General features: G+C 43.1%; 6 protein-coding genes and 1 non-coding gene across 18 annotated transcripts in view; 2 read left to right on the top strand and 5 right to left on the bottom strand.

Annotated features, from left to right (window-relative positions):
- The first annotated feature begins 21812 nt into the window (after window positions 1-21812).
- On the top strand, window positions 21813-384682 carry map2 (microtubule-associated protein 2). Its single transcript, XM_041201434.1, has 18 exons — window positions 21813-21857; window positions 49037-49120; window positions 141888-141936; window positions 243115-243391; window positions 268541-268585; window positions 280670-280777; window positions 302991-303065; window positions 308160-308402; window positions 311335-311583; window positions 319008-319084; window positions 327295-327468; window positions 330646-330793; window positions 347312-347383; window positions 347831-348159; window positions 368174-368266; window positions 381311-381392; window positions 381498-381610; window positions 382302-384682. The coding sequence occupies exons 4-18, from the start codon at window positions 243136-243138 to the stop codon at window positions 382515-382517; spliced, it is 2280 nt and encodes a 759-aa protein (XP_041057368.1). The 5' UTR covers window positions 21813-21857; window positions 49037-49120; window positions 141888-141936; window positions 243115-243135; the 3' UTR covers window positions 382518-384682.
- Window positions 384683-422032: 37350 nt separating this feature from the next.
- On the top strand, window positions 422033-964364 carry LOC121284720 (protein unc-80 homolog). The gene is made up of 67 exons (XM_041200272.1): window positions 422033-422135; window positions 432243-432291; window positions 435006-435162; window positions 466898-467211; window positions 469510-469633; window positions 496268-496338; window positions 499063-499193; window positions 526237-526498; window positions 533900-534034; window positions 534488-534704; window positions 555468-555608; window positions 563406-563674; window positions 569894-570223; window positions 588759-588890; window positions 589469-589616; window positions 596565-596713; window positions 609635-609798; window positions 627362-627460; window positions 638330-638538; window positions 643515-643621; window positions 645512-645599; window positions 665216-665388; window positions 672040-672252; window positions 682638-682773; window positions 686970-687103; window positions 687366-687531; window positions 713103-713109; window positions 718547-718743; window positions 718817-718935; window positions 722068-722268; window positions 730626-730733; window positions 740113-740251; window positions 753442-753623; window positions 755499-755630; window positions 768460-768646; window positions 783082-783213; window positions 783336-783479; window positions 785103-785203; window positions 799160-799246; window positions 799617-799800; window positions 800204-800298; window positions 803529-803618; window positions 805195-805296; window positions 813328-813508; window positions 817383-817385; window positions 819235-819500; window positions 845669-845803; window positions 846728-846866; window positions 850350-850446; window positions 856500-856670; window positions 857031-857123; window positions 860461-860700; window positions 863146-863346; window positions 868570-868693; window positions 883551-883676; window positions 886217-886340; window positions 887238-887444; window positions 891218-891402; window positions 892452-892617; window positions 894981-895160; window positions 903242-903389; window positions 941928-941984; window positions 950817-950898; window positions 958323-958434; window positions 959805-960025; window positions 961939-962028; window positions 964095-964364. The coding sequence occupies exons 1-67, from the start codon at window positions 422044-422046 to the stop codon at window positions 964362-964364; spliced, it is 10035 nt and encodes a 3344-aa protein (XP_041056206.1). The 5' UTR covers window positions 422033-422043.
- On the bottom strand, window positions 693987-694098 carry LOC121285402. The gene has a single exon (XR_005944678.1). It is a non-coding gene; the product is annotated as a U5 spliceosomal RNA (small nuclear RNA).
- Window positions 964365-977616: 13252 nt separating the features above from the next.
- On the bottom strand, window positions 977617-1043221 carry wdr12 (WD repeat domain 12). The gene is made up of 13 exons (XM_041200938.1): window positions 1043119-1043221; window positions 1015953-1016047; window positions 1015286-1015380; window positions 1015007-1015113; window positions 1013975-1014090; window positions 1010061-1010215; window positions 996099-996144; window positions 995187-995272; window positions 992816-992956; window positions 991606-991711; window positions 985418-985550; window positions 983715-983787; window positions 977617-982282 (listed from the first exon to the last, which is right to left on the bottom strand). Exons 1-13 carry the CDS (start codon window positions 1043157-1043159, stop codon window positions 982205-982207), a joined length of 1272 nt encoding a protein of 423 aa, XP_041056872.1. The 5' UTR covers window positions 1043160-1043221; the 3' UTR covers window positions 977617-982204.
- Window positions 1043222-1047880: 4659 nt separating this feature from the next.
- LOC121284818 (calcium-responsive transcription factor-like) lies at window positions 1047881-1106907 on the bottom strand. 5 transcript variants are annotated; one of them, XM_041200552.1, is made up of 16 exons: window positions 1106817-1106907; window positions 1100178-1100263; window positions 1099032-1099156; window positions 1098306-1098533; window positions 1094433-1094553; window positions 1093488-1093614; window positions 1085092-1085176; window positions 1082551-1082740; window positions 1079400-1079517; window positions 1076952-1077095; window positions 1069921-1070160; window positions 1068066-1068228; window positions 1058724-1058799; window positions 1056946-1057076; window positions 1052762-1053140; window positions 1047881-1049840 (listed from the first exon to the last, which is right to left on the bottom strand). In XM_041200552.1, the coding sequence occupies exons 3-16, from the start codon at window positions 1099140-1099142 to the stop codon at window positions 1049740-1049742; spliced, it is 2214 nt and encodes a 737-aa protein (XP_041056486.1). In that variant the 5' UTR covers window positions 1099143-1099156; window positions 1100178-1100263; window positions 1106817-1106907; the 3' UTR covers window positions 1047881-1049739. The 5 variants fall into 5 exon arrangements, with proteins under 5 accessions (XP_041056486.1, XP_041056487.1, XP_041056489.1 ...); XM_041200553.1 differs by lacking the exon at window positions 1106817-1106907 and adding an exon at window positions 1105932-1106769; XM_041200555.1 differs by lacking the exon at window positions 1052762-1053140 and having other exon boundaries at window positions 1049671-1049840.
- A 12175-nt stretch (window positions 1106908-1119082) lies between these two features.
- prlh (prolactin releasing hormone) lies at window positions 1119083-1124102 on the bottom strand. The gene is made up of 2 exons (XM_041200078.1): window positions 1124001-1124102; window positions 1119083-1119390 (listed from the first exon to the last, which is right to left on the bottom strand). The coding sequence occupies exons 1-2, from the start codon at window positions 1124098-1124100 to the stop codon at window positions 1119227-1119229; spliced, it is 264 nt and encodes an 87-aa protein (XP_041056012.1). The 5' UTR covers window positions 1124101-1124102; the 3' UTR covers window positions 1119083-1119226.
- A 12032-nt stretch (window positions 1124103-1136134) lies between these two features.
- Window positions 1136135-1153433, bottom strand: part of LOC121285236 (rab effector MyRIP-like) — a 209050-nt gene continuing 191751 nt past the window's right edge. For all 8 annotated transcript variants that reach the window (XM_041201597.1, XM_041201602.1, XM_041201599.1 and 5 more), the window contains 3 exons: window positions 1152607-1152673; window positions 1142156-1142238; window positions 1136135-1140265 (listed from right to left, as the gene is read on the bottom strand). In XM_041201597.1, the coding sequence (XP_041057531.1) occupies window positions 1140239-1140265; window positions 1142156-1142238; window positions 1152607-1152673 (177 nt within the window). In that variant the 3' untranslated portion in view covers window positions 1136135-1140238. The remainder of the gene's footprint in view (window positions 1140266-1142155; window positions 1142239-1152606; window positions 1152674-1153433) is intronic.

Genomic DNA, 1153433 nt, shown 5'->3' on the forward strand with positions numbered 1-1153433 from the left:
GCCATTTGTCAGCCCAAGCCTGGAATTTGTCCAGATCTTGCTGCATTTGGACATGGACTGCTGCCTCGTGATTTTGTACATTTATATCAAATCTCCTCTTCGCCTTATTCTCTCGAAGGAGAAGTCCCAACCTTTCCAATCTATCCTCATAGCTAAAATTTCTGAGCCCTCGAACTATTCTCATAAACCTCTTCTGCACTCTCTCTAATGTATTCACATCCTTCCTATAATGCAGCACCCAGAACTGTGCCCAATATTCCAGCTAAGGTCTAGAGAGTGTCTTATATAAATTCAGTATAACCTCCCTGCTCTTGTATTCTATGCCCCTATTAATAAAGCCCAAGATACTATATGCTTTATTAACTGCTCTCTCTACCTGTCCTGCTAAAATCAATGATCTATGCACATATACACCCAGGTCTTTCCGCTCCTGCACCCCCTTCAAAATTTCACCCCTTATTCTATTTTGTCTGTACATGTTCTTCCTACCAAAATGCATCACCTCACACTTCTCCGCATTGAACTCCATCTGCCACCTATCTGCCCACTCCACCAACTTGTCCTGTTGAAGTTCCACACCATCCTCCTCACAGTTCACAATACTCCCAAGCTTCGTATCATCCACAGCTTTGAAATTGTCCCCTGCACACCAAGATCTACATTAATATATATCAGGAAAAGCAAGGTCCCAATACCGACCCCTGGGGAACTCCACTACAAACCTTCCTCCAGCCCGAAAAATATTCATTAACCATTTCTCTCTGCTTCCTATTGTCCAGACAATTTTGTATCCAAGTTGTTACTGTCCCTTTTATTCCATGAGCAATAACTTTTCTCATAAGTCTGTTGTGTGGCCTTTTGAAAGTCCATGTACATCACATCAACATTACCCTCGTCGACCTTTTCTGTTACCTCTTCAAAAAACTCCATCGAGTTAGTTAAACACGATTTCCCCTTTAGAAATCCATGCTGGTTCTTCCTTATCAACCCATATTTCCCATGCAACTACTAATTCTATCCCAAATAATTGTTTCTAGAATCTTGCCCACCACTGAAGTTAAACTGACTGGTCTATAATTGTTGGGCTTATCCTTACAACCTTTTTTGAACAAAGGCGTAATGTTCACATTCTCCAGTTCGCTGGCATCACCCCTGAGTCCAGCGAAGACTGAAAGATTTTGGCCAGTGCCCCTGCAATTTCTACTCTCCCTTCCTTCAATATCCTTCGATGCACCTCATCCGGTCCCGTTGCCTTGTCAATATTAAGTACCAACACTTCCTCCTTGTCAATTTTGAACCCTTCTAGTGACAGAGTTTCCTTGTCTGTCACCATGGCCGGGGTAGCAGCTACCTGCTTGTTAAAGACGGATGCATAGTATTCATTAATACCTCAGCCATGACCCCTTCATCCATGTGTAAATTACCTTTTAGGTCCCTAATCGGCCCTAATCCCACTTTTACCACCCTTTTACTATTTATATGTCTATCGAAGACTTTAGGATTCCCCTTTATTTTGGCTGCCAGTCTTTTTTCATAATCCCTCTTTGCTTCTCTAATATGTTTTTCCACCTCCCCTCTGAACCTTCTGTAGTCCTCTGCTTTTTACATACAGGACATACCTGGGCAATTTTCCACATTGCTGGGTAGATGCTATGTTGTAGCTGTACTGGAATAGCTTGGCTAGGGATGCAGGCAAGTTCTGGAGCACAAGTCTTCAGTATTATTGCCGGAATATTGTGAGGGCCCATAGCCTTTGAACTATCCAGTGCCTTTAGCTGTTTCTTGATATCGTGTGGAGTGAATTGGATTGGCTGAGGACTGGCATCTGTGATGCTGGAGACCTTTGGATCAGGTCAGGGGAAAGGATAGTTTGTGTACCAGCTCACCAGGGGTTGAAGTCAAAGTTGAGTTCTGCTGCACAGGACCTGATGGGATGACATAGAGGAGAAGGCTTGGGCATGCACATTGAGATGCATGACGCATTTGCTAGTTTGCCAGACAGCCTCATGTCACTATAACCAAGCATAGAGGGCATGGTTTAGAGTTTACCCTATCCACAGCCTATGCTCCATCTCCTTATTGTCCTGCTGACCAAAAAGCACTGCTGCTGCGGTTAGCATACCTGTTGCAGTTTCCTGTTGTCAGATTACCTACCTATTCCTGTGAGGCTGCAACAACACATCCTGTCAAACCCAGGGACCCACCACAATACCCCCAAAAGCACCCCAAAGTACTTTCAGAGACTTTGCAATTGCAGAAATTGTTCAAAATCACCTTATCTGAAAGTTGGCTGTTTTTTCACATTCCAAATATCTTTTATCCTGTTTGTTTTATTACCACCAATTTGATAACAATAAATGACATCTTCCTTTATTATATATTCCACATTTGATTTTCAAAATGCAAGTTTCATTTTATATGTTTCACAGCATGAATTACTCCACATGTATGCTGACAACAAACATCTCTAAAACACCACCACTTCTCTTGACCCCTCCACTGCCTCTGTGTTGTCAGACTGCTTGTCCTGGATATTGAATCCTGGATAAGGTTGTAACTTCCTCCAGTTAAGCATGGTGAAGACCAAAGCCATTGCCTTTGGTCTAATCACAAATTCCATTCCTTTATCATTGTTTCAACCTCTTCCTTGGTCACTGTCTCAGACTGAACCAGATTGTTTGCAACCTCAGTGTTCTATTTAATCCTGAATTGAACTTTCAACCCCATGTTCCCTCCATCACAAAGGCTGCCTATTTTCACTTCTGTAACATCATTCATATCCATCCCTGCCTGGTTTATCTGCCACTGAAATCTTCATCTGTGCTTTTGTTACCACTAGGCTCAGCTATTCCAGTGTTCTCCTGGTTGCCTTTCACCTTCCACTCTCCATAAACTTGGAGTCATCCAAAACTCTGAAAGATCCTAAACTCCAGCAAGTCACACTCAGCCATCCCCTGTTCTTGTTGACTTACATTGGCTCCCAACCCACTGGCACCAAGGGTTTAAAATTCTCATCCTTGTGTTCAATTCCCTTCATGGCCTCACCCACCCTATCTCCGCAAACTTCTTCAGCCCTACTATGCTTTGAGAACTCTGCATTTGCCCAGTTCTGACCTCTGTGCATCCGCCATTCTGTTCCCTCCACATTGGCAGCCATGCCTTCATGGACCCAGCCATTCTGGGTCCTAAACTCTTAAATTCCATCCCTATCCTATCTGTGTCTTCCCTCCTTTCAGACCATCTGTACAATAACTTAAGCCAGTGTTGTAGGGTGGCCAAGTTGTACTTTTAGTGATAGAGTGATCTACAGACACTTCTTGGGTGGAAACATTAAGTTTATTTACAATATACTCAGCAGCAGCTAAGAGTGTGCTTTCAACTCCAACTTTGTCTACACAGACTGCTGAGGTAGCCTATGCTACTCCCCTATTGGTTACTACAGACCATGTGATCTTCCTTACCACATATTATTCTTAAAGGTACATTGCACACTAAATAAAACCATAATCACTACATCCCTCCCCCTTTAACTTGGCTGTACATATTATATTTATAGGTACATATTTTTCAAGGCAACATAATACTTACACTGGGTAAGGATTTTACAAGCTCAGTCTTTCAGGTGGTTTCCTGGTACACGTGGAATGTCGCAGCTCCACAATTTCAGATTCTTTGTCAGGAACCTCCTTTTCCAGAGTTGCATGAACATCAGGCGCTTCGGTGGGCATTTGCAGTTTTGTATCCTCAACTCTCAAAGGAACATCAGACATGTCAGTCCTGGGTTGAGTATCCTCAACAGGAAACGCAGACCTGGTCATGGTCACTACTAGAACCAAATATTACTAATTTGTCTCTCTCTTCCTTAAGTAGTCCATATGTTTATGGAGGATCCAGCGTTCCAAGCCCACATGGTAAGAAAGAGGTCCATTCACTGCACTTATTTCACCCGGTAACCACGATGGTCTTACCCCAAAGTTTTCCACGTATACCAGCTCTCCCACGGTAAATTTCCTCTAATGACTATGCCAGTCATGTCTAGTTTTCTGGCTTCCTTGATGCCTTTCCACCTTCCCCTCTAAATTCAGCATTATTAAGCTCAATCTTGTCCTGAGACAGCATTTCAACAATAACTCTGCAGGTGTGGCACCCGTTGTTGTGCGAGGGGTAGTCCTCTAATGAAAAAGAAAGCGTGCGAGTTTGGTTGTCAAGGAACTACCAGTTAGCTTTTTCATACCTGTCTTAAAACATTTGAATCACCCTTTTGGCCAGCCCGCTTGAGGAAGAGTGATATGGTGCAGTTTTCACATGAGTAAGAAATCTAAGAAATTTAACAGTAGAACAGGTTCCTGTGGAACTGGGATGTGCTCATCATTTTCTTGTAAAGGCAAACAACTAAGGACATCAGCATTTGTGATTTGATTGCCAGGCCGATGCACGAAATGTATGTATTTGTATGCTGCTAGAGTTAAAGACCCATTGTTGTATTCTTGCTGAGGCTATGGGTGGTATGGCCTTGTCCTCACTAAACAATCTTAGCAATGGTTTGTGGTCTGAAATATTGTAAAATGGCGGCCATGTACATACTGATGAAATTTCTTGACACCAAAGATGATGGACAGGCCTTCTTTTCCTATCTGCAAGTATCCCCTTTCTGCTGTGGTGAACATTCTTGGTATGTAACCGATTGGCCGTTCTGTGCCGTTGATGAGAGAACACTGCTCCCACTCTGTAGGGAGCTGCATCACCTATCAGCACCAATTCTTTTGTCTGGTCATAATGCACTAATAGATTGGACGAGTGCAACAATTATTTCACCTTTATGAAAGCTTCATTCTGGGGTGCCTCTCAAGACCAATGTTGGTTCTTTTTAAGTAGAGAATGCAGGGGGACCAGCACTGTAGACAAATTGGGTAAGAACTGCCCATAATAGTTGATCATTCCAAGGAATGATTTGAGCTCTGAGGTGTTCTTTGGTGCAGTGCCTCTCTTATGGCTCTCACTTTCTCTTCAACCAGGTGAGGCCCTGTGAATCTATATGGTAACCCAAATAGATTACCTACCTCGCTTATCCATGCACTTTTCTTTCCAGTGCAGACTTTAATTTCGGCCTTCTTTTTGACTTCACTGTTAGCAAGACGTTTCTCAAATGTAAGCTCTGAGCTCAGTGGCTGAGTCTCCTAAATGTTCATTATCTGTCTGCTTCTTGGGAAATTCTATGACTTTTGCTTCCAAAGTGTCTTTGGCTTCATTTAGCTGATTCTTTGGGTCCGTGCCGCCATTTTATTGGGCAGGCCAATTAAGACCCGGATGCTCTGAGCGCTCCCTGTGCAGGAGAGGGATGGGGGGGAGGGGTTCCTGAGTTGGGGCCTGCAATCTTTCGTGCATGTAAGCGAAACAGTATAGAAATCTCCCTGAGGCACAGCACTGCCTCAGGGAGATTAGTTTAAGTTCCAAAACTTTTATTAAAGAAAAAAAAATTAAGACATGTCCCCTCATGTGACAGTGTCACACAAGCTGGGACATGTCAATGAACATTAATGAAAAAATTTATTTAAATTATAAAACCCTCATGAAACCTCATCCCGCCCGTGAATGAGGTTCCATGAAAAATGCAAAGGCTGCCTAGGCTCTTTCCCTGCCTGCCAACCTTAAGGTTGGACTGGCAGCTCAGTTTATTAGTTTATTAGCGGGCCCCACCCCTATTCACCGAGCCAAAGATTCAGGCCCAGGTTTTGGCTTAAGACAAAGGTTTTGGCATTTCTTCAGGTTGTTGAGTCCTTGCACACTGCTTTTTTTTTCAAAATAGGAATGCTTTCAGCTTCCTTTTGGAATCCCAGTGGCCAATCAAGTTTATTTCCCTTAGCCAAGTTCACCCTGAAAGGCTTGGTCCTCTGCCTCTCAACACCAACACTGGTAGTTTTGCCAATTAGCTTCCATAATGTACAGTTATGCTGCTTATGCCTTTTACTTGCATGTCTTCACAGGTATATGTTTTTAGCTTGGTGACTGTTTCTTCTAAACTTAATTGATGTTCACCATTATTCAAATATCTGAAAGTATGTTCGCCAATTAATGTAGTGGAAGTTCCCATGTCCACTTCCATTCTAACAGGTTTGCCATTTACTTTCACTGTGACAAATATTGGTTCTGTCTTTCCAACTTTCAGGTTAAACAACAAGTAAATGTCTGAATTTGTTGTTTCAGGCTCTTCCACATTGTAGATTTCATTTTTCTTCTTCTTTTGTTCACTAGCCTGCTTGAATCTTTCCTTGCACTGCATTATCATATGTCCATTTCTATGACAATAGTAGCATTCGATTCTTTTAAACTGCCAATCGCTAAAAGACTGATTGTTTCTGCCTCTATTAAAATTATTCTTTGATTTCACTGCTAAGTTATTTTTCTTTATTCTTCGGCTAATGTGTGCTGTTTTCTGCTTCTCGGCGGAGTCTCACTCTTTTGTGCCACTTTTGGCTGATGTTTCCTTCCCCATATGGAGGACGGTGCCATTTTGCACACCTGTATTGCTTTTGAATCTCTTACCATGCTTTCCATGGCCAGCGCTCTCCCTTGCACCTTCTTGAAATTCAGATTCACTTCAGACATAATCTTTTCTGAATAGTGTCCTCTTTCACACCACACATTAAATCATCTCTGAGCATGTCATTCAGAGTCACACCGAACTCACAATGTTCTGTTAACAGCTTCAAATTTGCCATGTAGCATGCAATTGTCTCGCCCGAGACAATTCACAAATTAAACCTGAACTTCGGCCATGTGACTGAAGGCTTGGGTTGAAAGTGATCCTTCACGAGGTCCACCAATTCATCAAAATTCTTCGAATCTGGGACACTGGGTGCCACCAAACTTCAAATCAGACTCTAGGTTTTGCTCTCACAAGTACTCAAGAGAATCGTTTGCCTCATCTCTTCCCCTGTAATTTTGTTCCCTTGAAAAAAGAACGTGAGGCATTCTATGTACTGAGACCAATCGTCTGTGGCTGGTTCAAACAATCAATTCTCCCAACTTGTGGCATTTTGAGAGGCGATAACTTCTACAATTCTAACGGAGCTTGCTACTTACAATCACTGGGCGAAGTACAGTGCCGATTTATTTTTAACTTGATTTCTTTTGTTAAATCCTGTTTTATCCTTGTCGCCAGTTTTTGTAGGGCAGCTGAGTTTTACAATTAGTGATAGAGTTGATCTGCAAACACTTCTTGTAAATAAACACTTTCAGTTTGTTTACAATATACTCAGCAGCAACAAACATGTGCTTTCAACTCCAACTCTATGGGTACAATTTTCCCCCCTTGGGGGGGGATATACAGGGGTGGGCGCGGGCAGGTGTGGAACCGATCGGCACCCCTGATCGGGTCCGCTCACCCAGAAGCACTGTGCACTCCCTGAGCAGGCGGGGGTGGGGGTTGCCTGAGTTGGGAATGCGCTCTTTCACATGCATGCGTGCAAAAGAGCGTAGAAATCTCCCTGAGGCACAGAGGTGCCTCAGGGAGATAAGTTTTAAATTTTAAAAGGTTAATAAAGTGGAGAAATAATTGTTATGACATATCCCCTCATGTGAAACTGCCACATGAGCTGGGACATGTGCATTAATTTTAATAAAATTTGTGTGAAAATTTAAAATCATTGATGAAACCTTATCCCGCCCATGAAAAATGCGATGGCCACCTGGGCTCTTCGCCTGCCTGCCAACATTAAGGTTGGACAGGCAGCTCGGGTAATTGCTTAATTGCCTTTTTAAATGGCCTTAATAGGCCTTTGACAGTTTGGCAGGTGCGCAGCTGACTCGGCTGCGTGCCCGCCAAACTGAAAATCTAAATGATGCGCGGTGACGTCGGGACGCATGCCTGACATCACCCCACATCATTTTACACCTCGGCGAGCGGGCCTCACCCCCACTCGCCGAGCTGAAGATTCAGGCCTATGTCTACACTAACAGCTGAGGTAGCCCGTGCTACTCTCCTATTGGTTACTACAGATCATGTGATCTTCCTTACCAAGTATTATTCTAAAAGGTACATTGCACACTAAATAAAACCATAATTACTGCAGCAAGTTTTTAGTTACCCAGTGAGCAGGTTATTGCTAAGCAAGTGCTCCTTCGTTAGCACTGTTGATGACCTCTTCCATTACTTTACTGATGGGGCGGTAATTGGCTGAGTTGGATTTTTCCTGCTTTTTGTGTACAGGACATACCTGGGCAATTTTCCACATAGCCATGTAGATGCTAGCGTTGTAGATGTACTGGAACAGCTTGCCTAGGGGCACGGGAAGTTCTGGAGCACAAGTCTTCAGTACCATTGCCGGAATATTGTCAGGCCCCACATCTTTTGCACTCTCCAGTGCCTTCAGCCATTTCTTGATATCACATGGAATGAATCGAATTGGCTGAAGACTGGCATCTGTGATGCTGGGGACCTCTGGAGGAGGTCGAGATGGATCATCCACAGGTCACTTCTGACTGAAGGTTGTTGCAAATGCTTCAGCCTTATCCTTTGCACTGATGTGCTGGGCTCCCCCATCATTGAGGATGGGGATATTTGTGGAGCCTGCTCCTCCTGTGAGTTGTTTAATTGTCCACCACCGTCCATGACTCGATGTGATAGGACTTCAGAGCTTAAATCTGATCCGTTGGTTGTGGAATTGCCTAGCTCTGTCTATCATTTGCTGCTTATGCTGTTTGGCATGCAAGCAGTTCTGTGTTGCAGCTTCACCAAGTTGATACCTCATTTTTAGGTATGCCTGGAAATCCTCCTGCACTCTTCATTGAACCAGGATTGATCCCCTGGCTTGATGGTAATGGTAGAGTGGGGATGTGCCAGGCCACAAGGTTACTAATTGTGTTTGATTACAATTTTGCTTCTGCTGATAGCCACAGTTCCCCATGGATGCCCAGGCTTGAGTTGCTAGATCTGTTTGAAATCTATCCCATTTAGCAGGGTGGTAGTGCCACACAACACGATGGAGGGTATCCTCAATGTGAAGGCGGGACTTCGTGTCCACAATGACTGTGCAGTGGTCACTCCTACCGATACTGTCATGGACAGGTGCATCTGCAGCAGGCAGAGAGTCAATTAATTAGTGAGGTCAAGTGTGTTTTTCCCTCTTGTTGATTCCCTCACCAACTGTGGCAGGCCGAGTCTAACAGTTATGTCCTTCAGGACTCAGCCAGCTTGGTCAGTAGAGGTGCTACCCAGCCACTCTTGGTGATGGATATTGAAGTCCCCCACCCAGAGTACATTCTGCACCCTTGCCACCCTCAGTGCTTCCTCCAAATGATGTTCAACATGGAGGAGCACTGATTCATCAGCTGAGGAAGGGTGGTACATGGTAATCAGCAGGACGTTTTCCTTGCCCATTTTTGACCTGATGCTATGAGACTTCATGGGGTCCGGAGTCGATGTTGAGGACTCCCAGAGCAACTCCCTCCCGGCTGTACACCGTACCACCAGCTCTGCTGGGTCTGTTATGCCAGTGGGATATGAGATACCCAGGAATGGTGATGGAGGTGCCTGGGACATTATCTATAAGATACAATTCCATGAGGATGACTATGTCAGACTGTTGCTTGACTAGTCTGTGAAACAGCTCTCCCAATTTTGGCCCCTAGATGTTGGTAAGGGTTAACAGGGCTGTGATTGCCATTGTTGTTTCCGGTTGTCTGTTCAGTTTCATTCCTTTTTTGTGACTTTGTAGTGTTTTGTTACATTTGTGGCATTTAAGAGTCACCCACATTGCTGTGGGTCTGGAGTCACATGTAGGCCAGACCAGTTAAGGATGCAGATTTCCTTTCCTAAAGGACATTAGTGAACCAGATTAACAATCGTTAATGGTTCCATGGTCATCATTAGGCTTTAATTCCAGATTTTCATTCCATTCAAATTCCACCATCTACTGTGGTGGGATTCGAACCCAGACCACCAGAGCATCACCCTGGGTCTGTGGATTACTAGTCCAGTGATAATACCACTATGCCATCACCTCCTCTGTTGTTTGTGATGCCTTGGCGCATGTCCTCTGGAGGGCCGAAGCCTACAGGGCCCCGGCCTGCTTTGGGTCTCCTTCAGTGGGGTTGTTCACCCTCTTTGGCCTGAACAGTTGGAGTTGCAGGGAGTCACAGGCAGAGAGGACTTGGAGCTGCTGGACAGTCCAGGAAAGTCTTGGGTGGTTTGCCCTAGAGTGTCTGGCTGATGGTCCTCCCCACCGTGGATGCCCAAGGGCCCCTTCCTGACTCCTTGATGAGAAGGGGCTCTGGAGGGAGATCAAGGTGCCCTATCCCAGCTCTCAAATAGCCACTGATGCATCTTACTCATGGCTATAGCAATGGTGTGCAGATCTACCTGCCTATCCAGCACAAACTGCTGGATCAAGGTCTCCATGGCAGTCGCCGCCTTTTCAATAGTGACCTCAATGCATTGGCATGTCGGCACCACAACATCAGACAGAACGTGGACGGATTCCTCCATTCTAATCTGCTGACAGCCTCTGACGATCCTGCCTGCTGCACCCCTGCCTGTCTTTGGAGCTCCAATACCTCTCTGAGGGCCGATTCCAGGGACTCGTTATCAGACTCAGACTCAGCAGGAGTCTGGCCTCCAGCAGTTCTCTGAGTGTCAGTGACCTCGGCAGTCACTGTCTCCACCTCATGTGGATATGAATCTGTTCTATGCTCACCAGATGGTGACCCTAAGCCTGTTTGAAAGCTAGGTCCCACCGTAGTGTGTGTCTCTGTGCTGGTGGAGGGTGCAGGTGAATGCAGTGACAGCTCTACATCTAGTGGGTCCACAGAATCCTCATCTGAGGTGATCTGGGGGCTGGGGCTGATGGGCTGGCTGGCCCTGTGTCTCTTCCTTTTCTTTCTGGTGGCTGTAATAGAGAGAAGAGATAATTAGTGATGGGTTGAATAGCCACCTACATTAAAGAGCACTCAGTTTTAGCAGGTAGGCGAAGACTAGAGGATGGGGCCTCACTGGGTGATCTCGCCATAGTTGCAGGAACAGTCCCTGTCCTGGCCAGCCAGCTCTACCGACTGCTCTTTATAGGGCGTGAATGACCTGAGCTCCAGCATCCCCCCCCCCCCACCCCACCCCTGTCTGGGATCTCTCCCTGTTGTTGTGGGTGATCTTTTCATCTTCAAAGCCAGATGGATTGACTGTGAGCAGGTCAGATGCCAAATCAGATGATAAGCATGTCTCTCTGCTGTGTGTGCTGAGTGGACCTATGTAAGGATTGAAGACACGGCTTGTGCAGGATGTGACAAGAGATGAAGATGTAAAATTGTGTGTGAAAGAATCAGCGGTTATGTCCCTTGTGCTGGTAGTGTATGAAATTCCTGTGGACTGTAACCCTGCAACTATATAATGGCCTTATGAAAGTGTGAGTTGAGATTGAGGAGAAGATTGACTTACCCTGTTGGAGTGGATGAAATCATTCATCCTCTTCCTGCACTGAATATCAGTCCTCTTCTGAGGAGCACAGGTGCTGACTGCACTGGTGATCTCCTCCCAAGCCTTGGTTGTGAGGTTGGGGGTAAAGGATATCTTCGACTGCCTGGAGAAGTGTCGACAGTGCCTTGTCGTTGAACTTCAGGGCACAGTTCTTGTCTCTTCTGGGGGCCATCACTCAACACAACAAGCCCTGGACTGCAGTGAATAAAGGTGTTGCATGGGTGCTGATAAAATATGGTGCTTGGAAATATGATCTGATGAGCTCATGCTGGGGTGGACGAATCCTGCCACAAGATACGACGTGCTACTCACTTATGCATACATAATAAGATGACATGCGAACAATCTGGCATGGAACCCCGCCACGCTTGGTGGTGGGAAGTACATCGACTTTCCCCCCGCCACAGCATTTAGTCTCTGGAGCAGAAAATTCCACCATACATTTAAATATGATCACCTCTCATTCTTCTAAACTCCAATGAAAATAGGCTCAACCTGTTCAACCTTTCCTCATAAGACAACTACTTCCTCTCAAGAATCAATTTAGTGAACCTTCTCTGAACTGCCTCCATTGCAAATAAATTCATCCTTAAATATGGAGTACTTTTGGTGTGGTCTCATCAAAACTCTGTTAAGTTGTCGCATGTCTTCCCTATGTTATACTCCATCCCCCTTGCAATAAAGACCAACATTCCAATTGCCTTTCTAATTACTTGCTATACATGCATGCTAACTTTTTTTTGTCCCATGTATGAGGACACAAGGAGCCGTAACTTCTGACTGCTATCGGAAAGAGATGGCCCGCTGCAAATACAAGAAGATTGATGCTTACCTGTCCTGCAAATTAATGCCCACCATTCCAATCCCAGGAGGCCGTTGGGGCCTACATTGAAGGAAGCCTCACAGCGAAATGCAACTCTGTCAAAACCACACACCCCATGACTCTACTGGACCAGGGAATGCCCTGTGAAGGCACCTTTTGATAGGAGAATGTTAAAGAGATAAAGTAAAGACCCAACTAATTCCCCATAATTTTAAAGGCTTTAATTTTTTTTGTTATTTCTTTTAAATAGTTATTGCTGTTGTTACTGATTCATTCTAAGTGTAATTATTTAATTTCTTTTAATGATTTAATTTAATTTTTGTCAATATTTATAAGTGAACTTAATTTTTCTTATTTATATGTAAAGTTATTAAATGAATTTTAAGTGTAGCGGCTTAAAAGTATTCATATTTTTGCATTTAGAAGATGGCAACTCATGATAATGTGGTGAAGAAGAGAAGTTAAAACTTCACAGATAAGGAATTGAATATTCTGTTAAATGAGGTGAAAAAGCTCATGTACATCCAAGGGCATGGAAAATCTAAACCTCCAAGGAAACTTCAGAGCATGGCTTGGAAACAGGTTGCAGCAATTCCTAATGCCAATAGCATTGTGCCTAGGATGGTAGATCAGAGCCGTAAGAAACTGAATGATTTAACACGTTCAGCCAGAGTATGTATATATCTGAATGCAAAAAGTAATTTCTGAAAATTAAAATCCTAGTTTGTGACTTTAAAAATTAAGATAGTCAGAAATGTTTGTTCTGTCTACTAAGTTTCTGAGGTGTCAAAAATGCAGGTTGCCTTGGAAATACTTTGAATTAGTTATATCCAATCTCGATAAGAGAACACAATTTCTTTGCTAACTTTCTGAGGTGTCAAAAATGTAGGTGCCTTGGAGATGTCTCTGACTTTGTTATAAGCATTATAATGGAACAAAAAATCACGCTGGGTACAAGCTTTCAGCTGTCTCCAAAAGTTGTAAAATGTGACATAGGACAGTCAGATATTTTAAGAGAAATCCCATTTCTTTCTTTAGACAAAGCTGGCCCATAATGCTCACTGACTGGAGGGGGGCTGGCATTAAGGATTTAACTGAACTGGAGGAGCACATATGAAGGCTGATGGGTTTCTTCCAATCCCATGGTAAACAGCGTCGTATCAGATGTGGGGATGAACGAAGTAAAAAAAGCTGTGATTACACCATCAAGTTGACAGTTAATTTATTACAAAATATAATGGTCTTTATTTGCTCTCTCAGAAGCCATGGTCACATCAGATGCCAATGTCAGTGAGATTGCTGCTACAACAGATACTTGAAAGCGGACAGGGTGTAACAGAGGCAAGTACATTGCAGCAGTGCAGCATTGTAGCTGCAGCGGAGGAGGGACAGGCCTTTCAGCGGGGTGAGATCTCAGACTTTGAAGGTGATGCTGAGGAAAATCCAGTAGTAACACTAAGTTTAATGGTGTTTGGTGAGGGGGAAGGCCTGTGATGATATGGCTGCTATGTCAGACGGAGGGCACTCAGACCTTCAGGAGCCTGTGGCATTGGCAGCAGAAGCTGCCAATCACACAGGAAATGTGCAGCCCATGCAGGTGATGATAAAGATGCTGAGATTATCCTTCACCACCTGTTTCAGGATCTGACATGGAGGGGTGAAAGTTGTGAGGCCAACTCAGAGCTGCAATACCAAGCCTCAGTTGATCTAAAGACAGAGATTAGCCAGCATCTGCAAAGATTAACAGAGGTCAATACTCAGCAGAATGAGTTATGCGACAGCATAATGAGTATCTTCGTAAGATTCTTGCTAAAATGTTAACACCTGCAGCGGCACCTTCCGGCCAGGAGCCGCCCAGTTCAGAGACAGTTGCTGCTGGGCATTTTCCAGCATACACACCTTCTGTGCAGCAGCCACCTAGTTTAGAGAAACCTGCAGCTAGGCATGCATCTTGGATACAGAAGGTTACGTCATGGGGACAGGGAAGGGGCCGGGGGCGATGCAGAAGGAATTAGAGACCCTTCCCTTTCCCTCCAACATTGCCTCCTCTGCCTCATACACCCCATTTTTTAATGATAGATATTTTCCTTGTTTTTTCATTGCTTTGTTTTCCTTATTTATTGCACTTTTGAGCACTGACTTGACTGTGAACTGTGTTTGTTACATTTGACTTATTTTTGATTTGTGCTGTTTATTAGTATATTTATGCCTTCATTTAAAATGTTCCAATTCATATTTGTTGTTCATTTGAGTTATATTATTCAGTTATGGGTATCTTCCATTTAAGTGTTCAGTTTTTTGGCATTGTAATCACACATTTGTAGCAGTCTATAAAGTTTCATGAAAAACATTTATCCACAAAAATAATGTAAAGATAAAAAATCTTAAATATTTTGCAATACAGTAACCTTGAGCTTAAGCAGCTGCACTATGACATTTTGAATAATAACTACCTCAAGTTTTTTTTACATTTTTGAACTAAAAACATTTTTTTAAATTTTACCACAAATGTTCTCTTGTATTATTTTGGAAGGGTGGTAAGGAGGGAGGAAGGAAGGGAGGAAGAATATAATGTGGGAAAACGTGAGGTTATGCACTTTGGCAGGAAGAATAGAGGAGCTGACTATTATTTAAATAGAGAAAGACTGCAGAAACTGCAGCACAGAGGGATTTGCGGGTCCTCATGCATGAATCATGAAAAGCTAGCATACAATTTCAGCAGGTAATAGGGAGGGCAAATGGAATGTTGGCCTTTATTTCAAAGGGAATGGATTATAAAAATAGGGAAGTCTTGCTAAAACTATACAAGGCACTTAGCTGCACCACACCTAGAATACTGTGAACAGTTTTGATCCCTTTATCTAAGGAAAGATATACTGGCATTGGAGGCAGTATAAAGAAGGTTCACTAGGTTGATTCCGGGTATAGAAGGATTTTCTTATGAGGAGAGGTTGACTAGGTGGGGCCTGTGCTCATTGAAGTTTAGAAGAATGAGAAGCGATCATATAAGTTTCCTAGGGGGCTTAACAGGGTAGATGCTGAGAGGTTGTTTCCCCTTGTGGGAGAGTCTAGGACCAGAGGGCGTAATCTCAGAGTAAAGGGGTTGCCCATTTAAGACAGAGATGAGGAGCAATTTCTTCTCTCAGAGGGTAGTCAATCTGTGGAATTATGACCGCAAAGGGCGGTAGAGGCTGGATCATTAAGAATATTCAAAGCTGAGAGACAGATTTATAATTAGTAAGGGAATCAAGGGTTTTCGGGAAAAGGCAGGAAAGTGGAGTTGAGGATTATCAGATCAGCCATGATCTTATTGAATGGCAGAGCGGACTAGATGGGCCAAATGACCTAGTTCTCCTACATTTTATGGTCTAAGGGAGCGAGGGAGGGAGGAAGAAATTTTCAAAGTTCAATGTCCATAAGCAGTAGCGACCAGGTGATCTCGAGCTGCCCTGGCGGCAGCTGGACTTTGGGCCTCCTCACATGCTCCAGGAGGCATGTCTGTATCAGGCTCCCCATTGCCCTCCTCCAGCTCCTCCATTTCCAACGCCTAGACATCTTCAGGGTGAAGGTTCAGTCCTTGCTGGAGAGCAAAGTTGTGCAATGTACAACCTACTACACAATCTTTGAGACTACCACAGGTGCATACTGTGAAGTGCCCCCTGATGTGTCCAGGCATCGAAAATGTGACTTTAAAAGTCCAATTGCCCTCTCCACTACCTGACACGCTGCTACATGAACATGGTTGTATCACTCCTGCGATTCATTGGTGGTCTTCTGAAATGGTGTCATAAGAGATACCCACTGAGAACATGGCTTATCACCCAATAGCCATCCTGTAATTCCTGGTGATGTTGTCATGGTCCCTTGCAACATTGAGTTTGCAAGGACAAATGAATCATGAGTACTTCCCCGGTTGTTTACATTCACATCAGGATCCTCATTTGGGCATCACACACTATCATCACATTTTAAAAAATGGAAACCCTTCCTGTTGATGAACGAAGCAGCTTCATTTATTGATGCCTTCAATGAAATATGTGTTCCATTGACAGCCCCAATAACTTTTTGGAAACCAGCAATCTTGAGGAATGAGAGGAACCTCTCCTTCATCCTCACAGAGGCTATGTCAAAAATAATAAACTCTGAAGCCCTGTGAAAAATTGCCTCAGTCACCTGGTGAATGCAGCTCCCACAGCATTCTGCAAAATGTTGAACATCACTAATGCCATGTTGTAAAGACCTGGACGCAAAGAAATTCAGTGCTGTCGTGAGTTTTATTAAAGAGTGCGGCATTTCGAGTTTGGCCTCAGGTCTTCCTTCAACATTTCACAGAGGCATCCCTTCACTTCCTTACTAAAGTGTAGTCTCCTGACACATAGCTCCTCCGACATCATTTCATATGATGTCCTTTGCCTGTACATTCTCTGGGTGGGTAACTGATCCTCTTACTTAGCAAGTGGGCATGTTGCCTGACTCTCCTCTCATGGTCCCTGCACCTATGTCCAGCCCTTAACATAGATAGAGCAGTTCCAATAAGCAGAGCAAAAATTGTGTTGTGCCAGGGGTTGAACATGACTCCAGATCAAGTTTGCAACCTGCACTGGATTCTGGAATAGAGACAGTTCACATCAGCTTACAGGAGGCTTGCATATATCCTTTTAAGCTTACACTTTTCTAAAGCATTTGAAATAACCAAATTACATACTTGTAAAAGTAAATATAGAACCCCTTTTCACATATATCAAATTTACTATTTAAGAAGCTTCTAAGGATCAACATTGCATTAAAGGGATTCTTAAAACTGGAATACACCACATTGCATTAAAATGCATCATAAACACATATTTTACAAAATAACTTTAGCTGCATGAAGCTTATTACAGACACTTCTAATGTCAAACCCGCATTGTTACATATGAAAGCACTTTTTAATGGAATAAACAGCAGAATTGCATGACAAAGTTGTAAAAATATTAAAAGTTCTATCTTTCTTACACTTTCTGCACATTACATATACTTTCAACATCTTCTAAACAAATATAAAAATAATTCACCCACCAAAAGAATCTCTCCAAAATGTCTGCTGTTTCTCTTCACTGAAGTTATGCCAAGAATGAAAGTATTGAAAGAAATTCACGCAAATACTTGCCCATCATCGGGGCATCTAGACGAAGTTAGCGCTGTCACATCAATTTAAATAGAAGCCCTTCAGCATAGTATACTCAGCTGTGCAGTTAAAAATCCCGAGTTGGAAGTTCAAATGCATGACGCTTTCAGCGCCCATGTGCATGCATCGGGACTTCTGCGGGGTCCCGACGTGCAACTTCCAGGCTGTGCCCATAAGCAATGAGGGGGTTAACGCCCAAAGATGCTTCTGTACCACAACGTTCGGTAGTCTCTCTCAATTTAAATAATATTTTGCTTTTTTAATCTTCCTACCAAAATGGATAACCTTACATTTTCCCACATTATACTTCATCTGACAAATCTTTGCTTACTCATTTGACCAATCAATGTCCCTTGCAAACTCTTTATGTCCTCCTCACAACTTTCTTTCCCACCTATATTTGTATCAACAGCAAATTTGGCTACAATACACTTGGTCCCTTTATCTATGTAATTTAATATAGTTTGCAAATAGTTAGGCCTCAGCACTGATCGCTGTGGTATCCCCCTAGTTACAGTTTGCCAACCTGAAAATAACCCATGTATCCCAACTCTCTATTTTCTATTCATTAGCCAATCCTCTTTCCATAATAAGCTATCACCCTCAATTCCATGAGCTCATATTTTGTGTAGTACCCTTTTCTGTGAATGCTTCTTTAATGCCATTTGAAAATCCAAATACACTACATCTACTGGTTCCCCTTTATCCAGCCTGCTTGTTACATCCTCAAAGAGCTCTAATAAATTTGTCAAGCATGATTTCCTTTTCATACAATCAAGCAGACTCAACATGGTTTTATTATGATTTTCTAAATGTCCTGCTCCTACTTCCATAATAATGGATTCCAGCAATTTACCAATGACAGATGTGAGGCTAACTCACCTATAGTTTCCTACTCTCTGTTTTCCTCCTTTCTTGAATAGAGGCATTACATTTGAGCTTTTCCAATCTGCTGACATCTTCCCAGAACCTTGGGAATATTAGAAATTTACAAAAAATAAATCCTCTACCTCTACAGGCCATCCGGTCCAAGGGATGTGTCACTTTTTAGTTCCATTAGATGGCCCATTACTTTTTCTCAAGTTATAGTGATTGTTTTAAGTTCATTCCTCCCTTGCAACCACATCTATGTAAAAGCTATCAAATCATACCCATTTATTTCTATTTGTACTATCAATACATCTATCTTGTTATGAATGCTGCATGCATAGAGACTTTTTTCCCTTTCTTTCCCTACTCTGATTCTATTTGTTGCTGCAGTCTTTATACACGCTATCCCTTCCTCCAACACCCTGGCTATCACTGTCTATAACGCTATCCTGCGATATTGCCTTGTCCTTTCTCTTCAACTTTCTAAGTTTTCCCTTACCTCCATTATTTAGTTTAATGTCCTGTCTATAATTATGTGATTCACAAGGACATTGGCTCAAGAGAAGCTCATCCTAATCACCCTTTCTACCATACTGGTGCCAGTGCCACATAAATTGAAACCCATTCCTCCCACAGCAATCTTTGAGCCACTGGTTCGACTCTCTGATCTTTTTGATCCTATGGCAATTACCTAATGGCTCAGGCTGTAATCCAGGGATTATTCCTTCTGTGGTTCTGCTTTATAATTTAGCCCCTGGCTGCTCATACACCCTCAGAAGAACCTCTTTCTAATCATAGAATTATAGAATGGTTGCAGCACAGATAGACATTATTCATGCTCATCATGTCTGTGCTGGCTCTCCGGAAGAGCAGCTCACCTAGTTCCATGCCCCTGCCTTTCCCACATAGCCCTGCAATTTTTTTTTTGTTTCAGATAATTATCCAATTTTCTTTTGAAGTCCTTGATTGAATCTGCCCTCCTCCATACTCTCAAGACAAGCATTCCAGGTCTTAATCATGTTCTGTGTGAAAGTTTTTCCTCACATCACAGTTGCTTCTATTGTCAGTTACTTTAAATTAATGTCCTCTGGTTCCCAAGCCTTCCATCAACAGGAATAGCTTCCCCTACCTAATCTGTCTAGATAACTCATGATTTTTAAAATTTACATCAAATCTCTTAATCTTCTTCTCACCAAGGGGAACAGCTTCAGCTTCTCCAAGCTATGCACATGGCTGAAGTTCCTCATCCCTGGAACCATTCTCATGAATCTTTTCTGCACCCTCTCTAATGCCTTCAAATCCTTCCTAAAGTGTGGTGACAAGATTTAGACACAATACTCAATTGAGGCTGAAACAGTGTTTTATAAAGGTTCATCATAACTTCCTTGCTTTTGTACTTTATGCTGCTATTTATAAAGCTCAGGATCCTGTGTGTTTATTAAGCACTTTCTCAACCTGCTCTCCAACCTTTAATGATTTATATATATATACCCCTAGGCCCCTCTGCTCCTGCATGCCCTTTAGAATTAAGTCCTGTATTTTATATTGCCTCTCCTCATTCTTCCTACCAAAATTAGTAACTTCATACTTAGTCCTACCTATGTCATTGGCATTTGGATCACAACAACTGGATCTTGGCTGCAGAGATCAGTATCTATCCCATCAACTATACATTCCTATACCTTGAAACAACACTTTCATAGGATATGAGCATCATTAATAAGGCCAATATTGGTTACCCATCCCCGATTGCTCCATAGAAGGTACTGGTGAGCTGTCTTTTTTAATTGTTGCAGTCCACTTGGTGTAGGTACACCCACAGTGCTGTTAGAAAGGGAATTCCAGATTTTTGACTCAGTGACAATGAAGCAATAGTGATATAGTTCCAAGTCAGGGTGGTGTGTGGCTTGGAGTGGAATCTGCAGGTGGAATCTTCCCATGCACCTGCTGCCCTTGTCCTTCTAAGTGGAAGAGGTCAGGGGTTTGGAAGGTGCTGTTGAAGGAGGCTTGGTGAGTTGCTTTAGTGCACCTTCTAGATGGTATTCAATGCTGCCACTGTGTGCCTTAGCTGGAGGGTCTGAAAGCTTAAGATGGTGGATGGGGCGTTGATCAAGTGGGCTGTCTTGTCCTGGTTGGTGTTGAGGTCTTTGACTGTTATTGGAACTGCACTCATCCAAGGAAGTGAAGAGTATCCCATTACACTCCTGACTGTGTCTTGTAGATCGTGGCTAGGCTTTGGCAGTCAGGAAATGAGTTATTCAACACAGAATTCCCAGCTTCTGACCTACTCTAGTAGCCATTGTATTTATATGTCTGGTCCAGTTCAGCTTCTGGTCAGTGGCAACTCCCAGGATATTGATGATGGGGGATTCAGAAATGCTGTTGAATGTCAATGGAAGATGGTTAGTTTCTCTCTTGTTGGAGAGGGTCATTGCCTGGCACTTGGGTGGCATGCATGCTACTTGCCACTTGTCAGCCTAAGCCTGCATGTTGTTCAGGTCTTGCTACATGTGGACATGGACTGCTTCATTATCTGAGGAGTTGCAAATGAAACTGAATACTGTGTAATCATCAACAAACATACCCGTTTCTGACTGCACGATGAATGTTCCCTAGCACTACTACATTCCTTTTCCTCCTCCAACTTAAATGCCCCCACAGTGCTGTGGTCAGTTTGCTTATCCTTCCTGCAATGCCTGCTCTAGCTCACAATGCCTTCAAGAATCTGATGGACAATTGCAATGAGGAGGCTCCTCAAATTTATTCATTCATGGGAGGTGGGCATTGCTGGCTAGGCCAGCATTTATTGCCCATCTCTAGTTGCCCTTGAGGAGATGGTTGTGAGCAGCCTTCTTGAACTGCTCATGATCCCCCATATCTGCCTCATGCGATTGTACCCTTCTATCTCTATTTAAGAATCACATAAAATAATTTACTTTAGCATTATTTAACTTACAAGATACTTTCTGGCTGAAGCTTCCTTTGCAACATTACATCCCGTTCTAGTGGGCAAGGTGAACATTTCACGCTTAATGGGTGCTTCCATGACAATTCTCAATGCTGGCAGCACTGTTGCTTGATTAATTCTTGTTTTTATTTAACAGAATCGTTTCCCACTCGAAAATGTCAAGCTAAAAAATAAGGTGGTTTTAAATTACGAGTGTTTCAAGTGCCCTTTTTTGGTTACATTTTGTTTATGGTGCGTGAATGGGTTATCTTTTCCTTGCTTTGCATTTCTGGAAAGAAATCGTGCTCCATTGTTCACTTCTGGAAAGTTGCATTGAAGATGCTTTTACCAACTCTGTTGTCATCGTCCCAGGCACGCGCCAGTGGAGCTCTCAGCTGCGGTGGGACGTCTCGCGCGTCCCCTTAGGCGCGTGTCCCCTGCACGCTCGCGCTCTGGTGGGCGGGCGAGAACGCGCCTGCGCGTGCCCCCTCCCTCCGCGGCCCCGAGCGCTGCCCCTCCCTCTCCCTCTGTCTGACTCAGTCCGAAAGCGCTGAGGCGGCGAGAGGAACCTCCAGCAGCTCAGGTAGGTGCAACCTAAAACAGACACAAAGAATAACAGGGCAAAGCCTTTCAGTGGCGAGGGTCAGGCCGGCTCCACACATGAACAATAGCAGACATTACTGTGCCGCTGTGACCGAGCGGAAAGCGACCTGTTTAAGGCTCTGTGGTCCACGGTGGATGGGTAGGTAGCATTGATAGCGGCTGTTGCTACAGAATTGCTGCAGTTCGACTGTCCTTATTTTTCTTGTTCCTTCTTCTGTGATCGTTTTGTTTCTCCATACAACTTGATGTATCTTGTTTTGCTTAAAATCCCCACGAACGTTATATTGGTGCGGCTGGAGTCCGTGATCTATTCTGTCCTTTTCAGCACTGTCATCCATTCTTGGCAATAGGCTGTCTGCAAACAACGGGGTAAGAAAATAATCTGCCACACACACAGGCACACTATAGATATATATGTTATTGATGGTCTGTGCGGAGCTGGGGTCGGTTTCATGGAGCATTTCAGTTAGAAAATGTTTCGGTTAAATAATTGTGCAGGATCTGGCATGTCTTTGTCTGCGTGGAAATTTCAGGAAAATTGTGCGTCCCTTATTTTGAGCTGCCGGTTGTCTGCAGCTGATTATAGAAAGAAGGGAGGGGGTGAAGTCTGATTGAACGGACTCTTTTGTTCTGTTTCCAGCATTTTGTCATTGATTTGTGAATTAAGCTCCCATTCGGTTCACGCTTATAAATCAGAATAGGTGCAAGGGACATTTAAATTGCCCTCGTAATCTAAGAATTGATTGAAACACAACAGTTTTACAAGTGCAGTGAAATATAAGACTGCGAAGAAGAAAAATATTGTTCCCCTCTTTGGGGAAGGGGGAGCCGTGTTCATTTTCTGCGCTGGTTGAAGTGCATTTATAACATTTGCTTTCTCTATAGTGCTGATAATGTCAGGTCTTGTGGTGAATCGGTGATACATTTCTGAAGATTACCTATTGACTGAATATTCCAGCGCAAATGCGTTGCAGTGTGAGCCGCCTCCACCCTCAGCCAGCGGTGTAGCTGTTATGGCATAGAGAAAGGGATTGGTGTGTGTGCTGCAGTGGCTTTCAGCTCGCTGTATTAAGGAGGATTAGGAGGGGGATGTTCCGGCGGCAAGAGTGCGCTTGCGCCTCAGTTCAGTTCCCTGACAAAATGCTAATAGTCACAAAGGGAAGGGTTGCAGCAAGACCCACCTGCCTGCCAGATGGTGCTGGGAGCCAAGTCGCCCAGCTCTGCGGTTAACAGTTCAAGTGGCATTTACTTTACATAGTAATCAATTTAAAAAAAAGGCTAGTTGCTTTAATGGCTGATCCGATTCCTTTGTTTAGCTGTACAAGGCCTAACATTTGTCCTACATTGTATTTTTAATGACACTGGCCTTTTGAGTGCCAATGCTTTAATACTTGTATCTGAACCAATTTCAGTTTTTTTAAAGATGGTAATTTGGAACGTTTTGAAAAATTGCCCCAGGATTTGATCATTAATTAACCCTTTTGTGTAGGTTTGGAAGCATGACAGCCAGATTGTAGGAAACTTGGATATAACTTGTAAAATGATTAAGGTTTGAAACATGGGGGAATGATGATTGGAGAGAAAAAGGGCTTTTGTTCTGAGTTTATGAATGATTTGGCTTGGTATGCCAAACCTTTAGCACTGGGTTATTGGTGGCAGTCCAACTATTAAAGATATAAAGGGAAACTTGGCCCAATTGTTCTTCATATCTATTTAAAAGGTCAATGTGTAAGAGACCATTGCTATGTGTTACATAGAATAAGACACTTGGGAGTGATTGACTGTAAGGGTTCTAGTTATGCCATAAATCACTGGGGTACAGCTGAATGGTTTGTGAATGCCATCTTGGGTTACAGCCTTTAGCACAATTTCCGGTCTTTGGAGTTAATATAATAGTGGCCTTTTTGTTTTATTTTTTACCAACCATTTTTGGGCATTTCTGATGTTTGCAGATTGATGCATGAGAGTAGCAAAAAAAATCTGAAAGTTAGTTCTGTATTTCAGGTGACCTTTTTTGTTGATTTTTATCCTGTTCTTTTTGCATCTGTTGGGCATACATCGTAAAGTGAATTTCATCATCACACCTATTTTACAAACAACTTAACTCTTCTCCTCCATCGGCATTTCTCTGATATCTCTCTTAAGTATTTTGATTTGTCTAGATGATAATCAGCACTATGCTTTCTGACTGGGGGATTGGACATTGCCTGATATGTTGTCATCTGTCACCCATGTGGATTCACTTCTAGAGGTCAGTGGATGGCAACCATGAGTATGAAGCTTTTCTCTTTAGTCTAGTTACTCTGAGGCCAGTTGTAATGACCTTACTTGCTGTTCTGGCTGAGACCATCTAACTGGGAGCAACTTAGGGTTTTTCTGGTATTTGTGGTACTGTACATGCAGAGGAGCTGCCAGAATTATGATTAATTTTGGTGCACACCCTTTTGTTTGCTTTTATTTTCTGCCAGTTCTGTTAATTTATTTTTAAAAACTAGTGAGTTACTGATGACATTGCCAGACAAGTAGACTGGAGGGGTTGTGAAACTCAGTGCGAGGGCAATGAAATGATCAAAGTTAATTGATAGAATTTCTGAAGCCGTACAGGTTAATGATTGGAAATCAGTGTGATGCTGAATATTAATACTGAGCTATGACTCTTGACTGTTTAAGTAGTGAATACTAATGAGAAAAATAAACAAAATGTTGCCTAGTTTCAAAAAGGCATATTGATAATGAAATTGGGACCTGAATTTTTAAAATATGGGATAAATCATTTCTGCATTTTGTAATTTTATGAAAATAAGTAGTTATATTTTGTACCAACCAATTTTCTACCAGAAGAATTTATTGTAACTGTGGATGAACTTGAGAGTTGCATTCAATGAGTGATTTAGTAATTGTATACAGAACAACATAGAATAATATATTATTTGCTTTCACAATTGAGCAGCTTTTGAATTGCAGTGTTCAGATGGATGTACGTTTGTTGTGTTTTACATGGTAGAGGTTCTTGATACTTAATGACTTGGCTATGCAAATATTAAGGAAAAACATTTTATTTTTCTGTTTATATTCTAATGCTGTTAAATAGACATAGCACTGGCACAGTTTATGGACATTAACAGTTGAGTTCATGTACTCAAAGATTTTATCTTGCATACATATATAAAGAAAAAGATGATGATCAATGATGGATACTACACAAAATAAAACAGGCAGGTTAACAACTTCCAGTGTTGCTCTTTGGCCACTTGGTGGTGCATTGGAGCAACCCATGGTGAGAAAAGCATAGAATTAATTTTGTTCACCCTTAAGGAAAAGTGTGAATTCTCCTCCTGGCGTGTATCATTTAGAACTCAGTGAAAGCACCAACATGTGATGTCACTCATGCATCCTTACTCTCTAAATGGAGTTGTTCTTTACTGGAAACACAAGATTATGCATAACGTAGTTTTAGTTACATGATTTGGAATGACAAATTACTGCTACTAATAGTTGAGTTGGGAATACATGCAGCAAACGTCATTGCACTTTACATTGTTCTGAAAACTCTTGAGTTTTTGTGGAAATAAAGCTGAATTATTTGAATGTCAAAATGTAAAATTTCACTTTTACTGTTCGCACATGGATGGATGCCTGTGATATTATATTCAGCACTTCTTAGCATTTCCAGGCAGCTGTGGTAACTTTGCCATCTAGGTTTTATCTATTGTGGCAATATATTTTGGCTATTAGGGATTCTGGGAACCTATTAATCAGTGACACTAGTGCATTTGGTAAGTTTCAGAATCACACATTGTATTGAAGGAAAGGTAGCATTTTTAGTTAGGTTAAGGTGGCCAAACCTCCTCCCAAGTCACAGATTTTGCCCGGGAGCATTTTAGTTGCCAAGTGTATATTTAGAAAAGCTAACTTTCAGCTGTTATTGAAAAGCAAGTTAAACTAAGACAATTTTGGCCACTTGTCATTTGGCAGTTGCTAAGCAAAGAAATATATGGTGAAATTTTTCTTTAGTTGACCAGATGTCAGTTGGCTGTTAAAGTTTGTATTGAGGCTAATAGGCTCTCCAATTGGTTAATGTTATAACTAGTAAGCACACCTCACATTTTCTTCCATTCATATCCAGTCAACAAAAAGTATCTTCAAAATCAGGCTTGGGAGAGCAAAATTATAAAACTACACGTTTTTGGTCAAGGAAGGTGCGCTCATAATGCAGCATCTTTGCTGTTTTGTCATATAATGAATAACCATTAAGCTGTATGAGTTATTCCTCGAGTCAGTTGTTAGGATAGGATAGGGCAAAACATGCTCTTTTCTCCACTTTACCTAGCCTTGAATACAATGCCAAAAGTGATCAAGACACACATATCTGATTCACTCTTGTGGTGGTGTGTTAGTTCACTTGGAGTCTGAGCTGCTGAGGCAACATGCACTTTTACATATATATGTTGTAGTCTGGGCCTAAGGCTCCAATGTTCTTTCCATCACATGGCTGACCAGGAATCTCTCCCACTCTTACCACCTGTGGCATGTGTTAGAAGCATTTGTAGGCTGATACTCAGCCTGTGTGGCCGCATTATGAGTGCATCTTCCTTGGCCATCAAGTCTTGGGGTGGGACTTGAAACCGGAACTGCTGACTCATAAGCAGAGATGCTATGTCACAATACCTGATTCACTCTTGTACTAACATCCAAACTGAGCAGCAGAACTGGAAAAACCAAGGATATGCAGGTTCATTCAAATAATTTATAGTAGACAATTTTAACTTGAGTGTGGAAGGCTACTGCAGTATGACATAGCAACTGCACTTTAGGTCTGAATTTACATCAGATATATATGTCCTGATTGCTTTTGGCATTGTATTCAAGGCTAGGTAAAGTGGAGAAAATTGCAGGGCTAATTGGACCAGTGTGTGCAGGTAGCAATAGAGGTCTTGGGCCAAACATGATGTCATGTTTTTAGGGATTAACTTTTGGTGATTGTTCAAGCCTTGGCACTTAAGGACCCAATTAAGTATGGGGTTCTGGGGTAGGGTCCTCAGTGATCCATGGAGGAATTGTTAAGGGAATGAAATTCTAGTGGGGATTCCAGTGAATAATGATGCCTTGGCCAGGCAGCTTGTTACATAAGCTACTGGATTCTTATGGGGCTTCTGTGAATCTTTTAACTAAAACAGGGCTTCCATGCCACACACGTTAGCAAGTCACCAAGTCTGACCCACAATCTTCTGGCCCGCTGGATTCCTGACCCAACTGGTGCCCCACATCAAGCATCAGCCCTCGTTGCCAACAGGCTACACGACTGATCATGGCCCACTTGAAAGGGTGAAGATAATGAGAAACAAGCAGCAACTCAATGATGACAGCTAAGCCAATAAGTATCCCCCAACTCATTGTGCCACAGAAGAGCTTCATATACTTGCGCATGATGAACCGGCTTATTTTCAAAGCAAGAAATAAATGCCCCAGGAAAGCGACATTGCTCAGTTTCTGTTTTCTGGCCAAAATCCAAAGGAACATTTTTTAAAAGAAAATACCAGTTTTGAATCTCTTGATGTATTTATACCACAGTTGGTTATTTCACAAGAATCCAAATCTTATTTAGTTGATTAAGGAACTCGCCTATTATCTAGTGTTTGAAACAGAGTTTGTAGCAGGCGATACTTATTAACTTTTTGAGCTCTGTATTGGATTTTTACCGATTTTAATGTTGCATAATCCAATGAATGGTGTCAGTTAGGAACATTGATTTAAGGTGCACAATGTAATTACTGTTTTTGTTTCATGTAATGATTAATGTATTTTACATTCTCATTTGGAGTTAATATTTTACTCCAAAGGTCTTGCTTGGAGCAGAAATTTTATAGGGCCCATAAAGTATAAGAAAGCTAAAAACTTAGTCCTTATCCCCTCCTGACCCCTTCCTTCCTCTTACCCCTCCTCCTTTCTCTTTTTCCCGCACGTATATTCATTTTCCAATACCATATCAATATATTCTGAGACCACAATCATAATTAATACTTTTTGAATTGACAATGCACTGCACATTTTCTAGAATAAAGTTTGTAGCTTTGGATATTTGTATAAAATGTACAAAATGCATAGTTAAATTGTTTTCACTGATATAGGTTGCCAAATGGGGCACTGAATTTTAAATTGTATTTTTAAAAAATATATGAAAACAGCTTAAGTTTTTAATTTAATGGGGAATCTAATATATTTTATAATTTCACAAAATATTGCATTGAAATTCAGATAAAAGTGAAAAAAACACAACACATGATGTATATAGAGTAATAGAATTTTATAATAAGGAAAAATGTAAAATATTGCAATAAAGATTAATGTATGCAAATAAACCCTTGGTAATTCAAAAATTCCAAGTCATCTTTTGGCTATCCTGAATATTTATAGACCTATATACCTAACATAATTCTTATGATATATCTCTGCCCATGCGTGAGTGGTCTCTCCAAACAATAAGTAGGGTAGGAGATTCTTCTGTATTTCTGCAACCACTGTCTTTCCTGTTGCAGAAACTAACCATGTCCTTGTAAACTGGTGCCTGTGATCTTATAGTCTGCGAAATGCTCTTCATAGTTACTATGCATTCATCACTTAGTAATGCTAGTTGGAATATTCAATTTCCTGACCTTTTCAACTGCAAAAGAGCAGACTTTCAGGTCTCACATATTTCATAATTGCAACATGAGTTTCATTTCTCCTGTATCTGTAACCTGTTAGCATATTCTTCAAAGATAATCTTGGAGTTACACAATTTGATAAAATTCCTTGAACTTTTTCCCAATATTGTCTACATATAGGAGGCAAAGTTTGATGGCCACTAAAAACAGGCATGGAGATTGCAATGCAGGGTTAGCATATGAACATTCCTTCAAATGGAAGCAGCATGCAAACTTCTTGTTAATTTAAATGATAGCGATCCAGCAGGTTGGGGGGAGGGGCACAGGTTTATGCAAGGTTAGCACTACTTAGTCAGTCTGCACCTCTTAAAAAGGGGTGGGAGTTGCATTCTGGCTGTAGCAGCTGCTGAAAGTGGCTGTGGTAGACTGACCTGTAAAAAGAGTGAATATGGCAGCGAGCATTCTCCAAGGTTCTCTGCTACAAAATTGGAGGCCTAGGTACTTGAGGTGGACAGCAGGAGAGAGTTCCCTAAACCATAGGGGGCCAGGAGGCCCTCCAGACAAACTTCGGAAAGGCAGTGAATTTAGATAGCCATTGCTGTCATTGCAGGTGGTCCAGCCTTGAGAACATGCAAGAAAAAATTGAATTACTTCCGAAGAGTGATCAAAGCCAGTCAGTTCATCCCCAAATGCTGTACCCTTACAGCTGAAAACTAACTTCGTAACACCAAACCCCCTTCACTCACTTATCAATGATATATATTAAATACTACTCTGACCTCACATTCATAGAGCCATCTCACCCTCGCGCTCTTAGCATAGCTGTAAGGTTCTCACCCACATTTTACAGTTTGCAAACATTGTTAGCTATTCATGACAGGTACATCAGCATTGCAAACCATTCACTGACACATTTTCCCCTCTCATAACAGCAGGCAGCAGTTGATATGTGTCCTCACCCCAGTGCTCGCCATCATTGGAGTGACCAAGACTGAGGCCTTGGCCAGCGACAGGGTTGATAAAAATTGAGGATGATACGCTAATACCTAATCTTCCATTTCACATTACATTTTTCCTCATCCCACAAGCTCTTCAAAATTACATATCCTGTGGATGATTACCGATGCACTTCCTTGCTTCCCCATGCCCTCACCAACCCACACCCCCACTTCACCACATCCCTACCCATGCATCTTTCTCCTTTCAAATCTCACAAAATGGCTGAAGATACTGGATATGGCAAAGGTTGAGGGCCGCATCCTAGCTGTAATACTATCCGGAAGAGTTGTGCTCCAGAACTAGCCATTCCCCTAGACAAATTGTTCCAGGACAGCTACAACAATGGCATCCACCTCACAATGTGGAACAATGCCCAGATATTCATCTCCATAAAAAGCAGGACAAATCCAATCTGGTCACTTACCTCCTCATCAGTCTACTCACAATGTAAGCAGCACTGGAAGATATTATTGACAGTGCAATCAAACAGCAGTTACTCAGCGATGACCTGTTGAATGAGGCTTTATCGACTCCTTCACACACATCTTGTTATATCCTGAAAGGTGCTCGTTTACCTGCACACCACAGCATATTGCGGGCGAGACAAGAAGAAATGGGAACTTTAGCTTCTTGTAGTGGAGGAATTTTACATGATAAAGCCTCCTGACTCTGGTTGGTAGGGAGCTATATTGATATACTGGCCCAGTTCTTGTGGTCATTGGATCGTTGGAGATGGACAAATGACCTAAGATGCATGTCAGGACCCTGCAGAAGTCTCGATGAGCTGACCTCTGTGGAAACTGCCTGAGATGCTTCCATCACTTCCCCTGCTCTCTGAGACTCTTCACGAAAGTCTCCAACTCTGAGTTAGAGTCGGAGGCTTTGTACATTTTGCGGGTGCTTACCTCAAATAGTTACTTGGGAAATATTAGACATCACAATTTTATCCTAACTTCTGGGTAACTACAGAACTAATCCCCAATCACTTGCACTGAAACCCCCCCCACCCCACAATTCCCCCCTGACCCACCTACCCATCCCAAGTTGACCTGACTGACTCCCCTGACCAACACACACACACACACACACACACACACACCCCCCCCCCCACAACCGCCCCCACCTGACGACTACTCCTGGCCATGCTAACCCCAACCACCTGACTGCCCCACCCAACCAGACTTGACTACCGCCCACCACCCAACCCCTGACCCACCTCCTCACTCACTCACCCCATGTGCTTACCCACCTGCCACACCACCCACCTCACCCATTTACCCACTTGCCACCCTACCCACTAACCTCATCCACCTGCCCACCCTAGCACCCTGCCTACTCACTCATTCATCCACTTACCCATTCACCCAATACTAACATTCACAGGCATTTTAACTAACCTTAAGGCACCTAGTGGCATTAAAAAGAGGGCTGCGTTGAATCTCCTACCCCCCCTCCCCCCCTATGTTACTCTGCTATAACGGATTTCTCTGATGGACTATACGTTCCACAATTCTGTAGAAGCCTGACTCGGAAGACCTGGCAAGAGATGCACAGCTGCGTTAAGACGCAGAAAATCATGGTTAGAGATTGCTGCTGAATGGAACTTCTGCACCAATGTTGACATTACTGCTTCAAGTGAAGCCCACCTCAGAGGAATGCCAGCTAACACATCTGTCTGCAGGCTACACATTCTTCTGGGTAGGCAAGACATTTAGAGAGGTGAGTGGCAGGTTTCAACTTTGCTACAAAGTTTGACATTGCAAAATGTCTGCATACTCTCCCTAGGGACATCATAATTTGCCTCATGATTCTATGCCTACCTTGCATGAACAGTGAGCATGTGACAATCATCAATGCATACTCTCCATCAATGACTAGTCCTGAGGATATCAAGGACAAATTCTGAGGCCCTAAGGAACTGGGCAGAGTTATTGCAAATACTCCACAGGAGGACAAGTTCATTGTGACGGGATCTTCAGTGCAAGTGTAGGAGCTGACTCACAGCCTTGGGGTGGTGTCCTGGAGAATTAAGATTTGGGGAAATGCAACAGGAATGGCATGCTTCTCCTGAGTCTTTACACACACTGGAATATGTCAGTCACCAACACTTCTGTTAGACAGAAGGCAATGTACAGAAACACTTGCATGCACTCAAAATCTGAACACTGGCATCAGATTGACTTTATCATCACCTGGCAGAGCAACATAAAATATATTATGATCACCAGGTCTATGAGAATTGCAGAGTGATCTACAGACCACAGGATGCTCCACTGCAAGAAGAAACTTACTTTTTTTTTGTATATATTCTTTCACAGGATATGGGTGTCGCTGGCTAGACCAGCATTGTTATCGATCCCTTGTTGCTCTTGAGAAGATGGTGCAGCAGCCCATGTGATGTAAATACACCCACAATAACTTTAGGAAGGGAGTTACAACATTTTGATGCATTAACAATAAAGGAGTGGTGATCTGTTTTAAAGTCAGGATGATGTGTGGCTTGAAGGGGAACTTGCAGGTGGTGGTGGTGTTCTCACTAAAAAGACAGCCAACATGCACTAGACCCCCTAGAAAGATAGATGTGCAGAAAGTGGCCACCTCTGAGCCATGTAAACAATTCAGGCTCAGATGTGAGTAACAGCTGTCTTCCAAAGAAAACCCAAGTAATGATATTGAAGTGGCACGGTCAATCTTCAAATCAATTGTTCTGGAAACTGCCAATGATGCCGTGGAAACACAGAAAAGAAACACCGAGACTGGTTTGATGAAAACATTGATCACGTTAAGAAACTGCTATAGGAGAAAAATGTAACATATGCAGCATGGCTGGGAAACAAAGATGCATCTGCTGTGAAGAAATCATTCCAGGAGAATATAAGAAACCTTCAACAGAATTTGCAGAGGATGCAAGGTGTATGTTGGAATAAAGCCAGAGAGCTTTAAGCCTATGCTGACCAGCATGACATGGAATTTCTGTAAAGCTCTGAAGACTGAATGGTTCCCCCTCATGTGGCTACTCACCTGTTTTCAGCATTGAAAGGTAATCTCTAATGACAGACCAGACAGTGTCAAAGAGCATCATCAGTTAAGCAATGGAATGGGTCATAAATAGTACTGTCAAGCAGCATTTGCTTAGCAATAACCTGTTCATTGATGCTCAGTTTGGGTTCCACCAGAGTCACTCAGCTCCTGACCTCATTACAGCCTTGGTTCAAACATGGACAAAAGTGTTGAACTCCAGAGGTGAGATGAGCGTGACTGCCCTTGACATCAAGGCAACATTTCATTGAGTGTGGCATCAGTGACCCCTAGCAACTCTGGAGTCAATGGGAATCAGGAGGAAAACTCTTCATTGGTTGGAGTCATATCTAGCACAAAGGATGGTTGTGGTTGTTGGACGTCAGTCATCTCAGCTCCAGGACATCACTGCAGGAGTTCTTCAGGGTACTGTCCTAGGCCCAACCACCTTTAACTGCTTCAGCAATGACCTTCCTTCCATCATAAGGTCAGAAGTGGGGATGTTCACTGATGATTGCACAATGTTCACCATTTGTGACTCCTCAGATACTGAAATAGTCCATGTCCAAATCCAGCAAGACTTGGGCAATATCTAGGCTTGGGCTGACAAATGGCAAGTAACATTCGTGCCAGGCAATGATCACTTCAGAGAATCTAACCATTGCCTCTTGACATTCAGTGGCATTACCATGGCTGAATCCCCCACTCTCAACATTCTGGGGGTTACCATTGACCAGAAACTGAACTGCAGGCAGCTCCAACAGCATTCGAGAAGTTCAACTCCATGCAGGACAAAGCAGCCCGCTCGATTGGCACCACATCCACAAACATTCACTCCCTCCACCACTAATGCACAGTGGCAGCAGTGTGTACCATCTACAAGGTGCACTGCAGCAACTTACCAAGGCTGCTTAGACAGCGCCTTCCAAACCCACGACCCACTACCACCTAGAAGGACAAGGGCAGCAGACACATGGGGACACCACCACCTGGAAGTTCCCCTCCAAGACAGTCACTATCCCAACTTGGAAATATATCACCATTCCTTCACTGTCGCTGGGTCAAAATCCTGGAACTCCCTCCCTAGCAGCACTGTGGGTTTACCTACAGCACATGGACTGCAGCAGTTCAAGAAGGCAGCTCACCACCACCTTCTCAAGGGCAACTGGGGATGGGCAAGAAATGCTGGCCCAGCCATGATACCCACATTCTGTGAATGAATAAAAATATAGTGCATCAATCACCTTCCTCCCACAACAATGGGCAGCAAACAGCACCTGCTCCACTCTGGATGGAGCTGACGCAAAGAAATTTTTGGTAAAAGCCACCTTTGCAGCGACTGGTACTGCCATTCCTGCTCTGCTCCAAAGCTGTTTGCTGTCCACTGTGGTATATGGAAGGTGACTAATGCACTGTACGCTATGAAGCTACTGGCTTGCTTGTAACTGTTGCCCCATTTCTGTTTACCTCCCTGTAGTGAAATAGAAGCATCTAGCGCTCTGTTCCTCCCTGAGGTTGAGATAGCAGAATTGCTCTTTGAGCACCGAGTGGATCGTGCCTCCTGCTGAGAGCCTTTCTCCCTCTCCTCCTTCCACTTTGAGCAGCTTGTGTTCCATGTTGTCTGTGCTTATTTTCATGGCCCTACTGCAGACTAAGGGAAATGCAAACTATTGCAACCATGACTGGGAGGAAATGTCCTGAGCAGAACATTTGAAGTGAAAACCAAGGCCTTCACAACTGAGACCTTATTGCCACACCAGTCCCTGTAGACTTCAGTTTTCAATAACAGCACAAGCAACCAGACATTTCTTTTAACTCAGCAGCAACTAATAAAAATCAATCAACAACTAACCTGGAGGTTATTGATGAGCCCTTTAAATAGCTTTGATCCTTCCAGCTGCTGAATACTGTCCATGATTGGCGCTGTGAAGATAAGAGGGTGAGCATTGAGGTAGATATAGTATAAGGGGAGTAGGCAGAGTAAGGGTTAATATGGGATTGGAGAACATGAGGTGCTTAAAATAAAATGCTGAACACTACAGCAAAAGCAGTGTTGGAGTTATTAGTAGCAACAAAGCAATGAACTGAAGTGCAGAGTGAGTTGGCAAGAGGTCAACAAGAAAATAAACAGTTGAAACAACAGCTGGTTGTCCGTTAGGTCAAATACAAAAGGAGTACGTGTAACCCTTCAGCAGCATGAAGGAATGAAGACGGTCTTGAACAGCAGAATGGAAGAACATTGGAAGGGGCTTGAATAGACTCTAAATTATAAGAAAATTCAAGAAAGAGCAATTGAGCTTCGCGAAGAAAAGGAAAACCTGTTGAAGGACCTTCATATGCTACAAGGATCCCTCGGGTCAAAGTTTTTTCCTGTGGAAAATGAAGAAGACAAACAAATGCATTTAACGCTGCACTGAATGAACTAATGAACCATTTGGCAGAGAAGACTCAGCAATATTCAATATTCCAGGAGGAAGCCAAAAGATACTAGAAAGACACTGAAGAGCTGAAGAACCAGCTAAATGGAAAAGAGGCATTGAAAGAAAAAGCCACCAAACTTTCCACGCTGCAAGTGAATAATGAAATCAATTACAGAACTGAAACAAATTAAAACTTCATCAGAGACAGACTTGGCTAACAGTGAAACCAAAATGAAGGACAAGGACAAAGCTGTGCTGCAGACAGAGAAAGAAAAGACAGATATAAGATCAGGAAATGTAAATCTGACACAGAAGCTCAAGGAACTGGAAGAAAAAGCACGGCATGTCTCAAATTTACTGAAAATCTTTTGAATCGCTGAAAAATAACTGAAATTGTCAAACAAGTGGAAATGAAAGTTCCATTTTTGAAATGTCACCTTCCAGCAAGAACATGGTGGACCCCACAGAAAAAGAAAATCCGAGTCCGAGTAATGAATGGATTGCGCATTCCCTTGACAAACTCAGTGTCCGAACAAAGCAAACGGGCTGTCGATAAAGTTAAATGCAACTCGAAGGACTGCCAAAAGCAAATCAAGTTGAGATAATCAAGTGCTGGAAACAGAGCACTATAATTTCGATGCCAAATTGACAGTCAACCCAAAGCAACTGAGACTACCATTCCTCCAAATGTGGCAGAATGAGATATGGAAGAATTGTCACCCCTCCAGACTGCCTGAATCTATAAAGTCAGAGAATTGAGGAGAGAAGGGGTAGCAGGTGAAGTAAAGATTGTATTGTAAATATATTTGGGTTAGGATTTAGGGGGAGGTGTAGTACAAGTTCAACAGAATAAGAGTTAAAAACAAAAAAATGCGGATGCTGGAAATCCAAAACAAAAACAGAATTACCTGGAAAAACCCAGCAGGTCTGGCAGCATCGGCATAGAAGAAAAGAGTTGACATTTCAAGTCCTCATCCTTCAACAGAACTGAGTGAATTTAAGGAGAGGGGTGAAATATAAGCTGGTTTAAGGTTCGGGGTGGGGGGGTGGTGGTTGGGTGGTGGGAGAGAAGTGGGGGAGGGGTGGTGTGGTTGTAGGGACAAGCAAGCAGTGATAGGAGCAGATAATCAAAAGATGTCATAGACAAAAGAACAAAAGAACACAGGCGTTGAAGGTGGTGATATCTAAACGAATGTGCTAATTAAGAATGGATGGTAGGGCACTCAAGGTACAGCTCTAGTGGGGGTGGGGTGGGGTGGAAAGGCTAGCAGGGCATAAAAGATTTAAAAATAATGGAAATAGGTGGGAAAAGAAAAATCTATATAAATTATTGGAAAAAACAAAAGGAAGGGGGAAGAAACAGAAAGGGGTGGGGATGGAGGAGGGAGTTCAAGACCTAAAGTTGTTGAATTCAATATTCAGTCCAGAAGGCTGTAAAGTGCCTAGTCGGAAGATGAGGTGCTGTTCCTCCAGTTTGCATTGGGCTTCGCTGAAACAGACCGCAGGTGTTCTGCAAAGCGGTCGCCCAGTTTACGTTTGGTCTCTTCAATGTAGAGGAGATTGCATTGGGAGCAACGAATGCAGTAGACTAAGTTGGGGAAAATACAAGTGAAATGCTGCTTCAAGAGAATAAGAGTTAATGTAGGACTGGGTAACAGTGTTGCCCGCGTAGTGATGTAGAGCATCACATGATATTAGGCTGTATGGAGTAGAAACTGGAAAGAGACAGCACCCATACCTTGGATGTGTACGTAGTTATGCGTTAACAGTTTATGTTTAACCATACAAGCTTCCAGACCTGTTGAGTGTGCCTGCGTGCCATTGTAATGTAAAGTTGCTCTGCAGAGCAAGGGTTAATGTGAGACTAGAGAATAGCACCAGCCACGGCATGTGTAGAGTTATATGGTAATAGACCTGGAGAGCAGACTAGAACGAACCAGCCTGCATGGAAACAGCACCATGCATGACAGCAATTGGGATCCATACATAACTAAAGACTACCAATAATGTTTTCATGTTTAAATGTACAAGTCTCAAGATCTCATCAATGAGACACCAAACATACCCATAACACAACATGGTGATCAGTGGTGGTACAAAAGGTTGCATCTAACAATGAGCCCAGAACTGATACCTAAGATGTGAAAAGCTAGAAGCAGCTGAAGCCTGACCAGAGAGATGTGTGCCTAAGAAGAAATAGTTGACGAAGTTTCACAACAGACTTGGAATTTGAGGAATCCATCAGAGTGAGTGGAAGTCCATTGCAAGACAAAAAAAGCTGTACTTATATAATAGAATAGGTGGCGGTCCCAGGAGCTCAGTAAATTGCAGAAGCTGAAAGAAAGATGCAGAAGGGGTCTCAGGTGGTACCATAACACTGGGGTGGCTGGGCTGAAATTTTTAAAAAAAGTCTAAGGTTTGAAAAGAAATGGCAGAGTAAAGAAAAGTTTCTGCAGGGATCCTGTCAAATCCAGAAGTGTGGGAAAATCACAGAGCGCGGACTGGCTTCAGAAGTAGCGTGAAGTGAAAAAAATGGCCTTAAAGGGGCAAAAACATTTAAAGTTGCAGCTACTACAAAGAAAAACAGCCATGGACAGAAAATTAGAAGAGCAAGAGCCATTTTGGATAATGAAATGGCTAAACCAGACCCAAGAGTGAAAGTCTTGGAGAAGAGAATTTTTAGTTTACAGGACAATTACAGGATTAAACAAGAAATCAGCAGAAGTACAAGTTGATGAGTTTTTCTTTGATCATGGTTTGGTTCATTTGTGGGTGAAGTATTCCACAGCCAACACAGATCAATATTCAGCAGCATTTGTTGGGATATTAATTGGCTTTGACAGATATTTTAAACTCCAAGTTGTGGGGAGTGAGCTTCTGGAAGGTCTAGCACACCCACAGTAAAGCGCTGTGGGCAACAAGAGACCCCAGAGTGAAGCGATAGAAGACCCCAGAGCAAGGTAGACTATATTCAAGTAAACCACAAGAGGGCTGCAGACCATGTCAATGCAATGAAAGGCACGTGCCAAAGACTTTAGTGCAGAAGAAAGAAATAGCTGAGAAGCAGCCGAAAGGCTTAAAAGTAGAGTTTTTTGAAAATGATGACACGGTACTCAAACTGCAGCAGCAGATGGCAGTGCTGTGTGAGCACATGCTTGTGAATGAAGGAAAGCTATCTGAGGTAACTCAAAAGAAGCAAAATGTACAAGAAGTAAATTAAGCTGTTCGACAGGAAAATGTTCGCATCAGATCTGAACTGGAAGATTTGAAGTGCAAGATTTGAGCTGAGCATATACCTTTGAAAACACACAAATGGAAGTCTTCAATGAATCATGCTGCTTGAGACCTGAACAAACACATTTCAGAGACAACACAGAGGTACCAGGAAGAAGCAATGACCCTCAGTTCCACAGTTGGCAAATCAAAGCAGGAGTTGTGAAAACCCAAGCAGATATGCTGCCAGGCAAAATAGCAGATAGAAAAGGCATGAAAAGAAGTTGTGACCCTGGAAGATTCCTTGAAAAATCAATATGTAGCCATGGAAAAACGTAAGCTAAAAAAGACGTTGAATAATAGTTTAAAAAAAGCTGTGTTAGAACTGCCAGTAGCAAAGAAATTATGCCCTGAAGCCCAGAGTAAATTGGCAAGTGGTCAACAGGAAAATAAACAGTTGAAAGAACAGTTGATTGTCCTTCAAGATCAAATTCAAAAGGAATGCATAACCATTCAGCAACATGAAGAAATAAAGGCTGCCTTAAACAGCAGAATGGCAGAACAGCAGAAGGAACTCAAGGAGAGACTACTCAATTACAAGAAAACTCAAGATGAAGCAAATGAGCTTTGCAAAGAAAAGGAAAATCTGTTGAAGAATCTTCAGATGTTACAAGAATCCCCTCGAATAAAATTTGTTCCTCTGGAAAATTGAGGAGAAACAAAATTAATTTAACGTCCCTCTGAATAAACTGAAGAACCATTTGGCAGAGAAGACTCAACAATGTTCTATTTTCCAGGAGGAAGCCAAAAGCTACAAGAAACAGACTTAAGGGCTGAAGAAGTAGTTGAATGGACAAGAGGAGGCATTGAAAAGAAAAGCTGTAGAACTTTCCAAGCTGTGAGCGGATAATGAAGCCATGAGTAGCACAATTACAGAACTGAAACAAGTTAAGACTTCACTAGAAACAGACCTGGCCACAGTGAAACCAACATGAAAGACAAGGACAAAGGTCTGTTGCAGACAGAGAAAGAAAAGACAGAAATAAGATCGGAAAATGTGAATCCGACACTGAAGTGCAAGAAACTAGAAGAAAGGGCACTGAATGTCTCAGACGTACTGACAGCCATTGAGCTGAACGAAAAGATTCAAAAGCCTGCAGAATGGTTTGAAAATAAAACAGCAAACAAATGTTTGAAATTGTGAGACAAGTGGAAATGAAGGTTTCATTTGTGAAGTGTCAATGTCCAGCAAGAACATGGTGGACACCACAGAAAAAGAAAAGTCAAGTCCACTCTAGGAATGAACAGAGTGCACATTCCCTTTGGAAGGAATGGGACAAGCCTATATAGTGTCTGAAAAGAAGCCGACGGATTGTTAATAAAGAGAAACACAACTCAAAGCGCAAAAAGCAAATCAAATGGAGATAACCAAGTACCAGAAACATGGAGTTACTACTATCATTACTCCAAATGTGACAGACTGAGATATGGAAGAACTATCAAGCCTCAAGACCTGTCTGAATTTATGAAGTCAGAGACTTGAGATGGGGAGAAGGGATAGCAAGTAAATATTGTATTGCAAATAGTTACACTCTGTTGGAAAAGAGGAAAGCTTCCTTTTGAGAAGAAAGGGGCATGTTGTGGATGTTTGCATGCCATTGTAAAGGTGCTCAGCAGAGCAAGGGTCAATGTGGGATTGGAGAATAGCACCTGTTATGGTATGATGTATATAGTCACATGGTAATAGACTTGGAGAACAGTCTAGAAGGAACCAACCTGCATGGGAGCAGCACCATGCATGGCAGTAACTGAGGTTTGTACGGGTATTTAAAGACTACCAATAAAGTGTTCATATTTAAACATACAAGTCTCAATATCTCATCAATGAGACATCAAATGAACCCATTGCACAAGACCTCTCTGTGAAATGCCAAACAACCATTACAACAGTAGAAAGTGGCACCATTAGTCAAATCGGTTTTACACATTGATGTTAAGAACTGCCTACTCTGCATACTTTTGGTGCTTGCTCATGATGCCCACACTGCCGACCTGCCCAAAATGGCATCTGATGTGGCCTACAATAGAAGCGTGTGCACATGGAGTGGTTGCTATTTTGGGGCAAGAAATTGCACTGTGGTGCTGAAAATACGGGTGCTGTGGAACCAAATTTTGTGGCCACAATAGTTAAAACTCAAATAGCTGAATTACTTCTCCTTTGATCTGTATTCGTTCACTCTGAAGACTAAGGAAATAAACACAGGAACCTACTTAAAAGCAAAATACGGCGGATGCTGGAAATCTGAAACAAAAACAAAAATTGTTGGAAAAACTCAGGAGGTCTGACAGCATCTGTGGAGAGAAGGCCAGAGTTAACATTTCAAGTCCGTATGACTCTTCCTCAGAGCTAAAGAGAAGGAAAAATATGGTGAAATATATACTTTTTAAGTGGGGTGGGATAGGTGAAGTTGGATAGAAGGCCAGTGATTGGTGAAGGCAAAGAAGAGATTGCAAAAGATGCTCTGAACAATAGGTTGAAGGGGTGTTGTGGTGATGATACTGGCTAAAGGAGGTGCTAATGGTGGCATTAAGAGTAGAAAGCAGAATAAGCAAGTGACAAATGGCCCTAGTGGGGGTTGGGTGGGGAGAGGGGATGGTGTGGGAAAAAAGATCAAAATAGGCTAAAAGGTGGGGATAAAACAAAATAAATGGAATTTTTTTAAAATAATAAAATTAGGTGGGGAAAAAAATATAAAAAACTTAAAAATAAATATTTGAAAAAAGGGGATCAAAGGGGTGAGGATGGAGGAGAGAGTTCATGATCTGAAGTTGTTGAACTCAATGTTAAATCCAGAAGGCTGTAAAGTGCCTAATCAGAAGATGAGGTGCTGTTCCTCCAGGTTGTGTTCAGCACCTCATCTTCGGATTAGGCACTTTACAGCCTTCTGGACTTAACATCGAGTTCAACAACTGTAGATCATGAACCTTCTCCTCCATCCTCACCCCTTTTTGATCCCCTTTTTTCAAATATTTTCTAATTTTTTAATATATATATATCCAACTTATTACTTTTTAAATGCATTTCCATTCATTGTTTTGTCCCCACCTTTTTAGCGCATTTCGATCTTTTTTCCCCACAGTCCCCTCTCCCCACCCCACTCCCACTGGGGCCATCTGTCACATGCTCAATCTGCTTTCTACTCTTAATGTCACCATTAGCACCTCCTTTAGCCAGTATCACCACCATCAACACCCCTTCGACCTTTTGCTTATGACATCTTTTGCAATCTCTCCTTTGCCTCCACCAATCACTGGCCTTCTATCCAGCTTCACCTGTCCCACCCCTTCCCCCCTTAAACAGTATATATTTCACCACATTTTTCCTTCCCTTCAGTTCTGAAGAAGTCATACTGACTCGAAATGTTAACTCTATCTTTCTCTCCACAGATGCTGTCGGGCCTGCTGAGTTTTCCTAGCAATTTTTGTTTTTGTTACAGGAGCCTATTTACTTGGCATCCAGTCTGCACCAATGTTTGGCTTTATATCATTCCATGGGAAAAGTTGGGAATCAAAACTAAATATTAGTGTAGCTTGTGGCAAATGGGCCAACTTCATTTAAAAATAGGTAGCAAATATTCAATGGAATATGTTCCAATCATTGAAGTTGTTCATGTGTGAGAAGCAAGTTATTTCTCCCTGCAGGGAAAGAAGAGGCTTCCAGATGAAAAATAAATCAGTTTCCAACTTCCTATGGTGAATTTAATGTGGAGGTTGGTTGACAGGTCCCCTGTTCCTTACCTGACAGAACTAATTCAGTCATCACATTGTGAGGAGTTCAATGAAAAGTGAAAGAAAATATAGCATCAGTTAAATGCACATACTTAAACAAGACATCTTAAAAAAACATTAAACGGCCAATCCCAAATGTAGCTTTAACTTTAATGCATAAACAAAAATATTTTACTTTTTGATCTTGTGTTTAATATTAATAACCTGAACAATTTATATATAATATATTCTTTATAAAGGAACAGTTGCATATGAAGAATTGTTTCACAGAAGAGTAGAATTGTTCAGTATTCCTCCCAGTGGAACATGCGTCAACAATGTTCTGTTGGTTCCCACAGGACACATGCTAAAGGTGAGCTGCAGCAGTCAAAATATGAACATAACTACATTCATAAAGATGTAATTAACTTAAATAATGAGGGCAGCCATAACAAGGTGCTAGGTGTGTGGAAGTATATGCAAATAAATAATTAAAACATTTAAAGAAAGTATCTCCTTAAAATGAATTTTATAACAAGCCATCTATAAATGAGTTGACGTTTCGAGTCCTCATGACCCTTCAACAGAACTCAGATCTGTTGAAGGGTCATGAGGACTCGAAACGTCAACTCTTTTCTTCTCCGCCGATGCTGCCAGACCTGCTGAGTTTTTCCAGGTAATTCTGTTTTTGTTTTGGATTTCCAGCATCCGCAGTTTTTTGTTTTTATCTTTGTTTTTTTTTGTTTTTACATCTATAAATGATACTTCTTTAAAAACCATGCTCTTAAAAAATCTAACCGAATGCGGATCAGAATAGACCACATAGCAATGTCAAGTTCTGAGATTAGGCCATATGTGAAGACTATTATACTGGCCTAAAAATCAAGTTAGTCTACTAAAAAGAAAGTTGGATTCTAGCAAATTTTTAGTACTAAAGCAAATTACTGCGGGTGCTGGAAATCTGAACTGAAAACAGAAAATGCTGGAAAACAGCAGGTCTAGCAGCATTGAGTTCTGATGAAAGGTCACGGATTTAAAATGTTAATTATCTTTCTTTTTCATGGATGCTGCCAGGCCTGCTGAGTATTTGCAACCTTTTCTGGTTTTATTTCAGATTTTTAATTGATTGGATTTCCAACTGTGTATTTTCTCCCAAATTTTAATCATATAAAAATTTGATTAACTTGTGGGTTGAAAGCACATTTTACTCTGGTGATTTCCAGTGATCTGAAGAGATATTGTTAGCACTTATGCTGTGACCTTCACTGTGGTAACTCATTGTTGTTGCCTTATAATTACTTGGATCTTGAACTAGCTCTGCATTGAGAGTTGTAAAGCAGCATGTAGTTCTTTAGTGTATGAAGCAGTTATGTAATAATTCTATCAATTCCAAGCTTTCCCTTTGGTCAATATATGAAACTTTACTTAAATAAATCATCCAATTAAACAATATCTTTCATACTGATATGATAGTCATTTTATGAAACATTCTGAAGATTGCAAGATAAATATGGGAGGGGAAGGCATACATCTTATTCTGGTTCATTCATTGCACACGCAAAGTTTCTTCTCATCTCCCCCCTCCCGCCCCCACAGCACCCAGCTTAAGTTCTGAGGAGGCATTTCTTAAACAATTCCTGTGATTTTTGCCTTGTTTACTCTGAGTGCCCATTCAGTGATCACTTTTTGTGGGGGAACAAAAAAGCGCCTGAACTCAGTCCTAAATTTACAGTTAACTAGTTGTTCTGTTCTTAAGACACAGCTTTTCAGAGCTACTTTTTCCATACTGTTTTTATAAAGTTACTTTTTGGCTGCCACCTTTTAATGCCAAAAGGCCCAGGATTCTCGAGCCTTTCCTTGTATCACTAATCTGGTGATACAGTTCATTCTTGTGGCTCTTTTTGAACTACATCCAATGAGTTGACATCACTATGTCTCAGTGACTAGAACTGGACACAGTACCTGAAATGTGGCATGATCAGAGAACTATGTAGCTTGAGTGTGGCTTCTACCAGTTTGTGCTGTACTGTTTTACTTGTACACTTTTAGCCTATGTTATCAACACACTATTTAGTGTGTAGATTTTTTTCTCTACAGTAGTTGGACATTTGAACATTAAATTCAAGATGACTGTAGATCTATTTCTATTAATCTTTTAACTACTTCAGTGTTATTCAAGTGTTGTCCTGATTCCCTGAGCTAACTCCTCAGAATGGCCTGATTTTCGCAGTGTCGTGGAGACTTCACAGCTTATCCAAAATGGGGCTGGGAACCCGGACCTGGAAGTCCTGCTCTTATTTATGATACATCCTATTTCCACCTATAGGGGAAAAGTGGTGGGACGTGGCTCACACATGGGGAAAACTGACCTCTGTATTGCCATTTGACTTTGCTCTGAGTTATGAATTTTTAGAGTACATACATGCTTGTAAAGGGTGGATAAGGTCTGTGGAACTGCCAAGTTATTTAAATCCCCTGCCCTTTTATATTTTTGGGGGAAAAGCAGCTGCTTATGTCTATCAGTTCAAAAAAAATCTGTGCCTGCAGTTTCAGTATTTATTTGTTGACATAATCCTAATCACAGCATTATTGCTGTCTGGCTGCTTCCATAATCCATCATTATTACAGTTGGGGGCTATAAATTCACAGTTTAATTCAGGACTCCAAGAGGCAATTAAAGGATTATCTGTTTTTGTGGGGTTATGAGTGCAAATATTTATTTTTGACAGGGATTAAGCACTTGAGGGGCTTTTACGAATGAGAGTTTTTTTTTATATAGTGATGTCTGTAACAGTTATTTCATTTATTTCATTTGAGCATGCTGCCTGATGTCTGCCTATGGGTAAGTTGGCATGGAGGGTGTAAGGGCAAAGGGTAGTAAGTAGGGGAGAATGGGTTGACATAGACTCTGTAAGGGACTATGGGGATGAGTGGAAGACGTGGGCTGACATGGAGGCTGAGGGGCTATTAGGTGGCAGTTGGAAGGGCATGGGTGGCATGGAAGGTATGAGTGGCCATTGTGTTAGGTGGAGGGGTATGGGTTGGCATGAGTTAACATGGATGGGGCATGGGGATTGAGGGGATATGAGGGGTGAAGGCTAGAGGGCCTACTATTTAACAACACAACTGAGACACGCTCTGAACAATTGAAGTGTATTGTTTAACTAGCGTGTCTCGACACTAGGCAGCCCCATGGATCCTACTATTTGGGGCACAATTTCCTGAGGCAGGTGCGGCAACTGGAAAATTTCCCAACTCCGCGCACCCACGTCAGGAGCAAAAATCTAGCTCTGCCTCTCCTAATATGGTGTCATCTGACTGGTAAACTACTCTGCTGAGTTTCTGAATCCAAATCATTCATGAACTCAAATAGTAGGGGTCCCAATGCTGATTTCTAGGGCTGTGTACTTAGCATTCCCCTTTATCTCCCCAATTCTGATTTTTTTTTAAATTCATTCACAGAATGTGGGGATCACTTGATCAGCCAGAATGTGTAAAACACCTCTGATTGCACTTGACAAGGTGGTGGTTCTCCATAACTTAAACAAAGCCAAACTCATAGGGATGAGGGGAGACCTAACTAAAGTTGATTGGATAAATAGATCAAAAGAACTTGTGGTAAATACACATTTTAGAAAATTATTCAAAATGTTCAACCAAAATACTTTCATTAAAAAAAAACTGAGCAAGATAAATCCATCTGTAGGGATCCATACTAGGGGTGTTAAAATCAAAATACTGCAGATGCTGGAAATCTGAAACAAAAACAAAAAACGCCAGAAAAACTCAGCAGATCTGGCAGCATCTGTGGAGAGAGAAACAGAGTTAATGTTTTGAGTCTGTATGACCCTTCTTCAGCCTTTATTGCATAGAGATTGGAGTAAAATAGTAGGAAGGCTTTGGTGAGGCAGCACCTGGAGCACTGTAAACAGTTCGCCATTTTCAAGGAAGGATATATTTTTATCAGAGGTCGAATAGCAAAGGTTCATTAGATTGTTTCCTAGCATGAGAATATTGTCCTGTACTGAGAGGCTGAGTAAATTGAGCCTATACCCTCAGGAATTTACAAGAACAGTAGGTGATTTCATTAAACATTGAGGATCCCGAAGGAGGGTTGACAGGGGAGACACTGAGAGGTTGTTTTCTTTGGCTGGGAAATCTAGAACATGTGGGCACAGCCTCAGGATAAGGGGGCAATCATTTAAGACTGAGATAAGGAGATGTTTCACTCAGAAGGTTGTAAACCTTTGGAATTCTCTACCTAAAGGGTTGTGGCTGCTCTGTCATTGAGTATACTTAAGACAGAGTTTCTGATCTCCTATGGAATCAATGGATTTAGGGAGCAGAAGATTAGCTACGATCATATTGAATGACAGAGCAGGCTGAAGAGGCCAGATGATTTACTGTTGCTTCTGGTTTTTTTTTTCCTTATATTTTTGAACCACTGTAACCCATGTGGTGTAGGTATTCTCACACTGCTGTTAGGGAGGGAGTCCAGGATTTTGACCCAGGGACGATGAAGGTATAGCAACATATTTCGTGTCAAAATGGTGTGTGACTTGGAGTTGGTGATGTTTCCATGTTTAATTGAGGTGATGGGTTTGGAAGGTGCTGTCAAAAGAGTTTTAGTGAGCTACTGCAATGCATCTTGTAGCTGCACCATTGTACCCACTGTTTCTACCAAACTGAAAATTTCTTGTGTTTCCAAGGTTTCTCGCAGGACTCAATAGCTTTGAGTTTAAACTATTATCTTTTCATACAGCACTTCAAAAGTGCATTTTGTAACAAAGTACATAATGTTGCTGCAGTGAATTTCGAATTTCACTGTGTCAGAAATAATAATGTAGATCTTCTGTGCTGAATCTTTTTTTCTTTTACCTAAATTATTGTTGTAAAGATAACCCTCAAGTTTACGCCTTATTATCAATTAAATTATTTCATGCTGCATTGAATTATGATGAATGGGAAATGAAGTTCCCTAAATTTGCTTTATTGAAAAGGGGAATTGTGTTGGCCTGTTTCCAGTCTACTGGTACCTCATCAGTTTCTGCATAATGACCATCAATATGTCTCAAATCTCATCTTGTGTCTCCCTCAGTGCTCTGGGATAAATACTATTTATTCTTCAGGTTTTTGTTTTAGCCCTTATTAGCTTGGATGAAGACTTCCATCTTACTTGTCTAGAAATGCTTAATGCTACTTGGGTTACCGCTACTTCAGGAAGATATGTTGCTCATTCATTTTCTTGTGAACACCAGGAAGATCTAATTATTCAGATCAATTTATTTTGCTCATCCTCTATTATGGTCCTGTTTGTATATTCAGTGGTTCTTGCCTTTTCTGTGACCGCTGTCATACTGTTGAAGTGTTGAAAGAGTTTCTTACTATTATGTTTTGCGTAAGCAGGCTCTTTTTTCCAAATCACTTTCATCCATCTATATCATTTTGGTGATTATGGCTATCCTCTACTCTATCCACTACTCGGCCAATATTTGTGTCATCTGCAAATTTCCCAATTGTGCCCCCCACGTTCCTTAATATATAACACAAACAGCAAGGGTCCCAACACCGAGCCCTGTGGAACATCACTTGAGACAACTTTCGATTGGCAAGGGCATCCATTGACCATTACCCTTTGTTTCCTGTTACAAAGCCAGCCTTTTATCCAGTTTGCCACATTACCCTGAATCCCATGGGCTTTTACTTTACTGACTAATCTGCCATGTGGGACCTTGTCAAATGCCTTCCTAAAATCCACGTATACAACATCCACTGCACTACTTGCATCAGCAACCCTTCTTATCACTTCCTCAAAGAATTCAATCAAATTTGTGAGGCAAGATCTTCCTTTAATAAATCCATGCTGACCATCCTTGACTAGTCCATGCCTTTCCACATGACAGTTAATCCTCTCTCTCAGGATTGATTCTACTAATTTGCTCACCACCGATGTAAGACTAACTGGCCTATAATTGTTTCGCATTTCCTTTGATCCCTTTTTAAACAATGGAACTACATTTGCATTTCTCCAGTCCTCCGGTATCTCCCCTGTATCTAGTGATATATGCATTGAAGACGTGCTGCATTGTTAGTAGTTACCATTTCTTGAATGAGATATTAAGCCATGGCCGCAACTTTCTTCTTACAGTTCAAATGGAAATAAATGGGAAGGTGGTGGCATAGTGATATTGTCACCGGACTAGTATTCCAGACACTCAGGGTAATGCTCTGTGGATCTGGGTTGAATCTTGGAAGCTGACCTTGGTGAAGCGGAGGAGTAGTGGCAGATGTGCAATTGGCAAAAAAGGCCTGAGGAAATTGTGCAGGATCAGGAATGCGAAAGAAAATTGGATTTCCTCAAAATAAAAGTATGGCCATTCACTCATTGGAATGCACCTTCACATGCAGTCACCAATTGATATGAGTCACACATATTTAGACTCGCAATCTCTTAGTCGGTCCCAAGTGAGGGTTTTTTCACTGAGCTTGACAATAAAAGAGGATGGTGTGGTTGGATATGTCAAAGGAGACAGAATTCAAAAAGTATGAGGTGGGGATAATATATCATGGTCACAGAGGATGTTATTTGTGACTTTGATTCAGATTGTTTCAACAGTGTGGCAGGTCTCAAAAACCTGATGGGAGAGATTGAATTATGGAGTTGTGAGGTGCGGTTTGGGGGTTTGGTGTCGGGAGGGGATCAACACATTTGAGAACTTTGGCGTTGAAAGGGGGGTTGGAAATTGAGTGGCAGTTTTGGAAGGGAGTGGGACAGCACCTGAGGAGAGGGGACTATTTAGAATGCCAATTAACTTGAGGGTCTGGAAGGGAAGGTGGGTGCTCATCAATTTAGAGGAAATGGGGTTAAAAGAACAGGAAGTGTGACTTTGGACAAAATAAACTCAGAGAAGGCATGGGGAAGATTGATTCGTGTTTTCGGCAGCCTTGCAAAAGTTTTGTGGGCAAGGAAAAGAGAGCTGAAAAGACGGCCTCAATCTTAGTGGCAAATATGTTCATGAGGGGTAGTGTGTCCTACTTTTATTTTAAATATGTGATGTTGGGTGTGTAACATTTTGATTGTATTTTTTTTAATGTAGGTAACTGTTGCATAAAGGAATAGATACTTTGGAAGATCAGTTATTGTGTCAACAGAAAAAAACGCTGGACTCTCTGCTTTTGAAGTAAGTACAGTTTAGAAAAAATAATTCTCGGACTGTGGGCATAGCTGGCAAGGCTAGCATTTATGTATAACACTTTTCAGAAAGTATTCTTCAATACAACCCCCCCCCCCCCCCAAAGTAAATTAATGTGAACAAAGTAAAAGGCCGAGACACTTAAGAGATTTTCTTCACTATTTTCACCCACTTATCTGCACTAATGACTCATATGTTCTAAAAGCTGAACAATTGGATTCCAATAATATATGAATGCTGCAGTGTTGTAAATTATTGTATGTCTTACTGCATTAGATGTATGAAGTTACACTAAGAGATTTCAAGTCTGAAGATGTGTGACTCATTTCATTTGGTAGTGTGCTGCCATCGCAGATGTTTAAACTAATCGTGATCAAAAAAGAAAGGGGGTGCACAGGAAGTAGAGGAGATGGAACACAAGTCTGCATTTCGAGAAACAAGGCAGAAATCTTATCACTTATGCAGTATTTTCATTAAATAATAGTTAAGGTACCAAATAAAATTTCCCCACCTGTACCTCACATCACCACACCATTCCCCCCCTCTCAACTACATCTCAAAAACCCCCATTCCCATATATTTCTGTACCTTGCCCCCATCATGCAGAAGTCACACGCTTGCATTACATCAACCAAGTCAAATTGACACAGATTGACAGGTGGGAGTATGATTTTATAGCTATTATTGAGACATGGCTGAAAGAAAGGCAGGATTGGGAGCATAACATCCCTTGCTGCAGGGTTTTCAGAGGAGATTGTGGGGGATAAAAATAAGGAAGGAGTTACAATATTGATTAAAGAAACAATTATAGCTCTGAGGAAGGATGACATGGTAGAGCGATCATCAAATGAGGACATATGGTTTGAACTGAAGAACAAAAAAGAGCAGTCACAATACTGGGAGCATAATATAGCCCCCCCCGCCCAAGTCAGACAGAGATAAAAAAGCAAATATATAGACAAATCTCTAAGGAGTGCAGAAACAATAGGACAGTACTAATGGGAGATTTCAAATACCCTAATAAGAACTGGGATAGAATTAATAAGAAAGGTACAAAAGTAAAGTGCAAACAGGAAAACTTTTTTAGCCAGTGCGTAGTAAGCCCAAAAAGGAGAGAGGGTGGTTCTGGGTATTTTTTTAGGGAATGAAGCTGGGCGAGTGGAATCAGTTGAGCACTTGGTGGAAATGATCATAATTCAGTTAGATTTAGGGTAGTTGTGTAAAAGGACAAAGATAGACCAAGGACAAAAGTTCTCTGGGGAACAGCTGATTTTAGTAAGCTGAAATGTGATTTTGCTAAAGTGGACTGGAAACAACTACATAAAGGTAAATGACTGCTAGATCAGTGTGAGGCTTTCAAGGAAATGATAATGATTTCAGATCAGGTATGTTCCTTTAAAGAAACAGGGCGGGACTAACAAATCCAGAGCCCCCTGGCTGTCAATAGCTCAAAGGAGATGATAAAGAAAAGAAAGGAAACTTATGACAGATACAATACAATAGAAAACCTGGCAGAGTACAAAAACTGTAGGGATGAATTTAAAAAATAAATTAGGGAAATGAAGTGAAGAGGTGAAAAACATATTGGCAAGCAAATCAAGGAAGTTTTTTTCATTAATGCATGAAGAGCAAGAGGATAATTAAAGAAAGAGTAGGACCTATTGGGGATCTCTAGGGCAATCTGTGTGTGCAAATGAAGAATGTTGGTATGGTTCTTGCACCTGTTTTCACAAAAGAAAGGGAAGAGGAGTATGAGGTAGTAGATGAAATTAACATATTCAGAGGAGAAATGTTAAAGGGTTTAACATCTTTAAAGTGGATAAATCCCCTGGCTGGGAATGAAATGTTTTCCCTGCTGTTGAGGGAAGCAAGAGAAGGAATAGTGATCATCATTTCCAATCCTTCCTGGTGACATGTATGGTGCCAGAGGACTGGAGGACGGCTAATGCTGTACCATAGTTTAAAAAGGTAGAAAGAGATAAGTGGAATAATTACAGGCTAGGCAGCTGAACCTTGGTGGCAGGAAAATTGTTGGAAAAAGTTCTGAGGCATAGGATAAAACTTCATTTAGAAGGGCATGGTTTAATCAAAGACAATCAGCACAGATTTGTTAAGGGAAGCTCGTGTCTGACTGACATGATTGCATATTTTAAGGATGTAAGATAGAGAGTCATTAAGGGTAGGACATTTGATGTAGTGTATATGAATTTTATTAAAGCTTTTGATAAGGTCCCAACTGGCAGACTGGTCATGGAAGAAAAGCCCATGGGATCCAAGGGAAAGCGGCAAGTTGGATCCAAAATTGGCTCAGGAGCAGGAAGTAAAGGAAAATGGTCAGTAGATGTTTTTGTTACTGGGAGGCAGAGATCAGTACTAGTTCCCTTGCTGTTCACAGAATATACCAATTATTTGGACTTAAATTTAGGGAGTATGATTAAGAAGTTTGAAAATCATAAAATAATTGATCATATAGTTGCTCAAGAAGAAAGCTGTAGACTACAGAAAGATATCAATGGACTACCCAGTTGGGCAGACCAGTGGCAAATGGAGCTCAATCAGGAGAAATGTATGATAATACATTTGGGGAAGACTAAAAGGCAAGAGGATATTCAATAAATGGTAGGATACTGAGAAGTGTAGAGGGAAAGGGATCTTGGAGTGCATGTGTACAGAACCCTGAGGGTGGCTGGACACGTACATAAGATGGTCAAGAAGGCATATGGGATACTTGTGAAAGGAAAATTATTTAACTAAATTATTAGAGTTCTTTGAGTAAGTATCAAGCAAGGTGGATTAAGGGGAAACTATAGACGTGATGTACTTGGATTTCCAAAAGGCATTTGATAAGGTGTCACATCATGGGCTACTGCACATGGTGTAGTGAATAGTGTATTAGCATGGATAAAGGATTGGTTATCCAACAGGAAGCAGATAGTAGGGATAGATCAGTCTTTTTCAGGATGCCAAGCTGTAACAAGTGGAGTGCCACAGGAATCAGTTCTGGGGCCTCAACTATTTATTATATTATGATTGACTATCTCTCGCTAGCAAGGATGATTGTCTTCCATGAGTCCGAAGATTGCTGATGTGGCCAATTCAAGATCTGTAGTCTTTATGGCACAGAGGGCATTTGTCGTGTGGGATGTCCGGTTGTGTAATATTAGTTCAAGTCATGTTGTGTTCTTTTGCCACATTCGCTTTTCCTCTACATTTTGTCATCATTAGATCTCAAAATGCTGAGATCCATCCCTCAACTATTTATTATCTGTATCCATGACTTGGATGAAGGGACTGAATATATGGTAGCTAAATTTACAGATGATTCCAACATAAGTAAGAAAGTAAGTTGTCAAAAGGAGATAAAGTGGTACAAAGGGATATAGACAGGTTAAGTGAGTGGGAAAAAAATTTGGCGGATGGAGTGTAATGTGGGAACATGTGAACTTGTCCACTTGGCAGGCAGGACAGGAAAGCAGTATCTTATTTAAATGGAGAGAAATTACAGAACTCGGTGGTACAGAAGGTGTCCTGGTACATGAATCACAAGAAGTTTAGAATGCAGGTACAGCAAGTGATTAGGAAGATAAATGGAACGCTGGCGTTTATTGCAAGAGGAATAGAATATAAAAGTAGGGAAGTTCTGCCTCTCTGGTGAGACCACATGTAGAGTACTTTAAACAGTTTTAGTCTCCTTATTTGAAAAAGGATTTAATTGTGTGAGAAGCAGTTCAGTGAAGGTTCACTTGACTCATTCCTGGGATGAAGGGTTTATGAAAAATGGTTGAGCAGGTTGGGCCTGTAATACCCATTGAAGTTTAGAAGAATGAGAGGTGATCTTATGTAACATATGAGATCCTGAGGGGACTTGACTGGGTGGATGCTGAGAGGATGTTACACCTTATGGGAGATACGAGAGCTACAGGTCACAGTTTAAGAATAAGAGATCTCCCTTTTAAGATGGAGATGAGAATTTTTTTCTCTTGAAGGCCATTAGTTTGTAGAATTCTCTTCTCCAAAAACAATGGAGGCTGGGTCATTGAACTTATTCAAGGCTGAATTAGATAGATTTTTGATAGACAAGGGAGTCAAGGGTTATAGGGAGGCAGACAAGAAAGTAAAGTTGACACGGCAGCCAGATCAGCTATGATCTTATCAAATGACAGAGCAATTTCAAAGGGCCGAATGACCTACTCCTGCTCCTAAATCCTATGTCCTATTAGTTGAGCCATAGAATATAAGAGCTGGGAGGTTATGCTGGAACTGTATAAAACACTAATTAGGCCACAGCTGGAGGACTGTGTGCAGTTCTGGTCACTGCTCTATGCGAAAGATGTGACTGCAATAGAGAGGGTACAGGAGAGATTTACAGTAACATTGCCTGGACTGGAGAATTTTAGTTGGATAGGATTGTTTTCTTTGGTGCCTAATTGAAATGTATGAAATTATGAGGAGTCTAGATAGAGTGGATAGGAAGGCCCCATTCTCCTCGGATTAACAGCCCATAAAGCAGAGGAGTAGGGGTTTTAGAGTTGATTCAAGAGGATTTTTTTTCACCCAGAGGGTGGTAAGGGTATGGCACTCACTGCCTGAGAAGGTAATAGATGCAGGGCCTGTCATAGCATTTTAAAAAGCATTCGGGCATGCACTTCAAGTGCCATAACGTACATGGTTACGGGTTAAGAGTTAGAAAGTGAGATTTAGCCAGATGGCTACTTTTTTGGCTGGCTTGGATATAGTGGGCTTAAAGGCCTCCTTCTGTGCTGTAAATTTCTATAATCCTCTTAATTCCAACAAGTTGCAGAGCTCTACCAAAATAAACTCTCAAATCTACGTGGTCAACCAGATTTTTTTTTAGCCGAATAATTTAGTGGCTATGCTACTGGGTCTGGACTAATAATCCTGGGAATATGAAAATCCTTTCATGGCAGTTTGAAAATTTTAATTCAGTTTATAGAAAAAAGCAATTCTGGAAATGAAAAAAAGCACTCCAGGTTCACTTAGGAAAGCAAACCTGTCATCCTTACTCACTTGGGCTCACATGTGGCTCCAGCCCCATTCCAATGTAATGAATTTTAAACTGCCCTCCAAAGTGAGATAGCAAGCTACTCAATTGTAGCAAACAGCAGTGGTTCAAAGAAGGCTATATAACACCACAGTCTCAGGGAAACTTAGAATGAGCAATCTGCCAACCTTCCCAGTGACCCCCATATCCTGAGAATTATTTTTTAGAAAAATATATTGTTTGTGATTTTACTGAATTACATTTGCATCACTTGGAAAGGTGGCAGTAAAGCTTTGTAGTGCCTAATTAAAATGTATGTTGTATTTTTTTCAATCATGGGTCATCGGCCTTGATGGCAAGGCCAGAATTTATTACACATCTCCAATTGCCCATGGGAAAGTGGTGGTGAGCCACCTTCTTCAATACATTTATGGCTTGCTAGGGCATTTCAGAGATCAATTAAGAGTAAATTGCATTGCTGTGGGCCTGGAGCCACATATCGGCCAGACTGGCTAAGGAAAGGAGATTTCCTTCTCTAAAAGATGTCAGTGAACCAGATAGGTTTGTGTGACAATCAGCTGTTTCTTGGTCACTATTACTGTTACTATCTTTTTATTTCTGTTATGTTTAATGAATTGAATTTAAACTCACCAGCTGCCATGAACTAATGTCTCCGATCATTAGTCTAGACCTTTAGATTGCTAATCCAGGCCATTAGATTACTAGTCCAGCAACAAAAACGCTATGCTACTATACCCTAAGTTTTACAAGTAGCTTAGTCCAAAGTCAAGATATACTGCATGAACTGGAAGGGTTTTTAATGTGCACTTTGTGGATGAATTTGCATTGTCTGTTGCTGCAAAATTGTCTATATAGATGTCAAAAATATATTTTTTGATTATATATGAAAACCACATTTTCAATGGTAATATTGTGACACACCAAACTTGGTTTCATTTATATATTTTTTATAAAACCTATTATCTCCATGTGACAAACTTTCTCAAACGTTTTCTAATGTTTTTCGCTTGTTTTAAAACTGCCCTGAAGTAATCTGCATAAGGAGGAAGAGAGGGAGCATTGACTTATCAGTGCTGGTTACTGGTGGTGGTGTAGAAAATAGCTGACATGGTATATAATATAGCAGTTTTTCATATTAAAACAGAATCACTTCCAATTATATCCCTGTGTGGTACAATAGTAGAACTATAAGACTGCACTCCAAGGTGAAAGGTGCCTATAATGATCTTAAATGAATAGCAAATCTGTAAGTTGTGTACTTGATTTGTGATGAAATGACATTTCCCAGGGATACAGGAACAGGACTAGACCATTCAGCTGCTTGAGCCTGTTATAGCATTCGATTTGATCATGGCTGAAGTACTCCATGTACCCACCTTTTTAACCATAATCCTTAATACCGGCACCTAACAAAAATCAACCAATCTGTTTTGAAAATTCCAATTGACGCAGCACCTACAGCTTTGTGGGAAAACATTCCTGATTTTCATCCTGCCTTGTGTGGGTGAAGAAGTGTTTCCTAATTTCACTCCTACCTGGCCTAGCTCTAATTCCACATCTTTTAATTTTCAAAAAAACAGAAAATGCTGGAAAAACTCAGCAGGTCAAACAGTATCTGTGGAGAGAAAAGCAGAGTTAACATTTCGAGTCCATATAACTCGTCTTCTTAGAAATGACATTTTTGTGACAATGGTGGAGCAACACAAATCAGCCAACAATCTAACAGTCCAAAGGGCATCTATTCCATGCCTCAAGCTGCTAGCGGATATGTGCAGCAATGGCAAACATCATTCAGATGCTATTTTTGTTTTCTTTTGTTTCAGATTTCCAGCACCTGCAGTATTTTGCTTTTATCTTTTAATTGTCAGTTCACCCTTGCCTGGATTACAGGGTGGCAGGGCAGGGGTGAAGAAACCAGAATTTTTACCCAGCAGCCTAATTGTTATTCAGTGACCCCAGATGGAAAGTGTGTATTTGCAGATGTCAATATGATCCAGACCAGTTCAGCTGTGATGCTCCCGATGTACAAATAATCTGGCATTGCTTATTGGTTCTGATTTTGTGGAAAAAATGACATTTCACCTCAACCTCCCTGTGACTTTTACGAAGGTGTTGCATTTGCAAATGAATTGCCTGTTAAACTCCCCACTAAACTTGTTTTAGTAATTAACAGTACAAGTACTCTTAATGATTTGGTACTTGTAAATAAAAAATACTCAGATCTGGCATCTTTTATGGAGAAAGAAACTTAGTTAATGCTTCAGGTCATGATGAAAGGGCATCAAGCTGAAATATGAACTCTGGGGGGGAAAAAATTACAAATGCTGCCTGGCCCACTGACCATTTCCAGCATTTTCTGAATTCATTTCAGATTGCCAACGCGATTAGTATTTTTCTTTTAGGGTGAATGTTAAAGGCAGCCAATCAACATTACTTGCATAGAAAAAGAACAGTTTTAAGCATGAAATCTCATTCCTTCAGGTACTGAATTGTTTTTGGAGATTTTAAAAATGTCAAATTTTAAACTTTAACATCTTCCCTTATTCATTGTGTCTTTTTTCCTCCCTCAATCCAATCTTTCTTTAACCCTTTCTGTTTCCCTTTCAGTACCTCATTTTACATTGAATTCACCCACTCTTACTCACTTTTGTTCTCAATCCTTTGTGTTTAAATCTCATTGGTTAAAGAGATACATTATTTGTTTGATTGTTCACTTATGGTCTAAAGGGCCTATTTCCTTGCTTTGCCACTTTCAGCGACTTTTAAAACCTAAATGCACCAGAGCAAGACGAACAGGGTTTGCTGTGAGCCTCCCAGCTCCGGCAACAATTGGGCATTATCTTAGCTGACCGCTAATGCAATGCACACTGGAGGCCACTCAAAACATGCAGAAGTTTATCCAAGTATTATTTTTTGCTTTCAGGGGCAGTTGATTAATTTGGGGTGGGGGAGGTTGGGAGTGGCAAGAAGCATAGTAGACTGAAAGAGAAATGGAGTCTGATGTTTTTAGAAAAAAATCTCATTTACTTGCCACTGGATATCCTGCCCAAATTCAGTTTGTGAGATTTCTCCCGCTCAATAGAGTTTCCCTTATAAGAGAATGCACATTTACTGCTGTACCCGCTGCCTACAATTGGGCCAGAAATTGCTGGAGAGGGGCATTCCGCTGCACAATTTTCCTGCAGCTCTTGGCTCAAGGCATTTAGCATTGTAACTTGCTGGAAGTGCAACCTTTACAACAAGCCATCTTGGTGAGTTATGAAACCAACCATGTGTTTCCTTACCAATAAGATTTAACAATTCAGAAAGAAACTGAGAAAAAAAGGAGAAAAAGGATGAATTACAGTGAAATGAGGTATCGCAGGAGAACTATAGAAAATGAAAGAAATATTGGATTGAGTGGAATAAAAGCAAAGCAAAGAAGTAGTAAGAAAAAGTTTTATTTAAAATTAGCATTTTAAAATCTTTCAGAACGCTTCACTATTTAAAGGAACAGCACTCCACTGTTTAAATTGCTTACTTTCTGGACCAGAGGGGTTGATTGACATTGGATTAACAATTATCACATTGTTAAAATCATGTTTGTGCTATTAATTAGTCAACAACTAAATTTCTGTGTTGAGTTTAATTGATAAAGTGCAAATCCAACAAACTCTTAAAAATAGGGAGATTAAGGGTGAAATGTTTGTGAAGCAAATGGCAGAATGGTATAAATCGACCAAGTTTGGGAGTTTCACAACTCTCAATGTATTTCTTACTCTTGAATTTGCAAATATTAGTATGATGTGTGTTATCACAGATAATTTTCTTGCTTGTTTCAGCCCACTGATAATCTCAGTACACAGTAAATGTAGGGAAACCTGACCATTGTGGCATGATAATGTGTACCCTTAATTAATTTTTATGATTGGTGCTTTCTCTCCATTGCATCTGATGTTTGCCACCTGAAGCTGTAATTCCCACTGTGTTTTATGTAATCAAAAACAAGGAGAGTGTTGCAAACTTTATAGATTTGCATCAGATACTAGAAAATAAGAGGTGTTTCTCTTTGTTAGCGAGAACACGTTATTTATTGTATTGTTGTGCTAAAGCATGTGAAAAGGGAAATGGCAATAGTTGAGTTTGGTGCAATGCCTGTATAAGTTGCATCTATATTTACAGCACTCTCTCGAGACTGATGAATAATGTTTTTTGTATGAAATCATGCAGAAACAATATTCCTGCAACAAGCCAAAGACACATGAAAACACAACTTCCAGAAGATATTTGCTCCTGTGTAAAGCAAAGTTTGGCATCTAAATAGTTTGCACTCCCAAGGCATGTACAAAATTGGTACAGGCATTTGCTATATTGCTCAAAAACAACTTACATTAAAGGTGCTAAATAAATGCAGGAAAACGTCCAAGGCAGTACATTTTTATCAGTGTATTTTTGTTCTAGATATTTATTTCTTTTCATTTGAATCCTTTTGCATAATTTGGAATTAATTCTTCTGTTGTAAAATATGTGTATTAGCAGAAATTTGCTGTAGACAACATGGTGTAGTACTGTGCACTAACCTTGAACATCTCTACTGCAAAGAATAAATTGCAAGATTCCTAGGGAAATTCTGTTGAGAACCTTAGAAATAAAAATATCTTGTTCAGATCTTTGTAAAAATATTTCACTGTGCATGTAAAGCTTTAGATTCTGGAGTTTCAGAGCTGCTTACGTAGCAGTTTCATAAGTGAGTTTTCTTATAGAAACTAGGAGCAGGAGTAGGCCATTCGGCCCCTCAAGCCTGCTCCACCATTCAATATGATAATGGCTGATCCTCTATTTCAATGCCATATTCCTGCTTTCTCTCCATACCCTTCTATGCCACTAATGTCCAAAAAATTATCAATTTCTTTCTTGAATATACTGAGTGACCTGGCCTCCACAGCCTTCTGTGGTAGAGGATTGCACAGGTTGACCACCCTTTGAGTGAAGAAATTTTTCCTCATCTCAGCCTTAAATGACCTATCCTGAGACTGTGGCCCCTGGTTCTAGACTCTTCAACCAGGGGAAACATTCTCCCTGCATCTAGTCAGTCTAGCCCTGTTAGAATTTTATACGTTCCAATCAGATCCCCTCTCAACTTTCTAAACTCTAGTGAATACAGGCACAGCTGAACCAATCTCTCCTCATACATCAGTCCTGCCATCCCTGGTATCAGCCTCGTGAACCTTTGGTGCACTCTCTCTATGGCAAGTATATCCTTTCTTAGGCAGGAAGGGCAAAGCTTCACGCAATACTCCCTGTGTGGCCTCACCAAGGCCTTGTATAACTGCAGTAAGACATCTCTACCTCTGAAACCAAATCCTCTTGCAATGAAGGCCAACATACCACTGGCCTTCCTAATTGCTTGCTGCACCTGACTGCTTGCTTTCATTGATTGGCATATAAGGACACCCAGATCCCTTTGTACATTCGCATTTCCCAATATATCGCCATTTAAGTAATACTCTGCCTTTCTGTTCAAACCGAAGTGTATAACTTCACATTTATCCATCCACGTTATACTGCATCTGCCATGTGTTTGCCCCCACATACAATTTGTCTAAATCACCCTGAAGCCTCCTTGCATCCTCCTCACAACCCCACCCAGTTTTGTGTCATCAGCAAACTTGGAAATATTGCATTTGGTTTCCTCATCTAAGTCATTTATGTATATTGTGAATAGCTAGGGCTCAAGCACTGATCCTTGCAGTACACCACTGGTCGTCGCCTGCCATCCCCAAAATAACCCATTTATTCCCATTCTTTGTTCCTGGCCTGTCAACCAATTCTCAGTCCAGCCAGTATATTATCCCCCACCCCATGTGCTTTAATTTTGCTCACAAGCATCTTACGTGGGACCTTATTAAAAGCCTTCTTGAAATCCAAATACACCACATCCACTGGCTCTCCCTTATCTATTCTACTAGTCTATTAGTTACATCCTCAAAAAACTCCAATAGATTAGTTGAGCATGATTTGCCTTTCATAAACCCATGCTGACTTTGTTTAATCCCACTAATGCTTTCCAAGTGCTCTGTTACCATTTCTTTTATAATAGACGCTAGCATTTTCCCCATTACTAATATTAGGCTAACTGGTTTGTAATTCTGTTTTTACCCTATCTTCTTTTTCAAATAGTGGGGTTACGTTTGCCACCTTTCAATCTGTAGGAACTGCTCCAGAGTCTATAGAATTTTGGAATATGATCACCAATGCATCCAATATTTCCAGAGCTACTTCCTTTAGTACTCTGGGATGTAGATTATCAACTCCTGGGGATTTTTCAGCCTTTAACCCAATTAATTTCTCTAACACCATTTTTTACTAATAATGATTTTCTTCAATTCTTCCCTCTCACTAGACCCTTGGTTCCCTAACATTTCTGGGAAATTATTTGTGTCCTCTTTTGTAAAGGCAGAACCAAAACATGTGTTCAATTCTTCTGCCATTTTTGATCCCCATTATAATTTCCCCTGTTTCTGATCGTAAGGGACCTACATTTGTCTTTGTTAATATTTTTCTCTTCACAAATTTATAGAAGATTTTACAATCAGTTTTCATGTTCCCTGCAAGTTTACTCTCATACTCCATTTTCCCCTTCTTGATCAATCTTTTTGTCCACTTTTGCTGAATTCTAAACTGCTCCCGATCCTCAGACTTGCTGCTTTTTCTGGCAATTTTAGAAGTCTTCTCTTTGGGTGTAATAATATCCCTAATTTCTTTTGTAATCCATGGTTGAGCCACCTTTCCTGTTTTATTTTTGCACCAGACAGGAATGAGTAATTGTTGTCATTCATGCATACATTCCTTAAATATTAGCCATTGCCTATCCACCATCAATCAATTTAGTCAGGTTCCCCAATCCATCATTGCCAACTTGCACCTCATATCCTCGTCATTCCCTTTATTTAGATTCAGGACCTTAGCTTCAGATTCAACTATTTCACTCTCCATCTTAATGAACAATTCTATCATTTTATGGTCGCTGTTCCCCAAGGGCACAACAAGATTGTTAATTAATCTTTTCTCATTGCACAATACCCAGTCTAAGATAGCCTGCTTTCTAGTTGGTTCCTCAATGTATTGGTCTAAAAAAACCATCACGTACACAATCCAGGAAATCCTCCTCCTCAATATTATTGCTAGTTTGGTTTGTCCAATTTATATGTAGATTAAAGTCACCCATGATTACAGTTGTACCCTTATTGCATGCGTCTCTAATTTCCCGTTTACTGCCTTCCTTTACATCTCCGTTATTGTTTGGGGGCCTATAGTTAACGCCCCTTGGTGTTTCTTACCTCCACCCAAACTGATTCCACATCATGATTTTCCGAGTCAATATCCTCCCTCACTATTGCATTGATTTCCTCCTTTACTAACAGTGCTACCCCACCCCCTTTCCCTATGTGTCAGTCCTTCCTAAATATTGAATACCCCTGAATGTTCAGTTCCCATCCTTGGACACCGTGCAGCCATGTCTCCGTAATTGCAACTATCTCATAACCATTTATATGTATTTGCACTGTTAATTCATCTATCTTATTGTGAATGCTCCACACATTAAGATTCAATGCCTTTTAGACTTGTCTTTTTAACCTTGTTAGTTGGCTTAGCTTTATTTTGCACTATGATCCTATTTGCTTTTCGCCCTTGTTTTTTATGCTTTCCAATTTTGCTTCTTACTTTTCTGTTATTTGTTCCTATCCTTGTTTCCCCCTCCTCTGTCTTCCTGCTCAGGCTCCCATCCCCCTGCCATTCTAGTTTAAACCCTCCCCGACAGCATTAACAAACACCCCGCCCTGCCAAGGACATTGGTCCTGGTCCTGGCCAGATGCAATCTGTCTTGTTTGTACTGGTCCCACCTTCTCCAGAACCAGTCCCAATGCCCCAAGAATCTGAATCTCTCCCCTCTACACCATCCTTCTATCAGGAAATGGAACTCTTAATACCTTAGAAGTTTGAAAAGAGGCACAATGCTTTTGATAGTTTAAAGACAAAAAAATGTTATAAGTAAGTATGATTTCAAAAGCCCATTCATACTGCAGAATAAAGCAACAACTGATTACAAAATTATTTTTAACCTTAAGGTCGTAAAATATCCCAATACATTACACAGGAGTGTTATCAAAGAAAATTTTACACCAAGCCATTTAATGAGATATTAGTTCAGGTGAATAAAAGCTTGATTAAAGTAGATTTTATGGAGTGTCTTAAAGAAGAGAGGGTTAGAGAGGTGGAGTGGAAATTCTGGAGCTTGGTACCAAGATGGCTGCAGACATAGTCATCAGTGGTGGAGTGGTGAAAACCAGGGATGCACAGAGGCCAGAACTGGAGGACTGCAGATATCTCTGCTGTTCTAGGGTTGGAGGAAGTTATATAGAGAGAGGAAGGGGTGAGACTGTGGAGGGATTTGAAAGCAAGGATGCAGATTTTAAAATAGGCACTTTGCTGGATGGTGAAGCCAGTGTAGGTCAGTGAGCAAAGAGGTTTTTTCATATTCGTTCATGGGATGTGGCATCACTTGCTAGGCCAGCATTTATTGCCTATCCCTAATTGCCCTTGTTCAGAGGGCATTTAAAAGGCAACCACATTGCTGTGGGCCTGGAGTCTTTAATGCCCCTAAAGGACATTAGTGAACCACATGGGTTTTTATGACAATCGGCAGTGGTTTCATGGTCATCATTAAACTTGTAATTCCAGATTTTTATTGCATTCAAATTTCATCATCTGCCATGGTGGCATTCGAACCCAGGTCCCCAGAGCATTACTGTAGGTCTCTGGAATAGTAGTCCAGTGACAATACCACTATGATACTGTGCTATGTGAATGGAATGTTGGAAAGTTAGGACATGGGCAGCAGAGATTTTGTTAAGTTCAAGTTAATGGCGAGTGCAAGTTGGAAAGCTGGCTAAGGAAAGCATTAGAATAGTTGAGTTTAGAGGTGGAAGGAGATGGCTCTGATGATGGAGAATGTATGGGGTCTGAAGCTCAGCTCGAGGTCAAATAGGATACCTAGGCTCTGGAAGGTCTGGACATTCCTTATACCTGATGGCAAGTCTTATGTAACTACATAGTTTCAGAATAATTGCACAACTATAAGGGGTCAAGGGGGTGCATGAGTTCGCATGAAAGGTATGAGAAACCATTGGAGGTTGGTGTGCATAAGTTGGCGTGGGATGTGATGGTGGTGGGTGGGGGTGGGGGGTTGGTGAAGAGATATGAGGGATGAGAATTAGAGGAATTAAGGAAACAACTGGGTTGAAGTCCCAGAGACCAAGGCGGGCCTTGTAAGCAGCTTTCCTCAGCCCTCTGCAGCTCCTGTGGCTGCCTCCGATTGTTATTTGGGGCCAGTGGACCCTGATTCCATTCTGCGCCCTGAATGAAGATCTTGACATTCGGGACACTTTTTTTCCCCTGAGATGGGTGTGGTGAGCTGAGACTTCTTGGATCTGCACACATGTCTAAGGAATGAGAATCCAGGTCTACGTCTTGCCTGTTGGAAAATAGAGGAACTATTCTAACTAATCATTAGAACATGCCCTTTCAATTCTGCAACACAAAAACAGAATTACCTGGAAAAGCTCAGCAGGTCTGGCAGCATCGACGGAGAAGAAAAGAGTTGACGTTTCGAGTCCTCATGACCCTTCGACAGAACTTGAGTGAGTCCAAGAAAGGGGTGAAATATAAGTTGGTTTAAGGTGTGTGTGTGTGTGTGTGTGTGTGTGTGTGTGTGTGTGTGTGGGGGGGGGGGGGGGGGGGGGGGGGGGGCGGGGTTGGGTGGGGGGAGAGAGAGAGAAGTGGAGGAGTTGGTGTGGTTGTAGGGACAAACAAGCAGTGATAGAAGCAGATCATCAAAAGATGTCACAAACAGAACAAAAGAACACATAGGTGTTAAAGTTGGTGATATTATCTAAACGAATGTGCTAATTAGGAATGGATGGTAGGGCACTCAAGGTATAGCTCTAGTGGGGGTGGGGGGAGCATAAAAGATTTAAAAATATTTAAAAATAATGGAAATAGATGGGAAAAGAAAAATCTATATAATTTATTGGAAAAAACAAAAGGAAGGGGGAAACAGAAAGGGGGTGGGGATGGAGGAGGGAGCTCAAGACCTAAATTTGTTGAATTCAATATTCAGTCTGGAAGGCTGTAAAGTGCCTAGTCGGAATTTCAATTCTGCTCTGCTTCTGTGTGGTACAATACTGTGCTGCGTCGTGTTAATAAATTGAACTAGCTATCATATTGTACATTGGAGCAATATTTGACTTCCAGAACAACATTTTATCAGCTAATACTTGTGTATCCGCTAATACAGTGTATGACTGTGTGAATAATGGTGATGTGTGAGTGGAACTTGGTGTGGGATAGATACAGGCAACAGAGTTTTGCATGATCTGAAGTTTGAGGAAGGTGTGTGCCCAGCCAGACAGCCATTCAAAGAGTGCAGCCTGCTGGTGACAAAGATGAAAATTTAAATGGCAGGAGGTGAGTGATATTATGGAGATGCCAGTAGGCGGGCTTTGTCATGGAGGGAACATAGGTCAGAAATTCAGATCATGGGCAAATAGGACACAGAGGTTGAAAACATTGAGACAATTCCCTGGGAGGGAATGGAATAGATAATGAGAGTACAGGGTTTGAGGCCTGAGCCAACTGCAATTACATTGGTCCTCCCAGTGTCTGAGAAATTGCATTCCACCCAACACTAGCTTTGAGCAAACAATGTGACAACACAAGCTGTGGAGAAAATGTGAAATTCTAGCTTGACTGTAGTGGAATAATCCTGAATATACAGCAATGTTTTAACTCTAACTACTCCTTACAGACATTTCCAGTGACTGAACCTTTGCTTAATGGCATAGATACAATTACCTCATTTTAGTTCTGTGTGAAAGCAGCATCGTATTTAATTTGGCAGATGTATGGAGTTAACTACAACAGTTTTATGTCATTCATGAGTTTATAGTTTCATTCACGTAGTAATGTAGAGACTATAGTGGCACTAAAAGCAAAGAAAAACTCTGTTAATTTTGAATACTATCCCTCATTCCTGCAAGCTATCAAACACAAGTGCAGTAAATCTCAACAAAGTTAAATGCTAAGTAGGCATCATGCAATTCAATTGTGTTTCTATTATTCCTGCACCTGATTTGCATGCAATTATACATTGGCATTCAATCAATTACTTCTGACATTTATATGTAGCACTTCAGATTTGTCTAATGGTTACAGATGTAAAAGTGTTTTACTACATAACATGAATTTGGTTATGAGAAAAACTTGAAGCAATTTGGAAGATCAGTTGTTAGAAATTGAAAGGTCTCTGTCAGGACAGCTCACGTAACAGAAAGTATTGCTGTATACCCAGAGAAGTTACTTCCTCGGGCCTTAAATTGAGTCAGAATAGATTTGTAAAGAACTTTTGTTCCTTCAAGCATCAAATTTTTATGGGCGATTAGAAGATGCAAAAAAAAAAATCAGGCAGATAAATTTTAATGCTAAAAATGTTTAAATTAATTTAAAAATTACTTTTTAAACTGTTGCTGAAGTGCATTCTTCTTGACAATGAGCCAAGAGAACACTCATTGGCAAGATGCCTCCATTCAGAAAAATGTTGACCTAAACTGAAGCTGATAACCAGTAATTTTTTCCTACACAGGTATGCTTTCATGAATTGATAAGTAAGCACAAATAAAAGCATAAATTTCAGAGGATGTTTTAGCCTAAATAAATTTACTTAGGCTTGTTTTCTGCCAATTTCTCTCAGGCACGGTAGCCATGGTGAATCAAATAAAGCAGCCATGTTTTTTTCCAATTTTTGCCTAGGAACTTCTCTTATACTTAGCAACATAACTCTCTGATCTGGTTGCTGTTAAATTTGTTAGATTGTTGAGTTGGTTTTGTTATTGATGATTGTTCTTCACTGGAGCCTGGGAATGTACGTAAAAATGAGAATGCTTCTAGAGCGGTGACAAGCTGGTATTAATCCCAGTGCTGATTTGTGACTTAACCTTTCGGATGTGGATATATGTAAAAGGTTGCCTCACTGCATTGGATATTTGAATTGGATATTTGCCTTCACTGGCACGTGATCACTAAGTATTTAAAATGTTTGTTAACTGTTAGTGACATTGGCCCAGATCTTCCCGTCTCTGGATGATTGTACCCCAGAGATACTCTAGAAGATGCGCTGGGGGACCCATCGGTAGTCCCCAAGCAAGGACTGCAAAGGAATTGCCCAGGAAATTTCAACTTTGTTGGGCAATTACTCTGTGATTTAAAGTCAGAGACTTTGGATGATCTGACTCACTTAGGAAAAGTTAGAAGGATTAAAACTAGTTCCAGCTACTTGGTAACTATACTAGTGATCCCCCTCCCCCTACTGATTCCCCCTTACCCCCCTGTTTGGAAGTTTGGGTGAGAAATGTGGAGTTCCAGTGTAAGGAAAGTAAAAAAAAAAGTGGAGCAGCAATCTGTGATTGCCACTGCTCGGATGGTTCGGCCCAGTGTTCTAATTTTCATTTGAAATCTTAGGCACCTAAACTATGCTGTCTAAAGTTCTATTTTATTATAATGCTTGAGCTAGCCAGGATCTTTTGTGCCAGTGATATTAATACTGATGCCATTGGCTTCTCTGCTGAAAACTGTTTCAACAAACACCACCTTAACTGATGTGGTTACAGTTGTATGCTGCAGCAGAGTATCATAAATGGATAACCATCAGAGAAATGTGGTAGCTCTTGAGGATGGCTCCAACACTTTCATACCTCTGTGTATACTCCAGAAAGGTGAAGTGGCCACCTAATGGTAATGAGATTTCAATTATACACTTGTGCCTGTCCGTCGATTGTCTAACTTAGAAGAGACAGGAGAACCCTCATTGATTGCTTCTTAATTGCGCATTAGCACAGTAGTTCTCAAACTTTTTTGGTTGAAGGAGCCCTTTTCAAATGAATCAGTGTCTTGGACCCCTATTGAAATATAATACTGTATACTCTTAATATGGAGTTGTTGCATGCAAATGTTTTATTAATGTTTTTAAGAAAACAGGTGTTTTCTTACAGATATCAATGTGATGTGTGTACCTGCTTTCCACTTCAGAGTCTGTCTTATCCATTCCAGGACCCTGGAGAAAGCAGGAGCCCAGGGAGAGCAGGAAATGGAAAAAGCATCATGGGAGCAGGAGCAAAGGGGAAGCACAGTCTGATGTGAATAACATCCGGAGAGGTGGAGCCGGGAAGGAGTGGGTTCAGGGGACAGTGGAAGCATGCAGAGAAAGCTGGAGCCAAGGGCAGCAGATCATACCTCTGACTGCCACTCACTTGCTTACTCTTGACTATGTTGCCCATATCATCCACCCATGGGCCAGCTCTAGATCATAGATCCCCTGGAAGATCTCTCTGCACTCCAGTTGAGAAACACTGCATTAGTGAAGACAATATCTCAAAATCAGTGTTCAATAATGAACTACACTTGATGGGTGACTTAAAGATGGTGGTGAAACTTGCTAACTCTGACTACTCTACTATAAAATACAAAAGCCTGTGTATTGCTCATTTTAAGGAGAATGTTATGCTGGCGCCACATTTTCAAAAAGCTCAACATTTTCATAAATGGAGAAAAGAGAAAATGGGCCCCCTTAAAGACAGTTCTGAAAAGTTGTGAAGCATATATTTCTTGAGGGGGGAGAAGGTTATATACTGAGAGAAAGCTCTGGAGAATGGCTTCATCAAGATGTAGGTAACTTTCATTTATGAGCAGTTGTGTAAAGAATCTTTTAGTTCTAGGAAGGTAACAAAAAGCAATGCCAAGCAAGCTAAAGGGAACCTAGAAAGGATGATAGTTGAACATAACTGAAAAGATGGTAAATGAATTTATATTGTTAGAAATCAGCTAGAGAATAAGTAAGGTCATTTGCTAGATGACTAAAAAAAGGTTACTAATGATGACTAAGGTATAGTTGAAGACTCCCACAGATACCTTTTGCCTGAAGAGTTGGATCTACTCTTTGTAGAACACACAAAACAACGGATTGAATTTTACTCTGGTGAATGAATAGCATCAGCTGTTCGTAATACTTGCACCTGCCCATGGAATCAGCCTAGTGAACCTTCTGTGACCTGCCTCCAATGCAAGTATGGCCCTCTTTAAGCAAGGTGACCAAAACTGTACATAATACTTTACATGGTCTCACCAATGCCCTGTACAGTTGTAGCAAGACTTCCCTACTTCTAAACTCCATCCCCCTTGCAATAAAGGCCAACATTCCGTTTGCCTTCCCAATTCCTGTGAATGGAAAAGTGTTTTTCATTTTTGATTTCCCCCTTTATAAATGGTGGCATATTTTCCTGAACCCCTCAGTTTAGGAATGATCCAATCGTCTATTATTAACTCCACAGCAAACTCAAGATAGGGTAAAATCAGAAGGTTAGTTTATTTTACATACACACACACACACAAATGTGGTGAGTGGCTGTCACTACATAACCCCTGATACATTCACGCCATAAAAGAGGGATAAGGGAAAGAAAGAGGTACAGGGAAAAAGAAAAAATAAAAATTATTGTTTCATATGAGTCCAGAATCAAAAGTCCAATGGTGTAATGCTTCAGAGGTTAGCAGGCTGAAGCTGATGCGGGTGATCTACTTTTCCAGTAGTGATGACTTCCGCGATGGGAGAGACACATAGAGGTGAACTAGCCTTGTAGTAGGTGCTGGTACAGATGTTCCTGTAGAACTAGTGTAGATAAGGGCCAGGCAATGTAAACCTAGAAAGAGCTCTGGTTCTGCTGCTGCTTGGTTGATGGGAGATGACAGACAGAGGCAGGCTGCTAGCCTGGAGTCCTTTGAGGAGCCTTGTATTTTGAGCAGGTAAGTGTGGAACTATTAACTCAACATTGGAGATAAAGAGTCACAAATAGCTCTGCCTTTGTTTGCATTGGCTTGGCTAGAATGTTCATGCAATACAAGTCACACTCCAGCCTTTTGCCATTGGAACTGCTCAGAATTTTCCAGGACTACCAGCATGTGGCCAGCTGTGGCCATTTTATTAGTCCAGCAAAAAAAAACCCACATAATTTAAACAAGAGAATATGGAAGAGAAACACTTTTTTAAAAGATTTTTTTTTCTTCATGCCTCCTGGGCATGACAGTCTCCATTTAAATAATATTCTGCTTTTCTATTTTCCCTGTCAAAGTGGACAACCTCATGTTTTCCCACATTATGCAATATCTGCCACATTTTTGGCCACTCAATTAACCCATCTATATCCCTTTGCAGATTCTTTGTATCCTCTTCACAACTTGCTTTCCTATCTCTTCGTATTGTCAGCAAATTTGGCTACAATACAGTTGATCTCTTCCTCCAAGTCTTTAATATAGATTGTGAATAGTTGAGGCGCAGGCACTGATCCACTAGTTATAGTTTGCCATCCTGAAAATGACCCATTTGTCCCAATGCTCTGTTTCTCAATCTTTCATGTTACCTCCTCAAAGAAATCTGAGGTTTATCAATTATAACCTTCCCTTTTGAAATCCATGCTGGCTACTTATAACTATTTTCTCTATCTGGTAATTTCATCCATAATAAAAAAAGCACTGCCACAGATGTCAGACTAAATAATATGTAATTATTCAGGCTAGCTCTGTCTCCCTTTTTTGAGCAAATGTATTACACAGGCCATCAGTCCCCTGGCATAAATTCACATTCAATACAGCTTTGAAATATCTCTTGGGCCTTTACAATTTCCTCCATTTTGTCCCTCATGATAATAGAAAGCTTTGTGCCCTGCTGAGTTCTGATGCTTTTGTTTTCCATTAACCCAAAGGTTCCCAAGCATTTTTTCAAGCACAGCCCAGCTTTGAGAGGTTCACAACCAATGCATGACCCCACTATTTGTAAGAAACTGTAGTTTTTCATGGAATAAGGTTTTATTTTCATAGTGTCTGTGATCAAGATAAAGATTTTTGTTTTAATTTTTAATTCGAGTTTTAATTCCCAGAATGATGAGATTTTTACGCTTGATAAGAATAATAAGCAGTGTGCATTAAGCAGAGATGTCCTGAAAAACAACCTTTAGGGTTAGTACTAAAATAGTTCTGACAAAAAATGTAAAAAATATTTTTAAGTGAATGAAATACCTTCAATTATTGATAATCTAATTGGACAATGTCAAGCCCATGTTTTGGCAGCAGAAAGAAAGAACATAAGACACCTTCAGCCTGCACCATCAATTAGTAAATTCCTAGGTCTCAACTCTACTTACCCGTCTGATCACCATATCCCTTGATTCCCTAACACGCCAAAGTCTGCTGATCTCAGCATTGCAATATACTCAACCACTGAGCATCTGGGGTAGAAAATTCCAAACAACCCTCTGAGTGAACAAATTTCTCCTTATTTCACTTTGAATTGGCTGTCCCTTCTCGAGAGACCGAGGCCACTCAATCTTAGATTCCTGCCAGAGCAAACAACCTCTGTGTCTACCTAACATGGAGACCAAAACTGCACACAGGTGTGGTCTCACCAAAGCCCTATACAATTATAACAAAATTTCCTTTCTCCTGTACTCCTACCCCCTCACAATAAAGGTTACTTGCCTTCCTAATTGCTTTCTATATCTCCATGTTAACTTTGTATTATTTGAACAAGGACACTTAGATTCCTCTAAACACCATTTAATAGTTTCTCACCTTTTAATAAATATTGGGTTTTCTATTCTTACTACTAAAGTGGATAACCTCACATTCTCTCACATTATACTCAATCTGCAATTTTCTTGCCCGCTCACTTAATGTAACTATATCTCTTTGCAGACTCTTTGTGTCCTCCTCACAGCTTAGATTCTGACCTAGTTTGGATTCATTACCTTCTGTCTCTTTCATCTAAGTCATCAATATAGATTATAAATAGCTGAGGACCCAACGTTGAGCCTCGCAGCACCCCACCCCAGCCTGCCAACCTGAAAATGACCCTTTCATTCCTACTCTGTCCTTAACCAGCCCTCTATCCATGTTAGTAGATTACTCCCCAACCCCTTGAGCCCTTATCTTGTGCAACAGCCTGTCATGTACCATTTTATTTAACGTCTTTTCAAAATTGAAATATACTGCATCTACAGGTTCTCTTTAACTGCACAAAAAATTCTAATAGACTTGTCAAGAATTCCCGTTCATAAAGTCATACTGACTCTATCCTAAGTCTTCTGTTATCATTTGTTTAACAATGGATTCCAGCATTTTCCAGATGACAGGTGCTGTGTAACTGGCCTGTAGTTCCCTATTTTCTTGATTCCTCTTCTTCAATAGCAGTTGTATGCTTGCTACCTTCTAAGTAGCACAGAGGTCAGCTTGACAGAGTACTGCTAGACAGAGTGCTGAACCAGGCAATTTGGTGAATGAGGGAATTCTGATTGTTTCAGGGTTGGTCATTTTTAAATTGCCATTCCAGTAGAAAGAACAAAAGTAATGTAATGGTAGTAGAGAACAGTATAGTTGGGGGAGTAGATTCTATTTTCTGCAGCCGAGAGTGAGAATCCCGAAGGCTGTGTTGCCTGACTACTGCTAGTGATTAAGGGCAGGATTTTCTGCCTGTCAGGTGGGCCGGTCGGGAGCGGGCATGGACGGGCAGCCGATCGCCACCCGCAATTGGCTGCGCATCGCCATTTTGTGTGGGTGGGCCAATTAAAGCCCGCCCAGCGTGACACGCACCCAGTAGTGCTCAACACCACCTGTGCAGGTGGGGGAGGAGGGGGAGTCAGGGCCTGCACACTTTCGTGCGTGTGAAAGAGCGCAGAAATCTCCCTGAGGCACAGAGCTGCCTCAGAGATTAAGTTCAATTTGAAACTTCAAAATAAAGAAAGTTTAAAAATTCATTTACACAGGTCTCCTCATGTGACAACGTGAGTTGGGACATGTTTATGAAATGTTTAAAAAAATATTTATTAATTAATAAACCCTTCATGAAACCTCATTCCACCTGTGGATGAGGTTTCATGAAAAATGTGAAGGCCGCCTGGGCTCTTTGCCTGCCCGCCAACCTTAGAGTTGGATGGGCAGCCCTGTCAATTTGGTTAATTGGTTTATTAATGGCTTTTACAGGCCTTTGACAGTTCAGTGGGCACGCAGCTGACTCCAGTGCGCACTCGCCGAACGAAAGATTGGAATGATGCGTGGTGACATCAGGACGCACGCCTGATGTCACCGCATGTCATTTTACGCATCGGCATGCGGGTCCCGCCCGCGCACGCTGAAGAGAAAATTCTGCCCTAAGGACTTCTCCTGGGGGCTGAAGAGCAACAAAGATTTACAGTGGGTGGGTGGGAAGGGAACGACCCAGTTGTCGTGGTCCACCTTTATACCAATAAAGAGGCAGAATTAAGAGACAGGCTCTGTTAAGAGAGTATGAGCAGCTAGGGGATCAACTAAAAAGCAGAGCCACAAAGGTAATCTCTGGATTTCCACCTGAGCTATGAGCAAATTGGCAAAGGATAAAGGTGATTAGAGATTTGAATGTGCGGCTCAAAGATTAGCGTGGGCAAAATGGATTTTGATTCATGGGACACCAGCACCAATATAAGGTAAAGAGGGAGCTGTATTATTGAGACACTTGCACTTCAACTGCACTGAGTCCAGAGTCCTGGCTTGAATAATGACAATGACAAAGGTATGAAGACGGAGTTGGCTGCAGTGGACTAGGAAAATAGGCTAGAAGGTAACATGGTAGATATGCAGTGGCAGATATTTGAGATATGAATCACAAAATTTTAATGGCACAGAAGGAAGCCATTCAGCCCATTGTGTCTGCACTGACTCTCCAAATGAGCATTATGACCTAGTGCCATTGTCCTGTCTTTTCCCCATACCCCTGCACAGTGTTTCCATTCAAATAATCATCTAATGCCCTCTTGAATGCTTCGATTGAACCTGCCTCCACCACACTTCCAGGCAGTGCATTCCAGAGCCAAACCACTCGTTGTGTGAAAAAGTTTTTTCTCACGTCACATTTACTTCTTTTGTAGGTCATTTTAAATCTGTGCCCTCTCATTCTTAATCCTTTTAAGAGTGGGAACAGTTTCTCCCTTCTACTCTGTCCAGCCTCCTCATGATCTTGAACATCTATATTAAATCTGCTCTTAGCCACTTTCTCTCCAAGGAGAACAGTTCCAACCTCTCCAATCTGTCTTCTTAACTGAAGTTTCTCATCCCTGGAACCATTATTGTAAACCTCTTCTGCACTCCCTTCAAAATTTCACCCCTTATTTTATATTGTCTGTGCAGGTTGTTCCTATCAAAATACATCATCTCACACTTATTTGCATTGAACTTCATCTGCCATCTACCTACCACTTCACCAAGTTGTCTTATGTCCTTTTGAAGTTCTACACTGTACTCCTCGCAGTTCATAACACTCCCAAGCTTCGTATCATTCACAAACTTTTAAATTGTCCCCTGCACACCAAGATCTAGATCATTAATATACATCGGGAAAAGCAAGGATCCCAATGCTGACCCCTAGGGAACGCCACCATAAACCTTCCTCCAGCCCGAAAAATACCCATTGTCTTTACTCTCTGCTTCCAATTTTCGGCCAATTTTGTATCCATGTTGCTACTGTCGCTTTTATTTCATGAACAATAACTTTTCTCAAGTCTGTTGTATGGCACTGTGTCAAATGCCTTTTGAAAGTCCATGTTCACCCCATCAACAGCATTACCCTCATTGACCTTTTCTGTTATCTCTTCAGAAAACTCCAAGTTAATTAAACACAATTTCCCCTTTAGAAATCCATGCTGGTTCTTCCTTAACAACCCATATTTTTCCATATGACTTCTAATTCTATCCCGAATAATTGTTTCTAGAATCTTGCTCTCCATTGAAGTTAAATTGACTGGTCTGCAATTGCTGGACTTATCCTTACAACCTTTTTGAACAAAGGCATAATGTTTGCAATTCTCCAGTCCTCTGGCACCTTGCCTGAGTCTAGGGAAGACTGAAAAATTACGGCCCGTGCCCCTGTAATTTCTATACTCACTTCCTTCAATATCCTTGGACGCATCTCGTTTGGTCCTGGCATCTTGTCAACTTTTAAGTACCAACAGTCTATTCAACACTTCCTCATCAATTTTGAACCCTTCTAGTGACAGAGTTTCCTCCTCTGTCACCATGGCTTGGGTAGGATCTACCTCCTTGGTAAAGGTGGATGCAGATTATTCATTTAATACCTCAGCCAAGGCCCCTTCATCCATGTGTAAATTCCCTTATAGGTCCCTAATCAGCCCTACTCCTCCTTTTAACACCCATTTACTTTTTTAATGTCTATACATGACTTTGGGATTCCACATTATGTTGGCTGCCAGTCTTTTCTCATCATCCCTCTTCGCTTCTTTAATATGCTTTTTCACCTCCCCTCTGAACCTTCTGCATTCTTCTTGGTTCTCAATTGTATTTTCTACCTGACAGCTGTCATAAGCACACTTTTTCTTAATCTTAATTACTATCTCCTTTTTCATACACGGAGCTCTGGATTTGTTTTCCTTACCTTTCCCTTTTGATGGAATATACTTTGACTGTGCCCAAGCCAATTCTTTTTTTGAAGGTAGCTTATTGTTCAGCTACAGTTTTTCCTGCCAATCTTTCATTCCAGTCTCTCTGGCCCAGCTCCAATCTTGTCCATCAAAGTCGGCTCTTGTCCAGTTAATTATTCTTACTATAGATTGCCTATCATCATCCTAAAATGTACAATACAATGATTCCCCCATTGACACTTGATCTACGTGGCCCTTCTCATTTCCAAGAACCAGGTCCAACAATGCATCTTTTCCTGTTGGATTGGACACACACTGCTGTAGAAATTTTTCTTAAACACAGTCTAGGAACTTTTGCCCCTCTCTGCCCTTTACACTACCACTGTCCCTCTCTACAATCGGGCAACTCTATAATGCTTGCATCTCTCTGCAATTTCCCTGCAGATTTGTCCTCCTACATGCTTTTCACTAATTGGCAGCCTCTAGACAACCCCAAGCAATGTAACTGCACCCTGTTGGTTCCTTATCTCTAGCCAAATTGATTCTGCCCTTGACTCCTCCGGGACACCCTCTTTCTCCAGCGCTGCAATGCTCTCCTTAACCAATTCTGCCACCCTTTCTCCTTTCCTGTCTTTCCTGAACACCTTGTCCCCAGGAATATTTAACACCCAGTTCTGTCCTTCCTTGAGCCAGGTCTCTGTTATCTCCACAATATCATATTTCCACATGGCAATCTGTGCTTGTAGCTCCCTGACCTTATTTACTATGCTTCATGCATTCACATACATGCATAGTAACCCTGCTTTAGATTTTGCTACTTTCTCCCTCACCCCAACTTCACCTATTAACTTACTATGGGGTACAGGGAAAAGGCACTAGGTCATAAAGCTCATTTGGAGTGCCAGTGCAGACACAATGGGCCGAACAGCCTCGTGTGCAGTTAAAGTTCTGTGATTCTGTTATATCCTTTATATGAGTGCTATCTGTCCCTCCCTGTATTTTGTGCACCCTGGTATTCCTCTCTAATATTTTCTCTTGATTCCCACACCCCTGCCAAGTTAGTTTAAAGCCTTCCCAACAGCACCAGCAAAACGCCTCACAAGGAACTCATCTGGCTTGTACAGGTGCCATCTCCCCAGAGCCAGTCCCAGTGCCCCAGGAATCTAAAGCCCTCCCTCCTGCACCATCTTTCCAGCCATGCATTCATATGCCTCAAAAAATGGCGGAGGAACTGAATAGGTACTTTGCGTCAGTCTTCACAGTGAAAGACATGAGTGACATCCCCAAAGTTCAAGAGAGTCGGGGGGGCAGAGGTGAGTATGGTGGCTGTTACCAAGGAGAGGTGCTAGGAAAACTGAAAGGTCTGAAGGTGGATAAATCACCTGGACCAGATGGATTACACCCTAGAGTTCTGAAGGAGATAGCTGAAGAGCTAGTGGGGTGTTAGTGGTGATCTTTCAGGAATCACTGGAATCGGGGAGGGTCCCAGAGTACTGGAAAATCGCTAATGTAACCCCCCTGTTTAAGAAGGGACTGAGGCAAAAGATGGGAAATTACAGGCCAATTAGCCTGACCTCGGTCATTGATAAGATTTTAGAGTCCATTATTAAGGATGGATACTTGGAAGTGCATGGTAAAATTGGGCAAAGTCAGCATGGTTTCATCAAGGGGAGGTCATGCCTGACAAATCTGTTAGAATTCTTTGAGGAGGTAACGATTAGGTTAGATAAAGGAGAGCCAATGGATGTTATCTACTTGGGCTTCCAAAAGACCTTTGACAAGGTGCCGCGCAGGAGGCTGCTCAGTAAGACAAGAGGCCATGGTGTTAGAGGCAAGGTACTAGCATGGATAGAAGATTGGCTGTCTGGCAGGAGGCAGAGAGTGGGGATAAGGGGGTCCTTCTCAGGATGGCGGCCGGTGACTAGTGGAGTTCCACAGGGGTCAGTGTTGGGACCACAACTTTTCACTTTATACATTAATGATCTAGATGAAGGAACTGAGGGCATCCTGGCTAAGTTTGCAGATGATACAAAGATAGGGGAAGGGAGAGGTAGTATTGAGGAGGCGGGGAGGCTGCAGAAGGATTTGGACAGGTTAGGAGAATGGGCAAAGAAGTGGCAGATGGAATACAACGTGGGGAAGTGTGAGGTCATACACTTTGGTAGGAAAAATAGAGGCATAGACAATTTTCTAAATGGGGAGAGAATTCAGAAATCTGGAGTGCAAAGGGACTTGGGAGTCCTAGTCCAGGATTCTCTTAAGGTTAACTTGCAGGTTGTTCGGAAGGCAAATGCAATGTTGGCATTTATTTCGAGAGGACTAGAATATAAAAGCAGGAGTGTGCTGCTGAGGCTTTATAAGGCTCTGGTCAGACCACATTTAGAATATTGTGAGCAATTTTGGGCCCCGAATCTCAGGAAGGATGTGCTGGCCCTGGAGAGGGTCCAGAGGAGGTTCATGAGAATGATCCCAGGAATGAAAGGCTTAACATGTGAGGAACATTTGAGGACTCTGGGTCTATACTCAATGGAGTTTAGAAGGATGAGGGGGGATCTGATTGAAACTTACAGAATACTGAAAGGCCTGGATAGAGTGGACGTGGGGAAGGTGTTTCCATTAGTAGGAGAGACTAGGACCCGAGGGCACAGCCTCAGAGCAAAGGGAATAGAGATGAGGAGAAACCTCTTTAGCCAGAGAGTGGTGAATCTCTGGAATTCATTGCCACAGAAGGCTGTGGAGGCCAGGTCATTGAGTGTATTTAAGACTGAGATAGATAGGTTCTTGATTGGTAAGGGGATCAAAGGTTACGGGGAGAAGGCGGGAGAATGGGGTTGAGGAACTTATCAGCCATGATCGAATGGCGGAGCAGACTCGATGGGCTGAATGGCCTAATTTCTGCTCCTATGCCTTATGGTCTTCTCCTATTCCTGTCCTCGCTGGCATGTGGCACTGGGAGTAATTCGGAGATTACTATATTTGAGTTCCTGCTTGCTAATTTTCTGCCTAGCTCCCTAAATTCTGATTGCAGGAGAATATCCCCCTTCCTACCCAAGGCATTGGTACCAATGTGGACCATGACCGCTCTCAACAACGATATATTCCATTGAGAAAAAAAGACTCCATAAGAAGAATGCAGCATTTGTGTTGAACTAAGGAATTTAAAGATCATATCAAATTGAAAGAAAAGATGTGTATGTGTTAGGCCAGAAGGTTGGGAACATGTTAGAAACCAGCAAAGGATGAATACAAAATGAAGAGGGATTAATTGGAGTTTGAGAGAAAACTAGCAAAAATAATAAAAAAAAACAGCAAAAGCTTCTACAAATATATAAAAAGGAAAAGAGTAGCTGAAGTGGGCATTGGTCCCTTAGAGGGTGAAATTGGAAATTAATAACATGAAGCAAGGAAATGGCAGAGGCTTGAACAAATATTTTGTATTTGTCTTTACAGTAGAAAACACAAAAAAAGCACTCCGAGAAAAGCAGGGGGGAAATTGGAGAGAGGAGCTTAAAGAAAAATCACCTTCACTAGAGAAAAAGTACTAGGAAAGCACAAGGGATTAAAGGCTGACCAGTGATATCTTATATCCTATACCTTATGGTCTTAAAAGATGTGGTTGCAGAGATAGTGGAAGCATTGGTTGTAATCTTCCAAAATTCCCTGAATTCTGGAGAGGTCCCAGTGGATTTGGAAAACCGTGAATATAACACTATTCAAGAAAAGAGGAAGCTAGGAAGCAGGAAACTATAGACAAGTTAGTCTAACATCTGTCATTGGGAAAATGCTAGAACCTGTTATTAAGGAGGTAGTAGCAGGGCATTTAGAAAATCATAATACGATCAGGCAGTGTCACCTTGATTTTATGCAAGAGAACTTGTGTTTGACAAATTTATTACAGTTCTTGGAGGATGTAAAAGCAGGTGCGTAAAGGGGAACCAGTTGAAGTAGACCCAGACCCTTTTTGAAGAGTCTTTATCAAGGCAATATATTTTTTGTCGAGAGTTATGAAATATCTCCTTAAATCTCTACCACTGCTGCTGTGCCATCTTTATCTTTTAATGTACTTTCCCAACCCATTTTTACCAATTCTGTCTTCATACTCTTGCATTTGCCTTCGTTTAAGTTGAAGACTAGTTTCAGACCCAATTTTCTCACCCTCAAGCTGAATGTGAAGTTCTATCATGTTGAGGGCAATTAGGGATGGGTAATAAATGTTGGCCGAGCCAGCGATACCCACATCCCATAAATGAATTAAAAAATGATTGTTTACTATAAGGCCGCTTATTAATCTTGTCTTATTACACATTACCAGGTCTAAAATAGCCTGTTCTCTGGTTGGTTCCGGAATGTATTGTTCCATAATACTCATTATGCTTGCCTTTATTATCAGCGCTGCCTAACCATGTCTCGCCTAAAAATAAAGCACCCTCTTCCATTTTATCTATACTTTTGAAACATGAAGCTCCCTGGAATATTTAGTTCCCACCTTTAGTCACATAAACAAACCAATGTCACTAAATAGGGATTGCTTTGTTATGAACGCTTCAGGCATTCAGATAAAGTACCTGTTAATTTTAACTTTTTATCCCTATTTCCATTAGCTCTTAATCATTGTTGTACTGTCACTGTGAACCTTGTTGCTCCTTCTGTCACACTCTACTTATCTTTGCTCAAAATGTTACACTGCTCTGTGGACTTGACGTTTCTCCTTAGGCTTATAAATTTCTTCTCAATTGAACACTCTCCCTTACTTTTTAGTTTAAAGAAGGGAATGTTACCAGAACACACTTTTTTTGTCTTTCTGTTAGAAGAAAATGACTTGGTTCCTTGAGAGCTCTTTGCAGTCCTTTATAAAAATGATAGGACCATCTGGATGTCTTTTAACTGAAACATGGAGGAAACAAAGATTGGGTTGGTTATATTTATTACTCTGAAAGTAGTAAGCTTAGTGCAGAACAGATTGTAGCATGGCAGATTTAGTATTCTTCATGTCTTGTCAGCTGCTTGAAGCCTAGTGGCATTAGGCAGAGGAAATCCCTATTTTAAATGTTAATACATAGCCATCTGCTATTTGTAGCTGAGGCGTGAGATTTGATGGCCAAAGCTTCAAAATTCAGAGTGCAAAGTCTGCGTTACATCTGCTATGCTGAAAGGGGAATAGAAATAAACAAAGTAAACTGTATGATTTTAATTGCTGCAGGTCAGTTGTTGACCCTAGCAACATCAATTCAAGTGTCCCAATGTTAAAAAGATGAACTGATTTTCCTGAATTCATTGCTCTCTGTGTGGAAGGGCAAAATTGCTACTGTAACTTACACATTGGCTAGGATTTTGTCAATGGCCTGTCATTCCCAATGTCATAACCGGAACTGAGCACCATTCTGCTTTCTCCCTTTTTGCCTTTCCCCACACGATTACTATTAAAATTTGAAGTGCCAGTGATGTGCATGCAAAACGTGTGATATAGCAGCGGGGAAGCTTTTCATTGGTATGATGAGATCCAACTTACCTTCTCATGGAATGGGGGCTGGGAGCTTCAAGTCCCAACAAACCTTGGGGTTTTATGCATGCGCGGGCCAAGAGCAGTCTGGCAGTTAAAGGGTTTGGCCATCCTGACAGTGGTGCACATGCATAAAAAGAGAGAAAAAAGAAACTGCATGATAACCCAGATCCTGTGACCAGGAACGGAGTATCATTAATCGGAGAATCATCAGACAGAGGACAGGGAGGGGTCCCAATTAACATAAGAAGACAAACACTCAAAGAAAGAAACTCGGAGCAGAAAAAGGACTGTGATTTGGCAGACTTGAAGTGGTGAAGGGCTCAGGAGTAGCCCTAGAAATCGAAGAGGGCCCAGGAGAAGCCCTGGCAATCTAAGAGCTCAGCAGAAGGTTGGTGACTGTGTCGTGGGCCAATGAGGCAAAAGTACTCCTTTGGAGCAGTGGTATTTTGCTCAGTGTGGATGAACTGCTGAAGTTGTGCTTGAGTTGGTGCCTGAGTATGCACTCGGGAACCCAGGGGAATGAGTTCTTGGAAATGAGATTGAAAAGCTGGAAAGAGGTGCTGTCATTGAGGCTGCCTGAATTGGTGTGACTTTTGGAGAGAATTCCAAGGCGAGGTGTTCCGAATCCCTCATGAGAGAGACAGAGTTTCAACGAGATTGATTGACTCAATGTTTACTGACATCTCTGTGAGTTGTTGAGAAATCCATGGGAATCTATCTTTGTTGCATCGGCCATTTATTGTGCAGTGTGGTGTGTTTGCCAATAGTTTGCCTGTTCATTCATATGTTCCTGATATTATCTCTGAATGTCTGAATGAGTATAAGGTAGATGTTATGAATTGTTTTATCTTTCTGACCTAGCACAGTAAAGTTTATCTTTGTTTGTTCAAACCTTCAGAAATCTTGTGGCATTATTCTCTTAGCAAGTGTCTTGACTCTCAAACTTTGCTAACTTTAAACAAAAAGTTACAGTTCCCTAACTGGATTGTCTCAAAAATGTCGGACTCTGATCCAAGGTAAAACCAGCTATCAGCTGATAATGCAGAACCTACAGGCAGCCTATTAGAGTCTCCTGACCAAACAGGGAGCATGTGTCTTGCTACCAGAATGTTCCACCCTTAGTTGAGGTTGGTATAATCTTAGCAGAAATACCTGACCATACACTTCATTGCAATATTTAAACCAGATGGATTTTGATAAACGTGTCCACACAGCAGCAAAGTCCTGATGGCAGCAACAGTCTGTAGTAACAGGTTGTTCACATCAGAACTGAGGGGTTACCGTGCAGGTATATATGTGTTCGTGGTTCAGCGATGTCTTTCTACATGTGATCCTCTAAGGCTGTCAAGGAAAGATTGGAGGTGTTCTTTCCTGAAGGTGATATCAGAAGGCCCTCCTGCCAAACCAAGGCAACCAGGATAGGGATGAGCAGCCATAGGGTCACCACCAAACCTGGACCCAGTGCAGGAAACTGGTCAGCTCTCTGCTCTAATCTGCAAGGGTAAGTGCCAATGTTGTATATTCAATGGGAGCCTGTTGTGTGGTCATCAATAAATAATATGTGCAAGTGGGCAGCTATGCCAGATGAGTCAATGTGTGAAGGTCCTGTCTAAGGAGCCTTGATGAATTCCTGCAGTAGATGGTACACTCTGCTGCTACTGTACGTTGCTGGTGGAGGGAGTGAATGTTTGTGGATGTGGTACCAATCAAGCAGGCTCCTTTGTCCTGAATGGTGTCAAGCCTCTTGAGTGTTGTAGGAGCTGCACTCATCCAGGCAAGTGGGGAGTATTCCATCACACTCCTGACTTGTGCCTTGTAGATGGCAGACAGGCTTTGGGGAGTCAGGAGATGAGATACTTGTCACAGGATTCCTAGCCTCTGACCGGCTCTTGTCGCCACAGTATTTATATGGCTAGTCCAATTCAGTTTCTGGTCAATTGTAACCCCCAGGGTGTTGATAGTGGGGGATTCAGTGAGGGTGAAGCCGTTGTATGTGAAGGGGCGATGGTTAGACTCTTTCTTGGTCGAGATGGTCATTGCGTGGCACTTGTGTGGCGCGAATGTTACTTGCCACTTGTCAGCCCAAGCCTGGATATTGTCCAGGTCTTGCTGCATTTGGACATGGACTACTTCAGTATCTGAGGAGTCTCGAATGGTGCTGAACACTGTGCAATCACCAGCAAATATCCCCACTTCTGACCTTATGGAAGGAAGGTCATTGATGAAGCAGCTAAAGATGGATGGGCCTTGGACACTACCCTGACGAACTCCTGCAGGGATGTCCTGGAGCTGAAATGATTGACCTCCAAAAATGTCAACCATCTTCCTGTGTGCTAGGTATGACTCCAATCAGTGGAGAGTTCTCTCCTTGATTCCCATTGACTCAAATTTTGCTAGGGCTCCTTGATGCTGCAAAGGGCTCCTTGATTTGGTCAAATGTGGCCTTGATGTCAAGGGCAGTCACTGTCACCTCACCTTGGGAATTCAGCTCTTTTGGCCATGTTTGAACCAAGGCTGTAATGAGATCAGGAGCTGAGTGGCCCTGGCAGAACCCAAACTGGGCATCAGTGAGCAGGTTATTGCTAAGCATGCACCACTTCATAGCATTGTTGATGACCCCTTTTATTAATTAATTGATGATGGAGAATAGACTGATGGGGCGGTAATTGGCCGGGTTAGATTTGTCCTGCTTTTTGTGTACAGCACATTCTTGGGCAATTTTCCACAGCCGGGTAGACGCCAGTGTTGTAGCTGTACTGGAACTGCTTGGTTCAGGACATGGCAAGTTCTGGAGCACAAGTCTCCAGTACTATTGCCGGAATATTGTCAAGGCCCACAGCCTTTGCAGTATCCAGTGCCTTCAGCTGTTTCTTGCTATCACATGGAGTGGATCAAATTGACTGAAACTGGCATCTGTGTTGCTGGGGTCCTCTGGAGGCCGTGATAGATCATCCACTCGGCACTTCTGGCTGAAGATGGTAGCAAATGCTTCAGTAAGGAGTTTCTCACCTTAGACACCTTACAGTCGCTGAAGAGGCAGCGATGGAGATTGCTGGCGAGGAAGGAGCATAATTAATGGCAAATAGTGAGGCTGGACCTGCCAGGAATAAAGAGGATGGAACAAATATCCTGCTGGTGGCAAATGGACACGGGATGGATGTGATGAAATGTGAAGCGTTTAAACTGTGGTGATTCTTAACGCAACTGTTTTTGTTCTCCACTGCAGTTTATCATTGTCCAAGGAGCAGACCAAAACCAGGACAGAGATCAGAAGACTCCACCTCTGGTCACAAAGAAGCCAATGTTCTAGAGGAAGCATTGTCATCTGCCTCATCATCCACCTCCGCCAGCACAGTTACATACACTCTGTCCATGGAGGGTTCATGCGTAGATTCGCTGCACAATCTGGTGAGCACACTACAGACATGTCCCAGCAGCTGAGGGAGGATGTGGCAGCTGATTCCTCAGATGATGGAGGACTGCTGGGGGCCAGGCCCCTATTGAGCCCACACTAATGACTGGCCTCTGGTGGCAGCCACCAGAAGCCTGCTGAAATGCAGCAGAAGCTAGGGGAAAAGATGGGGACGATGGAAGGGATTATGTGCAGTTTTGCACAGGGAATGCAGGAGTACATGAGTTATGCCCTGTCCCAGATATTTGAGCATATGGCTTCCTCCATGGAGAGGATGGCGACTGCCAGGTTGAGCATCTGATCCATGTACACTCTGACCTGCGTTCCATGGACTGAGTGAAGAAGTGTTTAGGTGAGAGGGGGCCTAGGCCCTCTTTCCAGGAGACCTTTCTCCTCAATGAGGCAGGGAGGTGCCTTCAAGCACTCAGATGGAGGAGGAGCACATACTGGCTGTCCCTGGGCCTTCACCTCACAAAAGCCCCAGGATTAGTGGCATCTCTTCATCCCGTCCACCATTGGCTCCAGTAGGTAAGATCGAGGGGGACACCCCAGCACCAGTGCTGGAGACCCTCAGTAGACTGTAGCCTTCAAGGCCCTACATCTCCAGAGGACACCCGCCATAGTCACCCAAGGCAACGGGACATGACACAGAGCAGGCTGCCTCCACCTCAGCTGCACTTAGAGGAAGAAAATTAAATTTGAAGAAGCACGAGCACTAAGGTGATGGCGTGGGTGATTTTTCCATGAGTGCCTCACTTGTTAAAATACATACAATTTAATTTGTTTTCTGTAATCGCTTCTAATTATAGAGACTTGTTGTGGCCTATCATAGCATCAGGTGTAATGGTCATGGACCATCGTGTTTCTCTCAATATGATGGCTAGAGAAGAAATAGGGACATAGACATTATTCCTAATTATTCTTTATTGAATGTTCATATGAATTGTTACTTCTGTGATGATCATTCTGTGGAATGTGACTTAATAAGCAGACAGAGCTTGCCCCTCATCTATGCGCTCCAGAGGATATTGGCCCTATTCATCTACAGTGGGTATAAATGAGACAGGTGCAGTTGCATTCAAAGCAATTCAAAGATGGTGCTGGATCAGAATAATTGGGCAAGGTGTGGAAGCCTATGTACTCCTCCGATGTCCTTGGTACCAACACACATTAGTAAGTGCATGTGACAAAGCTCAATTCTCCATTCTGTTCTCGGTGGTAGGGAATGCAGGTTTATAGTTTATTCAGCTAAGGAGGATGGATAGCACTAGGTCTACACCCCAGGAAGGCAATAGAGGTTTGGCAATGGAATGATCATGCAGAAGCATAATTGCTGTGAGAATCTTACGTAGATCAGTTATCCATGGCACCCCTTACATGTATCTCCATGGCCCTGGTATCCATGAAAGGCTAATTTGGATTTATGGGCTCCTCCTCATGCTTCGACAAATCCTCGTCTGATAAATCCTCATCTGAAGAGGGCTGATTTCCTCGTGCTCTTCAGCTTGCAACATCTGTCTGCATTGCAGCTCCAGATTGTGCAGTGCACAGCAGACCAATACTATTTGTGACACCCTTTGGGGTGCGTATTGCAAAGCTCCTCCAAGACTGGTCAAGGCAAGGGAAGTGTATTTTTGAGAAGCCCAGCGGTGTTCTCGATGATGGCTCTGGTGGAATCATGAGCTTGATTATAGCGCTCCTCCGCCTCATTCTGAGGGATGCCTTTTGTGTACCATCAGCCTTGTAAATGTACACATGCCCTTGTCACTGAGGATCCATCAATCACCTGTGCTCTGGTTTCAAAAAGCTCTAGGAACTGCATGCTGCACAAGGTGCATGCATTGTGATAGCACCTTAGGAAAATTATTGGCATGTCTAAATCAGGTATCAGTCACCTCCTTTATGCAGCTGAGTGTGACAGCCCATGAGATACCACATATGTTAAGCATATTACACCCTGGAAGCCACCACTGGCATAGAAATTGAGCACCGCTGTAACCTTGAGGGCCTCTGGCATGGGGTTCCCACCAAATGGCAGCATGTCTTGATGCACAATTGAATTATCTTGATGACAAGTTCCTGGGACATCCTTAGACGTATCTGGCATTACCTCGCTGACACCTGAAGGTAGCTTGTTCTTGTCCTCTGGATGCAGGGATGCGCCAGTGTCTGTCTTCAGCGATGCCTTTCCTGGATGCCTGCATCCAGACCAGCCTCCCCCTTCAGTGCTACCTGCTGTTAGTCCTGTGGCCTCTGTTGTTGGACAATAAGAGCATTCTTTCCTCTTGTTCCTGATGTTGCAGGAAAATCGGGTGAATGAGACCCATGGTTATGGCAGTAATTGCACTGTGTGAAGAGAGCAGACATACGTGTGATAACCTGCTCATCCATGGTTTTCGTCCATTTAACTAATGTTTAGGGAGCCACTTTAATCGGCCAACTGAGCGCAACGTGAACTCCTCATCCAGAATGATCCTCCCCTCACTTCGGTCGAGCTTACATTTAGAGAAGCTATATTTGACACTAGACTCTGAAAGCATGGTACGTGTGACTTTTGAGACCTGTTCCTGTACCTTGTACTCTACCCTGTCACTCTCATGCTTGCTGCCATCACCCTTGACCCACCTAACATAACCTCTCCTCTCTATTTTGTTACCCTTGAACCTCCCCCTATGGTATCCTGGACTCTGTTTTCATTTTCCTGCATATGCCATCTCTTCACCCCCCCCCCCCCCGCCCCCGACTTTACCTGCGAGCATCCCAATGCCCTCTCTGACCCCAGACCCTCCCATTATCCTCCTCCATCCATTTGTCCATTCCTGTGAACCCACCCCACGAGAGTTTCCAATATCCACCCACTACACTGGACCTGCCCCTTTTGACTGTGACTGTTCCCTCTGCCACTCAGCACCCTACCATTGATAGCATGGCCCCACCCTTTAGGCTCCTCATCCATCTTTCAGTCCCTCCTCAACCTGCTCAACTCTACCCATCTTACAGGACCACCACACCCGAGATGCTGGGCCTGCACCTCCCTGCACTTGAACACTATCCTCTGCCCACGCCCCCTTCCCTCCACCACAATTCCTGCACCCAAAGGTTGTTTGGTGTCTGACTAAGAGGTCTGGAGGCTTGTATGGTTGAACGTAAACTGTTTATTGGTAATTCATAGCTATATACATATCCAAAGTACAGCTCTGCATGAGTGCTGTTTCCATGCTGTCTTCTTCCAGACTCTACTACACACAATCTACAATCATGTGGCTCTCTACATCAAATTGTGGGCGGGACTGTTCTTCAGTTCCACATTAACCCTTGTTTTGCTTATATTACACTGAACGCCACCTTATATCTACCCACCTTATGTCTACCCTCCCCTCCACTGCATCACCTGCACTCGAACACCAACCTTTCAACATCTACTGCCTTGTGTCAAAGACTTTAGTATGGAGAACCCTTACGTTCGTCACAACTGCACAAAGCTGGCGCAGGCCACCTTTAAACAATTGTGAACTGTGTGCCACGTGATTCTTGTGTGCCAATGACTTTACCCCGATGGGAGGACTTTATTGAAAACTGTTTCACATTAATGAATATTCATGACATACAAAAGTGTTACAAGCATGGACCCGCCATAGGCCAGCATAATGCTCGACATCCTGCTGGCTCTATCTCTGCATCGCATCAAAAAATCACAATTCCGCATCCTCCCTAATAAAGTCAACCTACACACTCCCTCTCTTCTAGGCTCTGTGACATGCTTCAGGAAGGCCTTGAATCATTCCCATGATACTTAGGTAAATACATTTATGTGTTGTGAAGATTCTAAAACTTTGTGGATTTGTAACGCCACTGTACTGTTTAAGAGGGTGTTCCAGGATTTTGACCCAGCATGATGAAGAGTCAGGATGATGTGTGATTTGGAGGGGAACATGGGGTGGTGTCCCCATGCATTAGCTGCTTTTGTCCTTTTGGTGGTAGAGGGAGAGGTTTGGAAGCTGCTGTTGAAGGACCGTTGGTGAGTTGATGCAATGCATTTTGTAGGTGGTACACACTGTTGTCAGTGTGTGCTGATGCTGTAGAGAGTGAATGTTTAAGGTGTTGGATGGGGTGTCAATCAAGGCTGCTTTGTCCTGGATTTGTCGAGCTTCTTGAGTGTTGTTAGAGCTGCACTCATCCAGGCAAGTGGAGAGTATTCCATCACTCTCCCTGTGCTTGGTTGACAGACAGGCTTTGGCGGGTCAGGTGGTGAGTTCCTTGCTACAGAATTCCAGCCTCTGACCTGCTCTTGTAGCCACTGGCTGTTTCAGTAACATTTCTGGTCAATGGCAACCCCTGGGATGTTGACAGTAGGGAATTCAGTGATGATAATGCCATTAAATGCCAAGAGGAGATGGTTAGATTTTCCCTTGTTGAAGATGATTCTTTCTTGGTACTAATGTGGTACAAATGTTGCTTGGCGACCTAAGCCTGGATGTTTGCCAGGTCTTGAAGTATATGGGCATGAACTGTTTCAATATCTGAGGAGTTGCAAATTCTAGTGAACACTGCTCATTAGCAAATACCCCCCACCCCTCTGACCTTGTGTTGAAAGGAATGTCATTGATCAAGCAGCTGAAGATAGTTGAGTCTAGGACATTGCATTACGAACTCAATAGAAGTGGAGATGAAACTGAATATTCTGGAAAATCTATTCAATGATCATGCATAATATCACTGATGTAGGATTTAATTCTATGTCATCAGAGGAGTGTCTACATAAAAGTTTTGTTTTCAAAATTTATGGTCAATTGACAATTCATTCAAATATATTTCAACTTTAAATGCATCCAAGTATAACAGATATGTGTTTGTGTTTTCGTAGATAGCAGGACTGATTTTCATTCATCATATCAAAAGATAGGGAAGAAAAAAGGGAGGTGGAGCACTGATTAGGGATGACATCATAGAGTTGGAACGGGAGGATTCCTTGAGGAGGTACTCTGTCAGTCTTCAAATAGCAAGAGGGCGATAAAGGAGCAAATCAGTAGGGAAATAACAGTTTCATTATAGTAATTTGATGGCATTATTCTGGTCTAGTAATTCCCACTGCTAATTGAGATATTCATTATTTACTTGGTGTGATTAATCTTTTCGGCCATTGAAGCAGTGTAGGCAGAGTGTTGTCAGAAAATCCAAGAGGGAGGTGGATAGGTTCTGGTAAAAGAATGGATTGAAGAATATATGAGAGAAGTTTAGCAGGGCAGTTTTTGAACTTTGGAAATGGTTATGTGATCCATGGTAATCTTTTCTAGTCCTGCATGTTCCAAAATTCCTTTTTTTTTAAATTACTACATTTTAAAAAATATATTTAAGTTAATACTGGAGCAGTGGTGGAAAGAGTCAATGTGGATAATAGATTATAAAGATTCTACTATACAGTAATGCTTGTTTTCACAAATATTACTCGGGCACTGAAATTTCTTGTAAAACAGTCCTCTCTGTTTATTGCGTGTTTTAGAGCTGCATGTCAATTCTATTTGAAAGTTCTCAATTTCTGCTCCCTTTTTCTAATTTTTTTTTCCTGGTCAAATTTACATTGCCTTTTGTCTGTCAAATATGTAGCTTTTGAATCTACAGCTTCTAGCATAACATTTATTTTTAGGCCAACAATGTGACTGGAAGATTTGCACACTGATTTGCTGTTAAAGGGTGTTAGCTGCTGCTCTGGCAATTCAATTTGTGGGGAGAACACATTATTGCTGTAGTGTCAGTTGCTAAACACATCAGGTTAAAATGTATGTGGATAAGTTATGACATTTGGCACAATTGTCATAAAATGATTTGATCCAGTTAATCCAAGTTCTGCACCAAATACCAAAAGTGCGTTACATAAAGTATAATGCAAGTATTATGAATTATGTCTGTACATACTAATGTCTTAGTGACTGTAATGGCAGATAGTCCAATTGATACAATAGATATTTATTTGATTATATTGCAAACCAAGATATCACCCAATACAATTATTTTTCATTAGAATGATGTGCCCTTTGCAGTCAAGTATATACAGAACAAGCCAAAATTTGTTTTGATAAATTGGGGAAAAAGGCCAGCTCAAAAACATTTCTTGCATTGAAGTGCATTATGTTTCTTTTAAGGGAGGCAATAGTGTAATGGTGTTGTTGCTGGACTAGTAATCCAGTGACCCAGGGTAACTCTGTGGGGCACTGGGTTCAAAACCTGCCTTGGCGGAATTTGAATTCAATAAAAATCTGGAATTAAAAGTCTAATATGACCATGAAACCATTGTTGATTGTTGTAAACCTAGTTCACTAATGTCCTTTAGGGAAGGAAATCTGCTGTCTGGCTTAGTTGTGGCTCCTAACCTAGCAAGCCCCACTCAGTTTGTAAACCACTAGAAAGTCTTAAAAAAGGAATGAAACCGGGCAGAGCACTTGGCATCGACCTAGGCACCGGAAATTACAACAGTAAACTCAGCCCTGTCGATCCTGCAAAGTCCTTCTTACTAACATCAGGGGGCCAGTGCCAAAATTGGGAGAGCTGTGTCTCAAGATAGTCAAGCAACAGCATGACATAGCTATCCTCACGGAACCATATCTTACAGATAATGTCCCATTTCCACCAACACCATCCTTGGGTATATCCTGTCCCACCAGCAGGACAGACCCAGCAGAGGTGGTGGCACAGTGGTATACAGTCGAGAGGGAGTTACCCTGAGAGTCCTCAACATTGACTCTGGACCCCATGAAGTTTCATGGCATCAGGTCAAACAAGGGTAAGGAAACCTCCTGATTACCATGTACAGCCCTCCAACAGCTGATGAATCAGTGCTCCTCCATGTTGCACACCACTTGGAGGAAGTAGTGAGGGTGGCAAGCACACAGAATGTATTCTGGGTGGGGGACTTCAATGGATCCATCACCAAGAGTAGCTCGGTAGCACCACTACTGACCCAGCTGGCCGAGCCCTGAAGGACATAACTGCTAGACTGGGTCTGTGGCAGGTGGTGAGGGAACCTACAAAAGAGAATAACATACTTGAATACTTGACCTAATCCTCACCAACCTGCCTGCTGCAGATACATCTGTGCTGGACAGTATTGGTAGGAGTGACCGCTGCACAGTCGTTGTGGATACGAAATCCTGTCTTCACATTGAGGATACCCTCCATTGTGTTGTGTGGCACCACCACTGTGCTAAATGGGATAGATTTCAAACAGATCTAGGAACTCAAAACTGGGCATCCATGAGGCGCTCTGGGCCATCAGCAGCAGCAGAATTGTGCTCGAACACAATCTGTAACCTCATGGCCTGACATATCCCTCACCCTACCATTACCAACAAGCCAGGGGATCAACCCTGGTTCAATGTGGAATGCAGGAGGGCATGCCTGGGGCATACCTAAAAATGAGGTGTCTACCTCGTGAACCTATAACACAGGACTAGAGTCATAGAGGTCTACAGCACAGAAAAAGACATTCTTCGGGCCATTGAGCCTGCGTCAGTCAAACAAGTACCTAACTATTCTAATCCCATTTTCCAACTCTAGGCCCGTAGCCTTGTATGTCATGCCTTCGCAAGTGCGCACCCAAATACTTCTTATGAGGGTTTCGGCCTGTACCACCCTTTCAGGCAGAGAGTTCCAGATCCCTATCACCCTCTGGGTGAAAAACTTATTCTCTCATCCCCTCTGAACCTCCTGCTCCTTACCTTACATTTAATAGAGTCATAGACTACTTGCATGCCAGACAACATAAGCAGTAAGTGATAGAAAGAGCTAAGTGATTTCACAACCAATGGATCAGATCTAAGCTCTGAAGTCCTGCCACATCCAGTCATGAATGGTGGTGGACAATTAAACAACTCATTGGTTGAGAAGGCTCCACAAAAATCCCTACCCTCAATGATGGAGGAGTCCAGTACATCAGTACAAAAGATAAGGCTGAAGCTTTTTCAACAATCTTCAGCCAGAAGTGCCAAGTGGATGATCTATCTCAGCCTCCTCCAGAGGTCCTCAGCCTCACAGACGCCAGTCTTCAGCCAATTCGATTCACTCAATGTGATATCTGAAGGCACTGGATAGTGCAAAGGCTCTGGGCCCTGACAATATTCCAGCATTAGTACTGAAGACTTATGCTCCAGAACTTGCCATTCCTGTAGCCAAACTGTTCCAATACAGCTACAACACTGGCATCTACCCGGGTATGTGGAAAATTGCCCATGTTCTGTCCTGAGCACAAAAAGCGGGACAAATCTAACCTGGCTAATTACGCCAATATGTCTGCTCTCGATCATCTGTAAAGTAATGGAAGGAATCCTCAACAGTGCTATCAAGTGGCACTTGCTCAGCATTAATTTGCTCACTGGTGCCTACTTTGAGTTCCACCAGGGCCACTCAGCTCCTGACCTCATTACAGTCTTGGTTCAAACACAGACAGAGGAGCTGAACTCCCGAGGCGGGGTGATAGTGACTGCCCTTGACATTAAGGCAGCATTGGAATGAGTGTGGCATCAAGGGACCTAGTGAAACTGGAGTCAATGGGAATCAGGGGGAAAGCTCTCCACTAGTTGTAGTCATATCTAACCCAAAGGAAGGTGGTTGTGGTCGTTGGAAGTCAGTCATCTCATAACCAGGACATGACTGCAAGAGTTCCTCAGGGTAGTGTCCTGGGCCCAGCCATCTTCAGCTGCTTCATCAATGACCTTCCTCCCATAATAAGGTCAGAAATGGGGATGTTCGCTGATGTTTGCACAACGTTCAGCACCACTCGTGACTCCTCAGATACTGAAGCAGTCCATGTCCAAATGCAGCAAGACCTGGACAATATCCATGCTTGGGCTGACAAGTGACAAGTAACATTTGCACCACACAAGTGTCAGGCAATGACCATATCCAATAAGAGAAAATCTAACCATCGCCCCTTGATGTTGAATGGCGTTACCATCACTAAATCCCTCACTATCTACACCTTGGGGGTGTTAATGGGCATTAACCAGAAACTGAACTGGACTAGTCACATGAATACTGTGGCTACAAGAGCAAGTCAAAGACTAGGAATCCTGCGACAAGTAACTCACCTCCTGACTCCCCAAAGCCTGTCCACCATCTACAAGGCACAAATCAGGAGTGTGATGGAATACTCCCTGGATGAATGTAGCTCCCACAACACTCAAGCTTTGTACCATCTAGGACAAAGCAGCCTGCTTGATTGGCATCGCATCCACAAACATTCACTCCCTCTATCACCGACGCACATTAGCAGCAGTGTGTACCATCTACAAGATGCACCGCAGGAATTCACCAAGACTCCTTTGACAGCACCTTCCAAACCCATGATTATTACCATCTAGAAAGGCAGCAGATAGATGGGAACGCCACCACCTGGAAGTTAACCTCCAAGCCACTCACCATCCTGGCTTGGAAATATATTCCCGTTCCTTCACTGCCCCTGGGTCAAAATCCTGGAACACCCTTCCTAATAGCACTGTGGGTGTATCTACATCACATGGACTGCAGTGGTTCAAGAAGGCAGCTCATCACCACCTTATCAAGTGTATCTAGGGATGGGCAATAAATGCTGACCTAGCCAGCAACACTCACATCCCATGAATGAATAAAAAAAATCTTGTCAACTGTCTCTGAAAATTCTACCACTATAAAATAATTTATGATGTGTTATAGTATTGCGATAATGGACTCCCATAACTAGATTTATCTTGTATTTTCTTTTACTCTTGGACATGGGCAATGTTCCTTCGTCTATGTTTATCATTGCAAGCATCTTTAAAACAGAGCATGTAAGCGTGTTGTTCTTAAAAGTGCCACTGTCTGGCTTTTTGGTGTGGATTTGCAGATGTATTAAACAATATTGCTCCATGTTGTGGGAATGTGGTAATTATTGTATATGCTGCATAAGGGAAATACAATTATATTAACAAAACAGTTGGCAAATTATTTACCACTATCTTCTTTATCACTGTTAGATTTGATTCCAAGCACACTCTCACTAAAGACTATAAAACAAATATTTGAGCATCAATGATGTTGGGAGTATAGAAATGTACAAATCTACAAAAAATTTTCAGCTTTGACCTAAAATTCAAAAAATTACTACAAAGCTTCTTGATTATTTCCTTCAAAAGCAATTCAGGAACATGGAAATAGATCATTACAGTCCAGCTCATTGACCCCAGGTTTCTCCTCATTTTCCTCCTGTCACATAGCTCAATGTAGATGGAAGTCATATTGACAGGAAGCATGATTTCAGTCCACATGAGAGATGTCTGTGTTCTTATCAGTGGCATAAAAAGGACAAGGGGATAGGGAGGTGGGATTTATAATTTGGGCATGGGCATTAAACTAGCCATTGTGCATTGGCAGACTATTATAGGGCCTGTCTGATTTTCCATTCAACAGAAGTCAATAAAAAGGAAAATTGAGTGACGGTATAATGGGTGGCTAATCTGCAAGAGGCAGCTTTCTGCATGCACCCAAACTGCAAATTAGCCCACATGATTCTTGCTATACATTAAATGGGTGAAACATATTTTACTTGCAATTATCTTCTTGGCCACTCCTCCCAATCTACTGCCTCCTTTTATTAGCAGGATATTCACATCTTGACCTCTAACGAGAAATTGCTGAACAAGTTTCTAAAGGAAAGCATCCAATAACTTGAATTACTCAGCTCAGAGCTTGTGAAACTTCTTCACTTGGAGGTAAGGAACAGATGAAGGAAAAGGGCATCCCACTCTGCTGTCTGTTTAAGTTGGGACAGAAATATAGGATGGAATTTCAGTGCTAGATAACAGTCCCACTGGTTCCCATGTCGCAGTTGCTTTCCAGTTTCATATATGGAGTGATAAATGAGAAGTTAATGGTGCAAAGAAACCATAACCTCTGAGACAATGTAACTGACCCTCCTAAATCTGAGTTCTGCCATTGCTTTTATAATGTGTGAATGGGGCAGAGAAAAATATATCTCAATCTATTCCCTGAAAACTCTTACTAAGTTGCTAAAGGCATATTTTGTATTTTACTTGACTGTAGGTAAGTAGATCTAATTTATAACTGAAACCAGCTGCAGTGCTATTTTCTCCTCTTTAGAAATATGACAGACTCTAGATTTTTTAAAAGTTCAATAAGTGATTGAGTCAACTTTCATTTCAATTATTCTGAAGTCTTTCTGCCAATGGCATATTTTATTTTGAAGACTGTTCAAATTTACATAGAGCCAAACTTTTCTTAATGTGTTAGGAAAACCATGTTGATGGCATGTTAATAAGACTACTTATCTAGTCTTATTCCGTCCTCTGACCAGAGCGCTGACTAAAATCTGGGCTCCACTGATGTCAGTTTTTGAATGAATAGGATGATTGTCCTTCCGGTACTGTGCAAAGAGCCCTGTTGCATAATGTTCTAGTTAACTGGAATATCCAGCCAAATAAATAGACTCTCTGTAGCGTAGCTTTATGAGTGACCTGCTAGTATTTGAAGAGCACTCAACTGAAGAACTGAAAAATACTGGTCACAGTTTATTTAATTTGGGAGCCTTTAGGCTATGCAGATGCTGTGAGAGTATAAATGGCATTGTGGTCTATTATGCACTATTATATCAGTTTTTTCTTAAATGTTTAAGTTGAATTGATAGTGTTACTTGATTGTACTGCATTGTCAATTATACCATGAGAGCATGGAATTTTCCAGTCAAGCAAAACAAATTTTTAATCAATCCACCCCCCCCCCACCCCAATTAATGTATCATTCCAAGAAGATGTTACCTCATGTCTAGCAATATTCATTGACAATGATTACTAGAAGGATGAATTCAACATTTGGAAATCCAAATTAGAATTAAATAAGAATTGTAGTAACTGGGACAGTTGTGCTGTTATAATTATGGCAAAGCCAATAATTTTGGATCATTGGACAGTTCTGCATTTGTGCTCCAGTGCACTGTAGAATGGATGGATGGATGTAATTTGCAGCTACATACATAGTCCCCAACAGGTTAATTTCCCAATCTTAGCCATTCTGTCACAATATAAGGACAGGTGGTTTTCTGTAAGGAGATGTCATCTTTTCCTGGACTTCATTTAGTTGCAGTTATACTGGCAGATGGATTAGAATAGAGCAGACATGTGTTGTCTATTCTTCTAACCAGAAAAGTGCTTTGTGAGTCAAGAAAATAAAATGTTTTTTAATGTTGTCATGTTATTGACATCCCTCCATCTATTTAGGCTGATGGGCCTGCAGCAAATCACATCCACTGGGGATGAGGTAGCTTCAATAGGTGCACTTCTGTTGATGGCTGAAGAGAACAGTCCATGAGAGGCAGGTTATACCACAAGTGTCGCTTATGAAGTGGTTATCAGGTGTCATTGTGGATTGTTGCTTTTGTTGCCTAGCCACTGAATAGCCATGGTGTCGCATGCTGACTCATGCATTTTGTCACCATTTCCTTCTGTCATCAGCTAGTGACTCTGAGGTGTGAAAATTGATTTTTAGAACCTTCATGTCACACTTGAAGCAGAACTTTTGGTGTCCTACTGGTCCTCCGACTTCCATCCTGTGAACATGCCTGAGCCAATGAAGTCGCCTCTGTTTGACGAGTGCCAACATACCTTAACATTTGCTTTTCATAGAAGGAGTAAAATAAAGAAAATAACTTCATGAACTAAAATGTAGATTGCTTCCGTATTTGGGTACAGGTATCGTGATTCATGATCACCCAGCCCCTTTGAGGAAGGCAGCATGCAAACTTCATGCTGCTGCTTTGTTTTCATGATTTCATCAAGCAGCCTGGCATCAAACATGCTGCTGACTGGTTGCGTGCTAAGCAGGGACCCAGCAGCATCCATGGCTAACATATCTAAGTGTTATGTCTTAAATGCAGTCTGTCCTCCTCAAAGGAAAGCTGAACGATTGTAAGGAAGCTGTTGCTGACTGTCTCTGCAGGAATTGGCTGTATAGGGAAGCATCTCAAATAAAGCATCAGCCAAGAGAGAAGGCTCCCAAGTTTTCCAATGCATCACTGGAGGCTTTAGTAACATAAGACTGAAAGACAGTGAGAAGTCACGTTTCTGCAGGGAGCCAGGAGGCCCTATTGGCAGACTCTGAAGAAATGGTGGTGAGTTGGCATGGGGGTATAGAGGGTCATAAGAAGAAATAGGTGAGGCAGGATGAGGACTTAGCCTAAAACCTTATAACATAACTGGGACTTCTAACTTGTCCTCCTCAGCACTTGGCCACCCCTGCAGCCGCCTACAATCTGCTTCCATTGGTGGTGGGCCCAACTCTTTCCTATGCTTGCTCCCCTGGACCGAACATTGTGGCATGCGGGGTCCTTTTATTCCATGTTGTGTGCAAGGAACTGGGAAACGGAGGCGGTGGTGTAGTGGTATTTTCACTGGACGAGTAATCCAGAGACACAGGCCAATGCTCTTGGGACCTGGGTTTGAACCCCCCATAGCAGATGGTGGAATTTGAATTCAGTCAATAAAAATCTGGAATTAAAAATCTAATAATAACCATGAAACCATTGTCAATTGTCATAAAAACCCATCTGGATTGCTAATATTTGTTAGGGAAGGGTATCTGCCATCCTTTACCTGGTCTGACTGACATGCAACCCGGGTCCACAGCAATATGGTTTACTCTTAGATATCCTTTGGAATGGCCTAGCAAGCTTAGTTGTATGAAACTGCTCAAAAGTCAATAAGGAATGAAACCAGATGGAGCACCCGGCATCGATCTTAGCACTGGAAATGATAACAGCAAACTCAACCCTGTTGACCCTGCAAAGTCCTCTTTACTGATGTCTCACAGACTAGTCAAGCAACAGCCTGACATAGACACCTTCACTGAATAATACCTTACAGATAATGCCCCAGACACCACCATCACCATCCCTAGATATGTCCTGTCCCACCAGCAGGACAGACCCAGCAGAGGTGGTGGCACAGAGGTATCCAGTCAGGAGAGAGTTGCCCTTGGAGTCCTAAACATCAACTGTGGACTCCATGAAGCCTCTTGGCCTCAGGTAAAATGGGCAAGGAAATCTCCTGCTGTTAACAAGCACCATTCTCCCTCAACTGATAAATCAATGCTCCTCCACTTTGAACACCACTTGGAGGAAGCAGCAAATGCACAGAATGTACTCTGGGTGGGGGAACTTCAATGTCCATCACCAAGAGGAACTCGGTAGCACCAATATTGTCCAAGTCCTAAAGGACATAGCTGCTAGACCAGGTTGGCGGCAGATGGTGAGAGAACCAACAAGAGGGGAAAACATACTTGACCTCATCCTCACCAACTTGCCTGCGGCAGATGAATCTGTCCATGACCGTGTCTGTAGGAGTGACCACTGCACAGTCCTTGTGGATCATGTCGTCTCTTCACATTGAGGATAGTCCTTGATATTTCCCTAGTTACCTCCTTGCTCCTTATGCATTTATAAAACATCTTTGAGTTTTGTTTCACTTTGCCTGCCAATTTTATTTCATGTCCTTTTTTTTCTTATTTATGTTTTAAATTCACCCTTGCAATTTCAGTGCTCCTCTACGCTTTCTGTGGTGCTAAGCTCTCTGTCTCACACATAAACTTCCCTTTTTTTTGCCTTATCATACTCTGTATCCTCTTTGACATCCAGGAGGCTCTAGCTTTGGAAGTTCCAATCTTTTTCTTTGTGGGAACATATTTATTCAGAGCCCCAACCGACATCTCCTTGATTGTCAAAGCAGATGGGGGCAATGATATCTCTAAGTCACTATTTCCAGTCCATTTTTGCCAAATCACGTCTCAGCTTAGTAAAATTGTTTTTTCCTGATTTGCAAACTTTTGCTCCTAGTCTATCCTTATTCTTTTCCATAAAAGTGTTTCGTAATTTTACTCTTGGAAGGTCCAGGTCTGATTTTAAGACTATGCCCCCTAGTCTGAGCCTTCCCAATTAGCAGATATAATTTCTCTCTATCTACTTCGACTGTTCTCCTTAATATCTTGAAAACTTTGATCAAATCATCCCTTAACTTTCTAAATGGCACAAAGCTCCTTTACACCACCACCTCTTTCAACGACTCCAGTGTCGCTAAATTCTCAGACTGCTTATCCAACATTCAGTACTGGATGAGCAGAAATCTGTCGAGAATGTGGAGAGGTGAAGGCATAGTGGAATTGTCGCTGGACTAGAAATCCAGGGTAATTCTCTGGGGAACCAGGTTCGAATCCTGCCATGGTGGAATTTAAATTCATTGAAAATCTGGAATTAAAAGTCTGATTGACCATAAAACCATTGTCGATTTTTGTAAAAAAAAACAACTCATCTGGTTCACAAATGCCCTTCAGGGAAGGACCTCTGCTGTCCTTAGCTGGTCTGGCTTACGCATGACTCCAGACCACAGCATTGTGGTTGACTCGTAAATGACCTCTGAAATGGCCTAGCAAGCCATTCAGTTGTAACAAACTGCTACAAAGTCACAAAAAAAGGAATGAAACCGGACAGAGCATCTTGCAATGACCTAGGCAAGGGAAGCAACAAGAGCAGTCTCAGCCCAGTCGAACCTGCAAAGTCCTCCCTATTAACATCTTGGGGCTAATGCCAAAATTGGGAAAGCTGTCTCGCAGACTAGTCAAGCAACAGCCTGACAGTCATCCTCATGGAATCATATCTTACAGATAATGTCCCAGACACCATCGCACGACAGACCCAACAGAGGTGGCAGCACAGTGGTATACAGCCAAGAGGGAGTCGCCCTGGGAGTCCTCAACATCAACTCTTGGCCCCATGAAGTTTCATGGCATGAGGTCAAACATGGGCAAGGAAACCTCTTGCTGATTAACATGTACCATCCTCCATCAGCTGATGAATCAGTGCTCCTCCATGTTGAACATCACTTGGAGGAAGCACTGAGGGTGGCAAGGACACAGAATGAACTCTGGGTGGGGGACTGTAATGTCCATCACCAAGAGTGGCTCGGTAGCAGTGCTACTGATTAAGCTGGCAGAGTCTGAAATGACATAGCTGCTAGACTGGATCTGTGGCAGGTGGTGAGGGAATCACCAAGAGGGAAAACCATACTTGACCTCATCCTCATCTGTCCATGAAGGTACCAGCAGGAGTGATGACTGCATAGTCATTGTGGAGACGAAGAACCGCCTTCACATTGAGGATACCCTCCATCATGTGTGGTACTAGCACTGTGCTAAATGGGATTGATTTTGAACAGATCTAGCTACTCAAGACTGGGCATCCATGAGACACTGTGGGCCATCAGCAGCAGCAGAATTGTACTCGAACGCAATCTGTGGCCTGGCATATCCCCCAATCCACCATTACCATCAGGGGATCAACGCTGGTTCAGCACCAGGCATACCTAAAAATGAGGTGAAAACCTAGTGAAGCTATAACACAGCACTAGTTGTGTGTCAAACAGCATAAGTGTCAAGATAGGGCCAACCGATCCCACAGCCAACAGATCAGATCGAAGTTCTGCCACATCCAATCGTGAATGGTGATGGACAGTTGAACAACTCATTGGTGAGGAGGCTCCACAAAAATCCCCATCCTCAATTATGGAGGTGCCCAGCACATCATTGAAAAAGATAAGGCTGAAGCATTTGTTACAATCTTCAGCCAGAAGTGCCGAGTGGCTGATCCATCTTGGAGGTCCCCAGCATCACAGAGATGCCAGTCTTCAGCCAATTTGATTCACTCGACGTGATATGAAGAAATGGCTGAAGGCACTGGATAGTGCAAAGGCTATGTGGCCTGACAATATTCCGGCAATACTACTGAAGACTTGTCCTCTAGAGCTTGCCACACCCATAGCCAAGCTGTTCCAGTACAGCTATAACACTAGCATCTACCCGGCTGTGTGGATAATTGCCCAGGCATGTCCTGTACACACAAAGTGGGGTGCATCCAACCCAGCCAATTACCACCCCATCAGTCTACACTCCATCAGTAAAGTCATGGAAGAGGTCATCAACAGTGATATGGAGTGGCACTTACTTAACAATAACCTGCTCACTGACACACAGTTTGGGTTCTGCAAGGACCACTCAGCTCCTGACCTCATTACAGACTTGGTCCAAACATGGACAAAGGAGCTGAATTCCCCAGGTGAGATGAGAGTGACTGCCCTTGACATCAAGGCTGCATTTGACCGAGTGTGGCATCAAGGAGTCCTAGCAAAACTGGAGTCATTGGGAATCGGGGAAAACTCTCCGCTGGTTGGAGTTATACCTAGCACAAAAGAAGATGGTTGTGGTTGTTGGAGGTTAGTCACCTCAGCTCCAGGATATCACTGCAGGAGTTCCTCAGGGTACTGTCCTTAGCCCATCCATCTTCAGCTGCTTCATCAATGACCTTCCTTCCATCATAAGGTCAGAAGTGGGGATGTTTGCTGATGATTGCACGATGTTCACCATTCGTTACTCCTCAGATACTGAAGCAGTCGGTATCCAAATGCAGCAAGGCCTGGACAATATCCAGGCTTGGGCTGACAAGTGGCAAGTAACATTCATGCCACACATGATGTCGGGCAAATGACCATCTCCAACATGATAGAATCCAACAATTGCCACTTGATGTTCAATGGCATTATCATCACTGAATCCTCCACTATCAACATGCTGGGGGTTACCATTGACCAGAAACTGAACTGGGCTGGACTAGCCTTATAAATATCGTGACTACAAGAGCAGGTCAGAGGACCTGCGACAAGTAATCTACGGGAGTCAGGAGGTGGGTTACTTTTGGAATCCCACCATAGATTCTGATTAGGGACCAATAAGACTTTGTTTAAAGTAGATGTGAAGGCTGAGATTCAAGACACCTACTTTTGGAATAAATCTACAGGTGCCATGGGATTTGAACAAGCAAAAACATACTTTACTATGCAAGTTCAGAAAGATAAAACAATTTACAAATCTTGTCTTACACTCTAACATTCAGGTTAAGTATGAAGTACATGTGAGTTAACAAATGAACTGTGATCATAAACACCACACTACAGAGTAAATGACGGATTCCATGGATTTCTTAACAAACCACCCAGACGTTAGCTCCACTGTGAGTCAACCAATTTCACTGAAACTTCATCTTTCTCCACCCTTGAAGATCCTGCTTTGGAATTCTCTCCTAAAGTCGACCCACTCAAACAGCTTTAGCAATAGCCCACCTCACAGGGTTTCAACCTTGCCTTCCGAGATTCTTTCTCCCTGGATTGCCAAGTACACTCAACATTAGCTTACAGGCACACTTTCAGATCTATAGTCATGCCAAGCAGAACACCACTGCTCCAAAGAGGCACCTTTGCCCCAAAAGCCCTCTTTACTTAAAGTCTGCTCCCTGCAATTCTTTCTCCAACTTATTAACTTAACTGGGACCTCTGCCTGTCCCGGTCTCTGTGGCACTTGTTGGCTGGCAGCCTCCCTGAAACTGCCTCAAGAAGAGGTGTTCACTGACCCTTGAACTGACCTGGTGACCTATCAAAACACACTCAGAGGGTCTAGCCCTTGTTACCAGGCCGGAACCAATGTAACAAGCAATGGAACATCCTGTGCTTTAAATGTTACAATCTCTGCAGGCTTCTGATTTATCACCCAGGGACACAAAGATTAATGGATTCATGACACTATAAATAGCTGATCCAAACAAGAAAGACCTCTCAGATCTCTTAAGTAGTCCCTTCACCATAAGTGGCGTTAATTTCAGCCAGAGTCCCTCAAAACTCAGTCTTTCCCAGGTACAGTTTAAGTTCCTTTATTCATGCGGGAGTTAGGCACGAAGTCCCATCTGACAGCAGCTTTACTCCACCCAAGCTCCATGAGTACAATGTCCACCAAAAGGCACACCATTCCAGATGTCATGGTGGAATAGTGGGTGCGCAAGCTGTCAGATATGGGTGCGAGGCTTGCAGCAGTGCTAAGTATGTGAGGGTGTGCTGAAGTTGTGAATATCAGGCCAAGTCCTGACTGATAGAGATTGTTGATAAATGAGTGATGAGGTGTGGTTAATTGAGTAGCGTGTGACATTACTGGTGCAATTTGTAGAACATGACGTTTGAAGATGCATTCATTGACCATGACCACTTGTGTGTGGTCAGTGAACCTCTTGCAACTCTGCATCTAGGTCCTCAGTGCTTGACACCTGGCTTTGACCTACATGGCTATCTCCTGTCAATGTCTTTTGACCATGTGATAAGCTGACCTCTTGGCCCCCTGTAGCTGCAGATCATTTCTCTTCATTTCCGCCTCCATCATCAAGACCTCAATGCAACATGTGATAACCCTGGAGCCCACTCTCTCCCATGCTATGCTATTATTCAGTGTTTCCCAGGTTAAAATCAATTCCTGCATAACTGCCTGCCACAGCTTCAACTAAAATGCAGTTTCCCTTTTAAGAAGCGCATGCTCGCTTTAAGTGGTATTAATGACTCATGATATTGGCCCCCTGCTCAGTCATCCAACTAATCAACAGTGCGGTTAATGCTGGCTGGTCACTTACATCATTGAAATGAGCAGGCAGCTCGAATTTTCAATTTGCTGCCTGCATTGCAATCAACGTGCATCTCAATCCCCACACCCGTTTTCAGGGGCTATCAAATCTAGCCCGCATAGTTTTCTTTAATATCCTGGAGTGCATTACTGAAGCCAAAAGTTCAGCTTCAAAAAACTGTATTCCAACAATACTGGTGCTGCCTTACAGCTCACCAAACAATTTCTAAATGTGCACAAATTGTGTACTTTTTCGTTGCTTTTGTAACAGACAATATAATGTATAGTTAATGTGGCAAAAATAGACTGTACATTCACAGGATTTAGGTTGATACAGTAAGACTTTAATGTTCAACTGGATTGGCTCTGTACATGCATTCTTTACTAGTGAGGTATTTCCTGTATGATTGAAAAACATAAGCCTTGTGCTTTAATGGGAGCTAAACACCAGGAATAAATGACTTCAATTTCATATACAAACAATGCAAAGCACTTGGGAAAATTGTTGTGGCATACCTGCATTTTAATTTAATCAGTCTAATTTAAGTAGTATGCAAGGAGGTGCAGAGAAGCACACTTTTGTTGGGAAGGTTTTTTAAATCATTATGTGAATTAACTGGAAATGCTTTTAATTAGACGGCGGGTTTTGAATGAGAAAAAGTCTGTTAGTACTGTTCTGAACCTAAACCTAAAGACAGGTTTGATGATCTTCCGCCATGAATGGAATTTTGAGCATTGTGGGATTAAGGCCTGGATTTTTGCAATGTTGTGATGAATCCACACGTATCCAAAATGGCAGAAGTCCTGCCCTTGCTGTCCAACCCCTGCCCCCCCCTCCCCCCCAAATATCTGGCAGAAACAATTTTTGCTGAGGAGTGGGGGATCAGTGGTGGGTAGTGATTCCCACATGTGGGAAATTTGAACTCTGTGGGGCCATTTTGAACTCGGTGCTGATGCTATTTTTGCTGGAGTGAGGATCTTATCCTGCAGTGTATGAATTACAGCTTTTTAGAGTGGATGTAAATGGTCTTGAAGGGTGGATGTAGACCTGCTAGGCTGTCAAGCTATTTAAATAGCTAGCCCTTTAAAAATGGGAAAAAATCTGCCTGTCTCTGTCTGAGAGAATTGAAAAATAATCCAGCAGTTTCAATTGCTGTTTGTTGACATAACCCTAAGTACATTCATTATTAATGTTTGACTACTTTCCACAACTTAGCATTGTCACAGTGGGTCATTGTAAGTTCACACTTGACTGACAGCTTGAAGAGGTGATTAAAGGATTAGCTTCCTTTGATGTGAGGTTATGAATAGAGTTTGTTTTTATGAGGGATTAAGTATTTGAGGGGATTTAAATGTATTGCACGGGCTTTTATGAATGAGTACTTTTTAATATAATGAAGTCTAATAAATATTTGGAACTTTACTTCATCTGTGTGACTCATTATGTCTGCCAAGGTGGATACTGGGTGAGTTGGCATGGAGGGTATAAGGGAAAAAGATGATGGGTTTGGGTCATAAATTGGCACTAAGCTGGAATAGGGGCTATAAAAGGCCATGGGGATGGGTTGGGGGGTATGTCATGAGTTGGTGCTAAGTTGACATAGGGGCTGTAAGGACCATAGGGGTCATTGATGAGCATGGGTTGGCATGGTGGGTATGAGAGCCCATTTGATGTTGGTAGAGACTTGGGTTGGCATGTGTTGGCATGTATGGGCATGGGAAATGGGTGGGGTTGACAACGGTTGAGGGAACCTACATAAACTAACAGGCCATTGAGCATATCTGTGAGGATTACACAGGTGGTGTGAAAACTTCGCTAGAGGCCTCCAACGCATGGAAAGTCCTGAATGAGTATAGATTGGATCAGCTCATTCTCTCGCCCCCCCACCTCTCTTGCAATGGGTATTTCCTATGCTTTTGTGAATGGGACTGAAACTGAGCAGATTTTTGTTCAGCCAAAATATTTTGATTCTTCTCCCAATTTATATCCCTCCACCTTTTTTGCCTAGAATAAAACATTACTGCATGTTGAGTTTTTGTCATTTTTTATTCACCCCTTATTGGTGGAATATTTAAATGTATGCTTTCACTCCTTGTTAGCTAATTATTTTTGGGCTTATTATTTGTTCATATTGAACAAAATCTTTCACCCCAACCCAGATTTTACCAAACTTGTATCAATTACAATTCAGGAGGAAAAACCTGAAGTACCATTGCCATGACATTTCCTGGTCCACCCTATTTTATATTATCAAAAACAATACAAAATCTTAATAGTTTAAAAAATAAAAATAATCAATTCAGAGAAAACTCAAAACAAATACAGAACAAAGCATAGCCACGGATCACTGTGCTTAATGAAATGAATTATGAACAGAGAAAAATTTAAAATAAAAACAGAATATGCTGGAAAAATTCAACAGGTCAGGCAGCGTCTGTGAAGAGTGAAACCGAGTTAATGGGCGGGATTTTCCAGCCCTGACACGGGCGGTACAGGAAAATTGGGAGAGCCGTTGAATTTGTAGTGCACCAATCCTGTTTAATGAAGTGGACCAATAACTGAATAATTCATGCACTGTAGAATGTGTAACTTTCCTGAAATGTGAGACCTCTATTTTCCTGCTTCTATTCTTCAATTTTGGGTTTTACTGTACCAGCTATTTGCAAAAAACGTGGATTCAAACCTGAGAGCTGCATTGTCTTCTTAAAACATTATTTCTCCCTAAATTATTTGCGTTAAAAGTAATGTTACCTGTAATACTCATGTCTAGAAGACCACAATAAAGCAGGTCCCAGTATTTGACATTTATACCCTGTTCTTCAAAAGGTCAAAGTTCAAGTATCATGGCACATCATTGTTTGGCAAGGTGTTGGGAGTGATGCTAAAATTATCTAGTGTTGGACCTTTCCTGTACTGTTCAAGTACACTTGCAGATGATTAAGGAGTAACATGGTTCATGTCTGCAGAGACCAGTGTGGGTGGTCAAATGCAGGAGACAGGAACTAGATTTAAACAAAAGCTGTAAAGAAAATAAGAGTGTAGGTTACTAAATAATTAGTTAATTTGTATTAATAGTATACTAAAAAAGCTTCCTATGCCACTTTATGCAATTATTTACTTCAAGATACTGGATAATTAACGTTTTTGAAGAGTAAAGTTAACTTTGAACTAGAATAGCCTACAGAGTCTCTGGTTTGTTAAATCTAAAATGTGGTGAATAGTTCAGCTTAAATGAAATTAGAGGCTGGAAATGATCTTTGCAAAGTGTTTTTTGTTTAAAAATGAGAGTTATTGGCTCCAGTTAATGGAATATTCAGCAAATATTAACACACATGGTGACTTTAACATTTGCACCCCAAGTCCATATTGTCTATAAAACTGGATGGGATTGGTGCAGAAACAGTGAAGAAGTGGACAGCAAGGCCTGGCCCATCTTAATTTGGGCTTTTCCTCCCTCTGTCCTTGCCATGGAACTATAGAAGAGTTACAGCACAGAAGGAGGCCATTTGGCCCATCTTGTCCATGCCAGCCAGAGGACACCCAGGTGCCCTTTCTAATCCCACCTTCCTGCACCCGGCCCATAGTCCTGCAGCTTACAGCACTTAAGGTGCAAATCCATGTGCTTTTTAAAAGTTTTTAGAGTTTCTGCCTCTACCACCAACTTGGGCACTGAATTCCAGACACCCAGTACCCTCTGCATAAAAAAGTTCTTCCTCATGCCAGGATCATCACTTGCATTCTCCACCCATGCTTTCAAATAGCAATGGGGAGGGGCCAGAGTTCAGAAGCTTAATGCAGTTCCCTTCTTTATGCCACTGTCACTTTCAAGAGCTGTCATGTGTTTTTTCCTTTATTTATTCATGGGATGTGGGTTTCGCTGGCTGGGCCAGCATTTATTGCTTATCCTTAATTGCCCTTGAGAAGGTGGTGGTGAGCTGTCTTCCTGAACTGCTGCAGGCCATATATTGTAGGAATACCCACAGTGCTGTTCGGAAGGGAGTTCCAGGATTTTGACCTAGCAACAGTGAAGAATGGTAGCAGTGTGCCCTAGGAAGTGACAAAGCAATTGAGAGATGCCTCCAAGTGGTCTCCAGTTAACCCCAGTGCTTGCTTGTTGAAAGCCTCGGCCTCGGATGCAGCCTTCAGTGGAACAACATTGCTGATCTTTTGAATGGTGGGTAAGGACATCTGCCATATGATCCCTCACTGGATTTTCTGCTGCAGTCGAATCTTTGTTACAATACAACTGGCATTCTTGCTTTGCATTCTTGATGGTGGAAAACTAAGCACAAAGCCACCATGCATAAGCCCTGTCCAATGAAAATGAATCAAGATTGAGGCAGATGTGAAGGAACAGAGAATTCTTACCCACTGGAACTCAGCCTGGAGATTCTCGTTTATAACCCTTCCCCTTCCCATATATTTAAGTGTATCAATAAACAGCAAGCTCTTTACAGGTAATCACTAATGCTTTTCCTTGTGATTAACTACAGTTCATAAATATATAGAGCACTTTCTGCTAGAAGCACTACTTGTGGTGAAATATTTTAACACTGACCTTAGCATATTAACGTGCAAGAAGATGGCCTGTTGCAATTGTTGAGTTGTGAAATTTTTGTTTTTTAATCCAGAAATGCATAGGCCTGAATTCTCGTAACAAAAGATGGTTCTGGAGGCCCGAATCCAGAAGGTCCGCCCCCAAACATGGCAACTACCATTTTGGCAATGGGGGTGGGGAATGGGGGGAGGTTCAAAACTGCAGATGGCTCATGAAGGCAGCTGCCCATCTAAAACAGCAGCTGCCTCCAGCCAAGCCTGATTTTCGTTAGCCATGAGTGGGAAACATGAGGTGTGTAGATTAGACCTGGAGAAGCAGATCTAAATTTTGTGGAATTACTTGGATAGGTAGGGTACCCCTTTGGATATTCTCCTGGGACACTGTTTGAGTTGGTCAGGTATCCTTTGGGAGAGATGTGCTTCTCTTACGGTTAGGTAAGGTGCCCTTTGGAGTTATGAAAAGTAGATATGAATGAATGTAAAATGTGCTTAAACTTACTGGAATTATTAAGCATTTTGGAGCTGTCAAAAGGAACTGTCAAGCTGTTAAGCAATTTAAATCTCCTGCCCTTTAAATATTTGAAAAAAATCTGGAGTGTTTTTTAAAGAAATGATTGTTTGCTACTTTACTCTGCTTGTTGACGTAGGCCTGAGGGTTAACATTACTGGATTGGTGCTGCATGACTGATTTCATAACCTTCCATTATGACAGTGGGGCGCCTGCCATTTCATAGTTTGATCAACTCCAAGCAGAGGCCCATCATGATGTCCTCTACTCCTGCTCTGGCCGCAGGATGGGTAGCAACATCGCCAATGAGGCTTGGGAGGGGGTGGCAGTGGTGGTCAGCGCCAATGCCCTGCAAAAGAGGACAGCCACCGAGTGCCGCTGGAGGATGAATGATCTACTCCCAAGGAGCTGGGTAAGTCAATCTTCTTGTCACTCTCAAATCACGCACTCACAAAACCATCACACATCCATAGGGGTCTCACTCACTGCCAGTTCAAGGGTCATCACCATTCAATCTCTCTCACACAACTTCATTGTCCTCATCGCATCTATGGGACCACTTAGCACCCACACATGCCAGGCATACTTATCATCTGGCTAGGCAGAGGTCCTACTTACACTCTCTCCACCTTATTCATGTTGGACAAGCTGGCACAGAACAAGAGGGAGAGGTTGCAAACTCATGGAGTAATGCCCAAAATCAAGGTGCTAACAGACTTTGAAAATAGTCATCCAGCTGGCCAGCGAAGATGTGGACTGTTCCTGTGCTGATGTTGAGGCCGGCAGTGCTCAACCAAGTGAGGATCCAGCAGTGCAACATCCATCAGACAACTATGCTGTGAGTGATGTGTCCTGCTTCACAGGCCACTGCCATGAACTAATTATCCCGCCTTGCTTTCACAGGCCCATCTGGGAAATAGCCAAGGAAGTCCATGACCCAAGACCTGAAGAAATCCCAGAAGAGGAATCTGTTGAAATCCCAATTGAAGACTTGTCACAGCGCTCGCCCACACCATCCACCAATGCAGGGATACACATCTCGGTGGGGCCAAGCTTGACAGTAGCCTCGGAGTCATAATCTGGTAAGCTCATTGCACTGTCTGATCCACAGCAGGCGGTGGCAGGAACTTCCCAGGTTTCTGGCACTCTGAAGACTGCTGGAGGTCACAATCCTGCTGAGTCTGAGTCAGATGAGGAGCCTCTGGACTTGATCATACCTCAGTTGCTGGAGCTGCAAAGGCAAGCTCGGGAGCATCAGGAAGGGATGTCCGCTGTGCTCCTCAGATTGAAAGACACGATGCAGCAATCTGTCTGCCTTAGTCTGAAGTGATAGCACCAGCATGCCGATGCACCGAGGACAGCACTGGTAGGATGGCGGCCGCCATGGAGACTTTCGTCGAGGACATCGCTTCTGCACTGCTGCACGGGCTGAGCTCCATCGCTGACGCCATAGTTGGCCTCCAACAGTGCCAATACAAGAGGGGTGTGGGGCAGCTCAATCTCACTCCAGCTTCCCCTTCTCCTCAAGGAGTCAGCCAGAGGCACCCAAAGGGAGGAGGATTAGCAGGTGCACACCCCAGGGCCATCCACCCAGGTGACTCCAGGAGTGTCTGGCCCATCTGAATCCCCTCTTCCTGTGGCCCCAACAGCTCCAGCTCCACAGGCCGGACCCTGAAAGCAGGCCAGGGCCCTGCAGAAGACACCTGTCAAAAGACAGGGCATAGCAGTCAGCAGGCTGCCTCCGCCTCTGCTGTGAACATCGGGGGAGTACCGAGGCGTAGCGGCAGGGTTAGGAAGGTGAAGAACATTTAACTCTTTTGGAGTCAAACAATTAAACTATATTAACAAAATGAGGGCTAAAGTAAACACAGCCCCTAAATTAGGATAGCTGTAAAACCAAAAATAAAGTTTAAAGAAAACTTACAAACATCAAACCAAAATGTGATTAACAGGGTCGATAAAGCACCCCAGTCCCCATGGTGTCCACCGGGCACGGAAGGCCTGGACAGTGCCGGCAGACACCGCGTGCTCCCTCTCCAGGGACACCCGGCCGTGAACGTAGCCGTGGAAGAGGGGCAGACAGTTGGGTCCGACAATCCCCTCGATCGCCCGCTGCCTGGACCTGTTAATAGCTAACTTGGCCAAGCCCAGGAGCAAGTTCACGAGGAGGTCCTCCTCCCTCCCGGCCCCCCTTCGCACCAGGTGTCTGTAGATCAGGAGCGTGGTGCTGAAGTGCAAATGAAACATTAGTAAAAGGTTTTTTAAATAACCGAAAAGGGAGTGCAACCTACTACACCATATATAAACATGGTCCATGGACTCCACGAGACGACAAAAAGGGCAGGTATCTTGGGAGTTTGTGAAGCGACACATTCTACGATTATGGGGGACTGCTATGTGCAACACCCTCCACCCCAGGTCCCTGATGGAAAGTGGGAGAATGCCCCTGTAGAGAGCCCCACACTGGGGTCCTCCGCCGCCGGATGGCAACAAGGCATGCCAGGGCATGTTCGGAGGCGGGTGAGGCCAAGGAAGTGAAAGATGTGCAGCAGCAGTCCGTACAGGAAGCTCCTCCGTGCTGTGCTAAATGACATGGAGGGCATTTCTGCGGGGCGGCTCATACTTTTGCGGCGCACCGGCTCCCGAGGGAGGGTTTGGGGCTTGGGACCAATGTGGAATTCCGTCCGAACAGGGAAACGCTCAGACAGAAGACCACTGTGCACCTGAGCCACCTCAAGGCCCAATATAACGACTGTCCTGAGGTCTTGAATGGCAACGGCCACGAGCTGGACGCTCACAGACGCACGACGTGCCAACTCCTGCGGGAGCATCCAGCCCACTCCTCTGCCACCCAGCACGTCCCCGATCCTGGTCACCCTGGCAGCCACGGGTGAGATGCCAATGAAATCTCCTTTGTTCTGAGGGTTGATCTGGTATCCGCAAGCAAACTGCCAGCACGAAGGCCCCCACACAGGCAATGAATCCAGATAAGAAGGAGTTGAAGGGGAAAGTACCGACTAGCGCGCAGTAAAGGAACTGAGCTACTTCGCTCAGCGTCATGTACAGCAGGTACGAGTCCAGCAGCTTCAGCCGGAGCGGAGTCCCCGCCGCGTACTCCTGAGAGAAGCGGCTGAGCACCGACAACACCGACCCGTGCATTTAGTTGCATAGCCTGGGCACGGGTGTTAATCACTTGTATTTAATGTTCACTCATGTAAATCTCAAGAATGTCTCCTTGCCTATGGCTCCTTGTACTGATGAGCAAGGTCTGTGTTATTCAGATGTGAACCCTTGGCTCTTGCACAAGATAAAGGCAAGTATTTCAGTCCAGGGCCTCTTCCCTGTGCAGTGTGTAACCTTCAGACCAAAGTGATTGTCCGGCTTCACGCTCACTGGACACATTAGTGATGCCTGCACCTAGGTTGTGCTTGTCATTGTTGCCAGAATGTTGAGGGCAGGGTTCACAGAGTTCCGTCATTCTCTCTGTGTGCTCTCAGCACCTTTAAGGTAGGGCTGGCCCCCATCTTTTCAGCATCTGTGACCACTGATGCTGTGCTCCTGAAGGGGCCCGGGTGCTGAAAGCTGACAAAGGATCAGGTGCATTTTAAGTTTCATGGCTGCGTCTGCATGATCTGACCCTGGTTACAGAGTGCAAGTGAACTGCCCTCAGCCAGACAAGAATTAGACTTTCTCAGAGGCTATGTGGAGAACTATGGACTGTCCTCACTGCATATCATCATCCTCCTCCTGGAATCTAATGCATTAAGGCATCTGCTGCGTCTCCATGACAGGAGCGTTGTCACAGAGTATGTGCATTGCACTCAGCCAAACTTGATTCAGGCATTCACGGATGTAATGAGGATCTATGGTGTCTCCACACTGCATGGTGTTGTCAGCCTCCATGAATCTAGCAGCTATGAGGGCCTCCTGAAAGTGCCTGCCTCGTCTGGCCAGTGCAATGGCCTCATCACCCATCATCCTTACCTTCAGGGACCTCCTCAGCCTCATTTCCGTCAACATCCTCCTCATCGGAGGAGATGTCCAGCTCCTCCATCTCCTCCTCGGCCAGCTCTTCCCCATGTTGCAATGCCAGGTTATGAAAGGCTTAGCAGGCAACAACGATGTGTGACACCCTCTGTGGACTATATTGCAGGGCTCCACCAGATTGGTCCAGGCACTGGAACCTCATTTTCAACATTCCAATGGTTTGTGCTACCAAGGTGTGAGTTGCAGCATGAACCTTACTGTACCTTCTCTCTGCTGCACACTGAGGACGCTGCGCGGGTGTCATCAGCCTCGTCCTCTGCAGGTAGCCCTTGTCCCTGAGGAGCCATCCCAGCAGCCCCTGTGGATTCTGGATGACATCAGGAATGTGAGTCCCCTGACAAAGTAGCAGTTGTGGACACTTCCTGGGAACTGTGCACAGACCAGCACAATGCGTTTGTGGTGGTCGCACACCAGCTGAACATTCAGCGAGTGGAAGCCCTTGCGGTTGACATAGTTGACCGCTTGTTGCCATGGACATCTGAGCACCACATGAGAGCAGTTGGTGGCACCCTGCACCTGTGGGAAGCCCGGAAATCTGAACAAATCCTAGTGCTCTTGCATCTGGCTTTCCTGATGCTGGGCGAAATGCACAATGTCATGTGCCTTCGCGAAGATGGTGTCCGTGACCTCATGGATGTTTTTGTGATAGGAGGCTTGTGATATCCCACAGAGGTAACCTGCGAAGTCGTGAAAGGAACCAGTGGTGTAAAAATTGAGGGCCGCAGTCACTTTCGTGGCCACTGGCAGTGGATACCCTCCATGTCCTCTTGATGTTAAATCCTGCAGCAGGTGGGAGATGTGACCAACCAGTTCCCTGAATATGCAGTCTTCGGTGACACTGGTTTTCGGTCATCTGTGGTCTATGGACCCTGGTCGCTGTGGCTCTTCAGTGGTGTCAGCAGGAGCCCCAGATGCCCATTCTTCCTGAGGGTGCTGCTCCTCCCTCTGCTCAGGCAGCCACCTCAATTGCGCCCTTCCCCTTCATCTCTGCTCTCTCTAAGCCATGAGGCATACAGCTAGGTTACCAGGCTCCATGCCGCTGATATTGTACTCCTGTAGGATGAAAGAGAGACATGTGAGTTAGCTTGAGTTTACTAAGAAACTCTCTTGGTTAAGTCTGAAGGCTCCTTAACACACTGTAGAAAGTGCTGGTCACCACTCGGACGGCCAGAGATTAGTGTGCTGCATGGCTGCCCGAAACCCCACCCATCTTCGCCCCACTCCACCTGACTGACTCACCCAATGGACTGCATGCTGTGCTCTCATGTCAGGCACAGGTGTTCTCCTAACCTGCACTGCAAGGCTGCGCTGTTAGCTTGAACCATGGGGGAAACTGGTCCAAACCTGAATGATGACATTGCCAGGGGCTGTGAGTACATCCACCAGGAGGTCCAATCTCCACAAGGAGATTGGTTAAGTTGTACTATCGTCCAATTGTTGTGTAAATGGGAGTAAGTACATAGGTCAGGTGTTTCGCACGACTTGATGGGCCGAAGGGCCTCTTCTGCACTGTGATTCTGTGAATCAGATTCTGTTCTGCAGTCCACTAAAACACTCATTAGTTTGCAGTCTGTGCCCAAGCTGTGAAAAGTTCAGGAGTATTTGGCATTTTCATGCCTCTGCATTGCTTGAGTGGGCAGATAAGCTAGAGACCCGACTCCAAGCATGTCAGTGTGGCTGCGTCAGAACTGTCTCAGCTGCAGAGGAGTAGCCACTTTATACAAGGTTTCTCTAATGTGTAACTGCTTCCCTCCCCACCCCACACCCCAACCACATGTGCTTGTGTACTTCCATCAACTGAAGTGCAGCCCTTGCCAGCCCCATCTTGCCTCTACTGGAGTGTAACCCTTGCTCCCTGCCCCCCATCCTGCCTCTAATTTGCTTGAACTGCAGAGTAGCCCTTGCCCTAACACCACACTGTCAGCCAGCCAGCCAGGAAGAAGTGACTTGCCTGTGCTCTCGCCTGAAGGCGATGTGCCTCAACCTTGAGGTCAATAGACGACCCTTGAGCGCTGCATAACCTTACTGTGCAGTCATCTGAGTTCCCCTCCAAGTGCAGCTCAGCAGGTGCACGTCTTATAAATGCTGTTGTGAAACACACAAGCGTGCAATCACGCCATGTGTTCGGATGATCCTCTGTGAAGGGATGATTCTGGTGAGCTGGGCTTATAATGACATGCGGATGTGTTACAATGACATTTCCGACGTCCCATGGCGGGAAACGCAGCCCTTCATTGACAGGGGGCGAGAGCAATTTAAAATGTATTTTACAACAGCATGAAAATGATTTTTGGCCTTCTTGCCACATTGTCCACTCACATCCACCAAGACGCCCAAAGCCGGCAGACAGCAAAAATTCCACCCGGTGTTTTTTTTTAAATAATGAATTATTCAAAATACACTTAAGAACTTCATTTAATCTCACCTCAGCATCGGTCCTGAGGTCTGCCCAAGCTGAATACTGGGTGAGCTGGCATGGTACATCTAAGAGAAAATAGATGGGGGCATGGTTTGGCACCTGGTGCTAAATTGGCATAGTAACTATAGAGAGCCATAGGTTAGCATGGAGGGTATGAGGGTATATGAGGGATGGGTAGAGAGGTATAGGTTGGCATGGAGGGTATGGAAGGCCATCAGGCCATGATCCTATTGAATGGCAGCCCACTATTTCGTATGTTTGTATGTTGAGGGTGGTACTGGAGCACAAGTTGGTATGGAAGGAATGAGGGGCCATGGGGGTGAATAAAGGACATTAAGTGTCATGGGTCAGCGTGGATGGGCCTTAGGGACTGTACGGGGTGTTGAGGGGCGAGGGCTGTTTTTTGTTTTATTGCTTTTTTAAAAATTCTCAGGCAAAATGCCAGTGCACTAAGGCAGGTCTTTTATCCAGCCTGTGTCAGCACCTGGCAGCCTCTGCACTGCTCATGGGGTTGTCCGCCATGATTCCCAGAAACCCTGCCATTTCGCCCCCAAGAACAAAAATCCGAAGTTCAAGGGCACTTTCTTCAAGTTCAGATTTGCAGAGCTGGGAAATGTCCTGAGTGAAAGTACAGGCCACGGTGATATCTGGATCAGCTAAACTAATGATGTTCCTTGGTTCCTGATAGCAGTGTTTTTGTTCTTGATTGTGATGCTTAGCTTTATATGGTGATTTAGAGGTATGACATTATTCATGGCTGTAGGGCAACTTGCAGATGATGGCAGCAAAGAAAGCAATGTATAATTACTATTTTCATTGACGTGGCAATAGGGGACAGTTTGTGAACGAGCACAAATTAATGTATAGCATATTCACGCACAGTTTGTATAAAAACATGGGTTGAATATTTACTGTATTTAAAAGATTCTGATGCATGTCTGGTTGGTTTATCCTTCAAGGTCACTCATAAAATTGTATGCATGATGAATACTGAAAGCTGTCAGTAAACTTTTACGTTCACATCTCTGTCCTGTTGAGCTGTCTTCACAGCTGGTGATGGGACGTGCATTGAATTAATCAGTCTTGTGAGATGTCTTCAGGAATGGATCTGAGTCAAGCCTTCATTCGAATATCATGGATTTACAGTATGTTAAATAAAATAAAAGCACATTTTTGTAACAAAAATCTTTATGGTAGAATGCTTAGAAGTTATGTATTCTCAAGTGATTGTTCTATCATTAAATGAATTAGCCTCTAATTTTGATTATTCAGGCTCATTTGTCAAATTCCTATTTTCAAATTGTAAAATTCCATGGGAGCAATATGACTGGTACCAAAACAGTGTGGTTTATGCCACACTTAAACTCTTTGGTTCCACTTCCTGTTTTATGGAGCTATTACTTTTGACTGTGTTAATAAAATCTAGTAAGTTATTCAACTTAAGTCGTTATGGGGAATTTGGAAAAAACGTTGGCCCTGAAAGAGGATTCTGTGCAATATCCAGTACTACTACGATGGTTCTCTTTCCTGAATCCTAAAAATAGGGGTGGCTTGAGTTTCTGCTCAGGAATAGCTGTGCTCCATGTTCCATTGCCATGGGATGTGTGCAAGTTTTGCTGGAGGCCGCTTACATAGACATAAATGAGAGTGACTGGCATTGAGGCTCTTAAATTCTCTGACTTGCACCCCCACTGCATAAATAAAAGACTGGCAGAAGTCCTTCACTTTGGAGTCAGAAACCTAGGGAAACATTCGAGGCAGGTCAAAAGGAATTTTACAGCACTTTTTGCCATGCATCTATGTTGAGCTGAACTGGCCATAGACTGCTGAAGGCCTGTGAAAATACTGGGGTAATTTGGCTCCTAGCCTCCAACAAGAGTTTCTGGAAATCAAGTGTGACACTTAAAGAGGGCATTGCTTTGTTTTCAAGGAAACAGTACAGAATGAAGGTGAGACAGTTTTTAAGGAGAATGTGTATACAAAATATGAGCCATCCCCAAAGATTTACAAGTCTCACAGATTGTGTGAAAATCCTGGTGAGGTGCTCTGTGTGACAAGGTTACACTTCATCAAAGTGGTAACTGGAGAACTGTTCTGGCTATTACGTGAAAACTTGCATGATTATCTGTCCAGCCATCTTTGCTTATGGCTGTGAAAGTGATGTGTGCACTCAGTTCTTATACTGTAACATCAGACAGCTGTAAGGGATCTGTATATAATATCACTCAGTGTAACATCTGGGCACAAATTTGTCACTGATGTTTTTAAGGATAGCTGGAGAATTCATCTCGCTCGGTTGGACAGGAAACTTCAGTTTGTTGGGGTCAACTAGTGTGTTGTGTTACTGGACTCCCAGAAGTGCAGCGCACATTAGATGGCATGCCACCTTCGCAATTTGTTCCAATATGGGCTCCTACCCCTAATCCAGCTGTAGAATTGTACCCATATCTCTTAATAGAAAGGCTGCTACTTGTTAAATGTCCCAATTGTCTATGATCATTTACAAAGAATCCTTCACACTGTCAGATTTTCTGAAAAATTACCACAATGTAGCTGCCTACCTTTGCTTTTTTGGAAAAAGAAAGACTGACATTTATGTAGTACTTTTTGTGACTTTGTGGTCAAAGCACTTTATAACCTATGAAGTACTTCTAGAAGTGTAGCCATTGTTGTAATGTAGGAAACATGGCAGTCAGCTTGAGCAGAAGCTCCCACAAATTGCAACTTGATAATAACTGTATAATCTATTTTTTGTAATGTTGATTTGAGATATAAATATTGTAGAGATAAATAACTCAGTTTTTCTTCGAAATAGTGTCATAGGATATTTTATGCCCACCTGAGAGTAAAGACAAGTCCTCCATTTTCTCAGAGAAAAGTTTGGAGCCTGGCCAGAGGTCTGTCTGTCTCTCTCTTACTGTAGGTGTGTGTGTATATATTGCTACTGTTAGTGTTATAGGCCCATGATGAATTCAACATTTATGATCCTGATTAATTGAGCATGAAAATGCTTCCAATTAAAGATCATCAACTTCCTTCAATAAAGCTTCTTTTGCTGGCATAGATTATGAACCCACTAAGAGTTATAAAAACAGTAGCCTAGGAATGATGCAGTTCAAGCTGCTTTGCATGCAGAAGAATGTGGAATATAGAACATATTGAACATTGTAGTTAGAGAAATTCTCGGTGACGGTTCAAAATTCAAGCTTATCAATGAAATGTTCCCATCTGTTTAACATTTGTCACTAAAGACTAAAAGGTGGTTATCTCAATCCCTATTTCGATCCCTTCCCCCTACCCCACCCCCAATAGGGCCATCTATCACTTGCTCGTCCTGCTTTCTACCCTTAATGTCACCATTAGCACATTCCTTAGCTAATATCACCATTGTCAACACCCCTTTGTCCTTTTGTCTATGACATATTTGGCAATCTCTTCTTTGCCTCCACCTATCACTGGCCCTCTATCCAGCTCTACCTGTCCCAACCCCCTCAACCAGCTTATATTTCACCTCATTTCTCTTTTTCTGTATTTTCTTAGTTCTGATGAAGAGTCATGTGGACTCGAAACATTAACTGTATTCCTCTCCGCAGATGCTGCCAGACCTGCTGAGTTTTTCCAGCTATTTTTGTTTCTGTTTCAGATTTCCAGCATCTGCAGTATTTTGCTTTTATCTTCATGATGATTTAGGAATGTCTGTTCAGCAGCATTCTTGGAATATTTAAATTTGAGTTGGGGAATACAAATAGTTAATATAGAGAGAAATAACATATTTTTGAGTCTCATTCCAATCAAGTCTGTTTTTGAAGAATGTAAGGAATAGCTTGTACTTGTACAGTTATGTGAAGTATGCATTTTACTGCTGCGACCATTATATACCCACGTGGAGTTAAATTCAACGTCATTCTTCTTTCGGCTTTCTCCTGTTTTATTGGGGTTGCTGCAATGATGGCTGATCACCCTTCTCCATCTCTTCCAGGCAGGCAGGCACCTATTCCTCTCCCTGTCTTGCTGTGTTTAAGCCTCTCACTACCACATCTTTCTATTTGGCCTTAGGCCTTCCTTTTCTTCTTCCTGGTAGTCCCATCTATCACTTGCCTTACCACATTTCCCCCCTCTGTCCTGAATGGATGACCATTTCAACCTCCTCTTGACTACTTTCTTCAATGACCACCAGAAGTACTAGTTCCTGATTTTGCCCTTTCACTTTACTCCACACATCCATCTAAGCAGGTGCTCCGCTCTTCTTGATGTTGCTCCAGTTTCTGCCCCATAAAACAAGGCTGGTCTCTCAACCACCCTGTAGACCCTTCCTTTCAGTTTCAGCAATACTTTTCTATCACACAACACTCCACTGCGCTTCTTCCATTTGCTCCACCCAGAGCTTAATTTCCATTTCCATACTCCCATCTTCTGCCACCACTGACCCCAGGGGCTTGAAACTGGTCACTTACTCCAAGTCACCCACAATCTTTACATCTTCACTGTGACCTGCTTCCCTAGACTCAAACTGACAATCCATAAATTGTAGTTAAATTTAACATTATGGGCTGAATTTTGTCAGGTGGGTTGTGATCCTGACATTGGCCTCAATCCCAGGTTGGGAACCCAGAAATGGCCGTGGCAGGACGTTAGTCAAGATTTTTCTGGAGACAGCCAATTAAAAAGACACCTTCAGGAGCCATGTCCAATGATGGAGCAGAGAAATGGTAGGCCCGATAGAAAGCCCATAGTAATGTCCAGCCAGCAGCCCCAATAAGACAGTTGAGTGCTGCTGGAGAAAAGGGAGAACTAGAGGCTGCCACAAAATGTTAGCACTCGGGAAGATCTCCTTCAGCTGAAAAATGAAGCACAGAACTGTAAGGGCCCTTAGTGGAGAAATAACCACCTCGGAAGAAGTCCTGCGCCAACTCCTGGGCCCCTGTAAAGCTTGCAAGCCCCTGATGTAGCATTAAATGGCTACATCAGGTGACTTGCAAACCTCCCAGCAAGAGGCCTACTCCAAGGACAAAGAGAGGGGAGGGTTGGGGGGAGGTGGCAGTGCTCTGACAGCAGGAAACTACCGTTTCCTTTGGAAAATAACCCCAAAGTAGGGCCATGATCATCCTAATTGGCTGCCTGCCTTTGTGAATTGGGCTGCCAACTTTGTTCCCAACCCTCCGTGGGAAATTTCTTCTAGAGCCAGGAAGAATTCAGGGAGCTGTCCTGATGCAATTGGTCTCTATTTTCAAGCCCCTTCCCTCTCCCCCCCAACCTCCAAACCTGTCGGGGCCAGAAAAATTCAGCCCTATTAGCCTGTGTGTGGTAATGTTTCCAACTGGAGAATGGCACTTATTTTCAATAAATTTCCCTAACGTGGTTTTTAAGTTTTGTACTCAGAAAGAGGCACTAGGGACAGTGGAAATACTGGAAAACTTAAACATGGTATTAAGTATTGAATACCTTAAAATGACTGTTTTATCTCTTGCATGGAAAACGTCAAAGTGTCAATGTGATCAGGGGTGGTTAAAAATTGAAATGCAGGGAATGCAACCTCAACTGGTCGCATATGCACCAATCGCCTTTCTTGTGATGGCTGATATCAAGGTGTACAAGTGTCCTGCGGTGGAGAGACAGGACATGAATTAGCATATCTAGATCAGGCTTCTATAATGCAAATAGGAGCCTGATTTAAAAATCATTACTGCTGCATGGGTTTCCCATTGGATGGGGAAGATGGATGTGAAATGTAGGTGGGAGCGGCTGTCTCCACATAATACATGCCTCTTCAGCATTGCTGTTTCTCAAGGAAGCCTTCAGCCAACCTTATCCCCCTTGATTTATGGGATTAGTTCCCAAGGATTCCCAGTTACATTTGCTTACTTGCCGGCTAGGATGTCCATTTGAGATGTTCATCAGGTTCTGCCCTTAATATTGGCAGAGCCTCTGTGCCCTCAGCCTTTCTGTGTTCTTGGGGCTCAGCCCCAACCTCTCCACATATCTGTAGATATTGAGTCCCCTTGCAAAAACAACCAGGAAGTTGGTAGTTGCCTGTCTGTTAAAATTGTTCTGGCCATTGGCAGTTGCCTGGAATCAGAGCAAGTGATCCCTGGCATTATGGTAAGCAGATAGGCATGGAGAGGGGGCAGTGGGTGGGGTCAGAGGGAAGGATGGGTGTTTTGGAGAACCCAGATTGAGGGATGAGAATCATGGAGTGGGGAGACCCAAAGTTGCCTGTAAGATTTTTTTTTAAATTGCCTTACTGAGCCCCTTCTGGCATTGGTTCTATTACCCTGCTCAACATTCTGGGTAAAATCACAGATTGAGCAATTCATAATCAGAGTGTGAACTGCATATTTAAGGGGATCTCCACTAGTTTCTAGTGTCTTTGTGGTGTGAGGGGGTTAAGACCTCACATTTTTATAAAATATATATAGATATTCTCATGGCTTTTCCTAAAATTTTAAAAACTGGATGAAGATCTTTAAAAATGGCTGAACAAAAGCAGTACTGGGGGAAACTCACACATTGTTATCTCTGGGGTGCCACCACCGACCCTCAGTGGGCTACGTGGACCAAATTCAAGGACAGCTGTAAAAAGTCCATCTGCATTTCATAACCCAGGCTGGCCAACAGGAGTATGCTCATCTGCTAAGACAAAGAGCCCCGCAACCTTCCTTTCAATTCTTAATGGTTGAGACATTTAACAATCTTGGGACGGAGACGAAGAATACACATCCTTTGTCAAAGACTGCATAGAGAGTTGGGAGCCATGTGACATGGACCTCTGGCTTGTGGAACCAGTAATATTGCCTGGCTGAACTGCAAAGCTCATTGTTGTTTATCATCTAACTGGCAGTCTCTCAGAAAAGGAGCTCTGCCCAGGTTGAACACGTGACCACGTCTACACTGCTTCTGCTGGAAACTCTGTACCATCACCTACAAGACTGATTAATTGCTGAATGCCTATCTCATCGCGTGATGTCAACACCACCGGAAAAGTGAATTATTCAGCATCAGTTTTCAACTCACCCACTTCCATGAAAGAATGCAGTATTGGACTTTAATTCTGCACTCTGGAACCCACATGAAACGATATTTCTTTTCTCCGTGGTCTCTGTACTGTAAATCTTTCTTTTCTCTATCCCTCTTGTTTTACTATCTGAATATGAGCAGACTTTGTGAACCTTCTTCCACAGTTTGTGTGTGTAAATAAACTAACCCTTTGAGTTCATCGTATCTTGACTTTGCTGTGAGGTTATTAATAGAAATTTGGATTGCAGCAAAACCGAGGGGTCAGGAGAAAAACCATGACTTATATAGAGGAGAACAAATTAAAATACCTTTCTGTTTACGGACTGATGGTGAGAGGAGAAATTAGTGCTGTTTAAATTAACTGCAACCCACCCCAATCCAACCCTGTCGATTCATCCATCCATAATAGGTGGGCTGCAGTTCAATCTGTCAGATCAGGGTGGTGAAAGAGTGGTTAATTCCTCGCTCTCTTTTAATTGCTTCTCAAAGCCTGGTTTCTACCAGGCAAATTGGAGGCCCATGTTAATCTACATTGAGATCAGTGATTGTAAATGGTGACAATCAACACCTACCATACTGCTATTAGTTGTATTTGTGGTGGTGTCTGAATGGGAACGACTCAATCTACCTATGTGGAGAACAGTTATATCTGTATTCCGATATAATTCCTGCTGCAGCCCTCCAAGTTCCTGTAGGTAGGAGAAATCAGTGGAATCCAAAAATAACACAGACCTGTAAATACTCCTGAATTATATAAAATACTTTTTATCAGTAAAAAAAAGTGTTTAAATTTGGATGTTTTGAATAATCTGCAGTTGATTTTTTTTAAGCTTTCTTGTGTGCAAAGACAGTATTTTTTCCATTGCACAGAATTCTTTTCCCATGTGAAGGCTTAGCCTTTTATGGTTCAGTTCCAAATCTGTATTCAATCTGTCAATTCTGTCTTGCACTTCACATGTGATTGGCTGTGTCCAGGTTTCCCAGACTCCAGATGGCTGGAGGCAGTCCCCAGATCTTGCTGGTTGAGCTGTCAGTTTGCGATGTTAGAGCCAGCCAATATTTCAGAAGAAACTTGAATCTGCTTTCACTTTTTCTTTTTTTGGCAAACTTTTCCCCATTTTTCCTTCCTGTCGTCCAGAGGGAATTGACTCTTGCTAGTTCACTGGGCGTAGACTCCTTCAGATACCTCACATTGTAGAATTAGATGGCAAGAGTTGGAGAGCAGATTTTATGTTTATTGTATTTATTTGGAATGTCGCTGTGCATCATTACCATGGAAATTAGAAAGCATAGTGACAGTAATTCGGATTCCAGCACATAAGTTTTACCCCCTGCATAGCTTGGTAAGATCCTGTTTAAATATGTGGAATATTGAGAGTAAATAATTTGAAGCCTTGCTTCCTTTGGAATTGTTGCGATACACTCAGATTCATGAAACTGAATAATTAAAATACATATCATTTCAAATTCATCTATTTTTGGAATGTTCAGAGATGGTTGAACCAGACTTAACTGTTTCCATAATGTAATAATCAGACAACGTTATGGACCAGAACCATGTTTTGTCTGTCTTTTAAATTTAGTACAGATACACATTTTTCCATGGCAGTCATGTTTTATTGTTTGGGACCAACTGGCTGCAGAAAGAGCCACTACCTAGATGAAAACACTGCTTGCAATCGTTTTTCTTACCTATTTTTCACCAATTTTTTGCCCTCCCCAACACCCCTACTGAATAGATTGACTGGGCATCACCACCTGACACAGTATACTGCTGCTTCTAAGTGATCACTTTGGCATCACTATTGACCGAGTAATACATAAAACAAATCCAATCCTGTTTGACTAACTTTTAGCGCTCAAAAATAGGGCAAATTCAAATCATGTTTTTACCTTAAATTATTCATCTAATTGCATTGTATTGATTCTGAGAATAATTACAACGGAGATGCGTTTTTAAGGTATTCCAGATGCACCAGTTTTCCAAATGGTGCTTCTCTACAGAAGCCTAGGTAATACCAGTGCCCACAAAAGCTGTCACCACAAAGTCCTGTCCTGTCCTGTCCAGACCTGACACTCTAACAGGTTCACCTCCACCTTTAGTTACTGGGTAGCAATCACTAGTGGAGATCCTGGCTGATTTTCCCATCAGTAAGCCTTGAGGCAGTAAGGCACATTTTAAGACCCCCATTGCAACTCAGCTGAGATCAGTTAAACCAGTACAACCTGAATCAACTGCCTTAGCCAGCTGAGACAATTGGGCTTATTTTAAACATGTTATTTGATCGTAGTTTTCTAATATTCAGTTGTTGGTTTTGTCAACATTTTCTTTGTCTTTGATTTTTGATAAACTAACTGGATTGAAATTAATGGGTTTATATTATAATGGCAGTGTTAGATTGTAGCAGAGGTAATAAAAGTGTTTTAAAAAAAATAAACATGAAGAGTCTGGTTTGTTGCTGTAACGTGTTTGCATTAATCCTGGAATGAAATGTTAAACTTAATGGCCCATAATTTGCTATAGCAAAGGAACAAAGGACATTTTTTTTTATTATTTGTTTATTGGAGGTGGCCGTCACTGCAAGGATAGCCCTTGAGAAGATGATGGTGAGCCATCTTCTTGAACTGCTGTAGCCAATATGGTGGAGACATGGCCACAAAGCTGTTAGGTAGCGAATTCCAGGATTTTGATCCAGCGATTAGTGTATAAACTGATATATTTCCACGTCAGGATGGTGTGTGACTTGGAGGAAAACTTGAAAACTAGATGGTAGGGATTGTGGGTTTGGGAGGTGCTGTCAAAGAATTCTTGACGTGTTACTTCAGTGCACCTTGTAGGTAATACAGAGTGCAGCCATGGTGCACTGGTTGGAGCACAAATCAAGCAGGCTACCCTTTCGTTGATGGTGTCAAGCTTCTTGAGTGTTTTGGAGCTGCATCTATCCAGACAAGTGAAGAGTACTCCATAAGATGCTTGATTTGTGCCTTGTAGATGGTGGCAAGGAGTCAGGAGGTAGATGGCAGAAATTGAATCAGGAGGTGAGTTACCTTCAGCAGACTACCTAGTGGCTGGTCCAGTTAAGTTTATTGTCAGTGTTGACCCTAGGATGTTGATTGTGGAGAACCTAGCAATGGTAATGAATATAAATGGGAAGTGTTTAGATCATATCATATTACAAAAACATTTTGATGTAAATACAGGTTTATTTATTTGACTGCAGTGCTCAATTTTTACACCAGTGGCTCCTTTCAGGGTTCCAAAGGTGACGTCTCTGGGATATCACAAGGCTCCATCCACAAACGCAATCAGTTGTGCATCACAGATGCCAGCTTTGCGACGCACACAACTTTGTGCATTTTGCCCAGGATCAGGAAAGCCAGGATGCAAGAGCGCTGGGATATGCCCAGATCTCAGGTTTCCCACAGGTGCAGGATGTCATCAACTCCTCAGATCTCGATGGCAACAAGTGGTCAACTATGTCAACCACAAAGGTTTCCACTCATTAAATGTTCAGCTCGAGTGCGACCACCACAACCACATCCTGTGCATGGTTCCTGGTGAGTGTCCGCAGCTCCTACATCCTTACCTGGTCTCAGATCTCTGACACTTCCAGGGCCCATAGCGGCTGCAAGGATGCTCCTCGGGGTCAAGGGCTCCTCGCTGAGGACGTGGCTGATGACACCCGTGTGGTGGCCTCAGACTGCAGCAGAGAGAAGGTATAACAAGGCTCATGCTGCAACTTGCACTTGGTGGAGCAAACCATTGGGATGTTGAAAATGAGGTTCTGGTGCCTAGGCTGGTCTGGTGGAGCCCTGCAATACAGTCCACAGTGGGTGTCATGTATCGTCGTCACCTGCTGTGCCCTTTATATCCTGGTGCTGCAACAGTGAGCGAAGTTGGCTGAGGAGGAAATGGGGGAGCTGCACGTCTCCTCCAGTGAGGACGTCGACAGGGGTGAGGAGGTCCTTGAAGGCAGGGATGCTGGTGATGAAGCCATCACACTTGCTGGATGAGGCTGACATGCTTGGGAAGCCTTCATAGCTGCTAGATTCGCGGAGCATGATGATGACATGCAGTGAGCAGAAACCATAGATCCTCACATTGCATCTGTGCACGTTTGACTCCCGTCTGGCTGATAGTGCACATACCTACTGTGACAAGGCTGCTGTCATGGAAAGCACAGAGTGGTGTGCACGCAGCTGCACTTTAAATGCGGTGCCCAGCACAAGGAAGCAGCGAGGTGACTGCATGGCGGGCGAATGAGAGCCTGCTGGCCATCGAAACGGCGTGTTTCCTGGGAATGCATGGTTAATAAGACGGGGTTGGGGCAATACGGTGTGAAAACCTGCCATTGTGGCTGATGGATAAAACATTCTTTTTCTTACCTGCTACCGCACTTTGAGCAGAATCATCCCAGATTTGCACTATGTTTTTAGCTATTAAATAAAAGGTGAAATGCTGGTAATCTAAAAATAAAACTTTGCAAACTGCGAAAGATATGACAGTGGATTCACCTTGCGAGTTAGGTGAATAGTAGAGTGGCTTCTTGTGGCAGAAGAGTTGTGTTTTGGTAACAGAAAAAAACTACAATGTTTTAATTTATTCCATAAGTCCAAACGCTAATGATTCTATTTACTATGAATAATCAGTTCCTCAGCTAGAGTGTGGTGGTATTTTCCCACCTGTGTAATATGTCCTTAATTAAAATGTTTAGGATGTGTTCTGAATATAAATTTCTTTCGCTGGTAGTAGCAAGATAGCTATTTTGGAAGCGGGTTTAATGATTTGTGTTTAGTGCCAGCTATTGAGTTGAAAGTTGCAAATATACTTGGTTCTTTTTCCCTCTAAATGGTTGTTTTCTTTATTCTTTTCTCACTTATTTTCTGTGTTGACACAAATGATAACTCAACAGCGATCGCTAATTCAGCATTAAGTGCTTAAGAGCTAAAAATTACTTTCTGTTTCTATACTTGTCTTTTTAGTATAGCCTTTAATCCTTTGCGTTAGTAAATGTTGCAAGTAATAAAGAGCTAGTTGACCTACTTAAAGGCACCCAAGAAGTGTAGCAATGAATATGCAACTGACCTATCATTAGAAATTAATTCAGGTTGAATTGCAGGCAAAATCCTCTGCAGTAAAACCTGTGCATTTAACTGAGATACAGTAACGTGATGAGAATTGTTTTTGTTCCTGCTTCATCTAAAGACCAGCCCAAATAAGGTCTAGTTAATTATAACAACGTTAAATGCAGCCCAGAAGTTAAGCAATGCAGTACATTATGACTACTTAACAGATTTGGATCAAATTTCTGCACTTCAACAGAAGTATTAACCCATTTAAGAGTACAGTTTTCTAGAACTAAGTTAATTCAGTGCCTGACAGAATCCCCCAACTCAGCACCCATTTCCCCCCACCTTTCTCCTTCCATTGCTCTAAAGTAGCATCAGGTTAATATTTAGGGCCAGAGTTTGGCTACCGAGACGGGTAGCTTGGGTCAGGAAATTTCCTGACTTGCTGGAACCACCTCAGTAAAAACCCAAAAATTTCACTCTGTTGGGGATGATAGAATTGGGCTTGCTGCCCTGGAAGCTGGGAGGTCACCACGGGTGGGCAAGTGTTGAGGCAGCCTAGTTATAAAGCCAACTTTGGTTCTCTCTGCGACTTTGCCCCAGCTGATCTAAAAATAGTTAGGCCCTCTAGCCCCTTCCCCTCATAACCTCAACTCCCCTTGCCCCCTCATACCCTCCATGCCAACACAAAATCAACTCCTGCACCTCACACATTCCCCTATGGCGCCCATACCCTCCATGCCACCTCCATAACCAGTCACCCAGTATCCACCATGGGCAGACCTCAGAAGCCATCCGTAGATGAAAACAAAAATACTAAATATCTTATAAAGCTCTCACTTCTACGCACTTGACAGCAAAAGAAACTCCCATTCATATCCATTTAAATCATATAATTCTCAAGTTGTTAATTTGTTATAAAAACAAACTTCTAATCAGACCAACATCAAAGACACCTAATCCTTTAATAGCCTGTTTAAGCTGTCATCAAGCTGTAAATTCAGATCTCCCTACTGATATAAGTATAGCTTTTGAAACTCAGCCAAGTATTCATCATTATATAATAACTCTTGAGGAAATTTCAACAAAGGGACCTGATGCTACTGTCTATTCTAACTATGCCTGTCAATAAAACCAGTCCAATCAAAGCTTTTTTTTTACTCTGACAGCTGCAGTGTGCTTTTTTTGAGGTTTGAAGAGTGGGACTTTGAAAAACTTCAGATCATGACAGTTATACATTATCTGCCCTTCAAGAGCGTTTATGTTTACTTTATTAATCTGTGACTCCCATATTGTGGGTTAAGACACTTACAACAGCAAAATGGGATCTGTTTAAACACAGCGCTGAGTTCTAATGGCCCTACTGAGTTCTGTGTGACCCATGCCCTGCTTGTTCCCCTATTGGAAAAATTAGATGTTGGAAATGAGGGCAGGACTTCTGCACCCAGGTCCACCATTTTTAAAGGCCTGTTAAGTCTTCATGGCTGTGCAAAAATATGGCTGTTATTGCTGAAACAAAAATATACCGTGAACTTTCAAAATAAGAAAGAAAAACAATTATTTTGAAATATTTAATAGTGTAGCTCACTGTTCAACACTAAGTAATTTAGGATTGGTAAATAAATGGCGATTGAAAAAGCTTACTGGGTTCTAATTTCACTGGTGGCTGATGATTGCAATGTTTTCACACAGTTTATTGCAAGAGTTGGTTTGATACAACTTGCCAGTGTGTCTTCTATCATTCTTATTATATGTTTTTAAAAGTTTGACATTAATGTCCCTTGAGAAAGGGAATCATAGTCTTTCAGATGTATGGGTTGTTGAAGTTTGACTTAGTTGTTGCGAATTTTAGGTGAATGTGACTGAATTGAATTGAATCGTTTTGAGTCATTGTGCTGTCTAATGTACTGAGATCAGCATTATCTGAAGAAGGTTCATATCGAAATGTTAACTTTGTTTTTCTTTCTTCACAAATGCTGTCAGACCTGCTGAGTTTTTTTCCAGCATTTTCTGTTTTTGTTTCAGCATTATCTCCCCTTGTTTCAGATTTTGCAGTATTTTGGGCTTTGTGCAAATTCAGTTTTGCTGTTTATATAAAGATCAAAAAAGCAGAGGATTTTAATGGAACTGAAATTCTACATGGACAATTTGCTGCACCTTCCTCCTTGCCTGGAGTGTACAATGCGAATCTGTCATTGAACAGTTCACTGGGTTAATTGGAGACTAGACAGAGCAGAATAACTTACAGTGAGAAAATCACTGAAGTAAGAGCAAGCGAAGTCACTGCTGGGTATTGTAAAAAGATTTGCACTTTTATTTGGACTTATCCATGAGCAACCATTGAAATAATTCTATTCAGACAAATGCAATGGCATAATGTTCGATCTATGCAGCAAACAATGTTTCATGTGACTTGGATTACAAATCTTGAAATAAATGATATTCTGTTGCACTTCACTTAAACAGACTGTTATGCCCATGCCATATTGCAGCACTTCCTCAGGCTTGTGCAGCTGAGCGTTTCAGCTCAGTTTGTACCAGCCTTCCCTTGACTGGGAAAGGTCCAGCAGCCAGGACACAAACTCTACACTGGCCTAATATAAAAGCAAAATACTGCAGATGCTGCAAAACTGAAATGAAAACAGAAAATGTTGGAAATACACAGCAGGTCAGGCAGCATCTGTGGAGAGAAACAGTTAACAGCCTGGATTTTCACAGTTTGGGATGACTTTGGAGCCCTTTAAAAATGGTGGCTGGAGCTCAATTCCTGATCCCATTCCCAAGGTTTCTGATTTTCGGGAGCGCCTTGAAGGGTGTGGGCTGGTTCAAGTACAGAAGCTGGCACTGCACTTCCCACCTGGCTGGCTCCATTGTGGGGATAGGCATGTCATAGTCCTCCACTATTTTCATGGAGTTGGACCAGGTTTTCAATGAGTCGTGGTTCATTGCACCTCAGAGGTGTCGTGAACCATAGCCTGCATGAGGGAACCTTTTAAAAGGTAAGCTCAAAAGGTTCTCCTCAAGCCCCACATGCCAAAGTTTGCCCCCCATATTTCCCTTATGGCCTCTCACGCTTCCCCTTTGGCCCCTAGTGCCTTTCCATGCCAAAGTAAGGCCCCTACCCACCCCCTATCAACTCTCATGCTCCTCATGTTAAGGTATGGCACTTGCATGCCCATTCAACCAATATAGTCTGTGTAAAACCAATGAACCCTATAGGGATGGTAGGATGAGTAAAAAAAAAACTAAAGCTTTGAACAGTCATTCATTGATAACTTTTCCATTTCCTTAAAAAAAAGCTCCTATTTATTACAGCCCAATAAAATTGTCAATCATCAGCCTTTAATGTTTCAATTGCTGAAACCACAAGCACCTGAAGCTTCTTTATCATGTTATAAATAACCATTGTGAACTTGACAGCATAGATCAGAGAGCCAGAGCTATTAATCAAGCAAGTTGTTTAAAACTCTACTGGATGTCTGGACTCTCAGTCAAGAATAGATAATGAGGCTTGGCTGAGAGCTCAGATATCCATTAGTCTTTTGAAACACCTGCCATAGGGAATACATGGGGGGCATAGGTGGCATGGATCGGGCAGGGGAGCATGTGGAAGTGAGGGATGAGAGCTGGAGGGCCTTGTGCTTTTATTATAACTAGGATGAGGTCCCACAGCCCTAAAGCAGGCTTTTATTGGCCTGCCTGTGCACCAGGCAGCCCATGAGGCTGCCCCCAAACTTTTTTGCAGCCCGACCCCACCCTTCCGATTCCACAGTGAAAGTCCTGTCCTTGTGGGCACTTTCTCCCGATGTGGGTGAGCAGAGCCAGCAATATTCCCTACTCCTCAAGGATGAAAATCTTGGCCAGTGTTTCCAGTTGATGATGACCATTCATCAGAACTGATTGTAAATAACTAAGGCCCCAGCATTGATCCCTCTGGTGCCCAACTAGTTGCAATTTGCTAACCTGAAAAGGACTTATTTCTGCTGCTTCTCTGTTTCCTGTTAGTTAGCCAATCCTTCATCCATTGCAATATATTACCCTCAACTCCATGAGATCTTGTAACATTTATAGCACCTTAATGAATGCCTTTTGGAAACCCAAATTCATAAATCTACTAGCTTTTTATTCTCTCATGGCAGTCAGTCACAGCCCCAAATTACTTATGGGCATACTGAACTTTTTAAAGGAAGATATGTGTTTGTTTTTAAAAAGGACATACAAGTAAGAGCAGGCTGAGAATGTAAAGTAACAACTTTCTGCAAAAATGTGGATTATACTCTACCAACTAGTCCAGAGAGAGCATGGAATGTCACACCTAAAAAGGTGTGGAGGCCTACTTCAGATGGAGACACTTGGAAGGAAGAGATGCGATGCAAAAGACTGAACTTTAATCTTCCGTGGTTACAGAGGCAGTGGAGACTGATTACCACATTTCAGCAGAAACCATCTCCTGTTGAGTTATATCACAGAATGTGGAAATGGTCTGAATTGAAAGAAAGATTCTGGGCGAAATATGTTTTTTTTCTCCTTCCAGGAACACACAAGAAAATGTGTTAAAAAAGCAAGCTGCGAACCTGATCTGTGTTCTAGGTCTGGTGTGCTAGTTTGTGCCATGAAGGTCACAGCAGAAGAACATAACTAAACACCCCTGTAGCTTTCAGGTAAAAGTCTATCTCTATCATTGGCTGGAGGCAAGTCAGCAAAGCCACAGGCAAAAAAGAAACAGGAGAACTCTTTTAGCTAGCCTGCATAACCAAGTGTCTCCAAACCAACTGCCAAAGTCCGCTCTACCAGAATCACCCAATTTAAACACTGGCAATGTTTTGCCATCTTCTCACAGACAAGCCAAAGACTGATTTGTATAAAAACAAAAAAACTGGGGATGCTGGAAATCCAAAACAAAAACAAAAACAGAATTACCTGGAAAAACTCAGCAGGTCTGGCAGCATCGGCGGAGAAGAAAAGAGTTGACGTTTCGAGTCCTCATGACCCTTCGACAGAACTTGAGTTCGAGTCCAAGAAAGAGTTGAGATATAAGCTGGTTTAAGGTGTGTGTGTGGGGGGCGGAGAGAGAGAGAGAGAGAGAGAGAAGTGGAGTGGGGGTGTGGTTGTAGGGACAAACAAGCAGTGATAGAAACAGATCATCAAAAGATGTCAACAATAATAGTACAAAAGAACACATAGGTGTTAAAGTTAAAGTTGGTGATATTATCTAAACGAATGTGCTAATTAAGAATGGATGGTAGGGCAATCAAGGTATAGCTCTAGTGGGGGTGGAGAGAGCATAAAAGATGTAAAAAATTTTTTAAAAAAAATAATGGAAATAGGTGGGAAAAGGAAAATCTATATAATTTATTGGGAAAAAAAAGGAAGGGGGAAACAGAAAGGGGGTGGGGATGGGGGAGGCAGCTCACGACCTAAAGTTGTTGAATTCAATATTCAGTCCAGAAGGCTGTAAAGTCCCTAGTTGGAAGATGAGGTATTGTTCCTCCAGTTTGTGTTGGGCTTCACTGGAACAATGCAGCAAGCCAAGGACAGACATGTGGGCAAGGGAGCAGGGTGGAGTGTTAAAATGGCAAGCGACAGGGAGGTTTGGGTCCTTCTTGCGGACAGACCGCAGGTGTTCTGCAAAGCGGTCGCCCAGTTTACGTTTGGTCTCTCCAATGTAGAGGAGACCACATTGGGAGCAACGAATGCAGTAGACTAAGTTGGGGGAAATGCAAGTGAAATGCTGCTTCATTTGAAAGGAGTGTTTGGGTCCTTGGACGGTGAGGAGAGAGGAAGTGAAGGGGCAGGTGTTGCATCTTTTGCGTGGGCATGGGGTGGTGCCATAGGAGGGGGTTGAGGAGTAGGGGGTGATGGAGGAGTGGACCAGGATGTCCCGGAGGGAGCGATCCCTATGGAATGCCGATAGGCGGGGTGAAGAGAAGATGTGTTTGGTGGTGGCATCATGCTGGAGTTGGCGGAAATGGCGGAGGATGATCCTTTGAGGTTTTCCACCCACGGTCGTTGACAGGGCCCTCAACCGTGTCCGGCCCATCTCCCGCGCATCCGCCCTCACGCTTTCTCCTCCCTCCCAGAAACATGATAGGGTCCCCCTTGTCCTCACTTACCACCCCACCAGCCTCCGCATTCAAAGGAAACCTTGACCTCTCTGTCTCAATCTCTGGTGATAGACTGTCCACCAATATCCATTACAAACCCACCGACTCCCACAGCTATCTCGACTACAGCTCCTCACACCCCGCTTCCTGTAAGGACTCCATCCCATTCTCTCAGTTCCTTCGCCTCCGTCGCATCTGTTCCGATGATGCTACCTTCAAAAACAGTTCCTCTGACATGTCCTCCTTCTTCCTTAACCGAGGTTTTCCACCCACGGTCATTGACAGGGCCCTCAACCGTGTCCGGCCCATCTCCCGCGCATCCGCCCTCACGCCTTCTCCTCCCTCCCAGAAACATGATAGGGTCCCCCTTGTCCTCACTTATCACCCCACCAGCCTCCGCATTCAAAGGATCATCCTCCGCCATTTCCGCCAACTCCAGCATGATGCCACCACCAAACACATCTTCCCTTCACCCCCCCCTATCGGCATTCCGTAGGGATCGCTCCCTCCGGGACACCCTGGTCCACTCCTCCATCACCCCCTACTCCTCAACCCCCTCCTATGGCACCACCCCATGCCCACGTAAAAGATGCAATACCTGCCCCTTCACGTCCTCTCTCCTCACCGTCCAAGGACCCAAACACTCCTTTCAAGTGAAGCAGCATTTCACTTGCATTTCCCCCCAACTTAGTCTACTGCATTCGTTGCTCCCAATGTGGTCTCCTCTACATTGGAGAGACCAAACGTAAACTGGGCGACCGCTATGCAGAACACCCGCGGTCTGTCCGCAAGAATGACCCAAACCTCCCTGTCGCTTGCCATTTTAACACTCCACCCTGCTCTCTTGCCCACATGTCTGTCCTTGGCTTGCTGCATTGTTCCAGTGAAGCCCAAAGCAAACTGGAGGAACAACACTTCATCTTCCGACTAGGCACTTTACAGCCTTCCGGACTGAATATTGAATTCAACAACTTTAGGTCGTGAGCTCCCTCCCCCATCCCCACCCCTTTCTGTTTCCCCCCTTTTTTTTCCAATAAATTATATAGATTTTCCTTTTCCCACCTATTTCCATTATTTTTTAAAAAATTTTTAAAAAATCTTTTATGCTCTCCCCACCCCCACTAGAGCTATACCTTGATTGCCCTACCATCCATTCTTAATTAGCACATTCGTTTAGATAATATCACCAACTTTAACTTTAACACCTATGTGTTCTTTTGTTCTATTGTTGTTCTTTTGATGATCTGCTTCTACACTGCTTGTTTGTCCCTACAACCACACCCCCACTCCACTTCTCTCTCTCTCTCTCTCTCCGCCCCCCACACACACACCTTAAACCAGCTTATATTTCAACTCTTTCTTGGACTCGAACTCAAGTTCTGTCGAAGGGTCATGAGGACTCGAAACGTCAACTCTTCTTCTCCGCCGATGCTGCCAGACCTGCTGAGTTTTTCCAGGTAATTCTGTTTTTGTTTTGTGACTGATTCGTATACTTTTTTTTGTTTTATTTTTGGACTCAACCTCCCAAGTCTGATCTGTGTGTATGTGTGTTGCATTTTTATTATTTTTTTCTTGAGTTCTAGTATCTAATAAACTTACGCTCTTTCTTTGACTCAAGAAAGCCTGGTTAAATTGTCTCCTTATAAAACGTAAGTACAATGCTCAAAAAGCCAAAGCCAAAGTATGGAGAAGAAACTTTAGGGCTGTTGAAGTCATGGAGCAATTTAAACATTGAGATAAGAACTTTATATTTGAGGTATTAGAGTCTTGGAAGCCAATATAGGTCAGCGATGATGTATGATGAGAGAGTGTGACTTGGTGGAAGATAGGATCAGAACATCAGAGTTTTAAGTGAGATGAAGCTAAAAGAGGGGGGTACAGCAGAAGGGGGTGAATTAGTGGGAAATGGGAGATCAGTACAGGGCAGAATTAATCACTTATGTAATCAATAATACAGGAATGAGTGGTTCAGTGAGTTGCCAATGTCTTTGAGTTGGAAACAAGAAATACTGGAGAATATTTGAGGTAGGAAGCTTGTTTCGTTGTCAAATAATACACCAAGATTACAAGCAGGCTGATGCTGCATGAAAAACAGCCAGTAAAGGGGATTAAGGTAGTGGCAAGAGTTTGGAGTCAATGATGACAATTTCAGTCTAACCAGGCCATTCAAGATTTGATGTTGGACAGTCAGTCCACAGGGTAATGGAGTTGAGAGAAGTGATGGAGAGTGAGAGCTGGTGTATTTGTGTATGGATATTTCAAATTATGTCATCAAAGCATAGCATGTAGCTCAAGGGGCAAAGGATGGATTTTTGAGGGACGAAACAGGTGATAGTTTAAAAATATTGGATATGATTAGATAGTTAAGCGTTTAAGCAAATGAGTTGAGTCCTTCAGTGCTGGACAACAAAAAAATATGAGAGGAGAATTGTAAGATTGACCATGTCAAAGGTTACAGTGAAATCTAGGTGGATAAAGAAAGTCATAAAATCATAGAATAATTCAGCATAGAAGGAGGCCATTCAGCCCACACACTGAATCTTTTGAAAAGCAGAGCAGTTAGCCCCACTTTTCTGCATATCCCCCATATTCTTGCAACTATTTTGTCTTCAAGAATCAATTGTAAGGAACATATATTTTTATTTCTGTTGGACTATTGTAAAGGACATATCTTTTCATTTTTTGTTGGACTGTGGTTTGGGATTGCAGTGGCTGCAAGTTGAAATACCTGTCCACTGGAACAGGATGAGAGGTGTATATACAATGTTACAGTCCTGGAACAGTGTGTGCCATGAAAGACAGGATGGTGCCAGAAAGGAGTCTTGGACCAAGGAAACTGCCTGACAACAGCATGTAATTGGCTTGTGCCGAGGTTTTGTATAAGAAGCAGTGCAGCTGAATAGTTACTAGCCTAAAAGGGAAAAGACCTAAATCGCTCTCTCTTGTGTGTGTAAGATTCCAGTAATCCTACTAGAATAACTAGCTGGCTTTTTCTCTGCATATCTCTATCACCTGCCCCCTCTGAAAACCCCTGTCAAGAGGCAAAGGGGAAAATCACCATTAGAGACATTGAAAGGCAAGTGCTCAACCAGTGAAATAAATACTGAAAGTGCTGGAAGACCACCTCGTGTCATCAACAAGAACTGAAAGGAATTTGGAAGACATCAATCAAAATCAACCCATCGAATCTTATACTCCGGAATTGGTGCTATTGAACTGCTTTGTCCCACCCTTAAAATCCATGTTTTATGTGTCTTGTATGTGTGTGTGTAGGGATTTAAGAATAGGTAGAGTTTAAATTATAGTGTTAGAAATTAGTTCATATTTCCTCCTTTTGCCACTGGTTAATGGCAGTTTGTTCAATAAACAGCTATTTACTTACTAAGTTTACAAACCTGGTGCTTGTATTCTGTTAACCTAAATTAAACAGGTAGAATTGGGGCAATCTTGTGGTTTGATCTAAATTTTCTCACATTTGTCGCAGCTTGGGGAACAATGGGGCTTGATATTACAGCGAACTATCCTCAATGGGTTGTGATAGTATCTAATTTCCTTTTATAAGCTACAACTGAATCTGTTTCCGCCGCCTTATCAGGCAGTGCATTCCAAATCCTAAACACACTTTGCATTAAAAAAAAATTCCCTTGGTCACCTCCCAGGGTGAGATGCATGTGAGGGAACAGTCAAACAGAATGCACAATAGACACAGTGAAAAATACAAAGGGAGGGTGCGGAGACACCAACAATCACCAATATTGGGGGAAAAGCAAGCAAGTTTTGTATTGCAGGTTTATGTCTGATGCAAAGTGCTGCTGAGCTTCATAGTCACAAAGTGCAGGGTTGTTTTTGTTCTGTGAGGGGTGGAAACCCAATAGAAGGAATTTAAATAGTGAGTTTTAGGATGGGCTTGGGTGGGATGCAAGGACCTGGGATATGACAGCACGTTAAACAACCTTGATGAGGAAGGAAAAACTCCAGATGGGACGGTGAATGAAGATAGAAAAGTCGCGGGTGAGCTTTTTAATATGGAGCAGTGAAGATGAAAAATTTATGACACTAATATGCTGGATTGTAACATTAAATGACTTGGTCCATATGATATCAATTTTACTTAATTTGGAATGAATGTTGACAGTTTGTATTGTCAGTAATGAGTCATTTCAGTGTTTGGTCTTTTTCATGATCATTGTGGTAGAAGAGGTTTTACTAAAGGAAAAATTGACTGCATTAATTATAGAACTGTCAACATCAGGAAAATTTTAGGAGATGAGTTTATAGTTCATTAAAAATATGAAAGATCAAAACGCCAGGCAGGAGTTCGAAAAGAAAGCTGAGGAGGTGACCAAAAGTGTGTTTGAAAGGATAAGTTTTGAGGAAGATTTTGAAAGTGAGGGGGATATGGCAATGCAAAATGCATTGAGAAAGTTGTTCCAGAATTCAGGGGTGTGCTGAATGAAGGTTCTGCTAGGAGAAGCAGAGAGAGTGAGAAAGGAAAGAAGACCAGAGTCCAAGTGGAGGGTACTCCTTAGACCTTAATGAAAAAAGGTTTTGGGGGTAGAGTGGGTTGAGACCACAAAGGACTTTATAAATGAAGAGGGGTGTGATAGATGAAGTGGACACTGTGAATTTTCAGTTATAGGTTCTGGATGAGTTGAAGTTTGCATTCAATGAAACATGGAAGACATAAAAAACTTGGGCCATGAGCTGTCAAAGATGTTTGAAGGTTTTGTGATGCAGCTGTTGTAGGAGCTAATTGAGCAATACTTCTGAGATAGATGTAAATATTTTTGGCAAAGGATTTCAGTGTGAAGTTTGAAGCTAACTTTGTGTCAAACAGGACACTAATACAAAAAGCAGACAAAGGGGATAGAATGGGAGTCTTGGGTGCAACGTTTTTGTGTTTGCCTTGCTGGCATTGAGCTACAGAAATTTTAGTCCATTGACCTGGTTCTGAACAGGCAGTATAGTAAAAGCAGGGGGCCACTCGAGACTCCCACCCAGATTAGCCGATCTTTGTTGGACCTGTTTGCCAGCGAGATGTTGTGCCCTGGCAAGAGCATAAATAGAATGGGAGTTAACAACTATGCAATTGTTTTCATTTTGGCTGAGGAAGGAAAGATCCCAGAGGTAACAAATTTGGTAGCATCCTTTTTTTATCCCACCTTTGCACCCCATATCTGTAAATCAGCAATAATTTAGCTGTCTTTCTATCCCCCTTTTTTAAAAAATAATCTCTGACGATAGATATTGGAATTTCCTAAACAAAATTGATTTTCTTACAATTAGCATAATATCAGTTATTCTTGCACTGTTATAATCCCATATAAGAAACCTTGAAAACCATGGTAGGTGATAGAAAATGTGATTTAGCCTACTTGAACATATTTTACAAAATTGTAACATATTACTTTAGGTAACACAAGGTTGTAGTAAAAGTCAGAATAGGGGAGATGCAATATTTCTGAACCAATACTTAAATTAATCGTGTACTAAGACAAGGTTGAAGGCTTTTATGGAGAACAGAAGTAAACACATTGCAGCATTTGTTTGTTTCCCTGTCAAGATAATGATTAGATCAGTGTTGAAACGATATTAATACCGGTTAACATTTTGGCAATGTTATAAACACTGAAATCCACAGTAAGTGTGGCAATATTAAATTGTCGATGTTCTTGGCATGCTCTTCCAATTCCTGCAGCTGGAACTACCACTAGTTTCATTTCAAATAGTGTTTATCTAATTTATTAGAAAAGATCATTTAGTAGAAATGTGAAGAGCTGTTTTAGGGGCAGTTTAGTGTCAATAATCCCCCATTAGAAGCTAGTTACTGCTTTAGTGCTTGGCCTCATTTTGTGCCAAAAATGCAACTGGTGCAATTAAAATCTGCCTGTCCCATCCCTTTCACAACTTGAACCTCCTTTTAATTGTACAAAAAGAGCCAAAACCATAATTATCAAAATTTCAGTTGTTTTCACAGTATGATTATTCCAGTCCTTAATAATCAATAACGATGATAGATAACAGCAGGCCAGGAGGGCCACAGCAGCAGCGGCCGCTGAAGCGAAAGCTCATGTTTGGGAGGAGTTTGGAGAGGCCAACGAGAATGTGGCTTTTGGACAGCATCAAAGGTGCTCTGGCAAACCATTCGACAGCTTAGGAGGAGTTGGCGGGATGTCACTCACGGGATGAGAACTTGCTGTTCTCAGCAAGGATGGGGAGCCGCTGACCACAACTGGGGAGATCACCGAGAGGTGGAAGGAACTGTTTGAGGAACTCCTCAACTTGGTGGCCACGCCCTTCTTACAGGAGGCAGTGCCAGAATCCTCCGGTGAGATCAGATCTATCGCTGTTGTTGAGGTCGCTGCGATGAGCAAGGGCCTCCGTCGAGGTAAGGCAGCAAAGGTGGGCAAGGTTCATCTGGAGATGTTGAAGGCACTGGACGATGTTGGGGTGTCGTGGTTAGTGCGCCTCTTCAATGTTGCATTGAACGTACCACTTGATTGGAAAACTTAGGTGGCAGTCCCCACTTTATGAAAGAGGGCCAGAGGTTGTGCCCAACTGTAGAGGGATTACAGTCCTCAGCCTCCTCAGGAAAGCCTATGCCAGAGTGTTGGAGAGGAGCCTTCATCCATTAGTCAAACCTCAGATTGAGGAGGAACAATGCAATTCTGCCCTGACCATGGAACATTGGACCAGCTCTTTGCCCTCTCACAGATATTTGAGGGTTCATGGGAGTTTGCTAATCCAGTTTGCCTCTCTTTTGTAGACCTGGAGAACGCATACTTTGTGGGAGGTGCTGCGGGAATATGAGGTGCCGGTGCCACTTCTGTGCACCATCAGGTCCCTCTATTTGCAGAGCAAGAGTTGCGTGCATATTCTCAGTGTTATGTCGAATTCATTCAAGATGGGCATTGGACTCTGCCAAGGGTATGTTTTGTCTCCACTCCTGTTCATGAGTCTCATGGACAGGATATCAAGGCGCAGTCGAGGTGCGGAGAGTAACTAGTTTGGGAGCTTGAGGGTGGCATTTCTGCTGTTCACAGGTGATGTTGTGCTTCTTGTCTCATCCGACTGTGATCTCCAACGTGCATTCAAACGTTTCCCTGAACGTGACGCAGCTGGGATGCAGATCAGCACCTCCAAATCTGAACTCATGGCTCTCTCCTGGAAAAGAGTGGGTTACTTTCTACAGTAGAAGGCGGAGCAGCTTCCATTCGTGGAGGAGTTCAACTATCTCGGGATCTTGTTCAGGAGTGACGGCAGTGGTGAGTGTGAGATTAACCAGCGGATCGTTGCAGCAGCTGCAGTTCTGTGGGCGCTCTACCAGTCCGTGGGGATGAAACGGGAGCCGAGTTTTAGGACGAAGCTCTCGGTTTACCAGTCGGTCTACGTCCCCATCCTCACCTATGGTCATGAACTGTGGATAATGATCGAAAGGTTAAGATTGCGGGTACAAGCAGCAGAAATGAGGTTTCTCCGCAGGGTTGCTGGGCGTACTCTCCGGGACAGGGTGAGGAGTTTACTCCAAGGCTCTCCCAGGTTGCCAGAGTCGCTGCTCCTCTGGATTGGGAGGGGCCAGTTGACATGGTTCTGGCATCTGATAAGGATGTCTCTTCGGTGGCTTGTGCTGGAGCTGTACCAGGCACGGCCCAGTGGGCGGAGTCCTCGACGCCGACCCAGGACATGCTGGAGGGACTACATCTTGTCGGCTGGCCTGGGAATCCCCCAGGAGGAGCCGGAATCTGTGGCTGAGGAAAGGGAAGTCTGGTTAGCTCTGCTCAGCTTACTGCCACTGCGACCCTCACCAGGAGAAGTAGTGTAAAAATGGATGAATGGGATGAATAATGGTAAATTTCCTTTTTGGCTTGATTAAACTTATTTACCGTAATCTACATATTACTTTAATAAAGATCATTTCTTTGCCTGATCATTGATATTACATAATATATATTTTAAAAAACTCCTTTGCCATACCTGATGTACTAAATAATGTGCCATTTTAGCTGTCCTTGTTCTCGCATATATACAGGCAGAAGTAGATTTCCTTCAGTTTCATTAAATTCACTGAACCTAGAATATAGTTGCATAAGCAGTGAATTTGAAGATGTTTATGGAATTGCATGCCTCAATCTCTAATAAAAAATACATCAAATCATTCTAGATCCCCTTAGCAATCTAAAGCCTCTATTAATTTATGACCTACTTTACTGACAATGGGTAGAAATAGAAATGCTTCATTGACCACTGCCACTTTTAATCTTCAATCAAAACCATCTAATTGTCATGTAATCATTTCTTAATAATGTGCCAAATGTGTAGCCAAGTAGTTATTGTGCTGTTTGCAATTCCTTCATGGCAAGAAGTGAAGTAATTTACTGCTTCCCTATAACTACCTAAAGATCTGATTTTCTTTGTCTCAGACTTTGTTGTATAATATTTTTAGTGAAAGTATACAAGTTTAAAAAAAACTAGAGATCAAAAAAAAACCAGTTAGGTGTTTGTTAGGCTGAATTGCTGAGCTTGCATTCCTTGGTCTCCTGGCATGACATTGTAAAGGATTGGGGCTACGATCCAAGGGATGTGCTTCACTGGTTGCAATTAAGATCCTTGTCATGGAGGATGTGTTGCCAACTCCCGACATGCCCTCAAACAGAGAATGCAGCACCATCCTTTCTAATTGTCATGACTGTCTAACTACTACCACCTCCTACCACCCCCACTGACACCCCATTCACCCAGCCTTAATTTTTTCTGAGGTTGCTGAGCTGCTAACACTACTGCATGAACATTTTTCACTTGCAGTAGCTTCTGATCTAGCAGAGTCAGTTGGGCCTTTTTTTGTGTGTGCGCGCGAGGACTGAATCAGGATACAGTAGAATTTCCATGCAGCCATTTAAGAGTACAAATTATGCAGTTCAGTGTATCAGCTGGTAAGATTATTAGTACATGCAATTTCTGAATTAGAGCAATTAGAACATTAGTAATTTTAAAAAAGAACCATCTCTAGGTATGATGATGATGAATTGCATTTTTTTCTGTGATTTTTTTCAGAATACAGTGGATTTCTCAAATTAGAAAACGTGAAAGATCTGCTTGAAAGGTATGAGCTTCAATTCTTTCTGTATAATGATAATGCAAAGCGATTGCTATATCATTCACTACCATAAGAAATGAAGTAATATTTATTGCTCATTGTACAACAATTTATATTTAGCAGTGAATATGTTGGTGATTGCATTTTCAAATGTGGAAGATTTTATTCAGAAAGAAGCGAATCTAATCGACATTACATTATTTTGTCAGTCTTAAACACATACTTGTAAGACAACAGTGAAAGAGTGAATACTGTGAGGAGCAAAATGGGGGACTGTTTAAATGGATATTGTGGGCTGATTCCAAAGTTGCTTCCTTTTTCTGCAATTTAGATATTTTAAACATCTTATCAAACTTACCACCATAATTCAGTTTAAGATGTTGTAATATGAGTGTTTGCAATTTGTATTATGTAATTTTTGTCTAAGTGAAGCACTAAACATAAAGCTAACTTATATTAGATTGCCTACATGCAAACAATTTAGCTTCTCATTGCTTTCCATGGATCAGTTGAAGTCTCTGGTTCTTAGTGGGATTGTTTTCCTATGTAATTTTTATAAATACCTTATGGTCTTTGCTTGTTTGTGCCAGATTCTGAGGGCTGTGAGTCTTATTCTTCTTGGCCCACTTCTAATGTTACTAGTACAGCTTAAGATCTCTTTCCCTCCATCCAGTCTACATTCAAGGTGTCCTCCTACTTTTTAAATATAGGTGGACCTGCCTTTCAGTATAATGCATGTTCAGGTGAGAACAGAATTGAGATCAGCTGTGATGATCTTATAATCAGACATTGTCAGCACTCACTGACTAGACTTGCATTTGGAAAATGACCAGATTGATGAGCTAAAAAGGATTGTTTGAAACTGTACCATTGAGCGAATCAGCATTTTTAGGAGAAGGGTGTGGGATAGTGGGGAGGGGATAATGGAATTTTGTACTGATGGATTTAACTGCATGTAATAAACTATAGCTAGAAGCTGTTAGCGTTGTTGGTGGACAGTTCTCGAACCAGGGGCAGAATTGTCCCACACTAAGTGCGGTAGTGGACAGAAAAAAGAATGTTTTACCCATTGGTTGCAATGGCGGCTTTTCATGCTGTATTGTCCCAATCCCGCCTCATTAATCATGCATTCCCGGCAAACATGGCATTTCGATAGTGGGTGGGCTCTCATTTGCCTGCCACGTTGTCACCTTGCCGCTTCCTCACGCCGAGTGGCATATTTAAAATGCAGCTGCAGACACACCTCTGGGCTTTTGAGTCCAAGACTGCTGTATAGAAGACAAAAAGACTGCAGCCCCCTGATTCAGTGATGCGTCCTTGGAACTCCTTTTGGATGCTGTGGAGGCCCACTGTGTTGTCCTCTGCCCCTGCTCTGGCCGCAAGGAGGTCCAGCAATCTCACCACTCCAGCTCGGTAGGCGATGGCATTAGTGATCTGTGCCAATGCTGCAAAGAAGAGGTAGGCCATCCAACGCAGAAAGACGATGAATGATCTCACCCATGCCACCAAGGTGAGGTAAACATCTTATCACCCTAAACTCTCACAAGCGCATCACATATTCACTGGCATTTCACTCACTGCCAGTTCAAGGGACATCACCACTCATACACACCCTCACATCTCCATCTGACCTCATCTCCTCTGGAGACTGCCTCCTCAGCCCTCACCACTTGTACAGATCACTTTGTGCCTCCACCTCTGTCTTTCAGTCTGGAATAACCTCCTTCCCCAGTTCAGCCCTCGCCCTGCAGGCTCTTCCCTTGCCTGGGGCCACTTCCTCCCCCTTCCCTAAGCAAATCCTAGCCCTGCTGCCATTGAAAAGCCATCCCCGCCTTACGGCTGGCCTGTTAGGTAGAGACCTGCCCTTGAGCCTCTGTAAAAGTGATGTGGTACTGCCTGCGAAGCCTGGCGCTGATGACTGTGAGTGCTGCCTGAAGCAAGTTACGCAAACAAACCTCAAAGTCTCAAGCGAAGTGCAGCTCGCCAGATGCACGTCTCTAATATACAATTGTGAAATACGTTGGTCTGCAATCACCCTATATCTCGAATGATCCAGCATGGGGGATGATCCCAGCAAGTTGGGTTTATAATACTATGCAGGGGTATTATAATGAAGCTCCTGATGTCCAACGGCAGGAAACACTGCCCACCATTGATGGGTAGAATGGACGAATGCAAACTGGTTTCATGACACTGTGAAACCGCTTTTTGGCGTTCTTGCCATATAGTCCACTCATGCTGCCAACATGCCCGCTGCCAAAGGGCATGAAAAACTCCACCCAGAATCTCTGAATAAGGGGTAGACCATTTAGGACTAATGATGGAGGCATTTCTTCAACCAGAGGGTGGTGAGTGTGGTAAATCTTTGGAATTCTCTGCCCTGGAGCGTTGTGGAAGCTCAGTCATTGAGTGTGAGATCGATAGATTTCCAGATATTAAAAACATCAAGGGATATGGGGCTAGTGCAGGAAAATGGCGTTGAAGTAGAAGATCAGCCATGATCTAATTGAATAGCGAAATGGGCTCAAAGGACTGAATATCCGACTCCTCCTATTTCCTAAGTTCTTATGTATGTTCTTAAGAATTTCTTCAATTTTCTATTTTAGTAAATTAACTCATATATAGAAACATAGAAACTAGGAGCAGGAGTAGGCCATTTGGCACTTTGAGCCTGCTCCACCATTCAGCATGATCATGGTTGATCATCTATCTCAATGCCATATTCCCGCTTTCTCTCCATACCCCTTGATGCCCCAAATGTCCAAACATTTATCAATTTCTTTCTTGAATGTACTCAGTGAACTGGCCTCCACAGCCTTCTGTGGTAGAGAATTCCACAGGTTGACCACCCTTTGAGTGAAGAAATTTTTCCTTATCTCCGTCGTAAATGCCCTGCCCCTTTTCCTGAGTCTATGACCCCTTTTCTAGACTCCCCATCCGGGGGAAACATCCTCCCTGCATTTAGCCGGTCTAGCCCTCTCTCCTCATATATCAATCCTGCCATCCCTGGTATCAGCCCAGTGAACCTTCACTGCACTCCTTCTATGGCAAGTATATCCTTTCTTAGGTAGGGAGACCAAAACAGCACACAATACTCCAGGTGTGGTCTCACCAAGGCCCTGTATAACTGCAGTAAGATATCCTTACTTTTGAACTAAAATCCTCTTGCAATGAGGATTTTAAATGGCAAACATACCATTTGCCTTCCTAATTGCTTGCTGCACCTGCCTATTTATTTTAATTGACTGGTGTACAAGGACACCCAGATCCCTCTGTACATCAACATTTCCCAATATATCAACATTTAAATAATACTCTGCCTTTCTGTTCTTCACACCAAAGCGCATTACTTCACATTTATCCACATTATACTGCATCTGCCATGTGTTTTCCCACACACACAACTTGTCTAAATTGCCCTGAAGCCTCCTTGCATCCCCTTCACAATTTACAATCCCACCCAATTTTGTCGTCAGCAAACTTGGAAATATTGCATTTGGTTCCCTCATCCAAGTCATTTATGTATATCGTGAATAGCTGGGGCCTAAGCACTGATCCCTGCGGTACACCACTAGTCGCCGCCTACCACCTGGAAAAAGACCCATTTATTCCCACTCTCTGTTTCCTGTCTGTCAACCAATTCTCAATCCAAGCCAGTATATTACTCCCGAGTCCATGTGCTTTAATTTTTCCCACTAGCCTCTTATGTGGGACCTTATCAAAAGCCTTCTTGAAATCCAAATACACCACATCCACTGGTTCTCCCTTATCTATTCTACTAGTTACATCCTCAAAAAACTCCAGTAGATTAGTAGTATGATTTCCCTTTCATAAACCCATGCTGACTTTGTCTAATCCCATTAATGCTTTCCATGTGTTCTGTTACCATATTTTTATAATAGAGTCTAACATTTTCCCCACTACTGATGTTAGGCTAACTGGTCTGTAATTTTCTGTTTTTTCTCTTCCTCCTTTTTCAAATAGTGGGGTTACATTTGCTACCTTCCAATCTGTAGGAACTGCTCTAGAGTCTATAGAATTTTGGAAGATGACCACCAATGCATCCATATTTCCAGGGCCGCTTCCTTTAGTACTCTGGGATATAGATTATCAGGCCCTGGGGATTTTTCAGCCTTTAACCCCATTAATCTCCCTAACACCATTTTTTTTTTACTAATAATTATTTTCTTCAGGTCCTCCCCCTCACTAGACCTGAAGATTTGCATTAAAATAGTGGGCATAGAAATTTTGTGCAAGCATGTTAAATGTTCATTTACTATGTTGGTAATGCAATTTTTAAGTTTACAAGTTGATCCTGTCAGCATCTTTACCAGAATGTTGTCGTCTTATTCATGATTTTATAGCAAATCTAATGCATGTAGAAGTGTTTCCTCGCTTCTGAAAGGTCTGGTTTAATTTTTAGACTCTGTCCCCTTGACCTACACTCCTCAACTAACAGAAATAGCTTCTTTTATCTACCTTATCTGTTCCCAATAATGCCTTAGAAATTTTGATCAAAGCATCCCTTAACAGTATAAATTCAATATAATACAAACCTGCCTTGTGTAATCTGTCCTCATAATTTAATTCTTGAAGTTTTGGTGTCATTCTGGTAAGTAAGCATATAAGAAATAGGAGCAGGCGTTGGTCATTTGGCCTCTCAAGCCTGCTCTGCCATTCAATAAAATAATGGCTGATTTTGTGGCCTAAACTCCACTTTCCTGCCCGCCACCCATAACCCTCAACTCCCTTGAAGATCAAAAATCTATCTAACTCAGCCTTAAATATGTTAATAACCCAGCTATCTAGAGTAGAGAATTCCAAAGGTTAATGATCCTGCGAGAGAAGAAATTTGCCCTCATTATCATTCTTAAAGGGAGAACCCTTATTTTGAAAACAAAAACAAAAACAGAATTACCTGGAAAAACTCAGCAGGTCTGGCAGCATCGGCGGAGAAGAAAAGAGTTGACGTTTCGAGTCCTCATGACCCTTCGACAGAACTTGAGTTCGAGTCCAAGAAAGAGTTGAAATATAAGCTGGTTTAAGGTGTGTGTGTGGGGGGCGGAGAGAGAGAGAGAGTGGGAGGTGGAGTGGGGGTGTGGTTGTAGGGACAAACAAGCAGTGATAGAAGCAGATCATCAAAAGATGTCAACAACAATAATACAAAAGAACACATAGGTGTTAAAGTTAAAGTTGGTGATATTATCTAAACGAATGTGCTAATTAAGAATGGATGGTAGGGCACTCAAGGTATAGCTCTAGTGGGGGTGGGGAGAGCATAAAAGATGTAACAAAAATAAAATAAATATTTTTTTTCTCTTTTTATAATGGAAATAGGTGGGAAAAGGAAAATCTATATAATTTATTGGAAAAAAAAAGAGAAAAGGAAGGGGGAAACAGAAAGGGGGTGGGGATGGGGGAGGGAGCTCACGACCTAAAGTTGTTGAATTCAATATTCAGTCCGGATGGCTGTAAAGTGCCTAGTCGGAAGATGAGGTGTTGTTCCTCCAGTTTGCGTTGGGCTTCACTGGAACAATGCAGCAAGCCAAGGACAGACGTGGGCAAGAGAGCAGGGTGGAGTGTTAAAATGGCAAGCGACAGGGAGGTTTGGGTCATTCTTGCGGACAGACCGCAGGTGTACTGCAAAGCGGTTGCCCAGTTTACGTTTGGTCTCTCCAATGTAGAGGAGACCACATTGGGAGCAACGAATGCAGTAGACTAAGTTGGGGGAAATGCAAGTGAAATGCTGCTTCACTTGAAAGGAGTGTTTGGGTCCTTGGACGGTGAGGAGAGAGGAAGTGAAGGGGCAGGTATTGCATCTTTTGCGTGGGCATGGGGTGGTGCCATAGGAGGAGGTTGAGGAGTAGGGGGTGATGGAGGAGTGGACCAGGGTGTCCCGGAGGGAGCGATCCTCCAACAGTCCTACCTTATTTTGAAAATATGCCCCCAAGTCTATACAGTAGTTTCTCACTTAACATCCTAGTTGCGTTCTTTAAAATTGTGACTTAAAGCGTTACAATGTTAAGTGAATCAGATTTTACCATTAGAATTAAACTGGACTTAGGTTTCCATAGCGAGTTGCTACCTCATCCCCAGCTGGCTGCTTCCTATCCAATCTCCAACTAGCCGCTCCCCATCCAATCCCCAGCCAGCCACACCCTGTCTGATCCCCAGCTGGCTGCTTCCCAGTGTCTGTACCTGGATGTGGGAACAGTAAATCGATAATACTTTGGGCCATTTTGAGTGAGGCAATGAGCAGGATTGGTAGCTGGGTAGGGGTAAGCTAGGTGGTAGCTTAGGAGCGAGTGGGGAGGGAGTGAGGCAATGAGCAGGGTAGAAAGCAGGGCAGGAGTGAGGCATCAGACAAGGCAGAAGAAGGTCTGATCTGAGAATCTCCAAGCTAACTCCTGAGGTTGCAGACTAACCTCCTAACAACTTTATTCCATTGTTCTTCCGATGACGATGACGACGCACAAAACATGATCATGTCCCAAAAATGGAAATTGCACATAAATTGGAGAAAAAGGCCCTGAAGAATAAACAACTTTAAAACTGAATAATGTTAAGGCGGGACAACTTAAAGCAAGGGAAATGTTGGGCAGAATTTTACGCCCCCTCCCACTGTCTGAAGGCGATGGACTTTTGAATGGCTCCACATTTTCTGGCCCTGCTCCTGCCACTACAGGGCTGTAAAATTTCGCCCGTTGTCTCAGCATCTACGTTGTCAAGTTCCCTCAAAATCTTATACATTGCTGAAAAAAGAGACGTCGTAATGAAGCTTTTTGTCTTACACTCATCAGGCAAATGCAAAACCGCCAAACTTCAAACAGTCACGAAAATTTGCACATGTGAAAAGGATTGGTTGGCAAATTGACTGTGGCCGAGGCAATGCCATGGAGAAAGCAATGGGGAACTATAAGCTCCCTAAGCTCCTGCGTAATTCAAAATAGGCGCCGTGGACATATTGCTTTTGTTTGCAGTAAACGGTCCCCTGCGCATGAATGTCTGTTGCTTCTATGAAGTATAAATGAGCCACTTTACAAGCTTGACTGATTATCTTAAATTATTTGTTAACGTAGCTGTCAGCGCTCTCAGGATTGTTCAGCAAGTGCTACCAAATCGCAGAACCACATCTAACAGTAGCTAGTACTCTCTCTCAGCACTGAATTCCAACTTGTACCAAATTCCCAACTTTTGTAGTCTGTCCTGTGTCCACTCCAGACACTGGCTACTTTTGCACACTTTTTGGATCTACATCCAAATTACAGCAGCTGACCCAGTTTCCTGCTGACAGGAATTGGTGCCTGCTCAGCCACTGACAGTTTCTGTTAAGTGCCAACTAACCTACAGTTCATTTTACAGATTTTAAAGCTTTAATTTGAAGTCAAAAAGTTAAACTAATAAAATAAAGTAAATTTCAGTTAGACACTGCTCACAGAGTACTAGATGGTGACGTGGGGGTTATGTCATTGGTCAAGTAATCCAGAGACCCAGGCTATGTTCTGGGAACATGGATTCAAATCCCACCACGGCAGCAGATGGAATTTAAATTCAATTAATAAACCTGGAATTGAGAGCTGGTCTCAATAATGGTGACCATAAACTATCATCGATTTGTCGTAAAACTCATCTGGTTCGCTAATGTCCTTTAGTGAAGGAAATCTGCCATCCTTACCCGGTCTGGCCTACATGTGGCTCCACACACACATCAACATGATTGACTCTTGACTGCCCCCTGAAATTGCCTAGCAAGCCACTCAGTTCTACGGCAGTTAGGGATGGGGTACAAATGCTGGCCTTGCCAATAATGACTCCATCCCAGGAACAAAAAAAAACAGATAATTAACCATCTTGACATTTGTTAAAAGTTCCAGAATGAGCACCTTAATTCTATAATGGTAACTTATTTTGCTCATGAAAATGAAGAATCATGAACAAAAAAGCCAAAAGTGAAATGTGAATCCCTGTGTGTATCTCTTAGAACTAAGCAATAAAATATTTCTTTAACTTCCCTTAAACCCATATGGAAATTAGACCACAATGCTGCAAAAGATCATTTATCTAGACACATCAGATTTAATTGTCCACCACTCATTGACATTGTTGGGATGATTTTTCCATGTACTACTTCCCCCTCCCACTTTCACCTGGCTGTATTAACTGCCTGGAGTTCATCCAGGAAATAAACGAGAGAATTACTGAATGTATTTGCTTCCTGTCCAATAGTACTTGCTTTTTACTTAGAATTCTTGAAATTGTGTGGTGTTTTGTTGACGTTTGGCTGCATATAAATTCAGGCAACAGCAAGCACTGCCTCTGTCACTGAGTAGATACTTGTAAGAATAGTCAAAGGCCAGTCCATCATTCAGTCCTTAAATCTTCATAGCCCAATTTTACCAGAAAATTAACCTTATACATCTGTGCATTAGTATATTAGCATATTCATTGTTCTTTGTCCTTGTACATATTCATTAGTACTATACAATTTGCAGTGGATCTGGGTTGGATAAATATTCCACTCTGCAGTTCAAAGACAGTAGCAATTTTTAATTATGATTGTGTTTGAGCTGAAGGGCTGTTTACTGGAGTTAGTCATATTCAGCGCTTCAAGTTAATGTTCAATGGCCATGACAGGCATCTTTTTCAGCACTGGTGAATTATGAAGATACCTAATAAGAGTTTCCTTCTCATTTTTCCTCAGAATATTTGACTGTTGAAATGATGGTAGATTTTTTTTACCTTGATACTGTTACTGCTTTTTCAAATGAGTTTGAACAAGATTCCATGTGCATTAAATGCCCTCTGGTACCCAAGAGTTAACTTTGTGCGTTTGCAAACTATTCCATTATGTGCTGGGGGGAAATTTATGGCTGAGCCCAATCCTGTGTTTGCAAAATCTACACCCCTATTTAATCCAGGAGTGAGGTGACAGGAACACTGGTTGACTTTCTTTTAAACCCTCCTTATTCCATTAGGGAGGTTATTTGTAGTACCTCTACTACTGCTGTAGCTCAGATCAACAAAGCCTGCAAAGATTAGGGAGTGAATTGGATTTGTAGGGATCAGTGCTATACTAGGTAGTACCTTTAGCCACAGAACCATTGGGCAACTCAGATTTTGTAATTTACTTAACAGTCTATGTTTGACTTGGGTGTGTAGTAGCATCTCTGCAATGCCATCTTTGGAAGCTGTGGAAAAAGTGTGTTGCAGTGAATAACGTGTGTCACAAAGCTATGCTCCTTTATTTTTGAAAATATGATTTTTCAACTTTCAATGACAGGAAATTTTGCAATTTGAACTGATACAGAGAAAACTGCTTAAAATTGCAAAGTCACATTCCAAGGTGACGGTGAGAAACAAACAAATCGCCCTCAGAGGAATGTGATGAAAGAGACGTTTCCTATAATCCAAACACCTATCGAATCTTGCAGCTGTCTAAAGAAGAGACATAAAAGTGCAAAGTACCAGGTATTGAAACAATGGCAGCCACAGACACGCCCAAAACCTCTTGGAAATATGCAATGGGTGAAGCATTTCAAGGCAAGGCTGTCCCTCAAGTGACACAGGTGTCAAGAAAGTCTTCAGCAGAGGAAACAGGCCAAAGGCTGCTCTCTCCCTCTCTTGGAATAAATGTGACACCCAGTTCAAGAATCCAACTCTACCAGAAACTTATCAGTGAACCGAGATCTTGTAATAAGTGCAACATCTTCTACATCTGACTGCATTCAAGAAACCAGCTAACCCAAATCTGCCACAATGTTTAAAATCTACGCCTCAAGCACAATCAAAGAACACAACTGCAGAGTTCTATCATGAGCTTACAGCACATTCTCAATCCCTTATTTATGGAACGCAATTTTCCTTCCATGACCCAAAAAAAAAAGAATTTTGGTAATAATCTCTATAAAGCCACTTTCTTCTCAGCAGCAGCTAACTTAAGCATATTTTTATTATTTGGCATGGTACCATTCTCTGTTGTTTAATTCAACTGTAGCCAAGCCTGAAAGTAGGCTCTGAGCCAATGGATGGCAATGAGCATTGGGTGTAGCGTACAAAGAGAGGAGTTGTGGAGTTTTAATTTCTAAAATATACCAATGCTTTAAAGTGGGTTTAATTGCACAATGATTGCTGTATGTACATGTTACAATGAGCAGATAAATATCAATCTCCATATCTGTGAATTAAGTTGATAAAAACATACTCATGAATTGTAGGCCTTGCTGAGGAAACATTGAAAATCACCAGATGCCAAGTTCTACCCCTAGCTGATCATTATTTTTTTTTACCATGCAATTAGCTGAAATTACATTTGATCTAGCAGGGAGTGGCAGACTATGGGTACCACTTACTCACCAAATGCCAGCGATGTTTTCCAATTTCTGAAGAAAATTCAGCATGTTGGACATTCTAGAAATTATATAATGGCTGATACAATGGCAAATTAGACAACATTTCCTATAATTAGACAATGCAATTAAAATGAATTACTTGTTTTTGACCTCTTTTGTACATTTAACGTGCAATATGACACTGAACATTGACAACACTTTTTTATTACAGTATAAACAAGTTATTTATGTTCTGGTGAAAACAATACTGTGGATGCTGGAAATATGAAATAAAAACAGGAAATGCTGGAAAAACTCAGCAGGTCTGACAGCATTTGTGGAGAGAGAAACATATTTCGAGTCCACATGATCCTTTTTCAGAGCTTTAGGTTCTGATTCACAATATGTGTAGAATATTATATAATTTTATCATTTTAAATCTGCTTTCTCCCTTATGAATGCACTAAATGGGTGAAAAATAATCAATATGCATGCTTGTTAGAGAAAGCATACCATTATGTAATCATAAACAAAACCATGCTTTCCAATGCTTAAAGGAACTAAAATAGTCCCTTAATTTGAATATAAAAAGAATAAAAAGATATTGTTCATTGATTAAGTTGACAAAAAATGGTTGTACTGATGACACTGCCTGTCATCATAATCATGCTAATTGACTCAATTGTTCCACTGACTAAATTCAAATATCTCACCAGACATTGACATCTTCTAATCAGCAAGTAATGCCACAGGAGATAAACCATCTTTGCTATGAAAATGTGGTTTGTTTCATTTAACTATTTGTTTTAGAAATTAATGCAGTCTGATAGTTTAAATTTTTTTGCAGTACAGTCCCGACCACTTAAAATACCCCCACTTATAATGGACAGTCATTTCTATCAGCCAGAAAGTGCTAACCATCATCATTTGCACTAATGTCAATTTCAAAGTTTCGGCTATAGCTTTTCAAGTGCTCTATTAATTTCAGGAGGAAACAGAAGTGCTTTCTTATTGCTCATTTCAATGTACTTTTTTTATTCAAGCTAACATACTCCAAAAAATCAAAAAGCAATTATTTCACCAATTAACTTGAGCTTCTGTTAATTTACAACATACCCTGCAAATTGTAGCTAGAATAATTAGCGCAGTGTTAAAACATCCTGGAATGTGCATTGAGTTTTCTTTCTAATTATGTTGTCTGCTACAAGCACTAAACAGTGGCTTTTAAGTCAAAGATAAAAACAAAAAACTCCGGATTTCCAGGTAATTCTGTTTTTGCTTTCAAGTCAAAGTCTAGCATCATTCAGTTAGAGACTTCAAATGTCCTGCAGACAATAATCTCATTAAAAGCAGTGCTCATCTGTTATAAATCCTGTCAAACATTAACACTGGCCCTGTTCTACACTGAATATCTGTGGTCAGCATTTGATCTCTGCAGTTTGACATCTGAAACCATGTCCAGAGACCATAAACTGATGTTACATTAGAATTAATAGATAAGGGGGAGCAGAAGCACTACCCATTGGCAATTTTATATAAAAAAACCCAAAAAATGCTGGAAAAATTCAGAGGTCAGGCAACACCTGTGGAGAGAAACAGAGTTAACTGTTCAGGTCATTAGACCTTTCATTAGAGCTGAGAAAACCTAGAGATGCCATAGGATTTGAGCGATGGATGGGTGGGACCTTCCTTTGTTCTTGTCCCACTCATTCCATGCTCAAATCCTATTATATCTAACTTTACCCAGTTCTGATGAAAGGCCATGGACCTGCAACATTGAACGGAATCACCCCTGATTTGCACGAAGAGCAGTAGCGGGCAGGAAAAATGACACTTTACCCACTGGCCACAATGGTGGCTTTTTATGCGTATCGTCCCAAACCTGCTACATTAATTATGCATTCCTTGGATACATGCCGTTTCAATGGTGGGCTGGCTCCAATTCACCTGCCAAGTCGTCACCTCACCATTTCATCCTGCCAGGCACCACATTTAAAGTACTCAATGCTTCCAGCCCAGGACTGCAACAAAGAAGACATGGCCCCAAAAGGCAAGAGGACTGAAGCACTCGAGCGTCTTTTGGACACCATGGAGGCCCGCTGTGATGTCCTTTACCCCCACTCTGGCCGCATGTACTAATTCCCAGCCATTTTGTAATTATGTTATTGCTTGATCCTTTTCTTACATCTCCTTATTCTATACAACATTCACTAAGAGAAGACTGTTGAATTGCTCCTAGGCCTCAGCAAATGTTCCTGGGTAACTGGCGGCAAAGTTCTGTATAACAATGGCTATAAATGATTGAGTCCCAGATTGTTTTTCACTCCCTCCATTGGCTCAAATTGGAAACTTGTCGAGGGGAGACCTATGGTTTGCTAATCTATAACATACTGCAGTCCTTAAGCAACTGTGCAATACTGTTGATGCCCTTATTTATAAAGCTTCAAAAGAGTCTTGTGATTCAAGTGCTTAAAAGCCTCCATGTCAAAAATTGAACTGCGGTTAGGGGAAAATCCATATTCTGAAAACAGAGCTTATTGATTTCACATTGAATTAATATGTTTCACCATAACCACCTTTAAGTTATTTTGGGACTCATCATTGCTTTGAATCATAAGAAAATATTACACAATTTATGTTTTGATTGAGGAGGTAGAGAAAAGGGAGAATTGCGACTACCTCAAATGTTAAAGGACTGATCAGTGACGCATACAAAGGCCAACATTTCTTTAGTCTTTTTGATTATTTTCTGTGCTTGTTCATGACATTTTAACAGTCTGTATACCTGGGCCTTCAATTCCAATGTTTATAGCTATACGCCATTTAAAAAATAATCCTGATCTATACCTTTTAGGTCTAAAGTGGATGACCTCACATAGGCTTACATTGAGTGGACAGCATTATGACAAGTAAATTCCACTTAATATCACTGTCTCTTTGTCCCTAAAGATGTATATAAATTAGTTTTAAGGAATAGTTCAGTAATACTTTATATTGCACGGCAGTTTCCACAGCAGCCAGAACAAACCAAAATCAATTGCTCAAACTTTGAAAGTTGGCAATTTAACTTTTGGTGCTGGGCATAATCTTTGGAGGCAATCCATGTTCACCCCGCTGCAGAGTTTTTTCCATTGCTATCTGGTAGCACTATATCATTGGTGTATTAATTGGCAGGAAACAGGATTTTTAAAAAATATTCATTCATAGGATGTGGGCTTCGCTGGCTGGGCCAGTTCTTATTGTCCATCCCTAGTTGCCCTTGAGAAGGTGGTGGTGAGCTGCCGCCTTGAACCACTACAGTCCATGTGGTGTTGGAACATCCACAGTGCTGTTAGGAAGGGAGTTCCAGGATCTTGACCAATAGACAGTGAAGGAACAGCTATATATTTCCAAGTCAGGTTGGTGAGTGACTTGAAGGGGAACTTCCAGGTGGTAATGTTCCCATCTATCTACTGCCCTTGTCCTTCCAGATGGTAGTGCTCATGGGTTTGGAAGGTGCTCTCTAAGGAGCCTTGGTGAATTCCTGCAATGCATCTTGTAGATGGTGCACACTGCTGCTACTGTCTGGAGGGAGGGAATGTTTCTGGATGTGGTGCCAATCAAGGGGGCTGCTTTGTCCTGGATGGTATCCAGCTTCTTGAGTCTTATGGGACCTGCACTCATCCAGGCAAGTGGGGAGTATTCCATCTCACTCCTGACTTGTGCCTTGTAGATGGTGGACAGAGCTTTAGAGAGTCAGGAGGTGAGTTACTCGATTCCTAGCCTCTGACCTGCTCTTGTAGCCACATTATTTATATGCCTAGTTCAGTTCAGTTTCTGGTCAATGGTAACCCCCCAGGATGTTGATAGTGGGGGAAGCAGTGATGGTAATGCCATTGAACATCAAAGGTGATGGTTAGATTCTCTCTTGTTGGAGATGGTCATTGCCTGGCACATGTGTGGCGCAAATGTTACTTGCCACTTGTCAGCCCAAGCCTGGATATTGTTCAGGCCTTGATGCATTTGGACATGGACAGGTTCAGTATCTGAGGAGTTGTGACTGGTGCTGAACACAGTGCAATCATCAGTGAACATCTCCACTTCTCATCTTATGATGAAAGGAAGGTCATTGATGAAGCAGCTGAAGATGGTTGGACCAAGGACACTACCCTGAGGAACTCCTGCAGTGATGTCCTCGAGCTGAGATGACTGACTTCCAACAATCACATTTTTTGTGCTAAGCGTGATGCCAACCAGTAGAGCATTTTCCCCCTGATTCCCATTGACTCCAGTTTTGCTAGGGCTCCTTGATGCCACACTTGGTCATATGCGGCATGGATGTCAAGGGCAGTCACTCTCACGTCATCTCAGGAGTTCAGCTCTTTTGTCCATGTTTGAACCAAGGCTGTAATGAGTTCAGGAGCTGAGTGGTCCCGGCGGAATCCAAACTAGGCATTAATGCCACTTAATAGCACTGTTGGTGACCCCTTCCATTTTTTTTTTAATTCATTCATGGGATGATGGTGTCACTGGCTAGGCCAGCATTTATTGCCGACCCCGAATTACCCTTGCTCAGAGGCAATTAAGAGTCAATCACATCGCTGTGGGCCTGGAGTCACATGTAGGCCAGACCTGGTAAGGACGGCAGATTTCCTTCCCTAAAGGACATTAGAGAACCAGATAGGTTTTTACAACAATCAACAATGGTTTCATTGTCATCATTAGACTTTTAATTCCTGCTTTTTATTAAACTCAAATTCTACCATCTGGATTCGAACCCAGGTCCCAAGAGCATTACCCTGGGTCTCTGGATTACTAGACAATACTGGACAATACCACACGCCATTGCCTGATGATGGAGAGTAGACTGATTGGGTGGATTTGCCCTGTTTTTGTGTACAGGACATTTCCACATAGCTGGGTAGATAGATGCCAGTGTTGTAGCTGTTCTGGAGCACAAGTCTTCAGTACTATTGCCGGAATATTGTCAGGACCCATAGCCTTTGCAGTATCTAGTGCTTTTCAGCCTTTTCTTGATATCATGTGGAGTGAATCAATCTGACTGGAGACTGGCATCTGTGATGCTGGGGACCTCTGGAGGAGGCCAAGATGGATCACCCACTCAGCACCTTTGGCTGAAGATTGTAGCAAATGCTTCAGCCTTATCTTTTGAGCTGATGTACTGGTCTCCTCCATTATTGAGGATAGGGATATCTGTGGAGCCTCCTCCTCCAGTGAGTTGATTAATTGTCCACCACCATTCATGATTGGATGTGGCAGGACTGCAGGGATTAGACCTGATCCATTGGTTGTGGAATCACTTAGCTCTGTCTATCGCTTGCTGCTTATGCTGTTTGGCATGCAAGTAGTCCTATGTTGTAGTTTCACCAGTTAGACACCTCATTTTTAGGTATGCCTGGTGCTGCTGCTGACATGCCCTCCTGCACTCTTCATTGAACCAGGGTTGATCCCTTGGCTTGATGATAATGCTAGAGAGGGAAATATGCTGGGCATGAGGTTGTAGATTGTGTTTAAGTACAATTCTGCTGTTAATGGCCCACAGTGCCTCATAGATGCCCAGTCTTGAGTTTCTAGATCTGTTTGAAATCTGTCCCATTTAGCATGGTGGTATTGCCACACATCAATGTATCCTCAATGTGAAGTCTCCACTCCTCCCAATACTGTCATGGACAGATGCTCCTGTGGCAGCCAGGTGAGGATGAGGTCGTATGTTTTTCCCTCTTGGTTCCCTCACCACCTGCCACAGGCCCAGTCTAGTAGCTATGTCCTTTAGGACTTGGCTAGCTCAGTTAGTAATGACGCTAATGAGCCAATCTTGGTGATGGACATTGAAGTCCCCCACCCAGAGTACATTCTGCACCCTTGCCACTCTCTGTGGTTCCTCACAGTGGTGTTCAACATGGAGCAGCACTGATTCATCTGCTGAGGGAGGTCAGTACATGGCATGTTTGACCTGATGCCATGAAACTTCATAGGGTTCAGAGTCAATGTTGAGGACTTCCAGGGCAACTCCCTCCCGACTGTATACTGCTGTGCCACCACCTCGGCAGGACAGTGCTGGTAGGACAGGACATACTCAGGGTTGGGAGCATCTGGGACATAATCTGTAAGATATGGCTCTGTGAGGATGACTATGTTAGGCTGTTACTTGACTAGTCTGTGAGACATCTCTCCCAATTTTGGCACTAGCCCCCAGATGTTAGTGAGGAAGACTTCGCAGGATTGACAGGGCTGAGTTTGCAGTTATCATTTCTGGGTGCCTAGGTCGCTGCTGGGTGGTCTGTCCAGCTTCATACCTTTTTAAGGCACAACTGAGTGGCTTGCTAGGCCATTTCAGAGGGCAACCACATTGCTGTGGTCTGGAGTCACATGTAAACCAAACCAGGTAAGGACAGCAGATTTCCTTCCCTAAAGGACGTTAGTGAACCAGGTGGGTTTTTAATCGGCAATGGTTTATTCCACCATCTGCCACGGCGGGATTCAAATCCAGATCCCTAGAGCATTACCCTGCGTCTCTGGATTACTAGGTCAGTGACAATACCATTATGCCATCGCCTGCCCCAGTAATATGAATGCATCATAAAGTTATTCAGATTGATCAAGGCTTGTTTATTTTTAGAGGTATTTCAATTTATGATCTCAAGCTCAAGGATATTGCAACTATGAGAAGTAGAAACTAAAATCTGAGTGTTATTACTTCAGCAAGCATTCTAAATTTGACATTTTCAACTGAATCAACATTTGATTACTATTTGTCATCACTTTTTTCTGTTTAATTGAAGATTCAGTAGTAAATTGATTCGGAATATTTCAGCATTAGACTGCTGATGTGGCTGCATTTCTATTTGATGTTTCTTTCCAGCAGCTTCTTAGGAGAATATGAAAGCGGTCTAACCATATTAAAGTTGCATAGTGTATTAGTTTCTTTGAACTGTTTTTCACTGATAGCAGCAGCAGCAAGCTTTTAAAGGTATCTATCTGTTGCTATAGCTCAGTATTTTAACTGGTTTAAAAAGTGCTGATATTTAAGTAGCACCATTATTTTACATTTTTCTTTGACATATTATTATGTGGTCGTATTGAGTAGAGGGCAGGCAGTTGCCTCACTAAGAGGAGAAGTCTCAGGTTTCCAGGCTGACTTGGGAGCTCTTTGCTGGCTCCAGTGCAGTGGCGGGCAGTTTAAAACCTCCACAATTAAAGTGGAATTAGACCCCTTTGTAAATAGTTGGGGTTCACACCTTCTCAAAGGAGTTGTAAACCACAGGGGTATCCCAGTCCAGCCACGTGCTCCTGGAATTCTTTTATTGACAGACTTTGAAATATAAAAATAAACACTTGTTCTTTCCGTTTCAATAATTAGGTGTTATATTGTAAGTTCTCTGTGACTTTACTTAAGTGATTATTATTGGGTTTTGGTCACATTGGTCAGCATTTTGTATGTTTTTAGATCCATTAGAGTACTTTTCCCAAAACTCAAGAAAACACTGCTTGTAATTTCTAATATAATTTATTTTAATAATTTAAATACCCGGAGGTATTATAAATTGAAATGAAAAACCTTCTGCAGCTTTCACTTCGAGGAAAAAATACCTCCCACCTGCTCTTGGATTGCGTTTATTGAGCCCATTATGAATGCTTGGCTGAATTTCAAAAGCTCCAGAACCACTTATCTCAGTAGGGTACTATGTAGACATTTTGGTTGATAGCTTTAAGAATTTATTAAAGGATTAGGTGACTTTGTAATTAGTGAAATAGATGTTTGTTTTTACAACATATTGGCTACTTGAGGGTTTAAATGTTTGAATGGCTTTTGAATGAGTTCATTTCAGTGTGAAATGTTTTTGAATAAGAGCTCTATTAGATTATGAGAAGTTTATTTCTTATGAACATCATTTCTGAGGTCTGCCCACCACGGATACTAGGTGACTAACTATGGCGAATGCATGGAGGGGGAATGGTGGATATGAGGAGGCATAAAGGAAACATGGGGAATATGAGGGGGTGTGAGGAGGCATGGAGGGCCATTTGGGGTGTGTGAGGGTTTGAGGGCCTGACATTCTTCATTAAAATTGCACTGATGTCCCAGTAAATGGAGGTGAGCATTCTAGCCTGCGATCTGCCAACCCCAGTTGTCACCTTGGCCCTGCCTATGGCAGTAACGAGCCAGCTTCCATTCCACCTCACCTCATCAAAATGAAAATATAGCAAGTTTAAAGGAGACATGTCTGCCAGTTGGGAAGTTTCCTCACTTGTCCTTCCTATTTCCTCCATGAAAATCAGGCCCGAAGAGTTAATTATGGGCTAACCTCACCCATATCTTAGCATCTAGTTCAGATCAGCATTGCCTTTGGTCAAATCAGTCTCTCAACCAAAGTTAACCTGGGGAAATCAGAGAATGAAGAGGGAGCTTGCTCTCTCATATAATAAATTAACAAATCTACCCAGATAAAATATAAAATGCTGTCAAGTTTCACAAGTTTGTAAATGTGGATATATGCAATGATATGAATCCAAATGTGTACCATGCTAACTTTTTTAAGAATTCTGTTTAGAATTAGACTTGATACCAATCTGGGTGTTCGTTAAAGTGAATTATTTTACATTTGCCAAATTAGTATAGTTTTCAGCACAGGCTATTCCTCAATATCCTAGTAATTGAGCCCAGTCGAAATAAGCAGCCTCTAAAAGAAAATTAAATGTATGCCTCCTTGTTGATTTGAAATTAGGATTTCAAAAATATTAAATAATTACTTAAATCAAGCCTAAGGAGAAAAAATGGAAATAGAACCTTGATTGTCTACATTCCCCGGTGAACTAAGATCATTGTGCACTGGGTGTAGAAATGCGGGGATACATGCAGTTGCAAGCATCTTCTCTTTGTTTCTGCACTATGTGGAATTGGTTGGTCTGTGGGGAGAAGCTGCAGGGTTAGCAAAAAAGAAAGAATTAGTCTAACACCTTTGTGTTAGACTAATGTCACTTAGAACTATGGGTAATATAATTTGTAGCCACTTATTTTGCTTATTGGGCAAATGTAAAATGACTTTTCTGCTAAAATTAATAGAAGCATCCTAAGAAATTTAAGGATGTTCTGCAGCTTCCATGATATTTTCATCTGATGGTTTAACAACATAAAATGATTAGTAATATGCTTCAGTCGACCATTCACATAATGGTCCTGATTGTGACAGGATCCTGAGCCTTTTAGATTTGAATCACTGGAGGCATAAGGTTATGAGGATAAAGAATGAGATTGTAGTCTCATCCATATTCAAGAATTTCCCTAATTAAAACTGTTTTCTGATTCTGATCTGAGCAGGTACCTCCTGGGAATGTAGATAGCAGCTGGTGAATATTAGAGTGCAAGATCCTGACACTTTATTGTTATGATAAACTACTGCTGGCCATGCGTTCCGTACTTAGCATTTCATTGCTTTGAAAAGGAGACAGTTTTATAGTTATGAACAAAGGACACCACATCAGTCTGGTGCATTGTGCCAGCTACAAAATGAACTAATCCTATAATGAGGAAGTGAATTGCATGATACTCGTGTAATTGGGTGTTTTATATGATGGTCTGTAATTTTGATGGTTCACATCAGTAGTTAAAATTAAATATATTTCTATGAAAGAACAAAAAATGAATGATTTAAAGATTTACCAGGTCACGGCTGTCAGAAACTGCCTCCCAAGTTGTCAGTGTCAATATCTGCCATCTTCATATCTTATTTGCAGGTGCCCTTGTAAGGGAGGTATGGACCCCCAGGAAGTTGTGACCCAGTGGCTAATTCACCACACAGAAGGTCTTTGGTCATCCAATGAATGTGGTGAAGCTAATGCAGATGTTGTTGGCTTACCATTAAGTGTACACTGATGGAATTAACATGCTCCAGGACCTCTGAGTTGGTGACCTTGTCCTGCCACAAGATGCTGGGGATTGTGTGAGACAAGGAAGATAGAAACTGGTCTTTTATCCTGCTTGGCATATATTGTCCAGAGTTAACATTTCAGGTTCATATGACTTCTTCAGAGCTCAAGGGGCTCTTAAGAATTCATATGGACTCAAAACATTAAACCTATTTCTCTCTGCACAGATGCTGCCTGACCTGCTGAGTTTTTCCAGCTTTTTCTGTTTTTATTTCAGGTTTCCAGCATTTGCAGTATTTTGCTTTTATTATACGTTGTCCAGTTCTGACTGCTATAGGTGAGTGTGCTGAGGATGCAGGCTTGTAGACTTGCAGTTTGGTGTTAAGTCAGTTGCCGTTGTTCTACACTCTGTTACTCAGCATGGACCTAACACTTGCAGCTTCTGTGGTGCATGTGTTGATTTCAACATCAAGTAACAGATCTCTGGTGATTGTGGAGCCTGGATAGGTGAATCTATCAATAACCTCCAGCATCAATAATCTCCAGCATCACGTTGTCAGTGATGTTGGTATGGTAACATTCCGGAACATGTCTTTCTAATGCTGATAGTCAAACCAAGCTCTTTATAGGCATAAGACACTCTGTCCATTTGCCACTGCAGGGGTTCCTCAATCTGGAATGCTAGTCTGGCATCGTCAGCATAGAGGAAACCTCGGATGAGGACTTGGCATACCTTTGTATTGGATCTCAGATAAGCAAGGTTGAATAGCTTTCCATCAGTCCTGGTATGTAAATGGCAGCCAATTTTCTCCAGCAGCTGAAACAAACCACCTCTGTTCAAATGGTCAAATGTCTTCGTGAGATTGATGAAGGCAATATATAGTATCTCCTTTGTTCACGGCATTTCTCTTGCAGCTGATGAACCGAGAAGGTCATGTCTGTTGTAGGTTTTCCGGTTCTGAAACCACATTGCGATTTGGGATAAATGCGTTCAGCCAGGAACTGCAGTGTGACAAGGGCAACACAGGCAGATACCTTTCCCATGATGCTCAGCAGGGCGATGCCTCAATTGTTGCATTTGCTACTGTTGCCCTTGTTCTTGTAAAGGGTCACAGTCTTTGCATCATGCATATCCTGGGCAACAGTCTCCTCCCTTCAATAGAGACATGGAGGTTTATGCAGATGCTGCACCCGTTTCTTATGCTTGATGAGTTCAGGCGGCACAACATCAACACCTGGAGCATTGTCCATAGAAAGCGAGTCAATGGTTTTGCTAAGTTTCTCCACTGTGGGTTTGATATTGAGCTCTTCTATCATAGGTATGCTCTCCATGGTATCCTGAGTTTCCTTGATGACTTTGTTCTGCCAAATCAAGGTAGTGTTCCATTCATTTCCCCAGCTGTTTACTGCGGTTGATGATGACCTCCCCTGCCTTTGTTTTCAGTGGAGCCGTTTTCCTTTGCTGATGGACCTGTTTCCTTTTTGATCCCTTCGTACATGCCCCTGACATTCCCTGTATTGATAGACACCTGGATAGACTGGCAAAGTTGTAACAAGTCATCATTGGTACACTGCCTAGCAGTCTTTTGGACTTGATTTCAAGCTGCTCTTAGTTCATTCAAGATCTTCTTGCTCAGGTCTCTCTAATTAATGAGAGTGGACTACTTGACTTCAATGACAGGCTCCATCATAGTGATGTTAGCCTTGAACCAGTCATTGTTTAGAAGTAAAAATAACTGCTGAGAATTGTCCATGAAACTTAGGTCATTGAGGTTTTATTAAAAGTCTCAACACACTTCACACAATGAATTTGTTTTGAAAGCGCTGAGTTCTTATGTAAACTATAATTGTTCTTGGGCATCTGTGAACCATTGAACATCCATGCCCACAGCTTGCCAATAGTGTAATCAGACATGTGTTTTTGAATTCTGGTGTTTCAAGCTTGTTTGTTTTCTCTTTTAAGTAGAATTTGAAGAATAAAATCTACTATTTGTGATAGTGCTTCATAATGGTATTTTCTAAACTGGTAAGGTAAGCAATACAATGATTCCTGAACTGATAGAAATATTGTAGAAGGATAAGTAACTGGTCAATTGTGAAAATGTGACATCTAGATATTTGGATTTTTGGCTTATTTACTTTTCAGGAAGGGAGCAACTTTGCAGAATTGACTGTAGAACATTAAATGGGTTGTGTTGAGTCTGTAATGGGCCTGTAAAAGGAACAGGCTTTATCATCCAAATGGCCTTACCTCATTCTTTGGTGTCCCTTTGTTCTTGCAATAAACTGGAGTGTGAGGAGTAAGTGTTGGGTTGTCAAAACTAAAGCCACTACAATCGTGAGGGGAAACATCAAAGTGCATTCTTTTTGCTTTGATTTAAGAATTATAGATCTATTATCTGTGATCGTGTAATCCTGTATAATGAGAAATATAAAAAAATACACCAAAAATTAACTATGAGCTATTGTGCCTATGCTCTGGGGCAGTTGAAATGTCAATGCAATCCTCACTTTTATTGCCACAGTTATAACGGTCTGACTGGTTGATTATGTGTCCAGACCTGGAAGTCGAGGATAGGATAGTTTTGTGATTATATCCTTGTTAATGATGCAGATTTTCCTTTCCCCATAATGGGGAACACTGACATGTTTTCCACTATTGAGGGTCACAATGACACTGCAATCTCATTTGTGCCAAAATCCAAAAGTTGCACTGTGCATCTATGGGCTCTGTACAAGTGCAATCTACATGATGCATGAGTAACAACAGCATCAGCTGGAACTTGGAAAAATCTATGGCATGATATTTCTGATATTACAGTATCACAGTATCTTGACAGTGCAGAAGGAGGCCACTTGGCCCATCGAGTCTGAAAGAGCATTCCACCTAGCCCCACTCTCCTGCCTTATCCCAGTAATCTTGCACATTCTCTCTTTTCAGATAGCAATCCAATTCTCTTTTGAATACCTTGATCAAACCTGCCTCCACCACCCTTTCGGGAAGTTTGTTCTAGACTCCAACCACCGCTGGATGAAAAAAAAAATTCCTCACATCACATTTACTCCTTTTGTCAATTATTTTGAATCTCTGCCCTCTAGTTCTTAATGTTCTGTTGAGTGGGAACAGTTTCTCACTATTTTCCATTTCATTATCTTACTTAGGTTAACTGATGTCTGACACTTAGTCAATTTTTTGTCACTTCTGAAGGCTTTATAGGTAATTAAATGATTGTAAATGCTTGCTGTAAGAATAGATGATATTTTAAAAAATATTTTGGGGTAATATTGTGTTATTCTGTAAAGAAAGCTGGGCGTCTGTGTATGATTTAGTTAAGCTGGGCAGAGGTTGATAGGAATCAGGTTGTCTGGGGGGGGGGGGGGGGGGGGGGGGGGGGCGGCATTGAAACATGAAAAATGATATAGGTGTTAAGTTTGAGGTCCAAGTAAATAGGTTAGATCTCACATTTGCATTTTAGATAAGTTGAGAGTCCATTTGAATATCAAAGGAGAGTCAGAGGTCTCAAAAAATATGTTTGCATCTTGCAGGATTCCATAGGTAAATAGTAGTGGGGATATTATATTTTATTGACCTGAAAGCAAAGAAAAGATACAGACATAAAAGATTTTATATTTGAGTTTCAAAGAGGTGCGAGAATAATAGAACCAGAGATGGAAGAGGAAAGAAGATATTTTAGAGTTACTGAGGAGAGCTTAGCTAGAGATAGCTGAGTGGGGAGCTGTTTGCTCTGGGCTGGGAGGAGGTGCAGTTTGAATCAACCTTCCAGTTAAGCCAGAAAAGTCTTGGGCTACAAAAAGCAGTTTTATTCTGAACTGGATTCCACCGCAGAGTGTATGAGGGTAATGGTCATGTCATTGTTTGCCTTCTGGAATATTGCTGGATTTCCTTTACAGTTAACATCTATAAGGGAGTCAACTAGAGTCTCTTTTTGGGGAATGTTTTGTAAGACTAGCCCTAATTGTGTAATCTTGTGTGCTTAAGCTTTCTTGTTAGTAAAACTTTTACTTTTTATTTTTAAAATCCCAAAAGTGTTACTGGACCTCTTACTGCTGAGATCAGTACTTCATCTTCTTGTTTGCAGAGTACAAAAACAAAGGGTAAACCAAGTTTCCCTCTGGGATTTGGTTTATGGTCATAACATTGCAAATGATGTTTGAGTGCTGTGTGATTTCATTTGATGCCAATTGATGACCAGTGATATCAATTGATCACTATTGGGATAAATAATGGCTGAATGATGATTTTTAAGGGCATGTGATTTCAAATGAGAACATATGATGCATCTTGAATGCAAATGATGTCAAAATCTTTTGGTAAGGATGTTTAACACCTTCATTAATCTACTACTGAAGAATTCTGTGAACTTATTTGTAAGCACAAAGTTGACTAAAAACCCAGAGCAGCTTTCTTATTTTGAGATTTATGGTTGCTTCAAATATACAAACTCACAGAAAGCAGACTAACTGAATTAATTGGCTGGCCGGGGTTTATTCAAACTTTAGTTCAATTTCCTGGAATTAAAACATGAAAGCACAGAGTAGCTGTTGATGCCACAATGTGCATCATGTAGAAAAGCCTTATGGAACATATCCTGGCACATCTCCCTGAAGAGAACTCTAAGCTGATCAAAGTTTGGCTAAAAATATCACACTGCATAAACACAGATAGTGGCACTCATTAATTATTTCATTAGTGGCATTCTGTAACTCCTAATTTCAAATCCCAGAACCCAATACATTAAACTTAAACAGCATGGGTGGGAGAAAGTCACTACGTATAACAAAAGCAAACAAGCCTGTAATACTTGTGACATACTGTTTTAACTTATATAGCTCCAAATATATGTGCATTTAGTCGAGGAGAATCCTGGAATACCAGATGAAAATAGTTTGGGGTGCTTTGTTGTCTGCTAGCTCTGAGTGAAAGATTGTCAGTGAGTTAGCATGCCTGCCCTGGCATTCCTGACCTCAATTGCTCCACCTTTCCATCCTCTTCCTTCCTATCCTCACCCCCCCATTTTCTTTTAATTCCCTCTCTCCCACTCACTGTCCACTTATCCTCCCCACCACCTCTTTTCTCTTACTCACTCTTTCCTGCCTTAATACTCTAATCTTGTTTTTTTTAAAACATCAGTTTAAAATCCTCTCAGTAAAAAAATTGGTATATCATGATGGTTTGAACTGTTGCGAACTGAATTATGTGGCGAGTGACCACTATTGCTGTTTGATGGTGCTAATGCTTCTCTTTGCACCTCATCATTAGTCCATCTTTCTTCACTGTGGCAAGAGAGCTATTATAAGTAGGGCATCCTACCTGGGTGATGCCAGAATAAGTCTGTCTAATTTACTTTTGAAATTGTACTTATTTATTGATTAAAGCTGGAGTATCCCGTTGAGCTTAACCGAGCTTTATAACCACAAAAAATACAGCAGTGTGTGTCATTTAAATGCTGTTTTTTAAAAGTTGCTTTTCGAAATAGTGTTTATTTTCAGTGGTGATACTATACCAAATAATGCAATTTTTAAAAAAGGATTATAAATAGGTACGCAATAGACATTTATTTTCAGCTGTACTTCAAAGCACAGCACCCTGCAGTTTCATCCAAAAAAATCAGTCGGAGGAAATTTGATGTGGCAGAGTAAACAATCCGGAGGTAAATGGGTTAAAGTGATGTGCCAAAAGGCAGGGAAAACTTATTTGATTATTAAAAGGAAAGTCTATTTGTTGTTTTTAACTTAGTTCAGTTATCATATATTTCAAGCATAAAGTCATATTAGTGGTCTCCACTGTCATGTAATGTTTTAATTTTTAATCGATGAAACTCTGTACAGATGAGAGTACCAACAGCCATCAGACTGCTAACATTCTGGACTTTCATCAAATAAGATTCCATTGAAAGTTGAAAAATGTAAAATCTGGCTGCTGTTTTAATTTGTTTAAATATGCAGTGCATGAACCCTACATCAAAGCAGAGTTCTGGACGTGGACTCTGAACACACAACTAAGTGCTAACCTTTTGAATGCAAAAGACAATGCATAATATTTAAACAACTTTCTCTGACAAGAAACTAAGCTACATTGTTTTTCATATTATTCTGTGTGAACGAAAATACCATTTGTTTTATTTCTGGCTTCATTCATAGGTTAAAGTGAAAGCTGTGCAGTAATTTTCTAGTACAGGAAGACACGTATGTCTTATAAAATAATTCATTTTTGTGCTAAACCATTAACCTTGGCTATCCACCAGTTTAACATCCAAGACAAGTTTAGAGGTGGAATTGAGTCTCAAAGGTAAGAGAGATGAATAGAGTATGAAGAACTATGACCCAGAAGTAGTACAGTAAGGGAAATTTGAAACTTCTTTAATATGTCTAGGGAATTGGTAATTGTTTTATGGAATGTTTGAAAAGGACTTTTAAGGCCTTGCATCAATTATAAAGGAATCAACTGTAATTTTCTTGGATAATAAGAAGTACTAGTCTGTGTAACTGGCGACCCTTGACCTGAATGCCTACTAGGAAGGATGTTAAGATACATAAGCTGTGTGGGCAGAGACAAAGAAGAGCTACAGCAGGGAAAGAACAGAAAAGGCACATTTACAAGGAGCTGTGTGTGTAATACAGTTAAAAAGGACAGAAAGCTGAAGACAAGATTAAAGCAGAGATTGTGAATTAGACAGTTCTACCGCTAAGCTTCAGTTTTGCCAGAGCTGACTGGACCGTTTGAGGTTTATTAAAGGAGTCAGATGAAAGGCTCTTAAAGTTGCCTGATGTGCCATCAAGACAGTCATGAACCTAGCTTAGGAGGTTCTGCAGGATTGCACCATTTAGGTGATGACTAGTTCTGGGGAATTCGGAATGAGTGGAGCAACCATTGCAGTTCACTTGATGACCAAATTCTTTGAGTGAGCAAAGTGATAGATCCTACATTCTGGAGATCAAGTTGGAAAGGCTGAGAGATTACTTGTGGTGCCATATTTGTGTGGGGAGTAATACAAATGCTTGGAATCTTGTGAGATAGTCTTTATTGTATCTGCTTTTCCATGTGTAATTTATAGTTCATACCAACTGTAACTTGCCTGTTAATTCAAGTTTAATTTATGTGGATTCTGATTTGTTTTAAAGTAAAAATATAAAAGAGTAAAATTTTATTGTCAATTTGTTTGGGGTCATTCAGTAAAGTTGATTATTTTGATGTATGATTTACCCATGGTAATTGTGGCAAGAGTTAGAAATGAAATAATAGCTGAGCTAACAAAGAGTGGAACATTTCAGAGAAAAGTAGTTCTAGCTGGTGAGAACAACAGAAGCCACAGACGAATAAAGGGTATAGTAGGAAACCAGTTTTAATACAAATAGCAGAAATTGGGAAATCAAAGCATGAAAACAAAATAGGCTGATAAGCAGTAATTAGACTGGGAGGATTGGAGAGACTCATGAATAACAAAGCTGGGAGATCTACAGCAATGCTAGGAGTAGGAAGAAAAGCACGATGAGAAGGGAGGGAATTGGAATTCAACATATACAGAGGATTAAAATATTTCATGGCACCTTGTCATTCCAAGGTAATAGACAAAAGATAAACTTAAGTAACTTGCCCAGGAGATCTGTATTAAAAGCTTTGTGTTTCTGTTGATATAGACGATGGCATTAAAAACTAATCTCAGAGGATCAAGTTCAGTCTGAAGTTTTGCTCTGGAGTCTAAATTTCAGCAGAAGTTGAAATTTAGATGGTTTTATCTATAATTAAATAAGCTGCTCCATGAGCAGCATAAAATGTTCACCATTTCCAGAGGTGGGGCAGACTTTGTAACTTTCTGGTCCTGTACCCTCCCTCTTTAGACCAAAATACAAAAACTCAATTTTTAAAAATTGAAATGGTATTTCAGTTCATATGCAGCACCTCCATCCTTTGAAAATGAGCCATGGGATTCATGCTAGTCTCTGTCTGAAAGACTTTTCATCATACATGTCAAATTCTTCTCCAGTATCTTGGGTCTTTTTGGAAAAATTGGGATTTGGTTTTAGGGGGATCTGTGATCTTTCAGCACTGGGCTGTGTCACTGCTAATAAAAATAATTGCTAGACCAGATCTGTCCAGTACTGTCAGTTAATTAATTCAACTTCAACCAGTAGTGACTGAAAATAACAATCATTATATTAACATTGATCCAGCCTTCAGATCCAATCAATTTCAACTTTTTCCTGGTGAAGGCTGGATAGTAGAGATTATCAATAAAGGACGTAGGCCACAGTCCAAGGCTGCATCACAGTCAAATTATTCCCCCTCAGTTTATCAGCAGTTGAAGCAATGGTGGTTGGGGGTGACTTGTTGCTGCGGCATTTGATCAACTAACAGTGACTGCTGTCGAATTAGTTAAATTATTTTTTGATCTTGTAAATTGCTGGTCTTCAAAATTAATTTCAAATCAATACGAAACTATTAATCTTGTTTTACTTAACTGATTTGTGATTCTCAATTTGAAGATTGGAGAATTTTTCTAAAATTATCAGCAGTGATTCCTGGGGGATCAGTGACTGTTTTGTTTTCATGTGGAAGTCAAGGCATCAGCAACAGCTGTTCACTGGTGGATTTTCACGTCGCCTCGACAAATGAGTGTTCAGCAAGGAGACCAGTTGTCTAGGTTGGCGTTGTCTCGTATGTGATGTTAAGTCAAATTTTGGTTTGCAGATCCAATCGCAAATGGTAGATATGAAGTCACTGCTGGAGCAGCAAGTGACGGCGTTGGTTTTGTGGCATGCTCACCTGTCCTGTAGGGACCTTACTCTATTCTCCTTGAATGTTAAGATTTCTTGATGACAGAGACTTCTCCATTTAGAACAAAAACAAAAATAGCTGGAAAAACTCAGCAGATCTGACGGTATCTGTGGGGAGGAAGACAGAATTAACATTTCGAGCCTTTATGACTCTTCATCAGAACTGAAGAGAAATAGAAATTAGGTGAAATATAAGCTGTTTTACGGGGGGTGGGACAGGTGGAGCTGGATAGGGGGTCAGTGACAGGTGGAGGTAAAGGAAAGATTGCCAAAGATATCATAAACAAAAGGACAAAGGGGTGTTGATGGTGGTGATATTAGCTAAAGGGTGTGCTAATGGTGACATGAAGGGTAGAAAGCAGGATGAGCAAGTGATAGATGGCCCTAGTGGGGGGGTGGGGTGGGGGGAAGGGATCGAAATAGGCTAAAAGGTGGAGATAAAGCAATGGATGGAAATAAGTTTAAAAATAGTAATAAAACTAGGTGGGAGAAGAAAAATATATTAAAGATATATATAATTATTAGAAAAAAGGGATCGGAAAGTGGGTAGGGATGGAGGAGAGAGTTCATGATCTGATGTTGTCGAACTCAATGTTAAGTCTGGATATATATATTTAATATATTTTTCTTTTCCCACCTATTTCTATTATTATTTTTAAATTTATTTCCATCCATTGAAGCTGAGCTCTGATAAGCATGGCCTAGATACCAGGTATTGGCACCTTGCAAGAACTTTGGTGTTAGGTGTTTTGTTCTGCCTGTTGATGTTGCAGATAGATTTCAAATAGTGAAGGCGGAATGCATCTAGTTGCTTTCTATGATGGCACTAAGTTGTCCATGCCTCATAGCCATAGAGAAGTGATGTGAGAACCATTGACTGGTAGACTTCGATCTTTGTTTTGATACAAACTCCATGCTGCCTCCAAAGCTTGTGGGAAGATGACCAAAAAAATAATAAAGAGGGAGAAAATAAACTTTGATGGTAAACTAGCAAGTAATATGAAAAAGGACAGTGAGATCTTCTTTAAATATATAAAAAGGAAGAGCGAGGCCAAAGTCAAAATAGGCCCCTTACAGAATGAGGCTGGGGAGATAATAATGGGGAACCAAGAAATGGCAGAGGTGTTGAATAAAGACTTTGCATCAGTCTTCACAGTAGTAGAAGCCACTAATAACAGACCAAAAATACTAAATAATCATGGAGCAAAAGTGGGGGAAGAAATAAGTACAATAACTATCACTGGAGAAAATGTACTAGGGAAACTAATGGGGCTAAAAGCTGATAAGTCACCTGGACCTAATGGGTTGCCACCTAGGATATTAAAGGAAATAGCTGCAGAGATAGTGGATGTACTGGTAGTAATCTTCCAAGTGTCCTTAGATTCTGGAAAAGTCCCAGAGGATTGGAAAACTGCCAATATAACACCCTTATTCAAAAAAGGGAGGGAGACAAAAAGGCAGGTAACTATAGGTCAGTTAGCTTAACATGTCATTGGATAAATGTTGGAGTCTATTATAAAGGATGTAATAGCAGAGCATTTAGAAATGCACAATCTAATCAAGCAGAGTCAGCATGGCTTCATAAAGGGGAAATCATGCCTGACAAATTTATTAAAATTCTTTGAGGAGGTAACAAGCAGGATAGATAAAGGGGAACCAATAGATTTTGGATTTCCAAAAGGTGTTTGATAAGGTACCACACATAAGGCTACTTAATAAGATAAGAGCCCATGGTGTTGGGGGTGGTATATTCGCATTGACAGAGGACTGGCTAACTAATAGAAGACAGAGAATTAGGATGCGGTGGAGGTGGGGGTGGGGTGGGGGCAGGGGCATTTTCGGGATGGCAACCTGTAACTAGTGGAGTGCCAAAGGGATCAGTGCTGGGGCCACAATTATTTACAAGATATATACTAATGACTTGGATGAGGGAAATGAATGTACTATCACCAAGTTTGTGGATGACATAAAAATAAGTGGGAAGGCAAGTGGTGAGGATGACACAGAGTCTACAGAGGGATAAAGACAGGTTAAGTGAGTAGGCAAAAATGTGGCAGATGGAATATAATGTGGAAAAGTGTGAGGTTATGCACTTTAGCAGGAAGAATTAGGGGAGCTGAATATTATTTAAATGGAGAAAGACTGCAGAAATCTGCAGCACAGAGGGATTTGGGGGTCTTCGTGTATGAATTCCAAAAAGCCAAAGTATAAGTTCAGCAGGTAATGGGATAGGCAAATGGAATGTTGGCCTTTATTTCAAAGGGGACAGAGTATAAAAATAGGGAAGTTTTGCTAAAACTATATAAGGCACTAGTTAGACCACACTGAGAATACTGTCAACAGCTTTGGCCCCCTTATCTAAGAAGAGATATGCTGGCATTGGAGGCAGTCCAGAGAAGGTTCACTAGGTTGAACCTGGGGATGGATGGGTTTTCTTATGAGAAGTAGTTGAGTTGGTTGGGCCTGTACTCATTGGAGTTTAGAAGAATGAGAGGTGACCTTATTGAAACACACAAGATTCTTAGGGAGCTTGACAGGGTAGATGCTGAGAGGTTGCTTCCCCTTGTGGGAGAGCCTAGGACCAGAGAGCATAATCTCAGACTAAGGGTGCACCCATTTAAAACAGAGACGAGGAGGAATTTCTTCTCTCAGAGGGTAGTTAGCCTATGGAATTCTTTACCACAGAGGGCTTAGAGGCTGGGTCGTTAAGTATATTCAAGGCTGAGATAGACAGATTTTTAACCAGTAAGGGAATCAAGGGTTATGAGGAAAAGGCAGGAAAGTGGAGTTGAAGATTATCACATCAACCATGATCTAACCGAATGGTGGAGTAGGCTCGCTGGGCCGAATGGCCTACTTCTGCTCCTATGTCTTATGGTCTTATGGATGAGCCTGCCGAATGCTGAGCCTGCTTTTACCTGGTCAGGATGATTTCATCATCCAACATGGTGTTGTCGAAAAGGATACTCCCAAGAGAGGGCAACTTCTGAACTGAGTTGCAAAGGTGCATTGTTGATGGCAACTATGGGGTCTTGAAGTTTGTGGCCAGGATAGGTTAGTATAAGATCTGGTCCAGGGAGAGGTAGGAGGAAGTGTCTGCGAGTTGACCGTAGACCAAGACCCCACCACTGAACATGAAACCATTGTTTCCAGGACTGTCACTGACCTCATCTCCTCTGGAGATCTTCCTCCCACAGCTTCCAACCTGATAGTCGCCCAACCTCGGATGGCCCGCTTCTACCTCCTACCCAAAATCCACAAACAGAACTGTCCCGGTAGACCGATCGTGTCAGCTTGCTCTTGCCCCACGGAACTCATTTCTTGTTATCTTGACTCCCTTCTCTCTCCCCTTGTCCAGTTCCTTCCCATCTACATCCATGATTTCTCTAACACCTTACGTCACATCAACAATTTCCAGTTCCCTGGCCCCAACCACTTCCTCTTCACCATGGACGTCTAATCCCTCTACAACTCCATCCCCCACCAGGATGGTCTGAGGGCCCTTGGCTTCTTCCTCGAACAGAGGCCGGAACAATCCCCATCCACCACTACTCTCCTCCGTCTGGCTGAACTTGTTCTCACACTGAACAATTTCTCCTTTAACTCCTCTCACTTCTTCTGAATAAAAGGTGTGGCTATGGGTACCCGCATGGGCCCCAGCTATGCCTGTCTCTTTATGGGGTATGTGGAACATTCCTTGTTCCAGTCCTACTTGGGCCCCCTTCCACAACTCTTTCTCCAGGACACCGATGATTACTTCGGTACTGCTTCATGCTCTCGTTGGGACTTGGAAAAATTTATTAATTTTGCTTCCAATCTCCACCCCTCCATCATTTTCACATGGTCCACCTCTGACACTTCCCTTCCCTTGCTTGATCTCTCTGTCTCAATCTCTGGCGATAGACTGTCCACCAATATCCATTACAAGCCTACTGATTCCCACAGCTACCTCGACTACAGCTCCTCACACCCTGATTCCTGTAAGGACTCCATCCCATTCTCTCAGTTCCTTTGCCTCCGTCGCATCATTTCTGATGATGCTACCTTCAAAAACAGTTCCTCTGACATGTCCTCCTCCTTCCTTAACCGAGGTTTTCCACCCACAGTCATTGACAGGGCCCTCAACCGTGTCCGGCTCATCTCCCGCGCATCCGCCCTCACGCCTTCTCTTCCCTCCCAAAAACATGATAGGGTCCCCCTTGTTCTCACTTATCACCCCACCAGCCTCCGCATTCAAAGGATCACCCTCCACCATTTCCTCCAACTCCAGCATGATGCCACCACCAAACACATCTTCCCTTCATGCCCCCCAGCGGCATTCCGTAGGGATCGTTCCCTCCGGGACACTCTGGTCCACTCCTCCATCACCCCCTACTCCTCAGCCCCCACCTATGGCACCTCCCCATGCCCACACAAAAGATGCAACACCTGCCCCTTCACTTCCTCTCTCCCCACCGTCCAAGGGCCCAAACACTCCTTACAAGTGAAGCAGCATTTCACTTGCATTTCCCTCAACTTAGTCTACTGCATTTGTTGCTCCCAATGCGGTCTCCTCTACATTGGAGAGACCAAACGTAAACTGGGCGACCTCTTTGCAGAACACCTGCAGTTGGTCCGCAAGAATGACCCAAACCTCCCCGTCGCTTGCCATTTTAACACTCCACCCTGCTCTCTTGCCCACATTTCTGTCCTTGGCTTGCTGCATTGTTCCAGTGAAGCCCAACGCAAACTGGAGGAACAGCACCTCATCTTCCGACTAGTCACTTTACAGCCTTCTGGACTGAATATTGATTCAACAACTTTAGGTCTTGAGCTCCCTCCTCCATCCCCACCCCCTTTCTGTTTCTTTCCCCCTTCCTTTTGATTTTTTTCAATAATTTATATAGATTTTTCTTTTCCCACCTATTTCCATTATTTTAAAATCTTTTATTCCCTGCTAGCCTTTCCACCACCCCCCCCCCTCCACCCCCCTTAGAGCTGTACCTTGAGTCCCCTACCATCCATTCTTAATTAGCACATTTGTTTAGATGATATCACCGTCTTCAATGCCTCTGGTTCTTTTGTCTGTGACATCTCTTGATTATCTGCACCTATCACTGCTTGCTTGTCCCTACAACCACACCAACCCCCCCCCACCCCGACTTCTCTCCCCCCACCCAACACCCCCACCCAGCCTTAAACCAGCTTATATTTCACCCTTCTCATTAGATTCATTCAGTTCTGTTGAAGGGTCATGAGGACTCAAAGTGTCAACTCTTTTCTTTTCCGCCGATGCTCCCAGACCTGCTGAGTTTTTCCAGGTAATTCTGTTTTTGTTTTGGATTTCCAGCATCCACAGCTTTTTGTTTTTATCTCTGGGTAACATCCTGCCAGGACACTGAGCTCACTTAAGAAATGATTGGCGGCTGTAATGAAAAGATAGTCACATTGGTGTTCTGGGCAGATGACGTGAAATGAATTGAAGCGTCTTTTTCAAACAAACTTAAGGAATTGGAAGGGGTGCCGGGGTTGTGCTGGGGGTTTATGTTGGAGAAAAGGAGCCTGTGATGCTGGTGTGCTAGAATGTTTTCATACTTCTGCTGTTTTAAAGGACTGCACTCTTGAGCAGGCTCTTTGCCTGCTAGCAACAGCCCTAAATATATTGTTGCAAAAGTATAATAATTTTCATATTTTTCTGGTTTGTTGTAAAGTAGGTTTATGAGTGTCAGTGACAATGGTTCTGTCTGTGTGATTTAATTACTTTTGGAGTCAGGTAAACTGCAAGCTTGAAATTATCAAAAGAAGCAAGGTGTAGAAATGTACTTGAATTAGTAGAAACATAGAAAATAGAAGCAGGAGTAGGTCATTCGGCCTTTCGAGCCTTTTCCGCCATTCAATATGATCATGGCTGATCCTCTATCCCAACGCCATACTCCTGCTCACTCCCTATACCCCTTGATGTATTTAGAGTCTAGAAATCTATCTATTTCCATCTTAAATATATTCAGTGACTTGGCCTCCACAGCCTTCTGTGGTAGAGAATTCCACAGGTTCACCACCCTCGGAGTGAAGAAGTTTCTCTTCACCTCAGTCCTAAATGGCCTAATCCATATCCTGAGATTATGACCCCTTGTTCTTGACCCCCCCAGCCAAAGGAAACATCATCCCTGCATCCAGTCTGTTCATCCCTCTCAGAAGTTTAGACTTCTCAATGCAATCCCCTCATTTTGCTAAACTCCAGCGAATACAGGCCTAGTCGGTCCAATCTCTCCTCATATGACAATCCTGCCATCCCAGGAATCAGTCTGGTGAACCTTCGCTGCACTCCCTCTCCAGCAGGTATATCCTTCCCTGGATGAGGAGACCATAACTGCGTTCACTACTTCAGGTGTGGTCTCATCAAGACCCTGTATAGCTGCAGTAAGACATCCTTGCTCCTGTACTCTCTTGCAATGAAGGCTAACATACCATTTGCTGCAAGGTGTCCCAACGTCCCCCTCCCCCAAAACCAGCTTATATTTCACCTCTCTTCTACTTTTACTTAGTTCTGTTGATGGGTCGTTTGGACTTGAAACGTTAACTATCCGCAGATGCTGCCAGACTTGCTGAGTTTTTCCAGGTATTTTTGTTTTTGTTTTGGATTTCCAGCGTCTGCAGTTTTTTGTTTTTACCATATAACTAATACTCTGCCATCCTGTTTTTGCTACCAAAGTGGATAACTTCACACTTCTCCATGTTATACTACACGTGCCATGTATTTGCCCACTAACTCAACTTGTCTAAATCGCTTTGAAGTTTCTTAACATCCTCCTCACCACTCACATTCCCACCAAGTTTTCTGTCATCAGAAAACTTGGAAATATTACATTTGATTCCATCATCCAAAGCAATGGTATATATTGTGAATAGCTGAGGCCCAAGCACTGATCCCTGCAGTACCTGACTCGCCTCCACCTGCCATTCTGAACAAGCCCCACTTATTCCTACTGTGTTTTGTGTCTGTCAACTAATTCTCAATCCATGCCGATATATTATCCCCAATCCCATGTGCTTTAATTTCAGATTAACCTCTTATGTGGGGCTTTATCAAAATCTTTCTGAAAATCCAAATACACCACATCCACTGGTTCTCCCTTATCTATTCTGCTAGTAAGGTCCTTAAATAACTCCAGTAGGTTTGTCAAACATGATTTCCCTTCATAAATCCATGTTGTCTTTGTCTAATCCCATTGATATTTTTTAAGTGACCTGTTATCACGTCCTTTATGATAGACTCTAGCATTTTCCTTACTACTGATGTTAGGCTAACCAGTCTGCAATTCGCTGGTTTTCCCATCCCTCCTTTTTTAAATAGTGGGGTTACATGTGTCACCTTCAAATCTGCTGGGACTGTTCCAGAATCTACAGAATTTTAGGTAAACATGGATGCTGGCTTAGCATGTAAGGTGTGAAGGGAATTTACATTTTTAGATAGGTTAAGGGATTGTTTGGATTTCAAAGGGATGTTAGTCTGTTTACAACTAGCCAGATAAGCAAGGCTAAGGAGTGTGTTTATTTTTCCCAAAGGTTACTGACGACTTTCATATCATGAAAGTATTTTATATTATGGGAAAAGTATTGTTCCAACGTTTTAAGGAACAATGGAATTTACAAATTAAAGAGAGAGAAACATATTTGAAGGAGAATGAAAGGCTATGTTGAGTGAGGGCCATGTAAGATCTAACAGGAGTGTGTAAAACAGCCTTGAAGAATCCTGCAGCCATTTGTGTATAAGTCTGTTGTGTCCAGTAACCAAAGTTGGAGCAAGCCATTTGGAATTCCACTGTCAAGTGGGTATTATGTTAACTTGCTATTCTTTAAATCTAAAATCTATTTTGGACTGTTGGCTTAAAGGTCGTGTATAACTGGGGGTCAGGGTTAATTAGAAATTTTGGGATTTGTTATAGTATTAAGCAATTATAGTATTATGTATGTTCTTGAAACTTTATTTTGTTAATAGATATTTTAATTTAATTTTTAAAGTCTCTAAGGAATTAGTAGACTCGCTACTTCAAAATTCAGTGCACACATCTTGTAATAAATGCAAATTGCAAAACTGTTGTGATAGCTTGGCCAAGTTTCCCTTGTGGATTTGGCCTGCCTGGCCCACATCATCTGCCATGTCTTAACGACATCAACACAAATACTGGGATTATTCAGCCCAAATTTTCACACTGACAGTTCCCAATAAAACCATCAGCATGGGCTCCCTCTAAGCCTGTTCAAGTACATTGCAAGTTCGGATTTTAGCTTAAGTGGACTCCCCATGACTTGCAGTGTTTTGTGGCCCTCGAGCAGAGAATTTCTCCGAGTTGGCTTATATTGATACTCAAGATCTGGGCCAGTGTATTTTATAAATTTATTTTATCTAAGGTCTTTAATCTTCTGCATAAGAATATAGACTCATAGATGTTTACAGCATAGAAGGAGACCATTTGGCCCATTGTGTCAGCAGCAGTCAACAAAGATCTGAATATTAATCCCATTTTCTAGCGCTTGGCGCATAGCCCTGGAAACTATGGCCAGCTGATTGATAGACCCCTGCAGTTTACGGTTATCCCCACCTTTCCATTTATCACCCTCCCAATTTTCGTGACATCGACAAACTTAATCATTACCCCCTACATTTAAGACTATAAGACATAGGAGCAGAAGTAGGCCATTCGGCCCAGCAAGGTTGCTCTGCCATTCAATGAAGTCATGACTGATCTGATAATCCTCAACTCCACTTTCCTGCCTTTTCCCCATAGCCCTTAACTCTCGTACTAATTAAAAATCTGTCTATCTCAGCCTTGAATATGCTTAACCTCTACAGCCCTCTGTGGTAAGGAATTACACAGATGAACTTACCCTCTGAGAGAAGAAATTCCTCCTAATCTCTGTCTTAAATGGGCAACCCCTTACTCTGAGACTATGCCCACTGGTCCTAGACTCCCCCACAAGAGAAAACAATCTACCCTGTCACGCCCCATAAGAATCTTATATGTTTCAATAAAGTCACCTCTCATTCTCCTATACTCCAATGAGTACAGGCTAACCTGCTCAACCCTACCTTGTAAGAAAATCCCTCCATACCCGGGATCAACCTAGTGAATCTTCTGTGGATTTCCCCCAATGCTGGTACATCTTTCCTTAGATAAAGAGACCAAAACTGTTCACAGTATTGTAGGTGTGGCCTAACTAGTGCTTTGTATAGCTTTAGCAAGACTTCCCTATTTTTATACTCCATTCCCTTTGAAATAAAGGCCAACATTCCATTTGCCTTCCCCATTACCTGTTGAACTTGTATGTTAGCTTTTTGGGATTCATGCACAAGGACCTCCTCCAAATCCCTCTGTGCTGCAGCTTTCTGCAGTCTTTCTCCATTTATATAATATTCAGCTTTTCTATTCTTCCTGCCAAAGTGCATAACCTCACATTTTCCCACATTATATTCCATCTGCCAAGTTTCTGCCCACTGACTTAACCTGTCTACATCCCTCTGTAGACTCTATGTGTCATCCTCACCACTTGCCTTCCCACCTATTTTTGTGTCATCTGTAAACTTGGCAATAGTACATTCATTTCCCTAGTCCAAGCCATTTGTATATGTTGTAAATAATTATAGGAAGGATGTGATTGCACTGGAGGAGATGCAGAGAAGATTCACCAGGATGTTGCCTGGGATGAAACATTTAAGTTTTAAGAAAGGTTGGATAGATTGGGTTGTTTTTGTTGGAGCAGAGAAGACTGAGGGGCGACCTGATCGAGGTGTACAAGATTATGAGGGGTGTGGACAGATGATATGGGCCAGGCAGGCCAAATCCACAAGGGAAACTTGGCCAAGCTATCACAACAGTTTTGCAATTTGCATTTATTACAAGATGTGTGGGCTGAATTTAGAAGTAGCGAGTCTACTAATTTCTTAGAGACTTTAAAAATTAAATGAAAATGTTTATTAAGATAAATTCTCCTTCAAATATGTTTCTCTCTCTTTAATTTGTAAATTCCATTGTTCCTTAAAACTTTGGAACAATACTTTTCCCATAATATAAAATACTTTCATGATATGAATGTCGTCAGTAACCTTTGGGAAAAATAAACACAAAAATAAACAGCTGTTCCCCTTAGTTAATGGTCAGTCACGAGGGGACATAAGTTCAAGGTGAGGGGCATTTAGGGGGGATATGAAGAAAAACTTTTTTTACCCAGAGGGTGATGACAGTCTGGAATGCACTGCCTGGGAGGGTGGTGGAGGCGGGTTGCCTCACATCCTTTAAAAAGTACCTGGATGAGCACTTGGCATTTCATAACATTCAAGGCTATGGGCCAAGTGCTGGTAAATGGGATTAGGAAGGTAGGTCAGGTGTTCCTCACGTGTTGGTGCAGACTCGATGGGCTGAAGGGCCTCTTCTGCACTCTGTGATCCTGTGAAATCATTTATGTACACCACAAACAGCAAGTGCTCAGAATCGGGCCATGCGGAACCTCACTGAAAACAGACTTCCAGTCACAGAAACATCCTCTACCATAACCCTCTGTTTCCTGCCTCTCAGCCAAATTTGGATCCAACGTGCCACTTTGCCTTGGATCCCATGGGCTCTTCTTGACTTTCTTGACCAGTCTGCCATGAGGGACCTTATCAAAATCCTTGCTAAAGTCCATGTAGAGCACATAAAATACATTACCACTCCTGGTTACCTAATCAAAAAATTCGATCAAATTTGTCAAACACAATCTTCCCTTAACAAACCCATGCTGACTGTTGCTGATTATCCCATGTCTGTCCAAGTGCAGTTATATTCTGTCCCTCTGAATTCTTTCTTGGAACTTCCCCACCACCGAAGTTAGACTGACTGGCCTGTAATTTCCTGGTTTATCCCTTTCTCCCTTTTCTAATAATGGGACATGGCTAGCAGTCCTCCAGTCCTCTGGCACCTCACCTGTGGCCAGAGAGGAATTGAAAATTACTACCAGGGCCCCTGATATCTCTTCCCTTGCCTCCCTCAACGGCCTGGGATACATCTCATCTGGGCCTATGGATGTATCCATTTTTAAAGCCGCTAAACCCGCTAGTACTTCCTCTCTCTCTATGTTAATTTCCTCTAATATTTCACAGTCCTCCACACTGATGTCTATACCTTCGTCATCCTTTTCCATTGTGAAGACCGATGCAAAATATTCATTGAGGACTGTACCCATGCTTTCCGGGTCCACACACACATTACCTCTATGGTCCCTAATTGGCCGTACTCTTTCCCTATTTATTCTCTTGCTCTTTATATATTTAAAAAACTCCTTTGGGTTTTCCTTTATTCTACCCACCAATGCTTTCTTGTGCACTCTTTTAGCTTCCCTAATTTCCTTTTTAAGTCCGCCCTGCACTTTTTATACTCCTCTAGGGGCTCTGCTGTATTGAGGCCTTGGTATCTGCTATAAGCTTCTATTTTTTCCTTAATCCTAACCTTCATGTCTCTTGACATCCAGGGCTCTCCAGACTTGGTCCCACCCTTTGTCTTTACGGGAACATATTTACCCTGTACTCTTGTTATTACCTCCTTGAATGCCTCCCACTGCTCTGACAGTTTTACCTGCAAATAGCTGCTCCCAGTCCGCTTAGGCCAAATCGTATCTCATCTTAGTAAAATTAATCTTTCCCAGTTTAGAACTTTTATTTCTTGCTCAACCTTATCCTTTTCCATAGCTATCCTAAACCTAACTGAGTTGTGGTCACTATCTCCAAAATGCTTTCCTCCCGACATGCCTTCCACCTGCCTGGGCTCATTTCCGAATATTAGATCCAGAACTGCCCCCTCCCTTGTTGGGCCTCCTACTTTACTGGCTAAAAAAGTTCTCCCGGATGCAATTTAAGAATTGTGCCCCATCCCTACCTTGCACACTAAAACTATCCCAGTTAATATTTGGGTGGTTAAAATCCTCTACTATTACTGTCTTATTATTCTTACACTTCTCTGAAATTTGATTACATATTTGGTCCTGTATCTCTACCTGACTGGGGCCTACAGTACATACCCAACAGTGTGTTTGCCCCTTTTGTGTTTCTTACCTCTACCCATATGGCCTCATTTGATGATCCTTCCAATATATCATCCCTCCTCACTGCTATAATTGACTCTTTGATCAATATTGCAACCCCCCTCCTCTTCTATCCCCCACTCTATCTCGTCTGAATACCATATAACCAGGAATGTTGAGCAGCCAATCCTGCCCCTTTAGCCAAGTCTCGGTCATAGCTATATAATATCATACTCCCACGTGCCTATCTGTGCCCTCAGCTTCTTTGTCTTATCGCTCAGGCTCCTTGCATTAAAATATATTCCATTTAGCCTTGCTAAACTCACTTCTTTATTATGTAGCCTATGTTTCCTATACATCGGTGTAATGGAAAAAATATTAAAGGATTGCCCTTTTGAGTGGCATAAGTAGTAGTAGGTTCATTTCTTTAGGTAAGGGAAAGCACATTTACTGGCAAGACCTGAGGAATTTTCATTACTTGAGTTATGCCCATTATAGATTCTACAAAAAACGGATTCCTCCCTGTGTGACTAATTACAACTATTGCCCCTCAACCTGATACCTCTTTCCCAATGCTACAAAGTTTCAAGCTCCCCAACCTGGTCTCTACTGCCTCCCTAACATCAACCTCGTTCTAAAATCCTACTCTCCTATTTTGCTTCTCCCAACATGTCTCATTGAAAATTATGTCTTCCTGCCATTCCCAACCCGCACTGTTCATCTATATGCTGTCAGTGCTTGTGTCTTTCCCTTCATCCAACCTGCTGACCATAAACCCTGTTGTAATCTCATAGCTTCTCCTGTTCTCCGATTTTTGGCATTTCAGTCATCATTTTTAAATGCTTGTAATGTATAATTAAATACAACATCATATTCTGTTTTGATAGCTCCAGGAAAGATATTGTTAGGTGACATTGTGCTAATGGAACTTTGCATTTATATGGAATCAGCTGAATGTTCTTTGTAGTGCAGAAAACTTAATCTGAAGTGACAAGCAAATGCAAACAGTGATTAAAGGCACAAGGAATATTTAAACCAATTCCACATTGCAAGATTGTAATAATTAAACATATTACAAAGCATTACTGTTATTTACATCTAGATCCACTTGTATTTGAAGTTGTGAAGACAGTTTCCCATTGCTTTCCCCTTGACAACAGCTCAGCCAGAGTCAACTTGCCAACCAATCAGTACCCTTTACTCTTATAGTATAAATTGTTGTGATTGATTGAAATTTGGCATTTTTGCATTTGTCCTGACAAGTACAAGATGAAAACTTTCATCAACATGTACCTCTTTTCAGCAATATTCACGTTGGAATTTATATCTTGCAAAATTGTACATTAAATAAATGATTACAGGCTTTCGCAAACAGTCACTGTACGTTGATACCTCTTAGCTTGAATTTCCAGGAATTTGTTGTAAAGTTTGTAAGCGCATGTCATTAATTTGCAAATTCATAATGCTTAGAAATAGTAGATTTTCATTCTAGCTTTAAGTGTTTTGGTTTTGGCAAGAGAAGAGAGATCAGCTTTGTAGCGTGAACATATTTGAGATCAACTTGAGTTAAGTCCTATATCACATAGTATAAATGAATATTATGTGCAGTTTCAGTTATAGACACACAAAATTATTCTCAACAAATAGTGTGGGTCAGTACCGTATCAAAAAGTGGCAGATTCAAGCCCCACCAAAACATGAGCACAAAATCTAGGTTGACATTCCAATGCAGTGCTGAATATGTTCTCATCTTTTGGATGAGATATCTACATTCTCAGATGGAAGTTAAAGATCCCCTGGACAAGTAAAGAGCTGGAGAGCTAAACCCAGTGTCATAGTCAATATTTATCCCTCAACCCATAACAAAAACGAGAACTTTAGAACGTCCTGAGGTTGTGAAAGGTATTATGTAAATCTTTCATTTACCAGAAGCACTTCTAATAACTTTAGAAAGTTGCTTTGGTCATTGTTTGTGATTGTATATCCATTCCACCTGTTCTGAAGATGCAACCTTCCACACTAGTGCTTCCATATGAGGATTACCTCCCCCACCCCCGCCTTCCCACCATGTTGTCAGGGCCCCTCCATTCTATTTCATGCACTTGTGCTCGCACCCCTTTCCCTCCCCCACCAGAACCAAAATTGGTTCCACCTTCCACTCACTGGTCTCTGTGCTTAATGGACCATACTGCCATTTCATGCCACCTCCAGCGTGATGCTACCATCAAAAACATCTTCCCCGCCTGCCTTTTCCCCTTTCAGCATTCTGAAGGGAACATTCCCTCCACAATGCACTGGTCTGCTCCTCAATCACCCCAACACTACTACCATTTCCTATGAAACGTTCCCATGTAAGCAGAGGAGATTTACTATCTTCCTTCTCATTACCCAAGGCCCCCAAAATTACTTCCAGGTGAAACTTCTTTCAATTTATTCTATGGATATTGGCTGCTAACAATGTGCATTGTTAGCACATTGGGTGACTGCTTTGTTGAAATGTCCTTTCAGTTCACAAGTATCTAGTCACCTGTCATTTTAACATTTGAACTGGGCACTTTACACTTTTGGTGACTCAGCATTAAATTAAAAATCTTAGATTGTAATTTCTGCCCCATTATGTTTGCTTTTTGTTTGTTGGCTTGTTTTATTCTCTTTTTTCCCTTTTGCTTTGGACAGGCAGCCGTTCAAGATCCTGCCATTCACACCTCTAATTGCATCATTTGTTTCTTGTCCCATTGCCACTCCCTGTCCCCTTGCACCATGAGAACTTTTTGTCATTTAATTTCTCTTGGCTCCACCCTATCACAGATCTTCCCTTTTGCCTACTTCCCACCCTCCCTGCTTTCACTTGCTCAAAACCTATCACAATTCTAAGTTTCCCAGTTCTGATTAAATGTTATGGACCTGCAAATTTAACTTTCTTTCCTCTCCACAGATGCTGCTAGACCTGCTCAGTATTTCTCTAATTTTCTGTTTCTACTGCATTTGCAGTGTTTTGCCTTTGTACTTATAATTCATTGGCCTTGGCAAACTCACCCTCATAATAGAAGGATTTTGTAAAATTGGTTTTTGAATGCATGGCACTTCCAATTGGTTGGAGTATTAGACAGCTTATGTACAGCAACCACTTCATTTTTGTACGGTAGTTATGTTCCTTTTATCGGGTCGCTTTGCTCAGTGAACACAGTTGCATGCCCATCCACTGATGAGTGAGTTGGTAATCAAGATGATGCAGACAAAGAGATCATTGTAAGATGAAGCGCATGCTGTTTATTAATGTAAGTAACGGCGCATTAATACAAGTGCCTTCTCAAATCAAAACCTGCTCTAAAACTACTGATTAACAATGTAGCCCACACTACACATCAATTGGGTATTACAATCAGATAGTCAATCTGCTCATATTCTCTTAAAGGTGTATTGCACCTCAGATTACTGCATCCCTCTCCCCCTTTAATCAAAGGTACAATTTACAATCTTTACAATATATCAACTATTTACATAAGGAAACTATTTACAAATTCAGTCTCTCTGGAGGCTTCTTCAAATGTGTCGAACGTCGTAGTTCCTCCAGATGGTTTATCTGAGGCCTCCCTCTCAGGAGTCATCTGCCAATGAGGGTCTCCAGAAGGAACCTGTAAGTTTGTTTCTTCAGTTTTCTCAGGCTCAACAGATCCTACAGGCACTTCCAATCCAAAGGGAGTTCCTTCCACTCGAATAGGAATGCCTGGCACATCCTTTCGTATAGATCGGTTTCCCTTTTCCTGAGATGATCTACGTGTCTCCTAATTAATCTGACTTTCGACTGATATGTGATACTAAAGGGGTCCTGTCCCTGCACTAAGTTCACCTGATAACCATTTGGGCTCATCTCCAAAGTTCTTTACAAAAACTGTGTCTCCAACAGTGAAGTTTCTTTCATGATTGCGGTAATTGTATCCATTTTTCTGAGCCTCCTGACTTCTCTCTACCCTCCGCCCTAAATTCGGCCTCACAAGATGTCTTGAGACATCTCTTCATCAATTAACTCTGCGGGGGCAATACTGGTGATCATGTGTCTTATAGTTGAAAAGGAAATGTGATAATCTAGTTACAATTGAGTCTCCATCCAGTTTTTTTCATTCCAGACTTGAAGGTCTGGACTGCCCTCTCGGTGAACCCATTTGATGCAGTATGGTATGGCAAGGTCTTAGCATGTGTTATGCCATTAAGGCTAGCAAATCTTTGGAATTTCCTGCTGATGAATGCCGTTCCATTATCAGACAATTTTATTTCCGGTAACCCATGTATCGCAAAGCTCTGACGCAATCTGTCTATGGTGGTGGCAGGTGTGGGTGATCTCACTTTGTATACATCCATCCACTTCAAGTGAGCATCTATGATCAAGAGGAACATTGTGCCCAAAAAGGTCCCACATAGTCAAAGTGGAGGCAAATCCATGACCTTCCTGGCCATTCCCCTGAAGGGGAAATTTCTTTACCTGTTGGCACTGTGTACAGCTCTTGACTAAGTTTTCAGTTTTTGTATCCATCCCTGGCCAACCTTTTCATTCGACAGATGCTGGGGTGAGCACTGTGCAACTTGATCAGTAATGGCTTTCTTCCTCTTGGAGGCACAATGACTCTCGCTCCCCACAGTAAGATGCCATCCTGGCAGGTGAGTCTGTATGTCCTATTAAAGGGCTTCATTTCATCAGACTTTGGCTTGTTAGGCCATCCCTGTAAGGCTTGTTCCCCTAGTGAGACAAAACTGGATCGCGGTTTGTCCATTCTCTTACTGTCAGGATTTGTCTTCCGTACACGCCAAAAAGGTTAATAACCAGATAAGATCTTGGGGAATTGGGTCGATCACATGCTGTCTTTCAGAGGTAGTCTGCTCAGTGCATCAGTATTTGCAATCTGGCTTCCCGCCCAGAGGATAAAAATATAGTTGTAAACATCTAGAATTAGTGCCCACCTTTGGATGTGTGCTGAAGCGATTGGGGGTATTGCCTTGTCTTCGCTGAATTAGCCTAGTAGTGGTTTGTGGTCAGATACAATGGTGAATTGGTGACCATGGATGTATTGGTGGAACTTCTTAACGCCAAATATAATGGATAAGCGTTCTTTCTCTATTTGTGAGTATCTTCGTTCTGCAACACTGAATGCTCTTGAGATGTAACCAATGGGCCGTTCGGAGCCATCTGCCCTCTGGGGAAGAGTACCACCCCTACTTTGTAAGGGATGCGTCGCAGGTCAAAATTAATTCTTTCTTTGGGTCGAAATGTATCAACAGGGCCGAAGAATGTAGCAACTGTTTTACTGTCGTAAAAGCCTCTTGTTGAGCTTGCCAAGAGCACCTGTGATTTTTCTTAAGTGAACTGTATAATGGAGCCAGTACTGTCGACAAATTTGGAGAAAACGGCCATAATTGCTAATCGTTCCCAAGAAAGATTTGAGTTCTGTGGTGCTTTTCAGTTCTAGCGTCTCACAGATAGCTCTCACCTTTTCTTCTACTTGGTGAAGGCCCTGCGAGCCGACCCCATGACCCTGAAGGTAAACCACTTCTTTTGCTTGGAAGATACATTTTTCTCTTTTCAACCATACTCTAGCTTGTGAGAAATGCTTCAATATCTCTTCAAGGTTAGCCAGGTGTTCTTCATCAGTTACTCCTGTCACTAGGATGCTATCGAGATAAACAACAACATGGGGCAGTCCTTGAAGTAAATTTTCCATGGTCTGTTGGAAAATAGCACAAGCCGATGAGATTCTGAAGGGTAACTGGATATATTGATATAAATCCCTATGTGTGTTGATAGTCAAAGTCCCAAGAGGCCTTTTCCCATTCAACTTGCTGGTAAGCGTGGCTCATGTTGAGCTTCATATATGCGGTTCCCCCTGCCAGCTTGGGGTACAATTAATCAGTTTTTGGTATAGGGTGCCCATCAAGTCTGACAACTTTGTTAACAGTCAACTTGTAGTCCCCGCATACTCTCACACTCTGATCAGGCTTTAGTACTGGAACCAAGGGTGCTGCCCATTCAGAAAATTGTACAGGTTGTAAAACTCCCAACCTTTCCAGCCTGTCTAGTTCGACATCAACTTTTTCTCTCAGTGCATAGGGGACTGGCCCCGCTTTCATGAATCTGGGGATCCACGTGGATTTTACCTTGCAGCCTCTGAATCTTTCCATGTTCCCCCCTGAAAATGAAGCCATATTTCTGTAGTAATCCTTGCAGATCTTTGATTAAGTTGAAAAATCTTGGTCCACTCTAATAATATTTCCTTAAGCCAGTTCCGACCAAGTAGACTTGGACCCTCCCCTGCTACCATTATCAGGGCTTAATTAGCAGACTGATTTCCATATTGCGCTGTAACATTGCATACACCTCTTACTCGTATGTCTTCACCAGTATACGTCTTTAATTTAGCATCTGAATTTTCCAGATTTAATGAGTGGTCTCCTCCATTCAGATATTTGAATGTATGTTCCCCTATAACTGTCGTGGATACCCCTGTATCCACCTCCATGGGTTGGGTTTCTCATTGACTCTCACTGTCACGTAGATTGGCTCTGCTTTACCCATTTTCAAGTTGTGTAGTGAATAAATATCTGACTGTTTCTTCTGGTTCCTCTATTATGTGGATTTCATGATTTCAGCCTTTTTGTTTAAAATTTTGTCTTAATCTGTCTTTACAATGTCCCATAATGTATCTATTATGAAGGCGGGAGAAACATTCGATTCTTTTAAATTGTTGTTCATTTGCAGGCTGTCTGGTGTCATTTCTATCACTATTATTGTAGGTTTTCTCTGTTAAACCATTGCTTTTTTCTGGTGTGTTAATGGTGGCTATTTCCTGCCTTTCCACGGAGCCCTGTGCTTTTGTGCCATTTCTAACTGGTGCTTCCCTCCCAACATGAAGGATGGCATCATTTTGTACTCACTTGATTGCTTCTGAATCCTTGACTACACTCTCCATTGCAAGAGCCAATTCAAGCGCCTTGCGAAAGTCTAAATTCGTTTCTGACAACAACCTTTTTTGAATGGCGCATTCATTAATCCCACATACTAATCGGTCTCTTAACATGTCGTTATGCTCTGTCAGTTGTTTTAAGGCTGCTACATAGCAAGTGACTGTCTCTCCAGGGACGTGACACCTCAAATTAAATTTAAAACGCTGCATTGTTACCAAGGGTTTCGGCTGAAAGTAGCTTTTCACAAGATTTACCAACTCATCAAAGCTCTCGGAATCTGGGGCGTTGGGTGCTGTTAGACAATGAATTACTGCCATAGGTAAATAAGAGGATTGCTCGCCTCTTCTTCTCCCCCGATATGTAGTTGGCCAAAAAGAAGAATGCAAGGTGTTCAATGTAATATGACCAGTCATCAGTGATCTGATCAAAATGGCTCAATTACGGCCAAACTGTGGCATACTGGAGGGAGCTAACTTTGCCGACTGTGATGAAGGCTGTACTTACAATCACTTGCAAGGTGCAGCTGATTTACTTCTGTTTGTTTTCTGCGTTGTTCTTTGGTGTCGTCGACTGGTGATGTTTTGCCACGTCGCCAGTTCTTTCTATCGGGTCACTTTGCTCAACGAACACAGTTGTACGCCTATCTATTGGTGAGTGAGTAGGTAATCAAGATGATGCAGACACAGAGACCATTGTAAGATGAAGCACATGCTGTTTATTAGCATAAACCACAACATGGCATTAACACATGTCATCTCAAATCAGAACCTGCTCTCAAACTACCGATTAACAATGTAGCCGGTGCCACACAGCAATTGAGTAACACAATCTGGCGATCAATATGTTGATATTCTCTTAAAGGTGTATTGCACCTCAGATTGACTCAGTAGTAGGATTCTAAAAATAGACTTTAATTTACACCTAATATTTCTCTAATAGATACTCTTAATGAATCCTATGTTGTGTTCTAATTATGTGTATAACTTCAGAGTTACATATTTAGTGGTGTCTGAAGAAATTTTTTGGGAACCTACATTAATTTCATTGGTTAAATAGATGTAAAATATTAATGGCATGATGATTCTGTCACTAGGTTCCCTATTTAAGTTTAGAGAATTGTTCTGACATGGAATTCCTGCAGAATACAATGCACCTTAAATAATTCAGTTTTCAGCATTCAGTGTTGTGTCCTCATAACTGTAAAATGTACTTTCATGCAACCTTTTAGAATGTATTTTTTTGCATTAAAAATATTACTTGTTATATTTAAAACTGGTGTTCTGGTGCAGTTTGATTAATTGGTTTACCAGAAAATAGGAATTTAAATAGAATGCTTACCACTCCACCTGTAAATAACATGATTTTAAATAATTGAAAATAGTTTTAAACTACATAGAACTATTTACAGGTTTAATTGGTGCATTGTCAACTTCTTAATAAAAGTTTTTAAATAGTACAAAATATTTAATTTAAAAGTTGCCTATTAGTGCCCTTATGCTGAAAAAACCTTAATTTCAAGTCTCCTTGAAGGCAGCCAAATGGGCACAGTTTCTGGAAACTTGCGAGTGTGGTGAGTTGGAACTAGGACTGTGGCCAGTTTTGCGGATTATGTTTGCGGCACAAGACTATACAAATCGGTGCAAAAAATCGTGGAAATTCAGTATGCGTTGGATGTAATTTGTGCTTGAAGTTTCTCAATTTTTTGCACTGGTCTGGCCAATTTTGGGTGAATGTGCAATAAGGATTCAGCCTACCAGCAACATGAAACCCAGGTGTTCTAAGCCCCCGTTGTAATATTCATATTTTCATAATATGGTCATTGAAGATATTAGATAGCTCTCAAGTGAATTAGCAGGCAGTAAGCCATCCAGGGAGCCTCTGATGACAACATAAATGAAAATAAGGTCTGACTGATTTTTTGTCACTTGGAATTTTAGTTTTGAATCTGATCTTGAATTCCTTCAGATGTTCTAAATAATATGTAAATATAATAATTTATTTCTTAAAATAATACCTGTTCAGGCCATGTAGCAAGCACATAGAAACTGAAATAGACACCACCAAGTATTTATGCCCCCTTTGATGTACCCAGTAAGTGATTTACCTGGAAAGTGGCTATGCTAGTGAATACCAGTAAAGTCCCAGATAACGTGCCCTGTTTGAATTAGCTGCTTTGAACAGGGATCAGCAATAGAGATGTTGCTATTATTACCTCGATGCATCTGGCTTAGGGAGAAGACAAATCAGCTGTGGTTTCTGCTCCTGTTAATCAGAAACACACCTATCAGAATATAAGGATCAGGAGCAGGCCTGGGCTAATGCCTCAGGAGCACGAGTTCAAATACTACATGGGGCAATTTAAATTGAATTAGTTAATAAATCTGGAATAAAGTGTCAGGGCAGAAATTTCCATGCCCATTGGCTTTGGGCGTATTTGGTGGCATTGTGAAACCAATTTGCAATCATTCATCCCGCCTGTCAATAGCAGGCTGAATTTCCCACCATCGGTCAGACATCAGGAACTTCATTGTAACACATCTGCATATCATTACAAACCCAGCTCTCCGAAATTATCCCCCAGTGCTGGATCATCCGGGCATGTTGGCATGGTTGAACATTGATGTGCTTCACAGCAGTACATAAGCAAGGTGCACCTAGTGAGCTGAACTTCGCTCGGGACTCCAAGGTTTGTTCGCCTACCTTGCTTCAGGCAGCACTCAGTCACAACACCAGGCTTCACAGCACCACATCACTTTCAGCTGGCCTTATGGGTCTCTACCTACCAGACCCAGGTGGCTTTTCAACAGCTGTAGAGCTAGGACTTGCTTGGGGAAGGGCGAGGAGTGGCCTCAGGCAAGGGAAGAGGCTGTAGGGTGAGGGCTGTACCGAGGAAGGGGATTATCCCAGGGTGTGTGTGGAGGCACAAATTGATCTGTGCAAGTGGCCTCAAGATGGTGAGGGCTGAGGAGGCAGCCTCCAGAGGAGATGAGGCCAGATGGAGATATGAGGGTTTGTGTGAGAGAGTGTGAGTGATGTTCCTTGAGCTGGCAGTGAGTGAGATGCCAGTGGATGTGTGATGGGTTTGTGAGTGTGAGAGTTTAGAGTAATGAAATGGTTGATTTATCCTGGTGGCACAGATGAGATCATTTATCCTCTTTCTGCACTGGATGGCAAACTCCTTCTGTGCAGCATTGGCACTGGTCACCACTTCCATTGCCTACCAAGCTGGAGTGGTGAGATTGCTAGACCTCCTGCAGCCAGAGCAGGGTGGGTGCAAGGCTGCCAGGCTGCCAAAGCGTCCAAAAGGCACTCAGGGAACACATCACTAAACTTGGGGGCTGCAGCCTTCTTGCCTTTTGGGGCTATGTCTTCTCTGCAGCAGTCTTGGGCTGAAAGCACAGAGGTGTGCACGGAACTGTACTTCAAATCTGACACTCGGTGTGAGGAAGTAGTGAGGTGGTGGCGTGGTGGGCAAATGAGAGCCCGCCTGACATTGAAGCGGTGTGTTTCCCAGGAATGCATAATTACTGAGGTGGAATTGGGGCGATACGGCTTGGAAAGTCGCCATTGCGGGCAGCAGGTAAAACATTATTTTTCCCACTGCTACTGTATTTAGTGCAAATCTGGGACGATTCCGCCCACAGTCTCATAAAATTGCAAGACTGTCATAAAAACCCATCTGGTTCACTAATATCCTTCAGGTTAGGAAATATGCTTCCTTACCTGGTCTGGCCTGCATGTCACTCTAGATACACAGCAATGTGGAAGATGCTTAACTGCCCACTGAAATGGCCGAGTAAGAAACTCAGTTCTATCAAAAAGTTAAATAAGATTGAAACCGGACTGACCACCCGGTATTGGCCTCGACACTGGAAATAACGTAAGAACACCCTACCCAGTCGACCCTGAAAACTTCTCACTAATGTCTGGGAATTGTTGGCAAAATTGAGAGAGCTGCCCTACAGACTGGTCAAATGATAGCCCGACATCAACATTCAACTAATCATATCTTAGAACCAATGTCCCAGATTCCTTCATCACCATCCCTGAGTATGTCCCACCAGCAAACAGACTCACTAGAGGTGAAGGCAGTGGTATACAGTGGGGAGGGAATTGCCCTAGGAGACCTTTAGTGTTGTCCGCAGGTCCCATGAAGTGTTATGTCATCAGGTCAAACTCAGGCAAGAAACCCTCCTGCCAGTTACCATCTCCTGCTCTCCCTCATACTCCCCCATGCTGAACACCACTTGGAAGAAGCAGTGAGGGTGGCAAGGGTGCAGAATGTACTCTGGGAAGGGGTCTTAAATGTCCATCACCAAGACTGACTTGGTAGCCCTACTACTGACCGAACTGGCCGAGTCCTGAAAGACACATTTGCCAGATTGAGCCTGTGACTGGTGGTGAGAGAACTGACAAGAGGGAAAAATTTACTTGACCTCGTCCTCGCCAATCTACCTGTCACAAATGCATCTGCCCATGACAGAATTGGTAGGAGTGACCTTGCAGAGACTAAGTCCTATTTTCATACTGAGGACAGGCCCCATCATGTTGTATGGCCCTATCACCATGTTAATAGGATAGGTTCAGAATAAATCCAGAAGCTCGAAACTGGGCATCTATAAGGCTCCGTGAGCTATCAGTAGCAGAATTATTTCCACCCACAACTTGTAACCTCATGGCCCGGCATATCCCCCACTGTACCATCAACATCAAGCCATGGGACCAACCTTGATTAAATGAAAAACGTAGGAGAACGTGCCAGGGGCAGCTCCAGGCACACTTAAAAATGTGCTACAACACAAAGCTACATGCATACTAGCCATTGGAAGCAGCATGCTATTGATGGAGCTAGCTGAATCATACTTACAGACGCTATCATCACCATCCCTGAGTATGAGTTGTCCCACCGGCAACTCAGACCCATCAGAGGTGGCAGCATAGTGGTACACAGCCCTCAACTTTGATTCTAGATCCCATGACCTCATGGCTTGAGGTCAAATATGGGCAAGGATGGCCTCCTGCTGATTACCAACACCACCACCCCCAGCTGAGGAATCAATATTCCTCCATGTTAAACACCAATTGGAAGAAGCGCTGAGGATGGCAAGGGCACAAAATGTACTCGAGGTGGGGGACTTCAGTGCCCACCACAAGAGTGGCTCAGTGACATCAATACTGACCAAGATGGTTGAGTCCTGGAGGACATATCTACTGGACTGTGCCTGCAGCAGGTGGTGAGGGAACTGTTATGGACTGGATGGGGGAAACTGCACTAATTTCTCCTCCCCCCCCAACCATCTGTAAACAGAAATTGGGAGCTCAAATCTGGGATAACCAATTTGAACTTGACCAGAGTCCAAGTTAAGACGTGCACCAAATATGATATAAAAAAGTCAATTGGAAACCAAAAGGAAAAACATGGTGGCTGGAACGAATTTTAAAACACAGTAACTTACCACAGCAAATTCCTTTTCCTTAACACTAAGAAAATGGCAGCTTGTGATGCCCAAATGTGGGTCAAGTGAGGAGATCTGAAAGGTGAAGCTTTGGCAGCCCTTTACACAGAACAACTGAAAGCTACAGCTTGGGGGGGTACAGTTAAAGTTACCCAGTAAAGTGAAGAGAAGTGGTCCAGTTGCTGGTAGAAGATTTGGAGATCTCATATCCGATAGAATAGGTTGGTCAAGTTCTCAACCATGGCTCCGACCCCCTCCCCTAATAAAATTCAAGCTGGAAAAGCTTAGAATGCAGCTAGAATTTCAAGAGAAAGGGAACAGAAGAGAGAAGAATTCCAGCTCCAAAAATTGGAAATGGAGCCAACAGCTCAAAGGGAGAGAGAGGCCAGACAGTTGGAAGCTGCAAGGGAAAATCTCTCTCTACCTGGTAGCACCCCCACTATCTTTCTAATCCAGAACCACTTGCTTAGTCCCTCAAGTATGCTAGGTTCATTCCCAAATTCGAAGGGAGTGATGTGGAGTCATTTTTTGCCACTTCTTAGAAAGTAGCGTGACAGCTGAAATTGGTTAGCTCAGTTGGCTGGATGGCTAGTTTGTGATGCAGAGTGGCGCCAAAAGCGTGGGTTCAATTCACATACAGGCTGAGGTCATCCATGAAGGCCCTGCCTTCTCAACCTCACCCCTCACCTGAGGTCTGGTGACCATCAGGTTAAACTCACCATCAATCGTCTCTCTCTCTAATGGGAGAGCAGCCTATGGTCCTCTGGCGACTTTCATTTCACTCCATACTGACTCCTGACATGTCCATGAATTATGAGCAGGCCAAAGCTGCCATTCTAAATGTCTGCGAGTTAGTCCTGAAGGCATATCACCAACAATTCCGGACTGCTCGCAAGAAACTCGGACAAACCTACATTCATATTTGAATGGTTGGAGCAAATAGTGTTTGATCAATGGGTAAGGTCACCAAAGATTACAGGAGTTGATGTTGTTAGAGGAATTTAAAACTAATTACCCTTCAGCCTGAGGTTGCACTTGGAGGAGCAGAGAATCCTCACAGCCCAGGATGCAGCTGTCATAGCAGACAGTTACAGTCTTACCCATAGGCCTGGAAACTCAGACAGACCCTTTCCAAATCATTCCCATGAGCATTGGAAAGATAAGCAGGACAGCCTAGATAGGAAAGCCTCCACCCAGAAAAGATAGCACAAAGGAGGGTGTGAGATGCGCTCCTGTAGCTCAAAAGGCGAACACCCAGAGCAGGCATGTTTCCATTGTAACAAAATAAGCTATTCCAGACCTGAGTGCTGGAGATTGTGAGGAAAACCTGTAGGGCTAATAAAATTCCAGATGAACAGACTCGCAAAGGATGCTCCACAAAGGATGCAGCAGATCAGGCAAAGACTCTCACTACACAACTTACCTTTTGGAGGACATGGTACTGTGTGTATCTGAACTGGACAAACTGAGTTTCTAGAGTTTGGTCCTTCTCAGGAGCAGTGTCCCCCTACCCATCCCAAAATGTGAGCAAGTGCATTGTACTGCTCCAAGACACAGGGGCCACGCAGTCCTTGATGTTAGAGGGAAACCTAGACCTAACCCCGAGTCCTCCCTGAAGGCCAAAGCCATGATCAGCAGAGTGAGAGGAGGATCTGTGTTTGCACCCCTCCATAGGACCCACTTGAGTGTGACCTTGTTTCAGGCCCTGTCACAGTCGGAATTGTCCCCGAGCTACCAGTAGTGGGAATCAATTTTTTTCTTCGGAAATGATTTGGCTGGCAGCAACGTATTAGTCAGGAAAAGAAAGGCCAACATCAGCCATCAGAAAGCTGCAGGAGTGCAGAAGGCTGGGGAATGTTTAGAGGTCCGAAAGAGTGAAATAAAACCCATAACCATTGAGCAAGAGCTGCTTGAATGTAACATGGCCAAAGCCAGGCCAGTAAAGTTAAAAGAGTCCCGGAAAGGCCAGTAGAATATAAGAGACTCTCAGAATATTCCAGAATTAAACGGGGACTAGAGAAGTCCCAGAGTAGGGAAAGAGATAGTGAGGGAGTTGCCGCATGTAGTTGAAGAGCCTGAAGGAAAGCAAGTTATGAAGCCAGCAAAGACCAAAGTTAAGGAATTGCCTTGAGTATGGCTGGCAAAAACCTTTCCAAATTTAAATAGGGACAAAGGGAGACTGTAAACCGATGAGAGAGAGGGAGTGAGATGTCTCCCCCAGTTGAAACGCCACATGGGAGTGTAGCCGGAGCTGCACCTATTCTTGAGGGTAGTGGTGTTTCAATACACGGAATAAGTTAGGAGAATGCCCACACCAAATCCAAAGGCATAGGCTAAGAAGCTACATGGCTTAGCCAGCAGCTTTATGGCAAATTTAAGTGGGGACCAGGAATGTTCTCAAATTAGCGCAGAAAGACTAAGGGTGATACTTCACTTAGCTGAAAAGCTACAGGGAAGCACTGAGAGAGCTTACCATCTACCAGAGGTCAGTAGTGTTCCCAAAGACATGGAGCTTACCACCCAAGTGACCAGCAGAGAGATTCCAACCAGATTGGATCCCATATCCACCCATCGTAGTGCAGAATCGCGAGGCTACCTGGCAGGGCTACCTCTGCATTTAAAATGATCAGTAACAACCCACCAGGCTACTGCACTGTAGCCCTAGCTGTTATGGGTGTAGGAGAAGCCCCTTACAGACTGCAGTCTTCCTATTATCCAGGCCCAGAAAAGCTGGCTCAAGTTCAGGAGTAGATTGCCCGCCTGTTTCCAAGTCAACCCATAGCACCTTGCAACAGTAACTGGAACACCCCAATGGTGCTAGCGCCTGAGCCGGACACTAAACCGGAATCCCGAAAAGAGGCCAATGTCCCATTAAAACCCCCCGATCTCCTGACAATCAACCTAACCACAGTCCCTGGGTTTGAACAGCTGAACCCACAGGTTACCAAAGTGGACATGGAGGAACTAAGCTGGACAGGAGCCACTCAGCCTATGATCAAAGGACCTGGCACTCAGAGTGAGATACCCAGCATTCCCCTGCAGATAGCCCCAAACAGCTGGGCCATCACTCATCGCTTGTGTGCTAACCATACTGTAAAAACCCCCAGACCTTTTGGAGGACATTTAATTTGGAGTTGGACAGGCAGAGTTCTGAAACAAATGGCTTTGCTTATGCCTGATTTCCAACAGAGGAAAATTCAGACCTCCAACCCTGAAGAGACTTTCCCATAAGGATGGATTTAAAAAGTCCTGGGTCACCTAATCATTTCACATCCCAGGACAAGACAATATCCTTGCTGATGCAGTAACCCAGATTTAAGCCTCAAAAGAAAAAGCAGCAGAGAACTGCTGCTGCCCTTGCTAGCTGTGTGTTTGATGTGTCAGTATGAGTGAGAGAATTAATGCATACTACTTCCTGTTCTTCTTTCATAAGACCACATAAAAAAGTGAAATAGAATTTTTTTTTTCTCCAACACCCATGAGGACTGTGAGGGACTAAGACCTCACATTGTATACTTTTATAAAATATACAGATACATTCATTGCTATTTCTAAAATGTTAAAACGCTAGTAAGACCTTTTAATTGGTTGAGCCTATGTCTGTCTGTGACTCTCGAACAAAAGAAGCTACTTGGCAATTTTGGGAAAATTCATACCTCATTATCGCTGAGGAGCCACTAATGACCACCTGTGGACTGTACTGCCAACCACAGAGAACTATACAAAGGCCATCTGCATTTAATAACCCAATCTGGCCAGAAGGAGGTGGATCATCTGCTAAGGCAAACCTTCCTTTCAATTCCTAATGGCTGAGGCATTTAACTGTCTTTGGAATCCAGATGATGGATACACATCCTGTGTCAAAGTTGGTGGAGAGGTGGGAGTCATGTGACATGGACCTCTGGCTTGTGGAACAAGTAATATTGCCTTGCTGAACTGATAAGCTCTGCCTGGTGTTTACCACCTAATTAGCAGCCTTACAGACAAGGAGCTCTGCCCAGGTGGAATACCTGGCCCCCACCTACTGTTTCTGCTGGAAACTCTGTACCATCACCTACAAGACATGCCAATCTCATTGTGTGAAGTTCACGCCACTGGAAAAATGAATTCTACAACCTTGCTTTTCAGCCCGCCAACCTCTGTGAAGGAACACTTCATTGAACTTTAATTCTGGACTCTGGAACCCACGTGAAACAATATTTATTTTCTCTGTGGCCTCTGGACTGCAAATCTTTATCTCGGTCTTTACTATGTGAATTTGAGGGGAACATTGCAAACCCTCTTTTCAAATTTTGTGTGCGCGCAAATATGCTAACCCTTTGAGTTCATCCTGTCTCATGTTAGCTGTGGGATTACTAATAGAAAATTAGATCGCACCAAAACTGAGGGGGTAGGAACTACACCACCGCTTATAAGGAAGAAAACAAATCAAAGCACCTTTCTGTTTATGGATGGGTAGTGAGAGGAGAAATTAGTGCTGTTTAAATTAACCCTCCTCCTGTCCATAACAGAATAAACAAGAGGGAAAAACCTGCTCGACCTTGTCTTCACCAGCCTTCCTGTTGCAGATGCATCTCTCCATGACGGTATTGGTAGGAGCGACCACTGAACAGTCCTTGTGGAGACAAAGTCCCATCTTTACATTGAGGACATGCTCCATTGTGTTGTTTATTACTGTCATTCTGCCAAAAGGGATAGGTTCAGAACAGACCTAGCAGTTCAAAACTGGGCATTCATGAGGTGCAGTGGGCCATCAGCAGCAGCAGAACTCTATTCAACCACAATTCTGTAACCTCAAAGCCTGGCATATCCCCTGCTCTACCGTTACCATCAAGCCGGAGGATCATCCTGGTTCAAATGTCAACTTGGTGAAGCTACCAGAGGAGAGTGCACTAGGTGATATGCAGCGATTTCTGGTCATCCAGCATCTCTCCTCCTCTTCTGTTAATTTGATGATAAGATACTTAGGCTGAATTGTTTGAGAGGGGAATAGAGTATCTCTTTAAGATGCTGCAGTTTTATCTCATGATGGCATGGTGCTGAATGTTTTTGCCCAAGGTTATGAAAAAATTAAGCTGTGGAACCACTCCTGACAAGGCACCAGAATGCAAACCTCGCATTTAACCCTTCTGACAGTGAAATGACATTTAGCCACTGCAACAACTTCCTTAAGGCAATGAAATATGACTGTAATAATGTGAAATTCAGGATGCTGGATGTGTTAATACATAATTAATTCTTAAATTCATTTCAGCAGCACTGTCAGTGCAGGATTCCCAGGAGCTATGATACAAAGAGATCTTATTCTAGTTTGTGGAAGAATTAGAATCCACTTGGAATACAAAGCTTGTACTTATGGCAAAAATCTGGAGGATGATTTTTTTTGAGTAAATAAGCCTCAGAAGTCGAGCTCTAACCTTTTTCACATGTGTTCTTTTTGACTTGGCAAATTCCAAATACCCTAATAAGACAAATCGGGGAGCAGTTACTTTGAATTTGGATGCGCTACATCTGATCTAACAGAGCTTAATGATACCATTACGTACCATTGGTAGAAATTCCATTCATCAGCCCATACACATCTGATTCAAAACCAGCTGAATCAGAGCAGGTATTTTTGTTTTGTATGGGAAAATAGGGTACCCTTATATAATGAGCTTTAAAAGACCAGGGACCAAAACACCCCTGTGGTTTGGATAAGTAGACAATTACTAAAAGTTTAATATTCTGCTGGGGTTCTGCTCCATGTCAGTGAAGAATGAGCTCGGTATTTTTTATTAAAGGGGAGAGGAGAGGCTGAGCCCGAGAGAAGCAGGAAGGAATCAGACACAAGCAAATGGGAGGGGAGAATGCATGGGGGGGGGGGGGGGGGGGGGGGGGAGTGGAATTGTGGTTGAATAGAGTTCTGCTGCTGCTGATGGCCCACTGCACCTCATGAATGCCCAGTTTTGAACTGCTAGGTCTGTTCTGACCCTATCCCTTTTGGCAGAATGACAGTAATAAACAACACGATGGAGCATGTCCTCAATGTCCACAAAATGTGAAAGGTTTCCTTGCAATCTGTGCTGCAAGTATTGAATCTTTCCCCCAAATATGAATTTACTGTCCTGATGAAAGATCATCGACCTGAAACGTTAACTCTGTTTATCTCCACAGATGATACCAGACCTGCTGAGTTTTTCCAGCATGTTTTGCTTTTATTTCAGATTTTCAGCATCTGCAATATTTTACTTATGAATTTACTGTCATCATGTACATATGCTGCAACGTACAGAACATATTAATGAGGCAGTCACTGTAATCAATGCTATTTTCTGCACAGTGTTATAAATAGCTCATAGGATATTCTACTGTAAAATTAACAATATTGCACAATGCTATAAAGATAAAATTTATACTCTCTGGTTTGCTTAATAGTTGTGATGGGGGTCACCTATAAAGCGCACACAAACTAACACTTTTACATCATTGCTGCTTTTAATGACTCCTGTTGCATATATTGGGCCATATTTGTAACCAGATGCCAACAATGGGCATTATCATTTTACTAGGACCTTTCTGTGATTATTTGGTGAATTGGTTAGTGAATCTTGAAAAGGACAAAAAAATGCATAATTGAAGAGGATTGTTTGGCAAACTGATTAGCAGATCTTGATAGGAGGAAATGATAACATGCATGATATATGGGGAGGGTTCCAGAGGCAGCAGGGGGATGGAAATGGGGCCCATATACAGGAGAAGCACAAGGGCCCATTATTTCACTCCCTGAAGCTACAACACAAGACTACTTGCATGCCAAACAGTGGGAGCAGCATGCAGGATCAGATCGAAGCTCTGCAGTTCTTCCACGTCCTGTTGACAATGATGGTAAACAATTAAACAACTAAGTGGGGGAGGAGACTCCACAAACATCCCCATCCTCAAATGCTGGGGGAGCCCAGCAAGTCACTGCAAATGACAAGGCTGAAGCATCTGCAACCATTTCAGTCAGAAGTGCCAAGTAAATGATCCATCCAAGTTTCCTCCTGAGGGACCCGGCATCACAGATATCAGTCTTCAGCCAATTCAGTTCATTCCATGTGATATCAAGAAATGGCTGAACACACTGGATGCAGCAAGGTTTCTGGGCTCTGACAACGTCCTGGCTATAGTACTGAAGACTTGTGTTCCAGAACTTGCCCCTCCCCTTGCCAAGCTGTTCCAGTATAGCTACAATATTGGCACCCACCCGACTAAGTGGAAAATGGCCAAGGTGTGTCCTGCCCCTAAAAAAAAGGACAAATTCTATTCAACCATTGCAGGACCAAGCAGTCTACTTTTGATCACCAGAAATGTGAGGGAAGATGTCATCAACACTGTTATCAAGTGGCATTTATTCACCAATAACTCGCTCACCGATGCTGCAGTTTGGGTTCCGCCAGGGCCATTCGGCTCCTGACTTCACTACAATCTTGGTCCAAACATGGACAAAAGAGCTGAATTCCAGAGGTGAGGTGAGTGCCTGCACTTGACATCAAGGCAGCATTTGACTGAGTGTGGTGTCAGGGAGCCTTAACACAATTGAAGCCAATGGGAATAAAGGAGAAAATCTCCACTGTTTGGAGTCATACCTAGCACAAAGCAGGATGGTTGTGATTGTTGGAGGCCAATCATCTCGGGTCCAGTATTTGCTAAAGGTGTCCTTGGCCCAACCATCTTCACTTGTAAAAACAAAAGGAACGTCTGTGGTATGGTGGAAGGCAGGAGAGATTAGAGATGGAAGAGTGATAGTAGGGCAAGTAAAGGAACAAAGGATGTGTCTAGTGGAGGTGTGAATGGCAGCCTAATAAAAGGCCACTGCCCGAAAGCAAAATAAAAGGAACAGCGAGACTAAAACTGAAACATGCAAAGAAAAAGCAAACAAAATGGTGACCGTGATTACGGTCTTAAATTATTGAACTCAGAGTTGAGTTGCTGTAGCATGCCCAATCAAAAGATGAGGTGCTATTCCTTGAGCTCACATTGAGCTTCATTGGAACATTGCAGGAAGCAACCATTGTCAGCTGCTTTATCAGTGACCTTCCTTCCATCGTAAGGTCGGAAGTGGGGATATTCTTTGATGATTACAGTGTTCAGTACAATTTGGAATACCTCAGACACTGAAGCAGTCAATGCCCATATGCAGCAAGACCTGGCCAACATTCAGGCTTAGGCTGACACATGGCAAGTAACATTCATGCCACACACAGTGCAATGCAATGACCATCTCTAACAAGAGACAATCTAACCATTTCCCCTTGACATTTATCGACATTTTGGGGTGACCATTGACTTGAAGCTTAACTGGACCCACCATATGTATATATATATATATATATAGTGACTACAAGAGCAGGTCAAAGGCTCACCATCAATTTCTCAAAGGCAACTAGAGATGGACAATACATGCTGGCCTCGTCAGCGCAGCTCACATCCCATGAATCAATTAAAAAACGAAGTATGCCATTTGAATCTTCAAGCCTGCTCTGCTATTCAATGCAATGGCTGAATGTTAGTGACATCGCAGAACAAATTTGGCACTTTGATACAATAAATGAGGTGACTCTGGTCTGTCGAACAGATGTCATTTGTGCATATGTTCGTACTTTGACTCAAAGCAAAGATCTTTTTCACAGAATCTCACAGTGCAGAAGAGGCCCTTCGGCCCATAGAGTCTGCACCGACAGGTGAGAAACACCTGACCTACCTACCTAATCTCATTTACCAGCACTTGGCCCATAACCTTGAATGGTACGATATGCCAAGTGCTCATCCAGGTACTTTTTAAAGGATGTGAGGCAACCCGCCTCCACCACCCTCCCAGGCAGTACATTCCAGACCATCACCACCCTCTGGGTAAAAAAGTTTTCCTTCTCATCCCCCCCTAAATCTCCTGCCCCTCACCTTGAACTTATGACCCTTCAACTAAGTGGAACAGTTGCTCCCTATCCACCCTGTCCATGCCCCTCATAATCTTGTACACCTCGATCAGGTCACCCCCCCCCCACCAATCTTTTCTGCTCCAACAAAAACAACCCAAGTCTATCCAACCTCTCTTCATAACTTAAATGTTTCATCCCAGGCAACATCCTGGTGAATCTCCTCTGCACCCCCTCCAGTGTAATCACATCCTTCCTATAGTGTGGTGACCAGAACTGCACACAGTACTCCAGCTGTGGCCTCACCAAGGTTCTATACAACTGCAACATGACCTCCCTACTTTTGTAATCTATGCCTCGATTGATAAAGGCAAGTGTCCCATATGCCTTTTTCACCACCCCACTATCATGCCCCTCCGCCTTCAGAGATCTATGAACACACATGCCAAGGTCCCTTTGTTCCTCAGAACTTCCTAGTGTCATGCCGTTCATTGAATACGTCCTTGTCAAATTACTCCTTCCAAAGCATATCACCTCTCACTTTTCAAGGTTAAGTTCCATCTGCCACTTATCTGCCCGTTTGACAATCCTGTCTATATCTTCCTGTAGCCCAAGACACTCAACCTCACTATTGACCACCCAGCCAATGTTGGTATCATCTGCAAACTTACTAATCCTACCCCCACATAGTCATCTATGTCGTTTATATAAATGACAAGTAATAGGGGACCGAGCATTGATCCCTGTGGTACGCCACTGGACACTGGCTTCCAGTCGCTAAAGCATCCTTCTGTCATCACCCTCTACCTCCTACAGCTAAGCCAATTTTGAATCCACCTTATCAAATTTGCCACAAGAAGTATAAAATGTACTATCTCAGAGACTTGATAGTTTCAGCAATGGCAATGTTGACACCTGGAAGCAAGGCAGGTAATTGCCCTTTTATAATAGAGAGAAGAATGAGGCCACGTAAAGAGAGGGGAAAAGCAACAAAGTTGCTGAAACTTCAGCTCAGGACTTTTGCGTTTAAGGAGCAACTGGAGTCATTGCAAAACATATGGGAGGCTGAAAATTTTCTGGAGTGTAGGTTCCAGAAGGCCTTCTGCAGATACAGCGAGTTGGAAAAATTTATTAATTTTGCTTCCAACCTCCACCCCTCCATCATTTTCACGTGGTCCATCTCTGACACTTCCCTTCCCTTCCTTGACCTCTCTGTCTCAATCTCTGGTGATAGACTGTCCACCAATATCCATTACAAACCCACCGACTCCCACAGCTACCTCGAATACAGCTCCTCACACCCCGCTTCCTGTAAGGACTCCATCCCATTCTCTCAGTTCCTTCGCCTCCGTCGCATCTGTTCCGATGATGCTACATTCAAAAACAGTTCCTCTGACATGTCCTCCTTCTTCCTTAACCGAGGTTTTCCACCCACGGTCGTTGACAGGGCCCTCAACCGTGTCCGGCCCATCTCCCGCGCATCCGCCCTCACGCCTTCTCCTCCCTCCCAGAAACATGATAGGGTCCCCCTTGTCCTCACTTATCACCCCACCAGCCTCCGCATTCAAAGGATCATCCTCCGCCATTTCCGCCAACTCCAGCATGATGCCACCACCAAACACATCTTCCCTTCACCCCCCTTATCGGCATTCCGTAGGGATCGCTCCCTCCGGGACACCCTGGTCCACTCCTCCATCACCCCCTACTCCTCAACCCCCTCCTATGGCACAACCCCATGCCCACGCAAAAGATGCAACACCTGCCCCTTCACTTCCTCTCTCCTCACCGTCCAAGGACCCAAACACTCCTTTCAAGTGAAGCAGCATTTCACTTGCATTTCCCCCAACTTAGTCTACTGCATTCGTTGCTCCCAATGTGGTCTCCTCTACATTGGAGAGACCAAACGTAAACTGGGCGACCGCTTTGCAGAACACCTGCGGTCTGTCCGCAAGAATGACCCAAACCTCTCTGTCGCTTGCCATTTTAACACTCCACCTTGCTCTCTTGCCCACATGTCTGTCCTTGGCTTGCTGCATTGTTCTAGTGAAGCCCAACGCAAACTGGAGGAACAACACCTCATCTTCCGACTAGGGACTTTACAGCCTTCCGGACTGAATATTGAATTCAACAACTTTAGGTCGTGAGCTCCCTCCCCCATCCCCACCCCCTTTCTGTTTCCCCCTTCCTTTTTTTTTTCCAATAAATTATAAAGATTTTCCTTTTCCCACCTATTTCCATTATAAAAAAAACCCCACTAGAGCTATACCTTGAGTGCCCTACCATCCATTCTTAATTAGCACATTCGTTTAGATAATATCACCAACTTTAACTTTAACACCTATGTGTTCTATTGTACTATTGTCGTTGACATCTTTTGATGATCTGCTTCTATCACTGCTTGTTTGTCCCTACAACCACCCCCCCCCCCCTCCACCTCTCTGTCTCTCTATCTCTCCGCCCCCCACACACACACCTTAAACCAGCTTATATTTCAGCTCTTTCCTGGACTCGAACTCAAGTTCTGTCGAAGGGTCATGAGGACTCGAAACGTCAACTCTTTTCTTCTCTGCCGATGCTGCCAGACCTGCTGAGTTTTTCCAGGTAATTCTGTTTTTGTTTAGGATAGAAAGTGGTTGACCATCTGACAGGCGAGGAAGAGGGGGGCAGTGCAGGAATCTTCTGGTTGTGTGGCATAATCGGACAATTTTCAGTGCTGAATATCAGTAAGGGTGAGAACAAAAAGTGAAATACCGCAGATGCTGGAAATCTGAAAAAAATAGAAAATGCTGGAAATACTGAACTGGTCTGACCGTATCTGTGGAGAAAGAGAAAGAGTTATGTTTCAGTCCTGTGACCTTTCATCAGAATTTCAAGGCGACAGCCTCTTGTGGGGAGTACAATACAGAACACATTGATGGCACTGTGAGGCAAAGGGCTGAAGGGAGAGTACAGCAAAGTTAATAAATATGGTGCTCATCAGAGAATTGATAGGTGGCTTTGCAACTGCCAATATAAGTTTTGCATGATGTATGTCCTCCCTGGTACCAGGGTAAAGGACTTCACTGAGAGGATGCAGAACATTTTGCTCAATTTAAGTGTCCCATAAAGCCAACCGAGAAGTACTTGGCTAGAATCAGACAACAGAATAAGTTTAATTGATTTTGAATGTAGGAAAATAAATTTCCTACCTAAGCACAAAAAGTCATTGTGAGGATTGCATATTTATGGCTACCAATATCTCTATGTGGTACCTCATTTTCCCATGTTCAACTGCAATCTTTCCAGGTATGAGTTAAATCGTGTCTTAAACAATAGGATTACCTCACTTGTTACATAGGTTTTTTTTTTCCTTTAGATCACTCCCAAGTATGTAATTGTTGAGAAAGGAGCTTGTTATGAACCCTGGCCTTGTCAGGTACAGTAGTGTCACTTGCTCCTTTAAGTGGCCTGAGTGCCTACTATTTATAAAAGTTGACTCCCATTGCCCACTTTCTACTTGTGTGTTTGTAGGGTCCAGGAGGACAATGTTAAAAGTCTCCTTTCACCTGGGCCAGATTCTCATGGCAAGCACATGAATGATCTTTCAATGCAGAGGTGAACCAACCAGGTGTAAAGGGTCCTTCTGAATAATTAGATGTAGTTAATTAACTGGGTCTTAAAGAGATACAATTTATCATGTCACATTGCCATTAACATTCATGCATTTACCAATCCACAACTAATTGTGAAGCTATTTTGGGAAGCAATCACTAATATTTTTTCTTCATTCCTTCATGGGAGGTGGGCATCGCTGGCAAGGCCAGCATTTGTTGTCCATCCATAATTGCCAAACTAAGTGGCTTGCTATGCCGTTTCAGAGGGCAGTTAAGAGTTAACCACATTGCTGTGGGTCTGGAGTCACATGTAGGCCAGACCAGGTAAGGATGGCTGATTTCCTTCCTGCAAGGACATTAGTGAACCAGATGGGTTTGTACAACAATTGATAGTTGTCATGGTTTTATAAATCAAATTGTAAGATGTGTCAAACTTAACAACAGCACTGAGACTAGCTTTATCTTCCAGGCTTAATTAATTGAATTTTAAATTCCACCAACTGCCATGGTGGGTTTTGAACTCATGTCCCCAGAGCTTTAGTCTGGGCCTTTGGATTACTAGACAGGTTTTTATTGAAATAAAGACATCTTAACACACTTCATTTCCAATTCCATTTGGTGAAAATTGATCCAAGAATCCGAAACCATGCAGTTCATCTTCAATGTATGATCTGTGTTCTGTGCATTTCAACGTTTTTTTTGTGGTCTGCCAAAGTAACTTGGAGCAAGGAAAACTGAGGCTTTGGCTGTTCAAGTTGATCAGATATATTTGTGTCACAAAGTACTCTGCTTAAGTTCACTTCAAGAAGTTTCTTAATGATGCCTAAGACTGTACAATTACACTGAGAATAAAAATTGACTATTTTATGAGCAATTCCATCAAGAATCAATTTAAATAAACAAATTATGCCTTTATGGAAACTTCTAAAGTTTCAGTTTATTCTTTTCCAGCTATTGTATTCTTCACATTGAGATTCATAATGGCATGATTCCTATAAGGTACACTATCTGCTACTTTGTTAGATTTCTGATAAACTGGTTTAATGACAGGGTAATTTGCTAGGACATTATTTTGTTGACATTCACAGCTATTGTTTGGAGGGATGTCATTCCCCTATTCTGAAGAGTGCTCTTATGAAGCGAAGTGCCCCTATTTGATTTCATAACTATTCATGTAATTTTCCTACCTGAAAACTTTGACATTTTTGCATTCAGTGCACTCCAGAATGATCGATGATTATTTATCAAATGTTCTAATTTGGAATGAGTTTGATCGCAGATCAGCAGCCATCTTTGACATCAAATGCAATCGAATGGCATAAGATGCTCAAGAGTTATTGGGTGCGCTCAAAGCTATCCAACATTCTCAGCAACCTGCATTGAAAAATACAAGGATATTGATTATTTAAATAACAATTTATTCAGATTTTTAGACCAAAAAAATCTTTCCACTTTCCACAGTACATGCTTGAGAGCACCCACCAGATCCCCATCAATTCTTAATTCATTTCAGCCTCGGAGTCCATACTTTCCACTCGCCCACACCAGCAAGTCTCAGGGACTAAACTCTACACCCCCAATCCCATGGCCCAAATTCTGCTCCCCCCCCTCCAAAATTCAGTGTCTAATTTCTGACTCCCTTTCAATTTCAACGTCTAAATCCTTTCTTTCTCTCTCCCAGACCCCCCAACTCTCAGGGTCTAAACTCTCATTCCCCCCATTCCCCAGTCTCAGGGCCTAAAGTCTTCCTCCCTGCTCTCTCCCTCCAATCTCCAAACTCTTCCCCCCTCTCTCTAGCCTACAAACTCCTCTCCCCTTCACACCCTCTTGCCTCTGGCCTCCAAACTCTCCTGCCACCTCCCTCCCCCTCCAGTCTCTAAAATCATCTCCCCTCTTTCCCTCCTATCTCCAAACTCTTCTCCACACCTACCCCCACCCCTTCTAGTCTCTACAGTTATACCCTCCTTTCTCTCTCTCTCTCTCTCTCTCTCCCTCCAGTGTCTGGGCCTTGGGTCCCATTGTTGCCACCTAGCTCTGGGTACTGCCAAACTTGGGATGGCCCCCCCACCTGCCCCAAACCTCTCCCTGAAATACTGCTCTTATTGCTGTTGCTGCTCTCGAGCCAGCTGCAAAACTGATGCCCTTACTGTCACTTTTGTTTCTGGCTGGGCCTGCAAACTGAGCTCTGGTCGGGGCAAGAGGGAGGTGCAGGGGGTGCAGAGGGGAGGGGGGAGGTGGGGCAGAGGCAAAGGGAGAGAGAGGGGAAGAGAACTGCAATCTAGGAGATTGGGGGGTGGTGGGGTAAAGATTTGCTTGCGATGTGATGGGCAAAACTATTGCAATCTCTGGGGGTGGGGTGATGGGGTGGGGGGCAGGGTTGTGCTGCATGAGTTACAGGTTATGGGGAAAAACATAAAACTAGCTTATTAAAACATATGCTACAACAGAGTCTGTTTTTTCTAAAGTTAGCTTAGTTTTAGGATGTTTGAAACTAGCAAAATTCAGAAATTTGGAAAATAAGCTGATCATTTTTGGTGTCCAAGCGCTTAAGTGATGTTGCTAATTGCAAATGTCTGAGTGCTGCGGTTTGGGACAATTGATAACATTGACATCAGTTACATTATTTGCAATGTTAAATGATAGCTAAATGATTCTTTTTCAGTGCAAGTGATGTCGAAATGATTGCTTTTGAGCGTATTGATGTTAAATGAGTGCAAATGAATGCTGTTGAATGCAAAGGATGTCAAAATTTGCAGTGAGGGTTCAGTTTAGTAATTTTTTACGAAATGTTTCTGAATGAATTGAGGCTGAATTCTTTGCATTTTTTGTAATGAGTCAAATTGGAGCGATGTGAGAGTTGGCAAAGAAATACTATCCTTCGCAATTAATGCGCATGGTCCCATGGTAATTGTCATCTCTTTCTTTCTGATTGCTATTTTGGCAAGGTGTACTTCAGGTTAACTGATTCTTGTTTCACAATTGCTGCCTCACCTGAGTATTTTGAGCATTTTCTGTTTTTATTTCTGATTTCCAACATTCATTGTATTTTGCTTTTGCATGTTTAGAATGAGATACTTACTTAAAAAAGATGACTCATCTCTTTTCCTGTTGATTGTAATCCTGAGTTTGTTGAACAGACAGCCCAGCCAGCTGATAGAAATAATGAAGATTGCGGTTGCAGTTTTAGTTGGCTGCTAATGGCTATTTCATAGGAGGCCTTGTGGTGCAATGGGTAGTGTACCTGCTTCTGAGCAAGAAGCTCTGGTTCAAGTCCCACCACAGGACTTGATGGCCACAGAAGGTGCATTCATAATGCAGCCAAGCAGGTTGATTTTCAACCTGTAATTCTCTCCAATACTCCTATGGCAAGCAGTAAGAATAGGAAAGTCTCCTGGTCAGCCATGCTTGAGATGGAGTGGTGCCTCTCAATTTATAGCCCCAGGTGACAAGCTAGTGATTCGTTCCAAAAAAAACTAGTTATGGAAACAGATGTAAGCATGTACTTAATCTCCCTCATGCATCCCGAGACATGGGAAGAGAATTAAGAAGAAGAAGAATGGCTATTTCAGCAGGAACTAGAATATCACATTTTGTTTTGCCTTGAAGATCTATGATTTTTTTGAGGCCAGTTTCTTAGCTGCTTTTATGCTTTTGCAGTCTCTTTTTCTTGGCAATTTTAATTGGTCCATTTTTTGTGCTTGCTTGGGCAGCAAAGGAAGAAGAAATATATAAACAGGTTAGTTTGCTGCATTCTTTAGTGTTTTCCCACAGAGGACTTAAGTACTCTAAGTATAGTACTCCTTGCAAATTCAATCTTATGAAAACCATCCCTCTCAGATTATCCAAGTTACAGAAGAGAACTGCTAAGTATTTGGAACTCCTATAGTTTTAAAGAGTGTAAAGTTAATGAAGTTTATCATTTATCTAAAGTTGCTGTGATTTAAACTTTTCTTTTTGATTAATCATTTATCTAAATTTGCTGTGATTTTCTTTTTTCTTTTTGATTAATCAGAGAGGTCAGGACTGCATGGCAATATCCTGTATAAATAAACCTCAATGTTGTACAAACCTCAATGGCAAAAGGATTCGTTGTTTGTCCTATGCTTCAGAGCGCTAGGTACTTATAAACGAAAACAAAAAATGCTGGAAAAACTCAGGTCCGACAGCATCTGTGGAGAGAGAGACAGAGATAACGTTTTGAGTCTGTATGACTCTTCTTCAGATCTAAAGGGAGGTAGAGATCTGGTGAAATATATACTGATTAAGGGGGGGTGCAACAGGTAAAGCTGGATAGAAGGCCAAAGAAGAGATGGCAAAAGATGTCATAAACAAAAGGTAAAGAGTTGTTAATGGTAGTGGTACTGGCTAAATGAGGTGCTAATGGTGAAATTAAGAAAGCAAAATGTGATAATGGCCGGACCAGAGTAAGCACTCTGGAAAGTGACAGATGGCCCCAGTGGGGGTGGGGTGGGGGAAGGGGTTGGTGGTGGGATGAAAGATCAAAAATAGGCTAAAATCTGGGTATAAAACAATGAATGAAAATGGAAATAAATTTTAAAAATAATAATAATGAAAATAAGTGGGGGAAAAATTAATTAAAAAAAAAATGAATATGGTAAAAAGAGGGGTGGGGATAGAAGAGAGAGTTAATGGTCTGAAGTTGTTGACCTCAATGTTAAGCCCAGAAGACTGTAAAGAGCCTAATTGGAAGATGAGGTGCTGTTCCTCCAGTTTGCGTTGAGCTTCACTGGAACATTGCAGCAGGCCAAGTACGGACATGTGGGCATGAAAGCAGGATGAGGTGTTGAAATGGCAAGAGATGGAGAGGTCTGGATCATGCTTGCAGACAGATCGAAGGTGTTCCGCAAAGCGGTCACCCTGTCTGCATTTGGTCTCTCCAATGTAGGGGAGACCGCATTGGGAGCAGCGAATGCAATAGACTAAATTGAGGGAAATGCAAGTGCAGCACTGTCTCACTTGAAAGGAATGTTTGGGCTTTTGGATGGTGAGGAAGGGGCAAGTAAAGGGGCAGGTATCGCACCTTCTGCGATTGCATGGGAAGGTGCCGTGGTGTTTGTGTGTGTGTGTGTGTGTGTGTGTGTGTGTGTGTGTGTGTGTGTGTGTGTGTGTGTGTGTGTGTGTGTGTGTTGGGGGTGGGGGGGGTGGGTGTTGGGGATGATGGTAGTGGCATCATGCTGGAACTGGCGGAGGATGATCCTTTGAATGCAGAGGCTGGTGGGGTGATAAGTGAGGACAAGGGGGACCCTTTCATGGTTCTGGGAGGGAGAGGAAGGTGCGAGGGCAGAGGTGTGGGAGATGGGTTGGATACGGCTGAGCGCCCTGTCAACCACCGTGGGTGGGAAACCTCGGTTAAGGAAGAAGGTACTTATAAAGGTTGTGTTTCAGTTGATAGGACGTATGTAACTGCCTATAGCAGCTGATTTTTGTTCTGAGTTGAAATAAATGGTATGTGGAGACAACTCAAATTGTAAGATGAGTCAAAATTACAATAGTACGCTGCTTATTCATGGATTTGAATTCTGCTCTAGAATTGCTGGGAGTTTGGCAGGCAATCAGAAGTTTGGCAGCCAATCAAGCATCATAAAGAATTCACAGTGGGGTGTCAAGACTTTATGCTTAGCATAAATGTAAAAAACTTTATTTAGTTGCACAATATAAATAAATCAGAGCTAAACATTCATTTGCCATGGGTAGAATTTCTAAAAAAAATCTCAGCTCCACTTTGATGTTATAATCTTCAAAATCAGTTTCAGAAAGTACTTTATACATTTTACCCTATAGCCACCTGAGTTTGAGATTTTACTTGTACTGTTGTGTATTAATTTAATTACGTCAGTTTAAGCCATAAATTCAGGGTAAAGTTCACAGGTTGAAGATTGTAGTTCTGATGGTTGACTTTATAAGACATATAATTGTAAAAGCACCAACCTCAAAGAAATGAGCAAACAGCTTAAGCAAATTAATTGGGATTTATTTAACATTACTTAAGCACAGGACAGGTAGAACACCTGTGGAGCTAATGGGCAGGTAGAAAAAAAATAATTAAAAAGGCCTTTGGTTTGTTGGATTTTATCTCTTGGGGTCTGGAACACAAAGGCGTTAACAAAGTTAAGCAACAGTCGTGTAAAGTTCTTGTTAGACCTCATTTGAATACAGCCTTCAGTTCTTGGCATCATACCACAGGAAGAACCTGTGGCCTTGGAGGGGGTGCCATGCAGATTCACCAGAATGATACTGAAGCTAAAAGGATTAAATTATAAAGACAGGTTGCGTAAATTAGACTTATATTCCTCTGAGTACAGAAAATTAAGGGATGGTCTAATTGAGCTGTTTAAGATGCTTAAAGTATTTGATAGTGTAGATAGAGAGAAGTTATTTCCTCTGGTGGAAGCAGCCAGAACAGGGGACCATAACTTAAAAATTGCAGTTAGGCCATTCAAGGTGATGTCAGAAAGCACTTCTTCACAATCTGAAATCGGATCCCTCAGTAAGCCATTGAGGCTGAGTCAGTTGAAAATTTGAAAACTGAGACTGATAGATTTTTGTTCAGCAAGGATATCATAGTTATAGAATCAAAGCAGGTAAATGCAGTTAGAATTCAGATCTAATTACATGGTGGAATAGGCTTGGGGGAGGCGGGGCTCAGAGTCGAATAGCCTACTCCTGTTCCAATGTTCCTGCTAAGGCATAATTCTGATTGAATGTATATTTAGAATCAACAAATACCAGCAAATAGAGATTAAATAGATGTGACTAAATAGAAAATAGGAAGTGAAAAAATCAAATCAGCCTTTAAAAATTACGAAAGGGCTCGTTGGGTTGAATATGGGAGCTTAAAAAGATCAGCTATAAGGGTAGTCAGAGAGTGTCATGGATATTTAACAGATATATAACAGTAAGAACTTTTTTTTAGAATACAGAGGGATAGAACTGAAAAGTAGAGAAGCTATACTAAACTTCTGTCATATCTTGAGACGGAATAATGTGTACTCTTCTGGTTACGATATTATGAAACACGTAAGAGACACTGGAGAGAGTGCAAAATACATTTACAAGAATGATGCTAAAAATGTAAGATTATACCTATTGAGAAAGGATGAACAGGCTGGGTCACTTTTCTTTTGAAAAAGAAGTTTTGATGCGAGTTTGTGTCCATTTGTGGAGAAGAGTAAAGCTAGAGGTCAATATAAGATAGTCACTGTTAAGTCATAAAGGGAATTCAGAAGAAACTTCTTTGTCAAAAGAATGGTGAGAACATGGAAGACACTACCACAGAGAATAGTTGAGGCGAGTAGTCCACATGCATGTAAGGGGAAGCTGGACAGCATATGAGGGAGAAGGAAATAGAGGGTTTTGTTAGCATAGTTAGATGAGGAAGATTGGGAGGAGGCTCAAGTGGAGCAGAAACACTGACATTGACTGGTTGGGCTCAAAGACCTGTTTTCTCTGCTATAGTTTGTATGGATTATGTTTTTAGAATGTGTTCTTGAATATGGGTATAACTGGCAAGGCCACAATAATTGCCTATTCATTAATTCCCTTGAGAAATTGGTAAGATGCTGCCTTGAACTGCTGCAACCCATGTGACGTAGGTGCACACATAGGGAGGAAGTTCTAGGATTTTGACCACGTGACAATGAAGAAACGACAATGTATTCCCAAATCGGGATGGTGTGTGGCCTGGAGGGGAACTCGTGTTCCCATGCATCCAGCATCCTTGTCCTTCTAGGTGATAGAAGTCACGGGTTCAGAAAGTGCTATCGAAAGAGTCTTGGCAAGTTGCTGCAGTTTGTATTGCAAATGGTACACACTGTCGCAAAGGTGCACCTGCGGTAAAGGGAGTAAATGTTTTAGGTAGTGGATGGGAGCAGGCTGTTTTGTCCAGGATAGTGTTGAGATTTTTGACTGTTGTTGGAGCTACATTCATTCAGGCAAGCAGGGAGCATTCCATCACACTCTTGATATGCCCATGCTTGGACAGGTTTTGGGAAGTCAGAGTGAGATACTCATGGCAGAATTCAAAATCTCTGACCTGCTCTTGCAGACATGGTATTTACATGACTGGTCCAGTTCAGTTTCTGGTCACTAACCCCCAAGATGTTGATGGTGGATGTCCAGCAATGGTAATATTGTTGAATGTCAAGGGGAGATGGTTAGATTCTCTGTTATTGGAGATGGTCATGGTGAAGCACTTGCTAATATTGCTTACCGCTTATCCACTTAAGCACGTGTTACTTACCGCTTATCCACTTAATCCACAGTGTGCAGTTCTTGCTACATGTGGGCATGGACTGCTTCAATTCCTGAGGAGTTGTGAATGGAACTGAATACAGTACAAACAATGACACTTCTGACTTTATGTTGGAGCGTAGGTCATTGATGATGCAGCTGAAGATGTCTGGGCCTAGGACACTACCCTGAGGAACTCCTGTAGTAATGTCCTAGGGCAGGGATTAATGGTCTCCAACTTCTACAATCATCTTCCTTTGTGTTAGTTATGATTTCAACCAATGGACAGTTATCCCTCTGATTTCCACTGACTTCAATTTTTCGAGGGCTTCTTGACGCCACACTCGGTCATATGCTGGCTTGATGGGTGCTCTCACCTCACCTCTAGAATTCAGCGCTCTAATTCTTGTTTGGTGAGGTCTGGAGCCAGATGGTCTTGGTAGAACCCAAGCCTGTCTGTGAGGAGGTTGTTGCTGAGTAAGTGCTGTCTTTACTTCACTGATGGTTGAAAGTAGGCTGATGGGGGCGGTAATTGACCAGATTGGATTTGTCCTGTTGTTTGTATACAGGGCATACCTGCAAAACTTTGTACATTGTCTGGTAGATCTAAGTGCAGTAACTGTAATGGTGAAGGTGTGGCTACTTCTTCAGTGCTACAGCTGGGATATTATCAAGGTTCATAACCGTTGCTGTATCCAGTGCGCTCAGCAATTTTTTTAATATGTGGAGTGAATTGAATTGACTGAAGACTGGTACCTGGGATGCTGGGGACCTCTGGAGGAGGCTGAGGTGGATCATCGACTTAGCACTTATGACTGAAGATGGTTGCAAATGCTTCAGCTTTGTCTTTTGCATTGATGTGTAAGGCTCTGCCAGCTTTGAGGATGGGAATGTTTAATTTTTCACCTTCATTCATGACTGGATGTGGCAGGACTGCAGAGCTTTGATCTAATCCCTTGATTCTGAGATCACTTAGGCATGTCTACAGCATACCGCTCCTGTTGTTTAGCATGTTTGCTGTGTGGTATTGTGACTTCATCAGACTGAAATCTTATTTTTAGGCATGTCTAGCACTGCCCCTGCCATTCTTCCCTCAAAACATCGTTAAATGGGGTTGCCCCCCTTGCTTTATGGTAATGGTAGAGTGAGAGATATGCTGAGCCATGAAGTTTCCGCCTGTGGCGAAATTCAATTCAGACCGGGACTGACTGGGTTGTACTACAGAGAGCTGGCATGGACTGAATATCCTCCTGTGCCACAAAGACTTTGATTCAAATGAGATGAAATTCCTAAACAAAAACAGAATTACCTGGAAAAACTCAGCAGGTCTGGCAGCATCGGCGGAGAAGAAAAGAGTTGACGTTTCGAGTCCTCATGACCCTTCGACAGAACTAGACAGTTCTAGTAAATTCCTAGACAGGCTAAAAGGGTTTAAAAGCCTCCCAGGGATAGTTGGTTTTGAATCCCCAACTACAAGAGGCTTGGAGGATCTTTGAGTTATTAATTGATAGAAGGGATTTCATGAACACTGGAAAGGCACTGGTGGAGTGAAAGCAGACTAATGTCACAAATTTTCAGAAATGATTGAAATACAGATGTAGGAAATTACTGAACCTCCATGCAAAGTAATAGAATTGATTATTAGATATAAATATGGGAATTGTCTATATGATGATTTGTAAGCAATCTATATAGATTCAGAAGAAAAAAACCTGTTGGATGAGCCTCTTTGAGGAAGTGGCATTCCAAGTTATTTATAGAAAGCCCGATGATGTGCTTTACCTGCACTTCAAAAACCATGTTGAAATCCATACAAAAGCCCATTAGTTTATTGTAAGAGCTGTAATGAATTAGGGTGAATATTGGATGAGAAATTGACTCAAGAATAGAAAACAGTGGCTACTTATATGAGACATTGGGGTAAGTTTCCCCTGGTTTCCATTGGTTTTATGGTACCACGTACCGCCCTCCCTCAGCTGATGAATCAGTGCTCCTCCAAGTTGAACATCACTTGGAGGAAGCACTGAGGGTGGCAAGGAAGCAGAATGTTCTCTGAGTGGGGGACTTCAATGTCCATCACTACTGGCTGAGCTGGCCGAATCCTAAATGACATAGCTGTTAGACTGGGCCTGCGGCAGGTGGTGAGAGAATCAACAAGAGGGAAAAACACCCTTGACCTCATCCTCACCAACCTGCCTGCTACAGATGCATCTGACCATGACAGTATTGGTAGGAGTAACCACCGTACAGTCATTGTGGAGATAAAGTCCTGCCTTCACATTGAGGATATCCTCCATCGTGCTGAGTGGCACTATCACCATGTTAAATGGGATAAATTTTTGAACATATATAGTAACTTAAGGCTGAGCATCCATGAGGCATTGTGGGCCATCAGCAGCAGCAGAATTGTACTTGAACAGAATCTGTAACCTCATGGCCTGGCATATCCCCCACTCTACCATTACCATCAAGCCAGGGGATCAACCCTGGTTCAATGAAGAGTGCAGGAGGGCATACCAGGAGCAGCACCAGGCATACCTAAAAATGAGCTGTCAACCTCGTAAATGTATAAAACAGGACTATTTGCATGCCAAACAGCATAAGCAGCAAGTGATAGACAGAGCTAAGCGATCCCACAACCAACGGATCAGATCTAAGCTCTGCAGTTCTGCCACATCCAGTCATGTATGGTGGTGGACAGTTAAACAACTCACTGGAGGAGCGGCTCCACAAATACCCCCATATTCAATGATGGAGGAGCCCAGCACAGCAGTGCAAACGATAAGGCTGAAGCATTCGCAACAACCTTCACCCAGAAGTGCCGAGTGGATGATCCATCTCGGCCTCCTCCGGAGGGCCCCAGCATTACAGATGCCAGTCTTCAGCCAATTCGATCACTCCATGTGATATCAAGAAATGGCTGAAGGCACTGGATACTGCAAAAGCAATGGGCCCTGACAACATTGTGGCAATAGTGCTGAAGAGTTGTGCTCCAGAACTTGCCGCGCCCCTAGCCAAGCTGTTCCAGTACAGCTACAACACTGGCATCTATCCGGCTATGTGGAAAATTGCCCAGGTATGTCCTGTACACAAATAGGACAAATCCAACCCAGCCAATTACCGCCCCATCAGTCTACTCTTCATCATCAGTAAAGTGATGGAAGGGGTCATCAACAGTGCTATCAAGCAGCACTTGCTTAGCAATAACCTGCTCACTGATGCCCAGTTTGGGTTCCACCAGGGTCAGTCAACTCCTGACCTCATTTCAGTTTTGGTTCAAACATGGACAAAAGAGCTGAACTCCCTAGGTGAGGTGAGAGTAACTGCCCTTGACATCAAGAATGCATTTGACCAAGTGTGGCATCAAGGAGCCCTAGCAAAACTGTAGTCAATGGGAATCAGGGGGAAAACTCTCCGCTGGTTGGAGTCATACCTAGCACAAAGGAAGATGGTCGTGGTTGTTGGAGGTTAATCATCTCAGCTCCAGGTCATCACTGCAAGAGTTCCTCAGGGTAGTGTCCTAGGCCCAACCATCTTCAGCTGCTTCATCAATGACCTTCCTTCCATCATAAGGTCAGAAGTATGGACATTCGCTGATGATTGCACAATGTTCACCATTTGCACCTCCTCAGATACTGAAGCAGCTCATGTCCAAATGCAGCAAGACCTGGATAACAGCTAACAAGTGGGAAAATGGAATAGAACCTTGACAGGAATCAGGATGAGAGATGGTGTAATTAAGTTAGCTCTGGGAGTCAGTGGCCTAATAGCAAGTATTTGGTTGATAGCTTATCTCCAGATATGATGACAGAGTAGTCGAGGAAAGTGAAAAATTTTAGGGAGGTGCCTCAACTATTCTAGTAATCTGGTGAAGCACAGATCGCTGGATTTCTGAGAGACCTGAAAGCCCCTTTGAGTAATATACTTCAGAAAGCCTATTGGCGGAGGATAGAACTGGAGCCAATCTTTCCACACTTTTATCACCATTTATTTACAGTTACACATTACAAGCATGCACCTCCTAATTCAACAACCATAGTCTTAAACTGTGTCTATTTCTTGGAGGCATAGTGAATCCCTAGTTAATGCCCACTACCTACTTACAATTAAACAGAATTAATATGCAAATAACATTGAACACTAGTATCTGCAGCTACAATAGCAATCATCTGCATTTGCATGGCAACAATGGCAACAAACTAATATTTCATGACCTAAGTCTGACTTTGCCCAGCTGTAATCAGACATTGGATGGTTTTCCTTTGTGCTGAAATGGAAGCTGAAATATCAGCCATCGGACGCTCCATCATGGTTGGATCTGCAGATGCTATCATAGAGTTGGTAAACACTGCCACACAGGAAAGAATAGGTTCCAAGCTTTGTGACAATTTATGCTCCTTAATGTTCTTTGACAGTGAGAAATGGCTTTCTGGGAAGCCTGCAAAAACATCAAGCATTTAATTGTACTTGTCGATCAGCCTTCTTCTGTATGCTGTCACATCCAAGTCTTTAGCTGTGTCTTTTGTGGAACTTATATGTGACCCTGTCCTCTGATAAGTTGGCACCTGCAGTACCCTTTTTCTCCATGTCCCCCCCAATCCTCGTTGCGGACCATTTGGAAACAGTGTGTGAGGTTCATAGTTTAATTTGTACGAATATTTAAAGATGTATTCACTGATCTTGATCACTCGTGGAGGTCATTAATCTTACTCCATTACAACAATGGCTAGACTTCAAAAGGTACTGTAAAGCCCTGTAGTTATGAGCAGTGCTATATAAATGCAAGTCTTTTTTTTCCTGCACTGCAGCCAAATACGTGGGATAAGACAGCTTGCATTAACAGTTATGGCCTCACAAAAACAGTCACGTTGAGTGAATGCATCTTCATATGCCATACCCTTACAAGTGAACTGCTAGCCTCACTCACTGCTCAATTCATCATTCCCCCCGCTCCCACCCCCACCCCCAGCTTATTCACCTATAAACAGTTTTTGCAAGCAATGTCTTTTCCTTGTCTGTGTGTAGGGTCTCTTGGCACCCTGTGGATAGAAGATCACTAACACAAAAACAAAAATACCTGGAAAAACTCAGGAGGTCTGGCAGCATCTGTGGAGAGGAGCACAGTTAATGTTTTGAGTCCTCATGACTCTTCAACAGAAGATCACTGTTCTCCAGTACAACCCCTGCACCAAGGCCTGCACAGTGTGCTGTGGTTCCATTTGCACTGAACTTCCTGCTCAGAGATTCTTCCCCAATTACTTCTAGCACCAGTGCAGCCAGAACGCACCACTCCTTTAAGAGGTGCAAGTAGTACAGGCTAACTTAAGCAGTGCTAGTCTCTCACAAACTTAGGTCCCCTGCTGAGGCTTGCAGCTACTCAGCATCTTGCTTATCACTGGTGTGCATGCTACTATCATTACAATGCACAGGTATTACAGAATTTGTGTATATTACAACAAACAGGCATGGGTTAATCACATATCAGAATCCCCACACCCATATTTAGGTCTTATCCAGCTTTTTCCCCATGGAAAAATGATTTTAGAGGCAATTAAGATAGTAAACAAGATGCAAAAGGTAAATCTGAAATATTAATCCAAACTACATTGTAACAACTTATATTTATGTAATACCTTTAACATGATACAACATCCCAAGGCACATCAGAGGAGTAATTTTAAGTAAAATATGGCACTGAGCCACATAAGGCAACATTTGCACAGATGGTCACAAGTTTGGCCGAAGAGGGAGATTTTAAGGAGTATACTAAAGGAAGAAAGAGAGGTAGAGAGTTGGAGGGGTTTAGGGAGGGAATTCCAGAGCTTAGGACCTAGGCAGTTGAAAACCTAGTAACCAGTGGTGGAGCAATTAAAACTGGGAATGCTCAGGATAAAAACATAGAAAATAGGAGCAGAACTAGGTCATTCATCCCTTTGAGCTTGTTTCACCATTCAATATGATCATGGCTGATCCTCTATCTCAATGCCGTACTCCTGTGCTCTCCCCATACCCCTTAATGCCTTTAGAGTCTAGAAATCTATCTGTTTCCTCTTTAAATATATTCAGTGACAGCCCTCTGTGGCAGAGAATTCTTGAGTGAAGAAGTTTCTACTCATCTCAGTCTTAATTAGTCTACCCCATATCCTGAGACTGTGACCCCTTGCTCTAGACCCACCACCCAGAAGAAACATCATCCCTCCATCCAGCCTGTCCCATCTATGTCAGAATTTTATAAGTTTCAATGAGATTCCCTCTCATTCTTCTAAACTCCAGTGAATGCAAGCCTAGTCAGCCCAATCTCTCCTCATATGAAAATCCTGCCACCCCAGGAATCAGTCTGGTGAACCTTTGCTGCAGTCCCTCTATGGCAAGTATATCCTTTCTTAGGCAAGGAGACCAAAACTGCACACAATACTCCAGGTATGGTCTCACCAAGGACCTGTTCAGCTTCAGTAGCACATCCTTGCTCCTGTACCTCAAGCCTTCTTGCAATGAAGGCCAACATTTCATTTGCCTTAACTTCTTTCTGCACCTGCATGCTTGCTTTCAGTGATTGGTGTACAAGGATACCCAGGTCCCTTTGTACATCAACATTTCCCAATCTATCACCATTTAAATAATACTCTGCCATTCTGTTTTTGCTACTAAAGTGCATAACTTCACACGTATCCATGCATCTGCCATGTATTTGCCCACTTACCAAACCTGTCTAAATCGCCTTGAAGCCTCTTAACACCTTCCTCATCGCTCACAATCCCACAAAGTTTTATGTTGTCAGCAAACTCAGAAATATTACATTTGGTTCCCTCATCCAAATCATTGATATATATTGTGAAGGATGCCAGAATTACATGAGCACTGGTACCTTGGAGGGTTATGGGGCTGCATTCTAGGATAATTCTGGAATAATGAGCAGTTTTAACAGATGAAAGCAGCACCTGCTGGTGTTTTATGTACTGTAACTAGATCTGGCAATGATAAACTAGTTGTCTGCCTTATCCATTCAAGTCTGCACCCCTTGGACATCAGGGGATGGAGTTGAGGGCATACCAGTGGGAACGTCAGTGTGATAGAGTAATGGCTTTATTGAGAACAAAGGCATCAAAGGTGGAGATGAGGCTGTGGTTGAGGAAATCAGTAAATGCAGAAATGTAGCAAACAAAGGGCCAAATGCTAGACAGTTGAGATTTTTAAAGTTCAGTTGGAGGTGAATGGTGGGATAGTTTATTTTCCCCAGGGCAGGATACAGAAGAAGGCAGGGTTGGGGTGTGGAAGGAGGATATGGGTGGTGAGTGGTACAAGGAAGAAGTTAAAGACTGCCTTATAGGGACCTGGGTGTGCATAAGTCAATAAAAGTATCAGGACAGGTTGAGAGGGCAGTTAATAAAACATACAGTATGCTAGCTTTTATTAATAAGGGCATAGAGTACCTCAGCTGGAATATTGTGTACAGTTCTGGGCACTGCATTTTAGGAAGGATGTGAAGGCATTGGAGACAGTACAAAAGAGGTCTGCGGCAGTGGTTCCAGGGATGAGGGACTTCAATTATGAAGTCAGGTTGGAGATGTTGAGACACTCTTCCATGGAGAAAAAAAGGCTGAGAGGAGACTTGATAGAGCTGTTCAAAATCATGAGGGGCCTAGACAGAGTATATAGGAAGAAACTGTTATTACTTGTGAAATGATTGAGAATGAGAGGGCACTGATTTAAAATAATTGGCTTATGAAGCAAAAGTGATATGAGAAATAAACCTTTTCACACAGCGAGTGGTTAGGGTCTGGAATGCACTGTCTGAGAGTGTAGTGGAGGCAGGTTCAATCGAGGCATTCAAGAGAGAATTTGCTGATTATTTGAAAAGAAACAAGCTTCGGGGTTACGGGAAGAGGTGGGAGAATGGTATTCGGTGAAATGTTGATTCGGAGAGCTGATGTAGACATGATGGACCAAATGGCCACCTCCTGCGCTGTAACAATTCCGTGATTCTGTGATTTCTGATTGATATGATGGGAGTAACAAGACCACATGATTTTGCAAGGCCAAGGGGAAATATAGCCATGAATATGGATTGGGGATTTTACATGGCAGGAGTTATTTAGGGAGAATGGGAGGACAGTAAGCTCAGAAGAGAGAAAAATGTTCTTATAATTGAATTGACAGAGGAGAACCAAGATTTTGCATGAGAAGTGAGAGGCTCAAAGGAGCAGAAAGTGTCAGTGGAATGGGGGACAGGCCTAGGTGAGATCTGGTGATAAGAGCCGCACCACCACCATAGCGGTCTGGATGGGGTAAGTGGTGAAAGGTATAGCCAGACAGTGAGGCTTTATTTAGGGGGAAGATGACATCGCCACTCACCGAGGTTTCTGTCGACAAAGTAACATGACTTCAAATGAGCTAAAGACAAATCAAGGACTAATATCAAGCAAGTTTTTCTTCACACATTCAGTTCACAGAATGAACTTATTTGTCGATATATGAAAACTCTGCATCAAAACTTAGTATGTCCATCAATTTAATGGGGAAATGCAGGGTCTTTCTGAATTTTGGTGATCAATTGGCCTTCCTCAGCTCGTGTTTATACTTGTGTATAAAACAATTCCCCTACTTCTCACTGCTAGATCTCACTTAACAGTAAGATACATTTCTCACCTATGAATACAGCATAATGGATATTAAAGCCTTTTCACTTTTATTACAATCAGATTAACTTAGACAGCAAGATTTCATCTTGGAGCTTTACAAATAGTTAATTACACTGGATGTAATTCCCTTTGTCCTTAGATTGATGAACACTCCTTTGGCCAGTCATTTCTTGCATGTGGAAGCCAGTTATTTAAATTATATACCAACTCTCGCTAAATGCCTCTTTTCCATGAGTGTAGCAGCTGTTTAAAATGCAACAGCATCTTAGGCATATCATGTCCCTGAGGACATGAAGATGTTTTAGTTGATACAATAAATCCAATATCATTGCAATTGAAGTAACAGTGCTCTTAATATGCTCTTAATTTGTGATGTTTTACTTGTAAATGAGAACTTTTATAATCATTAAACCTTATGAAACAGCTTTACAAATATTTTCTCTTCCCCTTCTTGCAGGTTCAATAGTTCCACATTACCTCCCCCTTTATATACCAGCAGAGCAACATAACAGGTTTCATTGTCACCGATGTTGTTTTTCATTCAAAATTAATGGAGTTGCACACACTAGATTGCCAGTTCCGATCTAATCAAGTATCTCTTTTTGATGCAGAACTTAAGTATCAAAAGTTCACCTACCTGTACAATAGTACACATTTGTTGGTATGTGATCTCGAAAATACTTACTAAATGTTTTAAAATACATTTTGTGGCTAATGTTTCCAGGCCCTGACATAAAGTAAATATTCTTGGTCCTAGTATTTTACTTTAACAAAATTGTTGGCGGAGCCATTGAAGTTTTGTAACCAAATCATATTTGGCAATGAACTAGATTAAAGGGAATGACAGAGATAAACAATGTTGACTGCAGTTCAGTCACTAAAAGCAAATAGCAGGCTTATAGCAGTTTTTACAGTTAGTGTTTTAAAAGTACAATTGTCACCAATTTAAACTGAATCTATGACTTCTAAAAGTTGCACCCTTAGGTCACAAGTACATTCACAAATCTATATCTTGTGCATAAGTTTTGATGATGCCTAATGGCACATTTATTTTGGATAAATAGTAGCTTCCAGTACAGCTCTTTGTATTGCAGGTTGAATATCTACAGATGGCATAGGGCTTTGAAACCGCTGTAGAACATTGAGTGTGATTAATGATACTGGTATATCCAGTAACTCAGAATACTCAAATTGCTTCACTGTATGGAGGCAGAGCTCATCAGCTGTTAGGCTACTGGCTATGTATGTACAACATGATTTTTAAAATGATTTCATGGGATGTAGACATCGCTGGCATGCCCATCCCTAATTGCCCTTGAACTAAGTGGCTTGCTAGACATTTAAAACTCAACCTCATTGCTGTGGTTCTGGAGTCACACGTAGGCCTTGTAAGGCTGGCTTCTCTAAAAGACATTATTGAACCAGATTGGCTTTTACAACAATATTTGTCATAGTTGATGAAAGCTGCCATTACTGAAATTAGCTTTATATTCCAGATATGTTAATTGAATTTAAATTCCACCAGCTGCTGTAGTGAGATTTGAAACCATGTTCCCAAGCACTTGAGCCTGGGCCTCGGATTATTTCATTGACATTACCACTACACCAACTTCTCCCCTAATAAACAATCCTACTAATGATGTCAAGGTTAAAATCCATCTACCTGGAGACTTCTCTATTGGGAATTTGTTTGTGACTGTAGCAAACACAATATTAAAGGCCTTCCTTTTCAAATTATAATAGACTTTCCCCCATTCACAATTCTTTAGTGATTTACGCACTAGCAAATTCCAAGTCATCCACATGGACCAAGAACATAAGTGACCCAACACTGAGTCTTCAAGTACTGCACATCAAATCCCTCTAACTCAAGGAACACCCAACTATCCTAACCCTTTCACATATCAGCTATTGACCCTACATCAGAATTGAAATAATTATTGATGAACTGTATTTAGGAAGGAATGGAACAAGGGAAGGAAAAATTCTCTGCCACTCACTTTCACTCACTTACTCAAAATACTTGTGGACATTTTAACTTTTTAGGTTCAGATGACTGCTGTTTTGGATAGTTGGCCACAACTACTCCATTTAGATTAACTGGTTCTTCTCTCCTATCTTAAACAAAATGTGTTACTTTGTATGCTGATAAGTCCTTTGACATATTTGATGTATTTAAAGAGAATTGAAAAATGTTGACCTTTATATCCTCTCTGACTGCTTTCAATAGTCAGGTAGACCTGCTGTTAGAGCCAGGTGACTCATCCATCTTCAGCTATGCTCTTTAGAACCAGTTTATTTTCTATAGCAATGTCTAACAATTTCTATATCTTCCTTTAGTACGCCTACATTCTCATTTCCACCATAAGTTGTGTTATGATCCTTGGCCAGACCCTGCAAGGTGCGATGAGATCAGGTTAGGGAAAATGATGTTTTGTTTAAAGTAGATAAAGGTTGAGATTCAAGACATCTACTTTTGGAATAAAGCCATGAGATTCCACAGGTTTTGAACAAACAAGAGTAAATTTTACTATACAAGTTCAGAAAGATAAAACAATTTACAATATCTTATACTTACCCTGAATGTTAGAGTATGACGTACGTGTGAAATAACAGACGAGTTGTGGTCGAATACACTACACTACAGAGTAAATGACAGATGCAACCAAGATAGACCATAGGACCATAACACCCAGGAGCAGAAGTAGGCCATTTGGCCCAGTGAGTCTGCTCCACCATTCAATGAGATCATGGCTGATCTGATAATCCTCACCTCCACTTTCTTGCCTTTTTCCTATAACCCTTGATTCACAGAATCACAGTGCAGAAGAGGCCCTTCAGCCCATCAAGTCTGCACCGACACGTGAGAAACACCTGACCTACCTACCTAATCCCATTTACCAGCACTTGGCCCATAGCCTTGAATGTTATGACGTGCCAAGTGCTCATCCAGGTACTTTTTAAAGGATGTGAGGCAACCCGCCTCCACCACCCTCCCAGGCAGTGCGTTTCAGACCGTCACCACCCTCTGGGTAAAAACCTTTTTCTAAACATCCCCCCCTAAACCTCCTGCCCCTTACCTTGAACTTATGTCCCTTACTGATCAAAAATCTGTCTATCTCAGCCTTGAGTATACTTAACAACCTAGCCTCTACAGCCCTCTGTGTAAAGAATTCCACAGATTCACTACCCTCTGAGAGAAAAAATTCCTCCTCCTCTCTGTCTTAAATAGGCGAACCTTTACTCAGAGATTATGCCCTCTGGTCCTAGGCTTTCCCACCAGGGGATTAAACTCCAATGAGTACAGGCCCAAAGTCATAGATGTCTACAGCACAGAAGGAGGCCATTCATCCAGTCATGCCCACGCCAATCAACAAAGATTTGACTACACTAATCCCATTTTCCAGTGCTTGGCTCATAGTCCTGGAGGTTATGGCAACACAAGTGAACATCTAAATACTTCTTAAATGTTACGAGAGTTTCTGACTCAACCACCCTTTCAAGTAGTGAGTTCCAGACTCCCACCACCCTTGGGTGAAGAAATTTCTCCTTACCTCCCCTCTTAGCCTTCAATCTCTTAACTTAAATCTATGCCCCTGTTTATTGACCTCTCTACTAATGAAAAAAGTGCCTTCCTATCCACCCTATCTGTGCCCCTCAACATCTTATACACCTTTATCAGGTCCCCTCTCAACCTTCGTTGCTCCAAGGAAAACAACCCCAGCCTATCCAATCTTTCCTCATAGCTCAGGCCCTCCAGCTTGGGCAGCATCCTAGTAAATCTCCTCTGCATCCTCTCCAGTGCAATTACATCCTTTCTATAATGTGGTGACCAGAACTGCACGCAGTACTCCATTTGTGGCCTAACCAGTGTTTTAAACTGTTCCAGCATAATCTCCCTGCTCTTGTATTCTATGCCTCAGCTAATAAAGGCAAGTATCCCATGTGCCACCTTAACCACCTTTTCTACCTGCCCTGATACTTTCAGGGATCTATGGATCTGCACACCAAGGTCCCTCTGATCTACAGTACTTTCCAGTGTCCTGGTATTCATAGTGTAATCTCCTGCCTTGTTAGCCCTCCCCAAGTGCATTATTTCACACTTTTCTGGGTTGGATTCCATTTGCCAGTGCTCTGTGCGCCTGACCAGTCCATTGATATCCTCCTGCTATTAATGGTCATCCTCACTATTTACCGCCCTAGCAATTTTCATGTCAACCGTGAACTTCTTGATCATACCCCTTATATTTAAGTCCAAATCATTTACAAACACCACAAACAGCAAGGGCCCCAGTACCGAGCCCTGTGGAGCCTCGCTGAAAACAGGATTCCAGTCACAGAAACACCCTCTACCATCACCCTCTGCTTCCTATCTCTCAGCCAATTTTGGATCCAACCTGCCACTTTGCCTTGGATCCCATTGGCTCTTTCTTCCTTGACCAGTCTGCTATGACGGACCTTGTCAAAAGCCTTGCTAAAGTCCATGTAGACCACATCAAATGCATTAATCTCATCAACACTCCTGGTTACCTCCTCAAAACATTCGATCAAATTCGACCTTCCCTTAACAACTCCATGCTGACTATCCCTAATTAATCCATGTCTCTCCAAGTGCAGATATATTCTGTCCCTTAGCAGGTTAGACTGACTGGCCTGTAATTTCCTGGGGCAGAATTTTCTTGTTGGCATTTAGGGGTGGGCCCCGCACGCTGGCACATAAAATGACGTGCAGTGACATCGGGTGTGTCCCCCAATGTCACCCTGTGCTATCGCGATATTTCGGTGAACGGGCATGTGATGATCTCCAATGCATGCCTGCCATTAATTAACAGGCCAGTTAAGACCCTTGAGGCCGTAATTAACGGCAATTTTTTGGGGCCCGTGTGAACTTCAGATCGTTGCACGGATGCAACGGACAGGCGGGTAGGAGACATTTTTATAAACCTCATCCATGGGTGGGATAAGAGGGGTGAGTGGAATTGCGAGTGGTCTTTGGTAGACATTTAATGTTTAAACTTACTGCTACTTGCCTGTGTGAGCAGGAAATCTTCAATTCTCTTCACAGCTGCTTGGACAGGAAAAACAGGCATCAGGTCAAGACTCTGGAGTAAACATCATTTTTGGAGCCTTGCTGTTTTCAGGAAGCCTTCCTAAGGCCTGGGAATGGGAATTGTGGTCTCCAGTGGAGGCACCTCTTCTGAGGAGGAAGGGAGGGCCAGAAGGGGGAGGAAGCCAGGAGTCCATATTCAACCTCCAGGGGAGCCACCTTTGGGAGGACAGGCGCGGGCACAAGTTTCGCAGGGCCAACAGGAAGTGCAAGGTGGCAGGAGCCGCAGAAGTCGCCACTTCCTTGCTGCCGGGGTTTACAGGCGGCAAAGCAGCTACCTCAACATGTCCGAGGCGCGGTGGTGAAGGACGCTTCCCCTCTCAAAGGAGACAGTGACCTCCATTTGTCAGATGATAGGCCCTGAGACCTGCGCCAGCTGTGTGGGTGGACACCCCATGCCAGTGACGTTGAAGGTCATGGCTGCCCTCAACTTTAGTGCCTCTGGATCTTTTCAGGGGTCGATGGGTGATCTTTGCGGAGTCTCCCCATCAGCTGTCCACAGTTATGTCAAGCAGGTGACAGATGCTCTGTTCAGGTGTGCATTGACTTTCATTCACTACCTCTAGGACAAGGGCAGTCGGACAGAGCAAGCCAGAGGCTTTGCAGCGATTGCTGGGTTCCCCCGTGTCCAGGGTGCAATCGACTACACACATGTGGCCATCAAGGTGCCAGTGGGTGAGCTGGGCACCTTTGTCAACAGGAAGGGATTCCACTCCTTGAACATGCAGATTGTGTGTGACCATAGGATGCAGATTCTGCAAGTCTGTGCAAGGCACCCTGGCAGCTCCCATGATGCTTACATCCTGAGACACCCCCAGGTGCCGAGGCTCTTCAGTGCTCCAGCACGGCTGGATGGATGGCTGCTGGGTGAGAAGGGCTATCCCCTCAAAAGGTGACTCATGACGCCCCTCCGCCATCCAAGAGCAGAGGCTGAGGAGTGGTACAATAGGAGCCACAGCACCACAAGGGTTGTGGTAGAGAGAACCATCAGTCTTCTCAAGATGTGCTTCCGATGCCTGGACCCTTCAGGGGGCACACTCCAAAAGCCCCCAGATCGTGTGTTGCTGATAGTGGTTACATGCTGTGCTCTCCACAATCTGACGCTGGAAAGGGGGGGACGCAGTGGATGAAGATGATGTAGACACAGATCCTCCAGCTGCACACGATGAGTCCAGTAGTGAATCTGAGATTGAGCACTTACAGGAGAAAGCTGAGGGGGTAGACACTGACCCAGGCAACCTCTAGGGAGGCAGGGACACCCGGGAGGCTTTAATCCACTAAACTTTCAGCTAGTCCATCACAGATGGACCTCCAACACACACCAGGGCTGCAGGCTTCATACTCGATACCTGAGAGCAACATCTGCTTGGTTAGGAACATTTAACTATGTGCCTTGTCAATAAAGCTCAATGACAAACAAGCCACTCATAACATCATGGGTTCCCGTCCACCTGCAGAAGTAAGGAATCACCATGAGCCATGTTCACATATGAAGCATTTAGTGGATTCACAAAAAAAAACAGAAAATAAACTTAATTCAAAGGTGTTCAGCATCACACCAAATTGTAATCAACTAATAGTGGGGCAACATAAAACCACCAGTGAGAAGCCCGGGGATGTGCCTAAGGTGCCTTAAGTTTACGTTTTCGGGTGCTATGTCTAGGTGCTCCCCCCTCGCTGGCCCTGGCATTCAAGACAGCCTGCTTGGTGTGCTGTCCTGTTGGCCTCGATGACCTTAGCAGGCGTCCTTTGGCCTGTGGAGCCTTTGATGGCCCCACCTGGGAGGGAGCAGCCAGTTCCATGGCTGGCATCTCTCCAATCATCGCAGCCTCACCAGATCCCACGGTCACTGGCAGAGGGGTGGAGGAGCAGCTACCCTCATCCGGAGCGCCCTGAGAGGAGCCCGCAGAGACGACAGGCAGCTTATGCAACGACATGAGGTCACTTCGGATCTCCCTGCTCACCATTGATGGATGGGCACCTAGTGGGGATACTTGGTGCCCAATCCATCTCAACACTGGCAATGACCATCTGAAATCAATGCTGCTGTGAGGGCTTACAGGTCCGAGCACAACCCCAGGAAACCTTGATTGTTCTGGAGGAGCCTCTCCACGAGAGTCGCCTGGAGGAAGTATTGCGCTCGGCCATGAGGGTCAATGCATTGCTGATACTCCACATGGACTCCCCCAGAGACCATGCCACGCATAGTCTCCGCCAGATCCTCCCACAGACCCTGTGACTTCCAGCATCTGCTGCCTCAGGGACGCCTCCAGAGCCACATCATCAGTCACTGACTGAAGATGTGCCTGGTCCCTAGCGGTCCTCCAATTGCCAGTGTCATGGGCACTCTCTGTCTCTGCCTGCACCTCAAGCGAGTGAAGTGCCCTCACCGCTGTGCCCTAGGACACTAGCTGATGATCTAATTCCCACCAAGGTGCTAATATCTGCTCTGGTGCCTGCCTAGCGGAGATGCTGGTGCTTGTAATTCTCCTGGGCCCTCAGGTGTTAGCGGCGGCCTGTCTGCCTGCTCCTCCCGGTCCTGCTTTGGTGATGCTGAAAGGAAGAGCAAAGACATTTGATTATTTCAAATGGAGACAATGTCAACATGCATGCCTGGCCCCCGGATCAGTATGCGCTCATCCTTTCATAATCAATGGGCAAACCATGTTGGAAGCTTAAATCACTAAACATTCAACAGTGGAATGGTTGCTGGGACACACATGGTGACCTCAGTGCACGGGACTCTTACCTCCCCCAGGCACCCCAGCCTTACCGCCACCGGTGGACCTGGGCGCATCTCCAGCTCCATTGCCTCCTGCTCGTATCTGGTGATGATGGCCAACTGGGCCTAGCCTCCACTAGTCCGCATCTGCTCTGCGGTGTTCTGTGCGGTCTTCTCCTGAAAAGGAGAGAGGAGCTTTGATTAGTCCACCCTGTACCTGGATACCCATTGCATCCCTGCCAACCCCACCTGATTGGGACATTGCAGGGCTTCAGTTAATCATGACCCTGCAGCTGCCGCACGCTCACACCAAGAAGTCAGAGCTGACCACCACCCCCCCCTTGTCCACATGCTGCCTCCATCACATTTGCCACCCATGTGGTTTCACCATGCAAAGAAAGGTCGCACAAGCACGTGGAACGCCAAGGGCAGCAGATGGATGGGTGCTCCACCACCTGGAAGTTCCCCTCCCAGCATGTCAGCAGCCTGACTTTGTCATGTTTTGGAGTACCAGGAGTACGTCTAGGTGCAGATCCTTAAGGTAGCCCCCAAAGCAGCACTGTGGATGTCACTCTGTGACATGCAGCAGGTGCAGAACCCAGCACAGCACAACCCTCTCAGGGTGAACTAGGCATAGGCAATATCTGCTGGCCTACCCAGCAAAGGACACATGCCGTCAATGATTCCATGCAGTAGCTACATTCAGAATTGGGTGGGGGGAGCCTAACTGCTGTGTTAAGTTACCTATGCCAACATGGTACCCCTCCCGAACGCAAGAGGTCATTGAAATGCTTGCAGCACTGAACCAGGTGCGTCGCACCACGTCGTGTAAACTCAATATCTCTGACACCTCCTCCCAGCCATGTTTGGTCATGCTGGGGCGCCTCCTCCTCCTGTCCTTGGGAACGAGGATCCTCATGCTGTGCTGCCACCTCCTCAAGGAGGGCAGCAAGGCACTTGTCCGAAAAGAGAGGGCACATTGCCCTGCTCACCTGCCGTCCTGCTTAGCCTGATCACCAGCAGTACTCTGGGGAGCCCTTCTGCTGTCCATGATTCACAGCCTTTGCAAGGCTGCAAGAGCGCGCTTTAAACAGCCTGCCAGGTCACCATTAGACCCGGTGGTCATTGCAGTCCTGCCACCGCCCGCCCCCTCCCACTGTCCTCGGGAGCTGAGTTTCACACTGGGCGGGCCTTAATTGGCCCACCCAGGTAAAATGGGGGCACGGGTGGCAATCGGCTGCCTCTGGTCTATCCCTTCCTCCCTTCTTTAATAATGGGACAACGTTAGCAGTCCCCACCTGTGACCAGAGAGAATTTGAAAATTACTGCCAGGACCCCTGGTATCTCTCCCCTTGCCTCCCTCAACAGCCTGGGATACATCTCATCCAGGCCTGCAGATGTATCCACTTTTAAAGCTGCTAAACCCACTAGTACATCCTCTCTCTCTCTTAATTTCCTCTAATGTTTCACAGCCCTCCACCCTGGTGTCTATACCTGTGTCATCCTTTTCCATTGTGAAGACCGACATAAGTATTCATTGAGGACTGTACCTATGTCTTCAGATTACATCTACGGTCCCTAATTGGCCCTACTCTTTCCCTAGTTATTCTCTTGCCCTTTGTATCACTCTCTTAGCTTTCCTAATTTCCTTTCTAAGTTCCCCTCTGCATTTTTATACTCCTCTAAGGACTCTGCCGTATTGAGCCCTTAGTATCTGCCACAAGCTTGTCTTTTTTTCTTAATCCTAACCTTTATGTCCCTTGACATCCAGGGTTCTCCGGACTTAGTTCCCCCTCCCACTTTGTCTTTACAAGAACATATTTGCCCTGTTCTCTCACAATTTCCTCCTTGAATGCCATTGCTCTGATGCAGTTTTATCTGCAAGTAGCTGCTCCCAGTCCACTTGTGTCAAATTGCATCTCATCTCAGTAAAATTAGCCATTCCCCAGTTCAGAACTTTTATTCCTGGCTCAGCCTTATTCTTTTCCGTAACAATCCTAAATCTCACTGAGTTATGGTCACTATCTCCAAAATGCTCCCCTACTGATACACCTTACACCTGCCTGGGCTCATTTCCGAATATTCAGTTCAGGAATGCCCCACCCCCCCCCCCCCCCCCCCCCCCCCCCCCCCCCGCCCCCGCCCCACCACCACCACCACCCTTCTTGGGCTTTCTACGTACTGGCTAAAAAGGTTCTCCTGGATGCAACTTAAGAATTTTGCTCCTTCCCTATCTTGCACACTAAAACTATCCCAGTTAATATTTGGGTAGTTAAAATCCCCTACCACTACTGCCCTATTATTCTTACACTTCTCTGAAATTTGATTACATATTTGATCCCCTATTTCTCCCTGACTGTTTAGGGGCCTATAGTATATACCCAACAGCCTGTTTGCTGCTTTTGTGTTTTTTACTTATGCCCATATGGTTTCATTTGATGGTCCCTCCAAGATATCATCCCTCCTCACTGGTATAATTGATTCCTTGATCAATATGGTAATCTCTTCCCCCCCCCCCCCCCCCCCCCCCCCCCCCCCAATCTCGTTTGAATACTCTATAGCCAGGAATGTTGAGCTACCAATCCTGCCCTTTTAGCCAGGTTTCAGCCGTAGCTATGATATCATACTCCCACGTATCTATCTGTGCCCTAAGCTCATTTGTCTTATTCCTCAGGCTCCTTGCATTTAAATATATTCCATTTAGCCTTGCTAAACTCACTTCTTTCTTATCTAGCCTATGTTTCCTCTGTCTTCCAGACTCACTTACTAGGGTTTTAACTTCTAATTCCATCTCAGCTACTCAAACTACTCAACCTCTCCTCATAAGAAAATCCCTCCATACCCAGGATCAACCTAGTGAACCTTCTCTGGACTGCTTCCAATGCCAGTATATCTTTCCTGAGATAAGGGGACCAAAACTGTTCATAGTATTCTAGGTGTGGTCTAACTACTGCCTTGTATAGTTTTAGCAAGAGTTCTCTATTTTTATACTCCATTCCCTTTGAAATAAAGGCCAACATTCCATTTGCCTTCCTTATTACCTGCTGAACCTGTATGCTAGCTTTTTGTGGTGCATCCATGAGGACCCCCCAAAATTCCCCTGGGCTGCAGCTTTCTGCAGTCTTTCTCCATTTAAATAATATTCAGCTCCTCAATTTCTCCTGCCAAAGTGCATTACCTCACATTTTCCCACATTTTATTCCATCTGCCAAGATTTTGCCCACTCGCTTAACCTGTCTTTATCCCTCTGTAGACTCTTTGTATCATCCTCACCACTTGCCTTCCCACCTATTTTTGTGTCATCCGCCAACTTGGTGATAATACATTCATTTCCCTCATCCAAGTCATTGTAAATAATTGTGGCCCCAGCACTGATCCCTGTGGCACTTCACTAGTTACAGGTTGCCATCCTGAAAATGCCCCCCAATCCCAACTCTGACTTCTATTAGTTAGCCAATCCTCTATCCATGCTAATATACTACCCACAATACCATGGGCTCTTATCTTATTAAGTAGCCTTATGTGTGGTACCTTATCAAATGCCTTTTGGAAATCTAAACATATTACATCTACTGGTTCCCGTTTATCTATCCTGCCTCTTACCTCCTCAAAGAATTTTAATAAGTTTGTCAGCATGAATTCCCCTTCATGAAGCCATGCTGACTCTGCTTGATTATATGATGCATTAATAAATGTTCTGCTATTACATCATTTATAATAGCCTCTAACATTTCCCAATGACAGATGTTAAGCTAACTGGCCTATTGTTACCTGTTTTTTGTCTCCCTCCCTTTTTGAATAAGGGTATTACACTGGCAGTTTTCCAGTCCTCCAGAATCCAAGGATGATTACTGCCAGTGCATCCACTATTTGTGTAGCTACTTCAAACAAAACAAAGAACAAAGAAAAGTACAGCACAGGAACAGGCCTTTAGGCCCTCCAAGCCTGCGCCGATCATATTGCCCGTCAACTAAAACATTGTGCACTTCCAGGGTCTGTATCCCTCTATTCCCATCCAATTCATGTATTTGTCAAACTGCCTCTTAAACACTACTATTGTACCTACTTCCACCACTTCCTCTGGCAGTGAATTCCAGACACTCACTACCCTCTGCGTAAAAAACTTGTCCCGCACATCTCCTCTATAGTTTTCTCCTCTCACCTTAAATCTATGCCCCCTAGTAATTGACTCTTCCACCCTGGGAAAAAGCTTATGACTATCTACTCTGTCCATGCCACTCATAATTTTGTAAACTTCTATCAAGTCGCCCCTCAATCTCCGTCGCTCTAGTGAGAATAATCCAAGTTTCTCCAACCTCTCCTCATAGCTAATAACCTCCAGACCAGGCAGCATCCTGGTAAACCTAGGATAAAAGCAAAAAACTGCGGATGCTGGAAATCCAAAACAAAAATAAAATTACCTGGAAAAACTCAGTAGGTCTGGCAGCATCTGTGGAGAGGAGCACAGTTAAGGTTTCGAGTCTGCATGACTCTTCAACAGAACTAAGGAAAAATAGCAAATATAAACTGGTTTAAGGGGGAGGGGGGGGGACAAGAAGAGTTGGATAGAGGGCCAGTGATAGCTGGAGATAACCAAAAGATGTCACAGACAAAAGGACAAAGAGGTGTTGAAGGTGGTGATATTATCCAAAGGAATGTGCTAATTAAGGGTAGAAAGCAGGACGAGCAAGGTACAGATAGCCCTAGTGGGGGTGGGGTGGGGTGAAGGAATTGAAAAAGGCTAAAAGGTAGAGATAAAACAATGGATGGAAATACATTTAAAAATAATGGAAATAGATGGGAACAGAAAAATCTATAAATTATTGGAAAAAACAAAAAGGAGGGGGAAAATCGGAAAAGGGGTGGGGATGGAGGAGAGAGTTCATGATCTAAAATTGTTGAACTCAATATTCAGTCTGGAAGGCTGTAAAGTGCCTAGTCGGAAGATGAGGTGCTGTTCCTCCAGTTTGCGTTGAGCTTCACTGGAACAATGCAGCAAGCCAAGGATGGACATGTGGGCATGAGAGCAGGGTGGAGTGTTGAAATGGCAAGCGACAGGGAGGTCTGGGTCATGCTTGTGGACAGACCAAAGGTGTTCCGCAAAGTGGTCACCCAGTCTGCGTTTGGTCTTTCCATTGTAGAGGAAACCACATTGGGAGCAACGAATGCAGTCGACTAAATTGAGGGAAGTGCAAGTGAAATGCTGTTTTACTTGAAAGGGGGGGTGTGAAGGGAAGATGTGTTTGGTGGTGTAATCATGCTGGAGTTGGCGGAAATGGCAGAGGATGATCCTTTGAATGCGAAGGCTGGTGGAGTGATAAGTGAGGACAAGGGGGACCCTATCATGTTTCTGGGAGGGAGAAGAAGGTGTGAGGACGGATGCGTGGGAGATGGGCTGGACACGGTTGAGGGCCGTGTCAATCACCGTGGGTGGAAAACCTCAGTTAAGGAAGAAGGAGGACATGTCAGAGGAACAAACAGTAAGGGTTTCAACACCGAGCCTTGTGGAACACCACTTGAGACAACTTTCCATTCGCAAGGGCATCCATCAACCATTACTCTTTATTTCCTGTTACAAAGCCAACCTTTTATCCGGTTTGCCACATTACCCTGAATCCCATGGGCTTTTACTTTCCTGACCAATCTGCCATGTGGGACCTTGTCAAATGCCTTGCTAAAATCCATGTACACAACATCCACTGCAATACCTTCATCAACCCTTCTTGTCACTTCCTCGAAGAATTCAATCAAATTTGTGAGGCAAGACCTTCCTTTAACAAATCTATGCTGACCACCCCTGACTAGTCCATGCCTTTCCACATGACAGTTAACCCTATCTCTCAGGATTAATTCCATTAATTTGCTCAGCACCGATGTAAGACCAACTGGCCTATAATTGTTTGGCATTTCCTTTGATCCCTTTTTAAACAATGGAACTACATTTGCATTTCTCCAGTCCTCCCGTACCTCCCCTGTATCTAGTGAAGCTTGGAAAATCATCCCCAGAGCATCTGCTATCTCCTCCTTGACTTCCTTCAGCAGCCTCGGAAGCAATCCATCTGGCCCTGGTGACTTATCAACTTTCAAGGATTTCAACCCTTTGAGTACTTCCTCTCTCTTTATGACTATCCCGTCCAATATCTCGCAGTGTTCCTCCTGGACTGCTATATCTACATCCTCCCTTTCCTTTATAAACATGGAGACAAAATATTCATTCAAAACCCTTCCCACAGCCTCTACATCTACACACAAGTTTCCATCTTCATGGTCCTTTTTCCTTAACTAACCTTTTAACATTAATGTATTGGTAAAACATCTTTGGGTTATCTTTAACTTTACTTGCTCATCTTTTTTCACGCCCTCTCTTTGATTTCCTTATTTCCTTTTTTACTTCGTCCCTGCATTCCCTATATTCGTCTAGGCCTTCTCCCTGGATTCCCAAGTACACACAACACTAGCTCACAAGCACACTTTCAGATCTATGGCCGTGCCAAGCAGAACAGCATTATTCCAAAGGGTACCATCACCCCTTGTTACTTAAAGTCTGCTCCTTGCAGCTCTTTCTCTAACCTAACTGGGACCTGTTCCTGTCCCTTTTGTCTCTGTAGCACTTGTTGGCTGGCAGACTGCCTCAAACTGACTGCCACAAGAAGAGCTGTTCACTGACCCTTGATCTGATCCGGGGATCTATCAAAACACTGCGAGAGCCCCATCCTTTTTACTAACTAGAAACAAATGTAACAAGCATTAAATGTTAAACTACTGATTTAGTATCCAGGGAGACACAGATCAATGATTTCATGGCTGTTGTAAAAACCAATACAAAATATTTATTTAATGTTTCTGTTATGCCTCCTTCCTTCACAACTTATCTCTCTGTTTCACCTTTGAGCCTTATCTTTAACTATTATTATGCACTATACATGCTTATAAAAGCCCTTGTGGGATTTTTATTATTTAATAGTCATCTTTCATATTCAGTTTTAGCCTTTTTGTCTTATTAAACTTTCTACGTTCCTCATGATTTTCTTGGTATTGTTGGCCTTAACTCACCATATGGCTCCTTTAAAGTTTTAATATTTCTATTTATCCATGGAACTCCATTCTTTGAAGTACTTTTTTACTTTATGGGAATATATTTATTTTGTACTCTGTCAACATATTTGAAAATGTCCTACTGTAAGTACATCTAACTTTACTAGTCATTAAATTTGTGCCAGTTTTTTTTGTTGCTGGAATTTGCCTTTTTTCTTTGAATTCTTATTCTCATTTTCCATTCTAAAATTGAATCGAACTATTACTGCAGTAATGTTCCCCACCAGCAGATGGTGATGTGTTGTACATCAATTTAAAAATTATTCTACACTCCATGGCCCAAGCTTTGCTGAAAAAAAACCTTTGCCTGAACAATGCACACCATTTTTAATATGCAAATCGGCTAGCAGCTTGCAGTGAGAACAAGATACCCCATGAATTGGCATCTTTATGCCAGTTTGTTGTTAATTTCATGAAAACATCTCACTTAATTTTCATGAAAATCACAGGAAATGTACAGCATTTACATAGTAATTGCCCATTAAACATATCACAGGAAGCCCAATAATTAAGTGCCACAGCCTTTTAATGATATAACTGCTAATGCCTGCCAATCAAAGTTTCCTGCCCAGAAAATGAACAATTATTAGCATGAAATCTCATTTCTTCAAGTTATGAATTTATTAGATTTTGAAAATGTGAAATTTTAATTCTTTATCTTTTGTTTCTTTTTTTGTCCCTCAGTAGGATAGATGGTAGTGTAGTAGTAATGTCGCTAGACTGGTAATCCAGAGGAAAACAAAAACAGAATTACCCGCCGATGCTGCCAGACCTGCTGAGTTTTTCCAGGTAATTCTGTTTTTGTTTTGGATTTCCAGCATCCGCAGTTTTTTTGTTTTTATCTCTGTAATCCAGAGGCTCAGGCTAAGGCTGTGGAGACACTGGTTCAAATTCTGCCATTAGCAGCTGTTGGAATTTAAGTTCAATTAATAAATCTGGAATACAAAGTTAGTCTCAGTAATAGTGACTAACAACTACCATAGAGACTTGGGTATGCTCGTACAAGGAACACAGGAAGTTAGCATGCAGGTGCAGCAAGCAACTAGGAAGGCAAATTGCATGTTGGCCATAAGGGTATTGGATTACAGGAATAAAGAAGCATTGCTACAGATGTACAGGGTTTTAGTGAGACCGCATCTGGAATACTGTGTGCTGTTTTGGTCTCCATATTTAAGAAAGGATATACTTGCATTGGAGATGATACAGCAAAAGTTCATAGACCGTCCTTGTGTTGAGGGGGTTGAACAATGATGGGAGGCTGAGTAAATGGGCTTATATTCTCTGGAGTTTAGAAGAATGAGAGGCAATCTTATTAAAGCCCACAACATTCTAAAGGGGTTTGATAAGGACGGACATATTGTTCCCACTGGTCAGGGATTCTAAAACATGGGAGCACAGCCTCAGGACAAGGGACCAATCATTTAGGTCTGAGATGAGGAAAATGTATTTCACTCAACGTTGTGAATCTATGGAAACCCCAAAGGGTTGTGGATGGTCTATCGTTGAATACATTTAAGACTGAGATAGACAGATTTTTAGGGTCTCAGTGAATTAAGCAATATGGGGAGTGGGTGAGAAAATGGAGTTGAAGCCCAAGATCAGCCATGATCATACTGAATGGTGGAGCAGGCTCGATGGGCTGTGGTCTACTACTCCTATTTATTTGTGTTCTTCTTCTCATCCTTGTTTTCATGGTCTCACCCCCCCTCCATCTCTAACCTCTTGCAGCCCCACAGACCCCAGAGATATGTGTTCTTATAATTCTGACATTTTGAGCATCCCCGATTTTAATCACCGCCATTGGTGGTGATGCCTTCAGCTGGCTAGGCACTAAGCTCTGGAATTCCCTTCCTAAATATCTCCATCTCTCTACCTTGCTTGTCTTCTTTAAATTACTCTTGAAAATCTACCACTTTGACCCAGCTTTTGATGCCATAATATCTCCTTATGTGGCTTAGTGTCATGTTTTGCTTTATAATTCCGCTTGTGAAGTTCTTTGGCACAGTTTATTAAGTTAAAAAGTGCTACATATTACAAATTGTTCTTGTTCACCAAAGGTCCAGATGCCCTGATGCCATGGTTGTGCTATTAAATTGCACTTCCATCAATTTTTTTGGCAAAACGTTTCAAAAGCAAAACTTTCACGTACAAGCCTAGCCAACTGTGCACACCCCATTCTAGCAAATTCTGGTCCTACAGCACCATATCCTGTGGCTTCTCTCCACCCTCTTAAAGAGGAGTGAAAATGTAATGATGGGTTTTATTCTCAATTTTGTGCACATGCCACACAACAAAGCTGAGCAGGCTTCTCCTCCATCTCCAATTATGGTGAAATAAATACAGAGCAACAAGCAGGTTCCTACTTTTACTAAGACAGGATTCCCTGAGAAATTCAGCATCAGACTATCTGAATTAAAGGAGAAATAACATTGTAAATTTAGTTGGCATAAATAACCCTTGAAATTTATGTGGAGCGTCTTCTGTAGCCATTTGTTAGAAAAACAAAATGTCAGTAAAAAAGTTCATTTCAAAGGATGGGAATTCTCATTGTGAGAATGCCACCAATCTTGTTGCAAAAGTGCAGAGTCCAGCGTCCAGCCAAACGATTTTCATGGTGTACAACAATTCAATACAAAAACATAAAATGTTGGAAAAACTCCTGTCAAGCAGCATCTGTGGAGAGAGAAACAGAGTTAATGTTTCAACTCCATACGACCCTTCTTCGGACGGGTATAATGACAGACGTTGCTAAAACAAAAGCAAAATACTGCAGATGCTGGAAGTCTGAAATAAAAACAGATACTGCCTCACCTAATTGTTTCCAGTATTTTCTGATTTTGTTACTGAAGGTACTCTGACTCTGAGGAGATTTCACATACAGCGTCTTTGTTTCCTATTTTACTCATACCACATGCCAATACAGAAAACAAGAAGAGAAATGAGGAATAAGTTCACAGAGCAGCCATTTACTTATTTAACAAATATTTGTTTTATGTGCTTGGCAATGAATGTGATGTGCAAGTGCACAGTTCTAGTACTTCGCTTTACCAATAGAAAATGTACCAGTGGGGAAGGGAAAATGGGATGAGTTATTGCTTAAAAATCAGCACAAATCAAAATTTGAGTTTAATTAATCATTTCCTAACAAAAGAACATTTTAAGTAGGCAATGCCATATCTAAAATCTGCAAACTTCAACAAAGTTTGAGATATAAAATGGTGCATCATTGACAGTGAAATCACAGAAATGATGTGTATCCAGTGTGTTTGTACAGTGCCTGTGATGCTGGTGCCTAAACTGTCCCAAAAGGTTTCCTCTTTTTTGATCTTTGGATGTTTGTCATTAAAGTAGTTATGGTAAATTATCTGAAAATGAAATTGAGCAAGGAGGAGTGTTGTGGTTTGTGTGGTTAGCCATCAATAACTGGTACAATTATTCTAATTACAGCTGAGAATTTAACAAAGAAGAATGGCAGATGACAGGAAGTCTGAGGCAAACACAGCACAGTGGGCCTCAAACACAGTCCTCGAGGCTCCTTCACATCAGTTTGCTGCAGATATTAAAGAGCAGAGTGCTTCAGATGAATGTATATCCAGGACTGAGAATGGCTACTCACTCAGAGAGAACCCAGCAGAGGCACAGGATGGAAGTCAAGCAGCCTATACAGTGACACAAGCAAATGGGATTGATGGGAAAATCACTGCTAGAGATGAAGCAACAGCAGGTAAAATGTTTGCTCTCTTTACCTTCAATAATATTTAACAGGCAGTATAGTGCCCTATTAGCAGTTATGCAGAAGCCATGAAGAATATCTTTGTATTTCTTTCTGTGGTGCAGAGCTCCTAATTGGGAATTATAAGCATCACCTAACCATCACTGTACATGCACATCTGACATTGGAGTATGAAACCTGCTGCAAATTATTGCAGAAGCGTTGGGACACATATTAACTTTAGTATCTTTATTTGGGTGCCTCCAGTTCTGTCATACTTCTAGGTGGCAGTTTCAATAAAGTTTCTGATTGGGGTGAGCAATTATTAGTTGTCACAGGCCTCCAACTATTCCTGAAGTGGCACCACTCAATAGATCTAGAAAAGATCTTAAGCCTTAGATTTGTGAAAATTGTCAGATGTTGTTAGCCATCTCGACTCTTCTTTTGTTACCTCTCGTTTTACAGTTTTAATTGTAAAATTATTTTCTTTCTCTCCTCTATCCCTTGCTACCCACTTTATAAGAAAGTGTAAAAATGCAAGTATGATCATAAAAACACAGGCCACCTATGTCTTTCACAGTTCAACATGTTTTTTTATTGGGAAGGGTATAAGAAAAGACTCTGGGGATGAAATTCATCTCAGGCAGTGGCAGAAAATGGACATTGAATTCCATAATGTCAGTGGAATTAAATATCAGATGCTGTGTACAAAGGGCAGCTGATCCGATAACGCCCATGCACAACAGCCTGAGATAAATTTCTACCCATATCACCATTTAAAAACCCAGCTATATCTGAGAACAAGGTGTAACTTTGTTGCGGAGTTTCAAAGAGTGACTTGAGAGCAGAAAAGGGGAAGTTCTCACTGCTTTCAATGACTACTGGCTCTGGTGGGGGTGTGGGGCAGGGGGCAGGGATTCACAGTGCAGTCTATGGTGGAGCACTCGGTGACAGACTTAAACTCCTAGATATCCGCACATGCCATGATTAATTGAGCTGGATTACCTTTACTGGGTAATTCTATAAATGCATTATATCTGCATCCAACAAAGTATGGATTGTGTTATTTCCCTATCTACTGCTGCCTATCCCACAAACACCATTGAAATGACTAAAACAAAAACAGAATTACCTGGAAAAACTCAGCAGGTCTGGCAGCATCGGCGGAGAAGAAAAGAGTTGACGTTTTGAGTCCTCATGCCCCTTCAACAGAACTAGGTGAATCCAAGGAAGGGGTGGAATATAAGTTGGGGGGGGGGGGGGGAGAGAGAGAGAGAGAGAGAGAGATTGAAATGACTACCTTTTCCATACTTTATCACAAGCACGGTATAGTCATAAATTTGAATTTCAGCCTTGTTATACATTGGCTACTGGTACACTTTCCCAGCATGTGATTTTCTTTTGGTTGTTTTGTTCGTTCTTGTACTAAAACCTAAGATGTTGAGGGTTCCTCTTCTGGTGTAATAGTTCCAACTGCTTCTTTCATTATCTTTCCTTAAATCATCCTACACCCAGAATGACATTGACAGCTTGTAGCAACTACAAGTGAAGTGACCTGTTAGGTTTTTAGTTAGCTGGGGCATAGCTCATAATCCAGGGCCCATCACAGAAGTTTATTTGCTAGCTCTTGGGCAACCTCTGTGTTACTAGCTGAGCACTTCTTCAAGGAGAGCAGACCTGCATAAGAAAGGCAGCGGCGGCGGGAGATAAAAACCGGCAGCAGGGAGCTCCTTCGACTTGTTTCTACCTGTCTTCAAAGTGTGACTTCAAAGGAGAACAAGTAGGTAATTGGTGAGTATCTCTTCCATGTCTGTCTTGACTGGCTAAGTGGTTTAAATCAGGAGATGGTATTACAGCTGAAGAGTACAGTTAAGAAATTCACTTCTGAAAACATTTAACATCCAAATTAATTAAATAGAATAGAGATGGCTGGGCAGGTGATGTATTGCAGCTGTAGTATGTGGGGCGTGGATGCCAGTGCAATCCACGGTGACTACATCTGCAGCAAGTGTTGGCTGCTTGAGGAACTTCAGCTCAGAGTTGAGGAGCTGAAGTCGAGCTGCGCACTCTGCGACACATCAGGGAGGGGGAGAGTTACCTGGACACTCTGGTTCAGGCGACAGTCACACCCCTTAGATTAATTATATCAAATTTGGATCATGGTCAGGGACAGAAGGGTGTGACTGCGAGTGAGGCAGGTATGGGGATCCAGAATTTAGCATTGGAGGAGCCTCAGCCAGTGACCTTGTCCAGTAGGTATGAGGTTCTTGCTCCCAGCATGGACGAGGCCACAAACTGCAGGGAGGATGAGCGAACAGACCATAGCACCATGGTACAGACAGCCATTCAAGTTGGGGGAGAAAAGAGAAATGTAGTAGTAATAGGGGATAGCATAGTATGGGAAATATATAGTATTCTATGCAACAAGGCAGAGTCCCGAAGGCTGTGTTGCCTCCCTGGTGCCAAGGTTAAGGACAGCTCTTCTGTGCTGAAGAGGAAGTTAGATTGGGAGGGGAAAGATTCAGTTGTCGTGGTCAATGTAGGTACCAACGACATAGGTAGGACTAGGAAGGAGGTTCTGCTGAGGGACTACATGCGGCTGGGGGCTAAATTAAAAAGCAGAACCACAAAGGTAATAATCTCCGGATTACTACCTGAGCCACATGCAAATTGGCATAGGGTAAATAAGATTAGAGAGGTAAATGCGTGGCTCAAAGATTGGTGTGGGAGAAATGGGTTTCGATTTATGGGGCACTGGCACCAGTGCTGGGGAAGGAGAGAGCTGTTCAGTTGGGACAGGTTTCATTTGAATCATGCTGGGACCAGTGTCCTGGTGTATCGCATAACTAGAGTTGTAGATAGGACTTTAAACTAATTAGTGGGCTGGTTGGGGGCTGCGGGGTGGGTGTGTGAGGGTTCAATTGAAGGGAAGTTTAAAAAATCAAAAAGGAATGAGAGAGCAGAAGTGCTGGGTAGTGAAGAGGCGAACGATAATCAAAGTGCGACAGGAAGGGGCAGAAAATATAAGCAGAAGAGTGCAGCTGAAATCAGAACCAGAATAAGTAATAGTGGAAAAAGTCAAGGCTTAAGGCTCTTTATCTGAATGCACCCAGCATTTGTAACAAAATAGATGAATTGACAGCGCAGATAGAAATAAATGAATATGACTTGATGGCTATTGCAGAGACATGGTTGCAGGGTGACCACGACGAGGAACTCAATATTCGACATTCCGGAAAAATATGCAAAAAAGGAAAAGGTAGTGGGATAGCTTTGTTAGTAGAGCAAGGTATCAGTGAGGTGATGAGTAGTGATATAGGTACAATAGATCACGATAGTGGAATCAGTTCAGGTGGAAATAAGGAGTAGCAAGGAGAAGAAGCCATGGGTGGGAATCGTCTATAGGTCCCCGAAGAGTTGCCTCATTGTAGGACAAAGTGTGAATCAGGAAATAATGGAGGTGTGTGAGCAGGCTGCTATAATTGTCATGGGTGGTTTTAATCTGCGTATTGACTGGACAAATCAGATTGGCAGGGGTAACATGGAAGACAGATTTGTAGAGTGCATCAGGGATTGTTTCTTACAGCAATACATTGCAGGACCTACCTGGGAATAGGCTATTTTAGATCTAGTAAGGTGTAATGAGGTGGGATTAACAAGAGATATCATAGTTAAGTATCCTATAGGGGATAGTGATCACAACATGGTAGAAATTCAAATTCCGTTTGAGGGCGAGCAACCCAGGTCTCAAACCAGTGTCCTCAACTTAAATAAGGGCAATTATAGAGGTATGAAAAAAGAGTTGTCTAAAACGGGCTGGGAAAATAGACCAAGGGGAAGGTCAGTGGATGAGCAGTGGCAGACATTTAAGCAGATATTTCATGACGTTCAGCAAAAATCTATCCCGGTCAAAAAGAAGGACTCAATGAAAAGGATGAACCACCCATGGTTAACAAAGGCGGTCAAGAAGAGTATCCAATCAAAAACTAAGACCTACAAATTGGTGAAAACCAGTGGTAGGCCAGAGGATTAGGAATTTTTTAGGAACCAGCAACAGGTGAGTAAAAAGCTAATAAAGAGGGAGAAAATTGATTATGAAAGTAAATTGACAAGAAGTATAAAAACAAACAGCAAAAGCTTCTATAGGTATGTAAAAAGAAAGAGAGTGGCTAAAGTGAGCGTGGGATCTTGAAGGATGCGGCTGCAGAATTGATAATGGGGAACGGGGAAATGGCAGATAATTTAAACCAATATTTTGCATCAGTCTTCACAGTGGAGGACACTATAAACATTTCAAAGACATCAGATAAGCAAGGGGCTAATGGGAGGAAAGATCTTGTTACAGTCTCTATCATGAGGGACAAAGTATTTGACAAACTAATGGGTCTAAAGGCAGACAAGTTGCTAGGACCCGATAGCCTGCATCCAAGGGTTTTAAAGGAAGTGGCTGCAGAGGTACTGGAGGCATTGATCGAAATATTCCAGAACTCACTGGAGTGTCCCAGTGGATTGGAAAACCGCTAATATGATGCTTCTATTCAAGAAGAGAGGGAGACAAAAATTAGGAAATTATAGGCCAGCCAGCCTAACATCTGTAGTTGGGAAAATGCTGGAGTCCACTATTGAGCAAGAAATAGGACATTTAGAAAAGCTTAATGCAATCAAACAGAGTCAATATGGTTTTGTGAAAGGGAAATCATGTTTGACAAATTTGCTAAAGTTCTTTGAGGCTATAACAAGCAGAGTTGAAAAAGGGGAGCCGATAAATGATGTGTGTTTGGATTTCCAGAAGGCATTTGATAAAGTTCTACATAAAAGGTTATTGCACAAGATAAGAGCTCATGGTATTGGGGTTAATGTACTAGCAAGGATTGAGGATTAGTCAACGCACACAACACAGTCAGGAATTTCAGGCTGGAAAGATGTAACTAGTGAAGTGTCTCAAGGATCAGTCCTAGGGCATCAATTATTTAATATCTATATTAATGACTTGGAGGAGGGGCAGAGTGTAATGTATCCAAATTTGCTGACGATACAAATATAAGTGGGAGGGCATTTTGTGATGAGGACATAAGGAATCTGCAAGGGGATATAGACAGTTTGAGTGAGTGAGCAAAAACTTGGCAGATGGAGTTTAATGTAGGAAAGTGAGAGGTCGTGCACTTTGATAAGAAGAATCAAAAAGCAGACTATTACTTAAATGGAGAGAGACTCCAAAATAGTGCAGCACAGAGAGATTTAGGTGTTTTTGTGCTTGAAACACAAGAAGTTAGCGTGCAGATGCAGCAAGTAATTAAGAATGCAAATGGAATTTTGGCCTATATTGCAAGAGGGTTGGAGTTTAAAAATAGGGAAGTCTTATTGCAACTGTACAGGGTGTTGGTGAGGCCACACCTGGAGTACTGTGTACAGTTTTGGTCCCCATATTTAAGAAAGGATATACTAACATTGGAGGCAGTTCCAAAGAGATTCTCTAGGCTGATTCCTGAATGAAGGGGTTGACTTATCAAGAAGGGCTAAACAGATTAGGCCTTTATTTATTAGAGTTAAGAAGAATGAGGGGTTCAAGATTCTGAGGGGGCTTGACAGGGTAGATGTTGAGAGGATGTTTCCACCAATGGGGGAATCTTGAACTTGGGGACATAGTTACTGAATAAGGGAGCACTCATTTAAAACTAAGATATGAAGGAATTTCTTCTCTCTGAGGATAGTGGATGTCTGGAATTCTCTACCCCAGAGAGTTGTGGAGGCTAGATCACTGAAAGTATTTAAAGAGGAGATAGCTAAAGTTTTTAAATATCGGGGAGTTGAGGGCCAGGAGGAGCTGGCACAAAAGAGGAGTTGAGACCTGGGTCAGATCAGCCATGACCTTGCTGAATGGCGGTGCAGGCTTCAGGGGCCAAATGGCCTACTACTATTTCTTATGTTCTTATGTACTTCTACCAAGAAATACACTGTTCTCAGGAGGCGTACAACAAATGATATTGCTGTAACTTGCACCAAGGTGCCAAATGCTTCCATTTTTAATTTGAAGCACTGTAACCCAAAAGTGGAAAGTTATACAAGATCTAAATTGCAACTATGTTCTATGCTAGCCATGGGAACATCAGGCTGCTTTAATACTTCCTAATTCCAGGCTAATTGCTTATTGAGAAGCTTGACTGATAAGATAAGAATTTTAGGATCAGAGCAAGTTCCCCTCCCCACCCTACCACAGCTCGCACTCACTCTCAAGCCCACATTCCTATCTTGTATTTCTGCCCCTTGTAACAAATTTGTATCTGCTACCCTTATGCCTTCATGCTCAGTGGTATCAGCCACTCTATTGATTGAACTGATTGCCTCCAGCTGTATATTTGCTAACACGTTATTGGGCGTGGGAGTGTAACACCCTGTTGATATTTCCACATTTTAAGCCCATGTACCACTTTATTCCATCTCAAAGTAGACCATGAGCTAAGGTGACGCTTTGTTGGTTTGTAAGTTGCCTTATATATAAGAAACCGGGTATGAAGAAGGTCACTTGGAGCTGGTTGAACTTGTGTATGCATGTTGTTATAAAAATAAGCGTATATATATTATAAAAATGTACACAACCCAACTTAAAGGAATTCTTGCTTTAAGTAGAAATATAGATTTGTTCTTGTTCCTAGAGTAGAAATTACTAATATTTCTTCATATTGCTGATTGACATCTGGTATTTATGTTGTTACTTAGAGCCTCCTTTCAAAAGCTGTTAGGAGTAAAATAAATTTATCAATGCCAAGTTGCTTATGTCTCCTGAAAGATCAGACATTGTAAATGAATGGGCCAGAGGGTCATTTGGAATCTGTGCAGAACAACTATGCATCCTGCATTTAAATCACCTCTTGTCTGTGGATGGAAGCCCAACAATGAGCTTCCTGAAGAAAATCGAGCCTTTCAAGCAAGCATTTAATTAAGGCACGTAAGGCATTCTGTCCAAGTCCTACTTGTTGAAAAAAAAAGCCGGAAATTGCTACTGTTAGGCCCATTTATTCCCCTTTCTCCAGAAAAATATCTAGTTTCTAATTGAACCAAATTTGGTTCAATTATCTTATTGTGCTATTTTGGTTAGTATGCAAGCAGAAAGTAATCTACCTGAACTCCTTTTTCATAGTTATTGGAAACACAGGCCTGAGTTTTCACTCCCTGGTCGGGTCTGCAGAGTCGGGAAAATTCCTGGCTCCGCGAACCTAACTCCTGAAAAACTGTCCCTGGAAATAGTTCTGAGGCAGCACAGGGGCTGCCAGGCGCAGAGGTGGGCGTAAAGCCGGCTTTGGTGATCTGGCACTTTGTCCCAGCTGCAAAAAAAACAATAATACAAAAATAGCCCTCTGGCCCTCACCTCCCATACACTCCCCATGCCCCACCTCATGCCCCTCTACTATCTCCCTATGGCCCTTCATGCCCTCTATGACAACCTAACATTCCTATAGGGCAACGTACCTCTCCCAAAGGGCACATTATCTCTCCCAAAGGTGTCCCTGGTACCCTGCCAGTCCAAAGAACTCTCCTAACTTTAGACTTTCTCCTGTTTTGTCTAAAGTGCTTAAATCATGTATCAGACAGCCCACTAGTCTAAATAGGATTTGACTGAAGGCCGCTGCACTTTAACATGTGCAGCTGTCTCCCTGAACCACGGATGTGCAAAGTACAACCGCCTCCATTCATCTCACCCTGTGAAATAGTGGGTGTAGGGTTCAGGGGCAGAACTTCCGGATTCTGGCTTCTGGTGTCACTTTCATTACGATTGAGAGCCTATTCATCTTCATCATGCTTGCAGTCTTTGTTTTGAAGCCTTTTTGTATCAGTAGTCACTGATGTTGGTTGGCAATACCTAGCAGATATGGACTATTGAGTAGCATGAACTAAGATAGTTAAAATAGCCATCTGCATATTCCATCAGTTGGTTTGATCTGGTTGGTTCCTGCAGCCTCAAGAATTCTGATGGCAACAACCTCTGAATAAGATGATACTTCCTTATCCTTCTACCCATTTGGCATATCTTTTTTAGTGAGTCTTCTACTTGATTACTCCAGTGCAATCCTGGTCAATACTACCCTCTGTGAACTCGAGAGCAGGCAAAACTCTGCTGTCTGTCTCCTAACTCACACCAGTTCCTGTTTACCCATCAGATTTGTACTCACTGATCTATAATGACTCCCCATTAAACAACCTCTTGATTTCAAAATTCTCATCCTTGTTTTCTAATCCCTTCATGGCTTCGCGTTCCCTATTTCTGCAATCTCCTGCAACCACACAGCCATCTGCGATATCTGTGCTACTGTCAGTCCGGCCTCTTGAACATCCCTGATTTTAATCATTCCACTATTATTGCCGATGCCTTCAGCTGCCAAGGCCTAAAGCTTTGGAATTCCCTCCTTCAACCCCTTCACCCCTCAATTTTTTTTTTCCTTTAAGACACTCCTATCTTTTTGGTAATTTTCCCTATTTTTTTTTGACTCTGTCAAATTTTATGTTACAATGTTCCTGTGAAAGATCTTGGGATATTCTATTATGATAAGGGTGCTATATAAATACAAGTTGTTGTTGCCTCATCTGTTTTAATGAGTCTCATCTGTTTCTCTTGGGTCACTGTTTTCAGTAATGATAATGGGCTGCCACTGATTTGTCTCCTTCCTGTCCTCATTCCCATCAAAATAATGGCGTTGAGTTCTATGTTGGTGTGTGAAGATTCTTGTGTGGTTAAACCTATAGCAGATTACATTTAGGTCTGGATTAGTACAGGCAGAATTTTTAATTTAGTGCTGTCTATATAAAGAAAAGAGGAGCAATTTGCACATTTTACAAAATCATATTTTTTGGGCATGTTTTGGATACTTTTGGCAAAGAGGCATTCATGTGCTAGTACCATATCTACTTTCCAGCAGCAAAATTTGTATTGTTCCTGAAATGTATATTTTTTTCAGCTATCTATTCAACATTTACTAAATTTTAAAAAGTAGCTTGTTTTGTGAAGTGCTTTGAAATGTTTTGAGGCATTTTATATATGTTTAAAAAAAACTCAGGATTCTCGCTATACGCCAGATGTAAATATAATCCTACACAAGTCTTTCATTGTGACTGAGTGCTATACATTAATTTTGTAAGGCAAAGGTGCATCAGGTGGTAATTATAATTCCATGTGTGACAAATAATATATTTTTCCATGTGTTATAGAGTCATAGAGGTCTACAGCACAGAAAAAGGTCCTTTGGCCAATCGAATCTGCGCCGGTCAAACAAGTACCTAACTATTCTAATCCCATTTTCCAGCATTAGGCCCATAGCCTTGAATGCCATAGCATCGCAAGTGTACATCCAAATACTTCTTAGATGATATGAAGGTCACTGCCTCTACCACCCTTTCGGGCAGAGAGTTCCAGATTCCCACTACCCTCTGGGTGAAAAAAATCTTCCTCACATCCCCTCTAAATTTCCTGCCCCTTATCTTAAATCTATGCCCCCTGGTTACTGATCCCTCCACCAAGGGGAAAAGTTCCTTCCTGTCTACCCTACCTTTGTCCCTCATAATTTTATACACTTCAATCATGTTCCCCCTCAATCTCCTCTGCTCCAGGGAAAATAACCCCAGTCAATCCAAATTCTCATCATAACTAAAACTCTGCAGCCTAGGCAACATCCCGGTAAATCTCCTCTGCACTCTCTCTAGTGCAATCACATCCTTCCTATAATGCAGATTCCAGAACTGCATGCAATATTCTATCTGTGGCCTAACCAGTGTTTATACAGTTCCAGCAATACCTCCCTGCTCTTATATTCTATGCCTCGCCTAATAAAGGCAAGTATCACATATGCCTTCTTAACCACCTTATCTACCTGTCCCGCTGTACTGGTGGACGTGCACACCAAGGTCCCTCTGATCCTCGGTACTTCCCAGGGTCCTACTATTCATCGTGTATTTCCATGCCTTGTTTGTCCTTCCCAAGTGCATCACCTCATACTTTCACACTTATCTGGATTATATTCCATTTGCCACTGATCAGCCCACCTGACCAGCCCGTCTATATCCTCCTGTAATCTAAGGCTATTCTCTTCACTATTTACCACCCCACCAATTTTTGTGTCTTCTGAGAACTTACAGATCAACCCTCCTACATTCAAGTCTAAATCATTTATATATACCACAAACAGCAAGGGACCCAACACTGATCCCTGTGGAACCCCACTGGACACAGGCATCCAGTCACAAAGTGCCCCTCAACCATCATCCTCTGCTTGCTGCCACTCAGCCAATTCTGTATCCAATTAACCAAATTGCCTTGGATCCCATGGGCTCTTCCCTTCATTATCAATCTCCCATGCGGGACCTTATCAAAAGCCTTGCTTAAGTCCAAGTAGATACGTCAAATGCATTGCCCTCATCTACACACCTGTTCACCTCTTTGAAAAATTCAATCAAATTGGTCAGACATGACCTCCCCTTAACAAAACCATGCTGACTGTCCTTGATTAATCCCTGCCTCTCCAAGTGTAGATTAATTCTGTCCCTCAGAATTGCTTCCAATAGTTTTCCCACCACTGAGGTTAGACTGACTGGCCTGTAGTTTGACAAGGTGTTTACTAAAACCCGCTTTCACAGCCATATCTCCTTTCTCAGTGACTGTCTCTGTCTCCGACTTACCCCACGTGGATTTCAACTGAAATTCCATCCCTCATGTTTCGAACCCACCCAGGATTACAGGTATCTCTGGGACTTAAAACGTTTCTCGGACTGCTGTTCCCGTCACATTCTGAGATCCACCTTCAGTGCCATGCGCCGCCATATGAACACACTCGACCTCTCCCTCCAGCAGCACCGCCGTACCCTTTTTCAAAGCTGCGCATGCCCCCAGTTTCATTTTATTCTTCATCTCATCCGATGCCTCAACAAGAAACTTTTTCTCTTTCTCTCAAGTGCTAAGGAATGCAAGCTCCAACAACTCATCGACACCAACACCCATCTAGGACCCTCCACCCCTGCCTGTCCCTCCGTCCCCCCCCCATCTTCCAATCCCAGCCCCAGCCGTGTATTCACTATACACCCTGACCTTCCCCTCTCCGACGCTGAACGTTCAGTGCTCAGCAAAGGACTTAGTTTCATACCCTTATGCCCTCATCTCAATGAATTTCAGTCTCGGCACGATGCTGAACTCTTCTTCCGCCGTCTTCGTCTCCATGCTCACTTCTTTGGGCAGGAGTCCTCTCCCCGTTCAACGGATCCTTTTACTCACCTCCAATATTCTCCCTCCACCTGGACCTCGCCCTCTGGATTCTCACCTTCTCTTGATCTTTTCATTGAGAACTGTCGGCGTGACGTTAGTCGTCTCAATTTCTCTGCTCCTCTCACCCATTCTAATCTGTCTCTCTCTGAACTTACTGCACTCTGTTCTCTCAGGTCCAACCGCAACATTGACATCAAACCTGCTGACAAGGGTGTTGCTGTTGTTGTCTGGTGCACTGACCTCTACCTCACAGAGGCTGAGCGTCAACTCGCAGACACTTCCTCCTACCTCTCCCTGGACCATGACCCCACCACTGAACATCAAGCCATTGTTTCCAGGACTGTCACTGACCTCATCTCCTCTGGGGATCTTCCTCCCACAGCTTCCAACCTGATAGTCGCCCAACTTCAGACGGCCCGCTTCTACCTCCTACTCAAAATCCACAAACAGAACTGTCCCAGTAGACCGATCATGTCAGCTTGCTCCTGCCCCACGGAACTCATTTCTCGTTATCTTGAGTCCCTTCTCTCTCCCCTTGTCCAGTCCCTTCCCACCTACATCCGTGATTCCTCTGACACCTTACGTCACATCAACAATTTCCAGTTCCCTGGCACAAACCGCCTCCTCTTCACTATGGACGTCCAATCCCTCTACACCTCCATCCCCCACCAGGATGGTCTGAGGGCCCTTAGCTTCTTCCTTGAACAGAGGCCCGAACAATCCCCATTCACCACTACTCTCCTCCGTCTGGCTGAACTTGTTCTCACACTGTACAATTTCTCTTTTAACTCCTCTCACATCCTCCAAATAAAAGGTGTGGCTATGGGTACCCGCATGGGCCCTAGCTATGTCTGTCTCTTTATGGGGTATGTGGAACATTCCTTGTTCCAGTCCTACTCTGGCCCCCTCCCACAACTCTTTCTCTGGTACATTGATGATTACTTCGGTGCTGCTTCATTCTCTCGTCGGGACCTGGAAAAATTTATTAATTTTGCTTCCAATCTCCACCCCTCCATCATTTTCACATGGTCCATCTCTGACATTTCCTTTCCCTTCCTTGACCCCTCTGTCTCAATTTCTGGTGATATACTGTCCACCAATATCCATTACAAGTCTACTGACTCCCACAGCTACCTCGACTACAGCTCCTCACATCCCGCTTCCTGTAAGGACTCCTTCCTTCGCCTCCGTCACATCTGTTCTGATGATGCTACCTTCAAAAACAGTTCCTCTGACATGTCGTCCTCCTTTCTTAACCGAGGTTTTCCACCCACGGTGGTTGACAGGGCCCTCAACTGTGTCCAGCCCTTCTCCACCTTTTGAGGTCCTGTTTTTTAATCTGTTTCCTAGCTCCCTAAATTCTGCTTGCAGGACGTCATCCCTCTTTCTACCTATGCTGTTGATACCAAAATGTACCACGATCTCTGTCTGTTTTTCCTCCCCCTTTAGAATGCCCTGCAGCCGTTCAGTGACATCCTTGACCCTGGCACCAGGGAGGCAACATACCATCCTGGAGTCACATCTGTGGCCACAGAAATGCCTGTCCGTTCCCCTTATTATTGAGTCTCCTGCCACTATTGCTCTTTCCCTCTCTTCCCCCCCCCCCACCGTGCAGCTGAGCCACTCACAATGCCATGAGCATGGCTGCACACTCCAGAGGAACCGTCAATCTCACCATTTTCCAACATAGATAAACGGTTCTCGAGTGAAATGCACCCTAGGGATCTCCTGACTACCTGCCTGACACCTTTCTTCTAACTGGTCACCCATTCCCTCCCTGTCTGCACTTCTGTAAGCTGTGGGGTGACCACGTCTATCCACGAAACTCTCAGCCTCGCCTCAGTGCCTCCAGCTGCCACTCAAGCTCCAAAACTCGGAGCTCAAGTAGCTGCAGCCGGTGGTACTTCCTACACACATGGTCAGTCGGAGCGCAAGGAGCATCTAGGGCTTCCCACATGTTGCAGGTGGTACATAACACAGGACTGAGCTGCCCTGCCATGCCTCTGGTTGAAAAAAACCCCTTACTTTAAGTTAAATACCGTAAAAAAAAGTTAATTATTTATGTACTTTAAGTAAAAACTAGAACTCTTACCTTTCCTTAGCTTAATCTATTTTAAACTGGAGTAAAACTGGAGAAAAACACTTACCCGCTACTCACCAGTCAGCACTCACCTTTGTGCTGACGTCACTTTGTGAAGCTTCCCCACACTCACGCTGGTTCTGATCTCTCCACTGCTCTCTCATGCTGTCTTGTGATATCACTTTTGTTATTTTCAACAAGAACTGACTGCAGGACACTCTTCCCAGACTGCTTCACCGTGATGCTGACTGCAGGACACTCTCCCCAAACTGCTTCAACATGGTGCTGACTGCAGGACACTCTTCCCAGACTGCTTCATCACAATGGTGATTGCAGGACACTCTTCCCAGCTGTTAATTGGCAACAAATGTAAAACATTATATTAATGTCAAAATGTTGCCTAAATCTGAACCACTGGAATTATGTAGTTCAATTCAAGTTTCCTACTCTTCCTCTGTGGCTTCGAATCTCGAAGATAGGTCTTACTTTCTCCTCTGCATGGGGTTAATGCATTTTGAGATATTTCCTTGTATGTTAAGATTGCCATTGAAGGTTTGTTAATTTGGCAATTTCTGGCCATTCCGCATGATGTTCACTGGATCTGGGAACACAAGTCCTGTATTTACTGCAATACTGAAAGTGAGTTTATTCCATTAGGCTTTATTGGTAAGTGAGTGGGATGTTAATGGATTTATCAAAATATGAATGTGCAGGGGTAAACTTTACCCCTGAACTGTTGCAAACTCACAGCCAATGACTCTGCTATGTAGATGAACTTACCAGTTTCAGTTCTGCTTTTGTTTTCATGTCACTCCATAGTTTCACCCGTCTATTCCTGTAACTTCCTGCAGCTCTACAAACCTTCGAGATCTATGTGCTTCTCTGATTCTGACCTCTTCTGCATCACCAGTTTTCTTCGCTCTACCACTGGCATACTTGCCCTCAGTGTTCTGGTTCCTGAGCTCTGAAATTTCCTTGTTAAACCTCTCTTCCCCTGTCCCCCACCTCCTTTGAGGCATTCCTTAAAATCTACTTTATGCTCCTTGGAGGTGTCTTGCAACATTTTCATACCTCATAAGCGCTATACAAATGCAAGCTGTTTCCAGAATTTGAAGCAGTGCTGAAGAAATTCATTGTACAGATAATTTCACCCTCCCTTGAGTTGACCATACAAATCAGAAAAATTGAAAGAAGAAATAAGATCTGGTCTGATTATCACAGTGGATAATTAAGAAGAATACTTGACCAGGATATCCTTCATTCTGTAGCTTGATTTTCATCTGTGGCTGAAAGAATGGCCTAATGATGTACAAACATAAATATACTATGATCTGGAATGCGCTGACTGAAAGGTTAGAGGAAGAAGATTAGATAGCCACTTAGAATAGGGAATTGGGTAAATAATTGAAAAGAAAAAAGTTGCAGGGCTATCAGGAAAGAGTGAGATAAACTGGATAGCTCTATGACACCCTGGTCCACTCCTCCATCACCCCCTACTCCTCAACCCCCACCTACGGCACCTCCCCATGCATACGCAAAATATGCAACACCTGCCCCTTCACTTCTTCTCTCCTCACCGTCCAAGGGCCCAAACACTCCTTTCAAGTGAAGCAGCCTTTCACTTGCATTTCCCCCAACTTAGTCTACTACATTCGTTGCTCCCAATGTGGTCTCCTCTACATTGGAGAGGCCAAACACAAACTGGGTGACCGCTTTGCAGAACACCTGCGGTCAGTCCGCAAGAATGACCCAAACCTCCCTGTCGCTTGCCATTTTAACACTCCACCCTGCTCTCTTGCCCACATGTCTGTCCTTGGCTTGCTGCGTTGTTCCAGTGAAGCTCAACGCAAACTGGAGGAACAGCATCTCATCTTCCGACTAGGCACTTTACAGCCTTCTGGACTAAATATTGAGTTCAACAACTTTAGATCTTGAACTCCCTCTTCCATCCCCACCCCCTTTCCGTTTCTTCCCCCTCCCTTTTTTATTCCAATAATTTATATAGATTTTTCTTTTCCCACCTATTTCCATTATTTTTAAATCTATACCTTTTATGCCCTTTTAGTCTTATTTCACCCCACCCCCGCTAGAGCTATCTGTACCTTGCATGTCCTGCCATCCATTCTTAATTAGCACATTTTTTAGATAATATCACCACCTTCAACACCTCTGTGTTCTTTTGTCTGTGACATCTTTTAATTATCTGCTCCTATCGCTTGCTTGTCCCTACAACACCCCCCCCCCCCACTCCTCTCCCCCCACCTTAAACCAGCTTATATTTCACCCCTCTCCTATTTTTACTTAGTTCTGTTGAAGGGTCATGAGGACTCGAAACGTCAACTTTGTTCTTCTCTGCCGATGCTGCCAGACCTGCTGAGTTTTTCCAGGTATTTCTGTTTTTGTTTTGGATTTCCAGCATCCGCAGTTTTTTGTTTTTAGCTCTAACAAAGAGCTGACACCAGAACAATGGACCTAATGATCTCCTTCTGTGCAGAAGGATTTGATGAACAATCAGTGCAAATTTACTAATTGGGAATAAGGAAACTATTTGTTACAGCCCTAGCTCACTTGGTACTGCAATATTTTTATTCAGCTCTGTCTTGGTGTTGCCATGGCTACAGCATGCTGCATACATTGCAAATTCTTGGCACAGCTACAGTAGGGCAAAGAGGAAGAACGCATACTTGGATAGACTCATTAATATTCAGCTTATTGTATGTACAAAGCAACCCAGACTCTGCCTTTATTGAGATCATCCATTACAGCGGTATCCGTGTGACTTTCATCAGCTGCTCCACCTGCCAGTACAGCTGTTGATTTCTCTTCATTCACTGCATTTTAGCCGTATTGTGCAACGTAAGTAAAATATGTTTTTCTGCTTTGTACTGAGAGCTGCGTGCTCATATTGATGCTTTATTGTGCCATTGCTGCAAGGATATTTTTAGAATGTATGGAAACATGCTAGATTTTTTAAAATTTTCCATGACTTGCAGGAAAATAATCTTTTTGATTTAATATCTTTGGTACAAGATAATTTAATCCAGCATATATTGTCTGTTCTTAAAAAAATCTTCATTTTTTTTAAGCTTTAATCACTTCAAATTGCCCACTTGTCCTGAAAAACAATCATTCTTCAGCCAATTTTTTTTAAATAAAGCTATGTTCTCAATGATTTAATGCTTTAAGATGAACATTGCTGATACATTTTGTGTGAAGAAAATGTACCATACATTAAATTCAGGATTAGTGCAGATGATGAAAATAAATCAAACATTTCAACATGGAAGCAAGCCATGTGATCCATCATGACTATTCCTTTATTAGATGTGGTTGAGAGCTATCTACTCTAATCCCATCTCCTTACACACCCTTGAATATTTTTCTTCAAATATTTATCAAATTCCCTCTTAAATAAAAGAATAGAGCTCTAAATATAGCCCATAGAAAAATGAAATTAAGTGCTTGTGTGCCAAATACTTGTTACACCGTCCATAACATTTGCACAGATGGTTTTGTTACATACATGTAGTGTTAATACACAGAAGTGTTAATACATAGAGAGAAGTGTAATTTTGTGTCGAGTGAGATAAACTTAGGGAAACATCCAGTTTAATTGACACTGTTTCTAACAGACTGAAATCCCACTTGTTAAATATTCATTTTGGCACAGAACTAATGCAATTATTCTAAGAGTTAATATTTGGCCGCATGTCACAAAATTCACTTGCATTCTAAGAAGGAAACTAACTAGAATGGAGACAAATCTGTTAGGTTGATTCAGAACTTCCGAGGAGTGGTAATCACAGTTAGATTGATATTTTTGACTTAACTTAGTCAGGAGCTGCACATTGCTCGCCTGTTCTTTTCCACCCAGGCCCGGTGTACCTGGTTCCTGAGGCCTTCTGTTGCAGGGCAGCGTCGTTGGGGGGGGAAGTGAAACACTAGGTGCCATAAACCAGCTAGGTTTAAAGATCCTAGCCACTTCGAGAAGCCAAGGAAAAGGTAAAATTGTAATGTAAGTGGGTAGGATGGTTCGGGGGATGGGGTTGGTGGGTGTTAGGGTAGGTCGGTGTGAGGGGGTAGTTTGGGGTTAGGATGATAATAGGGTGGGGTGGTCTGGCTGGAAGTCGGGGTGTAGCTTGGGGGAGGGCAGTGGGGGGGGTTAATTGGGGATCAGGGGAGTTGAGAGGTAGTCAGGGGCTGCTGTTTGCGGGGTAGTTGAGCAGTGAGGAGAGTCAATACCATAGTGGCCGAGGAATTAGCAGTGGTTTTAGTCCTTCTAACTTTTCCTGGGCAATCATTCTGCTAATAGAGTTGAAATTATCCAAAGTCTCCGATTTAAATCGGAGTTTAAGATGGTTCCCGGTGCAGAGTAATTGCCCTTCGGAAGTTTAAACTTAGCATACTACTTTTTATGATGGAAGCGTATGTACATGTTCCATTTATCTATGAAGTTTAACTTTTGTCCGTGTAGTGAAGCTGTCATAGAAGAAATCTAAGATGGCCAAAATTCTAGAAATTTCCCATAAGTTGTAGTCCACAAAACAAAATTGGCTCAAATGGTTGCAGTTCAATGTCAGGACAAAATTGACATATGAGACACAAATTGAGACCTAATGTTTCAGAGGACTTAATTATGATATTTGATTTTGTAGAAAAAGCAAGCTAATGATAGCTACATAGTAGCTGCTTCAGATCTTAAAATAAGTGTGTACAGAAACCCTGGTTGCCAGAGAAATTCTTTTAGGTTTGCCAGCATGCACAGTTTATTAGTATTAGTTTTCTTATAGCCTCTTGTTGCATTTTCTGTCTCCAAGCTCAAAAAAAATTTAATCAGCTTCCTTTAGTATTAATTTAGCTTTAAATGATGCAAAAGGAGATTCAGAGATGCAAACTAACATAATTGTAGCATTTTCTTCAATGAAGACAAAGAATAACATAACATTTGGTATCTGCGTTAATTGTTCTGGATGCTGACTTGTGTGACTTTGTCCTTGGTTAAAGCATTCTAAAGTAAGAAGCCTTTACAATAATGTAGTCACAATTGTACAATTTGCAAAAGCTGGTTAAAGTTAAGTTATTTAGAACAATTATCTGTTGCACCTATAGCCATTCAGTATTGGTGAATTCACTATGTCAGCCAATCAATTTCATCTGAAGGTGATCTGAAGGTGGACTAGTAATGTACTTCAGATTTTCTAAAAATCCAGCATAATTTATGAATAGATGTCATTTTGTTGACCATTGCCTTCCATCAGGGGTACCATGTTGTAGCTTTCCACAGACATTTGTCAAGTCATGAGCCTATTGAACCTGTTAGCTGTAGGTTTAAAAATGTTTCCTGCTATTAACCCTGCACTTTCATGACCTTGTCGTTGGGGAAAGAATTATTTCAGGTAACTGTTCAATTAAATGAAGTATAGCACATTTTGGAGCAAAAGGCACAACTTATATGAATCTCTTTTTTTTAACTGAATTAGCAAATCTCCTGTACTATTGATCACAGCAAGTTGGGGGGAGCTGCAGTGCATTTTTCCTCCGAGGGGGTTTATGAAAAGTTTGTATTTGGTCAGATGATAAAGCACCACAACCACTTAAATAATTAATCAGTGCATGTCACATAAGCGAGAAAACCATTTAGAGTAGTGTCTACAGTTGAAACCCTATCAGTTTAGGATGTGGGTGTGTAAGTGCTGGGATTTAGTAGCACTACAATAGGGATCTGAAGCTTAGCAGTATGGGGCTTTCCTTGGTTTGCTAGCACTGTGGAGAGGTCAACCTCGAGGCTTAGCTGGCTTAAGGGTTAGGGAGCAGGAGGTAGAATTAAGGTTTTTAGTTCATTAATGTATTCCCAGAGTCTGTCAGCACTGGGGAGAGTATCCAGGTCTGACAGCAATGGTTTATAAGAGATTGCTGTAGTTATGAAATCCCGGTTTTAAATTTGTTTCTGAAATATAACTAAATTCTATATTCCTTTAGTGAATAAAGAGTTGGATAAATAAGGTTGAAGATTCCAATCTGTGGGCCAGATTTTCATCAAGGAGGTGGGTATCAAAGTTGTGTGCAGTGTAGAAGAAAGGATATCCCAGAAGGGTCAAGGACAGAATCTATTTGGCTAGAACTAAGGAACAAAAAAGGTGCAATTACATTGCTCGGTCTAGTCTACTGAGGGAAGCGAGAGTAGAAATTGCAAAGGTACTGGCCATAATTTTCCAATCTTCCTTCTACTTACGGGTAATACCAGATGACTGCAAAGTTGCAAACGTTGTTCAAGAAAGGGTGTAGAGATGAGCCCAGTAGCTACAGGCAGTCAGTTTAACTTCAGTGGTGGGGTAACTTCTAGAAACAATAATTCAGGGCAAATCTAATAGTCACATGAACAAATGCGGGTTAATTAAGGAAAGCCAACGAGATTCCTTGAAGGAAAATCATGTTTCACTAACTTGCTGGAGTTTTTTGAAGAGGTAACAGGGAGGTTGATGAGGGCAATGCTGTTGATTTGATATATAAGGACTTAAAAGGCATTTGGTACAGTGCCACACAACAGACTTGGGAGCAAAGTTATAGCTCATGGAATGAAAGGGACAGTAACAACATGGATATGAAATTGGCTGAGTGAAAGGAAACATAGTGACTAATTGATGGTTTTTGGGTTGGAGGAAGGTTTGTAGTGGAGTTTCCCAGCGGTCAGTGTTGGGACCCTTGATTTTCCTGATGTGTATTAATGACCTTGACCTTGGCGTATAGGGCAGAATTTCAAAATTTGCAATTGATATGAAACTTGGAAGTATTGTGAACTGTGAAGTGGGCAGTCTGGAAATTCAAAAGGACATAGATAAGTTGGAGGAGTGAGCAGAAAGGGGGCAGAAGAAGTTCAATGTGGGGAAATGTGAAGTGATTCCTTTTACCAGGAAGAACATGGAGAGACAATATAAAAGATAAAACTGTAAAGCAGGTGCTGGAGCAAAGGGACCTAGGTGTATATGTGCACAATTCATTGATGGCAGTAGAACAAGTTCAGAGTGCAGTTAATAAAGCATACAGTTTCTTAGGCTTTATTAATAGGGGGAATAGAGTACAAGAGCAAGGAGATCATGTTGAACTTGTGTAAGTCACTAGTTCGGCCTCAGCTAGGGTATTGCATCCAGGCTTGGGTGCTGTACTTTAGGAAGGATGTGAAGGCATTGCAAAAAGTGCAGAAAAGATTAAGAATGGTTCCAGAGATGAGGAACTTCAGTTATGAAGATAGATTTGAGAAGTTAAAATTGTTTACCTTGGAGAAAAGAAGGCTGAGAGGAGATTTGATGAGGTATTCAAATTCATGAGGGGTCTGGACGGAGTAGGGAAAAACTTCCCATTTGTAAAAGGATTGAGAATGAGAGGGCACAGATTTAAAGTAATTTGCAAAAGAAGCAAAAGTAATATATGAAAAAACTTTCATGCAGCAAATAGTTAATGTCTGGAATGCACTGTCTGAGAATGCGGTGGAGGCAGATTCAATCGAAGCATGCAAAATGGACTTAAACTGTCATCTGAAAAGGAAGAATGTACAGGGTTACAGGGAGAAAGCAGCAGAGCGGCACTATGAATTGTTCATTCAGAGAGCCAGTGCAGACATGATGGGCTAAATGGTTTCCTGAACTGTTACAGTTCTGTGATTCTGTGACCAGTTTTTTTTCCCAAATTACATCATTATGAATGCTTGGCTGATATCCAAGAATGGCTAATGGACTCAGCCCCCTGGGTAATGTTGATAACCTTGTAGGGAATGCTAGCTGTGTTTAATAGACATCTTTATTACCTTGCAATAATCTTCTTCGAAGAGTTTTTTTTGATACCTGTTTGCTTGTTTAAATAAGATTAAGTGGTGAAGTGGATTAAAGCTTTTTGACATTGATACTATGAATGGCTGTGTGTGATTGACAGCTGTATGAGAAGGTTGAGGGACAATGTTTTTCAAGGGGAATATTGAATGACTGTTTCTTTTTAGTTTTCCCAAGACTAGGGCACCCCATGCTTCACCACTCCCCTACGTGCATTGAATTACATTTACTAACAAAACAACCCTGGCGCCATTAAAATTAGTGGAGGGACTGTTTGAAATGCCCAACCCAGCAATGAAATTGGAAAAGTCAGGAGCACTGCCTGTAGACTTGCTATTTGCTTCCTTATCCCAGCTTGGCAGAAATAGCTTGAAATGGGAATGGGGCAGGGAATCCTAGAATGGAGTTTCCCCGCCATTTTTAAAGGCCTCCAAATGTTCAACTCCATGAAAATCTGGGCCTATATCTACTTTACCCACCAGATCAGAATATAAACATACTGTTGTTTAGTAATATTTGAATTCCTCGCTTTCTCACTAAGTCTCCCACTCTTAGGGCAGAATCTTGTTCGGGCATTGGGGTTACACCTACCGACTTGAGAGCTGCTGAGAAACCCCTAGAATCAAAATCCTGGGGCTGGAAGTCTCGCCCACTGAGAGCTGCTGGCCAATCAGAGGCCAGAAGCTCGTGCTCAGCAGAGCCAGTGGGAGGGGTGTGAGCATTGTGATTGCTGCCAGAAGGACAGGCACTGGAGTCCCCGGATTGCAGTGCAACCCAGACGACAGGTAAGTAATGTTGTGGGAGAGAGGGAAGCGGTGTAGGGGGTGCAGCAGGAGACGGCAAAGTTTCACAAAATAGGGGTCGTGGGCACAGGGTTGCAGGGCAGTTGGCAGCAAGGACAGGGGCATGGCTCTCAGTTGGCTCCCTTTTCTAATGTCCAGCCCCTTGATCAAGGGCTATTAGCGTTCCCCCCTCACACTCCCCAGGAAGTGACAAGCTGGTTGCATGGTATTAGGTGACAAGCCCCTCCACATCTGGGTTAATACTAGTGGTGGCAGGATGAGGCCCTTAGGAGGTCATTAACTGGCCATTTAAGAGCCTCAATAGATAGTGAGGCAGGAAGGTGGACCATGCACTTCCCGCCCAGAACTAAATTTTGGCAGAGGTGGGGGAGCGGCAGGTTTCTGGTACACCATCATTCCGCCTAATTACATGACCTCCCTGCCTCCAAACTCACCACCAGTGAGAGCAGAAGATTCTGCCCTTAATTTCATTTTTTCTTTCACTTTTAAAATTAAATTCTTAAATTTCATGAATAAAGCCTTTGATATGTCCCCTACTTTTTCCTTCAATTTATTTGGAAAACAGTCAAGCACACACATACTGGTAGACACTGAAGTCAAGCAGTAGCCTCAATAGCCTCAATATTAACCAACCCACCTCCACCCACCCCCTTGTTGGGTGGGGTGAGGTCAGGAGACAAGGTGGTTAACCCTAAAAAGCACACAGCACGAACCCAATCCAACATATATGCACCTGCTGATGTTTTTAATGGTGGCAGGTAGCATGGTGTGCAAATGCCCCTTTTTTGGAGAGGTGGGATACTTATTTCGCATCTTGGAGGCTGATTTAAATTTAACTGCTGCTGCACTTGCTTCAGGAGAAGCTCAGGAAACCTGACAGTGAAAGAGAGAAGGGGACTACTTTTTTATATCACATACTTTACCGATGATTAGACAATTAGATTAATACATGGTATTTTACAAATTCTTTAAGTGTTTTTTTTTAGGTGCAGCAAAAGAATTCTTCTCAGCAAAACTGAACATTTCTCCAAAAGAAAACATTTGTACTTGTAAAACAAAGCTGTAAATAAATCAAATTTATTGCAGAAAATCTTCATTAAGTTGGTTGCTATCAGGTGCATTTTGTGAATTACATTTCTTTTTGTTCTGTTTGTAAATTCTCATTTCGACCAACCTTTCATAAACAAACCCTAAGTCTCGTCTTTTGCTGTAACCTTCAAGATTGTGGTTTTATTTAATGCAGTGGCTGACAGCCACTGTAGTTCCTTCATATAATAATCCTTATATTTATGGTAAAAGGTATCACTGGGTTCATGGAAATAAGATAATGGGCAGAATTGCCTGGTCCTGTTGGCAGTGGGCATCATGGCGGGTATGAGCAGACAATATGGTGAGAAGGTCAAAAATTGGTTTTATGCCACCCTGAGACCAGTTTGCGACTGTCTGCTCCACCCTTCGCTGGTGGGACGTGTTTCCCGCCGCTGCATATCAGTATCCTAATTTCAATGCTTTATCATCTCATTATAAGCCCTGCTTGCCGGAATCATTCCCTCACACTGGATCATCTGGGCACGTCAGCATGATTGCGTGCCAGTGTGCTTGACAATTGTACACAAGTGATGTGCATCTGGCGAGCTGCACTTTCCTTAGGACTTCGAGGTTTGTTTGCCTACCTTGCTCCGGCAGCACTTGTGGTTATTCGTGCCAGCCTTTGCTGGCAGCACCATGTCACTTTTAGGGGGGCTCATGGGTAGGTCACTACCTACCAGACCAGCCATAGGACTAAGGTTTGCTTGGGGAAGGGGAAGAAATCGCCTCAGGCAAGGGAAGAGGCTGCAGGGCGAGGTCTTTACTGGGGAAGGATGATATCGCACGGCGTGTATATCCCATGTTGATCTATGCAAGTGGCCTCAAGATGGTGAGGCTGTCTCCAGATGAGGCCAGATAGAGATATGAGGGTGTGTGTGAGAGAGTTTTGATGTCCCTTGAGCTGGCAGTGAGTGAGCTGCCAGTGAATGTGTGTTGGGCTTGTGAGTGTGAGAATTTAGTGCTATTAGATGGTTGCCTTACCTTGGCAGCACAGATTACATTATTCATCTTCTTTCTGCCCTGGATGGCCAACCTCTGTGCAGCAATGGCTCTGACCAGCACTGCCACCGCCTCCCAAGCCAGAGTGTTGATATTGCTGGATCTCCTGCAACCAGAGCTAGGGTGGAGGACAACATAGTGGCCTCTTCTGTAAGTCAATCAGCATGTGCCACCTCCAGCACAGGGTAAGCAGAATAGTTGTTGAAAGCTGTAATCTTTGTAGTGTTGTATGCCTGGAATGATGAAGTAACACTGATGGAGGAACACTGGGTAACATGGTGCTGTGGTAGTTTCTAATAATAACCCATAGGTCGATGTTGTTCACCAGTTACCGATACAGAATACCACAAATAGGAGAAAGATGTTCTGGTCAAGATAAATACAGATGATTATTCTGAATGCAAGAATGATGATAGACCAAAGATGCTATAATTCCCCCATTGTGGCATCAACATGAAGGTTTTCATCTAAGAATTCAATAAACCCGACTTACCAAGACTGACCAGGAATAAAATGTTTTTTTTTGTTGCATCCAGGTTCAACAAATGAAATGGGGAATGAAAGGATAGAAGTTGACATTAAAATCACACTGGAAACTAGCCTAGTGTTGGGTGGGTACTTTTTGTAATCCATAGGATTCCTGGTAGTGAAATGCCAACATACATACATTATATATGTTATATACTTGGTTCTAACAAGATAAACTGGGATACTACTTGCCTATCTTTGCTTATGATACTATCAAATCTTTGATGGCAATGCTCACCTGTAAAAGATTAGCTAGTTCCCTTGATTTGTCTAGCAATACATATAGGTATGTGTTATGATCTTTGTGTCCAATTGTGTTACTAATAAAATAGTAACCATAATAATCAGAAAACAATGTGCTCTTATGGAAAGGGCACCATTTTAATTGTAATTGTTTATTGCAACAGTGTTGTAAGGTATGCCCCAGAACTTTTTGTATTTTGCAGGGCGGATCTCTTGCCTTTCACCAAACTAAAAGAGAAATTCTTAAAATCAGGATTGGATGTGTAGCATTTAATTTTGTTCTCAGGGTGATGTCCGTGCGCCTTAAACACAACCTTTTTCCTTTGTCTTCTTTCCAATTTTTTCTTGCAGCATCTGGAAGAAGTTGTGACATTAAACCAGTTCCTGCACCAGAAGGTAAGATATCTGGCTTGCATTATCTTCATTATCAAAAACATTGATACATTGCTCAAATTTTAAAAAATATCGGATTCAGGTTGTTTCAATGCTACATCCAGAAGTAGTTGTTGACTTTAGAATGGGCATATTTTTGTTTTGCGTGTAATAGAATGTATAGAATTGATGTTCTTCATATACATTGGAGGCAATTTGACTGGCAGAGATTTGCATGAGTGGACTGTCTGAAGGGCAAATCTGAGAAGGCTATCAAGGAGGAAGTTGGAAGAATTGAGTTTGGATATAATCAAGTAAAGCTGAGAGTCTTTGCAGCAGTCTAGGTGAGGTTAAAATTAAGACAGATGATTTTACTGAGGCAGAAGTAAAGAAATCTTTATAATGGATAAGATACATGAAGCATGATGTTCAACTTGGGGTCACTTAGGCTGTTGAGGTTATGCACTAGTTACTTCAGCTTCAGAGAGCAGCCAGGATGGAATCCAAGTCAATAGTCTGTAGACAAAAACCAAAATACCTGGAAAAACTCAGCAGGTCTGGCAGCATCTGCGGAGAGGTTCCTCACCACAGATGCTGCCAGACCTGCTGAGTTTTTCCACGTATTTTTGTTTTTGTTTTGGATTTCCAGCATCCGCAGTTCTTTGCTTTTATCAATAGTCTGTAGAATTTGGCTGAAGCCAAATTGACTGTTATTGACCTTTTCTATGTTCAGTTAAAGGAAATTCAGGCTTACCGACGACTTGATGTTGGGCATGAACGATGGTGGTGAGGTCATGCTGGGTGATAACAGCAGGCACACGGAAACGTAGTTTTTACATGTTTATGGATAACATCACGACTCACTGGGGATAGTGCACTATAATGTCAAGCCCCATTGTTCCTTGAGCCTTAACAAATGTGAAAAATTTGGTCAAACCATCAGATTTCCCCAATTCTACCGAACTGTTTAATTTAGGTTAACAGAATACGAGCACCAGGTTTGTAAACTTAATAAGTAAAGAACTGTTCATTGAACAAATTGTCTTTAGTAGCAAAATAAAGAAATATTAACTGCTAATTTCTAACCCTATAACTTCAACTCTACTGCCGCCTTAAATCCCTACACACACACTACATAAGACATACAAAACGTAGATTTTAAGGGTGGGAAAAACAGCTCAATAACACCAATCTGGAGTATGGGATGCAATGGTTTGATTTTGATCGATGTCTTCCAAATTCGTTTCAGTTCTTGTTGATGAAAAAAGGTGGTCTTCCAGCACTTTCAGTATTTAGTTCATTGGCTGAGAACTTGCTTTTCAATATCTCTAACAGTGATTTTCCCCTTTGCCTCTTGACAAGGGTTTTCAGAGAGAGAACAGGTTATAGAAATATGAGGAAGGGAGATTTTAGATGTTTTCTCTTTGAAGGCCAGAAACTTTCTGTTGTGGAATTACTGGAATTTCCCACACATTGGAGAAAGAGGTTTTAGGTCTTACTCCAATCCACAATCCAACAGAAAATTAAAATATATGTTCTTCACAACAGTCCAACAATGTAAAAATATATGTTCCTTACAATAATGTCTCCAAGGGATAACAACATAAATGAGAAAACTGGGGATGGGAACCCAATGGTACCATAAGTGAGACATTAATCTTTCACTTCAAAGTCCAGGCAATTGTTTCTTACTTGCTCATTGGTCCTGTTTGGATTTTGTGAGCATTTGGAAAGGACCATTTTTAACATTGAATTTATGATTTATCTGCTAATGACGCAAACATCAAAGACTGTTACTGTTAGCAACTTGGGAACATGGATTTAAACATAATTTGTGATCTCTATAACATACACATCTATGTGACCCATGATGACAGAAAGTTTGGACATTTCCAGTTAAAACATTGCGCAGCAGTCACGCACCTTTATCATTCGAGCTTTGCAGTTATAAATCAAGAACTGTGTGCATAACATAAACTGGTACATTTCTGAGTTAGTCAAAACTACACTTCTGCAAATGAGCAATATGGTTTCACAATATAGCAGAAATGCTGACTGTGATTTTGTTTCTGTAGCCTATAATTTGTATGGAAGGTAGTTTGAGAGATCATGCTCACTACTGTACTTAACCTGGACGATTGATGCTGCTAAGAACATGTGAATTTAATTGTTCTGTTTTAATTTTTTAATGGTATTTTCCATTGTCTCTTATTTAAAAATAATTATGACTGTAGCTAATATGAATTCTGAGTGTAAGTTCAGGACTTTCTTTTCAAATTCATACCCCCTCGCTTTCAAGTGATACTGATGTATTTTAATGATTTTATAAATGTTAACTGAATTTAGTATAGAAACAAAATATTGAGTAGTTTTGTTAATGGATGAAAAATCCCATTCTGATATCTACAGTTTTATTTATTTTCTTATTTAATTTATGTTGTTAAAAGCATCGGGTCTTCCCCACAATTAAGGACCCCAGGGACGGAACTTTTGCCCACTCGAGGACTGCCAGCCAATCAGAGGCCGACAGTTCACCCACCAGAGGGCCAGGATCAACTTGAGGCCCCAGACCAAAGATGAGTGAGTGTGGGATGGGGTTCACAGGAGAGGGGAGAATGGGGTCAGAGGAAAGGGGTGGGGGTGGTTCTCAGTTGGCCCCCTCCCCTTCATGAAGCCAGGTCACTTGATGAGGCACCGAGTACCTTGAACAAGGGACTCCCCCACCACCCCCCAAACGGTGTGGCTCTCCACGCATCTACATGCCTTCCCACCCTGGACTTAATCGAATGGAGGCAGGAAGGCGGTGGGGTCCCCACCTGGTACCGTCACACATGATTAAGTGCCCTCTCACTTCCATACTTGCCACCTGGGGTAGGCATTAAATTGCGCTCCATGTGTCTGGAATAGTAATCCAGACAGTGCAAATCCAAATCCTACAAAGGCAGTTTAAGAATTTTAATTGAGTTTAAAATAAGTAATCTCCAAATAAATCTGGTCGGTATCAATAAAAGTGCCTATGAAGTTGTCAAAATGTCATGAAAATCCAATTGGTTCATAAGGGTCAGAACCTGCTGTTCTTATCTGGTATGGCCTATATGTAACTCTAGTCTCTCAATAACTGCCTTCTAAAATAGCCTAACAAATGATTCAATTGTGAGGGATAGATAATAAATGCCAGACTTGCTTGCAGTGCCCACAATTACCTTTTTTTCCAGAAAAACTTGTTTTATTCTGGACTGTTCTTAGTTCTCATGACTTCATCCTTTTCCACTCTGAACTTTTATTGAACCCCAGTAGGGGGAAAAAAAAGGCTGAGTACAATACTCTTAATTCATTGTATGACTCAATCTGGTGCTTTATATTTCCAAATCACACCCATTAGTAAGGTTGAAATATTGTCATTAGAGATAGCAGAATTTTGCTAATTCATTGCTCTGTAAAACAAATTGTCATTAATTGTTCAAATATAGTTACTGCTTACAGGATGGTGCTAATGGTTTTAATGAGGTTCATTTTTACACCAGTACAGAGTTGGTATCCCTAACCTTTGGCACTGTATCTTCACGGTCCTGGTCATTCCAATATAAACAGATACTGAATGAAAACTAGATATTTACCAGGAAGAAAGAGAGAGGGAACAACAGAAGACAAAGTTGTACCAATGTACATACATGCATCCAGCAGTCAGATTGAGTCCATTGGTAAAAGCTTAGGAAAAGTCTGCATTTGGCAGAGGAAGAAGATTTCTTGGGGGGAAAAAAGTCTTTACTTCAACAAGTAAAATTTTTTTCACAAATCCCTATTTATGGAAACTTGCAACATGAGATGACAGTGTAGTTTAGGCATGACCATTCTAAAATTAGGGAGAGTTTAATTCCATGACAAGCATGAATTATGTTTAATAAGTTCCTTTTAGTTGTGCATTTGAAAGAGAATAACCCTTTATAACCTACTGTATATCAAGAACATTAAATATCCCAGTAAGGCTTTAATGTTACAATAGAATGTGAATAAAATTGTAATGAAGTGTGTTGTATTTCACTAATTGACAAAAGAGATGGTGAAGCTTTTCGTCTTGCTCTCATCAGGACACTTCACAAGAATATAAGGGGGAAAGAAACAATTTATACTGTATGACAAGAGAGTGCATCATTGGTTGGCAACTAGACTTTGATTGGTAGATTCTACCAATCAGCAGTCTCTTCTCATACAGTATAAATTGTTAAATGCAAAATACTGCGGATGCTGGAAATCTGAAACAAAAACAGAAAATGCTGGAAAAACTCAGCAGGTCTGGCATCATCTGTGTAGAGGGAAACAGAGTGAACATTTCGAGTCCGAATGACGTCCATTTCGAATCTGTATGAAGGGTCATACGGACTCGAAACGTTAACTCTGTTTCTCCCTACACAGGTGCTGCTAGACCTGCTGAGTTTTTCCAGCATTTTCTGTTTTTGTTTCAGTACAAATTGTTGTTTTTCCCTTATCAGAATAAAATTTTCTTTAGTTTTCTTTGTGTAATTTTCCTCTTTGTTTTTCAGTCCTTTTTTCTGTTCTCCTGCCTTATTTCTTCTCTGTCCCTTTTTTATACATTTGTTTCTCTGTTGTATTCATTGTTTTGCCCCTACCTTTTTATTGACTTATTGGAGGTCTTCCTGAGCTCCATGCTGAAAATGTAGGAAGTCACATAAGTACATGGACAACAGAAAGAAATGCATGAAATTGCAGCAATGGCAAATGACATTACTTGGATTATGACGTTTATTTGCACCACAAATTGCTGGAACACCAATAGGATAATTGACAAAACAAAAACAGAATTACCTGGAAAAACTCAGCAGGTCTGGCAGCATCGGTGGAGAAGAAAAGAGTTGACGTTTCGAGTCCTCATGACCCTTCCACAGAACTGAGCGAATATAAGGAGAGGGGTGAAATATAAGCTGGTTTAAGTTGGGGGGTGGTGGGGGGGGTGTTGGTGTGGTTGTAGGGACAAGCAAGTAGTGATAGGGCAGATAATCAAAAGATGTCACAGACAAAAGAACACAGAGGTGTTGAAGGTAGTGATATTATCTAAACGAATGTGCTAATTAAGAATGGATGGTAGGGCACTCAAGGTACAGCTCTGGTGGGGTGGAAAGACTAGCGGGGCATAAAAGATTTAAAAATAATGGAAATAGGTGGGAAAAGAAAAATCTATATAAATTATTGGAAAAAACAAAAGGAAGGGGGAAGAAACAGAAAGGGGGTGGGAATGGAGGAGGGAGTTCAAGATCTAAAGTTGTTGAATTCAGTATTCAGTCCGGAAGGCTGTAAAGTGCCTAGATGGCTTCCCCCGCATCCAGGGTGCAATAGACTGCACTCGTGGCCATCAAGGCACCAGCAGGTGAGCCTGGTGCCTTCGTCAACAGGAAGGGCTTCCACTCCAGGAACGTGCAGATCCTGCAAGTATGCGCAAGGTAGCCAGGCAGCTCCCAAGATGCCTACATCCTCAGACACTCCCAGGTGCCGGGTCTCTTCAGTGCTCCAGCCCGGCTTGATGGATGGCTGCTGGGAAACAAGGGCTATCCCCTCAGAAGGTGACTCATGAAGCCTCTCTGCCATCCAAGAACAGAAGCTGAGCAGTAGTACAATAGAAGTCATGCCTCCACAAGGGCTGTGGTGGAGAGAACCATCGGTCTTCTCAAAATGCACTTCAGATGCCTGGACCATTCTGGGGGTGCACTCCGGTCCCCTCAGATCAAGTGTCGCTTATAGTGGTTGCATGCTGCACTCTGCACAATCAAGCTCTGCAAAGGGGGGACGCTGTGGATGAAGAAGATGTAGATGGAGTGGCTGGGGCTAAGCACGATGAGTCCAGCAGTGAGTCCGAGGATGAGCAAGCACAGGGAATGATGAGGGGGCACAGGCTGACCTTGGCATGTGTCCAGGGAGGCAGGGATACCCGGGATGCTCTAATCCAAGGAACCTTTAGCTAGCACAGCATAACTGGATGTACAACGCAAGGCTGGCATGTATCCTCCATCTTTGATACCTCATCTGTCTGGATAGGAGGATTGGCGATGGACGCCATCAATAAATCTGAAAGACACACAAATCATTCATCCAATCTCAGGAATCCATGCACCATTCCAAATAAACAGCCATTTGAGACAGCATTAATTTAATATCGGGACCAAAGTCTTGTCAAATTACAGAAATCAAAATGTGTTGGACTTCACACAAAGTTCTAATCAACTCTTGGGGGCTGCAACAGAAAACCACCAGTGATGAACACAGGGTGTGCCTAAGGTGCCTTCATCTTTCATTTGTCGGTGCCTTGTCTTTGTGGTGCCCTGTCGCTGGCAGTGGCATCTGAGACGGCTTGCTCTCTCTGATGTCCTGTTGGCCTCGATGACCTTAATGGACGTCCTCTGGCCCGTCGAGCCTGTGATGGACCCTGGCATCACCCCAGTTGTCTCAGCCTCATTGGATGCCTCAGTCACTAGCAGAGGGGCGAAGGGGCTGCGGCCCTCATCCGCAGCGTCCTGAGAGGCACAAACAGAGATGACAGGCTGCTGCTCCATCGACATGAGGTCCGTTTGGCCCCCCCTGCTCACCATAGATGGATGGGCACTGAGGTGGGATACCTGGTGGCCAAACTACCACCCACACAGGCACTGACCAGACGAGGTCAATGCCCCTGTGAGGGCGCGCAGCTTCGAGCGCAACCCCAGGAACCCCTGGTCCTGTCCCTGGAGCTGCCTCTCCATGAGAGTCACCGCTCTCCACAGAGGAAGCTTGGCGCTCAGCCATGATGCTCAATGCATCGGCCATGCCCCACATAGACTCCTCCACCACTGACGCCAAGCCAAGCAGAGCCTTATGTATCTCGGCCAGATGTTCCCAAGCACCCGGCCGCATGTCAGCACTTGGCTGCATTGCCCACGACTCCAGAGCTCATCATCTGCCACAGACTAAGCATGTGCCTGGGCCCCTTCAGTCCTCTGACTGCAGGCGCCTTCGGCACTCTATCTCTGCCAGCTGCTCCAGCAACTGTGGAGTGCCCTCTCTGCTGTGACCCGGGACACTAGCCGAAGAGGTGCCAGTATCTGCGCTGGTGCCTGCCTGACAGAGATGGTGTGACGGTTCTAATGATGAAACTTCATGCCCTTCAGGTGTCAGAGGGGGCCCCTGCTGCTGCTGCTGCTGCTCCTGCTCCCGGGCGTGCGCTGATTATGCTGAAAGGGAGAGTGAGGACGTTCGATCAGTTAGCCTGTGGGCATTGTCAATGTACATGCCTGTCCCCCGGCTCATTAAGCGCTCATCATTCCACACGCATTGGGCAAGCCATGTTGGTAACGTCATTCACTGAGCAATCAGCAATGGCATGGATGTTGGGAGACTACTGGCGCTGTGAGTGCTGGCCATACGTACCTACCCATGGAACCCCAACCTCTCCGGCTCCAGTGGACCTGGGCACGTGCTGCCTTTCCAGGTCCAGTACCTCCTGCTCGTTGCAGCTGAGCATCAATACCTGGGCTGGCCCACCGCCATTCCTCAGCTGCTCGGCGCTGTTATAGGAATTCTTCTGCAAATGAAAAAGTTGCATTGATAAGTGATACTTGTACCATCAATCTCCTCACAGCTGGCCCACCCCAAGCTCAGTTGGCCTCTGCAGGTCTGCAGTGCATCCTTCCTCCACTGGTGGCTGGCACTCACTACTATGCCTGGTCCTTTCCCCCTCTGCTCTCCCCCACATGCTGCCTTCATCACAGTTGGGGACACACAGTTGTACCAGCCGTTGCAAGGAGGAACAATGACATGGAGCGCAGAAGGCAGAACATCCATATGTGTTAATGTAACCCCTCTGTTTAAGAAGGGAGTGAGGCAAAAGACGGGAAATTACAGGCCGACTAGCCTGAGTCCATTATTAAGGATGAGATTTCAGAGTACTTGGAAGTGCATGGTAAAATAGGGCAAAGTCAGCATGGTTTCATCAAGGGGAGGTCATGCCTGACAAATCTGTTAGAATTCTTTGAGGAGATAACGAGCAGGTTAGACACAGGAGAGCCAATGGATGTCAGGCACTTCGGTTGGAAGAATAGAGGCATAGAGTATTTTCTAAATAGAGAGAGAATTCAGAAATCTGGAGTGCAAGGGGACTTGGGAGTCCTAGTCCAGGATCCTCTTAAGGTTAACTTGCAGGATGAGTCGGTAGTTAGGAAGGCAAATGCAATGTTGGCATTTATTTCGAGAGGACTAGAATATAAAAGCAGGGATGTGCTGCTGAGGCTTTATAAGGCTCTGGTCAGAGCACATTTAGAATATTGTGAGCAATTCTGGGCCCCATATCTCAGGAAGGATGTGCTGGCCCTGGAGAGGGTCCAGAGGAGGTTCACGAGAATGATCCCAGGAATGAAAGGCTTAACATATGAGGAACATTTGAGGACTCTGGGTCTATACTCGATGGAGTTTAGAAGGATGAGGGGGGATCTGATTGAAACTTACAGAATACTGAAAGGCCTGGATAGAGTGGACATGGGGAAGATGTTTCCATTAGTAGGAGAGACTAGGACCCGAGGGCACAGCTTGAGAGTAAAGGGAAGACCTTTTAGAACAGAGATGAGGAGAAACTTCTTTAGCCAGTGAGTGGTGAATCTATGGAATTCATTGCCACAGAAGGCTGTGGAGGCCAGGTCATTGAGCGTATTTAAGACCGAGATAGATAGGTTCTTGATTGGTAAGGGGATCAAAGGTTATGGGGAGAAGGCGGGAGAATGGGGTTGAGAAACTTATCAGCCATGATTGAAGGGTGGAGCAGACTCGATGGGCCGAATGGCCTAATTTCTGCTCCTTTGTCTTATGGTCTTATGTGCCACAGCACCTTGAACATCCCCTCCCGCCATATCATCACCCTGACTTCCACATGTCGTGGAGTTCGACCAGTGTGCCTGGGTGTATCTCCTCCAGGTTGAACACGTCAGAGTCATATGGGTGTCACTGCACTACATGCTGTGGATGCAGAATCCATCTCATCTCAACCCTCTCATGCTGACGAATGCAAAGGCAATTTCCGGTGGACCACCCAGCTAAGGACACATGCCGTCACTAACTCATTGAACCCAGGCCACTCAGACATGGGTCGACCGCCAGTGGAGGAAAAGTTTACGTGATGGGTGAAGTGAATTATGCCAATATGCTACTCACCCTTCCTGTGCGCAGCAGGTCATTGAAGTGTTTGTGGCACTGGGTCCATGAGCGCCGCGCCACATCGTGGGAGCTCACAATCTCCGCAACCTCCTCCCACACACGCTTTGTCAAGTGGGGTGGCCTCCTCCTCTTGTCCTCGGGGAAAAGCACATCCCCTTGAGGAGGGCAGCAAGGCACTCATCAGAAAACCTGGGTGCACACTGGCCACTGGCCCTACCTTCCTGCATGTCTCTTTCTGATTTGCCTTAACCCCAACCTCTGGCTATGTACAGCAGCCTTGGTGTGGCTGCAGCTTGGCCTTTAAACAGGCTGCTGGGTTGCCATTGGACCCGGCAGTGATTGCCTTTCCACCTGCGCCCGCCCATTCCCGTCATCCCCAGGAGTCGCCAAATGTGCTGGGCAGGCCTTAATTGGCCCGCCTGCACGAAATGATGGCGATTGGGACCATGCCCACACCCACACTCCCCACCCGATATGGGGACAATTCTCCCCCAGGTGTGCTAAATGTGAAAGTGTTTTTGCTACTTGAAGCATAGCAGTCCTGTCCATCATGATCAGGAACAGTGGAACACGCAATGGGTACATCGTGGTACTGTCTTACAGAAACATAGGAATTTTTAGATGGACATCTACTCTACCTTTCCTAATAATTACATGATATGATACTGAAGTTGTTGTCTAATCATAGCAATTAATCTCTACCAATTAGCCCACACCAGAATCAGATATGATATGACAAAAACTCCACAAGTGGACAGCTTTGGTCCAAAATCATCTCTCCCCTCACAAGAACAGTACATTTAGCAAATCATGTCTCAAATTACTCATATACTGTATCTCAAAATGTTATTTCCTGAAATAATTCTGAATGGTTTTAATTTCCAAATGTCAAAACAGCTTTGTGTCCTGAATATTATTGCCTCCTGATGCTAATAAGGATGTGGATGATGAGACTGGCCTAAAAATACTATCTAAGTTGAGTACCATAATAGGATCATAAATCATGTCGTTAACAGGGTGTCCTAGACACTAATCGCCTGTCACAAATGGCTGTGGTGGCAATAATTTATATTAACATTGTAAATCCAGCAATTTTGTGATTTGCAATTAATTTAAATGAGAAGCCTCATAAAGGGAAGATATTTTATTGACTTTGGTAAGGCTAAAGTAGGAGTGGTGCAACTTGTCCAGCAATTTGTAGAGAATCTGACTGTTGACTTATCCTTTTATGCTGCAAATTGCTGGATTAATTGTAAATTAATAATGACAGATGTCATTCATGCTTCATGATAATTCCAGCAATTTCTGACCCATGAAAGTTTGCACTAATTTCTCAGTTTTACTTTAGTCTTGTGCTCACAGCTGACATTACTTTTGTATTTGTCCAAATCATTTACGGCCACCTGGAAGTTCAATTGTTCTTGACACAATATTTGAATAAGAATAGACTGAGGTCATGCAGGGCTATTTTACAAGGATTTACCTAATTGCTCCACCCCTCTTCCACTTCCTCCCATACCTTTTTATTTCCACATCCATGCTTATTTGTGAAAACAGAGGTAATGTACTTGCTCAGTATTTATCCTTACTCATTATCTATAAGATTTCCCTTTCTCATCTTCAATCAGCTGTATCCTTTTTAAACTATTTTACTTTCCAATGTTTATAATTGTTTTCACTGTTTTCCTTCATATTTCTCACTAGTCTTTCTTTATGACCTTTTTTAGTTTTCATATTTTTTTTTCTTACCCTCTATATTTTGTTTTGGACTTGATTTTCCTTTGCATTCTTAATCCCAGATTAAAATAGTTTAAATCTTATTTTAATTTTAAATCCTCTACTAATCCATGGAACTCAAATTTTTCCTGTACTATCTTTACTACTTCTGAGAATAGGTCTGCATGTGTCCAAATCATCTCATGTTATTTTTAAGCATTGTCCAATTTGCAAACTTTTCCTTCCAGTTTATCTAGTCATGTTTCCTTTTCATCTCATTGAACTTAGAAGAAAACACAAGTTTTAGTTGCAATGAAGTAAATTATACAATCATGATATTCTAATCCAGCCATTATAAAATAGTGTATCTGCTAGCCGTGAAGAAAACCACCTTTATAGGCTGAAATATCAATTCAAAAAATAAAACAGATATTTCCTTATATTGTTGATTGATAATGTAGCATTTTCCAAGGGCAAGAGCAACGATTATTCTCTATTTGACAAAGTGTGTTCTTATTTAACCTCGTTTTCCCATAGCTAGTGCTTGACCGGTAACTTAAAAGGGATAGGACAGGTTAAACACAGCTCCATAGCAGCAATTATGCATCACTACTGTGAACAACTACTTCATAACACAATGGGAGAGCAGCTGATTCACTAAAATGAATGGAATAACTTAAGCAGAATAAATGTTTTCCTCAAATTGTATTACTACCTGTACAGTAGGACATTTAAGTTTCAAATATAGTGCATCAAAGCATAAAACATCTAGAACTAGGGGGCATAATTTAGAAATAACAGGTCTCCCATTTAAGACAGAGATGAGGAGGAATTTTTTCTCTGAGGGCCATTAGTCCTTGAAATTCTCTTCTACAGAGAGCACTGGAGGTTGGGTCATTAAATCTGATTTAGACAAGAGTTTTGATCTGCAGGTGAATCAAGGGTTATCGGTGGGGGGAGGGGGGGTGGGCGTGGGCAGGAAGTGGAGTTAAGGCAACAATCGGATTAGCCATGATCTTATTCAATGGCAGAGCAGGCGCGATGGGCTGAATGGCCTACTCCTATTTCTTATGCTCTTATTCTGTTGATCACAATGTGTTTTCTTTGACTTTTTATTCATTCATTTATATTTTGGAGGCTCAAGTGTCACTAACAAAACTAATCACATTCAAAAACTGACTAACTTTCCTCATATCTGTTCAGCAGAAGTAATCTCTGCCAGGATTGTACAGGAGGTCACAGCTGAGGCAGTGGCAGTGGTCAAAGGAGAACAAGTGAAAGATACTGTACCGAGAGAGCAGCCTTCTGCAGGTATAGAAGCTATATCCTTGATGGTATTGTTCATGATGAGATGGAGTGATGTTTACTTGTTGGAAATGCCACTTGAAACCTTCTCCTGCACTTAAAAACTGAAAACCATTTCACCAATATGTAGAGGATCTATTACCCTAAGGGGCTTTGGTTATTTAATCATTTTATTTTTGATCTGGTCTAGGTTGATGATGTTGGAATTTACCCTGATAGATGTTAAAAAAAAACCGTAAACAAAATACTTTTGGAGCAGGTTAACTTAATTACTGCAAAGGCTGGGAAGAGGGTTGGAGGGTAGGGTGCATGAACATCAGGAGCACATAGTTGCCAGTAGGTTGGTACTTAATCAGTTGATGTATTTATGGAACATGCCGGAATCCTTAGCTTGCATAAAGGACATAGGAACATAAGAACTAGGAGTAGGAGTAACCATGTGGCCCCTTGAGCCTGCTCTGCCATTCAAAACGATAATGACCAATCTTTCGCCTCAACTCCACTTTCCCACCCACTCCACTTTCCCTTAATTCCTCAAGAGACCAAAAATCTGTCTATCTTATTCTTAGAGAAGCCCAAAGATTCACAAACCTTTGAATAAAAAGATTTCCCCTCGTATCAGTTCTAAATGATTGGCCCCTTATCCTGAGACTGTGCCCTTGTGTTCCAGATTCCCAAGCCAGTGGAAACAACCTTTGTGTCTATCCTGTCAAGCCATTTCAGAATTTTCTATGTTTCAATGAGATCATCTTTCATTTTTCTAAACTCCAGAGATTATAGGATCAATTTACTCAGCCTCTCATTATAGGGCAGCCTACGCATCCTAGAAACCAATCTAGTGAACCTTCACCTGTAATGCCTGTAATGCAAATATATTTGTCTTTATATACAGTGACCAAAACTGCATTCAGTATTCCAGGTGTGGTCTCACCAAAGTTCTGTGTAATTGTAGCAAGAGTTGCTTATACTTGCAATAACAGTGAACATGCCATTGGCCTTCCTAATTACTTGCTGTACCTGCATGCTAACTTTGTGTTCCTTGTACAAGTTACACAGAAGTCCCTCTGAACATCAACAAGCCTTTGAAAAAATATTCTGCTTTTCTATTCTTATTACTAAAGTGAATAACCTCACACTTCCCTGCATTATACTTCATCTTCCACCTCATTGCCCATTCACCAAACTTATCAATATCCCTTTGTAGCCTCTTTGTGTCATCCTCATAGTTTACATTTCCACTTGATTTGCATTGTCAACATACTTAGGGAGATTATTCTCATTTTCTTCATCTAAGATTAAATAGATTGTAAATATCTGAGGCCACAGCACCGATCCTTGTGGCACTCCACTAATCACAGCTTATCATCTTGAAAAAGGCCCATTTATCCCTACTTTCTACCCCTGTCCATTAACTAATCCTCTTATCATACTAATATATTACCCCCAATTCTATTATTCCATTGTGCCCTTATATTGCGAATTAGCCTTTTCTGTGGCACCTTATTGAATGCTTTTTGGAAAAACAGTTTTGGAAAAACAGTATATGACATTTACTGGTTCCCTTTTGTTTATTCTATCACAATAAGTCCTCACTTAAACTTATAGTTGGGGCCCTGAAAATTGCAACTTTAAGTGAAATGACTTTAACTGCATCAGAGTTTCCCAGTAAAACCAACATAAAAGCTGTTATTTCTCATCAGATCAAAAACATTAAAACATTATACCCTGTAAGCTGAAATAGTTTGCACTGCTAAATTTCTTAATTGGTAAATGAAATAACTTAAAATAAATTTTTAAATATAAAATAAATGTGATAACTTTCTACTTACCACCTGTTTGCTGCAGATCCTGCTCGCCGTTGATCCTGGTTCCCGAATCTCCTGCTTGCCATACATTCCGCTCCTTGACATAATTTTCTCAGTTGTGACTATCCGATTCGTGGCATATGCCACTCTCTGGTCGTCCCTCTGACTGCTGGCCCTCCCCCTCACTGCTTACCCTCTAAGCTTATGGTCTCTGCTGTTACTTGACCCACTCCCTCACTGCTGACATTCCCTGACTCTCCCTCTCACCAATCCTTCCCCTTTCCAAACCTCCTGCTCCCTGACCCTCATGCTCTCTGCTTCACCCTCCTTACCCCTGCTGTGAGCGAGGGCTCTGCAGGAGGGTGGTGAAAGGCAGGAGGAGCGCTTCAACTTGCAGGAGGTAAGTCATGAGCCAGAGGACCATCAGTGAGGAAGTGGGTCAGGGAGCGGCAGAGGCCAAGCTGGAGGTCGGCCGCGAGAGGTTGAGTTAGGGAGCAAGAGAGGACAAGAGTGGGAGGTTGGCCATGAGAGGTTGGGTTAGAGAACAGGAGAGGCCACTCCAAACAACTTTGAAACAAAAGTCATGATGCTAAGCAAGAATACAGGCTCCATTAAATGACCAACATTAAAGCAAAACAACATAAAATGGGTAACTTAAAATGGGGACATAATGTAGTAATATAATCCTCAAAAAACTTGGATACATTTGTCAAATACAATTTCCCTTTTGTAAACCATGCTGACTTTGATCAAACTATGATTTTTCTAAATACATCATTAAGACTTTCTTAATAGATTCCAGCTTTTCCCTGAAGACTGATGTCAAGCTAACAGACCTCTCTTTCTCCTTTCTTGAATAGCGATGTTACATTTGTTAACCCCCAATCCACGGGACCATTCTAGAATCAGGGAAATTTTAGAACATCATAACCAGTGCATCCACTATGTTGGCAGCTACTTCTTTTTGAACTCTAGGATGTGGGTCATCTGACAAATGTGGCGCCCTTATTTAAGAAAGAGTGTAAGGACAGTCTTAGCAACTTCAGGACTGTTAGTTTAACATTAATAGTGGGTAAGGTTTTGGAATACATAATGAGGGAAAAAAATCATCAGGCAGTTTGAGCTAATTAAGGATATATAGCAAGGATTTGTGAAAGTCAGATCATGGTTGTATAGTCTAATTGATTTTTTGATGATGTAGCAGAGAAGGCTGATGAAGAGAATTCAGTGGATGTTGTCTATAGATTTTAAAAAAGGGACAAGGCACCACAAAAAAGACTGATTAACAAAATTGGGGCTCATGGAATAGGAGGGTTCAGTATCCAATTGGATAAAAAAATTAGATTAATGACAGAAAAAAGCGAGTTGTGGCAAATTGTTGTTTTTCGAACTTGGAATATGGAGTAACATTTCAAAAATTTGATGGTACCAAACGTGGGGGAGTATCAAACGGTAAGCACGATATGAAATGGCATAGATAGGCTAGCAGAATGGGCAGGCAAGTGACAGATGGAATTCAATAGAAGAAAGTGTGAGGTGATACATTTTGACAGAAGGGATAGGGAGAGTGTAGTAATTGTAGCTTTAAGCAACAAAGTGACTAAGACTTATTGTGTTGTATAGTATCACGTGACAATGTGAACAAATCAGCTCTAAGTGTGGGGAGCCTTAGAGTAGGAGTTCTTCTAGTTGTGGAGCTTGATGGAAGCATGTAACTGCTGCTGCAGCCTGTAAATAACGTTTGATGTTTCTAATGAGAAACCTGTCTGGAAAATCAAGTCCATAACAGAGAGGCAATATAGACTTAATGAAATAGTTCAAAAAGTATACAAGGACAGAGGAACCTGGGAATCATGTGCATCAATCTTTGGAGATGCTAGAACATATTGAGAGAGTGGTTAGCAAAGCATATGGGTTCCTGGGCTTTGTAAATGGAGGTATTGCATACAAAAGTAGGGAAGTTATGCTGAACCTTTATAATGCTCTAGTTAGGTCCCAACTGAAGTTCTATGTCCAGTTCTGGTCAGCACACTTTCAGAAGAATGTGAGTGTTCTTGAAAGGGTGCGGAGGAGATTTACCAGAGTGATTCCAGTGATGGGGAGTTTCAGTTAGTTACAAGGTTAGGTTGGAAGGGCTGGAGGAGTTCTCCTTAGAGCATGGGAGATTTGATAGAGGTGTACAAGACTGTCTTGAGTGCTAGATCCGAAACAGATGCCTTCATAATCCGGACCGGCTTTAAGCAAGGCTGTGCGGTGGCTCACATACTATTTACAATCTACCTGACAATGGCAATTCAAAGATCAACTGTGCTCTGGTGTCAGTAGTAAATGCCATCTAGATGGAAAACTCATTAACCTCAGTAGCCTCTGTGCCAAAACTAAACTGATCGCCATAGATATACATGATCTGCAGTTTGCGATGACTGCAGTGTTGTTGCCCACTCTGCACCAGATTTGCTAGCCATCCTCAATCTCTTCAATTCTTCATACAAGAAGCTTGACCTGTCCTTGAATGGTGCTAAGACAAAACTCATATATCAACCAACATCTGGTCATTCCACCTGCCGTATATGTTGAAGGAGAGACTCTGGAATATGTTGAGCTCTTCCTTTATCTTGGCAGCCATCTCCCTCAAAAGACCACCGTTAACAAGGAGATCCAAAACCTGATCAGCTGCGTCAGCTCAGCCTTCTACAAATTACGGCAATGAATGTTTTAACAACAAAGACCCTCTGCAAGTCAATGAGAGCCCCAGTGTAAAAAGCAGATGTCATTACCACATTGCTGTCCTGCAGTAACACCTGGACTATGCTTCAGCAACACAAGAGTGCTACAGAAATTCCACCAGTAATGCCTCCGCCATATCTTCTGGATTCAGCGGGAGGACCATCAAACAAATGCTAGCATCTTCCTTGAAGCCAATTCCATATAGAGTAAAACTCTATAAAATCAACTGCAATAGGCTGGACACTGTCGGAATGGCCAAAAACCTTTCCTGCCAGGTCCTGTTTTCTCAACTCTTGAACAACCAAAGTTCCAGGGCAGGACAAAGAAAATGCGTCAATGACACTCTGAAGCTCTCCTTTAAGCGTACAGCATTGACATTAATGACTGGGAGGAGCTTGCTGCCATTTGTTCAGAATGGCAGCAATTTATCCGTCAAGCTGCATCATACTTCGAGTCCCAACCTCTTAAGGATGAGACAGAACCATGGCAGAGAAAAAAAGGAGAGGAAGCAAACCCTGCACTCAAGATCTTTCTACCTCATGGAACATGCTGCCCCATGTGCCCAAGGACCTGTGGGTGAATAATTGGCCTGTTCAGTCACATGAAGACCCTGGTAGAAACTCGCAATAATGAGTTGACATCATCTTCAAATCAAGGGACTGCAAGGTTATGACAGGCTCAGATAAGGTGGACAGGAAAACAACTCTTCGCCTTAGCTGATGGTATAGGGACAAGGGAACACAGATTTAAGATTTTGCGCAAGAGATGCGGGGGGGTGGAATATGTGGAAGAACATTTTTATGCAGGTAGTGGCAATGGCTTGCTGCTTGCGAAGGTGTTGGAAGCGGAAACAATGAATGATTTCAAAAGGAAATTGTACGGGCACTTGAAGGATATAAACTTGCAGGGCTATGGGAATTGAGCAGCAGAGCGAGACTGACTAGATTGCTCTGCGGGGAGCTGGAATGGACTCGGGCTAAATGCCGTAAATAGTTCTGTGACCCTATGACACTAGGTGCTGCGGAGTTGTCAGCTTTCATCCTTTAAGTTTCGCCAATGCTTTTTCTCTGCTGCTGTTAATTACCTTAAGTTCCAAACACTCTGGCATTTATTTTTTTTTTCATTCATGGGATATGGGCATAGCTGGCTGACGAGCATTTATTACCCATCCCTAATAGTCCTTTAGAAGGTGGCAGTGAGCTGCCTTCTTGAACCGCTGCAGTCCATGTGATGTAGATACACCCACAGTACTGTTAAGGAGAAGGTCCCATGATTTGGACCCAGTGACAATGAAGGAATGGCGATATATTTCCAAGTCAGGATGTTGAGTGGCTTGAAGGGGAACTTCCAGATGGTAGTGTACCCCAGCATCTGCTGCCCTTGTCCTTCTAGATGGTAATGGTTGTGGGTTTTGAAGGTACTGCCTAAGAAGGCTGGGTGAGTTCCTGCAGTGCATCTTGTAGATGGTACACACTGGTGCCACTGTGCATTGGTGGTGGAGGGAGTGAATCTTTTTGGATGGGATGCCAAATAGTCATGCCATTGAATGTCAAGGGGTGATGGTTAGTTTCTCACTTGTTGGAGATGCTCTTTGCCTGACACTTGTGTGGCGTGAATGTTTCTTGTCAATTGTCAGCTCAAGCCTGGACATTGCCCAGATCTTGCTTCATTTGGACATGGACTGCTTCAGTATCTGAGGAGTCGCGAATGGTGCTGAACATTGTGCAATCATCAATGAGTATCTCCACTTCTGACCTTATGATGGAAAGAAGGTCATTGATGAAGCAGGTGAAGATGGTTGTGCCTAGGACACTTCCCTGAGGAACTCCTGCAATGATGTCCTGGAGCTGTGATGATTAACACCTCTGACCACCACAACCATCTTCCTTAGTGCTAGGTATGACTCCAGCCAGCAAGAGTTTTCCCCCTGATTCCCATTGACTTCAGTTTTGCCAGGGCTCCTTGATGCCACACTCCATCAAATGCTGCCTTGATATCAAGGGCAGTCACTCTCACCTCACCTCAGCAGTTCAGCTCTTTTGTCCATGTTTGAACCAAGGCGGTAATGAGATCAGGAACTGAGTGGTCCTGGTGGAACCCAAACTTGGCATAATTGAGCAGGTTATTGCTAAGCTATTGCCACTTGATAGCACTGTTGAAGACTCCTTCCATTACTTTGCAGATGATCGAGAGTAGACTGATGAAGCAGTAATCAGCCGGGTTGGATTTGTCCTCTTTGTATACATGATATACCTGGGAAATTTTCAACATTGCTAGGTAGATGTCAGTGATGTAGCTGTACTGGAACAGCTTGACTAGGGGCGCAGCAGGTTCTGGTGCACAAGTCTTGAGTACTATTGCTGGAATGTTGTCAGGGCCCATAGCCTTTGTAGTATCCAATGCCTTCAGCCATTTCTAGATATCACATGGAGTGAATTGAATTGGTTGAAGACTGGCATCTGTGATGCTGGGGACCTCTGGAGGAGGCTGAGATGGATCATTCACTTGGCACTTCTGATTGAAAGTTCTTGGAAATGCTTCAGCATTGTCTTTTGCACTGATGTGCTGGGTTCCTCCATCATTGAGAATAGGGATATTTGTGGAGCCACTCGTGCAGTGAGTTGTTTAATTTTCCACCACCATTCATGACTGGATGTGGCAGCATTGCAGAGCTTAGATCTGATCAATTGGTTGTTTAATCGCTTAGCTCTATCACTTGCTGCTTATGCTGTTTGGCATGCAAGTAGTCCTCTGTTACAGCCTCACCAGGTTGACACCTCATTTTTAGGTATGCTTTGTGCTGCTCCTGCCTGCCCTCCTGCACTCTTAATTAAACCAGGATTGATCCCCTGGCTTAATGGTAATGGTAGAGTGGGGAATATGCCAGGCCACGAGATTACAGATTGTGGTTATGCACAATTCTGCTGCTGCTAATGGCCCACAGCCCCTCGTGGTTGCCCAGTCTTGAGATGGTGGAGCTACTCGAAACCTATCCCATGTAGCAAGTTGGTAGTGCCACACAACATGTTGGAAGGTATCCTCAATGCGAAGATGGGACTTTGTCTCCACAAGCACTGTGCGGCGGTCACTCCTACCAATACTGTTATGGACAGATGCAATTGCAACAGGCAGGTTGGTGAGAAAGAGGTCAAGCATGTTTTTCCGTCTTATTGATTCCCTCACAACCTGCCGCAGACCCAGTCTAGCAGCCATGTCCTTTGAGGCTCAGTCACTACTGGTGCTTCCGGGCCACTCTTGGTGATGGACATTGAAGTCCCCCACCCAGAGTACATTCTGTGCCCTTAACACCCTCAGTGCTTCCGCCAAGTCATGTTTGACATGGAGGAGCATTAATTCATCAGCTGAGGAGTGGGCAGTATGTGGTAATCAGCAGGCGGTTTCCTTGACCATGTTTGACCTGATGCCATGAGACTTCATGGGGTCCAGAAATGATGTTGAGGACTTCCAGGGCAACTCCCTCCCAACTATATGCCACTGTGCTGCCACCTCTGTTGGGTCTGTCCTGCCAGTGGGACAGGACATACTCAGGGATGGGGATGGTGGTCTCTGGGACATTATCTGTAAGGTATGATTCCATGAGGATGACTATCAGGCTGTTGCTTGACCAGTCTGTGAGACAGCTCTCCCAATTTTGGCACTAGCCCCCAGATGTTAGTAAGGAGGAGTTTGTAGGGCTGACAGGGCTGGGTTTGCCGTTCTTGTTTCGGGTGCCTAGGTCGATGCCGAGTGGTCCATGCAATTTCATTTCACTACTGAGGGTGGTGTGATGGGGTATAGACATTGGGAGGGTTATCTAGCGGTTTGATACAACTGAGTGGCTTGCTGGGCCATTTCGGAGGGCATTTAAGAGTCAACTGCATTATTATGGGTCTGGAGTCATATGTAGGCCAGACTGAGCAAGGACAGCAGATTTCCTTCCCTATAGGATATTAGTGAACCAAATGGGTTTTTATGACAATCATGGTCATCATTAAACTTTTAATTCCAGATTTCTGTTGGATCAAATTCCACCATCTGCCGTGGTAGGATTCAAACTCAGGTCCCCAGGGCATTACCCTGGGTTTCTGGGTTTCTAGTTCAGTGACAATACCACTGTGCCTCCACCTCCCCATTTGGGCCATTTTCTTAATCCTCATGCTAATTTCTCCTGTCTCTGTCCTTTAAGGGACCAAAGTTTATTTTGGCCATTCTCTGTTTATTGTTACAAGGCTATGCCCCATTATTTTTGAAAATATGACTTTTCAACATTCAATTGACTGGAAATTTCGCAATTTGAACTAAGACACAGCAAACTGCTTAAAAATGCACGAGACATTAAAAATTCCAAGTATAGGCATTGAAACAATGGCTGCTATAGAGAGACCCACACAAAAAACCTCTTGTAAATGCAGATTGGGTGAAGTATTTCAAGGCAAGGCTGCTGCGACTAGAGAGAGATTGCAAGTCACACAGGTGGTGTCCATAAAGTCTTCAGCAGAGGAAACAAGCTGAGGGCTCTCTCTCATTTAGAATAAGAGTGTTGCCCGGTTTGATAAACCAACTCTACCAGAAACATACCAGCGAACTGAGACCTCGTAATAATTGCAAAATCTATATCTGCTTCCACAAAACTAACCAATCTAAATTGGTTTTAACGTTTAAAATTTATACTTCAAGGACAATCAAAGGGCACTTAGCCATATATTCTTTACCTTTTATTGGACCCTAACTCACCTTAATTCTAATGTGTGAGTGCGTATGTATGGATGGGGGCCTAATGACTGCATGAGGGCTGAGGGCTGAATACTTAGCATTATTTTTCTCTGGTCTAGAGATTAATAAATTTGCTCTTTCTTTAACTCAAGAAAATCTTGTTTTATTGGCTCCTTATTGCTCGCAGCTTGAAGAGTTGAATATATTTTGATTTGGAAAAAGCATATAATTGTAAAAACGAAACTTAAAACTTTGTTGTGACTAACTGAGGAGATTGAATAGAGGGGAGCCAGTTTTGCTCTTCACAGCTGGTCATAACAATATATCCCTGTAAAAGTTCTTACAATCTCTTTTCGTATTCTTGACTAGTTTACTCTTGTACTCCATTTTATTCCCTTGCTATCAATTTTTTGGTCATTCTTTCCTAATTTCTTTCCTTCTTTCCTAATTTCTAAAACACTCCCAATCCTCAGGCTTACCACTATCCTAACATTACTGCTAATGTTATAAGCCTCTTCTTTTTCTTGCTTTAACTGCCCTCACAATCTCTAGATGGATCTTTCTTGCTGAGTTTTTCTTTTTCAGTGGAGTTTACTTTTGTTGAATATGTTGAATTGTTTATTTAAATGCTTCCCACTATTTGTTTACCACCAGATCTTTAAAAACCACTTACCCAATAAACCTTACCCAACTCTCCCCTCATACCTCTGTAATTTGCTTTGTTGAAGTTCAGACTGAGTACAGAATTCACTTGTATTATGATCACTATTTCCCAGTGGCTCCTCTACAATGAGATTACTAATTAAACCTACCTCATTGCACAATACTGAATCTGAAGTAGCTTTATCCCCAGTTGGTTCGACAGTGTATTGTTTCAGGCAACTATCCCAAAACCATTCTTCAAATTCATCTTCCAGACTGCCTCTGCCAATTTGTATGTTCAGTCTGTATTAAGATATAAGTACCCTACAATTATTACATTTCCTTTGTTACAGATCCCAATTTATTCTTGCTTAATAATCTATACAGCAGTATAACTATTGTGGAAGGCCTATAAACTGTCCCATTAGCGTTTTCAGATCCATGTTATTATTAATCTCCAGCTATACTGATTCTACTTCCTGCTTTTCTGAACCAAGGTCCTTTCTCACTACTGCCCTATCCTATGTCATTCTTTATTATCAGGGCTACTCCTCCCCCTTTTCCATTCTGCCTGTGTTTTTGAAATGTTGTGTACCCGAGAATATTTATTTCCTGCCCTGGTCATCTTGTAAACATGTCTCTGTAATGGCAATTAGATGTAAACCATTTACCTGTATTTATGCAGCTAGTTCACCTATTTTATTGTGAATGCTTTTTGTGCATTCAAATTAAAAGTCTTTAATTTTATTTCTTTTACCATTATTCTTTACAAGCACCTTATTTACTCATGCACTATTTTCACTGAACTCTCTTTCCCTCCCTGTCTCACTCAAATCGCTACACTGCTGTCTTGCCTCAACTTTTCTCTTTAGATTTCTAAACCTTCCTTCTTCCTGCACCAGGGTGCCACTGTCAGTTTGCTCATCAACCCTGCAGTGCTTGTTCTCATCCATACAAGTAAATATCTCATTCCTGTTACTTAAAAGTCGAGGACTGAGGCTCATCCATCACTACTTGTTGAATCGCCATACCTGCCTGATTTGTAGCCACTGACCATTTGTCCCTGACTATTGACCAATTCTAAAGTTCTTCATAACTTAGGGGGTGTGTCTGCCTCCTGGGACGAAATGTTCAGATAACCCTTCTCCCTCCCTGATACCCCACAATGTCTACAGCTTGGTCTCCAGCTCAGCAACCTTGAAAGTGAGATGTGAAATAAATTTGTCAAATTAACAGACAAATGAGAAATGCTCCAATCTCAGCGTTTGCAACCTGGAAACTGGTGCCGTAGGCTTTTCTTCATTTCACATTTTCCACACAACCTCAGACTTAGGTGGTCTTCCCATTTGTTCCTGAGGAACATGTTTTCAGCATGCAAAAATCAAAATCATTATTGCCATGTGTACCAGTATCAACTCTCAACCTTCTGTTCTAATTTCATAGAAAGGCATCATTTATCATCATTCACTTTAATTCCTGGTGCTGACTGCAGGATGTAGAAAATGGAGGTTTGATTGCTGTCTTTTAAAATAAAATTTGCTTACAGTATCCTTTACAGCATGCCTTCCAACAAGAGAGAAGCAAGTATTTCATGTGCTTCATGAGCTGTTGAGTTCAATATAATGCTTCCTTGCTCAGGTATCGCTGAGTAGACAGTCTCAAGGCAGAGGGATCACAAGCCAGTCCTTTCCTGCTTGTTCAACAGACTTACCATTATGTAGCTCATTTGATTTTTCTGAGATGAAAGATTGTTGCATCAGTTTATCAGTTTCCCAATCAGCCAGAATTGCACTATCAATTTCATTGTATGATTGCTCACAGAGCTGTGGCACTTTAATGTAAAACATATAGAGCAGGATCACTATTTTCAGTAGCACCATAGGACACAGAGTAAACCAGTAAAAACAGAAAATGCTGGAAATTCACGGCAAGTCTAGCAGGACCTGTGGATAGAGAAAACAGAATTAATGTTTCAGTTTGATCATTTATTAGGTATTTCCAGCATTTCCTGTTTTTATTTCAGACTTTCAGTAACTGTAGTATTTTGTTTTCTTGATGGCATTTTACAATGTTACCATGTTGCTGTTAGGGAATCCTGTGAGCAGATTATAGGTTATTTGACCTGTTCTATGACTTTTTCATGGGCATCTTTCAATCAGTTTGATAATATGTGCAAGATTACCATGCATAAAAACATGCACACTTTTACTGAAGATTAATCGTTGGAAATGTCAACCATACAAGGCAATATATTTGGCGGTTTCTTTCCACTGAAGTTTGGCATATTCCTAGGGGATGTGGAATGAAGAGATAAAATAAATAAGAAGGGTCTTCATTCTTTCAACAAGAGTATTCTATGATCCCAATAACCTATCATCAGAGGTTCTGCTGATGACAGATTTGTGGTTAGGGAAACATCAACCAGATGGTTGCTGCTGAGCAAGCTGATGTGCATGCATGGTTGCTGCTGAGCAAGCTGATGTGCATGCATGGTTGATATAAGAACAACAATAACTTGCCTGTATATAGCGCCTTTTTTAAGGAACATCATAGAGGAGGTGAGATAGAGATAGAGAGGGGGAAAGCTTTAAGGAGGAGTTTCCAGAGCTTGGGACTAGACAGCTGAAGGATCAGCTGCCAGTGGTGGAGAGATGAAAATTGGTGCTAAAGGCCAGATTTCAAGGAGTGCAGAGATCTCTAAGAGTTGTAGTGAATGAGGCAGTTACAGTGACCAGGATAGGGCTGAGCCAAGGAGAGACTTGAAAACCAGGATAAGGTTTATAATATGCTAATGGTGACATTAAGGGCCACTGCCTTTTCGATCCCCTTTTTTCTAATAATTATTATATATTTTTTTCTTTTCCCACCTACTTTTATTATTTTAATATTTATTTCCATCTATTGTTTTATCTCCACCTTTTAGCCTATTCTGATCCCTTCCCCCACCCCACCCCCCAGGGCCATCTGTCACTTGCTCATCCTGCTTTCTACCCTTAATGTCACCATTAGCACATCCTTTAGCTAATATCACCACTGTCAACATCCCTTTGTCCTTTTGTTTATGACATCTTTGGCAATCTCTCCTTTGCCTCCACCAATCACTGGCCCTCTATCCAGCTCCACCTGTCCCACCCCCCTTAAACAGCTTATATTTCACCTCATTTCTATTTCTCTTTAGTTCTGATGAAGAGTCATACGGGCTCAAAACATTAACTCTGTCTTCCTCTCTACAGATGCTATCAGACCTACTGAGTTTTTGTTTTTGTTTCAAATTTCCAGCATCCGCAGTATTTTGCTTTTATCTACATGTATCTAATGTTGTTTTAAGTCTTAGGTACCTTTATTATATCATTTACAGCTAGCAAAATGATACTAAAAGTTCAGTTGCGAAATTGAAAGCCAGGAGACAAATAATTATCTGCAAAATATGTCTTTTAAAAGATCTTGTAACTAAAGACATCAAGATAGAGAGGGCTGAGGTCCTGCAGGTCAGAATTTAAGCTGCTAGGGAAGAAGCAAGACTTCAAAGATAGTGACCTCTGGATTGCTCCTAGAGCTAATAGAAGAGTATAGCAGGTTAAGGCATGGCTAGAGACTCGGAGCAGGAGAGAGAGCTTCAAATTCCTGGTACTTTGGGACCAGATCTGCAGTAAGAGGAACCTGTTTTAGATGAATGGTCACACCACAGCTGAACAAGGACGATTATCCTGACAAGCAGACTAACTAGTGCTGGGTTGGGAGATTGAAGCAGGGGCTTGGACACCAAGATGTCATAATACGAAGTAGAAACAGGGTGCATAGCCCCTTGGGAAAGACAGTTAGAAGTAATATAGAAATAGTTGGAACCATGGAAGACACAGGTCGAAATAAAAACAGAAACTACTGGAAATACGCAGCAGATCAGGCACCATCTGTGGACAGAGAAAGAGCGTTAGTTTTTCAGACTGATGACCTTTCATCAGAACTGGGAAGAGTTAGAAATGTAATAGATCCTGAGCAGGTAAAATCAGGAAGGGTGAAAAAGGACAGAAGTAGGAGCACTGAGAACAGCAGTTCGTGAAATGCTCAATGTCTTGTAATTGTGGGTGGATTTGAAACTTGAAGGGTGCAATTTTAGTTTGGAATCCATTTGGAATAAGTTAGGTTTGGTGTGCATGTGTGTAAATAAAATATGGCTTACATAGGGAATGGAACAAAAGGAGGAAGGGTAACAGTTTTGATAAAGGAAAATATTTCAATACAGGAAAATGGGAATGTCCTTGAGGGATCAAGGACAGAATCTGTTTGGCTGAAGTTAAGAAAACTAAAGCTATTATTATGCCTTTTGTTGCATTTTATAGGTCACCAAATAATGGGAAGGAAATAAAGGGAGAAATGTGCAAATAAATTACTGAAGTCCAAGAACAATAAATTAACTATAAATTAATGAGAGACTTTAACTACTCCAGTATTGAATGGGGCAGTGATTGTGCTAAGGGCAGAGAAAGGAAATTTTCTCAAATCTATCTAATCTGACCCTGCTTGACTTTCATATACTTCTAAATATGTCTCATTTGTTATGTAGGCATAATAGAAATGCTGTTGGACTTGGCATATTTCATAAGCTAACTATTGCTATGATTGTCTTCAATATACCTATGCCCCTCAAAGATCTACAAATTTAAAACGGTGCTTAAAAATATGGTCTGTATATCAGAAAATTGGGAATGTTCAGGCTGGATTTTTCTGAATTCAGAAGGACTCTCGAGCCATTTAAAAGTGACGGGCAGGACCCGATTCCAGGATTCCTGCCTCCATTCTTAGCACCCCCAGTTTTTGCTGGAATGGGATAAGGGCACAACCAGTGAGCCTACCCCCCAACAATTTTCATGGAGTTGGGCCAACTTCTCCATGACTCATAGTTCACAGATCTTAGAGGAGTTGTGAATCATAGTCTGGATTCAGGAACATTTTGAAAAATAAGGTCAAGGGCCTTACCCATGCTCCCCTCCATGCCACTTCCATGTCCATTCACCTAGTATACCCTATGTACAGAAACAATGAACCCAATAGTAATGATGGATTGTGAGAAGCTATTTAGAAAAAATGCACCCATTCTTCATTTTTTTGAAAAAAAAACTGGTGTTCCTACAACCCTATAAAAGTGTAAATTGAACAGACAATTCAAGTTTCAATAAAAGAAGCTTGAAGCACTTGACATCTCTTAACCTTGTGCAAATAAACATTGAGACATTGACAAAAGAGATCATAGATAAATAACTTATAACCTCATAGAAATGTCGACCTAGCAAAGCCAACACTTCTCTGAACCTGTGCAAACAAACTCACTCACGTAATTTTATAAGAGTCTGGGTTCTCAGCCTAGATAATATTTTATATGGTATGTTTTGTATTTTTACCACATTTTGCCAGAAATTTTTTAAAGTACCTGTATTTTTTTTTAAATGGAGTTGGCCCCTTTTGGTATCATAGCTCCTGCTAAATACATCTGTAGTGATAAAGTCTATAAAGAAGTGTCATCTTATGCAGGATGAGTCAAATATGATACTGGAGAAAACCAGTGTTTGTGAAGTAGCAATTCAGTGATTTCAGGAGAAAAGAGGAAAATAGCAGTTACGTTTATTCTTTGTAGAATGAAATATTAAAGTCATTGTAAACTCAAATAGGGGAATTTTGAAATTGCATTGAGCCAATAATATTTCTGTCTTATATAACAATACCTTTCTTCCACCCTTCTTCTCTCCCCCCCACTCCCCCGATTCTTAGTTTTGATAACAAGACCTTTCCATAACTGGCAACGCAGCCTTCTCTGTGATTTCCTTTTTAACCAAAATACAAGGATTATTTTTAAATGTAATATGTATGTGAATATGGGCAGAAAATATATGAACTAATGAATACATTTACATTTTAATATAGATTAGTGCAACCATCCTAGTTTACAACAGATTTTATTGGTCTCTGTTGAGGCCATTTTGAAGTACCTTATCATTTTTTGGCACATTGTATTAATCAGGGCAGGTAGGTAAAATTACCACCTTTTGATTTTGTCCACTAAAAGCCAGTGTAGTGATGTAGGAGGAGTAACTATGATCTTGTGCATTGCACTGCTTAATTTATTTTCATGATAAAACAATGCTTTGCTGTGTTTGTTGATTGACAAAATATTGCCACAGCCCCCGCCGCTCCATCCTAGCCAGCCATTAGTTGATGTGTCTGGTATTATTTCCATTTGTTTACTGTGGTGGTATTTCCCATTTGTGACATCACTAGAAAAACAATTAAATATTACACTAGTTAGCAGATGAGCGGAACAAAAAGGTTTACGAATTTTATTCCCATCCCTGCCTGCAAACATACTAGCCATGAGTAATTCCATGGTAATAGTCACTTGGTGACTAGAACTTGAGAATTGCTGAAAAAAGAGACATGCTGTCAAAACTTTTCACTTTGAACTCATCAGGGTAAATATAAAAATACCAAATCTCAAAGGGAACAACAATTTATACTGCATGAGAAGAAGGTACTGATTGGATGGCAAGAGGACTCTTGTAGAGGTATTCTCATGGAGATTGAACCAGAGCACATAGGAACATAGGAGCAGGATTAGGCCATTTGGCCCCTCAAGCCTGCTGTACCATTTAACTATATCATGCTGATCTTCTAACTCAATATCATCTTCATATCCCTTGGCATAATTGGTTTCTAGAAATCTATTAACCTCTGCTTTGAACATACTCAATGACTGAGCCTCCACAGCCCTCTGGGGTAAAGAATTCCAAAGATTCACCACTGAAGAAATTCCTCCTCATCTTGGTCCTAAATGGGTTACTTCTTATCCTGAATTTGTGTACCCTGCTTCTAGGTCATCCCAACCAGAGGAAAAATTCTTTCTGCACCTACCCTGTCGAGCCCTGTAAGAATTTTGTACCTTTCAATCAGATCACCTCTCATTCTTCTAAACTCTAGAGTATACAAACTCAGTATCCTCAATCATTCCTCATAGGACAATTCCATCATCCCAGGGATTATCCTGGTGAACCTTCGTTGCACTCCCTCTATGGCCAGTATATCCATCCTTAAGTAAGGAGGCCAAAACTTGCGCACACTATTCCAGGTGTGGTCTCACCAAGGCTCTATAAAACTGTCGCAAGACCAATTTACTTCTGTACTTACATCCCCTTGCAATAAAGGCTAACGTGTCATTTGCCTTCCTAATTGCTTGTTGCACCTGCATGTTAGCTTTCAGTGACTTATGAACAAGAACGTCCAGGTTTCTTTGGACATCAACACTTCCCAGTTTCTCCCCATTTAAGAAATACTTCGAATTTCTGTTTTCCTATCAAAGTGAATATTACAGAATCACAGAGTGCAGAAGAGGCCCATCAAGTCTGCACTGACATGTGAGAAACACCTAACCTATCTACCTAATCCCATGTGAATAACTTCACATTTTCCCACATTATATTCCATCTGCCATGTTCTTACCAGCTCACTTAGTCTGTCTAAATCTACTTGAAGCCTCTTTGCATCCTCCTCACAACTCTCATTCCCATCATGTTTGTGTCATCAGCAAACTTGGAAATATTACATTTGGTCCCTACATCCAAATCATTGATATAGAAACATAGAAAATAGGAGCAGGAGTAGGTCATTCAGCCCTTCAAGTCTGCACCACCATTCAAAATGATCATGGCTGATCCTCTATCTCAACGTCATACTCCTTTGCTCTCCTCAAACCCCTTGACGCCATTAGAACCTAGAAATCTATCTATTTACTTCTTAAATATATTCGTTGACCTGGCCTCTGGAGCCTTCTGCAGTAGAGAATTCCATAGGTTCACCACCCTCTGAGTGAAGAATTTTCTCCTCATCTCAATCCTAAATGGCTCACCCCATATCCTGAGACTGAGACCCCTTATTCTAGACCCCCCAACCAGAGGAAACATCCTGCATCCAGTCTGTTCATCCTTGTCAGAATTTTATATGTTTCAATGAGATCCCCTCTCATTCTTCTAAACTCCAGTGAATACAGGCCTAGTTGGTCCAATCTCTCCTCATACGACAATCCTGCCATTCCACAAATCAGTCTGGTGAACCTTCGCTGCACTCCCTCTATAGCAAGTATATCCTTTCTTAGGTAAGGAGACCAAAACTACACATACTACCCCAGGTGTGGTCTCACCAAGGCCCTGCAGTAAGACATCCTTATCCTGTACTCAAGTCTTCTTATAATGAAGACCAACATACATTTGCCTTCCTAACTCCTTGCTGCACCTGCATGCTTGCTTTCAGTGACTGGTGTACAAGGATGCCCAGGTCCCTTTGCACATTGACATTTCCTAATCTATCGCCATTTAACTAATACCCTGCCATTCTGTTTTTCCTACCGAAGTGGATAACTTCACACTTATCCACGTTATACTTCACCTGCCATGTGTTTGCCCACTCTCTCAACCTGTCTAAACCACTTTGAAGCCTCTTAACACCCTTTTCATCGCTCACAGTCCCACCTAATTTTGTGTTGTCAGCAAGCTTGGAAATATTATATTTGGTTCCCTCTTCCAAATCATTGTGAATAGCTGGGGCCCAAGCACTAATCCCTGCAGTGGTTCACTAGTCACTGCCTGCCACTCTGAAAAAGACCCATTTATTCCTACTCTGTTTCCTGTCTGCTATCCAATTCTCAATCCATGCCAACATATTACCCCCAATCCCATGTGCTTTAATTTCACACGCTAACCTCTTGTGTGGGACTTTATCAAAAGCTTTCTGAAAATCCAAATACACCACATCCACTGGTTCCCCCTTAACTATTCTGCTAGTATGTCCTCAAAAAAACTCCAGTAGGTTTGTCAAATATGATTTCCCTTTCATAAACCCATGTTGACGTTGTCTAACCCCATTGATATTTTCTAAGTGTCTGTCATCACAGCATTTATAATACTCTAGCATTTTCCCTACTACTCATGTTAGGCTAACCAGTCTGCATTTCCCTGTTTACTCTCTCCCTCCTTTTTTGAATAGCGGGGCTACATTTGCAACACTCAAATCTGCCGGGGCTGTTCCAGAATCTACAGAATTTGGAAGCTGACAACTATTTCCATGGCCACCTCTTTTAGTATCCTTGGATGTAGATTATCAGGCCCTGGGGATTTATTGGCTTTCAGTCCCATTAATTAATTTCAGTCCCATTAATTTCTCCAGCATTATTTTAGTAATACTGGTTTTCTTCAGTTCTTCCTCCTCCTCGCTAGACCCTTGGTTCCCTGCAATTCTGGGAAGTAATTTGTGTCTTCCTCCGTGAAGACAGAACTAAAGTAGTTGTTTAATTGCTCTGTCATTTCCTTATTCTCTATTATAAATTCTCCTGTTTCAGACTATAAGGGACCAACATTTGTCTTCACTCATCTTTTTCTTTTTACATACCTATAGAAGCTTTTACAGTCCGCTTTTATGTTCCTTGCAAATTTACTCTCTCGCTCTATTTTTCCCCTCTTAATCAATCTCTCGGTCCTCCTTTGCTGAATTCTAAACTGCTCCTAATCCTCAGGCTTGTTACTTTCTCTAGCAACTTTATATGACTCCCCTTTGGATGTAATACTATCCTTAATTTCTTTTGTCAGCTATGGTTAGGCTATAAATTGTGAATAGCTGGGGCCCAAGCACCGTTCATTTCAGTGTCCCACTAGTCACTGCCTGCCAACCTGAGACTGAACCGTTTATTCCTGCTCTCTGTTTTCCGTTCGTTAACCAATCCTCAATTCGCACCTGTATATTACCCCAATCCATAAGCTTTAATTTGCTTATTAACCTCCTGTGTTGGACGTTATTGAAAACCTTCTGAAAATCCATATACACCACATCCACTTGTTCTCCCTTATCTATTTGGCTAGTAACAACCTCAAAAAAGACTCCAGCAAGTTTGTTAAACATGATTTCCCCTTCATAAATCCATGTTGATTTTGCCCAATCTCACCATTAGTTTCTAAGTGCCTAGCTATCACATCCTTTAGAATAGATTCTAGCAGGTCTGTAGTTCCCTGTTTTCCCTCTCCCTCCTTTCTTAAATAGTGGAGTTACATTTATTACCTCCCAGTCTGCAGGAACCATTCCAGAGTATATAGAATTTTGAAAGATGACCATCAGTGCAGCCATTATTTCTACAGCTGCCTCTTTCAACACCCTGGGATATAGATAATCAGGTCTAGTGGGTTTATCAACTTTCAGTCCTGTTAATTTCTCCAGCACTATGCTTTTTTACTAATGCTAATTTCTTTCAGATCCTCAATCTCACATTTCTCAACCCTTGGCTCCCCAATATTTCAGGGAAGTATTTTGTATCTTCCTCCATGAAGACAGACACAAAGTATTTGTTTAGTTTCTCTACCATTTCCTTATTACCCATTATAAATTCTCCATTCTCTGCCTGTAATGGGCCCAAATGGCATTTGTCTATACTAGCCTTTTCCTTTTTACAAACCATAAGAGCTTTTACAGTACGTTTTTATGTTCCTCGCTAAGTTAATTTAATATCCTATTTTCTTGCTCTGTCAATTTGTTGGTTCTCCTTTGCTGAATTTTAAAATGCTCCCAATCCTCAGGCTTACTACATTTTTTGGGAACTTTTTATGTCTTTTCCTTTGATCTGATAGAATCCTTAACTTCTCTTGTTAGCCATGGTGGGTCACTTCTCTTGCTGGCCATTTATACCTTAAAAGGAATGTATATTTGTTGAAAACCATGCATTAATTCTTTAAATGCTGGCCATTGCCAGTCTACCTTCATAACTTTTAATGTACTTCCCCAATCTACCTCAGCCAACTTGCCCCTCATACTTTCAGAATTTCCTTTGTTTAGATTAAAGACCCCAGTTTCGGATTGAACTACATCACTCTTAAAATTCATGTAAAATTATATCATGTTATGGTCACTCTTCCCTAAAGGCTCTCTTACAATGAGATTATTAATTAGCCCATTCTCATTGCACAATACTAGATCTAAAATAGCCCATTCTCTAGTTGGTTCCTCAGCATTCTGTTCTTGAAAACCATTAATGTATACATTCCAGGAATTTGTCATCCTCGGCATTAGTGCTAATAGGTTTACAGTGTCTATATGTAGATTGAAGTCCCCCACAATTATTGTATTACAGTTGTTGCATGCATCTTTAATTTCCTGATTTATACTGTGCCCTACATTACCACTACTATTTGGCAGCCTATAAACAACTCCTACCAAAGTTTGCTACCCGTTGCGGTTTCTTAGCTCCACCCAAACTGATTCTATATTTGATCTTCCCATCTAAGGGAATAATTAACTGCCAAGCTTTTATTTAAGTTCAAACCAGGCAAACCGACTCTGATCAAGGCATTGCCATGGAGAATAAATGAGGGAATGGCTGTCTCCCAAGCTATTGTTTAGTTAAAGATGCAATGCATGGATTTTGTTGTTCTCCTTATTTCAACAATTCCATAGTACCTCACTTCATAAAGTAAAAACTGCAAGTAGTTCTGGCAGCATCTGTGGCAAGAGAAATAGTTAATGTTTCAGGTTGATGACCTTTTGTCAGAACATCTGGGCTGAATTTTCCCAGTCCATTGATGGCAAGCTGGGAGGTGGGAGGACTGGAAAAATGGCAGAGGGAGAGGAGCTGAACACCTCCCACTGCCGTGATATATTGAGAGTGGCAGGAAACTTGGTAGCTCGGCCATCCATCAGGTAGTCGGTTGAATCACTTAAGAGGCCCATTGCGGGCTATTTTCCACCTCCAAATGAGGAGACCCCAAGTAAACCATAGTGGCTGAGTAGTCCCGCTAAGGGCCTCACATCACAACTGATGCTCCGTGACCCACTGCCCTCACAATCTCTGAGCCCTAGCTCCCCCCAATTGCACTGACCTGTCATTGAGGATGTCACACCATTGATACCAGTAATGCACCCTCAGCAATGGCCACCACTAGCAATGGCGTTGCTGAGCTGTTGACCCTCCAGAGTGACGGTCATCCTTAACTGGACAGTGTCCTAGTATGGGCCTCTTAATTGGCCAGCCATGGGCAAAATGCCACCTCAGGGTCTCAATAACTGTCGAAGTGGGGATGGCTCCTGCTTTCTGCCCTAGTAGCGAGAATTGATTGCCACCAACAAAATTCAGCCCTGTAGCACAGATTTCCAACATCGGGAATATTTTGTTTTTCAACCTCGCTTCATGTTGGCCCTGACAAAGCTCACTCAGTATTTGAAGAGTTTTGTCATGTGGTTTAAAAAATTAGTAACGTTCAAATTATTGTTGGGTTCCTATTAAACTGCTGTATTTCATTTTTAAAAAGCAGTGGAGGATTCAGCCAACCTACCACCTTCTCCGCCCCCATCTCCAGCATCCGAACGCTTTGGGCCAACAGAGAAAGGTAAGGAAATATTGTGATTATACCTTTGGACACTAAAATTAATAATTCTGTTTGACTAAAAATAGATGTTGCTGTATTTAGGCATGAATGTATATAAATTGTTGATTAGAAGGAATTCTAATCCAATTTTGAAATAAAATATGTGTGTGCTTGTTTAACTGTACTGAATTGTTCAATGCTTCCATGTTTGCTTTGAAGCATTGGGATGATTTGTGAGGATTGAACATATTGGTGGTGTTTAAATTACATCTGTGGATGAAACTGGCCATGCAATAATTATATAACAACAGTGCCTGAGATGCACAAGGTAAAAATGCTAATATTTCAGTGCGACTACTTAGTTTCAAAACTGCCCTGAGCAATGGAGCCTGTTTTTTTTTTTAAATTTATGATCTGGAAATCTTCCTTTGCGTCGAGAATAATATGTCGACAAAACATACATGTTAAAATACTCAATATATGCAGTAATGCAGCTTCTTTGGTATAATTTAGAGTTTTGTTTAATCTTAAATCAAACTGCATCATAGAGAACACAAAATATGTTGAAGTCAGTGTAGTGCAAGTTGCAGGTTTTGTTCTTTGTCAGGGAATGGAAAGACTATGCAAGTTATTTTGAATCCTATTAGAATGGTTATTTCTTTTATTTTCTTTACATTTTAAGCAATTATCTTACTTAAGTTTCTTCACTTGTAGAAAAAAGCCAATTAAAATAAATGGGTTTTGATTTTAAAAATAGTAAATCTTTGAGGGCAGTGTTACAGACCATCTGCTTCTAATTTTTGGATTTGTCTACAATGCTGTTAAAGCTGTTGACTGTTCAAAATGGAAAGGCAACTACTTGCACTTCAGAAATGCAATTAAACAAGAGTTTGAATTCTGTAGCATAAAGAAAATGGGATACAATCAGCATTCGTGGAAAGAAGAGGCAAATTAATGTTTCACATGCAGTCGGAAAATATATATATGCTAGAAAATACTTTAGTTGTTGGGGCATAAAACAAGTAAAGAGTGCTACTTGAAAGTAATGCATTGCAATTTAGGGCTGGATTTCATGGCCCTCTGCCAAGCATGTTTTTGGCAGTGGGGCTGTGGGGGGAATGCACATCAACCATGACAGGTGGATAGCCCGCCGACTTCCCACCAACCCACTGGTCCAGTCCCCATGATATAGGGATGGGTAAGGTGCCTGTCCCCAAGCCTATTGAGGCCCATAAGTGGCCAATTAATGAGAAGGGTGAGGGTGTGTCCTTTGGGGGGGGGTGCCCTGTGAGCATCATGGGCAACAGCCTTAAGATTATATCATGCCTTTGTGTCTCCCCACCCAGCTACAAAACCTACCTTCCATCTCGCACCCACCTCCTTAAGGTGCCCAATCACTGCTCACCCAAAAGATTAGGTACTTAACTGTGTCCGGACGCCATCAATTCAGTTTATGGGACTGCTTGCAGCCCCAGTAGTGCCCACCACTGAGTTGTGTGCCCTCTTTTAAAATGCAGTCCTTAAAATCATTGATTCATAGAATAGTTGCAGCACAAAAAGGAAATAGTGGGGCTTCAGGGCCAACAGATTCCCATAAAGGTGAAGGGTAGGACCAACAAGTCCAAGGATATAGAGGATTGGATGAGGAAAAGGAAGGAGGCTTATGGAAGATAAAGAGAGCTGAAAACCCTAGAGGAGTATAGAAAGTGTAGGGGGGGTACTTAAAAAAGTAATTAGGAGAGCAAAGAGGTGACATGAAAAAACATTGGTGGGCAAGATAAAGGAAAATCCCAAGGCATGTTATAAATATATTAAGGGTAAGAGGGTAACCAGGGAAAGAGTAGGGCCCATTAGGGACCAAAGTGGTAATCTGTGCGTGGAGCCAGAGGATGTAGGTGAGGTTTTGAATGATTATTCTTCATCTGTGTTCACTATGGAGAAGGGTGATGTAGGTGTAGAAATCAGGGAGGTGGACTGTGATATACTTGAACAAATTAGCATTGAAAGGGAGGAGGTATTAGTGGTTTTAGCAGGCTTAAAAGTGGATAAATCCCCAGGCCCAGATGAGATGTATCCCAGGCAATGGAGGAGATTGTAGGGGCTCTGACATTAATTTTCAAATCCTCTCTGGCCACAGGAGAGATGCAAGAGGACTGGAGGACAGCAAATGTGGTACCATTATTCAAGAAGGGCAGTAGGTATGAACCAGTGAGTTTAATGTCAGTGCTAGGGAAGCTATTGGAAAAAATTTTGAGGAACAGGATAATCTCCACTTGGAGAGGCCAGGATTAATCAGGGATAGTCAGCATGGCTTTGTCAGGGAGAGATCATGTCTAACACATTTGATTGAATTTTTCAAGGAGGGTGACTAGTTGTGTAGATGAGGGTAGTGCTGTTGATGTAGTCTACATTGACTTCAGTGAGGCTTTTGACAAGGTCTTGCATGGGAGACTGGTCAAGAAGGTAAGAGCCCATGGGATCCGGGGCAATTTGGATCCAAAATTGGCTTAGTGGCAGGAGGCAGAGGGTGATGGTCGAAGGTTGTTTTTGCGGTTTGAAGCCTGCGACAAGTGATGTACCACAGGGATCAGTGCTGGGACCCTTGCTGTTTGCAGTGTACTTTAATGACTTAGATGTGAATATCAGAGCAACAATCAATAAGTTCGCAGATGACATGAAAATTGATAGTGTCGTAAATAGTGAGGAGGAAAGCCTTAGATTACAGGACAATATAGATGGGTTGGTAAGATGGGCAGAGCAGTGGCAAATGGAATTTAATCCTGAGAAGTGTGAGGTGATGCATTTTGGGAGAACTAATATGGCAAGGGAATACACAATTCATGGTAGAACCCTAGGAAGGACAGAGGATCAGAGGGACCTTGGTGTACATGTCCATAGATCTCTGAAGGCAGCAGCACAGGTAGATAAGGTGGTTAAGAAGGCAATATGGGATGTTTGCCTTTATTAGCTGAGGAATAGAATATAACAGCAGGGAGATTATGTTGGAGCTGTGTAAAATGCTAGTTCAGCCACAGCTGGAGTAGTGTTTGCAGTTCTGGTCGCCACACTATAGGAAGGATGAGATTGCACTGGAGAGAGTGCAGAAGAGATTCACCAGGATGTTGCCTGGACTGGAGCATTTCAGCTATGAAGAGAGACTGGATAGGCTAGGGTTGCTTTCCTTATAGCAGAGAAGGCTGAGGGGGGACCTGATAGAGGTATACAAAATTATGAGGGGCATAGATAGGGTAGATAGAAACTTTTCCCCTTAGTGGAGGTGTCAGTAACCAGGGGGCTTAGATTTAAAATAAGGGGCAGGAGGCTTAGAGGGGATTTGAGGAAAAATATTTTCACCCAGGGGGTGGTTAGAATCTGGAACACACTGCCTGAGGGGCTGGCAGAGGCAGGAACCCTCACAACATTGAAGAAATAATTAGATGAGCACTTGAAATGCCATAGCATACAGGGCTACGGGCCAAGTGCTGGAAAATGGGATTAGAATAGATAGCTGCTTGATGGCCAGCATGGATACAATGGGCTGAAGGGCCTGTTTCTGTGCTGTATAAATCTGACTCTATGAAACGCTTGACACTTAAATTCTTTGCCAGCTGTCTACTCGAGCAACTCAGCTGGTCCAATTTCCCTGCTCCTTCCCTGTATCTCAACATTTTTTTTTCTTTTCAGAGAATTAACCAATTCTCTTTTCAACGGTTTGATTGAATCTGCCTCCACCACACTCTCAGCCAGTACATTCCAATCATGAACACTTGCTGTGTAAATAGATTTTTCCTCATGTCACCTTTTTCCTTTTGACAAACACCTTAGATCAGTGCCCTCTGGTTCTTGACCTTTCTGCCAAAGGCAACACATTGCCTTTATTTACCCTGTTTAGACCTCTCATGCTTTTGAAAATCATTATCAAATATTTTCTCAACTTTTCCAGTTGAGGCCAAGCCAGTGTTTTTTAAAGGTTTACCATAACTTCCTTGCTTTTGTGCTCTATGGACAGGATTTTCCCAGCCTCGGAAACAGTGGGTTGTGTATGGAGGGTGCAGGAAAATATCCTAGAGGCTGGGTCAAGATAGCTCCCAGATGTAATCCCGGCTTGGTAAGGTTTCCCAGCAGTGGGTCTGGATATGGAACATCTATCTGCTGAACTGAGGTGGGCAGCCAATTGATATATTTAAGGACACTGCCCTGCAGCTGTGTGCGGGCCATTAGAGCTGGAGGCTCCATGCCCCAAAATGGAGGCCGCAGGCAAGGAATGCTGCCTATCACAGGCCCGATGGGCCAATTGGAGGTGCCTGCCTGCTTGGCCCCTCTGAGTTATATCTTTTACTTACCTCTCTGAGGTGCCTCCATGTTGAGACGCCATCTCGATCTCAGAGCTGTTTTAGCAGAGCTCAGCTCTCAGGCGTCCACCCCCTTAATTTGACAGTGATCCCAGTGGATGCTTCTAGTAAAATTACTGAACCAGTCCCACTGTTGGCTAATGTGGAGTCAGGACCCTCATTTCATCCTGATGCTGGGGTCCCGAAGTCCGTAGTAAAATCCTCGATTTATAAAGTCCAGGATCCCGTATGCCTTACTAACTACTTTCTCTTCCTGCTGCCTGGCCACCTTCAATGATCCCTCTGCTCCTTCATCACTTCTAGGATTGTAACCTTTATTTTATATTGCCTCTCCTCATTCTGCCTACCAAAATGTATCACTTCACACTTCTTAGCACTGTATTTCAGCTGCCACGTGCCTGCTCATACCACCAGCCTGTACATGTCTAATACTATCCTCTTCACAGTTCACAATACTTCCAAATTTAGTGTCAACAGTTTACCACTGTTCTTTATGTATGGATGGCTTGAGGTTCAGGGGACTTTAGAAACTGTTCAAGCTTTGTTATTGTGGCCACTGTTTATGATTTGTTAAAAGCTTGAACTTTTTTAAATGCAAAATTTGACACTGTTAACTTTCTAATCAAGCATTGAGGATATTTGATATGCATATTTCATGTGGATTTAACCTATGCTTCATGGCTGGTTTCATCACATTGAATAGTTGATGTATTTGTTGTGGACCTGTGTCTGTTTGTCGAATTACCCCTGTGTCTATTTGTAGATTTAGGGATTGAGGTTAAGGCAAAACCTCTCCAAAGGTGCTCAAGCTATCAGCCTGCCACCACTCAGGAGAAGCGCAAACTCCTAGCCCCCTCCATTTCTATTTCTGTTCACGACGAAGAGCCTTACAATTCTGATGAGGAGTACTATGAGCATCCTTTATTCAGTTCACAATGGACTGCCACTAGTACAATCCCCAGTGCCACAGTTCAACAGGCAGATGAGTTGTGTAGTCAGGACAAAGGTGAACCAAGCATGGTTCCTTTTTTCTTATTCTCCCTCCCTTTGTTTTGTCTTGCATGCATTCACCAGTCCTATTGTTTTGTTCCACATGGAAGTGAAGTCCCTTGTGCACTTATTCAAAAAGCATTTCAAATAGGATCAATTTTTCAAACAACATATGGCAAAGTTCCAAATCATTGCATGTGACAGATGCCATGCAGCCACATAAGCCATTTTGTAGATACCCATGGAAATCACATATGAAGAATGCCAGTGTTTTTAAAAAATCTAATATAATGTGAGAAATCAATATGTATATATGTATTGAGACTTTCACAGTGAAATTTAGACCACAAGTATTTTATGAATATTAAAAGAGTTGGGCCAGAATTTTCCAGCCCCTCATGCTGGCGGGATCTTGCAGTACCGCTGAAGTGAATGAAGATTTCAATGGCTCGCCAGCCTTGCCATAGGCACACCCACCATGGGGAGGGAGGCGGGCTTGGGGTGGGGTGGGGGTGGGGGGGGGGGGGGGTGCTAGAAAATTAGGGCCTTGGACTTTAAGCTCTTCCAACATTGTGCTTGTCAGCTCATGATTCTCTTCCCCCTCCCATTAATTTTAATGGAACTTCTCAGGCTGGTGATTGCAGAAACAAAATCTTAGGCTACACATCAAGGTAAAGCAGAAATCGCTTATACTTTAAAAAAAAATTAAATTATTATGTGCACGTTGGAAAAACATGCAAATCTCCATTTCATAGGCAAAAATATTACATTTTCCAAAATATCTTAATATTGGATCATAATGTTTTTAAGCGTGTTAGCTATAAATGAATAGAACTTCTATGAGGATAGTATAGAAGGAAGTTAGACTCTGCATCCAACCTGTCTTGATGGAAGAGCTCTATGGAAGAAAGTTAAGTCATGTTCCATTGTCTTGAAGTGACATCCCTCATTTTGATGAGCACAAAATCCCCAAATGATTCAAGAAAATAAAAATATCTCTAATAGTTATGACTACTTAATTGAGAAGTATGAATGATGCTGAATTCAAAATCATACTTTTACTGTATCTAATAAAAACTCACATATTTAAAACAATTATCTGGACAAACATTCTGGCATGAACAAAATTATACATGTGACTAGAACTAAGCTGGGGACTTCCTACATTGGATAAAACAGTGCATGAATCATGAATTCAGTGCACTTCACTATTCACAATGTCTTTCACCTAATACTGCACTAAATTGTGTGAGTGCTCCACATAGCTTTCAGTTCTAGCATGCTAAGTTATATTCATTCCAGTAATGATGTAAATCACTGAAACACTTTCAGCTCTTGGCTTGTGACACTAATTTATTTGCAGTGTTGAGCTGTCAAAATACCATATTACAAAATAAAGTGTCAGCTCATGTACTAATTCACAATAAAATCAGAAACAACAAGTCAAATGTATGTTTTTCATTTATGCAGTATTTTGATGCCGAAAATCAGGACTATTAAAACCATTATGCTCTTTAGTTGCAAATCTATTAGCACTACTTTTAAAAAGATATAATTACTAAAAAAGGTATAAGTATTTCTAAAAAGGTGATGGAAGATGCTTGAAATTTGTTGTACATTGAGTAAAACTACAGAATCAGCATTAGAGGTCAGTAGACACAATTCTTGGAATGCTTCCTTTCAAAACCTACATTATGCAATTCCCCTGCAACTCTCACGATTCAAATTCCATGATTTTTAGCTTGATTCTGGTCCAAATCTGTACAAAATTAGATTTAAAGTGCAGCTAAAACATACAAAAATAAATCATTGCCGGAAATGCCCTCTTCACAATTGCGAATAAAGCTTGTTTCAGGCATTGAAATGCGATGAATGTTATTATTATTATGACTGCAAACCCATGACCACATGTTCTGCTCAGTAATGTGTACACTTGTCAGCATGTCCAGTAAAAATTACAAAGTTCAACATGCTAAGGACATGTATATATCTCATTTGAGAAAAAAACATGATGTTTTGCATTTGTGGAAGTTGACCAATTGCTCGCAAACCAGGAAAACTATTTTGCGAAAGCCCTTCCTTGGTGTATATATCTTGCAGTTTTTTTTAATGTTTTTGCATTATTGATACTAGCAAGCTGAATGTGATATTGTGATATGTAAAATCTGATCACAAATTGTATAAAATGTGATACTGTGATCTGTAAATATTTTACCCTGCTGAAAGTAGCAATCTACATAAATCACTGAAAAGCACCAAAAATATGCATTTCATGAATCTGGGTCTGAAGGGCAACATTTAGTAATGTATAATGAACTATTAAAAGGAAACTTAAGTATAGCAACCATAAGCCATTACTATGTAGTGGGAAATTTTGGTGCACTTTAACATTCACATCAGCAAATAAATTGACTAGCACTTGGCAACAAATTAAAAACAGAAATATATTTCTAGTTGGATTATATTTGGTCAGAAGACATATCCTATTCCTGTTAATATTTACTATAATGAAAATATATGCATGGAATCTTAAAGCACAGAAAGGAAGGCCATTTGACCCATCATGCTGTGCTAGCTCTTCGAAAGAGTTATTCAATTAGTCCCACTGCCCTTTTCCTCCATAGTCCTGAAAAATGTTCCCTTTCAAATATGTAACCAACTCCCATTTGAAAGTTACTCTTGAATCTACTTCCATCACCCTTTCAGGCAGTGTATTCCAGATCCTAATCTTACAGCTTAACAAAATCCTCCTCGTCTCTCCCTTATTTTTATTTATTTACATATATATATATATATTTAGTTATAATTATCTATATAATATATAATTATTTAAATAATTTAAACTGTTACTTATAAAAAAGAGAGCTGAAAGTGTCCCATTAAAACTGTTGTGTTATAGCATCTTTGTTGTCTTTTGTCCTGACATGTCCACTTCTTCCTTTGAGTAGAAGAAGTTATTGAGAGTCCAACATCTGATGAAGAGGAGCCAGCAGTAGCTCTTAAGCAAGAGCATGTTCAAGAGCATTGGGCTGCTGAGCATTTAGTGCAAGCAGAAGCTGTAGCCCAGGCTCGGGATACCAAATGTATGGAGGTCACATCATCAATTGAAGACAGTGTGCCAGCTGAGATTCCCAATGGAAAGGGAATGACTCTTAGGGAAGTTGAGTCCCTGGAAGAAATGCCACCTTCTGTAGAAGGTGTGTCTTCCTGTTGACTTCCACAAAATAACAAATGCCTTTTGAGTATCTTATTACTTTCAAGTGTTTGCTGGTAGATATGCCGCTTAAAGGATAATTTAATTATTGTGCATTAATTGCTTTTAGCTGATATGATGCTGGCTTCAGGAGCAACAATGATTTCCCACCACTGCTGCTGACATTTGAGTTATTTTGTTTCCATGATGTCACACGCTTTGCAGCTGAGTTGATTTTTTTTAAGAAGCACATGAGGCTTTTCATTGCCTAAATGTTTGCCAGTTACATTGCTGATAAGTATTCTTTCAGAGCTGGTTCACCTGCTTTCTAATTAGTAGACTTACTAGTGATCAGAAGATTTTTTTAAGTTGCATTTCTGTATTTTCAGCTTATATCAGGGATTATTTTAAAAAGGAATTGTTTTGCTTCATGTTTTAGTGCTGGCATCTTTCATTTATCATTTTATTCGGGCTGTGGCAACTGCTTATCATTAATAAATCACTCCTGTTTTTAAAAGATGGGCAGATAGTGGGTAAGGACAAAAATGGTTATAGTGAGAAATTAATTAAATGCACAGTTTGAGACATAAATAGGATTTTGTCAAAATTATCATAAGGATAATATATCTGTATAAAGAAAGTTGTGTCCAACAAGACAATGATAGAAAGAGTGTTCATCAGAGGTGCACCCCTGCACCCCCTCGCTCTGTCTCTTCCCCCGCACCCCCCACCCCTGTCCAGCAACCCGATACACCTCCATACCCCACATCGTCTTTGTATCCAAGGAGAGGCCAAAGAATTTCTCTGGCTAGAATGCTGAGTCTGCATCCACGTCTCCAAAGGAGATTAGAAATAGTGCAAGACAAATTACATTAGAGGTGTACAGAGAGTATACGTTCTATGAAAGAAGAACAAAGATGAGGAAATATTCACAAAAACAAGAAAATAAATTAGCCAAAGATACAAATATGACAATAATATGGTGTATGACAGCCACATATATACATATTGAAAAAGAGAGTGAGGATGAATAAAATACAAACAAAGCTTCATTAAATATACATCTTCTGAGAAAGTAGAGAGAAGGATCTAGAAAGATAACAAGAGAGAAACATTCTTTTTATCCTTGAGTTAGAATATCAACTAATATATCCAGTGTAGTTTGTTAACATCTTAAAAAGTAAAATAATACAGAAATTCACATTTCAGAAAGTTTAGAGCTTGCTTTGTACATCTTTTCTAGAAACTTGCATAAACAAATGGTATCAAATGTTTTAAATATACAACTACTATGTCTGACAGTACATCAGACATGTATTAATACACTTTAGGTCTAACATTATAACTAATCTATTTTCACCAACCCTAAATATGATGTGACAGAGTTAGCCAAATTTGCACACATTTAATTTTTATTCAACACACAGTTATTTGGCAGGGGGAAAAATATATTACATGGAATAAAAACAGAAAAGGGATGGGATAGTTTTGCCTATCGATAACAGTTAACTATATGCATGCAACAAACTACTTTAGATCTGCTTACAGCCACGAAGATGGACAAGTTGTCAACATCTGGAGAATCCTCTGTTGCTAGTGGGGGAAGATCATCGTTGCATGAAGTGTCAGTGGCAGAGTTGAAAGATAAGACTATCGAACATAGCGTACAGCAAAAATCTGACCTGTTGCCACCTTCCACATTGGATAAAGATAATGATGATGCCTACCAAATACCAGAGGAAGCTTCTAAGAAGCAGCATTCATTTTCAACAGATGCTTTGAAGATCAAACCTGTTCCTGTATCATTTAAGAATGAACCAGGTCCAGAAGACTTAACTGGTTCTAGTGTTGAAACCATAACTAGCCACCATCTAAGTTCATTACAATCCAGTATTCGTGAAGATGAATGTATCTCTATGGTGGCAGCAGAGAACATAGTGGTTCCTATGCAACCAAGTTCTGCCAAGGAAACAGATGAAATCATGAAACTGCAAAACACTCTGACAAAAACACTGCCCAGCAAATCTGTTTCAGATGAAAGTAATAAACCTCTTGATAGTTCTGACATTCAAGATTCATCAAAACAATCCAATACAGAGATTTCAGAAACAGGTTTCTGTAAAGAAAAGGATGTTTCCCCAACTGTCAAAATAGTTCCTGCGAAAGATTCATTAAAGGATAGTGAAGGAGTTTCACAAAAAGAGCAATTGGTTGCTGGATCCTCGGGTACTGAAGACAAATATGTGTTACATCAGCAAGAAACAAAAATAGATTCGGTTGAAACCACCACTTCAGTCACTGAAGACGCAGAACGACCCATTCTTCAGGAAAAGCCAGGAGCACTTGAGGAATTGCATATAGACAAACTATCTGTAATTGCATACAGTGCAGTTAAAGACAAAACTATAGCTTCAGAAGACTTGAGTACTAAAAGGAAAGATGCACCAGAGACAATAAAACTGGTTGAACACATAGAGGATGTATTTTCAATGCCAGAAGACAGATCAGAAACTATTGAATACAGCTCCACAGAAAGTGCACAACATCATTTAGAACATTTGAGCAGGAAACCAACAGCAGAAGAGACAATGTCCAGTGCGGCAGACTTATTACAAACTGAATTCTCTAAACATATGGCTGAACAACTAACAACCAACCTTCCATTTAAGGAAATGGATGAAGCCAATCTTAAGGTGGCAGAAGTTTATCAGTTAACTGATACTACCACTGTTCAGTCGTCTGTAGAAGAATCTAATCTAAGTGTGCAACAAGGCATGCAATCCACCACAAGTGATGCAGCTGACATTTTAAGTAATGATTCTAAGCTTGAGATGATTCAACGAGAGCCGTGTGTTATGGACCCAAATATTGAAAAGTTTCATGGTACACCTACAAAAACTGAAGGAAAAAGCACTCACCAGGTATTTGCTAAGGAAAAAGAGTTGGAAGCACAAGATATGCACCCATTGACTGATACTAATGTTTCTTCTGATAAAAATGCAGAAAGTTCAGTTAGTCCAATAGTGCAAAACAAAATGACTGACACCTTTAATGTGAGTTTGAAAGACAAAACAGAGGTGGATCAGCCAGAAACATCAAAATATTTTGAGACTTTTGTTTTGAAAAATGATGGGGCACAAAGTACCAAGCAACCTGAAGATGATTATTATGAAATGACCATCACAAATGAAAATAATTCAAGATTTCCTCATGTAGTATCACAGTTCTCTGAGGCCCCACATGAAAAATCAAAAGTAGATGCCCACAAAGTTGAAAATAATATATCAGCAGAAAGAATTCACTATAGCACATTGGTACAGACATCTCTGCCTGTTGATGTACAGACTAAATCCACCACGGGAAATGAAATTCGTTTACCAGTAGGTAATCAGCATCTGACGAAAGAGGATCTCCCCACAGCAATATCTCAACAATCTGATTCTAGTGCTGATGCAAGTATTGATAAAGAACTACAAAAACTAGTACTGAATTTACCTACAACATCTTTAGATTCAATAGTACTGGAAGTGGAAACAGAGAGCCAAGGTCCCCCAGAATCTCTGTCTCCATTGGCCTCTGATATTCTTGCCTGTACCAGAGGAATGAGCTTAGAGGAGTCGGCAGACTTTTTTCCAGTAACTACACCTGCTGAGGAGAAGCATGTTTATTTTCCTGTTGAAGTGGAAAAAGATAAAACTGTATCTGGCTATGAAGAGAAATCAGCTGATGAAAGCCTGCAGTTAGAGTCACAATATCCTTACCACCATGCTTTGAAAGATGACTACAAAAATGACACTGTAGTGGTTCCTGACTTGCCTGAAATGTTGGATTTAGGAGTTACAAGAACAAGGCTGAGCTCTGAGGGCACAGAAACGGAAGTGGTTCAAGGAGCATCCATGCCTGCAGAATCTTCCACCGAAAATATTGCTTCTGGCTCAGAGGCTTTAACAGAGAGCATCAAACTAATTATTAAAAATGTTAGTCAAGCAGAGGAAATGGGCTACTGTGTTTTTGAATACTCAGCTCCCTTACCAACTCCTGAGGAAGTTAAAAGTCCTCTGGAGGATGGCAGCATTTTCCTTCACCAGATCCGCACTGCTTCTCAGACTATAGATGAGGAAAGTGTCAGGAGGCAGATAGATGTAAATAAGCAGAAAGATGATTCGCATTTTAGAATTGGCACCCTATCAGAAGACAGGGAATTAAAAATAGCCACTATTTTGGAAGCACAATCAGAAATGAAGGCTGATGAATCAATTTTAAATGTTTCAAACCAGGTTACTAAGATGGAGTCTGTACCAGTTCACTTATCTGATGACCCTTCACTGAACAAACTTAACAATCAAAATAAAGTTATTACCATTGACACTCAGAAAACTGATAAAGACTTTTCTCCAAAGAAGTTTCCAGATCATGAAACTGAAAAGACCAATAGAAGGAATGATTTGTCTGATTTACCCAGTAAAGTTACAATGTCAGAAATGTCTTTGAAGTCAGAGTTTGTTGATCACAAACTGTCTGAGAAAGAGACTTCTGTTTGGGAACCAGTTCAACCCAGGGAGCACTTGGAAGATGAACCAAGGTCTGGTTTGCCCAGCAAAGTTACTGTTCCACAAGGAGGTTTTGAACTAAAGTCTACAGATCACAAACAGTCTGAGAAAAGTGTTTCTGTCCAAGAACTAGCTCAACCCAAGAAAGTCTTGGAAGATAAACCAAGGCCTACTTTGCCCAGGCAAGATACTGTGCTGGATGTAGATATAGAAATAGACAGCTTAGATCTTACATTTTTTAAAAAAGCTGCTCCTATTCAAGAATCAATTCAGCCTAAGAAAGTCTTAGAAGCTGAATCTATGCCCAATTTGCTCAGTGAGGCTACTGAGCCAGAGTCTGTTACTGAGCCAGAGTCTGTTACTGAGCCAGAGTCTGTTACTGAGCCAGAGTCTGTGTCTGAGAAAGCTGCTCCTACTGAAGAGACACCTCAACTTCAGGAGATTGTTGAAACTAAGTCTAGTTCACCCAGTAAGGCCGTCTTACCAGAAGCAGGTGTAGAGACTGAGATTGTCGATCATAAAATATCTGTGAAGACTGCGTCTGTACAAGAAACCCCTCCACTTGAGAAAATTATGGTGGATTCCACTCAGCCTAATTTACCTGGTGAGGTTGCAGTATCAGAAGTAGATTTAAAAATGGAGCAAATCAATCAAGTATCTGAGAAAGTTGTTCCTGCTCCAGAATCAGCTCAACCTAATAACTTTAGGGAGGATGATGCTAAGCCTGTTTTGCCCAGTGAGATTATTGCACTAAAAGATGATTTAGAAACCATGCCTTTTGATCACAAAATAATTGAGAAATCTGTTCCTGTGCAAGAAATTATTCAAGCTGAGAAGATGATGAAAGGTGCAACTATGCCTAGTTTATCTAGCGATGTTGCTGAGTGCACAATAGCTCAACCTAAGAAAATCATGGAAAATGAAACCACGCCAAGTGAAGTTATTGCACCAGAAGTTCCAAAAACGGATTCTGGTGATCACCGAATCTTTGAGGAAGCTGTTCCTATGCAAGAACCAGTTGAAGCCCAGAAAACCATGGAAGAGGAAGTTAAGTCTAATTTACTGATTGAGGTTACTGTGCCAGAAATAGTTTTACAGACAGACACTGCTGATTATGAAGTATCCGAGAATGTTGTCCCTGTAGAAGAAACAGATGAGGGAGGAATTATAGAATCTGTCATTACAGTAGAAGATGACATCATTACAGTTGTTCAGACCACGTTAGAAGGAGGAAAGGACATAGGCCACAATGTAAGATTTGCCATGCCTGATGATGGTGATGTTGAGGATGTCTTTACCCCTAGTGAACAAACCCAGTCAACAGAAGAACAAATTTATGAGCCACCTGTAAAAGCTGTCCAAATTGCACTTATTCCAGAGAAGATAGAGATCCCTACAGACTTGAAAGAAGATGAGAGTATTGATGAATCAGTAATGGACACAGACAGCCTCTGGATGGATACTCAAGGTGCCTATAAAGACTTAATAACTATCAGCCATGACTAGATAGTAAAATCTCTATTAAGAAAATAAGTACTGCATTACACTACACTGTATTCTTTAACGTTACTGAGTTTTTAAGAAGTAACATGAATTTGGTTTGTGCTTTTTTTTTCTGATATTGTATCCCTATTGCTATTAAAGTGATTTCTTGCACTCTAATTCTGCAGATGAAGACAGTATCATAGTAACACAACCAGCTGCTGTTACTAAACAGGAGAAAACAGAGAAGGATTTCAGCAGCCTGTCTATGGATAAACATAGGAAAGGAAAGGTGTTAAAAACCGGAAAAAACAGAGTTTCCACGCCTGAAAGAAAAATAATTAAAAAAGATATCAGTGCAGTCTCCAAAGAAGACAAAAAGAAGAGAAAAGGTTCATACAAAAGAAGCAATTTTTGTTTTATCATTGCATTTTTGTGATGTGAGGTGTTTGTACTGTGCCTATGTGACCATATTATGTTCTCTGTGAGATTTGGCTGTAGAAAATTTAGAGAATAAACAATAGCAAGAAGGAGTAATATCTAATTTTCTAAATTGTTCTCTATTAAGTTCTTTGATGAATAGTGGATATTGAGCATTCCACCTGACTACCACATTGTTCCTGTCCTCATATATTTGCTCTTGTTTTTCCTCTCTAACAGCCTATAAGAAGTCTGAGCTTGCTAAAAAATCAGAAATTCAGACCCGATCTCCTTCCAGGAAAATCATTTTAAAACCAGCAGTAAGATATCATAGACCAGCTCACGTTCCTTGTACTAAACGGAAGCAGACAGGTGACTGTGTAAACACTGCAATGTGGCTGGCAAACATGGACTTTACTTCATTGCTAGACTGGCTTTTTTTCCTGCGTTACTTTTTTTCTTTCAGCCACTGGGCTGTTGCAAGTTTATCTGTATTCAGCGCTTTTCATTTTTTGTTCTACAGCAGTCATGATCACGCATGCTTGTCATGCACAAGCTTGCAAGTACCGTGGTCTTCACTTTGAAGTGGTGGCATAATTCTTATTGTGGAAGTTTGCATAGATTGCTGTGTGCTGGTGGGAAAGTGTTGCAGCCTGCATCATGATATCCATTCACATTAATTTCTCTTGTGTTTAGAGGTGTTCAGGTATAACTCACTTTACATGCAATTTATGTTTTCCATTTCTATTATTTAAGAAATTATTTAGTTTAAAAAAAATGTTTATGTACAAGGTTTCCTCCCCACTAAGCCTTTTTGTTATTTTGGATAATTTGTACTTCATTACTTTGCTTTCCATCCTTTATGACAACACTAACCTTAAACGCCTTTGCTTTCATACGCATCTTGATTTATATCTGATTGTAATTTTTAAGATCTGTACTGTTGTATTCTAATATTAATGTTCCTTTTGCCCAGCTCCTGAAAGTGTTGAAGCTGCTTATGTCATAGACCAGAAATTTTCTGTTGCTAAGCAACCCAAGGAGAGAATAACAGTAAGTAAATGAACGGATAAAATATCCTATTTGTGGTAAGAATGGTGAAACAACTTTTGCAGCATTTGAAGTTCTCATTTTTTGACTAAAAATAATCACTTTTTTGAAAGATGTTTATGGCAAAGCCACAAATATTTCTAAACTTGTTCAGTATGATACATGCATGTGACCTATCTTCGGAAAATATTATTTTTTTCATGTGTTGTGCCTTTTTTCTAGTTTTAAGATAATTTTGAGTTACTTCTAGTTGATAGGTATAGATCCGTGGTGTGTTGTACACACATGTACAGAAGCACTCTGTTCAAGCTAATGAACTCTGCTGGATAGATTTTGCTGCTGTTGTTCAGCTGAGGGTTACTACATAGTATCTACATTTATTTTTTTCATTCATTCATGGGATGTGGGCTTCGCTAGCTGGGCCAGCATTTATTGCCCATCCCTAATTGCCCTTCAGAAAGTGGTGATGAGCTGCCTTCTTGAACTGCTGCAGTCCATGTGGTATAGATACACCCACAGTACTGTCAGGAAGGGAGTTCCAGGATTTTGACCCAGCGACAGTGAAGGAATGGCAACATATTTCCAAGTTAGGATGATGAGTGACTTGAAGAGGAACTTCCAGGTGGTGGTGTTCTGATCTATCTGCTGCCCTTGTCCTTCTAGACGGCAGTGGTTGTGGGTTCGGAAGATGCTTTCTAGGGAGCCTTGGTGAATTCCTGCAGTGCGTCTTGTAAATGGTACACACTGATGCTAATGTATATTGGTGGTTGAGGGAGTGAATGTTTGTGGATGTGGTGCAAATCAATCGGGCTCCTTTGTCCTGAATGGTGTGAAGCTTCTTGAATGTTGTGGAAGCTGCACTCATCCAGGCAAGTGGGGAGTATTCCATCACACTCCTGACTTCTGCCTTGTGGATGGTGGACAGGCTCTGGAGAGTCAGGAGGTGAGTTACTTGTCGCAGGATTCCTAGCCTCTGACCTGCTCCTGTAGCCACAGTATTTATACAGCTAGTCCAGTTCTGTCCCTGGTCAATGGTTACCCTCAGGATGTTGATAGTGGAAAATTCAGTGATGGTAACGCCATTGAATGTCACGGGGCAGAGGTTAGATTCTCTCTTGTTGGAGATGGTCATTGACTGGCACTTGTGGCAAGTAACATTTGTGCCACACATGTCAGCGCAAGCCTGGATATTGCCCAGGTGTTGCTTCATTTGGACCTGGACTGCTTCACTTTCTGAGGAGTCGCAAAGAGTGCTGAACATTGTGTAATCATCAGCGAACATCCCCACTTCTGACCCTTATGATGGAGGGAAGGTCATTGATGAAGCAGCTGAAGATGTTAGTTCAAGGGCACAACCCTGAGGAACTCCTGCAGTGATGTTCTGGAGCTGAGGTGACTGACCTCCAACAACCACAACCATCTTCCTTTGTGCTAGGTATGACTCCAACAATGGACAGTTTTCCCCCTGATTCCCATTAACTCCAGTTTTGCTAGGGCTCCTTGATGCCACACTCAGTCAAATGATGCCTTGATGTCAAGGGCAGTCACTCTCACCTTACCCCTGGAGTTCAGCTCTTATGTCCAGGTTTGAACCCAGGCTGTAATGAGGTCAGGAGCTGAGTGGCCCTGACAGAACCCAAACTGGGCATCAGTGAGCAGGGTATTGCTAAGCAAGTGCCACTTGATAGCACTGTTGATAACTCCTTCCATTACTGATGATCGAAAGTAGACTGATGGGGCTGTAATTTGCTGGGTTGGATTTGTCCTGCTTTTTGTGTACACGACATAACTGGGCAATTTTCCAACATGGACGGATAGTTGCCAATGTTGTAGATGTACTGGAACAGCTTGGCTAAGGGTGCAGCAAGTTCTGGAGCACAAGTCTTCAGTATTATTGCCAGAATAGTGTCAGGGCCCACAGCCTTTGTACTATCCAGTACCTTCAGAGATTCTTGATATCACGTGGAGTGAATTGAATTGGCTGAAGACTTTCATTTGTGATGCTGAGGACCTCCAGAGGAGGCCAAGATGGATCATTCACTTGGCACTTTTGGCTGAATATTGTAGAAAATGCTTCAGCCTTATCTTTTGCACTGCTGTGCTGGGCTCCCCCATCTTGGAGGATGGGGATATTTGTGGAAACTGCTCCTCCAGTGAGTTGTTTAATTGTCCACCACCATTTACGAATGGATGTGGCAGGACTGCAGAGCTTAGTTGGTTGATCCGTTGGTTGTGGGATTGCTTAGCTCTGTCTATCACTTGCTGCTTTTGCTGTTTAGCATGCAGGTAGTCCTGTGTCATAGCTTCACCAGGTGGACACGTTTTTAGGTATGCCTGGTGCTGTTCCTCTTCATTGCACCAGGGTTGATGCCCTGGCTTGGTGGTAATGGTAGAGGGGCAGAAGCACCAGGCTATGAGATTACAGATTGTGTTCGAATACAATTCTGCTGCTCCTGATGGCCCACAGGGTCTCATGGATGCCCAGCCTTCAGTTGCTAGATCTGTTCATAGTCTATCCCATATAGTACAGTGGTAGTGCCACACAACATGATGAAGAGTATCCTCAATGTGAAGCCGGGACTTCGTCTCCACAACAACTGTGTGCGGTGGTCACTCCTACCGCTACTGTCGGCAGGTTGGTGAGGATGAGGTCAAGTATGTTTTTCCCTCTTGTTGGTTCCCTCACCACCTGCCCCAGACCCAGTCTTGGAGCTATGTCCTTTAGGACTCAGCCAGCTCGGTCAGTAGTGGTGCGACTGAGCCACTCTTACTGATGGATATTGAAGTCCCCCACCCAGAGTACATTCCGCGCCCTTGCCATCCTCAGTGCTTCCTCCAAGTGGCGCTCAACATGGAGGAGCACTGATTCATCAACTGAGGGAGGGCGGTACGTGGTAATCAGCAGGAGGTTTCCTTGCCCATGTTTGACCTGATGCCATGAGACTTTATGGGTCCAGAGTCGATGTTGTGGACTCCCAGGGCAACACCCTCCTGACTGTATACCATTGTGCTGCCACCTCTGCTGGGCTTGTCCTGCCAGTGGGACAGGACATAACCCAGGGTTGGTGATGGTGGTCTCTGGGACATTATCTGTAAGGTATGACTCCATGAGGATGACTATGTCAGGCTGTTGCTTGACTAGTCTGTGAGACAACTCTCCCAATTTTGGCACTAGCCCCCAAATGTTAGTAAGGAGGACTTAGCAATCAAATCAATTGTATCAGGTGATATAAAATGCAGGGACGTTACGGAAAAAAGATTATAAATCAAAAATTTTATTTTGTGAATACATGGATCGATCTCTGTTAAGTAGCCAATGTTTACCATATTCTGTAAAATTTGCATAGAGCAATGGAAGGGCAGTGGATGTTATCTACATGGATTTCAGTAAGGCCTTTGACAAGGTCCTTCATGGCAGACTGGCACAGAAGGTAAAGTCGCACGGGATCAGAGGTGAGCTAGCAAGATGGATACAGAATTGGCTTGAGCATAGAAGACAGAGGGTAGCAGTGGAAGGGTGCTTTACTGAATGGAGAGCTGTGACTAGCGGTGTTCTGCAGGGATCAGTGCTGGGACATTTGCTGTTTATAGTTTACATAAATGATTCTGAAGAAAATGTAACTGGGCTAATTAGTAAGTTTGCAGACGACATTAAGATTGGAGGAGTTGCAGATAGTGAAGAGGATTTTCAAAGGATACAATAGGATATAGATCGGCTGGAGACTTGGGCGGAGAAATGGCAGATGGAGTTTAATCCGGACAAATGCAAGGTAATGCATTTTGGAAGGTCTAATGCAGGTAGGAATTATACAGTAATGGCAGAACCCTTAAGTGCATCGACAGGCATCGGAATCTGGGTGTACAAGTCCATAGGTCACTGAAAGTGGCAACGCAGGTGGATAAGGTAGTCAGGAAGGTATACGGTATGCTTGCCTTCATTGGCAGGGGTATTGAGTATAAAAGCTGGGAAGTCATGCTGCAGCTGTATAGAACCTTGGTTAGGCCACACTTGGAATATTCTGTGCAATTCTGGTTGCCACATTACCAGAAGGATGTGGAGGCGTTGGAGAGGGCGCAGAGGAGGTTTACCAGGATGCTGCCTGGTCTGGAGGTTATTAGCTATGAGGAGAGGTTGGAGAAACTTGGATTGTTCTCACTAGAGTGACGGAGATTGAGGGGCGACTTGATAGAAGTTTACAAAATTATGAGTGGCATGCACAGAGTAGATAGTGAGAAGCTTTTTCCCGGAGTGGAAGAGTCAATTGCTAGGGGACATAGATTTAAGGTGAGAGGAGAAAACTTTAGAGGAGATGTACAGGGCAGGTTTTTTTACGCAGAGGGTAGTGAGTGTCTGGAATTCGCTGCCAGAGGAGGTGGTGGAAGCAGGTATGATAGTGGTGTTTAAGAGGCAGCTTGACAAATACATGAATAGGATGGGAATAGAGGGAAATGGACCCTAGAAGTGCAAAATGTTTTAGTTTGACAGGCAAAATGATCAGCGCAGGCTTGGAGGGCCGAAGGGCCTGCTCCTGTGCTGTACTTTTCTTTGTTCTTTGTACTTCAAAAAAAAGTTTGCTTTCTGTCAGGACCACTTGGCACCAGATTGCATTACAGCCTGTTCCAAACATGGACAAAAGAGCTGATTTCTAGAGGTGAGGTGAAATTGATTGCCATTGACACCAAGGTAGCATTTGACTGAGTGTGGCACCTAGGATCCTAATAAAATTGAAATCAGTTGGCATCAGGAAAAAATCTACTGGCTGGAGTCATACATTGCACAAAGGAAAATGGTTGTGGTTATTAGAAACCAATCATCTCAGCTCCAGAACATTGCTGCAGGAGCTTCCCAAGAAAGTGTTGCAGGCTCAACCACCTTCAGGTGCTTCATAATGATCTTCTCTCCATCATAAGGTAAGAAGTAAGTATGTTTGCTGATTGCACGGTGTTCATTGCTATTCATAAATCCTCAGATAATTGGCTGGATTTTCGTGGAGGAGGCCGGAAGGTAGAGTCGGAAAACTTCCCAACCAGGCAGATTTAAAAAAGGCTACCACCCACCATATTTTTGTTCTGGGGAAGCGGGAGCAGAATGGGGTCAAGCCTACTACCTCAGGGCGGGCTGAGATGGTAACCAAAGCAGGTGTGTGGCTAGGCCAGCAGGTTAGAACACCATTTTCCATTTACTGGGACGTGCACCAGTTTTAACGATGATCATCAGACCCTCAAACCCTCACTCCTCATCCCACCTCGCTACTCACATGCCCTCCCATGTGCCTTCCATGATCCCTCATATCTCCATGCCACCTTCATGCTCCCTTATTTTCTCCATGTTCCTTAATATTCCTATTTCACCCCCCCATGTATCCTCCATAACCATTCACCCAGTCTACACTACGGTAGACCTCAGGAGCCACATCTTTGAAATGGAGATGATAAAAACACCATCTAACAATCTAATAGAGCTTTCAGTCAAATATACTTCACACTGGAAAAAACTCATAAAATTGGTTTCATAAAACCCATTCAAAAATTATACTAACAACCAATTTAAGATTTTCAGCTTGGCTGACGATATAGCTCACTTACGCATGCTAGAAGCTACATATATTCATACACAGGGACCTGTCCTCTGCAGGCAAAAGAAACACGTCCAGTCATTGCACTTTATTTGAATTAAACAAAAGCATGGGGGAACAATAACTCCCTGGTGCATTCTCCATGGCAGCACCTCAACCAATCAGAGCCAACTTATTAACTAATCAGCACCCTTTTCTTATGCTGTATAAAAATTGTTGTTCCCTTTGAAATTTGGCATTCTCGTATCTGTCCTCATGAGTGTAAGATGTAAAGCTTCAACACCATTTCTATTTTTTAGCAACATTCAAGAAATGTAAGTGCCCTGAAGTGGTCAATCTGTTGTAAAAACAAATATCTATTTCACTAACCACATCAAAGACAGCTAATCCTTCAATAACCTCTAAAAAATGTAAATTAAAATGTCTACACAGCTCCTTACTGAGATAAGTGGGGTTTGAGCTTCTGAAACTCAGCCAAGCATTCTAAGTGGGCTCAGCTATAACAAACCCTGAAAAATGTAAACAATAGAGTCTATTGAAATTGAAAAAACAGATAGTCTTTTTTCTAAGCTACACCAGCTATCCTATCAATCAAAGCAATCCAGGCACAGCTGTGCTTTTTTTACTCTCAGTGGAAGTTGAAGTTTTTTTTCCAATCTTAAAGGGCTCTGGACCTTTAAATCACTTCAGATTATTGCACTAGAAAAGCTCCAGCATTGATTTCTTCAGTTTTGAATGCAGAGTAGCAGTTTTCCCAATGGGAAAGTAGTCTAATGTTCTTGTGATGACCTTTGACCAAGAAGCAGTACAGTAAGGAAAATGTGTAATTTATTTTAATTGTTGGTGGAATCTGTAACTGTTTTTAAGAGTCTTTGAAAAGAACTTTTAAAAGTTTGTGCCAATTGTAATTTTATTGGATCATAAGAAATTCTGGTCCATGTGACCTTGAACTGGAATTAATCCTATTGCAGGCATACATCATTATTAAGGCCCTTAAACACACGATTGTGGATTAAATAGTTGATGGGTAAAGCTGATACTTGAAACCAGATTTGACATCTGAAAAAATTTAGATTGCTGCCATGACATGTGCACAATCTTTGCACTTCCATCCACCATGCTGATGTCTGTTGTATTGTTGATGAGGAAATTCTGGAACCTGGGATGACAGTTGGTGGGAGGTGATTACCATCTGATGGAATGTGTGCATGCTGTGATCGGGAAGCTGGTGGCAATGCACTCATACATTTTATGGTAAATTACAATGTTGACCATGCTGCTCATTAAGAGCTCCCAGTACCTGTTCTCTACCAGTGAGGACTGAAACCTTGTAAGCTTGTCTAATATTGTCTAATTGGAGGGAAGAGCAGGTTAACGGTATCTCCTTTGGGTCAGTTTACTCCATGATAAACCAGGTGATGGAAGTTTAGAACCAAATCAACCCAATGAAGTAGAATTGGAAATCCAATGACATAGAGATTATTGTTAAAAATGATGATTATAGATGAAAACTGTTTCTCATGATAATAAATGACAGAGTAACCAAAGCAAAAAGTACTTTTGAACTTTTAATGTAAACTTCCAGAGACAGGGTGGTAATTGTTTTTTGAATTTTAAATGATATTCAGGATTTTCAAGACCTTCCTAAATCATAGCTTTTGAGTTCTGATCCATGACACTGAACAAATTGAAGAAAATAACCACACATATTTTACATTTTAGTGCATTATCATTATTTTTCATTTTGATTTTCTGAGTAGCCATGTTCAGGTATCAAAAACATTTTTTTTTATGTAAAGGCAAAGTGTGTTTTCCTAGCATAATTAACTCACCATAGTAATGGTGTATTTTGTTCACCTAGTTTCCTCACCATGATAAGATGCTAGTAGCAGAATGTGGAAGTATATAATAAATATTAACAGGAAGCCCACCATTTGGTGCATCATCCAAAGTAAATTAAAACACTTTCCATCATAGTTATAAACATTTAGATTGTTAGTGTAAACTACAGTGACAAAACTTCCATTGATAACACAATTGACTCTAAAACATACACAGCATGACCACAAGGTGCAAAATTGGGAGCGTTCTCTTATAACTGAGATTACATTTTATAAATCCCCCGCAGAATTGTTAAAGTTCCTGAATCAAAAAAGTGTAAAGCACTCTCAGAACATGCTCTGCTATAATTTTTTTGAGCAGATTATCCAGAACATAAATGCTTTTAAAGATAAATCATAAAATCACCATCATTGTTATAACAATTTATAAACAATAATCACACAAACCTGGGCTATTAAAGTTTAGAAATGCACAATAGGTTTAAAGACAATTATTTCAATTTAATTCTGAAAAATTGTGCCATTTTCTGTATAGTACATTAAATTATACAAAACCTATTTTTAAAAATTGTGCTTTTCAATTATCACAATAGTGATTAGCTGAGATTGGGCAGATAATCATAAGTGCCTTTAATGTGGCTATTCCTAGTAATGTAGCTTCTGGACATATTCATTAGAATATTAGGGCATGTCTATACATGTTACTAATTTAAATTATTGTGTTTTAGTATTTTAATCCATTTTATGTTCATTGTCTTATCATTTTTTAATTTACTTTATATTTTCTCATGAAAAGAATTCATCTACACTAACAAAGATTCCTACCTCAAAATTATCTTCCCTCCTCCCTGAAAGACCCAATTCTACTTGTTCTGCTGCTAGAAAAGCCTTTATTGACCTAGATTATTATCCCACACGACCCTCGTCTGCTGGCCCTAGGGACTCATTGACTGAGCAACCCGTAAGACAGGTAAGATGAACAAATGGTCCATGATGGTAGTCTTGTTTCTTATATTTTTGTATTTCAACTCGGAATGCAAATATAATGATGCTATTTTAATTATTTTGGTATAATTATCTGTCACTGTTAAAAAGATGAACTAATTACCTTTTTGCATGTTTAGTAATCAGCCAGCTGTTATAACTGCACTCAACATTTTTGCTGAGTGTTAATCTTATGTTGCTGCTGACCACTCAATTAAGATGACAAAATTTTCATTGCAGTCTTGGACTCGGGCTTGAATTTAATGCAGCTAGTTCCCTAGCTAGGCTAGGTTCTGTTAACTAATGAAAGAAAATCGTTACAACAAATGAACAGTGCTGGATAGGTGCACAAATAATCTGTCATCAATATGATGAAAATAAAACAGTGCAATAATGATGGGAGAAATTTAGGATACATTTTATTTTCTTCACAAAGTTGCTCTTTGTTCTCATTCAATCATAACATTCTGTCAGATCTGACAGATGTCTTACTAACCTAAAGATTTGCTACTGGTGATATTAGCAAATAAAACTGTATGAATTTGTATGGCATTCTTTTTTCACTGTGTTAATGCAGTTACCTTCTAGTATATTTTAAATGGATCAATGTCTCTACTAAAATGATGAACATTTGCAGGGGTACAAAACATGGAAGTGTTGTGAACTGTGAGGATGATAAGTGTAGAATTTCAGGAATTCATAGACAGGTTGGTGGAATGGGTGGACGACTGGCAAATGAAATTTAACGCATAACAGTGTGAAGTGCAGCAAGAAAATATAAAATAAAGGGTACAATTCTAAAGAGGGAGGGAATTCTAAAGGAGGTAGAGGGATCTGTGTGTATGTGCATAAATCATTGAAGCTGTAGGACCAGGTTGAGGAGTGGTGAATAAAGCATACAGCATCCTAGGCTTTATTAATAGGAACATAGAGTAGAAAAAGCAACTTATGTTAAACTTATTTAGAATACTGATTCAGCCTCAACTGGAGTATTGTGCCCAGCCCTGGGCACCACACTTTAGAAAAGATGTGAAGGCATTAGAGAGAGTGCAGAAAAGATTTACGAGAATGGTACCAGGGATGAGGAACTTCAATTATGTAGATAGATTGGAGAAGTTGAGACTGTTTTTCTTGGAGAAGGTTGAAAAGTGATTTGATGGAGGTATTCAAAATCATGAAGGGTCTGGACAAAGGAAGGGAAAACTGTGCCCATTGGTGGAATGATTGAGAACAAGAAGGCACAGATTTACAATTATTAGCAAAAGAAGCAGTGGTGACATGAGAAAAAATTCTTTTCATGCAGTGAGTGGTTAGGATCTGGAACCACTGCCTGCGAAAGTGGTGGAGGCAGATTCAATTGAGCATTCAAGAGGGAATTGGATTGTTATCTGAAAAGGAAGCATGTGCAGGGTTATGGGAGAAGGCAGGGGAGTGGCACTAGGTAAATTGCTTTTACAGAAAGCCAGCGTAGACACAATTGGCCAAATGGTTGTAACAATTCTGTGATAGGAATTTATTAAGTATTCATTCATGAATATCTGCAACAGTAATTTTTTATTATTATTTTGTGAAAATGAAACATTTGTATTGTTGTGCAAGTTTAAAACAAAACAAACCATGAAATCTATTTTTGTGGTTTTGCAGTCTAGGCTTTTGAGAATCTCTCATTGGGTTCCTTCTTGAATGCCAATAACATCACTCTTCCAACAAACTCATTGGTGAATGTGCTGCATTAGATATCTATGTTCTTTTATCAATACATTTTTCAGTGCAGTGCAGAGACTTGTTTTTGCAGATTTCTCTGCAACTATTAGTTCTAATTCTCCATATATCATCTAAATACATGATTAGCAAGGCATAGAGTACAAGAGCAGGGAAGTTATGCTAGAACCATATAGAACACTAGTTAGACTGCAGCTAAAGTAGTGCATATATTTCTGACCTTTGGATTAGAGAGCGTACAGAGGAAATTTACAAGGATTTGCTAGGTATGGAGTTAGATATGAAGAAAGGTCAGATAGGCTGGAGTTGTTTTCATTGGAACATAGGAAGCTGAGGAGAGATTTACTTGAATAAATTTTGAGGGGTTTAGGTCGGACAGAAAGGATCTATTTTGGTTAGCAAAGAGGACAATAACTAGGGGTCATAGATTTAAAATAATTAGTAAAAGGATTAGAGGTATGTCGAGACCTTTCCTTTCACCCAGAGAGTGATAGGGATCTGGAACTCTCTGCCTGAAAGGGTGGTAGAGGCAGAAACCCACATTGCATTTAAAAAAAAACACTTGAATATGCAGTTAAGATGCTGTAGCCTTCACGGCTATGGACCAAGATCTGGATGATGGGAATAGGCTGGATGGACATGTTGGCCCAAAAGGCCTCATTCTGCACGATAAGCTTTCTATGTTTCTATGAAACCTGGAATACCTGAGGGCAGAATTTATAAGAAGGCACTTTTGTAAAACTGTTAATAGCCAAGCAGTTGCTTGAGAAAGTGTCATTTGCATGGATCTTTGGATATGGAGAGGTAGAAAGATTTGACCTTGTTTTAACGATACTATGAAACCACAATGATGCTTGGCCAAAAAGTGGGCTCTATTTCCTTTTAAAATATGCATAATGATTTCAATTGTGTCATTTAAATTTTACTAAAAGTTTTTTCTTTAGAAGTGTAACAGGAACTATAGTAGAATACATTGTCTTATGTATATTGTACCAGTATCAAAATCTATGTTGAACTGACAGGAAACCATCTGAAAAGTCACTTAAGAGTTCTGACAGCGCTACATGGCGCTGAAAAATATTCTGCTCCCCTTAAACTTTTAGATCCACATCCCTGCAGGTGTATGTGAGCTTTCAGAAATTGACTGCACTGTGGGGTTTTCTAGTTGTGCTTTACCAGTGAGTTTTAAAGACATTGGAACTAAAAAGGCTCACAACATCTTAAAATCACAAAATGCTACAGTCAGGGAATGGGGGAGGTGGGAGGGGGAGTTGTTTACAGAGTAATGATTTATTCTTGGGGAACAAGCTGAATGTTTGATTTCTCTTCGATTGAGTAGTTCTAGATTTAATTTCCAAATGCCTGGATGTTTGTTTCTGTTTCAGGCCACTGTTATTGAAAGAAGTTTTTAGGTGCTAATGACACAATTTGCTCTCTGCAGGATGCTGCAATGAGGAGCCCAGAGAAGCGTTCTGCCCTACCCAGACCTTCTTCCATCCTATCCACTCGCCGGGCTCCACCAGAAGAAAAAGATGCACATTTTGTTCCTGCTACAAGCCCAGTTTATCCAGCACCAAGACGACCAACAAGTTAGTTTTTGTATTTAATTTTGAAACCTTAAGAATAACTCCTTTTGAATAATATGCCCTATAATATAGAATTTTCAATGCATGAGATGCAAGTGTTATACAGGAAAACCATAAAACATTACCATTGTATTTCCCATGTGTGCACTTTGTACTAATTCAACAATGTCAGGATGATTCTTGATATGCAACATGCTCAGTTATTTTAATACTATTATATGAAGATAATTAATGTCAAGGAAAACTAAAAATAGTGGCATTCCATTTTCAAGACCTAACCAGCATTGCAAATATAATGTTTATCTCCCAGGATAGTTATTTGGCTAATTATGGTTATTCCAGCTTTTACTAAAGCTGCCCAGGGTGTCTTTTAATGGTGTTTAATTCATATTGAGGCAAATGGCAATATAAAAGTATAAAACATTCACTGAATGTTGCTTAAAAAATATTGGGTTTTCATGTTGGTGTAGTTTCATTAGTGAAATGGTCCGATCTTCACTTTAGCTATGGTCGCATTTGATCATTGCCAATAGCAAATCAAGCTTTTGTTTTCCATAGCTGATTTAAATAGCAATGAAACCTTGTATGCTGTGGCTTTAAAACAACAAATTAAGTCAGAATGTTTTGCTGCAAGACACATTATTTAGGGGATTCCCAAACCTCAATATTTACAAGGATGGATTTGAGGGTGAATATTTGGTTGGGGGGGGTGGTGTTGGTGGTGGTGGAGGTGCATTGGGGCTCGAAGGCTCCCAACAAGGTTGAATTTGACAGCAGAATCTCATTATCATTTTTAGATCAGTTTTCTGCCTGGCGGCTGACCAAATTGACAGCTTGGCCAGCAGCCAAAGGAAATCAAGTGGTAGGATTCTGCAGCTGGGGACCCTTGGGGATGGAACCCAGCAATTTGGTGGAGAGGTGGTAGGTGATTGGGGTGGGGTGGAGAAGAGAGGACATTATGGTGGGTGTGGAGTAGGGCGCGGATTGGATATCAGGACATGCACAGGGAACGGGGTAAAAAGAGTACTTTGCTTCCCTCCTATCCCATAAGGAGTCCTGGGAAAGACATTTTCCTTGTGGAGTCAGCAGTTCCTACCTCCTTTCTCCTGGAAAATCTGCACAGCAGTAGTGACTTTTACATCAGGTTCCCAGTTGCACTGTGGGAACCCAATTTAACTATGTTAATGAAATGTCCTGTCTCACCATGTCAGGTCACTCAAAAACCACAAAACCTGCCATCATAAATATAGCAGTAGGAGCATGCATGGAGTAATGATTCACACATTTGAAATTTTAATATTCCTCCACCTCCATTGTTAATACCAAGGCCTATTCATCACACAATTTTCAAAATGAAAATCCATGATGTTAATAAGGCCCTCATAATCTTATAGGCCTTGGTACGAGCTTGGTCCAGTTTCTCCTGGCAGCTGGTTTCAACGTTAGTTTGGGACTTGCTATCTGTTCCTCTCCCATGCTGCTTCTGCTGGCAACACCTTTCAACTCTGGAGCGCACTGACCCAGTGAATCAAACTTTGTGGGTGTGTGTGTACGCACATGCGTTCCCTCTCTAGACCCCTGTTGCTAGGCAATAGCACAGTTGTTTTTTACCTTGTTGTTTTAATTCCCCTTCAACAGTCATAAATCTCATTAAAAGGCAGGCGTCTTTTAAAGTGAAACTAAAACTCAGGTTTCATCCTTTTAACCCACAAGTACAAATTAAACTTAAACTTAAATATACCTTATTCCTAATACACCCAAATGCACATATGGCTCACTTAAACTATCTCTATTTTCTAACACCTTCTCCCTTGAAAGAAAGCAAGCTTCACAACAGTTGAAGATTTCTTTACAATGGCCTTACATCTGCTTCACACAAACTTATCATAAACCTCTAACAATAGCTTATTACATATATGAATATATTTTCCATCTTGTTCCACAATTACATATAATGTACAATTACAAACATTTAAGCAAAACAAAGTCAATCAATATAAGATTAGCAGAATTTGTACATCATAGCATTATCATAACTCGACCCTTATTTTTAGAAACATAGAAACTAGGAGCAGGAGTAGGCCATTCGGCCCTTCGAGCCTGCTCCGCCATTCATTATGATCATGGCTGATCATCCAACTCAATAGCCTGCTCCCGCTTTCTCCCCATACCCTTTGATCACTTATGCCCCAAGAGATCTAACTCCTTCTTGAAAGCATACAATGTTTTGGTCTCAACTACTTTCTGTGGTAATGAATTTCACAGGCTCACCACTGTCTGGGTGAAAACATTTCTCCTCATCTCAGTCCTAAATGGTCCATCCCATATCCTCAGATTGTGACCCCTGGTTCTGGACTCCCCCACCATCGGGAACATCCTTCCTGCATCTACCCTGTCTAGTCCTGTTAGAATTTTATAGGTTTCTATGATAAGGAGACCAAAACTGCACACAATATTTCAGGTGTGGTCTCACCAAGGCCCTGTACATTTGCAGCAAGACATCCCTGTTCCTGTACTCGAATCCTCTGGCTGTGAAGGCCAACGTACCATTTGCCTTCTTTACTGCCTGCTGCACCTGCATGCTTACCTTCAGCGACTGGTGTACGAGGACACCCAGGTCTCATTGCCCATTCCCCTCTCTCAATTTATAGCCATTCATATAATAATCTGCCTTCCTGTTTATTCTACCAAAATGGATAACCTCACATTTATCCACATTATCCTGCATCTGCCATGCATTTGCCCACTCACTCAGCTTGTCCAAATCACACTGAAGCATCACTGTATCCTTCGCACCCAGCTTTGTGTCATCTGCAAATTTGGAGATATTACATTTAATTCCTTCATCTAAATCATTAATATATATTATGAATAACTGGGGGTCCCAGCACCGATCCCTGCAGTACCCACTAGTCACTGCCTGCCATTCGGAAAAAGACCCGTTTATTCCTACTCTTTGTTTCCTGTCTGCCAACCAGTTTTCCATCCATCTCAATACACTACCCCCAATCCCATGCACTTTAATTTTGCACGCCAATCTCTTATGTGGGACCTTTTCGAAAGCCTTCTGAAAGTCCAAATAAACCACATCCACTGGCTCTCCCTTATCAACTCTACTAGCTGTATCCTCGAAAAATTCCAGTAGATTTGTCAAGTATGATTTCCCTTTCATAAACCTTGCTGACTCTGTCTGATTCTGCCACTGTTTTCCATGTGCTCAGCTACTAAATCTTTTATAATGGACTCTAGAATTTTCCCCACTACTGACGTCAGGCTGACTGGTCTATAATTCCCTATTTTCTCTCTGCCTCCTTTTTTAAATATTGGGGTTACATTAGCTACCCTCCAATCTGTAAGAACTGTTCCAAAGTCTGTAGAATCTCGGAAGATGACCACCAATGCATCCACTATGTCTAGGACCACTTCCTTAAGTACTCTGGGATGTAGATTATCAGGCCCCGGGGATTTATCAGCCTTCAATCCTATCAATTTCCCCAACACCATTTCCCTCCTAATACTGATTTCTTTCAGTTCCTCCCTCTCACTAAACCCTGTGTTCCCCAACATTTCTGGTATGTTATTAGTGTCCTCCTTTGTGAAGACAGAACTAAAGTATGTATTTAGTTGGTCAGCCATTTCTTTGCTCCCCATTATAAATTCCACTTAAAGGGACCTACATTTGTCGTCTTCAATCTTTTTTTCTTCACATATCTATAGAAACTTTTACAGTCAGTTTTTATGTTCCCTGCAAGCTTACTCTCATACTCTATTTTCCCCTCCTTAATCAATCTCTTGGTCCTCCTTTGCTGAATTCTAAACTGCTCCTAATCCTCAGGTCTGTTGTTTTTTCTGGCCAATTTGTATGCCTCTTCCTTGCATCTAATACTATCTCTAATTTACCTTGTAAGCCATGGTTTGGCCATCTTTCCTGTTTTACTTTTGTGCCAGACAGGAATAAACAATTGTTGCAGTTCACCCATGCACTCTTTGAATGTTTGCCATTGTCTATCCACTGTCATCCCCTTAAGTAACATTTCCCAATCCATCATAGCCAACTCATGCCACATACCATCACAGTTTCCTTTATTAAGGTTCAGGATGCAAGTCTCAGAATCAACTACGTCACTGTCCATTTTGATGAAGGATTCTATCATATTATGGTTGCTCATCCCCAAGGGGCCTTGCACACCTAGATTTCCAATGATTCCTTTCTCATTACACAATACCCAGTCAAGTATGGCCTGTTTTCTTAACAAAAACAGAATTACCTGGAAAAACTCAGCAGGTCTGGCAGCATCGGCGGAGAAGAAAAGAGTTGACGTTTCGAGTCCTCATGACCCTTCGACAGAACTTGAGTTCGAGTCCAGGAAAGAGCTGAAATATGTTTTCTTGTTGGTTTCTCAATGTATTGGTCCAGAAAAACATCCCGTATACACTCCAAGAATTCCTCCTCTACGCTATTGTTACTAATTTGATTTGACAATCTATATGCAGATTAAAGTCATTCATGATTACAGATGTTCCTTTATTACATGCGCCTCTAATTTCCTGTTTAGGGCCATTCCCAACATCACCACTACAGTTTGGGGGTCTATATACAACCCCCACTAAAGTTTTTTGCCCCTTAGTGTTTCTCAGCTCTACCCATACAGATTCCACATCGTCTGAGCTAATATCTTTCCTCACTATTGCTTTAATTTCCTCTTTAACTAGCAAAGCAACTCCACCGCCTTTTCCTTTTTGTCAGTCCTTCCTAAATACTGAATACCCCTAGATGTTCAGTTCCCATCCCTGGTCACCCCGCAGCCATGTCTCCTTAATCTCGACTATATCATACCTGTTTACATCTATTTGCACGGTTAATTCATCCACTTTATTGCAAATGCTCCTTGCGTTAAGGCACAAAGCCTTAAGGCTTGTCTTTTTAACATTACTTGTCCCGTTCCCACTATTTTTCACTGAGGCCCTGTTTGATTCTTGCCCTTGATTTCTCTATCACTTTTCTTATTCTGCTTTCTGTCTTTTGTTCTTGTCTTTGATTCCCCTTCCTCTGACTCCTTGCATAGATTCCCATCCCCATGCCTTTTTAGTTTAAATCCTACCCAACCTCTCTAACAAATATTCCCCCTAGGACATCAGTCTCGGTCCTGCCCAGGTGTAACCCGTCCAGTTTGCACTGGTCCCTCCTCCCCCAGAACCGGTCCCAATGTCCCAGGAATCTGAAACCCTCCCCTTCACATCATCTCTTCAGCCATGTATTCATCCAATATATCCTACTATTTCTACTCTGACTAGCACGTGGCACTGATAGTTATCCTGAGATCACTACCTTTGAGGCCCTACTTGTCAACTTACTTCCTAACCCCCTATATTCTGCTTTTAGGACCTCATCCCTTTTTTTAACCTATGTTGTTTGTACCAATGTGTACCACGACCACTGACTGTTCACCCTCCCCCTTCAGAATGTCCTCTAGCCACTCTGAGACATCCATGACCTTAGTACCAGGGAGGCAACATACCATCCTAGAGTCTTGTTTGCAGTCACAGAAATGTCTATCTATTCCCCTTACAATTGAATCCCCTATAACTATTGCATTCGCACACTTTTTACTCATCCCCTATGTAGCAAAGCCAACCGCGGTGCAACAAATTTAGCTGTTGCTGCTTTCTCCTGAGAGACCTTTCCCCCCAACAGTAGCCAAAGCAGTATATCTGTTTTGCAGGGGAATAGCCACAGGAGATTCGTGCACTGCCTGCCTAAGCCTCTTGCTTTGCCTGGTAGTCACCGATTCCCTTCCTGCCTGTGGACTCTTAGCCTGCAGTGTGACCACCTCTCTATTCATGCTATCCATGATACTTTCTGTCTTGCGCATGCTCCACAGTGTCCCCAATCGCCACTCCAGCTCCAAAACCTGGGCTTCCAGCAGCTGGAGACATTTCCTACACACATGCTGGCCCCGGGCACTGGAAATGTGCCCAGCTTCTCACGTACAGCAAGAAAAGCACACCACGGCTTTGAGCTCTCCTGCCAGGACTTACCCCTTTAAATTAAATTAAACCTTTTGGAAGCTACTTAATACCAATTACTCTTGGGCCCTTCTTCCCTGCTCCTCGTTGTTACAGATTATAGCCCCTACAAATGATGAACCACAAAATAAGACCTTAAAAACTAAAAGCAATAAAAGGCTTACCTGGCCGTACTCATGGTACTCAAAGGATCACCCTGTTCCCTCCTCACCGAACTCCCTCAGTCACCCCTGCTCTCCCAGCTTCTCTTCAACTCCCGACTCCTCTCGCGCTTCTCTTCAACTCCTGACTGCTCTCGTGCTCCTTTTCAACTCCCAGCTTCTCTCACGCTCCTTTTGAACTCCTGACTCCTCTTATTTCCAGTCCTTAGCTCAGCAAAAAATGTTTCATTTAAGTCCATGGCCCAATCGCACTTTTCATTAGCTGTCGGGGTAATCACATCCTCAAGCTCATTTTCCGAACACAAATGCGGTAACCTCTCATTTCAATTTAGCAAAGTCAAAGTGGCATTTTTGTGCATTAACAGCACATTTCCTCTCTAAGCAAAATCTCTTTTAGCCATTTCAAGGATGTTGTTGAGATTCTTTTTATGTTCACACAAATGTTTTTCATGCTCCTGCTTAGTTTGATCTTTAAATTTTTTATGATCTTGTTGTTTCTCTTAATTCCATTTTGAACAGGTTTTCCCGCTTCTTTTTGAGCAGTGTCAATTATTTTCTCCCTGTGGAGTTTCACTGTTTATTCTAACCGTTCAACTCTTTTGCACAATCTACAAACTATATCATGCCTTTCCTCTACAGTTTTTGAATGGTGTTTTGCAAACTGTCCACTTGCCTGGATTCCAATTGCTGTATTTTGTGTATTAGCACCGGCAAGAATTTGTAAATCAGTGTCTCTGATCATTGTGTTACTCTCAATAAGAGGTTATGGTGGAAAAATTAATCCAGGCTGGTCTTTGGGTTCAAGCTGGTTTATTTCAAGACAACTCCTCAGTGCTCTTGACATGATGTTCCAGCTGCATCTTTTTATTCTGTTTAGATAGGTTAATCAATGTCCATCACCTGTTTAACTAGCAATTGTCTTTAACAAGGTGATTGCCATATTAACACATTGACCTGGAAGGGTCATTTTGTGATATCAGTCCTTTCGTTGACAGTTATCAATTTCCAATTCTTCAGGCACTTTTAGTTGTTTTCATATTGTCCATTATTGAGGTTGATATACCAGTAGTGTTACTTGGACCAGTTCTTTGCTCAACTGGAAAACAATTTAGCAAGGAGTTTTTACTCACAGGAACAACTTCAGAACTGTGACACACCATGCCATACATCTTCTCTTTCATTTTCTCAGATTGTTTCAAAGTTCGAGAATCTCTTGTTCTTTTCACGACAAAGTTCTAAGAGTTTGTTCGTTTTGGTTTTTAATTCTGCAACCAATCAATTATTTTGAGTTAACAACAATTCCTTTTCTTGTTCAAGGTATTTTCCATGATATTTCACAGAGACTACTGATGCTTGAAGTTCAAGTTTTAATTGAAGATTGGCCATGATTAAATTTGCTTCTACAAGTTTATCATTTAGAAATTTCAAGTCCTCAGTCAAATAATCTGCTCTCTGTGACTGCTTCTCAATTGTTCTCACCAATTCTCTCTTTTGATTAGCAAACTCCTCTTTCATATATAAAAGTTGGTTTTCTACTTTAGTCATTTTGTCCTTCAATTGCTTGTTATCAGCAACAAGTGTTTCATTTTTGGCCATATTAGTTTTCTGAAGTTTAAGATTAGCATTACTCACTGCCTGCTGCAATGCAGTCATTGCCACATTACTGTCTCCACTCGCCAAATCATTACACAGAATAAAATCTACCCCTTCATTGGTGATCTAGGAATACTTCCCACCATAACAATTTGGTTTACAAATTGACTTTGTAAGTTAACTTTACACAAAGAAACAGGTTCATAAATTCCCTTAATACCTCTTATTAATACTTCCTACTTCATAAAACCGTCCGGAACACACATTGTATCTAAAGCCACCGTCAATGATTGATCCGCCCTAGTATGTCTCAAAATTTTGATCTGTTTACTTATTTTGTTGGAGGAGTAAAGGAACACTTCTCCATTCAAGACAAAACACCCAGAACTTCAAATAACCTGACTTCCTTTACCAGTAACCAAAGGAGAATTCTCTAGACTATCCTGAACCATATCCCCTTTTTCTGTAGGTTCTGAGGGAACACATTTCACCTGTACCACTGCTACAGCTTTAACAACCATTTCCTTTTCTAATGCAACCTTTCCTGTGAATTCCTTAGATGTTCCTACTACTGCAATAGGTCTACCACTTAGGCTCCAACAATCTGCCCTAAGATGTCCCACCTTGTTACAAAGGAGACACTTCGGTTTTTGAATCTCACTTTCACCCTCAGCACCTTCCTTTCTGGTCTGAGGAGAATTTTCCCAGGAATTCCTAACTGACCCTTCTTTTCCCTGGCTATTTGCCTTCCTTTCACCTTCCCATCTTCTATCCTTCTCAGGTTTGCAGGGATGCCAGAAAAAGGGTTTGGATCTATGGGTCAGTTCATAATCATTGGTCATCTCTGCTGCCTGCCAAGCTGTTTTAACTCTGGTCTTCAACGTGGGTTTTAACTACAGGAGGAAGTGAATCTTAAAATCCTGTAAGAGATTTATTTCTCTAAGAGGTTCAGATGTTGTCCCTATCTTTAATACCAATATACAATGGTGAAAATTACTCTGCTTCACCCTCTCAAATTCCATGTATGTCTTCCTAGTCTGTTTCCTTACATTTTGAAATTTCTGCCTGTACACCTCGGGAACCAGTTCATATGCACTTAGAATAGCCTTTTTGTCCTGCATCATAGTCCACAGAGACCTCCTCTGACAGTGATGCATAAATCTCATGAGCTCTATGCACCAATCTACTTTGTAAGAGCAATGTCCAGATTTTTTTTGGCCACTTCATTTGCTTACCCACCTTTTCAAACAAAATAAAGAATGTCTCAACATCGCTTTCCTCAAACTTCGGGAGGGCTTGTACAAATTTAAACATCCCCCTACTGGGCTTTGGTTTGGAGGTGGTTGTTTCACCATCAGAACCTTGTTCAGCATCTGAGGCCATGCTTTTAACGTCCAGCCTTTTAAGTCAGTATTCCCTTTTGCATTCCTTCTCTCTCTCCTCCATTGCTAACTTCTCCCTCTGGAGCTCAAGTTCTCTTCTCTTATCTCACCCCCTTTCTTTCTCCTGCTTTTCTGCTTGCTCCCTTTGAAGTGCTCTCTCTTTTTCCTTTTCCTCTAGCCTTTTCAACTCCAACTATCTTTTTCTTTTTCTTTCACCTCCAATTCAATTTTTTTTCATTTGCAACTGAATCTTAGCTTATTCAGTTGATATACCCTCTGGAGAACATGGTCCCTATAGTATCCCTTCCAATTTCAAATGCCGCACTATTACCTCAACTATATCTGCTTTCCTTGCCCCAATGGGTAATTCTAACTCCAGCTTATCCACCAATTCCATTATCTTATTCTTGGTTAATTTCTGTAAACCAGTCAAAGTTACACCTTACATCTGTGAAAAAAAAATCTGAGCAACTTCCAAAGCCATTATGAATTCCAATCTGTATAACAGACCTCACAGCAACTCCAATTCCTATGTCCAGCACCTCAGTACCTCCACGTACTCATTGAAATGATTCACAGATCCCGCTAATGCTCAAGAATTTCCAATCCCACAAGAGATCTCACCTTATAACTATGATGCCAGATGAGCCTCCACTCGATGATCCCAATTGATGTTACTACTGGGCAAATTTGATCCTAGGGAACCCAGCTTGATGGATCCGACCTTCTATTTTTTGTTTTGAAACATGGAGAGTAGCTAGTGAACAGAGTCAAGGAATCACCTGATGAACTTTTAACAAAAGAAAAAAACATTTATTAAACAAACGAAAAAATGAAGTATATTACACCCACCAATGCCCTTTACAGATATATACAGATTTGTAAGGATAACACAAGTTACAAAAGCTATGTTATACTCTAATGTCCACAGTGAGTACACAGTCCATGCAAACCAATAGGTGACCTGTGGTCAGGCACACCACAATCTGAAAGCAAGTGACAGATGCCAAGCCAAATGGATGCTATGGATCCCTCATCAACAACCCCCAGACACATGCCACGTCGTGAGCCAATTGTTCTAACTGAACTCCATCTTTCACATGAGAGTTTCCAATCTCCACTCTTGGAATCATCTCCAAATTGATGCTTCCATTCAGACGCCTTCCACAAAGGTCCATCTCTAGGGTTTCACACACGCGCATTCATGCTTCCTTCCATGCACACACTCAAATGCTCAGCCATACTAACAGAATACCACTGCTTCACATGCTCATAATAAAGAGTTACAGACCTTTAGCTGCCTCCTTGGATCTTCTGGCTTCTTGCAAGCCTATATTGCTTTAAATCTGCATCCTGCAGCTTCTCTTGCTTGGAGTCTTTCTCTGTTTCTCATTCATAACCACTAAACAGGACCTTTTACAGATTCCTGCTTGGTCTCTTTGAATAGAAGATCATGTTGGGACCCTATTCTGTTTTTTGAGAAAACTTGCTTCCTGCAGTTCCCTTCTGTCCAGCTTCTTCTGGCAGCTGATTTCAACTTTAATTTGGGACTTGCCATCTGTCCCTATGCTGCTTCTTCTGGCAATTACTTTCAACTCTGGAGTACACTGACCAACTGAACTCAAATTGCTTACTTATAAAAACAAAAAAACTGCGGATGCTGGAAATCCAAAACAAAAACAAAAACAGAATTACCTGGAAAAACTCAGCAGGTCTGGCAGCATCGGCGGAGAAGAAAAGAGTTGACGTTTCGAGTCCTCATGACCCTTCGACAGAACTTGAGTTCGAGTCTAAGAAAGAGTTGAAATATAAGCTGGTTTAAGGTGTGTGTGTGAGGGGGCGGAGAGAGAGAAAGAGAAGTGGAGTGGGGGTGTGGTCGTAGGGACAAACAAGCAGTGATAGAAGCAGATCATCAAAAGATGTCAACAACAATAGTACAAAAGAACACATAGGTGTTAAAGTTGGTGATATTATCTAAACGAATGTGCTAATTAAGAATGGATGGTAGGGCAGTCAAGGTATAGCTCTAGTTGGGGTGGGGAGAGCATAAAAGATTAAAAAAAAAAAAATTTTTTTTTAAAAAATAATGGAAATAGGTGGGAAAAGGAAAATCTTTATAATTTATTGGAAAAAAAAAAAGGGAAGGGGGGAGAGAGCTCACGACCTAAAGTTGTTGAATTCAATATTCAGTCCAGAAGGCTGTAAAGTGCCTAGTCGGAAGATGAGGTGTTGTTCCTCCAGTTTGCGTTGGGCTTCACTGGAACAATGCAGCAAGCCAAGGACAGACATGTGGGCAAGAGAGCAGGGTGGAGTGTTAAAATGGCAAGTGACAGGGAGGTTTGGGTCATTCTTGCAGACAGACCACAGGTGTTCTGCAAAGCGGTTGCCCAGTTTACGTTTGGTCTCTCCAATGTAGAGGAGACCACATTGGGAGCAACGAATGCAGTAGACTAAGTTGGGGGAAATGCAAGTGAAATGCTGCTTCACTTGAAAGGAGTGTTTGGGTCCTTGGACGGTGAGGAGAGAGGAAGTAAAGGGGCAGGTGTTGCATCTTTTGCGTGGGCATGGGGTGGTGCCATAGGAGGGTGTTGAGGAGTAGGGGGTGATGGAGGAGTGGACCAGGGTGTCCCGGAGGGAGCGATCCCTACGGAATGCCGATAGGGGAGGGTGAAGGGAAGATGTGTTTGGTAGTGGCATCATGCTGGAGTTGGCGGAAATGGCGGAGGATGATCTTTTGAATGCGGAGGCTGGTGGGGTGATAAGTGAGGACAGGGGGACCCTATCATGTTTCTGGGAGGGAGGAGAAGGCGTGAGGGCGGATGCGCGGGAGATGGGCCGGACACGGTTGAGGGCCCTGTCAACGACCGTGGGTGGAAAACCTCGGTTAAGAAAGAAGGAGGACATGTCAGAGGAACTGTTTTTGAATGTAGCATCATCGGAACAGATGCGACGGAGGTGAAGGAACTGAGAGAATGGGATGGACTCCTTACAGGAAGCGGGGTGTGAGGAGCTGTAGTCGAGATAGCTGTGGGAGTCGGTGGGTTTGTAATGGATATTGATGGACAGTCTATCACCAGAGATTGAGACAGAGAGGTCAAGGAAGGGAAGGGAAGTGTCAGAGATGGACCACGTGAAAATGATGGAGGGGTGGAGATTGGAAGCAAAATTAATAAATTTTTCCAGGTCCCGACGAGAGCGGCACCGAAGTAATTATCAATGTACCGGAGAAAGAGTTGAGGAAGGGGGCCGGAGTAGGACTGGAACAAGGAATGTTCCACATACCCCATAAAGAGACAGGCATAGCTGGGGCCCATGCAGGTACCCATAGCCATCAAGCCATTGTTTCCAGGACTGTCAATGACCTCATCTCCTCTGGGGATCTCCCTCCCACAGCTCCCAACCTGATAGTCGCCCAACCTCGCACGGCCTGCTTCTATCTCCTACCCAAAATCCACAAACAGAACTGCCCCGGTAGACCGATCGTCTCAGCTTGCTCCTGCCCCACAGAACTCATTTCTCGTTATCTTGACTCCCTTCTCTCTCCCCTTGTCCAGTCCCTTCCCAGCTACATCCATGATTCCTCTGACACCTTACGTCACATCAACAATTTCCAGTTCCCTGGCCCCAACCGCTTCCTCTTCACCATGGACGTCCAATCCCTCTACACCTCCATCCCTCACCAGGATGGTCTGAGGGCCCTTAGCTTCTTCCTCAAACAGAGGCCGAACAATCCCCATCCACCACTACTCTCCTCCGTCTGGCTGAACTTGTTCTCACGCTGAACAATTTCTCCTTCAACTCCTCTCACTTCCTCCAAATAAAAGGTGTGGCTATGGGTACCCGCATGGGCCCCAGCTATGCCTGTCTCTTTATGGGGTATGTGGAACATTCCTTGTTCCAGTCCTACTCCGGCCCCCTTCCACAACTCTTTCTCCGGTACATTGATGATTACTTCGGTGTCGCTTCATGCTCTCGTCGGGACTTGGAAAAATTTATTAATTTTGCTTCCAATCTCCACCCCTCCATCATTTTCACGTGGTCCATCTCTGACACTTCCCTTCCCTTCCTTGACCTCTCTGTCTCAATCTCTGGTGATAGACTGTCCACCAATATCCATTACAAACTCACCGACTCCCACAGCTATCTCGACTACAGCTCCTCACAGCCCGCTTCCTGTAAGAACTCCATCCCATTCTCTCAGTTCCTTCGCCTCCGTCGCATCTGTTCCTATGATGCTACCTTCAAAAACAGTTCCTCTGACATGTCCTCCTTCTTCCTTAACCGAGGTTTTCCACCCACGGTCGTTGACAGGGCCCTCAACCGTGTCCGGCCCATCTCCCGCGCATCCGCCCTCACGCCTTCTCCTCCCTCCCAGAAACATGATAGGGTCCCCCTTGTCCTCACTTATCACCCCACCAGCCTCCGCATTCAAAGGATCATCCTCCGCCATTTCCGCCAACTCCAGCATGATGCCACCACCAAACACATCTTCCCTTCACCCCCCCTATCGGCATTCCGTAGGGATCGCTCCCTCCGGGACACCCTGGTCCACTCCTCCATCACCCCCTATTCCTCAACCACCTCCTATGGCACCAACCCATGCCCACGCAAAAGATGCAACACCTGCCCCTTCACTTCCTCTCTCCTCACCGTCCAAGGACCCAAACACTCCTTTCAAGTGAAGCAGCATTTCACTTGCATTTCCCCCAACTTAGTCTACTGCATTCGTTGCTCCCAATGTGGTCTCCTCTACATTGGAGAGACCAAACGTAAACTGGGCAAACGCTTTGCAGAACACCTGTGGTCTGTCTGCAAGAATGACCCAAACCTCCCTGTCGCTTGCCATTTTAACACTCTACCCTGCTCTCTTGCCCACATGTCTGTCCTTGGCTTGCTGCATTGTTCCAGTGAAGCCCAACGCAAACTGGAGGAACAACACCTCATCTTCCGACTAGGCACTTTACAGCCTTCCGGACTGAATACGGAATTCAACAACTTTAGGTCGTGAGCTCCCTCCCCCATCCCCACCCCCTTTCTGTTTCCCCCTTCCCTTTTTTTTTCCAATAAATTATAAAGATTTTCCTTTTCCCACCTATTTCCATTATTTAAAAAAAAACATTTTTTTTTTTTACATCTTTTATGCTCTCCCCACCCCCATTAGAGCTATACCTTGACTGCCCTACCATCCATTCTTAATTAGCATATTCGTTTAGATAATATCACCAACTTTAACTTTAACACCTATGTGTTCTTTTATTCTATTGTTGTTGACATCTTTTGATGATCTGCTTCTTTCACTGCTTGTTTGTCCCTACGACCACACCCCCACTCCACTTCTCTCTCTCTCTCTCCGCCCCCCCCACACACACACCTTAAACCAGCTTATATTTCAACTCTTTCTTAGACTCGAACTCAAGTTCTGTCGAAGGGTCATGAGGACTCGAAACGTCAACTCTTTTCTTCTCCGCCGATGCTGCCAGACCTGCTGAGTTTTTCCAGGTAATTCTGTTTTTGTTTTTGTTTCAAATTGCTTTCTGGCTGTCTGTCTGTCTGTGTGTGTGTGGCCTACCTTTCTGGACCTCTGTTTCCTAACACAAACATGGGCTGGTTGGGTACGCTCTGTACCTTGCTCATTGCGAACAGTAGCTTGGACATGCTGTCTGATACAATCCGCCAGTCTTTGGGATGAATGGCCTACATACCTAGCATCACACTGGCACTGAAATTCATATACCACATTACTCATTTGTGTGATAGGCAGAATGTTTTTTTAGCTTGACAGCAGCATCCTGTTCCTGGTGAATACCGCTTATCTTGCTACTGCATAATAGCAGCGTGAAACAGCTAGCTTCACCTGTTGCTCAAATTTTTTAGATACCTTGCCCTTCCAAGTTAAACTGAGGTTGACTGGGTACTTTCCAGGGCAGAAAGTGACAGTCATAGGCGAGTTCATGAGTTCGCGAGAGTGCAAAATGATCTGATCAGGGTAGCCATTCTCCTGCAGGATAACTTTGATGTGGCCTATTTCAGCACTGAGCTTGCATGGTGAACAATTGGCTCAGTCCTATTTACAAGGTTGTTGATAAGACAAATCTTATTCGGTGGAGCTGTAAGAATCTCAACGCATATATTGATCAGTGAAGGTAGGCTTGCGGGAGACTGGGAGCGAACCTGCCGGCATATTTTTCAACTAGTACATCTAGGAATGGGAGTTTCCATTTCAAAGGTGAATTTGAGCGCAAATTGGAGCCCATTAAAACATATAAGGAAATTATTACATACAGCTGTGAATTTAAATAGTAACTTTGAGCAACAGGTGAAATCAGCTGTGTCACTGTGAACTGGAAGCTACATATATTAATACACAGGGCCCTGTTCTTTGCAGACAGAAAGAACATGTAAACACATTGTGCCTATTTCAGCTAAACAAAATACATGACAGCCATTCACTGACTGATTTCTCAGTGCAATGTCTTGACCAATCAGGGTCAAGCTGCCTGGTTTGAATTTTAAACAATGCTTGGCAGTTAACTGTCAGTCACCATCACTGGTGCATTCTTCATGGAAACGCCTCTACCAATCAGAGTCCACTTGCCAACCAATCAGCACTCTGTTCACATACATTATAAATTGTTGTTTTCCCCTTACATTGTTAATCTTGTGAAGTCTCCTGATGAGTGCAAGGCTAAAAGCTTCAACATGTCTCTTTTTTTCAGCAATACATATCAAAATTATATTATCTGCTACCAGATGTCCTAAGGACAGCTGTCCCAAAATTTATCGTGGGTTCTAGCAATCTTGCATCATAACAATGTAATAAAATTCAAATGTAAGCACTTGCATCCAGGAAGCCAGATTAGGCCCAAAACAATGCTAAACTGAAGAGTACTGCTCTTTAGTCCCTGCATGCTCATAGGGCCAGAACATATTAATCTGATTTTCATTTATGGTTCATTGATATTGAAGATACTCATTTTGCTAGGGACAAAAAGGTAGGTAATACTGTTCAGAGACATGATTCAAGATATATATTTGTTGCCGTGTAGTAAGATTTGTGACCCTCCAATTTCTTATTTAAATTATGATACTATTTCCAGCAAATTAATATTTAATTTGAAATCGCTGAAGAAGTATATTGTACTTTAAATATATTTTTAACATGATGTTTCTGACTTTTTTACTTCCATTCAAAAAATTAACTGCAAATAACACATGGTACACGTTTCAAGCATAAAGATCATTTTCATCAAAATATTTTGAAAATATATTTTTTTCCTACTGAATGACCTTGAATGAATGTCTTTACCCATACTCTGTGTATCTCCTTTACCCCCTCCCCTCTATCCACCCCCCTCTAGCTATAAGGACTGAACCAAGAAATGATCAAAGGGGCCAAGGAATGACCAGATCGCGAGCACACACTAGTGCAGGTAGCCTGTAGTCAGTGGTGGCTCTGCTCCTACTGAATTCTTCATAAATCTTATCAACTGTTTTCTGCATGACAAACCTGGTGTAGCTCAAGTGCAACATTCGGAACATGACTAGATGGATAATAAAAGTTCAAATTTGTGCGAAGCATGAGCAGACTTGGAGTCAAATTGGGCCATAAATAGCTTGTGGACCAAGAAGGTGTTTTTCTATTTTAATGATGGCAAGCTATATACTAAAGTGGATAATGCTTATTTAATTAATTGGGCAATGTTCTACATAAATTCTGTTACATTATGAGTTATATATCTGTGTAAATAAATATTATTCAGTGTATATAAAAGAATAAAGGAAATATATGATATTTAGCTATATATATATATATATATATATATGGGCAATACTATTGCTTTAAATGAAAAAATAACATGTTTTATATATATTTAAAGGATCTGAATCAACTCGCCCCAGGTCAGCAAGGAGCGGCACTGCCACACCATCCACTCCTGGATCAACTGCAGTCACACCTGGCACACCACCCAGCTATTCCCGCACACCGGGTAGCAGGACCCCTCGCACTCCCGGCACTCCTGGTACACACAAGTCTCCCATTCTTGTACCCACAGAACGGAAAGTGGCAATTATCCGCACTCCTCCAAAATCTCCCCTTACTCCAAAGCAGCTCCGAGTGATCAACCAACCAATGCCAGATCTGAAAAATATCAAATCCAAAATTGGATCAATTGACAACCTTAAGCATCAACCCAGAGGAGGGCAGGTATGAAACTAGAATATAACTTCCATAAAGCTGTATGATTTGATAGAAATAATGATAGTATCCATACAAAGCTATATTTGAAGAAAACTATATTAGACCATAGCCTTTAAATTGACAACACTACACTCTTTATTTTTTAACTGTATCCTTTAATTTTAAATCATTGTACGTTATAATACTAGACTCACCATTGCATACCTGGTTATGAAATGGGGAAGAAATTGAACTGGAATTGAACTCTTCAGTTTTGAAGCTGAACTTGGAGCTAAAAAACCTTCATGATAATTAAAAAAAAAGGCCTCAAAACTTGCTGTAGTTCAATCAAGTGTTGCAATGCATTGAATTAGAATTGTGACTTCCTTAAGTGCGTCACACATGGAGATTTGCAGTCAGTCAGTATTGCAACACTATACTTCACAGAATGAAATTAACATGTAACAAAACTTTAAGATAAATGGCTACATTGAAAGATGAAATATTTTGGAGCCTTAGAAGGAATGAAAAAAGTTTCTAAATATTTGTTGCCTTTCTAAAATCTGTATGGACAAAAGGGGACAGGAAGTAGTGGGTGAAAGTTGGATGCAAGTTAACCCAATATGGAGGTGCAAAAGAAAACCAATGGGGCAGAATTTTCCCCTTGAGGGGGGGAAGTTGATGGGCTGGCGCATGCGGGCGCGCTTCTGATCGGCGCCCCCAATTGGAGGTGCAGCGCCATTTTACTTGGGCAGGCCAATTAAGGCCCGCCCGGCGTGACATCCGCAGGGAAGCGCTATGCTAAGTGCAGCCTCAGAGAGATCGGCTCTACTTTCAACAATATTAAAAATAGAGAAAAAAAATTCCCTTACATGTCCCCTCATGTCACATGAGTTGGGACATGTTCATAATTTCCATAACAACTTTATTAAAATTTTTAAAACCCTACATGAAACCTCATCCCGCTGGTGGATGAGGTTTCATGTTTTTCCTAGTTGCCGCCGGAGCTCCTGGCCTGCCTGCCAACCTTAAGGTTGGTCGGGCAGATCCTTTAATTGCTTAATTGACCATATCAATGGCCTCAATTGGCCATTGACAGGCCGGCGGGAACGCAGCTGATTTTGCTGCACCCCCGCCTTCCTGAAAATTTAAATGGAGCAAGGTGACGTCTGGAGTTCTGCCCGACGTCATCCCGCGTCATTTTACATGTCGGCAAGCGGGCCCCGCCCCCGATCGCCGACGGTAAAATCCTGCCCGTGGATAAGTGGCAGAGTTGTATAGCTCCCAACCTTTTGTTTTATTGGAGAAATTAATATCCTGCTTTGTGTTTGCCACTCCAGATTACCCACCCTGCAATATAGCTAGACCATTCCTAGAAGGAAATGGTAGCTAGGTTAGTTCTGCATTAAGTTCCTACAGGATCTGGGAACATATGGGGAAGAGGTCACCAAATGTCAAGGAATATGGGGCCCCCCAGTGCCATGTATCAAGGTTGCATAACACTAATTGCCACCAGTCAACCATGTTGCCTTTTTAGCGATGACTCACAGTAAGCACATGCAAACCTACAGCTGTTTTGTAGCATCTCAGAACACTCATTCAAGCTGCAGCTAACGAGCCTTGGTATCGAGGCTGAGCTGATTAGAGAGAGTCATTATTTATGTAAAGGGTAGGTCCAATGATCCGAATTGAATTTATTGAGGAACTAACTAAGGTAGTGGGCAATGGAATGTCTATGGATGTAGTTTGTGAACTTGCAGAAGGCATTCATTAAGGTTCATGTAACCGTTGACTAAAACTAAAGATCATGGAATTGAAGGCAAATTATTGACCTGGTGAGGAGATTGCTTAGAGAGTAGAAGGTTATTGGGTATGTACTCAAAGGAAGAAAGTGACTAGTGGCATGCCACAGGATCTGTGCTGGGGTCTCTATTCACTACATCTATTAATAACTTAGATAACTCATTAAAGCACCATACGTCATAGTTTACTGACAACAGCAAAATTAATAGTATTGTAGCAATATAGATCAGAGCATAAAATTACAAAAGGGCATTGATAGGTTGAATGGGTGAAACTGTGGCAGATAGATTTCATAAGGACATAAGAAATAGGAGTAAGCCATCTGCCTATTTGAACCTGCTCTGTCATTCAACAACATCATGGCTAATCTATCTCAACTCTATTCTACCCCACTATCTCCATATCCCTGATTCTCTTGGTATCCAAAAATCTATGAATCTTTGTCTGAAACATACTCGATAACTGAGCATTCATTGCTCTTTAGGATAGAGAATTCCAAAGATTCACAACTTGAAGCTTAAATCAGGGAAAGATCCTCCTTCAGCATCTACCCTGTCAAGCCTCTTAACAATTTTGTTTCAATGAGATCACCTCCTATTCTTCTGAACTCTGGGGAATATAGGCCTAGTCTGTGCAATCTCTCCTCCATAGGACGATCCCCTCATCCCAACTGTCCAGTGAACCTTTGTCACATATCCTCTAAAGCAAGTATTTCCTTTCTTAGCTAGAATGTACACAGTAATCCTGGTCTCATCAATGCTCTATAAATAGCAGCAATACCTTCTTTATTCTCATGCTCCAAACACTTTGTAATCAATTTGTATTGACTAACATACTGTTTGCTTGCTGTATCTGCATGTTAACTTTGTGATTTGTGGATAAGGACACCCAGATTGCACTGAATACCAATATTTGCCACTATCTAACAGTTTAAAAGTAATTTCTAGGCTATTTTTCCTATCAAAGTGGATAACTTCACATTTCTCTACATTATATTCTAACTGCTGCATTCTGGTCCACACACTTAACCTGTTTATATCCCTTTGCAGCCTCCTCAAAGCTTAATTTCTCAGATGGCTTTGTATAATCAGCAAACTTGGATATGTTACACCTGGTCATCTCATTTAAGTCATTGATATAAATCATAAATAGCTGAGGCTTAAGCACTGATCCTCATGGAAGCCCACAAACTTGCAAATGACCCAATTTTTCCTATTCTCTTTTTTGTCCATGAACTAATCCTCAACCCATGCTAATATTTTATGCTCCAGCTGCATTAGCTCTAATTCCCTGTAATAACCTCTTATGTAGCACCTTACAAATGCCTTTTGGAAGTAAAAATACACTACATCTACTGTTTGCCCCTTAGTTACCCTGTTAGAAACTCAAAAAAAATTTATCTAAAACTATTTACCTTTTATAAATCTGTGTTGACTCTGCCTAATCATGTTATGATTTTCTAAGTGCCCAGTTATCATATTCTGAATAATAAATTCTTGCATTTTCCCTAACACAAGTATCAGGCTAACTAGCTTCGAGTTTCCCATTTTCTTTGGACCATAAGACGTAGGAGCAGAAATGGGCCATTCAGCCCATCAAGTCTACTCTGCCATTCAATGAATCTAGCCCCAGAAGAATCTTATATGTTTCAATAAGGTTGCCTCTCATTTCTCAGTGACTGTCTCTGTCTCCGAATTACCCCATGTGGATTCCAACTGAAATTCCACCCCTCATGTTTCGAACCCACCCAGGATTTTAGATAATGTCACCAACTTCGACACCTATGTGTTCTTTTGTTCTGCCGTCTGTGACATCTTTTGATGATCTGCTTCTATCACGGCTTTTGCCTACAACCACACCACCCCCCTCCAGTTCTCTCCCCCCCACCCAAACCCGGTGGCCCCCCCCCCCCCCCACCCCCAACCTTAAACCAGCTTATATTTCAACCCTCCCTGGGATTCACCTAGTTCTGTCGAAGGGTCATGAGGACTCGAAACGTCAACTCTTTTCTTCTCCGCCGATGCTGCCAGACCTGCTGAATTTTTCCAGGTAATTCTGTTTTTGTTTTGGATTTCCAGCATCCTCAGTTTTTTGTTTTTATTTTTGCCTCTCATTCATCCATACTCCAATGAGTAGGCTCAACCTCTCCTCATAAGAAAATCCCTCCGTACTGAGAATCAACTTCGTGAACCTTCTTTGGACTGCTCCCAATGCCAGTACATCTTTCCTTAGATAAAGGGACCAAAACTGTTCATAGTATTCTAGGCGTGATCTAACGAGTATCTTATATAGTTTTAGCAAGACTCCCCTATTTTTATACTCCATTTCCTTTGAAATAAAGGCTAACATTCCATTTGCCTTCCCTACTACCTGTTGAACTTGTAAGCTAGCTTTTTGTGATTCATGCATGAGGACCTCCAAATCCCTCTGTGCTGCAGATTTCTGCAGTTTTTTCCTCATTTAAATAATATTCAGTTTTTCTATTCCTCCTGCCAAAGTGCATAACCTCACATTTTCCCACATTACATTCTATCTGCCAAGTTTTTGCCCACTCACTTAACCTGTCTTTATCCCTCTGTAGACTCTTTGTGTCATCCTCACCACTTGCCTTCCCACCTATTTTTGTGTCATCCACAAACTTGGTGATAATACATTCATTTCCCTCATCCAAGTCATGAGTATATATTGTAAATAATTGTGGCCCTAGCACTGATCCCTGTGGCACTCCACTAGTTACAGGTTGCCATCCTGAAAATGTCCTCCTCCTTATCCCAACTCTCTGTCTTCTATTAGCTAGCCAATCTCTTTCCATGCTCAAAAACTACCCCCAACACCATGGCTCTTACCTTATTAAGTAGCCTTATATGTGATACCTTATCAAACAGCTTTTAGAAATCCAAATATATTACTTATACAGGTTCCCCTTTATCTATCCTGCTTGTTACCTCCTCAAAGAATTATAATAAGTTTGTCAGGCATGGTTTCCTCTTCATGAAGCCTTGCTGACTCTACTTCATTATATGATGCATTTCTAAATGCTCTGCTATTACATCCTTTACAATAGACTCTACCATTTTCCCAATGACGGATGTTATGCTAACTGGCCTATAGTTACCTGTTACTTGTCACCGTCTCTTTTTGAATAAGGGTGTTGGCAGTTTTCCAATCCTCCGGGACTTTTCCAGAATCTAAGGATTCTTGAATGATTACTGCCAGTGCATCCACTATTTGTGCAGCTACTTCCTTTAATATCCTAGGATGCAACCCATTAGGTCCAGGGAACTTATTGGCCTTTAGTCCCATTAATTTCCCTAGTACTTTTTCTCTAGTGATAGTTATTGTGTTTATTTCCTCCTCCACTTATGCCCCTTGATTATTTAGTATTTTTGGAATGCTATTAGTGTCTTCCACCAGGAATATTGATTCAGTGTATTTATTCAACTCCTCTACAATTTCCCCAGCCTCATTCTGTTAGAGGCCTATGTTCATTTTGGCTTCTCTCTTCCTTTTTTATATATTTAAAGAAGCTCTTACTGTCTGTCTTCATATTACTTGCTAGTTTACCCTCAAAGTTTATTTTCTCCCTCTTTATTTTTTTTTTGGTCATCTTCTGTTGGTTTGTAAAATTTTCCCAATCCTCTGGCTTACCACTAATCTTTGCCACATTGTATGTTTTTTCTTTCAATTTGATACCATCCTTAACTTCTTGGTTAACCATGGTTGGTTTATCCCCTTCCTAGAATCCTCCTTCCTTATTGGGATATATCTTTGTTGTGAGTCACAAACTATTTTCTTAAATGTCTGCTTGTTCATCAACTGTCTTTTCGGCTAAACTCCTTTCCCAGTCCATTCCAGCCAACTCTATTTTTTCTTTGTAATTACCCTTATTTAAATTTAGCACAGTTGTTTCCGACCCAATTTTCTCACTCTCAAACTGAATGCTAAATTCTATCATGTTATGGTCGCTGTTTTCTAGGGGATCTTTAACTGTGGGATCATTTATTAAACCTGCCTCATTACACCTTACCAGATCCAAAAAAGCCTGATCCCTGGTTGGATCCACAATGCATTGTTCTAGGAAAATGTCCCAAATAGACTTTATGAATTCCTGCTCATGACTACCTCTGCCAATTTGATTTTCCCAGTCTACATGAAGATTAAAGTCACCCATGATTAATGTACTGCCTTTTTTACATGCCCTCATTATCTCCTGATTTATTCTGTCTACAGCATAGCTACTGTTAGGAGGCACTACTCCCACCAGTGTCATCTTCCCCTTGTTATTTCTTATCCCCACCCATATGGATTCTACATCTTCTGATCCAAGGTCATTTATTGCTATTGTACTTATTCCATCTTGTACTAACAAGGCTACCCTACCACCCTTTCCATCCTGCCTGTCCTTTCGAAAAGCATCAAGCCCCTGAATATTTAGTTCCCAGCTTTGATCTCCTTGTAACCATGAGCAGAATCTTCTGTTTGACAAGCAGGGGGTGGGCGCACAGTGACGTCGGGTGTGCGTCCTGACATCACCACACGTCATTCCGATCTTCAGTTCGGCAAGCGTGCTTGGAGTCAGCTGCGTGCCCGCTGAACTGTCAAGGCCATTAATAAACTAATTGGAGTAATTGTCAGGGCTGTCCATACAACCTTAAGGTTGGTGGGCAGGTGGCCTTCTCATTTTTTTGTGAAACCTAATCCACGGGCGGGATGAGGTTTCATGAAGGTTTTATTAATTCAATAAAAATTATCATGAAAATTCATAAACATGTCCCAGCTCATGTGACTGTCGCTGTGAGGGGACTTGTCTGGATAATTTTCTTTTATCTTTTTTTCAATGTGTCAGTTATGAAATTAATCGCCCTGAACCAGCTCCTTGCCTCAGGGAGATTTCTGCGCTCTTTCGCACGTCATGCTGGACGTCATAATCAGCTCACACAGGTAAAACGGTGGTGTGCAGCCGATCACAGGTGGTGACTGGCTCCGCGTCCGCTCCCATCTGGCCTGCCCGATGGAGAAAATTCTCTCCCATGTCTCCATAATGGCTATTAACCTCTATTTGCGCCGTTAATTCATTTATTTTGTTCCGAATACAATGTGCATTTAAGTAAAAAGTCATTAATTCTGCCTTTTTATCATTTTTTCCCACTTAGACCATATTTGCTGCTGTTTTTTTTTATATATTTGGACACTCTGTCCCTTCCTGTCACACTCTGGGTAAGATTGCGTAAATTACTGCCCTGCAATGCTGCCATATCCTTTTGCTTTGTAAGCCAAGTATCCCCTCCCCAAAACACCCCCCACCCCAACCACATTTAGTTATTTAGTTTAAAGCCCTATCTACAGCCCTAGTTATGCGATTCACCAGGACACTGGGCCCAGCACGGTTCAGGTGAAGCCCATCCCACAGAAACAACTCATTTCTATGCCAGTACTGGTGCCAGTGCCCCATGGACTGTGAAACCCATTCCTCCCACACCAATCTTTGAACCATGCATTTAACTCCTTTACTTTATTTACCCGATGCCAGTTTGCCTGCGGCTCAGGTAGTAATCCCGAGATTATTACCTTGGAGGTTCTGCTTTATAATTTAGCTCCTAACTGTTTAAATTCATTCAGCAGAACCTCCTTTCTAGTCCTATCAATGTCGTTAGTACCAACATTGATGACAGCAACTAGATCACTCCCCTCCCACTCCAAGTTCCTCTTCAGCCCTGAAGAGATGTCCTTAACCATGGCACCGGGCTGGCAACACAGCCTTCAGGACTCATGTTCATGGCTGCACAGAACAGTATCTATCCCCCTAATTATACTATCTCCTATCACTACCACGTTCCTATTTCCTCCCCCCACTTGAATGGCTCCCTGTACCACAGTGCTGTGGTCAGTTCACTCATCCTCTCTGCAGTCCCTGTTCACATCCACACAGCTTGCGAGAACTTCGTAACTGTTTGACAATTGGAGGGGCTGAGGCTCCTCGAATGCTACCCCCTGCGTCCCCATATCTGCTTCACCTGCAGTCACATCCTCCTGTCTCTGCTCACAAACCAAATTTGAGTTACCTAATCTGAAAGTTGTGACCACCTCCTGGATCAAAAGGTAACTCTCCCCCTCCCTAATGTAGCGCAATGTCTGCAGCTTGGACTCCAGCTCCTCTACTCAGATCCAAAGTTCCTTGAGCTACAAACACTTTCTTGCTCCTTTCCTGAATAGTGAGGTTAGATTTGCTAGTTTGCAATCCGTGGGGACCGTTCTAGAATCTAGGGATATTGGAAGATCAAAACCAATGCGTTCACTGTCACTGTAACAACCTTTCAAAAATTCTAGAATGCAGGCCAAGGAATTTGTCAACCTTTAGTCCCATTAAAATCTCCAGCGCTATTGCTGTAGTACTAATTTCTAGTTGCTATGGTACTAGTTTCTAATTTAGTACCAAGTTCCTGGTTCTCACTGGACCCTTAGTTCTCCAGTCTTTCCACAATATTTTCTGTACTTTCTAATGTGAAGAAAGATACAAAATATTTGTTTTAAGTGACTGCCATTTCTTTGTTTCCCATTTGTATTTCTCCTGTCTCTGCCCACATTTACTTTTGCTAATCTCTTGCCTTTTACATACCGAGAGGGGCTTTTGCATCTAGTTTTATGTTTCCTGCTAGTTTATTCTCATATAATCATAAGTTCAACAACTTAACAATGAATTCTGCCTTCCATTTTGATTCCTTTTTTGCCAACTACTGGAATGTATCTTGTTTTCATGATTTTGCTTTTAGACAGAGCTTTCTTTTATTCTGCCATTTACATTTACTCTGGACCAATGCTTCATTTCTTCACTGTAATCATTACACTCTCTTTGCCTTTTGTTCCATGACATCTTTGTCATTTAATTTCTCCCACCTTCTAACCTATCCCTGACCTCTTCCCTTTGTTCTACCTGACCATTTTCAACAGCATAGAACCCATCACATTTCTACCTCTTCAGTTCTGAAGAAGTCATATTGGACTCAAAACATGAACTCTGTTCCTCGCTATACAGATGCTGCCAAACCGCCTGAGATTTTCTTGCACTTTTTTTAATTTTAGACTTACAGCCACCACAGTATTTTCCTTTTCAGTTTCTTACATTTTGTTTTCTGTGTCTTTACCTTTCTACCTCATTTTCCTCCTTTCTGACACTCCTTAAAACTGACCTCTTTGACCGAGCCTTTGGTCACCTGCCTTAATATTTCCTTTGCCGACTCGGTGTCATATTTTGTTTTATCATTCCCCTTTGAAGCTCCTTGGGGCAGTTTACTTTGTTAAAGACTCTATAAATACAAATTGTAAATGTTGTTTCAGTTAATTGATCACTTTTTGCTGAATCCTAAAATTCTACAAATTGTCGGGCTTACTGCTCTTTTTGGCAACATTATAAGCTTCTCCTTTTAATGCTATCTTTAACTTCTTTAGTTAGCCATACTTGGACATTCCCCCCCCAACTATGGAATATTTCTTTTACTCATTCATGGGATGTGGGTGTCATTGGCTAGGCCAGCATTTATTGTCCATCGCTAAATGCCCTTGAGAAAGTGGTGGTGAGCTGCCTTCTTGAATCGCTGTAGTCCATGTGGTGTAGATACACTCACAGTGCTCTGAGGGAGGGGGTTCCAGGATTTTGACCCAGTGACAGTGAAGGAACGGCGATATATTTCCAAGTCAGGATGGTGAGTGTCTTGGAGGAGAACTTCCAGGTGGTGGTGTTCCCATGTGTCTGTTGCCCTTGTCCTTCTAGGTGGTGGTTGTGGGTTTGGAAGGTGCTATCTAAGGAGGCTTGGTGAGTTTCTGCAGTACATCTTGTAGATGGTACACATTGATGCTATTGCATCAGAGGCGGAGGTAGTGTATGTTTGTGGATGGGGTGCAAATCAAGCAGGCGGCTTTGTCCTGGATGGTGTCAAGCCTTTTGAGCTGCACTCATCCAGGCAAGTGGGGAGTATTCCATCACAATCCAGGCTTGTCCCTTGTAGATGGTGGACAATCTTTGGGGAATCAGGAGGTGAGTTACCTGCCACAGGATTTCTAGCCTCTTACCTCCCCTGGTAGCCACAGTATTTATATGGCTAGTCCAGTTCAGTTTCTGGTCAATGGTAACCCCCAGAATGTATGTGGGGGGGGGGGGGGGGTTTCAGCAAAGGTAATGCCATTGAACATCAAGGGGCAGTGGTTAGATTCTCTCTTGTTGGAGATTGGCGTTGCCTGGCACTAGTGTGGCATGAATGTTACTTGCCACTTGTCAGTCCAAGCCTGGATATTGTCTAGGTCTTGCTGCATTTGGACATAGACTGCTTCAGTATCTGAGGAGTCACAAATGGTGCTGAACATTATGCAATCATCAGTGAACATCCCCACTTCTGGCCTTATGATGGAAGGAAGGTCATTGATGAAGCAGCTGAAAATGGTTTCGCCTAGGACACTACCCTGAAGAGCTCCTGCAGTGATTTCCTGGAGCTGAGATGATTGACTCCAACAACCACAACCTTCCTTTTATGGGGTTCAGCTCTTTTGTCCATGTTTAAACCAAGGCTGTAATAAGGTCAGGGCACAAGTGTCCCTGGTGGAACCCAAACTGGGCATCACTGAGCAGGTTATTGCTAATCAAGTGCCGCTTGATAGCACTGTTGATGACCCTTTCCATCACTTTACTGATGATCGAGAGCAGATTGCTGGGGCAGTAACCAGCTGGGTTGGATTTGTCCTGCTTTTTATGTACAGGATGTACCTGGGCAATTTTCCATGTTCACGGGTAGATGCCAGTGTTGTAGCTGTACTGGAACAGCTTGGCCTGGGTCGCAGCAAGTTCTGGAGCACAAGTCTTCATTATTGTTGCCGGAATATTGTCAGGTCCCATAGCCCTTTACAGTTGCCTTCTGTCATTTTGTGATACCACATGGAGTGAGTCGAATTGGCGGAAAATTGGCATGTGATACTGGGAGCCTCTGGAGGAGGCCAAGATGGGTAATCCACTCAGCATTTCTGGCTGAAGATTGTAGCAAATGTTTCAGCCTTATATTTTGCACTGAGGCTCCACCATCATTGAAGATGGGGATATTTGTGGAGCCGCCTCCTCTGATGAGTTATTGAATTGTCCACCACCATTCACGGCTGGATGTGACAGGGCTGCAGAGCTTAGATCAGATCCGTTGGTTGTTGAATCGTTAGCTCTGTCTATCACTTGCCGCTTACGCTGTTTGGCATGCAAGTAGTCCTGTGTTTTAGCTTCTCCAGGTTGACACCTCATCTTTAGGTATGCCTGGTGCTGCTCCTGGTATGCCCTCCTGCACTCTTCATTGAACCAGGGTTGATCCCCTGGCTTTGTGGGAAATGGTAGAGTAGGGGTTATGCTGAGCCATGAGATTACGGATTGTGGTTGAATACAATTCTGCTGCTGCTGCTGATGCTGGGTATATTTTCATGCCAATTTGAATGATTAATGACATCTTAACCTTCCTTCCTCAGCAATAGCTTTTGGGCAAAGGATCCAGATGGGGAGGCTGGGGGGAACAACATTTGTACCAAGACTGTACCTAGCAACCAAGATTCAGTGCTAGGACAACTGCTGTTTTTGGTGTATGTAAGGCCTTGCTTGGACTTGTGGGGTAGAGGGCACAGTTTCAAAATCTGCAGACTGAACATAACTTGGCAGTGTAGTAAACAATGAGGAAGATACTAATAAATTTCATGAGGACATGGACAAGTTAGTGGAATAGGTGGATCCATAGGAGGTGAATTTCAATGCAGCAAAGTGTGAGATAGGAGGAATGAGGAGAGACAATCCATGCATAATGGCAAAATTTTAAAAGGGCTGAAAGAAGAGAGGGACCTTGATAGGGTGCTTGTGCACAGTTTTATAAAGGTGGTATGACATATTAATCAAAGCAGGTAATATAGCATAAAGACCCTGGGCTTTATAAACAGAGACAAAGAATACAAAAAACAGGAAGCCATGCTGAGTCCATATAAAACACTAGTGTGGCACTAGCTGGAGTAGTGTGTCCAATCCTGAGCACCACAATTCAGGATTATTCCACATGTTAGAAAAGTTGTTTGTCATTCAAATTGGCATGAATATATACTACCTGGCCTGAATAAAAGCAAAATACTGTGGATGCTGGAAATCTGAAACAAAAACAAAAATAGCTGGAAAAACTCAGTAGGTCTGACAGCATCTGTGGAGAGAAAAACCGAGTTAACATTTAGAGTCCGTACAACTCTTCTTTAGAGCCTACAACCTGGCCTGAAACTACTTTCAGTCCCCCAAAGACCCCTGCACCCCAAAAAAATACATTTTTAAAAATTTGGTAAGAGAATGGCTGAGACCCAAATTAGAAATAGATTTTGTACATGTCTGAGCCCTGAGTCAGTAAGAAGGGAGACAGATTTTCTCAGCTATAGTTCAGTTGCTTCGGATATGCTGACCTGCACGTTGGCAATTAAACTGTAAAGAATAGTCCTGGTACAAATGTTGTCCCCTCACCCCACCCCCACCTCCCCACCAAATCTGGATCCTTTGCCCAAAAGCTATTGCTGAGGAAGGACGTTTAAGATGTAACTAATTTTTTCATCGCTATATTTATAATTGGTATATCAGCCATGTTGCTGATTACATGACCTCCACTTTCTCTGGTCTGCCAGATTCAGGTATCAGACCCCTTGTCCAGCATCCCCAAAACCCAGAAAACAAGGTCCTGTGCTGGAAACTGATGACTATGAGAAAACATATACAATGGGTGGAATTTTCCCAGATTTGCACTAAGTGCAGTAGTGGGCGGGTTAAACGATGTTTTACCTTCCGGCTGCAATGGCAGGTTTTCATGCCTTATCGTCCCAAATCCGCCTCATTATTTATGAACTCCCAGGAAACATGCCGTTTCCATGCCGGGGGGGGCCTCTCATTCGCCCATCGGCCATCACCCTGCTGCCGCATTACGCTGTTTAAAGTTCAGCTGCAAGCACAGTGCTCATCGCTTCCAGCTCATCACTGCTGCACAGAAGACATGGCCAGCAAAGGGAAAAAGACCGCAGCCTCCCACTTCAAGGATGGGTTCCTCAAGCAATTGCTGGATGTCATGGAGGTCCACTAGGATGTCCTGTATCACCGTTCCGGCCACAGGATGGGCAGCAACGTGACCAATCCAGCTTGGGAGGCAGTGGCAGCGATGGTCAGCGCCAACGACCTTTAGAAGAGGACAGCCAGCCAGTGCTGCAAGAGGATGAATGATCTCCTCCATTCCACCAGGGTAAGTCACACTTCTTATCACTCTCAACTCTCGCATCACAAACCCATCACACATCCACAGGGTGCTCACTCACTGCCAGTTCAAGGGACATCACCATTCACTTTCTCACACACCTTCATTGTCCTCATCCCACCCATGGGACCACTCACCACTCACTCATGCTAGGTATATTTATCGCCTGGCAGGCATTTTGCTTACTCTTTTTTCATCTCTATCCATAGGGGACAAGCTGGCACAGGAGAGAGAGATCACAGGCCAGTGGCGGAATGCCCGAAATCAAGTTCCTCACGGACTTTGAAAACAGAGCTGTCTTGCTGGCCGGCCACGATCTGGACCAGTCCTTGCTGATGGTGAGGTCAGCACTGCTCTACCAAGTGAGGATCCCGCTGGAGGCCAGAAATTGACAGAGTCCAAGCCAGATGACGAGCCTCTGGAGTAGGTCATGTCACAGTTGCTGGAGCTGCAAGCTCAGGAACATCATGGAGGGATGTGCGCTGTACTCCTCAGATTGCAAGGCACAACGGAGGAGTCTATCCACCTTCAGACTGAGGTGATGGTGCCGACATGCCAACACACCGAAGTCAGCACTGGTAGGATGGCAGCTGTCATGGAGACCTTGGTCCAGGACATCGCTCCTGCACTGCTGCTCGGGCTCAACTCCAAAGCTGATGCCATAGTTGGCCTCCAACAGTGTGTATGTGAGAAGGGTGCCAGGCAGCTTGATCTCACTCCAGTGACCCTTGCTCCTCAAGAAGTCAGCCCTTTGGCCCCCAGGCAACCATAGGGAGGAGGATCCACAGTTTCATACTCCGGGCCCATCCATCCAGGTGACTCTGGGAGTGACCGGTCAATCTGACTCCCCACTTCCTGTGACCTCAGCAGCTCCAGCTCCACAGGCCAAGGAAGGTGCCACTGCCATACAGCAGCAGGACCCTGAAAGTAGGCCGGGGCCTTCCAAGCCTCGGCCATCCAGAGGATGCTCACCAAAGTCATCACAGGGCGTCGCAGTCAGCAGGCAGCCTCCACCTCCGCTATGGATGTCTGGGGAGCAACAAGACATAGCGGCAGGGTTAGGAAAGTTAAAGAGAATTAGTTGCAGAGCCTGGGCATGGATGTTAGTCACTTGTACATATTGCTCAGTATTGTCACTAAACTCGCAAGAACGTCTCTCTGCCTATGGCTCCTTGCTCTGATGAGCAGTGTTCTTGTCACTCAGATGTGAAACTTTTCTGCACAAGATAAAGGCAGGTGTCTCAGTCCAGGGCCTCTCCCCTGTGCTCTGCCTTCAGACCAAAGTGATGGTCCGTCCTCTCACTCACTGGAAACATTACTGATGTCTGCACCTTGACAGTGCTGGTCATTGCTGCCAGAATGTAGTGAGCAGGTGCCAAAGAGTTCTTTCATTTCTCTCGGTGTGCTCCCAGCACCTTTATGGAGGGGCTATACCTCATCTCTTCAGCATCTGTGACCACTGATGCTGTGCTCCAGCTCCTGAAGAGCTCAGGTGCTGAAGGCGGACAAAGCATCAGAACTTCTAAAGTTTCATGTCTGCATCTCCATGATATGACCCTGATCACAGAGCGTGATCAGACAGGAGTCAGACATTCCCAGAGGCTATGTGAAGATTTATGGAGTGTCCTCACTGCATGTTGTCATCATCCTCCTGCAATCGAGCGACTATTTGGGCCTCCACTGCGTCTCCATGACAGGAACATTCTCACAGAGGGTATTCGTGCTGCCATAAGCCAGACTGGAGTCAAACGTTCACAATTGCAATGTGAGGATCTATGGGGTCACCACTGCATGTTGTCATCACCCTCCACGAATCTAGCAGCTCAACTCCAAAGCTGATGCCATAGTTGGCCTCCAACAGTGTGTATGCAAGAGGGGTGCCAGGCAGCTCGATCTCACTCCAGTGACCCTTGCTCCTCAAGATGTCAGCCTGGGGCCCCTGGGCACCCTTAGGGTGCATCCTGAGCATGCCTGCCTTGTCTAGCCAGTGCAAGGGCCTTAATGCCATCTTTGTCGCCTTCGAGGACCTCCTCAACCTCATCCCAATCGGCATCGTCCTCATCAGAGGAGACCTTCAGCTCCTCCTCAGCCAGCTTCTCTCCCTGTTGCAGCGCTAGGTTGTGAAGGGTGCAGCTGCTGATGACGATTCATGACACCCCCTGTGAACTGTATTGCAGGGCTCCACCAGACTGGTTCAGGCACCAGAACCTCATCTTCAGCAGCCCGATCATCTGCTCCACCAAGTTGCGAGCTGCAGCATGAGCTTCATTATACTGTTGCTCTGCTGCAGTATGAGGCCGCCATGCAGGTATCATCAGCCACGGTCTCTGTGGGTAGCCCTTGTCCCCAAAGAAGCATCCCTGCAGCTTCTGTGGACCCTGGAATACTCCAGGGATTTACGAGCGACTGAGGATGCAGGCATCATGCACACTCCCTGGAAACCATACACAATCCTGCAGGATGCCTTTGTGATGGTCGTACACCAGCTGCACACTCAGTGAATGGAATTCCTTGCAGCTGATGTAGTCCACCATGTGTGGCAACCTGAGCACCACATGGGTGCAGTCAATCGCACCCTGCACCTGTGGGAATCCTGAGATCCAGGAGAATCCAATGGTCCTTGCATCCTGGCTGTCACAGTCCTGGGCGAAATGCACAAAGTTGTGTGCCCTCGAGAAGATGGCATCCGTGACATCATAGATGCATTTGTGGGTGGCAGATTGTGAAATCCCACAGAGGTCACCTGTGGAGCCCTGAAGGAGTCACTGGCATAAACATTGAGCACCGCGGTCACTTTCACAGCCAATGGCAGTGGATGCCCTCCATGTCCCCTTGGCACCAAGTCCTGCAGTAAGTGGCAGATGTAAGCGACCAGGCCCCTAGACATGCGCAGTCATCGGCGACACTGGTTCTCGGTCATCTGCAGGAATGGCAGGCAGTGTCTATAGATGCTGGGTGTCGCTAGGCACTGATCAGCCTTGGCTCACTGTCGCTCCTGGGTAGCGTGTGCAGGAGCTCCAGCAGCCTCCTCTTCCTGAGGTTGCTGCTCCTGCATTTGCATGGCCAGGTGCCTCAGTCGCTCTCTCCTCTGTCTTCTCCACTCTCTGTAGGCCATCAGGGATATAGCTAGGTCACCAGGCTCCATGCTGCTGATGTGGTCCCCCTGCAGCATGAAAGAGAGAGAGACGTGGTTAACTTGGGTGTACTTAGCACATTTCCTGGCCTTGTGTGACAGCCCCTTAATGCTTCCCAGAGAGTGCTGGCCGCCCCGCAGATGCCCACAGATGAGTACACTGCATGGCTGCCCTGTCAGCCTGCGACATTGGGGAGACTGCTCCTACCCAGGATGCTGAGATTGCAAGGGGCTGTGAGCATCTCCAGCAGTGACTGCTTCATGGCCAGGGTTGCCGAGGAGATTGTAAAACTTGTGCAGCCCAACTGATGCGCGATCCGGTAAAGTGGTTGCGGATTCGCAGGGGGGGTGCGGTAAGGCTTGGTGGCACTTTGGTGCCTCCGCGTTGCTTAAGTGGGTGGGCAGTCTAGGAACCCGACCCCATTCATATCACTGTGGCTGTGCCTGAACTGTCTCAGTTGCAGAGGAATGATCAATTTATACAGGTGTCCCTACTGCATGGCCACTTCCATCCCCTACCCTGCCCCCGACCTTGATTTCTTATGCGTGGGATCCACGCCAGGGCAAAAGTTGCCCCCACTGTCTGACAACAGTCACTTCCAAAGCTGGGCAGAAGTTTCCCCAGACAGTCCCCCTACAACAGTTGCCTCTGTGGCAGGGCGGCACTCCACCCCGGCCACTGGCGCCCCTGAAGACTGCAAAGCAACAGATGACCCTTGCGAGCTCTGCAGAATGATGCTGTTCACTCACCTCAGTTCCCCCAAAAGTAAAGGCCGCCAAGTGCATGTCACCTATGTGCTGTTGTGAAACATGTCGGAAGCATGATCCGGCAGGGGTCCAAGAGCCTGACGGGATAGCCTTTAATGATATGCTGATGTACTACAATGAGCTCTCTGACAACCGTTGGCGGGAAACAAGGTCCACCATTGGTGAGCTGAGCGGACAATCGCGACCTGCCTTCCCACCGCCGTGAAACCGATCGCGCCACATTGTCTGCACGCTCCATCTATCACGCCCGCTGCCAGCAGGCATGGAAAATTCTGCCCTATATCTTTGCTTTTGCATTTTAATGCAGTTGGAAAACATGAGAAAAAGTGGTGAGCAGTGAGGAGAGAACTAACAGATACACCAGCCATAAAGAGAGTGTAAACATGTTGCTACCTAAACACTACTCAATTAAGGACAGTTCAATGAAAAAAATTAAGGACAGTTCGGTGAAAAAAAGGTTGACAGTTTCCTTCACCCATCCACCGCAGCAGCCAAAATCCGTATCTGATATATATCCGGTCCCAAGTTTCCCGGATACAGGGTCCAGTACCTGTACTATATTATATACAAAGGTGCTCCTGTGAGTTGAAAACCATTTTTTCATTTTCTGAGGGGCTGCTTTGAGCACCTGAATGCTTTATGTCTTACAATCATAATTATTTTGCTCCTTTTACACTGACTACTGTCAATTTGTGTCAACCTCATGATGACCAAAGTATGTTTGGTTACTCTGACAAACCACTAGGTGAAGATAATTGTGTGATTTTGATCATTTTAACAAACTGGCCTCCTGGATATGAAGTAATGTTAATGCCCTGATTCTACAGTAATGAGTAAAAGTGAAGATTATAGCTGTTTGGGAATGATTCTGTAAGTACTCAAGGCTCATAATTTAATTGTTCTGTAAGAAATGAGAAAGACACCAAATAGATATAACAATAGTTTGGAATTATTTGTAATGGGTTGTGAACAAGGGGTTTTAAATGAAAACAGAAAATGCTGGAAATATTCACATTTGGCAGCATCTGTGGAGAAAGCAACAGGCTTAACATTTCAGGTCCTTTGGACCTTTCATTAGAACAGGGAAAAGTAAGAAATGTATTTCAGTTTTGCACAAGTGAAATAGGGAAGGTGGAAAAAGAACAAATTGAAAGGTCTGAGATAGGATGGAGAGCAGGACAGATAAATGACAACAGGTTTTGTAGTGCAAGGACAAAGGGATTGCTAATGAGAAAAGTAAAGAAACAAAAGATATGTCTAGAGGAGGTGAGAATGACAGGATCTTGAATATCTTTTACCTGAAAGTGAAGAAAGGGAAATTAGAGATAAACAGGAGAGGTAAAACAAAACCAAATAGGGGCAGAGGATATGAACTAAAATTGTTGAATTCAGTGTTGAGTCCACAAGACTGTAAAGTGCCAGTTGAAAGATGAGTGCTGCTCTTTAAGCCTGTATTGAGCTTCATTGGGACACTGCAGGAGTCTGAGGACAAGAAAGACCCAACGGGGAACAAGGTAATGAATTAAAATAGCAGGCATGACCCCTGGCTTCCAGTCACCTGTTCTTTTGCTCTTTTTCCTATCCTCCCCCTTTCACTTGCTCAAAACCATTTGTGACTTTCCCAGGTCTGATGAAAGGTCGCAGATCTGATAAATGAACTGCTTCTCTTTCCACAGATGCTCCAGAGTTGCTGAGTATTTCCAACTTTTTCTGTTTTATCTCAGATTGCCAGCATCTGCAGTACATTACTTATGTAAAGGTATGAAATGATTTGCTCTATAAAAAGTTTTAGTTTATTACAATTAATAATTTTTAAAGTAACTGGTTGTAAGAAAAATGAACATCCTGATAGGAAGAAGAATGTGCAAGGAAATTTTGTGGCATTGATGACTGCTTTCACTTATACTTGTAGGTATGTCATAATGCATAATGGAATGAGCCTCTTATTGCACAATTGTGATGATTTTATGGAGGTTAACTAAATTGTTCTTGCTATGAGAAAAACATTCCAGTTCCATTATTTTATGCAAGCTTGTGAATTTGGAAAGAAATCTTTTTTGATTTCTCAATATGTAACTTCAGTTATCCTTGGAAAGCACATCTGTCATGTGTTTTAGGTTGTTGCTGGGAAGTAGGGTGAGAAGAAGGAATGCCCAGGCAATGGGTTCTTACCTAAAATCTTCTATTGGATTAGTCACTGGGCAAAATTGACATTTTCCAAAATGGGAGGTTAACGTTGCAGTACAAAGTCAGTGAACTGCTCTATTATAAAACAGCATTGGCCATTTCTATAACAAGAAGTAATTGTTTGTAGTGCTGTCATCTTTTAGATTCTAATTTGTCAATCAAAATCAGACTCAATCAAGCCTGACATCAATTAAGTGGTGATTGCCTAAGGAACACAGTTTGGCATGCATTTAAGGATTTGTGTGTGTGTATCTATGTTTATGTATATCTATTTGATAGCTTAATTGCTGTCTTATATTTGCACATGAAGCTTTTTATGCTGCATTTTCTTTTATTTTATGTTTTAATTTGACTTGTACAACACCATTGAACAAGCTGTTTATGTAGGCTTCATGGCTATAAGCAATTACTTGCAGAAATGTATGTTTAAAATCGAGGTATGATAACTTTTAAAATATGTACTGCTAATTTAGCATGTCATTTATCAGACAATTTGTTGCAGTATAAATGTGAACAAATTAATTTTATACTTAGTGATTTTTAAACAGGAATGTTAACCCTAAACTGTATTTGAGGAATGGTAATTTCACCTTCTTTGAAATAATTTTATCCAATAAAAGTTTGTGTTTGAACTGCAGGAACCATCAATCAAAGCCATTTGCAAATTACTGATGGCTTTTAATATGAAGGAACATTTTCTCAGCTCAATTGTGATTAAAGCATTTAATAGAAAATTGGAAATAAAATTCCTTTTTATAAGCAGAAAATGTTTAACCGTATGTTTTTAATATTATATACAGTGGGCATTTTCTCACTGAATGACTAGTGTGTAGATATTGATTGGTAAAGTGCCTATCATTTCCAGGTACATATAGCAAATGTAAAACCTGATTTTAGCCATATTCAGCCAAAATGTGGCTCGCTGGACAACGTACGTTATTCTCCCCTGGTTGGAAACGTGAGTCACTTCCTTACTTTTAAAACTGACAATTTATTTGACAAACAAATTCTGTAATTACTGTATAAAATGCTTAACAAGACATATATGATATTGCTTGCTTGCCTTTTTGATCAAAAAGAATGCCTTTTTTTTGCATCATTTCATACTTTGAGATGTCTATTATTTGACTTTTTAAAACAAAGGATGGGTACCCATTTATTTTATGTTGGCCACATTGAATGTAGCTGTGTTTGATCATATTCTGATTGTTTTATTTTAAGAGAAAGTAACAAAGAGATACTATGCGATCAACATTTATAGAAGGGATGCTTGTTTTCAGCAATGATAACAACTTTAACCTGCTTTTGCCTTATCCTCTCTATTCATACCCAACATCTGATGAATAATTCTCAGTCATTTCACGGTTGTTAGATCGGATATGGTGAATGCTTATAATTTTCGAGAAAGTTGCATCAAACTGTATTTAAGATCCAGAGATCTCCAATCAAACAGTTTGATTAGGTGTAATATACACAAATGGGTTAGAGATGTCTTACACACGGTAGAATTGTATAGTTTAGTTGCTCATATTCTTATTCCCAGTTCTTTATTAGTTGTTCTGAAATGGAAGTATAACTGTTTAGTACATAATTTTAGTAAGAGGAATGTATCTTTTTTACAGATATGTGCATTTTATTACTCAATTCCTCTTCTCTCCAGAAAGTCATGTATTTCTCTTGAATCTATTTAAAAAGTTTGATTCAGTGGTTTTTCCTTTTAAGATTTTCCATAAACCTATTGCCCGCTGATTGAGTATTTTCCCCAAGCATCACTGATTTCTAAACTCCTAATGCATAACTTGTTCCTCCCAGTTTTTGAAGCCTTCATCTTGTGAGCAATTCCCCTGGTTATTTTTTATCAACTTCTACCCGAATCTTGAAAACTTTAATTAAATCAGCTCAATGCTCACCCCCATCCTCTTCACCCCCAACCCACAGAGAAAACATGCTCATCCTCCTCATCCTTTCCTTCACCTTAATTTTCTGATACTGGACATTATTGCTATTGTTTGTCTCCATATCTTTGCCAAGACAGTTATATCCTCCCTAGCATTAGGTAACCACAAAATCACAGCATTCCAGGTGGAATCTAACAATTGCCTTAAGGGCAATAATACAGTCTCTTTTGATTTGCACTATATTACAGCACTAACACAACCCAATAACTTATATGACTTTTGTTCTGCAGATAAGTGCACATAGCTCCTTAGATATAGCCATATAAGCCCTAAACCATTTTCTTAATCAGCACTCTACTAATATTGCATTGATACACAATTCTCCCTTTTGTTCCTTGCTCTCATAGTAATGTACATTCAATAAACATTTAACTACATTTGCCAAGGACAAGTACATTTACCTAAAATAGTAAATCCTTCCGAATTCATCTGCATTATTCCGCATTATTTGCCTTACTTATTAGTTTTTTTTAGTTATTACCTATGAATTTGAGATATAGGTTACAAAATCTCTCTTCCATCTACATAACTTAAAAATAACAATTGGCCCAAGCTTGACTCCTAGAAAATCTCCACCAATAAATTCTGATATTCCCGGGGTGGTCTTGAGATGGCAGATATAGGCCAGAATTTTCCAGCTTGGTTGGCGTCGGGCTTCATGGCGGGTGGGGAGGTGAGGGGTGACAATATGGTAAGATGGCCAAAAATCAATTTCACACCATTGTGAAACTAGTTTGCGATCATCCACTCCACCCGTCAATGGCAGGTTGCGTTTCCCGCTGCCGCACATCGGGAACCTAACTTCAATACTTTAGTATCTCATTATAAGCCCTGCTCACCAGTATCATCCCCCGTGCTGGATCACCAGGCACATTGATGTGATTGCATGCTGACTTGTTTCACAACTGTACATAAGCAACGTGCATCTCGTGAGCTGCATTTTGAGGTTTGTTTGCCTACCTTGCTTTGGGCAGCACTCGCGGTCATCAGCATCAGGCTTTGCAGACAGCACCACACCACTTTTAGAGGGGCTTACGGGCAGGTCTATACCTACCAGACCAGCCGTTAGGCAGTGGTGACTTTTTAATGGCTGCAGGGCTAGGGCTTGGAAGTGGGAGAAGTGGCCTCAGGCAAGAGAAGAGACTGCAGGGTGAGGGCTGTACTGGGAAAGGGGGGGTATCCCAGGGTGTGTGTGGGGGCACATGTTGATCTGTGCAATTGGCCTCAAGATGGTGAGGACTGAGGAGGCAGTCTCCAGAGGAGATGAGGCCAGATGGAGATGTGAGGGTGTGAGAGAATGGGTGGTGATGTCCCTTGAACTGGCAGTGAGTGAGTTGCCAGTGAACGTGTGATGGGTTTGAGTGTGACAGTTCAGAGTGATGAGATGGTTGTCTTACTCTGACGGCACAGATGAGATCATTCAGCCGTTTTCTGCACTGAATGGCCAACCACTTCTGTGCAGCATTGGTGCTGACCACCACTGCCACCATCTCCCAAGCTGGAGTGGTGAGACTGATGAGCCTTTTGCAGCTAGAGCGGCAGTAGATTCCACCTGGAATACTGTGATTTTGTGGTCACCTAATGTTAGGAAGGATATAACTGTATCTGTGAAGGTATGGAGATAAGCAATAGCAATTATGTCCAGTATCAGAAAAGATGAAGGAAAGACTAATGTTTTCTCTTCAGGTTGAGGGTGAGGAGGGTTCCAGGGATGCATCACTGAATCGGGGGCTGCGTTATTCTTGGCTTTTTGGGCAGTGTATTCACCGGTGCAGTCCTGGGCTGCAAGCACTGAGAAATGTGCGCACAGCTGCAGTTTAAATATGGCGCCTTGCATGAGGAAGGGGTGAGGTAATGGCATGGTGGGCAAATCGGAGGCCACCTGTCAGTGAGACAGCGTGTTTCCTGTGGCTGCCTAATTAATGAGGCGGGAATGGGATGATACAACGCAAAAACCCACCATTACAGCCGGCAGGTAAAATAGCATTTTTCCCCACCCGTTACTGCACTTGGTGCAAATCTGGGACAATTCCGCCCGTAGGGTGAAGCATTTAAATGTTTTGGGCGAACCTGCCTGAATGTAACAGACTTCACTGCAGGATCCAGCTGCACCAAAGCCCAGGATCATCTTCCCTAGTACGATCAAAACCCACTTCTCCCAAAATAAATGAAAGCCGTTTTGTCTGCATAGTGCTATTAAATACCAGATACTTATCTTCAACTGTTATATCTTGCATCTCATTTTTCTGTATATTCTCAATGTCAGGTAAAAGAAAATGTAAGCATAAATAAGTTGATCACTTCTCAACCCCCAAGGCACTGATAGAAATCCCAGAGTGCTATGTTTATAAAATGGAAATCAATCTATTTAGTGGTTCTAATTTTGTGCCCCACATAGAGCAGGCACCTGATATTGTTCTAAGATAAATCCAGCAATTTACAATAGGAAGCACCAATAGAAATCAACTCAATGTATTCTACATTTCCCAGATTATTTTGTTGATAATGCTCTTATTGTTCCAAGACTACATATTGCCTGATTCACCATGAGCAATAAAGTGGAAGATTTGCTAGCAACAAAAAAAATCTAAAAGATTCACACGACAGGTTTTAGAATAAAATGCCTGCTGTGTCTGTCTTTCAATTTTTTTGTCACTCTTTGTTTGTCTATTTTCTCTTTTTGGAATAATTAATTTCTACTTCAGCCTTTTTACACATTTTACTCTCCTATTTCAATTTTCTCCCCATCACCTTACAACAATATTAAATTCTGACAGACCCTTTACAGTTTCTCATAATCCTTTCCGGCCACTAAACTTGCACAAGCAATGCCTGCCCCTTCTCACATTTCTTGAACCCACCCAGTTGCCTGATTCCCCATGCTTAGAGGACTGATGTAAGACCCTGTCCTAAGTAAAATACATGTGCTCAGAGTCTGCCCACAGTGTAAAAAATGGATATCAAGGTCATAATATAATACTTCCTTTCCACTGCAGTCATTATGAAGTCACCCCATCCCTGGTATTGTTATTCAGCAGTTCTTTCGCAGATTCAATCAGGGCTTTCAAAAGGGACTTGTATGAGCACCTTTAAGAGAAAAAGAAATTTGCTGAGCTATAGGGAAAAGCCAGGTGAGTAAGTCTAGTTAAATAACTCATGAAGAGAGCGGGCACGGACTGGAAGAGCCAAACGGTCTCCTTCTGTGCTGACAATTCTATGGGCAGAATTGTCCCAGATTTGCACTAAGTGTGGTAGCGGGCGTGAAAAAAGTAATTTTACCCGCCAGCCTCAAGGGTGGGTTTTTGCCCCCTAACGTCCCTTTCCTGGCACATCCGACCTCATTAATAATACATTCATGGGAAACACACCGGATCGCTATGATGTCCTCTACCCTGGTCTGGCCACAGGAGACCTACCAGAGTCACCAAGCTTGCCTGGGAGGCGGTGTCAGCAGCAGTCAGTGCTGCTAGAGCATTGAGGAGCTCAACCATCCAGTGCAGGAAGAGGATGAATGATCTCATCCATTCCACCAACGCAAGCCAACCACCTCATCACTCACAACTCTCACACTCCCAAACCCATCACACATCCACAGGAATCTCACACCTCAAGAGACAACACCACTAACTCTCAAAAATATCCTCATATCTCCATCAGACTCATATCCTCTGGAACTCATCTCCTCATCCTATCCATGGCTCCGCTCACCACGCAAACGTTCCACGCCATGCCATGTGTCTTGCTCACAAATCTTTCCATTTGCTTTCACGCAGGAGAAGCCTGCTTACAACATCAGGGAGAGATCTGAGACCAGAGGGGCAGGTGGAGTGGCCCAAATTAGGCCCCTCACTCACTTTGAGGAGCGTGCCATCTTGCTGACTAGTGAGGACGTGGACCGTGCCTGCGGCAACGGTGAGTTTGGTGGCGAACACGCACGTTAGTATCCTTCACCTTCCCATCCTTTCTCAGTGCAACTATGAGTGCTCTCTCTCCTGCTTTTGGCTCTGCTGCCATGCACTAATTATCTCTACTTTGGTTCACAGGAATCTCTGCCAAGCAACCATCACCTTCAGCCAGCCAGTCCCTCCTCTCCATCCAGGTCCTCACCTCCAGCCAAGAGGACACCTCCTCCATTGAAGAGCTGGAAATAAACAGCCTGGAAGACCCGTCACAGCGCTTACCCACCCCCTCTACCAGCACAGAGGCACACATCTTGGTGGGACCTAGATCCAAAACAGGCTTGGGTTCATAATTTCATGTTCACCGCATGGACATGTGTCTGCAGCAGGAGGAGGCAAGTTCAGCCAAGCTTCCCGGCACTTGGAGAACTGCTGGGGACGAGGCATGTGTGAGGTCTGAGTCTGGATTAGGCCTTCCAATTCATCCTGGAGAGTCAGCAGAAGGCGGGGGAACATCATGCAGAGCTGTTGGACGCCCTCAGCAGAGTGGCTCATGAGTCAGAGGACTGCATCCGCCTGCTCTCCGATGAAGTGGTGGCCTCCATGTGCATGGAGGTCTCCATGGGAAGGATGGCAGTGTAGCAGAATGCGAAGATGCGTGCAGACCTGCACTCCATCGCGATAGCCATGGGTGAGTTCTTGCAGTGGCAACGTGAGAGGGAAACAGAGCACCTCGACGTCCCTCCAGGTGCTCCTTCCCCTCAAGGAGTCAGGTCGGGGCCCTCGGGCGCTCGAAGGGAGAAAGAGTGGCAGCTGGACACCCCTGGTTCATCCACTCAGGAATCTCAGAGCCTGTCCTCCCCCTCTGAGTCCCCTGTGCCTGTGACCCCCTCTACCCCATCATCTGTCACCGCAGAGGGAGCAGCTGGCCCACAGGAGGACAGCCAAAGCAAGCAGGGGCCCTCAAGGCCTCGGCTCTCCAGAGAACACAAGCCAAAGTCATCAGAGGCAACAGGGCCAACCATTGCTCAAACTGTCTCCACCCCTACTGTGGATGTCAGGGCAGCACCTAGAAGTGGTAGGCCTAGAAAAGTTAAGAAATTCTGATCACAAGTGGTCGCATGGGTGAACACATGTTGTCACTTTATAATCTGAAAATATAGTCACTTTCACTGAATAATGTGTAACGTTGCCTTTCAGCTTCAGTGACAAGTTTCGCAAGTCCGCCCACTGCACATACTGCCCCCCGACCAACCCCAGCCACTAGCAGTTCAGCTGCACGCAGCCGAACCACAAGTGATTCTGGAGGGAGAAGTGTATGTGCAAGCACACTCCCACACACAGGAATCCTTCCTCCATCACATTCGTCTCAATGTCCTGAGCATTTTCAATGCTGCCTGCTGGGGTTCACATTCAGTTGTCCATCTGAGCTGACCTGTATCTCCACCCACCTCCTGATCACACTCCTATCAGCACCTGTGCCGTAACAGAGGTTCTGTTCACTTTCAAATTGATAAACATGGTAGTAGTGAAGAATACTGTTAGCTACCCACATTATCCCTCCCCAAGTCATTCATGTCCTTTCCCCCCATCGCTATTGAGCCCCCTAGCATCACCTTCCACCTCCTCGCCATCACCTGTCAACCTGAACTCTTGTCTTTCCAGGATGTCAAGGTGAAAGTGCATGTTCCCTACCTTCATGAGAATCACACCCTCATCCACGTTGACGTCCTTTCTACCCGCAGGGTCTGTGTCTGCCTTAGGGTCCCCAGAAGCCACCATCGCCACCCCTACTAGCACACTCGATGCACCCTGACCTCCCATGCTGCTGACTCCCTCTGCCCCCCCTCACACTCACCATTCCTTCCTACCATGCCCCACCCTCAGTTCACTCCACAGGAGGCAGTCACTGACTCCACAAACCCCTCCATTGCACGGTTACCTAGACATCCCTGCCCCCTCTTACTCCCTCCTGCACTCTTACTCCCTCCTCCATCCGGACACTTTCCTCTCTCTGAACTCCCTCCTCCCCCCCAGACACCTTTCCCCCTCCGAACTCCCACCTTCCCCCCTTCCTTACACCTTCCTCCGCCCCTTATACCTCTCTCCCCACTTGCTGCTTTCTCCCCCGTTACTTCCTCCTCCCCTGCCCAACCTCAGCCCTTGACATCTTCATTTTCCCCCCAACTTCACCTCCCCCTGACATATTCAACATCCATTCCCAACCTCACCGGCCCCCCCGAGTCTTTGTTCTCCACCCCACGCTCCCCCATCAACCTCATCTTCCCCTGACACCTTCATTGCCCTCAACCTCAACTCCTGGTACTCTCTTCTTTCCCATTCATACCTAGACCATTCTCCCCCACCCCCGGTGCACCTTCCTCTCCCATTCACAGCTGGACCTTCCTCTTCCCTCCCCCCCAAAACTTCGCTGATCATCTGTAGCAGCCCATGGCCAAGACCGTGATGTTGCAAAGCAGACCCGAAGCATCAACAGAGCTCTCCCACCTTCCGTGTGCTGCTTCGTGGCAGAGCTATGTCCATCAGAATTCACCCAGCCTGCGATGCATGTGTTCCTCCAGAGTCTAATAGCTGTAGGGCTTCAGCACAATCTTCTCCTTGGATGTCCGCGATCTGAGCAAGGCCCTAATGGTAAGTCCCAACTTCTGCACATCACACTTGTCCAGACTTGTTCTGGGCCGGCATGTTTTACCGCTGACGTAATGGTAAATTGGGCATGGAAGGACGATTCCAGCCGGGCCTTACTATGCACCCTATTAGTGGGTTCAAATCAAGTTCTGTCGGCCTCCATCAGGATTCACGTTCCACCATGGCAGACACCATCGGATGATCCAGCTGTGCTTTCACACTGGCATGAAACCGATTTCTGCCCCTCCCACTGAATAGTAGCTCCCCACCTGCCATAATGCCTACTGCCAACGGGACCCGACGATCCTGCCCTATGATTCTACGTAAAGAAGAGAGAAATAGTGATGGAGTTCAAATGAGAGAATTAGAAGTGAAGAAGGATCAGAAGCATAAGAAGCTTTGAAGGAAGGGCAGGAAAGAGCTAGAGGATCAGAGGTGTAGGAGTGGTAGATTGAGCAAAAGACAGGATGGACATGATAAAAGAAACAAGGAGAAAAGGGTGAGACATTTTATTCGAAGACTTGCAGATTTGCCAAGCAGATGCATAAGTGCTGAGATATGACATTCCTCTGCTCCATTTCAAAGTAGTGCCCAAAAAGGGTACAATACAGAGGATTAAGGGATAGAAGTCCTTTGATCCAAAATTGTTCATGAACAGCATTGCACACAAACATCCTCTATGGCTTTTCTAGTATCTGCACCTGAGTCATCCTCAACAACGTACATACAATGCAAATAAATGGGAGAAGTCAACACTTAAATTTCCTCTCAATAGTTTGGGGTAAAAGCTCACAGAAATATCTGTCATTACTGATTCCAGAACTGCTGTTTAGGTGCTTTTGAAGGGACAGTCTTGTATGGCTAAGAAATTATTTTTGACTTTTTAAATTAAAAATTGTTGCTGCTTCTGTACTTGTTGTGGAATTTTACACTTAGTGATGTTCAGTACTGTGTCACAGGTTCCACTTTTGCCAAATGACATACATGGAGACAGATGAGGGAAATGACCACAACTTTCTTTGACAACTGCTAGTCTTTTACCCAGCCATCAACAACTGCTTTACTAGCATTGAATAAGAAACTAATTTCTCTCTGACCTTGCAACTGATTCATCTCAAACAAAAATAAAAATAGCTTGAATAGCTGATTCATCTCACTTGGTATAAAATGAAAACCTCATCATGAAAGCAGCACCATTTCACATTTAGCACTATCAGTACACTTCATATCCATGTTCCTTCACCTACTGTTGGTAACATTGTGCCACCTTCTCACCAGCTCCCTGAAAAGAAAAGTGCAGAGGCTTCTGGTTTGACTACTGTTGTCATCCCATCCATGGCACAATGACACACACCCCACCCCCCCACACACACACAAACACACACACACCCCCACACAAGTACCTATAAATAAATGTAAACATATCAATCAGTACTTTGTTGGACTGGGTCTGCAGCTCCATTACCTGTGGGGAAAAAAACCCTCTGGTTCTCCAATGGGACTTTAACCTTGCTTGCACCTTAACAGTGTTGACACCTTTAGGTCCTAGGATGTGCCCACACTCCCTCTTATATCTTTATCATTGCAGCCAAAATATGGCATATGGCAAGTCCTTGAAATGAGACTTCAGCAACTTCTGGCACTCAGCTCCTGACTCTGCACTACTGCAATTGATGTTGAGAGACAGCACCAGGAAAGAAATTCCAAAGCCCCTCATCTTTCAATGGAGAGAGCCTTGGATGGTTGGCTGAAATTGCATCCATTCACTAGAAACAATGTAATTTGAACATATAGTTGACACCATTAGATTTTCCTGTCCGATCTTAATATGTGGCAAAACTCAGGATAAATAGAAGGCAAGGGGAGAAATGGCAACAGAGATAAATATTCACAATTCTTAACTTTAAAGAATAACAAAAGCAGAGAAATGAGGGATGGGAACAATACCTGAAATAAAATGGGCAGGTCTTTCATTTAAGATGCTGCTGTTGGTCTTTCTCTCCTGGTGCTGTCTGTCAGCTTTTATTGCAGTGGTGCAGAGTCAGGACCTGAGTGCCAAAAGAAACTGTAGAAAGATAAAGATCAAGATCCAGAGAAAGAGACACTGAGGAAGAAAATATTCCAGAAAGAGGATGGAAATAAAATATAAAGTAAACTTGTCAGAAAATCTCAGATGCGTTGGAAAAACAACAGGGAAAATATTAAATAATGGTCGAAATGCAGAAAGAGGAAGGGAAAGATAATATAAACATATCAGGGCACAGAATCTGAGAGAAACTATTAAAAAATTTGAAAATAGAGTAACTTCAAAATACTGGAATCATTTGTTTTTAGCTGAAAAGACCACTATTAAATTAAGTTTCTGTCCCCAAGTAACACAAGACACATTGTATCCCATACTGATTAATAAAATGAATGACTGAATTACTTTTGCCTACTTCTTAATTATTTTAAATATATAATTTACAAACATTCTGAAAATCAGGCAGCACTTTTTAAATAGTGTCAGAAAATGAGGAGAGAGAGACGTTATGGCCTGAATCTTCCGATGTCCAGAGAGGTGAAATCTGGACTTAAATCTGTGTTGCACGTCAGGACCCTGCAGAGGTCCTGGTGCACATATTTGCACTGTAATTGCCGGGTAGTTTAAACTTCCAATGGGCTGATTTGCACTACCCGGCACACTTGGCGAATGTCTGACACTGTACTCGGGGTCGGAGACTTGGGCAAGATACACGGGACTTACTTGGATACTTAACTGGAAATATGACATGGTTTAATTTCTGGCGTAACTCCAAGATTAACCAGCGTAACTGAAATGAACACCACAAATTACACCCCCCCCCCAACCCGAAACAATTACCCTCCCTCCTGACTACCCCACGACCTGAACCAACTACTCCCATGACCTGACCTTACAAAGCTCCATCAGATCCGACCTCCCAATCTGACCTGACCACCCAACCCAACTAACCCACCCCACCCATCACCACTTGACCAGCCCAGTCTGACCTAACTATGCCTCTGACCCAACCCAACCTGACCTGACCACCCACTCAACCCAACTACTCACCTCAACAAAAACAGAATTACCTGGAAAAACTCAGCAGGTCTGGCAGCATCCGTGGAGAAGAGTTGACGTTTCAAGTCCTCATGACCCTTCAACAGAACTACTCACCTGCCTTTTCGCTTACCTGCCCACTAGCCTGCCCACTCACTCACCCACCCACTCATTGAAAGACCTGAGACATAGAAAACTTTGCAGACTGCGGCAATGAAAGGGAAAGAAAAAGACACAGATCCTCTGCAATGTGTTCAGTTGACTGGCGTTGAATTTATCAATCCGTTTATTTGTTTCTACTCAGTACAGTTCCAGGTGTAGCTTCTGAATTTGGGTGCTGCTGATGATATATCCTAAGGGTTCGTGGTCTCAATTTTCTACATGCTTTGTTCCTAATCACAGGCACATCCCAGCCCCAAGGTGAAAGAGATGGTGTGGTTTCCATTTAGAGAACATTTAGTAACATTTAGAGAACTGCCTTCATTTCCTCCTTGATATGTAGTAAAGAAGATGTTGCAAAAACCAATTTGTTTCTCCTTTAAAATAAATTCTTGAATATAAATCATAGGAATTGTTGTATTGAAGTGATAGCTTAATTTTCACCAGTTTGGTTGATTGCGTATGCCAAGGCTAAACCACACTATTACTGTGTGTCCCTATTTCTACCATTTCATCTTTAACTAGCTTCTAACATTTAACTGCATATAGCATAGTGACATTTGAAAACATACCTTACAGAAGCATCAAAGCTCTTTCCTGAAGATGCTAATAGTCTCAACAAGTATTCTTACAGTCAGTGTCAGCACCCCCACTGGTCCCCATCCTTACAAAATTATTGTGTAGCTACGCATTCCCTGAGCAACTGACCTTGGTATTTAACTGCTACGTCACTGAATTAGTCATTGTAATGATTGTTTAAGGAGTTTTGTTGAGATCGGGAGTTTGATGAATACTATAAAAGCCATATGACGAATGTTGAATCTGTCAGGACAAAATAAAAGACTGGTTGCATCATCAACAAGCCAAGCCTTTAAAATAATAATGAAATTTTGTTTATGACAGAGAGGTGATAGTTTTTCTGTTTGCTTTGCATGCCAATTCTCAGAAATCAGGACCAGTCAACAAAATATCAATTACATGTAATGAGCTAAGAATGCTGACTGTCAAATTTACTGACAATTTAAAACAACTGATAAAAATATTAAGCTGAAAAGTAACGCCATGGTGGTTATAATCTGTTTTTTTTCTTTTATTTTTGATGTCCCAGACAGAATTTCAGGAGGTAGGGGAGTGAAATGTCTAGAAAATATTACTTTTTTGTGTATAGAATTAAATAAACAAATCCAGATCTGTTTTGGACACTCATTTCAGAAATGGACTAAAATAATATTTACAAATAACATGAATTGCAACAATCTTAAATGTCTCCAAAACATGCGATGTACTTTTTGCCGTCTTCCCACACCATCACCATTGCCTACTCATACATAAGATAAATAACTAATCCACATTATTGCTTTGTTTCTGTTGATGCCATTTAATTCTAAACTCTACTCAAATTGTCTTTTAACTGTATGTAGCATCATAAATCAATTTATTTTAGATTGAAGCACTGAGATATTAAATAGCACAAATTCCTTAGAATATTACTGCCCTTTTCATATGGACAACTAAGCTAATCTAACCTCACAACCATGATGGCAACCTTCCTGCCCCCTGCTGTTGATCACTGGTTGCTAAAAAATTATATTTAGCTATTAGAATGCGGTATTTAAGCATATGATTTCCTTAAATTTGACCGCATTGAGAAGCTGTGAATTGAGTGCAGATAATGTATTACTTGGTTTAACGACAGAAACATTCTTATTGAAGCATTGTAGTGAGAGCCCAGCATTGCTATTAACTTGAATAATGCCCACCCTCAGAGGTTTTGGTATAGCAACTCTACAGAGTTGTGATGAATTCCAAACTTTTTTCTCACAAAGTATAAGTTGTTGTTCCTTTTTAAATTTGGTATTCTTGCATCTGTCCTGATGAGTGCAAGATGCAAAGCTTCAACAGCATATCTATTTTTTTCAGCAAAACTCAAGTTCTGTACCACCAAGTGACAATTAGGAACATCTTTTTTGAAAAATAACAGTATGACAAAAAATATCCTCTTAATCTTTATTGTTTGAACCAAACAGATATGTTTTGATCATGCATTAACCCTTTAAGTATTGAAAGCCCCGTGCCTTTAAAAATACATCATGCAAATTTTTTAACCACATAATTATCAAGTATAATTAGAGTATAAGTAACTGCAGAATATTTTTAAAGTATTTTTCAATAAACCAAAAGGATGGTAATCTTATACTTCAAAATGTTATTTCCATCTTCAAAGTTTAATTTGTGGCTTTCTATTGGTACTAAAACATTACTCTCATGTTCTTCAGGTGCAAATAGTTACTAAGAAAATAGATGTGAGTCACATCACATCAAAGTGTGGCTCTTTCAGCAACATCCACTATAGACCAGGTACAGTGCCATTGCCTGTTACTACTTGTCTGACCTCGGACACAAGCATTACCATTCTATTTATTTACAATGTATTTCAAAATATGATCTATTAACTTCGTGTAGGTGGAGGACACATTAGAATTGAAAGTCAGAAACTGGATTTTAAAGAAAAAGCTCAATCTAAGGTTGGCTCACTTGATAATACACGTCACACTCCTGGAGGTGGAAATGTAAAGGTAAGAATGGAATTGGGCATGTAAGGTAACATCGGTTATTGCTTGATGGAACTAATACTTTATAAAATTTCTTAAATCTAAGTTTCTTCGGTCTAATTCTGTCAGGAGCATGTTCTGTCATATTTTCTTACTTTTCTCTTCTGTGGACATGAAACATCCCATTTTTTTCCGCTACTTTACATCCACCAGAAGGTGCTGTGCTCAACCTCTGGGTCCATATCTTTAATAAAGGTATATGTAACATCAGATAAGCAACTGGCATGATCAAAAATACATCATGGTTCTCTAAATATTATTGGCAATATTGGATGGCTGTCACTTAACATAATGTTTGAATCTTGAGGTCCACAAAATAAACATAGCAACATCCAAAGTCTTTAGCTGTAAATTGTTTCTTGTAATCCCTTGACAGACCTCTGGTACCTTTGATATTCAAACATGGACATACGTCCTATTTTTTTAATGCTTCCAGCATTGCATGCTAGGTGTCCATCTTAGTAAGCCACTGCACCTCCAACATGCGATTCTCTGTGGGAGACCTGGAAAAGAAATTTTTTCCTGTGGTGATATATTATACAAAAATGAAAAGCTTGAGTATAGTATCATGGGTTATCACCAGTTATAATTTCTTTCCTATTGGCTGCTATTGTCTCCACCAGTGATCTGCATATTCTCTTTGCTTTTTGACCAGATCGAAAGTCATAAGCTTAGCTTCCGTGAGAATGCCAAGGCTCGTGTGGACCATGGAGCAGATATTGTCACTCAGTCCCCAGGACGATCTGGTGCCACAACTCCTCATAGGCTGAGCAATGTCTCATCTTCTGGAAGCATCAATTTAATGGAATCACCACAACTTGCCACACTTGCCGATGATGTTACTGCTGCATTAGCCAAGCAAGGATTGTGATTTTGCTGTCCAATTGTTTGTTTGTAGCATGTGCTTTGAGCCTTCACGAGCTCAAAGTGGGATTGTGTTTATTCCTTTCAATTAAATATTGATCATGTCCTAAGACTGTAGTGAATAAAAACAAAATCTCGTTTCCATTCATGCCAGGTTTCTGGCTTTAAATGGGTACAACTGCTGTACATCATACGTAGCAATGTTTTCTCAGCTCTACTTGCATGGACTGACGACAAATACATTTACAATGTTTAATGCCTAAAGGCACTGTTGAAATGAATCGGTACTCTGAAAGCAGTTGACATGCTTTATTCCCAGTTACTCATTCAATATTGAGTGTGTTTTTCCTTATAGGTGAGGGAAGGCGTCTATTCTTAATATTTATTGCAAGATGAATAAATTATTGCATACTTGTGTTACATGGGAATAAAAGTTTAAGTCCAGAAACTAGTAATATATGTAAAGAATCCCTGGATTTTCAGTTCAGGAAAGAAAAGCAGTCTAGTAAATTAAGCAGCAGAAGTATTAATGTCAAAACATGATATGAACACAATGTTATTGTGCCCATTCACAAGGTCGTGGTGTTTGGCATTTTTACAGTACAAGTTACAACAAAAATGGGAATGAAGTTGCTCAAAACTATCACGCAGCTACTTTTAATAGGATGCATTTCCTATGCTGAGGATTTGCATCTGATTAGAATGTGTCAGTTCATTGCTAGATTTCTATATATGCCTACTTTTCATATTCTGTTTTATCAGCTGTTTGATACAGTATAATAGATATCCTATGTGGCAAGTTGTTATCCCTTATATACTTGAAGTTATGCTTTTATTCACAGTATCTGTGTTTCTGCACCTTTTGGTGTCACTGTTTAGGATAAGGTAGCTGTTAGCAGTTATACTTGTTAGATTTATCTCTCAAAAAAATTAGCATGAAGAGCTTACTGTAACAACCAAAAGCTATGACCTTGTTTTAGTGCCAGATGCAAGTTTGTTGATGTATTGCTAGGTAAAAGATTTCAAACAATCGCTTTGTAGAGTTTTGATGTACTGAGGGGGTCACAATAGCATTTGGTGTGCGCTGTTTTCTGTTTACTTCATTTGGCAAACCTATTTAAGTAGTAGGGGCATAAGAAGGAAGGTTCTTTTAAAAATATATATTATAATATATATTTGTATATTATAATATATATTATATAACATATAGTTGGAGTACTTTTTGTTCAGATTTGTTGACTTCAATTCAGAATTACTGTAGTCATGCGTACAGGACATTTCTTTGAACTCAAGTTCAAAGAACACATGAGATTTTATCCTCAGTTTTTAGTTAAAATTCATATCTTAATAATCATTTTTAACTGAAGAAGGAATGACAGAAGTTTAGAATGCAATCTGAGGTTGTAGAGAGGCAGTACCTTGTTTCACAGAGCTGGATAGACTATATCAAAGCTAACAAAACTTGTACCTGAAAGTATGTTTGGTAAATGTTGCAGTCTGCTGCCAAGGGTCCATGCAGATATTTATTAATATACTCGAACTGGACAGTGTTAACAAATATTAAACAAATTAGACCATCTTTTTCACTAGCCTGTAAAAATGCATTGGAAAGTAAATTAATCTTTTGCTGTAGAAAACAATTATGTATTTTAAGATTATCTGAATTTGTTGAAAAAATGCTGCATATTTTTTCATTTTAAAAATACAGCTTGTATTGAACCATACAGGATATTGTGTAACAGGAATTAGTAGGAACTTTGTGAAAGTCAGGTATTAAATGAAGGTCTGAGGGTTATGATTTTAATTTCCTGCCATATTACTCCAACAAAGTTTTGAAAAAAAAATTACTTCAGCTTTTTACACGAGATGAGGGAAAAATGGGGCAAAATAAGATACTATGTCCTGGTATATGCTGTGGGATTTTAATGTGCTTTAGAGAAGGTGTTTCATGTCCCGTCATTCTGGAGTCTGTTAAAACAGAATGATATTTTGGGATTGGCTAGTGTTAGCTTGTAAATGTTTTTAAGTCAAATTTGCACTTGTGTTTGTTGCTGTAGAGTGATTCCAGAATAAACTGCTACTCATCTGACACTAACAAATTTTTGTGTTGCTTATTTTGTAACCTGGGAGTTTGTGGACACAGCCTGAAATCAGGCAGCCGGTTGCAATTTATCTGAGTCTAACATCCAGCAGTTCAAAATGGCTTAGAACACCTCATCAAGACAAAAGTTATGAAGTAAGATTTGCTTTCACAAATACATTTGACAAAATGTATTGTTTTATGAGGGATGATTGAATCAAAAGTTCAGTTAAATAAATGAGCCAAAGTTGCTTACATTATATAGTGAGATTTCATCATTCACTTCATGTTTGCATTCTAGCTTCTACTCCTCCCAAGTATTGCCTTGAGTTAATTTGCCCTCTTCACACTTATAAATAGGATAAAATGTTTATAATAGGAGAAAGACCGAATGCAACATTGTCCATTTAATTGTGTCTTGTGCGGTTGAGCCAACTGTATCCTCAATCTCGGCCTCTGCGAATCAGCTATTAGAAGTGCTGAATGCAACTTTAATCGAAAGAAAGAAAACACTTATAACTTCCCCAAAGCTATCAGTTAACATTTCTGTATAACTTCCTTTCCAGCTTTCTCCCATCATGATGATACAATAACTCACCAATTTTAAATAAAAGGCTGAGCTTTTTGGATCAAACTCCCCTCCAATTCTCAATTTACTCAATAAAGAACCTTATATTACTGCACTCTGATCTCCCATTATATCCAAGATCAAATTCTCCCAGTACTAGGACTGCTCTCTGAACCCTTAATAAGAACTCTGATTTTGATTGTCTCCTATTCTTTATACTTTTGATGTGGCTTCTGAATTTATCCTGGCATTTCCAAATTCTTCAATCTCTTATTCCTTTTCCACCTTTCTTTCTGCACTCATTTACTAATAAGTTTGAATAATTAATTCATAATTCATTAACATCTGCTGTATGAATGCAGTGTATGCAACATTTCATTTTATGCAATGGCTTGATCACTGATTTTTGCCTTTCTGATATTTTAGCAGTTGCATTTACCTGTTTAAAATAATGGGATTAATTTGAAAATCCATTGAAAGTTTTTACTAAAGTAGAAGAAAGAAATTTTAGAATAATAAGTTTAAGCACATTGATGCTAATACTCCATAGCATAATTTCAAAGCCCTTGCTTTTTCATGTCTCTTGTCATACAAACTGATAGCACCTCCAACATCTGATAACAAACTTTATGACTGTATTTATTGATATATTGATAGGTCTACCTAGCTCCACAGATCAAATGAGAGACTCTCAAATCCGTGTTGCTGAAAGTATCACATTTTTCTTTTGTACCAAATTTGCTTTCCTCAGTAAATCTTAAATCTCTATCAAGCTGAAATGCACTGAAGACTTGAATACTGCTCCAATATCTGGAGATAATTTTTTAACACCTCATTCATTTTCCTGGATGGCATTCAGGAAAGAAATTGTCTGCCTGCATTCTTGCTTTGTTGAAATACAGAACTCACAGTAGCAGTATAAGACATTTTGACTTCTTTGGAACAAAGACACAGGTGATTTGCTAGTAACGTAATACAAACAGTATGGATGCATACATTTCCTGTTGTCTGTTCCAGTTCCTGTGTTGCATTTTGCAATATATTGAAAGTCCATTTACGTTTTCTATGTCAGACCTTGGCTGGAAATTCTTATTTGTTAAAATCAACAACTCATAGTTGAAGAAATAGTCAACCTTCCAATCAGCAACTCAAATCAAATTGATCCAAATTAGTTTTGGTAATCCTTATGTGGGGTTACCATTCTTTCTCATTAAGATCAGTACTAAAATTGAGGTTTAAGGTAAAAAAAAATCTGAAAATAAAAATCCAGAAACTTCTCTCTTTAGTTACAGTCCCCACACTTATACAATCCATGATTCAAACAGACAGCCATCTATATGAAGTAAATAATTCCCCATTGCTGCTAAATTAATTACAAAGGTGTTGCTTATAACACCTTAAGGACACCTACAGCCAGCAACGGCTCTAATGGTGGTTATCATTGTTGTGATGGGGTGTATGACCAGAAAAAATATGGTGTGAGGGGAGGGGAGGAAATGGATGCTTTGTGTTAATGTTCATAAATTGCTGCGAGTCACCAGGATTATGTTTTTAACTGTTGCACATTTCAGAGACCTGTACATGCAACAAACTTTTCTGTGCAATAAACACAATTTTAGTTTTAACAATGGCTCTGATTTTCTTCACAGTGGAAAATAAATAGCTTTCAACATTCACCTTGTGTACAATTGCCCATAGATTTCCTGTTGGTTTGTCAGTGGAGATTTTTACTAATTCGGTATCTGTTCCATTGTGGCACCATCTATGGGGATCTGTGCTGTGTGTAAGCAGGGCAAGCAACAACAAAGCTCTTCAACCAATGAGGTATCCTTACTAAGACATGCAGGCCTGGAGTTCAGAGTCAGGACATTTCCTAGCTTCGCAAACCTGACCCAGGAGTGGTGGGGTTCTCCAGGAGTTGAACCCACTAACCCCAAAATGAGTGAGCAGTTGGACTGGGAAGAAGGCTGTGCTCTGGCATATGTGGATACAAACATATGAATCAGGAGCAGAAGTAGGCCATTCAGCCCTCGAGACTGCTCTGCCATTCAATAAGATCATGGCTGATCTGATTGTGATCTCAACTCCACATTCCATCTACCATTGATACCATGTAACTCCATTGATGGTCTGTGACATTTTGGGAAAACCTGTAACCTAATATCTCAGTGGCTTCCCCTGTACCTTTCCCATCTCAAAGTCCATCCCCATGGCAATGTGAATCACATGGACCTTGTATCAAAGTAGAGGTGCTGATTAGCTATCCTTGAGAGCCCAATTCTCATTCATCTTTGAACTAAATGGGCACTTAAAACCTCAACTGTTTACAAACTGACACACAACACTTTTTTTTGGAACTTTGGGACTCCCGGTCTGTGCACTGTTATCACACAGGCTGCTGCCATTGTCTCCAAGGGTAAATATCTTGCACCTTCTTCCCAGTAAAACAATCTTGGCTTCTTTTAATCTCTAACAATCAAACCACCCAATCTTGCTGTCAGGCAGACTTCAGAACAGATCACATGACCCCCTTCATTTTACCCTAAGTTAAAAGATACAGACCCAAAGATTAATAACCTTATAAACATTATTATTGTAACACTGAATGTTGTCCAGGTCTTGTTGCTTATGGACATGGACTGCTTCAGTATTTGAGGGGTTGAGAGTGATAGTGAACATCATGCAATCATCAGTGAACATCCCCACTTCTGACCTTTTAATGGAGAGAAAGCCATTGATTTAGCAGCTGAAGATTGTTGAGCCTAGGACATTACCTTGAGGAACACCAGCAGTGATGTCCTGGGACTTAAGATCATTGGCCTCCAACAACCAGAACTACCTTTCTGCTAGGTATGACTCCAACCAATGAAGTGTTTTCCATTAACCCCAGTTTTGCTAGGACTCCTTGATGCCACACTTGGTCAAATGCTGCACTAATGTCAAGTGCAGTCAGTCTCACCTCACTTCTTAAGTTCAGCACTTTTGCCCATATTTGGACCAAGGCTGCAATGAGGTCAGGAGCTGAGTGGCCCTGGTAGAATCCAATCTGAGTGTCAGTGAACAAGTTATTGCTGTATAAGTGCTACTTGATTGTACTGTCCACGACACCTTCCATCACTTTGCTGATTATTGAGAGTAGTCTGATGGGGAAGTAATCGGTTGGATTAGATTTATGCTGCCTTTTGTTGTCAGGACATTCCATAGAACCATAGAAAAGTTACAGCACAGAAGGAGGCCATTCGGCCCATCTTGTCCATGCCAGCCCAAAGACCCCCAGGTGCCCTTTCTAACCCCACCTTCCTGCACCCAGCCCATAGCCTGGCAGCTTACAGCACTTAAAGAGTTTAGAGTTTCTGCCTCTACCGCCAACTTGGGCAGTGAATTCCAGACACCAACTACCTTCTGCGTAAAAATGTTCTTCCTCGTCCCCCCTACGCCTTCTGCCACTTATCTTGAATCTACGTCCCCTGGTTCTAGAATTCTCCACCAAGGGAAACAATTTTATCCTGTCCACTCTATCCATTCCCCTCATAACTTTGTACATCTCAATCAAGACACCTCTCAGCCTTCTTTGTTCTAAGGAAAATAACCCCAACCTATCCAATCTCTCCTCGTAGTTACACTTTTCTAACCCTGGCAACATTCTTGTAAACCTCCTCTGCACTCTCTCCAAAGCTATTTCATCCTTCCTGTAATGTGGTAACCAGAACTGCACACAATACTCCAGTTGTGGCCTCACCAGTGTTTTATACAATTCCAACATTATATCCTTACTTTTACATTCTATCCTCTGCCAGTGAAGGAGAGCATTCCATATGCCTTTGTTACAACCTTTTCTACTTGACTTGCGGCCTTCAGGGACCTGTGTACTTGTACGCCAAGATCTCTCACTTCATCTAACCTTCTTAGTATCTTCCCATTTATTTTGTAATCCCTGTAACTGTTTGACCTCCCTAAATGTATGACTTCACACTTCTCTATGTTAAGATCCATCTGCCACTTTACCACCCACTCTACCAACCCATCTATAGCACTTTGGAGATTATGGCTATCCTCTACACTATCCACTACTCAGCCAATCTCTGTGTCATCTGCAAATTTCCCAATTGTGCCCCCCACGTTCACGTCCAAATCATTAATATATAACACAAACAGTAAGGGTCCCAACACCGAGCCCTGTGGAACACTACTTGAGACAACTTTCCATTCGCAAGTGCATCCATTGACCATTATTCTTTACTTCCTGTTACAAAGCCAACCTTTTATCCAGTTTGCCACATTACCCTGAATCCCATGGGCTTTTACTTTCCTGACCAATCTGCCATGTGGGACCTTGTCAAATGCCTTGCTAAAATCCATGTACACAACATCCACTGCACTACCTTCATCAACCCTTCTTGTCACTTCCTCAAAGAATTCAATCAAATTTGTGAGGCAAGACCTTCCTTTAACAAATCCATGCTGACCATCCCTGACTAGTTCATGCCTTTCCACATGACAGTTAATCCTATCTCTCAGGATTGATTCTACTAATTTGCTCACCACCGATGTAAGACTAACTGGCCTATAATTGTTTGGCAATGGAACTACGTTTGCATTTCTCCAGTCCTCTGGTACCTCCCCTGTATCTAGTGAAGATTGGAAAATCCTCCTCAGCATCTGCTATCTCCTCCCTGACTTCCTTCAGCAGCCTCGGAAACAATCCATCTGGCCCTGGTGACTTATCAATTTTCAAGGATTTCAACCCTTCGAGTACTTCCTCTCTCTTTATGACTATCCCATCCAAAATCTTGGGTAACTTTCCACATTCAGTTAGATACCAGTGTTACAGCTGTACTGGAACAGCTTAGTTAGGGGCAGGGCTGGTTCTGGTGCACAAGTCTTTAGTACTACAGCTGGGATATTGTCAGCCCCCATAGTTTTAGTAATCTCCAGTGCGTTTAGCCATTTCCTGATATCACAAGGAGTGAATCAGTTTGGCTGAAGACTGGCATCTGTGGTGCTGGGGACCTCAAGAGGAGGCTGAGATGGATCATCCATTCGGCACTCTGGCTAAAGATGCAAATACTTCAGTCTTATCTTTTGCACTAGTCTCTCCCATCATAGAGGATGGATATATTTGTGGAGGCTCCTCCCATTAGTTGTTTATTGTCCACCACCTTTCTTGATTAGATGTGGCAGGACTGCAGAACTTTGATCTGATTTGTTGGTTGTGGGATCGTTTAGCTCTGCCTATCATTTACTGCTTCTGCTATTTGGCATGCAAGTAGTCCTGTGTTGTAGCTTCACCAGGTTGACACCTCATTTAAGGTACGTTTGGTGCTGCTCCTGATTTGCCCTCCCGCACTCTTCATTGAACCAGGGTTGATGCGCTGGCTTGATGGTAATGGCAGAGTGATGGATATGTCAGGCCATGAGGTTACAGATTGTGATTGAATATAGTTCTGCTGCTGCTGATGGCCCACAGTGCCTCATGGATGCCCAGTTTTGAATTGCTAGATCTGTTCAAAATCTCACCCCTTTAGCACCATAGTAGTTATGAGGACAGGACTTCGTCTGCACAAGGACTGTGTGATGGTCACTCCTTCCAATACTGTCATGGACAGATGCATCTGGAACAGATAGATTGGTGAGAACAAGGTCCAGTAGGTTTCCTTCTTGTCCCCTCACCACCTGTCGGAGGTCCAGTCTGGCAAATATGTCCTTCGGGACACGGCCAGTTTGATCAAGCCAGATGTACAAATATATTCTTATTGTGATTGCACAAAGACATTTTTCCATTGGCTTTTTCCAGTGACACATTTCCCCAACATATTAACTTTACCTCCTATGTCAGGCTTCTGAGTAATGCTTTATATTTGACAGTTAAATGGGCAAATGTTTGTCATCAAACTTTATTTATTTACTTAAGAGGAACAACAGTAATTCAGAACTGTAGGAATAAGGTACATAGAAATCAAAATTAAAGTGAGTGGCTACAACTTGCCAATGAGAACGCACTAACAATTTATGAAAACAACCCTGAATGACCTGTTGGGGAATTCTGGCAATAATTTAAATAGGGCAACTAGATGAACCACTTGAGGAGCAGAATCGTCCCATATTTGCACCTAACGGCGGCTTTTCACGCTGTATCATCCCAAACCCACTGCATTAATTATGCATTCCCGGGAAACGTGGCATTTCCATGGTGGGCAGGCTCTCATTCGCCCACCAAGCCATCACCTTGCCACTTCATTACGACAGGCACTATATTTAAAGTACAGTTGCGTGCACACACGTCTCAGTGCTTCCAGCCCATAGCTGCTGCAAAGAAGACATGGACCTGAAAGGCAAAAAGACTGCAGCCCCCAGGTTCAATGACGTGTCTTTCCAGTGCCTTTTGGACTCAGTGGAGGCTCGTTGTGACATCCTCTATCCCTGCTCTGGCCGCAAGATGGACAGCAACCTCACTAATCCGGCTTGAGAGGCGGTGGCAGCAATGGTCAGTGCTATCGTCCTGCAAAAGAGGGCAGCCACGCAGTGCTGCAAAAGGATGAATGATCTCCTCTGTATTGCCAGGGTAAGTCACTCTTCTCATCACTCTCAACTCTCACACTCACAAACCCATCACACGTCCACTTGCCAGTTAAAGGGGCTTCACCATTCGCTCTTTCACATATAACGTCATTGTCCTCATCCTGTCCACGGGACCATTCATCACCCACTCATGCCAGGCATACTTATCATCTGACCTGGCAGGTGTCCCGCTTACACACTCTCCATCTCTATTCATGCATGATAAGCTGGCACACAAGAGGGAGAGGTCGCAGACCGGTGGAGGAATGCCTGGAATCAAGGTCCTTTATTTGAAAACAGAGCCATCCAGCTGGCCAGCGAGGATCTGGATCATTCCTGTGCTGACAGTGAGGTTGGCGGTGCTTTACCAAGTGAGGATCTAGCAGTGCAGCATCCATCAGAAAACCATGCTGTGAGTGAAATGTTCTATTTCGCAGGCCACTGCCATGCACTAATATCTCCCCTTGCTTTCACAGGCACATCTGGGAAACAGTTGACCAAGTGCATGATCCAGGGCCTCCAATCCAGCTCTGAAGAAATCTCTGGAAAGGAATCAGAAGGCACCCTCCTTGAAGTCCTGTCACAGCGCTCACCCACACCCTCCACCAATGCACAGACACAGACTTGCCTAGTGATCACAATCTGGTAAGCACATCACAATTTCTGATCCACAGAGGGCAGCGGCAGGGATTTCCCAGGTGGTCGGCACTTGGAGGGCTGCTGGAGGCCAGAAGTCGGCTGAGTCTGAGTTAGATGATGAGCCTCTGGACTTGGTCATGTCACAGTTGCTGGAGCTGCAAAGGCAAGCTCGGGAACAACAGGAAGGGATGTCTGCTGCATTCCCTCAGATTGCAAGGCATGATGGAGGAAGTCCGTCCACCTTCAAGCTGAGGTCATAGCACTGGCACACCAATGTACTGAGGTCAGCACTGGTAGGATGGCGGCCGTGATGGAGACTTGGTCCAGGAGGTTGCTCCTTCACTGCTGCGCGTGAACTCCATTGCTGACGCCATTGTTGGCCTCCAACAATGTGTAGACAAGAGAGGTGAGGGGCAGCTTAATCTCACTCCAGCTACCCCTTCTCCTCAAGGAGTCAGCCAGGGACCCTTGGGCACCCATGGGGAGGAGCATCAGCAGGTGCACACCCTGTGCCATCCACCCAGATGACTCCGGGAGTGTCTGGCCCATCTGAATCCCCTCTTCCTGTGACCTCAGCAGCTCCAGCTCCACAGCTCAATGAGGGTGCCACTGCTACACAGCCGGTCACCAATAGCAGGCTGAGGCCCTCCAGGACTCAGCCCTCCAGACGACGCCCATCAAGATCATTACAGACAGAGCATAGCAGTCAGGAGGCTGCCTCCACCTCCGCTGTGGATGTCGGCGGAGCACAATGACATAGCAACAAGTTAAGAAGAAGTAGTTGAACTGCGTGGGTACGGGTGTTAATCACATGTACATAATGTTTATTATTGTAACTAAACTCCCAAGAATGTTTCCTTGCCTATGTCTCCTTGTTCTGATGAGCAGTGTTCGTGTCAGTCAAATGTGAATCCTTGGTTCCTGCACAAGTTGTCTCAGACCAGGGCCTCTTCCCTGTGCTTTGAGCAGCCTTCAGACCAAAGTGATAATCCGGCCTCACAATCCCTGGACACGTTACAGATACCTGAACTTTGGCGGTGTTTGTCATTGCTGCCAGAATGACATGAGCAAGCATCACAGAGTTCTGTCATTCTGTGTGCTCTCAGCACCTTCAAGGTGGGGCTGGCCCCCATCTCTTCAGCATCTATGACCAATGATGGTGTGTACATGAAGGGGTCAGGTGCTGAAAGTGGACAAAGGATCAGATGCTTTTAAAGTTTAATGGCTGCGTCTCTATGATATAACGCTGCAAATGAGCTGCCCTCGGCCAGACAGGAGTCAGGCCTTCTCAGAGGCTATGTGAAGGTCTATGGAGTGTCCTCACTGCATGTCGTCATCATCCCCCTGGAATCGAGCGACTATTAGGGCCTCCAATGTATCTCCATGACAGGAGCTTTATCACCGAGAGTATGTGTGCTGCCATAAGCCAGACTGGAGTCAATCGTTCATAGATGCAATGCGAGAATCTATGTTGTCTCCTCACTGCATGTCGTTATCATCCTCCACAAATCTAGAAACTATGAGGGCATCCCAAGCGTCCAACTAGTGCAAGGGCCTCATCGCCATCATTATCGCCTTCGAGGGCCTCCTCACCCTCATCACTGTCGACTTCCTTCTCATCAGAGGAGACTTCCAGCTCCTCCATCTCCTCCCCAGCCTGCTCCTCTCCTCCTTGCAGTGTCAGGTTGTAAAGGGTGCAGCAGACGACGACGATGCGTGACACCCTCTGCGGATTGTATTACAGGGCTCCACCAGACCGGTCCAGGCAGGGGAACCTCATTTTCAGCATCCCAATGGCCGCCTCCACCAAGTTGCAAACTGCAGCATGAGTTTCATTATACCTTCGTTCTTCTGCAGTCTGCGGCCACTGCACAGGTGTCATCAGCCATGTTCTCTGCAGGTAGCCTTGTCCCTGAGGAGACAACCCTGCAGCCTCTGTGGACCCTGGAAGACTGCAGGGATCTGTGACCGACTGAGAATATAGGAATTGTGCACACTCCCTGGAAAGCATGCACACACCTGCAGGATGTATTTGCGGTGGTCGCACACCAGCTGCATGTTTGATCGCACCTTGCACCTGTGGGAAACCCGAGATCTGGGCAAATCCAATCGCTCTTGCATTCCTGGCTGTCCTGGTCTGGGGAAAAATGCACATAGTTGTGTGCCCTCCTGAAGACAGCATCCATGGCCTCATGGATGCATTTGTGGGTATCCCACAGAGGGCACCTGTGAAGCCCTGAAAGAAGCCACTGGCATAGAAATTGAGCACCGTGGTCACTTTCATGGCCATTGTCAGTGGATGCCCTCCATGTCCCCGTGGCGTCAAATCCTGCAGTATCTGGGATATGTGACTGATCAGTTCCCTGGACATGTGCAGTTTTCAGTGACACTGGTTGTCAGTCATCTGCAGGAATGAAAGACAGCGTCTACAGACCCTGGGTCTAGCTAGACACTGGCCAGCGATGGCACACTGTGGCTCTTCAGCATGTGTGGGAGCCCAAGCAGCCTCTTCTTCCAGAGACTTCGACTCCTCCCTCTACACAGCCAGGACCCTCAGCCACTCTCTTCTCCGTCATCTTTGCTCCCTGTATACAAGGAGTACAGCTAGGCCAGCAGGCTCCATCATCCTGATGTACTCCTCCTGCAGGATGAAAGAGGGAGATGTGTGGTTTAGCATGGGTGTACTAAGAACCTGTCTTGTTTAAGTCTGAAGGCTCTTTAACGCATCCCGGAGAGCGCTGGACACCACGTGGATGTCCAGAGATTATTGTGCTGCGTGGCTGCCCAAAACCCCAATCTCTTCCGCCCCACTCCACCTGACCGATTGCCGGCAGCTTTGCTCCATTAGACTGCATGCTGCGCTCTCGGTTCAGGCACGGGCATCCTCCTAACCCACACTGCAAGGCTGCACTGTTAGTTTGAACTATGGGGAAGACTGGTCCAAACCAGGATGATGACATTGTAAGGGGTTGTGAGCGCCTCCATCAGTGACTGCTCCATGGCCAGCTTTAGCAAGGAGATTGTACAATGTGCCCAGTCTTTCAACTGTTCTGCAGTTCACTAAAACTCTCATTACTTTGCAGTCTGTGCCCGAGGGGTGAAAAGCTCTAGAGCACTTGGTGGCATTTGCAGGCCTTTGCATTGCATGAGTGGGCAGATTAGCTAGAGGCCCGACTCCAATCATGTCAATGTGGATGTGCCTGAACTGTCTCAGCTGCAAAGGAATGGTCACTTTATACAAGATATTCAAATTCATGGCTGCTTCCCTCACCCTCCCATCCCTCCCCTCTCCACCCCACCCCACCCTACCCCACCCCACCCTACCCTGCACATACTTATGTGCTACCTTCAACTTCAGGGCAGCCTTTGCCTCCCCACAAAGTGGTGTCAACCACAGGGCAGCCTCTGCTCTGCAACCTGCACCCCCATGCGCCTCAACCTTAAAGTCCAGCAGGCATCCCTCACGAGCACTCCGCAACATTACTGTGCACCTACCTCTGAGTTCCCTTCGAAGTGCAGCCGGCCAAGTGCAGCCTTTTATATGTTGTTGTGAAACATGTTAGCATGCAATCATGCCAACGTGGGCAGACGATCCAGACAGGTGAATCTGATAATGATATGTGCCTTATAATGATATGCAGATGTATTACAATGAGTTTCCCGATGTTCGAAGGCGGGAAATGCAGCCTGCCATCGACAGACTGAGCGGACGATCGTAAGCAAGTTTTACAATGTTGTGAAATCGACTTTTCACCTTCTCACCATATTGTCTGCTCACACCACTGAACAGGCTGAATACCAGCGGTGCGGCCCAAGATTTTTGAAAACCATAAAAGCATCCGCCCTATTCCTCAGTTCCCTTCCTTAGCCTTTTGATCTTTTGCACATTTTGTTCAGGTTTTCTGCAACTTTCACAGCACGGAGCAAAGAAATTGATAGAATAACTATATACATGCTTTACAAAACGAAAAACCTGTTTAACATCTCAATGCATGGCAGTAACAATAGTTGGGAGAGAGTCCAATAATGTCTATGTTGCAAGACCTCTGGACATATAAAACACTGCTCCAACCTCTGTGAGTAATATCAATATATGGTATTATAAAACATTGTTTCATTCTCGAAATCATCCCAGCTTTGCACTAAGTCATAGTCATAAGTCATAGAGGTCTTCCGCACAGAAAAAGGCCCTTTGGTTCATCGAGTCTGCACCGGTCAAACAAGTACCTAACTATTCTAATCCCATTTTCCAGCACTAGGCCAATAGCCTTGTATGCCATGGCATCGCAAGTGCATATCCAAATACTTCTTAAATGTTATGAGGGTCTCTGCCTCTACCACCCTTTCAGGCAGTGAGTTCCAGATTCCCATCACCCTCCAGGTGAAAAAATTCTTCCTCACATCCCCTCTAAACCTGCTACCCCTTACCTCAAATCTAAGGCCCCTGGTTATTGATCCCTCCACCAAGGGGAAAAGTTCCTTCCTGTCTACCCTATCTATGCCCCTCATAATTTTATACAACCTCAGTCATGTCCCCCCTCAATCTCCTCTGCTCCAGGGAAAATAACCCCAGTCTATCTAATCTCTCATCATAACTAAAATTTTCCAGCCCAGGTAACATCCTGGTAAATCTCCTCTGCACTCTCTCTGGTGCAATCACATCCTTCCTATAATGTGGATTCCAGAACTGCACGCAATACTCCAGCTGTTGCCCAACCAGCATTTTATACAGTTCCAGCATAACCTCCCTGCTCTTATATTCTATGCCTTGACTAATAAAGCCAAGTCTCTCATATGCCTTCTTAACCACTTTATCTACCTGTTCCGCTACTTTAACCTGCGCACTACATGCACACCAAGGTCCCTCTGATCATCGGTACTTCCCAGGGTCTTACCATTCATTGTGTATCCCTGTGTCTTGTTTGTCTGGATTAAATTCCATTTGCCACTGATCAGCCCATCTGACTAGCTTGTTGATATCCTCCTGTAATCTAAGGCTGTCCTCCTCACTATTTGCCACTCCACCAATTTTCATGTCATCTGCAAACTTACTGATCAACCCTCCTGCATTCAAGTCTAAATCATTTATATATACCACAAACAGCAAGGGACCCAACACCGATCCCTGTGGAACCCCACTTGACATAGGCATCCAGTCACAAAAACACCCCTCAAGCATCACCCTCTGCTTTCTACCACTCAGCCAGTTCTGGATCCAATTTGCCAAATTGCCTTGGATCCCATGGGCTCTTACCTTCGTTATCAGTCTCCCATGCGGGACCTTATCAAAAGCCTTGCTGAAGTCCAAGGAGACTACGTCAAATGCATTACCCTCATCTACACATCTGGTCACCTCTTTGAAAATTCAATCAACTTGGCCAGACATGACCTCCCATTAACAAAACTATGCTGATTGTCTTTGATTAATCCCTCCAAGTGTAGATTAGTTCTGTCCCTCAGAATTGCTTCCAATAGTTTCCCCACCACTGAGGTTAGACTGACTAGTCTGTAGTTCCCTGGTTTATCCCTTCCTCCCTATTTGAATAACGGTACCACATTGGCTGACCTCCAGTCCTCTGGCACCTCCCCTGTGGCCAGAGAGGTATTGAAAATTATTGCCAGCGCTCCTGCTATCTCTTCCCTTGCCTCACTCAACAGCCTAGGATACATTTCTTCTGGGCCTGGAGATTTATCTACTTTCAAGTCTGCCAGACCACTTAGAACCTCCTCCCTTTCTATGCCAATTTCTTTAATTACATCACAGTCCTTCTGCCTGATTTCCATACCCACATCGTCCCTCTCACTTGTGAACACTGACATAAAGTATTCATTTAGAACCCAACCTACATCTTCTGGCTCCACACACAAATTACCGCTTTGGCCCTTAATGGGCCCTACTCTTCCCCTAGTTATCCTCTTACTGTTAATGTACTTGTAAAATAACTTTGGATTTTCCTTTATTTTACCTCCCAATGTTTTCTCATGCCCCCTTTTTGCTCTGCTAATTTCCTTCTTAAGTTCCCCCCTACACATTCTATACTCTTCTAGGGCTTCCGCTGTTTTGAGCCTTCGGTATCTGCCATAAGCCTCCCTTTTTCTCTTTATCCAATCCTGTATATCCCTCGACATCCAGGATCCCCTGGATGTGTTGGTTCCACCCTTTGTCTTTACTGGAATATGTTAGTCCTGTACTCTCCCTATTTCCTTCTTGAATAAGTCCCACTGCTCTGATGCAGATTTACCTAAAAGTAGCTGATCCCAGTCCACTCTGGCCAAATCATATCTGATCTTATTAAAATCAGCCTTCCCCCAGTTTAGAACTCTGATTTCTGGCTCATCCTTGTCCTTTTCCATAACAACTTGGAATCTGACGGAGTTATGATCATTATCTGCAAAATGCTCCCCTAGTGATACCTCTAGCACTTGCCCGGCTTCATTCCCTAATATTAAGTCCAGGGCCTCTTGTTGGACCTTCTATGTACTGGCTTAAAAAGCTCTCCTGGATGCATTTTAAGAATTCCGCTCCCTCTAAACCTATCACACTATGACTAACCCAGTTAATGTTGGGGAAGTTGAAATCTCCCACTATTACTACCCTGTTATTTTTACACTTCCCTGAAATCTGCCTACATATCTGCTCTTCTATTTCTCTCTGTTTGGGGGCCTATAGTACATTCCCAGAATTGTGATTGCTCCTTTTTTGTTTTAAGTTCTACCCATATGGCTTCATCTGAGGAGCCTTCTATGATGTCATCCCTCCTTACTGGTGTAATTGATTCCTTGATCAATATTGCGATACCCCTCCATTTTGACTTCCTTCCCTGTCTCGCCTGAAGACCCTATATCCTGGAATATTGAGCTGCCAATCCTGCCCCTCTCTCAACCATGTCTCTGTGACAGCAATGACATCATACTTCCACGGTGTTAATTTTTGCCCTCAACTCATCTCCCTTATTTGTCAGACTCCTTGCATTAAAATAAATACCATGCAACCTTGCTTAGCTCCCTTGTGCCTTAACTGGCCTATAATTTCTATCCCTTCCAGACTCACTTGTTCTCTCTTCTAATTTTGGCTGTGCATCTCCCCCTGCTGAACCTCCTCTCAGGATCCCATCCCCCTGCCAAGTTAGTTTAAACCCTCCCCAACAGCACTAGCAAACCTCCCCAGAAGGATGTTGGTCCCATTCCGGTTCAGGTGCAACCTGTTCGCCTTGTACAGGTCCCACCGCCCCCAGAAACGGTCCCAATGTCCCAGAAATCTAAAGTCCTCCCTCCTGTACCATTTCTCCAGCCACGCATTCATCTAGGCTAATGCCCTATTTCTATACTCACTAGTGCGTGGCACCAGAAGTAATCCAGAGATTAGTATCTTTGAGGTCCTTTTTAATCTGTTTCCTAGCTCCCTAAATGTTACTTGCAGGACCTCATCCCTCTTTCTACCTATGTCATTGGTACCATTATGTACCACGATCTCTGTCTGTTTGCCCTGCTCCTTTAGAATGCCCTGCAACCGTTCAGTGACATCCTTGATCCTGACACCAGGGAATCAACATACCATCCTGGAGTCACGTCTACAGCCGCAGAAACACCTGGCTATTCCCTTTACTATTGAGTCTCTTACCACTATTGCTCTTCCCCTCTTTTTCCTCCCCCCGCTGTGCAGGTGAGCCACTCAGTGCCATGAGTGGTGCTGCACTCCCCAGAGGAACCGTCACTCTCACCATTTTCCAACACAGAAAATCGGTTCTCGGATGAGATGCACCCTGGGGATTTCCTAACTACCTGCCTGAGACCTTTCTTCTGACTGATGGTCAACCATTCCCTCTCTGTCTGCACTTCCGTAAACTGTGGAGTGACCATGTCTAAAAATGTGCTATCTACGAAACTCAGCCTCGCATAAGCACCTCAGTGCCTCCAGCTGCTGCTCATGCTCCAAAACTTGGATCTCAAGTAGCTGCAGCTGGTGGCACTTCCTACACACATGATCGGTCAGAGCGCAAGGAGCATCTAGGACTTCCCACATGTTGCAGGTGGTACATAACACAGGACTGAACTGCCCTGCCATGCCTCTAGTTGAAAAAAAATGCTTACTTTAAGTTAAATACAGTTAAAAAAAAGTGAAATTATTTATGTCCTTTAAATAAAATCTAGAACTCTTATCTTTCCTTAGCTTAATCTATTTTAAACTGGAGAAAAAAAAACAGGAGAAAAACACACACTGACAACTCACCAATCAGCTCTCACCTTTGTGCTGACGTAACTTTTTGAGGCTTTCCCACACTCGCGCTGGTTCTGATCTCTCTGTCGCTCTCTTGCGCTGTCTTGTGATGTCACTCTTGTTACTTTCAACAAGAATTGACTGCAGGAACTCTTTCCAGACTACTTCACTGCGATGCTGACTGCAGGACACTCTTCCCAGACTGCTTCAACGGGATGCTGACTGCAGGACACTCTTCCCAGACTGCTTCAACGGGATGCTGACTACAGGACACTCTTCCCAGACTGCTTCACCGCAATGCTGACTGCAGGACACACTTCCCAGACTGCTTCACCGTGATGCTGACTGCAGGACACTCTTCCCAATCTGCTTCACCACGATGCTGACTGCAGTGTGTAAGTGTGGTAGCAAGCAGGAAAAAGAACGGTTCACCTGCCAGACACATTGGCGGCTTTTCATGCCATATAGTCCCATTCCTGACGCGTTCTGCCTCATTAATAATTCATTCCCAGGAGACATGCCGGGTTGCTGGTGGGACAGGCCCTGATTCACCCGCCTCGCAGTCACCTCAGGCCTATAGTAAAGGGGCACCATATTTAAATGCTGCCCCTGAACAGAATGAGCACTTTTCAAGGGATGGGAAGCTGCTGGGAACTGATGGCTGCCAAAAGGTGGAAACATGCTCCCCCCCAGATTTAGTGACGCCTCCCTTGAATGCCTACTGGATGCAGTGGAGGCCTGCTGTGATGCCCTCTAAGCCCGCTCTGGGAGAAGGCCAGCAAGCAAGGTGACAAATCCAGCATGGAGGTGGTGGCAGCGATGGTCAGTGCCGATGCCCTGCCAAAGACGACACCCAACCAGTGCTAAAAGAGGATGAGTGATCTCTTCCCTTCCGACAGGGAAGTCACTGTTCTCATCATCTCAACTCAAACACTCACAAACCCATCACATATCTACAGGGATCTCACTCACTGTTGGTTCAAGAGACATCACCATCCACCCTCTCACAAGCACTGTCATTTGTCCTCATCCCATCCATCGCACCATTCATTACCCACACGCATGCCAGACATCCTTATCATCTGCAACAAAACAGAATTACTTGGAAAAACGCAGCAGGTCTGGCAGCATCGGCGGAGAAAAGAGTTGACGTTTCGAGTCCTCATGACCCTTCGACAGAACTAGGTGAATCCCAGGAAGGGTTGAAATATAAGCTGGTTTAAGGTGTTGGAGGGGGGAGAGAGAGAGAGAGAGAAGTGGAGGGGGTTGGTGTGGTTGTAGGGACAAACAAGCAGTGATAGAAGCAGATCATCAAAAGATGTCACAGACGGCAGAACAAAAGAACACATAGGTGTTAAAGTTGGTGATATTATCTAAACGAATGTGCTAATTAAGAATGGATGGTAGGGGACTCAAGGTTTAGCTCTAGTGGGGGTGGGGGGAGCATAAAAGATTTAAAAATATTTAAAAATAATGGAAATAGGAGGGAAAAAGAAAAATCTATATAATTTATTGGAAAAAAACAAAAGGAAGGGGGAAGAAACGGGGGGGTGGGGATGGAGGAGGGAGGTCAAGACCTAAAGTTGTTGAATTCAATATTCAGTCCAGAAGGCTGTAAAGTGCCTAGTCGGAAGATGAGGTGTTGTTCCTCCAGTTTGTGTTGGGCTTCACTGGAACAATGCAGCAAGCCAAGGACAGATATGTGGGCAAGAGAGCAGGGTGTTGAAATGGCAAGCGACAGGGAGGTTTGGGTCATTCTTGCGGACAGACCGCAGGTGTTCTGCAAAGCGGTCGCCCAGTTTACGTTTGGTCTCTCCAATGTAGAGGAAACCACATTGGGAGCAACGAATGCAGTAGACTAAGTTGGGGGAAATGCAAGTGAAATGTTGCTTCACTTGAAAGGAGTGTTTGGGCCCTTGGGTGGTGAGGAGAGAGGAAGTGAAGGGGCAGGTGTTACATCTTTTGCGTGGGCATGGGGTGGTGCCATAGGTGGGGGTTGGGGAGTAGGGGGGTGATGGAGGAGTGGACCAGGGTGTCTTCTCCGCCGATGCTGCCAGACCTGCTGAGTTTTTCCAGGTAATTCTGTTTTTGTTTTGGATTTCCAGCATCCACAGTTTTTTGTTTTTATCCTTATCATCTGGCCTGGCAGGCGTCCTGCTTACACTCTCTCCATCTGTATTCATGCAGGACAAGCTGACACACAAAAAGAGGGAGAGGGCACAGCCTGGTGGAGGAATGTTTGAAATCAAGGTCCTCACAGAAGTTGAAAACAGAGCCATCCAGCTGGCCGGCGAGGATCTGGGCCGTTCCTGTGCTGACGGTGAGATCGGTGGTGCTCAACCAAGTGAGGATCCAGCAGTGCAACATCCATCAGACAACCGTGTTGTGATTGAGTTCCTCTGTTCCACAGTCCCCCGCCATGCAGTAATTACCTCTCCTTGCTTTTGCAGGCACATCTGGGAAGCAGCCATGGGGGTCCTCGACCTAGGTCCTCGAGACAAGCCTCAAAGACAACTCAGAAGAGGAATCTGATGTCGCTCTAATTGAAGATCTGTCACAGACCATACCCTCCACTAGCGCAGAGACACACACCTCAGTGGGACCTAGCTTTAGAGTAGCCTCAGGTTCACAATCTGGTGAGCACATCACACTCTGATCCACAGCAGACGGTGAAAGGGAGTTCTCAGATCTCCGGTAATCAAAGGGCTGCTGGAGGCCAGAAATCTGCTGAGTCCAAGTTAGATGATGAGCCTCTGGGCTCGGTCATACCTCAGTTGCTGGAGCTGCAAAGGAAAGCTCGGGGACATCAGGAAAGGTTTTCCACTGCACTCCTCAGATTGCAAGGCATGATGGAGGAGTCTGTGGCCTTCAGGCTGAGGTGATAGCACCGGCATGCCAATGTACCAAGATCAACACTGGTCAGATGGTGGCTGATATGGAGACGTGGGTCTAGGACATCGGCCCTGTACAGCTGCACGGGCTGAATTCCATCGCTGACGCCAGATTTGGCTTCCAACAATGTCAATGCGAGAGGGGTGCGGGGCAGCTTGATCTCACTCCAGCTTCCCCTTCTCCTCAAGGAGTCAGCCAGGGGCCCTCGGGCACCCATAGGGAGGAGGTTTAGCAGGTGCACACCCCAGGGCCATCCACCCAGGCGACTCTGGGAGTGTCCGGCCCATCCGAATCCCCTCTTCCTTTGACCTCAGCAGCTCCATCTCCAAAGGCTGAGGAGGGTGACACAGCCACACAGCAAGAACCCTGAAAACAGGCCCTCAAGGACTCAGCCCTCCAAAGGACGCCCTTCAAGGGCATCACAGACTGGGCATTAGCAGTCAGCTGGCTGCCCCCACCTCTGCTGTGGATGTCTGGGGAGCACTAAGATATAGCAGCAGGGTGGGAAAGTAAAGACGATGTAACCCTTTCTGAGTCAAACAATTAAACTAAATTAACAAATTAAGGGATAAAATAAACACAGCCCCTCAGTCAGGTCTGTTGTAAAACCAAGGACAAAGTTTAAAGGAAACTTACAAACACCAAATCAAAATGTGATTAAAAGGGTCAATAAAACATCCCAGTCCCCGTGGTGCCCACCAGGCAAGGAAGGCCTCGAGAGTGCCGGCAGACACCGTGTGCTCCTTCTCCAGGAACACCTGGCCGCGAACGTAGCCACGGAAGAGGGACAAACAATCGGGGGGGACGACACTCTCGATCGCCCACTGCCTGGACCTGTTAATGGCTAACTTGGCCAGGCCCAGGAGCAGGTTCACGAGGAGGTCCTCCTCCTTCCCGACCCCCTTCCGCACCGGGTGTCCATAGATCAGGAGCGTGGGACGGAAGTGCAAACAAAACAGCAACAAAAGTTTTTTTAAATAACTAAAAACGGAGTGCAACCTATCACACCCTATATAAGCATGGTCCATGGACTCCACAAGACCACAAAAAGGGCAGGTGTCCCGGGAGTCCATGAACCTATACATTCTACGATTGTAGGGGACTGCTGCATGCAACACCCTCCAACCCAGTGTAAAGAAGATGTAACTCTTATGAGTTAAAACCAATTAAACTAAATTAACAAAATTGGGATAAATCAGGCACAGCCCCTAATTCAGGTCAGCTGTAAAACCAAGAGCAAAGTTTAAAGGAAACTTACAAACATTAAAACCAAAATGTGATTAAAGGGGTTGATAAAACACCTCAGTCCCCGCGGTGCCCACCGGGCATGGAAGGCCTCGAGTGTGCCGGCAGACGCCACGTGCTCCCTCTCCAAAGACACCCAGCCGCGAACGTAGCCGCGGAAGAGGCCCAAACAATCGGGCGGGACTCCCCCGTCGATCGCCCGCTGCCTGGACCTGTTAATGGCCAACTTGGCCAGGCCCAGGAGCAGGTTCACGAGGAGGTCCTCCTCCTTCCCGACCCCCTTCTACACCGGGTGTCCATAGATCAGGAGCGTGGGGCTGAAGTGCAAACAAAACATCAGTAAAAGGTTTTTCAAGTAACTAAAAAGGGAGTGCCGCCTACAACACCCTATATATGCATGGTCCATGGACTCCACAAGACCGCAAAAAGGGCAGGTATCCTGGGAGGCCATGAACCTACATATTCTACGATTATAAGGGACTGCTGCATGCAACACCCTCCAACCCACTGTAAAGAAGATGTAGTTGCACAGCCTGGACATTGGTGTTAATCATTTGTACATAATGTTTACCATGGTAAATAAACTCTCAAGAATGTCTCCCTGCCTGTGGCTCCTTGTTCTGATGGGCAGTGTTCATGTCACTCAGATGTGAAACCCTTCTGCACAAAATAAAGGCAGATGTCCCTGTGTTTTGTGTAACCTTCCTAGCATACTGATGCATGGGCTCAGATCTCCGTGGCAACAAGTGATCAACTACATCAATCACAAGGCTTCCACTTGCTGAATGTTTAGCTGATGTGTGACCCTCACAAACACATCCTTTAGCTCTGCGCACAGTTTCCAAGGAGCCCACAACTCCTACATTCCCAGTTGGTCTCAGATCCCTTCACTGTCACTGGACACATCAGTCATGCCTACACCTCGATGGGGCTTTATCATTGTTGCCAGAATGTTCTGGGCCAGTGTCACAGAGTTCCATCATTCTCTCTGTGTGCTCTCAGCCCCTTTGAGGTGCGGATGACCCCCCATCTCATCAACATCTGTGTCCAGTCAGTGTGGTCCTCAAAGGTTCAGCTCATGAAGGATGCCACAGGATCAGGAAAAGTTAAAGTTTCCTCATTGCATCTCCATGATATCACCTTGTTCACAGAGCACAAGTGAGCTGCCATCAGCCAGACAGGAGTCAGACATTCACGTAAGCTATGTGAGGATCTATAGAGTGTCCCTCTGCATGTTGTCATCATCCTTCACAACTCTAGCAGCTATGAGGGCCTCCAGAGTGCGCCTGCCTCATTTGGACAGCGAGATGGACACATAGTCATCATCCTCACCTTCAAGAACCTCATCACCCTTATCTCCGATGTCCTCCTCATCAGAGGGAATGTGCAGCTCCTCCAACTCCTACTTAGCCAGCTCCTCTCCCCATTGCAGCGCCAGGTTGTGAAGGGTGCAGCTGCTGACGACGATGTGTGACACCCTCTGTGGCCTGTATTGCAGGCTCCACCAGACCGATCCAGGCACCGGAACCTCATCTTCAATATTCTGATGTTTGCTTCACCAATGTGTGAGTTGCAGGATGAGCCTCGTATCTTCGCTTTGCTGCAGCCTGAGGCTGCCGCACAGGCGTCATCAGCCACACTCTCTGTGGTATCCCTTGTCCCCGAGGAGCCAGCCGTGGAGCCTCTATGGACCCTGGAAGATGTCAGGGATCTGAGACGTACTGAGAATGTAGGAGTTGTGGACTCCCTGGAAACCGTGTGCAGAGCTGTAGGATGCATTTGTGGTGGCTGCAACAAGCTGAACATTCAGCGAGTGGAAGCCTTGCAGTTGATATAGTTGATCGCTTATTGCCACAGAAATCTGAGCACCACATGAGTGTAGTCGATGGCCCCCTGCACCTGTGGGAAACCTGAGATCTGGGCAAATCCCAGTGCTCTTGCTTCCTGGCTTTCTTGATCCTGGGTGACATGCACAAAGTTGGGTGCCTTTGTGACTATGGCGTCCCCGTGAGCTCATGGATGCATTTTTGTGTGGAGGCTTGCAAAATCCCACAGAGGTCACCTGGGAGCCCTGAAAGGAGCCACTGGCATAAAAACTGAGTGCCTTGGCCACTTTCATGGTCATCCTCCACCAAGTGGCAGATGTGACCGACCAGTTCCCTGGACAGGTGATACTGGATCTTGGTCATCTGCATGAATGACAAACCGTGTGTAGACCCTGAATCCAGCTAGGTGCAACCAGCGACAGTTCGCTGTAGCTCCTTAGCAATGTGCACAGGAGTCCCAGCCATCCCTTCTTCTCAAGAGTGCTGCTCCTCCCTCTGCCCAGCCAGACAACTCCGTCGCTCCCTTCTTTCTTCTCCATTCCCTACAAGCCATGAGGCATACAGCTAGGTCACCAGGCTCCATGCCCTTGGTGTGCTACTCCTGCAGGGTGAAAGAAAGAGATGCGTGGGTTAGTTTTGGTGTTCTAAGAACCTCTCTTGGTTAAATCTGCAGGCCCCTTAACGCATCCCTCACTTAAACCAATTTCCAATTCCTGTTGTGACCCATGGTTATGATCCCTTTTGGGATCCATAAACTAAAAGAACCAACTTTAATGAACAACCTGTGAATGAAGAAGTTTATCAGACAAAATTTCACTTTTTGTAACTTCTACTTTAACTTGAATCAGAATCAACATAATTTTAAAATAAATTAACAAGGAAATCATGGTCAGTATGAACTATAACTTACACATGGAATAGCAGATACCACAAAATCAATCTCTCAGAATTTCAAGGCAGTCCACACCAACACTTTCAGCCAAAGTTTTTCCTATTTTTAGCTCTTCCCTTTTGTTTTTGTATTTATGTGCTACACAGCCTCTGTATCTTCCTTTGTGTTGATATTGCTAGGTCAAGGGTCCGCAGGTCACATGGATCAGTATTTCTTATTATCCAAAAGTTATACTTGATTCCTTTACAATTGATACAAAGTTCTAAAAGTCCTTTTCAAACATAGTTTAAAAATAATTATGGATTCCATGAGCATTTCAAAGTAATTACAAATTTTCCTTGCTGTTACTGTTATTGGGTCAAAGGCTGTCGCATTTCTTTATTCCATTCTGTACTCATTCAAAATTTCAAACCCATAGTTTTTGTCTTCACTCAGACCCATTACTACCTACAAATCTATTAATACTTTTATCTGGGAGAGATGTGATGACATCATGAAAAGGGTGAAGGGGACACTGAGGCTGAACATTTTTATATCCCAGCACCAACACCATTCCTTTAGATCACGCTTACAACCCTCACGTTTTAACTTTTCACTGAACATCTCGTCTTCCCACAGATCCTCAACTTCACTTCTGTCAAAAGTTTACTTTCCACTAATTCTGTGTGCACAATTTCAAATGGAAATGAGCACACTCAATAATCACTTTACACTTTCATCTTTCTGTGCACCCCAGAATTATGGATCCCTGCATTGAGTCCTAAACTCAAAGTACCAAATTTTGCTATTCCCACATCTCGAGCTTTAGGAAAAAGTTAAAGTTCAAAATTGGCTGGAGAATCCCATCACTCAGGAGGAAGTCCCGGCTTAGAGAGCTGCCAGCCAATCTGATTGGCCAACAGCTCTGTAGTCTCTGCAACGTCAGTAGCACAGTGGCCAGGACTGAGACTACAAACAGTCCCCAGATTTCAAGTCCCAGAGTCCAGGGCCAGGTAAGTACATGTGGTCTCACAGCAGGGTTGGGAGGCTAGGCCTGGGGAGATGGTGGGGGCGGGGGGGGGGGGGGGGGGGGGGGGGGGGGGTGTCTTGATGGAGAGGACAGGGGTAGGGAGCACCAGTGCAGAGAAGGCCTTGTGTGGTGGGAGGGATGGCACCTGATGTGGAAGGAAGCTGTTGAGGGAGGCGCCTGCTTTTCTCATTTAAGGCCTGGGCAGGGTGGCTTTTTGGGATTTCCTCTGCTCCTGCCCTCCTCCCACCTGCTTCAAAATTGAGGACTGGTGGAAAAGGCCCTTGAGTGGTCATTAATTGCCCACTTAAGGGCCTCAATTGGGACAGGGTGGCAGGCCAACTAGTCCTCACTCATCCCAATCTAAAATCGAAGACAGGTCAGGGCAGATGGGAAGGCTGTGGGAAAACCATCTGGAGAATTTATGGGTACCACACCTGCAAACCTTCTGGTGGGGTATGGTAAAATTCCACCCTAAGATTTGGGTGTAACATTATTCTTACTTGCCTCCTATCCTCATCGCCAGTTTGTAACATGTAACCTTCTTTCCTTGACAGGTTACTCTATGCTTCGGAAATGAGAATTCTGAGAAATAGTTAGACATCACGCAAATTATAAATTATTCTCTTTACTAGGTTGTTAAGAATATCAGTTAACAATATAATACCCTGTTTAGCAATACAATACACTTTTTAGTCACAACTACGTTACAAGGAGTTACACATATGATCTCCCAGTGAAATTCCCTTCCTGCTGACCAAGTTGTTTGGCTGCAGTCCCAAATCACTCATTACAATGATATTTATACCCTTATTTCCAAGGTGGGCACAGACATTTCATTGACAAGATCATACTGTCCTGTCAAAATCCACCTTAAGCTACAATTGTCCAATAATATTTTCAATTCTTTGTTTAAATGATAGAGCTATCAAGATGGAAATTAACTCTGTTTCTTAAACTTTTTTACCAGTAAAACCTGCTTGTGGAATCATTTGCTTTACATATCAAAGGAAGACAAACATTGACATCATCAATCAATGATGATTGATTATGTTTTCTTCTTTAGCTTCCAAGTAAACTTTAGTACTTAAATTAGATAAATCTCTCTGGTTGAATTTAATAATTTCATTGGAACAGGCAATTAGGCTCTGTCCATTTTCATTTCTTACTGAACTCACCTAAACATGAAGAGGTGAATTTTACAGAGTCCCTTTCCCCAACATATTTGAAGGTGGGGGGGCATGTAAAATGAAGCAGGTGGCAAGGCAGCTGCCTTCCTGCCCACACTTGACCTCTCCCCCATAATACATGGGTGGGTAAGGCATCAGGCAGCCTGCTCACCAATAAGCCTATTGAGGCCCTTCAGTGGACAATTAACTGCCATTAAAGAGCCTTATTCTGCCCCCGCTGCAATTTTTTCTGTGGGGGAAGGCAGAAGCAAGATGGGTAGCCTGTCATCTTTAACAGCAGGGCTGCTGTGCCAGGAAGTGGAGGGGTACCTCCTTTAGAGGGCCCCCTGCTTCCATCGAGGCCACCCCCAAAATTGTATTCCCCCTTTGTCCCTACCCCCTGGCCTCTCTAACATTACTGGCTTCTGGTGCTGCTGGGACTACAGAGTGGCCAGCCAAACAGATTGGCCAGTAGCTCTCTAAGGTAGACTTCGTGTTCCTGAGGGATGGAAGTCCCACTCTGCACTAATCAAGGCTGCTCTACCATTTTATCACTGTGGGCAGCAGATTTCAAGTCAGCAAGCTGCCTCTTGCAAGCTGTTCTCACTTTAATTCTGCCTTGTGCAACTTTTGTCTCTTTAAATCTGAAGCTTGGAGCTTTCTTCTCTGCCCTTAATTAACAGGACTTTTTCCAGGTTCCTGTCCTTCCTTTGACTATAAGGTCTGCTTAGGACTTTCTCCTGTTCCACTCCCCTGGATTTTGGGGTCTTCTCTTTTGCTTAGGGCTGACTATATGTCCCCTTTGCTCCAGTCTCTCTCTCTGGCAGCTACTTTCAACTGCATATCTGACAGCTTCTGCCTGGCAGCTATCTTCAAAACCAAATGAACTCCAACAGCTTCTAAATCAAAATTGCCATTTCTAGTTTTCTGTGTGTGCATCTGTGGGAGGGACCTGCCTATCTGGACCCCTGTTGCTAAGCAACAGGACTTTTTTTTTACTCTTATTTGTTTAACTCAGCTTACACTTGTAAAACTCTCATTAGAAATGCAAGCGCTTTCTAAAGTGAAACTAAAACTCAATTTAACCTTTCTTAACACACGTACAGAAATACAAATCAAACTTAAACTTTAAAGCTAAAACTCATTCCTAGCACCCACAAATACAAATATAACTTACTTAAACTATCTGTATTTCCTAACAAACTTAAATGTTTTTTTTTTTCTTTATTCTTTCATGGGATGTGGGTATTGTTGGCAAGGCCAACATTTGTTGATAACCCAAATTGCCCTTGAACTGAATATTTTCAAAGATTGTTAAGAGCTAACCACATTGCTGTGGATCTGAAGTCTTATGTAGACCAGAACAAGTAAAAATAGCAGATTTCCTTCCCTAAAGGGCATTAGTGAACAGGATGGGTTTTCACAACAATGACAGTTTCATGGTCACCAGTTCTGAGACTAGCTTTATATTCCAGATTTTTATAAATTGAATTCAAATTCCATCAGATGCCATGGTGGGATTTGAACCTATCTCGCTAGTGTAAGGGTGTTTGGATTATTAGTCTAGTGACATTATCACTACACCACTGTCTCCCCAAATTCCCAAGCCTATGTTTGGAAATATTGGGCCGCATTTGCATGGCAGAAAGGAGACGGGTAGGCTTTAGAAATGGTGGATCAAGCCCCATTTCAGAATTCCCACCCTTATTTCTATCACCGGATATATTTAGTGGTGTGGGCTAAAGGCACATGTAGTGAGCCCACACAAAACACTCTTGAAGTTGTAGCTCCATTGTGGGAGTTGGCATTTTAGACCTCCTCCTCCCATTTTATTGGAGTCAGATCCATTTTGGTAGGTGACATGATTCACGTCATTTCAGAGGAGTTGTGATCCACGGAGGAACTAAGTCTGGAGTCAGGAATCCTTTGACAGGTAAGTTCAAAAGGTATTGTTGGCTTTACATGTCATAATGATATTGTGTACAATAAGTCAAATATAGTCAAATATATGGTAGTATAGAACTTGAGTATTGCTGAAAAAAGAAACATGTTGAAGCTTTTCATAGAATCACAGAACTTTTACAGTGCAGAAGGAAACCGTTCAGCCAATGAGTCTGTAGTGGCTTGCTGAAAGAACATTCTACCTAATCTCATTCCCTTGCCTTATCCCTGCAATCTTACACATTCTTTCTTTTCAGATAGCAATCCAATTCCCTTTTGAATACCTCAATTGACCCTACCTCCACCATCCTTTCAGGAAGTTCATTCCAGACTCCAACCACCCTTCGGTGAAAAATATTTTCCTCACATCACTGCTACTCCTTTTGCCCATTATTTTGAATCTGTGCCCTCTAGTTTTTGATGCCCTCTTGAGTGGGAACAATTTCTCACTATTTACCTATTTACCTTGTCCATACCCCTCAGGGATCTCGAATACCTCCATCACGTCTCACCTCAGCCTTCTTTTCTCCAAGGAAAACAGACCCAACCTCTCCAATCTATCCTCATAGCTACAGTTCTTCATCCTGATAATCATTCTTGTGAATCTCCTCTGTACTCTCTCCAATGCCATCACATCTTTCCTCAAGTATGGCACCAGAACTGGACACAATATTCCAGATGAGGCCTAACTAGTGTCTTACACAAATTCAACATGACCTCCATACTCTTGTACTCAATGCCTCTATTATTAAAACCTAGGATAGCATATGCTTTATTAACTGCTCTCTCAATATGCCCTTCACTCCTGCACCTCCTTTAGAATTTCTCCCTTTATTTTATACTGTCTCTCCACAGTCTTCCTACCAAAATGAATCACCTCATTCTTCTCTGCATTGAACTTCATCTGCTATTTGTCTGCCCAACCCACCAATATGTCTATGTCATTTTGAAGTTCAAGACAATCCTCATCACAGCTGACAGTGCTTCCAATCTTCGTATCATTTGCAAATTTTGAAATCATGCCCTGTACACCCACAGTCTAGGTTATTAATATATATCAAGAAGAGCATGGGTGCCAACACTGACCCCCTGGGAACTCCACTACAGATCTTCCTCCAATCTGAAAAACAACCATTTATCACTATTCTCTGTTTCCTGTCACTCAGCCAATTTCTTATCCAAGTGTCTACTTTCCCTTTTATTCCATGAGCTAGAATTTTGCTCACAAGTCTGTTGTGTGGCACTGTATCAAATGCCTTTTGAAAATCCATATACACCACATTAACAGCGTTGTCCTTATTGACCTTCTCTGTTACCTCCTCAAAAAACTCCAGCAAATTAGTTAAACATGATTTTCCCTTAATGAATCCATGCTGGCTGTCCTTAATTATCCTACACCTGTCTAAGTGACAATTGATCTTGTCCCAAACTATAGTTTTCAGAAATTTCCCTACCACTGAAGTCAAACTGACTGGTCTGTGGTTGCCGGACTTTATCCTTGCACCCTTTTTTGAACAAGGGTGTAACATTCACAATTCTCCAGTCCTCCGGCACCACCCCTGTGTCTAAGGAAGACTGGAAGATTATCACCAGTGTCTCTGAAATTTCCACTTTCACCTCCCTCAGCAGCTTCGGATGCATCTCATCCAGTCCTGGTACCTTATCAATTTTTAATACCTCCTCCTCCTTCTAATTCCCCCTCCTTCTCAATTCTAATTTCCACGAGTGTACCAGTTACTTCCTCTCTCATCTCGGCCTGGGTAGCATCCTTTTCCTTTGTAAAGACAGATACAAAATGCACATTTAATACCTCCACTACTTCTCCTGCCTCCTCATGCAAATCTCCTTGTTTATCCCTAATTGGTCCTACCCTTTTTTTTTACCACCCTTTTATTATTTACACGCTTATAGAAGACCTTGGGATTCTGTTTTATGTTAGCTGTCAGTCACTTTTCATGTTCTCTCCTTGCTTTTCTGGTTAGTTTTTTTGACTTCCCCTCTGGTCCTCCTATATTCAGCCTGTTTCTCCATTGTATTTTCTACCTACCATCTGTCAAATGCATAGTTCTTCCTTATCATCTTCACCTCTGTTTCTCTCGTCATCCAGGGTGCTCTAGATTTATTTGTCCCTTCAAGGGAATATACTTTGACACTGCTTGCAATACTATCTCTTTGAAGGTAACCCATTGTTCAGCCACTGTCTTTTCCGCCAACATTTGATTCCAACTCACTCAACTCAGATGCATTCTCATTCCATCGAAGTTGGCTTTCCCCCAATTAATTACCCCTGCTCTGGATTGCTCCTTGTCCTTCTCCATGGCCAACCTAAATCTTATGATACAATGGTCACTGTCCCCTAAATGCTCTCCCAATGTTATTTGATCCACTTGGATCAACTCATTCCCCAGAACCAGGTCCAACAATGCCAAGGACATCTCATTGGACCGAAAACATACTGCTGCAGAAAATTGTCTTGAACACACTCCAGGAACTCTTGCCCCTCTTGTCCCTTTGCACTATTCCTATCCTAGTCTATATTTGGATAATTGAAGTCCCCCATTCTAATTGTTCTCTTATTCTTGCACCTCTCCATAATTTCTTTGCAAATTTGTTTCTCTACATCCCTTCCGCTGGTGGCCTATATATTACACCGATCAAGGTTATTGCACCTTTTTCATTCCTTACCTCTTTCCAAAGAGACACCATCCTTGACCCCTCTGGAACATTCTCTCTCTCCAGAACTGTTATACCAACCTTAATCAATACTGCCAGTCCCCCGCACCCCACCTTTTCTTCCTTTCCTGTCTCTCCTAAATACCTTGTACCCAGGAATATTTAATTCCCAGTACAGCCCTTCTTTGAGTTAGGTCTCTGTTATTGCAATAATATCACAGTTCCATTTGTCAACCTGTACTTGTAGTTCACCAATTTTATTAACCACACACCATGTATTTACATACATGCACATCAATCCTGATTTAACTTTTCTACTTTCCACATTGCCCTGACCATCAACACACCATCCTGCTCTCATGCCCATATGTCCATCTTTGGCCTGCTGCAATGTTCCAATGAAGCCCAACGCAAACAGGAGGAACAGTATCTCATCTTCTGATTAGGTGCCTTACAGCCTTCCAGATTTAACACTGAGTTTAACAACTTCAGACCATGAACTCTCCTCTATCCTCACCCCCCTTTTTTACATCCTTTTTCCATATTATTTTTATTTTTTAATTTTTGTTTTTTATTCATTATCCACTTATTTTTATTTTTATTTATTTTCATTTTTATTCATTCATTCATTGTTTTATCCCCACTTTTTTATCCTATTTTCCCTACCACTGTCCACTCCCCTCACCCCACCCCACCCCACCCCACCCCACCTTAACAAGGGTCATCTGTCATTTGTTCATGTTGTTCTTTTCATAGTGCTTATCCTTGTCCTACTATTATCACATTCTGCTTTCTCACCTCAATGTCTATATCAACACCTTCTTTAGCCTTCATCACTACCAATAACATTCCTTTTGTTCATGACATATTTGCCAATCCCTCCTTTGCCCCCACCTATCACTGGCCTTCTAGCCAGCTTAACATGCTCCAACTCCCTTAAACAGTATAAATTTCATCACATTTTTACTTCTCTTCAGCTCTAAAGAGTCATACAGTCTCAAAATGCTAACTTTGTTTTTCTGTCCACAGATCCTGTTAAGATGTAACCTGTCCTTCTTGTACAGGTCCCTCCTGCCCAGAATCGGTCTCAATGCCTCAGAAATCTAAAGCCCTCCCTCTTACTCCTTTCCCTAGTCATGTATTGAACTGCTCAATCTTCCCATTCTTATGCTGACTAGCTGGGAGTAATCCTGAAATTACTGCTCTTGAGGTCCTGCTTTTCAATTTCCTTCCTAACTCCCTAAAATCTGCTTTCAGGACCTTATCCCTTTTCCTGGCTGTGTCATTGGTCCCAATGTGGACCACAACCTCTGGCTGCTCGCCTTTTCCCAAAAGAATGTCCTTCATCTTGCACTCATCAGGACACTTCACAAGAATACCAACATAAGGGGAAAACAACAATTTATATTGTATGTGAAGAGAGTACTGATTGGCTGGCAAGTAGGTTCTGATTGGTGGATATATTGCCATGGAGAATGCACCAGTGATCATGACTGACATTTAACTGCCAAACATTGTTTGAAATTTAAATCAGGCAGTTTGACCCTGATTGGTCAAGGCATTGCCCCAAGGAATGAGCCAGTGAATGGCTGTCAATTATTTTGTTTAGCTGAAACAGATGCGCTGTTGGTACATGTTCTTTCTGTCTGCAAAGAACACGGCACTATGTATTAGAACTAGATGATAAATCTGCCAGGAGGTTCTCTACCTTGGTCTCCTGCAAGCCTGCCTTCGCTGGTCAATATATGTGTTGGGATTCTTAAAGTTCCACATGCTATAAGATTGGTCTTATCAGCAACCTTATAAATAAAGTCTAAACCATTTGCTCATTATGTAAGCTCATTGCTGAAATAGGGCTCATCAAAGGCATCCTGCAGGATAATGATTACCCTGATCAGACCATTTTGCGCTGTATATCATGCAAATTCATAAACGGGCCTGAGACCATCATTTTTGGCCCTGAAAGGTGCCCAGTCTACCTCAGATTACCCTGGAAGGGCATGGTATTTCAAAAAATTTAAGCAACAGGTGAAGCTAGCTGTTTCACACTGCTACTATACAGGAGCAACTGAGTGGTATTTGCCACTAACAGGATGCTGCCATCAAGCCAAAAAGATTCTGCGTATCACACAGATGTGTAATGCGGTATATGAAATTCAGTGTGATGCTAGATATGTAGGCCATATGTCCCAGAGATTGGCGGATCATATCAAACAACTGTTTGCAGAAGGCAAGGTACAAACCGTATCCAACCAGCCCATGCTTGCAAAGCTCAAAATACAGTATCCAAGATTAGATAAGATTCTGCGATTGGACAAAATTAGCTAAATAATCCTCAGTGTGCTAAGAATTACGCTGACAACCAATTTAAGATTGTCAGTTGGACTTGCAGGGTGGCACATTTGCATATACTAGAAGCTGCATATATTAATACATAGGGCCATGTTCTTTGCAGACGGAAATAACATGTACACACATTGTGCCATTTCAGCTAAACAAAATAAGGGACAGCCATTCACTGACTCATTCCTCAGGGCAATGCCTTAACCAATTAGGGGCAAACTGCCTGGTTTAAATTTCAAACAACGCTTGGCAGTAAACTGTCAGTCACTATCATTGGAACATTCCCCATGGCAAATCTCTACCAGTCGGAGTCCACTTGCCAACCAATCAGCACTCTCTTTACATACAGTATAAATTGTTGTTTTCCCCTTATATTGGTGTTCTTGTGAAATGTCTGGATGAGTACAGGGTGAAAAGCTTAGACATGTTTCTTCTTTCAGCAATCCTTAAGATAAATATGTCCTTAATACAATGTTTTTTAGTAGGGCATTGTTTAAAAAATGTAAGTGACCTTTAAATGGGCCAACATTGTGAAAGTAAAAAAGTCTTCAGGTGCATTTTGCACATTATCCACTGGGTAAAGCGCTCGTCTGCATTGAACAGTGTTGTGATTCAGATTTAACTGTGTCAATTTCACCCTGTGATTTGATTTCTTCATTGATTGACAAGGCTATCTTTAAAGCAGTGCAATAGATGGCTGAGTTCTTTCATTGACCAGTCAGCCATCTCTTCAGCCTTTGAAGCAGCATAACAGGTAGGTATCTATTCCACTACTTCAAAAACATTAATGTATTCAGCTTCAGGGATTCTGTTGACACACCTGTGCAATGGAATATGATTATGAATGATTGAATAAGCTCCAAAACCAAGTAGTGGATTCAGCTCAGCAGGAGTTGTTGATGTACCTGTCAAGAGGACTGTGAACTTTGTTTTGATTGACAGCTTTATGAGCTCCTCAGTGGATCATGATTTTTGGAAGAGGTTTTTGAATGGCTTGTTGTTAATTTTGGCAGTTTAATGGCCACACGATAGGATTAAGTTGACAGACTTGTAAACATATTGATTTCCTAATGTTATTCTGGGCTCATGAGTTAGTGGATACTTGGTAAGTGAGCATGGTGGATATTGAGGGCACGGGGGTATGGAGAATATGAGGCATGGGGGGAATATGAGTTGACTTTGCAGGGTATGGAGGCGGAAGGGATTTTGGGGGGAATGAAGGTGAGTGAGATAGAGAGGAGGTGAGTAGTGGGGCTGGGGCCAGATTTTCATACCTCCATCTATGTTGGAACAGAGGTGGGTGGGCTCTAAAAATGGCAAACAGGACTCCATTCTGGTATTCCTGTCCTTGTCCCAGTGCAATCTATTTTTATTAGCATGCAATAAGTGTGCAGGAACTGAGCCTGCATGAAGCACTCATATCCTTTCTGGCTCCATTGTAGGGGTTTGGCATTTTAAAACCCCAGCTATTTTCATGGAGTCAGGCCCATTTCAGTAGATGGTGTGGTTCACTACATCCCAGAGGAGTTATGAACCATGGGGGAATCCTATCTTGGGTTGGAAAACTTTTGACAGGTAAGTTGAAAATGTGTTGCTCATTTCATGTGTCATAATGTAAAGGTGTATAAAAGGTTAAATATGTTCTTAATACAATGATCTTTGATAGGGCATTATTTAGAAAAGGTAAGTGGCCCTTAAATTGACCAGCATTGTGAAAGTGGAAAAGTCTTCAGATGCATTAGAGTATATTATCCACTGGATAAAGTGCTCTTCTGCATTGAACAGTGTTGAGATTCAGATGTGACTGTCAATTTTACTCTTTACTTTGAACTTTTCATTGATTGACAGGTCTACCATCTGTTCAACCTTTGAAGCAGTGCAACCAATGGCTGAGTACTTTGATTGACAGGTCAGCCATCTGTCCAGACTTTGAATCTGTGCAACAGATGGCCATTGTTTCACTATTTCAAAGGCTTTAATGGTTTCAGCTCTGGAGATTTTGTTGACACAGTTCTGCAACGGAATCTCATTATGAATGTTTGACTGAGCTCCAAGCCCCACTAGTATATTCAGCTCAGCAGGAATTGTACAGCTGTCAAGGGGACTGTGAACATTATTTGGACTGACAGTTCTATGAGCTGCAAATAGGGTTACTTTTTTCGTCCAGTTTGAATGTGTTTTTGTTTGACGATTTTGTGAGCACCTCAAAGGCTTCCCATGAGTTCTGTTGATAATGGATTCTGGCTGAGTGTGCATGGGGATGTAGGGGGAATATATGGAGGCATGGAGCTTATGGGGGTATGTCTGGATATGAGGTGGGGGTTGGAGGCATGCGGTGTATGAAGGGGACATGAGACTATGAGGGGATATGGGATCTATGAAGTGACATGGGGGTATGGAGGGGACAGGATGTGCATGGAGGGGGTGTGGGAGATGGGCAGGAGTAAGGGAGGCTGAGGATGAGGATTAAGGTGTGTAACACGCATGTACAGAATTGTGCTGATGTCCCAATGAACTGGGTTTAGCCCACCCCATCTTCTAGCTGTCTCTGCTCCCACTTCTGCCCTGATTTTGGCAGTGGTCCCAACTCCAGCCCGTCCTGGCCACCACATTATGAAAGTTGCATTCCTGAGCACTGCTGGGCAGGAGGCAGAACTGCAATGACTCACAATTTCCATCTTATAGATGAAAATCCAGACCATTGTGACAAATCACAAAGTGCAACAGTTTGATTAAATCTGCACCATACCTATACGTTCCTGTACTCCATGTTACATCCCTGCAATATCTCAGACTGTAGGTGAAATCTTTTGTAGTATTCTGCCCATCATGATTCTATATGATGTGTAGTAGTGGGGAACAAAGAAATGGAGGGGGAACTGAATAGGTACTTTGCTTCAGTCTTCACAGTGGAAGACACGAGTGACATCCCCAAAGTTCAAGAGAGTCGGGGGGCAGAGGTGATTATGGTGGCTATTACCAAGGAGAAGGTGCTAGGAAACCTGAAAGGTCTAAAGGTAGATAAATCACCTGGACCAGATGGATTACACACCAGAGTTCTGAAGGAGATAGCTGAAGAGATAGTGGAGGTGTTAGTGGTGATCTTTCAGGAATCACTGGAGTCAGGGAGGGTCCCAGAGGACTGGAAAATCGCTAATGTACGCCCCCTGTTTAAGAAGGGAGTGAGGCAAAAGACAGGAAAGTGCAGGCTGATTAGCTTGACCTTGGTCGTTGGTAAGATTTTAGAGTCCATTATTAAGGATGAGATTTCAGAATACTTGGAAGTGCATGGTAAAATCGGGCAAAGTCAGCATGGTTTCATTAAGGGGAGATCATGCCTGACAAATCTGTTAGAATTCTTTGAGGAGGTAACGAGTAGGTTAGACAAAGGAGAGCCAATGGATGTTATCTACTTGGACTTCCAGAAGGTCTTTGACAAGTTGCTGCACAGGAGACTGCTCAGTAAGATAAGAAGCCATGGTGTTAGAGGCAAGGTACTAGCATGGATAGAAGATTGGCTGTCCGGCAGGAAGCAGAGAGTGGGGATAAGGGGGTCCTTCTCAGGATGGTGACCCTGTTCTGCAGGGGTCAGTGTTGGGACCACAACATTTCACTTTATATATTAATGATCTAGATGAAGGAACTGAGGGCATCCTGGCTAAGTTTGAAGATGATACAAAGATAGGTGGAGGGACAGGTAGTATTGAGGAGGCAGGGAGGCTGCAGAAGGATTTGGACAGGTTAGGAGAATGGGCAAAGAAGTGGCAGATGGAATACAACATGGGGAAGTGAGTCATGCACTTTGGTAGGAAGAATAGAGGCATAGAATATTTTCTAAATGAGGAGAGAATTCAGAAGTCTGGAGTGCAAAGGGACTTGGGAGTCCTAGTCCAGGATTCTCTTAAGGTTAACTTGCAGGTTGAGTCAGTAGTTAGGAAGGCAAATACAATGTTGGCATTTATTTCGAGAGGACTAGAACACAAAAGCAGGGATGTGCTGCTGAGGCTTTAAAAGGCTCTGGTGAGACGACATTTAGAATATTGTGAGCAATTTTGGGCCCCGTATCTCAGGAAGGATGTACTGGCCCTGGAGAGGGTCCAGAGGAGGTTCATGAGAACGATCCCAGGAATGAAAGGCTTAACATATGAGGAACATTTGAGGTCTCTGGGTCTGTACTCGATGGAGTTTAGAAGGATGAGGGGGGATCTGACTGAAACTTACAGAATACTGAAAGGCCCGGATAGAGTGGGCGTGGGGAAGATGTTTCCATTAGTAGGAGAAACTAGGACCCAAGGGCACAGCCTCAGAGTAAAGGGAAGACCTTTCAGAATAGAGATGAGGAGAAACTTCTTTAGCCAGAGAGTGGTGAATCTATGGAATTCATTGCCACAGAAGGCTGTGGAGGCCAGGTCATTGAGTGTACTTAAGACCGAGATAGATAGGTTCTTGATTGGTAAGGGGATCAAAGGTTATGGGGAGAAGGCGGGAGAATGGGTTTGAGAAACCTATCAGCCATGATTGAATGATGGAGCAGACTCGATGGGCTGAATGGCCTAATTTCTGCTCCTGTCTTATGGTCTTTTGTTCTTGCTCTAAAGGTTAACCACAATATGTGATATTATTGTTGTATTTCAGTTCCTTTCAAAGTCTGAGGGAATGAGAAAGAAATATCCCGCGAAATTCTGTTGTTGTGATTTTGTGCTACTCTTTGATTCCAATGTTGACAATGTTCAGGAGCTCCCCACCAACACGCTTTACGTGCTTACACATCTGACATTTTCCAGAAAAAAAATTCAGAGGGAAAAAAACCCTTCTTACCTGTTTTGTTTTTTTTCCGCAGAGACTGTCAAAAATTGCCATTGCCGACTATTTTAATCACCACTGTGCTTACTTCATAATTTATCTAATGTTAATGGACCAACTTTTTTTTTGGTCGGACGCGCACTCCCATATCGTGGCTGCCTCCCCTCAACTTCGAAAAAACGTCCACAGCCACCCAAAGGAAAACACTGCTCGTGCTGCAAAAATCTGTTGTTAGCATAGAGCAATAGAAATAATATGTCAGTAACTCAATAACTACACAGATGTGACATCATTATATTGTATTTGATATCCCTGCGCGGTGTGTAACGCACAATGTGACGCATTTGAAAAAATATATCTGTGAATGGTATATTCTGCAAAGTGTGTGGTGTTTTTACTGCACGTTACCACAACACTCCCCGGCTTTTTATGAACACAATATAATGCAGGCTGCACGTTGCTTTCTCAGCAAATCATAATGGATCTCCGTATCTGGAGTGACCTGTGCAGCACTGCCCTCGAGGCTTGTGCGTGCAGCCGCACTGATTGATTGACGGGCGGGCGGGCGCTGTCCGCTCCCGCAGGTGCTGACGCCGGAGGAACCAGCCTTGCTCCGGCCGCCCAGTCAAGGTGAAGGAGGTGGCTGACGCCCGGCGCCTGGAGGAGCGCTGACCGCGGCAATGGTGAAGCGCAAGAGCTCAGAGGATGCGGAGCGGGAGTGCGGCCGGGGCATCCCTCTACCCATCCAGACTTTCCTGTGGAGACAGACCAGGTGAGGGCAGCCGCAGTTACCGACTGCAAATAAAACATCGGGCCCACCGGGGAGGCCGGGCCTTCCTCTCTGAGCCCCACCGGCTGCGCCGTCCGCCGTCTGTGGAGGCCGGGACCGACATTAATGGCCGACCCAGGGGTTGGGTGGGTTAGGAACTGCTAGTCAAGAGTGAGGTTTTACTCCAGATTGTCATAGATCCATAACCAATGATACAGCACAGAAGGAGACCATTCAGCCCATCGTGTCTGTGTTAGCAACTTGAAAGAGCTATCCTTTTTGAATGTTATTATCAAAACTGCCTCCGCCAGCCTTTCAGGAAGTGCAGATCCTAACAATTCGTTGTGCAAAAAAAAAATCACATCAGTGGGCCTGATTTTAACTCCGAAAGCCAGTGAGTTTTTAGTGAGTTAAAATTTCGTTCATTAATAAGTCACCTGACCTGTTGGGTTCCCTTGCTGACACTCTATGATCTGTGACCCAGGCTTTGACACTCAGTACATACTAGGAATGATCGTTTGGGCCTTTTAGTAGCTTCCTAACCAGGATATTTGGAAAGCTGAAGGGTGTGTGAGTCTTGCTAATCTATCCACTGTTGGGAAGATGTTGTTTCGTTGCCGATTCTGAATATGATTCCATCGGGGCCCATGAAAACCTCTGGAATCCTTGAGTCCTGACAGAGCAACTAAGTAAAGCGGGGCGGAGAGGGGAGAAAGGGCAACGCGAACTGGGGGCGGGAGAGCTAGAGAGAGAGAGTAACATAAACTGGGGAAGTGAGGGGTATGGAAAAACTCAAACTAGGGGATGAAAGCGAAAAATACAAACTAGGGAGTGAGAGAAAAATATAAAGGAGCGCGCGAGAAAGAGATAGGGAAGGAGAGGATCACAAACTGGGATGAGAAATAAACTAGGAGGGAGGAAGAGAAGGAGAGAGACAAACTGAATGAGGGAAGGAGAAAGAAAAACACACTCTAGAGGAAGGGAGAGAGAGAGAAACACAAACTGAGTGAGGTAGGGAGAGAGTAGCACAAACTGTTGATGGAGATGGAGCAGGTAGGACAAATTGGGGTAAGGGAGAGTTCATGTCAGCCTGTAATGTACACTGTTGGATGGTGGTGCAGATTTATGGTCAGCAGCAGAGGAATGTTACTTGTCATTCACATCAAGAACATATGTCTACTAAGTGTTAGTGGGCTCTAGATCGCACACTTCCACTTTTCCAACATCAGTTTGATTTCAGCTCCTTTTGTAGGGAACCTATTCTTTCTGTGAATAGGAAGGCCGATTAACCACTCAGATTGAAGATTCCTCACAGATCAAAAGGCAGGAAGTCAAAATCAGGAAATGTAAATTTCATTTAAATTATTGTGCAGAAAGCAAAATAAAAAATTGGATCATAAACAGGGGTTTAAGGAGACACTTAAGAAAATAGCAAAGCACAAACTTTAAAAATATATTTGCTTTCATTTTTAAAAAAGTGTAACAGTATAATTTTCTTCTGAGGGAATGAGACTGCACATATATAAAATTAGTTTCTCAAGGCCCGACAGCTTGTTCATCTGTAATTAACATTTACCACGTTGTTTAAAAACTCAGCTCCACCTGAGTGAATAAGGCTTAAGTTTTTCATTGGTCATTAGGGTAATAGGGTTATTAAATTAAATTCATGAATTAACAGTGATTTCTGTATTGGATCAGGATATCCCTGACAGTAACTTCCAGATTTTTGTATTGATCTGCGCATTTGTATACCACATAAGTTGATCTTAGTTATACCCAGTGAGCTCCGTCAGCCTCGGGGTTATTAGTACAGCAAGATGTGGGCCATTGCCTGTTATTGCAGAAATCAACTGCTCCATTGAGGGCAGTGGGTAAAGTAACTTTTTTCTTGCCCGCTACCGTACTTTGTGCAAATCTGGGGCAATTCCACCCATTGACTTCCACACCCCATTATTGAAGCCACGTGCTGAGCACCATATTTAAACTGCAGCCGCGCACACACTTCTCGGTGCTTGTAGCCCAGGCCTTATCCGGTGAAGACGTGGCCCCAAGAAGAGTGCAGCTCCCCTGATTCAGTGACCCGTCCCTTCTGGATATCGTGGAGGTCCGCCGTGATGTCCTCTACCCCAGGTCTGGCCACAGGAGGCCTATCAACCTCGCCATTCCAGGTTGGGAGGTGGTGGCAGAGGTGGCCAGTGCCAACACTGCACATAAGAGGTCAGCCATCCAATGCAGAAAATGGATGAATGCCAGGGGAAGGTGACCATCTCATCACTCTAAACTCTCACAAGGCCATCACACATTCACTGGCATCTCACTCACTGCCAGCTGAAGGGACATCACCATTCACTCTCACATACACCCTCACATCTCCATTTGGCCTCATCTCCTGTGGAGACTGCCTCCTCAGCCCTCGTCATCTTGAGGCCAGTTGCACAGATCAACATGTGCCCCCCCCCACACACGCACACACACACACACACACCCTGGGATATCCCCCTTCCCCAGTACAGCACTCTCCCTACAGCCTCTTCCTTTGCCTGAGGCCACTTCTCCCCACACCCCAAGCAAGCCCTAGCCCTGCAGCCATTGAAAAACCACCCCCGCCTTGTGGCTGGTCTGGAAGGGAGATACGTGCCCGTGAGCCCCCCCCAAAAAGTGATGTTCTGCTGCCTGCGAAGCCTGACGCTGATGACCACGAGTGCTGCCCGAAGCAAGGTAGGCAAACAAACTTTGAAGTCCCGAGCGATGTGCACCTCGCCAAGTGCACGTCGTTTATGAACAGCTGTGAAACACACGCCAATGTGCTCGGATGTTCCAGAGTTGGAGAATGATTCCAGTGAGCAGGGCTTATAATGAGAAGCTAAAGTTTTGAAATTAAGCTCCCAATGTGTGGCGGCAGGAAACACATTGATGCGTGGTGCGGACAATCACAAGCTGGTTTCATGACGGCATGAAACAGATTTTTGGCCTTCTTAACATATTGTTCCCCCACACCGCCTGCTATGACACCTGATGCCAAAGGGGCCGGGAAATTCCAGCTAGTGAGTTGAATTGGATTTAGCTTTGTTTTCATCAAGTTTTATAACCTCTTTACTGTTAAAAAGTCATAAAATTGTCTGAAAACTTGAGTTAGAAGTTATTTATATAGATGATGTTTTTGTTGAACCAAAGGTTCTCTTTTTTATTGTGGCTAATGCTGTAAAGATATCACAGCAATAATTAATATCTAAACATTAATTATCTTCAAATCTTCAATTCTTTTGTCTTGTTTCTTTGATTTATAAATGATACATCACTAAAACAAAAGGTCAAATATTTTATTCAGGGCTTGGTGATATTGAGACAGTCAACTGAGGTTAATGTATCAACATTGGCAAACAGTGAGCAAATGTCATGCGATCAAATGTCAGGTTTTTAAGTATAAGGAGTGGTTTCATGTGATTGAATGTCATATGATCAAATGTCATATGATCAGATCTCCAGGAACATGTCTCCAGGGTTGGCAACCTTAAGCTAAAAATTTTATAGATGTACAGGATTAATTGGGAACGTGGGTGATTTCCTAATTCTAGACTGCTATGGTTTGTACACATCTCCACTGTCAACTGGCAAAGACTACATAAGCATAGCCATCATATATTTACCAGCACTGCCAAAAATTCTGCTTTCAACAATATAAGACAGCAAGAACTGCCCTTGATCAAAAGAGGATACTTATGTGTTTGCGAAAAGAGTCACAAATTTTCAGGCTTTTGATAGTTTCCATTAGAATTGTAGAGGTCAATTTCATTCTGTATACCACAACACAAGTATATTTGCCATTTACCACTAACCAACTGCAAAGGTAAAGGAAAATAAAAACATGAATTTTATGTGCAGAAAATAATTTTTCCCTTTCACTCGTGCACTTGACTGATTTTATTTTCAAGGGACAGACACCATGGGCAGGATTTTTACCTCTTTGGGCAGGCATGGCGGGCGGGCTAGGGGTGGCACAAAACCGACTGCCGCCTTGTGATTGGGCCCCGACCATAATTTCTGCTGGCTGGCCAACTAATGTCCAGCCAGCATGAAAGGCACGATCAGAGCCTCAGCGCTACCGGGGTGGGGGTTGGAGGAGTGCAAGCGCTAAAGTGTGCGCATGAAGTGTGTGCATGGAGGCACAAAGCTGCCTCAGGGAGCTGGAGATTTTTAACATTACAAATAAAGAATAGAAAAATAAAGAAAACATGTCCCCTCATCTGTCACATGAGCAGGGACATGTTAGAAGTGAGTTTTAAAGGTTATTTTTTAATCATTGGTTGAAACCTCATCCCGCCCGTGGATGAGGTTTTGCAAAAAATGCAAAGGCTGCTTGGCTTGGCCTATTCATCTGCCAGCCGACTGTAAGGTTGGGCAGGCAGGGAAAATTTTAATTAATGGGCTTAACAGCTCTCTTAATTGTTGGCGGGCACGCTGCCAACTCCTGCACGCGTCCACCAAACAAAATATTGCGCAATGACGTGGGGATGCTTGCCTGCCGTCAATGCATGCTATTTCACAATCGTGCGTGTCGAACACAAGCCCAGACGCCGAGCTGAAAATCCTGGCCCATGAATCTCAAAATGACCTAAATGCAGATCTTCATAAATAAATCTGAAGCAAATATATTAGTGTCACCCTGATCAGTTTGCTTGCATTATGCACATGTAGATTGATTTCTGCAGCAGATTATTTTGGGAAGAAAGTAAATAAGAAGCAATGAAGAATTATTTTGAAGAGTTTGGTTTTTACAATTTTTTTGCTGTGTTTAAAGTGTAGCCTGGTTGCATCACAAAAGTGATAATTAAAAATTGTACTTTGCACATCCTCATATTGTGCTTCCTGCTGCTTCTCCTTTTAATATTCTACTTTCTCAATCATTTGAAGTTATTGATAGCCATGATGTGCCATAATTACAAATTGTGTGGGAGATATTTTAAGGGAACAGAATGAGAGTACAGCTATCGCACTTGGAGAATGTTGGGCAAATTATTTACTAGTGATGTTTTGCAAAAATTTGAAAAGAATCAAAACTTTTGTGATCAATTATAAGGCTTCCTTTATAAGTCAAAAATGAAAGTGGTTTACTTTTGCAGTTCACACCATAAGCCTTTCTGAAACCAATGGGCCTGCTGATTGTTTGAATCATAGTATTTGCTGGCTATTTTACGTGATGTGCATGAAAACACGGCTTCTGAACTCTCTCTTCAGACACCATGCCCTAAGAGGACATTGGCAACCATGTATTGGTCCATGGTTATGCTGTTGCCTTCTGCTCTTCAACTCTTACCACCTGCCATAGGCTTACATAGGATTTACAGATTGATAATCAATCATGTTATGAACACACCTTCTGTGGCCATCAAGACCTGCAGTTGGACTCAAACCCAGAGCTTCTGGCTTAGTGGTAGGGACACCATGACTACACCACAAGACCTCCTGTTTCTGAACCACTGAAGTATAAATTATGAGATACATTCATTATAAATAGTAAGTAGATTACTGGATAATCACGCAGGTAAAGAGAAACAAATTAGTAGTTTTCATTTCCTCTTGATGGCAAAAAGTCTTTGGTCATTGATGGGGAATGACTTGTGTTGAAGTTTGTGAAGAAACAAACACTTATATTTTCAGTGGGGTTTTTTAAAGGATCTGGGAGGATAGAACTCTACCATATGTTCTGGGCATGTGACATTTCTACTGGTGGTGAATCTATTTTTTTCTTGTTTTGCACCTGTTGTAATAATTGATATATTTAGCTGCCAATTAGCTTTAACATTTAAAATAAAAGTCCTCTCCCAACAAAAGAAGAATCTAGCCCATAGGTGCTTTTGTTAGATGGGGAGGGAGAGTTTTTTTTTACTTAAGTTGTTAATTTTTTTTTCTAGTTTGCCTAGACAATCCAACAGTAGTATGTGGGTGACTTATTGCCATTGCTACTAGGAAGCAAGCATGATGAATTTAATAATAAATTTCTCCTTGTGCCTGCTCCCACATCAACCTAAATTAAAAGCAAAAAACTGTGGATGCTGGAAATCGAAAACAAAAATAAAAATACCTGGAAAAACTCAGCAGGTCTGGCTGCATCTGCGGAGAGGAGCACAGTCAACCTTTGAAGTCCGTATGACTCTTCAACAGAGCTAAGTAAAAATAGAAGAGAGGTGAAATATAAGCTGGTTTGTGGGGCGGGGGGGGACAAGTAGAGCTGGATAGAGGGCCAGTGATAGGTGGAGATAGCCAAAATATGTCATAGACAAAAGGACGTCCCACGTCTACCTACCTATCTATCTATCTAGATTTGCTGTTAGCAATCCATATCAAAACAACATGCCTGTATGAATTGAAGATTCATCAGTGTTGCAAAAGCTAAAATGATTAGACCATTATGGTGAACTCTCATTTTGGAAGCCCATTTCTCTAGAGTAGCTCTGCTGCAACCTTCTTACCCTGCCCATTTAGCGCCGCACCCTTTAAGAACATTAAAATTAACCATGAGCTGAATCTAAAGCACGTTGAAAGGACATTGCCTTTGATCTAGCTCCATTTCAAAATTAAACCATTATATATTTGTATGAATCGAGGAAGGGAGAATTGATGTTTCTAAATTAATCTAATAGTTAGTCTTGCTGTTTTGGATTAACATATTAATAATGGATTTGTTGTATATAGTGTGCAATTGTTGTATCTGATTAGCACTATTCCTGCATTTACATAGCATCTCGTGCGTCAGTTTAGGACTCAGCCTCCAATACCTAATTTCTTTGATCAGAATTTAAAACTGTGTAACCTCCTTTTTGGTGAAATTGTATTTAGGTAAAATGATTTGGATGAATCATCTCTAAGCAAGTTGCATAGTACACTACTATTATGATGAGGAATGTGGATTCTGACTTGAAAGCAATTTCCTTTATTTGACCTTGATATGCATTTTCATCATGCCACTGGTGAAGGCTCCAACAACATCTCAAAACAAAATTATATAAAAGTAAAATGTATTCTGCGGACACTGAGAATTACTGCATAATATGCTGTATTGATTGCAGAAGACTGGAAGTTACATGTGGCTTTAGTGCTGCTTAGCCTATTAAAAATGTGTCAGTCACGCTGATGTGTAGATCTCATGGGTTTGTAGCTGGAAAAATCTGCTTATAAATGTTGTATACCAGGTTTTCATGTAGGAAATATTCAGTAAATGTACACATTTCTCTAATTTTACTTTATAATTTAAATTATTACTCAACAGAAAAAAATTTGTCAGATATTTCAAAAATGAAAATATGAGGAATTTGCATACAGATGGGTCCACTTTCCCATACAAATAGAACTAATTTTGGGACTTGTACACTTGTGAACTAAAAACAAGTTTCAATATCTACACTGAAAATCAAGAAAGTGAGAGCAGCTGACACATTGAGGACCAATTGTCTTTTATGCACACTGGTCCTATAGCTGTAGAGGTCTAGAATCAGTGTGCCTCAAGGACTGTCGTAGGTTCTCTTTTTGGGCATGGGATCACAATTTGTGATTTGCCTGTGCTAGTTCCATTGGAGGTGTGCAAGCAAGTAAATGTGATGCTGCCACCTCATGACCATGATTGTAGCATGGGGCTGAACATCCTCCATGCCTCTGACTGCCTCTTCACATTGCTGGCTGCCTCTACACTTAGCAGGGGGCTGATTAGCATTTTGCTGATAGCATATGGTGCCACCAGCCTGCTCGTTTTAAAAGCAGACTGCCTTTCTTAAAGGGAAGCTGCATTGAATAAAGTTGATGGAATTTAAAACATGGGGTGGAATTTTCCATGCCTGCTGGTTTCGGGCGTGTTTGGCGACAATGTAGCCTTGCAGTGCAGGCAAGGAGAATGCCTGTGCAATATGAACAGATAATATGGCAAGAAGGCCAAAAATCAGTTTCATGATGTCGCGAAACCAGCTTGCAATCGTCCGCTCTGCCTTCAATGGCAAGCCGCGTTTCTCACCGTTGGATGTCCGGAAGCTTATTGTAGTACATCTACATATCATTATAAGCCCAGCCTGCTAGAATCATTCCCCCCCAACACTGGGTCATCCGAGATCACACCGCTGTGTTTCATAACAACATATATAAGGCATGCCCTTTGCGGGCTTCACTTCGAGGGGAACCCAAATGTGAGTGCACAGTAACATTGTGCAGTGCTCGCCAAGGATGCCTGTTGGACTTCTAAGTTGAAAAAAAGTTCAGGAGCATTTGGTGACAATTTTATCTCTCTTCATTGCTTGAGTGGGCAGATAAGCTAGAGGCCCGACTCCAAGCATGTCATGGTGGCTGCGTCTGAACTCTCTCAGCTGTGAAGGAATTGTCACTTTATACAAAGTTCCCTGAATGCGTGGCTGCTTCTCTCTCTATGTGCTTGTGCATTCAGGTGAGGGCATAGACAAGTTGCTTCTTCCCAGCAGGCTGATAATGCGGTGCTGGGGCAAGGGCTGCACTGCAGTTGAGGCAACTTCGGTTGGGGTGGGGGGTGGGGGGGGTGGTGGGGGTTGGTGGCAAGGGCTGCACTGTAGTTGAGGTGAGATGTGGGGTGCAAGGGCTGCCCTGTGGTTGAGGTGCTTTTTGGGGGGAGGGGTGGGGCAAGGGCTGCATTGCAGTTGATGGTAGTGCATAGCTGAGAGAGTTCAGATGCACCACAATGACATGCTTGGAGTCGAGCCTCTAGCTTATCTGCCCACTCAAATAATAAAGAGGAATAAAATTGCCACCAAATGCTCCTGAACTTTTCGCCCATCTGGCACGGGCTGCAAACTAATGACCAATTTAGTGCACTCCAGAACTGTTGGATAACTGGACACATTGTACAACCTCTTTGCTAAAGCTGGCCATGGAGCAATCACTGGTTGGAGGCGCTCACAGCCCCTTGCAATGTCATCATTCAGGTTTGGACCAGTCTCTTCCATGGTTCAAGCTAACAGCCTTGCAGTGCGGGTAGAAGATAAGTCTGTGCTTGAGCTGAGGGCACAGCATGCAGTCCAATGGGCAAAGCTGTTGCCAATTGGTCAGGTGGAGTGGGGCAGAGCCACAGTTAGGTACTTGTTTGACTGGCGCAGACTCGTTGGGCCAAAGGGCCTTTTTCTGTGCTGTAGATCTCTATGACTCCATGAGCATTGGTTGGCCTGCTAGACAGCCTCCTGTCACCTTCAAGGAGCTCAGAGGCACACTGGCAGAGGGCATTGCTCAGAGCTTGCTCTCTACATGGCTGCTGTTCCATCTCTGACATGCTGCAAGACCCAGAGGCACTGCCACTGCAGCCCTTTGACATTTATTTATTTTTCAACATTTTTCTTCCTGTAAAGAGGCTTTTTTGTCTCTCCACTACAGTCCCTCCCCACTCAGCTCTCTGCCTTCCCAGTTTATTTCTTCATTTCTGTTTTTTATATTTGCCTTCACTTCATTTTTAATCCTTTGTTGATATCTGGTTATAATCAGGAAAATAAGCATAAGAAAGTGTTAGCTGCTCTGTTGGCTAGTTTGACTCACCAGCTGTGTTTGCACTGGCCAGGCAGATCACAAAGTAATGAATTTTAAAAGAAGAACAGCTGCTACCAGATCTGGGATTTTGTGACTGAAGAGCACCACTACCTTTAAATAGCTGTAAAAGTTATGATTAATGTTTTCATGTCTTTTGTTTCCCTGTCCTTTTTTCCTGATCTGTTAAATATATCTTTGTTTAAGCACAAGGAAACTGGGTAGTGAGAGTGATTTATCTTGTTGCTTTGAGAGCTAAATTAATATCGGCAAATATATCTTAATATATACATTAATATTTGCTCAGGGTAATTTTGTGGCAGTTCAGCTGTATGCTTTATAATATGCTATTAAATTAGCTTCTTTATTTATGGGATTACTCATTCAACCCAGTCTCTTTGGTCATTTAATTAGAAATCATCTTTCCCATTACATTGTTCATGTTTTTTGTAATTTTGCTAGCAGCTAAATATATGTGACAAACAGAAATGAACATAATAATAAAATGTTAATGTGCTTAATCCATAATATGTTCAAAGAAAATTGCGTTGCAGTTTAAACAGTACCTTTTTTTAAATCTTGCAGTGCTTTTCTAAGACCAAAGCTGGGCAAACAGTATGAAGCCTCCTGTGTGGTATGTTATCTTATTTTAATATTGAATGTATATTCTGGTTACTAAGGTAGCAATGAAGCATTTCTGTTCACTTCTGAAACTTGACACAAATGTAGGTAGGCACCTGTTTTCAGCATAGTGCTATAAAATGTCATTATCTCATGACTGGCACCTGTTACAATCCCAGTAAAGACTGATAACTTTTAAAAAAAAGAAACTTGAACTTCTAGTTGATAGCTGGAGGGATGATGCAACTAGATTTCATATTTTAAGACTTTTGCTGTAACACAGACTAAAAGCAATTTGACTAAGTGTTATTTTTTGTAGGCAACTTATACTTTAAGCAACAGGACAGAACATTTCCCTGTTACTTTTAACGCAACCAAAAAACCCACTTCATAGGTATACTTTATATTGTCCTTTATACTTTTCCCGGACCCAGCCTAAAGTGATTTGTTTACTTCCATTCCTTTCCTTTCCCAGCCTGGTAACTTTTAACCTTCAAACTATCTTTCACGGTGAGGGATTTTCCTCACCATTCTCCCTCTAGCACAAGCTAGGTGAGTCTTCCAGCTTCATTTCAAATCCTTAGGAATTTGTCCTTTTCAATCCAAGCATAAGCTCCCACCCACATTCCTGTGTGGTGAACCATAGACCACGAACCATAGCTACTCCCTGTCTCCTAGATCCTGACAGACTGTTTATGTCTGTGAGTTTCAGGGATATCTTCAAAACCCTCCTGCTTTCAAAGCCCATCTCCATGTCAACATGAACCATATGGGCCTTGTATCTAGGTAAAAATGACATTAACTATTCTTGAGACCCCCAACTCTCATATCCTGTAAATGGACAGTTAAGGCGTAACTGTTTACAACCCAACATTCTCAAAACCTTCCTGGGACTTTGAAGACTAGCAGTCTGACCACTATAAGTACAGATGCTGCTGCCATTGTCTCCAAATGTGAACAACCTACACCTTTCCAGCAAAACAATCTTCTTTAACAACCACATAACCCAGACGTGTTGTTAGGCAAACTTCAGAACAAGTCACATGACCCTTTCACTTCACTCTAAATTAAGGACCCAGTCACGAACGTAACAGGCTTATAAACCACCTATTCATAAATACCCTTGTTACTGAATTCAAGAATCACCATCATCACCAACAGTGCACAGGAGCCACAGTCTTTACTACCTACAGGATTTGCAGCAGCAACTCTGCAAGATTACTCTTATAGCATCTCCCAGCCGCATAACCTCTAACACCAATAATGACAAAAGCAGCAATGTCATGGGAAGACTATTACTGGAAGTTCCACCTAAATCACATACTATCCCAACTTGGACACGAAGCACTGTTTCTTCATTGCTGCTGGGCCAAAGTCCTGGAATTCCCTACCATCAGCACCCATGCACATCAAGCACCTTAGCCTATAAACATCAGTACAAGATCTGCAACAGTTCAAGGGGTGACCACAACATCATTTTTGTTAGGGTAACTAGGGATAGTCAATAAATTTTGCCTTGCCAGAGTCACTCACATCCTGAGAAAAAACAAAAATAATCATTGTGGTTTCTTTATTCTTACTGTTGGCAGTAAGGCTTCTCCCTATCACCAAAAAAGAAAATAGAAATCATTATTCATTTTTCATAGCACATGTTGACAACAATATTTTATTCATTTTTGTTGCTTTGATAACAAAATGTCTATCTTGGTGATGGTATATTATAGGGCACAGTACATAGTTCTTATTTTGAATTGACCCATGTATTTGTCAGCTCCTTTTTTTGCATTGGAAACTGAACATTTGCCAGTAGATAGTGTGGCTGTAATCCTCATCTGGACTGGCAGCAAATAGTAGCAATACGTGGAAGAACCTGTAAATTGTGATTTGTTTATTCAGAACAAAGTTTTTCAGTGATGGGTTTTTTTTATATCACAAATTGTGGGGGAGATAGCTGTGGAGACTATTCATTTGGATTCAACCAGTTGGCTTGTTGGGCAAGGATACGCAGTGCTGAACAGCCTCACTGATGGAATATTTTTGATTGAGCAGTAATCAGATGATTAACAGCATTTAATTTGTTTGCAGTATGTTGCATTGTATGCAGTGTTCCTGAACAACTCAACAATCAGTCATATAATAAATAAACTAATACACCAGTGAAAGAATATGCATCTTACTTTCTCCACAAAACTAAACTGGCCAACACCACTAACAAAGAAAGGAAAGGAAACATATTCTAAGATCTGCAGGACCCACCAATATTAGTCTAATTGTGTATATTGTAAATACTTAAGACAATTTTAAATGTTTAATAAGTCTTTTCCAGACTATAATTTTCACAAAAAGCACCTAACCAATTGATGTGGATTTATGGGTTAGAATCTGGACTGGAATAATGACATTCAAGCTGCTGTACATAGTTTTAGGATGTTCTTTGCTCCTTTTAATTTGCATTGTCGATAGGTGAGGTTTTTAACCATTCTAGATGATGATCTGTTTTTCTTATGCAGTGAAATATAACCATAAAGTAGGCACAAGTCTCCATTTCAACCTCACTCACAAGATGTCCATTCTATCTCTTACAAGCTCTTAGCAGGAAGGGTGTGCAGTACTAAGCAGGATTACAGGAACACTTATCTGCAAAGCATATGCATAGTGAAGTGAAATTAGCAGACCTTGTGGAAGGATTGTATTAATTTATTTTAACTGTGTTTTATTGGTTTCTAGTCTTTTGAGCGTGTTTTGGTGGAGAGCAGGTTACATGGTCTCTCGCCTGCTCTCTCCGAGGCTATTCAGAGCATTACACGCTGGGAACTGATACAGGCTGCCTTACCACATGTACTCCATTGCACTGCTACACTACTGTCAAACCGGAATAAGCTTGGTGAGCTATTGTGCATTCTCCTCTATTAATTTTTCTGGAAGATAAACAGTAGTTGCATTTTGCACATATGTAATCATTTTGGATATTTGTTGTGTGGCGAATCAGATTTTTTTTTAACTATGCATGTACTGCCCTGTAGCTAAGGTTTCAATTTGTACTAGGTGCATATTTCAGTAAATTTTTAAACATTCTCAGGCACTGAAATAAAAGATATAAGTTAATAAAGAATTTTCCTGTAAATATATCCATTTAGACAATAACTCTATCAGTGTTAATTATTAACAGATCATATAGAACTGTCAAGTTTATGGTTACTCAGGTATTTTTATACTGTAGCAGAGCAGGGAGGTACGATGGGCAGTGCCTTCTGCTTAGAGCATTGACAAGCTTTGTTGAGAGATTGGTGACAGGTAGTAGGGATAATGAACAAAGCAAAACAAGGTCATAAATATACCAAGGGGAACATTCCCCCCTGTTGGGGGGGTGTATGTGTGGGAGCGGGCACTGGTGGCCGACTTTCCGATCAGCACCCCCAGTCGGGGTTCGCCGCCATTTACGAGGTTGCTCCCTGTGCGGGCAGGGGGGGATTCCCTCAGTGCAAAGTGCTGCCTCAGGGAGATCGGCTCCAATTCAAAAGCTGATAGATAATAAAAAAAATTCCCTGACATGTCCCCTCATGTGACACTTTCACATGAGTTGGGACATGTCCTTAACTTTTAGTTAAACATTTGATAAACATTTAATAGCCTTATGAAACCTCCTGTGGATGAGGTTTCATGCTTTTGCTGAGGCCCGCTGGGCTCCCGGCCTGCCCGCCAACTCTAAGGCTGGATGGGCAGGTCCATCAATCAAGTTGATTAGTTTTTTAATGGACTGAATAGACCGTTGACAATTCAGCGGGTGTGCAGCCGATCCGAAAGTCTAAATCGTGGGGTAACATTGAGATACACACCTGACATATCCCCGCGTTGGTGAGCGGGCCCTGCCCCCGCTCTCCAACCTAAAACCCTGCCCCAAGTTAGTAGCAGATCCATTTTAATTGCTTTGAAATTGTTTTCAATGTTTCAGCTAACTTTTTTGAGGAAGTATAATAAAATTTAAAATAATTCCTGTGCAAGGAAAATGCATTCAGGGAAAACAAAATGTTTGGGCTTTCAGTTCATCAGATGAAGAGTTCTAGGCTGAGAAATGAATCATTTATCATGATATAAGTACATTTGCATCATTTCCTACTGCAACAGTTTGAATTTTACAACTTGAAACAAGACAGAATGCTGGAATGATGTCCATGTCCAATAGTCATGGAACTTGCATCTTGTTTCTTTACCTAAACTACAAGTTCTGTCATAAAGCACATTTAATGGCTGTTAATTAATAGGCATTCTTAATTTTGAAACTTGATCTTAACCTTTGCGTGCAAAATTTGGAAATGGAGATATAGGGCCGGATTTTTGCGTAGGGAAGGGAAAATGCATGTTGGTCACTTTTGCTGCTTCCGAAATGCGAGGCCTCTGCCGAACCCCATTCCTGCCATATTTTTATCTCTATGAGATGTGCACAGAAAGCGGTCACGTTTTGCGAGCTTCACTGCAGTGTGGGATGAGTTGTAGGAGTAGTGTGGGTGTAGAGGTGGCTAGTTAGAAGAACCATTTGAGTTCTTGGGAACAGCAGCCCAGATCCCAACATTGTTCTTATGCCCCCTAATCTTCACCCCTCACCCACACCCATGTCCCCTCCATGCCCCCTCATACTCCTCATGACCCCCATCCATGCCCCCTATGTATCCTCCATAGCCACTCACCAAGTATCCACAATGGGCAGGCCTCAGGATTTGTTTGAAATGAATATTAAAAAAAAGACTAACAATCTAATAGAGCTGTCATTCAAACATGTTTGCATGCTGAAAAAACTTCTCATTCATAAAAATAAAAGTAAATCCTCTCAAGTATAAAAAGAAACACTTATTCACTTACCACGTTGCAGTAGGGAATTAAAGGCAGATAATCCTTCAGTAATCTCTTAAAAGTTTCAATCAATATATGAATACAGCCTCCTGCTGAGAAAAGTGGTCCTGTAGATTTTAAAACTCAGCCAAGCATTCACAATGGGCTCAGCAATAATAACAAACCATGAAAATTATAAACAACGGTTTCCACTGAAACTGAAAAGCCAGATGGCCTTTTTTCCTATGCTACGCCAAATGTCATGTCAATAAAAGTAGTCCAGGAGTAGATGGCTGTTGTTTTTTTTTAATGAAAGCTGCTGAAGGTTTATTTTTAATTTAAAAGGGCACTGGCTCTAAATTGCTTTAGATTATCGCACTAGAGATCCCAAACAGTGTGTTTTTCAGCTTTGAATTCATAAGAGCACTTTTCCCAATGGAAACTTAAATGTCCTACAGCATTCACAATGGCGATCCTGACTTCAGGAGAGATACATATGGTGTCGCAACCCAAGGTCTTCCCGACCACTGCTGCAGTTGTATAGAGCCTTGGTGAGACCGCATCTGGAGTATTACATACATACAAACATACAAATTAGGAGCAGGAGTAGGCCACTTAGCCCCTTAAGCCTTCTCTGCCATTCAATAAGATCATGACTGATCTGATTGTAACATTAACTCCACATTCCCACCTACCCCATTAACCTTTTGCGCCCTTGCTTATCAAGAATCTCTGCCTTAAGAATATTCAAGGACTCTGCTGCCACCGCCTTTTGAGGAAGAGTTCCAAAGATTCACAACCATCTGAGAGAAAACATTTCTCCTCATCTTTCTTAAATGAGACACCCCTTATTTGTTAAAAATGACCCCCTAGTTCTAGATTCTCCCATAAGAGGAAACACCCTTTTCACATCCTGTCAAGACCCCTCAGAATCTTATATGTTTCAGTCAAGTTGCCTCTTACTCTTCTAAGCTCCAGCAGATACAAACCTGTTCAACTTTTCCTCATAAGACCCTCCCATTCCAGGTAGCCTAGTAAACTGTCTCTGAACTTCTTCCAAATTATTTACATCCTTCCTGACATAAGGAGGCCAATACTGTACACAGTACTCCAGAAATGGGGCGAATCGTCCGAGGTTTGCACTAAGTGCAGCTGTAGGCAGGTAAAATGACATTTTACCTGCCGGCCACAATGGCAGGTTTTCATGTCCTATTGCTCAGAACCTACCGCTTTAGATATGCATTCCCAGAAGACACGCCATTTCGATGGCGGGTGGGCTCTCATTTGATATGGTGCCACATCAAAGATTATTACGGAAAATTAAAAGCGCATGGTGTAGTGGGTAACATATTAGCATGGATAGAAGATTGGCTGGTTGGCAGAAAGGGGAGAGTATGCATAAATGGGTCTTTTTCTGATTGGCAGGACGTGACGAGTAGCATCCCAAGGGGTCTGTACTGGGGCCTCAACTTTTTACGATTTATGTCAATGACTTAGATGAGGCGAGCGAAGCCATGGTAGCTAAATTTGCAGATGGCACAAGATAGGTAGGAAAGTCTGTTGTGAAGAGGACATGAGGAGGTTACAGATGGACATAGATAGGTTAAGTGAGTGAGCAAAGATCTGACAAATGGAGTTTAATGTGGGAAATGTGAAGTTGTTCATTTTGGCAGAAAGAACGAAAAAGCAGAGTATTATTTAAATGGCGAATGGCTGCATAATTCTGAGGTGCAGAGGGATCTAGCTGTTTTAGTATGCTGGTGCAGCAAGTAGTTAAGAAGGCTAATGGAATGCTGTCCTTTACTACAAGAGGGATTGAACTTAAAAGTAAGGATGTTATGCTTCAGTTATACAGGGCATTGGTGAGACCACACCTCGAATATTGTGTGCAGTTTTGGTCTCCTTATTTAAGGAAGGATTTAAATGCATTGGAGGCATTTCAGAGGAGGTTTACTAGATTAATACCTGGAATGAGTGGGTTGTCTTATGAGGGAAGGGTTGGACAGACTGAGCTTGGTTCCACTGGAGTTTAGATGAGTGAGGGGCGATTTGATTGAAGTATACAAGATCCTGAACAGCCTTGACAAGGTGGACGTGGAAAGGATGTTTCCTCTTGTGGGTGAGTCCAGAACCAGGGGGCACTGTTTTAAAATTAGGGGTCACTCTTTTAGGACAGAGATGAGGAGAATTTTTTTCTCTCACAGGGTTGTGCGACTTTGGAATTCTCTGCTTCAGAAGATGTTGGACGTGGGGTCATTGAATATTTTTAAGGCAGAGATAGATAGATTCTTGTTAGGTGAGGGAATCAAAGATTATTGGGGTTAGATGGGAATGTGGCAATTGAAACACAAGCAGATCAGCCATGATTTAATGAAAGGCGGAGCAGGCGTGAGGAGTTGAATGTTCTACTCCTGTTCCTACTTCTTATTTTCTTATGATCACCACGCCATCACCTTGCCACTTCATCAAGTTGGGCACCACATTTTATGTCCAGCTGCGTACAAACATCTAAGTGCTTCCAGCCCACAATCAATGCAGGGAAGAAGTCCATGAAAGGCAAAAAGAATTGCAGCCCCCAGGTTTAATGACGGGTCACTGGACTACCTTTTGGATGCTGTGGAGGCCTGCCACAATGCCCGCTACCCCTGCCCTGGCTGCAGGATGGGCAGCTGCGTGACCAACCGGGCTTGGGAGGTGGTGGCAGTGGTGATCAGCGCCAATGCTGCACAGAAGAGGTTGGTCATCCAATGCAGATAGAGGATGAATGATCTCATCCATGTAGCCAGGGTATGGCAGCCATCTCATCACTCCAAACTCACACACTCAAGCCCATCACACATTCACTGGCATCTCACTCACAGCCAGCTCAAGGGACAGCACCAACCATTTTCACACACATATCCTCACATGTCCACCTAGCCTCATCTTCTTTGGAGAATCCCTCCTCAGCCCTCACCATATTGAGGTCACTTGCACAGAACAACATGAGCCTCCACATACACTGTGGATTACCCTCCTTCGTCAGCCTTCATCTGCAGCCTCTTCCCTTGCCTGAGGCCATTCCTCCCCCTTCCCCAGGCCTGCAGCCATTGAAAAGTCACCCACATATGGCTGATCTGGTAAGTAGAGAGCTGCCGTGAGCCCCCCTAAAAGTGATATGGTGCTGTCTGTGAAGCCTGGCACTGATGACTGCGAGTGCTGACCGAAGCAAGGCAGGTAAACAAACCTCGAAGTCCCGAGTGAAGTGCAGTCCGCCAGGTGCACGTTGCTTATGTGCTATTGTGAAACATGTTGGTGTGTTTTCCCGCCAACGTGTGCAGACGATCCAGCAGGGGCGGGGGTGGGGGGAGCAATTCTGGCGGGGAGGCCGAAGAATGATGTGCTGATGTATTACAGTGAGGTTTCCAACATCCGTTGGCAGAGAACATGGCCCACCATCGGTGGGCTGAGCGGATGATAGCAAACTGGTTTCACTGCCTAAACTTTCCTACCTATCTTTGTATCATCAGCAAATTTAGTAACTATACCTTTGGTCTAAGGAGGACATGTCAGAGGAACTGTTTTTGAAGATAGCATCATCGGAACAGATGCGACGGAGGCGAAGGAACTGAGAGAGTGGCATGGAGTCCTTACAGGAAGCGGGGTGTGAGGAGCTGTAGTCGAGGTAGCTGTGGGAGTTGGTGGGTTTGTAATGGATATTGGTGGACAGTCTATCACCAGAGATTGAGACAGAGAGGTCAAGGAAGGGAAGGGAAGTGTGAGAGATGGACCACGTGAAAATGATGGAGGGGTGGAGATTGGAAGCAAAATTAACAAATTTTTCCAGGTCCCAACGAGAGCATGAAGCAGCGCCGAAGAAATCATCAATGTACCGGAGAAAGAGTTGTGGAAGGGGGCCGAAGTAGGACTGGAACAAGGAATGTTCCACATACCCCATAAAGAGACAGGCATAGCTGGGACCCATGTGGGTACCCATAGCCACACCTTTTATTTGGAGGAAGTGAGAGGAGTTGAAGGAGAAATTGTTCAGTGTGAGAACAAGTTCAGCCAGACGGAGGAGAGTAGTGGTGGATGGGGATTGTTCGGGCCTCTGTTTGAGGAAGAAGCTAAGGGCCCTCAGACCATCCTGGTGAGGGATGGAGGTGTAGAGGGATTGGACGTCCATGGTGAAGAAGAAGCGGTTGGGGCCAGGGAACTGGAAATTGTTGATGTGACGTAAGGTGTCAGAGGAATCACGGATGTAGGTGGGAAGGGACTGGACAAGGGGAGAGAGAAGGGAGTCAAGATAACGAGAAATGAGTTCTGTGGGGCAGGAGCAAGCTGACACGATCGGTCTACCGGGACAGTTCTGTTTGTGGATTTTGGGTAGGAGGTAGAAGTCCGAGGTTGGGCGACTATCAGGTTGGAAGCTGTGGGAGGAAGATCCCCAGAGGAGATGAGGTCAGTGACAGTCCTAGAAACAATGGATTGATATTCAATGTTGGGGTCATGGTCCAGGGAGAGGTAGGACGAAGGGTTTGCGAGTTGATGCTCAGCCTCTGCGAGGTAGAGGTCAGTGTGCCAGACAACAACAGCACCACCCTTGTCAGCGGGTTTGATGACAATGTCAGGGTTAGACTTGAGAGAACGGAGTGCAGTAAGTTCAGAGAGAGACAGATTAGAATGGGTGAGAGGAGCAGAGAAATTGAGACGACTAATGTTGCGCTGACAGTTCTCAATGAAAAGATCAAGAGAAGGTAAGAATCCAGAGGGAGGGGTCCAGGTGGAGGGAGAATATTGGAGGTGGGTGAAAGGATCCGTTGAATGGGGAGAGGACTCCTGCCCAAAGCAGTGAGCCCGGAGACGAAGACGGCGGAAGAAGAGTTCAGCATCGTGCCGAGTCCGAAATTAATTGAGGTGAGGGCGTAAGGGTATGAAACGAAGTCCTTTGCTGAACACTGAACGTTCAGCATCGGAGAGGGGAAGGTCAGAGGGTACAGTGAATACACGGTTGGGGCTGGGATTGGAAGATGGGGTGGGTTACGGCGGGACAGGCAGGCGTGGAGGGTCCTAGATGGGTGTTGGTGTCGATGAGTTGTTGGAGCTTGCGTTCCTTAGCACTTGAGAGAAAGAGAAAAAGTTTATTGTTGAGGCGTCGGATGAGACGAAGAATAAAATGAAACTGGGGGCACCCGTAGCTTTGAAAAAGGGTACAGTGGTGCTGCTGGAGGGAGAGGTCGAGTGTGTTCATATGACAGCGCATGGCACTGAGTGTGGATTTCAGAATGTGATGGGAACAGCAGTCCGAGAAACGTTTTATGTTCCGGAGACACCTGTAATCCTGGGTGGGTTCGAAACATGAGGGGTGGAATTTCAGTTGAAATCCATGTGGGTTTAGTCAGAGATGGAGACAGTCACTGAGAAAGGAGATATGGCTGTGAAAGCGGGTTTTAGTAAACACCTTGTCAAACACCAGGAAAGAAATGGAAAGCAATGAAGGTGAGCAAGGCAAAAGAGAGATACAGAAATCTTGTCGCAGAGACGAACAGAACTTCTTCAAGGTAGGCATTTCTTGAAGAGCAGTGGCAGTCAATTAAACACAGAGATAAAAACAAAAAACTGCGGATGCTGGAGATCCAAAACAAAAACAGAATTACCTGGAAAAACTCAGCAGGTCTGGCAGCATCGGCGGAGAAGAAAAGAGTTGACGTTTCGAGACCTCATGACCCTTCAACAGAACTAGATGAATCCAAGGAAGGGGTGAAATATAAGCTGGTTTAAGGTGTGTGTGTGTTGGGGGGGGAGGGGGGGTATGTTGTGTTGGGTTGGGGGAGAGAAGTGGAGGGGGGTGGTGTGGTTGTAGGGACAAGCAAGTAGTGATAGAAGCAGATCATCAAAAGATGTCACAGACAAAAGAACAAAAGAACACATAGGTGTTGAAGTTGGTGATATTATCTAAATGAATGTGCTAACTAAGAATGGATGGTAGGGCACTCAAGGTATAGCTCTAGTGGGGGTGGGGGGAGCATAAAAGATTTAAAAATATTTAAAAATAATGGAAATAGGTGGGAAAAAGAAAAATCTATATAATTTATTGGAAAAAACAAAAGGAAAGGGGAAGAAACAGAAAGGGGGTGGGGATAGAGGAGGGAGTTCAAGACCTAAAGCTGTTGAATTCAATATTCAGTCCGGAAGGCTGTAAAGTGCCTAGTCGGAAGATGAGGTGCTGTTCCTCCACTTTGCGTTGGGCTTCACTGGAACACCGATCGTGTCAGCTTGCTCCTGCCCCACAGAACTCATTTCTCGTTATCTTGACTCCCTTCTCTCTCCCCTTGTCTAGCCCCTTCCCACCTACATCCGTAATTCCTCTGACACCTTACGTCACATCAACAATTTCCAGTTCCCTGGCCCCAACCGCTTCCTCTTCACCATGGACATCCAATCCCTCTACACCTCCATTCCCCACCAGATGGTCTGAGGGCCCTTAGCTTCTTCCTCGAACAGAGGCCCGAACAATCCCCATCCACCACTACTCTCCTCCGTCTGGCTGAACTTCCCTTCCCTTCCTTGACCTCACTGTCTTAATCTCTAGTGATAGACTGTCCACCAATATCCATTACAAGCCTACCGACTCCCACAGCTACCTCAACTACAGCTCCTCACACCCCGCTTCCTGTAAGGACTCCATCTCATTCTCTCAGTTCCTTCGCCTCCGTCGCATCTGTTCCGATGATGCTACCTTCAAAGACAGTTCCTCTGACGTGTCCTCCTTCTTCCTTAACCGAGGTTTTCCACCCACGGTCGTTGACAGGGGCCTCAACCGTGTCCGGCCCATCTCCCGCGCATCTGCCCTCACGCCTTCTCCTCCCTCCCAGAAACATGATAGGGTTCCCCTTGTCCTCACTTATCACCCCACCAGCCTCCGCATTCAAAGGATCATCTTCCGCCATTTCCACCAACTCCAGCATGATGCCACCACCAAACACATCTTCCCTTCACCCCCGCTGTCGGCATTCCGTAGGGATCGTTCCCTCTGGGACATCCTGGTCCACTCCTCCATCACCCCCTGCTGCTCAACCCCCACCTATGGCACCTCCCCATGCCCACGCAAAAGATGTAACACCTGCCCCTTCACTTCCTCTCTCCTCACCGTCCAAGGGCCCAAACACTCCTTTCAAGTGAAGCAGCATTTCACTTGCATTTCCCCCAACTTAGTCTACTGTATTCGTTGCTCCCAATGCAGTCTCTTCTACATCGGAGAGACCAAATGTAAACTGGGCGACCGCTTTGCAGAACACCTGCGGTCTGTCCGCAAGAATGACCCAGACCTCCCTGTCTTTGCCATTTTAATGCTCCACCCTGCTCTCTTGCCCACATGTCTGTCCTTGGCTTGCTGCATTGTTCCAGTGAAGCCCAACGCAAAGTGGAGGAACAGCATCTCATCTTCCGACTAGGCACTTTACAGCCTTCCGGACTGAATATTGAATTCAACAACTTAGGTCTTGAACTCCCTTCTCCATCCCCACCCCCTTTCTGTTTCTTCCCCCTTCCTTTTGTTTTTTTCAATAAATTATATAGATTTTTCTTTTTCCCACCTATTTCCATTATTTTTAAATATTTTTAAAATCTCTTATGCTCCCCCTACCCCCACTAGAGCTATACCTTGAGTGCCCTACCATCCATTCTTAATTAGCACATTCATTTAGATAATATCACCAACTTCAACACCTATGTGTTCTTTTGTTCTTTTGTCTGTGACATCTTTTGATGATCTGCTTTTATCATTGCTTGCTTGTCCCTACAACCACACCACCCCCTCTACTTCTCTCCCCCAACCCAACCCAACCACACCACCCCCCCCCCCCCACTTCCCTCAACCCAACCCCCCCGTCCCCACACACCTTAAACCAGCTTATATTTCACCCCTTCCTTGGATTCACCTAGTTCTGTTGAAGGGTCATGAGGACTCGAAACGTCAACTCTTTTCTTCTCCGCCGATGCTGCCAGACCTGCTGAGTTTTTCCAGGTAATTCTGTTTTTGTTTTGGATTTCCACCATCCGCAGTTTTTTGTTTTTATACCTTTGGTCTCTTCATCTAAATCATTTATATAAATTATAAAAAGTTGAGACACCTGTACTTATCCCTGTGGCATGCCACTTGTTACATCTTGCCAATTAGAAAATGACCCATTTATGACTACTCTGTTTCCTGTTAGTCAGCCAATCTTCTATCCATGCGAATATGAGCTACATCATGAGCTTTTATTTTCTGCAATAACCTTTGATGTGGCACCTCATCAAATGCCTTCTGGAAATCTAAGTACAGTACATCCAATGGTTCCCCTTTATCCACAGCACATGTTACTTCTTCAAAGAACTCCAATAAATTGGTTAAACATGATTTCCCTTTCACAAAACCGTGTTAACTCTGCCTGATTACCTTGAATTTTTCTAAGTTCCCTGCTATAACGTCTTTAATAATAGCTTCTAACATTTTCCCTATGACAGATGTTAAACTAACTGGCCTGCAGTTTCCTGCTTTCTGTCTCCTCCCTTTTTGAATAAAGGAGTTACATTCACTATTTTCCAATATAATGGGTCCTTCCCCGAGTCTAGGGAATTTTGGAAAATTAAAATCAACACATCAACTATCTCACTGGCCAGTTCTTTTAAGACCTTAGGACGAAGTCCTTCAGAACATAAGAACTAGGAGCAGGAGTAGGCAATTCAGCCCCTTGAACCTGCCCCGCCATTCAATACAATCATGGCTGATCTCATTTCGGCTTCAATTCCAATTTCCCGCCCTCTCCCCATAACCTTTCAACCCATTACTAATTAAAAATCTGTCTATCTTTTCCTTAAATTTATTCAGTATCCCGGCATCCACTGCACTCTGAGGTAGTGAATTCCACAGATTCTCGATCTTTGAGAAGAGTAATTCCTCCTCATATCGGATTTAAATCTACCACCCCTTAGCCTAAAACTATGGCCTCTCGTTCTAGAATGCCCCAGAAGGGGAAACATCCGCTCCACTTCTACTTTGTCTATCCCCTTTAGCATCTTATATACCTCAATTAGATCTCCTGTCATCTTTCTAAACTCTTGCGAGTATAGGTCTAAACTGCTCAATCTCTCCTCGTAAGATAAGCCCCGCATCTCTGGAATCAATCTAGTGAACCTGCTCTGAACCTGGGGACTTGTTAGCACACTGACGTCTCTTTCTGAAGCCGAAGATCCCATATACATTATTAATTACTCTCAACTTGTTCTGCAACTTCAAAGATCTATGCACATGAATCCCCTATCCCTTCTGCCAAAATGCATCACATCACATTCTCTATATTAAGAATCATCTGCCACTTATCTGCCCATTCTGCTGGCCTATCTATTTCCTGTTGTGGTCCATTGGTATCATCCTCATTACATTTCCACATTTGGTATCATTGACAAATTTTGAAATTTTACACCATATTCAAATACCAAATCATTTATAAAAAAAAATGTAAAAAAAAAAGTGGTTTGAGCACAGACTCTTAGGGAACATCACTATCTGCTATCCCCCACTCTGATAAACAACCACTTATAATGAGTTACTATTTTCTGTCCTTGAATCAATTTTATACCCAAGCTGACGCTAACCCTTCTATTCTATTCACAATTTTGTGAATCAGCCTTTTATGCGATACCATATCTTAAAATTTATATAGACAAGATCCATTCCTTTCTTCAACCTTCTCTGTTACTTCATCGAAAAATTCAGTTTGATTAGTCAAGCACAATCTGCCTTTTACAAATCTGTGTTGGCTCTCTAATAGCTCAGACCTCTTCAAGTGCCTGTCAGTTTTTTTCACCTGATTATTATTTCTAAAATCTTACCCACTCCTGATGTTAAACTGACTGGTCTTTAATTACTCGGAATGTCCTTCCCAATTTCTTGAATAATGGTGTCACATTTGCCACTCTTTAATCCTCTAGAAACGCTCCCTTATCTTGAGAAGATTGGAAGATTATGGCTGGCTTCTGCTATCTCCACCTTCACCTCTTATAGCAACCTGGGATGCAAGCCATCTGAGCAAGGCAACTTATCCACTCTACACATAGCCAGTTTTCCCAGTGCATCTTGCCTATCAATTTTCCTCCCATCCATTACCTCAACCATCTCCACTTCTACTGATTTTTTGTCAGCATCCTCTTTGCAAACTCCAAAACAAGAACTCATTAAGTATTCTAGCCTTGCTCTGTGTCTCTAAGCATATATCACTATACAGGAAAATTCTAAAGGGAGGACCCATCATCTGTGGTGAACTAAATAAGTTAGGAAAAGCATTAAACTTAAGGAGAAAGCACATAACTGTGCAAAGATGAGTGGCAGGTCAAATTATTCGTCAGAATGTAAAGAATGGCAGAGAATGACTAAAAGGTTAATGAGGAGAAAGAAATTAGAGCATGAGAGGAAGCTAGCTAGAAATGCACAAACAGATAGCAAGAGTTTCTACAGGTATTTAAAAAGGACAAGAGTAAGTAAAGTGAGTGTTGGTTCTCTAGATTGTGAGAATGGGGAGTTGATGGTAGATAAGAAGGAAATGCTGGACGAAAAGAACAAATATTTTGTTTTTGATTTCCTGAAAGAGGATACAAAAAACATTCCAGTAATGCTTGCAAATCAGAAGGGGGAGGGGAGAGAGGAACTTGGTGAAATTACAATCATTAGGGGAGCAGTAAAGAACAAACTGATGGAGCTGTGCGCTGACAAGTTTTTGGGTCCAGATGGACATCATCCTAGCGTCTTAAAAGAGGTGGCTAATGAGGAGTAGATGGGTTGGAGTTAATTTTCCAAAGTTCCCTAGATACTGGAAAGGTTCAATCAAACCAGCAAGTAGGAAATATAACCTGTCACAACTCGCTGGGAATAGTGCGCAGTAATATCCAAGCCATGACAAACGCGAAAAGTTTGACCAAACCACAGATTGCTCCAATTCTACCTAACTTTAATTTAAATTAACAGAATACGAGGACCAGATTTATAAACTTAATAAGTAACTAACTGTTTATTGAACAAACTGTCATTAACCAGTGGCAAAAGAAAGAAATATGAACTGCTAATTTCTAACACTATAGCCTAAACTCTACCCCTTCTTAAATCCCTATTCACACACATACAAGACACATAAGACACACAAAACACAGATTTTAAGCTTGGGATCAAACAGCTCAATAGCATCAATTCTGGAGTACAGGAGTCGATGGGTTGATCTTCGTTGATGTCTTCCAAATTCCTTTCAGTTCTTGTTGATGACACGAGATGGTCTTCCAGCACTTTCAGTGTTTAGTTCACTGGTTGAGCACTTGCCTTTCAATGTCTCTAAAAGTGTTTTTCCCTTTGCCAGGGGTTTTCAGAGAGAGAACAGTTTATAGAGCTATGAGGAGAAAAAGCCAGCTATCTGTTACTGTGGAATTATTGGAACCTTACACACACAGGAGAGAGAGGTTTTAGGTCTTTTCCTTTCAGGCTAGGAGTTTTTCTGCTGTACTGCCCTCTCACAAAACCTGGTTACTTTGTCAGGAGCTATTTAAAACATTGTTGTTAGGCAGCTCCCTTGGTCCAGGACTCCTCTCCTTTCCAGCAGCATCATATTTTTCATGGCACACTCTGTTCCAGGACTGCAACATTGTATGTATCACTCATCCTGTTCCACTGGACATGTCTTTCCAACTGCAGCCATTGTAATTTTAAACCACAGTCCAACAGAAAATTAAAAAATATGTTCTTTACAGCTGTCCAACAGAAATAAAAAGATATGTTCCTTACATACCTCCACCTTTAAAAGTGATGAAATGCCATTTCAAAAAATGCGTTTCATCACAAATTATGTAACACAAGGGCCAGAATCTTTGGGTCGGCGAGTGGGGGCGGGTCCTGATCGCTGACATGTAAAATGATGCACGGTGACGTCGGCTGTGCGTCACGACATCACTGTGCGTCATTCTGATCCTCAGTTCGGTTGGCACACAGCGGAGTTGGCTGCGCATCCGCCGCACTGTCAAAGGCCTATTAAGGCCATTTAAAAATTAATTAAAGAGATTAATTGAACTGCCCAGCCCAGACAGCATTCGCATTTATCATGAAACCTCATCAATGGGTGAGATGAGGTTTCATGAACAAAAACAAAAATACCTGGAAAAATGCAGCAGGTCTGACAGCATCTGCGGAGAGGGATACAGTTAATGTTTCGAGTCCATATGACCCATGATCAGAACTAAGACATATAGAAATAAGATGAAATATAAGCTGGTAGAAGGGGGTGGGACAGGAGAGCTCAATAGGGGGCCAGTGGTAGGTGGAGGCCAAGAAGAGAGTGCCATAAAAGTCATAGACTAAAGGACAAAGGAGTGTTGATGGTGGTGATATTAGCTAAAGGATGTGCTAATGGGGACATTAAGGGAAGCAAGCTAGTGGCAGATGGCCCTAGTCCGGAAGGCTGTAGAGTGCCTAGTCGGAAGATGAGGTGCTGTTCCTCCAGTTTGCGTTGAGCTTCACTGGAACGATGCAGCAGGCCAAGGATGGACATGTGGGCATGAGAGCAGGGTGGTGTGTTGAAATGGCAAGCGACAGGAAGGTCTGGGTCATGCTTGCGGACAGACCGAAGGTGTTCTGCAAAGCGGTCACCCAGTCTGCGTTTGGTTTCTCCAATATAGAGGAGACTGCATTGGGAGCAGCGAGTGCAGTTGACTAAATTGAGGGATGTGCAAGTGAAGTGCTGCTTTACTTGAAAGGAGTGTTTGGGCCCTTGGACGGTGAGGAGGGGGGAAGTAAAGGAGCAGGTGTTGCACCTTCTGCGGTTGCATGGGAAGGTGCTGTGGGAGGGGGTTGTGGTGTAGGGGGTGATGGAGGAGTGGACCAGGGTGTCCTGGAGGGAACGATCCCTGCGGAAAGCCGCTGGGGTGGGGGGGTGGGGGGGGGGTGGGGGTGAAGGGAGAAGGGAAGATGTGTTTGGCAGTGGCATCATGCTGGAGTTGGCGGAAATGACGGAAGATGATCCTTTGAACACGGAGGCTGGTGGGGTGATAAGTGAGGACAAGGGGGACCCTATCATGGTTCTGGGAGGGAGAGGAAGGTGTGAGGGCGGATACGCGGGAGATGGGCTGGACACGGTTGAGGGCCCTGTCAACCACCGTGGGTGGAAAACCTCGGTTAAGGAAGAAGGAAGACATGTCAGAGGAACTGTTTTGGAAAGTGGCATCATCGGAACAGATGCAACGGAGGTGAAGGAACTGAGAGAATGAGAATTTACAGGAAGTGGGGTGTGAGGACCTGTAGTCGAGGTAGCTGCGGGAGTCGGTAGACTGGTAATGAATATTGCTGGACAGTCTATCACCAGAAATTGAGACAGAGAGGTCAAGGAAGGGAAGGGAAGTGTCAGTGATGGACCACGTAAAAATGATGGAGGGGTGGAAGTTGGAAGCAAAACTAGTAAATTTTTCTAGATCCAGACAAGAGCATGAAGCGGCACCGAAGCAGTCATCAATGTACCGGAGAAAGAGTTGTGGGAGGAGGCCTGAGTAAAGTCAACATTGGTTCATTTATTAAGATTGCCTTCAGCTTTTCAAAGGCTGCTTGGCATTATGCTGACCATACCACTTTTGCTCGTCTTCTTAACAAGTTGGTGAGGGGTACAGCTATTGTGCTGAAGTTCGGCACAAACTTCCTATAAAACCTACACATTCCCAAAAATCTCAGGATTTCCCTTTTAGTTTTAGGAATGGGAATTCTATTAGAGAATTCACTTTTGCTGTTCTTGGCAACACGTCCTTGTCCTATGATGGGATCTAGGTAAGTTACCCTTGCTTTTGCAAATTTGCTTTTGGCAAAATTTATGGCGAAGCCAGCCAACTGCAGTTGCTTAAACAAGTCCTCTAATTGCTTTACACGTTCTTCCCATGTGTTACTATATATTGTGACATCATCTAAGTAAACCACAGAGTTAGGTACTTCAGCTACGACTTGATTCATAAGTCTCAAAATGTAGCTGGGGCATTTTTAAACCCAAACTGCATGACTAGACATTGATACAACCCACTTGGTATAGCAAAGGTGGATTTTTTTTAGCCCTTGATGTTAATGGAGCCAGTACCCTTTCAATAGATCAATTTTAGAAAGAAATAAGGCACTGCCAACACTATCAATGCAACCTTCTAACTGAGGAATTGGGTACGAATCTGTCCTCATTACTACATTCACTTTCTTGTAGTCTATACAAAATCTAGCGGATCAAACTGGCTTTGGAACCAACACTACCAGTGAGCTCCAGCTACATTGGCTAGGCTCAATCAATTAATTGTCCAGCATTTATTGGATCTCTGTTTCTTACTGAACTTGTTTTTCTGGGCTCAACCAATAATGATGTTGTTTTATTGGCACTGAGTCTCCTATGTCCACATCATGTTTAGCTAACATAGTACACCCAGGTGTATCCCTACAAATTCCCTTATACTTCCACAGTAACCTTATTAGGTCTTCCCTTGATCCTTCTTCTAAATATGAGAACACAGTATCTCACTGACCCAGCATTATCGTATTGGCTCATTGAATTGTAGGAGCTTCGCTTTGGGCACTGTCTACTTATACTTCTACCTTGCCCCTACTGTCTCTGTCATCCTCCACTACTCCTACCACCTGGTACACTTGCTCTGTCTTATCATCTTCTCTGCGATGATGTTGCTTCAACATGTTTATGTGACATAACTATTTCTTCTTCCTACGCTCAGTAGTATCTATCAGATAAATCACTTTACTACCTCTCCAACCTATCTTGTAGGGGCCACTGAGTTTTGTGTTCAGGGGTTCACACTGCAAAGGTGTGCAAAATACCAATAGTTCATCTCCTGCTTGGAATGTTCTAGTTATAGCATATTTGTCTGCCAATTCTTTCATTTTGTCCTGGGAAATTTTTATGTGCTCTCGTGCTAATTTACATGCTCCTGTGATTCCTTCTAGAAACATGGACACGTAATCCAACATGGAAGATTCGTCTTTCTGCTTTAGAATCTTTTCCTTAATCACTTTTAATAGACTCATATTTCATGATCATAGGTCAATTTGAATAGACTAAATTCAGTAGATTCATTTGGAGGACCTCTGGTAGCAAATTGTAAGAAATCTAATCCTTTGTCCCAATCCTTTGGGTATTCATGGCAATAGATCTTAATCATGGTTTTGTAAGTCTGATGACATCTCTCTAAAGCCCCCTGTGTCTATGGGTGATAGGTGGTAGACTTTAGTTGTTTGACACCCAAATTGCTGGTTATATCCTGGAAAATTTTAGACATGAAGTTAGAACCTTGGTCAGATTGTATTTCAATTGGTAGGCCATAATGAGTGAAAAACTGAGTTAACTTTTTCACTACCACTTTAGCTGTAATTATCCTTAAAGGAATGGCTTATGGAAATCAGGTTGTCATATCCATAATTGTAAGCATATGCTGGTGCCCTGCTTTTGTTTTGGGTAATGGTCCCATGCAATCTACTAATACCTGACTGAATGGTTCTTCAAAAGCTGGTATGAGTATTAAAGGTGCTGGTTTGATTACATGTTGAGGTTTACCTACTGTCTGACATGTATGACATGTTTTACAAAATTGCACTACATCCTTACGAAGTCTTGGCCAGGTAAAATGCCTGTTTATCGATGCTTGGGTTTTCCGTATTCCTGCATGTCCTGCCATAGGGATTTCATTTGCTACTCACAGTATCTCCTTATGATATTTGGATGGTACCACTATCTGATGAACAACCGTCCATTCCTCATCCCCAGGTCTATGAGGGTGTCTCCACTTCCTCATTAAAGTTCCGTTTTTAATGTAATAGTACTCCGGAACTTCTTCAGCCTCAGCTTCAGTGTGAGCTGACTGTGCTAGCTTGTGTAACTCTGGATCTGCTTTCTGAGCCTCAATTAATGAAGACCTGCCAAGCAATTCCTTTGAATTATCCTCATCCTTAAAGAAAGTTTCGGCCACTCTAATATCTGCTCTTCTATTACTTTGACCTCAGGTGATGACTTTGTTTAGCCATTGCTCTGGTCACCACACACGATGGAAAAATACCAGGAACTTGTTCTTGTAACTGCTCCATCTCTTTAGCCTCTCTTGGACTTTCCGTTATTATGGGCGAATCATAACCTTCAGTCCTGCCAAATGATTCCCCAGAAATAAATCAACTCCATTATTGCGTAATTTCTTAACCACTGATCCAGACAACAAATCATACTCCAATTGCACTTTTTACAATGGAACCGGCATATGCTCTCCACTTATCCTTTAGCTTTCATTGAATTCTCTGGAAGGAAAACTAGGTCCTTCTCCAGCAAAAGAGTTTGAGTAGCTCCTGTGCCCCTTAATATAGTTATGGGTTTAGCTTGATGAAAAAGGGGTTATCTCCCCTTTAGACAAAAACCCTTTATTTCTCTCATCTACCTTATTCACTTCATCTGCATTCACAACAGTGTTTACCTCCAGACTTTTATTTGTAGTTAAAGCTACAATTTGATCCACGGCATTTTCTTTTTGAATTTCCTTTTCAGACTCACTCTTACAAACTCCAGTAAGTCCCATGGGCTTCCCTCGCTACTTCCAGCATTCTGAACGATGTGTCCCACTTTGTTACAATGGAAACACTTAGGCCTTTGAGTTTCACCTCCACCCTCAGTACCTTCCTTCCTGATCTGGGGAGGAAATCCCAAGGTATTCCCAACCAATCTTGGCTACTTGCGTTCCTTTCACTCTCCCACTTTCTATTCTTTTCAAATTTATGGGAGTGATGGAAAAAAGGTTTAGTTTTATGGATCAGCTCATAATCGTCAGCCATTACTGCTGCCTGTCTAGCAGTTGCAACCCTTTGGTCTTCAACATGGGTTCTTATTACAGAAGGTAGGGAGTTTTTAAATTCTTTCAAGAGTATGGTCTCTCTGAGAACTTCATAGGTGGTATCAACTTCGAGTGCTCATATCCACTTGTCAAAACTATTTTGCTTAATTCTTTCAAATTCACTATTACTTTGCCCAGGTCGTTAAATTTCAAAACGTTTTTCTGTATGCTTCAGGAACCAACTCATATGCACTCAAAATGGCCTTTATCACCACATCATAATCCCTAGAAACCTCCTCTGACAGTGAAGCATAAATTTCCTATGCTCCACCTGTCAATTTGCTCTGCATGGGCAAGGTCCAGTTTTCTTTTGGCCAGTTCATCTGTTTAGCTATCTTCTCAAATGAAACCAAGAATGCTTGAACATCCCTTTCCTCAAATTTGGAAGAGCTTGTACAAATTTAAGCATCTCTCCACTGGGTTCTGATCTGGAAATAAGTCCTGCCTCACCTACTGCTGTCTCTTTCTTAGCTGTTAGCATTTTAAGCTGGAAGTCTCTCTGTTTTTCTCTTTCCTCCTTTTCTAACTTCGCCATTTCTAACTCTCTTTGAAATGGCCTTTCTCTTTCCTTTTCTGCCTGTTCCCTTTGGAATGCCCTTTCTCTCTCTGCTGCCTCTTGTTTCAGTCTTTTTACTGGCAACTGAATTTGAGCTCATTCCAATGAACTATCCCTTGGAGAACTCAGTCTCTCGGGTATTCCTTCCAATTACAAATGCTGTGCCACCTCTTCATTATCTCTGCATTCCTGGCTTTGGCAGGCAATCCTACTCTTAATTTACCTGCCAATTCGATTAACCTGGCTTTTGGAATCCCTTGTAAAATCATCAAGGGCATCTCTTCCACTTGCAGGAAAGCTTTAGCAGTTTCCAGTGCCATCTTATTTTTGACAGTACAAACCTGGTCTTTCCTTTTAGCTTTTATTACTTACTAAATCTACACCCATAACATAGTTGCCTTTTGTTCCAAAATTTCCACACGAGCCCCCAAACTTTGTCACAACCTGCTGGGGATAGTGTGCTGTAATATCAAGCCCCACTGCTCCCCGAGCCCAACAAATGTGAAAAGTTTGGCCAAACCACTGGAATGCCCCAATTCTACCTAACTGTTTAATTTAGATTAACAGAATACGAGCACCAGGTTTGTAAACTTAATAAGTAAATAACTGTTTATTGAACAAACTGTCATTAATCAGTGGCAAAAGAAGGAAGTATGAACTGCTAATTTCTAACTCTATAACCTAAACTATACCCCTTCTTAAATTCCTATATGCACACATATAAGACACACAAAAACATAGATTTTAAGGGTGGGATAAAACAGTTCAATAGCACCAATTCTGCAATACAGAATTCAATGGGTTGATTTTGATCATTGTCTTCCAGATTCATTTCTGTTCTTGTGGATGACACGATGTGGTCTTCCAGCACTTTCAGTATTTAGTTCACTGCTGGAGCTCTTACCTTTCAATCTCTAACAGTGATTTTCCATTTTGCCTCTTGCCATGGGTTTTCAGAGAGAGAACAGGTTTTAGAGATATGAGAAGAAAAAGCTAGCTATTATTATAGAATTACTGGAATCTTACTCACATAGGAAAGAGAGGCTTTAGGTCTTTTTCCTTTCAGGCTAAGAGTTATTCTGCTGCATTATTCTCACATAAAACCTGGTCACCTTGTCAGGAGCCAATTAAAATGTTGTTGCCAGGCAGCTCCCTTGTTCCAGGACTCCTTTCCAGCACCATCCTGTCTTTCATGGCACACTCTGTTCCAGGACTGCAACATTGTTTGTATCTTTCATCCTGTTCCAGTGGACATGTCTTTCAAACTGCAGCCATTTTAATTTCCACAGTCCAACCGAAAATAAAAAAGACATGTTCTTTACAACAACCCAGCAGAAATAAACAGATATGTTCCTTACAAATGCCTCTATTCAAGAAGGGAGGGAGGCAGAAAACAGGAAACTATAGCTTGATGTCTGTCATGGGAAAGGTGTTAGAATTTGACCATTAAAGGGATTATAACTGGGCACTTAGAAAAATTCAAGGTAATCAGGAAGAATCAGCATGGTTTTGTAAAAGCAAAATCATGTTTAACCGATTAAATAGAGTTCTTTGAAAGAGTAACATGTGCTATGGATAAAGGGGAGCCTGTAGACATATTGTACGTGGATTTCCGGAAGGCATTTGATAAGGTGCCACATCAAAAGTTATTGTGGGATATAAAAGCTCATGGTGTAGGGAGTAATATAATAGCATGAATGGAAGATGGGTTACCTGGCAGAAAACGGAGAGTATGCATAAATGGGTCTTTGTCTGATTGGGAGGATGTGACGAGTGGAATCCCTCAGGGGTTTGTGCTGGGGCCTCAACATTTTGCAATTTACATCAATGACTTAGATGAGGTGGTTGGGGGGGGGGTGAAGGCATGCTAGCTAAATTTAAAGATGACACAAAGATAGGTAGCAAAGTATGTTGTGAAAAAGATATGAGTTTGCAGAAGGATACAGATAGATTGAGTGAGTGGGCAAAAATCTGGCAGATTGATTATAATGTGGGAAAATATGAAGTTCACTTTGGCAGGAAGAATAAAAAAGCAGAGAAGTATTTAAATGGAGAACGACTGCAGAATACCAAGGTGCAGAGGGATCTGGGTGTTCTTGTGCAAGAAGGCTAATGGATTGCAATCCTTTATTACGAGAGGAATTGAACATAAAAGTAAGGATGAAAGCAAAATACTGTAGATGCTGGAAATCCGAAATAAGAACAGAAAATGCTGGAAAAACTCAGCAGGTCTGACAGTATTTGTGGAAAGAGAAACAGTGTTAAGGTTTCCAGTCCATATGACTCTTCTTCAGAGCTGAAAGTAAGGATGCTATGCTTCAGTTATACAGGGCATTGGTGAGACCACATCCTGAATACTGTGTGCAGTTTTGGTCTCCTTATTTAAGGAAGGATGTAAATATGTTGGAGACTGTTCAGAGGAGGTTTACTCAGTTGGTACCTAGAATGAGTGTGTTGTCTTATGAGGAAAGGTTGGACAGGCTGGGTTTGCTTCCACTGGAATTTAGAAGAGTGAGGGGTGACTTGATTGAAGTATTAAAGATCGTGAATAGTCTTGATAAGGTGGATGTGGAAAGGATATTTCCTCTTGTGGGTGAGCCCAGAACTAGGGGGCACTGTTTTGAAATTAGGGGTTGCCCTTATAGGACAGAGATGAGGAGAATTTTTTTCTGAGGAATGTGCAACTTTGGAACACTCTGTCTCAGAAGACAGTGAAAGTGATGTCATTGAATATTTTTAAGGCAGAGGTAGATAGGTTCTTGTTAGGCAAGAGAATTAAAGGTTATTGGGTGTAGATGGGAATGTGGAATTTGAAACACACACACATATTATTTAATGGAGGCGCCGAATGCCTTACATATGCTCTTGGTTCGTATGTATCACCCGCTTTGTCAGTTATAGGATCCACTCCACTTCTTGCTACCCACTTACTATTTACATGCTGGGAGAAGAATGTTTATCACACATCCAATGATAAATAAGTCTGTGCATCCTATGTGTTTCTTACATTATTTATGTCATAATTAGAAATGGAATGATAGAGCAAGAGAAACATAGTACCTGTTCTTATTGCTTTACTTGGGCATGGGAGGTAAAAGGGTGCATTATAAGTGGTTTTATATTTATTCTAAAGATGATAGCTTTTCTTAATACTGTAGAACAGAAAACACTTACAAAACAGCTGGCTGTTTACCTTGTATGACCCTCTATTTCAAATATTTATCCTCTGAAAAGATGTCATGGTCTTTAGCTAGTCCATATGCTAAAGTATTGCATGATCCGATAACTCTTTGCATAACATCTTTTTCACTAACATCTTTTCATAGAATTTGAAATTGAAGATTCCTTGGCACTGTCTCCCAAGTAGATGAAAGTCCCTTTCCCTAACATTCCCATAAAAACCCTTCATAATGTCAAAAAACACTGCATAATGTCAAAAATCCTATTAAAACTGCTCTTAATCTTCTCTGGTCTGATGGAAATACTATCACTCTCAAACCTTATCCCCACAAAGAGAAGTCTAATCTGTGGTATTATCTTGAGGCTCAATTCAGCTGAAGGAGAGCAAGTTTTTAAATTTTATAAGTGCATTGGAGTAGATTCTGTTGGATATATAGCAGAGTCTTCACTTTTATTGCCAGCTGACAGTTATCAATTAGAGGGCTCCAGATCCATATTATAACATTGCTTTCAATTATTCACTTTCATTCATACTGGTTACATCTTTAACCCATTTACGTAGATATTTTTTTAAAAGAATAAAACTATGTATGCTGTATATATTTTCCAAAAAAAATCGCATCAATCTGTTTCATCTTCTGACTACCTCTGTTCTCAGCATGCTGCAATGAGATCATTGAACCCAGGGGGTGATTCTAGTCTGAGAAAAGGTGGAGGATTTGCCTAAGGTCAGACTTAAGTCTGCAAATCAATGTTTTTCTATATTTATCATCAATCACTGCATCTCCCCTTAACCCATCCAAAATATACAATATTCTATTAACTCTATTCATGTTTCTCTCCCTTTTACTCTTTATATTTCTTAGTAAGAATGGATTGAACTCACTAAATGCTTTTCCACAGCATTAATGTAAAAATACTGTTCCATTTTTTGCTCAGCACTGCCTGCTTTCTGAACATAGCTTAGTGTAATTCATAAACATTACAACAGCAATGGGCCCAGGATTGATCAGGGACAGAATAACAACTTTTTGAAGGCAGTTGGAGGGTTGGGGGGGGGGGTGGAATTCTGAACAGGATTATCCTAGCTGATCCTGTGCACCTAGGAGAAGCTATTTGTACAGAATCAATCATTCACTCATTCACATCCCAAAATACTTTAAAGCTAATTAATTACTCTTAAAGTATTGTCATGTAAAGGTATGCTGTAGACAGTTTACTCACAGCCAGCTCCCAGAAGCAAATATTAGTTAAGTGACCTATTTTGAATGATTTTGTTTGAGGAAATAATATTGACTGCTACACTGGAAAATATTATCTGTTGTTCTTCAAATAGTGCCATGGGATATTTTATGTTTACGATACAGAAAACTTAGGTTAAAAGTTTAATCTGAAAGATGACACTTTTGACAATACAGCACTAAAGTGTCAAATTGTATTCAAATATTTGGTGTGGTACTTGATCGCAGAAGACAGAGTTGTACCACTTAACCAAAGCTGATGCTTAAATTGGGATAAGATAGAATTATTTGCTCAAAGTTAGCACATCTTTATTAAACTGAGACAGCTGAGCATTATGGGGGCTATTTTCCTAAAGTGTGGCATGAATTAGACACACAGGATCTGTGTTATTGGGCATACAGGCCTTAAGCTTGTCAGTCGCTCAAGGGTTAAGTGCCAATGTATGATCTGATAGTGATATGGAAGCAAAGTGAAAACATGTAATGTAAACTCCGCTCATTGAAATCCTGCAAGAGTTCTTTTAATCATGTATCACAACTTCAGCAGAACTCTGGCATAATTAGGTCTTATCTCAAAAGCAGACACAAAAGGTGCAAATGTTGTAACTAAAAACAGCGGATGGAATGTCACACAAGTGCTCATCCATGTAAGACAATCAACTTGAAGGTAGTTTATGTTGACAGCAGTATTCCGTTTTTGCATATTTATATGTGATATATTAAAAGTAGACTAAATCTGAATAGGTGTATCATGTTAACCTTCTTAAGCTCTGAAAATTTCACTCACCTACTGACCATTCACAGCTTTACAGTGTATTTGCAGGGTATCTATTGGTACTACTGTGCCTGCCAATCAGCTGCACTGGGTCAGTCAGAGTTAGAGGTAGGATGGGAATTGCAGAAGGACTCACAGAGTAGTGTATTTTACAACAAACAACAGGCAGGATTTTTCACTCAGTGTGTGGGTGCATGCCTGACTTGCCTGAGCATGAAATAAACCACGTTGATGTCAGCCGAGCGTGCCGATATCAACGCACACTCTCGTGATATTTCTAGGCAGGTGCGAGATGAAGACAGAGGCATGCCTGCCATTAATTAAGTGACCAGTTAAGGTACTTGAGACACCAGTTGTCTCCGACTTTACGTAGCCCATGCGATTTTCAGGCCGTCACATGGGCAAAACGGGCAGGCCACTATTTGCAAACCCTCATCCACTGGCGGGACAAGAGGGGTCAGTGGCCTTGTCAAAGCGATTAGTGAGGAGTTTTGGATATCACTGGCTACTGCTTGCTTCTGTGAACAGTACAGCTTCATTTCACTTCAGAGCTGCATTCATAGGATTTAGAGGCTTCAGTTCAGGACTCAGTGTTGTTTTCCAGGCTCCTGGAGGATTCACACCATGTGGACCCTTCCAGGTATCAGACAGCCTTCCCTTACCCTGGTAATGGGGATTCTGGTCTCCACTGGAGGCACCTCTTCTGAGGAGGAAGAGAGGGCCAGAAAGGGGAGGAGGTCAGGCTTCCCTATTCAGCTTCCAGGGGAGCGACCTGTGGGAGGAGAGATGTAAGCACAAGGGGCGCAGGACCAGCAGGTAGTCCAAGGCGGAAGAGGCTGCAGAAGATGCCAATATCCTGATGCCAGGGTTTACAGGTGGCGAAGCAGCTACCTCAATATGTCTGAGGTGCAATGCCGAAGGAGGCTCCACCTCTCAAGGGAGACAGTGACCTCCATCTGTCAGAGGATCGGCCCTGAGCTCAGCTCTGACTGTATAGGTAGACACCCATGCCAGTGGTGCTGAATGTCATAGTGGCCCTCAACATCAATGCCTCCGGCACTTTCTAGGGCTCAATGGGGGATCTGTGTGGAGTCTCCCAATCAGCTGTTGACAGATACATCAAACTGGTGACAGATGCTCTATTCAGTCGTGCATTGAGTTTCAATCATTACCGTACGGACGAGGCCAGCCAGGCACAGCGAGCTAGAAGCTGGGTTCCCCCGTGTCCAAGGTGCAGTTGACTGTACACATGAGGCCATCAAGGCGCCAGCGGGTCAGCCCGGTGCCTTTGTCAACAGGAAGGGCTTCCACTCCATGAACGTGCAGATAGTGTATGACCACAGGATGCAGATTCTGCAAATCTGTGCAAGGTACTCTGGCAGTTCCCATGACACGTACATCCTGAGACCCTCCCAGGTCCCGAGGCTCTTCAGTGCTCCAGCCCGACTGGATGGGTGGCTGCTGGGTGTCGAGGGCTAGCTGCTCAAAAGGTGGCTAATGACACCTCTCCAGCACCCAAGAACAGAGGCCGAGCATCGGTACAACAGGAGCCACGCCTCCACGGATGCGGTGGTGGAGAGAGCCATAGGTCTTCTCAAGATGCACTTCCAATGCCTAGACCATTCAGGGGGTGGCATTGCAATGTTCCTCCAGATCGTGTGGTGGTTGCATGCTCCGCTCTCCACAATCTGGCACTGGAAAGGGAGGACGCAGTGGAGGTAAAAGATCTTGACACAGCTGCACACGCAACAGACGATGAGTCCAGCAGTGAGTCCGAGGACGAGCACGGTCAGGAGAACGCTGAGGGCATAGACACTGACCTGGGTAACCTCCAGGGAGGCAGGGATACCTGGGAGGCTTTGATCCAATGCTCCTTCTCCTAGCCTACCAAATAAGAACCACCACCACATGAGAGGGCTGCAGGCTCCATACTCGATTCTTGACAGGACCAGTTCTTTGGTTAACAACATAAACTTAATTGCACTGGTAATAGTGTAAGGAGTTACATGTCCGTCATAACATCATGGCTTACCCTGCACCTACAGAGCAAACGAAGCATTCAGAGGCCAGTTGCACAAAAAAAAATCATTTACTGGTGACTGACAAACATTGCAGAAATTAACATTGACCGGTATTTTACATCACACCATTAAAAAAATAACAGAAAAATGGGGGAAACAAATATCACTCGTGATCAGGCCATGTTGTGTTTATGGTGCTTTAAGTTTTTGCTTGCGGGTACTACGTCTAGGTGCGCCCCCCTCACTGGCACCAGCATTGGAGAGAGCCTGCTCACCCTGCTGTCCTGTTGGCCTTGGCAGGTGTCCTCTGGCCTGTGGAGCCTGTGCTGGCCCCACCTGGGAGGGAGCAGCCAGTGCCATGGCTGGCATCTCCCCAGTCGCCGCAGCCTCATCAGATCCCACGGTCACTAGTAGAAGGGTGGAGGAGCTGCTGCCATCATCCAGTACACCCTGAGAGGAGCCCACAGAAATGATAGGTAGCTCGTTCGCCAACGTGAGGTCGCTTTGGACCTCCCTGCTCACCATTGATGAACGGACACTTAGCTGGGACACTGGGTGCCTCATCCATCTCCCAAACTGACAGTGACCAGCTGAGGTCATTGCCTGTAAGAGAGCTTGCAGGTCCAAGCGCATCCCCAGGAACCCCTGATTGAGTCCCTGGAGCAACCTCTCTATGAGAGTTGCCACTCTCTCCTTGGAGGAGGCATTGCGCTTGGCCATGAGGGTCATTGCATTGCTAACGCTCCCCATGGACTCCTCCATCAAGGAGACCATGGCACGCATTCCCTCATGTATCTCTGCCAGATCCTCCCGCACACCCTGCTGAAATCCAGCATCTGCTGCCTCAGGGACGACTCCAGAGGCACAAAATCATCAGATACCGATTGAGCATGTTCCTGGTCCCCAGCAGTCCTCCGACTGCCAGCGCCCTGGGCACTCTCTGCCTCCACCTGCACCTCAAGCAAGTGTGAAGTGCCCTCACCAATATGCACTGAGATACCAGACGGCGATCCTATGCCACCGAGGTGCTGGTATCTGTGCTAATGCCTGCTTGACAGATGGGGTGTGATGCTGGTGCATGGTGAGCATGGTGGTCCTCAGTGGTCACAGGCGGGCCTTCAGCCTCCTCATAATGAAGGGTTTCTGGTAAGCCTAAAAGGGAGAAGAAGGACATGTCATTAGTTTAAGTCATTAGACTGTCAGTGTGCATGCCGGGCACCCTGTTGAGACAGATGTATGCTTCATGGTGCCCTCATCTTTCCATTATCAATGGGCATTCCAGGTTCAGGGCTCACATCAATATAGAGACTACACTGGAATGGCTGCAAAAGCCCATATTCTCACCTCAGTGCACTGCATTCTTACCTCTCTCTGGCACCCCAACCTCACCGTAGCTGCTTGACCTAGGTGCATGGTGCTTCTCCAGCTCCAAGGCCTACTGCTTCCAACTGAGGATGAGGAGGTGCGGGGGCCCCCGCCAGTCCACGACCTCTCAGTAATGTTATGGGATGTTTTCTCCTGAAAAGATGTAGGAGCATTGATTGGTCCACCTCCTACCTGCACTGCCATTGCAGCCTGGCCAATCCCAACTGAGGAACACCTTGTAGGGCTCAGCTGGGTCGTGACCCTGGAGCTGCAAGGCACTCAGTCCACACAGCCAGGGCTCACCCACTTGGCCAGATCCTGCCTCATTGACATTTGTCATTCACGCTGTAACCTCTGAGGTCTAAGAGGGGGATGGGCAGCTCTTCACTGTTCTGCAAAGTAACTCATGCCAACATGGTACTCACCCTTCCCGATTGCAGGAGATCATTAAAACGGTTCTGGCACTGTACCCATGTGTACCTCACCACGTTGTAGCTGCTGACCCTGGATGCCACTTCCGCCCAGGCCTTTTTGGTGAGGTGGGAGCTCCTGCTCCCGTCCCTGGGGACAAGCGTTTCTCTCCTTGCTGCCACCTCTCCAGGGCAGTGAGGCACTCATCTGAGAAATGTGGGGCCCGACTGCCTTCCCACCTGCCATGTCCACTTGCTACAGTCTCCATTCACAGGACTTCCACGTCCTTCAGTGGCAGCCTTCCAGGGGCTGCCGAGGCAACATTTGAATCAGCAGCTGGGTCACCATTGGACCCTGCGGATATTAAGCCCCCACCAGCCCCTTTGCGCTCATTCACCGGCTGTGTCTCACACTGGGCGGGCCTTAATCGGCCCGCCTGCGTAAAATCATGGTGCACTGCTGATCTCAGGCTGCGGTCAGCTTCCCAACCACCCCCGCCCACCCCCACCAATCCCGCACACCAAAGGCAAACTTCTGCCCAAAATCTATTTATCCAGAAAACAAAGTCTATTTATTCAACAAACAGCAAGCAAACAAAGTCCACTTACTCAGCAGACTCTATTTAAGCAGCGCACTACAGAAAACAGTCTACAGAGTCTATTTAAAAATTAGAACTGGAGGAAGCAGAACTCCTGGTTGAAACTATAGCAACTTCTTCTGCTTAGAACTAGTGATTTCTCCAGAAAATTATAGTAAGTGGAGGATAGCTACATACAAATTATATATGTAAATCAATCCCAATCACTGACCAACATTGTTGGTGTAGGAAATTGTCCACTTCTCCTCATTCTGTCTTGGAATTGTGGTGTCATTGTATGCAACTTTATATTTGCACATAGATACCTCCACCTAAGCTTTGCATAGATTTCAAGTTAGTGGAGCTGCCTAGAGCTTCAAAGCACCTTTGAAGGACTTCATGAAACCAGTTCTCTCATGCCCCATTGTGACAGAAGTATTTTAATTGAATTATTGATTATTTTCTTTAATGTTAGTCATAGAGTGAATTTGGTTTCTGTTGACTGTTCCACAGGGCTCAGTGTTGGGACCCTTGCTGTTTGTGTTATACATTAACGATTTGGACGTGAACGTGGGGGGCACGATTGGGAAATTTGCAGATGACACAAAGATTGGCCGAGTAGTGGATAGTGTAGAGGATAGCCATAATCTCCAAAACAATATAGATGGGTTGGTAGAGCGGGCGGTAAAATGGCAGATGGATTTTAACATGGAGAAGTACATTTAGGGAGGTCAGACGGTTACAGGGATTACACAATAAATGGGAATAAACCAAGAGGGGTAGATGAAGTGAGAGATCTTGGCGTACAAGTACACAGGTCCCTGAAGGCAGCAGTTCAAGTAGACAAGGTTGTAAAGAAGGCTTATGGAATGCTCTCCTTCATTAGCAGAGGTATGGAATATAAAAGCAGGGATATAATGTTGGAATTGTATAAAACACTGGTGAGGCCACAACTGGAGTATTGTGTGCAGTTCTGGTCACCACATTACAGGAAGGATGTAATAGCTCTGGAGAGAGTGCAGCGGAGGTTTACAAGAATGTTGCCAGGGTTAGAAACGTGTAGCTACAAGGAGAGATTGGATAGGTTGAGGTTATTTTCCTTAGAACAAAGAAGGCTGAGAGGTGACATTATTTCCCTTGATGGAGAATTCTAGAACCAGGGGACATAGATTCAAGATAAGTGGCAGAAGGTGTAGGGGGGACATGAGGAAGAACTTTTTTACGCAGAGGGTAGTGGGTGTCTGGAATTCGCTGCCCAAGTTGGTGGTAGAGGCAGAAACTCTAAACTCTTTTAAAAAGTACCTGGATCTGCACCTTAAGTGCTGTAAGCTGCAGGGCTATGGACCGGGTGCAGGAAGGTGGGACTAGAAAGGGCACCTGGTGTCCTCGGGCTGGCATGGAAAAGATGGGCCGAGTGGCCTCCTTCTGTGCTGTAACTTTTCTATGGTTCTATGGACTGGTTTTGTATGGCACAGGCCAAAAGTTAGTTCTTAGGTGTTTGAGTTTTGATTGTGGTCAGATAAAAGAGAGATTATTGTGTTAATTTTTCACAACCAGATCATAAGCATCCTATCTAAGTGACAAAAAATAGCATCCAATCTATTTTACTAAGAGGTCATCTTCTATTACGAACAAACAGCAAAATAGTGTAGATGCTGGGAACTTGCAACAAATAGAAAATACAAGATCATACTAAGAGAGCATTATGATTTCTTTACTCTCTCCAAGTTGTTCTGTTCCTTTTTAATTTCAGTTCACCTGTAATATTTTCCAATTCTGAGGATAGATTTTATACTGAAAATGTTAACTCTCCACAGATGCTTCTTGACTTACTGAGTGTTCCCAATGCTTTTTTTTATATTTCTATTCACTTTGTTTAGACATGTCTTTATAGGTTGAAGCTATTTACCACAGTTTAATGAAGCAGATTAGCCTTGGTTTAGAGTGACAGCTGTGTTTGACCAACCTTTGCACAGTTTCAATGATTGTAGTCCATTGATGACCAGCTTTGTGGCTGCAGGTTTCTTTTTTTTATTTTTTATTTCTAGTGTACACTTTTACCTGTGGCTGAGACAACAGTCATTCTGTAGCTAACATGGAAACCAGGCTAGTTTGGCTCTAGCAGTATTTTGCCATATAAGGGCACATCAGCTATCAAGGTTCAATGTATTTTTTGAGAGATAGCTCAGACAGAAGCATCTTAATTGTTTTGAGATGTTGTAATATACCATTTTTGTTAAGTAGAGTATTTATTGATTCGTAGCCTGAGTCATGGGCTGATGGATTGTTCGATCAGTCCATCTACTAAAAACCATGTTGTGGGGTCAGCAGGGAGGTTTGGGAACATAGGATATTCCAGTAGTCTGATTACTGGTTACCAGTCATTCTCTCTTTGAACTCTGGGTCTACTTATCCAGACATTGGGCAATTAAAGATGCACACCATTTATAGGAGAAACTAATAGGAGTAATTTATGATGCCAAACCAGGACAAAATGTCTGGCATAAAACGCAGGATGTACCAATTGCCTTCCATTACAGCAGTTCTACTCCACACCTCCTTGCTGCTGTGTTCAACTTCAGTGCGGAAAATATGCAATATATAAATCAGCTTTAAGAGAATTCTTCCTTTAACAACTGATGTTCTATTCATTGGCCCCCAGCGTGCTCCCAGATCATCAAAGTTGCATGAAAAGAGAACTGTTTACTTTGCTGTAAAATATTCTAACTCAAATGTTAATATAAATTGTGTATTATTATGTTACAAGGCCATCAAGATAAACTTGGCGTTGCAGAGACCAAGCTTCTTCATACACTGCATTGGATGCTGCTGGATGCTCCTTTTGAATGCAGTAATGAGACCACAGCTGCCTTCAGCACTGGAAGAGGAGGGGGGTCCAGTTGGTCTGGGAGCAGCAGTGCTTTTGTTCACCAGGTGGAGAATCGTGGATCCCCAGGCCAGCCTGGACAAGATAGTGTCACAGAAGAGGAGGAGCATACAAGACGCAAGCTATTCACCAATTCAATGGCCACTGTGGAACTTTTTGTCTTCTTGTTTGCACCTCTTGTCAACAGAATTAAGGTACATTAATAAATACATTTCATAAATTTCTTGAATTATGTACTTTTTTGGCTGTTTTGAAAACCAGCATATTTTATTGAGCTAATTCTTCTTAGTGTTGCTCCACTGCTAAGTTAAGATAGCAGCTCACATAATGGTGTTAAGGCGATTCAACTGCAATCTGTGCAGTGTGCTTTACTCTAAATCTTTATAAATCACTAAACCTTTATAAATCACTGGTTAGGCGTCAGTTGGTTTAGCAAGAATGTCAAAGCAGGGATAAGGGACTTCTATTGCTTGGAGAGATTAGAGAAACTGAGGTTTGTTCTCCATAGAGCAGGAAAACGTAAGGGTCGAGAGGTAATGGCTCTTCAAAATTTAAAAATGTTTTGATAGAGTAAATATGGAGTTTTCCATTGGAAAGATGGATTGGTAACCAGAGGATAATTGGCAAAGAACCAGTGGGAAGGTGAGGATTTTTTTTTACACAGTGAGTTATGATCTGGAATGCACTGCCACAAACAGTTATGGAAGCAGATTCAATAAGGACTTTCAAAAGGATTTGGATATATACTTGAAAAGGAAAAAAATACCAGGCTAAAGGAAAGAGCAAGGGAATTGGACTAATATATAGCACTTTCAAACAGATGGTGTAGACGTGATGGACCAAGTGCCCTCCTTTTTTGTGTATGATTCTATAATTTAGTGTAATGCAGGTTTTTTATCATTCAGTATTTGAATTTCAGCTTGTTGCCATCTTAGCGGTATTGTAGCCATATATTACACGTCATAATGGCATTTTATCTATACGTTTATTAACAAGGAGAAGATAACTTTGGCTGATTAATGCAGCGTAACATGAATTTACTTTATTGAGAAATATTGAAACCATATTTTAAAGGTGCTGCATACTAGGCTTCTTTGGACTATGAAGAAGCATATAATGACCCACAAACGTAGCAGCATTTCAGAAGTAACTGGAACACAATATAGTCAAATGATACCAAGATTCAAAAACCCTATATGAAGATTTTGCAGCAAATTTTCATGCCACTTGCAGAGGTTCAACATGAGCTATGTTGCCTAATCTGTGATTTACTAAATAACTTCCAAAATAATTTTAACATAAACTATATTCTTTCCTGTAGTTGCACAGAAAAAATGCTTCTTTAAAAAGTATAATGAATGCCAATTTAATTTGCCTAGCAGGTTTGTGGTACAACAAACTGCTATCTCACTTATGCCAGTCACATAGAAAACTCATTTTTGTGAGCAGTCCAATTTGTCGTTGAAATTTGGAGCCTGCATGAAAATAGTAAAATTCTAAGTTTGAGGAGACTGGAGCATTGTGTAGCCAAATCATAAAGGGACTCTAAAACTATAACAATTTTCCAACAAATTTGTGCTACGTTAGACAGAGATTCAGCTTGAATAGTGTGCTGTGGTGGGGAAACAATGGCCTTGTGGTTATTTTCACTGGACTAGTAATCCAGAGGCCCAGGCTAATGCTCTGGGGACATGGGTTCAAATTCCACCATGGCAGCTGGTGAAATTTAAATTTGATTTGTAACTCTGGAATTGAAAAAAACGTGTCCCAGTAATGACCATGAAACTACCATTGATCATCATTAAAAATCCACCTGGTTCCCTAATGTCCTTTAGGAAATCTGCCATCCTTACCTGGTCTGGCCTACATGTGACTCAGGACCAACTGCAATGTGGTTGACTCTCTGAAATGGCCTAGCAAGCGAAGGGCAGTTAGGGTTGGGTAACAAATGCTTGTCTTGCCAGCTACACCCACATCTCATTAAGGAAAAAAGGTCCATACAGTGCCATTGACTCCTATTGAACTTTGGATACACACTCCAGCGCTAATTTTGAACTAGAGGAAAAATTAACAGAGCATACCTGAAACGTTAAAACAAAAATAATCCATAAAGACGAATCACTGATTGTCATCTTGTAAAATGGCAGAATTCATAGCTGGTTTTAATTATCTGTGCATCAGTTATTTGCTGATAGTAGTTGCCTGATGCACGTATGGCCTGATCCAGTATGGGCCATCTTGTGATGCACAACTGTATTGAAAAAGTATACACTGTGAAAATTTGGACAAAAATAGACATTGATGAAAATGATTATATTTGCATTAACAGTCAAAAGTTAAACTAAATTTCCATAAGATCAACTAAATGGTTAAGTAATAACAATTGTGATTTAAGCATTTTAATTTTTTTGATAAAATCCAGTTGATTGTATGAAAATAATTTACTCACTATTTCACATGAATGATGTGTTATTTTTATTGCTTTTTATTAGGAATCAGATCTTACCTTTCGCCTGGCAAGTGGTCTTGTGATTTGGCAGCCAATGTGGGAGCACAAGCATCCTGAAGCACCTGCATTTACTGCTCTTGTGAAACCAATCAGAAATATCGTTACAGGTAAGAAATAATTGACAGCTATTTACATGATATATTTAAAAAATTCCTGCTTGCATCAAAACTGCATATAACTAGAAGACCCCAACGCAACTTAACATGTTTGTGTAAAATTCCTTTGTTCACTGATATAAGAGGGATCCCATTTAAAATAAAACAATGATTGCCTCTATTCAAATAACAAAGGGGTTCTATATGAACAGGTAATGCAATTGTGTGCTAATATTTCTGTGCAATTTCAAGGAGTTTTTAAAAAGAAAGGTAATAGTATTTGCTGTATGTGACATCTTCATCTATAATCGCATTGTTGGATATTTTTCTCATCTACCCTATAGTTTGAGCTATGGATACATTTTAGAACTGAGTATTTGGCAGTGGATTTTAGACTGCAGAATTCAGCTGCATAATGTTGGTGATTTCAGCAACAGGGGAGCTGGTTCAGTTAAAAAAAAAAGCAGGTGCTGAATTTTCCCCCTGTTGGGGGGGAGATTGATGGGTGGGCGCATACAGGTGCGCTTCCGATTGGTGCCCCCGATTGGAGGCACGCCGCCATTTTATGTGGTTTTATGTGGGATGTGCACACAGACATGCTGTGCGCTCCCTGTGCTGGGGGTGGGGGGGGTGGGGGGGGGATGTTGGTTGGTGGGAATTCCAATATCGAGAGTGCTCTCTTTCGCGTATGCTAGGTGCAGCCTCAGGGAGATCGGCTCTAAATGTAAAAAAGACAAAAATAGAAACATAAAATTTCCCCTACATGTCCCCTCATGTGACAATGTCACATGAGTTGGAATATGTCCATAATTTTTACAAAACCTTTATTTAAATGTTTTAAAGCTGACATGAAACCTCATCCCACCCGTGGATGAGGTTTCATGTCTTTTCTAGTTCTAGTTCCCGCCGGGGCCCCTGGCCTGCCCACCGCTGACTCGTAGAATTCTGCCCCAGATGTGGGATCTATTCCCAACTGTTTATGGCACGACCTGTACTGACTGCTGTGTTGCAGAGGGTGAAAATACGTATGGCCTGTGCATGCATGGAAGTATACAGATTGAGCAGATTGTGACATTGATCGGCGTTTAATGCTGATTTGAATCTGGATCTGTATTTTGGATCTCACAGTTCCAGTTAATTCTCTTAAACATGTTCAACTGCATGAGGAACCCATCTGCCCCAACCAGTGCTATTGAAAGGCATCAGTATCCGACTTGTAGCTGAGTGTTTTTGACCATCTTCTGTTACAGTGTTAGTGGAAATATTGGGTTGTTGCAGGAGCTGTGGAATGTTAGTTAAGTCCAGGAACTGGCCTTGGATGTTTGAAAGGTATTGTGTGTTTCTGAAAGGCCTCTGAACCCACTACTTAATCACGATGATGGAGGCTATAGTTGCAGTTCCGCTTGGATTCTAACATGAGAGGGAGATGAACCAGAGGCAGCAAAGAAGACAAGATGCTTGCAGAGGGAGGAGGAGGAGTGCTCTCATTCGGAGGCCTAACCCACTCAGGTCTTCAGGGAGCATTTCCCCTGCCTGCACCCAAACCAGGAGCAGTGTGTTCAGTGACTGCACTTCATCAAAGAGAGTATCTCGGAACTGTATAACCTCTTGGAACCTCATAGCAGGGTGAGGAAAGCGCTACCAGTGGCCATCAAGGTGACCATGGATCTGAATTTTCCAAGCTAGTACAGGTGGCATTGCTAATGTATTTTGGTTTACCCTCCATCGCTGCATCTAGGACATGGAGAGGCAATGTACGTCCAGAAGGGGACTTAATTGACTTCTCTATAAATAGAGAGAAGCAGAAGGAGTGGATACATATTTTTGCCAGAATAGTGAGATTCTGAGCATTGCAGGGACCCTTTGACTGCATGCATGTGGCTTTGTGGCCGTCACGTGTGGAGACATACTGACACCACAAGGGGGAACCGCTCACTCAAAGTGCACATGCAGTCACACCCAGATCACCATGCTAGTGAATGCCTGTTATCCAGGCAGCAGTTATAATGTCTTCATCCTGCACCAGTCTGCAGTTCTAGCCATTTTTGAGCCTCCATGTTGAACCAGAGGATGGTTGCTCAGCGACAAGGGCTGATGAGCCCCTCCAGCACTTCACCATACAAGGACAGTGCTCATACAGTGAAAGTCATGCTGCATCATAGAGCTCACCAATGGCATCCTAAAGCAACGGTTTTCTTGGGATTCATTTAGGGGAACAGCAGTCTGATGTTATGCTGAAGGACAGCCTGTCTGCAATGTGGGTGTGCCCATTTCCTCTTCCTTTCTCCTCCTGATCATTGAAGCCCAGGGGCAATGGCCAGAATGGTCAGATTGTGGAAGCTGCAGCGGAGCACCACAGATTGGAATACCCACTCCCAGGAACACTGATCACTGTTGATTCACGATGTGCTGATCCTGCCTCCATGCCACCCCTTAGAGTCCATGCACTGTCAATATCTGAGTTGGCAGCTATGAGCATCAGATGAAGTGACAAGTGTTTTACTCCCACAGGGCCATTTTTCCTCCAGGCATTCATCCTCAGGCATCACTGGCTGGCCAGGTGACTGCTCTTTCATATCTGTATACATAAATGCACAAGTGGAGGATTGGGGCGAGGGAAAACAGGGGTCATGGAATGCAAGACATTCATGGTTACACTATCTGCAGCTTTCACATTATACCAGATTGCGGGATAAGGGTGATGTGGGGTTTCAGAATGAGTGTACGGCTATTATCCTGGATGGTTTCAGTGATGCCACTCTCCATGATTTCAATGATGGCTGCTTCAGTTATCCCTAGCACCATATCTCCTCCATGGGATTCAGCACATGCAGTTATGCCTGCCATATGCTGGTTTGCTGCTGCTGCTTATTATGAACCATCCTGTCCTGCAGAAGAGAGGGAAGGGTGTCAGTGAGTATGTTGCAATGTATCTGGATAATGTACATGCCACAACTGAATATCTGGCAGCATGTGCAAACTATGAGTTATGAATGTGCAGTCTTCAGGAGTGCTCCATGTCTGAGGGTGAGTTGAAGCATATAAATGTGGGATTTGAGTCATGATTGATATACATATGTTGGCAGGCAAGTGATGGAGGTGTGGTGATTACTTTTTTTTATTCTTTCATGGGATGTAGGCATCGCTGGCAAGGCCAGCATTTATTGCCCATCCTTAGTTGCCCTTGAGAAGGTGGTGGTGAGCTGCCTTCTTGAACTGCTGCAGTCCATGTGGTGTAGGTACACCCACAGTGCTGTTAGGGAAGGAGTTCCAGGATTTTGCTCCAGCGACTGTAAAGGAACAGCGATATATTTCCAAGTCAGGATGGTGTGTGGCTTGGAGGGGAACTTGCCGGTGGTGGTGTTCCCATGTGTCTGCTGCCCTTGTCCTTCTAGATGGTAGTGGTCATAGGTTTGGAAGGTACTGTCTAAGGAGGTTTGTTGAGTTCCTGCAGTGCATCTTCTACATGGTACTCACTGCTGCCACTGTGTGTTGGGGGTGGAGGGAGTGAATGTTTGCAGATGGGGTGCCAGTCAAGCGAACTGCTTTGTCCTTGATATTGTCGAGCTTCTTGAATGTTGTTGGAGCTGCATTCATCCAGGCAAGTGGAGAGTATTCCATCACATTCCTGACTTCTGCCTTATAGATGGTGGACAGTCTTTGGGGAGTCAGGAGGTGAGTTACTTGCCACAGGATTCCTAGCCTCTGACCTGCTCTTGTAGCCACAGTATTTTTATGGCTAGTCCAGTTCAGTTCTGGTCACTCATAACCTCCAGGATGATAGTGCGGAATACAACAATGGTAATGTCATTGAATGTCAAGGGGCAATGGTTATATTCTCTCTTGTTGGAGGTTGTCGTTGCTTGGCACTTCTGTTGCACAAAATAGTACTTACCACTTATCTGCCCAAGCTTGGATATTGTACAGGTCTTGCTGTATTTGGACATGGACAGCTTAAGTATCTGAGGAGTTGCGAATGGTGCTGAACATTGTTCAATCATCAGCGAACATCCTCACCTCTGACCTTATGATGGAACGAAGGTCATTGGTGAAGCAGCTGAAGATAGTTGTGCCTAGGGCACTATCCTGAGGAACTCCTGCAGTGATGTTCTGGAACTGAGATGATTGACCTCCAACAACAACAACCTTCTTCCTTTGTGTTAGGTATGACTCCAACTAGTGGAGAGATTTCCCTCTAATTCCCATTGCTCCAGTTTTGCTAGGGCTCCCTGATGCCATACTTGGTCAAATGCTGCCTTAATGTCAAGGGCAGTCACTCTCACCTCACCTTGGGAGTTCAGCACTTTGGTCCATGTTTGAATCAAGGCTGTAATGAGGTCAGGACCTGAGTGGTCCTGGCAGAACCCAAACCGAGTGTCAGTGAGCTATTGCCACATGATAGCACTGTTGATGATCCCTTCCATCACTTTAGTGATGATCGAAAGTTGACTGATGAGGCGGTGATGGGCCAGGTTGGACTTGTCCTGCTTTTTGTGTACAGGACATATGTGGCAATTTTCCACCTTGCCAGGTAGATGCCAGCATTGTAGCTGTAGTGGAACAGCTTAGCTAGGGGCATGGTAAGTTTTGGAGCACAGGACCTCAATGCTATTCCTGGAATATTGTTAGGACCAAAAGCCTTTGCATTATCCAGTGCCTCAGCTATTTCTTGATATCATATGGAGTGAATCAAATTGCCTGAAGACTGGCATCTGTGATGCTGGGGACCTCCAGGGGAGGCTGAGATAGATCATCCACATGGCACTTCTGGCTGAAGGTTGTTGCAAATGCTCCAGACTTATCTTATGTTTGTCCACCGATCTGCCTGTGCCTTTTTGAAGTTCTGTACCTCCCTCCTCAAGGTTAACAATACCTCCAAATTTAATATTGTCTGCAGATTTTGAAATTGTGCCCTGTACACCAAAGTCTAGGTCGTTCATAGTTATCAGGAAGACCAAGGATTCTAACACTGATCCCTGGGGAACCCTGCTATAAACCAGTCTGAAAAACAACCATTAACCATTACTATAGATAAAAACAAAAAAACTGCGGATGCTGGAAATCCAAAACAAAAACAGAATTACCTGGAAAAACTCAGCAGGTCTGGCAGCATCGGCGGAGAAGAAAATTAACCATTACTCTCTGGTTCCTGTTACCCAGTCAGTTTCATATCCATGTTGCTTCTGTCCCTTTTATTCCATGAGCTCTAAATTTACTCACAAGTTTGCTGTGCGGCACAGCATCAAATGCCTTTTGGAAGTCCATGTATACCATGCCAACAGCATTACCTTCATCAACCCTCTTGGTTACCTCATCAAGATACTCAAGCAAGTTAGTTAAACTCAATTTTCTTTTTAAAAATCCATGCAGGCTTTCCTTAATTAACCCGCATTTGCCCAAGTGACCATTACTTTTGCCCCTCATTATCATTTCTAAAAGCCTCCTGATCAGTGAGGTTAAACTGACTGATATGTAATTGCTGAGCTTACCTTTCTTTAACAGGGTGTGATATTTGCAATTGTCCAGTCCTCTGACACCACCCCTGAGTCTGAGGAAGATTGGAAAATTACGGCTAGTGCCTATGCAATTTCTGCTCTTACTTCCTTCAGTATCCTTGGATGTATCACATCTGGTCCTTATTAACTTGAAGTATAGGCAGCATATCCAATACCTTCTCCTTATCAATTTTAAACCCTTCAAGTGTCGGAACTATCTCCTCTTTCACTAAGAATGATTCCGGGGTAAAGAACTGTAGCTATGAGGATAGATTGGAGAGGTTGGGATTCTTGTCCCTGGAGAAAAGGCGGCTGAGATGAGACTTGATAGAGATATTCCTGAGGGGTATAGACAAGGGAACATCAAGAACTAGAGGGCACAAATTCAAAATAATTGGCAAAAGGAGTATATGTGATGTGAGGAAAAGTTTTTTCACCCAGAGGGTGGTTGGAGTTTGGAACGAACTTCCTGAAAGGGTGGTGGAGGCAGGTTCGATGGAGGTATTCAAAAGGGAATTAGATTGCTACCTGAAATGAGAGAATGGGCAAAGTTATGGGGTAAGGCGGGGGAGTGGGGCTAGGTGGAATGTTCTTTCTTAGAGACAGTGCAGATTCGATGGGCTGAATGGCTTCCTTCTGTACTGTAAAGGTACTGTGATGAGCTGGGCAGCATCTGCTTCTTTGGTAAAGACAGATGCAAAGTATTCATTTAATACTTCAGCCATGCCCCCTGCCTCCATGGGTAAATCCCCTTTTTGGTCCATGACTGGCCTCACTCCTCCTTTACCACCTTTTTACAGTTTATTTGCATATAGAAGATTTTTGGATTCCCTTTAATGTTAACTGCCAGTGTGTTCTTATACCCTCTCTTAGTTTCTCTTATTTGCTTTTTCAATTCCCCTCTGAACCTTCTATATTCAACCTGAGTCTCAATTTTATTATCCATCAGACAGCTGTCATAAGTACACTTTTTCTTTTTCATTTTAATCTCTATCTCTTTCATCATCCAGGGAGCTCTGGATTTGTTTGCCCTACCTTTCTCTTTCGTGGGAATATACCTCTCGTGGAATTTTCCATGCCCACTGGCATCAGGCCTATTCAGCTGCGTGAGTGGACAATATGGTGAGAAGGCCAAAAATAACTCACGACATCCTGAAACCAGTTTTCTGATCGTCCACCCAGCCCATCGTTGGCAGGCCGCATTTCCCGACGTCCGACGTCCGGAACCTCATTGTAGTACATCTGCATATCATTATAAGGCCAGTCTGATGAAATCATCCACCCATGTCGGCATGATTGCACATTGACGTGTTTCACAACAACATGTAAATGTTGTGTGCCTGGTGGGCTGCACTTCGGGAGAATTCGGAGATGAGTACACGGTGATGACGTGCAGCGCTTGCGAGGTTCACCTGTTGGACTTCAGGGTTGAGGCGACATGTGGGGGTAGTGCAAGGGCTGCCCTGTGGTTGAGGCGCGTTGGATGGCGGGGCGGGGGGCAAGGGCAACCCTGCTGTTGAGGGAAGTTGTGGGTGGGTGGGGGGAGCAAGGATTGCCCCGCAGTTGAGATGACTTGGGGGTGGAGCAAGGCTTGCCCTGCAGTTGAAGGTAGTGCACAACCACGTGCGGAGCAGGGGGAGGAAAGCAGCCACACATTAGAGAAACCTTGTATAAAATGACCATTCCTCTGCAGCTGAGACAGTTCAGACACAGCCACATTGACATTTGTGGAGTTGAGACTCTGGCTTACCTGCCGACTCAAGCAACACAGGCAAAAAAATGCCACCAAGTTCTCCAGAGCTTTTCTCACTCCTAGACTGCAAACTAATGAACGTTTTAGTGGACTGCAGAACAGTTGGAAGACTGGGCACATTGTACAGTTTCTTCGCTAAAGCTGGCATGGAACAGTCACTGGTGGAGGCGCTCACAGCCCCTGGCAAAGTCATCATTCCGATTTGGACCAGTCTCCCCCATGGTTCAAGCTAACAGCAGCCTTGCAGTGTGGGTTAGGAGAATGCAGGCGCCTGAGCTGAGAGCAATGGAGCAAAGCTGCCTTCAATTGGTCAGGTGGAGTGGGGCAGAGGAGGGTGGTGTTTCAGGCAGCCATGCAGCGCTCCAAATTCTGGCCATTGAAGTGGTGGCCAGCAATGTCTGGGGTGCATTAAGTGGCCTTCAGTCTTAACCAAGAGAGGCTCTTAGGACATGCAAGCTAACCCACGTGTGTCTCTCTTTGATCCTGCAGGAGGAGTACATCAGGAGCATGGAGCCTGGTTACCTAGCTGTATGCCTCATAAAGACAACAGGGTAGAGAGCAACAGAGGCGCCTGGCCACGCAGAGGGAGGAGCAGCACCCTCAGGAAGAAGGATGGCTGGGGCTCCCACATACACTACCAAAGAGCCACAGCTAGCCATCGCTGGATGGCGTCTAGCTAAACCCAAGGTCTGTAGACGCCGCCTTTCATTCCTGCAGATGACCGAGAACCAGTGTAGCCGAAGTCTACAGGTGCCTAGGGAACTGGTTGGTCACATCTGCCAGCTGCTGCAGGATTTGGCACCATGGGGACAAACAGGGCATCCACTGCCTGTGGCTGTGAAAGTGACCATGGCACTCAGTTTTTACACCAGCGGCTCCTTTCAGGGCTCCATAGGTGACCTCAGTAGGATACCACAAGCTTCTACCCCACAAATTCACCCATGAAGTCATGGATGCCAGCTTCGCGAAGGCATACAACTGTGCATTTCACCTGGGATCAGGAAAGCCAGGACGCAAGAGCAGTGGGATTTGCCCAGATCTCGGGTTTCCCACAGTGCAGGGTGCCCTTACATGGTGCTCAGATCTGCGTCACAACAAGCAGTCAACTGCAAGGGCTTCCATTCGCTGATGGTGTCGCTGGTGTGCGACCATCACAAAGACATCCTGCAGGCCTGTGTACGGTTTCCAGGGAGTGTCCATGACTCCTACATTCTCAGTCAGTCACAAATGCCTGATGTCTTCCAGGGTCTACAGAGGCTGCAGGCATGGCTCCTCGGGGACAAGGGCTACCTGCAGAGGACATGGCTGATGACACCCATCCAATGGCCTCAGACAGCGGCAGAGCGACAGCACAATGAGGCTCATGCTGCAACTCACACTTGGTGGAGCAAACCATCGGGATACTGAAAATGAGGTTCCTGTGCCTGAACTGGTCTGGTGGAGCCCTGCAATAGGGTTCACAGAGGGTGTCACGCATCGTCATTGCCTGCTGCACCCTTCACCACCTGGTGCTGCAATGGGGAGAGGAGCTTTCCGAGGAGAAGTTGGAGGAGCTGCACGCTCCACACAATGAGGAGGACGTCAGAGAGGATGAGGATGAGGAGGGCCTCAAAGGCGGTGATGAGGCCCTTGCATTGGTTGGACGAGGCAGGTATGCTCGGGAATCCCTCATAGCTGCTAGATTTGTGATGGATGATGACGACATGCAACGCGGAGACACCATAGACCCTCACATTGCATCTATTAACGTTTGACACCAGTCGGCTTATAACAGCACGGATACCCTCTGTGATAATGCTCCTGTCATGGTCACAGTGGAGGCCTTAATAGTTGCTCGATTGCAGGAGGATGATGACAGTATGCAGTGAGGACACTCCATGGATCTTCATATAGCCTCTGAGAATGTCTGACTCCTGTCTGGCTGAGGGCAGGTCGCTTGCACTCTGAGATCAGGGTCATATCCTGGAGACGCAGCCATTAAACTTTAGAAGTACCTAATCCTTTGTCTACCTTCAGTGCCTGAGCCCGTCAGGAGCATAGCATCACTGGTCATAGATGCTGACGAGATGGGGACCAGCTCCACCTAAAGATGCTGAGAGCACACAGAGAGAATGATGAAACTCTGTGATGCCTGTCCACAACATTCTGGCAGCAATGACAAACATCATCGAGATGCAGGCATCAGTAATTTGTCCAGAGAATGAGAGGTCAGATCATCACTTTGATCTGAAGGCTACATAACATGAAGGGAAAAGGCCCTGGACTGAGACACCAGCTTTTATCTTGTGCAGAAAATTTCACATCTGAGTGACATGAACACTGCTCATCAGAACAAGAAGCCATAGGCAGGGAGACATTCTTGGGAGTTTATTTACAATAGTGAACATTATTACAAGTGATTAATACCCATGTCCATGCTGTGCATCTACATCTTCTTAACGCTTGGCCTAAATAGCCAAGTGGTTATGGTACAGGGTTTGGAACCCCAAGATCAAGAGTTCAAATCTCACAACGGCAAACTATGAAACAATGTAACTTCATCTGAAACAGATGGAAACATGTTTGTACTCGAAAGAGTTACATCTTCTTAACGCTTGGCCTAAGTAGCCAAGTGGTTATGGTACTGGGTTTGGAACCCCAAGATCAAGAGTTCAATTGTCACAATGGCAAACTATGAAACAATGTAACTTCATCTGAAACAGATGGAAACGAGTTTGTACTCGAAAGAGTTACAAAGGGAATCAAGTTTTGGGCTTGGCCTAAATAGCCAAGTGGTTATGGTACTGGGCTTGTAACCCCAAGATCAAGAGTTCAATTGTCACAATGGCAAACTATGAAAAGATTCAGCAACATTTCTGTCTTTTAGCTTGGCCTAAATAGCTAAGTGGTTATGGTACTGGGTTTGTAAACCCCAAGATCAAGAGTTCAAATCTCACAATAGCAAACTATGAAACAATGTAACTTCATCTGTATAAACAGATGGAAATGTGTTTAAAAAAGGGCCTCGGTGGCTCCTTGCAGGCGTTGCCCGTCTTTTACCAGGACCTGATCATTGTCTGGAAAGTGGTCACCTCGCGACGCAGCTCTCCCCCATCAGGAGTAGTGGCTATCATCAGAGAGCCGCTGCTCAGGAATCCGCCCCTCCGTCCTTTTCAGTGGTTGGCATAGAGGAGGGCTGTGGCCGCAGGGGTGACCAGGATCGGGGACGTGCTGGGTGGCGGAGGACTGGGCTGGATGCTCCCGCAGGAGTTGGCGCGACGCGCGTCTGTGAGTGTCCAGGTCGCAGCCGATGCCATCCAAGACCTGAGAACGGTCGTGCTCGGACCCGACGTTATTTTGGGTCTTGAGGTGGCCCAGGTGCGCGGTGGTCTTCCGTCTGAACGTTCCCCTGTTCGGACAGAATTCCACATTGGCCCCAAGCCCCGAACCCTCCCTCGGGTGCTGGTGCCCCGCAATATGAGCCGCCTCGGGGACATGCCCTCCGTGCCTTTTGGCACGGCAAAGAGGGGCTTTTTGTACGGACTGCTGCTGCACACCTTCCATTTTCTCGCCCTTGTCCGTCGACCGGACACGCCCTAGCGTGCCTTGTTGCCGTCTGGCGGCGGAGCCCCCCAATGGGAGGCCCTCTACGGAGGTGTCCTCCCCCTTTCTATCGGGGACCTGGGTTGGAGGGTGTTGCATGCAGCAGTCTCCTATAATAAGAGGATGCATAGGTTCACGGACTCTCAGGACACATGCCCTTTTTGCGGTCTTGTGGAGTCTGTGGACCATGTATACATAGGGTGTTGTAGACTGCACTCCCTTTTTAGTTATTTGAGAAACCTTTTATTGATGTTTTGTTTGCACTTCAGCCCCACGCTCCTGATCTATGGGCAGCCGGTGCAGAAGGGGGTCGGGAAGGAGGAGGACCTCCTCGTGAACCTGCTCCTGAGCCTGGCCAAGTTGGCCATTAACAGGTCCAGGCAGCGGGCGATCGACGGGGGAGTCCCGCCCGATTGTTTGTCCCTCTTCCGTGGCTACGTTCACTGCCGGATGTCCCTGGAGAAGGAGCACGCGGTGTCTGCTGGCACTCTCGTGGCCTTCCGTGCTCGATGGGCACCGCGGGGACTGGGGTGTTTTGTTGACCCCTTTAATCACATTTTGATTTAAAGTTTGTAAGGTTCCTTTAAATTTTTGTCCTTGGTTTTATAGCTGACCTGAATTAGGGGCTGTGCCTGATTTATCCCAATTTTGTTGATTTGGTTTTCATTTAAAAGATTATCAAGAGTTCAAATCTCACAATAGCAAACTATGAAACAATGTAACTTCATCTGAAACAGATGGAAACGGATTTGTACTCGAAAGAGTTACATCTTCTTAACGCTTGGCCTAAATAGCCAAGTGGTTATGGTATTGGGTTTGGAACCCCAAGATCAAGAGTTCATTTTCTTAACGATCTCGTGGAGGCAATTGTGGATTCACTTGGTTTCCTGATACTGAGGAGAGAAGGTGTGTGGTGTTGGTGTTGCTGCTCCTCAGTGTTTCAACTGTTTCTGCTGCTGCCTTTGGGGTTGTTGCTTCTGCTGTGTGCTGCTGCTGGACCTGCACTCGAGGGTGTTTGCTGCTGCTGCTGCTCCTGCACTCGAGGGTGTTTGTTGCTGCTGCTGGACCTGCGCTCGAGGGTGTTTGCTGCTGCTGCTGGACCTGCACTCGAGGGTGTTTGCTGCTGCTGCTGCTCCTGCACTCGAGGGTGTTTGTTGCTGCTGCTGGACCTGCACTCGAGGGTGTTTGCTGCTGCTGCTGGACCTGCACTCGAGGGTGTTTGCTGCTGCTGCTGATGCTGCTGGACCTGCCCGTGTGGAGCAAAGGGAGAGAGAGGGAGAGAAGAAGAACAGCTTCTGTTGTTACAGGACAGGAAGGCCAGGACTGTGTCTAAAAACAACATCCTAGGTGGGTGTCCAATGTTATTGTTTGTGTAAGGTGGGGGCAATAAAGGACTGTGTTTTGTAGGGGGAGGCAAGAAGACTGCCAGAGGGTTTGGGGAAGGAAGAGAGGGAGGGTGAGTGTGTGTGCTGAAACCATCTTTCTGCCGCCCCTCCCTCAACCCAGCCCTTTTCCCCGGTAAGGCCAGCAGTAGCTGGTGAAGACATCACCTCCCCCTGCCTGAAGAACATCAGGCCCCCACCCACCGTCCATCCACCATCGAGGACACCCACCTGGACATTTACCTCTTTCCCTCCTGTGCCTCCCTGTCTTTTACTCCTCTCCCTCCTCTCCTCTCCTGCCTAAAAGAGGGGAGGTTGTTTCTACCTCTCTCCCCCACCCCCTTTCCTCCCTATATATATAAAAAAATATATAAAAAAAAACCAAAATGGCCAATCCTTCCCGGGGTGGGCGTGGCTCTGGCCCTAAGGCCAATTCACCATCGCCTGTGGCCGGGCCCTCGAGGGCTAATGTGGAGGCGGTTTTGTCACCGGTCGCAGGGCCTCAAAAAAAGAAAACCTATGCGGGGGTGGCTGCTTCTGCAGCTCCAGCTGCTCCTGCTGCCCTGTCACCATTCCGCCTCCTCACCAGGGCCCTTGGGGTAAAGAGCTATGCTCACCCTGAAATGACAATAGAGGCCTGCGTAAAGGCTATGGCTGGGGTCGTCGGCCCCTCAGCCATTGTCGCGGCCTCTAAAATGTATGGGAAGGCCATATTCTTCTTGAGGTCCGAGCGGGCGGTGCACCTCGCCCTGCAAAAAGGACTCACTGTGGGCGGGACTTTTCTGGCGGTGGACCCCCTTGAGGCCACCGCCCAGAGAATTATTATTTCGAACGTCCCACCTATTCTATCCAGTGAACTCCTCCTCCCCCACCTTAATAAACTGGGGGAGGTCAGGTCGGGGGTTGCACCAATCCCGCTCGGCCTCAAAGACTCGGCCCTCCGCCACGTGTACTCCTTCCAGCGCCAGGTATTTGTCCGCTTGGCCCAGGAGGAGTGCCTGGAGGGGGCCTTCACTATCAATTTTGAGGGGACCGCCTATCGGGTCTTCTGGACCGTGGAGGGCGTGCGGTGCCATGCTTGTAAAGAGGCGGGGCACGTGAGGAAGAACTGCCCCGCCTCCAAGGCCACAAGCCCCACCCAAGCGGCCACGGCTGGCACTGCCCCTCCTCCCCCCGCCACCATTCCATCTCCCTCCCCGCAAGGGGAGGCGACGCCGGCGGCCACTGCCATCTCGGCTGCCGGTGAGGCGGGGGGAGAGCCCCTGCGCCGTAAGAAGGCGCGGAGGAAGACCCGCAACCTGGAGGCGGCCCCTGAAACGCCTCAAAACCCCCAAACACCTGCAAGTACTGGCTCGGGGGAAAAAACATCATCCGGCCCCGGCGTCGTGTCCGCGTGTGCTCCTGGGCCCGTGGGCGCTAAGGCGCCGAGTGCTGGGCCCGGCGTCGTCCCTGCGTGTGCTCCCGGGGCCGGCGGGGAAAAGACGCGGGACCCCGAGCCGGGGAATCAAACAACCAAAACCCAGAGGGTGGAGTGTGCGGGAGGGCTGGACAAGGAGGAGGGGGCCTCGGAAATGGAGGTCTCCCTAGCCCCCAGCCTGACCCGGAAGAGACGTCACGCTTCGGAGGAGGAAGTGGGTGATGCCCAAACCGAAGAAGTTGGGTGTGTCCCTTCCCCCGATGAAGAGGTGGTGGCGTCTCCACCAAGTAAAATCTCGCCCTGTCCTCTGGGGGAACACAAAGCCCCTGCACCTACTCCCACCACTGTTACCCCCGTCAACCTGCTGCAGTCCCCTGAACAGGGCCCCTTGGGGGTCACTGAAGGCACCTCCCTTGAAGTGGTGCCCGACTCAGGAACCCTCGATACCCCCGAGGTACCTTCTGGCTCGTCGGGGGACTGTAGCTTTCAAAATTTAAAAAATGTTAACGGGTCATTGGGTGGAGGCGAAAAGGAAGGCCTTCCCGCTCCCTCCCAAACCTTAGCACCGGGCGTCCTAGTTTTAGGTCAGGAGCTTGTCCTGAGCTCCCCGGACGACCCGGTGCCGGGAGGAGAACGGGCATCAGAACTGCCGCTGCCCTCTGACCCAAAACCTTTAGAGGAGACCAGAGAGGACCCCTCTGGCCTTGATCCTGGGGGTGGGATCGAGGTACAGGTGGGGCCAGCTGGCAGCTCCGAATCAGCCCCCGTACTCAATGTGGGGGAGGGGTCGGAAGCTGGAGGCGACGACCTGGAGGAGGACGGGGTGTCCGTGGTGAGCGCTGGAGATTATGCTGAGTTGCTCTCAAGCGAGGCGGTGGATCCCCTGGTGCCCTCCACTGACTCCCCCCTCATCCCCCCAAGGGAACTCCGGGACTTTTTGGCGAGTCATCGCGGTCGCCGAGACAGGGTTCAGTTGGCCTTGGACCGGTGGCATTCTTTTCCGCTGGTGTTCTGGTCCACTCGCGAGGCTCTCAAGTCTCCCGAGTTGGATAGGAACGCGCGGCGGAGGGTCCAAACGTTTCTCGCTGGGCTCCTGAAGGAGAGGAAGGACTAAAAAGTCCTCTTCTTCTTTTTAATGACTTAAGGTGAAGGTTTGATGTACCTTTGACAATGAAGACGACTATAGCCAGCCTCAACATCCGCGGCAGCAGGGGCGCACAGCGCAGGTTCCAGAACTTCTCGGTCCTCAGGGACGGGAAGTATGCGTTGTGCTTCCTGCAAGAAACCCATACCGTTCCGGGAGATGAAGCCACGTGGCTCCTGGAGTGGCGAGGGGGGGTCTACATGAGTCACCTAGCCTCCAATTCTGGCGGGGTGGCTATCTTGTTGGCCCCGCATTTTCAGCCGGAGATCTTGGGGGTCAAGGAGCCGGTGCCAGGCCGGTTGCTGCACCTGACTGTGCGTCTGGGGGGGGCGGTGCTTCACTTTGTGAATGTGTACGCTCCCCTGGGCACGCAGCAGCAAGCGAGCTTCTTTGAAGAAGTGTCCACTCATCTCGGCTCCATCGACGCTGGCGAGTGCATCGTCCTCGGGGGGGATTTCAATTTCACCCTCGGGGTCCGGGACCGTCACGGTACCCCGCACTGCACGCGAGGTGTGAGTAAGTTGCGGGACCTGGTCAGGTCCTTCGACTTAGTGGACGTCTGGCGAAATCTCCATCCTGACTCCAGCGTGTTCACCTTTGTGTCACCTGGAGTCGGAGCGTCCAGACTCGACCGCCTTTACGTTTCGAAGGCATACGTGTCCTGCGTTCCGGCTGCTTCTGTACAGCAGGTTCCGTGCATGGACCACCGTCTGGTGTGGGCGGAGCTCACTTCATTCTGCGCTCGGACGGGGTCCGCGTACTGGCATTTTAATAACCTGTTGTTGGAAGACCAGCGGTTCCTGGACTCGTTCCATCGCTTCTGGGCCGGCTGGAGAAGGAAGCGGGGAGGCTTCCCCTCCTTGAGGCTATGGTGGGACGTGGGCAAGACTCACGTCCGAGTTTTCTGTCAAGAGTACGCGAAGGGGTCAACAAAGAGATGCAAATCCAGGGTCGAGGAGTTGGAGAAGGAGGTGCTCGACCTGGAGACATGTCTCCGTCAGCCCGACGCGGACCCGGCCCTGCGGTCGGTGTACGATGAGAAGAAGGGCGCGCTGCGGGACCTGCAACTGGTCGGGTCTCGGGGCGCGTTCGTGAGGTCGCGGATCTGTTTTCTTAAGGAGATGGACCGTGGCTCTCCCTTCTTCTACTCACTGGAAAAAAGGCACGGGGTCCGTAAGCAGCTCTTTACGCTGCTGGCCGACGACGGATCCCTTGTCTCGGATCCGGAGGGCATCAGGGCCATTGCCCGAGATTACTACACTGCCCTGTTCTCTCCGGATCCGTCCAGTGAGGAAGCTTGCAGAGTTTTGTGGGAGGACCTGCCGCAGGTCGGCCCGGAGTGCGCCGGAAAGCTCGACTCCCCTATAAGTCTGGGGGAGCTGACCGGCGCACTCGACGGTCTTTCTAGGGGCAAAACCCCGGGACTAGACGGGCTGACCGTGGAGTTTTTCAGGGCGTTCTGGGACGTCTTGGGGAGTGACTTCGCGGGGGTCCTGGGGGAGAGCATTGCTACCGGGGAGATGCCCCTTTCGTGGCGCAGGGCCGTGATTGCCCTGCTGCCGATGAAGGGGGATCTCCGCCTTCTTAAAAACTGGCGCCCGGTCTCCCTCCTCAGCACAGACTACAAAATCTTCGCCCGAGCCATGTCTTCTCGGCTCGGCACCGTGCTGGACCACATGATCCACCCTGACCAGTCCTACACCGTCCCGGACCGAACCATTTATGATAACATCCATCTGGTCCGGGACATCATCCACCTTTCCCAGAGGGCTGGTCTGTCGAGCGCCTTCCTGTCTCTCGATCAGGAGAAGGCGTTCGACAGGGTGGATCACGAATACTTACTCGGAACTCTGCGAGCTTTCGGGTTCGGGACGCATTTTGTCGCCCGGATCCGACTTCTGTACACCGCCGCGGAGTGTCTAGTGAAGGTTAGCGGGTCCCTGATGGCGCCCCTTCGCTTTGGGAGAGGGGTACGTCAGGGCTGCCCCCTGTCTGGCCAGTTGTATTCTATTTGCGTGGAGCCTTTCCTGCGCCTCTTGCGGAGGAGGTTGTCGGGATTGGTTCTGCGCGGGCCGGGCATCGGGGTGGTCCTCTCGGCTTACGCCGATGACGTGCTCCTTATGTTTAGTGACCCAGCTGACCTGCGGAGGATGCGCGAGTGCCAGGAGGTCTACTCTGCCGCTTCTTCTGCCAGGATCAACTGGGGTAAATGTTCTGGACTCCTGGTCGGTCAGTGGCAGATGGATCCCCTACCCGAGGAGCTCAGGCCTTTCACCTGGAGCAGGACCAGCCTCCTCTACCTGGGGGTCCATCTCTGCCCCGCTGAGGAATCCTGGCCGGCAAACTGGCAGGAAATGGAGACGAAAGTCACCGCTCGCCTGCGGCGCTGGACAGGACTGCTCCGAGTGCTATCTTACCGAGGTCGAGTTCTGGTCATAAACCAGCTGATCGCCGCCATGTTGTGGTATCGGCTGGTCACTTTGACCCCTCCCCCGGACTTTGTCACAAGAATCCAGAGATTGTTAGTCGACTTCTTCTGGGACAAAAGATTGCACTGGGTCGCTGCCAAGGTTCTGAGTCTCCCGCTTAGGGAGAGTGGTCAGGCGCTAGTGTGCCTACGCACACAGGTGGCGACTTTCCGCCTTCAGACCCTGCAGCGATACCTCTACGTCGAGCCTCCTCCTAGATGGTGTGCCCCGATGACGTATTTCTTCCGTCAGGTGCACGGCCTGAATTATGATGTGCAGCTCCTGTTTATAGAACAGCTGGGCCTCGGTGGCTGCTTGCAGGCGTTGCCCGTCTTTTACCAGGACCTGATCAAAGTCTGGAAAGTGGTCGCCTCGCGACGCAGCCCTCCCCCGTCAGGAGTAGCGGCTATCGTCAGAGAGCCGCTGCTCAGGAATCCACCCCTCCGTCCTTTTCAGTGGTTGGCGGAGAGGAGGGCTGTGGCCGCAGGGAGGGCTGTGGCCGCAGGGGTGACTAGGATCGGGGACATGCTGGGTGGCGGAGGACTGGGCTGGATGCTCCCGCAGGAGTTGGTGCGACGCGCGTCTGTGAGTGTCCAGGTCGCAGCCGATGCCATCCAAGACCTGAGAACGGTCGTGCTCGGACCCGACGTTATTTTGGGTCTTGAGGTGGCCCAGGTGCGCAGTGGTCTTCCGTCTGAGCGTTCCCCTGTTCGGACGGAATTCCACATTGGCCCCAAGCCCCGAACCCTCCCTTGGGTGCCGGTGCCCCGCAATATGAGCCGCCTCGGGGACATGCCCTCTGTGCCTTTTGGCACGGCAAAGAGGAGCTTTTTGTACGGACTGCTGCTGCACACCTTCCATTTTCTCACCCTTGTCCGCCGCCCGGACACGCCCTGGCGTGCCTTGTTGCCGTCCGGCGGCGGAGGCCCCCGATGGGAGGCCCTCTACGGAGGTGTCCTCCCCCTTTCTATCGGGGACCTGGTTTGGAGGGTGTTGCATGCAGCAGTCCCTTATAATAAGAGGATGCATAGGTTCACGGACTCTCAGGACACATGCCCTTTTTGCGGTCTTGCGGAGTCCGTGGACCATGTATACATAGGGTGTTGTAGGCTGCACTCCCTTTTTAGTTATTTGAAAAACCTTTTATTGATGTTTTGTTTGCACTTCAGCCCCACGCTCCTGATCTATGGGCACCCGGTGCGGAAGGGGGTCGGGAAGGAGGAGGACCTCCTCGTGAACCTGCTCCTGGGCCTGGCCAAGTTGGCCATTAACAGGTCCAGGCAGCGGACAATCGACGGGGGAGTCCCGCCCGATTGTTTGTCCCTCTTCCGTGGCTACGTTCGCTGCCGGATGTCCCTGGAGAAGGAGCACGCGGTGTCTGCTGGCACTCTCGTGGCCTTCCGTGCTCGGTGGGCACCGCGGGGACTGGGGTGTTTTGTTGACCCCTTTAATCACATTTTGATTTAAAGTTTGTAAGTTTCCTTTAAACTTTGTTCTTGGTTTTACAGCTGACCTGAATTAGGGGCTGTGCCTGATTTATCCCAATTTTGTTGATTTGGTTTTCATTTAAAAGATTATCAAGAGTTCAAATCTCACAATAGCAAACTGTGAAACAATGTAACTTCATCTGAAAAAACAGATGGAAACGGGTTTGTACTCGAAAGAGTTACCATATAGCCCTGACGACGTATTTCTTCCATCAGGTGCACGGCCTGAATTATGATATGCAGCTCCTGTTTATAGAACAGCTGGGCCTCGGTGGCTGCTTGCAGGCGTTGCCCGTCTTTTACCAGGACCTGATCAAAGTCTGGAAAGTGGTCGCCTTGCGACGCAGCTCTCCCCCGTCAGGAGTAGCGGCTATCGTCAGAGAGCCACTGCTCAGGAATCCGCCCCTCCGTCCTTTTCAGTGGTTGGCGGAGAGGAGGGCTGTGGCCGCAGGGGTGACCAGGATCGGGGACGTGCTGGGTGGCGGAGGACTGGGCTGGATGCTCCCACAGGAGTTGGCGCGACGCGCGTCTATGAGTGTCCAGGTCGCAGCCGATGCCATCCAAGACCTGAGAACGGTCGTGCTCGGACCCGACGTTATTTTGGGTCTTGAGGTGGCCCAGGTGCACGGTGGTCTTCCGTCTGAACGTTCCTCTGTTCGGACAGAATTCCACATTGGCCCCAAGCCCCGAACCCTCCCTCGGGTGCTGGTGCCCCACAATATGAGCCGCCTCGGGAACATGTCCTCCGTGCCTTTTGGCACGGCAAAGAGGGGCTTTTTGTACGGACTGCTGCTGCACACCTTCCATTTTCTCGCCCTTGTCCGTCGCCCGGACACGCCCCGGCGTGCCTTGTTGCCGTCCGGCGGCGGAGGCCCCCGATGGGAGGCCATCTACGGAGGTGTCCTCCCCCTTTCTATCGGGGACCTGGTTTGGAGGGTGTTGCATGCAGCAGTCCCCTATAATAAGAGGATGCATAGGTTCACGGACTCTCAGGACACGTGCCCTTTTTGCGGTCTTGTGGAGTCCGTGGACCATGTATACATAGGGTGTTGTAGGCTGCACTCCCTTTTTAGTTACTTGAAAAACCTTTTATTGATGTTTTGTTTGCACTTCAGCCCCACGCTCCTGATCTATGGGCACCCAGTGCAGAAGGGGGTCGGGAAGGAGGAGGACCTCCTCGTGAACCTGCTCCTGAGCCTGGCCAAGTTGGCCATTAACAGGTCCAGGCAGCGGGCGATCGACGGGGGAGTCCCGCCTGATTGTTTGTCCCTCTTCCGTGGCTACGTTCGCTGCCGGATGTCCCTGGAGAAGGAGCACGTGGTGTCTGCTGACACTCTCGAGGCCTTCCGTGCTCGATGGGCACCGCGGGGACTGGGGTGTTTTGTTGACCCCTTTAATCACATTTTGATTTAAAGTTTGTAAGGTTCCTTTAAACTTTGTCCTTGGTTTTACAGCTGACCTGAATTAGGGGCTGTGCCTGATTTATCCCAGTTTTGTTGATTTGGTTTTCATTTAAAAGATTATCAAGAGTTCAAATCTGACAATGGCAAAACTATGAAACAATGTACCTTCATCTGAACAAAAAACAGATGGAAACGTGTTTGTACTTGAAAGAGTTACATCTCCTTAACTTTCCTAACCCTGTCGCTACATCTTGGTGCACTTCAGATATCCATAGCAGAAATGGAGGCAGCCTGCTGACTGCTACACCCTGTCTGTAATGACCTTTGTGGGACTCCTCTGGTGGACCAAGACTTGGAGGGCCCCAGCCTGCATTCGGGGTCCTGCTGTATGGCAATGGCATCCTCCTTGATCTGTGGAGCTGGAGCTGCTGGGGTCACAGGAAGTGGGGAGTCAGCTGGGCTGGACACTGAGTCACCTGGATGGATGGCTCTGGGGTGTGCACCTGCTGATCCTCCTCTCTATGGGTGCCCAAGGGCCCTCGGCTGACTCCTTGAGGAGAAGGGGTAGCTGGAGTGAGATCGAGCTGCCTGGTACCCCTATCGCATACACACTGTTGGAGGCCAATAATGGCTTAACGATGAAGTTCAGCCCATACAGCAGTGCAGGTGCGACATCCTGGACCAAGGTCTCCATGGCAGCTGCCACCCTACCAGTGTTGACCTTGGTGCTTTGGCATGCCAGCGCTATCATCTCAGAGTGAAGGCGGGCAGAATCCTCCGTCATGCCTTGCGACCTGAGGAGTGCAGCGGACAGCCCTTCCTGATGTTCCCTAGCTTGCCTTTGCAGCTCTGGCAACTGAGACATGACTGAGTCCAGAGGCTCATCATCTGACTCAGACTCAGCAAATTTCTCCTGCACGGTTTTCCGAGTGCTGGACACCTGAGAAGTCCCTGCCGCCCTTGCTGTGGATCAGAAATTGCAATGTGCTCACCAGTTTTTGATCTCGAGGCTACTCTAAAGCTGGGTCCCACTGAGGTATGTACCTCTCCGTTGGTGGAGGGTGTGGGTGAGCGCTGTGACAGGACTTCAATGAGGGTGCATCCAGATTCCTCTTCAGGCGTTTCTTCGGGGCTTGATTGGAGGCCCTGGATTGTGGGCTCCATCGGCTGTTTCCCAGACGTGCCTCCAAGGGGAGATAATTAGTGCATGGCAGTGGCTTAAGAAAGAGGACACATCACTCACAGCATGGTTGTCTGACGGATGTTGCACCGCTGGATCCTCTTTTGGTAGAGCAGCACTGACCTCACCATCAATACAGGACTGGTCCAGATCCTTGCCAGCGAGCTTTATGGCTCTGTTTTCAAAAACGCTGAGAACCTTGATTTCAGGCATTCCTCCACTAATCTACGGCCTCTCCCTCTTGTGTGCCAGCTTCCCTGCATGAAAAGAGATGGAACAAGTGTAAGCAGGGCACCTGCCAGTCCAGATGATAAATATGCCATGTCATGGTGAGCGGTCCCATCTCGGGATGAGGGCAATGAAGGTATGTGTGAGAGAGTGAATTGTGATGTCCCTTGAACTGACATTGAGGTCCCTGTGAATGTGTAATGGCTTTGAGAGTGTGAAAGTTGGGAGTGACGAGGAGAGTGACTTACCTCGCGGAATGAAGGAGAACATTCATTCTCTTGTGGTACTGGGTGGCTGTCCTCTTTTGCAGGATCTTATTGCTGATCACTGCTGCCACTGCCTCCTATGCTGGATTGGTAATGTTGCTGCCCATCCTGTGGACAGAGCAGGGGTAGAGGACATCATGGTGGGCTTCCACTGTGTCCAAAAGGCGCTTGAGGGATGTTTCATTAAACCTGGGGGCTGCCACTATTTGCCTTTCTTCTGTGCAGCATCATGGACTGGACGCACTTAGAGTTGTGCACGGAGCTGCACATTAAGTATGGTGCCTGGCATGATGAAGCGGCGAGGTGAAGGCCTGGCAAGCGAATGACAGCCTGTCCTCCTTTAAAATGGCGTATTTCCCAGGAATACATCATTAATGTCATGGGATTGGGGTGATACGGTGTAAGAAGCTGACATTGCAGCCAGCGGCTAAAACATTGCTTTTCCTGCTCACTACCGCACTTAGCCTGGGTACAGTCAAGGGGAGGAATCGTCCCAGATTTGCACTATCTCTTCTTTAAAGGCAGCCCATTGTTCAGTTAATTTTGCCTACCAGCCTTTGATTCCCATTTATTTGGGCCAGTTGAATTGAAGTTGACTTTCCTCCAGTTAATTACAATGATCACTATCCCTTAATGTTCCTCTACTGATATTTGCCCTACTTGGGCTGGAAAAATAATGCTGTAGAAAATTCTCCTGAATTCCCTCTGGGAACTTGTGCCCCTCTCTTCTGTTTATATTAATATCTCCGTCTATATTTGGATAATTATTCCATAATTCTGGCACTTCTCTGTAAATTCTTTGCAAATTTGTTCCTCCACAATGTTGCCACTAGTTGGTTGCCTATAGACTAAACCAAGCAATACAATTGCACTTTTTTTGTCCCTTAGCTTTAGCCAAATAGATTCTGCCCTTGACCACTTTGGGACTTCCTCTCTCTTTCTCACTGCAATGTTCTCCTTAATCAATACTGCCACCCTTCCTCCTTTTCTATAAACATTGTAACAGTAATATTTAATACCCAGTCCTGCCCTTCTTTGAGCCAGGCCCCCAATAATCAGCTGTCCGCCCATCGACCTGTCAATGGCCAATTTAAGCCGTTGACAGACTAGTTAAAGTATTTTAAGACCTGCCCGGCCAACCTTAAGGCTGTCGGGCAGGCCAGGAGCCCCAGCAGGCTTCTGAATGTTCATGAAACTTCATCCACTGGCGGGATGAAGTTTCATGTCCAGTTTGTACAAAAATAATAAAGTTTATGCGTTCTTTATTAACATGTCCCATCTCGTGTGACATTATCACATGAGGGGGACATGTTAATTTTTTAATGTTTCTATTTTTAAAGTTTTTTCCACTGTCAATATTCTCCGAGACAGGACTTTGCCTCAGGGAGAAGTGTATGCCCGCGAAAAAGCGCACTTTGACAGCTGGGGAATCCCCCCCCCCCCCCCACACAGGAAGCGCATAGTACTTCCTGTTGGGGATGCTGCTGGGTGGGCCTTAATTGGCCCGCCCACTTAAAATGGCGGCAGGCCCTGTTTCAGTGGTGGGGGTTGGCTGCCCGCCTGCCACCAAGCCGATGGGGCCCGCCCGCAATCCGAGGGCAAAATTCTGCCCTATGTTTCCATGTGGCTATCCGCACCTGCAACTCACCAATCTTATTTATAGCACTGTCCATATTCACATGCACCGTAACCCTAATTAAGACTTTTTGTTACTTTTCCTTCTCTGCTGAACTCATCTAACATCTTAACTATTTCCTACTCTAGTGCTTCCTGTCTCTCCTAATATTCTGCACACATTAGTATTCCTCTCTAGTATTATCTCATGGTTCCCATGCCCCTGCCAAGTTCATTTAAACCCTCCCCGATAGTACTAGAAAATCGCCCCGGAAGAAAATTGGTCCTGGCTCTGTTTAGTTGCAACCTTTCTGGCCTCTAGAGATCTCATCTCTCCCAGAACTGATCCCAATATCCCAGGAATCTAAAGTTCTCCCCCTTGTACCAACCTTCCAGCCACACATTCATCAGCTTTATCCTCCTATTTTTATACGCACACATGGTACCAGGAGTAATTTGGAAATGACTACTTTTGAGGTCCTGCTTGCTAATTTCCTACCTAGCTCCCTAAATTTTCACCTCAGGACCATATTCTTCTTTTTACCTATGTTATTGGTACCATTATGAAGCATGACCACTGGATGTTCACCCTCCTCCCTCAATCTACATAGCGACATCTTGAATTTGGCACCAAGGAGGCAACATGCAGCTTGGGCTGCAGAAATGTCTGTTCATTTGTTTAACTATTGAATCTCCTATCACTATTGATTTCCCAGTCTTCTTTCTGTCCCCCTGTTCAGCTGAGCAAGCTGTGGTGCCATGGACTTGGCCCTGGCTTCACTCCTAGATGAACCATCACTTTCATCAGCATTCAGAACTGTATACTGGTTGGAGAGTGAGATGCACTCAGGGGACTCCTGGACTATCTGTCTGTTTCTTCTTGACTGCCTAGTGGTCATGCATTTCCTCTCTCCCTGTATGCTCTTTTAAGCTATGAGCTGATCACATCTATAAACAATGCTATCCATGAAACAGCAGTCCCTGCACATATGGTTATCAAGGGCACAGGACACATCCTGGAGTTCCCATATGGAACAGGATGTGCACTCTAGGGGAGGAATCTTCCACTCCTACCAGCAGTGGAATCGTGGTGGGCAGAGAAGCAAGATTTGGTGGGAGGCCACAAATCTGTTTCCTGATGGCAGCAAATTAGTTGGGAATCTTGTTCTCCTGGCTTTCATGGCAGCTTAAAGGCAGGCAAAGTGACCCACAGTGGTATGTTGGGAACCCCATTTGTATCTCACGGATGCTCCTTAAAAGGCCAACAAACTGGAATCTTGTTCACCCTCTAAATTAAGCGCCCCGTTAGCGGGAATTTAGCACATTCACTTTTACAGCTGTGCATTAGTGGCATGCACCAAGCAAGGTAGACTTCATCCTCGTCTTTGAGGTCAGTAGACGCTGCTTTTGCCTTCCTTTCACACCATCACTGAAAGATATTGGCTGCATGTAGCACAAGCTGCCCCAAGGCTGGGCATGGTAGGGCTGAGAACAAGAGAGGACTTGAGGGAGTTGAGGAGCAGAGTGGAAGAGTAGATGGCTGCCTGGATGTTGTTTAAATATGGCACTTAGGCGTTGGAGCCTATGAGGTAATGGCGGGGTAAGCCACTTCCTGCCCGTCCCACCCGTCCCACCACGAGATTCTACCATGCTCTTCGCAGATGCATAATTAATGAGCTGAACAGCGCAAGATCTCGTGCCCCAGTCTTCAGCGGATGTCACTCTGACTTCTGCTCCTGCCAACAGATTTAATCTCCAGAATGGAAGATTCCACCCCAAGAGTCGGAGCTGCCCTGCCATCCCTCCGTCTATTAGAGAATAAAACTTACTTATTTAAAAAAAAGACTCACCAGCTACTCACTTTTTAAAAATTAGTTCATGGGATGTGGATGTCGCTGGCTAGGCCAGCATTTGTTGCCCATCCCTAATTGCCCTTGTTCAGAGGGCATTTTTAAGAGTCAACCACATTGCTATGGGTCTAGAGTGAAATGTAGGCCAGACCAGGTAAGGACGGCAGATTTCCTTCCCTAAAGGACATTAATGAACCAGATGGGTTTTTACAACAATCAGCAATGGTTTTATGGTCATCACCAGACTTTTATTTCCAGATTTTTATTGAATTCAAATTTCACCATCTGCCGTGGTGGGATTCAAACCCAAGTCCCCAGAGCCTGGGTCTCTGAAATACTAGTCCAGTGACAATACCACAACGCCACTGTTGTGCTGATGTCAGTTAAATATAGGGAGATTAACTGAAATGTTTTACTGAACCCTTATTATTTCCCCAAAATCGATACTTTTTATTTCCCAATTCCTTCGACTAACTTCCTAACTTTAGAAAAAGGGAAACAAAGCTACAGTACTCACCAACCAATAAACTCACAGCCTTTCTGTGATGCCACAGTTTGATTTTTCCCCCATCACTTCAGTGATCCTGACCTGCATCTCTCTGCTCCAGACCTGCTTCATGATGATCCTGACCTGCTTTAGAGTGATCCCAGCTTGCTTCAGTGATCCGGACCAGCTTCACATTGATCCCTGTTTACTTCACTCTATTCCCAACATGATTCACAGTAATCCTGACCTGCTTCACAGTGATCCCGATCGGCTTCATTCTGCTCCTGACCAGATGGAGTTTTCTAGAAGTGAAGTAGTTGATGATGCCATTGCCAAAACATGTCAGTTGTTACCAGAACTGAAATTTGAGGAGGATAAAAAGGAATACATACTATATTCGCTTTGTGATGAGCCATAGTTCTATTAATATTGCATGGAGCTGCAGTTTAAAAAAAGATGAACAATTGGCACAAAAGTAAGCTTAATTGATGGCCGAAATAAAACACAAAACACTTTTGTTTGCAAAAAAATGTTGAAAGTGACTCTGAAATAATACAGAGCCAATGCGTTCACTAGTAGTTTTTATATTGACTATTGTTGCTGCTGATTACTTAGCAATGCTAGGTGTTAAAGGAATGTCCATATATTTGGAAATAGTGGGCAGGAAGCCCTTCCACCTTAAATGACTTTTTAAATAAAGGACCTATTTGACGTGGCAGTTCCTACAATGTTAGGCTCCACACACAAGTGACTAAAATTGCCAGAATTTTATCAGGACAGAAATTCTGCCCTGTTTCTGCTGCTTTCTGCACAATTTACACCCTTCGAATGGATAAGCAACAGTGGAAAATCTGAACCCTTGCTGGTGAATTATGAATTTTCCTTTCTAGCTAAGAGAACTTCACCCTTAAACAACAGAGGAACATCTTGTGATTCTGATAAAGCTGGAACAACCGTGAGTGTTCAGTTATTTAACTATGTTTTGTTTACTACTGTTTTTATATCATTTAGGACAAGAACGCATCATTCAGTCTCTCAAGCCTATTCTGCCATTCAGTGAGATTACGATGATCTGTATCTTAACTCACGTTAACTCATATTTAATTGTACAGCTTTTTTCATTTTCTGGATAATTCTTTAACTTTCTTGACTATGTATTACTACACAAGTTATGTTAACATATTTCCCATACTTATATATACCCATCACACAAAAAAATACTTGATGCAGAGCAAATAAATTGTGGTAATAATTTGCTTTGGGTTACATTTGGTGTTTAGTGGCATATTCATCAAATTCGCTAAATTGAAAAATTTTGTATATATATATATATATATATATATATGTAGCCCTGATTCTGAGAGTACAGGGAAATCAGCTAACCAATTCCCTATGGTGTGGCAGTGGGAAGGCTGGCCACTCTCAATTTTACAAGGTGCATTCCTTTGACTAGGCTTTCCGAACATGGATGATGTGTTCAGGGAAATAGGTTTAAAGCACAATTACAATATAAAGAGCGCAAAATAAATATTAGAGGTGAATTTCCTCAGTTTTTCCACTTCACTGCTGTAACTTTGATGCATGTTTGGTGGAAAACCTGCTGAAGTTACAGAGCTAGAGAGGGAGAATCTTTTACGAAATTCAGCCCCACTACTATTTTCATTCATTCTAGTATCGACTGTGCTAACACTGGTTAGGCATGTTGAATTGTTATAAAAGCTTGATAGATGGTACTTGATATGACTTCCTCTATTCAACTAATGTTTACAGCACAGACAGAAGGCTTTTGGCCTATCGTGTCCATGCCAGCTCTTTGCAAGAGAAACTCACATAGTCACTCTCACCCACCTTTCCTCCAAACAATTATTTATTGTACAAACAATTATCCAATTCTATTTGTAAGGCTTTGATTGAAACAGCCTCCACCACACTCTCAGGCAGTGCATTCCAGATCCTAACCACTTGCTGTTTTATAAAGTTTTGCTTCATGTTGCCATTGCTTCTTTTGCCAATCACCTTTAATCTGTGCCCTCTGATTCTCGATTCTTCCACCAATAGGAACACTTTCTCCCTGTCTACTCTGTCCAGACCCTCATGATTTTGAATACTTCTATCAAATCACCTCTGAATCTTCTCCTGCAAGAACAGCCCCAGCCTCTCCAAACTATCCATGTAACTGAAGTTCCTCATCCCTGGAATCATGCACATGAATCTTTTCTGCAGCCTGTCTAATACCTTCACATCTTTCCCAAAGTACGGTGCCCAGAATTGGACAGAGTACTCCAGTTGGGGCTGAACCAGTGTTTTATACTGGTTTACTATAACTTCCTTGCTTTTATACTCTATGCCCCTGAATATAAAACCCAGGATCATATCTGCTTTATTAACCACTTCCTCAACTTGCCCTGCCACCTTCATTGATTTGTGCACACATACACCCAAGTCCTTCTGCTCCTGCTCTCTCTTTAGAATTGTACCTTTTATTGCATTATCTCTCTTTGTTCTTCCTACCAAAATGAATCCCTTCTTTGCATTAAATTTCACCTGCCAATTGGCACTCATTCCACTAGCCTGTCTATATCCTCTTGAAGTTTATCACTATTCTCCTCACAATTCACAATACTTCCAAGTTTTGTGTTATTTGCAAATTTTGAAATTGTGCTCTGTACATCCAAATCTACATCATTCATATAGATCAAGAAACGCAGGGGTCCTAACACCAAATACCTTTCTCCAATCTGAAAAACAGTCATTCACTACTCAGTCAATTTTTATCCATGCTGTGACTGTCACTTTTATTCCATGAGCCCTAACCTATGCTGTTATGTGGCACTTTATCAGATGCCTTTTAAAACTCCATATATGCCACATCAGTGCATTACTCTCATCAACCCTCTCTGTTAGCTCATCAAAAAACCCACCAAGCAAGTTAGTTAAACATAATTTTCCCTTAACAAATCTGTGCTGATTTTCCTTAATTAATCCGCATTTGTCCAAGTGCCTATTAATTGTGTCCCAAATTTTAAATTCTAAAAGCTTTCTCAACATCAAGGTTAAACTGAGTGTGCAGCAAGATCTTGGGGTTACACTGTACAGGATTCCTTGTAGAAAAACAAACCGAATCATGACAATGCATTCATTACTGGAAATAGTTGCATAAAGATTTATTTGTGGAAGGGAATAGCACATACTTTCAAACACTTTTCTGCAACTCAGCACACCCTCAATACCAGAACTCAGTTCAACTTGCAAAGGTGCACCTTACCAATTGTGAACAATGTGTTGGAGCTCTGGTATCTATGCCATTGTGTCGCCTTTTTTCAATAGTTTGTGTGAAAAAGAAATACATTTAACATTAATGCAAATTAGTCATTATTGTTTGTTTCAAATCTTCACACATTTGTTTCCCTATGGGCAGTAGTGGGGAACTGTTGAAAGGATTAGTAGGCTGATTACCAACTTGCTTGAACCACAACATGAACACTTCTTCCATTGCCAGCAATTCCTGGTGTGGGACTTGAACCCAGGACTTCTGATTTAGAGGCAGGGGCACTACCTACTGAACCATAAAGGCCACAATGGTTATTGTGATGTATCTTGAAAATAATCTCATTGCTTTGAATTAGGTATGAGCATGCCAGCATAATCATTTAAAAGTTAATTCATTTACTCAAATGATTCAAAGGGTTTTCAGGTGGTTTGTGAAACTGTTCAGCTAGACTCTGTACCTCCAGAGATCAGAATGCAGAGCTGCCATCAAAGAAATTCGTTTGAAGCAGCAGGTGCCTCCCAGGACAAAGGAACCACTAACTCCAGGTATTGCTGCTTTTCAATTTAATGTTAGTAAGCTTTGTCTTGTGAAAATTAGTTCATAATCCATGGTTTAACTAACAGAATAAATAGTAAAGATTTTGTACTCAGAGTTGAAGCAGCTTTTTCTGCACTTACTTTTCTGTTAATCCACATTCTTCATTGGCTTATATTGGGCGAAATCATCCAAGTCCTGCCGAAGTGGGTTTGAAGCAATCTGGACATGAGAGTGTTGGGTCACTAGGTCGACACATTTGCACCTTTTGGGTGGGCGAAGTACGGAAGCGGCAAAATGCCTGACAGCAGCAGGTAGCAAATACTTACTAACAAAGAGTCTATTGAATGGAATGTGGAAGGTCCTGCTGTGATCTTCCCAGAGTGCAACCTCCCACTGAGTGATAGCTCTATGGAGATGGTCGCCTGGCAGGAGGCCGTGGGGTGTATTTTTTTTTCCTTGACTGGTTCTGAAATGGGACAGCTTTTCACTGCCCCGATTCGTTGGGGACTATTGAAGCTGAAGGCTCCATACCCCTATGATGGGTCCGCAAGCAGGAAAGGCTGCACCTGCGGCCAAAACAATTCCTCCAGAGGAATTCACCCTTCACTTCCCCCTCCCCCTTCACTTCAAGAGTGCTGCCAGTTTCAGCCCTCTTCAATTGTAATTTTGATGCATGCCTCCATTTTGAGGCACCCTTGCTGAACAGTGCCCACATCTCCTGGTGGAGCTGCTGGCCTTCCAAAGCTGCAGACCCTCCGATTAGATCTTCAGCCTCAGGAACATGCCTGCCATCTTTAATTGGATGGGGGTCCTGGGGACAACCTCTTAATTGGCTATATCTTGTAAGATCATACAGACAGGTGGGACTCACGGACCATCAGGGATGAGACCTGCATTTATTCTCAATGGAAGGATCTTTTCAAAGGTGGCAAGATTTCAGGTGGTCACACTGACAAGCTATTGACATTGGAGCTATTTGACATTAATTGGAAGGTCGGAACATGATGTTTAGGTCAATCATTTGTTTTAAAACATGTTTCATAATTGTAGTTCTAGAACTGCTAGTGACAAATTATCTAAGAGTTCTGCCCCAAGCTCTATTGGTAAGTTTACACTTATAACCTTCAGTTATAGTCTTGCTTACTCCCCAGTCACTCAACAGCCTGTTACAGACCAAAAGCAATGGTGGCACTGTATGGTCTTTTACAAGGCCTTGCGCAGGCACAGCAACCTGGATTGCTAATTCAGGCTTAATTCTCTGTTAACAATCTATTTTCTTCACATGGGCCCTATAATAATAATTGGGAGGTCTTTAAGATGCTCATAATTCTATCAAAATAAGCAGCCATTCAAAAATAATTTTGAAAAACCATGATCCAATTAAGAAGTGGTAAAACTGTCAAAATTAAACGGTCATTCAAAAATTACTTCAATAAACCATTATCCTCTTAGGAACTCAGGAAACTGTCAATATAAGTATAATATAAGTAAACTCACTGTCCACTTGGCAGTCGTGTCAACACCTGCTGAACTGAATCCATTAGTGAGTTTGAAGCTCGGCCAAGCATTCATAATGATATTCCATTGCACAGCTGTGTCAACAAACCTCCAAAGATGAATACATTAAAGCCCTTGAAGTCATTAAAGAGCTCAGCCATCTGTTCAAGCTTTGAAGCAATGAAACAAATGTCTGAGCTCTCAAAAGAGTGCAGCCATTTGTTCAAACTTTGTGAGAGAGAAACAGATAGCTGATAGGTCAATCAATGAAATGATTAAAGGACAGGGGAGCTTGACACAGTCAAATCTGAATTTCACTATTGTCCAATGGAACAGAGCACTTTATCCAGTGGACAATAAATCCGATGAATTTCAATGTATTTTCTCTGCTTTCCATCTCAGTGGAATTACCGTTGCTTCTTTCCATTGTTATCCATTAAATCGTGCACATCAGTGTCCCTCTTGTCAATCTCAGTCACCATCCATGAGCAGGAGGGTGGTTTGTCTTACTAAGTCAAAGACTTGCAGAGCATTCCAGGAAGATGAGGAGGGACCATTAGGAGTAATAATTTAGAAATGATTGTGTGAGAATGGTTTTCACTTACAATGGAAATGGTCATGTTATCAGAACTGTCATCTTTGCTCCAGATTTGGAACCATAAAATAGCAAAAAACAGAAAATTGAAACTGTAAGACAAAGAAAGAAAGGGGAAAGATGAAAGTAAAGCAAGAGAAAATTAAATTTCGCTGCAATTCTAATGCGAATGTAGTCTCTGCATTATTTGCTTCCTCAAGTTGAAAGTTTAAGGGATGCAGACTTGAACTGATCGGTTGTGCAATTAGCTTAGCCATTGATCATGAGATCTAGCTGGACTGCCTGAAGCACTATAAGGATTCACTGTCTGTACCTAGAAGTTCAGGATCAACCTGGCGTGTAAAGGTAATTGCTGGCTTCTGTTGTAATGTTGTTTGTTCAGTGTCTCATTAAGTGGTTTGGAGGCTTGTGTGGTTGAATATTGTTTGTTGATAATCAATGACTATCTACATCTCCCTGGTACAGTCCTTATTATGTGCTGTCCTCATGCTGGCTTCTGCTAAACTATTACTGAACTCATAATCTACCATTATATGACTCTTTACATCATAATGTGGGTGGTACTGTTCTCCAGTCCCACATTAATCTTTGCTATGCTGAACATCCTTATACTACACCGACCCCAAGTCTTTACCCAAACATATTTACAGTATAATCTTTCTTTACATGCCACCCTTCCTCCCCACACTCCACCCTCCTCACGTCCCTGATTTTATAAATTCAGACGGTCTGGAGGATTGACCATTTTTCCAGATCTTTTTTTTGTCACATTCAAGGGAGTGGTAGTCTCAGTTACTTTGGGAAAACTTTGTCGGTTTGGATTTGAAATCATAGTATTTAGTGTTTCTGGTACTTGAGTATCTCTATCTGATTGGCTCTTTGTGCTGTTTAGAGTTGTTTTTCTCTTTATCGACAACCTGTCTGCTTTGTTCGGACACCATGGGTTTGTCCCATTCCTTCTGGAGGGAATGTTCACTCCGTTCATTTATAGAGTGGACTCGAGTTTTCTTTTTCCATGGGGCCTGCTATATTCTTCCTGGAAGTTGATGTTACAAAGATGGAAACTTCATTTCCACTTGTTTCACAATTTTACCCAAATATTTGTTTACTCTCTTACTTTCCAATTCTTTTTCAAGTGTATTAATCTTTTCATTCATCTCAGCAACTACTGTGGTGAGTTCAGTTTTCTTTGTTTCAGAGTTATTTGCAGAATCCTTATAAAGGTTAACCAGTGCACTCAGTTCCATTCAGAATTTCTCTTCAATGATCATGACTGATCCTTAGACTCGTTCAATTCACTCATCAGATCCTCATTCTGTTTCTTATGATTCTCCTTATCAGCTTTTAAAGTCTGGATTTGCTCTTCCATACTGCGCATCTCATTTTTCAAATTCTTCAGATTGGATCAAAGTTCAAGAATTTAATTGCTCTTTTGTCGATGAACTTCCAACATTTCATCAGTTTTTCTGCATTCAACCAACTATTCTGATTCATCAGTAGTTCCTTTTCCTGTTCCAGGTATTTTTCACACAACATAGTAGATACATCTAATGCTAGAAGTTCATCATATTCTAATTTTTCATTAGCAAACTCATCTTCCGTTCTTGAACTTTGGTTCTCTGCACTGAACAGTTTTTCCTTACCAGAGCCTGATTCCTCTGTGCTGATCTTAAAGCTCACATTCTGTATTTTTACTTCAGCTAATTGGTTCTGAGACTCTTTATGCTTTCTCTTGCAACTGTTCAACTTTTTCATGACATTTTAGATTCTTGATTTTGATTTCAGCCATGTCATTTTTCAACAACTCAATGATTCTCAGTACATTTGAGGCATCCAGTGCTTTGCCTTTGAGTTTCTTGTTCTTCAGTGTTGGATTTATGTTTTCCGATCTGATTTCAGTCTTTACTTTCTCCATTTGCAGCAGAGCTTTGCCTTATCCTTCATTTTGGTTTCATTGTGGTCTGTCTCTGGTGAAGTCTTAACTTGTTTCAGTTTTGAAATTGTGCTACTCATGGCTTCAGTATCCACTCACAGCTTGGAAAGTTCTATAGCTTTTTCTTTCAATGCCTCCTCTTTTCCAGTCAGCTGGTTCTTCAGCTCTTCACTCTTTTTTTGTACCACTTGGCTTCTTCCTGGAATATTGAACATTGCTCAGTCTTCTCTGCCAACTGGTTCTTCATTTCGTTCAGAGTGACATGAAATTCATTTTGCTTCTCTTTGTAATTTCCCAGAGGAACAGACTTTGACCTGAAGGATCCATGTCGTGTGTGAAAATCCTTCAACAGACTTTTATTTTCTTTGCGAAGCTCTGTTGTTTCATCTTGTGTTTTCTTGTAATTCAACAAGGTCTCTTCAGCTTTGTTCTGCTGTTCTTCCATTCTGTTGTTCAAGACAGTTTTAATTTCTTCATGCTGCTGAAGGGTTATGTACTCCTTTTGGATTTGATCTTGAAGGAAGATTAATTGTTCTTTCAACAGTTTGTTTTCTTGTTGACTTCTTGCCAACCCACACTGTGCATAAGTGCATTGCTTTAGTGATGGTTCCAATACTGATAGTTCCAACACAGCTTTTTCTGAAGTAATATTCAACATTTTTTAACTCCTCAGGTTTTTCCAATTTTTCAAAGAGCTTTTCAAGGCAGCAATTTCCTTGAGTAGATCTTCTGCCTGCTGTTAGGTGTGGCCATAATTCTGGTTGAGTTGTGCCATCTCCCTCTTCAATTTGTCAACAGTTGGAATTCAGATTTGTTATTTCCTCATTGTGCTTTTCTGGAGATAGTACTGAGTCTGTACATAATTTAGATTTTCGGTTATTGCATTCTTCTTAACATTCAACTGCCCTGTTTCTTCCAAAGCCTCCTTGTATCTTTGGGACACCTCAGAAATGTGTTTGTTCAGATCTTGAACAGTTTGGTTCATTGAAGACTTTAGTTTTTCATGTGTTTTCAAAGGCACATACTCTGCTTGAATCTTGTGTTTAAAGTCTTCCAACTCAGCTTTGATACAAACATTTTCCTGTGGAATAGCTTCATTTTCTTTTTGCCTGTTTTGTTTCTTTTGGGATACAACAGATAGCTTTCCTTCGTTCACAGTCATTTACTTGCTCTGCAGTGCCACCTGCTGTTGCAGTTTGGGTAATGTGTCAGTATTTTCAAAAATCTCTATTTTTAAACCTTTTGGCTACTTCTCAGTCTCTGCACTAAACTCTGCGACTCATGCCCTTCGTTACACTGATGTGGTCTGCCACCATCTTGCGGTTTGGTTGGATACTGTCTGCCTCAGGCTGGAGTCTCCTTGCCCTATTGGTGTTTTTTTTATAAGGTCTATGCTCTCTACAACTTGCAGTTTAAAATATTTATCAAAGACTTTTAATACCTCACCATATGTGGTTGAGGGTTCATCTATACATTGTCTTATGATTACTTCATCAGAAAATACCCCAATCAAGTATAAAAATGTGACAAGGATGGTGCTGTTGTTGTCTGGTGCACTGACCCCTACCTTGCAGAGGCTGAGCGTCAACTCGCAGACACTTCCTCCTACCTCCCGCTGGACCATGACCCCACCACTAAACATCAAGCCATTGTTTCTAGGACCGTTACTGACTTCATCTCCTCTGGAAATCTTCCTTCCACAGATTCCAGCCTCATAGTCTCCCAACCTTGGACGGCCGGCTTCTATCTCCTACCCAAAATCCACAAACAGGACTGTCCCAGCAGACCGATCGTGTCAGCCTGTTCCTGCTCCACGGAACTCATTTCTTGCTATCTTGACTCCATTCTCTCTCCCCTTGTCCAGTCCCTTCCCACCTACATTCGTGATTCCTCTTGTCACCCTACATCATATCAACAATTTCCAGTTCCCTGGCCCCAACTGCCTCCATCTTCATCATGGACGTCCAATCCCTCTACACCTCGATCCCCCACCAGGATGATCTGATGGCTTTCCGCTTCTTTCTCGAACAGAGGCCCGAACAATCCCCATCCACCACTACTCCGTCTGGCTGAACTTGTTCTCTCACTGAACAATTTCTCCTTAAACTCCTGTCACTTCCTCCAAATAAAAGGTATGGCTATGGGTACCCACATGGGCCCCAGTTATGCCTGTCTCTTTTTGGGGTATGTGGAACATTCCTTTTTCCAGTCCTACTCTGGCCCCCTCCCACAACTCTTTCTCCGTTACATCGATGATTGCCTCGGTGCTGCTTCATGCTCTCGTCTGGACCTGGAAAAATGTATTAATATTGCTTTCAATTTCCACCCCTCCATCATTTTCACATGGTCCATCTCTGACACTTCCCTTCCCTTCCTTGATCTCTCTGTCTCAATTTCTGGTGATAGACTGTCCACCAATATTCATTACTACTGACTCCCACAGCTACCTCAACTACAGCTCACACCCCGCTTCCTGTTAGGACTCCATCCCATTCTCATAGTTCCTTCGCCTCCGTCGCATCTGTTCTGATGATGCCACTTTGAAAAACAGTTCCTCTGACATGTCTTCCTTCTTCCTTAACCAAGGTTTACCATCCACAGTGGTTGACAGGGCCCTCAACCATGTCTGGCTCATCTCCCACCCATCTGCCCTCACATCTTCCTCTCCCTCCCAGAACCATGATAGGGTCCCCCTTGTCCTCACTTATCACCCGACCAGCCTCTGCATTCAAAGGATCATCCTCTGCCATTTCCTCTAACTCCAGCATGATGCCACCACCAAACACATCTTCCCTTCGTTCCCCCTGGCAGCATTCCGCAGGGATTGTTCCCTCGGGGACACCCTGGTCCACTCCTCCATCACCCCCTACACCTCAACCCCCTCCCACGGCACCTTCCCATGCAACCGCAGAAGGTGCAACACCTGCCCCTTTACTTCCGCTCTCCTCACTGTCCAAGGGCCCAAACACTCCTTTCAAGTGAAGCAGCATTTCACTTGCACTTCCCTCAACTTACTCTATGACATCTTTTGGCTATCTCCACCTATCACTGGCCCTCTATCCAGCTCTACCTGTTTTCCCCCCCCCAAAACCAGCTTATATTTCACCTCTTTTCTATTTTTCCTTAGTTCTGTTGAAGAGTCATACGGATTCGAAACGTTAACTGTGTTCCTCTCTGCAGATGCTGTCAGATCTGCTGAGTTTTTCCAGGTATTTTTGTTTTTTTATATATTATAAAAATGTATTACTTGGACTTCCTATCAATTCCTACTTAATTCGATTGTACTCTGGCAACTTAATTTTTTTTTCTCCAAGATGCCGAATTTTGCATCTGGTTTGGTCCTTGCATCGGTCCAAAGTGGGCTAGTGTTGATGATTTTTGTCCATGATCACTTTTAAATTCAGGTGAGTAGAGCTTTAAATGTTGTTCCACTTTTAAATATGGCTCAGCAGTAACCATTCTTTTTCACTTTTTCTTCCTGCGCTTGTCGGATTTTGGCAGACTCAATAGCGGTCCCGAGCCTTTTGGGATTTATTTTTTACAACGATTTATTAATCAACAATTTGGGGCCTTTGCCGTTATATTGGAGGATTTTCAAGTGTATAATAATTGATTCCTGGCTTTGGCTGAAGTCTTCCGCTGCTTTTTTTCTTTCAAATAAGCTCAGCTGCCATGTGGTATGGCGCCAATTCTGAACCCGGGTTGGCTGCGGTGATTTCGAAAATGGGCTGCTCTGGCTTTTTTTTTAAAGCGCTGAATACTTTTAAAACTAGTTTTGGCTTAGAACTGAAATTTTGCTCACCTCTGCTAGGTCATTTGACTCTGCAAATAATGAATATTCATAACGGACCTTCACAAGATCAGCTGGAGTTCTTAGCTACACAATGGAATACTTTCTTCTGCCTTTATTCTTTTAGGAACTTTGCTCTGGTTAGGTCCTATGACTGTGATTGATCAGCTCTGGCTTTTCATCTGCACAGTGGATTCTTCCTCTACCATTCAGCCTTTTCCTTTTGAATTTTGCTTGGCCTTTTATAACCTGGCTAGGTCCAATGACACTGCGTTCAATCAGCTCAGGCACTGGACCCTTTTTTAGATTTAGGCGGCCTTCTCACAGGTCAGGATGTAGTTTCTTTACTTTTTCATGCTTTAAGATTCCATAGCATCTCCAGCTTCTTTGATGCTATGGGTTCATTACTTTGCTGCCACCATGCTGTAAGGTTGTTTGTTCAATGTCTCACCAAGAGGTCTGGAGGCTTGTGTGGTTGAACAAAGGGCAGGATTTTCTGTCTCAGGACATTGAGGTGAGTATGATATGTGAAGGATCCCTGTGCATGGGAGAGTGCTAAAACGAGGCTACAAAATGCCTTACCACACACATACGTCTCCTTCCAGAATCACTTGTAGGCCAGCTGCTCCCTCTGCAGTTTCAGAGGATGAGGTTAATGGGCTCACAGGCAAAGGGGTCTCAGAGGGAGAGGACAACCTCTGAGATTAATGAGTGTATCACCCAGGGGTGATCCCCTCCTTTCTTCGGGTGCCCGGGGACCCCGGCCTGACTTCTTGAGGGGAAGGAGCACCTGGAGGGACACTGAGGTGAGCTGTTTCCCTCTCGCATTACCACTGCAGGAATTCACCCATGGCTCCCGCGATGGAGTGCAGGTCTGTACAGTTCTACTGGAGCAGGGTCTCCAAGGCATCTGCCATCCTCCCCATGGAGACCTCCATTCATGCACATGTGGGCACCATTTCATCAGAGAGCAGGCGGACGCACTCCTCTGACTCGTGTGCCACTCTGCTGAGGGCTTCCAACAGCTCTGTGTGATGTTGCTACACTTTCTGCTGACTCTTCAGGATGAGTTGGAAGGCCAAATCCAGAGGCTTGTGCTCTAACTCCAACCTCACAGATGCCTTTTCCCTAGCAGTTCTCTGAGTGCCAGGGAGTTCGGCCGAACCTGCCTCCTTCTGCAGCGGACATGGGTCCGTGTGGTGGCCACGGGACTGTGAACCCGAGCCTGCTGTCAACTTAGGGCCCACTAAGGTGTGTGTCTCTGTGCTGGTGGAGGGGGTGGGTAAGCGCTGTGACAGGTCTTCCAAGCTGCTTATTTCCAGCTCGTCAGTGGAGGAGGTGACCTCTTCGCTGAAGGTGAGAACCTGGATGGAGCTGAGGGACTGGCTGGCTGAGAGTGTCGGGTCACTTGGCAGCGTTCCCTGCGAACCAAAGTAGAGATAATTAGTGCATGGCAGCAGAGTCAAAAGCAGGAGAGAGAGCACTCACAGTTGCTTTGAAAGAGGGAAGATGTAATACAGGATCCTCACGAGAGTGTTCACTGCTGACTTCACTGTCACCGCAGGCATGGTTTATGTCCTCACCAGTCAACACAATCGCATGCTCCTCAAAGTGAGTGAGGGGCCTAATGTGGGCCACTCCACCCCCGGAAGGGACCTCTCCCTGCTAATGTAAGCAGGCTTCTACTGCGTGGTAACAAATGGGGAGAGTGTGCGCAGGACATGTGGCACTGCGTGGAATGTTTGTGTGGTGAGCGGTACCATGGACATGATGAGGATGTGAGCTCGAGAGGATATGAGCCTGATAGAGGTATGAGGGCATGTGTGAGAGTTAGTAATGTTGTCCCTTGAGGTGTGAGATCCCTGTGGATGTGTGATGGGTTTGTGAGTGTGAGAGTTAAGAGTGATGAGAAGAATGAGTTACCCTGGTGGAATGATTGAGACCATTCATCCTGTAGTGGCACTAGGTGGCTGTCCTCTTTTGTAGGCATTGACGCTGCCACAGCCTTCCATACTGGATGACTGCCCATCCTGCGGCCAGGGCAGGGGTAGAGGACATCGCGGTGGGCCTCCACGGTGTTCAAAAAGCACTCAAGGGACGTGTCACTGAAGGGGGGGTGGGTGCGGCTGCTGTCTTTTTGCCTTTCGGGGCCTTGTCTTCCATGCGGCTGTCCTGGGATGAACGCACTGAGAGGCTGCACTTTAAATATGGCGCCTGGGAGATGAAGCAGCGAGGTGATGGCATGGCAGGCGAATGAGAGCCTTCTCGCCATAGAAACAACGTATTTCCCAGGAATACATAATGAATTTGGCGGTTTTACCTGTTCACTACTGCACTTAGTGCAGTTCTGGGACAATTCTGCCCAAAGTGTTTATTGGTAACACAACTGTATACATCTACTGACTTGGTGCTGTCCTCATGCTGGCTTCAGCTAGACTACTACTGTACTTAGACCACTATAATGTGACTTTCTATACCATAATATGGATGGTACCGTTCTCCAATCCCACATTAACCCTTGCTATGCTAAACATCTTCATACTACAGGTTCTTTTTTTCCACTACCAGTTATGTCCCCAAACTCCTGCGATCTCATTTTCACCTCCAACTTCGTCATTATGAGTAAAATTAACCTTTCAGCTGCTTTTCTTGCTTCCACTCACTCACCAAGCTAACTTGCCTTCAAACCCCCTCCTGCTCTGATACCGATTTGCTTCTCCCTAATGTCCCACCAAGATGGCATGAAGAAGAAAAAACATCTAAAAGAAATGTGTTTCTCTTCCATATTTGCTTGTTTAAATTCCATTTTCTTTTAATGAACAAATGGCAAGACTGATAAAATGGCCATCACTGGGCACATGATGGTATTCTGGATGTTTCTGAGTAGTTTCAAAATGGAAAACGCTAACACATCAAACTCCTGGAATGTAACACCCCTTGCATTGTATAAATATTTCAGCCAAGACAATACAAAGGGTAGTAGACCAGCCAGCTATGGACATAAGGAGTCACAAATAGTTCTACTTATCTCCAACATTGTGCTAATGGTTCTACAGTTACCTATTCAAAATACAATGGGTTTTAACAAGGGGCATTGTTAACTGAATAGCTCAACCTGGAACCACCCTGTCACATGACCTAGACTTGCACTGTTTGAATTGCTTTAATTGAACAGCTTTTGGGTTTTATCTTTACTTGCTGTTTAACCTCAAGAGAACCGGACTCCAGGTTAGCAGCCTGCCTCTGTCTACCATTTACTACTTAACAGGTAGCAAGAAGGATCTCTGCCCAGATATTAAGTTGCCTAACCCTCATCTATACTGTGCTCTACTGGAACATGTGAACTTCGGTATCAGTGCCAAAAGACTAATTCATCTCTATGTGCCTTCTCCCATCGTGGAAGTCATTGCTTCTGAAAAAATGAATCGGCCTGCAACAGTTTCAGCTTGCTAACTTCTGAAGGGATTACACAATTGGACTTTTTGATTCTGGACTCTGAACTCACTTGAAACCTTAATCCTTATCTTCTTTGTGGTCCTGCCCTGTTTCTCTGTCTTTCTTTTATCTCTCTTTTATTGTATGAATGCGAAAGTGGGGGATGTTGCATACCTGTTCCTGTATTTTGAGTGTGTGTAAAATAAACTAACACTCTGATTTTACCCTATCTTAACTTTCCTGTGGGGTTATTAATAGAGGATTTGATCCAAAACTGAAGGGTTGGGGAAAATACGCCACCACTTTATAACGGGGGAAATCAAAAATCAAAAACACCTTTCTGTTTATGGATGGGTAGGGAGTGGAGAAATCAGGGCTGTTTAAACTAATCCCCATCCTGTCTGTAACACTAATTTCTCCAGTTTTCTTCAGCTAATTTTGTGTGGAAACATTGTAATTTAACTCTTTCTATTAAACTTCACATTAAGTTTGATTTCAGTGTCATGTGCGCTGTAAATTATTACTGATTTAACTATTGATCAGAATGAGATAAAGACTAATAATTATTATAAAAACTTGTAATGATACAACATAAATTTAAACTTATATTATGTGTCAGAAAGAAAATTGTTTAATGTGCCATGCGAAGGAGCTGATAATTATGGTAATCATGATAGCCTAGTAATAATTAGGTGAATCCAATAATAAATTAAATGACGCACCAATCCTAAACCAAATCTGACTTCATTGTCATGCAATCCTTTAGTTGCCATGGTTTCTGTGGTATGTTCAGACAGTCTGATCCTTGACTGTGTGCCTTACCAAATCCTGTAGTAAAAGAGAGCTGGAATTTCATTGCAAATGGATTCTGAATTACTTAACAGTAGAATCATTTATTATCCTGACAGCCATTACATTCAAAAAATTAAAATTTAAGGCAGGCAGTTTACTTGCATGGTAATTAAGTCATTTTTATAATGGGCAAACTAAGGGAAAAAACAGACATCTTAGTTCACAAGAATCAATCAAATAAAGGTAATGAAAATACAATACAAAAATGCACTTTTGCCTCCAAAATGACAAAACCTGCAATGCCTGATATAATATCAGCAGCATTAAAATAATTACTTGCATGATTTTTTTAGTATAGAATAATAGTACCATATAGCAATGACATCTAAGCTTGACATTTACCTTTGATTAGTGAGGTGCAAGAATAGAAAAATATTTTTGGAATGTAAATATTTGAAGGTATAGCTTTTTGGTGACCAACATCGCATTATTGAAGGTTATATGCTTTAATATGGACATAAATGGCCAATGGAAAAGTTATTTTGAAGAATACAAATATTCATGATTGAACAATGTAGGTTGTAGTGTTTTCCTTGCTTCACCTGAAGAAGCCAGGTAGAAGCATCATTGTTTTGCCTTAGAAATTTTATCTGTTGTACGTACCTTCATAGATTAAGTAAGCCGGGAAATTTGCATCCACATAAATCCTATATGATTTGTTGGAATGAGCATACTCAAAAGGCCAAATGGCCTATTCTTGTTGGTGCATTTATTTATTATCATCGTTAAGTGTTATCAGAACTTAAAAATGTGTGCAAAGTATTTATCTGATATTTCTAAAGTGAAAGTCCCTCAATGCCAATATTAGAAGAGTATGTCATTTTGCAGCACTGTAAACTTATTCTGAAGTTTCCTTGAAGCATCCTTTTTGCCACTCTGAATAATATTATTAATTTATGTTGAATTGTGCTGTGAATGTGTAACCACTAGGAATTATTTAGAGACTGCCAAAATCATTTTACTTGGAACTAGCAGGTAAAGCAAATTTTCTTCCCATCTGTCCGGGTATTTTTTTAAACTCTGATTCCAGAGTTGATGGAACAAGCTGGATTTGCTCCGTATTTTCTTATATCTTTATTACTGTTTGTAAGACCCTCCCCCTGGTCTAAAGGTTCTTGCCTTGCATATTACCAGTACACGACAACTTGGATGAAATTTCACCAAAGGTGATGCACCTTTATTAAACCATTAAGCTATAGCACATACTAATGATAAATAGTTGCTTTTCTGGGAGCCGGAGTCCATCCTGGTGGTCAATCCAATGTTGAATCTTCCATGCTCATCTTCTGAGCAACATGCTGAATTGTTCTAACCACTGCAGTCCACTGTGGACTCTTTCTTTATACCTTTCTTTGCTGTGGCCCTGTGCCATGTAAGGTAATGCCTGCTTTTAATCCATTTATTTGGCTTTCAATTACATCACTGTACATCTCCATGCCTTCTCCAGAGGTACCCTGGCTAGGCCCCCTTTGAAGGTCACACTTGAGGTACCATATCCAGCTTGACTCTGCTTTGTTATCTCCAACACCATTATCAATCTCCAGAGCCTGGAAAAGGCAGCACATTTATTATCCCGTATTGAAGCTAAGTCTGCTTATCTTCCCTGGTACGAGCCCTCCTGCAGTTTAAGTCATTTTACAGAACTTGCTGATTCTAGCAAAGCTTTCACTTGATTAAATTAACCATCATGCTTTGTGGTTTGAGCCCACGGTGCAGTTCAGTACAGTTCCTTTACATATCTTCAGTCTGGGTTCTTCTTTTACTTTGATGTTCCATTTGCCACCATGAGACAGACTCCACACACAGGGTTACACCACAAATGGTCTACATTAATTAATGTAAAATAAATAAAGAAAAAGTTACACAGTTAAAAAGTGATTGTGCATTAAAAAGGTAAATAATATGTTGGCTTACAGCATCCACCCTTGAGTGCATATTTTTGCCTGAGAACATTATTACACTTGCTTTGAAACTAAGTACAAGATTTGCATAATAAATACGTTACAACTATAAGCTGTACCACTACCAGGACAGACAACATTTTATTTATGCATGAACGTGTTACAAAATTATTCCCAACATGCCACCAAGATGTTTTTGGGATATCTTTAAGTTTTTGCAAAATCTTATGTTTGAACATTTGATAATATGCTTTCCCAGGTTTTGTCCATCTCTTCTTGTAACCAAGTCAAATACTATCTTCACATACTATCTCAAAGTCTCCTTTAAATCACCTTTAAGATATTCCCCTTTTACAACCTGCCTGTACAGTAAATTACAACCCTCTGCGTTGGCACACAGTGATGTTGTTTTCATATTTGGCCAATGTTTCTAGATGATTGTTAATTTCCTGAACCTGCTGTCCCAACCAGAAACCATACATCACACACATACCATTCCAGGCTGCCTCACCAGAGGCATTCCTAACCACCCAGATGAGTTTATTGATAGTCCTGGCACGATTCTCCAGTTTTTTTTGGGTGGACAGTCATAATTTGCCATCTTGTTAGTTCACAGTCTTGGTTGGTATTCCTTCTGGGAAGCCAAATTCAAACTATTCACTAGTTGGGTACTCCTTGTTAAATACCATGGCAGCAGCATTGGCTAAATCTCTTTTTTTCCTTGATTTAGTCCCATTCCCCGCAGACTTGTAGTACTGTCTCCAAGCCATTATCCCTGTCTCCAGGCCAATGGCTTGGTCCAGCACTTGTCCCAACAATCGCTCATACAAACTCCTTACCTTTTTATTACACCAATCTGGTAATTCTCCATGTTTAGTTCAACATCACTGGTACCACCTCATAGTGCACAATATGATACAATATTTTCCCAGAATCTTCAGTTTTTGTAGGGCAAGATCTTATTCCCTCATCCCCTGTCTCATTATTGTTCTTTACCACTCTTTCTCTAGCTCGTGAATGGGGTGATCAGCACAAAACATTTTCTTACCTATCTTAGAATTCAGTTTCCTCTTCCCATAATTTGTGTTATATTCCATTATCCATTGTAACTTGAATGTGATCTCTGAATAATCTCAGTTTAAATTGATGCTCCTTTTGGTCTGACACTCTGTTTGATGAATTCACTAGAAATTTATCACTATCATTTAATCAAAAGACATTCATCACACAAAAGATTACTTCTTGAAAAAAATATTTTGAAGAGTAATACCTTCTAGAAATCTAGAATAAATAGAAAAGAGACCAATCAGAGAATCATAGATAGTACAGCAAAGAACATTCAACCCATCGAGTGTGCATTGGCTTTTTTAATGAGCAACCTTGTTAAGTTTGACTCCCTGGGTCTTTCCCCATATTCCTTCAGGTATTTACCCAATTACCTTTTATAAGCTACCAGGGAATCTGCTTCCACCACCCTATCAGGCATTGCATTCCAAATCCTAACCACTTATTGTGAAAAGATTTACTGCATATTGTTTCTGGTTCTTTTGCCAATGGCCTTGCATCTGTGCCCTCTGGCTAGCAATCCTTCAGCCATTGAAATTAGTTTCTCTTTATTTATTCTGTCCAAACCCTTCATCATTTCAACCACCTTTATCAAATCTCCTCTCAGCTTTCTCTGCTTCAAGGTTTATGACCATAGTCGATTTATTCGCTGAGTAAGCCATATCCCGTAGGGAAACTGGTCTTACAGGTCATAACCTTTACTTTGTATTTTGAAAATGAGAGAAAAAAACTACCGATCCCAGAAGTATAGAATCCCAGTAATACTTTTATGATTTTACAAACTTAAAAGATTTATTAACAAGAGGAAAATAAAACTTAAGCACATAAGATTAAAGTTACACAGTTGAAACAGTCTTACCCACTTGGTCAGAAGACACAAGTAAACTACTTGGCAACAGCTCCCTTATAGATTTTTAACTATATAAATCCAGTAATATTACCCAAGGCAAAAACTTCTGTCACTTTAGTAAAACTATAACACATAACATCCCACTCTATTCTACTCTGCTCTGGAAATCAAAGAACGTTCAGAAAACAAACTGCTTTCTGAGGCAAAGACTTTTCTGGTTTGACTGGATGGCTGTCTCAGACTTCACACCTTTTCTCAGCACAAAGCTGGTCTCAGGACATCTTCCCTACACAGCCACCCTGTTTAACTCGACTAAACATCTTTCAACAACTCAACTAAATATCTTTTCCCCCTTCATCTTAGATTTCATTGCTCTCAAATACCTTTTAACTCAACTTTTCCAAACATAAAAATATTTTATGTTTTTCTATTGCCTCTACTTTTTGGTCAAATAAAATTTAATAACTTTCTCTTAATTACTTGTGAAACCTTTGTAAGTTGTAAAAATCCCTTAAATTCCCCTTTGAATTTCAACAGCTGAAAAGTCAAGTCCCTACTTATCTCATAATGCAAAATTTTAAAAGCCAACCTATTTACTTTTAAATCCAACACGACCATAGCCTCTCTTACAAATGCATGCATCTAGCACCTTTACCCTTTTATCATTCAACTTCCATAGACAAACTGTCTCTATGACCCAGTTTAATTAATCATGGACACACAGACACACATCCTTCTTTACAAAATATCACCATGGGCAGAATTTTTCACTGAGCGGGCAGGCGGCGCCCGACCCGCTTGAGCGTAAAATGATGCGCGATGACATTGGGCAACCATCCTGATATCATTGCGCACTCGTGTGATATTTCACTCGGCGGGCATACGTGGGAGTCGGAGCCACACCCGCCATTAATTAACAGGCCAGTTAAGGCCATTGACAGCCCAATTGATGGCGATTTAACGTTGTCCATGCGATTTTTCGCTTGTCGCACGGGCAGGTGGGCAGGCCACAATTTGCAAAACCTCATCCAGGAGCGGGATAAGAAGGGTCAGCAGCATTGTCAATGTGAGTAGTGAGGAGTTTTGGAGATAACTTGCTTCTGGTGGCTTATTGATACTTGTCAGCTTAATCTCTGATCGGTACTTCATCCTTAGCATTTCTATCTGGGCTCATTGGTGTCTTCCAGGCCACCTGAGGATTTGGACCATGTGGACCTTTCCATGTATCAGACGGCCTTCCCTCACATTGGCGGTGGGGATTGTTGTCTCCGTTGGAGGTGGAACAGGGAGGCAGAAGGGAGAGGACGTCAGGTGTCCCATTGCAACTTCCAGGGGACGGACCTGTGGGAGGAGAGACGCAGGCATAAGGGGGGCAGGGCCAGCAGGAAGTCCGTGGTGGAAGGGGCTGCAGAAGATGCCACTATCTTGCTGCCAAGATTTACAGGCGGTGATGCAGCTGCCTCAATATGTCTGATGTGCATTGCCGATGGAGGGTCTGACTCTCAAGGGACACGGTGACCTCCATTTGTCAGATGATCGGGCCTGAGATCAGCTCTGACTGTGTGGGTGGACACCCCATGCCACTGGCTCTGAAAGTCACGATGGCCCTCAACGTCTATGCCTCCGGCTTTTTCCAGGGCTCAGTGGGTGATCTGTGTGGTGTCTCCCAATCAACTGTCCATAGTTCAGTCAAGTTGGTGACAGAAGCTCTGTTCAGGCAGGTATTGATTTTCCTTAATTTCCATATGGACGAGGCCAGCCAGGCTGAGCGACCCAGAGGGTTTGCAGCAATTGCTAGATGCCCCCGTGTCCAGGGTTCCATCGACTGCACATGGCCATCAAGACATCAGTGGGTGAGCCTGGTGCCTTCGTCAACAGGAAGGGATTCCACTCCATGAACGTGCAGATAGTGTGTGACCATAGGCTGCAGATTCTGCAAGTCTGTGCAAGGTAGCCTCTCTAGAAGTTACCGAGGTCTGCCTCCATGCCCTCAACATTCTCCTCACTGTGCTGCTACTGGATTCATCCTCTGTAACCTGCGCAGCTGCGTCAAGATCCTCTTCCTCCAGTGGGTCCCCCCTTGCCAGTGCCAGATTGTGGAGAGTGAGCATGCAATCACTATCAGTGACACCCGCTTTGGGGGTATTGCAGTGCAACCACTGAACAGCCCAGGCATCGGAAGCGCATCTTGAATCGACCTATGGTTCTCTCTACCACCGCACTTGTGGAGGCGTGGCTCCTGTTGTACCGCTGCTCTGCCACGCTTGTGGGGTGGCAGAGAGGCATCATGAGCCACCTTTTCAAGGGATAGCCCTCATCACCCAACAGCCATCCATCCTGTCGGGCTGGAGCACTGAAGAGCCTCAGCACCTGGGAGTGTCTGAAGACGTACACGTCATAGGAGCTGCCAGGGTACCTTGCACAGACTTGCAGAATCTGCAGCCTATGATCACACACTATCTGCACGTTCATGGACGCCTTGATCCAATGCTCCTTCAGCTAGGCTGCCAAATAAGAACTAACACCTCATGCCAGGGCTGCTGCTTCCATCCTGGATTGTAGAAATGACCCTTTCCTTGACCCCCAAGTTACACTCAGTGCCTGTGCAATAAAGTTTCGAGCCACCCATGTCCAGCATTACATACTGGCCTACCCTGCACCTATGAAACAAAAGGATACTCAGGCCAATAACACAAAAGCAAATGTAATTTAATGTTGTAACTCACATTGTGTTGAACAGAAAAAAAATGGTGTTGGTAGTCACACCATTAAGAAAAGAAAATCAAAATGGGGGAACAAAATATCGCCGGTGACCAGTCCCTCTTGTGCTTAAGGTGCTTTAAACTTATGTTTACGGATGCTTTGTCTAGATGCTCTCCGCTTGCTGGCACCAGCATTGGAGACAGCCTGCTCACTCTGCTGTCCTGTTGGCCTTCATGACCTTGGCAGTTGTCCCCTGGCCAGTGGAACCCGTGCTGACCCCAGGTGGGAGGGAGCAGCCATTGCCACAGCTGGCACCTCCACAGTCGCCGCAGCCTCATCAGATGCCACGGTCACTGGCAGAGGGGCGGAGGAGCTGCTGCTGTCATTCGGAGTGCCCCTAGAGGTGGCAGCAGAGACAGCAGGCGGCTCGCGTGCCAATGTGAGGTTGCTGCGGACCTCCCTGCTCACCATTGATAGATGGGCACCTAGCTGGGATACTGGGTGCCCCATCCATCTCACAGATGGGCACTGACCAGCTGAGGTCTTGCCTGTGAGGGTTTGCAGATCCAAGCACAACTCCAGGAACCCCATTTCTGTCCCTGGAGAAGCCTCTCCATGAGAGTTGCCACTCTCTCCATGGAGGGGTTATTGCGCTCAGCCATGAGGGTCAACACAGTGCTCATGCTCCATAGGGACTCCACCGCAATGGAGACCATGACATACATATCCTCTTGGATCTCTGCCAGATTATCCCGCACAAACCCGCCGGACGTTCAGCATTTGCTGCCGGATGGACGACTCCAGGGGCTCATCATCAGCCTTTCACTGAGCATCGTCCTGGTCTTCAGAGGTCCTCCAACTGCTGGTGCCCTGGGTGCTCTCTGCCTCCGCTTGCACCTCAAGTGAGTGTGAAGTGCCCTCACCAATGTGCACTGAGATACTAGTTGCTGAACTAATGCCCACCGAGGTGCCTGCTTCAGAGAGGGGGTGCGACGCAGGTGCTTGAGGAGCATGGTGGTCCTCCAGGGTCAGGGGTGGTCCTTAAGGGTCCGGAGAGTGAATGCCTGCTAGCGAATCTAAAAGGGAGAAGAAGAACATGTCCTTAAAGTCACCACACTGTTAATGTGCATGCCAGGCACCCTGGTGAGACAAAGGAGATCTGCATCATGGTGCCCTCGTCTTTCAATGATCAATGGGGTCTCCAGGTTAAAGGCTCACATCAATGAAGAGACTACACTAGAATGCTTACACAAGCCGAAATATTCACCTCAGTGCATTACATTCTTACCTTCACCTGACACCCCAGCCTCAGCACGACTGCTTGACTGAGGTGGTGGTGCCTCTCGAGCTCCAAGGCCTGCTACTCCTACCGGGAAAGGATGAGGAGGTGTGGGGGTCCTCCGCGAGTTCATGACCTCTCAATATTATTATGGGATGTCTTCTCCTAAAAGGACAGAGGGGCATTGATTAGTCCACTCTCTATCTGCAGTGCCATTGCAGCCTGGCCAACCCCAGCTGAGGAGCGCCTTGCAGGGCACATCTGGGTCGTGGCCCTTGAGGCACAAGGCACTCAGTCAAAGCAGCCAGGGCTCAGCCCCTTGGCCAGCTCCGGCGTGATTGACAGTTGGCACTCAGACACTAACACCCCTGAGCTCCACGGGAGGTGGGGAACGGTCAACCCAAAACAATTCAACACACTGATCCATGCTAACATGGTACTCACCGTTCCTGAGCGCAGCAGGTCATTGAAGCGCTTCCAGCACTGCAACCAGGTGCGCCACACCATGTCGTGGCTGCTCACCTGAGATGCCACCTCCTCCCTTGTCCTCTTTGTGAGGTGCAGTGGCCTCCTCCTTCCAACTCTGATGACAAGGGTGTCCCTTCTGGCAGCCATCTCCTTCAGGAGGCAGTGAGGCACTCATCGGAAAAATGGGGGGAGGGCCAAGAGCCAGCGCAACCTGTCCTCCAGTCATTTGCTGCCACACTCGAGCCTATCTTTACAAGTGCAGACGGATGTCCTTTCCTGGCAGCCTTTCTGGGGCTGTGTGGACCATTTTTAAACTGGCCACTGGGTCGCCTTTGGACCCAGTGGCCGAGCAGCCCCCGCCCCCCACTCGGCCCTTCCTGGCCAGTGATGAGCCACATTTCATGCTGGGCAGGCCTTAATTGGCCTGGCAGTGTGAAATTGCAGTCGGGCCCTGATCGCAGACAGCGGTCAGCTTCCCGATTGCTCCCGTCTGCCCCTGCTGAGCCTGCTCGACGAGGGCAAAATTCTGCCCTATATTCCCAAAATATTTTTTAAAAATCCATCTTCACGTAATATAGGAAGTGCAGGGACAAAGTAAAAAATGAAATCAAAGAGAGGGCATGACAAAAGATTAGCAAGTAAAGTTAAAGATAACCCAAAGATGTTTTACCAATACATTAATGCTAAAAGGTTAGTTAAGGAAAAAGTGAAGATGGAAACTTGTGTGTAGATGCAGAGGCTGTGGTAAGGGTTTTGAATGAATATTTTGTCTTCGTGTTTACAAAGGAAAGGTTGGACTTGGATATGGTAGTCCAGGAGGAGCACTGCGAGATATTGGACGGGATAGTCATAAAGAGAGAGGAAGTACTTGAGGGGTTGAAATCCTTGAAAGTTGACCAGGGCCAGATGGATTGTTTCCGAGGCTGCTGAAGGAAGTCAGGGAAGAGATAGCAGATGCTCTGAGGAAGATTTTCCAATCTTCACTGGATACAGGGGAGGTACCGGAGGACTGGAGAAATGCAAACGTAGTTCCATTGTTTAAAAAGGGATCAAAGGAAATGTCAAACAATTATAGGCCAGTTAGTCTTACATCGGTGGTGAGCAAATTAGTAGAACCAATCCTGAGAGAAAGGATTAACTGTCGTGTGGAAAGGCATGGACTAGTCAGGGATGGTCAGCATGGATTTGTTAAAGGAAGGTCTTGCGTCACAAATTTTATAGAATTCTTTGAGGAAGTGACAAGAAATGTTGATGAAGGTAGTGCAGAGGATGTTGTGTACATGGATTTTAGCAAGGCATTTGACAAGGTCCCACATGGCAGATTGGTCAGGAAAGTAAAAGCCCATGGGACTCAGGGTAATGTGGCAAACTGGATAAAAGGTTGGCTTTGTAACAGGAAACAAAGGGTCATGGTCGTTGGATGCCCTTGTGAATGGAAAGTTGTCTCAAGTAGTGTCCCACAGGGCTCGGTGTTGGGACCCTTGCTGTTTGTGTTATATATTAACGATTTGGACGTGAACGTGGAGGGCACAACTGGGAAATTTGCAGATGACACAAAGATTGGCCAAGTATTGGATAGTGTAGAGGATAGCCATAATCTCGAAAACAATATAGATGGGTTGGTGGAGTGGGTGGTAAAGTGGCAGGTGGATTTTAACATAGAGAAGTGTGAAGTCATACATTTAGGGAGGTCAGACAGTTACAGGGATTACAAAATAAATGGGAATATACTAAGAGGAGTAGATGAAGTGAGAGATCTTGGCATACAAGTACACAGGTCCCTGAAGGCAGCAGTTCAAGTAGACAAGGTTGTAAAGAAGGCATATGGAATGCTCTCCTTCATTAGCAGAGGTATAGAATATAAAAGTAAGGATATAATGTTGGAATTGTATAAAACACTGGTGAGGCCACAACTGGAGTATTGTGTGCAGTTCTGGCCACCACATTACAGGAAAGACATAATAGCTCTGATGAGAGTGCAGAGGAGGTTTACAAGAATGTTGCCAGGGTTAGAAAAGTGTAGCATGAGGAGAGATTGGATAGGTTGGGGTTATTTTCCTTAGAACAAAGGTGGCTGAGAGGTGACTTGAGTGAGGTGCACAAAATTACGAGGGGAATAGATAGAGTGGACAGGATAAAATCGTTTCCCCTGATGGAGAATTCTAGAACCGGGGGACATAGATTCAAAATAAGTGGCAGGTGTAGGGGGGACATGAGGAAGAACTTTTTTACGCAGAGGGTAGTGGGTGTCTGGAATTCGCTGCCCAAGTTGGTGGTAGAGGCAGAAACTTTAAACTCTTTTAAAAAGTACCTGGATCTGCACCTAAAGTGCTATTAGCTGCAGGGCTATGGGCCGGGTGCAGGAAAGTTGGATTAAAAAGGGCACCTGGTGTCCTCGGGCCGGCATGGAAAAGATGGGTCGTATGGTCTCCTTCTGTGCTGTAACTTTTCTATGGTTCTATAAGGAGAACAATTCAATTTTCTCCAGACAATTCACATAATTGTAACCCTTCACCACTGAAACCACTCCAGTAAATCAATTCCATACGCATTTGAATGTCTTCACATTCTCCCTGAAATGTGGTGCCTAGATTTAGGGAATACTTGCATTGGGGCTGTGATAGTATTCTATAGAAACTAGAAGCAGGAGTAGGCCATTCGGCCCTTCGAGCCCACTCCACCATTCATTATGATCATGGCTGATCATCCAACTCAATAGCCTATGTCGGTTTAGTGTCTTCAGGTTGTGCACCACTCAGCATTGGAGACTGAAGCAGTGCAATTTAGAGCATGGCACCAATGGGTAAGGGACTGCAGCAGCAAAGCAAAGAAATGCAGCCATTATGGGAGATTCAAGAATTAGGGGGAAAAACAGGAGTCTCGGTAACCATCATCATGAGTCCCGCAGGGCGTGGACCCCCTTGTCATCAGGGCAATGGAAATCACAGTGAGGGTGTAGAGTATTCTGCAGGGATATGGAAGTGAGCCAGAAGTAGTGGTACACACTGGTACCAACTGCATAGAGAAGACAGGTATTGAGGTCCAACTGTCAGGTTTTCAGGAACTAAGGAGGAAGTTAAAAAGTAGGACTTTGAAGGCAGTAATCTCTGGATTTGTCTCAGTGCCTCATGTGAATGAAAGTAAAAATAGGAAGATCAGGGACATCAAAGCTTGGCTTGACTTCAGTTTCTTAGGGTATTGGCCCCAGTTCTGGGAATGGATTGTGTTGTGATATCTCTTTAAGGGAGTATGTAAATGAGCAAATAACGAGGATGTAAGGCAGCATGTGACTAAGAGCTAGTAGTGGGTGTAGGAATTTCAGCTGTGCAGTCCTTGTGAGTAATAGTTGCTGACTGCATAAAGTAGATTTGTCTGCTGAGCCATTTACCTTCAAATAAGCCCTACCAATGTATAGTTTACCTGCCCTGGTGTGAGATTGGTGAGTTTGTGTAAAGCAGATATAGAAACACAACAGGTTGCACCTTAACAGGACTAGGACCAATGTCCTTGCAGTGAGGTTCAGTAGTCTGGTTGGGGAAGGTTTAAATTAAATTGGTAGGGAGGTAGGCACCAGCATAAAGAAGTAGAAAAGAGGAAGGTTCATAAAAGAATAAGTGTGTTGAATAGTACTAGAGAAGGAAATAATACCAAATTAGGTAGAAGTACCATTTAGGCCACAACTAGAGTATTGTGTCCAGTTCTGTTCACCACATTTTAGAAAGGATGTAAGGGTCCTTAAGAGGTTGCAGTGGGAATGGGACTGACTCGATTGCTCCGTAGAGAGCTGGCATGAGCTCGGTAGGCTAAGGTGCTTCCTTTTCTGCCAAAATGACTCTGTAACTTTAGCATAACTTCCCAAGCACCTCTACAATATCTACCCTTAATTTCCTCAGCATTCTAGAATCTACCCATCCAAACTGGGTAACGTACCATTTTTAAGTACCCCCAGTGCTTTTAGTATCTGCTCTTTGTTTTTTATCTGATCCAGTGTCCCAACAACTTCTTCATTTACTATAGCTTTAGCAAAGCCCTTTCCTTGGTAAACCCCAAAGCAAGGTATTTATTTCATATCTCAGCCTTCTGTCTCCACCAATAATCTCCAAAATTTGACCCTAATCTCATACACCTCTAACAATGGTTTTGCTGTTAATATATCTTTGAATGACATTTGGTTACATTTTTTGTTAGCTGCCAATCTATTCACATACTGTGCTACAAATGTGAGGTTTATATGATTGTTATGTCTCCGGATTGTGCCTTTAATTTAGGATAAAATGAAGGGGGTCATTTGATCTGTTCGGAAGCCTGACTAACAAGAGGCCTATGTGATGTGGCTGTTAAAAATTAAAGGGAGGCCTGGGTTGTTTTGCTGGAAAGGTATAAGATGCTCACATTTGGAGACAATGGTAGCAGCATCTATATTTACATTGGTTGGACTACTAGTTTCCTAAGTCCCGGGAAGGTGTTGAGAATTGTAAATAGTTTGCTCTAAACTGTCCAATTACTTCCAAGATAGAATAGAGTTTGGGTCTAAAGAATAGACAATCAGCACTTCTACCTGGATACAAGGTCCATATGGTTCATTTTGCCATGGACATGGTTTTTGAGAGGGGAAGGGTTTCTAAGATATATCTGAAAACTCTCAGACACAGGCAGTCTGCCAGGATATGGAAAAGAGAGAGCAGCTAGAGGCCGAATGTTTTTATGGCTCACCACGCAGGAATGCGGATGGGAACTCATGCTTGGATTGAAAAGACCAAATTCGCAAGGCTTTGAAACAAGGCTAGAAGATTCACCAAGCTTGTGCCAGAGAAAGAACCTCAGGAAAAATCCTCACCATGAGAGAGAGTTCTGTGGCTAAAAGTTACCACCCTGAGAAAGGAAAAGGACGGAAGTAAACCCTTGGGAGATAAGAATCACTTTGGCCTCCTTCCGGGAGAAGTGAATGTCTGCTTAAGGGACTGTGTAAAGTATACCTATGGAGTGGATTTTTTGGTTATTAAAAGTAAAAGAGGAAAGTTTTGTCCTGTAGTTTAAAGAATAAGTTTCCTACAACAATAATGTATAGTCAATGGTGCTTTTGGTTTGTTTGTTGCAGTAAAGTCTTAAAATATGAAATCTTATTGTGTCATTCTTTCAGCTATCAACTGGAAGTTCAGATTTCTTACTTTAAATTCATCGATCTCTATGCTGTCTCTTTGCCCCTATTGTTTCCTTTTTTCACTTCTATACTTCTTATATTCAGCCTGATTCTCTCATACATTATCAAACTGACATCAGCCACATGACCTCTTTTTTCTACTTCATCCAACTCTCTAACTCCTCCACCATCCAGAGAGTGTTGGCTTTGATTGTCCTCTCTTTCACCCTGGGGAATGTACCTAGACTATACCAAAACCTTCTCTTTCTAAAGGTCGCCCAATGCTCTCTGTCAGTCTTTGATTCCAATTTACCTGGGACAAATCCATTCTCAACCCATTAAAAAAAAACTAAAGAAGGGTTAATTTCAAAGTTAGATAATTTCCTGTCCTTCATAACTAATCTAAATCTTACAAAACTATGATCCTAGTTCCTAAGGTACTGTAATAATCTCCATATGCTCCACTTCATTCCCCAGGGATTGATCCAGCAATGCCTCGTTTCCTCACTGGGCAGGAAACACACTGATCAAGAAAGTTTTCCTGAACACACACACAAATTCCTCCTGCTCTCTGTCCTTAATGTAATCATTGTCCCCATTCAATTTTGGAGTGGCCAGCCTCCCTTTATCACTAATCTATAGTTCATGCACCTCTATAATTTCCCTGCAAATCTGGTATTCTATCTCTTTCCCACTATTTAGTGCTCTTCTAGTGTTTAAGTCCAACCAAATTGATTCTGTCTTGACCCCTCAAGAATGTTCTCTCTTTCTAACCCTGTAATATTTCATCAACTTGTTAACCACAATTGGTGCATTTACACACATCCACCCTATATCTAATTTAGACCTCTTTGTATTTCCTGTGATCCACCTGACTTTATTATTTCTATCTCTAGCTGTCTCCTCCAGGCCTCTGTACACATTTTTTCTACTTTTGTGAAAAAAAGGCTTTCATTTATATAGCATTTCATTTCATGCCTTACAGTCAATGAAATATTTTTTGAAATGTTGCCATTGTTGTAATGTATTAAACTCAGCAGCCAATATGCTCACAGCAAGCTTCCACAAATAGCAGTGTCATAATGCCCAGGTAATCTCTCTTTCTGATGTTGATTGTGGGATAACTATTCACCAGGCCTCATGGGGTAAATATTCAGCAGGTCATCAGGAACAACTTGCCTGTTGTTTGCCATGGAACTTTTGCATCCACCTGAGGGCAGACAGGGCCTCGGTTTAATATCTCATCTGAAAAATGGCATCTCCCACGGTGCAGTATTCCCTCAATATTGCCAACCTAGATTTTGTGCTCAAGTCCTGGAGTGGGAGTTGAACCCACAAACTTCTGACTCATCTTTGTTTCAATATAGAAAATGAATGTCAAAAGAGCGGTTGGAATTCATTGGTTATAAAATAATTGTTCTAGTCCATGGATTTGGATAAAATTTTCATAGATTCACATTAATGTGACAGTTATTTTGAATATGATTGTAAACAGTTTCTCTGACCGATTCTGTTTTCATAAAATACAATCTATCTGTTACAGAACTTCAATAACCATACCATTGAGTCAAAAGTCTCGGTATGCCACCTATTTTGATGTTGCAGTATTGCGCTGTCTTCTGCAGCCCCACTGGTCTGAAGAAGGTATCCACTGGGCACTGATGTATTATTTACAAAGACTTCGACAGATTCTGGAGGAGAAGCCTGATAGAGCCTTTGAACCTGAAATAACCCAATTACCCAGACCACGCAGTAGTTCCATGGTAGCTGTAGCTCCTTCACTGGTTAATACCCATAAAACACAGGTATGGAAAGATTTGCTTTCTAATGATTCAATTCCACATGAAGGTGGTTGTGTTACAAAAATAATTTTGTCAAATGCAATGACACAAAAGTTAATATTACTGAGTTAAAAAGACAAATAAATATTTTAAGTTGTCAGGTCGTGGCAAAATACTTACTGATTGATGTTGAAGTAGCTATTTACAAGGATAACCATAGCACATATATACACATTTGATTTATCACATGCAACCAGTTACAATACATCTCTTGTAGTAGTATTTATGTTCAGCAAGAAGTGACATCCAGCGCAAGTTTAAATTTTATTTAACATCCAAATTTCTTTTGGATTTCTTTCCCTTCTTAGACCAGTTCCACTGAGGTTCATGACTAATTTTAGGAGACTTACAGGATTGATAGAATACCCCATCAGCTGTACAAGAAGTCTACTTTGCTCTTTTATGGGGAATTGCACCATGATAGGTATATTGTGCACAGGTCCCACTCCTTCAGGATCATATGCATGAGCAATGATTGATTTTGCATCTTTCCTGAACAGGTTTTCTGTGATCACCTGAAGGCAACAGTTCATAACTATGTGGTTCTACAGTACGAGAAACCCATCTGTACCCTAACCTTATTTCATGTTTAAATCTATACATTAAATCCAGAATTTTTTGCTTTGGTGGAATCCTTATGTTTTCTCAGCAGCCAGAAGTCCTCTGTCTCTCTCTCCGCCCCCCACACACACACCTTAAACCAACTTATATTTCAACTCTTTCTTGGACTCGAACTCAAGTTCTGTCGAAGGGTCATGAGGACTCGAAACGTCTACTCTTTTATTCTCCGCTGATGCTGCCAGACCTGCTGAGTTTTTCCAGGTAATTCTGTTTTTGTTTTTGTTTTGGATTTCCAGCATCCGCAGTTTTTTTATTTTTAGCCAGAAGTCCTACTCACCCCAGTGACCCATTCCTGACTCCAGTCACTTTTCTGAGTGTTGTGGGTGGTGGCCGAGTTGGTACTACTGATAGATTTGATCCACAGACACTTCTTTTGTGGGAACTTTAACACCTATATTTTATTGATATTGATTGGGGGATAAACATCGGCCAGGATGTTGGGGAGAACTCCCCTTCTCTTCTTCGAAATCTTTTATGGCCAAAATGACTAGATCCACATCCAAAAACATCTCCAATAATTTCGCATTCCCTCAGTACTGCACTGGAGTGTCAGCCTAGATGATCCGGCAAGTCTCTTGTTCATGTTTCCTTGAGATATACTGCGGATCCAGTGCACCTTCAGTGGAGGGTTCTACCCTCTGTTTCAAAGAGCCATATGAATGGGGTGCATCACAGCTAAACTGAATTAATGCGTAGTTCTGTACATGGTACTTTCAATAGAAGTTCCTGGATAGCAATCTGGGCCAGGATATTACAGCCCCACCATGGCGTGTCTCCCCCACAGTTGATGAGGTGAGCCATTTCAATCTCCATTCAGTTTGACGGGGCCATAAAATCCTGGCCCTGAAGTGAAAATGCTGGATGATTTTTCTTTTCAATCTTGCATCTACCTGAGATACAAAAAAAAAATTGTTGATTATTAATCTTAACTGTGTCTTGCAAGTTTTTTCTGAGAACTGTTTTTACTGAATCAAAACTCCTTAGGCAATGTTAATCAATGCAAGAAGTAAGAGTTTAACTTCTTAAGAAACCGGAAATGCTACTGTAAATGTGCACCTATTTTGTCATACATAGCTGAAGATAGGACCATAGAAAAGTTACAGCACAGAAGGAGGCCATTCGGCCCATCTTGTCCATGCCAGCCAGAGGACCCCCAGGTGCCCTTTCTAATCCCACCTTCCTGCACCCGGCCCTTAGCCCTGCAGCTTACAGCACTTTAGATGCAGATCCTGGTGCTTTTTAAAAGAGTTTAAAGTTTCTGCCTCTACTACCAACTTGGAATTCCAGACACCCACTACCCTCTACATAAAAAAGTTCTTCCTCATGTACCCCCTACACTTTCTGCCACTTATCTTGAATCTATGTCCCCTGGTTCTAGAATTCTCCCATCAAGGGAATCAATTTTATCCTGTCCACTCTATCTGTTCCCTTTGTGATTTTATACACCTCAATCAAGTCACCTCTCAGCCACCTTTGTTCTAAGGAAAATAACCCCAACCTATCCAATCTCTCCTCGTAGCTACTCTTTTCTAACCCTGGCAACATTCTTGTAAACCTCCTCTGCACTCTCTCCAGAGCTATTACGTCCTTCCTGTAATGTGGTGACCAGAACTGCACACAATACTCCAGTTGTGGCCTCACCAGTGTTTTATACAATTCCACCATTATATCCTTACTTTTATATTCTATACCTCTGCCAATGAAGGCATTCCATATGCCTTCTTTACAACCTTGTCTACTTGAACTGCTGCCTTCAGGGACCTGTGTACTTGTACACCAAGATCTCTTACTTCATCTACCCCTCTTAGTATATTCCCATTTATTTTGTAATCCCTGTCACTGTTTGCCCTCCCTAAATGTATGACCTCACACTTCTCTATGTTAAAATCCATCTGCCACTTTACCACCAACTCCACCAACCTATCTGTTTCATTTTGGAGATTATGGCTATCCTCTACACTATCCACTACTTGACCAATCTTTGTGTCATCTGCATATTTCCCATTCGTGCCCCCACGTTCACGTCCAAATCATTAATATATAATACAGTTAAAGTCCCAACACCGAGCCCTGTGGAACACCACTTGAGACAACGTTCCATTTGCAAGGGCATCCATTGACCATGACCCTTTGTTTCCTGTTACAAAGCCAACCTTTTATCCAGTTTGCCACATTACCCTGAATCCCATGGGCTTTTACTTTCCTGACCAATCTGCCATGTGGGACCTTGTCAAATGCCTTGCTAAAATTCATATACACAACCATCTACTGCACTACCTTAGATAAAAACAAAAAACTGTGGATGCTGGAAATCCAAAACAAAAACAGAATTACCTGGAAAAACTCAGCAGGTCTGGCAGCATCGGTGGAGAAGAAAAGAGTTGATGTTTCGAGTCCTCGTGACCCTTCCACAGAACTGAGCGAATATAAGGAGAGGGGTGAAATATAAGCTGGTTTAAGGTGGGGGGGGTGGGGGGGAGGGAGAGATGTTGGGGGGAGTGGTGTTGTTGTAGGGACAAGCAAGCAGTGATAGGAGCAGATAATCATAAGATGTCACAGACAAAAGAACACAGAGGTGTTGAAGGTGTATTATCTAAACGAATGTGCTAATTAAGAATGGATGGTAGGGGACTCAAGGTACAGCTCTAGTGGGGGTGGGGTGGAAAGACTAGTGGGTCATGAAAGATTTATAAATAATGCAAATAGGTGGGAAAAGAGAAATCTATATACATTATTGGAAAGAAACAAAAGGAAGGGGGAAGAAACAGAAAGGGGTTACGGATGGAGGAGGGAGTTAAAGATCTAAAGTTGTTGAATTCAATATTCAGCCCGGAAGGCTGTAAAGTGCCTAATCGGAAGATGAGGTGCTGTTCCTCCAGTTTGCGTTGGGCTTCACTGGAACAATGCAGCAAGCCAAGGACGGACATGTGGGCAAGAGAGCAGGGTGGAGTGTTAAAATGGCAAGCGACAGGGAGGTTTGGGTCATTCTTACGGACAGACCGCAGGTGTTCTGCAAAAACGGCATGACATTAGTCATCTCAATTTCTCTGCTCCTCTCACCCATTCTAATCTGTCTCTCTCTGAACTCACTGCACTCCGTTCTCTCAGGTCCAACCCCAACATTGTCATCAAACCCGCTGACAAGGGTGGTGCTGTTGTTGTCTGGCGCACTGACCTCTACCTCGCCGAGGCTGAGCGTTAACTTGTAGACACTTCCTCCTACCTCTCCCTGGACCATGACCCCACCACTGACCATCAAGCCATTGTTTCCAGGACTGTCACTGACCTCATCTCCTCTGGAGATCTTCCTCCCACAACTTCCAACCTGATAGTTGCCCAACCTCGGATGGCCCGCTTCTACCTCCTACCCAAAATCCACAAACAGAACTGTCCCGGTAGACCGATTGTGTCAGCCTGCTCCTGCCCCACGGAACTCATTTCGCGTTATCTTGACTCCCTTCTCTCTCTCCTTGTCCAGTCCCTTCCCACCTACATACGTGATTCCTCTGACACCTTACATCACATCAACAATTTCCAGTTCCCTGGCCCCAACCTCTTCCCCTTCACCATGGACGTCCAATCCCTCTACACCACCATCCCCCACTGGGATGGTCTGAGGGCCCTTAGCTTCTTCCTCGAACAGAGGCCCGAACAATCCCCATCCACCACGACTCTCTTCCATCTGGCTGAACTTGTTCTCACTTTCTCCTTTAACTCCTCTCACTTCCTCCAAATAAAAGGTGTGGCTATGGGTACCCGCATGGGCCCCAGCTATGCCTGTCTCTTTATGGGGTATGTGGAACATTCCTTGTTCCAGTCCTACTCCGGCTCCCTCCCACAACTCTTTCTCCAGTACATCGATGATTACTTCGGTGCTGCCTCATGCTCTCGTTGGGACTTGGAAAAATTTATTAATTTTGCTTCCAATCTCCACCCCTCCATCATTTTCACATGGTCCATCTCTGACACTTCCCTTCCCTTCCTTGACCTCTCTGTCTCAATCTCTGGTGATAGACTGTCCACCAATATCCATTACAAACCTATCGACTCCCACAGCTACCGCAACTACAGCTCCTCACACCCCACTTCCTGCAAGGATTCCATCCCGTTCTCTCAGTTCCTTCGCCTCTGTTCTGAGGATTCTACCTTCAGAAACAGTTCCTTTGACATGTCCTCCTTCTTCCTTAACTGAGGTTTTCCACCCATGGTGGTTGACAGGGCCCTCAACCATGTCCGGCCCATCTCCCGCGCATCCGCCCTCACGCCTTCTCCTCCCTCCCAGAAACATGATAGGATCCCCCTTGTCCTCACTTATCACCCCACCAGCCTCCGCATTCAAAGGATCATTCTCTGCCATTTCCGCCAATTCCAGCATGATGCCACCACCAAACACATCTTCCGTTCATCCCCCTGGCAGCATTCCATAGGGTTCGTTCCCTCCGGGACACCCTGGTCCACTCCTCCATCACCCCTACTCCTCAACCCCCACCTATGGCCCCTCCCCATGCCCACGCAAAAGATGCAACACCTGCCTCTTCACTTCCTCTCTCCTCACCATCCAAGGGCCCAAACACTCCTTTCAAGTGATGCAGCCTTTCACTTGCATTTCCCCCAACTTAGTCTACTGCATTCGTTGCTCCCAATGCAGTCTCCTCTACATTGGAGAAACCAAATGTAAACTGGGCGATCGCTTTGCAGAACACCTGCGGTCTGTCCGCAAGAATGACCCAAACCTCCCTGTCGCTTGCCATTTGAACACTCCACCCTGCTCTCTTGCCCACATGTCTGTCCTTGGTTTGCTGCATTGTTCCAGTGAAGCCCAACACAAACTGGAGGAACAGCACCTCATCTTCCAACTAGGCACTTTACAGCCTTCCGGACTGAATATTGAATTCAACAACTTTAGATCTTGAACACCTCCTCCATCCCCACCCCCTTTCTGTTTCTTCCCCCTTCATTTTGTTTTTTTCCAATAATTTATATAGATTTTTCTTTTCCCACCTATTTCCATTATTTTTAAATCTTTCTAGTCTTTCTACCCCACCCCCACTAGAGCTGTACCTTGAGTGCCCTACCATCCATTCTTAATTAGCACATTCATTTAGATAATATCACCACCTTCAACACCTCTTTGTTCTTTTGTCTGTGACATCTTTTGATTATCTGCTCCTATCACTGCTGTCTTGTCCTTACAACCATACTCCCCCCCCTCCCCCCCCAAAACACCTTAAACCAGCTTATATTTCACCTCTCTCCTTATATTCGCTCAGTTCTGTGGAAGGGTCATGAGGACTCGATACGTCAACTCTTTTCTTTACTGCTGATGCTGCCAGACCTGCTGAGTTTTTCCAGGTAATTCTGTTTTTGTATTGCACTACCTCCATCAACTCATCTTGTCACTTCCTCAAAGAATTCAATCAAATTTGTGAGGCAAGACCTTCCTTTAATAAATCCATGCTGACCATCCCTGACTAGTCCATGCCTTTCCTTATGACAGTTAATCCTAAATCTCAGGATTAATTCTACTAATTTGCTCACTACCGATGTAAGACTAACTGGCCTATAATTGTTTGGCATTTCCTTTGATTCCTTTTTAAACAATGGAACTACGTTTACATTTCTCCAGTCCTCCGGTACTTCCCCTGTATCTAGTGAAGATTGGAAAATCTTCCTCCTCCCTGACTTACTTCAGCAGTCTCGGAAACAATCCATCTGGCCCTGGTGACTTATCAACTTTCAAAGCTTTCAACCCTTTTGAGTACTTCATCTCTCTTTATAACTATCTGGTCCAATATCTTGCAGTGTTCCTCCTGGACTACTCTATGTACATCCTCCCTTTCCTTTGTAAATACAGAGACAAAATATTCATCTAAAACCCTTCCTACAGCCTCTGCATCTACACACAAGTTTCCATCTTCATCTCTGATAGGTCCCACTTTTTCCTTAACTAACCTTTTAGCATTAACGTATTGGTAAAACATCTTTGGGTTATCTTTCACTTTAGTTGCTAATCTTTTTTCATGCCCTCTCTTTGAATTCCTTATTTCCTTTTTTACTTCGTCCCTGCACTCCCTATATTCATCTAGGCTATCTGCAGTGCTTAGTTCTTTGTGCCTATCGTATGCTTTCTTTATCTGTTTGATTTTCCCCTGTATTCCTCTAGACAACCAGGGAGTCCTAGATTTCGCAGTACCACTCTTATTTTTGTAGGAGACATGTCTACTTTGTACAATTAGGATCTCGCTTTTTAGTGCTTCCCATGGTTTTCCACTGTTTTATCTTCCAGCAGTGCTGTCCAGTCCACCTCAGCCAAGTCCCTTCTCATTTCTGCAAAATTTGCCTTCCCCCAGTTCAAGACTTTTACTCCTGTCTTATCTCTGTCCTTTTCCATGGTAATGCTAAATCTAACTGAATTGTGATGTAATATCAAGATGTAATATCATGCTGTAGGATTTGGAGAAAAGGTTTGTGTGACACAAACTGTTTGGCTAGTGACATATTCAGTTGGCCTTGCATTTTGGTGTTGGTGTGCATTGTAATTTCTTCATTTGCTTTGCCTCACTGAATGTTGTATAAAATTAGTGGAAAAGAAAATTGGGTGAGGGGTAAAATTGGCTGCTGATTCACAGTTGCTCACTTTGCAGTGACCAATTTTGCCCACACACATGAATAAGTAAAGAGATTTTTAAAAAGTATTTTCGTGAAAATGTTTGACTCATTCTTTGTTTATACTGTTTTTGCAAGGATCTTACGATGAAATGCAACGAAGAGGAAAAATCCGTTAGTTCTGAAACTTTTTCCAAGGTGTCCGTGACGAACCTGAGACGACAGGCAGTTCCAGACCTTTCTACTGATTTAGGAATGAACATCTTCAAAAAGGTGAAGAAATATTTTGTAAATATTTATTAGGCCAGACAAAAATGCATTTTAAAAGCAATACTACTTATTTCCATTCACACATATCATTGGTATTTACTCTTTATGTTCCTATACTTTGTTACACTCTTCAGAACAGGACCATCAATACATAAGAAATGATGCTGAGCGGCAATAGCTACGTCAAATCAGTATTAATTTAAATTACTGGAGTATTGCGATTTTTTATTGGTTTAATATTTGTTCATGAAGACATAAACCTTCCTTATTCCATAAGATTTCCTTATCATAGTTACTTTAACTAACGTGAATAAATTAGTTAATGCATGTGTTAAAGTAATCATACACTCAGAAATCAAGCTACTGCAGCCTAAATGTTAATGCGAAAAATGAGTTTGTGACCTATGTCAAACGTATTATTGAATAATAAAATTGATGACCTTACTGGTGTACAAGTTCAAGAGTCGCAAAGAAGAGCGTGAACGCAAAGGCTCAATCCCGTTCCATCACCCGGGTAAAAAGAGGCAGCGACGCATGGGAATGCCATTTCTTCTTCATGAGGATCATTTAGATGTATCACCAACACGAAGTACATTTTCATTTGGGAGCTTTTCTGGAACTGGAGAAGAAAGGCGTGGTTTAGAGCGAGGGGGATGGCAAGCTACAATACTGGGTGAGCCAAAAATAGTAAATGTAGTTGCTTAACGTAACTGTCACGTGTCTAGTTCTTTTGCATTTCAGTTTCCTCTGTAAAACATTTTTTTTTAAATGATTACAGTCAATACATAAATCAATACAGTCACAGGACTAGATTTTATGGTTTCTAGCGGGGCAAGGGAGGTGGAATGGAAAGTGCACGCTTCTGCTCCCGCCATTTCAGCAGTTTGAATCAAGCATCGCTGGCCAATTAGTGGTTGACTAGCAGGAATTCCAGCCAATTCGCGTTGCAGAGGGGGGCTCCGTCCCCAATTTGGGCATCTAGGGTGAGATTCCGGTGGGAAAGAGATTAGGCCATGAGCAACAAGTCGGTACATGACCTCTCACTATCCTTAATTTTTATGTCAGCCAGAGGTGAAAGTAAGGATGTGCTGGCACAGCGTACCGGTAAGGAAGTGGCCGAAGCATTGAGTACACATGTAATGTATGCGAGTTAATGTTGCTCTTCGCTGTGCTGCTCCTGTAGCCTTATACGAAAACTCACATGCCAAGGCCAATTAAAGACCAGTCGACCCTTCACAGCTCATCGTTTACATCATTTATTTCCCCAACTGTTTTTCCGCCCTGCATTGTAATTGCCGTTTATGTGGTACAGATTAAAATCTACCCACGATATTTCCACCGGATGCTCCTTTGTACTGTGAAATAATTGCAGCTCAAGAATTAAAGTTCCTGCGTGAAATTTTTCCATTCACTAACGCAGGAAACAATTCTCATTTATTCAAGACGGAGGAAATTTAATTTAATTCCTTTGAGATCCTACTCTCCACATCTTCAACGGTGGCTATAACCCATTTTTAAAATTTATTTAGGGTATGTGGGCGTCACTGACTGAACCTGTTTGTGGAAGGGGTGCCAATCAAGCAGGCTGCTTTGTCCTGCATGGTGTTGAGCTTCTTGATTGTTGTTGGAGCTGCACTCATCCAGGCAAGTGGAGAGAATTCCATCACACCCCTGATTTGTGCCTTGTAGATGGTGGACAGTCTTTGGGGACTCCAGACCCACAGCAATGTGGTTGACTCTTAAAATGCCCTCTGACCAAGCATTAAATGCTGGCCCAATCAGCAACGCCCACATCCCGTGGACGAATAAAAAAAAGTTACAAACCTACAACGTATGAGCAGGAGTAGGCCTGACCTCGAGCCTGAACTGCTATTCAATAAGATCATGGCTGATTTGTTTGTTTTTCGAGTTCTATATTCCCATTTACCCACAATAACCTTTGATTCCCTTGCCTAACAATATTCAATGAGCTGGCTTCCACTGCCTTCTGAGACAGGGAGTTTCAAAGTCGCACAACCCTCAGAGAAAAAAATTCTACTTATCTCCATCCTATAGTGGCAATCACTGATTTTAAAATAGTTCTGAACTCACCCGCAAGAGGAAACATGCTTTCCACGTCCTTGTCCAGACCATTCGGGATTTTATATACTTCAATCAAGTCACCCCTCACTCTTCTAAACTCCAATGGGAGCAAGCCCAGCCTGTCCAACCTATCCTCCTAAGATAGTCCACTCACTCCAGGTATCATTCTGGTAAACCTCCTTTGAACTGCCTCCAACGTATTTACATCCCTCCTTAAATAAGGAGACCAAAACGACACACAGTATTTGAGATGTGGTCTCACTAATGCCCTGCATAAATGAAGCATAACATCCTTTATGTTCAATTCCTCACATAATAAAGGATAGCATTCCATTAACCTTCTTGCTTACTTGCTATTCCTGCATGCTAACTTTTTGTGACTCATGCATGAAAACACTTAGATCTCTCTGTATCTCGGAATTCTGCAGTCACCCTCCATTTAAGTACTGCGTTGCTTTTTTATTCTTCCTGCCGAAGTGAACAACTTCACATTTTCACACATTATACTCCATCTGTTAAATATTTGTATGCTCACTTAACAGGTGAATCATCCCAGGTTTTCACGCCATATTGTCCCAAACCCACCTCATTATTTATGCATTCCTGGGAAGCACGTCGTTTCCTTGGTGGGCGGGTTCTTATTCGTCCGCTCGCCGTCACCTCACTGCTATTATCACACCAGGGGCCATATTTAAAGTCCAGCGTGTGACACCTCTGTGCTTCCAGCACATGACTGCTGCAGGGAAGATGTCCATGAAAGACAAAAAGACTGCAACACCCAGGTTTAGCAATGTGCCACTTTTGGATGCAGTGTAGTCCCGTCAGGATGTCCCCTACTCCCCCTCTGGCCACAGGATGGCAGTGGCATGACCAACCAGGCTTGGGAGGCAGTGGCAGCAGTGGTCAGCGACAATGCCCTTCAAAAGAAGGCAGCCAAACAGTGCCACAAGAGGATGAATGATCCCCTCCATTCCACCAGGGTAAGTCACTCTTCTTATCACTCTCAACTCACTCTCAAGTCCATCACACATCCACAGGGATCTCACTCACTGCCAGTTCAAGAGACATCACCATTCACCCTCTCATACTCACCGTCATTGTCCTCATCCTATCCATGGGACCACTCACCACCCACACATGCCAGACATACTTATCTGGCCTGGCAGGCATCCTGCTTATACCCTTTCCATCTCTATTCATGCAGGACAAGCTGGCACACCACAAGAGGGAGAGGTTGCACACGGGTGGAGGAATGCCTGAAATCAAGGTCCTCGCAGACTTGAAACAGAACCTTCCAGCTGGCCAGTGATGATCAGGACTGTTCCTGTGCGACGGTGAAGTCGGTGGTGCTCGCCCAAATGAGGATCCCGCAATGAAACATCCATCAGACAACCCTATTGTGAGTGGTGTGACCCGTTTCACAGGCCACTGCCATGCACTAATTATCTCCCCTTGCTTTCGCAAGCACATTTGGGAAACAGTCGAAGGAGTCCACCACCCAGGGTCTCCAATCAAGTCCCGAGGAAATCACTGAAGAAGAATCTGGAGGCACCCTCCTTGAAGTCCCGTCACAGCACAGCGCTCACCCACATCCTCCACCAGTGCACAGAAATACACCTCGATGGGATGTGGCTTTACAATTGCCTCAGGATCACAATCTGGTGAGCACACCGCACTTTCTGATCTGTAGCAGGTGCAGGCAGGGACTTCCCAGGTGTCCGGCACTCAGAGGACTGCTGGAGGCCAGAAATCTGCTGAGTACGAGTCATGTCAGGAGCCTCTGGGCTCGGTCATGTCACAGTTGCTGGACTGCAAAGGTGAGCTCGGGAACATCAGGAAGGGATGTCCGCTGCACTAGTCAGATTGTGAAGCACAATGGAGGAATCTGTCCGCCTTCACTCAGGGTGAGTGCTGACATGCCAATGCATTGAGCTAACACTGGTAGACCTTGGTCTACGACTTGGTCCTGGACTGCCACGCAGGCTCAACTGATAGCTGGACTCCAACAGTGTACACGAGAGGGGTGCCAGGCAGCTCCATCTTACTCAAGCCACCCCTTCTCAAGGAGTCAGCCTGGGGCCCCTTGAGCACCCACAGGGAGGGGGATCAGCAGGTGCACACCCTGGGGCTATCCATTCAGGTCACTCTGGGAGTGTCGGGCCCATCCAAATCCCTTCTTCTTGTGACCTCAGCAGCTCCAGCTCCACAGGCCAAGGAGGGTGCCATTGTCACATTTCAGGGCCCTGATGGCAGGGCGGGTCCCGCCAAGTCTTGGCCTTCCAGAGGACACCTGCCAAGGTCACCATAACGCATTGCAGGCAGCCTCCACCTCTGCTGTGGATGTCCGGGGAGCATCAAGGCAAGGTTAAGAAAGTTAAGAATTAGTTGCACAGTCGGTGCATGGGTTCTAATCACTTGTACATACTGCTTACTATTGTTAAACTCCCAAGAATGTCTCCCTGCCTATGGATCCTTGTTCTGATGAGCAGTGTTCTTGTCACTCAGATGTGAAATCTTTCTGCACAAGATAAAGGCAGCTGTCTCAGTCCAGAGATTCTTCCCTGTGCTTTGTGCAGCCTTCAGACCAAAGTGATAGTCAGGCCTCACACTCACTGGACACATTAGTGATGCCTTGATGGCACCTTGATGGTGCTTGACATTGCTGCCAGAAAATAGTGGGTAGACGTCACAGAATTCCGTCATTCTCGGTATGCTCTCAGCACTTTTAAAGGTGGGGCTGGCCCCCATCTGTGACCAGTGATGCTGTGCTCCTAAAGTGGTCAGGTGCTGACTCGAAAAAAGGATCAGATGCTTATAAAGTTTCATGGCTACATTTCTATGATATGACCCTGATCACAGAGCGCAAGCGAGTTGCCATCAGCCAGACATTCTCAGAGGCTATGTGAAGATCTATGGAGTGCCCTCACTGCATGTCGATATCATCCTCCTGCAGTCAAGCGACTATTAGGGCCTCCTCTGCACCTCCATGACAGGAGCATTATCACAGAGGGTATGCACGTTGCTACAAGCCAGACTGAACTCAAATATTCACAGATGCAATGTGAGGATATATGGGATCACCTAACTGCATGTCATCATCATTCTCCACAAATCTAGCAGCTGTGACTGCCTCCCTAGCGCACCTGCCTTGTCTAGCCAATGCAATAGCCTCATCCCATAAACATCACCTTCGAGGAACTCCTCGCCCTCATCCCCATCCTCCTCATTGGAGGAGATTTCCAGCTCCTCCATCTCCTCAGCCAGCTCCTCTCCCTGTTGCAGCTCCAGGCTGTAAAGGCCGCAGCAGACAATGACAATGGCACCCTCTGTGGATTATAATGTAAGGCTCCACCAGACTGGTCCAGGTACCAGAACCTCATCTTCAGACCCGATGGTCTGGTCCACCAAGTTGAGATGCAGCATTAGCCTCTTTGTGCCGTCGCTGTGCTGCAATCTGAGGCCATCACACTGATGTTGTCAGCCACATCCTCTGCAGGTGGCCTTTGTCCCTGAGAAGCCATCCCTGCAGCTTCTGTGGCACCTGGAAGACTCTAGGAATCTGTGGACCACTGAGGATATAGTAGTTGTGCACACTCCCTGGAAAACAAGCGCAGACCTGCAGGATGCGTTTCTGGCAGTCTCACACTGGCAGCATCTTCAGCGAGTGGAACGCCTTGCAGTTGATGTAGTTCATCACGTGTTGACACGGAGACCTGAGCGCAACGTGAGTGCAGCCACACCCTGCACCTGTGGGAAACCCAAGATCTGGGCAAATCCAATCGCATCATGGCTCTCCTGGTCCCGAACAAAATGCACAAAGTTGTGTGCCCTTGAGAAGATGGCACCCATGATCTCATGGATGCATTTGTGGTGGAGGTTTGTGATATCCCACAGGGGTCACCTGTGGAGCCCTGAAAGGTGCCACTGGGATGGAAATTAAGCGCCATGGTCACTTTCATGGCAATTGGCAGTGGATCCCTTCTAGTCCCAGTGATGCCAAATCCTGCAGCAGCTGGCAGATGTGACTGACCAGTTCTCAAGACATGCGCAGCCTTCTTCAACACTAGCTCTCGGTCGTCTGCAGCAATGAAAGACAGCGTCAGTAGACCCTGGCTGTCGCTAGGTGCTGACCAGTGATGACACACTGTGGCTCTTCGGCAGCGTGTGCAGGTGTGCCAGCCGCCCCTTCTTCCAGAGATTGCTGCTCCTGCCTCTGTGTAGCCCGGAGTCTCAGTTGCTCTCTCCTCCATCTGCTCTCTGTAGGCCATCAGGCAAACAGCTAGTTAACCTGGCTGCATGATCTTAATGTACTCGTCCTGCATGATGGAAGAGAGACATATAGTTAGCATGGGTGTACTAAGAACCTGTCCTGGTTAAATGTGAAGGCCCCTTAATGCTTCCTGGAGAGAATGCTGGCCACCACTTGGATAGCCAGAGATTAGTGCGCTGCATGGCTGCCCAAAACTCCACCCACCACCACCCCAGTCCACCCATTCCATTGGCGGCAGCTTTGCCCATTGGACTGCATACAGTGCTCTCTGCCTGTGGCACAGGCATTCTCCTAACACGCACTGCAAGGCTACACTGTTAGCTTGAACCATGGGGGAGACTGATCCAAAACAGGATGATGACATTGCAGGGGGCTGAGAGCACCTCCAGCAGTGGCTGCTCCATGGCCAGATTTAGCAAGGAGATTGTACAAAGTTTGCCATCGTCCAATTGTTCTGCAGTCCACTAAAATGCTTATGACATTCCAGTCTGTGCCGGAGTGGGAGGGGAGTGGAATGCTTAGGAGCACTTGGTGGCACTTTGATGCCTCTGCGTTGCTTGATTGGGCAGATAAACTCGACTCCAATCATTTTCATTTCCACCTCTCCATCATTTTCACATGGTCCATCATTGACACTTCCCTCCACTTCCTTGACCTCTGTCTCAATTTGTGCTGATAGACTGTCCAACAATATACATTACAAGCCTATCATCAACTCCCACAGCTACCTTGACTACAGCTCCTCACACCCTGCTTCCTGTAAGGACTCCATCCCATTCTCTCAGTTCTTTCTCTTACATCGCATCTGTTCCGATATTGCCAATTTCCAAAACAGTTGTTTCTGACATGTCTTCTTTCACCAAGGTTTTCCACCCACGGTGGTTGACAGGGCCCTCAGCTGTGTCCGGCCCATCTCCCACACATCCGCCCTCACCTTCCTCTCCCTCCCCGAACCATGATAGGGAACCCCTTGTCCTCACTTATCACCCCACCAGCCTCCGCATTCAAAGGATCATTCTCCGCCATTTCCGCTAATTCCAGCATGATGTCACCACCAAACACATCTTCCCTTCACCCCCTTGGCGGTATTCCACAGGGAGCATTCCCTCTGGGACACCCTGGTCCACTCCTCCATCACCCCCTACACCTCAAGCCCCTCCCACGACACCTTCCCATGCAACCGCAGAAGGTCCAACACCTGCCCCTTTACTTCCCCCCTCCTACTGTCCTAGGGCCCAAACACTCCTTTCAGGTGAAGCAGCATTTCACTTGCACTTCCATCAATTTAGTGTACTGCATTCGCTGCTCCCAATGTGGTCTCCTCTACATTGAAACCAAACGCAGACTGGGTGACCGCTTTGCGGAACACTTTCGGTCTGTCTGCAAGCATTACCCAGACCTCCCTGTCGCTTGCCATTTCAACACTCCACCCTGCTCTCATGTCCACATGTCTGTACTTGGCCTGCTGTATTGTTCCAGTGAAGCTCAACACAAACTGGAGGAACAGCACCACATCTTCCGATTAGGCACTTTACAGCCTTCCAGACTTAACATTGAGTTCACCAACTTCAGATCATGAATTCCCTTCTCTATCTCCACACCCTTTCTCCAATAATTTATCATTTTCTTTTTAATATATTTTTCTTTTCCCACCTATTTCCTTTATTTTTAAATGTATTTCCATCCATTGTTTTATCTCCAGCTTTTAGCCTATTTCGATCCCTTCCCCCCACTCCACCCCCACTAGAGCCATCTGGTCACTTGCTCATCCTGCTTTCTACCCTTAATGTCACCATTAGCACATTCCTCAGCTGATATCACCACCGTCAACACCTCTTTGTCCTTTTGTCTCTGACATCTTTGGCAATCTCTTCTTTGCCTCCACCTATCACTGGCCCTCTATCCAGCTCTACCTGTCCCACCTCCCCTCAACCAGCATATATTTCACCTCATTTCTATATTTCCTTAGTTCTGATGAAGGGTCATACGGAGTCGAAAGGTTAACTGTATTCCTCTCCGCAGATGCTGTCAGACCTGCTGAGTTTTTCCAGGTACTTTTGTTTTTGTTTCAGATTTCCAGCATCTGCAGTATTTTGCTTTTATCCAATCATACCAATGTGGCTGCACCTGAACTGTCTCAGCTGCAGAGGTTTCAACTTCATTCCATGCCCACCCTTCCCCACCCCAAATGTTTGTGCACTATATTCAATGACAGGTCTGCCCTCGCCCCTCCCCCACAAGTTGCCTCAACCACAAGGCAGCCCCTGCACATCCTCTCCCCGCACTCCCCCCCCCCCCCCCACAAGTCGCCTCAACGACAGGGCTGCCTTTAAACGCTCCCCCCCACCCACACACACACACACACAATGCTCCTCAAGCTTGAAGTCCAACAGGCGGCCCTGGTGAGTGCTGCACATTATTGCTGTGTACTCACCTCCAAGTTCCCCTCAAAGTGCAGTCTGCCAAGTGCACGTCACGTATGTGCTGTTGTGAAACACGTCAGCGTGCTTTCCTGCTGACGTGTATGAACAATCCAGCAGGGTGGATGATTCTGACAGGCTGGCCTAATAATGATATGCAAATGTATTACAATGTGGTTCCCCATGTCCGATGGCGGGAAACATGGCCTGCCATTGGCAGACTGAGGGGACGATTGCAATCTGGCTTCATGCTGTCATGAAATAGATCCTGCTATATTGTCCGCTCATGCCTCTGAACACATCCGATGCCGGTGGGCACGGAAAATCCTGCCGAATATATCTATATCCACCTGCAAACTCCTTATTGCCCTCTTCACAACATACTTTCCTATCTATCTTTGTGTCATCTGCAAATTTAGCTACCATGTCTTCGCTCTCCTCATCTGAGTCATTGAACTAAATTGTAAAAAGTTGAGTCCCCTGCACAGATCCTACAGGTTTCCACTTGTCACACCCTGTCAATCAGACAAAAGACCCGTTCATGCAGACTTTCCGTTTCCTTCCAGGCAGCCAATTTTCTATTCAAGCTAATATATTACCCACTACACTGTGAGCTTTTATTTTCCTCAATAACGTTCTACGTGGCATCTTATCAAATGCTTTCTGGAAATTTAAGTACAGCACATCTACAGGCTCCTCACTATCCAGAGCACATTACTCCTTTTAAGAATTCCAATAAACTGGTAAAACATGAATTCCCCTTCACAAAACTATGCTCATTCTTCCCGATTACCTTGTGTTTTTCTAAGTGCCCAGCTATAACTTCTTTAATGATCAATTCTAACACATTCCCCATGACAGACATCAAGCTAACTGGCCTATAGTTTCCTGTTTCCCTTCCTTCTTGCATAGAGGGATTATATTTGCTACTTTCCAGTCTGATGGAACCCTTCCAGAAACTAGGGAATTCTGGAAAATTAACACAATGTATCTGCGACCACATTAGCTACCTCTTTTTAGACCCTAGGATGAAGTCCATCTGGACCCAGAGACTTGTCAGCCGGTAGTTCCATCGGTTTGCTCAGTACTGCTTCCCTATTGATTGTAATTTCACCAAGTTCCTCTCTCCCCTCCACCTCGCAATTTACAGCTGCAGGATATTTTTATTTCCTCTAGAGTGAAGACAGGAGCAAAATATTTGTTCATTTCATCCACAAAAGGTTCCCCTTTTCCAATCATCTTTGTGCAGTTAAATGCTTTTTCTTTAAGTTTGATGCTTTCCCCAACTTCTTTAGTTAACCATGGATGGTGGGTCCTCCCTTTAGAATTTTTCTTTATAGTAGGAATATACTTATTCTGATTATTCTGAAATATCCCCTTGAACATCTGCCACTGCTTTTCTATTGATCTATCCCTTAGCCTGGTATGCCAGTTCACTTCAGCTTGCTGAGCTTTCATGCCCATATAGTTGCCCTTATTTAAGTTTAAGATACTAGTCTTAGACCCACTTTTCTCCCTTTCAAACTAAATGTAAAATTCAGTCATACTGTGGTTGCTGCTACCTAGGGGGTGCCTTTACTCAGAGGCCATTAATTAATCCTGTCACAGTACACAATACCAAGTCTAATATAACCTGCTCTCTAATAGCAAAGCAAAAACAATTACCTGGAAAATCCTAGCAGGTCTGGCAGCATCGGCGGAGAAGAAAAAAGTTGACGTTTCGAGTCCTCATGACCCTTCAACAGAACTGAGTAAAATTAGGAGAGGGGTGAAATATAAGCTGGTTTAAGGTTTTTGGGGTTGGGGGGGTGGTGGTGTGGTTGTAGGGACAAGCAAGCAGTGATAGGAGCAGCTAATCAAAAGCTGTCACAGGCAAAAGAACACAGGCATTGAAGGTGGTGATATTATCTAAACGAATGTGCTAATTAAGAATGGATGGCGGGACATACAAGGTACAGCTCTATTGGGGGGTGGGGTCGAATAAGACTAACAGGGCATAAAAGGTATGAATGTTAAAATAATGGAAATATGTGGGAATAGAAAAATCTATATAAATTATTGGAAAAAACAAAAGGGAGGGGGAAGAAACGCAAAGGGGGTGGGGATGGAGGAAGGAGTTCAAGACCTAAAGTTGTTGAATTCAATATTCAGTCCAGAAGGCTGTAAAGTGCCTAGTCGGAAGATGAGATGCTGTTCCTCCAGTTTGCGTTGAGCTTCACTGGAACAATGCAGCAAGCCAAGGACAGACATGTAGGCAAGAGAGCTGGGTGGAGTGTTAAAATGGCAAGCGACAGGGTGGTTTGGGTCATTCTTGCAGACAGACCGCAGGTGTTCTGCAAAGCGGTCGCCCAGTTTGCGTTTGGTGTCTCCAATGTAGAGGAAACCGCATTGGGAGCAACAAATGCAGTAGACTAAGTTGGGGGAAATGCAGGTGATAGGCGGCTTCACTTGAAAGGAGTGTTTGGGCCCTTGGACGATGAGAGAGGAAGTGAAGGGGCAGGTGTTGCATCTTTTGCGTTTGCGTGGGGAGGTGCCATAGGTGGGGGTTGAGGAGTAGGGGGTGATGGAGGAGTGGACGAGGGTGTCCCGGAGGGAACGATCCCTACAGAATGCCGCCGGGGGGGGGTGAAGGGAAGATGTGGCGGCATCATGCTGGAATTGGCGGAAATGGCGGAGGATGATCCTTTGAATGCGGAGGCTGGTGGGGTGATAAGTGAGGACAAGGGGGACCCTATCATGTTTCTGGGAGGGAGGAGAAGGCGTGAGGGCAGATGCGCGGGAGATGGGCCGGACACGGTTGAGGGCCCTGTCAACAACCGTGGGTGGAAAACCTCGGTTAAGGAAGAAGGAGGACATGTCAGAGGAACTGTTTTTGAAGGTAGCATCATCAGAACAGATGCGACGGAGGCAAAGGAACTGAGAGAATGGGATGGAGTCCTTACAGGAAGCGGGGTGTGAGGAGCTGTAGTTGAGGTAGCTGTGGGAGTCGGTAGGCTTGTAATGGATATTGGTGGACAGTCTATCACCAGAAATTGAGACAGAGAGGTCAAGGAAGGGAAGGGAAGTGAAGTGTCACAAATGGACCACGTGAAAATGATGGAGGGGTGGAGATTGGAAGCAAAATTAATAAATTTTTCCAGGCCCAGACGAGAGCGTGAAGCAGCACCGAAGTAATCATCGATGTACCGGAGAAAGAGTTGTGGAAGGGGGCCGGAGTAGGACTGGGACACGGAATGTTCCACATACCCCATAAAGAGACAGGCATAGCTGGGGCCCATGTGGGTACCCATTGCCACACCTTTTATTTGGAGGAAGTGAGAGGAGTTAAAGGAGAAATTGTTCAGTGTGAGAACAAGTTCCACCAGACGGAGGAGAGTAGTGGTGGATGGGGATTGTTCGGGCCTCTGTTCAAGGAAGAAGCTAAGGGCCCCTAGACCATCCTGGTGGGGGATGGAGGTGTAGAGGGATTGGATGTCCATGGTGAAGAGGAAGCGGTTGGGGCCAGGGAACTGGAAATTGCTGATGTGACGTAAGGTGTCAGAAGAATCATGGATGTAGGTGGGAAGGGACTGGACAAGGGGAGAGAGAAGGCAGTCAAGATAACGAGAAATCAGTTCCGTGGAGCAGGAACAGGGTGACACAATCGGTCTGCCGGGGCAGTCCTGTTTGTGGATTTTGGGTAGGAGGTAGAAGCGAGTCATCAGAGGTTGGGCGACTATCAGGTTGGAAGCTGTGGGAGGAAGATCTCCAAAGGAGATGAGGTCAGTGACAGTCCTGGAAACAATGGCTTGATGTTCAGTGGTGGGGTCATGGTCCAGGGAGAGGTAGGAGGAAGTGTCTGCGAGTTGACGCTCAGCCTCCGCGAGGTAGAGGTCAGTGCGCCAGACAACAGTACCACCCTTGTCAGTGGGTTTGATGACAATGTTGGGTTTGGACCTGAGAGAACGGCGTGCAGGAAGTGCAGAGAGAGACAGATTAGAATGGGTGAGAGGAGCAGAAAAATTGAGACGACTAATGTCACGCCGACAGTTCTCAATGAAAAGATGAAGAGAAGGTAAGAATCCAGAGGGAGGGGTCCAAGTGGAGGGAGAATATTGGAGGTGTGTAAAAGGATCCATTGAACGGGGAGAGGACGCCTGCCCAAAGAAGTGAGCATGGAGACGAAGACGGTGGAAGAAGAGTTCAGCATCGTGCTGAGCCCGAAATTCATTGAGATGAGGGCATAAGGGTATGAAACTAAGTCCTTTGCTGAGCACTGAACGTTCAGCGTCGGAGAGGGGAAGGTCAGGGGGTATAGTGCATACACGGCCGGGGCTGGGATTGGAAGATGGGGTTGGGACAGAGGGACAGGCAGGGGTGGAGGGTCCTAGATGGGTGTTGGTGTTGATGAGTTGTTGGAGCTTGCATTCCTTAGCACTTGAGAGAAAGAGAAAAAGTTTCTTGTTGAGGCGTCGGATGAGACGAAGAATAAAATGTAACTGGGGCACACGCAGCTTTGCAAAAGGTGCGGCGGTGCTGCTAGAGGGAGAGGTCGAGTGTGTGCATATGGTGGCGCATGGCACTGAATGTGGTTCTCAGAATGCGATGGGAACAGCAGTTCAAGAAACGTTTTATGTCCCAGAGATACCTGTAATCCTGGGAGGGTTCGAAACATGAGGGATGGAATTTCAGTTGAAATCCACGTGGGGTATGTCAGAGACGGTGACAGTCACTGAGAAAGGAAATATGGCTGTGAAAGCAGGTTTTAGTGAACACCTTGTCAAATACCAGGAGAGAAATGGATAGCAATGAAAGTGAGCAAGGCAAAAGAGAGATACGGAAATCCTGTCAGAGAGAGGAGCAGTACTTCTTCAAGGTAGGCATTTCTTGAAGAGAAGTGCCTGCTCTTTGGTTGGTTCCAGAATGTACTGCACTAAGAAATTATCTCAAAGGCATTCTATGAACTCCTCATCCAGCCTACTACTGCCAATCTGATTTTTCTAGTCTATATGTAGATTAAAGTTACCCATGGTTATTGCCATCCCTTTATCACAAACACCCAATATTTTTTCTTGTATACTTTGTCCTACATTGTGGTTACTATTAAGGGGCAGGTAGACCACTCCCACTAGTAATTCCTTTCCCCTACTATTCCTCATATCAACCCAAACCAATTCTACATTCTGATCTCCTGAACCAAGGTCATCTCTAACTATTGCACAAACGCTATCCTTGATTAACAGTGCTACCCCTCCACCTTTACCTAGCTTCTTATTCTTCTTGAATGTCAAATAGCCATCAGTATTCAGCACCCAATCCTTGTCATTCTACAGCCAGATCTTCTTAATGGCTATCAGATCATATTTATTTACTTCAATGTACACTATCAATTCGTTTATTTTGTTACAAGTGCTACACACATTCAGATCTAGAGCCTTTAGTTTAGTCTTTTTGTTATCTTGGTAATATCTAGTATTGATTCTTTGTGTATTCTTGGGTTTTTTTCTCTGTCCCTTCCTGCCATTCTCCCACCCTTATTTTCCATATTACTGTTTTCCTCTTTTACCTTGTCTTTACTCTTTGATATATCACATCTTTCCACATTTGATCCCTTGCCTGCACTATTTAGTTTGAAACTCTCTCTACTTCCCTAGTTATGAGGTTCTCAAGAATACTGGTCCCAGTCCAGCTCAGGTGTAGATTGTCCCAACGGTAAAGTCCCCACTTTCTCCAGTACTGGTGCCAGTGCCCCAGAAACTGGAATCCACTTCTCCCACACCAGTCTTTCAGCTGCATATTCATCTCTCTAATTTTATGTACCCTATGCCAATTTGCATGCAGCTCAGGTAATAATCCAGAGATTATAACCTTTGAAGTTCTGCTTTTCAATTTGGTGCCTAGCTCCTCAGACTCTCTATGCGTGGCCTCTTTCCTAGTTCTACCTATATTGTTGGACCACAACTACCAGATCCTGCCTCTCCCACTGCAAATTCCTCTCCAGCCCTGAGCAGATGTCCCAAACCCTGACACCAGGCAGACAACACAGTCATTTGGACTCTCTCACTCTTTGCTGCAGAGAACAGTGTCAATCCCCCTCACTATACTATCCCCTACTGCCACTGCATTCCTTTTTGCTCCCCCCACTTGAACAGCTCCCTGTACCACAGTGCCATGGTCAGTTTGCTTGTCCACCTTGCAACCCCCACTGTCATCCAAATAAACTGAGGGAACCTCCAACCTATTGGACAATTGCAGAGGCTCACTCTCCTACACTCCTGCTCTCTGGGTCCTCTTAACCTGGGTCACTCAAAGTCACATTCTCCTGTCCCTGACCACTCACCAAATCAGAAGACCCTATCTTAAGTGGTGTGACTGCCTCTAGCTACAACGGATGCAGGTAACTTTCCACCTCCCTGATGTGTTGCAGAATCTGCAGCTCAGCCTCCAGCTCAGTGACTCTGAGCTGAAGTTCCTCAAGTCGCAAACACTTACTGCAGACTTGTTTGCCTTGGATCACAATGTTATCCAGGAGATACCCCACATGCTGCAGCCTTGATACATCACCTGTCCTGCCATCCTTAATGTGTTTTAAATAATTACTTAATTATATTAATCATTATTTATGTTGCTTTTTTATATCTATTGTTAATTTTCCACCAATTTGTGTGCTATTTTAAACTTAGAGATAGAATAGAACTTACTCACTCACCAGATAGTTACCAAACAGCTAGCTCCTTTCCCTGTAGTAGAGCAAGAATCAATTCCTACAGGGTGAGAAGGATAGAAAAAGGAAATGCACACCTCCTTCTCCAAGTTCTCCCATTCACCAAACTCCAAGTCTGCACTCTGTTTGCCTTGGCAATACTAAAAAACCCTGAATTTATAGTAAACTAAACTGGGGCTACAGTAACCAGATTCAACCAGTTAGCTCATTAACTACTCAGCTCCCACAGCTGAGAGTGAGTTTACCCTGTCTAAACTGCAAGAAATAAAGAACTTGGCCTGCTTACACAGTACTTTCCAGTTACTGCTAATTACAGACTAGATTACATTTTAAGAACAAATTTAAGAACAAAATGAACACTTTAAACTCCCCCACTCATCAAACTCCAAGTCTGCACTCAATTTCCTCAGCTGCACTTATTTTATAACCTGATCTTCTCCAACCTAACTTTGTAGCTAAATTCTCCAATCCCTGGAACCATTTTGGTCACTCTCCTCTGTGTCCTCTCAAGGACCTTCACATCCTCCCTAAAGTATGGTGACCACAAATGTGTGCAATTCTCTAATTGTGACCTAACCAGAGCTTTGTAAAGGTTTAGCACAATCACTATGCTTTTGTACTCAATATCTCCACTTATGAAACCTAAGATCCCATATGCTATTTTCTCAATCTGTCCTGCCACCTTCAAAGATCTATGCACATGAATCCCCCTGGGTCCCTTTGTCCCTGCACTCTCCATATCCCTTCTGCCAAAAGGCAAATTAAATTCCATCTACCACTTGTCTCTCTATTTTGATAGCCTATTTAAGTCCTGTTGCAGTTGATTGGTATTATCCTGACATTTTCCATGTCTCTTAAGTTTTGTATAATTGGCAAATTTTGAAATTTTCCTGTGTATTCCAATATCCAAGTCCTATATAATTATATATACTTACATATGTGTACCCTTGGGGAACACCACTGACTACCATCCCCCAGTCTGAAAAACAGTTGTTTATCATGATTCGATATTTTCTGTCCTTAAGCCATTTTGTTTAGTCAAGCTGGAATTGACATTCCATCACCCTCAATTTTGTTAATCAGCCTTTTATGTGGTACTTTGTCAAATGATTTCTTAAAATCCATAATAGACATCTAATGCATTCCTTTTATCAACCTTCTTTGTTACTTCATCAAAAAATTATGTTAAGCATGATTTCCCTTTTACAAATCTGTGCTGATTTCCTTAATTCACCCAAACCTCCTCAAATGCCTTTTAATTTTCTCACTGATTATCGTTTCTAAAACCTTACTCGGCACTGATGTTAAGCTAACCAGTCTGTATTTACTAAGCTTGTCCTTACAGCCTTTCTTGAACAAGGATGTTACATTTGCTACTCTCCAATCCTCTGGCACCTCCCCATATCCAGGGAAGATTGTAAGATTATGGCAAACCCTTCTGCTATCTGCACCCCACTTCCCTTAGCAACCTGGGGTGCAAGCCATCTGGATTAGGCAACTTATCCACTCGAAACATCACCAAGCCTTTCCAGCACGTCCTGACAATCAATTTTCACACAAACCATGACCGCTACCTCTCCGATTCTACCACTATTTTGTCAGAATCCTCCTCCTTAATATTATCACTAATGAAAAATATTAATTAAGCGTTCCAGCCTTGCCCTGTTCACTTAAGCATATGTCACTCCCTTCGTCTCTAATAGGCTCCACTCTGTCTCTTTTTTTAAAAATTAATTCACGGGACATGGACATTGTTGGCTGGGCCAGCATTTATTGCCATCCCTAGTTGCCCATGAGAAGGTGATGGTGAGCTGCCTTCTTGAACTGCTGCAGTCCATGTGGTTTAGGAGGGAGTTCCAGGATTTTGACCCAGCGACAGTGAAGGAATGGCGATATTTTTTCAAGTCAGGATAGTGAGTGACTTGGTGGGGAACTTCCAATGGTGGTGTTCTCATCTATCTGCTGCCCTTGTCTTTCAAGTTGGTAGGGGTCATGGGTTTGGAAGATGCTGTCCAAGGAGCCTTGGTGAATTCCTGTAGTGCATCTTATAGATGGTACGCACTGCTGCTCCTGTGTGTCGGTGTGGAGGGAGTGAATGTTTGTGGATGTGGTGCCAATCAAGTAGGCTGCTTTGTCCTGGACAGTGTCAAGCTTCTTGATTGTTGTTGGAGCTGCACTCATCCAGGCAAGTGTGGAGTCTTCTATCACACTCCTGACTTGTGTCTTGTAGATGGTGAACAGACTTTGGGGAACCAGGAGGTGAGTTACTCATCACAAGTATCCTAGCCTCTGACCTGCTGTTATAGCCACTGCATTTATGTGGCCAGTCCAGTTCAGTTTCTGGTCAATGGTAACCCTCAGTATGTTGATAGTGGGAGATACAGTGATGGTAATGCCATTGAACATTGAGGGGTGATGGTTAGATTCTCTCTTGTTGGAGATGGTCCTGACACTTGTGTGGTGTTAGTGTTATTTGCTCATTGTCAGCCCAAGCCTGCGTATTGTCCAGGCCTTACTGCACTTGGAAATGGACTGCTTCAGTATATGAGGAATTGCGAATGGTGCTGAACATGGTGCAATCATCAGTGAACATCCCCACTTCTGACCTTATGATGGAAGGAAAGTCATTGATGAAGCAGCTGAAGATGGTTGGGCCGAGGACACTTCCCTGAGGAACTCCTGCAGTGATGTCCTGGAGTTGAGATGACTGAACTCCAACAACCACATCCTTTGTGCTAGGCATGACTCCAACCAGTGGAGAGTTTTCCCTCAATTCCCATTGATTCCAGTTTTGCTAGGGCTCCTTGATGTCACACTCGATCAAATGTGGCCTTGATGTTAAGGGCAGTCACTCTTACCTCTCCTTGGGAGTTCAGCTCTTTTGTTCATGTTTGAACCAAGGCTGTAATGAGGTCAGGAGCTGAGTGGCCCTGGCGGAACCCAAACTGGGCATCAGTGTGCAAGTTATTGCTAAGCAAGTGCCGCTTGATAGGACTGTTGATGACCCCTTCCATTACTTTACTGATGATCGAGAGTAGACTGATGGGGCAGCAACTGGCCGGGTTGGACTTGTCTTGCTTTTTGTGTACAGGACATACTTGGGCAATTTTCCACATAGCCGGGTAGATGCCAGTGTTGTAGCTGCACTGGAACAGCATGACTAGGGGCATGGCAAGTTCTGGAGCAGTGTCTTCAGTACTATTGCCAGAATATTGTCAGAGCCCAAAGCCTTTGCACTATCTAATGCCTTCAGCCGTTATTTGATATCTCGTGGAGTGAATTGAATTGGCTGAACACTGGCACCTGTGATGCTGGGGACCTCTGGAGGAGGCCAACGTGGATCATCCACTCGGCACTTCTTGCTGAAGATTATTGCTAAGACTTCAGCCTTATCTTTTGCACTGCTGTGCTGGGCTCCTCCATCAATAAGGATGGGGATATTTGTGAAGCCTCCTCCTCCAGTGAGTTGTTTAGTTGTCCACCACCATTCACGAATGGATGTGGCAGGACTGCAGAGCTTAGATCTGATCCGTTGGTTGTGGGATTGCTTAGCTCTGTCTATCAATTGCTGCTTATGCTGCCTGGCACACAATCATCCTGTGTTATAGCTTTACCAGGTTGACACCTCATTTCTAAGGATGCCTAGTGTCGTTCCTGGCATGCCCTCCTGCACTCTTCATTGAACCAGGGTTGATCCACTGGATTGATGGTAATGGTAGAGTGGGGGATATGCCAGGCCATGAGATTATAGATTGTGTTCGAGTACAATTCTGCTGCTGCTGCTGATGGCCCACAGCGCCTCATGGATGCCCAGTCTTGAGTTGCTAGATCTGTTCAAAATCAGTCCCATTTAGCATGGTGGTAGTGCCACACAACATGATGGGGGCCATCCTCAATGTGAAGGCGGGACTTGGCCTCCGCAAGGATTGTGGGGTAGTTACTCCTATCGATACTGTCCTGGACAGATGCATCTGCGGCAGGCAGGTTGGTGAGGATGAGATCAAGTATGTTTTTCCCTCTTGTTGGTTCCCTCACCACCTGCCGCAGACCCAGTCCAGCAGCTATGTCCTTTAGGACTTGGCCAGCTCAGTCAGTAGTGATGCTACAGAGCCACTCTTGGTACAGACATTAACCAGAGTGCATTCTGTGCCCTTGCCACCCTCAGTGTTTCCTCCAAGTGGTGTTCAACATAGAGAAGTATTGCTTCATCAGCTGTGGGAGGGCGGTACGTGATAATCAGGAGGTTTCTATGCTCATGTTTGACCAGATGCCATAAGACTTCATGGGGCCTGGAGTCAATATTGTGGACTCCCAGGGCAACTGCCTCCTGACTGTATACCACTGTGCCACCACCTCTGTTGGGTCTGTCCTGCTTTTGGGACAGGGGATACCCAAGGATGGTGATGGTGTTGTCTGGGACCTTATCTGTAAGGTACAATTCCGTGAGGCTGACTGCGTCAGGCTGTTGCATAACCAGTCTGTGAGACAGCTCTCCCAATTTTGGCACTTGTCCCCAGAAGCTAATAAGGGGGACTTTGCAGTGTTGATAGTGCTGAGTTTTCTGTTGTCGTTTCCAGATACCGGGTGAACATAAGAAGTAGGAGCAGGAGTAAGCCATTTGGCCCCTCAAGCCTGCAGAACCATTCAATAAGATCATGGCTGATCTACCCCAGGTCGCAACTCCTCTTTTGTGCCAACTCCTCATAGCCCTCAACTCCCCGATATTTCAAAAATCTATCTACCTCCTCTATAGGTACTTTCGGTGGTCTACCCTCCACAAATCTCTGGGGTAGAGAATTTCAGACATTCACTACCCTCTGAGAGAAGAAATTCCTTCACATGTCAGTTTTCGATGTGTCCCCTTATTCTGTAACCAATTCCCCTAGTTTGAGATTCCCCCCCACTAGTGGAAACATCTTCTCAACATCTACCCTGTTCAGCCCACTCAGAATCTTATATGTTTCAGTCAGGTCACTCCTCATTCTTCTAAACTCTAATGAATAAAGGCCTAAACTGTTTAGCCGTTCTTGATAAGTCAACCTTTTCATCCCTAGAATCAGCCTAGTGAATTTCTTTTGAACTATCTCCAATGCCAGTATACCCTTTCTTAAACACGGGACCAAAATTGCACACAATGCACCAGCTGCGGCCTCACCAACACCCTGTACAATTGTAACAAGACTTCCCTATTTTTAAACTCCAACCCCTTAGCAATACAGGCCAAAATTCCATTTGGTCCACCTGGTTCTTGCTACCTGCTTATTACTATTTACATGCTGGTAGAAGATTTTGCGATTCTTTTTTATTAACTTTTAATTTTTAACTGCCATTCTATTCTTATGTCATTGTGCCATTCTCTCTATACCATTCTATTTTAGCTCCTCCTGTCCCCTCTCTACTTATTGCATGTGGCCTGGTTCTTGCTTGAAGAATTCAGATATTTTACTTGCCTTACCAGCTTTTTGCCAGTTATCTCCATTTAAGTTATTTCCTCTCCATTATGCTGTTCATCATTTGTTGACACAGAACAATTTGCCCTCAGACTTTTCACCATATCAATACTGAGCCAACATCAGGTGGCACATAAAAACACCAATTAATAAAAATGCTTCAACTTCCCTTTCTTGTCTCTTGGGAAATGTTTGTGATGTGCTTGGTGTCTGTTCCCCCCCCCCCCACTGCCCCCGCACCCCTACAGTCTGCTAATTTACCAAAGGCAATAACTTGTTTAAAAATAACTTAATGGCAAACTAATTAATTTATTACAGAGTCGTTAAATGTCCAAGTAATAATCTACTCATAGTGTAATGTTAACTATTTCACCAAATGTCAAATCACAATATTGAACCCAATGTTAACCTTCTGGTTTATCGTTTTGTATGTGCTTTATTTTTGTTTTCACTGGCATTTAAGTCTTTCCTAGAGGATGCATTTTTCAAAAAAAATCTTCTGCGTTCACAGGAAAATTCACCCGACGAGGGAGTTCAGATACAGCAACAGAAATGGAAAGCATGAGTGCTAGGCATTCCCATTCCCATCACACCTTGCTGAGTGACATACCTGATCACTCTAACAGCCATGGAGATAACACAGTTAAAGAAGGTAAGGTGGACTTTCAGTAAAGCTGCAGCCACCCTGGAGTAGAGATTCCATTTTGGGTGCAGTTGGTGAGTGGTAGCCTGGCGCAGTTTGGTTAATAAAGCTGAAAATTGGTTCATCGTGAAAAATAAGCATATTTAATTGCAGTGTCAATCCATCAGCTCTGTGTAATCCATTTTAAATTACTGAATAAAAGGTCACTGACCTGGAATGTTGACTCTTTCCTTCTCCACAGATGCTGCCAGACCTCCTGGGTACTTGCAGTATTTTCTGTTTTTATTTTAAGTGACTGAAAATGACGTGTAGAAAATATACAGAACCAGTAAATTTGTAAAAAGCACATCCAAAATCTTTTAAAACATGCTAGTTAGTGTCCCTGTGTCCAAAAGAACCAGTTTAATTTTTTTATTGCATTCTGAAGTTCAGCAAAAGGTTAATTAGCAGAATCTCCCAATGACGATTAATTCATCCTGGAGAGGTTTATATGGGCAGCAGGGGTGGTGGCCCCGGTGCAATGTTTTGTACTGGTGAAAAACATCACAAACACTTTGGCCTGGATTTTCACTATGAAAGAGAGCCTGTCCACTGTGGCGAAAATGGCGGAAGTATCTGAAAATCATAAGTCCCGCCCCTGAAAATGGCACTTCCCAGGGAATGGAGTGGATTGTTCATTTGTTTCATGAAGGCAACTGGCCATTTAAATCATCAGCTGCCTCCACTAAAGTCAGATTTTCATAGCCTAGAAGCGTGAAACCTGAAATTAAAACAGAAGATGCTGGAAAAACTCAGCAGGTGTAACAGCATTTGTGGAGAGAGAAACAAAGGTAACGTTTCGAGTCTGTATGACTCTTCAGAGCTAAAGAGAAGTGATGGAATTTATACCGTTTAAGAGGGGGTGGAGCTGGTGAAGCAGGATAGAAAGTCAGTGATAGGTGGGGGGCTAAGGAGAGATTGGCAAAGATATCATAGATAGAAGATAAAGGGAGTGTTAATGGTACTGGTGAAAACTAAAGAAAATGCTGATAGTGGCATAAAGGTAAGAAAGCAGATTTTATCCTTTTACCCCAACCACTGCCTTCCCCCACCCCTCCAATCAAATGGGCCACCTGTCCCTTGTTCTGTGTTGTTCTTTCACAGAATGCTGACCCTTGTTCTGCTATTAACATATTCTGCTTTCTTACCTTTACTGGGTGAGTTGGTATGGTGGGTAAATGGGCAGTGTATGAGTGGTGGATGGGGTGCAAGGGTTAGCATAATTTGGCACTAAGTCAGCACAGGGGCTCTAAAGGGCCATGGGAGTGTGGATAGAGGGGCAAAGGTTGACATGGAGGGTGTGAGGTAGTCATTGGGGTCGTAAAGGTGCATAGGTTGGCATGGAGGGTATGGGGGCCATGGGGGATGGATACAGGGACATAGGTTGGTGTGGGGGTATGAGGGGGGCATGGGTGATGGATACAGGGACATAGGTTGGCATGGGGGTATGAGGGGGACATGGGTGATGGATACAGGGACATAGGTTGGCATGGGGGTATGAGGGGACACAGTGCCAGAGCCCCAAGGCAGGCCTTCCGCCGAATGTTCTTTTTAAATACGAATGGGAAGAATTAATCAACTTGAATGAATCAAGATTCAAAATGTGCCATTCATGAAACTGTGTCACATGCCTGCCTCTTTGTTAAGGAATGGCACATGGTCTAATGCAGTGCTACCCAAACATTCTCCCAGTGTGACCCTTTTTAATGCCCCAGAGTAGCCTCAGAGTTAAAATTGGGTTGGGGGTTTGGGGGGAGAGGGGGGCGTAGGGGTGGTGGTCAATGAATTGTTGAGCAGGGAGGGAATGGTGGGTGGTTGACCGGGACAGGGTGGGGTGGGGTGGGGCTGGTGGGTGGGGTGTTGGGGGTTGGCGGTGGGGGGGGGCCTTTAAAACTGCTGGGTTTGCTCTAAAAAGCAAAGAACCAGCTTTTTACAGATTGTGCTTCCAGCAGCAATCGGGCCTCAGAGAACAAATGATTAAACCATGGCCACTGACAGAAAAAACCCAAACATTTAAAGGGGCCCTGCAGCTGTCAAAGCTTAGAATGAGCTCTATGGCTGCCATTGTGGGCTCAAAGCTCACACCCCCAAAATTTCATTCTGCGACCCCAGTGGGGGCCACACCCCACAGTTTGGGAAATCCTGATCTAATGGGAGCTACATGGTTTTCTCACTGCAGCCATTTAGGCTGAAAATAATGACACCTGTGAATAAATTTAAACTCATGAGTTGAATTTCCGTCTGGGCTCGGGAAAACCAAAGTAGCTTGCTAAATGCATAACATATGGAGAAATGACTTTGAGAGATTTTCATCTTTACACAGGGAGTTTGGGTTCTCAGTGCATTTTGCAAGCTGCGATGGAGCATGTGAGGAGTGTGGGTGCAAAGGTGGGCCGATTAGAAGGTTTATCTTGGTTCTCCAACACCACAGCCCAGCTCCCAACATTGCTTAAAGGCCCTCTAAACCTTACTTCACCCAACTCCCAAACCCCACCCACCCACCTCACCCTACCCACCCCCCCCAACCTCCCAAACCCATCCACCCCCGCCAACCTCCCAAACCCACCCACCCCCCCCACCTCCCCAACCCCACCCACCCCCCCCCACCCACCCCCACCAACCCCGGCCACCCCCCCATTCCGCCCCCCCGAACCCCACCCACCTCCCCCAACACCAGTCACTTCCCTAACCCTGGTCACCCCCCTAACCCTGGTCACCCCGCCAACCCCGGTCAATCCCGGCCACCACCCCCCCCAACCCCGCCCACTCCCTGAACCATACCCATGCCCCTCAATCCCGGTCACTCCCCCCAACCCCGGCCATCCCATTTCACCCTATATGCACCCTCTCATCTTCGTCATGTGACCTCACATTTCCCATTCCACCTCACATTCCTCATGCTACTTCTGTATTCCCCCCATGTATCCTCCATAGCCAGTCACCCGGTATATGCTATGCACAATTCTCTGAGGCCATGCAAGAGCAATGGCAACTATTTTCAAATCATTGTAAAACCATTAAACCTCTAAAAATCAAAGAAAACCCCAAAATCAATTCAAACTCCCTGGGCGGAATTGCCCCAGATTTGCACTAAGTGCAGTAGCAGGTGGATAAAATGATGTTTTGCTCGCCGGCCATAATGGTGGCTTTTCAGGCCGTATTGTCCCAAAACCTTGCACCTGTGGGAAACCCGAGATCTAGGCAAATCCAATCGCTCTTGTATCCTAAACAAAAACAGAATTACCTGGAAAAACTCAGCAGGTCTTTGCCAGACCTGCTGAGTTTTTCCAGGTAACTCTGTTTTTGTTTTGGATTTCCAGCATCCGCAGTTTTTTTGTTTTTACGCTCTTATATCCTTGCTGTCCTGGTGCTGAGTGAAATGCTCAAGGCTGTGTGCTCTTGTGAAGATGGCATCCGTGATCTCATGGATGCACTTGTGGGTGGAGGCTTGTGATATCCTACAAAGGTCACCTGTGGAGCCCTGAAAGGATTCACTGGCGTAGAAATTGAGGGCTGCAGTCGCTTTCATGGCCACTGGCAGTGGATGCCCACCATGTCCCCCGTGTTCCCAAATCCTGCAGTTGCTGGTTCTCAGCCATCTGCAGGAATGAAAGATGGCGTCTAATGACCCTTGATCTAGCTAGGCGCTGACCAGAGATGGCTCGCTGTGGGTCTTCAGTGGCATGAGCAGGAGCCCCAGCCGCCCCTTCTTCCATAGGGTGCTTCTTCTCCCTCTGTGCAGCCAGGCACCTCAGTCGCTCTCTTCTCAGTTGTCTTCACTCCCTGTAAGCTACAAGGCCATCAGCTAGGTCACCAAGTTCCATGATCCTGATGTACTCCACCTGCAGGATGGAAGAGAGAGACGTGTGGTTAGCATGGATGATCTAAGAACCTGTCCTGGTTAAGTCTGAAGGCCCCTTAACGCAATCTCGGAGAGTGCTGGCCACCACTTGAATGTTCAGAGTTTATTGCGCTGCGTGGTTGCCCAAAGCTCCACCCTCCTCCTCCCCACTCCACCTGACCAATAGGCGGTAGCTTTGCCCATTGGACTGCATACTGTGCTCTCAGCTCAGCATAGGCATTCTCCTAATCCACACTGCAAGGCTTGAACTATGGGGGAGATTGGTCCAAACCGGGATGATGACATTGCAAGGGTCTGTGAGCACCTCCACCAGTGACTGCTCCATGGCCAGCTATAGCAAGGAGATTGTACAACGTGCCCAGTCGTCCAACTCTTCTGCAGTCCACTAAAACTGTTGTTGCATTGCAGTGTGTGCCTGAGGATTGAAAAACAATGGAGCAGTTGGTGGCACTTTGATGCCTCTGCATTACTTGAGTGGACAGAGAAGCTAGAGACCTGAGTCCAAGCATGTCAATGTGGCTGCTCCTGAACTGTCTCAGCTGCAGAGGAATGATCACTTTATGCAAGGTTTCTCTAATGCATGGCCGCCTCACTCCCCCAATCATCACCCCCCCCCCCACCCACCCGCATGTGCTTGTGCACTACCTTCAACCACAGGTCTGACCTTGTCTCCCCCACCAACATGCCTCAACCACAGGGCACCCCTTGTGTTCCTCTCCACTCCCCGCAACACCACCGCCCTCCCCCCCACGCCACCGCCAACATGTACCTCAACCTTGAAGTCCAACAGGGCAAGCGCTCTGCAATGTTACTGTGTACTCACCTCTGAGTTCCCCTCAAAGTGCAACAGGGCAAGTGCTCACCTTTTATATGCTGTTGTGAACCACATCAGCATGCAATCACACTGCTGTGGGTGGACATTTCAGAGAGAGGGGGACAATTCCAGTGGGCTAGGCTTATAATAATATGCAGATGTATTATAATGAGGTTCCCGATGTCCGATGGCAAGAAGTGCGGTCTGCCAATGGCGGGTGGAGCAGATGATCGCAAACTGGTTTCACAACATTGTGAAACTGACTTTTGGTCTTCTCACCTTATTATTCACTCATGGCATTGAACATGCCTGTTGCCAGTGGGTACAGATGATTCCTTCCCCTATCATTGATACTGGACCATAAACCCAAGGGTAAAATAAAAGTTGTAATCCTTTAAGTGCCTGTTAGGTTTATAAACAAACAAAAAACTGCATAAAGGACATAATCTGTTATTATAGGCTCATAGAGGTTTCAGTAGTTGTTGGATCAATAAGACCATCAGCTGATCTGAAGCTTTTGATACCCAGCCAAGTATTCATAATGAAACAGCTGTCATAACAAAAGCTTCCAGCTCTATTGACGGAACAGGTAACCATTTCTCTTTTAAAGCAGAATGTCTTTCAATTAATGGGGCAGCAGACCCTTTTTTCTACCTTCAGAAGCATTTTTTAAAAAAAGTCAGACCTACCAGTCCAAATAAGCCAGAGCACAAAAACATGACAGCTGAGGACATTTTTCTTTACATTTTTTAATACATTATGATACATTCTTCATTGGAAAAGTACTGTAATGAATGTGAACAATTACACAATGCTGGTCAATGTAAGGATCAACTTACCTTTGCAGAATAGATCGCTACGATGAATCAGTGCATTAAAACACACCTACATTATAACGCTGCAACTAATAGTGCTATATGAAGGTATAAAAACATTTTACACTTATCATTCAGAATATTCCCAACTCCTCAGCAGGCTTCTTCATTTTCTTCATAAACTCTGAAACCTGGTGTACTTCCAAACCCTGCTCCACCAGATGAAAATGGTGTGCAGGAGGAGATCCTGTTTCTGTCCCCCATGGGTAACACAACCTTATGGTTGTGGGGGAGGGGTGGGTTGGGAGGGGAGGGAATGTGTGTTTTGCACACTAGCTATTCCCAACCTGCAAAAGGCCAGAGGAGAATGGCATGGGGTAGGGAATGTGGAACAAAATCGGAATCCTGCCAAAATAAAATCACAGTGGATCCATTGGCGCATGAAAAGTGACTCCTCACCCAACTGAAAATTCAGCCTTAAGAGTTAAAAATAATTGATTAAAGTCAAATAAAATCTCTGCTCTTTCTTGATATATCAGGGGTGAAATTGACCATATACTAACAGAATGAAATGGACTTGTATTAAATTAGCAGCGGATTTTTCACCTTGCCTCATCTTCTTTCCACTGTGGAATGATAGTGAATCTACAAACTCATTTCGTGCTGCTAGCGTAGGCCAATTTCAATCCCATTTCGTTCTAAGTTAAAAGCATTGGAAAATCTTCCTGCTTGTTATTGTATGTCAAGTTTCTTGTATATCAAGAGATTGCAGAGCACTGAGATTCAGAGAGATCTGGATGTCCTAGTGCATGAATCACAAAAGGTTAGTATGCAGGTTATGCAGGTAATTAGGAAAGCTAATAGAATGTTATTTATTGTGAGGGGCATTAGTCAGACCATATCTGGAGTATTGTGCACAGTATTGGTCTTCTTATTTAAAGAAAAATGTAACTTTGTTAGAAGCAGTTCAGAGAAGGTTTACTAGACTAATGCCAGGAGTGGGCAGGTTGTTTTATGAGGAAAGGATAGACAGGTTAGGCTTGTAGCCACTGGAGTTTAGAAGAGTAAGAGGCAACTTAATTGAAACCTTTAAAATCCTGAGGGGTCTTGACAGGGTGGATGTGGAGAGGATGTTTCCTCTTGTGGGAGAATCTAGAACTAGGGGTCACTGTTTAAAAATAAAGGGTCGCTCATTTATGACAGATGTGGAGGAATTTTTTCTCCAACAATTGTAAGTCTTTGGAACTCTCTTCCTCAAAAGGCGGTGGAAGCAGGGCCTTTGAATATTTTTAAGGCAGAGCTAGATAGATTCTTGATTAACTAGGGGGTGAAAGATTATTGGGGTAGACAGGAATGTGGGGTTGAGGTTACATTCAGATCAGCAATGATCTTTTTGAATGGCGGAGCAGGCTCGAGGGGCTGCATGGCCTATTCATTCTTCTAATTCGTATGTTCGTATGTATATAATGTGCAACTTGTAAGGCATTGAAGCGTCTGCATATGCCATGCTGAAAAGTGTGAATGAGGGAAAATTTAACTTAGGCTTGTTTTTGGCATACTGTGCAGCAGAAGCCAGAGCCCTGATCTGTGTCTGAAGCTGGGCCTTGGGCATTATCTGATTATTTTTGGCAAGTAATAGTCCACTTGAAATTTTCCTCTCTTATTCTTCCCGGTGCCACTGGGAAGGGATTTACTTTGAGCCAACTTCAGGATACAGTCTCGTGAAATTGGACCCTTTTACCTCACTTTCTCACCTGAGAACCAAACAAAATTAAGCCCAATATTGTCCCTGGTTTCTTTACTCAGAGACTTTGCCGGTAACTTATATTACTAATGTTATCTACTAGATAAATATTTTTAAACATCTGTAATTTGGAAAGTTCCTGAAACTGAATAGAGTATGTCCATATCTTAAACTATTTCCTGTAAGGGATCAAATTCATCATTATGAATTAATATGAAATTCAGAATTCTATGACTCAGGTAATGCCAATATTAATCTGCTTAATTGATGCAGAAGGGATAAGTATTTGTGTTGTTTCTGAGGTTCCTGATTGGACATAATGTTTACTGTAATCTACTTCTGGAAAACTAATCCAAAATTTTGGAGTAAATTTGCATGGAAAGTTTGGAATACGAGATGGCACAATTAGTGGCGTACACTGTTTGCATTGTTCCAGGAAATTATGGGTCATTATATTATATTTTAAGTCTAAAATATTAGCAAATTGAGTTAAAAGTTGTAAAATGAAATCTTTAATTTTTATATTTTGCAGTGAGATCACAGATTTCCACAATCACTGTGGCCACTTTCAACACCACAGTAGCCTCCTTCAATGTGGGATATTCAGATTTCTTCAGTGAACACATGCGAAAGCTATGTAACCAAGTGACCATACCTGAACTGACCCATGAGCCACTGGCATGTGCTAATCTGCCCCGCAGTCTGACTGACTCCTGTATAAACTACAGTAGCCTTGAGGAAACAGAAAACATGGAAGGAACTAACTATTTTATCAAGAAAAATGGGATGCTTGATCTAGGGGTAATTTTTTAAAAATAGTAAAACAGAATATAATATGACTTTGGAAAGTGCAGTGAGGTATGAAGAATTAAGTTTTCAATGATCAGTATTTCAATCATTCAGGAAAATCAAATTTAAAGAAATTATATCCACTTTCTGATTATCTGCAGTCTACTCTTATTTTTAAGTTGCTTACTTCAAATTCTCTATTGATTTGAATTGAAATCATAGAAAAAATGCCTCGTGGTCTTTTATTAAAACTACTCAATTTGAATTACTAGATAATTGTATTTTAATTAACAGAAGTAAACTTACTGAATTTTAAATAGCTTTTTTACACACAAAATCAAGCAGCTGTGGTCACTGCAGTTAAGGTAAATTAAGAGCAGGCTTCAAAGTATGTAACAGAAAATATTACAGAGGTAACAAGTATTGTGAGGTCTTATGGCACACTGATAGTGCCTCTGCCTCTGAGCCAGAAGTTCTGGGGTCAAGTCCGACTCTGAGACTTGTAGCTAAAGGAGATGTGTCATAATATGAACACATAATGTGGCCAAACGGCTGAGTATCAATTTGCAAATCCTTCCAACACACACTAGTGGCAAGTGTTAGCTATATGATGGAAAAAAAATTGGAGCCTCTACCATCATTATTCATAGCTCGAGGCTACAACATTCATGTAATGTTGTTGCAGCAACTCAGACTTGGTGGGGGGCAGCCAGACAGTCTGGATCAAATTGCTGTCAGTAGCACAGGGTTTGATCCTTGTTCTGGCTGGGGTGGATTTGGGATCTGCTTCCTTGCCTCAGTTGCAGAGGAGGTAACAGTGCTGTGGGTTGGGCCTGCCTTTGGGCAGAGAACTGAATAAGTTAAAGCATTACTATTACGTAGCTAAATGTTTTTTTGTGCAGTGCACCTATTTAATATTTTTTTTTTGTTTATATAGTACAGGGAAGTTCTAGTTGCCAGAGGAAAATTCTAGTTGCCAGATGAATTTGGTTAACTTTATGTGAACACGGTTTACAGGTTACAGATTACATTGGGTGCCCACCAGAGGATCCCAATCAGCTGCTTTGCAGAATGATGAACAAACAGTGATCATTAATGCTACAATATGATCATTATTGCAATCAGCAACAGTGCAATGAGACCTAAATAATGAAAACAAAAGGCTGCTGCTAAAATTGAACTGGAGCAAAAGATTCTCTTTTATCATCATGCAGCTGTATGTTGTTGATGATTAATATGGGGGTAATTATTTAAATTATGCTCAAGTTTTTAAACTTATTATTCATTGATGGGTTTATAGGCATCGGTGGAAAGGCCATCATTTATTGCCCATCTCCAAAGGCACCTGCAGAAGTTGTTTGTGAGCCCCCTTCTTGAACTGTGGCCGTTTTTGTACAGTAAAGGTACTCTTGCTGTACTATTGCTGTTAGATAGGAGCTTCCAAGATTTTGATCCATCGATGATGAAGGAATGATAATACCTTTCAAGGCCAGAATGGCGTGTGACTTGGAGGAGAACTTGAAGTTGCTGGTGTTGCCAAGCGCCTGATGGCATTCTCCTTCTACATAATTTAAGTCGAAGATATAGGAAGTGCTGTTGAAGAAGAATAGGGCATTGCTGGAACCCATCTTGTACATTGTACACATTGCAGCCACGTTCGCTCGTGTTAGAGGGAATGAATGATTAAGGTAGCCTACAGGGTGCTGATCAAACTTTTTTGAGGAGAGTATTCCGTCACACTCCTGACTTGTGCCTTGTAGGCAGTGGAAAGGCATTATGGAGTCATGAGGTGAGTCACTCAACATAGAATAGCCAAGAGGAACACAGTTAACGTTTCGAGTCCATATGACTCTTCAACAGAACTGTAAAAATACGGACTCGAAACATTAACTGTGTTCCTCTCCGCAGATGCTGCCAGACCTGATGGGTTTTTCCAGGTATTTTTGTTTTTGTTTTGGATTTCCAGCATCCGCAGTTTTTTGCTTTTAGAATAGCCAAGGCCTGATTTTCACAGTCCCGATTGCGAGCAAATGAAGGCAGGACCCAAAAAAAGAGCGTTGAGTGGGGTGGCAGGAAGAACTGCCTCCATTCCTGCCCTCGTCTATTTTCATGATGGCAGGGGAGGTAGCAGGCCCAGAACCCACTCACTCATATGAAGGAGGCAATTATTGTGGCCTCATTGAAAGCCCATCTCAGGTCAGTTTTTTAATTTTCATGAAGGCAGCTGGACTTTAGCAGCTGCTGGGTTTTACACCAGCTGCATGAAGGCATGAACCATGGATTGGAGGCGGGAAGAGTTTGAAAGGTAAGTAAAATGGTTTTGCCTCTTTTACAGTTCATCGTGAAATACTGAAGCTTGAATTGTATCTTTGTTCAGTAAAGTGAGTTTTGACAGTGCTGTGATTGGAAGATACAAACAATGTTGCCAGATACGTTTGCCAGATTGTTACTTCTGCCAACTGAGAAGCTGCCAAGTAAAAGGTCAACATTATAAATGTGGAAAAGTCTTCAGATGAACTAAAAAGTTCAGCTGATAGATAAAAAGGTAGTGTATAGCCCAAGCTACTGAAAGGATAGTCTAGTATGATAACCAAGAGTAAATATATCATCTTTTCCCATTTTTTTTATGGATTCCACCTGGGCATCTATTTAGGTAGCAATTCCGAGGTCAGTTTGTTCCCTTAAGGAATCTTATGGGCTCTTGGCTGCAATCCAACTGCCTAATCCTGCCACAAGTACTTCATATTGTTTATACAGCTGCCCTGAAGAGTCTATTGTTTATTCAGAGAGACTTATGGTCTATTGGCTGTCAACTGTTATAATCAGGCTTGTTCATAAAGTGGATAATGGGTGAAGGTGGTGAGGAGATTGGGTGGGGAGAAGTTGTTTAAAGTGTCAGGAGGTTCAAAGGTGTATAGATAAGCTGCTGAAGTAGCAGGCTGAGGCTTATTGGAATGGAGGCTTTTAACCTGCCTGACTTGGGCTTGGCCCAGCTTGAGGCCACTTCACACACCAGAAGATCCCTCCTTCCAGCGGTCTCAAGACTGAGGCAGGATCATGATTATGAAATCATGGGAGGTGGCGGTGTTATGGTATTGTCAGTAGACTGGTATTCTAGAGACCCACGGCAATACTCAGGGGACCTGGGTTCAAATCCCACCATGGCAGATGGTGAAATTTGAATTCAGTAAAAATCTAGAATTGAAAGTCTGATGATGACCTTGAAACCACTGCCAATTGGCAGTGTAAAAACCCAATTGGTTCACTAATGTCTTTTAGGGAAGGAAATCTGTTGTCCTTACCTGGTCCAGACTCACAGCAAAGGCTCTTAAAATGCCCTCTGAACAAGGGCAATTAGGGATGGGCAATAAATGCTGGCCCAGGCAATGATTTCCACATCCCATGAAGGAATAAAAATTAGTCCTACTTCCTGATTCCCCTGCCTCCGACATGAAAATCCAACTGTCCCCACAACGGTCTCTGACCTGCTTTTGTATCTGCAATATTTATGTGGCTGGCCCAGTTAATTTTCTGGTCAATGGGACCCCAGGATAATGATGACAAGGGCATTGTATGTTGGTGATCCCATTGAGTGTCAAAGGAAGGTGGTTGGACTTTCTCTTGTTGATGTTGGTCATTGCCTGGCACTTGTGTGACACAAATGTTACAATTTATCAGCCCAGATCTGGATATCATCGCAGGTCTTGCTACATGCAGGTGGCATGGATTGCTTCATTTTCTGAGGAACTGTGAATGGAACTGAAAATAATACAATTATTAGCAAACATACATACTTCAGATATTATGATAGAGGGAAAGTTATTGATTAAGCAGCTGAAGATGTTTGGGTGTAGGCCAATGCACTGAAAACTCTTGCCGAGATGTCCTGGGGCTGAGATTTTTGGCCTCTAACAACCACAACAATCTTCCTTTGTGCTAGGTATGACTGCAACCAGTGAAGGACTGCTTGGTGTCAGGGGTGTGGGGGGTGCAGGAGACTGGATTTCCCACAGCTTGCTTGGTTTCTGAATCAAAGCTCCTGTGCCAATACCTGTAGCCATCCCCAATGCTTACACATGTTATCATTAAGCCACAATGGCTTTCTATGTTCTATTGTTTTTTAGCTGTGTGTCAATATCATGACATTTCTCTAAAAGGTCTCTTTGAAAGGTTTCGATTGGCGTTGAAGTTATGACTAGCTCCATTATCCATTCCGACGGTTCAGCTTCTGAAAAACCACAGTCCCTGCCCTTATCATGGTGATGAACTGATAGATTGATTCTTATGGCTGTTGTGTGTGAGCCAACAGCTCCAATTGGTGTATTCTGAAGTTCACCGTCCAGTATGTTCCACAGCTTAACAGTGTCCTTCTGATCCTCCTCAGACAGGCCCGAAGTATTGACTCTATTTGAGCACTTGTTTCTAATGGCTATCTTTATTTTCACTGCTTGTTTATCCAGCTCTGTGATGGATAGATCTAAAAAGCATATTTCCATTTTTTATTTAAAAAGCCTAAATTCAGATAGGACACCTGTGGCAACCAATTCATTCCTTCACAAACTCTTGTGCTTCACAGGAGTTTTAGAATCTCTCCACTGAGATATTCAAAAATGCAACTGCTTTTTTAAAATTTCCTGTTTTTGTTGCCTGTAGCCAGTGGTGCTGCTTCCCCGTTTCACATACTTTTCATCTTTAGCCCTGTCCACAAAGTGGTTTTGTGTGGGAATGGGACCCAAGGTTGCCTCAGTGGCTCCACAGCTTTTCATCTCAACTCAAGACCAGTGTGACCCTGAATTGTCTTGATGCTCACACTCACCACCGATCCACCTACCCCTGAAATGAGGCACTCAATGTTTTGCTCGAGTAATGTTTGTGGAGGGGCTCTGCATCCTGGTACATACAGCCCCTGCTTTTGCTGCAGACAGCCTGTATTGTACCAAATATTATCTGTGGCTCCTCCTCTGGTCTTCAAACATAGGCTGCTGCCAACATGTTGTCTTTCTTGTTTTTTTCATATAAACTCACCAATCATTCATGCAGGATTGGTAGTAGATTCTTTTATTTAAAGACTAGTACTAATATATGCAAGTTACAGAGAGCTCAGCAAATGGGCTGAACCTAGAGATTCAACACACACACACTATTGGTCACCTTTTGTTTTACATCCTGGTTCATTGATGACATGCTTACACTATTTTCATATTCTCTTAAAGCAGTATCGTAATGATTGCCCTTGAGAAAATGAGTGATAGCATGCATTTGAGCACCATTGTCCAAAAGCACTATAGCGGAAGACACTAATTTGATTTCCCAAACTGCTGAGATCGTAGTTATAGTTCCTGGGAATTGAGATTGTAAGTAGACTGTTCACTGAATAACTTTAGTGCGCATCTCAGACTGTTTTGAACTTTGTTGGAGGAGATACATGTATTATGAAGTACAAGTGAATTGGAACAAAAATAAAGGCCAGTATTTTACGCACCCACATCCACCTCTGGAGTGGGCTAGCAGGCAGTAGGTGGGTAAAATTGGTGGGATGGCTGGAGGTGTTGTGCCCATCACCTCCTGCTTCCACTGGTATTTTACCAGCAGCAGTATAAGTGCGAGGCTGCCCGCCCATCCTTGAGCTACTTGAGGCTCTTAAGTGCAGATGCCCACTCCACATGGCAAGACTACCAGGTAAACCCTAATGGCCTGGCTACACATTCGGTGTCCTTCTTGTTTGGGCAACCTGTACCCCAACAGCTGGCCCACCTCGAGTGGGCTTCGAAATGTGTCTACTTATGCCTGTGTGTCTAAGATAATGAACACCTTCTCAAATTAGCGCAATCTCATAATTTCAAACTAGGAATGTGATGGGTTTTGTGGACTCTGTCAGATCTGGGCAAACTGAAACTTGAATCAGCAGAAAACGAACACAAGAGTCTTTTCTCACTTGTGTTTTAAATTCCCTACTCTTTTGCATTGTTTTGGGCTTATTGCATTGAAATCTGGGTGCACAATTAGTGGAACTGACCAAAACACCTATCCCCAGATCTCTCTTTTGCTTTGTTTTTAATGCAGAGCTGTATTAATAGGGCCAAATGTAGATTAGTCAAAGGACCGTTGTCAATATTTATTCTGACCTTTTTGCTTTTAAATTAGGATCTTTACAAAATTTAACTACTCACCTGTGTACTGAAACAATGCTTGCTACTGTACTTGTAAATGTACTTTTTTTTAACATTTTAGGTAATTCTAAAAGCTTTGTTTGTGGTGCTTAATCATGATATCAGTTCTCGTATATGTGATGTGGGGCTGAACATCATTGACTGCCTACTGCAACTGGAGGTGGTTCCATCAGTGGATAAGAATTACAAAATTGAAGAAAATAAGGAGAATAATATGGATGAGAAATGGCAGAAAGAAGCGGTCACCCAGCGAGGAGCACCAGGAGGATCATCTAGTGCATTTGGAGTTGCACCAGAGGATGGAAATGGAAGTGCAGGTGGAGGCGGAGATGGTGGAGGAGGTGGAGGTGGAGGAGATGATGGAGATAAAAAGAGCAAAGAGCAGGAGCAGGTTTGTTGCTGTTTTCTACAGTTAGCTTTCAAAGGTTGCAAATTGTGTGAAATATAACACTTTTTTTCAATAAGCTAATCAGTGCATTAAACAGAGAGCGGCTAGGGTTTTAATTTTTTAAGTGTGCCTTCATATGTACAAATGATATGCAAAGTGAGAAGAACATTTCTTTGGAATAGTTCTTGTTTAAGGAGCTTAATTTGAAGAAACTACACTGTTCAATGCATATGTTAATTAAAGCAGCAGCATCACATTAAGAAAAACATAAATAGGAGCAGGAGTAGGCCATTCGGCCCCTCAAGCCTGTCCTGCCATTCAATAAGATCATGACTGATCTGCCCCAGGCCTCAACTTCTCTTTGGTGCCAGCTCCTCATAGCACTCAACTCCCCAATATTTCAAAAATCTATCTACCTCCTCCTTAAATACTTTAAGTGGTCTAGCCTCCACAACTCTCTGGGGTAGAGAATTCCAGACATTCACTACCCTTTGAGAGAAGAAATTCCTTTGCATCTCAGGTTTAAATTAGTGGCCCCTTATTTTATAACTGTGTCCCCTAGTTTGAGATTCCCCCATTAGTGGAAACATCTTCTCAACATCTACCCTGTCAAGCCCCCTCAGAATATTGTACATTTCATAAGGTCACCCCTCATTCTTCTAAGCGCTAATGCATAAAGGCATAAACTGTTTAGCCATTCTTGACACGTCAACCCCTTCATCCCAGGAATTAGCCTAGTGAATCTCTTTTGAACTGCCCCTAATGCCAGTATATCCTTTCTTAAATACGGGGACCAAAACTGTACACAGTACTCCAGGTGCGGCCTCACCAACACCCTGTACAGTTGTAACAAGACTTCCCTATTTTTAAACTCCAACCCACTAGCAATACAGGCCAAAATTCCATTTGCCTTCTTAATTACTTGCTGCACCTGCATGCTAATTTTTTGTGTTTCATGTACTAGAACACCCAGATTCCTCTATGCTGCACTTTTTGGAGTCTCTCTCCATTTAGGTAATAGTCTGCTTTTAGATTCTTCCTACTAAAGTGCATGACGTCACACTTTGCTACATTAAACTCCAACTGCCAAGTTTTTGCCCACTCACTCAACCTACTTATATCCCCTTGCAGATTCCTTATGTCCTCATCACAACATGCCCTCCCACCTATTTTTGTATCGTCAGAAAATTTGGATACATTACACTCTGCCCCCTCCTCCAAGTCATTAATATAGATAGTAAATAATTGATGCCCTAGGACTGATCCTTGTGGCACTCCACTAGTTATGTCTTTCCAACCTGAAAAAGACTCATTAGTTCCAACACTGCCTTCTGTGTGTGAACCAATCGTCAGTCTGTGCTAATATATTACCTCCAATACCATGAGCTCATATCTTGTGCAATAATATGTGGCATATTATCGAATGCCTTCTAGAAATCCAAATAAACTACATCTACCAGTTCTCCTTTATCAACTCTGCTTGTTATATCCTCAAAGAACTGTGGCAAATTTGTCAAACATGATTCCCCTTTCACAGAACCGTGTTGACTCTGTTTGATTGCATTAAGCTTTTCTAAATGTCCTGTTATTTCTTCCTTAATAATGGACTCTAGCATTTTCCCAACAACAGATGTTAGGCTGACTGGCCTATAGTTTCCTGCATTTTGTCTCCTTCTCTTCTTGAACCGGGGGGGTCACATTAATGGTTTTCCAATCCACTAGGACCCTCCTGGAATCCAGAGAGTTTTGGAATATTTTGACCAATGCCTCCACTATCTCTGCAACCACTTCCTGTAAGATCCTTGGATGCAGGCCATCAGGTCCTGGTGACTTGTCTACCTTTATTCCCATTACTTTGTCAAATACTTTGTCCCTCGTGATAGAGACTGTTACAAGATCTTTGTTTCCATTAGCTCCTTGCATACCTGATATCTTTGGGATGTTTATAATGTCCTCCACCGTGAAAACCGATGCAAAATATTGGTTTAAATTATCTGCCAATTCCCTGTTCCCCTTTATCAATTCTCCAGTCGCATCCTCCACGGGTACCCTGTTCACTTTAGCCACTTTCTTTTTATGTACCTATAGAAGCTCTTGCTGTTTGTTTTTATAATTCTTGCCAATTTACTTTCATAATCAATTTTCTCCCTCTTTATTAGCTTTTTAGTCATTTGCTGCTGGTTCCTAAAAAATTCCCAATCCTCTGGCCTGCCACTACTTTTTGCTGCTTCGTATGGCTTAGTTTTTGATTGGATACTATCGTTGACCACCTTTGTTAATCATGGGTGGTTCATCCTTCTCATCGAGTCCTTTTTTTTGACCTAGATAAATTTTTGCTGAACATTATGAAATATCTGCTTAAATGTCCACCACTGCTCATCCACTGACCTTCCCCTTAGTCTATTTTCCCAGCCTGCTTTAGACAACTCTTCTTCATACCTCTGTAATTGTCCATATTTAAGTTGAGAACACTGGTTTGAGACCCACGTTGCTCGTCCTCAAACTGAATTTAAAATTCTACCATGTTGTGATCACTACCCCCTAGAGGATCCTTAACTATGATATCTCTTCTTAATCCCACCTCATTACACACTACTGGATCTAAAATAGCCTGTTTCCGGGTAGGTTCTGCATTGTATTGCTCTAAGAAACAATCCCTGATACACCCTACAAATTCGTTTTCCATGTTATCCCTGCCAATCTGATTGTTCAGTCAAAATGCAGATTAAAATCACCCACGAAAATCGTTATGCCCTTCTTACACACCTCCGTTATTTCCCAACTTATACATTGTCTTACAGTGAGGTGACTCCCGCCTCTGACTTCTTCCTCTTGCTATTCCTTATTTCCACCTAAACTGATTCCACAGTCTCCAACTCCAACCATCCTTAAAAACATGAGGGCATTTAAGGAGGAATAACCTCTAGTTTCATAAACCTAATTCCTTTCATAATGTATGTACAAAATACTCCATCATGTACTTCATCCAACCTCTTTAATCTCCTAGAAAAAATGCTGAAAGATTTCTCCCTTTCCTTCATGGAACTTTCTAGAATAACCTTGCATTCTGCATCCTTGGTTGTCCCCTTTGGTGTGATACGTCCATGCTCCTAGCAGCACAGGAACCATGGTTCACATCAATATTTGATTTTCTCAGATCGTATTCATTCTTATAACATACACCAGATATTGGGTGGAATTTTCTGAGCCCGCTGATGGTGGGCGTGATACGTGGTGTGCATGAAAAATATGGGGTGACCTGCTTCACGACAGCATGATGGCAGGTTGCGAATGTTCGCTCAGCCTACCAACAGCAGGCCGCGTTTCCTGCCATCGGTCGGCGGGGAGCTAATTGTAATACACCAGCATATGATTAAAAGGCCACCCCGCCAGTCTCTTGTTACCCCGCCATCTCGTCTGTCCATGTCGGCGAGAAAGTATTTCACAAAGATGACAGACACTTGGCGGCCTTCACTTTGGGGGGACTGAGGTGAGTGAGCAGCAGCATTCCCCGCAGCTCGCCTGTTGTTTACAGGTGTCAGGGGTGCCGGAGGGCAGGGGCAATTGATGCCTGGTCCCGTAAGCGACTGCTGGGGTTGGGATGTCCGGGGACAAGTGCTGGCCAGCCTTGGAGATGACTGCTGAGAAGGGGCAGCATCCAGGGGCAAGTGCTGGCCAGCCTCAGAGGCGACCGGTGTAGGTGAGTTGGGGGGTGGGTGTAAGTGCTGCCCTGGCGCTGCATCCCGCCCACAGGCAATCAAGGTGGGTTTCAGAGTAAGCCAAGCATCAGGGACACCTATATAAACTGACCATGCCTCAAATTGAGACAGATCAGGTGCAGCCACAGTGATATGATTGGGGTCAGGGTCCTAGCCTGTCCACCCATGCAAGCAACACAGTGGCACCAAAGGGCCACCAAGCACTCCATGCATTACCCTCCTGCCCCCCCCCCCCCCCACCCCCTTGCACAGACTTCGACTCTACCATCACTTTATTGGACCGCGGAGCAGTTGGACTGCACATGTTGTACAATCTCCTCGCCAACACTGGCCATGTAGCAGTCACTGCTGGAGGTGCTCACAGCCCCTTGCAATCTTAGCATCCTGGTTGGGACCAGTGTCTCCCATGTCACAGGTTGACAGGGCAGCGATGCAGCGCACTCATCTCTGACCATCCGAGGGGTGACCAGCATTCTCCGGGAAGCATTAAGGGGCAGTCATACAGGCCAAGTACAATCACGATAACCAGGTCTCTCTCTCTTTCATGCCACAAGAGGACCACATCAGGATCATGGATCCTGGTGACCTAGCTGTATGCCTGATGGCCTACAGAGACCATAGAAGATGGAGGAGAGAGTGACTGAGGCTCCTGGCTGCGCAAAGGCAAGAGCAGCACCCTCATGAAGAAGGGGCAGCAAGGGCTCCCGCTCACGCTGCCCAGAAGTGATAGCGAGCCGTGATTGGTCAACACGTAACGACACCCAGGGTCAATAGACGCCGCCTGCCATTCCTGCAGATGACTGGGAACCAGCGTCACCAATGACTGCACATGTCTAGGGACTTGGTGGCTCACATCTGCCACTTTCTGCAGGACTTGGCACCAAGGGGACATGGAGGGCATCCACTGCCAGTGGCTCCTTTCAGGGCTCCACAGGTGACCTCTGTGGGATTTCACAATCTGCCACCCACAAATGCAGCCATGAGGTCATGGATGCCATCTTCTCCATGGCACACAACTTTGTGCATTTTGCCTGGGACCGGGACAGCCAGGATGCAAGGGCCATTGGATTTGCCTGGATCTTGGGATTCCCACTAGTACAGGCTGTGATTGATTACACTCCTGTGGCGCTACACTCAGTGGACTTCATCACCAGCGAGGGCTTCCACTCATTGAACATGCAGCTGATATGCAACCATCTCCTGCAGATGTGTACACGGTTTCCAGGGAGTATGCACGACACCCTCATCCTCAGTCACTTGCAGATCCCTGCAGTCTTCCAGGGACCAAAGAGGCTACAGGGTTGGCTCCTTGGGGACAAAGGCTACCTGCGGAGGCTGTGGTTGATGACACCTGTGCACTGGCCTCAGGCAGTAGCAGAGCGACGCCATAATGAGGATCATGCAGCAGCTCACAAATTGGTGCAGCAGACTATCGGGATGTTGAAGATAAGGTTCCAGGGACTGGACTGGTCTGGTGGAGCCCTGCAATTCAGTCCACAGCGTCCATCGTCATCGCCTGCTGCACCCGTTACAACCTGGCACTGCAATGGGGTGAGGAACTGGCTGAGGAGGAGATGGAGGAGCCGGAATTCTCCTCAAATGAGGAGGACACTGACGGAGATGAAGGTGAGGGGGTCCGCGGTGGTGACGATGAAGGGGATGAGGCAGGCACGCTCGGGAGGCCCTCATAGCTGCCAGATTTGTGGAGGATGATGACGACATGCAATGAGGTGTCCCCATAGATCCTCACATCGCAGTTGTGAATATTTGACTCCAGTCTGGCTTATGGCAGCGCCAATACCATTTGTGAGAATGCTCCTGTCATGGAGATGCAGTGGAGGCAGTAATAGTCACTCAATTGCAGGTGGATGATGACAATATGCAGTGAGGACCATCCATAGACCTTCACATGGCATCTGAGAATGTCTGACTCCTGTCTGCCCGAGGGCAGCTCACCTGCGCTCCATGATCAGGGCCATCTTAGAGATGCAGCCATAAATCTTTAGATGCACCTGATGCTGTGTCCGCCTTCAGCATCTCAGCCCTTCAGGAGCTGGTGCACAGCATCACTGGTCGTAGATGTTGGTGTGATGGGGGCCAGCCCCACCTTAAAGGTGCTGACAGCGTACAGAGAAAATGAGAGAGCTCTGTAGCGCCAGCCCACTACATTCTGGCAACAATGACCAGCACTGCCGAGGTGTAGACATCAGTAATCTTTCCAGGGAATGAGAGGCTGGACCATCACTGTGGTGTGAAGGCTGCACAGAGCACAGGGAAGAGGCCCTGGAGTGAGACACCTGCCTTTTATCTTGTGCAGAAAGGTTTCACATCTGAGTGACAAGAACACTACTGATCAGAACAAGGAGCCACAGGCAGGGAGGCGTTCTGAGGAGTTTATTGACAATAGTGAACAGTATGTACAGGTGATCAGCACTCATGCCCAAGCTGTGCAACTACCTTTACTTAACTTTTCTAACCCTGCCGCTGCATCCCCGGACATCTACAGCAGAGCTGGAGGCAGCCTGCTGACAGCGACGCCCTGTCAGTGATGACTTTGGCGGGCATTCTCTGGAGGGCCGAGACTTGGTGGGCCCTGGCCTGCTTTTGGGGTCCTGCTGTGTGGCAGTAGCACCCTCCTCGGCCTGTGAAGCTGGAGCTGTGGAGGTCACAGGAAGATAGGATTCGGATGGGCCGGTCACTCCCAGAGTCACCTGGGTGGATGGTCCTGGAGTGTGCACCTGCTGATCCCCCATCCTATGGGCACCCGAGGCCCCTGGCTGACTCCGTGAGTGGAAGGGGTAGCTGGAGTGAGATCGAGCTGCCCAGCACCCCTCTCGCGTACACACTTTTGGAGACCAACTATGGCATCAGTGATGGAGTTAAGCCCACGCAGCAGTTCAGGAGTGACATCCTGGACCAAGGTCTCCATGGAGGCTGCCATCCTGCCAGTATTGACCTCAGTGTGTTGCAATGCCGGCGCTATCACCTCAGCCTGAAGATAGATGGACGGACTCCTCCATCATGCCTTGCAATCTGAGGAGTGCAGCGGACATCCCTTCCTGATGTTCCCAAGCTTGCCTTTGCACCTCCGGCAACTGTGAGATAACTGAATCCAGAGACCATAAGGCATAGGAGCAGAAATTAGGCTAATCGGCCCATCGAGTCTGCTCCGCCATTCAATCATGACTGATAAGTTTCTCAAACCCATTCTCCCGCCTTCTCCCCATAACCTTTGATCCCCTTACCAATCAAGAACCTATCTATCTCGGTCTTAAATACACTCAATGACCTGGCCTCCACAGCCTTCTGTGGCAATGAATTCCATAGATTCACCACTCTCTAGCTAAAGAAGTTTCTCCTCATCTCTGTTCTAAAAGGTCTTCCCTTTACTCTGAGGCTGTGTCCTCGGGTCTTAGTCTCTCCTACTAATGGAAACATCTTCCCCACGTCCACTCTGTCCAGGCCTTTCAGTATTCTGTAAGTTTCAGTCAGATCCCCCCTCATCCTTCTAAACTCCATCGAGTATAGACCCAGAGTCCTCAAACGTTCCTCACATGTTAAGCCTTTCATTCCTGGAATCATTCTCGTGAACCTCCTCTGGACCCTCTCCAGGGCCAGCACATCCTTCCTGAGATACAGGGCCCAGAATTGCTCACAATATTCAAAATGTGATCTCACCAGAGCCTTTTAAAGCCTCAGCAGCACATCCCTGCTTTTGTATTCTAGTCCCCTCGAAATAAATGCCAACATTGCATTTGCCTTCCTAACTACCGACTCAACCTGCAAGTTAACCTTAAGAGAATCCTGGACTAGGACTCCCAAGTCCCTTTGCACTCCAGATTTCTGAATTCTCTCCCCATTTAGAAAATAGTCTATGCCTCTATTCTTGCTACTAAAGTGCATGACTTCACACTTCCCCACATTATATTCCATCTGCTATTTCTTTGCCCATTCTCCTAACCTGTCTAAATCCTTCTGCAGCCTCCCCGCCTCCTCAATACTACCTGTCCCTCCACCTATCTTTGTATCATCTGCAAATTTAGCCAGGATGCCCTCAGTTCCTTCATCTAGATCATTAATGTATAAAGTGAAAAGTTGTCCCAACACTGACCCCTGCGGAACTCCACTAGTCACCGGCCACCATCCTGAGAAGGAGCCCCTTATCCCCACTCTCTGCCTGCTGCCAGACAGCCAATCTTCTATCCATGCTAGTACCTTGCCTGTAACACCATGGGCTCTTATCTTACTGAGCAGCCTCCTGTGCGGCACCTTGTCAAAGGCCTTCTGGAAGTCCAAGTAGATAACATCCATTGGCTTTCCTTTGTCTAACCTACTCGTTACCTCCTCAAAGAATTCAGAGGCTCATCATCGGACTCAAACTCAGCAACATTCTGCCCTCCGGCAGTCCTATGAGTGCCGGGGACCTGGGAAGTCCCTGCCTCCGTCTGCTATGGATCAGAACGTGCAATGTGCTCACCAGATTGCAATCCTGAGGCTGCTCTAAAGCTAGGCCCCACCGAAGTGTGTGTCTGCACTGGTGGAGGGTGTGGGTGAGCACTGTGATGGGACTTCAGGGAGGGTGCCTCCAGATTCCTTTTCTGAGGTTTCTTCGGGGCTTGATTGGAGGCCCTGGGTCATGGACTTTGTTAGCTATTTGGCAGATGTGCCTGCGAAAGCAAGGACAGATAATTAGTGCATGGCATTGGCCTGTGAAAGAGGACATATCACTCACGGCATGGTTGTCAGATGGATGTTGCACTGCTGGATCCTCACTTGATAGAGCAGCACCGAACTCACCGTCAGCACAGGACAGGTCCCGGTCATCACCGGCCCGCTGGACGGTTTTGTTTTCGAATTCTGTCAGAACTTTGATCTCCAACATCCCTCCTCCTACCTGCAACCTTTCCCTCCTGTTGTTAGCCAGTTTATCCTGCATGGATAGAGATGGGGAAAGTGTATCAGGATGCCTGCCAGGCCAGATGATAAGTAAGGACTCCATCCCATTCTCTCAGTTCCTTCGCCTCCGTCGCATCTGTTCCGATGATGCTACCTTCAAAAACAGTTCCTCTGACATGTCCTCCTTCTTCCTTAACCGAGGTTTTCCACCCACTATCGTTGACAGGGCTCTCAACCGTGTCCGGCCCATCTCCCGCGCATCCGCCCTCACGCCTTCTCCTCCCTCCCAGAAACATGATAGTGTTCCCCTTGTCCTCACTTATCACCCCACCAGCCTCCGCATTCAAAGGATCATCCTCCGCCATTTCCGCCAACTCCAGCATGATGCCACTACCAAACACATCTTCCCTTCGCTCCCACTGTCAGCATTCCGTAGGGATCGTTCCCTCCGGGACACCCTCGTCCACTCCTCCATCACCCCCTACTCCCCAACCCCCACCTATGGCACCACCCCATGCCCACGCAAAAGATGTAACACCTGCCCCTTCACTTCCACTCTCCTCACCGTCCAAGGGCCCAAACACTCCTTTCAAGTGAAGCAACATTTCACTTGCATTTCCCCCAATTTAGTCTACTGCATTCGTTGCTCCCAATGCAGTCTCCTCTACATTGGAGAGACCAAACGTAAACTGGGTGACCGCTTTGCAGAACACCTGTGGTCTGTCCGCAAGAATGACCCAAACCTCCCTGTCGCTTGCCATTTCAACATTCCACCCTGCTCTCTTGCCCACATGTCTGTCCTTGGCTTGCTGCATTGTTCCAGTGAAGCCCAACGCAAACTGGAGGAACAACACCTCATCTTCCGACTAGGCACTTTACAGCCTTCCGGACTGAATATTGAATTCAACAACTTTAGGTCTTGACCTCCCCCCTTCATCCCCACCCCCTTTCTGTTTCTTCCCCCTTCCTTTTGTTTTTTTCCAATAAATTATATAGATTTTTCTTTTTCCCACCTATTTCCATTATTTTAAAATATTTTAAAATCTTATATGCTCCCCCCACCCCCACTAGAGCTATACCTTGAGTGCCCTACCATCCATTCTTAATTAGCACATTCGTTTAGATAATATCACCAACTTCGACACCTATGTGTTCTTTTGTTCTGCTGTCTGTGACATCTTTTGATGATCTGCTTCTATCACTGCTTTTGCCTACAACCACACCACCCCCCCCCACCACCTTAAACCAGCTTATATTTCACCCCTTCCTGGGATTCGCCTAGTTCTGTCGAAGGATCATGAGGACTCGAAACGTCAACTTTTTTCTTCTCCGCCGATGCTGCCAGACCTACTGAGTTTTTCCAGGTAATTCTGTTTTTGTTTTGTATTTCCAGCATCCGCAGTTTTTTGTTTTTTGTTTTTATCTCAGATGATAATTATGCCTGGCATGTGTGGGTGGTGAGTGGTCCCATGGACAGGATGAGGACAATGACGGTGTGTGCGAAAGAGTGAATGGTGATGTCCCTTGCACTGGCAGAGTGAGGGCCCTGTGGATGTGTGAATGTTTTGTAAGTGTGTGAGTTGAGAGTGATGAAAAGAGTGACTTACCCTGGCAGAATGAAGGAGATCATTCATCCTTTTGCGGCAATAGGTGGCTGTCCTCCTCTGCAGGTTCCACCACCTGCCAAGCCGGGTTGGTGACATTGCTACCCATCCTGCGGCCAGAGCGGGGTGTAGAGCACATCCTGGCGGCCTCCACAGCATCCAGCAGTCGCTCGAGGGACCCGTTGTTGAAGTGAGGGGCTGTAATCTTTTATCCTTTGCCGGTCATGCTTCCCGGGCAGCAGTGGTGAGCTGGTGGCGATGAGCACTTTACTGGCAGCTGCCTTTTAAAGATGTCGGCTGGCATGATGCAACAGCGGGGCAATGGCAGGTGGGTGAATGACAGCCCACCTGCCATGGAATTGGTGTGTTTTGCGGGAGTGAATAAATAAAGGGTTGGGCTCAGGACGATACGGCGTGAAAACCCGTCAATTTCGTCTGTGGGTAGGACTCCATTTTACCCGCCCGCTACAGCACTTAGTACAGTTCTGGGAGAATCCCGCCCATACATTCAGTTCTTAAATGAAAAATGTTCAAGACATAAAATTACAGATTTATGTTGGGAGTCTGTTCCATCTATCCCTAATTCAATCTAAAAGAGGAATTCTTCAACTCTGAAATCTTGCTTGTGGCTGATTAGTTTTATTCTCATACTTGGTAAACTTTTGCACACATCTAGGTTAGAAAATCTACTGAAACCTATGTTATGCAGTCCTCTAAAATTAGTGCAAAGAGGGATTTAATTTCTATATAGGTTGGAAATGTTTTATAGAATTCTAAATATTCTTAGACTGGAACTTGCTGCTCCTGCCAGTGGTGGGAATTGTGATGAGCAGGGGCACTAAATTTAGTGTGGTAGAAAAAGTCGGTTTCCTGCCAGCAGGAAATTGGTTTGGAATATTTTTCTCCTGACTTTGATGGTGGGTTAAAAGTGGGTTGAGATTCCCGCTGAGCTACATTGGGAACACATTTGCATTCATTTGCATCTTATGAATGCTCATTAAAAGATCAACTCGCCAGAATAATGTTCCCCTCCAAATTAAGTACCCCACCAGAGGGTATTTAGAACAGCCTATTTCACAGCTCTAAATAAGTGGCACGCACTTGGCGAGCTTCAGCTCATTCATGGTTTGGAGGTCAGTATATGTTGCTTTTGCCTTCCTCTAAGAGCATGGCCAAGAGATATCAGGTGACTGTAGCACAAGCTGCGCCAAGGCTTGGCATGGGAGGCGAGACCAGTGGGGAGGGATGAGACTGAAGCAGGACTAGGAGGCGAGGTGGGGTTGTGGAACACGAAAGTGGAGAGGGGCGACAGAGGCAGGACAAGGGGGGAAGCATGACTACGGAGGGAAGAGACAGAGGCAGGGCAAGGGTGGGGGGGAAAGCACGAGCCGGTGGGGAGACAGAGGTAGGACGGGGCAGGGGGAGACATGAAAGCAAAGTGGGGAGACAGAGGCAGGGCAAGGGTGGGTATACACAAGAGCCAGGGGAAGGGGGAACAGAGGCAGGATGGGGCAGGGGGAGTGGAAACACTAGAGCGGAGTCGGGAGACAGAAGCAGAACTGGGGGATGGTAAAAAGGAACGGAGTGGACTAGTGACAAACTGTCCTGGTGCAAGAATTATAAAATGTTCCAAGAAGAGTCAGAGACTGTCCTGGGGGTGAGGCCACACTGCCAGGGGCATATTGAGGAGACTGTCCTGGGGCTGAGGCTAAACTGTTGGAGGTACATTGAAGAGACCGCCCCGGGAATGTATGAGCCAAGTTAGAGGGCTCTGCATGACACGCATGTCTTGGTCCTGGTCTTGGGTGGGAGAAGGCCTCTCTGAGCAGTGACAGTCATGCACAGCAGAGTATGGTCAGTCACTTAAGAAATTTGGTTCTGTGGTTTCGAGCCAAGGTATTGTGAGGCAGAGGGCACGTTAACGTTCCGGGAAGGCATCTAGATCTTCTAAATCGGTAACTGAAAAGTCAGGGGGGTATTGGATGGTCTCATGGAGGGAGTCCCAGAAAGTCAGGGTGCATGTGACCTCAAGAAGGGGAGGGGTCACGTTGACAAAGAGCATGAGGACATCAACACTAAAGGGTTCAGTTGGGAGAAGAAGAATATCCATGTGAACAATAATGGGGTCAAGGATAACAAGGAGATGGTGAATAGTGACAGGAGGAATGGGAATTAGGAAGCAGTGAGTATGGAGCGGGATGGAAGAAACTTGGTGGGTGAAGGGGAAAGTTGGAAGCTGGTCTCAAGGATGAAAGTTAGCAGCACCTTTTTTGATTTCACCTAAGAATGACGTAATCTGAAAAACAAGCAAGAACAAATTGATTGGGGAAGGGTCTCTGGCCAAGTGGAAGAGTTCAGCACAGCAACTTTTGGCCGATTGAAGGGGCGCCCTATAAATTCCTCCCAAATCATGGAGAGCTTGGCTCAGCTGAGTGCTGGACTCGAGTACCTAATGCACAATGAAGGAGCTTGGCTCCTTTATTAATGTTTAACTTTTAGGCAAGAATCCATTAAGTTTTGGTGCTGCAGTGCATATGGTTGTAATTGTCATCTGATCCTTAAGAGGCATGTGAGAATGGATCAAAAAATAGAAAATGCTGGAAACACTCAGGTCTAACAGCATCTGTGGAGAGAGAAACAGAGTTAGGAATCACATGGACTAGAAACATTAACTCTGTTTCTCTCTCCACAGATGCTGTTAGGCCTGCTGAGTTTTTCCAGCTTTTGCTGTTTTTGCTTCAGATTTCCAGCATCTGCAGTATTTTGCTTTTAATGGGTGAGAATGGATGTTGGGTCAAACAATCAAGAGCCACAGCTACTGCGCAGAGACAGTATGGGCCCGACAGGCCTCCATGTTCCCAGTGTAGTGGTTATGGCATTCTTGCAGTCATAAGTACAAGGATTGGGTATCAATAGTTATTGTCAAGGTCACTGGAGGAAAAACCGCCAGAAGCCTGAATGTGAGTCACAGGACATGAGTCTTTTGACCCTAATTAAGACCCTTGTTGTGAATGTGCAGTCATGTCTGAGGAGAAAGCTCAGCCAGTAGTCATCCTCCAGGATGCTGTCATCCTGCAAGCAATGGTGTTGGTATGTCATGTACCATCTGAGGGCAAGTGAAGGGCTAGAGACTACGTTCCTACCTTGTATATAGAGGGAGACCATTCAATGGGAAATACCATTGATTGCTCAATTGTCCTTAATAGAGCAGACTATTGGCCTCTTAAAGATATGTTTCCAATGTTTGGATTGGTCAGGCAGGGCTCTTCAATGCTCACTGCAGACAATGTGTCACATCATTGTTGTTTGCTGCACCCTGCACAACCTAGCATTGCAGAGGGAGACATGGAGGAGCTAGACGTCTCCTCGATCGAGGAGGACACGGAAGGGGATGAATCTGAAGAGGGTGAAGATTCAGACGTGCCACATGAGGATGTCATTGCATGGGCATGACATGGCAGATATACACATGACAACCTGATAGCTGCAAGATTTCAAGGGGAATAAGGTGAGCGAAGACAAGTTTTCACAGTTGAAGTTCTCTTCAGGCTTCAATGCAAGGGACACAACAAAACCTCATTGTCAGTGTCAACATGCCAGGAAAGGTCATCAATCTCACAATGGTCACTGAAACAGCATAAGTCGTCATCATCCCTAATGATGGGATCATCCTTGGAAGGCGTATATGGAAGGGAACATGTGGCCACTATGGAATGTGATCAGCAGTCCTTTCAACCATGGTGTCAACAAGAAGGTGGGCATGGCAGACTTTAAACAGCTGAAACACTATTGCACACATGGATGAACTCCTGCCAGTATGACAGCAACTTAGCAAGGTGGCACTAATAGGAGAAACATTAGTCAATGGTTAGCGTTTAACTGTCTCAAGAGGGAGCAACATCTGGACAACATCATCTCTCCAGAGTCCACCTCGCATGGATGAATAATGCAGAGGCATCATCTTGCTACTGAACCCCAGTATAACAGACATCAGGACGCAGTGACATGTTACTCTACAGCATGCACCCAAAGCTGCAAGTTATGTTTGCATTTTACTCATGGAGAGTGGCTCAGCAGGACCATTGTTTGATTATTTACAAACACGTATAACCCTGTATTCGTTGGAAGCCTGCCAAGTCTACAGTCTGCATTGCCTTGACATTTGGGAGAGAAGAGGCCCAGTCAGTATTGGCGCAGCAGCGAATGACAACTTCCCTTCATAGTTACTGCTGAGCACTCAGGAGATGTGCCAAGGTATTGTTTTTTTAAATTAATTCATGGGACATGAGCTTCGCTGGCTAGGCCAGCATTTATTGCCCATCCCTATTTGCCCTTGAGAAGGTGGTGCTGAGTTGACTTCTTGAACCGCTGCAATCCATGTGTTCTGGGTATACCAATAGTGCTATTAGGGAGGGATGACAACATTACAGGCCTCAACGTTGCCCATTTCACAAAGGCCAATCTTTTCCGTCTACCCTAAGTAAATGAGTGCACTGTAATGCAATGAATTCCATATCAGTTTGCAAACTGTGCCTTTACAGAAAGGGTCTGTAAAGCACTGCTAGGCAGCTTTCAGGAGCAAAGTAAGATCCTCATAGTTAAGTGGACGGCTTCATCAGGATGAGGACACACCTCTGACATCATACACATTTTCCTCTCTAGCAGATATTTCAAATGTCACTGAGTGGAACCAACTTCAACCATTCAGCATCATGCATTGGGAGAGTGGGAACTAAGAAAGGAATAACATTCAGCCTTAAACACAGAGACAAAAACATGCTGCAGGGAGGCATGAAAGGCTATGGTGCTCAATCCATACTACTTTTCCCAAAAGCTCTCAGTCATAAAATAACCGCCATTACAAAGCACGCTTGTGAGAAAAGATTCTAACTTTGGTTGTGGAAAATACTTGTGACATCCACAAACTACTGAGTGTGAAAGCATCGGGATAATCACTAACCTTGATGAACAAATTTTCTGAGGCCAAATAGTGTCTGCCTGAGATCCAAAGGTCATGCGTGTTGTTCAGCAATCATTTTCACATATGATGGGCCTTGTTCATATCGCAGATGTGGAACTAAAGGCGATTCACTGGGATGAGACTGAGTGAGACTTTATGGAACTGAGGATCTAGCTAGGAGATAATTGGGGGTGGGGGATGTTGGGATTCATTTAGATCCCTTGAATGAATGTGAGATCTTGCATCCCATCGATTAGCCATTCAATACCTTAGACTTGGAGAGGGATAAATGCAAACTATATTTACAATAGTGACAATATATATACAGTGAAAGAACACCCATGCCACTGTTGTGCATTGCAAACTTCTTAATTTTTCTAACCCTACCACTACGTCCAGGTGTGTCCCCAACATCTGCAGCAGATGTGGAGACAGCCTGCTGACTGCAATGCCCTATTTCTGAGATGACTTTGGTGGGCCAAGGCCTGTTCGGCACTGGACTGATAAAGGTCTCTAGCTCCTGGGCAGGTGCACCCTCCTCGGCCTGACATGCTGGAGTTGATGGGGTCACTGGCAGAGGGGACTTGGAGTGGCAGGACACCGTTGGAGTGTGTGGGTAATGCCCCCGGGGTGTGCAACTGACAGTCCTCCCTTTGGGTGCTCGAGGACCCCTCTCTGACTCCTTGTGGAGAAGGAGCATCTGGAGGGAGGTTGAGGCATCTCATTCCTCTCTCGGCTACCCACTGCTGGAACACACCCATGGCTAGAGTGATAGTGTGCAGATCTGAATGCAAATCCGGCAGAACATGCTGGACCTGGGTCTCCAAGGCGGCCATCATCCTTCCCATGGAGACTTCAATGCACCGATATGCTGGATCAACGACATCAGCCAGAATGTGGATGGACTTCTCCACCCTTCATTCCAGTCTGGTGACAGCATCTGAAAATTTTGCCTGATATTCCCCTGCCTGTCTCTGCATCTCTATTTCTCTCAGGGCCAATTCCAGAGGCTGATCGTTGGACTTGGACTCAGCAGGGGCCTGGTCTCCAGCAGTCCTGTGAGTGTCAGAGACTTTGGCTGCCACTGTCTCTGCCTGCTTTGGACAGGTGTTGGTGAGGTGATCACCTGATTGTGAACCCAAGATGACTCTAGAACTAGGTCCCACTAAGGTGTGTGTGTCTGCACTAGTGGAGGGTGCAGGTGAATGCAGTAACTGTTCTTCAGCTGATGGATCTTTGTATTTTCGGAGGTGGTCTGGGGCCTGGGGCTGATGTGCTTGATAGAGGTCTTCCTCTGCTTTTTCTTGCTGGTAGCTGGAATAGAGAGAAGAGATAATTAGTGATTGAATTTGCAGGCTCCAATCATTGGTCACACAGTCATTGCCTGTATCTTGTCAATACATATTGAATGCACCCTCACTGGCTTGGGGAGGCCAGCCTCATGCAGGAATGATCCGAATCCTCTCTAACAAGCTCTGCTGCCTGCTGCTTGCGAGAGGCGAGTGTCCTTCGCTCTGGGATCCCCCTTCCCATTTTGGATCTCTCCCTTCTGTTGTGGGTGATCTTGCCCTGCATAAAGACAGATGGATTTACTGTGAGCACTATGAATGCGAGAGCAGTTCAGAAGCATTGATGCCTGTTGAGTGTGCTGACCCCTCCCCAGCAAGGGATTAAGATGTTGTTTGTGCAGTAATTTACATGAGATGGTGAGCTTAAAGTGGCTGGCAGACATTTGTGCTGATGTCCCATCTACTTGTCATATGTGACACCTACAACCCTTAGATTAACTGCCCTTATGAGACTGAGAGATTGGAGTGAGAAGTAGTTTCACTTACCCTAGCGGAGCGCATGAGATCGTTCATTTTTTTCCTGCACTGCAGTGTGGCCCTTTTTTGTTGGCATCAGGCGCTGACCTCCTTGGCGACCACCTTCCAGGCCAGTGTGGTCAGGTGGGAGGACCTCCTGCTCCCATTCCTTGGAAAGAGGACCTCCTACCTTTCCTGGACGACCTAGAGGAGAAACCCCAGGGAGGTATCGCTGAGGCGTGATGCAGGGAATTGTGTTCTTATGGGTGCTATTGAGAAACAGAATGAAACAACACACCTGACCTGCAGTGAGTGAATGTCTGTGCGGGTGCTATTTAAATATGGCACCAGGATCTTGGGCCACATGAGGAAATGGTGGGATGGACGAATCCTTGCCCACCCTGCCACAAGATTCAATGAGCTCCTGATTGGTGCATAATTAATGAGATGAAAAGTGAAAAATCACACGGATCAATCCAGCCCAAGGGGAATCATGCCGACTTTCCCACCCGCCATTGCACTTGGTTTCCAGAATGGAAAATTCTGCCCTAAGTGTGACTTTGTTTTCTTTTTTTGCTAACTTTCCATAAGTTACATATTGCTGTCCAACCAAAAGTGTGAAGAGGCAGGTGATAGACTCCATTTTTTTCTCGTTTTTACTTCATAACTTTATGAAAGATAGATTTTACAAGCCCTTTGAACATTATAAATACATACAGGTTAAATTCCTCTTTTTAAGTGCACTAGTTAATACAGATACATTAACCAATCAGCAAAAAAAGGAGCATTGACAAAATGTAATAAATACATAACTCAGCATTAACTTTGATTCAGCCAACTTTGTTTTATAACTATAAGCAGGAATGTGTAAAAGAAACATTGAGATTATCAATTGATTCAATATAGTCAGAATTAACATAGCTTTAAGGGATTCCAAAATACAATTTTAAGATTATGATGCTAATTTATTCTTAAGTGATTGGGTACTGGAATTGACGAGACCCCACCGCAACCCCCCCAACCCCCCAGTCCATTGATGGAGAGTGTCAATATTGCCACTTATCATGACACCATACTGCATATGAATGGTAAATGACGAAGTATTAACCTCAGTTCTAATGTCTTCCACAGTCAAATAGACCACCAATTCTCTGTCTATGTCCACACATGGAGACTCATCACTTGGGTGAGTTAAGTGAGGGCATTTGGCATTTATGAAACCATATCCTCCAGCAACTCATTATCTTCAAGGGGGGTAGTGAGAAAAGGGGGATATAATCTCTTTCAAGTATATAAACTATAAAAATTACTTAAATAATGTGAAAAGTTTCCCCTTTTGTGATATGAAATATACTAAGTTATTCAGCAAATCCAGCATTTTTGTTTGATTACAAAAGCACTGCTACTGTGTGACCACTATTTCTTCTAACCACAAATTTACACGCACATGTACGTATATATAAGAGAAAATCATTCCTCAGTCTAGCTTTTTATGCAAATGTTTGCAGCTAGTCTCTTACCATGTAGTGCTAACATGTATTTATGTTTAATTAGGATGAAGATACCCCAGGCAACATTCATAAACTTACATTAACAATGCTCATCAAAATAGTGAAGTCACTGGGATGCGCATATGGATGTGGTGAGGGCCACCGTGGGCTGTCAGGAGATCGTCTCCGCCTTCAAGTAAGTGGCTGCTATTTATAAATAGTAAGATTAAAAATGTTGTAGGGGTGGCCAAGAAACGTCAAATCGTAAATGATTCTTCGAGGCTGAGGCACCTTTGGGGAGCAATGTAAAGGTTCTTTTTAAACTATTGCTGGTCGTTCAATTCACCCCAAGATATGCCTATTATAAGTAGGGCTATTTTTCAGATTTACTCAATCATTTTGTAGCCTCTTTTAAATTCAGTTGAAGATTTTTAAGCTCATGTAATTAACACCTTTAACAGCCCTACCACGTCTCAATGGTCATTGATCTAATTTTAGGCCAATCCATTGTCACCTTGGACCAGAAAATTAGGACAACACTTCTTCAATGTTCTAGAACTGTGATCTACAGTACTGTACTGAAGTGTAGCGTCTTTCAATCCATCAATTTATTGCTTCCTTAGTATGATATATACCTGAATGAAATAATATTGCTTTATTAATCTTTCACTGAAACATGTCTGATGCTAGCATCAATTTTTTTTCAAATTTGTTGAATATTTCTGTTACCTAATACTAGGTATTGTTTATTTTTAAATGTATTAATCATTTTAGGCACAGAACTGTCTTACTAGATTGTACAAACTTAGCAAAGTACAGTTTCGTCAAACTCTGCGGGAGTATGTGAACAAGGATTCCCTGAACAACGTAGTGGATTTTTTACATGCTTTACTAGGGTTTTGCATGGAACCAGTTACTGACAGTAAGTACAGCAACTCTTTCTATCAGCTGTTTCTTTTTTTTCTCTATGTGGCAGTTGCTAATTATATGATCGATAGGGTTTGATTATATACAAATAGTTACAAGATAGCTACTTGTATCTATTTGACTTTCAGTTGGATTTTATTGCAATCCTGTAAAAAACAGTATTTTTACCATTTCATTGTCTATTTTTCTCTTCAAGTTCTCCATGCTCTATCCTGTAAGCCTCTTGAATTGATCGGTAGCACACCCGTATGAATAGAGTAGGGTGAATTGTCCACAGGTTCACTCCTATAAAATGGAAAAATACTTAGCCTTCCTTACATTTTTCTCTGTTAGCATCGTTGAGATGGGATAGTCATTGTGTGAGGAATCACAAAAACAGCATGGTATGATACTTTGGTGCTCCAAACTGCTGCATCATCAACATTTGGAAAACTGAAAAAGAAATGTGAGGATAAGATTCTGTAAACCTCGAGGTTGATGCTTGAAATCATAATTCTTCCACAACACCTCCCCCCAATTTTAAATCAATCTCTACATCTAAAAGACTGAATAAATAACATTTTCTTCCTAAAAACTGCAGCTACCATTTTTCCTGTTAAAGAGAGGGTGGGGTTACCTAGAGTTCTCATATAATACCAAACTAAGTGGTCCTAACCTTCCATAAAACTCAACAGTTTGCATGAAGGATCTAAAGTTTCCTGTCTGTTGTTAAAAATCTCATTGGAATATTTTTTTTGAGAAATCCCCGAGATGTGGATGTTCTCTCCTCATGTTCATTTTTTAGTTTCTTTAACAGCCATTTATTTTCCAAAAATTTCTTTAATAGCACTAGGTATTCAGATCCGATCAGCTGGGGGTTGCAACGTCCGCTTTAGGCGCCCCAGCCTCTTTGAAACAGGAAAATTGGTGGCTCCAATCGGGAGGCCTACCACAGGTAAGTACATTTTACTTATTCCTTTATTCATAAGTAAAGGAGGTGATCTTAAAAATGTTGTGTGGGTAGGCTTATGATTGCCAAGCCTTATTTGGGGATACTGTATTGATGTGGTTTAGAATTGTTTTGGCTCTAAAAGCTTTTTGAAATTAAATTTAAATAAATTTTTAGATTAAGAAGAGGTTCATCCGTTTGCTGTTTGTGATGGAAACATTGAAATTGAATTGTCGTGTATCAGGAAAATAATTCCCAAGTTTATATTTTTCCACTCAAAATTACAGTTATTGAGAGATGTATATTGTTTCTTTGAAAAGGCTTTTGAAAAGGTTTTCTTTCTATGCGAGACTTGCAAGTACTGGTGCAAATTTTCAATTGAAGGCAAAGATTTTGCACTGTTGGACCAATTGGAAAATGCACATAGGTACAGAGTCATAATTTCCAGGAGGGTTCCAGTACTGAATTAACTAATTTCAACCAGAAGAGCAGAGGTTGGTATTATAGTTAGCCTCATTGCAATTGAATAAAGGAGGGGAGGAATCCATGAAGGATTAAACTCCTGAGTTTAAACTACCCAGTGTAATAGCATTGGCACAGAGTTGTTTTACAGATAGGAAATAGGGCAAGTAAGTTATGCTTGGACAGAGAAATGTTGGAAATGGTGTATCCTGGCAGCCCATGCTTTGTCAACTTTTGTTCCCACCATGTATAAATAATTTGGACTTCAGTATAGGGAACACCGACTCAAAATTTGTTGAGGACACTAAAGTAGGGGGCATTGCAAACATGGGGGAGGACCGTACAGTATGTCACAAGATTGTACACAGATTGGTGGAGAGGGCACAACATTTTGGCGCAATTTAATGTGGAAAAGTGTGAGGTAAGTTTTGATTTTTTTGGAGGAAAAACGAAGAAGTATACATCCAGTAAAGGAAGCTAAAGGTGCTGGAACAAAGAGATCGATGGGTTTGAATATGTGACTTGAGATAGATAGCACCATAAGGAAATGCTAATAGTATTTTGGATTTCAGAGATGGGGTCAAGAGTAGGAAGCATTAGCACATTTGTACAAAGCATTGGTTAAGCTGCAGTTGGAGTACTGTGTGCAGTTTTAAGCACCACATACAAAGAACATTAAAGTCATATGGAGTCTTCATCCACCAAGATGATGCTTAAGATGGGAAATTATAGCTATAAGGAACAATTTGAAGTTATGGGACTATTTGCATTGCAGCAAAGAAGGCTAGAAGGAAATTTAATAACAGTTTTTAACATTTCAAAGAAAAATGCTAATTCTTCCAATTGGGAAGTAAGTGACTGGAATAATCAAATTAAAACTGCCACTAAGAGGTTGAGGCGATAGCTCAGAAACAAAAATATTTATGTGGAGTTGTTGGAACATGAAATGCTTTGCCCCAGATAACTGTTTTTGCCCTGGGTTGCATGATTGAGGCAGGGATTATTGTATCTTTAAGGAAAAATTGGTTAAGCTTTCGAAGCAGAGGGGAGAGTCAGATCAGTTTTGAATTGCACTAATAGGAACTGGTACAAACAGAATGGGCAGAGAGGTTGCCTTCTGTGATGTACACCACTGTGGATCTTTGAAAATTATATGTCTTTGGATGTTAGGTAAATGCATAATTGACTTGGCTGTGCTGCTCCCATAGTTGACCAGTCTGCAGATACTCACCATCTAGGCTCGCATATTTAAATGATCTACTTAGTTGGGATACTGGGGAATGGCTTTTAGAGAGGAACAAAAGAATTAAGAGCAGGAGTTGATCATAAGGCTACTCAAGCCTGCCCTGTCATTTGATAAAATAATAGCTAATTTTAGACTTAAACTTTTTTCTGCCCTATCCTCACACCCCTTGATTTCCTTACCTCTAAAGGTCTTTAGTCTTGAGTATACTCAATGACTGAACATCTGCAACCCTCTTGGGTAGAGAATTCCAAAGATCTATGACCCTCTGAGTTAATACGTTTCTTCTGATCTCAGTCCTACATGGTTGAACTATTAACCTGAGACTATAATTCCTCAAGCGGGGAAATAGCCTCTCAACCAACATCTATCGATTCAATAATTTTATGCCTTTCAATGAGATGACTTCTTATCCTTCTAAACTCCAGAGAATATAGGATTATTCTACTCTATCTCTCCTCATAGAACAACCCTGTCATCCCAGGAATCAATCCAGTAGCCTTCATTGCACCTGCTGTAAAGCATATATATCCTTCTTTAGTTAAGGAGTCCAAAACTGCATATGGCACCCTAGGTCTCCCCAAAGCCCAATATAATTGCAGCAAGGCGCCCTTACTCTTATACACTGACCCTTTGCAATCAAGGTTAACCAGCATTTGCTGTACTTGCATGTTATGTTTCTGTGATTCCTGGACAAGGACCTCAAATCCCACTACATATCTACACAAATTAGTCTCCTCTTTGAAAAAGTATTCCTTCTACCAAGATGGATAATTTCACATTTCTCCACATTATGCTCCATTTGCCACTTTCTTGCCCACTCACTTATCCTGCCTTTATCAGTTTCCAGCTTCTTTGCGCTTCCTTCACAGCTTACTTCCCCACTTAGCTTTGTATCATAGGGTAGGATATTGAGTTCTGCGAGCAGGGGGCGGGGCCCGCTTGCTGACGTGTAAAATGACACGGGATGATGTCGGATAGAACTCCCAACGTCACCCTGCGTCATTTCAATTTTCAGGTTGGCGGGGGCGCAGCCGAATCAGCAACCAATTGAGGCCATTTAAAAATTAATTGAAGTACTTAAAGGACCTGCCCATCCAACCTTAAGGTTGGCGGGCAGGCTGGGAGCCCTGGCGGGCTTCAGAAAATGCATGAAACCTCATCCACGGGCGGGATGAGCTTTCATGTAGGTTTTTAAAAATGTAATAAATGTTTAATTAAAAGTGATGGACATGTCCCAACTCATGTGACAGTATCAGATGAGGGGACATGTCAGGGAAATTTTATTTTTCTCTATTTCACATTTTTGAATTTGGCGCCAATCTCCCTGAGGCAGCACTTAGCCCTAGGGATGGCTCAGGGAACCACCCCCCCCCGCACATAGCGCTTACTGGCAGACGTCATGATGGGCCGGCTTTAGTTGGCCCACCCACGTAAAATGGCGTTGATCAGAGGCGCACCCGCTCCTGAACTTGCCCCCTCATGACGGGAAAATTTTTCCCATAAGCAATACATCATACTCAGTCCATTCATCTAAGTCATTGATATAAATCCATGCTTCTAATATTAGAGCATTTTTTAGTATTTTCCCAAATACCGATGACAGGCTAAGTGGCCTATAGTTCCCTGTTTTCTTCCCCCCTCTTTCCTTCATTAGTAGGATTCTAAATCTAGGAAATTTTGGAAAATGAAATGCAAGACATCTCTGCTGCCATTTCTTTGCAATTCTAGGATGTAGGCCATCATGTTCAGGAGATTTGTTGGTCTTCAGTTCAATTAATTTCCTCAGTACTATTTATTTACTAATATTCATCGCTTTAAAAGTTCCTCATTCTCATTAGACCCTTGTTTCTGCACAATTTCCATTTTATTTTCTCTTGTACTGTGAAGACGGATACAAATCATTTGTTTAATGTCCTTGTCATTTCCTTATTCCCCATTATGATTTCTCCTCTCTCTACTTCTAAGGGACCCATATTTACTTTTGTTAATTTTGTTAATTTTACAGACTTCCAATCTCTTTTTACAATTTCTTTTTATATTTTTATGTCCCTTGCTAGTTTACTCATTCTATTTTCTCCCTCTTTATCAATTTTTGACCCTCGTTTGCTAATTTCAAAAACCCTCCCAATCCTCAGGCTTACTCTTTTCGTCAATGTTGTAGCCTCTTCTTTTAAACAATACTCTAGTTCGCCTCAGTTGGACCACGTTTCTTGTGGAGTTTTTATTCCTTAAAAATAAATGCACGTGAGTTATGAATATTTTCATTAAATGTTCAGCATGGCTTATCTACTTATATCCTTTAATCTAATCTTCCAATCTACCTTAGCCAACTCATTCCTCCATATGTAATTTTTAAAAAAATTTAATACCCTAGTTTTGTACTTAAACACATCAATATGAAACTCAATATCAATTCCATCATATTATGATCGCTTTTCCCCAGCAGATCCTTTACTTTGAGATTTCTAATTAACGCCCTCTCGTTACACAATACTGATTCAAAAATAGCTTCTATCCTCATTGGTTCCTGGACATATTGTTCTCGAAAACTTGCTTGAATGTCATCCATTAACTTGTCTTCCAACCTGCTTTTGTCAATTTGGTTTGTCCAGTCTACATGAAGGTTAAAGTACAAGCAATCATTACATTTTCCTTTTTACATGCTCCTCGAATTGATGATTTATCACCCTGCCTAACACTGTAAATACTAGGTGGCCTATAAACTATTCCCACCAGAGTTTTCTATTCTTTGCTATTTCTTAGATCCACCACTCTGATTCTGCATTCTGATTTTCTGGGCTAAGATGCTTTGTCACTACTGTCTTTATCTTATAGCTTATTGTCATGCGCATCCCTGTCCTTTTCCATTTTGCCTATCTTTTGTAAAAGTCATGCTCACTGGACTGTTGCCAATCTTTGTCACCTTGAAGCCATAAGATAGTGAGTACGGAGGAGGGCTGCATGCTAATTTGCACCACCTGCCAGTTTTCTGGCACTGCCCTGTCCCCAAGCCATATTCCGGAGGCAGGATCTACATTCGCGGCTGTAGCCAAGTAGGGGGTGTTAGTGGCCTATTAAGGTCTATTGTCAGAGGCTGACTGGAATTTTCCAGTTAGCATGCAGGCTTCTTAATGACATCAATTAAGCCAGATAGCTGGCGGCAGCCTTCTGGTGGCAGACCATGGGGCCAGCCCTCCAGGCAGGCTTTGAGGCCCTCGTCACCTGATTGACCACAGCTACATCAGATGTCCTCCTCCATGGTGGTGGCCCAGCTGCTGTGCCCATTTTTTTTATTTTAAAGTTGCTGAGAAGGCACTTCAAGATGGAGATTGTCTCTCTCTTTCGCTCTCTCTCTCTCTCACACACACACACACCCACCCACCCACCATAGGCTGTAGTCAGAGCCCACCCTCTGGTCATTAATTGACCAATTTGGGAAGATTGCTGCTGGTGACTGTTTCCCACGTGATGCAGGGTCATGAGTCCCATTTGACGACGATCTCGGGGTTCCAACCCAAAACCCAAAATATTGCCCATGTCTCAACTATGGCTACGAGATCTCTACTACCTATTTTGTTGTGAATGCTTCTTGCATTCAGATACTGTGCCTTTAATCTTAACCTTTTACTATTTTATTCCCTGATGTGACCGTAGACACTGATGCCCTGTTATCTTTATTAAACTCCCTGTTTCTTTGTGACACACTCTACTTGATTTTATCCAAATCATTACTCTGCTCAACTTGTCTTTCTCCTTTAGAAAGGTGGATCTCTGAAATTGGAGCTCTCTCCTAGTACTGAAGTGTCAGCCTGTATTTTGTACTCAAGTCTCTGCAGTGGGACTTGAATCCACAGCCACCTGAGTCAGAAGTGAGAACTTGCTATCCACTGAGCTACTGTGACACTTAAGGAGGGGATGAAATTGGGTGGTGTGGGAAATAAAATTTTTAAAAGTTGAATAGGAGGGTGTTAAAAACAGAGAAGTTAATGTTCTATGGTTAAAGAAAACAGTTTCAATTGGTAGCAAACAAAATTCAACAATGATTATGTTAAAAAAAATACATTTAGGAATTGGCTATTGACTCACACAGTTGGAACGTCAAAACAAAAAGCAGTTATTATTGTAAATTGCCATGTTAATTGATGTGCAGACACATAGCAATAAATAAATAATTTGCTGACCAGTCGGAATGAGTAAGAGAGATTTAAGAGGATTAAGGATAAGAAAGTTGGTTATAATTGGTTAAACAGGATGTGAACATGGGCCTTAGCAAATAAAGTATTCATCTGTATTTTCTATACATTTAGACAAGGCTGGATTTGGAAATAATTTTACCACTGGTGACAGTAAATCAGCTGCACGAAGTATGGAAGTAATTATTGTGAGCTGCATGTTCAAACCTCTGATCACACGATGTGCATCCACTACACATGAATTACACAGTGCTGAGAATCTGGTAAGAATCACTTTTGGAAGTCAATTTGTCGTGAGTTTAATGCTGTCTTCATGGTGTGTCACTTTATCATAATATTTGCATGGAAATTAATTTCCAAGAGAAGATTCTTTCTAGAAAGTCAATAAGTAACAATCCTTAACCTTTTCAGTGGTTTACCTGGAATCAAGGTGTCTAAATTCAGTAGCCCCCGAAAACAGACTTGCACAATTAACCCATCCCTGTTGACTGCAGCATAGGCAGCATGACAACTCCAGGCTAGCTGCTGCTTAAAATGCTTTCAGCATCCAGCCAGTGCTGACTGCCTGGGGAGGAGGCCAATATTGTGAATGGTTAACACCACTTAAAGCGAGTCTGCACTGCTTACAGTTAGCCTGTACCCCTTAAAAGGGGATGTGCATCGTGACTGGTGCTGGCGCTTGCAATCTGTCCTGGGGAGTGAAGTGAATCTAACCAGGGAAAGATTGAGTAATAGCAGAACATTGGAGAGAGTGGGCTCCAAAGCTTTTAAACTTTACACTGGAGACTTTGATTGAGGAGGCGGAAACAAATAGAGATTTCCTGTATCTTCATGGGGCCAGGCGGCCTCCCTACACAGTGGAAGCAGAAATCTTTGAAGAACAATGCCAGGAGTTCAAGCCCTGACGATCTCTGAATGCAATTCCACAAAAAGTTCAGTGGCCTCTCTTCAGTCTTCAGGTTAGTGAATGCATCCTCAAGTGTCATATCCTATCAACTGCACCATTAGCCTCAGACTCTGTCCAAAGCACCACATACCCACACTCATCTACCAACAATCACCATCAATCAGGACTCAGATCTTCCACCACATCACATACACAAATTACACAACACTCACTGACACTTACCTCTCTCATCCAGGACAACCCAAGGCAGCAGGAGCTAATTGAAGGTGGATAGATGAGCCTGTTGCTACAGGTGGGGCTGAAACCATTGAAGATGATGCTATCCTCATACATAATCTTTCTTTTCACATTCTATCTCCTTCTCATCCTAATTTACATGCTGCAGATTGGTGTAAACATGAACCTGTTACTTTCCCCACCTCCCTGCCCCACAGCCTTACCCATGTGTTTTCTTCCATTCAGATACCAAGGGTAACTGGACAGGCAGTGGCAGAACAGCAAGAAGACTGATGATGAAGTCGCATCAACACTCAATTTTACATTCGCAACTACCAGTTCAGATACTGACACTGTGTAAATTAGAGGATAATATAGAGGTGGGATTTTCACATGGTGAAACTCTAATGACCTGCAGCCATGGCAAATGACAGCTTGCCAGAGTGTTGCACATGAGTTTTATTGCAGAGGACACAAGGACTATTTTGATGGGTCAGCCTAGAGAAGAACATTGATGGATATGCACAGAGAGACGCTTGGTGCACTAGCAGGCTGACCAGAAAATCTTGGATTAGTGTCAAGGAGCATAAACGACTCCAGCACCACCTTGATAAAGGACTTTGTGCAGAGTTGGAGTCCATCCTTTCCAGCATGAAAGTGGTGGCCAACTCCATCAACAGACTTTTAGATCCAACCACAATGCTCCATCTGATGTCTCAGCTTTCATGATAGCACAAGCAGCTTCTACTCAGACTGAAGTCATGCAAAATCAGACTCCTGCAATCATGACTGTGCAAAGGGGCTTGCCACATGCACAGCAGTTCAGCATTCCAGCAGAGTATTAAGATTGTTGAGGGGCCATCCTGGTGGAAGAGCACAAATCTGCTGTAATCTCTCAGAAAGACACCAGTTGTCCTTCCACTATTCCTGCTATTCTGCCAGTTTCCTTGTTGCTGCTAGTCAGCCAACCAGCCCAAGCTGCTGCCACCCATGCTAAAATGGTGCAATCGACAGCTAAACCTTCTAGGCCAGAGCTACTCCTCCAAGGCTATCTGCAGTGTCCATTATTGAAAGCCAGCAGCCTTCCACCAGCCATACTGAAGACACTGGAGTAACACTGTGTAGGAGCACTAGGACAGGCAAAGACAAACAGAACACTGGCACTAAAGGAATGCACAAGGATATTTGGTTGACTTTTGTGTGCAATATCGGATTATTTCATTTATGAATTTGGCTTGAAATCTTTATTTTGTGGTGGCTCTTATTTTTGAATTGTGGCCAGATGAACAGTGTGATGGTCAGCGACAAAGGGAAAGTAAGGTGTAGAACTGTTGGTGAGTGGGGAATTGGTGTTGTGGTTATTGGTATTGTACTCGAATGAGCCCAGAAAGGGGCTGTCTAGTTTGCCTCCTCTGTTCCTCTTTCTCATGCTCTTGCTGCTTTTCCCCTCATCATGTTCCTGTTCCTGAGCTGTTGACCATAATATGACCATGGTCATATTAAATCTGGGTGTCTATCCTGCTGAGTATTAAAGAGGGTCCAGGCAGTTTCAGAATGCCAGAGTTCTGCTCTATTGCATTTTGAGTGACAGCTTGGCTTTTATTGTATGCAATATGTGCATGTAGTCATCAATGAGGTTGTCAGTGGATAGTCATTGTTGCCTATGTCACCCATTTGTTTGTCATGGTTGTTGAAATACAGCTGGCACAGCAACCTGTCACAGAAGTAAGGTATCATGACTGCTGCAAGGACACCAAGCATTGATCTGCACAGTTATCTGCCTATGGTCACACACCAGCTAGACTATGAGGGATGAGAATTCCATTTGGTTGCAGTACAGGGCAGAGCTGATGTGCAGTGTCAATAAAGTGATGTGTGCGCGTTGCGTGGTACCTTGAAACATGGGGAAACCTGCATTCTAGTCAGACACATGCTAGCTCTGTTTCTTTCAAGAGAGGATGAAATGTAGTTACCTCTCAATGAACTGAGCACAGCAGTGTTTACACAACAATAGATGGCAAGCTCTGAGATGTTGCAAATGTCTCTATTTTCAGCCTGGAAGGTGCCAGATGCATAAAAGTTCATTGCCACTGTCACCTTCACAGCTATTGACAATGTAGTCCTTGCCCTGCTTCATGCTTTCAGTTGTGACTGTAGCATATGGCAGATTACGAACATGCAAAAAGGAGCATTCGGCCCTTCAAGACTGCTCAGCCATTTAATAAGATCATTGTTGACCTGATAGTAACCTCAAATCTGCATCCTCCCTACCCCCAATAGCCCCTTTGCTTACCAAGAATCTATCTACCTCTGCCTTAAAAATATTCAAAAACTCTGCTTTTCAGGAAGAGAGTTCAAGTAAGGAGATCCTTACTGATGTGTAGATGTCACACACTTTGGTAGAATCATCCCCTTCTGCCAACAGAAGGATTCATGGCAGTGTTGGATCCAGTGCCCTTTGCTGGGGCGAAAGGATCCAGGTTGTTCGGGCTGACAATGTCACACGAGGTGGGACATGTTAATAAATGTCATTAAAACTTTATTCAACTTTTTAAATCCCTACATGAAACCTCATCCCGCCGGTGGATGAGGTTTCATGTTTTATCTGTTTCGCGCTGGGGCTCCTGGCCTGCCCGCCAACCTTAAGGTTGGACAGGCAAGTCCTTTATTTGTTTTAATGATCCTGTCAATGGCCTCAATTGGCCATTGACAGGTCGGCGGCCCCGCAGCTAATTTTGCTGCGGGCCCGCCTTCCTGAAGTTTTAAATGGGGCAGGATGACATCGGGGGTTCCCCCCAAAGTCATCCCGCGTCATTTTGCGTGTCAGCGAGTGGGCCCCGCCCCCTGCTCGCCGACGGCAAAATTCAGCCCATGGTGTTTATTTACAAACTAACTCTACAACTATACTTGTTGCTCACAACATAAAACTCTGTCTTTACTCATCAGTGACTAACTCAAGAACTCCCAAATAGAGGTAGCCCACGCTACTGTGCTATTGGAAAATAAGATCATGTGACCTTACAATACAATACTTGTCTTAAAGGTATATTACACCTCAGATTACTACATCCCTCCCCCTTTGCTGAAAAATACATTTTACAATTTTTCAATATATCAAGTTATTTACACAGTTCAATTATTTACAAAGTCAGTCTCTCTGGGGGTTTCCTTATGCATGTAGGCTGTCTCAGCTCTACAGCTTCTGAAGTCTGATTTGGAGTCTCCCTTACTGAAGTTGTCTGAGCATCAGGTTCTATAGCAGGTATCTGTAAGTTTGTTTCTTCGATTCTTTCAGGTACTGTCGCCCTTGAAAAACATTTGTACTTGGTTGAGACATTTCAAAAGGAAATGTTGATTTAGAACCGAGCGCTGGTGGAATCACTTCTGGATATTTGGCCTTTCCACTTCGTATTGATCCTCACATCTTTTTATTATTCGATCTTCAACTTTCACATGGTAGGAAAGAGGTCCCATTACATCACTTATTTCACCGAAAAACCATGCTGGCCCTTCTCTAAAATTTTTCACAAATACCTTTTCTCCTACATTAAATGTTATGTCCGAACTTTGACAATCATGTCCCAATTTCTGATTTTCCTGCCGTCTTTCTACCCAAGTTTTGCATAATTGGAATCAGGCTTGATCGGAGACAGAGCTTCATCAGCAGTTCAGCAGGTCTGATACCTGTTGTCCAGTGAGGGGTAGTTCAATAGCGGAATAGAAATTGTGCTCATTTAGTTGCTACCGAATCTCCAGACAATTTCTTTATACTGGATGTGAATGTTTGAACCGCTCTTTCGGCAGGTCCATTTGAAGAAGGGTGAAATGGAAATGTTTTCACATGAACAATACCATTGAGGGTTGTAAATCAGTTAAATTCAGCACTGTAAATACTGTTCCATTATCTGATACTAGCACTGCAGGTAATCCATTCATAGCGAAGCTTTGTCGTAGCTTGTCTAATGTCGCTGAAGATGTGGGTGACCTTACTTGGTATGTATCCATCCATTTTGAATGTGCATCAATGATAAGGAGAAACATTGTTCTCCTTATTCGTACCCATGCTCTTCCTGGCCATTCCCAGGGGTGTAATGGGGCTGTTGCAGGTAATTTTTGTACTTGTTGACACTGCATACAACTTGTTACTAGGTTTTCTATTTCTCCATCCATTCCTGGCCACCACATGTAGCTACGTGCTATTGCCTTCACTTTTTTTAAATTCCGGGATGTGCTCTGTGAAGATAACAATGTTTTTCGTCCTTTTGGAGGAATAATTGCACAAGCTCCCCACAATAATATACCTTCTTGTTTGGTTATCTCGTATTTTCTTTAGAAATACGGTTTCATTTCATCAGATTCTTGTGTTTTTGACCAACTAGAAAGAACTTGATTTCTCACTTTGGATAAGATCTTCCAATCTTTAATTTGTTCAGCACATATGGGTGATGAGTCCAGGAAGTTCAATAACAAGATATATTCCTGAAGAATTGTAACATCCTCATCTTTTACTTGCAAGGGTAAACGACTGACTGCATTTGCATTTGCAATTTGACTTCCGGGTTTATGAATAAAAGTATATTCATATGCTGCCAAGATCAATGCCCATCTTTGTACTCTTGCCGAGGCTATGGGGGTATAGCCTTGTATTCACTGAATAGTCCTAATAATGGCTTGTGGTCCGTTATGCTAGTAAAATGACGACCCTGCACATATTGATGAAACTTTTTTAACACCAAAAATTATTGCCAGGCCTTCTTTTTCAATTTGTGAGTACTTTTTCTCTGCAGTACTAAGAATTCTCATCACATAACCTATAGGTTGTTCTGATCCATCATCCATTTGATTGGAAAACACTGCTCCAACTCCATAAGCTAATGCATCACACGTTAACATCAACTCTTTCTTTGGATCAAAATGTACTGAAAGTGTAGATGACGGTAACAACTTTTTCACTTTTGTGAAAGCTTCTTCTTGCAGTGTTTGCCATGACCATCTCTTATTTTTCTTGAGCAAACAATATAATGGTGCCAGTTCTGTCGGTAAATTAGGCAAGAAGTGTTCAAAGTAGTTAATCATCCCCAAAAATAATTTCAATTCAGATGTATTCTCTGGTTCTAGGGCTTCTTTAATTACTTTCACTTTTTCTTTGATTGGTTGTAGGCCTTGTGAATCGATGTTGTGGCCTAGATAAGTTACCTCTTTTGCCTGGAATGTCCACTTTTCCTTTCTCAATCTCACAGCAACCTGCGAAAAATATTTCAGAACTTCCTCCAGATTCCTCAAAGGTTCATTTTCAGTGAATCCAGTCACGAGAACGTGATCCAAATAAACTACAACACGGGGCAATCCCTGTAACAAACTTTCCATGGTTCTTTGAAATATGGTACAAACAGAAGATAAATGGTAAATGGGTGTATTGATACAATCCCTTATATGTATTTATAGTGACAAACTTTTGGGTTGCCTGCTCTAATTCCAAATTGCTGGTACATGTGACTCAAATCTAACTTTGTGTAAGCCTTTCCGCCTACCAATTTAGTGTATAAATCTTCAATTTTAGATATGGGGTGTCTTTCCAATTTTGTCACGTTGTTAACTGTTAATTTATAGTCACCACGTATTCTAATGCTTTCAAGTTTGAGAACAGGTACAATTAGACCTGCCCACTAAAAGTTGTACTTGTTGAATCATTCCCAGTTTTTCTAATCTGTCTAGTTCTGTGTCTACCTTTCCTGTATTGCATAAGGTGCTGGTCTTGCCTTCATGAATCTTGGTGACTCTGGATCTACATGAATTTTTGCTTGTAGTTCTTCAATTTTTCCAAGTTCCTCCTTGAAAACTGAGGCATATTTCTGTAGTAGCTGTGAAAGCCCATTAGTTTTTAGTTGGAAGATTTCATTTCATTCCAAGTTAATTTCTTTTAGCTAGTTTCATCCGAGGATACTAGGTCCCTCGCCTGCTATTACCATCAAGGGTAATCTCACTGTCTGACCTTCATAGTTTACTGTGTCTTTACATATGCCCTTGACTTGTATGTTTTCTCCTGTGTAAGTCTTTAATTTTTTTAACAGTTTCTTTTAAATTCAGCTTACGTTCTCCATAATTCAAGTATTGAAAGGTATGCTCTCTGATCACCGTAGTTGCTGCACCAGTATCCACCTCCATTTGGATAGGCTTCTCATTCACTTTCATGGTTACATAGAGAGACTCCATTCTTCCTATCTTTAAATTATATAGTGTGTAGATATCAGTATCTATTACTTCAGGCTTTTCAATGCTGTTTATCTCATTGGGTTTTTGCCTTTGTCTGACAGTCTGCCTGATTCTATCTTTATTATTTCTCATAGCGATGGCAGAAGAAACACTCGATCTTTTGAAATTGTGTTTCATTACAGAGCTGTCTACTTCCATCTCTGTTACTATGATGCCATGCTTTTGTTGCTGAGTTTTCCTTTTTAATCTGTCTGCTAGCAGTGGATGCTTCCCGCTTCAGAACAAAGCTCTGCACTTTTGTGCTCTTTTTGGTTAAATCTCCCTACCCAGAATGGAGGATAGCGCCATTTTGCGTTCCTCGAATGGCTCCTGCGTCTCACACAGCACCTTCCATTGCAAGAGCAATTTCTAACACCTTCGGAAAATCGAGATTTGTTTCAGCCAACAATGTCCTTTGAATAGCATTTTCATTTATACCACACACCAACTGATCTCTAAGCATATCATTCATAGATGTACTGAACTCGCAGTATTCGGTTCATTGATTCAGACTCACCACCTAAGAAGCAATTGTCTAAACCTTTGCGTGGTCACTGATGGCTTGGGCTGGTAATGATTCTTTACGAGGTTCACAAATTCATTAAAACTTTTGGAGTCTGGGGCCCTGGGTGCCAACAGATTCCGAATTAATCTGTATGTCTTACTCCCATATGTGGACAGAAGGATCGCGCGCCTCTTCTCCTCCCCCGCAATGTCGCTCGCCTGGAAGAACATAAGTGAGACCAGTCATCTGAGGTTGGATCAAATGGCTCTACTCTTCAAAATTGCGGCATTTCTTAGGGAATTAATTTGAGGCTCAGAAGGAAATTTTCTTTAATTTATAACTACCATGTGAGGTACAGCCTGATTTCAGTTCATCGGGTTTCCCTTGTTTTTTGTGCTTTTTACCTCGTTTTTTTCGTGCTTTTACTTCCCTCACCACTTTGTTGGATCCAGTGACCTTGGTTTGCTGGGGCTAAAGGATCTGGGTTGCATGCTTTGGTCGGGGTGACTGAGCTTGTACAGCAACAGAGAACATCAGGAGGTCATTGTTAGAATAAACACATGGTGTTTATTTACAAACTAACTCTACAACTATACTTGTGTACTCACAACATAAAACTCTGTCTTCACTCATCAGTGGTGATGGGGGAAGATGTTGAGGAGTGATATTGGTGGGTGACAGGACAGGGTAAAAGTTGGTAGAAACGGTCTCAAACATTACACCCACCATTCTGAGACACAGGCAGCTCTCCAGAAGGGCAATGCTGTTGATGTCCAACTGCACAACATCGAGGTGGGAGGAGGGTCTTCTCAGGTGGGTGGAGCTAAAGGTCAGCACAAGTGGACAACTAAAGGGAAACTTAATAACCATGTGGCGACTGTATGAGAACATTGTGATTTTGAAATTCACACTGTCTGCTGAAGTCCACACGGCAGCAGATCTGGCCCAGAGGGTTCTCGTTACGAGATCACAGCAAGGTGTGGAGTTGCCATTCATTCTGATCCATTTGTCATAGGCTCCATTCAGAATTAGGAAAGAATGGAGGGAGGGAGGTGGATGCCACAAGGGACATGCAGGTGAATGGCAGCCAACTCACAACTGAAAAATCTCCATCCTCCCGGAAGAATGGACCTGCCTGACAAGGGCTCGTGTGGTTTGTCTTTCTATTATGACAAGACAAAGGTCTCTAAGAGTCTCAATGGCAGTGGAGGCAAACAGAATAGTGTGGGTGAGAGGCTTCTCGCACAATCCTCTCAGCACCCTTGTCAGGGAGCAATGTCTCTATGCACAGGCATGTATTAGGGGGAGGAAGACCCATGTCCTTCACCTGCACGAGGTGGAGTGCGCACAACCATTACAACAACTAACAACAAGAATGAATCCAGGAGATTTCCAATCAGTGCAAGCTAACCTATATTTATAAATGCCAGAGCTATATATAATAAAGATACACCCATGCAACCAGTGCTCATTCAAAACTTCTTAATTTTTCTAACTCTACCACATTGTATGTTCCCAACATCCGCAGCGGAGGTGGAGCCAGCCTGCTGACCACTATGCCCTCTTGTCCTATATTGACTCTGGCGGGCGTCCTCTGGAGGTCCGAGGCCTAGAGGGCCCCAGCTTTGTTTGGGTCTCCTGCTCAGGGGCAAGTGCACCCTCCATGGCCTGAGCAGCTGGAGCTGATGGGGTCACAGGCAGAGAGGATTGGGAATGGTTGGACACCTTAACATGTCCTGGGTGGATGCCCCCGGGGTATCTTCCTGACGCTTCTCCTCCCTTTGGGTGTCCAAAGGCTCCTCCCTGGCCCACTCAAGAGAAGAGGCACCTGGATGGAGGTCAAGGTGCCCTGCCCCCCCTTTCACCTAGCCACTGCTGTAATGCACTCAGAGCTAGAACAATATAATACAGGCCTGAGCCCACACCTGGCAGAACCTGCTGGACCTGGGTCTCCATGGCGTCTGCCACCCGTCCCATGGAGGCTTCCATGCGCTCACATGCCAGAGCCACGACATCAGAGAGCACGTGGACACACTCCTCTATCTTTCATTCCACTCTGTTGAAGACCTCTGATAGATCTGACTGAATTTCCCGTGCGTCTCTTTGAGACTCCAGCATCTTTTCTAGGGCCGCTCCCAGAGGGCAGTCATCTGACTCTGACTTGGCAGGGGGGGCCTCTTCTCTAGCAGTCCTCCGAGTCCCAGATACCTTGGCTGTGAAATGATCACTAGATATGTGACCCACCGAGGTCTGTGTCTCTGGGCTGGTGGAGAGCTCTGTGATGGCTCTACAGGTGTGAAGTCTTTGTCGTGTTCCTTCGAGGTCCCCAGGGGGCTGGATAGTGTTCTTGGAAGGAGCCTGGCCTCCCCCTCTTCCTACTGGCACCTAGAATGGAGAAAAGAGGGAATGACTGACTCTCTAGGCTGGCTGAAACATTGCATGCCTCAATCACCTTGATTTTCCTAAGTTCTCGGAATAATGCTTGCTTCCTCACTAGATTATTGAGAGAGGCCAACCTCGCCCTCAGCGTAGGCATGGTCCCTATTCTCCCTTGTCAACTGAGCAGCCTGCTGCTCAAATTGAGTGAAGGCTGTGAGCTCTGGCATCCCACCTCCCACCTCCTCTCTCTCCCTCCTGTTATGGGATCCCACCTCCCACCTCCTCTCTCTCCCTCCTGTTATGGGCTATCTGCTCCTGTATAGAAGCATATGGATGGATTGTGAGTATGTTAAGTGAAAGAGCAGATCATAGGCTGTTAATTCTGTGGCTAATAACTGACCTCCTGCCTCCCCGAAGCTGGACTAACATGTTCAAGGCACAAGTCAGGAGCATGATGGAATACTCTCCACTTGCCTGGATGAGTGCAGTTTTGTAAACATTCAAGAAGCTCAACACCGTACGGGACCAAGCATCCGGCTTGATTGACACCCCGTCCACCACCCTCAAGATTCACTCCCTCCACCACTGATGCACACTGGTACAAGATGCACTATAGCAAATCACCAAGGCTCCTTCAACAGCAGCTTCCAAACCTGTGACCTATACCAGCTACAAGGACAAGGGCAGCAGATACATGGGAACAGCACCACCTGCAAGTTGCCCTCTACACCACACCCCATGCCTGTGTCTTCACTGTGGCTGCGTTAAAATCCTGCCGTTGCCTCCCTGTCAGCACCCCACATGGACTGCAACGGTTCAATAAGTCAGCATCCCATCACTTTCTGAAGGGCATTTAGAGATGCGCAACAAAAATGCTGGCCTTGCCAGTGATACCCACGTCCCATGAAAGAATCACAGTGGTGATGTGAGTTTGCAACAAGTAGAAGGTTCACTCAGATGAGCAATGCAGATAAGATCATTCGTCCGTTTCCTGCACTGCTGGACTGTCCTCGTTTGGACTCCGGCAGCGCCGATCACCTTGGCAACCTCCTCCTAGGCTGCCATAGTCAGATGGCTGGGCTTCCTGCTGCTATCCCTTGGAGAAAAGATGTCCTGCCATGCTTGGCCTGGATTAGATTCTCCAAGGAGGCATCATTGAAGCGTGGAGATGGAGCTTGCTGCCTTCTCATTGACATTTTGTCTCCTAAAGTCCTGACATGATGAATGAATGGCTGAACGGGTGCCTTTTTAAATATGATGGCGGGGTGTGTGACTTCCTGCCCACTCTGCATTGAGACTCGACATGAACCTTGAGGCTACATAATTAATGATGAACAATACATGATTTGGCATGCCCACCAGCCCTGCTGTACAGCAGAAATCACTCCAACTTCCAACCCCTGCCACAGGGCTTAGTCCTGGAGAAGAATGTTCTGGCCATTCTTCCTCACGGAGGTTCAGGTAGGAGGAATGCTCCCTGATCACCATAGGTGGATATGCTTTCCTGCCGTGAGCCCTTCTTCAACTCTCTCCTCCTCCCTCTTCCAGTAGCATGTCTATATGTCCTCTGTTTATTCCCCAACATGCTGTTTTCCTAGGGGAATGCCTACTGGTACATCCATGTATTGGATCAACTGGTTTGTGCAGAAACCCTGAAGTCAGTAAAAACTGCTTCATCATTTGCAACCCCACTCCTGCTATACATTTGCAACTTTGAACAACTACAGAAACCACCAAGCACTCATAGAATCAATGCAACAGCTAGAAGAAAGCCACCAACAACTAACCTATAAATAGCTGCTGACCCCTTTAAATAGTATTGGTGGGGTTAGGGGAGGTGGTTGAGAGGACTCTTCCTGCTGCTGAACACCAAAGGCATTACCTAGTTCCAAACTGAAACCACTGACAACATGCTAATTGACATCATGATCTGCATCTCTATATTTCTGGCAGACATTCACTGCATGCAAGCTAATGGGCCTGCCCGTATGCAATCCAGCAAGTTTCATCTCAAAAATATGCATGTACACAGCAGATGGCATTTCAGCCCCCAAAGGGCACTTGTAGTGCCCAAACAACTATACTATCAATCCCAAATTTGCACTTTAATTGTTTGTGATTGGGAAATTATGGTGAACTGATGTTGAAACTATTTGTTTTTAGCATAACCTTTTGTGTATTGCTGAAAAAAGACATTTTGTCAAAGTTTTTCATCTTACAATCATCAGGACAACCACAAGAATACCAATGTCAGGGGAAGCAACAACTTTATACTGTATGAGAATAAAATGCTGATTAGTTGACAAGCGGATTCTGATTGGTAGAGGCGTTGCCATGGAGAATGCACCAATTAATGGTGACTGACAGTTAACTAACTGTCAAGCATTGTTTGAAATTTAAAACAGGCAGCTTGACTCTGATTGGTCAAGGCATTCCTCGAGGAATGAACCAGCGAATGGCTATCACTTTTTTGTTTAGCTGAAACAGGTGCAATGTGTGTACATGTTCTTTCTGTCTGCAAAGAGGGCCCTGTGTATTAATATATGTAGCTTCCAGTATATGCAAATGCACTACACTGCAGTCATTTTAGCCAACTGTTTAAATTGTAATCATATGACTCATCTTTGGCATTTTCCTTTTGCTTTTGGCTGTATTAATGTATTATGTACATAGAAAACAAATAATGTCACAGGGCATAAGAAGAATTATTTCCAGCAGAAGGGAACTACTAATCATCATGGTTAGAACAAGGACTAAAAACAACTATGATTAAAAAAACTTTTATATTAGGAGACTTTTTACAGGTGTTTATTAATTTTTATTTTAAACCTAAACTTAAAAGGCAAATGGATGACTGCAATCAGCTAATTTTGCATAAGTGAACATTTTGTTATAAACTGTGTTTATATACATTCTTTCCTTCAGGGACTTTATTGTGACATTCGTCAACTTGTTCAATTCATCAAAGAGGCTCATGGGAATGTTTTTAGAAGGGTGGCACTAAGCGCTCTCCTAGATAGCGCAGACAAGGTAACACCTGGTAAGAAACCTGAAGACACTGAAGAAAGGAAAGTGTCAGTCGGCAAAAGGTATGCAGCTGTTATGGCTTCAATGTAATTGATTTTTTTATTGTGACTATATTTTTTGTGACTAATAGTGCAGTTATAATTTGAAGAAGCATAAAAATGCTTCACAGTTCTTGTTTCTATGAGAGAGAGAGAGAGAGAAGGGTGAGAAGTGCTGTGCATCATGATTATCACAATGATGCCAGCATTATCCCCATGGTCTAGAAAAACGATTGCACAGCATCTATTTTACAGGTGGAATAGATGGAACATGGGTGCTGTAGGAATGCATATGACATGAAATGTGTGCACATTCATTCTGCGCAGAATATGATCTCCATGCCATCTAAGCTAGAGCTCCATCTGGACACCTAGGGCACATGCCTGAAAGTGGCATTATGTAACATAGATATGAAATATGCTGAAAATGTGTGTAGTACTAGTGCTGCACCTATGGCTTATGCCATTATACTAGAATAGATTTTTCAGGAAATTGTGGCATGGGCTGGGCGGCCTATATCATTACTTATATCAGTTCATAATCTCCAGGGACTTCTGTGTCACTCTGCTCCGTTAAAACCAATGGTGACACTGAATTGTTGGATTTAAGCCACTGCCACTTGGACTGAAAAATAATGGCACTGGAGACCTGGTAGCAATGTGATTTATTTATTTTAAATGGTTGCTTTTGATGCTTCAATATCCATGCGGTAGAAATAAGATAAATTGGAAGAGAATCCTCAGACTTATTCTCAAAAATCAAATGACAGTTAACACTACTGCCTGCAGGAGTATAGAGATCAACTTAGCCGCCTATAAATCATTGATAAAAGCATTCTTATTGAGTTACATCATTTGGCATTGTAATAATTCCCATCATAATGAGCATTAATGTAGTGGAGTATTCCCCATTACTGCTTTGATTTTGTGCCTGATTATTAAGATCATAATAAAGAAATTGTACAGTTAGATCATCCACTATGTATACACCAATTTTTAATTATTCCCTTATTGATATCCCCAAGCCAGTTCACAGAAACATGGAATTGAATTGATTCATAGTGTACAGTTGCATTCATGACTTTGCAGTGCTGTATGTATATGCAACTAAACAGAAAATCTGGTTCTCAAATGGAATAACATGCAGTGTCTCCCTCAGGAAGCTAATTGTAGCATCAATAATATATAACAGAATAATGAATGGCAGGACAGAGTGTTTATATATTTCCTTAACTATCTCTGTTCTATTTGTTAACTGAATAGTGAAACCTGCATGTAACACTTAAATACCTATTGAAAGATAAATCAATTTATTTAGAATTTCATTGGGATATATCTGCACCTGCATGTCCCGTTACACGTGGGCCTACAATTTCACCACAATGGAGAGGTTCTTCCTGTTTTCACAAGGGCGAGACTGGAGTTGGGCCGGGGTTCGCATATATGGCCATTTAAATCACCAGCCTTCACTAAAGTGGGATTTTGGGAGGCCAGGAGTGTGAAACCCGGCGTGTGCAGATTAGACCAAGTAAGAGCAGGTCATTTAGATAGCCAGGGTACCCCTCTGAAGAGAGGTAAGGTCCCACTTTGGATATGGTCCTGGGACATATTTGGGAGAGGTAAGGCACCCTTTGGGAACGTTAAAAGTAAACCTGATTGTGTGTAAATAAGTGCTTAAACACATTGGAACAGTCAAAGCTGTCAAATGACTGTCAAGCTGTCAAAGAACTATCAAAGCTGTCAGAGAACTATGAGTTTGCATGGATGGGTAAGGGCAAAGGATGGTGAGTGGGGGCATAGGTTGGCATGAGCTGGCACTAAGTTGGCATAGGGACTGTAAAGGGCCATGAGGAGGTTGGGGGCAAAGGGAGTATGAGGAGACGTGGGGGTGGGTGAATTGGCATGGGGGTATAAGTGACCATGGCGGGGGGTGGGCTGAGGTGCATGGGTTGGCATTGGAGTTATGAGGAGTCATAGGGAGTGGGTTTGAGGAGCATGGGTTGGCAGAGGGTGTATGAGGGGCCATGGGGAGATGGGTGGGGGACATGGGTTAGCATAGGTTACTATGACTGGGGCATGTGGAGTGTGTGGGAAGGTGAGGGGTGAGTTGTGGAGGACTATTTTTTGTTTTGTACTTTTTTATTTGAAGTCAACAAAGTGCAGGAGCGTAGAGGCAGGCCTTCCACCCAGCCTGCCTCTGCGCACGGCACCCAGCTGTTCCGGGGGCAGTGGGCCCAACTGTTTCTCCGCCCCACCCCCACCCCCAACATCCCAAAACTGGAACGAAAATCAGAACTGTGGGTGACCACTTTTAAAGGTCAGCTTGCAGAGCCTGGAATTCTTCCGTCTCTAGCTCCGGCCCGGGAACAAAAATCAGGCTTCTAAAAGGGGTGTTATCTTAAAAATGAAATGAACCTTAAAAACCTTTGTGGTAATTTTGGTAAATAAACTTGAGAGCAGATAACTATTAATCTGTCACCAGTAAGCACCTTCATAAGCTTTATTATGATCAGGACTTAAGGATACTGAATACATTGGCTACACTGTTTCTGTTTCACAATTATGCTCACTACTGCTTGTTTTAGTCAATTCATCAATTTCTGATTTGAGGATCAGGAAACACAATGGTCTAACTTATGGTGTTCATTGCCAACAATGCCATTGGAACAAATTCTGGGCCATAGGAACAGGAATAGACCATTTAACCCCTCAAGATTGTTTTGCCATTCATTCAGCTAATTGTTGGTCTATAGCTTGTGGACTCTGCTAGTGGATTCGTCACATCTCCCACCCACCTCCAACCAGGATGTCTGTTGATTGTGAGTAAGGGCCTTGCCATCCTTGATCTTATTGTGGATGACAGCATTAACACCCTTGGCAGGAACCTGGCTGAGGGGTAATGACACCGTCCCTAAATAAAGCTTTCCTTCCAGGCTACACTTTTCTGCATTTGCTCCACCTAATCTGCAGCAGTTGCAGTTTAGTCCTTATAATCAATAACACTTTAGTCCATCCCTTACTTATCTCATAACCTCTTTGAGCATATCACCTTATTCCAGTCGTCTCTCCACTTATTTAAAATCCTTTGTCATTCAAGGAAGTACCAAGTCAAGTTTCTCACCAAGATATCTTTACTGCTTTCCTCCTGCAGCCTCCATGCTAAGCAACTTCCTGTCCTCGGAGTGATTTCACCTGACAAAGTTCACTGTCCCCTGATCCTCACTAAGAATCTCCCTCCACATTAACTTCCCTACCCTTATTCAGAGCTATCCGTTTGGCCTTTCCACTTCACATACCCTTCTACTCCTATCGTGTCAATCAGAGATATGGCCACTTTGATCACTTCCTTATATGTCTCTCCATCCACATCCCCTTCCTCCCTCACAGCTGCACTTCTCATTGCACCCACCCCTGGAAAACTCTGTTCCCACCAAGTCATTACAGCATGTTTAAAATCTTAGCTGTCTTTCCTTTGGACCCCCATTCACCATGACATTTTTGCAGCTACCAATCTGCTCAGCCACATCCTCACCTCCACCGTTCATTCCTTTGTTTCCATAAAAATCATTACTCGCCCTTACACTGGTCATTTCCCCTGATGCAGCCTTCATGTCAACTCCCTTAAGTCCAAGGGAGGCAGACTTGAACAGATACGGTGGACAACCACCTGATCTGGCTGGATAACTACTGGCTTCTGCTTTTCTCTCCCAAAACTGCTCAACTTTCCAGGATCATCCTGAAATGCAAGATAGTTCTACATTTTCTTCTCCACCATAAACTATCTTTCAAAATCTCTCTCCCCTACCTCTTCCACTATCACCTCCAACAAAAGTGCAAAGTGCTCATGGACTTCTTTAACAGTAAGATGGAGACCAACTGTTCATCTGCCTCTGCCACTGCCTTCCCTTCCTCTAGCCCATGAGACCAACTTTCCCCTGCCCTAGCTCTGAATGCACATATTCCTCTAGTTTCTCTTTTATCTCCTTTCATGTCCTCTCCAAGTTTATCTTGTCCAATGAGACCCACCTTCGATTTCTTCTACCCTATTCCCACCAAATTTTTGACTATCCAAATTCTCTTCTTGTCCCAAATGTTAGCTGATATTATTAACAGCTCCATCTCTTCAGGTACTCCTTCAAACCTGCTGTAATCACCAATCTCCTCAAAAAAATGGCCTTGACCTCCCTGCCCTCGTAAACCACCACCCTAATCTCCAACTTTCCTATTCTCGCCAAAGCCATTGAACATGCTCAGGTTAGCTGCAACTCCATGTTCGAATCACTCCAATTGGGTTTCTACCCATGCTTCAGTACTGAAAAAAACCCTTATTAAAGTTACAGATGAAATCCTATATAACTGTGACAAAGCTAAATTATTCCTACTCTTCCTTTTTGACCTGTTTGCAGCCTTTAACATGGTTCATTACACCATCATCCTCCTTTGTCCAACTAGACTAGATTAGCTTCTTTTGGTTCCCTTTTTATCTATCCATTTGTACCCAGAGAATCACCTGCAATGACTTCTCTTTCCACTCACTATTATTTCAGGAGTACCCCAATGATCTATCCTTGGGTTTCTCCTATTTCTCACACACATACAACCTCTTGAATACATCATCCATAAATGCAATATCATATTCCATGTGTACACTAACAACACATAGCTCTGCCTCACCACCACCTCTCCTGACCCTTTCATTGTCTCTGATTTGTCACATTACTTGTTCAGAATCCCGCATTGGATCAGCAGAAATTTCCTCCAGTTAAATATTGGGAGGACCTTCAAACTCCACCGCCCTCTTTAATCCTTAGCTACTGACTCCATTTCTCTCTCTGGGAACTGTCTGTGGCTGAACCAAACTATTTGCAACCTTGGCATTATATTTGGCCCTGGAATAAGCTTCTGACCACATTTCTGTTGCTTCACCAAGATCACCTCCTTTCACCTCCATGACATTGCCTGACCTTGGTCCTGCCTCAGCACAACTGCTGAAGCACTCACCCATGCCCTTTTTACGTCTTAACTTCAATATTTTAATGCACTCCTGGCCCCCATCTTCCACCATAACATGAACTTGAGCTCATCTGAAACTCTGCTGTTTATATCCTAACTCACCCCAAGCCCTATTCACTTATCACTCGTGCTTGCTAATCTACATTGTCTTCCAGGTTCAGCAACACCTCAATTTAAAATTCTTAAACATGTTTTCCATCCCTCAGTGACCTCGTCCCTCTCTATCTCTGTAGCATCCTCCAGCTCTGTAAGTCTTTGAGACCTCTGTGCTGTTCTACTTCTCGCCTCTAGTCTGCCATAGGCCCAAACTCTAGAATTCCCTCCCTAAACATCTCTACCTCTCTATATTTCTTTCCTCGTTTATGACTGAGTGGAAATTTCCTATCCATGCTCTAAGTGCAGTGGCGGGCATGAAAATTGGTGTTTTTCCTGCCAGCCGCAATGGTGGGTTTTAATGCTGTACTGCCCACCTCGTTAATTATGCACGCACGAGAAAAACGTCAAATCATGGGCAGACGGCCCCTGATTCACCCATCTGGCCATGTGCTCAACAGTACCTCACTCTGGGAACCATTTTTAAAGAGCAGCTGTGTACAGCTGTTTCACTGCATGCAGTGCAGGACTGCTGCACTGAAGATATGGCCCCGAAAAGCAAGAAGACAGCAGCCATCAGGTTTAGTGATGCCTTCCGGGTCACCTACTGGACACCGTGGAGACCTGCTATGATGTCCTTTTTCCCTGTTCTGCCCCGAGGAGGTCCACCAACATCACCAATCCTACTGACAGGTGGTGGCAGAGGTGGTCAGTGTCAACGCTGCACAGGAGAGGTCAGCCATCCAGTGCAGAAAGAGGATGAATGATCTCATCCATTTAGCCAGGGTAAGTTCAACCAGGTCATCACTCTCAACCCGTAGGAAGGTTGATCAGTAAGTTCGCAGATGACATGAAAATTGATGGGGTGGTAAAATGTGAAGAGGATAGCCTTAGATTACAGTACAATATAGACGGGCTGGTCAGATGGGCTGATCGTGGCAAATGAAATTTAATCCAGATAAGTGTGATGTGATGCACTTGGGCAGGACAAACAAGGCACAGGAATACATGATGAATGGTAGGACCCTGGGAAGCACTGAGGATCAGACGGTCCTTGGTGTGCATGTCCACTGGTCCCTTAAGGTAACTGGACAGAGAGATAAGGTGGTTAAGAAGGCATATGGGATACTTGCCTTTACTAGCCGAGGCATAGAATATAAGAGCAGGGAGGTTATGCTGGAACTGTATAAAATGCTGGTTAGGCCACAGCTAGAGTATTGCGTGCAGTTCTGGAACCCGCATTATAGGAAGGATGTGATTGCACTAGAGAGAGTGCAGAGGAGATTTACCAGGATGTTGCCTGGGCTGGAGAGTTTTAGTTATGAGGATAGATTGGATAGACAGGGGTTATTTTCCCTGGAGCAGAGGAGATTGAGGGGGGACATGATTGAGATGTATAAAATTTAGATAGGGTAGACAGGAAGGAACTTTTCCCCTTAGTAGAGGGATCAATAACCAGGGGGCATTGATTTAAGGTAAGGGGCAGGATGTTTAGGGGGGATGTGAGGAAGAATTTTTTCACCCGGAGGATGATTGGAATCCGGAACTCACTGCCTGAAAGGTAGAGGCAGATACCCTCATAACATTTAAGAAACATTTGGATGTGCAGATGTAATGCCATGGCATACAAGGCTATGGGCCTAGCGCTGGGAAATGGGATTAGAATAGTTAGGTACTTATTTGACCGGCGCAGACTTGATGAGCCAAAGGGCCTTTTTCTGTGCTGTAGACCTCTGTGACTCTATGACTCTTACACACTCACAAGCCCATCAAACATTCACAGGATGATACTCCACAGGGATCTCACACACATCCAGCTCAGGGGACATCTGCGCTCCCTCTCTCTCACACACCCTCACATCTCTATCTGGCCGCATATCCTCTGGAGCTCACGTTCTCATCCCATCCATGGCCCCACTCAGTGCTCACACATGGCAGGCATCATTATCACCTGCCCTCGCATGGGTCTACTCATATCTCTCCATCTGACTTTACGCAAGACAAGCTTGCACACAATCGGAGGAGGAGGTCCCAGACCAGTGGTGCAGTGCCCAACATCAGTGTCCTCACTGAGTACGCGAACTGATCCATTACGCTGACTGGAGAGGACGTGGACCATTCCTTCAGTGACGGAGAGCTCGGTGACAATCACCCAAGTGAGGATCCTGTACCAGCACATCCCTTAGACAACCATACTGTGAGTCAATTGAGCATTTTTTGAGACACCTGCCATGCACTAATCATATCTCTTTCATAGGCATATCTGCCAAGCACCAGAGGCCCTCAACAAGCCAAGCCCTCAGCTTAAGCCCTGATGACACCTCAGATGAGGAAGCTAAGGATAACACTGTTGAAGACCTGTCAGCTCTCACCCCCACCCTCCAGCAGTGCACAGACACATGCCTCAGTGGGACAATCTGATGCGCACAGCATGCAGTCTGGTTCACAGCAGGCTGAGGCAGGGACATCTAAGGTAGCTGGCACTCAGAAGACTGCTGGAGGCTAGGATTCCGCTGAGGCTGAGTCAGATGGCAAACCTCTGGACTTGCTCCTATCTCAGTTCATGGAGCTGCAGAGACGATCACAGGAACATCAGGAAAGGATGTCAGCTGCATTCCTCAGATATCAACATACGACGGAGGAGTCCATCCACATTCTGTCTGAATTAATAGTGCCAGCTTGCCAACACACTCAGGTCAACACTGGTAGGATGACAGCCACCATAGAGACCTTGGTCCTGAACATAGGTCCTACACTGTGCCACTGTGCACTTCATCAGTGTAGGCATTGGTGGCATCCAGCAGTGGCTACATGAGAAGGGGTGGGGGGTGGTGCAGCTCGATCTCACTTCAGCTCACCCTTCTCCTCAGGGAATCAACCACGGGCACTCGAGTACCCAGAGGGATGAGGACAAGTAGCTGGACACCCCAGGGCCATCCACCCAGCTGATTCCAGCAGTGTCCAGCCGATCCTGATCCTCTTCCTGTAACCCCATCAGGTTCAGCTCCACAGGTTGAGAGGGTGCGCCTGCCCCAGTGCAGGAGGCCCAAAGCAGCCCAGGGCCCTCTCAAGTCTCAGTGCTCCAGCAGATGGCCACCAAAGTCATCACAAGCAACAGGGTGTAGCAGTCAGCAGGCTGCCTTCACCTTTGCTGTGGATGTTGGGGAAGCACCAAAGTGTAATAACAGGGTCAGGAAGACAAAACAATATTAGGATCACATTGGTGGCATGGGTGTTAAACACATATATATAGTTTTCACAAATATAACTCAAATCGCACCCTGTTGTATACCGCTCCTCTTTATAATCAGCCGTGTTGTCAATCATGTGTGACACCATGGTCCCACCCCCTGCTTATCACCGATATCGCTGATACGTGCCTCTGGTCAATGTTGTATGCTTCAAACTGACCACACTGTGTGTCCCTTCTCAGATTGTTTCTGGCATCACTTATGCCTCATCCTTAAAGTAAAATGTGTTTGTGGAAGGGAGCTTGTTTTCTTGCTTTGCTGGGTCATGTAATGTTAGACCTTGGCTGTGCAAGATTGAGGCTGAGGTGTTCAGCTGGCTCCTCAGCATCATTGGAAGGTGAAGGTTTAATGTGCAAGGAAAGATTTTGAAATGCATTGAGACGGTTCATATATAGTGGAACTCTATGTTCTCTCTATGATCCAGCAGGGTTTTTATTTAAAGAGCCAAAAATCACAGCACACGTGCGCGTTGAGCATTGTCCACTCTCCAGATGTACACCTGATAAACTCACCCATAAGTGTGACCATCCCAGCTGAATGTGCTAGAGCTCTGCCCCTCGCAGCCACATTATAGTTGTGGTACTTAACACTGCAAACTTGAGTTTTGCCCACCTTGTAGTTGTCTGCATAGTGCCCACAAGGCTCTCATCACAATGTAGGGAAGCAGCACTATGCCAGATGTTGTGCATAGCGTCCCTCACCTAAAGAGTCGCTGAGGTCAATGATGATCACTCTAAGTGATGATGTGTTGCAGTTAATCGAGCCTTTGAGCATGTGCATATGTCACCTTGATGGGAAGACAATGTTGAGGGCAGCAGTGGCCTAGGAGCCAGGATTTAATGAAGCCGAAATATGTTATTTAAAGTGAACCAAGCCTCTCAGGTCTCCAAAATGTTGTTGCTGTATCAAGGCCACAAGGGCCAGGGCTGGCCATTAGGGGAGACTGTCTGTGTTCATTCTAATGTGTGGCCAGCAAGTGTGTGAACATGGATATCCTCAGGTGGTCAATCTATATGGAAAGGTCAGGCTACATGTAGGTCTGCAGAGTGCAAATGTCAGCGCTGTGGAGGTGAAGGTGAAACACAGAACTGAGTCATGTAAAAATGCATGATGACCGGGGTAATGTCCTTGGTTGCCTTGGCGCAGGTGTCACCACTCAGTATTATCATCGAGATGAGTCATAAAGCATTGTCCTGTTGCTGGAGATGGATCTCCTTGAGGAGCTTTGTCAGTCTGAGGGCATACAGGTACGGGTGCACAGAGGATTGTAAATATTGAAGATTGTTGACGCTGTTGTTCACTTGGGCCTATGATTGTGGGCGCTTGTCGAAGAGGAAAGTCACTCCTACTCAACATCCTCCTCATGAAATCTGGCAGTTATGTATGCCTGCCTCATCTTGCCTGTGCAGTGGCGTCTTCCCCTGCAGCCTCAGCTTCCTCAACCTCATCACCCTCACCCCTTTTGAGGTGCTCCTCATCAGAGATGTGCAGCACCTCCATGTTGTCATCTGGCAACTCCTCCCCTTTTGCAGTGCCAGATTATGTAGCGCACAGCAAACCACAATGATCCATGAGACCCTTTGGGGAGGGTACTGGAGTGCTCCGGCAGGAATTGGATCTTTAATATGCCAGTTGCCTGTTCCACCAATGTTTGGCTAGTGGTTTGAGCTTTGTACCTTCTCTCAGCTGGATTTTGTGGCCGCCACATGGGCATCAGCAGCCACGTCCTTTGACAATCCCCTTTGCCGCCAAGCAGCCAACTCTGAATCCTGTGTGGTCCCTCAAATATGTCCGGGATCTGCGACCCACTCAAGATTTAGGAGTCGTGGCAGCTTCCTGGGTACCTGGCGCATACCTGCAGGATTTGTCCTTTGTGGTCGCAGACCAGCTGGATGTCGATGGAGTGGAAGCCTTTTCTGTTTATGTATTGGAGTGCCAGTTGCCAGGGAGTTTGACAGCGACATGAGTACGTCGATAGCTCTGTGCACTTGTAGGAAACCAGTAATCGCAGCAAAGCCCAGTGCTCTGGTGTCCAGGTTGGCTCGATCTCTATCGAAGTTAATGTAGCTGTGGGCCTTTCCAAAAAGGGTGTCTGTTACTTGCTGGGCACACTTGTGTGTGGAAGCTTGAGAGATTCTGCAGAGGTCCCCGGTGGAGCCCTGAAAAGAGCTAGTCACATAAAAGTTAAGAGCGGTGGTGACTTTTAAGGCTATTGGCAATGAATGTCCTCCCTGTCTCCGAGGCGTCAAATCCTACAGAATATGGCAGATGTGTGTCACCAGACCCCTGGACATGCGGAGGCGTCAACGATACTGTCTGTTGCTCATCTGCAGAAAAGACATTGGTTTTCTGTACACCCTCGGTCTTCAGAGCCACCTATGCACAACGTTTATGTGAGCCTCATCCTCTGTGTCCAGAGGGGGCCCTGCTGCCACTTCCTCATGAGGGAGTAGTTCCTTCTTTTGGCGAGCCTGACACCTCCGTTGCAACCTCCACCTTCCGTCTTGTCCATATGCGATGATGCAAACAGCAATTAATCCAGCATCCATCTTGATGAAGATCTCCTCTCTATGGCATAAATCAGAAAAAGACATAAGTGAGCATGAACCTCCAAATGTCCTATTTCTGTCAATGAATAGAGTGAGCGAGTGTGGGTTCAAGTTGTTGGGTCGAGTGTCGGCACCAGTTCAGCACTTAAATCTTGGCCAGCATACTTTATTTTTCACAGAGGTTCACCCCCACTCCTGCTTCTATATCAGCCACTGCTATGACATCACTTTGGCTAGGCACTTGGGTGCACAGCTTTTAGGCCTGAACTGGGATCCTCATTCACTGCACTTGCGAATTAGACTCTTTGGAAAAGACATAAAGGCGAATGTTTATTGAGATGGTGTGATTATTTGATTGGTGGGGCTGGGGTCTGAGGCTTCTCATCTGGTCAGCTGCCAGAGACTGTATTCTGAGCTCCTGCGTTTAAGATGCAGCTCCAGTTTCTTCAGTCGCCCAATTGCCCCACACTTTGTTCTGACTCTGGGGAATTTCAGCGCTGGAACAAGGGGTTAATACAAGGAGATCCCCAGAAATGGGGATTTGTCTTGTGTGAATATGCCCCAGTGCGTAACTCTCCTGATTCCCTGCATTACCACTGAAAGGCTCCTAACATGTCTCAGATGTACATCCCCCCTCATTTGGCAAAACATAATTCAATTGGCTGCCCCTTCAATCGGCCTCCCAGTGCAGAGTATCAGTCTTCCAATTGACCCTCAGAGCTGTCACCATTCGAGTGCCACCTCTTTCTAACTTTGTGCTGCACCATCGCTTCAAGTTGGAAGATGGGGTGCTGAGTTCTCACTCCCAGACCAGCTTAAACCCTCCCTGTGTGACTGTAAAAATCCCTCCCATCAGCTCTGAAGGAGCTCAATTTCCAGGTTTCCCTGCATCCAACAACTATCAATCCTCCTCTTCCAATCCTTGAACCTTTTTTGCTTGTGGTGGAAATCCCTGTGTTGCCCCCTGAATCTTTGGAGGTGCCTATGCCCCGTGTGGACCTTACCCTTTCCCATCTTCAGGCCTCCTGCTGAGTTAGACATATAGCATATCCCTCCCCAGATCCGACCAATGCCCCTCCAATACCTTTTCCCTATCTGTCGGCTGCAGATTATAGCCCCTTGACTGTGAGTGTGCCATCTATGGCACAGTATAATGCCAGAAACCCCCCACAGACCGAGGCACGCCGTGGTACGAAGGCTACACGTGCACAACATTCTGGGCACTACTGACCCTGGACTGACATGCCTTCATCCTGCCTGGACTGGGACAAGGAAAGTCTTTGTGAGATCAGCCATGTAAAGTGAAGTGCTTTTTCACACCACTTTGCTCCCATTCTGGCCCCAACTTGCTTATGTCCCTCTGTAACAGACTCCCCCCCATTGTGGCCCACAGGACACCTCCCCCGTGTCATATTTCTGAGTCGAACCTCTGTCCACTATTACCCCTCCCCCATGGAGGCCTTGCCCTGCGGCCCCTTCCACAGCACCCCAACCTTACCACTAGTCTGGTAGGTCGAGCCTTGTCTGTGACACCCCTGAGAATGATGTGGTGCTGCCTGCGAAGCCTGGTGCTGAGTTGAGGTGCTGCGAGTGATGCACAAGGAAAGGTAGCTGAACAATCCTCGAAGTCACGAGCAAAGTGCTGGTTGCCAGCTGCATGCGACTTATATCCAGTTGTGGAAAACGTCGATCTAATTAGTTGTCGATGTGCTCTTTTGATCTAGCATGGGTGGATGATCCAGCAAGCAGGCTTTGTAAGGAATATTCATGACTTTTAAATATATTCAAATGGCCTTCCTGACATTGTGCGTCAGGAAACGCACTTTGCCATTGAAGTTAAGAGCGGACAGTGGGACCCTGTATTCCGCCAGATATGAACCTGATTTTTTTCCTCCTGAGATAGCTTCTGCTTCTGCTTGCCATGACACCCACTGCAAGTGGGAGCGAAATACCCCAGCCTCAGTTTTTTTGCCCAAGCTTTTAATCATCTTCCAAATAACTCCTTGGCTCCATGTCAAATTCTCAGTTGGTAATTAATTTCTCCTGTGAAATGCCTTGGGATATATTATTATATTGCACCTTTAATATAGTAAATTTAAGTTGTATTTTTCATTTTTCTGGCATTTCTTCCATCTCCTTTGATATCCTTACCTGTCTTGAAAATTTCGATGGGTTCAGCATACACAGTCACTTGGAGGAGCAAGTTTAAGATTTCACTTCACTTCGTAAAAAAGTGCTTCTTGATTTTAGGAATATAAGAAATCGGAGCAGTCGTAGGTCATTTGGCCCTTTGAACCTGCTCCACCATTCAACAAGATTATGGCTGATCTACTAAGTCAACTGCACCTTCCCACACTTCTCCCTTGATTCCCTTAGTGTCCAAAAATCTTTGAATCCCTGTCTTGAATATACTCGATGGCTGAGCAGCTCTCTGGGGTAGGGAATTCCAAGGATTTCAAAAACATTTCTCCTTCTCTGAGTTCTAAATGACCAATCTTATTCTGAGACAGTGTTCCCTAGCTCAGAACTTGCCAGCCAAGGGAAACACCCTACAAGCATCAACCTTCCGAAGCCTTCTAAAAATGTTGTATGTTTCAATGAGATCACCTCTCATTCTCCTAAACCAGAGAATATTGGCTAAGTATGCTCAGTCTCTCCTCATCTCAGGAATCAGCCTAGTGAACCTTTGTTGCCCTTCCTCTAAGGCAAATATTTCCTTCCTTTGGTATGGAGATCAAAACTGTACACAGATGTAGTCTCACCAAGGTCCCATATAATTGTACTAATCTTCTTTATTGTTATAATTCCAATCAATAAAAGCTAATACGCCATTTGTTTCTCTAATTGCTTGCTGTCTGTGCATGTTAACTTTCTGTGATTTGTGTACAAGGACAGCCAAATACCTCTGCATACCAGCATTTACTAGTCTAAAATACCTCCCCATCCAGCATTTACTAATCTAAAATACCTCTGCATACCAGCACTTACTAGTCTAAAATACCTCCCCATCCAGCATTTACTAGTCTAATATACCTCTGCATACGAGCATTTATTAGCCTTTTATCTTTTCTGTTCTTCCTACCAAAGCGAATAATTACACATTTTCCCACATTATACTCCATCTGCCACCCACTTGATCACTCATTTAACCTGTCAATATCCCTTTGCAGGCTCTTTGCATCCTCCTTACAACTTTCTTTCCCAATTAGATTAGTATCATCAGCAAATTTGGAAATTTTAATGCAGAAGGGAAAACCAGTAAAATTTGGAAATGACTGGCATCTGAACCGAAATTCAATTTTAACATATACAAAAGACCAGTTCAGACCAATACCAGTCATTTCCTAAGTTTTACTGGTTTCTCCTTCAAGTGTAGGCCAGGATTTTCCGCATCCGATCATGACAGACGTGTTTGGTGAAGAAATCAGAGAATCTCGTGAGAAGGCTGTAGTCACATTTCCCTATGACATAAATCCAGGACACAATTGTCCACTCTCACCATCAATGGCAGCTGGCGTTTCCCACCGTCGAATGTCAGGATCTTAATTTTAATAAATTTGCACCTCAATATTATGGCCACAAGCAAGAACCATCCTCCCACATTAAATTTAAATCCCATGCTGGCATGATTTCATGACAGCGTGATTTACAACTGCCTTTAAAAGGCGTGCACTTGGTGACCTTAACATCAATGGGAACTCCAAGGTGAGTGCACACGATTTTGCACAGCGCTCGTGATGATCCCAGCGGCTCTGCAGATTCAGGGGGGCACAGGCAAATCTCCACAGCGGCGGCTTTGTGGCTGATTTATGGTGCCAGGGCAAGGGTGACAGTACAAGAGCGGTGATGGAGAAGGTGACCGTGGGGCAAGGGCAACAGCGCCAGGGGTTCATGACAGCACCGACTGAAGCTTGAGCACAAACACATGCAGGGGGCGAGGTAAGAAAATGGCTGGGCTAATGGCAAAACATGTCAAAGATGAGTACTTCACTGCAGCTGAGAGTGTTTAGCTTGAGCTCACTTGACATGCTTGGAGTTAGCCTAGCCAAGCAATTGTGCCCACTCAACAGGGCTAATTCCTGACAGTGCCAATGGTTCCTCCTGTACTGTTAACCCCTCGCATGCACACTTCAAACTTGAATGAGTGCTATGGTGCTGCAGAGCCATTGCGTGACTGGGTAAGCCTGGGAATCCTGTTCAGAAAGTTGGCCATCGAACACTGATGGAGGGGTGCACTCCTAGTCCCTTGCATTATGTTTCAGTTGAGATTGAAAAGTCACCCTCATTGTACAAGCAAATTGCGAAGTCTTGGAGTCCAGATTAGGAAAATGCCTGTGCCTGAGATGAGAGTTCAGGTGCAGTCCAGTGGCTGAAGCTGCTGCCACTCGGTCATATGGTGTGGGACGATGATGGCTGTGGGCATGGTGAGCCATCATGCTCGCTAAACACTCGGCATCCATGTGGTGCCCTGGACCCTCCGGCATGCGTTAAGGGGCTTTAAGAGGCAGCCGATGACTTGACAAGGAGCGGTCCTTAGGAGACAATTGTTGACCCTGCATCTCATTCTTTGATACTGCAGTGAGGAGACCATCAGGACCATGGGGTATGGTGATCTCACTGACTGCCTCATTGTTTATAGGCAGAAGAGAAGAAAGAGTAGAATGTGATGGAGGTGCCTGGCTGACCTAAAGGAGGAGCAGAACCTGGAAGACCAAGGGTAGGCACGCCATCCTCCACGTACAGAGGATAAACCCCATAGAGCTGTAGGCGCATCGCTAGACCCAGGGTCTATAGACGGTGCATGCCGATGAGCAAGAACCAGTATTGCCAATGGCTGTGCATGTCAATGGACCTGCTTACATGCATATGCCACCTTCTGCAGGATTTGGCACCACGGGAATTCGGAGGGCATCCACTGCCAGTGGCAGTTAGTCACCACCGTGCTCAATTTCTATGGCAGCAGTTCCTTCCAGGGCTCCAATGGGGGCCTTTGCAGGATCTCACAAGCCTCCACCCACAAATGTACCCAGGAGGTCACGGGCACCCTTTTTGCCAAGGCACAGAACTTTGTCAACTTCAACAGGGATCAGGCAAGCCAGAAAGCAAGAGCACTGAGATTCACTGAGATTTCTGGGATTATCACAGGGTGCCATTGATTGCATCCACGTGGCTCTTAAATCTCCCTGGCAGCAAGCAGTCCAGTATGTGAGCCACAAAGGCTTCCACCCTCTCAATGTTCAGCTGGTTTGTCACCATAATAAATGGATCATGCAGGTTCGTGCGAGATAACCCGGAAGCGTCCATGGCTCGTACATCCTCAGCAGGTCTCAGATCCCTGGCATCTCCCTGGGACCACACAGTCTGTAGGGTTGGCTCCTCAGGGACAAGGGCTACCCATAAAGGATGTGGCTGATGACACCCCTGTGGTGGTCTCAGACTCCTTGTGAGAGAAAGTACAATGAGGCTCATGCTGCAACCTGGAGTTTGGTTGAACACACTATTGGCATCCTGAAAATGAGGTTCCAGTGGCTGGACAGATCTGGTGGAGCACTCCAGTACACTCCCCAGAGGGTGTCATGCATCATAGTGACTTGCAGCATGCTACACAGCCTGGTGATGCAAAGGGGGGCGGGACCTAAATGATGGGGAGATAAAGAGCTGCACATTTCCTATAATGAGGTGAAAATCAAAGGGGATGAGGGTAATGAATTCCTGGAAGGTGAGGGTGCAGATGATGAGGCCACTGCACCGGCCAGATGAGGCAGGCATAGTCGTGAAGCCCTCATTGCCACAAGAGTCCAGGAGGATGATGATGAGATGCAGTGAGGACACTCCTGAGATCTTCAGATTGCATCTGGGAATGACACCTGTCTGGCTGAGGGCAGCGGACATACGCTCTGTGAAGAGGCTCATATCATGAAGATGTCATGAACATGAGGTGGTGGCGTAGTGGTATTTTCACTGGACTGGTATTCTAGAGACCCAGGGTAATACTCTGGTGACCTGGGTTTGAATCTCACCAAGGCAGATGGTGAAATTTATATTCAATAAAAACCTAGAATTGAAAGTCTGATAATGGCCACAAAACCATTGTTGTAAAAATCTGGTTCACTATGTTCTTTAGGGAAGGAAATCTGCTGTTCTTACCTTGTCTGGCCTACATGTGGCTCCACAGTAATGTGGTTGGCTCTTAAAATGTCCTCTATCTTGTCCCCTCATGATATTGAACATCTTTATCAAATTTTCTCTTAGCCTTCTACCCAAGGAGAACAATCCTAACCTCTCCAAATCTATCTTCCTAACTGAAGTTTCTCATCCCTGAAACCATTCTTGTAAGCCTCTTCTGCACTCTCTTCAGTGCATTCACATCCTTATATTGTTGCATCTAGACCTCTAATCTGCACACTCCAGATTCCACACTGCTGTTCTTCCAAAATCCCGCTTCAGTGGAGGCACCTAGTGATATAAATGGCCATCTACCTCCATAAATTGTACACACATGAACCTTGGCCTGACTCTAGTCCCCGAAGGTGGGAAATGCTGAGGTTGGGGCGGGCTTTGAATTTTTGTCCATTTCCAGGATTTTTGCCACAATTGAGAGCCTCTCCATCATGGTGAAAATCTGGGCCCATATCTTGGTTTTCTATTTGTGTATAGTAATTTGAATTTGGTTGATTGCAGAGCTGAAGGGGGATCAAGCGCCGATAAAGCACAGGCATCAGCGGCTCCGGACGAATGCCGTAGTCTTATCTCCAGTCGCCCTCCTCAGACTCCAGAACAGTGAGTGACAGGAAATAGCTTACATTTCTTTAATTATCTTTTACTTACCAAATGGGCATCCCAAAGGTAGAATGTCCCTTTCAGATATTTCTAGTATTACATTACTTGAAACAACCCAATGCTATATATGTTCTTTCATTTGAATTAACAATCCACTCTTTTCTCCTTTGTGCATGATTGTACAAGAAGTGTGCAGCACTATGTCCAAAATAAAGTCTTGCTTTTTTGTATTTTTGCATTTGACTCAATCAAGTAAGATGGTTGAGTTGATTGATCGCTAATTTAATTGCTAATTTAACAGTGTTACAATAACTGGTTAAATTGGCTGCTACTATTATTGGATAAGGTTTGCAGCAATCTGTGTCTGAGAAGAATTTTAAAATCTGTAGACCAACATGAGGAGCCATGCCTTGTACCTCTATTGCTTTCTTACAGAGCTGAATGCAGATTGAATCAAATTCAGTGAGATAGAATAGGAGGCTTCAGGAAGGAAAACTACCTTACCAGCCATATTTTATGCTCATACCTAAGCTGCCTGGGTAAATCAGTCAAGTAAATAATGTAGTTTTTATTTGTTGATTTCTATCATAACTAAAAATAGTGTTACTATTACTACTACAGTTTTTCTTATGCTGGCCTTAGTTATCCTCAGTTTTTTACACTTGACACTTTATAATTCGAAAGTACTTCTTTATAAATTAATTCCTCTAGAAACCTCCCCATTTTGTCTACTAGAATTACCTGGCTTAGATTCCTCCATAATATCTTAGGCATATATAAGAAATCCTTGACTATCTGTATAAACAAACTTAATTTTCTTCTGTATTGCAGTTATTCTCACATTATAGCATACACCAACGTACTTTCCCCAATCTTCTCGTCGCACATGGAAATCAAGCACTAGCATTAAATTATCTGTAGCATTATTTGCCACACCAGCTGAAATCCAACAATGTAATGACCAAAGTTCCCAGATGTTCTTAAATTAATAGGTTATATAAAATCAAATAACGAGCTCTACCCAGTATTCTCCCGAACCAGATTAACAAGGAGGCAATCATAATATCTTTAACAAATAATTCATTTTCTGCCTCCTGCTGACTTCATTGTGCAGTATCAGATCGATCGTTAAATCCTGCCAGCAAACAACACCACCCTGTTCAAAAATTAAATCAGAGTGTGCTGGAAGTATTCAGCTTGTCCAGCTGCTCTTCTAATTTGATCTGTCTTGTTCCATTTGCTGCTCTGGAAGCCAAGAGCAAAGGCTGAGGATCAGCTTTGGATCAAAGCTGCACTCAGCTTGTTTCAACTCTATTCTCTTGACCAATATCTTCCCTTTCTGTTGCAATTATGTTCTCTTTCACAAAATAAAGCTATATCTCTTTCTATTTTGTACCACCTCTCTTTTCAGAATTCCTTGTATCCTTTCATCTGAACTCCAAATCCGTCATTATGACCAAACCAAGTTTCAGGGATACCAAGAATGTTTAATTTCTTCATGGAATCATATGTCCACATTATAACATCTTATTCATAGTACCCCTAACATTAACATAAAACACTGTCAAAGAATTTTAAAAATCATGTAAATGTTTCTAATGTTTAAAAGAAGTGTCCTTAGGTGCTTTAGAAATTACAACATTGAAAAATGGTGGCAAGTCATGAGAATGACAATTAGACAAGTTAACCAGAAACTTAGTGGAAAAGATGGGTCTAGAAGTTTTTGAAGGCGAAAAGAGGTGGCGATGCAGAAATAAGTCCAGAGAATAGAAGCTAGGTGGCCAATGACTGTGCTACCAACAGTAGAGAAAATGGGAGAGGGTTGCATAAGAGGTCAGACTTTGAAGAACATTTCAGGAGGTGGGGCACAAGTCTGGAGGACGTTGTGGAGAAAATGTGTGTCAAAACCTTAGAGGTATTTGAAGATGAGGACATTTATTTCAAATTTAAAGCACTGGGGCTATAGAGCCAATGTCGATTAAGGAGTACAGGAATGGTATGCAAAAAGGTCTTAATGTGCAGGAAGAGACTTGAAAAAGTATTTTGGACAACTTGGAGTTTATGGAGGTGGATGGTTGGGAGATCGGTATAGAAAGTACTAAGGTAATTAAGGGCCCTGAAGACATGAAGGTTTCAGCAGGTTTTGGAAGTTGGAGAACACAATGTTTGAAGTTGGAAGTAAACATTTTATGTGATGGAGAGGACATGGGTCTAAAGCACGCTTTAACAATTGGAACATCAAATGTTGGGCCAGTACTCTGCATTGCTGTGTACAAGATTATGCAGTGTGTATCACACCAGCACAATATAGGAGACTTTTTGTGAGGCACATTGTGGGCCTCTGATCTGTTGAGACAGCTGAGCCTCTTTTTCAGCATACCTAATGGTGTCCTCAGTAATAAACCTTGGTTGTCCCTTGCTTTGATTGATCTTGAATTGCTTAGTCTGGATGGATTGTGAATGATTGTCATGAGCCACATATATATAGGGATACTTCTTATCTTCCAGCCATTTTTCTAGGAGATTTAATATTGGAATAGTAGATGATCACATGATAAATGCATTGTGACAGCTTGATCCTGTTTCTGTGATCAGATGCTACCTGGAGATTCACAACAATTGCTGCTGGCTGGTGTTCCAGTGGCTTGATGGCAACATCTGTGGCCATTGATGCCCTGGATGTGAAGGAAGCTAGCTACTGCTGCAATCCATGAGTGGTCTTATTCTGATTGAAAACACCTGTGGCAAACAGGGCATTGAATCTGCTTAATTCTGCTATGTACTGTAAATAGGACGTGATGTCCCCTGTTGCAGATTGGAATGAGCCCGTGGCAAACTAAGAATAAGCGATAAATTAGCTTTGCTGACATTGCCCACATCCCTTGAACAAAAAAAAGTCCTGTAACATCACACAACAATTTCCAGGCTTGCATTTCAAATGCTAACCATACCTTCATTTAGTGCCTCTTAAGAAGTGGACCATAGTTTCCATTGTGTGGTGATTGATGATCATTGTCTAACTGTGTGATCCTCAGAAAGTAGGCCGGTGTTTTGTTCCCTGAGGGGCTTCAACTTTTAGTAAAATGAACTAACAACAGTGCATTTTGCAGTTATCACTCGGAGAGAGTCTTTTGTGGGGGATATACGTGTGGTGGGATGGGTAAAGGAGCTTAAGCATAATATGTGATTAGTTTGTTATATCTTCAAAAAGATTCCTTTGGAATAAGAACTTGGGCACGAATTTCATCATGGTAGTGCAACTGGAGGTGGCAGTATAGAAACCAGTCAACCTCTTGGGGTTGCATGTTACATCGACAACCTTTTCTGGTGCGGCCTGTATGGCACGCCAAGTAGAGCACAGCATATGTGTGGGTGTCTCCTGCATGTATCCAAAGCAGTTGAACTGCTGCTATCCTAATGTCGCACAGCCCTACCAGCTGATGTGATGCCCATTGTCCCTCTTTGGACCATGCAGATTCATAGAACAAATTCACACATCACTCAACAAGGATCAGGCGTTCACCTGTAAGAAGGGCTCTTTGCTAGCATTATGCAAAGTGACAGGCACCCAACTTGCAAGTAAGGCATTCTTAAGAACTTCTGCCATTGCAAATTGTCTGGATGCACTGTGGAATGTTGTTGGAGGTATTTGATTGAGATTCTGGATTATGCAGGGAGTGTTGCTGAATCCTCACAGGGAGGGTAGAGGATTAAGTGATCTGTCCACACAAAGGTTGCAAAAGGCAGTTGCAGTGGCTCTGCGTTAGCAGCACAGCTGGGAAATGGAGCGGAGGCAGCAGAGAGTAAACTCGGCCCGATACTCTCTGCCAAGTTAGAGCCTGACTCCTCCATGTCCCTTGATAGTGACAGAAGGCATCTTTATCTGAGTCCCTTACAGCAGGCCTGGTCTGCAACCTTTCCCTCCAGTGAGCTCACAAACAAACAAAAGAGGTTGGAGTGGGAAGCAAGAGGCTGCACCATCTGCAACTTGCTCATCATGCTAGGTAGCAGGATGAGGGTGAGCTAGGAGTTGAGAAGGGGCATGAGGCAGGAACATTTCATCATCCTCACTGTTGTTAGTGATGCAGGATGTTATGACCTCTGTCACAGCTGACCCCATGATGCAGAAAACCATCTTCTCCATGGTGCTCATGCTTGCAGGCATCCATGCCCCCCACTGGCTCTGTACCGCTCCCTTCTATTATGTGCCACCTTGTCCTTAAGGACAGAGGGAAGAATGTCACTGTGTTTGGATGATGTGCCTGCTATGGATGAATAGCTGAAGGTATGTGGAGGAAGCGAGAGGTGAATGTAAAGCTGGCAGCATTGGTAGGTGTGTTAGATTGAGTTAGGTTATTTGGATTTTGCCATTGAATGTCAAGAGAAGATGGCTAGATTTTCTCTTGTTGGAGATGGTCATTGCCTAGCACTTATGTGGCACGAAAGTTAAATGCCACTTATCAGCCCAAGCCTGAATATTGTCCATGTCTTGCTGCGTATGGATATGGACTGCTTCAGCACTTGAGGAGTCACAAATGGTGCTGAACAATCTGCAATCATCAGCGAACATTTCCGCTTTGACCTTATGATGGAGAGGTCATTGATGAAGTAGTTGGAGCTAGGATACTACCCTGAGGAAGTCCTGCAGCGATGTCCCAGGACTGAGATGATTGACCTCCAACAACCACAACCATCTTCCTTTGTGCTAGGTATGACTCCAACTGCAGGGAATATGAATCTCCATCTGCACATGGAGATGGCCTTGGTGTGATTGCAAGGGCTCTGGGCACATCGCTTGCTGCCTGTCATAGGTGCCATAATTGCAATTGGGCTATAGTATGAGAGGGAGATGCAGCAGTGGCAACAATTAAGAAGGCAAGCTGCTCAAAGAGGGAGAGGAAGAAGAGCTCTCAGCAGAGACCTTATCTGCTCAGGGTCTTGCAGGAGCGTTTTTCTTATCTCCCCCTAAAACAACAGCAGTTTGTTTATCGCTTACAATTCGCAAAATCAATGCTCACAAAACTCTGCCACCTCTTGGTACCAGATCTGAAACCTCAAAGTCATGCGTGATGATGCTGACAGTGGCCATGAAGGTGACAGTGTTCACAAACTTCTTTATGTCAGTATCTTTCTAGACTGGTTGATGTATCTAACATCTACCAGTTCATCATCTATTACTATATCAGCTAGGTGACAGAGGCATTTTGTACCAGCTGAGGTGACCTTGTTGTTTGCTATCTGAACAGAGAGGAGCAGGATGAGTATGCACATGGCTTCACCAGAATAGAGGGCACCTGATAGTGCAGGGTGTCATCAACCACACACATGTGGCTTTGCAGACACTATATCTTAATGCTGAGATGCACCACAATTGCAAAGGTTACCACTCACTGAATATGCAGGTGGTGTTCACCCAGTTCAGCACATCTTGCTGGTGAGCCCACTATCCTGGTAGCAGTTATGATGCTTTCATTCTGCATGAGTTTGCTGTACTAGCCATCTTTCAGCTACTATGTCAAACCAGATGTTGCCTGCAAGGGCTAACCGCATTACACCGTGCTCATGACACCCCTCCGCAGCTCAACCATACATGGTCAGCATGCAGACAATGACTACTATGCTGCCATAAGAAACATCATCGAGCCCCTCAGTACTTGCTGGAGGAGATGCTCTAATTTGTGGTAGTGTGCTGCATCCTCCCCAACCTGTCCATCATGAAGACACAGCCTTTGCCACCATAGGTTGGGTGACCACCTCAGGAAGAGGATAAGGAGGTGGAGTTGGAGTAGGAGGAAGAGTGAAGGCTTCTGGCATATTCACTTTAGGCACGGAAATGCTGTCCATGTCTAGTTTGACTCCAGTTTCTGTGAATGCAATCGCAGATATTCACGGTCCCTCAGTCCCACATTTTACCATCCCTCAGTTATGGACCATCACAGCATCCTATTGGACACATTCTTGAATAAAAGCCACCAACAAAAATAACTAAGATAAGATCTTGACATCTTTGTCAATCTCTTCTTAGCTGTCACCTATCCCTGACCTTCTGTCTTGCCTCACCCCCTCTTAAACAATATAAAACTCATCACATTTCTACTTCCTTTTAGCTCCGAAGAAGAGTCATACGGACTCGAAACGTTAACTCCGTTCCTCTCTCCACAGGTACTGTTAGACCTGCTGAGTTTTTCCAGCATTTTCTGATTTTATAACAAAAACAACCGTTCCATAACAACATTATCTGACAAAGCATCCAATATTGCATAAAGAAAACTCAACTGTTCACTCTTGTGCATTCCCTGTCTTGAAATTACCTTTGCCTACACAATGCCAGCCCATTGGCTGCAGGATGACTGGTAGAAGGCTGCTGAGTTTCAGTTCAGGAGACTGCACATGGCCTTGCAGTTCAAACAGCTCTGGGGCTAGAAGACCTGGCCTCTGTCTGCACAACCTCAGCATGGACAACAGCAGTTTGAGCTGGCTGGCTACCTGACAAGCTGCAGAAAGGGCACGGGAGGAGTGGCAGTGGTATAAGCACAAATGCTGTCATCATGTGAGGGGGAAGTGGGTTCATGTTCTTTGGAGCCTTTGCCACGTCCCTGGGGCGGTATTTGAGCAATCTCCTGGAGCAAACTGCTTCACTGCCGTGATACCTTTGAACACAGGTATCCGCAGCTATAATGGCAGCAGTCTGAACCTGCATGGCAACAAATTGATCTCGTTCTGAGCTTCCACTGTAGCACTCAGATGTTGCAGCACAAGCAGAAGCCACCAATGGAAGTTGAGCCATCAATCATCAGAAGCTATGTCATGGAGTTGGCATGCTGGAAAGGATATTCTCCAAGCTCTGCATAAAGCCCAGTGCCAAGTTGGGGCTGGACTTCTCCATGTTCCTTGATATCAGGCAATATCATGCCTGTGCATGCCCATAAGCCTTTTTATAAAAATTTCCCCATCCATGTCCTTTCCTAACTCACGTATTGCAGAACTTGTGTGCGACCCTATCCTCGGGAGCTGGCAGCAATGCTATCCTTTCCCCTGGCCTGCTGCAGCCCTCTCATGCCCAATGACTCACAAATGCACTGTCCTCCTCTATGCTACCCTCTAAAATATGCACAGTGCCAGCATCTGAGATGGCAGCTGTGAGTGTCGGATTGAGTGACACTGCTTCTTCTTCATCAATCACTTCTCCCTCTAGGACTTCAGCTTCCTGCATCACTGCCTAGCCAGGTGACATTGTTGGGTATCTGGAAGTGTAAAGGCGCAACGGCAGGAATCAGGGAAGCAGGGAGAGCGGGGAAGTGTAGTTACACCATATATATTGTGGAATGAGGGTGATGTGGAATGTGGAAGGTAGATTTGGTAAGAAATATATCATTGCCTTAATTATTTCAGCCCTACTGCTGGCCATAGGCTCAGTGATGGCCAGCAAAAACCTTTCCATGGGACTGAACAAATGTGGCCCTACTTGCCCTGCTGGTTATGTGCTTCTGTCTCCAATTATGGACCATCTTGTCCAGCAAGCGAGAAAGAAATGTGTAAGTGAGTGCAGTGCAATGTGTTTGGGTGATGTGCCTATCACAGTTGAATAGTTGGCAGTATGTGTAAGATACGAGTATGTTGCTTGCAGCTATGTTAACTGTGTGAGGGTAAAGTGGGCCTGCAAATGTGAGGTGTGAGTTGTGCTTGATAGAGCTTATTGGTAGGTGAGTGAAGGGGCTGTGGTGAATAGAGTAGCGTGTGAGGCTAGTGACGCAGTTAGTAGGATGATATGTAAAAATGCAATCACAGACCTTGTGCTTGAGGTCATTAAACCTCTTGCGACACTGCATTCAGGTCCTCAGGGCTAGACTGTTGGCATTGACCACAACAGTTACTGACTCCCACTGTCATTTTTGTATCTGCTTGGAAGGCTTCCTGGCTCTTTTTGGGAAGAGGACTTCTCTCCTCATGTGCACCTAATGCATCAAGTGCTGCATTGAGAACCTTGGGACCCAGTCTGTGGCTTGTTGCACTATTTCTCATGGTCTTTCCTTTTTAACTCTCTTTAAATAATTCCAGCAGCTGCTGCAGCCGGAATGGACCTCTCCTTTTAAGAAGTGCAGACGAGCTTTAAGTGGTGCTGCCCTCACGCAAATTTGGTCCCCTGCTGAGGTGCGCAAACACTCAACAGCACGTTCAGCCTGCGTCACTTTGAATGGATAAAAGCAAAATACTGCGGATGCTGGAAATCTGAAATAAAAACAGAAAACGACCCTTCTTTAGAGCTCTGGAGAAGGGTCGTACGGACTCGAAACGTTAATTCTGTTTCTCTCTCTAAAGATGCTGTCAGACTTGCTGAATTTTTCCAGCATTTTCTGTTTTTATTTCACTTTGAATGGACATGGGTTAATCGTGCCCCAAGTCCAATTTTGAGGTCTATCGCATTTAGCCCAAGGAGTCATAAACTCAAGTGTACTGTTCTCTTGCATAGCTTTAAATGTAATGGTAAAAGCAAAATACTGCGGATGCTGGAAATCCAAAACAAAAACAAAGATACCTGGAAAAATTCAGCAGGTCTGACAGCATCTGCGGAGAGGGATACAGTTAACGTTTCGAGTCCGAATGTCTCTTCATCAGAACTAAGGAAAAATAGAAAAGAGGTGAAATATAAGCTGGTTTAAGGGGGGAGGTGGGACAAGTAGAGCTGGATAGAAGGCCAGTGATAGGTGGAAATTGCCAAAAGATGTCATAGACAAAAGGACAAAGAGGTGTTGACGGTGGTGATATTAGCTAAGAAATGTGCTAATGGTGACATTCAGGGTAGAAAATAGGGTGAGCAAAGTACAGATAGCCCCAGTGGTGGTGGGGTGTGGGGAGGGGATCGAAATAGGCTAAAAGGTAGAGATAAAACAATGGATGGAAATACATTTAAAAATAATAGAAATAGGTGGGAAAAGAAAAATATTTATAAGTTATTGGAAAGGGAGGGATCGGAAATGTGGCAGGGATGGAGGAGAGAATTCAAGATCTAAAGTTGTTGAACTCAATATTCAGTCCGAAAGGCTGTAAAGTGCCTAGTCGGAAGATGAGGTGCTGTTCCTCCAGTTTGCGTTGAGCTTCACTGGAACAATGCAGCAGGCCAAGGTCGGACATGTGGGCCTGAGAGCAGTGTGGTGTGTTGAAATGGCAAGCGACAGGGAGGTCTGGGTCATGCGTGCGGACAGACCGAAGGTGTTCCGCAAAGCGGTCACCCAGTCTGCGTTTGGTCTTTCCAATATAGAGGAAACTGCATTGGGAGCAACGAATGCAGTAGACTAAATTGAGGGAAGTACAAGTGAAATGCTGCTTCATTTGAAAGGAGTGTTTGGGCCCTTGGACGGTGAAGAGGGGAGAAGAAAAGGGGCAAGTGTTGCACCTTCTACGGTTGCATGGGAAGGTGCCGTGGGAGGGGGTTGAGGTGTAGGGGGTAATGGAGGAGTGGACCAGGGTATCCCAGAGGGAACGATCCCTGCAAAATGCCGCGGGGGGGGGGTGGGGTGAGGGGAAAATGTCTTTGGTGGTGGCATCATGCTGGAGTTGGCAGAAATAGCAGAGGATAATCCTTTGAATGTGGAGGCTGGGGTGATAAGTGAGGACAAGGGGGACCCTATCATGGTTCCGGGAGGGAGAGGAAGGTGTGAAGGCAGATGCGGGGGAGATGGGTCAGACACAGTTGAGGGCCCCGTCACCCACCGTGGGTGGAAAACCTCAGTTAAGGAAGAAGGTAGACATGTCAGAGGAACTGTTTTGGAAAGTAGCATCATCAGAACAGATGTGACGGAGGCGAAGGAACTGAGAGAATGGAATGGAGTCCTAAGAGGACGTGGGGTGTGAGGAGCTATAGTTGAAGTAGCTGTTGGAGTCGGTAGGCTTGTAATGAATATTGGTGGATAGTCTATCACCAGAAATTGAGACTGAGAGGTCAAGGAAGGGAAGGGAAGTGTCAGTGATGGACCATGTGAAAATGGTGGAGGGGTGGAAATTGGAAGCAAAATTAATAAGTTTTTCCAGATCCAGACAAGAGCATGAAGCGGCACCAAAGCCGTCATTTGTTCAGTGTGAGAACAAGTTCAGCCAGACGGAGGAGAGTAGTGGTGGATGGGGATTATTCGGGCCTCCGTTCGAGGAAGAAGTGGAGTGGCCTCAGACCATCGCAGTGGGGGATGGAGGTGTAGAGGGATTGGACATCCTGGTGAAGAGGTGGCGATTGGGGCCAGGAAACCAGAAATTGTTGATATGATGTAGGGCATGAGAGGAATCGCCGATGTAGGCGGGAAAAGACTGGACAAGGGGAGAGAGAATGGAGTCAAGATAGCAAGAAATGAGTGGGGCAGGAACAGGCTGACACGATTGGTTCAATGCAATGTTCCAGTGAAGCTCAACGCAAACTGGAGGAACACCCCCTCATCTTCCGACTAGGTACTTTACAGCCTTCCGGACTGAATATTAAGTTCAACAACTTTAGATCATGAACTCTCTCCTCCACCCCCACCCCCTTTCCAATCCCTCCTTTTCCAATAATTTATATATTTTCTTTTCCCACCTATTTCTATTATTTTTACATGTATTTCCATCCATTGTTTTATCTCTAACTTTTAGCGTATTTCGATCCCTTCCCCCCACCCCACCCCACCCCCACTAGGGCTATCTGTACCTTGCTCATCCTGCTTTCCACCCTTAATGTCACCATTAGCACATTTCTTAGCTAATATCACCACCGTCAACACCGCTTTGTCCTTTTCCCCCCTTAAACCAGCTTATATCTTTTTTCTATTTTTCTTTAGTTTAAATGTAATGGTGTCAATTAAGTTTTTGTCAACAAAATATTGCCTGTGTTTTTCAAATTAACAGTGAAGAACAAATTCCCGGAGCTCTTTTGGGTCGAAAAGACTTCTGGCGTAAAATGTTTAAATCGCAAAGTGCTGCAAGTGACACAAGTAGCCAGTCTGAACAAGACACTTCTGAATGCACAACAGCTCATTCTGGAACCACCACAGACAGACACTCACGGTCGCGATCCAGAAGAATCTCCCTGAGGAAGAAACTCAAACTTCCAATAGGTAAGTTCTCTGTTACTCTAGGCCACAAAATGTCTAGTCCTGTTACAAATATACCAATAGATAGGACATAGGTTGTATTGTTGTAAGTAAATGAAGTATACATAATAAGTATTGGTTTGGGAGAAAAAAAATTCCATGATATTAAAATTCAGCTACAAGGAGGAGATTTCTATAAAAAAAAAAGTTTCAAATAGTACAGACAGAAACTGGTTTAATTTAACTGGCCCTGATTTCTCCTATCACCACCCCTCTGTAAACAGGAATGTATTTTGATTTTGATTTCCCTCTTTATAAGCAGTGGCTTATTTGCTGACCCTTCAGTTTTGGTGTGATACAATTTATATTAATAACCCACAGCAAACTCAAGATAGTGTGACCTCAGAGGGTTAGTTTATTCTCACAAAACGCGGAGCAGAGTGGGGGGGAGGCCTGTGTCATCCCGAACCCTGTGCACTCATACAGTAAACAAAGGATAGAGAAGGAAAGATTTACAGGGCAAACACCACCAAGCAAGGAATCGTTTGTTCACATGAATCCAGAATCAAAGTCCAATGGTGTATTCCTTCACAGAGGGTGGCAGGTTGAAAACTGATGTTGGATAATGTACGTTTCTAGTAGGGCTGACTTCCACAATGAGATAAGTATGCAGAGATGAAGGCAATGATACAGAATTTCAGAAGTTTCAGTAGAAAGAGTATAGCTGGGCATCAGGCATTCAAACCTGGGCAGACCCCTTGTTCAGTGCTGCTACTTGGTAGATGGAAGATGAAAGACTGAGCTTTGTAGCCCCATATAGCAATATTACAGGTTCCTCCAGCTTGGTAGAGGTAGAGGGTGGGGGGCATCACAACACATGATTCCCACCTCTCCACTTTGGCTTTGACAAAGAGTTCCTTTGCCTGGGTTCATGAAATTGTTAATGGGAGGTTTCATGGTCCTTTGTCCTAGCAGACAACTCAGCCCTGGTTGGTCAGACCTGGTTTATGAAATGTAGATGGCCTTTGTATAATTTCCTTTGAAGTCGCTCTCTGCAGTCCACAGAGGTCATTAGCATCCTTTCAGAGATAATGAGGTGCAAATTTCTTCAGTATTGCCAGATTAGCTCCTATTGTTCGAAGATCAGAGCCAGACATGGCTTCAGTCTTTTAAAAGGTCATTATCCAATTTTAAAATTTTAGGAAGTAACCATGATGATACATATATGTGTGTATTATATACAGATATAAAATATATGTAACATAAAAATATAGTATGAAGTCTTAGCTCCATTACGCAAATGAAACAATCCCTTATCTGTATGTGCTTTTAGACCATATGACATAGGAGTATCCTTTTTTTTTAGTATTATTTCGTATCCTCTTGTGCATTAGCTATATCATAGAATCACAGAATGGTTATAGGGCCATTCAACCCATAGTGTCTCTGCTGGCTCCCTGAAAGAATAACCCAGCGAGCCCTGCCTCCTGCCCTTTCCCAATGTCCTGCTTTTTTTTTCTCTCCAGGTGCTTATCCAATTCCTTTTTGAAAGCCCTGATTGAACCTGCTTTTATCAAACTCCCTGGTCATGCAATACAGATCCTAGCCAATTGCTGCATTAAAAACATTTACCTCACGTTGCCATTGGTTCTTTTGCAATCATCTTAAAATGGTGCCACCTTATTCTTGGTTGTTTTGCCAATGGGAACAGTTTCTCTCTATCTGCTCTGCCCAGACCCCTCATGATTTTGAACAAATCTCATCAAATCTCCCCCCAATCTTCTTTCTCTAAGGAGAGTAACCCCAGCTTCTCCAGATTATCCACATAATTGGAAAATTCTCATATTTTCTGAATCCTCTGTATTATTTCAAATATCTAAGGACATTTTTAACATTTTCTTCTAACTTAAATTCTACCTGGAATCACCTTCACTGCTTGGCTGTGTGCATGGGCAGGGCAAGGGCAATAGAACGTATTTGATGAGGTTATCAGAATTGCACATGTTACTCCAGATGAGATCTTATCACTAAAAATTAATGGAAACAGTTTTGGGGATTAAGCCACACATTTGCTTCTTTTATTGCACTGAAATCAATTGACATCAAACAGACCTGATGGGAAGCAATTAACATGGAAGTGAGGAGAACCTGAGTCTGCACTAAAAAAATCACTTATTCTTGCCCATAAGAGTAAGTTCTGTATCCCACAGTTCACCTTAATTCATTCACCAAAGGTGAAAAAGGAATATCCATAACCTGAGGGAAGTATTAAAATTGTTAGGAATTTCCCTTTAATTATCTTGCATGTTGGTCAATAGCAATTAAACTTTTTCAGAATTTCGCTGTTGCTTCCCTCTGAAACTAAAATGGAAATTATTTTTCCAATGAATATTTATTATCAAGACTGGAGTTACTAACAAGGCGCGGCTGTTTTTTTCTCAATGACCTGTTCCTTAGCTGTTGAAAAGTGAAGTTAATAAATTGACTAACTGACAGAGTAAAATAGATAAAACTTGACTATTATTTTGGTACCAGAACAAATGAAAATATTCAAACTGGTAAAAATAGAAATGCAGAATTACACAAAGTGTCCTTCTGCATCTGGAGAGAAAAACAGGTTAACCACTTGCGGTGACTTTCCATCCAAGCTTGGATCCGCATCATTTCCTAGTATTATTTTGCATTTTCAGTGTTAATAACTATTTCCCCTCTAACATTTAGCATGGATAATGTGATACATGGCACATCTGGTCCTGATGTACATTATAGGGTATTGAGGCCCAAGACATCTTCAATATCCCATTTATAGAAATATCTGTAATACCCCCAGGCCAACACACTTCCTCTGTGCTATGATCACTGAATTTATTTGAATTAAGGGTCCTTCCAATAATAATATGAAAGCAGCTCAGCAGTGCTTCAAGCACTCGATGCCCTTTTACAACAAATGCGACAGGGTAAGATTTAAACAATAATTATATTTTTACCACATGATGACACTCTCCATCTCATAGCATTATAGAATCATTATGGCACTCAAGGAGGCCATTCAACCTATCATACCAGTTTTCTGTAGAGCATTCCAGTCAGCCCATTCTCTCATTTTATCCATTTTTCCCTATAAGTTTATTTCCCTGAAGCACTTATCCAATTTCCTTTTGAAATCATTGATTGTCTCTGCTTCCACCAACCTCCTGGGCAGCATGTTCCAGGTCAATATCACACGCTATGTGAAAAAGTTCTTTTACACCCCTGCATCTCTTGCCAAAATCCTTAATTCTGTGTCTGCGTGTCCTTGTACCATCAGCTAATGGAAACAGCTTTTCTTTGCCTACGATCTCTAAACTTGTCATAATCTTGTACACCTCTATCAGATAGTCCCTCAATCTGCTTTGCTCCAACTCACTTTGCAGCTAAATTCCCTCATCTCTGGAACCATTGGTAAGAGATGCACCATGTGTCCTTTTCCCTCTTCCTTTCTCACCTTCTAAAGCTCCAAACATCCTTTCCAGGTGAAACAGCGATTTACTTGTACCTCTGTATTTGCTGCTCATGATGTGGTCTCCTTCAATTTGGGGAGGCCAAACACTGCTTTGTGGAAAACTTCCATTCAGTCCACAAGTGTGACCCCGAGTTTCCAGTTACCTGGTATTTTAATTCTCCATTTTGCTGCTACTCTGATCTTTCTATCCTTGGCCTCCCACAGTGTTCTGGTGAAGCTCGGAGCAAGCTTGAGGAACAGGACCTCAAATTTTAACTTGACACTTTACAGTCTCCCAGGCTCAACACAGTTCAACAATTCTAAATTGTAATTTCTGCCTCTATTTTGTTTCCTTTTTCTTTGCTGGTTTCTTTTTTTGTCTCTCTTACTGATCTCGTGTTTCCTTTGCTTTGGCCAGTAGCTATTCATGACCCTACCATTCACCCATCTCTGGGCATATCTTTTGTTTCTTTACTTGTCATATTACAGCTCTCATTGACCGTGGACCATATACCCTTTCGTCAATAAACTTCTCCTACCCTTTCACAGACCGTCCCTCGTGTTTTATTACACCGCCCACCGCCACAACCCCTCCCCCCCACCCTCACCGTCCTTCATTTGCTGAAAACCAACATTTCTAACTTTCCCCAGTTTTGATGAAAGGTCATGGATTAAAATATTAATTCTGTTTCTCTCTCCACAGATGCTGCCGCAGCTGCTGAGTGTTTCCAGCATTATCTGTTTTCATACTTCATGTATACTGATACTTTTTTTGAATCACAGTTTCAATTTCCATTTAAACTTAAATCCATTTTTTGTTGAGAGTTGGAAAGTTACTAGGCGGGTAATGAAAATTCTTCATCTGGGGTGAAACAAAACTTACCATGAGTAGCCCATGGTACCACAGAATGTAGGTGGTAGGGTAACGCCAGCATTTGTTGCCCATCCCTAATTGCCTTTGAAATGAGTGGCTTGCTAGGCCATTTCAGAAGGCAGTTAAGAGTCAACCATATCTCGATCTGGAGTTGCAGGTAGGTCAGACTGATGAAAGATTTCCCTCCCTAATGGCCATTTTTACAACAATTGATTATAGCTGTCGTAGTCACATTACTGATACTAGCTTTATAATTCCAGATTTATTAATTGAATTTAAACTCCACCAGCTGCAGTGGTGGGATTTGAACCCAGATACCCAGAGTATTAGTCTAGCCCTTTTGATTACATGTCCAGTGACATTACTACTACACCACCATCTCCAGCTCTGCTTAGGATAGTTATAGAGCAGCAATGACAGCTTCTATTGTGAAATCTTTGTGAAGACTGTTCAGTCCCACCACCTAACAGACTGGCAGTGGGTGATATCATGGGGATGTAATAGAGAACAATTAAAGAATAACGCTTGAGAAATTTACTTATAGAGCATTATAATGTCTAAAATTGATTGGGACTGTAAGATAAAAAAATATCTCAAAGACTATACAAAGTTTAGAAATGACTATTGTGAATACTGTCATTATAGGGAACTGGCTGAAACGCTCTTCGCTGTCAGGGTTAGCAGATGGTGTTGAAGACCTCCTGGACATAAGTTCTGTGGACAGACTTTCATTTATACGGCAGAGTTCAAAGGTGCAGAGAGTACTTAATTTTTAATGGAATCAGCATTGTTTTAGTTAATATTTTTATTTATAATGCATGGCAGGGGATAAAGACTTTGCTTTTATATAGCACTTTATCACATTCATAGGACGTCTTAACTTGCTCTGCATTCAATTAATTACTTTTGATATGCAGTTAGCTCTGTTACATAGGCTAATGTACATTTGTAATTCATATCAATTGATGTCTTAAGCATTTTCCTATGGATGCTTAGATGTTATCTGTGTGCTACCATCACTCAACATCAGGATATACATTCAGCATTGCTTTCTTGTACATATCCAAATTGACTCATGGCCTAGAAATGCATTTTTTAAGGTATGTCTGAATTTATTGGTACAGAATTACAAAAGCCCTGAATAGATTTTCAAAGTATTACCCTTAAGCACATCCTGCCAGCTTAAGGTTCACTGAAATTCTGTTATAGTGTTCTGTGATTGTGTCATGTCATCAGAAGAATGGTTGTGCTGGACTGTAACGGTTTTTGCCAATTAGGAATTTTTTTCACTTGCTGTGATTTGTAAGTTTACTTAAATGTGAATGGTAGTAGTGGGAGATATGGTGTAACCAGAATTTATTAGTCCAACATTATAGGAGCACCACCAAACTATCAGGGTACATTTAACTTGTGTTATTTTCTAAATTGTCTATATATATATAGTCATTTTAAAATCTTGTGACTAAGCATTCTGCAGCTATCACTAACTGCAACAATAATAGTTGGCTAAAGTGGGCATTAGTGTGAGGTTTGGCATTTAAACAATCTCTGATGCAAAATGAAATCAAATGCTACCCTTACTATACATTGCATATGCCATTTATAGAGTATAATTACCCTAGTTATTTATGAGATTTCTCACAAATTAACCATATTACCATAGAAGGCTATCAAATAAAATCATTGCAATTATTTTAAATGTTTATTTCTTTGGTCCTTGTTGAATGTAAATGAAGAAAGTTTGAGTTAAATTAACTCCGTGGCTCCTAGGTAAATCTATTTAATGGTGCGGCATATGGGCTAGGAAGGTCCCATGTTCGATTCATGGCCTGTGCCAAGTCAGCCACTTCCAACCAGCTAGTATTATGTATCCTTCATTTGAAGTCAAATTTTCTTGGCTTTGGAGAGGAACAGATTGACAAGAGTTCCTGCTCTTGTCTGCCAACATCCACTAGAAGTGCATTGTGGATGCTAGGTGCAGAAAGTTGAAATATCTTAGAATTGTTGGTTTCATGCATTAAAACTTCCACTTAAGTAAAGCACTGAAAGATTGCCATCCTTATGGAAAAGTATTCCAATATGAGTTGTTGGATCAGGAAAGCAAGGTGCAAGTACTACTTCTAGTTCAGTTCCACTTTAAAAGGCAGCTGAAAAACTTTAGATAACTGCATTGGCATTCCAAAATGTTGGCTACATGTGTGCTAGCTCCTAGACACCACCCATGTTATTGAGGAAAACTATTCATAACAACTAACATTGGCAGAATTGGAAATTCATTTGGAAACAGATAAGCATAAGCATTGGGCAGAGGTCTTGCAACTCACACTTTTGTCCTATTAATACCATAATTAGAATTTTTGCTCTTTTATTTCAGTATTAAGTGTTAGCCTTGATTCAGGTAACATTCTGACCTCTAAGATTGTGGGTTCGAACTCCATTCCAGAGAAGTGAGCACACAACCTAAGATGGTACTTCTATGGAGTACTGAGAGAATGCTGCACTGTCAGTGGTGTTGTGCTCATTTACCTGCAACTTTGGAGAGGAAAGTCTCATGAGATGTTAGAAATGATCTCCATTTGGTTTCTAAAGTTCTGTAAGGAATCAAATACATATTAATTGCTTTAAAATGTCATTGCACACAGGTGAAGTTTAATAGTGCAGTTAAGCTCTCGGAAGGTGAGGGCCTGGAGGATGGGCGAGATGAGGAGGAGAACTTCTTCAAGCGTCTTGGTAAATGGCGCTCCGGTCGAAGGAATCCATCTAAGCTTCATCACACTGAAGAAAAAGATGGTATTTACCACAACATCTGATTCCAGAATTACTTTTGTCCATGTTTATGTCATTCAATTTTTGTTTTATTTTTGGCTTTTAAATTACTTGGTGATCATTTTTTATCTCTTCATCCTTGGTCACAATTAGATAAGTAATTTTCAACCAAGTGTCACTAACGATATCATACCTTAGAGATGCTTTTTGCTTCATGTGACTGTAAGACAGGTCAGTCATAGTAATGGGATGCATTTCATCTTAAAAGATTTTTCATAGGGAAGCTTATTAACTTTGTTTGGAAAGTAAACCTTTTAAAAAAGCATAATTAAACTGAGTAGGAGCAGATCACAAGCCCAAATGGCAGGATATATAATCTTATGAGTCAGCTGTCATTTCTTTTGGCATTCTCACAAATTGCAGCTAGCTTGTGGGAGTTGAAAGAGTTGGCGTAATAACAGGGCAACAAATTGATATTTCAAACCGAAAAGTCAGGTCATATAGCCCAATCCTTATCCCTTTTATTGCTGTCGCTTTTTTTAACTGGTTTTAAATTGTACGTAAATTACGCTGTAGTTCAGGCCTTTGAACCGGTTGGATGTGACTTGCATTGGCACTAATTTTGATTTTGCATTGGACATACTACCATAATAACTAACCATTCACTCTAGCCTGTCACAGACAGAAAAATATAACACATTACTTTATCCTAGTTCTTCCAGTGGCAACTTAGAGTGCCAATTTATTTGGGACAAAGCTGTTTTCATATCAGCATTTTCATAGAAAATGGAATTCTAGTGAATATGAAACACACATACTACAAATGCACATCACTTGGCATTCCTTCCAGTATTTCCATGTCATTAGGGGTGCGGGGGCATAGCAGTAATGTCACTGAACTAGTAATCCAGAGGCTATGTTCTGGGAACAAGGGTTCAAATCCCACCAATTTAAGTTCAATTAATAAATCTGGAATATAAAGCTAGTCTCAGTAATGGTGACCATGAAAACACTACCAATTGTTGTAAAAACCCATCTGGTTCACTAATGTCCTTTAGGGAAGGAAATCTGCCGTCCTTACTCAGTCTGGCCTACATGTGATTCACAGCAATGTGACTCTTATCCACTCTCTGAAATGGCTGAGCAGGCCACTCGGTTCAAGGGCAATTAGGGATGGGCAACAAATGCTGGCCTTGTCAGTGACGCACACATCCCATGAAAGAATAAAGAAAAAAAATTACTAACAGGGTTAAAAGGTTGGCAATCCACAAAGAAGAAAAGTCTCATGGTGCAGGCAGGATGCATCCTAGGTTACTGAGGATGGAAATTGCAGTGGCTCCAGCCACAATATTCTAATCCTGCTTGTGGTAGCATGGATACAAAATCGACTAAGGAACAGAAAGTAGAGAGCAGTAGTGAATGGTTGTTTTTCAGACGAGAGGTAAATATAAAGTGATAAAAACAAAAAACTGTGGATGCTGGAAAGCCAAAACAAAAACAGAATTACCTGGAAAAACTCAACAGGTCTGGCAGCATTGGTGGAGAAGAGTAAAGTTGACGTTTCGAATCCTCATGACCCTTCAACAGAACTGAGTAAAATTAGGAGAGGGGTGAAATATAAGCCGGTTTAAGGTGGGGGAGGTGATCATCCACTCCACCTGTCAATGGTGGGCCATTTTTCCTGCCACCGCACATCAGGAACGTTTCACTTCTTCAGCTTCTCATTATAAGCCCTGCCCACCTGAATCATCCCCCCCCCCCCATGCTGAATGATCCAGGCACATTTCACAACTGTATATAAGTGACATGTACTTGACGAGCTACACTTCACTCGGGACTTCAAGCTTTGTTTGCCTACCATTCTTCGGTCAGCACTCACAGTCATCAACACCAGGCTTCACAAGCAGCACCACGTCACTTTTAGGGGGACCCACAGACAGGTCTGTAGCTGCCAGACCAGCCATAAGGCTTTTCAATGGCTGCAGGGCTAGGGCTTGCTTGGAGAAGGGGGAGAAGTGGCCTTAGGTAAAGGAAGAGGCTGCATGGAGAAGCCTGTACTAGGGAAGGGGGTATCCCAGGTTGTGTATGGGGGCACATGTTGATTTGTGCAATTGGCCTCAAGATGAGGACTGAGGAGGGGGCCTGCAGCGGAGATGAGACCAGATGGAGATGTGAAGTGTGTGTGAGAGAGTGAGTAATGATGTCTCTTGAGCTGGCAGGGAGTGAAATGCCAGTGAATGTGTGATGTCCTTTTGCGCATGTGAGTTTAGTGATAAGATGGTTACCTTACCCTGGCAGCACGGCTGAGACCGTTTTCTGCACTAGATGGCCGACCTCTTGCGTGCAGTATTGGTACTGACCCCCTCTGCCACTGCTTCCCAAGCCGGAGTGGTGAGACTTATGGATCTCCTGCGGTCAGAACGGGGATAGACGACATCACGGCAGGTCTCCACAGCATCCAGAAGGTGTCCCAGGGATGCTTCATTGAATGGGGCAGCTTCACTCTTCTTGGCTTTTAGGGCCATGCCTTCACCGGAGCAGGCCTGGGCTGCAAGCACTGAGAAGTGTGCACGTGGCTGCATTTTAAATGTGGTGCCCTGCTGGAGGAAGCGGTGAGGTAATGAAGGGTGGGCAAATCAGAGGCCGCCGGCCAGCGAGACAGCATCTTTCCTGTGGCTTCATAATTAATGAGGCAGGAATGGGACAATACAGTGCGAAAACCCGCCATTGCCGCCAATGGGTAAAATGACTTTTTCCCCATCCGTTACTGCACTTTGTGCAAATCTGGGACGCTTCTGCTCTAAGTTTATTTTTCATTCATGAGATGTGGGCACCAGTAGTGATGGCAGCATTTATTGACCATAAGTAATTCATTATAGAAATCATAGAAATTTAAAGCACAGAACTAAGCTCTTTGGCCCATCATGGCGCACTGGCCAACAAGTAGCCATCCAGCCTGATCCCACTTTCCAGCTCTTGGCCAATAGCTCTGTAGTGCATATTCAAGTACTTTTTCAATGTTTTGAGGGTTTCTCCCTCTACCACCCTATCATGCAATGAGTTCAAGATTCCTACCGCCCTCTTGGTGAAAACATTTCCCCTTAAATCCTCTCTAAACCTCCTACCTCATACCCTTAGTCTATGCTTCCTGCTTGTGGACCCCTCACCCAAGGGGAATCGGGCCTTCCAATCCACTTTGTCTAGGCCCCTCATTATTTTGAACGCTGCTGTTTGATCTTCTCTCAGCCTTCTCTGTTCTAAAGAAGCCAAGCTTAACCTATCTAATACGCCCATAACTAAAATTCTTCAGTCCTGGCAACATCCTCATAAATCTCCTCTGCACCCTCTCTCGGGCAAGCACACTTTTCCTATCATGCGTTGACTGTATGCAGCACTTTAGCTGTGGCCTAACTCATGTTTTAGACAGTTCCATCATATCCTTCCAGTTTTTAAATTCAATGCATTGGCTAATAAAGGCAAGTATCCATCTTATCTACCTGCCAAGTTACCTTCAGGGATCTGTCGACCTCTATTCCAATGCCCTTCTGTTCCTCTACAATTCTCAGTATCCTACCATTTATTGTGTATTCTCTTGCCTTATTAACCTTCCCCAAATTCATTACCACACACTTCTCAGGATTGAATTCCATTTGCCATTGTTCTGCCCACCTAACTAATCCATCGATACCTTGCTGCAGTCTATAGCTTTCTTCTTCATTAACAAGCACACAGCCAATTTTTGCATGATCTGCAAACTTCTCAGTCATATCCCCAATGTTTAAATCCAAATCATTGCTGTATACCTCAAAAAGCAAGAGACCCAATACTGAGCCCTACAGAACACCACTTCCAGTCACAAAAACATCCATTAATCAATACCTTTTGCTTCCTACGTCTGAACCAATTTTGGATCCAATTGCTACTCTGCCATGGATTTCAAACACTTTTACTTTCTGCCTAGTCTGCCATGTGGGACCTTGCTAAAATCCATATAGGCTACACCAAATGCATTACCGTCTTTAAAAAGTTCAGACATGACCTTCCCTTAACAAATCTGTGCTGATTATCTTTGATTAAACCATGTCCTTCTAAATGAAGATTTATCCTGTCCCTCAGAATGTTTCCAATAATTTTCCCACCACTGAGGTTCAGTTGACTGGTCTGTAATTATGTTATCTATCCCTTTCTCCTTTTTAAACAATGGTGAATGTTAATAGTCTCAAGTCTTCTGGTACCACACATATAGCCATGGAAAATAACGGTCAGAATTTCCGCTACTTTTCTTGCTTTCCTTAACAACCTAGAATTGATTTTGTCCAGACCATGAGATCTATTCATTTTCAGAGATGTTAAACCTCTTAATACTTCCTCTCTCACTGTGTTAATTTCATCTACAATTCACATTCCTCCTCTCTGATAGCAATATCTGTATTGTGCCTCTCTTTTTTGAAAACAGACACAAAGTATTCATTAAGAACTAAATCAACACTTTCCGCCTCCAAGACAGGTAATTCTTATGGTCCCTAATAGGCCGAACTCTATCTTTAGTTATTATCTTGCTCTTTATGTCTTTATAAGAATTTTTTAAAAAATATTTCATGGGACTTGGGCATCGCTGGCTAGGCCAGCAATTATATTGCCTATCCGTAATTGCCCTTGAGAAGGTGGTGGTGAATCATCTTCTTGAACAACTGCAATCCATGTGGGTACATCCACAGTGCTGTTAGGGAGGGAGTTCTAGGATTTTGACCCAGCAACAGTGAAGGAATGACAATATATTTCCAGGTCAGGATGGTGAATGGCTTGGAGGGGAACTTCCAGGTGCTGGTGTTCCCATGCATCTACTGCCCTTGTCCTTCTAGATGGTAGAGGTCACAGGTTTGGAAGGTACTATTGAAGGAGCCTTGGTGAGCTGTTGCAGTGCATCTTTGGGTTTCCCTTGATTTTATTTGCCAAAATTTTTTGATGCTCTCTCTTTGCTTTCCCAATTTCCTTTTTAATTTCAGTGCTACACTTGTTATGCTCCTCTAGGTTTTCTGCAGTATTGAGCCCTCAGTATCTGTCAAATGCTTCCCATTTAGTTCATCTTCTCCTTGGCAGAAAGGATAGAGAGAGGCAATATAGATTTGATGGCACACTTCTAAAGAGTGTTGAGCAATAGCAGGACCATTTGAGTGCGTATGTATAGATCTTTGAAGATGACAAGACATACTGAGAGAGTGACTAGCAAAGCATATGGTATCTTCAACTTCAATCAAACTAATTCATGTTTCATTCAAATATATGCTAATTGCCCGTGTGCATTCCCTTACTGCCTGTCTTCCGCATGCCCTTTCCTGTCCTGGTACTATTATGTTGTGTTTTCCTAGTGGATATAATGGGGCTGGTGGGAGTCTGCTGACTTTCAGTGGAGCAGACTGCAGGTGATCTTAGAGGATGACTTCAAGCAGCTCTGACCCTGGAAGGGCCCAGCATCATCTGAGAATATGTGGTAGCTTGCATGGCAGCAAGCTATGTTGTCATGTCTTTAACGTAAGCTTCTACTGCAGCACACATGCTTTGGATGACTGCTGCTTGTGCTACAATGAAACCTTGGCCCTCAGATGCTGCACTGTGGTTGGGTCTGCAAATGTGATAATAGAGTTGGCTAACACCTCCACTCTAGAAAGGATGGGCTCCAGGTTCTTCGGAACGACCTATGCCAAATTGGCGCTGGAGTCCATTGAAACCATGGAAAAGTTACAGCACAGAAGGAGGCCATTCGGCCATGTCAGCCCGAGGACACCCAGGTGCCCTTTCTAATCCCACCTTCCTGCACCCGGCCCATAGCCCTGCAGCTTACAGCACTTTGGTGCAAATCCAGGTACTTTTTAAAAGAGTTTAGAGTTTCTACCTCTACCACCAACTTGGGCAGCGAATTCCAGGCACCCACTACCCTCTGCGTAAAAAAGTTCTTCCACTTGTTCCCACTACACCTTCTGCCACTTATCTTGCATCTATGTCCCCTGGTTCTCGAATTCTCCATCAAGGGAAACAATTTTATCCTGTCCATTCTATGTATTCCCCTCATAATTTTGTACACCTCAATCAAGTCAACTCTCAGCCTTCTTTGTTCTAAGGAAAATAACCCCAACCCATCCAATCTCTCATCGTAGCTACTCTTTTCTAACCCTGGCAGCATGCTTGTAAACCTCCTCTGCATCCTCTCCAGAGCTATTACGTCCTTCCTGTAATGTGGTGACCAGAACTGCACACAATACTCCAGTTGTGGCCTCACCAGTGTTTTATACAATTCCAACATTATATCCGCACTTTTATATTCTATACCTCTGCCAATGAAGGAGAGCATTCCATATGCCTTCTTTACAACCTTGTCTACTTGAACTGCTGCCTTCAGGGACCTGTATACTTGTCTGCAAAGATCTCTCACTTCATCTACCCCTCTTAGTACTCATCTACCCATTTATTGTGTAATCCCTGTAACTGTTTGCCCCCCCCTAAATGTATGACCTCACACTTCTCTATGTTAAAATCCATCTGCCACTTTACCACCCACTCCACCAACCCATCTATATTGTTTTGGAGATTATGGCTATCCTCTACACTATCCACTACTCGGCCAATCTTTGTGTCATCTGCAAATTTCCCAATCGTGCCCCCCACGTTCTCATCCAAAAATGTGAATATATAACACAAACAGCAACTCCTCCTCCCTATTTCTTGACATTGACCACACACTTTCTGGCAGGCTTCCCAATGCACCAAGCATTTTGTTGTGTATACCCATCAGCCGCCTTCTGTTGCTTATTCCATCAAAGTCTTCATCTGAATCCTCTGCAGCACAACTCACATGTCACCTTGCCCTCCGACCTGATATCTGTGCTACTCTTGTTCCTGACCCTGGTTACGGGCCACCCATGTCCAGCGTCTCAAAATGTGCAGACCCCGCTGCTAAGCTATCCTCAAGCATTTGTTTTTATTCTTTCATGGGATGTGGGCATCACTGGCAAGGCCAGCATTTGTTGCCCAACCCTAATTGCCCTTGGACTGAGTGGTTTGCTATTGAGGGCAGTTAAGAGTCAGGCACACTATTGTGGACCAGGTAAGGATAGCAGATTTCCTTTCCTAAAATGCATTAGTGAACCTGATGAATTTTTATGACAATGGTTTCATGGTCACCATTACTAAGACTTTCAATTCCAGATTTGTTAATTGAATTTAAATTCCACCAGCCACCATGACAGGATTTGAACCCATGTCCCCAGAGCATTAGCTTGGACTTTGTGATTACCAGTCCAGTGACATTACCACTATGCCTCTGTCTGCCCCTGTGCATGTGTCAGTATTTATGCTGGTGTCTTCAAATCTGAGAATGAGTGATGCTGTTTCTTTTTCATTACTGTCTTCTTGCTTTTCTGGCATTTGCTCTTCCAACATTGCCTGAACATCTAGCCTTTAGAATCAGAAGGGAGGAAGGCACAGGATAGGGTTGCGGTGAGTGGACAAAGGGAGGAAAGCAGGAGCTGCATGCTTATGCCATCCACAGCTTAGAAATCAGAAGAGAATGTGGGATGAAGGGGAAGTGGGATGTGAAAAGGAGAATTGGTGTGAGGATACTATCAGCTTAGATGATTTTAACCATGACCTCAGCCATACCACTCTGATGATGGTGTATACCATATCCTCTCTGCAGATGAGGACATGCAGCTATGTATATCCTTCGACTTCTAGATGTTGCTGCCTCCAGCTATGGTCCATTTTCCCTTGTAAGAGAGAGGGAAGTGTATCAGTGAATTGGGGTGTAATATGTGTGGGTGATGTAATTGTCATGGTTGAATAGCTGATAGTGATTGGCAAACTGTGAGATGGAAGTGTGAGACCAGCGGTGATAAATGTGTGAGAGTGAGATTGAAGCAAATGAATGAGTTATGCTTGAGAAGGATTGTTGGTAGGTGAGTGAAGGGGATGTGATGCGCTGAACAATATGTGAGGCTCGTGGTGCAGAAGGTGAGATATGCATTTAAAGCTATAGGCCAGAATTTTCTGGCTGACATGCAGATGGCGTAGCCCACACGTCAGCGCGTAAAATGACGCGTGAGCATGCCGATGTCAGTGCACACCATCGTGATATTTCGGTGGGCGGGCGTGCTCAGTTTGCCCGCCAATAATTGAAGGGCTCATTAAGCCCCTTAACTTGCCAATTGTGTACGATTTTTAGGGGCCTGTGTGAACTTCGGGTCGGCGCATGGGCCCAATGGGAAAGTGGGTAGGAAATTATTTAAGAAAACTTTTGCAATGTCGGGATATGTGGACTCAGAGGGGTTGTTCATGTTTTTGACCAAGTTATAATTGATGAAAGTGTTTAAAAGTTGCCTGTGTGATTGTTAGTAGTTCTCATCGATTTCCAAGAGCTTCTTGTGTACTTTGAAACCAGTCTGCAGACAGTAATCTATATCAGGCCTGCAGCTTTCCGGAGGCCTCCATTTAGCCTGGGAATATGGGTTCTGACCTCTCCACTTGAAACAGCTCCCCTGAGGAGGAGAGGGATAGAATAAGGAGAAGGCTAGGAGTGGACAATCAGCCTCCAAGGGAGCCACCTTTGGGATGCCTGGCACAGGCACGAGGGGCGCAGGGCCAAGAGGCTGTCTGAGGTGCAAGGGTCCGCAGAAGACGCCACTATCCTGCTGCAAGGGTATACAGGCAGCAAAGCAGCTACCTCAAAATGACTGAGGTGCAGTGCCGAAGGAGGCTCAGGCTCTCAAGGGAGGCAGTGAACTATATCTGTCAGATGATTGGCCCTGAGATCTCTCCTAACTGTGTGGGTGGACACCCCATGCCAGCGACTCTGAAGCTCACGGTTGCCCTTCACTTCTATGCCTCTGGCTCCTTCCAGGGCTTGGTGGGTGATCTTTGCGGTGTCTCCCAATCAGCTGTTCACACTTGTGTCAAGCAGGTTACAGACACTCTGTTCAGATGGGTCACCACCTTCATCCACTTCTGTTGCGACCAGGCAAGTCAGGCACAGAGAGACAGAGGCTTTGTGGCCATTGCTCGCTTCCACCATGTCCAGGGTGCAATAGACTGCACACGTGTGGCCATCAAGGCGTCAGCAGGTGAGCCCGGTGTCTTCATCAATAGGAAGGGCTTCCACTCCATGAACGTGCAGATGGTGTGTGTTGATCACAGGATTCTGATTCTACAAGTCTGTGCAAGGTACCCAGGCAGCTCCCACGATGCCTACATCCTCAGACACTCCCAGGTGCCGGGGCTCTTCAGTGCTCCGGCTCAGCTGGATGGTTGGCTGCTGGGTGACCAGGGCTATTCCCTGCGAAGGTGGCTTATGACGCCAGTACACCGTCCAAGAACAGAAGTTGAGCATCGGTACAATAGGAGCCAGGGCACCACAAGGGCTGTGGTGGAGAGAGCCATCAGTCATCTCAAGATGGGCTTCCGTTGCCTGGATGCGCACTCCAGTACACCCCAGATTGCGTCTCTGTGACAGTGGTAGCATGCTGCGCCCTGCACAGTCTTGCGCTGGAAAGGGGGGATGCAGTTGATGATGAAGACCTTGACGCCCTGGATGAGGCTGCACATGATGAATCCAACAGTCCCTCAGAGGATGAGGAAGCACAGGGCGATGATGAGGGGCAGAACGATGACAGAATCACAGTGCAGCAGAGGGTCTTTGGCACATCGAGTCTGCATCGACACTTGAGAAACACCTGGTCTACCTACCTAATCACATTTACCAGCACTTGGCCCATAGCCTTGAATGTTATGATGTGCTAAGTGCTCAACTAGGTATTTTTTAAAGGATTTGAGGCAACCCGCCTCCACCACCCTCCCAGGCAGTGTATTCCAGACCGTCACCACCCTCTTGAGTAAAAAGGTTTTCCTCACATCCCCCCCTAAATCTCCTGCCCCTCACCTTGAACTTATGCCCCCTTGTGACTGACCCTTCAACTAAGGGGAACAGCTGCTCCCTATCCTCCCTGTCCATGCCCCTCATAATCTTGTACACCTCGATCAGGTCACCCCTCAGTCTTCTCTGCTCCAACGAAAACAACCCGTCTATCCAAAACAAAAATAAAAATACCTGGAAAAACTCAGCAGGTCTGACAGCATCTGCGGAGAGGAATACAGTTAACGTTTCGAGTCCGAATGACTCTTCAACAGAATGAAGGAAAAATAGAAGAGAGGTGAAATATATGTATACGTATAAGTCTATCCAACCTCTCTTCATAACTTAAATGTTTCATCCCAGGCAACATCCTGGTGAATCTCCTCTGCATCTCCTCCAGTGCAATCACATCCTTCCTATAATGTGGCGACCAGAACTGCACACACTACTCCAGCTGTGGCCTCACCAAGATTCTATACAAATCCAACATGACCTCCCTACTTTTGTAATCTATGCCTCAATTGATAAAGGCAAGTGTCCCATATGCCTTTTTCACCACCCCACTAGCATGCCCCTCTGCCTTCAGAGATCTATGGACACACACGCCAAGGTCCCTTTGTTCCTCAGAAATTCCTAGTGCCATGATGTTCCTTGAATACTTCCTTGTCAAATTACTCCTTCCGAAGCATATCACCTCACACTTTTCAGGGTTAAGTTCCAACTGCAACTTATCTGCCCATTTGACCATTCCGTCTATATCTTCCTGTAACCCAAGACACTCAACCTCACTGTTAACCACCTGGTCAATCTTTGTGTCATCCGCAAACTTACTAATCCTACCCCCCACATAGTCATCTATGTTGTTTATATAATTGACAAATAATAGGGGACCCAGCACAGATCCACTGGACACTGGCTTCCAGTCACTAAAGCATCCTTCTGTCATCACCCGCTGCCTCCTACAATTAAGCCAATTTTGAATCCACCTTATCAAATTACCCGGTATCCCATGTGTCTTTGCCTTCTTTATAAGTCTCCCATGTGGGACCTTGTCAAAGGCTTTGCTGAAATCCATATAAACTACATCAGCTGCACTACCCTCATCTACACACCTGGTCACCTCCTCAAAAAATTCAATCAAATTTGTTAGGCTTGATCTCCCTCTGACAAAGCCATGCTGACTATCCCTGATCAAACCTTGCCTCTCCAAGTGGAGATGGATACTCTCCTTCAGAACCTTCTCCAATAGTTTCCCTACCACTGACGTGAGACTCATTGGCCTGTAGTTCCCTGGCTTATCTCTACAACCCTTCTTAAATAGTGGAACCACATTAGCTGTTCTTCAGTCCTCTGGCACCTCCCCTGTGGCCAGAGAAGAATTAAAAATTTTGGTCAGAGCCCCTGCGGTCTCCTCCCTTGCCTCCCTCAGCAGTCTGGGACACAAATTATCCAGACCTGGAGATTTGTCCACTTTTCAGCCTGCCAACACCTCCAATATCACTCCCTATATCAATTTGCTTAAGGACCTCGCAGTCTCTCTCCCCGAGTTCGATACCTTCATCCTCATTCTCTTGCATGAAGACAGACGTGAAGTTTTCATTCAACACTCAAGCGATGTCCTCTGGCTCCACCCATAGTTTGCCCCCTTGGTCCCTTATGGGCCCTACTCTTTCCCTGGTTATCCTCTTCCCATTGATATACTTATAGAATATCTTGGGATTTTCCCTACTTTTACCAGCCAGAGCTTTCTCATATCCCCTCTTTGCTCTCCTAATTGCTTTCTTAAGCTCCACCCTGCACTTTCTGTACTCCACTAATGCCTCTGCTGATTTGCTTCCCTTGTACCTGCTAAAAGCCTCTCTTTTCCTTCTCATGGTAACCTGAATATCTCTGGTCATCCATGGTTCTCTGGGCTTGTTACTCTTTCCTATCACCCTAGAGTGAACATGTTGAGCCTGTACCCTCCCCATTTCCTTTTTGAACACGCCCCACTGTTCCTCTATAGATTTCCCCACAAGTAACTATTCCCAGTCTACCTTGTTCACATCCTGCCTTATTTTTCTAAAATCCACTCTCCCTCAATCCGAAACATTTTTTTGTAACTTCTCGATTTCTTTGTCCATAACAAACTTAAATTGTACCATAACAAAAACAGAATTACCTGGAAAAACTCAGCAGGTCTGGCAGCATCGGCGGAGAAGAAAAGCGTTGACGTTTCGAGTCCTCATAACCCTTCAAAAGGACTCAAAACGTCAACTCTTTTCTTCTCCGCCAATGCTGCCAGACCTGCTGAGTTTCTCCAGGTAATTCTGTTTTTGTTTTGGATTTCCAGCATCCACAGTTTTTTGTTTTTATCTCTTTTATTAAACTGTGCCATGTTGTGGTCGCTATCACTAAAATGCTTCCCCACCACCACCTCAGCCACCTGTCTGGCTTCATTCCCCAGAATTAGGTCCAGCACTGCGCCGTCTCTTGCTGGACCCTCTACATATTGACCTAAAAAGTTCTTCTATACACATTTCAAGAAATCCACTCCATCCAAACCCTTAACACTATGTCTATCCCAATTAATGTTGGGAAAGTTGAAATCACCTTATTAGCCTATTATTGTTTTTACACACCTCCACAAATTGTGCACATATTTGCTTCTCAATTTCCTGCTGACTATCTAGGCATCCATTATAAACACCTAATAATGTGGTTCTCCCTTTTTTATTCCTAAGCTCTACCCACAAAGCTTCATTCGATGCCCCCTCCAAGATATCATCTCTCCTTACTGCAGTAACGGACTCCTTAACTAATAATGCAATGCCTTTTCCTCTTCCACCCCCTCCCCTGTCTCGCCTGAAGATTCTATATCCCGGAATGTTGAGCTGCCAATCCTGCCCTTCCCTCAACCACATCTCAATGATGGCTACTATATCACAATTCCACATGTCAATCCTCACCCTTAACTCATCCGTTTTACCTGTAATACTCCTGGCATCAAAGTAGAGGCCATCCAGCCTTATCTTAATCCCTTGAAACTTAATGCAGCTGTACTCCCTCTGACTTGATTGTTTTACTGTGTTATGATGTGTCCCTATTCTGCTAACATTCTGTGTCCCCTCCCCCTGCTGAATTAGTTTAAACTCCTCCCAACAGCACTAGCAAACATACCCACAAGGATGTTAGTCCCACTCTGGTTCAGATGTGGACCATCCCGCTTGTACACATCCCACCTTCCCCAGAAACGGTCCCAGTGATCCTGGAATCTTAAACCCTCCCTCCTGCACCAACTCTTAAGCCACATATTCATCTGTGCTATTCTCCTATTTCTGAGCTCGTTAGCACGTGGCACTGGGAGCAATCCAGAGATTACAACCCAAGAGGTCCTGCTTTTTAATCTGCTGCCTAACTCACTGAATTCTTGATGAAAGACCTCATCTGTCTTTCTACCTATGTCATTGGTACCAACATATACCATGACCTCTGCCTTATCACCCTCCCCCTTCAGGGATGCCCTGCAGCCGTTCAGTGACAACATACCATCCTGGAGTCACATTGACGGCCACAGTAGCGCCTATCTGTTCCCCTGACTATAGTATCCTCTATTACTATTGGTCTTCCTCTCTTCCTCCCCTCCTGTACAGACGAGCTGCTTATAGTGCTAGAAGTTTGGCTCTGTCCGCGCTCCCTGGAGGAGCCAGCACCTTCATCAGCCTCCAAAATAGAATACCGAATTGCGAGCGGGATCCCAGGGGACTCCTGAACCACCTGCCTGTTTCTCTTGGACTGCCTGGTGGTCACCTCTTCCCTTCCTTCCTTAAGTCCCTTCATCTGCGGTGTGACCAGCTCTCTAAACGTGCTATCCTCAATGCTCTCAGACTCGCGGATGCTCCACAGTGTCCCCAGCCGCCATTCTAGCTCTGAAACCCAAGCTTCCAGGAGCTGCAGCTGGGCATACTTCCTGCACACATGCTGGTCCCGGGCATTGGAAATATCCCCGGCTTCCCACATGAAGCATGAGGAGCACACCACGGCTTTGAGCGCTCCTGCCATGACTTATCCCTTTAAATTAAACCTTTTAAGTCAATTACTCTAGGGCCCTTCTTTCCTGATCCTCGTTACTGCAGAGTATACAAACTGTAAACCACAAAAAGACTTTACTACTTTAATCGCTTATAGTTTAAATACCTTACCCATGACTTACCAGTGATTCCTTTTCCTTGTAGCCTCTACTGTTGCAGCACACTCTGAAGATTTAAGAAATTGGATAGCAAGGAAAACATGCAAAGAGCACCTTGTCCCCTATGCACCGAATTCCCGTTTTGCACCAAATTCCAAATACTCACTCTGGCTGTGCCCCACTCAGGATGTGTTCACTCTCCTGTTCATGTGCAAGCACACTGACCCCCTTTTACACCAAGGAGGCAGGGACACCCGCAAGAATTTAATCCAAAGAACCTTCAGCTAACTGCACACATGGATCAGCAGGAACAGCATTGTCTGGAACTTCCACACGTGGCACTTAGGTGCCACATCTTCCACCTGTTCAGCTGCAAATAAGGGCTTAGTACAGAAACATCAATGTTTCTCAAACACTCATGATCAATATGTGAAAAAGGAAAATCCACCACAAACAAAGGACCCTCAGTCGTGGTTACAAAGTTCGACTTTATTTTGTTCAAAACAAAAACACTTACCAATTGTTAGCGATCACAAAAATATGGGTCCCTATTCTAAGGCCAACACAAAATCACCAGTGACATACCTGTGGAGTGCCTAATGCGCCTTATGCTTATGTTTTTGGGTGCTACATCTACGTGCCACCCCATCGCTCGGAGTGGCTTGAGAGACAGCCTGCTGACTCTGCTGTCCTATTGAGCTCAATGACCTTGGGCGTTCTCCGGCCCGTGGAGCCTGTGATGGCCCTGCCTGGGAGGGAGTGGCCAGTTCTAGAACTGGCACCTCCCCAGCTGTCACAGCCTCAACAGAAGAAACGTTGACTGGCAGAGGGCGGAGGAGTTCCTGCCCTCACCCGGAGCACCCTGAGAGGAGCTCGCAACGACGGCAGGCAGCTGCTGTGCCGACGTGAGGTCCAAACCTACCTCCCTGCTCACCGCAGATGCATGGGCACTGAGTGCCGGTGCTTGGTGTCCACAACATCTCCCACAATGGAAAACACCACCTGTGGCCAGAACCGCTGTGAGAGCTTGCAGGTCAGAGCGTAACCCAATCATATTTTGATCCATTTGGTGGAAACCCCTCTCTATGAGAGTCGCCAAACTCTCATTGAAGGAATCCTGATGCTCTGCCCTGAGGGCAGATTCTTCACGTTCGCTCTGCCTGAATTCCTCCGTTGCAGAGAGCAACTGAAGCATTCCCTTATGCAACCCTGCCAGATGCAAACGCACTTCCTGCCACCTTTCCTGCAGCTGCTGCATTGGGGACAACTCCAGAGGCACGTCATCAGTGCTGGACTCAGCATGTGCCTCGTCCCCTGCAGCCCTCTGGCTGCTGGAGCCATCAGCACTCTCTGCCCCTACCAACTCCTCCAGTGATCGTGATGTGCCCTCTCTACTGTGACCAGGGACGCTAGCCGACGGTAAAGTCCCCACCGAGGCGTGTGTGTCTGCGCTGGTGCCTGGCTGGCTGAAATGATGTGCCGTAAGTTGCACTTGTTGGCCCTCAGGTGTGGAGGGGGGGCTGTGTTGAGGAAGTGCGGGTAGCTCTGGTGTTGATGCTGGAATTAACAACAAGGACAGTGCATCAGTTAGCGTACATTCAGTTCAACCTTTCATTCCTTCCCCCCGCCCCCCAGCCTCATAAGTTGCTCACCCTTCAAGACCCTAAGGAGAAGAACATTGGTGAGTTGAAAAAGAGTCAAGACGAGCCCCAACCATTAAACGCTCATGCAGACAGACTGGTCAGATGGCCTCAGGAATGCCACATGGCATGTTATGAACCATAGGAGTGGGGAGAGTGCAGAGGTACCTGACCTGGATGCGTTGTGTCCTGGATAGTTGCGGGGCTGAGGAAACATCGCAAACAGTAGCGACATATGCCATCGATCACAGGAGATATAGAGGTCACATTATTGGCCTTCATTCCGTAAGGAGGGGCATATATCAGGTGGGCAGAAGGCAACATTTCCCCTTGGCACAGGGATGAGTAACGTGGTGGCATTCATCTAAGTTGAGTGCCATGAGGTTCACAGCTGAGGTGCTGAGGACCTTCTGGACAGAGTAATGTGGGGCTCACTGGCTGAGAGGGTGCTGGAGGTCCCAAACCCCCTCAGATGAAATAAGTTTTTGGCTGTGCAGCACCGATCCAATGGCATGTTAGACCATGGTGATAGTGGTCACAAATGGAATAAGGTGACTTTGGAAGGTGGTGGAGATGCGATTCCTCAAGGGGACGAAGGTCCCTCCTGTATGACCCACACGTCAGAATGTCTCAGTCTGTGAATGAGTATTGTTTCTGCATTAACGATTGCAACAACCATCAGTGGTTTGGATGGTGGGCAGACAGAGTAGATGGGACTGTGGACCTCAAATACCTGCCCGCTGGACCCCAGCCTCGCCACCCCCGGCCGCCCTAGCCTCCTGACTGCTGCCCAGCTCCATGGCCTGCTCTTCAAAAGGCGTGAGGCACTGCAGGAGGGAGCGCCCACCTCCAGTCCTCTGGTGCTCCCGGGCATTGTGGTGAGTTTTTGCCTGCAAAACAGAGAAGAGGATTTATTGGGGCTGCTCGCTCATGTAGCCTGCAAGTGCACGCCACACCCCAGCCATAATGGCCCATCTGAGGCCTCCAGCGGCTCCTGTCCACCCTACTGGTGATCAGTCCCCAGAAGATAGTATGGCTGCTCCCAACCCCCTCCCCCAACGGTTCCCTTGGACACATTCAGCGTCCATCACTTTGAATATCGCACGGGTCTTAGCGCCCATGACAAGGAGGCGCAACTAGGTGCGGCGCCAATGCCAGCAGATGGCACTTGCCCAAAACACCTTGAGGCACCCCTTGCACCATCTCATTACCATCAATATGACATGTGTTGGAGTTCTGAGTATGTGTCATGCAGCCTCCCCTGCAGAGGCCCCCAGACTACTCAAATGCCACAAAGACCAACATATGCTGTATGAAGAATCCTTCTTCTCCTCAACCACTAAGTCTGGTGTAAACATGGTCAGTACCCATTTGCCCACCCAGCGTGCGACAGATGCCCTCTGCAGTAACGACAGCAAGACATGGTGGACTGGGGTCAAAGGGTAAGGCTGCCTTCTGGGTCAAATGGCCAAGATAGATATGGTACTCACCCTTTCAGAGCGCAGCAAATCATTGAATCATTTCCTGCACTCTGTGCCAGTGCGCCGCACATCATCATGGGTGCTTACAGCGTTAGCCACCTCCTCCCAAGCCTGGCTGGTGACATGGGGGGGCCCTCCTCCTCCCATCCTCCGGATACAGAAGTTGCCAACGGATGCCCACCTCTTGCAGGAGGACAGCAAGGTATGCATCTGAAAATCAGGGGGGCACAGTGGCCCCCCTCTGGCCTCTCCTGCAGCCTCCCCCCGTCCTCCTGCTCATGCTGCTGTGCAATCGGTCCTCCCTCCCTCTCTCCACGAGTGGCCATGGTGCACTGCCTCAAGCGGGCTGCCTGGCCACTCTTTAAACTGGCTGCCGGTTCCCCATTGGAACCAGCAGTCTGAGGCTGCCCGCCCCTGCGACTATTTTCCCGTTCTCCACGGGAGTTGCTTACCCGCAGGGCGGGCCTTAATTGGCCCACCTGTGGAAAATGGCGGCGCGGCCTGTTTCGCCAGCAGCAATCGGCCGCCCACCCGCCACCAAGTCGGTCGGGCCTGCCCAAATGGCAAATGGAAAATTCTGCCCATAATCACTGGCCTTGACCTCTTTTGTGAGGTCATTGAATTCTTTGCAATGCCCCATCCAGGTGCTTGGGGCTACACTCCTTGCATTGATCATCGCAGCTATCTGGTCCCATGGCCCTTGCAAGGTTTTTCTGGAGAGTTTCCTGGATCCCTGTGGATAGATCACATCTCTTCTCTCCATTTCTTGCATCAAAGCCTTGATTGCAGCATGAGAAAATCTTGGACCCAACTCTTCATCATGTTGTGCTGCTATTGAGTGTCCTTCATGTCAAAATCATGTTTCAAATGACTTCTATCACCTGATCTAGCCATGCTGCACCTCCCCTTTAAGATATGCAAGCTGTCTTTAAGCAGTACAAGCTAGCTTGAACTCAGAGATAAAAACAAAAAACTGCGGATGTTGGAAATCCAAAACAAAAACAGAATTACCTGGAAAAACTCAGCAGGTCTGGCAGTATCGGTGGAGAAGAAAAGAGTTGACGTTTCGAGACCTCATGACACTTCCACAGAACTGAGCGAATATAAGGAGAGGGGTGAAATATAAGCTGGTTTAAGGGTGGGTGTTGAAGAGAAGTTGAGGGGTGGGGGGTTGGTGTGGTTGTCAGGACAAGCAAGCAGTGATAGGAGCAGATAATCAAAAGATGTCACAGACAAAAGAACAAAAGAACACAGAGGTGTTGAAGGTGGTGATATTATCTAAACGAATGTGCTAATTAAGAATGGATGGCAGGGCACTCAAGGTACAGCTCTAGTTGGGGTGGGGTGGAAAGACTAGCGGGGCATAAAAGATTTAAAAATAATGGAAATAGGTAGGAAAAGAAAAATCTATATAAATTATTGGAAAAAACAAAAGGAAGGGGGAAGAAACAGAAAGGGGATGGGGATGGAGGAGGGAGTTCAAGATCTAAAGTTGTTGAATTCAATATTCAGTACAGAAGGCTGTAAAGTGCCTAGTCGGAAGATAAGCCGCTGTTCCTCCAGTTTGCGTTGGGCTTCACTGGAACAATGCAGCAAGCCAAGGACAGACAGGTGGGCAAGAGAGCAGGGTGGAGTGTTAAAATGGTAAGTGACAGGGAGGTTTGGGTCATTCTTGCGGACAGAATTCATGTTAGCCACTCAGAGTTTTGCACCCCCACTCAGGCATGCAACCACTCAACAGTCCATTTAGCACTGGCTGCACTCTACAATCATTTAAATCAGCAGATGACAGAAAGCTTGTACTCTGTCTGCATTGGAAGCAGCAAATGCAGGGTAATACTGCATCATAATCTGCCTTCCTGTTTTTGGACCCTAGCTGTCCAATTTTGCAGTGCTTTTTTTTCAGTGAATTTGAAGCTTCCCTACAGGTTTTGAGAAACCATTGAGAATAGATAAATAACAAGAATAATCACCAATCACAATGGACTTTTCATTGAAGCTTGAAGTACTTGGAGCGAAAGGCAGATTCAGATTTATCAATTGTAACATGTGGTAAGTGTCAAATGTTTGCGGGGAACAAGTGATTTGAGTTTATGGTTCCCAAAACTTTCTGCCATCTGAGTTTTTCTTGTGTCAGGACCCATTGTAGATTAATTGATAGAGATTGAGTGCAATGATTAGTCAATATTTTGTCATACAACTACTAGGATGATAGCAAAGTAAGTGGGCCTATGTTTTTTTTTGTCTAGCAAGTGCTATGTTTCTTTGAGATCACAGCTGTCTCATGAAATTTAACTATACCTGTTAGCCTTAGCTCTGTTAACAAAGAGATTTTATTCTGATTACATTTTAATTGTTGCAGGATGATACTATGCTTTCTGTTTTTACAGGCTGTCGTAGCTTTGAGGAACACCTTGCAGCCAGTCAAGAAGGAAGCAAAAACAAAAATATTGTGAATCTTGGAGCGATTAGACAGGGCATGAAACGTTTCCAATTCCTTTTAAACTGCTGTGAACCTGGCACCATCCCTGATGCTTCAATCCTCGCTGCAGCTCTTGACCTGGTAAAAGAAAATCTTTCTGTTTTGTCCAGCAGTTTCTGTTTTAGGGAATGTGGTAATGTGGGTACTTCCTAGAAGTTAAAGTTAGAGAACTTCCAATGTTAAATGGTAATAGAGGGAGGTTTTGTTTTAAATTCATTCATAAACAAAGAATGGTTAGAATGTGGAACTAGCCACCACAAGAAGCACTTGAGGTGAACAGCGTAGATGTATTTGAGGGGAAGTTAGATAAATACATGAAGGAGAAAGGAATAAAATGATATGTTGATAGGGTGAAGCGAAGTAGGGTGGGAAAAGGCTAGCACAGCACATAAACGCCAATACAGATCTGTAAGGCTGAATAGCCTCTTTATGTCCTGTAAACTCTTTATAATTCTGTTCGCTGTTTACAGCAAAATCATAATTGCGTGTATTTTTTTCTACAAATTCACTTTTGCAATTTCATTATAAATTGCAAGCAGCTAAGTTCTTAAAAACATACCAAATCGATGAAGAGGAAAAGACCAGCTAGTCAATCAAACCTGGAGCATCGTGATTAGGTACCCAGTCCAACCAGTACACATGTCTACCTGCCCACCATCAGTCATATATTCTCCCATGAGAGGCAAAAAAAGGGAAAAAACTTATGGCCAATCAGGGAAACAAAAATCTGGGAAAGTCCTCTCCAATCCACTTAGGCAATTGAAAGTAGTCCCGGAGACCACTTTGATTCTACATGTATATCAATAAAATGTGAGCCTGCAGTTTTCAGTCGTTGGGCATGTGTGATCGACGGGTCCAGGAGTGGATGGGAAAAGGGCCATTGGCCACGATTGGCCCCCGACTGTGATTTCACGCTGACTGGTGTGAAGGGACACAGCTGCCCCAGGGAGCTGCAGACCTCCACAGACTATAGGGCACGACAAAAATGCTGAAAAATATGACCATGCAGCATAATCAAGCACCTGAAAGCATACCCCATAAAAAAACAGTCCCCAGATATCTCTATTTTATTTCTCCACGTAGATTTCATTCCACCCTGGATCAAGGTTTGAATGCCGTCTGGGGGAATGGCCCGTCCGCCAACTGTAATTGTGGATGGGCCACGTGAAATCGCTGTTGATTGCATCATTAATAGGCTTAAATGCCCACTTAATTGTTGGCGGGCGTGCTTCCGACTGCCACGCGTGCCTGCCAAGTGAAATATTGCACTCGCCCGACATCATCTCGTATTATTATGCATCCACTCGGGTCGGGCACATGCTCGCCCACGGAACGTAAAAATCTGGCCATGATCTTCCCAGTTTGGTGTGCATTTATAAAGGGTAAGTCATATCTAACAGTCCTAATTGAATTTATTGAGGAGGTAATGAACATAGTAGAGAAGGAAGTGTCTATTAAAATCATTTATATTCTCATTTTTGCTCAAACCTTGATCTAGGGTGGGATGAAATCTATGTGGAGAAATAAAATAAAGAGAGATACCTGGGGTCTAGTTTTTTATGGGGTATGCTTTCAAGTGCTTGATTATGCTGCATGGACATATTTTTCAGCATTTTTGTCATGTCCTATAGTCTGTGGAGGTCTGCAGCTCCCTGGGGCAGCTGCCTTCCTTCATACCAGCCAGCGTGAAATCACGGTTGGGGGCCGAAGGTCTTTGAAAAGGTTTCATGTAAGAGATTGTTAACAAAAATGTTTGCACATGGTGTTGCAGGCAACCTATGGTCTTGGATAGACAATTGGTTAGGAGGTAGAAGACAGAGCTAATGGACGTGCTCAAGTTTTCATGATTTAGCTCATGGTGCCCTCCAGAGATCCATACAGGGCCACAGATTTTCACTATATTTAAAAATAAGTTGGATGAAGGATTAGAGAGATGGACATCTAAGTTTGCTGATAATACCAATTTAGATGGTACAGTAAATGGTGTAGATGGGAGCAGAAAGTCACAAAGGGAGATTGATAAATGATTGGGGAGGCGGTGACATAGTGATATTGTTGCTGGACTAGTTATCCAGAGACCCAGGGTGTTGCTCGAGGGACCCAGGTTTGAATCCCACCTCGATAGATGGTGGAATTTGAATTCAATAAAAATCTAGAATCATTGTCAATTATCGTAAAAAGAAACCCATCTGGTGCACTAATGTCCTTTAGGGAAGGAAATCTGCTGTCCTTACCTGGTCTGGCCTACTTGTGACCCACATCAAATGTGGTTGGCTCTTAAAAATGCCCTCTGAACAAGGGCAATTAGGGATGGGCAATAAATGCTGGCCTAGCCAGCGACGCCCATGTTCCATGAATGAATAAAGGAAAAAAAAAATGGGTAAAAGCTGAAGTTCAATGTGGTAAAGTATGAGGCTCCCAACTTGGACCTGAGAGAGAAATCAGAGTGAGAAATCAGTATTTTCTATATGGTGACAGACTACTAACTGAGAATGAGATGAGAGATTTAGTAGCCCAAGAAGAGAAATCACTAAAAGCAAGTACAAAACTAATTTTAAAAGCTCATGGTATGTTGACCTTTGTCTCCAGAGGGCTGAAATAAAATGATATGGAAGTTAATTACAGCACTGCAGAACTCTGGCAAGACCCCATCTGGAGTACTGCATTCAGTTCTGGGCACTGAGCCTCAGAAAGGATTCTAAGGCAAAAAGCCTTAGAGGGGGTGAAGTGATGTTGCCTGGGCTATAAGAGTTAACATGTTCTATACAATAGGCTTGTATTCCCTTGGGTTTAAATGATAAAGGGGTGCTCTATTACAGATATTTAAGGTGTTTAAAGGATTTGATAAGGTAGATAGGGAGAAACAATTTCCTCTGGTAGAAGTATCCTGAACAAAGTGCATAACATTAATATCAGAATTATTCAGGGATGATGTCAGAAAATGCTTCTTCACACACAAGTTAATGTAAATCTGGATCTCTGTCCCCCCAAAAACTGTTGAGCCTAAGGAATCAATTGGAAATTTTAAAACTGAGATTGATAGATTTTGTTGGACAAGATACAAAGGGTTACTGAACCAAGGCAGATTGATGCAGTTAAGGTACAGATCAGCCCTGATCTAAATGATTGGTGGAATGGGCTTGATAGCTCAGTGGCCTACTCCTATTCCTATATTCCAATCAGAAAGGTATTCAGAAAGTCTTCACTCACCATCTAAGCCAATAGCATGTTCCATTGGTCAACTATCCACTGGGGGGTAACTCCAACTAATATCTAACATAGTCATTCCTTTACATAGCTATGCAAATGACCTGTGTTCTTCCCCCAACTTTCTAACTGAATTAGCTTCTTCAGTGAAGCACAATTAATCTCTTAAAAATTCTCTATACCTCTGTCTCTTTCAAATCAGCCAGAAGTCTACGTATTTTTAAAGGTAAAAAACCCAGCCATTTAAGCCTTTCTGAATAACTAAGGTCTTTTAAATGGGGAGTCATCCTCATCCTCCTTTGCACTTTTTCCAAAGCTTCTATTTTGTTCAAATCACAACAGAGTTTTGTACAATGAACAGTTAGTGTGATTTGCTTAATGCTGAATTGTTCCACTTCTACAACCAAGTACAGTAAGTCCCTATTTAGGTTGCCTCATTCAGTTTGGGCATCTCCCCTGAATCCAGGGAACATTGAAAGATTATTGCCAGTGCCTTTACAATTTCCACTCTCACTTCCTTCAATATTCTTGGATGCATCTCATCCGGTCCTGGTGCCTTATCAACTGTAAGTACCAACAGCTTATCCAATACCTCCTCCTTATCAATTTTAAACGCTTCTAGTGACTGAGTCCTCTGTCACCACGGCCTGGGCAGCATCTACCTCGTAGGTAAAGACAGATGCAAAGAATTCATTTTACACCTCTTGCCTTTATGTGTAAATCCCTTTTTTGGTCCCGAATCAGCCCTACTCCTTTTAACACCCTTTTACTATTGATGTGCTTATAGAATACTTTGGGATTTCCTTTTATGTGAGCTGCCAGCCTTTTTTCATAATCCCTCTTTGCTTCTCGTTTTTCTTTCTCACTTCCCTTCTGAACCTTCTGTATTCAGGATGATTCTCAATTATAACTTAATTTTTATCTTCTTTGTCATCCAGGAAGCTCTGGATTTGTTTGTCCTACCCTTCCCTTTTGAGGGAATGTACCTTGACTGTGCCCAAACCATCTCCTCTTTGAAGGCGTCCATTGTTCAGCTACTGTTTTTCTTGCCAACTTTTGGTTCCAGTCTATCCGGCCCAGCTCCGTTCTCACCCCATTGAAGTCCACTCTCTGCTAGTTGATTATTCTTACTCTGGATTGACCAATGTCATTTTTCACCGTCATCCTAAACCTTATGATACAACAATTACTGTTCCCCCACTGTTATTTGATCTACTTGGCCCATATCATTCCCAAGAACCAGGTCTAGCAATGTCTCTTTTTTTGTTAGACTTGACACATACTGTTGTAGAAAATTCTCCTGAACACAATCTAGAGACACTTGCCCCTCACTGCTCTTTACAATACCACTATCCCAGTCTATGTACAGGTACTTCAAGTCCCCATTATAACTACTCTATGATTTTTACATCTCTCTGTAATTTCCTTGCAGATTTGTTCCTCTATGTCCTTCCCACTAGCTGGTGGTCTATATATTACACCGAGCAATGTAATTGCACCCTTCTTATTCCTTAGCTCTAGCCAAATTGATTCTGTCCTTGAATCTTCTGACACACACTCTTTCTCCAGCATGGCAATATCTCCTTAACTAAAAACACCACCCCTCTTTTTTTCCCTTTCCTATCTTTTCTGAACACCTTGTAACCAGGAATATTTAGCACCCAGATCTGCCCTTTCTTAGCCAGTTCTCCATTATTGCCACAACATCATAATCCCACAAGGCAATCTATGCCTATAACTCCCCAATTTTGTTAACTATATTCCATGCATTCACATACATGCATGGTAACCCTGATTTAGACTTCATTCTTGCTCCCTTACTCCGACTCCATCTATTAACTTACCATTCTCTATTTTAGTGCTATCTGCCTCTCCCAGCATTCCGTGCACCCTGGTATTACTTTCTAATATTCTATCCTGGTTCCCCTGCTGAGTTAGTTTAAACCCCCCCAACAGCACTAGCAAAATGGTCCGCAAGGAACTCTGTCCCGGCTCTGTTCAGATGCAACCCACCCGGCTTGTACAGGTGCCATCTCTCCCAGAGCCAGTCCCAGTGCCCCAGGAGTATTTAGCTCCTCAAACCTGTTCCTTCATTCAGTTAGATCATTGTTGACCTGTAACTTAGTCCTATTCTCCTGCATACCCCTTAACGATGTTAACTGACAAAAATTTATTAATATTAGCCTTCAAAATTTCAATTTACCAAACCTCCACATCCTTGTCAGGAAAAATTGTACCAGATTTACACTATCCTTTAGTGTTGGAGAAGTGCTTCTTGATTTCAATCCTAAATGGCATAGCTCTAATGTTAAGATTGTGCCCCCTTGTTCTAAATTTCCCTACTAGCAGAAATAGTTTCTCTGTATTTAACTTATCAAATCCCTTTACAATTTTAAATACCTCAACTATGTCCGTCCTCAGTCTTTGCAACTAAAGCAAATAACTTGTTTTCAGAAGTTAACCCATAAAACCCAGATATCATTCTAGTGAAGCTGTACTGTACAAATTCCAAGGCCACTATTTTTTCCTGAGGCGAGGTGTCCAAAACTGAATGCTGTACTCCCGATGGGGTCTTATCATGGCTCAGTACAACTGAGACATAACTTTCTCCTGTTTATATTCTAAGATAACGAATAACATTTCATTAGCCTTTTTGATTACTATTTGGTTGTTTGCATACTTGAACACCAAAATCCCTCTGCTGCTCCACAATTCCTTGTATCTCATCAATTTGAGTTTTTCAGATCCAAATTAGATGACCTCCCACTTCCCCATATTGAGCCCCATTTACCCCGGTTTTACAAACTGGCGTAATCTGTCTAAGTTCCTTTGCAACTTCCTGCTTTCTTATCATTTATGCTTCCTTCGGAACTAGATGGCTGAATCGCCAACATTTTGATGTCTAGCACACTGGAATACATAACTTTAACTATGAATTGAAGAGAAACTCATGTCAGATGAGATACAATACAAATGTTGATTGCCTTTTAAAAGCTTCCAAACTGCAAGCAAGAATTTTTTTTATTATAACTTGCATAAAGTGGAAATCCTTCAGTTACTAATTTGTTAGGTAACTGTTCTGGAACTTCAGAGAAGCTGAGAAGATCATAGTGCCAGTCCCAACTTTGAGCTACAAAATATGTACTGCAACTCCACATTTTTACATGAAAATTATTAATAGTATGTATTGACCTTGGAAGGAAACCTAAGAAGGTATAAAAATCCTCACGGTCATGCTCAATTTGATGTATTACATGCATTTTATTAAGATTAGACACATTGGTAGTAAAGAGATGTAAGCTTCTAGAATTCTCTGTAAATACTTGTGAAAAGATAATAAGTGAAGCACATTTTAAAAACGTAATTGTTTTTATCCATTGCATACAGGACACGGCAAGCAATGGCAAAGCACGGTTTTTTTACATCTGCTTAGCATTTCAGTTGAAGGGTAAAATGTATTCTGTTGGTTACTTTGGCTTGTACATCTCTCTTTGAACACTTTTTTAAACTGTTCTTTCAACCTAGGAAGCACCTGTTGTAGCAAGGGCAACACTATTCCTGGAGTGTGCCCGGTTTGTACATCGATGTAATCGTGGAAACTGGCCGGAATGGATGAAGGGACACCATGTTAATATAGCTAAAAAGGGTTTGTCACGGGGAAGATCACCTGTGGCTGGAAATAAGCGTAATCAGAAACTACAGTGGAAGGCAGCAAAACTCTTCTGTCAGTGGGGGGAGGTAAGGAAGGAACCTTTGGCAAGTAATAAATGATACCTGAAGGAAAAAGAAATTAAGACTAATCAATGTATATCTGTAATGTATTCATAATATTCACAAAATAATGGTTAGGCCACAACTAAAATATTGCATCAGACAGGTCTTTGAGAGTGCAGAGGACACTTACCAGAATGGTTCCAGGGATGAGGAAAATCTTGAATAATATTTGCAGTTTTAGGTTCTTGCCTGTGACAGTTATATAACATACCTAGAGAATGTATAATGTAAATCGACCAGAAAATTATGAGGGAGAGATTTTGAGTTACAATGAAATGCTAAAGTAACTAAACTTGCATTCTCTGGAACTGTAAAGCTTGAGAGTGGAATTTAATGGAGCAGGCTAAAATGATGGGAGATAAACTAGGTAAACATGGATTATTTCCACTGGTAGAAATTTGAAGATACAAGGCCTCACCTCAAAGTAAACAAATGGCAGAATCGTCAATGCCCGCTGGCATCGGGCGTGTTTGGTGGTGTGAGCGGACAATATGGCAAGAAGGCCAAAAATTGGCTTCAGAACGTCGTGAAACCAGTTTGCAATAGTCTGCTCGGCCCACCATCAGATATCGGGAACCTCATTACAATATATCAGCATATCATTATAAGGCTAGCCCCCCACCACTCCCCCCCTCCCCACCCCTGCTGAATAGTCCACCCATGTCGGCGTGAATGCACACCAATGTGTTTCACAACAGCATGTAAAAGGCATGCACTTGACAGGCAGCCAAGAACTTGCAGGTGGCTGCACAGTAACATTGTGGAGAGCTCATGAGGGACACCTGTTGGACTTCAAGGTGGAGATGTGTTGAGGTGGCAGGTTATAAAGGCTGCCCTGTGGTTGAGGCGCATTGGGGTGGGGGTGTGGGGCAAGGCCTGTCCTGCGGTTGAAGGTAATGCACAAGCACATGCAGGGTACAGGGGGGACGGGCAATGGAAGCGGTCACCGTTAGGGAAACCTTGTATAAAGTGACCTTTACTCTGCAGCTGAATCAGTTCAAGAGCAGCCACATTCATATGACTGGAGTCGGGTCTCTAGCTTCTCTGCCCACTCAAGCAATGCAGAGGCATGAAAGTGCCACCAAGTGCTCCAGAGCTTTCACCCCTCGGGCACGGGCTGCAAACTTAGCGTTTTAGTGGACTGCAGCACAGTGGGAGAATTGGGCACGTTGTACAATCTACTTGCTAAATCTGGCCATGGAGCAGTCACTGCTGGAGGTGGTCACAGCCCCTTACAATGTCATCATTCTGGTTTGGACCAGTCTCCCCCATGGTTCAAGCTAACAATGCAGCGTGGGTTAGGAGAATGCCTACGCCTGAGCTGAGAGCACAGCATGCAGCCAATGGGCAAAGCTGCCACCAATCAGTCAGGTGGAGTGGAGCGAAGGTGGGTGGGGTTTCGGGCAGTCAACGACAATAGTACAATAGAACACATAGGTGTTAAAGTTAAAGTTGGTGATATTATCTAAACGAATGTGCTAATTAAGAATGGATGGTAGGGCACTCAAGGTATAGCTCTAGTGGGGTTTTTTTTATATATATAATGGAAATAGGTGGGAAAAGGAAAATCTTTATAATTTATTGGAAAAAAAAGGAAGGGGGAAACAGAAAGGGGGTGGGGATGGGGGAGGGAGCTCACGACCTAAAGTTGTTAAATTCAATATTCAGTCCGGAAGGCTGTAAAGTCCCTAGTCGGAAGATGAGGTGTTGTTCCTCCAGTTTACCTTGGGCTTCACTGGAACAATGCAGCAAGCCAAGGACAGACATGTGGGCAAGAGAGCAGGGTGGAGTATTAAAATGGCAAGCGACAGGGAGGTTTGGGTCATTCTTGCGGACAGACCGCAGGTGTTCTGCAAAGCGGTCACCCAGTTTACGTTTGGTCTCTCCAATGTAGAGGAGACCACATTGGGAGCAACGAATGCAATAGACTAAGTTGGGGGAAATGCAAGTGAAATGCTGCTTCACTTGAAAGGAGTGTTTGGGTCCTTGGACGGTGAGGAGAGAGGAAGTGAAGGGGCAGGTGTTGCATCTTTTGCGTGGGCATGGTGTGGTGCCATAGGAGGGGGTTAAGGAGTAGGGGGTGATGGAGGAGTGGACCAGGGTGTCCCGGAGGGAGCGATCCCTACGGAATGCCGATAAGGGAAGATGTGTTTGGTGGTGGCATCATGCTGGAGTTGGCGGAAATGGCGGAGGATGATCCTTTGAATGCGGAGGCTGGTGGGGTGATAAGTGAGGATAAGGGGGACCCTATCATGTTTCTGGGAGGGAGGAGAAGGCGTGAGGGCGGATGCGCGGGAGATGGGCCGGACACGGTTGAGGGCCGTGTCAACGACCGTGGGTGGAAAACCTCGGTTAAGGAAGAAGGAGGACATGTCAGAGGAACTGTTTTTGAATGTAGCATCATCAGAACAGATGCGACGGAGGCGAAGGAACTGAGAGAATGGGATGGAGTCCTTACAGGAAGCGGGGTGTGAGGAGCTGTAGTCGAGAGAGCTGTGGGAGTCGGTGAGTTTGTAATGGATATTGGTAGACAGTCTATCACCAGAGATTGAGACAGAGAGGTCAAGGAAGGGAAGGGAAATGTCAGAGATGGACCACGTGAAAATGATGGAGGGGTGAAGATCGGAAGCAAAATTAATAAATTTTTCCAAGTCCCGACGAGAGCATGAAGCGGCACCGAAGTAATCATCGATGTACCGGAGAAAGAGTTGAGGAAGGGGGCCGGAGTAGGACTGCAACAAGGAATGTTCCACATACCCCATAAAGAGACAGGCATAGCTAGGGCCCATGTGGGTACCCATAGCCACACCTTTTATTTGGAGGAAGTGAGAGGAGTTGAAGGAGAAATTGTTCAGTGTGAGAACAAGTTCAGCCAGATGGAGGAGAGTAGTGGTGGATGGGGATTGTTCGGGCCTCTGTTCGAGGAAGAAGCTAAGGGCCCTCAGACCATCCTGGTGGGGGATGGAGGTGTAGAGGGATTGGACGTCCATGGTGAAGAGGAAGCGGTTGGGGCCAGGGAACTGGAAATTGTTGATGTGACATAAGGTGTCAGAGGAATCACGGATGTAGGTGGGAAGGGACTGGACAAGGGGAGGGAGAAGGGAGTCAAGATAACGAGAAATGAGTTCCGTGGGGCAGGAGCAAGCTGAGACGATCGGTCTACCGGGGCCATTCTGTTTGCGGATTTTGGGTAGGAGATAGAAGCGGGCCGTTTGAGGTTGGGCGACTATCAGGTTGGAAGCTGTGGGAGGGAGATCCCCAGAGGAGATGAGGTCAGTGACAGTCCTGGAAACAATGGCTTGATGTTCAGTGGTGGGGTCATGGTCCAGGGAGAGGTAGGAGGAAGTGTCTGCGAGTTGACGCTCAGCCTCCGTGAGGTAGAGGTCAGTGCGCCAGACAACAACAGCACCACCCTTGTCAGCGGGTTTGATGACAATGTCAGGGTTGGACCTGAGAGAATGGAGTGCAGTAAGTTCAGAGAGAGAGAGATTAGAATGGGTGAGAGGAGCAGAGAAATTGAGACGACTAATGTCGCGCCGACAGTTCTCAAGGAGTCAGTCAGACATTCTTGGGAGTTTATTTACAATAGTGAACAAGTGAACATTATGTACAAGTGATTAGCACCTGTGCCCAGGCCATGCAACTACACCTTCTTCACCTTCCTAACCCTGCCACTACGACTTGGTGCTCCCTGGGCACCCACAGCGGAAGTGGAGGCAGCCTGCTGACTGCTAGGTCTGTGATGACTTTGGCGGGCGTCTGAAGGGTCTCAGTCTGCTTTCGGGCTCCTGATGTGTGGCAGTGGCACCCTCCTTGAGTTGATGAGCTGGTGGTGCCTGGACTGATCTGCTGGAGCCCTGCAATTGAGTCTGCGGAGGGTGTCACAGGAAGAGGCAATTCGGATGGGCTGGAGACTCCTGGAGTCACCTGGGTGGATGGGCCCGGAGTATGCATCTGCTGATCGCTCTCCTTACGGGTGCCCAAGGGCCCCTGACTGACTCCTTGAGGAGAAGGGATAGCTGGAGTAAGATCGAGTTGCCCGGCACCCCTCTTGCACACACACTGTTGGAGGCCAACTATGGTGTCAGCAATGGAGTTCAGCCCACGCAACAGTACAGGAGCGATGTCCTGGACCAAGGTCTCCATGGCAACCACCATCCTACCAGTTTATAAGATAAAAGCAAAATACTGCGGATGCTGGAAATCTGAAACAAAAACAGAAATGCTGGAAAAACTCAGCAGGTCTGATAGCATCTGTGGAGAGAGAAAAACAGAGTTGATGTTTCCAGTCCATATGGCCTTTCTTCAGAGCTACAGAGAAGTAGAAATGTGATGAAATTTATACAGTTTAAGAGGGGGAGGGGGGGGAGTGGAGCACGTGAAGCTGGATAGAAGGCCTTCAGACCAAGAAATGTCAGACCTGCTAAGTTTTTCCAGCATTTTTTGTTTTTGCCATCCTACCTGTGCTGACCTCAGTGTGTTGGCATGCCGGCGCTATCACCTCAGCCTGAAGGTGGACAGACTCCTCCATCATGCCTTGCAATCTGAGGAGTGCAGCGGACATCCCTTCCTGATGTTTCCAAGCTTGCCCTTGCAGCTCCAGCAACTGTGACATGACCAAGTCCAGAGGCTCATCATCTGACTTGGACTCAGCAAATTTCTGGCTTCCAGCAGTCCTCTGAGTGCCGGGGACCTGGGAAGTCCCTGCCCCCGCCTGCTGTGGAACAGACAGTGTGATGTGCTCACCAGATTGTGGTCCTAGTGCTACCCTAAATCTAGGTCCCACCGAGGTGTGAATCCCTGTGCTGGTGGAGAGTGTGGGTGGTGCCGTGACGGGATTTCTAGGAGGGTGCCTTCAAATTCCTCTTCAGAGGTTTATTCACGGCTTGATTTTAGGCCCAGGGTCATGGACTCTGTTGGCTGTTTGGCAGATGTGCCTGCGAAAGCAAGGAGAGATAATTAGTGCGTGGCATTGGCCTGTGAAAGAGGACACATCAGTCACAGCTTGGTTTTCTGGTGGATGTTGCACTGCTGGATCCTCACTTGGTAGAGCACTGCCAACCTCACTGTCAGCACAGGAACGGTCCAGCTCCTTGCTGGCCAGCTGCATGGCTTTGTTTTCAAAGTCTAGGAGGATCTTGATCTGAGGCATTCCTCCACCAGTCCATGACCTCTCTCTCTTCTTGTGTGCCAGCTTGTCTTGCATTAATAGAGATGGAGAGTGTGTAAGCAGGATGCCTGTCAGGCCAGATGATGTGTCCGTAGCATGTGTGGGTGGTGAATGGTCCCATGGATGGGATGAGGACAATGAAGGTGTGTGTGAGAGAGTGAATGGTGATGTCCCTTGAACTGGCAGTGAGTGGGATCCCTATGGATGTGTGGTGGGTTTGTGAGTGTGAGAGTTGGGAGTGATGAGAAGAGTGACGTACCCTGGCAGAACAGAAGGAGATCATTCATCCTCTTGCGGCACTGGGTGGCTGTCCTCTTTTGCAGGGCCTTGACGCTGACCACCGTTGCCACCACCTCTCAAGCTGGATTGATGAGTTTGCTGCATATCCTGCAGCCAGAGCGGGGGTGGAGGACATTACAGCGATCTTCCATTGTGTCCAAAGGCACTCGAAAGATGCATCATTGAACCTTGGGACTGCAGTCTTTTTGCCTTTCAGGTCCATGTCTTCTTTGCAGCAGTTGTAGGCTGGAAGCACTGAGAGGTGTGTGCACGGCTGAACTTTAAATATGGCGCCTGGCATGCTGAAGTGGCAAAATGATGGCATGACGGGAGAATGAGAACCCGCCCGCCATGGAAACGGAGTGTTTCCCGGGAATGCATAATTAATGCAGTGGGTTTGGGACGATATGGAGTGAAAAGCCACTGTTACGGCCAGTGGGTATAACATCGCTTTACCCGCCCACTACCACACTTAGTGCAAATCTGGGAAGATTCTACTCATAAGGGCAGAGATGAGAAGTCATTACAACGCAGAAGGATGCTATTTGGAGTCTATGCCAGCTCTTTGTGAGCAATTCTGTTAGTTCTATTCCCACCCTAGCTCCTTAGCCTTGCAGGTTTATTTCCCTTAAGTGCCTGTCCATCATTGATCTTTCATCACTCTCCTAGGCATCGAGATCCAGGTCTTTACCAATTGCTGCGTAAAAAAATTCTTCCTTGTGTCCCCTTATATTTCTTGCCCAATACCTTAAACCTGTGTCTCCTATCCTTATACCATCAGCAAATGAGAACAGGTTTTCTTTGTCTACCTTATCTAAACCTGCCATAATCTTGTACAGCGTTATCAAATCTCCCCTCAGCCTCCTTTGCTCCAAGGAAAACAACTCCAGCTATTCCAGCTTAACCTTGTAGCTAAATTGCCTTATCCCTGGAACCATACTGGTCTGAACCATACTCTGCACCCTCTCAACCTTCACATGACCTTCACAAGACCTCACATCTTTCCCGATGCAATATTCTATTTGGGACCTTATGCCCTGCCACCATATCAACCTCATCCTCTGTCACCACAGAGGGAGCAGCCAGCCAACGAGTGATTCTGGAGAAAGAAGTGTGTGTGTCTGTGTGTCTGTGTGTGTGTGTGTGGCAGGGCTCTTTTGGAGCCTCGTGCAAGCACTTTCCCACACACGCAGATCCTGCACACATCATACTCACCTCAATGTCCTGAGCATTTTGAATGCTGCCTGCTGGGGTTCACTTTCAGTTGTCCATCTTAGCTAATCTACATCCCCACCCACCCAATGATCACACTCCCGTGCAGCACCCGACCTTGCCCACCACCACTGTCATTTTCCTTTCTATTTAGGCAGCATGGTCTGGATTTACTTTTTCTCCAGCTCTCCCAACTTTTCCCCTCCCCCAGTCACCCATTTCCTTTCCCCCATCACAGTTGACCCCCCCGGCTTCACCTTTCACATCCCCCCCATGACCTCCCAGCCACAACCCCTTTCCTTTGGGGATGTCCAGATGAATGTGCATCTTCCTTCCAGAAATTCCCACCCCCATCCATATTTACCTCCCCGAATGCCTCCTTTCCACCCCCAGTGACTCTCTGCCTCCAAGTGTCCACCAACCATCCTCGCTGTCTCTTCTACTGCTATCGAACCCTCACCCTCTACCTTACCGCCTCACTCTGCCCTTGGTCATACTCACCATTCCCTCATAACACACCCACCCTCAGTTCACTTCCCAGAAGGCAGTCATGGACCCATCAGACCCCTCATTTGAACATTCACCTGGACATTCACCCCTTCCACACCCCACCCAGAACCTTTTCTCCCCTCCAGATTGTTTCCCCCTGGAACCACTTCCCCCCCAGAACCCCTTTCCCCTCTAGACGCCTTCACTACTTGAAACCCCTTCCCCTCTCTGGACCCCCTCCCCACTTTTCCTCCCACACCCCCCCCAGTCTCCCCGCCATGCTTAGTCCCTCCCCATTCCTGACTCCCTTGGATACTCTTCACTTCTTCTGCCACCTTTAGTCCTTCCCCACTCCTAACTCTTTCCTCTGGCCTCACTTCTTCCTCCAGCTTTATGCCTTCCCTCTTCCTGACTCCTTCCTCCACCCTTACCTCTTCCTCCACCCTTACTCCCTCCCTATCTCTGCACTCCTTACTCCCCCTAACTCCCTCCCCTCTCTTCACTCCTTCCTCTCTTGGACTCCCTTCCCTCTCCGCACTCCTTCCTCGCTCTGGACTCTCTCCCCTCTCCGCATTCCTTCCTCCGCCTTGACACCTTCCCCTCTCCGCACTCCATCCCATCTCCGTACTCCTTCCCTTACACCTTCCACCCCCCCTTTACACCTACCTCCCCAGTTGCCATCTTCTCCCCCGTTACCCCCTAACACCTTCATTACCCCCCCAACCTCACACCTCCAACATCTTCATTCCCCCCAACTTCACCACCCCCCCAACACCATAATTCCCCCTCCCAACCTCATGCCACCCCAAACACCTCTCCCATTCCCAGTCGATCCTCGATCTTCCTCTACCACTCTCTCAACCATCATCCATTGTGAGTATCAACAGTGACTTTCCAACTTTTGTGAGCTGCTTCACAGCAGAGCTATGTCCATGAAAATCCACACAGCATGCCATGGACGTTCCCCCAGTGTGCTGTTGCTGTCGGGCTCCAGCATCTTCTGCTTCTCGGATGTCCGTGATATGAGCAAGACCCTGGCGCTAAGTCCTGGTTTCTGCACGTCACAGTTGTCAAGACGTGTTCTGCACTGGCATGCCTTCCCGCCAACGTGGGTGGATGATCCCGTGGGGGGCGATGTTGATGAATTACAATGAGGTTCCCGACGTCCGATGGCAGGGAGTGCAACTTGCCATTGACGGGCTGAGCAGAGGATTCCAAATTGGTTTCACCAATTTTTGGCCTTCTCGCTATATTGTCCAGTCACGCCACCGAGCATGCCCACGGGCACAGTCGATTCTGCCCAATGTTTCAGGTCGGTATTAGTTTGGGACAATGATTATGCCCAGCAAGACCATCCCTTTAGGAGACCAAGTTACATTTTATCCCACAACTTGACTGCAAGCAGCTGGTATTCTCCTTGCCATTTTACAGATCTTCTCGAGGTAAACTTGTATCCAGAAATGGTTCGCAATCCAGAATTAATGTCATCAAATGTCAGAGAATGCTCCTGAGAATCCTGTAATAATAATGATATGCTATATGTATATAAGATCACCTTATATTCTTCAACTTATGCCTTTGAATGTAACAGTTTTCCCTTTCAACAACTTGTATTTATATAGTGCCTTTAACACAATAAAACATCTCAAGGCCCTTCACAGGAGGCTATAAAGCAAAATTTGACACCAAGCTATGTGAGGAGATATTAGGGCAGATGAATGAAAAATTGGTCAAGAACATGTAGGTGTTATAAAGCATCTTAAAAGTGTAGATAGATATCAAAACGAGGAGAGATTTCGGATGCGAATTCCAGACTTTAGGCCTTTACAGCTGAAGGTACAACTATCAATGGTGGAACAATTAAAATTGGGGATACTAAAAGAGGCCAGAATTGGAGGGACACAGATAGCTTTGAGAATTGTGGGGCTGGAGAAGATTACAGGGGTAAGGAGAGGCTAGGCCATGGGGGGATTTGAAAACAAGAACGAGAGTTTTAAAATCAGGCTGTTTCTTGATTGGGAACCAATGAGGGTCAACTAGCACAGGAGTGATGGGTGAACATTAATTGTTAGAGATTGCAAGACCACAACAAAAAACATGGGATAAGCAGGCATCTTTGTCTCGTAGCCACCCCCCAACTCAGTCAAACAAAAGCGACATAATACCATTTAATGTGACTGAAGTGTATATAATTCTAATCCTCCTATTGAAACCAAATTAAAAATAGAATTTCTACTTCATGGTTTAAAATTGCCTTCATAATTTCCAGAGGGAGGGCTCTGTGCACACTTTAGACACAATGAAACCCTTACACGGAAATATCATCCCCTGCACTATTGCAGATGCATCTTAAATCATTTTGTTCTCAGTGATATTACTAGCAAGACCGCTCCCAACTAAGGCAGTCCACACTTGATAGAAATTAAGTCCTTCAAATGTTATGATGTATGGTTTATATGTTAGGCTGACCCTAGTTCCTCCTACATAATTCTTCAACTGATGACCTTGCTGGTCTTTTTTGTACTACCTAATTTGCTATATTCCTACAAATGGGAGGAACAAATGCAGACTGCAGTTGTTCTGTTGTGGCCTCAAAAAATTAATGGTGTTATAATAAAACTCCCTACTGAAGCTAAAGCCATGTCCAAGATAGCAGTAGCTGCTACATCAGCTCATTAATTGACACTTTATTTAAAATTGATAATTGGAAGATCAGAAACTGCATGCCCATGATTTTCGGGTATGCAGATCCTGTTATTCAAGCTTGAGTTATGTCCCATTTCAATCTCCATTGTTTCAACCAGTTTTTCCTCCTTTTCTATGTTTCTATTGGGTATGGGGAGAAAGCGGGAGTAGGCTATTGAGTTGGATGCTCAGCCATGATCATAATGAATGGTGGAGCAGGCTGGAAGGGCCGAATGGCCGACTGCTCCTATTTTCTATGTTTCCACTCAGCATCTCTCAGGTACCTATGTGGATAATATTGTGTACAATCCTGCAGAGAGAGAGGGGAAGAGAGAGAGAGAAATAGAGTGCATGGGTATGTGTAATGAAGAGTCAACAATGCACATAGTGTGATTTTGTACCAAACTACTCAAACTAAAATGAACATTTTAAAAAATTTTACTGCTGGCATTTTTCTATCTACATGTAAATATTTAGATTGCTCTCTGAAGCTATGATACTGGATTTCTGACAGGCTATTGGGAACAGACTGAATGAGCTGTGTCACACAGAGAGTGAGAGTCCAGCAAACATACTGAGTTTCATTTATGATGATGAGACAAAAAGACGATTAAGGAAAGAAGATGAAGAAGAAGATTTTCTTGATGACAGTATGTCTTAAGTTATTTCATTTTGACTGAAACAAAAAACTGTGGATGCTGGAAACCCGAAATAGATAATGTTGGACGCACTCAGCAGGTCAGGCAATATCTTTGGAGAAACAGATTAATGTATCAAATTAATGACCTGTCATCAGAACTGGAAAAAGTTAAGCGATATAACAGATTTTAAGTAAGTACAGAGATGGGGAGTGGGGAAAGAACAAAAGGAAGGTCCATTCTATGGTGGAATTCAGGAAAGATTGAATGCCAAAAGGAAATGGTAATGGGACAAGTAAGGAAAAAAGATGGAACTAGAGAAAATGTAAATGGGAAAAACAAAATCATCTTCAACAGCTACCATCCAAAAAAAAAGTAATGAAGGTCAAGTTTATGATCTGCAATTGTTAAGTTTGGTGCTCTGAGTTCAGAAGGCCATAAAATGTCAAATTCTAAATTAGGTGTTGATCCTCAAGCCTAGTCACCTGTCGTTTGAATTCTCCACTCAGATCAGGCTGTCCTCAGCCTCTTACACTGCTCTAATGAAGCTCAATGTAAGCTCAATTACCACGAAATACGCACATATGGTTTATGACTCTTCAGCGACTACCATGTGTGGACAGCACTTCTACAATGACAGCCATGCTGTAACTAGAGGTGCCGTGGAGTCGACCATTGGAGTGCAATGATGCCACTGCCTGGACTGATCTGGGTGATCCCTTCAGTACTTGCTGGAGCATTTCTCCCAGTTTGTGGTGGTCTGCTGCATCCTCCACAACCTGGTCATTATGAGGGTGCAGCCCTCACCACCAAGGTTTCGGCAACCACCTCAGGAAAAGGAGAAAAAAGTGAAGGAAGAAAGGAGGCATCCAAACATTATCTTTCTGGACAGGTTGCTCATGAGCATCAAATTAGACTCTGGTTCCCATGAAAAACACCCAGATCACTATTGCTCTACATTTGCTCACCTTACCACCCCTTTATAGCTGCCAAAATCCTGAAATGAAAGAAATCACAGAGCAACTATTCCATTAGTACATGAAATATTCAATTATCCACTCTTGTGCTTTCTCTTAGTGTCTGTTTTGTGGGTGCCTTTGCCCGGCTTAGAGTTTCTATACAGCGCTAACTCAATAGCGGCACCCAGGATAGCTGCTAACGTTCCCTGGGCCAGTTTGCCAATGGCTTTGCAGGACATCCTTGAGCAGTTCTGGGCCTTGAAGGTCAAGCTTTGGACTGTATCATCTCAACATGAGCAGCAACAATCTGGGCTGGCTGGTCAACAGGCAGTAGCAGGGGCAATGATGAAGTAGTAGTGGTGGGAGGACGAATGCTGTCATCCTGGGAGAGGAAAGCAGGTTCATACATCAATGAGCCACTGGTACTCTTCCAGGGCGAAGCGCCAACCACCCTAGTAATCTCCTAGAGCACAGATTACTGGACTGCTCTGAGACCCTGCATGAGCACCAGCATCCACAGCCATGATGGCATCAGCCTGAGTCTGCATGGCACCAGGTGTGGCAACAAGCAAAGATGTCATAACATTATTCTGAACTTCCACTGCAACATTCATGCCTAGTAACTCACCACATGCAGCTCCTGCCTCTATACTACCCTCTAATATATACAGTGCCATTATCTAAGTTGGTGACCATGAGCACCAAGTCAGGTGATGGTAATTCTTCCTCAGATGTCTGCTCTTTCTCTGGGCCTTCACCTTCATGCACCACTGCGGACCAGGTATCTGGGTATTCATGGGTAACAAGGTACAAATGCACAAGCAGAGGGTTGGTGTGAGGGAAGGGGAGCTAAGTAAAAGGTGAATGATTATACCAGCTGTATCTTGTACTTCATTTTAAATTTGTGGGTGAAGTGGGGTTGCAGAAGATGCATAAGGCGGGAACGTATCTTATCCTGGGTAGCAACAGTTATGTCAATTGCCACAACCTCACTGATGGCCAAATCAATATTGCTGAGCACTGTATCCTCTGGGAGGAGGGTAAGGGCCTGTCCATTGTCAGTTCAGTGTTACTACCTTGTGTTATGGGACACCTTGTCCTGAAAGAAAGGGGAAGAGTGTGAGTGGGTGTGTTGCAATACATTTGGGATGGCTATCAGAGTTGAATAGTTATGAAGATGTAAAAGCTGTGAAATGTGGGTGTGAGGATCGGCGCAGTGGTAGCTGTGTGAAGGTCAGATAGATTGCACAAATGTTAAGCATGAGTCCTGATTGTTAGAAGTGTTGATGGATAAGTGGTGAGGATGAGGCATTGAGCCATGTGTGAGGTTGGTGTGCAATTAATGGAATATGGAATTTGAAGATACATTGATGGACCTTGACCACTTTTTTGAGGTCATTGAGTTTCTTCCTACACTGCATCCAGGTCCTTGGGACCATTGTCCTAGCATTGATCTCTATCGTTTTCTGCTCCCATTACCTTGCAGTGTCTGTTTTGAGAGCTTTCTAGCCTGCTGCAGATAAAGCACCTCTATCTTCCTTTCAACCTCCTACGTTAAGGCCCCCAGCGCACCAAATTGGAGAACCAAAAAGCCCTTTCTTTGGCTTTTTGCACTATTAGTCCAGCTTGTTCCTGTGCTACAACTGTTTTCCGACCAATTCAGTGAGCTTCTGCAGCCAGAATGCACCTCCCCTTTAAGAAGTGTAGGCTAAATTTAATTGGTGCTATCCTTACATGAATTTGGACCCCTCCTGAGGGTGCAGCTAGCAGCACAGCACATTTAGCACTGGACTGCAGGCCATTATAGTGGAAATGAGAAAGCAGCACAAAGTTTGCATTCTGCCTGCAATATTCTCAACAGACACAGGTTAATCATGCATTGTGATTCCCATGCCTGTTAAGGAGCCTTATACCATTTTTAGCTCAGAGTGTTCTGTGCAAGTGCAAATTTTTAAAAACTACACCAGTCAAATACCTCATGAGGTTAATATTTTCTTCTAAACAAAGAAATGCTTTGAGAAAAAGGTATTCCTTCTGGACCTACTATTTCTTGGAAACTGTAGGGCTTTTACTTTCAGGGTCTTTATGAAATATGCAACTAACGCAATAGTCAACAAAAGTTGAATTAATTCAGGAAATCAGAAAAGAAGAGTTGTGTTCAAAGCCAAAAATTCACTACCTTTGAATACGTGTATTTCAGCCATTAAGTTGTACTTTAAATAAATAAATAAAACCCTGAACATTGCAAATTTCTGGTATACCTTTAACCTTCCGAAATAAGCATCCAACTATTGTAGTGATAGCTGGCTCTATGGATTCTTCTAAGTGGAGAACCAGAGGATTACTTTCTCGGGAAGAGTTGGAGGAATATCATTTAATGCCCAGCACTAGATGGTATTTGTTAGGATCAGATTTTGAGCAATAGGAAATTGAATTTAACTGGACATTATGTATGCGGTCAGAAAGAACTTTATAGATCAAGTGTTCCTTTATTGTTCTTCAAATTCTTAGTTCCTTACTGAATACTGCTGTGCATATTACTTTTGATTGTATTACAGTAGGAATGTGACGGTGGATGTATGTCAGTAAACACTGTTTTAGGTAACTACCACCAGCAAAAAAAAAACACAGCATAAACGAGTCAAATATTAACTTATCATTTGAATACTTTTCATTTGGCTAAGGTGTCATATGAGTACACATTTATCCTTGTGTTCTATTAGTTGGCATGTTTACAATGCCATAAATTGAGTTTGTGGGGATGGAGATAGCAATGAATTCATGTGCACTGGTTATTATTAGAAGAATGCAGCAATGGCTGATTTTAGGAAGAAGGTGTAATGATGGATTTATATGGGCTAATTATTAATGAAAGGATATTTCTGTGTTGAGAGATTACAGGTACGTGAATAGACTGGAGAATCTTCAGTTTTTCTCCTTAGAACAGTGAAGGCTAAGAGGAGGTTAATGATGGTGTTTAGATAGAGTGAATAAAGAGAAACTGTTTCCAATGTTTGAAGGGCCGATAACCAAAGAGCACTTAGAAACCAGATGCGACATGAGGATAAACTTTGTGCAATGAATGGTTAGGATTTGGAATGTAATGTCTGATAGGGTAGTCAAAACAGATCCTATAGTGGCCTTCTATGTTGTACTATTCCATGATTCTGGGATAATTAAACCCCCAGTCATCTTCTTTATTCTAAACCAGTATTTCTTGACCTCTGACCATTCCAATGTTTTTGACAGATACTGTTAATCCCACCAAGTGTGGCTGTCCATTTGCATTAAAGATGGCAGCATGCCAACTTCTTCTTGAGATAACGACATTCCTCCGAGAAACGTTTCCCTGCTTGCCTCGACCTCGCACTGAGCCTCTTATTGTGAGTATTATCAATGACTGCTTACTTTCAACAAATCAGCATGTCAGAGAAAATATTACCCAACATAGTATAAAAGATAGTATAAATACCCAAAAGAGCCAAAATCAATGGCCAGTTGCACATCATTTTTTTTTACCAGAATCACAACATATATGCACACTACATTTCAAACAACGTGAAAACTTCCTATTCAATTTTAACTGCAGGTTTTAAAAATAGTTCTTCTTACATTGGTCTGAATGATGTCTATTTCTTTAAACAGGACTTGGAAAGCTGCAGACTCCATCTGGATCCTGAACTAGATCGGCATAGATATGAACGGAAAATCAGTTTTGCGGGAATTATTGATGATGAACAAGATTCGAAGGATTCACTACACAGCAGCAGCCATACTCTCAAATCAGATACAGCGTGTGAAGAGAAAAAAGGTTGGAAAGAATTTTGAGATTTGAGTATAAATAAGGTGGATGATCAGTGCCCATTGTAGTTACTTTTCCTTTGCATCCAGACCAGTAAAACTGTCTACCTCAAAAATGGACTAGTAGATGATGGGCTTTAAGACCCTTGAGACAATTGCTCGGTTATAATCCTTCACTTACTGTGAAATACAGTAGCTCAATTTACTGCCAGTGGTGATTTTGTGATTCAGATGAAACACCTAATCAAAAATTAGTCATTGTCATCCTAGCATTTGAGATTGAGTGGTACACATTGCATGGTGTTGGAAGGTGGAATAGAATTAAAAAAGAATATAAATTGCTTATATTATTGAAATAGCTCATAAGAAAAGTCCACCTTCGGGCAACAATTATTTAATGTCTATTTCAGAGAGGCACTCGTTAAAATAATAAACAAAATCTGTAAATTTGATGGTCATCGCAGAATGCAATAAGTTTATTCACCTCAAAAAGAGAGCAAAAAAGAAGTTCCAGAATTCAGAGGAAGCACAATGGCAATGAAAAAGCACTCCCAGGGAGCAGAAAACAAGTATATTATTCAAGTTTGGGAGAAACATTCTCCCAGAGGCAGTGATAAGTGAAAATTATTTATATTTCTGAACAATTACCAGGATCACAGTATCATAGAAACTTTACCAGAACTTTACAGTGCAGAAGGAGCCCATTCAGCCCATCGAGTCTCCTTACCCTTCCAGGTTCTTTCTTTTCAGGTAGCAATCTAATTCTGTTTTGAATACCTCGATCAAACCTTCCTCTACTACCCTCGCATGGAGTTTGTTCCAGACTGCAACAACTCTTTGGATGAAAAATTTTTCCTCACCTCACCTAACATCCTTTTGCTAATTATTTTGAATCTATGCCCTCTAGTTCTTGATGCTCTGTTGAGTGGGAACTGTTTCTCACTGATTACCCTGTCCATTTCCCTCAGGATCTTGAATACTTCTATCAAGGCTCCTCTCTCTTTTCCCCAAGTAAAATGGACCCAATCTATCCTCATAGCTACAGTTCTTTATCCCTGGAATCTCCTCTGTAGTCTCTCCAATGACTTCATATCCTTCCTCAAGAGTGGCATCCAGAACTGGGCACAGTACTCCACATGAGGCCTAACTAATATAACATGACCTCCTTACTCTTGTACTCAATGCCTCTATTAATAAAGCCTAAGATACTATGTGCTTTATTAACTGCTCTCTCAACATGTCCTGTCATCTTCAATGACGTATGTATTTATATACTGAAGCTCCTCTGTTCCTGCACCTCCTTTAAAGTTTCTCCCTTAATTTTATATAGTTTATCCATATTCTTCCTGCCAAAATGAATCACCTCATATTTCTCTGCATTGAACTTAATCTGCCACTTGTCTGCCCAGTCCACCAATGCCTATGTCCTTTTGAAGTTGAAGACTATCCTCATCATAGTTGACAATGTTTCCAATCTTTGTATCATCTACAAATTTTGAAATCATGCCCTGAACACCACAGTCTAGGTTATTAATATGTATCAGGAAGAGCAAAGGTCCCAACACTGACCCCTGGGAATGCCACTACCAACCTTCTTCCAATCTGAAAAACAACCATCTATTCTTTGTTTCCTGTCACTCAGCCAATTTCTTATCCAAGTGCCTACATTCCTTTTTATTCCATGAGCTAGAATTATGCTCACAAGCCTATTGTATGGCACTGTATCAAATGCCTTTTGAAAATCCATTTATACCACATCATCAGCATTGCCCTTATCAGCCTTCTCTGTTATCTTCTCAAAAAACTCCAGCAAGTTAGCTAAACATGGTTTTCCCTTAATGAATCCATGCTGGCTTTCCTTAGTAATCCTGCACTTGTCTAAGTGACCATTGATTTTGTCTCAAACTGTAGTTTCCAGAAGTTTCCCTACCACTGAAGTCAAACTGACTGGTCTGTAGTAGGCGACTTTATCTTTGCACCCGTTTTTGAACATGGGCGTAACATTCACAATTCTCCAGTCCTCGGGCACCATTCCTGTGTCTAAGGAAGACTGGAAGATTATCACTAGTGCCTCTGCAATTTTCACTCCCTGTGCCATTGGATGCATCTCATCCGGTCCTGGTATTTCACCTATTTTAAGTAAAGATAGATTTTGTTAATTTAGTTTATTTGGTTGACCCAAAAGAGTTACTTTAAGTAAAGATAGTCCTTCTAACACCTCCTCCTTCTCAACTGTAAATCCTTTGAGTGTACCAGTTACTTCCCCTCTCACTTCGATCTAGGTAGAATCTTCTTCCTTTGTAAAGACAGATGCAAAGTACTTGTCTAATACCTTCAATGTTTCACCTGCCTCCATGTGTATGTCCCCTTTTTTATTCCTAATCAACACTACTCTCTCTTCTACCACCCTTTTATTATTTACATGCTTATAGAAGACCTTGGGATTCCCTTTTATGTGAACTGCCAGTCTATTTTCATGCTCTCTCCTTGTTTTTCTTATTAGTTGTTTTTTCACTTCCCCTCTGGTCCCTCTATATTCAGTTTGGCTCTCCATTGTATTTTCTACCTGACATCTGCCATACGCGCACTTCTTCCTTTTCCTCTTCACCTCCACTTGTTAACCTGTGCCTGTCGTTCACCAATCTTATTAACCACATTCACATACATGCATAAACTTAATTTAGGCTTTTTTCACTTTCCCTCTTATTCTGGCACCATTTAATGACTTACTATTGCCTATTCTAATTCTTTGTTCACCTCACATTATAAAACTTCACCCATGCTTAGCTACTTAACATTTCAAACCTAGCTTATCGTCTGATACATCAAAGCCTTCAAACCAGCTGCCTTTAATTCAGTTAAGTCCCATGCGCGTGCGCGCACACATACATGTACAGACCCATAGACACAGATCCCACTATTACTCTACAATAAATTCCAATAACATTATGAAAATTATTATATCTTCCTGACATCTCTCTCCTTGTTGAAAAATGAAGTGTCATAATTTAAAAAGATGGTTTTATTTTCTGAACCTATCTTACATTACCTCCTGTACTTATTGCACTATTACATTACCAAATGCATGCATTAACGTAACACCATACATACAAATCCTTGGTATCAACAGAAATTATTCCAGTCGAGTATCCAGGTTTTAAATGTCCAATTTTCCCTTTAGCTTCAAACTCTTGGCAATGCAATTGCAATCAGAATTTCTCATCCAGCCACATGTGTAATTTGTAGGTTAAATGGTTGCAGTAATAAACTCCATCTGAATAGCCTTGCACTTCTGTCTCAAAATTTGTCTGGAAACTCTAAAGGATTGTGGTTGGTATAAACAATTGTTTCTGACAAATTGTTGGCAAAGTAAATTTCAAATTGCTGCAATGTAATCACCGACCCCGAAATCTCTTTCTCGATCATTGAATATCTTCTCTGTTGTACATTCAATTTCCGTGAAAAATACCCTATCAGTTTGTCAATTCCAATATCATCATCTTGTAACAGTACGGTTCCAATGCCTATATACTCAAATTGCTTGGCTTAATCGGGTACTGCCAAAACTGGTTTTGTAGTTAAAAGTTTTCAAACTGCCAAATGCCTTCTGACACTCTTGTGTCTATTGAAACTTGTAGTTCTTTTTTAATAGTTCAGAAAATAGAGCAACCACACTGCTAAAATTTGATACAAATTTTTGATAAAACCCACTCGTGCCTAGAAATCTTAAAACTTCTCGTTTTGTTGCAGGCACAGGTAAATCCATGATAGCCTTAACTTTCACATCTGTCGGAGCCACCTCACTATGCCCAATGGTATGACCCAGCTACATAACTTGCGCTTTTGCAAATTTACTTTTAGTCAAGTCAATCACCGAATTAACCTGTAATTGAGTAAATAATTCTTTCAGATGTTGTAAATATTTCTCCTATGTCTGACTGAAAACTATCAAATCGTCAATATAAACCGCACAATTGCTCAGACCTGCAATTACTTTGTCAATCTTTGAAATATTGCAGGTGCATTTTTCATACCAAATGGTATGACTTAAACCGATATCGTTCATCAGCATCACAAAAGCCGATATTTTCTGTGCTCTCTCCGATAATGGTACCTACCAATAATCTCTTAGCACGTCAATCTTTGTGATAAATTTTGATTGTCCCACTTTCTCAATGCGATCTTCCAACTATGGTGTAGGATATGAATCTGCTTTTGTCACTGCATTCATCTTTTGATAGTCCACACACAGACTTTGTGTTCCGTCTGGTTTGAGTATCAGCACAATAGGCGAACTTCAGTTACTATAACTAGACTCAATTATGTCATTTTGAAGCATGAATTCAATTTCTTTCTGTACTTGTGATAACTTTGCTAGATTAAATGTATATGGATGTTGCCTTATTGAAGATGAAACTTCTGCATACACATCATGTATAGCTAAATTTGTCCTCCCCAGCATATTTCGACAAATATTTGTGTGTGACTGCAATAGCTTCCCCAAATCACTTTGACATTTGTCTGAAAGGTAACTCAATATTATGTTTAAATTTTCAAGTATCCCCTCATTATCCAATTTGATTAGAGGAAAATCAATTTCAGAATCCTGCATTTTTTTCTCTTCCCCATTATTTATTTACCACCACTAATATCTCCTTTTGACCCTCTTCCCTGTCAAACTACTTTTTAAGCATATTTACATGACACACCCTCTGCTTCTTTCTTCTATCTGGAGTATTTATTTAATAATTTACTTGACTCAATTTTTTTTCAATCCTGTAAAGCCCACTAAACCTTGCCTTTAACGAGTCACTCAGCACTGGTAACAGAACTAGCACTTTCTCCCCAGCAACAAAACCACGAGCTGTAGCTTTCCTATCTGCCTTCACTTTCATCACTTTTTGTGATATCTTTAAATGTTCCCTAGCCAACTTGCATGCCTTGTCCGATCTCTCTCTGAAATCTGATACATAATCCAGGAGAATAGTTTCTGAATTTTGACCCACCAATTTCTCATGAGTCAATTTCAGTGGTCCTCTTGCCTCATGACCATAAACTAGTTTAAAAGGACTAAAACCATGATGCATTAGGAGCGTCCCTAATAGCACATAACAAGAATGGAATTCCCCTACCCCAATCCTGGGTATACTCCCGACTATATCCTCATCATAGTTTTTAGAGTTTGATGACATCTTTCCAAAGCCCCTTGTGATTCAGCATGGTAAGCTGTTAACTTAAACTGTTTTATCCCCAAACTGTTCATTACTTCCTAAAACAGCTGTAACATGAAATTTGAACCCTGGTTTGATTGTATTTCTTTAGATAAACCATATCTTGTAAAAGATTTAGTCAACTCTTCCACAATTCTCTTTGTTGTAATATTTCTTAAAGGTATTGCTTCAGGAAACCTATGGGCATATCCATTATTGTCAATAAGTACTTTTAGTCTTAGGGAGGGGTCTTGCACAATCAATCATGACCCTAGTAAAAGGCTTTTCAAATGCTGGAATTGGAATTAAAGCTGCCACCTTAATCACTGTTTGTGTCTTCCCCATCACCTGACATGTGTGACATGTCAATTCTACAGAATTTGACTACATCCTTATTCAATCCAGGCCAATAAAAATGTTTTATTATATTTTACCTGTGTCTTTCTAATTCATAAATGTCCCCCCATTGGAAATTCATGAGCTATCCTCAGAATCCCATTTCTATATCTAATTAGTATTAATATCTGATGCGCCTCCCTCCAGCTTTCATTTGCTGAAACATGATAAGGCCTCCATTTTCTCATTAAAACATTACCCTTAAGTTAATAACGTTCTGGAATATATTTTGCCTCTGTTTCCGAATAAACTGTTTGATATCACTATAATTTGCAAATCCTTTTTCTGTAACTCCGCTAAATGTCTTGAGTTAAACACTTCAGCTGCATTGTCTTCCAGTCTTTCTTCCCAAATGATGTTATTAAACACAGTGCCAGCTAATTGGACTTCCACAGCTTCTCTCTGCCTTTGAACTTCCTGTTCTTCTTGTTTCAGCCTGTAATCTTGTTATCACACAATCTGGAAACAATCCAGGATGCTCTATCTCCAACACTTCCATTGAAAACACTTCTACAGCCTGCTCAACTACCATAGGCATCACCTACATCTGGGACCCAGCTATATCATTACCCAAAATAAATTGAACCCCTGAAATGGGCAATTTTTCTACTACTCCAACAATAACCGCACCTGTTTTTTTCACTTACTTGTTACATTTACCTTCCACTAGGGAATAGATTTAGCATCTCCATGAACTGAACTTATTATCACCTGCTCCACCTGCTCCTGCAATACTCTTCCTGAACAATATCACTATCCCACAACATTAAGGATTGACTGGCCCCTGTGTCTCTTAAAATTTTAACATCTTTATCTACTCCACCCTGTACATATGGAAAGACCTTCCCTTCACATAGAAAATCTTTAAAGCAGGGCCACAAAAAATTACTTTAAACTCTGAGTGCTCCTCTCCACGGAAATCTTTAGTAAAAGGCGAAAGATTTATACGATCTGAAGAGAATCTTTAAACATTTCTGCAACCTACTGCTCAGAGTTTGCTTGGGTAAATTGTGAACACATTCCCACAACTTTACCTATCACTGATTCTTCCTGTTTTAAGTGTACATGAACCACTGTCCTGTGCCTGAATCTCAGAACCCACGGTAGACCATAAGACACAAGAGCAGAAATTTGGCTATTCGGCCCATCGAGTCTGCTCGGCCGTTCAATCATAGCTTATAAGTTTCTCAACCTTTCTCCCGCCTTCTCCCCGTAACCTTTGATCCCCTTACCAATCAAGAACCTATCTATCTCGGTCTTAAATACACACAATGACCTGGCCTCCACAGCCTTCTGTGGCAATGAATTCCATAGATTCACCACTCTCTGGCTAAAGAAGTTTCTCCTCATCTCTGTTCTAAAAAGTCTTCCCATTACTCTCAGGCTGTGCCCTCGAGTCCTAGTCTCTCCTACTAATGGAAACATCTTCCGCACATCCACTCTATCCAGGCCTTTCAGTATTCTGTAAGTTTCAATCAGATCCCCCCTCATCCTTCTAAACTCCATTGAGTTTAGACCCAGAGTCTTCAAACGTTCCTCATATGTTAAGCCTTTCATTCCTGAGATCATTCTCGTGAACACGTGATCTACTCGCAGTAATTTTCTGCACCCCCATGATTCTAACAGATTTTCTCCTGTAATTTCCAACACACTGACTTCGTGTGTCAAACTTTATTACAATGAAAACACCACAATTTTAGAATGTCATTTATATCCTCAGCATTTTCCTTTTTATTCTGAGAAAAAACTTACTGGGAATTTCCACCTACTTCTCTTCCCTGACTACACAGCTTCATTTCACCTTCCCACCTTCTACCCTTTTCTGATTTATAAGGATAATGAAAAAAGGTTTAGCTTTATCAACCAACTCACAATCATCAGCTACCTCTGCTGCTGTCTTACCTTCTCAACCCTCTTTTCCTCCACATGAGTTCTAATTATTGAAGGAATTACATCTTTAAATTCTTCCAAAAGAATTACTTCTCTTAGAGCTGTGTATGTCATCACTATCTTCAATGCTCATATCCACCATTGAAAGTTACTTTGTTTTTCTCTCTCAAACTCAATATAAATTTGCCCAGGCATTTTTCTCATATTTCTAAATTTCTGTCTGCATGCCTCAGGAACTAAATCATATGCACTCAAAATAGCCTTTTTTACACTTCATAGTTCACTGACATTTCTTCTGACAGTGAAACATAAACCTCATGTGCTGTACCCACCAAACTGGATTGAAACAACAATGTCCAGTTTTCCTGTAGCCGTTTCATCTGTTTAGCTATCTTCTCAAATGAAGTAAAGAATGCTTAAATAAAGAAAGCTGGAAAAGCTTGTAACAATTTAAACATCTCCCCGCTGTGTTCTGATCTGGAAATAAGTCCTTCTTTACCTTCTGGGGTCTTTATTAACTGCCAGCAGTTTAAGCTGGAATTCTCTGTCTTTCTCTTCCCAACTCCTCTTATAACCTTGCCATTTCGAATTCCCTTTCCTGTTTTCTTTGTCTCTCCTGCCATTCTCCCTGTTCCCTTTGGAATGCCCTTTCTCTTTTCTTTTTCTGCTGCCTCTAGTTCCATTTTGTTCATTTGCAACTGAATTTGAGCCCATTCCAATGAACCACCCCTTGGAGAACTCAGTCTCTCAGGTATTCTTTCCAATTTCAAATGCTGTGCTATACCTTCAATTACCCTGCAGGTAATCCCGATTGTAATTTATCTGCCAATTCCATTGACTTAACTTTATTTACCTTTTTGTAAACCAGCCAAAGTTATAACTTCAACTCTCAGACACATCTTAGCAGATGCCAAAGCCATATTGCAGTCACACTACTGAAAAAAAACCCCTCTTATTAACTCCTGAATTTAAAGCGCTTCTTGCACTCATAACCTTAAGATTCACCAACTCCAACCCAATTAAGGAATTTCAAGTATATCCCACAAAGTAATTTTGTTATGGCTGGCAGATGATAAATGCCAAGCTGCCCAAATCCCAGAGGGAAACTTGAAGCACCTGCCACAACTATTTGCAATTTGTACTTATTTTGAGATGTGGGCTTTGAATTCAGTAAAAAAAAAAGGCCACCAAGCCTTTTAGGTTTCTTAAAAAACTAAATTAAACATTTATTAAATTTTAAATGATTTTAAGCACATACACAGGTTTACAAATTGCTAATATAATAACTTCTAGCTCTCCTGATTAATCTAACTCCCAGCTACACCTCCATTAAGGCAACAGTAAAAACACATAAATTTTAAAAGACCCAGGCAAAGTAACACAATGCCCTGAATAGTCAAATTCAAAGTGAGTTTTCTTAACTTCACTTCTTGCAGACAGTGGTTTGGGCAAAGAGGCTGGAGGCTTTTCACACTTGTTAGATCTTAGAAACCCTTCCTTTGCACATAGCCTTCTCTCTTTTATATATATTTTCCTCTTTGAATGCAAATTCCCATTGTTTCACCAAGTCTTTAGATTTTATCTCCCTCATAATAAAAGTCTATCATAATAAAAATCTATCACAGTACCAATTTTACCAGTAATCTTTGGGAAAAATAAACACACTTGTTTCTTAACTTCTCCTGGCTAAGTGATACATTTCACCCCCGCTTTTGAATTCAAGCCAGTCTGATTTATTGAAAAATGCAAACGTTCCCTTTATACCTCACATTTTAAAACTTCACCTATGTTTACCTACTTAACATTTCAAACCTAGCTTATCATCTGATACATCAAAGTCTTCAGACCAGCTGCCTTTCGCGCGTGACCCACCCCCCCAACACACACACACACACACCCTGACCCATTGACACAGACACCACTATTACTCTACTTTACAATAAATTCAACTAACATGGAAATTACTGTATCTTCCTGACATCTATCAAACTCTCCAAGTGTTCTGTTTACCTTGATACTACTCTCTGATTATCCTTCTCATCAGTTAATACTTCTCTACTTCCCACTGCCAGCTTTTCTCCTCTCTACTCTGAATTTCCTCTCAGGTTCCCATCCCCCTGCCAATCTAATTTAAACCCTCCCCAACAGCACTAGCAAATGTCCCTGCAAGGAGTATAGGTCCCACCTACCCCAGAACCAATGCCAATGCCTCAAAAACCTAAAGCCCTCCCTCCTACCCCATTCCTCCAGCCAAATGTTGAACTGTTCAATCTTCCTATTCTTATACTCACCAACACATGGCACTGGGAGTAAACCTGAGATTACTGTTCTTGAGGTCCTGCTTTTTAATTCCCTTCCTAAGTCCCTAAAACCTCATCAGGTTTCAGGACCTCATCCATTTTCCTACCTATGTCATTGACCTCAACGTGGAGCACGACCTCTGGCTGTTCACCCTCTCCCAAAAAGATGTCCTGCAGCTGCCCTATGACAGCCTTGATGCTGGCACCAAGGAGGCAACTTACCATCCTGGAGTCACATCTATGGCTGCAGATACGCCTGTCTGCTCCCCAAACTATGGAATCCTCTACCACTATAGCACTTCCATTCTTCCTCTTCCCCTCCTGTACAGCTGAGATACCTGCGGTGCTGTGGACTTGGCTCTTGCTACAGTCCTCTGAGGAACCATCTTGCTCACCAATACCCAATAAGGAAAAATGATTAGAGAGCAAGATAGCCTCAGAGGATTGCTACACTACCTGCCTGTTTCTCTTAAATATTCTTGCAGTTACCTTCTCTGCCTCTGTATTTCTTAGCTACTGTGTGCCTATCTCTCTAAACATGCTATCCATGTAATCCTCAGCCTTGCGGATGCATGACAGTGACTCCAGCTGCTGCTAAGCTTCTGCAACCCGAAGCTCAAGTTTCTGCACCTTGTGATACTTCCTACAGATGTAGTCATTGAGGGCACTTTGTGCCTGCAATAACTTCCCACATCCTGCAGGATGCACATTCCACATGGCCAAGCTGCACTGACATACCTTAAACTTTATATAAAATGTTTACTACAGTAAGGTATAATATAATAACTCACCCATCAATCACCAATTGTCTCCTCTGTGCCGAGTCCAGAAAGGCCTATACTTGCTAATCAATCAGCTTACAGGACTCCTGTGATGTTATCTATAAATTTCCGGCTCTCTCTCTGTTGCTTTTGGGCTCCAATGACATTCAATCATCTTTGTTCCCTGTGGCAAAGTAAGAGCCAGTAACTGGAGGCTGAGGAAAGGTATGAAAAGAAAGGAGCACCTCCTTACCCTCTTCACGTAACTCCGTCGCTCACCAAATCCAACTCAAGCCCTCTAATGCACCCAAAGCAGCACTCCATTACAAAATTATTTGGAAAGTACAGCTCAGAACATTTACTTTACTGACAGAATTCAAAAGCAACGTGTAAAGTCTTTCTTGCATATTTTCACAGCTATGGTTGACCTGGATACAATACTCTCTGTCTGTGGCAAGAATTCTTTTATCCCATTTTCAGCGTATGTGCATTTTCATATCATAAACTGGATGAAATTGCTTAGCTCAACAATGTAGTTGCCCTCTTTCAATTGCACTGCATCCATTCAAAGGCCATAATCACCTAGTAGGATGTTGATAAGACAAAATTGAATTTATTTGCAAGCGAAAGCCATTGAAAACTTTTGGAAAGTTGGAACCAAGGGAGAAGCTTCCACATTGAATAGTCAAGCAATAAAAAAAAGGCAGCAGGTACTCTAAAAGATCAGCCCAGAGAATGGCAGCATGCAGGCAGGTCTGTAAAAGCAGATACAGAGGCACTGGGCTGGAATTTACGTGCCCCCACCAGATATGATTTCCAGGGGTGTTGGTAGTGGCACATTAAATAGGGTAGGTGTCAACCGCACCACCTTACTGCCCATCCCTGAGCCCGCCTGCCATTATTAAATAAATAATCAAGGGTAAATTGAGCTTGTTTAACAGGTCAATTGACCCCAATAATAAGCTGCCCAAGCCATAACACATTTGGCATGGGCATTCGGGTGGGAATGGAAGGGCTGTCTTTTTAAAAGGGCGGGAAGGAAGGAGGGTACTAACTTTGAGGGTGCCCTCTCCATATAGGGGGCAGCACCCCTAAGATAGCAGCCACCCCAATTTCTTCCTACCTGCCTGCTGTATAAAACATACCACACCCACCCCACTACTGCCCCCTTCCCTAAATGGCTCAAACCCACCCTGCCTAAGACCCCGGACTTACCTTGGTCCAGGATTCATGGGTGGTCTTCTTGTTCCTTGTTGCACCCCAACAGTGCCCATTAATGCACTCTTGGCATTGCTGGGACTCCCAGAGCTGCCAGCCAATCCAATTGGCTGGCAGCTCCCAAGGCTGGGACTTCCTCCCCATTGAGTGGCGTAAGTCCCACTTGCAGCCCATTTAGTCCTCCCTCAGCGTGTTACAGCTGCAGGGTGGGCTGGTGCCCAACCAGTCGGCTCCACGCCAACTTTGCTTCTGGGGTGGGGGGCGGTGGGAGCGTGTGCCAGCTTTCCATGCATCTCCAACTTTCCTGGATGCCTGCATCCTCCACACAAGGCAAAGGGTGGAATTGTCCACAGCGGAGACTAAGTCTGGTGGGCAAATGGGAAATTTGGCACAGCTTCCACTGGCTGGCGGGGTGGGTTGCTGCACCAGACTATCCGCTTTTCAGCTCACTATGTATGCATAAATGGCAGTTCATCGTATCTCATGCTAGGGTGGGCTGGGATTTCACCACCCACCATTACCTCATTGGACCAAAGTTCCACACACCATATTTAAACAGCACCCACACCCACATTCACCCTCTGCAGCCCAAGACCTGTTGAGGCGAATGATGGCCCCCTAAAAAGACAAGCCCTCTGCCCCAAAGTTCAGTATCTTGTGCCTGGACAGACACCTCCAGGCAGTTCTGGATCAGCAGGATGTCTTCTACCCCCATCATGGGAGCCAGGGATCCACCAATCTCACCACCCAGGTTTGGAAGGAGGTTGTCATGGAGGTCAGTGCCTGCAGACCCCAGAAGAGAACTGCTCTCCAGTGCAGGAGGAGGATGAATGATCTTATCTGCTCTACCAGGGTAAGTCAAACTTCTGTTCACCCTCAACTCTCAGTCTCATAAACCCATCAGGCATTCGCAGGGTTTCAGTCCACAGGAATTTCATACACTTCCAGCACAAGGGTCATCACCACCCATTCCCTCACATACACTTTAACCTCTTCATCTCTTGTCACACCTTCCACAAGTCGCATCTTCAGCCCTTATATAGGCCAACTCAGCACACACAGCAGGGAGGCATGCTGATCATCTGCTTTTGCATCCACCTTGCTCAGAGTATATCCGTCTGTCTTTATGCAGGACACGATTATCCATAACAAGGAGAGATCCCAGACAGAAGTGGGGGATGCCGGAGCTCAGGCCACTCATAACCTATGAGCAGCAGGCATCAGAGTTGGCTGAGGAGGGCAGAGAACATTCCTGTGCCAAGGGCGAGATTGGTATTTTCCAACAAGCCAGTGAGGGTCCATCCAGTAGTCTTCACCCGCCTGCCAAAACAGTGAGTGCTATTTAATGTAGATGATTCTGCAGCCAATCACTAATTATCTCTTCTTTCTATTATAGCCACCAGCAAGAAAATGCTACAGGTAGCTGCTAGCCAGCCCTCAAACCCCAGCCCCCAGAGTACCTTGGATGAGGAGGCTGAGAAAGCGTCAGAAGACTTGTCACTGCATTCACATGCATCTTCCACCAGCACAGAGACACATACCTCAGTGGGACATAGTTCTAGAGCAGGCTCAGGGTCACCATCCAGTGAGCATAGCACAGAAGTATGTCCAATAATGAGCCTCTGGAATCAGCCCTCAGAGAAATCTTGGATCTCCAAAGACAGGCAGAAGTACAGCAGGCAGGGTTGTCAGTGGCCGTCGCCAGATTGGAACAGAGGATGGAGGAGTTCACCCACGTTCTCTCTAATGTCATGGCACTGATGTGTGAGTGCACCAGGGTCACTATTGGAAAGGTGACGCCTGCTATTGGGACCCTGGTCCAGCAGAATGTTCAGTTTCTGCCAGATTTGCACTCAGACCTGCACACCATTGCTCTAGCCATGAGTGGGATCCATCAGTGGCTAGTCAAGAGGGGATGGGGCACCTTGATTTCCCTCCAGGAGCCCCTTCTACTCAAGGGGTCAAGGAGGCTCTCTCGGAGGAGGAGCATCAGCCAGACATCCTGGGACAATCCATCCAGGACCCTCCAAGGCTGTCCAGCCGCTCCAAATCCCCTCTGCATGTCACCCCATCAGCTCTAGCTGTACAGTCTGAGGAGGGTGCACCTGCCCTGCAGCTGGAGACCCAAAGCAGGCTAGGGCCCTCCAGAGGACACCTGCCAAGGTCATCTCAGACAGCAGGGCGTAGCAGTCAGCAGGCTGCCTACACCTTTGCTGCGGATATCAGGGAGGCACCTAGATGTAATGGCAGGGTTAGTAAAATTAAGAAGTACTGAGAGCACAGTTGGGTGGCACTGGTAATCATGCTAGGCACAGCTGTAAGTAAATATTTTTGGCTTTTCTGAGAGTCTCATCTAGTGAATGGATCTTCTATCTGATGCAATGCTCTTGAGGGCATCCAAGTGTAGCAGAACCTCCCACCCCCCAACTTATCTCCCACCATATCCTTCAGGTCTATGATGTTTCACTCAATCTCAGTTCAGTCAGTCGCCTTCCTGTCCACAGAAACAACATGAACAAAGCCTGTTGCTCTACCAACATGGTGGTTGGACCATTCATCAGAGGATCATGTCATGTGGCCTCATGAGTATAGATTTTGCAGTTTTGTTTATTTTCCTGAAGCAGCTGCACTGAAGTCTGTTCTTTCTGGATATTATAGGTTTTAATGTTGAGCTGCATAGGAGTCATTCCAACTCATTTCACTTTCCAATGGCCTCCATGTGATGTCTGTCAGGTTTGGGCGTGGGTTACAGTTTAAGTAACGGTCAGAGGCCTTGGCCTTCAGTGGCGGCCTGCAGCATTAAGTCATGACCGTATTTACAGCTAAACATATCCTATAATAGTTCCCACTCTCTACCATCATGATGCAGAGCAACGGACCCAGTTAGCACTTGGGGACTGCTGAAATGTCTGCTGACTGCCACTACCATGCGATGTTATAGGTATGTGTTTAACCTCATGATGCCGGCCTATTACATGTGAGGATGCTGGTTTGCACCTGAAGATCTGGCTAGCGTGGCTTAACATAATCCCTGTACTAGCTCTCAGGAAAGCAGTTGACATGGTTATCTGATCGTTACAGTGCCATCAGTGTCCTAGGCTTCCTCATACATATCGAATCTGCGAGAACGAAAACATGGAGGGCTCTAATGGGATGAGAGAGAAGCTCTAGTACATCTGCTGTATGGTCTTTATTGTCAATCAAGTTACTAGGTAATGCACAAATGCGGTGTCAAAATTGATGGGGCCACCTCATTCCCAGATGCCATGGCAATGCTGCATGGGAACATGGGAAACTCCGAACGAAGGCTGGGCCATGACTGCTTGACAATGATCAGGCGATGGTGCTGCTGAAGTTCTCTCTGTGCATACAAAGGTAACCTGGCTCACAGGCTCGCATCCATGACAGTGACAGATCTCAGGGTCCCAAAGAATGATCTCATGCTGGAGACTCAGAATGAGGATGAGGCCAGAACTTTATTCTTGCATGAGAGATAGCCTTTAGAGAGATTCCACAGTTCAGATTCAAATCAGTCCTCAGACAGTCAAGTGAGAACATGTGATTGATGATTGCAATGCTCCATACTGCCATGAGTGCATTCATGTTTGCAGTGCTGTTCCTGCCTCTTGAAGGCTGCCGTAGGCAGTGTAATGTTGGCATGATGATTGAAAATAGTGCACCATGTCTACTTGCTTCATGGTGAGCGCTGGTGGAGCTCTTATCCCATTACAAAATGGTCATATGCTCCATAGGCTGCCTAGCCTGTGAAGGATGGAGACTACTACTCATTCTGGGATTGATGCCCTTCATTGAGATGTTGAGGATAGCAAAGAAGGTGTTAATGTCTATCTTGTATCGAAGGAACAGGTGAAATGGGTTTGTATGAGCCAGCCGTCTTCATCGCCCTGGAACTTTGTCACTATAAGGGTCACACAGGCATGTCTGCCATGTCTGGCCTACACTATGGCCTCTTCCTGTGGGGCATCAACATCCTCTTGAAGGTCATCCCTTTCAATGTCCTCCTCATTGGACGAGATGTGGAGTGCCTCCATCTCTCCAGGTGGCAATTCATCCCCACTTTGGAGTGCCAAGTTGTGTAGAAAACAGCAAACCACAATGATTCAGGAGAGTACTGGAGAGCGCCACCTGACTGGTCCAGAAATCTGAAACGCCTCTTTAATCTGCCTGTGGTCTGCTCAATCAAGAACCAGAATGAGCCGCGTTGTACCTCTCTGAAGCACTCTGTGGCCACCAAATGGGTGTCATTTTAGGGGTAGCCATTATCACTGATGAGCCAACCCTGGAATGAGCCTGAAAGATCTGTGGTGGCTGTGAGTGACTCAAGATGTAAGAGTCATCCCAGCGTTTCGCATGTACACATAATCTGCTTTTGGTGACCATAGATCTGCTGCACGTTGAGAGAATCTTTTTGATTAATAAATCATAGAGGCTGCTGCCTGGGCGCTCTTAATGCCACATGTGTGTGGTTGATGGCACCCTGCACCTCTGGGAAGCTGGAGATCCTTTTTCATTCGTTCATGAGATGTGGGCATCCCTAGCTGGGCCAGCATTTATTGCCCCATCACTCATTGCCCTTGAGAACTGAGTGGCCATTTCAGAGGGCATCTAAGAGTCAACCACACTGCTATGATTCTGGAGTCACATGTAGGCCAGACAAGGACAGCAGATTTCCTAAAGGACGCTAGTGAACCAGGTGGGTTTTGATGACAACCGACAATGGACAATGGTTTCATGGTCATCATTAGACTTTTAATTCCAGATTTTTTTATTGAATTCAAATTTCACCATCTGCCGTGGTAGGATTTGAACCCAGAAAGGTTCCCTCCACATCAGCTTTTGGGCTTTCATGGAGCCCCAGAACGTTACCCTGCGTATTTGGAGTACTAGTTCATCGGCTATGCCACTGCCTCCCCCATTGCAAATCCCACTGCTCTGGCAGCTTGGCTGGCTTCATCCGGGAAGAAATTGACTTAATTATGTGCCTTACTGAATAGGGTGCAGTGACCTCTCGTTTGCATTTATGAGGGAAGATTTTGATATCCCGCAGAGATCTCCTTTGGAGCCCTGAAACTTGCAAGTTGCAAAAAAATTGAGTGCGGTGGTCAGCTTTAGCGTCACTGGCAATGGAAGGTGTCAGATCCTCCTGAAGAATTTGGCAGTCCTTGACACTCCTTGACAAGTGAAGGCATCTTGGGCACAGTCACTCATCTGCAAATATGAGAGGCGTCTTTGGTACACCCCTTGGGGAGGGGGGGCGGAGGCGGGGGGGCTGCATCAAATGCCTCCATGGAATTGGTCCTTCCACCTCAGCTCCTGGGTCTTCATGTTGGCTCATGTTCCTCAGGGTGAAGCTCTTCCCTTTTTCCCTGCCTGTTGGCATTGGGCCCTTTTCCTCCTCACTTTCATGAAAGCCATGAAGAAGGCAGCCTGCATTCTGAACTTCTTGTGTCTGTAAAAAAATAGTTCAGAGACGTGATTGAACCTTACCCTGCAATGGTCACTTAATGTTGTCAAGCTAGAGAGTCATTGTGAAGCCCTTGGGCTGCCCTCATTCCAGACATTTCATCCACAGATCCCCTCTTGCAGCTGTAGTGCAGCCTTAAAGATCACTAGTAGCTCAGTTTCCCTCTGCCCTCCCCCACCTGCACCCCCTCACACCCCAGGCACAGCAGTGCATTCACAAAGGTGGTTGGATCTGGATGAGTACAGCCAGGGTGCTATCAGCCTCAGGGCATTGTCAGACTGCCTCCTTTGGAATAGACTAGAGTCCAGCCTTGCACTAATGTAATGACTGTAATCATTGAGCCATGTAAAACTTGAACCTAAACAAAAATAGCTGGAAAAACTCAGCAGGTCTGACAGCATCTGCGGAGAGGAATACAGTTAACGTTTCACGTCCATATGACTCTTCAACAGAACTAAGGAAATATAGAAATGAGGTGAAATATAAGCTGGTTGAGGGGGACAGGACAGGTAGAGTTCAGTAGGGGGCCAGTGATAGGTGGAGGCAAAGAAGAGATTGCCAAAGATGTCATAGACAAAAGGACAAAGGGATGTTGACAGTGGTGATATTATCTAAGGAATGTGCTAATGGTGACATTAAGGGTAGCAAGCAGGACGAGCAAGTGACAGATGGCCCTAGTGGGGGTGGGATGGGGGGAAGGGATCGAAATGGGCTAAAAGGTAGAGATAAAACAATAGATTGAAATAAATTTTAAATTAGGTGGGAAAAGAAAAATATATTTTAAAAAATTATACATTATTGGAAATAGGGGGATCAGAAAAGAGGTCCTTAAAGCTTGAACCTATCGGCTGCAATGTTTATGGTTGTTTAGAGCGTTTTGCATATATACTTTAGCAGTGGCCCCTTTACGGTTGGATCCTTCTGACCCTTTCACATTCCCATGAGGGAGACAAATGGTCAGTCACATCCAATCAACCTTTGGCCCCAAGTCCTAATGGATTCTCACAAGAATGCGCACCATAAGCTTGAGGTGCCCAAATCCTTCAATTGGCATTTGAGTCTTCCTAACATGTCTGAGCTGAGCTTTGCTCTCCATGTCCTGAAGCAGAAGTTATTTGGGTACTCCTTCAATCGACCCAAAAGTGTAGTAGTCAACTCCTCCCACACAAGCCCTCAGACCCCTCCCCTGGCAATTTTTTTCCAAGGTTATTTTTCAACTGCATCATTATATCAGCTGTCCATAAGACCATAAGACATAGGAGCAGAAATTAGGCCAATCGGCCCATCAAGTCTGCTCCGCCATTCAATCATGGCTGATAAGTTTCTCAACCCCATTCTCCCGCCTTCTCCCCGTAACCTTTGATCCCCTTACCAATCAAGAACCTATCTATCTCAGTCTTAAATACACTCAATGGCCTGGCCTCCACAGCCTTCTGTGGCAATGAATTCCATAGATTCACCACTCTCTGGCTAAAGAAATTTCTCCTCATCTCTGTTCTAAAAGGTCTTCCCTTTACTCTGAGGCTGTGCCCTCGGGTCCTCGTCTCTCCTACTAATGGGAACACCTTCCCCACATGCACTCTATCCAGGCCTTTCAGTATTCTTTAAATTTCAATCAGATCCCCCCTCATCCTTCTAAACTCCATCGATTATAGACCCAGAGTCCTCAAACATTCTTCATTTGTTAAGCCTTTCATTCCTGGGATCATTCTCGTGAACCTCCTCTGGACCCTCTCCAGGGCCAGCACATCCTTCCTGAGATACGGGGCCCAAGATTGCTCTCAATATTCTAAATGTGGACTGACCAGAGCCTTATAAAGCCTCAGCAGCACATCCCTGCTTTTATGTCAAAATGGTGCTGCTCCATGTCTACGACGAGACCAGCTTCTAGCCTCCCCCTCACCTCCCCCAACTACCCATGACCAGCCAAGTCTCTCCTATCGACCTGGAAGAGCATCATGTGCACTTCCCACCCTGGTCAAGCATGTGCCTTCCCTCTGCCCCATGACTTCGCTTCCCATTGGTCTTGCCCGAGCAGCCTTGGCACACAGTCGGAGAAGCCGTGAGCGCAGTGCAGTGAAAGGTAGGTGAACACTACATGTACAAACCTCAAAGCCATGAGGGAAGTGAAGTTCGCCAGGTGCACACCAGTTATAAAAACAAAAAAACTGCGGCTGCTGGAAATCCAAAACAAAAACAGAATTACCTGGAAAAACTCAGCAGGTCTGGCAGCATCGGCGGAGAAGAAAAGAGTTGACGTTTCGAGTCCTCATGACCCTTCGACAGAACTTGCGTTCGAGTCCAAGAAAGAGTTGAAATATAAGCTGGTTTAAGGTGTGTGTGTGGGGGGCGGAAAGATAGAGAGACAAAGAGGTGGAGGGGGAGGTGGGGGGGTGTGGTTGTAGGGACAAACAAGCAGTGATAGAAGCAGATCATCAAAAGATGTCAACGACAATAGTACAATAGAACACATAGGTGTTAAAATTAAAGTTGGTGATATTATCTAAACGAATGTGCTAATTAAGAATGGATGGTAGGGCACTCAAGGTATAGCTCTAGTGGGTTTTTTTTTTATATAATGGAAATAGGTGGGAAAAGGAAAATCTTTATAATTTATTGGAAAAAAAAAGGGAAGGGGGAAACAGAAAGGGGGTGGGGATGGGGGAGGGAGCTTACGACCTAAAGTTGTTGAATTCAATATTCAGTCCAGAAGGCTATAAAGTCCCTAGTCGGAAGATGAGGTGTTGTTCCTCCAGTTTGCGTTGGGCTTCACTGGAACAATGCAGCAAGCCAAGGACAGACATGTGGGCAAGAGAGCAGGGTGGAGTGTTGAAATGGCAAGCGACGGGGAGGTTTGGGTCATTCTTGCGGACAGACCGCAGGTGTTCTGCAAAGCGGTCGCCCAGTTTACGTTTGGTCTCTCCAATGTAGAAGGAACAGTTCCTTCGCCTCCGTCGCATCTGTTCCGATGATGCTACATTCAAAAACAGTTCCTCTGACATGTCCTCCTTCTTCCTTAACCGAGGTTTTCCACCCACGGTCGTTGACAGGGCCCTCAACCGTGTCCGGCCCATCTCCCGCGCATCCGCCCTCACGCCTTCTCCTCCCTCCCAGAAACATGATAGGGTCCCCCTTGTCCTCACTTATCACCCCACCAGCCTCCGCATTCAAAGGATCATCCTCCGCCATTTCCGCCAACTCCAGCATGATGCCACCACCAAACACATCTTCCCTTCACCCCCCTTATCGGCATTCCGTAGGGATCGTTCCCTCCGGGACACCCTGGTCCACTCCTCCATCACCCCCTACTCCTCAAACCCCTCCTATGGCACCACCCCATGCCCACGCAAAAAATGCAATACCTGCCCCTTCACTTCCTCTCTCCTCACCGTCCAAGGACCCAAACACTCCTTTCAAGTGAAGCAGCATTTCACTTGCATTTCCCCCAACTTAGTCTACTGCATCCGTTGCTCCCAATGTGGTCTCCTCTACATTGGAGAGACCAAACGTAAACTGGGCGACCGCTTTGCAGAACACCTGCGGTCTGTCCGCAAGAATGACCCAAACCTCCCCGTCGCTTGCCATTTCAACACTCCACCCTGCTCTCTTGCCCACATGTCTGTCCTTGGCTTGCTGCATTGTTCCAGTGAAGCCCAACGCAAACTGGAGGAACAACACCTCATCTTCCGACTAGGGACTTTACAGCCTTCTGGACTGAATATTGAATTCAACAACTTTAGGTCGTAAGCTCCCTCCCCCATCCCCACCCCCTTTCTGTTAACCCCTTCCCTTTTTTTTTCCAATAAATTATAAAGATTTTCCTTTTCCCACCTATTTCCATGATATAAAAAAAAAACCCACTAGAGCTATACCTTGAGTGCCCTACCATCCATTCTTAATTAGCACATTCGTTTAGATAATATCACCAACTTTAATTTTAACACCTATGTGTTCTATTGTACTATTGTCGTTGACATCTTTTGATGATCTGCTTCTATTACTGCTTGTTTGTCCCTACAACCACACCCCCCCACCTCCCCCTTCACCTCTTTGTCTCTCTATCTTTCCGCCCCCACACACACACCTTAAACCAGCTTATATTTCAACTCTTTCTTGGACTCGAACGCAAGTTCTGTCGAAGGGTCATGAGGACTCGAAACGTCAACTCTTTTCTTCTCCGCCGATGCTGCCAGACCTGCTGAGTTTTTCCAGGTAATTCTGTTTTTGTTTTGGCACACCAGTTATACCCGGCCATGAATCAGACAGGTCTGATTATCCACTGGGAAGGGCAATTAGGTTTGGAGTGTGAACGTGATTCCGGTGAGCTTGGTTTTTAATGAGCATTCATGACATGCAAAGGGATGCAAATGCGGTTCCTGACATGGAGCAGTGGGAAACACACCCTGCCATGAGAGTCCAGAGAAGAAAGTTGTAACTTATTTTCCCGCTGGCAGAAAACTGACTTTTGGCCACACTCTGAATTTTCCGGTCCTGCCGGCCATGATTCCCACCACTGGCAGGACCGGAAAATCCTACCCAAAGTTTGGCTTTGTAACAGCTGTTTCAATGTCCTAGAACCTTGCAGGTGCGGTTGCACATCTGCTGAAGCAACCTATTGACAGCATCACTGCCACTGAGGAATCTATTAATGCTGTTAATTAGTGCTGGGCTGAGACTGTGGCCGGGATTTTCCCTGAAGTTGGCAAAGTCCGAGGTCTGGTGGGAAATCGGTGTTTGGCCTGCCGATGGCAATAGCAGAATTTCACCCCATATCAGAAAAATGGGTTTTACATTGGATCACTGGCAGGGCGGCCTTGGATTCATCCACCCTCCCGTCACCTCAGGCCTTCAGTAAACCGGGCACTATATTTAAAGGCTGCCCCTACACAGAGCTAGCACCCTCTAAGGGATAGGAAGCTGCTGGGAGCTGATAGCTGCCGAAGCTAGGAAACATGCTCCCCCAAATTTAGTGATGCATCCCTCAAGTGCCTATTAGATGCAGTGGAGGCTGGCCACAATGTTTTCTACCCCCACTCTGGTTAAAGACCAGCAAGCAAGATCACCAATCCAGCATGGGAGAAGGTGGCAGGGGTGGTCAGCGCCAATGCACTCCAAAAGAAGACAGCCACCCAGTGCCACAAGAGGATGAATGATGATCTCTGTTCTGCCAGGATAAGTCACTCTTCTCATCACTCTCAACTTGCACACTCACAAACCCATCACACATTCACAGGGCTCTCACTCCCTGACAGCTCAAAGGACATCACCACTCTCTCTCACACACACATCACCACTCACTAGTCACACATGCAGGCATCCTCCTCATCTGGCCTAGCCTGCTTGCACTCTCTCCCCTTGTATTCATGCAGTATAAACTGGCACAGAACAAAAGGGAGAGGTCACAGACTGGTGGAGGAATGTCCGACTTCAAGATCCCGACAGACTTTGAAAATAGAGCAATTCAGCTGGCCATCGAGGATCAGGACCATTCCTGTGCTGACAGTGAGGTTGGCGGTGCTCTACCAAGTGAGGATCCAGCAGTGCAACATCCATCAGACAACCGTGTTATGTCCTGTTACACTAATTATCTCTCCTTTCTTTCGCAGACACATATGGGAAACAGCTGAGGGGGTCTGCGAGCCAGGTCCTCAACTCCAACTCCGAGGACACCGTGGTAGAGGAATCCACAGACACCCTCATTTTAGTCCCAACACAGCCCTCACCACACCCTCCGCCAGTGCAGGGACACACACCTCAGTGGGACCTAGGTCTAGAGTAGCCTCAGAATCACAACCTGGTGAGCACATTGCACTGTCTGATCCACAGCAGGCAGAGGCATGGACATCCCAATGTGCTGGCACTCGGAGGACTGCTGGAGGCCAGGAATCTGCAGAATCCAAGTCAGATGACGAGTCTCTGGACTCGATCATACCTCAGTTGCTGGAGCTGCAAAGGCAAGCTCAGGAACATTGGAAAGGGATGTCCGCTGCACTCCTCAGATTGCAAAGCATGATGGAGGATTCTGTCCTCCTTCAGGCTAAGGTGATAGCTCCAGCATGCCAACGCACCGAGGTCAACACTGGTAGGAGGGCGGGCACTATGGAGACCTTGGGTCAGGGTCTCGATCCTGCACTGCTGCAGGAGCTGCACTCCATCGCTGAGGTCCTTGCTGGCATCCATCAGTGTCAATGGAACAGCTGCCCCTTCCTCTCAAGGAGTCAGCTAGGGGCCCTCAGGCATCCATAGGGAAGAGGATCAGCATTCCTAACAGGTGAAGGTGTGATGCTAAAGGGAACAGGGGTTGAAGTCAAAGGATCAAGTGCTGTTAAAGTCCATGTATCTGCTGTATCTCAGCAGTGTCTCCATGATATGAGCCTCTTCACAGAGTGTATGTGTGCTGCCTTCAGCCAGACAGGTGTCAGACATTTCCAGATGCAATGTGAAGATTTCAGGAGTTCCTCACTGCAATTTGTCATCATCCTTCTGGAATCTTGTGGTAATGGGGGCCTCACGAGTACAGCTGCCTCGCCTGGCTAGTGCGTCTGGCTCATCACCTGCATCCTCCCCTTCCAGGACCTCATCACCCTCATCCCCTTCGACTTCCTTCTTATCAGAGGAGATATGCAGCTCTTCCACCTCCTCATCATCCAGGTCCTCCCTGCTTTGCATCGCTAGGTTATGTAGTTTGCAGCAAGTTACGCTGATGCGTGATACCCCCTGGGGAGTGTACTGGAGTGCTCCACCAGAGCTGTCGAGATACTGGAATCGCATTTTCAGGATCCCTGTGGTGGGCTGCACCAAACTCCGGGTTGCAGCGTGAGCTTTGTTATATCTTCTCTCACCTTGAGTCTGAGGCCACTGCTGGGGCGTCATCAGCCACGTCCTTTGCGGGTAGTCCTTGTCCCTGAGGAGCCAACCCCACAGCCTGTGTTGTCCCTGAAAGATGTCAGGGATTGGACAGTTGCTGAGGGTGTACGAGCCGTGGATGCTTCCGGGGTATCTTGCACAAACCTGCAAGATCCATTTATTATGGTTGCAGACCAGCTAACATTAAGAGAGTAGAAACCATTGCGGTTCACATACTGGACTGCTTGTTGCCAGGAAGATTTAAGAGTACCACATGAGTGTATTCGATGGCACCCTGCACCTGTGGGAGTCTGAAAATCTCACCAAATCCCAGTGCTCTTGCTTCCTGGCTTATCTGATCCCTGTTGAAATTGACAAGTTGTGTGCCTGGCAAACCTCCTGGATACATTTGTGGTTGAAGGCTTGTGAGATCCCACAAAGGAGCCGAGTGGAACCCTGGAAGGAGCCACTGCCGTAGAAATTTGCTAAGGTGGTCACTTTCACTGCCACTGTCAGTGGATGTCCTCCGAGTCCCAGTGGTGCCAAATCCTGCAGAAGGTGGCATATGTGACTGAGCAGTTTCCTTGGCATGCACAGTTGTCGGCGACACTGGTTCTCACTCATCTATAGGTAGCACATGCGCTGTCTATGCACCCTGGGCCTAGTGAGGCACCCACGAACAACGGCTCTCCGGGGTTCATCCTGTGTGTGCAGAGGAGGTCGTGCTGCCCCTTGATCTTCAGGGTTCTGGTTCTCCCTTTGGTGAGCCAGGTGCCTCCATCATATTCTTCTTCATCTTGTCTCCTGCCTATAAGCAATGGGTCAGACAGCAAGATCATCAGGCTCCATGTTACTGATAGCCTCTTCACTGCAGTATCATAGAGAGAGGCGAGGGTCAGCAATTGTCCCCTAAGGACCACTCTTTGTCAAATCATCACCTGCGCTGTCTCTCAAGGCCCCTTTACGCTTGTCGAAAGTCCATGCCACCACATGGATGCCCAGTGTTTAGCGTGCATGAAGTTTGACCAAAGTCCCACTCACCACTGCTCTACACTACATGACCGAGTGGCGACAACATTGGCCGCTCGACTGCAGCCTGAACTTTCATCTCAGGCTCAGGCATTTTCCTAAGCTGGACTGCATGGCTTCATGTTTTGCTTAGACCATGAGGGTGACTTTTCAATGTCCACTTAAACATAATGCAAGGGACTAGGAACGCACCCCTCCATCAGTGTTCCATGGCCACCTGTTTACTGTTAAAGTTTACTGTTTCTTACAAGAAAGTCACCCTGCACTACAAGTTTATTACAATTGATGATGAGGATAAATGGCTCAAGCACTGCATCTTTCCTCTTGACTGTGAGTATTTTGATTTTTAAGGGAAGAAAAGAAAGAAGTATCCTCCCCAGCCATGCCTCTCTTGGGTAGAATTGACCCGTACGACTCATCCACCGAGGACTGGAGTCAGTACATAGTGCCTAGGTTTCTACATTGTGGTGAATGAAATAACAATAGAGGAGAAACAGAAGACAATCCTCCTAAGTGTCTGCAGGAGAAAAATGTATAACCTAATCCGTAGTCTGACGGCCTTGAACGTGCCAAATTCCAGATCCTTCACTGAGCTGGTAGACCTTGTGAAGGCACATTTTCAGCCTATACCATCGGTGATAATGCAAAGATTCAAGTTCAACTCTAAGGTGAGTCAATCACAACATATATCGCAAAGTTAAAACAGTGACTTCGGTGATACTTTAAACAATACGTTACGAGATTGTTTGGTTTGCAGTCTACGTGATGATGCCATTCAGCACTTTTTATTTGCAGAAGTTGAGGTAGACCTAAAGCATGCCATGGACATAGCACTTGCAATGGAGTGTGCTGAGAAGGATTTGCAGGCTTTGAAGAGTGTGCAACATGGCGCCGTTCTGCAGTTAGGGTGGGGACCTGCGGCTGGGCGTGGCACGAAGACCAGGGGGGCTACCAGGAAGTGGGACACCGTCCCTGCTGGTAGAAAATTAAAAAGAAATGTGTTGTGGATGAAATCACGTAACCGAAACCTGTAGATTTAAAGAGGCAGAATGCCACTACTACCACAAAAAAAGGGCATGTTGTTAAACAGGGCAGGGCTAGATCGAGACAACCATTCAGACATCAGATCAAGTTAAATGAAATGCACAATATAGATGAACCAGAAGTTATTGAGGTTGACATTTATTTCCTACACAATTTGAAGGCCAAGGAAACTGAACTAATCACCGTTACACTTCAAGTAAATGGAAAGTTTCTGCTCATGGAGGTTGACACAGGAGCAATGACCACTATGGTCAGAGAACACACCTTTAAATACCTCAGAGAAGGTACGTAGCCATTGAGTTTGGAGAAAACTGCTGCTCAGTTAAAAACATATACCCGTATACCCGTCTGTACCCGTATCAAACAAGCAAAAGACAGCTCAGCTGCCAATTATTGTTGTAACTGGAGAAGGACCTATCTGTAACAAAAACAAAAATAAAAATACCTGGAAAAACTCAGCAGGTCTGACAGCATCTGCGGAGAGGAACACAGTTAACGTTTCGAGTCCGTATGACTCTTCAACAGAACTAAGGAAAAATAGAAGAGAGGTGAAATATAAACTGGTTTAAGGGGGGATGGGACAAGTAGAGCTGGATAGAGGGCCAGTGATAGGTGGAGATTGCCAAAAGATGTCATAGACAAACGGACAAAGAGATGTTGACGGTGGTGATATTATATAAGGAATGTGCTAATTGGTGACATTAAGGGTAGAAAGCAGGACGAGCAAGGTACAGATGGGCCAATCTGTGATTGGTTGAAGGAAATCAAACTAAATTGGTCAGACATTTTTCAGGTCGGGACAGGAGGAATTCCAGAGTTGCTGATAAAGCATGACAGAGTATTCCAAAGATGATTTGGAAAAAATCAAAAATCAAAGGCCTACCAGCTAAAATATACATGGACTCTGAAGCGACACCCCAAGTTTTTAAGGCGAGACCTGTGCCTTACGCTCTAAACATAAAGGTAGATGGGGAATTATGTCGTTTGGAGAAGTTAGGAATAATATAGCCAGTCCAATTTTCAGAATGGGCAGCACCCATAATCCCTGTGCTAAAACCAGCCCAAACCATTCACATCTGCAGGGATTATAAATTAATGGTAAACAACACTGCAAATTCGACAAATATTCAATCCCAAAGATTGAAGATCTGTATGCTAAACTTGCAGGAGGATGATACTACTCTAAACTGGACATGAGTCATGCGTATTAACCGCTCGAGCTGGACAATGCATCAAGAAGTTATGTCACCATAAACACACAAGAGCCTGTACCAATATATACATCTACCCTTCAGTGTGACATCTGCCTGTGTGATTTCCCAAAGAACCATAGAAAGCCTACTACAAGGACCCCCCCGAGTTATAGTGTACCTGGACAACATCCTAATCACAGGATCCACAGAAACAGAACATGTGGCAAAATTGGAAGAGGTTCTGAAGAGACTTTTAGAGGCTGGCGTTCATTTAAAAAAAAAAGAAAAGTGCACCTTCAAACAAAGGAAGTTACATATCTGGATCATGGAGTGGATGCTCAAGTGTGCATCTATTAGAGGAGAAAGTCAAGGCATTCAAAGAAGCACCTTCTACCAATGTCATGGAGCTCAAGTCTTTTTTGGGCATGGTAAAGTATTACGTCAATTTTTGCCTAATCTATCTATAGTGTGAGCCCTTTTACACTCATTATTGAAGAAGAACCACAGATGGTCCTGGATTGCATAGCAAGAGGAAGCCTTCACAAGAGTTTAGAAGCTTTTACACTTGTTTTGTCTGTTAGTGCACTATGACCCAACTAAGGAACTGATACTCATTTGTGATTAATCTCCCTAAGGAGTGGGGGCAGTATTGTCACACAAGATGGAGGATGGATCTGAAACACCGATAGGATATGTAGCCAGAACCCTTTCTGCAACCAAAAAAGGTTACTCACAAATTCAAAAAGAGGGCTTATCTATCATATTTGGAGTAAAGAAGTTCCATCAATTTTTGCACTGTCGACACTTCACCAAAGTGTCAGATCACAAACCACTGTTAGGGTTGTTTAATGAGGATAAGGTAATCCCACTGATAACCTCTGCTAGAGTTCAAAGAGTTCATTTTATCGGCATACGATTACACTTTTACGCACCGTCCAGGTGTGTATATAGCAATGCAGCATCTCCCTTTGCCAGAAAGTATTACACACATTCCAGTACCTCAAGAGGTAGTACTTGTGTTGAATTTCCTGGACTCCTCACCATTCTGCGCAGGACAGATAAAGAATCGGACAAATCAGGATCCAATTTTATCAAGAATCCATGAACAAGTATTATAAGGATGGTCAAATGCACAAGTTCCTGAAGAGTTAAAACCATTCTTTGTATGTGGATCTGAACTGAGTTGTCAAGATGGTATCTTGTTATGGGGAGCAAGAGTCGTTGTCCTGCTGCAAAAAAGAGAACCATTATTGGAGGAACTTCATAGTGTATATCCTGGTATTTTGAAAATGAAGATGCTCGCATGAAGTTATATCTGGTGGCCACACATAAACAGTGATATAGAAAAATGGTGAAACAATGTTTCCAGTGTCAGCAACAGCAGAAGTTGCCCACTTCAGCTCCACTACATCTGTGGGAGTGGCCTGGTAGACTCTGGGTTAGACTGAATATAGACTACATAGGCCCATTTCTAGGTACCATGTTTCTTGTGATTATTGACACACATTCCAAACGGATAGATGTGTTTGAAATGAGATCACCTGTATCATCTGCAACCATTGAAACACCGCCAGTTTGTGTTCATGGTTTATCTGAAGTTATTGTGTCAGACAATGGTACTACTTTTACTAGCACTGAATTCCAAAAACTCATGGACTTAAATGAGATTAAACAAGTCAAAACAGCACCGTACCATCCCTCGTTCAATGGGTTAGCAGAAAGAGCAGTACAAACCTTTAAAACTGGCGTGAAGAAACTAACAGAGGGAACATTAAAAACACAAATTTCAAGAGTTCTGTTCAGCTATTGCACACTCCTCATGTGACCACTGGTTTAACGCCTTCAGAATTGTTAATGAAATGCCAACTTCTTACAAGATTGAGTCTAGTATCCCCTAATTTACAGGGGAAGGTGGAGAGAAACCAGGGTAGTCAGAAAATGAAGTATGATATTTGCAGTAAAGTTCAAGAGTTTACTGTGGGAGAGACAGTTTTTGTACAAAATTTTGCAACTGGACCAAGATGGGTCCCTGGTGCAATTGTCTCAGAAATGGGACCTTTATCTTATCAGATCGAAATGGCAAACAGAATTGATGGAAGCACGTGGCTCATCTCAGAAGTCAAGAAGCCCTCCAACAACCAGTTATTCCACCTGAAATCAAAGTCGAAACTTTGACCCCTGAGGTGCCAGATCGACAAAGAATAGACATATCTGATGTCTCTGTTGAAGAAAATAATTCTGAACTGCCATTGTCAAGGGATGTCCCTGAAGCTGCAGTTCCTGTTCAAGCAGATGCAATGGAAAAACCTCCAGTTGTAGAGTTGCATCGCTCTACCTGAATCCAAAAATCTCCTCAAATACTAACTTTATAATGGCATTAACTGTACATAATTGTATAATATGGGTTAAGATGTTTTGTAAATAAGAGGGTAAAATAAAATTAATAGAGGAATGTAGTAATTGTAAGTTAAACCATTTCTTACTGTTATGGGGATCATGTACAGATGAATCAGCCCTAAGCTTGGGGAATCTTAGGGGCGGAGTTTTATAGCCTTGGTCTTAGAACAAGCATGTAGCTTCATCAGGAGCTCTGTAAATAAAGCTTACCGTTTCTCACAAGAAACCTGTCCTGCACTCCCAAATTTATTACAATCCCTCAGCTCAACCATGACCAAAACCCTATCCATGCCTTTTCCACCTGCAGCCTTGACTATTCCAAAGCTCTACTGGTTATTGTCCCATCCTTCAGTCTCCATTAATTTCAATTCATCTGAAACTGTGCAGCCAGGTTTCACCCAGTGTTTCCTGCCTTACCTTGACTCTCAAACCCCAAAGCCATCAACTTAAATCCCTTTAAAGCCTCACTGATTCCCCTCTCTATAACCTTCTCCTGGCCTACAACCCTGCAAGAATTCTGTGTTCCTCTGACTCTAGTGTATTTGTGTATCCCCCAGTCCCTTTGCCCCACCATTGATGATCAAGCCTTTTATACATTCTACCACTCTGTCTTTAAACAGCACCCCCAACCACCTCTTGACCAAAATTTTAGTCAGCCTTCCTTATAACTCCTTCTTTGACTTGGTGGCGATTTTTTACACTTCTGTGCAGCACCTTGGGATGATTTCCTATATTAAAGGTATCACCTAAATGAAGATGAACAAAGGGATTTTCTGTAAATATGTTAAGTATGCATTCCCTGATATCACAAATAGTAAGTTTTAGCTATTACATTTTGATATTAATTTAGCTCTGTTCGAGATGTTGATCTCTTCTATCCCCTGGCCAGCTGTACCAATTATGTAGCCATAAGTGAGTTTAAATAAAATTCAACTGAAATAAAGCTAGTATTACACCAATATCATTTAAATGGTTGATTTTGTTTTCAATGGTACTATTAAGGCTCCTTCAGATAGGGTATGGTTTAAGGATTTGAGGTCACTTTTATTTTCAACCTGAAATTAAGAATAATTCTGATCAAGATGCAAAATTACTTGACAAAATAACTTCGCATCTTAATCAGTCCTGTAATCCCGCTTAAACCATAGAATAGCTGCTTAAACTGGTCCAAAGTTCATTGATCAAAACTAGGAAATAATCAGTAGTTTACAGTGTTGCCTTTTTTGACATGTAGTATTCATTTTCTTAGGACTAAGTAGAAAAGTAAGACCAGGAGGTTCACGTCTACTTCAGATTAAGGGGGCACGAAGTTTTCGAGTAAAGAAGGGTGGTTCATTGTCAAGCATACGCCGAGCTGGCAGTTTGAAGAGCACAAAGCTTTCACGGCAGGATTCTGAGTCAGAAAATGAAGAGGTTCTATTGTCACAAAGTCATGACACAGTTACTGACATCGGTAATTTCTCACCATACATTAGCTTCAAGCAAATAGATGATAATTGTATTTAATGTGAAAAGATTGTACTTAGAATTTCTCTCTATTTCACCAGGTAGCCCCTGGAGTACGAGTGAACCTAGTATTGAACCAGAAGGACTGAGCACTTTAGGAACAGAAGAAAACTACCACAGAAACATGACATGGTTACCAGTATGTTTAAAGGATTTTCATTTGTAGTTTCCTTATTTCAGGAGTGCCAAATTTGAAAGTAATTGCTTGTACTCGAGCCAGGAATCATAGTAATGTGAAATAAGGGATGATATATTAATAGATAACTCATGTTTGAATCATTGTTCGTTTTCCAAACACTGACCCTACTCTGAGTATACATTACAGCTTTTACTTTCTACAACAACAGCAACAGTTTATATGTATATAGCACTTTTAATGTAATAAGAGATTCCAATGTGCTTCACAGAGGCATTACAGAACAAAATCTGACCCCGCATAGGGAGATGTTAGTGCATTTGACCAAAACCTTGGTTCAGCCTCATACAGTTGCCAAGGAGTGAGATGGAGTCAATAGCTAGGGAGCAAAATTTGAGGTGGGAACCGAAGAGAATGGCTTTAGTTTTCTCAATATTTAATTGGGAAAAAATTCTGCTCATCCAGTAATAAACATCTGACCATCAGCCTAACAATTTCAAGACAATGGAGGTGTTGAGAGAGGTGGTGCTGGGATATTCCTGAGTGTCAAGTGAATGTGCATGAATGGTGGAAACTAATTTGTTTTTGGATAGTGTTGTCTAGGGGCAGCATGTAGATTGGAAAAGGAGGGGACGAAATATAAATCCTTGGCAGGTAAATGTGCTGGAGCTAGAAGGGCAACTATTGCAGGTGATTCTCTGGCTGTGATTAGAGAAATAAGAATGAAACCAGGTGAATGCTGTACCGCACAATTGAGTGTTGGGAGTGGCATTGGAGGAGAATGGTTTGATCAAATATGTCAAAGGCTACAGACAGCTTGTAAAGGACAAGGAGGAATAGTTTATCTTTATTACAGTCACATAAGATGTCATTTGTAACTTTGATAAGAGACGTTATGGTATTGTGGCAGTAGCAGAAACCTGATTGGAGGGATTCAAACGTGAAATTCTGGAAAAGATTCTGGGCAAGGTTTCATGTTAACAGTGAGATAAATAACCAGTTATTATTTTCTTTTGATAGCTTGAATGTTCCTGCTAATTTTCCTGAGGTAGTCAGAATTTAGAGATATTATAGAAAATATACTGGCCAAGGATGAATAATATAGGATAGAGCACATTTTGGAATTTATCTTTGAGTTGACAGAAGAAATAATTCAGAATCTATAATCAGGATATTAAATGGGTTGTTTTGAATTCACATTGGACTGATGACTGGGGGAATATAACAAGCCTAATGGAGTGGATGGCTTTTTCTTATTCCACACTTAACAGCATATTTATATGGGGGAAAGAAATTCCAATCACAAAAATCACAGAATTGTTACAGCACCGAAGGAGGCCATTTGGCTTGTCCTGTATGTGCTAGCTCTCCGAATGAGCAATTCACCTCGTGCCATTCCCCAGCATGCTCCCTTTAGAATTAAACTCCCTCTTGAATGCCTAAATTAAACCTGTCTTCACCACATTATCAGGCAGCACATTCCAGATCTTACCACCCACAGCGTGAACAAGTTTCTCCACATATCTTCTGTGCTACTTCTGCCAATTACCTTAAATCTGCACTCTCTCATTCTTGATCCTTCCCTGAATATTCCAATGACATCCATGATCAATCCCTGTTAAGTATTCTTAAACCATTAATAAAGAGGCATTGAGGCTCATGGTACTTGAGGTATATTATTGCTGTAGGGTATACTTTCTTCTTTCTGGTGAAAGTTTCTTGCCAAGATCATTTGTTTTTCGATATGGGAAAATATTTTCCAGTGCTCAGACCAGATTTTATCTCTTGGCCTGAATACCAATAAGGCCCATGGGATTAACTAAGAGGTAGAAAACAGAGTTGTTATGAATAAATGTTTTTTGGATCGGAAGGAGAAGTAAAGTGGAGCTTCCCAAGGTTCAGTACTAGGACCAGTGCTGTTTTTGGTTATTAATGACTTGGATTTGGTCGTATGGGACAATTTCAAAATTTGAAGATGGCATGAAACTTGCAAGTGAGGAAAATAGCAATGGATTTCAAGATGACATTGATAAGCTAATGGAATGAACTGACACAGGGCAGATGAAATTAAAAACAGAAAAGTATGAGGCGAAATATTTTCATAAGAAGTACATGATACAAACGACATGGTACAAATGAAAGGGGGGATGGAACAACTGAGAGACCTGGGGCTGTTGTACAAAATGTTTGAAGGTGGCAGGACAGGCTAAAAAGCCATATAGGATTCTAAACTTTATAAATAAAGAGTTAGAGTACAAAAGCCAGGAAATTTGCCAAAATTATATAAAATGCTACCTTGGTCCCCACTGCAGTGTATCCAATTTTGGGCACAACTTGTGAAGGCTATGGAGAGGGTACAAAAGAGAATGGTTCCAGAGATAAAGAATTGCAGTTACAAGGATAGACTGAAGAAATTAGAACAAAGAAGGTGTAGAGGAGATATTATAAATATGTTTAAAATCATGAAGGGTGTTGATGAAGTTAAAAAAAGAGAAAAGATTTCTAATGCTTGAAAGGCCAATCACCAGAGGGCATAGATTTAAGGTGATTGGCAAAAGAACCAGAGATGACATGCAGAGAAATGTTGCAATACCTGTTATGGCGGTGAAAACAAATTCAATAAAAGAACCAAATGCTGGAAATCTGAAATCAAAGCAGAAAATGTGAAAATTATCAGTCGATCTGCCATGAAAGGTTGACCTGAAACATTAAGTCTATTTCTCTCTTCACAGCAGCTGCCAGACCAGCAAAGTGTTTCCAGTGTTTTCTGAAATAGGGTCTATAGTAGCTTTCAAAAATGAATTGGTTAAATACCTGAAGGTGTAAAAACTGCAGGGAAATGGGGTAAGAGCTGAGGAGTGGGATTAGCTGGATAGCTATTTGAAGTAGTCAGTTCAGATACATAGGGCAGAATTTTACGGCGAGCTATTCAAAAGTCCATTGACTTCAGCGGGACTGTAAAATCCTGCCAGCGTAAAATTCTGCCATAGCTTCCTTCTGTGCTGTACCATTGTGTGATTCAATGATTTGTGACAAAGGTGTTCAGCTTTGTGTTGTTATATTTTTCAACTGGTTGTGTATCAGATGAAGCTATTTTCCTGTACTTTCTACTAATGTTAGGTTCCTTTTCTTCAGGTTATGATTTTGTTGTGCAACCAGCAAAGTTTCATCTGCTGTCATGTTGATTACTGTCACCCTCGTTGCTACCAACATCACAGCCGATCTTGTGCTCGGCTTGTGCGGGCAATCAAGCTCCTCTACGGAGACACTGTGGATTCAGTCCGAGATGATGACACTGCAAGCAAAGTAGGCTTGAGGGCCAAGAAATCAAAGGAGGTATTTGTAACTCGTCAGCTCTATTAGCTAAAGTTCTGCCCCCTTTCCTTTTTACTCCTAACTTCCTTATTTTTAATTGTGCTTTCTGACTTTTGACCCTATCATGAAAGTGAACATTATGCTTGTATTAATTTTGTCTCAACTTTCATTATGCATGCAGTTTGAAGGAATGTCGCATTATTGGAGGTTCCACCTGTATTCTTGTTCTGGTGGTTCATCTGTGCGTTAAAGATTCTGTAGCAGTATTCGAAGAGAGAGACAGAAAGTTCTTTTGGTTCTTGGTCAAGATTTCTCCTTCGAAAATCCCTCCAAAAACAGATAATCCAGTCACTCATCTCTACTGTTTGTGTGACCTCCCTGTGTGCAAACCACGCATAATGGTTATGATACTGGACTAGTATTCCTGAGGTGTGGGCTAATGCCCTGGAGACATGAGTTGAAATCTGGCTTCAGGTCCAACATGGACAAGGAAACCTTCTGTTGCTTGCCAATAACCGCCCTCACTTAATTGATGAATCAGTACATTTCTCCATATTGAATATCAATTTGAAGAAGCACTGAGGACAGAGAATGTACTCTGGTTGAAGACTTGAGTATCCATCACCAAGAGTAGCTCGGTAACACCACTGGTGGCCAAGCTGGCAGAGTCGGTGGTGAGAGAACCAGCATGAGAGAAAAGCCTAGTTGACCTTGTCCTCACCAAACTACTTTTGCAGGTACATTTGCCCATGACAGTATTGGTATGAGTGACTACTGCAGTACTTATGGAGACAAAGTCCTGTCTTCACATTGAGGACACCCTCAATCATGTCATGTGGCACTACCGCTATGCTACATGAGATGGATTCAAAATGGATCTAGCTCAAAGATGGGCATCCATGAGATTCTGTGGGCCATCAGCAATGGCAGAATAACATTACACACAATCTGTAATCACATGGCCTGGCATACCCCTCACTCTGCCATTACCATCAAGTATCCTAGTTTAATGAGGAATATAGGAATGTATGCCAGGAGTTAATGCCAGGCATACTTAAAATGAGGTGCCGACCTAGTTAAGTTCTGACACAGGACTAAGATAGATAATAAACAGCAGAAGTGGCATGTTGTAGACAAAGTTAAGCAATGCCACAACTAACACATCAGATTAAAGTTCTGCAGTCCTGACACATCCAGTTGTGAATGGTGCTGGACCATTAAACAACTAACTGGAGGAGGAGGCTCCAAAAATATTCCCATCCTAAATGATATGGGAGTAAGTGCAAAATACAAGGCTGAAACGTTTGCAACCATTTTCAGCCAGAAGTGCCTAGTGGATGATCCATTTTGGCCTCTTCCTCAGGCACCCAACCTCACACGCGCCAGTCTTCAGCCAACTTGATTCACTCTGTGTGGTATCAAGAAATGGCTGAAGGCACTGGATACAGCAAAGGCTATGGGCCCCAACAACATCCCACAGTAATACTGAACACGTGTTCCAGAACTAGCTGTGCCCCTACTCAAGGTGTTCTAGTACAGCTACAACACTGGCACCTACCCGACAAAGTAGAAAATTGCCTAGGTATATCTTGTCCACAGAAAACAGGGCTCATACAATCCGGCCAATTATCACCCCATCAGTCTGCTCTCAATCACCAGCAAGGTGATGGAAGGTGTCATTTATATGCTATCAAGCAGCACATACCAATAAATTGCTCACTAATGCTGAGTTCAGCTCCAGACCACATTACAGCCTTAATCCAAACATGGACAAAAGAGCTGAACTCCAGAGGCGAGATGAGAGTGACTGCCCTTGACATCAAGACAGCATTTGACAGAGTATGGAATCAAGGAGCTGAGAGTAGTGTCCTCAATCCAACCACTTTCAACTGCTCCGTCAATGATCTTCCCTCCATTATAAGGAGATGTTGGCTGATGACTGCACAATGCACAGTTCCATTTACAACTCTGCAGATAAAAACACAGCGCAGCCTGCATACAAGATCTGGACAACATTCAGGCTTGGGCTGATAAGTAGCAAGTAATATTCATGTTACACAAGTGCCAGGCAATGACCATACCCAACAAGAGAAAGTCTATTCACCTCCTTTTGACATTCATTGACATTACCCACCATCATCATCCTGGGGTTACCATTGATCAGAAACTTAACTGAATAAGCCTCAAAAATACTTTGGCTACAAGAATAGGTCAGAGGCTCAGAACTCTGTGGTGAGTAACTCACCTCCTGACTCCTCAAACCCTCTCCACCATCTTCAAAGCTTAAGTTAGGAATGTGATGGAATACTTCCCACTTGCCTTCCTGAGTTTAGCTCCAACAACACGCAAAAAGCCATCTAAACTACATGGAATACAGTGATTCAAGAAGATGCCTAACAATCAGCTTCTTAAAGGAAATTATGGACGTCTAATAAATGTTGGTCATGCTAGCAATACCCACATCCCATGAACAAATAAAGAAAAATGATAGCAAGATGCACCTAGGTGCTCTCAATCTCACCTAATCATTCCATTGCCAAGGTAATATAGTCCACTTAAGCTCCTCCAATCATGTTATTACTATAACTGCAGTGACCTGGTCAACATGGCCCAGACCATTAGGCACACAGGTTAAGTTTCTGATCTGTGGAGAGATTTTTGCCTTATACCTGCTTCACAATGCATCCCTGCTCAGCAGTAAGCCATTTCAATTTGCAGAATCACAGAATGGTTATAGCACAGAAAGAGGATATTTGGCCTGTCATGTCTGTGCTGGCTCACCAAAGGGGCAATTTACCTAAGCCCCATAGCCCTGCAGATTCTTCCTCTTCATGTGCTGATTATATACTGGTCCCACAAACAGCCCAGAACATATGCAAGTTCTGTGAAATCCATTCTCACGCAACTCTCCTGCTCCTTAGACTAATTTAACCATCTTTTCTCAATACCCGCACTCTTGTAATAACAGACAAATCATCATCTTGTTAGCTTTGATTTTGACTCCAACACTGCCCACTTCTGGCTCAGCCAATCTGCCACTGAAATCTTTATTCATACCCCTGCTACCTCCAATTTTGACGATTCCAAAGTTTTCCTGGCTGGCATCCCATCTTCCACCCGATATAAATTTCAAATAATCAAAAACTCTTCTGTATCCCAGGAGCTGGCCCATCACTTCTGCTATTGCAGTCCCTGACTGTCTCATGTTTATAATTCTCATCCTCATGTGTTAATGCTTTCCATGGCCTCAATTCACCCCTCCCTTTCTCTGTCTCTCTACAAGCCCCATCCCTCAAGGACTTCCTGTTTCTTGGAGGAAAGCCCCTTACCTCCATTGGCTTAATCATTGACGGCTGTGCCGTCAGCTGCCTAGGTCCAATGCTCTAGAATTCTGTCCCTAAACTCCTCATGCTCTCTACCTTCCACTCATCATGAAAGACCCTCCTTAAAACTTGCATCTTTGACCAAGCTGCTGGTCAGTCTCCAAATAGCTCATTCTTTGGCTCAGTGTTCATTTTTCCCTTATGTCTTTTTGAAGCAACTTAGGAAGTTTTCCCACATTAAAGACACTAAATAAATTCAGTTATGAAAACAAAAACTGCTGGAAAAACTGAGCAGCTCAGGCAGCATCTGTGGAGAGAAACAAAGTTAACATTTCAAGATGATGATCTTTCATTAGTACCCTTCATCACCCACCCGCTATTTAATCCAGGCCATAATCTTGTGCACCTCTCCCCTCAGTCTCCTTTGCTTCAAATGGAACAAACCCAGTTTCCCGATACTAACCTTGCTAAAATTCCTCATCCCCGGAACCATTCTAGTAAAATCTCCTCTGCATCCACTCAAGGACTTTCACATGACCAGAACTGGATACAATACTCTATTTGTAGTCCAACTAGAGCTTTATAAAGGTTAAGCATAACATTGCTGCTTTTGAACTCAATACCTACATCTAGGAAGCCTATGATTCTATCTGCTTTGTTAACTACTCTTAATATGTCTTTCCATCTTCAAAGATCTATGCACATGAAAGCCAAGTGCATCTGTCCCTGCACACTCTTTAGAGCTGTGCCATTAAATTTACATTGTCTCTCCCTATCCCTTCTGACAAAATGCAGCTCATACTTGTCTGTATTAAATTCCAGCTGCCACTTGTCTACCCATTCTGCTAACCTTTCTATGCCCTCACTGTTTGTCATACCTCTGACCATGGTATCATTGGCAAATTTTGAAAATTTGCTCTGTGTTCCAGTATCCAAGTCATTTATATATGTATAGGCAGTGGTCACAGCACTCAGCCTTGAAGTACCACTGTCTTTCACCCTCCAGTCGAAAAACAACTATTTACCTCAACTTGCTATTTTTTGCGCTTAAGCCATTTTTTAATACAAGTTGACACTGACCTCTCTATTCCATGAGTCTCTTTTTTTAACCAGCCCTTTATGTGGCGCTTTGTCAAACACTTTCTTAAAATCCATATAGATAGCATTGACTACATTTTATTCATCAACATTCTCTTTTATTTCAACAAAAAATTTAGCTCAGTCAAACACAATCTGCCTTTTTCAAATCCAAGTTAGCTCTCCTTAATTATCTCAAGCTTAGCCAAGTACCAGTTTCTTTTCTTTTTCCTGATAATTATTTATTAAACCTTGGCCACCACTGATATTAAACTGACCGGCCTGTCGTTACTTGGACTGTCCTTACATCCTTTCTTTAATAAGGGTGTCACATTTGCCACTCTCCAATCCTCTGGCACTCCCCACACCATCCAACCCCTCCCCACCCTAGGAATATTGGAAGATTATGGAAAATCTTTCTGCTATCTGCACACACCATTCAGATAGCAACATGGAATGCAAGCCATTCGAATCAGGTGACTTATCCACTCCAAGCATAGCCAGCCTTTTCAGTACATTCCGCCTATCAGTTTTCCATTACCTCTATTTCTATCATCTCTCTTTCCACCAATGTTTTCACAGAATCACACAGTGCAGAAGAGGCCCTTCGGCCGATCAAGTCTGCACCGACACGTGAGAAACACCTGACCTGCCTACCTAATCACATTTACCAGTACTTGGCCTATAGCCTTGAATGTTATGGTGTGCTAAGTGCTCATCAAGGTACTTTTTAAAGGGTGTGAGGCAACCCCCCTCCACTACCCTCCCAGGCAATGCATTCCAGACCATCACCACCCTCTGGGTAAAAAAGTTTTTCCTCACATCCCCCCTAAACCTCCTGCCCCTCAACTTGAACTTGTGTCCCCTCGTGACTGACCTTTCAACTAAGGGGAAAGCTGCTCCCTATCCAACCTGTCCATGCCCCTCATAATCTTGTACACTCGACCAGGTCGTCCCTCAGTCTTCTCTGCTCCAACAAAAACAACCCAAGTCTATCCAACCTCTCTTCATAACTTAAATGTTTCATCCCAGGCAACATCCTGGTGAATCTCCTCTGCACCCAGTGTAATCACATCCTTCCTATAGTGTGGTGACCAGAACTGCACACAGTACTCCAGCTGTGGCCTCACCAAGGTTTTATTCAACTCCAACATGACCTCCCTACTTTTGCAATCTATGCCTCAATTGATATAGGCAAGTGTCCCATATGTCTTTTTCACCACCCCACTAACATGCCCCTCCGCCTTCAGAGATCCACAGACACACATGCCAAGGTCCCTTTGTTTCTCAGAACTTCCTAGTGTCATGCCATTCATTAAATACTTCCTTGTCAAATTACTCCTTCCAAAGCGTATCATCTCACACTTTTCAGGGTTAAATTCCATCTGCCACTTATCTGCCCATTTGACCATCCCGTCTATATCTTCCTGTAGCCCAAGACACTCAATCTCACTGTTAATCACCTGGCCAATCTTGATGTCATTCGCAACCTTACTGATCCTACGCCCCACATTCTCATCTATGTCGTTTATATAAATGACGAATAATAGGGGACCAAGCACAGATCCCTGTGGTACGCCACTGGACACTGGCTTCCAGTCACTAAAGCAGCCTTCTGTCATCACCCTCTTTCTCTTACAACTAAGCCAATTTTGAATCCACCTTATCAAATTATCTTGTATCCCATGTGCTTTTGCCTTTTTTATAAGTCTCCCATGTGGAACTTTGTCAAAGGCTTTGCTGAAATCCATATAAACTACATCAACTGCACTACCCTCATCTACACAATTGGTCACCCCCTCAAAAAATTTGATCAAATTTGTTAGGTATGACCTCCCTCTGACAAAGCTATGCTGACTATCCCTGATCAAACATTGCCTCTCCAAGTGGAGATAGTTTCTCTCCTGCAGAATTTTCTCCAATAGTTTCCCTACCACTGATGTGAGATTCACTGGTCTGTAGTTCCCTGGCTTATCTCTACAACCCTTCTTAAATAGCGGAACCACATTAGCTGTTCTCCAGTCCTCTGGCACCTCCCCTGTGGCCAGAGAGGAATTAAAAATTTGGGTCAGAGTCCCTGCGATCTCCTCCCTTGCCTCCTTCAGCAATCTGGGACACAAATCATCTGGACCTGGAGATTTGTCCATTTTTAAGCCTGCCAACACCTCCAGTACCTTGTCACTCCCTATATCAATTTGCTCAAGAACCTCGCAGTCTCTCTCCCTGAGTTCCATGCCTTCATCCTTATTCTCTTGGATGAAGCTCGATGTGAAGTATTCATTCAACACTGTACTGATGTCCTCTGGCTCCACCCGTAGATTGCCCCTTTGGTCCCTAATGGGCCCTACTCTTTCCCTAGTTATCCTCTTCCCATTTAGTCAGCATTCTCTTCCTTAGTAAACACCAATACAGAGCGCCAATTAATTATGCTAGCTTTGCCCAGTACCTCAAAGTGTATATTATCCTCTTTGTCCGTAATAAGCTCCACTCCATCTCTTCTACCAGCATGTAAATAGTAAGCGAATAGTCAGGTTTTTGGGCCCCTTTTATGTTAACTGCCATTCTATTCTCATGTTCTCTCTTTGCTAGTCTTTTTTTCCTCTTCACTCCCCTTTCACTCCCCCTCTTAACTTATTTTATTTGGCCCAGCTCTCATTTAATGAATTCATATGACATGCTGCTCTTTTTTTTTGTTTTATCAGATTCTTTATCACCCTTGACATTCAGGGAGCCCTGGCTTTGCTTTCCCTACCTTCCACCCTTGTTGGAATGAATCTAGCCTGTACTGAAACATCTCCTCCTTAAAGGTCATCTATTGTTCTGTCACCATTTTTCCTGTCGGTCCTTGGTTCCATTTTACCCAGGCTATATCGCTTTCATTGCATTGAAGTTAACCGTCTTCAAGTTTAGAATTTCAACTTTAGATTGTCCCTTGCTCTCTTCCATTACTAATCTAATCCTCCTGTTTCTTACTCTTTACTCTAACATTATCCTATTTGATTGGTCCATTCCTTCTGAGGTGTAACCTGTCTCTTTTGAATAGATGCCTCCTGTCCCAGAACTAGGTCACAATGCCCCAAGAATCTGAAGCCGTCCCTCCCACACCATGCCTCAAACCACACCTTCATCCTCCCTATTGTCCTATTCTACCCTTGCTAGCTCATTGCATGGGGAGTAATCCAGAGATTACTACCTTCAAGGTCCTATTCTTAACTTCCTTTCTTGCCCTTGAAGGTTTGATCTCTCTATGTCATTGGTACTGACATGTGCTACAACTTCTGGCTCGCTCTCATCTCCCTGCAGCATACACTTCACCCTCTGCATAATATCCTTTACCCTGCCACCAGGGAGGCAACACACCATGTGGGACTTATGCTGACAGTTATAGAATTGCCTCCCTGTCCCTCTAACTATAGAATTTCCTAAAACGACTGCATTTCTACACTTTGCATATCCCTCTTTGTGCAGTCCCTTTCCCATAGGTGCCATGGTCTGGACTGCATTCCTTCAAGGTGCTGTCATTCCCAGCGGCCTCCAGTGGTGAGTACCAGTTTGAGAGTGGCACACACTCCAAAGACTCTTGCATTGGCTGCCTCTTCTTACCCTTCTGGATGCCCACCCAGCTTCTATCCTGGACTCCCACTGCCTATGAGATGGCCACTTGCTCAACCATGAGATCCAGGAAACATTTAACCTCCCTGATGCTGCACAGTGACTACTGCTGCTTGGAAATCCAGAGCTGTTTTAGAATGAGAAGGCTGAAGGGTGTGGGTTGTTCAACAAATACACCTTAGTTCCCCTTTCCTTCATGAATAACAAATAAATGTTGTTGTCCTTGTATTTGTTGGTAGAAAAAGCAGTCCATTAATAGATTGTTAACAATTGTTATTTATGCAAAAGCAATACCAACAGCAGACATTCTAAGCTATCAACTTTAAAGTGCAGTTAAATATTTATTGATTAGCTTTTCCTCTCCAGTGTTCTGAAAAGTCATGCCTTCGTACACCTTCTTTGAAAAAAAGAATCCCTGTTACAAGTTTGGAAGGAAAAAAGGATTCTGGAATGTTGAAATACATTAGGACTCAGGTATGGTTATGAAGTTATTTGCTGCTTTTGCTTTTACTCTGGGGCTAAAATCTGATGCATGCATGTTATCATTCTAATTTATTAATGATAACTTATTCAAGGTACAAAAATTGGTCCATTTTTCCCACTCAGAAAAAATCCCTTGCAGCACTGTAGTGTTCTAGCACATCAAATTTATAATTCTCACTTGTCTTTCAATGCTCCCCATGGTCTAGGCTCACCCCTGGCTATTTCTGCTACCTCCTCCAACTCCACAAGAACCCACCCCACCCCACCCCCTCCCAGGACAATCCCAATCTATATTCAGGGCCACTCCCTTGATCTTGCATGACCTCATGACTCTTGTCATTTCAATCTCAGATAAGGATATTTCTGATCACTTCCTTGTATTGTTATCTAACCCCCTCACAACCCTACTTCATTTTTTGTGTCTGACCATGGGAAAATGTTCTCTACCAGTTTGCTTACAACTGTTCATTCATGATCCCACTGTCTAGCCCTTGGCCCTCCCTTCACCATATTTCTGCTGCTACTGATCTGCTCAACCACACAATCACTTCAACGTTTGATGACCTAGACCCCATTAAAATCATTACACTCTTTCACCATGGCTGTTCCTCCTAGTATAGCCCTTATCTCTGCTTCCCTTAAGTCTAACGGATGCAGACTTGCACGGCTATGGTGGACAATTGGTTCAGCCATCCACCGCTGTATTTGGTTAGACCACATAAAGCACCACCAGGTCCTGGTCTCATCTGCCAAAACTGCTCACAATTCCTGGATCATTCTAAACTGCAAAGATAACTCCTGGCTTATTTTCTGCACTACAATCCTCTTAAACCCCTCTCCCCTGCCTCCCCAACCCTCAGTTCAAACGTTATGTGTGAAGAGCTTACTGATTTCATTATCACTAGTTTGAGGCCATCCTTTGCCATCTCCTTTGCTTCCCCTAGCCCGCTGGCCCAAACTTCCTTTAAGATTGCAACCTGTTTTAGTACTGAAGTTGCATCATTCTCTAGTTTCTCTTCCATCTCCCCTCATGCCCTCTCTGAGCTCATCTTATTCATGAGACACACCTTCTGCTCCTTTGACCCTATTCCCACTAAACTACTGATCAACTAACTTCCCTTCCTGCTCCCATAGCTGATATTGTCAGATACTGTCTCCCTCTCCTAATCTGTCATCGTCATCCCTCCCCTCAAAAGAACAACCCTTGACCTCTATGTCCTTGCAAACAACTGCTCCATCTCTAACATCCCTTTCCTCGCCACAGTTCTTGGATGCATTGTCACCTCCCAAATCTATACCCACCTTTCCTGGTACTTCATGTTAGAATCCCTCCAGCTAGGCACCCAGCCCTGTCACAGTCTTGAAACAGTTCAAATCAAAGTCACCTATCCCTCCTCAGCCTTCTCAACCTATGTTTAACACATGTGACCACACAATCCTCCTTCAATTTCTCTCTATTGTCATCCAGCTGGATGGAACTGAGTTCACCTGGTTCCATTCTTCTCTAATGAATTAAAGCCAGAGGAACATGGGAACAAGAATAGGCCAGTTAGGCCCTCAAGTCTATTTTTCCATTTAGTGAGATCATGGCTATTGTTCGACCAACTCCATATACTTATCTTGTCCTTAAATATCATTAATTCTTTTAGATAACAAAAATCTATCAACCTCAGATTTTAAATTACAATTGATCTAGCATTAATTGCTGTTTGCAGGAGCGTTTCAATCTTCTACTACCTTTTATGTGTAAAAGTATTTTATAATTTTACTCGTGAAAGGCCTGACTCTAGTTTTTATATCATGCCACTTAGCCCTGGGCTTTCCAACCAGCGAATGTAGTTCTCTCTATTTACCTGATCAGTTCCCCTTAAATCACCAGATAAAGGATCACCTACAATGGCTTCTCTTCCCACCCACACTTTTACCACTGGTGTTACCAAATGATCTATCCTTGGCCCCCTTCTATTTTTCATTTACATGCTGGCACTTGATGATATCATCCAAAAATTCAGGGTCAGTTTTGATATGTACATTGACAACACCCAGCTCATTCTCACTGCCGCCTCTCTCAACCCCTCCACTGTCTCTAGATTGTCAGACTGCTTGTCAAGCATCAAATACTGGATGAACAGAAAATTCCTCTATTTGACTATTGGGAAGAAAAAGGGTATTGTCTTCAGCTCCCACCACAAACCTTGTTCCTGAGCCATCGACTCCATCTCTCCCTGGCAATGGAATGAGGCTGAACCAGACTATTCACAACCTTGGTGTTATATTTGATGCCAAGCTGAGCTTCCAACCAAATATTCACACCGTCACTAAAACTGCCTATTTCCACCTCTGTAACACCACCTGACCTGGCCCCTGCCTCAGCTCATCTGCTGCTGAAATCTCATGCTATGCCTTCATTACCTCCAGAATTAACCATTCCAATGCATATCTGGCAGGTCTCTACCATCCATAAATCTGAGGTAATTCAAAACTCTACAAGTCTTGTTCATCCATAACCCTTGTGCTCATTGACCTATATTGGTTTCCATTTAAGCTATGCCTCAATTTAAAAATTCTTATCCTTTTTTTCAAGTCCTTCCATGGCCCTTTCCCCCCCCCACCCCATCTTTGTAATCTCCAACTTGACAACCCTCTGATGTATCTGCACTCCTCTCATTCTGGCCTCCTGATTTTAATCTTCCACCATTGGTGGCCGTGGCTTCAACTGTCAAGGCCCTAAGCTCACAAATTCCTTTCCTAAACTTTCCTGCCTCTTTACCTCCCCTTCTTCCTTGAAGGCACTCAATGAGCACAGAAATAGGAGAATAGTGCAGATGAATATGTGGCTTAAGAGTTGATGCAGGAGGGAGGGTTTTAGATTCCTGGATCACTGTGACCGTTTTCTGGGGAAGGTGGGACCTGTACAAGTGGAACAGTCTACATCTGAACCAGAGCAGGACTAACAACCTTGTGGGCATGTTTGCTAGTGCTGTTGGGAGGAATCAAACTAATTTGGCAGGGGGAGGGGACACAGAAAGTTAGCAGAATAGGGACACATCATAATACAGTAAAACAATCATGTCAGGGGGAGTACAGCTGTATTAAGTTTCAAGGGGGGTAAGGCAAGGCTGGATGGCCTCTACTTTAATGCCAGGAGTATTACAGGTAAAACGGATGATTTAAGGGTGAGGATTGACACGTGGAATTGTGATATAGTAGCCATCACAGAGTTGAGTAAAGGGCAGGATTGGCAGCTCAGCATTCTGAGATATAGAATCTTTAGGCGAGACGGGAGGATGTAAAAGAGGAGATAGAATTGCATTATTAGTTAAGGAGTCAGTTACTGGAGAGATGATATCTTGTAGGGGGCATCGAATAAAGCTTTGTGGGTAGAGCTTAGGAGTAAAAAAGGGGCAGCCACATTGTTTATTGTAGACCCCCCAGATAGTCAATGGGAATTTGAGGAGCAAATATGTACACAATTTGCGGAGGTGTGTAAAACAATAATAATAGGGTAATTATGTTAGGTGATGTCAACTTTCCCCACATTAATTGGGATAGACATAGTGGTAAGGGCTTGTATGGAGTGGATTTCTTGAAATGTGTACAGGAGAACTTCTTAGGTCAATATTTAGAGGGTCCAACAAGGGACTGTGCATTGCTGGACCTAATTCTGGGGAATGAAACCGGATAGGTGGCTGAGGTGGTGGTGGGCGAGCATTTTAGTGATAGCGACCACAACATAGTACAATTTAAGCTTGTTATGGACAGAGAAATAGACAAGTTGCAAAAAAATGTTTTGGTTTGGGGAAGAGTGGATTTCAGTAAAATAAGGCAGGATCTGGCCAAGGTAGACTGGGAATAGCGACTTATGGGGAAATCTACAGAAGAGCATTCAAAAAGGAAATGGGGAAGGTACAGGCTCATCATGCTCCCTCTAGGGTGATAGGAAGAAGTAACAAGCCCAGAGAACCATTGATGATCAGAGACATTCAGGATACAATCAGAAGGAAAAGAGAGGCTTTTAACAGGTACAAGGGGAGTAAATCAGCAGAGGCATTAGTGGAGTACAGAAAGTGCAGGGTGGAGCGTAAAAATGCAATTCGGAGAGCAAAGGGAATATGAGAAAGCTCTGGCTGGTAAAAGTAGGGAAAATCCTAAGATAATCTATAAGTATATCAATGGGAAGAGGATAACCAGGGAAAGAGTAGGGCCCATTAGGAACCAAGGGGGCAATCTATGGGTGGAGCCAGAGGACATCAGTAGAGTGTTGAACGAATACTTCACGTCCATCTTCACCCAAGAGAATGAGGATGAAAGTATGGAACTTGGGGAGAGAGACTGCGAGGTTCTTGAGCAAATTGATATAGGGAGTGACAAGTGGCAGGCTTAAAAATGGACAAATCTCCAGGTCTGGATAATTTGTGTCCCAGACTGCTGAGGGAGGCAAGAGAGGAGATCGCAGGGGCTCTGACCCAAATTTTTAATTCCTCTCTGGCCACGGGGGAGGTGCCAGAGGACTGGAGAACAGTTAATGTGGTTCTGCTATTTAAGAAAGGTTGTAGAGATAAGCCAGGGAACTACAGACCAGTGAATCTCACGTCAGTGGTAGGGAAACTATTGGAGAAAATTCTGAAAGAGAGAATATATCTCCACTTGGAAACGCAAGTTTGATAAGGAATAGTCAGCATAGCTTTGTCAGAGGGAGGTCATGCCTAACAAATTTGATTGAATTTTTTGAGGAGGTGACCAGGTGTGTAGATGAGGGTAGTGCAGTTGATGTAGTTTATATGGATTTCAGCAAAGCCTTTGACAAATTTCCACATGGGAGACTTATAAAGAAGGCAAATGCACATGGGATACAGGGTAATTTGATAAGGTGGATTCAAAATTGGCTTAGTTGTAGGAGACAGAGGGTGATGACAGAAGGCTGCTTTAGTGACTGGAAGCCAGTGTCCAGTGGCATACCACAGGGACCTGTGCTGGATCCCCTATTATTCATCATTTATATAAACGGCATAGATGAGAATGTGGGGGGTAGGATCAGTAAGTTTGCGGATGACACAAAGATTGGCTGGGTGATTAACAGTGAGGTTGAGTGTCTTGGGCTACAGGAAGATATAGACGGGATGGTCAAATGGGCAGATAAGTGGCAGATGGAATTTAACCCTGAAAAGTGTGAGATGATACACTTTGGAAGGAGTAATTTGTCAAGGAAGTACTTAATGAACGGCATGACACGGCATGGTGAAAAAGACATATGGGACACTTTTATCAATCAAGGCATAGATTACAAAAGTAGGGAGGTCATGTTGGAGTTTAATAGAACCTTGGTGAGGCAACAGCTGGAGTAGTTCTGGTCACCACACTATAGGAAGGATGTGATTACAGTGGAGGGGGTGCAGAGGAGATTCACCAGGATATTGCCTGGGATGAAACATTTAAGTTATGAAGAGAGGTTGGATAGACTTGGGTTGTTTTTGTTGGAGCAGAGAAGACTGAGGGGCAACTTGATCAAGGTGTACAAGATTATGTTGTTCCCATTCATTGAAGGGCCAGTCATGAGGGTACACAAGTTCAAGTTGAGGGGCAGGAGGTTTAGTGGGGATGTGAGGAAAAACTTTTTTACCCAGAGTGTGGTGACGGTCTGGAATGCGCTGTCTGGGAGGGTAGTGGAGGTGGGTTGCCTCGCATACTTTAAAAAGTACCTGGATAAGCACTTGTCACATCATAACATTCAAGACTATGGGCCAAGAGCTTGTAAATGGAATTAGTTAGGTAGGTCAGGTGTTTCTCATGTGTCGGTGCAGACTTGATGGGCCGAAGGGCCTCTTCCGCACTGTGTGATTCTGTGAAAACCGTGGAGGACAATAGTTCCATGGTACATTCTCCATGGCAATGTCTTGACCAATCAGAGTCAACTTGCCAACCAATCAGCTCCCTTTTATCATGCAGTATAAATTGTTGCTGTTCCTCCTTTTGAAATTTGACATTCTTGTGTCTGTCCTGATGTGTGCATGATGAAAAGCTTCGACAGCATCTCTTTTTTCTCAGCAATAATCAATAGAGGTCTCAGGTGCCAATATGTGAAGGTTGGATTTACCAACCTGCAAAGTATTAGTGCTGGGTTGCTGACAAGCATCATACGGGACTAACCTTATTTCATTTATACCATTATGTCTGTTCTTCTATGGATCGCTGATGATGCAGAGAAAGTGACCAGTGTTAGTGGTATGGCAGGAAGAGTCTGTCTGAGACTGCTGTCTTCCAGCTCCTACACAGCCCCCAACTAACCTCCTACAGTGTCAGCAAATGTGGCTGAAAAGATACAAGGGCATACTGTTTGTGCAGCAGCACAAGAATTCCATCACCCATCTTGGAACTCAGTTCGCATGTAATATAGGCCGCCTCAGTCCCTAGAAATGCAGCAGCCATGTACCTCACAAACTTCTGACACGCAGACAGCACCTAGGAGAAGCGGAAGGTTATAAGGTTATAGGTAAGAGGTCACAGATTACATGATGGCACCAAGGAAGAATACTAGAAGCCTGCAAGATTACTTTTTGTTATTCACAATAAAATCCAAATTGGAATGCAACAAGCTTTGAAAGTTGGCAAGAATAGGAGCAGTTTCATTTGATGCACAGAAAAAAAACATGAGAAGGACAAGATGGACAGTTAATGCAGTTTTAGATGTGTCAATCAAGAGATGACTTTCTTTCTCTGCGTGACAGGAAATTGTTGGTCCAAATTGTCTGTTTCTCTGCTGTAAATTCTTTGTAATTCATCTCATTATTTTTTTTTATGTGGTTAACAAGTAACTAATTGATTCTGAAATGCTTTGGCTGTTGCTGAGAATTGAAAGATGCTGTATGGATGTAAATTCTGTCTTTCACTTACTTATGGTGAGCTGCATATTGAGAGTAGAATCCTTTCTCGTAATGTAGGTATAGATGTTGAGCCAGAAGTACCTTTGGCTATGGGGGTGCAACTTCAACTGTTGGGAATGCTACCACTCTATTAACTTGAAGCAGCTTTTCATGTTGCTCCGTGTTGTCCAAGTGGAAGCAGATCACAAACAGAGCATTTGATCCTTTATAATCTTATGTAAAATCTTATTGATGTCTCCAGTGGCAGCTTCAAATGGCCTCGGCAGAGGAATTAATACCATTGGTGATCTTAAAAGCCACCAGGACAGTGATACTTTATGTGAGCTGTTAGTCACCTTATAGTAAGTGCATAGCTCTGTCATACCTTCCTTTAGAAAATGACACTTCTGTAGAAACTGCCCCTTGATCTCAAACCCCTGCCTGTGTACTCTGGTGCAGAGGCGTAATACTTTGCACATCTGGTGCAGTCTCAGTAGCTTAGTATTGCTCTTCATCCTCTTCTTCCAAGAAGCAAGTACAGAGAAGTTCCAATCGGGAAACATTGTACAAGGAGAGAGAAAGCCTCAGCCAAATACATGAATGTTGATGATGAAGAAACTAACAATAACAATACAAAATAAAAGCAATAAAATAACTGGGCAATAAGCTCTTAACTGCACCTGCAAAGATTTAGTTTTGGTGCCTTAAATTCTCTTGTGCCTTCACCATGGCACCTAGAGAATGCCTCATTTGCATTTGTTTACCAAAAATGACAATAGGAATTAGGATGGGGCTAAAGTGGTTAGACATTTGCCTTTCCTGAACCCAGGCCATTTACCACTGCTGATTAGTACTACTGGAACTTCAAGCTATTGTGTCAACAACAATGTGCATTTATATGGTACCTTTAATGAGGCAAAACACCCCAAGGCACTTAACAATAGCGTTATCAATAAAGACATATTGACATCAAGCCACCGAAGATGATACCAGGACAAAGGTTGGTCAAAGAGATAAATTTTGAAGAGCATCTTAAAGAAGGAGTGAGAGGTAGAGAGACAGAAGTTTAGGGAGAAATTCCAGAGCTTGGGGTCAAGATAGCTAAAAGCATGGCTTCCAATGGTAGAGCCACTAAAATGGGGGATGCACAAAATTGGGGGAGCACCGAGAGTTTGAAGAATTGTAGGGCTGGAGGAGCTCAGAGATAGGGCATTTGAAGGTAAGGATGAGCATTTTAAATTGAGGCAATGCCTGACCATGAGCCCTTCTAGGTCAGCAGGCACTGAGGTAATGAGTGAATGAGATTTGGCATGAGTAAAGGTATGGGAGCAAAGTTTTGGATAAGCAGGAGTAGGGTGGAAAATTACAGGCTGGCCAGGAGAATATTAGAAGAGACAAGTCCTGAGGTAACAAAATAATAGATGAGGGTTTCAGCAGCAGATCAGCTGAGGCAGGGGTCAGTGTTGGATGATGTTATGGTGGGGGTAGAGTGAAAAAGACACAACAAAGCCCACTATATTAACTTGCAGGATTCTGATCCACTGCCGGATTTTCCTGCTGCTAGTGGGTTCATTAATTTTGTCTATTCTGTCACATTGTTGGTAAATATTAATGTACATCTTATACTTCGCAGATTGTGACCAAGTACTGCATATATTGTATTGCATCATACTGAGTATTGTATGCATTGATCCCTGTGCAATTTTTTCATATGTAGTTAAGTAATTTAAAGTTACTGTAATGTATTATATGCCCCGATCTTGACTGGGGCAAGCTTTGTAGGCAAAGGAGAGGGGTGGGGGGGAATTTTGTTTGAGTTCCCCAAACTCCACAATATGTATTTTTTTCGAGCAGGTTGTCTGCAGGGATTGAATCTTCACGGGTTTATGGGGTGTGGTGGATAATCCTTGGGGTGGGGCAGTTAGCGATCCCTGGGAAGGTTCCAATCCCAGGGAAAGTTGCTGAATTGGGCGGGGGTGCCTGATCCAAAGGTGAGACTGATCTCCGATCATGAGAGGGTGAGCAAGGGTGATTCTGATCATTGATCCTGGGAGGCCTGGTCACAGTTGGGTGGTGGATGTGGGCAGGGGGAAAATAGGTGCCCTATGACAGACAGGGAAGAAGATAAGCTTGGAGGGCTAGTAGAACACATTCCTACTCCTCCTGGGCCACAAGAACTGCTGTAAAGGCCCCTTACCTTTTCCACAAAGCAGTTTTCGCCTCTTTTTAGATGCTGGATTTCCCAAAAACCACAAAACATGACTGCCCAGAGTTAAAACTGGAAGACAGGTTAAGTATGAGGCACATGGCCTCATTATAGTATTAAGAGGCCAGCCCCCATCTTCCGGCCTATTTCCTGCTTCCATTAAAACTGGGTTTGAGATTCTTTCAATTTTTAACAACCCACCTGGCTCCAACGCACTTGTCTTTTGTAGGTGAAATTACCTCCATTACAGCTGCAACATATTATAGGTTACATTTCATTTGATACTTTTCTTTCATGTTTGTAGGTGATGAGCCTTTCTCCTGCCCCATTATCTTTGTTGATCAAAGCTGCACCTATACTGACTGAAGACATGTATGGTGACATACAGCCTGCAGCTTGGGAACTTCTCCTCAGTGTGGATGAACACATGGCTGCAGCAGCTGGTAATATAAAATTAAGTGTGACACATAAGTACACTGTACTTCTCCTGCATCTAATTAAAGGTTTCAGGCAGATGCATTCCATCAGTTTAAAGAACCTGATGTTTGGCTGGTGATTAAGCTGTAGCATAGGGTCATTTATGGCACAGAAGGAGGCAATCAGCCCATCAAGTCCAAGAAGGCTCTTTATAGAGCAATCCAATCAATCCCATTGCCTGCTCTATCATGATAGCCCTGCAGGTGATAATGCTCCTGTCATGGAGATGCAGCGGATGCCCATTGTCCCTATGTTCCAGGAGGATGATGACGACATGCAGTGGGGATACTCCATAGTTTATGTGAATGTCTGACTCCTGTCTGGCTGATGGCACCTCATTTGCACTCTGTGAACAGGATAATATGGAGATGTGGCGGGGAAATTTTCACTTCTCATCCTAAGGTATCCTTCGCGAGCTGAACCAATCAGGACCACACTGTCAGTGGTCAGAGATGCTGATGAGATGGCGGGGCCAGCCATGCCTCAAAGGTGCTCACAGAGAGAATGATGGAACTCTGTGCTGCTGGCCCAGAGCATTCTGGCAGCAACAAAAAGCCCCGTTGACGTCCAGGTATAAGTGATGTGACCAGTGATGGTGAAGGCACACCATCAGTGTGCTGGGAAGGTTGCACAAAGCACAGGGAAGAGGCCATGGACTGAGACACCTGCCTTTATCTTCTGAAGGGACCAAGGTTTCACATCTGAGTGACACAAACACAGCTCATCAGGATAAGGAGCTAGAGGCAAGGAGACATTTTTGAAAGTTTATTAATAAAGTGAAAATTATGTGCAAACAATTGACACCCTTGCCCAGGTTGTGCAACTATACCTTCATTACTTTCCCAATCCTGATGCTACATCTTAGTGCTCCCATGACATCCACAGAGGAGTTGGAGGTAGTCTGCTGTCTGCTACGCCCTATCTACGATGACCTTGATGGGTGTCCTGTGGAGGGCTGAGACCTGGAGGGCCCTGGTCTGCTTTTGGTGTCCTGCTGTGTGGCAGGGGCACCCTCCTCAGCCTGTGGAGCTGGATTTGCAGGGCTACAGGAAGAGGAGATTCAGATGAACCTGGTAGATGGCCCTGTGGTGTGCACCTGCTGATTGTCCTCCCTATGAGTGCTCGAGGGCCCCTGGCTGACTCCTTGAGGAGAAGGGGAAGCTGGAATGAGATCGAGCTTCCCTGTACCAACCTCGTATTGACGCTGTTGGAGGCAAACTATGGTGTCAGCGATGGAGCTGAGCCCGCACAGCAGTGCAGGACGGATATCCTGGACTAAGGTCTCCATGGCGAGCGCCATCCTACCAGTGTTGACCTCACCACATTGCCATGCCAGCGTGATCACCTCAGACTGAAGGTGAATGGACTCCTTCATCGTGCCTTGCAATCTGAGGAGTGCAGTGGACATCCCTTCCTGATGTTCCTGAGCTCTTGCCTTTGCAGCTCCAACAACTGAGGTATCACCAAGTCAAGAGGCTCATCATCTGACTCTGACTCGGCAGATTTCTGGTTTCCAGCAGTCCTCCGAGTGCCCTGGGAAGTCCCTGCCTCTGCCTGCTGTTAATCAGACAGTGCAATGTGCTCTGGATGTGACCCTGTTGGCACTTCTGAATCCCAGTTGCACGCTTTTTGTGAGATAGCCAAGTTGGTACTATAGATAGAGTTGATCAGCAGACACTCCTTAGGTGGAACACATTCTGTTTATTTACAAGGTACTCAGCAGCTACATATGTGTGCTTCTATACCAAACCCTATCTCCATACTTCTGCTTCTAACTACAGACTACTGACTACAGAGATAGCCCACACTACTGTTCTATTGGTTACTCAAGATCATGTATCTTCCTTGATAACATCCTTCTTAAAGGTATACTACACATTACATAAAACCATAAGTGCCACAGACCCTGAGGCTACTTGAAAGCTTGGTCCCACCGAGGTGTGTGCCTCTGTGCTGGTGGGGGGTATGGGTGAACGCTGTGACGGGACTTCAGTGAGGGTTTCAGCAGAGTCCTCTTCTGAGGTGGCTTTGGGGCTTGATTGGAGGACCTGAGTTGTGGACTCCCTCGGCTATTTCCCAGATGTGCCTGTGAAAGCAGGGAAAGATAATTAGTGCATATCAGCGGCCTGAGAAACAAGATACATCACTCACAGCATGGTTATCTGATAAATGTTGCACTGCTGGAGCCTCATCAGTTTGAGCACCGCTGACCTCACTGTCAGCACAGGAATGGTCCAGCCCATCACTGGCCAGCTGCATGACTCACTTTCATAGTCCGTGAGGACCTTGATTTCAGGCATTCCTCCATCAGTCTGCGGTCTCTCCCTTTTGTTGTGTGCCAGCTTGTCCTGCATGAATACAGATGGAGAGAGTGTAAGCAGGACGCCTGCCGGGCCAGATGATAAGTATGCCTGGCATGTGAGGGTGGTGAGAGGTTCCATGGACTGGATGAGGACAATGAAGGTATATGCGAGAGAGTGAATGGTGATGTCCGTTGAACTGGAAGTGAGTGGGATCCCTATGGATGTGTGGTGGGTTTGTGATTGTGTGAGTTGGGAATGATGAGAAGAGTGACTTACCCTGGCAGAACAGAGGAGATCATTCATGCTCTTTAGGCATTGGGTGGTTGTCCTCTTTTTGCAGGGCATTGGCACTAACCACCGCTGCCACCACCTCACGAGCCAGATTGTTGATGTCGCAGCCCCGCTTGCAGCCATAGTAAGGGTAGAGGACATCACGGCCTCCACTGCGTCCAAAAGGCATCCCAGGGACTCATCACTAAATCCGGGGGGCTGCAGTCTTCTTGACTTTTTGGGCCGTATCTTCTGTGCAATATCCTGGGCTGGAAGCACTGAGATGTATGCACACAGCTGCACTTTACATATGGCGTCCAGCATGTGGAAGCGGTGAGGTAATGGCTTGGCGGACCATTCAGACTCCGCCTGCTAGTGAAACGGTGTGTTTCTTGGGAATGCCTGATTAATGAGGCGGGATTGGGACAATACAGCGTGAAAAGCCGCTGTTGTGGCTAGCAGGTAAAACGTTCTTTTTCCCGCCCACTATTGCACTTAATGCAAACCTAGGACGATTCCATACGTAGTCACAGAGTAGACAATTCTGCATGTGATAATTTTAATATTGCCATTCATTTTTTGAGCACTTGTTTTATTCAGCTTGATTTGTTGTCAGGAAGAGCTAAGACGTAATATTGTTTAAGTGTAAAAACTGTTGATCTATTCAATATATTAAATGTAGAAAGCATTGATATTAGTACACTGTGAGAAATGAGCAGTGGTTTTGCATGTAATATTTAAAACTCAATAAATTCCCGATCACAGCTGGTCCATCAGCATTTTGCTGCATGCCACCTGATCATGATCCTCACCTGTCTCTGCAACAGAACTTGTCTGCAGCCTCACCCTCCACAGAGCTGGTGAATGAACCATCCTTTTTTACTAGCCTGGCTGTAGCCCACTTGTGCCCAGATGACTCACTACGTACTGACCACAAGCCTATCCTAGCCTCCAAAGCATGTGTGGTGCCATTATCTGAGATAGTGATTGTGTTTCAGATCAAATGGCAAGGCCCCTTCATCATTGCTCTGAGGTTGCTCTCTCTCTCCCCTTGGCCTCTGAGGCAACAGTAATTGTGTGTTTGAAGCTGGAAATCAGAAGAGGAATGTTGATATGATGGAAGGGCTGTAGGGTGTAAAGCAAGAGGTTCATGGTCACACCATCAGCAGCTTGCACTTCATGCCAGATAGCAGAATGGGTGTACTCTGACTTTAGAAGGGCATAAGGTAGGAATACTGTCATCCTCAATGTTCTCATCAATTCCAAATGCCACAGACTCTGTCACAGCAGCTTCATGATGCAGACAACCATATGGTATGGCTCAGAAGACACAGGCATCCTTGTCCAATTATGCTCCTGCTCTGCTCGCTCCTATTTTGTGCCACCTTGTCCTGCAAGAGAGAGGGCAGAATGTCAGTGATGGTGTTGCATTGTGTGTGGCTGATGTCCCTGCAACAGTTGAATAGCTGGAGGTGTGAGGCTGGCAGCACTGGGAACTGTGTGATGGCGAGGAAGAATATCTGAATGTTAGATCTGAGTCCTGAGTGCCAGGAACCGATGCTGGGTGAGTGTTGGGGTTGTGCTGGGTAGGAAATGTCAATGCATTCTCCTTGACCACCTGCTTGAGGTCATTAAACTTCCTATACCACTTCTGCCAGTTCTTCAGGCCAAGACATAAACATGTGACTTCCCTGGCAACCCATTCCTGCTCCTGCTCCCTTCTGAAGGTGATCCTTGAGAGCCTCCTTGTAGATGTGGGACCTTGGGATCTTTCCTTAGCCTCCTTATTTAAGGAAGGATGTAAATGTGACAGAGGTGGTTCAGAGGAGGTTTGCTAGATCGAAACCTGGAATGAGTGGGTTGCCTTGTGAGGAATGGTTAGACCAACTGGGCTTGTTTCCATAGGAATTTAGAAGAGTGAGAGGTGGCTTGATTGAAATATATAAGATCCTGAACGGTGTTGACAAGGTGGATGTGGAAAGGATGGTTCCTCTTTAGATGAGTCCAGAACTAGGGGGCACTGTTTTAAAATTAGAGATCGCCCTTTTAGGACAGAGATGAGGAGAATTGTTTTCTCTGGTGGTTGTCCTTCTTTGGAACTCTCTGCTTCAGAAGGCAGTGGAGGCAGTGTCATCGAATATTTTTAAGGCAGAGCTAGATTCTTGTTAGGCAAGGGAATCAAAGATTATCGGGGGCATAGATGGGAATGTGGAAATCAAAACACAAGAAGATCTTAATGAATGGTGGAAAAGGCTCAAGGGGCCGAATGGCCTACTGTTCCTATTTTGCATGGTTCGTATGTTTCCTCCTACCCACATCACCATTAATGCCTCCACCACCCATTCTGTCATCCGACAACTCTCTCTTTATCTTGGCATTCATTTTGCCATCATTTACTTGCAGCACCGTTCTTAAGTGCAGCTTCCCCTTAAAGGGACAGCCTGCTTTTTTTATTCATTCACAGGATGTGAATATCACTGTCAACACCAGCATTTATTTTCTATTGCTAATGGCACTTGAGGAGCTAGTGGTGAGCTGCCTTCTTGAATTGTTGCAGTCAGGAGGGTGTTCCAGGATTTTGATCCAGCGACAGTGAAGGAACAGGAATTATTTGCAAGCCAGGATGATGTGCGACTTGGAGGGCGCTTTCAGATGGTAATCTTCACATGTGTCTTTGCCTATCTTTTCTAGGCAGTAGAGATAGTGGGTTTTGAAGGTGTCATTGAAGGAGCCTTGGCAAGTTGCTGCAGTGCATCTTGTAGATGTACACAGTGGTGCCACTATGCATCGGTGGTGGAGAGAGTGAATGTTTAAAGTTGTAGGTGAGTTGCCGATCAAGCAGGCTGTTTTGTCTTGGATGTTGTCAAGCTTCTTGAATGTTATTAGACCTGCACTTACCCAGGCAAGCGGAAAGTATTCCATCATACTCTTGATTTGTCCCTTGCAGATGGTGAACAGGCTTTGGAGAGTGAGATGGTGAGTTATTTGCTGCAGAATTCCCAGCCATTGCTCTACTCTTCGAACCACAATATTTATGTGGCTGACCCAGTTAAGTTTCTGGTCAATGGTAACCCCCAAGATGTTGGTAGTGGGCAATTCAGTGATGGTAAGGCCATTGAATGTTAAGGCAAGCTGGTTAGATTCTCTCTTGTTGGAGAAGGTCATTGACAGGCATTTTTGTGGTGCAAATGTTTTAGCAACCCAATCCTGAATGGTCAGGTCTTGTTGCATGTAGGCACAAAACTATTTCACTTTCTAAGGAGTTGCAAATGGAACTGAACACTGTGCAATGATCAGTGAACATCACCACTTCTGTCCTTATGATGAAGGGAAGGTTTTTATTGAAGCTGCTGAAGATTATTTGGCTTCAGACATTGCCCTGAGGAACTCATGCAACAATGCCCTTGGGTTGAGATGAATGGCCTCCACCAACCATAACCTCTTGTGCTAGATATCACTCCAACCAATGGTGAGTTTTCTCCCCAATTTCCATTGACTTCAATTTTACTAGGGTGTCTTGATGCCACACTCAGTCAAATGCTGCCTTGAAGTCAAGGGCAGTCACTCTCACCTCACCTTTGGAATTGAGCTCTTTTGTCCACGTTTGGAGCAAGGCTGCAATAATGACTGGTACCGCATGGTCCTGTTAGAAGAGCAGGCTGTCTGCATCATGTAGTCTCTGAACTATGCTACTCAGACCCCCATTGATTGCAGTGGCAGCTGACATTGTTAAGAAGAAGACAACAGCATGGGGACCTGCTGGGCTCAACATTATGCATATGAGATGGATACACCAAATTTACATCCTTCCTACCTTGATCGGAGTGCGGAGAGTAGACCAGTCTACTATGCCTCTAGGTCACCAACAGAAACAGAACAATGATGTGCCGTGATAGAAAAAGAAGCATTGGCAGCAGCTTGGACATGCAAAAATTTTCAGATTGTTATGGGATTGCATTTCAAAATCAAAACAGACCATAAGTCACTAGTCACCCTTTTGAACATGAAAGAAATTGTGAAGATGCTGCCCAGAATCCAGCAGTTTAGGCTAAGAATGATGAGATATGACTCTATTGCAGAGTATGTGCAAGGGAAGTATCAAACAATGGTGGACACATTATCACAAATAGTATCAGAAGGACCTAAACATGAGGATTTGCACTTCATCGAGGAGGTTGAAGCATATCATCCTTAATCACTCAGCACTTACCAGCTACTGTAAAAAAAAAATCTGCAGGAAATAAAACAAGCCCAGCAACAAGATGAAAAATGTCTCGAAGACCAAGAATTTCCTCTGGAAGGATGGCCGACCTACATCCCCACTAATCTGATACTATGGCAGAATTTTAAACAGCGCAAACAACTCGCTGTCATTAATGGATTTTTAGTCTTCAATGGAAGATTATCATACTGAGAGCACTTTGACTTGATGTTCCTCAAAGTCTTCACCAAGGTCATCTAGGAATAGCAAAATGTCGTGCGAGAGCACAGCAATCAGTCTGATGGCCAGGCATTACTCGATCTGTAGAAGAAATAATTTCTAACTGTCTTACGTGTGTTGTAAACTGCCAAGAACAAAAAGAACCTACTGTCACTGGTTCAAAAGCCTGGAACTCTCTCCCTAACAGCACTGTGGGTGTACCTATACCACAGGGACTGCAGCGGATCAAGAAGGCAGCTCACCACCACCCTCTCAAGGGCAGTTAGGGATGGGCAATAAATGCTGGCCCAGCCAGCAACACTTACAGCCCTTGAATGATTTTTTAAAAATTGCCTTCTACTTTTCCATCAACACTGTGGGAGCACCTGGGAATGGGTTTATTTGAATTTAAGCAGATATCTTCCTTCTTGTCAATGATTGTTACTCACAGTGTATTGAAGTGAACAGATCGCTTAGTATCAAAGCAGAAGCAGTCACCCAGCCCTTCAAGAGAATTTATGCAACAAATGGCATCCCAGACATCGTAATGTCTGACAATGGGAGAATTATTCTACAATTTTGAAAACCAAAATGGCTTCATTCATGTAACCAGTTCACCTCGCTATCCTCAAGTGAATGGACAAGCTGAGAGAAGGGTACAAACAGTCAAACATTTATTGAAGAAAAGCAAATATCTTAATCTGAGTTGTCGAACCTCACTACTACAAACAGTTTCTCACCATCAGAGTTACTAATGGGTAGGAGATTGAGAGCATAGCTTCCATCTCTAGAACAAAAACTCAAACCCAATATCAACATGAATGGCCATGAGAGGATTAATCTTTAATTAATTAAGCATGGATTAATCAGGGATAGCATGGATTTGTTAAGGGAAGGTCGTGTTTGACAAATTTGATCGTATGTTTTGAAGAGGTAACCAGGAATGTTGATGAGGGTAATGCATTTGATGTGGTCTACATGGACTTTAGCAAGGCTTTTGATAAGGTCCCTCATGGCAGGCTGGTCAAGAAAGTAAGTGTCCATGGGATCCAAGGCAAAGTGGCATGTTGGATCCAAAAGTGGCTGAGAGGCAGGAAGCAGAGACTGATAGTGGAGGGATGTTTCTGTGACTGGAAGTCTGTTTCCAGTGCGGTTCCAAAAGGCTCGCTCCTGGAGCTCTTGCTGTTTGTGTACATAAGTGATTTGGACTTAAATGTAGATGATCAAGAAGTTCGTGAATTAAGTGAAAGTTGGTAGGGTGGAAAATAGGAAGATAGCCATAAACTGCATGAGGTCAGGTGGGCAGAGCAGTGGCGAATGGAATTCACCCAGGATAAGTATGAGGTAATGCACTTGGGGAGGGCTAACAAGGCAGGGGATTACATTATGAAGGGTAGGATCCTGGAAAGTACTGGAGATCAGAGGGACCTTGGCGTGTATATCCACAGATCCCTAAGGGTAGCAGGGCAAGTAGATAAGTTGGTTAAGAAGGATACTTGTATTTCATGCCTCAGCTAATAAAAGCAAGAGCAAGGAAGTTATGCAGGAACTGTATAAAACACTGGTTAAGCCATAACTGGAGTTCTGCTTACCACATTTTGGGAAGGATGTAATTGCACTGGAGAGGATGCAGAGGAGATTTACCAGGATGCTGCCTGGGCTGGAGAGTCTGAGCTATGAGGAAAGGCTGGGGTTGTTTTCCTAGGAGCAGCGAAGGTTGAGAGGGGACCTGATAGAGGTGTATAAGATTATGCAGGGCATAGGTAGGGTGGATAGGAAGGCACTTTTTCCATTAGTAGAGGGGTCAATAACTAGGGGCCATAGATGTAATGTAAGAGGTAGAAGGCTAAGAGGAGAGTTGAGGAGATATTTTTTGATCCAGAGGGTGGTGGGAGTCTGGAACTCACTGCCTGAAAGAGTGGTTGAGTCAGAAACTCTCGTAACATTTAAGAAATATTTAGGTGTTCTCTTGTGTTGCCATAGCCTCCAGGGCTATGGGCCAAGCGCTGGAAAATGGGATTAGTGTTGTCAGATCTTTGTTGACTAGCTGGACACAATGGGCCGAATGGCCTCCTTTTGTGCTGTAAACATTTATGAGAATGTTACTTGCCACTTGTCAGTCCAAGCCTGAACATTGTCCAGGTCTTGCTGTATTTGGACATGGACTGCTTCAGCACCTGAGGAGTCGCGAATGGTGCTGAACATGGTGCAATCATCAGCGAACATCCCCACTTCTGACCATACAATGGAAGGAATGTCATTGATGAAGTAGCTGAAGATGGTTGGGCCCAGGACACTACCCTGAGGAACTCCTGCAATGATGTCCTGGAGCTGAGCTGACTGACCTCCAACAACCAGAACCATCTTCCTTTGTGCTAGATATGACTACAGCCAGTGGAGAGATTTCCCCTGATTCCCATTGACTCCAGTTTTGCGAGGGCTCCTTGATGCCACACTTTGTCAAATGCTGCCTTGATGTCAAGGGCAGTCATTCTCATCTCACCTCGGGAGTTCAGCTCTGTTGTTTATGTTTGAACCATGCTTGAGGTCAGGAGCTGAGTGGCCCTGGCGGAACCCAAACTGGGCATCATTGAGCATGTTATTGCTAAGCAAGTGCAGCTTGATAGCGCTGTTGATGACCTCTTCCATTACTTTACTAATGCTCAAGATTTGAAGGGGGGCAGTAATTGTCTAGGTTGGATTTGTCCTGCTTTTAGTGTACAGGACATAACCTGGGCAATTTTCCACATAGCCGGGTAGATGCCAGTGTTATAGCGGTACTGGAACAGCTTGGCTAGGGGCGCAGCAAGTTCTGGAGCACAAGTCTTCAGTACTATTGCCGGAATATTGTCAGGGTCCATAGCCTTTGCACTATCCAGTGCCTTCAGCTGTGTCTTGATATCATGTGGAGTGAATCAAATTGGCTGAAGACTGGCATCTGTGATGATGGGGACCTCTGGAGGAGGCCAAGATAGATCATCCACTCAGCACTTCTGGCTGAAGATTGTAACAAATGCTTCAGCCTTATCTTTTGCACTGATGCGCTAGGCTCCTCCATCATTGAGGATGGGGATATTTGTGGAGCCTCCTCCTCCAGTGAGTTGTTTAATTGTCCACCACCATTCATGACTGGATGTGGCAAGACTGCAGAGCTTAGATCTGATCCGTTGGTTGTAGGATCGCTTAGCTCTATCTATTGCTTGCTTATGCTGTTTGGCACACAGGTAGTCCTGTGTTACAGCTTCACACCTCATTTTTAGGTGTGCCTAGTGTTGCTCCTAGCATGCCCTCCTGCACTCTTCATTGAACCAGGGTTGATCTCCTGGCTTGGTAGTATTGGTAGAGTGGGGAATATGCTGGGCCATGAAGTTACAGGTTGTGTTTGAGTACAATTCTGATGTTGCTGATGGCACACAGCGTTTCATGGATGCCCAGTCTTGAGTTGTCACATCTGTTCGAAATCTATCCCATCTAGCACGATGATAGTGTGACACAACACAATGGAGGGTATGCTCAATATGAAGGCGGGACTTCATCTCCACAAGGACTGTGCGGTGGCCACTCCTACTGATACTGTCGTGGACAGATGTATCTGTGGCAGGCAGGTTGGTGAGGATGAGGTCAAGTATGTTTTTCCCTCTTGTTGGTTCCTTCACCAACTGTCGCAGACCCAGTCTAGCAGCTATGTCCTTTAGGACTCGGCCAGTTCGGTCAGTAGTGGTGCTACCGAGCCACTTTCGGTGATGGACATTGAAGTCCCCCACCCGGAGTACATTCTGCGCCCTTGCCACCCTCTGTGCTTCCTCCCAAGTGGTATTCAACATGGGGGAGCACTAATTTGTCAGCTGAGGGAGGGCATTAGGTGGTAATCAGCAGGAGGTTTCCTTGCCCATGTTTGGTCTGATGCCATGAGACTTCATGGGGTCCGGAGTCGATGTTGGGGACACCCAGGGCAACCTGACTGTATACCACTGTGCTGCCACCTCTGCTGGGTCTATCCTGCCGGTGGGACAGGACATACCCAGGGTTGGTGATGGTGGTGTCTGGGACATTATCTGTAAGGTATGTTTCCATGAGGATGACTATGTCAGGCTGTTTCTTGACTAGTTTGTGAGACAGCTCTCCCAATTTTGGTACTAGCCCCCAGATGTTAGTAGGGAGGACTTTGCAGGGTCGATTAGGGCTGAGATTGCCATTGTTGTTTCCGGTGCCAATGTCAATGCCGGGTAGTCTATTCAGTTTCATTCCTTTTTTGTGAATTTGTTGCGGTTTGTTACAACTGAGTGGCTTGTTAGGACATTTCAGAGGGCATTAAGAATCAACAACATTGCTGTGGGTCTAGAGTCACGTGTAAGCCAGACTATCTGCCGTGGCGGGATTCGAACCCGGTCCCCAGAGCATTACCCTGGGTCTCTGGATTACTAGTCCAGTGACAATACCACCAAGCCATCGGAATGGAAATGGTATAGCATAGATACACTAGGGATGGAATTGTAAATTTATGTCCCCCTGGGAGCAGGCTGGCAGGTGGGGGAAGGTGTAAAATCGGGTGCCATGGGGGTGGCATCTTGCCTGTAGCCTACACATCTTTACCAGTATTTTATCAGCAATGGGGTTGAGGCATTGGCCGGCCCGGTCACCTTTGGGTCAAAGGAGGCCCTTAAGTGACCAATTAAATGCCACTTGAAGGCCTCCATTCATTGCTGTTATTTTACCACCACTGGGGGTTGATGCCAGAGATGCATTGTCCTCATGTCTTCAAGGTTTTGAAAGATTAGCAAATAGGGAAAAGACAACAGGAGTAGCAAAAGGTTCCAATGATCAGAAAGAAAAGTAATATTGGAAAAATACTTTTTACACAGAGGATGGGTAGAATTTGGAATTGGAGCAAAACCCTTGAATTCTTTTAAAAAGAATTAAATAGTTGATGGGATGAGGGGACTATTAACGAGTAAGGAAACTGTGATAATCTGAGGTGATTTGTGTGGAAAAGAACGGAATTAATGAGTTGAATGGCATGATTTTTGTTTCTGTAAAGGCACCAGGTGCTTCTAAAAGGGAAGGAAAATCACAGTGTTGTTTTGTGCACCATCTAGTGGATGCTTTAGAGGCCTAATGAAAAGACATCCATTTCCGCTCCAGTTGATGCACAACACTCTTTAAGAAAAGTAAAAATGCAAATACAACATTTCTTGATGGCTGGATACAATCAGTGAATGTTACTGAAGCGTGCTTTATTGATAAAGTTTACAAAAACATGCAAAACTTAAATATCATTATTGCACCATTTTTCTTAACTTGAATTCAAAACTGGACATATTAAAATTGACATGAGATTTTTAATTGAGAGCCTAGTTTGACCAACAGTTATGTAATTCAGTACTCAATCGTATTCAATTTTACCTATGGTCTGCATCGGCATAAAGCTATTTTTTTTCATCTGAACAAGCTCTTATGAATTTATTTATTTCTTTTGACTATGTTTAAGTAATTATTTGGAGAGGGCTAGATGGTTAGCGGTGGTTCAGAATAATTCCTGTTCTGGATGAGGTAGACTTGGGATCTGCCTCCTCATCCTACTTCTGAAAGTGGAAGGCAATGGCAAACTGCCACTGATAAAACAGCTAAGGAGAAATGACTCAGGGTGAAGCATCAGCAGACAATGAGCCAAGGACCTGCACACATAGAATGGAATGGAAGTAATTATTTGTAAGTATTATAAGGTGTCAGCATTTGATTATTTTTACCTCTGAGTCAGGAATTTGCGTTCATGTCTCACTCCAGAAACATGGGCATGTAATATGGGCTGACATTTCAACGCAGTACTAAGGGAGTGTTGTGCTGTGAGAAGTTGTCTTTCAGATGAGATGTTAAACTATGTCCCTGCCTGCCCCTTAAGTTGCACATAAAAGATCCCAAGGCATTATTTTGAAAAACAGGGAAATTCTCCCTGGTATCCTGGCCAATGTTTACCCCACAGATGATCTAGTAATTTATCTCATTAATCATTTGGGATCTCGCTATGCACAAATTGGCTGCCATGTTCTGTTCTTTACAACAGTAATTGCCTTTCAAAAAGTATTTCATTATTTGCAAAGCACTTTAGTCTGCTGATATCGTGAAAAGAGATGTATAAATGTAAAATATTTCTTTTTTCTGACAGCGGCCATGTTTCTATTATGTGCGGTTAAAGTTCCTGATGCTGTGTCAGATATGGTAATGTCTGAATTTCACCATCCAGAGGCAGTACAACGTATCAATGCTGTTGTGAAATTTAACACACTCTGGAGATTCAGGTACCAGGTCTGGCCACGTATGGAAGAAGGCGCCCAACAGATTTTTAAGGTAGCCTTTAAAGGATTAAATCTAACTTCTCCTTTGACTCCACTCACTTTCTCCGTTGCAATGGGAGCCCATGTGGTTCCTAACTATGCCTGCCTTCATGGGATATATGGAGCATTTTGTGTTCCAATCCTACTTAAAACCCTCTCCCACCTCTTTTTCTGGTACACTGATGGCTATATCAGTGCCCTTTCCTGCTCTTGCCCCAAATTTCACCAATTTTGCTTCCAACTTTCATCCTTCCTTTGCCATCACACGCTCCACCTCAAACTCTCCCCTTCCCTTCCTTAACTTCTTCACCTCCATTTCTGGGAATAGGCTGTTGACTATTATTTCTTGTAAACCCATCAATTCCCACAGTTACCTTGACCATATTTCTTCACACCCCACTTCCTGTAAGGACTCTATTCCTTTCTCCCAGTTTCTCCATCTCTATTGCCCCTTTATATATCAATAATAATAAGAAGAACTGCAGCAAAAACAGGGACATTACCAATGTGGAGGAGTTTCGTGAGGATGTGCAGGAACAGATGGTCAGTGATCTTGGGTCTGCAAGACAGAAAAAAGCCTGTTCCACATTGACACTGTAGATGAAATGAAAGATCTGCTCCAAAATAAAGGATTACTGAAGCCACTGTGAATTGACTTCATTCTACAATATGTCTTCCTTTTTCCTGAACCAAGGATTCCCTTCCACTGTGGTTGACAGGACCATCGAGTGTGTCTATTGCATTTCCCACAGTTTTGCTCTCAACCTTTTCCCTCCCTCCTAAAACCATGATGAGGTTCCCCTTGTCCTTAGCTTCTAACCAGCATCCTCTGCATTCAATGGGTCATGCTCTGCCATTTCCCCGCCCTTTTCCTTCAGCATTCCAAAGGGACTGGAACAGTCAGTGATACCCTAGTCCACTCCTCAGTTATCCCCTACAATGTCCTCCCCTTCCAATGGTATTTTTGTGTGCAAGAGCAGGAGAAGAAACATGTGCCCATTTACCTCATCCCTTTTTGCCATCCATGGCCCCAAACACTCCTTCCAGGTGAAATTACTTATACTTCTTTTAACTTAGGTACTGTTTTCACTACTCATGATGAGGTTTTCTCGACACTCAGGAGACCAAACACAGATTGACTGATTACTTTGCACAATGCCTCTTTTCAGTCTGCTAGCTTGACCCTGAGCTTCCAGTCACTTTTCAATTTAATTCTCTGCCCCACTGCCATGCTGAGCTCTCAGTCCTCATACTACTACCCACTGCCTAATTTTATTTTAATTTATTCATGGGATGTGGGCGTCATTGGCTAGAGCAGCATTTATTGCCCACCCCTAATTGCCCTTGAGAAAGTGGTAATGAGCTGCCTTTTTGAACCGCTGCAGTCCATGTGGTATAGGTGTACGCACTGTGAGGCTCAATGGCAGCTGAAAGAATAGCACCTCATCTTTTGATTAGGCTCTTTGCAACCTCCAGGCTCAACACTGAATTCAATAATTTCAGATTATATCCATTGCTCCCATTTTTTTGGACAGCAACTGTTGGTATGACTCTGCTGTTGCTATTTACACTTCCTCTAGACCCATCTTTTGTTTCTTGTCCCATTACCATTCCCTTTTGCCTTGCATCCATTCCTTTATCTATCATCTTTCATGATTTCCAAGGACATAGATACTTGTATCTCAGAAAAGCATTGGAAAAGTGGCCATAATTATTTGAATATTCGTACTTCTAGCTATTTGATCAATGTCTGTGCATACTTCAATACGTTGGATGTAATGTGTAATTATTTTGCAGAGACACAGTTATTTTGTCTCTTTCATAAATATACAGGTTAAAAAATTTTACTCTCTTTTATTTTAACAATGATTTCTTGCTTTTTTTTAAGATTCCACCTCCAAGTATAAACTTCACCTTACCTTCTCCAATTTTGGGCATGCCATCCATTCCGATGTTTGATCCCCCTTGGGTTCCCCAGAGCACTGGGCGTGTACAGGATCCAATCAGTGAAGATCAGTCTGTAAGTGTTAGCTAAGCTAAGCTCTGGTAAACTATGTTTTTTTGAAAATAAATTCTCCGCTTTATTTTTTGTTACTACTTTCCAGTCAATGCTCTGAAGCAGTAAAGGCAGCCCATTGTACGAAGCAATAAATAGTAAAAATTATTGTATATGTTTGAAAGCTTTGCTTAAGTGGAATGGTCGGTTATCAGCTGTTCATTGCTAAGTATCTTGTATCATGTGCAGGAAGAGGGATAACTTTGAGTTTGTGCCCTGAGTGTGGAGTCTTGCTCATTGGGAGTGCATATCAGAATTTCTAGCATGCTCTGCCTACAATTTTCCAACTTAAAATAATTTTATTTTGATTTACCTTCCATATTACGAGAATGAAGTAATCCTGAGAATTAGAAGATAGAAACAAAGGGCAGAATTTTGCCGTCGGCGAGCAGGGGGCGGGCCCACTCGTCTCCGTGTAAAATGATGCGGGATAACATCTGGCAGAACCCCCGACGTCATCCCGCCCCATTTAAATTTTCAGGAAGGTGGTGGGGCAGCAAAATCAGCTGTGCACCCACCAACCTATCAATGGCCAATTGAGGTCATTGACAGGATCATGTGACCAATTAAAGGACCTGTCCGTCCAACCTTAAGATTGGTGGGCAGGCCAGGAGCCCTGGCAGCAAATAGAGAAAATATGAAACCTCATCCACCGGTGGGATGAGGTTTCATGCAGTGTTTTCAAGTTTTAATAAAGTTATTCTGTAAACTATGAACTATGTGACATTGTCACATGAGGGAACATGTAACGGATTTTTCTATTCTCAATTTTTAATATTTTTAAAAGTGGAAGCGATCTCCCTGAGGCTGCATTTAGCCTCAGGGAGAGGTGTGCTCTTTCTTGCGCATGCGCGAAAGAGCACACTCTCGCTTTTAGGGAATCCACCCCTGCCTGCACAGGAAGCGCACAGCGCTTCTCGCTGGACATCAGGCTGGGCGGGCCCTAATTGGCCCGCCCACGTAAAATGGTGGAGCGGCCCGCTTCGATGCCGGGGATCGGCTCCCTGCCTGCCGGAGATTGGGTCGGGCTCGCCCGCCTGACAGGCAGAAAATTCTGCCCAAAATGTTTGGGAGTCAAGTATTTTTATGCAGAAATAGAAGTAAATGGTTTTAAAATTTGAAGAAAAGCTAAATACTGCGGATGCTGGAAATCTGAAACAAAAACAAAAATAAAAATAAAAATAGCTGGAAAAACTCAGCAGGTCGGACAGCATCTCTAGGAGAGGAATACAGTTAACGTTTTGAGTCCGTATGACTCTTCATCAGAAATAAGGAAATATAGAAATGAGGTCAATTTAAGCTGGTTGAGGGGTGGGACAGGTAGAGCTGGATAGAGGAGGCAAAGAAGAGATTGCCAAAGATGTCATAGACAAAAGGACAAAGGGGTGTTGACAGTGGTGATATTATCTAAGGAATGTGCTAATGGTGACATTAAGAGTAGAAAGCAAGATGAGCAAGTGACAGATGGCCCGAATGGGGGTGGGGTAGGGGGAAGGGATCGAAATAGGCTAAAAGGTGGGGATGAAACAATGGATGGAAATAAATTTTAAAATAATAATAGAAATAGGTGGGAAAATATATATACATATATTAAAAAGATATATATAAATAACTAGAAAAAAGCGGGATCGGAAAGGGGTGAGGATAGAGGAGAGAGTTCATGATCTGAAGTTGATGAACTCAATGTTAAGTGCGGAAGGCTGTAAAGTGCCTAATCAGAAGATGAGGTGCTGTTCCTCCAGTTTGCTGTTCCACTGGAACATTGTAGCAGGTCAAGGACAGAATTGTGGGCATGAGAGTAAGGTGGTGTGTTGAAATGGCAAGCGACGGGGATCTCTGGGTCATGCTTGCGGACAGACCGAAGGTGTTCCTCAAAGTAGTCACCCAGTCTGCGTTTGGTCTCTCCAATGTAGAGGAGACCGCATTGGGAGCAGCGAATGCACTAGACTAAATTGAGCGATGTGCAAGTGAAATGCTGCTTCACTTGAAAGGAGTGTTTGGGCCCTTGGACGGTGAGGAGAGGGGTAGGAGAGGGGAAGTAAAGGGGCAGGTGTTGCACCTTCTGTGGTTGCATGGGAAAGTACCGTGGGAGGGGGTTGAGGTCTAGGGGGTGTGGACCAGGGTGTCCCAGAGGGAACGGTCCCTACAGAATGCTGACGGTGGGGGGTGAAGGGAAGATATGTTTGGTGGTGGCATCATGCTGCAGTTGGCGGAAATGGCAGAGGATGATCCTTTGAATGCGGAGGCTGGTGGGGTGATAAGTGAGGACAAGGGGGACCCTATCATGGTTCTGGGAGGGAGAGGAAGGTGTGAGGGCAGATGTGCGGGAGATGGGCTGGACACGGTTGAGGGCCCTGTCAAGCACCATGTGTGGAAAACCTCGGTTAAGGAAGAAGGAAGACATGTCAAAAGAGCTGTTTTGGAAAGTGGCATCATCAGAACAGATGCGACAGAGGTGAAGGAACTGAGAGAATGGGATGGAGTCCTTACAGGAAGCAGGGTGTGAGGAGCTGTAGTCGAGGTAGCTGTGGGTGTTGGTAGGCTTGTAATGAATATTGGTGGAAAGTCTATCACCAGAGAGGTCAAGGAAGGGAAGGGAAGTGTCAGTGATGGACTATGTGAAAATGATGGAGGGGTAGAAGTTGGAAGCAAAATTAATCAATTTTTCCAGGTCCCGACGAGAGCATGAAGTGGCACTGAAGCAGTCATCGATGTACCAGAGAAAGAGTTGTGGGAGGAAGCTGGAGTAGGACTGGAACAAGGAATGTTCCACATACCCCATAAAGAGATAGGCATAACTGGGGCCCCATGCAGCCCATTTCAGGTGATAGACTGTCCACCAATATTCATTACAAGCCTACCGACTCCCACAGCTACCTCAACTACAGCTCCTCAAACCCTTCTTCCTGTAAGGACTCCATCCCATCCTCTCAGGTCCTTCGCCTCCGTCGCATCTGTTCTGATGATGCCACTTTCCAAAACAGTTCTTCTGACATGTCTTCCTTCTTCCTTAATCGAAGTTTTCCACCCACAGTGGTCGACAGGGCCCTTAACCGTATCCGGCCCATCTGCCACCATCCATCCTCACACCTTCCTTTCCCTCCCAGAACCATGATAGGGTCCCCCTTGTCCTCACTTATCACCCCACCAGCCTCGGCATTCAAAGGATCATCCTCCGCCATTTCCGCCAACTCCAGCATGATGCCACCACCAAAAACATCTTCCATTCACCCCCCCATCGGCATTCCATAGGGACCATTCCCTCCGGGACACCCTGGTCCACTCCTCCATCACCCCCTACACCTCAAGCCCCTCCCACGGCACCTTCCCATGCAACCGCAGAAGGTGCAATGTCTGCTCCTTTTCTTCCCCCCTCCTCACCGTCCAAGGGCCCAAACACTCCTTTCAAGTGAAGCACATTTCACTTGCACTTCCCTCAATTTCGTCTACTGCATTTGCTGCTCCCAATGCGGTCTCCTCTACATTGGAGAGAACAAATGCAGACTGGGTGATCGCTTAGCGGAACACCTTCAGTCTGTCTGCAAGCATGACCCAGACCCCTCTACACAAAACGTTTCTCGGACTGCTGTTCCCGTCACATTCTGAGATCCACACTCAGTGCCATGTGCCGCCATATGAACACACTCGACCTCTCCCTCCAGCAGCACCGCCTTACCCTTTTTCAAAACTGCGCGTACCCCCAGTTTCATTTTATTCTTCGTCTCATCTGACGCCTCAACAAGAAACTTTTTCTCTTTCTCTCAAGTGCTAAGGAACGGAAGCTCCAACAACTCATCGACACCAACACCCATCTAGGACCCTCCACCCCTGCCTGTCCCTCCGTCCCCACCCTTTCTTCCAATCCCAGCCCCAACCATGTATTCACTATACCCCCTTACCTTCCCCTCTCCGATGCTGAACGTTCAGTGCTCAGCAAAGGACTTAGTTTCATACCCTTACACCCTCACCTCAATGAATTTTGGGCTCGGCACGATGCTGAACTCTTCTTCCGCCGTCTTCGTCTCCGGGCTCATTTCTTTGGGCAGGAGTCCTCTCCCAGTTCAACAGATCCTTTCACCCAGCTCCAATATTCTCCCTCCACCTGGACCCCTCCCTCTGGATTCTTACCTTCTCTTTGTCTTTTCATTGAGAACTGTCGGCGCAACATTAGTCGTCTCAATTTCTCTGCTCCTCTCACCCATTCTAATCTCTCTCTCTCTGAACTTACTGCACTCCATTCTCTCAGGTCCAACCCTGACATTGTCATCAAACCCACTGACAAGGGTGGTGCTTTTGTTGTCTGGCGCACTGACCTCTACCTCGCGGAGGCTGAGCATCAACTCGCGGACACTTTCTCCTACCTCTCCCTGGACCATGACCCCACCACTGAACATCAAGCCATTGTTTCCAGGACTGTCACTGACCTCATCTCCTCTGGGGATCTTCCTCCCACAGCTTCCAACCTGATAGTCGCCCAACCTCGGACGGCCCGCTTCTACCTCCTACCCAAAATCCACAAACAGAACTGTCCCGGTAGACCGATCGTGTCAGCTTGCTCCTGCCCCACAGAACTCATATCTCGTTATCTTGACTCCCTTCTCTCTCCCCTTGTCCAGTCCCTTCCCACCTACATCCATGATTCCTCTGACACCTTACGTCATATCAACAATTTCCAGTTCCCTGGCCCCAACCGCTTCCTCTTCACTATGGACGTCCAATCCCTCTACACCTCCATCCCCCACCAGGATGGTCTGAGGGCCCTTAGCTTCTTCCTCGAACAGAGGCCCGAACAATCCCCATCCACCACTACTCTCCTCCGTCTGGCTGAACTTGTTCTCACACTGAACAATTTCTCCTTCAACTCCTCTCACTTCCTCCAAATAAAAGGTGTGGCTATGGATACCCGCATGGGCCCCAGCTATGCCTGTCTCTTTATGGGGTATGTGGAACATTCCTTGTTCCAGTCCTACTCCAGCCCCCTTCCACAACTCTTTCTCCGGTACATCGATGACTACTTCGGTGCTGCTTCATGCTCTTGTCGGGACTTGGAAAAATTTATTAATTTTGCTTCCAATCTCCACCCCTCCATCATTTTCACGTGGTCCATCTCTGACACTTCCCTTCCCTTCCTTGACCTCTCTGTCTCAATCTCTGGTGATAGACTGTCCACCAATATCCATTACAAGCCTACCGACTCCCACAGCTACCTTGACTACAGCTCCTCACACCCCGCTTCCTGTAAGGACTCCATCCCATTCGCTCAGTTCCTTCGCCTCCGTTGCATCTGTTCCGATGATGCTACCTTCAAAAACAGTTCCTCTGACATGTCCTCCTTCTTCCTTAACCGAGGTTTTCCACCCACAGTCGTTGACAGGGCCCTCAACCGTGTCCGGCCCATCTCCCGTGCATCCGCCCTCACGCCTTCTCCTCCCTCCCAGAAACATGATAGGGTCCCCCTTGTCCTCACATCACCCCACCAGCCTTCGTATTCAAAGGATCATCCTCCGCCATTTCCGCCAACTCCAGCATGATGCCACCACCAAACACATCTTCCCTTCAGCCCCCCCTGTCGGCATTCCGTAGGAATCGTTCCCTCCGGCACACCCTGGTCCACTCCTCCATCACCCCCTACTCCTCAACCCCCACCTATGGCACCTCCCCATGCCCACGCAAAAGATGCAACACCTGCCCCTTCACTTCCTGCGGTCTGTCTGCAAGAATGACCCAAACCTCCCTGTCGCTTGCCATTTTAACACTCCACCCTGCTCTCTTGCCCACATGTCTGTCCTTGGCTTGCTGCATTGTTCCAGTGAAGCCCAACGCAAATTGGAGGTACAACACCTCATCTTCCGACTAGGCACTTTACAGCCTTCCGGACTGAATATTGAATTCAACAACTTTAGGTCCTGAACTCCCTCCTCCATCCCCACCCCCTTTCTGTTTCTTCCCCCTTCCTTTTGTTTTTTCCAATAAATTATATAGATTTTTCTTTCCCCACCTATTTCCATTATTTTTAAATATTTTTAAATCTTTTATGCTCCCCCCACCCCCACTAGAGCTATACCTTGAGTGCCCTACCATCCATTCTCAATTAGCACATTCGTTTAGATATATATCACCAACTTCAACACCTATGTGAGTTGACGTTTTGAGTCCTCATGACCCTTGTCGAAGGGTCATGAGGACTCGAAACGTCAACTCTTTTCTTCTTCGCCGATGCTGCCAGGCCTGCTGAGTTTTTCCAGGTAATTCTGTTTTTGTTTTGGATTTCCAGCATCTGCAGTTTTTTGTTTTTATCAACACCTATGTGTTCTTTTGTTCTGTTGTCTGTGACATCTTTTGATGATCTGCTTCTATCACTGCTTTCTTGTCCCTACAACCATACCCACCCCCTCCACTTCTCTCCCCCTCCCCCACCTTAAACCAGCTTATATTTCACCCCTTCCTTGGATTCACCTAGTTCTGTTGAAGGGTCATGAGGACTCGAAACGTCAACTCTTTTCTTCTCCGCTGACGCTGCCAGACCTGCTGAGTTTTTCCAGGTAATTCTGTTTTTGTTTTGGATTTCCAGCATCCACAGTTTTTTGTTTTTATTTTTATTTTTTTCTCTCTGTCACTTGCCATTTCAACACACCACCTTACTCTCATGCCCACATGTCCGTCCTTGGCCTGCTACAATGTTCCAGTGAAGCTCAACACAAACTGGAGGAACAGCACCTCATCTTCCGATTAGGCAATTTACTGCCTTCCGGATTTAACATTGAGTTCAACAACTTCAGATCATGAACTCTGTCCTCCATCTCCACCCCCTTTCCGATCCCCCCTTTTTTCTAATTATTTATATGTATCTTTTTAATATATATATATATATATATTTTCATACCTATTTCTATTATTATTTTAAAATTTATTTCCATCGATTGTTTCATCCCCACCTTATAGCCTATTTCGATCCCTTCCCCCTACCCCACCCCCACTCGGGCCATCTTGCTCGTCCTGCTTTCTATCCTTAATGTCTCCATTAGCACATCCTTTAGCTAATATCACCACCGTCAACACCCCTTTGTCCTTTTGTCTATGACATCTTTGGCAATCTCTTCTTTGCCTTCACGTATCATTGTTCTCTATCCAGCTCCGCCTGTCCCACCCCTCAAACAGCTTATATTTCACCTCATTTCTATTTTTCCTTTCCTTCTGATGAAGAGTCATACAGACGCGAAACGTTAACTCTGTCTTCCTCTCCACAGATGCTGTCAGACCTGCTGAGTTTTTCAAGCTAATTTTATTTTTATTTTTGTTTTTGTCTTAAATTTGAAAGCCGTTATTACATGTAGTGATTGAAATATTTATATCGGACAGAAAAATGGTAAGTCACTAAATTCACTATGATATATGTACACACAGGAGAGCTTCTAATTATAAATATTGCTCCTATGAACAATGTACTGTCTGAGAAATAATTGAGTTAGAGAAAGAACCACAGGATTGTATAAATAGTGTGCAATCGGGCACAATGACTTGGATTTTCACTCTTTTACCAAGGCATACCAAGGCATGCCAGAAAGAAGCAATAGGCCTTCCTTTAAGAATACCTCATTTTCTGTGTTACTTGAGAAGAGGCTGAAGAGCAGGATAGAAGGATTCTGCCCCCCACCCACAGGTGCCCTCAGGCTTGTCTGTATAGACCAGGTTCTATCTCTAGTTAAGAACAAACAACACATGTCAAGATTATATTCACTTGTGTTGCTAAAAGTGAGTTATGCAGCGTCAGACTATCCTATATCCCAAACATAATCTCTTTACCATAGCATATCACCTTTCTAGATAGTTGGAGCTGACATGAGTAAGGCATTAAGATATACATGCAAACATTACTCCTTTTCTAAAAACTGTGACTGGTCCTATTGTAAACAAAAAGCACAGTAGTACAAAGATGACAAGTTATATATCATTTTCTGATCATGCTGATCCAGCTGGAAAGCGTCCATATGGAACATGCTCCTTATTTAAACCTATATTTGAAAGCATGCTGACAGGGAAAAGATGGGGGTGTGAAGACCATTGTGGTATCTTGTGCACACAGCAGTCAAGTTGTAGATAGCATGATATATGGTGAGGGTAACGTAGGTGGAAATAGGAAACATGCTTTTTACTGTGAATTGTTATATTACCAGGCATTGTTGAACCTTGCTACCCTGATGAACTGTTTTTGGCATTAAGATGCCATGTAGGGGTTATGAGAGGTGACACTTTCTTTCACTATGATTGGGCCATTCCTTTGACAGGACTCAATTGCTCTGTCACAAACATTTAATTCCTCTTTTCAATTCTCAGGGATAATAACACCTGGATGGATCAATCCAATCAATTTATTTTCCTGCAGCATTTTCAAACATGCTTCTTCGCACCACTGTTACTTTACCTTCACCCCCATCGTCCTAAATGCCTTCAAGGTACTGCAGTTGGTTCCTCCCTCAGAGACAACACTAATAGAACACACCTGTGTATGTTGTCTGAGGCACTGTTTCTAAGTAGATGCTTGCTCTGATAAAAGCAAAATACTGCGGATGCTGGAACTCTGAAATAAAAACAGAAAATGCTGAAAAAACTTAGCAAATCTGACAGCATCTTTGGAGAGAGAAACAGAGTTAACGTTTCGAGTCTGTATGATCCTTCTTCAGAGCAGACACATGCTCCACTCTGATCCACTTCTGGTGAGAATCCCACTAATATGAGGATCAGAATTTTAACTTTGATGAGTTGGAAGCCAATGTAAATCATTAATGGTGGAGATGATGGATGAGCTCAGTTTGGAGAGGATCGGATAGAGACAACTGAGTTTTGGATGAACTTAATTTTTTCAAGGACCTCCCGGAGAAAGAAGAAAATATTAGTAAGAAAATGGAGATGACAAAGGCATCTACAAGGGTTTTGGTGGCATCATTTTGCAAGTAAAATACATTGAATTCAGAAATGATAGAAACGTTTTGAAATTAAAATTATCACAATGTTTGCTTTTCTTTCTGTTTTGTATGAGCTGAAGAGAAAGGGTTTAAGGATTCTCACTATTTCTTTCCAGTGAGATTCCTAAAGGTTCACTGGCAGATTTGCACGCAGTGATCTTCAGCTGCAGCTGGGTCAAGGAGGATTGGCATGTAACAATATTCTGTCCGCAGGAGAACCTTCTGAAATGACTGCCAGGTGATAAATAACAAGGTGATTGGTCTCTGGAGCACTCTGAGAACCTGGCTGCATCGTAATGCTACCCACCAGATTCCTGCAGCAACTATCTGGGCAACATGCAGGCCACAAAATGTGCTTTTGGAATCATTTATTCAGAGATTGTTCTGTCTAAAACTGCCATATAACTTTACCATCCATTCAATGCATAGCTTACATAGTCATTCAGTAGCTTGACACTTACACAGAATACCAGTTACATTTGAAACTGTAGTTCCTGTGAAATTTTAATGATGCCATACACAACAAATCTTTCCAACACACTCAAAATGCATGTGTTCAGTTGTGACACAAGGACAGGAAATTCAAGCACTCTCGTTTCTGGGTGTGGGGATTGCAATTGAGGCAGGTAGGATGAAAAGCTTATGCTGCCTCCTCATTTTAATGATTTTAGCATCCAGCTCAGAGCCGACTGCTCTTCTGGCATGTTGTAAACTCAACGGGTGGCCCAGCAGTGTGCATGGTCAGAATGTGTTTCAGCTAGCTTTTACATCTTAAAGTCAACCTGCTCCTTTTAAGCGGGAACCACACTCATTACACAGTAGCTGCTGCTAACTGTGGAGGAAATGGCTACAAGGAGAAACACACTAAATGGAGAAACAGAGAGAGAGAGAGAGAGGACTCCCATGTTTTCTGATGTGGCATGGGAGGCATAGTAAACTAGGTGGAACAGAGAAGTGAAGCAGTGTTTCCACAAGCATCCAAGAGGCTCTCAAGACACACCCTGAGAAGGGAGTCGGAGCAGCTGACCAGGGAGGTCAGTTCCCAGTACCTGGCACTGAGGACCAGGCAGCAGTGCTGCAATAAGTTCAATGACCTCACATTGGTTATCAGTAAATGCATCTTCAAGGTCATTTCCTACCCAATGCACCACCACCCTCTCCTGCTTCTCAACCATCAGAAATCTCTAGCGATCAGAACTCTGCTGAGGAAGGGCAAGAGAACAGACCTGTGAGGAAGGAGCAGTGTCACTTGATCTGACAGTCGCCAGCTCAGATACTGGCATCATGTGTACCTTTGTATATAGTTTAGAATCCCTATCCACAGGCGGTGAGCCTCTGGGCACAAATGGGCTGTGACCAGGTCATGGAGAAAGGAAAGCTTTTGTGCCTACTCCCTGGAGAGCAGAGTCACACACAGATTCTGCTACAGGGGACTGAGATGAGTGCTTTGATGGGGTGATGGAGCTCTGAGGACTTTGATGGGGAGAATGCACACCTAGATGCCTAGAGCATGGGCAGCCTGCCAGATAGCCTGCTGTCACTGTCAAGGAGCAAGAAAGACTCCATCTCCAAATTGGCAGAGGGATTTGCATAGAACTTGAAGCCCACCTTTTGTAGTGTGGAAGTGGTAGTCAGCTACATGACAGCACCTGCAGATCCACCTATGATGGTGGCCAATATTTCAACTTCCATTGCAGCACAGACAGCAGCCACCCAGTGTCTGGGTGCTGCAATGGAGGCTCAGACTGAGGTAATGAGATCCATGCTTGTGCCACGAAAGCTTAGACTGCTGCAATCATGGCTCAGGTCTGATTGCTTAAAGGCTTTCAGAGCAGTCCAGCAATCTTTCCCTGAATAGACTGCCAGGATTGCTGAGGTGCACCTCAGAGGAATGGCACTGGCTTCAGGGTGTCAGAACCTGCTACATCCTATCTTAGGATAATAGCATTTGTGCTCCCACCACTGGTGTTCTGTCAGTGTTGTGGCTGTTGCCGTCCAGCCACCCAACCCGGACTGCTTAGACCACACCTGGAGTATTGTAAGCAGTTCTGGGTACCATACCTCAGAAGGAATATATTGACCTTGGAGGGAGTGCACTGTAGGTTGACCAGAATGATACGGAACTCCAAGGGTTAATTTACCCAGCGAGATTAGACAAATGAAGATTAACTTTCCTGGAAATTAGAAGGTTAAAAGGTGATTTGATTGAAGTTTCCAAAACATTAAACTGAACAGATTGGGTAGATAGAGATAAATTATTTCTGCTGTTTGGGGAGTCTAGGATGAGGGGACATGGTCCAGACGTTTCAACTGTGAAATTAGGGAACACTTCTACACACCAAGTGTGGTAGATATTTGGAACTCTCTTCTGCATATGGCAGTTGTTAATTTTAAATCTAAGACTGATAGAGTTTTATTATCCAAAGGTATTAAGGGATAAGAGGCAAAGGCAGATATTTAGAGTTATGTTACAGAACAGGCACGGTCTCTTGAATGGTGGAACAGACTCGAGAAGCTAACTCCTGTTCCTATTCTGCTGCCCGTGTCATAGTCTGAAGGCAACTCTAAAGGCCCAGAGCTGCTCATCATTGCCTACTAGGCCATCTGCCATCTATCCCAGTTAAAATCAGCAGCTATCTACCAACCCTGTTGCAGCCACTGAGATAGCACTGTGAAGAAGCATGAGGCCAGGCAAATACACCTGCAACACAGGCTAGGAGAGAGGCTAGGAAATGACCAGATCTGGTGGGTCTTTGAGGGAATTATTTTCTGGTTCACACTTGCCAAATTTATTTCAGAAAAGCAGTTTCTTGAATCATATTTTTTTAGGATGTCATAATTTTAGTATTTGTTTATTATTCAATGTATACATTTCCTCTATAAATCTTTCCTGTATCCAAAATTGTCTTTAGTCCATATTGTTAAAAAGTAAAGAACTTACATTTGCATAGTGCTTTTCACCAGCTCAAGACATCCTGAAGCACTTCAAAGGTATCAAAATATTTCTCAGGCCTAATTTTTATGCCCCACCAGGGCATTAAAATAGCAGTGTTGGCCTGCATGCCATGGTTCCCTGGATCGATCTTGCTGGTAAGTTTCCTGGAGGCAAAATAAGAGCCACCCATCTGCGCATGGCAAATAGCCAATTAAACTAATTAACCATCCAATAAGGCCTGTTAACAGAGGCCAAATTGGGCTTTTCAGTCAGTGTCAAGTTTCCCACAGGCAGTGGTGGTCAGTTTAACTGCCTTGAGGTGGCCTCCCTGTGGCAGGCCAGGGACCAACACTCAAGGCAGGCTTAGAAGCCTTTCATGCCTGCCTGCAGTGCAGCAGCAGCTGCAGCCTACCCAGCTGCAAAAGCCATTATTTATTTAAAGATTGAAAAAGTTGGTGAGGGGGCATCTCCATTTTGTAGTGCTGTCTCCCTCACTTGTCTGCCATCGCGGCCTGCTGCAGTTTTCTGACTGGCTCTCCAGCTTTGAGATGAATGGTGAGCCTGTCCTCTGGCTATTAATTGACCACTCCAGTGAAAGTCATAGTGAGTGACTGTTTCTCATGTGGTGCAGACTTGTGACCCCTATTTGAACCTGTCGGCAGGGTTCAGACGCTCGTAGAGAGAATTCTGCTCTGAAGTGTGTCAGTGTTGTAACGTAAGGATACATGGCAGCTTGTCATATCATGTTATCATGTTTTCACATTGTCTTTGGAATAAAATGACAACAAAATTCTTGATTAGGTTTTTTGAAATTTTTAACACAATTGGTATCCAAAATTGTGATTATGTGAAATAAGATTCCATTTTAATTATTTTAACATTCAATCTGTTACAGAAATCCTTTTCAGCTCGTGCAGTTTCCCGGTCTCACCAACGAGCTGAGCATATTTTAAAGAACTTGCAGCAGGAAGAGGAGAAGAAACGACTTGGTAGAGAAGCCAGCCTGATCACAGCTATTCCCGTCACACAGGAGGCCTGCTATGAACCTACCAACACTCCACCACCTGAACTGGAGGAGGAAGGTATCTATTGGTACAAAGCATTGAACGGTGCCTCAGGAATGTTTTAAAAATACATTTTAAAATTCTATACTGTCCTGTATAAGATATTGTTTAAGCCTCATCTCAAATATTGAGTTCAATTTTATCCCCCTCACTTGATGGATTATGTAGTGGCCTTGAAAAGGTTAATTAAATTGCTTCATAGTTTAATGAACTTATTTAACACAATATGCTCAAAAAAATCAGATTTTTTTACTTTAGGAGAGTGTGGATTGTGAGGACATCATAATGAGATCCTAAAATAATGACGAGATTAGACTCTATCCATGTGGATGAACATTATCATCCTTCATGTATAAAACCAAAAAAACTGCGGATGCTGGAAATCCAAAACAAAAACAGAATTACCTGGAAAAACTCAGCAGGTCTGGCAGCATCGGCGGAGAAGAAAAGAGTTGATGTTTTGAGTCCGCATGACCCTTCGACAGAACTTGAGTTCGAGTCCAAGAAAGAGTTGAAATATAAGCTGGTTTAAGGTGTGTGGGGGGGGGTGGAGAGAGAGCTCAGCCTTGCCGGGTGGGAGGGAGGAGAGCGAGCGCAAAAGGTTGCGGATGTGTGGGGGAGTGCGCGCTGACAGCTTCCCTGAGGGCACAGAGCTGCCTCAGGGAGCTGAAGATTTGGGCAAAGGAAAATAAAGATTTAATAAATGATATAAACATGTCCCCACAAGTGACTCAGTCACAGGAAGGGGGACATGTTTAAAATAAAGTGGAAAATTTTTTCTGCGTTTTTACTTCCCGCCCGTGGATGAGGTTTCGTGAATAATGCAAAGGCCACCTGGCCTATTTGCCCGCCCGCCAACCGAATGGTTGAGTGGGCAGCAAAAAATACAACTTAATTAATCATTTAAGGGCTGTAATAGGCCTCTTAATTGTCGGCGAGCACACTGCCAACTCTTGTGCGCCCCCGCCGACCGAAAGATTGTGAGAATGCGCGATGACATCGGGACGCTTGCCTGACGTCACAGCACGTGGTTTTACACCCGATTGGGTCAGGCGCCCGCCTCCCCGACAAAAGTAAAATCCTGCTCTTGGAGTCGGACCTCTAGCTTGTCTGCTCACTCAAGCAAAGCTGAGGCATGAAAGTGGCACCAATTACTCCAGAGCCTTTTACCCCCCTGGGCACAGACCGCAAACTACTGAGTATTTTAGTGGGCTGCAGAACAGTTGGACAACTGAGCAAGTTGTACAATCTCCTTGCTAAAGCTGGCCATGGAGCGGTCACTGGTGGAGGTGCTCACAGCCCCTTGCAATGTCATCATCCTGGTTTGGACAAGTCTCCCCCATGGTTGAAGCTAACAGTGCAGCCTTGCAGTGCAGATTAGGAGAATGCCTGTGCCTGAGCTGAGAGCACAGCATGCAGTCCAGTGGGCAAAACTGCCACCAATCGGTCAAGTGGAGAGGGGTGGAGGGGATTGGGGTTTCAGGCAGCCATGCAGCACACTTTTCTCTGTCCATCCAAGTGGTGGTCAACACTCTCTGAGATACGTTAAGAGACCTTCAGACTTAACCAAGAGAGGTTTTTGCTACACCCATGCTAGCCCACACGTCTCTCTCTTTCATCCTGCAGCAGGAGTATATCAGGATCATGGAGCCTGGTGAACTAGCTGTACGCCTCATGGCGTACAGAGAGCGAAGACAACGGAGAAGAGGGTGTCTGAGGTGCCGGGTTGTGCAGAGGGAGGAGCAGCACCCTCTGGAAGAAGGGGTGGCTGGGGCTCCCAAACATGCTGCTGAAGACCCTCAGCGAGCCATCGATTGTTGGTGCCTAGCTAGATGCAGGGTCTGTAGACACCGCCTTTCATCCCTGCAGATGATTGAGAACCAGTGCCACCAAAGTGCGCAAGTCTAGGGAACTGGTTGGTCACATTTGCCAACTATTGCAGGATTTGGCGCCACAGGGACATGAAGGGCATCCACTGCCAGTGGCCATGAAAGTGACTGCGGCACTCAATTTTTATGCCAGTCGCTCCTTTCAGGGCTCTACAGGTGACCTCTGTGGGATATCACAAGCCTCCACCCACATATGCATCCATGAGGTCATGGATGCCATCTTTATGAGGGCACACAACATTGTGCATTTCGATCGGGACCAAGACAGCCAGGATGCAAGAGCGATTGGATTTACCCAGATCTCAGGATCCTCAAAGGTGCAGGGTATGATGCACTCATGTAGTGCTCAGATGTCTGTCTCAACACACGGTGAACTACATCAGCTGCAAGGGGATCCACTCGTGTGCGACCGCCACACGTACATCCTGCAGCTCTGTGCACAGTTTCCAGTGAGTGTGCACAACTCCTACATCCTCAGTCGGTCACAGATCTCTCACGTCTTCCAGGGTCCACAGAGCGGCAGTGTTAGCTCCTAGGGGACAAGGGCTACCTGCAGAGGACATGGCTGATGGCACCTCTGCAGCAGAGCGAAAGTATAACGAGGCTCATGCTGCAACTTGCAACTTGGTGGAGCAGACCATTGGTAAGCTGAAAATAAGGTTCTGTGCCTGGACCGGCCTGGTGGAGCCCTGCAATATAGTCCACAGAGGGTATCACGCACTGTCATCACAGGGAGATTATGTTGGAGCTGTATAAAATGCTAGTTAGGCCACAGCTGGAGTACTGTGTGCAGTTCTGGTCACCATATAGGAAAGATGTGATTGCACTGGAGAGTGTGCATAGGAGACTCGCCAGGATGTTGCCTGGCTGGAGCGCTTCAGCTATGAAGAGAGACTGGATAGGCTAGGGTTGTTTTCCTTAGAGCAGAGAAGACTGAGGGAGGGAACTGATAGAGGTATACAAAATTATGAGGGGCATAGAAAGGGTAGATAGAAATAAACTTTTCCCCTAAGCAGAGATGTCAATAATCAGGGGGCTTAGATTTAAGGTAAGGGGCAGGAGATTTAAAGGGGATTTGAGGAAACATTTTTTCACCCAGAGGGTGGTTGGAATCTGGAACACACTGCCTGAGGGGGTGGTACAGGCAGGAACTCTCACAACATTTAAGAAGTATTGACATGAGCACTTGAAATGCTATAGCATACAGGGCTACAGGCCAAGTGCTGGAAAATGGGATTAGAATAGATAGGTGCTTGATGGCTGGCACGGACACAATGTGCTGAAGGGCCTGTTCCTGTGCAGAATAACTCCATGACTCTATGACTCCTCGATGACAGGGATGAGTCCCTTGCACTGGCCAGGTGAGGCAGTGCACTTGGTAGGCCCTCATAGCTGCTAGATTTGTGGAGGATGATGATGACTTGCAGTGAGGCGACACCATAAGATCCTCACACTGCATCTGCGAATGATTAACTCCAGTCTGGCTAATGGCAGTGCTCATACCCTCTGTGAGAACATTCGTATCATGGAGATGCAGTGGAGGCCCCACTCGATTGTAGGAGGATGATGACGACATGCAATGAGGACACTCCATAAATCTTCCCATAGCCTCTGAGAATGTCTGATTCTTGTCTGGCTGAGGGGGGCTTGCTTACGCTCTGCAATCAGGGTCATATCAAAGAGACTCAGCCATGAAACTTTAAAAGCATCTGATGCTTTGTCTGCCTTCAGCACCTGACCCCATCGAGAACATAGTATCACCGGTCACAGATGCCGAAGAGATGGGGGCCAGCCCCGCTTAAAGGTGCTGAGAGCACACAGAAAGAATGATGGAACTCTGTGACACATGCCCACAACATTCTGGCAGCAATAACAAGCACCATCGAGGTGCAGGCATCAGTAATGTGTCCAGTGAGAGTGAGGCCAGACTATCACCTTGATCTGAAGGCTGCACAAAGCATAGGGAAGAATCCCTGGACTGAGACACCTGCATCTTGTGCAGAAAGGTTTCACATCTGAGTGACATGAACACTGCTCATCAGAACAAGGAGCCATGGGCAGGGAGACATTCTTGGGAGTTTATTGATGCTAGTGAATATTACATACAAGTGATTAACATCCACGCACAGGCTGTGAAACAACATCTTCTTACCTTCCCTTTCAGGGACTGTTTTTTACTTTGTCCCTGATTTTGTTAATTTTGTTAATTTAGTTAATTTAGTTGACTCAAAAGTGTTACATTTTCTTAAATTTCCTAACCCTGCTGCTACATCTTGGTGCTCTCCGGACATCCATTGAGGAGGTGGAGACAGCCTGCTGACTGGACTGTGATGACCTTGGCAGGCGTCCTTTGGGGGGGCCGAGACTTGATGGGCCCTGGCATACTTTTGTGGACCTGCTGTGTGGCAGTGTCACCCTTATCGATCTGTGGAGCTGGAGCTTCTGAGCTCACAGGAAGAGGGGATTCAGATGGACCGGTCACTCCTGGAGTCACCTGGGTGGTTGGCCTGGGGTATGCACCTGCTGATCCTCCTACCTTTGGATGCCCAAGGGTCCCTGGCTGACTCCTTGAGGAGAAGGGTTAGCTGGATTGAGATCGAGCTACCCTGCACCCCTCTCGTCTTCAAGCTGTTGGAGGCCAACAATGGCGTAAGTGTTGGTGTTCAGCCCACGCAGCAGTGCAGGAGCAATGTCCTGGACCAAGATCTCCATGGCGGCTGCCATCCTACCTATGTTGACCTTGGTGCATTTGCCGGCGCTATCACCTCAGCCTGAAGGCAGATAGACTCCTCCATCATGCAATCTGAGCAGTGCAGCGGACATCCCTCCCTGATGTTCCCGAGTCTGCCTCTGCAGCTTCAGCAACTGTGACATGACTGAGTCATCTGACTTGGACTCAGCAAATTTCTGGCCTCCAGAAGTCCTCCAAGTGCCGGCCAGCTGGGAAGTCCCTACCTGTTGTGGATCAGAAAGTGCAATGTGCTCACCAGATTGTGATCCCGAGGCTACTCTAAAACTATATCCCACCGAGATGTGTGTCTCTGCGCTGGTGGAGGGTGTGGGTGAGCACCTGTGACGGGTCTTCAGGGAGGATGCCTTCAGATTCCTCTTCAGAGGATTTTTTGGGCTTGATGGGAAGCCCTGGGCCATAGATTCCATAGGCTGTTTGGCAGATGTGCCTGTGAAAGCAAGGAGAGATAATTAGTGCATGGCAGTGGCCTGTGAAAAAAGACACATCACTCACAGAATGATTGTCTGATGGATGTAGCACTGCTGGATCCTCACTTGATAGAGCAGCGTCGACCTCACCGTCAGCACAGGAACAGTTCAGATCCTCGCCAGCCAGCTGGATGGCTCTGTTTTCAAAGTCCATGAGGACCTTGATTTCGGGCATTCTTCCACTGGTTTAGCTACTTCTCCTTCTTATTGTGTGCCAACTTGTCCTCTAAAAATAGAGATGGAGAGAGTGTAAGCAGGACATCTGCCAGGCCAGATAAGCAGGCCTGACGTGTGGGTGGTGAGTAGTCCCATGGATGGTTGAGGACAATGAAGGTGAGTGTGAGAGAGTGAATGGTGATGTCCCTTGAACCGGCAGTGAGTGAGGGCCCTGTGGATGTTTGATGGATGAGAGAGTTTGTGAGTTGAGAGTGATGAGAAGAGTGACTTACCCTGGCAGAACGGAGGAGATCATTCATCCACTTGTAGCACTGGGTGGCTGTCCTCTTTTGCAGGGCATTGACCACCACTGCCACTGCCTCCCAAGCTGGATTGACCACATTGCTGCCCATCCTGCGGCCAGAGCGGGGAAAGGGGGCATCATGGCGAGCCTCCTCTGCGTCCAAAAGCTGTTCAAGGGATGCGTCATTGAACCTGCTGTCTGCAACCTTATTGCCTTTCAGGGCTATTCCTCTGTGCAGCAGTTGTCGGCTACAAGCACCGAGAGGTGTGTGTGCGACTAGACTTTAAATGTGGCGCCCAGTGTGATGAAGCAGTGAGGTGATGGCCCACCACAGGTGAATGAGAGCCCGCCCGCCATGGAAACAGCGTGTTTCCTGGAAATGCATAATTAAAGCAGTGGGTTGGGATGATAAGGCGTGAAAAGCCGCCATTGCTGCCGGCGGGTAAAATATTGTTTTACTTGCCCACTACTGCAAATCTGGGAAGATTACGCCCGTTATCATTTCTACGTTTTGACAACCCCATCTCCCCTCATCAAGTTCTTGAATTCAAAAGTTCAGGTGGTCTGAAGGCCTTATAACCATTCCATATCTTGTTCACACTACTGTCAGAGGAGTGGTAGGCCCTGTCGCTGCTGGCCCTTTCTGTAGCTTTGGAGATTTTTCTGGCATCAGGGTATGTCCCTTGATATCCTTCCATTGCACAGTAGAGTCAGGCAGTCTAGGGACGAGGTAGACACTCCTCCTGTTTCTCCTGACTGTGCTCTCTGGGGGGCCAATCAGGCGGGAGCGAGATTGGTCCTTGTCCTTTTTAATGACAATTTCTCTCTTGTGGTCTTTAATCCAGACCTTTATGTAATTGTGGCAAGTGTCTGGTGCGGTACATTCTGTTGTAGGCAGAAGCTTTCTTCTGATTGTAGGACTTTTGCTCTTTCTTGGGTGTCCTGGTAATCCTTAGTTACCAACCCTGGTATGAGTTTTGTCAGCAGGATTGGAAGTTGTGTGCAGAGTTTCCTGCCCATCAGGAGTTCAGACGGGGACAAGATGCATTGCAAAGGGGTGGACCTGTATATGAACAGTGCTGTGGAGAAGTCCTCGTTCATTTTTAGGAGGACTTTTACTGTCCGGCCACTCTTTCAACCTTCCCATTTGACTGTGGGCATCGTGAGGAACTGGTGTGGTGGTGGAAGCTGGATGTGGTGGTGAAGTGCACAAAGTACTCATTTGAACATTGTGGGATGTTGTTGGACACAATCTCATCTGGGATGCCATGGCTCACGAACATCTCTTTTAGTGCCTTAATTATTGTTTCTGTGGTAATCGTATATAGTTGCTTGACCTCAACCCACCTGGAGAAGTAGTTTGCCAGTATAAGGCATGATTTGCTGTTGAAGATGAACAGGTCAATGCCCAGTCTCTCCCATGTCCTGGCAGGGAATTGTGTGGGGTTGCCGGTGCAACATACACACCTGGCAATGTGCACTGGTGCCTTCAAACGTCTTGGAAATGCCAGGCCACCAGGCAGCTGATTGTGCCAGTGCCCTGCATTTGGTAATACTCAGGTGGCCCTTGTATATTTATTTGAAGGGTCTCTGGCCGCAGGGAGACTGGGATAATCAGTCATTCATTGTAGACCAGAAAATCATCTATATGCATAAAGTTTAGTTTTTATTGTTTGAACCAGGTTTTCCTGGTCCCTCCATTTGAACTCTGCTGAGGCCATCCTTGTTGACGTATCTACAGATGTGGGCATACTCCTCATCACACATTTGTCCCTGGAGGATCTGTTGGAGTTTACTTCCTTGTCAACTGGATTACATTTCTAGTTGTTCAATGAGATTGACATTCTGTTTTGCCTGGAGGCCCACTGTGACCCATGAAAGTGTGTCACCTGTTGTCTGGTTTTTAAGTTGGGCATGTACCGTCTCATAGGTGAACCTCACGAGGCGCAGGCGAAACCTCTGGACTTTGGAAGGCATCTTTGCTAGCTGCTTCTCATCCAGGAGATTAGTGGCTTGTGGTGCATTTTGATAGTAACCTTGAGGCCGATGATATAGTCTGAAAACTTCTCGCATGCCCATGTGACTATGAGGTCTTCCTTTTCTATGGCAACGTACCTCGTCTCCATGTTCTATAGCCCTCTGGATGCGTAGTACACAGGTCAGCCAACCAGTTGTTCCTGGAACACAACCGCTCCCAAGCCTGTAGATGAAGCATCTGCTGCTATGGTGGTGGGCAGAGCTGGGTTGTAGTGGGCCAGAATGTCAGTGGAGAGTGACTTTGTCTTGAAGAGAAAGCTTGCTCTTGATGTGAGTCCCAGTGCTTGGTGTCTCAAGGGTTCTGTGATCTGTGCCAAATTCAGTAAAAATGTTGCCAGCTGGCTCACCATCCCCAAGAATCGCTAGAGGTCTGTAATTGAGGATGGGGTTTGGAAGCTCGCTGATAGTCTTGATTTTTTTGTGGGTCTGCCATGGTGCCTTTATCGTTGATGATGTGGCCCAGGAATTGAATTCATATTTTAGAAAACTCGCATTGTCTTTCAGCATCAGCCTTGCTTCCTGCCGGTGCGTCTCTTGTCATGTTCATCTACTGTTGCACCATGAACCAATGTGGCAAATGGCCCCTGCCCTGCAAAATGGCCAACAAAGTGCATTGGAATATTTCTGGCACTGACATGTTAAAGCAGAATCTGCTGAAGGGTGTAATGAATGTGGTCAGTAATCTGGACTCTTTGTCAAGTGGAAGTTGCCTAAAGCTGTTAGCATCCGGTTTTGAAAATACCATTCTCTTCCGAGAGTTTAGTCAGGCTTTCATCCACTGAGGACATGGGATATACTTCACAGCTTTATTGAGCTGTGTCAGGTTGACACATATGGATGTACCCACTTGGTTTTGGGACTGGGACCATCCTGGAACACAATGCACTTGGTTGTGTGACTGCGGAGATGACTCTCATGTTTATCATCTCATCCAGCTGCTGCTACACCTGCTTCATCAGTGGCTGTGGGATCTTACATGGTGTGAATAGGCATCCTCACTCAGTGTGATCCTGTATGTGTTTTCTTATCACCCCAGTCCTGTGAAGTGTTTCAGGGACTCACGTTTGTACTTACAGCCAGGCCATTGCTGGTTGACCTTGTCAACCTTCTGTCACAGGTTAAGTTCAACACAGGCTTTGTGGCTCAGTAATGAACAATCCTGGCTGTGGATCACAAAGAGGGTCTCGTGGATTGTTTTATTCTTCCATCTCAGTGTTGCCCGCAGGGTGCCTTTCACTGTGAGCTTTAAGCCTGCTGCCCTGTATGGGGGTGTTGTGGGCAACGTCAGCCACTGGTTCACCAGCCATGGTTCTTTGTTTGGCAGGATTGCTACATTGGCTCCTGTGTCTAATTTAAAATTTGCTAAATGGCCACTGATTGAAATGTCCACATTCTAAAATGAGAAACCAAAATCCTTGACCTCACCCAAGAAGTATGGCCACATGTCTTCCAGGCTTACAGTCTCGACCTCGTGGATAATCTTTGGGTCTTCTGTGCATTACAGAGTTTTTGTCTTGCACAGTTTGCCATAGTGTCCAAACTTTTGCACTGAAAGCATTGGACTGAAATTGCAGGACATTGATCTCGCCTGTGGGGGAGCTTTGCTCCACAGCATTGGCATGGTTTCTCTGCTGGCCAGTCCGGGTATTGCTTTCCCTAACCTGAAGTGGCCCTGCATCTTTGTTGCTTAAATAGCTGAACTGTGGGTTGGCGCCTTAAAATGATTTTGTGCTGCTCATGGTGTTCTGACTGACTATCTGAATTGCATTTTCCTGGGTTAGGTCTTCCTTTGCTTGTATGAGGTCAGAGAGTTCACTTTCCGCTACTCCTACCACTATTCTGCCCCTGATTTCAGATGTTAAGTCTTCATATCTGCAACCTTCTGCCATCTGATACAGATCATTGATAAATGAATGACAGGTTCTCCTGGCTGCTGGACTCTCTTATTGAATTTAGCGTTTTCAAATATTTTATCGCTTCTTAGGTTGAAATAAGTGTCGAATGATTTTAGTACCACTTCCAATTTTGCAGATGATTCATTAATTCCCCATCTTGCAATAATATCGTCTGCAATCGGGCCCACTGGGTAAAGCAGTGTGTTCATATGTTCTACATCTCACTTTTTTATTTAAACCTGAAACTATGCTGTATCCTAAGACTCTTTTCCTCCAAAGCCCGGAATTTTGTGATTGATCTGGGCCTTAGATTTGTCTACATAGACTTGGAAGTATGGAATTCTGATCCATGTTCAATATTATAAAAGTATATGTTCTGCTTTAAGAGCTGTCTGAATTTCAATATGGTGTCACTGTTCACTTGGAGACATGGGGATTTCCCAAGCTTGCCGGTTTTGCCGGGCTGAGCAACAATGGCAATGGTGCTCAGCTTGAAAAAAATTAATGATAGCTGCCTGGATTGGCTGCCTGCAGACTTCTCTTGTTCAACATTTTAGTTTTTTTTCACTCACAAGTCCATTGAATTCAAGTTTCTGCTTGCTTTTTAATGAGCTGAACAGTCACAATGTTCCCAAAATATTTAATTAATTCTCTTTTTTTTGGGACGAGCTTGGATGCTATCTGTTTAGGCCCCAACCTAGAGATCAGGTTTCAGCAATGAGTTTCTTTCAAACTACACTTCTGGCACCAAATTACTTTAAAGATTTCTCAGGACCTGCTGCAGCCTGGCATTTTAAAAGAATTAGTTCACCCTTGCAAGTTCTGCCAACTCTGCACTCTGATGCTGGACTTCCAAAGGAGATTCAATGGAGTCTTCTCTTCTGCTGCAGTAAGGGGTTTTAATTCTCTGCCTCTAGCTTCCAAGGCTTTCTTTGGAGCTTTTGCCTGGCAATCTTTCCTCTGTGCCTCTGCTTCAATAGCTTCTTTTCAGGTCAGAATGCTTTGTTGAAATTTTCTCAGTCTTCCAGCATCTCAGTTTCTCTCTGCCTTTTAGCGAGTTTCTGGGTTTTTATCCCTCAGTGGCTACCATGTTGTGGGGTCTTGGTTACATCTCGGTAGGTTTGATGAAGTCTTTGTAGTCATACATAGGTTAACTGTAAGTCTTTATTGACTCTTAGAAATACTTACAAATATGCAATAAGGGGTACAAGCTAGGAGATGTCTCCATGCTTAGGCCTGCACTTGGCTCTGTCCAACATGCAACTGACCCTGGGTGTGGATCATGTGCTCTCTTACATCACCATGTTGGTGGTACTGTACTCAGTACTACATTAACTCAAAATGTGCCAAACCCTTCTACTACATCCACAATTCCCACAGCTGCTCTGCAGTAATTTATTGCAGGGAGCAGTGTTAATTCCTTTAAGGCAAGACTTCTGTCTCTTTCTTGGGAGAAACGATATCAATTTTTTGTTATTAATTCCTATTTAAAAATAAATTTTACCACTGTATGCTTAAAAGAGCCCTGCCTGTCAAAAGATTGCTCAGCTGTCAGCTGGCTTAATTGGTTGCACTCTTGTCTCAGAGTTAGAAAGTTGTGGGTTCAAGTCCCACTTCAGGACTTGAGTACAAATTTCAAGGCCAACACTGAGGAAATGCTACACTGGCTTTAAGCTGAGACATTGAACTGAGGTCCCACCTTACTTCTGAGAAGGTTCATAAAAAATCCTTTGGCACTATTTCGAAGAAGAGCAGGCTGGCTACCTGTGGTGTACTGACCAACATCTACCCCCTGATTAACATCACAAATAAAGATTAGCTGGCTATTACCACATTTCAGTTTGTGGGAGCTTGCTGTGTGCAATTTGGCTGCAGTGTTTCCCACTTTACAACAATAGCTGCACTTTAAATGTACTTCACTGGCTGCAAAGCGCTTTGGTTTATTCTATAGCTGTGATAAGTGCAATATAAATGCAAGTCTTTTTCTTTTCTTTCTGACACCTGCCTAGCTATCACAAGATGACTAAGCTCATTTCTACTGAAATGTTGAGGCTAAAATCACTAAAATTGATGTCGGAAGTCTATTACTATGTACTCCCAAGCACAGTGAGAGAATTTGGCAATTGTTTTGCTTCCTTAATCCCAACAGTTCAGTTGTTTATTAAGTGTTAAGGGGCAGCGTTGTATGACCTCACTCTCAATTCCTTCCTGCACATCGGCAAGTTGAGGGCTCAAACCTGTGACCCCCGTCCCCCCAATTCATGGCACCTTGCCGTAGTGCTCCACAGTGCAGTGCCATAGCAACATATAACATTTCATTGATTTTACACTGGTTACAATGTTACTGCTTATTGATACTCTGTGTTCAACTACCATTGGACTTTTGCTGACTTTTGACTTCTGTTGCATGCATAACTTTCTCAATCACTTTACAAGGTGCTCCCAGTAATGAAAGGCTGCAAAAGATTCAGTGAAAAACTTAGTTTTAAGCAAAATCAGAGAAAACTGAACACAAAATAAATTACTGAATCACTTTTACCAGGATAACTATCTGCACTGTGATGAACAATGCATCAAGAATTCATGGTTTGCTACAATACCAATTGTTACAGACAGGAGGGGGATTAATTTAAAGAGCCCTGACCCTCTCACTACCCGTCCATACTTAGAAAGGTGTTTCTGATTCCTGATTTCCCCTTTATAAGTGGTGGCGTGTTTTTCCCAACCCTTCAGTTTGGAGTGATCCAATCCCCTGTTGATAACTCCACAGCAAACTTGAGATAAGGTAAAATAAGAGGGTTGGTTTATTTTTACGCACGCACGAAATGCGGAAAGGGGTTTCGCAACATCCACCCCTGTTTGCACTCATACAATAAAGGAGGATAAGGGGAAGAAAGGGGTGCAGGGCAAGACCACAATAAAAATAAGAGTTATGGTTTCATGTGAGCCCAGAGTCCAGAATCAAAAGTCCAGTGGCATATTCATTCAGAGGTATGAATGAATATGAAAGCTGGCCCGCTATTTTCTCAAGAAAATGGTAAGAAAAATGACTCCACATCACTCTCTTCAAATTTAGGAAGGAATGTTGCATACTTGAGGGCCCCAGAGAGCGGTTCCGGGATAGGGGGATAGGGGAGGCTGCCGGGCAGGGAGAGATTTTCCCTTACAGCGGCTAGTTGTCTGCTCTCTCTCTCTCTCCCCCTTTGAGCTGCTAACTCCATTTCCAATTTTCAGAGCTTGAATTCTCTTTCTTTTCCTTGTTCCCTTGCTCTCTCTTTCCCTCTCTTGAGCTTCCCTCTCTTTCTCTTTTTCCTTCTCCTGAGCTTCCCTCTCTCTTCCACTTTCCCTCTCCTGAAATTCTGGCTGCATTTTAAGCTTTCCCAGCTCAAAATTCGCTTGGGGAGGGGATTCGGAGTCATGGTTGAGCTCTTCAACTAACTACTCTACTGGTGACATCAGATCCAGACTTTCAACCAGAGGCGGGATTCGTTCATTTCTTTTGATTTTGCTGGGCAATTTGAATTGTATCTCTCTAGCTACAGCTTTCAATTGATCTGTACTAAGGGCTGTCAAAGATTCCTCATTTAAATTCTCTTGCTGAACAAATATTTCAGTATCAATTGTTGCCATTTTTTTAGGGTTAGGACAAGGAATTTACTGTGGTAATTTACTTGTTTTAAAATTAGTTCTAGCCACTGAATTTTCCCTCTGTTGGCTTCCAATTGACTCTTTTATCTCTAATTTGGCTTGTCTCTTAACTTGGACTCTGGTCAAATTCAAATTGGATGAATCCCTGATGTGAGCCCCCAATTTCTGTTATGGACTGGAGGGGATTAATTTAAACAGCCCTGATTTCTCCTCTCACAACCTATCCGTAAACAGAAAGGTGTTTTTGATTTCTAATGTCCTCCTTTATAAGTGGTAGAGTGTTTTCCCCAATCCTTCAGCTTGGAGTGATCCAATCCTCTATTAATAATCCCACAGCAAACTCGAGATAAGGTAAAATAAGAGGGTTGGTTTATTTTTACAGACACACACAAAGCATGGGAGGGAGTTTTGCAACATCTGCCCCTGTTTGCACTCATACAATTAAAGAGGGTTGAGGGGAAGAAAGGGGTGCAGGGCAAGACCACAATAAAAACAGGAATTATGGTTTCACCTGAGTCCAGAGCCCAGAATCAAAAGTCCAGTGGCATATTCCTTCAGAGCTTAGCATGCTAAAACTGTTGCAGGGTGATTCAACTTTCCAGAAGTGAGGACTTCCACGATGGAAGAAGACACGTAGAGATGAATTAGTCTTGAAGGCACAGATACAGAAGTTCCAATGTTCCAGTAGTTCATAGTGTAGATTAGGGCCAGGTAATGTACTTGGACAGAGCTCTTTCTGCTGCTACATGGTCGGTAATAAAATGGTAAACTGCCTGAGTTCAGTTCCACGTGGTTCTAGCAGCTTGGGGAGGTCATGTGACACACCTCCCACCATTTCTCCTGGGTTTTGGACAAAGGATGTATTTTCCCAGGTCTGGAATCTTGAGGTGTTTAATCAAGGAGCCAGGGTCCTGTTTGTCCTTACAGACATACCGGCTCTGTTGGCCGGAGCTCTGCCTTACAAATGTGTAAAGAGTGTTGGTGCATTTCTTTGGAATTTGATTTTCTGCAGTCACAGACGCCTCTTTAATGATTACGAGGTCCCTGCTGGTTTCTGAAGGTTAGAATTTCCTCTGGTATGATTCATGGCTAGTCAGGGAAAGGACTTTGTCAATTTAAAAAACAAAATAATTTTTTAGAGTAGCCAAGTTGATGTAGATATATATATTTTCCTTTCTGTCTTCTGGGCGGGACATAATAAATAGTGTAACCAGAAGAATTTATTTTGATTGTATCTTAAAGTTGTGAATTTGTATTTATTTACTTAACTGGTCAGTAAGTTTCTGATTTTCTCACTTTTGTCAGTTGAAGATGCTACAAACTTAGCTTCCCGTCGGCTGTCTGTCAGTCCATCCTGCACATCCAGTACATCCCATAGAAATTATTCATTCCGCCGAGGCTCTGTGTGGTCAGTGCGGTCAGCAGTCAGTGCTGAAGGTAAGTGGCGACCATTGTTTAATTCATGAAGGACTGGGAGGGAGCTAGATTGTTGTGTTCTTTCACATGCAAGGATCTTAATCATTGAATGTGCAAAATACGTATCTATGTTTTCTGTGTAGATGAAGAAGATGCCACAGAGAATACTCCAACACATCATGTATTGCAGCCTCCTCAGGCTGTATTTCCTGCATGCATTTGTGCTACTGTACTGCCCATAGTTCACCTCATGGAGGATGGAGGAGTACGAGAAGATGGTGTGGCAGGTACTTTTTTTTATATCATATCTTAGTTAGCTGTGCACTGAATTTGGAGAAAATAACATTTTAAGTAACAGCTCAGATGATTACATTTTAAGCAGCACATTCAATATAATTGAATCATGATCATGTGGTGAATAGTCTGAATGATCACCAGAATCAACTAAGCACTATATGGCAGAAAACAAGTGTCTGTAATTGCCTGGTCCGCTGCAATCTCTGTGTTGTGCTAGGGATTTTATTTCAATTCTTTGTAAAATTTAATTCACAGAAGACTTGCACATTTTTATTAAAAACTTTCAGTTTTAGTTTTAACAAGTTGAAGGATTTGTTTTTAAAGAGGTAGTCAAAGCACTGTGACTCATTTTTAATGTTGTAAACTACCTCATCTGCTGTAAGGTCATTTTACAAATCTACATTGGTGCAGAGAAGCCTTTCTAGTTGGCTATGTAGATTCATATAGTTATATTTAGTATGAAGAGCGGATAAGTCAAATGCCTGCTTATAATGACTTAATGTTTGCAGCTTCACTTCATGCCAAGTCTAGCAAATAATTAACAATCTACAGTCCTATAGCAACTTTGAAACAGAAAAATGTCTCCAGGCACTTTATAGAAACCTAATCCGACAAAAGTCAATACCTCTAGCCCTCTTGGCCTGCCGCCGGGTGACTGTTGCCATTCCTTCTAAGGGCTGCTGCTGCATCAGGGGTTGGAAAGTCCAAATGGTTTGTGATGAATATATTCAATTGGCCCTTTTTTTGGCCTAATTGGTGACCCACCACTGGTGGGTGGATAGCCATCACCTCCTCAAGCCACATTCCTGAAACATGCAGGAGCCTAGAACATGCTGGCTCTCCTGCTGATGCAAAATTGCTGGCATGTCCACCTCCAAACTTTCATTTTGGAATGAATATTCAGCACCTAGAGACCAAACATGCAGAACTAGCTACCAACATTTGTATAACTAGAACTGTCTCTCATGACTGCTGAACTGCAGGCTGTCCTATTCACAGATCTACAACAGATGGACCTGTGCACCTGCAATATACTATTGGCCTAAAGACTAAAAAGCATTTATATTGATCAGGATAAGAAGTAAAGTTTGCTATGCAGCTTGGCATTGTAAATCATGATTGGAGCCTGCATCTGGATGAGCATTCAAATGATGATCACTAGGAGAAGATTCCATAATTTTGTTGTTTAACATGTATGTAGCTTTTAATGATTTACAGAGTGAAAATTGAACACTGGAAATTCCTCAGTCTTTCCATTACTCTCCCACAATCACACCAGTGGGATTATGACAGAAGAACAAGAAGATTGGCCTGGCCTGTTCTAGAAATTCCGATTGGCCTTCTGTGAGATACAGCACCTCCTCTGCTTCAAAAGGCCAACTTGATTTAGCTATTGGGGCTAGAGACATTGGAGATTCTTAGTGTCCTCTGCCTGCAAGAAGGTTAGATGACCTCCCACTGACACTGCACTAGCCTCTAGCAGGATGAACAGTAGAGATTACTAGCCTGCATAATTAGGCAGGACCAATGCACTTCTTTTAATGGCACATTAATGGTTAAAATGACAGCTTTGTGTTTAACATTAATCAGCCCCGTGTTCCTTTCCTATTTAGTGAGTGCCGTAGCACAACAGGTATTGTGGAACTGTTTGATCGAAGATCCTGCACTTGTTCTGCGCCATTTTCTGGAGAAGCTCACTATTAGCAACCGTCAGGTAACAGAATTCACTTTTTAAAAAATTACAGCAAAAATTGGGAACTTATTTTATATCACTTTTTCGTTCTTTGAAATGTTCTCCACAACCATACTTCCACTTTCAATTGGAAGAATGGACAAAGCTCTTAAATCCCAAGCATCTTGAGCATTTATATTTCTTGCAAGCTAGTCTGTTTGAATATCATGGGCTTGGAAGGGGCTATTCTGAGCACTGTGGCCTCATTAAAGGGTAAGTGCTAAAGCAACATTAAGATCTGATGACTTAATGGAAACGTATATTTTTGCTGTTAAAATATGTGTGCAAATTCTAATGTACATACATTCAGCTTGCAATATTTAAACTATAGGATAAACTTTGAGTCAACCTTGGCAGTAAGAAACATCACCCTGCACGTCAGAAAAAGGTGAGCCAGTAGCACCAGTTAATGTTAATGGCTTAAAAATCATGGAGAAGCTGCCCAAGGTTTTCTGACATGAACAGTTGAACAGTTTGTTCCCAGCATAGAACCAGAATACTATATTTACCTTGTGTTATCACTTACCGGAATAATATCATGAATTGACATCATGTCCATGTGAAAATATTAACTTTGCCACTTTTTAATGTTTTAATTCCCTTTGTAGATCTCATTTTTAAACATTTATATTTTATTGGTTACAGTTGGTCCCATTCCCCCACTCTATCCCCAAGCCCTAGAAGTTTATTTCCTCCAAGTGACTATCCAGTTCCCTTTTGAAATCATTGATCATCCCCCCTTCCACCTGCCTTCTAGGCAGCAAGTTTAAGATCATTACCACTTGCTGCATAAAAAGGTTATTCCTCACATCACCCTGTATCCTTTGCCTAAAATTTTAAATCTGTGTCCCCTAGTCCTTGTATTGTCAGCTAATGGAAATAGTTCCTCTTTGTCTACCATATATAAACCCATCATAATCTCATACACCTCTATGGGATCTCCCCTCAATCTCCTTTGCTCCAAGAAGAACAACCCCAGTTTCTCCAAACTAACTTTGTAGCTAAAATCCCTCATCCCGAGAACCATTCTGGTAAATTTCCTCAGTCATAGTCATAAAGGTCTATAGCACAGAAAAAGGCCCTTTGGCCCATCAAGTCAGCACCGGTCAAACAAGTACCTAACTATTCTAATCCCATTTTCCAGCACTAGGCTCATAGCCTTGTAAGCCATGGCACTGCAAGTGCACATCCAAATACTTCTTAAATGTTATGAGGGTATCTGCCTCTACCACCCTTTCAGGCAGTGAGTTCCAGATTCCCACCACCCTCCAGGTGAAAAAATTCTTCCTCACATCCCCTCTAAACCTCCTGCCCCTTACCTTAAATGCCTGCTGGTTATTGATCCCTCCACCAAGGGGAAAAGTTCCATCCTGTCTACCCTATCCATGCCGCTCATAATTTTACACACCTCACTCATGTCCCCCCTCAATCTCCTCTGCTCCAGGAAAAATAACCCTAGTCTATCCAATCTCTCCTCACAACTAAAACTCTCCAGCCCAGGCAACATCCTAGTATATCTCCTCTGCACTCTCTCTGGCACACTCACATCCTTCCTATAATGCGGATTCCAGAACTGTACGAAATACTCTAAGCTGTGGCCTAACCAGTGTTTTATACAGTTCCAGCATAACCTCCTTGCTCTTATATTCTATGCCTCGGCTAATAAAGGCAAGTATCCCATATGCCTTCTTAACCACCTTATCTACCTGTCCTGTTACCCTAAAGGACCGGTGGACATGCACACCAAGGTCCCTCTGATCCTCAATACCTCCCAGGATCCTGCCTTTAGTAATGTATTCCTGTGCCTTGTTTGTCCTGCCCAAGTGCATCACCTCATACTTATCCGGATTAAATTCTATTTGCCACTGGTCAGCCCATCTGACCAGCCTGTCTATATTCTCCTGTAATCTAAGGCTATCCTCTTCACCATTTACCATCCCACCAATTCTCGTGTCATCCGTGAACTTACTGATCAACCCTCCTACATTCAAGTCTAAATCGTTTACATATACCACAAACAGCAAGGGACCCAACACCAATCCCTATGGAACCCCACTGGACACAGGCATCCAGCCGCAAAAACACCCCTCGACCATCACCCTCTGCTTCCTGCCACTGAGCCAATTCTGGATCCAGTTTGCCAAATTGCCTTGGATCCCATGGGTTCTTACCTTCGTTATCAGTCTCCCATGCGGGACCTTATCAAAAGCCTTGCTGAAGTCCCAAGTAGACTACGTCAAATGCTTTGCCCTGATCTTCACACCTGGTCACCTCTTTGAAAAATTCAATCAAATTGGTCAGACAGGACCTCCCCTTAACAAAACCATGCTGACTGTCCTTGATTAATCTCTGCCTCTCCAAATGTAGATTAATTCTGTCCCTCAGAATTGCTTCCAATAGTTTCCCCACCACTGAGGTTAGATTGACTGGCCTGTAGTTCCCTGGTTTATCCCTTCCTCCCTTCTTGAATAACGGTACCACATTGGCTGACCTCCAGTCCTCTGGCACCTCTTCTGTGGCCAGAGAGGTATTGAAAATTATTACCAGCACCCCTGCTATCTCCTTCCTTGCCTCACTCAACAGCCTGGGATATATTTAATCCAGGCCTGGAGATTTATCTACTTTTAAGCCTGCCAGACCACTTAGAACCTCCTCCCTTTCTGTGCTAATTTCTTTAATTAAATCACAGTCCTTCTGCCTGATTTCCATACCCATGTCACCCCTCTCACTTGTGAATACCAACACAAAGTATTCATTTAGAAACCTACCAACGTCTTCTGGCTCCGCACATAAATTACCACTACGGTTCTTAATGGGCCCTACTCTTTCCCTAGTTATCCTCTTATTCTTAATGTTCTTGTAAAATAACTTTGGATTTTCCTTTATTTTACCTGCCAGTGTTTTTTCATGCTTCCTTTTTGCTCTCCTAATTTCCCTTCTAAGTTCCCCTCCACACATTCTGTACCCCTGTAGGGCTTCCGCTGTTTTGAGCCCTTGATATCTGCCATGAGCCTCCCTTTTTCTCTTTATCCAATCTTGTATATCCCTCGATATCCAGGGTTCCCTGGATTTGTTGGCCCCACCCTTTATCTTTACTGGAATATGTTGGCCCTGTACTCTTCCTGTTTCCTTCTTGAATGAGTCCCACTGCTCCCAGTCCACTCTGGCCTAATCATATATGATCTAATTAAAATCGGCCTTTCCCCAATTTAGAACTCTGATTTCTGGCCCATCCTTGTCCTTTTCCATGACCACTTTGAACCTAATGAAGTTATGATCACTATCTGCAAAATGCTCTCCCACTGATACCTCTACCACTTGCCCACTGTACCCTTTCAAGGACCTTCACATGACCAGAGCTGGATGTAGTACTCTAGTTGTGGCCCAACTAGAGCTTTTATAAGGTTTTAGCATAACTTTGCTGCTTTTGTACTCAATACCTCTATTTATGAAGCCTATGATCAGAAATGCTTTGCTAACTACTCTTAATGCTCCCTTCCATCTTCAATGCATATTAACCCTGGTCCCTGCACATTCTTTAGAACTGTGCCATTAAATCTACATTGCCTCTCCCTATCCCTTCTGACAAAATGCATCACCTCAGACTTCTTTATATTAAATTCCACCTGCCACTTGTTTGCCCTTTCTGTTAGCCTATCCATGTCCTGTTGTAGTCAGTTGATATCATCCTCAATGTTTGAAGCAGCTCTAGGTTTGATACCATCAGTTTTCTCTGCTTAAGCAACTTTTTTTTTATCCAAGCTGATGTTGCCTTTTTTACTCCATGAGCCTTGAATTTGTTAGCTTTTTATGTGATAATAATATAGAAATTGGAGACTAGTGACTTCAAGAAATACATTGATGGAATTTTCCATTCTGGAGACTAAGCCCGCTGGTGGGTGAAAAGGTCACCATGATTCCCAATGAGCGGCCGGGCAGCTGAACACACACAATCTTATACTTTTTAGCTCATTAATTATGTATCAACAAGGAGTTCGGCGAATCTCATGGTGGGACGGACAGGGATTTGTCCACTCCACTGTTACCTCATGGGGTCGAAGGTCCTGGCACCATATTTAAACAGCAGCCAGACAAACAGACAGACATTCATTCACTGCAGCACAGGTATTGTTGTGAAGAGGAAAGCAATGACCCTGAAAAGGAACAAACCCTCTGCACCACGGTTAAACGAAGCCTCCCTGGGGATTCTCTTCCAGGATTTCCAGGAAAGGAAATCCTTAGGGGGAGGTGATGGCATAGTGGTATTGTCGCTGGACTAATAATCCAGAGACCCAGGGTAATGCTCTGGGGACCCAGGATTAATAACCCCATCCCCTAATATCCCCATCCTCAATGATGGAGCTGCCCAGCACAGCAGTGCAAAAGACAAGGCTGAAACATTCACAACAATCTTCAGCCAGAAGTGCCAAGTGGATGATCCATCTTGGCCTCATCCGGAGGTCCCCAGCATCACAGATACCAGTCTTCAGCCAATTCGATTCACTCCACGTGATATCAATGAATGGCTGAAGGCACTGGATACTGCAAAGGCTATGGGCCCTGATGACATTCCAACAATAGTACTAAAGACCTGTTCTCCAGAACTTGCCGCACCCCTAGCCAAGCTGTTCCAGTACAGCTACAATGCTGGCATCTACCCAGCTATGTGGAAAATTGCCCAGGTATGTACTGTATGCAAAAAGCAGGACAAATCCAACCCGGCCAATTACCACCCCATCATGTCTACTCTCGATCATCAGTAAAGTAATGGAAAAGGTCATCAACAGTGCTATCAAGCGGCACTTGCTTAGCAATAACATGCTCACTGATGCCCAGTTTGGGTTCCGCCAGGGCCACTGAGCTCCTGACTTCATTGCAGCCTTGGTTCAAACATGGACAAAAGAGTTGATCTCTCGATGTGAGGTGAGAGTGACTGCCCTTGACATCAAGGCAGCATTTGACTGAGTGTGGTATCAAGGAGCCCCAGCAAAACTGGAGTCAATGGGAATTAGATGGAAAACACTCCGCTGGTTGGAGTCATACCAGCACAAAGGAAGATGGTTGTGGTTGCTGGAGGTCAGTCATCTCAACTCCAGGACATCACTGCAGGAGTTCCTCAGGAAGTGTCCTAGGCTCAACCATCTTCAGCTGCTTCACCAATGACCTTCCTTCCATCATAAGGTCAGAAGTGGGGATGTTCACTGATGATTGCACAATGTTCAGCACCATCCGCAACTCCTCAGATACTGAAGCATTCCTTGTCCAAATGCAGCAAGACCTGGACAATATCCAGGCTTGGGCTGACAAGTGGCAAGTAACATTCGCACCACACAAGTGTCAGGCAATGACCATCTCCAACAAGAGAGAATCCAATCATCACCCCTTGATGTTCAATGGCATTACCATCACTGAACCCCCCACTATCAACATCCTGGGGGTTACCATTGACCAGAAACTGAATTGGACGAGCCATATAAATAATGTGGCTACAAGAGCAGGTCAGAGGCTAGGAATCGTGCGATGAGTAACTCACCTGCTGACTCCTCAAAGCCTGTTCACCATCTACAAGGCACAAGTCAGGAATGTGATGGAATACTCTCCACTTGCCTGGATGAGTGCAGCTCCTACAGCACTGAAGAAGCTGGACACCGTCCAGGACAAAGCAGTCCGCTTGATTGGCACCACATCCACAAACATTCACTCCCTCCATCACCGACGCACAGTAGCAGCACTGTGTACCATCTACAAAATACACTGCAGGAATTCACCAAGGCTCCTTTGACAGCACCTTCTAAACCCACGACCACTACCACCTGGAAGTTCTCCTCCAAGTCACTCACCATCCTGACTTGGAAATATATCGCTGTCCCTTCACCGTCACTGGGTCAAAATCCTGGAACTCCTTTTCTAACAGCACTGTGGATGTACCTACACCACATGGACTGAAGTTCAAGAAGGCAGCTCACCAGCACCTTCTCAAGGGCAACTAGGGATGGAAAATAAATGCTGGTCCAGCCAGCGAAGCCCACATCCCGTGAATGAATAAAGAGGAGGTCCTCTTTCTGCAGAGATCACCCCACTTGACCACGCCGGCCTGGGTGGAGGTTGCCGGGGCGGATAGCATCCATGGCACTCAGAAAAGGACTGCCCTACAGTGCTGCAAACGCATGAATGATCTTCTCCACTCCACCAGGGTAAGACAAATTTCTACTCACTGCAAACTCACATTCTCATAAGGGCACCAGGTAGTTTAAGGGTTAGAGTCCTGGATATAACACATGACCAGCAGATGGGACACTGAATATGATACAGCCACTTTAAGCTCACCATTTCATTTAAGTTCCTGCATAACTGGCGTCTTAATCTCTTAGTGGGGAGGGCTCAGCACACACAACAAACATGCATACTTCTGAACTGCTCTTTCACCCACAGTGCTCACAGTCAATCCATCTGTCTTTATGCAAGACAAGATCTCAAATAACAAAAAGGAGAGAGCCATTACTGGCAAGGGAGCCCAGAGTTGCAGACCCTCTCAGGGCTCAAAGAGCAGGCTGCTCTGCTGGCTGGTGAAAATAAGGCGAGATTGACTTCCCCCAACATGCCAGTGAGGGTGCATCCTGTATAAATTGTCTACATGCGGACAATGACTGTGATGTTTAACGTATGACCCTGCTTAGCCAATCACTAATTCTCTCTTCTCTCTATTCCAGGTACAAGTAAAAAAAGGGGTAGGATTTCCTCGAGAAGGCGACTGAGCCTGAGCCTGATTCCCAACCCCAAACCACCTCTGAGGAGAAAGCAGACGTAACCTCAGATGAAGAACCATCTCTGTCTTCACCTACACCCTCCACCAGTGCAGATACATGCACTTCTAGACTAGGCTCAGGTTCACAATCAGATGATCACCTCACAGACCCAGGTCCATAGCAGGTGGAGGCAGTGATTGCCGAGTTCTCCAACATTCTGAGGACTGCTGGAGACCAGGCCCCTGCTGAGACCAAGTCCAATGATGAACCTGTGGAATAAGCCCTAAGAAACATATTGGAATGTCAAAGACAGGCAGGGGAACATCAGGCAGAGGTTTCAGAGGCCGCCAGCAGACTGGGTTGAAGGATGGAGGAGTCTGTTCATGTTTTGTCTGATGTTGTGGCCCAAGCATGCCAGCCCATCAAAGTCACCATTGGAAATGTGGTGGTTAGCTTGATGACTCAGGTCCAGCAGTTTCTGCTGGGTTTGCTCTTGGGCTTGCACACCATCACTCTAGCCATGGATGCGTTCCAGCAGCGGTTAGGCAAGAGATGGACGGGGTACCTAGATCTCTCTCCAGGTGCCCATTCTCCTCAAGGAGTCAGGGAGAGGTCAACGGGGACCCAAAAGGAAGAATTCAAAGCATGACAGTGTACTCATTAACTACGGGTATTTGGAAAAGATTGTAAGCTTTGTAAGCTGGATCATGTCGAGGACTGTCATGTACTGAAAGTGATGTATTTGCAAATCTGCTAAGTGCTCTGCAGGGTCAATGAAGGGAAGAAGTCGTCATTGACTGTGGTGTCAACACTAACTGGGCCACAATTCCCCCTAATGCAAAGGTTATCCATGGCAGAAACTTGCTAGTCTTCTAATGATTGCAGGGTCCTGAGAGTTTGTAACTAATCAAACCATTGTTCTGGTCAAGCCCTCTCTGTGAGGACAATGCAGACAAACCTTGCAGCTTTGGGTGCATGATGTAGAGTTTATAGGTCACTGCGTACTGGAGTGCAAAGGGCAATTGGGGATCAACAGCAAGATAATGCCTGTATCTGACACATTTATGAGAGCTGGCAATGGGAGAAATGGAGTTCTCCGAATGCTGGTCCCTCTTGAGACGACCTGGCGCAAACCATTGAAGATTGCTATGTGTGATCTCTCTGCTTTACTAATCTAGTGTCATACTGACACGAGTGCATCCATGTTTGAATTAGCTTTTCAGCTGCTTGAAAGCTGCCATACACACAAAATTGGTGACACCATGGTTGAAGGGACGGTACAATGTGGAGTTGCTTAAGGATGTGCAATAAGGGAGTGCTAATCACATTCCATAGCAACCACATGTTGCCAAGGCTACTATGCCTTCCAAGGGTGGCCCAATTGTTAGAGTATAAGATACTAATGCTACTTTCGTGATCCTTATGAGATTTCTCACCTTTCCTGAGATGTTCACGCTGAGAATGAAGGTGTTGGTGCATCCCATGCATTGAAAGATGAAGGAAACTTTGATTGTGGAAATTATTCATCACCTTATTCCTCCTGGAACCCTGTAGCTATGAGGTTGTCACAGGCACATCTACCAGTTGTGGCCATGCAGTGGCATCCTCATGTGGCTCACCTGAATCCTCGCCCTCTTCAGAGCTATTCCCTTCAGTGTCCTACTCATTTGAGGAGACATCTAGCTCCTCGATGTCTCCTGCAGGCAACACATACCCCCTTTGAAGTGCAAGGTTTTGCAGGGTGCAGCAAACAGTGATGATGCGGGACACCTTCTGTGGTGAGTATTGGAGACCCTGTCTGACCAGTCCAAACAGAAGAAACACATCTTCAGGAGGCCAATAGTTTGTTCTGTTAAGGACCTCATGGATGAATGTGCTGCATTGTATCTTTCCTCAGATGCACACTGTGGCCGATGAACCGGCAGCATTAGCCATGTCGTCTGGGGGTATCCTTTGTCACCGAGGAGCCAACCCTCTAAGTGCTGAGGTCCCTCAAAGATCTGTGGGACCTGCGATTGAGTCAAGATGTAAAAGCCATGATAGCTCCCGAGGTAAACAGGCTGGATCTTTCTGTGATCACAAATTTGCTGGACATTCAGAGAGTGAAACCCTTTTCTATTTTTGAATCTCAGTGACTGCTGCCAGGGAGGTCTCAGAACCACATGTGTGCAGTCAATGGTGCCCTGGACTTGCTGGAAACTGAGACCACAGTGAATCTTACAGCTCTGGCAGCCTGGCTTGCTCACCCATGTGGAACTGCATGAAATGGAGAGCTTTATTGAACAGGGCATATGTCATCCTGCTTATGGATTTGTGTGTCACCGATTGTGGGATTCCATTAAGGTCACTAGTGGACCTGGAAGGTCCAGCTGGCAAAACAGTTCAGTGCGGTGGTCACCTTCAAAGTAACCAGCATGGGATGCCCTCCAAGTCCTTGCAGCTTGAGTTTCTCATGAAGAAGGCCCTCACCAATCTATCTGCCACAGATGCATCTATCCATGACAATATTGATAAGGGTGACAATCGCACAGTCCTTGTGGTGATGAAACCTCAACTTCACTTTGAAGAAACCCTCCATCGTGTTGTGTGGCACTACCATTGTGCTACATGGGATAAATTTTGAACAGAATTAATAACTCAAAATTGGGCATCCTTGAGGCACTGTAGGCCATCAGCAGCAGCAGAATTGTACTCAAACACAATCTGTAACCTCATGGATGGGATATCCCGCACTCTATCATTACCATGAAACCAGGAATCAATCTTGGTTCAATGAAAAATGCAGGAGGGCATGCAAGGAGTAGCACCGGGCATACCTAAACAAAATGAGATGTCAACCTGGTGAAGCTACAACACAGGGCTACTTGCATGCCAAGCAGCATAAGCAGCATGCAATAGACAAAGCTAAGCAATTCCACAACGAACGGATCAGATCCAAGCTCTGCAGTTGTGTCACATCCAGTCGTGAATGTTGGTGGATAACTAAACAACTAACAGGAGGAGGCTCCACAAATATCCCCAACCTCAATTATAGGGGAGTCCAGCACATCAGTTCAAAAGATAAGGCTGAGGCATTTACAACAATCATCCATGGATGATCCATCTCAGCCTCCTCCGGAGGTCCCCAGCATCACAGGTGCCAGTCTTCAGTCAATTTGATTCACTCTGCATAATATCACGAAACAGCTGAAGGCACTGGATACTGCAAAGGCTATAGATTCTGATAATATTCCGGCAATAGTGTTTGTGCTCCAGAACTAGTTGTGCCCTTAGCCAAGCTGTTGCAGTACAGCTACAACAGTGACGTCTACCCAACAATGTGGAAAACTGTCCAGCTATGTGCTATCCACAAAAAGCAGGACAAATCCAACCTAGCGATTTACCGTCCCACCAGTCTACCCTTGACCATGAGCAAAGTTATGGAAGGTGTCGTAGACAGGGCTATCAAGCGGCACTTACTCAGAAACATGCTCACTGGCGCTCAGTTTGGTTTCTGCCAGGGCCACTCAGGGTCTGACCTCATTACAGTGCTAGTTCAAACCTGGACAAAGGAGCTGAATGCCAGAGTTGAGGTGAAAGTGACTGTCCTTGAAATCAAGACTGCATTTGACCGAGAGTGGCATCAAGGAGCCCTAGTAAAACTGGGATCAGTGGGAATCGGGTGAAACCTCTCTACTGGTTGGAGTCATGCCCAGCACAAAGGAAGATGGCTGTGGTTGTTGGAAGCCAATCATCTCAGTCCCTGAGCATTACTGCAGAAGTTCCTCAGGGCCCAACCATGTTCAGCTGCTTCATCAATGACCTTTCCTCCATCATAGGCCAGAGGTGGGGATGTTTGCTGATAATTGCACAATGTTCAGCACCATTCACAACTCCTCAGAAACTGAAGCAGTCCGTGCCCATATGCAACAAGATCTGGACAACAGTCAGGCTTAGGCTGCTAAGTGGCAAGTAAAAATCATGCCACACATGTGGCAAACAATGACCAAACTCAACAAGAGAGAATCCAGCCTTCTCCCTTTGACATTCAATGGCTTTACCATCACTGATTGTCCCACTATCAACATCATGGATGTCACCATTGACCAGAAACTGAATTGGACCAGCCATATAAATACTGTAGCTACAAGAGCAGGTCAGAGGTTGGGAATTCTGCAGTAAGTAATGCACCTCCTGACTCCCCAAAGCCTGTCCACCATCTACAAGGCACAAGTGTGATGGAATACTCTCCACTTGCCTGGATGACTACAGCTCCATCAACACACAAGAAGTTTGATACCATCCAGGACCAAGTACTTGATTGGCACCCCATCCTCTACCTCCAACATCCGCTCCCTGTACCACCGACGAACGGTGGCAGCAATGTGCACCATCTACAAGATGCACTGCAGCAACTCACCAAGGTTGCTTCGACAGTACCTGCCTAGCCCATGACCTCTACCACCTAAAAGGACAGGGCAACAGATGCATGGGAACACCACACCTGTAAGTTTCCTTTCAAGCCACACACTTGGAAATATATTGCCGTTCCTTCACTGTTGTTGGGTCAAAATCCTGGAACTCCCTCTCTAACAGCACTGTTGGTGTACCTACACCACATTGACTGCAGCAGTTCAAGAAGGCGGCTCACTATCACCTTCTCAAGGGCAGTTAGGGATGGGCAGTAAAAATACTGGCCTAGCCAGCAACACCCATGTCCTGTGAAAGAATAAAACAAAGGTGGTGGTCAATGTGAGCTACTACATCCCTAGACAAGCAAAGGCACCTGTGGCAATGCCTTTCACTTATTTCCATGTATGAGCTGTCTTCTGTAGAGCCTTAGTCATGCCAAATATCTGGGTGGATTTTTCTCCTCTTGGGCTCCACTGGCACTTGCTCCTTGGGCTGATGGTCTTCCTAGAGTTGTGCCAATCAGTGACGGGCCTTTCTCCTCATTCTAACCGTAGCTATCAAAAAGGCAGTGTTGCCTGCAGCTTGTATTTTCCACTGCTCCTTATACCTGTGAAGGGATACAGCTGAGCAATCATTGCTACTTCTCCTTGAATTGTCTCCCTTCATCTCCAAGTCAGGAATCCAGTCTCAAGCCCCTGACCTGCCGCTGGTCTAGACATGGCATCCCCCAGCCATCCCTTGCAGATGATTAACATCCTGCAGGTCTACAGGTGGCTGAGCACCCACCTCAGACATGACAATGCATTCACAATGAGGGTATTGATTAGGCTCAAAAGACCCATGTGCTTTAGTCCTCAGTCAGGCTATTGTCAGTTCGCCTCCAGTAGCCTAGATGTTAACTATTGATACCCAGTCCTTGTACTTATGTTATGACTTTAAGCACGGCACCTTGTAAGCCATGACCAGTACACTGGGAACTTTGAGGCTTGTAGTGTCCATTTAGCTTCCATCCAGCAGTTGTGGCCCTTGATTGTTTGATCCTCCTTCCCACTTCACATACCTCTGTGAGGATCAGATTGCCATTAAGGCTTACTGCACTGCAGCATCAAAAATAATGGATTCTCCCCTGAATGCGCACCATTAGTAAAAGAGTAAAGACCATCCGTTGCACATTAGACTCCTGAGTCCAGCACTCAGCTGAGCCATGCTGTCCATCGTTTGAGCAGGAGGTTAATAGGGTGCCACTTCATTCAGCCCATAAAAGTTGTGTTGGACTCTTCCCACACGCTTTGAGACCCCTCCCAGCCCAGTTTTTTCAAATTTGTTTTCCCAGCGGTATCATTGATCACTGAATGTGAACATGGTGCTCATCACATTTGTAAGTGCAACTAGCTTCCAACCTCCCCCTGTCACCCACCAAGTTCTCCCCATCCTTCTGCTTGGTCACTGCCTCCTAATTCCTATTCTGCCTATAACTGTCCAGCTTCCCTCTGTTTACCCTTGACTCCATCATTATACACATTGATATCCCTCTCCTCCCTCCTGAACCCTTCAACGTTGATGTTCCCATGCCCTTTGTCAATCTGACCTCTCCCCTTCTCAAGGCCAGAAGCACTCTTACTTTTTAAGACCCTCCCACTATCATGAGACCATCCAATGCAGCAGCCTCTGCCATGAGTTTTCAGCTACTGACATACAGAATACAGGTGCCTCCCCTAGTCATCTAGAATGATTAGAGCCCCAGGATCAAATACCTTAGTTGACTGGCCATGCCCTACACACCATTCTGTGCACGACTGTCACTGGCCAGAGATGCCTTCCCACGCCCAAGACTGGGACCAAGTCATGCATGCCATGCAGAGCACTTTAACATGGCCCATACAGCCCCAAACAGTCTCTGAAATATGTCCCCGACCCGCCTCGGCCCCAGGACTGCCTCTGAACCTTCCCCATATAGCCTTTTCACTTTTGCCCACAGTCTTTCGCCCTTCCCCTCTGCTCCTTGAACACCCAAGCCCTGTCTCCATCTCACCGTCCCCTCTCGTCATTTCCCTCCCCCGCCCCTCCTGTCTCCATCTCACCCTCCGCTCTCATCTTCTCTCTACTCCCCCACCCCTACCCCAAGTCCTGCCTCCTTCTCACCCCTTCCCACTGGTCATGCCTCCCGTGCCCAGCCTTGGTGCAGCTTGTGCTATAGACACCAAATACTTAGCAGTGATGGTATTAAAAGAAGGTGAAAGCAGTGTCCACTGACCTCCAGCCTGTGGTGGATTTTACATGAAGTGAAGCTCACCATTTATATAGAGTCATAAAACAGAACATTCTGATTATCTGCTGGTGGACACTTAATTTGGAGGGAGAACATGATTCTGGTGAGATGGCCTTTTAATGAGTATTCATGAGACAAATCAATACAAATGTGACATAGCTCAGCGGGAAATTCGATCCACCTTTTAAACCGTGAAAGTCGTGAGAACAAAATTCCAAACTATTTTTTCACTGGCAGAAAACTGATTTTTTCATTCGTGTCAAATTTAGTGCCTTTGCCTGCCACGATTCCCACCACAGGCTGGAGCGGAAAATTCCACCTATTAACAAAATCTAACATCCATACAGTTTCTTATTATAATGAGTAGACTGCTGTAATAGTGCTAACAAACCATTTATTTAAATGAAGCCATGTGATATAATTTTGTAAAATCTTTGTGCTATTTCAGTTAAGTAATTTGAAATGATTATTAAAATACAGAATTAAAAAAGCTTCTAGCTTTTTTGTTATGTCACACTTTTTCTTTTGTAGGATGAACTGATTTATATGCTGCGAAAACTTCTGTTAAATATTGGGGATATGCCTGCTCAGACCTCCCATATTCTCTTTAACTACCTGGTAAGCATTACCAGTGCCTTGCCTCACATAAATGGTGTTACCTATCCATATTGAATAATAAAACATTTTGCAAATAAAAGCTACCAAACAGTGGATGATTGCTACTCTAGCTGCAAACATCTTCATGATGGAACTAATTGAAAAACACGGAATTTTGCAAGAAAACTGCAAATTGCATTTTAAATTGCCTTAAATTATTTTTACCCAATGCCTGTAAAACCACTAGTACAATTTTGTGTGTGTGGGGATGGGGCAAGAGATGAGCCTTGGACATATGGTCTTCGCACTCTAATTTTGGATATGCAGACTACTATAAAAGAACAATACTAAGATACACCGTCAGTTTTCAGCATTTCCTGTTGCATTTCAGGTTGGCCTGATCATGTACTTTGTACGCACACCTTGTGAATGGGGCATGGATGCAATCTCGGCCACTGTTACCTTTCTTTGGGAAGTTGTAGGTTACGTGGAAGGACTTTTCTTCAAAGATCTAAAACAGACAATGAAAAAAGAACAGTGTGAAGTCAAATTGTTGGTTACAGCCTCTATGCCAGGTAGGAGCACAACTAGTTACTAAAGGCTGGCAGTCAAATATGGTGTATTTCTAGATCCATATTCCTGCTTATTTCCAATAATGATCAATTGTGTTTCACCATTTCTGTAAATCTATTAAAATTATCGAAAGAAGTGTCTACTTGTTGCATGATGGAAACTAGCAGCATCTCTGTTAGAACGGGGGTGATGAAAGAGCATTGGGTCAATAAAAAATGCCACATAAAATTTTATAGTGACATAAATCACTGTGTTTGCGATTGCACAAAATCACATAAGTGGTAAATGTACCATGCAAAAAGCTTATGAGCTTGATCTGTCATTTTGCCTCAGTAGCTAATTAAGAAATGTTAATATAATCTGTTTAGAGAACAATTTAGATGTAGGGCCTCTTTATTACCCCAGGAACAAAGACTTTAGTTGTCCATGGACAAAATGAATGTGATATTCCAACGCAACTTCCTGTGCATGAGGACACACAGTTTGAAGCTGTTCTTAAGGTAAGAGGACATAATTTATTTTTATGAGTAATTTACGTTTCTCAGGTGACTTAACATACTATTATTTTTCAGTGGAGTTCAGCTCACATTGCATAAATGTAAGGTTTATATGTGTATGCCATTTGTGAATACCTGTTTTGTGTTTGTCCTGTATAAATATATTATGATACTCCATTGAATGTATGCTTCTTAATATGTTTACTTCATTTAAATTAATATACCTTTTATACATAGATCTATTTCAATACATGTATGTTAATTATTTACTTTTTATAGGCAAATGCCTTATTTATGTCAATATTTATCAGCCATTCATTTCTACTCTGTCAAATGTTTAGTTAGAACAATTGTGTTTAGTTTGTATTTTTGTGCTTTATATATTATGTAATCGCCACAAAAAATCACAATTTCCATCTCTGTAAAGGTTAAAACATATTATTTGTCCAGTAATGTATTTTAATGAATGAAAAATTGTGGCTCGTATCCATTGCACAGCTAATGGTCAAGGCTTCCTGTCAACAGCATGAAATTGTAATAATTATACCCTATTCCTTCATCTAAAATAATCAATTCAGTATTCATTATTTCATATCTCAAAGAATTCACTAAATACATGTTTTCTAATTAACATAATTGAGCCATCTAGAACACTACAAATGTTATAAAACAGCATTTGCTAGCTAAAGTTTTGATTCTGTAAAGTCTGCCCATTATCTTGGAATTATACAGCACAGAAGGAGGTCATTCAGCCTACCATGATTGTGCTGGCTCCTGCAAGAGCAGGTCACCCAGTGCCACTCTCTCGCCTTTTCCCCTTAGCCCTGCAAATTTTTCCTTTACAGATAATGATCAAATTCACTTTTGAAAGCCATGATTAAATCCGCCTCCACCAGACTGTCAGACAGTGCATTCCAGATCCTAAACTCTCGCTGCATAAAAAAATTGTTTCTCATGTCACCATTGCTTCTTTTGCCAATTACCTTAAATCTGATCCCTCTTGTCCTTGATCCTCCCACCAATGGGAACAGTTTCTACCTATCTACTCTGTCCAGTCCCCTCATGATCTTGAATACCTCTATCAAATCTCCTCTCAACCTTCTCATCTCTAAGGAAAGCAGTCCCGCTTCTCCAATCGATCTACGGAACTGAAGTTCCTCATGCCCAGAACCAATCTCATGAATCTTTTCTGCACTCCCTCTGACACCTTCACATCTTTTTGAAAGCATAGTGTCCAGAGCTACATAAAATACGCCAGCTGAGGCTGAACTAGTATTTTATACATAACATCATTTGTACTTTATGCCCCTATTTATAGCCCAGGATATTGTATGCTTTATTAACAGCTCTCTATCCTGTCCTGCCACTTTCAAATATTTGTACAAATATACATCCAGGTCTCTCTGCTCCTGCATCCCCTTTAGATTGTGCCTTTTATTTTATATTGTCTCTTCACATTCTTCCTACAAGAATGAATCATTTCACACATCTCCACATTAAGTTTTATCTACCACTAGCCCACACATTTCACCAACTTGCCCTTTGAAGTTTATCCTCCGCCCGGTTCAAATGCCGCCAAGTTGTGTGGCACCTGCAAATTTTAAAATGGCGTCCTGTGCACCAAAGTCTAGTTCATTGTTGTTATAATGTTACTTCTATCAGGCCATAAAAGAATCGTAGCAACATGCCATATTAATACCACATGTCATACCCTATCAGCGAATTGTATTAATCGCTTTGCTGATTTTTTTCAACAGAACTGAAGCAAGAAATATGTCAGCCACCCATTTTTCCATTGTCTCCATTTCCTACCTGTGACAAATGATGTAAACTATTCCTGTCCACATATAGATGGTTACACTGTAATATCCAAATGACAGAAAATCATCTGCAGTGCATTTTCAGTCATTTTTGCCGTAGTTATGTTGAATGCCAGAAATACCTATTTGTCTCTGGTGTCTAGCAATCCTATAAGATCATGGAATCGCACAGTATGGGAGGCCATTTACCTATCTAGTCTGCACTGGCTCTTTCGAAAAGTAATTCAGTTGATCCCAATCCCTGCTCTTCCCCATATTGTTGCAATTTTTTCTCCCCCAAATATTCATCCAATTTCTTTTTGAAAGTGAGATAAAAACAAAAAACTGCGGATGCTGGAAATCCAAAACAAAAACAGAATTACCTGGAAAACTCAGCAGGTCTGGCAGCAGTATTGCTAGTTCTGTCGAAGGGTCATGAGGACTCGAAATGTCAACTCTTTTCTTCTCCGCCGATGCTGCCAGACCTGCTGAGTTTTTCCAGGTAATTCTGTTTTTGTTCTTTTTGAAAGTGACTATTGAATCTGTTTTGAACCCTTATCAGGCAATGCATATAAATCATAACCACTTGTTACACAAAAAGGTTTTTTTTGCCTCATGTCGACTCTGGGTTTTTTTGCCAATCACCTTCTGTGTAACAGAGAAAAGATTTCAATTTTAAAGGACCAGACAGTCCATTAAATCAATCTTTCTGCATTTGATTGCATGCACTAAGATTTTTAAAAATTTTAAACATTTTATTGTTAGTCAAGAGTTCATTGGTGACATAACGCTGCAAGAGTTGTCAGAGGCCTGCTTAACCCTTCCATTCCTTCAGCAGAAGAGACCAGAGAGCCTGCTAAAATTGTTTAAGTGACTCTGGGCTGGGAAATCAATAAAGGTTGGAGACATATCTTTGTGACAAGCAGGAGTCCTGCCATGTCACAAACATGCCCAGTTCCACAGTACCAGAAAATTATACCTAATTTATACATAAACCATGCTGACATTAAAAGCACTGTCAGTTTAAGAAAAGGTATTTTTGTACTATAAATTGCTATCAGCTCTCAGTGCATTCATTTTTTTTAAAGACCCATGACCACACAGAGATTATGATTCCTTGGCACAGCAGAGCCTGTGCATTTTTGTGCAACTGAATGACTAAACCAGATAAAATGTACCCATGACTATTTTGTATATTTGATATATTTTTATTTTCACTCATTTTAGTATATAGGATACATTACTCGTCACAAAATCCATTCCTTGGCCATTGCAAATATTACAGAATATTTGATATACTCATGGGCTGTTATGTGTTTCTCACATAAATCAGTCAAATTAACATTGCAACATGTTTCAGAAGATATTCACTGTATTCTGTTTGTCTCTGAATTCAATAGGTTCTAATTGCTGAAGTTGCCACATTTTTTTTAGGAATGCTTGGAATTTTTTAATATTCCTGAAGCTCAGTCAAACCACTACTTTTTGATGGATAAACGTTGGAACCTGATACATTATGCTAAAGTAAGACATTAATCTATTGAACATCACTAAGGTCAGATGCTATTGTACTGATTGTTTTATAGGAGAAACATTGAAAACAAAAAAATGACTTTAAAATGTTATAAATTGAAACATTTTACATTGTTATAATATGCTCCCTATATGTTAGAGGTTTATTTGAGAAAGAGAAATTTGACATTATTGTGTCCGCTTTGACATAACAATGACAAATTTGGCAATGGGAAGCCCGTTGCTGATTTGGGCCCCCTTGGGCCACTGCTACGTTTGACGTAATCTTTCTCTAAGCAGCCTTATTGAAATGAAATGAAGTCCTTCACCCACTTCCAGACCAATCGCAAAATTTGTTTAAACTAACCAGAGACTGCTGAAGACTGCAGAAGAAGCCGGCAGCAAAGTTTTTTGAAACTTAATTTACTATGCAGGTAGGACCAGCAAGAGGTCTCCCCCTCCCTGCTGATCAAACCTGCCGCCACCCTGCTGATCGAACCCCCACCTTCCACCATTGGGCCTCAGCTATCATCAGAGCCAACTGAAATCAGGCATGTCCTAACTGATGAGCTGGGTTAGGGTGCCCACAGGTCAATGTATTTATGATGGTGAGGCCCAATTTAGGATTCTCCTTGACCCTTCTGTTCTGGTGTGTCCAAGGCCACCGTGTGTTTTGTGCGACAGAATAATGATTTAGAATCTTCTGTTGAGTTTTTTTATGTACTCTACTTTTCTCCTTTCCCATCCTGACCAGTGCTCCAGAACTTCATCCAATAGCTATCCTGTGATGTCTGTGAGACTAGGCAGTGGGTATCAGCAGGATATTGATCCATGGGGCATCATTCTTCCATAAGACGTAGGAGCAGAAGTAGGCTATTCGACCCATCGAGTCTGCTCCGCCACTTAATGAGATCATGACTGATCTGATAATCCTCAACCCCACTTTCCTGCCTTTTCCCCATAACCCTCGATTCTTCATCTGCACCTTTCAGTAGTTGTCACTGAACAATTAGAAGCAGAAACATTGACTGCTCTTTTCCCCCTTCCCTAGGCTGGGGACACAAAGTCAACTTCTAAACTGAAAAGAAGGATTGCAATTATAGAGTACCTTATCATGTCTCTCAAAAATATCTCTCTGTGTTTCATGTACTGCAAATTCCTTGCAAGTACAGTGATTGTTATATTGTAGCCACTTTGCCCACAGAAAGATTTACAAACAAAAATGATTTGTATGACCTGTTAATCTTTTATTTTTGGTGTTCGTTGAGGGAGGATTGTTGACTGAAACATTGGGAAAGCCCTATTATATTCAAATAGACAGATCAGACCTTGTTTTAACACCCCACTGATGGAATTCACCTTTGAAAATGTAATTGCTTCCCAATGCTGGATTGGCGTGTTGCTTCAAATTAGATGCTAAATATGATGTGGTCTTGGGTTCACTTGTAGCCCAGCTGAGGTAAGATAAAACAGCAAAGGCGAGGGATAGATATTCCTGGAGTGTATGACTCAAATCTTCACCATGCACTGGATATAGTCATTAGTTTATTAATTTGCCCTGAATGTTATGGCTTGTCTCTTTTTACAGACTTATGTGCGAGATATTTATCCATTTCGGCGATCGGTCTCACCACAACTGAATCTTGTCCATATGCTTCCTGCAAAAGGGCAAGAATTAATCCAGAAACAGGTAAGGAGAGAAATGTTTGAGGCTTAACCTACTTTGTACTTAGACTTTTTCCTGTTGAAATATATTCATACAGAATATATGCTATTTATTTAAACACAACTGTTGAAGATAGAAATCTTTTAGAGGAGGACTGCCCTCTGTGATGCTCCTCAGTGGCAAATAGTTGTGATATATCTGCAAGGTGGTGCAGTCAAGCTTCAGACTGCAATTAATAACTGCTGTCCCCATATGTACTCTGCTGTCAGGTTGCCACAGGTATTCTTGCTGCAGAGGTACAGTTTTACACTTGTCTCTTCACTGACCCAATATCATTTCCAGGTAGGAGTGCCATAGGTGGGAGAAATGGCTGAATGCCATCTTGGTGTGTGTGACCAAATGGGAAAAAACTTTTTCTGTGATTACTCTGGCATGCCTTCTCTTTTGCAGTACCATATAAGATGTGACAGGTTAATTCTGAAGAATCTTCCAGTGTTAACAGTTATAGACAATCACATATCATGAGTAATGCCACCAAGGTTGTACTGGCAGAATCTGCTTTGAGAAGGTGAGCCTCAACTAACACATCTGCCAGAGTGAGGTGCACGTCTCCCTGCAGATATAGGTTTGCAAGAATGCCTGGAGAAAATAAAGGAGAAGAAAAGAGAGTTTTAAGCCTCCGCTGTCTGAATATCTATTTAGGCTGCATTATAGTTGTTGTGGAATCACATTGTAATCAATTGCTTCTTGCAGCTACCAGCTATTTAGGAAGAAAAAGCTTTTAAATTGTTAGCTTGCTGCACAATCTTGGTGTGCTTGAAGGCACAAGTTTCTAATGGCTCTTGTGTCTTCTCAAGCTACATGTTGGGGAAATACCATCATTGTACTATAAGGGTCTGGCACATGCAGGGCAAATGTGGGACTGACTACAGTATAGAATCTTTCTTTCACAGAATCTTTACAGTGCAGAAGGAGGCCATTCAGCCCACCGAGTCTGCACTGGCTCTCTGAAAGAGCCTAGTCCCACTCTCCTCCCTTATCCCCATAGCCTTGCACATTCTTTCTTTTCAGATAGAAATCCAATTCCCTTTTGTATACCTTGAGCGAACCTGCCTCCACTACCAACTTGGGAAGTTTGATCTAGACCCCAATCACCATCTGGGTGAAAGTTTTTTTCCTCACATCACATTTACCCCTTTTGCCAATTATTTTGAATCTATACACTCTTGTTCTTGTTGCTCTCTTGAGTGGGAACAATTTCTCACTATTTACCCTGTTCATGCCCCTCAGGATCTTGAATACATCTATCAATTCTCCTCTCAGCCTTCTTTTCTGCAAGGAAAACAGTCCCAACATCTCCAATCTATCCTCATAGCTACAGTTCTTTCTCCCTAGAATCATTCTTGTGAAACTCCTCTGTACTCTCTCCAGTGCCTTCACATCCTTCCTCAATTATGGAGTTAGAACTGGACACAGTACTCCAGATGAGGCCTAACTAGTATCTTACACAAGTTCAACATATGACCCCCTTACTCAATGCCCCTATTAATAAAGCCGAAGATACTATATGCTTTATTAACTGCTCTCTCAACATGCCCTGCCATCTTCAATGACTTATGTACATGTGCACCGAGGTTCATCTGTTCCAGCACCTCTTTTAGAGTTTCTCCCTTTGTTTTATATTGTCTCCCCACATTCTTCCTGCCAAAATGAATCACCTCACACTTTTCTGCATTGAACTTCATCTGCCACTTGGCTGCCCAATCCATCAACATGTCTATGTCCTTTTGAAGTTCAAGACTCTGCTCATTACAGTTGACATTTCCAATCTTTGTATCATCTGCAAATTTTGAAATCATGCCCTGAACATCACAGTCTAGGTCATTAATATGTATCAGGAAGAACAAGTGACCCAACACTGACCCCTGGGGAACTCCACTACAAAATTTCCCATAACCATTTATCACTCTCTGTTTCTTGTCACTTAGCGAATTTCTTATCCAAGTGCCTACTTACCTTTTTCCTATGAGCTAGAGTTTTGCTGACAAGTATGGCACTGTGTGGCACTGTATCAAATGCCTTTAGAAAATCCCTATATATATCACAACAGCATCGCCCTTATCAACCTTCTCTGTTACCTCCTCAAAAAACTCCGCAAGTTAGTTAAACATGATTTTCGATTAATGAATCCATGCTGGCTTTCCTTAATTATCCTGCACTGGTTGAAGTGACTATTGATTTTGTCCCAAACTCTAGTTTTCAGAAGTTTCCCTGAGGTCAAACTGACTGGTCTGTAGTTGCCTGCTTTATCCTTGCACCCCTTTTTGAACAAGTGTATAACATACACAATTCTCCAGTCCTCTGGCACCTCCCCGTGTCTAAGGAAGCCTGGAAGATTATCACTCGTGCATCAGCAATTTCTACTCTCACTTCCCTGAGTACCCTTGGATGCATCTCATCTGGTCCTTGTACCTTATCTATTTTAAGTACATATACCCTTTCTAATGCCTCCTCCTTCTCAACTGTAAATTCTTCTAGTGTACCAATTACTTCCTCTCTCACGTTGGCCTGGATAGCATCTTCTTCCTTTGTAAAGACAGATGCAAAATACTCATTTAATACTCCTGCTATTTCTACTGCCTCCATGTGCCCTTTTCATCCCTAATTGACCCTACTCTTTATTTTATCACCTTTTTATTATTTGTATGCTTAGAGAAGACTTTGGGATTCCCTTTTATGTTAGTTGCCAGTCTCTTTTCATGGTCACTCCTTGCTTTTATTATTATTTTTTTCACTTCCCCACTAGTCCTTCTGTATTCAGCCTGGATAGCAGTACCACCCACACAGTGATGTAAGAAGACACATGACCCAGACCCAGGGTCAGTGTGGTGTTGAACAAAGATGTGTTAAGACCTAGACATGGAGATAGCCCCTTAGCCTGTACTCTTTACTATATATTTGTATGTGGTTACAAGTAGTTAGTAAAGATTGCTGTTCACATTCAGAAGACTATGAAGACTTCTTTAACAGAGACGTTGTGTATCTAACACCATCCCAACATGGTGTCAGGTCAGGATCAAAAACCCTCAACCTCACAAAAGTACTGAAAAACCAAGAAAAGGAAAAAGGTTTTGACACAAATTCTGACCTGGAAGAAGTTCCCAACCAAAGCTGAAGACATTGAGAAAATTTGCCAGAAAGAGCTCTAGAGAAAAGAGCCTGGAAACTAAAGGCAGAGATTTTACTGCAGCAGAAGACTCCATAGAATCTCCTTTGGAAGTCCAGTTTCAGCATGCAGAGTCCAGAGCCTGCAAGGGTGAGCTAAATCTTTTTAAGTTCCAAGCTGCAGCTAGTCCTGAGAGTCCGCTTTCACTAACCCAGAGTCAGAAACACCGTTTGAATGAAACCCAGTGCTAATCTTGATCCCTGACTCTGAGCATCAACACATGGCCTCCGTGTTTGAAAAAGAAAAAAGTTATTAATGAAGTTACTCAGCCCCTCAGGAACATTGCGACCGTCCGATTTGTAAAACAGCAAGCCTGTATTGGATTTAAATGCCTCGCTGCTCATAACAGTGAATCACTGAATGAAATAAATCGGCAGGTAGCCGACCCATGCAGCCATTGTTAAAGATTTTTCTTCAAGAAGCACACTGCCACCATTTTGTGAAGCCTGCCAAAACTAGCAAGCATGGGAAATCCTTTGTACTGCAGTGAACAGCGACACCATCTTGAAGGCCTGTAAACTTTAAAAGCTGCACCCACACTTGAAACATCTTTAACATGGATCACCATTTCACACTTTCAACTCCATTTGGACTCCCCCAAGGCCCAGACCAGTTGCAAAGTTTAGGTCTCTGAAGGAAAATATTTTTAAGATATAGCATCGATTCTGGTTTAAATAAAAGTCAGAAGAGCAAATAACCATACTTCTTTACTCAATAAGACCCATTACAGATGGCACCATTGCACAACATGATATTACTGAGTTGTCCATCAAATTTGATGAGATTTTATAAATTTTTGAAATTTATTTCAACCTGTGATCCAACAAAATATTGGAGAGGGTTAAATTCAGTAAGAGAGTCCAACTGCCTGTGGAACCTGTTGATTACTTCATAAATGATCTCTACAGGATGGCAGAGAGGTGTCAATATGGAGATTTAAAGTCTGAACTCAACAGAGACAGAATAGTGGTGGATTTTGCAAATGATTTACTCTCTGACTTCCTACAAGCAAAAGATGATCTAACTCTAGTCAAGGCAATCCAGGTAGTTCAACTTTCTGAGCCAGGCAAGCAACACAGGAAAATCGCAAGGGGAGAGAATACAACATGGGGTAAAAGCCAACCCTCAGTCCAGCTTATCAGATCACAAAAATGCAGGGACAATCCAAGTCAGGGAAAACAATACCTAAACCACCCAGCGGAGTGACCTTACCAGCGCTGTGGTGCAAGGTGCCCTCGCAGGAGAGATCAGTGTCCTGTGAATACAGCTGATGCTTCCACTGCAGCAGGCACGGTCACTTTGGTAAACTGTGCAAGTCTAGACCCCAGCACCACACAGATAACTCAAAGGTCATCCACAAGGTCGAGGTGAAGAGACACAGCCATGCTTTTTGGCTGAAGTCAAAGTTTATGGTTCTTCACTTTGGAATGCTGACGTCTTGGTAAAAGGTCATCTATCAAATTTTAAATTAGATTCAGATGCCAGCGTGACAGTCCAGTCAGACAAGGAACCATGGCTCAAAGACCTCTAGCTTCGAACAACAGAACACTTTATGGAGCAGGGGGAGTCGGACTCCTAATCATCAGCATGATCCTGGAACCACTGAGGCATGGCAGCAAACAGATCTTTGAGCTGAAGTACGTCATCCATGAGCAGCCTTTCTCTCTCTTGAGCAGGGATTTCTGCGCAGCCTTCGATCTCCTCCAGACAGAGGAGGATGTCAAGACTACCACTGCCATTAGCCAACCAGAACAGCACAGTCCTGAGTACTGAAATACTAAAGAGTATTCAAACCCAAATTTCACCTTCTATCTCTCATTGCGAAGCAGGTTTGTCCATTATCACTCCAGGTCTCGGAACATCCCCAGTCGTCAGACCAACCTACCACCCAGGAGACTACCATGACGCTTGCAGTGAAAGCAATACCAGAGAATGATCAGCACTCTCAGAAGCCTCTACCTCTAACTATGACAATGGTACAGCTAGTTGACATGGCATCCACTGTGCACACACTGCAACTTCCAGCCAGCGCATCACAACTACAAGAAATGCTGCAGCCTGGTAGCAATCTCTCACCGTCGACAAGAAAAAGCAAAGGTGAGTGTACCACTTCTTCTCACCACAGGAATGCCATTCCTCAGCCTCAGGGGGTTTGAAATGGTCCATGTGGAGAAGGAAGAAGAAAAAGCAATGCCAGAGAGACCAACACCATATTCGTCCAAAAAATTATCAAGAGTAACAGCAACCATGGATCAACACAACAGCTGAACTGACCAGGAGTGGTTCAACATAAAGCAATGGAAGAAAAGAATGAAAGCATACCAATGGCAATCGCAACCCTGTCTCATCTGTCCATGACAGTATACGTAGGACTGACCACTGCACAATCATTGTGGAGACTAAGTCCTGCCTTCACATTGAGGAAACCCTCCATCATGTTGTGTGGCACTACCACCGTGATAAATGGGATAGATTTCGAACAGATCTAGCAACTCAAGACTGGGCATCCATAAGGCGCTGTGGGCTATCAGCAGCAGCAGAATTGTACTCAAACACATTCTGTAACCTCATGGCCCGGCATATTCCCCACTCTACCATTGCCATCAAGCCAGGGGATCAACCCTGGTTCAATGAAGAGTGCAGGAGGGCATGCCAGGAGCAGCAACAGGCATACCTAAAAATGAGGTGTCAACTTGGTGAAACTATAAAACAGGACTACTTGTGTGCCAAACAGCATAAGCAGCAAAGGATAGACAGAGCTAAGTGATCCCACAACCAACGGATCAGATCTAATTCTGCAGTCCTGCCACATCCAGTCGTGAATGGTGGTGGACAATTAATCAACTCACTGGAGGAGTTGGCTCCACAAATATCCCCATCCTCAATGATGGAGGAGCCCAGCACAGCAGTGCAAAAGATAAGGCTGAAGCATTTGCAACAATCTTCAGCTAGAAGTGCCAAGTGGATGATCCATCTCGGCCTCCTCCGGAAGCCCCCAGCATCACAGATGCCAGTCTTCAGCCAATTCAATTCACTCTATGCAATATCAATAAACGGTTGAAGGCACTAGATACTGCAAAGGCTATGGGCCTTGACAACATTCCGGCAATAGCTCTGAAGACTTGTGCTCCAGAACTTGCTGCACCCCTAGCCAAGCTGTTACAGGACAGCTACAACACTGGCATCTACCCGGCTATGTGGAAAACTGCCCAGATAAGTCCTGTACACGAAAAGCAGGACAAGTCCAACCCGGCCAATTACCGCCCCATCAGTCTACTCTCCATCATCAGTAAAGTAGTGGAAAGGGTCATCAACAGTGTTATCAAGCGGCACTTGCTTAGCAATAACCTGCTCACTGATGCCCAATTGGGGTTCCACCAGAGCCACTCAGCTCCTGACCTTATTACAGCCTTGGTTTATCATGGACAAAAGAGCTGAACTCCCGAGGTGAGGTGAGAGTGACTGTACTTGACATCAAGGCAGCATTTGACCGAATGTGGCATCAAGGAGCCCTAGCAAAACTGTAGTCAATGGGAATCAGGGGGAAAACACCACATCCACAAACAATCACTCCCTCCATCACTGACGCACAGTAGCAGCAGTGTGTATCATCTACAAAATGCACTGCAGGAATTCACCAAGGCTCCTTGGACAGCACCTTCTAAATCCACGACCACTACCACTTGGAAGGAGAAGGGCAGCAGATAGTTGAGAACACCACCACCTCGAAGTTCCCCTCCAAGTCAGTCAGCATCCTGACTTGGAAATATACCACTTCACTGTCACTGGGTCAATATTCTGGAACTCCCTTCCTAACAGCACTGTGGGTGTATCTACACCACATGGACTGCAGCAGTTCAAGAAGGCAGCTCACCACCAACTTCTCAAGGGCAACTAGGGATGGGCATTAAATGTTGGCCCAGCCAGCGAAGCCTGCATCCCATGAGTAAACAAAAAAAAATGCCAGTCCAACCTCCAAGCCAACAGTGAGAACCAGAACCTCCAACAGAACGGCAAACGAGATATGGAAGGATTATACGGCCTGCAGAACACCTGAGCCTCTAACTTCAAGGACTCGAAGGGAAAAGATAGGGTAGTGAGAATGTTGTAATAATTCAAATACAGTAATAACAATTATGTTGGAATAACATTAAGACAGTAGCATATAAATGCTTAAGACTAATAAGAATGTAAGGCATGAAGTAAACTAGTGTAGCTCCATATCCATGGGGTAAAGACTTGGGGGAAGTATTGGGTGTTGTATAAGGATCCGGCACAAAGACGGTTAATATGGGATTGAGTACAGTACCGCCCACACAATGATGTAAGAAGGCACATGACCCAGACCTAGGGTTAGTGTTGTGTTGAGCAGAGACATGTTAAGACCTAGACATGGAGATAGCTCTTTGCCACCGTATATATGTATACAGTTATAAGTAGTTAATAAAGACTTGCTGTTAACATACAGAAGACTACGAAGACTTCTTTGACAGACACGTTCTGTAACCAACATCATCCCAACAATCATAAGCTTCTCCTAAGCAAAGACTTTTTTCTGGATGTATGGCCTTTCAAGATGCTGGCTCTTGTGATAGATTAGAACATAGCGTGTCTTACACAGATGGCTTCTGTATCCAAATCAGTGTAAGTTAAGAGGGAATATGGAGCCAGCACTGGCACATAGAAACACCAGCAAAAAGGGAATCAATGATTAAATTATTCGTACCATGTTCGAAGAATATCACTTAACATCAATGTAATTCTATTTAAACTGTGGATTTTAAAAGTACAGTTCCTTCTCACTAGATAATGAACATATTTTTGAATAGGTCTTTACTCGGAAACTGGAGGAACTTGGTCGGGTGATGTTTCTGATGTCCCTTACTCAACACATGCCTTCTGTACACAAACAATCACATGTATCCTTGTTGCAAGAGGATCTTCTCAGACTTCCATCATTTCCTCGAAATGCAGTTGATGCAGAATTTTCGCTGTTTGCTGATCATCAAGGTAAAATGACTCTTCAGCAGACATCAAATCATTCAAACTAAATGTTTCATGCAACCATCTAATATGTCCAACGATCGTAGGATTGTAACAAAGCAGAACTTGCCGAAGAAAATTACTACTTTACCAAAACACACAAATCTTAATCAATTTAATCCAGAGGGAATAACCTAACAATTAACAAGCCTGTGCTCTTATTAGAATAATCAATTTATAAAATTTCAAACTTAATGGGGTTGATCAGGAGTACACTGGCCAAACACTCATACCTGCAGTGAAGCAGTGGCTGTGATTTTGAGCCACCAGGCTCATCAAACCAGTGTGCAGCCAGCATGAGGTTGCCCAATATTGGGCTTCAGCAGCCTCTAGCAAAGTAATTGCAGAGTAAGGGTCACAATCACAATACATGGCAGTCCCAAGATGCCAACTGCCCAGGTAATTTTTGTAAGAACATACTACAGGGAGTACACTCCAACTATTTCTGACCTAAAATGGCAATCAGAGCCCTGGGACCGAATTTGTATATTAGAAGAAGCCGACTGCCTGAAGTAAGCAACCCCTTCAGGCACCAAGCCTCTTTCAAAATATTACTGACCTCTTAGTTGGTGTTAAGAAAGCTGGAAGCCTCCATTTTGAGTTGATTATTGCCCTGTTACCGCTGGTGATAGAAATGAAAATCTACTCAATTGTGCTCAAAGGAGATGCAAGTCAGTAGCAGTAAGATTCCCACAATAATGCCGCATACTCTAAAATACACTGGTACCACATGGCTTATGTTGCAGTTATGTGGAGTATATTTTAATTTTTCAATGTTTCTTTGTTCCTGGACAGTACTGGATGTATTTATCGGTGGTAATAATTTACTGTTACATGGGTAGATTTTGTTTATCAGGTGACACTGAGAGTAAAACATAACTAGCACCCGGGGACTTGTGCCAAAATTGGGAGAGCTGTTCCACAGACTAGTCAAGCAGCAGCCTGACATCGACATCCTCACCGAATCATACCTTATGACACCATCATCACCATCCCTGGTATATCTGCCACAGGTGGTGTCATGCTGGTATACAGTCATGGCAAATTGCCCTAGAAATACTAAATATTGACTCTGGACCCAATGAAGTTTCATGGCATCAGGTCAAACATGGGCAAGGAAACTTCCTGCTGACTACCACCTACCACCCCACAACCACCACCCCACCACCCTGCCACCCTTAACTGATGAATCATTACTCTTCCATGTTGAATACCAGCTGGAAGAAGTACTGAGGGTGACAAGGGCACAAAATGTACTGTGGTGCGGGGATTTCAATATCTATCACCAAGAGTGGCTCGGTGGCACCACCACTGATCGAGATGTCCGAGTCCTAAAGGACATAGCTGTTAGACTGGGCCTTGTTCTTTATTCATTCATGGGATGTGGGCATCACTGGCTAGCCTAGCATTTATTACCCATCCTTAATTTCCCTTGAGAAGGTGGTGGTGAGCTGCCTTCTTGAATCATTGCAGTCCCTGCAGTGTAGGTACACCCACAGTGCTGTTATGGATGGAGATGCAGGATTTTGACTCAGTGACAGTGAAGGAATGGTGATATATTTCCAAGTCAGGATGGTAAGTAGCTTGGAGGGGAACTTCTACATGGTGGTCTTCCCATGTATCTGCTGCCCTTGTCCTTCTAGATGTTAATGGTCGTGGGTTTAAAAGGTGCTGACTAAGGAGGCTTTCACAGAATTACAGAATTCTATACAACTCCAACATGATCTCCCTACTTTTGTCATCTATGCCTCGTGAGTTCCTGCAGTGAATCTTGTAGATGGTGCATACTGTTGCCACTGCCATTGTGCACCAGTGGTGGAGGGAGTGAATGTTTGTGGAGTGGGTGCCAATCAAGTGGGCTGCTTTGTCCTGGATGGTGTCGAGTTTTTTGACTGTTATTGGAGTTGCGCTCCTCATCCAGGCAAATGGGGAGTATTCCATCACACTTCTGACTTTGCTTTGTAGATGGTGTACAAGACAGGAGGTGAGTCACTCACCGCAGGATTCCTAGCCTCCAACCTGCTCTTGTAGCCACAGTAATTATATGGCTAGTCCAGTTCAGTTTCTGGTCAATGGTAATCCACAGGATATTGATAGTGAGGGATTCAGTGATGGTAATGCCATTGAATGCCAAGGGGTAAATGTCAAGGGGTCTGTGGCAAGTGGTGGAACCAACAAGAGGGAAACAGCTACTTGATTTCATCCTCACCAATCTGCCTGTCGCAGATGTATCTGTCCGTGACAATACTGGTAGGAGTGACCACTGAGCAGTCCTTGTGGAGACAAGTCCACTGTGTTGTGTAGAACTACCACCGTGCTAAATGGGATAGAATTCAAACAGATCTAGCAACTCAAAACTGGGCATCCATAGAACATTGTGGAACATCAGCAGCAGAATTGTACTCAATCACAATCTATGACCTCATGATCTGGCATATTCCCCCGTCTACCGTTACCATCAAGCCAGGGGATTAATCCTTGTGCAATGAAGAGTGCAGGAGGTCATGCCAGGAGCAGCACCATGCATACCTAAAAATGAGGTGTCAACCTAGTGAAGCTACATCAAAGGGCTACATGCATGCCAAACAGTGGAAGTAGCATTCAATAGATAGAACTAAGCAATTCTATAGCCAACAAATTAGATCAAAGCTCTACAGTCCAGCCACATCCAGTCAGGAATTGCAGTGGACAATTAACCAACTAATTGAAGGAGGAGGTTCCACAGGTTCCCCATCCTCAATGATGGGGGAGCCAAGCACATCAGTGCAAAAGACAAGGCTGAAGCATTTCCAGCCTTCTTCAGCCAGAAGTGTCAAGTGAATGATCCGTCTCACCCTCCTGAGGTCCACAGCATCACAGATGCCAGTTTTCAACCAATTCAATCAACTCCACATGATGTCAAGAAGTGGTTGAAGGCACTGCGAAGGCCATGGGCCCTGACAACTTTCTGGCAATAGCACTGAAGACTTCTGCTCCAGAACTAGCTATGCCCCTAGCCAAGCTGTTCCAGTACAGCTACAACACTGGCATCTACCCAGCAATGTGGAAAATTGCCCAGGTTATGTCCTATACACAAAAAGCAGGAAAAATCCAACAATTACACTTGATCATCAGTAAAGTGATGGAAGGGGGTGTCAACAGTGTTATCAAGTGGCACTTACTCAGCAATAATCTGCCCACTGATGCTCAGTTTGGGTTCCATCAGGGCCACTCAGCTCCTGACCTCATTACAGTCATGGTCCAGACATGGACAAAAGAGTTGAACTTGAGGTGAGGTGAGAGTGACTGCCCTTGACATCAAGCCAGCACTTGACTGAGTGCAGCATCAAGGAACCCTACCAAAACTGTCGTCAATGGGAATCAGACGGAAAAACTCTCCACTGGTTGAAGTCATACTTAGCACAAAGGAAGATGGTTGTGGTTGTTGGAGGTCACTCATCTCATCTGGGACATCACGACAGGAGTTCCTCAGGGTAGTGACGTAGTCCCACCCATCATCAGTTGCTTCATCAATGACCTTCCCTTCACCATAAGGTCAGAAGTGGGAATGTTGGCTGATGATTGCACAATGTTCAGCACCATTCCTCAGATACTGAAGCAGTCTGTATCCATATGCAGAAAGACCTGGACAATATTCAGGCTTTGGCTGGTATGTGGCATGTAACATTCGTACCACACAATTGGCAGGCAATATCCATCTCCAACAAGAGAGAATCTAGCCATCTTCCCTTGACACTCAATGGCATTACCATCGCTGAATCCCCCTCTATCAATATCATGGAGGTTGCCATTGACCAGAAACTGAACTGGACCAGCCTTATTAATACTGTGGCTACACAAGCAGGTCGAAGGTTGGGAATTCTGCGGAGACTAACTCACCTCCTGACTCCCCAAAGCCTGTTCACCATCTAAAAGGCACAAGTCAGGAGTATGATGGAATATTCTCCACTTGCCTGGATGAGTGCAGCTCCAACAATACACATGAAGGTCGACACCATCCAGGACAAAGCAGCCCGCTTGATTGGCACTGCATCCACCACATTAAACATTAAATCTCCCCACCACTGATGTACAGTGGCAGCAGTATACAGCAACTCACCAAGGCTCCTTCAACAGCACCTTCCAGACCTGCAAACTCTACCACCTGGAAAAACAAGGCCAGCAGATGCATGTTAACACCACCACCTGGAAGTTCAACTCACCACCACCTCCAAGAGAAATCAGGAATGGGCAATAAATACTGGCCCAGCCAGCAATGCCCACATTCCATGAATGAATACATTTTTAAGAAATGGCATCCTGCTCATAGTTTTGACTTATACAAACAAGAGGCACAAGGGAAAAGTTAAATGTTTTATAATAGCAACACTCAAAAAGAATGTGAATAAAAAAATATTGTCCTTTGAACACCTGGGACAAAATTTTGGATTCCCATTGTACAGGGTCCAGAGGAGAGAAAGCCTAGAAATTGGTGTGGGAGAGCAGCATACTCTGTTGCTGACATATCCCTGCCTCTGACCCATTTTTGTTGAGGGCAGGGTGGGAGGTGGGACAAGCAGAGGGTAACCTATTAGGCCAGTTAAATACCCTATAAAGGCCATTCAGAATTTTCTAGTCAGTTTGCAGATCCCCCATTGTGGGTGAAAAACATCCAGGTGATGGAGGCAGCCTCCTGGTGTCGGACCAGAGGATGGGAGGACCAGTGCTCCATCCCTGCTAAGGACTCTATCCTGTAAATGGCAAGACTGTTGGACCACAGCTGTGGCTGCTGGTCATCAGTGGAGCGATTGCCAATCCACAATGATGGCCTGCCAACTGTGGCCTTTTTAAATTTAAAATATTTTACCTTGCTTTCAAAGGGCGCCCCATATAGAAGTGCCCTCTCTTGCCCTTTCATACCTCGGCAGCATCCACCTCGGCTGTGAGCCTGGCCACCACCCAACTGTATAATGAGTGCACTCATTTGACGTTAAATGGCCATCTCTACAGAAATGGTGTCAGGCATCTGATGTCATTGTGATATGGGTTCGGGACCTAAAACTTCACAGCCACAAAACAACAATCCTTCGCCTAAATCACTGTGGAACAGAACTCTTGACACGGGAGTTCACAGCAGGTGTGTGGGTGGTCTCAACATTATTTTAATTGATAAGTTTAATTTTCATTGTATCTCACCATAAGGTTTGATGCTTTCTAATCCACTGTCTGCAACTTTATATAGGGTCATTGGAGAATAGCAGATTCAATAACTTTTTCTAACCGGTAGCAAGCCTTGCACAACTAGTTGTACATTTGCCCTTTGTGCACTCTTATTTCATTGATAATGGATATAATCCACTATATGTTTATACATATTCAAGTTCACTTAAGTTACTAAAAGTGAAATGTGTTTGAATGGTGATGATATATTAACTACCTATTTGCATTATCCAACATGCTTGTGGACCACAGTTTGATTTTCTGTAAATCAAAATAATATGCATTTAAATACCTATAGTCTTTAAACACCAATAGTTTGGGAATTTATTCTTCTAATTAAATGGATGGAGTAGTTTGCAGTTACATTTCATGTACATCTGGATAGATTAAATTCTTCACACTTTTTAAGTAGAAATTAATCAGAAGTTTGAAATAAAATAGTCTTGATGATGAGCTGCTGGACATCAGGGTGAAATCTTTCACTGTTTTTTCAGGTAAAGAACTGTTTGGACTTGATACGCTTCACAAGAGTATGTGGATCAAGCTATTGGAGGAGATGTTTTTGGGCATGCCCAGTGAATTTCCCTGGGGTGATGAGATTATGCTGTTCCTCAATGTATTTAATGGGGCTTTAATTCTTCATCCAGAGGACAGTGCATTGCTTCGACAATATGCTGCTACAGTTATCAATACTGCAGTGCACTTCAACCATCTCTTTTCACTGAGTGGATATCAGTGGATACTTCCTTCCATGCTTCAAGTAAGTTTATTTCAACAAATATTATATGTTCAGGTTAGCCAGAATAACTAATTGTTTACAGTTAAATTTTCCTTGATTAAAAATAGGCCATCAAAGTGAAGCAACATTATAGATGTGTTGAGTTTTGTTCTTAAGATGCTTGCAATCATTCAACAGTGGTTTTGAGACCCAGATTTCATTTGGAAATCCAGTCTAACCAGATGAGTTTTAACAGATCTGAGCCTAGATTGTACAAATGGCTTGGTGTAGGTTCAGATCACCAGTACTTTTTCTGTGGACTGCCAATAGTTTGAATAGCGTTGAATAACAGTAAATCATCCATGGACTTGATCCCCTTTATGCTTAAAATTTGTTGCTTCAGCATAGAATTTTGAATCATATTTATTGACACAAGGGAGTATTTTGTCAAGTTGCCGCCAGGGTTTAAAATCTGTGTTGCGGATCACCTTCCTGACATGGAAGCTGCCTGATTTTCATTTCCATTGAAAATTATGGATTTTTTTCTATAACAGGAGTGGATCCATAATGCTAGTTTTATACTCAGGGAGCAAATTGAATGTTTACCCCAAACTTATTTTGCCCTCAAACAAATAAGTTATCTTGTGTAATTTTCATTACACCAGTGTACTGCTCCTGAATTTGGATTTAGCTGGAGGATGGAGAAAATTATAAGTACTTGCTTTAGTGTATTTAACATAGAAAAAGATCTCTAAGTACAATAAAAAAAACCGATGTCAAGTCAAAGAAGGAGACATTAGGGTTGAGGGGGTGGGGCGGATGGGGTTGCCAAAAGCTTTGTCAAATAAGTGAGGTTTAAGGAGGAGTTGGAGATTAAGAAACAGCGGAATTAGGGAGTGAGTTCCAGAGCATGGGGGCCTAAATGACAAAAAGCATGGCAGCCAATGGGAGGGAGAAGGTTTTGCTTCAGAAGCTGGGGTCAGAGGAATGCAGAGTTTGGGGAGGAATTTACAGGACTAAAGCAAGTTACAGATTTGGACAGTGTCAAGGCCATGAAAATATTTAGACACAAAGGTAAGGATTTTGAATTTTAATCACTTGATATGATTAAAACCATGAATGTGTATTGCAGCAACAGATGGAGTCAGGTAGGGAGCGAATGCAGCTCTGGATGTGAAAGAAAAGTGCTGTTTTGTCACAGAATGGATATTGGTCTGAAGTACAACTTAGGTTCAACCAGGATGCCAGATTCAACCAGAGAAAGTTGACAGAGATATTTTTTGATTCTTTCACAAGATGTGGGAGCTGGCTAGCCCATTTGTTGCCCATCTTTAAATGCACTTGAGAAGGTGGTGAGCTGCCTTCTTGAGCCACTGCAGACCATGTGGTGTAGGTACACAACCACAGTGCCGTTGAGGGGGGAGGATTTTGAAGATTTTGGCCCAGTGACAGTTTAGGAACACCGATATAGTTCCAAGTCAGGAAAAAATGTGGCTTGGAGGGGAACTGGATGGTGGTATCTGCAGCATTCTCTGCAAGGTATGATTCAGTGAACATGACTATGTCAAGCTGTTGCTTGTCTAGTTTGTGGGATAGCTCTCCCAATTTTGGCATAAGCCCCCAGATGTTAGAAGGACTTTACAGTGGCAACAGGGCTGGCTATGTGCCATTGTCATTTCTGCATGTCAGTGCTCGGTGATCTATCCCTATATCATTCCTTTTTGACTTTGTAGTGGTTTGATACAACTGAGTGGCTTGCTAGACCATTTCAGAGGGAATTGAAGAATCATTGCTGTGGGTCTAGAGTCACATGGTTAGGACAGGAGGTTTCCATCTCTAAAGGGCATTAATGAAACAGATGGGTTATTACAACAGTGAACGATGGGCCCATTATTGAGACTAGCTTTTAATCAGTTGAGTTTAAATTCCCCAGCTGCCGTGGTGAGATTTGAATCTGTGTCCCTGGAGTATTAGCCTGGTTCTCTGGATTACGAGTGGAGTGACATTGCCTTAATGCCACTATGCCACCACCTCTCACTGATAGAAATGATGTCAAGGTGACAGAGTTTATGGAGGGATGCAAGGCCCTGCTAGATATTGATAAGATGATGAAATAGACAGGCAAATGACAGGTGTATTTTTAACATCAGTAAATATGAGGATTAGCACTAATAGAAATACCCTGTCCAAGACTAATATAGTTTTCCTGAGGTGTGGAACCCAAAACAGAAACCAGCACTCCCTACATACATACAAACATACGAATTAGGAGCAGGAATAGGCCGCTTGGCCCCTTGAGCCTGCTCTGCCATTCAATAAGATCATGACTGAACTGAATGTGACCTTAACCCCACATTCCTGCCTTAAAAATATTCAAAGATTCTGCTTCCACCGCCCTTTGAGGAAGAGAGTTCCAAAGACTCTCAAGACTCTGAGAGAATAAAATTCTCTTCATCTGTCTTAAATGAGCGACCCCTTATTTTTAAACAGTGGCCCCTAGTTCTAAATTCTCCCACAAGAAGGATCTTAAAGGTTTCAATTAAGTTGCCTCTTACTCTTCTAAATTCCAGTGGACACAAGCCTAACATGCCCAGCCTTTCTTTACAGGACAACCCACCCATTCCTGGTATTAGTCTGGTAAACCTTCTCTGAACTGCTTCTAATGCATTTACATCTTTCTTTAAATAAGGAGACCAGTACTGTACACAATAATCCAGATGTGGTCTCACCAATGCCCTGTACAACTGAAGCAAAACCTCCCTACTTTTGTAAAAAATTCCCCTCATAATAAATGACAACATTCTATTAGCTTTCCAAATTACTTGCTGTATCTGCATACTAACCCTTTGTGATTCATGCACTTGGATACCCAGATCCCTCTGAATCTCAGAGCTCTGCAATCTCTCGTCATTTAGGTAATAAGCTTTTTTATTCTTCCTGCCAAAATGAACCATTCCATATTTGCCTACATTATACTCCATTTGCCAGATCTTTGCCCACTCACTTAACCTATCTGTGTCACTTTGTGGCCTCCTTATGTTCTTTTCACAATTTACTTTCCTACCTATCTTTGTGTCATAAGCAAATGTAGCCACCATTCCTTCGGTCCTTTCATCTAAGTCATTTACATAAATTGTAAAAAGCTGAGGCCCCAGCACTGATCCCTGTGGCTCACCACTTGTCACATCCTGCCAACCAGAAAAAGACCCATTTATGCCAAATCTCTGCTTCCTGTTAGTTAACCAATCTTCTATCCATGCCAATGTGTTACCTCCTACATCATGAGCTTTTATTTTCTGCAATAACCTTTGATGTGGCACTTTATCAAATGCCTTCTGGAAATCTAAGCTCAGTACATCCACCGGTTCCCCTTTATCCACAGCACATGGCTAGAATTTTACATTTGTCAGGCGGACTCAGCGGGAGCGATCGGCTTTGCATCATGATTTCAGGCGGGCAGGCCAATTAAGGTCTGCCCTGCGTGGGTCACGAGTGGTAACGCGTGCTACCTGCGCGGGCTTGGGGGGGAGGGAGAGCTGGGCCTCACGCACAGTTCGCGCATGCGTGCGAAAGAGTGCTTCAGTCTCTGAGGCATGGAGCTGCCTCAGGGAGATTGAAGCGCTTTTTTAAAAAATTAATAAATACATCAAAAATTTAATGGAACATGTCCCACCTCATGTGACTGTATCACATGAGATGGGACATGTTTATATTTTAAAATAAAGGTTTTATTTCATTAGTATTAGCTTTTAGAAAACCCATCCTGCACATGGATGAGGTTTCCTAAAAAATATCAAGGCCGCTTGGTCTTTTCATCTGCCCACCAACCATAAGGTTGGATGGGCAGCATAAAATTCAACTTAATTACCTTGCTAATGGCCTTAATGGGCCTTTCAATATTGGCAGGTGCGAGTTAGCGATCATGTCTGGACGCACACCCAACGTCATCGTGCGCCATTTTATATTCAGGCGTGTTTGGCGCACACCCGCACGCTGAATACTGCCTCATGTGATTCCTTCAAGAACTCCAATAAATTGGTTAAACATGATTTCCTTTTTACAAAGCCATGTTGACTCTGCCTGATTGCCTTGAATTTTTCTATGCCCTGCTATTACATCTTTAATAAAAGCTTCTAACATTTTCCCTATGACAGATCTTAGGCTAACTGGCCTGTATTTCCTGCTTTCTGTCTCCCTCTCTTTTTGAATAAAGGAGTTATATTTGCTATTTTCCAATCTAATGGAACCTTCCCCAAATCTAGGGAATTTTGGAAAATTAAAACCAGTGCATCACTATCTCACTAGCCACTTCTTTCAAGAATTTAGGGTGAAGTCCATCCAGACCTGGGGATTTGTCAGCCCGCAGACCTAATGATTTGCACAATACCATTTCCCTGGTGATTGTAATTTTCCTGAGTTCCTCCCCCGCATTTCCTGATTTACAGCTAATTCTAGGACATTACTTTTGTTCTCTATAGTGAAGACCGAAGCAAAATACCTGTTTAATTCATCCGTCACCTCCCTACTTTCCATTATCAATTCCCCAGACATGCACTTTATATGACCAACGCTCACTTTGTTAACTCTTTATTTAAATATCTGTAGAAACTCTTACTATCCATCTTTATACTACTAGCTAGCTTTCTCTCATACGCTAATTTTTTCCTCATTAATCTTTTTGTCATCCTTTGCTGTTCTTTATATTCTTTCCAATCTTCTGACCTGCCACCCGTCTTTGCGTAATTATATGCGTTTTCTTTAAGTTTGATACTGTCTTCAACTTTTTTAGTTAACCACGGATGGTGGGCCCTCCGCTTGGAATTTTTCCTTTCTCATTGAAATGTATATATTCTGTGTATTCCGAAATATCCCTTTAAATGTCTGCCACTGAATGTATCCCTTAACCTCATTTGCAAGTTTACTTTAGCTAGCTCCACTTTCATGCCCTCATAATTGCCCTTATTTAAGTTTAATGTACTATTCTTGGATGCACTTGTTTCTCCCTCAAAATGAATGTAAAATTCAATCATATTATGATCACTGCAACCTTGGGGTGCCTTCACTATGAGGTTATCAATTAATCCTATCTCGTTGCTCAATACCAGGTCTAGTATAGCCTGCTCTCTGGTTGTCTCCAGAACATGCTGTTCTAAGAAACTATCCCGAAAACATTCTATGAACTCCTCATCTTTGCCCATCTGGTTTTTACCAGTCTATATGTAGATTTAAATTCCCTATGATTACTGCTATACCTTTCTGGCAAGCTCCCAATATCTCTTCTTTTATACTCTGTCCTACTATGTGGTTACCATTAGGGAGCCTGTATACCACTCCCACAAGTAACTTCTTACCTTTATCATTCCTCATTTCAACCCAAACCACTTATACATCCAGGTTTCTGGAACTTAGGTCATCCCTCTGTAATGTGCTAATACCATCATTAATTAACAGAGCCACCCCTCCATCTTTTTTTTATCTTCCTGACCTTCCTAAATGTCACATACCCTTCAATATTCAGGTCCCTATCTATGTCATTCTGTAGCCATATCTCTGTAATGGCTTTCAGATCATAGTTATTTATTTTTATTTGCACTATCAGTTAATTTGTTTTGTTTCGAATGCCAAGTGCATTTAGATACGCCTTTAGTTTTGTCCTTTTATTATTTTTGTAGCGTCTAGCCTTATCTGCTGATTTACTCCTAGGACTATTCTCTCCGCCCCCTCCTGTCACAGCCTGTTTATCTTTTCCCATATTAATACCCGTCTCTCTTGCCTTGTCTCTTCTCTTTGATTTACCACATCTCCCTAAATTTGATCCCTTGCCCCCACTATTCAGATTAAAACCCTCTTTACTTCCCTAGTTAGGAGGATCCTGAGGACACCAGCCCCAACACAGTTCAGGTGTGGACCATCCCAATGGTACAGATCCCACTTTCCCCTATACTGGTGCCAGTGCCCCTCAAACTGGAACACACTTCTCCCACGCCAGTCTTTGAGCCACACATTCATTTCTCTAATCTTATTTGTCCTATTCTAATTTGCACATGACTCTAGTGATAATCCAGAAATTATCTTTGAGGTTCAGCTTCTTAATTTGGTGCCTAGCTCATCATCCTGTCTATACAGAGCCCCCTTCCTCATCCTGCCTATATCATTGGTACCTACATGGACCATGACCATTGGAACCTTCCCCTCCCACTGCAAGTTCCTCTCCAGCCCTGGGCAGATGTTCCGAACCCTGGCACTGAGCAGGCAACAAAGCCATCTGGACTCTCACTCTTAGCTACTGAGAACAGTGTCAACCCCCCTTACTACACTGTCCCCCTACTAACACTACATTCCTTTTTGCATCCCCCCCCCTCAACTTGGATGGCTCCCTGTACCATGGTGCCAAGGTTAGTTTGCTCATCCACCCTGCAGCCCCCACTCTCTTCCAAACAACTGAGAGAACCTCAAACCTGTTGGACAATTGCAGAGGCTCACATTCCTACGCTCTGGGTCCCCATACCTGCCTCACTCGCAGTCATACCCTCCTGTCCCTGGCCACTGACCAAATCAGAAGACCCTATCCTAAGGGGTGACTACCTTCTGGTTTAAAGCATTCAGGTAACTTTCCCCCTCCCTGATGTGTCACAGAATCTGCAGCTCAGCCTCCAGCTCAATGACTCTGAGGCAAGGTTCCTCAAGCCACAAACACTTACTGCAGGTGTGTCTGCCTTGGATTACAATGTTTCCAGGAGCTCCCACATGCTGCAGCCTTGACACATCACCTGTCCTGCCATCGTTAATTTGTTTTAAATAATTACTTATTTATATTAATCACTTATTTAATGTTGCTTTCTTATATATTTGATTAAATTTAGCACCAGATTGTGTACTATTTTAAACTTTATGGATAGAATAGAACTTACCCACTTACCAGATACTCACCACACAGATAGCTCCATTCCCTGTAGTAAAGCAAGAACCAATTTCTATGGGGTGAGGATGAGGAGGCGAGGAAACGAGGACAAGGACAAGGACGAGGCAACAAACAGTTCCTTCTACCAATTCCCCTTTCACCAAACTCCAAGTCTTCACTCAATTAGTCAAGGGTGCACTAAAGAACCCTGAATTTATAGTAAACTGAACTGGGGCTACAGTAACCAGATTCAACCAACTAATTAACTACTCAGCTCCTACAGCTGAGAATGAGTCTACCCTGTCTAAACTGTGAGAAAGAAGGAACTCAGCCTGCTTGTACGGTACTTTCCAGTTACTGTTAATTACAGACTACATTACATATTAAGAGCAAAATTTAAGAACAAAATTAATACTTAAAGCTCACCCTCTCACTAAACTCCAAGTCTTCACTTAGTTTATCAGCTGCAGTCTGTTTGCCTGATGCACTTCTGATGTGGTCTCACCAACGATCTGCAGCATTCACAAATCACAGAATGTTAGTGGCACAGAAGGAGGCCATTTGGCCCATTGTGCCTCCACCGGCTCTCCAAATGGGCATTATAACCTAGTGTCATTCCCCTGCCTTTTCCCTGTATCCCTGCACATTGCTTCTATTCAAATAATCATCCAATGCCCTCTTGAATGCCTCGATTGAACCTGCCTCCACCACACTTCCAGGCCATGAATTCCAGAACCGAACCACTTGTTTGAAAATTCTTTTTCTCACGTCACATTTGCTTGTTTTGCAAATCATTTTAAATCTGTGCCCTCTCATTCTTGATGCTTTTATGAGCGGGAACAGCTTCTCCCTATCTACTCTGTCCAGCCCCCTCATGCTTTTGAACATCTCTATCAAATCTCCTCTTAGCCACCTTCTCTCCAAGGAGAACAGTCCCAACCTCTCCAATCTATCCTCATAGCTGAAGTTTCTCACCCCTAGAACCATTCTTGTAAACCTCGTCTGCACACTCTCCAATGTGTTCACATCCTTCCTATAATGTGGTGCCCAGAACTGTACACAATACTTCAGTTGAGGCCTAACAAGTGTCTTATATAAATTCAGCATAACCTCCTTGCTCTAGTACTCTATGCACCTATTAATAAAGCCCAGGATACTATATGCTTTATTAACTGCTCTCTCCACCTACCCTGCCACCTTCAATGATCTATGCACATATACGCCCAGGTCTTTCTGCTCCTGCATCCCCTTCAAAATTTCACCCCTTATTTTATATTGTCTGTCCATGTTGTTCCTACCAAAATGCATCACCTCACACTTCTCCATGTTGAACTTCATCTGCCATCTATCTGCCCACTCCACCAACTTGTCTTTGTCCTTTTGAGGTCCTACACTGTCCTCCTCACGGTTTACAATGCTCCCAAGCTTCATATCATCTGCAGACTTCGAGATTGTCCCCTGCACACCCAGATCTTGATCATTAATATATATAAAGAAAAGCAAGGGTCCCAATACCGACCCCTGGGGAAGTCCACCACAAAGCTTCTTCCAGCCCAAAAAATATCCATTGACCATTTCTCTCTGCTTCCTATTTTTTAGCCTATTTTGTATCCGTGCTGCTACTGTCCTTTTTATTCCATGAGCAATAACTTTTCTCACAAGTCTGTTGTGTGGGACTGTGTCAAATGCTTTTTCAAAGTCCATGTACACAACATCAACAGCATTACCCTCATCGACCTTTTCTGTTACCTCTTCAAAAAAACTCCAGCAAGTTAGTTAAACACGATTTCCCCTTTAGAAATCCATGCTGGCTGTTCTGTATCAACCCATGTTTTTCCATGTGACTATTAATTCTACCCCAAATAATTGTTTCTAGAATCGTGCCCACCACTGAGTTAAACTGGCTGGTCTGTATATGCTGGGCTTATCCTTACAACCTTTTTTGAACAAGGACTTAATGTATGCAATTCTCCAATCCTCTGGCACCTCCTCTGAATCTAGGGAAGACTGAAAAATTATGGCCAGTGCCCCTGCAATTTCTACTTTCATTTCCTTCAGTATCCTTACATGTGTCTCATTTGGTTCTGGCGCCTTGCCAACTAAGTGCCAACAGTCTATAGAACACTTCCTTATCAATTTTGAACCCCTCTAGTGAGAGTTTCCTCATCTGTAACCATGGCCTGGGTAGCATCTACCTCCTTCGTAAAGATGGATGCAAAGTATTAATTTAATACCTCCCATGGCCATGGCCCCTTCGTCTAGGTGTAAATTCCCTTTTAGATCCCTAATCAGCCCTACTCCTCCTTTTACCACCCTTTTACTATTTTTATGTCTGTTGAAGACTTTGGGATTCCTCTTTATGTTGGCTGCCAATCTTTTCTCATAATCCCTCTTTGTTTCTCTAATATGCTTTTTTCTTTCCCCTCTGAACCTTCTATATTCCTCTTGTTTCTCAATTGTATTTTCTACCTGACACCTGTCATAAGTGCACTTTTTCTTCTTTACCTTAATTTCTATCTCCTTTTTCATCCGGGGGCTCTAGATTTGTTTTCCCTACTTTTCCCTTTCGATGGAATATACTTTGACTGTGCCCAAACCAGTTCTTTTTTGAAGGTAGCCCTTTGTACAGCTACAGTTTTTCCCTCCAATCTTTCGTTCTAGTCTACTTGGCCCAGCTCTGTTCTTGTCCCATCGTAGTCGGCTCTCGTCCAGTTAGTTATTTTTACTCTGGATTGTCTGTCGTCCTTTTCTATCATCATCCTAAAACATACAATATAATGATCACTGTGTCATAAATGTTCCTCCAATGACACTTGATCTACTTGGCCCACCTCATTTCCAAGAACCAGGTCCAACAGTGCATCTTTTCTTGTTGGATTGGACACATACTGCTGCGGAAAATTCTCCTGAACACAATCTAGTAACTTTTGCCCCTCTCCGCCCTTTACAGCAACACTGTCCCAGTCTGCGTTTGGGTAATTAAAGTCCCCCATTATATCTACTCTATAACGTTTGTATCTCTCTCTAATTTCCCTGCAGATTTGTTCTTCTACGTCCTTCTCACTAGTTGGCAGTCTATAGACTACAAAGAGCAATGTAATTGCACCCTTTTTGTTCCTTAGCTCTAGCCAAATTGATTCTGTTCTTGAACCCTCTGGTATATTCTCTTTCTCCAGCACTGCAATGTTCTCCTTACCTAATACCACCACCCCTCCTTCTTTCCTTCTTTTCCTATCTCTTCTGAACACATTGTACCCAGGAATATTTAACACCCAGTTCTGCCCTTCCTTGAGCCAGGTCTCTGTTATTGCCACAATATCATATTTCCACATGGCAATCTGCACCTGTAACTCCCCGATCTTATTTACTATACACCATGCATTCATATGCATGCATAGTAACCCTGACTTTGTTACTTTCTCCCTCACCCCAACTTCACCTATTAACTTACTATTCTCTATACTAGTGCTATCTGTCTGTCCCAGTATTTTGTGCACCCAGATATTCCTCTGTAATATTTTTCTTGGTTCCCGCACCTCTGCCAAGTTAATTTACAGCTCTCCCAACAGCACTAACAAAACACCCTGCAAGGAACTCAGTCCCAGCTTTGCTCAGTGCAACATGTCCAGCTTGTAAAGGTGCCATCTCCCCCAGAGCCAGTCTCGGTGTCCCAGGAATCTAAAGCCCTTCCTCCTGCGCCATCTTTCTAGCCACACATTTATCTGTCTTATCCTCCTATTTCTGTACTCACTGGCACTCCTAGGAGTAACTCAGAGATTACTGCATTAGACGTCCTGCTTGCTAATTTTCTACCTAGCTTCCTAATTTCTGATTGCAAGACCACATCTCCCTTCCTACCTAAGTTATTGTTACCACTGTGGACCACAACCACTGGCTGTTCACCCTCCCACAGAAGAATGTCCTGCAGCCGCTTGACACTGGCACCAGGGAGGAAACACACCATCCTGAAGTCATGTCTATGCCTACAGGAACACCTGTCTGTTCCCCAACTAATGAATCACCTATTACTATATCTCTTTCTTTCTTTCTTCCACTCCACCTGTATAGCCAAGCCACTCAGAATGCCACAAACTGGGCTCTGACTGCACTCCCCTGAGAAACCAGCGCCCTCACCAACTTCCAAAATGGAAAACTGATTTGTGAGCGGGACCACAGGGGACTCCTGAACTACCTGCCTACTTCTCTTAGACTGCCTGGTGGTCATCTATTCCCTCTCTGTCTCCAGGCCCTTAAACTGCGGTGTGACCACCTCTCTGAACATACTATCCATGTAGCGCTCAGCCTTGTGGATACACCACAGTGACTCCAGCCACCGCTCAAGCTCTGAAACCTAGAGCTCAAGTTTCTGCAGCTGGCAGCACTTCCTGCACATGTGGTCGTCTAGGACACCAGCAGCATCCATGACTTTGCACACATTACAGGATATGCATTTCACTCAACTGAGCTGACCTGCCATGTCTTAACTCTACTTCCCTTACGTTAACTTTATTCTAGTTTGGATTATTTATATTCCTTTATTATATTGGTCCTAAATTTTTCCTTATTCTTTGGGCTTCTCAGTTAAATCCAAGTATGTTTAACCCCTGTTTAAAAATATTACGTTTTTCTAATTTACTCATCAAGTCCTATTTACCAAGGTCGCCGCTCTTCTTTCTAAGGAAAGGTAGTAAAGGAAAGGAGCACCTCCTCCCTTCTCACTGAACTCCCTCAGTCACCTCTGCTCTCGAACTCACGTCACTTCTTGCGCTGTTTTTATAGCTCCTCTGCTGTCCTCCAGGTGCTGCTGACTGCCTGTCCAAGGGTCCTCCTCTCACACACTCCTCTATGAGCTGCTGACTGCCTGTCCCAAGTTCCTCCTCTTACACTCTCCTCTGCATGCCCTGAAACCTAACTTCCACAACCCTTAATATAACACTTTGAGATTACGGCCAACATTCCATTAGACCTTTTGTACCTATGCACTGTATGAAAGTCAGCATTTTAGTGGGAGTAGGATTAATGGAACAGGAGATGGGCCTCAGCTCAGAGAGGGCATAAGGGGAGATAAGAAAGAAACCAGAGAAAGATGCAAGTTTCAGGGTTAGGGCAGTGGGAAGCATTAAAGGAAGTTTGGCCAGAGATGGGTGATGAGGGTAATGTGGTTGATGTGGAAATCCAAATAATATTGGATAAAATGCCACATAATAGGCTTGCCAGCGAAATTGAGACCCACAGAATAAAAAGGACAGTGGCTACATGGATAAGAAGTTGGCTGAGTGCCTGGAAATAGAGAGGTTTTTTTTTGCTTTTCAGACTGGAGGAAGATATACAATGGCATTCTCCAGCACCACCATTTTTCTTGATATATTAATTACTTAGACTTTGGTGTACAAGGCACAATTTCAAAATTTGCGGATGTCACTAAACCTGGAAGTATTTGTGAACTGTGTGGAGGCTAGCAATAGACTTCAAGAGGACATGGGCTGGTGGAATGAGCAGACATATGACAGAGCAATGTGGAGTGACACATTTTGGTTGGAAGAACAAGGAGAGATAAAATAAAAGATGCAATTTCAAAGGGCATGCAGGAACAGAGAGACCTGGGAGCAAATGTGCATAAATCATTGAAGGTGGCAGGGCACGTTGAGAAACTAGTTAAAAAGGCACTTGGGATGCTGGACATTATAAACTGAGACATAGCATACAAAAGCAAGGAAGTTGTGATGAATGTTTACAAAATGCTGGTTTGGCCTCAACTGGAGTATTGCATCCATTTCTGGGCATGATAGTTTAGATAGGATATGAAGATTTTAGAGTTGGTGCAGAAAAAATTTACAAAAATAGTTCCGTGGTGAGGAAATTCAGTTACAAGGTTAGATTGGAGAAGCTGGTGTTGTTCATAGAGAAGAGAAGAGGAAATTTGACAGGTATTCAAAATCAAAAGATTTTGACAGTGTAGGTAGAGAACAGCTGTTCCCATTGGCAGAAGGGTCAAGAACCAGTAGACGCAGGTTTAAGATGATTGGCAAAAGAAACAAAGCCAACATGAGAAAACATTTTTTTTTATGTAGCAGGTAGTTTGGATTTGGAATGCATTGCCTGAGAGTGAGGTGGAGGCAGATTAAGTTGTGGTTTTCAAAAGGGAGTTGGATAAGCACCTGAAAATTTTTAAAAAGTGTTATGGTGAAAGGATAGCTGAGTAAGACTAGCTGAATTGTTTTGCAGAGAGGCTGCACAGACTCAACAGGCCAAATGGCCTCCTTCTGGGCTGTAAACATATTGTGGCCTGAATTTTACCCTTGGCGCCGCGCCCGACTGCGATTTCACACTGACTGGCCGATTAGCTGAAATGATCAGCACTGCCGGGGCGGGGCAGGAAGAGGGCATTTCCGTGGGCGCGGGTGAGCACTGCGAGAAATCTCCCCGAAGGCAGACAGCTGCCTCAGAGAACTGCAGACCTGAAAAAGCTGAAATAAAGGTTTTAAAAGGTGAAAAGGGTGCCCATGCATTATAATCAATCGCCTGAAAACATAGCTGATAAAAATGCTGTCCACAGAAACTTATTTTTATTTTATTTCATCACAGAAGTTTCATCCCACCCTTGGATGAGGTTTGATGAAAAATGCAAAGGTTGTCTGGCCGATTCGCCCGTCCGCCAACTGTAAGATTGGATGGACAATGAAAAATCGGAGTCAATTGCACAGTTAATGGACTTAATTGCCCTCTTAATTGTCAACAGGCACGCTTCCGACTTTTGCACGCTGAGCGAAATATCACATGAGTGCGCGATGATGTTGGGCTGCTCGCCTGACGTTTTCTCGCATAATTTTACACCCGATTGGGTCAGGCTTGTGCCCTACAATTCTATGAAAGGGTAGAAAGTTACTTTGGTTAAGACACATTGGGGTTTGGAGAAATGGCAAGCAACAAGGAATTAGAAACAGAGAAGCCAGAAGGTTTGAGGCCCTCGAAGCAGTGGAACATATCAGAGAAGTGGAGAAAAAGAGAAAAACCAAGGTATTGTTGATCCACTGGTATAGTTCAAGGTGGTGGTGAGGATGGAGAGCTGGGACAAGAATAGGCTTGGGATGTTTAGATCCCAGTGGGAAAGCTAAGCAAAAAGATTGGGGAAAGAAGAGGATGGGGCAGCTAGGGTTGGTGCTTAAAGAGGCAGTGACAGGTGCCTCATTGGACCTCTCAGAACATGTTTAGAGAAACATGGAGGGAAGCTATGGGATTATTTAAGGGGCTTTATTTCTGGGATGGTGGTGGGGGAAAGGCAAAGGAATATGATTAGTTGGCATAGGGATTGAATGCAACAAAATACTTAAGATGGGAGAAATGAAAGGTGGCATGACAGCTTTGCCAGGAGGGAAGGTGACAGACGAGAAATGCCAGAAATGGCCCAAGGAGAAAGCAAAAGGGAGATTGGGCTTGAACTAGGGTGATTGCCAAAGCATACATCTGAATGCAAACAGGGGCTAGGTTATATAGCTATGGTAGAGATTAGAAGAGATGAGCGCCTTCTCCTTATTCAAGGTGCCTTTCACCAGATAGATCAAACATTGTTACACTAAGTACTTTAATGATATAATAAATATTACAATATCAAATTAGCTGTCAGATCATGGATGCCAACTTTACAGGGTCAAGAACCTCATCAAAATGTTTCACAAAGCAAGGCACACAAGTTTAATAGAAATTGTCCTTTCTATAATGAGTTTTCCTGTCTCTGATCTTTCAGCACATTCTCCCCTCTGTGTTCCAGTAATAATCAGAGCCATTCTCTCTTTTAATGACTCAGTGTGCCATGATTATTTCACTGGCATCCTGGCAGTGACCACGCTGCTATACAATATCCTTTGTAAGAGCATAGAATTGTTGACAGTTTTTATTAAAATTGAAAATATCCACATATCCAAACCTGATATCTCCAAAGTTTTATACAGTTTTTGTTTTTATTCCAAATTATTTTGTGATTTTTTTTTCAAATAAAAAAGGCTGTATTGTTGTATCACCCATTTTTACTAGATACCATGGAAAGCTTGACAGTTTATTAGGATTTTGTGTTTTCCTAACAGTACTTAATTACTTCTGTCCACACTTCTCTCGTCTGCAGTCATCACATCTTCTGAAGTTATAGGCCAGATTTTTGTGGAAGTGGCAGGAAAGTCTAGTTGGGAAGCTTCCCGACCCAGCAGTCCTGTCTCCTTTAAAAAGGCTCCTGCCTGCCATATTTTTGTTCTGTGGAGCTGGGAATGGGATGGAGTCAGGCCTACAACCTCCAGATGCAGATCTGAGCTTCAATGGATGAAGGCAGATGGAAGCCAGTAGTCTAGAATATATGCCTCTAATTACTGGGATGTCAGCCCGATTGTAATGATGAATGAAAGGCCCACTCATCTTACATGATCTCTATGCTACCTCATACCGCCCCCCCCCCCCCCACCCCCCACCCAAATAGTCCCCTGTATCTTCCATAGCCACTTTCCCGGTATCCGTTATGGGCAGACCTCAGGATGTCCTTGAAGTAAACTTTTAAAAAAACTATTAATCATCTAATAGAGCTGTCATTTAAACACGCATTATAATGATAAAAAGCTGTCATCCATACATACCATTCAAAAAATTGAAACCTGTCAAGGTGGTCAATCTGTTGTAAAAACAAATACTTATTAACTTACCACATCAAAGACAGATATTCCTTTAATAATCTTTTACAACTGTCAATCAAGTTGTGAACACAGCCCTCTGCTGAGGAAAATGGTTCTATGGCTTCTGAAACTCAGCCAAGCATTCATAATAGGCTCAGCTGAAATAACAAACATGGGAATTCTAACCAATGGAGTCTATTGAAACTGAAATACCAGGCTGCCTTTCTTTCCTAAGCTACACCAGATGTTCAATCAATCATAGCAGTCCAGGAGGAGATGGCTGTTTTTTTTCTCTAAGTAAAAGCTGCCAAAAGTTTTTGTTTCAATTTAAAATGACACTGGGCATTCAAATCACTTCGGATTATTACATTAGAGATCCTAAGCAATGTTTTTTTTTCAGTTTTAAATGCAGAGTAGTACTTTTTCCAATAGGAAAAGTTCCCTAATACGTTTCAACAGTTACACATTGCTGACCAATGTAATGGTCAACTTAACTTTGCAGGGCAGAGCCCAATAATCAATCACTGCAGTAAAAAGTTTCAATACAGTACCTAAATATTGAAACTGGAAAAAAACTTCTTTTTGTATTTAAAAGCCCGTCAATGAACAAATTCCAGGAGTAGGTGGTGATGTTTTTTGGTTCCGTACTTGGTACTCAGTCATGGTTCATGACTCCCCTGAGATGCACTGATCTAGGTCAACTTGCAAAAGGCGCCCGACAGCACTAAAATTGCAGGGTGAGTGGCTTGAATTGTGCACCCCTACAATGGAGCCAGCAAGGGGATTTTTTTAATTCTTCATGGGCTATCGGCATCACTGGCAAGGCTAACATTTGTTGCCCATCCCTAACTGCACTTGAACTAAGTGGCTTACTAGGCTATTTCAGACAGCAGTTAAGAGTCAACCATATTGCTGTGGGTCTAGAGTCACTTTTAGGCTAGACCAAGTTGGCAGATTTGCTTTCCTAAAAGACATTAGTGAACCAGATGGGTTTTTACAACAGTTGATGCTGGCCAACATTACTGAGACTAGCTTTAGATTCCAGCTTTATTAGCTAAATTTAAATTCCACCAGCTGCCATGATGGGATTTGAACCAACGTTCCTAGGGTTTCTGGATTACTAGTCCAGTAACATTACCACTACACAGCCATCTCCCCCGAGGGAAGGTGGGAATGCTGTGTGCAGGCTAACTGCCCACACCCTTATCCCACGCTGGCAAAAATTTCCAGAAATAGGAACCCCAGAATTGGGCCCCACCATTATTTTTAAAGAGCTCCTGAGTCAGCCCAGCTCAGTGTAAATCCAGGCCTATTTTACCATTCTGCCTACCCAACATTAGCAGTCCCAGGAGGAAATTGAGCAATGAGATGTTAGAAAGAGGAACTATAAGAACTGAGTAAGTAACGGAATGCTTTTCTGTCTTGGAATGCATTAACTCAGTGGGGAGCTTATAGCAATGTTTTAAAAAAATTAAAAAAGCCAAGAAAATAACCCCAGTTCTGACAATACCAGAGCAGCAGAATAAGACTATACAAGTTCACAGCTATGAAGGATAAGTTTAGCATTGAAATATTTCTTTACAAAGAGGGGTGACTAATTGTTGTAACAAGTTTCCAGGAATGGTGTTTAAGATGAGGGCATAATACTCATTTAAGAAGCAGCTAAATGGTAAACTGATAAGAAGGTAGGGTTGATCATCTGGAAGGATTAAATCAAACTTTTGAAGGCCTTCCTAATTCAAATCTACCCTGTGACCTGCATCTAAATTTTTGTAAAACATTTTCACTGTCTAGACTTCAGGCGTGCTCATCTTTAATAACTACATAAATAAAATTGGAAGTCTTTTTTTGCTTCACTACAAAAATCAATTGTTGAAACACTGAGAAATGTTATGGGCCAGATTTTCATGCTCCGTTCATGTCTGAGTGAAAGCAGAATAAAAGTGATGCACAGGACTCAGCTGCGGGAATTTCACTCCCATTCCCATTTTCGGCAGTTTTTGCAAGTGCATGTTAAAGGTGCACTTAGCAAGCCCATATGCAGCACTCCCGCCTTTGCTGGCTCCATTGCAGAGTTGAGCATTACAGATGCTAGTCTGGAGCCAGGAATCAAGTAAACCAAGTAAGTGTTCAACATTCTCTATGAAAAACATTTCCCCTCTTAAAAGGTTGTCAGTGTTATGACCGATGCAGTTAGGAAAGCAGAGTTAATTTAAAAATCCTAGAGGGAATCTTCAAACAACTATCATAACCAATAATTTTAAGTGTTATGTTTGAGATGCAACTCCAAATTCACGAATTAGACCATCAGTTCTCGAGGCCTTACATTAAACTACATAAATTGTAACAAATTCCCAAACTAATCTCCATTAAGGCAACAGCAACCCATGGACTTAACCAAACACCAGGCAAAGCATTTTCACCGTACAAATTCGAAATGAGGTCCTTTTCACTGTTGAGCCAGTTGTAGGCTTGCAGCTCCCTTTTGACCTTACGTTGCCTCTGCCTGCACACCCGAAAACTACTGAAGTTATACCTACCAGCTCCATTGAATGTAAATTCTCATTGTATCAACAATCTCTTTGAACTTCACCTTTTAACAATGAAACCACTTTTATAATACCAATTTTATTAGTAATATAAACATATTGCTTGGTAGCTGCTAGAAAGACCATAAGATGTAGGAGCAGAAAGTAGGCCATTCGGCCCATTGAGTCTGCTCCGCCATTCAATCATGGCTGATAAGTTTCTCAAACCCATTCTCCCACCCTCTGCCCATAACCTTTGATCCCCTTACCAATCAAGAACCTATCTATCTCGGTCTTAAATACACTCAATGACCTGGCCTCCACAGCCTTCTGTGGCAATGAATTCCATAGATTTACCACTCTCTGGCTAAAGAAGTTTCTCCTCCTCTCTGTTCTAAAAGGTCTTCCCTTTACTCTGAGGCTGTGCCCTCGGGTCCTAGTCTCTCCTACTAATGGAAACATTTTCCCCACGTCCACTCTATCCAGACCTTTCAGTATTCTGTAAATTTCAATCAGATCCCCCCTCATCCTTCTAAACTCCATCGAGTATTGACCCAGAGTCCTCAAATGTTCCTCATACATTAAGCCTTTCATTCCTGGAATCATTCTTGTGAACCACCTCTGGACCCTCTCCAGGGCCAGCACATCCTTCCTGGGATACAGGGCCCAAAACTGCTCACAATATTCTAAATGTGGTCTGACCAGAGCCTTATAAAGCCTCAGCAGTGCATCCCTGCTTTTATATTCTAGTCCTCTCGAAATAAATGCCAACATTGCTTTTGCCTTCCTAACTACCAACTCAACCTGCAAGTTAACCTTAAGAGAATCCTGGACTAGGACTCCCAAGTCCCTTTGTACTCCAGATTTCTGAATTCTCTCCCCATTTAGAAAATAGTCTATGCCTCTATTCTTCCTACCAAAGTGCATGACCTCACACTTACCCTCGTTGTATTCCATCTGCCACTTCTTTGCCCATTCTCCTAACCTGTCCAAATCCTTCTGCAGCCTCACCGCCTCCTCAATACTACCTGTCCCTCCACCTATCCTTGTATCATCTGCAAACTTAGCCAGGATGCCTTCAGTTCCTTCATCTAGATCATTAGTGTATAGAGTGAAAAGTTGTGGTCCCAACACTGACCCCTGCAGAACTCCACTAGTCACTGGCCACCATCCTGAGAAGGACCCCCTTATCCCCACTCTCTGCCTCCTGCCATATAGCCAATCGTCTATCCATGCTAGTACCTTGCCTCTAACACCATGGACTTTTATCTTACTGAGCAGCCTCCTATGCGGCACCTTGTCAAAAGCCTTCTGGAAGTCCAAGTAGATAACATCCATTGGCTCTCCTTTGTCTAACCTCCTCGTTACCTCCTCAAAGAATTCTAACAGATTTGTCAGGCATGACCTCCCCTTGATGAAACCATGCTGACTTTGCCTGATTTTACCATGCACTTCCAATGCATGAAATCTCATCCTTAATAAGGGACTTTAAAATCTTACCAATGACTGAGGTCAGGCTAATCGGCCTGTAATTTCCCGTCTTTTGCCTCACTCCCTTCTTAAACCGAGGGGTTACATTAGCGATTTTCCAGTCCTCTGGGACCCTCCCTGACTCTAGTGATTCCTGAAAGATCACCACTGACACCTCCACTATCTCTTCAGCTATCTCATTCAAAACTCTGGGGTGTAATCCATCTGGTCCAGGTGATTTATCCACCTTCAGACCTTTGAGTTTTCCTAGCACCTTCTCCTTGGTAACGGCCACCATACTCACCTCTGCCCCCCGACTCCCTTGAACTTTGGGGATGTCACTCGTGTCTTCCACCGTGAAGACTGACGCAAAGTACCTATTCAGATCCTCCGCCATTTCTTTGTTCAGCGTCATTTTCCAGCGGCCCAATGTTCACTTTTGCCTCTCTCTTACCCTTTATATATCTAAAAAGGCATCAATTTTCACTTCTTGAATGCTCTATTCAAAAAATGCAAATGCATGCTATCCCTCTTATGTATCAGAACTAGTACATATCAAAGCACCCAGACTAGCTGGCTTTAATCCAATTAAGATATACTCAGAAACTAAACATCTATTTTAAAAGAAAAATATTTTCCAAAATATTATTCACATTAATAGCTTCATGACAGTCAGTCAAACTCAGGCATTGAAAGTCCTAATGACAAAACCTTCAATCTACTTCACACCTCTTAATCTTGTCCAAATTAACACACAGGCATTGGAAAATCTCTTCAAAGAAAAGTCAGATTATTACTAGGTAATGAATATGTAATTCAAACAAAGTTGGCACTCCCCTTTTCAATTTTTTAAACAAATCCCTGCTGGGCTGAGTTGAGTAGTCATTCTTGGGGCTCAGCCAAGCATTCATGAGGCTATTTGGCAAAACAGATGTCTGGCCACCTGCACAACCTGCTCCTGTTTGTACAGTTGCCAGATGATCTCATCATGAAGGCTTGCCAGAACTCTAAGGATGGCGAATGGACTCAGCCCAGCAAGCGTCTATTTATACAGTTGCAAAGGGAGTGCTGGCTTGGTTTGATTGAAATTTTCTTACCTTGTAATAACCTGATCTTTCTTTGAAGTGTATTTTCAATGACTGTGTGTTTATTTGGGCAAGATTTAAGGTGTGGAATGGATTACAAGTTTCCTCAATAGCACTTTCAATTCCTGTATTTGATTGACAGCTTTATGTGAAGGTAGGGGGAAACAATAGTTTTTACAGAGATTCTTAAATGGCTGTTTTTTTTTTCATGGCCATTTCAAAGACTGGCCAGTGTTATTATATGGCTCATTGGTTGTTGTACCTAGTGCATACAAGGTAAGTGGGCATGGAGAAAGCATGGGCTTCCTGAAAGGGACATGGGGCCCATGGGAGATATGAAGAGCATGGAGGGGAACTGGGAAATATGAGGGGGCATGGAGGAGACATAAGTGATGGGTGGGGAGCAAGGGGTGCAGGCTAGAGGGACTAAAAACCATGATTACGACTCGACCAAAGCCCCAGTAATGAACTTCTAACCTGCCAGCCTCACTATCTGCTTGCCACCTCAGTCTGCCTTGGGAGGCAGTTGGCCAGTCTCCAGCCCATGCCTGCATCCTTGACATGAGAATAGGGTGGGCAGGCTCCTCCAAGACAGAGATGGGATTTCGGGGTTTGGAAAATTCCCAACTTGAAAGTCACCTGCTTGACAAGAATCCTGCCCTAACTATTAAGGACAGATCTATTTATGTAAAGTACAGTGTATTTAAACAAAATAAAGCATAAACCTCAGGCCGTCCCAAAGCACTTCATAGTAAATGAAGTATTTTGCAAGTGTTATTGCCATTGTGATGCAAGAAACTTGGCAACTGATTTGCGCACAGCGAAGTCCCACAAACAGCAGGATGATTATGACCAGATAATTTGTTTTAGTGATGTTGGTTGATAAAATCTCTGCTGCTCTGTTTAGTAAAAATGCTAAACATAATTAAAAGAAGTAAAATAAAGAAGTAGCAACTGAGAAACAGGACGAGTTCTGAAGACAGCACAATGTGGCAAAGAAGTTTTGTTGAAGGATATGAAGGCATTAATTACCAGTCATGTCACCAGAGGTAGATTGCTGGTCACAGAAAGAGGGAGGGGGCCTAAGTTGAGGGGGAAAGAGGAAGGATCAATCGGTGGCTGGCAGTAAGCCAATTCCTGAGCACACCTATCCTAAGAAAGAGCCTGGGTGGGGAAGGAGGTAGGGGGAATGGTCAGGCAGAAGGGATTTTGAAAAGTCCTGTAGTAAATATTTTCTTTTCTCCTGGCATGAGCTCAAGCTCATCTTCCCAAAGGAGAATCTGCCATCACATTCTTGGTGGCATTACTGTGATATGTGGATGTATGACCAAATGTTATATTGGAAGATTCTTCAGAATTACTCCTATCTCGCCTAAAATGGTACTGCAAGAAAGAAGGCATGCCGAAGTAATCATGAGACAACATTTCCAGTTTGGTCACATACACCAAGATGGCATCAACTATTTTTACCACCTATGCCACACCTACCTAGAAATGATATTGGGTCACTGAAGAGTCGGATGTAAAATTGTGCAATGTGGTACAGAGGACTAGCATATACACAGGCAGTAACTGTCTGTTGTGGTCTGAAACTTGACTGCACTTTACAGGCCTATGCAAAGGGATGGAGCTGTGGAGTGAGAAAGAGGGCAGTTCTCCTCACATGCAGCCCTTGCAGGATTGGTTCATCTTCAGCAAGCTTAGTGTTGGGCTATTCTGTCACTTGTCTGCAGAGTCTATATCTTCAGTTCTCTTTCCCTTCATTTTGACCTGGTACTCCATGATTCCCTGCCCCTTAAGCTCTGGCAGAAACTACCAACCTGTTGAGAAGTCTCGTGAGCCCTTCCTGAAGCTTTCTGAATGTTTTTCATATAAATGTTGTACTCCTTTTTAATGGCCCCCATCTTTAACGATCATACGGTTTTCCTCTGCCACCACTTGTGGCACTCCTAGATCTAACTGTGTTCGGATTTGGATTTATGAATATTAGAAAAATTAGCTTGGATCGGAAAATTGAGTGCTACTTGAGTCAAAAATGCTTCATTCTGCACAGTAGAGAATAAAAGGCCAAAGAACAGGAGCACAAAAAGACCTGTGCAAACATTGAGATAGCTTTATTACTGCAATATTAATGCTAAGCTATATGTAGTAATTAAAGATTTTACCAAATAATTCTCTCCCTCTGTATGCTTTTTGTAATTATCTGCAGTGTTGGGCCCAACCGACTTCAGCTGCTTCAACAAAAGCCTTCCCTCCATCATAAGGTTGCTGATGATTGCACAATGTTTAGTCCCATTTGTAGCTTCTCAGGTAATGAAGCAGTCCAATGCCTGCATGCAGCAAGACCTGGACAGCGTTCAGGCTTGGGCTGATAAGTGGCAAGTAACATAAGCACCACACATGTGACAGACAGTAATCAACTCCAGCAAAAACGAAACCAACCATATCCCTTTGATATTCAACAGCGTCATCACTGAAACCACCAGCAACATCTGGAGGTTACCATTTACCAGAAACTTAACACAACCAAACATATTGTGACTACAAGAACAGGTCAGGGGCTGGAAATTCTGTGTGTGAGTGACTGACCTCCTGACTACACAAGGCCTGTCGACCACCTACTAGCCACAAGTCAGGAGCATGATGGAATACTGTCCAATTACCTGCATGAGTACAGCTCCAACTACACTCAAGACGCTCAACACCATCAAGCAATTCGCTTGATTGGCACCCCATTCGCCACCTTCAACATTCACTCCCTCCACCACCGATCCACAGTGGCAGCAGGCTGTACCATCTAGAGGACACATTGCAGCATCTTGCCAAGGCTCCTTCGACGGCACCTTCCAAACCTGCAATCGCTACCACCTAGAAGAATAAGGACAGCAATTGCAGGGGAACACCACCTCTCCGAACTACCCTCCAAGTTACACACCATCCTGACTTGGAACTATATCGCTGTTCCTTCACTGTCACTGGGTCAAAATCCTGGAACTTCCTCTCTAATACCATTTTGGATGTACTTACGCCACTAGTACTTCTTTGAATTCATTTACTGGATGTGGGCTAGACTAGCATTTATTGACCATCCCTAATTGCCCTTGAAAAGGTGATGGTGAGCTGCCTTTCTGAACCACTGCAGTCCTTGGGGTGCAGCTACACCCACAGTGCTGTTAGGGAGTGAGTTCCAGTATTTTGATCCAGTGACAGTGGAGGAATGGAGATACATTTCCAAGTCAGGATGGTGAGTGGCTTGGAGGGGAACTTCAATGTGGTGGTGTTCCCATTTATCTGCTGCCCTTGTCCTTGTAGATGATAGTGGTCATTGGTTTGGAAGGTGCTGTCTAAGGAGCCTTGGTGAGTTTCTGCAATGCGTCTTTTAGACGCTACACACTGCTGCCACTGTTCATCGGTGGTGGAGGGAGTGAATGTTTTTTGTAGAAAGGGTGCTAATCAAGTGGGCTGCTTTGTCCTGGATGGTGTCAAGCTTCTTGAGTGTTGTTGGAGCTGCATTCAACCAGGCAAGTGCAGTAGCTCAAGAAGGCGGTTCACCGCCACTTCCTCGCAGGTAATTTGGGATGGGCAATAAATATTTGTCTTGTTAATGATGACCACATCCCATGAATTAATTAAAAAAAAACATATTTTCTCTTTGAGGCTGAAATGTTCTCCCCTAACTCAACATCACTTTTCCTCTGCTATTTTTTCTTTCTCGGTTTTTCTCTGCCCTACTCTAAATTTAATTTGAACTTCTACTTATTATCGCTCAATTTCCTCTATGTCATGATGCCAGAGGTTGTTGATAGCTTCACATATTGAGGCTCCACAATTATCAGCAATCTGACACTTGATGCTGAAGTCAGCGCATATATTGCAAAAGCTACAGCTGTTATACCCAAACTGAGTAAGAGAGTGTGGAATAACAGCAACCTAACTGTGAGCAGCAAACTGAGTCTACCAATCCGCATCCTTGGTGCACTCCTGTAAAACAGTGGTGAGACCTGAACAACACGGGCTAGGCAGGAGAAACGGCTGAACAGTTTCTATTTTCACTATCTCAGATGTATCCTCAGCATCCCTTGGCATTTAAGGTCACCAACTCAGAGGTCTTGGAGTGTGCTAATTCCATCAACATACACTCCTTGCTAAGCTGTCATTGGTTGTGCTAGCTCAGCCACATTCATGATGGCCATGTATCCAAAGACCTTCTGTAGGATGAGCTAGCTACTCGGTCATGACCTCTTGGCTGTCCTTACTTCCACTACTAGGACCCCTGCAAGTGAGATATAAAGATTATGGACATTGATACTGACAACTGAGAGACAATCACTGATGGCTGTGACCTCTGGAGGCCAACTGATTAGAAGGTCAATGGAAAAGGTGAGTAGGAACAAAAACTTCAGTTGGCTAAGAGGGCCCAGAGAAAACAGAGGACAGCGAATCATACACCTCAACCACTGTCTTTTTCTGCACCAAATGCAACAAAGACTGCCATGCCACAGTGGGACTTCTGAGCCATGCCAAGTGATGCTTAACACAGAGTTGACCACCACAATGCAAAACATTGTTTTACAAGGTAGAACACCCTCTATTCTAACTTTCCTTTTTCTTGTTTAATTTTTTTTTTCTTCTGCCTCCCAGTTCCAATCCTTTATTTTGTACCTGGGATCAACTCTTATGAAAAACGTCTTTCAAGTGGCATCATAGGTCTATTTGTCCATTTTTTGCAAATCACACTGGTACCTCTGCAATATGTTATACTCCTGACAGCCAGTTGGTGAAGGACAAATCCAAAGCCAGTCCTTACTTGGGATAGATTATTCACACAGCAAAATATAACTGTTATAAATCTCCTGACTCCACTCCACTCTTGTGTCCGTGCTCAAGTAACCATCTAGTCAATGCCCTGCAGCTTTATATACTTGATTTTGATTGATACAATTCATCTTTGGTCTTTTGGTGTCACCTGCAGATCAACTGATAACACACATACTATACCATGTGTTGGGAGTTCAGGTCCGACTCCAGAGACTTAAGCACAAAGATCTTTGTTTATATTCCAATGTAGCACTAAAAGAATGGTATACTCTCAGAGGTGCCTTCATTCGGATGACATATTAAACCATTCTCTCAGGTGGATGTATGCAAAAGATTCCATGGCACTAGTTTAAACAAGAGCACGGGAGCTATCCCAGCACTCTGGTCAATATTTTTCTCTCAATCAGCATTGCTTAAAAATACAGATTATCTGGTCATGATCATGTTACTGTTTGTGGAAGCTTGCTGTGCACATATTGGCTGCAGAATTTCCTACATTACGAGAGTGACTACAAATTAAATGTATTTGTTACCTATAAAGTCCTTTGGGATGTTCTGAGGTTGTGAAAAGCACTATATAAATGCATGGCTGTCCTCCTTTCTGTAACAATGAAAAGAGCATAAATTTCCTTCCCACAATTGTGCATGGGGACTGAATTTTACTATGCTGTTCAAATCTTCAATATGAATTAATCATAGACTACATGTGCTTTACACTTGTATTCACATTGTTTTAAAATTTTCCCTCCTACAGGCCTATGCTGATTATGAAAGCAACCCATTGCTACGCCAAGCAATCGAGTTTGCATGTCGACAGTTTTATATTTTACATCGAAAGCCTTTTATTCTCCAGTTATTTGCAAGCGCAGCACCATTACTGGAGTTCTCAGTAAGCAAACAAAATTCACTTTGCATTCCATCCCTTTCTCTTCACCCCAATTATTCATTCAAATCTGTCATTAAATGCTCTGAGGACAAAGTATTGCACAGTTCTATTTTTGAATGATATTTTGATGTTATCCCAGATGATTGCCATCAAAATACTTTATCCAACCACGGTATGTTATTCATGCTAAAAATATAGTGTTGTAGTCCAAAGAACTATTAATTGGAACAACTTTTCCCACTGTTTGATAGTGGGCATACACCCCAGTGCTGACTGATGTCTGCCAGCTATACCAGGCATAAGTTTTGTTCATGCTTAACCAGGCTGCTGACTACATCTTGTGTTTAATGAAGGACTTCACTGGACTCCAAGATCAAAGTCTTGCATAGCCAGTCTCAGATGGACTATCAATTTCCATTCAGTAAAATAAATACAAGCAATTGATTGCACTTTTTTGTCTCTTTATGAGTCATTTCTTCTCCTATCTCCTCCTGAAGATTCAAATTTAGTTTCACAGCTGTCTGACACTTAAGTGGTAACTCTTCACACTTGAGTTGCATTATGAATGTTGACAAATTAGTCAACCATAAAGACCTTATAAGCTTGATTTTATCCTCAGATGACATTTGTAGACATACATTTTCATCTGGGATCACTGAATAGTAATCAGAAAGAGGACCTAGCCAATTGTCTTCTAACACAGGAATGCAGAGACCTGCTGTAGCTACCTACTGCTGCTCTGGCTGAGATCAGATACATCTTATTGAACCTGACACCTTCCCATTCTGTATAGTTCAACTAATTGAACGACTGAGAAAACCTTCATGTAAAAATTTAAATGGAACAATACTTACCGCAGAAAATTAATGGAGGTGTTGAAAACAAGACTCTGCATCAAAGGAAACTGTATTTGGCTTTTGTATTTAGGATGTTACAACCGGTGGATCAGCCAAAGGTGTATCTTCTCAGTGTCTGTTTGACCTTTTGGTGTCTTTGGAGGGCGATACACAAGATACATTGGACGTGCTGGAATTAGTAAAAGCTGAGAAACCGCTAAAATCTCTAGGTAATCTTAATTAAATTTAGTAATTGTCAATGGTGTGTAATAAGAAATGTATGCAATGGAAATCTCTTGCAGCACACGGTGACGTTATATCATTTAATAAATTGTAGTACTTTTGACAAATTTTAATGCATAATCTTGCAATCCATTTTTCATAAACGAGAAGTATCAAATAGCAGTAAGGAATTACCCGACGAAAGTTTCATTATAATGTAATTGTAATACCACGAAATGTAGTAATGCACTCAGATTATTGAAGTGTAACAAACTCTTGGATTAAATTTATGATCTTGATTTACTTATTGACATCATTCTCAGGCTTCCCCTTTCACTGAATATCATTACATTCTTGCTTATCTGTTATTCCTTAGCTTGTCATTAGCTACTACAACTATGCTTACTGCATTTATAGTTAAAAAAGTTAGAATGATAACAACTATTAGCCTTATTTTAACTCCAAAAACATATTTATACACATGATCAGACACTTCCTGTTTATAATTCTAAAAAGTAGTTGATATACAGATTTGTAACTTCAGATTGTTTCAATGTTTTATTGTTGATGCTTCAAATCTGGCAATTTATTTGCCAAAATGACCTCTCGTACACAATGTGCAAAAAAATAACAAAAGTAAAAAAATAGTTGTTCTAAACAATTAAATTATACTGAGGCTATTCAAACTGATGAACCCAGTACTTTGGCTCCAATATATGGTTTATTATAAGGAAAGGAAGGTGAGGTTCTTTATCATTTTAATGCTCTTTTGAGTGGAGAATTAAATAGAAAAAAAACTTTCTGTATCCTTGAGAAAACAAAAAGAATTTAAGATGCTTCTTAATCGTTACTTCTTTTTGACAGAACTTTAGATGCCCCTTAATTTTTGGCAGCCAGGTGCCTGACATGTGAAATCTATCATTATGCTTATGTGTTTTCTAATGAACCACAGAGGTGAAGTTTCTGTTTATCCACCACAGAGGGCACACTTCCTCTCTAGAGGAATGTCTTAAGGCACTAGGTTGAAGTGCAAAGTTGAAAACATCTCAGGGATTCCATCCAGGCCCAAAAAATGGGTCAGACTGGTTATTTATCAAAAATGATGTGAAATATTTCGGACTTGTTTAACTTTGTTATTTACTTACCTTGCCTGCCTCTAAGGGTTCCATTTTTTCCCTCAGAGGCCCTCTTCCCACGAAAGTTCGTGACACCAGATTCACAATTGTAAGGCTTGAACAGAATGACCAATGAGACAAATTTCTTCAAATAATTCACAATTGCTTTATTGTATCACCTATAGTATAAAACCCCTAAATTTAAGACAAACTGTTCCCAATACCCGACACAAAGTCACCATGACTCGGGCTTAAACTTACAAAAATGCTACCTCCACACAAAGTCCCCATGATTCGGTTTAAACTTACAAAAACACAGGCAAAACACCACGTCTTGTCCTGAAACCTTAAGAGAAAACCCTTGGACCAAAATCACCAAGATATGGTTGAAACAAGTTACAAGGTACTGGCAAAAAATACGAAGTTTTCTCCCCAAACCTTAACAAATCCCTCAGACCGATATCACTACGATTTGGCTGAAACTTGCAACCCCCAACATGGCTGGTCTGTCCAATGTTGACTGTAGGCCTGAGTCAAGGTGTCCAAACTTGACCCTCCTTCTGACTGCAGCCCAAAACCTTCAGGCCAATATCACCACGATATAGCTGAAAACAGTAACAATCCCTAACACGGCTGGTTTGTCCAGTGTAGGATGTGGGCATGAGTCAAGATGACCAGCCCTGACCCTCCTTCCAACTGCTACCCAGATACTCAGATCTTCCCTTCTTTTATAATAATTTAAGTCAGACATGTCAAAACATTCCGCATTTCGTTGATTCCATGCAAAGTCCAGACAAATGTCATCAGGTCCTTCTGGTTGAAACAATATGGGGTTTTCCATGGAAGATGTATCCAGATGAATATTATCAGTTCTCATTGTATGAACAATTCTCCTGCTGTTTAAGGTGGCTCAGTAACAGCACAGTAACAGTACCTGGCTCCAAAGTTAATGAGGGTTTGAATGATCCTGTTTCCAGTACTATCGCCTGTGATGCAGATTTTAGTTGCATAATTCCTTGAATGTATTGTATTGATGATACGTCCTTTGTGCCATTGTATTGGGATTGCATTAGTTGATGGTAGGTAATGGCATTTTCCTGGTTCCATTGTTCCCTGATAGCAATGTCCAAACCCTTTTGATGAGTCACTGTTTTTTAACTAAATGTCCCTTGTTGCCCAGCCCTGTACTGCTGACTGCAGCTTATCTCTAGTAAAATTACATCTTTCCTGTAATGCGGTGACCAGAACTGTACTCAGTAATCAAGCTGTAGTCTAAGTAATAATGTATACAGTTCTAATGTAGCCTCCCTGTTCTTATATTCTATGCTTCAGTTAAGGAACGCATGCCATATGAACATACATATGCCTTCTTAACCACCAAATTGACCTGTCTTGCTACTTTAAGAGTCTATTGAAATATACTCCAAGGTCCCCCTGTTTCTCCACACTACTTAGGATCCTCCTATTGTGTTTTTCCTTGCCTTGATGTACCTACCAAAACGCATCAGCTCACACTTCTCTGGATTGAATTCTGTTTTCCACTTTTTTGGCCAACTGGCCAGATCATCTATATCTTTCTGCAATCTAAAGCTTTCTTTCTCGCTGTCAACCACATGGCCAATTTTTGTATCATTTGGAAACTTCTTTATCATGCCCCTATGTTAGAGTCTAAATCATTTATATAAACTACAAAAGGCAAGGGACAGAGCATTGAGCCCTGCGGAACCCCACTAAAAACAGCTTTCCAGTCACAACAGCATCAGACAACCTTCTGTCACAAAGGTGGTGAACCCACATGACTGCTGCCCTAGTTCTTCCAGGTGGCAGAGATCCTGTTTTGGAAGGTGCTGTTGAAGCAGCCTTGGTGGGTTGCTACAGTGCATCATGTAGATGGTACACACTGTTGCAACTGTGCATCTGTGGTGGAGGGATTGGATGTTTTAGGTGGTGGACGGGATGCTAATCAAACGGGTGTAATTGTCCTGGATGGTGTTAAGCTTTTTGGGTATTGTTGGTGCTGCACTCATCCAAGCAAGTGAATTCCATCAGAGTCTTGACTTTGCCTTGTAGATGGTGGACAGGCTTTGGGGAGTCAGGAGATGAGTTACTCACCACAGAAATCCCAGCCTCTGACCTGCTCTTGTAGTTACAGTATTTATACAACTGATTCATTTCAATTTCTGATCAGTAGTGATTGTTATAGAGTAAAACAGGAACTCTTTTTCCCATTCTCAACCTCAAGTGAATTGAAATCGTGCTGAGCAATATTAGCAAAATCAGAAGTTTCTCTCTTAATTTAAGGAAGCATGTATAAAATGAACAACAGTGAAACAAGCTCTACTGTAAACTGAGTACTTATTTTTCCTATACTTCTAGATTTCTGCTATGGAAATGAAGATCTTGCCTTCTCTATCAGTGAAGCTATTAAATTGTGTGTTACTGTTGTTGCATATGCACCAGAATCACTTAGAAGGTACTGGAATATTATTTAAGAAATAAATGTGTAAAATAATAAGATTTCTTCCATAAATGTCTCTGTTGTGTGCCTTTGTTTGGTAATACTGAATTTTACAGCACAAAAAATATACACATTGCTGATGCTAAAAAACGATAGAATATGAAATGTAAAATGAAGTATAACACATACTTAGGTAAGTTACATTCTTGTCAGGCTGGCAAAGAGGAGAAAATTACACAGATAAGAAGCAGTACTGATGAATTGTGAGCCTATTGTATAGTGAAATAAGATGGAAATAGTACCAACAAGCACTCAGTAAACAGCGGCCCAGATTATGCTGAAAAACACAATGGCATCTGAATGATGAATTATTAATACACAATCATGTTGCTGAGGAAGAGATACCCATGAATTACGAATTGCCGCAATTAGCTATGTGAAATGGCATTTTGCACTTAACCTGTGTAATTTTCGTGAAGTTGCAAATTAATTATGTATTAAACATGCCACAGAAAATTAAATTTAGCAATTAACAGTACATGTACTCTTTTAACAATGTGATAATTGTTAATTACTGCCAATCAACCTCTCTTGCCCAGAAACAGAACAATTTTAAGTGTGGACTCTCAATCCTTCAGGTTGTAAATTGTTTTGAGAGATTTTAAAAAAGAAATTTAAAAAAAGTCTTCCTTTTCTGTCTCCTTTTTTTTCTCCCTCAACCTAATTTATCCTTCACTTTCTTTATTTCTTATTCTGTACTAATTTGACATTGAATCCATCCACTTTATACACTGTCCTTCTTATAATCTTTCCTCTGTTTATTTCACAATAACCAAACTCATGGTTAAAAGATACATCGTTTGCCCCGTTGCTTACCAAGCTCTCAGATATCCTGTTGCACTTGCTGTTCAACTTCCACATTCAGAAACTTTGGTGGCAAAACATTTTAAAACCTATATGTGCATAGGTTTTAATAACTAGGCATACTGTGAGATCCCCTGCTGCAGCAAAATTTGGGCCTATATCTCAAATCATCCCTGTCATTCAACAATACTAAATTGAATGCTATAATAAACTTCAGCCTGGGAAACGAGGGGCGGTATCATCCCAGATTTGCACTAAGTGAGGTAGCAGGCAGATTAAACGATGTTTTACCCACCAACCGCAATGGCAGCTTTTCATGCCATATCGTTCCAAACCCACCACGTTGATTACACGTTCCAGGGAAACATGTGGTTTCAATCTCAATCTCAATCGCCCACCACGCCATCACCTTGTCGCTTCATCACGCCGGGCACCATATTTTAAGTCCAGCCACACGCTGATCTCAGTGCTTCCAGTCCACGACTGCTGCACAGGAGACATGGCCCTGGAAGGCAAAAAGACTGCAGCCTCCAGGTTTAGTGACCTTTTGGATGCTGTGCAGGCTCGCTGTGATGTCCTCTACTCCCGCTCTGGCTGCAGGAGGGGAACCATATCACCAATCCAGCATGGGAGGCGGTGGTCAATGCCAATGCCCTGCAAAAGAGGATGGCCACCCAGTGCCGCAACAGAATGAATGGTCTCATCTGTTCCACCAAGTTAACTCACTCTTCTCATCACTCTTCACTCACACACCGATCATTCATCCACAGGATCTCACACCTCAAGGGACAACACCACTAACTCTCACATACACCCTCACATCCTCATCAGGCTCATATCCTCTGGAGCTTGCGTCCTCACCCTGTCCATGGCAGCCACTCATCAAACAAACATTCCACGCAGTGCCATGTGTCCTACTTGCATACTCTCCATCTGTTTCCATGCAGGAGATGCCTGCTCACATCAACAGGAAGAGGTCCCAGACTTGGGGGGGTGGGGCTGGAGTGGCCCACATTAGGCCCCCCACTCACTTTGAGGAGTGGCCATCGCGCTGACTGTTGAGGACGTGGATCATTTCTGCAGCGTCAATGGTGAACTCCCATGTGAGGATCCTGCACCACATCATCCGTCTCTCAATGCAGCTGTGAGTGCTCTCTCTCCTGCTTTTGACTCTGCTGCCACACACTAATTATCTCTACTTCGGTTCACAGGGAGCTCTGCCAAGCGACTGACACCCTCAGCTCCATCCACATCCTCACCTCCAGCCAAGAGGGCACCTCCTCCATTGAAGAACTGGAAATAGGCAGCATAGAAGACCCGTCACAGCGCTTACCCACACCCACCTCCAGCGCAGGGACACACACCTTGGTGGGATCTATATCCAGAGCAGGCTCGGGTTCACAATGTAGTGGTCGTCGCACAGACACGTGTCCGCAGCAGGAGGAGGCAGGTTCAGCTGAGCTCCCCAGCAGGAGGAGGACTGCTGGGGAAGAGGCTCGTATGAGGTCCGTGTCAGATGATGAACCTCTGGATTTGGCCTTACAGTTCACCCTGGAAAGTCAGCAGAAGGCGGGGGAACATCACGCAGAGCTGTTGGAAGTCCTCAACAGTGTGGCTCATGTGTCAGAGGATTGCGTCCGCCTGCTCTCTGATGAAGTGGTGTCCATATTTGCACGTATGGAGGTCTCCGTGGGGAGGATGGCAGATGCCATGGAGGCCCCTGGCCCTGGCGGAGATAGGCACAGACCTGCACTTCTTCATGGTAGCCATGGGTGAGTTCCTGCAATGGCCACGTGAGAGGAAAATGGGGCATCCTGACGTTCCCCCTGGTGTTCCTTCCCCTCAAAGAGTCAGGCCGGGGGTCTTGGGCATCCGACGGGAGCAGGAGCGGCAGCTGTACACTCCTGGGTCATCCACCCAGGAATCTCAAATCTGAGCCCCCTTTGCCTATGAGCCCCTCAGCCTAATCCTCTGTCACCGCAGAGGGAACGGCCAGCCCAAAAGTTATTCTGGAGGGAGAAGTGTGTGTGTGGCAGGGCCTTTCGGAGCCTCGTGCAAGCACTCTCCCACACACGGGGATCCTTCACATATCACACTCATATCAATGTCCCGAGCATTTTTAATGCTGCCTGCTGGGGTTTGCTTTCAGTTGTCCATGTGAGTTAATCTGCATCTCTGCCCACCCACTGATCACACTCCCATGCAGCACCCGACTTTGCCCACCACGACTTATGTTTCACTTTCGATTTGGACAGCATGGTGCTAATTTGATTTTACTTTCGCTCCCGCGTCCTTTCCCTTCCCCCAGTCTCCCATTTCCATTCCCCCATCACAGTTGACCCCCCCGGCATCACCTTCCACATCGCCTCCATGACCTACCAGCCACAACTCCTTTCCTTAAGGGATGTTCAGGTGAACATAAACATTCCCTTCCTTCCCAAATATCCCACCTCCATCCACACTAACCTACCTGACCTCCTTGATCCCCAGGAGGCAGTCATGGACTCATCAGACCTCTCCCTTGCACATTCACCTGGGCACCCATCATCTCTAGACCCCTCCCCACCTCTGGATCCCTTCCCCCCCTGGAAGTCCTTCCCCACTGGAAGCCTTTCCCTCACTGCTTAATCCTCCCAATCCCCAGACTCACCCCCTGCTTAGTTCCTCTCCCTTCATGAGTCCTTCAGACACCCTTACTTCTCCTGCCACCCTTAGTCCACCCCTCCGACTCCTTCCTCCAGCCTTACTCCTTCCCCCTTCCTGACTCCCTTGGACACCCTTAATTCTTCCTCCAGTTTTGCTCCTTCCCTTTCCCAACTCCTTCCTTCACCCTTACTTCTTCCTCCACCTTTACTCCTTCCCCTCTCCTCACTTCTTCCTGCACACTTACTCCTTCCCCTCTCTACACTCCTTCCCTCCTCTGCATTTCTCCCTCACACCTTCCTCCCCCCCTTACACCTACCTCCCCAGTTGCCGCCACCTCCCCTGTTACCCCATCCCCCTGATCTTACTCCCCCCACAACCTCCCCTCCCTGACACTTGCATTCCCCCTCCCAACCTCACATCCCCCCCTCAACTTCACCCCACCGACACCTTCATTCCCCCCTCCCAACTCACCCCCACCCCCCCCGGACACCTCTTCCTCTCCTAGTCAATCCTAGACTTTCCTCACCACCCCCTTTACCATCATCTGTTGTGAGCATCAATGGTGACTTTCCAACTTCCGTGTACTGCTTCGCAGCAGAGCCACGTCCATGAGAATTCACCCAGCATGCCATGGACCTTCCCCCAGTGTGCTGTTGCTGTTGGGCTCCAGCATCTTTTGTACCTCGGATGTTCGCGATGTGAGCAAGGCCCTGGCGGTAAATCCTGACTTCTGCATGTCACAGTTGTCAACTTGTGTTCTGCACCAGTGTGTTTTCCTGCCAACGTGGGTGGACAATCCAGCAGGGGGGGTGCAGGGCGATGAGTCCGGTGGGCTGGCCTTATAACGATATGCTGATATATTACGATGAGGTTCCCGACACCTGATGGCGGGGAACATGGCCCACCATCGACGGGCTGAGCGGACAATCACAAACTGGTTTCAAGACGTCATGAAACCGATTTTTGGCCATCTTGCCATATTGTCCACTTGTGCCACTGAACACACCCGATGCCAGCGGGCATGGAAAATTCCGCCCGAGGGTATGCATAATATTATCAGTGGCAAAGAAATTCTTGCTTACATCTGAAAGACTATCCTATTACCTTATGCTAACAAAGCGATTATTAAGTTTCATTTTATTTCATACTCTTCATGTGAGCATTTAAAGTGCTGAAACATAGGTAAATCAAAGAGGATTGAGGGAATGCTGATAATAACGTAGATCTTCTGGACAGCCTATGTTGTTCAAATGGATTACAAAAGACTTTCCAAGTATTTCAATGATAGAAGCAGAACCTGAAGCTGTGTGCAATGGATACAAACACAGGGAGACAACCAGGATAATGACCAATACTATTGCCTGGAACTTGTGTCATGCAATGCCTGATTTTGGAGCACTAATTCAAAAGGTTGCAGAAGTAACAGACTGGGATGCATTAGGCAGCACCCTGCTCACTTTAATGTCTACCCAATGTTACCACTATTATTTCCATCAAGCAGAACCCGTTTCTCAAAAGGAGGCATGTAAATGAAATGGTGAAATTATACATCCCATTTCTTGTCATTAACACCTGACTTATGCTGAATGTTAATCACTCCAGCATGGCTGGGTACTACCTTGTGTTTGTCTATTTTCCTTTTTTTTGGCAGTTGCCACTTTTCTAATCTGATTTTATGCCCCCGAAGGGCCAGCCTGTTACTCCTCTCCCTTTTAGGCAGGATACAATGAGTTAGATTTTTAACTTGTAGGTTATAAAACTAGAATTGCAGATCAGCCACCCATTGTTAAAACTACCTGATCTCCATTGCCTGGGCAGCAAGTTGAAAAGCTATCCAATGGGTTTGCAATTGTGTTTCCCCTTACATTTATTTTCTGCATAAAAGTACAATGAAATTACAACATGAAAATAGACGGCTCGGTGTATCCATCAGATGAACCGCATGTATCTAACCTCACAATACCCTGTGTAAATTTTCCTACCTCCCATCCTAAAGCTAATTTTTAATCTTATGTCCATGTCCTCTGGTTGTAAACCCTGAATGACCAGAAACAGTCAACTTCTACATACTCTGTCCCATCCTACCTCTTGTCACACCACCATGAGGTCCTCTCTGTTCTAAAGAAAACAACCTGAATTTTTCAAGTCTTTATTTTCTCATAGTAGGAAACATTATAGTTAGTATATTCTTTATTATCTCACAGCTTCCTTACTAAAGATTTATAAAGATTCACTATTACATTTCTGCTTTTATATTCTGGAGCTCTTAGTAAATCACAGTATTTATAATTTATAAGCACTGAGCAAAATTTTAATTTTGATAATCAGACCTTGTTTTATGAGGTGAGGGTAACTGATTTATGAACATGTACCTAAGGTGTCTGGAGCAGTGATCCTGGCACTTCACAACGAAGATCAGGTTTTTGGCCCCTGTATGCTTTCACATCTTTTTGCTGTTTTCTTAAATGTTTGCCATGGTAGAATTGGCTTTACTTTTACTTTGCTGTGGCCACACAAGGCTTTTGTCTGGTTTAATGCTTCTTCTTTGTGCCATATAGTCTTCAAATGCTGATGGTCCTAGAAGCACTGGTTCCCTGCTACTTGCAGAAACTAAAGAAGCAAACCATTCAATTGGAATCTTCATCTGCAGCACGGGATGAAATCACTGCTATCGCTTCACTTGCCACATCCTTACAAGCCCTGTTATATAGCACTGAATCTCTCACCAGGTAAATTATTAATCCTGTTCCTGTACAGTCTTTTCAGTCTATGCTATGAACTGTCATTGTTGTTCTTAGTGAAATTGAATGTTTTGTAAGCATTTCTAGATTTACTGTGTTAGATTTTTAAAATTATAAATTAAACAGCGCATTCTGTTCCTTTCATTTTTAGTGAATTGCTGTATACTTTATTAAATAGAACGTAATGCATGAAACTATTATAGAATTCATCAAAGGAAATTAATATTACAATTTTTGTAAACCAGCATCTGTTTTAATCTTTGTAGTTGCCTTGACCAAATGACATTTGTTAAAAAGGAAATTTTCTTTACATTTGTATGTTTATTTTTCTCATGGACTTCTACACAGGCCAATGACTGCTCCTCAGATGAGCAGGTCCGACCAAGGACACAGAGGAGCTCCAACAGCCAACCATGCCATGTCTGGAGGGGCCAATACAAGGTCAGGAGGAATCCATGATAAACACATTCCTTTTTGACACGCTTTATAGACAGACACATTGGACCAAATTATCTCCTAAATGGAAATTTCAATAATTCTATTAATTTGTCATACTTTTTTGAGGTCTTTCACCATCCTCAATTCCTTGTTTAATAAGGTTATGCAGAGATCTAAAAGCAGAATTCTGATCCTGCAGATACATTTATACTTCAGTTGATAGTAAGTATGCAGTTCTTTTGCCATTATTACAGCCTGAAATATAAACAACCTGACCTAACCAGCACCAGCAACCCATATTTTTGGGCTTCCTAATCTGCCATCAGAACAAATACTTTGAGAATGTTTGGATTATAACAAGGTAAGAACAGGAGTAGACTAATCAGCCTCTAAAGCCTGTTCTGTCATTCAGAGATCATGGCTGATCTGTGTCTAAAACTCCATCTACCCATCTTGACTCCAGATCCCTTAATACACTTGGCCAGCAGAAATCTATCAATTTCAAATTAAAAATTATTAATTAACCTAGGATCTACAGCTTTTCATGGGAGTTCCATACTTGTCCCACTATTTGTGTAAAGATGTTTCATAATTTCTCTCCTGAATAGTTTGGCTCTGATTTTAAGGTTATGTCCCCTTGTTCTAGGCTCTCCCATGAGCAGAACTTTCTCTCTACCCTATCAATTCATTCCTGATTGTTCTGTGTTGGAGGCAATACACACTTAGGCCAGAATATTGCCATCAGCGTGCGGGCATGGGCCTGACATGCCGACGCGTAAAATGACATGAGCATGCTTCCCAACGTCATCATGCATCATTTCGATATTGTGTTCAGCAGGCGAGTGCCGGAGGTGGCTGTGCGCCCGCCAAACTGTCAAAGGCCTGTTAAGGCCACTAGGAAAGTAATTTAGCTCATTAACAGTGCTGCCCGTCCAACCAAAATAAGTTTTTAGACCATTTATTCAAAATTTTCATTAACAACTTAATCTCCCTGAAGCAGCTCCGTGCGCAAAACAGCATAGGCCCCGATTGTCCCTCTTCCCCCAGCCCACACAGGTAGCGCTGAGCACTACTCGCCGCGTATTACACTGGGCGGGCCAATTAAATGGCAGCACACAGCCATTCGCAGGCGTTGATTGGCTCTGCTCCCGCCCAGCCGGCCTGACATAGGTAAGATGCAGCCCTTAGCTTCCATTATCTTTCCTTGTAAACTAACCCTTGGAGCTCTGGTAACATTCTGGGGAATCCACGTGACACCCGTTCCAAGGCCAAAATATGCATTCTAAGACATAATACCACTCCAGATGTGATCTAACCAGAATGTTGTATAGCTGTGGAAAAGTCCCAGCTCCTTTATATCCTTTGTTTGTCCCTACAACCACACCAACCCCCTCCACTTCTCTCTCTCTCCCCCCACCCAACCCCCCCCCCCCCCCCCCACCCCCCCCACACACACACACCTTAAACCAGCTTATATTTCACCCCTTTCTTGGACTCACTCAAGTTCTGTCGAAGGGTCATGAGGACTCGAAACGTCAACTCTTTTCTTCTCCGCCGATACTGCCAGACCAGCTGAGTTTTTCCAGGTAATTTTGTTTTTGTTTTGTCCTTTATATCCCTATTGTTTTAAAGACTAGCATTCCATTAGCCTTTATGATTTTTTGTACCTGCTGATAACATTTAGTGATCTGTGTACATAGGTTCCTAAATCTCTTTTAATTGTCACTGTTCATAGTTTTTTTTCCAGAATGGATGACCTTTCACTTACTTATGTTGAAATTCATTTGCTACAGTTTTGCCCACTCACTTTTAATCTGTCAGTGTCTCTTTGCAATTATATTCTCCTGCCTACTACCATTTCACCAATCATTGTGCCATCAGCAAACTTGAATATATAACTATTTAGTGTTCCTAAATCATTAATAAATATAGTAAATAGCTGAGGCCCCACACAGATCCTTGTGAACTGCACTAGTCACAACCTTCCAAGTCAAGTATGTACATTTTATTTCTATTATCTCTCTTCTACTGCATAGTGAACCTCATAACAAGGCCAATAATTTGTCTTCAATTCCATGAGCTTTAATTTTAGCTAATTGTCTCTTATGTGAAAATTTATTTAATGCCTTCTGGAAGTCCAAATAAATCACATCTATAGACATTTTGCTCCCTATGTTTTAGCTACTTTTTCCAAAATTTCGATTAGGCTCATTTAACCTTTACAAATCTCTCTAATTAGCTCAAATTTCTCTGAAGTGCTTGGTCACTTTGTCCTCAGTTACAGATTCCAATAACTTAGCCACGGTAGATGTTAGACTAACAGGTCTATAATTTTATTGTTTCTCTTTCTCATCTTCCTCAACTAGTGGAGTTACATTTGCAATTTCTGATGTAAAAGGACAATTACTGAATTGAGAGAGCTTTAGAAGATTATGGTTAAAGCACTTGTAATTTACTCACATACTTCATTTAAAACCTTGAGGTGGAAACCATCAAGTCTTGGGAATTTGTCAGATTTATGATTATGATGCAAAGTATATACTTGTCCATGCACACTATATGTGAACAGTGACAAACTCCCTGGCCTGCCGTCTGCATGCGAGTCTGTTATGCTCTATCCTGGCTCCTGAACTAATCTCTGACAGACCTTTATTGAATCAGGATGAAATAGTATTATAAACACTAATGCAACAGCAGGGGATAAAAGCGAAATACTGCAGATGTTGGAAATCTGAAACAAAAACAGAAAATGCTGGAAAAATTCAGCAGATCTAACAGCATTTGTGGAGAGAAAAACAGAGTTAACGTTTCGAGTCGTGTGACTCTTCTTCGGAGCAACAGCAGCTTGCATTTATATAGTTTATAAGGAAGAGTGGTGCGTGGAAGTAAATCATTTAAACTAGAGCAAAGAAAGTAATATATATGCATATCATTTGAAAATACTTGAGATTGACTAGTGACCCAACCTCAGATTCTTCTTGCTTGTCTTTCTGTGGAGAAAAATCTGGCCTCAATTCAGAACCCCATCTGAATTCATTCTGTAAAGAAATGCAAATACAACCTACAACAATATTTTCTACCACAATGCTTCAGCTTTTAAGAAGAAACTTTGGTCATGAAATATGTGTGACCCTGGATAGGCCTATCTTATTATTCATCCCTCCTTGAAGGTGGTGAGCGGTTTTGAACCGTTGTGGACCTTGTTGTGATAATACTCTCATGATGGTTTCAAGATTGAAAATTGCAGGATTTTGACCTTCAAGGTCACTAGTTAGTTGTTTGAAAATTGTTGCTGATTACAGATGATGTTGGAGTTTCTCATTTTACTTTATAATAAAAGGACATTATTATTTTTATGTAGAGATAACCTTCATTTGTTAGAAGAGGGCCAGAGTCTTCCAACTGAAGAATTGGATGAACGTATAGCAAGAGAAGAATTCCGCAGGCCTCGGGAGTCACTCCTAAATATTTGCACTGAATTCTTCAAGCACAGTGGTCCCAGGTTGAAAATTCTCCAGAATATGGCTGGAGAACCAAGGGTTACCGCTCTTGAATTACTCGATGTGAAGTCACATATGAGGTATACTTTTACATTAAAGGGCCTATACCACTTATTCTAAACTTGTCATTCTAGTATGCTGGTTAGTATTGCACATTCTGAAGGTGATCATATACCATCATTTTAGTGAGTTATCTGGAGCGAGAAGATGAGTAGAATGCCCAAAGCTCCACTTTAAGGATGCTTGCAAGTGTTTCATGAAGGCCCCAAACATCAATTTTTGCACCTGGGAGACACTGGCTGATGACAGAGGGAAATGGCAACATCACCTTTGGGCCAAGGTGCGGCACCATGACAATCAGTGGTTTCACAGTTTGGTAACAGGCATCAGCATCGAAAACAACAACCCTCAATGACAACCTTTAACCACTTCATATGTGACACATATGGCAGAAGCTTCCTCTCACAGTTTGGTCTCTTCAGCCTCAGTGAAAGTAAACAATATGAAGCTACCCCGTCCCCAGTGGATTTCATTTGCTGCAGGTCCATCATCCTACATAGATGGACTTGCCAATGATAACATCTTAGTATTAAAATGTGTATCTTAAAATCTGCTATACAGCATTAAGGTTAAATATTTGTCAGGATGCTTTCCATTTGTGGCTCCTTTGCTGCTGTGAAAAGGGGATAGGAGAATAATAAGTACTTTGCTCTTCGACAAGATATGTTTCTAACATTCTTGTTAACTTGATGCAGTTACTTTGCTCAAGTATTTCAGTAAGGTTTTAGAGATGGCTTAGTTTATCTAACATCAGTTCAGAAGGTTAAAAAGAACATTTATGTGTCTTTATCTTTTGATTTCTAATCAAGTGTAACAGGTGACCCCCCACCCATACTTCTCTCATGTTCTGTTTAAAGCCATACAGCTCTGATGTTAGTAAAGCTGTTTCTGTAAAGTATACAACTATGACAGAGTTAAAGCATTTCTCAGGAGTTTGAAGACATTCCCTGTACCCTTAAAGTGAAACATCTGCAAGAGAGGTACCATGTGCTGAAGGAGACTACCATCATGGTTGTGGATTATGTTTCTTAATCTTCTCTACAAAGCTGTTCTGCATGAAACACTAGAAATTGAAAATAACTCAATGTTCGTACACCCCTTGAAGAGGTAGATTGAACACATTGTATATTAGAATGGTACCTATCTCTGTGAATTATCAGATGTCTGTAAGTTCTGGAAGCTGCTGCCAGAATGGCAGAGTTGGTAGGAATCTTGATCTGTCAGCTGTCCTGCATGTGAGCATCATTGGGAAGGCCAGCATTCATTACAGATCCCTACTTACCCTTGAGAAGGTGGTGGTAAGCCACCTTCTTGAACTACTGCAGTAGTGCAGGTACAGGTACATCCACAGAGCTGCTGGGGAAAGAGTTCAAAATTTTGATCCAGCGACATTTTGGAATGGCAATATAGTTTCAAGTCAGGATGGTATGTGATTTGGAGGGGAATGTGCAGATGATGGTGTTCCCATGTGTTTGCTGCCCTTGTCCTTCTATGGAAGTTATGGGTTTGAAAGATGCTGTTGAAGGAGCCCTGGTGAGTTGCTGCAATGCATTTTGTGTATAGTACACACTGCTGCCACTGTGCATCAGTGGTGGAGGGGGTGAATTTTTAAGGTGGTGGATGGTGTACTAATCATCCAGGCAAATGGCGAGTATTCCTTCCCATTCCTTACTTGTGCCTTGTAAATGGTGGACAGGCAATGGGGAGTCAGGAGGTGACTTACTCGCTGCAGGATTCCCAAACTCTGACCTGTTGTTGTGGCCTTAATATTTATATGGCTGGTCCAGTTCAGTTTCTGATCAATTGTACCCCCTAGGATGTTGATAGTGGGAAATTCAGTGATGGTAATGCCATTGAATGTCAAGGGGAGATGGTTTGATTCTCTCTTGCTGGAGATGGTCATTGCCTGGCAATTGTGTGGCACGAATATTAATTGCGACTTATCAGCCCAAGCCTGAATGCTGTCCAGGTCTTGCTGCATATGGGCACCTTCCTCTTGAGTTCAACTCATTTGTCTATGTTTGGACTAAGGCTGCAATGAGGTTAGGAGCCAAGTGGCTCTAATGGAACCCAAATTGAGCATCAATGAACAGGGTTATTGATGAGTAAATGCCATTTGATAGCACTGTCGATGATACCTTCCATCACTTTGCTGCATTACATAGTGTACCCAGTATCCTGTTTCAGATCCTGCTCTCCCCTGGATCTTTGCTGTATCATTGTCTTCAGTATTGTGCATAACCAGAGCCAGGTCATTCCTAAGTCATTAAATAGAAGATAGCAGATTAGATCTTGGTAGTGGTATTTCTGTGCCCACAGATGTCTTCTTTGTAGGTCTGAGCACTTTCTCTGTTCAGTTTGAGGACAAAAAAATGAATTTACTTTCCTAATATGGAAATAGTCAGTTTCTTTAGAATATAGTATTTTGTATTTCTGAAAGAAATTTAACATTTATTGTACCTTAGGTTGGCAGAAATTGCACATTCCCTTCTAAAGCTTGCACCATATGACACCCAAACAATGGAGAGTCATGGACTTCGGAGATACATCATGGAAATGCTTCCAATCACCGATTGGACCACAGAAGCTGTACGGCCAGCTCTCATCCTAATCTTAAAACGATTAGATCGGATGTTTAATAAGATTCACAAGATGCCAACCTTAAGGTAACTTGTGTTGTAACCTAGCAAACATTGGGGAAAATTCGATTGTTACAGATAATCTAATGGCATCTGCTGTTAATTAGCACATTTAGGTTTTAAATTTTTTTGCGTGACTACTTGTTGAAAGTGGGAACAAAACAGCAAGAGAAATGGAACATCTGGGATCTGAGTGAATGGGTCAACCAACAGTGTCCTTAACCAATCAGAGGGAAGGGTCATGAAATTGATGGCACAAAGACTGAGGAGGAAGTGTTAATTGGAGTGGCTGAATTTAGTGTTAAATGAGGTACATAAAGAGAGTGAAAGAAACATTTCTAATGTAATTTCCAGAATATTTGTATTTCACTTGTGAACTCTTCATTAGTGCAGAGACCCTTAATAATCTAATTAAATGTGTTTCTTTAAATGGTTTTCTGGTAGTTATTGCTGAGGTGAAGGATTAAAGAATTTACTAATTCAGCCTAGCAATAAGCTGGGCATCAAGTTACGATTGAGATGAGTATGGGCCCTTTCTTATTCCTCTTTTATGCAAAGGTGAATAAACAATGATTTGGCCCTGATAGTACAAACTCTGCTACAGATAAAGCAGTAAAGTCTGCTGTTACAAACGCTGCATTATAATCATCTTGGCTATGGTCCAAATTAAATTACTGTTAGCTTAAACTCAAACCTTGATAAAATGCCCTCTAGAAACATAGAAAATAGGAGCAGGAGTAGGCCATTTGGCCATTAGAACCTGCTCTGCCATTCAGTATGATCCTCTATTCAACGCCATACTCCCACACACTCCCATACCCCTTGACGCTTTTAGAGTCTAGAAATCTATCTATTTCTTTCTTAAATATATTCAGTGACTTGGCCTCCATAGCCTTCTGTGGTAGAGAATTCCACAGGTTCACCACCCTCTGAGTGAAGAAGTTTCTCCTCATCTCAGTCCGAAATGGCCTACCCCATACCCTTAGTCTGTGACCCCTTGTTCTAGATGCCCCAAGCCAGAGGAAACATCATCCCTGCATCCAGTCTGTACAACCCTGTGAGAATTTTATATGTTTCAATGAGATACCCCCTCATTCTTCTAAGCTGCAGTGAATACAGGCCTAGTCGGCCCAATCTCTTCTCATTTGACAACCCTGCCATCCCAGGAATCAGTCTGTGAAACTTCGTTGCTCTCCCACTATGGCAAGTATATCCTTCCTTAGGTAAAGAGACCAACACTGCACACAATACAGGTATGGTCTCACCAAGGCCCTGTACAGCTGCAGTAAGACATCCTTGCTTCTCTAATCAAGTCCTCTTGCAATGAAGGCCAACATACCACTTGCCTTCCTAACTGCTTGCTACACTTGCATGCTTGCTTTCAGTGACTGGTGTACAAGGTCTTTTTGTACATCAACATTTCCCAATCCATCACCATTTAAGTAACACTCTGCCATTTTGTTTTCCCTGCTGAAGTGGATGACTTCACACTTATCCATGTTATGCTGCACGTGCCATATATTTGTCCACTCACTCAACTTGTCTAAACTGCCTTGAAGCCTCTTTACATACTCCTCACCACTCATATTCCCAACTAGTTTTGTGTCATCAACAAACTGGGAAATATTATATCTGATTCCCTCATTGAAATCATTGATATTTATAATAAATAGCTGGGGCCCAAGCACTGATCCCTGTGCTACCCCACTAGTCACTGCCAACCACTCTGAAAAAGTTCCATTTAATCCTACTCTCTGTTCCATGTCTGAATTCTCAATCTTTGCCAATATATTACCCCCAAACCCATGTGCTTTAATTTTGCACACTAACCTCTTATGTGGAACTTTGTCAAAAGCTTTCTGAAAATCCATATGCACCACATCTACTGGTTCTCCCTTATCTATCCTACTAGTTATGTCCTCAAAAAACTCCATTAGGTTTGTCGAACATGATTTCCCTTTCATAAATCCATATTGGCTTTTGCCTAATCCCATTGATATTTTCCAAGTGATAAGAATATTTTTTTTCTCTGATGAGAACTAACTTGTTTTAATCTGCAAGTTTGTTATTGTAACCAGCTAATCCTGCACACCAGATTAAGTATAAACAGCAGAGGGTATAGTTGCACAATTTGCCTGAAATCAACAAAATCACCGTAAAAGATTGAGGAATTTCAAGTGCAAGTTATGCAGAGTGCCAATTGAGTTTCTGTAATCTTCTACATTGCTTTAAAAGAACAGAGCACTGGAACCTGGCCCTGCTCATAAAACTGGCTATCCCCACCTTAATCATACAAAAGAGCATGCTGAGATTCCACTAATTGTGCACACTAGTGTTCCCAGGATGAAACTCTTGAAATTAAAGGCTGGGATTTTCCGGTCCCGTCGGTGGCGGAAATAGTTGCGTGAGGGATGGAAGATTTGACAGACCAGCCAAAGGTCTGGCAGGAATTTCTAGTCCCGCGGTGGGTGGGACTGGAGAATAAGTTGTTTTATTAATTTAGGTGTTGAGTCACTGATAAATGTTTAAAAGTATTAAACACTTAATTTACCAAGAAACTGACTTGTGTACACCAGTGAAACTGGTAAATTGTTCTGTATAGTTTTATTTAAAGTCATTTTCATATATTATCTAAATGATGAGAAATTGCAGGGCTCTGAAATTCAGAGGGATCTGGGTGTCCTAATGCATGAATCACAAAAGGCTAATATGTACAGTGAGTAATTAGCAAACCTAATAGAATGTTATCGTTTATTGCCAGGGAAACTGAAAATAAAAATAGAGAGGTTATGCTTCACACTGGTGAGACCATAACTGGACCATGTACAGTATTGGCCTCCTTATTTAAGGAAGTATGTAAATGCGTTAGAAGCAGTTCAGAGAAGGTTTACTAGACTAATACCAGGAATGGGCTTATGTGGAAAGGTTGGACAGGCTAGACTTGTATCCACTGGAGTTTAGAAGAGTAGGAAGCAACTTGATTGAAATTCTTGAGATCCTGAGGGGTATTGACAGTATGGATGTGAAGAGGATGTTTCCTGTTATGGGAGAATTCAGAACTAGGGGTCACTGTTTAAAAATAAGGGGACGCCCATTTAAGACAGAAGTGCCAATTTTTTCCTCTGAGGGTAGTGAGTATTTGATAATCCCTTCCTCAAAAGGCGATGGAAGCAGAGTATTTGTATATTTTTAAGGCAGAGACTGATGGATTCTTGATAAACATGAGGGGTTGGGGGGGGGGGGGGGGGGGGTGGGGGTGGGGTGGGGGTGAAAGGTTATCGGAGGTTGGCAGGGCATTCATACAGATCAGCCATGATCTTATTGAATGGCGGAGCAGGTTCGAGAGGCTGAGTGGCCTATTCCTGCTCCTAATTCATACGTTTGTATGTTCGTACTTAAAATCAGTTACATACAGGTGGTGGAGTAGACACTTTAATTAAAATGCATATTTTGTGTGATCAACCAAATTTCAGCTGTATTTATAAAACTGGACCAGCTTACCATTCTTAAATACATCAAGGAATGTTTTTAATGTCAGGGAAAAAAATAATGTCCCAAAGCACTGCTTCAGGGAAAATTTTAATTTTTTATTTATGTAAGTGAGTTTGAGCTGAAACATGAACCACGACTTCAGAAAACTAATGAAAGTTTGAGCGCAACTTGTGCCAAGATTGCCAATTGTGTTCAAACTGAACACTCTACCTCAGATTTCAGAAATACATTATTGCTATAAATCCAGTTTATTAATTGAAAGGGACACAAATAAATCATTTTTGTATTAAGTACTTCAAAATGCACTCAAATAATCTGTAGCATGAATGATGTTTTGGTCTGGGTTACCAATTTTCATTAGCCTTTTATTTCTGGGACCTGTGTTAAGTTAATTGCGGACCATTGGGATGAAAGTCTTCTCCTTCTGCCTGTTGTATGAGTTTCATGAAAAATGAGTTTGGCATGGAATTATTTGTCACATTCAGAATTTAAGACTGAATGGGAGAGCTGAGAATAGGACTCAGAGACACCTGGGTCTTCTTGAATGGGTCCCTCATAAATTTCCACATATAGTTTTAATTTGGGTATATCCAATTCTGGCGAATTACATTCAGGATTTACTTGAGGCTGCAGATGTTTCTTCAGTTTCAACTACTGCCTAACTTTTATATATACTAAATTCACCAAAGAGCTATAGGCTAAATTTTGCAAAGAGCTTTAGTGGGCTGGAGTATGCCCTTTCAGCAATCCATGCTCCTACAACATGAAAACTTTTAGCAAGACTGCATGCTTGAGATTTCCCTTGCCATTGCTTATGTAAAGCCAGAGGCTATGCAGTTTTATAACTAGGAGTGTGATACAACATAATAAACAAAGGGGCCATTTGCAAGCTGGAGTGGAGAAGCTGAGCCATTTTAACTCTTGGGCCTTTTTAAAATCATCTTTAGCAGTTTTCCAACCAAAAGTAGCCAGAGTTACATAGGGCCAGTGGCTGGGAGCAAAATTTGGATTCCCAAGGGAATAATCCCTGACATATTGGACAGGGGCTTTGCCAAAATGGCATTGCAGCACTAACGGCATCATTGGACTGTGCGTTTTCAATATAAACAGAGGCTCTGCCTTTTGGGTGTCGTTCCCATGCTTGAATTAAGTTATGGTGGTAAGGATCAGGAGGATATTAGGAACACAACTTGACAGCCTCTTCCCCCACACAATCTACCCTGTCCACACTTTTCCTGCTGGGCAGGGTTTGAGTTAAAATTTGCTCCAGTGTATTAGATAGTTACAATATTATTTACATCTTGATTTTTTTTTAAGTGTCTGCAAGAGCACAAGGCATACTTCCTTTGGGGAAGTGTTTTATATCATTACACCCTGAAATTGTGTTAACGGTTGACTGCAGTTGTTCAATGAGGTTTGTCTACAGATCAGATCCCAAGCCAGGGAGAGGCCAGATTATTAAGAATAGGAAAAGCCAGAAGGAAATAATTAATTTCCTTCCTATTTCTTACCCTTTTTTTTTCAATCGATTACTCAATTATGATTTGCTTTCTTATGAATATAATATTTTAGGCAATTGGATGCAACCATTTACATACTTTTCCAAATGTGAATCTCAAGTCTGCTCGAGAAAAGTGACAGACATGTTAGGGACAAGACTTCTAAGATATGTGTTTATAGTTGTACATGTAATAAATTAACATAAAACATTGGAATGTTTTGTCAGATTCTGGTTGATATTTAACTTTCTTTCTGCAGGCGCCAGGTGGAGTGGGAAGCTGCAAGTAGTTTAATTGAAGGCATTTGCTTAACACTTCAAAGGCAACCAATCATTTCATTTCTACCACATCTCAGGTCATTGATTAATGTTTGTGTCAATTTGGTGAGTAGCTAGTAAGCAGTGCGATTTAACCAACACCTGTCAAACTTTAATAATGGGTAGAATCTTCCGATCCCACCAGCTGTAGGAAGTTTGGTGAGCAGGGGAACTTAATTTGGCGTGTGGCCAAAATTCAATGACGTGGGTCAGAGTAAAGTGGAGGCTCAACATGGGAGGCAGGTGAAGCGTGTAAAGGGGGTGGGTTGGAGCAAAGACTGGACAAGGGAGGCAGGCTAAGAGAGGAAGGGAGACTGTCCGGGGAAGGAAGAGACTGTCTGGAGAAATGGGTGGAGGACTGTTCAGGGAAGGAAGAGATTGTCCGGGGAAGGGGGTGGAGACTGTCGAGGGAGGGGGTGGAGACTCCTGGGGAAGGGGGTGGAGACTGTCCGGGAAAGGGGGTGGAGACTGTCCTGGGAAGGGGGTGGTGACTGTTCTGGGAAGGCGGTGGTGACTGTTCTGGGAAGGCGGTGGAGGCTGTTTGGGGAAGGGGGTGGTGACTGTTCTGGGAAGGGGGTGGAGACTGTCCTGGGAAGGGGGTAGAGACTGTCTGGGGAAGGGGATGGAAACTGTCCTGGGAAGGGGGTGGAGACTGTCCGAGGAAGGGGGTGAGACTGTCCAGGGAAGAGGGTGGTGACTGTTCTGGGAAGGCGGTGGAGGCTGTTTGGGGAAGAGGGTGGTGACTGTTCGGGGAAGGGGGTGGTGACTGTTCGGGGAAGGGGGTGGAGACTGTACAGGGAAGGCGGTGGAGGCTATTTGGGGAAGAGGGTGGTGACTGTTCTGGGAAGGGGGTGGTGACTGTTCGGGGAAGGGGGTGGAGAATGTACAGGGAAGGCGGTGGAGGCTATTTGGGGAAGGGGGTGGTGACTGTTCTGGGAAGGGGGTGGTGACTGTTCGGGGAAGGGGGTGGAGGCTGTTTGGGGAAGGGGGTGGAGACTGTTCGTGGAAGGGGGTGGAGACTGTCCGGGGAAGGGGGTGGTGACTGTTCGGGGAAGGGGGTGGAGACTGTCCGGGGAAGTGGGTGGTGACTGTTCGGGGAAGGGGGTGGAGACTGTTCGGGGAAGGGGGTGGAGACTGTTCGGGGAAGGGGGTGGAGGCTGTTTGGGGAAGAGGGTGGAGGCTGTCTGGGGAAGAGGGTGGAGGCTGTCTGGGGAAGAGGGTGGAGGCTGTCTGGGGAAGAGGGTGGAGGCTGCTTGGGGGAAGAAGATGGAGGCTGTCTGGGGAAGGGGGTGGAGGCTGTTTGGGGAAGAGGGTGGAGGCTGTCTGGGGAAGGGGGTGGAGGCTGTTTGGGGAAGAGGGTGGAGGCTGTCTGGGGAAGACGGTGGAGGCTGTCCGGGAAAGACGGTGGAGGTTGTTTGGGGAAGGGCGTGGAGACTGTTTGGGGAAGGGGGTGGAAACTGTCCGGGGAAGGGGGTGGAGGCTGGTCGGGGAAGTAGGTGGAATTTGGCTGGGGAAGGGGGCAGAGGCTGTCAGGGGAAGGGGGTGGTGACTGTTCGGGGAAGTGGGTGGAGACTGTGTGGGGAATGGGGTGGCGACTGTCCTGGGAAGGGGGCGGAGGCAGTCCTGGGAAGGGGGCAGAGGCAGTCCTGGGAAGGGGGCGGAGACTGTGTGGAGAAGGGGGCGGAGACTGTGTGGGGAATGGGGTGGCGACTGTCCTGGGAAGGGGGCGGAGGCAGTCCTGGGAAGGGGGCGGAGGCAGTTCTGGGAAGGGGGCGGAGACTGTCTGGGGAAGGGGGCGGAGACTGTCCTGGGAAGGGGGTGGAGACTGTCCGGGGAAGGGGGTGGAGGCTGTCCGGGGAAGGGGGTGGAGGCTGTCCGGAGAAGGGGGTGGAGGCTGTCCGGAGAAGGGGGTGGAGGCTGTCCGGGGAAGGGGTGGAGGCTGTCCGGGGAAGGGGTGGAGGCTGTCCGGGGAAGGGGGTGGAGGCTGTCCGGGGAAGGTGGTGGAGGCTGTCTGGGGAAGGGGATGGAGGCTGTCTGGGGAAGGGGGTGGAGGCTGTCTGGGCAAGGGGGTGGAGGCTGTCCGGGGAAGGGGATGGAGGCTGTCCGGGGAAGGGGGTGGAGGCTGTCCGGGGAAGGGGGTGGAGGCTGTCCGGGGAAGGGGGTGGAGGCTGTCTGGGGAAGGGGGTGGAGGCTGTCTGAGGAAGGGGGTAGAGGCTGTCCAGGGAAGGGGATGGAGGCTGGCCTAGAAAGACAACCTGTCCCAGCAGGGAGGGAGGCAGCGAAGGAATGTGAGGTTGCAATGACTTTGAATGGTGGGAAGGGCCTTGGTTGTTGTGTCTGCAGATCCTGTTGTTGGATGGGGGAGGACGCTTTAAGTGCAGGGATGGTGGGAGAGAGATGGCCCTCTTGGGCAAGGTTGGTGCAGTCAACAGTGGGGTTCTTGGGGGTGAACTGAGGGTACTGGGCAGCGGAGGGAACAGGAACAATCACAGTCAGAGGATGGAGCAGGAAGCAGTATGGTGGCAGCTCCAGGATGGTAGTCAGGTAGGTAAATGGGGGAATCGTGGGGGGATCACGGAAGAGGACTACATAAGTGGCTCGCGTAACAGGGGGTGTCAGGATCAGGGTGCGCATGGAGACTGTAACAGGTCTAGGTTCAGAAGGGAGGGAATGCATGTGGAGGTGGATGGTAATAGGGTCCAAGGTAATGGGGAGAGGTTCAAGGCTGACAGAGGGGAGAGGAATGGTTATTTTGAATATGTTAAAGATATGGGGGGAGGGAGTTGGTGGGTGACAGGGGGAGGATAGAAGGACGTGGAGCATGTCTCAAACTAATATGCACAATTTTTCGAGTAACAACAATGGAATGCATTCACTGTAAATCTGCTATATCTTGAAGTGGAAAGAGGGTCTTTTCGGGTGGGTGGAGTTGAAGGTCAGCACAAGTGGCTGACTAAAGGCACACTCTAATTATCATACGGCAACTGGATGACAACCATGCTCAGGTGTGTTCTCCTCTCTATGGTGAGCAGCTTTGTTCCCAACTCATAAGTCTCATAATCTCGAAATCCCAGCAAGATCTAGAGCTGCTGTTCATTCTGTGCCATTTGCCATCTGCTGCTAGCAAATGCAGGGATAAAGGTCGGGAGGCGGAATTCCTTCAAGGGGCTCGGCTGGACGGCACCAAACTCCCCACTCCAAACCCCTATCCCCCTGGGTAAATAATCATGCCTGACAAGGGCTCATTGGTTAATCTTTCTATGCTGCCAAAGCAATGGCCTCTCGATAGAGCCTCAAGGGTAGTGGAGACAGGCTGAATAGTGTTAGAGGGAGGGTTCTCACACATGGCTCTCAGCAGCCTGATCAAAGAGCAATGTCACCATGTGCAGTCAAGTATGAACAGGAGGAACACCTATTTCTGGTCCTCCAGGGATGGTAGGGGTGGGAATGCCATGTCTGTATGGAAGAGGAAGATGGTGGAGATGATGGCATAGTGGTAATGTCACTAGGCTGGTAACCCAGAGGGTGAGCCAACACCCTGGGCACATAGGTTCAAATCCCACCACGGCAGCTGGTGGAAATTAAATTCAATTAATAAATCTGGAACTGAAACTACGAACCCATCATCGATTGTTGTAAAAACCCATCTGGTTCACTGATATCCTTTAAGGAAGGAAATGTGCCATCATTACCTGGTCTGGCTTACACGTAATTCCAGACCCACAGCAACATGATTGACTCTTAACTGCCCTCTGAAATGGCCTAGCAAACCAGTCAGTTCAAGGGCAATTAGGGATGGGCAATAAATGCCGGCCTTACTAGTGACACCCACACCCCATAAAAGAATTTTTTAAAAAGCCAGGCAAAGGGCTCGGCACTGGCTTGATAGCTCCAAGATGGAGGCAAATCTGTGAAGAATATGCTCACTAGACGTGTCACTGTCACTTCAGTTTGTTCACAGAACAACTGAGGCCTGGACGCTGCAGCTTCCAGGCAACCCTGCCTTTCTACTGGCTCTCATCCAGCTGAGGAGAAGGAGTTGCAGGTTGGCACAGGGCCAGGACAAGCAACAGCTTAAACAGCAAGAGGGGCAGGGCCTCAAAAAGGTCAGGATGCTGGCGAACAGGGTCCACTGCAACGACAATTAAGGGTCTGACCACAGGTGTATCACAGGTGGTGCAACAATCTACAGATGAGCAAAAGGCAATGCCGGAGGCACTCAGAATGTCCTGGAATGTGGTTGCACCAGATTCTCCACAATGATCTGCAGCCACAAGGATTTGAAAGCAATCCCATGCAGGTGGCATTGAAGGTCACCACCACCTTAAACTTCTTTGCCAGTGGCTCCTTCCAGAGCTCCACTGGGGACCTGTGTGGCATCTCCCAGTCAACGATACACATGTGCATCCAGGAGGAGATAGATGCCTGTTCAGGAATGTTTAACAATTTGTCCAATTCTGTCTGAATCCTGAAAACAAGAGCATTGAGATTTACAGCAATCTCATGTTCCCTGCATGTGCACGGCACAATTGACCGTACACATGTGGCTGTGAGAGCTCCCTGGCAACTGCCAATCACATTCATCAACAGAAAAGGATTGCACTCTTTGAATGTGCAGCTCATATGTGATCACAGAATGCAAATCCTGCATGTTTGTGCTCAGTCCCCAGGGAGCTCTCACAATGCCTACATTCTGACCCACTTCCAGGCGCCACAGGTTTTTGAAGGACCTTGGCGATTTCAGGGCTGGCTCCTTGGGGACAAGGGATAACCCCAGAAGACCTGGATGATGACACCAGTTCGTTGTCCACAGAGTGCTGCTTATGTCTCCACCAGGCCCATGATTGAGCAGATGATTGGCCTCCTAAAGATGAGGTTCATATATTTGGACCACTCAGGCAGTGCTCTCCAATATTCACCACAGACAGTGTCCCGGATCAGCGTTGTCTGCTGCACCCTGCACAACCTCACACTATAAAGGGGGGTTGGCTTGTCTGAGGGAGACAGGGAGGACCGAGCTGTCTCCTCTGATGATGAGGATGGTGAAGGAGATGGGGCTGAGGAGGCCCAGGATGTCACTGAGACACATGCAGAGGCTGTAACAGGGCTCTGAGGCAGCAAACAGGCCCATGCCAATCTAATAGCTATCAGATTCCAGGCAGAGTAACCTGCTGACACATTTAAGTTTTTGGTTTTCTACCCTCTGTTGGCTGGAAGGCCCCAGCTCATTTTGGGTTCCAGACATTATACTTTGCCCTAATGTATTAGCTGAATTAAATTGCACTACTTAACGTCTGCCCTGCTGATGGCTTGATCCTTTGCATGCAAAACTATACTAATATGCAGAGCCCTGGCGCTAAATGTGCACATTGAAACCTGAACAACACTCCATTCTCCTGCAACCTTGGGCATCATAAGTAGAATGGTGATTTTACCCATTACCTCACAAAGTCCATGTGCATGGCAATTGGAAGCAATTTAAAATTTAACCTTGGCACAGATGCAGTCATGTCAACCTCATGCCTGCTCCCAAAAGGGGCCCAACCTGATGGAGAGCTCTTTCAGGCAGAACCAGATAGATGCATCCACAGGGAGGATCAGCAGGAGAACACCAATTGGCCCCCCTTGAGATCACTCCTCCAAGAACAAAGAATAGAGAAAAGTACAGAACAGGAACAGGCCTTTCGGCCCTCCAAGCCTGCGCCGATCATATTGCCCGTCAACTAAAACATTTTGCACTTACGGGGTCTGTATCCCTCTATCCCCATCTTATTCATGTATTTGTCAAGCTGCCTCTTAAACACCACTATCGTACCTGCTTCCACCACCTCCTCTGGCAGCGAATTCCAGACACTCACTACCCTCTGCATAAAAAACTTGCCCCACACATCACTTTTATAGTTTTCTCCTCTCACCTTAAATCTATGTCCCCTAGTAATTGACTCTTCCACCCAGGGAAAAAGCTTCTGACTATCTACTCTGTCCATACCACTCATAATTTTGTAAACTTCTATCAAGTTGCTCCTCAGTCTCTGTTGCTCTAGTGAGAACAATCGAGTTTCTCCAACCTCTCCTCATAGCTAATAACCTCCAGACCAGGCAGCATCCTGGTAAACCTCCTCTGCACCCTCTCCAATGCCTCCGTATCCTTCTGGTAATGTGGCGACCAGAATTGCACGCAATATTCCAATTGTGGCCTAACCAAGGTTCTGTACAGCTGCAGCATGACTTCCCAGCTTTTATACTCAATACCCCTGCCGATGAAGGCAAGCATGCCATATGCCTTCCTGACTACCTTATCCACCTGTGTTGCCATTTTCAGTGACCTGGGGCCCTGTACATCCAGATCCCTCTGCCCGTCGATGCACTTAAGGGTTCTGCCATTTACTGTGTAATTCCTGCCTGCATTAGACCTTCCAAAATGCATTACCTCGCATTTGTCCGGAATAAACTCCATCTGCCATTTCTCTGCCCAAGTCTCCAACCGATCTATATCCCGTTGTATCCTTCGACAATCCTCTTCACTATCTGCAACTCCTCCAACCTTGGTGTCATCTGCAAACTTACTAATTAGCCCAGTTACATTTTCCTCCAAATCATTTATGTATACCACAAACAGCAAAGGACCCAGCACTGATCCCTGCAGAACTCCACTAGTCACAGCTCTCCATTCAGAAAAGCACCCTTCCACTGCTACTCTCTGTCTTCTCTGACCAAGCCAATTCTGTATCCATCCTGTCAGCTCACCTCTGATCCCATGCGACTTTACCTTATGTACCAGTCTGCCACGAGGGACCTTGTCAAAGGCCTTACTGAAATCCATGTATAGAACATCCACTGCCCTTCCATCATCGATCATTTTTGTCACTTCCTCAAAAAACTCGATCAAGTTAGTGAGACACGACCTCCCCTTCACAAAACCATGCTGCCTCTCACTAATACACCCCTTTGCTTCCAAATGGTAGTAAATCCTGTCATGAATAATCTTCTCCAATAATTTCCCTACCACTGACGTAAGGCTCACCGGCCTGTAATTTCCTGGATTATCCCTGCTACCCTTCTTAAACAATGGAACAACATTGGCCATTCTCCAGTCCTCTGGGACCTCACCCGTAGCCAGTGAGGATACAAAGATTTCTGTCAAGGCCCCAGCAATCTCCTCCCTTGCCTCCCTCAGTATTCTGGGGTAGATCCCATCTGGCCCTGGGGACTTATCCATCTTAATATTCTTCAAGATGCCTAACACCTCCTCTTTTTTGATCTCAACATAATCCAAGCTATCTACACACTCTTCCCTAGACAAATCGACCGGTAAGTCCTTCTCTTTGGTGAATACTGATGAGAAGTATTCATCCAGCATCTCTCCCATTTATTTTGGCTCCACACACAGATTCCCACCTCTGTCCCTGAGCGGGCCCACCCTTTCCCTGGCTACCCTCTTGCCCTTTACATATGTATAAAAGGCCTTCGGATTTTCCTTAATCCTGGTTGCCAGTGACTTTTCATGACCCCTTTTGGCTCTCCTGATTCCTGAAGAAACTCCAGTTTCTTCCTACTTTCTTTGTATTCTCCAATTGGAGGCTTCATCTGTTCCCAGCCTTCTAGCCCTTACGAATGCTTCCCTTTTCTTTTTGACTAATCTCTAAATATTCTTCGCTATCCAAGGTTCCTGAAACTTGCCATAGTTATCCTTCATCCTAGCAGGAACATGCCGGTCCTGAATTCTTATCAACTGATGTTTGAAAACCCCCCACATGTCAGTTGTTGATTTGCCCTCAAACATCCGCCTCCGGTCTAGATTCCTCAGTTCCTGCCTAATATTGTTATAATTAGCCTTCCCCCAATTAAGCACCAAGGACTCCTGTTTTCCTTATCCACCAGTACCTTGAAACTTACTGAATTATGGTCACTTTTCCCAAAATGCTCTCCTACTGAAACTTCGACCACCTGGCCGGGTTCATTCCCGAATACCAGGTCCAGTATTGCCCCTTTCCTAGTTGGACTATCTACACATTGTCTCAGGAAGCCCTCCTGGATGCACCTTACAAATTCTGCACCATCCAAACCCCTAGCACTAAGTGATTCCCAGTCAATATAGGAAAAGTTAAAATCACCCACCACAACAACCCTATTGCTCTTACATCTTTCCAAAATCTGCCTACATAACTGTTCCTCAATCTCCCACTGGCAATTGGGGGGTCTATAGTAAACCCCCAACATTGTGACTGCACTCTTCCTATTCCGGAGCTCTACCCAAATTGCCTTGCTGCATGAGCCCTCCGAGGTTTACTCCTGTCGTACAGCTGTGATATTCTCCTTAACCAGCAGTGCAACTCCCCCACCTCTTCTACATCCCCCTCTATCCTGCCTGAAACATCTAAATCCTAGAACATTTATCTGCCAATCCTGTCCATCCTTCAACCAAGTCGCTGTAATAGCAATAACATCATAGTCCCAAGTACTGATCCAAGCTCGAGGCTCATCTGCCTTGCCTGTTATACTTCTCGCATTGAAACAAATGCATTTCAGACCCCCAGTCCCAATGTGTTAAATAATTTCTCCCTGCCTGCCCTTCCTCTTAGTCCTACTGGCCACATTCACTGGTTCCCTGTCCTTTATTTCACCTGCAGATTGATCAGGGAAGCTCATGTTCCTGCCCCCGGATCGACACTCACCCATAGTAAACCTATATCCTTTGACATCTTTATCATGCCAAGAAGTTTTGAGGTTACTTTCGAGTCCACGCACTGAGAGTGCCCCACCTGCACTATAGGTTACTGAATTACAGCCACTTCAGATCCTCCAATGACAGAGACTCCTACAAGTCTCAGTCCTAGGCCACCTTAGTACTAGTGCGAGACTGTGATTCATCATTATGGACACCCCAGCCAAGGTAAACATCTTTCCTGCATGGACCCTGCAGAACCCTGTTAGAGCTGCTGATGCTTCAGATGGATAGCCTCTCACAGTCCAGCCGACAGACCCATTCTACTCTCTCCCACCTCATGGGTGAAAACCTAGTCCTTCAATGATGCTCAGTGCACTTTGGTTGCAAACCCTTTTATGCAAGCTCTACTGCCGCCCTTGATAAGGAGACGAGCAGGCCAAATAAACCTCCATGTGAGATCTGACAAAGGCTTCAGTTGACTGCACACATGCACCTCTTAAATTCTACACTCAAAGGGGTGCAGGAGTACAGGGAAAAGACAGAGCAATGGCACTAGGTCATAATGCTCATTTGGAGAGCTGGTGCAGACATGATGGGCCAAATGGCCTCCTTTGTGCCGTTAAAATTCTGTGATTCTGTGAAATCTTTCTTGCAGTCAAGGTAACTTGTCCGTTGCTTCCTTACTTCCAGCTTCACCTGCATGTTAGTTCAAAATGATAAACCACCAAGGAAGGCCATTGATGTTTGTACATGTCCACCATAGCTTCCTCCAGACATGTAGGGCAGCCTCTTTTCTACTATTAATAAGACAGTATTGAGCTTCACTCTCTCAGCCCTGCCTCTACAGTGTTCCTTGACCCTCATAGCATATTTAATTCCCCCTAAGTACTCGTGGCATCCACCACATCCCACATCAAGGCAACAGCAGCAGGAGATGCAATGACCTCACCGAACACATTTTCAGAGGCCAGAACATGGTGAGTTGCAAGTAATAGCATGCATGATGTGTGTCCAGGCCACAATCTCACAAATGGTGGTCAGTGCTTAAGCATGCGCACGTGGGATTATTGAGTAATCATTATGTTGATAATGTGAGAGAAGTGAATATGTAAGAGTTCATTATCAGGCTCTGATGGGGGCCCAAATACCGCACCCTTAAATGGCAGTGACCATTGAAGCAACTAGGAAGAAGATGGAATCCAGGAAGTTTCCAACAGTGCACGTAAACATATATTTACAATATATACAACCATTGTATATATTTAAACTATATACAATGGTTGTACCCTGTGTGCCTTCAGTATTTCTTAATCTTCCTTTGCCTACCACTACATCTAGGTGCAGCCCTGATATACGTAGCTGAGGTGGAGGAAGCCTGCTAACTGCTATGCGCTGTTAACTGTAATGACTTTGGCGGGTGTCCTCTGGTGGCCCAAGGCCCAGAGGGTATCCTGCTCAATGCAGGTACATCCTTCTTGGCCTGGCCTGTTGGAGACAATGGGGAGGTGGAGCAACAGGGCACCCTTGGACTGTCCTAAGATGAAGCCCTCAAGGTGCCTGGCTGGCACTGCACCTCCCTGTGAGTGCCCGATGGCACTTCCCTGACTATTTGAGAGGAAGGGACACCTAGAGAGAGGTTGAGGTGCACCATCCCTCTCTTGCCTAGCCACTGCTGTACTGTACCAATGCCTAGAACAATGAAATGGAAGTCCAAGCACATATCCGGCATCCACTGTGTGTTCTGCTAGACCTTGGTCTCCAAGGCGGCTGCCACCCTTTCCATGGAGGCAGCCAAGTGCTCACATGCCAGATCCACAACATCAGACAGAATTTGGATGGACTCCTCCAGCCTTTGATCCAGCCTGTGCATGGCCTCTGACAACTCTGCCTGATGACCCCTGCCTGTTTCTACATCTTCAACATGTCTCGTAGGGCTGACTCCAGAGGCTTGTTGTCTGCATGGGGCTAATTGGGGGCCTGGTCTCCAGCAGTCCGCCAAGTGTCAGAGACCTCAGCTGCCATTACCTCCGCCAGCTGTGAACCCGTGTCTGTGATGTGCTCACTAGATTATGACCCCGAGCCTACTCTAGATGTGGATCCACCAAGGTGCTGGTGGAGAGTGCAGGTGGACGCCAGGACTGTGTGAGGCTTCTGAGCATCCTCCTCAGAGGTGGGGTTGGAGATGGGGCTGTGGATGTCACCCCTTTTGGCCTTGGCCTTTTCCTGCTGGTACCTGGAAGAGAGAAAAGAAAGAAAGATTTAGTGATTGACTAAGCAGGCTCATTAATGAAGTCAATGTCTCACTGTATGGGTGCAGCTGACAACTGCAGTCTGGAGGCATCCTCACTGTACCTGGTGGAGGCCTATCTCGCCTTCAGAACAGGGACTGTCCTGCTCCTCCCCGGCCACCTTGGCAGCCAGCTTCTCAAAATGGTGAGGACTTGAATGTCCCAAATTCTACCTCCGGCCTGGGACCGCTGCCACGTGTTGTGGACAGAAGGATTGATTGTCATGATCAGAAGCATGAATGCCCATGGCAGCTGCTGGGCCCTCTCCAGTAAGTGATTAAGAAGTAGGTTGTCCCGATATAAGATTAAGAGCATAAAGTAGCTGGCACACATTCAGTGCAGATGTCCCATCTTCTGGTGAGTGATGCAACCCAAGCTCCTGTTTGACATCCCTGTGCACTCACACATTTATAGTGCCTGATACCCTTATGAGTCTCAGTTTGCAGTGAGAGTAAACGGTGCACTTACTCTGGCAGAGTGCAGCGGATCATTCATCCTCTCCCAACACTGCTGGGCGCTTCAGTGCTGAGCCCCACAGGCGCTAACCTCCATTGCGACCTCCATTCAGGTGACCATTGTCAGACAGGAAGACCTTCCGCTGCCACCCCAAGGTAACCATAAGACCATAAGACATAGGAGCAGAAATTAGGCCATTCGGCCCATCGAGTCTACTCCGTCATTCAATCACGGCTGATAAGTTTCTCCACCCCATTCTCCCGTCTTCTCCCCATAACCTTTGATCCCCTTACCAATCAAGAACCTATCTATCTCGGTCTTAAATACACCCAATGACCTGGCCTCCACAGCCTTCTGTGGCAATGAATTCCATAGATTCACCACTCGCTGGCTAAAGAAGTTTCTCCTCATCCCTGTTCTAAAATGTCTTCCCTTTACTCTCAGGCTGTGCCTTCAGTTCCTAGTCTCTCCTACTAATGGAAACATCTTCCCCATGTCCACTCTATCCAGGCCTTTCAGTATTCTGTAAGTTTCAATTAGATCCCCCCCTCATCATTCTATACTCCATCGAGTATAGACCCAGAGTCCTCAAACGTTCCTCATATATTAAGCCTTTCATTCCTGGGATCATTCTCGTGAACCTCCTCTGGACCTTCTCCAGGGCCAGCACACCCTTCCTGAGATACAGGGCCCAAAATTGCTCACAATATTCTAAATGTGGTCTGACCAGAGCCTTATAAAGCCTCAGCAGCACATCCCTGCTTTTATATTCTAGTCCTCTCGAAATAAATGCCAACATTGCTTTTGCCTTCCTAACTACCGACTCATTCTGCAAGTTAACCTTAAAAGAATCCTGGACTAGGACACCCAAGTCCCTTTGCACTCCAGATTTCTGAATTCTCTCCCCATTTAGAAAATAGTCTATGCCTCTATTCTTCCTACCAAAGTGCATGACCTCACACTTCCCCACGTTGTATTCCATCTGTCACTTCTTTGCCCATTCTCCTAACCTGTCCAAATCCTTCTGCAGCCTCCCCGCCTCCTCAATACTACCTGTCCCTCCATCTATCTTTGTATCATCTGCAAACTTAGCCAGGATGCCTTCAGTTCCTTCATCTAGGTTATTAATGTATAAAGTGAAAAGTTGTGGTCCCAACACTGACCCCTGTGGAACTCCACTAGTCACCGGCCGCCATCCTGAGAAGGACCCCCTTATCCCCATTCTCTGCCTCCTGCCAGACAGCCAATCTTCTATCCATGCTAGTACCTTGCCTGTAACACCATGGGCTCTTATCTTACTGAGCAGCCTCCTGTGCGGCACCTTGTCAAAGGCATCCTGGAAGCCCAAGTAGATAACATCCATTGGGTCTCCTTTGTCCAACCTACTCATTACCTCCTCAAAGAATTCTAACAGATTTGTCAGGCATGACCTCCCCTTGATGAAACCATGCTGACTTTGCCCTATTTTACCATGCACTTCCAAGTATTCTGAAATCTCATCCTTAATAATGGACTCTAAAATCTTACCAATGACCGAGGTCAGGCTAATTGGTCTGTAATTTCCCGTCTTTTGCCTCACTCCCTTCTTAAACGGGGGGTTACACTAGCGATTTTCCAGTCCTCTGGGACTCTCCCTGACTCCAGTGACAGCACCTCCTGCCTTTCCTGGACAGCCTGGAGAAGGGTCTCCAGGGAGGCTTCACTGAACCGTGGGGCCACAGGTTGTTTCCTTCTCTGGGACATTTTTGTTCAGTGTTGGATGACAGCTAGACTGAAGCCTGCAGTGAGTGAATGGCTGTCCGGTGCCCTTTAACCCATGAGGTAATGGCGGGGATGGCGACTTCCTGCCCATCCCACTGTGAGGTTAGCCGTGCTCCACACAGATGCATATAGAATGAGCTGACCAGCACAAGATACACCCCCTAGCGGAAATCACTCCCACTTCCATACCCACCACTGAACTTTAAATATGTTAATAGTGCTCTTCCGATAATGCGGTGAGGAAAGAAGCTGTCCAGTCTAGCACTGAATCAGACAGAAAGTGTCAGCTTCAATTCCCAGTCACTGCAAATGCACTAGAGAGGGGAGAAAGTAATCACCCACGTTCACTGCCCCTGTATGTATTTCTGGCTGGAAACCCCATGTGTCTGGATATGAGGGGCAGCCTGTTCCAGGAGCAGGCTGGGAAGCAGAGGGTTTGTGTCGTGGAACCTAAGGCACAGGCTGGAGAGCCCATCACCTTCCTGACTCCTCCCAATTAAGTGGAGAACGCCCTTTCTGCCTGGAGGCCAGTGAGGCATTTAAATGGCCACTTATGGACCACTTAAGGGCTTCAACCCCTGCTGCTGGTTGAGTACCAGTGGTAGGTGAGGGATATGCCATGTGGCAAACCACCTGTTAAACTCTGGTGGACATGCCTATGGCATGGTGGGGGATCCTCCTCTTCAGGCACCCTGTGTCCAATGGAGGGACCTGCCAGCAGCAAGGCTGACCCTGCATGAAGACCTTTCCCTCACCTTTACATTGACTCCCCTCCCCCACTTCAAGGCCTCCCTGACTGAACCCCCCTCACTTAACTATGTTCCGAGGTTCCAGCAGTGATCCTTCTCCTAAGGCCTACTGCAGTACTGACAGCAGCCACTACTCCTCGTGGCGCTGCCAGCCTCCGATTGGCCACTTGAAGGTGGGAAATTCCACCTTTAGGACCTAGGAACCAAAACAGCATGCAGCAGATTGCCTGACTGGGATGTAATTGCATCTGAGCTCCCGGAAATGACCCCGACTAGGTTGCCACCGACTCATTAGCCAGTGGTCAGGCCCACAGCCTTGACCATTAAATTCCTCCCAGGTTTGTAAGCAGTGGCTGAATATCTTAATTGACTTCAAAGATGAGATGTTAACTCTCTGCCACAGAATTATAAGCCAACAAGTGTCATCATCTTCAGGAGAGAAAAGCAGGAGAAAATTTATAATAAAGATGGCACCATGGCTGTAACCCACCTCCGCTTGGGTATATTTGATAATTGTTTTTCCCTCTCCCTCCGTCAATTCTGTCCTCTTGGTTGCCTTTTGCATTGACTCACCTGACCTCTGCTCATGCATACTTACAGCTGGAGTCACTGGATAATGAATAAGATCAGAAAATCAAGGTGTTTTTCCTGTCCTTAATCCCGGAGTGCTGAGACAAATTTTAGAGCCCTCAGGACTGGGAATCAGTCTTAGGGTCATATCTGATCTGTATGGCTCAGCTACATCTGTAGCTGAGGCATCATAGCAGCCATATTTCCATCTAAACCTTGACAATGGAGTCCAAAAAGCAACTCAGAATTTCTGTTTAGAAGTGAGTTAAATAGTTTCATACTTCTTAGCAAATAAATGTAAAAAAAAGCATACTCCTATTTTTAGTTATTTACAGAAAAGCATTAAACAAATAAAAACAAAAGACTTAAGGGAATGGCATCTGTCTGAAAGATCACAGTGAGGAATAAATTCTTTCATTTGTTATTTATAGGTGATGGGCGTTGTTGGACCATCCAGTGTTGCTGATGGACTACCTCTTCTACACTTGAGTCCATACCTTTCTCCACCTCTACCTTTCAGCACAGCTGTTGTTAGGCTTGTGGCATTACAGATTCAGGTATTTTTATTTTTCTGCTTAAAATCTTGAAGGTAAAATTTCCTGGGGGTGGGGGGAGGGGGCGTTCTCCTAATCTGCAAATAACTACAGCAGTATTCCTGGAGATGTAACGTAAGTGCACATTTGTATCATTTTTCAAGAGCTTCCATCAAGGTGACATTGGGAGAACCCTATGTAAATTCCATCTCCAGGAAAGAAAAGGAGGAGAAAATTTATAATAAAGATGGCACCATGGCTGTAACCCACTCCTCTTGGATATATTTGATAATTGCTTTTAGAGGCAGAAGAATATTGCTGTATAATCAAAACAAAACATCATATAACCACACAGACGCGCACACGCACGCGCGCACACACACATCAAATGTTGAAAGAGTTTCTGAGACTTCTCAATTCACTAGTTTGCAGCTTTTTCGCAGAAGCATCAGGGAAAATATCCATGCTGCTTGAGATGGAAAAATCAGAATACATTAAGTGTACAATTTTTATTAAATGTTTTATTTATCTTTGAGTACAAAAAATTTGAGCTATTGCTGACTTATTATAATAAGTTAGGACTGTTAGGAAATAGTGTTGCCTGAAGCACAAATGTCCATATAGTAGAGTTTTTAAAAATTATTATGAATGCTGTAAATCTGAAATAAAATCAGTTAATTTTGAATATACATAGCCAATTGGTAAATATTGGAGAATATCAAATGTTAAAAGACTCAGTGTCACGGCTGAAGTTAAATTTATGGAAAATTATTTTAACCTACCCTGTCCAGCAGACAAGCAAATTTCTTTACTAAAGATTGCCTGTTTTACACCCCACACAATTTTGCTTTCTGTTGAAGTCAATAGAAAGTAAAATATGCACTTGATCAAATCCTATCAATTTTCTGCAGGATGAGTTAGGTTAAAATTGCCTCCTTTGATTCCGATGAAGTGTTACACGAAAATGACAACCTGTCTTTTTCAGGTGCTGCTTAACCTGCCGTGCATTTCCAGAATTGTTTGTTTTTGCTGATAGACTCTTATGTTAAGTTGAACTAACTATTAGTCTTCGTATCTAGATCTAATAGAGGCTATATCCCCTAATGTAACTCTATGGTCTGAATGCAGATTTGGGAAAGTTCCAAACAACTCAAACTGAACTCAGGAGAAAGTGCCCTGGATGGTCTGATTTTCATTCGGGGGGATTACAGGTGTTAATGGGAGTCAGGCATGCGAATTCCAGAAACAGTGTGGTGGCAGCCACAGGAGCTGCAGGGTGCTGAGGCGAGCTATGTGAAAGGCCAGCCTCGGTGCTCTGGCACTTTGGCCAAGCTGTAAAAAACAAGAAATCAAAAAATAGCCCTCTAGCCCTCACCCGCATGCCCCATTCATGCCAATCCGTACCACCTCATGCCCCCTACCCACCCCCATGGTCCCTCATACCTCCTTAGCCAACCCATGGCCCTCTACCCACCCTATGGCCCTTTGTACCTACAGTACCAACTTAATGATACCTTATGCCAATCAATGCCCCCCACCCACCTTTAAACCCTCCATGCCAACTCACCATGGGAAGACTGCAGGATCCATGCTGAGGTGAAATAAAATAAAGTTCTAAGTGTCGATTGATGAATTCACTATTTGAAAAAAACACACTCATTGATTAAAACCCATTCACTACATTTAAATTTATTCAACTACTTAATCTTTTATAAAAGCCATCACTTGCATTCATATCCCCAAATCAAAGACTTGAAGCTGCCAATCAAACTGAATTGACAGGCACTCCACTGTGATAATGATAGGTTGTGGAATCAGTCATGTGGCACAAATCTGTAATGATAACCCTCAGGCTTATGTCAATAGACAGAGTGAATTAGCAAACTTTGATTTTTTAAACTACAGACTATTTCTTTTTTTTTAATTTTAAAGGCTAGGAGATTTAAATGCCTTGACAGTTTGACAGTTCCAAGGGAATTTAAAGGCCTTGACAGGCTGACAGTTCCAATGAGTTTATTCATTCTTTATGCACATTCATGTCTACTTTTAACAGGGCAATTGACCTCTCCCAAAGGGCAACTTACCTCTCCAAAAGCTGTCCTTGGACCTATCCAAAAGGGTTTCCTCTCTCTCCAGCAGGGTACTCTACCTCTCCGTAGAACTCTGGCAGCTTTAGATCTTCTCCTGAAAGGTTTAAAGCCTACAAGTCATATTTTGGACATGAACGTCCCACCACTTCAGCTGCCTCCATGAATCACGAATGTGCCAAGTTCAACCTGCCTTCCCGATCCCCACAATACTCCTCCCCTCCACATCCCCCACCAAATTAAAACGGTGAGTGCCGGGCTGAGGACGGGACTTCCGGAATCAGGACTTCAGTGCCATTTTGGCTAAGCCGGAGGGACCCTCTGAGTCATTGAGAAAATTCAGGTCTACACATTTCCAGCCATGGCACTGCTACTTTTCATACGTAAAAATCATATCAACAACAGCTTCAATTCTATTATAGAGAGATTTGAAATGCTTTTAGAGCTATTTTAAGTGAAGATTTTTTTTCTTGAAAGGCTTTGAAAGAAGACTTCCCTTTAAGCCATGTGATTTCCCCATTTACTAACCAAGAGAGAAGGGAAGGGATGCTCCTGAATCTTCTGATACCATTTGTGCTAACAGTTGGAACTGGAAGCAAAGGTCTGTTATTATAATTGTATTTAAAAAGCAGTATAGTTACTTTTACACATCTTGTTTTCTTCTCAGTTTGAAAAAGGAAAATAAATCACACTTATCAGAAAAAGGAAGTTTGCTGTAAGTTATGTAACAATTTTGCACCAACAAAAATTCAGGAATTGCATGAAGGTTGCTGGAGAACTTAATAATAGCAAAATGTCATGATTTTTGGCTGGCTTTGTTTTCTTAAAGCATAACTTCTGTTTCAACAATAAACATAGTAAATACATTTAAAATAAAAAAAACATTATTTTTGATGGGTAGAAAGTGAAATAAAATCCAATTTAACATAACTCTTTAAAAAAAAAGTGGCTTGTATTTGTCACAAGTTAATTGAATGTATCTACCAATAATGGTCCAGCCCCTCTAGCCATAGAATATTGGACTTCAAATTAGGGGACCCCAAATTAAACCTTTCAGGCTTTATTACTTTTGGTAGATAGATTTAGCATCTTTCATTCAGACCATTACAAATGGCATCTTGTGGCAAGGAGCTACAACTTAAAGGTGAATGGTTCCCAGCAAGGTGATTGTCCAATTTTTAAATCAGATGCATAGTTCCTGTTGATATCAACTGAGATTATGCGAAGATCTGTGGTTCAAATCAGCCACTCTCCCAGCTGAAAGAGATCAGCTTGAAGGTGGAGAAGCAGAGTAAAGGAAGGAAGAGAAGATGGGGAACTATTCTGTCATTAAATTTATCAATTAGAAGTTTACTTATCAACTAAAAGTTGCAATTGTGCCTTTTGATTTGAAATAAAACTAATGATATGAATGGTGGTGTGAACATTCTCTCACTAGCAAAAAACTGTCAGATTGCTAAAAGTTCTTTTTAAGTGACAATCTTCCTCTGTGGTTCAGATAGTCCTAACTTGGAGCAGCCTGAGGTTTACCTGCTGTTACAGACTGTAATCAATATCCTCCTTCCACCACGAATCATCAGCACTTCTCGCAGCAAGAACTTCATGCTGGAGAACTCCCCAGCACACTGCTCTACCCCCGGGGATGCTGGAAAGGACCTGCGGCGGGAAGGATTGGCCGAGTCCACAAGTCAGGCAGCTTACTTAGGTAATGTTGGAGAGCATTCTACTGTCAGCAATAGATTAAACAAAAATAGTCTTAAGCAGAGTTGAAACAAAAGTCCATTACAGTGTTACAAAAAGGAGTGAAACTTTTATTCCCAATTTTAGTCTCACTAGCAGTCAGTCATTGGTATAATTGAAGCTAAATTGATTTAGTATTGTACAATCTACCAACTATGCCCTGACTAATGACCTTGAGAAAAACATATTTTATAAATATATGCTCATATACGCTCATGTCTTGTCTGTACACACACTCATTGCCCAAAAATAACTTCAGACAAATGTTTCAGTTGAATAAGTTATATAAAGAGCCATAATGCATAATGTCAACAAGGCTGAAAAGATTAGAGAAACAATGACCTAATTCAGGAAATGGGACAAAATGCTCCGAGGCTTCGGTTTAAAAGCACGTGAACTATAGGAGGAACTAAAGGCTGTACAAAGTAAGGGGTTCCATTGTTACAAGATTCTGTAAAAGAACAAGCTTAATGAAGAGACTATGGGATCAGTTGACATTTTAGCTTGGTGAGGATCCATGGTGGAGGAAGAACATCTAGGATTGCATATTTGGAGCTGGAAGGAGATTCGGTGGGAAAATACTCATGGGGCAGAATTTTTCTCTCGTCAGACCGGGAGAAAAATAGTGCGCAATGATGTCGGACAAGCATCCCAATGTCATCACGCAATCTTTTGATCAGCAGGTGCGTGCAGGAGTCGGCAGCACGTACACTGACAATTAAGAGGGCTGTTAAGCCCATTAATTAATTTAATTTAATTTTTCTCTCTCCATCCAACCTTACAGTTGACGGGTGGGTGAATAGGTCAAGTGGCCTTTGCATTTTTTGAGAAACCTTATCTACGAATGGGATGAGGTTTCGGCCAGTAATTTTTAAAAAAACTTTTATAACTCATTTATAACATGCCCCTGCTAATGTGACAGAATCACATGAGGTGACATGTTTTCCTTATTTTTCAATTGTTTATTTTTAATGTTAAAAATCTTCAGCTCCCTGAGACAGCTCTGTGCCTTCAGTGAACTTTCACTGAGCACGCCGGTGCACACGCACTGACTTCTGTGTTCACCCTCTTCCTCCTCCACCCAGGCAGCGCTGAGCGTTTCAGCATGCGCCATTAATTGACCAGCCAGCCTGAAATCGTGGTTGTGGCCTGATCACGGGCAGCAGTCGGTTTCCTGGCCGCTCCTGGGCCCTCCCGCCATGGTAAAAATCCTGCCCATGGGAGATTTAATAAATACAGTGGCATTGGGAAGCCAGAAGATAAGAATGCATGAATTCAGACAAGAAACGTTTGGTTGTACAGTGTCTGGAAGCATCTCAACCTTTAATTTTCACAGCATACTGTTCACCCTTGGTGCTTCTCTGATTTAAGTGTAAATTAAGTGATTCCACACTCTCAGCAGGGAGCTGTGCTGAGAGGGAGCATGCATCTTGCACTGTCCAATCTAACCATCTGCTCTTGCTAGCTGATGATGGGTGTGACAGGCAGCATATGAGAAGACAGCAACCATTTCAGTACCACTGATGTATGTGTATCTGGCTGGCAGACAATCTGCTTGAGTCTTTTGATGGTGCATTCTTAGAGTGAGTGACCGCCCCCGAGGCGCCTTCATCTTCCTGCTGTACCACCTCCAATGGGACATGAGTCCAAGAGAGATGAAAGACATGATTTAGAACTGTCAAGATAAGAAAGTCATCCTTGTGTCCTTGATCATATTTCACTATAGTTTCCGGCATGAAGCCAACGTGAGTAACTGATGTATGCCATGTGGTTGTGTGATATTTCTTTCTGTAATCAGGTAGCTGGAAAATCCCCATCTCTTCATAGCTAGTCATTCCAATTTGATTTACCTCCAGTGCTGCTTCTGTTGCTGTTGTCAATATGGAGATGGCTAGAAGTCCACCTCCTGTTGTCTGCCTCTACCTGGTAGTCTATACTCTCTTCCTCTGCAAGGAGGAAAAGAAGGGACATATGAGTGAGAGCAAAGGAATTTGTTGAGTGGATGAATGGACAACAGTTATGTAGGATCATTTTGAGGGGTAGGTTTGACATTACATTAACGTGAAGGTGACTGTCAATGGGTGGATGGTCAGAAGGGAAACTGACATGGAGAGTGATGTACAGGAGTAAGCTTAGGAAAGCTGAATGACTAGGGTTGGGGTTTGACAAACATCAAGGGCAGAATTTTTAGGTCAACGTGTGGGTGAAAGGCCAACCCGATCGGACATGAGATTGTACAAGATGACATCGGGCGAGCGTCCCGACATCATCCCGTGCTTGCGTGATATTTCAGTCGGCAGGCGTGCGCGAGTGTCGGAAACATGCCCGCCGACAACTAAGACAATTAAAGTTGTTCAAGTTCCAATTATCCCTGATTTTTCATGGTCCTTACAACGGGTTAATCTGCCAGGTGGACTTTGCATTTCTGATGAGACCTCATATCAGGGCAGGATGAGGTTTCCGTTATTGGATGAAAGAAATATAAAAATCTATGGACAGAATTTTTAACATGTACATGTTCAGGTAACTGATTGTGATGCTTGGACATATTTTGGGTGATTTTAAAATCTTTATTTAATTGTTTTGAAGTCTTCAGCTCCTTGAGGTAGCTTTCTACCTTCAGGGAACTTTCATTCAGCACTCACCCATGCCTGCACTTACCTCAGTGCCTGCCCCCCACCCCTGCTGTACTGAGCATTTCAGCATGCGTTTCACGTTAATTGGCCACCCAGGGTGAAATCGCGATCGGGGGTCAATCGCGGGCGGCGGTCTGTTCCCTGGCTGCTCCCGGGCCCACTGATCGCCCCCGCACGCAAACTTAAAAATCTTGGCCCAAGATATACTTGAATGTGCCCTGCCAATCACTTTTCCTGACCTGATTAGAGCATTAAAACGCTCCCATTTTTTTTTCTTTCTCTATAGCTACTCTGCGGTAGTTCAGTGCTGGGCTGCACACCACAATTATTATAATTAGCAGGCAACGTGAAGCAGGTTAACGGGCACAGGTTAACGGTGCATTGTGATCCCTGCTTCAGATTTCAGGGTGATTCAATTTAGCCTTCCATTTCTTTAGTACAAATAATACTGAGATGCTAAGTAAAAAGCATTTAGTGCTATTCTAGAAAATTGAATCAGTTCAGAATTTAAAGACACCAGGATAAAAGTATTCTCTGCTTTTGGTGGAATTTCAGTGCTGTTTTTCACAAGTGATGATTGTTTGTCTGTTTATTTCTTTATTTTAATCCAATCAACTACATTGTTAATCTAATATCAAATATGTTAGATGGGGAGGGAGGTAGTTGCATAGTGGTATTGTCACTAGACTAGTGTTGCAAAGACCCAGGGTAATGCTCTGGGGACCTGGGTTTAAATGCCACCATGACAGATGGTGAAACGTGAATTCAATTAAAATCTGGAATTAAAAGTCTGACAATGACCACAAAACCATTGCTGATTATTGTAAAAACCTACCTGGTTCACTAATGTCCTTTCGGGAAGGAAATCTGCTGTCCTTACCAGGTCTAACCTGCATGTGACTCCAGACCCACCAGCAATGTGTTGACTCTTAAAAATGCCTTCTGAATAAGGGCAATTAGGGAAGGGCAATAAATGCTGGTCTAGCCACTGACGCCCACATCCCATGAACAAATTTTTAAAAAGACAAAATTAAATATCAGTAGTGGTCTTATCATTTACTTATTATTTTTCTCTCTATTTAAATCTCCCTATGCCTGTTAGCATTAAAGGTGATCCTTGTCTGCTTTGAACGTCATCTGGGAAGTCAATGGTACAAACTCAGTTTGCAAGTTAAAGAAATGGCACTACGAAAGGTCGGAGGCCTTGCCATGTGGGATTTCATTGACTTTATAGTGAGAACAAGAATCCCTATCTTCGTTCTTCTGCGTCCTTTTATCCAATGTAAGGTAAAGAAAATTCTCAATCCTTTTTTTAACAGTGAATTTTTTAAAATGGATGTGGTAATTGTGTTGAATCTGCCTTAGCATATTAGCTACATAAATAATCAATGGATATTCTGCAAAGTTTTCTATAATCATTTGCTATATGCAAATACAGAGGGGAAAAATTTCTACTTTAGGTACAGTTGCCAATTCAGGTGGGCATTGTCTCCAAAATTGTACCCCTTTTCAAAAACATTTCTTTATTCACCCAACTTTCACATGAACTCATTTGCATGTTGGCAAATCAATTCAGCATTGTATTAAAATGTAATTTTTCTTTTAAATTGTTTTAAAAAAATTCCATCATATATTTAAAACTTGGTGAAGTTTAATTAAAAACAAGCTCTTTAATCAGTGATCTATTGCTATCTTACTACCTGTTGGCAGGCGTTTTGCCCTTTAATTCTTATGATGCCTATCTGTTCTCAGTATTGCAGACTTCAAAGCTGAATCTGCTCATGAAGCACCTGTCAGCTGGCATCCAAAATGCTTGACCTCTTCCTGCTCCTCCCTTGACTGCTTTTTTGCCTTTCATGCCTTGATGTATGATTGAACAAAGTTTGCTCCCACAAACACTAGAAGCTATAAATGCAGCTAAAAGCTTTTAAAGTCTATAGCCTTCAGAACCTTCTATCCACAAAACCTCCTAAAACAAGCGCTGCATATGCCAAGAGATAAATCTCATAGTTTAACGAGATGAATCACAGAGTTTCAGCAGGTACAGAGACTGCAGTGCCCACTTCTTTCATCCAGGCTGCTAAGTCCAAACTATGGTATTCTTTAAAGGGAGAGAGGGAAACTTAAGAGCTAAGTCAATTTGTGCTACTCTTAGCAGCCAGTTGCAGAACTTCATTGCAGTGCAACATCACCTGGTTGTACCTGAATTGCGAATGTTATCCACTGCAGCAAGAACCTAAAAAGGGAGAAAAATATTACGTTTAAACAGGGGAAACACCAAGAAGTTTTTCAACAAAGCCAAATTTATGCTTGTTTTCTCTCTGGAATCTCTCCAGCTGTTAAGTCAACCAGCAGAAAATCATGAAGAAATGACTGCAAGGCATCATATTGTGGACCAGCTTGAGCGCCGGTTCATTCCAAGACCTCTCTGCAAGAGTTCACTAGTCACTGAGTTTCACAATGAATTAAAAATCCTGAAAGAGGCGGTGCACAGTGGATCAGGTAATGGTAGTCTAAGCAAATAAGTTTCTTTTCTTGTAGATTATTGCAAAATTTGAACTAATAGTACAACCACAGTACACAAGTATCCTTAATTTGTCACTTAATTCAATCTCTGGTTGGAGAGCCTAAGATAGAGGATATCTGGGGCTATTGTGATAATGTAGCAGTGTTGATCCCCTTAGGTTGAACTAATAGGAGAATGCCTTTTGAAGGATGATCCTCCATGTATATACAATGGGGCCAATTCTGCAGTACCACAGTCCAGGAGAGTCGTTAGAGCATGGGCACAGGAGAATCATGGAATTGGGAAAACAGGCCCCTATCGTTTGTTTCCTAATAGACTGCAATTTAATGGTCATCTGAATTTTATCTGTCTTAGAATTTCCATGCCTTAGCCCTCATTAAAACTCATTAATTTGGCTTTTTTTTTGTTGCTTAAGATAAAGCTTCATTTTAAAGTGCTTCAACTACATAGTTGAAGTGGCACAAAAAACAGAAAGTATGCCCGGATAACTGGCAGACACCATATGATGTCTGCAGACCTTAGCAAACTTAATTATTACCTCAGTTTGCTCAGGACCAGCAAGGAGCCAGTCACAGAGCTTCACCATCTGCACCAGGGACCTGCAACCAACTTGCAACAGCGGAACAGCTAGCTCAGTAATTGGCTCTCAACTGTTATGGCCTATGCCCATCTACCACTATAATATTAATTAATGTGCTGCTTACATATGCATCAGATAACTGATTGATGGATCAGTCACCATAGCCTGTCAGCATGGCCTGCACTTCAATCTACTTCCCCAATGAGTAGCATAAGACTGCTGCCTAACGTTATTGAACTGCTGCATTTCTCAAAGTACCAGAGGGCACTGCTAACTCCGATATTTACAACATTAATTCCCACCCTCAGTGACCATGCTTGTGTTACAATGGTTTGATGTGCGGAGCCTTTGGGAGATGGGTATGAAATGTAAGTTTCAACTTGTGAGTGTATACTCAGTTGAAGTGTGAGTTTGCATGAATGCAGTGAAAGAACTGTAAGATTGTGTGAGGCCTTAGCATAGGTGAGCAGTAAACGTGGAACAGGTTGGCAGGTAATATTTGTGGCATGCAATTTGGGACATGTATGTGATACTGGTTCTGTTGGGTAAACATGCTTTGCTAATCCCTTAAGAGAAGCCATCGTCTCTTGCATCTGTTCCTTGATCATGCAGATACCATACGCAGCATTGAGCTTGGCTGGCATGACTCTTGGTTTGGCTCTGTTTCCCCATGCAATCACTTGCCTTTAAGTGGCTACATCCCATTAACTTTTCCCATCAGCCTTTAAATTTACTCTGGAAACCCCACTTGCACCATTGGTCACAGCACAGGAGCAGACCAATGTGCACAGGGAATGTACTCTAATAATTTATATAACTTGATTTTGCAAGTTTTGACATGTACTAATGATGCACTTTGTGCGGAAGAAACAGTGTTCTCAGCACTGCAACAAGACTGCAGAATTGACCCCATATGTCTTGTTTGTGTTGCTCTGTGTTACTATAAACCAATTCTGCAATAAAAGTCTAAACATTAAGGATTAGAGCCTTTAAAAGTTCACAGACAATAGGAAAATTGGCAAAGGCTGTTTAATATTCTTAACATAAATATAAAATATAAGAATTTACATTTTTAGATGGCCGTAATTACACATTCACAACAATTGCTAAACAATAAATCATTTTAGGGAATAAATTTATGCCTAGGCTATAAGAGTATTTTACAATTTCCAAGCATGAGTGTGAAGGCAGCTCAGTATCACCAACCCATTATGCAGTTTTTCTTTTAAATACATATCATTTTCCCTCACCATATTCTTAAATTTTGTCACCATATGAATTGCTCACCACCACGTATCCTCCTTCCATTGAGAGTAGAACAGTCCAAACCATCGATTTCTGCACCACTGCCATCAGTATGCTTTCTAATCAGAAAGTGAATGAGGTGATATGTCTCAGCTGGTATCTGGTCGCTTGCCACAGAACTGAGGAAACATGTCCAACTGAAATATGCAGTTTGGGCACAAATCACTTTTGAGCTAGTGGTTTCCTTTCTATCCTAGGTAGAAGCTCCTCGTCCTTTCCACAACTGCATAATTTCCCATTTTCCAGCACTCTCATCCTCTCATTATGAGAACAGGAAGCTGTACCTACAGTTCTCCCATTGACTAATGCATTTTACTAATATTTTCTGATCATTATATCTTTTTGTGCAAGACCCCTGTTACTGCCTTGCAGTTGATGAAAATACTAAGACTCTAATCAGAATCTTGCATTGCCATATTTGTCTCACATAACTTGTTCATTATATCTTTGCAGCATACCAAGGCAAACCTTCCATCAGCACTGTGGGAACCTCCACATCAGCTTACCGCTTGAGTCTGGCCACCATGTCTCGTTCAAACACGGGGACAGGCACTGTGTGGGAGCAGGACAGCCAGCCTTCTCATCAGGCCTCTCAGGACACACTAAGCAGGACTGATGAGGAGGATGGTGAAAGTGAGCATTTGTCATTAACAGAGCTTCAATTCAACTTGCATGATATTTGCTTTTAGTGGATCGAACATGACAGTCTAATCATCATTTGCACTTATTTCATTTCAACAGTCGTAATTTGTTTAAGCTATGAAAAGTAGCATGAGCTGCTGTTTTTGTATTTAATACAACATGAGGTCTAAGTTGAATTGTTTTTGAATGGTGCCTGCTAGAATGTTGAATGCACCTCTGCATTTTATAATATTTCAAATCAATGAATTAATTGCCTATGCAATTCCTCAAGCTTCAGAATTTCAGACAATCCTGAATCAAACTCGTGTCCAGTCTTGCACATACAGAGTATGATGACTAATATTAGGCCAAAAATTCAATTTGTCCTAACTTAAAAATTTGTGATGAAAAATTCAATCAGCATTTTCTGCTATTTAAAAAAAAGCTTCCTGCTTACTGCTTTTCTTCCCTGCTTACTTACAAATCACAAATCTAACTCAGTGTGTGTAAATATAAGTGTGTGCAAATATAATTACTGATCCATACTGAGTAGGTTAGTCTGAGGTGTGATTTCTGATCAGCGTTGAGGTAGCTCATCTAAAATCTAAAATGATGCATCAGTGAAGCAACACTAAGGGTTGGATTTTCACGGAGTCAAGGAGACACCGCCGACCTTTAAAAATGACAGGTGGGACACAGATGTGGAAGTCCTGCCCCCATTTCTTACAGAGCTCATTTTGGCTGATAGGGGAAAGGGGGCAGTGCGTGCTTCACACAGGAGGGAAACCCAAGCTCAGCAGGGCCATTTGAACTCAGTGCTGAGTTTAAACAGACCCCATTTTGACTGCTATAAGGACCTTAACCCATAGTGTGAGAGTCATGAATTCATGGAGAAAGCTGAATCATCTCAGCAGAAAGTTCTGAGTTCACAGTTTTATTGACAGCTTAAAGAGTATTAAAGGATTCACTGATTTTGATGTGAGGTATGAATAGAAGTTTATTTATAAGAGCTTAACCACTTGAGATAGGCTTCATGAATGGGAGGTTTTTTCACTATCAAGTGTGTAGAGTGAGAGCTCTCTTAGATAATTAAACATGTATTTTATTTCATCTCCACATGGCTCATGGGGTCTTCCCATGGTGGATAGCGGGTGAGTTGGCATTGGGTTAGCATGGAGGGTATGAGGGGCTTTGGCAATGAGTTGACACAGAGGCCATGCATGGGGCATGGAGAGTGGGTGAGGGGTGAGGTAGTGTGAGGGGTGAGAGCTAGCGGGTCTAACTGCTTTTATTACAACTTGGACAAAGCCCCAGAAACCAAGATGGGCTTACTAACCAGCCTACCTCGGCACTCGCTAGCCCCATGGCAGCTAAGGATCTGCTTCCAGAGTTGGGGGGCCAGATTCTTTCCCATAACTGTGCCACTGGAGCAAATATTGTGTGTGACTGGATGACTTAAACTGAGGCAGGTCTGCTGAGTCGGGAAATTTCCCAACTCAGGCTACCTTCCTTGGTAGCGAAGGTCTGGCCCTTAGTGTCAGTGGCATAGAAATTAATCTTGTGTAGTAGCATAAAATGGATAGTTTCAGTAGGCCACCCAATATTTACTACCCTTGACTGCGATGGAACTGAATATATGCTGGCCGGTATAATATGCGGCCAATGCAATATGGCCTATTTTGCCTTACCATGCAAAGTGAATTTCTACTCCAAGGTCTCTGGGCTAGAAAATGAATAAATAAGGCAGGAATTCATGCCCATGATTGATATTCGGTGAGGATAGGTTCATCAGAATAATTCTTCTCAGAAGTCAGAAATCAGTTTTAGAAGTGATAAATTAGGCAAAAATCACACAGAAGTTAAGCAGCAGCCTAAGGACAAGCTAAAAACTAACCTAACACGTACATGTGATTTTTAAAATTTGCACTACTGATGGGTTCATGCTGTCTGTTATCGTTGTCATCTGCAAGTTTATCATGGGCAAGTTAAGGCTGGGACTGTCCAATTTTACAAAACACTCCTAGAACAAGCATTAAACTCTTATTTCAATGTTTTAATTACAACTTTAAATACTTCTGGCATGAGATAGATGGAGGCATAACGCCTGGCATATTGTATACTCAGTCGCCCCTTTCCCACTTGAAAAACAAGTGCAACACCAATAAATTTCTAGGCCAATTATGTTATATTTATCCAATCAAGGACAACAGAGTACTATTTGGCTTAAAACATAGATATGGGTCACAACTAATACCTTTTGTAAAGAAAGAATTGTGAAGTGATATAGTGTGGTTCCTGACCTCAGGAAATCCCAGAGCAATTTATCACTAATTAATTCATTTGGAGTGTAGTCACTGCTGTAATGTAGGGCTGTAAACACAGCAGCCAGTTTGCATGGAGATAGGTTAGTGACATTGGTTGAGGAATAGATTTGGCCAGTATAGCAGCAGAAAGACCTGCCAAATCTACACACTGGTTCACCAGACAAGATTGTGGCAGATAAGGTTTCTGACAGGTTGTGTTGATGTAGTTATATAGGGAAGTACAGTGAGCAGTACTTTGTTTTTCCAGTTTTTTCTTTATTCATTCTCTATTCAACTCTCATCCGCCCCAAACAAAAATAACTAAAAATATAACTTTTTGCCAGCTTTGCCCAATGGCTAAATGAGTAAATGCAGCTTGTGAGTGTGATCCTAAGGCAGTGGTGGAGTTACAAGAATTAGTCTCTTTTATGTCTTGGGTAAATGACTCCATTGGCCAACTGAGCTCTAACTGTATACCTTCCTATGTTCTCATCAATTGCTGCTTGTAATCAATAACAGGGAGAGACTGATGTAAGAATAAACAGTGATGGTTTATTGAGACATAGGGCAGGGCACCAGATCATACATGCTCACTCAGAACCTCCAAAACTAGACTTACAGTTCCCAGTTGCCCATGTGATTCATCAGTGATTCATCAGTGCTTTCACATGATCAGTACACTTGCATTCTCTCAAAGGGACAGGGTACCTCATTTTACCACATCCCTCCCCCTTAAAAGTGCAGCTAACAAGCTTGAAAAACATTAACTATTTATACAATACCTATTTACAGGTCAAGTTTCTCAGGAGGCCTTCTTTGACTGATTGAGCGTCGTAGCCAACGACCTCGGCTGGTGTTTCCGAGATCTCCTTTTCAGGGGCAGTTGTCCACTATGTCCTTCAGTGGATGATTTCACCATCTTCTGGGTGCAGTCACATGCACTCCTGCTGTCTCTCCTCTCTAAGCTGAAACAGATAAAGGGCAACAAGCACTAAGCAATACAACGATGAGCTACATCATGTGTGAGGAGAAAGAGGAAATGGGAGAAATATATGTTTTTGTTTTTCTTTCTGAGGACTGTCAATAATTTCTGTTTTTCTTCCTGTGTGTCCTTTTCTTGGGAGCACTGACCTATATCTTTGTCTTCTCTTTAATTTTGCTGTTGGCTGGACTAGACTCAGGTGCGAACTGAGCGTGAATGAGCTCAGTAGTTGGGTTTTCCAACAGCTTTTCTGAGAATTTATGGCCTTCTAGCTTTAAAACTTCAGGGCTTTTACGCGGCTGCTGCTTCAGCTTTTCCAATACTTTCCTATTCATTAATGATTTCCTGGAAAATCATATATCGTTGCCCCTTCTCTGCTAATTCATTCCTTAACTCAGCCAGAGACAGGCTTAACTCTTCCTTTCTTTATTCATATCTTTTTCGTGGCACAAATAGGGAGCTGATTGAACTTTGTGGTGCACGAAAGTCCTTTAATAGATTTTCCATTTCCTTTCGATGGATGCTGACTTCAGCTTGATCTCTGTCCCATTGTAATGCTTCTATAGGCTTCTCCAGTTGGGCCTTTGCATACTCATTTTTCCTTGCAGCAAAACTTCTGGTTTCAAATTGGGAACTTAGTGGGCCCTGAAGATTTATATCTCCCAGCCAGTTCCTTCTGAGGAGACTCGGTCCTCTGCCTGACATTACAAATAGGGGTAATTTTGCAGACTGTTCCTCATACTGCACCTTGATTTGACATACCCTATTTACATTTATTGTTCCGAATTTGCAATGCTCAGTTAGTGTCTTTAATCAGCCACATAGTCAACTATTGTCTCCTCTGGAAGCCAGTTCCTCGAAGTGAACTTGAAGCACTGCATAGTAACTGAGGGCTTTGGTCTCAGGTGGCTCTGTACAATTTTTATTAACTCATCAAAGGTTTTTGTATCTGGGGCACTAGGTGATGTGAGGCTGCGGATCAGCCCATACGTTTTGCTCCTGTATGAGGACAAAAGAATCGCCCTCTTCTTCTCCTCCCCCGCGATGTCATTAGTGGTAAAAAAAGAACGCTAGGCATTTGACATACTGAGATCAGTCATCTGAAATGGGGCTGAATGGATTGACATGCCTGAGCTAAGGTATCCCCGTGAACGACTGCAAAGGGATTGCACTTTCGATAGACTTTTCAGATAATGATGAATTTAGGTGTTTGGCTTACCATGGAGTTGCCCTCTCTCTGGGGTCTCATAATTTTCTGCCCATAGCCATTTCTCATGTATTTACCAGTTTAAATGCATTGCCACTTTAAGATCAGTCACCATTTTTTTAAATCTCTGTCTCTGTTGGCTTTTTTCTGCTGGGTTTCGCACTCTTTTCGAGTGTTGGCGGGATCCATGTGATCACGATTCTGCAGGTTTTTTATTTTAAGCTGCAGCACTGCTTTCTGCTCCGATTGCTGGCTGTAACCTATTTTATAAGGTAAGTACAGATGCTTTTTCCAATGCTTTGCTCACCCGCCTTGAAATTTATTTTCTTTTGTTCTTTATCCTCATCTCCACTTTTATGTCTTGGGTAAGTGAGTTTGTTGGCCAACTGAACTCGAACTGCTCGCCTTCCTATATTCTCATCAATTGCTGCTTGCAATCAATAACGGGTGTTGTAAGAACAAATAGTGATGGTCATTGAGACATAAGGTAGAGCACCAGATCATACGTGCTCACTCAGAAACCTCCAGATCAAGACTTCCAGTTCCCTGTTGCCTGCGCTGTACAGTGATTTGTCAGTGCTGTCACATGATATGTATACTCACATTCTCTTAAAGGGACAGGGTACCTCACTTTACCACAGTCTCAGTATGTTGGAGTTAGATATAGAGAGAATAAGTTGGGTTCCTACTACTGATTATTGTCCAGTTACTCCTGCTAGAAAGTCTACATGTGAACTACGTGCATTTCTCTTTTATTTATTCCTGGCAAAATAAAAATACATAGCTATGGAGTACTTAGCAACAGTACAATAAAATCCTGGTGAGTCGAATCCCAGGGGAACCACCCACAAATTTGTGTTAAGTGGAGCTTCGTGTTGGTTCAGAAGACCCCATTCCCACGTGCATGAATCTCTATATAACCAATATGCCTACAAATGTGACCTACATCAAAACAACAGATTCAAATTCCAAATGAAACTCAGTAAAGCAGTACATGTGTGATAAGTCTTTATTCAGCTTGTTCACACCACATAATGGCCTGACCTTGTTAAAGGCTAGAGCTTTGCATTGAAGAATAATGGGAGTTAGCTCCAAAATGTAATCTTTTCTGCTTAGTGGTACAGTTCACCGTGACATCAATGCAGTAAAATGTGGTTTTGGAGTTTTGGTGCTACAGTGCGAAATCCTGGAGCATCTTTATGTCCTTTGTGGCATCGGCTAGGGAAACAGGTGGGCAAGTGGGCAAGCGTTCACCAGACTCTTCAGGGTCATTGGCCTCCTTGGGCTTTTTGGTTAAAGGATGTACTGCATCTACAATGACATCATCTCTCAGGTCCATCGTGCAGCATACAACATTGTCCATCTCTGTGTTAAGTTTCCATAGTTGTCCCTGCTGGAATTTCCATGCCAGCCTCCTACAGGTCAGGAAAAAGTGCCTCATCATCGGGTTGCTTGGCCTCATCCTGCTCCTCCCCGTTTTTGATATCTTGCGCAGCCATAAGCTGCTTGAACCCAGTGTAGTGGAAGTAGAAAACAAATAGTGGCTTGCGTCAGTATTTTCTACACCTTGTTCATCATAATCAGGACCTCTAGAATAGTTGGATTGCACTCCTACTCCTTATCGATGTCCTTAATAACTTGAGAGATCAGCTGCTGTCAGTAGCAGGTTTTCAGGTTCCTAATCACCCCCTGATCCATTGGCTGGAGCTTGCCTGTGATGTTGCAAGAACATCAGCTTTACACTCTTGAAGCCAGTGATGTCGGGGTATGTGGGGCCATTGTCTGTAATGATGACAATCTTCCTTTATTTTTAGTGATATATTTTGTCCACTTTTCTGATTCATACCTCAAAAATGCTGGTGGTCAACCAGGCAATTTTGTTAGCCTTGTACTGCATGGGTAGTGTCTTGACATTTTGCAAAGCAATGTGGCTTCTTGGACTTTTCTACCATTATAAGCGGCAGCTTTTCGGTGCCATTCATGTTGGTGCAGACCATTGCAGTGACACATTCCTTGCTCCACTTTCTACCGTTGCATGTTTCACCTTTAAACATCAAAGAGTAGTCTTGCGAAAAATGGTGGTGCATTCTTGCGGTGCATACTCGTTTTGGAGACCATTTTGACCCAATCATCTGTCGTTGCTGCTGTAACCACCACATCCTCACCACTTACCGCACGGAAGACGATGTTGTGCCTTGTCCAGCCATTCGTCGCTGCAGGGTGAACTCCATCTGTTCCAGCTTCTTTGCCAGGATGACTCCCCTTTCCTGCAGGATTGGACCGGAGATGGGAAGGTTCTCTGCCTTGAACCACATTAGCAGAGCCTGTTCAATGTCAAGATAGGCAGCTGATCTCATCATCTTCCTTGCTGGGGACAATGCCTGCTTGTTGAACTGTTCCAAGATGTTTGCCTTATATTTTGTAATGGTGGACAAACTCAATGGTGGAATCTCCTACTCCCTCTGCTTTAGGCTTCACGGTTTTCCACTTGATATATCGACTTCACCTCCTCTCCGATCAACAACACTTTTAACCTTCTCACCGGTTTAGCCATACTCACAGGCTCTGTGCATCCTTTCACAGGGAGGTCTCAGTGCCAAATGATAGCCTGCTCAGCACTCCATGATTTCGCACACTTGTGTGGCCTAACTTTGCTCTGATCTGTTGGCAGGGTCATCTGATGAGCTTAGACAAGTTCAGCTAATCCAAAGTTACCAGTGTGGAATTTTGACTTATCACAGGCATCATTCTAGTGGATTTGTTATTCTGCCAGTGGGATTGGTTGATGACTTTGACATAATTTGAATCTTGTGTCATCCAAGTTTGACTCATCATGACTTCACTGCATTTGTTCGTTATTCAGTAAAGCAGTGCCACAAGTGCAATAGTTTCATGCTAACTTTCACCATCTTTAGTCTTGAGAGCACAGAGAAATCATTCAGTAAGACAACTGGATCCTGCAACCCTGTAGGAAGTCTGGTAAAATGGGTATCATGTTTGCATATCATCTTATAGCTGAATACAGAGTAGCATTAACAAAGGTTTATGTTAAGCAGGAAGTAGTGTGTTATAGCTAAAAACCATGCGTGAGAAGGAGGGACAGGAATCAGGAGTGGAGGATGAATTCCCGAGGGAACGTTTTATTGGGTCCAACAGAAAGTTTCATGTAGATTCTGAGTTAAAGTCAATCAAAGGACAGTTTGTCCCTCTGAGCCCACCTCAGAGGAATTATCTTGTCTTTTCATTGAAAGGCTAAAAACTCTTACACATATAATCTGCATTTACTATATTGAAATGATGAACTTTTTACACTCATGACTGTTGTCAGATTGTTGGATCACCAGATTGACACAGCCCAGGTGCACAGAAAAGGCAATTTAAACTTTTGTATTTGTAAAATATAAAAATTGTAAAAATACTTTTAGAGCTTCTGTAGCCTTATCATAGAATTGTTTACTATTAGTAAACCGCTATTATTGGGGGTTCCAGCATCTTTCACGCTAGCTTTATTATTTTTAATATTGTCATTGATGCACCATAACTTTGCTATTTGACTAGGAAAAGAAAGCTGTCTTAATAGGCTTTCCATTCTGCCCTCCAGATGACACCGTAAGCATGCCTAGTGTCGTTAGTGAACAGGAAGCATATCTGGCTAGCAGTAGTCGAGGACGTCGTCGATTTTCCAGCCATGTCTCCAGCATGTCCGCTCCTCAGCCTGACTCCGGCCTCAGAATTTTGCCCAGCCACAGGTAAAGAAGCCAACAATTTCTATAACTTTCATTTAACTGCTATATAAATCACCATTTAATTACTATTAAAAGTTAACATGTCCATTGTGAAATTTTAAATGTGGAGAATGATAATACACTCTATGAAAGAATCATCCAGTTTGCTTAAACATTATCTGTCAATTTTGCTTCATCAGGAGCCCTTAGTTTGCAGCTTGACATTGTTAATTAACATCAACCAAATAAATATTTTAAGTGCACTCCTTTGAAATAACGCTGGGATGGTGCTATCAGCCAGTTCACTAATTATTTGTTATACAGGGTATAGAGGGTAGATTATAGTGTTAGACACAAATTTTATGAAAATAAATATCTAGCACCTCTGTATCTGTGACAATGGACTGATTTTTTAAAGGGCCATGGAGGCAGACAGGCCTGCAAATTCCCGTCACCAGCCAGTGTGCCAGTTTTCTGGCATGGTTCTACATCAGGGTCATTTTTGAAGAATCTGGTTGGTGGGGAAAGGTGGGAGAGATGGCTATCTGCCTGCAAAAGGCTGGTTGCCTATTAAGGCAATTAAAAGATCTGTTAATGCCAGTGAGTTACGCCCAGGGAATGTTCGAAATGGGCCCTCCCCCACTGCAGCCAAAGCCCAGTCAATGCCTGGAGGCAGCGCCCCAGGAGCAAAATAAGGGCTGCAGCACTTCAGCATCATTTTAACCACTACCTCTGCAGCTGACATACCGAGATATTTCCACAATAACGGTCTAGCAACGTGGACTCTTCTTATCTTTCAAACTTTTATAATCTTTCAGAGGTTGCCTCCATCTTGAGGTGCCCTCTCTTTCTTCTACCTACATTAGCAGCTCCCAACCGCTGATGTGTCAGCGCTGGAGGGCATGTGTCTTTCATTGGATAAGGTCCTAGAAGCTGCAACTTAATTAGTCATCTCCTCAAAAATCACCCGCTGAGTTAAAACGTCAGCATGTGTGGGTTCCCAACCCAGATTTCCTCCTGACAGTAGGATGAGAACCCACACCTTTACTGCAGTAAAAATTAACATAATTGTATCAGATTGACTGCTTCTTTGGGAATTTTTCTATGTTGGAGTAACTTTTGTAGCACTGTGGAACAGTCAGCTTCACTGTAATTTAAAATGAGAACACTGGAACAGATTTTGAGTAACGCAAAGTAAAGTTGATGTATCCATTGAATAAAGACATTCCCAATTTTATGTTTCAGTCATATCATTGGTGCAACTGGGATTATACCATTCCACCAACTGGAATTATACCATTCCACAAATGATTGCTTGGTTTGTTGATTTGCTCCATCTTCAGAGATTGTATGATAGAAAGTTACCTTAGTGCCAACATTCAGTTCAGTTCTCCTAGATTAAAGTTAGTTGAGTATTATTTATACATTGGTAAAGTATGGCCTGGGTTTTCGCCATTGTGGTGAAAATCCCAGAAATGGCTGCAATTTCTAAGTCCTGCCCCCCTGAAATTGGCATTCCCCACCTTTGCGGGGCAGGATTGGAATCAGGCTGGGGTTCGCGCATGTGTAATTCAAGGAGGCAGCTGGTCATTTAAATCACCAGCTGTCTCCACTGAAGTGGGATTTTGGAGGAACAGGTGTGTGGAATCAGGAGTGTGCAGATTAGAACAGGTAAAAGAAAATCTGAACTTGGTGGATGTGTTTGTATAGCCAGGAGAGCTTTGGAGAGGTAAGGTACCCAGTATCACAGAATTTTAATGGCACAGAAGGAGGTCATTGGACCCATAGTGTCTCCCCCTGCTCTCCAAATGTGTATTATGACCTAGTGCCATTCCCCAGCCTTTTCCCCATAACCCTACACATTGTTTCTGTTCAAATAGTCATCTAATGCCCTCTTGAATGCCTCAATTGAACCTGCCTCCACCACACTTCCAGGCAGTGCATTCCAAATCCGAACCACTCGTTGTGTGATAAAGTTCTTTCTCACATCACATTTGCTTCTTTTGCAAAGCACTTTAAATCTGTCCTCTCGTTCTTGATCCTTTTATGAGAGGGAACGGTTTCTCCCTATCTACACTGTCCAGTCCCCTCATGATTTTGAACATCTCTATCAGATCTCCTCTTAGCCTTTTTCTCTCCAAGGAGAACAGTCCCAACCTCTCCAATCTATCGTCATAGCTAAAGTTTCTCATCCCTGGAACCATTCTTGCAAACCTTTTCTGCATTTTCTCCAATGTATTCACATCCTTCCTATAGTGTGGCATCTAGAACTGTGCACAGTGCTCCAGCTGAGGCCTAACAAGTGTCTTATATAAATTCAGCTTAACCTCCCTGCTCTTGTACTCTATGTCCCTATTACTAAAGCCCAGGATATGCTTTATTAACTGCTCTCCCCTCCTGTCCTGCCACCTTCAATGATCAATACACATATACACCCAAGTCTTTCTGCTCTTACACCTTTGGACAGAGTCCTGGGACACATTTGGGAGAGGTAAGGCACCCTTTGGGTAAGATAAGATGTCCTTTGAGATTGTTTGAAATGAACATGATTATGCACTGGAATTGGAACTGTCAAGCTGTTAAAGAGATGTCCAAATGACACGGAACTATCCAGCTCTCAAGGTACTGTTAAAGGGCTATCCAGATGTGAAGGAGCTGTCCGGTTATCATGAAATTGTTAAAAAGCTGCCCAGGAAGTGTCAAACCTGTCAAAGCTGTCCAGGAATTTTCAAACCTGTCCAGGAAGTGTCAAAGCTGTCCAGGAAGTGTCAAGCCAGTCCAGGAAGTGTCAAAGCGGTCCAGGATGTGTCAAACCTGCCCAGGAAGTGTCAAAGCTGTCAACCCTGTCCAGGAAGTGTCAAAACTATCAAAGCTGTCCAGGAAGTTTCAAACCTGTCCAGGAAGTGTCAAAGCTGTCAAGGAACTGTCCAAGGATACTAGGTGAGTTGGCATTGAGGGGGTAACAGCAAAGGGTGCTGGATAGGGGCATGGGTTGGCATGAGTCAGCACCAAGTTGGCAAGGGGGAATGGGAGAAATGGGGGTGAATAGAGGAGCACTAAGTTGGCATAGAGATGTAAAAGGCCAAGGGGGTGGGTGGGGGCATGGGTTGGTATAGGCTAGTATGGATGGGGCATAGGAGTGTGTAGCAGGGCTGAGGTGTGAGAGCTGGAGGGATGATTTTTTAATTTTTTTTAATCTAAACACAGTGCTGGAGCACAGAGGCAGGCCTTACACCAAGTCCCCCTCTGTTCCCCCAGCCTCTGCATTTGTTCCAGAATCGCCCACCCTGATTTCTTTCTCAGCCCACTAACATAGCCCACTTGGCATTACGAAAGCTGATATCCCTTTTGTCCTCTCCAACAATGGCACTTGCCAATATCCTTTTAGCAAGTCAATTTTTGTGATAATTTCGATTATCCCACTTTCTCAATACAATCCTCTAACCATGGTATGGGATATGAATCCGCTTTTGTCACAGCATTCACCTTTCGATAACCTTGTGTTCCATCCGGACTCAGCACCAATACAGCAGGTGAACTCCAGTTACTGCAATTGGACTTAATGATATCATTTTGAAGCATGAAATCAATTTCTTTTTGTACTTGTAATAACTTTGCAGGATTTAATCTATAAGGTTGTTGCCTCACTGAAGATGATATTTCTATACATATTTCTATCATGTAAAGCTAAGTGTGTCTTTCTCAACTTATTTCCACAAATAGTTTTGTGTAACTGCAATAGCTTTTCCAAATCACTTTGACACTTACTTGGAAGATAACTCAATATCTCATGTAAATTTTCAAGCACCCCCTCATTATCCAATTTGACTAGAGGAAAATCAATTTCAGAGTCCTGAACCTCTACCTCTTTCTCATCATCCACCATCACTAATACCTCTTTTTGTTCCTCTTCCCCATCAAAGCACTTTTAAAGCATATTTAAATGACATGCCCTCTTCCTTCTTCTATCTGGAGCATTTATTAAATAACTTACCTCACTCAATTTCTTTTCAATCCTGTAAGGCCCACTAAATCTTGCATTTAAGGAATCCCTAGCACTGGTAACAAAACTAATACTTTCTCTCCATAAACAAAACTGTGAATTTTAGCCTTCTTATCTGCTTTCACATTCATCACTTGCTGTGATATCTTTAAATGTTCCCTAGTAAAAGGTTTTTCAAATCCTGGTATTGGAATTAAAGGGACAGGCTTAATCATTGCTTGTGCTTTTCCTGTTATTTGACATATGTGACTGGTTCTACAGAATTTGACTACATCCCTATGCAATCCTGGCCAAAAACAATACCTCTGTATCTTTTCCTGTGTTTTCCTAATTCCTAAATGTCCCCCCATTAGAATTTCATGAGCAATCCTCAGAATTTCATTTCTATAACCTAATGGATAACAGTCTGATGCACCTCCCTCCAGCTTTCATTTGCTGAGATGTAATCCGACTGCCACTTTCTCAAGAACAAAGAACAAAGAAAAGTACAGCACAGGAACAGGCCCTTCGGCCCTCCAAGCCTGCGCCGATCATATTGCCTGTCAAACTAAAACATTTTGCACACCCGGAGTCCATATCCCTCTATTCCCATCCTATTCATGTAATTGTCAAGCTGCCTCTTAAATACCTGCTTCCACCACCTCCTTTGGCAGCAAATTCCAGACATTCACTACCCTCTGCGTAAAAAACTTGCCCCATACATCTCCTCTAAAGTTTTCTCCTCTCACCTTAAATCTATGTGCCCTAGCAATTGACTCTTCCACCCTGGGAAAAAGCTTCTGATTATCTACTCTGTCCATTCCACTCATAATTTTGTAAACTTCTGTCAAGTCGCCCCTCAATCTCCGTCGCACTTGTGAGAACAATCCGAGTTTCTCCAACCTCTCCTCATAGCTCCAGACCAGGCAGCATCCTGGTAAACCTCCTCTGCACCCACTCCAATGCCTCCATATCCTTCTGGTAATGTGGCGACCAGAATTGCATGCAATATTCCAAGTGTGGCCTAACCAAGGTCCTATACAGCTGCAGCATGACTTCCCAGCTTTTATACTCAATATCCCTGCCGATGAAGGTAAGCATGCCATATGCCTTCCTGACTACCTTATCCACCTGAGTTGCCACTTTCAGTGACTTGTGGACCTTTACACCCAGATCCCTCTGCCCGTCGTGCACTTAAGGGTTCTGCCATTTGCTGTATAATTCTTATCTGTATTAGAGCTTCCAAAATGTATTACCTCGCATTTGTCCGGATTAAACTCCATCTGCCATTTCTCCGCCCAAGTCTCCAACCAATCTATATCGCGTTGTATCCTTTGACAATCCTCTTCACTATCTGCAACTCCTCCAACTTTAGTGTCATCTGCAAACTTACTAATTAGCCCAGTTACATTTTCCTCCAAATCATTTACATATATACAAATAGCAAAGGTCCCAGCACTGATCCCTGCGGAACTCCACTAGTCACAGCTCTCCATTCAGAAAAGCCCCACCCTTCCACTGCTACCCTCTGTCTTCTATGACCAAGCCAATTCTGTATCCATCTTGCCAGCTCACCTCTGATCCTGTGCGACTTTACCTTCTGTGCCAGTCTGCCATGAGGCCCTTGTCAGAGGCCTTACTGAAATCCATGTAGATAACGTCCACTGCCCTTCCATCGTCGATTATCTTTGTCACTTCCTCGAAAAACTCGATCAAGTTAGTGAGACACGACCTCCCCTTTACAAAACCATGCTGCCTCTCACTTAAATGCCCATTTGCTTCCAAATGGTAGTAAATCCTGTCATGAAGAATCTTCTCCAATAATTTCCCTACCACTGACATAAGGCTCACCGGCCTGTAATTTCCTGGATTATCCCTGCTACCTTCTTAAACAATGGAACAACATTGGCCATTCTCCAGGCCTCTGAGACCTCACCCGTAAGCAGTGAGGATACAAAGATATCTGTCAAGGCCCCATCAATCTCCTCCGTTGCACCTCTCAGTACTCTGGGGTAGATCCCATCTGGCCCTGGGGACTTATCCACCTTAATATTCTTCAAGACGCCTAACACCCTCTTTTTGATCTCAATATAATCCAGGCTATCTACACACTCTTCCTACTTTCTTTATATTCTCCACGGGCTTCATCTGTTCCCAGCCTTCCAGCTCTTATGAATACTTCCCTTTTCTTTTTGACTAATTTCACAATATCTTTCATTATCCAAGGTTCCTGAAACTTGCCATACTTATCCTTCATCCTTCATCCTGAATTCTTATCAACTGATGTTTGAAAGCCCCCCACATGTCAGTTGTTAATTTGCCCTCAAACATCCGCCTCCAGTCTAGATTCCTCAGTTCCTACCTAATATTATTATTATTGCCTTCCCCCAATTAAGCACCTTAACCCGAGGACTCCTAATATCCTTATCCTTGAAACTTACTGAATTATGGTCACTTTTCCCAAAATGCTTCCCTACTGAAACTTCGACCACCTGGCTGGGTTCATTCCCTAATACCAGGTCCAGTATTGCCCATTCCCTAGTTGGACTATCTACGTATTGTCTCAGGAAGCCCTCCTGGATGCACCTTACAAATTCTGCACCATCCAAACCCCTAGCACTAAGTGATTCCCAGTCAATATAGGAAAAGTTAAAATCACCCACCACAACAACCCTATTGTTTTTACATCTTTCCAAAATCTGCCTACATAACTGTTCCTCAATCTCCCACTGGCAATTGGGAGGCCTATAGTAAACCCCCAACATTGTGACTGCACCCTTCCTATTCCGGAGCTCTACCCATATTGCCTCGCTTCATGAGCCCTCCGAGGTGTCCTCCTGTCGTACAGCTGTGATATTCTCCTTAACCAGTAGTGCAACTCCCCCACCTCTTCCACATCTCTCTCTATCCTGCCTGAACATCTAAATCCTGGAACGTTTATCTGCCAATCCTGTCCATCCTTCAACCAAGTCTCGGTAATAGCAATAACATCATAGTCCCAAGTACTAATCCAAGCTCTACCTTGCCTGTTGTACTTCTCGCATTGAAACAAATGCATTTCAGGCCCCCAGTCCCTCTGTGTTCAGTAATTTCTCCCTGCCTGCTCTTCCTCTTCCTCTTCCTCTTCCTTGCTCTTCCTCTTAGTCCTACTCATTAGTCCTATTCATTAGTTCCCAGTCATTTATTTCATCTGCTTTGGTTCCCACACCCCTGCCATACTAGTTTAAACCCTCCCGAGTGACACTAGCAAACCTCACAGCCAGGATATTGGCAACTATTGAACTATTGTCATTAATATATTCCCACGAAGATGATAACATACTGGAATACATTTTGCTTCAGTTTCTGAATAAGCTTTCTGATATAACTGCTTTAATTGCAAATCGTTTTTCTGTTACTTCACTAACCTCTTTGAGTTAAACACTTCAACTGAACTGAACTACATTCCTTCCTCCTGAACAATGTTATCAAATACAGTGCCAGCTAATTGGATTTTGGCACCTTCTTGCCTTTGAACTGCCTGCTTATCTTGTATATTTTTTCTTCCTGATGGCCTTTGATCTTGTTATAACACAATCAGGAAACAATCCAGGATGTTCCTTCTCTAGCACTTCTGATGAAAACACTTTACAGGCTGCTCAACTACCACAGGCATCACTCACATTTGCGATCCAGCTATATCATTATCCAGAATAAATTGAACCCCTGCAATGGGCAATTTTTCCACCACTCCAACTTTAACTTCACCAGTCTTCCATTTGCTCTTTAAATTTACCTTCTACAATGGAATAGATTTAGCATCTCCATGAATCCCACCTTCTCCTGCAGCAATCCCTCTGAACAACAAATATCACATCAACATTAACGATTGATTAGCCCTTGTGTCTCTTAATATTTTAACATCTTTACCTAATCCATCCTGTACACATGGAAAGACTTTCCCTTCACAAACAAAGTCTTTAAATATTTCTGCAACCTGCTCCCCAGAATTCTCTTGAGTAAACTGTGAACACATTCTCACTTCTTCCCCTATCACTGATTCTCCCTGTTTCATCTGTACACAAACCACTGGTTTCTTCTGTGTCTGAACCTCAGAACCAACAGTACTTTTACTTCCAGAGCTTTTCTGTATTCCAGTAGTTCCAACAGGTTTTTCCTGCAACCTCCAACACACTGCCTTCATGTGCCCTGCTTTATAACAATAAAACCACCTCAATTTTCGATCGTCACTTCTACCTTCAGCACCTTCCTTTTCATTCTGCGAAAAAACTTCCTGGGAACTTCCAGCTACTCCTCTTCCCTGACTACCTGCCTTCCTTTCACCTTCCCACTTTTTATCCGTTTCCAATTTGAAAGGGTGGCGGAACTAACTCATAATCATCAGCTACCTCTGCTGCTTGTCTTACAGAATCAACCCTCCGTACCTCCACATGAGTACTCACTACTGAAGGGATTTAAATTGAATTTTTAAATTCTTCCAAAAGAATAACTTCCCTAAGGTTGCCTCAATTTTTAACATCATTTTCTCCACCGGTCAAAATTACTTTGTTTTACTCTTTCAAACTCAATATAAGTTTGCTCTGGCTGTTTTTTCTTGTTCCTAAATTTCTACCTGTAAGCTTCAGGAACCAACTCATATGCACTCAAAATAGCTTTTTTCACCACATCATAATTCACCGACATTTCTTCTGAAAGTGAAGCATATACCTCAAGCCCGCTACCTAATAACTTAGACTGTAATAATACCATCCTGTTTTCCTGTGGCCATTTCATCTGTTTAACTAGCTTCTCAAATGAAATAAAGAATGCTTCAATATCTGTTCCCTCAAACTTTGGAAGAGCTTATACAAATTCAAACATATCCCCACTGGGTTCTACTCTAGAGATAAATCCTTCCTCATCTACTGACATCTCTTTTCTAACTGTCAACATTTTCAATTGGAATTCTCTTTCTTTTTCCTCCATCTCCATCTTCGCAGTTTCTGATTCCCTTTTAAAAGCCATTTCTCTGTCCTTTGCTTCTAATTCAAGCTTTTTCATTTGCAACTGAAGCCTCCCTCCCTCCAGCTGTGACTCACTAGTGTCAGGTTTCACTTCCAATTGAAGATGCTGTGCTATACTTTTAACTATATCAGATTTCCAAGCTCCTGCAGGTAACCCCAATTGTAACTTATCCACCAACTCTGCTAACTTACTTTTGGTTATTTTCTCCAACCCAATTAGAGTTAAATCTTCTATTCCCAGACAAGTCTTATCAATTGCCAAAGCCATCTTGCAGTCTCATCACTTCTAAAATACCTCACCAAGTCCTGAATTCAAAATGCCTCTTATACTCGTAAGCTTGATCCATCAATTCCTAACCAATCAAGGAATTAGAAATATAATTTATCCCGGACAAGTCCCCAATTGTTATGACTGATGCCGTTGGGGTAAAGCTGAGTTATTTAAAAATCCCAGAGGGAAACTTTAAACAACTGTCGTAACCAATAATTTTAAGTGTTATGTTTGAGATGCAACTCTAAACTCAGGAATCAGATCATTAGTTCTCAAGATTTTATATTAAAATAAATGAAACATTTTATTAATTTATGCAGATTAAAATATATGTACACATGGCTACAAATTACGACTATCATAACTTTGAACAAATTCCCAAACTAATCTCCATTAAGGCAACAGCAACCCATAGATTTAATCAAACAACAGGCAAAGCATTTTCACCTTACAAATTCAAAATGAGGTTCTTTTCACTGTGGAGCCAGGTTTTTTCTTGAAAAATATACTTTATTCATAAAATATCTGGCAGAACATTCCAAAACATTTCTAAATTGCCATCACAAAAAGTACAATAGGATTCAACTTTTACACATGGATCACGAGGTGCTTCAATACAATCAATGAATATTACAGTCATTTCAATATGGTCATTACAGACAGTCAGTGCAATGGTATTGGAGTTGTCAACATACATCATGTTGCACTCTGAGGTGCTTCAATACAATTATAATACAATTAGTATTCAAATCATACATTCATTGTGAGCCGTACAGCCCGAGGGGTCTATACCTTTCCCAGTCCCTTGGTGCACCATGGCAGAAAAGTCTTAGACAGCGACCTTTCCCCCTTGAGCCTTTGCGGCGGCTGCCCCAAGTTTTAGTGCATCCCTCAGCACGTAGTCCTGGACCTTGGAATGTGTCAGTCTGCAACACTCGGTTGGGGACAACTGTTTGCACTGGAAGACCAACAAGTTTCGGGCAGACCAAAGAGCGTCTTTCACCGAGTTGAAGATCCTCCAGCTGCAGCTGATGTTTGTCTCAGTGTGTGTCCCTGAGAACAACCTGTAGAGTCCTGTGCCACAGAACTGCTCGAGATGAACCTCGACAGAAACCACTGCATCTCTCTCCAGACCTTCTTTGCAAAGGCACAATCCAGAAGGAGGTGAACAACGGTCTCGGCCCCACCACAGCCACCACAAGGGCAACATGCAGAGGGGGTGAGACTCCTAGCATGTTGGAAGGATCTGATGGGGAGGGCCTTTCTCACCACCAGCCAGGCTACATCTTGGTGCTTGTTGGAAAGTTCTGGCGATGAGACATTCTGCCAAATGATTTTGACAGTCTGCTCGGGGAACCATCCGACTGGATCCACCATCTCCTTTTCCCGCAGGGCCTCTAAGACATTATGTGCCGACCACTGCAAACATTACAAAACATTTCTACATTGCCATCACAAAAGTTGCAATTGGATTCAAGTTTTACATATGGATCATGAAGTGCTTTACTGTGGAACCAGTTGGAGGCTTGCAACTGCCTTTTGATCTGCCTGCACACCTGAAAACTACTGAAGTTATACCTACCACCACTGATTGAATTCAAATTCTCATTGTCTCACCAGTGTCTTTCACCTCCACCTTCTAACAATGAAACCCCTTTCATCGTACCAATTTTATTAGTAATATAAACATAATGCTTGGTGGCTGTTAGAAAGGCATCAAGCTTTCACCCCACTTCTTGAATGCTCTATTCAAAAAATGCAAATGCACGCTAACTCCCTGTTTATATCTCAAACTAGTACATCAAAGCACCGAGACTAGCTGGCTTTAATCCAGTTAAGACATACCTATAGACTAACCTCTATTTTAAAAGAAAAATATTTTCCAAAATATTATATACATAGCTTCATGACACTTGAGTTTGAAATCGGCATGCATCACTATATTTAGCTTCCTCTACTCATGTAAAGTTATTAATATGTCTACACATACACTGCTGCCTTAGAACTGAGCACTTCTGCTCCTGCCAGCCACCCCATGGCTGCTTTTATTAAATTCCTCAAAACCTGGCCTCCTTAGCTTCTGCCACATATACTTCTCCACTGTCTTCTTCAATACACCACACCTCACTTGACAGTACTGCCCTGGGAGCCTAGGTGCATAGATTAGTAAAACATCTTGAACAAGTACAGAAAATAATCAAAAAGATTCATGGAATTCTGGTCTAGAATACAAGAGGGCCAAAGTCATGCTTCAGCCACACCTGGAGAACTGTGTGGGCACCTTACCTTAGGAAGGTTACATTGGCCTTGGAAGGCTTGCAGCGTAGGTTTACCTGAATGATGCTAGGAACTCGATGCTTGGAATTACAAGGCGAGATTACACAAACTACAGTTGTATTCCCTGGAACTCAGATAATTAAAGCACAATTTGATTAAAGTTTTCACAATATTAAGGGGAATAGTTAGGGTAGATAAAGAAAAACTATTTCCTCTAATTGGGGGGTCCAGGACTAGGAGGCATGGTCTAAAAAAATTAGAGCTGGACTTTCAGGAGTGAATTTAGGAAACACTTTTACACACACAGGGTAGAAGTTTGGAATTCTTCTCCATAAATGGCAAATGATGCTATATCAGTTATAAATTTTAAAGCTGATTTTTTAAATTACCCAAATGTATTGAGGGATATGGGGCAAAGAAAGGTATGTAGAATTAAGTTACAGATCAGCCATCATCTCATCGGACACTGAAATAGGCTCAAGGGCTAAGTGGTCCACTCCTGTTCCTATGTTCGTTGTTAGAGTGTTTTCTTACTCACTTGACTTAAGCCTGCCTACCATCTACAAGGCACAAGTCAGGAGTGTGATGGAATACTCTCCACTTGCCTGGATGAGTGCAGCTCCCACAACACTTAATAAGCTTGACACCATCCATGACAGAGCAGCCTGCTTGATTGGCACCATGTCCACAAACATTCAGTCCCTCCCTCCACCACTGACGCACAGTAGCAGTAGTGTGTACCATCTACAAGATGCACTGCAGGACTTCACCAAGGCTCATTCAACAGCACTTTCCAAACCCACGACCACTACCATCTAGAAGGACAAGAGTAGCAGGTATATGGGAACACCAGCACGTGAAAGTTCCCCTCCAAGTCACGCGCTATCCCAACTTGGAAATATATCGCCATTCCTTCACTGTCGCTGGGTCAAAATCCTGGAACTCCCTTCCTAACAGCACTATGGGTGTACCTACACCACATAGACTGCAGCGGTTCAAGAAGGCAGCTCACCGCCACCTTCTCAAGGGCAGCTAGGGATGGGCAATAAATGCTGGCCTAGCCAGCGAAGCCCACAGCCTGTGAATGAATAAAAATAAATAAATACATTACTCCTCAAATTAATAGGGTTCAAAGCATTACAGGTTCAGAGATTTATTAAGTGTACAATAATAATTGCTGACAGGAATTCAACATACACTTAGTAGCAGCACTTATGGCAAAACCCTGGAATTGGCTGGAAAATTCAAAAACACGTTGTACTTTCAAACTCAAAGTTTTCAGGTTGATCAGAGCTTAAATTAAGTTCTCCTTTAATGCTCATTCTTTTATAAACTTTTTTCAACTTTGTCACATGACAAATTGCATTTTTTTTCAGCAATCCTCTTTTCACTTCTCCTATACACAACTTTAGTTTTACAACTCCCTAACTTTGGTATCGATTTTACAATACTTGATTTGTCAATCAAATCATTAGGTTTCATAGTAAAGTATCGCAAGATACTTCACAGGAGCATTATCATACCGAATTTGACATAGAACCACATAAGGAGATTTTTGGACAAGTGACCATAAGAGCAAAATTACTTTAAACTGGTGAGCTGAAATGCATGCAGAGGCTCAGATTTGTGAAGGACATTTATGCAATGTTCTCTAATAGGACCTCCAGCTAAACTTCAAGCACACATGCACTGCTCGTGGTGGGAAAGAACAGCTTTGATATTTACTTGCTTTGGTTTCTTTATGTAGTAATGGTTTGAGTAACATAAGCGAGTCTGCAGTACACTGATACATAAAGAAGGTGACCGATACTTTGTTTGCAAAATCAAGCAATTTTATCACTTTTCCCATGGTCAAGGCAGAACAGCAGAGAAGCATCCTAGGATTTTTACAGGTAGGTCTTAAAAGAAATGCCCAATGAGATAGTTTTGGATTTGCATTGGTTTTAGTTTTTTAAATCTCCTTAGATTGGGGGAAGGTCCCATTAGATTGGAGGATAGCAAATGTAACTCCATTATTCAAAATAGGAGGGAGGCAGAAAGTGGGAACCGACAGGCCAGTTGACTTAACATCTGTCATAGGGAAAATGTTAGAAACTATTATTAAAGAAGTTAAAGCAGGGCACTTGGATAAGCTCAAGGTCCATCAGGCAGAGCCAACATGGTTTTGTGAAAGGGAAGTCGTATTTAACCAACTTATTGTAGTTCTTTGAGGAAGCAACATGTGCTCTTGGTAAAGGAGAATCTGTTTATGTACTGTACTTAGATTTCCAGAAGGCATTTAATAAAATGCAACATCAAAGGTTATTGCGAAAAATAAATGCTCATGGTATAGGGATATCCATATCCATATCCATGCCAATATGCATATTGGTATGGATAAAAGATTGGCTGGCTAACAAGAAGCAGAGAGAAGGCAAAAATAGGGTCTTTTTCAGGTTGGCAAGATGTGACGAGTGGTGTGCCACAAGGATCAGTGCTGGGACCTCAACTGTTTACAATTTATATAAATGACTTGGATGAAGGGATTGAAGGAAAGGTTGTCAAATTTGCTGACACAAAGATAGGTAGGAAAGTAAGTTGTGAAGAAGACATAAGGAGGCTACAAAAAGATATAGATAGGCTAAGTGAGTGGGCAAAGATCTGGCAAATGGAGTATAATGTGGGAAAATGTGAAATTGTCCATTTTGGCAGGAAGAATAAAAGAAATGATGAGAGATTGCAGAACTCTGAGGTGCAGAGGGATCTGGGTGTCCTAGTGCATGAATCACAAAAGGCTAATATGTAGGTACAGCAAGTAATTAGGAAAGCTACTAGAATGTTATCATTTAATGCAAGGGCAATTGAATACAAAAATAGAGAGGTTATGCTTCAATTATACAGGGCACCAGTGAAACCACATTTGGAGTACTCTGTACAGTACAGGTCACCTTATTTAAGGAAGGATATAAATGCGTTGGAAGCAATTCTGAGGAGGTTTACCAGACTAATACTTGAAATGGGTGGGTTGTCTTATGAGGAAAGGTTGGACAGACTAAGCTTGTAGCCGCTGGAGTTTAGGAGAGTAAGAGGTGACTTGATTGAAACATATATGATCCTGAGGGATCTTGACAAGGTGGATGTGGAGAGGATGTTGCCTCCTGTGGGAGAATCTAGAACTAGGGGTCACTGTTTAAAAATAAGGGGTCGCTCGTTTTAAACAGAAATTAGGCGAATTTTTTTCACTCAGAGGGTCATGAGTCTTTGGAACTCTCTTCCTGAAATGGCAATGGAAGCAGAGTCTTTGAATATTTTTAAGGCAGAGGTGGATAGATTCTTAGTAAGCAAGAGGGTGATAGGTTATCGGCGGTATACAGGATGCAGATTTCAGGATACTATCAGCCATGCTCTTATTAAATCGCAGAGCAGGCTCGAGGGGTTGATGGCCTATTCCTGCTCCTTATTCGTATGTTCATATGTAGCAGGTTTCCCAAAGTTCTGTGGTTCACTGGCAATAAAGTAATCCATTATGCACTTGCACACAACATTGTACCATACGTGATATCATGAGGGCATCCACTTAATAAGTTGTCCATGAGCAATATTTGAATGATGTTGGCAAGGCTGGCATTTGCTGCTGAGCCCTAGCTGTCCTGAGAAGAGGGTGGCGAGCCATCTTAGACTGCTGCAGGCAGTAGTTGATACAACTGAGTTTACTAGGCCACTTCAGAGAGCAGTAATTAGTCAACGACATTGGTGTGAGACTGGAGTTAATCAAGGTTCCATTCCCAAAGGACAGTGATAAACAAGTTGGGTTTTTTTAATGGCAGTCTAATAGTTTCATGATCATTTTTCCCAATAATAGATTTTTTTAATATTTTTAATATTTTTTAATATTTAGATTTGCATTCAAATTCTTAATTTATTCAGCCATGATGTCACTGACAAGGCCAGGGTTTATTCCCAATCCCTGCTGACTGACTGGCTTGCCAGACCATTGCAGAGAGCAGTTAAATATCTAACACATTTGTGTGTGTCTGGAGCCACAAAAAGGTTAAACCAGCTAAGGATAGCAGGGAACATTAGTGAACAATTCCTGATACTAGCTGTTTATCCCAGATTAATTTATTAACTGGATTTACATGCCCCACCATTTCTGCATCTTTAGTGCACTAACATAATGCTCCTGTACCCAGTGGGAACATGGTGCATCAGATGACTGCCTATTTTCTTGGCAGCAGCCATGCTTCCTCAGGGTGGAATTGCCCCAAATTTGCACTAAGTGTGGTAGAAGGTAGGTAAAACCCGCCAGCTGCGATGGCAGGTTTTCACGCCACTTTGTCCCAAACCCACTGCATTGAAAGACGCCATTTCCATGGTGGGCGGGCTCTCATTCACCCGCCATGCCATCACCTCGCTGCTTCAGCATGCCGGGCGCCATATTTAAAGTCCAGCCATGCACACACATCTCAGTGCTTCCAGCCCACCACTGCTGCAAAGAAGCCGTGGCCCTGTAAGGCCTCCGGGTTCAATGACATGTCCCTCGAGCACCTTTTGGATCCAGTGGAGGCTCACTGTGATGTTCCCTACCCCAGCTCTGGCCAAAGGCAAGGTTGAGGCATAAAGCAACCTCACTAATCTGGCTTGGGAGGCGGTGGCAGCGGTGGTCAGCGCCAACGCCCTGCAAAAGAGGACAGTCACCCAGTGCTGCAAGAGGATGAATGATCTCCTCAGTTCCGCCAGGGTAAGTGTTGCATTCCTTCTGTTGGGTTGCTATGCTCAGCGAATACAGTTGCACGCCTATCTACTGGTGAGTCAGTTGGTAAGCAAGATACTGCAGACGCAGAGACCAATGTAAGATAAAGCACATGCTGTTTATTAACACAAATAACAGAGCACTAACACAAAATGTGCTTCTCAAACAAGGCCCTATTCCAAACTAAAAATAAAATACTTGAGGAGAATGAGGCTGGGAGATTGCAAGGCTAAGACGAGGCCGGGGGGGTGGGGTGTGGGGGGGCGGGGGGGTGCAAGGCTGGCAAGGCTGGAGGCTGGGATTTGGGAGGGTTGGGGGTTGAGGCTGGGGGAGCAATGCCTTAGGACAAGAGGAGGAGTGAGACTGGTGAGGCTAGTTGTTGTGGGGGGCCGGTGGGGCAAGGCCAGAGGGGGCAGGGGCAAGGCTGAAAGGGGTGGTGGCCAAGGCTGGCGAGGCCAGGGTGGAAGGCAAGATTGGCGACACCAGGGTGGGAGCAAGGCTGGAGGGAGGCAAAGCGGGAAAGGCCTGTGGTGGGGGAGGAGGGATCGAGGTTCGGGGGGAGGAATGAGGCTGGAGGGGGGGAGTCAAAGGAGGGGAATGTGGTGGTGAGACCAGTGGGGAGTCAAGGCTGGCAAGGCCAGCGTGGGGGAGCGAGGCAGGCCGGGACAGGGTTGCAAGCAAGGCTGCCGGGAAGGTCGGGGAGATGGGATGCAAAATGTTTTAAACCTGTCAACAAAGGAATACTCAGCTAACTGGGAACCAGGAAGACAAAGACACTGAGGTAATAAAATCCTTGCAAATGAATGGCGAGTCTCTAGCTTAAGGTTGCATATGTTCAGGAGCTACTACGTGGGGAAAATTGTAGTGGATATACTTGTAATGAATACTGCGTTAATTGAATAATTTAATACTCAGCAGTTTTATTTTCATAAGATTAACACATCTCAATGCATTTCACATACTGTGAATTACTTGAAGTACAGCGACTCTGTTAGCAACAAACATCTAACCATTTTGCATATACTAAGATCTCAAGCAGTAATGAACAACTTACATTTTTATAATGCTTTTTATAATTTTAGGACATCTCAAAGTGCTTTACAGCCAATGAAATGCTTTGGAAGTGTAGTCACTTTTGTAATGAAGGTACCTTCCAGGTTGCTACCCGCAACTTAGAAGGAGCATTAGTTTAACCAAAGCCAAGAACTTCCTCTGCCCATCAACCCTCCAAAATCTCTGAATTCCTCCAGTTCTTGCCTCTTACGTATCTCTGACTTCTTTCCCCTCAAAATGGATAGTTAGACAGGAAGGAACTTTTCCCCTTAGTGAAGGGATCAATAACCTGGGGGCAAAGATTTAAGGTAAGGGGCAAGAGATTTAGAGGGGATGTGAGGAAGAATTTTTTCACCCAGAAGGTGGTAGGAATCTGGAACCCACTGCCTGAAAGGGTGGTAGAGGCAGAAACCATCATTGTATTTGGATGTGCACTTGCGATGCCATGGCATACAAGGCTATGGACCTAGTGCTGGGAAATAGGATTAGAATAGTTAGGTACTTGTTTGACCAGCACAGACTCGATGGGCTGAAGGGCTTTTTTCTGTGCTGTAGACCTCTATGACTGCGGATGCTGGAAATCTGAAAGAAAAATAAAAATAGCTGAAAAAACTCAGCGGGTCTGACAGCATCTGCGGAGAGGATTAACATTTCGAGTCCGTATGACTCTTCATCAGAACTCAGGAAATATAGAAATGAGGTGAAATATAAGCTGGTTGAGGGGGGTGGGACAGGTAGAGCTATTCTAAATTACTGATTAAAATTGTAGCTCTCGCTACACAGCAGTTGGGTAATACAGTCACGTGGTTAACCTGCTCACATTCTCTTAAAGATGTATTGCACTTCAAATTACCACATTTTTACTTTTACCACCCTTTTACTCGAAAGTACAATTTACAATCTTTACAATATATCTGTTACTTACATAAATAAACTATTTACAAATTCAGTCTCTTTGGAGGTTTCCTAAAACATGTCATAAGCCGTAGTTCTAAGACTTCAGATGGTTTAACCAAAGATTCCCTCTCAGGAGTCATCTGTCTACTAGGCTCTCAAGTAGGAACCTGTAAGTTTGTCTCTTTGACTCTCAGGTTCAACGGATCCTACATGCACTTCCAAACCAAGTTCCTTCCACATGTGGCGTAGAGTCCAACGGGAATGCTTGGCACATCGTTTCTTGTAGATCTGTTTCCCTTTTCCTGAGGTGATCTATATGATTCCTAATTATCCGACCTTTGACCGATATGTGATAGGAAAAGGGTCCTGTCACTGCACCAACTTCACTTGATAGCCATTTGGGCCCATTTCCAAAATTCTTTGCAAAAACTGTGTCTCCAACATTGAAGCTTCTTTCACAACTGTGGTAACCGTGTCCATTTTTCTGGGCCTCCTGACTTCTTTCTACCCTCCCCAATGAATTCGGCCTCATGAGACTCAAATGACAGGTCTCTTCATCAATAACTGCAGGGGCAATACAGGTGGTCATGTGTGGCATAGTCCTATAGCTGAGTAGGAAACATGATAATCTAGCTGCAACAGAGCCTCCATCCAGTTTCTTCATTCTGACTTGGAAGTCTGGACTGCCGTCTCAGCCAAACCCTTGGGTGTCATGGCAAGGTCTTAACATATGTTATGCCATTAAGACTTGTAAACCTTTGGAATTCCCCACTGGTGAATGCTGTTCCATTATCAGACACTATTATTTCTGATAACCCATGTATCACAGAACTCTGAAGCAATCTGTTGATGGTGGCAGCAGATGTGGGCGATCTCACCTCGTATACATACATCCACTTCAAGTGGGCATCTGTAATCAAGAGGAACATTGTGCCTAAAAAAGGTCCCACGTAGTCAATATGGAGGTGGACCCATGGCCCTCCTGGCCATTCCCAGGGTTGCATTGGAACTGAAGGGGGGAATTTCTGTACCTGTTGGCACTGTATGCAGCTCTTGACTAAGTTTTCAATTTCTGTATCCATCCCTGGCCACCTGCGTGCCAACATTTTCATTCTAGAGATGCCAGGGTGAGCAATATGCAATTCAGTCAATAATGGCTTTCTTCCTCTTGGAGGCACAATGACTCTCACTCCCCACAGTAAGATGTCATCCTGGAAGGTTTCATTTCGTCAAGCGTTGGCTCGTTAGACCATCCCTGTAAGACTTGTTCCGTTACTTGAGACAAAACTGGATTACGGTTTGTCCACTCTCATTTGTTTGGCATGTACTGGTGACAAATCCAGAAAGCTTAATAACAAGACAAGTTCATGAGGAATTGTGGCGATCACATTGCTGTCTTTTAGAGGGAATCAGCTCAGTGCGTCAGCATTGGCAATCTGACTTCCCTGCTGGTGGATAAAAGTATATTTGCTAAGCAGCAAGAATCAACGCCCACCTTTGGATGCGTGCAGAGGCAATTGTGGGTTTTGCCTTATCTTCTTCGAACAAGCCTAGTAGTGGCTTGTGATCAGATACAATGGTAAAGTGGTGACCATGGATGAATTGGTGGAATTTCTTAATGCCAAATGCAATGGTTAAGCCTTCTTTCTCTATTTGTGAGTATCTTCGTTCTGCAACACTTGACTGTTCTTGAGATGGAACCAACGAGCTGTTCAGAGCCATCCAGTGGGAGAGTACTGCCCCTACACTGTAAGGGGATGCAGTGTGGGTCAAAATTAATTCTTTCTTTGGGTCGAAATATACCAACAGAGCCAATGAATGGAGCAATTGGTTTGATGTCATAAAAGCCTGTTGTTGTGGAGTTTGCCAAGTCCACCTGTGGTTTTTCTTGAGTAAACCACATAATGGAGCCAGAACTGTTCACAAATTTGAGAGAAAATGGCCATAATAGTTAATCATTCCCAAGAAGGACTTGAGTTCTATGGCGCTTCTTAGCTAGCACCTCATGAATGGCTCTCACCTTGTCTTCTACTGGGTGAAGGCCTTGCGAGTCGACCCTACGACCCAGGTAAACCACTTCTTTTGCTTGGAAGGTACATTTTTCTCTTTTCAAACATACTCTGGCTTGTGAGAAACGCTTCAATATCTCTTCCAGGTTAGCTGGGTGTTCTTCATCAGTTAGTCCTGTTGCTAGGACATCATCGAGATAAAACATCACATGGGATAGACCTTGAAATAAATTTTCCATAGTCCGTTGGAAAATGACACAAGCCAATGAGATCCCGAAGAGTAACCAGGTATATTGGTATAACCCCCTAATTGTGTTGATAGTCACAAATTCCCGAGAGGCCTTTTCTAGCTTGACTTGCTGGTAATCTTGGCTTATGTCGAGTTCCATATATGCGGTTCCCCCTGCCAGCTTGGAGTACAATTCATCAATTTTCAGTATAGGATGCCTATACTGGCTACTTTGTTAATGGTCAACTTGTAGTCTCTGTATATTCACACACTCTGGTCAGGCTTTAGTACTGGAACTATGGGTGCTGCCCATTCGGAAAATTGTGCAGGTTGTAAGACTCCCAACCTTTCCAGCCTGTCCAATTCAACATCAACTTTTTCTCTCAGTGCATAGGGGACTGGCCTCACTTTCAAGAATCTGGGGGTTGCCCCAGGGTCCACATGGATTTTAGCTTGCAGCCCCTGAATCTTCCCATGCTCTTCCTTGAAAATAAAGGCATATTTCTGTAATAATTCTTTCAGATGTTTCATTCTGACTTGAAAGATCTTGGTCCGCTCCAACATTATTTCCTTAAACCAGTTCTGACCAAGGAGACTTGGACCCTCCCCTGCTACCATTGTCAAGGGTGAATTAATAGACTGATTTCCATACTGTACTGGAACTTTGCATATACCGCTTACTCGTATGTCCTCACCAGTTTAATTCAGCATCTGAATTTTCCAGATTTAATGGGCGATCTCCCCCATTCAGATATGTGAACGTATGTTCCCATATAATTGTCGTGGATGCCCCTGTATCCATCTCAATTTGGATAAGTTTCTCGTTGACTCACTGTCACGTAGATTGGCTCTGTTTTACCCATTTTTAAGTTGTGTAGTGAGTAAATACCTGACTGTTTCTTCAGGTTCCTCTATTATGTGGATTTCATGATTTCTACCTTTCTGCTTAAAGTTTTGTCTTTATCTGTCTTTACAATATTGCATAATTTGCCCTGACGATGGCAGTAGAAACACTCAATTTTTTAAACTGTCGTTCGCTTTCAGGCTGTCTGGTTGCTGCTGATTTTATTGTGGGCTTTCTCTGATAAACCATTGCTTTTTGCTGATCTGTTAATGGTGGCTGTTACCCGCCTTTCCGCGGAGCCCTGCGCTTCCGCACCATTTCCAGCCGGTGCCTCCCTTCCGACGTGAAGGATGACTCTATTTTGTGCCCCCTTGATTGCTTCTGAATACCTGACTGTGCTCTCCATGGCGAGCGCCAACTCCAGTGCCTTGCTGAAGTCTAAATTCATTTCTGACAACAAGCTTTTTTGAATGGCGCGTTCATTAACCCCACATACTAATTGGTCTCTTAACATGTTGTTAATCGACGTCCCTAACTCACAGTGCTCTATCAGTTGTTTTAAGACTGCTACATAGCAAGCAACTGTCTCTCCAGGGACACGACACCTCAAATTCAATTTCAAACACTGCATTGTTACTAAGGGTTTCAGCTGAAAGTAGCTTTTCACAAAGACTTACCAACTCATCAAAGCTTTTGGAATCTGGGGCATTGGGTACAGTTAGACTATGAATTAGGCTGTATGTTTTACTGCCACATGTCGACAAGAGATCGCTCGCTTCTTCTCCTTCCCCAATATGTTGTTGGCCAAAAAATAGAACGCAAGGTGTTCAATATAATGTGACCAGTCATTGGTGGCTTGATAAAACGGTTCAATGCCGCCAAACTGTGGCATACTGGAGGGAGATAGCTCCGACGATTATGATGAAGGCTGTGCTTACAATCGTCTCGCAAGGTGCAGCTGATTTTACTTCTTTTTATTTTCCATGGCTTTCTTTGGTGTCATCGACTGGTCGTGTTTTGCCTCATTGCCTGTTGTTATGTTCCTTCTGTCGGGTCGCTTTACTCAGCGGACACGGTTGCACGCCTATCTAATGATGAGTGAGTTGGTAAACAAGGTACCGCAGACACAGAGATTAATATAAGATGAAGCATATGCAGTTTATTAACACAAGTAACAGAGCACTAACACAATGTGGGCTTCTCAAACCAGACCCTATTCTAAACTACTGATTAACATTGTAACTTGCGCTACACAGCAATTGAGTAATATATTCACATGGTCAATCTGCCCACATTCTGTTAAAGGTGCATTGCATCTCAGATTACCACAATAAGTCACTCTTCTCATCACTCTCAACTCTCACACTCACAACCTCATTACACATCCACAGGGCCATCACTCACTGCCGGTTCAAGGGACATCGCCATTCACTCTCTCACACGCACCTTCATTGTCGTCATCCTGTCCATGGGACCACTCACCAACCACATGTCAGGCATATTTATCATCTGGCCTGGCAGGCATCCTGCTTACACTCGCTCCACCTCTATTCATGCAGGACCAGCTGGCACACAACAAAAGGGAGAGGTCACAGACTGGAGGAGGAATGCCTGAAATCAAGGTCCTTATGGACTTTGAAAACAGAGCCATCCAGCTGGCCAGCAAGGATGTGAACCGTTCTTGTGCTGACGGTGAGGTCGGTGCTGCTTTACCAAGTGAGGATCCAGCAGCACAACATCCATCAGACAACCATGCTGTGAGTAAAGTGTCCTGTTTCACAGGCCACTGCCATACACTAATTATCTCCCCTTGCTTTCACAGGCACACCTGGGAAACAGCCGGCAGAGTCCACAACCCAGGGCCCCCAGTCAAGCCCGAAAGAAACCTCTGAGGAGTAATCTGGGGGCATCCTTTCTGAAGTCCTGTCACAGTGCTTACTCACACCCTCCACCAGCTCAGGGATCACAATCTGGTGAGCACATCACACTGTCTGATTCACAGCAGGCAGCGACAGGGTCTTCCCAGGTTTCCGGCATTTAGAGGACTTCATTGTCTTCACCTTCTGTAAGCCACAAGGCATACAGCTAGGTCACCAGGCTTCATGATCCTAACGTATCCTCCTGCAGGATTAGAGACAGAGACATGTGGTTTAACATGGGTGTACTAAGAACCTGTCTTGGTTAAGTCGGAAGGCCCTTTAATGCATCCCGGAGAGTGCTGGACACCACTTAGATGCCACAGATTAGAGTGCTGCATGGCTGCCCGAAACCCCACCCACCGCTACCCCACTCCACCCGACCAATTGGTGGCAGCTTTGCCTATTAGACTGCATGCTGTGCTCTCAGCTCAGGCACAGGCATTCTCCTAACCCACACTTCAAGGCTGCACTGTTATCTTGAACCAAGGGGGAGACTGGTCCAAACCGGGATGATGACATTGTAAGGGCTGTGAGCACCTCCACCAGTGAGTGCTCCATGGCCAGCTTTAGCAAGGAGATTGTACAATGTGCCCAGTCTTTCAACCGTTCTGCAGCTCACTAAAACACTCATTACTTTGCAGTCTGTGCCCAAGGGGTGAAAAGCTCTGCAGCACTTGGTGGCACTTTGATGCCTCTATGTTGCTTGAGAAGGCAGAGAAACTGGAGGCCTGACTCCAAACATATCAATGTGGCTGCACCTGAACTGTCTCAGCTGGGGAAGAATGATCACTTTATACAAGGTTTCCCTAATGCATGGCCACTTCCCTTGCCCACTAACCCCTCCCACCCCAACCCACAGTGCTTGTTCCCTTGAACCCCCCCAAGTTGCCTCAACCGTGCGGCAACCCTTGCCCCCCACCCACCCAAGTATGCCTCAACTGTAGGGCAGCCCTTGCCCCTTACACCCCCCCCCCCCCCCCCCCCCCCAAAATGTTCCTGAGGTCTCAGGGCGTCCATTGCTGTCTTCCCCCACGTCCAGGGTGCCATTGACTGCACACACGTGGCCATCAAGGCACCAGCAGGTCAGCCCGGTGCCTTCATCAACAGGAAAGGCTTCCACTCCATGAACATGCAGATAGTGTGTGATCACAGGATGCTGATTCTACAAGTCTGTGCAAGGTACCCAGGCAGCTCCCACCACACCTACCTCCTCAGACACTCCCAGGTGCCGGGTCTCTTCCGTGCTCCAGCCCAGCTTGATGGATGACTGCTGGGTGACAAGGGCTATCCCCTCAGAAGGTGGCTCATGACGCCTCTCTGCCAACCAAGAACAGAAGCGGAGCAGCGCTACAATAGGAGCCACGCCTCCACAAGGGCTGTGGTGGAGGGAGCCATCGGTCTTCTCAAGATGTGCTTCTGATGCCTGGACCACTCAGGGGATGCACTCCTGTACCCCCCAGTTTGTGTGTCGTTAATAGTGGTTGCATGCTGCGCTCTCCACAATCTTGTGCTGGAAAGAAGGGACACAGTGGACGATGAAGACATCGACGCAGTGTCTGGGACTGCACACATGAGTCCAGCACTGATTCTGAGGATGAGCATACACAGGGAAATGCTGAGAGTGTAGACGCTGACACGGGACTACACCAAGGAGGCAGAGACACCCGGGAGGCTTTAATCCAACGTTCAGCTAGCACAACACAAATGGATCAGCAGGAGCAGCCTTGCCTGGCGCTTCCATACTCGGCACCTAAGTGCAAAATCTGCCACGTCATCAGCAGGAACAAAGGGCCTTGTACATAAATTTGAATGTCCAAACAAACACTCATGACATTTTTCATAAACGTACACATGCAGAGCAAACGAGCCACCCTCAGCCATGGTCACAATCTCCCAATTGCAAAACAATACTGTAGGCAAGCAAAAATAAATCCTAAGGACCTAATCTCAGGCCAACACAAAAGCACCAGTGAGAAAACCCATGGTGTGCCTAATGTGCCTTATGTTTCCATTTGCGGGTGCTACGTCTTGGTGCTGCCCCATCGCTCAGAGTGGCATCTGAGACAGCCTACTCACTCTGCTGTCCTGTGGCCTTGATGACCTTGGCAGTCATCCTCTGGCCTGTGGAGCCTGTGCTGGCCCCACCTGGGAGGGAGCTGCCAGTTCCACAGCTGGAATTTCCCCTGTTGTCACAGGCCTCATCCAATGAAACAGTCATTGGGAGAGGGGCGGAGGAGCTGTTGCCCTTATCTGCAGCGCTGTGAGAGGAGCCCGCAGATACAACAAGCAGCTGCTGCACCGACGTGAGGTCTCCACGGACCTCCCTGCTCACCGTGGATGGATGGGCAATGAGCTGGGAAGCTTGAAGCCAACACCATCTCCCACATTGGCACTGACCTGCTGTGGCCAATGGCACTGTGAGGGCTTGCAGGTCCGAGCGTAACCTCAGGAGGACCTGATTGTTCTCCTGGGGGCCCCTCTCCATGAGAGTCGCCACTCTCTCCATGGAGGAAGCATGACGCTCTTGTCATGAGGCTCACTGCATCATTGATGCTCCACGTGGACTCGTCCACCACGGACACCAAGCAAAGCAAAGCCTCATGCAACACTCTCAGATACTCCCGCACATCCGGCCACATTTCCTGCAGCTGCTGCGTCGCGGACGACTCCAGAGGCACATCATCAGGCACCGACTGTCTCTGCCAGCTCCTCCAGCGACTGTGAAGTGCCTTCTCCACTGTGCCCCAGGACACTAGCTGATGTTCCAATGCCCACCGAGGTGCTAGTATCTGAGCTGGTGCCTGCCTAGCAGAAATGGTGTGATGCAGGTGACACTTGAGGGCCCTCAGGTGTGGGAGGGGGCATCTGCAGTTCCTCCTGCTGACCATGCTCTGATGATGCTGAAATGAACAACAAGGACAATGGATCAGTTAGCGTGCACACAGTGACACACTTCATCCCTTTCCCCCTGGCTCATTGTGTGCTCAACCTTCCAGAACCAATGGGCACAAACATTGGTGGAGTGGTAAATAGTGAGGAGGATAGCCTTACATTACAGGCAGATATAGACAGGTTGGTCAGATGGACTGATGAATGCCAAGTGGAATTTAATGTGGATAAGTATGAGGTGATACACTTGGGCAGGACAATCAAGGCATGGGAATACACGATGAACGGTAGGACTGTGGGAAGTAACGAGGATCAGAGGGACCTTGGTGTGCATGTTGACAGGTCCCTTAAGGGATCGGGACAGGTACATAGGGTGTTTAAGAAGGCACACGCCATACTTGCCTTTATTAGCCGAGGCACAGAATATAGGAGCTGGGAGGTAATGTTCCAACTGCAGAAAACGCTGCTTAGGCCACCGCTACAGTTCTGCGTGCAGTTCTGAAATGTGCTTTATGGGAGGGATATGAATGCAGTGGAGAGAGTGCAGGGGACGTTTACCAAGATGTTGGCTGGCCTGGAGAGTTTCACTTATGAGGAGTGATTGCATAGACTGGAGTTATTTCCCCTGGAGCAGAGGAGAGTGAGAGGGGACATGATTGAGGTGCATAAACTTATGAGGGGCATAGATTGGGTAGACAGAAAGGAACTTTTCTCCTTGGCAGAGGGATCAGTAACCAGGTGGCATAGATTTAAGATAAGGGGCATGAGATTTACAGGGGATGTGATGGACAACTTTTGCATACAGAGGGTGGTGGGAATGTGGAACGCACTGCCTGAAAGGGTAGTAGATGCAGAAACCGTCCTAACATGTAAATAGTATTTGGATGTGCATTTGTGATGCCATGACATACCAGGACATGGGCAAAGTACTGGGAAATGGGATTAGAATACTTAGGTATGTGTTTGACCCATGCATCCTCGAAGGTCCTTTTTCTATGCTTCACACCTCTGACTCTATCACTCTATGAAAGAGCAATGTTGCAACAATAACAAATTTACCAATCATCAGTGTTATGGATATTAGGAGGACATTGTGGATCTCACCGTTGGCCTCAAATACCTGGCCATTCTACCCCAGCCTTATCAACACCAGTTGACCTGGGTGCATGGTGCCTCTCAAGCTCAAGGGTTTCCTGCTGGAAGCTGCTTAACATGAGGTGGTGTGCCTGGCCGCTTCCAGTCCACGCACGCTCTTGAGGCATTATGAGCATTCTTCTCCTGAGAAAGAGAGAACACCATTCATTACGGCAAATTGCACATGGACTCTGCATGCGCACTCTGCACCCCAACCACAGTGGCCCATATCAGGACTCCAGTGCCTCCTCTCCCTGCTACTGCTGTTCAGTCACACAAAGATAGTACACCTGCTCCCAACCCCCTCCAACGGCCACCTTGGACACATGCTGCGTACATCACTTTAGAAAACACGGTCTTTGCTCCCATAGCAAGGACACGCAACTACATGCAGCGTCGAGGGCAGCAGATGGCTCTTTACCACAGCGCCTTGAGGCTCCCCTTCCACCATCTCATCACCCTGAATAGGACGTGCTGGAGTTCTGAGTTTGCGCCTAGCTGCATCTCCTGCAGGTTGCCTCCAGACTAGTCATGTACGACTAACAGTAACAATTGGTGCAGGGGAAAACTCATCTCCTCATGAACCACTCAGGCTGATCTAAGCATGGGCACTATCTGCTTGCCCACTCAGTGTAGGAAAAATGCCCTATATGATTCAATGCAGTCATGACAGTAAGATTTTGTGGCAGGGGGCGGCCTCAAAGGCTAAGGCTACCTGCTGGGTTAAATGCCCAATGCCACCCTGTCAGAGCGCAACAAATCGTTGAAGTGCTTATGGCACTGGATCCAGGTGCGTCGTACCACGTCGCAGGAGCGCACCACCTCCCAGGCATGCTTCGTCATGTGGGAGGGCCTCCTCCTCCCATCCTGGGAGACCAACACCTCCCGCCGTGCTGCAGCCTCCTCAAGGAGGACAGCAAGGCATTCATCAGAAAAGCGAGGGGTGCATTGGCCCCCCACTGGCCTCCCCTGCATCCTGCCCTGTTCCTGTGGCAGACCCTGCAGCTTGGCCTGCTCCTCTGCCCTTCCCTCCAGCCTGGCCTGCTCAGCCGACCCCCTGTAGTGCACCCTCAAACTGGCCATTGTCACCAGCCTACAGAAGGTTGCCAGGCCTTTTTTTTAAACAGACAGTCGGGTCGCCATTGGACCAGGCGGTCTGTGCACGCCCACCGCCGCCCGCACACTCCCACTATCCTTGGGACATGGCAAGTACACTGGGTGGGTCTTAATTGGCCCACCCGCATAAAATGGCAGTGCAGACCCGACCGCAGACACCAATCGGGTCCGCGCCCACACCCACTCTCCACCACCTCCACCCCCCCGCCAATGTTTCCACCAGAATCATCAATAAACACACTACAGATATGCTTAAACAGCGATTCCACTGCCTTTATAAGTCAGCTAGTACCGTGCAGGTAAAGTTTCCAGAATCATTGTAGTGTTCTTGAACTTGTTAGGACCAGGTGAGGAGGAGTGAACTGGCCACCCTATATTCAGCCCCCTTGGTTGGTCACAACAAAGGTTTTTAAATTTCTTTTCCCTGTTGATGCCTATACCAATCCAAATGTACTTTTTATTATCTATGCAGTGAATAATGTTATGACGTGGCAGATGATGTGTGCCAGGTGGACCAAATCCACAAAGGAAACTTGGTCACACTATCACAACACTTTTGAAATATATAATTATTATGAGAAGCTGCGTGCACTGAATTCAGAAGTAACTAGTCCACCAAGACCTTTAGAGATTTTAAAAATTAAATTAAAATATTTATTAACAAAATAAAAGATTTCAAGCACATACATAAGACTACAATTACTTACTACTATAATAACTCCTAAAATTCCTAATTAACCTGACTCCCAGTTATACCTCCTTTAAGGCAACAGTCCAAATAGATTTTAGATTTAAAACAGAACCGGCAAGTTAACAAAATATCCACTTGACAGTGGAATTCCAAATGGCCTTTCCCTAATTTTAGTTTTGTTAATTTTTGCAGATTTATGCTTAAATGGCTGGCAGATTCATTAAGGCTATTTCACACACTCCTGTTAGATTACATGGCCTTCTCGCATATAGCCTTCCAGCCTTCTTTATCTATGTTTCTCTCTTTTTAATACATAAATTCTATTGTTCCATCTGTCTTTGAAACTTTATCTTCCTCATAATATAAAAACTTTCATGTTGCCAATATTGTCACTAACCTTTGGGAAAAATAAACACACTCCTTAGCCTTGCTTATCTGGCTAGTTGTAAATAGATTAAGATCCCTTTGAAACCCAAATCTCTTTATTTATCTAAAAAATGCAAATTCTCTTCACACCTTACATACTAAGCATCTATGTTTACTCATTAGCATGTCAAGCCCATAACTTCTTTTGATGACTTCAAGCTTGCAGCCTACTTGCCTCCACATGTAAGTCAATCACACAGACAGGCCAAACTATACTTACCCCCATAAACACAGTTCACAATAAACCAGAAAATATTATGAAAATTATTACACTTTCATCACAATAATAAGGTGGTTTGTCACAACAATCCACAATGTTTCCTTGATTCAAAGAAAGAGCAAGTTTATTAGCCACTAAACCCGAAAAAATAATAAAAGACGTGATGTCACACACAAACCAGTATTAGATGTAAGAAAAGTTAGAGTAAAAATAAAAGTTAGAAGAATCTGCAGTTAGAAGTCCTTTGGAGTATAGATTGTTAAATGTTGCGGCCATTTAAGTTAGCTGGTTTCTTCAAAAAGTCCTGGGGCAGGCGCGCACATAAAACAGTGCGTGATGACGTCGGGCAAGCGTCCTGATGTCATCGCGTACTCGCACGATATTTTGGTCGGCAGGCACACACAAGAGTCAGCAGTGCACCCACCGACAATTAAGGAGCCTACATAGGACCTTAATCAATTAATTTAAGCATATTTTTCACTGCCTGTCCAACTTTACAGTTGGTGGGCAGGCAGCCTTTTGTTTTTTTTAGCAAACCTCATCCGCAGGCAGGGTGAGGTTTCCACCATTAAATACAATGTAAATATACATTTTTGGGCAGAATTTTTATTCTGTTCATGTTATTGTGAGTGAGTCCCATGTCAGGACATTTTTTTCAGATTTTAAAGATCTTTATTTTTGATTTTAAAATTGACCAGCTCCCTTTCAGTGCGCGCTCCCCCATGCATGCACAGACTTTTGTGCTTGCACTCCTCCCAGCCCCACCCCAGGCAGCGCTGAGCCTCTCAGTACACCTTTCATCCTGATTGGCTGTTAATTGGCCAGCCAGGGTGAAATTGCGGTCAGGGGCCAATCGAGGGCAGCGGATTGTTTCCCAGCTGCTCCTAGGCCCACCTGCCGTGCCTGCCTGACAACCCAAAAGTCCTGCTCGTGGAGTTGAATTGAAGTCCAGGTAACTGCATTTGTTGGAGACAATTTCCCTTCATTTTTAAAATCCATAATCCATCTTCCTGAAATTGATGAGTTTCTCCTGAGATTCTTTCTGATGGACACTCACTATCTCTTATGCTGGATTTTTAAACTGTAGAGATGGGACATAACTTAAGAGAGAGAGATTCCTTACTGCTCATTAGCAGCTTCTCCAGATTCCTCTGCTTCTGCATGGCAAACCCAGTTCTTAAAGTCCTGCTGGTTGTATATTCCAAAGGAATTTGATTACCATGTCTGCTATAGTCATTGTTGTGGAACAAGGAATTACATTTTGCGTTTCATCTTGGAAACTTTTGACACATTTCAAGATAGTAGAAACCAACAGGAGATGGGATTATTTCATCATCCACAGGGGGTTTGAGTATCTGTTAGTTGTATATCTTGGCTGGCTGGCAGTTCCCCAGTGGTAGGATAATGGTTACTGGACTAAAGATTCAGAAACTCTGGGGCATGTAAATTCAGTTAATAAATTAATCTGGGATAAACAGCTAGTATCAGGAATTGTTCACTAATGTTCCCTGCTATTCTTAGCTGGTTTAGCCTTTTTGTGACTCCAGACACACACAAATATGTTAGATACTTAACTGCTCTCTGCAATGGTCTGGCAAGTCAGTCAGTCAATAGGGATTGGGAATAAACCCTGGCCTTGTCAGTGACATCATAGCTGAATAAATTAAGAATTTGAATGTAAATCTAAATATAAAAAAATCTATAATCAGGAAAAATTATCATGAAACCATCAGATTGCCATTAAAAACCCCAACTTGTTTATCACTGTCCTTTAGGAATAATTATGCCATCCTCCTGCCCCCACCCCGGCAGTGCTGAGCATTTCAGCATGCACTTCACATTGTCTGGCCTGACTTTACTATTTTAACTTCGACATTGTTAGAATGCGCTTTCAAATCTCCAACTTGTTTCTCGGCCATTTCTATGTTTTGCACAATCTCTAACACTTTCTTCAGTGTCAACTCTTGCTCTGCTAACAATTTACGCTGAATTCTTTCATTTCTTAGTCCAAACCAAGCAATCATGCAACTCTTCTTCCAGGTAACCTTTAAAGTCACAATGTTCTGCTAATTTTCTCAACTCAGCCAGGAGCTGGGAATCTGACTCACTTTCATGCTGTTCTCGTCAGTGAAACTTGAATCTCTCGACAATAGTTGCTGGTCTGGAATCGAAATGCTTTTTCTAAACGTCCACAAACTCTTTAAAGCTTTTATCTGTTGGCTTGTCAGGAGCAATGAGATTTCTCAGTAAAGTGAAATTTCTCATTCCGATGACTGTAAGAAACACTGAGGCCTGCTTTTCCTCTTCAATCTCATTCGCAATGAAAAACTGTTCCATTTGCTCAACATAAACTACAAAGTCCATAGTAGCTGGATCAAAAGCCTCTAGTAATGATGATTCCATCCTCGTCGTCAATTGAAGTGTTTTGTCACTTCTTAACAATTAAGAATACACACACAGCTATCTACTTCTGAACTCCAACTTCCTGTATGTAAAACAGAAGGTTACTTTATTCCTTATTCTCCACCGAGGGCAATAAATCTGAGACTTAGCACACTCTACTGTCAGATTTTATATAACAATTATTTTTAATTAAAATGTCCTTTTACAAAAAAAAGCATAAACATTAAACACAAACATCACAAATAGAAATTGAAAGCAATGTTCCAGTTCAGGCAGGAAATGGCACCGAAACAGTCATCAATGTACTGGAAAAAGGAGGTGAAGGAGGGAGCCTGATCCACAAATCCCACAAAAAGGTAGGCATAGCTAAGACCTATGCAGTACAAATAGCAACCCCTTTAATTCGGAGGAAGTGAATGAAGTAATTGTCAGGACACTTGTGTCTTACTGAACGGCGGAGCAGGCTCGAGGGGCCAAGTGGCCTACTCCTGCTCCTAATTCATATGTTCATATGTCGCCAGCAGCAGTCCAAATGTAAATCCCTGCAAAAGAATAAAAATGGGAGAAGATCAGCTGCAAGCCAGCAGATGTGCTTAGGATTACTGTGGAGCTGTGAAGAACATTCCTACTTCCCCTGGCTCCGCATTAAACGTTAAAATAGAACATCTTTTTGGTGGCAGCTGATTAGTAGTCTGCAAACACATCTGGAAAACCTGAGCAGAGCCTGCCTAATGTTTGATCTGTTCAGAACAGCCCAATTTCCATAAGGGGTTCAACTACGGGCGATGGATCCTTCATTAGCATTTCCAAGGGGTCTAAGGCTCTTTTTGAGGCAGCTGCCGAAGATGCTTGACAAATAGCCTCACCCAATATTGGATTAGACATCTTTCAGGTGCCTTTGAGGCACAAGCCACTGGTCCCTGAAATTGGCTTATGTCATCTCTATCCCTTTATCCGCCGGCCTGAAGTCAATTTCTATATTTATAATGATGGTGTACTTGGCCATGGAAACCTTTTTTAAAAAAACTCAATTTCTTCAATGCTCTTTTGGCTAAGCATCCTACCTTCAATCATCATAAACTTCAATTTTCCAGTGCTCTGCACTTGCCCTACACTAAATCTTATTCATTAACTGCACTTTTCTGATCATCATTAATTCGGGTCTCACAATGTTGTGAATTCAAAATCCTCATTCTTGTTAATGAATCCCATCATCTTCACAATCTCTTCCAATCCTATGTGTCAGAAGCTGTATAACAATCCTCTGAGACTATTGCTCTGCTGTGCATTCTCCCCTTTTTGCAATTTTCTCTCCCTACCCTTAAACGTCTTCTCAGAACCTATCTTTATGGTTATTTACTTGTCTCCTCTTCTAATTCTTCTACTCTTGCTTGATTTCTCACGTAGTGTCTTGAAGTGTTTCATTATGTCAGAGGTGTGTCAGCCGTGCCGCTATTGAGAGCACTCTCGTCTGAGTCAGAAGATTGTGGGTTCACAGTTTTACACAGTGAGGAATTGAGATTTTGTAATAAGATTTGTGGATAAATTAATTAAAATGCATGTTCAATATAAGACACCATTTTGAGTCTGAAACCCAATGTACATTTTACATTTTCAAACACAATACAAATCTATACAAACATATTCCACACAATAATTAGTATAATCAATGGCACTTGCCTCTTTGCACACACGTTTTTATCATACAGATTAATATGGTCAGTGGCACTCTTCTGTATGTCTAAGTGCTTTAACAGTGGAGTAGGGAATAAATGCCTTTTCAGACTCGAAAGATGGGTAGAAAAGCAATATATTAGGTATCAGCCATGGCTCAATTGTTAGCACTGGAAGTCAGAAAGTTGTGGGTTTAAATCCCACTCCAGAGACTCAAGCACATAATCCAGACTGACATTCCAGTTCATTACAGAGGGAGAGTTACACTGTCAGAGATTTTTACGTTTTTACTTTAATGCATTTTCCTTATAATCATTGATTTAGCTTTTATGTGGTTTTAATAAAGGGGCATTATTTGTATTTTCCTTAGAGAATAATTGAAGTGGTGTTGGTAAATAGTTTTATTTTCATTCATTTAATTTTACCTATTATTCAAGATGGGTAGTTGTCATTACTTTAATTTCGGTTTTTTTTCTATGTAAAGAATTCAAAAGGCGATAGGTGTGAGTTTCCCATTTCACTGTTATGCTCTGTTCAATCAACAGTAGGCACACTTACTAGGGTAAACTCATTTCAAGAATTCACAAATCAAACAAAGCCAGATTAGAGACAATGATGATGATGAAAGATGACTGAAGGGACAAGTTGGATACTGCAAAAGGACAAAAGTTAACATTAAAAATGACAAAGTTGACAACAGCATCAATAAAAATCAGCATATATGAATAATGAGGACTTTTCAAACTAAGCTAACAATATTCATTTGGATTTTCAGACTTAGCTTCTTACATAGATTTTGGATGGAAATTTATTTAATGTCCTTTTGATTTATTTTGATGTGATTTTTTTGTGTTCATTTAGGTGATGGAAATTGGTGCTGGAGAATGGAACACTGCTGTACCCAGTGTCAACACTGAGCACTCTCATTCTTGTGGAGCACAACTTGGGCCTGGGGAGGGGCAGGTATGCCCCAGAGGCCTGGCTGCTGGCTAGCGGTGGAGGCAGGCTCCTGTGCCCCATGGAGTGCACCCCCCACCCCCCGCAATGGCAAATGTCGCTCACCCCTCCACTGGAAGAACCCCACCCTGCCCTCCACAATGAGCACACACCCCCTGCTCTGGATTGTGCCAGGGCCTACCTGAATGGTCCTCTGAAGTCTGCCTCTTTCAGGCCTCTGCTACGGCTGCTGCTCCAGGGCCTCTTGCAGACCCAGCAGTGGTACAATTCCCAGTGACGCTGCTGGACTGAAGGGCTGCTGACCGAGCTGCCAGCCCTCTGATTGGCCAGCAGCTTTTGTAGGCAGACTCTTCACCTTTAAAGACACGGATGGCAGACGGTTGATTCCTGATTAAATTTTAATCCCGTCAGGGCTCCTGGAAATGGATATAGTGGGGTTGCCACCAGATTTCTGGCTGATGGACGGGACCATTAAATGTGTGAAACTCCCACTACTCTGATTCAATAGTGTACTTTAACTCAAAAATTGGAATCAAGGCACCTCAAAGACCACTCCCAGTGTACTTCTGGGACATTTTTTAAAGCAGCTAAGTTTTTACAATAAGATTCGTAATTTGTATCAAATGATGGGCCATTTTGAGCTCCTAACACACGTCCACAAGGTTAAAACTGTCCAAGCTCATTTTCCAAACACCCAGGGCCCAAAAGTAATAGCAATCAACTTTCACATTAGGAGCCCTACACCATTTTCTTGCACTGCTCCTCTTACTGTGCCCCGTCATCCCATACATTATTTTTAAGACAGTGATATGCTTTCAGTCCTCTGCCAATTCTGCTGTGGACTCTGAAAATTGAGAACCCTTGCTGTATCACCAAACATGGGCATATTTATACTTTGGGATACAGTGTGTTAATTTACCAACCTCCTGTATTCCTTTTCACGGTATGGGCTGCATTTTAAAAACAGGTCAGGGTCCCAATCGGAGGCAGACGAGCGGGCGTATAATTTCGGACTGCCAGCCTCTGTGCCAGGTCCCCACAACAATCCTGACTCTGAAACATTGTGAAAGAGGCTGGCTCATGGTGCGGGATTGAAATTTCCAGTTGAGCTCAGGATCATGGCCAGGCAGCTGTCAGTTTAAAACAGAAAATAAATTTCCCTGCACTTGTCTGAATCCTCACATCCTCAGCTCCCACTTCAGCTGCTGGGAGTGCCAACCAGTGATTGCTGAATGGCATCCCATTGGCCCTCCAGTGTCAGGAGCCCACACACCGATCCTGATTGGACACGAGCCCAATTTTTATCAATTTCGCTGTCTCTAGATAGTTCTCTTTCTCTATAACTACCAATTTCTCGATGTCTACCAATTTCGCTATCTCTAGCTTGTTCTTTGCTCTGGCTTTTAATTGGCTGAAGCTTTGAAAATAGCAGCCGGTGTCTCCAAAGCACTGCTTCCCAAACTTTTTCCCACTATGATCTCGCTTTTACCCCAGGGTGAAGCTGTTGGGAGGGATTGGAAGGAGTGGGGGCGAGGGAGTTGTGAGAGCGTAGTGGGGTGAAGAGGGGGAGTTGTGAGGGTTACAGTACCATTTTGAAGGCTTGGAACTTGGCCCAAATTCCCTCCCCGCGCTGCTGCTCACCGCTTTCCTCCACAACCCTGCCCCACGCTGCTTCCAACAAAGACCCTGCCATTCACCACTTCCCTCTCCAACATTGCCGCTCGCTGCTTCCCTCCCACTCGCAGAATCTGCCACTCGCCATTTCCCTCCCTGACCCTGCTGCTTGCTGTATCCCTCCCACTCACCGACCATCACTCCCAATTCACTGCTTTTCTTTTCCAAACCCTCACTATGAGCAAAGGCCCAGGGGAGAGGCACCGAGATAAGAGGAAGTGAACGAAAGAGCAAGAGAGGCTGCAGCGGGCCCCTGCCCTGAGGGCAGCATGATGAATACTGCTGTATCAAACTCAAGGCAGAAAAGTGGAGACTGGCACCAGCAGATCTTGCAATAACAAGCCAGACTCTCGCCTTGGAGCATGCCGGAGTGTTGTAGTTCTCATAGAGTTGTCTATTATAAGAGTTGCATTAGGCTGCTCCAAGGCAGCCATTGCAGTCTCAGTCCTTGTGACCTTAGGAACCCTGGTCTAAAGCATATCTTGCAAGGTCAGAATCCAAAACTAGCCTCCACATCAGGTTCCTGACCCCTATTTAAAAATTCAGGCTTCTTATTCTTTTGTCTTGAGGCTGTGAACTATTCTTTCTTTTTGATTAATTTTTCCTGTTTTCTTATGTCTGTTGATGGCATCCATTAACTAACTGGTAGGGGCCTGATAACCACGTTTCTACCACTCTAAAGCTGACACTAGGATACATGCAAGGAAAGTTAATGATAAGTTCCGTCCTTTAAGGGAGTACCTGGCTTCTGGGGAATGCGAGTGTATAACATGGCGTTTTACATGGTTGTCTCTCTGAAATTAGCAGATCAGACTGTTTGGGGTTTCAGGGGAAATCCACATCCAACAACCTCATCATGCCTGGAATTTATGTCATTCACAATTTGTTAACTTTCCTTACATTATTGTTCTATTTAGATATGGCAGAAATTGATGTGTTAAAATGCAGGCAATCATAGAATAGTGTCATTATTGTTAAAAACAAAAAAACTGCAGATGCTGGAAATCCAAAACAAAAACAGAATTACCTGGAAAAACTCAGCAGGTCTGGCAGCATCGGCGGAGAAGAAAAGAGTTGACGTTTCGAGTCCTCATGGGTCATGAGGACTCAAAACGTCAACTCTTTTCTTCTCCGCCGATGCTGCCAGACCTGCTGAGTTTTTCCAGTGTCATTATTGTATTCATTTTCTAATTGTTCATCAAACAGTGTAGTTAACAAATTCACAATCAAAATAATGAGGTTAGTAACGACAAGTAAAAGATCAAAATGCATATAGATTAATGGAATCAATTGTTTCTGTGACCACAGCCAACAGTCATATTAATGATAACATTGAATACACTTGTTTTGATTTATGGTAAGAATCATAATATCAGCAGATCCATCATTTGAGACTGCTTTTTTTAAAACTTTGTATTGTTTCTAGTAAAAATCTCAAATGTTTAGTGTACTCTACTTTGAAAACTAAAGCAACATTGTGGTTCTGAGAACAACGTTAGTGACATTTTACCATCATTTTTTAAAATGCTATTTTTTGTACCACACATCATTCTCTGGCCAGGTGACCCACTCTCAATCTTTCTCCATAACTACTGCTAGAAGGAATCAAAAATGACCTGAGTTGGTTCACTCTCTGATTTTCCCATGCTCACATTGAATCGGAGCTGTTTGTGGATGTGGGCCCACATCTTACAATTTCATTGCATACATTTGCGAAAATAATATTGAGAAATTTGGTTTTATTTTGCAGTTGTAGTATGCTAAAGAAGGTACAATTTTTGTGTTTAATTTTCAGACCTGGATAAATGGATCACTAAAACCCCTATTTGGGTGGAAAACCTAGTTCTTTTATGCAGCAAAACAGCCTTTTGTGTTCAATTAACCACGTTTTCTATTGATTCTTTGTAAAGTTCTGCAACTGAAATTTTCCTCATGGACTGTAGAATAATGTGGAATTTATTGAGTTTTTCATGTGGTTTTTACTTAATTAAGCATTATACTTAATTTGAATTTCTGACCCTAAACCAGTATAAGCCTTTATTGATTTTTTGCAATGTATAGTAAATGCATGCTGTTGAACAGCATGTTACCTTGTGAATTGCCCTGTTGGTGTGTACAAGGCATGCTTCATTTCCCTAAATACTCATCTCCCTGCCCTGCAGTGAACCTAATGTCCTCGATGAATCCCAGGGGCTGGCCGCTGAGATTAACCTTCCTAGGTACAGTGTAATGTTGCATTTATGTCAGTGTCCATGCTGGGAATCCTAATAACACTTTTGTTTGTCATTTAATAAGTCTTGTTATTTAGCTGTCATCTGATTTTTTCAAACAAAAACCATATTCCCATTCACCTGTCTTTAATCGCATAAATGTTGTATTTTTTTGTCTGTGGAACATGTGATTTAATTGAAAATCAGATATGTCATGAAAATGTTCCATTACACTAATGTTATCAACCCATGGTCTCATAATGTTCATTTGTGCACACATGCTTTTTAAATGATTGAGTCTTTGGTGAAAATTGAATGGTGAAGGTGGAGGTGTGGCATAAAACATAACAGCATAAAAAGGTAAGAAAGAATAAAAACTCACTCATTTTAATGGCTGATCGCTATTGCTACTGGAATAAATTCTCCATAATTTATTAAAATTACCCAAGACACCACTTCAACTAAGAGAAAACTGAAGTACCTCCAGGCACCTCAAGGCGATTGGGTGAAATTTCAGAATATCAGTTCATTATTTGTTATCAAGGATTAATATTCTTGAAGCAAATGAAACTTTTTGATCTTTCAGGCTGTTTACATTTCCTACTAGGTTTATCAAATATATATATATATATATAATGTACAAATTCAAATTTAGTGTTGTTAAGGGCCTCTCAGGTCCGAGCATTACATAAGTCATTGTTCTTGTGCTATCATAAGAGAGTAATAATAAAGCCAGAATGATGGAAAATGAGGTGTAATAACATTACATTGTCACCTCCCTTAAATATAATGCAATAAATGTAGCAGTGAATGATACGAAAGTCGGAAGAATAGACAGGAATCCCGTGCACTGGGCTCCTGACTTGATTTTCACACCCATCTATTCTAGAATCATCAGAAATCCAGAGGAAAGTCCTGTCCAGAGTGCCTGTTCCAGTCATTCATCTTGACAGAATTATATCATTAGCAAACTCATCTGAGCACCTGCTGCTCTACATACTATCTTGAATAATGGGCTATCTAGTGATAGGCAATTATGTGTATAAATGCAGCCCCTGATTCTGTTTTGTCTCCTATTGATCCTTTGGACTTAACAACATACTGTATCATAATCATTGCAGCAACTCTTGATCACTCTAACGTATTACTTTAAAGAACCTCTGCTATTTTCTAACAGCTCTTCTTTCCTTTTAAGTTACTTAACAAAATGTTGCTTAGCGGATGAGTGCCTCAAAGTTATAATTTTAGTTTGAACATGACTTTAATTACAAAGACAATCAAAAAACCTTTGGCTACACCCTGTGCATTTGAATGCGCTTTGTCAGCTATCATTCAAACCCAACACACGAAGTCCCCGACTTCCCAATCCCAATAACTTTTATGGGTGCTTTCCTTGACCCAACCTTTCATAGAATATATGCCATTAATCACTCTGACGTAGAATTCCTTTTTTATTTTTAATCTCGTCTAAGACTTAAAACCATTGTCTTAGTGAGGAAAGTGACCAGCTAGTGGTCCAAAGATTTTTAGCCATATCAAGCCCTGTGGGTGCAATTTTCCCAGGCAAAGACATGCATCGATGCATGCAAGGAGTTAAATCCCCTAAAAGTGATATCAGGTCAGGATCCTGACATCATCCTGGCCTCTTCTGGATTTCATTGTGGCAGGACTGAAAGGCTAGGGAATACCCATACAGTTGATGGGTAAGAAGTTAAAATATGCAAATAGGTCATTAAATACTGTTTTAACTCTCAATTCTAGATTTATCAGCCAGTCTACTGTTTCCTGACCTGTGAGCAGCTCACAAGGTGAGTACACAATGAGAACGAGCTTCATCAGTGAACCTGATAAGCTAAGAATACTTTGCAACTGAAGAGTTCTAGACATGGCCAGGTGAGGGGCTGCTGTTCAAAGCATTTCTCCTCTCAAAGATCAATGTCTCTTCTTGACAGGTCCTTGTCAACTTCTTCGGAAGCACTCACCTTCAGCTGTACTTACCTGCTGCTGAGGGATGGGAGCAGCTTTTGCAGCTCTACCTTATAGGTCTGATGAAGAACAGGACGAGCACGAGCTGCTTTCTTTTCAGCTACATGCTGTTCCTCAGGGCAGAGGGGATGGAACAGAGATTCACCTCCAAGGAAGCAAGACCACCATTCCCAGCACAGGGTCTACAGACAGGCCCCTCTTGATATCTCAGAGCACTAGAGGCTCGAGTTTTCATGGTGGATATAGAATTGTTGATTAGTTACAGCACAAGGAGGCCATTTGGCTGGCTGTGTCCATGCCATCTCTCTGCATGAACAACTCCCCTAGTCCTCCTCTCCCACCCTTTCCCTGTGGCCCTGCAACTTTTTCCTTGCTGACATCTGCAGCCTTCATTCTCATTGTGTACTCACTTTGTGAGCTGCTCACAGGTCAGGAAACAGTAGCCCTGGCTAATAAATCCAGAATTGAGAATTAAAACAGTATTTAATGATTTATTTGAATATTTTAACTTCTTACCTGTCAGCTGCATGGGTATCTGCCAGTCCTTCAGTCCTGCCACAATGAAATCCAGAAGAGGCCAGGATGATGTCAGGAGCCTTCCAAAAGTCTGACTGAACATCAAAGTGCCTATCGCTGGAATACCTTCCCTGACCCCCCAGGTCTCTGATTCTCCCTGAGGTTAATGCTTTCTCCCCTACAAGGAGAGAAAGCAAAGAGTTATGAATGTTAGCAATGGCTTGTTTGGGCTAGGAGGGAAGGACAACATCTGTGGAGAGTGACTGGCAGGCATGTGAGAGGGCAATAAATTCAGGGTGAGTGTGAGTATTGGTTGCTCAGATAGAGATGTGAGGAGGTGCCTGAAGAGAGAGGAATGAGTGGAGCTGCAAGGTGTGTTAGTCAGATGAGTGCTGCACAGGAGAATGTTGGGAAAGCCAGAGTCTGGGGCTTGGCGCTTGAAAGTGTTACACCACTCACCTCTTCTGCCCTCCTGATGTCCTGGATCCTCTTGGTGCACCGTCTCCAGGTTGGAGGGACCACACTCCTGTTGCTGACTTCCTCAGCCACTTCCCCTGAAAGAAGAGCTCCCTTCTCTGTCATCCCTCAGCAGTGGACATTAGGACTGTGGGTAAGAGTGAGATACCCAGAGGGCAGCCTTCCTGGGTCACCTCTCCATTCCTGATGTTGTTGCAGCCTCAAAAATCCAAGTGCTGGTGAGCTACTCTAGCCCATGTTGTGGTCCCATTCATGAGAAATTCTTCCTTTGACAATCCAGTGGGTCATCCTATCCACTTTCTGTGATTGGTCAAGTAATCCAGTGGTGGGAGATTAATACTGTGGCTCAGTTAAAGAGCCTCAGCAGACCCTTTCTCGCTGTCAACAGGTTCAGGACCTGCAAATGTTCCCACCATTTGACAGGGAGTAAGTTGGAAAAATTCCACCCTGTGTCTAGAAGCAAGTAATGCAATAATCTATCCACAGCTACATGACTGACTGTTGTGCCCTCTGATCAATTTGATGTCATATAACTGAGGAACGTTGGAAAGGGAGTAGAGAGCACAATGCTGAAGAGATTTGCAGCACCTTTGAAGTTCCAAGACTGTTTAGACAGCAATCTAGAAAATTAACAAAAGATGGCCAATAGATTTGAAATTCTGATAGCCAAAGTACAGTCCTGATGTGAATAAAATTAGTTGCTTGAGCTCTGTAACTTAAGTGATAGATATGAATAGTGGACTAGAAATTGGATAGCACCATTCTTTTGGGTGCAGGGCCGTGATGCGCAACCTGCCACACCCATTCCAATCAAAGTTGAGCGGCACTGCATTGGAAGCTCAGGTGAGCGAGATGAACTCCAGGAGGGACAATATGGCTTGGATGTTTGCCGAGTCGTAATGAGATGGGAGTTCTTTAAAAATGGCAGCATGTCCTGATTCCGGAATTCCTGACCCCATTCCTGGGCTGTGTGAATTAAGGGCACCTTTCAAAGTTGTTGGCTGGTTCAGGTTGCAAGCCCCCCACATGGCACTCCCGACCTGACCAACTCCATTATGGACACTGGCATTGCATGTCATAGACTTCTGCAATTTTCATGGGATCGGATCAGGTTTTAAAGGAGTCGGTGAACCATAGTTTGCATGAATGGACCTTTCAAAGCATGAGTTCAAAAGCTCCTCCTCATGCCCCCTATGCCAAGCTATCCCCCTTCACCTGCCCCCCAAAGCCCCTCATGCACCCTATGTCAATCTATGCCCCTCCCCCACCCTATGGTGCCACATGTCCCCAATGCAAAGCTTCTTCCCCAACCCAACCTGCATGGCCCCTCAAGCCCCCTGTGCTAAGCTTTGGCACTTCCATGCCCATTGACCCACTGTACAGCCAAGAATAAGGCTAGTTGAGAGCCCAGGCACCCATTACTCTGATGAAACACCTGAGTCCCAGGGAAGACATTGCTTGATTGACAGATATGGCTCTCTGAACTCTGTTGTCAAATGCACAATGTTTATTTACACAAGGTTAAGCGATTTCAAGTACTTGCAGCTTCTGTTATTGATACTTTAAAGGGTCTGGATGACTGACCCTTTTATTGGGTTGTGGTGAAAGGAGCTTTTCACATAGTGGAAAATAATGAATAATTTACTTTTTTAAAGTTTTTTACATATCCTACTGTCACTACAGGGTTCAGTGGTTCTATACAGTGTATAGTGGGCCATTGGGCACAGAAGTACCATAGCTTGGCTTAGGGGGCGTGATGGACCATGTTGAGTAGATGGAGGCATAGCTTGGCACGCGATATGAGGAGTCATGGAGGGGTGAGTGGGGGCCATAGCCTGGAATGGGGGCATGAAGTTGCATGGATGGGGCAGGGGGAGGGTGAGGGGGTGTGAGGGCAAGGGCAAAAGGGCCTTTCTGTTTTTATTTTAACTGGGGCAAAGACTCACAATGCCAAGGCGGGCCTTTTAAACAGCCCACCATGGCACCCGGCAGCCCTTATGGCTGCCTCTGACCTCTTTCCTGGGTTTGCTGGCCCAACTGAAGCCTGCATCTGCCCCAACCGAGCAATGAAGATCCTGCAAGCACTTTCTTCCCAGGTGGGCAGGCCAAATCACAAATTTTCCCAACTTCCACTACCCACCTTGTTGATGAAAGTCCAGGCCTATGTTTTTGTGGGTTGGTAGGAAGTCCTCATGCTCCACTTGAGGGAGGGAGGGACGTCAATGCTCAGAATCTGGTCCCCAGGATATGACTGCCATGCTAAAAAGTACAATAACTTTCCATCTATGGTCAAGGTGAGTGAAAGCATCTTTACATTATTTCTTCTTATTCATTTACAGGATGTGGGTGTCGCTGGCAAGTCAGCATTTATTATCCATCCCTATTGCCCTTGAGAAGGTGGTGGTGAGCTGCCACCTTGAACTGCTGCAGTCCCTATGGTATAGGTACACCCACAGTGCTGTTAGAGAATTCCAGGATTTTGACCCAAAGACAGTGAAGGAACAGCAAGGCGGTGGCATTGTCACTGACTAGTATTCGTGAGACCCAAGGGGTCCAGAGACCCACTGGAGTCCAAGATTCAAATCCCACCATGGCAGATGGTGAAATTTGAATTGAATAAAAATCTGGAATTAAAAGTCTAATGATGACCATAAAATCATTGTCAATTGTCATAAAAACCCATCTGGTTCACGAATGCCCTTTAGGGAAGGAAATCTTCTGTCCTTACCTGGTCTGGCCTACATGTGTGACTCCAGGCCCACAGCAATGTGGTTGATTCTTAAATGCCCCCTGAACAAGGGCAACTAGGGATGGGCTATAAATGCTGGCCTAGCCAGTACGTCCACATCCCATGAACGAATAAAAAAAATGTCAGGATGATTTGGGGCTTGGAGGGGAGCCTCCATGTGGTACTGTTCTCATGCATTTGCTGCCCTTGTCCTTCTAGGTGGTAGTGGTCACAGGTTTGGAAGTTGCTGTCATGGGATGCTACAGTACATCTTGAAGATGGTCCACACTGTGCATCAATGATGGAGAGAGAGGATGTTGAAGGTGGTGTATGTGTACCAATCAGGCAGGCTGCTTTGTCCTGGATCATGTCGAGCTTCTTGGGAGCTGCACTCTACTCGTGAGTAGACTGATGGGGTGGTAATTGGCTGGGTTGGATTTGTCCTGCTTTTTGTGGACAGGCATACCTGGGCAGTTTTCCACATTGCCGGGTAGACGTCAGTGTTGTGGCTGTGCTGGAACACAAGTTATGTTCTGGAGCACAAGTCTTCGGTGCTATTGCTGGAATGTTGTCTGGTCCATATCCTTTGTAGTATCCAGAGCCTTCTGCCATTTCTTGATATCACATGGAGTGAATCAAATTGGCTGAAGACTGGGACCTGTGATGCTGGGGACCTCAGGAGGAGACCAAGATGGATCATCCACTTGGCACTTCTGGCTGAAGATCTCATACCCACCACACCAGCAACCTTACACTCCAGGTTCAAGCCAAACATGCATATACTGCACTTCACCAACACACACCTTCCAAACCTGCCAGCATCACAGATCTCCATCTCTAATGCTATAGCAGACAAATTAGCCAAGCACACTGCACACAATTACTGACAGTCTGCCCTCTCTCCTGCAGGCAAAAGTAGTACATATTGACTTAGAGATCAGGAAAGGTGGGGATTTCCAAGACATCATCCACTGAGCCGCAGGGAGGAGATGATACTTGGAATCACGGGATTGGAGGTGACATAGCCCATGGTACCTGGTGACTGAGATGTTGTCCAGGACTGTGGTAAGTATCTGCCTGATGCCTTTCAAAACTCCCTCCTCATCCTGAGATTTGTCATCAAGTGGAAACTTCAGATGGTGTGGCCATGCTTCTCTGCCCACACCCTCCCTCATTCCAAGCATTCACTTTTGCTTGTAATGCTTCCAGATACTCAAGACCAGGCTACCTGGAAAGCTTCAGCAAGAGCTAGCACAGATTTGGATTCTGCATGCAATGAGTCGCCAGGCAGAATTGGGCTGCAGCCAGGTCAGGAGAAAAGGGTAGCTCCCCGGAGGGCAAGATCGCAGATGAGTTCTACTGCAGGGGACTCATGTGGATTTCAATGAGCCAGTGAACAGGAGAACACTGATGACAATGCACCCCATGATGTTTGGTGCATTGGCAGGCCTTCCAGACAGCTCCCTGACACTGTCAAGGAGCATAGAGTAGTCCGACTCCAACATGGCACTTCTCCAGAACTTGAAGCCCATCCCTTCCGGCAGCACTGGTTGACCAACCCATGGTAAAGTGGTTACTGTCTCAGCTTCCACTGCAACACAGCTGGGGTCCTTCCAGCACCTCGGTGCTGCAGTGGAAGCACAGACAGAGGTCACTAGATCCATGGTAGCTGCATGCAAGCTTAGACTGTTGCCATTGCTGGTGCAGATTTTGGTGTAAAAAAAGACTTGCAAATTTTTACACCTGTCTAACATCTGTCCTCCAACAGATTACTAGGATTGCTGAGATGCCACCCCATGGGTGTGGCAGTGACTCTGAGAGAAGTGCCAGCATTTGTGCCCCCTCCACTGCCACTCCAGCAGTGCCCTTGCTGTTGCCTGTCAGCCAGCCCAGACTGCTGAGGTGGTGCAGCTGGTCTCTGAAGGCCCAGAGCTGTTCAAGGGAATCCAGCTAGGCCATCTGCAGTCACCCCTAGTGAAAATTAGCAGCCTTCCACCAGCTATGCTGCAGCCACTGGGCCACTGTGTAGGAGCACTAAGCTAGAAGAAGGTCAGACAGGAACTAAGGGAATGCACAAGGGTGAATAGTTTGCTTTTGTTAATCCAATGTCATTCTACTGTGGCAACACCACACAGGAAAGGAGCCAGTGGCTTATCACACCCATGGGAATTGGCAGTACAGTGTGATGTGAATTAATTTATAGTCCAATATTACTTGGCCAGGACTGGAGGTGGAAAAAGAACATGCATACAGGAAAGCTTGAGGAGAAAATCAAAACTACATATAGTAATTTTCGGTGTTTGTGGTAGCAGGGAGTCCCACCCTGCTGTGCAAATTTGGTGAGTTCCTGATTTACTGTCCCCTGGTAAGATTGACAGGTATGTAAAATTGCCTTTGTATAAGATAGTTTGAACTTAGATATATTGCATTGTCTAATTTTTAGCAGAATTGTTTCTTAAAAGTTGTGTTACATCTGATGAATGATTGAATTTTTGATGACCCTTTTGTTCTCGGTTATTACACAATATTTGAAATAAGTTGCTTACACCTCCACCATTGCCAGACTTATTTTTTAAATCAGCAGTAGTGTTTGTTTCTGTTTTAGATCTGTATAATATTGCAACTTTATCTTCCTTGTGAAAATGTGCGGTGAGTTTTCACATGTTAGAGGATTTGATGAAATGTAATACAATAGCTTACTGGTAAAGGGAAAGCATTGCTTTTGTAGAATTATTTACACAGATATCAGAGTTTCAGTAAACCCTGCTCCTCACCAGACTGTTAGACATTATTAATCTCAACCAAGTTATTAATGTTATGGACTTATAAAATGCCTAACTCCCTCAGTCTTTTGATAAGTAGTCTAATCTGTTAGAGCATGTAAAAGTCAAAGTTTTACAGCTGCACAGAATGCTTTTCAATGCTAGGAATAATGTGTAAATGGAGTCTGAGGTGAGTGTTTCAAACTTAATACAAAATTAACTCAAAAGCAGACTATTTATTTGCTTAAATTAAGTTAGCCATAGTTTTCTGAAACATGAAGCAAGCACTACAAAAATAATGATAAAAAGTAATAAAAAAATCTGAGTGAGTGAGTTATTTGTAATCTGATTAACATTTAATATACTTAACAGGGTAGCAAGTGTGCAGAGTGAACCTGGTCAGCAGAACCTTCTTATACAGCAACCACTGGGAAGAAAGAGAGGTCTCAGGCAGGTAGGAACGTGAATTCTGATCTTTAGAGTAATGCTGAAAACCCAGAAATTAAACATAATGAGTATTTTGTTTTAAGAGTGGGAGGGGAGAATAATAAAATGTTGATTTAATGTCCTGAGATTGTTTATTATATGAAAATTCAGTAGCACAGTATCATGAACAAGAAATTAATAATGTAATTAAAATTCAGTACGCAGACATGGTAACAGCAATATATTTCAGTGTGATACAGTGTAACTCAGAACTTCAACTACAGCAGAGAGCAGATCATAAGAATATAAGAAAAAGGAGCAGGAAAAGACCATACAGCCCATGGAGGCTACTCCGCCATCCAATATGTTTGTGGCTGATTTTGAACTTGAACTCTACATTCCTGCCCAATCTCAATATCTCTTAATTCCCTGAGACCGCAAAAATCTATCTATCTCAGCCTTAAATATATTCAGTGATGATGCATCCACAACCCTCTGGGGTAGAGAATTGAAAAAATACACAGCCCTTTGAGTGAAAAAATTTCTCCTAAACTCAATCCTAAATAATTGACCCTTGTACTAGATTCCCTAGCTAGAGGAAAAGAAAAATCCCTCAGTATCTACCCTCTTAAGCCCCTTCATAATCTTGAATGTTTCAGTGAGATTACCCCTCATTCTTCCAAACTCCAGAGAATATAGACCCAATGTACTCAGCCTCCCATCGTAGGACAACCTTCTCATCCCAGGGACCAATCTAGTGAACCTTTGCTGTACTGCCTCCAATGCAAGTATTTCCTTCCTTAAATATAGAGACCAAAATTGCACACAGTGTTCATGTATGGTTTTACCAAAGCCCTGTACAATTGTAGCAAGAATTTTTATTCTTGTACTCCAATCCCCTTGCAATAAAGGCCAACAAGTCATTTGCTTTCTTAATTGCTTGCTATACATGCATGATAACTTTGTGTTCCTTTGAAGAGTATACCAAAATGTCCCTTAACATCAAGATTTACAAGTTTCATGCCTTTTAAAAATATTCTGCTTTTCTATTCTTACCACCAAAGTGAATAACCTCAAATTTCCCCATATTATACTCCATCTGCCACCTGCCATTCACTTAACCTGTCCATATCTCTTTGTGTCTTCCTCACAGCTTGCATTCCCATTTGGCTTTGTATCATCATTAAACATATTACTCTGTCTCTTATTCTAAGTCATGAACATAGTTTGTAAATAGCTGAGGCCTCAACACTGATCCTTGCAGTCACAGCACGCCAAGTTGAAAATGCCCTGTTTATCCCCATTCTTTGCTTTTTGTCTGTTAACCAATCCTCTAGCCATGCTAATATATCACCCCTAACTCCATGAACCCTTATATTGTGTATTAATCTTGTGTGGCACATTATCAAATGCCTTTTGGAAATCCAAGTATGCTACATCTAATGTTTCCACTTTACATACCCTACTAGTTAAATTCTCAGAATCACAGAATCACAGTGCAGAAAAGGCCCTTCGGCCCATCGAGTCTGCACCGACACGTGAGAAACACCTGACTTACCTACCTAATCCCATTTACCAGCACTTGGTCCATAGCCTTGAATGTTATGATGTGCCAAGTGCTCATCCAGGTACTTTTTAAATGATGTGAGGCAACCCGCCTCCACCACCCACCCAGGCAGCGCATTCCAGACCGTCACCACCCTCTGGGTAAAAATGTTTTTCCTCACATCCCCCCTAAACCTCCTGCCCCTCACCTTGAACTTATGTCCCATTGTGACTGACATTTCAATTAAGGGGCACAGCTGCTCCTTATCCACCCTGTCTATGCCCCTCATAGTCTTGTACACCACGATCAGGTCACCCCCTCAGTCTTTTCTGCTCCAATGAAAACAACCTAAGTCTATCCAACCTCTCTTCATAACTTTCATCCCAGGCAACATCCTGGTGAATCTCCTCTGCACCCCCTTCAGTGCAATCACATCCTTCCTATAATGTGGCGACCAGAACTGCACACAGTACTCCAGCTGTGGCCTCACCAAGGTTCTATACAGCTCCAACATGACCTCCCTATTTTGTAATCTATGCCTCGATTGATAAAGGCAAGTGTCCCATATGCCTTTTTCACCACCCCACTAACATGCCCCTCCGCCTTCAGAGATCTATGAACACACACGCCAAGGTCCCTTTGTCCTCAGAACTTCCTAGTGTCAGGCTATTAATTGAATACTTCCTTGTCAAATTACTCCTTCCAAAGTGTATCACCTCACACTTTTCAGGATTAAATTCCATCTGCCACTTATCTGCCCATTTGGCCATCCCGTCTATATCTTCCTGTAGTCCAAGACACTCAGACTCTCAGTTAACCACCCGGCCAATCTTTGTGTCATCCACAAACTTACTAATCCTACCCCCAACATAGTCATCTATGTCGTTTATATAAATGACAAATAATAGGGGACCCAGCACAGATTCCTGTGGTATGCCACTGGACACTGGCTTCCAGTCACTAAAGCATCCTTCTATCATCACCCTCTGTCTCCTACAACTAAGCCAATTTTGAATGCACCTTATCAAAAAGCTCTAACAAATTTTCTGAACAGGATTTCTCTTCATAAAACCTTGTTGACTTGTTCTAATCATAAATTGCTTTTCTAAGTGCATTGTTAAGACCTCCTTTATAATAGTTTCCAGCAGTTTCCCAATGACTATGTCAAGCTAACTGCCTTGGAGTTCCTTGCTTTCTCTCTCCTTCCTTTCTTGTGTAGTGGTGTTACATTTGCTACCTTCCAGTCTGCTGGGACCTTTCCAGAATCTAGGAAATTTTGGAAAATCATAGCAAGCGCTAGCACCCTAGGATATATGCTATCAGGTCTTGGGGCTTTGATGGATTTTAGTCCCTTGAGTTTCTCCAGTACTTTTTCCCTGTTGAAATTAATTACCTTAATTTCCTCATTTTTGTTAGCCCCTCGCTCAACTTCTCTTTCTGGTGTGCAACTTGTGGCTTCTACTGTGAAGACAGACACAAAATATTTGTTCAATGCCTCTGCCATTTCCTCATTCCCCATAATAATTTCTCCTGTCTCTGCTTCTAAGGGACCAACATTTACTTTAGCTGCTTGCTTCCTTTTTATATAATTGTAGAAGTGGCTAGTTCACTCTCATATTCTATTTTTTTTCCCCCTTTATCAACCTTTTGATAGCCCTTTGCTTCTAAAACACTCCGAATCCTCAGACTTACTACTATTCTTTGCAAAATTATAAGTCTCTTCTTTTAATCTAATACCATCCTTAACCCTTAACCTCCATAGCCATGGATGGATCTTTCCGGCTAAGTTTTTGTTTTTCAGTGCAATGTATTTTTGTTGAACATTTTGAACTGTTTCTTTAAATGTTTATTACTGTTTATTTACTGTCATACATACCTTTTATTCTATTTACCCAATTAACCTTAGCCAGCTTTCCGCTCATGCCTATGTAATTGGCTTTATTTAAGTTTAAGATTCTTGCTTATGATGGAGTATGTCATTTTCAAACTTAATGTGGAATTCAGTTGTATTATGATCACTATTTCCCAGTGGATCTCTTACTATGACATTAACCCTGCCTCATTGTATGATACTAGATTTTAATTGGTTTATCTCTATTTGGTGGCACAACATATTGCTCAAGAAACTGTCACAAAAGCATTCTACAAACTCTTTTTCCAGATCAGCTTTGCCAATTTGATTGGTCCAGCCTAGATGAAGTCCCCCACAACTAATACATTGCGTTTGTCAAAAGCTCCAATAATTTCTTGTTTATTGCTCTGTCCAATGATATAACTGCTGTTGGGGGCCTGGATACTACTTCCACCAGTGTTTTCTGATCTTGCTATTCCTAATCTTCACCCATACTGATTCTACTTACTGATGTTCTGAACCAAGATCATAGGAACATAGGAGCAGAAGCAGGCCAGTCAGCCCATTGAGCCTGCTCTGCCTTTCAGTACGATCATGGCTGATCATCCATTTCAATGCCTTTTTCCCACACTATCCCCATATCCGTTTATGTCATTGGTTTTTAGAGATCTGCCAATCTCTGTTTTAAACATACTGAATGACCACACTTCCATAGCCCTCTGAGGGAGAGAATTCCACAGATTCACAACCCTCTGAGTAAAGAAAATTCTCCTCATCTTGATCCTAAGTGGCTTCCCCCTTATTCTGAAATTGTGTCCCTTGGTTCTAGACTTCCCAACCAGGGGAAGTCTAGATTTTACCTGCATCCACCCAGTCTATCCCTTTAAACATTTCACAGGTTTCAGTGAGATCACCACTCATTCTTCGAAACTCTAGAGAATGCAGACCCAGTTTGCCCAATCTCTCTTCATAAGACAGTTCCGCCATCCCTGGAACAAGCTTTGTTGCACTCCCTCTATGGCAATAATATCCTTCCTAAGGTAAGGGGTCCAAAACGGCACAAAATACTTCAGGTGCGGTCTAACCAAGGTTCTATACAATTGAAACAAGACTTCATTACTCCAGTACTCAAATCCTCTTGCAATTAAGGCTAACATTCCATTAGCCTTCCTAACTGCCTGCAGCATGTTAGCTTTAAGTGACTTATTGATGAGGACACCCAGATCCCTTTGTACATCTACACTTTTTTCTAATCTTTCCATTTGAGAAATATTCTGCACATCCATTCCTACCAAAGTGGATAACCTCACATTTTTCCACAATATATTCCATCTGTAATGTTCATCTCCATTCTCTAAGTCTGTTCAAATCCTCATAAAGCAGCTTTGCATCTTCTTCACAACACACATTCCCACCTAGCTTTGTGTCATAGATCCTTTCTCACTAATGATCTTATGCAGGGCAGCTGTAATGCACTAAAACAGTCTAAATAGCTACCAAAGTTGAGGGCCAAATTTTAGCTACCAAGGCGGATAGCTGGAGTTGGGAAATTTCCCAACTCGGCACACACAGCTCAGTTTAATGGACCCCATTAGATCCAATTTTCGTTCTGGAGAGGCAAGGGCAAGATCAAGTCAGTCCTGCGTACACCAGAAGCAGATACCAGGTGATACAGAGGTAGGCAACTACTGAGGCAGACTGGTTAAAAGGCCTGTCACAGTTCTCTGGGACTATGTCCCAGATATTTCAGAAGCTGCTGGGCCCGCTAGCCCTCACACCCTCTCACCCCTCCATTGCACCTCACTGCCAACTCATGCCTTCCACCCACTCCCCGTAACCCTTCATCCTCCAATGGCTACTTCCATGTCAACTCATCCCCCCACCCATCCCCATGGCTCCTCATACCACCTCCATAGCCACTTATCCACCATGGGGAGACCTCAGGGTCCATGTGAAGATGAAAAAAATAAACCTGTAACAATCTATGATTGTTGATAGTGAAAAAGCTCCCATTCAAGAAACCGATTCAAAGCTTTTAAATCTCCTCAAATAGTTAGTCTCTCATAAAACAAACAAACTTCAACTCAGATCCCCTGCTAAGATAATTATATTTGAAACTCAGCCTCAGATCCCACTTTCAAGACAGCTAATCCTTGAATAACCTCTTTAAACTGTCAATCAAACTGTGAACTCAGAACCCCCTGCTAAAATAATTATATTTGAAACTCAGCCAAGCGTTCTTAATGACATAATAATAGTCCTTTGGGAAATGTCAACCTCTATTGAAACTACATGACCAGATGGTTTTTTTTTCTAACCACACCAGAGGGCTTGTCAATCAAGCAGTCCAGCAGAAGGGTTTCTTTAAATCCTACTGACAGCTTCAGCCTGTTTTTCATGTTTAAGGAGTGAGAGATTTAAAAAAAATATCAGATTTTTACACTTAAGCAGTCCTTTTCTGTCCTACAAGGGTGCTTACGTCTACTCCATTAACATATCCCACACTGCGTTAAGGCCCTTGTAAAAGCCAAAATGGGGTCTGTTTGAACTAAGCATTAAATTCAAATGGCCTTGCTGAGTTCAGGATTCCCTCTTGTATGATTCATTCCCCACCCTCTTACCTGTGCCAGCAAAATTAGATCTGTTGGAAAAGGGGGCAGGACTTTCGTATCCGGATCCAGCCCACCATTTTATAAAGATCAGTGGATTCTTCCCGATGCCATTAAAAATTTAGCCCTCAGTCCATAGTATTGAAAAGATGGAGCTTGACTATGATCTCTATCCATACTGTATGAAGATTACACTCTGAAAACGGTTCCCAAAATCACGTCTTATTCATGCTTCCATAGGTCACTTTGATGCTCCAAAATGGACATTTGTTTAAAGCATAAAATGACTACATTTGACTGCAATGACAATTAACGCACTAATATAAATTACAGATAATTTATCTACAATTTAGAAAGAAGTTCAGCCAGATGGCAGAGTGAGTTCAGATACTTGGCCATGTCTTTGTCTCAGTACTTAGGCAATCACCCCTTCTGAATTTGACCTGCAGGCAGGAACTCACCAAATGAGCACAGAAACAAGTGAGAATAGAGAGAATTAAAGGGATGTGATTACGTTAAATATAAGTGTCTGCCTATGGGGACAAATTTTTTTCAGTTGGTCTCAAAGTTTGGGAACTGTAGAACCAAAGAGAACAGAGGGAACCTTGCTCAGTCATTGCCAGACAAATGCCAGCAGCTGTGGCTATGGCATGATAGTAGGTATCTGCTGACCTTGAAATAATTTTTTCATCTTGTATGACCTCAAGCATGAAATATTGTACTTGGGGTACTTTAAAGCTAAGCTTCATCATTAATTACCTCTTGACTTGGTGACTGTCATTAAGACTCTGCAGCTTTCACATAGCTGCATTGCACTTCCAGAATTCAAGCGGTAACTTTCCTGAGTTTCTGCGGCTCCCTGTAGGGTTGGGATTTAATGCAGAGGTGATGGCCTTGCCTACCAGCTGGAAAGCTCTAAAAGTTAATGCTGTATTTTATGGTCTTCGGGCCAATTAGTTGCCTGAGGTCGTGGCTTCCGCCCCCATAAGGCAGGATATCCCGCCTCCAAGAGAGGGCCAATTAGAGGACCAGAAAACTCATGTGACAGTGCGTAAAAACAATAGTAAGATCAATTAATAAGCAAAAATGTCCCCAAGAGGGTTTCATGCCACTGGGTGACAGAGTCCTGACTTTAGAATTATACTGCAAATATCACATTGAAATGGTACCTTAGTGAGAGAGGCGATAAGAATTTGAAAAAATTATTCATGTAAAGTTGGATTAAAGTCCACTATTGGAATAGGTTAGAGAGAACTTTACATTGCGTTTGGCTATATTTGTTGGCAATTTAAAAATGGAAAATATTCTATATCCAAACATTGACAGCCTTCACTTTCCTAAACTAAAACTTAATTCCTAACAACTTTTATGAACGTGATAAAACAAATTTGGAATAATGTTAATGCTTTAAAATACTTTGTTAAAATGATTACTGTTCCTGTTAGCCACGGCGTGCTCTCCTCTCACGTCCGAAGTTACAAACTGAAGCAAGAGGACGACAGGGTGCCCGGTTGTCCACAACCAGACGCAGTATCCAGCCAAAAGCTAAACCACTAGGTAAGATCCAAAATTTAGTTTTCTAGTGATTATCTGACTACTGAATACACTTGGAAACTAAAATTATGAATACTGTCATAGAAAATGGAAATATTTCAAATCTACTAAACCATTTGTTGGAAGCAATGTTTAAGGGTATAAAGACAACAATTTAAAGGAGACAAATAAACTATTTAAAAATCCTAACAAATTTGTAAGTTTAGTTGCATGATGTGGTGCTGGGCCATAGGGCATGATTCTGCGGTGCCTTTTATAAGTCCAATTCTTTGCCAAGCCTTAAGGCTGAACTGATGGGGGACATGTGACATACTGATTCAGAATTTTTTTAAAAAGCAGAGAATATCTTAACCACCATTTTGAGGTGAAATTGTTAAGGAAAAGATTGCATGATTTTTCAGAACAATTTTGGCTTGAATGCTTCATGGGCACTGCGATTGACAGCTTCTTAATGACAATCATGACCACAGTCAAAGGAATCGATCTGTAAACTTATCAGCCTGGCACGTGTTGCATTTTGCTGTCTTTCTGAGCTTCCTCCTTTCCCTATCTAACCAAGTTCCTTCAATTTTACATACAAGTTGCTGTATTTAACCAGGATAATAAAACATTTTTTTCTGAATTCCACCTTTGAGTTTCCACTGATATCTTCACAGAAATCAGTAGGAATATGGCACACATTTCAATACTGCTCAGGTCTGCCCTAGTATCTTTTTTATTGTCCTCTGCCATTGCATTTACCTTGCCTTATCTGATAATATAACCTGGGAGTAGGTTGCCAATGTGCACGTCCTCTCAAATGACTTATTGAAGACAGATTGTGTCCAACTAATTTAAATGAATTATTTTATGAGGTAACAGGGAAGATTAATTGAGGTAGTGCAATAAAGTTGTATATGGACACAAAGGAGGCTCACTAAGAAGATGGAATTAGAAAGTCTTCAGGATCAGGAATACATAAAATAAATTTTAAAAGGGAGTTGGACAAGTTCTTGAGATGAGGATAGAAAATGGAGATGGGAACTAAGCACATTTGCTCCTGCAAGAGTGGGCATGGGCACAGTGGGCCTAATGGTCCCCATGTGTTCTGTAAGTTTCAGTAATTCAATTAGAGACTGGCCTATAGTGGAAGGGAAAACTACAGGACTGGAAGGAAGAATTGCAGAATAATGAAAGGGGTAATAATGGATCACATAAGAAGCATAAGAAACTAACCAGTCTTATTTTCCAGTTATGTTAACAAGGTTATTTACTGTATTGTATAAATATATATTATAACTGATGTTATCTGTTGACTTTATCCTGCTCTTTTAGCATTTAGATATTGGAAATCTTGCTCAACATGTTTTTACTTGAACTTTGGATTCTGACAGAGCAAAAGAGGTCAGTTACCTTCACTGAAATACAGCAGGATACCAAGGCTTCTCAGCAACAGGCAACAATTGCAGAGGGAAAGGAAACTGCAGTGGAGCAGGCAGAGGACAACAAACCAGAATCTGCAGTGGCACCATCTCCAGCTGCCACTTCACCCATTTCAGCACCACAACCTAGATCTCCTTTAAGTCAAGACCCAAGCATTCTAGACTGCAACCAGGTAAATGTCCTTAATAGCAAGTCTAGTCTGACACCTGAGTAAGTTGAGTACTATAAAATAAAATGTTTCTAATCACAAAGTGATTAGGAGTGATTTCCACACTGCAAAATGTCAAAAATTCATTAGAAAATTGTCATTGAAATCAGTCATATAATAAAAGAACAAATTTGCATTCATACAGAATGCTGGATTTCATGTCTCAAGATGTCCCAAATTGCTTCCCATTGAATTATTTCTGAAGGTAGTCACAATTATACAGACAAATGCAGCATTCAAATTCACAAAGCAAGATACCATAAACAACACTGTTAGAATTGAATAGTTAAACTGTTTTGGTGTTGACTGAGTGATAAATATGCACCAGGACTACTCCAGTATTCTTCAAATAATGCCATGGAATCTTTTAGATCCACTTGAGAAAGCAGTTGGGCCTTGGTTTAACCTCTTATCTGTAACAATGCAGCACGCGTTAGATATTCCATTGAAACATAGGAGTGAACTTTATCCTACCTCCCCCACCCACTCCACAGCACCACCCTAACACCCCACTCTAACACCTCAGATAGCACGAATGGAGGCTGCAGGGAAGTGAAATAGCGAGGAGCCACTTCAGGGAAGTTCCTGTGGAGGAGCAGAGGCAGACTGTGGGGCAGATCAGCTGCCTGTTCCTTGGGGGCGCAGCCAATTTGCACAGTTAGGGGCCATTTTATGGGGCAACCAACATTTTGCCCACATCAGTGCCCTCCTTCCCCGGTGCATATGACTCGGGTAGATAAGGTGTCTTTCAGCTGGAGAAGGTGTGATCCAACAATTCAGAACAAGAGATGAAGTACAGAGAAAATAATTGGCTGTAACATGCGAGGTCCAGGGGTCCTATTGTGGGTGGGGGAGGGGGGGGGGGGTAGTGGGGTGGAATGGAGGGTACCCAAAGATGCACTGGGGAACCCCCTCTCCACCACTGGAAGTTCACAGGTAAGATTTGCACGGCAATTGACCAGAAGTGCAAACTTCACCTGGACAAATGCACTGCACTAGGAACCATCTGAAAATGTGATTTAAATCACTAATTTTGGATGGTTCTGACTGGGTTACATCAACAGTTACCCAGAAAAAGTTAGAAGAATTAAAACCTCTTCTAATTTCTGGATAACTATTGCACAGACTCACACTGACCCCCCCACAGGACTCCTTTTGAACCTCCTCACAATCCTGAAACTCCAGGGGCCTCCCTCCACCCCCGACTGCTTTCCCACACCCCTGACCCCCTAGATGTCTGTTCCTAAACCCCCAACTACCCTGCCCATGGGCCTCGCCTCACCCCCAAGAGACAACATCTTCCGGCCAGGCCCAGGTCTCACCCCCACCATCCCAGGAGGCCCAACCCAACCCACCTATGACCCCCTGAGGCTAAACCCGACTCTTCCCCTCCCACACACACAAATCCTAGCCACTTACTTTATACTTTATACACTTACCTTCTCCCTGGCCTATCAAGGATTTTTAAACTTGACTGGACCTTTAACTAACCTGGTTTATGGCAACTAGTACTACATGGCCTCCTTGCTTCCAACAGAGCTGCACTTGACGCTAGGCCCTAGGGGCATGCTGCATTGCCCAGATCTCCCCTGTCCTGAGTCAGAAGGTCGGGCAAGATAAGATCGAAAGAAACTTGAGGTAAAAAATCTAGGAACAGAGTGGCAATCTGACTCTGATCACCTCTCCGAAGAAGTTCAGGCCCAGTCTAAAAATTTGACACTGGTATATCTTAATCAAGTAACAAGTGGGAGCTGGAACTAACAAAAGATGATGATGTTAAATAATTTTGTGCGCAGCAATAACCTGCCCAGTAATGTCCTAAAATAGCAATAGGAGTTTGATGTATTTTATTGGATCTCAATTTCCATATTAAAAAGGGCTCATGTTTGACTCCAGGCGGGCACTCCAACCTGTCATCTGGGCCTTGGGAAGCTAGGGACGGCCACAACATCAGCAGCAATGGGGCGGTAAGTGGTTTCACCACCATTTTCAGGGAATAATCCCTCAGAATTTGCCCCCAAAATGCTGTAATGCTTTCCAATTTGTGAGTATTCAATTAGTCTGTGTACTCTTGAGCTTACTCAAGGTGGCTACTGACAGGAGTGTGAAGTTCCACTCACCCATACCTGCAGTCGAGCAGGGTCAATAACAGCTGACTGACCTTCAGAGCAACAGATTATCAGAATTGGGAAAGAAAGGTACCTGTATCTGCTCTGCTGCCAGGAGAAGATACTAATAGGGGTGAAAACACAGAAAATAAAGAAATAAACTAAAAGAATTTACATTTGAAAAAGGTAGGCCAAATGATTTATTGTAACGATATTCCAAAGTTGTTCCCTCCGGGACACCCTGGTCCACTCCTCCATCACCCCCTACTCCTCAACCCCCACCTATGGCACCTCCCCATGCCCACGTAAAAGATGCAACACCTGCCTCTTCACTTCCTCTCTCCTCACCGTCCAAGGGCCCAAACACTCCTTTCAAGTGAAGCAGCCTTTCACTTGCATTTCCCCCAACTTAGTCTACTGTATTCGTTGCTCCCAATGCGGTCTCTTCTACATTGGAGAGACCAAATGTAAACTGGGCAACCGCTTTGCAGAACACCTGCGGTCTGTCCGCAAGAAAGACCCAAACTTCCCTGTCGCTTGCCATTTTAACACTCCACCCTGCTCTCTTGCCCACATGTCTGTCCTTGGCTTGCTGCATTGTTCCAGTGAAGCCCAACGCAAACTGGAGGAACAGCACCTCATCTTCCAACTAGGCACTTTACAGCCTTCCGGACTGAATATTGAATTCAACAACTTTAGATCTTGAACTCCCTCCTCTATCCCCACCCCCTTTCCGTTTCTTCCCCCTTCCTTTTGTTTTTTCCAATAATTTATATAGATTTTTCTTTTCCCACCTATTTCCATTATTTTTAAATCTATATCTTTTATGCCCTGTTAGCCTTTCCACCCCACCCCCACTAGAGCTGTACCTTGTGTGTCGTGCCATCCATTCTTAATTAGCACATTCGTTTAGGAAATATCACCACCTTCAACACCTCTTTGTTCTTCTGTCTGTGACATCTTTTGTTTATCTGTTCCTATCACTGCTTGCTTGTCCCTACAACCACACCCCCCCCCCACTTCTCTCTTCCCCCCCCCAACCACCGCCCCCACCTTAAACCAGCTTATATTTCACCCCTCTCCTAATTTTCACTCAGTTCCGTTGAAGGGTCATGAGGACTCGAAACGTCAACTCTTTTCTTCTCTGCCGATGCTGCCAGACCTTCTGAGTTTTTCCAGGTAATTCTGTTTGTGTTTCCAAAGTTGTGCTGTGTTATCGTTGGATCTGGCTTCGCATAATTTAATTCCTCATACATCAAATTTCTGATGTCAGTTAGTCCTCTGGTTGATACAAAAACTTGGTAAACTTTGGAACAGAGATTTGTACCCACAGAGGACTCCAGTCTGCTTTTACAAACTTACGGAGTAGTTTTTTTGAGCACATTCACTTGAAAAATGGAGTGTGACATATCAGATTGAAGAGGATACTAAATTAATGTAGGGCAGACTCCTCCAAGATTTTGAGAAAAACTAAGATGTTGAGACAGCCCAGGATAATGCAACTTTACATTAGATATCTTTTGAGAACACCTCATGTTAATTCATGTTAAAATGGCAATGCTCAGTTACACAATATGCTGCTGAACTGTTTTGGCACACACCATGAATGCAGTTTACAAGATTGTGCACTACTGATCCACGACTTTCTGTCCATTAAAATCAAAGGATGGAAAATTATGGAATGAGATGGGTTACGCTCACGGAATCAGTTCCTAGGTGCCAGCTATTCTGTCAAGGTGCTATTGAGCAAAGCTAAAGTGCTTCACTCACACAGGGGGAGGGTCCTTTCTTTAGGAGTTTCCAGATTCACATGTCTCAAAGCAAGAGATTACTGTCGAGTGCCATAGGATTGGAAGAAGGGATTTTTTTTTAAAGTGTCAATCCTTCCTTGTTGTCTTTTAAAACGGTGATCATCCTTTTTCCAGGTGAAGCTAACATACTCAGAGACTGAAAACAAAGATTCTAAGACAGACAAATCGGCGACTGCACAGACAGAACCTTCAGAGCAGGCCCAAACTTCTGACAGTGAGGACTTTGCAGCAGGCCTTCAACCAAGTAACTTACTTGAACATACAGACACAGTCTTGCATATCAGTGAAGAGAATGGGACAGAAAATCTGCTTTCTGATCCATTCAGTTTGTTGGATGTTCAATCTGATGAGACTGATGTAAATCTGGGTGAATCCCGCATCTAAGACAGTTCTTTACCTGGAGAACTTCCCCTCATTCTTCATTATTACTGTGTTTCAAGTGCGTCAAGTGCTGGTTTCTTTAGTAAATGTTACAATAGTAATCTAGCTAGTTTGCCTATCATTTGTATTTTCTTGACTAGTTTTGTGTGCTCAATACAGTCTAAATCTTTTGATAGATCCAAGGATAATGATTTATTCTTGATGTTTCAAGATACCTGGTACAAAGTCAAAAAGTTATCAGAACTATTAGCTGCCATAAGCAAAACTAAAGTTTTATTCTCATGATTTGTTAGTATAGGGTGGTAGGTATCTATGTTTGAAGAATCTGATAACAGAATTTGTAGATTCTGAAGCCTTTCAAACTCGATTGTATTTTCAACAAAGTAGCAACAAAATAACAATTTGAGTAATCTAGTCAATAAAACACCAAAGCTGGGAATTATCAACTGTAAATGTATCGCTACAGTGATTTCACATTCTGTATGTGGTCTGTGTTCCAGTTTCAACACTGTCATTTTGAAATAGAAACTTTCATAAATACACATGCCTTTTAAATGTATTGTACCACAGAAATGAACCAGTTTGATGTCAAAAGTCAACTTGTAGTGACAAAATATTTAATGTACATATATATAATTAAGCCTAAATTATCTGCCTTCCTGGTAACTTGCCAGAATTTTTGCAGGGCAAGGCCTTGCATGAGATGTTGTCTCAATGTAACATTAGCGTCTGGCATAAGCTTTACTTCACTTTATTTACTTATATTGTACTTGCATACTGTAACATAGGAAGAAAGTAAGATTGAAATTTGGAGGTTTTTAATTATTGGTAAGGGAAGGCTCATGCTCTATTATGGCAAATATTGGCAGTTCCAGTGTAGTATATTTTAAAGTTAATGTGAGATACACATCTTCAGGTCATATAATTGAAGTAGATAGTATCATGGGATGGTGAGAAATCAGACACTGACATTTTGGATTCTATGGGCAGAATTTTGCCCTTGTTGGGCAGGGACAGGCGGGTGATCACGATCGGGGCCTGACCGTGATTTCATGCTGGTGGGCCAATTAGGGCCTGCCCAGTGTGAAACGTGTGCTGCAGCCCTCAGTGCTGCCTGTGCGGAGGGGGCGGGTGGAGGGCGGGGTGGGGGGGGGGGGGGGGGGGGGGGGGGGGGGAGGGGTGGCTGGAAGGCCGGCGGGCCGGTGGTGGGGTGGGGGTGGTGGTGGGGCGGGGGGGGGGGGGGGGGTGGGGGGGGTGTTGGTGGGTGTGGGGGGGAGGACGAGTGGGGAACTTCACACAGGTACGTGCTGGAAAAGCTCCCTGAGGCAGATGAAGAGTTCTGAAAAACAAAAATAAAGAATTTTTAAATGTTAAAAAATATGCTGCCTGTCACTTGAGGAGGGACATGTTATGAATGAGATGTAAAATTTTTTATTTTATTTTTATTTGCTGTTGGAAACCTCATCCCACCCATAGATGAGGCTTCCTAAAAAGTGCAAAGACCGTTTGGCCTTTTCGCTTACCTGCCAACTATCGGGTTGGATGGGCAGCGAAAAATATGTTAATTAATATTTTAATGGCTTTAACAGGCCTTCTAATTGTCGGCGGGCGAGCTGCTGATTTCCGTGCATGCCCGCCAGCCGAAGAACTATCATGCGACTGCAGGTTGACGTCGGGGCACTCAGCCGATGCATCGCGCATCATTTCACACTCCAGCAGGCAGGGCACCAAAATTCTGCCCTATGATTTTAAGAACCTGCATCAATGCAGCCTTTCATGCAGTTTTTTTCATTTGCAAACAACTGGACAATTTTTCATAGGAATTTGTTCTTGGAAACAATAAGTTTTTCCATTTCCCTCCTTTTCTCCACCCTCTCCCCACACCCGCCCCCAATTACTTTCCCTCTGGTTACATTTTGCTAGGCCAATCACACTCTGTTGCCAGGAAGCTGGGGCAATCTTCTTTTACTAACTCCAAATCCATGGTCAGTCACAATAAATAAGGCTCAGACACTTTAGCAATAATTTACCCAATTCTTTGTGGATAAGCATCAACAGTCTTCCACCCAAATTCAAAAGGAAATGCTACGTAGCTGGTGTTCTGGTGTTGTTAATGACAATTGTTGGAGTCTTCTGAGATAGGGTTTAACATCAGCTTTATTCAAAACATAACAAAGAATTACTACATCTAGATTGAGACTTCATCCTTACCACGAGGCTGCAGGAGAGAACCCGATCATGATGCTCATGTGATCTTACATCACTTGCCCAAGATGATGTGAACTGTCACATTTTCATATACATATTAACCATTTACACTACATTTTCCCTTAAAGTCCCTGAGTTCATCTCTGATTCACAGAGACAACCACTGTGGTGGTTTCACCAGTCTACGCAACCGTGTTCTCAGCTCTTTCAGCGGAGATTGAGAATTTGAGCCCTCTGTTCATTCTCTCTCTTTGTTGGGCAGAATGAGAATTATTAGTGGATACCAGTTCACTGTCCAGGCCAGGCCATCTTCCAGGTCACCTGAAGAACTGGTCAGCCCTGTAGAAGGTCACCTCCTTGTAGAAGCTGGTGCATTCCTGTTTCTTCGCACTATACCATTTTCTGTCTGCACAAGGTAGGATAGCAGATGTGGTGTTTTCTCAAGAACTTGGGATTCACGAGCTTGATCACGAATCCACACTCACTCTCCAGGCTGGAGGTCTGGTAATGTAAACTCCATGGTGATTGTGGTCTCTGCATTTGACTGCGATGGTACTTATTCTCCTTCCTCCCTCCCCTTGTCCAAATCTGCTGCTGTCAAACATGGCATAAGTGTGAGGAAATCGAGTCCTTAGCCTACTTCCCATTAAAAGCTCACACAGAGCCACACCATTCTGAAGCAGAGTAGAACAATAATTCAGCAGTGCAAAGTTAATATCATTGTTCTTTTTTAATAAAACCATCCACACTGTTCTTTTAGCCTTATCCTTAGCTTGCAGGTATCTTGGCAAACTAATTGTGTGGACAAACCCATAAGATTCGTGAACTCCCTTAAGTATTTGTTAGCAAACAGTGGGTCATTGTCCAAAATGACTAGGTCTGGAATCCCGTGTGTGCCAGAAATTTTTTTGAATACAATGACAGCCTCAGATGTATGACCATCTGGACATTTTACCTTGAATAGTAGTCACCCAATATTAAAAAATTTTCACTCTGAGCTCAAAAGGATCCATCCCAAATCGGTCCCACAGTCTGGATGAAAATGAGGACACCAAAGTGGTTCCCTTTGCTCCTACCGATGGATAGCACATGTAATGCATTTGAATATCATCTCTGCTAATGATTTGGAGATCCCTGGCCTTCAGACAAAATTGCTCATTCTGGCACGAAACTTTGTGATACCCAAGTAACCTTGGTGTAACTTCTGAAGTATTTTGGGTCCAAGGACTCTAGGTATAACAAGTCTCTCATCATAAATCATAAAGTTATCCATGACACTGTGGTGTCTTCTTTGCTCAATATATTGCCTCAGAAGTTTCTGGCCATCCTGTGATGCTGTACTCACAGATTTGAGCACATCCTTTGTCTGACATTTGTGCATTTCTGATCATTTAAGCATGGTGTTGTAGCCAGTAGGTATTTGGTCATTGGCGAAGTAAAGGTCTCCACGTCTTCCACAAAATGTATATCCATTGTTCCTGCCTTAGGGTGTCATCCTTGTGGCAAATTGCTCCCTCCAATCCTTCCAGAATACATGTCATTATCCGCTGAAAAATCACAGATGCAGACTTGATACCAAAAGGTGATCTGTTAAAGCTATACCTCCCAAATGGTATGTTAAAGGTTGTAAGTAATTTGGATTCCTCATATAAGGATTATTGCCAAAAGCCACTATTCGCGGCTACTATAGTGAAAATCAAACTCTTTTCTGCTTTGCCAGTCTCTCATCCACAGGATGACATTGGATGAATTTCAACAGCTTTATTTAACCGTGTGAGATCTACACAGATTCTTAGGGATCCATTTGATTTCAGTACTGGAACCATACCTGACCACCAATTTGTAGGTTTTGTTACAGGTGAGATTACTCCTCCAAGTCATGATATTGAGCCAACTTTACCTGCTGCAGAAGTGAATGAGGAACTTTCCTCAGTGCAAACAGGACAGCTTTGCTTTGGGATGTAAGGTGGTGTGATAATCTGTGTTCAGTTTTCCAAGCCCTTTGAATAATAGTGAAAATTCAGCTCCAAAATCTTTAGGCTGCTCTTGGTTTTTCAATTCCTCCACTCTGTAGATCAACTGTAAATATGTGCAAGCTCTTCAACTTGAAAGTTAACAATCCTGGTTGGATTATGTATAAGATTTCAGTGATTATTTTCTCTTTATATTGAAATGTTGTAGTCATCAGTCCCATGACTTTAAATTGAATGCCTCCTGGTCCATGGAGTTGTACACTTGGCTGAAAATGTCGCTCCAACCATTCAGCACCGAAAAGAACCAAAACTCCAGCTCCAATGTCCAGTTTAAAACATGTTTTATGCCTGCCGACTATAATTTCAATACTGCAACAACTTCCCATTGACCCTTTAATCTCACCCAGGAAAAACACCTCCAAATTATTAACATCTTCAATTTGTTGGATTTGCTAACTTTGGAATGTTTTTCATTTTGTTTCTGCAGTGTCCTTGCTGTTTCAAAACACACTGTTTTGAAATGACCCGTCTTCCAACAAAAATGAGACATTGCAGTTTTGGCGAGACCATCTCCACGTTGAAGCTGCCTTTTCCCACCACACTGATAACACTTGGTTATGGCAGTTGCTGCACCCTCTTCATGCTTACCCCATTTCTGTACTGCCACTTTACTTTGAAACTTAGCGAATTCCACTGAGGTGGTGCTTCTTTGCAAATGAGTCTCCCTGTCACCTTGAAGTACTGAATAATTCTGTTTCCTAACCTTAGCTTGCCTGGTCAACTAACAACATTAACTAGCATTAAATCGTCCCTTGACTACAGGAGGCTCAACAAGTTTTTGTCTAAGACTCCAACAATTATTCTATTGCATATTAATTCTTCCTTTAAGTTGCTGTACTCACAATTTTTTGCTAATCAGTATAAATCATCAATAAATGAATCAACGCTTTCCCCCGTTCGCTGGGTGCACTTATTAAACTTCGCCTGTTCAACAATGGTATTTTTCCTGATACTGAAATAGGCATTGACTGTTTTCATTACTTCATCATATGCAGTAATTGGTCCCTTGTCTGACTAGGATACCACCCATTGTGTGAACTATACTGACATGCTCCTTGCTCAGCTTTGTAGGGAGCCCCAAGTGTTGCGGTACCTTGCGCATTGTTGGCTCCAGCTCAGCCATGCTTCAGCTTGGTTTGAACCTGCAACTTGCTTGAAGCACACTGGTAATAGCAATGCCTTCTCCATTCCATTCTTCTTTTGGTCTACTGCTTGTCCACATGCTATTCAATCGCTAGTTGTTCATTTTCCTGTTGTCAGTTTATCTGCTGCCACCACCACCCTTGTGCCTCTTTTGAGTACAAACACGTTTCCATCTGTTCCTATTCAGATGAAGTTACATTGTTTCATAGTTTGCCATTGTGAGATTTGAACTCTTGATCTTGGGGTTACAAGCCCAGTACCATAACCACTTGGCTATTTAGGCCAAGCCCACCACCCTTGTGGTGGTCTTGTGTTCACAGTGCTGTTAATGACTATGATTAGAGTCTTCTGAGGTAGGGTTTAACAAATGAGACTTGCCATGAGGCTGCAAGATAGAACCCAATCATGGTAGTCATGTGATTTTATATCACTTCCCCAAGGTGATGTGAGCTGTCTCATTTACATATACACATTAACCGTTTACAGCTGGCAAGCAGCAGAGATGTTTTTGGGTGGAAGGAGGCTGCAGCCTGAACATATCCAAACATACTCAGGTATGCTTGTTTTGAATAGCTTTTTGTGGTCTACAGTAGCCCTTTGAAGGACAACTGGAGGCAGCAAACAAAATGATGGTTAATTTTTAAAAAAAAGTTTGAGCTGGGGTGCCCCCACAGCTGCTGGTCCATGTTGCCAAACTGCACCAACTCCCCACACCAGTTGCCACCCACAGCTTGCCAGATTTATGCCAATGGGGCCTGCGCATGAATTTAGGACAGTCCTTAAGCCTCACACACCAAAAGTGAAAGTCCAGCAGACTGACTATTTTACACTCATTATTGCGACTTATCAAATTTGGGTCGCACTGTTTTGCAGCTGGTGAGTTTTCTTCTTAATATTCTGCTTACGAACACATCTGTGGGTCCAAAATTATTGTGTTCCACCAGCAATATGCTATGCTAGATAGATCAATTCAAGAATTTATCTAAATTGTGGCAAATCTGCACCCTAACCTATGAGACAAAATCCACTAATTATTCAGAGATTGGGTAAGAAATAACTAGGTGCTTCATCCGTTTTTCAAATGTAACACAGGACAGTGTGTATACCTGAACTGGAAATGAGGTTCTGACCTGAAGGATTGTTCCTTTGAGATGGCCACTTCAAAGCCGTGTTAATCCCTTTTAAAATTGCCTCTCTTGGGGCTCTTCTGTAATATTAATCAAAAACTGTGTGCACATACAATGAAATCTTCAACTTGTTTTTATAGTTGTGCAGGCGCCTTACTGGCTGTCTTTATAGAGAAGTGGAAAGGAAGGTAAGTAAATAATTTTCACAGCAGCACTGCAGGGCTACAACTGTGCCATCAACCTACCTTTTCTTCTATGATTTGTCTAATGGCCAACCAAAATTGATTCCAGATATATGCAACAACCTGTCACTGGAAGAATGCCAGGCCTCAATTGCACATTGTGATTATTAAGATGTGGGCCAAGGCTAATTTCAGGCGATTTTCTAATTGCACTGACCATTTTGCCCTTAGTCCAGCACTGATCAATTTCCAATGTGCATTTCTTCTCTGGATTGGGTCCGTTGTATGAATAATAAGGCAATCAGTATGTCATATCAGTGTAGTGGGAAGTGATAAAAACAAAAAAACTGCGGATGGTGGAAATCCAAAACAAAAACAGAATTACCTGGAAAAACTCAGCAGGTCTGGCAGCATCGGCGGAGAAGAAGAGTTGACGTTTCGAGTCCTCATGACCCTTCGACAGAACTTGAGTGAGTCCAAGAAAGGGGTGAAATATAAGCTGGTTTAAGGTGTGTGGGGAGTAGGGGGTTTGGTGGGGGGAGAGAGAGAGAGAAGTGGAGGGGGTTGGTGTGGGGTGTGGTTGTAGGGACAAACAAGCAGTGATAGAAGCAGATCATCAAAAGGTGTCACAAACAACAGAACAAAAGAACACATAGGTGTTAAAGTTGGTGATATTATCTAAACGAATGTGCTAATTAAGAATGGATGGTAGGGCACTCAAGGTATAGCTCTAGCGGGGGCGGGGGGAGCATAAAAGATTTAAAAATATTTAAAAATAATGGAAATAGGTGGGAAAAGAAAAATCTATATAATTTATTGGAAAGAACAAAAGGAAGGGGGAAACAGAAAGGGGGTGGGGATGGAGGAGTGGATGGGGGTGGATAGTGGGAAGTGACATTGGAACAAAAATCCAAATTGAAAGTTATAAAAACCAGCTACATCGCTTAGCAACTTTTTTAATTTAATTATAGAATCTGTGAATTAATTTAAGGCAGCACAACATGGGAATAATTTTCATGGCCAATTCCAAATGTAGATGTATTTTTTTTTCTAGATTTTTGTTATTGTTTTACTGTTTCATAGTTGGTATTCTTCCTATACACTTGCTGCCACCTGGGACTGCTCAAAGGTTATTGTGTATATTTGAGGATGTTTACAAGGTTCTATCTTGACACAAATATTTGTGTGACAGGAACAGGTATCAGAAATGCAGGTACAAAGCTCACTGGTGGATGATCTTGACTGAAATTGAAAAGACGAATTAGGCATGTTCTTTCCTGCTAGAATATCCCAACATACTTGTCCATCATGGGAAGCTCTATCAGGAAGTAAACTGTAAAATTACCCTTTTGGTTACCCATGGTACCTATCCACAATGCAGGAGGTGAAGGCATAAACTCGCCTTGTAAGGAATTTGGTGGAATCATGTTTCCCTGATTAAGAAAACAAATATTAATTCATGGCAGAAAATCTCCATTGCAGAAACAAACTGAGCAAAAAAAATCAGTATGTAAATTCTTTCAATGACATTGTTGATTATTTTTTGGCCTATGAAAGAATACAGTGAACATGCTACCCTGTAGTTTCAACACACATGCTTAGGAACATACATTGTAACTCAGACTGCAAGGATGGTCGATGCAAATAATATAGATGTGATCATAAAGGTGCACTGTAAACATTTAGTGCTTGATACATATTTCAAGTAAAATTGACTCTTATGCTTCAGATTCCAGATAAGTCAAAGTAACAGGTTTTAATATTGGAGTATGTAATTTCAAGAAATAGTAAATGGAACATTTGAACTTAGATGTTGCTATGAACTGGCGACTTAATTTGTCTTTGCATGGAGTTGGAATTTTTAAAAATTATGTAATGTAGCCATCATCACAAGACATATTTGGGATACATGCTTTGCAACAGTGTGCAATAATGTTGCATAGTTACTGTAATTTTATTGAAGCATATGCCTCAATGCAGCAGTTTCCCAAAGTAACATTTTCTTCATATTTCTGCCTTTCTTGTCAGTCAAAATAATAAAAGTATATTTGCACTACTTGACTCCAGTCTATGTAAAGAACAATATAAAGAATAATATAATATAATATTGGCAATTCACTATTTCCCTCTTTTAGCAGCATTGATATGTTTTTCAAAGGCAAAAAATAGAACCAGAAACTAATTGTTCATCATGACCAAGAACTATTTTCCTGATGTCAATGGAGTTGTAGATAAGATATAAATAATTGTGCACTATGAAGTAGTGTTTATTGAACCTGTGTACATTGTTTCTCATTCCAAGTTACGTCAATTACTAATGTTCCAACTAATTACAACTCTACATTTAAATAATTTAGCTAAAAATCAAGGGCCTTCTGAATATATTACATATAATTGGTCCGTGAGCATGATTTTGGGTCAGGATACTGACATTGGAATGAAATGGGGGCCAAAACCCTGCATTATGTAGAGATAAGTCAGCTGGCAGGGATTTTCCTTGAATTAGTGGGCTCGCTGTACAATTAAAGACAGTGGGTGGGCCCAAAATGGGCAGGTCAACAGAAGCTCTTCCAGCACAGAACCAGCAGCAGGATGCCTTTTGAGGTGAGAGAAAAAGAAAGAGGCTGCTACTTTCTCCAACTTTTGAATCTCTAAAATAAAAAGCCTACTCAGCTGCTTGGCCACAGTGTGGAAGGGACGATGATCTGCAGCTATAGCTGTAATCAAGTAGGCAGGGAGAACCTCAAAGCTTGTCTGGAGTGCTGCCCCCCAACTCCCTCCCATCCCCTAAAGTCATGATAGATCTGATCAGCTAATTCTACAAAAAAAGATTTTTTTTCAAAAGGAGCTAAGGTATAGAATTGTTCTCTCATAAGGATGTCTTAATTTAAATCTACACATTGCAAAGAGAAACACACCTAAATAATTCCATTGATAAAACTATTGCATACATACCAAAATAGTACTCATAAGGATATTTTAACAGACCTCAATATTAAATCATCTTACTGACGGTTGAAATCCATGTAAATATCAGTGTAATACAGTATTTAGGGTTTTAGTTATGATGATAGATTGAAAATGTTGGGTTTTTTTCAGTGGAGTTGGGTGATTTTAAAAATTGATAGAAGAGGATTTTAAAATTAAGGGTTATAAAGTAAATATTTCTACTTGCGACAGCAAGTAGAATATTTGTTAGATCTTAAAAATGAGTAAAAACTTAGAATATGGAATTCTTTCTCACAAAATGTTATTGAAGCAGTCTATAACAGCTTTACCAAGAGATTGGAAAATTGCTTGATAGATAATGCTTGGGGCAAGTAAGAGCTTGGGTATGCACTAATTGTAGAATACTGGCATGAACTAGAGGGGCTGGTTGTGTGTTGTAACATTCAATAATTAATTGCCTAGAATTAATTTCTGTCCATTGACTACGAATGGGTGTGATCTAGCCCATATTCTTTGGCATATATATATATATATATAAAATATATATATTATACAACAAAATAAAAGTTTATATAATTCCATCAGTTAACTAATTTTAAATGCAGTGACTTTGTTTATTCATTCATGGAATATGGACATAACTGGTAAGGCCAGGATTTATTGCCCATCCCTTATTGCCCTTGAGAAGATGGTGGTGAGCTGCCTTCTTGAACTGCTGCAGTGCATGTGGTGTAGGTACACCCACAGTGCTGTTAAGGAGGGATTTCCAGGATTTTGACCCAGCAACAGCGAAGGAATGGCATCATATTTCCAAGTCAGGATGGCTAGTTACATGCTGCCCTTATCTTTCTAGATGGTCGTGGGTTTGAAAGGTGCTGTTCTAATGAAGCCTAGTGAGTTCCTGCATTGTATCTTATACATGGTACACACTGCTGCCACTGTGCATCGGTGGTGGAGGGAGTGAATGTTTGTGGATGGGGTGCCAATCAAGCGGGCTGCTTTGTCCTCGATGGTGTCAAGCTTCTTGAGTATTTCTTGGACCTGCACTCATCAAGGCAAGTGGAAAGTATTCAATCACACTCCTGACTTGTGCCTTGTGGATGGTGGTCAGGCTTTGGGGAGTCAGGAGGTGAGTAACTCACTGCAGGATTCCTAGCTTCACACCTGCTTTTGTAGCCTCAAGATTTATATGGCTAGTCCAGCTTCTGGTCAATAGTGGCCCCCAAAATGCTGATAGTAATGGTCATGCCATTGAATGTCAAGGGGCGATGGTTAGATTCCCTCTTGTTGGAGGTGGTCATTGTCTCGCAACTGTGGCACAAACATTACTTGCCACTTGTCTGCCCAAGCCTGTTGTCAGGAAGACATAATGTTATTGGAATTTATTGTAAAATAGTGGTATCTGTATCTATGTGTGTGTGAGAGAGAGAGAGGGAGAGAGACTTATGTGGATTAAAGACTGCTGGTCTGAAGGCTTTGATGTAACAGAGATAAGCTAGGTTTGAAATGCTCAGTACGTAAACATGGGGGAAGTTTAGAATGTAAGGTGTAAAAGGACATTTGCATTTTTAAATAACTAGATTATTTTCAAAGGAGGCATGAAATGTGTAACCTAGGCAGGTGAAGTTCAGAAACAGTGTGCTTATTTTTCACAAAGATTACTGGTAAAATTAGTACTACGTTAAATTTTTATGTTCAGGGAGGTAAAGTCCAAAGACATAGTGAAACAATGGGAATTTGCATTCAAAGAGGTAAATATGGATAAAGGAGAGAAGGCTGTGTGCAAGGGCAGGCATTCTAAGATCTAATAAGTATGAAATGCCTTCAGCATCTTAGCCTCAAACTGCTGTCTACAAAGAACTTAAGTTAAGGAATCTCATTTGAATTGGATTATTCAGTGTATCATATTTCTTTGCCTGGGCCTTTTAAAATTTATGTCGTACTGTTGCCTTAACGAAAGTGTAACTGGGAGTTAGATTAATTAGGGGATTTAGAAGTTATCATACTGGTAATTTGTAGATCTATGTATGTATTTAAAATAGTTTCTATTAATTAAGGTTTAATTTAGTTTTGAAAGAAACCTGTAAGACTCAGTGCTCATATTACCTCTGAAATCAAGGCACACATCTCGAAATTTATAGAAATTGCAAAACAAGTTGTGGCAGTTATTTCAAGTTTCCCTTTGGGATCTGAGCAGCTCAGCAATTACTGTACCATAACACCTAGATACTGTCAAATCCTTGCTATTGTTATGTAGGTGAATATGGTAACCATTCTATGTCCAGCAAGATCCTAAAAACAGCTAAAATGTTTTGGTGCTGTTTGTGGAAAGAACAAAGATCAGGACATCAGGGGAACCTCATCAAACTATGCCATGGAAATTCTGTAGAACTATAAAGCAGTGGCATTTAGTACCATCAACTTAAGGAATTAGTAAATTCAGTTATATTTTGTTACAAAATGAAGCACAGGTAAAATTAAATGTTCCAAAGTGTGTTAAAAGTATTCCCTGTATAAATGTGCCATCGGTACAACTAGTTCTGTTAAAGCTATTAAATCACTGAGCCCAAGACTATTGCTCATTCAATGCATTGAGACAACATAATCTCCAACATTTCTTTTTCCCAGGACATTTCATTTATTTTCCTGATCTTTTATCATCATCCAGTTGCCTAAGACATGTCATTTCAGTTTATCTAACATTTAAGCTTATATAAATGCTTGTCTCTAGAAAATTCACACGTGAGATTTATCACTGCTGGTTCCACCAGTTCATTGATCAAACGTGTGTTCTACACCCCCAAGGTGATAAAATACACATTAGCTACAATCTCTGGTGAATAGTTCAATTTCCACCTGTCAAACAAAACATGGGTGGATTGATTTGGATCTTATTTTCAATTTTTCAGTATTTTCCAATTCTTTTCAATGTTCATGGATTATTTAATGACTCCTCTCAAATTCATTCCTCAGAAATTAAAAGAAACCCGAGAATTTAATTTTAACACTAGTTTTATCAGGCACATTTTCCATAAACTTCAGCTTGTCCAAAGCTCCGCTGCCTCCATCCTAACTTGCATCGTCTTTTTTACTTATCATCCGAGTTCTCTGATTGACTATTTAGCTCCTGGACCAGGAACCCAAACACCCCAAATATAGAATTCTTACCCTTGTGTTCAAAGTCCTCCATGACCTTTCTTCTCTCTCTGTAACCTTCTACAGCCCAAAATCTCCATGTTCCTTGGCCTAGTGTCCCTGAGTTCCTTTGAGTCTCCATTGGTGTCCACAGCTTCAGCTGTCAAGGCCCTCAGCTCTGGAATTCTCACTCTAAAACTTTCAACTTCTCCCTACAACCTACGCGAACAAATTTTTGGTCACCTAGCTCACTATCAAATTTTGTCCAAAAATATTCCTGCGCTAAAGTAACCATGGTAAATTGCCAAGATTTGAATATTCTGACACATGGAAATCTAGTCTGGTTAAGTGTAATAAAAATGGTCAATTTGAAAAGATACTTGTTAGTACACTGTAACCTCTCCAGTCCAGAATGCCTAATCATAAGTGTGTGAACCAGATGTAAATACATACCTGAGACATAAAAGTGACAAAGCACTAACAAAAATTGTTTTATTTATCCAAATACTGTATCTTTCATTTTTCCAAAGAATTGCACTAAAATGACCAAACTACTGTATATCCTGGGTCTGCTCAAACTACCGCTTAACTCAGATCTCCAAAAGGAATTGAGGATCCAGGATTAGAACTACCAATAGGCCCAGGCTGGGGAAAGTAGTATGATAATAAAGATTCTATACTTATTTGCTAACTTTTCTTCCTCTGCCATCCATCTTGTCTCTCCTTATTTGAAATTTGTTGCAGCATGAGTGGCAAGTCTGAGTTGTGGAACCTGCAGAAAAAAATTCCAGACAACTGGTATTTCCAGAATTCAGCTTTCCAGACTGGAGAGGCTACAGTGCATATTATTACCAGGAATTCTGACATATCATCAGGAAAGTTAATTGTTTTTATTACAACATCTTGTGACTGTTATAGACACTTTAACTTGCATTGCACGATTGTTGCTTCCTATTAAAGGCAAAAGTAACCTTGTTTATGATGTGAAACTAGTTGCTCTTTTTTCAAATTTCTAGGGTAAATTAAATCAATTTTTATTGAGATTGCAACAATCATTCCTTTTTGGGCCCTTCAGATCAACGTTTGTAAAACAGTCTCAGAACTTCCAATTTAAAAAAAAAAGTTTGATATTCTTTTCAGTTCAACAAGTGACAGTGGCTGCTTCAGCTTTTTAAACAAAGTTTGGCTCCTTTCCATTTGCTGAAATGTAGACTGTTGTTGTTGTTCATCATTTTACTTACTTTTCCACTTCTTGCAATATTGACCTCCAATGCTGAGGAAATGATATGGCTGTTTTGGCAGGGAAAAAAAAATCTCTATTCTTTTTCTCTAATCTGTAACCCTGTCTATCACTGGGAGATTGAAACATATGGAAAAAAATCATACTTTATCAAATTGTATTACTTTAAAAGGCACCCCATATCAAAGTAAGCCCTAATTTAAACAAAACCTAAGGGTTAGGTTTAATGGTAAGGACTGTTAGAACAAGCAAGTCAAATTTCGCCAGTGATTCCTTGATCCCCCAACATAACTCCAATAACAATGCCAGACAAATTATGTAAAGAATTTTCACCAATCTTTGACCAGAGGAACACTTTAGAGAATTCCAGGTGATTGATTAAATCCCATCAGTACATTCATTGAGATGTTTTTGAGAAATTTTGATTGCAGTAATGTGTTTTTTTTTACCAAAAACAGTTAAGTAAGCTCCTCCTATGAATATTTGGATACAATGTTGTGAACAGGCTGTGTCTCTTTTCTCGAGAAGAGAACACGGAGGGCTGACTTAATAGAGTAGACCTTTAAAATTATGAAAGGTTTTGATAGACAGAAAGGGGTGTTACCACTTGAGGAAAGAAAAAAACTAGAGGCCATAATGCAAGATATTCACCATGGGAAATTCAGGAGAAATGTAATTTATTTGTTTACAGGATGTTGGCATCACCAGTCAGAATTTATTGCCCAGCTTAACTGCCCTTGAGATTGTGGTGGTGAGCCAGAGTGGTAAGAATGTGGAACTTGTTACCGAATTGAGTCACTGAGGTGAATAACATATGCATTAAGGGAAAGCTGGACTAACATATGAGGAAGAAGGGAACAGAGGGCCATGCTCAAGAGTTACATGGGCAAAGGCTTGAATGAGGCATAAATGCCAACTGCTGTATATTCTTTGTAAAGTTTTGGCATTTAGATAATAGAGGAATAGTTTCACACTTGAATGCATCTGCCTGATGTGGTTCAGTTTAGGATGGCCAAATGCTTATTTAAATTTGCACTGCGGAATTTTCTGGATCTTAAATGTCTTACTAAAATTAATTTTGCCCAAAACATGAAAGACTTGTTTTGTTTAAATTGGGGATTGTTTGCAATTCAAGAATAAACAATCCAGAACACCGTGGATGAAACAAGAGAGAGTGATGAAGAAGAAAAACAATGCTTATGACAAATGTCAGGTGAATAATAGAGAATCAGGCTTAATACAGAAGATTCAGAAAGGAAGTGAAAAAACAAATAGGAAAAGCAAAGAGGGAGTATGAAAAGGGATGGGCAGCTAACAAAAGGAAATCCCAAAGTCTTCTATAGGCATATAAATAGTAAAAAGATGGTAAGGGGTGGAGTAGGGTGATTAAGGACCAAAAAAGGGATTTACGCACGGAGGCAGGAGGCATGGGTTGAGGTATTAAAATGAATACTTTGCATCTGTCTTTACCCACACCCAGGAAGAAGATGCTACCCAGATCACGGTGAAAGAGGAGGTAATTAATACACTAGAAGGATTTAAAATTGATAAGGAGGAGGTGTAAGATAGGCCATCAATAATTAAAATAGATAAGGCACCAGGACTGGATGAGATGCACCCAAAGATACTGAGGGAAGTGAGAGTGGAAATTGCAGAGGCACTGGCCATAATTTTCCAGTCTTCCTTAGACCCAGGGTGATTCCAGAATGCAAACTTGTTCAAAAAGTGTAACAATAAGCCCAGCAACTACAGGCCAGTCAGTTTAACTTCAGTGGTGGGGAAACTTCTAGAAACAATAATTCAACACAAATAGCCACATGGACAAACATGGGTTAATTAAGGAAAACCAACATAGATTTATTAAGGGCAAATCATGTTTAACTAACCAGGTGGAGTTTTTTGAAGAGGTAACAGAGAAGGTTGATGAGGGCAATACAATTGATGTGGTATACATGGACTTCCAAAAGTCATTTGATACAGTGCCACACAAGGCTTGTGAGCAAAGTTATAGCTCATGGGATAAAAGGGAAAGTAGCAACATGGATATGAAATTGAGTGACAGCAGACATAGATAGTGGTTCATGGACATTTTTGGGGTTGGAAGGAGGTTTGTAGTGGAATTCCCCGAGGGTTAGTGTTGGGATGATTGCTCTTCTTGATATATATTAATGATCTAGACCTTGGCGCAATTTCAAAATTTGCAGATGATACAAAATTTGGAATCAACACTGTGAACTGTGAGAAGGATTGTGTAAAACTGCAAAAGGGCACAGACAAGTGGATGATGAAATTCAATATGGAAAAATGTGAAGTGATTCATTTTGGTAGAAAGAAAATGGAGAGACAGTATAAAATAAAGGCTACAACTCTGAAAGGGATGCAAAAACAGGGAGACCTGGTGTATACATGCATAAGTCACTGAAGGTGGCATGGGATGGTGAGAGAATGGTTAATAAAGCATACAGTATTTAATTGGGGCACAGAGTACAAGAGCGAGGAGGTTATGTTTAACTTGTATAAGCCACTAGTTCGGCCTCAGCTGGAGTATTAAGTCCAGTTCTGAGCATCATACTTTAGGAAGGATGTGAAAGCATTGGAATAAGTGGAGAAAAGATTCATAAGAATGGTTCCAGGGATGAGGAACCTCAGTTATGAAGATTGGAGTAGTCGAGACTGTTTTCCTTGGAGGAGAAGTCTGAAAGGATAGAGGTATTCAAATTCAGGGAAAATAGGGAGAAATTGATCCCACTTGTGAAAGGACTGAGAACGAAGGGGCACAGATTTAAAGTAATTGGCAAAAGAAACAAAAGCGACATGAGGAAAAACTTTTTCACACAGCGAGGGGTTGAGATCTGGAATGCACTGCCCAAGAGCGTGGTGAAGGCAGGTTCAACTGAGGCATTCAAAAGGGAATTACACTGCTACTTGAAAAGGAAGAATGTGCAGGGTTACAGGGAGAAGGCGGGTGAATGGTACTATGTGAATTGCTCACTTGGAGAGCTGGCACACAATGTCCTTCTGTGCTGTAACAATTCTGAGATTCTATGATTGATTCTCGAGAGAAAAATCAATTTCAATTAATTAAGAATGGTAAGAAATCCTAGGAAATTAATATTCTATGAGAGGACACTCATCCGTGGTAAGAAAATACCCAATCACTTACAGCACCAGGGTGAAAACTTGATGTGAGCAGTGAGTTGTTTAAATCATCCAAGACTGCACCTGGTTTACATCAACCACAACCCTAATGGCCCAGGAGGATTTAATAAGAGTGCAAGAGATAATGGTGAATTGTTGGATCATATTGTCTTGATGGTGACATCAATGGAGAAGTCTGGAGCAAACAATGCAGATGGCTCTAAAGGAATTAAATCAATCACAGCAAGTTCAACATTTAACACGAGAATGGCTGGACTCACAACTTTTAGTACAAAATTAGAAACTCCAGGGCAGGCTTATTTTAAAATTAGGTGTAGTATAATTACAGATGACTGAAAAAACCCGCAGCAGCAGTAAATTTTCTCATCCTCCTTACCCTCGCAGAGGTGTACTCCAGCCCCTCATATCCAAGTTTAAATCCTAATGCCAGTAATCTTACTGAAAGGACCTTCAGGTATTATTACATTGACTTTTGCAAGGCTAGCGCTGACAGAATGAGATCAGAACTCAGGACAGTCATGGCAGGCAAACAGATCTTATTCAATTCCTTGTAAGGTAGTTTAAGAACAAAGTGGAAGACAAGAAAGTCTGAAGCATTTCAATGAAGCCGATGGTATCCTCCAGTGGTATTTTGGTCCTCCATCATTTAACAAATTCGTATTCGCCCTCATGCTCCATCCCCAGAAGTGGGAGCCAAATATCTGAACGAGAATAATTTGTTGTCTGCTCCACCACTTAACAGCAACTGAAAAGTTCAAAGAGAAAAATTAATTTGTCTGCCCACCCCAATATTTTGATGTTATTAATTATTTTCCTATCTCTCAAGGTCTTCACAAGCCACTCAGCATTTTCTGTGCAATTACTCAGTTTGCTTTTTCCCCCATTAATGCAATCTCAGGTCATAGGACAAGGACTGAGAGTCAATTTTAGGAGTGAAGAGCCTCCATCAGATGAGACAACTGGCATTCCCCCCCTCTTTAAATGTTTATTTAGCAATCTGCTCTAGAGGTAAAAACAAAAAACTGCGGATGCTGGAAATCCAAAACAAAAACAGAATTACCTGGAAAACTCAGCAGGTCTGGCAGCAGCGGCAGAGAAGAACAAAGTTGACTTTTCGAGTCCTCATTACCCTTCAGATGTTCTGTGGAAGGGTCACGAGGACTCGAAAAGTCAGCTTTGCTCTTTTCCGCTGATGCTGCCAGACCTGCTGAGTTTTTCCAGGTAATTCTGTTTTTGTTCTGCTCTAGAGGTAGTTGTGTAGCTCTCATCACCAGTTCTCACTCTCTTGTCCCCTCTTAAGTCTTCATTGTCCACCACCCTAGTATATCTCCTTCAGTAAACAACAATTCATCATTCACGATTTCAAAGCTCTGCTAAATCACTCATGGATTACAAACTTTCCTACTTGCAAACTTTCTTCCAACCTCTCCCAAATTCATGCCCATTTTTTTTTCTGAAACCCTCTGGATCTCTCCAATTAGGTTTCCACTCCACTGCAGCACTAAAATGGTTTAGAGAAAAGATACAAATAACTTTTTCTGGTCAACGTGGAACCTTAATCGCACCTTCAGCCTTGTTAAATTAGCATGGTTTTGAGACTAAGTGACTCATGAGAAAAAAAATTGAACTTAACGAGCTGGTATTGCACCGCAATATTCTATGATTCCATAGACATTTTTATGGTTACTGAGCGCAACAACTAATCAACTACTGCTGTGAGCTCTCACCAATAAACAACAGACCTGAACCCACCTGAAACAAATGTCTATTGTCTGGGAACTGTTATCCTATCAGCTTGGCAGAATGAAAGAGTTTCCCTGCAATTCACCTCAGTTTAAGACATCTCAGACTTGTAATTATTGACATTCAATTGGACATGCTAATAGAAGAGGAAACTAATAAGGGAACAACATAAAATGTGGGGTTTCCATGGCAATTTTTTGAGTGTACATTACTCAAATCACACTTTAGGTAGGAGGAATAATAATCAGCGCATGTAAAAAAATTGAGTTTTTATTCTGATCTCTACCATATTAAGGTAGAAAGGCTCAAAATATTTACAAACATCAAAAAATAATAGGTGCTCAAATTTTACACTGATCTAACACTATACTGATTTTATCAGTTTATCAACATTTTATACTGATCTCATACGTAGAGCAAAAAAACATGCTTACCCCATTCTCTGTCCAGTCTACACAGAGTACTCTGTCTTCATGTGCGTTCATATCATATAAGGGAGCCTTACAACTAAAATAGAAAAGATAGATGAAGCAATTTATGCACATGCTTATTGATCGAGCAATCAATAGGCTTAAACTATAGTGCCAAACTGGGGTTTCAGAACATTAGCAACTTGACCCAGACCAGCCATTTTCCTATATTTAAAACCACTTTTCTACTGGCACTTATTCAAGTAAGATTGCAGGAGATCAGCATCCATGTCGTACTTGCTCCTAGTGTTTACTGAATCAGACTTATTTATCCCAATGGCAGATTTGTAAACCACTTCTTGTGTACGGACAACTCTTTTCCCAGGAAAAGAGAGCCAGTTTCAGCCTATTGATGAGTCCCAGATAAAATCAACAGTAACATAAAAGCAGTTTAATTGATAAATACACACACCTGATTCTCTACAAAAATGGAAAGAAAGCTTTATCTCTAGAGAGCCACTAACACAGTAGCATTATTGAAGGCCTTGGAGCAGGAAGAGCAGCAATATCAAGACTTGGGTGCATTAGTGAAAGCTGTATTGATGATTGCTGATTCTGGGGCTTACTTGATCCTGCAGGGGAGGGATTCTTGGCAAAGATACTTCTTATCAGTGCTCCATAATAAAATAACCAATATCAGGTCCCTGTCATATTTGTTCAACATTTAATTCTCTAGACTCAACAAGGCCTTCTAGTCCAGTTTTCCCTCCTTCTCAAAATGTATGCTTCTAAATTTACCCCTATCCTATTGTGCTGTTTCACTTACTAATGATCCAATTCATCTTTCTTTCTTCTTGGATATTTGCTCGTTCACTTCATCCCAAGAAATGCGATCCTCCTTACTCCTCTAACTTCTGCCCTTTCATCTGATTTCTCTAAAATAGAAGCTACAACTAATCTCATATTATTGAAAATTCTGGAATCTTTTGAATCTTTTTGTGCCTGGCCATTTCACTGGTGAATTTTTGTCTTGTGACACTAGTCATCACGATGACATCTCTAAAACATGAACAGAGTTTGGTAACATGCACTTTAAAATAATTTACAATTCAATGATCTTACACCAGTCTGTACTGTTAGCAAATGTTAATCAGAGTGGAATGCTGCAACTGGCATAAGCCAACTGGGTTAGGAAGGTAGAGAAAGGAAAAAAGAGATGGAGTGTAAAGTGGAATGATATGCAGTGATCCTTGCCAGGAATGTATGTGTGGACACCAAGTAAGGACAAAGTCAGCTCAGCCGTGCTTCCAAAGTTCAACACATGCTGTCCAGGCCCTACACATGAAGAATGGCCATTTGGCTGAAATGCTGGGAGACTAATACTGCCAGTGGAACTGCATCCAATTGGGGAAAATTAATGGAGCATGAAATATTTTTTCCAAAACAGTGTTAAATAATTTTAATCAAGGCCATTTACTTATGTTCACTTGTGAAGCTTTCTGTAATCGCCACAATAGAATCAAGATGCACATTAGCTTTGACTCTCATTCTGGAGACTGGTTTTCTTGCTGCCACTGTGAAACTATACCTGACTGGCTTGTTCTAAAGTAGTTCCACTGGTGGCAATGGTTACCCTGATGACAGCATCTTAGTTTTGCAGAAATAATTTCAATCCAGCTTCTGTGGATCTCTGTCCTGCCAAAAAACAAAGTTAATTCTCAATATACCTTCTTACATCCCACAGCTTGACCAATTTATCGAAGGAGCCTGAAATCAACTGATTCTCATGTATGGGTGACCATTTCACTGCCGTTACCCATCCATTGTGTGAAGTTAGGGACAGCAGTACTAGAGATCCATCTGCAGGGGAGAGAGAAGAGAAAGTAATTATAGAGTGCGGTAGCCCTAACCCCTTCCAGGTTATTTTGCCCAAAACACAAAAAGCACTTCCTTTATATATTACAGAGAATGAATTAATTAATGTAGACAGGAAAGAATCATTTAGATAGCCTTGTACCAAGGCATGGATTTGTATAGAGCCTTTGTGACCTGGAATTAAGCAGCTGCTTCAGTTGTTGTCATTGTCTACATTAGGAGGCAATATCAGAATAAGTTCACTTACAATCCCCTTAAGTTAATGGATGCTTTGAGAACCAGTCAAAACAATGAAAAACTAAACAAGGCAGCAGGTTGTTCTCCACCATCAGCATCCTTGTGATACTGTATAAATCAGAAATGAATGGGACATTGTAAAATTTAGGAACATAAGGACTTGGAATCAGGAGTCAGCAATACGGTCCTTCAAGCCAGCTCTGCCATTCAATTAGATCATGGCTGATCTGGCTGTGGTCTTAACTCCACTTTCTTGTCTGGCCCCAATAACCCTCGACTCTCTTGACTATCAAAAATCTATCCAACTCAGCCTTGAATAAATTCAATGACTCAGCCTCCACTGCTTTCAGAAGATGAAAATTCTACATACTAACGACTCTCAGAGAAAAAATTTAACCTCATCTCAGTCTTAAAATCTCTTATTCTTAAACTGTGTCCCCTGATTCTAGTCTACCCCATGAATGGAAACATCCTCCCGATATCCAGTCCCCTCAGGATTTTATATGTTTCAATGAGATTACCTCTCATTCTTCTAAACTCCAATGGGTACAGGCCCAACTGTTCAACTTTTCTTCATAGGATAACCCCTTCATCCGAGGAATGAGTCAAGTTAACCCTCTCTGTACTGCTTCTAATGCAATTATATTTTTTTTCAAATAAGGAGACCAAAAGTGTACACAGTATTTCAGATGATACACACAAGACATGTTTTAAATACAAGGCCAATTACATTCCTTATTGCCTGAAATGCACAAAATGGATCAAGAGTGGAGTCCACAAGGGTATAGCTTTCTAATGCCTGCACTGCAACAATTTTTTCCAGCTACTGAATAATTAAATGAAGTTGCCAGGCATATAAAATATTCGAACTAATGACCAAATAATTGGTTGGCACAGATTCATGACAAATCTTCTATATGATGGGCTCTAGCCATTTTCTGCACCAGGCAGTAAATGGAAATAAAGCACTTTCCATGGCAATTGTCAGGCGGGATTACTCCCTGTAACTTGTCCAAGCAAGCTTTGACCAAGGAATGATTAAAATCTGCCAGAGTACTTATTCCTGGCCGCTATCCACTGACTTCTATCAGAAAGTGCACACAAGGAGATTTAGATGTGGCCACGATCAGGCTTCAATGCCTGCCATCATCAAATAACCTGCTACTGAGGCATTCCAAATCCATATAAACGATGACTCCTTGGGCTGCCAGTGTTCATGGAACCATATCTCAACAGAATTCAGTGCTTTGTGATGGTCCTGGTAGGTGGGTGAAATGTATATATAGTCTACTGTATATTGTGTAACTCTCTGGGTTGATCAAAGGTCACTTCATCCTTGAATGTACATAATGGAGAAGAGACCTGATTGCAATGCAAACCAAGTGAATAGTCTGGAATTTGAAAAGTACAGGATGGAATTTGATGTAGTGGGGAAAAGAGATGCTCCTTTTTCTGTCTTTTTTCAGTCGACAGTAGCTGGTGAGTCTTCTTTTGTCTCCAAGCTAGGAGAGTGAACTTTCTATTACTTTAGCTGTGTAAATTATTAATTGACTAATTAAACAAATAAGGTTAGACAGCCATGGCAGGGATGGTCCTATGCCGTGACTGCAGCATGTGGGAACCTAAGAAATACATCTCAACCTCGGACAACCATATCTGCAATATGCGTCTGCAAATTGAGCAACTTTGGCTCAGAATTGCTAAACTGGAGTCTGAGTTGCAGACATCGCAGGGCATCAGGGAAGGGGAGAGTTACCTAGACACTTTGTTCCAGACGGCTGTCACATTCTTTAGGCTAGACAGAACTTTAGAGTTGGTCAATGGTCAGGGACAAGAGGGTAAAATGGTAAAAGGAGGTCTAACTGCAAGTCATGCAGGCATGAAGGGCCAGCATGTTGTGATGGAGGAGCCTCAGCTCTTGACTTTGACCAGCAGGTGCTAGATCCTTGCTACCTGAGTGGATGAGGAGGGCTGAAGGGTAGATGCGCGAAATGACCATGGCGCAGGATACTATTTAAATGGGGTGAGCGACAAGGAATGTGGTAGCGTTGGGGGGCAGTATAGTCAGGGGGACAGATGCTGTTCTCTGCAGCCATGACCGGGGGCTTTAAAGATTATGTTGCCTGCCCAGTGTCAGAGTTAAGAACATCTCCTCAGGAATAGAGTGGGAGTGGGGGGATCCAGTTGGCGTGGCCCACATGGGAATGATATAGGTAGAACCAGAAATGATGTTCTGCTGAGAGAGTTTGAGGAGTTAGGGTCTAAATTAAAATGCAGAGCATCAAAGGTAATCATCTCTGGATTATTATCTGGGCCACGGGCCGATTGGCATAAAGTCAAACAGATTATAGAATTAAACACATATCTCAAAGACTGGTGTGGGAAAGAGAGGTTTGATTCATGGGGCACTGGTATTAGTACTCAGGAAAGAAAGAGCTAATCCGTTGGGATGGACTCCATTTAAACTGGGCTGGGATCAGTGCCCTGGCCAACTGGATAACTAGGGCTGTGGACAGGGCCTAAAACTAACAGAGGTGGTGGGGTGGCAGTGGGGGATGTGGTGGGAGGGGATTCAGGTGAAGGGAGATTTAGAAATCAAAGGAGAGAAGTCAAGGCAATGGAACAGTGTTGCGATATGGGCGAAGACTGGAGTGGGACAGGAAGGGACAGAGAGCTTATCATCAGTGCGAAGGTCCATGTGGGAAATAATGGTTAAAAAAAATGAAATCAAAGTCTCCTTATATGAATGTGCACAGCATGCGCAGTAAGATAGGTGAACTAGTTGCACAAATAGAGGAAAATAGTTTGGATTTAATTGTTATTACAGAGAAATGGTTACAAGATGACCAAAATTGGGAAACAAATATTTCAAGGTACACAATATTTCGCAAAGACAGACAAAATGGCAAAGGAGGCAGGGTAGCCCTGATAGTAAAGGATAATATAAAGAGAGGTTTCGATTCATGGGGCACTGTTATCAGTACTCAGGGAGAAGGGAGCTATTCTCTTGGGATGGGCTCCACTGAAACTATAAAGGATGACGTAAGGGCATTACTGAGAAAGGATCTGGGCTCAGAAGATCATGAAGCAGAATCAGTATGGGTGGAGTGGGAGTAGTTTATAGGCCCCTTAATAGTAGTTATATCATTGGACAAATCATTAAACAAAATTTAATGGAGCCTATTACAATGGCAATGTAATAATTCCTTCACTGTCGCTGGGACAAAATCCGGGAACTCCCTCTCTAAACAGCACTGTGGGTGTACCTACACCACATGGACTGCACTAGTTCAAGAAAGCAGCTCATCACCACCTTCTCAAGGGCAATTAGGGATGGGCAATAAATGCTGGCCCAGCCAGTGAAGCCCACATCCCTTGAATGAATAAATATTTTAAAAAAATAATTGTGGGGCGAGTTTAATCTTCATAAAGACTGGAGCAATCAAATTGATCTGGAAGATGAGTTTGTAGAATATTTTCAGGATAGTTTTCTGAAGCAATACGTTATAAAACCAATTAGGGAAAAAGCTATTTTAGATCTAGTATTGTGGTTTGAGGGAAGGTTAATTAGTAATGTCAAAGTAAAAGATCCACAGGGAAATAGTGATCATGCTATAGTTGAATTCCAAGTTAAGTTTCAAAGTGACATATCCTAATCACAAACAAGAATCTTAAACTTAAATAAAGCCAATTACATAGGTATGAGGGGAGAGCTGGCTAAGGATGATTGGGTAAATAGACTAGAGTGTGAAGGGAAATGTTTAAAGGAACAATTCAAAATATTCAACAAAATATATTCCATTAAGAAACACAAATTCAGCAAGAAAAACCACCAAAAAGTTGATAAGAGAAAAAAACAGAATGAGTGTAAACTAGCCAGAAATATAAAAATAGATTGTCTTAAAAATATATAAAAAGGAAAAGATTACATCAAGGAAACGTTAGTCCTTTTGAAGCAGAAGGAGGAGAAATCATGCCGAATGACAAAAGCATTGAACAAATACGTTGTGTCTGTCTTCATGGTAGAAGACACAAGTTGCATATCATAAATAGAGGGTAAACTAAGGAGGTAAAAAGATTAAGGTAGTTAATATCAGCAGAGAAAAAGTATTGGAAAAAATTATGGAACTAAAATCCAACAAATCCTTCGGACCTGAAGGCCTACATCCTAGAGTTCTAAAAGACAGAGCTGCAGAGACAGAAGATGCTCTTGGGTATGATTTTCCAGAATTGCTTAGATTCGGGAACAGTTCCATTAGCTTGGAAATTGGCAAATGCAATCTGCTTTTCGAGAAAGGAGGGAGAGAGAAAACAGAGAACTACAGGTCAGTTAGCCTAACATCAAGTCATTGGAAAAATTCCAGAATCTATAATTAAGAAAGTCTTAACAATGCACGTAGAAAAGCAAAGTATGATTAGAATAAGTCAACATGGTTTACCGAAGGGAAATCCTGTTTGGCAAATTTATTAACGTTTTTTGAGGATGTAACTGGTAGGATAAAGGGGAACCTTTAGATGTGGTACACCTGGACTTCCAAAATGCATTCGATAAGGTGTCACACAAAAAATTAATACACAAGCCAAGAGCTCATGGAGTTGAGAATGCATACGGGAGATTTTCAAATTGGCAGGCTGTGACAAGTCCAGTGCTGCAAGGATCAGTACTGGGGCCTCAGCCATTTACAATCTATATTAATGACTTAGATGAAGAGACAGAGAGTAATGTATGTTAAGTTTGCTCACGATACAAAGCTAGGTGGGAATGTAAGCTGTGAGGGGGACACAGAGAGGCTGCAAAGAGATATAGACAGGTTAAGAAAGTGGGCAACATGATGGCAGATTGAGTATAACATGGATAAGTGTGAGGTTATTTACTTTGGTTGTAAGAATAGAAAAGCAGAATATGTTTTGTAAGATGTGAAACCTGTAAATGTTGATGTTCAGAAAGACTTGGGTGCGCTCGTACAAAGAACGCAGAAAGTTATCATACAGGTACGACAAGCAACTAGAAAGGCAAATAGCGTGTTGGCCATTATTGCAAGGGAATTGGAGTACAGGAGTATTTAAGTCTTGCTACAATTGTACAGGGCTTTGTTGAGACCACATCTGGAATACTGTATACAGTTTTGGTCTCCATATTTAAGGAAGAATATACTTTGGAGGTGGTACAGCGAAGGCTCATTGAACTGGTCCCTGGTGAGAGGGTTGTCCTATGATGAGAAGCTGAGCAAATTGGGCCTATATTCTCTGGAGTTTAGAGGAATGAGAGGCGATCTCATTGAAACATATAGATTCTGAAAGGGCTTGATAGGGTAGACGCTGAGAGATAGTCTTCACTAATCAGGGAAATCCAAAATATGGTCTCAGGATAAGGGGTCAATTATTTAGGACTGAGGAAAGGAGAAATTACTTCACTCAAAGGGTTGGAAACCTTAGTAATTTCTACCCCAAATGGTTGTGTAAAATCCTGTTTCGAATACATCTGAGGTTGGGATGGACAGATTTTTGGTCTCTCAGGAAATCAAGGGATATGGGTGCTGGCATGATTGTATTGAATGGCGGAGCAGACTTGACGTTCTATTCATGCTCCTATTTCCTGTGTTCTTGAAATCAAACCTAAATGTACTTAAATTCTGATAAAACACTCAGCTTTCAACACTATGACATAGCAATGCACCCTTTACTAGGCTAAATAACTCAATTACATTCACATTCTATGCAAGAAGTACTTGAGAGATAAGCTAACAGGATGGTTAAAGAGATAATACCTTGTAGGAGAAAGCACAAAACATTTTGAAATTACCCTTTGAGCGTGGGTCCCACAGCCTGATGTGCCTGTCTGTACTGCCTGATGCCAGCCTTTTGCACAATGGGGAATAAGAGATGCAATTAAACACTTTGTTCCCACTCTGTAGAGAAAAAAGACAGGAAACTAAGGAATATAAGGAAACCTCCTGTTTCAGATAGCATGTAATAATACAAGTCAATGTGAGGAAATACTTAGCTTCAAGTACCAGATGTGATTATATAACACAAATTAGATAATCTGTTCACTCTTATTTGATTGTTTTTCTACTGTTGTATTTTAGACTAAGATCTGCTATCACATCAAATCTAGGCTTTTAGACATTTACTGTCCATGAGAAAACAGCTTTTGGAAGAGTCAGAGTGATTGTAAGATGAGAAAAGAGCATGGAACAAAAAAAACAGTCATACACGTGCAGTACCTTCCACAAAAGTAGAAGTAAATGGTCATTTCATAGCAGCACATACTGTCACGATTCACACTTTAAGAATGACTACCTGGATAAGGTATTATAGGCCAAAGTTTTACATAAATGGCAATTTTAAATCATTAGCACAATAAGTACAACGAGGAAGTAAAAACAGAAAATGCTGGAAATACATAATAGGTTTAGCAGCATTTGAGAAGAGAGTAAGACAGTTAACATTTCAGGTCACTGATGAAAGGTCAGATGATGAAAGGTCACAGGCATAAAATATAACTGAATTTCTCTCTCCACAGATTCTACAAGATCTGCCCAGCACTTTCTGTTTTTCTTTCAGATTTCCAGTATCCCCAGCTTTTGTATAACTGGCAAGTTTTGTTTTGGGATTATTTGATAATCCAATAAAAATGATTTGTTCTTTAACAGTTTTTATTCATAGCTTTCCTGGAGGTTTTGAGTTACTAACAAAATGCATCAAAGTGGCAAGAAAGGGGCTGTTTCTTCAAGTCACAACATAGAGCAATTTGCTCCAGGTAACAGAGGAAGGAGTTTACAGGTAATAATTTCTTCTCATCTGGAAAGGACAGAAATGTACACAAACTCTCTAACATTCTTAGTGCCCAAGAGCAACAGTTGAGCAAACACCATCTTCCCTGTCCTACCCAATTAATCTAGTTCCCTCAAAAAGGTAGATGTGGGAACAATGTGTACTTTTCTCTCACTGAGACCTACTTAAATATTTATTCCAGAATCTATGCTGCTGTGTAAAGGTTATCAACTCACCAAGGTACATTTCTGGGCTCCAGTTTCAGCATCCCATATCTTTATAGTATGATCCCAAGACGCACTACAGAGTTCCTCTGTATCAGACCACAAGACTGAAGAAACTGCTTCATTGTGACCAGATAGTGTCACCATAGGAGTCTGTGGAAGAGGATATCTAAATTAACAATGGTGCCTCCTAGTGACAGATTATTGACCTACAAGTTGTCTAAAAGATAAAAGTATTTCATTTTACAAAAATGCAAATGAAAATATGTAACCTTCCAAGAGAGTCCTATGAACTCTGAGAATTCAAAAAAATGCAGTTAATCAAGGCCCTGAACATCTCCAATAGCTCCTCCCAGTTCGAGTCATACTCCCAAAAGCTTCACTTAAATCAGAAGTGAGCTTAAAATACCAATTTTACCTTTCTTCCACCTCTCTCAAGATGACAAAGGTTACCAGCTGGTACCTCAAGCAACTCGTCTTAAGTCAACACAGCCTCTGTTCACTGGGACTTCAATTCAGGCTTCAATTCAACCTACTTTAAATAAAACTGATGAGCAAAGTGCATGCTGACTACAAGAAAGCTGGTTACCACAGTTGCTGTTAACTTTAGTGTCACCTGAGCAGGGAATTACAAGTTTAAACACATTTGTGATTAAGATTAAAACCAAAGGTGCCAGTGAATGAAGAAGCTAAATGTGAAATCCTTCTCAAATAACGTTGATGCATTTCTATAGACTCTATGTACCTTTATATACCTCTATATAACAGGTGAAATGACAAGGAAGCATAAAATTAAGCTTAAACCCAGCAAAACCTGTGTTATATATTAGACTGGCAAATATTGAGGATTTTTGCCCATTTATGTAGGATCCTTCCCAAGTAGTACTGAAATAAGAACAAATGTCAGGCCAGCTTCACTCAATGCAGAAACCAAAGCTGTATGTTTGAGATATACGAAGTCCACTTTGATACTGTCATTTACTCACCTGAAATAACATGCCAAATGCTTATTTTTTGTTGAAAGTGTTATGATCCCCATTGGGGAACCATAAACCAAAAATACTACCTCCAAATGAAAAAACTAACAACCTTTCACTTTTTGTAACTTTAACTCGAATCAGAACCAACACAAATTAAATGTGAATTAACATGCAGATGATATTTCAAACAAGAAAGTAAATTTCACTTTTTATAACCCATTCAATAAAGATACGCCTTACACGACTATGGACACCCACATCGCTCCCTGCAGACATGCGGAACCATGTGCAGTTCCAAAATTCTCTAACTTGGCCTCTGGTACATAGGATCTCTCAATTTCCCACTCAATCAATTAGGCCCTCAAGTTGCGTTCTCCAGCATCATATTCCAACCGAGGTCCACAGAGGTGGTCGAATAGCATGACAATTGTGATGGCACAGACTCCCCAGAGACTCTTTTGTTCCATCCCTTTAATAGACCCTGTTAAATGGTCTAGTTGGCTTTGGCAGCAGCAGCAGTAAAATTGTCCAATTCACAACCCCTGCTCCAGCCCTGTTTTCAGCTTTCTGTCCCATTTAATTTTATCAAACACGTACAGTTCCTTGTAAATGTGCCATCTCTGTTCTTCTTTCTGCTGTAACTCTCCCTTGTGTCTGCCAGCCACACAGCTTTCATATGTTAACTTCCTTCCAGTTGGTACTGCTTCAGGTGAAGGGTTGCCAGGTCACATTGATCAGTATTTCTTATTATACAAGAGAATTACAATCAATCCCTTTGCAAACTCTTAAAAGATCCTTTCAAACAGTCTTAAAACCAAATACTGATTCCAGACTAATTTAAAATTACAAATTTTCCATACTAAACTGCTTCCAGGTTAAAGATCATCACAAAAACTTATGCTATAGTTGAACCAGTGTAGCTGATATATAAATAAATTTAACTCTTGGAATCCAAGAAATTATTTTGCTTTGCAAAGTGGGCTGAAATGCAATCCACTTGCTTCTGATTTCCAACCTGTGACTATTTCAAAATGAACATAATCCATCCACCAGACAGTTTCCACATATGGGGATTGTTATGTGAAAAATACAGGAAAATCTGCTGTGTATTGTGACTATATGAGTCTTTCAACTTATTTTTCCCCTTGTGTGGAAACCCTGGCTTATCTGTATTCATCACTTCCTCCTGGCAGTATGATTAAAACAAAGGACTCAAGTCAAAAACTTTCATTGGAATGCTTTACCTGGCACATCAATCCCATTAGTGCTTTTAGGTCCTGGATAAAGGCATAGTATGCATTCTTAGGACACCATTTTCTGTGAATGCTTGATTATTTCCCTTCCCTTTCCCTCCACCCCTCCCTCACCAACTCAAGGATTTACAATATAAACTAATTGCTTACTCTCGTTAATCCAAGTTGTTCAGTCTTCTGTTTTTTCCTTGGTCTGGATTCGGACTCCTCTGCCATTTCTTCATCCTCATTGGGAACTAATGAAATAAAATGGATAGCTCAAAACCCAGGCTGTTGAGAAAGTAAAGGTTGGCACATTGCAATTCTCCCACGTGGTAAACTCTTCATCTCGGGTGCTATAACAAAGTGAAACAGCAGAGACCAGGAGAAAAAGTCATCTTGAGCTTTATAATGCCAAGTTTGTGACACTAGCGATGACACACAAATGTCACCTATCAATCACCTTAGCCAGGATATCAGCCATGATTGAATGGGCAGACTCGATGGGCCAAATGGCCTAATTTCTGCTCCTATGTCTTATGGTCTTATGATATGGTACATACCCTGAAACATAAGGCATGGAAAAGCACAAGAGAAATAATGATGTCCAATTCTGGGATGTGCTTACCCTGCTTTGTCAGTACAACTCAACGTAGGATTTATCAAATGCACTACTGACACCTAAATCTCAACATTAGATCAACATGCAAGTATTAAAAGCTACATATTGCTAGAATCTCATGAAGCAGCTTGGCTCTCATGAGTCAGCCAGATGCAATTGCATTGAAACTGCAAAGTTGTCTGGTACATAACATTTCAAAAATGAACTATGGAGGCTTTATTGACAAAGCCAAAAAACAAGCTAAAGCAAATCTGAAATTTGACCCTATCTAGTAATGGAAGTTGTGCATTTTTTTAAAAGAAAAACTGTTAACTGACAATTTAGACCTTGCAATTGGTCAGGAGTGACGGAATGAAAGAAAAAAGAAGTGGCAGTTCAGGAGCTGGACTTTGGACATGAGATCCTGAAGGCAAATATTAAGTGAAAGGAAACCAAAACCAATAGGCAACATTCTCTATTACCTGTCGACCAAATCTTTATCATCTTGTCCCATGAACCACTGCAAAACTAAGCAGAAAATGTGTCAGTAAAGCACGTGGAAACGTAGATGCTCTGCAAATCTAAAATGAATGAGTAGTTGCATCGTCTTTAATCATAATCATTAAAATAGTACAGCACAGGAGGCCATTCAGCCATTGTGCATGTGCTGGTTTTTTGAATGAGCTGCCCAAATGAGTCCCACACCCCAGCATTTTTTTTCAAAACCCCTGCAGATTTAGTCCTACTTAAGTATATTTCTAATTAACTTTTGAAAGTTCAACGAAATCCAATTCTGCCACACTTTCAGGTGGTACGTTCCAAATTGTAACAATCTTCCATGTGAGGAAATTTCTCACACATTTCTCCTCTACTTCTTCCCAATTATTTTAAATCTATGATCATTGCTTACCAAACCACTTGCCAGATGCAATAGTTTTTCCATTAAAACCTTTAGTAATTTTAAATTCCTCTATCAAATCTTTTCTTAATTTCCTCTGCTCTAAGAACAATTCCAGTTTCTCCACATAACTGAACACTCTCATCCTTTGTATCATCTCAATAAATGCCCATTCCACCCTCTCCAAGGCTCTGACATCTTTCTCAAACCATGCTGTCCAGAATTGCATACAATATTCTAGCTGAGGCATAACCAGTGATTTGTAAAGCAAGTTTTAATAATATTTGTGATTTGACATTTTGCTGTGGTCCAACATTGTTCCAGAGGATCTGGTGAAAAATCAGTGACTAATATGCCAATGACAGACACTGACCCCAATCTACAGAAAAACAAAAAATAGGAGAAGGGGGGGCCATATGGCACTTTGTGCCAGCTCCAACATTCAAAAAGATCATGACTGATCATCTTATCAACTCTACTTCCTTGTGAGAACACCCAAATCCCTCAGAATACAAAACTTAGAAGTCTCACACCTTTAGAAAAATATCTCATTCCTTTTATTATTCCTACCAAAATTTGTAAGTTCACATTTCCCCACATTATACTTCATCTTCCACATTTCAGCCCAATCCCTTTGCAGCCTCATTGTACCCCTCTCACAGCTTTCCCCTTCGCTTTGTACCATCAGCAAGCTTGACCTATTAACTCTTGACTTCCTCATCCAAGCCACTGGTATTAGGTTGTAAATAGCTGACGGCAAAGCACTGATCCTCGTGGCATTTCATCCGTTGCAACCTGCCAACCTAAAAACGACACATTTATTGCTAGTCTGTTTTCTGTCCATAAGCCAGTCCTCAATCCATGCTACTAAATTATTCCCAATCACATATGAGCCCTAATTTTATGTAATAAAACAAACAATCTTATAATATTGAAACAATTTACTTGATTATTTGGCAAGTCACTTAGAAAAGAAAAAAATATTGCTTCCTGATTAATGCAGATCCAACACATTATGTGGCAACACATTAGCACTGAATTAGTACCATATGTTGAGAGATTGGCATTTAGACCTCTGTCAATGACATAAAGGGGTATGGGGATAGTGTGGGAAAAAAACTTTGAAGAGGATGCTCAGCCATGATCACATTGAATGGCAAGAGCAGGCTTGATGGGCTGAATCACAGGATTGTTATGGCACAGAAGGAGTCCATTTGGCCCAGTGTGTCTGCACCAGCTCTCCAAATGAGTTTGTGCCATTCTCCTGCCTTTTCCCCGTAGCCTTGCACATTGTTTCTATTCAAATAATTATTTAATGCCTTCTTGAATGCATCAATTGAACCTGCCTCCACCACACTTCCAGGCAGTGCATTCCAGACTCAAACCACTTGCTGTGTGAAAGTTTTTTCTCACATCAGTTGCTTCTTTTGCAAATCACTTTAAATCTGTGCCCTCTCATTCTTGATCCCTTGACGAGTGGGAACAGTTTCTCCCTATCTATTCTGTCCAGGCCCCTCAAGGTTTTGAACACCTTCAACAAATCTCCTTCTAGCCTTATTCCCTCCGAGGAGGAGTCCCAACCTCTCCAATCTATCTTCATAACTCAAGTTTCTCATCCCTGGAACCATTCTTGTAAACCTCTTCTGCATTCTCTCCAATGCAATCACATCTTTCCTTAACTGTGGCACCCAGACCTGTACACAATACTCCAGCTGAGGTCTAACTAGTGTCTTATATAGGCTCAGCATAACCTCCCTGCTCTTGTACTCTATGCCCCTATTAATAAAGCCCAGGATACTGTATGCTTTATTAACTGCTCTCTCCACCTGTCCTGCCACCTTCAATGATCTATGTACATACACACTCAGGTCTCCCTGTTCCTGCACACCCTTATTTTATATGTCTCCACGTTTTTACTGCCAAAATAATTCAAATCACGCTTCTCTGCATTGAACTTCATCTGACACCTAACTGCCCACTCCACCAACTTCTCCATGTCCATTTGAAGTTCTACACTGTCCTCTTCACAATTTACAATGATTCCAAGTTTTGTATCATCCGCAAACTTGAAAATGTCCCTCGCACACCAACATCTAGATCATTAATATATATCAGGAAAAGCAAGCCCAGGGGATCTCCACTAAAAACCTTCTTCCAGCCTGAAAAATATCCATTGGCCATTAACCTCCATTTCCTATTACTCAGCCAATTTTGTATCCACGTTGCTGCTATCCCTTTTATTCCATGAGCTATAACTTTTCTCAAGTCTTTTGTGTGGTACTGTATCGAATGCCTTTTAAATGTCCATGTACACCACATCAACAGCATTACCCTCTGTTACCTCTTCAAAAAACTCCAGAAAGTTAAACATGATTTCACATTTAGACCATGCTGGCTCTTCGTAATCAACCCACATTTTCCCATGTGGCTAATAATTTTGTCCTGAATAATTGTTTCCATACTCTTGCCCACCGCTGAAGTTAAACTAACTGGTCTGTAATTGCTGGGCTTATCCTTACAACCTTTTTTGAACAAGGGTGTAATGTTTGCAATTCTCCAGTCCTCTGGCCCCTCCCCTGAGTCCAGGGAACACTGAAAGATTATGGCCAATGCCCCTGTAACTTCTACTCTCAGTTCCTTCAATATCATTGGATGCATCTCACCCGGTCCCATTGCCTTGTCAACCTTAAGTATCAACAGTTTATCCAACGCTTCCTTCTTATCAATTTTGAACCCTTTTAGTGACCAAGTTTCCTCCTCTGTCACCATGGCCTGGGTAGAATATTGCTTCCTTGGGAAAGACAAATGCAAAGTATTCAATTAACACCTCAACCCCATCTTCATGTGTAAACCCCCTTATTGGTCCCTAATCAGCCCTACTCCTCATTTTACCACTCTCTTACTATTTATATGTCTATAGAAGACTTTGGTATTCCCTTTTATGTTGGCTGTCAGTCTTTTTTCATGATCCCTCTTTGCCTCTTTTATTTGCTTTTTCACCTCTCCTCTGAACCTTCTGTATTCCACTTGGTTATCGGTTGTATTTTCTACCTGACACCTGTCATAAGCACACTTTTTCTTCTTTATCTTAATTTGTATCCCCTTGTTCATCCAGGGAGTTCTGGGTTTGTTTGCCCTAGCTTTTCCTTTTGAGGGGACATACATTGACTGTGCCTGAACCATTTCTTCTTTGAAGGTAGCTCATTGTTCAACTACAGTTTTTCCCACCAGCTTTTGGTTCCAGTCTACCTGACCCAGCTCCATTCTTGCCCCACTGAAGTCGGCTCTCCTCCAGTTAATTATTATATACAATGATCACTGTCTCCTAAATATTCCCCCACTGACACTTGATCTGTTTGGCCCACCTCATTTCCTCAGGTCCAACAGTGCATCCTTTCTTGTTGGACTGGACACATACTGCTGTAGGAAATTCTCCATAACACAATCTAGGAACTCTTGCCCCTCTCTGCCCTTTACACTACCACTGTCCCAAACTACATTTTGGTAATTAAAGTCCCCCATTATAACTACTCTATGTTTGCATCTTTCTGTAATTTCCCTGCAGATTTGTTCCTCTACATCCTTTCCACTAGTTGGCAGTCTAGAGACTATAATAGCAATGTAATTGCACCCCTTTTGTTCCGTAGCTCTAGCAAAATTGATTCTATCTTTGAATCCTCTGGGACTTCCTTTCTCCAGCACTGCAATGCTCTCCTTAACCAACACCATCACCCCTCCTCCTTTTCTTCCTTTCCTATCTTTTCTGAACACTATACCCAGGAATATTTAACACCCAGCCCTGCCCTTCCTTGAGCTAGGTCTCTGTTATCGCCACAATATCAAATTTCCACATGGCAATGTGCGCCTGTGACTCCCCAATCTTATTTACTATACTCCGTGCATTCACATAGGGCCTACTCCCATTCCTCTGTTCATATGAATGAATTAAAACACATTCAAATTAGTTTTGGAAGCCAAAGTGTCAGCTACCTAGCTGGCAAATTAACTCACATCAACAATCAAAACTGAAACTGGATTAGCTCTATTGAGGACTTAAACAAGTTTATCCAGTGAGTAGGGAGCACACATCCAGGAATGTTCCAGGTTTGATTTATGATTTCATTAATTTCCTAAAGCACCATCCTGACTGAAAAAAAGGAGAGGAGAGTAACAAATTATTATTTCTACTACCTTCTTCTCCTGAACCTTCCCCCTCCCCATTTATAAGTTTAAAATCCTTGTGACCATCCTAGTTATCCTTTCACATTCCCAACCCTATTCAGTTACAGCGTGTCGAAAAGTAGTCCCTTGGTTTCTGCTGGATGAAGAGTATAGGACCAGTGGACATAATCAAAAATTTGAGCTAGGCACTTCAAGAGTGAAGTTAGAAACCACTTCTTCAAACAAAGGATGTTATAAGTTTGGAACACTCCTCCACAAATGGCAAGTAAGGCTAGGTCAATTGTTAATTTTAAAGCTGAGATTATTGCAAACCAAAGGTATTCAGAGATAGGGGGCAAAAGTGGGTATATGGAGTGGGTCACACAGCAGCCATCTCATCAAATGGCAGGACAAGCTTGAAGGGTATTCCTGCTCCTCAGCTTGTATGACAACTGTCTGAAACTTGAAATAGCTAAAGGAATGGGTTAGTGTTGCAAGTTCATTTTTTTAAACTGGGAATTCATTTTCATGGAAACTAGGTGAGAGAGATCATTATTCTTAGATAAGGTTGGTTAGTTTTTAAGCAAAGAGCCAACCTATGAAGAGATAACAGTAATACAAAGCTGTGTTAGGCGTCTCATTTAACCTTCTAAGACGTTTGCTGAAGTGCACATATTCACTAGTGTGGGAATAGACCAGACATGACAATAGCATGATTCAACAGCCTGTTAAGCACAGATCCCTGTGGTACGCCACTGGACACTGGCTTCCAGTCACTAAAGCAGCCTTCTGTCATCACTCTCTGCCTCCTACAACTAAGCCAATTTTGAATCCACCTTATCAAATTACCCTGTATCCCATGTGCATTTGCCTTCTTTATAAGTCTCCCATGTGGGACTTTGTCAAAGGTTTTGCTGAAATCCATATAAACTACATTAACTGCACTACCCTCATCCACACACCTGGTCACTTCCTCAAAAAATTCAATCAAATTTGTTAGGCATGACCGCCCTCTGACAAAGCCATGCTGACTATCCCTGATCAAACCTTGCCTCTCCAAGTGGAGATAGACTCTCTCCTTCAGAATTTTCTCCAATAGTTTCCCTGCCACTGATGTGAGACTCACTGGTCTGAAGTTCCCTGCTTATCTCTACAACCCTTCTTAAAAAAGCGGAACCACATTAGCTGTTCTCCTGTCCTCTGGCAGCACTGCTGGAGGATAAAACAGTGGAAAACCAGTGGGAAGCACTAAAAAGCGAGATCCTAATTGTACAAAGTAGACATGTCCCCTACAAAAATAAGAGTGGTACTGCCAAATCTAGACCTCCCTGGTTGTCTAGAGGAATACAGGGGAAGATCAAACAGAAAAAGAAAGCGTACGATAGGCACAAAGAACTGTAGATAGCCTACACGAATGTAGGAAGTGCAGGGACGAAGTAAAAAAGGAAATAAGGAAATCAAAGAGAGGGCATAAAAAAGATTAGCAAGTAAAGTTAAAGATAACCCAAAGATGTTTTACCAATACATTAAAAGGTTAGTTAAGGAAAAAGTGGGACCGATCAGAGATGAAGATGGAAACTTGTGTGTAGATGCAGAAGCTGTAGGAAGGGTTTTGAATGAATATTTTGTCTCTGTGTTTACAAAGGAAAAGGAGGATATAGATATAGTAGTCCAGGAAGAACACTGCGAGATATTGGATGGAATAACCATTAAGAGAGAGTACTTGAAATCCTTGAAAGTTGATAAGTCACCAGGGCCAAATGAATTGTTTCTGAGGCTGCTGAAGGAAGTCAGGGAGGAGATAGCAGATGCTCTGAGGATGATTTTCCAATCTTCACTAGATACAGGGGAGATACCGGAGGACTGGAGAAATGCAAACGTAGTTCCGTTGTTTAAAAAGGGATCAAAGGAAATGCCAAACAATTATAGGCCAGGTAGTCTTACATCGGTGGTGAACAAATTAGTAGAATCAATCCTGAGAGATAGGATTAACTGTCATGTGGAAAGGCATGGACTAGTCAGGGACGGTCAGCATAGATTTGTTAAGGAAAGGTCTTGCCTCACAAATTTGATTGAATTCTTTGAGGAAGTGACAAGAAGGGTTGGTGAAGGTAGTGCAGTGGATGTTGTGTACATGGATTTTAGCAAGGCATTTGACAAGGTCCACATGGCAGATTGGTCAGGAAAGTAAAAGCCCATGGGATTCAGGGCAATGTGGCAAACTGGATAAAAGGTTGGTTTTGTAACAGGAAACAAAGGGTAATGGTTGATGGATGCCCTTGCGAATGGAAAGTTATCTCAAGTGGTGTTCCACAGGGCTCGGTGTTGGGACCCTTGCTGTTTGTGTTACATATTAACGATTTGGACGTGAACGTGGGGGGCACAGTTGGGAAATTTGCAGTTAACACGAAGATTGGCTGAGTAGTGAATAGTGTAGAGGATAGCCATAATCTCCAAAATGATATAGATGGGTTGGTGGAGTGGGCGGTAAAGTGGCAGATGGATTTTAACATAGAGAAGTGGAAGGTCATACATTTAGGGAGGTCAAACAGTTACAGGGATTATACAATAAATGGGAATATACTAAGAGGGGTAGATGAAGTGAGAGATCTTGGCGTACAAGTACACAGGTCCCTGAAGGCAGCAGTTCAAGTAGACAAGGTTGTAAAGAAGGCATATAGAATGCTCTCCTTCATTGGCAGAGGTATAGAAAGTAAGGATATAATGTTGGAATTGTATAAAACACTGGTGAAGCCACAACTGGAGTATTATGTGCAGTTCTGGTCACCACATTACAGGAAGGACATAATAGCTCTGGAGAGTGCAGAAGAAGTTTACAAGAATATTGCCAGGGTTAGAAAAGTGTAGCTACAAGGAGAGATTGGATAGGTTGGGGTTATTTTCCTTAGAACAAAGGAGGCTGAGAGGTGACTTGATTGAAGTGTACAAAATTATGAGGGGAATAGATAGAGTGGACAGGATAAAATTGTTTCCCTTGGTGGAGAATTATAGAACCAGGGGACATAGATTCAAGATAAATGGCAGAAGGTGTAGGGGGGACATGAGGAAGAACTTTTTTACGCAGAGGGTAGTGGGTGTCTGGAATTCGCTGCCCAAGTTAGTGATAGAGGCAGAAACTCTAAACTCTTTTAAAAAGTACCTGGATCTGCACCTTAAGTGCTGTAAGCTGCAGGGCTATGGGCTAGGTGCAAGAAGGTGGGATTAGAAAGGGCACCCGGGTGTCCTTGGGCTGGCATGGACAAGATGGGCCGAATGGCCTCCTTCTGTGCTGTAACTCTTTTATGGTTCTATGGCACCTCTCCCGTGGCCAGAGAGGAGTTAAAAATTTGGGTCAGAGCCCCTGTGATCTCCTCCTTTGCCTCCCTCAGCAGTCTGGGACACAAATCATCCGGACCTGGAGATTTGTCCACTTTTAAGCCTGCCAACACCTCCAATACCTTGTCAGTCCCTAAATCAATTTGCTCAAGAACCTCGCAGTCTCTCTCCCAGAGTTCGATACCTTCATCCCCATTCTCTTGGGTGAAGACGGATGTGAAGATGGAGAAAAGTGGTTGTCAAGGTATGGGAAGTGCTAACATATTCCAGATTATTCCCTTATCAATATATATGGGAGGTGGAATATTTAGCTGACCAGGTGTGGGTTGATATATGAATTTTGTTTTGGCAACATTCAAGGGCAGGCCAAGTTTCTTGTATGCAGAATTGAAGGGATTGAGCGTGGCTTGCAAACCTGGTGCAGAGTAGGCAACGACACTGCAGTCATCCACAAACAGTAATCATGTACAATTATCTATGATGGTCAATTTAGTTTTGGCACAGAGGCAACTGTGAGGTTAAAGAATTTTCCATCTAGACAGTGTTTAATACTGATACCACAGGGCAGTTAATCTTTGCTGAAGTGAATAGCCACTGTCAGGTAGATTGTAAATAAGATGGGGGCCATCACATAGCCTTGCTTGACCCCAGTCCAGATTTTGAAGGTGTCTGTTTTAGATCTCCCACTTAAAACAGCTGCAGACATTTTATCACAAAGCAACTGCAGGATTGTGATCAAGTTTCTTGAACATTCCAAATCATAGAGCACAATCCATGAAGCCTCACAATTTACTGAGTCAAATGCTTTGGATGTTGTTCTTGGCTTTTTGCTTGGATTTGTCAGGCAGCAAAGACTGTGCTGGAGGCTCCCTGGGAGGTCTGAAGCCACACTGTGTCTCTGGGAGGATTTCCTCAGCCACTGGGAGGATGGAACTAATCTGGGAAGAACAACTTGAGATGTGATAAGGAAAACGATGAAGTGTGATTGATAACTGCCAATGGCACATTCAAAGCCTCAAGAAGCTAATGGCAGTTGAATGATATCAAAGGTGAGATTGTCAACCCAAAGTTTAGGCAAAGAACTCCATGCCTGATAAGGTGTTTTGAAATAAAGTAACTCTTTATCAGACCAATAATCCATTCAGGTATCCACTCTTAAAAGGGTAAGAAGTAAAAGGCTTTTGGAAAGCTCAGTACAATGGACATGGACACTGAAGACAGGCTCTGGTCAAACACTCCCTCAAGGGGTTCAAGAAATCAAAAAGACCTGGGGTGGAACTTTACAGTCCCATTGTGGCGGGAGCAAGGGTGTAAAATGTGGCGAATGGTCCAAAAGTCCATTGACTTCGGCAGGACCGTAACATTCCACTGGCATAAAATTCCACCCTTCAGCACCAAGAAGAGAAGTGGAAGAAGGAAGAGAGAGCTGTTTGTGCATGCCAGCCATCCTGCCCAATCTGAACCGGTATTCACAATTTTCCACGGTCATATGTTTTTGCTGTATAACTTGTAATGTTATATCCCATCTTCAAGCCTTACTAAAAACTCAATCCCACCATTTTGGGTGCATTTGAATCCTGGTTGGATAGTGATAGCTCTCAAGCACCTTCCCAAGTTTAATTCAAAGTATCACTCAAAGATTTACCAATAGTACAGGGATCATAGGCAACGGTGGAGATGTAAAGTTGGGTGTCATCAGTCTACATGTGGAAGCTGCTCCCATACCCAGGGATAATATTGGCAATCAGCAGTATGTAGAAAAGGAAGAAGATACTTCCAGACCGGTCTCTGAGGATATCTGGGGGCGATAGTACAGAGCAGGAAGCAAAGGTGGTGCAATCCGGCAAACCTGAACAACGGAGCAAATGCAGTGGAAGATGATGGTGTGACCAACATTGAATAAAAGGGATTTGACAGCACAGGTGCTAATGGATTGGTATGAAACTGATCTATTATTAAACAAGATAATTACCGGCGATCTGTGGGGATGGTTACAACAAAGGAGGCCAGTCGTTTCTGTAACCCAGCTAGTCCTACTTCCCCACCCTTTCCCTGTAGCCCTGAAAGTTTTCTCTCGTCAAGTTCTAATCCAATTCCCCTTTGAAATGCACAACTGAATCTGTCTCTATTGTACTCTCAGGCACTGCACTGCAGATCCTAACCACTGGCTGCATAAAAAAGTTTTTCCTTATGTTGTCGTTGCTTCTTTTTCCAATTACCTGTGCCCTCTGGTTTTCAATCCTTCCACCAACAGGAACAGTTTTCCCTCCATATACCCTCACTAGTAAATACTCTCATTAGACCCCTCATGATTTTGAACACCTCTATCAAATCTCCTCTCAACTTTCCCTTATCCAGGAAGAAAAAGCCCAGTTTCTCTAATCCATCCACATAACTGAAGTCCCACATCCCTGGAACCATTCTCATAAATCTTTTCTGCAAGCTCCTTCCGCCTTCACATCCTTCGTAAAGAGCAGTGCCCAGAATTAGGCACAATATTCCTGCTGAGCCGAATTAGGGTATTCTAAAAGCTCATGATAACTTCCTTGCTTTTGTATTCTATGTCTTGTGTAAAGCCCAGGATCCCATATGCCTTTTTAACCAGTTCTCAACCTTCCCTGTGCAGATATACCACCAGGTCCCTCTGCATCCTTCATTTTATATTGCCTCTCCTCATTCTTCCTACCAAAATGTATCACTTGTGGGGAGGCGATATCATAATGGACTAGCAATCCAGAGACCCAGGGTAATACTCTAAGGACCCAGGTTCAAATTCCGCCATGGCAGATGGTGGAATTTGAATTCAGTTAAAAAATCTGGAATTAGAAGTCTAATGATGACCATGAAACCATTGTTGGTTGTTGTAAAAACCCATCTGGTTCACTAATGCCCTTTAGGGGGGTAGGAAATTTGTCAGCCTTACCTGGTCTGGCCTACATGTGATTCCTGACCCACAGCAATGTGGCTGACTCTTAAATGCCCTCTGAACTAGGGCAACTAGGGAAGGGTAATAAATGCTGGCCTGGACAGTGACGCCCATGAACAAATAAAAAAAATTTATCAACTGCTCCAGCCCTAGCAGCCCAAATACCTCTGAGCGCCACCCAGATCACCCACATTTAGGAGAAAGATGAGTGAACCCGAACCTAACCTTCTACATCTACAAGGTGCACTGACTGGAATGCAAGAGTTGCAGCAAAAGATCTCCAAGAATGAAGAGGTAAGAATATATGAGCTGACTGGCAACAAGTCCATGTACAAGATGGAGCTGACAGATACACAGAGCCTGCTGGATGAGATGGGCTGGTTAAAGGCAAAGCTACATAATGAGTTGGGCAAAAGCAAGGCAGAGCTCAGCAAAAAGTACAGTCCTATATGCAATATCAATCTTACCATAACTTGTCTAATTATCTGATGTATTGATGCAAAAATTGTGCACCTCTTGACATGTTTTCTTCACACCTTTTACTGGGGCTAAGTTGTCAATCAACATACTATTGTAGCTGCTTTATGGGGAGGGGTACTTAACTGTGAAAACATTGTTTAAGTGTGAGAAAATATATTTTTGCAACTTGTCTGTAACTGGTTAAAGATTTGGGAATCAGCTGTTCTGTTTAAAACTTACTATTAGCATTAATGCTTTACAATTGAAATCTCCAATTCCCTATAAACAAATCTTACCTATGTACAAATCTCTTCTTTTCCCCCATTCTGAGTTGTAATGTAGTCAATTATCTATGTAATTGGTTGTACCAATCATTTGGTATATTTTGTAATAATTTACGAGACAGTATTGGTCTGAGTTATCTTGTATTTACTGAGTGACAAAGCTTGCCCATTGCACTGTGCCATGCATTTAACAAGAACATAAGAAATAGAAAATTGGAAGCCATAACTTCACTCAAGACTGTTCCCTCATTCGATAAAATTATGGCTAACCTTCTATCTCAACTTCACATTCCTGCCCTATCCTCAATTTTCTTAGTGTCCAAAAAACTGTTGATCTCAAATCTTGAATATACTCAATGATGAAGCATCCACAGCCCTCTGGGTATTGCAGCATTTCACATTTATGAAATGTCTCGTCTTAATCCTAAGGATTTAGATAAAGTAAATAAAGAGAAACTATTTCCAGTGGCGGAAAGTTCACTAATGAAAGGACATATATTTTAGGTAATTGGTAAAAGAACCAGATTCAACATTAAAAAAAGCTTTTTTTATGTAGAGTGGTTAGGATTTGGAATGCACTGCCTGATACGATGGTGGGTACAGATTCAAAAGGAAATTGGATAAATACCAAAGGAACATATAATTGCAGGGAGATGGGAACAAGAGGGGTGAGTGGGTCAAGGTGGATTGCTCTGAAAGAGCCAACACAGATTTGATAGGCCATATAGGCTCCCTCTGTGCTGAACTATCCTATGATTGTCAAGGTAGACTGGTGAAAGAGGGAGAGGAATAAATACCACCGTGTCATAGTCACAGAAGGTATTATTTTTGATTTAGCTTAGAGCTACTTCAGGGATGGAAACCTAATTGGAAAAATGCAAACATTGCAAATAAGACAGGCAGGTGTTTGGGAGCTGACAATATGTTCAATAACTTTTAAGTATTACATGTCATAGCATTGTTGTAGATGCACAACCAGTGCTATAGTTACCACTATTGGAGTCAGCATGACCAAGCTACTGCACAATAATGATGGCCCAAGGATGAGCAAGAGATTCACTTGTTTTAAACTGGATACAGGTGACTGATGTTTTACTTGTTCACCAGAGTGCACTTCCAGTGGCAGTGAAGGAACGGTGATATATTTCCAAGTCAGGATGGTAAGAGGCTTGGAAGGGAACTTCCAGGTGGTGTTCCCATGTATCTGCTGCCCTTGTACTTCAAGATGGTAGTGGCTGTGGGTTTGGAAGGTGCTGCCTTAGGAGCCTTGGTGAGTTTCTGCAGTGTATCTTGTAGATGGTATACACTACTGCCACTGTGTCAGTGGTGGAGGGAGTGCATGTTTGTGGATGGGGTGCCAATCAAGAGGGCAGCCTTGTCCTGGATGGTGTCAAGCTTCTTGAGGGTTGTTGGAGCCGCACTCATCCAGGCAAGTGGAGAGTATACCATCACACTCCTGACTTGTGCCTTGTTGATGGTGGACAGGCTTTGGGGAGTCAGGAGTGAGTTCCTCACCACAGGATTCCTGGCCTCTGACCTGCTCTTGTAGCCACAGTATTTATATGGCTAGTCAGTTCAGTTCTGGTCAATGATAGCCCCCAGGATGTTGGTCGTGGGGATTCAGTAATGGTAATGCCATTGAATGTCAAGGGGCGATGGTTAGATTCTCTCTTGTTGGAGATGGTCACTGCCTGGCACTTGTGTGGCGTGAATGTTACTTGCCACTTGTCAGCCGAAGCCTGGATGTTGTCCAGGTCTTGCTGCATTTGGACATGGACTGCTTCAGTATCTGAGGAGTCACAAATGGTGAACATTGTACCATCATCAATGAGCATTCCCATTTCTGACCTTATGATGGAAACGAGGTCATTGATGAAGCAGCTGAAGATGGCAGTGATCATAGATTTGGAAGGTGAAATATATTGCCGTTCTTTCACTGTCACCTTCTCAAGTCACAATTAGGCAAAACGATCAGCCAAAAACATGGGGGGGTGCGGGTTGGTAATGGGGTGGAAATTGGAAGAAGTCAATCCTTGAGTGTTCTGGAGTACCTCCTAACAAGGTTCTCAGAACAACACTGCTAAAAGTCTAAGACTAAATTGTCATTAGTTACTACTATAGGCAGGAAAAGATTGACAATAAAAACAAACAGAAAACACTGCAATAACGAAACCAGAGTTTCTCAGTTTGTTGCAGTGCACATGAGATTAAATACATCTACTTTTTTTGGCTTATTCTGCACTTCCCAATCTGCTGGCCTTTAATGAATAAGATTATCTAAAATACTAAACCAGATAAAAGTGTTAATCTGCAGATCTAGATAGATAACATCACAAAGTCATTTATATACACAGCTAAAATCTCACAATTAAGCACTCACTTTTGTTTTGGTGTTGTCCACAGCAATTGACTCTACACTTGCAGCATGTCCTCGACAGCAGTGCAATGCTTTCACTTTGTTCTTTTCAGAGTTCCATTCCCACAAAATAACACTCTGATCTTGAGAGGCACTGAGCAGCAAGTTGCAGGGACCAACTAATTGAAACAGCACTTAGTTAAATAAAGCCATACATCACATTTATAAAGCAAATAGACAGCACATGAACGCACAAGGACATTTTTCAATACAAACATACAAAATACACAATAGCAGCAGCAGGCGATTCAGCCCCTCAAGCCTGCTCTACCATTCAATAAGATCATGATTATAAAAACAAAAAAACTGCGGATGCTGGAAATCCAAAACAAAAACAGAATTACCTGGAAAAACTCGCAGGTCTGGCAGCATCGGCGGAGAAGAAAAGAGTTGACGTTTCGAGTCCTCATGACCCTTCGACAGATCATGATTGATCCACTTGTGTTTTGAATTCCACATTCCCATCTACCCCCGATAACCTTTGATTCCCTTGCCTAACAAGAATCCATCTACTTTGCGTTAAAAATATTCAACGACCCGCCTCCACTACTTTCTGGGCAGAGTTCCAAAGTCGCACAACCCTCCGAGAGAAAAATTCTCCTCATCTCTGTCCTAAAAGGGCGACCCCTATTTTTAAAACAGTGCCCCCTAGTCTGGCCTCACCCACAAGAGGAAACATCCTCTCCATGTCCATCTTGGTCAAGACTTCAGGATCTTATATACATCAATCAAGTTACCCCTCACTCATCTAAATTCCAGTAGAAATAAGCCCAGTCTGTCCAACCTTTCCTCATAAGATAACCTGCTCATTCCAGGTATCAATCTATTAAACCTCCTCTGAACGCATTATATCCTTCCTTAAATAAGGAGACCAAAGCTACACACAGTACTCAAGATGTGGTCTCACCAATGCCCTTTATAACTGAAACATAACATCCTTACTTTTATGTACAATTCTTCTTGTAATAAAGGATAGCATTCCATTAGCCTTCTTAATTATTGCTGTAACTGCATACTAACTTTTTGCGATTCATGTACTAGAACACCTAGGTCCCTCTGCACATTGGAATTCTGTAGTCATTCTCCATCTAAGTAATACTTTGCTTTTTTATTCTTCCTGCCAAAGTGACAACTTCAAATTTTCCCACATTATACTTCATACATTACCAAGGAATGGTGAACATGTGGCTAAGTCTTAAGTGACTGTAAAAGTCAAACTAGATAAGTAGAGAAGGAAAATGACTGTGCCCAAAAATAGCGCATTTCAATTTGAATTACCAGAAACAGTGATGGTGACCATGAAACTATCATCAATTGTAGTGAAAACCCCATCTGCTTCACTAATGTCCTTTAGAGAAAGCAATCTGCTGTCCTTATCTGATCTGACCTACATGTGACTCCAGATCCCCAGCAATGTAGTTGACTCTGAACTGCCCTCTGAAATGACCTAGCAAGACACACACTTCAAGGGCAATTACGAATGGACAACAAATGCTGGCCTTGCCAGCAATGCCCACATTCCTTGAAAGAATAAAAAAACTTTAATTCTGAGAGAAAACAGATCCTTTATAAAATTTTTCTAATCTCTTAATGTTTGTTTTCAATTTTAATTGCTTTAATTTTAACGTAGATTCCTGATAATTTTTTAGTGGAACAATCCACTGTAGTTATTTCCTGAATTATGGTCACCCCCTTCACATTTATCTAGATTTTGTAGTCCACAGCAAAGTGATGAAGCTCGCCAATTACCTCAAAGAAAGCTACACAAAAGTATTTAGAAAGCTCTGTGGCATAGATTTCACCTTTCCCAAGGTTAATTTGATTCTAAGGCCAGCTATAGGGGATACCTCTTGCAACCAATAATAGTGATGTCATCAAGTAGGCTAAATAGCCATTGAAGAATGCTCACAGACAGCAAACCAGGAAGAAATAAGTAGGTTTGATCATTCATGTTTTGTAATTTTACAGAAAGCAAAATAAAAATTGAGACATATTTATGGGATTAAGGTACAATTCTGAAATATCATAAACTTAACAAAATTATTTCAAAAAGCTATTAAATTTGTATCATGGAAAAATTTTACATTCCACAAATATAAAATTAGTTTTTCAGTGCCAGAGATGTCATTTGACAGTAATTATGACTTAGCATGTTGTAAAACATCCAGTTACACCTGATTCAAAAAGGCGTAACCTTTTCAATTGCTTTTACAGCAAGAATAGCAGCATAAAAGGTGGAAATTCACTTCAATTCAGTCATTTCTAATTGATTTCTGTTGGGGGGAATTTTCAGTGAGGGCACATGGTTCCTTGGCTGTGTGGTGGTCCCTCCCTACATTAGCTAGAGGAAAAGGTAGGTAGGGACAACTCCTTGGTGCTGGAGCGTGGACCCCTGCCGCTCAAGAGCCAACCAGGGTCAGTTGAGAATAAGGTAATAGGTTGAGCTAGTTAATAATGTAAATCTGTGTAAGATAGGGACAAGTGTTGACGTTGGCTGTATGTGCATTTTGTGTATTTAAAATAATCGGAATTGTCTGGGCATTGTGAACACCCTTAATCTTGTTACAGGAGGGCAGTTAAAGAGGGATGGATGCCTGTAAGTAGACAATAGTAGACTATCAATGTTCATCGGAGTTCACCTCCAATCATTAACCAGCTATCAATACTGATCAGAGTTTACCTCCGGCTGCATAGTAACATGAACTTGACGGTGTACAATTGTTAATATGAAATGGGAAGCAATCTCTGCGTATTGTTTACTATCTCCGCTGTGTTGTTAGCCATAGCAATGAATGAAACTGTCTTACTATAAAAACTGGACACATGCTTGTATTCGTTAGATGGGACTCTGGTGTAGTCCACATCTCTTGTTGCAACAATAATAAAATCAACTGTGCCCTCGCCTCCAGCCGGGGTCTTGTGGCTTTCTCTTGTTTTCTTTAGGCCACACTAATTCGACAGGAAGCCCTCAGCAAATTAACAGACCCCAAGAAGTATAATTGAGAAATCTCCCAACAATTTCCATCGGCAAGGACTTCAACAGCACACCCTGTGGAGGAGCAACTTCTGAATTTCTGCATTTAACTGCTCATGTGTGGATGTGAAGTTTTTAGCAGTTTTATAAAGTAGTGACAGTGAACAGTGACGATTTCACTATCATTACAACCACAAAATCTGGGCCATTATATGTTACAAAAGGAAAGCATCAACCGAGGTCAAGATAACAGGCATGCCTTGGGAATGAAATTCAAATGGTATAGATTCAGCATGTTCATGTTCTAAATAGCAACTTACTAAAGGATGAATTTTATTACTCTCTCAAAGTTCAAAATACATACATAAGTAAGGAACTTAAAATCTTGCGTGAACTTCTCAGACCCTAAACTCAAAATATTACGAAGAATTCTCAAAAAATATACTCTGTTTTTAAAACATCAGGGGAACTAGAGTAACTGATGCACCAGTATGAGAAATCAAACTCCAATGCAAAGATGATATCACAAACCATCCCATAATATACATTAATGACAGCTATTCATTAGGTGAATTTCAAAATTGCAGACCAATATACAACCAAACAGGTTGTACAAAGATCAGACAGATTTAATAGAACTATCATTACGAGACAACAACCAGCTGTGCATTCAAGCAGTTTACACCTTCATCTGTATTGCATTATCTATTATTGCCACAAGAGACGCCCAGTGAGCTACATAATACTGTAAAACGCCCTCTAGTGGTAGAAAATACAATCCTACAATTTACTGAATGATCCCTACAGATATCAAGAAGTCTGCAGATCCAGATTCTTTAAAAATAGTCCCCACTTGGCCAAAGCTCGGCTGCAGTTATTTTGAGTTCACTATCAAAACATTCACCTTTTCTGATCCACGCTATATCTTTGACTACTTCGGTGTGTCCAGAAAGAGCCATGAGTGGTCGACCATCTAAAGTCCAAATGTGAGCAATTTTATCATATGATCCTGTGAGAATCCTGAAAGAGCATAAAATAACCACATCAAGCTTTGAATACTGCTATGTTACTCAAGGCTAGACAATGAGCTATTTCCAAGCAGAAGCACTTCACAAACTTATAACCGTAAAATACTGCAGATGCTGGGAGTCTGAAATAAAAACAGAAAATGCTGGAAATGCTCAGCAGGTCTGGCAGTATCCATGGAGAAAGAAAACAGCGTTAACATTTCAGAACTGATAAAGGGGTCACTCATCTGAAACATTAACTGTTTTTCTCTTTCCACAGATGCTGCCAGATCTGCTGAGCATTTCCAGCATTTTCTGCTTGATAAACTTATTTGCTTGAAAATATACAAGGGAACGTTGAATGATGTTGACATGCGTCATTGCTTTACTTGGACATGCTAATGTAAATAATACTGGTCGCTTCTCTCACCCTAAACACAGTACTATTTTAAGGAACTGAGTCTAGGATTAGTTTCTAGAGTGCAGCAAGGTAAGGAGGGAAAGGGGGCAGGCAAAAGTTAAATAATCACCAATCCAAGAACATCCATATCAACACTGGATAACTAGTAACTGATGGGATTTAGCCCATGTGGCACTATAAAGTAGTATTATTGAAAAAGGTGAGTTTCCCCACTGTTGCTGTTATACAAGTCTATTATGTTAGGTGCCATGGATCAGTTAAATCAAAGATCAGTCATTGCTCAAACCAGACAGAACCCCAGTAGAACCATTAAGCAGTTTGAAAAAGAAAATGACAAATAACCAAACTGCTCCACAAAGTTTTAAGCCCTGATGGCAAATGAACAATCACTGGCTCACACCCTTTTCAAAAATGCTGCTCACATTTTCATCAATGGGCTTTCTGAACCAGGTTTCCACCATTTTCAGGGGTCCCACTGCAAAATGGCTTTGATCAATACTATTCTTACCATTCTCCCTGTGCCTCCACTGCACTGACCCAATCATCATGGAACAAGCACTCTTCCGGCTGAGGAGCACTGTATCGTTCTACATATTCAATCTCAACCACCTCTTCCTAGTGCAGGATAGAAAGATAACATTAATGCTTTCTTCAGTTTGGTCATCAACCAACCACATTTTCCCCCCACTATTTTCACAAAAATAAGACATGCTGTATTTTCCCAGCCCGAGAGATGGAGGGCCCTGTATTAATGAATGTTCACGAAAGTTGCTCTGTGGTGACTTACCGTTGAAATGTTTTCCAATTCCATGTGCTTAACCAGTGCCAGCCGTAGGAACTGGCCCTTAATGAGGAAATCAAAGTCTGCATGCTTGTGATTAGCTGCAAGAACAAAAAATGCCACTTATGAGTCACTTCACATACAAAACAAACAACAGACATACATAGCATGCATCCCGCCCTTAAATGGACTACTGAACACTCAAACTATTGAGCATAAACTACAATTCTTCCTTAGCCCTTAAGCTCAAAGAAACAATCATACTCAAGACACTGAGGACTGATGACCAGGTAAATGCTGGAAATGTGAACATTTTCCATGTATTACTTTTGCCACTCAGTGAATCGGTTAGTTATATTACATGATGCTAAAATTAAAAGAACACCCAATACTGGACCAATGTCAATCTTTTGCATTTTCCACACCATCTATCATTGTAATCTCAGTGAAATGGCAGTCTAGGCTGTGTTGTGCTGCGGAAGCAAGCCCAGGATTCTCATCGCAAGGACCCATACATGCCATAGATTTGGGTTAGATTTGAATCTAGAAGGAATGCAGTCCTCAGAAAATTTATTTCATGGAACAAAAATCTACCTGGCTTATCTTAAAAAGTATCAGCTGGCAGATCTCAATTGTATCAATTGTCAGGCACTCACAAATGGCATATACTCACCATGTTTTGCTTCCAGTAGCTTATTGATGACTTTACTGAGATCATTAACTTCAGATGTAGCAGGCACAGAGAATGGTGTATCATCTACTTCATACCTATATGCAGAAATAAATTTCTCAGTGTTACAATGTCAGCTTTTTTAGATATATTATTATTGGAAGGCTCATGCTACTTTGTGGCCCTGATATCATGTACCTACTGCAGCCATGATAATAGGTGTGACCGCTAGTGCAAATGTTTGTACTGAGTCAGAAACTAGAAGCGGGGGGAATACTCCATTGAATACTTTCCCTCCCTTCCCGTGTAAAGCTATTTCATAGAATTATATATAATGAAGTACAGAAGGAGACCATTCAGCCCATTGAGCCTGCACCGGTTATTTCAAGGGGCAATGTAGTTTGACCCACTCCCCTGACTCCTTCTCCATAGCTCTACAATTTAATTCTCCACGTATATATCCAATTCCCTTTTGACAGCAAAAATAAAAATACCTGGAAAAACTCAGCAGGTCTGACAGCATCTGCAGAGGGGAACACAGTTAACGTTTCGAGTCCGTATGACTCTTCAACAGAACAGTTCTTTTGCTTTTTTCCCTTTTGACAGCTACTGCTCAATCTGTCTCTTCCACCACCAGGAAATGCATTCCAAGTGCTAATTACTTGGTGCATGAAACGTTTTTCCTTATGTCGCCTAAGGCTCTTTGCCAATGACCTTAAGGCTGTGTTTCAGACATTGGAAATGGGATTTTTTACTTAGTCTATCTAAAGGCTTTTTAATTTTAACCACAAAAAAATCTCCTCTGAAACTTCTCTGCTCTAAGGGGAAAAAAAAACTTCTCCAGTTTATCTACATAACTGTAATCTCTTAGCCCTCAAACAATTCCAGCAAATCTCTTCTGCATCCTCCCCAAAGCCTTCATTCTTTCTAAAGTGCAATGCACAGAATTGGACACAATATGCCAGCTAACACTGAACCAGTGTCTAAGAAATCTGTCTATCTCCTCCTTAAATTTATTCAGCGTCCCAGCATCCACTGTACTCTGAGGTAGGGAATTCCACAGATTCACGACCCTTTGAGAAAAATAATTCCTCCTCATTTCTGATTTAAATCTACCACCCCTTAGCCTAAACCTATGGCCTCTCATTCTAGAATGTCCCACAAGGGGAAACATCCACTCCATGTCTACTTTGTCTATCCCCTTTAGCATCTTATATACCTCAATTAGATCTCCTCTCAGAAGCTCGGCCACACTTTCATATGAAAAACCCAGAAACTTCCAATCTCCATTGACTTCAAAGACCCAAGAGAGAGAATACTTTGGGCCTGCAATGCTTTTCATCGTAAAGGAATGGTTAAGAACACTTGATTTGTTTCACGTTATTCTGTTAGTAATCTAAGTACATGTCTTTTTGCGTGTATGTGTATCTGAGTATGTGTTTCATTTCATTTATTTTTAGGGTCTTGTGTAAATAAATGTTTATCATTACTTTTGATTTAAACTTACCAGAAAGCCTGTTCATTTATTCTTTAAAGTCACAACACTCAAAGGGTTTAAAACACTTAAGCCCATGTTGTGGTCAATCGAAAGGCGAGGGAAAGGCAAGTAGTTATCCCACCACCTCTCCCTATCCATGACATACATCTCTGCCATATCCTCATTCTCCATAATGATTTCTCCCGTCTCTGCCTCTGAGGAATCAACGCTTACCTTAGCTACTCTCCTCCCTTATATATATATATTTTAAAAGCTCTTAGGGTTTGTTTTTATATTCTTGGCTAGTTTATTCTCATCGTCTATTTTTCTCCCTTTTTATTATCTTTTTGGTGGTCCTTTGTGGGTTTCCAAATCATTCCCAATTCTCAGGCTAATTACTATGCCTTGTCACATTATAAGCCTCTTCTTTTAATCTAATACTCTCATTAACTTCTCTACTAAGCCATGGACGGACCTTTCCTGCAGAGTTTTTCTGCGTTTCAATGTGAAGCAATTTTGTTGAACATTTTGAATGGGTTCTTTCCATGTTTCCTACTTCTTTTTTAATTGCCATATTGTTTTTTGCCTATTTCCTCAATCAACCTTAGCCAGGTCTTCTCTCATACATATGTAACTGATTTTTAAAAAAGTTTTAACATTTTTGTTTGGGACAGGAGGGGCTCATTTTCAGTTTCAATGTGGAATTCACTTTCTATTAGGATCACATTTTTCCAGTGGATCTTTCACTATGAGATTATTAATTATCCCTGCCTCATTGAACAATACAAGATCTAAAACAGTCTTATCCCTTGTTGGTTCCACCACATATCATTCCAGGAAACTGTGAAAGTATTCTACAAACTCATCTTATATGGAGATTAAATTATTACATTATTTTTATTTCTATTCAAAATTATTAATTATATTGCCTTTGTTACAAGCTCCAATTATTTCTTGCTTAATGCTATGTCCAACAGTGTGACTACTGTTAGATGGCCAATAAACTAATCCACCAGCCTTTTCTGACCCTTGTTATTCCTAATCTCATCCCATTCTGATTCTACTTCATGACCTTCTGAGCCAAGATCCTTTCTCATTACTGTACTTATGTCATCCTTTACTGAGGAGGTCTATGCCTCCCCCTTTTCTATTTTCCCTGTGTTTTTGATACGTTGTATACCTTGGAATATTGATTTCCCAACCTTGATCACCTTGTAACCATGTCTCCAAGATTGTGATTATATCTAAACCATTATTGTGCCTCCAGCTCATCAACCTTATTACAAATTCTTCTTTATTCAGATAAGAGACATTCATTTTATTTTTTACTATTATCTGTTTCATAGACCTTATTCATTGATGCCCTGCTACCATTAAACTCTCTCTCCCTTCTTGTCCCAGTCTGCTTGTCTTTACCCCAATCGCTCAATTGCCTTGATTTTTCTCTTTAGATTTCGAAATCTCGCTTCAACTAACCGCCTCACCACCATGTCCCCTTTTAGTTTAAAGCCTTAATTATACAATTTGCCAGATCAGTTGGTCCCAAAGAATCAGCTTCCCTGCTGGGGGCCAGTGTCCCATGAATCAAAAACCTTCCTTCTCTCATCATTCTTTGAGCCACAAGTTTCACACTCTAATCAGCAATGAACAATAAGCATCAAAGCATTGAGATAGCCTGGTCTGTGCCCAATTAACTAACTACAACTAAGTTAACACTGTATCCTCAGGAAGTGATAATATCGATATAAAGTTCAAAAAATGAGAAAAGTTAATAAAAAATTAGCTATATAAGTCGAAGGCAGCAAAATGTTGTAAAATGTTTCAATTCTCATCATGTTGTAACTTTTTCAATCACAAGGCCACACTCTAGAGTTATTAGTCATATAACATAATATTTTTGGTTAATCACAAAGTTTAAACATTCTAAAACCAGATGTCTGCCTTTCCATTTTAGTTTCCTGAATTTCTTTCACCTATGTTGGGAGAAGGGTCTCAAAAATTGTTATCTTATTTGTTTAATCTTCCTTTGATTTGCAAATACTTATTAGCTTACGCCAGCTAAAGCTATTCAGTTTCAAAATTGCGCAAGTTACATAGCCAGATTCTGCACACTTCCGCATACATATCCACCAATCACTCTACTGTGTATTGCTCTTTTAAGTTTCAATAGACACTTTTTCCCATTGATGTTAGATTAATTATTCAAAATCAGAGATTTTATATTTGAATTAAAATTTTACTTGATGTAAACTGCGATGTCAATCATAATATAATTGAATTCCATACTAAGTGCGAAAGCAACATACTCCAGTCCCAAACAAGAATCTTAAAGCCAATTACATAGGTATGTGGAGTCAGCTGGCTCAAGTTGATTGGGTAAATAGACCAAAAGGTGTAGCAATAAATAAAGTGGGAAACGTTTAAAAAAACAATTCAAAATGTTCAACAAAAATACATTGCATTAAAAAACAAAAACTCAGCAACAAAGACTCATCACTGGCCTATTAATGAAGTTAAAGGTGGTATTAGATTAAAAGAAGAGGCTTTTACTGTTGCAAAAAACAGTACTAAGCATGAGCAATGGGAGTGTTGTGGGAAACAGCAAAGGGCTGCCAAAAAGTTGATAAAAAGGGAAAAAAAGAGAATAAACTAGCCAGGAATATAAAACAAATTATAAGAGCATTTACAACTATTTAAAAAGAGTGAAGTAAAAGTTGGTTTCTTGGAGACAGGGACAGGAACAATTAACATGAGGAATGAGGAAATGGCAGAGACACTGAACACATATTTTGTACCAAAACAAAAACAGAATTACCTGGAAAAACTCAGCAGGTCTGGCAGCATCGGCGGAGAAGAAAAGAGTTGACGTTTCGAGTCCTCCCACAGCTATCTCGACTACAGCTCCTCACACCCCGCTTCCTGTAAGGACTCCATCCATTCTCTCAGTTCCTTCGCCTCCGTCGCATCTGTTCCGATGACGCTACATTCAAAAACAGTTCCTCTGACGTGTCCTCCTTCTTCCTTAACCGAGGTTTTCCACCCATGGTTGTTGACAGGGCCCTCAACCGTGTCCGGCCCATCTCCCGCGCATCCGCCCTCACGCCTTCTCCTCCCTCCCAGAAACATGATAGGGTGCCCCTTGTCCTCACTTATCATCCCACCAGCCTCCGCATTCAAAGGATCATCCTCCGCCATTTCCGCCAACTCCAGCATGATGCCACCACCAAACACATCTTCCCTTCACCCCCCTTATCGGCATTCCGTAGGGATCGCTCCCTCCGGGACACACTGGTCCACTCCTCCATCACCCCCTACTCCTCAACCCCCTCCTATGGCACCACCCCATGCCCACGCAAAAGATGCAACACCTGCCCCTTCACTTCCTCTCTCCTCACCGTCCAAGGACCCAAACACTCCTTTCAAGTGAAGCAGCATTTCACTTGCATTTCCCCCAACTTAGTCTACTGCATTCGTTGCTCCCAATGTGGTCTCCTCTACATTGGAGAGATCAAACGTAAACTGGGCAACCGCTTTGCAGAACACCTGCAGTCTGTCCGCAAGAATGACCCAAACCTCCCTGTCGCTTGCCATTTTAACACTCCACCCTGCTCTCTTGCCCACATGTCTGTCCTTGGCTTGCTGCATTGTTCCAGTGAAGCCCAACGCAAACTGGAGGAACAACACCTCATCTTCCGACTAGGGACTTTACAGCCTTCCGGACTGAATATTGAATTCAACAACTTTAGGTCATGAGCTCCCTCCCCCATCCCCACCCCCTTTCTGTTTCCCCCTTCCTTTTTTTTTCCAATAAATTATAAAGATTTTCCTTTTCCCACCTATTTCCATTATTTAAAAAAAAACCCCACTAGAGCTATACCTTGAGTGCCCTACCATCCATTCTTAATTAGCACATTCGTTTAGATAATATCACCAACTTTAACCTTAACATCTATGTGTTCTATTGTACTATTGTCATTGACATCTTTTGATGATCTGCTTCTATCACTGCTTGTTTGTCCCTACAACCACAGCACCCCCCCCCCCACCTCTCTCTCTCTATCTCTCCGCCCCCCACACACACACCTTAAACCAGCTTATATTTCAACTCTTTCTTGGACTCGAACTCAAGTTCTGTCGAAGGGTCATGAGGACTCGAAACGTCAACTCTTTTCTTCTCCGCCGATGCTGCCAGACCTGCTGAGTTTTTCCAAGTAATTCTGTTTTTATTTTGGGTTTCCAGCATCCGCAGTTTTTTTGTTTTTTACATATTTTGTACCTGTCTTCACAGCAGAAAACAAGTTATATACCAGAAATAACGGTAACCAAAAGGCTAATAAAAATGAGGAAATTAAGATAATTAATAACAGCAGAGAAAATGCATTGGAGAAACTTAAAGGGCTAAAATCTGACAAATTCTCCAGGACTGATGATCAGCATCCTAGTTTTAAAAAAAGATAGCTGCAGAGATAGTGGATGTGCTGGTTATGATTTTCAAAATTCCCTAGATTCTGTAATAATCCCAATGAATTACAAGTTAGCAAATGTAACAACGCTATTCAGGAATGGATGAAGAGAGAAAACAGGGAAATTCAAGCCAGTTAGCTTGACATCAGACATTAGGAAAATGCTGGAATTTATTATTAAGGAAGACTTAACTATGTACTTTGAAAATCATAGTATGGTCAGAAAGAGAAAATCATGCTTGACAAATTTAATAAAGTTTTTTGAGGATCTTACAAGTAGAGTAGATAAAGGAGAATGAGTAGATGCAGTATATTTGGATTTCCAAAAGGCATTAGATAAGCTGCCACACAAAAGGTTAATACACAAGATAAGGGCTCATGGAGTTGGATGTATTGTATTAGCATGTACAGAAGTTGTTTCATGGACAGGAAGCAAAGAGTGGGGATAAATGCAGCATTTTCAAGTGGCAGGGCATTTTCAAATTACAGTATAGATCAGTGTTGAGGCCTCAGCTATTTACAATCTACATTTAATAACTTAGACAAAGAGACCAAAAGTCAAGTATCCAGGTTTGCTGATGATACAAAGCTAGTTGGGAATGTAAGGTGCGAGGATGAAATAAAGAGGCTGTATAGACAGGTTAGATAAATGGGGGAGGTGGCAGATGGAGGAAATTTGGGGAAATGTGAGGTTACTCACTTTCAATAGAAAAGCAAATTTTTAGAAGGGCATTGGAGTATAGGAATAATGTCTTGCTACAATTTGTAGGATGTAACAGCATTATTTAAAAAGGGAGACAAAAACAGATAACTACAGGCCAGTTAGCTTAACATCTGTCATTGGGAAAATGTTAAGAGTCTATTATAAAGGATGTAATAGTAGACCATTTAGAAATACATAATATAATCAGGCACAGTCATCATGGCTTCATGAAGGGGAAATCATGCCTGACAAATTTATTAGAATTCTTTGAGGAGGTAACAAAGCAGGATAGATAAAGCAGAACCAGTAGATGTAATATATTTGAATTTCCAAAAAGCATTCAAAAAGATACCGCACATAAGGCTGCTCAGTAAGAGCCCATGGTGTTGCAGGGGTATTAGCATGGATAGAGGATTGGCTAACTAATAAAAGACAGAGAGTTGGGATAAGGGGGGCATTTTCAAGATGCAACCTGTAACTAGTGGAGTGCCACAAGGATCAGTGCTGGGGCCACAATTATTTACAATATATATTAATGCCTTAGGTGAGGGAAGTGGATATACTATCACCAAGTTTGTGGATGGCACAAAAATAGATGAGAAGGCAAGTGGTGAGGATGACTCAAAAAGTCTACAGAGGGATATAGACAGGTTAAGTGAGTGGCAAAAACTTGGCACATGGAATATAATGTGGGAAAATGTGAGGTTATGTACTTTGGCAGGAAGAATAGAGGAGCTGAATATCATTTAAATGGAGAAAGGACTGCAGAAAGCTGCAGCACAGAGGGATTTGGGGGTCCTCGTACATGAATCACAGAGGCTATCCTGCAGGTTCAGCGGGTAATGGGGAGGGCAAATGGAATGTTGGCCTTTGTTTTAAGAGGAGTGGAGTGTAAAAATGGGGAGCTCTTGCTAGAATAGTGCAGGGTGCTGGCTGGACCGCACCTAGAGTGCTGTGAACAGTTTTGGTCCCCTTGTCTAGGGAGGGAAGTGCAGGCATTGGAGGTGGTCCAGAGAGGGTTCACTAGGTTGGTCCTGGGTATGGAGGGATTTTCTTATGAAGAAGGTTGAGTGGGTTGGGCCTGTGTTCATTTGAGTTTGGAGGAGTGAGGGGCAACCTTATCAAAACATATAGGATTCTTTTGGCCTTGACAGAGTAAATGCTGAGAGGTTGTTTCCCCTTGTGGGACCAGAGGGCATAATCTCAGAGTAAGGGGTCACTCATTTAAGACAGAAATGAGAAGGAATTTATTCTCTCAGGGAGTAGTGAATCTGTGGAATTCTTTACCATAGAGGGCTATATAGGCTGGGTCGTTACATATATTCAAGGCTGAGACAGACAGATTTTTAATCACTAAGGGAATCAAGGGTTATGGGGAAAGGGCAGGAAAATGGGATTGAGGATTATCAGATCAACCATGATCTCATTGAATGGCACAGCAGACTCAATGGGCTGAATGGCTGACTTCTGCTCCTTTGTCTTATGGTCTTACAAATGGAATCCCCTTCAGCTGGGAAATTTAAGGAACATAGTTTCAAACCCACAGACATGTTTTGACCTAATGATTGGAACTGTAAATTACAAAAAGATAAACTGCAGTCCGCAGTACATGGCTGAGCAGCAAGGGGTTAATCTGGATGTTTAGTTAAAAAAAAGACACACATCAAAAGGGTTTGGACATTGACTGACTACTATCAGGGAACAATGGTACAGGGAAATGCCATTATCTGCCATCAACTAATTCAGTAAGAAGTTACCCAATACAATGGCACAAAGGACATATCATCAATACAATACACTTAAGGAATTATGCAACTATGGTCTGCACCACAGGCAATAGTACTGAAATAGGGTCATTCAAACCCTCATTAACTTTGGAGCTAAGAGCTATTACTGTGCCACCTCAAACAGCAGGAGGATTGCTCAAACAATGAGAGTTGATAATATTCATCTGGATACATGTTCCATGGAAAATCTGTATTGTTTCAACAAGCATGAACTGATGACATTTATCTAGATTTTGTGTGGAGTTGACCGAAAGGACATTGGAACAACAGGAAATATGTTTTGACAAGGCTGAGTTAAATTATTATAAAAGAAGAGCAGATTTGAGTATCTGGGCTGCAGTTGGAAGGAGGGTTAGGGCTGGTCACCGAGGGACGCACTAAATCTTGGGCAACCGCCGCAAAGGCGCAATGGGGAAAGGTTGCGGTCTAAGGCCTTTCAGCCATAGTGCACCAAGGGGCTGGGAATTTGATAGACCCCTCAGGCTGTATAACTCACAATGAATATATGCAGTGAATATTGCATGTATCACAACTGTATTGAAGCACCTCAGAGAGCAACATGATCAATGTAAAAAACTTAAATACCATTGCACTGTCTGACTGTTATGAGCATTTTGAAATGTCTGTAATGTTCCTTGATTGTATTGAAGCACCTCAGGGTGGATATGATCTATATATTTTTTAAATTAGTTCATGGGATGTGGGCATCCCTGGCTATGCCAGCATTTATTGCCCATCCCTTATTGATGTGGGTTTGCATTCGAAATGTTACAGTAAAGGTTCACTAAATTGGTCCCTGGGATGAAGGGGTTGACCTATGATGAAAGGCTGACTAAATTGGTCCTACCTTTTGGAGTTTAGAAAATTGAGAGATGATCTCATTGAAACATACAAGAACCTAAAGGGGCTTAATATGGTAGATCTGAGAGATTGTTTCCACTGGTCGGGGAATCTAAAACATAGGGTATATCCTCAGGATAAAGGGTCAATCATTTAGGACTGAGATGAGGAGAAATTACTTCACTCAAATCTGTGACTCTTTGGAATTCTCCATGCAAGTGGGTTGTGGATGTTCCATTATTGAATATATTTAAGTCTGGGATAGACAGACTTTTGGTCACTCAGGGAATGAAGGGATATGGGGACTGGGCGGAAAAGTGGAGTTGAAATCCAAGAACAGCCATGGTTCTTGGTGGATAAGGCTCGATAGGCTGAATAGTCTACTCCTGCTCCAATTTCTGTGTTCTTGCATGAAACTTAAATCTTAATGTTGAGAGAGACTTGGGTGTACTCATACAAGGAACAAAAAATTTAGCATGCAGATACAAGCAATTAGGAAGGCAAATGGCATGTTGGTCTTTACTTCAATTGGAGTACCAAAGGAAGGGCATCTTGCTACAATAGTATAGAGCTTTGGTGAGACCACACATGCAGTAATGTGCACAGCTTTTTTTTCCAAATTTAAGGAAGCATATATTTGCATTGGAGGTAGTACAGCAAAGGTTCACTTGATCATTTCCTGGGATGAGGTGGTTGTCCAACGAGAGAGTGAGTAAATTGGACCTATATTCTCTGCAGTTTAGAAGAATGAGATCTCATTGAAGAATACAAGATACCGAAGAGAATGCTGGAAATACTCAGTAGTTCGATGATCATCATTGACCTGAAATATTAACTTTGTTTCTGTCCAAAGATGCTGCCTGGCCTACTGAGTGTTTCCAGCATTTCATGTTGTTATTTCAGATTTTCAGCATCTGCAGCATTTTGCTTTTGTATCAGTGAAAGACTCTGAACAGGCTTGACAGGGTAGACACAGAGGTTGTTTTTCCCAGCTGGGGGATCCAGAACATGGGGCACAGACTCAGCATTGTTATGGACAAAGAAATAGACAAGTTGCAAAAAAATGTTTTGGATTGGGGGACAGCGGATTTTAGTAATCTAAGGCAGGATCTGGCCAAAGTAGACTGGGAACAGCTACTTGTGGGGAAATCTACAGATGAGCAGTGGAGAGGGGGGGGGGGGCGGGTGGCATTCAAAAAGGAAATAGAGAGGGTACAGGCTCAACATGTTCCCTCTAGTGTGATAGGAAGGAGTAACAAGCCCAGAGAACCATGGATGACCAGAGATATTCAGGGTATGATGAGAAGGAAAAGAGAGGCTTTTAGCAGGTACAAGGGGAGCAAATCAGCAGAGGCATTAGTGGAGTACAGAAAGTGCAGGGTGGAGCTTAAGAAAGCAATTATGAGAGCAAAGAGGGGATATGAGAGAGCTCTGGCTGGTAAAAGTAGGGAAAATCCCAAGATATTCTACAAGTATATCAATGGGAAGAGGATAACCAGGGAAACAGTAGGGCCCATTAGGGACCAAGGGGGCAATCTATTTGTGGAACCAGAGGGCACCGGTAGAGTGTTGAAAGAATACTTCACATCCGTCTTCACCCGAGAGAATGAGGATGAAGGTATGGAACTCGGGGAGAGGGACTGTGAGGTTCTTGAGCAAATTGATATAGGGAGTGATAAGGTATTGGAGGTGCTGGCAGGCTTAAAAGTGGACAAATCTCCAGGTCCAGATGATTTGTGTCCCAGACTGCTGAGGGAGGCAAGGGAGGAGATCGCAGGGGCTCGCACCCAAATTTTTAATTCCTCTCTAGCCACGGGGGAGGTGCCAGAGGACTGGTGAACAGTTAGATAAAAGCAAAAAACTGCGGATGCTGAAAATCTAAAACAAAAACAAAAATACCTGGAAAAACTCAGCAGGTCTGGCAGCATCTGCAGAGAAGAACACAGTTAACGTTTCGAGTCAGAATGACCCTTCAACAGAACTAAGTAAAAATAGAAGAGAGGTGAAATATAACTATTTCTATTTTTACTTAGTTCTGTTGAAGGGTCATTCGGACTTGAAACGTTAACTGTGTTCCTCTCCGCAGATACTGCCAGACCTGCTGAGCTTTTCCAGGTTTTTTTGTTTTCGTTCTGGTGATTGTGGTTCCGCTATTTAAGAAGGGTTGTAGAGATAAGCCAGGGACTACAGAGCAGTGAGTCTCACATCAGTGGTAGGGAAACTATTGGAGAAAATTCTGAAGGAGAGAATCTATCTCCACTGGGGAGAGGTAAAGTTTGATCAGGGATAGTCAGCATGGCTTTGTCAGAGGGAGGTCATGCCTAACAAATTTAATTGAATTTTTTGAGGAGGTGACCAGGTGTGTAGCTGAGGGTAGTGCAGTTGATGTAGTTTATATGGATTTCAGCAAAGCCTTTGACAAGGTCCCACATGGGAGACTTATAAAGAAGGCAAATGCACATGGGATACAGGGTAATTTGACAAGATGGATTCAAAATTGGATTAGTTGTAGGAGGCAGAGAGTGATGACAGAAGGCTGCTTTAGTGACTGGAAGCCTGTGTCCACTGGCGTACCACAGGGATCTGTGCTGGGTACCCTGTTATTCGTCACTTATATAAACGACATAGATGACTATGTGGGGGGTAGGATTAGTAAGTTTGCGGGTGACACAAAGATTGGCCGGGTGAGATTGAGTGTCTTGGGTTACAGGAAGATATAGATGGGATGGTCAAATGCAGATAAGTGGCAGATGGAATTTAACTCTGAAAAGTGTGAGGTGATACACTTTGGAAGGAGTAATTTGACAAGGAAGTATTCAATGAACGGCATGACACTAGGACGTTCTAAGGAACAAAGGGACCTTGAAATGTGTGTCCATTGATCTCTGAAGGCAGAGGGGCATGCTAGTGGGGTGGTGAAAAAGGCATATGGGACACTTGCCTTTATTATTCGAGGCATAGGTTACAAAAGTAGGGAGGTCATGTTGGAGTTGTATAGAACCTTGGTGAGGCCACAGCTGGAGTAGTGTGTGCAGTTCTGGTCGCCCTTTTTAGGGAAGGATGTGATTGCACTGGAGGGGGTGCAGAGGGGATTCACGAGGATGTTGCCTGGGATGAAACATTTAAGTTATGAAGAGAGGTTGGATAGACTTGGGTTGTTTCCGTTGGAGCAGAGAAAACTAAGAGGCGACCTGATCGAGGTGTACAAGATTATGAGGGGCATGGACAGGGTGGATAGGGAGCAAATGTTCCACTTAGTTGAAGGGTCAGTCAAGAGGGGACATAAGTTCAAGGTGAGGGGCAGGAGGTTTAGGGGGATGTGAGGAAAAACTTTTTTACCCAGAGAGTGGTGACGGTCTAGAATGCGCTGCCTGGGAGGGTGGTGGAGGCGGGTTACCTCACATCCTTTAACAAGTACCCGGATGAGTACATGGCACATCATAACATTCAAGGCTAAGGGCCAAGTGCTGGTAAATGGGATTAGGTAGGTAGGTCTGGTGTTTCTCACGTGTTGGTGCAGACCCGATGGGCTGAAGGGCCTCTTCTGCACTGAGTGATTCTGTGATAAGTGCCAATCATTTAGGACTGAGATGGGGAAAAACTTTTCCTTCAAAGGGTTGTGAATCTTGGAATTCTCTACTCCTGAGAGTTGTGGATGTTCCATCATTGAATATATTTAAACCTCAGATAGACAGATATTTGGTCTCAGGGAATCAGGGGGTGGCAGTTGATTGTATTGAATGGCACAGTAGACTGTTCTTCACAACCTCCAGAACCTTATAATGGAACAACTTCTGACAACAAATGGTACTTGAGAAATCCCACTATACACAGAATCGCAAACCCTTTTGTTAACTTAATCTTATGCTTGCTTTACAAATACTTTAGTTCAGAAGGAACCTGGACCAAAGAGATGAAAATTAGGCAGTATTCATGATGTTGATCACACTGTCCAGCAATAACTTGTGTTGTGAAGTACTTTAGATGAAACAGGATGGACTTGGCTGCAATGTCCCAACGCTCTCCACTGGCGGATGTTCACATAGTAGCAATAAAAGAAATTCTATTTAAACTTGTGCTTGAGAGGCAGAAATAGCCCTGGCTCCTGACGGTGTTGTTTCACACTAAAGAATAACAGGAACAACGCTCAATCCGAGTAGCAGCAACATTAACAATCTCAAGAACTTAGGACAAATAAAAAGGTAAAGTTGTGGAAGGCAAAGAATAAAATAAAAGCAGGGAGAGGCTAAAAGGAAAACTGCCATGGAGATTAAAATGACAAAATCAACATAAAAGACTCAGTAGAAGCACAGCAGTTAAACTAATGCTTTCATACAACTTATTTGGTTTCTTTCCTCTCTACCCTAGCACTTTTTCTTTGCCTCCTCCTCCCATCCAGTGCTACAGATGACTGGTCAGAGGTCTATGGGACATCGTGGTGGAGAGATGATTGGAGGCTGGCAGGACATATAGTTTGCCTCCTGGATGTACCAGAGAGGCAGTAGAATGGACACCATCAGCTGGAAGAAGACGAGGCCGCCCAAATAAGACCTGGCAAAGTGGGTACATGACACTTAGAAAGGAGAGGAAGCTACGAAAAAGGGGAGGGTGGGTCTCTTAATGAAGGATGGTATTAGCACAATAGAGAGGAATGACCCAAATTCAGGAAACCAGGATATAGAAGTGGTTTGGGTAGAGATGAAAAATTTTAAAGGCAAGAATCACTTGTGGGAGTGGTCCCTAACAGTAACCATATGGTAGGACAAGGTATAAAAGAGGAAATAATGGGAGCTTCTCAGAAAGGTATGGCGATAATCATGGGGGATCTTAATCTACATATAGTTTGGAAAAATCAGATGAGCAAAGGTAGTCTAGATGAGTAATTCATAGAATTTTTTCAGGATAGTTTCTTGAAACAGTACGATTTTGCGCCAACCAGAGAACAGGCTATACTAGGCCTGGTATTGTGCAATGAAATAGTTTTAATTAATGATCTCATAGTGAAGTCGCCCTAGGTAGCAGCGATCGTAATATGGGGGAAACAGAGTTAATGTTTCGAATCCGTGTGACTCTTCTTCAGAGCTCTGAAGGAATCATACGAACTCAAAACGTTAACTCTGTTTCTCTCTCCACAGATGCTGTGCACAGACCTGCTGAGTTTTTCCAGCATTTTCTGTTTTTATTTCAGATTTCCAGCATCCACATGTAGTATTTTGCTTTTAGCGATTGTAATATGATTGAGTTTTACATTCAATTTGAGGGAGAGAAGAATGAATCTAAGAATAGAATTTTAAACTTCAAGAAGAGTAATTATGAGAGCATGAAAGCACAGCTAGTTACAGTAAACTGGCAAATTAGGTAAAAGGATAGGTCCATAGAGATGCAGTAGCAGACATTTAAGGGGATATTACAGAATAGATAGATTCCAACGAGAAACAAAATTTCCTAGGGGAGGACCTACCATCCATGGTTAACTAAAAAAGTTAAAGATAGTATCAAACTTAAAGAAAAAGCTTATAATTGTGCAAAGATGGGTGGCAGGTCAGAAGACTGGACAGAATATAAAAACAGCAAGGGAAAAATTAGAGTTTGGGAGGAAGCTTGTTAGAAAAAAAACACAAATAGCAAAAGTTTCTCTAGATATTGAAAAAGGACAAGTTAACAAAGTGAGCTTTAGTCCTATAGAAAGTGAGCCTAGGGAATTAATGGTTGAAAATAAGGAGATGGCAGATGAACTGAACATGTATTTTGCTTCAGACTTCACTATAGAGGATACAGAAATAGCTGTAAATCAGGAAATGGTAGGAGGGAGGAACTCAGGAAAATTACAATCACCAGGGAAGCGGTACTGAAAAAAATGTTGGAGCTGCTGGCTGACAAGTCCCTGGGTCCATGAACTTCATCCTAAGGTCTTAAAATAAGTGCCTAGTGAGATAGTTGGTGTGTTGGTTTTAGTTTTCCAAAATTCACTAGATTTGGGGAAGGTTCCATTAGAGTGGAAAATAGTGAATGTAACTCCTTTATTCAAAAAAGGGAGGGTGACAGAAAGAAGAAACTATAGGCCACTTAGTTTAACATCTATCAGAGGGAAAATGTTAGAGGCTATTATTAAAGGCAGGGTATTATTATAGCAGGGTACATGGAAAAAATCATGGCAATCAGGCAGAGTCAACATGGTTTTGTGAAAGGGAAATCGTGTTTAAACAATTTACTGGAGCTCTTTGAAGTAGTAACATATGCTATGGATAAAGGACACACTATACCAGATTTCCAGAAGGCATTTGATAAAGTGCCACATCAAAGATTATTGCAAAAAATAAAAGCTTATGCTGCAACATACTGGCATAGGCAGAAGGTTGACTCATTAACAGGAAATGGGAAGTAGGCATAAATGGGTCATTTTCTGGTTGGCAGGATGTAACAAGTGGTGTGCCACAGGGATCAGTGCTCGGGCCTCAACTTTTTACAATTTATATAAATGACTTGGATATAGGTACCGAAGATATGGTTGCTAAATTTGCTGATGACACAAAGATAGGTAGGAAAGTAAGGTATGAAGAGGACATAAAGAGGTTACAAAAGAGATATAGATAGATTGTGTGACTGGACAAAGATCTGGCAAATGGAGCATAATGTGGGAAAATGTGCAATTGCCCATTTTGGCAGGAAGAATAAAAAAGAAACATTATCTAAATGGTGAAAGATTGCAGAGCTCTGGGATGCAGAGGGATCTAGGTGCCCTAGTGCATGAATAGCAAAAGGTTAATATGCAGTTACAGCAAATAATTAGGAAAGCTAATAGAATGTTATTGTTTATTGCGAGGGGAATTGAATACAAAGTAAGGAGGTTATGCTTCAGTTATATAGGGCATTGGTGAGACCACAAATGGAGTATTGTGTACAGTATTGGTCTCCTTATTTAAGGAAAGAAGTAAATGCATTGGAAGCAGTTCAGAGAAGGTTTACTAAACTAATACCTGGAATGGGCGGGTTATCTTATGAGGAAAGGTTGGACAGGCTAGGCTTGAAACTACTGGAGATTAGAAGAGTAAGAGGCAACTTGATTGAAACTTCTACGGTCTGAGGGGTCTTGACAGAGTGTATGTGGAGAGAATGTTTCCCCATGGGAGGGTCTAGAACTAGGGTCACTGTTTAAAAATAAGGGATCATCCATTTCAGACAGAGAAGAGGAGAAATCTTATGGAACCAGTCAGAGCAGCAGCAGGAGCAGAGCACAGCAAGCGTGGAGATGAACAGTGCCAGTGGAACTTCTCAATAAAAGCCTGAGGGTCAAGGCCCAGATCAAGCCAGTCGGAGCAGCAGCTCACCTCAACAGGAACCCCAACAGAATTCAAAAAGGTTGACGAAAGTGACATCAACGAAAGCAGAGAGCTGATTGGTAGGGAGTGGGTAAGTTGCTTTTCTTCACTTTAAAGCTACATTAAGGGAAGGTAAGAGTTCTAGCTTTTTTTAAAAAAGAAATTTAAATAATTTTCTACTTGGCTTAAAATCCCATATGTTGCACGGCCTGCAGAATATGGGAAGTTTAGACGCTCCTGGCAGTCTGGATGACCATGTCTGCAGAAAGTGCCACTAGGTTGACCAGCTTGAGCACCGGGTTTTGGAGCTTGAGCGTTGGCTGGAGGCACAGCAGTGCATCCGCGAGGCTGAGTTACATGGATAGCACGTTTTTAGACATGGTCTAAAAGCAGCTTAAAGAAGTGCAGTCAGAGGGGGAATGGGTGACCACCTTTAGAAGAAGGGAAGCAGGCAGGTAGTCAGAAAAGCCCCAGAGTGCATCTCACTCAACAACAGTTTTTCTGTGTGGGAAAATGGTGAGAGTGACTGTTCATCTGAGGAGTGCAGCCAGAGCCCAGCTGAACAAGGAGGGGGGAAAAGAGAGGAAGAGCAATAGTGGTAGGAAACTCAATAGTGAGGGGTACAGGCAGGCGTTTCCACGGCTGCAGACATGACTCCAGGATGGTGTGTTGCCCCCTGGGACCAAGGTCAAGGATGTCACTGAACAGCTAAAGGGCATTCTGAAGGGGGAGGACGAACAGTCAGAGATTGTGCTTCACACTGGTACCAACGACATAGGTAGAAAGGGGTTTGAGGTCCTGCACCAAGAATTTAGGGAGCTAGGTAGCGGATTGAAAAGCAGGATCTCAAAGGTTGTAATCTCTGGATTACACCTAGTGTCACGTGCTAGTGAGTATAGGAATAGACGGATAGAGCAGATGAATACGTGGCTGAAGAGTTGGTGCAGGAGGGAGGGCTTTAGATTCCTAGATCACTGGGTCCATTTATGGGGAAGGTGGGACTTGTACAAGTCCGACGGGTTGCCCCTTAACTGGAACGGGACCAACATCCTTGTGGGGAGGGTTTGATAATGCTGTTGGTGGGGATTTAAACTAATTTGGCAGGAGGGTGCGATATGGAGTGGAGATATATACTCGGAGGTGATGTGCAGACAATTATAGAAGAAAAACCAAGTCAGTCTGGAAGACAGAGTGTATATAGTCAAGTTAAGGCACAAAGGAGCATGGCAAGGCTGGCTGGCATTTATCTTAATGCAAGGAGTCTTGCAAGTAGGGCAGAGGAGTCAAGGGCATTGATTAACACATGGGGATATATCATTACTATCGCAGAGACGTGGTTGAGGGAGGGGCAGGACTGGCAGCTCAATATTCTGGGGTATAGAATCTCCAGGTGTGACAGGGGCTGTGGGGAGCAGGGGGTTGTTGTAAAAGAGGAGATGGTGTCGCAATATTGATCAAGGAGTCAATTACTGCAATAGGAGGGATGATATCTTAGAAGGTTCCACAAACGAGGTCATATGGGTAGAACTTAAAAACAAAAAGGGGGCAATCACATTGCTGGGAGTGTACTATAGACCCCCAAACACTCGGAGAGATAGAAGGGCAAATATGTAGGCAAATCTCAGAAGTGTAAAAATAAGAGGGTAATAATAGTAACGGATTTCAACTTCCCCAATATTAACTGGAATAGACTTTGTGTGAAAGGCTTAGGATGCGGTATTCTTAGGAGAGATTTTTGAGCCAGCACGTAGAAAGTCCAACAAGAGAGGGGGAAGTACTGGACCTAGTTTTAGGGAACGAAGCCAGGCAAATGTAGAAGTGTCAGTGGGGGACATTTCGGTGATAGTGACCATAACTCAGTAAGATTTAAGGTAGTTATAGAAAAGGACAAAGATGGACTGGAAATAAAGGTTCTGAATTGGGGGAAGGCCAATTTTAATATAAGACAGGATCTGGCCAAAGTGGACTAGGAGCAGCTATTTGTAGGAAAATCTACATCAGAGCAGTGGGAGTCATTCAAAAAGGAAATAGTGAGAGTGCAGGGTTAACAAGTTCCTGTAAAGGTGAAGGGTGGGACCAACAAGTCCAGAGAACCCTGGATGTCGAGGAATATACAGGATTGGATAAGGAGATGCCGAGGGTTCAAAACAGTAGAAGCTCTGGAGGAGTACAGAAAGTGCAAGGGGTTAATTAAAAAAAGAAATTAGGAGAGCAAAGAGGGGGCATGAATAAACACTGGCAGGTAAAATAAAGGAAAATCCAAAGGTGTTTTATATGTATATTTGGGGAAAGAGGATAACAAGGGAAAGAGTAGGGACCATCAGGGACCAAAATGGCAATCTGTGAGAGAAGCCAGAAGATGTTGGTGAGGTAAATGAGTACTTTGCATCTGTATTCACTATAGAGAAGGATGATGTAGGTACAGAAATCAGGGAGGGGGACTGTGATATACCTGAACAAATTAGCATTGAGGGGGAGGAGGTACCAGTGGTTTTAGCAGGCTTAAAAGTGGATAAATCTCCAGGCCCAGATGAGCTGTCTCCCAGGCTGCTGTGGGAGGCAAGGGAGGAGATTACAGGGGTCCTGACAATTTTCAAATCCTCTCAGGCCACAGGAAAGGCGCCAGAGGACTGGAGGATAGCTAATGTGGTACCATTATTCAAGAAGGATGGTAGGGATAAACTAAGGAACTATAGACCAGTGAGTCTAACATCTGTGGTAGGGAAACTTTTAGAAAAAATTCTGAGGCACAGAATTAATCTCCACTTGGAGAAGCAAGGGTAATCAAGGATAGTCAGTGTAGCTTTGTCACGGGGAGATCTAAAAAATTTGACTGAATTTTTCGAGGAGGTGACTAGGTGTGTAGATTAGGATAGTGCAGTTGATGTAGTCTACGTGGACTTCAGTAAGGCTTTTGACCAGGTCCCACATGGGAGACTGGTTAGGAAGGTAAGAGCCCATGGGATCCAGGGCAATTTGGCAAACTAGATCCAAAATTGGCTTAGTGGCAGAAAGCAGAGGATGATGGTCAAACATTTTTGTAACTGGAAGCCTGTGTCCAATGGCATATAGCGGGGGGCTGGGTCCCTTGCTGTTTGTAGTGTACATTAATGATCTAGACATGAATATAGGAGGTATGATCAGTAAGTTCGCAGATGACATGAAAACTGGTGGTGTGGTAAATAGCGAGGAGGAAAGCCTTAGACGACAGAATGATATATACGGGCTGGTCAGACGGGTAAGACAATGGAAAATGAAATTTAATCCTGAAAAGTGCGAGGTGATGCATTTTGGGACGACTAACAAGGCAAGGGAGTACACGACAAATGGTAGGACCCTAGGAAGTACAGGAGATCACAGCAACCATGGTGTGCATGTCCATAGATCCTTGAAGGCAGCAGGACATATAGATAAGGCGGTTAAGAAGGTATATGGGATACTTGCCTTTATTAGTCGAGCATAGAATACAAGAGCAGGGAGGTCATGGTAGATAAAGGCAAAATACTGCGGATGCTGGAAATCTGAAACGAAAACAAAAAATGCTGGGAAAACTCAGCAGGTCAGACAGCACCTGTGGAGAGAAAGACAGAGTTAACATTTTGAGTTCATATGACTCTTCTTCAGAGCCCTCTGAAGAAGAGTCATACTGACTCGAAATGCTAACTCTGTCTTTCTCTCCAAGATGCTTTCAGACCTGCTGAGTCTTTCCAGCATTTTTTGTTTTTGTTTGAGGTTATGATAGAGTTGTATAAAACTCTAGTGTCTGCAGTTCTGCTCGCCACCCTATAGGAAGGATGTAATTGTGCTGGAGAGGGTGCAGGGGAGATTCATCAGGATGTTGCCTGGGCTGGAGCATTTCAGCTATGAAGAGAGACAAGATAGGCTGGGGTTGTTTTCCCTAGAGCAGAGAAGGCTGAAGGGGACCTGATTGAGGTGCACAAAATTATGAGGGCATAGATAATGTATATAGGGAGAAACCTTTCCCCTTAGTGGAGGGGCCAATAACCAGGGAGCATAGATTTAAGGTAAGGGGCAGGAGATTTAGAGGGGATTTGATGAAAAACTTTTTCACCCACAGAGTGGAGGGTATATGGAACTCACTGCCTGAAAGGGTGGTAGAGGCAGGAACCCTCAAAACATTTAAGAAGTATTTAGATGAACACTTGAAATGCCATAGCATACAAGGCCTACAGGCCAAGTGCTGGAAAATGGGAGTAGAGTAGCTAGGGGCTTGATGACTGGCATAGACACAATGGGCTGTGTCCATGCTGTAAAACTCAATGACTCTCAAAGGGTCGTGAGTCTTTGGAACTCTCATCCTCAAAAGTCAGTAGAAGCAGTGTCTGAATATTTTTAAGGCAGAGGTAGGTGGATTCTTGATAAACAAGGGGGTGAAAGGTTATACAGGGTAAGTGAGAGTGTGGAGGTTACAAACAGATCAGCCATGTTCTTATTAAATGGCAGAGCAGGCTCAAAGGGCCGAGTGGCCCATTCCTGCTCCTAATTTGTCTGTTTGTATGTACATTTAAGGAGAACCTTCAAGAGCAGGACACCACCTGGGCTGGAGTGAAAGAAATTGTGATGGACAAGGGCTGGTGACAGAGTCTTGATGCACATTGTCTCAATGGGAACAGAGGAACTAGTCCTTCCACACCATGTAATTGTGCCTAGCATCCAACTGACATCTTCCCAGAGCATCATTTAGAGACAAGGAGCTCCTCAAGAGAGGAATCAAGGTGATCCTTTTGATTCCTTCAGTTCATGATGCAGCACAATTCTTGAGTAAAAGACCGCTTGGGTTGTGATCAGCATTCAAAATATAAAGAATAAATCCAACACATGTTGATGTATTGAGGAGATTACAAGCACATCTTCAGTTAGAGGGGGAGAGGAATAGCTAATCGACTCAATGATCCCCTGGTGGCTGTGTGAAGATACATTTGTAGTCTGACGGCCATCCACGCAGATCGAAAAGGAGTGCGAGATGGGCCGGGAGTTGAAGAGGAGTGCGGCCAGGGCCGGGAGTGGAAGAAGAGCGCGGCCAGGGCCGGGAGTGGAAGAAGAGCGCGGCCAGGGCCGGGAGTGGAAGTGGAAGAGGAGCGTGGCTGGGGCCGGGAGTGGAAGTGCAAGAGGAGCGCGGCCGGGGCCGGGAGTGGAAGTGCAAGAGGCGCATGGCCGGGGCCGGAAGCGCAAGAGGAGCACGGCCGGGGCCAGAAGCGCAAGAGGAGCGCGGCCGGGGCCGGGAGCGGAAGCGCAAGAGGAGCGCGGCCGGGAGCGGAAGCACAAGAGGAGCGCGGCCGGGGCAGGGAGCGGAAGCGCAAGAGGAGCGCGGCTGGGGCCGGGAGCGGAAGCACAAGAGGAGCGCGGCTGGGGCCGGGAGCGGAAGGGCAAGAGAAGTGCGGCCGGGGCCGGGGGCATAAGGGCAAGACGAGCGCAGCCGGGGCCGGGAGTCGAAGTGGAGCGCGAGGGGGGCCGGGAGTCGAAGAGGAGCGCGAGGGGGGCCGGGAGTCGAAGAGGAGCGCGAGGGGGGCCGGGAGTCGAAGAGGAGCGCGAGGGGGGCCGGGAGTCGAAGAGGAGCGCGAGGGGGGCCGGGAGTCGAAGAGGAGCGCGAGGGGGGCCGGGTGTCGGAGAGGAGCGCGAGGGGGGCCGGGTGTCGGAGAGGAGCGCGAGGGGGGCCGGGTGTCGGAGAGGAGCGCGAGGGGGGCCGGGTGTCGGAGAGGAGCGCGAGGGGGGCCGGGTGTCGGAGAGGAGCGCGAGGGGGGCCGGGTGTCGGAGAGGAGCGCGAGGGGGGCCGGGTGTCGGAGAGGAGCGCGAGGGGGGCCAGGTGTCGGAAAGGAGCGCGAGGGGGGCCGGGTGTCGGAGAGGAGCGCGAGGGGGGCCAGGTGTCGGAAAGGAGCGCGAGGGGGGCCGGGTGTCGGAGAGGAGCGCGAGGGGGGCCAGGTGTCGGAAAGGAGCGCGAGGGGGGCCGGGTGTCGAAGAGGAGCGCGAGGGGGGCCGGGTGTCGGAGAGGAGCGCGAGGGGGGGCCGGGTGTCGAAGAGGAGCGTGAGGGGGGCTGGGAGTTGAAAAGGAGCTGGGAGATCAGAGGTGACTGAGGGAGTTCAGTAAGGAGGGAATGAGGTGATCCTTTGAGTACTGTAAGTACAGTCGGGTAAGTCATCACTGCTTTTATCACCTAGTTTTTAAGGTCTTATTTTTTGGTTCATCGTTTTGAAGGGCTATATTCTGTAACAACGAGGAGCCTTAGAGTAATTGATAGTATTTGATATTAAGTATCTTCCAAAATGTTTAATTTAACTTAAAGGGGTAAGTCATGGCAGGAGAGCTCAAAGCCGTGGTGTGCTCCTCCTTCTCAATGTGGGAAGCTGGGAACATTTCCAGTGTCCAGGGCCAGCACGTGTGCAGGAAGTATCTCCAGCTGCAGCTCCTGGAAGACCAGGTTTCTGAGCTGGAGTGGCGGCTGGGGAAACTGTGGAGCTTCCGCAAGGTGGAAAGTATTGTGGATAGCACGTATAAAGAGATGGTCACACCGCTGGTTAAGAGTCCACAGGCAGGAAGGGAATGTTTGACCACCAGGCACAACAAGAGGACTAGGCAGACGGTGCAGCAATATTCTGTGGCTATTCCCCTGCAAAACTGATATACCGCTTTGGATACTGTTGGGGGCAATAGCCTCTCAGGGGAAAGCAGCAACATCAAATTCGTTGCACCACGGTTGGCTCTGCTGCACAGGAAAGGAGTTAAAAGGTGTGGGAATGCAATAGTTATAGGGGATTCAATTATAAGGGGAATAGATAGGCATTTCTGTGGCCGCAAATGAGACTCCAGGATAGTATGCTGCCTCCCTGGTGCTAGGGTCAAGGATGTCTCAGAGTGGCTACAAGACATTCTGAAGGGAGGGGGGTGGGGTGAACAGCCAGTGGTCATGGTACACATTGGTATAAACGACATAGGTAAAAAAAGGGATGAGGTCCTAAAAGCAGAATATAGGGAGTTAGGAAGTAAGTTGAAAAGTAAGACTTCAAAGGTAATGATCTCAGGATTACGACCAGTGCCACATGCTAGTCAGAGTAGAAATAGCAGGATATATCGGATGAATACATGGCTGAAGAGATAGTGTGAGGGGAAGGGTTTCAGATTCCTGGGACACTGGGACCGGTTCGGTTGGTGGGGAAGGTGGGACCAATCCAAACTAGATGGATTACACCTGGGCAGGACCGGAACTGATGTCCTAGGGGGAATATTTGCTAGAGTGGTTGGGGAGAGTTTAAACTAAAATGGCAGGGGGATGGGACTCCTATACGAAGAGTCAGAGGAGAGAGTATCAAGGATAAGAACAAAAGACAGAAAGGGGGATAAGAAAAGTGATAGGCAGAGAAATCAAGGGCAAGAATCAAACAGGGCCTCAGTGAAAAATAGTGGGAACGGGACAAGTGATGTTAAAAAGACAAGCCTTAAGGCTTTGTACCTTAATGCGAGGAGCATTCGCAATAAAGTGGATGAATTAACCATGCAAATAGATGTAAACAAGTATGATATAGTCAGGATTACGGAGCCATGGCTGCAGGGTGACCAGGGATGGGAACTGAACATCCAGGGATATTCAGTATTTAGGAAGGACAGACAAAAAGGAAAAGGCGATGGAGTTGCATTGCTGGTTAAAGAGGAAATTAACGCAAGAATGAGGAAACATGTGGAATCTGTATGGGCAGAGTGAGAAACGCTAAGGGGCAAAAAATGTTTGTGGAGGCTGTATTTAGGCCCCCAAACTGTAGTGATGATGTTGGGAATGGCATTAAACAGGAAATTAGAGACGCATGCAATAAAGGAACAGCTGTAATTATGGGTGACTTTAATCTGCATATAGATTGGGTAAATCAAATTAGCAACAATACCGTAGAGGAGGAATTCCTGGAGTATATAGGCGATGGTTTTCTGGACCAATATATTGAGGAACCAACTAGAGAACAGGCCATCCTAGACTGGGTATTGTGTAATGAGAAAGGAGTAATTGGCAATCTCGTTGTGCAAGGCGCCTTGGAGATGAATGACAATAATATGATAGAATTCTTCATCAAGATGGAGAGTGACGTAGTTGTCCTGAATCTTAATAAAGGAAACTACAATGGTATGAGATGCGAGTTGGCTATGATGGATTGGGAACGTTACTTAAAGAGATGACGGTGGATATTCAATGGCAAACATTCAAAGATCGCAAGGGTGAACTGCAACAATTGTTTATTCCCATCTGGTGGAAAAGTAAAATAGGAAAGGTGGCCAAACCACGGCCTACAAGGGAAATTAGAGATAGTATAAATCCAAGGAAGAGGCATGCAAATTGGCCAGAAGAAACAATAGACCTGATGATTAGGAGCGCTTTAGAATTCAGCAAAGGAGAACCAAGGGATTGATTAAAAAGGGGAAAATAAAGTGAGCTTGCGGGGGACATAAAAATTGACTGTAAAAGTTTCTATAGGTATGTGAAGAGAAAAAGATTGATGAAGGCAAATGTAGGTCCCTTACAGTCTGAAACAGGGGAATTTATCATGGGGAACAAAGAAATGGCTGACCAACTAAATACATACTTTGGTTCTGACTTCACAAAGGAGGACAAAAATAACATACCAGAAATGTTGGGGAACACAGGGTTTAGTGAGAGGGAAGAACTGAAAAAAATCAGTATTAGTAGGGAAATGGTACTGGGGAAATTGATGGGATTGAATGCCAATAAATCCCCAGGGCCTGATAATCTACATCCCAGAGTACCTGGATGGCCCTAGAAATAGTGGATACATTAGTGGTCATCTTCCGAGATTCTATAGACTCTGGAACAGCTCCTACAGATCGGAAGGTAGCTAATGTAACCCCACTATTTAAAACGGGAGGTAGAGAGAAACCAGGGAATTATAGACCAATCAGCCTGACGTCGGTAGTGGGGAAAATTCTACAGTCCATTAAATAAGATTCAATAGCTGTGCACTTGGAAAACAATGGCAGAATTAGACAGCGTTAGCATGGATTTACGAAAGGGAAATCATGCTTGACAAATCTACTGGAATTTTTCGAGAATGTAACTAGTAGAGTTGATGAGGGGGAGCCAGTTGATGTGGTTTATTTGGACTTTCAGAAGGCTTTCAACAAAGTCCCACATAAGAGATTAGCATGCAAAATTAAATCACATGGGACTGGGGGTAGTGCATTGAGATGGATAGAAAACTGGTTGGCAGACAGGAAACAAAGAGTAGATCTTTTTCCGAATGGCAGGCAGTGACTAGTGGGGTACCACAAGGATCGGTGCTGGGACCCCAGCTATTCACAGTATATATTAATGATTTAGATGAGGGAGCTAAATGTAATATCACCAAATTTGCAAATGACACATAGCTGGGTGGGAGGGTAAGCTGTGAGGAGGATGCAGAGATGCTTCAGTGTGATTTGGACAAGCTGAGTGATTGGGTAAATGCATGGCAGATGCAATATAACATGGATAAATGTGAGGTTATCTACTTTGGTAGCAAAAGCAGGAAGGCAGATTATCTGAATGGCTATAAATTGAGAGACGGGAACGTGCAATAAGACCTGGGTGTCCTTGTACACCAGTTGTTGAAGGTAAGCGTGCAGGTGCAGCAGGCGGTAAAGAAGGCAAATGGTATGTTGGCCTTTATAGCCAGAGGATTCGAGCACAGGAGCAAGGATGTCATACTGCAATTATACAGAGCCTTGGTGAGACCGTACCTGGAACATTGTGTGCAGTTTTGGTCTCCTTATCTGAGAAAGGATGTTCTTGCTTTGGAGGGAGTGCAGCAAAGGTTTACCAGACTGATTCCTGGGATGGCGGGTCTGACATATGAGGAAAGCTTGAGTCGGTTAGGTTTATATTCACTGGAGTTCAGAAGAATGAGGGGGGATCTCATAGAAACCTATAAAATTCTAACAGGATTAGACAGGGTGGATGCAGGAAGATGTTCCCGATAGGGGGGAGTCCAGAACCAGGGGTCACAGTCTGAGGATACAGGGTAGACCATTTAGGACTGAGATGAGGAGAAATCTCTTCACCCAGAGAGTGGTGAGCCTGTGGAATTCGCTATCACAGAAAGTAATTGAGGCTAAAACATTGTATGTTTTCAAGAAGGAGTTAGATATAGCTCTTGGGGTGAAAGGGATCAAAGGATATGGGAAGAACTGCTCCTAGTTTCTACGTTTAAGGTCCTTGGTGTATACTCTGGTAGCCAATCAACCAAAGTGAAGATAGATTAGCTTCAGTAGACCTCAGAGTCCCTCAGATGCAGACGGGAGATTAGTGGGTGATATTTTGTACTATTCAATAATCCCTGCCTTAACTGGATATATAATTTGGCTCAGAATTGGATTGGATCGAGCTGAACTATTATGCCCCGTGCAGCTGAATAACCTGGTAGTATTTTGGTTCCCTGTGCCAGCATGGACTCCACATGTGCGGGGAAAGGGTTTAACCACAAAGTCCGGCTTTATTGAACGAACCGCCCGGGGTTTGTTTTCCCACCCATACTAGCCCCGCTGAAGGTGGGGCAATTACTTTCATGGCCGGGCCGGGTGAACTTACCTCCTGTCCTCCGTGTAAAACCTCGCCTGCACCTGCGCCATGTCCGTTGATGGAAACGCGTTATCCACGCCTGCGCACTACCTGCCGGCCTCGGCGCTGTCACAGTGCTTCCCGCACCACGTGACCCCGACAGTCACAAGAGTCGATCGCCGCGGCAATCCATCAGATCTTCTGCTATCCATTGGCCAAGGCTCTTAAAGATACAAAACAAAAACAGAATTACCTGGAAAAACTCAGCAGGTCTGGCAGCATCGGCGGAGAAGAAAAGAGTTGACGTTTCGAGTCCTCATGACCCTTCAACAGAACTGATCTTTCTTTACAAGGAGAGGGGTGAAATATAAGCTGGTTTAAGCGGGGGGGGGGGGGGATGCGGTGGGGGTGGTTAGAGAAGTGGAGGGGAGGTGGTTGTAGATCAAGCAAGCAGTGATAGAAGCAGATCATCAAAAGATGTCACAGACAAAAGAACACATAGGTGTTGAAGTTAGTGATATTATCTAAACGAATGTGCTAATTAAGAATGGATGGTAGGGCACTCAAGGTATAGCTCTAGTGGGGATGGGGGGGGGCATAAAAGATTTAAAAATAATGGAAATAGGTGGGAAAAGAAAAATCTATATAAATTATTGGAAAAAACAAAAGGAAGGGGGAAGAAACAGAAAGGGGGTGGGGATGGAGGAGGGAGCTCAAGGCCTAAAGTTGTTGAATTCAATATTCAGTCTGGAAGGCTGTAAAGTGCCTAGTCGGAAGATGAGGTGCTGTTCCTCCAGTTTGCGTTGGGCTTCACTGGAACAATGCAGCAAGCCAAGGACAGACATGTGGGCAAGAGAGCAGGGTGGAGTGTTAAAATGGCAAGCGACAGGGAGGTTTGGGTCATTCTTTCGGACAGACCGCAGGTGTTCTGCAAAGCGGTCGCCCAGTTTACGTTTGGTCTCTCCAATGTAGAGGAGACCGCATTGGGAGCAACAAATGCAGTAGACTAAGTTGGGGGAAATGCAAGTGAAATGTTGCTTCACTTGGAAGGAGTGTTTGGGTCATTCTTTTCCCACCTATTTCCATTATTTTTAAATCTTTTATGCCCCCCCCCATCCCCACTAGAGCTGTACCTTGAGTGCCCTACCATCCATTCTTAATTAGCACATTCGTTTAGATAATATCACCAACTTCAACACCTCTGTGCTCTTTTGTCTGTGACATCTTTTGATGATCTGCTCCTATCACTGCTTGCTTGTCCCTACAACTACACACCCCTACCTTAAACCAGCTTATATTTCACCCCTCTCCTTGTAAAGAAAAATCAGTTCTGTTGAAGGGTTATGAGGACTCGAAACGTCAACTCTTTTCTACTCCGCCGATGCTGCCAAACCTGCTGAGTTTTTCCAGGTAATTCTATTTTTGTTTTGGATTTCCAGCATCCGCAGTTTTTTGTTTTTAACTCTTCAAGGCAGTGTTTCTGGAAATAGATACAGTTGCCATTATATTGAACATTTCCAGATCTGACTTTTGCACATACTTATGGAAGGAAAATCTGCGGTACAAGACACGTCACTTAAAAAACCCCGATAAATCTGAAAATTATTGGCTTAGTGTACCTTGTCATTGGTGAATCACGGCAGTTTATAATATAGGATTTTTTAAAAAAATCTTTGTCGGAGAAACGAGTTAATCAGGACCAAAAATAAGCAAAGATTTTTTAAAAGAGACTGCCTAGTGTTTCTAGTATTTTCTGCTTTATATTAAAATTGCTTGAACAAACAACAGACAATAGATTGAAGAAAACTCGCATTTATGTAGCGGCCTTCATAGTCTCAGATAAAAGCGGATGCTAGAAATCTGAAACAATAACAAAAATACCTGGAAAAACTCAGCAGGTCTGACAGCATCTGCGGAGAGGACGTCAAAGATTTTTACACCCAATTAATAGACTATTGAAGTGCAGTCACAGTTGTAATGTAGGGAAATACTAGCCAGTTTGCACGCTGCAAGCTTCCACAGATGAAATAAATATCCTTTGTTTTAAGTGTTGCTTGGGGATAATTGTCAGCTAGAACACCAAGAGAACTCCTGTGTTCTTTGAAACATGCAGTCGGATCTTTTAGGTTCACCTGAGAGTAGAGGCAGGGATTTTGTTTGTCAAATCCAAAATACATATCCACTCGTTCAAAACTGAACTGATATGGCAGCCTAGATTACATACTCTCTAGTCAAGTGAGCGACTGTCTTAAAATTTTGGTTTGGTTAAAATAAATGCATGAAAGTGATTTATATAGATTTTCAAAAAGTATTTGATAAGGTACAACAGGTTAATTTTATGTGAAATGATGGAGGTGGGGGGAATTTGTCCAAGTAATAGAGAAATGAGGGCAGTTAAGCAGGGATAAGGTTAAAAGCTAAGAAGATGAATTGAGTAGGTATTCCACAAGCTCTTTGATGGGACCATGTATGCAACATTTTACAAATGAAACAGCAATGTGATAATGACCAGGTAATCTGTCTTTTGTGATGATGATTGAGGGAAATGCATTGGCCAGGACACCAGGGTAACTCCCAGTTGTTCTTTGTTGAACTAGTCCCACGGGATCTTTTACATACACCCAAACAGGCAGATAGGACCTCGGTTTAATATCTCATCCAATTTTGAGCTTGGATAAGATGACAGCCTTTTTTTTAAAAAAAAAGTTCTGGTTACATCTCAATATTGTGATATGTCTGTAGATTTGAAGTTTTACCGCGAGTTTATAAATTGTCAATCTCACTTCTGGCTTCCAGTTATATTTAAACAACATGTATACACTTGTCATTCTTGAAGACATTAGGAACTGGATAATGTCATGAAGCTATTAATGTATATAATATTTTGGAAAATATTTTTCTTTTTAAAAAAGATTTCATCCGTAGGTATGTCTTAATTGGATTAAAGCCAGCTAGTCTGGGTGCTTTGATGGGTACTAGTTTAGATATGAGAGATAGCGTGCATTTGCATTTTTTGAGTACAGCATTCAAGTCGGGTGAAAACTAACACCTTTCTAGCAGCTACCAAACAATATGTTTATATTACTAATAACATTGGTACTATGAAAGGGGTTTTATTGTTAGAGAGGTTTAGTTCAGAGGTTGTTGATACAATGAGAATTAACATTCAGTGGGGTTGGTAGGTATAACTTCAGTAGTTTTCAGGTGTGCAGAGCAGAGGCAATGTCAGATCAAAAGGCAACTACAAGCCTCCAGCTGGCTCCACAGGAATCAAAGTGACAAGAACATTTTGAGTTTGTAAGGTGAAAATGCTTTGCCTGGTGTTTGGTTAAGTCTATTGGTTGCTGTTGCCTTAATGGAGACTAGTTTGGGAATTTGTTAAAGTTAAGATAGTCATAATTTGTAGCCATGTGTATATATATTTTAACTGGTGTAAATTAATAAAATGTTTCACTTAGTTTAATGTAAAACCTCAAGAACTGAATTTAGAGTCGCATCTCAAATATACTCAAAATTATTGGTTATGACAGTTGTTTAAAGTTTCCCTCTGGAATTTTTAAATAACTCCGCTTTACCAACTACCATAACAATAAACTAAAATTTCTTCCAGCTTAATGTTGCCAAAACCATCCTCTTTGGTTTTCATCAGCACCAACATGCCTCTGATCCTAACTCCATTAAGGGCCACAGTTGCCACCTCAAATTAAGGTGTGTTGTTGATCCTAAACTGAAATTCTTGATAGCATATTTGTTCCATTATGAAGACTTTCATAAGTCTTTTGAATAGCCTATTTTGTAGGCAAATATAAGAGTCCATTTGTAGAAAGCCAGGTCCTATGAACAGCAGAGATAAATGATCTGTTTTTGGCGGTATTGATTGAAGGGTGTATTGTAAGCTAGGTTACTTAGGAAGAACATCCTACTTATCTTCAAAATTTGCCAAGAGATCTTTTACATCTACTTGGACAGGCAGACAGAGCCTCAATTGAATGGCATCTCATCTGAAAAATGTTATCTCTAATGTAAAATTCCCTCATCCGATGCAACTGAAACCATACTTTCAGAACAAACTGATTTCTGATCACAAGTGTGACTTTGCAAGAACCTGAAACTTCTGTTCCTGATATGGGGCTATTCTCAATGCCAAATAAGTTAAACTAGAAAATGCACTTCAGTCAGCGTCTGAGGTTACTATGCAATTCCAGAATTTTCTATTTCTATTCCAGCATTTCAACACTCACAATTTTTCTTTTTAGTTGAAATTATGGTGTAGCCTTTAATGGTCTAAGAATTTTTGAAAGATTATGTTCCCTCATTGAGTTAGCCTCTTTTCACAAATCTGATGAGCTGCTGTTCTGAATGCATACTTTCATTAGAGAACTTGAACAACAATTAATGTCAAATGTAATCACATTATCACAATATTCACAAGAAGATGCCTGACTGAAGAATGTTTAGCCAAATTCTCTCTCTTCATCAATGACCCAGCATACGCCAATGAAACCTTGGTTGCTGATATAACCTATTGCCTTATGTTTTAATTTCTCAGTTGAAAGGTAACCAACAGAGAAATGACTATAAGCAAAGGTAAATCACTACAAGTAGAATTGGGTATTGCATTGACAGAGGGCCTGTTGTCTTCTAAACTGTCCTCAATTCATGAAATTGAGAGCTTGATGTGAGGTTTTGTGGCAGCCTTGTGTACAACAATCTTTCACATCAATCCTACTCTCAGCACAGCAATTTTCAAAACATAATTTAGTGTGTCTAAATGGAAAAACAAACAGACGAATTACAATTAAAAGTGGCTTTATTTGAATTATTTCACTTCTGTTGGTAACTTCCATAAAACATTGCAATCTTCTACAAACACTGATGTATTAAACATTGTCTCTGATTAAACTTCACTGAAGCAAGTGTACTTCTGTTTAATGGCTCATGTCAGGTAGATTTGTGTAATTAGAAAAGCGCAATGTATGCACCTGTGCTAGAATCACGGTTGAATGTACTGACAGTTCCCAGTTAGCTTACTTACAGGACAGGCAGGGCAACAGAGGAATTCATCCTACCATGGCCGAAATAAAGTAATTCCATCTGTTTCACGCTACTGGAGTAACAGATTTTCTACTGAGGATGTTCTGTTGGTTTAACTACTTGAACATCATCTCAAAGGTGCATTTCCTTCAAGTTCTTTTAACTGCATGTGTTCTGGAGGTCTTTAGAGCTTCCCAAAAAAGGAAAAACTGGCAATTTTGAATGCCACAGGCAATCATATTTAAAGATAAATACAATGTATTTTTACATTCAGTTCTTTTTAATTTTGTAGTTAATCAGGCAATGGTAAAAGTTTCCAAGTCAAAAGGTGGAATAGAATTGAAGTAAAAGATTGTACAGTAGTAATTCTCTGCCCCTCACCATTAAAGACACCCACATCCCCAAAAACGTGAAAAATTTCTATGATAGTTCTGACTTGGTTGTACTTAACATTGTACATCGCTAATTAAAGGCCTGTGTGTAAGACATGAAATAATGCCCTCACAATCACGAGGTCTGGTTAGAGGTGACCTCCAGATCCCAGTACCCCATTAAAGAAAAAAAATCTCAATCACAATTACACTGGCTTACTGGTAAGAGCAGTACATTTCTCCCAGAACTCACCTTCCCCTCCCAAAAGTCCAGGGCCTGATAGAGAGTTAATCTTCAATTACAATGTACTTCTCTTTGAAGATAAGTTAAAGAAATTTTTAAAAATTTTTAAATTGGAACTTTGCATCTCTAGATTCCTGCTACTTTATGCCACAAGCAAACATTCCATATATACTAGGGAATGCTACTGCCAGGAGCCCAGCAAATCAATGTGACTACACATCATATGTCAGGCTTCAGAAGAATACTTGCTGGTAATGAATTCTCAAAGGCTTTAGGCCCAGAGTTCAAACCCAATTGCATTTCCAAGCTTTGCAGGCTGTGTGTTTATTGGAAAATCCTGAGTGTCTACTTCTCTGCAGTTCTGAAGATACCATGAGACTTCAAATCTCACTCCATCTCTGGCACCAAAGCCAAGTACAAAGCAGTCCACATTTTCCACTATTGCCAAAACACTGAATAAATAATAGTCTTATCAGATCCAGCATGCTTTTAATTCATGTATTCTCGTCAGTGTAGATCTGGTACCAGCACCAGAAAATTTATAGATAACACCAAGGAGCAGCGTTGTAGTAGAAATCCATATGTATGATAATCCTTATGTTGCTGGAACAGGCTTCAATACCAGCTGGTGACAAAGTGCTGATCCGTTGTGTTGGTTGATATCTCAAGGATACATATTTCGTAGACCACTAAAACAGAATATTTCTTTAAGCAGCTCTGAGCAGTTAATTTTTGTTAATATGTTCAAATGCCCCTGCTGTTCATTCTTACAAAGCAGGCTGAGCAGAAGGTTCATGCATATGACAAAAATGAAAATGTTCTCTCCTGGCAAAATAGGTAAACCTATTCCTATTACTGGAGTGGAAGCTTCAACCTGGTCTTTGTCTGCCACCAGGGTCTCCCCTATGCTCCATGATTGCTCAGGAATCTCCCCATACTAGGGTGCTAGTCACTGGGAACCACCAGTTTCTTTGATTGCATACATGAAGTAGACGAAAATCTTCAGTCTCCTGGTCCAGCTATCTCAGGGATGCAGGAACTAGCTGCAGGTAGGCTCCTATCTTCAGATTCCTCTTTCACTCGGCTAATACAGCTCTCCTGTGCTATAAACACATTGGAAAAAAATATTAAGCAAAGAGCAACAACATGGATCAAAATAACAGAAGTTGTTTATTAATAATTATTTTTTTTTAAGTGGGATAGAGAAATGGGTGTCCATGTAATAAATTTGTGGTTTGAACTTACTGTTTGTGGTGTGGTATCAGAAAGTAGCACTAAAACAGAAATATTCATTCTTAAATATCAGCAAGGATTTTAAGAACGTTACATGTTTGAATTCAGCTAAAAAGTTAAGGTGCATCTCCTTCCACTGTTGCTGAAAATGCTTGGCAATGCAGTTAAAAAAGCCTCCTTTCACATTCTCCAGCTCTTGGATTTGAATTCAAATATGACAAAACTGATAAAGGTCTCTTCCCTCTCATGGCCACCAAGGAACCTATGATAGCATTGTCAAAGTAAATTTAATCACCTTTGTAAGAGCCAATATGCTTTTGGTACGATTTTTTTCTAATTATTCCACAAGATAGGATCTTAATTGTTGTCCATGTTTAAAATTAGTTGTACTATTCCCCCTTCAAGAAAAATTACACATTGGGCAATCCTCCCTTGTTATACTGTATAAGTAACTGTTCTGGGGGTCTCAATTTTTCACCTAGGGAAAGTAGAACACAACTTTAAAATGAGCAGCATGCAATGGAAGAATGCAGAATATCATGCAACTTTCTAAATGCCATGTTTGACTACTGTGGAATCTTGTTTGCATTAGGAAGATTGATGCTACTGAGAGTCACTTAGGAAAGACTCATGGGGGTGGGGAAGAGAGGGTAAATGCAAACTTGAACAGCAGCAGTCTGTACTGGTACTGAGCATTGTCAATGTGCATCCTGCGGTACTCAGAAAGACTATCTGATCCCAATATTAAAGTATGCATTTCCTCACCCCCTGCATTCCATTCTCCCAGTTTCTCCTTCTCCGTCACATCTGGTCTGATGATGAAGCCTTCCAGCACCTCTGATAAGTCTTCCTTTTTCCTCAGCTGAGGATCCCTACCTGCTGTGGTTGAGAGAGCCCTCGGCCATGTCCGACCCATTACCTGCACATCTCTCTCATCATTTCCACTCAATCCCAGAAGCAGGATAGGGCTCCCCTTGTCCTCACCTTCCATCCAACAGCCTCCATTTTCAATGGATCATCCTCTGGCACCTCCAACGTGATGCCACACTAAACACATATACCCTCCTCTTTCAACATTCCGAAGGGACTGTTCCCTCCAGGCAGACTGACCCAATCCTCTATCACTCCCAAAATCCCATCACCTTCTCATGGCACCTTTGCATGCAAGCACAAATGTAATTCTTGCCCTTTTACCCTCTCTCTCCTTACCTTCCAAGACCCCAAACACTCCTTCCAGTGAAGCAATAGCCTACGTGTACTTCAATTTAGTCTACAGTATTCGCTGCTCATGATGTGGTCTCCTATATGTCAAGGGGGCAAAATGCAGATTGGATGACCACTTTGCAGAACAGCTCCATCCTGTCCACAAGCATGACCGCAAGCTTCTGGTGGCTTGCCATTTTAATTCTCCACCTTGCTCTCATGCTGACATCTCTGTCCTCGGCCTAGTGGAGTGTTCCAGTAAAGCTCAAGGTGCAGCACCTCATCTTTTGATTAAGCACTTAACAGCCTTCTGGACTCAAATCATTGACTTCAACAACACTGCCCCTTGCCAATGTAAGATAGTGGTCTGCACATGCGCACTGGTTCATGCATGCGTGGAAATCTACTGACATCATTCTACTGTGCCCAAACTTCCAGCATCAGTCTATACGCACACAAACCTCTGCGCGTGCATGATTAAGAGCTGCATGGCACGGTGATGCCAGAAGGACGGTGCATGCTCAAATTTCAAAATTTGGTGGTTCCCAGGGAGCATGTCAGTAGGAAGTATGGGCAACATATATGGAAGTCCCCATCCGCTCCTCCTCACCTCCATCCTCTCCCTAGGCAACACTCTTGGGGAATCCCCTGTCAATGCTTATGCAATAGCTATTGTGATCGAGCACATGCCATCATATGCTTTCTCCAGGCTTTACAGATGGCAGACAGCGTACAGTTTTCACAGTGAAACCCAATAATTTACTATCACTCCTTGTTCCACAAGAAGCTCTACAATTATTCCTTGCAAAAATGCACTTTTTTCAAGCTAGATAGCTTTATGAGTTCTGGTTTCAAGCAGCTGTGATTCATTCCAGCATGCTGGCATCCATGACAGAGAATGCAGTGTCTTGCCTTAAATCTGTGTCTTTCCTTTATGTATGTGAGAATTTAAATAACTCAATAGATGAGTACAAATTAATACAGTTTCACATTTCTTTCCAAGTGCTTGTTAAAAGGACGCTGCCGCCCAGCTGTGATGATTTCAGCAGTGCTATCTTTTGGTCCTGGCCACTGCCTACTCAGACAAGCTCGCACTGAGCATGCACAGCGTTGGTAGGAAATGCAGCCATTCAATTTCATAATGTAATCTCTGCCCCCACCATTTTGTCTCCTTTTCTTTGCATATGCCAGTCTTGAACTTGTTTTTGCTTTCAGACAGCAGCTGTTCATTGTTCTGTCATTCACACCTCCTCTGGACCTTTATGTTTCTTTACTTGTCCCACTTTGGCTCTGCCCCACCAGCACTTCTGTCATTTGTTTCCACATTATCATGGAACTTTCCTTTTGTTTTTTTCCCACCCTCCTCCATTTTACGTCCCTAAAAGCTTTTCTAACTTTACCCAGCCCTGATGAAAGGTCATGACTTGAAGTGTTAACTTTGTTTCTCTCTTCACAGATTATGCCTGACCTGCTGAGTATTTGCATTATTTTCTGTTTTCAGTTAAGATTTCTAGCATCCATAGTGTTTTTCTTTTGCATTAAAATTTCAGCACCAAACTTCATTAACAAGCAAACTAACTAAACTTACTGACTATAGAATGTGATGAGGTTTCCATGATCTGTACAGGGATGGTCTGTCCAGATCCAAGCAAGATCTGGTGAACTCCTCCATCAAGGCCAGTATCTCCACTGACAGATGTTCCTACTGTTACCAGCTGCCCCATGCTGACCATATTCTGCTCAGATACTGACACACCGACCAAGGTGGAAGCTGCGGAGTCGCACTCTGACAGTGAGCTGCTGAGTTGCAGGAAGTGAGCTTGGCTGAAAACCTGCTGCTGCTGTGCAATGGGGCTGCTTGAATCCAGCACTGCAGAAGGGTTGCTGATGCTTGGTTGATGGGAGTTCAATGTAACAACTGCTGTGGTTGTGTCAGAAGAAGCAAAGGCTGGCTGTAACTGTAAGCCCTTAGAGAGAAAGAAAGAAAATAACTTGCAAACAGCAGGAGTTGTCGAGTGTGTGCACACATGCACTTTGAAGAGTCAATTCTTTAATGTCATAGGGGTCTACAGCACAGAAAAAGGCCCTTTGGCCCATCAACTCTGTGCCAGTCAAACAAGTACCTAACTATTCTAATCCCATTTTCCAGCACTAGGCCCATAGCCTTGTATGCCATGGTACCTTTGTATATTTGTATCTTAGATGTCAGTCCAGCTCCAATTCTTCCCCCTTCATTGAATCTTCACCTTGGAGTTGCCATCATTCCTGGAGAGGAAATAAAGTGAGGCACTGTTTCTTTTTCCATCCCCATCTCCCTCAAAGATTTTGACTCTTGCTGGGGACAGCCCCATGATTCTAGTAGCTAGCCAGTATGCAAGTGATCATTCTACAGATACCATTGTTAGGTTATTGAGCCACAGAGCAAATCACAGTGAGGCCCAATGCTGTTTTTAGTTAATGTCCATATGCGCACTTTCCAGCAGGGCAGCTGAATATCTATCTTGAATGGGATTTTTTTCCTTCCTATGTAACCTTTGCTGAGGCCAATAGCAGCACCTCAAATGCTGCCTGGAAAGTAATGACACAAACTCAGCAACTTTGTGTATTATAGGTCAACATATAATGTGCATCCTATAAGTATGGGCTTTTGAAGTACTTTGTAAAAATGTTACATGTATTCACATAGCTTTCAGCCAAACTACCCACATTCCCCAGTGACAGAAAATAGCTAATTCTTTGAAAGAATTTCAAGCCACATGAGGTAAGAATTGCTAAAGGGAAAGCAAGATACAATCCATTTATGAAAATTCTTGCCCTGGACTGGGGTTGACTGAGACACAATGAAGGTTCACAAATTGATTCCTGGACTGAGGGGGTTGTCCTATGATGAAAAGCTGAGTAAATTATACTTTCTGGAGTTTAGAAGAATGAGAGGTTATCTCACTGAAACATACAAGATTCTGAAGGGATTTGACAGGGTAGATACTGAGAGGTTGTTTCCCTGGCTAGGAAGTCTAGAACATGGGGGCACAGGCTCAGGGGGCCATTCACTGAGGACTTAGATGAAGAAAAACGTCTTCAAAGGGCTGTGAATCTTTGGAATTCTCTATCACAGAAGGTTATGGATGCTTCATCATTAAGTATATATAAGGCTGAGATAGAATTTTGTTCTCTCAGGGAACCAAGGGGAGTGGGCAGATGATCAACCATGATTAAAGAGAATGGCAGAGCAGGCTTGACAGGCCAAATGGACTATTCCTACTTATGTTTTTTTATATAAGCTGGAACAGAATGCAATCCAAGCAGCCATTAGTTGCACACGTAAAACAGGTTTCCGTTTGACCTGAAACTGCAATGTCAAAATTCCTATCCTTTGACGAAAATTTCTTTCTAAATGCACAGTGGCTAAAAGGGAGGACCAAAGCATGTTAGCCGATTGCATCACGAGGGCAAAGCAGTGCTCTTTTACATACACATTTTAAGTTGTATCATCTCGTTAGAGGCACTAATTTTTTTCGACTGAGTGGTGAGAGCTGAGGTTACATGATAGTGTGCAGAAGTAGTTACGTGACTGTGAAAAAGCGGGTGATATAACCAATACCTGTAGTTTGGGGTTGTGCCCAGGAAATGGACATAAAGTCTTTGTTTACAGTAGGGAAAAAATATCATATCAGGGATAGTCTTCAGCAGAAGAGAGAAAAATCACCCGACTATCCAAAGCATAAATGTTCTCAAAGTGGGTGCCAGTTGCCTTGATAGCTTAGTGCACTGGTTTCCAAACTGTGAGTAGTGACCCCTGATGGGCTCACAGAAGGGTCACAGGCTCTCTGTCCACCAAGGCAACAATGGTAACTGTGGAGAGGAGACTCTGAAGCAATCAAACTGGACCCACTGGATCGATGTCACCAAATAGCAAAGGGGTGGACGGTGAGGCCAAAGTACCCTTTAATCTTACGAAGCATTTCTAGCAGTGAGTGGAAAGCAAAAATAGGATCTTTGTGCCAGCTTGGCAGAGGCAGGTAAGTATAACTCAGTGACTGACAGATTATGGGAAAACCTGGGAGGTCATGAGGCTGAGTCAGGAAGGTGAGTGGCGGCTGCAAATTTTACTGTGGTTCTGCTCCTGTCTACCTGCTGTATGGGTTCCTTACCCCAGTCCAGTGAACCTGCTTCGCAGGTATTGACAATTAGACCAAAAATGAAGGCGGCGACATCAATAGCAGGGTTGGGGAATGGTGCTGATTACAGTGTGTATGCCCCACTGGGTGTGGTGGTGAAAAGGGGGCTGATTTGTGTTGCAGGTGCTGCTGTGATGGAATAGGAGCTGATTACTCTGTGTAGGATGGGGGTGAGGAAGAGGGACTGATTAATGTGTGTGGGGTGGGGGAAAAAGGGCTGATGACTGTTTGTGTTCAGGGGTCTGATTAGAGTGTTGGGGTAGTGGGGGGAGAGGGGCTTTCACTGAATCCTCTATTGCTGGGGAATATGGATAGGTTGGTTGAAAGTTACATGAATACATATAACATTTTTACAAAGTACGTCAAAAACACAGATTTTCATGACGTATATTATATGTTGATCTATTATATGCAAACTTGCTGAGTTAGTCATCACTTTCCAGGCAGCATTTAAGGTTCTACTATTGGCTTTAGCAAAGTTTACATAGGAAGAAAAAGAAGCCCATTCAAGATAGATATTCAGCTGCCCTGCTGGAAAGTGCGCATGTGGACATTAACTAAAAACAGCATTGGGCCTCACTATGATTTGCTCTGTGGCTCAATAACCTAACAATGGTATCTGTAGAATGATCACTTGCATGCTGGCTAGCTACTAGAATCATGGAACTGTCCCCAGCAAGAGTCAAAGTCTTCAAGGGAGGAGGGGACAGAAAAGGAAACAGTGCCTCACTTTATTTTCTCTCCAGGAATGATGGCAACTCCGAGATGAAGGTTCAATGAAGGGGGAAGAATTGGAGCTGGACTGACGTCTAACATACAAATATACAAAGAATTGACACAAAGTGCATGCATACACACAGTCAACAACAATTTGCATTTTATAGGGCATTTAACACGTAAAACATTCTCAGACACTTCACAGGGGTGCATTCAGACAAAAACTGATTCTGTGCCAAATGAGACAACATTAGGACAGGTGACTAAACACTTGGCTTTAAGTACTGTCTTAAAAGACGAGAGGTAGATTGGTGAAGAGGTTAGGGGAGAGAATTCCAGAGTTTAGGGCCTAAACAGTTGACAACACCTTTGCTAATGGAGGGCTGAAGGAAGTGAGGAATGCGCAAGAGGCTAGAGATGGAAGAACACAGTTCTCTTAATGTTGTAGGGCTGGAAGAGATCACAGAGACAGGGAGGGGCAAGGTCTTAGAGGAGTTTGAACACAGCGTGGAGTATCTTAAGTGTGAGGCATTAGTGGACTGGCAGCCAATGCAAGCATAGAAGTGATGGGTGATCATGACTTGGTGCGAGTTAGGATATGGGCAGCAGAGTTCTGGATGAGTTCATGCTTATGGCAATGAAAACTAGGAGTGCCAGCCAGGAGAGTGCTGGAAGGATAGAGTCTGGAAGTAACCAAAGTATGGATGAGGGTTTCAGCAGGAAAGGGTCGAGCATTAGAATGCTAATAATATCTGAAAATAAGCTTGAAAGACAGAACTCTATGAGGAAAAAGGAAGTTATTGGAAAAATGCACTTCGCACTTCCAGGAAAAGTGAAGTCCTAGGTTTCCTTTAGAAAAACAACTCATTGATCTGACCTGTAATTGTGCAAAAAGCTTTGGTTGCAGTGATGAAAGTGAAGATGGAAGTTGGGTTGCTTCTGGAGATAGTGTATCTGCCACCTGAGCTGTCTCCACCTTTGTGATGATTGAATCAGCTGCGGTACTCTCTGTGGATTAACAACACATGAAAAATGTTTAACATATTTAACACTTAATTTTTTCTAATATGATCTTTTAAACTCCAAGTTTTCTCCAAACTGGTTGATTCCTGCTATGCAGGACAGTGGAACAAGGCAATCTTGTCCACAAATATTACTAAAAGGACCTTGCCAAAAGTATGTTGAGAGGCCTCGAGAGCAACCGCCTCTCATCATCCTCAAGGAACAGTGAAACACAGTCTGCAGTGGAGCTGATCAAACCCATGCAGCCCGTTGCTAGGGGTACCTGGATGAAAGGTAGTACTCAAAGGAAACGTAATGCACTGGGGGAAATCCCAATCAGTTTTAACAAAGACAATCTGAGGAATGATTTTGTGCATTCTTATATGGTATTATGAATTTCAGATGTGACAGAAACAGAATTTCATTAGTTATTCAACAGTAAAAGTTTCTGCATTTTTTTTGTCTAGTTTCTGCAGACAAAACATCGCAAATTTAAGCTGGGCTTCAGTTAGCTGTATTTTTAAAGTTCCTTTCTCTGGAAGAGAACCATACGTCAATTTTTTCTCAACATTTCTACAGAAATTTGACGAGTTCCATTTGCATTGGGGAGGAGACACAATATACAAGTGCTTTTTGGGACCACATACATTACTACATGTAATACTGGGGTTTCTCACTGAAAAATAATTAAATGGACACACAAGTTAATTGCATCAGAAATTCCTTTATGCTTTTAAGATGACATCAGAATAATTGAAATCACTTCCTACTAAAAAGGAAATATGAAAAAATTGCTCCAGGGTTTCATTGAATTCCCCAAGACTTCCTCTCGCATTGTAAGCCAACCTATAGAGTCTTTTTACACCTAACGGGTTAACTTTACAATATCATAGAAGCATATTATATGTGCCAATCTGCTTTGCCAGAGAATATGCAGCACTGCAATAATGTGAACAACGAAAGAACTTGCATTACATATTGCCATTCATGACCTCAAGACATCCGATTTAATATTTTTAACAATTCCCAATTTCCCTAACTATTATTTCTGGCATTAAATTCAGATTTGCTGTGTAAAGATTCTGAAGGAGAATAACATGGGTTAATTTTAATTTACAGCCAATGAAGTACTTACAAAGTGCCGTCACTGCTGTAATGTACAAATTATGACAGTCAATTTGTGCACAACAGAGCAATGAGATAATGACCAGATAATATTTTACTGATGTTGAAGAGAATTAATATTGTGCAGGATCTTGGGGAAAACTTCCTTGCTCTTCTTTGATTAGTACCATTGGATCTTTTACATCTACTCAAGAGGGCAAAACAGCATCGCATCTGAAATATGGCACCTCTAAGAGTTCAGCACCCTCCCTCAGCACCGCACTAAAATGGCAGCATAGGTTGTGTTCAAGCCTCTAAAGTGGGACTTGAACACACAACTTCCTGACTCAAAGGAAAAAGTGCTAAAACTCCCAATGGAGAAATTTTTAAGAAATGCATCAGTCAATCTCAATGATCAAACCTTTTTTTCTCCTTACTACATTCTTGCATCTTAAATAAAGGCCAAAGTATTCACTGTCAACTCTTGCTTCACAATAGGGTTATAAATTTGAGACCAAAGTACTATGTAAAATTTGTACCATCACTTACCACCTCCATGTGTGGATGCAAGTGTGACTGTCACTGTCTCTGTCTGAAGACTCCCATTGGAAGCCGTCCATTGCAGCTGGAAATATAATCTTTGTAAGTTAAAGGGAAATTGATTTGAGGCAGCACAGAAGTCAGTGACTCAGCCAATGATGCTCCTCTACAGGCCACTTGCAAAGATACAATGACAGTGCAGATTGGCTAAACATCTCATATCTTCATTTTGCCTCTAGAGGCAAGTGGCTTGTCCATAGCATAGTGCTTCAACTAGGCAGCTTGCTTAAAACTATGAGTACGGCATGTAAACCCACATTCCATCACCTCTCTGGCACCCTACATGTAAAGAATGCCGTGACATTTTGTTAGGAAGTCTCAAGGCTTCACACATAATTAATTGTAAAATAAGTGTAGAGTGATTAAGCAGTTACATAGTCAAACATCAAAGTCATACACTAAGATTTCACAAACATCAGCAAGATAAATGGGCAGGCTATCTGCTGTGTGAGGAATGTTGACCAGAACAGAGGGGGATCTTCAAGTAATGATATAGGATATTTACATTCCATTTGAACTGCCAAAAAAGGCAGACAAAGCATCAGATTATAGTTTAAAATTCTTCAGGTTTTGTGTTAATCTTTTCCTCTCAAATAATCATCTTTTAAAAATTGAATTGTCAACAATTATCCACACCAAACATTGACTATAAACTGGAAGAAGTTTTTGGACTCTGTTAATCCTGTCATTTTGTTAAACCAGATATAAGCGATAATCCAATGACATAACATTAAGTATCATTTGAGTTAGTGGTCAAAAAACAGTGATATGGAGAGGAGAAGGGAAAAAGCACACACAAGATCCAAGAGTGAATCAAGCCATGCCAATCTCATGCACTTCCTAGCAGTAAGCTTTAAAATATCGTTGGCACAGATATCTGAGGCCACCACAATTTAAATTATTTTCTTTTTTTTCTGATTTTCAACAAGAAAGATCTGGCTGAGTTCCATGCTTATCTGGGCTCATTCTGGGAACACACAGGCTTTGCTGGTGCTATTAGAAAATTATCAATATATCCTCAATCCTGAGATGGATGTTGGATTTTGTGCCTCACGGAACTTGTTATTATCGTCTCTATGGATCGGAGAAGAATTTCCGATAACTGGTTATTTTTCTGAATTTTGCCTGTCCTAGGAGATTACTTGGCTGCTAGTTCATGGAAAGCACTGACAGCAATGATGCTCACTTCCAACATGATTGTATGGGGCGGATTTGATGGACGATTGCTCCTTTCTTATCTGCCATTCTCATATGCTTGAACGCTCTTGCCTGAGAAAGGAAACCATTTTTAGAAGTCACCCAGAAAAAGGAGATTGTTAGCCATGCAAAGTGATGTAGGACACTGCTTCAGATTACAGTAATTTTGCTCGAGTCTGAGACATGTATGACAACATTGTTGCTTGGCCAACATCATCTCAGCCACTATCACTGGGTCAAAATACTGGAACCTCCTTAACAGCATTGCGGGTGCACCTACTCCACATGGATTGCACCTTCTCAAGAGCAATTAAGGATGGGCAACAAATGCTGGCCTTGCCAGCAATGCTTACATCCTATGAACAATTTCAAAAACTGCATTAACCTGTATCCAATGCTTTGAGATAAGCTAAATGAACAGACAGTATTGTATTTTTATTTGCACCTCAACGCTTTCATGGTAAGCTTCCCAATGCTCTCCTGGTCAGCTTCCCAACTAACATTTAACCCAAACATAGGCTCATCCAAAACTCTAAGGCCCATATGATAACTCACACCAAAGCTTGTTTACCCAACAGCCTTGTGCTCACTGACCTACTGTGGTCTGCAGTTAAGCAATGCCTCAATTTTAAAATCTTAACCTTGCATTCAAATCATAGGGTACAGTAGAATAGCATTTATGTAAGTGAACTAAGCCATCCAGTGGCCCAGACAAATAATTGCTAAATATGTGTTTAAATCCGACCAAGGCAGCTGAGGGATTTAAATTCAACTAATTAAACAAAATCTGGAAGAAAATAGTATCAGTGTCAGTGACCATAAGATTACCAGATTTTCATAAAAATCCATCTGGTTCACTAACCTCCTTTAGGGAAGATCATCTGCCCTCATTTGCTCTGGCCTATATGTGACTCCAGATCCACAGCAATGCGAATGATTCGCAACTGTCCTCAAATGGCCTAGCACACCAGTCTAGTATTCAAGGCGGCAAGTCACCACTACATTCTGCTTCCACCTAAACTTTGGAATTAGACCCCTCCACCTCTCTATCCTCTAAGTCGCTCTTTAGAACCTACTTCTTTGACCAAGCTTTTGGTCACCTTTCCAAATATGTCAAATTTGGTCTGATATTGCTTGTGAACATCTTGGGATGTTTTACTGCATTAAAAGTGCTATATAAATGCAACTTGTTATTGCACCTGCTGGGTGACTACCAAGATTGGCTACCTATCAAGTGTAACAAGACATTTTTTGAAAATCTGGAGAACAAGGTATGTCTAAGTGTAATGCTATAAACCATTACCTGAATCATGCTCTCCTAGATTATCTTTGTTTCATCCTACGTGGGGATGGGCAAAGTTTTGGTAGACATATCCACTAGGTCCAATATGGGATCCTTGCTCATCCGTGTAATAGGCTGGATCCCTAGCTGTAACCCTTGTGCTCTCATCAATATGTATATAATCAAGTCAGTAGTCCATCTGAAACCTCACATCGAGACCTGAGGATTTTACTGGAATGGCAACTGCTCCCCATTTTCATATGCTACTCCTCTGCCTCTTCCCTATAACAGAAGAGAAGGTCATCCTTACTTCATCGAGTAAAAAGACACCTGTCCTAAGTGACTTTTATTGGTTGATGCTGATTACTATTGATATTGGCAAGGAATTCATGGAACAGATATGTAGTTTACCAGTGGTGACCAGATGCAGAAATAAAGCCTTGATAGTTGAGGACATCAAGTTAAACTTAATGAACCCTTTTAAAGTGCATTCTTCAGATACTCATTTGTTTCCTTTAATTTCTCTCCCTCTCTTCCTTGTTAGGATATGTTTCAATGGTGGTTACAGACCTGCAGTGTGTTGTGTTCAAATGGGCGTTCAGCATGTGTAAACCAGAGCAATATGTTGCAGTGGCTATTTAACTACAGACAGGAACACAGTTGATTATATGCTTACCCAATGTTCACATGCACTTCCAGTATAGATTAATAGACTACAGGCAGGAACAGTAACTTGACTTATCCTTACCCTCCCCAGCTCAGCATCACTGAAATCTGCCTCACCCTTTACTCAATCTGAGTTCTGCTAACATAGTATGGGTGGGAGGTCATAATGACACCTTCTAGTCTACACTGGGTGCTGCCTACTCTTGTATTTTTTTTATATAAATACTATTTTCTAGTCAGTGCCAGAGTTTCAGTCATTTTCAGCTGCAGCTTGATATGACGCAACCTGAACTAACTTTTTTTTTTAGGGAATGAGACAAACTGGCTATTGGTTAAGAACTGAAAAGCACTGGTCACTCAACTAGCATCATCTTAACCATTACTGGATGAATCTGTGCAGGGCCAAGACCTTGAAAATTTTTCCCACTTGTATCTGATTCTGTCTTGTCTGACAATACAGAAGTGCCTCACTAAGCCAGATCCTGAAGTCTCCCTGTGAAAAATGAATTCATAGGATTATACAGGATATATAGCACATGTGGCCCAACCAATCCATGCTGGCATATATTATCCAGTCTTCTGCCTATCCTCATCTATCTCTATCAGCATAATTTTCCATTCCTTTCTCCGTCATATGCTTATTTAGCTTGCCCTTAAATGCATCTACCATTCCATATAGTAGCGAGCTCCACATTCTCACCACACTATGGGTAGAAAAGTTTCTTCTGATTTCCTATTTGATTTGTTAATGACTATCTTATAATGGTGGTCCCTAACTTAGGTCTTTGCCACAAATGGAAACATTCTCTATGTCAACCCTTTAAAACTTCTTAATTTTAGAGACATTAGGTCACCCCCTCAAAAGAGCAGAGATCCAATCTGTTCATCCTCTCTCGATTGGCATACCCTATATTTCTGATATCATCCTCGTAAATCATTTTTGCACTTTCGCCAAAGCTTCTATGACTTTTTTAAAGAATATGGTGACCAGAATTGTACACAGTACTCTAGGTGTGGTCCAACCAAGGATCAGTACCTTGGCATCATTCTAGAGGCCATCATACCCCTTTCACAATTGAGGTAATTTAGAGTGTGAGGGTTCATGTTTGGAAAATAATAATTAAAGGCAAATATTATGGTTTTCTGTAATTGGGAAGCACCTAAGCAATTACTGGAGAGTCTGAAGCCAAGTACGTGTAAGAAGGTTGGGGTTGCTCAGGGTCAGATTGATTCAGAGGACTTGGACGGAGCATGATCTAAGATGGCATCACCCAAGTTACTGTTGTCAAGGTTTGGGATTAGTAGTGCATAAGCCAGATTCCAGAAGAAATCCAAAACTGTTGCAGCCTTTGTAGACCTGTCATCAGACTATAACACAGTCTGGATTAGAGGACTAAGTCTTGCCCATATCTCAAAATACTGCTCCTACTATGGACAATGCTGGATGGTGTCCACTTGGGTGACAAAGTCAGCTCGCCCTGGTTGTTCAACACCAAACTGCCACAAGGCTAGTAATTGAGTAACACTCTTCAATGTTTACACAAGAAACATGACACCAATGAAATTGCATTCATTTGCATACAGATGACTCTATCCTAACAATGCAAGGGACCATCTTCAGTGGCATCAAGTCCACCTTGAATGGGGACCTAAACACCAGGGAGGAAGAATGGAAGCTCAAGTCAAACCACACAAACCGTCACTGCATTCCACCTTGATAACGGACGTGTAAAGTGCATCCTGAAACTGACTTTCTGTGGCAAGACTGTACTGTGATCCTATTCCGATCTATTTTGGAATGAAGCTGGACATTAATCTTCCATGACCACCTGAAGCAGCTAGCCATTTCAATAAAGTTAAGGTCAACATGGTACAGATACTGACAAGCACAAAGTGGGGGGTATCAGCACCGGTGCTTTAGATATTAGAGACAGCCCTTGTGTTCTCTGCAGCCAAGTGCTGTGCACTGGAATGGGCCATAAGTAGCATGCTTGACTTGATGATGGACATTCAATTCACTATTCTTTGTCAGATCTGGCTGGACCAGATAAAACATAATTGGGTACCGTTCTCATCTGATAACTATTCCAGGATCATCCTGTAAAGCAAAGATAACCACTGGTTTCTTTTTTCCACTGTTAACTGTCTTCTTAAACCCCTCTTCCTGTCTCCTCCAGCAGTAAGCATGAAGAGTTCATGGACTTGTGTGACTAAAATTGAGACCATACAATCATTTGCCACTACTATTTCCTTCCCTTCCACTAGCTCTCTCTCAAGTGACCTCCCACCCACCCCTGGCTAGCCCTGAACTCTCATCTTTCTCTGGTTTCTCTCCCCTCATGCAGCTCGTTTTTTCCATGAGACCCACCTCTCACTCCCATGATCCTAATCCCACTAACCTGCTGACCACCCAACTTCCCTTCCTGGCCCCCATGTTAGATGTTTTGTTATCTATTCTCTCAAATGTGGTCCTTCTATCCTTGAAATCTGCTGATATTACCCCTCTCCCAAAAACACTAACCTCGACTCACTATCCTGCAAATACTACCTCATCTCCAAGCTCCCTTCCTCTGTACAATTGTTGGACATGCTATTGCCTCTCAAGCCCATGACCATCTTTCCCAGAACTCCATGCCTGAATCCCACCAATCCCGTTTTCACCCCTGCCATGGTACCAAAATGGCTCTTATCAAAGTCACAAATGACATCTTGTGTGACTAAGACAAGGGAAACCAACCATCCTCATCCTTCTCGACTTCTCTGCAGCTTTTAAACAGCTGCCTACACCATCCTCCTCCAAAGTCTCTCCATTGTCTTCTGGTTTACTGGAACTGCTCTTAACTGGTTCTATCCTTATCCATCTAATTGCAAACAGAATATTACCTGAAATGGTTTCTGTTCCCACTCCTACACCATTACCTCTGTTATCCCCCAAGGATCTAGCCTTGGCCCCCCTCCTGTTTCTCATCTATGTTTCATCTGGGTGACATCCTCTGAAAACAGAGAATTACTTTTCACGTGTACATTGACTTCACCCATCCAGCATTACCTCACTCTCGGCTCCTCTACTGTTGTTAAATTATCAGATTGCTTGTCTGACATCCAGTTCCAGGCAAACAGAAATTTCATCCAACTAAATATTGATAAGACCAAACCTACTGACTGCAACTGTCTGAGGCTGAATCAGTCTGTTTGGAACTTTGGTGATAATTTGACCCGAAAATCAAAGGTTACGGGGAGAAGGCGGGAGAATGGGGTTGAGAAACTTATCAGCCATGACTGAATGGTGGAGCAGACTCAATGGGCTGAATGGCCTAATTTCTGCTCCTATGTCTTATGGTCTTATGATTTTCCAACCACATATCCACGCCATCACTCAGACTGTCTCTTTCCACCTCTGCTCAGCTCATCTGGTGCTGAAACCCTCATCCAAGCCTTTGTTACCTCTAGATTTGGCTATTAGAATGCACTCCTGGCTGGCCTCCAACATTCTACTCACTGTGAACTGGAGGTCTGCCAAAACTCTTCTGCCCATGTTCTTAGCCCCTCACCCCTGTGCTTGCTGACATAAACTGGCATTTGGACAAGCCTCAATTTTAAAACTTTCATCCTTGTTTTCAAGTCCCTCCATGATCTTGCCTCTCCCTATCTTTGTAATCTCTTCCAGCCTCTGAAATATCTGCACTCATCTAATTCTGGCTTCTTGAGCATTCCTTTCTACCACAAGCCTACCTCACTGCTCAATATATGCATTGGGATTCCTACCAATGCACGTGCTATAAGATTGGCCTTATCAGTAATCTCATAAATTAGGGCCCAAGTCGTTTGGTCACTGCGCAAGCATGATGCTAAAGTAGGGCCCATCAAAGCTTTCCTGTGGCATAACGGCTACCCTGATCAGATCATTGCTCACAGTGTATCATGCAGTGTCATGAATGGGCCTAAAGTTACCGCTTTCGGACCTGAGAAGTGCCCAGTCTACCTCAAATTACTCCAGAAGGATAAGGTATCATAAAAATTTGAGCAACAGGTGAAGCTAGCTGTTTCACGCTGTAACTATGCAGCAGCAATATGAGTGGTATTTTCCAATCAGGATGCTGCCGTCAAGCCAAAAAGGCATTCTGCCTACCACACAAGTGAGTCATGTGGGATATGAACTTCAGTGCCAGTGCGATGCCAGGTATGTAGGCCATATGTCCCAACGACTGCTGGATCATATCAAACACTACACCCCTTTGGCTATTTGCAATAGGCAGAGCACTGACCGTACTCAACCAGCCTGTTTTCAAGCTCTGAACATTATCTAACTAAAATTAGATGTAATTTCACAGTTGGACATCACTTGCTGAACAAACTCAGAATGTGCTAAGAATTACAATAACAACCAATTTAAGATCAGTTGGGCATGCAATGTGGCTTACTCACGGTTGCTAGAAATCACACATATTCACATAATGTCCTCTACAGCCAAAAGGAACATGTCCAAATGTCAAGAAAACAAGAAATTGCAATATTTTTCTTTTGGTGATATCACTTGTCATATTTCTTATGTAGAGGAAGACAGATTGTTGTAAGTATGGTAACTGAAGTAAGAGACAGAGGGACTGCAAGAGTCTAAAACCAACAATAAGAAGCGGTTTTGATATATTAATGAACCAACAGAAACTTCAATCAGAATTTTACGTAAAGCAATAACAGGGGTAGTTTTGAATTAAGTAGTTTTAGTTCAAAGGAGAATATATATACAGGTTGTAAAAGGTGTAAGTAGGGAAGGTAAAGGTGGGGTAAGTTTATTTTTTTAAAAGGCTAACAGCTGGAGTAAAGAAACAAGTTTAATCAATTCTGGAAAGAAAGCATTTCTGAAGAGACTGGTTGAGAAAATAGAGAGATCAAAGGGAAGGAACAAACACATTTAAGGAAATACTGAAACCTATGTAGGGTAGCTGCTGAGATCTCCCAGAAGACAGCAGGATGGCTGGTCAGAACTCCCAGAAGACAGTGTGAACAAGGCCAGACGTGGAGAACCAGTTACTGTCAGCCTCAGAGGACACCCCAAGGAAAAAGGCACTGTGGGGTAAAAATTATTGGAATTCTATAGATTTTAAAATCAATACATATAGTTGAACAGAAAAGGGGAAGGTTAGCTCTGAGGGTCATTAAGATAAGGTCTTGTGGAACAGTTATAAAGTATTAAGGCAAAATACTGCAGATACTGGAAATCTGAAACAAAAACAAAAAATGCTGGAAAAATTCAGCAGGTCCGACAGCACCTGCTGAGTTTTTCCAGCATTTTTTGTTTTAAAGTATTGTTTACTGTGTGAAGTTATTCTTGTGTTTAAGTGTAATTTTTTTTTTCTTTTTTAAAACATGAACATTTACTCTACTCTAAAATGGTTGAGGACATCATTTCCTGATTTCATAACCTCTTCTCATACTATACAAATTGCAAAAACTTCTTTGGCAGCTATTTCAAGCTTCCCTTTGGGATTCGGGCAACTTGGCATTTACCATCAGCCGTGCCATAACACAAACATTGCACCTTTCTTGAATTAAAAAGCCTAGCGTTCAATAATTTCCTGGGTGCATTCTCCATGGCAACACCTCAACCAGAGTTGCCAACTGATCAGCACCCTTTTCTCATGCAGTACAAATTGTTGCTCCCTTTGGAATTTGGCATTCTTGCATCTGTCTTGAGTGCAAGACGAAAAGCTTCAGCAGCATGTCTCTTTTTACAGTAATACTCAAGTTTTGTACTAAAATTATAGTTGTTACCATATATCTACGTGAACCATAAGAAAGATTCAAACAATATTTTGTCAAAGCTAGAAAATGTAAAAGTTAAACAAAATATCTCAATGAAATAAATGACACAAAAAGTATTAACTCGCAAAAAAAAAAAATGATAACCAGTGATAGAACTTTCTCTGGTGTGGGAGAGAAAAGTGCAAGTTTGCTGCCAATGACACGTATGGAATGGAAGGCCTGTCACAGACAGATGTAGCAGTGTGGGGAAAGGGGAAGATGATCATCTGCTCCATGCAAAGGCAATTCCTACTTGCATGTGAAGGCTGAACAAATCAGGAAGAATATTCCACCCACCCCAGACCTAATAATTACTTGCACACCAGAACAAACATATATCTTACTGCTGCAGTCATCGATCCGGATATGTATTCCAGCTCGCCTCTCTGTAGTGCTAACTGTGCTTCATGAATGTGGTTTTTGATATCATTGACAGTTGGGAAGAAGGAGAGATTGTGCCTCTCAGGAACATCATCTGGTTTAAATAATTCTCTTTCCACAAACTTTCTGCACAAAGAAAAACAGATTATCAATTATAACCCAGGTTTCACAACCCGATAGGACAAAGCCCAGCCCACCCAACATCAGATAATAAAACAACCTTACACAATCATGCCACACATTGGTGACAAAGACCAAATCAGCAAGATCCAAAGCAAAGTACACAGCCCAGCCAGACCCAACTGGGATAAAAACATAAAACTGCAGATACTGGAAATCCAAAACAAAAACAAAAACAGAAATACCTGGAAAAACTCAGCAGGTCTGACAGCATCGGCGGAGAGGAGTACAGTTGACGTTTCGAGTCCTCATGACCCTTCAACAGAACTAAGTAAAATTAGGAAAGGGGTGAAATATAAGCTGGTTTAAGGGGGGTGGGGTGGTGTTGTTGGGACAAGCAGCCAGTGATAGGAGGAGATAACCAAAAGCTGTCACAGCCAAAAGAACAAAGAGGTGTTGAAGGTGGTGATATTATCTAAAGGAATGTGCTTAGTTAAGAGTATAAGACAGGACAGATAAGGTACAGATAGCTCTAATGGGGGTGGGGGAATACTAAAAGACAGAAATAAACAATGGTGGAAATGCATTTAAAATTAGTGGAAATAGGTGGAAAAGAAAAAAATCTATATAAATTATTGGAAAAAACAAAAAGGAGGGGGAAGAAACGGAAAGGAGGTAGGGATGGAGGAGAGAGTTCAAGATCTAAAATTGTTGACCCAACTGGGTCCTGACCAAATAAAGCACACCTGAGGTTCAAAAGGCTGCTTGTAGCCAGCCAAAAATGAACAATGACTCAAAGTGGGAATGACTAACAAATTGGATGACAACTGGTTGGATTTGCTTGACTGCTTGTGAATTCTCCCCATCCTGATCCATTTATAGTTGGTGGATGGCAAAAAAAAGAAACTGACTGTAAGGAAACAGTTAATTTCAGACTATCCAACAATCATTAGTTCAGATTTTTTTCTGAATATGTTATTTGTCATTGGGTTAAAATCCTGGAACCCTCTCCCTAACAGCACTTTAGACATAGGTATGCTACATGGATTGCAGCGGTTCAAGGCAAAGGCTCACCGTTACTATCTCAAGGATAATTATGGATGGACAATAAATCTGGCCTTGCCTGAAATACTCATCCCATGAATGAAACAAAAAAAAACAATTATATGGCTTTTAATCCACATTCCCCACAATGCCAGACTCAGTATTTTCTTCAAATCACTTTCCCCACTGGTGTCACCAGTATTCATTATGTTAATAAAAATAGTCAAAAAAAAAGCTGAAATAAACAAATGGATTTTAATCACAAATCTCTGCATCTGACTTTTAAAAATAAATTTTGCTGACAAAACAACCCACTTTTATTTTCAATATAAATTCAATTCCTACATATGCACAAGAATGCTGGCTTTCCACTGAATGTAAAATATAAAATGATAAAGATAGTCAACAGAGTAAATATGACATTATTCATAACATCCTTAAAATTATTTACCTTTCACTTTTAGAAACCTGTTCAGCAGTCTTTTGTATTGTGATTACTGAACCCTATTTGATAGTACAAGTCTTCTGTACAGGTTAGGGAAATTATTGTGGGATCCTTTACATATATGGTATATGATTTTGCAACATTGCATTGCTAAGTATATTTTCTAAATCTTTCTAAACTTTCCTGAAGTACTGGAAAACAAGCTGTACCTTAACTGCTTCCGGACCATGTAGACCTGGTCAATTCCCTGAACAACCAGTTCTCTAATCTTCTCAGTGACACGTGGGTGCAGGCGAGAAGGCAGTATCCCATTTTCATCCATCATTCCAACATCTTCCTCTTCAACAGAAACAAATGGTGGAGGGGGTGGTGGCGGAGGTGGTGGTAAATAGGAACCTTCTTGATCATGGTACTGGTGAGCCTGTGGTGTGGGTAATTGCACATACCACCTGTGGCAACATGAACATGGTCAATAACACTGGGTAAAATCGATCAATGGTCAGAACAGAATTCTGGAAACAACTCCCAGTACGATTGGCCCCACGTTAGAGTTTCTATAAATCCTAAATAATTTCATCAGCTCACCTGTAAACTGAAAGAAATGACAATTATGATCATCAGGCAAAGTGAAGTATGATATTTTCAAATTCTCAACACAAAAGGAGCCTTGTGCTACAAGAAAATTATGTGCTCAAATGTGATTAAAATGCAATAGTTCCTATCCCTAATCTATGCAAGCAATTCTGAACACACTCAAAAAGTAGCAGTCTTTGGATTGTTCTGCTATTCAGAATAGAAATAGAGGAGATATGACAGGTTAATGTGTGGCTAGAGGCATGGCACAGGAGGGTGGGATCCAGATTTTTGGGATATTGGACCAATTTTGAGGTGAGGCGACCTGGTCAAAGTGGACAGGTTGCACTGACATACAGCCGGGGCCAATTGCTTTGTAGTGCTGTTAGGGAGGATGTAAACTAATTCAGTCAGGGGTTAGACACCACGATGTAATATAAGTAGTAGAAACAAACTGCCCAGAAGACTTGTAGTAACAGTTAAAAATAATACATTTAGGTGGGATCATAGAAAATACATAGAAGCCTAAGTTAAATTTGAAATGCATGTGGGTAAATGCACAAATATGATTGCAAAGGTTGGTGATCTACAGCCCTTTGGAAATATGAAGGACTGATCATAACTCAGACCTGATTCAGAAAAAAGGGAGGATTGAATGCTTAATATTCCTAGGTTTTCAGGAAAGATAGGGCTGGAAAGGAAACATTATCAGTTTTGATTAAGAAATACTACAGTGCTAGAAATAATGTTCTTGAGGGGCCAAAAGCAGAATCTATCCAGTTTAAGTTAAGAAACAACAATTTATAGACCACAGAATAGTGATAAATGAGATAGAATAGCAGATTTGCAAAACACCTTTCTGAAAGGCACATGAACAACAGAAAAGTGATAATACCTAATTTTAACTAATATTGAATGGGGTAGTGATTGTGCATTCAGGAGAATTTTCTTGAATCAGTATGTTTCTTACACAATGAGGAAGGAGGCCATGCTGGATCTAGGCCTCGGGAATAAAATGGGTCAAATGGAGAATGTTACAGTCAGGAGGATCTCGGGAATAGTGATCATAGTACCATAAGGTTTAGATTAGTTATGGAGGAGGACAATGAGAAATCTAGAATAAAAATATTTAACAGAGGAAGATTATTTTTAGCAAATAAAGGAGGGATCTAGCCCAGGTAAATTAAAGTAATAAAACAGGCAATTAGAAATGTAATGGAGCAATCGGCAGCCTTTAAAAAGGAGATAGTTCAGGTAGTCGAAGAGAAAACGGAGGATAACTAAAGCCAGAGCCCTGCTAGATGATAAAGAAGTTAGACCGTAGGGTGAAGCAAGAAAAGAGGGCATATGACAGATATCAGCTTGATAATACAAGCAGAATGAAGTTGAATATAAAGAAAGAGAAGTCAAAAAAGAAATCAGGGATAAAGAGACAGTATGAGAGCAGGTTGGGAGGCCAAAGGACTTCTGTAAGCACAGCACCAACAAAAGAGTTATCAGAGGATTGGTGGAGCCTCCAAAATAGACGTCTACTGGTGAAGGAATGGCTGAAGCACTAAACTAATTCTTTGCATTGTTGGTCACCAAGGAAGAGGTTTTTTGCCAAAGCTAAAGATAAACAGGAAGGTTGTACGGATACTGCAGGAGATAAAAATAGATAAAGAGGACACAGGAGAAAGACTGGCAGTACCTAAAATGGATAAACCACCCAGTCGCATGTGATACATCCTAGGTTGCTGAGGGAAGTAAGGGAAGAAATTGCAGAGGCAGTGGTCACAATCTTTCCTCTTTACATACAGGTGTGATGCTAGAGGACTAGAAAATTGCAAACATTACAGCATTGCTCAAAAAAAGGGAAGAAGAATAAACCTCGCAATGACCAGTTCATTTAACATCAGTATTGAGGAAGGTTTCAGGAAAAACAACCCGAGAAAATTAATAGCCACTTGGACAAGCAGGGATTATTAAAGGAGAGACAACACAGTTTGTGGAGAGAAAATCATGTTTGATTAACATGGTTGAATTGTTTGAGGTGGTAACAGAGAGGATGGCTGAGGGTAATGTACATGCTGTGGATGGTGTAAATACAGAGGGCTCCTTTGTGACCCAAGTCTGTCAAGACTATGTTGAAACAAATTTGCCAAATAAACCCTTGTTGAAGTCTATAAAGAAAATGACAAAAATTGGCAAGCTTGTCTATTAATGCTATATTTGTATTACATTAATGTTTTAAAGGCTGTGCTTTAATATAAATTAACAAAGATAATCTCTCCAAAGGCACCCAGCTCCTTTTGTAGATTTTATAAGGGTTTGTGGTGGCAAAGCGTAACTTAGTGCAAACAACTTAAAGAAACTTATGCACTAACATAATAGAGGCCTCAAGGCACACCACAAACGAATGTAAGGAAAATGGAGCCCCAGCCTGGGAAGAAGGAATTAGAGGGGCTAAAAACTTTAACAATGAGATATGTGTTGAGGTGGTTTTAATCATGAAGAGTGAGATGAAGAGGTTTAGGGAGAGAACTCCCAAGTGTGGCAACAGTAAGGAAGAGGAAGAAGCAATAGAGGCAGCTGCAGAAATGGTTTTGGTATCTGAGATACCACTTGCTGTTTCTGCTTGAGCAGATTAGAGGGACTGAATGAGAGGGTTGGAAAAAAAGATTGGGGCTGTCCTTACCTACCAAGATAACCTGACTGTTCTAGCTATGGCAAGTGAAACACAAGAGTGTTTCATATGGTACAGCTAGGTTGCAAGGATAGTGGGATTGCAGAAGGGCAAGGGAATGTGTACAGTGGTGAAAAAAAACGAAGTGATAAAGGTGATAAAATTATACAATTGACTGCCTCTGGTAACATTGAATGCCATTTATGTACCTCTTGATCTTATTTCCAAATGTTAGCAAATGCTACTTTTAAACAATCTGATACGTACAGCTGCTTCAATACTGCTGAGGTTGTAAATTTAACCAGCAATATAAAAATCAGCAGACTTACCATAATATGAACATTTATCATTAGAAATCATGAAAGGGAAGATACACAGCTAAACTGAGCGGAGACAGTTTTCAGCTGATGCAATGACACCAGGCAACATCGGTCTTGACCAATTATATTAATCTAAGAGTAATTAAATGTGTTTAAAAATCAATGACTATTAGGAAGCAGAAACATTCAAAAAAACTAAAAAAAAAACCATGCACTGGATTCATAGGTGAATCAACAGCATCAGTCGATCTGTCAAATATTGTCTGATGCAGTTACTGAAAGGGGAACTTTCCTCCATATCCTGTGTCTTATATGTCCAACATTGAAGCTGCATTAGGTTCCAATACTGGGATAAAAAAAATCATTTTATGCTTGGATCATGACTGGGCTGATAGCAGACTATTACCAATGCATAGGATGGACATTGCAATCAGTGCTATAGAGGATGTTGTGGACCCAGGAAGATCCTTAAACTTTCCCTCATTCTTGTTGAATGAGATGAACTTCAGCTTCACAAGGGAATTCGTGGACAATTCTAAGACAGTTCAGATGGCCTTCAGCTGATCCAAGTATAAAATGGCATTTTTTTAATTGTTTATTCACAGGAAGTGGGCATCACCAACAAGGCCAGCATTTCCACCCATCCCTTATTTCTCTTGAGAAGGTAGTAGTGAGTCTTCTCAAAGACAACTGAGTAACTTGCTAACCCATTTCAGAGGGCAGCTAAGAATCATCCACGTTGCTGAGGCTTTGGTGTCACATATGGGCAAGACTGGGTAAGGATGGCAACTTTCATTCCTGACATTAGCAAACCAGAAAGGTTTTTTTTACAATAATCTAGCTGTTCACAATATCTTAGAGAGACTAATTTTTTTATTCCAGTTTCACTTAATTAACTGAATATAAATTCCCTAACTGCCATGGTGGAATTTGAGCTCATGTTTCTGGATCATTTGTTCAGGTCTTGATGGGAGGTCCCCCCCCCACCACCACCACCACCACCACCACCACCACCACCCCCACCACCACCACCACCCCCCCCCCCCCCCCCCCCCCCCCCCCCCCCCAAAACAAACAGCTTATATTTCACCACATTTCTATTTCTCTTTAGCTCTGATGAAGAGTCATACAGACTCGAAACGTTAACTCTGTCTTCCTCTCCACAGATGCTGTCAGACCTGTTGGGATTTTCCAGCAATTTTTTGTTTTTGTTACTCAATTGTGTGATAGACAGAATGTCTTTTTGCCTTGGCGGCAGTGTCGTGTTAATGGCGACTACCACTCATGTTGCTAATCTATAGTACATCACTGTGTTGTTGGCAAGGCCAGCATTTATTACCCATACCTAATTGCCTTTGAGCTGAGTGGCCTACCCGAGCATTTCAAAGGGTGGTTAAGAGTCAATCATGTTGTTGTGAATCTGGAGCCATGTGTGGGCCAGGCCAAGTAAGGATAGATTTTCTTTTCTAGAGGTCATTAGTTTTTTTCATTCTTTCATGGGATGTGGGCATCGCTGGCTAGGCCAGCATTTTTACTGCCCATCCCTAATTGCCCTTGAGGTGATGGTGGTGAGCTGCCTTCTTCAACCCATGTAGCCCATGTAGTGCAGGTATACCAACAGTACTGTTAGGGAGTGTGTTCCAGGATTTTGACCCAGCAACAATGAAGAAACAGCGATATAGTTCCAGTCAGGACGTTGTGGGGCTTGGAAGGGAATTTGCAGGTGGTGGTGTTCCGATGCATCTGCTGTCCTTATCCTTCTAGGTAGCAGAGTTCCCAGGTTTATAGATGATTCAAACTGTTGCCATTATGTGTCAGTGGTGGAGGGAGTGGATCGAGTGCCAATCAAGTGGGCGGCTTTGGAATTTCTTGAGTGATGTTGAAACTGCATTCATCCAGGTAAATGGAGAGTATTGTGTCACACTCCTGACTTAGGACCATAGAAAAGTTACAGCACAGGAGGCCATTTGGCTCATCTTGTCCATGTCAGCCAGAGGACACCCAAGTGCTTTTTCTAATCCCACCTTCCTGCATCTGGCCCATAGCCCTCCAGCTTACAGCACTTAAGGTGCAGATCCAGGTACTTTTTAAAAAGAGTTTAGAGTTTCTGCCTCTACCACCTTGGGCAGCGAATTCCAGACACCCACTACCATCTGCATAAAAAAATTCTTCCTCATGACTCCCCCTACACCTTCTGCCACTTATCTTGAATCTATGTCCCCTGGTTCTATAATTCTCCACCAAGGGAAACAATTTTATCCTGTCCACTCTATCTATTCCCCTCATAATTTTGTAGACCTCAATCAAGTCACTTCTCAGCCTTCTTTGTTCTAAGGAAAATAACCCCAACCTATCCAATCTCAAATTTGTGCCTTGTAGATAATGGACAGGCTTCGGGGAGTCAAGTGGTGAGTTATTCTCACAGAATTCCCAGCCTCTGACTTGCCCTTGTAGCCACAATATTTATACAGATGGTCCAATTCAATTTCTGGTTAATGGTTATCCCCAGGATGTTGATAGTGGGGAATTCTGCAATGACAATGCTACATTGCTGCTGAATGTCAAGGGGAGATGTTTGGATTCTCTCCTGTTGGAGATGGTCATTACCTGGCACTTGTATGGCACAAATGGTGCTTGCCACTTATCAGCCCGAGCTTGAATGTTGTTCAGTTCCTGCTGCATATGGGCATGGATTGCTTCAGTATCTGGGAATAGTGTTGAACATGGTGCAATTGCAATCATCAGCGAACATCCCCACTTCTGACTTTATGATTTATGAAGAAAGGTCATTGATGAAGCAGCTGAAAATTGTTGGGCCTAAGGTACTACCTGAGGAACTCTTGCAGCAATATCCTCGAACAGAGATGATTGACCTCCAACAACCACACCATCTTCCTTTGTGCTAGGTATGATGCCAACCAGTGGAGAATTCCACCCTCATTTCCACTGACTCCAATTTTGCTTGGACTGCTTGATGCCACGGCTGGGTTTTTACAACAATCGATAATAGTTTCATGGTCACCATTAATGAGGCTAGCTTTCAATTCCAGAATTTATTAATTAATTGAAATTAAACTCTACCAGTTGCCATGGTGGGATCTGAACTTTTGTTCTGTCCTGAAGAAAGGCTGCCACCACAGTGGTGACCCAACTGCAAAAGCTATTTTTTAAATTTTAAATGTGAAAAAGATAGAGAAAGGTAGCTTCCATTTTGGGTACCCTCTTACTCACTTACTCATCATGGCATCCTGCTACTGCATTCAAACTGGAAAGCCTCCTATGGGCTCTCCAGCTTCGAGTGCCTATCAGCCATCCTTTGACAGCAAACCCACATTGTACCCACTGGATGGCTAAATTGGGGAAAATCACAATGAATTGGTTCCCACACAGTGCAGGCTTCTGTCCCCCATTTGAACATGACAGCAGGATTCGGGAGCCCGCAGTGAAAATCATATCTCTTGTTTCAGAAAAATGCAATTGAAAATTAAAACACAATCTTCCCTCAAACATATAATCTTGTTTAGTACCTAGAGTCTTAATACACATACAGAATGTTAAATGGTAGGAAAAGGTTTTAAGTAAGGAGCAAGGGTTTAACAGAAAGGAAACCAATAATTCACAAGGAGTAACAGATTGCTGCTAATGATATGTTCTAACAATCTTCCACATTCAAAATCCCTACCTGACAACTCCTCCTACATCAAATCCATTCTTCTTCAACATATTGAAGGCCTTTTCCTGCTCTTGTCGAATAACCTTCTTATCAATCTTAGGATCTGTGGGAACCCTGTATTCTGGGAATTTCCGCACTTTTTTAATGTAGATTCTGCAGCACAAAAAAGGTAAATAGCAGACAAGATGCACAAACATTTAGTAGTAATAACATTTTCCTTCAAAACCTTCTTCAGAAGTAAGCCCAGGTTAAGAACAAGGAATTCATGGAGGACAAAGTCTCTCAAAGATTTTTGAAGTCATGAAGTCACACATGTGCCCTTCCTGTGTTGTGCAAAGGTTCTTGAAGTGACATATCAGTTCTCATCTTGCATTTTAAATTGCGTCTTCAGTGGAAGGAGAGTCTTACTGCTGGGTTGGTATTGGACAAGGTTTGAGCTTATCGCATGGGGTTGATGCTGGTAGATAATTTTAAGATAACTAGTAAATCTCAAGGATTGTTCTGCCTAGGCCTATAAGTGGGATCAGAACCCTAAAACAGCCTTGAAATGCTGATCACTTTGGCAGCCCTCAAACTACATAGCTTAAACATGCTAGTCTAAGAGTGATTTACGATCAAAACATTTAACTTATTAAAATTTAGCTCTTAAGCCACAGAAATCTGATGCCAGGTGTTATAAGAAACTAAAATGCTTGGGCAGCAGTACATAAATCTAAATTGGCACAACGACTACAGGATGCTGCTCCAGTAAGTTTCACTGTAGGATGCACTCAATTAACACTCTCACTCGACCAGATAGAATCTGAAAACTTATTTGGTGTGAGAATGTTAATAAGCATATGGCAAAGTAAGCCACTCTCATTTCAAATGTGTTCTGCCAAACTATGCTGACAGCTTTGATTAATTTATGTGGTTGTGCCCAGAAAGTTAGAAATCAGGTTTATGTCCAAAACATGAGAGAAACTGTCAACTTCTCCACACCCCTCTAACTTGGCACTAATAAAACAAATGGATTGGTCCACTCAAGGCAAGTTCAAAAATTCTGATCCTCTTGTATGCAATTCTTTAACTTATTATTGAAACTGTGTACTGATTGTTTATAACCGAGTAGCTGGTTAGGTCAATTTAAAGGGCATTAAGAATCAACCATGTAATGTACAACCAGAAATGCAAGACAGAATAACCATAGCAGGCTCCCTTCCATGAATTCAAATTCACAATTTGCCATGGTGGAATTTGAGCTTAATAGCTCAGAATTGCTGGTCCAGTACAATAACCATTACATTTTTGTACCCAATAAATGGTGAAGAAATATCATTCCTCCAAGGTCACCCCCAAGTCATACACAATCTCCACTTGAACGTACAGCACTGTTTATTATCCCTGGGTTAACATCTCAGAATTGCCTACTTTACACGGCTACCACAAGGGTTGCTGAGGTTTGAAAGGCTGTCCACTAACACATTTTCAAAGCAACCAGTAACAGGTAATAAATGCAGCCTTACAAAGTTATCTCCATTCAAAGAACAAAAATTAACTACTTGTAGATGAAACTGGGGTCAGTGGAATGGGACTTGAAACCAGAATATTGCGACTCAGGAGGCAAGCATGCCACCAACTGAGCCACAGCTATACTCTTAAGGATATGACGAGGATTAGAATTTTAAAATCAAGATATTGCTTGACCAGGAGCCAGTGTAAGTCAATGAGCAGAGGGGTGATAGGTGAAAGGAACCCTGAAGCCCAGAAAAGTTACTGAATGGATCAGTTTCAGACAATATAAAAATTAATTGCACATTTGTTCATATTATTTGATTGGGATTCTTACCGAGAATTAATGCATAAATTAAGAGACCAGCAGCAGAGTTTTCGATGACCTCACATTACCGAGGCTAGAAAGTGGGAAACCAGTCAAGGGTGCATTGGAATAGTCAAGTCCAGAGGCAGCAAAGACATGAATGAGGGTTTCAGCAGCCTAAGCTGGGACAGGGGCAAAGTTGGCAATGTTCCGGAGGTGAAAAACAGGTGGTCTTAGAGATGGTGCAAATTTATGGTGCAGAAGTTCATCTCAGGGTCAAGAATGGCATAAATTATGAGAAGACTAGTTCAGCCTTAGACAGTTGCCAGGAGAGGGATGGAGTTGCTAGCTAGGGAAAGGAGTTGGGAGCCAGGACTGAAAACAATAGCTTTAGTCTTCCCAACGTTTAACTGGAAGAAATTTCTGCTCCTCCAGTGCTGAAAATCAGATAAACAGTCCGATAATTTAGCGACAATGCAAGTTGGGCAACACTTGGAGTAATGTGTGCAGTTCTATTGTTCGTAGTCCAAGAGAGCAGCTAGATGGCATGTTGCCTCCAGTGGAACCCTGAAGCCCAGAAAAGTTACTGAATGGATCAGTTTCAGACAATATAAAAATTAATTGCACATTTGTTCATATTATTTGAGTGGGATTCTTACCGAGCAGCACAAGTTGCCTTATAATGCTGATTTGAGATGCTCTCTTGCTCTATTTTCTTAGGTTGAACTCCTTTTCGCCTTGGTCCAAATTGACATTCCATGACAATGGCCCTACTTCCTGAACAGAGCATATGTACATGGTAAGGATATAAATCATCCAAATTACACTCTCATGAAACCTGCATAAATTGAATGTTTACAACAGCTGCTTTAAAAATCAGCATTGTCAGGAAGGGTAAACATGAAGCTGCAACATCCTGCCCAGGCTTCAATGTAAAAATATTGCCCCAAGGGTTACAGAAATGACTGGTATGTTGTAACACTGAGGGAATAATAGAAATTACAGCATGGATATAGTCCATTTAGCCCAACTGGTCAATGCCAGTGTTAATGTCCCATATGAGTTTCTCCCCCACATACATCTCAAACTATCAATGTATCCTATTCCTTCAAAAACAATGTACTGTAGATGCTGAAAGCCTGAAATAAAAACAGAAAGTATCAGAAATGCTCAGCAGGTTCCTCAGTATTAGTAGAGAGAGGTATAATTAACGTTTCAGGTCTTTGACCTTTCATCTGATCACAGGCCTTTTAACATTAACTCAGTTTCTCTCTCCAGAGTGCTGAGTGTTTCCAACATTTTCTGTTTTTATTCTTTCTATTCTTTTCTCCCTTGGGTACTTACCTAGCTTCCCCTTAAATATGAATTGCCCTGAGTTAACCAAAATCTAGTCAATTTCATGATCATTTTTTAACTTCAATATATTTAATTTCACAACTTGCATGAATGCAATTTGAAACATCAGGTTGCCAACCAAGTAACATAACCACTATAAAATTGCTCTAATTCTAATCATAATTCTTGTTACCTTCATTGGTAACTCTGGTCATTTCCCAAATTGCAAAATACAGTTATAAAAAATGAACACTAATACTTTACAAATTCAACACGGATTGATTTGACCTTAGGTTTTAAATGCATTGAGTGAGGAATGCATTGAAAATTTTGAAAGTTACTGTAGTGTCAGTTACATTTGTAGCCCAAGGAACTATAACGCACACAATCAAAACTCAAAATTAGGTCCAGATCTCAGTTGGGAGTATCAAGAGGAGGAGGAAAACGACTTTCAAAAAAAAAGGCATGCATCATAAAATGTTTGAAATCAGAAAAAAAACAGCAGTGGACCTGGCCAGAAGTCTTTCAAACATCTTTGGATATAGAAATTGTGCTACAGGACTAGAGGCTAACACTTGTATTCAAGAAGGGATAAACAGTAACTATAGGCTAGTCAGCCTAATATCAGTAGTGGTGTAATATAAATACTCACTAAAAAGACATGATGTTAATTAAGGATAGTTAGCATGCATTTGCAAAGTTAAGTCATATCTGACAATGTTAGCGAAATTCTTGAGGACAACAAATATTGCATTAATGATTTTCAAAAGATGTTTGACAAACTTCCATATAAGTTACTTGATTAGGGAGTGTGGTTATCTTTAACAACTCAGGAAGGACAGAGAGTGTCTAGTAGATAGAGCAGCCAAATTTCAGATTACATTTGATTTTGATATATTTGGGAATTTAGAAAAAGGATAAAAAAATATACATTTAATGGTAAAGTTTATGGGATAAAACAACAAAGACACTTAGGGGTTCAGACAGAAATTTTGAATGGAGAGTAGTAAAGCTGTAAAAAAGGTTTAATAAATAGGGGCTAGTATGCAAATAAGAGTGTAATGTTAAACCAACTAAAAATATTCAAGAATGAATTTCAGGAAGGATGTTCTGGCCCTGGAGAGGGTCCAGAGGAGGTTCATGAGAACGATCCCAGGAATGAAAGGCTTAACATATGAGGAACGTTTGAGGACTCTGGGTCCATACTCGATGGAGTTTAGAAGGATGAGGGGAGATCTAATTGAAACTTACAGAATACTGAAAGGCCTGGATAGAGGGGACATGGTTCCATTAGTAGGAGAGACTAGGACCAAAGGGCACGACCTTAGAGTAAAGGGAAAACCTTTTAGAACAGAGATGAGGAGAAACTTCTTTAGCCAGAGAGTGGTGAATCTATGGAATTCATTGCCACAGAAGGCTGTGGAGGCCAGGTCATTGAGTGCATTTAAGACCGAGATAGATAGGTTCTTGATTGGTAAGGGGATCAAAGGTTACGGCGAGAAGGTGAGAGAATGGGGTTGAGAAACTTATCAACGATTGAATGGCGGAGTAGACTCGATGGGCCGAATGGCCTAATTTCTGCTCCTATGTCTTATGTTCTACTTAAGGTAACAATTTAAAAACCACATCTAATTCTGGGAATCCCACTTTAGGAAGAATGGCGAAAGTATAGAAGAGATTCACTGGGATTATCCTGAACATGAGAAGCTTCAATTATGAGATCATCGGCTGGAATTTTATGGCCCGATCCCAGTGGGAGCTGGGCCATAAAATGTGGCGAACCGTTCAAAACTCCATTGATTTCAGCATGAATAGAAAATCTTGCCGGCGGGAGGAGCCATAAAATTCCGCCCTATTGGAACTGGATTTTTCTTTCCCCCCAATACAACAGAAAAGATTTAAAGGAGTTCGGATAGGCCTTTCAAAATTTAGCAGTTCCGATAAAGTTAAAAAAGGAAACCCAACTTTTACTGGTTGGTGAGTTGGCAAGTGGAAAGCGTAAATTTAAAATCAGCACCAAAAACATGCAGGGAGGGTTCAGCTGTTTTTAATGCAAATATTATGGCCATACCAAAAACAGTTGTGGAAGCAGATTACATAATAACTTTTAAGGGGAAGTCAACAAATATTTGAGAAGTAAATCATTTTAAGTAAATAGCTCATTCAGAGAACCAGCACCGGCATGAGCTGAATAGCTTCCTATAAAATTATACAAGCTGTAAAAAAAACGAACCTGTTGCACTCTATTTTAACTCACCTAGGACAATGGTGACATTGACAAAGGCCCAGCACTCTGCTGTTCAGGCGTATGAACCGAGTTGGAACAAAAATTCTAACAATGTGAGTAAAGATATATGAAATGGGCCAAGGAAATTATAAAAAAGTTTTAAAGATATTAATTCAGTTATCTGATAACTGCTAACAAAATATCTCTATTGTAAGGTAACCATTTTCTATCAAGTACCCTATTCTGACCTGCATTGACGAATGGAATTCCATCATATGGTACATATTGAGACTTCCACATTAGCCGGGTAGCAGGTTTAGCAGGGCTTGGAGACTGTCGTGTTCCCCAGACACTTTGCGTTTGCTGCTTATGAACTGTTAATAGACTTTCCAATTCAGTTTCGCTTTCACAGTACCCACGATAGGAGTCTCCAATTTTCTGGAATACAAACATTGAACAAAACATTGAGCAAGCAAGGCATTTATGTCTGGACCATTTTTATGTCTATCCTTTCTTCTTGCCTTCTTCTGCTCCTTTCATCACCACTAACTCTTTACAGACTTAGCTTGATGGCATCAGGCAGTGAGGTGTTCATCTTGAATATTACATTAGTTTTGTTCACTGAGCCACAAGAATCATTGAATGCACAGAAGGAAACCATTCAGCCTGTCGAGTCGGTGCCAACTTTCTACAAGGACAATTTAGCTGCTCCCATTCTTCGCCCCCACCGCCCCACACCCCCAATCCCCACTTTTCTCTGTAGCCCAACAATTTTTTTTCCCTTCAGGTGCTTATCCAATTCCCCTTTGAAAGCCGTGATTGAAGTTGCCACCACCGAACCCTCAGCCATTGCATTGTGGACCTTTAGCACTCACTGCTTAAAAACATTTTCCTCATCTTGCCTTTGATTCTTTTGCCAAGAACTTTAAATCTGTGTCCTAGACCCTTCCGCAAATGGGAAGAGTTTCTATCAACACTTCTATATACCTCATGATCTGGAGCACATCTATCAAATCTTCTCTCAACCTTCTCTGATCTAAGAACAATCATAGCTTCTTCAATCCATCCATGTAACTGAGAGCCCTCATCCCTGGAACCATTCTCTAAACTTTTTTCTGCCCTCTCTCTAAAAGCTTCATATCCTTCTTAAAGTGCAGTGCCCAGAATTGGACACAATACTCCAGCAGAGGCTGAAGCAGTGTCTTATAAAGGTTCATCATTACTACCTTGCTTTTGTACACTGTGCGTATATTTATAAAACCCAGGACCCCAGATGCCTTTTTAACTACTTTCTCAACCTACCCTATTCAATAATTTGAGTACATATATCCAAAGGTCCCCATCTTCATGCACCTCTCTCAGAATTTAGTTTCGATTGCCTCTCTCCTATCACTTTGCACTTCTGTGTTAAATTTCATCTGCCACTTGCCTACACAGTCCACCAGCCTGTCTCTGTCCTCTTGTAGCCTATCACTCTCCCCTTCACAATTCATTATATTTCCAAGTTTTGTGTCATCTGCAAATTTTGAAATTATGCCCAGGGGAAATATCTAAACTCTGACCTGCATTTACACAATGGGAAGAATCCTTACAGTGATGTATAATGCTTAATATAGTAGACAAAATTCATGTTAAGAATTATTTTAATTTAAGTCATGAATGCAGGGCAGAAAACTAGTAAAGGTAAATTATGGACTGGTACCAAAAAGCTTTTCTCAGAGAGTAATCAATATACAATCATGAAGGCAACAACTCTCAAGTCCTTCATGAACTGGTTGGATGCCGTCACGGGGGAAGTTCACAGATTTCTATGAACAGATAAAATAGATGGACAAAATGCCCACCCTCAGCTGTAGCTTTGTGATTGCCATGAAATACTCTAAAGCGGTCTATTTTAGTTTGCTCAGCTTGAGTGAAAGTCGTTTAACCCCTACTACGTTCATGTAGGGAAGGTTGGGAAAGGTAATCTGCAAAAACAAAAATGACAGAATATTGTAATCATGTTAATGACCCAGCCAGCACTGACTTTAAAAAATACTATGTGTTGAAGTTTCTAATTCTGCTGAAGTCAGTGCACAGCACTTATTCACTCCCAATAGAGGTAATGAAGTACCTATACATCACCTATAATCTCAGGCTACTTTTCACAAAGGGATGGGAGAAAGATAACTTTGGGTGACTCTTGCACATCCTCTAGCAGGGAGTTCAGAGCAGTACTCCAGACACAGAGCAGTACTCCAGACAAGTTACAGATAGTGCATAGACCAGGAGGGCCAGAGGGGATTGCAGCCTCTTGAAACATCAACACAGATCCAATACCTAGATCCTCCTCCCACTTGGTGTATAAGATTGCAGAAGTTATAAAAAAATGAATCCTGCGAATCTGAAATAAAAACAGAAACTGCTGGAAATAAACACAGGTCAGTATCTGAAAGAAAAAGATAGGTCTCTCCAGAAATAGTAACATTTCTTCAGAATTTTTGCACTTTGTTTATTTCTTGATGCATAAATTTCTATCCTATATCCTTCACATATGCATGCGCTTATTGTACCTGTAGCTTGTTTTACTTGTGTTTCAGAGCTTTTAATGAAAATCTGTGCTGTCCTGAACAGTATCGAAAACTTTAAAAAATGCAATTTTAGAAAGGTTTCATCTTGTACTGAAATGCAGCTTACTTGACTCCCTAGAGCATACATTGCACCCAACTGATAAAAATTACTTGAAAGTCAATGCTACTGAAATAGAGATCAACATCTTAAATAAAGGAGAATACAAATAGCTATTCAACCTCACAACTCCGGAGTCGTCGAGCCCAGGCAGGGGTGTTGTGTGGCAGTGGCTGCAATGGGGCAGGAAAATTGTCTTCAACTGTTCTGAAACACAAAAAAAGAAAACATTTAAAGCACTTTTATACATTATTGCTGAGTAGCAATGTAAAATCAGTGGTACTGTTAAACATAGCCAAGGAAGGCATAGCATACCTTTATTTCATCTTTGCTATACCCAGATTTAGAGATGTTTCACTTTTTGTGGGTTGCAAGATGTTCTATTCTCCATTGCTAGCATTCCCCAACCTTAAGTTTCACTGAAGTTTAATTGTACTTGCTCCAACTAAAATCTTGTAACTGTCAAATTTCCTACAGCGTAATCAGCTCAAAATCTGGAGGCTTAAAATTCATAGCCCCCTCGATACACTACAAGCTTAGCTCTGACAGAAACGTACCATAAGGTTTGCAAATTAAGCTGAGATGCAATTATGTCATCTCGCAGCATTTCACATATGGTCTCTTGGAGACAGAGCCTCTATTCACTCGAAATGTGGCCACTGATGCAACAGAGGGTGGGATTAGGACTCTCTACATAGGGAGTTCCTGCTTTCCTCAGAGGATCCTGGTGTTTCTTCAGTGGTAGCATGCCTGGGGCGACCAGGTCCATCAGTCGACCAAAGGCTGGAAGTGGGCCCTATCCCGTGGCCCAAGCTGGAATCGCAACTTAGGTCCCACTTTTGAGGAAAATTATTTTTAAAAATAAGTTAAATTTGCAGCAAAATATTGTTTAAGTGGGTAGCACTATGCTTTGGACCACAAAAACTTAGTGCTGGGAAAGAACACAAGTTCAATTCCCACACAAACAGTTCCTAATTTCAGGAATGCAACGTGAAGTAACATTGAAGTCAGGCATCTCTACATGGTTGGTGTGATTTTTTTTTTCAGTACAGGACTTCTTTATCAAATCATCCTTGGGCCACTGTTGATGGCAGATTGGTCATCTGGCTCAACTGAACCAAAATAGCTGGAAAACCAAGAATGAAGAACATGTGAGGAAGAAAAAAAATTGTAAGAGCTACTTCAATGAAAGTACTGCATGATAGCCTTCAAAGAAAATGTTAAGGCTTTACGATTGGCAAGACCCCATAAAATAGAATGAAATTCAGTATTTCTATTCAACAAAACATATATTATAGGACCTCATATGCAGGTATATAAAAGAAAAATCAGATGACTTATTATGTAACAAATGCAATTTTTGGTGAGCAAACTATGTAAAGCATTCCATGTCCAAATACAGTAAGACCTGGACAATATCCAAGTAGCAAGTAAAATTCGCGCCACACAAGTGCCGGGCAATAACCATCTCCAACAAAAGAGAATCCAATTATCACCCCATGATGTTCATTGGCATTACCATCACTGAATCCCCCACTATCAACATCCTGGTGGCTACTATTGAGCAGACACTGAACTGTACTAATATAAATACTGTGACTACAAGGGCAGATTAGAAGTTAGAAATCGTGCAACGAGTAATTCACCTCCTGATTCCCCAAAGTCTGTCCACCATCTACAAGGCAGAAGTCAGGAGTGTGATGGAATACTCCCCCCACTTGCCTGGATGAATGCAGCTCCCACAACACTCAAGAAGCTTGACACTGTTCAGGACAAAGCAGCCTGCTTGATTGGCATCACATCCACAAACATTCACTCGCACCACCACCAACGTACAGTAACAGCAGTGTGTACCATCTACAAGATGCGCTGCAGGAATTTACCAAGGCTCCTTGGACAGCAGCTTCCAAATCCACGACCACTACCACCTAAAAGGACAAGGGCAGCAGATAGATGGGAACACCACCACCTGGAAGTTCCCCTCCAAGTCACTCACCATCCTGACTTGGAAATATATCGCTGTTCCTTCACTGTCACTGGGTCAAGATCCTGGAACTCCCTTCCTAACAGCACTGTGGGAACACCACATGGGCTGCGGTGGTTATAGAATCATAGAAGTCTACAGCACAGAAAAAGGCCCTTTGGCCCATTGAGTCTGTGCCGGTCAAACAAGTACCTAACTATTTTAATCCCATTTTCCAGCACCATAGCCTTGTATGCCATGGCATCACAAGTGCTCATCCAAATACTTCTTAAATGTTGAGAGTTTCTGCCTCAACCACCCCTTCAGGCAGAGAGTTCCAGATTCCCACCAGCCTCTGGGTGAAAAATTTCTTCCTCACATCCCATCCAAACCTCCTGCCCCTTACCCTAAATCTACGCCCCCTGGTTACTGATACCTCCACCAAGGGGAAAAGTTCCTTCCTGTCTACCCTATCTATGCCCTTCATAATTTTATACACCTCAATCATGTCTCCCCTCAATCTCTTCTGCTCCAGGGAAAATAACCCCAGTCTATCTAATCTCTCATCATACCTAAAACTCTCCAGCCCAGGCAACATCTTGGTAAATCTCCTCTGCACTCTCTCTAGTGCAATCACATCCTTCCTATAATGCGGATTCCAGAACTGCATGCAAGACTCTAGCTGTGGCCTAATCAATGTTTTATACAGTTCCAACATAACCTCTCTGCTCTTATATTCTATGCCTCAGCTAATAAAGGCAAGTATCCCATATGCCTTCTTAACCACCTTATCTACCTGTCCCACTACCTTAAGGGACCGGCAGACAAGCACACCAAGTCCGTCTGATCCTTGATACTTCCCAGGGTCCTATCATTCATCGTGTATTCCCATGCCTTGTTTGTCCTGTCCAAGTGCATCACCTCTCACTTATCCAGATTATATTCCATTTGCCACTGATCAGCCCATCTATATCCTCCTGTAATCTAAAGCTATCCTCCTCACTAGTTAACAACCCACCAATTTTCCTGTCATCCGCGAACTTACTGATCAACCCTCCTGCATTCAAGTCTAAATCTTATATATAAAACACAAACAGCACTGGTCCCAATACCGATTCCTGTGGAACCCCACTGGACACAGGCATCCAGTCACGAAAACACCCCTCGACCACCATCCTCTGCTTCCTGCCACTCAGACAATTCTGGATCCAATTTGCCAAATTGCCTTGGATCCCATGGGCTCTTTCCTTCGTTATCAGTATCCCATGTGGGACCTTATCAAAAGCCTTGCTGAAGTCCAGGTAGACTATGTCAAACGCATTACCCTCAACTACACACCTGGGGCAGAACTTTCACCCCGTCGGCAGGGCAAGTTGATGGGCAGGCACACTTCCGATCGGAGGTGCGGTGCCATTTTACGCGACGTCTGCAGGGAAGCGCTATGCACTCTGTGTGCGGGAGGGGTGGGGGGGGAATGCCTAAAATCGAGTGTGCGTTCTTTTGCATATGCGCACGAAAAAGCGCACTCATCTCCCTGAGGCTAAGTGCTGCCTCAGGGAGATCACCTCTACTTTCCAAAGTATTAATAGAAAAAATAATTCCCTTACATGTCCCCTCATGTGATAATGTCATGTTCATAATTTCCATAACAACTTTATTAAAATTTTTAAAACCCTACATGAAACCTCATCCTGCTGGCGGACGAGGTTTCAGGTTTTTTCTAGTTGCTGCCAGGGCTCCTTGCCTGCCCGACAATCTTAAGGTTGGATGGGCAGGTCCTTTAATTGCTTAATTGACGCTGTCAATGGCCTCAGTTAATCATTGACAGGTTGGCGGGCGCACAGCTGATTTTGCTACACCCTCGCCTTCCTTAAAATTTAAATCGGGCGTGGTGACGTTGGGAGTTTCCCCTGACGTCACCATGCATTATTTTACGTGTTGGCGAGCGGGCCCCACCCCATCCTGCCCCTGGTCACCTCTTCAAAAAATTCAATCAAATTGGTCAGACATGACCTCCCCTTAACAAAACCATGCTGACTGTCCTTGATTAATCCCTGCGTCTCCAAGTGTAGATTAATTCTGTCCCTCAGAATTGCTTCCAGTTGTTTCCCCACCACTGAGGTTAGACTGACTGGTCTGTAGTTCCCTGGTTTATCCCTTCCTCCCTTCTTGAATAACTGTACCACATTGGCTGTCTTCCAGTCCTCTGGCACCTCTCCTGTGGCTAGACAGGTGTTGAAAATTATTGCCAGCGCCACTGCAATCTCCTCCCTTGCCTCACTCAACAACCTGGGATATATTTCATCCGGGCCTGGAGGTTTTATCTAAGTTTAAGCCTGCCAGATCACTTAGAATCTCCTCCCTATCAATGCTAATTTCTTGAATTATATCAGTCCTTCTGTCTGATTTCCATACCCACAACGTCCCTCTCACTTGCGAACACCGACACTAAGTATTCATTTAGAACCTACATGTCTCTTCCAGCTCCACACACAAATTATCACTTTGGTCCTTAATGGGCCTTACTCTTTCCCTAGTTATCCTCTTATTCTTAATGTACTCTACGGTTCAAGAAGGCAGCTCAGCACCACCTTCTCAAGGGCAACTAGGGATGGGCAATAAATGCTGGCCCAACCAGTGAAGACAACGTCCCGTAAATGAATTAAAATAAAAACTGTGAATAATCACCCACTCTACAAAAGTTCCATCAAAGACCTCAACTGTTAACCCATTTTTTTTTTTCAAATGCTAAAAAAATTTCAGACAGGTATATTTAATTAGATTGTGAAAAGTATGTTTAGCTAATCATAAGATTGTTTCATAACTGTTTCAGAGATGAAAATATCTCTGATTTCTCCATCACCTCCAGTTTCTGTCCTTTAGGTAAGTGGTTTGCAAATCTGTGTGTGAAGTGTTCCTTGCAAATATTAAAATCCCAGCAACCCAACCATTCGACCTTTCGAAAGAAAGCATCAAATAACCAAACTAAAATAGGCTATCTTTGCAGAAAGTTTATCATATGCAGCAACAGAAATAGTGTGCATGTACAAATACAGAAAAGCACAGGCCTTGTTGAAAAATGAATAGAAAGTCGATGACCCAGTGAACCCATTCAGAGACTTGGGTTTGAAAATCTACGCTCGACAGAGGATACGCTAGGTTCAGATGGCCATCGTGCCCACCTTCTGCATTGGCACTCTATTTCATTGAAACCCATTCTCTGACTGGATTCCATTGTATCACCAAATTATGCATCCACCAATGACCTTTATCCCTCTTTTGCTAACTCAATTCAAAGAGATCGAGGGTCTTTGCTTACTCAGAAGCAACAGCAGTCTCAAGTGCTCTAAATGGACATTAAGGAATTTTTCTGAAAATATTTTTGTGCCAATCAAGATGATGGATGTTGTTGCAGGCATGTGGAGATCATAGTCATATAATTGTTAGAGCACATTCGGCCTATTAAGCCCATGCTCAAGAAGCCCATTGCTTTATTGCACTGGAACGAAGCAAACAGTTGCACTAGTAGAGGAACACAACATCTGAAAAGACAACTGCTGTTAAGGATTTGTTGAACTCTGGTACTGAGTACAATTCAGATTATTTAAACATAGAAAAAGGATGCAAGGATGTGCAACATATATGAGTTGAGGTACCAGGAATTTAATGTGGAAGAAAGGTTAGTGAAGCTTTGGTTATAGAACATTTCAAGTTGGCATCACATTAAAATATTCAAAACTACAAAGAACGAATCCACGAAAATTGTTCACTGTGGTAAAGCTTCAAATACTTAAGTGAACAAAATTAAAATAAGTTAGGAGTAAGTACAAAAGTCGATTTCAATTAATTATCATGTAAACGTTAATAAAATGTCTCAGATCAGGGAAGGCTACTGATGTCAACAATATAAAATGCGTTAGAGTGATAATTGGAAATTTTATGGAAAGGGATATAAGTTATGGTTATGATGAATAAGTGAGGATAACGTATAAAGCTTGTTAGATATAGCAACTTTTTCGACTCAAACTGAGTTTTTTCGGGTTGATATTAAATTAATGAAACTACTCCCAGCATTATATTTGCTTTATTCTCTTAACATCAGGGGTTTGTTTCAACATCAGTGTACAAGCTATAAACGTGTCAAAAAGTCATCTGTCAGCAGGTAAGCAGCCTGTTACCAAAATGAATTATCTTGCTGAAACGTTTTACTCGTCAGACAGCACTTTGAGAATAAAAATACTAGAGTTTTCTTTTAAAGAATAAAACTAGAGTTAGGAATGGGTGCTTTACCCAGGTTGCCTTCAATTTCATCATTTAGCATTAATGCATAAGTGGTGAAATGTCATTCCAATTTGCAAACTAAATAAGGAGCTTTGAGTAATCCAACTAGAGAAATAAAACATAGCAAGAAGCTTTCGTTCATTAAGATAGGAAAGAATGGAGCAAGTAATCACTAAGCAATTATGATGACACTCTCTTCTAACATAAGCATGTTCCTGTACATAGAGTCATTAATGACACAGTAGGAGTCATTCGGCCCTTGCTAGCTCTCTATAGAGAAATCCAGTCAGTCCCATTCCCCTGCTCTATCCCCTTAGCCCAGCAAGTTTATTTTGCTTAAGTGCACAACCAAATTTCTTTTGAAATCATTCATGGACTCTGCTTCCACCAATCCCTAGGCAGTGACTTACAGGTCTTTAACACTCACTGCATAAAAATTTCTTTCTCACAACTCCCCGCATCTCTTGCCCCAAAACCCTAAATCTGTGTCCCCATGTCCTCGCAGCATCAACTATTAGGAACAGTTTTTGTCTACCTTATCTAAACCTGTCATAATCTTGAACACGTTTATCAAATCTCCACTCAAGCTCCTTGGCTCCTAGAACCCCAGCTTCTCCAACCTAACCTTGTAACTACATGCCCTCATCCTTAGAATCATTCTGGTCCCTTTGAACTCTTGAGAACCCTCGTATCCTTCTGGATGTGTGGTGACCAGAACTGGATGCTAAATTCTACTTGTGGCTTAATCAGAACTTTATAAGGGTTCAGCAAAACCCTCCTTGCTTTTGTACTCATCACCTCTATTTATGAAGCTTTGCTAACTACTCTCGATACGTCCTACCACCTTCAAAGATCTATGCACATGAAACTCCAAGTCCCTCTGTCCCTGCATACTCTTTAGAACTGTGCCATTAAGTCTATATTGCCTCTACCTATCACTTCTGTCAAAACGCATCACTTCATACTTCTCTGTATTAAGTTCTATCTGCCACTTGTCTATCCACTCTACTGATCAATCAGTATTATTTTTATTGTTTGCCACACCTCCAAGTTTTGTATGATAGGAAAATGTTGACATTTTATTCTGTAAATATCCAGGTCATGTATCTATAACAAAAAAGCAGTGGCTCTAGCACTGACTCTTAGGGAACACCACTCCTCCAGTCCAAAAAACAACCATTTATCATTTAGACCCCAGCTCTGAAGAAGAGTTGTGAGCACTCGAAACGTTAACTCTGTTTCTCTCTCACCAGATGCTGTCAGGCCTGCTGAGTTTTTCCAGCATTTTCTGTTTTTAGTTACCATGATTTGGCGTTTTCTGACCATTCTATTCTATGAGCCTCAAATTTGTTAACCAGGTTTTTATGCAGTACTTTGTCAAATACTTTCTTAAAATCCTGATAGACAACATCCACTGGATTCTCTTGGCTCTCCTTAATCAAATGAAACCTCTGAGTGCCTGATTTTTTTTCCTGATTATTGTTTTTCAAACTTTACCCACCACTGATGTTAAACTGACCGGTCTGTAGTTACTAGGAATTTCCTACACCCTTTCCTGAACAAGGGTGTCATATTTGCCAATAATCAATCCTCTGGCACTCTCCCGTATCTAGGGAAGATTGGAAGATTCATGGCAAGCACTTCTGCTGTCTCCAATCTCACTTCCTTTAGCAACCTTCGAAGCAAGCGATCCAGAGCAGGTGATATATCCAGTTTTAGCACAGCCAGCCTTCCAATACATCCTGCTTATCAATTTTCAACCTATCCATTTTCTCTACTACCCCCACACCAACTAATATTTTGTAAGTATTCTCTTCCTTAGTAAACACTGATGCAAAGTTGTCAGTAAGTTTTCTAGCCTCACCCCGTCCCTCTAAGCATATTTCACTTTCCTTGGCCGTAACAGACCCCACTCTGTTTTTTACTAGCCACATAATATTTACATGCCAGATGATGATATTTGGGTTCCCTTTTATGTTAACTGCCTGCCTTTCCTTATATTCCCTCTTTGCCAGTCTTATTTTTTCACTTCGCTCCCCCTCTCAACTTACAGTATGTGGCCAGGTTCTCACTTGAAGAATTCACTTACCTTGCATCATACATCCCCTTTTTTTGTTTCATCACATTCTCTATTTCCCTTGGCATTCAAGGTGATTTAATTTCCCTGCTTTTCCATCTTGTTGAAATGAACCTAGTCTGAAACTAAAACATCACTTCCTTAAGTACCACCTAATTTTCTGTTAGATTTCTCGGCAAACTTTGGTTCATACATACCTGAGTGAAGCCTTTTTGGGCAATGTTAATGAAGATGGGGGGTGCAAAACATAACTGGTGTTGTCTGCTATTGCAGCTACGGTCACTGTCTGAAGCTCATCACTTAGCTGTTTGTCATCTGTTGTATCTGACAATAAATAGAAGTTAACTTTGAAGAAATTAAATAATAACAGCATGTCCTCCGAGCATAACAAACAGACAGCAAATAGAGCAAACCACATCTTGCTATTTACATGCCCTCTCCTTAATTCTTCTAAGTTGCATTGGAATCACAATAATCAGGTACACAATTCCAACATTTTGGTTGATATTGCATTGTAATCATTTACATTTGTATTAAAAGAATTGTGATCTAAATCGAGCTGAGACAAATGAATCTTGCTCAAGATGCTAAGAATAACCATTGTGGCGTTTGTTCAATTGACCTTTAGTCTTCATTTAACATACAGCTTCATATAAAAAATCTCAGATTGTAACAAAAGGTAACAATGCTCTCCATCTGTGCTTCAAAGAGAACATGTCATCTAACAAATCTTGCTTGATAGTCATTCGCTGGCATGATAAAGTCTGGACCAAACATTAGTTATAGCAGTGGAAATTCTTGTTGGACATTTTGTTGTTTTTTTTTAAATGGGTAACATTACAAATATAAATAATTTACTGAAAATAACTGATTAAAATTAAAAAGTACACAATTTTACTATGTGAACAAGCAATTGTTTATGAAATGAATTGTATTGTGCAAAAGCTACTTTCTTTTCTCCTTCCCTCACATCTTGCTATTTTCATCAATAGCACCTTTCTGTGCACAATTCTGAATTCATCCTGAAGGATGAAAATGAATGCCTAGGCCCCTGGTGGTCCATTATTTTTGCTAGACAACTGGCACACACAATCACACATTGTGAAATAACAATGATGGAGATTAACTATAATTGGCCTCACCATGCGAGTCTGAGACATCGAGGATCTGTCCCTGCGGAATCAGCACCTGTGCAACACCGGGTGGGTTAGATGGGATCACGTGAAGCACCTGGCCATTCTCTGACTGACTGGTAACAATCATCTAGAAATAACCACCAACACATTAGATTTGCACATTTCCCAGATGCAAAAGCAGAATGACCCCATGACATGTAAGCGAAGCATTCTCTCACTTTTTCCCAAAGGCAGAGTGGCAAAAGCACATTACAAGTCATCTTATACTATTCCTTGGTCATCCTTAGAAACATATCAAGAGAAGAAATGGCAGAAACCCACCCTCTATTAGGGAACAGCACAGGAGAACTTAAAAGAGATCACTAAAATTATCAAAACAAGTATTAAGTTTTAAAATGATGGATTACATTCAGTAGATAAAAAAGAATCAGAGAGGGCTGCCTGGCTTTTTAAGTAAACCTGTGCCCTGGTGCCTGATTTATTAAATGATACTTTCCCCACTTCCACTGTACCACAGCCTAAATCCAAGAAAGGATTTAATTATTTGCCTGGAGGTTGCAGCATTGGGGCCTATGCAGCCAGGGCAAGCACTGAAGTATAATAAACTGTTAAAAAAAAACTGTTGATCAAACAGAGCTCCATGCTACACTAAATTAGAAAAGAACAAGGAGTACACTGGCTGGTGGTGGCAGGGGAGGGTGGGGAATATTGTACGTAGACACTTGAGAACGAGTAGACACAAAGAATGAGAAAGATTATGATCAGCATTATATTATTTATCTTCATTTATTCAACCTACAAACACTTTATACTTCCTATTTTTATTATTTAAAATAAAACTGCGCTGGGCTTAGGATCTTCATCTTCGGATTGGCTGAGCATATAGCAGGATCAAGCTTCTGTTCTGTTGAGTTATCAAGTCAAAGGTATACTTTGTGATAGGATGTGGATTTCACCAAGTAGCTACATTGTAAACGGCACTGAGGTAAATGCCTCAGTTAACGTGTTAATCAAAAAGTTCACAATGATCAGGCAGAATGAGCAATTACTTTTCCTGAACAAGTAACAAAGAGTGGAGAGACTCTCAGTATCATTGGCCTGGGCCATGTTGGTCAGGCACTGGTGTTGGGCAAAATCATTTAGAATTAATGTGATTTTCTAATAGTAGTACTCAAATATATTGTTTATTAACTGATGTTTAGTAGTGGGGATTTTCATGATGTGAGGAAACAACTGCATGGCTTGACTAAAGCTCTTCTTTCATCCTATGAGGATAACGAATGTAAACATGAAGAAACGTACCTTTGGTGGAAGAAACATGAGATTTATTCAAAAAGGAAGAACGGAGCTTAAAAAAAAGATAAGTCTAGAGGGAGTACTATGGCAATCACAACCACTTGGAAGTCAAGTCAAAGCGATATGATCCTGGATAAACATACTAGCAGTATGGTATATATGCCTAGCTGGGAGCATCCTTTTTATGGAAAAAGGATCAGTATTATTTCAGCAACAAGATAACAAATCCAGGCAGTGCCAAAGATTGTATTGGTGTGGAATTTGAAACTCTTTTGACACCAACAGGCACTTAATTTTGACCACCATTAGGTGGCAGCCCTCTCCCTTCCTATGCTATCTTTCGAACTACATGAAGTAAATTATAATTTGCCGTTGTAAATTTAAGGGATGATCTTGTGCATACTTTCTACTAGCACTCAATTTCTGTCCAATCTGGGTACGTAAGAGTGCTTTGCCAAGATGGATCCCAAGATCTCATTGGAAATTAATCAAATACATTTAAGCCCAAGGTTCCAAAAAATTAAATAAGTGAATTAATCTTATACAAAAGCAAAATGCAGCTGGAAATCTGAAATAAGAATGGAAAATGCTGGAATTACTCAGCAGGTCAGGCAGCATTTATTGAAAGAGACACAGTTAGTGTTTCAAGTTGTTGACCATTCATCAGGTCCAGAAAAAGTTAAAAGATAAACGGGTTTTAGTACAGAGACTAGGAAAGAGGGCCAGGGAGGACAAAAGGGAAAGGATTGGGTCAAAGGCAGGAGACAGTAAAGGACAAAAGGGGTGATTGTGCAAGGCAAAAGAAGATGGTAATGAGACAAGTAAATAAATAAAAGACAAGTCTAGAAGAGCCATAAATAGAAAAACAGTAACTACTTATAGCTGCCGACCAAAATAAAAATGGGGCAAAGATTATGATCTGAAATTGCTGAACTCCATGTTGAGATTGGAAGTTTATGAAGAGTCTAGTTGAAATATGAGGTGCTGATACTTGAGTTTCATTGGAACAGTAGCCAAGGTCAGAAAGGTCAGATTGGGACTGGAAAGAAAAATCTGTCTGCAAAGCAGTCATCCAATCTGTATTTGGTTGCCCCAACGTAGAGACCGCATCATGAGCACCAAAGTATACTAAATTGAAAATAGCACAGGTAAATCATTTTATCACCTAAAATCAGTGTTTGTGGCTCTAGATGGTCAGAGCGAAGGAGGTAAATGGGCAGATGTTGCATCTTCTGCATTTGCATAGGAGGGTGATGCTGGGAGTCACTGAGAAGTGGACCAGAGTGTTGAGTAGGGAGCAGTGCCTGCTGCTGCCTGACCTGCTGAGTAATTTCAACATTTTCTGTTTTCATTTAATGTTAATTGCACTGAGCCTATGCTTCACTTTACATATTCCCTCTGGAAGGACCTGAATCCATGCTATGACACAGCTGGACAGGCATTCTCATTGCCTCACTGGAACGCAACAGTGGTAGTTAAAGCAGATTGTGACTGAGGCTTAGAGGAACAAGGCATGCCTGCGCAAGCCATAATTCAGAACAGTATAAATTGAATGGCTACAAACTTGTTTTCAGCCAAAATTGGAGACTTAAAAGCAAGAATTGAAAAACTTTAGTGAAAGCTTTTCTTTATATACCTTAAAAACACTGGAAATTTAAAATTTTAACCAAAGACCTAAAATAAGAAACAGTGATGGCATGTTCTCCGGTGTAACAAATAGAGGTATAAACACATCAAATTAAAATAATTAAAAAGTCTACCTCAGATTGATAATGCAATACAGTAGAATGGAAGGTGATCCCCTGACCTGTCAATGCATCAGTTTTGTTAAAGGGATGATGCCTCAAGTATTTTTCCCATATGGATTATAATTCTTATTTTTTTCTGAAGTTGAATAAATGACAGATAAGCATTTCTAAAGATTTTACAAAATTTACAAGCATTTGCCGTACAGATTACACACACATCCCAATCAAGTAGCAGCCTGACCAAATGCTAAACTGTTGCTACTGTTGAGAGCATATAGTCCATAAATTATATCATGCAATAGACTATAAGACAAATTCCAATTGTCACCAAAACCCATTACATCATTTATTTTCCAGTCTAAACAGTAGCATTCTCCATGGCCCTTCTTTTTTGCAAATCCATTATCAAACAATTGGATGAGTAGTCTGAGATATGACTCGTGTAACCTAATTGGTTTGCTCTCTATATCTAATGATTGGCATGTCTCTTAGTGACCAGAATGCAAGTCAAGGACTTGACTCTAAATCAGAGGTGCAGCCCTCTTTTTATCAGCTCTTACTAGACCTTCTGAAAGGGAGACCAGACATAAACCATTACTGTGCTGAATTCTGGGTTCTGTAATTCCAGTCTTAAATGAACTAACATTTGGATTTTGTTTTTTTGCAGATTTTTAACTGAGAATAATGCTGTTACATTTTGGGGTTATTATACCATCACCATATGGTAGCCCTGTCATTTTTGAGTCCAGTAACCAGCACTGGATTCTTGCATAGGTCAATGAGGATCATAAACAATTTATATAATTTTTTTCATATAGTTTTGTTTGTTACTAACCATACGTGCATTTGTGTCCCCCAATGACTGAAGCTCATACTGGATAGGTTGTCCGTTCTGATCCATCAGCTGGAACGGCTCAGTGGAAAGAGTCTGTGCTTGTTGGGACACTTGTACTGTAGGATTCTGAGAAGCAGAGTCATCCGTAATGTGTACTGTGATAGGGATGACAGTGATGGGGTCATTCCTTCCAAATGCAGATTCTCCATCATCTATCCAAGCTAATTGCTTTGAAGGTTAAAAAAAAACATAAAAGCTGAGTTTAGTAACTTTGCATGCTGCTACTCAAATGCAAGAGAGAGCTCAACGCCACCCTGATGGCAAGCTGAAAGGGGTCTGACTGAAGATACAGCATTCAATTTTTAATCTAGCCGGGTATTACTTTAACTGAGGAAAGGGTAGCACAATACCTAGACGCTGAGATCTCTTAATTGGAGAAGGCAGGTAGGCAGCCTTAGCAGTGGAGATCTGAGCAACTCCCCACAGAGATCGACAGAAAATTGAAGGGCAAGCCATTCCCACAAACCTCAAAAGCGGCTAAATGTAGAGCAACATCGAAAGGCAACATATCTGCAACTCAGCATTTATTCTATCTTCTTTGTGAAGAAAGATCTGCCCCAAAAACATTAATTTGTCTGTTCCTTCCACACATGCTGGCAGACCTGCTGAATATTTCCATCATTTTCTGTTTTGATCAAACATTTCCCTTGTCTACTGTGATCTTACCTGGAAAACTTGACGTTCTGCCTCAGAATCCTCAGTTATATCAGCATCTGGTCCCAATAATGTAGTGCTTCTCTCGATACCAATCTCATCCTCAATGACATCTTCTGCCATCTCAGAAATAACCACTGAAATAAAAAATTGAAAATGACACTTAATGGCTGAATGAAGAAATCAAAAGAATCAGAGCCAAGTAGAAATATCTGAAGATACAGAGAAACAAACAAGAATTATACTGGAATTCATACAAGTCAGAGAAGGATAATACCAAAATGAATACAAGATATAAGAATTCAAAAGAAAGGCAGACTGTGCAAGGTAATAAAAAGTGATTCAAACCATACATAGAGATGAGGCAAAGGAGAGCAAGCATATTGTCTAATGGAAAATGAGGTAGAAATATCAGGGGAATGGATTTCATTGTACTATTCAGTATGGAACTGAGCAAAAGGCTAGGAATAATCTAGCTACTGGCTTATGGAAAGTTAACATATTTCATTCAAGGCAACACAATTGCCCTGAACTTTCACAAGATTTGGCAGAGAAACAAACAGACCTCCCCTTTTGAGAGTCAGTCAGAGGTGCATCTTGAAAAACTGGATTAAGATTGGATTGGATTTAGCTGTAATGTTCCCCATGATGGGGTAGCTTGCTGGCATTCACCGTCAAGGCTCACATATGAATGGTTACTTGGGCAACATATTGGGGGCTGTTGGTTCTCTTAAAACCACGTGGTAATAATTAAATTGGAAAAGTTCTGACTTAGAGACAGTGATGTTTTTTCTGAGCCCCTTCTGTTTAATTTATATGACATGGAGTAGACTTGAAATATCATAAAACTGGCTAATGACAGTAGATTATGTAACTACCATACAGTATAAAACATGAGATAAAGATATATTCAAAATAATTTTGTACCAATGGTTGAATGGCTTAGTTTAAATAAATTTGAAATGGATTTATCTTTGTGGCAAGTCCAAGAGATTGTACAAGAGTTCAAGATAGAATGGAATGTACATAGAGAAAGGAATGATTTTGGTCACCTGAAAAGGATTCTTTGTTCATGTTTTTGCATGTTATCAATGGACACTCCTTCAGGTGTGCCTATGTGCCCTGTGTATTAATGTGCGTTTTCTTTCATTTACTTACACTAAAATCCATTCACTATTCCTTTAGCCAATCCACTTAATTGTCCAAATCCCTTGTAAGGTCTTGAATCTTCTCTGTATGTTTACCTACAATATTGCAAAATATTATATTGCAACAAGAAATACTCTTCACCTTAATATTTATGAATTAAGCACATGGTTTCAAAACAATTGTTGTTCAACAAACATTTATTAATTTTTCCTATGCATCTAATATTCAATTCAGTTCACAGAATCACAGTGCAGGAGAGGCCCTTCAGCCCATCGAGTCTGCACCGACACGTGAGAAACACCTGACCCACCTACCTAATCCCATTTATCAGCACTTGGCCCATTGCCTTGAATGTTATGACGTGCCAAGTGCTCATCCAGGTACTTTTTAAAGGACGTGAGGCAACCCGCTTCCACCACCCTCCCAGGCAGCACGTTCCTGACTATCGCCACCCTCTGGGTAAAAAAAGTTCTTCCTCACATCCCCCTAAACCTCCTGCCCCTCACCTTGAACTTGTCCCCCCTCATGACTGACCCTTCAACCAAGTGGAACAGCTGCTCCCTATCCACCCTGTCCATGCCCCTCATAATCTTGTACACCTCGATCATTCACTCAGTGAAGGACTCTATTTTGTGAATTTCCAAGTATTCACTGTAAAGCCTTACTGTTCATTTATGATGTGTTTTTGGTCTATGCTTGTACCATTGCTAAACTATTTTTGCATTATCACCTGAAAATCAAGCTCCAGAGAGAAGGCAATTTCATACTGCTTGGGTTTAACTTTGTATGTAGTATAACTACAAGTGCTGTGCTAAACTGGTTATAAAAGGTGCTCAGATGGACCCTGAAATATTTTGAAGTTTAGATGATGCAAACATCTCATGTCCTATAACATTTAAGCATCAACTGCTTGGTAAGTTCTGATATGCATTCAAGCACATTGCCCAGAGCTCTCACCTAGTCAGCATATTGCAGACCACAGATGCATTATAAACGTACTGCAAGTCACCTCCTCAAAATCATCTAGAAAATCTATAAGCCATAATCTATTGTTTCTATTACCCTTTGTCTATGTATTCCCTTTCAATGAAAATCAAGTGCCCTGTAAAATGTTCATTTTCATGACTGAAGAAGTATGACTCAGGACTATAGTGTGATACAAATGTGTTATTTCCTGTACATTAGACAGAATTTAGTCTGAGATAACTGACAAAGAAGCAATTCTGATAACGTTCACTTACAGTTTTAAACTCATTCTCAATATCTGACTTATATTGCAATTGCATTTTCAAATGTCAATGCATTAAAAAAAGCTTAAGGGAAAACTTAACACATCCATAAGAAACTAATGAGCACAGCCTAGGCCTCTCCACCAGTCTACTAATAACTATGCCTAACTGCACTGTATTCTCTTCCTATTACCACCACACATGTCCCATCACAGCACTCCCTTCCTAATACCCTGCTCATTAGCGCTTAAAGTCACTACCTTCAGAAACCAAATGGTAACTGAAGGCATGACCAAAATGACAACTCCGCCAAAACAGCCTAAATCTTCACATCAAACGACTAAATTCACAACACAAAGTTCTTTTTAACTATGCACTAAACAAAAGTTAAATACATCAATTGAATAAATACAAGGTTTAGTGTAAAGTTGAATATTTGTATTTACTCATAACTAGTGTTTCCATAAATAGTAATACTAAATTCAATATTATCTGCTGCATTTTTACTTAGTAATATTAAGATATTTTATGCCTGAGATGTATTACTTATTTTTTAAAGTTGCTAAATTACACTTAAAGCATCATTCTAGTTGTTACGTGTCCTCACTTGATTTTTATAAAAGCAACTCTACTAACTACAATAGATGGGCCCTGGATGCAACAGCCTGAAAACAATTCAAAAAGACTAATATATTAAAAGGGATATATGACCTTCCATGACCACCGCATGTCTCAAAGTGCCTTACAGCCAGTGAAGTACCTTCGCAGTGTGGTCACTGTTGTAATATAGGAAAGGGGCCAAAGAGCAGCACTTTCTCATTTTGGCACCTCTGTCAGCTCCATTCCGAAATGCAATGCCTAATGTGAATTTATACCACAATCACCAGCAAGTTCAATTCCTGCTTTGTGCTGAGTTAGCTTTATAGCCAGGTTGGTGGCTACAATGTCTCTGAGCAAAGAAGGGAGAATACATTCACACTTCTTATTTAAAGATTATCCTGGAAGGTTCATATGTGGTTTCCAGATGAGAACAGGGTCAACTTTGTGTCTTCAATGGTTGAATTACTTGCCTACACTCACTGTCCAGACTCACTCATGAAGAATGGCCATATTGAAAGAATACCAAAAGGCAACTGGCACCTCTGATCAAAGGCAGCAGCCTGAAAAATTAACTCTATTTTTCTCTCCACAGCTGCTGCTTGACCTGTTGAGTGTTTTCTGTTTTACTGCTAATGATGTGCCCATTAACATGAATCAGGATGTTCAAGACGACAAGAGAAGCAAACTGGAACAAAAAATGAGTGACAAAAAAGTATTGTCACTATACAGTATTAAATTACCACATTCTGCTCTCCACTGCACAGCACTGGCAACAGCTGGCTGAAGAACAGTATAACAAAAACCATCATTTTTTAAAATCATAAATAGTAGAGCTACTTATGGAAATCATGTTCTTAAAAAGACTCTTTCCTTCCCTCGCCCTAATGCCTGTCCGTCATGCAGAATTTTTAATCTTACCCCTCTAAAAACTGATGTGTGAAGTGTAGCACAAATACAGAGTTTCTAATAGTTACGGCAAAAGTCCTCCATGTGTGACCTCTGCAGAACTATACTTAATGCCTGATCTGGTTCAACTGAGGAAATTAATTTGCAACCTGAAGCAAAATCAAGAAGGGGATGCTAGATTAGGATGTGAAACAGAAGTGGGGAGGGAAAGGGATATTATTCTTTCAAAGGTTCTAAAGAACAATGTAAACAGCCACCCAGTAATTTGGTTTGTGTGGAGTGAATCTGTGTGTCTTTCCCCTCAGATTTTTTGATCCCTATGGACCATTATGGCCTAGATGGCAGTCAACATTATTGTAGTTAAGAGATTACTGCACTGAAACTGGCCACTAGAAAGTGGGCAAGAACAGTTATTATCACTTTCAATCTGTTTTTACCTCACTCCCTCAAAAGCATTTCCAACAGCTTAAAGAGTAGCACTGGAAATGCATCACGTGAAGAACCTTTAGCACTGATCAATTTTGTTGTTTTAAGTCTATCATACCAATTCATCACCCATACTAACCAGTGCATTAGATAAGCATTGTGCCTCTGATCCCTTTCCAGGAAGCATGTGGAACAAGGATAGGCATGATAAAGTTCACTACCATACATCTCAAAGCAAACGCATAACACAGACAATGATGGGAGAAAAAAATACTTTTATAATTAAATATGCTCCAAGTGCAATGCACAAATACAATATTCTTTTGGCTTTGCAGCCAGAAAGGGGTGTTTTACAGTCTGATTAGAATTTATGGTGATATGATGCAAGGTCAATTGTAACACTGCAACTCATTCACAAAGGTATTTTAAAATATTCCCATAAATAAAAGTGCCTTGAAGCAATTTATTGTTTTAAAATGGAGCTGTGATAAATAAACACAAATGTTATTTCACCCCACACAAGAATCCCATCAGAATGATTACCAAAATCTTTGCTCGAGCAATGAGTACTGATGCTATGGTAACTAGTTTGCAGTTACAAAGCTTCATGTTGTAAGATAAATTAACACACAACAGGTTAATGGGTATTTCTTAATATCACTAACTCCCACACCTTTTGGCTTTACAACTTCTCCCAGCCAACACTTTGTATCTATAATTGTATCTCATGTTAATTCAGTTTCCTGATACACCTAGCTAAATAACTTCCATCAACCAGTTCTCCCGCTGTGCACAGCACTTTCTGCTTAAAACAAAAAAAATCACCAAAAAGACCATAATAAACAAGAACGATGTTCATGATAGCTCACTGTAATAATTTGTTTTAAAAAAAGAACTTTTATTACATTAAGTTTATAAACAGGCACATATTTCATCAAATTGTTGTACATTTTCATTGTAATGCGTTTGAGGGAGACTACATTGAGACGTGAAATTTCCAGGAATAGAAAAAGTGTTTAGGTGGTGGGATGAACACTGGTTAGAATACCAACAAAAGGTGACGAAAGAGCACAAAAGACTTGGTTCACAACTTTTTAGAGTCCTAAACTCAGCCGCCTCTTTATGGGATGTTAACTCCCATGAGGGCAGGGAGGAAGGTGAGAAAAACAGAAATGAATTTATCACCAAGTCACGTTATACACCCCAAGCAGGCAGCTGGCTTCTTCGCTGGAATACATTAACAATGAAGAAACTGATGCCTACAAAAGGTTTCATATAATAATGTGCTTATTATTTAGCATTTTTCTTAAAGTTTATGTTCAATTCAGTTTCTTTCCATGCTAGAGTTGGTGTTTTAAGCACATTTCAAAATTTTGATCCACAAAGTCATTTCCAGAGCAAGAATATTTGATCTCAAGTGATTCATTTTAAATAGTCATTTGGTAGAACAGAATTTGAGCATTGCTGAAAAAAAGGGACATTCTATTGAAGCTTTTAGTCTTGCACTCATCAGGACAGCTACACAAGATAGACCAACAGTAAAGGGAACAACAATTTATACTGCGCGAGAAGAGTGCTGATTGGTTGGCAATTGTGGCTCATTTACTCATGCTCGAAGCCACATATATTCACACACAGGGCTCTGTCCTTTGCAGATGGAAGGTGCATGTCCACACATTACGCCTTTTGCAACTAAACAAAAGCTCGGGGACTGCCATCATCTGGTTCCTTCCCCATGGCAATGCCTTGTCCAGAGTCAACCTGCCTGGTATGAATTTTAAACAAAAGCTTGGCAGTTAACAGCCAACTGTTCTCTGCTGCATTCTCCATGGCAACACCTCCTACCAGAGTCCACTTGCCAACCAATCAGCACTCTCTTCTCAGTTTAAATTGTTGTTCCCTTTACTGTTGCTTTATCTTGAACAGCTGTCCTGATGAGTACAAGACAAAAAGTTTTGATAGTATGGTTCATTGTACCTATTTCTGATTTGCACTTTGACAACCATACACCGAAAAATCTAGAAATTCATATACATGTCAGAGACTCAGCACACTATGCCACAGGGTGCTTGGACACATGCACAAGTATGATTCTTCACATGTTGAGTCTCTGATTACAACCATGATGACGTGCATAACGAAAACTATGCATTTCTCCAAAGAAAGGGTAAATCAGGAGACAGTCTCCCTGTATAGTTTCATCCAGCTCCTAGCTGATAACTTGTAAGTGTTACCTTTAAGAAATATAATTCAAAATTTCAAATTAATAGAAATGTAACACATATTACACCTGAAGGCAGTTATCTAAGTCAACATAAAACAACTTGCACTTATAATAGCTTTATCATAAAGCTTTCCAAATATGTAAAAACTAGCTGGAACCCTTTATGCAAACAACTAAATGTTTCTCCCTGGAAGTTCTTGGACAATATCAATTACGTCCAGCAAAATTAGTTTTACAGAAAAACATGAAGTCTTTTGAAAACACACAACCAAATAAACAAATGCAAAAATGCATAATCACATGAACTACACCTGACCTTAATTTAATTAAGTGATGCATTCAGTAACTACCAGTAGTAAGTAAAATATTTGTACAAACCCTCCAGTGATATGCTCTGGTGCATTTTTATAAGTCTTCCCACTCCTCATATTAGTAAGAATATTGTAAGGATTTTTATCAATCCCTTTCACATTAAATTCACTCAACTCAATTATTTACGTGGTCCAAAATGCACAATTTCTCTTTGGGGAGAGGGGAGAAAGCTGTCAATAAGTTTTAAAGAATAGCGTCACTGGTTTAGTGTAGAAATAATACAAATTTAATTTTATCACAAGATTTCAATTTTTACCAGTGCTTCAGGATTTGCATTTTACTACTTTGCACATTTTTGTGAAAGTTTTGCTTACAAAGGAAGATAAAAACTGAACATCCTGCAAATTTCTGGATCAAATGATAATTAAGACCCTAATCTATAGCCTCCGACTATTGGCATTGTTAAAAAAAAACATGGCCTGAGATTTTCCGAAGGTCCAACCAAACAGCAGCAGGCACCATCCCACAGTACCCAGAGGTACAACAGTGAAAATCCACACCGCCAGCTGGGGAAAGGGAGGGAGCAACATTTTTGCACGAACGCTTACTTAAATATTAAATTATAATCATTGTAAAAAAAAATGCTCAGTTTTAGAACATGCAACGGTAATTTTGTGTGCACTGGAGTTGTATCTCTCCCTCCATGCTCTGCCACTCGCCAGGTAGGACCCCCCCCCCATTTGACAAACTGCAGCAGATTCTCGCCATTTTGTGGCGCTACAACTTTCACTAAATGAGCGCCTGGTGAGGGCTCGTCTCAGGTCGCGCCTCCTCTCCCTTCCCCCATTCTCCCGGGCGCGGCGACGGCGCAGCGGGTCCCAGAGGCTGAAAGGCAGCGAGAGCGCCGGACAGACAGACAGCGAGGAAAACACCGGAACGAGTCTACTCAACCTCGTCTTCACTCCAACACATCCGCCATGGAGAGCCGGGCCGCTGGCACTGCGCATGGGCCGCCCGGCCGGCCCCGGAGCAGCCGCCCGCCGGTACCCCGCATGCGCTGTCCCGTCCGCTCAGCCCGGGTCTCCCTTCCCCCCCACCCACCGCGCATGCGCAGCGCTGGGCCTGAGCGAGTCAATGGTGTTTGATCGGTGAGTTTACCTTCTACCGGTCAACCGATCGAGTGATTTCGATCAACATGGAGGGATTTATTAATCTTGTTTCGAATTTGTGAAGAGCGGCAGGGCCAGGGGAGGCAGCATCTTTCCCGAGGGCTGTTTGCAACCGTGGTCCTGAGCCGCTCACTGCAAACACTGACAAGTGTCTAAACTAGGCAAAATATTTAGCATTTATCAATTTTTGTTGCAAAATTTCCACTTGTGAGCTTGTCAATTCCCTCTGAGCAGCGACTCTCGATGTCAGGTTACCATTTGATAGCAAAAACAGAATTACCTGGAAAAACTCAGCAGGTCTGCTAGCATCGGCGGAGAAGAAAAGAGTTGACGTTTCGAGTCCTCATGACCCTTCAACAGAACCTAGTTCTGTCGAAGGGTCATGAGGGCTCGAAACGTCAACTCTTTTCTTCTCCGCCGATGCTGGCAGACCTGCTGAGTTTTTCCAGGTAATTCTGTTTTTGTTTTGGATTTCCAGCATCCGCAGTTTTTTGTTTTTACCATTTGATAGCATTCTCTGGTGAACATAGGGAGGAGATTTTGTCCTGTGTGGTTGCTTCCTGTTCCTACGTGCCCACTGGAGATGATGTGCTGAAAACACCGAATGCTCATTTCAGTTAAGACATTGTAGCCAAAGGGCATTCCTTCAAGACAGCCTGGGCCAGTCCCTTCCCACCTACATCCTTGATCCCTCTGACACCTTACGTCACATCAACAATTTCCAGTTTCCTGGCCCCAACCGCTTCCTCTTCACCATGGACGTCCAATCCCTCTACACCTCTATCCCCCACCAGGATGGTCTGAGGGCCCTTAGCTTCTTCCTTGAAAAGAGGCCCGAACAATCCCCATCCACCGCTACTCTCCTCCGTCTGGCTGAACTTGTTCTCACACTCCTCTTTAACTCCTCTCACTTCTTCCAAATAAAAGGTGTGGCTATGGGTACCCGCATGGGCCCCAGCTATGCCTGTCTCTTTATGGGGTACGTGGAACATTCCTTGTTCCAGTCCTACACTGGCCCCCTCCCACAACTCTTTCTCCGGTACATCGATGATTACTTTGGTGCTGCTTCATGCTCTTGTTGGGACCTGGAAAAACTTATTAATTTTGCTTCCAATATCCACCCCTCCATCATTTTCACATGGTCCATCTCTGACACTTCCCTTCCCTTCCTTGACCTCTCTGTCTCAATTTCTGGTGATAGACTGTCCACCAATATCCATTGCAAGCCTACCCACAAAAAGCAGGACAAATTGAATCCAGCCACTTACCACCCCATCAGCGATGGAAGACGTTATCAGCAGTGCTATCAAGCATCACTTACACAGCAATGACCTGCTCACTGATGCTCAGATTGGGTTCCACCATGGCCACGTGGCTCCATTACAGCCTTGGTCTAAACATGGACAAAAGAGCTTCATTCTGGAGGTGAGATGTGGGCTTGAAGGGCTGAATGGCCTACTGCTCCTATTTCTTATGTTCTTATGAGAGTGACTGCCCTTGAGATCAAGGCAGCATTTGATCAAGCGTTGCATCACGGACCCCTGGCAAAATCAAGGTCAATGGGAATCAGTGGGAAAATTCTGCTATGGTTGAAGTCATACCTAGCACTAATTAAGATGGTTGTGGTTGTTGGAGGCCAATCATCTCAGTCCCAGGATATCACTGCAGGAATTTCTCAGGGTAGTGTCCTAGGTCTGACCTTCTTCAGCTGCTTCATCAATGACCTTCCCTTGATCATAAGGTCAGAAGTGGCGATGTTTACTGATGATTATGCAATGCTCAGTACCTTTCTCAACTCCACAGGTAATCCTCAGATACAGTCCATGTCCATGTGCAGCAAGACCTGGACAATATTCAGGCTTGGGCTGATAAGTGGCAATTGACATTTTCACCACACAAGTGCCAGGCAATGACCATCTTCAAAAAGAGGGCATCTAACCATCTCTCCTTGACATTCAATGGCATTACCATCACTGAATCCCCCACAATCATCATAGAGATTACCATTGACCAGAAACTGAACTGGACCACCCAAATATATACTCTGGCTATAAGAGGAGGTCAGAGGATGGGAATTCTGAGGAGATTAACTCACCTCTTGATTCCCCAAAGATGGTCCACCATCCACAGGGCACAAGTCAGAAGTGTGATCGAATACTCCCCAATTGTCTGAATGAACTTGCCTTCAACACCTATTTCGATCCCTTCCCCCACCCCACCCCCACTAGGGCTATCTGTACCTTGCTCGTCCTGCTTTCTACCCTTAATGTCACCTATTATCACATTCTTTAGATAATATCACCACCTTCAACACCACTTTGTCCTTTTGTCTATGACATCTTTTAGTTATCTCCACCTATCACTGGCCCTCTATCCAGCTCTACCTGTCCCCCCCCCCTTAAACCAGCTTATATTTTGCCTCTTTTCTATTTTTCCTTAGTTCTGTTGAAGATCATACGAACTCGAAACGTTAACTGTGTTCCTCTCCGCAGATGCTGTCAGACCTGCTGAGTTTTTCCTGGTATTTTTGTATTTGTTATACCTTCAACACCATCCAGGACAAAGCTGCCCACTTGATCGGCAACCCATCCACCAACCTAAATGTTCAGTCCCTCCGCTACCAATGCACCGTGGCAGCAGTGTGCATCATATACAAGATGCACTTCAGCAGCTCACCAAAGCACCTTCCAAACCTGTGACCTCTACCAACTGGATGGACAAGGGCGGCAGATATATGAGAACACCACCATCTGCAAGTTCCCCTCCAAGCCACACACCACCCTGACCCGGAACTATATCACCATTCCTTCATTGTCACTGGAACTGTCCTTCAATGCCTTGGAACTCCCTTCTAACAGCACTGTGGTTGTTCCTACAATACAAGGACTACAGTGGTTCAAGAAGGAGGCACACCACCACCTCTAGGACAATTAGGGATGGTCAACAAATGCTGGCCTAGCCAGCAATGCCCACATCCCATGAAAGAAAAAAATATTGTGCCCCCCTCCAAAGCCGTTTCCTAAGGTGTGGTGCCCAAAAGTCGACTCACTGGCAAGAGTAGAAACTTTGCAACAAGGGCCAAATACAATTACTTTGGTTTTGCCAATATTTAACTGGAGGAAATAGTGGCTCATCCGTGGCTGGATATCAGACAAGCAGTCTGACAACACCAGAACAACAGAATAGTTGAGTAAGGTGTGGAAAGATAGAACTGGTTGTTGTCAGTGTACATGTGTAAGTGACTGAATGTCTGGGTGGTGGTGTCAAGTGGTACCATGTAGATAAGAAAGAGTGGAGCTAAGAATATATCTTTAGCAGTGTCCAGAGGTACCAGTGTGAGGCTGGGAAAGGAAGCCATTACTGCAGATGCTGTGGCTATGGTCAGATAGATTACAATACAACAAAATGAGGGCTATTCCACTGACCTGGAAAAATGTTGAAGGACCATGGTCAACCACGTGAAAGGAGACAGAGGATAAGGAGGTGCAACCCACCATGGTCACCAACACATGTCATTTATGATTTTAGTCAGAAGTACTGCAAGGATGGAAATAAGAACACATGAAATAGGAGGAGGAGGCCATTCAGCACCTCAAGCCTGCCCCGCCATTCAATAAGATTATGACTGATCAGCCCTAGGCTTCAACTCCTCTTTCATGCCAGCTCCTCATAGCCCTCAACTCCCCAATATTTAAAAAATCTATCTACCTCCTCTTTAAATACTTTCAGTGATCTAGCCCCCATAACTCTCTGGGGTAGAGAATTCCAGACATTCGCTACCCTTTGAGAAAAGAAATTCCTTCACACCTCAGTTTTAATTGAGTGTGCCCTTATTCTGTAGTTGTGTTGCTTAGTTCGAGATTCCCCCACTAGTGGAAGCATCTTCTCAACATCTACCCTGTCAAGCCCCCTCAGAATCTTGTACGTTTCAATAAGATCACCCTTCATTCTTCTAAACTCTAATAAATAAAGGCCTAGCCTGTTTAGCCGTTCTTGATAAGTCAACCCCTTCATCCCAGGAATCAGCCTAGTGAATCTCTTTTGAACTGCCTCCAATGCCAGTATATCCTTTCTTAAATATGGGGACCAAAACTGTACACAGTACTGCAGGGGTGGTCTCACCAACATCCTGAACAGTTGTAACAAGACTTCCCTATTTTTAAACTCCAAATGTCTGGCAATACAGGCCAAAATTCCATTTGCCTTCTTAATTACTTGCTGCACCTGCACGCTAACTTTTTGTGTTTCATGCACAAGAACACCCAAATTCCTCTGTGCTGCACTTTTTTGAAGTTTCTCTCTATTTAACTAATAGTCTGCCTTTTGATTCTGCCTACCAAAGTCTTCACACTTTCATACATTAAACTCCATCTGCCAATTTTTCACTCACTCACTCAACCTATCTATATCCCCTTGCAGATTCCTTACGTCCTCATCACGACATGCCTTCACACCATTTTCTTGTAACGTCAGCAAATTTGAATACATTACACTCTGCCTCCTCCTCCAAGTTTTTAATGTGGACAGTAAATAATTAAGGATCTAGGACTGATCCTTGTGGCACTCCACTAGTTATATCTTTCCAACCCAAAAACGACCCATTAAATCTGACTCTCCATCTTCTGTGTATTAACCAATTCTAAATCCATACTAATACATTACCCCGCAATACTATGAGCATTAACTTGTGCAATAACCTTTAATGCGGCACCTTTTCGAATGCCTTCTGGAAATCCAAATACACTGCATTTACCGGTTCCCCTTTATCAATTCTGCTTGTTATATCCTCAAAGAACTCTAGCAAATTTGTCAAACATGATTTCCCTTTCACAAAACCGTGCTGACTCTGTTTGATTGAATTAAGCTTTCATAAATGCCTTGCTATTTCTTCCTTAATAATGGACTCTAGCATTTTCCCAACCACAGATGTTAGGCTGACTGGCCTATAGTTTCCTGATTTTTATCTCCCTCCTTCCTTGAACCGGGGCTTCACATTAGTGGTTTTCCAATCCTCTGGGATCCTCACGGAATCCAGTGAATTCTGGAATATTTCAACAATGCCTTCACTATCTCTGCAGCCACTTCCTTTAAAACCCTTGGATGCAGGACATCAGGTCCTGGTGACTTGTGTCTTTAATCCCATTAATTTGTCAAATACTTTGTCCCTCGTGATAGAGACTGTTACAAGGTCTTTCCTCCCATTAGCTCCTTGCTTATCTGATACCTTTAGGATGTTTACTATAAACATAGTGTCCTCCACCGTGAAGACCAATGCAAAAATTGCTTTAAATTACCTGATAAGTGTTCCCCGTTATCAATTCTCCAGTTGCATCCTCCAAGGGTCTCACACTCACTTTAGCCACACTTTGTTTTTATATACTCGTAGAAACTCTTGCTGTTTGTTTTAATATTTCTTGCCAATTTACTTCCATAATCAATTTTTCTCCCCCTTTATTAGCATTTTAGTCATCGGCTGCTGGTTCCTAAAAAATTCCCAATCCTCTGACCTACCACTAGTTTTCGCCGCTTTGTGTGCCTTAGTTTTTGATTGGATACCCTCCTTGACCACCTTTGTTAATCATGAGTGGTTCATCCTTCTCATTGAGTCCTTCTTTTTGACCGGGATAAATTTTTGCTGAGCTTTACGAAATATCAGCTTAAATGTCTGCTGTTGCTCATCCACTGACCTCCCCCTTAGTCTGTTTTCCCAGCCGCTTTAGATAACTCTTTGCTTTTATTGTAATTGCCGTTATTTAAGTTGAGGACACTGGTTGGAGACCCAAATTGCTTGCCCTCAAATTGAATTTGAAATTCTCCCATGTTGTGATTGCTACCCCCTAAAGGATCCTTAACTACGAAATCTCTTCTTAATCCCACCTCATTACACATTACTGTTTCCGGGCAGGCTCTGCAATGAATTGCTCTAAGAAACAATCCCTGATGCACTCTACAAATTCATCAGCCAACTCCGGACCCCGTGAAGTCTCATGGCATCAAGTCAAACATGGGCAAGGAAACTCCCTGCTGATTACCACATACTGCCCTCCCTCAGCTGACAATTGCACAATGTTCAGCACTATTCACAACTTCTCAGATACTGAAGCAGTCCATGTCCAAATGTAGCAAGACCTGGATAATATCCAGGCTAGGGCTGACAAGTGGCAAGTAACATTCATGCCACACGAGTGTCAGGCAATGACCATCTCCAACAAGAGAGAAGCCAACTATCACCCCTTGATGTTCAATGGCATTACCATCACTGAATCCCCCACTATCAACATCTTGAGGCTTATCATTGATCAGAAACTTAACTGGACTATCTGTGGCTACAAGAGCATGTCAGAATCTAGGAATCATGCGATGAGTAACCCAACTCCTGGCTCCCCAAACCCAGTCCACCATCTACAAGGCATAAGTCAGGAGTGTGATGGAATACTCCCTACTTATGTGGATGAGTGTAGCTCCCACCATCCAGGACAAAGCAGCCCGCTTGATTGGTATCACATTTCCAAACATTCACTCCCTCCAACATCGACATGCAGTAGCAGCATTGTGTACCATCTGCAAGATGCATTGCAGGAATTCAACAAGGGTCCTTCAACAGCACCTTCCAAACCCATGACCACTAACATTTAGAAGGACAAGGGCAGCAGATAGATGGGAACTCTACCACCTGGAAGTTCCCCTCCAAGTCACTCACCATCCTGACTTGGAAATATATAGCTGTTCCTTCACTGTCGCTGGGTCAAAATCCTGGTACTCCCTCCGTAACAGAACAATGGGTGTATCTACACCACATGGATTGCAGTGGTTCAAGAAAGCAGCTCACCACCACCTTCTCAAGGGATGGTCAATAAATGCTGACCCAGCCAGTGAAGCCCACATCCCATGAATGAATAAAAAAAACCCTGCCAATATGATTTGTCCAGTCAATATGTAGATTAAAATCACCCATAACAATTGCAGCGCCCTTCTTACACGCCTCAATTTATACTTTGTCCCAAAGTGAGGCAACTCCTCGGGGTCCTATTGATGACTCCCACCTATGATTTCTTCCCCTTGCTATTCCTTATTTCCACCCAAATTGATTCCACATCACGATCTATTGCACCTATATCACAATTCACCACTGCACTGATACCTTCCTTTATTAACAAAGCTACCCCACTTCCTTTTCCTTTTAGCTTATTTTTCTGATCATCGAATACCCTTGAATATTGAGTTCCTAGTCTTGGTCACCTTGCAACCATGTCTCTGTAATAGCTATCAAGTCATGTTCATTTATTTCTATTTGTGCTGTCAACTCATCTATCTTGTTGCAAAGGCTGTGTGCATTCATAAACAGAGCCTTAAGCTTTGATTTTTTTACCATTATTGTTCATTCTGGTTCTGATTTCTGCTGCACTTTTCTTTTATATTTTCTGTCTTTCCCTTCCCTTCTTATCGTCGACCTCTTCACTTCTGTCTATTGTTTCTTTTTGATTTTTTAAACTTCCCTTCAATTGAACCCTCCCGCCTCTGTTTAAGGTCCGACATACAGTCCTAGTTATACGATTTGTCAGGACACTGGTCCCAGCATGGTTCAAATGAAGCCTGTTTCAATGGAACAGCTCTCTCCTTCCCCAGTACTGGCACTAGTGCCTCATGAATCAGAACCCATTTCTCCTACTCCAATCTTTGAGACACGCATTTACCTCTCTAGTCTCATTTACCCTATGCCAATTTGCACGTGGCTCAGGTAATAATCCGGAGATTATTATCTTTGTGGTTCTACTTTTTAATTTAGCCCCAAGCTGCTCGTAGTCTCTCAGCAGAACCTCTTTCCTAGTCCTACCTATGTCGTTCGTACCTACATGGCCCAAGACAACAGGATCCTTCCTCTCCTACTCCAAGTTCCTCTCCAGCCCAGAAGAGATGTCCTTGCACCAGATAGGCAACACAGCCTTCAGGACTCTCTGTCTTTGCTGCAGAGAACTGTGTCTATTCCCCTAACTATGCTATCCCCTATTACTACCAAATTTCTCTTTTCTCCCCCCACTTGAATGGCTATCTTTACCATGGTGCTGTGGTCAGTTCCTCTCTGCAGACTGTGCCCTCGTCCACACCGGGAGCAAGAACCTCATACCTATTGGACAAGGACACTGACTGAGGCTCCTCCAAAGCTACATTTTTGATCCTCATACCTACCTCACTCACAGTCATACACTCCTGTCCCTGACCACAGTCCAAATTTGATGTAATTAATTGGAGTGTGACTGTCTCCCGAAACACAGTGTCCAAGTAACTTGCCCCCTCCCTGATGTATCACAGTGTCCGCAGCTCAGGCTCCAGCTCATCGCCTCTGAGCCTAAGTTCCTCAAGCAGCCAACACTTGCTGCAGATGTGGTCACCATGGATCACACTGGCGTCCACAAGCTCCCACATGCTACAGCAGCATCCCATTGCCTGCCCAGCCATCTCTATTCTATTTAATTAATTAAGTTGGATGTTAAATATTTTAAAAGTGAATTTCTTAACTATACTATTCAACTATAATAACGTCCCCTGATTTAAACCACTTGGCCAATCAAAAGAGACACAGAAGAGATACCCACCAGTCACCTAGCTGTTTCCATTTGAAGTCACATTTCGGCTCTGACAGTTGGAAACAGGTCCTGCTGTAGGTGCTGCTGACTGCCTGTCCCAGGGTCCTCCTCTCACACTCTCCTCTGAAATCTCTTTGGAGAGATTCAAATACTGAGTTGTCAGGAAGATAGACACAGATTCAGGAGATGACAAGAACTTTGGAGAAGAAATGGGATTAGGTTGGATGGTTACTTGTAGGCTAGTGTAGACATAATTGGCCAAATGGCATCCTTCAGTGCTGTAAATTTCTATGATTTGTCCACAGTAAGGTCATGGATACAAAGTTCTTGTTCACAAGTGAACAAATATTCTAGATTAAATGTGGGGGCAGTGGGGTCATTGATAGTTGGCCCGCTGGCAGAATCCAAGGGGATAGTGGGAGTGGGAGCGGGAGCGGGATTGGGATTAGGAGTGGGAATGGGAGTGGGAGTGGGGGTGGGGGGAAAGAAGTGAACAAAAGAATAGGAAGTTAGCGAGATTGATGAGCACACTTGCTGAGAGCTAATGCAAAGGAGGATATACCAGTCTGGTTGCTACTCATAAGGAAGTAGTGATGGGTATTTTGATGAATCCTTTACAGAATGCCAAGGGAGGCACAAAGGGTTATTAAAACGGGATTGAAGCCTGGAATGGCAGGAGCATAGGAAAGCAGAGAAATTATGAGTTGGTTTGCAGATTAGTGAGACAAAGTACCCAAGAGGGCAGACATTTAGAATTGAAAGCAAGTGAAAATAGGACAAAAATCAATGGTAGTCACAATGCAAGGAAATCTCCAAGAGATTGATTATCGAAATAGAGAAAGCTGATAAAATTGTTTAATTGGGTAGACTAAGAGTAACAGATGGACAAATAAAACAACAGTTGCAAAAGTGTTGTTTCACAACTTGACGCTGTTTCTGTATAACTGCATCATTAGGCTGGTAATAGTATGTAATATTTAAGTGTTGTGTGGTTAACAGTGTGACACTGAAGACTGGAAGTTTTTCAGTTACTGTGCAAGATGAATTAGTTGAAGAGTAATTAATAGAAGAAGTCTTAAATTACTATGAGAAGACAGAAGTGGAAAGGGTGAGTATGGCACCATACTATGAGTAATTCTGCAATCCAGCACTGTCGATTGATAGCACCAGATCGTGAAATCACCCCTACTGTGGGCACATTATCTGACAGTTGTTAAAGTTGGCACTAAAATCAATTGATAGCAATAGATTAGGGGAAGGCAAAGAAAATTGCAGTTAAATAATGTGCAGAATGGACAGAGGCTGGTAAAATCAATTACAACAGACAGTACTAGTCACCCAACCTCCAAAGCAGAGGAATAGGGTGAATAGAGGGATACACCGAGAAACTGAGGGCTGCTGTTTTGGTTTTGTGTATATGTTCAAACCTGTTTCTACCAACTGTCAGCTCAGTAACTTCTTCAAACCAGCTCCCCAATGATGGTGTCAGCACAGGTATTAAACAAAAAGAAATGAAAAAGAACAGGAAAATAAAGTTAGTTGCAGTTTGATACCTGAAAGAGGCACTTATGGTTGAAACTCGTTTAAATAAAACTTTTCCAACTAACGTGTAATTTTCCTGTGCAGTACATGCTTCACCTGAATACACATACACACCACAGACTCATTGAATGCAGAATTAATACAAGAGTATTTGTGAAAAGGGAAATGGAACTGCTGAATTTCAGAGAGTACAGACAAGAGAAGTTCCAAGACTGATTTAACTTGTTTTGATCAAATAGCCCATGGTGTATAACGTAACATCCGATTTTAAGCATTTAACAGATGGCCTTTATTCAATATACTTCCTTCACACTCTGCGCTTATCAAGGTGAAGGATGTCAGTGGTGGGGAATACAATACTTTTCTGGAGGTTACTACATCTATGATCAAAACCTGTCTTCTCTTGACATCCACACAATTTAAATTTTTTGACAGGAGTCATTCTATATAGCAAGCAGCAGAGTTGGCTGAGTTTCTTACTCACCCTTGCCCACGAATGGAAGTCAGGTACCTCTCCATAAGAATGGATCAATAATTATATTAAGGTGATCTTAGGGGAGCAAGAGGGAATAGCATTGAATCCTTGTTCTGAACATCCCAAGGCCAAGGCTCAGAGACAAATAAAGCAGCATGAGGCTATAGGTGAAGGGAGATGGACTTCAAATAACCGCTGTATATATAATGTATGAAAATTGACTGGGTTAATAAGCTACTGGAAAGGAAGCCGAAGCAAGGTTGCTGTAAAGAAACGGTAATGGAGTTAGGATCAATTTATTCCAATGCTAAGATCTTCATTTTGTCTCAAACTAATCCCCTTCCCCCAGTTTATGGGAAACGTACTGTCATCATCAAAATGTTGCAACAGTCAGATACAATGCAGTGCAACAGTCATATACAATGCAGTGCAACAGTCAGATACAATGATCTTCAGCTATGTAACACTTTCTGGCCAAGAAAGTCTTTGAGGAAAAATGATTGTTATAGACCTGATGTTTGTTACAGACTGTAATGCAGGACTCAAACTCACTGCTTTGCATCACACTGTTTTAAGTCATCAGAAGGACAATGGCTAGATCCTTACAAATGTTTGATAAATTATTTTAAGCTTATGGTGATAAGGGATGTTAATACTGATAAAGAAAACACTTTCCAGATTTGACACCCAAGTGCCTACAAGCACTTGCAGGAAGGTGTAACATAAGGCAAAGATGGAATAAAGTTCTCTGATCTGTCCCAATAATGTGTCTGAACCATAATATCTATAGAACACCACCACTGAGATTTTCTATTTTCCACAGAGCCATGTTGTAGCTGCTATGACAACCAGCTGTCAAGTAGCAGATGTATGAATCATCAAGATAGATACTGCTTTAATCTTACAATTTTTGCCTGAATTTTTGTTCTTAATGGGTTGTTCTGCAACATAGGAAAATTTGTACTTCTCGTGTATTGACATATCTTGTTCAGAATGCAAAATAGTCACAAGATAAGGTTAAATTCATTCATTTAGCTGAAAAGCATAGTTTGGTACTGAATCTGAGCAAAGTTTAAAGAACATTTTCAGAGTAAAAGAATTAATAAAAGAAAAAAATCAAAAGTCAATAAAGAGGAATCTGAAATTACACAGGCAAAAAGAGCAGGGGAAAATAAGTAGAAGAGAAAGATAACAAGTTGAGTAGAAAATAGCTACTGGAAATCTGAGGTGTGAAGGAAAGCTACAGGCTTAAGGACGAGTAAAATCACAGTGCCTGGCATGGCTATACTATTTCCTAGACTACTTCCCTATAGCCCTGCCAAATAATAATAAACGAAAATGGCAGGATAGAACTGTGGATGCACAATTTCAACCCAATTAATAGTCACTCTAAAAATCTATTTTACTGGGGGTTCAACAGTCAACATTAAAGTTTTGACATTCTATACAAGATGGACATTGTTTTCTTTAATACTTTCATGCTTGATAGTTATTAGTTTGTGATTTGTTTTCATTACACAATTACAGAAGATAAGCTGAGAATTTATAAGGTTGGCTTTGTAAGTATAGAGTTACAGACAGGATTTTATTTTATTCATCCTGGTTGGAGTCTTCACTTTCTTGGATTGGGATGCAGACACGACGAGTGCCAAATTCATATTTTCTGATGTTTTCCAAGGTAAGTCCTCTCCTTCCAAAACGGCCCACAGGCCTTATTCCACGTCCAGTATACCAAGAGGAATCAATATCAGCATCTGGAAAACAAGGCATAAGGATTTATATTATCAGCACCTTGCATCCTGTTATTGGCTCATGTGATGGTAAGAAAAAATGTTTATTTACATCAGAATTTCTTTAGTTTTGTTTCATAATAATTTCCCCTCTTGTCTTGAAGGCAGTGACCCATACCAAATACGGTGGAAGGGGGTTGGAGGCTTTTCGTTACCTTGCCCTTGTGTAACTTTCTCCAGTTTCCATCCTTCACTTACCTGTCTAGAACCAGATAATGAATGGTGATATACTGTGGGGAGGAATGGTGGGGAGGGAGGGGGTTTTAAAATGGACATCAAAAGCTAGTATTGCAGAGGGCAAGCTCCTGATCTCAATTCTGATGGCGGGTGGGTGCCTGAGACATTGGCCAGACATCTTCCCACAAAAGGGAGGAAAAGGTGAGGTAGGGGAAAAAGAGCAGCCGGCTTCTTAAGTACATCTACTGGTGCCTGGTTTTAGTGGCACTATTGGAGGCCTGGCAGCAGATAACCATCTGTCCTTTCAAGTAGGGAGAGGAGCCTACCATATACAGATATAAATTGAAATGAAGGATGAGAAAGAGACTTAAAAAGGAACAATGCCTTTGTTTAAGATGGATAATGGTGTTATTTATGAAAAGGAAAATGGAGCTCCTGCAAAGTGCCTAATCCAGCACAAACATGGAAATAAGAATTCAAGAATCTTTAGGTACAAGAAAAAGCCATTGAGCTCATTAAGGCTATCACATTTTCAATTGACCTCAATTCTAGTTGCTCACCTTTGTATTAAATACTTCAATCATTCCTCTCTCTACAGAAATTCACAATCCTTGAATATTTTAATTCTATCTGTGTTTAATTTATCCCTAAATTCCTCTAATTTATCCCTAAACTCTATTATGCTCTGTGTGATGCTCCAGTTAAGTTCCCTCTTATTCACAACATCCTACTTTTTAAGATTTGTTTTCTGTCAACACAGTGAATGATTTACTTTGATGAACCTTCCCAATTCCCTTCGTAATATTGAAAACTTCAGTTGGTCCAAGGAGAGTAGAAATTAGTCTGCACCTGTTTTTCAGCAAAAAGCTCTGAAATCGACAGTAATTGATCCTTGGGTCTAATCAGCATACTTTTCACATGTCTGTCACACTTCCACAGGCTGCTCACCCAATTGAAAAATTCAATTTTTGACCACCTGCCTTGCCAGATAAATCCTGGAAGCAAGGTTTGAGTGGGCTACATGACTCACATTGAGTCTGGAGAGCATTCCAGTTCCACAGGAAAGTTCTATTTAAATAAGGCAATGTTCATAACATATCCTTGGTTTGGTAGCTTTTAAGATTCCTGAGCAGGTGAAGTCCCAACACTGCCTGGCAAAGACAAATTTCTAAGAGGGGTCATGGGTGGGGATAAGTTCCTCATTTTCATATTCAAGGAACCTGGGACATCTGAAAAAAGAGTCCCACAAATTTAGTGGCGGGACCTATGCTTGTGTAGATTGGCACAGGACACACTTTGCTAAATTGGTATGCTTTGCAACTGTGTTATGTCAGAAAAATGGATGCAATGCTTACCAATTTGTAGCCCGATGCTAATTCCAACAAAAATAAACCTAACTTCCTTAACCTGTTAATTTAAATTCTTAATACCCAGAATTATCTTCATTACTCACCAACTCCTATCATCCTCATTCATGGGCAATAGTTTTCCTATGATTATGTGATCAGTTATTTACAAACAATTCAGTAGGAATACTCCATATAAAGGCACAAAACAATTAAGAGGTGCATATTCAGTTAGATGAACATTTACTATCCAACTATTCTTCAATAATTTTGTTAACAATTTAAGCTGATTGAAAATAGGTGCTGAAGATACCAATAGTGCTATTCTGCATTTCATACAATAAACTATTTCTCTTCACAAACTAAAAATACCATTCAATCAATCCTGGAGGGTTGACTGCTTTGCATCCATGGTCCACTTTGCAAATAGTGCTTTACATTACAAGGATCTATCAGCACCCTAGCTTTTAAACCAATATGTTTAATTTTATTCATATCTTTTAAAATATTTCAAGCTTAAATAGGCTTTAAGCTGATTGATTTGCATTATCATTCATCACAAACCAAAAAGCCCTCCCTTAATAGCCATTTAAGTTTGTCAGCAGCAGTGCCATGCCTTCAGTGGAGCGAGAAATACTCTATCAATAATGCTGCTAAGTCCACAAGGAAATCTAATGTCCTGAGATGATTAATAGTCCGGCCTTTGTGAGGCTATTTTTCCTTCATTGTCTTATTCTCATAAGCATGCATTTCCTCTTAAAATGGTAGGACTTTGAAAATCTAGACTTAGTATTGCCTGTCGCTACCTTCTCATTTATTTTGTCTTCTGTTTCACTCTTTTCAACCACCAATTTTATCAGCTCCTTCTCAAGTATTTGGCTCTTGCCAAGATACAGTGCATTTGCACTACAGCTAAAAGGCCATTTTTCCTATAAACATAGTAAATACAAGAAAGCTAGTTGACTGAGAGGGATAACACAGTTAAGCCTGACCTTATTCTGACGCAGAGATCATATCCATGTTGTCTTTCTGGCAGCGATCTTTGGAAAACAATCAAGTACAGGAATCCTGAAAACTACTCATTCCTAGACCAATTGTAGCAGACGGTGACTGATCTGTGTACTTTCTCTTTTTTCATCTCTATAGATTTTGTAGTTTTTTAAAAACTAAATCTCAAGCCTCACTTCTGTTGTAATTGCCCGTGGAACATTTTGATCAGTGCCCACATTAACATATCACCAATCACGGTGAAGAGCAAGAAGAGACCGGGGAAAATTGCATCAGCAGTCATAATTTGAAATACTAATTTTTTTCCTATTTTAAAAAATTTTCTTGGAAAATTTTGCACCCATTAATTGAAAAACATCAGTGCTGAGGAACAGAGACCAATGTTATACAACACTGTCAGCAATGACCACTTCAAAGTTTGGCACATCATAGGCAAGGTGCAAAATTAAACCGTCTTATTCTGCTTTGTGAAACATGCCTAGGTTGGGTGTAGGATGGATTAAATTCTCCCTACATTGTCCAAAGTTTTCCCTGATGCCTGTATGCTGCCCCACTGAATACTGTTAAAGCACAAGACAAAATTCCCCACCACCTGCTCCTAAGTTGGGTGCAACTAGGCTCCTTCTACTCTGCACCTTTATTTTGGGTTTGCCCCAACCTCAAGAGGAGTACTTTCAGCTGCAACACTTCCGATTAGAACCATCTACTGATATTTATGAGTGAAAGTAACAATTTGGAGCTGTAGTAATGCAGATCTGTGTGAGACATTTAGTGCCATGGACTGAGCCGAAACCACACAAATCAATTTTATTGGGGTCTATTGCAACAGGCAGTGATTATTCTGAGTACAATTATATTTCAAGTCTCTAGGGTAGAAAGGCACTGCATTATCCTGTCCCCCAGCAAGTCCCCAGTGAAGTAAGCCTATTCTCTCTTCATTGGTGTTTTGAATTTCCTAATGTAATGTGATATCAATATGGCAACAGCACCTACCAACACAATGGAAGTGTTTGGTTAACGATTTTTGAAAACCCACAGTTTACTGACAGATATCCCATAATTGCAGTGGGACATCATCAAGATGAAAAGGACATCTACTAAAGTAGTTTGAACCTTTTTAATTTCATTCATGACTTAATAAAGTTCCGAACTTTTACAAAAGTGATCTCTATTTAGAAACTAGGGCTTCTATTTTCTAAAACACAGGAGAATACATTTTTTAAGGATTTCAAAGCAGGCTGGTACTTCCAAAGAAAAACTTTCAAAGTGGTTTGGCTTTCTTTACATTCACACACTGTAGCCTAATTCCGGTGTGAAGGTTCATGGATTACATTTAGAGAAGCAATGTAGATCAACGTCTAGAATGTAATTTGATATCAACTGGTGTTTGCATCAGCTGCAAATATAAATGCAACTAGAGTGAAGTGAAGCATTAAGTTTCCTGTTCAAACTTGTAACTGTCCCTCAATGTTAGCGAAAACATAACAGTCTCAGTTCTTCCCAGATGTTAGCATTTCCGCATATACAAAGAACGTTGTTCTCCCCTGACTGGAAGGCGACACAGAACTGATGGTACAGGACACAATTTCTCTGATCGCCTTCCCTTGCAAGGCATGCAAGTCTGGACATTGTGGGCATACTGGGCATCCTTTCCTCTCCCATCATGGCCTGATAGGTCCTAAACTCCAGAATTCCTCCCTAAGCATCTCCACCTCTCCACCACTCTATCTTCCTTTAATATGTTTCTTAAAATCTACCTCTGATCAAGGTTCTGGCCATCTGCTCTAATATGTTGTTTAGTGCCAAATTTTGCTTTATGCTCTAGTAAAGCACCTTGGGACAGTTCCCATAAAAGATATACCTGTAGCATTACAACACCTTTCATTTTCCCGCCTTTTAATTTTTGTCCAATTGCAATCACACACACAAGTTGTCCCTGCTCCTTTTGTTAGTTCGGACGAGTGCAGAAATCGCCTGATTTCTAATCATTTCATACACACAAATCAATCCTCTCATCATCAACTGGGTGAAGCGATCACTTACTCCTGATCTCCACCGAGGAACCTTGGACCCGAGAACCCGCATCTGGAAACGCGATGCACACCATCAGGCAAAAGATACAGCAAACCGACAGCAGCTTCATTCCTCAATACGGTTGGAGAAATTCTTTCTGATGGAGCGTACGGAGCAGAGCCAAGCGCTGCGGGGATAAGCGAGCGCCGTGAGTTAATACACACACACACACACATATATATATATATAATTACATTATAAAGTCAGAGTACAGCTTTCTATTAAATGCATCATTGCAGGAAACGTTTAAAAAAAACTCTGAACTTTGAATACTTCTGAACTGCAAATGAAAAGTTGCAATGCATGTTTGCACTAAGTAAAACACTGCATTAATCGTAAATCTACTCTACAAATCTACTCACAGCTCGGTATCAAACAGGCGGTTTGTGAAGCTGCTGATCCGATTCACTGCGATCTGCTTTTTATTCCGTTATTTCACGATTACGTCAGTGACTGACCGAATTCACTTTGCCCAGTTCCACTTTACAAGCGTCACTCATTAGTGATCTTCAAAGGGTAGCTTGCTAACTGACACTGGCGTCAGCGTTACTGCACTCTTCCCAAGTGCTGTTCATCTCTTAGCTCCATCTCCTCAAGCTCCCCTACCCCTGTTCGTTAAGCTCTTCCGTCTTTCATGGGAAGACCCCTGGATCTGTACATCTGTCGCTCTGTTATCTCCAAGTCTCTTGCACGGTCTAAACCCAGAAATTAATATTGGCAATAACGGACATACACTTGTTGCATTTGTATGGCATTTCTACGCTATTTAAGTGGAACCAATAACCCATGTGCTAAAAAACATTCATGCACTAACATGAAAAATCCATAGCGTCTAGCCTCGCGCACCAGTGTCTTTCTGGGTGTTTGACCATCATAAGCCTTGGTCTAGCTCTCTCTCTCTTCCTAACCCTTCTTTGCTTCAGCAATGTGCTTCTCCCTTAGCTTTTCCCTTTGTTTATCTATTCGCTAGTCTCTTATTATCTCTTGTTTAAAATATAAGAAGCTGAAATGTTTTCAAACTGCAACCTAAGCATAGGACGCTTCTATCATACAACTTCTCAATAATTAAAGTTGATAAAACAGTAATAGAAAATATTGCACAAAAGATAGAATATAAACTCCAACTTGAGTTCTGCATATGTGAGGGGATGTTGATCAATTATTGATGACAGGCAATCTTATTTCCTAACACATTTTTGATAAAGAATCCCTCTAAAGGAATTGAAATGTTTTTTAGTTGGTCCAGCCTTCTCTGTTATTGCCACAACATCATATTTCCACATGGCAATCTGTGCCTGTAACTCCCCAATCTTAGTTACTATGCTCTGTGCATTCACATACGTGCATAGTAGCCCTGATTTAGATTGTATTACCTGGAAAAACTCAGCATCCGCAGTTTTTTGTTTTTATCTGATTTAGATTGTGTTGCTTTCTCCATTGCCCAACTTTACCTATTAACTTACTATTCTCTATACTATTGCTATATGTCCCTCCCAGTATTTTGTGCACCTTGGTATTCCTCCCTAATATTTTCTCTTGGTTCCCACGCCCCTGCAAGTTAATTTAAAGCCCTCCCAGCAGCACTAGCAAAATGCCCCAGCTCTGTTCAGATGCACCCTGTCTAGCTTGTACAGGTGCCATCTCTCCAAGAGCCAGTCCCAGTGTCCCAGTAATCTAAAGCCCTCCCTCCTGCACCATCTTTCCAGCCATGCATTCATATGCCTTATCCTCCTATTTCTGTACTCACTGGCATGTGGCACTTGGTGTAATCCAGAGATTATTACATTTGAGGTCCTGCTTGCTAATTTTCTACCTAGCTCCCTAAATTCTAATTGTAGGACTACATCTTCCTTCCTACCTAAGTCATTGGTACTAATGTGGACCATGACCTCTGGATGATCACCCTCCCCCAGAAGAATGTCCTGCAGCCGTTCTGTGATATCTTTGACCCAGGGAGGCAACATATCATTCTGGAGGAATGGATGGCCACAGGAATGCCTGCCTGTTCCCCTAACCAATGAATCCCCTTTTGCTATAGCTCTTCCTCCCCTCCTGTGCAGCCAAACCGCTCATGGTGCCACAAACCTGCACTCCTCTGAGGAACCAGCGCCCTTGCCAGCTTCAAAAATGGAAAGCCGATTTGTAAGTGGGACCCCATGGGGCTCCTGCACTACCTGCCTACTTCTCTTGGACTGCTTGGTGGTCATCCATTCTCTCTCTGTCTCCAGGCCCTTAAGCTGTGGTGTGACCACCTCTCTGAACGTGCTATCCACATAGCTCTCAGCCTTGTGGATGCGCCAGCCGCCGCTCGAACTCTGAAACCGGAGCTTAGGTTTCTGCAGCTGGTAGCACTTCCTGTGGCCATCTAGGACACCGCTAGTGTCCTGACTTCGCAAATATTACAGGACACGCATTCCACTCGACTGAGCTGCCCTGCCATGTCTTAACTCTACTTCCCTTACATTAATCTTATTCTATTTTGGATTATTTATATTACTTCATTATATTGGCCCTAAATTTCCCTTCTTCCTGGCTATTCAGTTAAATCTAAGTATATCAACTTGTTTAAAAACAATTTTCTACACTTAACCAGTCCCTACTTACCAAGGCTGCCACTCTTCTTTCTGAGGAAAGGTAGAAAAAGGAAGGAGTGCCTCTTCCTTCCTCACTGAACTCCCTCAGTCACCAAACTCCAACTGAAGTACTTGACTGCAGCCAAAATCAGCACTCCAGTGCAGACAAATTCAGCACTACAAGATAGCCTACTTTTATACTCACTGAACATAGCCTGAAAGCCTGATTAAACCAGTTATTTAATTAACTAGTTATGGCTGCAAGCATAGCCTGTATGAACCCTGTTTTAAGGCTGGTCTAAAACTCACCTTCATCCAACCCTAACATCAACTTTTAGTTTATTGGAAAATTAAAGAAAGACCAGACTTTAGATAGAATTCAATGCTTAATTTAACCCTTAAACTCCCTCAGTCACCAAACTCCAACTGAAGCACTCGACTGCAGCAAAAAAACAGCACTGTAGTGCAAACGCTTGTGGCCATGCCTACTTGTCAACCAACCCTGGCCTCTTTGAATAGACATATTGTGGAATGTGCAGCAGACAACCACATATAGGACATCCTGGCTGGCTCATATTGGAGGGCATCACCGAACTGGGCAAGGCAATGGAAGCACATCTTCGACATGCTGATGGTCTGTTCAACGCAGGCTTGTGTAAGTAAATGGCCCTGGTTTTAGGGCCTCTCTGCTTCCATATCTGGGGATTGTTTGGGTGTCAAAAGCTACCTTCTCTAGGGATAACCTAGCATCACCTATGGATTTTGGATGTTGACCTGAAGAAATGCAACATCTGGGTCTCTTGCAGAATGAAGGAATCATGGTAGCTGCCTGGGAATCAATCTACAAGATGTGTATCATGTAGTCAAGGACCATCTGGATATTCAGCAATGAAGGATCTGGTTTGCTCATCCATCAGTGCCCTGTAGGCTATGTGGGTGCAATTGATGACCCAACACCCCCACCTTTGCCCCCACTACCCCTCCCCCCACCCAAAGACCTGGGGAATCCATTGGTAATGGCAAAAGCCAATGTCCTCTGTACCTGCGCTGGCCCTGCACTCTGGAATAAGTTATCCATGACCTACCTGATGACATCATGGGTGCCGACTACACTGAGAGTAATTTTAAATGAGTTGACCAGTGCCTCCATTACCACTGATGACTCCCCACTGTGTGCAAATCAGGTTCGCCCTGACATATCCCAGAAACTGTGTATTCCTCATTCCTGCTGATTGAAAATCCCAAACTGGCCCAGTGAGGCCTTTTGATTGGCTCCACGGAAACCTTAACAGGCACTTAATTGGTGATGTGGCAGCTTCCAGACGCCCCTGTCCCATTCTCCCAGTGAAAATTGCATTGCATTCCGGGATCCAGTGCCACCCTCCAAGATCGTGATTTTCAAATTGTTCCCAAACACATTCCCACCCCCATCAGCAAATGGAAATCCAGCCCATGGTCTCAGAGGTATACTGTTAGTCTGTGATTGTGTAGTCCTGATGAACAAGCCCTGGTAAAATCATACCTTGAGTACTATGTTCAGTTTTGGGCCCCTCACTTTCAGAAGAATTTTCTGGCCCTTGGAGGGAGGCCTGCATAGATTTACCATAATGACACCTGGACTCCAAGAGTTACACTATGAGATTAAATTATACAAACCATGAAATTCAGAGGTTCAGAGGTGATTTGATGAAAGCTTTCAAAATATTCTGGGCAAATGATATGCTCAATAGATATAAATAATTTTCGCAGGTTGGAATGTCTAGGACTAGAGGACATAGCCTGAAAATTAGAGCCCAGCCTTTCATGGGTATAGCTGGGAAACATTTCACATAAAGGGCAATAGAAGGTTGGAATCCTCTTCCATGAATGGCAGTTGGTGCTGGGTCCTTTGTTAATTTTAATTTGGAGATTGATAGATTTTTGTTAACCAGTATTAAGGGATATAGGGCAAAGGTAGGACATGTGGGCATGAGAGCAGGGTGGTATGTTGAAATGGCAAGCGACAGGAAGATCTGGGTAATGCTTGTGGACAGACTGAAGGTGTTCCGCAAAGTGGTCATCCAGTCTGCGTTTGGTTTCTCCAATATAGAGGAAACCGCATTGGGAGCAGCAAGTGCAGTACACAAAATTGAGGGAAGTGCAAGTGAAATGCTGCTTCACTTGAAAGGAGTGTTTGGGCCCTTGGACATTGAGGAAAGGGGAAGTAAAGGGGCAGGTGTTGCACTGTCTGTGGGTGCATGGGAAGGTGCCATGGGAGGATGTTGAGGTGTAGGGGGTGATGGAGGAGTGGACTAGGGTGTCCTGGAGGGAATGGTCCCTATGGAATGCCGATGGGGGGGTGGGGGGTGGGGGGGGGGGGTGAAGGGAAGATGTGTTTGGTGGTGGCATCATGCTGGAGTTGGCAAAATGGTGGAGGATGATCCTTTGAATGCAGAGGCTGGTACAGTGATAAGTGAGGACAAGGGAGACCCTATCATGGTTCTGGGAGGGAGAAGAAGGTGTGAAGGCGGATGCGCGGGAGATGGGCTGGTCACAGTTGAGGGCCCTGTCAACCACCGTGGTTGGAAACCCTCGGTTAAGGAAGAAGGAAGACATGTCAGAAGAACTATTTTGGAAAGTGGCATCGTCAGAACAGATGCAATGGAGGCGAAGGATCTGCGAGCAGGGTGTGAGGAGCTGTAGTCGAGGTAGCTGTGGGATTATTTTTATATATTTTTTTCTTTTCCTATTTCTATTATTATTTTTAAAATTTATTTCCATCCATTGTTTTATCTCCACCTTTTAGCCTATTTTGATCCCTTCCCTCCACCCCACCCCCACTAGGGCTACCTGTCACTTGCTCATCCTGCTTTCTACCCTTAATGTCACCTTTAGCACATCCTTTAGCTAATATCACTACCATCAACACCCCTTTGTCCTTTTGTTTATGATATCTTTTGGAATCTCTCCTTTGCCTCCACCTATCACTGGCCCTCTATCCAGCTCCACCTGTCCCACCCCCCCTTAAATAGCTTATATTTCACCACATTTCTATTCCTCTTTAGTTCTGATGAAGAGTCATATGGACTCAAAATGTTAACTCTTTCTTCCTCGCCACAGATGCTGTCAGACCTGCTGAGTTTTTCCAGCAATTTTGTTTTTGTTTCAGATTTTCAGCATTCGCAGCATTTTGCTTTTATATAAGAATAAAGCCATCTTGGATCTAGTATTGTGCAATGAGACAGTGTTAATTAGTACTGTAAGTACCATAAGATATCCACTCGTAAATAGTGATCATAAAGCCATTGAATTCCATTTTAAGTTTGAAAGTGACATAATCCAATTGCAAACACGAATCCTAAATTTAAACAAAGTCAATTACATAGGTATGAGGGGAGAACTGGCTTGGGTTGATTGGGTAAATAGTCAAAAAGGTATGGTGGTAAATGAACAGTGGAAAACATTTAAAAAAACAATTTGAAATGTTCAACAAAAATATGTTGCATTAAAAAAACAAAACTCAGCAAGAAAGTTAAGGATACTGTTAGATTAAAAGAAGAGGCTTATAATATTGTAAAGATCAGTAGTGAATCTGAGGATTAGGAGTGTTTTAGAAATGAGCAAAGGGCCACCAAAAAGTTGATAAAAAGGGAAAAAATAGAACATGAGAGTAAATTAGCCAGGATTATGACAACAGTTTCGAAGGGCTTTTATCAGTATATAAGGAAGAGAGTAGCTAAAGTAAACATTGGTTCCTTAGAAGCAGAGGCAGGAGAAATTATCATGGGGAATGAGGAAATGGCAGAGGCATTGAAAAAAATATTTTGTGTATGTCTTTACATTAGAAGATACAATTTGCATACTGGAAATAGCAAGTAACCTGGGTCCAAAAAGAACGAGGAAATTAAAGTGATTAATATCAGCAGAGAAAAAGTATTGGAGAAACGTAAGGGACTAAAATCCGACAAACCCCTGAAGGCTACACCCTAGGGTTCTAAAATAAATAGCTGTAGAGAGTGGATGTGCCAGCTACGATTTTCCAAAATTTCTTAGATTTGGGAATGGTCCCATCAGATTGGAAGTTAGCAAATATAAAACCGCTTTTCATGAAAGGAAGAAGAGAGAAAACAGGGGCCTATAGGTCAGTTAGTCTAATATCAGTCATTGGGAAAATGATGGAATCTATTAATAAGGAAATCTTAACAACGCACTTAGAGAAGTATAGCCTGATTAGAACAAGTCAGCATGCTTTTACAAAAGGGAAATTCTGTTTGACGTATTTATTAGAGTTTTTTGAGGATGTAACTAGTAGCACAGATAATGGTGGAATAGTAGATATTGGATTTTCAAAAGGCATTCAATAAGGTGCCATAAAAAAAGGTTAATAGTAAAGACAAGGACTCATGGAGTTGGGGGTAATATTTTAGAATGTATAAAGCTTTGTTCACAGGCAGGAGGCAAAGAGTGGGCTTAATGGGAGCATTTTCAAGTTGGCAGGCTGTGACTGGTGGACTGCAGCAAGGATCAATGCTGGACCCCCAGCTATTTACAATCTATATTAATGACTCAGATGAAGAGAGATGGCATAACATATCTAAGTTTGCTGATGATACCAAGCTAGAAAGGTAAACTTTGGGGAGGACATAGGGAGGTTGCAAAGAAATATAGATAGGTTAAGTGAGTAGGCAACAAGATGGTTGATGGAGTGGGGAAGTGTGAAGTTTTCCAATTTGTTCATAAAAATAGAAAAGCAGAATTTTTTTTAAAATGTTAAACTTGTAAATGTTGATGTTTAGAGAAACTTAGGTGTAGTTGTACAAGGAACACTGGAAGTTAGCATGCGGATACAGCAATCAATTAGGAAGACAAATGACATGTAGGCCTTTATTGCAAGGGGATTGGAGTATATGAATAAAGAAATCTTGCTACAATTGTACAGGGCTTTAAAGAAATCTTGCTATAATTGTACAGGGCTTTTATAAGACCACATCTGGAATATTGTCTGTAGTCTTGGTCTTCATATTTAAGGACGGGACTAAGACCTCACCCTGTATATTTTTTAAAAATAGATATAGATACGTTGCTGGATACTTCTAAATATTTTTAAAATGGACAAAGACCTTTTAAGATGGCTGCAGCTATGTCTGTCTGTGACCTTTGAACAAAAGGAGCTAGTGTGGCAGTATTGAAGAAGCTTGCACCTCCTTATCTCTGAAGAGACACTAACGACCCACACTGGTCTGCAAAGATCAAATTCAAATACAGCTTTACAAAGGCCATCTGCGTTTCATAACCCAAGTTGGCCAATTAGAGTCTACTCATCTGCTAGGACAAAGGGCCCCGCAACAGTCCTTTCAATTCATAATGGTTGAGACATTTAACCATCTCAGGGACCCAGACGAGGGAAACACATTGATTGTCAAAGACAATGTGGAAAGGTGGGAGTCCTATGCCATGGACATCCAGCTTGTGAAACCTTGCTTTGCTGTACTGCAAACTCAGTCTGCCATTTTACCATCTAACTTGCAGCATCATAGAAAAGGGGCTCTGCTCAGATTGAATAGCTGGCCCCATCTACACCGTTTCTGGTAGAAATTCTGTACCATCACCTATAAGACTGAATCATCTCTACATGCCTATCTCATCATATGATGTCAACACTACTGAAAAAGTGAATTATACAGCATCGGTTTTCAGCCTGCTGACCTCCGTGAAGAATACCTCAATGGACTTTGATTCTGGACCCGTGTGAAACAAAATCTCTTTTCTCTGTGGTCTCTGCACTGTAACTCTCTCTTTTCTCAATCCCTCTTTTACTGTATGAATGCAAGGAAGGCAACGTTGTTACCCTTCTCCCACATTTGAATATGCACAAATAAACCAACCCTTAGAGTTCATCCTATCTTGAGTTTGTTGTGGGGTTAATAATAGAAAATTGGATCACACAAAAGTGAGGGGTTGGGAAATACACCGCCAGTTAGAAAGGGGTGGTGGGAGGAGAAATTAGAGTGGTTTAAATCAACCGCCCCCGCCCCTGTCTGCAACAAGATAGAACTGCATTAGAGGTGGTAAAACAAAGGCTCACTAAACTGGTTCCTGGGATGAAGGGGTTGTCCTATGACGAGGGGATGAGTAAATTGGGCCTAAATTCTCTGGAGTTTCATAGAATGAGAGGTGATCTCATTGAAACATGAAAGATTCTGAAGGTGCTTGACATGGTAGATGCTGAAAGACTATTTCTACTGGCCAGAAAATCTAAATCACAGTGGCACAGTCTCAGGATAAGAGGCCAATTATTTAATGCTGAAATGAGGAGAAATTACATCACTCAAAGAATTGTGAATCTTTGGAATTCTGTAGCCCAAAAGGTTGTGGATGCTCCATTGTGGAACATATTTAAGGCTGAGATAGACAGATTTTTGGTCTCTCAGGGAGTGAAGGATATGGGGAATTGACAGGATAGCGAAGTTGAAGCCCATGATCAGCCAAGATTGAATGGCAGAGCAGGCTCAGTGGACTGTATGGTTTTCTCCTGCTCTTATTGTTGTGTTCTTGGGGAACTATAGGCTCTCCAAACTCCCAGGTAATTCAAAAAAGCCTCAGGGCTTGAGAATGTTCCTTTTCTTTGCAGAGAATGGGTCCCTGCACATGAATGTATGTTGCTTCTGGCAAGTGTAAATGAGCCATGGATAAAATTTTTAGCTCATAGGCGGGCACGCACCCAACGCAACTGAGTGTAAAATGACACGCGATGAGGTCGAGTGAGCAATCTGATATCATCACGCACTCATGCGATATTTTGGTTGGCGGGTGCACGCTGGAGTCGGCGGCGTGCTCGCCGACAGTTAAAAGGCCTCTTAAGACCATTAAAAAGTTAGTTAAAATAAATTTTTCGCTGCCTGTCCAACCCTTACAGTGGTGGACAGACGAAAAGGCCAAGTGGCCTTTGCACTTTTTTCAAAACCTCATCCATGGGTGCTCATGTGACAGAGGGGACATGTTTCATTACATATTTTTTTAAATCATGTTTTTCATATCTCTCCATCTCCCTGAGGCAGCTCTGTGCCTCATGGAGATTAAGAAGTGCACACTCGCACGCATGCGCACAGGTCATGCTTGCCCCGCTTGCACTCCCCCTGCTTGCACTCCTCCTGCTCACGCTCCCCCCGCCTGCACAGGCAGCGCTGAGCACAGCCACTTTTGCGTTTCACGCTGTGAGGGCCTTAATGGACCTTCTGGCCCCGACTGTGGTTGGCGGTTGGCTTCCTGATCACCCCCTGCTGACCCCACCTGACATGGGTGAAATTCTGCCCCATGTTACAAACTCAACTGATTATCTTAAATTGGTTGTTAATGTAGCTATTAGCACACTCAAGATTGGTTTGTACTCTGCCTATTACAAACAGCTGAAGGAACATGCTGTTTGATTTAATGAACCAGTCGTTGGGACATATATGCTGTGTATTTAGCATCGTACCAGCACTGAAATTCATACATGACAATGCTCAATTGTGTGGTAGGAATGTCTTTTTGGACTGACAACAGCATAATGTAATGGAAAATACCACTTGCATTGTTACTGGATTCTGGCAGTGTGAAATAGCTTCCTTAACCTGTTGTTCAAATGTTTTACCTTTCCAGGGTAATTCGAGGTAGACAGAGCACTTCTCAGGGCTGAAAGTGGCAGCTTTTGGCTCATTTGCACGATCTGATCAGGAAAATCAGGATAGCCTTTGTCCTGCAGGAGAGTTTTGACACCCTCTATTTCTACATTAAGCTTGCATGGTGAGCAATTTACAAAATGCTGATAAGCCAGTGTTAGAACAACGAAAGAACAAAGAAAAGTACAGCACAGGAACAGGCCCTTTGGCCCTCCAAGCCTGCACCGATCATATTGCCTGTCAACTAAAAGATAGCGTGTGGAGTGAGATATATGTACATTGACCAGTGAAGTTAGGTTTGTGATAGACAGTAGTGGGGAACCTTTCAGTGATTTCCCAACTAGCACATTGAGGAAAGTGAGCACATAAAAACATTACTGCACCTAAGAATGCATCCTGAAAAAGTTTTTAAAAATCCAACCCTTCATCTGTCTCAACATACAGGTCATGTCAACCCACCTAGAAGCTCTGGTTTATTGAGTTGGTTAATGAGACAGGTTTTGGGGGAATATTCTGTTTTGATTGATAGTTCTACGGCCAAAGTCTTCCTAAAATTGGATATGACTAACTACTGTTAATTTATACAAATTGGACAGTTTGTCTTTTCTTTCTTCCCCCTTGTGTTTTCCGCCCTCGTCCATTTGAGAGATTATTTCCCGGAGCCCCTGCCAAGTCTGGGGGCCCACAGACGGATGCTAGCTTGCGAAGCACTGCACCATCATTGTGATTCTCAAATTTTCTTTGTTAAAGGGCCCCTTTTCAAATGGGTTAGTTATCACTGACACACTGTTTAAATTATAAAATTAATTATGAACTTAAATCTACTGATACAGGATTTCTGAAATATTGAGTGGAAGAACATTTTTTTAATTCAATCTTGAGGTATGACTTGCTGCCACTGATACAGTAACAAGGTAGATTGTGATCAGAAATATTAAATTAATGCCCAGCCAGCGGTACAGGTATGAAAACAGAGTCTTGGGGTTTGGGGGGGTGGAGGGGGACTTCATCAATAATATTTCGTGAACATTGTCTGGAAAGAGTCCTGGGGTATAGGCTGCCACAACTCATTCCTCGTTCCTTGAAAGAAGCAGCAGTAATAGTGGAGGCTTATATGCGATCCAGCCGCTGATCCTTGCTCATGCGCCCAGGAACATGTGACGGTTCTGAGAGGGAGGAAAATTTTGCGAATTTTTGCTATTTTAATGAAATTGAAGTTGCAAAAAGCAGCGGCAGAACCTTCCGCCTGAACAATCTGGTCACTTCTCTCAGCATCTTGCTAGCCACAATCACAGCTCCTCTCCTTCTCATAACCTCACACCCCGTCCCTGGCTGCTGATCACACTCTGATCCGGCTCCAAGTACCAGCTGCCAGTAATTGGTCCCATTCCACAGTTTGGTTACAAAAAATCTGAGATTTGGAAGTCCCAGTGCGAAGTCATGATTAGGGCTCAGAAATCGCGTCGCTCGCGCTGAATTTACAAGAGTTGGCGCAACAGGCTGCTGTTTCTATGTGCCATTTGCACAATAATTAATGAGAGGGTGTTACTGATCAATCATGTAAGTGAAAGGAACAGAATGTGAATGTTAATAAGTGAGGCCAGCAAGTGAAAGCATGTCAGCAACATTAGATACTGCTGAGTGATGACAAAGTGGGCAAATGAGGGACTGAATATGAGTGAAAGTGAGAGCTTGCATTCTACTATAATGACAATAAACCTCTTCAGGTGAAGATTTCTTTTGCCGCTGAATCATCTCTGATGACTTTGGATGCACATAATAATTGTTATAGATCTGCTTAAGTGTGGAATTTAATCAATAAAAATGTTGGTAGTCATTCCATTGCACATAATGACTGTATCTGAACAAAATATCCAATCACCCTTGTATATTCATTTGACTATTTTATTTATGCCACTTATTAAACAGCAGTTGATAATTTCACTCAGACAGGTTACAAGAATGTATGCCATGGAAAATAGAAGCATCACAACAGAGAACGGATTTTTGAATTTGAAATTAAAGCGTAGTATCGGACGGAGGAGGGGTAACTTTATTCTGCATTCAGTTTATATTCAATCCTGGAGCACTTCATGGAGCAAAGGGTTTTAGTTATGAATAAATTCTGTAAGGTTCTGTCCTGGGATAACTATTGCTCATCATTTCATTAATAAGTCAGAGGAACCATTCTTAAATTCAAGGATGGTACAAGCATGTGCACAGGGCTAAGTAATTCATATATATAAATAGGTTTAAATAAATTAGATGATTGGGCCAGTATGTGGCATGTATCATAGTTAGGAACTTCCATATCATGTCATGGTTAACAGGATGGAGAAAGAATCCTAGGATAATAGTTACTCACTTGTTAAAGGTGCACAAATTGTATCAACTGGCTGTAGGAAAAATGAATAAAATATCATTTGTATCGATAGAGAATCAAGTACAAAATTAGTTATATATTTAGCCTATATAAAGGTTCTGGTATGACAACATTTGTAGCATTGTACAGTTTTGCTTCCTGATGAAAATTATTGGGACACGCAGAGCATGCAGTTCTTGGGGGCGGACTTTCTGTCCCTGGGGTACTAAATTCCAGAGAAGGCATGACACTGGCCACAATTTCGTTGGGCCTCCCCAACAGAAGTGATGGAGGTCTCCTGTCCATTCTTTAAATAGTGGGCGAAACCCCCATCCAGTTCTTGGTGCCTCCAGGTAGCCAAATCCTTTAAACTCCATGAATGGATTCACCAACTCACTAACAAACTTCCAAAATCAAACCACAGCTCTTCCACAATCTTTGCCAGGGAGAAGTAAATGAAAAGCACCTCACCTGAAAGTTGGAGGACTGGCCCTTCAAACAGTCCCTCATGCAGCTGAACTAATTTTCAGTTGAGAATGATTAACATGTGCCTTCCCTGGACTGGCACAGAGGAAGTTTCAGAAACAGCTGATTGATGTCATGATCCAACCACACCTAATTCTTCGCATGGATAACCAGGACTCATTTTCTCTGGACAGGCTGTCCGAGAACACCAGTTCAGACTCTGTTTCCCCACATACCCTCACCGCCATTTCCACTTTACCAATGAGCCACCCCATCACAGCATCACCTTGGCCAAGAACTTACAATAAAAACCATCATCCTTTCTATTACATCGTTATCCAAAAACACAAGCTAACATCCTTCCCAGCATGGACCATGCCTGAAGCAGCGTGAAGCATTGCGGCACTATAGATCCCAATTTCACAACCTATAATTAAGGGCAGTGTGACTGAATGCCTTGAAACATTTAGCTAATTGGAGAAAGCCAAAATAAATTTGTATAAGGTAACTCATGCCTGATCAAGCGATTCAAATATTTTGATGAGGTGACTAGTAGATAGGGGAATAGCTATGAATGTTATGACTTCCAGAAGGCATATGATACAGCCCCTCATAAAAGACAGTTAATTAAAGCTGAACTTCATGGAATGACCAACAAATAGAGAAGAGCTGCAGGAGGGAAAGCTGTGCAAAGAGAGAGGAAGAGGGCTTTACATAGGAGGTCCTACCTGCCACAGGTTTTTAGAGAAGACTTCTATCTCTACTTCGCCCAGGAGCATTGTCTGATGTGACTTAGATTCAACATGAAGGTGTCACAGAACTTTCATTTCCTTTAAGACAACCTGCAGGCTCAGATAAGGGCAAAGATGCCACTGCCAGCGGTGTAAAGACCACTTCAACATTAAACTTCTATGTAACTGAACCATTCCAAGCGGTATCAGATGACATTGCAGACATCTCCCAGTATATTGTCCATCACTGCATCAGGAAAGTGCTGAAGGCCCTAAGCAGAGAGAAAATGTATGAAAGGGCACGTAGATTGCCAGGATGGCGGTAGTTCAAATGTTGCAGGAGATATTGACTGCACAGATGTAGCTCTACAGGCCCCACGTCACAGGGAGAGGTACATAAATCACAAGGGCTACCGTTCCATCATGGTGCAGTTGATGAGTGACCATGCACAAACCATTGAATCAGTGACTGCCCACTATGCTGGCAGCAGCCACAATGCCTTCATCCTGAAGCAGTCTGCTATTCTCCCAGTCTTCAGATCTTCAAGAAGCAGAGGCTGGCTGCCTGATGATCCCTCTCCGCTATCTGACCATGCAAGAATGAAAGCCATGTGGTCTGCAAAAACATCATGGAGTGGCTATCGGTATTCTTAAGCAACTATTCACTTTGGAGGAGCCCAACAATAATAGCTGGAGCATGTCCCCAAGCTCGTGGTGGTTAGCTGTGTCCTCCACAACCTGACCATCATGAGGGCATAGCCAGGTATTCAGAGGCCACCTTAGAAGGAAGAGGAAAAGGAAGGGGTAAAAGATGAGGCAGGCAGGATAACCAGGACTCATTTTCTCTGGACAGGCTGGTCCAGAACACCAGTTCAAACTCTGTTTCCCTTAGGGAAACATCCCTTCACCACCATAATTCCACAATTCCCCACTTAACTGTCCATATGAGCCACCCCATCACAACATCACTTTGGCCAAGAACTTGCAATAAAAACCATCACCATTTCCATTATATTGGTTTCCAAAAACACACTGAGTTATACAAACAAAAGTGAATTTTTCATCCTTGTGCATTCCCAAAATGCCCGTCCTCTTGCTTACATACAGTGACTGCAGCTACCCCAGTGACTGCAGCATGGCTGGTGGAAACTTGCTGACTTGTAGATGGCCTTGCAGTGTGATCTCAAGCAGCTCTGGGCCTAAAAGGCCGAGCTTTGGACTGCACCATTTTGAAATGGGTGGCATTAATCGGGGCTTGTTCGATGAGGTAATAGCAAGGGCACTGGCAGAGTGGCAGCAGTGTCATACTATAATGGCAAGAGAGTGCAGTAGCTTGAGCCACTGCCACTCCCATGTTGTATCTAATCCTAGTAATCTGTTGCAGTGCATATTCTTGGATTGCCACCATCTGCATGCCCATTTAAGCACTGAGATCCGCAGTCATGATGGCAGCCTTCTGAGCTTGCATGGCAACAAGTATGGATCTCATGACTTCCATTTGGGGTTCCACTGCAACTGTTGGGTGGCTTCTGAAGGTGCTTCAGTGGAAGTTGAGTCAATGACCACGAGACACTGCATCATGGCTGATTTAGTGCTGTTTTAGAGTTGGTCACCATTTCAGGGTTGGCAATGTCCTCTGCCATTTTTGAACCAAATTCTTCTATGCTTCTTGACAGTGCATGGAGGCTCATTATGCATATTCATCAGCATTTTCCTTTATGCTGCCCCATCCTGAGTTTTTTGCTTTCTGATACCCAAAAATCAGGAAGGAGAAAGTTGGAGTGAAAGAAGCAGGGCGTGGATATGTTCAGCTAACTGGTCTATAATTTCCTGATATCCCTCTATCACCTTTCTTAAATAACAGAGTGACATGCACAATTTTCCAATCTCAAGAAACAGAACTGATTACTGATTGATTGAAAACCATGTCTTATTTTTCCTTACAATGGCCAGGAATAATGATGGCATTGTATCATTGTATCACCAACCATCACCCAATTAAGATCATTACCTCATGTAGACCAGGAATGAACCTGGGATATTCTTTATAGCTCAGTTACTCAGTGGGCAGTACATTTAGCAACTGAGCTGCTGAGGGATTTGCACATGCCACCTAATGTGTCACAAAAGTAGTATTATAAAGTAGTAATATGCAAAGCATTGCTGTATCAAAACATCATAATTGTAAAAGGCATTAGATTTGATGCAATATGGTAGAATGCACATGCAAATATTTCAATACAAGGGATATCTATTACTCAAAGGATCAATTGTACATAAGTCTGCATAAAATAAACATATAACACATAAGCCATTTTGTATTATGTATCATTCAACAAGCTGATTGCTTTTTGAAATGTAGATTTTTATTCCGATTCTGGGAAACACAAGCTTTTTTAATGCTGCAGCACATAGGTCATGTTGATGGCTTTTCTCTTTAAGGTCGCATAGACATGACTGGTTTCTGTTTAGCAAGCAAACAAACAAATAAAGTGTGAACAATTAGGGAGAACAGTAATGAGTGCAAATAACAGGACAGCAGTTGCTCTATCCCTATGATTTCAGGTGATACAATTCTAACCTTATACCAACCCATTTATCAGGCTAACATTTTAAGGACTAGACTTATGGCTGAAATTTTGTCCCAGCTAGAGGAAGTGAGTTATCTTTCCATAATCTGCACGTGGACCTGCAGGAACTGTGTGCATGACCTCGGGATGGAATAACAACACTAGATAGGCATAATTTTAAAATACTTGTTTTCTGTAGCTGGAACAGAGATGTGAAATATTACCAATTGGCGAAGGGTGCAGATCTGACCCTAAGACCCATTAGTGCTTTCTTGAATTATCATGGCAAATAGCAAATATATCAAAGAGCTCTGTCCATTGTTAAACAATGTAAGGGTCTTTTTAAAAGCTAATTTTTTTTAAAGTGTTCCTCAAATATTAAATCTGTCAATTGGTAAATTTTCACCAAAAACATGCCCACGTACATTAATTTTTTCTATAGCTGTACTCTATACTACTCAAAAACAGCTTTATTTTTAAAGTTACTTTTTTAAGTTAAGGCTTTATGTTTTCTAATTTGAGAAGCAAACTCTCTCAATGTGCAGAATTAGATTCCCTCCACCCAACACATATAGTTGGATTAATTTCCTTTTCTTCCCACAAATGTGCACAGGCAGACTGACATCTCCTATCATTGGCTCCATCTGACACCCCTGCAGGGGTTCCATTTTCCAAACCTGCTGCCAAGTCAGCATCCAGGAAAGTAGAGGCACAGGTCAGTGAGTAAATGAAGAACAGCAACAACTGAATTATGTTTGGCATTGCTCCCAATGGTTCAGAAGTAGAAAACAGTGATTCCAATTACACACAACTACATAGTCTAACTGCACCTCATCTTCTGACTAGGCACTTTACAGCCTTCCAGACTGATTATTGAGTTCAACAACTTTAAATCATGAACTCTCTCCTCCATCCCCACCCCCTTTCTGATCCCCCTTTTTTCCAATAATTTATATAGATTTTTCTTTTCCCACCTATTTCCATTATTTTTAAATGTATTTCCATCCATTGTTTTATCTCTACCTTTTAGCCTATTTCGATCCCTTCCCCCAACCCCACCCCCACTAGGGCTATCTGTACCTTGCTCATCCTGCTTTCTATACCTTTAATGTCACTTATTAGCACATTTCTTAGCTAATATCACCAATGTCAACACCTTTGTCCTTTTGTCTATGACATCTTTTGGCAATCTCCACCTATCACTGACCCTCTATCCAGCTCTACTTGTCCCACCCCACCTTAAACCAGCTTATATTTCACCTCTCTTCTAATTTTCCTTAGTTCTGTTGAAGAGTCATACGGACTCGAAACGTTAACTGTTTCCTCTCCACAGATGCTGTCAGACCTGCTGAGTTTTTCCAGGTATTTTCATTTTTGTTTTGGATTTCCAGCATCTGCAGTTTTTTGTGTTTATCTTCGTCTAACTGAGCAGCTGGGCAGCCTGACAGTTAGCCTAAATACCAGCCCAAGGAATCACTGCTCCACTGTCACAGAAAGTGATTACTCTAGACCAGCGAATGTTTCCTAACTTTGTCAAAAAATACATTCCCAAATATGATCATTTTGATCTCAAAAATGGTGTACCATATATTTCAACTGTACAACAAAATATAATTTTTGAGGGAGCTGAATAGGCTATGGATTGAGGCCTGGAATCATACAGTTCTACAGTCTGCTGAGAGCTACAGGCAAATGGGGAGCAAGCCACAAAAGGCTCCAGGCTATATTCTAAGTAGTATTGTACTTCTTTGTACCATGACTTTCACAAAAGAGTCTCAGCATACCCCAAAAACACGGTCCAATCTTCTGCTTTTGTTACTTGGATTCCGTTGGGTGAGTGATCCTTTGCTCTGTAAATTTCGATCAGCTGTAGAAAAAGAATACTAATTACTAAAATAGTTTAAAAACCAGGAAAGACCATGTAGGCTGAGACTCCTCTTTATCAAAGAGAAATCTTTGATTAAAACAGATCACTAAATTAGAGGTTTGATGAGGTAGATTCAGAGCAGGTGTTTTCACTTATGGCAGAGTCCAAAACAGGGGTCATCAATATAAGATAGTCACTAATAAATCTAATAAGTAGTTCGGGAAAAACTTCTTTACCAGGGTGTGGTGAAAGTTTGGAACCTGCTGAACTATAGGGAGTAGTAAAGGCAAATAACATAAATGCTTTAAAGGAACAGGTGGATAGGTACATAATGAAGAAAGGAATACAAAGATATACTGATAAGATCACATCAAGCAGAGATGAATAAGACTTACATGGAGCATAACACCAGCACAGACCTATTGGGTTGACTGGCTTTTTCATGCCATAAATTCTTTGTATATTAATAATCCATAGATGTTTATTGTAGCTTTAATACATTTTTTCCCCTCGGCCTTTAAAAGGAATCTAAATGACATCACTGACTGAAAAAATGGCAATCGTGATGTTGAATTTTTTCTTACAGGGTATGTGGACCCCTCTATCTTTCACCTTATTTTCTCCTTCCCCATTTTTTCAATTTCCCTCAGATGGCTATCTGCCTGGTTCTTCACGTGTTCTCTTCCCTTGCTAATTTTCACAACTCTAAACCAGGTATTAAAAGATTAATTTAAATTAATGCATTTAAAAAGAAAACAAATTTTGTACATAAATTAAACCCAAGACCTTCTGATCTGTGTCATTCAGAAGCACAGTAATTATTGCATTTACATATTAAGTCATTGAGAAGTCATGACTTGAACCAGAGGAGTGAGATAGTGAGAATCCCAGAACAACCTGACACCTTCCTCAGAGCATTATGAATTGAAGAAAAACTCCCGTCATTCTGAAGTTTTTCTTTCTCAATCAATCAAAGGTTACTTTGGATTTAATACTGATTTTCAGACAAACCGTTCTGTAGAACTGTGCTGTTTTTGTTGAAATTTTCACATCTCTTCTCCCAAAGAATCTAACACGTTGAGATTATGGTTCTACGGAGGCTAGAAGTCTCCTAGTCCCAAGTGTAGATTCAGACTATTGATGAACTAACCAAGGTGGCATTACTGTGCAGCATGTTCACTGAATGGTGATTACGTGCAGGAACCTCAGAAGAATTTCCTCTCTATTGTAATGTGTAACATCTAAACGTTGCACTGGAAACCTTGATAAGGCTTCTTTGACTAAACGGTAACTTCAACCAAGACAAGTGCAGCATCTCAAAGTTCCTCTCCAAGTCACACATTATCCTGACTTGGACACAGATTGCTGTTCCTTCATTGTCACTGGATCAAAGATTTTTTAAAATTCTTTCATGGGATGTGGGCATTGCTGGCCTCTCTCTAATTGTCCTTGAGAAGATGACGGTGAGCTGCTTTCTTGAACCACTGCAGTCAGCTTGGTGTAGGTGCACCCACTGTGCTATTAGGGTGAGAAATCCAGGATTTTGACCCAGTGACAGTGAAAGAATGGCAATTTAGTTCCAAGTCTGGTTTGCAGGGGAATTTTCAGGTTTTCCCAAGCGTGCCGTCCTTGTCCATCTAGGTCGTAGAGGTCACAGGCTTGGAAGGTGCTGTCGAAGGTAGCTTGGCAAGTTGCTGCAGTGCAATGTGTATATAGAAAGATGGAAACATACCTAGGAGCAGGAGCAGGCAATTCGGCCCCTTGAGCTATTCGATAAGATCTGGTTGTGGTCCGAACTCCACCAGCGTGTACCTCCATATGGTACACACTGCTGAAACTGTGCGCCAGTGGTAGTGGGGGTGAATGTTTAGGTTGGTGGATGGGGTGGGCTGCTTTGTTCTGGATGGTGTCGAGCTTCTTCAGTGTTGTGGCAAGTGGAGAGTATTTCATCACACTCCTAACTTGTGTCTTGTAGATGGTGAAAAGGCTTTGAGGAGTCAGGAGATGAGTTACTTGCCACAGAATTCCCAGTCTCTGACCTGCTCGTATAGTTACAGTATTTTTATGGCTGGTCCAGTTAAGTTTCTGGTCAATGGTAACTCCCAGGATGTTGATGGTGGGGGGTTCAGTGATGGTAATGCTGGTGAATATCAAGTTAGACTCTCTCTTCTGGAGATGGCCATTGCTTGGCAAGTAAAAGAAAATTCCTCACCATTTATCAGTCAAAGCTTGAATGTTGTCCAGGTCTTGCTGCATTTGGATGCAGACTGCTTGAGTATCTGAGGAATTGTGAATGCTACTTAACACTGTGCAATCATTAGCAGACATTCCCATTTCTTATGATGGAGGAAACATCTTGGACGAAGCAGCTGAAGATGATTGGGCCTAGGACACTTACCCTGCAGTGATGTCTTGGATTAGCCTCAAACAACCACAACCATCTTCCTTTGTGCTAAGTCTGATTCAAACCATTGGGGAGTTTTCCCCTGATTCCGATTGCCTTCATAGGAACATTGAAAATAGGAGCTGGAGTAGGTCATTCAGCCCTTTGAGCCTGGACTGCCATTCAATATGATCATGGCTGATTCTCTAACACAATGCCGTACTTACGCACTCTCCCCATACTGCTTGATGCCTTTAGAGTCCAAAAATCTATTTATTTCCTTCTTGAATATATTCAGTGACTTGGCCTCCACAGCTTTCTGTGATAGAGAATTCCACAGGTTCACCACCCTCTGAATGAAGAGGTTTCTCCTCATCTCAGTCCTAAATGGTCTATCCCGTATCTTAAGATTGTGACCCTTGTTCTAGGCCTCCCAGTCATCTCTGCATCCAGTTTGTCCATCCCTGTCAGAATTGTATATGTTTCAATGAGAGCCCCTCTCATTCTTCTAACCTCCAGTGAATACAGGCCTAGTTGACCCAATCTCTCCTCATACGACAGTCCCGCCATCCTAGGAACCATTCTGGTGAACCTTTGCTGCACTCCCTCTATGGCAAGTATATCCTCTAAGGTAGAGACCAAAACTGCACACAATATTCCAGGTGTGGTCTCACCAAGGCCTTGTACAGCTGCAGTAAGGCATCCTTGCTCCTGTACTCAAGTCCTCTCGCAATGAAATGACGGCCAACATACTATCTACCTTCCTAACTGCTTGCTGCACCTGCACGCTTGCTTTCAGTGACTGATGTACAAAGACACCCAGGTCCCTTTGTACATCAACATTTCTCAGTCCATCACCATTTAAATAATACTCTGCCATTCCGTTTTATCTACTGAAGTGGATAACTTCCACGTAATACCGCATCTGCCATGTATTTGCCCGTTCACCCAAATTCACCTAAATCACCTTGAAGCCTCTTAACACCCTCCTCATTGTTCACATTCCCACCAAGTTTCATGTCGTCAGCAAACTTGGAAATATTACATTTAGTTCCCTCATCCAAATCATTGATATATTGTGAATAGCTGGGGCCCAAACACTGATCCCTGCGGTATCCCACTACTCACCACCTGCCACTCCAAAAAAGACCCCATTTATTCCTAATCTCTATTTCCTGTCTGCTAACCAATTCTCAGACCATGCCAAGACATTACCCCCAATCCCATGTGCTTTAATTTTACAGTCCTCTTTTATGTTCCTTGCAAATTTACTCTCATATTCTATTTTTCCCCTCGTATTCAATCTCTTGGTCCTTCTTTGCTGAATTCTAAACTGCTCCCAATCCTCTGGCTTGTTACTTTTTCTAGCAACTTTATATGACTTCTCTTTGGATCTAATACTATCCTTAATTTCTTTTGTTAGACATGGTTGGGCCACCTTTCTGTTGTATTTTTGCACCAGAAAGGAATGTGTAACTGTTGCAATGCATACATTTGTTCCTTAAATATTAGCCATTGTCTATCCACTTTTTATTGAAGTTGGAGAGGGAAATGGACCCAGGGGACTCCTGCACTACCTGTCCAGTGCATATACTATGTCTGGTGGTCATCCATTGCCTTTCTGCCTGTGCATTCTTTACCTGCAGTGTGATCACCTCACTGTACATGCTATCCATGAAGATCTCATCCTTGTGGATGCTCTACAGTCACTCCAGGCGCAGCTTCAAAATTTTTGAGTAGCTGCAGCTGGAGGCACTTCCTGTGCACATGGTCACCCTGGACACTGCAAGTGACTTCCCACATTGCACAGGAGGAGCATTCCACTTGGCCGAGCTGCCCTGCCATGACTTACCCTTAAATTACACCCATTACTTTTACTTCCTCAAGTTCAGAGAATATTAAGGACAGAAGAAATTCTTACCAGGTCCTATTTACCAAGGCTCTTCTTACTGAGTAAAAGTAGAAAATGAAAGGATCACCTCCTTGCCTCTTCAGTGACTTCCTCTCTCATCAAACTCCAACTGAAGCACTCTAACACAGCCCAAAGCAGCACTCTAATGCAGCCCAAAGCAGCACTATAGATGGCTTGCTTTCATGCTCTCTGAATCTAGCTTCTGAAAACCTGTCTAAACCAGTTAACTAAGTTACCAGCTGCAGCTGAAAGCAGAGCCTGTATAACCCCTGTTTTAAAGCTGGACTAAAACTCACCTTCTCCCAACCCAAAGAGTAACTTTTAGTTAGTTGCTAAATTAAAAAAAGATTAGGCTTTACATAGAAATTAACCCTTAAAAGTTCCTTTCTCACCAAACTCCAATTGAAGCACTCTAATGCAACCCAAAGCAGCACTCTAGTGCAGACTTCAATTTTGCTCGTGCTCCATGATGCCATACTTGAGTCAAAAGCTGATTTGATATCAAGGGCACACACACATTCACACTCATGAGCATACAGGGAAGAAAGACAGGGAAAGAAAAGGAAAGTTACAAATTGCAAGTTACCAAAAAAATCAAAAGGAATGGGCATTAATTCGTGGGAATAGAGTCCAGTAAGTTAATGTCCAACGAAAATACTTTCAGTTGGCTTTGTCTGGCAGAATTCCTGAGGCAGAATTTTACATTCAGCATGTGGGCCTGACAGGCCTGAACGTAAAATGACACGTGACGACGTCAGGTGTGCGTCCCGACGTCATTCGTTTGGCTGATAATTGAAAGGCCTATTAAGGCCATCAACTAGGAATTCAGTCGCATTTTACGGCGAAAAGGCTAAGCGGCCTTTACGTTTTTTAGGATACCTAATTTCTCGAGTGGGATGAGGTTTCCTAAAGCGAATACTAATTATATAAAACCGTTATGTTCAAAATAAAAACATATCCTATATCAAGTGACATTGCCACATGAGGGGACATGTTTCATTAAATTTTTCATGTCTTTATTTTTTTTTAAAAGCGTTTCAATCTCCCTGAGGCAGCAACATGTGCAAACTGCACACCAGGCCTGGCTCTCCCTCCGCATCCCCCCGCCCCCCCCGCACAGGTACAGCGCTACCACTCATGATCCACACAGGGCAGGCCTCAATTGGCACGTCTGTGTGAAATCATGGTGCGGAGCTGATCACGGGCGGGGGCTGGCTCCATGATTGCCCCCACCCACTCCCGCTGAGCCCGCCCAACGACTGGAAAATCTTGGCCCTGGTCTTTTTCCTAGGAGCTTGGTTGGAGATTGAGGCAGTTGAAGATGCAGCAAAGTATTCTTCTTTCTGGGAATCATTTCACTTTGTAGGCAAAATACAGAATTTTTTCTGGTGTTCAGTATTTGAGAGAGGCAGAGGTTAGAGGCAGGCTGCTAGCCTGGAGCCCTGTTTCATCATTTGGGGTTAAACAGCAACTGAAGACAGAATCCAAAAGCTGTATAATTAATTCAGACAACTCAAGTCTCGATCATGTGGCAGGGAGCCATTCAGCTAACGATGTACTTTGAGACCCTCATTAAAACCCAACCCATTGTATTTTGAGCATGTCACTGTGGAACTATTAACACAATGTTGGATATGAGGAGTCACCATAACTCTTCCTTTGTCCAGATCTGGCTGGTGCCAGATGTCTTGTCTACTAGTCCTTTGTGTTGGCTTGGCTGGAATGTTCACACAATACTAGGGGTGTCACATTCTAGGAGGATGATGAGTTAGCCTTTCCCATTGGAACTGCTCAGAATCTTCCAGAACTACCATCATACGATCAGCTGCAGTCATTTTATCAGTCCAGCAATATTGTCCATTTTTAAAAACAGAATTTAAACAAGAGAGTATAGAAGGGAAACAAATTTTAAAGTTTTTTTTCACACCTTCTCGGCGTAACACTTTGCTGGTGATTGAGAGGAAGCTGATGTGTTGGCAATAGGCCAGATTGGACTTGTCCTGCTTTTTGTGGACAGGACATACTTGGGCAATTTTCCACATCATCAGGATGCCAATGTTGTAGTTTTTCAGGAGTAGCTTGACTTGGGGCACAGCTGGTTTTGGAGCACACGTCTTTAGCACTACTGTCAGAATGTTGACAGGGCCCATGGCCTTTTTAGTATCCAGCACCTGCAGCCATTTTATGAGACCACATGGAATGATTCGAATTAACTGAAGACGGGCATATGTGATGGTGGGAACCTCAGGAGGACGCTGAGATGGATCATCCACTCGGCACTTTGGGCTGAAGATGGTTGCAGATGCTACAGGCCTTGTCTTTTACATGATGTGCTGGCCTCTCCTATCATTGAGAATGGGAAATTTGTGCAGCCTCTTCCTTCAATTAGTAATTTAATTACCCACTACCATTCACAATTGGATGTGGCAGGACTGCAGAGTTTTGAACGGATCTGTTGGAGGATTGCTTAGCTTTGACTGTTGCATGCTGCTTTTACTGTTTAGCATGAATATAGTCCTTTGTTGTAGCTTCACCAGGTTGACACCTCATTTTTAGGTGTGCCTGGTACTGCTCTTGGCGTGCTTTTCTGTACTTCTCATTGAACCAGGGTTGCCCCCTGACTTAATTGTAAGGGTTAGGGATATGCTAGGCCATGAGGTTAGAGATTGTTGTTGGATATAATTCTTCTGCTGCTGTTGGCCCACTGTGTCTCATGGATGCACAGTTTTGAACTGCTAGATCTGTGCTGCCATTTAGCATGCTGGTAGTGCCATACAACATGATGGATGGTACCCTCAGTGTGAAGATAGGACTTGTCTCACAAGGACTGTGCATGGTCATACTGTCATGGGCAGATGCACCTGCGATGGTTGATTGGTGAACGTAAGATCAGTAGATTTTTCTCTCTTGTTGGTTCCTCATCATCTGCTATCGGCCCAGTCTGGAAGATATATCCTTCAGGACTCAGCCAGCTCAGTCAATAGTGGTGATATTGAACCACTCTTGGTTATGGGCATAAGTCCCCCACCCAGAGTAAATTCTGTGCTCTTGCTACTCTTTGTTTTTCTTACTGATTCATCAGCTGAGAAAAGGTGGTCGGGGGGGGCAGGGTGTGTGTGTGTGTGTGTTGTGGGGGGGGGGTGGGGATGGGGCACAGTGGTAGATGGTAATGAGTAGCATGCCATGAGACTACATGGGCTCTGAAATCAATGTTGAAGACTCCCAGGGCAATTCCCTTCCAACTATATTCCACAATGCCACCACCTCTGGTGGGTCTGCCAGGCTGGGGGGACAGGACAAAGCCAGGAATGGCGATGGAGCAGTCTGCAACATTACTACGTCGTTGGACTAGTCCGTAGGACAGCTCTCCCAACTTTAGCACAAGCCCCCAGGTGTTAGTGAGGAGAACTTTGCAGAACTGACTGGGCTAGGTGTGCCTTTGTCTTATTTGATGCAAAGATCAGTGCTGGGTGATCTGTCCGGTTTCATTCTTTTTTGACTTTTCTGTAGCATTTTGTACAACTGAGTAGCTTGTTAGACCACAGAGGGCAGTTGGGAGTCAACCACATTCCCGAGTCCACAGAGCCACAGAGTCCTGCAATCTCTACTTAGCAGCATTACAGACAATCATGGTTTAAAAGTGCTGCTCACCAATACCTTCTTGAGAACAACTAAGCTTAAGCAATAAATGCTAGTCTTGTTCATTATATCCATGAATGAATATATAGAAAAGTCCAGAGACCCAACAGCAGTACCCCTTACAACTGCTTCAGTTGAGACTAACTAACTCAGCACAGTCTGGGTATTGAACATCAGCTTATCAGGCTCAGTTTAATTAAACAGGGCAACAAAGCCACAGAAATCAGTGGGCACCACAGCTTCCTGTTAAACATGCTACGTGTGCTTATGGAAATTCTGTGAATCATGCAGACAAAATAAACACTTTGGGCGGGATTTTCCACACCCGCCCATTGCCGGGATCTTGCGGTCCTGCTGCAAGTCAATGGAATTCTGGCTGGGGCGCCGCCTCTCCCGTGGCGGGTCCCACCCATGACGGAGCTGGAAAATCCCAGCCTCTGTGTGGTAACAAGCAATGGGAAACAGCCTTAAAAATGTTTGTATCACATTTTGGCCACTGAATTCCACAAACATCAAGAGAAAGTCAATCAAAATTACAAATAAACCACGACTGGTCTGACAGCAACCTTCTCCAACCTCATTTAAAAGCATTATTGTATTTTGTCCACAAGAAAATCTAAAGATGCATTTAAATCCATCCTCATTGACTTTGATCATGTGAGCTTTTTCTTCCAAAAGGATTGACCATCTTAACACTAATATATTGATAATTTTTTTCAAATAATGTGCTGCTTCTCCACAGATAGTCAATGGTGATTGCTTCAGAAGGGGCCTGGACAAAGACATTCATTAGCCCTTCATTAAAGGGGAACAGAAGTACATGAAACAATTACTTTCATGATTAGCCTTGCTGTCTTTAATTAAATAATTATAAATACCCTTCAAAACTTTAGTGTTAGAAGCAAGTTCCTTCCGGAATCCTTTAACAAGTTAGCGTCAAGGTGATAATATCTAATTTAAGGATTTCTTGCAATGTGCTATGACACTGGCAATGAGGTGCCAATACTATCTTAATGCTTTAAAAATTGATCATTAGCATGTGTTTACTGCGCTAAACAGAAAATCCTCCCACTCCCTTAATTAGATACTGTCACCGTGGCTTCTCCAAATTAAATAGTCATCCTTGTGACTAATATCCAAATTAATTATATATGAGAGATATTTGAAAGCAAGTGCTTAGAACTTGTTTTTTTAAAGGCATTAAGACATCATTTATGGGGGAGATGGAGTGGGGCAGTGTTTGTTTCCTACATATTCCTTCCCCTTTAAGCCATATTGGCAACATAAATTTATGAAATGTAACTGTCAAAATAATATTGAGGTTAAATAGGCTGCAGCAAGACAATCTGGTGAGAGTTGCAACTGCTCGAGACATTGGGCAAAATTTTTAGCCCAGCGGGTGGTGCGCGCGCGTTGGTATGGTCGGCAGCACACCCACCAACAATTAAAATGCCTGTTAAGGCCATTAAACAATCAATTAACTTAAATTTTTCGCTGCTGTCCAACCTTACGAATGGCAGGCAGGTGAAAAGGCCAAACGGCCTTTGCATTTTTTTGGAAACCTTATCCATGGGCAGGAAGAGGTTTCCAAAAGCAAATAAGAATAAAATAGAAATTTTAAAATTTAATTAATAACATCTCCCTGCTCATGTGACAGAGTCACATGAGGGGACATGTTTCATTACATTTTTATTTTCTTTATTATTTCTATTTATCACTCCTCATCTCTCTGAGGCAGGCCCGCTTGCCCTTCTCCCCCCACCTTGCACAGGCAGTGCTGAGCGCTGCCTCTCGCATTTCATGCTGGGCGGGCCTTAACTGGCCTGCCTGCCAGGGTGAAATTGCTTCCGGCCCCAATCACGGTTGGAAGTCAGCTTCCCGACTGCCCCTGCCTGTCCCCACTGAGCCCACCTGACATGGGTGAAATTCTCCCATTGTTTCATTTAATGAAAGACTTTTAATGAAAGTAAGAAACACTTGCATTTAAATACCAAACATTGTAGGAGGCAAGGGAAACTGGAGAATAAGAAGATCCATTGTTTTGAAATGCTGGGAAAAAAAATGAGTTAATGTAGCAAACTCAGTGTGAGGATGGAGGGAAGGAAGAAGAACATGCAAGAGGGTTGAGAAGCACAAGAAATGAAAGGGGAAAGAAATTGGTTAAAGCTCAGGCACTGAAAGGGTGGGAGAGGGGAGAAAAGATTAAATAAAGCACTGGAGAGTCTGCTCATCATTGTGGGATGGAGGAAATTGAACAGGGGAAAGCAAGTAAGTTTGAGAAAGGAGGCTACAAATACCTCAGAACATCTTTTTGGGTCTTTGAAGAGAGGTCTCATAATATTACAATCTAAGAAGACCCAACCCATATTCAAATAAAATTTATCAATATTATTCAAAATATATTCAAATTATATTGCTACTATTTCTAACTGACTTTTTGATTCCTTATTTCCAGTTGGATTTGAACTTTTTCGGCGAGGACACTGCTGCACCATCATTGCCTGTAAAAAAAAGTCACATTCGTCAAATTGGTTGTAAAATGAATCATCATCCATACATAACACACAACTCAAAGGTTATTAATCACTTATCTGTGCAGAAATATAGCCGCCATGGGTAAATAATTCTCAAGGGTTAAGAGAATGTGAGATTGATAAACATGCCCAGTGTTTTCCAGAGGCACTCTATGCACCTGTGCATCAATAAGCAGATCTAGGCCCTCAGTAATTATTACTCTCAATTTATTATGAAGAATGTGCTAAGAGATTAGCAAATTCATTAGGGTGGGAATTCTTGCTGACACCTCAAGAAGAAAGGACCTAGGGGAGGGTGGGCAGGGGGATGGGGAGGGTGCTGCTGTGAAGTTGGAGATGGTGTCTGGCCAAATTTGGCCTTCAGTTTTAACATTTTGGCAGCTGATAAGCTGGATGAGCCCTATTGGAATAACAGGGAAGATAAAAAGTTAAGTTTTTAAAATTCCTGTGGTCCTTTCTTGCATGTGCTTTTGTAAAGACCACTGAATGACGGGTTCTTCTCAGGCATCCAGTCTCTTTGTGGGAAGCATGCCTCATTTCAATAAGAATAGAGCATTACTGACATTTACATAAATTCTGCATTCTCTGAAGTAAATATCTCCTGCACCCAAATAGTCAGGGAGGCATCAGCTATTGAGAATACAGGTATAACAAAAAGATACTCCAAATAAAGCAACTTTATACTTCAATTTGAACCCGACTTTGTTTTTATCTTGTTCCAGCCTCA

This window comes from Carcharodon carcharias, chromosome 12, assembly GCF_017639515.1.
Source record: "Carcharodon carcharias isolate sCarCar2 chromosome 12, sCarCar2.pri, whole genome shotgun sequence".
In the NCBI taxonomy this organism is placed as follows: domain Eukaryota; kingdom Metazoa; phylum Chordata; class Chondrichthyes; order Lamniformes; family Lamnidae; genus Carcharodon; species Carcharodon carcharias.

Excerpts from the sequence above, each read along its gene's own strand:
- map2 (XM_041201434.1), top strand. The coding sequence starts at position 243,136 with ATGGCAGATGACAGGAAGTCTGAGGCAAACACAGCACAGTGGGCCTCA. Across the intron at positions 308,403-311,334 it reads GTTGTGTAGTCAGGACAAAG|AAGAAGTTATTGAGAGTCCA; the intron begins GTGAACCAAGCA and ends TCCTTTGAGTAG. Across the intron at positions 311,584-319,007 it reads AATGCCACCTTCTGTAGAAG|CTCCTGAAAGTGTTGAAGCT; the intron begins GTGTGTCTTCCT and ends CCTTTTGCCCAG.
- LOC121284720 (XM_041200272.1), top strand. The coding sequence starts at position 422,044 with ATGGTGAAGCGCAAGAGCTCAGAGGATGCGGAGCGGGAGTGCGGCCGG. Across the intron at positions 819,501-845,668 it reads TACTTCCTTCCATGCTTCAA|GCCTATGCTGATTATGAAAG; the intron begins GTAAGTTTATTT and ends TCCCTCCTACAG. Across the intron at positions 950,899-958,322 it reads GAAAGAGAGGTCTCAGGCAG|CCACGGCGTGCTCTCCTCTC; the intron begins GTAGGAACGTGA and ends TGTTCCTGTTAG.
- wdr12 (XM_041200938.1), bottom strand. The coding sequence starts at position 1,043,159 with ATGGCGCAGGTGCAGGCGAGGTTTTACACGGAGGACAGGAG. Across the intron at positions 1,010,216-1,013,974 it reads TATAGCGTGGATCAGAAAAG|TTGGTCCCTGCAACTTGCTG; the intron begins GTGAATGTTTTG and ends TGTTTCAATTAG. Across the intron at positions 983,788-985,417 it reads AAGCTGTGGGATGTAAGAAG|TTGTAAGGCTCCCTTATATG; the intron begins GTATATTGAGAA and ends TTTCTATTTTAG.
- LOC121284818 (XM_041200552.1), bottom strand. The coding sequence starts at position 1,099,142 with ATGGCAGAAGATGTCATTGAGGATGAGATTGGTATCGAGAGAAGCACT. Across the intron at positions 1,098,534-1,099,031 it reads CAGAACGTCAAGTTTTCCAG|CAATTAGCTTGGATAGATGA; the intron begins GTAAGATCACAG and ends TAACCTTCAAAG. Across the intron at positions 1,079,518-1,082,550 it reads AATTCCATTCGTCAATGCAG|GAAGTAGGGCCATTGTCATG; the intron begins GTCAGAATAGGG and ends TGCTCTGTTCAG.
- prlh (XM_041200078.1), bottom strand. The coding sequence starts at position 1,124,100 with ATGAAGCTGCTGTCGGTTTGCTGTATCTTTTGCCTGATGGTGTGCATC. Across the intron at positions 1,119,391-1,124,000 it reads TTCCTCGGTGGAGATCAGGA|ATGCTGATATTGATTCCTCT; the intron begins GTAAGTGATCGC and ends CTTGTTTTCCAG.